The following is an 828,830-nucleotide window of genomic DNA, read 5'->3' as shown; positions in this document are numbered from 1 at the left end:
CTCTCGCTAATTGCTCGTCCTTTGATCAATCTTGGTCGAGTTGTATTATTCAATACGGCCGTTTATTCTATATGGAACGAAATCATCGCGGGGGTCAACGACCCCCACTTTGCACGGGGAGACGAGAAAGAGAAAGAGAAAGAGGGATTCCACCGGAGGAACGAAACAAGCGGGCAGACTTTACGGTACTCTTTTTTAATTATCGTTCGCGTAGTTACAGATAGCTATGGGAGCATGGAACACTTGGTTGCAATTCGTTATTTTCAATTCGCGGAATACTCGGTTCGGTATATTTGCTCGAGCATCGCATCTTTTCTAGTTCCTTCGAAGGAGGATTACCATGACCATCGCAGCGCAACTGGTCTATGCGCATGGAGAAATGCAGCTGATGCGCACCGCTGAATCCCGAGGTCAGCGACTCGTCGACGGAGTTAGTGGAGCGCTTAGGCTCGCTCCAGGGATTTTATGAATTGGTGCATGGTCGCCGCGTGGAAGGAGGGGAAGAAGACGACTTTGGCGCGAGAATTGGAAGAAGCGAAAGAATTATTCGTGTTCGCACCAACTTGAAATCGGCGATGCGAACGAGATCGGAGGAGAAATCTTTCGTTAATGATTCCGACCGTCCTGCAAAAATTTCTCGAGCGATGCTCTTTTCGTAGCGAGCGAGCCTCGGTTAGTTACGGTTTAACGAGGAAGAAGGAAGAGGATTCGTTTCGATCTTGCAAAGAATTTCGTATCGCCACCGCTTTATCTCTTCCGCTTCCTACACGACTCCACCGATCCAAGATGTATCGCGCAGCTCTGTTTTTCTTCCTTCCATTTCCTTCGTTCCACGATCAAACGATCGTACGATCCACGTGCCGCCGCTACGATTATTTCCTCCACCTTTTTCATCCATCGGACATCCCGCCGTGTGCACCGCCGCCGTCTCTCGTCATCGTGATCGGTAGCAACTTGTAGCACCATGATTGTCCTCTCCGCGTTCTATTCTTCGCGTTCCTTCTCTCCTCCTCGCTTCGTGGTGTTCCGCTCACGAAGCCACGGTGTACGCAGGTGCATTAACCGGACATTCAGCACCGTAACGCTGGCCTTAGAGACGGGAAGATACCAGAGGAACGGCGCAAGAACGACGAGGAGGGGCAGAAACGGAGGCAAGGATGGGGAGAGAGAGAGAGACGAAGAAGGTGTATAAGAAAGCGAAGAGGGGGGGAATAAGCTAAGTACTAGAGTTTGCTGCTAGAGCAGATGGCTGGGATTCGAATTCCTCGTTCTAAACCGCCAAGCCTTTCAAACCTTTAAAATTGCTCTCGAATCGGCAACGACGCGGCTTATTCCCTCTGGAATGTCTCCGCTTTCGACTATACTATCCGTCCACCACTTTGTTCACCGTTGGAAATATTCGCGCATCGAGCTTCCATCGTGCAGCTGACCGTCTCTATCCTCACAGATCGCGTCCCTTCGCGCGTCTAATTCGTCTTGCTTTACAGCAAGAGTGAAGAGGCGGGCGGAAAAGTAGGGGGTGGAAGTCGCCGTACAGTCGTTCGAATAAACACGCGCGAATCTTCCTCCACAGCTGCGAGGCTGATTCACCCGTAACTCTAGAACTCGCGATCAAACACCGATGAATCAGACAGTTTGCCCATCGCACGAAACGATTCGTCTTCTACTTGGAAGGTAATCGAACGATGCCTATGCACGATCCATCGTAATCCGCATTACTCGGAGCGTTCCCTCTTTGGGAAACTCGAGCCACCTCGAGCGGATAGCTGTACCCGTTCCCGAAACGAGAGAGTACGTTAATCCGTGACAGTTTGAAGCTGCACCAAAACGGCACCGGTGATACGTTACTCCTTGCCAGACTTCACGAAGAAGCGTCCAAAACCTGGCTAAGCGCCAAATCACGGCTGAACCGCCGTCTCACGGTCGAGAAGGAAAAGCGGCTCGACGCGTGTTTCAGTCAAATCACTTCGCGATTCTTTCTTTGATCGGTCATCGATGATTGACGATCACGATTATGAATATAAAGACGGGGGGAGAATGGAAGATTATTGCACGTCTGGCCGAGTCTCCTTCTCTCCCCTATACTCCCGCGGTATCCTCTTCGTGTTAGGCGGAGAACGCCGTAGTCGCTTTTCACGAGAAACTGGTTTTCATCGCGGCGTTCACCGTGGTGATCCTGGTATCGCGAGAGAGTCGAACAGAGCCTCGTGTTCTCGAGACCTGGTCGCTGTACTCACGGGAGTCGAGTAATGCGGCTTTAATGCTCGAAGATGCAACACGAGACGCGCGTCCTTCCTATAGACTTTAACTGAATTCGATCGAGAGGGAAAGATTTCTCCGCTTTCTCGAGAGAGGATTTAAGCGGAATCTTGCTCGTGCTCGTCGTATCTCGATTTCGTTTGTGAAAAAAAAAAAAAAAAGAAAAAAGAAAAAGAAGAAGAAGAAAAAAGATATAATCGTACATTGTAACGATTTAAGAGTTAAGTTAAGAGTTAACGATCGACCCTTTATACCTCGTTTGACCCCAATTTCCACTCGGGACAATGCGCAACCGTGGAAAGAGAAACGACGGTACAAGAAGTGAATTATCCACGCGGGGTTCACGTCAACTGATTCGTCGTCCCTATAATCGTTACGTACGAAAAACTGGTTTCCCAAACGGACTCTGACTTTTATCTAACGACTATCTCTCATCTGATAGTTGGTGGCCGCGGACAGCCGAAAAACGGCCATGCATCCCTCCTCTCCCCCCCTCCTCTTTCTCTCTCTTCGTTGTTACGTACTACGTGGTGTAACGAAAGAACCGACGGAAGTTGCGTCTTTTAACGGGCGTCCAGATAAGGATCCCTTGACACCCCAGCCTCTCGTCTGATTGAGCGTATCACGTAGAGAAGAGAGCTTAACAACGAGTGCATCTCCTTGCCGTTTTAATTTAAGGCTGGACGAGCTCGTGCGTGTCGTATCTGTAAATAATATCAGTTCTCACACCGGTGAATATATATACCTCCTCTCGTTTGCCTCTTCTCTGGTTGATCCGGTGGCGGCGGCCAACTCGGATCTCGCTGTAATTTCTTTATGACTTTAAAGCGATACGTTCTGAATGCTAAACGAATATGTACACGCCTCGGTAGCCATGCCGTTTTATCGGGACGAAACGAAACGAAACGAAACGAAACGAAACGAAACGAATCCGTTGTTACATTACATGTTTTTCAGGGAATATATTTTTTATTTCTTTGCGTTTAAGCGGCCCACGTACGTGACAGCCACATTTTACAGTTTACCCCTCTCGGGAATAACATTTCCGCCGCATTACAAATTCCTCTTTGTCGACGGTACGGGCTGACGGAAGTCGATTATCGTGCTGGTTCTCGACCCTGACCCAACGACTCGTACTCCTGAAATCCCTGGACAAATATAGCTTCGAGTCCCACTACTTTCTCTTCGTGTTTGTTGAAAATTGATCTCGAAGAAGTCGCGAGGCAAGGCTATAAAAAGATTTCGGTGCCTCCTTTGAATGAAACAACAACTTCTCCTCGTGTTCGTGTTCGTTATTCGTTCCGTTTTTAAATTATCTCCAAGACGAAACGTCAAATTATCGTGTATCCAAGTATACACCGACCGTAATGTTATACATTGTTCCACGTAGTTCGTTGTAATCCCGAGGTTGGGGTGAAACGAAATCAGAGTTAAAATTAAACAAATGAACGACAACGGAGAGCGATGCCTCGTCTTCCTTGAACTTAATCCACGTGTGCTATTCGATGTTGGAAGGCAAAGGGTTGACCAAGTTGTTTCCTCCCTTGTTTCTACCATTTCGCGTCTAATACCGGGTACACATTCGTAAATAGTCCAGAAACACGATCCCTCGATTGTTCCAAGCTAAGTAGCGCGTTAACGCTTCGCGGCATATTTATAGCGAGCCCACGTTTCTTCGGTATAAACGCGTGCAAGTGTCTTCGGCATGATTCCTGTCCACGATTCGTGTTAACGACAACATCCAACCAGCCGATTATGATACATACGCTCGACACTGTGGATATATTCTTCTTTCGATCCACGGTAGTCGAATAGGATAAACCTGACTCACGGGCCCTCGTCAGCTCTTCGTAACAGGTGTTGGACGACGATGGCGCGGTGTTTGGCTCGCTTCAACAGGTAAGACCTGCAATGGCGATGGCTCACAGGCAACGAACCGTTTCGCAGGTGAAGCCCGCAGCTGCGAAATAAGACAGAGAGAGAAAGAGGGGAACAGGAGGGGAAAGAAATCGCTTTATTCGACACGCTTGTCCTCCCGTCGACCCGGTTTCGATCGATTGTTCGAAATTTACGCGGCATCGAATCTTATGTAAATCGATCGTGACGTATTAGAAGAGGGGAGGGAGGGAGGAAGAAAAGAATTGCGATTCATAGTTATATTAGTGGTCAAAGTTGAAGGATCGAGAGATAAATTTTGGATCAAACGAGGATTTTAACGAGAAGAAGAAAATTATGAAAGAATGTTAATATGTTAATTATATGGTTAATATGGTAGTTTTATCTCTATATTGGAGTGAGCGAATAATTTCGATCGTTTTATAGTTTCCAAATATGTATATCGATACATCGTCATAACCAAAGTGTCTACAGTGTTCCTTCTTACAAATTACGACGCCCGCGGCCGTGGCATATCTTAATCTTGTCAGTAAACCGGCTTCTCGCTTCATGTTTTCGATTGATGATGAGTCCTGGCAAACTGTATTAACAATACCTAGCAGCTACATCGTCTCATCGAAGAAAATTCTCTCTCTAGCATAGTGATATTATATTCAACGATCGAGACAGATTTTTCGAAAATCTTTTTCATCGCGTTTCACTAACAAAAAAAAAAAATCTAAATCCTTTCCTTCTTTTACCTCTAACCATCGATCATGTAAAATTTTCACATTCGATAGACGAATTTTTTTTTTATAAATCTTTGCTGTAACCCAAACAAATTAAACGCAAAATAAAGATCAAATATTGACAAATTCTCGAATTTCTTTCCTTTCAAAGCCTCGTCATTTCGATTTCTCTCGTCATTAATTCCTTTCGTAAGTATTCGTCGTATAATAATATCCAAACGAGTGGAAGCGTACGAATCACGGAGGAGCGGATTTTTCCGAACGCGTGCTTTCTATCTTGGCTAGGAAAAGGTCAGCGTACCTCGTCGTTTGTTCGCCGGTAGAACACACATCGCGCGTGATGTGTACGCGACGTAAGTGGAGCCCATGGTCGATGGGTACGTTGGAGGTGCATAAACACATATAGAAGTGGAAATGCCAGGATTGGCAAGAGAGCTGCCGACCGAGTTCGCCGGAGACACGGCTGGCCGCCTGTGGCTTCGCTCTGCCGCTTTTCGCCTCTCCTTCTCTCCTCTTCGTCCCCTCTCCCCCTTCACGATTACCACCTTCCCTTTTTCAGATTCTGCCGTGTCGTATATACACACCACCGTGGCTGCAACCCTCCATGGCCGAGCAGAGGAGTCGGTGGTGTCTTCCACGTTGCAGGTGCACGTCTACAGGGTGTCCTTGAAAAAAAGGTGGAAAGCGATGGAAAAAAAAAGGAACGAAAGGTGAAAGGGATAGCTGTCGGTCGGATGGATAAGCTGTTTCTTTTTTTACGGTCGATGGTCAAGTTGGCGAGAATGGGAAATTTTTAGTTGGTTTTAACGTTTCGAAATTATTTTTCCTTGAAAGCGACGAAGAAAAATGAAACGTAGCGGGGATCGTTGATGGATAAGCCGTTTTATATCGGTGAGTATGATTTTTTTTTTCTTATTTTTAACATTTCGAAATTATTTTGTTCTTGAGAAAGCGGTAGAAAAGATTATATCGATAACGGATGAATTCGCTTGTGTCGATCAGTGGTTGAGTTGTGAGTCTTTCGAGTCTTTCATTTTTTTTAGAAATTAATTTAACGAATGTTTACAGTAACTCTTTGTGATATTTAATTTGGCTAATTTAATTTGATATTATAAAAATGAAATATAGAAATTATGATAGGCAAGAATATTATATAAATATCGATATTTAGAAATTTGTAGGCACTATTTACAAATCTGATAAAAATTATCCGTAATTTTATGAGTACAAATTCTTAATTGTAACGTGATATTTGTAGAAATTGTTGATTGAAGAGCAAAATAGAAATACAAGAATCTATTCAAACTTCGTTAATGAGTGGAAATTACATATTGGCAGTTAATGCATTAATCATGTGATAAATTCATTGCAAGAATAGGAACAGGATAAAGATTGGCGCGCTACCTACGTAATTATGAAATTTCTAGCGATCCGTTAGTTACGATGAGCATAAATCAATCCGCGGCAGATGCAACTGCCGTGGCCCGTTATACGAGTCTACCGATCTACAATATTTTCTAGCATCTGTCACAAAGTAAAATACTGTTCTTTTTGAATCATCTTCTGTTATCTATTACTATCTCAAAATATATATAGAAGCAAATAAACAATCCAAATCGTCATAACTCATTGTCAATTTTACGTCGACATTTTTATTAATAATTAAAAATTTTATTATTCTCAAAGATTTTCTCGCATTTATACAAGCTGCATAACTTTTATTCGCTCGTTACATTTTCTATCGATTTATACGGTTTCAAGTTTAGAATTCTATTAGCAGAAAAATTACTGGAATCAGAGAAAAGAATTTTCAAAAGATTAAAGTGTCTTAAACGACGAGAGATGCTTTTGAGTCACCCGGTCGATGATTTAGCCGAGCTTCCGAGGTTCGTAGGAGCATCGAGTACGAAGGAACGAACGAACGAACGAACGAGGCTCACTCTTGCAGAGTGCCGCTGTTAGCGCATCGCACTATGACTAATTACGAGCTCAACTCACCCCACTCGTCGGCCGATACGGCCCTATAAACGTCGCCACCATCGCGAGTCATTGTTCCTTTCCACGTTTCTGCGCCTTGGTTTGCCTTTTCCCTCCTATCTCCTTTTTTCTTCTCTTCTCTTTCTTCTTCTGGTATCTCGTCAGGCACACGGGGTTACCGAAGCGATAGCTCGTGATAGCTCGTGCCTCGAAACACGGTTTTGTCACGGCGTGCACAGGAACGATTTCCTTTTTTAATGATCCTCTAGAGATTCTCTATTCTTTCGTACGAATATTTCATAATCTGCCAACCAACTTATTATTATTCTTGGAGAGGGAGCAATTTATTTCTATGTGAAATATTAAATATTAACGATATCTTTTCCTCTCATACCGTTATGAGCATCTGCAATTGTAATTGCATTGAATGAATTTGGATAGTGCATCCTATTCACCGTTCACCGACGAAATTCAACGGATAAAGTTAGTAAACGGATTCTTCCTTCGTGGTAATCTATAGCACGGGATCGAGGTGGCGGCGGTTTCTCGCCTTCGTAATTTAGGAGGAAACGATTTACTGTTTCCGGTAATGAGCACCAGCAAACCGTGTCCGCGTACAGTCACGGTTCGCGATGAGGAGAAGGCGGCCGATATTAACAAAAAGCGCGTTTGTTAGAGTATGTATCTCGCGCAACGGTCGCCTAATTTGGATAGTACCGTTACGACCCGCATGTACAACAGCTCGAACGGAATAAAAGTCGAAAGGAAGGCTTAATGGTACATTGTGCGTAATCGTATGAACATATCACTAATTGTCGGTAACGAGATACAACGATTTTCTATTTCGACTGATTAGAATTAGAAAAATGAACTAAAGATATTCCATTATTTTTTTTATTAACAAGGAAGAATAAAATTCTAGGTGTTTTTTTTTCTAATGTCTCAAAACGATTGAAGGATGATGGTGACTATGGGCACCTAGCATTGTTGTGCGGCACTGTCAGTATCTTTCCACGAATAGAAGATTTTACGGCAAGGGGGTCCGGAGTACGAGCGACACGGAAGGTAGAAGAACATCCTGTGTCGTAGGACCCCTCTTCACGCTCTGCTGACTTTACTTCGTAACGTTGATTTCCTAAGTATTCTTCCTTTCCACGGTGTACTGACTTAAAGCCGTGGAAGGGAAACGGGGCCCTCAGGTACCTGAGAATAGAGATGCTTTTAATTAAAGTACTTTGATTGCCATTCACCGACAAGAGAACGCGGTTTCTCACGTTTCGCCCTTTTTCATCGACTGTTAATTCGGGAAAGATAAGTTAATGGAAATTTTCAAATGACGAGTCTTTCGATTACAATGGAGTAGTTTCTTGCTCTCTTTCCCCATTGTTTATACGTATTTTATGGAAATAAAGTGAAAGTTTTCACCCATTGTGTAATTAATAAATATAGAAAGTTTTGTTTTGCATAGTGATATTTTTTTTATTATTGAATATTTTTAAAATGATTCATTTTATTTTTTATGCACATTTATTTCCTATAAAAGTAACAAAAATATATAAAATATATGAATAATGTATAAAAAATATAAGGACTTAACTAGTAAAGCCATCTTTTTATAAAATGCTCAAACTTATCGTACTACTGTTACTGGCAAAGAAAATTTCTTGGTCATTAAATAGTGGCGTCATCTATATGGAAAAACAATAAAGAAAATTTAATATGAGAAAATACTAAAATGTGAAACCTAAAAATTCTTTATACTATGAAAAAATTAATATTATATTATAATATTATACTATAATATAATAATATATATAATATTATACTATAATTTTTATAGTATAATAATATTATACTATAAAAAATCTTTCAAACTATACACTTTTTATTCGAAAAAAATTTTCTAATATTATAGAACACGAAAAAGATTTCATTTTTGTTTCAAAAATAAATTACATAAAAATATCTGGATATATTTCTGGAATTTTTATTAAAAATAAATGTTGAGAAAAAGTTTAATAATAAAACTTTATTATTTAATAAAAAGAAATCAGCTCTTATTATAATAGATAAATATGCAAAAAACTAGAATTAATTTAATATTCTTTCTTTTCATTCCATAAATTTTTGAAAAAGTAGATTTTACCGATAAGTTAACTAACAATTAAAAAATTTTTGAGATCAACGCCATCTCGCGTTTGGATTCACGAAGCTCCGACTCGTTACTAGCATAACATGATGTGCAAGGAGGTATGCGAAGTCATAGAAAAGGAACACAACATTGTGCGAGAAAGACAGAGAACATTTAAAAATACGCCACATGGAAAAATCATTAATTATTCATTTTCTAATTAAAATTTCGAAACATTTGAGCATTCATATTAAAGCTACAACACCAGACAACTTTCTCATATCAATTTTAATGCGAAATTCTCTTTATTTATTTAATTATTAATGATTAATGTGTAATACGTTCTAATACATTAAAGCCGCCATATTGAAAATTCATTAATTATTCGTTTTCTATTGAAAATTTCTGCACTTTTAAGCAAGCATCTTGTAGCTAGAACTTTGGACAAGCTTCTCGTATCAATTTTAATGTAAAATTCTTCGTCGTTAAATATTTATTATCAATTATTATAAAGAATGTTGCGATCGCGAATATCCCGTCGGCAACCGAATCATAAACAATTAATTTATTTATTTAAATAACAAAAAGATTATGAACAAAAATTATACATGAATATTGAGAAGAAAACAACGTTTAAGATACATATATTCGTATTTAGAAATAAATTTTATATACTGAGAAATTAAGAAAAAATACATTGCATGTCGATAACGTTAATTTACATATGATGCATTAATTGTAAATAATAAAATAATTAACAAGAATTTTACATTAAAAATGATACGAGAAGCTTGTCCAAAGTTCTAGCTACAAGATGCATGTTTAAAAGTGCAGAAATTTTCAATAAAAGACGAATAATTAATGAATTTTCAATAATGGCGGCTTTAATATATTAGAACGTATTACACGTTAATCATTAATAATTAAATAAATAAAAAGAATTCTGCATTAAAATTAATATAAGAAAGTTGCCTAGAGTTCTAGCTTTAAAATGAGAGCTCAAATGTATCGAAGTTTTAAGTAGAAAACGAGTAATTAATGATTTTTTCATGTGGCGTATTTTTAAATGTTCTCTGTCCTTCTTGCACAATGTTGTGTTCCTTCTCTATGACTTCGCATACCTCCTTGCATATCATGTTATGCTAGTAACGAGTCGGAGCTTCGTGAATCCAAACGCGAGATGGCGCCACTGGTATTAAACTTATCATTTTCTTTCTTTTCTTAAATTATCGACAAAATTTAAATTTAAATATTTCATCAATATTTTGTGAGAAAATTAAGAAGTGTAACAATTTTATATTTTATCAATTACTTTTCCTCCCCAAATTTAAATTCCACTACTTTCTTATTTTTATGAATTCCTCGTCCTTATTTTTATCAATTCCTTTTGCACCCATTTATCGATTCCTTATTTTTATGTACATAAAATTGTTTATTTTAAGAATTAGAACAAGAAATTGATAAATTTAGGGTGGAAAAGGAATTGATAAAAATAAGGAGGAGGAGGAATTGATAAAAATAAGGAGGAGGAGGAATTGATAAATTTAGAGAACAAGAAGAATTGATAAAAAGGAGGGAAAATAATTGATAAAATTGTTGCATTTCTTAATTTTCTCACAAAATATTAATGAAATATTTAAATTTTGTCAATAATTTAAAAAAAGAAAAAATAGTAAATTTAAATTTAATACCTATATAAATAGTAAATAGTAAATTTAATACCTGTTGCATATAGCGTTTGAATTCTCGAAGTTCCGACTCGTTACTAGTGTAACATAACATGCTATATCAATTCCTTCTCTTCCTTATTTTTATCAATTCCTTCTCCTCCTTATATTTATCAATTCTTCCACCTCCTTATTTTTAGCAATTCCTCCTCCTCTTTCTTCCTTTTATCAATTCCTCCATCTCCTTATTTTATCAATTTCTCCATCTCTTTATTTTAATCAATTACTTTTTCTCCCCAAATTTATCAATTCCTCCTCTTCTCTATTTTTACCAATTTCTCAGCCTTTCTTTCAATCTTCCGATCTCACGGCACCGATATCCTTTATTTAATCATATGTTTTTTCACGCATGTGCCATTTTTTTCTCATGTTAACGCCGTTTTCGTTTTCTCCTCCTATCTTTTTTTCTTTTCATCATTGACCAAAATTCCTGGAAAAGAAGATCGTGTTTTTAATCACTTTGTGTAATTATACTTTCAGCAATACTTGAAGGAGGGGCACAAATTGTCCGATATTTTTTTCAATTCCTCCTCTTTTTTATTTCTATGAATTCATTATTTTTATCAATTCCTCCTCCACCTTATTTTTATCAATTACTCCTCCTCCTTATTCTTATCAATTCCTTCTCCTCCTTGTTTCTATCAATTCCTCCTCCTCCTTATTTTTATCAATTCCTCCTTCTCCTTATTTTTGTCAATTTTTCTCCTCCCCAAATTTATCAATTCCTCTTCCTCGTAAAGTCAGATTAGTTCTAATCGAACACAATTGGAAAAATCCGCGAGGATTAAAGAAAAAATTCGATCGAAATTGTCATTCTATATAGAAAAAAAAGAGCGAAAGAACAATAAAAAGGGAAAAATGAAAGATAAGAAAAGAGAAAACAGCATCTCTCTTCTTTTTTCATTTTTATCAATTCTTCCTGTTTTTTCATATTTATCAATATCATTTGTTTTTACACGCATGTACCTTTTTTTTTCTTATGTTTCTTCATATTTATCAATACTCTTTCTTCTTTTTATCAATTCCTCCTCCTCTTCCTTCTTTTTATTAATTCCTCCATCTCCTTATTTTATCAATTTCTCCATCTCTTTATTTTTATTTACTTTTTCTCCTCAAATTTATCAATTCCTCCTCTTCTTTATTTTTACCAATTTCTCAGCCTTTCTTTCAATCTTCCGATCTCACGGCACCGATATCCTTTATTTAATCATATGTTTTTTCACGCATGTAACATTTTTTTCTCATGTTAACGCCGTTTTCGTTTTCTCCTTCTCTCTTTTTTTCTTTTCATCATTGACCAAAATACCTGGAAAAGAAGATCGTGTTTTTAACCACTTTGTGTAATTATACTTCGAGCAATACTTGAAGGAGGGGCACAAATTGTCCGATATTTTTTTCAATTCCTCCTCTTTTTTATTTCTATGAATTCCTTATTTTTCCTTATTTTTATCAATTCCTCCTCCTCCTTATTTTTATCAATTCCTCCTCCTCCTTATTTTTATCAATTCTTCCTCTTCCTTATTTTCATCAATTCCTCCTCCTCCTTATTTTTATTAATTTCTCCTCCTCCTTATTTTTATCAATTCCTCCTCCTCCTTATTTTTATCAATTCCTCCTCTTCCTTATTTTCATCAATTCCTCCTCCTCCTTATTTTTATCAATTCCTCCTCCTCCTTATTTTTATCAATTCCTCCTCTTCCTTATTTTCATCAATTCCTCCTCCTCCTTATTTTTATCAATTCCTCCTCTTCCTTATTTTTATCAATTCCTCCTCCTCCTTATTTTTATCAATTCCTCCTCCTCCTTATTTTTATCAATTCCTCCTCCTCCTTATTTTTATCAATTCCTCCTCCTCCTTATTTTTATCAATTCCTCCTCTTCCTTATTTTCATCAATTCCTCCTCCTCCTTATTTTCATCAATTCCTCCTCCTCCTTATTTTTATCAATTCCTCCTCTTCCTTATTTTCATCAATTCCTCCTCCTCCTTATTTTTATCAATTCCTCCTCCTCCTTATTTTTATCAATTCCTCCTCTTCCTTATTTTCATCAATTCCTCCTCCTCCTTATTTTTATCAATTCCTCCTCTTCCTTATTTTTATCAATTCCTCCTCCTCCTTATTTTTATCAATTCCTCCTCCTCCTTATTTTTATCAATTCCTCCTCCTCCTTATTTTTATCAATTCCTCCTCCTCCTTATTTTTATCAATTCCTCCTCTTCCTTATTTTCATCAATTCCTCCTCCTCCTTATTTTCATCAATTCCTCCTCCTCCTTATTTTTATCAATTCCTCCTCCTCCTTATTTTTATCAATTCCTCCTCTTCCTTATTTTCATCAATTCCTCCTCCTCCTTATTTTCATCAATTCCTCCTCCTCCTTATTTTTATCAATTCCTCTTCTTCCTTATTTTTATCAATTTCTCCTCCTCCTTATTTTTATCAATTCCTCCTCCTCCTTATTTTTATCAATTCCTCCTCCTCCTTATTTTTATCAATTCCTCCTCCTCCTTATTTTTATCAATTCCTCCTCTTCCTTATTTTCATCAATTTCTCCTCCTCCTTATTTTTATCAATTCCTCCTCCTCCTTATTTTTATCAATTCCTCCTCCTCCTTATTTTCATCAATTCCTCCTCCTCCTTATTTTTATCAATTCCTCCTCCTCCTTATTTTTATCAATTCCTCCTCCTCCTTATTTTTATCAATTCCTCCTCCTCCATATTTTTATCAATTCCTCCTCCTCCTTATTTTTATCAATTCCTCCTCTTCCTTATTTTTATCAGTTCCTCCTCCTCCTTATTTTTATCAATTCCTCCTCCTCCTTATTTTTATCAATTCTTCTCCTCCCCAAATTTGTCAATTCCTCTTCCTCATAAGGTCAGATTAGTTCTAATCGAACATAATTGGAAAAATCTGCGAGGATTAAAGAGAAAATTCCATCGAAATTGTCATTCTACTTAGAAAAAAAAAGAGCGAAAGAATATTAAAAAAAGAAAAATAAAAGATGAGAGAAAAGAAAACAGCATCTCTCCTCTTTTTTCATTTTTATCAATTTCTCCTGTTTCTTCATATTTATCAATATCATATGTTTTTTCACGCATGTGCCATTTTTTTCTCATGTTAACGCCGTTTTCGTTTTCTCCTTCTCTCTTTTTTTCTTTTCATCATTGACCAAAATTCCTGGAAAAGAAGATCGTGTTTTTAACCACTTTGTGTAATTATACTTCGAGCAATACTTGAAGGAGGGGCACAAATTGTCCGATATTTTTTCAATTCCTCCTCTTTTTTATTTCTATGAATTCCTTATTTTTATCAATTCCTCCTCCTCCTTATTTCTATCAATTCCTCCTCTTCCTTATTTTCATCAATTCCTCCTCCTCCTTATTTTTATCAATTCTTCCTTCTCCTTTTTGTCAATTCTTCTCCTCCCCAAATTTATCAATACCTCTTCCTCGCAAAGTCGGATTAGTTCTAATCGGACACAATTGGAAAAATCTGCGAGGATTAAAGAGAAAATTCGATCGAAATTGTCATTCTACTTAGAAAAAAAAGAGCGAAAGAACAATAAAAAGGGAATTTATCGACAAAATTTAGATACTGCATCAATATTTTGTGAAAAAAATAAGTGCAACAATTTTATATTTAGAAATATTTGTTTGTTTTGTGCAAAATTTATAAAGTAACGAATGTATGCAAATTTTTATTTTACCTTAATTATTAATAAAATGCATTTTGCCGATAAGTAAGGTACCTATCAAAAAGATTTCAACATCAACGCCATCTCGCGTTTGGATTCACGAAGCTCCGACTCGTTACTAGCATAACATGATGTGCAAGGAGGTATGCGAAGTCATAGAAAAGGAACGCAATATTGTGCGAGAAGGACAGAGAACATTTAAAAATACGCCACATGAAAAAATCATTAATTTCTCGTTTTCTACTAAAAATTTCGATATATTTATACTCTCATTTTAAAGCTACAACACCAGACAACTTTCTCATATCAATTTTAATGCGAAATTCTTTTTATTTATTTAATTATTAATGATTAATGTGTAATACGTTCTAATACATTAAAGCCGCCATATTGAAAATTCATTAATTATTCGTTTTCTATTGAAAATTTCTGCACTTTTAAGCAAGCATCTTGTAGCTAGAACTTTGGACAAGCTTCTCGTATCAATTTTAATATAAAATTCTTCGTCGTTAAATATTTATTGTCAATTATTATAATGAATGTTGCGATCGCGAATATCCCGTCGGCAACCGAATCATAAAGAATTAATTTATTTATTTAAGTAACAAAAAGATTATGAACAAAAATTATATAGGAATATAGAAAAGAAAACAACGTTTAAGATATATATATTTGTATTTAGAAATAAATCTTAGATAATGAGAAATTAATGAAAAATTCGTTGCATGTCTATATCGTTAATTTGATATGATGCATCAATTATTAATAATTAAATAATTAACAAGAATTTTACATTAAAATTAATAGAAGAAACTTATTTGAGATTCTAACTACAAGATACATGCTTAAAAGTGCAGAAAATTTTAGTAAAAAACGAGTAAATAATGAATTTTCAATACGGCGTCTTTAATACGTTAAATATATTAAAACATTTGACGCGTTAATTCTTAATAATTAAATAATGGAAAAGAATTTCGTATCAAAATTGATATAAGAAGCTTGTGCGAAGTTCTAGCTACAAGGTGCATGCTTGAAAATGCAGAAATTTTCAATAGAAAACGAATAATTAATGAATTTTCAGTATGGCGGCTTTAATGTATTAGAACGTATTACACGTTAATCATTAATAATTAAATAAATAAAAAGAATTCTGCATTAAAATTAATATAAGAAAGTTGCCTAGAGTTCTAGCTTTAATATGAGAGCTCAAATGTTTCGAAATTTTAATTAGAAAATGAATAATTAATGATTTTTCCATGTGGCGTATTTTTAAATGTTCTCTGTCTTTCTCACACAATGTTGTGTTCCTTCTCTATGACTTCGCATACCTCCTTGCATATCATGTTATGCTAGTAACGAGTCGGAGCTTCGTGAATCCAAACGCGAGATGGCGCCACTGGTATTAAACTTATTATTTCCTTTTTTTTTCTTATTTTATCGACAAAATTTAAATATTTCATCAATATTTTGTGAGAAAAATAAGAAGTACAACACTTTTATATTTAAAAATATTTAATTGTTTTTTGAAAAGTTTAAAAAGTAATAAATATATACAAATTTTAATTTTACCATAATTATTGATGAAATGCATTTAACCGATAAGTAAGATAGCTATTAAAAGGTTTTTAACATTAACGCCATCTCGCGTTTGGATTCACGAAGCTCCGACTCGTTACTAGCATAACATGATATGCAAGGAGGTATGCGAAGTCATAGAGAAGGAACACAACATTGTGTGAGAAAGACAGAGAACATTTAAAAATACGCCACATGGAAAAATCATTAATTATTCATTTTCTAATTAAAATTTCGAAACATTTGAGCATTCATATTAAAGCTAGAACTCCAGGCAATTTTCTCATATTAATTTTAATGCAGAATTCTTTTTATTTATTTAATTATTAATGATTAATGTGTAATACGTTCTAATACATTAAACCCGCCATACTGAAAATTCATTAATTATTCGTTTTCTATTGAAAATTTCTGCATTTTCAAGCATGCACCTTGTAGCTAGAACTTCGCACAAGCTTCTTATATCAATTTTGATACGAAATTCTTTTCCATTATTTAATTATTAACGATTAACGCGTCAAATGTTGTAATATATTTAACATATTAAAGAGGCCACATTGAAAATTCATTAATTATTCGTTTTTTACTAAAAATTTGTACACTTTTAAGCATGCCTCTTGTAGCTAGAACTTCGGACAAACTTCTCGTATCATTTTTAATGTAGAATTCTTGTTAATTATTTAATTATTAATAATTATTGCATCATATGCAAATTAACGTTATCGACATGCAACGTATTTGTCATTAATTTCTGATTATATAAGATTTATTTCTAAATACAAATATATGTATCTTAAACGTTGTTTCCTTCTCTATATTCATGTATAATTTTTGTTCATAATCTTTTTGTTATTTAAATAAATAAATTAATTGTTTATGATTCGGTTGCCGACGGGATATTAGCGATGGCAACATTCTTTATAATAATTGATAATAAATATTTAACGACGAAGAATTTTACATTAAAATTGATACGAGAAGCTTGTCCGAAGTTCTAGCTACAAGGTGCATGCTTGAAAGTGCAGAAATTTTCAATAGAAAACGAATAATTAATGAATTTTCAATATGGCGACTTTAATGTATTAGAACGTATTACACGTTAATCATTAATAATTAAATAAATAAAAAGAATTCTGCATTAAAATTAATAGGAGAAAATTGCCTGGAGTTCTAGCTTTAAAATGAGAGCTCAAATATATCGAAGTTTTAAGTAGAAAACGAGTAATTAATGATTTTTCCATGTGGCGTATTTTTAAATGTTCTCTGTCCTTCTTGTACAATGTTGTGTTCCTTATCTATGACTTCACATACCTCCTTGCATATCATGTTATGCTAGTAACGAGTCGGAGTTTCGTGAATCCAAACGCGAGATGGCGCCACCGATACTAAATTTTTCTATTTATTGTCTTTTCCTAATTTATTGACAAAATTTAGATACTGCATCAATATTTTGTGAAAAAAATAAGTGCAACAATTTTATATTTAGAAATATTTGTTTGTTTTGTGCAAAATTTATAAAGTAACGAATGTATGCAAATTTTTATTTTATCTTAATTATTAATAAAATGCATTTTGCCGATAAGTAAGGTACCTATCAGAAAGATTTCGACATCAACGCCATCTCGCGTTTGGATTCACGAAGCTCCGACTCGTTACTAGCATAACATGATGTGCAAGGAGGTATGCGAAGTCATAGAAAAGGAACTCAATATTGTGCGAGAAGGACAGAGAACATTTAAAAATACACTACATGGAAAAATCATTAATTTCTCGTTTTTTACTAAAAATTTCGATATATTTAAGCTCTCATTTTAAAGCTAGAACACCTGACAACTTTCTCATATCAATTTTAATGCGAAATTCTATTTATTTATTTAATTATTAATAATTAACGCGTAATATGTTCTAATACATTGAAGACGCTATTATGGAAATTCATTAATTACTCTTTTTCTACTAAAAATTTCTGCACTTTTAAGCATGCATCTTGTAGTTAGAACTTTCAAGCTTGCTATATCGATTTTAATGTAAAATTATTCGTCATTAAATATTTATTAGCAATTATTGTAAAGAACGTTGCGATCGCAAATATCCCGTCGGTAACCGAATCATAAACAATTAATTTATTTATTTAAATAACAGGAAGATTACGAACAAAAATTATATATGAATATAAAGAAGGAAACAACGTTTAAGGTACATATATTCATTTATAGAAATATATCTTATAATAATATGAAATTAATGAAAAATGCGTTACGTATCGGTAACATTAATTTACATATGACGCATTAATCGTTAATAATTAAATAATTAACAAGATTTTACATTAAAATTGATAAAAGAAGATTGTTTGAAGTTCTAGCTACAGGATGCATGCTTAAAAGTGCAGAAATTTTTAGTAGAAAACGGGTAATTAATAAATTTTCAATATAACCTCTTTAACGTATTAGAATATATTAGAACATATGACGCGTTAATTATTAATAATTAAATAATTAATAATAATTTTACATTAAAATCGATATAGGAAGCTTGTCGAAAGTTCTAGCTACAGGATGCATGCTTAAAAGTGCAGAAATTTTTAGTATAAAAAGAGTAATTAATGAATTTCCATAATGGCGTCTTCAATGTATTAAAACGTATTACGCGTTAATTATTAATAATTAAATAAATAAAGAGAATTTCGTGTTAAAATTGATATGGGAAAGTTGTCTGGAGTTCTAACTATATTATGCATGCTTAAAAGTACAAAAATTTTCAGTAAAAAACGAGTAATTAATGATTTTTCCATGTAGCGTATTTTTAAATGTTCTCTGTCCTTCTTGCACAATATTGCGTTCCTTCTCTATGACTTCGCATACCTCCTTGCATGTCATGTTATGCTAGTAACAAGTCGGAGCTTCGTGAATCCAAACGCGAGATGGCGCCACTGGTATTAAATTTATTATTTTCTTTCTTTTCTTAAATTATCGACAAAATTTAAATATTTCTTCAATATTTTGTGAGAAAAATAAGAAGTGCAACAATTTTATATTTAGAAATACTTATTTATTTTTTTGAAAAATTTAAAAAATCCAAATATTTTGAATTAAAAAATTTTTTTTTTTAATTGAAAAAGTTAGAGGAAGGAAATTTTTTGGCAAAAGGAAAAAAAAATAAAATTCATGAATATGAAAAAGAAAAATATATTTATGTATATATATTCAAAAAAAAATGTACAAAATACAATTATAATAAAATAAAAATATATATAAAATATATTAAATATATAAAAGTAATATTATATATATAATAAATATTCAAGAAAAATATAGAAATGGTTTTATACGAAAAATTGTAGGGGTTTAAATTCGATTTTATTTATTATAACTATAAATTTAATTTATCGATAAAATATATTTTGTCGACAATTAGAATGGAATTTATAAAAGAAATGTACTAAATAAACTTAAAAATTATTTAACTAGGAATATATGAGGAATATAAAAATAAATAATAAAGAAAACAGAAATTTGTTTATATATATGTATATATATTTTTAATATTTATATTTATAATATTTTTAATATTTATGTATGTATATTTATTTTTATACATGATAAAGTGTATATAAAAATATATAGATGTAATACATAATTTATAAAAAATTTATATGCAATATATTATACATAAAATATATTTCTTTTTTTATTATTTATTGTTGATATGTGACTATAGACAAATTATGGCAAATTAATATCTAAAAAATGTCTTTATCTATTCTAACGAAAGAGTATAATTATAATATATAATATAAATATAATTATTCTTGATAAATATTTCTCGAAAGCAAATTAAATTTAACCAAAAGCAATAGTTATCGATTGAACATTGTAACGTGTTATAATATGATGATAATCAGAAGCAACTTCACGATGGTGTGCTGTTCAAGAAATGGCGGATTGTTTTTACACGGGGGAGTTATAAAAATTTGAGCGTGAGACATGTGGGTGTTGTGACGATTCACGAGCAAGTAGTCAATTAAATACTTCTGTCGGCATGAGTGACCGTTTTTGGGAACCTTTAGCCGAAGTGTACATCGCAAAACAAGCAGAGTCTTCTGACTCTGATAATTACATTTATTGTCTTTGCAGCAGAGTATTTATTCGGTAAATACACTTTCAAAAATATGAGTCATTTATTCGATCAAATATCGCAATTTCATTTCTATATTCTATAGCCGTAGCATACTTATTATTTCTTGGAAAATTGAAGGTAGTACTTGCTTATCGATCAGTGGTGTGACACATGACCTAACCTTGACACCCACTCAAATACGAGCTAGGTCATAATATATTTTTTGAAAATTTTATTCAATTTTTTCTTTATTCAACATCTGTTAACAACATGGTAATATTATTTTTCTAACAAATATATTTACAAGGAATTTTTCAACTTCTAAATGCTTGTTTTTTTATTTATGAAATAAGTATAATCGAAAATAAACAATTTGTATCACATGAAATAATCATATAATATTTTTATATTAATTGAATTTTCTTTATTTTTTATAAGATAAATATAATACAAGAATAATATAATATGTAGATTTTTATTAACGAATTTTATTTTATTTTTAGAAATCCAGAAGTTTATACAGTCCTTGCTCTAGAGGATGGTAGTGAAGATGAAGATGTTGAAGGTGATTGTGTTGAAGAAATGTTAGACCTTCATAAAAGGTCTATAATAGAAACACAATCTATTGAAAAACATGATGTAAGAATGTTTTTGTTTTATTTTATTTATTATAAGTTATTTTCAGTTAATCCAGTGTAACTTGATATATGTATCAAATTTTTGTATTGAATAATATTTGAACGAAAGCATATTTTTTCTTCCTTAAAATTAGGAAGAACCAGTGAGCTGTTACTGCAGTGCATCACACACAGACAACAATTATTCCACAGATGAACATGACTCTGTTCGTGATTCGGCTCATCGTCCTACTGCACATTCCCTCACGCAAAAACTGGGTCTGCATCAATCAGATTCAGGTGCAGACCTATCTGAATATCATGATCAACACGAGGCTAAAAGCATACAAAACTTATTGGCATCATATGGAAAGACTTTTCAAACTACAGAGACTGAACTGGAAGATGAATTTGATAAAGTGAATATATTTGTACAGCACCAAGAAGATAAAGACTTAAAATTTGAATCTAAAATAATAAACATTCACTCATCAGATCATCTTACAAATAGTATCGAAGTTTTAAGTTATGATCCATCCATTTGTAATGAAAATGAATTTCATGTAGAAAATCCATTATGTAATTTAGAAGACAAAGATTTTGAGATACATAATATATTTAAAAATGTTTCTTTGAATGATGGTACATCACAATCTTATAAAGAAGATGTTACACTTAAATACAAGTGTAACCATAAATCTCGTGATTATCCATATTATTCTATGTACTCTAAAACTAAGAGTATAATGGATATTGCATGGGAAAAATATTGGTCTGAAAATGGTGAACGCATAATTTGGACAACTTGGATTAGAAAATATGCAGATTATATAAATCCAGAATATTTACAACAAAATGTACATTTAATAAGTGACGAAAAATTAGAAATGAAAGAAGCTATTGAAAAATTTTCAGAACAAAATACATGTTTTCCTAGTCAAGCACATAGAAATTGTGAACTTGATCGCTCAAATTTTGAAGGAATATTTAGCAAAACTAATAATATTGATGACAATGAAATAAAAGCAAAAGATACTTATAGTATTAATTTTTCGTTTGATGATGTAAGTAAACAAGAAGTAAGTGATAAAGATGCAGAAGATAATAGAAAAAAATTAACAAATTTTGAAACATCACCAGAAACTGGAGATGGTTGGAATCCATTAAGTCCATTTAGTATGGAAGAAAGTTATAACCAGCAATCTAATGCAGAAGATGAAAGACTTTTAACAAGATGTGATTCTATTAATGAGTCAATAGCAAAGACAAATGCAACATCAGATTCTATGACAAATGTTACAAAAATGACTCTTACTAGTTCTAGTTGTGACTCCATTTCTACAAATTCATCTAGTCTCATCAGTTCTGTAACAAGTTCCATTGAAAGCAATATAACAAATACGAGTTCTGATCAAGAATATGCTTCAGAAGATACTGATAAGTATTGGCAACATTTATGGAAAGAAAATTTCCAAATAGAGTATCAAAATCATTATAAATTATTTATAGAAAAATACAAAAGGGAGCAATCTGAGATTATGAGTGATCAAAATTATAATCAGGAACATAATGATATAGATATGAAAGAACAAGAAAGTGATGAAAGTATAGATCAAGACTTTACACAAAAAGAAATAGATACTTCTAATAAAATTTCTGAAAGTAAAAATGTATCTAATAAAAATTTTTCTTATGCTAAAAAAGAAAAAACAAAAAAGAAACGATTAATTATGGAATCAGTGGGAATGCTTATTCAAAATTTAATAGTAAAATCAATAGAAAATGAACCTAATGCAGATAAAAATGAAAAAATTAATGAAATGGAATGTTCACAAGAAGTTGAACAAGAAATTAATCAAACTTTAGTCGTACAAAATGAAAATAGCACAATTATTTCTAATGATAATAATAGTATTAAAAAAATATATTCTAATGGAGGAGATGGAGATGATCCTAACGAAGATAAACCTATAATATTAAAACGAAGGTATAATGTGTGTGTGTGTGTGTGTGTGTGTGTGTGTGTGTGTGTGTGTGTGTGTGTGTCGCGTTATAAATTGTTTTTAATTTTTCAATACAATAATATTAATGTAATATTTATGAGTATTTTTTTTTAGTCATGAAGCTGAATATGAGGAGACAGGAGAAGGTTTAGAATCGGTAAAAAAAGCATTTTCATTGATGGGATATACTTTCAACGAAAATTACGAGCAATCAAATTTCCAAGGAGAAGTAGTATATAGAAAAAAAAATATTAGGTTACAAAATAGACAATTAAAAATGAAATATTATAGATCCAAGCCAGCAAATAAGCATATATACTTTGATGATAATGGAGTGGAAATTACTAACACTATAGACAAAGTAAATAAAATTTTTCATAAAGCAAAAACATATAGATAGACTTTATTTTTTATTTTATTTTACAGGTGAAACATTATTTATCATATTGTCCTGTTTTGCCATCAGCAATAACAGAATCACAACCCTCTGAAAAAGGTTCCTACACAGCACAATTTACATCAAGTTCTGATGATGAATGTGATCGTAGTCTTAAGAAAAAATTGCAAACAAAACGATTTGTATTTAGTAAACCAAGCACAAGTTCAATAGATTCAGGAGCAGATAAAAAACAATTTGATGATGTTCATGATACATTAAACATATTTGATAATCAGAATGATGTTTTTCAAAGTATCAAAAATGATAATATATACTTTGATCAAGATGAAACGAGTGATTCTACAAAGTGTGTATCAGAAGATCATTTTCCTGAACAAGATAATGAAAACTTTGATGCATTAAATATCGATATGGATATAGATGAAAATCATAGTAACAACGAAATACAAAATATGAAATTATCAGATGAAGATAGTATAAAAAAAACCTTAAAGAAAAAACGAAAGAAACAATCTAAAAGAAATATAAGCCTTCCAATAGAAATAGATAATGATAAAACTTTAATAAAATATTGGTTAAAAAGATATCGTTTATTTAGCAAATTTGATCAAGGCATTAAATTGGATCGTGGTATGTTCTTTAATATTAGTATATATGAAAATTTATTTTAAATTTATATTGAAAGATATATTTACTAGTATGTATATATCAGTAATTTTTTAATTTTTATAATAAAATATTTGTTTATAGAAAGTTGGTTTTCCGTAACACCAGAAAAAATTGCCGAGCATATAGCCGAAAGATGTAAATGCGATACTATAATTGATGCATTCTGCGGTGCAGGAGGAAATGCTATACAATTTGCTTTCACGTGTGAAAGAGGTATGTTCATTTATATTATACTATTATTATATATACTATTTATATATAAATAGTTAATACACAAATTCATAATATTTTTTTTCACAGTATTAGCGATAGACATAGATCCAGTTAAAATCGAACTCGCTCGAAATAATGCTCGAATTTATGGTGTTGATGACAGAATAGAATTTATTGTTGGAGATTTCTTTACACTCGCATCAAAGTTAATCGCAGATGTTGTATTTCTAAGTCCACCATGGGGAGGACCAGGATATGCTAAGAATGAAACTTTTGATCTCAATAATATTATGCATCCCATTGGTGGAGAAAATTTATTTAATATAGCAAGAAAAATCACAGATCATGTGGCCTACTTTCTACCTAGAAATGTAGATACTATGCAGGTAAATTTTTATAATTTCATAAAATTCAAAAAATTTTGATATTCTATATTATTTTATAATATATTCTACAATAATTGCTTTGTCTTTTTATACACATATACAAATTTACAGCTTGCCATGTTAGCCGGAGTAGGTGGTGGTGTAGAAGTGGAGCAGAACTTTCTGGACAAAAAGTTAATAGCTTTAACGGCATATTATGGCGAACTGCCCAGGGATTGTTAGTTGTGATATGATGTGTAATTTACGAGAAGATCCGTAACAGCTGCTTAAAAAAAGGAGCTTCTCACATTTTATGGATAATTAGCTGTAAATAATAACTCGTATCAATTTGCTTAGGCTATTCTGAAAAGCAGTATTTTTTATTTCATTTCACATTTTTTTTTACAAAATGCATATAAAACGCCGTTATATACTATAATTTACTTAGCTATTTTTTAAACTTTCTATTGGATTTTTAAAAAATATGTTTATATGACACATTAGTTACCATTTTCACAAATCTCGCACTTAAGCAAATTGATACTCAAATTTCAATTTGTGAGACATATTTGTGAAATCCAATAATTAATATGTAAAATCTTTTAAAAGAATCATAAATTCAATCTTCCATAGCAATAAGTATTATTTTTACCTGATGATTAATTAAGTCAAAAAGACTAGAGAACTTTTCTTTAGTCCATCATGTAAAATATTATTTTAATCATATTGTAAACTATACGAAACATTGTAATTTACATTTTATATAACGGTTTCCAGATTATTATTTTACAATTTTTATGTACACTTCTACTAATTTCCTATTAATTATCAATAAATACATTCAAAATCTTAAATGTGTTTTAATATATAATAAATTATATTCATAATAAAATTTAAAATAAAAAATCTCAAAATTAGTTTTTTTTCAACCATAAAAACTTATTTTAGAGCAAATAAAGCTTTTTTTGAACAAATATGAACGTAGAATCATCAATTGCGATTAATTGATTGAAAATATACATGCTTTCGTTTCTTTAAAATAATGTACAAAATTTAATTTTTTTAAACAAAACATTCGAATTATTAAGTTTGTTTTTGCAGATATAATATACAATTCCAAAAATAGTATCACAATTATGATTTAAAAAATTAATACATTAATTCTAGCATTTCTTTAAAAAAGAACAAGTTGATTCTCATACCTTCTAAGTAACGCGTGACTAGCATTTCTTCAATTATTTTTGAAGTATAAATTTCTGGTTGTTTTTAAATGTATAGAAATATTTTTCTTAACATATTCTATATTTTCATGTATCAACATTAATTGTTGTTGCACCCGATTCTTCAGGTTCTGCAGGAATAGTTATACCACCAGTATCTATACTTTCTTCTTCCTCCCTTGGAATTTTTAAAAAACAATGCATTGTTTCTTCATCTTCTTGTTCAATTGTTGAATTATTTTTAGTTTCATTTTCTCTTGTTGGCAGTGAACCTTCAAGATGTTTTGATGGTATCTGTATTGTAATTGTTTGTGATGTACCATCTGCAGATGTTGAGGAAGACATTAAGTTTGCTTCTAAAGTATCTCCCACTTTTGAAAAGGCACCTAAGCAACTATAAATTAATTGTGCCGCTGCGATATTACCAGGAAAAACTTCAACATTTTCACTATCTAAAAAAAATTATACAGTTTTATAGTGATATTTACATGATAATAAAAAACCTTTAATAATAAAATAATAAAAAAAGAATTTACCTTTCTTTTGCATATTTGCTTTGATTAATCCTTTTTCGTGATCTCTTACATGTTGTATATAACTTTGATTTTTAACAGTTTTAAAAGGACAAAGATCACATGTAAATAAACCAGACAATAAGGGATGTCTAGATTTTAAATGATTTTTATAACTACTACTTTGTATTGCAGTATAAGAACAATGAGGACATTTATAAGGTCTAAAACCTGTATGTTGCATAATATGACGTCGCAATGTATTGTGATCTCCAGTTTTGTATTCACAAAGTTCACAACTAAATGGTTTATCGCCAGTATGTTGCCGTAAATGCATTTGCAACATTGCTTTCCTAGCACTAGAATGCCCACAAACATTACAAACATAAGGTCGTAGTTTTGAATGTACTGCTTGAATATGACTTTTTAAACATTTGGAATTTGCATAAGTCTTTCCACACATATCACATTTTTTCGATGTATACCATCGAGTTACTTCCAATGTTTTACGATCCAAATGCATAACTCTATGATTACGCAATTGACTGGCTTGTTTAAAACATTTACCACATTCTGAACATTCATACTCACGAGTCTCACTATGGACACGCATGTGAGTTAAAAGTTTCACCATTGTAGCACTTTTATATGCTTTACATATTTTACAAGTAAATAAACCTATATCTAAAAAAAAATTTAGTAATAAATATATTTTAATGCATCATTATTCATATATTGATATAAGATATTTACCAATTTGATGTTTTTTCCATAAATGTAAGCTGCATTGTCTCCACTTGGTAAATTTCATATCACGGCAAACGGTACATTTAAATGCTGTTCCGTTTTGTGATTCTGTATGACAAAGAGCATGTTGTTGCATTGTTTCTTCTGTAGAAAATTTATAAGGACATCCTCGATATGAACACCTAATAAAATTTATAAATAAGTAAATGAAATATATATGCTTTTAAAATTCTTATAATAAAGATATATATACTTTATATTTCTTTCCATTAATTCAATCATTTTTTTATTGAGCATATATTCAGAATTTAAAGGTTTTTGAATTTTAACTTGACGTTTTATATCATTATTTTCAACACTCTGTCCTATACACTCTAATAATCCAGAATCTTTTGAATCATCTGTTATATTTTCTTTACCACCTTTATTGGCACCTGTGTCTGTTAATTGATGATCCTAAAATAACAAATATTATTATAATTATTTTTACATTTTATTTTTTATTTTACATTTTTATTTTCTATTAATATTATACATATTATACATATTTTATTTTCTATATATAAGAAAATGTTTAAAAAATGTTAAATAATTACATTTATCATATGCTCTTTACAATCTTCAATAGAAGGAAAGCAATTAGAACATTCTCCACACATATATAATAATTTTACTTCATCTATATTTTTAGACTCTTCTTTTACCTGTAAAATTTATATTATTGTAATATCAATATAAATGTTTATAAATAAAAAATTAATTTTAAAACTCACCTCTATATCTATTTTAGGATTTACGTGTGTTTTTTGAAAGTGATGTAATAATTGTGTTTTGTCTTGAGTAGTATAAGTACAGATTTTACATTTGAATGCTGTTACAACTTCTACAAAATCATTAGCATTTACATTATGTTTTTCCATAATCAAATTTTTTTCATTCTGTCCCACAATAATTTCATATTGTTCTTGAGAATGTTCATCAATATTTTCAATTATTAATCCTTCATTAGTAATAAACTGTGATTCATAATTATCATCTTCTTTAGTCAATAACACTGTTTTATTTTGAGATTCATTTTCATCTATTATTTGATTAAAATCTAATTCTTGTAATTCTCCATTTTGAAATGCATAAACCTGACCATCTAAGCAAATTAAAGAAATTGATTCATCCTCTTTTGCTACTTGTGATTCATCTATAATATTTATTGTACTTTGCTCTTGATTAGTTGATGCAGTTTTTGTTATATCTATAGCTGGATCTGATACAGTTTGCAAAATATATCTAGTGCCATTTATTTCATAACTTAGATATGAAGAATCTTCAACATTTCTTTCTTCATTCATGGTGATTATATTTAATTAAATCATATCGTAAAAGTACTTGATATTTAAATTAATAGTAACATTTTGCCTATAATACAAATATAAATATTAGTATTTACAAATAAAAAGTTAAATATTTATTTTTAACTTTTTTAATTGTAAAAAGTTCTTAAACATAATTTATAAATAAAAATTAAAAATTATAAGATAATAATATACTTATATTTGAATAAATAAAGATATTAAAAAATAAAGATATTATATTAGAGGTTATATATAAAGAATAGTATAGTAGTAAAGGTATAAAAAGGTTATTTTAAAATTGATTGTTTACTTGGATTATACATTACCTTTATTACAGATATTTTATAAACTATAATAAACGTAGATATTTTATATTTAAAATATGTACAAAATAAATACATTATTTATAATAATATTTTTAAAGTGCCGATGTTTATATAAATTAGTGAAGAGGTTATCTTAAGGTCGATTTGTAACATGACTTAAAAATGTAATTTTTCTTACAATAATTGAAGTCAATTTATTATATTTCTTAGATGAAAAATAGAAACTTTTATAAATTGTCATTTCTTCGTAATTAAGTACATTCACAGCTGTTCAAATTCGAAAATCACGTTATACAAAAGTAACTCGCGCGTTCTACAAGTCTGGTTGAAAATTTCAAATAGGACTTTAATTTTACCTTGAATGGAAATAATTAATATATATATATATAAGTAAAAAGTATTACTTACGAGCAGAGAATTTAAGTCAAGTGATGAACAAGAATACTGAAAAAATGACATAAACGTCAAATTTTAATACATTATCCATGAGACCCGTGATATTCCACCATCTTGTATCACGTGATACCGCGGAATTTAGCATAATTTAGTAAATTTACGAGGGATATCTGGTATTTCATTCAATAACGATTTAAATATCTTTTCTTTTTTATTTGTATTTTATTGCACTTTATAAAATAAAAATACTTTTGGGATATTCCATAATGAATTATATCTTATTTAATAACTGAATTATTATTTTATTGTTAGTATCAACAATTGGACAAAGATTCTATGTAAGTTTTATATATATATATATGTAATTGTATATTGATATTTACATAATTGTAATAAAAAATAAATAACAATTTCAACATAAAAATATTTAGTCCATAATTATAATAATAAAAATCAACTTACATTTTATTGTTCTCTCATTAGATGCATATTAGGGGTTCTTTCAGCATTTTGTCTAGCAATTTCGGGAAAGAATTGTGAATTATATTTTTGTTTAATAGTAGATTTAGGGGGAGTTTTTGGAGTTACTGTTGGAACTGGATCTCCTCTTAATTTAGCCAATAAAGCTTCTGTTCTTAATTTTTCACTCTGTTCTCTTAACAATCTTTCTTCTCTCAATTTTTGTATATTTATATTTGGTCTTTCTGCTGTTTGTTTTTCTTTATTTCTATACTTTTCTTTCTTATGTTTTTTAGATTTTTTGTGTTTGTGTTTTTTTAAATATGTTTTATGATCTGAATCATATTCATCTAGATTATCTTTTTTTCTTTTAACAGATTCTGATTTAATTTTTGAAGATTTTTCTACAGAAGTACTTCCCATAATGTTCAAATATTTTTGTATATCATGAATAGGATCATCCAATAATTTTTTTTTAATTTGTACTTCTACATCTTTCTCAGTGTCTCTTAATCTTTTAGGTAATTCTTCATACCAACATTTTTTACCTGTTGCTTCATTAGTATCTTGTCCAAGATATGTAAGATAACCAATTTGTTTTTCATATTTTTCTTTCTCTTCTTTTTTCTCTTTTTCATGTTCAACATTAGGTTTATTATAATCAAGTTTTCCTTCTTCTAATTCAGCAAAAAAATTAATATGATTCCATTTTGAAGAAGAGGCATTTGTTGTACTTTTTATTGCCTCTGTTCGTCCATCATATTTTGATCTAGCTTTTTCTCTCAAAAGATTAATTCTAGCTTCAGCTTCCTAATAGAAAATTGATAAATCTCATGATTACATAATCAATTAATAATTAATTAATAATTAACAATAATTTTCTTTGTCCTCATTTATACTTACTGCTTTTTCAGCTCGTTCTTGTTTAATTTTTTCTTCTTCTGCAGCTTTTGCTTCATCCCGCCGTACGCGAGCAATATTTTCTTTAGTACGTACATGCCACCTAAAAAAAATAATATGTATAATTTTTATAGATATAAAATATTAATATTATTAGATATGAATCACTTTTAATTATACCTTTTCTTTGGTAAAATATTCATTTTCAATTACAATTGCTTCCAAGAAGTGTAAATTTCTTATTGTAAACAAATTAAAATAAGATATCTTTTTATAACTTTATTTTTTTAATTTTATTAATAAATCTTTTGATTAAATCGTATAATATATATGTAAAATTAGATAAATAATATAAAATCTATAATACAAAATATTTCGAAAGTTATAGGCGATTTGACAAGTTTAGGTTATTTTCCTATAGTAACAGCCATTTCTAATACAATAGACCGCATGAAACTAAAGCATCGTGTTTTTTTGTAAAAGTTTAAAGGAGATCAAAATTTCTTCTTTCAATATTATTTTTTAAACATGTAAGTACAAATTTGTATGAAATTTTTTGTTATAAATAACAAATAATTTCATGAATTAAATAAAACTTAAATTACATAAATTTTATTATATTTTTAATATTTATATATAAACTTAACCTTAAGATTAAATATCATATTTATTAAGTTTTTTTATGTTTTAGTTATATTTAAGTTTTAGTCAGATTGTTATTTTTTTATTCTTATTTAAATTAAATTATTTTTGCGAAATATTATATAATTATTTTTTATCATTATATTATTATATTAAATTTTTAGATATTTCTAACATGTACATTGTGTAATATTTTTCGTAGAAATTAAAGAAAAATACAACACAATGGCTGCTACAATGCCAATAAATCCAAAACCATTTTTAAATGGTTTAACAGGTAAACCTGTTATGGTAAAATTAAAATGGGGTCACGAATATAAAGGTTATCTTGTTTCTGTCGATGGATATATGAACTTACAATTAGCTAATACAGAGGAACATATAGATGGAAATTGTACTGGCAATCTTGGTGAAGTTTTAATCAGATGTAATAATGTAATGTATATAAGAGGTGTAGAAGAAGAAGATGAAGAAGGAGAAATGAAGGATTAGATTTTATAATGTTTATACATTATAATTTAAAATGTTTATTTTTAAGTAAGATTAATTGTCTAAAAAATAATAAAATTATGTTTTTTAAATATATGTAAATTTATTTATCAATAATTATAATATTTAATTTATACAAGTCTATAAAAACAATTGTTTCATTTAGATACCACTTATTTTTATTATGTTTATTATGTTTTATTATGTTAATTACCTTTTGGAACATTTGTTATGATAGGTTTTGGTCTTGATTTAAAAATTAATTTCTTTTTTACGATTGCTGTAACAATATATTCCGTTTTTTTTTCAGAAGTACCAGTATTATCAATTATTTCATTGCTTTTTTTAGTTAAAACTGCAAATGGTTTTGGAAGTTCCATTTCTTTTCCATGTAATACATGAATCCCAATTATAAGTATAGGCATACCAGATTTTGAAAAGTGCAAGTCTCCGATATATTTATTTGTGACGTCCACAGATTGAAATTTTAAATCACCTTGTAATTCAATAATAGCCCATTCTTCAATTTCTCCATCTCTATAAAATAATAAAAACTCATTATTTGTATTTAGTATTAAAATTGATTAATATTCTTGAATAATAAATAATACTTTTTTATTGGTATGATCATACTATGTTTTGGCGGTAAACAGCATTTACACACATGTAACATGTATGTAATGTATAAATGCATAAAGTTACTAGATATTAGATAAAAGCTTAAGTCAAGTTTACAACAAGAATGAATGAACTAACTGTACTTTGTAACAATTATTATTTATTGTCAAAGAATTAAGTTTAAATTTTAAGGTTTAAAAATACTGTTAAGATTATAAAAAGCATTACATAAATAATTTTGTAAACAGGAACGTTACAAAATGAAAAGAATGAATTATTATTTTTCTTTTATATAATGAATCACTTAATTATAATAACATCACATATTTTATATACTTACATATTTTTACATATCTTACGCTGTAAAAATGTACATGCTGAAATACGTATATAAGATTAAAATTCTAATTTTAATTTACTTTTATTTCATATATATGTCTGAAAAGAGCAATTTATCTGTTGCAATTATTTAATAATTGAAATTTCAGTTATCAAAAATTAAATTCTTACAAATTTTTTTTAAAAAAATGTTATATGTAGGAAAATAATTTAATAATTTTGATTATGCAATGGTAATAAAATAGATAGTAACATTCTCAACATATATATTTTATATAATTTTACTTGCATGTCAAATAATACATAAATTCAAAAATGTCTTTCAAAACATTATATTCTTTTAAAAAGATATTCATATGACAATGCAAGTTCATAATTGCAAACATAATATATAGCTATATGTATAGCTGTTTACAATTGGAATAATATTCATGCAAGAATGTTTTATTTGCATATATATCTATGTGCATTTTGTATATTTACTGCAATGTAGAAAGCATATATAGTATATTTTCATTCAAATATGAAAACAATATAATGGGGTTGTTATCTTGGTCCTGTGCTTGTACATATAAAAGTGCAGAGGAACAATCCTTTGTTTTTAAAATGGATACCCCATTCTTTTCTAGTACTTTTTATGTTTTTGTGATGTATTATCTTATGTGAGAAAGTGTCATACATTTATTACACATTCTCTTTGTCCGTAACATGTACATCTGCATATGTATATGTAAGAATGTTGCATATTAGCAATAAAAACTTACATATGCATGTGTAAGGATGTATATATCTACCAAGTATTGTCCTAACAGGACTTATATGTCATTTTATTACTATAAACATTTGATCTAAATATATTATTATACGACATAGATGTTAGAGGAATTGATTTTAAAATATCAGCAATTGATTGTCATTTAGGATATTACATAGGACCTTCTATCATACTAATTTTCATTGTACAATAATAAATGCTGCGTCCCAAACACAAAAGTGCCAGGAGAAATGCACCTGAAAATAAAATTAAAAAGAAGCTAAATAAATAATTTATTACTTTAATAATATTTAAAAATATATGTCCATATATATGTCCATTGAGATATACTATATTCTATATTTATTTGATAATTATTGAAATTATAAAAAGATTTTCTTTTCACTTACCAACATAAGCAACATAAATTCCACCACTAGTTTTCACATATGTATGTGTTCCAACCTGAAAATAAAAAAAATACTAATTATAATTTGTTTTAAAGCATATATAAATTATTTTAAATAATTATTATATAATTTTACAAATATAAAATGATATAAAAATATATACTTACAGTCACAGCTATTGCAATTACTAAGGCTATTATTCCAACAATAATGAATGCAATACCTCGACCCCTAGCAAAATCTGGTCCAACAGAAGATATTTTTCGGCAATGTGGACATCGAGCCAAAGCATTATTCAAGGTATTAAACTAATAAATGTAATAATATATGTATTAATAATATATGTATTTATAATGTAATTATATCAAAATATATAATTTTTTATTTAATCTCTTACCAAAAATGTATCATGACAGTGAGCACAGCATACCCTACACATTCCAGGCATAGATAAAACAGGTGGTGTAATTGGACTTGGAGCAAGATTAATAATACGTTTACAGTTTGGCCTTGGACAAGCAATACGTTGTGAAGAACTCTTACATATTAATAAACAATTACATGGGCAACGAACATATTTCTTTCCAGGTGGTGCATTTCTTATGGGCTAAAAAATATTTATTACTCTTAATTTTAATATAAAGTTTTGCAGTGAATTAAATTATTTTGAGAACGTACTGTAGCTTCATTGCATTGACAACATTTGACAACATGTTGATCTCTTTTACCAGAAATATCTATCATAGCCTGACAAACTCTGCAAGTAACCATAGGCATTCCACATTGATTGCCTGATTCATATGGAGGTGGTACTTCATCAGGACCTATTGCAGATACTGTACTGACTGTTGATTCAGCTTCATCTACAGTAGAATGTAATAGGTAACAATAACCAATCGGATTAAATAAACTTAATTCTTTCGTGAACAAGATTATGTATTATTTACCTACGAAATCGCTGGCATGTGAACTATAAGTGACATTTTCGTTTTTTAATAATGGTTGTCGTTCACCCTTCTTCCCGTCTCCCATGTCGATCTATTAATTTACCCTTTAATGACAACAATTTATTTAAAGTATTGTTTGACAGTACTCCCGGTGCTTCGATGACAAGGATGACAAAATAAAAATTTTTCTAAAATCTTCCCTGGTTCTGCCTACTTATAGAGTAGAAACTATCTGTTGGAATATATATATACTGTATTATTATATTATAGATCTTTAACGGATTAGTTTAGGAATTCTACAACCACCTCAGCATTTTCATATGTTGGCTACCCTGTTACTCAATAGTAGTGACGTCTCGTGATAGTACTTAGAGGTTATTTTTCCTTTTTTTTTTGCTTTTCTAACGACGACAAAACTGTTATTAATAAGTGTAGTGATATTGTAAAAATCAAGAATTTTTCAAAGTATTAACGTGATATATTTACAAAATATAAAACCATTTTGATTGTCTACTATTTCGGCATATTTTTAATACAATTCGATCAGTTCCACTTCTTAAAACACTTTTTTTATACTATACAAGAGCTAAAATATCGCATTGTTGAAGCAGAAATATTTGATCATCGAAAATATATTATCTATATATAAACTATATGTAGATTTATCTGAATGATATTTCCATAATATCGCTAATAAAATATTGTTTTATTTTTAATATATTTTATCTTGTGTATGTGCGTGTATGTTTGTAAACAAGATATATGGAGAGAATAACACATTTATGGAATGTGAATCAATTTATTACAAAATTAAATTGTTCACAAAGTAGAAATTTGCAAACGTTTTATATGTAAGTTATATTTTATTTATTAATTTATTTTAAGAAAATAAATTAAATTAAATATGAATATAAGATAAATTTATATGATATTATATTACTGTAGAGAAAAATGTAAAAGATTTAGTCATGGAATACACTTGTCATCCCAAAATTTTGGTCCTTCGGTAATGTGTATATATTGTGGATCACTTTGGAATACAATGAATTATAGTATTCGAATATCACGAGGTAAACCACCTTCAAAATCTATTAAAAAAATTATACATTCTATGAATAATAGTGAAAAAAAAATATCCAAAGTTCAGAGAAGTTTAGTGAAAAAATGTTTAAAAAATAAAATGAATAAATTAATACTTAAATGTTCAGTTTGTTTAAAAAATACTAAAATATCTCTTAATAAACCTCAAAAAGAAAAAGTACAAAAAATTACTTCAGAAAATATTCAAAGTTCAAAAAAGAAGAAAAAGAAAAGAATCAAGGATAAGACTGCTGGTTTAAACATTTCTGGAATTTCAAGCTTAGATGCAAAAGATGTTACAAAAGAATTAAAAGAAAAAAACAAAGAAGAAAAGGAAAGCATTAAAAATTTAATTACACCAAATCAAAAGTTAAAAAAATTAAATGTAAAAAGACTAAAAGATATTGTGAATGAACAAGCAACATCTCGAAAAAGGAGGAGTTTACATAGTTTTTTAACAGAACTTTGTTGAAAATAATTTATTGTTAAAGTATCTTATAAAATTTTCTATAAACACAAAATCTTTTATTACATAAAAAAACATTTATCACGCTCCATTTACACATATATATATATAAAGAAAATAAAGATACTAAAAGAATTGATATTTAGATTTCAAATCCTATTTTTTAAAAGACTTATTATTTTTTTACATTAAATACTAAACAATTTTCAATCTTTGTTTACTTTAATTGTAAATTGTTCTCTACATCGCTGTCCATATGATAAAATAAATACACTATACATGATGCATAAAAAGCGTGAGATACGTAAAATCGCGCATTAATTATTCCCCTTCTATCACTCCAATGGAATTTCCTTGCGCACGATCTGCAAAACATCCAAATGTAAAACATAATAAATATAATATTTTTAATGGTATCAAAAACTAATATTCATTCCAATATAGAATTAAAAAAAGGAAAAAAAATAAAATTCATATCACAATTTCAGATTTCTTTTTTTTCGACGCGCACACTGTTGCATTTTTTGGCTGCGAAAGTCATATGTGAAGATCTACTTTCGTGCATTTCTTGTTAATTCGGTCAGTGTGTCGGGGCAGGAGTGCAGGAGAGGAATTGTTAGTCACCTGAATGCACGCCTCGAGATAATCCCGCTCGGACATTTCCTGGTCCTTTGCAGGGGGAACTTTTCCCCGACGGCGCAGCTCTTGCTTGGCATCGTTCAAGTCAAAGATCGCCACGGGATCCAGTTTGCCCTTCAGTACCAGACCCGCCAAGTATTCTATGTAGTGCTGCCTGCGGGGAAAAGTACCCAGAATTTAGTCGTGCCATGCACGCTGCTTCTTCATTTACCTCGATCAAGTCTCTCTTGTAATGTTCCGGATCACGACCATACCAATTTGGGGGTAACTTGATCCCCGCACGTTTCACGCATGTCTCGAGATCATCTATGTTTAATAACGGAAGCGGTTCCAGTTGAATCATCCGAATCTTTCGAACTAGATATTCGATATAGTGGTTCCTAAATATTCGAAGGATATGTTAAAATCATGCAATTAACTATTCGATATTCTCAAGATGAAAATATTTATTATTTTGTTATTTTTATAATATAGCTTTTTATATTTTTTTTTATAGATTTTTAATTTTCTTTTGTACAATAATAACATAAAGATTCTTGTAACTAATAAAAGGGGAAATTAATGGCTTTGAAGAATTGAAGCTCAAAGAAATTAATTTCTAATATTAGCACTAGTTCATGATGAATAACTTACTACATCATTTATTTTTCATTTATTCCAGACAAACATTATAACGATGAACAATATATTGATCCTTCTGCTATGAGTTTTTTAATGCAGAATCATAATACAATACTCATAGAATTTCAACAATATTTGATTATAAAAATGATAATCGTAATAATGGAAAATACATGCAAAGTTAAAAGGGAACAAACAAATTACCTGCATAAACCAGCGTGTCCCTCGACAACATCCGAATTGCATACCGCATCTACAACACCAGTAGGAGTTTCTTTTTGCAATTGCACTTTGCACTTGCGCTCGCCAGCTGGACCCTCTGTGTCGTACTCGATTCCATTATCTCGTAACAGCTGTTGTAATTGGCCGGGCTCCTTATCGCGAAGATAGAACAGACAATTCCGTGGATGATGAGCGTGAAGACCTAGCTTTGCGCAATACGGGCTTACCGAGCATTTTGCTCCCATCATGAACGCTTTGCCACAACCGCAGCAAAACTCGTACTTGCATTGACTGCATGTGAAATGCATACAACCTAAAAAAAACGTATGATATTTTCGATATTGATAAATTCGACTACTGTACAAAATATTTTTTATTTACGATCGGTCATTTGAAAGATAAAAACACTTAAAATAGAAAGAATCATATTATATATTAATTGATTAATTCGAACAAATCCCATGTAAAATTAACGTATAATACTGTAACGTAATTCGGTATTTTATAGGAAATTCATTATGGTTCGAGTAATTAGATCTTGAGTGTTCGTTCGAACAACTTACCTCCTCGAGACAAGGAGTAACGAAATTTGCATTTAGGACAATCTATCCCATTATCCGCGAGGTGCTTGGCTAAGCCAGCGGCTTGATTATCCGGGTCATTCTCGTCTTTCCAAGCAGCAAATTGCTCGCACGTAATTCCTTCGTGCTGTTTCTCCCACTGAAAATGAAACCAACGTCAGAAAAGATGTTTCTTCGTACTTATGTAATCTCCATTTAATTTTTTTCTAATTAACATTATCACGTACTGGCCTTCGACACTGGGCACACGTGACTGATCGACAATCGGGACATATTAATCTCTTTTGATCTGGATCTGCATAAAATCCGCTTGAACACTAAAAACGATACGTGTATTATATCCTTTGCAATTAATCTTCAGATAAAGAAAATTATGACAATCTGTATGAAATAAACACCTGAATACACCATTTAAAATTCGGATCTTGCATTAATGTTCTATCTCTCAGTTTCCTCTGAAAGAGTTCGTGAATCGGAGGATCTAGAAGTGTCTTCAACTGTATGTCCAGATTACTAAAATATTCCAACACCTCATCTTCATTCGCATCTTTAAGATTTGGCTCTTTACAGAATGGACAAACTGCATCCGTTATATTTCTGTCACTGATCTGGATGGTGAAGTAATTTTTTGCACACTCGTTGCAACAACGATGAATGCATTTTAACATGGACACTATCTGGGATTAAGAAAATAATTTATAATTTGGATTCTGAGATAAAATATCGAGCATGATTCAATTTCGAATACCTGACTCATCGCAAAACGACCCGTGCAAAGTTCACATTCCTGTTGTAAGAATGCTAATGCTGATTCTATGCTAGAACACTCTTTGGCCGCTTGGAGAGCCTCAACGTCTCCGAATTTCAGAGCCAGCAAACTGGCGGCTACTTCCGCTTCATCGTAATTCGACGCTCTACCTTCCGCTAAGAGACGACGAGCAATTCTCTGTAAATGTAAGAAAATTTTTCTCAATTTTAATTTTTTTTTGTTCATATTAGTATAATAATTATGTTTTTCTTTTTTTTTTTGGCTTAATTCAAATAAAAATATAATTGTGAAATTTTCAAGTTTTTATAAAATAGTCTTTATAAAGATTGGTGCACAGAATAATACGTGAAAATAATAACATGCAAAAATACAATGGACAAAGACTACACCAACGTCTAGAAACGAGCTCTGGTACACGATAACATCGATCAATTCATAAATAGAATATTAATAGAAGCTAAAAGTAATTACGAAACATAAATAAGTCAATGAATAATTCTGAAGAATGCAAAATTATCTTATAGACATACGTATACATCAAGAATATACATATATCAAGAAGTATATTTTTTATTACTTGAAATACTTATGTCAGAGAAGAATATATTATCTGCGTGCATTTAAATTACTAAAAAACCTGGGAACCATCCAACAAATTAGATGATGGAAAAGTCGTGTTCCGCGATATTAAATTAAATTCTCAGTGTGTGCTTTCTTCATGGACGTACAAACCTCGAGTTTCGCGCGTATACCACGATTCTGTTACTTTTTTAATTTGAACACACAGTGGAACAAAGCAACATGCTATACAACAGCGATATTAGTCACGACGAGAAACAAGAGGAGTACAACTTACCTCGTTGAAACAGAGAGCCAACTTTATCCTAGTCGAGAAAAAAAATGTTTAAAAGCTATAGTCAAAACAGGGTTAAAAATTTAAACAGGGATGTTGTCAGGTATCTTTTTTTTTACTTTTTTCGTATTTTTTTTTTTATTTTATCTCATTCGTGTTTTGACACGTTGGTAGAGCTGTTTGTAGACATTGGCCTGTCAGCAGTAAGGACCGACAAAGTCGACAAGTGATTCTGACAACTGACGTCTACTGACCTCCCTCTCCGTTTTGGGAGAAACGCCTGTCTTTGCGTTGCCGCTCCTACTTTCCACATATTCTCGTTCCGTTTTCTCTTCGCCCTCGAATCGATGGATACAACTGGCCACCAAAGAGAATCGTTTCTTTAACGTTCCACCCTGATCCACCCCTCTGCCACAGCCTGTGCTCGCTCTGCGATTCACTTTCGTGCGTTTATCGTTCGATCGTTTCATTTTTACAATTTCTGTCTTAAGATCTATCTTGTTTTGCTCGTTTTTACCAGACTTGTTTATTTCAAGTTTTTCGCTTAATTTAGCAGACTTATCTTTGACGATATTTGTGTCATTTTTTATAAATACAGCAGATTTTTTAATGGAACAAGTTTTAGAAATAATATTTTTTTTAGATACATTTTTGGTATTATCGTGTAATTTATTTGTTCTTTGCAATTGTTGATTCTTCAGATCAACGTTATCATCTCTCAAAGTATCATCTTCTTCGGACGATGCATTATCCGAATTTTCATCATCAATTTTTTTATTTTTCTCCAATTGTTCCTCCTCTTCTTCGGAGAAAGAATCTCTCACGTGATCTTCGTTAGAATCCTCTTGGCTCTCGTTATCAGTGATATATTCATTTTCAGAATCCTCGAATTCGGAATCGGATATTTTCGCCTTTATCGCGTTAATCGTTTCTTGTAGCATAATTTCGGCATCGGTCAGCTCCTCCGTACTATCCAATGTACGATCTGATTGCTCTTTTTCCGATATACATTCCGATTCAGTGACGCTCTCTAAGTCTGAGGCGGAAGTTTCGTTATCTGAAACTTCTTCCAGCTCGTATTCTTCGCTCGAAGTCGTATCATTTAAATCCACTTCCTCGGATACCATCGGATCTCCCTTAGTAGACTCGATCACGACTACCTCCTTGTCATTTTTCTCCGATACCATCGCGGGTTTCGTTTTTTCTCCCGTGCCTTTCTCATCCCCGGAAGTTCTCGTCCGAGCTGCTTCAGTTTTTACGACCACCGTCTTTCCGCCATTTAAATTTCCCTCGACTTTATCGGAATCCATTTTTTGCCCGGCTCCAATCTTCGAAGAATTTCCAGCTGAACTACTTTTTCTCGATGCTTGTTGGGTAATCGATGGTTTCGTCGAAGCTCTAGTTAACCCGTCACCGGATACCGTTCTCCAAGATTGCCACGAAGTTTCACCAGTCTGTGGCGGAAGTCGACGTCTTGCCGTGAACACGGGTATCCTCGAGAGGAAGGAACATTTCAACGTGTTCTTCCCTTTTAAATTTTTCTCATCCGCTACTTCGTTACTTCTATCAGTGGCTAATGGCGCGGGCATGATCGATCTCTTAATTTGTTCGCAACCTTTCGATAAAGTATTCATAATTGTCGATCTCTTTTCCGTCACCATTTTTTCTGTTGGAGCTTTAAGATTCTTCAAAATTTGCTTTTGTCTCTGAGGTGGCAATGATCTCGTTTTGTTCGTTACCTCGTTCGAGGAAATATTTTTCGCGATCTTCGTGATAGTTTTTGGAGGACTTTTTCTCGACGATTTTTGATTCGACGATGTCGATCTTCGAGTTATTTCGGCCGCGGTTTCCTTCGCCTTTGCCATCGTCGCGCCTTTCGGGCTGACTTTTCCGAAATTTCTTCTCGGTATGCCGGTCGGTTTTTTCACTACTTTCACTGGAGACCTCCTTCTGCCGATCTTTTTCGCAGGAGATTTGGATCTCTCCTTCACCGTACCTCTCGAAGTAACCGCTTTATCAACTTCATTTGCATCCGTTTCATTATTTTCGACGTCCACCGCGCTTTCTCCCGAAATCGTCACGATCTCGCGTGTCTCGCTTTCTGTTCGCAATTTCCTCGATCCCTCGATCGGCTCCCCTTCCGATCGACTTTCTACCACTTTTATTGGCGCGCAATCGTTCACCGCTATCATAGGGTATTCGCTTATTTTGATCTCTATAACGTCGGCCGCTCCTGTATGTGCGTCATTAATACTATTTACTTTCGAACACGCAACAATTCCTTGACTGGAATCAATACCCGAATCGAATCCCGTTAAATTTACCGACGAATCTTCGCAGATCGTAGAAGTATCCGAGACAACGTATATTTCAGGATTTTCCTTCCGTTTTATTTCGATCCCATTTCCACCAATTTCGTTCCAAGTTGGAGGATATAAATGGGCCGCGTTATTGTTCGAATCTTTTTCTGTACTTTTATCATCGCGGGAAGATTCGTTAAGGGTTCCAGGCACGTTATCGGCGAAATAAGTTTCGTTCAGATTCGACTCGATACCGGTACTTCCTTCGATCGAGTTTGACGCGTTACGCGAGATATCGGGAACGTTATTAGGAGCGACGAACCGGCCCGGTATGTCGTTAGTATCCGTGGAATTTGGCTCGTTAACGGCCGATCCGTTCAAAGTACGCGGGCTCGACGAGGAACCGGAAATAGAAGGGTCACTTGAGGTAGTTATAATCGTCGATTCGATATTCGCGAGGAGTTCAGAAGGTTTGTTCGCGTCAACGTTGCTAGATGTCGAGGGGGAGAGCACGGATCGAATCTCTCCATTGTTTTTCTCTAACTTCGAATCGATCCTTCTTATTGATTTATTCGAATTATCCTGGATTTCTATGCCAGTTTTTGTTTCTAGAAGGAGAAGAGAGGTATCTTTTTCTATATCGTTTATTTTCGCGGGAGATGGAGACGCAGTGTTATCTTCTGGTTTCGATCGAATGCTAATTTGCTTGGAAGTTTCCTCTTTAGAATCGACAGACTTACTTGCAGAAGTTAGCGGTGAGGTATCGATTTTGTCGTTGGGGACGTGGCATGCGACGGAGATAGGCTGCTCCACTTTTTCAGATACATGCAACGCGTTTTCAGAAGTTTCGTGGACGATCGTTGTGGGCTTGTTAAGGATCTCTGGAGTTTTGGACTCTTGGGATGCTTTGTGACCGTTGTCAGATTCCTCGAAAGTATCAGGTGAAGTAGTTTTGGAATTTTCTTCAGGAATAATATTTAAATATGAAGAAGATTTATGAATAGGAACTTGACAATCTTTCGAATCTTCTTGAATAACGATTTTGGAATCTTTAGGTATTTCGTTTGATTTAGAATTATTTAATATGTTAGAATTTGTGGAAATATCAGGATTTTTTTCAACTGTTAATTTTAAATCTGAAGAATCTTCTTGAGTATAAATTTTTAAATCTTCGGATATTTCACTTGGAAGAGATTTGGAATTATTCGAAGTTTCAGAAACTATTTCAAGATTTTTGGAAATATCAGAATTCTTTTCAGGAATAGCTATCTTTAAATCTGGAGAATCTTCAGAATAAAGAATTTTGGAATCTTCAAGTACCTCGTTTGGAATAGATCTAGAATCTCTCGAAGTTTCAGAGATTGTAATTTTTGAATCTTTGTGAATATCAGAATTTGAAGGAATCTCATGTGTAAGAGTTCTCGAAATTTCTTTAACAATAATTTTAGAATCCGCGGATATTTCAGTGGAAATAATTTCAGAGATTGTAGTTTTAGAATTTAAAGACGTATTATTAGACGTAATCTTTGAATTCTCAGGAACTGGTTGAATAGAAATTTTCAAATTTTCTGATTCTTCGCGCGTAACAATATTAGAATCCATTGAAATATTGGAAACAGAGGATTCGGTATCTGGAGGAATTCCATCAACTTTGGAATCTATAGGAGTTACAACGATCTTAGAATCTACAGAAATTTCCTGAGCTATTTCAAGATCTTTTGAAGAATCTAGACTAACAGATCTAGCTTCCTCGGGTATCTCTTTTCGAGCGACTTCTTTCAAAATCTCGTGTCTGATATTTTCACAATTTTGAGAAACATTTTTAATTAAATTATCGGGCTCCTCGGAAATTTTCTGCGGATCAATTAGAGAATTTTTCAAAGCTGGGCCAACAGAGACTCTACTATCTACTAAATTAGGATTTTCTTCAAGGGTGGAAACCAAGGGAAGCGCATCCGTCCGAATCGAATTAGTATGATTATTATCAAGCGATTTGCGCCCCAAAATGGTCGCACTCTCCGCAGAGGGTCGATTGTCAGCCACCAAACTGGCATCAATTAATTTCACACGGTTATCATCGCCAGCTCGAGCCCCAATAGCGGTCGAGCGCATTTGCATGTCGGATGATTCACTGACAGACGTCCCCGAGTCACGTACGAACGAGGATGACGTCTCGCTCGATAATGGTTGCGCGCCAATGGCCTCGTTTAGTCTTATCGGACTATCAATGATGAGTGATTCGTTTTTCAAAGATGCATTGTTAAGAGAACTTCTCGTGCCGTTCGAGTTATCCGTTTCCTTCGACGACGATCGCTCGTCGTCAATCGATGGATTCCGCGTATGAATTTCAGAATTCGAGAGATGATATTTATGACATGAATTCTCGATATCTAATGACGATGCCCTCGAATCGATGCTCGAAATTTCGTTTATCGAGCGTTGAGAGTGTTCAGAATTAGATGCTTTTTCACTTGTGTTAGTATCGTCAACCGCAATTTCCGGGGAACGTTTCTGAGAACTTACGTGTTCCATCGATGTTTCCGTTATCCCTTCGTTCAGTAACAATTTCTCTTCTTCTGGGACCCGATTCCTGTTAAATTCTGCCTCCATTCCCCCCCCTTCTACGTTAGTCAATTTAACGTTGTTATCGTTTTTCTCGTTTCTACGTACCGTTTCGATCTCTTGCAATTTTTCGATGTCAGCCGCCGTTGTTTCCCCTACTTTCGTTACGAGTTTCCCTGAATTTTCCACGCTTCGAGGCGCACTTTTATCTTCGATCGATCCTCCATCAATGGAAGTTCGAAGAGGCGAAGAGTTTTGATTTTTTCTCGATTCAGAATCGAGAATACCGGCGTCCACCACGCTCGATTTCTTCGACGACAACATCTGCATCGCCGATATGAAAGGACCCAGTAATTGCTCCGGCAACGATTTCATCGCAGATAACAACGCCTCTACCTGCGTCTCTTTGCCTTTCTGCGGAGCTTCCGGCAAGACGGTCTCGAAACTTTGATCCGTGAAACCATTTTCAACTGTCGTAATTATCGTCGATCGAGATCCCCCGATCACGTTATTCGATTCTGCCTTCTGCGTATCTTTCTCTCCACGCTTTAATTTATTCGATTCGTTCGTTTCTTTGCTCGCCATTTCGATATTCCCCGAAATCCTCTCGTTCTTCTCCTCGGAGGAATTTTCAACAACCTTAATTAATTCTGCGGAGATCTGTGCCTCTCTCTGAGAGAGGTCCAAGCCAGCTTGTTCCACCGTTTCGTTTATTAAATCAGGCCGTTCGATTCCATCGATTTGCGGTTGATCTCGAGTAGATTCTTCCAACATTGGAGATATACTTTCCGGCAAACCGTGGTCCGATACGTTGCACGGCAAAGGGATACTCGGTATTTCCACCAAAGAGGAATCTTTATCTACTTGTAACGGCCTTTGATGAAGATCAGAGGAAGCCTTCTGGGATGGCGGCTCGTTCTTCTTCGAGAACGGCGAGGAAGCTTTATCTATTTCTACGCCGCTTTGCCCGGGATCGGAGCTCTTTCGGGAGGTCGTTTCGCTTTCTTTAATGCGAGAACCAATCGGTTCTTCGCCCTTCTCTTGGGCTACTTTCGAACTCATCTTTACCGTTTTCTTTACATTCTCTTTCGATCTGGTTATATCGTTCGTTTCGCCCATCGCTGTATAAGATGATTCTTTCTCGATACCAGGGGACGAAACACTTTTTTCCTTTTTATTCTCTTTAGATTCTTCTCCCTTTATGTTTCTATCGATGGTCGAAATCTCTTTTTGCTCCCGATCGCTTCGATCATTCTGCCAAGAATTTTCCGCCTGATTGCAAACTTCTTTTTCAATTAAACTCATCGTATTATTATTATTGGAATTATTAATACTTTTATCGTGGTCTTCGGATACAATAGGTGAAATAGTATTTTTAATCATCATCATTGTCTCGGTTTGATGGGCGTCTCGGATCTCGTACGAGATATTTTTGTCGTCGCGAAAAATTTCGTCTTTGATCGTTTTATCGTTCGCATCCTCCTCCAATTTTTCGACTTGTTTATCTCCAATCAAATTTCGTATCGCGGAATTATTATTTTTATCGTGTTTATCGATCGGTGTATCGGTATTTTGAGTTGTTAATTTAGTTTCGTCCTCGTTCGCTCGTTTCATCGATCCCTCGTTCTCCATTGTTTTAACTGTGTTGGCTACATCTTGTGCGTCCCTTGGGACCAGATTTTTATCGATTAGAACTGTTCGATCGTCATTGTTAACTTGATACAGATTATCAGGCTTATTACCGAGCGTGTTCAGGGGGTCTTTTTCGTGTTGCCAGTTATCGGTTAGCTGTCTGAGGGCTGCCAGTTGCTTTTGAAAATCGGCCTGCAACGCGACGAAATTTTCTACGATTGGTGACATTACCTGCTTCCTGGCTTCCGTGTCCGTACCCACGCGGGTAACCTGTTCGGAACCGCTCGTTTCACCACCGACCGCATCTGAAATCATTCACCTCGATGATCGTGAACGAACAACTGTTTTAAAATGGATTTACGCATATTATAATAAAAAACGTATATTCATTTTACAAATGTCGAGTCGATTGCTGGTCAATGTATGCACATATTAATTTTTTGCTAAGTAAATGTATTCGTAAACAAACTTTTACTTGTAAATCATGCGATTTACATGTAGATTGTCTGTACAAATGCATACATAATGTACTGAGAGTAATAGACAATTTTTACTTACTTACGAATAAATTACATTACAGCGATTATTAAATTTTTGTTTTTTGTTGTCTAGAGTTTCTAAAAATTGTAGATGTTTTTTTTTTAATAATGTTTATGTTAAGTGCTTTTTATAAAATTGGAATAAAATTTAATTTGATTTACCGACCTTCCCGCGGTGCAGCCTCGTCGTTTTCCACCCCAACCGGAGGACCCCAAATCCTCATCAAGAACGGCTTGAGCTGATTTTTTTGCAGCTCGAACAAAGCCGCATCCTCGGCACCGGCGTTATTTTCTAACGCTTTCACCACTTCCATCATCGTGAAATTCCCTTTCTTCATAATTTCCTCGCACTTTTGAAATTATCATACGTATTATCATTTAATTTTCTCGTTCAACGTTATACACAATCTATTAAAACTATTCTCAAAATTCTCACTTTTAGCTGTCTACGTTGAGCGGCCATCGCGACAGCCTTCCAAACATCTCCTTTCGTAATTCTCAAGGCCTCTTTCGCCTCCACGCCGGAAAGCATCCCAATATTATTCTCTTTCATCTCCCTTCCTTGAGTGGTAACCAGAACTTGCACGGTTTCCACTAAGTGGGGCCATTGGGTCTTCAACCAGTCGATGGGGTTGCTCGCCCCCTGAGACAAAGCCACCTGGACGTCGTCAGTGGAGTAACCATGTTTCTCAGCCTCCCTTAAAATCTCTACGATCTCCAAGCCTTGTCTGGTTAACGTTGAAACACCTTGTGAACTTGGTCCAGCTTCGAGGTATCTGGGCTGGCTCGATTCCTGGAACGAGGCGAATGGTTCAATTAAAAATGATAAAAAAAAAAAGAAATGAATCGGAACAGAACGCACAACAATCGTTAAAACAATCGTAGAAAGGTCTCATCGCCGTAAGATGCACCTTCTTATAAATAATTAACGAAGTTATATAGGCTTAAGATTACATTAAAAACTAGTCTAAGAACGATCTAACCAACACGTGTCGGGAATTATTTATATTCGATCGGATTAATGATCACACACAGTCGCAGCTAAATTTGAGAATATAAAATATCGTTTTATTAATGATGACGAATAATTCTTTTAGAATTTCGTTGGAACGAAACAGGTACATATGTATTTAAAATATATATGATAAATGCCGCTGTAAATGTAAACCTGCCTAAACATTCACACCGAGGCTACGGTGAACTGCCACAATCATGTTAAAATTTTATATTGGAGATTAGATCGGATTAGAAACCAATGGTTCTCGAGGGATATCTGTCAAGTTTACCCTGGAACGATAATAAAGGTGGGTGGAGTCGATGGAATTTCTTCGCGTACGATCTCTGCTGGGCCCGATCAACTGTTGGAGATACGACTGATCCTGGATCGTTCGTGGATACAAATCTGGGCTGTTCGCGTATCCGGTTTGTTCCTGAAACAAACGCTCAGCATCCTTCTTTTTATTAAAAGGAATTCACATTCACGTAAGTACGATAATTCCTGCTTTGACAGAATTAAAATTTTTGGAAAACTTTTAATAATCACGAGCTAAAGAATGCGTCGAAATTATATAAAATATCCTGTTACTTATGGACGGTAATAATCATATAGAGGATTAGAGGATTCGTTCCTGAAATGAGAATACTCGATTCGATTCACTTTCAAACAATCAAGAAATATTTGAAATTTCCAAGAGTGAAGATATACATTTCGCGGATCTATGTATCAATCTTTCGTTTTACCTCTCCATCACTGTCCTCATAATATAATAATCCCTTTGAAGCGGATGCAGCTCTCACGAATCCGCCACTTCCTCTCGATGGAAGGTAGTCGTAGGTCTGAAAAGCATATATATCGTACATTCCTCATTTCGTATATTTCTTTTATTCGTAGCATTCGTTCTATAATCCAAATAAAAGGAACGTTTTTTCCCTTACTTGAGTGGAAATGCTCTGAGGAGGTGGGGAGGTTCCGGTGGAAACCGAATGGCTTTTTGGAATTTTCCCGAGCATGGGTCGTTTAATTGGCTCCACCTCGTTTATTTTCGTGCTTGTTACCGATGCATCGTTCGTTATCAATGCCGATTCATTTTTCAAAGAAGATTCAGCCATCGGTTTATCGGTGACTTTCGATGAATCTTCAAACATCGCGATATCTGTAAATTCAAACAATCATATCATGTGGGTGTGTTAGTTTGGAATTTTTTTACACGTGATTCCATGTGAATCAATAGAAAACTTCATTCCCTTTTGTATTTTTGAAATGATATTTGGAAATACGAATGGCCAAGGTGTACACACGTTTCATTCTTCTGCGATTTGTATTTAGAAAAAAAAAAAATTAAAATAAAAAAGAAACTTTGTGTTCAAGATTCACAAACAGAAATAATTCAACAATGATTTTTGGATGGAAAAAACATCAGCCAAATGCACGCTCATGCTTGAAATTAGCTCCATTTGAATGAATAATAATCGCATCAGACATGATTAAAAAAAAAAAATAAGTTAATAAACGAAGAAGATGAAAGAGAACGCTGCTTTATTTCAAATACGACTATGCATTTGGTTTCCACTGATCGTGTACGAAACAATTTGCATGTCTCTTTATTATTCATCCAAGGATATACATCGATAGGGAACAATCGTGTAATTCTAGTTCATCTGTTTTTCTTCGGGTTTCGTAAAAAAAAAAAAAAAAAAAAGAGAAAGGGAGAGAAAGAAAAAGAGAAATAATGGGGATGGAGGAGGAGAGGAGAAACATTCAAAAAAACAACAGGTACAATAATTTTAATCACTGATTCGATTTGGTACCAAAGGAAAAGCTGATTTTTCGCCTTGCTCTACCTTTGCTCTTTGTGGAGACACTGTCCCCGCTCTCTTCGCTGTTCGAAATCTTTAACAGGCTGATCCGTTTCTCGAGATCTGGACTGGGATTGCTGGCCGACTCATTTTTGGGAATCTCGCTCAAATCGCTTGGAACGTCTTCCATGTTCTCTTCCATGCTAGGCGGCAACGCGCTGCTTCTAGTTTTGCAACAAACAACGCACACCCGATCCTTTATATTGTTTATAAAGGTGCAATGCTCGCAAGCCCATTCCTCTTTAGGGATCTCCATCGTCGTGTTTCTTTCATTTGCATCTTTGGATGAATTTCGTTGATCCGCGTTCGTCGTTGTTCCACGCATTTCTTCCTTTCCTGTCAACGATGTCCTTTCCAGACGTTTAATTCGTTCATTCTCCGTTCTCTTTGGATCCTTTGCACCTTCCTCACTTCGTTTCTCCGTTTCAACGGAACGACCAACTTCTCGAGCCTCCTCCTGGTTCCTACTCATGGGTCGTGGTTCGTCGTTTTCACGAATTTTTCTGGGGACTCCCTCTCGAGACGGGGTCCTTCTGACGTTCTCACGGGACGACGCTCGTTTCAATCTCTCCATTTCCTCGGACGAAGTTTGTTTTCTCAACAGAGATTCTCGCTTCGTGGCCACGTTTCGATCTTGCGAGGACTCGCGACTTCGAAGATTCCTCGCAGCACGTGGCGCGTTCTCTTCGACGTCTCTAATGGATCTCGCATCATCGATAATTCCCTCCGTTCCCTGAATCTTCTTGGGGAACGAGTCTCTGGAAGGAGTTTTTCTCGTCATCTGTGTATCGCTGTCGATGGAGGATCTTCGAGAATCTCTGCGAGAGGATCTTTCGAGGTTGTCCAAATTTATGATGTCTCTTCTTACGGAGGAGGCTCTTCTAGGAATCACTTCGTCGTCCCTTCGTCGTGGAACCATCATTTCTGATCTCTCGAAATGATCGTCAGAGGAACTGGTCATTCTGGATCGAGTCTGCACGCTGGATCTTCTATCTGACGAGTCGTCGTCGGTGCTCCGTTTTCGACGATAGCTGCCATTCTGAACGCGATCCAATCGCGAGTCCACCCTGGAAAGCCTCCGCTCATCTTGCTCGTATCGTCTTCGCGAATTTAGACTGTTTTTCTGGAATTCGTCGTAGCCCCTAGGCGACATTGGATACCGTTTAATCGATTGATTCTCGGACCATTGATCCTCCGTACTGGTAACTCTTTCCTCTGACATTAGCCTTCTAAAAGAAAAAAAGGAAAAAAAATATCGAATCGTTAAAACATACAAATCGATATAAAAATTAAAAATTTCCAACAGATATTATATTCAAAATTTGTATTCAAGGCTCACTCGCGACGATTCCTGTTCAACAAGTTCCTAGCGTTATCATCCTCGTGATAACTCCTTTGCCTCGTGCTCCTGGACACGCTTCCACGCCTGGTTCCTCTCGAGCTCTTGGAAAGCCTGTCATCGAAATCCGACTCTCCGGAATCTTCGGAGCTTGCATCGGACGGCGAGCCTTGGGATCTTCTCGATCTCGACCTCGAAGCCAATGACTTTCTAGATTTCAGACTAGGAGATGGCGAGGCTGCTCTCGACCTTCTGCTCGATTTCACGCTTCTCGCCGGGCTGTGAGGCCTGGACAGGGTGCCCGGATAATGCGGTGGGAGCATCTGTGATGGGGGATATCCCATGGGATAGGCCCACATAGCCGGATGGTTCAGACTCATCGTCGAACCCCCCATGCTCACGTCCCATTGAGGATTCGGTGGATACCACATTATTGGCATTCCTCCAGGACCGAGATGGGCCATTGATTGAGCCTAAGGTAAGATAACGTATCATTCAAGTCAAATTTTTATTTCCATCTATCGGCGAATTAAAAGGTTACCTGGTGAATTCCAGGGTTCCACATATGAGGCGACGATAAATCGCAAACGCTGGCCGATTGCATCATGGATCTGGGCGGGGGAGGTGGTGGTATCGGAGGAGCGAGTTTCGGACTGGTTACACTCAACGGCCTTGCGTCTCTCGAAATGTCGGAAGAAGTGTGTCTCCTTCTGTTCGCATCCTGCGCTCTCATCGCCTCCTGGTATTTCCTATACCTCTCCTAAACGTTCATACGTATGTTAAACAATTCTCTCTCTTTTTATTTATCTATCTATCTATCTATCCTTCATTTTACACATTCGTTTCCTATTTTATATCGTGTCGATATCGAAGGCCATCTTCGTGAAATGCTATATTTCAACGAACGTGAATGTTTAAACTATCGATTATCCATCCTCGTCATTCACGATACTCGATGAATAGTAGAAACTCTTCGAATTGTTCGATAATTTTACGGTATAATAATAGTAAATCGTGTGTAGTTCGATAAATATAATTAATCGAGTTTAATTTCAAGAACGTGTAAAATGTTCATCGATCGTTCGAAATGCTTACCTGCAGAGTGGACATTTTGTCGGTGCTCGATCCTGCTCCATCGGTAGTGATATTCATAGATTGCATGGATTTCGACACGGTTTTCGTATCTAACGTGGCTGACAGGGGTCTGGCCGTGTTTGGAAGTGCCCGCTTCAAAGTGCCAACTCTCTCGATCAAGAGATTCGTCGATCCCTGGTTTTGCGTCGATTTAGCCTAAGCGCGAAACCTGAACTTTATTACATCGCTCGTGCCATCATTTGGGAACGTTTGTTCGTGTTTTCTTCGTGGAGAAATGTTTCGCTCTTTCTTTTTTATCGTGGATGGAGGAAAAAGAGAGAGAAAAAAAGAAAAAAAAAAAAAATACTCGAGAAAATAAAAAGATGGCGCGTGCTCGCGATGGTTGAAGACAGGGGCGCTAAAATTAAATTGCGGCGAGGCTAAATCGATGATAAACAAAGCGTTAGTGGAGAATAAAATAAAATCGATGGTGTTCTTGACTCGTCTTGACTCGAGAGCACTGGTTGCAAACTTAAAATAAAAGTGACGTGTGAATTATTGAAACTTTGATCGATAGATCAAAATAAGGCACGATTGCGTTGCTGTAAGCTGAAAAATGATGAACTGCGTGTTGTGCGCATGTTTAGTGGACAAAAATTTTATATAAATATATATAATGATAATAGCAGTAACGGATACGGGAAATGCGAAACGGTGCGTGATGATCGAGTCGAATCACCGTCATTCACCGTGCTCTGCCATATTCACCAATTCGTGCTTCACCGAATTCGAGGAGAAAGCACGCACGAAATCTGCGCGAACGAAAGAGAGATTCGCGCGAGATTCGCCTTTTTCTTTCTTTTTTTCCTTTTTTCCCTTTTTTCCCGCCGTTACTTTTATCGACAGAGTGAAAGAGTGAACGGGTTCAGTGAATACGGCAGTAGTGTTTTTGCGGTAACGTGGTGTATTAAGAAGAAACAACGTCAATATACAATGGATAAAATCTCTATAAAATCTCTCCCTCTCGTTTCCAATTGGAGAACAACAACATCTTATAGACTAATTTTAAAGCTCGGCTTTAAGCGGGGCGCGGTTAACAATCTTCACGTTGCCTCGGTGTGAGACTTTCTCATTTATAAAAATCAAAATAATCTAGCTCGTGATATGTAATAACAACGTGTAACAACAACAACAAGCAACAACATTCATACTCCCGCATATTATTAATCGAGAAGAAAGGGATTTTCGAACCATCGGAGACGAAGTTGCGACGAAGTTCACCGCGTTACAATGTTATAACGTTCGAGTGAAACGTGAACAGTTTCGAGGAATAATTCTCGCCGAAACGAATACTAACTACAGGAAATAAAGCGAAGGAGGGAGGTGGGAGAGAAGCAACGCGATTGCGGGAACAATGCCAAAAGAATAGGCGTTCACGATCCTCGCAACTTGGTTTCCGTTGATCCCGATGAAATCCCGTTGTTGTCGGGCAATCCCTGAACAGATCTCTCTGGATCTCGAAAGGGGGTATGGAGGGAGTCGTGACGCCTAAGGGGTCGTCAGCCTGCAAGAAAATTGACGGGGAGGGATGAAAGCTTCAGGCCAGATTGCATCCTACCTGAGCGTTCTTGCGGTTTCGCCTAGGTGGCGGTACGGGCGGCGGGCTGGACAAATTCTCCCCTTTTGGCGGCAAGGGTGGCCGTGTTTTCGTGGCCGTGCCGGTGGTCACGATTCTTCTTCGCACGTGGTTCTTCCTTTTCGGATGTTTGTGGTTCATGTCGTCGCAGGCCTCGCAGTAATTCCCGTTGCACGTGTCGCAACGGGCGTACACGTTCTCGGCCCCGCACAGGGCGCACTTGTTCGCGGCCGGTGTCTGAGAGGATTTCTGCGCTTGCGGTCGGGTCGGAAATTCGATGATCTCGTAGTCCGGGTCACCACAGTCTCCGGAGAGCGACGGTGGCGGTACTTTCGGTGGGGTCGGCGGTCGGCGTTGCTGCTTCTGGTCCATCTCCTTCTGTTGTTGCGCCTTTACCAAATATTTTCGTATTTAGAATCTCGTGGAATTCGTAGAAAGCGATTGGGGGAGAAGGAAAAGGATCTACGTACCAGTACCCAGTGGGGCATGGATCTTGCCATGCGCAACCGAGTCGATGGGTTCGAGATGGCCATAGGACGCCATTTTTCAGCTCCCGGGTTCTGCGAAGAAAGAAATATTATTTTTATTTTTCTTTTTGATTTTGATCAAAGAAGAAGAAGACGCGAATCCCCTCCCCCTCCGAAACGACAAGATAAATCTTCCCGGTTGTTTATCGCTACCGGTACATTTTTGCGCGCGGTCTCGAATCGAGGTGACAAGCTGGCAGCGTTGTTAACTCGCGTTCAGCTGCCAAACGATACGGGGTATTCGTGTCATCGCACCTTGGGCTGGGCGTCTGAGCGGTGACTTCTTCGGCTAGACGAGAGGATTTTTCTGTGAGTGGATCATCGAGGAAAACGTGACGCCGGTCGATACCACGCCGGAACGGGCTGAAATCGAATCTATTTCTGCGGGGGGAAAAATCGTGTTCCGCGTCTCGAAATAAAATCGAGCCGAACGTCGCGCGCTCGCATATATCTCCTCGAGTTGACACGGTTACGAAGAAAATATAAATATCGCATTACGATCCTTTTTACAAATTCATTCAACGTTTCGTCGAAAGTTGATTCAGATTTTTCTTTCCAATATTTTTTTTTCCCCCTCTTCGAAGAGGAAGCTTCGTTTGTTTATAAATGAAAAGAAAGAAAGAGAGAAAAAATTGATCAATTTCGAATTGCATTTTGAGGGGACACCATCGATGATTCTTGTTAACGGAAGAAGAGCGATGTGAAAGTTCCAGCCATTGCGGCGACACATGAGTTCCACATGCATGAATTAGATCCTCGAATTAGAGCCCTACGTATCTTTAGAACGTTTACCCCTTCTGTTCTTCCCGACTGTACTCTTTTGTTCTATGCGGCGATTCTGTCTAGTATAAGAGCAATAAAGTAGTCGATTTCCAAGAATTGTAAATTTAGATCCCCCCCACGATCACGGCGACCACTCCTCGTTATTTTAGTAGACAAAATTATAAATAAGATAAATATACAAGTGTAATAATTTCTTCTATCGACAAACGCGGTATTAATTCTAACGCAAAATTTATCATATTTACATAATTATCTTCGGACAAAGATAAAAAATAAGAAATAAGAAATCTATAAGGAAATATAAATTCCAGTCAACAAACCCGAGTTAATTTTAAGGCGAGAATCGCCCCGATAAAAAGCAAACGTGGAACTCTATTTCCCGACAAAATTGCAAAAGTCTACAAGAGTTGGATATCTTCCAACCTCTAGCTTCTTCCCCGCCCACTCGAGTTTCTTCTCCAAACATTTTTCTAACTACGTAATAATATCCCATCCGCGGATCTTTATTATCTTCCCGGTAACGGCTCAAAACATCGGCTCCAATTTATATTTCGAATATTCAACAGGATCGTTCGAACAAAAAAAAGAAAAAATTTCAAAATTTCATCCACGTCCAATCGCGGATTCGATGGAACGAGATCGATAATTTCTTTCGTCGACACGCGTGTCACGATTACGAGTGGATCGAGTAAAAACCTCGAATTAGAAATGTTACGTCCGTTTTCCTTTTGCACGAAGCAAAAGGAATATCTTGAGAGATGCTTTCGCCGCGATAATGTCATCGAGACCGTGCACATTTGCAAAAGCTTGGCCAGCATCGCGTGTCTTCTTCAAGTAAACAATCCGGTTCTCAGTTTCCGGTTTCCAACGATTGCACCAACAAGGAGGGGAGGGGGAAAAAAGAAAAAAAAAAAGAAAAAAAAAAAAGGAAACTTCCGCACGAGTGTGGAACATCCACTCTTCCGCGGTGTATAGAACACGAAGATTCGCATCGTTTGCGCGTTGATGCACTTCCGTTTCACCTCGCGAAAGTAAAACCGGTGAAATTTGCCGGATGGGATGTTCTCGTCGATTCCGGCTGCCTTTCGCTTCGTTCGAGATCTCTGCTTCGCGTCTTTATGCAACTCGCAGGATTTTTTTAGATAACACGTGATAGAATCGAGTCGAACACGTAGTAGAAATGATACACGTTTTGAATCTCCTTTTCTACGTTCGATTTTATCATTCGAATATGATAGTATCGAACACTTTCAACCTATCAAAACTTCTATCTATCAAAATTTATAAGAATTACATTCGTATTCTACAGATTCGAATCGAAGAAAAAAATTGATGTACAAAAGCTTTCTTATTAAGCAAGCAATTAGACGAAGCGAGATGAGAAGAGATCGCTCTCTCTCTCTCTCTCTCTCTCTTCCCCCCTCCTTATTCTATCTACGTCTTTATCCAACACGAATTTAAACCTCTGAAGCTCGTAAGCTGAACGAACAAGCCTCGATCTGATATTTCCTTTTCTACACCAATTTTTCATCCATCGAATTCTCTCCAAACGTATCACATAAATATCATCGACACCCGGTAAAAAGAGATCATCAAGAAGAAAAAAAAAAGCATTTCCCATCACTCACGCGTAGAGTAGAAAGAGAAGGAGGAGCGAAGGAGAGAGGAAGAAGCGTGGAAACTTTTTCCAGACCGATGCACCGATGCGTTATCGATGCACAAGAGGACAAGAGCGGATGGAAGAGAACAAAGGATGGATCCGGGGGAGGGGGAGGGGAGGGAAGGGGTGCGTGACGCGCGGCGGATAATGGCACTCGTGAAAGGGAAGATCGCACTCACATTCATGTGGGACCTCGCGGAGTCGATTTCTCCGGTTTTCCTCGGGAACTGGTCGTCACGGTACTGGCTGCCTCCGACCGCCCGTCCGCAAGGAGAGCTTGGTTGCATCGCCACCAGCCGAAATCTATTTCCGTAACACGGCTGCTGGACCGTTGCCACCGATCCACCGAAGTCTCCCCGTTCGCGTAAATATATCGCGACGCCGCGCGCGTTTAGAAACGTTTAGAGAGCTGGCACTCGCCTCGAGAACGGGCAAACGGTACGCCCTGTCCCCGCGTTCTTTAGAGAGACATTGTACGGGAAGGGATCTTGATCCTCTTCCTCCCGTGGCCGCGACATTCCGTGACGAACTCGGACGAAATTGGGGCAGAAATTCTTTCTTCCTTTTTTTATCTTTTTTCTCTTCGAAGATACGAACGAGGGAAACGGAGGAGGAGAAAGATAGTGTGGGGATAGTGGTTTGATTCTCTCATTCGTTGTATTGTGCTTGTTTTTTTCTCAATCGTTCGTTTTAATCCTTTTGAATAATCTTTTTCGTGAATGATTTTTTCTTTTTTTTTTTTAAGCAAAAAGGAGAATCGTTTGAGAGAGACACATAAGGTAGAGGGGAGGAATTGTTGATTCTTCTCGTGATATTTCTTTTCTTTTTTTTTCGGGGGGGTGGAAATGGTATACGTAATTTTTTGTCCTTATTTGATATTGAGGTTAACACCAAATAATATCAAAATTTATTAACTTTTTCGTTTTTACATAATTCTTCGTTTTAAATGATACGTCACATTTTATGAGTAGAAAGTTTTACGAGTGATACTTCGTACGAGTGGTGTTAGAATAGTATAATTTCATAAAACGGATAAGAGTAATGAGTAATGAAAAATCGTTAAAGTTTAGCTGATTGATTCAATTGTAGATTGTATTTTATTTTTATTCAATTGGTGTAATAAGAATCAGATGAATATCGATGGCTGAAAAATATAGGGGGAAATGAATTTTATATTATTTAAACGGTTTTGCGATGCATCCAGGAAATTAACGAAAAATTTATACGACTAATAAATTTGAATCTACTTTGAAACGCCATTTCGCTAATTGCATTTTCGTTTCCCGTATTAAGAGTGATTATCCTTGTAAATTGATTCTGTTACTTTGTTGCAACTTATAAACCATTCCCAATATTCATAATGAATCAATGAAAGAAACTTCCCTTCGTTCATTTGCAACAATAAATGCACGAGTGAATTGTCCATTGTTTGTCCGACGACAATAATGCAATCGTATTTAAAACATATATAATTACAAGAAGCGGAACGCGTTTGAATTCAATATCGATAAAGCGTGTCATCCACGTAAATACAAAACGAAACGATGTTTGAATTTTATATGCAATTCATTCCTTGGAAAAAGATAAAAAATTTAAATGATCCGATCCACAACTATTTTTCGCTCACGAAAAGAAATATTTTTTAAAAGGGAAGAACAAATGAGGGAAGTACTCTATACATCATTCTTTACGCAAAGACAATCGAGGGAGTTAAAAATTTCTGCACACGATCCAACTACGACGATTCTTTTTCTCGCAAACGGGAAACAAACGCAAAGGATAACACTCTCGAGTTAAAACACGCTCGTAAAAACTAAATACAGTAAAATATAATCATATGTTAATCGATTGAAATTTGCATCTATATTATATCCACGATTGCATCATCGCTTACTTCCCACATGCGTAGAAACTGTTCGAAACTCGCGTGGGCTTTGAAACGTTCCGCTTCACGCGAAAGCTTTTCATCCTCTCTATCTCCATTTCCATCGCCCTCTTCCATTCCTTTTTTTTTTTCTTCTTTTTTTTCCCGTTTTAATCCGCAAGAACCCGTAAGAAACGGGTCTACCGAGCGATTTACCGAATCGAGACTGCTCGCAATCTCGCCACGTCACTTTGGGACCCGAGCCACGCCAAGAAAGAGAGATCTCGCCTTTAACAATTCGTTTAAACAATTTATCGAATCCATTCACTGCTCGCATACATTCCGCTTCTCATTCAGACGAAAAAGATATCTACGTCTATGAACCCTCCCACTTGATCTCCCAAATGATCTCATTCGAGATATCGAGGTGGTCAGGTGAAAACGACGGCCGTAAGCGGTCGTCGGAATTGGTTAATGGAAGTTTAATGATTCACCTTATGACTTAAGAGATTCATTAAGTGGAACTTTTTATACGAAGGAGTAGCCTTCGTTTCTCACGGAAAGGAAGGGAAAGTAATTAAAGATTTAGCAAATTTAAGATGGAACGAAAAAATTAAAATTGAATCGAGGATCATCGTTCGTGTTTCTCCTCTTATTGAACATTTATTATTCGTTTTTTTTTCCTTTTGGGTGATTAAAGATTCGAAATGGTAGATTTGAATGAAAAACAATCGAGACGGTCGTCATATCGCATTTCTTCGAGAATGGTTTTGTCTTTATAGACTTCCTCGTATTATTCGAACAAAGCTTAATTCGTTTGTCGAATGTCCTATAGTATTGCGAGTAGCATTGTTTGATCGGTGACACACCTGTCGACAGCGCGCAATCCACCCATTGTCGTCGAGAGATTAACAGTCGTTACTCGACTCAAGTTTAACATTCCAACAGGCCGTGTTCCCAATGCGTCAGTGAAAGTTGGCCATAAAGAAGTAGGCAAAAAATAACGTTCTTCGAGCACAGAAGAATCTCGATTTCGCGTCACCGGTAATTAAACATTAAAGTCGCAATAAATCGAATGGCGCGCGACACGTCGCGGACACGGATTCTTAGTAACGTTTATAAAAGTGATCACGAAGAATATATCCTAAAACGGTGGCCACCAATCTCGGTAAAGAGACTGGTTCTCCGCTTTCTTTTTTTTCCCATCGATCAGTCTCTCGAATGAAAGTAGTGAATTGGGACCACGTTCCAGGCGAGTCCAAGTGAGAAATCTGGTCTTGTTCAAAAATCAATCAACCAAAAATGATTCGAAAAAATAAATAAATAAACAAAAAAAAGAAAAATAAAAAGCATAACGAATCAAGAAAAAATACACAGATATATATATATATATATGTATATATAAAAAATTTCTATCGACGCAACATCTCGACAATCATATGCGTGCATCGTCACAGGTGACAAAGACAGAACCTCGCCAGGTGAGCGCACGTGAAAGAGTGTGATACCCACTCCGGCACAGCGACGGTTCTCCAACCATAGCGCCACCTGAGAGCCACTACGGTCCCTCAAAATGGCCGTCCCTCTCACCTCAGATCTTCCTGGAACGTCGAAGGAAGCAGGTGGCGATATTCAGGTTCGACCTCTCGCGTGGCCGCCTCGGTTGGTGGCGAGACCTCATTCCAGGTGGCGGACACACGAAAACCGTGCCAGAAAACGTTCGTACGCGACCACGCGTCAAGCTCGATACGTTAGAACGGGGACCGCAACTGTGCGTCGCAAACGATTTCCATCGACGAGACCAGCCGTCGTTCACGACCAGCGTCGATCCTCGCCTTTCATCGCCTCGGTTTCACTCGGTTAGATATCCGTGAAGCAAGGATACGTCGCGGCTACCTGCCAGGTGGATCTGGTTCCTGGAATTTCTTTCTCTTTGTCCGTTCGTTCGTTCGTTCGTTCGTTCGGCGGAAGACACGGTGCGCGCGCGGACACGAGGTGATCATCGACACCTGGTGATTTCAATGCTTGGTACGGGCGCGACGAGAGGAGGACGACGGATGCCCGTGGCGTGATATCGTGCGCGATTATTTTCCTGAGTGTCTTCGATCCCTGATAATAGGCGTAGCGTAGAAAAGTAAATCGGTGCTCGGAAACCGGTGGAGAGAGATGTTCCTCGAGCTGCATCGGGACGAGTGTCGAGGTTTCTCGTGGACCAAGCTGGTGGACATGGAAGCATGAGAACGTGAGTATGCGCTACGATCTATAATATAATATTCTTGTCGATGGAAGGGGAGAAGGAGGGAGGATTGGCCTTGCTTGCTCGAAACCTTTTTTCTTTTTTTTTTTTCTTTTTTTTATCTTACTATTCGTTGCTCCAATTGTCTCGTCACTAGATCGAATCGCTCCGAGTTCGACACTCATTTCGAGCGATGCGATATCCATCTTTCTCGCGTGATTTATTTGGTAATCGTTAGATTCATTTCTCTGTAATTCGTGTAATCGCACGCGCGATACACGTGTTTGACAAATCTGATGCGCCGATTCTCTCCGGTGTTCTCTCCGGTGAAATCGTTCGAGTGAGATCGAGGCAGCGGGGTGGGACGAAGACGGAGACAGAGCGTGGTGTAACGTGTACCGGGCCCCCTTCGATGTGCCCGCTCCGTGGAATGTCTGCTATTCACCCGGTACTTTCGCGCGTTAAGTAACTAGATGGACGAACTGTCGCAAACACGGGAACACGCCTTTTCCAACGCCGATGCCGTTAATCCGCGATTGTCCGCGCGAAAAAGAGCGCGCGACAAACGAATACGAGTCGGTATATATGCGTGTATATTGTATCATTCGTCTAGATAAAGTTTCTCGGTTTCTTTTCTAACGTTAAACGAAGTTATGCGGCGCATAAGAGTGTGCTCATGCGCGTGTGTCGTTGCACATGGGCACACGTATGCGTGCGTGTCGAGCGTAAATACCTAGGAGAAGGTGGGCCAGAATGGGGACAAGCGGGTATTCAAGCGGGTATTATCGAGTGATAAACGACGCGTGGAATGTAATAAATAATTTTCTCGATGTCACGAATTTTCAATGGATGCTGGCCTCTCTAGAAGCTGAAAAATTGTTTTCGTCGCTTGGTTTAATTTAAGATCGTTCAATCGGATGTGCAGGAGATTCTGTAGAGAGATAGATAGAGAGAGAGAGAGAGAGAGAGAGAGAGAGAGAGAGAGAGAGAGATGCATGGATTTTGAATTTCGAAGGGATCGATTTTTATTTAGATTGAAATTATTTATCGATCCGGCTGTATATACATTATATACGTTATTATCATTATTATTGATTTTTGATAAAAATACGAGAGAATTTGTGGGAGAAAAATTCATGTATTTAATATTTGATATTTATTTCCTTGACAATTTTATTATAAATAACGTATAAATCGATAAATCGCGTACTCAATTACGAGCTGTGCTATTAGCTCTCTAATAGATATCTAATTTAAATTTAAAATTGACATTCACTTCGCAACAAGGTAGTAAATATTGCTTTTAATCATCAATTTCCATAAGTTTCTTACAGTTTGTACCAAACTTTTGCCACAAATTATTCGAATCGATTCGCGTCGATGATAATATTATATTTTAAAAATGATATATTCGCACATTTGTACGAGTGACGAATGAAAAGCGATCAGAAGTGTTTTCACGGTGCGCCTGTTATTATTTCCTCTTACGGTGTTACATAATACCCGTAGCGTGATCGAAATAGACGATTGGAAATACGTTCTCTGCGCGACAGAGTGTTTGCCAATTAGCGATGGTGAAAAAATAAGAATATTTTTGTATTCAAACGACACGAAGAAGAAGAGGGGAACGTAGAAAAATGAAATACTGGATGCAGGTGCGGTTTACGATCGTCCGTAAACGTTTACGACTACCGGTACGCCGTGGGTCACGAATCGATCGAGCCCGTTTCTCCGTTAAATCGGCGAATATCATGCGAGCAAACCATCTCCTCGATTAAATTTCGAAAGTTCGGAAAGTTCACGTTAAAAAAATATAAAAAAAAATTTATTCGAATCCTTCCTAATTCTTACTAACCTTCGCTCGCGATAAATTTCATCGTGTATTATTCGATCGTGATCAGCGCTGTATGAATAATACCCCTTTCTGTCTCTTTTTTTTGTTCACAATCGAGAAGAAAAGACAAATCGTACTTTTATCGAAGATTCCTTCTACTTACAGCGATTCAAGATAGATCATATACCGGATCAAAACAGATCGACAGATAACGTTGACAATGTTTCGATTATTTTTTTATCTACTCGATCGATAATACTCCATTGTTGACGAAACGATATCGTTCCTCTATATATTTTCGAACTTCTCCACGGCCGAGCGGCACAAAGAATCGTATGGTTTGCACGCTAGGATAAACCGTTGATAAACCCTCGCCGCATCGACCGGTTTGAATGATCGGTTTTCGCGAAAATAAAAATTCTCCGAACGGCCGACCGTGTCCGCAACACGAGAAAACTTTCCAAACGTGTCCATCTTCTCTCCGCCGCGGATTTTCGCCCCGTTCTCGATCCGCGCCGGTTGAAAAAAAGAATCAGTGCGTGTCGTGACGAGCGGAAAGTCCGTATTCGTTGATGCGTGAGACGTATACTATCCTGCGTTTATTACGGTATTGTTGTGCATGGTCGCTAACGGTATGACGTAACCGCCATTGTGGTCGCTCGCTATGGAGGGAATTCGTAGGTACGTTACGAGGATTCTTATAAAGAAAAGGGAAACCTCGGCCGATTACGCGAATAACCGGTGAAACCGAGGTAATAATTTTAGAAAAGATCGGACGCGGTTCATTTAAAAAGTTTCCAATAGGACGCGCCAAGATTCGAAGATGTACGCGCGTTCTTTTTTTTCTTTTTTTTTTCTCATGTTCGTGACTCGATTATATAATTCCTCCTCGTAGCTCCAAGTTGTCATAAAGTGTAGAAACTGGGGAGGGACGTTGGAAACACTGTATCCATATCAATACGAATGCAAATCGTTCAAATCTTTTATTAAAAAAATTTAAGAAATGGAAAATTATGGAATAATCGAAATAAAGATTTATTTTACTTCAAGTATCGTAATATCGTATATATATATATATACTCGCTCATGTCGAATTAGCTTGGAAATTTTTGTACATTTAAATTTTGCATTAACGAAATAAATTCGTTATATCATTTCTAATGACGCGTATTCAAAAATTGGTGTCATGCCCATCATTAATACAGTGTCTCCATTGTATCTTGGCTTTTTCACCGGTATAGTAGCATATTGAGTACGAGCGCTGTAAACGGATGGAATGAAAAAATATCGATTTCCATTCCTCGATGGATAACCGGTTATCGAACGAGGCATTAACGAGGACGTATATATTTTCGTTCGCACGTGTGAAAATCCCTATATTGGCAATCCAGTATCCAGCGAGTCTCGTGAAATCTGTTGCAATTATCCGCTCGCTGGTCGCCCACTATGAAAAGTATTGGCAACGACTTGTTGCAAAAGCGAAGTAGGAAAGTGTTAGGCGATGCGGTTATTCTTAATAAACACTTTGACGTGTTTACAAGTTTATCCTTTTCGATCGAGATGATATCTGTCGTTTTCTTCGTTTGTTTTTACTTCTCGTATAGCTTCCCCTTTTTTTCGTTTTTTTTCCTTCCTTCTTTTGTTCAAACATCCTGGAGGGATAATTATTAAGAAACCGCCGCGGTCTGATTCGCGTGCACGCGTTTTGCATCGCCGTAATTACCGCCAATTAAGGCTCGCGTTTTAACTGGTTATATCTTTGGACTTATGAAACGCTCTTTCTTCCTTTATTTTGTCGTGGAAACATATGAGTAAATGTTACACTTATAATTTTCTACTTTGGTTTGATTATTCGAGGAATTTTTTTTCATTTTCTTGTCATATTTCTTCAGATCGTATTTTAATCGTTGGGTCATTGAAAAATCATTGTCGATTAAAAGCTAACGAGCAAAATAAAATAAATTCGCAAACACTTGGAAGAATATTTTTTTACTTCCTTTCAATTATATTTAATAAAATCAATTACGTATAAAGCTGTGCTATATGTAAATTAAATTGTAAATCTTTTTGAAAAGAATTGTAAAAATTCCGGAAATTACGTACGTGCATCAATTAAAATAATTAAATTTATCGCACTTTACGCTCAACAGCCTGCACTTATTTTCAAGATGCATCAAATGATTTCAAATCTTATTTCACACGACTTTTCATACATTCAAATCATGCACAATTAATAATCGCAAGATAATCTTACTAACGCTCTTCCTTTTTTTCTGTCAAGGGCGCACTCAGTGTCTTCCACATCGAGGCGCAGCTGAGGGAAGAGCAAGAAGAAGCAAGCACAAGAGAAACGGAAGTTAAACAGGAGGATCCCGATCGAGGAGGAGGACGATGTATCGGCCGAACTTTTACGAGAGCACGTGTCTGAGGTGCTCTCAGACCGTGTACCAGGTGGACAGGGTTGGCCCATTGAAGGATTTCACCTTCTTTCACGCGGGTTGCTTCAAGTGCGCTATATGCGGCACCAAGCTGACCCTGAAGACCTACTACAACAACCAGCACACGATCAATGATAAAGAGGTGTACTGTAGTAGCCACGTCCCGAAACCGGGGCCGGGAACGTTGGACGGGTCCAGCGTGGGCATCAGGTCCGCGTTGAACGTGCCAAGAAGTGGTTACGTCAACGAGCAGATCAGAGCCGGCGGCGCGTCGCCACGGGGTGTTTATCCACCATGGTAAGAAATTTTTCGTAACGCCTTTTGTCGTCTAACCTTTTGTATTGTATCCAGAACGAATCGATTGCTCGGGGACGCCTGAAGTAGAATCGTTGTAGAAACGATGGAATCAAATCTAACGCGTTGCAAATCGATTTCAATTATTTCTCTAATGATTTTTCGCTACAATAGAATTTTGGCGATCCTGTGCAATAATGATCTCGAGTTTCTAATAATCTAGAAAAATGCTAGAGCACGGAGAATTATATATTGTTTAATGAGAATAAAATCTTCGATTATATTTATATTTTTATTGGTTGCTCGAGGACTCTTGAAGTGGAATCGTTATAGGGATTATGGAATCGAGTCTAATTGTGAATCAATTTCAACGAATATTTTTAATGGTAGAGCATTTCACGAAGAATTATCTGTTGGTTAGTAAGAATAAAGCGTTGGATTATATATTTCATAGTATAGATTTATGAGGTTTATGTGGATCGACTAATGGGTTCGAATGAAATGAATGAAAGTAGATGATTTCATGTCCTCGGGATGTAGAACTTTGCGGCTTAGGTTCGTGGAACAAATATGCGCTTTAGATTTGCTAAGCAGGAGGCAGTAGAGTGTGTTAATTTGGTCCACTGAGAAATTGGTCGAGGCTCGCTGAATCAATTAGCACCAAGACTCGGTGTATCGACTCGGTTAAAAGTTGTTCAGTTTCTTATTCGATTCTGTCCGTTTAAAATATCCGTTGATCTAAAAATCAACGTATATTTCATTCCAAAAACAACGTTACGTCCCATCTCGATCTAATCAAATAAATATTAAGTTTATCGCAAAATCATAAATCTCGAGGAAAACGCATCGATCGTATTATTGGAAAACTATGTCAAAATCAATATCGAATATCGAAGATTTTAATTTCACTCATTCCACTTTTTCCAAAAAAAAAAAAAAAAAAGAAATATGAGAAACTAATAGGATAATGATAGTGAATCGATCCATCCCCTTTCTTCATTCCCCGTTATATTTATCGCGATATAAACACAATGATTCCTGGATACTGTTATATCTCCACTACATCTCGATGGATTTACCACGAAGAAACGAAAAGAAAAAAAAAGAAAAAAGTACGGATCGGTATTCACTTCGTATCTAGGATGCATAGAATGCGGTCTTCCCATGAGCGCAGGGGCCTCGATTAAATAACAGTAACCATAATAAGGAAATTAGTTACGCGTAACACGTATAGTAAGTAGCCGCGATTGAAACGAGTCCAGTTATTCGAAACGTCTCCCAGTTCTCTCGTTCTTCTTACTCCTCCGCCGGTAAACCGGAAACGGAGGACTCGAAGCCTCCTGTTGCGCGGATCGATCGATCGATCGATCGAGGAAAAGTATCGCGACTCGTGAAACGCATTTGTACCACGTAATTTTCCAGGAGACACGCGTAATTAAATCGAGTTCGACGATTCGCGCGCGATCGGTATCGTTTTATTGAGCACCGTAATGATACTTTGAAAACGATCGTGGAACTAACGTGACCATTTTCTCGTTTCTTTCCTCTCCTTTTTTTCTTTTTTTCTTTCGACCGGTGACGACGAAACACGGCGAATTTCCATGTATGATTAACGCGTGCAAATTTCTTAATGGAAAAAAATCGGAACTCGAGACCTGCGAGATTCGTCACGATAAGGTTACGTTAAACCTCGTTAAAATTCCATCGTTGCCTTTCACGGTTCGGCTTGTTTATTTCGGGCTTTTTATATTTTTTTTCGGTAATAGAATCGTCGGTTATATCGGGGTCGTTAAATGCAAACTGCTGCACAACGGTCGGCAGAAAATTAACGTGCACGGCTCTCCTTTACGTTTCTCGGGTTTTAATGGGTGGCGAACGATACGCCGGAAAGTCGATCGACTCGCTTCACGTTCGGTTTCACCACTTTCCCTTCGGTGTTAAATCGAGATCGCCGTTTAAGCGGAGTATAAATGGTCGCGCGGCCTTTTGTGCTCCAACGATCGTGTTAACGGTTTGTTAACCGTGTTCTTTAACCTTGGATGCCCGATTGATCTCCAATCGCGGATCTGGTTCACATCCGGACAACCGAATACTTGCGACTATCGATATCGTTATTGATAAATATCGACAATAACGGATGGGAAACGAGATATCGATTGCTGAAACAGACTTCGATATAGTTTCTCGATAACATCTATTTATTAGATTCAGTTACAGATCAGATTTCTAAGTTTTGATAATAAAAGAAACCGTGTTGTATTGTTTATCACTTAAAATACCGATAATCGCAACTTTTTATCCGTCGCAAATTTCATTTTCATCCACGATAAAATCGAATGATTTGCAAGAAAGAAGAGAAGTAACCTATATATATGCACCAAATCGATCGAATGTAAATTCGATTTCTCTTAAAAATCCGCTTTTAAAATCGATTCTCTCCCCTTTCACGCGGAAATTAAATATTCTCGTCGCGCAATTCGGATACTTTTCTACGCGTTAAATTATTTTTTTCTTTTTTTTTCACGGACAACGAGTTGCAACGAGTTGTCTCGGAACTCGGAACAGAGTGGTTTGGCACGCATTCGTTCCCCTAGACCTATATTCATGCCGTGTCACTCGAGGCATCTGGTTCATCTTCGTTACATAACGCATCGCCACATTGGCCTTAATCCCGACCAGGTCTCGAACAAAGTGTGAAACCGCGATTGTGCGAGAGGCGCACTTGCTCCCCGCCCGGAATGTCAATGGCTGACCCGATTTCCTTGAAATAACGAGCTCGCCTCCGAGAGATTCGTGCATCATCTCGCCAATCCTTGGCTTCGTCTTTCGTCGATCGATCAGGGGGATAAGTGGGATATCTCGTCGCCGATTAAACCGAACACGCGTCTAACGATCTAATAGCCTCTCACGGACTATAAAGCGAGAAACCAATGCCAACTTGGAACCAGAAAGATAAATTTTCTTAATCGAAATTTTAAATTTTTCCTCGAATCATGACTTACAATATAACGTGTTTAATTACATTCTCGATTCGAGAAATACAGTGATAATTGGAGGACAGATTTGTTGGACCAAATTTCAAAATTTCATTTTTTCCTATACGATTCGAATTCTATCGTAAAAGGAAGAAAAGAAAAAACAATCAATTGGAATTAAAGTTTTGTAAAATAGTTTATCTTGGATTTAAAGCCAGCTTCGATAACAAATAAGCAAGAATCATCGAATCGAATCGAAGTTAAACGAAAACCCGACACGGCCAGCGGATCGATTTTAATCTGGATTAATCGAAAAGGAATATTAGCCCGATTCCTATTAGCGCGATCAGGCAACAATTTACCGCGGCACAGTCGGCACGGTAAAACCGCAAATAAGAAACTAAATGCCGAAACCCATTCGATTCGGTTTAATTGGCAAGAAGAAGGAGCGTGCTCTCTAAATCAAACGAAAGCCCAGTCCTTCGATCGCGCCTTGCCGAATAAAATCGATCAGAGAAGGAGAGAGAGAGGGAAAGAGAGAGACCTGTTGCAAGGCATCCTTGCACCCATCATTTGCAACTTAAGCAAAACTGTAGGATTCGAATCTATCTACGACGATTCATCGTGATCACAGAAAGATCGACTCTCCGGAAATTCTGGAGGCGTCGATATGTATCGTTTTCACCGTGGAGGAACGAGCAAGAGGCGCGCGAGTTACAGTGGAAGAATTTCTCGTAGCCGCGTTTCGCGAGCTTCGCCTGCGGCTGACATAAGGAGCGCGTGCACTTTGGTGGAAGAGGATGGAAGAAGAAGAAGCCGAGGAAAAAGAAGGAGGAGGAGAAGAAGAAGAAGAAGAAGAGGTTGCTCGATCGCGAGTGAATGAACCCCGGGAGGACGAGAGCGAGAAAGATGTAACACATCCATTTAACCGAGAAACTCTCTGGTTTCTCATAAGCGGCACAAGCACGAGCACAAGCTCTCTCGCGCGCGTTGTATTTTTCATAAACCGAGCCGATGAATCAGGCTCAGGTGTGGTAATTAGCTGCATAGGATGCTCCGTGAAATGCAATTGAATCGATGAATCCGCGTGGAACAACGTTGCGCGTTTCCATCCACGGCCCAGTTCCGGGAAAAAAAACTGACCCGGTTCCTCGCCGCGCGGAATCCTTGAATTCGCATTGGCAAATGCCGGAACATCGTCGACGAATCGTCACTTTTCGCAATGAACGAACGAGAAAAAAGGTTGCTTTAATTCAGATTTAAATATCTGGATGATCGTGAGGCTCGTGATGATTTCTCCATTTTTATTTTCCTCCTTCTCTCTCTCTCTCTCTCTCTCTCTCTCTCTCTCTCTCTCTCTTCCACATTTTCCATCTTCGTGATCTCTCGCTGTTCTGATAGAAGTTCACGTCGACCCTGGCCCCCCTCAACACCCGTTGCATAATTTTGTTCCAGTTACGATAATGTAGACTCGCCTAATTGTGCCAGGCACCTGAACGGACACGGTTCACCGCCGGCCACCAATTCGTCCCATCGTGATCTTCATGGTAACTCCGGTGGAGGGGCGTCCTCGCCTTACAACTATAATTATTCCGGGGACGGGAGCTACCAGTATGGGAGATTCGACGCGAGCGCGCTTCACATCGCCCATGCCCTTAAGCAGACCGAGCTCCAGAAGGGCTACAGCAAGGCACGCGAGAAGCCCATCGATTATTATCTGGTGAGTCATTCGCATAGTCCGGTGAAATCATTCGTCACGGTCACCGCCATATTGGGAACGGGTTACCTCTATTTCAATGCCGATCCAAACGCGTAATTAAAACCGGCATAAGGTTTTTAATTGTCGCTGTTTGACCGATCGTTTTATCGATACGTTATTAACTTTGCCGCTTTGAGGTGTTGCTGCTTCTTTTTTTTTAATTTTTTAATCTTTTTCTTTGTTTTTAAAAGTTAAAGATTCGATCGATCGAGATCTCTCAGCGCTGCTCTCTTGATTCGCAAAAATGGCGCGATGAGAAGATGGGGCGTCTTATATGGAGATGTTGCATCGTGTCTCTTTCGGGTTGCAATGTCGTAACGGAGTTGGGTAACTTTAAATTGAGACGTGGGGATACTTGAAAGTTTATTCCGAAAGTATCTTTTTCTCTTTTTCTTTTTTTTTGTAAGTGGCGCGTGAACGTGATATTTTTAAAAAATTTTTACACGATCGAATCGAAAATTATTTCGAGGAATGGGTTAAGATTCCAAAGCCAAGAGTTGAAAATAATGGAAAATTTGAATATCACGATTTTCTCGGTTATTCAGTCGGAATCGCCTTTCACCAATTGGTCATGAACGTTTCGGTTCTCTTGGATTATAATCCATCCCATTAAACGATTAACAACAAACTCTTCTACGAATAATACCTGGAAGCGTTGATGCTGCGCTTGCGATTAACCAACTATGCGTCCAATTAACGTCAGTTAACATCGAAGATAAAATTCTAATGCCGATTAGTTATCGATGATAATTACTATCTTACATTTCGACTCGATATTTATCTCGATTCTTATTTGGTAAATAAAATAAGAACTTGCAAAAAACTTTTTCTTTTTTATTAAATTATAATTCTTTCGGAAACAAAAAATAATACTAAATTTAATCCTATTTCTAATATCGAATAAAAAAAACACTTTCCATCGCGTTTTTTATAATACCAACAATTTCACTACGGTCGAACGGAGTATATTATCGAGTCCTGTTCGACGTTGTACCATCCCACTCTTCATCCCCTATCGATCGTTCGCCGAACAAAATTCGACTCGAACTCTCATCCAGTTTTCGAGAGTTGAGTGATAAAAACCAAAGATATTTCGACGCGCGGAGATATTGGACGGTAACGTTGGCAAATTCTTCGATTGTGCAACGTCGTTCGTTAATGAGAAAATGCTCGAAAATTTCCGATTGCCGTTGGAATGTGGAACCAGGATTCCGTGACTTTCATGCGCGGCTCGAATTGACAAACGAGGAATGTGTACCGCGGTTGAGACGGGCCCTACATGAAAATGAGAATGCCGTCTGCTTTTCCCATGGTGGCCGGGGCTAGGAAGAAGAAGAAGAAGAAGGCCGAGCCGCTAGTCGCTCCACTATCGGCCGCGTTTTCTCTCAATCCGCTTTCGCGTGCACATCCAGCAAAACGCCTCCCGCCGGCTACGGCCGTTATTTATAGTATTTCGTGAATGTCAGCCTACCTGCGTGCACGCTCTTACGAAACGAAAGTAGCGTGGGCATCGAGCAGGGTCGTGCACGCCCGTTTCTCTGCACCACCTCGTTTCCGGTTAACCGTTGACGTTGACGAGGGACCCCTTCGCCATCCCTTCGATTATGCATTCATTATTTGTTCCGAACCCGAACTTTTGCCAGGAAAATAAAATTTTTTCACCAAGTACAGATATGATTGTATACGTTGGAGGGAATCTATATTTTCAAAGTATATATTGAAACGATAAAAATTAAATAATTTCGATAATTGGTTAAGGAGACGCATAAGTAGATACGTGTTTAGAATTAGAGATCGGTTATGGGATAATTTAATTTGTACTTAATATTCTAAAAATTTCAAGGTAATTATAATTTTTCACCGTCTAACCACCATCTGTGCAATTTACGTCCACGTGACCATGAAGCATATTCAAAGATTATTCACCTTTCTGCTCTGATAAATCTATAAAATTAGCCTGTCTTTACATTCCATTTTCCAATATTCCAACTCGAAGATTACGGAATTCTTAGTAACATTTCAACACGTGAATCTCGTTTCGTTTCCATTTTATTTGAACGGACGATAATCAGTGGCGCGTTGGATGGGACCGTTAGATCACGTACTTTCTACGTCCAAGAAGAACGAAGAAAAGTAAGAAAAAATAAAAGAGAGAAGAAAAAAAAATAATAATGGCACGCCCAAGATCGGATTTGCCCACGCGGTTCCCCAATTATCGACCGCTCGTAAATTCTCGACGATCGTTCTCCTCGGTCGATAGATGAAGAACTACCGTGTCGATCTCTAAGATTCTTGGAACCATGAATCGCGGATGGCCGATCCACGAGGCGTTCGATCGTAGATCGCAGGAAATCGGCGACGATCGTGGCACGCGAAGCGTGAAGAATCGCAAAAATCGGGCGAGAAAGAAGCTGTATCTGTCGTTTTTAGATATTACAAGGACGTTATTAAAGATATTTCTTTGATGAAAATTCTGAGAGAGAAAATTGTACCTATATAAAAATATTTTTAAACTTCTTATTCAAAACGTTCAAAAATCCTGACGTTACAATATCAGAGTATCGTTTCGCATAAGATTTGTCTTGCTTATCACAAATTTTTTTTGATTCCAAAATATTTAGAATTTGATAAATTTGTCGCCTCGCGAAATTTCTTACTACGAATTATCGGAACAATTTTTCCAAAACGAAATCGAACGATGTGTTTTCGAATCGTAAAAAAAAAAAAAAAAAATTCAGATCCAAGTGAAGTGAAATTTTCTCCTCGTTCCGTCTCCCGCTTTCGCGCGTTCCTCCTCTGTCAAGGTTCCACGAGGCGACTTTCTTCGCGCGGCAACCCGTTTCCTCCAGATCCGAGAACAATGGCCGCGAACGTCCTCGTGAACGTTATTCGAACAGTTGCCACGGAAGAACGCGTCTTATTTTCACGTGGACGCGATGGAAAGCTCGCGCGGACCCAGAGTCGTTTCCGCTTGCGGTACCCGCGGCTCACGGTTAATTAGAGAATCGTTGGTTGGAAAGAGCGGAGGGAAGAGCCGAGGGGGACACCGTGTGCGTATCCTGTTTTAAACAGCGATTGTGGCTCACCTCTCACGGCGCCTTCGCCAACCAACGACCCACGGATGTTAATTGGAATCGGTCAATCGTGTGACCGTGTCTATCGATTTTATTGTTACTTTCTTTTCTCTCCTTTTTCGGTGAGATCCACTCCGCGGATTGGAAAGATCGATTGCGCGCGTTTATCAAGCATATTCTTCTTTTCTTTCTTTCTTTCTTTTTTCACGAAATGGGGATTGTAGTAATGGTGTTTTGGAGATCTTGCATCTTGTATTTTCAAAATAAAATATATAAAATGTTCTTTTTTAATACGGTGATATTTTGTAATATTTTTTATTATTATTATTATTATTATTAAAAATTATTATTATTATTTCTTTCACGAATAAAAGTAATCGAACGCGAGAATCTTAATTCTATGTTTATAAACGATAAACTCGTGTAATTTCGTTCGAGTTTAATCACAATATCGATACGAATTGTTCTGTTTACAAACGGAAGGATTACGGGAACGTTTCCCTTGATATTAAACAGACGACGCAAACTTTTACCAGTGCGGCTCATTATCGCGACGCGTTTACACGCGTGAGGAAGGAAATCTGTGCCAGACGCGACAACTTGTGCTAAAACTCGATATTTTAGCGGAAACGTATCCACGAATGGAACACATCTGTTCGAGGAAAAAGCAAACAGAAGTTGGAAATTTCTTTCGTGACGGAATCTTGGTTAACCAGTCACGCGAACAATCATCGAAGAGAATTACTTCTTTAACGACGTTGGCAAATAGATTGATCGAATTAATCCTATTAACGTGTTCACTGGTTTCTTTTTTTTTTTTCTACCGTCTGGGAAGCTCAATATCTTTATTTGATAATATTATTTTTTAATATTATTTTTTATAATAGATATAATACCAAATTTTTATTCAACTTTGAGTTTCTCGTCTCTTTGCATCCCATAAATTTTAAATATATTTTAATAACGTCTTAAATATACTTTTTTTATATTCGATTTTTAATCGTAGCGACATTATAAAATAAATATTCCAAGAAGTATTTCCTTGAACAATAAATAATCGAAGAATTTTATCGCGCAAAATTTGTCCACCGGTTTATATAGCGAAAAAGTCGCAAGAAACTGCTTCTTCTCCATGAAACTCGAGGATTGATTGAAGATTAATCCTATTAGCGCGCTTTCTCATTGTTTTAACGATAATTTTTATTCTTCTCGTGCGGATGCAAACGACGAGGAAACGAGGAACGGTGGTCATCGATTTCAAAATAGTCTCTCGGTTGTTACGAGAAATTATTGTCTCTTTCTCTTTTTTCCTAGAAAAAAAAAAGCTAATTGCACCTGTCGCAGTGAGAGGCTGACACTCGTCTAACTTAGACTGTCTAAGCAATTTTAGCAAGCACAACCGCAACATTCCTTACCGTACAGAGAGAGATTCAACTATGAAAATAAAATCTTTTTTCGTCGTGCAAATTTCAAATTGCAAATAACCTGGTTTGATTTATTAGAAATTTATTCAAATGGATGCATTGAAAAAAAGAGTAAAGGAAAAAGAAAGAAATAAATAAATATACCTACATATTCCTGTTTCATCAAAAATTAAGATCAATTCTGTGAAAATCGCTTGCGCGACAATTTAAAAAAATTTAATCAAATTGAAATTTCTTGGAATATCATCCCGTTCTTCGAAAAATCTTTTTTAACTGATCGAAAACTCGTGGAAATGTCATCGCTCTCCAACATCGTCCTTATTTATTTCTCGCGACAACTTGCGTCGCCATGACGTAACTGTAGCGTGGGCTGTGCGTATTTCTTAGTTTATTACACGGCCGACACGATGCAGGAAATTGCGTAACTCCGAGGCCAAATCCGAGGAAACCATTTTCAAACGATCGTCGAGATACGTTCCATTCGTTTTCACGAAATGGATGATCGGTTTATCTTCGTGGACCGATTCTCGAGGATATGGGAACGAATTAATCCATTCTCGTTTCTCTCTTTCTCCGCTAAAACTGTTCAATTCGGTTTTGATCGTTTCGGGAGAGCCCTGTTTTCGGGAAAGCAGAAACACGGCGTGAAAGTAAGCTCAAACACAAAAAATCTGGACGATCATAGCGCCTATGGGACTCTAAGGTCTCGATAAACGAGAAAAAGAGAAGAAGAATTTGTTTAATTGCGACTTCTTCTTCTTCTTCTTGGGTGAAACTCGTTCGAGTTGCGAATCCGCGAAAGCGATTCGTTTTAAATTTCCCGCGCGAACCGGATGATGACCGCTGAAGAAGAACGTTTCTTTCGTTTGATAATTAGGAGAAAGAGGCTTGATCGTTCTTGTTTTTTTTTTGTTATAATTATCAGGATCGGGATGAGCAAACGCGATTGGAGATGAAACATCGTAAAGAAGAGGATGACCTCTATCGAAAATTCGCTCACCATCGCGAGGAGGAGGACAGACGAATTCGAGAGGAATTCAGGGTACGTATATTTTTTATATTAATTATATCGTATCGAATCTTTGAATATTCATATTAGAAGGCCATAAATGAATATCACGTGAAATGTTGACGATTTGAAAACTCGTCAAGAAAATTTTATAATTTTGCAATTCGACGAGTTAATTTTCTGTCATGTGTAAATTATTATTATTATTATAATCGTGAAAGGTTAATTGTTGGTGTTTATCGAGTAGGATGAATGGGAGAAGGAGCTGGAACAATTATCGGCGAGATGGGAACGAGAAAAAGGCGGAAGAGCCCGAGCCCAGCAATTTCAACAGGAGAAAGAGGACTTGGAGAAGAACATGACTCTTCGCAGGGACAAGAAGAAGGAAAGTCTCACGCGCAAAATGTTGGAGCACGAACGGTACTTATTAAATCTAATTAAACCGATTCCACATTCGTGCCGTTTCATTCATTCGGGAGGAAAAATCACGCGATTGTGTCATTTGATCCACGATTAATCCCCTCGAATCTGTTTACTTTTCCGAGGAGAAAACTTATTTATTTTTATCGTACACGAAACGTGTCGTCTTTCCTCATACTTGCGACAAGTATTTTTTCTACACGATATTTTTTTTACACGATAAGATTTATATCTTAGTAGAAAGTGAGTGGAAGAAACTACCAACTCTTCTCTCCATTTCTTTACGAATAAAAAATTTACCGATCTATCCCCAACGATATCCATCTATATTTATCAAAAATTTTACCTACCTATATAACCGTAACATTTTCCATCGAATTTCTTCGATCGTAAGATGGAATTCCATAACTTTATCCATTCCATAAAATCCAGATTCGAGTTTTCGATTTTACATATCGGAAAATTTTCGAAAATTTTCCTTTCTCGATCTAATTTCCAGGGCGGCGACCGCGGCGCTGGTGGAGAAACAGAGCTCGGAGATGTTGGAGCTGATCAACGAGGCGAGGAGCGAGTATATGCGCCAGGAGAGCTTGTATCTCGACGAGGGGGACGGTTATGCCCAGGAAGCGCCGCCTTTGCCTTATCCGTCGCGTGCTCCACCCCCACAACCCCCAGCCCTCGCCAAGTATCACATCTACAATGATCCTCTCGAGTTTGCCGACATGGATCAGATAGCTATTTCGGTAAGCCCCCTCCCTCCCCTTTAACGCCGCCATCCTTTCGTAAAAATCCTTTCGCGTGGAAGGGGAAGTGCGTTACACACGCGGAATTTTAAATCGAATCGGATATTTTCATGTATCAACGACGGCCTCGCCTTTTTATCCGCGTCTATACACGAAGATTCGTAATCGATTTACGACCTTTCTTTCGTTCGAAGGATGGTTCGTCTTATCGTGTCGTGGCTATTCGTCATTCGATACGTTGAATGGCGCTATTAGGGGAGACTAGGTTGTTCCAGTTTCGTTGAAGATGACATAAATTTTGATTTTTTAGTATTTGGAATTCTTTCATCACGTTTCGAATAAAGTTTCACGTGGCAATATTCGTCTAGATGGTGATAGAATAAAATTTTTAAATTTTATCCATCTCGTTATTTATTTTTAAAAAAAAAAGATATCTCGTGCTAATTCAATACTTTCAAAAGTTAACATATATCTCGTGAATATATAATGAATAATTTTGTAATCGATACTTTTACGAGTTATATATATATATTTTTTCTTTTTGACAAATCAGGTGGCTCAAGAGGATCAGAAAACGTTCACTGATCTGGTACGGCAGTTGGTGAGCAGATGCGGATCGGATATAGAAAAAGCTAGGACGATATTCCGATGGATCACCGTGAAGAATCTAAACACGATGCAGTTCGACGAGAATTTACGCGGGGACACGCCTATGGGCTTGTTGAGAGGAATAAAACACGGGACTGAAAGTTACCACGTTCTGTTCAAACGATTGTGCAGGTAAACGCTCTCAACTCCTTTTCATTTCGATCTTTCTCACGACACGCCCAAAATGATAATTCATCCCCAAAGGCGTACCCGTATTTCTTTCCTTTCAAAATTGGACTGAAACGTGTCGGGAAATGGGAACATGATAATTTTTCACGTGCAAAAATTCAAATTGTTCGATATTTTTTTCCTTCAGTTATGCTGGATTGCATTGCGTGGTGATAAAGGGTTACAGCAAATCGGCCGGCTATCAGCCGGGGGTTTGCTTCGAGGACAATCGATTCCGGAACAGTTGGAACGCCGTTTACGTGGCTGGCGCGTGGAGATTCGTTCAATGCAATTGGGGGGCAAGACATCTGGTCAATGCCAAAGAAGTTCCTCGTCCTGGCCAACCGAAGGCCAAGAACGATAGTCTGAGGTAAGACAAGAGGCTCAATGCTGTATTTCCCTTCCGCTCCAATCGTTCAAATTCCATCTTTTTCTATTTTTTTCCCAGATACGAATACGACGATCATTACTTCCTCACGGACCCGCGAGAATTCATCTACGAATTCTTCCCCCTTCAAGAGGAGTGGCAATTGCTCAAGCAACCGATTTCCCTCAAAGATTTCGAGGAGCTGCCTTTCGTGCGCTCGTTGTTCTTCAGGTAAAAAAGAAAGTCTGACTATCCATCATCGCATTATTTGCGAGGGTTAAAACATTCGAAATTGGACAGGTACGGTCTCTACTTTCCGGATACGAACACGAACGCAGTCATGTACACGGATTCTACAGGTGCTGCGACCGTGAGGATAGCCATGCCAGCTCACATGCAATCGTCCCTAATTTTCCATTACAACTTGAAATTCTACGACAACGATGGGGACGGTTACGACGGCGTGTCGTTGAAACGTTTCGTCATGCAGGTAAACCCTCGAGAAATATCTTGGTGAAATGAAAATTCTTTCAAACAATTATCCATCGGTCGCGTTCCTATATAAATAATCAGGGAAATGTAACGAAAGGAGGAAATCTAGGAGTTTGGGAATCTTCTCGTTAATTGATTGCTAGCCAACCATGAAATTAATTAATGAAGAAATTCGGTAAAGCGACAGATCTCTTCAAACAACGTTTCCAATGTTTACGATGATGTCATATACGTTTTTCAATATTGATTTTCAATGTTTGATTTGTGATCTCTCGATCTCTTAACGAAATGTTTGACGAGTGAATTTTAACACTGCTTATCCGAGGAAATATAAATAGTTCCACATGTATCATTCTTTGCATAAAAATTGTTCGAAGAAATTTTTATCGCGTAAGAATTTTATTTTCGAAAATTATTTATTTCCTTGTTACATAGTCCGTCGTCGGGAATATCGTCGCGTTCCGTGTTCACGCGCCCTGCTCGGGGGCTTTCCTCCTGGATATATTTGCCAACGCTGTCACGCCGAAGGAATACTTAACCGGGGAGCCGATGAAGTTCAAGAGCGTGTGCAAATTCAAAATCGCTTGCGAGGAATTGCAGACGGTGATGGTGCCGTTGCCCGATTGCGCGAGTGGCGAATGGGGCCCTACGAAAGCCACCAGACTTTTCGGTCTCATACCAATAACCCATCAGGTATCGCACGATAAATTATTTTTAAATTATTCTCCATATTTCTTTCCACGAGTATTTATATTTTCTAGGTATCTTGTCTTTCGTATTTTTAAACAGAGCTCTCGAAATTTGCTGGTTTCAGATATATATATATCTATATTTTTTCCGATTATTAAAAATTAATATCAGAAATGCGTTGTTATAACGCATTATAAACGTGTACATTAAATCATTTCTTTTATATTTTCTTCTCGATCCATCAGGAGGCATTGGTGTTCGCTGGCCGCGAGTTGGAAATCCAATTTCGAATGTCGAGATCGCTGACCGACTTCATGGCGACACTGCACAAAAATGGTATCGAGGAAAAACGGTTGTCCAAATACGTCACGCATTCAATCGCCGACGACGACGTGGTGACTTTCTCGATCAGCTTTCCAGAGGAGGGCCAGTATGGGCTTGATATTTATACAAGGGAATCGACCAATCCGACAAACGTGCCGCATGACATCACCGGTGAAAAACACTTGCTCACTCATTGCTGCAAGTATCTGATTAACTCGAGCAAGAGGAACTAGCCAGGAGTTCATCATTTCGTATTTTCATATATATATATATATATATATATATATATATATATATATATATATATATACAGTACACGTAGAGATATAACGATTTCGCTGGCTCGATTCGAAGAAACATCGCGTGAGAGATTGGCTCGATGTGATTTCAGAAAAAAAAAAAGGTGCTGCAAGTTCTCTTACCATCCAAGCTCCTTCCTATTTCCTCTTTCTCTTCTTGTTTTCTTCTCATCGCGGGATATGGGGAACTCGGATGTGTAAGAACTAATCTTCGAGATTAGCCTTTACTTGCCAGTAAATTATCCATTAATTAATCAAGAGTTAATCAAGATGTGACGAAAGATGATGTTCACGATGATAGTACAACTGGAGGAAACGGAGGTGAAAGTACAACTGGTACTTCTTCGGACTGTAACTGAATGCGATGCGAGAAACTTTTGACAAATGTCGTCCAGATGTGCGAGAACGAATTACGATCTTTGACGCGCTACCTCCACATTCTTTCTAGTTTAATAATAATAACCACGAGCTTATTGTTCAAAGATGATCATCGAACGAGACACGTCTAACGTTTGAAGAATTATGCCGCGCATCGTAAGGATACGATGTGGAAAAGATGTAACGAGCATAAAATAAGCTCCGTTTAATAGGATAAGCTCTATTTTTAATAGGATCATACTCACACTCACACACGCCGATTTTCTCTTTTAATTTTCACGACCGAACCACCGTGTCGTCCCTCGTATTTCCGCTAGAAAGTTGGCAATTATAAGTTAACCAGCATTGGAGATCGGTCTCACCGATCTCCAAATTAATCAAACTTTCTCGCCTCGACGAGAGGCATTAATCCCCAGTTATCTCGATTTGTTTTAATTCAATCTCGAGAATCTCGTGCGTTTCATTTTACTTCGTTAAGCGAGGTGTTCTCGTGTATGTATAAATTATGCACAGAGGATCGTTTCGATCCGCTTTATCGATCGATCTTCGATAAGATCTTCGATTGCAAACGAAATCGACGAAGAAAGTTTCCAAGGATGGAACGCGTATTTTGTTCCCAAGTCTTCTATGTTCTCTTTGTATTTTAACGATGATATATATATATATATATATATATATATAAAATAAATTCCTTCTTTTCTTCTCGCGAACGACAATCACCGCTGTCAAATGAACGAGCAATTATTTCGATTGTCTCTCGAAAACATCGTGGATATACATCGTGGTGATGTTCCATTCCAATAATTAAATTAGGTTCGTTAAAGCATAGAAAGCTTTTTAAAATCATTAAATTTTTGCGGCTACGGTGGTTCTCGAAGTTCAGGTGCTATATGTTATTTTGTCAGGATTAGTTGCACGATTCTAGTTATTTTCGTATGCGAGAGGCGTGGAAACGCTGAAACTTTTTCCAATGGGAAGTTACAGCGGTGAAAGCTAACTGTAATTGTTAATTTTTGTAATATTAACGTCTTTTTCCTTTTCCCTCTTCTCTCTGTTTCTTCTAATTCAAAGTTATAACGACGCTTATGCAAGAAAGTTCTCCACGATTCCGTATTTTTTGTTACCGGTGGAATAAACTGTAACTTCGAGCTTAATATATCCTTTCTCATTATTTCTAACGAGTATGTAAATTAATTTTTATACATACTACAGATACGCAATAGAGATTATTGTTTTATTGTAAAAAAAGAAATTAATAAAATCTAATTTTATGGAAATCCCGATTTATCTGGCGCAAATGTAACGTATAATTATTCTATCTATTCAATTATTTATTAATATATTTATATTTAACTTTTTAATTAATTAAATAATTAATTTACATTCATAAATGTTCTAGTTACTTTTCGTATTGGTAATGATTTCCCGCCTAATCTTTTGCGCAAGAACTTCACGATTCCGCTTGAAGGTGGCAGCACAGTCTTCGTTTCCTGTTTCGTTCTGACGTGCCGGAGCCCGCGATCTAATTAAGTGCGACGAAGTAAACGTCGATGTGCTGTGAAAATACTTTAAACTGTGTCATATTGAAGACAAACTCCAAGTTTAATTCGCTAAAGTGGAAAACTAGTGGTTCCAAGTGGCTGACACGACATTCAAGACGAAGTTGAAAGCGTCGTCAACGAGCCACGACGAAACCGGTGAGTTTTTTTTTTCCTTTTGCGTCGTAAATTTCAATATATATATTCATATATATATATATATTGAAACATCGTTATCATCGAAGATTATTAAATATAAGAAAAAAACGTTATTCGAAGATACTTTTGGAGATTTTAATATCTTTTTCTGTCATTATGATAGATTTTTAATAATTCGTCGCAATAATCGTTTTATCAAACTACATTTCAAAATGTCGACGTTAAAGAAGCAATTACGTGACATGCGCAATACCTATGTATATCGATCTATTGGAGGGAAAGCATTTTACGTCTTTTTTCCCTTTTATTTTTTAATCTCGAGTAATCTACGTGTGCGAAACTGTTTAAAATGCATTCGTAAGCTGAATTCCATTCCTAATTGTTCGCATTCCTGTTCTCTCTCATAATTGTAAAGTATTTTTATGATCGAACGTTTATTAGACTTCGTATTTGACTAATCGTATTATACGTGATATGTGGACAGAATGACGCATATACATAAGTATACGAGAATAGAGTTTTAAAAAATCAATTTCCAACATTTACGAGCAATTAATGGAATCGAAAGCGGCAAGATGGTTATCGATTTCCTCGATATCTGATATTAGGATCGCGTTTGAAAGTTAAAACGGTCTCGTGTGTGACATAACGGCGTACATTGTGTATAGCGTGCTCTCTCGATGTATGCAGTGAAATTATACTTTATAAAACACCGTGGCCTCATATACCGAAAAATCGACTAGTCTGATACACCATATCAAATTTTCTCTCTCTCTTTCTTTCTCTCTCTTTTTCTATGGATTTACGATACATATTTATTAGCGACGTGAACGGAGAACGATTTATTCAGTGAACCGTGCGACGAGTGACACGATTGCAAAGGACGATCGATATCGCGAAGAAAATCCGACTTTAAGCCGGGATTAATTTAAGAAATAAACGGACGGTCGAGAGAGTTTCAATTTTGAATTTCTGGTTTCCCTTTTTCCGATTTTCTTTATACCACATGATCTATTTGAACCATCGAATAGTCATTAATAGATTTTTTTTGATACATTCGCTTCATTCGCAGTCTAATAATTTATTTAATATAAAATGATATAAACGTATTAAAATAAATTTAATTTATGAAATATTACATTTTTGTTTTTAATTTTTAAATTTATAATATTATTAATATAAATTTTTAGTAAATGTAATATTTTATAATTTACAAAAATTGTAATGTTAAGAAAAATTTTAATTCAATTAAATTTCTAATATTATTTTTAGTTATTTTAAGCGCGATTATTTCTTTTTTTATCTTCAAATATCGAAGATAAATTATCTTTTTTTTTTTGAATAACGCGTTTTGTATCAGAATAAAATTTGAATTCAATATTTTGAATTCAAACTCAAAAACGAAATTAAAAATTGTATTTTATTAAAATTGTCGGATCATGAATGTATCCATTGATATCAATATGATATCAATTGATATCAAATATGTATGAACAATCTCATCAGTTTCAAAAATTAATACTCTTATAAAAAAAAATGTAATCAATAGTTAAACTTATGTATTATTAGGAAAAATTCCTTAGTACGTAATCTTCGTACAAAATGTAACTAATAATAATATCAATTAAATCGATTAAAAGGATTCCGCTCATAGGATTAAAACAAAGGGGGCTCTCACGACGATTTCATTTCCTCGAACCAATCAAATAAACAAGATTATTCCCGTATTTTATCCGACTTGCGGGCCCATTAAACGTCCATATCGTTCTATTTCTGACAGACCACCCGGTATCTCTATTGCTCGATATCAACGAGAACTAATTATCGAGCTCGTCTCGCGTTATTATTCGTTCCAACGACGAATCGCCATCCGCGCGCTTATATATTTTCTTACAAAGAACGAAAGAAAGAGAGAAATAAAAAGAGAGAAAGAGAGAGGAAGAGGGAAAGAAATAGCGGAAACTCGTCGCCTTTCGAGGAGTCGCTAATTAAATAGCCACCAATTCAGGCTTGTCCCCTTTGCGACAACTTCCGGAATACGGTCGGCCAGAATTGGACCGGGATGAGAAAAGAAACTATCCAGACGCGAAAAGAATGATTTTCGCAATTCAAGCGGACGTCACTTTGTAATTTATAGCGCGTTAAGCGGATCCATTGTAATTGCAGATCAGCTTATTTACGGTTGTCGTTTGGGTTATTGTAAATGTATTGTATGCCGAAAATATGGAGTGGATAAAAGACAATGACTCGTTGAGGATGAGGAAAGGCTTATGGGTTTTATTTTTGACGATATAATTATAAGGGGGGAAAAATAATTGGATGGAATTTAATAGACGAAAGTAAAATTTATCTTTTTTATACGAGACTCGGATTATTATATAAGATGGATTTATTACCAAGGTTAATCGAATGTTCTGAGTTTTTTTTTTTTTTTTTTTTAGTCTAGCGCGTGCTGTATTTTTAAGACGAGCGATCGAACAAGTATGTTTAGGTTACACAATTGTTTGACCAACATTGTCGTAGTACTTAAAAATGTAAAGTAGATAGGTGTATTTTTTCTTCGGTTCGTACATCGTGAGAGTTTCAAATATTTTATATACACACATACACACAGTGGAAGAAGGAGGAAACAAGAAAAGAGAAAAGAGATTATTTTACTCGTACCAGATACGATAAATTACGATAGATTATAGCAAAGTATATGCTAACAAACGCGTACGGCTATTATTTCGATTGAAAAAAATAACCAGATACAATTCCACTGGTTAGAAGCTCAACATTATTACTTCCACTTCCTTCATTTATATTTTTACGATAGCGTGAATAATCTTCCATCGAATATCTTTTTCTAACTACCCGAGCGAAAAAACACGTATGCATTTCAACCCCCCGACACACCCTCGAATAATTGCAAACCACATTTCATATCTTTCTCAAGTCGTATAGGCTTATTTATCGTCGATTGTTGTCGCGCGGGGATCACAGGCGCTGGCAACTTTTTCTTCGTACACGCATTAAAATTCGTAGAGACCCGAGTGGCAAAGGAGTGGCCCTCGTCCATAGACACGTCCGTTTAAAATGCATACGTGTTTACACAGTTTATATCCGGTTACGTGTAATATTTACGTGTGATATTTTTTTTAATTCGAAATATAAAAGTATTTATGCGATACTCGATACAAAATACTTGTATAAATTGTTTAATATTTTTTTTTTAAATGAAATTCTCCTATTATCTCTAATTAAATAGAGAATCATTTTTTTTTTTTTTAGATAAATTAGACTCATTTTTGCGAAGCGAGTAGCGCATCGATACCACAATCTCTCTATGTAAATTACGATTAAAGAGAAAAAAGGGGAAAAATCAGAACTTCGTTAAACCACGTTCTTATCAACCGACTTACACATGAAAAATGTGTTTCTATTTTTAATAGTTATAATATATATATATATACACATATATATGTTTAAATATACGTATACTCGTCCATCGAGTGTAAAAGCTATCGCCTTTCCAACCGAGGACTATTTTTGCACCCACCCCCTCCTTCTTTAATCTGAACCCGAACCGAGAAGATCTATAATGCATGCCGTACGCGCGAGGGTATTTCCAATCCCGTATAAACCCCCTCTCCCCCTCTACGCTTTGCCAGATAGCGAAACACCAAGGGTGAAGCGGTTGTCCGTCGTGTGGTAGAAAGAAGGGTGGGAAGGGAGAGAAAGAGAAGCTCGTAGGAATATCGGGCATCGAAGTGGCGCGATGTTTTCGAGGGTGGCGTGACCGCGACACTGTGAGTCACGCGCGAGAACGATCTCAACCCCCGCGATTCCCCATTTGCTTCGACGCACGTTTCATTTTCGAGATATGAGATGCAAATTACGTGCACATTTTCTCGGTGTTTCGAAAATATAATATATCGTACATCTTTATATTCTGACAAACTTGGAGAAGGAATGCATCAACAGATCGTTAAGCTAATAATTTGGATGTTTAACTTCTCTAGTAAAGTTGAAATTCTTAATCTACGTAAATGAAATTTGTATTCACCAATTATGGTATTTTTGCATAATCCAAAGTCGAATTCTTTTATTTCTCTCCTCCTCTCCCGATCTTCCCCAACGCGCGATATGGGTTTTCCACCCTCCTCATAAGCTCGACGCTAAGATAAGACCGCGTTTTCACGCTCGACCACCGTCGCTATGCGAATGACACACGCCTACAAACCACCCCCTCGGCGATTGCTTTCTCTATAGTAGGAGAAGTGTTGGAGGAATCGAGCGGTGCATTATTTATTATAGGGAATGGAGGAGTTGAATGTAATCTCGCTGGTAGATCGTGACCGATAGCTCATATTTGTGACTAGGGGATGATAATTGGCGATGGGCGTGTTTGGGGGAAAGGAGAAGTAAGCTCGGTGGGCTTCGAAGGAAGGCAGGAAATTTGAAGGGTTTCAGAGTTTGGGGAATTTTGGAGGTTTTTTTAATGGGGAATTTAATAGGGATTTCTCGTTGAGGAATGTCTTTTGTGATCAGTAATTTCGTTGAATGTGATAAATATATATTATATAAGTTGTTGTTATCCATTTGATTTTACGAGTTACGAGATTTAGTATTAGGATGATAAAATATGTGCAATGGATAATATTTGAACGATTGTATTTAAATAAGTTGGAAACGAAGAAAAGAGAAAACGTGTATTTCCGTAGAATCGTAGAAATGAAAAATTTGATGGTGAATTTTTGATTGGTTGAAAGGATTTTAGCAGTCTCGTTGGGCACGAGATAAACATTGCATCTCCTTTTAATCAGAAACAGAGATCCCCCCATATTTCTATGATATTTATGTTTTGATGCGTAAACCAAACCTCAAAGCTCGGTCACTTAATAAATAATGATCTCATATAGGGTTTCCTTGGCGTCCCCCTTAAATCACGATTAAATATAAATGCAGGTCATGCAGATCCCGGGCACTTGGGGTTGCGTGAAAGAGATTCTTCAAATTAAGTAAACTCGAAGAGGCGTCTCGGAGCGTGAAATAACCCCGCTGTTAAATAAATTAAAATTTCCTCTTTCCCTGTCTATATTTATATCACGGTTAAAAATAGAATCGTTAAAAAATCCTTTCGACTTGCTCACGCGGATCGATTAATAAGCACAATTTCACGTATGATCGGATATAAATAACAAAATACAAATGACTTTCGTCGATCGTTAATACGCTTTTAATCGAATAAAAATTTATCGGTGGAGCGGGTCGAGAGCAGATAAATTTTTATTTGTTAAAATATTACCCTTTCCTCTCTTCGTTTTGTAGTTTACAGTTGATCCAGAATTAATATTAATCGTTCCCTGTAACTTTTAATCACCTATCTCTCGAAAATTTTGTCTCAAAAAAAAAAAAGAAAAAAAAAAAAAATAAAAATTTATATTTCGTCGATATTATTCTGAATATTATCCGAACTATATTTCTTAATTAGCTTTTATTCTCGGAATATCTCCACGCAGAAATCGTATCACGCGTAATCCGCAAAAAAAAAAAAAAATAAGGATAGAAATTCCAGCGGGATAACTGTCTTCCACAAATATTTATTTCAAATTATCCAAACGGTGTTCAACGGTTTTGCCGGAAAGCAAAATTATACTATAGGCATTATGCTAGAAGAATATATTTTAATCTCTATTTACGGAAGGTTCCACTTCCGGAATTACCATTCCATTTACCGTACAACTGTCCCGAGCCAGATAATACGGCGAACTTTCCATCCGCGCTCGCTATTCCTTTTCCGTTTCTTTCCTTCCGAAACGAAACGAAAAGTGCACACCACAAATATATAAATTCATATTCACATAACAAATATTAGTCCCTCATTTCTTATCATAGACTCTATGCGAATCCTTTCTCTGATCGGGAATATCTAATATATTTTCATTGGAAAAATTCGTTCGCCCTCGAAATATATCGAGGAACAGGGTGAGAAACAAACACCCTTCGATGCGTCTATCCGCCGCAGCCCCTTTTATCTTCTGGCTCGGGTATCGGCTTCATCCCGATCGATTCCATCGATTGGATTCAGACGAGATTTCGAGCGACGATAACGAACGCGGGCCGGTTCTCCTCCTTCACGAATTTCTCCCGTCCTCTCGACCCAGCCTTGAGAACACCTTGCTACACCCTTGGTACTCTCTTCTTGCGAGGCTAGAAAAAGTTTGTGGCCGCGATTGGACCGCAAGATTGCACCCCACCGGACGAAGCGTGCGTGCCTCTGGGATCTCTTGGCCTGTTCCCTCCACCATCTTCCCTCGCCTCCGCTGCGGATCCTCTTCCTCGGGCGCGATGCGAACAGATGCTGCCGGATTTCGGTGATCGCGGCTCGATAACGCGGCCGGAGGAAATAGAAAACAAGAAGAGGACCTTTTGTGTGTGGGAAAGCAGATGCGCCCCAGCGAGAGGTGCGCGATTAGGAGGAGAGACCCGCTGTTCTCCATCATTCCAGGATCCATTCGGTCTCCCGTGTTTGATCTTTAATTGGAGGTTCTAACTAGGGTGTCCGGGTTAACCGGATAGGATGAGGAGGAAGGAAGGGTGATTACGCTTAACGCGGCTACGATTGATTTCTTTGGAAATGTCGGGTGACTTGGGTCTACCTTTTTTTCTTTTGGTAGATAATAGAGGTTGGGATCGAAGATAAGAAGTTAATTTCGACGATTGCGGTTATACGTTGTTGACAGAAAGTTGTTGATAGTAAAAAAGTTTAAGAAAAGATACTTAAGAATAATTTGAATAATTTTCTTGCGATTTTTTTCTTTTTTACATATTACACATCCACAGTGATTAAAGAAACCCCCAAACAAACCGTTTCTATTTTCCTTTCGAAAAAATTTCGAACGCGAGTTCAAGAATCGTTTCGCGAGACACTCGATCCCATCGCTACCGAGTAGCCCCCGAAACGGCGTAATTTTTAACTCTTGCGCGCCCCGTGGCCTCTAATTACGGTACAGAAGAGACGGTCTGCTCTAATATCGTTTACGTTAGCCACCTCTCCTCTCTTAGAAGAAGAAGAAAAAAAAGAAAAAGAATTAAATTAATGAATTCGAACGCGGGGTGGGCGATTCACCGCCTGTTAAAAAATTCTAAGGCGCTCGGGCTACGTGGCTCGGATAAAGTCCATTTGGCTCGTCGTCACGGTGGCATTATGCAAAAACGAATCTTATTTTCCGTCTAATAGCGGAGCCACGGAGGAAAAACCGCCACGCCTTCCCACGTCACTATTATACCGATATAATATACAGAGACGGCTGCGACTTTTTTATGACGGTGCGTGCGAAATTTATGTGCAATATGTGGCGCATCCGAGCTAAGGAGGAGGAGGTGAAGGTGATGGCGATCGAGAGAAAGAGAGAGAGAAGGGGAGGAGAGTGGGGAGGGGAAAAAGAAAAAAAGGAAACGCTCGTCGGAGGGAAATCATGGAACGACACATAACGGCATAATGCCGACGACGAGAGTTGTGCGCGCCGAAAAAACGCGTGCTGAAATATTACAACTGTCGAGATTTATGCGGCGGTAAATATGTTCCCGTATTTAATTGGATCTCCCTCACCCTTGGCCATCTCCCTCTCGTGAGACCGTGTCGAATATATTTCCAATTTCCATAATCGCGAATAAATTTGTTGTAAAAAAAAATATATATATACGTTTATAAACGTATATAATATTTATGATAATATATATATATATGTCGAGGATGTACGTACATTGGTATGTAGTTCGAGGGGAAAAAAACGTGAGCGATAGGAATCGAGCGGTGGTGAAAAACTCTTGTTCATCTTTCGCATTCGTTGGAAAAATCCGTGACGCGACTGTACGCGTCACCCGCTATACAATAGAAAATCCCCGTGACTCGTACGTCATCTTTATTGAACGTGCTACGACTGCTTAATATTCATTAGAAATAGTCGGTGGTCAAGTTTGGAACAAGTTGTCGTTCGAAGTAATTGTTATCGCGAGAGATGCCGCGTTACCGAGCTATGGATGAACTCGTTTTGATCATTAAGAAATGATTTTAATTCCACTCGGTTGAATAGCAATTTCGAATAGATATACACGAATTTTCTTGGAAAAAAAAAATTATATGCAAGCTGCACACAAATTGAAACAACTTGCTTCGAAGATAACGCGGAAAAGTAATGAAATTTATCGAAGGAGGGTAAAAAGAAACGGTTTTTATTCCCTCCGTTAATAACGATATAGTCGACTTGACGTTAATCTTTATTAAAAAAAAGGAGAAGAAGAAAAATGCTCGCGTCGAGGATTAAGAAAGGCGAAGTCTCGAAGAACCAGTCTCGTCCGGCTCGTACACGTAAGAATTTCTCGGTGAAATCCGTATTCTCAAAGCGGTTTTGCGGTGGCGCGTGCATTCGGACGACTATTTTCTACATGCAACGATATAATTCACAAGCATACAGGGGATACGTACACGCGACCGATGAAGCTATCACGAAATGTTCTTATGTAACTTGGTCTAACAAGGGAGAGAGAGAGAGAAAGAGAGAGCAAAGTGCATCGTTTTCGAAAGAATTTGGCCGGAATGCGAAACGGCTGGTAGTAGCTGATTACTTAGCCGAAAGAGATGGTGGCTGTTGGGCGAATTGTATCGAGCGTACGAAAAGAGTTTTCCCTCGAGACGGAAATAATCGGTGGGGATGTACTCTCGCCGATTAAATTGTTCTCTCGATTGTTCGAGTAATCAGCTTTGTAATTGCTCGCCTCTTTCCTCAGTCTGTTGTGTCTATTCGACGAGCAAAGTCTTTGCCGCGGTGAATTAATGATCGTTAATCGCGGCTTTTAATTAGCCGGTTAATCGATTGAAAAATGGAGGACGCGAAGGATGGACACGCTTCTCTCCCGTCCTCTTGTTATCGCTTAATGCACTCTTTCTAATTTTCTTCTTAACTTTTTCTTGGCAATTTAATAACGATTTACTACTATCTGCCCGGTTGCTCCTCCTCGCCGCTGCTCGCCTTATTTCTTATAAATAAATTATTATAAGGTGATTAAAATTTGAGGAAATAATTTGGTTGGTTTTTTTTCTCTTTTTTTAACGTAGTTTAACGTTTAATGGCTCGTGTAGAATCACTTATTACTCGTTCATCGTGCTAATAAAATTCAAATTTCTATGAACTTCTTTTACATAGGATGTTGTATAATCGCATAATTATTAAGTTATAACCGTATAACGTATAATATAGAATAAGACGGTTCTAGTATTCTGTATCGTCCACGAATTAATTAATATTAATTCCGCCAATATTTGCTCGACGAATTACACATATATAATAATTCCATCGGACTATTATTACCGCGGTTACTAGTAACAATCTTCCCTCTATCCGATTCAAATCCACGTAAAATCATTACGCAAAAGCAAAACGCATCGTAATATAAACCATCACTCGGAAAGTATTTAAACGCGAGCTCGAGCAAGGAACGTGAAACGTTTCATAAATTAAACTGTCAACACCGTGAGCCAGTAGCAGTCGCAATGCGGCCCCTGCCCCCTTCCCTCTTCCCTCATTCCCTCATTCCCTCTTCCCCCTTTTTTTCCCTCCCCCAAGATAAATCCTCCGATCTCTCGATCGCTTCGTTGGATAATCAAAAGTGCATTACTCTGTAAGCGAACGTATGTAGGAAAGATTCATTTCCGCCGGCTCTTCGTGCCATTATATCGCGTACCAAGAGTTCTCGCTCCATCCCTCTTCCCCTCTCTCTCTTTCTCTCTCTCCGTCTCTCTCTCTCCGCCCCCTCGAACCTCCACCCTCCACCACATCCCTCGCTGCAAAGCGATTCCGAGCACTGGGATTGCGGGTCAGCTGTCATTTCCCAGGCAGAACAAACAGCCGTGGCGGCCGTCATGACCTCCCCTAAACCCATTCACCGATGGTTAATTTCGGGCCCCTGGAATATTTACTTGGTTACTATTTGCCGATTTATTTGCCATCCGTATTTCTGTATCCGGCCACTGTATCGTGATCGGGTAAATCGTTAATAGGCGTCGTATTGGGTCGAGCAGGTGACTCGTTTCACCCTCACCCTCCCTCCTTTTAACTCCCGGCTGATTGATATTTTCCACGCGGCGCGTTGTCGCGAAACGCAGTTGGGCGTTTCGGTTTTTAATATGCAAATGAAGGGAAGGGTGGTTCCGGTTTTCGCGGACACGCTTGGAATACGGGGCCGCGAAGGATCCGGGGGCGTGTTACGTGGATGGAGATAAGAGAGTGGTGAGACCTTGTCAGCTTTTGTAGGGGGTGTAGCGATCGATCGAGATTAGAATTGGAATTTATTTTCAATAATATGATAATTTGAAAATAATCGTTTCGAAGAATAATTGGTTGTTATTTGTTGGAGTGTATAAGCAACGTATTTCGATCGATGTCGCGTTATGTTTTTGTTCGAAGTAAATAATACGAAGATCGAAGAATTCGTTATTCGAGGGAATAATCGTTTATGCGAAAATTTGTTTTTGGAATAATATTTCGGAATAAGTATTGAATGTATAATGGATGGACAATAATGAAGAATGTATAATAAATGTAGTGATAATGTAGTAACAAATAATAATAACGATACGCGTGTATTTGACATATCAAGAAACATGTTGAATATCGTTTTCAGTAAAATCAAACAAATGAACGAAACAACGAGTAATTTAAGGGGACGAATAAATTATATGTTATAAAATATAGATTGATTTCTTTTCCGTTTTGTCTCGAAAAGACATATGGAGCAATTTTAAAGAATAATTTCAAGATTAAAGAAAATTTGAACATTTCTCCGAATGTCTGATCGAGGCATTTCTGCTCGAATTCTATTTAACGAAATTTTACGTAATCTTCGAAAATATTAATTTCTCTGTTTATTCAACGCGAAAACATATTAAATTGTAAGTTTGCTATAATTTACAATTTATAACTTCTCAGCTCGCTAATATTATTAGTTGGCAAGTTATCGTATACGAGAAGTCTACAAACTCCCACTATTTGAACGAAAACTACCATTATACACATCGTACGTATTACGAACTATAAACTTTAATCAACACTCTACTGTTCTATTTTGAAAATTCTAAAAAGAAAACTCTAATTCGACAATTTCTAAAACCTAACTCCTTCGTGCATCCCTTAATTCGTACGTAAGGAAAAAAAGAAAGCAACGGAAAGAATCTATAAACTTCCAAACACAAACCAACAATTCCACCATAATCGAACGTAATAAGAAACGGAATAGTTTTATAATTTCCTATCTCGTATTACGTTGAATTGACTCGGGGATGTTTCTTAAATAATCCCACGAGAGTCATAATTTGAAATAACCTCATTGAAAAACTACATTTCCATTTCTGCTTCTCTCTTTCCCTCTCTCTGGTTGGCCTCTGTATACGATATTTTTGTTGGTCCTGTTTCGAGTCTCGCGCGATTTATCTTCCTTAATTAGGAGGGAAAATAGAAAAAGGAAGTTGAGACTCCACCTCGTTGGAATACCTTACAAACGAGGTGCTCGGGATTTTGTTACTCGAGATGCAAAAAACTATATCATAAAGTGGCCAGACTCTTCTTCTTCTTTCCTTTTTTTCTTTTTTTTTTTTTTTTTCCCCTCCTTTCCGACCGCTCGTTCCTTGTTTCCAGCAAATCCTGTTTCTTCTCCCTAGGGAAAGGATAAACTAAGCGACGAACCACGCGCGAAGATTCGTCGAATTTACTACGGATGAATCATTCAATAGCGGTTTCCGACAAAGTCCTGTACTAAAACTACGTGCCCCGAAATCGAACGAGAAACGTGTAAACGGCTTCTCGATCCTTCTTAAATCTACAAATTTCACGATTTTCATATCGCGCATTTCTTTTTCCTCCTCTTCCTCTTCCCCTCCTTTTTTTGATTTTCGTAATTTTCGCGTTGATAAAGTTGTAACCGCAGACATTTATTATCGAAAAAGATACAACTTCCAATTTGCTATTCGTGTTATCGATATTTATTAACAATTTCTCGAATGTATCAAAAAAAAAAAGTATCAAGAAAAGAAAAATGAAATAGAATTTTTAATTATTTAGCACATTCTCGAAGAGGGACGCGCGTCGTATCTCCCCCCTTCGAAAATTTCAAATTTCGAAAATTAATATATTCCCAGTTTCGCGTGTATAATATATCATAAGAGGTGCGGGACGTTGAGGAACGCGGCCAATAAGGGAGGGAGCGGTTCCCTCTCATTGTTCAACGTCACCACAACGTCAAACAAAGTAGGACAAATACGCGGCGAAAATTGTAATGGGAACGGTGTTGAGAGAGGAGGATACGTCGAGGCTCATCTAATTATATCGCGAAAAACAAGCCTCGAAAGTTTCCGCATTATTTTTGCATGGCCCGCGATAAAACTGGCGCTGGCGACGAAATCAGGGAGGAGAAGGAGAGGGAGGGGTTGGAAAGGGTTCGGTGAATTCTCCCCGGTCGAGGGCGAGCAGAACGAGTTTGTTTCAGATTTCAACGTTTATTCAACGATCTTTGTTTATCGAGAGCGGCGCGTGTGTTGGCCGTGTGCTTTTAACGTGCGCCGAATAAATTACCACAAAAATGCACGGTTTATGCGCATAAATATCGTGTTTGGCCGAGCCTCCAAGCGTTTACCCGATTATCCGCCGCCGCATTCGAGAAATTTACCCCGAATTCTTGCCGTTCGATGCTTTTTAGAGAGGGGTGGGAAAGGGGAGCGACGGTTGCTTCAATTTTCAATCGATTTTCTTCTTCGCTGATTCGAGAATTTAATTCGAGTATCGCGGATTCGATCCGAAAAAGAAAAGATAGATGTTTCGTGTTTCACGAAGAATACGTATCTTTGTTTACCTTCAAAAAGTTAGAAAAAATGGTCTCCTTTTACTTGTTATTTCTTGAGCGAGAGAAAGTTTGATTCGTTTCATTTTTTGAAATAATTTGGCCGGGAGATATAATAGTGTGGAGGAGGCGGAGTATCGAGCAAGAGATTACGAGAAATTGTTTCATTGAACAACGACGTTGACGGCTTCTTTTTCCCGGCTTCGTTTTCATCTCCTCGGCTTAAGGAAGTTTCAGGATAAATTGGATATACCAAGTGTACGAGATCGTTGGTATCGAACCACGATGGCAGGGATAAAGACGCGATAATCTGATTATAAAGTGACAGAAGAGGTGAGGAATTTGTATAATCCCTTCGGTTACACGGTGTCGTTAGGCTAGAAATCGGGACGAACTCTTCATATTGGATTCATTTTATCATTTTATGATTCGAGCTGTAAAAAATCGTGTCCATCTTGCCATCCCTTTTAATTATATCGTTTCATAAAACCGTATATCCTGTAATAATACTTACCTTTTGAATATCAAACAAATTCCAGAGCAAATTTCACGAAAACGAATCATCGATGATCGTTTTGGCTTGACCGTTATTTAGATGGAAACCTTTTGATTGGATTAATTTTTAAAACGGATAAAAAAAAGTAAATGTAGCTTTTCATATTATTTACGTTTATTGATTTCGTGAATTTTTTCAAGAATATTTCATAAAAAATTCATAAGGTATGCAAGTATAGCGACAACAAACGTGTTAACGTGTGGTATTTGACAAGTATCCGTATACTCGTCACGAGGAAACGATCAGTTTCCAAGTATGAGCGAGAAGCATGCGAGGAGATGAAATACCTTTCGCTATAAAAATTGAAAAAAGAATTCGAATGGGCGATAACTTTTTGCATTTTTGTACTCGACGCAAATGAAACAATGTTGCACAAGATCAATATTCGCCCCTTGGGAAAATCGTCACTGTTACCATTTACGAAGTCCGCCCAATTACGAATTAAATATAAAACGATAATGCGTACGTAATTTTTAAGCGAACTCATCATGTATTAAATCAAACAGGGAAATCTCTCGTCATTCACCATCAAGATGAACGCAAGGCCGCGCGGAGGGCTTCAAAGACCCGCTAGACCATAATTCACGTTCCAAGATAGGACAGATTCAAATTACGCCGCGTTTGTCGCCGAGGTATGGCGCGTCTTCCACTCTCCATTTTGTATCGACACCGAATCCAAACCATTCCCAATGAAATAAATTAGGAAATGAACAAGCCTGCGATAACCTTTCGCCCGGCTGAACGGAATATTTACGATCTACGCCGGAAGACGTAGTGTAATAAAAAAAAAGAAAGAAGAAAAAAGTTAAAAATAAAGAAAAAGGAAGGAAAGAAGAACGGCGATATTCTAAACAGGTTTTGAAAACGCGTCAGATCGTCATCAGAGATAAAACGGAATCGTCGAACGGGCGACGATTTTCTGGCGATCATTCCGGATCTTGTTGCCGTTGATCGTTTCGCCACAATGTCCGCGGAATGGAGACACGATGAATAGTTTGATTTCAAGCCGGAAACCGGTTTTTTTATCGCGCGCGTCTCCTTTTTTTTTTTTCCTTTTTTTTTTGCTCAACCGTTCACCCCTTCCAGCAGGTATATCGCACGATACTTTTCGCACGATTGATTCGAGAGGACGTGCGGCCGACAGGTTCTCGACTTTGACGCGTACCTGTCCGATAATTAACCGTTTCTGTCTCCCTCCATGCCCGAATCGATTCATCTCGGTCTCCCTCCCCTTTTTTTTTTCGCTTCCTTCCAGAGGTAAAAGTCGTGGGTGGTTGAATTTCGCTTCTTGCCAATCTTCTTTCCCGGGATCTCGTACATCCTTGAATTTGCGCGAGGATAAAACAAAAACCGTGTCCGACTCTCTCTTTTTCTTTCCATTTATTCTCGGTATAAAAATATATTTTTCTACACCTATCGTTCCGGTGTTCGAAATAATCGTTGGAGCATTTGTATAATCGACATTTATTTGAAATTCACCGCTGATGATGATACGTATATATATATATTATATGCATGAAATAACAGGGATTTCTTTGTTTTGACGTTTCGTGTAACGCGAACGCTGTTTGGAAAACAACGAGGAAATTAAACACGGAAACAGCAGCACTTTCGATATTTTCGGTAATTTAACGCGAGCACCGCGTTTATGCCACAATTTATCCGACATTGATATCGTGTTCGGGCATTAAAAAAAAAAAAAAAAAGAAAAAAGTGAGAAGGTTAATCGTTAATAATCGTGCACGCTGCTGGTTAATTGGTATATTGCAATTAAGTTAAACGCGTATTAAAGAGTTCCTCGCGTATTTATTTCCGGTCCCGATTTTTTTTTCTCTCTTTCCGCTTGATGAAGTGAAACGCGTCGAGAAATCTGCACGGTTATTGCTTGAATTGTACGTTATGGTAACCGCGATAAATTTTCCCCGGTGAATTTTTTCCCCCCCTTCCCTCGCGGGGAAAGACCTCGCCTCTTGTCTGAATTACCTTGTCTGAAGCTTTTACGGATTTTTATATCGTATTACCTCGCTTTTATATTATAAACAATGTAGCGATGGGATCGAGTGTCTCGTAAAGAGATTTGAACCTTTTCATCCGATTGGATTCGAATTCATATTAGGATCACGTTTGGAGTTTAATTACAATTTTTTATTAAATAATTCATAAGTATCGATGAATTATACCTACTTAGTAGATATAATTATTTAATGGCCCATTCCGCGACACGAGATTCACTCGAACGGCCAGCTATTTTTTTTTTTTCTTTTTTCCCCTCTCCTCAACAAACACTTTGCCATATACGCGGCTTAAGTAACAAGTTTTCGGTAACCATAGACCTGTGTCACAGAAACGACTTCGATTCCACGGTAGACTCTATGGACGATGCCCCTTGGGTGGGCCCGCAGATGCGTGAAGAGAAGAAAGGAAAGGGAAACATTGTGCGTCACAACAAACTCTATAGGTGTACTACCAACAGACCACGAAGTGTCCCCAAGATTTTGTAACGGCGAATAAATGTTTCCTACGGTCGTGATCGATTCTGTAAACCGTACGGAAGGGACACGAGTCCTTACTTTGTGACCTCGTGGGATTGAGAAACGATCTTAAACGAGGGCCTCGAGGGACGATCGTTTCCGGTGTGGAAGCGTTAAGCGTATAAAAATCGAACGGTTTTTCGAAATATGATAAAATAAAAGATAGGAATAGAAAGATAGGAATGGAAAGATTGAAAATTAGGGATGGTTGGCAAGAGTTTCGTCTTTTTCTTTTTTTTTTTTTTTTCTACGTAGAAATTAAGATGGAAAAGTTATAATTGGGAGAACGAATAACAGGAACGTAGTAATTAACAATTTTTTTTTATTTTGTATAGTAGTTATATTGCTTTGCTCGAGAAAGAGGAGGTTTTTTTTTTTAAAATCGGGCAGAGTCAAAATTGGTAGACGGATTATTCATTTCGCTTTGAATTTTTCATTATTTCTTGAATTTATAAACTGGACGGAAAACAAAGGAAATGTTTTTCCCGAATTAGCATTCCCCACGCTCTATTAGCATTTCTATTATTGTAATCCGTATTATATTTCCAGATAACAAACTCGATTGTCTATTCTCTGAAACTCGGTGACTAATGCAGATGCTTTTCCTCGTTGTCATTAAGAATAGGTAATTAGACTCGGGTAGTGCGGGTTGAATTCGATTCATGGGGAAATTTAACGAGCCTATTTGTAAGAGATAATCTTAAAGATTATTTCACGACAACAATAACGATCGTTCGAAATCATTAACTCGAAAAGGATAGAAAAATTGAAATTCCTATTCTCCTTTTCTCCCGTGGTGAACATTATTACTATATGAATTTTCAAGTTTTCAACAGGGAACAATACCTTTTCTTCCCGTGGCTCCAAAGTTTCGCCAACACATCGCAAGCAGGTAGCCCAGCTTCTAGGATGACACTGACACACAATACTACGCTCCCAGAGATCTACCTATTCTGCTACCTATGGTGGCCTTGAAAAGTTGAAATATTGAGCGGCAGCTACTTACTCAAATTCACAGACAAACGCTCGAGATGCGCTCGGCACGATGTCGAGCCACGTTTCCGTATTCCCTTTTTCTTCGCGTTCTTTCGAAATTCTCTTTCACCAAGGTATCACGGTGTCGCGAGCGTAGAAAAACGTGGGTGGGTACACGGGATCTCCATATTCTTCGTAAAATATAACCATGAAATCCGCCGAGGCGAGCATCTCTTGAAACGACAAAGAGATGCTTTCTTCAAAAAAAGAAAAAAAGAAAAAGAGAAAATTTCATCAAAAATTCTCTCCTTGTTCAATTATCCCCCAATGCAAACGCCAATGATCGAGTTGAAAAAAAAAAAAAAAAAAAAGAAACTTCTCTTTCAGAGATCCCCATTTCGATGTTAAAGAATATTACGAGTGTAATTTCATCTCGCAAAAGTTAGGAATGGAGTCTAGGTGTGTCTCCCTTTTTCTTTCTTTCTTTCTTTTTTTTCCTATACAAAGATATCATCTTCACGATTATCCTTCAATTTTCCCGCGATCAAGAGTCGACTCTCATCTTCTCGTGTACTGTCACAGTGGGTGCTCCCTGCGGAACACGTGGTCCTCTAATAGCGGACATAACCGTTTCCTCTCTCGAACATCTCGAGGATTTCGAGACACGAACGATTCGTCTCGGACACGGTGCTGCTCCCTTTCGTGACACGACGATTCGACGAACGGAAGGGATACTCTTTTTCTTCTTTTTTTTCTCCCCCCATCTCAACTCTTCCCTTCCGCGTATCCTTCCCTCTCCTCTATTCCCTTCTCTCTCGTTTCTTTTCTCCATATTTTTTCTTCTCTCTTTTTTTTTATTCACCTCGAGAGTATTTCCATCACAGTGGGGGTGTCCAATGTTGAGGTTGCACACAATGAGAGCTAAATTCGACGTCCTTTTCTCGTTTCTCTCCCTCCCTCTCTCTCTTCTTTCGAATATTCGAAGACCTTAGCCGAAGAGATAGCCGGAGATACAGGGCGCATAATGGAGAAGGAATCTGCAACAATGAGGCAACGATGAACCGAAGCGCACCCCGCTGCCTGTCAACCGATTGCGTTTTTGTGGGAACCCTATTTATTTACATTTCCCTTTCACGCACACCTCTGACACCGGCTGGTTGGCGGCCACACGTTTTTCCTAACCGCTGGACCGTGACAAAAATCTATAATTTAGTAGCGTGGACAGCGAGTGGATTGTTATTAACGCGGGGGTGGAAGTAATTACACGGGTGGAAGGAGAGGGAGGGGGAGGAAGAGACAAGACGATGTTTCTTCTTATCCGTGATTATTTACTGATATATTCCGTTTGTTTGACGTTATCAGAAGTCACGATTCGAAGTATTTTACATATCCTCCTCCCCTTAGTTGTTTGCGCGTTCAAATTAGCGACAAAACTAACTCTAGCGATCCTTAGTTTCTTTAATATTAATATAATTTTAATTAGGCGGAAATCTTTAGTCGGGGAGGCTGAACTGTAAGAAGTAAAGTTTTAAAAGGAAGGCGCGATTAATTAATCCGGGAAGCTTGCTCGAGTGTTTTACAGTGTCTAATAATAATTTAAACACCGTCTTACTTCGCCTTCCCTCTCCCTCTCTCTTTCTTCCCCTTCTATTGAAACTGTCCGTCTTAATTCCCTTCACATAATATTGCTAATGCTGTTTATAAAATAATAATATTAATATAGGGGTGGATTGAACGCATGGATACGTTTTCTTGCTCCCTCGACTAAAGAAACTTGTTTTATTCCTTCGATTCATTCGTTCGCAAGATTCGAGCAAAGATAATTTCTTCTTGGAAAAAGGAACCATTCACAATCCAATCATTCGTATAATTCTTATCCCATATCTAGGATTTTATTTTCAAATTAGCGCACCATCAATTATCATTACCAATTCAAGTTACATTTTTCTTCGTGCATAACGAAGCCAAACACATTCCGATATCCAACTGTACACATGTATATACATGCACAAGTCAAAAAGAAGCGGAAAGAAGTCGAAAATCGAGAATCCAGAATCCAGAAATCCTTTTAAAATTCCTCGTGCAACACTTAAAGAGGGTGTCTCTTAAAAAAGGGCACGAAATATGGAATAACAGGATTACGTAAACAACGGCAAGAAGCCATTGTGGCCGAAGTCGTCGTGAAAGATAGGACCCGAAGTTGCAGTTGGGTTGCATTTGCCAGATTGCGTTCACCGTTCAGCCCGATACTTTGTGGATTTTCGACAATAAAAGCGCCATACAGCACAGAAACGCGCGACACGAGGAGGAAGGACATCGTCGCCTTGGTCGTCGGGCTACCCTTCGAGCGGTTTCATTCGAGCGAGCGACACGCCGGTGGTTTCTATAGGGGCGCCATCAGCGACCATCGCCACCCCACCAGGGAATTCCACGGTTAGACGCGTCCTCGCCACCCCAGTGTCGATGGCCGGTGCATTGTCAAAATATTGGCGTCGATCGGATCGCGCGGCCCTTTGTGCGCCGCCTCATGCCCCGAGCTGACTTTTTCCAAAGCCACCCCAACCATTTTCTGAAAAGACCTCTCCTCCATCCTGTTTAACCTTGTACGAACTATATACGGGGTGTTCCATTCGAAACTTGGCGTTTCGAAATCCTATTATTATTTCGAAATAATATAATATTTTTTTAAACAAGTCGATCTTCGGATACATCATCAGGGAGATCGTTAATAATATTCCTCGAGAAATAAATCTATACTTATCGTGTAATTTATCTTAAACATAGGGTTAAACCCTATTAAAATTAGAAAAAGTTTAAACTCCGCTATAAGATAATGATCTTCGATTAATGCAAGGAAACACCGTGAAAAGCGTGTGGAATCTTGCTCTTTAAAACGGCTTTTCGTTTATCGCGATAGGTCTTCCGCTTTCTGAAGAAAAGGTGATTTTTTAACGATTCGCCTCGAGCCGCTCTATTAAAATTTAAACCGCGATAACTCCGAAGTTTGCGACTTCCGGTCAACGAATGAACGGTCGTTGGAAGCGCGGAACCTTGCCCTTTGAAACGCTTTCTCGTTTATTCCGATACCGTTCCTCGTTCTCGAGATATCGTCGTGTAAAGGAAAGGGTAATTTTTTAATCGTTTACTATCTTTCTCCTTGCTCGAACTCTCTCGCCAACCTATCTCAAACTCCAGACAAGCGACAGACGTAATTCCTAGAAAAACGTAGAGCACGCATTTCCAGGAAAAAAGTGCAGGTCGCGGGCATTCATTCATATTGTTTTAAACTCGCCGGACACTTTGAATCCTTGTATCTCGACGACCGATCGAGATATCGGAATAAAGCAAAAAGTGGCTTCAATGGGGTGCTTTTCTCTGTTCCCCGGGTGAATTTTAACGGTAAAATTTTCACTTTCTCTTTGACGATCTTTATGATGAAAAAATTGTAAAATTTATCGAGGATGAAAAAGCATAGTAAGAATAGTAAAGGTTCAAACGAGCTACCCTGTACACCGTGTATTGGTGTAAGATTTAGCGCGTCTCCCTCCTTTTCTCCCTTTTTCGTTGCGGTCACGCACAGGTTCGATCGCGCAATCTGGAAGGCCTTTTGTCCCGGAAAACGATCGGCACGAGGAAGATGCGACAAGATCCTAGGGATCTTCTAGAGGTCTGAAGCCACGAATTTGTGATCCCAAAAGGGACCATTGTCGCCTCGAAGCCACGGTGAATCGCGTAAATCCACGCGAAGAAGATAAATGGCGCGTGAGAGTGGCCCGCTATTTTTCCACTTTTAAATACCCGTTTCTCACGTTGTTCCTTTTTTCTTTTTTTTTTTTTTTTCCCCCTCTCTATACTGGAAATTCGATACAGAGAATGGTATCAAAGCACGTTCGCGAAATTCGGTTTAGCAGACTGTCGATCGCGATCCGCGGGAAAAAACTGTTGAGTTAATTTTATTTCGCGAACTACCAATGATAGTTCGAGTCTTTTCGGGGACTGTTTCCAATATCGGTGCCGGGATAATGAAATGAAAGAAGATTTCGAATGGAAAAGCGAAAAAGAGAGGATAAAACGAAAAAAAGGGGGGAAAAAAAGATAATGTAGAATTCGTGTAAGTTAAACAATCGAAATAAAATCGATAACGGGAGAAACCAGGAAAAATTGCAAAATTGTATCGTTTTCTATTCCATACGTTGAAATCTATTAAATCTTACAGAAATATATCTTGTATCTCTCTCTCTCTCTCTTGTCCTTTCTTGTTTTAAATAATCGATCAAATTATCTAGTGGCCCAATAACTCAGATACTCCCTCTTCATATTCACCCGTTCGTTATTGTTTCTAAATACACTTGGATAAGAATGGAAGCATATGCATGCGAATATTTCGTTGCTGTAACGTGTACATCGATAATTTTCGATACGTTGACTTGGAATATTGACAGCGGGATAGATGACTGTCATCTCTTTGGGACGAGACGTTGTCGAGAGTTGTAATTGACGTTATTATATCGGAAGACGGGATGAAAAGATGCGGGCAAATTTGCAGGTTAAAAAGCTACGTCGAGATCGTAATGAGAGGATTAATATTCGAGAAAATAAATTTATAAAGGTATTTCTAACTTTAATTATTGCTCTTTATTTCGTTTAAGCGAAAAATTGGATAAGAAGAGGAGAATTCTTTCGAATTGTTACATCTTAATCTTAATGGAGAAAAGAATAAAGATTCATCGATTAACTGTTGAATAAACGAAAAAAAAAAAGAAAAAAGAAGCACATATGTTAGAAATGGAATAAAAAAGTGAGAGAAGGAAAAAAATAAAGACTTCTTTTTTACATTCAACAATTCATTTCTTGTCTTAATTCAAAGTTGTTACAAATAGATCTGTCTCTCTTTACTCGAAAACACTCCTCCGTTCAAAAGAGGCGAGGACTACGATCGCATTGTGAAACAACCGCGCGTGCACACAAACTGCACCGTCGTTACGAGAAAGATAAACGACGACGATATTGAGAGAAAAATGTGCAATAATTAATTTTCGTGGCCGGCGAATGGGAAAAGTCGCAGCCGCGGGCAATAAGACGTTATCGTGTTCTCTCTTCCCCTTTTTCTTCTCTTTTCTTCTTTCTCTTTTTTCTCCCCCTCTTCGCTTCGGCCGCCATTCTCCATCGTCTCCTAGGAATTCAAAAAGACGAGGGGTGGAAAGGGACGTCTTATCGTTCATCGTTTACGAAACGTTCCCGAACCGGCAGACTGCAAACTGCCGGCCATAACCGCGGCGCGGCCGGAACAGTTTTGCGAAACGTCGCCCACTGTTGACGTTTCTCGCGTACACAACGCGTAACAACGAATCTCAATTAGGGTATCTTCTCGAAATTCGGCGTATAAACATTGTTCGTACTTCACGAGTTTTATCAAAGAGAGTGGCGTGCGGATTAATTTGAGAGATTGCAGTTTCTATTTTTATTTTCTTTCTTTTTAATTCTTTCCATTAAACCAAGAGCTTAATATTAATATTTTAATATTAAGCTTTTTCAGAAGAGGATGACTTCGTTTCGTTTGAAGTTTCGGAATTAACTATAATTTTCGAAAGAAAAAAAAACGAGAGGAAAAACACAAAGATAATAATGAAAATCCTGTTAACAAAACCTAGAAATCTTCGTTCTTGGAATCGTTAAACAAGTTTTTCGTCCTTCCTTCTCTCCAACTCTTTCTTTCCACACAATCCGAGGAATGGTCGCTCGATATGATCCGCCACCCCATTTGGAAGTTGACGGAACTTCTAAAAATACAAGTCCCATTGTTCCCCGGCGCGGGAACGGAGTAAAGTCCGGGACAAAACGAGTCGATGATCAGTGATTCGACGCACGGGTGCAATAAGTGCGTCGTTAAAGTGGGCGGCGCGCGTTCATCGCGATTCATCGGCAGAGAAATGGCAGTTTTAATTACAATTAATACACCGCACGCGACGCGGACGCGCCTCGCCGACTATTAACGAGGCTGTTGTCTAATTGCCTTTCGAAACACACGCCACCCACCATCGATATCGTGCGTTTCGGCCCTCTCCCTTCGCAGCCCGCGCCTTCACGGCCGATCATTCACCACCGATAATCGGATGTTCCAAGCTGTTTGTACCGCGAGAATTAGCACCGCTTTATGCACCTCGTGCAGTCTCATCTGCATGAAAATCCGACATACGGCCGACAGAGAACCGTCCCATCTGCCGTTCTCTTCCTCGTCTCTCCCTTCCCCCCTCTCCCTCCACTTTCGCCTCGAACGCACGGGTCGAAAGTGAGATCAGGGACGTACACGAAGCATGTTCGCATTTTTCCAAAATTCCACGCGTTGGGTTTCGTTCGCAAGGGGCACGTGCCTTCTTTTTCTTTTCACGCTTCTTTGGCGAATTACGTATTTCCCCTCCCCTCCTCAATTTTCGTCACGCGCGTGGTTGGTTACGCGATGCCTGTGAGACACGAACGATGCGTGGAATTTCTGAAACGTGAAGATTCGATGGATAGGAAGCGGAGCTCTATTTGAGATCCTAGAATGATTCAGGAGGACCGTTTCAGAGGAGGAAGCGCGGAGCTGTTCCCGGGTTGTTCATTGTTAATTCGAAATGTATATACGAACCGTGCTCGAAGAATATACATAAAATGCATAGATGATCGAATCGGGTTAACGTTTGCTTCGTGCATTTCGTTGAGCACCGTCCACCTGGATGGAAACCTTGTCGAAAGCTAGCTCGAGAGGTGAAAAGAAAATGGAACGTTATATACGGAGAAGAGAAGAAACGAAGGTTTCGTAACGGCGCATTCTTCATCGCGGTATTTAAGCACGCGATTCCCACCACGTGTCCTCTTTATATTACGTAGAACACTCTGACATCATTTCCATACATTCGTTCCATAATAATATCTCGGGGGAGGGGGGGAACGCGTGGAAATCGGTCTGAAATGGGTTAAAATATATATCCAGGGACAATGAGCCTCATCGAGCCAAAGGACGCTCTCTTATTTCTTCCACCGACCTTTGCTCCTCCTCCTCCCACTCTTTTTTTTCGGTAAAGCGCGCGGCTTTGGCACACGGTGTGACGGATGTGAGAGTATTTCTTTGGTAAACGTCGCGTCCTCCGTGGATTCCGCGGCCCATGCAACCCTTTTGTTCACGGAGGATACGTACGAAGCGTGACAAAACGCGGGGACTTAAGAAAAGTCCCCGCGTTTTGTCACGCGGCAACATTTGGACCGACATTCGTGGCAAACGAGTCGTGACGACGACGACGACGCCGGGGCCAATTCCCCGGCTGAAAAGAATATTCACAATGCCCCATTCCTCGGCTCATCCTTTATTTTTAACGTGTGTTAATACACACACTACCCCGCGCTCTACTTACAGCGCGGACGTGCGCGATAATGAATAACCGGCTAACGGTTCCCCTGTAGTTTCGTTTATTTCGTCACCTGGAGGAAGAAACCGAGACGCTTTGAATTTGTATGCCGGCCGGTTATGGATCTGTAATCGCTCCCCCTTTGTGCACGCGCTCTTAGCTTCGCGCTTTTCCAAATTGGACGATGAGCATTGGACGCGATGCTTTCTCCTCCGGCCATTGTGAGACGGATGAGTTGGTGTCTTCGAGACTTCTCCAAATTCTTTTCCTCGGATCTAATTCAAACGTCATTTGCGCGCGACTAGGCTTCCCGAATAAATGGAGGCGCTGTTTACGCAATGATTGAAAAGATGAAATATGAAGGAAATGTATAAACATCCGCGGTACATTTACGAGTATATTTTTCTTTTTCTTTTTTGCAGACGGTTCTCCTTCTTTACTTTAAAGTGTTATCATCTTGATTTATACGTTATTGTTATTATTACAGCAGCGAATTATATAAGATAGATATTCGTAAGTCCATATCTTCCGAATTATTGAAGCTAAACTGTCTACTACTAAAAAAGAAAAAAAAAGAATGAAAAGTCGCGCATTTCTGCACGTTCTTGCATTTTAAAAAGAAGTACCGTTCTTCGACTCCGAAACTGAGAGAGTGCGTGAGTCACCAGTGCGACCCACATAACACGAACCATCTCTTATCTTTCATCCCTATTAGTCATTATAACAAACAATTCTTATCGATCTACTTTTTCAATTGTTGCTCTCGAAAACAGGAATACCCTTTATATTCCTCGATGGATAATTACTATATTCCAAACTATATTCCATATCTAAAAAAGAAAAAAAAAAAATTATTCACATCGTAGAAAAATGAAAACGATTGTTCCCAAGAGAGTATCGCGACTTCGTATGTTGCACACACACACACACACACACACGAGAGACTTTATCTCGTGACGGATAATTGTCCCTAATGGTTGAAGCACCGCGCGATTACGGCCCTGGATCTCAAGCAGCGCTCGCAAATGTTAAACAAGTAACAACCCTTCATGATCAAGCACGCCCCAGCTTCATTCTACCCCCTGACCCTTCAATTTAATCAGCCTCATTCAGTCTACCGCGAAACAACCTGCCACATGGTGGCCATTGTACCGTGCCACTGGATATTATTAACGGCACACTCGCAGGCGTGGATCGTTTTCGTCGATCTCTCCTCTCCGCTCCTCTTCCTCTCTTCTTCTTTTTTTTTTTCCTTTTTTTCTTTTTTTCTCCTCCAACCGCGCTATCACCACCGTGAACAAACATCGGAACTGCCATATGCACTCTCTCTCGTGGCTTCTTTGTTGGTGCATTAGTGTCATTTATCCACCCCGTCCCGGGTGATGGTCGCGTGACTAAAAATTTGTCACGGGATTGCCGTGCATTTCCCAATCCCCTGTACAAGCGACACGTGTATTAAAAATGGTAAATGTTTATTTTATAATAATACGTGGAAAGCAATATGGGTGGGGATGCACAAGTGTTGTTTCGACGTGCATAGCGGATGGTGTTTGAATATTATTTTATAGAGGGAAACTTAAGGGTTTCGAACCCGTCTTTGCAATCGTCTCTTACGACGGATATTTTAAGATTCGAATTCATATTATCGCGGAATTATGTTTAAGGAAGAGACATCGAAACTTTTAAACGAAAGAGATTCGAGTAGATAATTTCGATACTCGTGTTACTTATAAATATTAATTTTTATCGTTGGAATATTTCTTCACGAGCCATTATTTAATTATTCTTTTTAAATAAAACTCTCGAAACGTTAACGAAACGTGTTTCCATTTTTAATTTAGTTTAATAATATATCCGGGAATTTATTCGTAATCTTGTTAATTCCTTTGGATAGATGAAATGATGAAAGAATTATCGTGTAATCGATACGAGCTCTTTTTTCTATTCGAAATATTTTAAACATGAATATGTATAGCGTATACACAATCCTCGAAGACTTCTCGGGATCTAGCACGAACGAACGGCATTCCGGAACTCTGTCCCATCAAATTTAATGGCCGCAATGGAGGACACGGCACTTGTAAAATAAATTACGCTGTTCTTTTTCCTCCCTCCCCCCTCTCTTTCTCTCCTTCCAGCGATCATTGAGTCTTAATGTTACAATAAACGTCCGCGCGATGACTGATTGATACTTGACAATAGAAACTGGCTGCCTAGTCGAAATGATCGATATCATCTTGCGCGGACAATATGAGCGCGGTTTACAGCCGATGCCAGGACGGAGGCCATTTTTTTTTTTTTTTTACCGTGCGTTCCAGCTTATCGAGCGTGGATCGATGGAAAATTACATGGATTTAAAATACTTTATAGTCGAATATATAGTTTCTCTATGGGATGAAACGGGTGAAATAAACCGGTATTCACGAGGAAACTTGAAGGAATGAATCATTTGTTTGGGAGGAAATAAAGGGGAAAAATTGAAGAGATGAATGGGGACGCGCGTCGGGAGGCTGGAAAGGAATATTCTTTTACGAGCCTGAGAGAAATACGCGGGGAGCAATGATAATCATCGATCGATCAAGGCATCGGATCAAAGGTATCACGTTTGAATAATTAATTTTCTTCTCCGCTAAATAATTCGTTTGGAACGAAGGAAAGAGAAGTAAATCCGGTACGAGAGAACATTGAAAATTTTAAATCCATCAATATCAATCGGTGGTAAATCTGGGACAACATGCAGCGTGTTTGCTCGAACAAAAAAAAAAAAAAAAAAAATATCGAATATGTTTGCACTTAAAAATTGTGACAGGACAAATTGCGCGTTATTTACAGGGATGTCCTCGATTCTCAGGCCTCTGTTAGAACGAAATTGTGTTGTAGGGATGGCCTGTATTTTCTAAATAAATAAATTCAAATTAATACCATTTGCTATCGAGCAAAATGGAACTCTGGAAATACATTTTGCATTGCAAATATCGCATATATAATACATGGTATCATAACATAATATAAATTCGAAAAATAAAACTCGAAAATTGCTTTTTCCACGGAATATATTTCGCAACTGGACACTGTGATAAGAGCAATTATCTAATAACAACTTTCGCTCTCGACGTAGTTTGAGTCTCGATTATTTAAAAAATAATCCTTTCGTTTTATTCGCCTTTACGCGATAATATCGAGTCCTCTCAACAACCAGATATTTCGTCAATTGACGTCTTTATAAGATCGGGTCTCATCTATCAGGATCAAGTTAGAGCCGATTCTTTACCCAAAATTATCTTCCCCGCCGTTGCCGTGGTAAATTCATTATCGCGGTCGAAAGTGGCGAAGCGATTAAAGGATAGTTTATTCGATACGAAGACAAATCGAAGCGGATCGAGCGGCAGCAGGCCGATCGTTAATCATAACACAACCGCCATAGTCATCTTCATCATTATGATTATTGTTGGCCGGCACCGATCGACTCGTCGATTTTGACCGATGCATTCAATATTCAATCGTGAATCAAATTCGATCCCATAATCGTACTCGTTAAACTCTTTCATCCGTCTTTGTGATCGAATTTTATACGAGCAGACCTTTAATTTCTCTTTTCAAATATAAAAATAAAATTCTTCCGATTCTTTCGTTATTAATTACTTTGATATCTTAATTGCGTTAATAATACATCGATTGTTGGACATCGTGATTACGTTATAAATAAGATATAAATTTCGGCTATCTTGGGCGCCCATCCTCGTTAAAATTATCGACAATTAATCGATTTGATCGAAGGAAAATTTCTTTGGCACTCGTAACTTACATCTATACTGTAGAATAACATCCGCTGCGTGTTTCACGCGAGAGAAAATCCAGCTTCGTGTACCCGTTCCTATAACAAACAACGTAACAAACCACCATGTTCCTATCCATTAAAGGGTTAAAACGCAACAACGCTTTCAGCCTGGCTTTCCCGCCTGGCAATTGAACGCCTCCAATCTGACGTGCGCACGTGAATTTCTGAGGGGACGTGCACGCGAGTGTGCGAGTTCGAAGAAGAATGGAACGAAGAGACGAGAGATTTATATAAAAAAAAATAATAAACTCCGTCTTAACAACTTCGAGATTTTCCTTCCAAAATTCATCTCGTGTGTAACATTCGTACGCGCTTGTCGGATTAGCTTGCAATTATTAAAAATCAATATTTGGGAAAGTTTTCACAAAAAAAATTAATCATCCGTTCCAAAAAATTAATTCCATCGTCGCATAATTCACCACGATACCACACGTCGCGTTACAAACCGTAAAGGGAGGGTTAAAGACGCGTTAAATAATCTCGAACAAGAGTGGAGTAACGTTTGATACACCTTATAAATTGGATATCCGGTTGGCCCTGGATGAAATAGCGTTCTCCCAGGTAGCTGGGGGGAGGGGTGGTGGGCCTTAAGCCCACCGCGCCTCTTAGGGGCGAGAGAGGGAACTGGCTTGTTCTATAACTACTTTGACACGTTCCCAGTCGCTGTTGTCAGTGAGTTTCGCCTTAAAGAGCCGCGGGATGTCGTGTACCTCGCAGCGGTACATCGGCGTCCCGCGGCTCTTTCATCCGAAACACTTGGAAACACTTTAAAACCGTGCCACACCGCCGCCCGAAAAAAAGCTTTCGGAGTGGAGTGGAGCCGCGCTCGAGACGGGTGATGGATCGGATTTATGCGAAATAACGCGGTTCCTCTATCGATCCTTATCCCAGTCCTTGCGCCCGATCGATCGATCATTGTTGGGGAGGAGAACTCGTCCCATTTTGCGCGGATAGATGTGCACGATGTAGGGTTAATGGTGCTAGGAGGACACTTTTTTTAATACGAATTTTAGATATTCAGTTTCGAAAACAGGCAGTCGACGGTCGCTTGATTTTGAGAGTAATTTTGATTTAAAATTATTAGGGGAATTGGAGAAAGGTTTATGCGATATATGCTGGATTCGAGGAGCGAATTTTTTAAAGATCGCGTTGGACGCGTTTGATACGGAATACGGCGTCAAGTTTTTGAGCGCGTGGAAGAATTAATTAGGTTTCGTTATTTAAGGTCAGAGGTCGTGGGCATTCGTTTCGAGATGAAGTGTAATGTAAACGTGGGTGGAATAGTTTATGTACGGGATAAAATAGCGTGGAAAGTTTTTAAATGTCGCAGAATTCTTCTATTAGGCCTCAGATACTTATTTCTTATTATTCGGAGGTATATCTTGAAGAAATTGAGGATGGAGATTAAGGTTCTTTAAATTTGAATTATTATTATTATTATCGAATCTTTTTTTTTTATTTTTTGATTATTTGAAATATAGGATGTTTTTTCAACCTTACAGAAAATTAACATTTATAACATGAGGAATTGATAATTTACAAGTTGTAGATTGATAAAATTTACTTGGAAAACTCAATTTATTTGCATCATTGTATCATCATGGTATAAAAGAATTTAACTCGTAAATTATTATATTCTTACAATTTTTTCTAGATAATATTATCTCGATTGCGCAAAAGATTCGAGATAGACGTTGTTTCATTATTTAAACAACTTTTTCAATATTAAATAGAGATTCAAAGAGCGGTTCTTCGGTGGAAAAATTAATTACGAGAGGTATTTGTATCATCGAAGTGGCGGAGTTAAAAATTGGAGAATTGCTTTTCCCCATAAAAAATCGGGAACAATTTCGTTATGATGAAGCAATTAACGATAGTAACGTGATATATTTAATTAATAGATATGCGTGCCCGTATGAAAACGAATTTACTTTATTGCTAGGTGGGCCCAGATAGCCACCAGGAAACGTTACGAATCGAATCGTTACGAATTATCGATGTGTAACCACCCTCAGAGCAGTTTTATCGTTCATTTACGCGATGCCCGGCAAATTATCAGGGTCGTTTTAATGAATTTCATCGACATCTCGCTCGACAGTTATCGTCATCAATGATGACGAAACTCGTGGAAAGCTGCTTATTAGCCGATCGAAAACGCCCCCACGATAAACACGAATGGCACGTTTAATTATTTTAAACGAGCTCTTTACGCGCTTTCTCACGAATGTATGTTTATGAAATTACAGTGATATTTGCGCGCTCACCGTATTCAGATAGAATTAATTCGATTTCCAACTTTCGGAAACCACCGACAGAGAGAACGAATTCAATAGAAATGGGAGGGGAGGAGAGGAAAATTACGAGAATAATTCGAATGAGCGGACAAGAAAAAGTTTGCAAGGAGAAAAAAGAAGTAAAAAGCGTCTTCGACGGAGAATAAATCTAAAGAAGAAAATTAAGATCGACGACGAGGCGGCCTATAAAAATGGAGATGCTCGTGATAAAAATTCAACAAACACGTACGTAAAGATCGAAGTGCGCTATCGTGGCTATAAACTCACCACTCTCTTCCACCCATCCCTCCCTCTCCCCCTCTTATTTTATCTTCCATTACCTTCCAGACCCTCGATTGTTTCGAGCCGCTATCTTCCAACCAACTTTGCCTTCAAAGCACCTCGAGATATTCCTTTATTCAGCTCGTCGACGATCTGAATCTGTCCCTCTCAAGACAGAGATCGGCGTTGTAATACCATCCCCCTCTTCTTCCTCCCCTTCTTCGAATGTATCGAAGGTACAGAGGATTCGTCGCCACTAACCGAGTGTCAGGATTAATGGCACTCTCGACGGGGTGCAACGATGCCTCCTGCATCCCCCGGAAATATCGGTCTCCGTTTTGATTCGTGGACGAACACGGAACCCCTCGTGCTACACCCCTCGAGGAACCTCCAATGTAGATACGCGCGCGTGTATCCACAGATGTGCATTGGCGAGCGGATTTAAGGCGCTTCTCATTGTCAGATTGAGGGGAGGGGAGGATTTCCAATTCTCGATGAAAACGCCTCTCGTCCCATTCGATCCTTGCCGCAGCCACGTAAAATGGCCGAATATCGGAGGCTGATACGTTTTATTCTCTGGACAAATCGTGGCAACGATGGAGCGTAGAAAGAAAAAAATTCAATTCCGGTGTCCTTCAAGGAAGAAGCTGTTTTTTGAACGAGTCGACACGATATCAAGCGAATCGAGTTTATTATAATTCGAAATACGTGGTACGAATGTAGAAATATCAAACGATGATGTTTCTCGTTTCTCTTCATTCCCCCTTTTTTATCATGGATAGTCAAATTCATTTGACGAAACCGCCTACTACGAGTATTCTCATTGGATTGCAAATGTCCGTGCATCACAGCCAACGAGTTGATACCAAACGAATCGAGTTTATCATTATTAATTCGAAATACGAACGTATAGAAATATAAAATGATGGAATCGAGAAGGGGCTTTTGCGATGCGATACTTCTTCGATCGAAGAAGACAAGACTCGAGGGAGAGCGGTCAGTGTATATACTATATCTTGGATAAACCTTGGCAAGTTGGTACTTACTCACTTGCAAGTGGATCAAGTCCGCTCGTTGTCGAACTTGTGCGTCGGAATAGCTTCGGAATAGCCGATAGATATTTACCTTGGGGCGTTCCAAGTATTCACGAAATTACACCGAAACTCCTCGGATATCCCGGCCTCCGCGTGATCCATGAACGACGCCCGGAATTCGAGGTGAAATTCATGGGTTTCCACGGCGAATTAGACGGTGCCTTAGACGTACACGCGTACAACTTCCAACCCGTGCACCTCGAAATAACGACGGCGACGATCAACTTCTCTCTTTCAGGTTAAATATTTGCCCCGTTTCCTCAGACGTCCTTCCCTGTGCAAGTTTTGGGAGCGGTGTTGGAAGAGGAACGAGAAGAGAGAGAGAGAGAGAGGAGGAAACGGCCCGCGTCGAATAAATACAGGCTCGTTAGCGAAATCGGCGATGGGACAGGCTCGTCCTCTCAAGTTCTCACGATCTCCCTCGCTTGTGCAGGGAACGACTTCTGAAATATTTCGGTTACATCGTTCGAATACCACCTTCGCGAAGTTCCTACCCGAAGAATGCGAAGTTTATTCGGGAATTTCTTTAATTTCTTCGGCCGCGTGCCGAGAATCGCGAGTTTAACGCGTTCCCTTTAAATTTCTCTCGATTTTAAACAATCTCTTATCAACCTTTCGCGTTCTAAATTTATAGAGATTCGAATAAACATCTTCCTTTCTCTCTCCTCCTCGCGCTTCCCTTTTACATAGAACGTTAAATATGCCTATAGAAAGTCATACATCGATTAAGTTAAACAAAACTAGCTACTCTTCCAAACAAACCACTTTCTTATTCCAATTCTTGTAATTATATCCACGGTTTGCAAAGTTTCTCTCCAAACCCTCGACATTTCCCAAGATTCCTTCGATTAGCTGTGAACGAGATTCATCCGCGTGCAACGCAACGAAACGAAGCGCACAGGGGCGGTCTTGCAGGCGGTCTTTCGAGCGCGAAAGCTCCGCCTGCGAGTCTCTCTCCGCTACGCGATCCCCGCATTCACCTAACAGGGAAACGTCACCTTCCTTCCACGGCCCTCGATCGCATCTGCCGTATTTCTCAGGTATCAGGGAGCGCGCCGGACACGTCGGCCACGTGTCGTCGTGCGAGCGATCGGTATGCCGTGAACGCGATCTCGGAAGGGGGAATTGGATCAGCTGCACTCCTCGATCTTTCGATTCCTTTCCACGGAATCTTATCGGATGTATATGGATGCGTGTATGTGTGGTTGGAGGATCTGTGTGTGACGTTGGATACACGGGGGTGGCTGATAGGGTTGGCGCTCTTGGGACAATGGGAATAAGATATTGTTTTGGGAGTATCGTGCGTTTGCTATCTAAGCGTGCTTGTTTTAGTGATGAGTGTGTTATTGGATATTGTTGCGGGGGGAGGTGAGGAGATGATTTGAATTGTTTCAGCTTGTTTGGAGGAATTGGCCCGGTGAAGGGAAGTGGTATATCAGTTTCTTGGAGATACGTTTTGCTCTGCTTATTTTCTCGTTCATCGATTCGTGTTCGTTCGTTAATTAAAAAGCAAAGTATTGTGCGATATCGGCTAAAAATTTATATCTTTTTTTTTCATTCCATTTACGTTATTCAATTGCGGTTTTTAATTTCGCGAAAGGGAATCCTTCGTAAAATTTAAAAAAATATATATATATATTCGTAAAAATATTTTAATGGAAATGAAAACTCAAATTTGTTTCTTTCAGGATATTTATCGTATTTTACAAATATATTTTTGTCCTATGTATCATGTTTTAATTTAAAAAAATTTTTTCCCCGTTTAATCTCCACTTTATTATAATACTCTCTTACAACGTTATACAAACATTATTCAAAAAGATAAAAATCCTACTGATTCTACGTTAAACTCTTCTTTTTTGATACATCCAAAGTTTCATTCTCGAATGGTTTCCCTTTTAAAATTTCTCCAGTTACCTAACAATCTAATACGTAGGATTGTCAGTAGAATTGACCGTTGTTCAAAGAGCAATCGAGAGCGTGATACGATACTTTCTATCTCTATGCTAATCACGACACGATACAGTTTTCCTTCTCCCCTTGGTCCCCGCGAGTGAAAGTGCCAGACGATTGCTCGATTGCCCGTAAATTCGCCTCGAAGGGATCGATCGATTCCTTCGACTGAGACGGAAATCTTTACGAGAAATAGACCACTTCCGTGGACGGATAGGATCGAACGGCACGGTGGCCCATTGAAAGGAACTGACCTTCCCTCCGCCCATTTCGCAAAGCGGATTTCGTCCAGAACGTTTCGTGTTCGCCTTGGAACTCTGTCAAGGATTAGATTCTCCATGGAGAAGATCGATATTCGAGATGGGCTGTGTTAAAGAAAAGGAGGGTGTTGTTGCGCGAGATTTTCGATTAATCAGATTTATGTTTCTCTCTCTCTTTTTCTTTATATTTCGATACGATGTTTGCAACGCTCGAAGAGAGTGATTTTCAGTCTATTTATATTTCTCGAAAAGATCTGATGGCGTTTTAATTGGATGGAATTTTAATTAGAATTTTGGTTTATCCTCGTTCCTCTCTTCCCTTTCCCCCGAATCTGAAAAATAAATTGTAAAACTTGACTGTAATATTAAATTCAATTATCAGATTGAATTACTAATTGGATATTAAGAAAAAAATTAGAGATTCCGAAATTCGTGAGTTTCGTATTTAATTTTTTACATAAAAAATAAACCATTTCTAGATGAAATTTTAATTCCTGAAAGTACACTATTCCACTTTTCGTCGAATGGGACCAAAGAATTTTTGGAATTTTAATCCCCATAATACCGTTTCCTCGTTTAAACATCGAGTTTATAGAATACGTTACGACGAAATAATATTCCATATACATCGAAATATACAAGAAAACGCTCCTCTTGTCGACGAATAAAACGTAATTTGCGCAAAGAGAATCGAGAGAGAGAGAGAGAGAAAGAGAAAAAAAAAATGTTCAAAGAATGCGTTCCAAGAATTTATTCCTGTTCCACGTATCCGAACCGTTTTCTTTGTGCGTTAGTTGTCTTGTTAGCGGTTAGTGATGAAGTTCTTGCTTCGCAGCTCGAATACCCGCTGCCATAACGAGTAACGATTTATGCGTTAATATATCGTGCACAGGCGTTGTACAGGCGGCGGGGGCAGACTCTTTTCGAAACCGATCCCTCTTTCGATCCGACCCGGGAGAAAAGGAGTTAATGTAGAGAATATGAAGCGAAACTTTTGCGAGTTAAAAAATCGTCTCGAATGGAACGGCAACGTGAAAATACGAAAAATATTTTCCGCCGCGACCGTGTAGAAGCGAAACTTTAAACCACCCCTGGCTGGTCGCGTTGCGCTCGTAACACCGTTGATAAAATCAACCTGTTAAACGATCCTCCCTCCTCCCGTTTCCCGCCATTTCGATCGAATTGAGTTGGACAAGTTGCCAGTGAAATTGATTCTGTTATCGAGTCCGAACAGCTGACCGATGCGTTTTGCAATTCGAGGATTACCGAGTGACGTATCCAGATATGCTCAAAGTTTCAGCCTGTAACGCGTTTTCTAATCTATAAGATTAGTCAATTATTTAAGCAGTTGCGTTATCGTTATCGCGAATTGTATTTCGAAATTGGAAACACGATGCTTTAAATGGGGAATTTTATTGGGAATAAATAAATAAATATGTATGTATATATATATATTTTGAGAGAGTTTTGGTTTTATTTTTGAAACATGGTGCTTGACGAGAATAAATAAACGGAATATTAGGATGAAAAAAAAAAATTCTCATTTCTGGAGTTTCAATTTTTGGAGCACAATACTCTATTTTTCCTACAGAACGAGAGAGAATTTCATAAACGAAGGAATTTTTAGAAATCTGTAGAATTATCATTTTTTTTTTTTTGGAATGCAATATTCTTTTCTGTTCGAATGAAAGATGAAACAATCTTTTGAGAGAAAGTTTTTTTTTTCTCTATTTCAATTTCTTTCGTTACCATTGCTATTTCGTATCATGTACAAATTTCAAAAATTATTTCGAACTACGCGAATTAATAATTTGGTTAGATTGGCGCGCAAGATTTGTTAATCTTTGACCACACGAGGAAGTGATATCAGCTTGACAACTCGTAAATACGTAATGAAGTGTGGAAACCTTGCACGCCCGGAACCGTGACCGCCCCCATTTGTCACTGTGCACCGAATTTATAATCCCACGTGTTCATCGGGTATACTTTGCGTGATTCATCGTCTTATGAGCGGGGCTGTGACGTGTGAGTAATCTCTTGGAACGAGTATGTCGAAATTATCGCATCGCCGTACGTTTCTCATGGGACCCCGCCGCAAAACATCGATATCGATAAAGCGTGAGATGAACTTTGATACAGTCGCGATTTATTAATAGAATATAATGGAAGAATTGAGCGGAACGAAACAATGGTATCGAATTAAGAAAAATAATTTTTCTCTTTCAAATATCGAGCTTAGTTTCGAGATGGCAGAGTAGATGGCGCCAAAAGTATGCTTGATCATATAAGCCATCCCTCGAATGAAAGAAACGGTGATTTTACGTGTGATCTCGATAATTTTTTTCCTGATTAAATTTCAGGAATAGAAGTCGAAAGAAATATTGTTCCAATTACAGTTGAATTTGAAAATTTTTTTTAAAGAAAATTAAAAGAAAATTTTTCGATCGAATATTTTTATTTCGTAGTTATGCAACGATACAACGTACTTGTTCATGTGTAATATTTGATATCACGTGATATCTCAAATATCACGAATCCAGAGTTTTGATTTGAGAAGTCAGACGACTTTTTCCGACAGTGTTCTCAATTCATTGGCACCAAGTTGAGCATTGATAGTATAGATAGTGAATATAGATAGTGTTTACATTCATGTTAGCTACTTGGAAAGATAGAAAATTAGGATGTGTTAAAGTTTCTGAATCGTAGGAAAGAAAAATCTGGAGCTAGGTGTTAATGCTTCTGGAACGTTTCAGTTGAAACACAAACCGTTAATATCTTTTACCAGCTGACAGACTTTTAAGCATTATCGGTTACGAAGCTTGTGCAGGCAAAGTATTAACACTGAAACGTTATATTACCGACTATGTACTCCTTAATTAGACGGGATCTGCTCTTCTTCTTATTAATTTGCTCTCCACTCTTATTCTCTCACCTTTCCACTCCAATTCCCATTCCGCATAATATTTGTTTATTATATTTTCCACGGCAAAGTTAAAAATATTTCTTAATCCCCGATCGAATTACAAAGACGTGGAATATTTCTCTCGCGAAATATAGGAAGATAAAAATACTTTCTCGATTCCGAACGTAATAATAAAACTATCGATTCAAAGTCCTTCGATCAAATTATAACTCTCCAAAAATCTCGACCGAAATCTGGATGCAGGTAGATCACTGAAAACACGTTTCTTTCCCGCTATCGTCGAAGAATCTTCCGAGAAAGACCTATTCTTCCCTCTATTCCGGAAGTGGAGGATACGCGCGTACAAATCAGCGGTGGGGCATAGACAACAAATCACAAGCGGTTGTCCGGTCGGATGCGAAAGAACACGGCAGTGTTCGTAGCCTATTAAGCAACGACAACTCCGGTGAAGCGGTTTCGAAGGTAAAGAAGCTTGAAAGTGGGGGAGGAACCCTTGGTGGATGGGAAAAGAGAGAGAGAGAGAGAGATAGAGGAGTCGGTTGATAAATGCGCGCCCGTACGCCTAGGAACCAGTTTGGTGTTTACCTAGTAAGTAGTGTTGTCAGTCAGCTGGTTTGTTGCATCTTCGCAACGAGGCAGCCGCTCGTGGCGCAAAACGTTAGCACGCTTACCCCACTCGTGTCTCGTGCAACTGTGTGCGTTTGTGGGTTCGACGAATGTGTTACGGAGTTTACTATAGCGTAAGTTGGTATTCGGTCGGGACCGTTGGAGGGATATACATCCTGGCCCGTGGTGGGGGTAAAATTGGCCGATGGTGGGGATAGGAGTGGGGCGTTAACTGCACGCTGGCAGTCATGCAGGGTGCGTGACCGTCGACGGAATAGGGACTCGGATTCGGAGTCAGTTGCTCTCCGGCGTTCGCGGTGGAACGTCGTTGCGCCAACCTCGACTCTTGGTTTCTCGCTCGTAACGTTCCGTTTCACATGTAGTTTCTCACGAGGGTCGAAGTCCGCTGTAAACGGAGGCGTCACGCGTTGGTGGATTCGAAGGACGATCGTATATACGTACACGAGTGATCGGGGGAATGCAGTGTCGATAAGTGGTTATGCCGAGTCGGTGTTCATTCGCGGAAAAAAGAAACGAAGCATCGAGTCGAGCAACGTTTGGTGGACGAGACGGATTATCGTTTTTTCCCTCGTTCGGTGGTGGTCGAGTGGCGAGATCCCTGGCGACGGGGCGATACGCACGAGATTGAACGTTCCTGTTCTTCTTTTTTTCTTTTTTCCTGCCCCTCGTCGCCCCTCCTCGCCCGTGACACGGAAAAAGAAAAACGGGGAAACGGGGTGTCGTATCACGTTCCAGAATCGACTCCTCGTACACCGCGGGAAATGGTGTTGTGATAGAGTGACTATGAGTGCGTGACGACGGCAACGCTTACGACGACTGGCTCACGCGACGATCGCGACGAGAGGAGAGTCGGTTTAGAATTCGACCCGTGTCTGTGCTCGTGCGTGCGTGCGTGCGTGCGTGCGTGCGTGCGTGAAGGAAAGAAACGACAATTGGTCGGAATGGAGGCGACACGGGTTGGTTTGGCGGCGGTGCTGGGGATCGTCTGGTCCCTGTTTCTGAACGCGGGCCCGATACACGGGCGCAGCATCACGAGCCTCGAGGCACCGAGCGGGTGCGAGTGGAAAAAGGACGGAGAGGACGGAGAAAAAGCTCTGGCCTGTAGGGTTAGGACTATCGCCAACGTGCCCAGCCTAATTGGCAATCTCTCGGCCATTCAAGTGGACTCGATCAGTTCTTTGGCCTTGGAATGCAGTGACGTGTTGTTCTTCGAGAGCCAGATAGACGGGCCGCACGGATTCTTCTCCCCCCTGCCCCGTTTGGAGAAGCTTCGCGTGGATTATTGCAAGATCCGCTACCTGCCAGCCGGTGTTTTCGCGTCCGCGCACAATTTGCGCGCTTTGTCGTTGATCACGCACAACGGCGACTGGTCGGCGATGAGTTTGGAGCTTCACAGGGATTCTCTGCGCGGTCTCGCGCATCTGCAACACCTCGACCTGGCCGACAACAATCTGTGGACGCTCCCGGCCGAATTACTCTGCCCGGTGCAGAGCCTGGCCACATTGAATCTGACGCGCAACAAGTTACAGGACATCGTTTCCCTGGGATTCTCCGACTCGGCCGAATCGTGCACCCCCAGCCTCGAGGTGTTGGATCTGAGCAACAACGACCTAACCACGATCCACGACCGCGCGCTCAGCAATCTGCGCAGCCTGACGGTGTTGAAGCTCCAAGAGAACGCGATCAACGCCGTTGGTGATCACGCTCTGGCCGGTTTAACCGCGTTGCACTCCCTCAACGTGTCGAGCAACCGTCTGGTCGCGTTGCCACCCGAGCTGTTCTCCAAGACGAGGGAGCTGAGAGAGCTGATACTCAGCAACAACTCGCTGGCCGTGTTGGCCCCCGGCTTATTGGACAACCTGGACGAGTTGCAAATATTGGATCTGAGCGGGAACGAGTTGACGAATCGTTGGGTGAACAGGGACACGTTCTCGAGGCTGGTCCGCCTCGTGATTCTCGATCTCTCCCACAACGCGCTCACCAAGATCGACGGCCACGTGTTCAAAGGATTGTACAGCCTTCAAATATTGAAGCTCGAGCACAACGAGATCGAGACGTTGACGGACGGTTGCTTCGGCTCCCTGACCAACCTGCACATGCTCACCCTGTCCCACAATCGGATCGCGAGATTCGACCCGGCCCACACGATCGGCCTCACCACCCTCAACCAACTGTTCATGGACGCGAACAAAGTGAGAGCCCTTCACCGCCACGTGTTCGACAATCTGACCGGCCTCCAAGATCTGTCCCTGAGGGGCAACTATCTGACCGAGATCCCGTACGCGGTACGCGTGCTACGCTCGTTGAAAACGCTCGACCTCGGGAACAACCACGTGTCCAGAATCGAGAACGACTCGTTCGTCGGATTGAGCGAGCTGTACGGGTTGGGGCTGGTCGACAACAAGCTCGAGAACGTGTCGCGCGAGGCGTTCGCCGCCCTGCCCGCGTTGCAGGTGTTGAATCTGGCCAACAATTACATCCGTCACGTGGAGCAGAGCGCTTTCGCGGCCAACCCCGTGTTGCGCGCCATTAGATTGGACGGGAACCAGTTGACGGAGATCCGCGGCGCGTTCACCAGCCTCTCGACCCTCGTCTGGTTGAACGTGTCCGACAATAAGCTGCTGTGGTTCGACTACAGCCATCTACCGCCCAGCATAGAATGGCTGGACATACACGCGAATCAGATAAGCGAGCTCGGCAATTATTACGCGGTGCGGAACACGCTGCGCATAAAGATGCTGGACGCGAGTTACAACCAAATCGGGGAGATCGGGGAGGCGAACGTGCCGGACAGCGTGGAGACGTTGTTCCTCAACAACAACAAGATACGAACGGTCGGGCCGGCGACGTTCTTCCAGAAGAGGAGCCTCCAGAAGGTGGTGTTGTACGGGAACGAGATAAGGAGTCTGGACGTCGCTGCGATATCCCTGCAAACCGTGGCCGAGGACTCCGAGTTGCCCGAGTTCTACATAGGCGACAACCCGATTCTGTGCAACTGCACGATGGAGTGGTTGCCGAGGATCAACGAGATGGCGGCGCGTCTACGCCAGCACCCGCGGGTCATGGATCTCGACTCGGTCACGTGCGAGATGGTGCACGCCCGCGCCACCCCCAGGAGGCCGTTGCTCTCGTTGAAATCGAAGGACTTCCTGTGCCGTTACGAGGCCCATTGTTTCGCCCTGTGCCACTGTTGCGACTTCGACGCGTGCGACTGCGAGATGACCTGCCCCGACAACTGCTCCTGTTACCACGACCACAGCTGGTCGAGCAACGTGGTCGACTGCTCCAACGCCGGCTACAACCACGTCCCCGAGAGGATCCCGATGGACGCGACCGAGATATATCTGGACGGGAACGAGTTGGGCGAGCTGGGCAGCCACGTGTTCATAGGCAAACGCCGCCTCGAGGTATTGTACCTGAACAACAGCGGGATATCCGGCATTCACAATTTCACGTTCAACGGGGTGGGCGCGTTGCGCGTCCTCCACCTGGAGGACAACGCCCTGCGCGAGTTGCGGGGCTTCGAGTTCGACCAGTTGGAGAGGATGTCCGAGCTGTATCTGGACCACAACGCGATCGCCACGGTGGGCAACACCACGTTCAAGAAGATGAGGAATCTCGAGGTGTTGAGGTTGGACAGCAATCGCATCGTCAACTTTCGACCGTGGGAAGCGTTGCCGAGCGTGGGGGACAGCACGAGGACGGTGGTCGCGTTGGAGGGTAACGCGTGGAGCTGCGAGTGCGGGAACGCGGCCAAGCTGCGCGGCTGGTTGGCCGAGCATCGAGGCGATCCCGAGAAGATGTACTGCCGCGACGGCGTCGAGACCCTGGCCCAGGCTATGAACCGTTGCGGGGACCCGTCCACCGAGGCCGTGAGCCGTGGCATCCAGGAGATCCCCCTCCTCGGCGGCAACCTGGTCCCGCTGCTGGCGGGCGCGCTGGTCGCCGTGATCGCCATCTCCCTCTTCGTCGCCCTCGCGTTCGCGTTCCGCCAGGACGTCCGCCTCTGGGCCCACGCCCGATACGGCCTCCGCCTCGGCAAGATGAGCGCGCCGCCCGACGAGGAGAGGGACCGGCTGTACGACGGCTACATAGTGTACAGCGAGAGGGACGAGGACTTCGTGTCGAGGTTTCTGGCGGCCGAGTTGGAGCAGTCGGGCCTGGCGCTTTGCCTCCACTGGCGGGACTTGCCGCCCGCGAGGGCGCAGGAGGCCGTGCCGCCGGCGGCGGCCGCCGCCAGGCGCATAGTCATCATCTTCTCGCCCGTGTTCCTCGCCAACGAGTGGCAACACGCGGAGTTCCGTGCCGCGCTGAGGACCGCCCTCGAGAGCATAAGGCCCGGCTCGAGGAAGAGGCGGGTCGTCGTCCTCCTCGCGACCGAGGCGCCCGCCCGCGACCCCGAGTTCCAGCTGCTCCTTCAGACGTGCACCGTGGTCGTGTGGGGCGAGAAGAGGTTCTGGGAGAAGCTGCGCTTCGCCATGCCCGACTCCGTGGGCAAGAGGCGAGACGGCAGCAAGAAGGTGAACGACCGAAATCGGAAACCGGCGCGCTACACGGCCGCCCCCTCGGCCGGTGACGCGTGGACCAAGCCTAACGGCGTTCTGGTCGCGCCGGTGCACGCGCCCACGCCCACGCCCACGCAGTCCACCTATGTCAGCTCGGCGAGCAGCAGGACCGAGGACGAGGACAGCGGCGCGGAGCACCAGCACCAGCACCAGCTCCAGCACGGGGGTTACAGCGCGTTGCACGCGGGGGGCGCCAGACCCGCCAGCCTCTCCTCGAGGGGCAGCCATCTTTACAGCACGATACCGGAACCACCGGTCCCCACAGCGCCCCCGGGCGAGGCCTTGACGCATCCGGCCAACCCTCGTACTTACTTCGTCTAGTACGGACGATCCTCTTCCACGCTCGTTCGCCGCCGAGTCGGACGCTGGACTCTGATCGAGCCTGCGATGTAAAAAGTGACAGACAGAGAGAGAGAGAGAGTGAGAGAAGAGAGAGAGAGAGATGGTACGTGTACGTCGTTAGGATATTTGTACAGTTTCGCTCGCGATAAACCGAACGACGACGACGACGACGACGACGACGACGACTCGCCTCGTCCCGGTCTGTTTGCTCTTCCACTAGAATCGGCTCGGCTACAGAGGGGGATCTTCCCTCGGGTTCTCGTCACGCTCGCCACGGAAACCCGAACGTGGAGGATCGTTTATGCAGGAGGGGGTTGGTTATCGCCTCGCGAGAAAGTGGTTTCCAGGGGACGCGAGGCGATACCCCCCTCCTCCTCTCTCCCCCGACAACACTCTTTTCGTTTAATACCAACCGTGATGTTGATCGACGATAAATCGGGAGGCGGGTTTACTCGCTACGCTCGTTTCTTCGTAACGTTACGCGCCCTGATCCACTCGTTATTTTTTAACTCGTGCAGAGAGAGAGAGAGAGTGAGAGTGAAGAAAAAAGTATTTTGGTGATAGCGGTCGACGAGAAAGCGGTAGATCTTCGGTTCTCGTTCGCTTCTCTGGGGTCTAAGACGAAACTTAGAACGATGAGATGAAAAATAAAAAAAAGGAGGAGTAAACCGCAACGATGATCGGAAGTGGATCACGCGGATGTTTTTCTTCGTTGTTGCACGATCACCGCCGGTTCGAATTCGCGTTCGAGCATCTTCCGTTCGAGTTTCGAGGAAGGAGGGGTTCGAATCTCTCGAAATTTTCCTCCGTCACCGGGGCTTTTTTGCGGCGTCGAGAGTTTCGATCGCGCTTGAAAAATAACTCTGCCGGTCTCGCACGAGCGGGGAGCGTCCTCGTCGATTTCACCGCGACCGCACACCTCGATCGATCGATCGATCGTGATGCCAGAATTTTCGCCTTCCCTCTCTCTCTCTTTTTCTTTCTCTTTCGGCGAACCAACGGCAACGATGGTTATATTTATTTTCCATTCGTTCACCGATTTGGCCGACGAGTCTCGAGTGATTTCGTTTGTTCCACGATTCTCGACGAATCGCAATGCGCGTCCGATGAATTTGACCAGAGAATCCACCGCGTGACGATTTCGTTTCCTTTTTTCTTTCTTCTTTTTTAAAAGGCATGTGATATATGCATGATTTTCGTTCATCTCGTGAATTTATACGGCGATGTCGTCTCTCCTCCTGTATTTTTTATTTTCTCGTAATAATCACAAGACATTCGTTATTATTATTATTATTGGAAAGACGAGCGAAAAAATTCGCGATGTATTCCTTTCCTTTCCTATTTACTGTACGCCGTCTGTTTCATCACCCATTTAATCGTTCTCTAATCATCGTTCTCTCCGAAAAAGCCGATTTTCTATTTTTCTCGGACACGACCGTAACGAGATTGCGGGATGGATTAATAAAGAGTTCAAAGATTCCTATTTCTTGTACCGAGTATAACAAATCTCTTCGCGCGAGACGTGAAACGTAATCCACCTCGTTCTCGTTGAACCGAAAAAGAAACCGAGAAAAGAGAGACAGATAGATAGAGAGAGAGAGAGACACGCATATTTCTTAAAAAGAAAGAAAAAACAGCGGAATATTTGATTCGAAATTAATTTTTATTTCCCCAAGACCGTTCGTTTACCTTAACGATCGAGCGTTTCCCTCCCTCTTCCCTATTTCAAGGCGGAATTTTATATTTTTCCACGATAGAGAAAACGTTCCGATCGAGGAGCTCGAGGAGCATCGAGGATTGGTCGAAAACCGTTCCAAATCCCCTCCCGTTCACCGATGATGAGAGAGAAAAGACGAGAATGATACGCGCCGTGCGTGCTCCGAATCCCGAGGCGAGCTCCACTTCGTACTAATATCTTTATATATTATATTTTAATAAATCTTTATATTTTTTTTCTTTTTTCCCTCCAACCTCGGGAGACGAAGCCCGCCCATGGTTCTCATCCATCCTTCGTCTTGTTCGTTTGTCAATTCGTTAGCTAGGGAGAAATGAAATTTAATCGCGAAAATTGTGACAGAGAGAGAGAGAGAGAATACGCGCGCGTCCTTAGGAGAGAATGAGAGAGTGAGGAAGAAGTGAGGAGACACGTCTTTTAGACATATACGAACATATACACGCATACATACACGCGCATACACACACACACATGTACACACCTCGTTCCTAAGATTCACGACTGTCTTTTTTGGAGAAAAAGCAACGGTCGCCAAACGCTTATTAGTTTGTAAGTGGATGATCCTCCTGTAAATACTGTGTATAATCTAACGTTGTAAATAATTCACGCACACTTTTCGAGCACGTCAAAGTGGCCAGACACGTGTACCTATATGGTCCCCGAGGGAAAAAATATCTCGGCCTCTCTCTAAAAAAACTTGCGGATTTATTATTGATTGTATTGTATCGTTGTAAATACGCTCATCGGATCAAACAATATATATATATATATGTATATGTATATGTATATGTATATGTATATATATATTGTATTCACGATCTGTTACGTGATTATTAAATTAATTGCCACTTTCCATTTCAGCAAAGAACCATGAGAAATAAACACGTTTGTTTTGTAAAAAAAAAAAAAAAAAAAAATGAATGAAGAGAAAAAAAAAAGAAGAAACAAAGAAAGAAATGGACGAGAATATTCTTTTGTTCCTTTGTCACTTACCGTGAGAAATCCGTGTCCGGGTCAGCGAACGCGAACTGGCGAACTCGAAAGTTTTCCATCGAGAAAGCCCACCCGAAGAACTTTGACGTTCTTCGTGAACTCGTTTTAATTCGCTCGACACTAATAGCTTTCCCTCCCCATCGTCGAATGTGGCTCCTCTTTTCGCCAACTTCCTCGTTCTCCGATCGCTTCTCTCTTATTCCACTCCTCTCCTTTTTTTTTCAATTTTCTTTCCCTCCTCCCTTTCTCCTCTTTATCCCTGAAACGCTTATTAACATCTCGAGATCGACGTATAAATTTTTCTCTTCTTGTAAAATACACTCAGCCGCGTTTACGCCTCGTTCGCTCGCAAGATAACACAAATCGGGGGTTGTTTCGAGTTGGATGAAATTTTTATTAGAAATCGCCGAAAAACTTCATCCCTGAGGGGGTGATGTAGCAGGCGAGAATGAATCAGTTTCGTTCGTCCGTCCGGCAAATTGTTGTTTAAAATTTTGTACGGAAGTTCCTCCCGTCGGTTTGATTTCCGGAGAAACAATACACTCGAACTAAATTATAGAATTTAACGGTGGACGTAAAGTTTTAATTCCGTTTGTGAAAGAAGATGTGTCACGCATCACGTTTGCTATAATTTTCCATCTTTGTAAGATATCTTTCTTTTATTATTATTATTATAATTATCAATTTATGGTATTTTTTTTATTTACAAAGAAAAGGAGATAACGAAGAGAATGTCACGTTAATTTTATACACTTCTTCGTTTGTGTGATCTTACCTTCCTTTCTGAAATACTTTCTTTCGGGTGTTATTTCTTATTTATAAGGAAGAATGAGGAATGCTAGAAATATGGTACCTTCGTAACGTGAGTCAATTTTGCATCAAAGCATTTTCTACGGCCGAGTTGGATTTAGTCTGGATCAAGATTCGATTATGTTCGATAAATTGAATTTCCTATAATGATGGTATTTTCCAAGTTAAACTCACTTGGTGGATATTTCGTGGATTATTCTTGACCATGAGTGTTTGGTTTTCGAGAGAGAGAGAGAGAGAGAGAGCGAGCGTCTCCTTCAGAACGGTTCTTTAAGCTCGAACACAGGAAACGGACCCTCGACGAAGGCGCGAACACTTGAGAACTAGCTAGCTACTTTTTCGAGTGGGCGCTTGAAAGTGCATAAATAGAAAAGATCGGTCGATCGTCGAAAAAAGAAAAAGAAGAAAAAGAAAGAAGTCACGTTTCAACGAGGAAAAACTATCCGTCGATGTTTATATTGCAAATTGAAATTTTGATGGACGAGAATAAAGGAACGAGATTCGATCGAAGATTTATTTATCGAATTTATTTATTCCACCGATGTGCAAACAAAAATTCTCCGTCTTAACGATTAGTCTAATCCAAATTTAAATCATGCAAATCCTTGTTACTGTTACTCGTATAATATATGTATATAAACGTGGCTGTTCCATTCCATCGAGGGGGAGCCGTGTTTTATTCAAATTTAAAATACGAAAATCCGCATTATTTCTCCGCTCCATCGTGTCTAATTAATTATAACAACACCTCGGGCCGTTATTTCTCTTCTGTTCAGTTAAATAACTAATGAACCGTGGAAAAATTGAATCATCGGTAAAGGATACAACGTCTACATATAAACAATATTATCTACAAATACGACAACGCATTATAACGCGTACCATTTCCTGCCTCCGAGGCATCTTTTTATTTACCGCATACACACATATTCCATAACCGATAATTAATCTGTTCGAAAATCTGGATCGCCATTGTATTCGCCAATGCGATACAATTACAACAATCCAATCGTCGCGCGACTAACACCAAACAACGCATTTTGATTCAAAACGATTATTCATTCGAGATCCAAGAAAATCAGATCCAATCACCAAACGATACGGAAACGAGATCGATCAATGGTTTGGTTAATCGAAACCGTGCCACCTGTTTTTCCACGCGCTGCTGCCAACTCTCCAACTAACTCTCCCGGCCAACATTTTCTCACGCCCGCGTCAAATAGCATTAAACGAGCGAAGAAAGGCTGGAAGAAAGGGGAGGAGGGGAAAGGCAAAGAGGAAAGAAGAAGCGAGGGTGGAAAGGGAGGAGACGAGATAAGCGGGGGACGCGGAATAATTTATCGCATTACCCGTATCGTGGAAAACTGCACCGCTTCTGGCGGGGAATAAAATGTTAAATACGGCGCGTACATGCGCCGAGAACACCTTTATCACCGCGGCCAACTCACCGAATAGACCTTTCCACGCGGAGAGAGGGTGCAGCGGTGATGATAGCACAGGAAACGGCCATCCCACACCCTTGCCAACCGTTCGTCATGCTCGCACACGTGGCGACGCGTGGCTTCTTGGAGGTTCTTTGCTCTCTTGTACACGAATTCGAACGTTTTTTATTTTATTCTGTCGAGCGATTTTTTTATCGTTATTCCAAAGTTACGCAATAACAGAAAATAAGAATGATTTTTTGTTATAATTGTAAAGTGTATATATATATATACGACCGCTCAAAGGGTTTAATAACATCGAATGGAAATAAGAATCGATTTAAAAGTAAAATTTTGCTCTCGTACGAAAATGGAGCCTGAGGTATGGGGAATAAAGTCCAATTTCCATAAACATATAAAATTATTCAAGATTGAACGATTAATACAAGCAAAGTAATCTCAAACAAAAAAAAAAACGAAAAGAAAATATCCACAGCACAAGTTATCCACGGCAAGAGTTAGATTGTATGAAAAATCATCAGCAGCGATCGTTTCACCACTAAATTTTCGTGCAACGAAATTCAACGCCGCGCCCTAAATGTATCACGCATATTTAATTCCATTCACCGCGCTCACGGGAGAGACTTAACCGGTCGACCGCAAGGGTTGCAACCCCTATGACCACGGAGTAGCCTGAGCCTCGGTATTCAGGAATTTCACGCGCGTTGCGCCGTCAGGTCACGTCCTCGAGCGAGATTCCAGGGCATAAGTTACAGTTTGTAAGAGGATGAGTTTCCCTCCGCCTTTTAAACTGTCGTTCTTTACCACCACCACCATCGCCGAACGAAAATCCCTTTTCTACTTTCCTTACGCTAGTAATAGTTTTATCAGCGCAAGACCCTGTTTCTCCGAGAAAGAAAATCCAGAGGGATTAAAGCGCGTGCACTCGGCACGAGTCAAATATTTGGATGGCCGCGGGCAACAACGAATGCTAGAAAAGAGCCGTGGCGAGCTAATGTCATTACGACTTTAGGACGGTCTCGGGCAAAATTACATTTGCCGGCCACCGCGGGCAAATGGAATAATAATAAGAGAAGGCTGATATCGGGCGGAAATAGTGGGTCATGTAGACGCGTTTAATAATCAAAGTAACCCGTCCGCGGGACCCGCCCCCACCAAGTGGATCGATAATTTAAGGCTTTTCGGCGGCGACGCTGAAAAATTCAAACCTGCCGCGCAACCGCGCCGATCAACCGACCGACGGTTGTTCGGCAACGTTCGGCTAAGATCGGCGCCTAACTGGTGCAGTATGTATAAGCAGGGAAGGATTCGTATCTCGTGGGAAGTTGTTTGCGCAAAGGACGGTGTGAGAATTTTTAATATATTTTGGACGAGGAATTGAACGTATTTCGTTGGAGAAATTTCCCTATTTTCCGAATGGATAAAGTAGTTTAACGAATAAAGATAATTTATCATCAGTTTTAACTTAATTAGCTATCGTAAGCAAGTGTGGCAACGTGCAAACGTTTCTCGTGTTACCGTTGCAACTTGAAAAAACGAATTAAGTAGTTTGAGAAATAAATTGCTTCTGTTGGAGGATGCGTTGCGTTAAGTAGGTTCTAATTAGAAATGGAAATTAGAACGATCGTCAGAGGGGCTTTTAATCGGTGGGTTGCACAGCACAGTTTCTATAGAGAGGCATGCTTTCACGATTCATGAGAAGATACGAACAATGGGCACAGCGTAATTATGGATTAATTAGAAGGAATAAAACATCTGTAATAATCAATGAAATCTAATCCGGCCACTCAGACGAATTAATATAATCGTAATTATAACCTGTGATATGTCTAAAAAGAAAATACAAATTCAACGCTGTCCCAATTGTTCCAAGTGCATCGACGACCCGACGATTGCTCGATTTTTTGGATCGCTCTGCCCGACTAATCGAATGGAATTCGTCGTTGAAAATATCGAGGCACCCAATTGAATCTCACTTAATCGCAGAAACAAGCGATTACTCCATTGGAACTCACTTAACGAAGATTGAAGTGGCGTCGAGATTCGAGCAATATTTTTCTTTTTTTTCTTTTTTTCTTTTTTTCTTTTTTTTTTTTGCTTTATCGACGAGAGGGTTGAATTGTTGCGAAAAGTGGATGTGAAACGAGATGAAAAATCTATATCTAGGGATATAAATCTGGAAAGAAGATTTTCACCCACGATTTCACCCATGATATTTCGACGATTTTTGAACGAATTGAAGAGTCCGGTGGCAATTTTGATTCGTTTACACGCATAACGTCGATCGTTAACGAAGAATTTCTCTTTTCATCGCGGGCCCCGACGGCGCACGATTGAAAAGAACGTTAAACAAAAATCGAACGGATCCCGAAATTGGAAACTGATATCCCATCTATCAGTTACAATTTATTTGGTTCGTTATGGAAATTTTTCATCGATGAAAATACTCGTTACGCGTAAAAAGAATTCTTTTTTTTCTTTCTTTTTTTTCACCCCGACTATAAATATACGCCAACAAGTTTATTAAAACTTTCTGTTTATCTCTCCGTACAAATCTCCAAAAAAGAAGGAAAGACAGGGGAGGGGGGAGGAGGACAATTTCAAATCCCTCTTAATAATCCTCAACTCTTCTCATCCTCGCGTCATTCCTACAATCTTAACCATCGAGATTCCCACAATCTCCAAATCTCGTTCCAACTCGTCCTCTCTCCTCTCTCTCTCCCCCCTCCCTCTTCCCATACGTCTCATTCAATTTCCAAGAAAAAAGGCAAACCAGCATCCTCCGATTTCCCCTCTTTCTCCATTCGCGAAATTCACAGGATAACGAAGATAAACGCGGCCATTTCAAGGGAAGGGTGGGATCGAAACTCCGTCCCAAGGAGCCGATAGCCACGTTGTACGCGATACCCAGCTAACATCTCGGCCGTTATCGTGACACACCGGTACACACCGTATACGCCACAATTTCCAGCCTCATTTATTTTGGACGAGTTGGTATGCACGCGCGTATCCTCCTTCTCCTCTCTCTCTCTCTCTTTCTTTTTTATTTTCTTTCACTCCCTTTCTTTTCCCTTCGCTTCCCTTCCCTTCCCTTCGATCCGAATGGAAGACGCCGCGGCATCAATCAACTGTCGAACGAGCGCCGGCTAATCGCGCACGGCCACGATATCTTGATCGATCGTGCGTAGGGGGCGTGTGTTGGAATTAATTAGAACGATGACGTGCCCCCGGTGCTGTGGACGATAGTATCCAGATAGGCTATCTTAAGTGAGCAGTTTCTCAGATCCAGGAAGGAGGAGGAAAACTGTTAACCCTCCCCTCGGATAAAGACGGGCAAATTGTGCGCCGCCCGTCGTGAATTTGGCGGCTGCATCCTCTAGGATCGCGATTATCGATTATCGATACGTTGTCGATGCCCCTGGCACTCCATGATTTTCGTCGGGGGATCGTTATATGGATGGTGGAATTTTTTTTTTTTTTTTTGGTTCATTCAAGGTTGGCGAGAGGATGTTATATTTTATTCTTTTTGGGATATATGGGGGATCGAAAAGGGATTGAGTTTTTTTGGTAGAGGCTTTTTCGAAACTTGAAATTATTCGGCTTGGTATTTTTTTTTTTTCTTTTCTTTTCAGAAGATTTCATTTTTATCTGTATAGCTTTGGATATTTTAATGAAATCCGATCATCGTCGAATTGATATTATGTTTGTTTCCGTTTGAATATTTATGTCATTAATTTTTTTCTTTTTCTTCCATTTCTTTTTTCTTCTTTCCTTTTTTATTGGTTTATACGATTTATTAATGTTATTTATCCACGGTCCATGTTCAATTGGATATGTAAAATATGTTTATTCTTCGTAACGGAAGCACGTCATATTGATAAGTTACTACATCAATTTCATAAATGTAAAGGGAATAAATTTGAAAAATAAATAGAGTTTAATAAATAAATAATAAATAAATAAATAAATTGATCAAATAAAATCTTTATTCCTATACGTTTTGCGGGGATTAATATAAATTAAATAAAGGATTAATAAAAATGTCTGTTGTTAACAATTAATAACAAAAAAATGTTTTTAAATATTCGTAAAATTATACGTCGTTGAAAAGAAAAATTATTTGTTTAAACGATATTAAAAATAATATGTCTAGTTAAATATTATTTCAATAATGTTTTTCAAATATTTATTCGTATAATATTAAAATTTACAGAGAGTTGTACAAGCCGGTACGAAAGATATAAACAATCCCCACCACGCGTCTCCTTGAATAATCTCCGAATATATCAGTCTTAATTCGACTTCGAACGCGATAACATCGGGCTCCGAACCAAAACAAATGGAGAAATTGCGACGAATCTCGAGGTAAGTGCGTAGATATTCCTTTCGTTATTCCTAATATTTTAATTTTTTTATGCAAGCATGTATTTAAAAATTCTCGAGAATTTCGATCTTCTTAATCTTAGTGGGAGTGGATTGAGAATTAATCTCGTTAATAATTAATTCAATACGGAAAAATATACTTTCAGAAAAAATTCTCGAGAACTATTGTCCGTAGTAATTTTTTTATTAATGGACACCGCATCGAAAATTATTCTCGTATAGTCACTTCTTAATTACTTCAATCCATTTACGAAAAATATTCTCGAAAAATTATCTTCCACAGTAATTTTTCGTTACGTGAATTACTTTCGTATAATTATTTTTTAACGTAGTATCCATTTACGAAAAATACTCTTGAGGATTTTATTCTCGAACATTTTTACTTTAATTTTTACACTTCCAATTTTCTTTGTAAATTTTCTTTTTTCAATTACGTATAATTAATTCAATGCGGTATCTATTTACGAAAAATATTTTTAGAAAGAATTCTCGATAGTGATTTTTTATCATTGAACATTGCATTGAGAATTCGTATAGTTATTCTTTAATCTATTTATGGAAAATATTCTCGAAAGAAATTCTCAAAACTTATCTTCGACAATAATTTTTCGTTAGTGGATTATTTTCGTATAATTATTTTTTAACGTAGTGAAAAATAGTCTTATATTTCTAATTTTTTTTCTAAATTTTTTTTTCCAATTACGTATAATTAATTCAATGCGGTATCTATTTACGAAAAATACTTTGAGAAAGAATTCTCGATAATAATTCTCAATAGTAATTTATTATTATTCGACATTGCATTGAAAATTTCTTTCGTATTTCAGTTATTCTTTAACCCATTTGTGAAAAATATTCTCAAAACTTATCTTCGACAATAATTTTTCGTTAGTGGATTATTTTCGTATAATTATTTTTTAACGTAGTGAAAAATAGTCTTATATTTCTAATTTTTTTTCTAAATTTTTTTTTCCAATTACGTATAATTAATTCAATGCGGTATCTATTTACGAAAAATACTTTGAGAAAGAATTCTCGATAATAATTTTTTTATTATTGGACGCTGCATTGAGAATTATTCTCGTGCAATTAGTTTTCAATGCAGGATCCATTACGAAAAATACTCTGGAGAATTCTAAAACATTTTCACTTTAATTTTTGCATTCGTTTTCTTCAATAACTCCCTATTATTTCATTTAAAATTTACCATACTATTTGGAATTAAACGAGCTTTCTTTCGTAACTTTTAACTCTTTCAACTCCTTTACCCAAACTTTTGCCCACAATAACTCCCTCTCCAACTTGATTAATTTTTTTCAAATCAATTTAACCAACTTGAATTTCGACAACCTGCCAATATCACGGTACGGCAAATCATGGACGATAAATTTATATCCCGAAAAATCGCGATCATTAAAACTCTCGACATATCCGCGATCGATTCTACTAATCTCAAGGATGCGTAATGTATTTTGACAGGATCCGTTCTCGAAGAAGGACAGCTTCGGAGATTGGAGATATTTTTCGAAAGTCATCGTCGCATCACGCATCTTGAATCATCGAGTTATTCTGTTATTAAGTGGCCATTCTATGACCCTCCTCTCGCATACCTTATTAGGACTGATTACACCATAACGGCCGTCAACTCAATTCCCAGCTGTGGTCTTCTCGTCGCTTCGAAATTCTGACGAGTCGTAAAAAAAGAAAAGAAAAGAAAGAGAAGAAAGTGCAGCGTAACAGGCAAAGAGTGGGGAAGGGGAAGGGGAGAAGGGTGGATCTTATCGTGTTTTCGAAGGAAAGGTGTGAAACGTTTGTCCCATGGAAGGTGTCATCCATGTTCCGTGTATGTTGGAAGCCGGATTATCGGGGCACCGTTTAACCGATTATCCGTGCCTCATTTATCTGAATGCCTCGAAAAACGTGTTTATGTGTGCGATAGGGATGGAGGAGACGGCTGCTTCGAAGGTAAGGGTCTCGAAGGTGGTGTAGAAATGCACGGGATTTAACGAAATTATTCTGAATTGGACTCTTGTTATGTAATTTTAGATTCAGCTTTTTAGATCAGTATTTTGGAAGATTTAGAAGAATATAGATTTTTTTCTAAATCTTATTCGTAAAAAAATTTTTCAAAATTTGCTAATTTTTAGTAAATCTGGCGAATTATTTTTAAATTAGAAGGAAGAATTTTTATTTTCTCGATTAAAAATAATCGGAAATTTTTCTCGAAAGATTTAAATTAGGTTATTTTCATCGACTTTAGATCTATATGTACTATAAAATAGTACAATATCACATTTACGTCACGGATTAAATTACGAGGCGAGACTGTAAAATTGATCGCGTTATTTAAATTATATTACAAAACGTATGTAACATATATATATATATATTTTCAAAACAGTTTGTGTATTCGTTATACGCGAATATATTAGTTATACACGCGTTATTCGCTGCATTAGCAGGATGCGAAACGGTAAATAACTCCATGGGAATAATTACAATAAAAGGGAAACGAGTACACAAACTGAATCCTCAAGAGGATCGTACAATTACAAAATGCATTCGACGTAACGCAGTGTGTAAAACGCTCTTTATTCGCGAGCCTCCCGCTGCGGATCGGGTCCATCGAGACCGCATTAATCTTCCCTTGAATAACAAGTTTTTGCGCGGTTTTAAACGTGTAACAATTCTCGTCGTCCCTCGAAAAAGTCCCCGTGAAAAATTTGCAATCTCATCTCACTCTCGGTGACTGCGATCGAATCGAATGGAAATACTTGCTCGATATAAAAAGGGAGAAAAGGGCTTTCTCCGAGAAAATAATCGAAACGAAACGACGCGTTTAATTCGGTGAAAGCATTTCGATAAATTACGATAAATATCAGCAGTAGGCCTCGGGTGACGCAAGTCGAAAGCTTGGAGATAAAAAAATTGGATTGCAACCCTCGAATCTATTCAACGAGGAGGGGGAGAGGAAAAAATCGATATTGAATATAAATAAGAGGTGTGCCGCGATTTTAATAACGGGTGCAAAATTTTAACATTAGATTTTCACGGGAAAATAATTGTCAAAATTTTTAGATTAAACTTGTTACGGTTTTTATTAGGATCACACTCTTAGGGAATGTGTTATTATGCTCGGGCAAAATTTCAATCATCCTAATCGAACGATAATTCACTTAACGCGTATCGATATATTCACACGAATGCTAATGCATTATGATTAGACATCTGTCGATATTTTTTTCGCCCTTCCAAACGATCGCATTGAATATTTGAATATTTCCAGAGGGGGAGAGGGGTTGGTCGAAATTAGGTCGTATTTCACGCGGAAATAATTTGGTTAATAATTAGAAAACGACGGGCATGATTTTAATACGCGAAATGATTGGTCACGGTTTTAATATTCAATCGAAATACGAATGAAAAGGTTCAAAAATAGATTTTTTTTTAAAGCGTTACACGCAAACGGATATATCGCTATAACATTTTCTTTTTATAAGCGGGTAAATGTTTTCATAAAGCAATTTATCCTTTTGGCAAAAATATTTCACGAGGGAGATAATCATTTCGAATTTCCCTGATTTATCATACTTTTCTTTGTTGATGGCGTTGTATAATCGCGGGAGTGGCGAATGATAGTGATGTTTTTCTGGATTTTGCATGTATATATAAGGTGTTTCGTTATTCGCGAGTAATTTCTCGTGAAAGAGTAAATTGAACAAGAGGAATAGAATTTTTTCGTGTAAAAGTTCGGAAATTTTTCAAGCGCAAGTGAAATTCGCTATTTTGTATTCTCCAAATTTTTTCAATCCCTTTCATCAATCGACTCAGATTCTCGTCGTTTCGCATCTTTTGTCAGAAGGAGAAATAACGAAAAAAATCCCGAAAAACTTGGAAAATAACTAGATTTGCAGGAAAAACCTCGTAGTAAATATTCTTTCTTTTCGATCTGCTTCTTTATTAGAAATCATCCCTTATTCAACGCGTGTCATGAATAATGGAACACCCTATATACCTGTGTATACTCGAGCATACGTTCGAAGGGAATAGAGGGAGCGTTAATAAAGATGAGTGACGACGTTTAATTAGTATTACTCGGAAAGATAGCTCGACACGTTAATCGAGAGAGCAGTCGAATGTCACGAGGAATATTTCGAGCAGGGAGCGCGTTAGAACGTGGCAGATTTTATATCTCCTTTGACGATTTACTATTTAAAAAGATCTCGTAGATTTTAATTAACCTGTGGCTCTCTCTCCAAAATTCCTTCTGACCTTCCTCGAAACAAGCTTATCCCATAAGAAGTGGAATCGTTATCGCGAGAGGGAGCGAAAAATCCTTAGAATTATCAATAAAAAAGAAAAAACTCGGCAAAAGAATCAAGCTGGTAAAGAAATTCCCATTGAAAGTTCGTTTCACCCGTTTAAAAGTTGCACTCGATGAACGATTAAACGGAGAAGAAAGGAAGAAAGAGGAGAGAAGGAACATGAGTAAAACAAGGGAACAAAAGGAGAGGGAAGGTCGAGTGGGGAGAAGGAAAAACGGTGACGACGCTTAATTCGCAGGAAGGCCACTTATTAGCCGTAGACGCCTTCCATCCCGGAGTGCACTCGTGAATGTCGCGACTATCGTTCCAATTGTCGAAGACAAAGGGGCGGTGAAGGGGTGGGCACGGAGGTAAAGGGCGCGCGCTTCGATGCTCTTGGAATGAAACGGACCATTTGGCAAGGGTGAGAGGAGGGCGAAGGGGATAAATATGCAAGAGCGCCTCTGGGCTCGAGGCAAAAGGGGAGGAAGTTGGATGTATACAGGGTGGCACGTAACAGGGTGATATAAACGTATGGCGGTAAGAGAAACGTGGGAAACGTTAAGATTTCGATTTCTGCGAGAAAATGTTCAAGTGGAATAATTAATTAAAGTTGAGAGCAGGATGGAAAACAAGTTTTATTTTTAATCAATTATTTTTCGAGAAGATTTAATTTCAATCCCTGATAAATTTCACGCGTGGATAAATATCGTTTACAGTTCGTTTCCCATCCCAACCACGAGTTGCCCTATTTCATCAATACTTGAAAATATTTTCAAACTTGAAATTCGCAAGCTCCAACTTTTCTTCAACTTGTCCCCTTCGCACGTTCAAATTATATACTTGATCAATTGTCATCAATTACGTGACGTTACTCTACAAACGTAGACGCAGAATGGAAACAGAAGACGGAAGCGGAACTAACTTCGAGAGGTTTTGTGCTCCCTGCACAATTGTGTTATTCCAGGCGACTACTAACTTTCCCCTTTCCCTTCCACACGCGAAAATATTACATTCTTCGAGATGAGGGGTCGAAGAGGGGGATGGAAATCTGGAGCGAAATTTCCTTCGATTCCCAACTCTCGTCTAATTTATTATCGGCGAATTGCGTAATGGGAGGAGAGCTTCAATTATATCTCGTTGGAGGGAGAGGTTGAAAAGCTTGTAAATACGAAATTTTCGGGGGACGAGAGAGGGTGTGGTATGACGTTATTTCGCGAAAATTCTGTGAAATTATCGTGCAATTTGGTGGAATTTGGCGAGGGCGCATCCCGGAGAACGGGGATGGAAATTCTTAACGTGCCGTCGTAAGAACACGTATCGTTTTCAATATCGCGAACCGTTTTTCGTCGATCGTTTTTCATTTGACCGTGCCGCTGGACATGTAATATCCCGTCCCTCGATAATTAAATTTCCTTGGAAATTATCGAATGTGGATAATAAAATGGTGGGGGGAATTCGAGGAAGGGTTGGCAGGAAATAAACTCACCCTGGGGCACGGGTAGATTGCTCGTGGATAGCTCGGAAAAATTCTATACTTCGTCTTCTCGATTCGAGAAATATTCGAGATAAATTTCCAGTTTATTAGATGTACTCTTTTTTTTCGTTTCCTTTGATTGTTAAAAGTTTTATTTTTTTCAAACAGATTATCTTGCGATTTTGAACAACACCTATTCAATATTCCCTTCCATCCTTAATCTTAATATCTCGTCGGAACCGCTTTAAAAATATCCATCCAAGATTCGATCTTGACGGAAATAGGAAGCAAAAGAAGAAAATTAAGAAATTAAAAAATGGAAGGTCTAAACACTCATCAACGAGGAACGATTCGATGGAGGTAGGCGTGCTCTAGTGGGCGAAAACAAAAACATCGTTTCGAATAAATTGGGAACGATAACTTTTCTCCAATGGAATCACCGAAATTCCATTCGGACAAGGAAGCTCGTGTAAAAGCGGAGAGAAAAAGGTTGCGCAGAGCCGGTGGATCGTCCACTCTCGAGGAGGAGGATCCTTGTGAAGTGAATGGAAGCCGAAAAGCCGGGTGGCGGCGCAAACCCCTATAACCCCGTGTCTAATCCGAGTTCGTCTCGCTCGCTCACGGGCCATCTCCCACGGAGTTTGTCCTTTTGCCCGTTCATAGCAAGAACAGACAGAAGAGATTCGAGTCACCGGCAGATCGGTGGAGCAGTCAGTTTCCAGGATCGAACGTTTCCTCGCGATCGAACAGCTGCTCTTCTTCGACCACTCTTCTTACTTACACCCTCTCCTATCTTTCCAATCCTATTTTCCTTCAATATTACAAATATTCGCATGCCTGGAATTATCGACGACTGTTCGTTTCTCCAAGTTTAACCAGTTGAATAATTGAACTTTCGAGCTTCGAGTTTGTATTATCTAAAATCTTCCTTATTGCGTCCCTATCCATAAACAGTAATTCTGTTCCACATCGATTCCAGTAGAAATTAAATTGAATGTAGCTCGCGCGAATGATTTCTTCAAATCACTCTTCCTCCCTGCATTGTTCTAATTATCATCGCGCAACATATCACGAACTTTCTCCTTGTACATTGTGCATTGTATTCGTGAGTGTCAAAACCTCGATTACAAATTCCTCGGTGTTATCGAGGGGCAAACTCGTTGTTCCTCTCCCCCGAATTTCCGCGTAAAAATTTCCTTTGCTCGAGGCTGGATGGAGGTCGGCCACGTTTATAATCGGGTTCTCGATTTCATTACATCGGAGGCGCGACTCGAGGTTTTTTGTCCTCGAAACAGCTCCGCAAAAATGTATTCCCCGGCACGTTTTCTATCCGAGAATTTTCGAACTGGGAGAAGGGGAGGGGGGAGAGACGAGGAGAGAAGGTCTTTCTAATAAGACAGTCCTTTAATAAGCGATCCGGCGTGTGCCATCTAATTTGCGTTATCAGGCCCGTCTCGTTAGCAGTTGTGCTCCCCCTCCCTTCCTCCCCCTTGTTCCCGTGGAATAATTAAAACCCTGCGACGTGACGCGACGAAACGCGGAATCTCTGACGCTGGGAACTGGGGCTGTTGGAGAATCTGGAGAAAAGAGTCGCTTCGAGTAAGAATAACGATAATAATGAGAAAAGGAGGAAAGAGTATAAACCGTCCTCTTTTTATTTCGTTTTCATCACCGATCGATATTCGTTTGGATAATAGAAATCGAATGAACGAAAAACTGGGGATCAGAAATGTTCAATGTATCTTCGTGTTGCAAAGTAGTATCCCTATTCCTCTCGTCCCTTCTCGAGGTTTTTATTAATTTTCGATACGTTTGCGTCGCGACGCGAGAAAGATTTCGAAATCGCAGCTTTCGCGAACGCGCACAGTCACTCTGTGGGAAAAACGTGGAACGATTCGTCAGGGATCGAAGGGAACACGTGTTCCTCTCCGTGACCAATTTAACCGGATACCGGAGGCCTGCCTATACTTCCACGAACCACCACCACCCTCTTATCCACCCGGTAGCGTGAAGGAAGGAACGTCAGTTGCACGCATGCATCTGGATCATTGTCGGCCTTAGAAGGCCTGCGGAGGTGGAAATCGCTTCGAAATTCGGGCACCGTGACAGCGTTTCGTCGACCGGCAACATCGGATGGAACGGATCCACCTATTGAAGTTGCACGCTTTGGCTCGACACGCTGGATAAGCGAAGGGAACGTGAGTTTTTCTTTTTTTTTGAGATTCTTTTGGGGGGGTTTCTGTTGGACGATCGGCTCTTCGTGAAATCATTTTAGATTTTATTGGATTTTTTTTTCTTTTTCAATTGTCAGTTACGAATAAAATAGATTTGATAAGTTGATAAAAATTTAAACGGGTTTCCCGGAGGGGATTGATCGTTGGATAAGTAATAAAATAATTGCGGAAAGAGAGGTGGGATAAAATAATAATTTAAGAACGTTTGGAAAATTAATAAAGGCAAATCTCGCACGGTTAATCTGATCCGGGCGAACGTGTGAAAATGAATTAAACACAGCCGGAATTTCCATTTTCCAGCCAAATTACACGCGCTGGAACGAGCATCATACCTGTTTAACCAGAATTACGTCGTAGCCACCTAACAATTCATTTCCCTCCCCCGCAAAACCTACAATCTGAACACAACCTCTTCGGTTAACCGTATCAGATCAACGCGATAAAACACGCGATATACACACAAGGTGGAAAACAATCGCCCCGCCTCTCCCCCAGATTACACTTCGATAAATCGAATCTGGTGAAAGGCAGCGCATATTCCGTCTAACTTTCAATTATTCCGCCCGAAAAACCGAGTGTCGCATGTATCGTGCCGATGGATGATCGCGTGATGAGACTTTCGTAAACACCGAGGCCCTCCAACCAATTCCTTCGGCCGTCCAGCCTTTGATTTAATGGAGTTTAAATGGATAGGGGTGGATCCATCCGGGTGGTCCTGTCCAAAGATTTCCATTCAATTATTTCGATCCTCTCTCGAAATATGGAACGATAACACTTCTCTTCTTCCCTTTGAACCGATCGATAAGAAAGAATGCGACATCGATGACGATCATTGATCCATTGTTATCTTGGAACGGATTCGCTGCGATAAACGGGAGCCTGTTTCATAAAATAAATTTTACGCATTTTGATCCAATGAAATAAAGATGAGGTTCGCAGGCTATTTTGAAGTAAATGAATTCGAGAACCGAACTATCATCGTATATGCATACCGTGTTCTAAATTGAGAATTATATACGGAGAAATTAATCGAAGTCGAAAGAAATCGAAAGGTCGTATCGAGGATTAAAGAGAAAAAAGACGGAGGGTCCACGATTCCCAGACGAGCAGTTTCGCGATTAAAAACGACAGTTGGAGATTTGTCTCGTTGTAACGGGAGGAAAACGTGTCGCCACGTTTGGAGTTGGAGCTCGTGTTTCCCATAGTTTATGAAAAATCGCGCGTCGGCAAGGCGATTTAATTAAGACGCCCGGTGAAACGAAGCTGGAATATAATGTCACGACGAATCCGCGTCGAGAATTATTAACAGGTTTACCCGCGCCACGTGGGACGCACCGGTGCCTCCTTTCTCTCTCTCTTCTTTCATTGTATTCTCCCCTCGCAATCACACGCTTTTCCTATTCGAAACAATCTCGTGGAATAATGTTTGGAAAGTTGGCGGATGTTGTTCAACCGTTTGTCGAAATATAATACCGTGTTCCTGGAAGATATAGTAAACTCTGTTCGACGATTCCAGATTGGATATTATTTTGATTGTACTCGATATTATTTATTGGGTTCCTTTTTTTAATTTTTTGGATCTAAAGGGGGGATAAAAAGAAGGATTTTTTGGAAGTTTTTAAATATCGGACGGTAAATGAATTATTCAAGAGGCGTTTTTTTTTCTTTTCTATAAATTACACCACGTTCGGGAAACGTATCAATTTTTAAATTCGAATTTTTCCGATTTATCGTTGCGTACAAGTTAAAATGTTAAGGAACGATTAGCTAATTTATGGAACGAATAATTAATGTGTAAGTAAAACTCGCGAGATATTTTGACGTACTACAACACCCAATTTATGTATTATATATATATATATAAAAGAGGGGAGAGAAAGTGGGAGGGGAGTATTCCCTCTCAGAAACTGTGAATCTTTCATTAGATTCCAAGCACCTTCCTTATTAAAGGGTTGAGAAACTTTCTGGTAAACTTGACTGTATATACATCTCTGTATAAGAAGAGGTTGGCTCCTTCCTCTTCCTGGAACTTCCTCTTCCGTAATGAAAAAAAAAGAAGAGAAAAAAAAGAAACGAAAGGAAAGGAAAATAGAAAAAAGAAAGCAGACAAGGCAGAATGTTGTTGTTTAATATTTTAACGAGCGAAAATTAGTATCGAAAAGGGTTTCCTCCTTCGCGTATCCTGTTGACGAGATCAACAGTTGAAACTTGCTGGATGCGGCTGCTCGCACAGGTGTTGAACAGTTACAAGGAAAATCCGTGTAACGCAAGGGAACGTGCCATGTTTACCTGAGCCACTTGATTAGAATTGAACGACTATCTTTCTCTCTCTCTCTCTCTCTCTCTGTATACAAAACAGTAAATTGGAAACGTTGATCGTGTTCTAAAGCGGTAACAACGCGAGGTAAAATTAGCGTGAACGAGTTTCGTTTCGCGAGGTATCGATAAATCAAACATCACGTTCTCCAGAAATGTTGTACTCTTACTTTTTTAAAGGAAGATCTTATGGTGAATCTGTCAATCGAGAGAATATTGTTTATTGTTAACCGAAACGTTCGTCAGACAGTTTTCTAGAAGAAATTATCATCTTGTGCTGCAGATCGTACAAAATTTATTACTTAGATCATATTTGCAGTGATAAAAGTAAAAACGAAAGAAATAGAATATTTCTTTTTCGTGATTCACGTTTCGAGATCCTCGATCAATCCCACTTTGGCGAGGAAATGTATGGTAACGTGTATGGGGGCACGTTATAAAAGATTTAGAGGGGTCAGATGCACTATTGAGCAAGTTTAGTGAATGATAGATGAAGTGTCAGCTGAGAAGGGTGGCCACGAAGTCGCTCAAGTCACGAGAAATCATAGGAAGACAGAATCGGGAAGAAACGGATTCTTTTCGCGATTCTTTCCTTAAATCTCAAATCTCTCCTTCCAAAATTCCCTCCTCCTCGATTAAAACAGGTCCAATAAATAAACCCCTCGAAGCCCTAAAAGCCATCGAAAACCATCCAGTTGCTCGATCGAGGAGGAGGTCGAAAGAGAAAATCCTGAACGCACCCCCGGAAATAAGAAGAGGGAGAGGATCGTAAGAGCGATCGTAACGCGGCCAAGTATTTAATTGGAGGGGAAGAAGTTTGGCGTAAATCAGCGGATCAATCCTTTCCACTATTATCCCCCCCATTTCCAAGAAATATTTATTCGACAACGATCCATAAATCGACGGGAGCATTTAGCCTCGTATCGTTTAACGCGCGTTTCCGTGTTTCAAATAAAAGCGATACTTCCGCCCGGTTTCGCGCGATCGAAACGATCCATTCTCACCGAGCAATTACCGTTGGACGAGGATGGATAATATTAACCGTGACAAATACAATCGATCCTTGCCCATTTACGAGGTTTAAGAAGAAAAGAAACGAAATCTTTTTTGATCGAAAGTGAATTGTCTCGTGATTGAAAGTAATAATCAATAAAGAAAGCGCGCTCAATTCCTCCGCGAAAATTTCTATTTCTAAAGAGAGGTGGTTTTGCATCAACGAAGTTATCCATTTTTTTTATATATTGTTTGAAAAGATACGAATGAAAGTAGTGAAATAAAGTCAAGTTAGGGTGATACGTTACTTGCAATGTATGAATCAATTTCGAGTTGAATCCGACATGATTCGCTCGTTGGAGTCGAAACTTTTGGATTGGTTTACGACCCAAGCAGTTGGAAGGCTGGATAAAGAGGAAGGAAAGAGCCGGGTGAAAAACTCGAAGGTCGGGTAACGGCGGATAAGCGAGACAAATCGTGGCCTGGCCACGAAGAGGAATTGGAAAGCGTGACGATTAAAGCCGTGCCTGGGCCGCGACATCGGTTTTCGGCCCGAGAATCGAGCAGAAGCGGGGCCGAGTCGGGGCCTAAACACCCGTGAAGACTGTTGGAGACCGCGGCAAGGGACGACAAAGGGCCGGGGTCGGTTTCGGGAAAAAAGAAACTGGTAACTCGAGAATACGGAGGACGTGGAAAATTTTGGATTTTCTGCTGGAAATTTTTAAACGTTCGCCTCGTTTAAAAATTGTTTAGCTCGGTTGCCTGATTACAGGATTTGGGTAATTTTCATCGGGGATTTCGAACAGTTTTGAACTGCGTGGAGACTGCGTTGGGGTTAGGCCAGGTTAACTTGAGCCAAAGGGTGGCTGGCTTTTGTTGCCTCGTAGGATTGTGAACGTATCAATGCTGGTATTATAGACTCTGGTCTATAATCTCATTCGAGTGTTGGGTGACTCGGCGAAACTGTTGATCGTTTATCAAAAAAACACTTGAAATCGAATTCTTTGTGGAAATTCGTTCCGAAACTTTAGCCCATCGAGTCTTTTCGAGTAAAAAGGAATAAAAAAAATTAAAAAAATAAAAGAACTTTCTCAAAATTCTTTCTCAATCGAATTCTCGGAGGGAGCGCATCTCGATTCCTCTCCCTCTCTTGATTCTTGGATTCGTTTCCGGTCGAACGCCATTTTTCCGCCGGATCCAATCTAATTTCACTGGAAAACGCTTAACAGATTCCTTGTCGCCGACGTCTTAATGGAACGTCAGGTTTATTCGACGCGGCGGGAAAACCGGAAGTACGCGTTGGACCTCCCCGTTTCCTTAATGGGTCGCATGGACTGCGACCCTGTTTTATCGCGCTCGATTTTTCGCAAAAAAGGGGAAGAAGAGACCGAGGACGGGTAAAATGAAATCGATGGCGCGTTTCCGCTCTGCGTTCCCGGATCGATGTGTGGAAGGAAAGGTTGGAAGGAACGGAATTTGCGGGATGGATTAAAGAAGAATGGATTATTATCATCGTCTCTTGTTTTCGTTCGCACAGTACGGAATATTTGAACAATTTATCAATCGACGATTCGATGGAATTCTGTATTATTATAGAAGAAACTTGTAGCTTTTTCTTTTTCTTCTTCTTCTCGCGAAAGTATAATCGATCGATGCGTAAATATTATGCGAAACCGGATACAAACGAAATATAAACATTTGTCGAGAAGCCAAGGGATTCATTGTTGCCAAAATATTCCGTTTCAGAAACGATCGAGATCGCTCATGATGGTGCAAATTGGTCCAATCCTCGAATGTTAATTTATCGATAATATAAACAAGTTGGCGTATAAATTCAACTCCTTATTCGCTGTGAGACTAAAGGAATCCGCGAATCCCGGAGGGGCGCGAAAATAAAGGGCGAGCTTAAGGAGTCCACGGCGGGTCCACGCATAATTTAATTAAAAGTTCATTTACGAATTACACGTTAAGTCGGGAGTTAAATCATTCGTGCAGGTGTATCGTGTACGCGCCTGTGGCCCTGTTCGCTCGTGTCCGATTTATTTCGATATAACAAACGAGGGGCAAAGAATCTAGTGGGATTAAAAAAAGGAAAGAAAAGATTGCCGAGTTATAGTCTGTTCAAAATCAATTGACTACTGAAAGCTATTAAAGAAGCGAACGCTAACAATTCTTGTTACTTCGCTCTTCCACGATTCTTCACCGTTGCGGTTTCTTATTTCTTTTCTTTTTTTTTCTTCCTACTTGTAGAAATCGAAAGCTTTCCAAATATTTCTTTACGCGGACGTGGGATGTGTAAAGTAGCGTAGAGCAAAGGTTTTGTTTTGCTCGATTGAAACGATACGATATTTGTCATTGTGCAAAGAATAAGGAAGTAATAACAGTTTTTCTACGATTGGATAATTGGATATCGTTGTTTTTTTTCGCCAATAAAATTCAGCGTTACACCATCTATAAAATATCATTACAGGCATTGTATTTATACCTCGCTCTATTAATCCTCTAACGAGTATCACGTCGTTTTATTACGCGAAATTTATATCGAATGAAATTAAATTCTCGTTAAGTATCGATAAAAAAAACTATATAAAATAAAATAAAATAAATCAATCGTTCCAGGCTTTCACAAATGGACACCCATCAATTAATATAGTAATATCGTAAAATAATATGATTAACAATCATTTCAAAATTATCGTCCGAGTTTCACCATCGATACAAATTATTTAACGTCTAAAGGAGGATGGACGATGACGAAACAATGGAATTCCAGTGGAACCGCGGATTAACTCGTGTCGTGTTTCGAGGGAACACTGTTACGTGTACTAAAAATCGAGGAAACCGGGGGAGGAAAGCATCCTAAGAGGCAAACTCGTGACGTCCCTGCGATCTACCTATGCCGCAGGGGACCACCCGCACGCAACCTGCGTCACTTTCTTTTCTTTTCGCCTCTCTCCTCCTTTTCCTCCACCTTTCTCTCTCTCTTTCTCTCTCCTGCTCCCTTCATCTTCTCTCTGTCCGCCCCTCTGCGAATATTCTTCTTCCTCTTCGTCCTCGTCTTCTTACCTCACCTCTCTAGTCCTTTTTTTTCTTTATCTCTGCCCTCGCACGCAGTCTCTCGCTCTCTTTCTCTCTCTCTCAGTGTCGGTTCGTCCCCTTTTGCGGATTTACGAGTCGACCAGACTTTACAAATGGACACACTGTTCCTTTCTGGGGCAACATGTCGCACGTGGTTCCCTCCTTTCCTTCAAGAAAGGAGTCGTGTTTCGGTGTCGTGCGTCTCACAGCGCCACCCGCGCTCCAAGGAAACGAGATAATAGAAAGTGATACATTGATACCGTGAAAAGGATGTTGAGATATATTCGTGGGATCGAAATAAGAAATATTATCGGTATTTAACGTAATTTTCTATTCGTTAAAACAGAGAAAGAGGCGCATCGATGTTACAAATTTATCACGTTTAATAAGAAATGGCGAAAATACTTTACATTCGTATTTGAGAAAGAGAATTTTCTTTAACAAACTTCCCATCGAAAGTCTCGACTCTAAGAAAGTTATACGTCCGACAAATTATAACTTCCTCGGAAACATTTTAATTTTCCAATACAATTCTGGAACAAGATCGTCCAAAAAAGAAATAATAATCGAACATCTGTCTTAACTGCCTATCTTCTCGAGAACTACACGCGCGTTTTACATCAATCACGGTCGTTCGCGCAGATGATCAGAAAGAGAGAGAGAGAGAGAGAGTGAGTTTCACCTGCCGCTTCTCGTCACGCGCCTCATCGCGACATTCGAAAACGAGATAAATCAAATTTTACGAGGAAAGGAAAAAACGAGAAGAGAAATATATATAGAGTGGAAAAAAAAATATTTTCGATCATGCGCCATCACCAGCCAGGGGTTATAATTTCGTGGACTTTCATTTCACGCCAGGACAACAAATGTCCCGTGGCACAGCTGTTTTTGACAAATCTACCAATCGTATTTCATCCCCCGCCGGAACATCGACTGCCCGTGTTCAACGTTTTCCCGAGTTTTCCCGCGCTTCCGCGATTTCTTTCTTTTTTTTCTTTTTCCTTTCCTTCTCTTCTCTTTTCCCTCCCCTCTTTTTCACTTGCTTTCGAACGCACATGGGCGACAAAGGTGGAGAGAGATGGAGGTGATACGTTTAACAAAGGGAAGACACGAACTGTTAATTTGAATATTTTTTCCTCCTTTAGATCGATATCTGCGACGATTTCCTTTTCATTCCATTTAATTTATGAGAGAGTTTACACGTCTTATTTTTCGAATCGCTATAACAAAGATCGGAAAACGCAAAGTATAATTCTTGATCGAGACAAATAATGCAGCTTCTAAAAAAAAAAAAATCGAACAGCATAGTTCTTAGCATCTCTAATTAGCATAAAATTAAAATCCTTTTAATTCCATTTCTTATCAAACCTCGCAACCTGCGCGAGATCACAATTTCGTATCGATCTCGTACGCTCTTCCTTTTTCGATATATAAATTATACCCAATCCAACTAATTATATAATTATACGCGCACACACACGTGCGTAACAAAAATCAGGTTACAAGCTACACCATTATTAAAACCAACCGACCCTTAAATAGACAACGTTGTACTTAAGTGCATCTGGTGATCCATCCCGGTGGTCCCCCGTGGTGGTAGTTGATTCCGTCCTATATTATTCCCTCCTTTCGAAGAAAGAAACGTTCCTCTCTGATGCGGTTCTTTTGTCGAGATTTACTCCCGAGAGGGGCGACGACCGTGGCGTTAATAAATTTCGATTACGTAGCCGCGCGCCCATCCCTCTCCTGGAAATAAAAAAGAAGGGGGCCGAGAGGGAAGAGGAAAGGGTTGAGGACCTCCTCCTCCTCCTCCTCCTCTTCTTCTGTGCTCGGTGACCGGAATAATTAAGATGAAAAAGGAAAGAAAATATCTAAGCGCGTCACGTAACCTGGCGTTTTCAAAAGGAGGGGAAGAAATGTATTCACAGCGGGGGTGGTCCGAGCAGGTAACAAGAGTCAAAAGACATTAGACCACAAAAGGTCGCGGAAGAAGGGATGAGGCGGTCGCTTCCGCTCACAATTAGGAAGCCGGATTAGTGTAACGAGTTTTCCCTCCGTTTAAGTCCGGGGACGGTCGCCTCCAGACTTCTGAACGCCGTCCCGAAAACCGTGTTAAGCGTGGAACGCTCGATCTTCCGTGCAAGAGAATTCTCTTCGTCGTTCTTTCAAATTGGAGCCATTTTTTTTCGCTGTGTTTCCTTTAATTGCCGCGAAAGAGAGAGGAGGGGAAGTATTCTTGTCTCTCGAGGTTGGATTGGATCGATTGGTTTGTTGGAAATGATGCTCGTAATTACATATCGGGGGGGAATTATACCTTCTCGTAGATGCGATTATACTCGTGTTTTTCGTTCGTTAGTCGTGTTATGTAAAGCATGAGAAAGGAAGTGTGTATGTCTGTGTAAATTTCTGTTACGATCGGAAATTAAAACCTTCCTCTCCTGGTTAAAACTTTATCCGAAAACCGGGAAAATTCCTTGCTTTCACGAGAAATTATCGAGGCGAAGGCGTAAAGAACAGGGTAAAGGAACAAGGTCTCCGCGTAAACTCCCGCCGGACCTCCTCTGTGCGGCGGACGGTGTGTCCCCAATTTTTATCGACACCCCCTCGAGCGCGGTTCTCGAGAAGGGGGACAAAGGCTCCTCCACCTTCTCGAATCTCATAAGATTCTATACTTCGTCGCCGGTTAACTCACATTGTTTGCCGGGAAAGGACACGTAATGGGAAGAAGCGGCTGTGCTCACAGGACGGTTAATGTCAGTGTTTCGCCACGGATAATACGCACGGCGTACGTGGCAAAGTACAACGTTGGCGCGTTTCCCTTTAACGAGTCGCATAGCGTTGAAATTGATCGGTTCATGGGACTTTCATTTTCGATATTGTGCAAGCGGGCGTCGTCGTGTTGTAGAAAACGTGTGGCGGATCCGTGGGATATAATGGTTGACGTCGATGACGTTGGATGAGAATTCTTCTGGAGTATTTTTTTACTTGGATAATTGTTTCGCCTCGCTCCTTTAAGATTATTAATTTTTCTTGATATTTTCAACGTAATTGTACGAGTTTCGATTAATGAGATTATTATTCGAAGAAATCAATTTTCGAATTGGGCAACGATAGTGAACGAAATGGTGGGCAAAATTAATAATTGAAATAAAGTTACTTCGATAATTTATATATATTCATAATAATTTTAAATCGACGCGAGAAGCGGATTATTTAATCACTTTAATAACTAATTCAAAGCAAACCTTTTAATTTTTCAATTATTTTTCACTCGAATCTTACCTGCTTCTCAAAATAAAATCCCGCTCAAAAATTTCTAATCCACTTAACTCCACTCCACTAGTAACCAAGGATATCGTTATATACACACGTATACGCAATGCTGAAAGATGCTGATGATCAGTCCAACAATTTTTCCTCTTCCTCTCCGTGGAGAGTAGCCGTCCAGTGGCGGCGGTCGTAACAGCAATTTCCACTAACTTTTTCCTTCTCTCTCTCCGCAGAGGAGACCAACCACGATCCTGTTGGCCGTGAATAGTCGCCGTAGGAGATGAAAATGCGAGGAAGGATCCGTCGGTGGGGGAAAGGGAGGCTATGGCCGGGCGGCACGCGCATCGACGCGTATCGACGACTCGGAAAAACCGCGGCAATCTAGGGGATTGCTCGTGGAATCGGTTTAAGAAGCGGGTGCAGAGCCCTCTCCGATTTCCTGGTGTTCTTGCGCGGCGACGTGCTGCTTTGGGTGCTGCTAAGGAACGGCAGGGATAAACGGCAGAGCAGAAGTAAGTTTAGGCTGGTGATTGTAAAAGAAAAGAATCGTCGGTGGGTCATTATCTTGGGGAAATGTGTAAAATTGCGTAGTTGCGGTTTTACGGGGATGGAATACGCGTGATCCTATATCCTCGTATATATAACAAGATCGAAATTTAATTGAGAAAACCATAATAATAATAATAATAATAATGCAAGCGTAAGATATTTACAATTATGTTGATCCAGGCTTGTCAAAAATTATCGACGACTAATTCCTTCCTCCAAAATATTATCTCGATTTCCTTCTACAATAACCTTCGATTCAGGGAAAGAAAAAGAACGTTGGAATATATTAAATCCGTAATAATTTCAACTACCTTACCAATGATGGAGGACAAAGAGCGAAGGGAAGGAGGACCGCTCCTCTCTTCTCCGCGACCAAATGACCATCTCCATAAAAAAATACTATTACGGTTTCGAAATCGAACCCGAGGAAGGAAGAGAGAAGGAAAAGGAAAGAAAAGAAAAAAAGAATGAGATTGGAAAAGGGAATAATCGAGGGTCAGGCGGCCGTTAAAAATGGCCCGCGCGCAAAGTGCAGAGAGCGTGCAATGGGTAAACGGGTGGAGGATCGTGCAAATACGAGGGAGAAAGGGGGGAGAGAGTCGTTAGGTGCCCGGGGCCAGGGCCGCCATATTTTATTACTTAAACGGCATGCCGGGTAGGTTGTTTGTTGGTTAAACAAGGAATTAATGCCGCGGTAATCTGTCATTATGGGATACTCGTGCAGGAGGACCAACCCTCGTAGTTGCATGCTCTCCTCCTCCTCTCTCTTCTCCCTCTCTGTTTTGCTCTGCTCCGCATAATTTCCAATTGGTTCCCTCGAGAAGGAGAGAGAAAGAGAGAGAGAGAGGGGGGAAAAATGAAAGAGAGGATCGAAGGAGGAATCGCACACGTCGATCACGCTATACGCGCACCGAGTGTGGCGATCCATAGTCGAAAATGCCAATCGAATGAATAATAGACGAAGAATCAATGTTCCGGATCCTAACCTCGAGTTTTCGTCCGGTTTAGCAGGTAACCCTCGGCGTATCGCTTCCGCTAACTTTCCGATCGATCTCGCTGCGGACGCCAACGGAAATTGCTACTGCTTTTTAGCCGTGAATTTTGCTCTATGAATTCGCAATTTCTCTCTTCTTTCTTCCTCTGCCTGGATGAACGCGTGTCGCGCAAACTTTCTCTCCTTACGTTCGATATCGCGATCATTTAAACGATTAAACAATTTTGTTGCTTAGTTAATTATTATTGTATCATTGAAAAAAGAGAAGCAGGATTTAGACGATATATTATACAAAAAGTGTATTGAGTACACTTAAAAGAATAAGACTGCCAGGAACAGCAATCAATTTCAATTGTTTGATAAAAATTTTCCGAATAAACGAGCGCAAAACGTACAACAAGCGAAAGCGCACTTGGCGTGCATCGTCGATAGAGAATTGAATAAGCGTGAAGAGCCTCCATATCTATATATATATATATGGAATAGCCGATTATTATCGCGATATAACAGCCGTGGAGAAGTCTGATAATTGGCGGGAGGAAGCGTAATCACGGCGTTAACACCGCTTTCGACAAATACCAGCGAATTTGCGATTCATTCACCGATCGATTTTTTCGTCGCTTCGATTCGGTCCCCATATAATTAGTAGCAGTTACCAGTTACCAGCATCGTGGCGTTTGATCGACGTGCCGCGCTCTAACCTCTCGCGATGATGCAAGAAAATTTTAAAGGGCTCTCGAAGCTTCGAAAAAACAGTTTTAGAAGTTTGGCACCGCCGATCACGATGTTTAAGATTCCTTAAGTACGTACACATGTCGAACCGGGTCTAAGTGGCGGCAGTGAGTGTGTTTACTTGTACACGAACACAGGGGTGACGACGATGTTGGGGGAAGAATGATGTGTGGTGAACGAGAGATTTAGAACGAGAGATTTAGACCGTTGAGGGGGAGGCTCTCTGGAGAGGTTTGAGAGAAAGAGAGAGGGAGAGAGACGCTTCTCCGTGGCGCAAAGTGCTTGAAAAGATTCGTCTTTACTTATCGTTACTTATCTCGTCGCCATTGATTTATTGCCACGGATCCATTAATCCAGAAGAATTCGTGATATATTTAGAGATTGGACAATACGGTGGAATTTTTACACTTGGAAAATAAACGAAACGATTCTATACGTGAAATGTGTACATTTTATTTTATTTAAAAAAAACTCTTCTTTTACAACTCTTCTTTGACACCGAACTTTATACCGAATTTATCGAATCTTGCTCCTCCTTCTCATTCACACATTTGAAAATCGTTCTAATCCTTCTAAACTTTCCCTACGTAAAATGTAAAATGTAAAACCCTGCCGATATTTCTCAAACGATTGCCAACTTTCTCTTTGGCGTCATCGACGGTGACACGCGACGAGTGTCACTGTCAAAACGTCGCACGTGTTGGAATTAAGACGCTCGTCGAACGTTTAGAAAACGTTTCTTTGGAAAAACAACAAAAATGGACAACAAAAATCGGCGTGGAACACGACGTTGGGAACGTCACCAAAAATAATGGAGGCTCCCTCGGGGCAGAGGGCGTTAACGGGAGGATCGAGCGGCTGATTGCAGCGAACAAGCGTGTGCACACGGCTGCCCTCTAAATGCAGGAAATAATGCATTTCGTGAGCCAGTCAATCGGTCATCTTATTACCAACCGAGACGATGAGCGGGTATGACGAAGGTGGTCGGATCATCGGGACCAGACAATTTAATTGTTCGAACTTAAATGGGGAGCAGCTGCCTCCTGGTGGCCTAACAAGCTGGTAATAACCTACCTCCTAACCTATTCCTCTCTTCGTCCGATCCTCTCCACCTTGTTCGTGGATCCTCGTTTAGAGGTACGGTTAAAGGAAGGATATTAAACGTTCAAGCTTATTTATTTGAAAGCGAATTCATCGACGAATATTATTTTCCGGCCTTTTCCTCTCTCTTTTTTTGGTTAATTTTTGGAAAGGCAATTTTCGATTATTGAAATTAGAAATTGCTTGGGCGGAATTTTGATTTTTAAATTTTTAAATAGGTGGAATAATTGGAATAATTGAGTGGGGATACGGTTATGATTGATCGAATTGTGAAAAATTTATATCGATAATTAGAGTTGGAGCAAGATTAATATTTAATAAGGATGTGTTTAACAATCTTGAAAAATTTCGTACAAATATAAAGGAAAGATTATATAGGAAAGTGGTTGTAATGATCGAGTAATAATAGGTGAGAGAGTGGGGAAGGAGGAATGGAAGAAAGAAAAGTAAATATTAAACCGGGAAACGTGAAGCCCACGAGGTCAGTACGTGCGAGGAGCTCGAGCAGTTTTGATAATAGTGTAAATACGAACATTCGGAAATATACCTTTATTAATATATTATTTCATCGTAAAATATATAAGATAGTGTTTATATACGTATCATTGATTCTAAAACGAGATTATTTACAATTTATCTGTCACAAACATACAAACTCGAGAAGAATTTTATTACAATGTAATTGTAATCGTAAATGATTCGATCGTATTTATATATTAATGAAGCGATTAATGAAAGATTCGAGGAAGAAATTCCCTTCAAAACATTGTATTACAACGAAAATTTATATCTCTCTTACACGTATATCGGACATTAGAAAAACTAACAACATACATAAATGTATTCGCCAACTTCTACGAATCGGCTGTGAACTACGTATCCTCGGTGTCGAAATATCTACGATAAAGAAATACCAATTCTCAACTGTCACGAATTATTATTCGCAGCCTAATTATCATTACAGACTCGAAATAATCTACAATAATCCCTCGGATTAACGAAGGAAGCGATGAGGAGCGGTGGGGAAAAAATAAGAGAAGTCTAATTCCGTCTTAATCATTCGGCTGGACAGGTTCTCGGAGACCTGTTCCTCGTTTCGCGTCAGGAATCGGCCGTTCACGCGCACAAAGTCGGAGAAGAGATAATCCTGTTGGATTCCATCGGACACGTCGTTTCGTCGGGAACGAGAACAATTCGAGTTCGGTGGGATGATGGGGGTTGGAACGCGTTGCGTAAGAGATTGGACGCATCTCTCTCTCCGGCCGCTGAGAATGGTAAGCGGAGGATTCCGTTATGCCACACGGTTATTGATATTAATCCTTTGGACGAGAGGGCGCCACCGATAGGGAAATTAAATTTCCCGTGAATTCTGGTAATTCAATAACCTATAGAACCGACCGACCAACGCCTCGTTACCGCGAGGATAATTAATTTTAACCGGTTTTTAGCATCGCGCGCTCCAAATTTTGATATTCCTTGCTTGCTGTTGGCTTGATACGATTTAAAACGGAACGGGTATACCGAATATCGCAATGGGGATATATCGCAAATTGAATTATTCGAATATGTATGTATATATATATATACATAACGGGGATATTAAAATGTATTACGCGCGAATGGGTGAAATTGGATATGTTTGCAGTTGTTATTATATATCGATTCAAACATTTTGTCCAACAATTTTCGCGCTACGATTCGGTTTCAACGCGCGCGATTTGACCGACGAGCGCCCCTCCTCGTTGCTAAGATAATTATTATCAATCTTGTTCGAATCGATGAGAATTCGGGTGGACAGAAAGATAGCTTTTCGCGGGAATAACACGAATTACGCGAACAATGATGTAAAATAAGTTTACGAGGGGGCCCTTTACTTTACCTTGCCATCCTTTGAGATAAAAATCTCTCGCGTTCCGCGAAAGAAGGCCGCGATTATCCGGCACGGAGATCGATCCCTTCCTTCTTTTTCTCTCATTCTATCCTCCTCTCGTTCGAATGAAAAAAAGAAAGAAAGAGAATTCTTCCTTTCCCCTTCCATCGAAAAATCGTACACGTGGCCGATTACGATTTCCCTCTTCGCCTTTCCTCGAGTCACGTTATTATACTATTTCAATGCACTCGTGACAGCATCCGAAATATGTCTCGAGATCCGTCCATGCTTGTTTTATTTTCCCATTCGAGTTCTCAATGAATAAATTCGACGGTTGAAAAGGTAGAACTAGTTTTAAAAATTTCGAATAATCGGACATAATAGCGACTCTAATTCTCTTTCAAAAATCATTAAAATCCGTGTCGTCGATAATTTTATTTTTCTTCTTCTTCTTCTTCCTGTCCACCGCTATATTTTCTTAGGGTTGGAAACGGCGCTGGGGGAATTACTCCGCCTAGACCCAGTAGATCCGATACACGCGCAAGAGGGGGGTGTGAGAGGCTCGTATATAATAATACAGGTCGTGATCGTTTCCCCGGGCAACATTAATAGTACTTATCTTCCGTACACCGCACACTATACGTGGCAATTATCGTCCAATCTTGGAAGGACCACCACCACGACTCCATACGATATATAACCCTTGCCGGTTTGTCGAACGCGTGCGTGTTGGTTCGTTTTTCGATGAATCCTCCTCCCCTTTCTTCTCCCCCCTTTTTTCTCATTTTCACTCCATCTCCAAACGCTCATCGCGAACAATCGTTTCCTTTTTTCGCGACGAAAAGCACTCGAGGAGCGTATTCGTTCCTTTCCTTTTCCTTTCCTCTTTTTAAATAAGCTGGATTATTACTTTCATCCAGAATTATTAATCTGGATTCTCGAGGAGGATTCGCAGAAGACACAAATTTCGTTTGCCAACGAGGTGTTGGTGGTTCCATTCGGAGAGCTTCTCCCCCGTTGTTGGAGGAGAGGCCGAGGAACGAAGCGAGATTTAAATTTAATTTAACGCTTTCACGTGTTAAGCGTCACGATAACGAGCCACTGACAACCGATTATAATAATAATCGCGGTGGGGGAGGGGGAGGACGCGTTCGAGGTATTTGGAGAACAGAGCTGTAAAGCCGGGCCCGAGATTAACCCGTCAACGTTGGCTGGCCTCCGTTGCTTGCTGGCCCCAATCCCCCGATACGGTTGTAATTTAAGCGGGGAAAGAGTTTGGGGGGAATAACCGAAGGTTAACGGGGATAATTAAATGTACACTCGTCCGGGTAATTGATATTTCGAGCAGATAGAGAACTCTTCCGCTCCCCCTTTCGGCGGTCCGAAGATCGAATCGTTCCGATAACTTTCCACTCTTCTTTAATTCTCCTTTCTTTCTCTCTCTCTCTTTTTCCTTTTTTTATTATCGTTATTATCGGGGGACAAGGAGAGGAAGGGGAGAGATTATAATCGTTAAAGAAACATTGTCGAATACAGCGCGAAATTAAGTAGAGAGGAATCCAAATTAAGTGAATCGAGGGATCTTTGAATCGAAGGTTTCGCGTTGAACACGAGATTTTATCCGCTATTGGACGTTAAAAGATATATATATCGGATGATATTCGTACGTATAACACGTAAGAATTGTTATTCGTTAAATAAAAGAAGAAAATTTGTAAAGAGCATTAGAATTTCGAATATCCGTTTACACAGAGGGAGGGAGAGGGGGGAGTTTAGAGCCCGTACAAATCGTTTAACGTAGGCCAGAATGGCCGACATTAGCGGAACAATATTTGCTATCCTTTCTTCAAACTCAAACTTCTTGGAAACTCCCTTATTAGGCAGGTAGAAAAGAAAAGGAAAAAAAGAAAAAAAATTAGAAACCTCCCTCTTCGCTTGACCAGCTTTTTTGTCGGCGAAGAGGAATCCCCGAAGATATCCCTGGAACAACGACAACAATAAGAGTTACAACGCTTTACGGTCCTCGAGGCCAAGGTAACCAGAGAGTGGATGACTCGTTGCTTGTTTAGGACGGAAGTCTGTCGAGCAAACTTCGTCACGGCGTTTCCTTAAAAGTCGTTTGAAATTACTGACTGACCGATCGTCTGTTTGGTCGGTGGCGTAAACGAGACGGTTGGCTGGAAAACGAAGGCGTCTTATATTAAAGGGAAAAGAGAAAAAGAGAAAAAGAAACGCCATAAGTGGTGGTGGAAGTTTCAAAGTCACGTTCTTTCGCCACGGTCGAATAAATATCGCGTTTAATGGCGAAACATTGGCTGGCCAATGTTGCCGGATGCGATGTAAATGGTAAATGGTAATAAGTAACTATGTGGACACGCGGTGCGCGAAGCTGGTTTGGAAAATAACGTATAATTATATAGTCAAGTATGATCCTTTTGAACGATAATAAATGGACACGATATAAATGTATTGGTTTATTCGGCATTTCGAAAGTGGTAAATAAATGGATGGAACGGTGGGATATTTCTCTTTTTCTTATTTTAATAAAATAAGATTCTTTTGAAAGATATAAATTGATATAATATTATATATATAATACGAAATTAACGCATTGATATTAATTTTTATTGTTTTAGTTTTTTTTTTTTTATTTTCGAAAACGCAGAAATTTTTGCACGCCTCGTTTCGATATAACTCGTAATTGAAATCAGTGTTATTCGCGATTATCGAGTAATTACAATCAACAATAGTTCATCGAAGGTTCGTCGATATATATATTTCGCTCGATAAAAATTACACACCCGATGATCGAGAAATTATCGTAGAATTATTGCAAATTCATGGAAAAATTATTCGTGACAATTAGCCACGGTATTTTTATTAAATCCTTTCGCCCATTTTCGAAAAAAAAGGGGGAGGGTAGGAAAATATACCGTTCCGTTTCGATAATATACAACGCGATGTAAATTGGAAACGCGGCACATAAATTTGCATTTTAAAACGTTTTAAAATTATCGGGGCTGAAACGGGATCTAATATCAACGTCATATCGAATTTACCATTGGAACGAATTCAGGCAAACGCAATGTTAATACTTTTTAAGTTAATTCATTCTTGCCACGGGATTCTATTGTTGATTTTTTTTTCTTTCTTTCTTTTTTTTTTTTTTAACAAATCGAATTTCGTAACGCGTTTCCACGATTACGATAAATTCGAGTGAAAAAAAAGGAAAAAAAAAAAAAAATAGGCGGCTTTTAACGATTAAAGATTTTCGTTTGATATTTGTGGAATTGTGCGATTGATAAACATTTATTGGCGATTCTCGAATTCGAACACATCGAAATAATTTCCAAGTGTTCTTTCGTGTATAAATTACATTTTATTATTCATACGAATGTGATCATATTTTCGATTACGGATACGATATCCGGGAAAATAAAGAAATAATTGTATACGTTTGCGCCATGTTTCGAGCATCGTCGAAATTTTTGAACGTTATATTTTGATATCAAAAAAAAAAAAAGTAGAAAAAAAATATCGTAGATCAACATATTATAAATAATCTTGTGAATGAATATACGCAATTTCAGTTTTATTACAAATATATTACATTCGTATACACGTTTAAAGAATACTGAGAATGTCGAGAGAGAAATTTTCTTATTACGAAAATGACACGGTGTTCATTTTCGAGAGAATAATAAAAAAAAAAAATGTTGATCGAGATTTATTTATCGAGTTATAAGATCAACGAAATGGAAACATCTCTCTTCAATCGCAACTACGGATTATTAGAATATTTATGCAAAATATAAACCCTCCTTTCTTCTAAAATTTCTAAATTTACCAACCTTTGTTCCAGTCTTTTTTCTTTTTCTTTTTTTTTTTTAAATATATATTAACACCCTCCGCCATTGCACACGAATCACGAAGAGGGAAACTTCATTAACGGCCTCGTGAATAACGAAACGTGTACTCGGCGCGTACTACCCGCGATAGTATTTATCGAGTTCACATTAATAGTGAAAGCGCAGTGGGTGTCGCTTAGTCGCTCGAGTGGAGGCCACTTAAGAAACGGGTGGCAAGGTGCAAGGATATATACACGAAAGACGATGATCGCCGGCAGCTGTTGACGCTCCAAGAGGAGGAGAAGGCCCCGCTGTACGAATACACGTTAACGACAAGCGACTGGTAACACGACGAGGGTGACAAGGGGTGGTGGTGGTGGCGCGATGCACTTGGAAAACTTTCAGGCGGTTCGACTCGAAAAGTTGACTCGTTAAATATGAAAACCGGAAGACAACGCGGGACAGAGGAAGAGATTCTTCCTTCTCTATTCTTGGTCGTCTGACACGCTTGAAGAGAGGGCGCTGAGATAAGGGGAGAAGAGGGAGAGAGAGTTTCTTTCTGGTTTTTCTCGGATGATCGTCGAATGGTTTTTGGGAATTTTACGTGTGAATTGTGGGAAGGGGAGGTGTGTTTTGTCTACGTGCTGCTCTAAGAATCTCGATATTTACACGAAGGGAACTTTGTGCATCGGTTATGCAGTATTACGCAACACCCTTCTCCGAGTATTTGAAGTTCGTCAAAGGAGAGAAATTGCAATCTTGTAACGAGGTCTTATTTATATCTTAAAAAAGAAAAATTGTGTCGCCAAAGGAAACGGTTCAAGTTTCTCCTCCTCCTTAAATTTGACGAACTTCGATCAACGTGTAATAAAAACGTGTAACTAATAAATGAAAGAAGAGAAGAGAGAGAGAGAAAAATCATTATTTTAAAATAATTTAATTAAAATCGATCGACTAACAAACTGCGCTGCACCATGTACCAGGATAAGAAGAACGGAAGGAGAGAAAGCGAGTGGAGGAAGAATACAGAAAGAAAGGAGGGGGAGGAGAGTTGCAAGGCGGATGGGTTGGGAAGAAGAAGAAGAAGAGGAAGAAGAAAAAAAATCGTTAGACGATTTTCTAGTATCGGGCCAGTGTTGTCGGCAGTTTTAATGGCAGCTGAACCACTCCCATGGGCCGCGGGAGTACCTGAAATATCGATCTGGACGAGGAACATCTTGAATTCTGGTACCACCAGAGGTAGAGAGGTATCGTGTACACCGATTCCGAGCCGAGGAAACGATAAGACTTCCTTCTTCCCCTTCTCCTCCTACTTCTCCTCTCTCTCTCTCGTCCTGCATTCGTGGCCTGTGCGCATCAACATCTCTTCTCCGGCCAAGCCTCCTCTCTTCCAACCATCCACTCTCGAGTGGACCAATGTGAACGGGGCTTTGTGATGGCATAACGAGCGTAGAGAGCCTCTCCCATGCCCCGTGTAATCTGGTCTTCGGGTAATTGTACGTTATACGTCCGGAGAGGGAGAGAGGAGCTAGGAGCGAGAGTTTGCGAAAAATCGTGGCTCATTCGGGTAGAAGTCGTGGAAGGGGGTGGAGGGAGAGGGTACACTCGAGGCGGGGAGCGAAGAGGAAGAATATACGAGATGCTCGTGGAATGAACAAAGAAAGAGAGGAAGAGAAGAGGAAGCTCGAGGTATTCGAGGAGGAAGAAAGAGGAGAAGTATAAAATCGTGGTAAGTAAGAAAGAAAGAAGAAGGAAAAATACGCTGATAACGAAGAAAAATAAATTACTCGGGGCAAAGAAGAAGAAGAAGAAGAAGAATATGCTCGTGACGAAGAGAGAGAGGAAGAATTCGTTCTTCCGGAAGAGGAAGAAGAATAATATATTCGAAGAAAATGTACGAGATGGACGAGGAGAAGGAGGAAGAAAAAGAAGGAGAGGAGAAAGAGAGAGAGAGAGAGAGAGAAGAAAATTGCGGGGAAGAAGTGGAGAATGCAGAAGGGGAGGAAGATAACCGAGGTGGGAGCGAGCGTTGAAGGTGAAGAGGATGGAAGAGGAAAAGGAGAGGGGGCGAACAGTGTGTGAGAACACGCTATCAGCGGCCTCCTCTCGACCCGGGGACCACACCGCGAGACCACCGTGCGTGCCTTCGCCTTTCTTCGCCAATATATCCGCGATCAAACATCGAGAGGCGAGTGGGTAAATACGTGAGTTACTACGATCGAACCAATTTTCTTACTGTCCCAGGCCCCCGCCAAATTGGAACAGTTACGGGGAACGTCACGTCGACGTGTTCTCCATCGAGGCGCACGCCTCGAACGCGTCCGTCCGCTTCCCAATCGTATCTCACGATTTGGAGAACAACCGTTTGGAGAACGGACGAATCGATGGAGGAGGAGGATTAACGAGCATTATCCAAATCCCACGAGGGGAAATTTTTCCCAATTATCGATCATCGACAGGATGATCTGGAAGGATGATGTTGATTTCATTTGGAAAGGGGAGAATGTTTGAAATGTGAATTTATTTCGAGTACGTGTTGCATGTCGATCTTTGTTGGAGGATACTTTTGTAGGATGTGGTTACTTCGAAGAAATGGGATTGATGATTTGGTTGATGGAAGATTTTAGAGGATCAGTAGTTGAAGTAGTGATAATGTATTTTTCTACTTGATCATTAACAAAATTACTTTGAATTTTTCTCTACTTGAAATTATTATAGCAGATATATATATACGAATAGGATTCAGATAGAAATGAATTGGTAAAAAAATTTTGGTTTTTTTGTTCTCGTTTTTTGGAAAAAGATATATACATTTCGTATCATTTCGTAGATTGGATTGTCAAATCCTGTGGTTTTTATTCAATTTATCCCGATGCTTTTTTTTTCCTTCTAAATATTTGTTTTTGCAAAATGATCTGTCTCGATTGAATTGTGTTCTTTGTTTATTAAAATCTTCTTCTCTTTTATTATTATTAAATTTTTAGCATTAAGCAGATTATTTTTTAAAATATATTGGAAAATCTTGTGCACAACGTTGCGCGTGATTCGCTTCGAAAGAAACTTAAGACTTTATTTTGTTTGTATTCAAATTCCTTGAAAAATTACGGTTTCGGATTAAATGTCATAGCGGATAACTGCACGCGCGAAATACCAGAGATCGTGCCATTTTTCTCTCCACTTCTTCTCTCCTTTGCCTTACTCCACTTTATAAATCAAATTCGCAACGAGGAACGGTTTTTATAATATCAAAAGTCAACGCGGAAATTCCTCCAGGTTGAATCATCCTCTCTCGTTAGGGCTCACGTAATGCTAATCTTTGCGCGTGACATTTGAAAAAGAAACCGCAAAAAATCGTGAAAGAAGTCGATAGTACTCGCAGTATTTTAAGAAACGAGGCTGAAATTATTTTTAGAACTTTTAAATATCTTCCTAATATAAACTGTGTACTATACATTCCTGCTCATAACTCTTCGTATCCAAGAAAGTTCAGTAAAAGGAAAAAAAAAAAAAGGAAACGATTCTTTCGTGACGACATTTATTTTAATATTGAATCAGGAATTATCCAAGGTCACAACACAATGAAATACGATGACCAAAGATTCAAAGAGTAAAGAGAAAATTAAGTCGGTCGTCCAAAAATTATTGCATCCTTCCTTTCGTCTTCTACGATCCTCTGTCATCTTCCATACCTGAAAAACTTTTCGAAAAATTCCTAATTTCAGCGCGTAGATCCTACTACAACTTCTCGAAAACCAATAATTAGACGAGATTAACCAGCACGAGGAAAGAAGGAACGAAAATATTACATTCCCCATCTTCCACTTCCAATTTACTCCTCAAATACTAATACCAGACGATTCTAAAAATATCCAATCGATTATCCCAACCTTCTTTCGAATCCATTTTCACCCCCTCGAAACGCACGATACCTTGAAACATGGAACACTTTGAACACGTTAACAAAGGCAATCGATCAGCAAACCTATCGGACCCAAACAGGACCCAACCGAGCCTCGACCAATAAAATACACCGTTATACCTGGAAACATAAACATCCTTCTTTTATCCGTCCGACAAACCTGTGTGCTCGATCTAGCAACATCATAATAAACTTTTCTCTCTTCCTCTTCCCCCCCTTCTTCTTCTTTATACTCATAGACACTCTCGTTTCTGCCGCAAAATCCAACGTCCAATTACCGATTAATGATCTCGCCTCCGTGGAAAATAATTATAAAAGTATCGAAGAATGCCACTTAACCCCGGAGGTGGATAGCGCGACACCGACTGACGGGGACTAACTAACCCTTCTCCCCTCTTCTTCCATCACGGTCAGTCATGGTCCCCGACCTGTGACCCCTCGCTCGAGGTATACACATACATACAGTGCATTCAAAAAGTTCCGGGATGCTGCAATGAACGTACAGTGATCGACCAAAGTATTTTTCGAGTACGTTTTTATCGAAGAATTTTTAATCGTCTCGTTAGAGTGATAATTGATGGAATAATAATTAAGGTATATAGTATTCGAAATTTTGGTCAAATACATTATTTCGTAAAACATACTTTTTAACCTCTCGATTTTCCCTACGATTCCTCGTTTCTTCGTAGAATTTATTCCGTAATGAACAATGATACAACTTCGAACGTTATTTCATTCAATTTCTTACCGACTTTGCTCGAAGACTGAGCTCGAAAGACGCCTTTCCAAGTTTCGCGAACTTAAATATAAGCTAAAAATCACAGAAGAGAGTATATAGCTCGAGTAATTAAGTCTCTCGTTTGTATTCATTCGGCGATACGCTTCGATACACTTTTCAACTACACGTCGTGCGTTATACGACGAGCGATGTGTACAGTGTTGTAAGGCCGATAAATCGCGACGAAACCACGTCCACGGGATCTCCTCGTCGATCCCTTTTCGATGGATCTGGCGCGCTAGTTTAATGACGTGACGAGAGGAAGGGGGAGGCAGAAACGTGTCTTCGGTTAACCGAATGCATCGAAGCTTATCTCCTCGGTTTACAGATGCAGAGAGGGGAGGGTGGAGGAGGAGGCATCGTTCGATTCAGCCGTGGATGGAAACGCGCCGGTGATAAATTATTCCAAGAGTGCCAAGTATCATATTTTACACCCGCCATCCATCCCTTTTCCATTTCTTCTTATTCCTCGCGGAGGGGGAGGTATCTTATTTTCCTTCTTTCTCTTTTACACCCTGCTTCCCCCATCGACGAGGAGTATTTTTCGAAACTTTGAGACATTTTTTGGCCGATTGATCGATCGTAATTTTTTATCCGAGGTAAATAAATATCGAGTGTTTAAATACGATTTGCAGAAATAAAATTTGTTTGTCCAGAAGAAATAGGGGGAAAGGATTAATAATGAAACGAGGAATTAATTGCGAAGGGAAGTAACATTTTTGAATTTGCATCTGCAGGAGACAAATATAAGTTCTCTGGGAAATGTTGTCGAGGAGAGAAGAGGCCGATATTCGTCCAATTTACTTATTCCTTATCAAAAATCACTTACGAAATATTTTTCATCAAAGGCTGCAATAAAATTCGTCCAATCACGGCGTCTTGAAACTTGAAAAGAATTAAATCTCGTTGTTAAAACCTGTTGGAAGGGATTCAGCATTTCCGGGACCCATCCCCGTGGATCTCTATTCTCCACCACGATATCCTGTTTTAGTATTTAAACGAGCAATCGCGCAACGAATGAAAAATATGGTCGCGAGCTGCATGAAAGTTGGCGCGAAAGCAATTACAGAATTCATGACCGAAAGCGGACGTATTGAACATGAAGCGTGTCACGGAATACTAAATAACTCGGTACAGATGATCGAAGTGTCAAAACACGATCAAGATTCCATCTCGATTCCTCTTGAAATCTTAAACAAGTCACGAAGTGGCAAAACCGTTCGAACACCTGTACACACCATCATATTAAATATAATTCCAATTAACATAAAATCCGATACGAATACGAATAACGTGGCAAAAGACACAATACTCGTAAAAATCGGCAGATTCCTTTTTGAAAGAAATTTACATTTTTGATGTAATACTTTGTAACGTTTATCTCGAGCGTCCAATTCCAAGAGATCTCCATTCCCGAGAATCCTAATTTTCATCTGATCTGAATTCCTACTCTTTAAACGATTCGTGACTCGGGCCCATAAACGCTACCCGTTAAACAGGGTGATTTTAAACTTCCCTCAACTTCCCTTTCAAGGAGAATCACCACGAATCTTTGCATCCTCTCATTCGGACTCAAGGGCCAAAACGTATACCCCGCCCATCTTATCCAGAAGGCAACTTCACGCCCCTGAATTAAATCCGAAATTTCATCGTTCGCGTAATTTCGCGAAGCACGCGTCTCAACGAAAATTAAAAACAAGCTTCATAAAAAAACGATCCTGTGCAAATCTTAATCTTAGCCCCGCTTCACGAGCAAAATCGATAAAACTTATTTAAAATTCCTTGCACGTTCTCAAAAATTAGATCGTTGTTTAACGAATCTTTTCCAAATTGTACACGAATAAATAAAAAAGAAACGAATCGCAATTCGAACGCCGGATACAAATCCGAACATTTACACCCAACCGGGACTCGGACGAATCGACCAACTCCTCCTCCTCCTATTCTCGAACCGTGCACGTACGATTGCAAATCAACATTGGCGCGGTTCTGGCCAGCCGTTTTCCGCGCACGTACAACACGCGTTTCCTTTTACGTGGCTCACCCTTCCCTCCCACTACGCGGTTAATCCAGAACCGCGGCGCGCCAGAATCTTAATAACCGACATCTCTCGGATAAATTCACCGATAATTCCGGGCGGACAGGATCTCGCGCAGATAAGACGCAGGTGCTGCGATTCTCCGCGTTGAGAAGGGACGGCCACGCACCTCCTTCTCGAGGATGTTGGGGAGTAAAAGAGGGAGAATTTAAAGAGAATCGGAAGAGGAGACGAGACACGGATACGTATACACGGTACGTATCCCTTTGTTCGACGCGTGGCAAGATAAATTCAGCTAATAAATGACCGGGGGCTATTTACCGTGGCGGTAGCGCCTCGTTATCCGGCTCGGGCCTGTGTACATTTATATATATTTATATGTGTATATATACAAGAGCACACATCCTCGCCGTGTTTTGCAGCATTTTGAGCACGGCTCAGTATCGGTAAGAGGCCGATAAATCTTGGAGGAGGCCTCGACTCCTTTCTTCCTCCTCCTCCTTTGCAAGAGTCATCCGTGAGAGATGCTTCTTTTCCGTTGTCCTCTCTTTTCCCTCTTCCTCTTTTTCGATCGCTCCTTCCTCGCTCCCTCTTCCTCGAGTGGAGAGTAATGGAGAGTACTCGCTTGCATCCTCTCGCTATGGCGCACGTGTGTATATGTGTGCACGCTCGAGAATACGGAAGAGAGTACTGTTACGTACTTACTACGAGAGTGGGTGGGTGGGTCCACGTCGTGAGGACTAAGCCGCTATCGCGAGATCGGCGTCCGTCTTAATTATCGCCCTTACCGTCCTCTCTCTCGCTACTCCGCACGATATTCTTTCTCCTTCTTCCTTTTTCCCTCGGCTCGACGAGAGTTTCGATGCCGATCTCACGCTGGTTCTTCTATTTCTACCTTCGATTAAATTCTATTTCAAATTTAACGAGTTTATTTGAGTTCGTGTTTCGATTGAATATATTTAATTTTAAGGAGAAATTCTGTCTGTATGATTCCGGGGAGAATTCTGAGGGAACTTTTGATCGATTTAAAATCACGCATTCGCTTGAAATTGTTATCTGTTATATCGAGCAGGTAAAATACTCGTCAATATTTTTTTGAATCATCGTTTTTGCAAATTCGAAAGCCACGATACGTCGGTTTATTGCGGAGCTTGATAAGGCGAGTCGCAAAAAAAAAAATTCTGCTTGGAACATCCGATAGCGGAGAATAGGAGGCGATCCCAGATGGTTGCTTCGCCTTCTCTAGGCGACCGGATTCTAGATAAAAGTGGACGGTTTTGTCGGACGAGGGAGGAAGGCCTCGAAGGGGAGGAAAGGACGACCGATATCTCGCGCTTATGATTCCTCGAGCGTTGATAAAACCGACTGCTCCTTCGTCCCGAAATGGGATTGGGAATCGGTGGCCTGGCAACGTTTTACGTTTCCTTGCCGATAGCCGAACGCTCCCTGCAAATTTGCTTTTTTCTCTCTTTCTCTCTCTCTCTCCTCCTATTGATAAGGTGGCCAGATTTAAAGTCACCGGTGATAAAACGAAGATAAAAGCCAGGTTTGTTTTTGAGATAGGATATTGTCATAGGAATTGTCGTTTGCGTTTCGATTATTCGATCACATTTTTCGCCGTTCGTTAGGCGTTAAACGTTGATATTTGTATTTGGTCTTGGGTTATTTGGATAAGATGGAACGAGATAAAACGTTTCGTTTCGTTCGATTTTTTCTTTTGCAATTGTTCGACTATAATCAAATGTCGTTATTACGTTACGTTTGATTTTGATTAACGTACATTGTATTCTTTTTTATTATTGGATGCAGTAGGACTATTAGACGTCTCGACCATTAAGCTTTCAGTTCGAATCGTTGAACATTCGGGCCATTTATCCTGTGCGTCCGGATCATTGAGCCTCAAAACAAGTAGGACTCAGGATCACCTGAAGACGACCAGATGTTTGCATCACTAGACCTCCAAATTATTATGCGTCCAGACGCATATCATGCGTTCGCGAATCTAGATCATTGGACATCATTACTGGATCTTAGATTCATTGGATATTTGGATCAGTACACTTTCAGATAACATTAGATTCATTGGTCATTCTGATTACTGGAGGAATACTGAGCCTTAGATCTTCAGATTATTGGATATTAGATTTACCTAAAAATCTCACGATATTCCGGATTGTTCTTTCAAATCATTAGATTTATTGGATTATTGGATCTCACGATATTTGGATCTTTTTCAGATCATTGGATATTTACTGGGCCTGGACCACTGGGGGCCTCATGAACACTGGATACCGAAGAGGTTTGCGGTTTGCACCAGCTCCTCCCAAACGAAACTGCCTAACACCTGCCCGTTAATTAAGGCCCATTCGCAAGGAATTCGTGCGTTTAGGTAATTCAATTCGATCCAACACTGTCTGTCGATTTAAATATCCCAGTGTAAGGGGATTTGGATCGGCCATTTAGTATTTATCCAAAATTACACGTGGAACGCGGACGAAGGGGGCCTTGTTGCCCGGCCGTTTTATCGGCTCAGGATGCGATAAGCGGTGGCTGAGGAATAAATACAGGGAGGTAAGGAGGAAAGGGTATGGTGGAGGTAAGGAAAGAGGCTTGGGCCGTTTTAATAATTCACGCGAAGAACCGATACGGCCGCGGAAAATAAAGATGTAGGCCCAACAACGGCCATTTTTCCTCGTTAATTGAAGGAAGCGAGCCCTTTTGCTTGGTAGATCGTGATAAGCCCCGAGATCCACCAACCAAACAACGAAGAGGGGGGCCACGGTTTCAACGGCGGAGGAGCGGCCTTCTTCGCTCGCCTTCCCTTAACAGTGCACCAGCAGCCTGCTCCCCGTCTTGTAAACCATTCCTCTTTCCACCTCGTGTAACATCCTCGTGTGCATTGTGCGCGCACGATAATGACGACGAGGAAGAAAATTATCTATTATGTACTTGGAGAATCTTGGACCATCTTCGAATAGAGTAGAGAGAGAGAGCGAGATGTGGTATTCGAGATTTCCTCGAGTCTCATAGAATTTTTGCTATATTTTGATACTTTGGATGGAAGGTGAACAGTTTCGAGGAGTTTGTTAGCTGGGTGTGAGAATCAATTTTAACTTTTTTTATTTTCTCTACATTCTTCAGGCGGTAAATTTTATAAAATTTAAACGATCGAGATATCTATGATTAATAGATTTTGAATACAGGAAAAAACAGGTGTATATTATAAATGATATTTTTCACTGCGAATTGGAATAATAATAAAATCAAATATGATAATTTGAAAGTGTAATAATACAGGGAAAGATTTGTATTTATATTTTATAGAATTGTGTAGCACGTATTTATCGGGAATTATACACGTATAAGTACCTCGTTAAAACTATCTCGTGTCCCGTTTAATAATCAATGACGCAAAGAAAATGCGCAAGCTTTTGCTTTACACTTTATAAGATAATAGACTATTTATTATGGAAACGTGTTTTATCCTGCGTGTTAGTTTACGTGGTCGAAGTCCAATGCAACATTCGCTACTATTATCCCACGGTTTAAAATTTAATACACACTTGCTAGACAATTTATAGGTGAGAAGTAGCCGTTTCGTGGTATCATCGTCGAAAGAAAGCGAATATTTGTCGAAAAATCTTTTCTAAATCGATCCTTTCTAAATCTTCCTAAATCACACGTTCCAGCACGTATCCTTGGACGTATATTTCATTCTCCAAATCGTTTTTCCCCTCCAAAAAAGAAAAAAATCTTAAAATTATTCTTCGTTCCAAGTAAAAAATTTTCCTCGCTCAAAAGAACACCCTCGATTTTCACTTTCACGCCCAATCGATACCCGATCCTCGCCTCTTAATAACTCTGAAAGTCGTCCAAATCATCCACGTGGACGACACGTGGACAAATGTTTGGGCACAAAGGCGTTTCGTTTGGAATCGGTGGACAGATGTTTCAGCGTTCCTTTGATCCGTGATAATCCGCGATTCGTACGCGGTATCGCGCGCTGGATGAAGAAGACAAACGGGAATCGAAACGTTTCGCCTCCTTTAGGACAGAGAAATCGATGAGGAGAGGGTCTAATTAACAGAGAGGCTCGTTCCCTCGTCAATTGGCCCAATTAATTCGTCTCGTTACGGCATATAACGACATTTGCGTGCATTTGCATCTGCCATCCGCGACGATCGAATCTTCTTCTTCGAAAATCGAAATCGTTCGATCGAAACTTGCACACGATCGATTCCCTTAACTAGCTAGTTAAGGAAGAATTATTTTTCGCTCGTTCGAATTTCATGCGATACTCGACTTTAATCGAAATTATTGCGGAGGAAATGCTCGTGTAACAGCGCACGCAATTTTGACGTAAAAGTTTTAATCCGCGCCACTCCATCTTCATTTACCTGTCACTCATCACTGTGTTTATGCAAATCGCAAAAATAAACTTGAAATTAAAAATCTCTTTATAAGTATATATATATATGTTTTTTTTCTTCATATCGCAAGCTTCCCCTATCAATCTCACACGATATAATATTTCCAATTTTTTACCGATATCGCGTATAAATCACAAATATTGTTAATTTTAATTCAATTTCCTTGGAATCTAAATTTATCAAATGAACACTTTTTCCTCCCTTCCGTATATAAGAAAAATTCGATTAACGGAGATATATTTTTATTCCTCTCCGGATATAATCAACCCTTCGTTTCCTTCGTGAAAACACCGCGTTCCTCCCCGATAGTTCCTCCACGAACTTCGCCACGGCCACGTTTATCAGCGGATTTCTTCGAACGGACTCTTTGCACCGCGGAGAACTTTAATTCAATCAGTGCGGATCGATGGATATGTGTGTGTGTGTGTGTGTGTGTGTAGACGAAATCGCAAACGCCACATAATTCCATCCGAGGTATCGGCTTTACCGGGAACTGTCCCGAACTCGTCTCGAACCGGCGATCTCCCCGACAGTCTGGAAAGTTGCGGCATTACGACCGTCATTTTTCCTTTTATCGACTCCGCCGAGGATTAAAACCCGTCGAATGACCCGGCGAAAATAGCGAAACTGTCTGAAAAACGTCGAGCAATTTGTTTCCTTTTTCCTTTTTTTCTTTTTTTCGATTCCTTTTTATGAAATTTGGAAAAGGGTAAGGGGAATTCGATCACTCTTCGAAATGGGGTTTTCAGTATTTTTTAATCTTCCGATATTGTTTGGATTCGAGGGAGACGGAGTGTTTCTTCGTTGTTTGGAATAATTTTTCGAGGTAATTTTATTGTATTTTGGAAAAATTGAGTTTGAATTGAATTTTTTGAGAAGGTTTTTTTTTAGAAGGATTGTTAAAGAAATTTTGGAAAAATTTTTGAAATCGCAAGAATTTTTTATTCAATTCTATGTATATATATATCGTAATAATATCAAGCTTTTCGAAGCAATCGATCTAGCAGAAAGTAAATAAAACATGGAATCGTATAATCGTTCCAAATGGGAAAGGTTTGACCTTTTTTCTTTTCTTTTTTTCTTTTTTTTTCGGTGCCGAATTACACGATGTCATTCGAAAACGGAAATCCCTTGTCGTCGCACGCTGTTCGACGAAAGGTGCACGATATCGAATAACTTACATTTTTCCAGATGTGGAATTCGTTTTATAATTTATATCCCAACTATTCGTTATTCGTACGAAAGCTCATCTTTCTCTGGAATAGTATCCCTTTATTTTGGCATCCCAATTCTTAAAATTTTATTGGACCTCGAAGATATTAATCGGGAGGAATTAAATATTTTCGGGATAATCCGAAAATCTTTCGAATTGCGAGGAGAGATAAATGAATGGAGTAATATATTGGGATATTGGAGAAATCGAAGGATTGATCCCTTTTACACTTCTGTTCTGTTTAAACTTTCGAATCTAATTACTTCTCCATTATTCCAATTCCAAAACTCGTCGAGATTGTCGACGAATCCCCCACCATTTCCCACCATTACGACTCGACTTTTCTTATTATCCGACCTCTCCTCCACGAGTCTCTCCCTTTGTCAAAAGAAATATTCCAAGGCTGGCCACGGATTCCGATTTAAATTTCACGATTACTTATAAATAAAATTGCGAATCGAGAAGATAGCCGACACCTGGAATAAAGAAGAATACTCTCGAGCGTGAAATGATATTCGATGTAATAAAATAACTCGAATTCCTTCGTGGAGAAAGACAGAAAGAGAGAGAGAGAGAGAGAGGGAGCGAAAGTTCCGTCACGGGTCGCGAAAAAATATGTAATTTCCACTCTTGCCAACGATTCGACCAGTTTAACACGCGATTGCTAATTTTTCCTTTTTCTCTTTTCGTTCTTTTCTTTTTTTCCATCGCGACACGTCGTTAAGTCTTAACGCTCGTGATATGCTAATGGGGGAAGGGGGGAGGATATTTGGAAGGGAAACTTGGAACGAAACTGGACGAGAACTTCGGATCGAGAACTTTATCTCGATTTGCCTTCTCGATCAGATTGTTTCGAATAGAAATATCGTTGGCAGAACGTGTCGTTGATCCTCACACGCGAGAGGAAAGCGAATATGGAAAGTCGATAAAATTGTTGTCCATGTTTGTTTGTAAAATTGATTTATTCCGAATCGAATATTCATACGAGGTTTATGTAGAGGGCTGATATGGAATTCGATCTGGAATTAATTGTTATTGCTTCTTCTTCTCCTTTTTTTTTTTTTTTAATAATTCTTTTTATTTATACGTTCGTTAAATCTAATTTTTACGTTGTAATGTGATAGATAGGGAATGTTAAATACGAATTCTTAATAAAAATTAGTAATGAAGAAAATTCTTCGACGTTCGAACGTTAATATTTGTCAAAAAAATAATCTGTAGCAGGATTGATTTTGTCACTATAAAAAAAAAAAAAGAAAAAATACATATATTTGTATAAATTTAATAGCATCAATCCAAATCGAATTTTTGTTAAATAAAAAAAAAATACGTAATATCTATATTCAATATTTTAAAAACATATTCCGATAAAATCCATCAAAAATCAATTTACATCCGTAATATTGTTAAATATTATTAAATAAAAATTCCGAAAAAGAATCAACGGTTAATAGAACGATATACGAAAAAAAAAATCCATTAAACTCAACAATTTAAATCTAAAAATTTAAACGTAAAAAAATTAAATAAAAAAAAAAAGAAATAACATATTTGCCAAATTACAATTATAACTACCATCTTCATATATACCGCTCCATAAATATGTGCTCCATATATCGTTGAACAAAATTATTCGAGTTCGAAATAAGAATTAAACGTGCAACTCATTCCTCCCCAACGAGTGGAAATCGTTCTTTCGCACAATGTATCCGAAATGTACTCCAAGGAATTAAACCCTGGAAGAATTCGCAAATGTATTCATCGTGGCAGCAACAAAAGATCATATTTCCCATTCTCTCTCTATTCCTCGACAAAGGAAGGACCATCCCGCGAGCAAGCAGCAATCTCGAGCAGGAATCGAGGAGCCCTACCTGTTTCCCAATTTCCAATCCGTCGAGTCGTAAGATCGGATCTCAGAAGGGCCTCGATTCGAGGACGTTTCACGATATTGTCGGTCCCCGCCGCCGGGGCCCCGTCACACGATCTCTCTGTGATCCGTTCTGGTATTTCTGTTGGGATCGTTTGGCTTGGTGAAATAGAGAATGGAAAATTTACGGACAAATTTTAAAAAGGATTGAAGAAGAAATTGGCGGAAGACTTTGAAAAAGATGAAAAAGAATCTCTCCTCGCTCATCCATTTTTCTGCATTAGATATTTAAGAATTATATTTATAGTAAGTTTTAAAAAAATTAACGAAATTCATGGATATGATAAGACGACAAAATCGTTAAGACTGAAAAGTTTAATAACTTTTGTAAAATTTCGAAGCAATTTCGACAACTCCATTGATTAAAAGTTATATGAAAAATCAAAACGCACCGTGTTAAAGAGAACCTGTTGATGAAAAAAGAAGAAAAAAGAACAAACACCGTGCAGAATCTCCGAAATACTACTAGTAAATAAAAAGCGAGGTGGAAAGAGGAGTAGCCGCGAAACTCGGTCGAAAATGGAATTTCTCAGGGCATCGGGTGACGACAATCCCCCTCCCCCTGGCTTGGAACGAGCCACGAGGCAGGGGAAAAATCTGGAGAATAAGGGGACCGGATAAACCCGACCTCGAGACGAGACGAGAAGAGGAGAGGAAGACGGAGAGAGGCGACAAAGCGGGGTACAAAATAGAGAGGAGTGGAAGAGAGAAGGAAAGAGAGAAAGAAAAGTTGAGATAAATGGATAGAAAGGGAGGAGAGGAAAAGATGTCGCGCGCTACGGCTACGGTTTGTCCGAGAGATGTTATCATCGCGGAGGAGGAGGAGGAGGACAGGGGCGTATACGATGAAAAGGTGGCCAGGAACCTCTAACCGGACCCCCTCCCTTAACAATCGCATCGCGCATTCTTCTCCTGCGATCCGCTCGGCCCGATAGTTTCGACAGAGTTGCAATTTGCTCGATGCGGTTGGCGCGCCCTTTCCACTCTTCCTTCCAACCCCGGTATTGCAACGGTACGGCATCCTCGACAACAACGGCCGTGGACGACAATGAGATTCTTATCGGACGTATCGGAGGGGGCCGTTCGTCCCCTTGTGTGCAGCTGCCTTGATTGTGCTTATCCCCTTTCAACAAGCATATATTCCGCGTTTCTCGAGTCTCTTCTCCCTCCTAGGAGATCCTCGCGCGCGTCTTTTCACGGCGGGTATAAACGAAGTATAAATACGGTTTTAGAGTGACATTTGATTAAACGTTTCTTCAGAGAAGTAATAACCGAAAAGTTTCTTGGAATATTTCTCGCCGGATAATCGTCAACGTATCCCCAACTTTTATGGGAAACCAAATATTTCCAATATTTCCACGACTCCCGTTAACCGAGTCAATCTCGTGTGCACGCGCTCGATCTTGCTACGCTCGTGTAATCGCGTCGGTGGATCGCACGAGAGGAGATCCTCGTGACGAGCTATTGACAAACAAGTTGGTAATTTACTGGACGCGGTCGTGGCGGAGAACGAGCCGCAGTCCCTTAAGCCTCGTCCACAACGGGTGCAAGATCGGTATCGGGAAAGGGAACGCGTGTGCGAGTAAATTCTCTTGTAGCAGATCCGTGTGGGTCGTCGCCTCGAAAAGAACTATCCGCCGATAAAGAAAGAATGGTTCTTTAATAAATAATGGGCGTAGAGACCGTGCGTCCCATTGTGAAGCGGTTCTCTTTTGGTTCCAGTCGGAGAAACGGATTTTCTTCTCGATTTCCGTTTCTCTTTCTTTCTCTCTCTCTCTTTGGTTTTCTTATGGAAACAAGATTTTAGTTAGCAAGTTCGACGAGCAAAATTTACACGTAATTTTACATATTTTACATATTGTGATACCAGTTGCGATCTAATAATACGATGATGGAGAAGAAATATTATTGGGATCGTAATTTTCGAGACGAGAATTTTATTTGTTGAATAATCACGGATACATCCATATGCATCGTTTAGGATTGGTTGTAGATAGAATAGAATTTGTTACAATGGGAAAAATATCACGTTTCCCCTATCGTTTTCACCTATTATCCATCGTTAAGAGGAAATCTTTTTCCTTTCATCCTCGAAATACCTACCTGCACACTCGCCAATCTTTCGAATACGTAAGAGCTACCATCCTTGGAAAGGAAAACCCGCCCAGATCTTTGAATCTTCCTAAAGGAATGTACATCCTTTGGATAAAACGATACAGTTTTACCCAAAAACCGACCTTACCTCTGTTTCCAATCGTCCAAAGGGAGAAGACACCTCACAATGGAGCCATCCTTCCCAATTGCAAAAAAAAAAAAGAAAAAAGAAAGGACAGCGAAAGACGAAGGGAAAAAATTAGAGAAATAATTGGACGGGCACACGGATAAACGATGTCGAAGGAAGCGATGATGTCGAAAGCTCGAAGCCAAGTTCCTAAGTTCCTTCCATCGAGTTCGCCTGAAGTTTAAGCGTTCAGAGCGGAAGGATCACTTCCCTCGGAATGTCTGTCTGGGGCAAGAAAGAGGTAAGAAACAAAAAGGAAGGGAAAAAGGCTCGACCAAACTTAACATCCCCGCTCATTAACCATCGATTATACCGCGAATTCTTCGATTATTGGAGACTATCGGCGGATCGATAAAATTAAACTCCATAATAACGATTCCATTTTTCTTCTTCTTCTTTCTTGGCCAATGCTCGAATTTTATTATGGCCGCCCGATTAATCTCTCTCTCTTTCTTAAGAAAAAGCGGAATTGTTCTTTCTTATTATTCCAATACGCTTCGCTTCTTTTCGAGAGGGAGGGAGAAAGGAGTGGAAGGAGAAAGTATATAGCGCAACGATTAACCTGGCCGATCTTTTATGCATTCACCCTGTCCCGCGATAACGTCTCCATTTTGACGGAGTAGTTTGAGGTTATGTGTGTCGCGTGAACGTGTTTAATGTTTGCGCAAGACACGAAGAGGAACTTGACTTGTAGCATAAGCTTTTCGAGGACGACGATGAGGATCGATGAATTGCAAATTTTTTTTTCTTTTTCTTTTTTCTGAGGTAATATTCAGGTTGGAAGTATCTATTAGGGATAATCGAGTGACGCGTGGTAGTCGATTATTCTTGCTGATTATTCTGCTCAAAGTTGCTTTAATTAACGAACGAATTTTAATAATAATACAATTTTTTGTACAAAGAATAACGTTATTTCTCTCTCTTTCTCGCTATTTGATATTGCGCTTTTTTGAATTGTTCGAAAAAAAGCAGCGAAAATACGCACATTTTTAATCGGAAAACCAAATAAAAAAGCGGTTTTGCGGTAACGTGGAACTGGTTGACAGTATTATTATTACATTGGAAAATTGCTTGCACGGTAAAAACGGGAAATGTGATTTCATCGTATGATCCTCGATCAATCCTCTATGGTTCTCATTTATTCCATTCATTGTGAAATTTCGTTTTATTATAGTTAATAAAATCTCGCATAAATGTCACAGCCATTCGAGAGCGCTCGAAACGAGAGATCCTCTGCACGTGCAGATACTATTTTCCATTTCGCTGTTCATACAAAGATGATCATGAAATGGAACAAAATGGACGACAGAGAGAGAGACCCAGGATAGCTTTCATAATAGAAAATAATAATAACGATGATGAGATTGAATTACAATGCTTACAAATTTTTCCAATTTTTCATAGAACCAATCTGTAAATGAATTCACATTACGTTGCATTATTTATCTAACTTATTCTAATAATTTCCCTTTAATCTATTTATTATATAGACTTTTTAACTATTATTCATTATACGAATAAAATTATATATCGATCGATTCAGATTCTTCAGATTCTCCCTTGTCCAATACCATATCCTTTTTCCATTCGATCAACAGACTTTACATTATTTTTGTCTAGGGAATTTCTTTTCCTATTATTCCTTAGAATGTTTTTGATTCCTCGATCGATTCGAAGAAACATTAAAACGAGATATCTCGTCATCCGTACGCAGTGTATTAATTGTTTAAAAGGAGAGGATTTCTGCTCCCTTTCTCCTCGTTAACCTACCAATCTCTGCTACTTATTTCCACCCTCACCAGCCCGGTGCAATCGAGCGTCCGCGGTTTACGAGGTTGAACGAGGCAGCAATGAAACATTCTTTCCGAGTCAGCGACAGCGAAATCAGCGATGGAGCATCGCTGCTGGAAACCGTGGAACCCATAACTGGAAAGATCCAAGTTTGCTATAAACGTTTCCCTTTAAGGGTGATTCCTTCCCTTGGAAAAGGCTACGAATTCGATACGGAACACGCTTTTTAGAGGGAATAATTCAACGTTTCCTTGGAAAGTAACTCTTACGTGAGCCGTCTTGCGATAAGACTGTATTTTTTCTTCTTATTTCTTTTTTCTTTCCTAAATCCAAGCGCAAGATTCGAAATTTGATAGCTTCTCCTTCGAGGAGATGCACTCTTTTCCAATTTTCCTCCCTTCGATCGAAATTAAGATGATCGAGAATTAAAGAACCCTCCTTCAACGATTTTCCTTCTTTGGAAAACTTAAAATTTTGACGAACGGACAAGGAGAAAGCGATGCTCGGACTTCTCAGCAGATTGAGACATGAACGAATTCAAAATCACGGTGATTCGTTTTTCTCGCATAATCGGCAATTCGGATATTAGAGGCAAGATTGGAATAATCACAGTGACGCGTGTAAGGTTAATGATAAGGCGGGAGAGGGGAGGGGGAAGAGGTGTAAATTACTCAGGGGCTTGGACTTCTTCGCCGACTTACCGAGAAACGCATTAATGCACCGTAATGCAACTTCTGTTCCCTCTGTCGTTGATGTATGCACGCAATAAATCATCGCGAATCTTATTTGGACGAGGTTACAGCCACCGGCCTCGTTCAACAGGTCTAATTTGCGAGAGGCATCGTCGTTGCCTCTCTCGAGCACCCATCCATTCCTTCCTTCCTTCCTTCCTTCCTTCCTCGCACATTCCTATCCTACGTCTTTTTGCATCACCGGTGGAAATGCTCGCCTCCTCTCCCTTTTTCAATAATAATGAAACCGCGCTCGTTCCTCGATTGCCTTCGTAATTAAAACGGGACGAGGAAGAGAGACGGTTGTATTTAATCAAATTGGGGATGAAGTCCATTTGTTTTCTCGTTGATAGTGTATATGTATATATATATTTTTTAATCTGATTTTTCTCGTTCCTCGAGAGATGAAAGTTAGGGAAAGTTAATTTTTGAAACGGGGGAGAGTTTTTTATTCGAAACATATTTAATTCGTGTTATTCGTTTTTAGAAAATTTTTCTCCTCGTTAATTAAATATTTTCGCGCATAATTTCAGGAGGTACCCTGCCAGGCGTACAATGACGCAACAAAGATGACAAATTCGATTTATTTCCCATATTTCGTGCAAATCGGGGGGGATAAAATGGGGAAAGTTAAGTCGATCCGGATTCGAACGCACGGTTTATCGTCTAAAAGTGAAAAGCCGTGCGTGCATAGTCGGTGTGCGTAGGTTTCATTGAATTCTACGGCAACCCCCCTCCCATTCATGCTTTCTCGCGGGATCCAGCGATGGGATCGAGCATATCACGAGTAACCGATGAACGAGTATCTCGGAAAAAAGAGACTTTCACATAGAAAAGTGGAATTAAACGTGGAATAGGAATCAATAATCGAGAATAATCTTTTTTAACAATTACAATTTAAATTCCACGATGTACTTTTCTCGATCGTTGTGCACGAGATATTCTATTCGGAAATTTGAAAGAAATTGACGAGCATTCGTTTCGAAAAAAATAACGCTCGATTCCTTTCTCGACCAGATTTGTCTCGGATCTGTGCCGCTCGATCCCATCACTACCCGTCACCCTTCTTCCTCCGTTTCGGCCGACAGTCATACAGGAGGCTGGCCGCGTGTGTAAATTAGGATATGGAGCGTAACCGTCGAGTAAAACTGGTTTCAACGCTGGAATCAATGGGGGGGTTCCCGATCCGCGCCACCTTGACGCGCGTGTCACGTGGATGGCGTATTAATGGCGGCTGGAATTCCAGTTACGAGTCGTGATTCAGAGTAGGAAATTCTCGAGGTGGGAACTAATTCAAATGGAAACAAGGTATTCGCTTCTGGATATAAGGAAAAGGAAAAAAAAAAATAATATAAAAGATTTCACGCATTCGTTTCGAATCCGGTTTCAGGTAAACAGTTGAAGATAAATATCGTAGAGTTTCGTATCGATAAAGCGGATCATCAAACGAAGTGGATAATAACACTTTCTAAAATTTCCATCCGCGGAAATTTAATTTCATATCCATTATTTAAAATTTAAAAAAAGGAATTCTTTAAAATTGAATCTCTTTCTTTTCAAACAATCCTTTCTCGCAAAATAACTTTATCAACCATCGAACTTTACCGCAAAAAGAGTCGAAAATCTGTGGAAATCTCGCATCCACCGCACCATTCATCCTCCCGTTTCATTCAATTCTCTTTATTTTTTTTTTTTTTTCGTTCTTTCTTTCTTTCTTTTTTTCTTTCTTTCAATGGAATTCACGAAGGAAAAGAGTTTCGAAGGGAGAATTGACCGATAACGAGATTGGACGTACCGTTTGACTAATCGAGATCGAAAACTGGATCAGCGTTTAATTAATTCCCGGCCGATTGAAGCGTGGAACGATCCTTCGAATCGAAAATTTGCCGTGGAAATATTAACGACTCGAACCGATTTCCACGAACTCCAACTTGATCGAATCGAGCCGCGAATTAGATAAATTTAAAACAATCGTCAACAATTGATAACTCCCCTATAGATCCACTCAGAAACGTTTCGACGAGAAATGTGGATCCCGCTTGATTTACTTGCAGATATATCATTAGAGGAAATTTTATATTTCAAATAAATCGTGTACGCGGCAATTATTTATTCTCGAGTTAAATTTAATTTGTTGAAATTTAAATTAGGTATATTACGATTGAGAAAAAGAGAGGTTATGAATCGGATTTTCACTTGTCAGGTTTAAGGGGATTTCTGGGAGAAAGTTTTTTTGGTCCGTGAAAAAGCGGGGAAAGATGAGTGGTGGGGGTCGTTTAAAGAACGCGGTTAACAAGGATATTAAAAGAAAGAATCGCGCGTAATGGCCGGTTTATCTTTTTGGCAACGCGTTTTCATTGCCTCGTTAAAAGGTAGTGGCTACTCGAAGAAAACGTTAAAAAAGATCGTAACGCTACATAAAGATAAAAAATGGCGGTGTTTTAAACGGCGTGCCAGTTATGAGTTGGATTCTTTGCTGGGTATTTAACCTGTGTCGAGAATTTGTGAAGTGTCGTTAACGATGATATAACGATTAATTCGGGCAACTTTTTAACGCGAGGGAAATTCTTTCAATAATTTCCCATTCGTTCGTCCGTTCAATTGTAAAATTATCTTTGATTAAATTAATTAAAATATTCTCTTTTCGATTTAACAAATAATATATAAACGTATAATGAGTCGATATGGGATACGATTCTTGAAAATTGACGGTGTTCCATAGAACGTGAGAAAGATTCGATGTGTTATGATTCATTTCTTTCATTTCTTTCCACGAGTGACCCTTCACCTTCGATTAATTCAATTATCGCCGTATGCTTAATTGAAAAACAAGAGATAAGAATATAAAAAGATAAGAAAAAAAGAATTAGCAGGAAATATTGATAGAATCGAAGATCATCCAACGCACAACGTGGCGATTCATGGATGCCAATCGTCTCCATTCATCCGTATGATTCGCAATTTCCTCTTTGATATCGAATTTTTTGCATTCATTGCGCTCAATGAACGAAAGAAAAAAAAGTCGAAATAGCCTTTAAAGAGAAAAATCGCCTCGCCTTCTTCCTACGAATTTTATCTTACTTCTAAGGCCATCGATGCCAAGACACCATATCTCCTCCTCCATTAATAACCAAGTTGTTCGTTAATATTTTTATCTGGCCACGATAACGGATCCGACGTTTGGTCAACGTTTGGTGCATTCAAGAGCCGTAATTTTTCCTTCAAAGAGGAGCAGAAAAGTTGTTTCTAAATTTGGAAGGGCAGGAGATTTGGGATAGGAAATTTTTATAGGAAAATAAATAGAAAATTGTATACATTTTAAAATATATTTATTGAATTAAAGTTACAAGAATAAAATCTAAAATTCTTAATCTTCAGTTACATCTTCTTCCCGAATGTAAGATAACTCTTCGTCCCTTCTTCCCAAGGAAAATCTCGAGCAACAACAATATCGTTAACGAGGAACAAAATTTAGCCTCTCATCAATTACATTTCTCGATCCATAATTGGATTTAGCAGACGGTTCAGACTTGGATCGACGTGCAACAATAAATATACAGGTATTTTCATTATCGAACGTCGACAGCCAGCCGCTCGTAAAGTCTTCTCCGGAACGAGCCACGATGATTTACTCTCTTTTTCTCCTTCCCCCCTCTCTCTCTTCCCTCGGATGCAACCTATATTTTCTTCTCTCTTTCTCTCTTTCGAATATATTTTTTTCGACGATCACGGACCTGCGTAAATTTTTTTCACAAGAATGCCAGGTTATATTCGTAATTACATTGGAGATATACATACGGGTGTATTGCAGTGTTGGGTCGAGGCAGGGTTGGCAGCCACGCCTCGCTTATTCTTCCTGAAAACCTCTGTCATTCCACCAGCTGGCTCCATCGACGTGCCTCGTCCAACTCCTCTCCACCCACAATGGCCTGTATATATTTCTAATTAAAGGCCGCCGCGTTCTTCCTCCATCTTCCCCGCCATCAAGATGCAACGAGTCGCCTCTAGCCGGAAGGAATAAATGTAAAAAGTTGGAAGAGAAATTTTTCATTCATCGGATCTTCCTCGAAGCGGAACTCTCGTGTACTATTATGAGGAGAAAGTTGTGCAGGATATTTTTCTTTTCTTTTTTTTTAAATAAACGTATCGATAAAGGAAGAATCGTGGTGTGGAAAGGGGGACAAAGGCGAATGAAAGATAATGAAGAGATATTTTTTAAATGTTTTGAATATTTCTAAGATAGGGAATACGAATAGAGTAATTGGATCGAAATTTTTGTTTCAACGATCGAAGAATGAATATATATAAAGGGACGAATATATTAACGCTTTAAGTAAGTACAGTAAAAGCCACATCGATCGTTGGAAATGGAACTCAGTTTTCCAAAGCACGATTAATCTCGATAGAAATATAAAATTCCATAAAATTAATCGAGCAAATTGAAAATAGAAACTTTTCGCGTCGTGTTTAACTCTAATCTTATCTCATCGACCAAGAAATTGATCCATCAAATCGAGAGAGAATTTTCAGCAATCAACACGGTTACGAACACGGTTTCAACGAGGAAAATAACGAAAAAAGATTTTCCTCGAATATGATCCGATAATTTTAGAAAACTTTTATCCGGGCGGATAATAATGCGGCAACCGCAATGAAATATCAAACAGAGAGAGCTCGTTTGCATGACTTCGGTGCACGAATCACAGGCGATATTAAATCGCATGAATATTTAAAAAATATTCCCTCCTCCACGCCCGTCATGGAAACTCCTCTCTTTTACGTTATTATCCACTTTTTGGCTTCATTATAAACGCGCTTTTTAATCGGCCTAAACTGTCCTCCTCCTCCTCCTCCTCCCCAAACTTCCTTCTCCGCGTGGCTTTCAGACGTGGCCATTCCTTTCCATTCTTTAATCTTTTTCACTCGAGAAAACTTCTTCTTCGATAAAACACCGTGGATTAATAATTCATCCAGTTCAACACTTTTCCCCCCTTTTTTTTATCTCGATCGTTTTGCATTAATTCGATCCACGTTTCAAGACAGATTGTCCGGAATCCGAGTCGAAATTAATAAACAAGTATTTCTATATATTTATGCAGATAGATAGGATTTTCTGTCTGAATTGAAATCATTGCACGATATCCATACCGTCTCGTTAAATATACACAGACGATTAACATGGATGGATAATTACATTAAATTTTTACTCGCCATTTTATTATTTCAGCTCCCCTTTCTCCAGTTCATATATCGAAATATTATAATATTTTGATAGGAATACGAAAATAAATTGTGTAAATGATTAAAATAAAAACATTTATTACTCCTCTATTACAAATTTGTGAATCTTTCCAATTTCAGAGATACACTCTTTTTATTACTTCCATTTATTTTTATTCCCTCCCCGATATTCGTGAAAAATCTCCTCTCCCCGAACCTCTTCATTCTCGCGCCGATCATTAAACCGTCTCGCTCGAAACGAAGAGGGAAAAAAAATAACAATCGTATCGTATTATCATAATTCGCCGATAGATAATCGATTCCTTCCCTCCCCCGCACGAAAGAAAGTAGAAAAAGAAGGATGGAAACGATTTTACGACACGGAGAAAGATCCCTTTTCCCGCCGCACGTGGGCTCCCCTATTAATGCCCCTCCCTTCCCTCTGTTTAACGGAACCAAAAAACAAACGGCGGGCCGGTTCGAACGCGACAAGCATCGATGATTATCTCTCTGTTTTATGGAAGCTGGCGAATCGAACTAGGCAACGCATTAAACCGGCCGCCGGTTTAATATTTATACGTTTGCAACAGGTGAGAAGCGTGGTCGTCGGTTGGGCTCGTACGGGGGCGCAATTAAACGAGAAGAGAGAGAGAGAGAGAGGGAAAGGAAAAAAGGGAGGAGAGAGAGAGAGAGAAGGACGAACGAAGAGGATAAACGAGGGGTCGAGTCGAGCTACTTATAGTCCACGCCCTTTCGTGCGGTGGTTCTGGAAACGCGAGCCCGAATTTTTAAGGTAAGGTAGTTTAAAAGTGAAAGTTAGAAGAGCGGGGTCTCCTAGGCGGGGCCGAAACAATATTTTTAAACGGTGCCCGAACGCCTTTCGTTTCGTTTCGTTGCGCCTTCGTGGAAACGGAAACGTAAAACGAGGGATCCTCCCCCCTCGTTTAGTTTGGTTTAGTTTTGGCGCACAATTAATTTCCTCGACAATTGAGGCTGATATCGGTAAGTGGCATTATTGTTATTCTTTTTCTTCTTCTTTGTAGCAGGGGAGAAAAGAAAATTCTTTTTTTGGATTATTTGACTCGTGGGGGGATTTATAATTGGATTAAATGTACCTTGGAATGGAAGTTACAGGAACAACGGCGGGTATTAATCGGGTTGAAGAAGGGTAGGTGGTTAAAAATTTCGAACAAAGTTACTTTGAGTAATTATTTATCGAAGTGAACAACGTTTATTCACTTTGACACTATAATTATTTCGTTACGTTTTCGAACAATTAAATCGTTGAAATAATTTATCGAAGTAACTTTGCTATTAAATTTTACCCGTCACACTGATTTAAACTGTTTAAATTTTTTTTTTTTTTAGAAACGATGTCTTCCACGGTTAAGTAAGTCCTTTGTATCTTTAAATGCAAACAGGAGGAATTCTCCAAACTCTTGAGAAGAAGCATGGATTCCAGAGAATAAGCAATGGGGTACAAATAAGAAGCGTCCCGTTTCTGAATAAATTCGAAATAAAAGAAAGAAGAATTTAGAATTTCTATAATATAAATCATTGCCTTTTATTAATCCATTTTTCAATTAAGTCAAGACGGAAAGATAAAAAGAAGGGGACGTTTAAAATTTCGTAAAATGGATTTCGTGAAATTAACGCCATTTCTATTTCGCGTGCAATAAAAATACGAAGAAGAATAACGACATAGAAACTGGAATAAAATGGAGAGAAAGAGAGAGAGAGAGAGAGAAAAAGAAATAGGCGAATCATTAATAATAAAGGATGGACATTTTTATTGGTGGACCTTTATATATCTCAACGATCGTCGACGTAATAACGCCCTCTTGCGACGTCTAACGTAAAAAATATTGACGTCAATGGCGTACAATTGGCGTACCTATCATCCCTTGATATCTGTTCGCAGATGTACCGGAAAGGAGGGTAATTAAAGTTTCACGATAGAGGCAGGTATCCCCCCCCATATCGTTTCTAATCTTCGGATCTTCCAGTTCGGACCAAGTTCGAGCGCCTAAGCTAACATATCCTATTCTATCTGGTGAGTATATTTTCTTTATTGATCTCTACGCTTGTACAGCATGCTTTTTACGCATTTCTTTCGCGTTTCTTCTCTTTTTTAGTAGTCTATCGGGAATCGTGGTCGTATCGTTGCAGTTTATATTTGGGTTAATGTATATATTGTCGCAGTTGTAGTCGAACAATTATGTAAGCAAGCATGATTGGTTTATTAACAAGAAATTTAAAAATTAATGTTAAGTTCTTGTAATATTTTGAAGTAGTATTTTGTAATGTTTAGTATTGTTAGTGCATGTATTTTTATATGTTTTTATACGTTATGCATGATGTATTTTGTATATAGAATGTTAATTTATTCGTGAGAAACACGTTTCAATTTTAAAGGAACGAACAGGAAAAATTGATATATGAAAATGTTGATTGAGGTTTATTTGATATAAGAAATAAGCGATTTAAGTTGGCGTTAGATGAAATGAAGCGGAGATAGAGCAAGACATTGTCGTACGACAAAGCAAAAGCTCTACCACTTTCCATTTCATTTAACGAGAATTTTAATTGCTTATACATTGATAAATAAATATCAATTAACAGTTTGTATAGCAATTTCTAAATTTGTTCATTAAAAATTAGTTAAATTCGTGGAAATTAATTAATTTAAAAAATCTCACGAATATATTAATATCCTGTAGATAGATATTTTATTGTTTTACTTTCTTTTGCACGAAAATATAACAGTAATAAAAAGGTAAGTATAACAATATTAATAATTAATAATTAGAATTAAGTAAAATGTTGATAAAAATTAGATTCTGAAAATATGGCAGAAAAAGTAAAAAGGTAAGTAAAAAGGTAAGTATAAAGGTAAGTACAAAAATTTTCGAAAATTTCGAAAATTTAAAGCCTGGGAGTTGAAATTTCGGTTTGTTTACAAACATTGGTCTGTTTATTTACATTTTCAATGTTTGTTTACAAACATTGGTTTGTTTATTTACATTTTCAATGTTTATTTACAAACATTGGTTTGTTTATTTACATTTTCAATGTTTATTTACAAAAATTTTCGGAAATTTCGAAAATTTAAGGCCTGGGAGTTGAAATTTCGGTTTGTTTACAAACATTGGTTTGTTTATTTACATTTTCAATGTTTGTTTACAAACATTGGTTTGTTTATTTACATTTTCATTGTTTATTTACAAAAATTTTCGAAAATTTCGAAAATTTAAGGCCTGGGAGTTGAAATTTCGGTTTGTTTACAAACATTGGTTTGTTTATTTACATTTTCAATGTTTGTTTACAAACATTGGTTTGTTTATTTACATTTTCAATGTTTATTTACAAAAATTTTCGGAAATTTCGAAAATTTAAGGCCTGGGAGTTGAAATTTCGGTTTGTTTACAAACATTGGTTTGTTTATTTACATTTTCAATGTTTGTTTACAAACATTGGTTTGTTTATTTACATTTTCAATGTTTATTTACAAAAATTTTCGAAAATTTCGAAAATTTAAGGCCTGGGAGTTGAAATTTCGGTTTGTTTACAAACATTGGTTTGTTTATTTACATTTTCAATGTTTGTTTACAAACATTGGTTTGTTTATTTACATTTTCAATGTTTATTTACAAAAATTTTCGAAAATTTCGAAAATTTAAGGCCTGGGAGTTGAAATTTCGGTTTGTTTACAAACATTGGTTTGTTTATTTACATTTTCAATGTTTGTTTACAAACATTGGTTTGTTTATTTACATTTTCAATGTTTATTTACAAAAATTTTCGAAAATTTCGAAAATTTAAGGCCTGGGAGTTGAAATTTCGGTTTGTTTACAAACATTGGTTTGTTTATTTACATTTTCAATGTTTGTTTACAAACATTGGTTTGTTTATTTACATTTTCATTGTTTATTTACAAAAATTTTCGAAAATTTCGAAAATTTAAGGCCTGGGAGTTGAAATTTCGGTTTGTTTACAAACATTGGTTTGTTTATTTACATTTTCAATGTTTGTTTACAAACATTGGTTTGTTTATTTACATTTTCAATGTTTATTTACAAAAATTTTCGAAAATTTCGAAAATTTAAGGCCTGGAAGTTGAAATTTCGGTTTGTTTACAAACATTGGTTTGTTTATTTACATTTTCAATGTTTGTTTACAAACATTGGTTTGTTTATTTACATTTTCATTGTTTATTTACAAAAATTTTCGAAAATTTCGAAAATTTAAGGCCTGGGAGTTGAAATTTCGGTTTGTTTACAAACATTGGTCTGTTTATTTACATTTTCAATGTTTGTTTACAAACATTGGTTTGTTTATTTACATTTTCATTGTTTATTTACAAAAATTTTCGAAAATTTCGAAAATTTAAGGCCTGGGAGTTGAAATTTCGGTTTGTTTACAAACATTGGTTTGTTTATTTACATTTTCAATGTTTGTTTACAAACATTGGTTTGTTTATTTACATTTTCAATGTTTGTTTACAAACATTGGTTTGTTTATTTACATTTTCAATGTTTATTTACATTTTCGAAAATTTTCAAAAATTATTTGTAAAATACTTACCTTTACTTACCTCTACTTACCTTTTATTACTTACCTTTCTCTCAGCTACTATTTTACTTTTTTATGTTTTTCAACAGTTTTCTTAATTCTAAAGGGTTATGGATAATAGGAATTTAGGAACACAGGAATATTCAGGATTAAGGAACATGGATATTAGGAGTATAGGAAGATAGGAATATATTAATGATTAAGGAATATGGATAATAGGAGGGTAGGAACACAGGAATGTACAGAATTAAGGAACATGGATAATAGGAATGCAGGATTAAGAAATATGGATAGTAGGAGTTAAGATCAAAGGAATATATAAAATTAAAAAATATGGATAACAAGAGCATAGGAATATACAGGATAGGAATATATAGGAATATATAGGATATTAAAGAACATGGATAGACAGATAGGAATGCAGGATTAAGAAATATGGATAGTAGGAGTATTGGGTCAAAGGAATATAGGAATATACAGGATTAAGGAATATGGATAATAATAGGATAGCAATACAGGATTAAAGAATATAGATAGTAGGAGTATAGGATCAAAGAAATATACAAGATTAAAAAATATGGATAACAAGAGTAAAAAAATATAGATAGGAATATATAGGAATATATAGGAATATATAGGATAATTAAGGAACATGGATAATAATAAGATAAGAATACAGGATTAAAGAATATGGATAGTAGAAGTATAGGATTAAAAGAATATACAAGATTAAAAAATATGGATAACAAGAATATAGGAATATACAGGACAGGAATATATAGAAATATATAGGAATATATAGGATATTAAGGAACATGGATATTAATAAGATAAGAATACAGGATTAAAGAATATGGATAGTAGAAGTATAGGATTAAAAGAATATACAAGATTAAAAATATGGATAACAAGAATATAGGAAAATACAGGACAGGAATATATAGGAATATATAGGAATATATAGGATAATTAAGGAACATGGATAATAATAAGATAAGAATACAGGATTAAAGAATATGGATAGTAGAAGTATAGGATTAAAAGAATATACAAGATTAAAAAATATGGATAACAAGAATATAGGAATATACAGGACAGGAATATATAGAAATATATAGGAATATATAGAAATATATAGGAATATATAGGATATTAAGGAACATGGATAATAGACAGATACAAATGCAGGATTAAAGAATATGGATAGTAGGAGTATAGGATCAAAGGAATATACAAGTTTAAAAAATATGGATAACGAGAGTAAAAAAATATAGATAGGAATACAGGATTAAAGAATATGGATTGTAGGAGTATAGGATCAAAGGAATATACAAGATTAAAAAATATGGATAACAAGAGTAAAAAAATATAGATAGGAATATATAGGAATATATAGGATATTAAGGAACATGGATAATAGACATACAAATGCAGGATTAAAGAATATGGATAGTAGAAGTATAGGATCAAAGGAATATACAAGATTAAAAAATATGGATAACAAGAATATAGGAATATACAGGATAGGAATATATAGGAATATATAGGATATTAAGGAACATGGATAATAGACAGATACAAATGCAGGATTAAAGAATATGAATAGTAGAAGTATAGGATCAAAGGAATATAGGGAATATACAGGATTAAGGAATATGGATAATAATAGGATAGGAATACAGGATTAAGGAATATGGATCATGGAATATAGGAACAAAGCAATGTAGGGTTGAGGAATAGAAATTATAATATATATATATATATATACTTACTACATTACCGAACGCAACGTCACGACATCATCCGTGGATAGGAATAATTCAGCCAAATCAAAATTCCAATTACCGTCCAATCTCTTCCACCATGCTTAAACTCGAAAGCAGATAACGTCAAGAGCAGTCAAACGTTCCCGTAATAGTCCAACACGCGTCTCGATCCAACGTTGCATCCATTACCTTGGAAAACTTTCGCGATAGGGGTAGTGGGATGGATGATATCCACTCCCAAAATCGTTTCTAATCTCCCCGATCTTCACCGACCGACTAATCCTCCTTCCTGGTCCACCTCGAGACCCGTTCTCTCTCCTTCCCCCTCCCCTCACCCTACGCCATCCCGCTCGCTGATGATCCGCCATCCTCTCTGTCCATCCGTTTCCCGTCTCTGCGGAGCGCGGCGGCGCAACTCTCGTCACTCGTCAGGATCAGGGGTGTATCAGATTTCGAAACGGCCGTGGCACACGTACTCCACTCGGCCCAAGGTAGATTAGATTTTAATAATGCAATTTAGGTTTACGGCGGTTATGTAGCGGACGAAGGAAGGAAGGAAGGAAGGGGGTGTAGTAGGGTGTAGAGGGTTTGCTCTGGTCCGACTGTAAAACGAGCCGGTTTTCGCCTCGAGGAGGCAAACCAGCCCCAGACTGGTAATTGTTAGAATTTGATTGGGCCTGCCTCGACGCAACCAGCAACTGCCGCAAACCGTGCCTCATTCTCCCTCTCTCTCTCTCTCCTCTCTTTTATTCTCTCCGTTACTGTATCCCTCTCTCTGTCGGTGTTGGCATCGACTATGAGTTCAAATGTCCCCGGGCTGTTCGCAGAGCTGCGTGCGAATGCGAATTTCAGGGGTTTCAGGCGAAATTGATAATAGAACTGAGAGAAGTTTGGGAGGGGGAATTGTAGAGGTTTGGAAAGGCAGGAAAGCAGTTGCAGAAAGGAGAATGGAGTGGAAATGGAGGAGAGGTCTGTCGTTTCGTTTGGTAGATAAACTATTGAGGAAATCGTGGATGGGAATTCGGTTAGCGGTGAAAATGCTTGCTCTAATTTTTTGGAGGGAGGGGGCGTTTATTCTTGGTTGTAAAAAGTTGGAAAGAAAGTTTGGAAGGCAGAAGGAAGAGGAAGAGAAAGGGAAAAAAGTGGAGAAGAAAGGAATATTCTAAGCATCTCGGCAACATTTTCTTTCTTATCGTTTCCTATTGATTTCAACAGCGAAATAATGAACAATGCGTTCAATTCGAACGATCAAATTAAATTTTTAACGATGGCCGAAAAAAACCGACGAGAGAGAATCGAATATTTTACCTTTGTTGATTTCTAATTAGTTTCTAATCTACGAGGATTGGTAATGAATATACACTCGCATATAAAAGGTTACTTAGATTCTCATAAAGACGTACCAGGAATAATGTATTACCTGGAATATATTAACCACTTCCGATCTTATGAACTTTAAATACACATTAAGCAAAATCCATTCTCTTCGGCTATGAATACGTGTGCATTCCAAGAAATTCCATTGCCGGCTTATGCGCCGTTCAACGAAGTTATTCTACACTATAATTATCCCTCCTCGAGAAAAAAATACTCGTTATTTCTTCTTTTTCTTTTCTTTCCCCTTTTTTTTTTTTGCCAAGATGAAAAAAAATCCCTCGAAGCAACGGTGAATTTTTGCGCCATTCGTAATCGATGCACGTATCGTTCACAGTTTGCGTCATTAATTAAAAAAAAGAAATAAAAAAAGCGGGGGGAGAAAGAAAAGAAAAAAAAATAGGTATCAAAGCTAAACAACATCGATATCGATGTTGGGAGGGGGGAAAAAAGCAATCCACGCTGAAAGGATTAAACGGGGCGCGGAGAACTCACGTTACAAAAGTGTGACACGAAACCACACCAATCGCATTACCATGTAAAAACAACCGTGGTAATCGAACGAATCGTTTTATGAACCGCGTGTATGCATACGAAACGAAGCCGAAACAGCTTCTCCGCTGTTCGCAATTATACTCGATTTACATCTGGAAACAGGTTAAAAAACAATATCCAACGGGCTAAACCTCGATGATTGCTACTCTATTCGGTGAACCGAAAAGTGGATTTTTCCTTTTTTATTCCGCCAATGAAACGTAAATGATTCTCCTTTTTGATGAAATTTTTCGCGAAAATACATATGGAGTAATTTTTTTTTCAACCATAATATCATTTAAATATCACACGAAGAAAGGGAAGAAATAAAGTATCAATGTAGTTTCGATTCTTGTTTCCTCTCAATACCTGCTACGTACGATAATTTGTAATTATGCGAGATATCGAATCGAATTTTTAAATTGCAAAATGTAAGAAAAAAAGCCTTAAACTCGAACGTACCACGCTCTATTTTTATCGCGAAAGAAAAATTGGAGAGAAAATTCTGCACGAAAATAAAAGCGAAACTTTGGAGACTGAATTTCTCACATACGTGTCTACGTAAGAATCGTCGCTTTCTTATTATTATCCTCGGCCAACAACAATCGCTGTGACGATGCAATAACAGAAGAGATCGAGTTAATAGGCAAATATCAATAACACGCTCTGCATTAAATACACGCAATTAGAAAATTTTCATTGGAATAAAATTTGTAACATCGACTGAAATCGAGATCGTGGAATTAGCCCGATTGGATTCAGCTTTCTCGTGAAATTAAATGGTCCACTCCCGTCAACTTGATCTCGATTGTTACGTGCCGCGCATAACGCGATCGACGACCGGAATAGCGACTCGCTTCCGGTGATGGCCGAGTTTATGATTCGTGATTTCGATGGCCTCGAAATTTCTCGAGCAATTATTTAACGCGATTTACGAAAGATTGATAAATGACGAGAAGACAATATGTAGCTTCTTGAAATTAATCCAAACTACGTGCAATCCGTTGCCAATATTTTTCTCAACAGCACGAATCCTGTATAATTCTTCTTTCCTCAAATCAAACTCATTTTTCAGCAGCGAATACAAATTCCTACTCCAGACTCGCTAAAATATCAAATAACCGTCCTATCGTATTTCCTTTACATTCGAAACATAAGCGAATGCATCCTCGGTCAAAATCAATTTACGAGTGAAATTCGTTTTAACGAGGCAAATAATCATCCAAATCTATATCTAATAATCGATACCGGTCGAGAAGCAACCTACGTGCTTCCAACCGTCGCCGTTGCGGTGCACGGTTTACGATCGTCGCGCGTGCACTTTGTATTTTGCATTTCGTATTTCTCTCATTTATTTCACCCCCCCTTCCCCTTCTTGCGCGCCAATTGAGCGGCCTTAACGAGAGAAAAAGAGAGAGGAAGGTACGCCGCTTAAATTACGCTGAATTATTAAAATATGATAATCCGTGGCAAATTGCGTGGCCACAGATGAACCTGTACCTTCGTTGAAAACGTCATCGGCCTCGTTAAGTCGATATTGATGCGGCGGTGATCGAAGAAGGGGAGGGGGAAGCGGCGACATAAATTACCTCACGCCTTGAAAATTTGTAATTCAAAGGGAACTCGATCCGGATTGGCATCCGTTCACCAGCTGGGGATTAATTACTGTGTTTCTTCCTGTTTGGAAGAATTATCCAAGAGAAAATGGAAAAGGAAGTGACGACGAGTATTTCTCGGGGTTGGGCGTTTTCTTTTAATTTTTATCGTTAAAATTCGAGTTCTTCTACGTTTTGGAATATTTCTGAATTTTGAATAGTCGAGGATTCAAGTCGGATTACTTTTCGATCGTTGATTAATTCGGGGATTTTTCAAGGATCAGCCTTGAACTTAACCTTATTTCTGTATTTATATACGGGTATTATCGATTCGGGGGGAGTTGTAAAATTATCGCGTAAAACTGGAAGTACAATCAGACATTTTACGCGCCTTTAAGGATTAAAAAATATTCTGGATTTCGACGTGTGAAAACTTGTTTCTACGGTAACAGTTCTTTAAGAACTTATAAGAAATTTTTTGGGTTTCGACCTCTGGAAAAACCAACCTTGAACTCAACCTTATTTCTATGGCATGTACAGGTATTATCGATTCGGGGAAAGTTGTAAAATTATCACGTAAAACTCGAGTACAACCAGGTATTTTAAACGCCTTTAAGAATTTAAAAATATTGAGAATTTTTTGAAATTCGACCTCTAAAAACATCAACCTTGAACTTAACCTTGTTCCTGCGTTACTCGTTCGCCGAGTGAAATGAAATTATCACACAAAAGAGTCACAACCATTTTAAACATCTTTAAGAATGCATACAGAATCGTGACCGAAAAAAGTATAATTCGCCTTGACCCAGGTTATCGATATCGACGAGAGAATAAATTTTGCGAAGATCAAAAATACCATGTCTTAAATTAATATTTCAATATTCTTGGCCTTGATAAATATTCAAATATACATCACTGGAATACTCTTTCCCTGCAAGATTATTTATCTATCGTTATTTAATGATTCTATTACGAAAAATACCGACGAAAAAAAATCGTGATCGACGGGTTGAAAAACATATTTGACAAGCTCCAATACCACCAACTATCGGATAAATACGGATACAGTGATATGTTTGAACGTGTTGGTGAAAAGAAATCAACTAACTGAGAAGCAATTATATACGAAAGCTACGCTTGATTTCCCAGAAGATCAAACTCGCTTTCCCACCTCCCCCTCCCTTTCCCTTTATCTAACTTATCACTATCTTGCAAAATGATCGATTTCGATACCCCTCTCACCTTAGAAGATCATTAAAAAACTTCCAAATCTTTACAAGATATAACAAAAATTTACAGTTTGCAATACTGTGAAAGAAAGAAGTAAAGAGTCGAATTGTTATTAATTCGAAAAAAAAAAAAAAAAAGAATCCCTAGATTCTTTTTTTGAAGAACAACCGTACAAAAGAGAGAAAACAACAACAACAACAACAATTTACAATTAACCGTTAACATTTAACTCGCAGTGCAAACGCGGTTAACCCATACGAGAGCAATAAACCTGGAACCCTAACTCGAGATTCGATTTATCCGTGCGCGTTATTGTTGTTGTCGGCCGACACGCGACGTAACCCCAACAAGCTTAACGACCGCGCGAAATTTTCACGCATCGATCGAGAAACTTGTCTTCGCGCCGCGAGACAAGAAAAAGAGAGGAAGAAAATAGGGAAAAAATCCCTCTCCCCGGAAGAGCAAAGAGCCGATTCGAATTTTGCGGTGCTGAAGAAAGAAGAATCTGGAGATGGAGAGACAAGGATTGGAATCTCTGATGCCGAGAGAATGTAATATACACAGCGAAGGAGGGGGGGAGAGGTAAGGCGCAAGCGCGGTAGCAGAAAACGGTCGGATAATTTATTATGGCATTACTCACCTGGCGGACACCTGAATGGGCAAAGGTATATATATATATGTATATACACGTGGATCTCTCGCTCGTGTGCCTCTCCTTCTCGCATAGTTGATATTATTTAGCCCCGTGGAGAGGCGAGGGGGAGAGGGAGGGAGGGAGAGAAGCGCCAGGAGAGGAGAATGCGGCCTCGGGGCCACGCAACGCATAGATCATCCTGGATACGCTGGTCGGGTGTATACTGGTTCCGTGTCACGTGCATTCGGCGAATTTGCGAACGAGGGGAGAGAGCAAAGGTTGAAGGGAAGACTGGACCCAAGAAGAAAAAGAAGAAGAAGAAAAAACTCGTCGTGACGACTCGGAGCGTGGATTTCGTTGGTCATTGATACGGAGATTAACCGACGAGACACTTAGAAGAAGTGTTTAGAAGTTGGATTCGATCCAATTTCTTTTGGATGCAACAAGAAATACACACTGAAGTAAATCTCATTATAAAGATACAAAGAATTGGAAAATGATCGAGGCCGTTCGTCTTTCAGCGGTACAATCGTTGAAAAAAGAGTATAATATTTTATAACGCGTATTAATTAAGTTTATAAAAACTTTTCGTACAACAAACTGTAATAATAACAATTCACGAATAAATTTTATTTCACCCTTTGACCCGCCTTCTTATTAAATAACCACTTCCTCCCCCAGCCAATTTCCTTCGTAATATATACAGACCCCCCAACGCGACCAAAATAGGGGATCGCCGAGAGGAGCTGATAGATACGAAAAAAGAAAAAAAAGAAAAAGAGAGGATACCGACAGAAGAAACTCGGTGCATCCAAGTCGACGTAACGAATAGCGGGACGAATATATGGACGAGGGGAAAGGATTCTCTATTTGTTTTTAAAAAGGGAGTCGTAAAAAAGGTTAGGGGGTGTCGGTCTGGTCGGTTGCCATAAAATGGCCGGTGGGTGTGAAGGGCTGACAGGCCGGGTTATACGGGCCATCAAGGTTGCACGATCTGTCATAGAGGGTTCCCGGCGGTGGGGGCGGCGGCAACCTGTTGCTTCATTGTTCACCCGGGGAACCGTGCATGGTAGCTGTGCGTATATAAACTGGCTTTCTCTAACGCGGCACAGAGGAGGGTATAATGCGCCGCGACTGTGTCGTGGCGTGTTGCACATCCGGCCTGCCTCCCTCGTTTCGAGGTGGTCGCGCGACGAGGGGCTGTTTGTCATCGCCGTCGTCGAGCTTAATTTCGCGCTTTTCTTCCCTGAGAACTCTGAACACGAGAGTAACGAACACTTGTTCATAGCTGAGCGAGAAGAGAGGAGAAGAGGTTGGTCAAGTGTCTGCGCCATTTTCTGCCCCGATTTTAACTCGTCGTCCGATTATCCGCGAAGATAATGGATATTATCTGCGAAAAGTGACGGATATTTAATGTTTTTTAAGTTGAAAAAGAAAGGATATAGAGAGGCTCGAATCGAAAATTAACTTGCTCGTGTATTTATGCGAGATTGAGTATCTAGGGATCCCTAGGAGAAAAAAATAACTATACGAAGTATCTAGATCATCGATTTTTACGAGATATGGGAATCTTTTACACGAGGAAAATACGTAATATTTGTAAGAAAGATTTCGAGTATCCTGCAATCGTTTCTTTTTAAATTGTATCGATTTAAAATTCGACCTAATGCGAAAGGATTGGAAATTAATTCCACCTTAAAAGTAACATTTCAACGATGATACCCTAAAGATGTAGTCCTAAAATCGATTCCAGGTATAATTTTTTCGAGCACGGAATTAATACGACGCGTCGATTCGGATACGAATTAAAGTCTAATCTTGTGACGAGCGTTAAGACACGCGTAATCGGTTGTCCCATATTAAAATTCCGTGGTGCGTGACTAAAGCGTCGCGACGTCTACGGGCGATCTGTAGGTATACGGTCTAGGTATAAGAAATTCCAATGTCTGGTATATATGTAAGTTAAGATTCATTAAACGTTATCCGAACGAAGGTGAAAGTAGCCAATTTCATGGTGCAGTGAACTCGATAAAGACACGGAATGCGTGTACGGAAACGCAAGATGGCGTAAAAATACCGTCGGCGTGCGTACATTTCAGACCCCTTCCCCTTCACGCTCGCTCGTTTATGGAACGGCACGCCGAAGGCTGCGATTTTTGCATTGTGTTCCTTTCTGTACCCATAATTCTGCGATTAACATTTCAGAGCGTGCTCGATATTGCGTTCGAAAACGTAATTATACAATTCTCGCGAGAGGTGATAAAAAGAAAAGAGAGAAAGAGAGAACGTTGCGACGGTGATGGAAGGAGAGCGAGAAACCGGTTGGATCGAGAATATGTGCGATTTATTTGACGATCACTAGTGCTTGTTTATACTTTTTGCGAGAGAAAGATAAATGGACGGAAAGGAAATATATAATTACGATTGGATACGAATATTATGAAATTAACAATTTTATAAAACATTGTACAATTATAGACGTACATAACGTGCGAAAGAATATCGAACTATAAATATTGCACTGAATATCAGACGTGGAACAATTTACGGGTTATCAAAAAGTTGTAACATTGATTTGTTAATTATTTCCATATTTTATCATACTGAAAAAAAAATCTATCTATATAGAAGAACAGAAAATGAATTACATTAACAAAATTCAATTGTAAACAAATTTTTAAGCGGATAAGAAAATCGATCCTATTTCTAAACATTGTTTGATATAAGTTACATAGAGAAGATTTTTCCATAAAAATTTCGATTCTGCGTTCATCGCGTGCTCGACGTGCTCTAAATAAATATAAAAGCATAAACGTTATGACGGGAGGAGAGGAAGAGGGGGAAAAAACCAGTCGTATAAACAGAATCGAGAATCGTAAAATAGCGCAACCGTTCTAGCCTTGTAACTAATAGATGGAGTTCCAGAGAATCAGATATATATCCTTGGTGAAAGGATGGACTGTAAAAAGTTTCTCCGGAAAATTTCATAAATCTAGTCGAGAGAGAGAGAGAGAGAAAAGAAATCCAAGATTGCGATATATCCTGAAAATTTCTCTCGTTACGGATACAAGCAATATTTTTCGATAGGAGGAATAATGCCATTTCTAATTATCCAACTTCCAAGTAATCCTTCCAAATACCTTTCAAAGTGCACTGTTTCCGCGGACTGTTGCAACAGCTAGCTGTTTCCTGTTTCCACACGACGCGCGCCACCACTCTCTTCCGTCGATGTTAATTCATCGCCGGCTGTGAATGGAAACGGTTTTTTTCTTGCTCGTTTCCTTCGAGAATTATTATATCGCGAGAAAAACTGTGAGACTGAAGAAAGACTCTGTGTGAAACTGTGCTGTGTAGTAGAATAAATATACGACTCAAAAGTTCGAAGATTAAATAATAAATTTACTTAAACTCGTACAATTGTTTCGACATATTGTTGAAATATTATATTATTTATTTTATACATTTCCTGGAATTTTATTCCGAAATATCTGAGATTTAACTTTAAAATCTAATTTATTTCAAATAAATCGTTGCAAGCACAATATGCTTCCAAACTATCATCTCTTAATTTCTCATGCTCGATCCGAGATAAAATTTGTTACAATAAAAAAAAAAAAAAAAGAAAAAAGTGTACGATTGATCGAACGCGTTGATGGAAAATGGAGGAGGGTCCGTACTCGCGCTTTAATTCATCCGGGAGTGAACTGGTTCATTAAAAACGGGTCACCTTAATAACCACCTCCTGGTTAATCGATCAAAATGTCTCCACGATTATAGGTCGGAATTCGATGAAAAAGAAGGTCAGTAGGAAAGTCGTCCCTTCTTGTCCTCTTCCCGCCAATTCTTGTAAGCAGGAGTGAGGGGGAGGAAAGTTTTCGACGGAAAATGTATTCGCTCGAGGTTTCCAGATCCACGGTGACGTGGTGGCCGTCGAAGCGTGAATCCTTGCCGTGAATCGAAGCTCCCCGGGAGCTTGCCTTCGACAGTTTAACGAAACAAGACGTCGTGGTTCGACAAACAAGCGACGAAGAACCAATCACCCCCGAATTAGCGCGCCCTCCTTTCGGCGTGCAATTAATCAACGATACTCCGTTCACAAATTTTTAACATTCGAGAAATTGTTATTTTTAAAATTGTTGTTCGTCCAACTTCAATAACCCCTTCGTGGTTCGATTGGACATGTGAAGATAGATGGATCTCTTCAAGGATTAAATTATAAATGGAGGGCGAATTTAAATTTTCACGATATTTTTCGTTTCTTAATCGAAACTATTTATTCATTTAAATTTTCTAAAATAAAATTATCACTACAGAAACTTATCCGGCAAAGACGATCAATCTTTCATATCTCTATCGCGTTAAATATTTACTCAACAATTTGTCAAATGAATTAAGAATATTTCCAAAAAACGGACCGCCATTCTCCCCGATAAAACGGAAATAAAAATCACATTTACCTTACCAATGGTTACCTTTGTGTGCCGTCCAGGGCCATTACCTCGTTTCAATGGTTCACCATGGATCTATTCCGTGGCATTCCGTTAACGACTCGTTGTTGAGAAAGAGCCCGTGCCGCGAGTTTTTCTTTTCCAAGCATTCCCCCTCCCCCTGAATTTAATAAACGACACAGAGGCCGACAGGAGCCCGAGGCCCTCCTCGGCTTATTAGCCACGTACGTACTCGTTTAACTCCGGCCTAACAACCGGCAGTAGTTCAAAACGTAGTTCCAAGACTTTCCAAGACTTTTCCCTTTCCTGTGTTTAATGCCAATCCTCGAAACGAGCTTTTTCCCAGATCCAGGGACGGATCCTATCCAGAAAGGAGAGGATTCCAGCGGAGAATCGAGGGAAGAGTTAGAGGGCTAGTTACTTTTATCATGAAAATTTAAATGTTTCTCGTATGGCTCGTTCGAGAGTTGTGGGAATATTAAGTGGGAATTAGAAACGCGTGAGTTTGTTGTGGAAATTTGAGAGAGAATTGGAAGAGGAATTAGCCAAGTTTATGTAAATTCATAACTTTGTCGAGGGCGAGGTTTATTATTATTAGGGAACGAGGCCTTAAATTTTCCTGTGAATCGCATGTGTCTTTTGAGTAACGATAAATGATGACGATGCCTCTTCTCTCTTTCTTTTCTCACCGATGAAAATCTATTCTCTGTTCTTTTTTCTTTTCTTCTTTCTTTTTACATTCGAGTTCGTTTCATTCAGTTCGTTTTAATTGCGCGATTTATCAAGATTTCGCACGGACGAACAATCCCTCGTTTCTTTCAACAACTTGTCGCTAGAATTATAGATAAATACGAAGGAAGAGAATCATGTTCATCATTTATTTCTTTTATTCGAATTAATAAAATTATTTAATATTGTGCGAATTAATATTGTGACGTCGATTAATTTCAACGTTTTAAATTCGTGAACAATCCGTGTACAATTTTGAAGAAAATTACAGATTACGATCTCAACAATTGTGTCGTTTCTATCATCGAATCGTCACATTTTTATCAACACCGCCCCGTTTTTAACGAACTGTTATCGCCGCTGTTATTTTACGTCATATCAGAAACATTGACAAACTAGCTTACAGCACTCAAAATGACGAAGAAGCTGATATTTGTTCGTTTTAATGAAGCAGAAGAGGGGAGGGAGTATGCAGAAATTCGCAACGAGGGCATGGATCGGATAATGCGATATAATTTCGGGATGGACGGTTATACGAACAACAAACTATTATTACATCAATTATACCATTACGTTATTACGTTATATACAACCATTTTAATCGCTAAATAGATGCTCGGGGAACATGGCAAATACAGGGATGCTTGACGATCGAATCGGGCTATTAACCACTCCATTAGAAATTTAAAAATCAAATAACGCATTATCGCCGTTCAAATTAATATTCACCGGTGGTATCGATTCTCGTAAAAGCCCGTAACGTTCCCTCGAAACGAAAATCCTGTGTTTCGACTCGTATATAACAAAAGAAAGAAGATCAAAATCTGGATCTCTATCGAATTAAACAAATAAATCGATTTTTAATAAAATTCTCGTTCCATCTGATCGTAATTTCTTCCTCGACATTCCTCAATCTGGTATTAAACGATCGATATTAAAGATTTTGTCACTTTCGAATAATTAATAAATTCATTCTAAATAAACGAGAGAAATTATCGAAATTTCAGAATAAAATTGAGGGAATTAAAATTAAAAAATGAAACGAAATAAATACTTTACAAAATTAAAAAAAAAAGCACGAAACGCAATCCCTTCGCGTCAATAAATCCCAATATCTCGAAGAAGAGGAAGTCCGCCACTTTTGGCCAGCTCGAAATCCGACCAGGGCAACCCCTTATCGCAGCCGCGGACCGGAAACGCTCGAAACTTCTCCCTCGACGCACTTAAGAATCTAATAAACGGTATATCGCGACCGGATCCAGCACGCGTTAAAACTTGAAACCCGTCACGGCCTTATTGGCCGGCTTCCGGCCCCTGGATCACGGAGTTTAAGCAGTTCCGCCGTTAATTCGCAAGTTGGAGGGTTTTCCGCGGCACACATTCGCGCAAACGCACCCCAATTCGCACGCGTATACGGGGTGCTCTGGTGTACAATTAGAAAAGGAAGCGTTAAAAAAAGAAAAAAATTGGAAAATAATAGTTTTTCCCTCTCTCTGAAACTTTGTCCGAAACTGAGATTTATAAATCGAATCGGATATTAGAAATGTGACATATAACACGTATATAATTATTTTTTTAAAAATGATTCTTTAATTTCAGTCACGAACAACATCTTCCTTCGACTTGCTCAAGCTTCTTTCTTGTCTTGTTTTCTTCCCGCTCCTTTGCCACGATTACTGAGACACCTTGTATAGAAGGTTCGGGTGAAAACCGTGCCGAGATACGATCTAAACGCGGCTAACCAAGAGAGGAAAAGGGTTGGCGTGGAAGCAGCAACCCTATGCCCGAGTCAAGTGGGCATAACCCGTCTACGCGGGTGAGGACGGTTTGTTTGAGTTTGCACGAGTTGTGCCTGGCTACCAAAACTCAACTCCCCCTTCAGGCATATGCCGAAAACGGGAAAGGAGCATCCGATCCGCCTCCTCTGCACCGAATGGAAATTTCAAAGGAACGGTTTTTCGCCTCCTCAAAGAGGAAAACTACGCTAATTTGAAACAAACCCGAAAAGGCACGCATCGTTCGTGCGCCAACCATCCATTTCGTAGAACAAGTTGCAGAAATGTTTTGAATAGAGCGGAGATATAACGGATTTTCTTTCTAAATCAGAAAATGAAGCGAGGATTCTACAATCGTACGTTTTCTTTTCTTTTTTTTTTCTTTTTTTAAATTGCCAAAGTATTAAAAAAGTATTTACGTCTTTTTGGAGCGGATGGTTGGTTGGTATTATTTCTAATTTTTCTCTTACAGATTTCGAACCAACACGCTCGTTTCTTTTGCATTTCTAATTCTACGAAAAATCGTGAAACGTTCTTCGACTTTTGAACTAGTTAATTACATACTCGATACGGGGAAGAAGAAAATTTGTCACGAAGAGAATTTGAATGCTTAAAAAGTGTATGCAACCTTTTCACATTTATATATATATATATATATATATATAAAGACACTCGACCCAGAAGAGAGCGTGTAACGCTCATTTCCGTTCTAATTTGCGGCAAGTAGCCGCAATCGAATCTCGCGCGTCGACACACGCCCGCTCAAAGCGGCCGGATGATAAAAACATTTTAAAAAAACGTGGCGGTGTCCTCAAAAAAAAAAAAAAAAAGAAAGAAAAAGAAGAAAAAAAATGTCAGTTCGCGTCAGAGGGAAGCGAGAGAGATGGAGAGAGAGAGAGAGAAAGAGAGAAAAAGAGTATTGATCCGGGCTGGCCACGGCCCAATTACAATATTTTATTGAACTATAACCGCTCACGGTTGTCGAATGCAGAAAAATGTAACGCCGTTTATTGCGCCGTTCTAACTATCGGCCAACGATCATATAAAGGGATATACGGTGTGTGATACTGGTTATAAGTATCTGCTAGCTTTTATCGCTTTGAATTCAATTGATTTATCATCGTTTCCCGAGAAATGTCTGTATTAATTACGCTTTAATGAATGGATATTATGTTCACGATCTTTTGTTTTGTAGTTATTGTTGTTGTTGTTGTTGTTGTTGTTGTTGTGCAATTCAGAGGATTCGAATCGTTTATTAAATGTGCATGTAAGTACCTTTTAATTAAAGTCGTCGGAAGAGGATAATTAACCGATTTCGAAAAATAAGCGAATGAAATAGATCGTAAAGGTAAATTACGAATGCTTTTTTTTTTTAAAAATCACCCGTTTAATTTAAATGCTCAGCGACGAAGCTAATTCTTCCGTGACAAAAAATCCACCGAATAAATGATTTTGCTCCACACTCGAATTAATCGTATTCACGTGCATTAATCAAACGTTGCACGAACGTTAAGTTATACTATTAATCACGGAGTGCTCTCAAGCCGAACCCCCGAAATTCGAGCAGAATCTCTAGATATACACCAGCGGCTGGTTACAACCCTGCTCTCAAGAACTTTTCACTTTAGTCGAGTCGTTGCGGCTCGCCAATAACTTATCACGCCCGTGATAACCGCCGGTGTGAAACAATGCAGGTATATCGCGCGTGTGCATCGTCAATTATCATCGTTACGCGACTAGGAGACCTTGTCTCGTCCGTCCTCTTTCTCACCGATAAGAAGACAATTAACGCCAAGGATTGTTCCGATGATTAATTATATAACGATGATTCTTGTTAGCGAAATATCAAAGAAATATCTAAACATTCCGTTCCGCTTAGATTATATACACCAAAGAACGAAATCCATCGACGTGGGAACATTACTCCAAAAATAAACATATCTAACGCGCGATTTAAAACCTTAAAATTCTATTAAAATCTATTAAAATTCGAGCCGCTGTAGCTTTGAAAATATTGACTTCCGGTCGATGAACAAGCGATCGTTGGAAGCACGAGACCGTGTTCTTTAAAGCGCTTTTTCATTTATCTCGATACTACTTCCGGTTCCCGAGATATCATCGTACAAAGAAAATGTAATTTTTAATCGTTCACCTTTATATCCTTGAATTAAATCTAATTAAAATTAGAAAAACTTCGAATCGCTATAACTCGGAAAATATTGACTTCCTGTCGATGAACAAGCGATCGTTGGAAGCACGAGACCGTGTTCTTTAAAACGCTTTTTCATTTATGTCGATACTATTTCCGGTTCCCGAGATATCATCGTACAAAGAAAATGTAATTTTTAATCGTTCACCTTTAAATCCTTGAATTAAATCTAATTAAAATTAGAAAAACTTCGAATCGCTATAACTCGGAAAATATTGACTTCCTGTCGATGAACAGGTGATCGTTGAAAGCACGAGACCGTGTTCTTTAAAGCGCTTTTTCATTTATCTCGATACTACTTCCGGTTCCCGAGATATCATCGTACAAAGAAAATGTAATTTTTAATCGTTTACTATCTCCGTCCTTATTCCCGCCAACCTATTCCAAAGCGACTCGAGACAAGCGACAGACGCGATTCCTAGAAGGACGCGGTACTCGTTTCCAGGAAAAATTCAGGTCATTGACTCCATTCATAATGTTCGCCCGTATCTTAAACCGTTATGAACACTTCGAGTCCTTATATCTTGGCAACCGATTGAAATATCGGGATAAATAAAAAAAAGGACTGGCAGACTTTTCTCTCCATTTTTCCCAGCTGAATTTTTAATTCCCATCTCGCGTTGAAAATTATTCGGTGAAGAAAAAAATATTTTCGCATCGCGCAAATCTTGGACGGTTCTTTTTTTTTTTTTTTTTTTTGCAAAACCAGAGATTTCCACAAACGAGTCGAGTAAAAACAGAGGATAAAAGAGGGAGAGAGAGAGAGAGGTTAAAAATGAAACGATAATATAAGTGGACGAAGGGAGCTTAATGAGGGTGCAATTTCTTGAACACACCGGGAAGGCAACAACACAACAGTGCGGCTTTCATTGTAGACCTCGGTCTACCGGCCGATCTCAATCAACTTCAACAAGCCTTCCACCGCGGCGGACAAGAAGAAGATCTATCCTTCTTGCCGTACACACACACACACACGCGCACAGCTCGAATCTTCCTAGCTAGTCCTTTCTTTCTTTCCTTCATTTCGATCATCTTCATCAGTTATCATTAATCATCGCAATCTTTCACGAGTAATCACTCCGTGCCCCCTCCCCTCTCCTCTTCTCGGATGATTTCTTCGAGAGGCGCCGAAGACTGATTGCTTCCCGTGTTTTCAAACTTGTACATTATCGCGTTAAACCACTCGTAAAACGCTCCACCGGCTTATAAAAGGGGGCTCCCGTGTACGCGAAGCTAATTCGACGATTTTTACCCAACTTTATACCGCCAAGATTCGCTCCAGCTTATTATTATAATCGCGTGTGTCGATATCTCTATTTAAAATTGAAGGCCAAGGAAGCCACGAACCACTTCCATACCCATCTCGTAATCTCTTTAATCCCTCTTTTCTCGAACGTGCACGCTCCGTGCATTTTCTATATTTCCATAGCTCGGGGAAAAAAAGAAGAAAGAAAGAAAGAAAGAAAAGGGTAGTGCTGTTTATAGCGTCACAGGCTAATAACACCTCGAATTTGATAAAAATAAAAGAGGGAGGAAACGAGTAACACACGACTCTCCTCTCCCAGATCTTCGAAGCGACGCGAGGGGTGAAGAAAAAAGGAGGGTAGCGATAAATTTCCGGTTAATCCGACTCGAAAGGGTCTGGGGAATCCGTCTTTGCCAGGGGGGAGGCAGGAACATACAGTTATCACACCGAATTAACGTCGCGATCCCCATAAATTAAGCATAGACGTGAATTAAAGAGGATGTAAATGCATCCGTGGACTTTTCTCCCGAAGGAGAGGAACCGGTCGGTTGGATCGTGGTTAAGGCGAGTATCTCTCAGGGAATCTCTCCCCCTCGCTCCCTTTTTCGGCGCACGCCCGGTTGAAGTATGCCTCGCCATTATCATCGATGTTGCAGTTCAATTTTGCCCCCCAGTTCGGGAGGGGAGGAGCTCTGTCCGGCGGTAAGCGAGAGGGCTAGCCTGTGGTTAGGGTGTGACGAACGAGTGTACGTGTCAGCACTGCAAACCACCCTCGTTTAATTTGCTGAGAGCCGGTGTATATCAAGCGCTCCATCCACCGTTTCCCAACACCGGCGGAGGGAAAACTTGCCTCCTCCCACGTCGAGCAGCTATCTTCTTCGCCGGTTTATTATTATCGAGGACTACTAGGCGTTCCTAACTTTCGAATGTGAGCGAGTTTTACTTGTTGAGTAAAAATTATTTCTTTCTTTTTTCTTTTGTCTCTTCTTCGGTTCTTGAAGGAAAGGAAGGAGAGTGGTTAAACGGTGATTGGATTAATGGAAGAGGGTGAATATCGTAATCTCCAACGGGAGAGGAGGATAAAAATTTCATTTTTCCTTTTTCTTCTCCGTTTCTTTTTTAATTATATACGTATTTAGCTCCGGATAAATCGATGAACGTTATTGTTCATTGGTGAATGTTCCATTCATTTCATGGAGATTCATTCATGGAGATTCATCGTGTAATTTTGGATCGTGGTGCCGTTCATTATTATTAATTCGGTAAATTTGTACATTTATTAATCAATCCGTGCATTGATTATCTTCGGTAAATGAACACGTTTTATTAGAGATAAACATTAATGCAAACATCGATACTAAAATGAACGAATATTAAATTATCACGTCGTTTTAACGCTTATAATTCTATTAAAAAATTAATAATATCGAAATAATACCAAAGTTTTATTCTTTAGAATAAGCATTCACTTCTTTTCCTATTTATATTAAAAATACTACAAGCCTCTTTCGAATCTCACGATGTAATAAAATTCTACTTTTTTTTTCTTTTTTCACTATGTCACTATCTTCCATTGTTGACTTTATATCATGTTTTCGAATAAATAAAAGCTTCCCTTTGAAGTTGCGGCGAAATTTTGCTGCCATTTCTCTCTCTCTCTCTTTTTTTTTTACACGTCAATAAACGTTGATCGGATAATCGCGATCGTTGTAATTCGGTCGAAACAGTGACAGTCGATGTTCAAAGAGAGAGAGAGAGCGGAGAAAAATAGGACAACCGTGTAACATCTGATAGAAACGTTTGCCCGCGGCAAATTTCATTTCGACGAATATTATTTAGCGCGAAAGTCGCAAACTCTGAATTAAATTTCCCCCCATTCTGTCCACTCTCCCGAATATCGCTTACATCGGCTCGCCCTAAAATCGGCAACCTTTCCAAAAAGTTAAAAACCGAACCCTTTTCTAACGCGATCTCTGCCAACTTTTAACTATTCGAATTCGTTGCATTTACTCTCCCACAATTGATCCACAAAGGAACGATTCTTATTGCATTCCCTCATTTTACATTCTGTCGCCATCTCACTTATTCTTATTACGAAATGGACGTACACGATTGGTGGAAATTATCGGGAAAATAAGAGAAAGGGGAAGGTCATTGTGTCGATGGATATTTTATGAATCCACGAGATCTCCTTCTGGATCTGGATCTCGAGTTCCAGATACTATGTTTAGACCAGACCTTTGGCGACTCTATATCCACCGCGACCGCACGTTATCGTATTTTATTCATCCAATAATTTTAATCTCAACGAACTTTATTCGCACGATTTATAATATTATACTCTTCGACGTTAAATCCTCATAATAATCGAAACAGATCGTGCAACCATATAATATTTACTCGATATATCAATGCAGACTGACGAATTTGAAAGTTTCTGTTGATACGTTTCCAAGAATTTTCGAAATCGATCAATAATCCTGGCTGCGTGTTGTTCCACGGGGATAATTTTTGCGCGCAATTACAGCGAACGAAGTTCTAATTAAATTCGCGGTCCCGTTTATCAATCTGAATGAGGTCTATCCGCGATTTCGAAAATTTCCATCCTCGCGTCGTTACTGTATTTTATAACGAGGCCGTCGCGTTCCGTTCGCGTTCATTAAACGATAACAATGGGCGAGCAAGGGTCGAAACGATACGGCGATTTAACCGGTTAAAAAATGGAAGGAAAAATCGAATTGCGAGAATCGTTTATTTTCTTTATTATTATTTTTTTTAATCGTTTTATCATCTTCCTTATACGATATATTATTCCAAAAATCACCACACCGATCAAATTTCCTACTCCACGAATATATCGTTACTCCTTAACCTTCAAAAAAAATATTTTTAACGATTAGAAGAGGAGGAGCGAAAAGGGAAAAAGGAGAGAAATAAAAGTTTAAGAAAAACTTGAAAGAGGAGACGAAAAGGAGAGGATAGAAAGCGGAACGTTTGAAGCCGGTTAAGCTCGCGAGGCGGAATTTCCCGCACAAAAGTCTAAAACTGAATGGCGGCTCGTGCTCGCGGTCTTTAACGGCTCGACTCACCGGGTCGGTCAGCTTAAAACTGATAGCTTCATATCCCCGTGGAGGGACAAGAGTTTGAAAGCTTTAAAACGCTCGATATCTTTTCCTCGATGTAACAACCGGCTTAATTTCGAAACGAACGAAATTGCCTCCGGATTTATGTAACCCCTCCCCCTCCTAAAACTCGAGCCTCCTCGCGATAAACTCGTAGAAAAAGGAAAAGGCGATCCTTTCCAACGATTGCGCGCTGACCAATTAGCGACAAAGTTGCTGCAAGTTGCCGCATGCGAATTCGCGTGAAATCTTTTCTTTCGACGACTTTTGATTCGCGAGTATTGGACAATTCCTCGTTCGCTTCCTCGAGGAAACAGATGTTTATCGCCTAGGGATGAAATGGGATCGATTGAGCTCGTCTCGATGAGGCGAGTTTTGAAAAATAATGTAATATTATTATTATTATAGAAGAGTTTTACTCGAAACCAGTTTCATTCGATATTTCGAAAGATTTTTCTCGCGTTTATTAATCGGATGGGATGGATTTTACTAGAGGATGGAGAAGGGTATATTCGTTTATAAATATTTTTTTCCTCGTTCGATATAAAAGTGATCAGAGGGGGGAGGAGGATTAAGAGGAATACTCTCTTTCGAAAACATCGTTCTATATTTCATGTATACAGCCCGTTAACTGGAAGGCACGATTTGTGGAACGATTTTCAGGAGAGATGTCAAGCCTGTCCCCAAAAATTCCGCGTTTTCAGTCGCGTCCCCAAACAATAGTTTCCGAAAAAAATTGAAAGGCACAATTGAAATGACATTCCCGTTCCCCGGATCTGGGTTAAGACCTGCAAGCGGTTCACAAATACCAACGACGCGAGTTCTAATTAGTTTTTCGTGAAAAATTCCACTCGCGAGAAAAAAAGGGGGGGAAAGAATCGCATCCGCGAGAAGAATACGAACGCTCCAACGAAAAAAAAAATCGCTTCTTATCCAGATAAAAAACATTATTAATCGCATTAATAACTTCGATATACAAATAATAACCCGCAATACACTTTTCTAACAATCTTCTTTTCTATCCATCACCCTCTCGTTAACAATCGATCCGATGCACGACCCGAGGCATCGAGTATCTCCCAAACTTTTGAATTTCCCAAACAGAAAGAGAGAGAGAGAGAGAGAGAAAAGAGGCAAAGTGTGTCTTTTATGAAAACCGATACAGGATGCCGATATCCACCACGGCATCTCATAATTTCGTGCGTAATATCGGCTCGTCGTCGAATTTCCAAACTTCTCCAACTCTCTGCGACCAACTTTGCCCGAGTTGCTCGCGGATCTCCACTTCTTCTTCTTCTTCTTCTTCTTCTTCTGTCGCTCCTCCACTACGAGGACGACACGTTTTTCGAAAAGAAAAAAAAGTTTCGACCGAAAACGAGTCGCTCGAAAATAATTCGCAAACGAGTAATAAAAATTTCCGCACCGTTTCGAGCACCGTCCGCCAATTTTATTATCGCCACGCTTTCGCTTCTCTCTTTTCGTCTCTCCTTCTCCACATTGGCGCGATTGTTTCGCCGCCAACCGTATAGCCGGGGAAAATTTTCAACGATTCCACCTACTTTCGCGCTAACGCGTCCAACCTGTTCCACTTGTTTTCAAAGCGACAACACACGCGGCTTTTTTTTTTTCCATAGCCTCGCCGACCTTTCCAAAAGAGAAACGCGGCAAAATTCGACGCACACGTTTCGCAGATTTCGGGTGGCATCGATATTATCGAAGATTCGAAATATATATATATATATATATTTCTTGCGTATAATTATTACGGAATATGATAAGTAAATTTTTGAATTATGTCATTTTTCTGGCAGGTGCGCGACGACACGTTTATTCGAAGTGAACAAGGCTTTTTTTCTTTTTTCTTTTATACTTTATAAAATTAAGTTATTACGATGTAACGTCGGTCGGTCCTCGTTTGAGATGTGCATCAATTATCCAGACCCTTGTATGCACTAACTACGTGTAAGTATATGGTACCGTTCCGAGAGAGGAGTGTAACGTATATTTTTTACGAAGCATCGTGCTGAATTTTCTTCTCTTTTCTTTCCTTTTCTTTTTTCAATAAACAGATTTCGAGGAAAGAAAGAAAACATGGCCGAATAATTCGTTGAACGAAACGATTATTATTATTATTATTATTATTAAATTAATCACCTCTCCCTCGAAAGAGATATACGAGTTTTGAGGTTGTGCGATTTAAATTATGGGATTAATTATTATCGCGAAATTAAGATTATGCGATCGCGTGTAAAATACAGGATGGAGAAAGAAGAATATATTATAGACAAAAGCTTTGATCCTTTTTTCTTTTTTTTAAATAAGTGGAACATTCTAATGTAGGCCATACGTTTCCCGTATTAACCTATTTTTCTATCCAGTTCCACTCTCTTCCTTTCTCCGCGCGCACGATAATTTCAACACCGGAATAAATGTTACAACCCCGGTAATATAAATATTTATAGAAAATTAAAATTTGCAAAAATTATAGCTGTGGAAAGGAAAAATTGGAAAAATTAATTCGTCGTAAAAAATTTAGGAGGAGGAAGGGAAAATTTGTGCTCGGGATCCCGAGTTAATCGTAAAGAAAAATTAGCTTAGAGCAGCTGGATATCGAGACTGGCTTGACAGAAAATACGATCGTTTTAACCAACTCTTCCTTCCTTCCTTCTTAAGGAAACCCCCTCCCTTCGACTTTCTGATGCTTTTTACGCGTACTGTACCTACCTGTGCTTCTACTATCACCGGTAACGGCGAGTTATGAATACAGAGCTAGGTTTCTAAGTGCATTAAATATGCAACCCTGATAACGGAGAAAGAGATTAAACGTGGTGTACGGACGAAAGTGGACGGAGAGTGCACGGTGATGGCGCGTTTTACGAAGCTAACCACTCAAAATGAAGCGGAATATCGCGTAACGGACCAGAGAAAATTGTCTTTTAACGGATATAATTGTTGATCGTATAATTTCGAATCTTAGAGGAATTAGAGATTTTTCGTTCTTTTCTATCGACGACACGATGGGAATAATAGAAAGAATGATTGGGAAGGGATCGAATCTATTCAAGATCCAAAGATAGAATATATTTGAAAGTACCATTTTCTTGAAATATAATGAAAGAATTTATTTGAAAATATCAATCGAAGTAGAATCGAATCTATTTTTTAAATGTTTTATCCATTTGTTATTATTGGTGGAAAAAAAGAAAAGGAACGTCGTTCCTTATTTCACTTCTTCCTCGAATTCGATAAATATTGTTCCAACGCGATATCCATTCTCGATTTATCCACAAAGAGACGACGAGGCGACAGTATCCTGTCCATGACACGGCCAATTACCGATACCTCGTTGCCCATGTCGCATAAAAAACAACGTTTCTGTAATTGACGTGACGTCTCTTAAGTTTGATGATCGTACTAGTGGTCAAAGACAATAGTCAGATTACGCTTCCCATTTAAAAAATCTTGCTTAAACTTATTGCGAGTTACGGAATATAACGGAATAATCACCTGAGGTATTCCTTGCACTTCGCCATTGTTAATCAAAAAAAAAAAATATTCGAGCATATCTGAGGATAAAAGAAAGGGATCTCCGAAAGCAATCATCAGATTACGTTTTCCATTTAAAAATTCTTCTTATTGCAAATTGAAAAATAATCACGTGAAGTACTCCTTGCCATTGTTAATTAAAAAGAAAAAAATATTCCAGCATATTTGAGGATAAAAGAAAGGGATCTCCATTTCTAAAATTTTCGAAAAAGAAGAAACAGTTAAAGCATTCCTCTCCTCCAATCATCAGATTACGCTTTCCATTTAAAAATCGTTAAATTCTTCTTATTGCAAATTGCGAAATAATCACGTGAAGTACTCCTTGCCATTGTTAATTAAAAAGAAAAAATATTCGACAGTATCTGAGGATAAAAGAAAGGGATCTTCATTTCTAAAATTTTCGAAAGAAGAAACAGTTAAAGCATTCCCCTCCTCCAATCATCAGATTTCCATTTAAAAATTCTTCTTATTGCAAATTGAAAAATAATCACGTGAAGTACTCCTTGCCATTGTTAATTAAAAAGAAAAAAATATTCGAGCATATTTGAGGAAGAAAAGAAAAACAGCTAAAGCATTCCTCCAATCATCCCATCATTCCCATTAAATACCATTAAGTACCATTTTCCTATCGCCTTTCACTTCACAACTTCCTCTCCCGAAAACGATATCGGGCGTTAAAGGAGGCCAATACGTCATGGATTCCGAGTAATGGATATCCACCCAAGTGCAAGTTACATTAGAAACTTTCAGATAACGCGAGAGACAAAAGGGGCGTTTCCACAAAAGCGATTCCACAAAAGCACTTCCGCGCAAACAGATGTACACGCGTGCAACCTCTTAACCGCCTGGTTAATGGCGCGCCGTAACGCGCGAGAAAGGTCAACGATGCCCGACCAAGACTTCCGCCATTCCTTTCCAACCCTTATTTCCGCCGTACCAAGAAGATTTTCCACCTGCGTATTATCAATAGGCGAGAAAGAGAGAGAGAGAGAGAGAGAGAGAGAGAAAGAGAGAGAGAGAGATCGCACTTCGACATCGAGTAACGTTGAATATCACGAGTTTCAGTTTCCTTCGTTTTCCAACGTTTGCAATTTTAACATCGTCGAGGAGCACGAATCGTTAATTAAACGATCCGGGCGAAATCAGAGAGAGGCGACGACGTCGCGCTCTCGATTGATATTATGTTAAACATTTAAGAGAGGGGGAAATGGGAAAAATAGGATGGATGAATCGTATTCGTGGTAATAATAGATAGTTTGAACGATAAATTTGATTGGTAAGGAAAAAAAAGGATTCTGCAAGTATTGGATGAAATGATTTTACGAATATCAATTAATAAATTGAAAATGTAAAAAGTAAATAATATTACTTTTCTGTTGAAATTAATAAAATATAGATTATACAGACTAGGGATATTTACAAGAGAACATAAAATCTACGGAACGTATACGTGAGAAATATCCAAAAAAAAATAGCTAATCTAAATCTATAATGCAATATAAGTAAATAAGAAATTACGTACCAACGAAGAAGAAGAATTTTGAAGATGGAGAATGGAGCTCCTCCTGAGATATAAGATCGCGGAGAATATGGCGTCAGCATGTTCTCTGGACTGGACGGCCCTCGAGCTGGACCCATACTTCGTGGAATTCCCGTCTTCAAGAAGAGCAGACGTTGATGTTGCACTGCGACCAGATAAAACATGTGCGACCCTCGACCGTTTCTCCTTATCGCGTCCAAGGTCTCCGCATTTCACGCCAACATTTCGTGCAACCTTAAACGTGGAAATAAATCGTGAAGAAGGAGAAAGAAAAATAAAAATTCTTGGTCAAATCGTTACAAAATCCACCGATGTAAATTAATCCAAAAAAAAAAAAAAGAAATGAGATTTTTTTCGTCCTAATAGAGAGATTTCTTTTCACTTGGAATCATAAAAATCAGAGATAAAGAAAGAAAGGGTGAGGAAAAAACAGGGCAAAATCCATATACATATATCGTAGGTAGCGACGAGGTTAGAGAGGCACGTCTATTGATTTACTTTACGATGATCGTAAACTCGATCGAGCAGTCCAACGAGCGTTCCTCGCGTTCCATCCTGTAAGTCATCGCGCGATCGAGTGAGAAAAGGAAAGACACGCGTGAAAAAGAAGAAGAAAATCGAGTAGCCGCGAGAACGAAGGAGACAGAGAGAGAGAGAGAGAGGAAAAGGAAACTTCCTTTCGGTTCGAAAAGCGCGCTTCGCCTCTCACGACAACCTCGAAAGATATATTGTCGCTTGTATATTTACGAGGAGCCAGAGTTATAAATCACGGGTTCGTCTGCTTACCGGTGGAAAGGGTGCATTTCGTACAAACCAAACAGAATCTCGTACATACGGAGAGGTGTTAATATATTCGTACCGACATCTTTGGTTTCCAAGATTCTTAGAAGCTGAAACGAAACGTGAAAAAGAGTTGGTATGCGAACATTTCATTGCTCGTTAAGTCGTCAGCGATTTTAGATCGAAAGAGGGGCGAGAGAGAAAGAGAGAGGAGGAAGTCGAGTTTATCGATGTTGAAATTTCTTCTCGAAAACAAATTGTATACCGTTGAATAATCTTCCTAAGCAGGAAGTTAACGATGCAACAAATATTATTTAATACGTTTAAATCACTAAATTCCGATTAATCTTACGTATTTATGAAATCGGTCTCATTTCATATGCAACAATCTAATTCGCCTAATTCGCGTAATGGTTTTTCGATAATCGTGCAACTTGTTTCGCATTTGCTCACCGATGAGCCTACAAACGCTTTGTACCCTCTTCAAACTCCCATCCTTCCTAACAAAAACATTACACATTATCTCCTCCCCCAACCTGCCCCTATAAATATACTTTTCCAAAACGCGCAATTTTTCTCTTCGATCTCTTTTTCACTCCGCTCGATTTCAGCCGGTATCTCCGCTCGGATTTCCATCTCTCTGTGTGTGACGCATACGGCAAACGTGGACGGAATGAGAATCACCTTGGCACGCTTACGGTCACGCCCTGTTCCCGCGATTTTCCCTCCCCGATTATTATTATCGATACGATCGGCCCAACGTTTTCAACGTTTGCACGCGCGCGCGCGATATAGCGGGGCCGGCTGTTCCAGACGTAATCGAAAAGCACGACGAGCCATCGAGATTAGTTACGTGACGTTAAACGATTCCGAGCACCACCTAGCTAAAAGCCGTGGCGGGTTTTGTTCGTCGGATCGTTGAAAATTCGGTTTATCGGCCGCGGGATCACGCTCGATTCGATGGCAAATCATAATGCGTGATGCATAATACATGGGATTGAAATTCACTTCCAAGATTGCAATTTTTTCCGGATACGAAATTTATTTCAACTCGAATTATTTAAGTTTGAGTGTTTTTGGAATGGGATCTTTGACGAAGTTCAGATCTTTCTCCGCCGAGTCGAATTTCTCGGAATCTATGTAGTGTATATTTACTTGACGATAAAACACGCAAGAATTGAATTTTTTCTTCCTTCGAAAACGTCGAAGTAAATCCGCGATTTTAATTCTTGGAAATGTCATCCGAATTCTTGCGTATATTTCAACAATTTTATTGCCGGGTTTTAGCAATTATCAGTAGAATGAAGTAAAATATACAAGGAAAATAAAATTATGAAAGTGTTGGAGTTACGTTTACTTCGATAAAACTGATAACAAATTGATATGGAAAAATGCAATGAGCTGGCAATTGCACAAAAATTATATCCCGATATATCTTGTTATTGCTCGAAATCATTCAAGATCCATTCCTCGCGGTCGAATTTTCGGTAAAAGAGATTACTCGAACGTTACCGATAGTTAAAGCGGGGGAGGGAGGGGGAAATTTCGCGTTTGGAAATGTTTAAAGGGAAGTCTCCGGCGAGGAATTATCGGCGCGCGAGAGAGAGCCGTAAATCGAGTCACGTTTGCAACTCTCCCTTTGCCACAGAGTAAATAAAGCGTTTTCTTTGCCTCGTTGTTATAACTCTTTCCACCACCGATAAATATTTATGACCGCGAGGGGCAAACGAGCTTTATTATGTTCCTCTCCGCTTCGAGTCGAGGAAGAAAAGGATCTCCTTAAAATTGTTGTGACCCTAGTTGCAAACAGCGCGCGTGTACGAAACCGTGGCACAATGGTTATTATACGACGTTGTAAATCTTAATTCCTCCGTTGCATTTCTCAAACATACATCATCGATCCTGGGTTTTCGGCTTATCTTTGCCGCCCCCTACCTTCCTTCTTATAAACGTGTTCCCGACATCCTTCGAACAGTGAACTATGGTCCCATTTTGTCGTCCGCTCTTTCCTCTTTTTCTTCATCTTCTTTTCTCTCGATTCGTGTACATAGAGATAGAGAGAGAGAGAGAGAAAATTCTAGAAATTTTTCCTTGAAACACGGCGGTGACGAGGTGATTTACGAGACGAGTCATCCGACAATGCTTCTCTCGATGACGTGTTCTCTTTATGGACACTTTCTAACGTTATCTAATGTTACACTTAGATAACAACGAGCAAGCTAATATTTGCCAACTTCAACTTCTCGCGGATGATAATTTCCGTGTTCGGAAGGATATTCGTGTATCCCTCCATTCTTGTGATTCTTTTCATTAAAAGAATTACAAATTTTGGTATCTGGTCCTCGCTGGGCCAGAGTTATCATCGGTCAATGCCATCCACGCGTGAGAAGAAAACAGGATCAATAATATTAACAGAGAGGGAGAAAACGTCCGTTCGAATATCTGTTGTAATTTTCCAAGCTTTCGATCTTCGTGAAACTCGAAAAAGCGGCGAAACGCGTGTAACACGATGCAAGGGTAACATCTTTCATCAGGAATATCACAATTCATGTTCGACGGTCGGGAGATTTTCTGGCGGATCCACACACGCCACGATGTGTCCGCCTTGGGTTACGGGCTGCCAATAATTTATAATGAAACGCCATATCTTTTGTTGCCCCGGAGAAATTGATTATTGCCTGTTGTTTCCACGCCAGCGAATCAAATTTCACGCTTGTAAATCATATGGGTTTAATATCGCCATGGCAGCGTTGCAACGGCGTGCAGCAAATAACCCTTCCTCCCTTTCCTTTTCTTTTTTCAATTCTCATCCTTTGAACTCTTCTCCGGAGAGAAGGACGTGGAATCTGTCAGGTTGTTGCGCGTCGAAGGATTTCACAAATTTGTAGAAAATCGTCCAACGATATCTATTGCAATTCTGAATATAATACAGATTGAACGTGTGTTTTATTTATCAATTGTTCCAAGTGTTTTTTTCCATTGCAATTATAACATCGTATATTCCATTCTTGAATCTTTTTCTTCTTCTTTCTCTTGTATAAAAATTTAACTCAACCAATCCAATAATCCAATACTTAAACAAAGCATAACGTTCGAAAACTACGAAACACGATATATTTTTCACTACCCTTCCTTCTCCTTCCGTTCCATTCCTTCTCTTTCACGAGCCTTAAACCATTTATTTCTCTTTGCAATCGTCTTCTTCTTCGTATAAAAATAATCTAATAATCTCTTCAAAATCGTTCAATCGAGGTGACGATCGTTTCCAAGTAATCTTTCTTCCTCCATCCTCTTTCACGAGCCGAGCCGAGCCGAACCGAGCCGAGAAATTATCACGTTCCGTGACCAAACGGCATAAGACACGTGGTTTCTTGCTATCGCGGCTTCGACAGTTACACCTTCCTGACCTTGTCTCGGCCTAATGGTCCCTCCAACAGAAGTATCGCCCTCCCGATAAACGGGCCTCTCGTGGCGGCCGCCCCTTATGATAAACACTTTTTCCCCATATTCGCCCCTTTTTCACCCGTGCCATCCACCGCCGATTAAGTCCTCCGCCACGGCTCCTCCACCTTGGACACTTTTTATCGAGATAGATAATGGGAGGACGGGAGCGAATCAAACTGGATTGCACGTACACGGTGGCGTTATAAAACACCTCGTGAAAATTATACGTGTGTGGCGAGAAACTGGGAAGCGTAATTAACGGCACGAGAAGGTTGCGATTTGCTTCGTTAAACGGGTCGATTTCGCTCTTCAGATTCCTCGTTTCTTGCAATTTTATTTACTTATTTATTTATTTATTTTTTGGTCTATCCGATTTTCATATCGCGGTTTCCCTTTCTTCTTCTTCTATTTTGAAGTATTTGGTTGCATTGAGACACGTTTGAAGGATTGAGTTATAAAGGATCGAAGATGAAATATTGGAGAGAAGATTCTCTTCGAATTCGTCTCTCTGAATATTCTCGTTATTAAAATCGCACTGTGCCTTTCTCAAAATTTCCTTCTCCCCCAGAGAAATTAGTTTCTATATTAACACCCTGTAATTATTCGCCTTCGAGTTTCCCCTCCCCCATTGCTCAAATTCCTTATCCCCGAGTGACTTTCGTTAATGAAATCGCTCTCATCGCTGGGATTCCTCAAGAAAGAATCCTCTTCGAGTCAAAACACTATGCTTCTATTCTCGATGGAAAACGATGGAAAAAAAAGAGAAAGGAAGAAAGAAATCGTGTCATCGCTCTCTCTTTCCGTTTCCTTTTTCTCCTTCGATCCGGTCAAACCAGATCGATACGCGAGATCACGTGTCCGTCCACGTATCCTATCCACACAAACACACACACGCACACACGAGACAGGACAACTCGTTATTATTCCGACAATTTCGACATCCACCACCATTTCAATTTAGCGAGCTGTATTAATTGCCCCATAAACACACCCGATCCAGCTGCCGCTCGAACGCAAGGTGGGAGCAGCAATTATAAAAAGCAATTACCAGAAAAATAATGCAACAATAAGCGACGCAAGAGAGGGTAATTCGTTTCGTTTCGTTTTCGCGGGCAAAATTGCATTTTCCTCTCTTATCGTTGTCCCCCTTTCTTTTCTTTCCTCTCCCTCTTTCCCCTCTTAGAGACGCGTCCACTGGACCGCAAAGTGTCCCGATCGTTCAACGGCAACTGCCTCGTAAACCCATTGTTCTCGACGAATGAACGATCGCCGTTATAAATGCGAATAATCCGGGGCACACGGGAGCGCAGAAATCGGCCGATCGATCTGTCCTACGGGCTTATCGGGCCCATGCCATCGAGCCACTAATTGAGGCTTGCGCAAGATTACCTTGTAACCACGCTGTTAACTAATGTCGCGCGAAATACCCGTGATCGAAACCGGTTCACGTCAACTCAACATTTTTTCCAAATAATTCACTCGTTCCGTTCCGATGTAAATCGATAATAATATCGATGCAACAAACAAAAATGTCCAATTTTTACGGGGAGGAAAATGAAGCGCGAGTATGGAGCACAGAGTTGTGCGGAGCAATTTCTTTTCTTGGATATCCATCAGCCGAAGGATTGATTTGAAATCAAGAGTTCAAAGTTTCTCCTGTTGTATAACACGTTGAGAAAAATTATCGTCTACGAGTTAGCCTCAACCTTCGACGCGATTTTCTCATATCGTTTTACTTTCACGGAAAAACGATATACGTGGACTTTACACCTCGAAATCATGGATCTCGATTCAATGGTGGCGAGGAAATTTCATTAGAAAGGTTGTTTTATCGAACCGGTTGTCGATCAATCGCTCCTAAACACGTACCAGCCGTAAAATGCTTCATAAAATCACGCCGCGTTATCGTTTGTTCCCGATCGAGAGAGATCCAAATCGGTTTCTCCATTCGTTTCGAAGGTGAAAAAAAAAAAAAAAAAAAGAAAGAAAGAAAGAAGGAAAAGAGAAAAATCGTGTCGAGAATCTGCTGGCGAGCTGATAAAATTCCACGCGACCCACTAGATCCGCAACAAATTGCGTTTGCCTCGGGTTTAGGCGAGGGGGGTTTACTTTCAAAACCCTTTTTACCGCGAGATTTACGTTTTTCCTTTTTTCCTTCTCTTTTCTTTTTTTTTTTTTTTTTTTGAAGCAATCCTCTTATAACCACCGGTATTTCTATCCCCAAATTGTTTAAAATTCCGGATTCGACGGATGGAAATGGTTTTGTTAGGTAAACGAAGATAAGAGAAGCTAACGGAGATACAAAATTGAATTTAATCGATTTCCATTTCTCTCCGTTCTCTCTTTTTCCCTCTACAATTTGACGAAATCACGGTTGGATCGATGATGTAAACGAATATAATCGACACGTTGTAATAACCATCGGTGGGAAAAAACTTGTAATGAAAGCACATGGTCCAGAAGGAAAAGAAAAGAGAAGAGAAGGACGAAGAAGAATCGGCGACGAATAAATCTCTCAGATCTCTCAGTGAACAGGCAAGATCCCTCTCAATGAAACGGTTGACGATTTTCAACAGCTCCTCGAACTCCGTTCGAGTGTCAGAATCACTTTCTACCGATCACCCGTTGGCAGCCAAGGGGCAGGCAACTCAGGCGCTGACTGCGCGTTTAACGCGATGAATGCGATCGTTGTTGTAACCTTCTCCCCTTTCCTTCCCCCTTTTTCCTCGTGCACTCGTTTCTTGGAACGGCAATTTCGCTCCTCCAAATCCGACCACAACGTATCGCGCGAGCCCAAGGATAAGCTCCTGCGCGGAACAGTGGATCCTTTCTGTCGAGAGAGAGAAAGAGGGAGAGGGACCTTGACCCTTCCTCTTCGTCCGATCCAAGGGAAAATGGGCCGCGGCGCGCAAAATTAGATAGAAATATCGACAAGGATTATATTTAATCTGTTTTCGTACGTTCGAGAGAGATCGCGATTAGCACAGATCCGTGGACGGCGCTTATTGTTGTTCGGCCCGATAACGGCGAAGGCCGGCTATATTTAACCGGCTGCTTCATCACTGATTGCGAAGCGCGCCAAGGTTGGATCGCGGCGTTATCGCTATCGTTGGTGTATCGAAAGAGGTGGAGAATTTCAAGTATCGATGAATCGTCACGGATTCCTAAAAACTCTTTTCGAACTGTTAATAAGATTTCTCGCCCGATTCTTGTACACACACGAGTGGAAATCGAGGTTGTATTAAACAGACTACCTGTCCACCAGACGCATAAATCACCCGACAACGCCCACGACCGAGCAATGTTTTCCACGATCCTCGCGATCAATGCGATCATTGTTATTCCCTCCTCGCGCGCGTGTAACTCGTGCGTGTAGATCGGCCAACTCTTGATCACGAAACGGAATTCCCAGCGGCAGGTTGTGCGGAGAAACCGCGTAGGACGAAAGCACCGATAAGAGAGATCGCGAAACTATCGATATCGAGTCGCGACATCCATGAAACGTTTTTTCTTTTTTTTTTTTTTTGGATTCGACAGCTTGACGATTTATTTATTTATTTTTTCTGGAATATTTTTTTCGAATGCAAGATGGTTCCATGACTTTTCATCGCTTCGAAATATTTTCGAAATATTTAGAGATAAAAGATCGCAACGCGCACGTTCTTTGCGCGCGAAAATCTGTTATTGAACAACGGGGGGAAAAAAAATTAAAAACAATTAATTTTTGTTCCACGAACGTTTCGATCCCCAATCGTTCTCGTTCCCAGATTGATTGTACATACACACGGTACAACGATTCCTGCCGCTTATTATTATCGAGCCGCGTGCACCTCCATACACTCGTTCGCGCGTCTCTGAAAATAAAGCGCGCGAAAAGATAGGGTGGATCAAAAATCAAAACAGGTCCCTGTGTGCGTTTGTGAGCGCGCGCGTTGTTTGCACAGGGCTCGATTTGTTTCCCCTGGCGCGCGTGATGCAGAAAACCAATATGGCATATTCAGTTTCCGGCCCGTTAATAGCGCGGATATGAATTTTTCAGCTGACCGGATTCCGGCCTTCGTGTCACGTACCTCGAACCAGCTCGAACCAACGTCCAACATCCTCGACACGCTGGCTTCCACCGCTGAAATAATTGTTTTTTCTCCTTTTTTCCCCCCTTTTCTTCTTTGGATGACACCGTTAATTAAACTTATCATCTCTATTTTGCATACAAATTCCTCCCAGCTGGTTATTAACGCCGTTCCGTTCCGAGTATAAATAGTCGTGATTGAGAGAGAGAGCTTGCATTTTTTTATCCTAGCGATTGATTCTAAAATAAACTTTTCTTTTGTATATACATTCGGTATGATAGTTGTCATCGCTTTCAGTTAGGCGGATATCGATCTTTAATAAATACGAGAAGAATTGTAAAATTGTAAAATTTCCGTTCTTTCGAAAGATACATTCATCTAACATTGCTAGCATTCGTTGTCCCTTGGTTTATCTCGTTCCTCGATATCCCGTGTTTCGCATCGATCCTCGTTCCGAATGGAATTCGACGACAAGTTTTCGGAGAACAGGTGCGACCGATTCGCCAACGTATGACTCCGTTTCCTTGCCCGATCAATTTGATTTCGTTTCCATGGCGGGAGGCAAGTTTTGAGAAAGGCGCGGATATCGTGTGTCCAAGAACTTAAGTCGAGGATAGAGTTTGCAAACTGAGTTCCCGTACGAGTTCGGGCGCAGTTGCAATTTCTGCGAAACAGCTTCGAGGAAAGATATTGTTTGCAAAACGCGGCTTTATCCGAACGAGGTGAAACGTATCCTCGTTTTAGCAGCATCGTATCATCTTCCCGACGATCGTCTCTCCGTTAACTTTTCATTTCTTGTAGAAAAAAAAGAGAAGATAAGGTTACGCTCGAAACTTTCACAACCATCGAAGAATACTTTCCAAGACGCTGTTTCGAATAGATTCGAAACTGGAATTCATACGAGGGAATCGAGATATTGAATCTGAAAGAAATATCATGCAATTTCACGATCGATGAAATTGTGAAGACTATTTAAAGTACACGCATCTAGTAACGAAAAAGAAAATTGCCATAGAAATGTCGTTGTAAGAGTTAGATTTAAAAAATTGCTTCAAAAATATTGCGGGAGAAAAACTTCAAGTTCGATCACGATACGATCTAACGCAATCCCTCTTTTCTTCTTCTTTCTAGATTCGAATCTCCGATAGAAGGAACCCTTCTTCGATCCTCGTTAACGTTTAGTTGCGCGTTTCGGTGATGCTTCTCCCGACGAGAATAATATATCGTAGAATTCCATCACGTGAAACTCCAACTAAATGGGGGGAAAATGATTTTAAAATTGGGAGCGAGATGGGAAGGTATGCGAAGAGAAAAATCCTTGGCCCCTTTTTTCATCAACGATGCACTCTTTAACGGCGCTTAATTAACTCTTATCCCGCCGATCCATCTCAGAAATACCATTCCTCCCCGTAACCTTAGAAACCGCCACGAGGTAGAATGCCAACGTGGCCGATACAGAATAAGGGTAATTTTTCATCGAGCCTTGTTACCCTTCTCCTCTACCCCTTAATGGGGGCGGACATATTTCGCGAAAGTTTTAGTTTCGGTCGAGTTCTAATTCGTAGGCCGTTAAAGGAGGGAAAAGATGGTCTGTAAATCTGTCTCGTTATCGGTGCCAATGTTTCACGACCGAGGACAAGGATGGATACAGTTGCAAATTGAAATACAGTACTTTCAAGAATAAGAGGCTATCTCGTAAAACGATACAAGTTGATCAGATCGGTATCGATATATAGGATCAAGGATCTTGATGGAAACTGTCTATTTAATGACGGAGAACGTCGCCTTCATAATAATGAATATACATGCTGTTGAAATTCCCCATGCATCGTATTAGAATTTTTGTAAATTCTCGAAGGAAACGCGAAAAGTGAAAAAATCGGTCTTCGATAAATATTTTACGATCGATGAAGAATTAATGGGATCGATTTTTATAAAAAAATCTTGATTCTATTTATCTCAAGGAAGGAGAAAGACGTACATCGTGCAAAAGTGAATCGAAGGAAGGCAAGAAAGAAAATTAATGCACAGTGGACAGTTGCTGGACGGATTCATAACTTATAAATCAAACCCGTATTCGTAGGGGAAAGGGGTCGACGGCCATATATATATATATATCATGACGTCGTGTGGACTGCATTCTTCGTGAAATGCAATAACACCTCCCTGCATTCTTCTTGTCTCACAACCTTCCCTCCCGTGCTTCGTTCTTCATCGTGCGTGTTTCTGCTTTATGAGAGCCCGTGTTAGGATCTTCTCAACTTCTTCTCAACACGGTGGTCTGGCGGAGGATGGAGGAAAAGCGTTATATTAATATCGCATCGGGGACCATCTGGCGGCGCGGCCGCGAGTTATTAAAATGTAAACTTCATTATCATTCCTCCCCCCATTGTAATTACATTTCTTTTTTTCCTCCCGCTCTTCTCGCCCTCCTTTCTTCTCGCAGTTACACTCTCGTCCACAATTAATCGAACGGTTGTTAATTTTAAAATATTTGATTCGGCTTTATATATTGAACAGAGTTGAATTCCAAGATAACTTTTTATACGAGTGAATTGTACATGTTATTCTTATGCGTCGTAAATTAAAATTTTACTTTTCACGGTATCCATCATATTTATACATCCATTTGCACGCGTTTTTTAAATTATTCACCTGTATTTTCCAAAAACTATATACTTTCTCAATTCTTCTGAAGTTAAATGAAAATCATCATAATGGATTAAAACGAATTTATCAAGATTATTAACAACTTATTTTCTTGCAACGGTTCCTAAATCTTTATTATAATTATATATGTATAACGTTCATTTTCATCCACATCTTGAAGTGTATTTTTAAGCGTTCAATGACTTACAGACGGGAGTGTACATTAGCAAGATCTCATTCCAACGAGAAAGGGGAAAGAAATCGAAGAGCGGAGAAATATCTTTCTCCACGTTCGATTTCATCTTTGCTTACTTTTCCACCACGATCGAGAGTCTCCTTTTTACAGGGGCGGTCTGTCGCCCTCGTTTCATATCCCGAGGCGAATTTTACATTCGATTGTCCGCGGTTAAATTAGTTTTAATCGACGTTTCGCTCGGTCTCGTCTATTATTGATCACCCCGAGAGGGGAGGGAATCGAGCACCTTTGAGAAATATTCTAACCAGAAGAACGTTAAACAACGAGAACGAAGTTGATCCTCCGTTCTTTGAATCGAAACTTTGGCGTGTAACGTTTTGTATCAATTGCCGCGTTAAATGGAACGGATGTAAATTGTGTCCGTTGAGAAGAATTTTCATTTGGGAAAAAGAAATTTTAACGGAACTTGAGATTCATAAAATATTATGGAATCTATGAGGCGAAAGTCGTAATGTTGGAAATCTATATTTTGATTTTTTACAATTTCTCTATCTTCGTCGCGTAATCAAAAATTAAACTCGAAATGCAGATAGAAATATCGTGAAAATCAAGTATTCGAGTTAAATTATTGTACCAAAAAGAAGATTTTTTAATTTATTGGGGGATTCTTAACAAAGAGTGTATATTCGTGGTGTTTCGAGGAGGGAAATGTTTTATGGTGAAAAGAATAAAAAAGAGAAAGGAGGAGTAAAATTTTCTAGCGAAAAATTGTCAAATACTAATTGAAATTCACTGATTCTTGAATAATGGATAGATTGATAGATTGATTCGCGATGTGAACGAATCTCTCCTTACTCTACGCGTGAAAATAAGTAAATAAAATAAGAACAAAATTTTATCGTTCTTGAGAAAATCTTAGATTGTAGATCGTGCGAGATGTAATCGATATATTTTTAATTATAATTTTTTTCGAAGAATACCGTAATATAAAAAGTATAAAAAAAATAATAAGATTCTTATTCGATGTCTAAATGTTTACACGTGTTGCATTCGAAGCAATTCTCCAAATAACGATAGAGCAATGAAATTTTATAACAGAATTGTCCCGCTCGTATAAACACGTCAGAATGGAAATTCGGGCGCGTGGCACATTTTTAATAATCCGCATAAAAAAAATACATTTAACGCAACGTTTATAACGATATTAAATCGTTCTATAAATAATGCGTTTTATAAAAATACATAAATTTAAAATACATATAAAAATAAAGTAGAGATAATTAATTAATCCTCACTTTCGAGAATTATTTCTTACGATTCAGAGAAATTTTGTAACTACTTCTCAAAGTATAATTACGTGTAAAAATTCGAGACGATCGAACATTGGCAGTCTCTTTTAATAAATCAAATTCAAAATCGTTCCCTTTAAAATAAAAAAAATACATCATAATTTTTTAATCACGTTAATATACGATTTTCTTTCATCTTATCGAAATATTCCCGTTAAAATAAACAAAACTTAAATTTCAATAAAAACTGTACGGAAAAAGGAACTTCCTCCTTGAACTTACCATCATCCTAAACTTCGATCCAATTATCTTACTATTATTCCACCGGTTAACCGCGTACCAATTGCTAGAAAATTACAAGGAAAATTTCCTCCCCAATTATCCCTCCTTTTCCGGTGAAGAGAATCTGGTGGCGAATTTACGATTATTGATAGCCAACCAACGAGGATTTATCGCGAATTAATAGCGGATCGGATGCAAAGCGAGGACGTATTATGTAATTACTTTTCTCCGTTCCGGAATCTGGCGGAAATGGAAATTACACACGGTGTAAGGGGGACAACAATGTCGAAAATTAACCACTTTTCGGCGAATTGTTGTTAATTAATTCGGGCGGAAAGCCGGGGAATATGGGGGATCGGTGTCGGCATACGTTCGTCAACAAAGAGGCCGGCAATTAATTAACCAAAGTGGCGGGGGCGTGGAGCATTGTTGCAGCCCGCCGACCTGGGCCATTGTTGGATGCGGGGGAGGGATGGATAGGTAGCCAGCCTCCTCTCGTCGACCACCCGAAACCCGTGTCCTTGTTTCCGCGTCCTTGCACCAATACAAACTTGGCGCCCTCCCCCGGAAACCGTTCCTCCCGAGTCCTCCTTTCGACCACGATTCCGACGTTCAGCATTGTCGAGCCTCGCAGCCATTGTAAACGCCTCGTATCAATTACGCGATTCCCGATTTATCGCCCGTGTAAAATCGCGCCGATTTATACCGGATTTCGATCGAGCCAGCAACTTGAGAAATTAATCGTAGAACTGGATTCGATATATACATGTATTGTTTCCATTGGAGGAGTCCAGATGGAGAACATGAAAAATGATGTCGAAATCTCGAGTCGAAAAGGAACGAAGAACGAGAGAGAGAAGCGCTGGTTGCAAACACCTCGAAAATCGCGCCGATTTATACCGGACTATTTATATTTCGATCAAACGAGCAAACAAGCAACTTGATATATATATATATATATATATATATATATATATATATATATATATATATATTGTTCGAAATGAAACGAAAAATGATATCGAATCGAAAAGGGAAAGTGAAAAAAGAACGGGAGAGAAGCGCTAGTTGGAAGAGTAAATGGTCGGAATGATTGGAGAGGAGCGGTAGGAGATACCGTTCATTAAGTCGTTTCGCGCAGTCCGCCCACTCTCGCGACGAGGCAGGAGAGGAAAGAAAACTCTGGCTTCCCTTTGCTGAAAAAGAAAAGAAAAGAAAAGAAGCAGCGTGGGTCTACCTAGCACGTATATCCGAAAAAAGGGCATCTCCATCTCTCTCCTCGTCCGTTCTCAGTTTTTATTTTCGACCAACGCTTTTCCAACTCCGCTCTTTCATCATCGACGGTGTCTCCGCCAACGCGTTTGACCCCCCACCAACAACCTTTCCGCGTCAACTCGCACGAATGTATTTAGGGCCGTTTTAGCGCTCCACGGCACGACTCGCTTCGAGTTCGCTCCCATGCTAATTAAGCTCCTCTCGAAAAGTTTTGCTGGAAACTTTACGCGCGAGCTTAACCGTTTACTGCAATTTTGTAATCTGAGGGGGGAGGTGGTTCTCCCGTTTAAATTATTATATCGTTAATTCAATTTACCAACTTCTGGTATATAATAAACGGGGGAGGGTGTAATACAATCGAGTCCGTTGTTGGCACTCGCGGCCCTTTCGAGCGTTAAACGAGCGCGGTGAATCGCCGAGGTGGCTGGAAGATTGGAAATTTCGTCAAATTTCTTGCGGGACGAGCGCCGAAAAGAAGAATGCCAGGGATATTGGGAGCGGTTGCAGCGGATTGGTAATGGGGGAGAGAGGGGCTTTGGAATGGAATGGAATGGAATGGAATGGAATTTCTGTCGATCGAGTTTATTAACCGAACTCTTGTTGATTAAATCCACTTATTTAAACGCGAGCTCTTATTAGTGGAAAGTGGCGGAGAAATTCAACGATGGCCAATTACGAGGGCCGCTATTGAAACTAAATTTTAATTAGTGTTCCATTAATTAAGTTACTCCGAGTGAAACTCGTATTACTTGAAGAGTCATAAGCAGCCCGGGGGACTCGATGAACTTCTGTGGTATCCGACGTTACAACGTTCAAACAAACCGTGTGAATCAAATTCTCATCTCGGGCAAGGAAGTAGATTTATTTATTTATTCTGATAAATTTCGATTTCATCGAAAAAAAAACCCTCTCCAAGACGAATCTCCAAGACGAAAATTCACATTTACATTCACGAAGCACGACATGTTCTCCTTTAAATACAATACGACGATTTCTATTGTTTTACTTTTTCCATATATATATATAATTTACCAAAAAAAAAAAAGAACGACCTCCCAAACTCCTCGTCCTCCAAACTCCCTCCCAACAACCCACGCCGCAAATTTCACCGCAGAACACCGTTTCGAAAAGCGTTTCCTTCCACCGATTCCGCGCGACCTGATGGCCATTATCATATTCCTCGCGTATCATATCGAATTTATGGCTAATAAAGGCCGATCGAATAACAGGCTTGCGGGGCCCGTTGGCACGGAAGAGGTAGGACCCCCGATTCCGCGTCGTTCGAGCGCAGTTGGCCCCGGCCTTTATAGTCGTAGCCAGTTGGCAGTGGTGGCAATTGATATGCGCGCCATTGATATATGGGTGCATATTTCACAAGGTTGGCAAGTGCCGCGGCGAGCTCTCTCTCTCTTTCCTCCCGCTTTCTTATCTTCCTCCTCCTCCTCCTCCTCGCGCTGTACGCGCACAGCGGTCCTCTTCGGTGCAACGCGACGCAGCACAACAGTATTCGCTCGGCCAGCCAAAGATCGGCTGCTACCCAATACGCGGGCCCGTGAATTATGCCCGCCCTTTGTCAACCACCTTGACGCGTCTTTGATTGGAAGACCGTCGCTTCCACGAAGAGAACAGCAAGGAGGGGGGAGGGCTTGCACGGGATCTTTGCGAGGAAAACCTCTGACCTCCCCCCTCTGCCCTTCTGCGATTATATGGCCGGGAGCCGAACGAATGGGCCAGCACGGTGAGTAAAAGTGGAAGGCAGGCAAATTGAATGTTTGGTATGCGAGCAGTGAAATATTTCTTCCACTCTTTTTCCTTTCTTTTTTTACATCGTGTGCACCTTGAATTAACCAAGAGATGGTATTGATTTTAATATCGATAATTTATATTCGATAAACACTCCGTGTCCAAGACAGACGTTGCTACGGATTAAATTGATACATTTTTGCTTCTTCCTCGAAATTCCGTTTAGAAAACACTCGAGCCTCCCAAAGTTGCCTCTTTTATATTTCTCCAAATATCTAACTCCTCTCCCTTCTCGAAATCTCCATTGACAGACATTCTTTTCGCGCTTCGAAAGTTCGGCGTCGACGAATCGCGTCGCGAATCCTTTCAAATTAGCACCTGAGACACATACGTCTTCCAAATACCGAGCACGATTATAAATCACTGGGCCGAAGAGACTGGCTGAAACGAGACGCGTGCTAGAGCTTCGTGTTTCCGCATTGTTCCGCGTGTATCGAGGGCAAGAACAGGGTGAAAAATAAAACTGTCGCGGCCGCGACAACAACTCGGGATCGGCGCAACTTATAGAAAGCGGATTACCGAGAGCCACTGTTGAATAAATTCATGAGCAAGTTGGCACAATTGGCTATAAATTATCGAGGCCGATTTTTTTGTCGATACATATTCATAACACGCGTAGCAAACATTTCGATAAACGTATCGGTCCGTATGGAGTTTCCATTGTCGAAGCTGAACGTGGCGATACATTTATGTGTACGTATATATATATATATATCGAATATAGCAATGAATAGAGGGAGAGATAGTACGTAGATAATAGCGATTGATCTCCTTTTATAAATAATGATTCGTGGATGGATGCGAAAAGGAAAATTTCTTGCCAGCCAATCGGAACTGTTGCCACGCGAAACTTTTATTTTATCTTCCACCTTTTGTTATTTTTAAAAGAGAAAGAAAAAATAAATATCGCCGAGCGACCGATAAAAAAAGAAAGAAAGAAAGAATCGTCGCGTTAATAAATAAACGTGGAATGCCCTTTTGTTTCGCGTACGAAGTGTTTCGTGAGTAAGGGAAAAATGTCACCAACTTTATCAAGAGTCACGCATTCCCAGAAGGCTTATCATCGCCGACCGACCTAATTATAATTGCCGTTCTATGTTCGTCGGGGCAATAATGATAATACGTTTCCGTATTTCGCGTTACACGTCGGCGATGAATACCTAGAAGAAGAAGAAGAAGAAGAAGAAGAAGTGGACGCCACCGTGCAGCGTATTGAAAAGAAAGGAGAAAAGAAAAGAGGGAGGAGGGGAGGAGAGAGGGTTGAAAAGGGATAACGTAAAGCGTGTGCGGGTGTGTGCGCGCGAGATACATAATTTCCATGGAAAAGCAAAGTGTAGCGTTAATCTTCATTGAAAAAAAGGAAGGGAGGGAGGGGAAGGAGTGCGTTGTATCGTTTCAACGGGAGGTTTACTATCTAACGTAGCACGCGATACACTGTTTCATTTCAACCAGATCGTTTTTTCAACCTTCGACCAGCTTTTTAATTTCGCGGTAAAACCTTCGCTCGTCGATTTATCGTGCTTGCGACAATTTTATATTATTGGCTGGACTCTTAACGAGGAGTGTGTTTCGAGAAGTGGGGTGGTTTATGGTGAGAAGAATGAAAAAGGAAGGGGAGGAGTAAAATTTAAGGCTCCTTGGATAAATTACGATCGAAAAATTGTTGAACTTTTAACTGATTCTTGAATAATGGACGATAGATTGATCGATCGACGTGAATCTCTCTACGCGTGAAAATAAGTAAATAAAATAAGAATAAAATTTTATCAAGTTCTTGAGAAAATCTTAAATTGTGGACAATCGTGCGAGATGTAGTCGATATATTTTTAATTATAATTTTTTAAGAAAAAATTATTACTTATTTTTCACGCTTTTCATAAGATTTATTTATAATTATAAAGAGTATAAAAAAATAATAAAATTCTTATTCGATGTCTAAATGTTTACACGTGTTGCATCCACTGCATTCGAACCAATTCACCAAATAACGAGCAATGAAATTTTATAACAGAATTGCTCCGCTCGTATAAACACGTCCGCTTCGTTCGACGGTTCGCGCAAGAATGGAAATTCGGGCGCGTGGCGGTCGCGTTACAACAATAATAAGAATAGATTTCGTAGAAAGTCTCTCACGTATTCCAAATATTATTAACTGATAATTCCCTCTGATAAACACATCTATATTTTTTTAATAATCCGCATAAAAAGAAAAAACTACATTACAACATTTAATGCAACGTTTATAACGATATTAAATCGTTTCATAAATAATGCGTTTAACGTTTTATAAAAAAATATAAATTTAGAATACATATAAAAATAAAGTACAAATAATTAATTAATCGTTACTTTCGAGAATTATTTTTTATTCAGAGAAATTTTGTAATTTTTTCTCAAAATGTAATTATTGTAAAAATTCGAGACGATCGAACATTCGCAATCTCTTTTAATGAATCGTTCGAAATCGTTCCTTTTGAAATCATAATTTTTTAATTACACGAATATACACGATTGTTTATCGTTACAAAAATATTCGATATAATAACTAATAATAGCGTTACTTAACTTCCACCAAACTTCCATAATTTCTTTAAACTTGTTCCTTTTCAAAAATTCCTTCCTTCTTCCTTGATCGCAATCAATACCTCGGTAAAGTGCCTCTCGTGTCACGTATTATTTCCGCGTTTATTCCATCCGACGCTGATCTACATACAACGAAGGGAAGAGGTCTTCGAAAATCGATACTCATAGAGGTCGACAGGAAGGATCGGTTAGACGACTTTGACATCCTCTCTTACGACTTTCTTCTCAGACTCACAACTGTCTTTTACCTCCACTTTATTCCCCCCGTATTTCTCCATCGAACGATCTCCCCCCCCGCAAATAAGTCGTCTCCTCCTCTCGGTTACCTTTTGTATTTGCAAATCAAAAAGCCAAACGTTTCGAAACCGAAGAAACCGAATCACCGACACGGAAATCCTATCTTTCCTTGCCGATTTTATAAAATACAAAATACGATCTGTGTATCTATGTATATATATATTTCACCCACTTTCAACCTGCACGTATTCCCTCCTCTCTCCTGGCAAAAACGTCTTTTGAAGTTTTCACGAAAGAGGGGTACGCAGAGGGTGCACGGCCATTGATTTAATGGGTGTACTTTTAGCCGCGGTTAAACACCACATCAAACCGAGTTCTTCGCTTCTTACTTCGGGAACGAAGAAGGGTTCATTCGATAAATGACTTCTATACGACCGCCATCATTCCTTCACCGGCCGACACGGCTTAAACTCTTCCGCCTCTGTGCGCCGCTTCCGTGAATCACCGTCCCCCCTCCCCCTACCATCGATTCTCTTTTCCTCCATTTTCTCCCCGTATCTTCTCTTTTTACCGTACCGTTATTGCCATCGTGGAATTATATCGGGATGTCTTGGAGGAGACGTCGTTAGTCGTCGGTATGATCGTGCAGTAGCGAGGAAATTGTATTTAGAGGGGAGAGAGAGCAACGAAGTTTCGGTTCTCTTTCCTCTCTTTTTATTTTCTTTTATTTTCGTTCCGTTATTTCGAAATCATAAGAATAAATTTTAAAAAAACGGAACTTTTTGGTACATTTTGCTGTTATTTAACGTTAAGTAGGATGAAAGTAACGATGAAGATGCGCCCTCTGATTATCTATTATTTCTATAAACGAAGCAGAAAAGAGGGAACGAAATACTAATTTTTTTCTTGAGAGAAACTTCTTCTCTATGTATATAATACTTCAAAGAAACGTAATTTGGAGTTGACATCGGCCCCCGCGGATTCTAACGTACGAGTAACCGATGTTCGTGGCAGAGAATGTCCTTATGTTTAAGGCAAAGCTCGCCAGGTAAGCCTTACTGATGAGTCCAATTAGCTGGCTTCCAAATGGAACGGACAACTTCTCCTTCCCTTTCATTTCTGCTTCTCTAACACATTTATAAGTCTCTGCGGATTCGATCCACTGTAACAGGTAACTCGAATTCGTTCGAGAGACCACGAGGATTGTTATCCCTCCCTTCCTTTAAGACACGATGCCTTTTTTTTTTCTTTCACAAGTGAAGTTTGGAAACGTATGACGAAATGTTAGTTGCAACACTCTTCGATTAACCGAGGACGAGCTTACGGATGGATTTCTCATTCCGTCTTACATATTTTGCTCTGTATATTTTATCAAAGAGAATTTCGAAATTCGATGTTGATCGATAATGGACATTGATAAAATTTTTTAGAAATGGCTGGATTATATTCAGGCTTCGAATTATGTTCGTTGAAAACGATTAACGCAACTTCTCTTTAGCATTCTCCTAATCTCCACCTCTCCCACGTCACGAATTCTATCCATCCATGTATTCTTGCAAAATTTCCAAATTTCTTCGAGGAAAAATGAATAAATTCCCTTCAGATCCGAGAAATTAAAACGTCAAACGCTCGTTCGACAAGCATCTCGACTAGAATCGCTTTAATCCGCGCTGGCTGAACAGAAACAGAGAGAGGGGACGCTCTCCGCCGCGCGTCGGGAAGAATGGACGCGTCTGGGCCGAGATCCCAGGGATTAGCGTGGCGACGACGTTGTTCTAAGTTGGGGACATGTTTGGCGAGAGAGGAAGGGGGCTGGAGGGGGAGGAAGAGTGAGAGCGCGCGTGGGCGTATGGCGAAAAGCCAACGGCAGACAGCCGCTCCGTTTTCTCTCCGCCGACGCGAGGAGGAGACAAATCGGTGTTACAAGCGCGTGTGCGCGATCGCCTGTCGCCTGTCCGTGGAAACGTACTCGCGCGTATCCGCGCGTGTCGGCCCAGGGATGGCTTCGAGTCCCGTTCGAACTGAACTCGAATTCGAGCCAACCCCTTCCCGCCATCGATCCCAACGACATCGATTGTCCACAATCTATTAGATCATAACTGATCTAGAAGATTAAAAAAAATACGCAACGAGGATCTTCTGTCTCGGAATAGTTTGGGAATAAAAGTGATGACGAATAGTTGAAATAGTTCGAGCCAAATAAGATAAACGAGAAGGGAAAAGTGGAATCTATCCCGTGTGCATGTATTGAAGCGAAGAGTTGGAAAAGTTTTGTTCGCGAGAGACTCGCGCCCGTCGCTAGGGCAGGCGACATTCGAGGGATATGTAAGATTCCAGCCGCCCACGATCCACGACAAATCGTCGTTCAGCTGATCGGCGAGGGCCCTCGTTTAAAGCTTTCGATCTCTCCCCTCGACTCGCGCTTTACATACACTGGCCGTGGATATTCGACGCGAAACGATACACACATTTGCGTGCAGGGTACGTAGAAGAGGACGTATCCGTGATTCACGAGGCAACGACACCGCAGCGTGTAATGACAGTCTGGTGGCAAATTGCCGCCTCGACCCGTTTCCCAATCATTTATCAAGCTTCGCCGCCCGTGCGATTGTTTCGAACCCGATTAATCGAAACTTCACGCTTTTCCGTGCGTGTTTAAGAGAATTGGGGGGAGGAGGTGTGAAGTGGCAGGTGGTCTGAATGTTCGAAATCGTGAAATTGAATACGATGACCGAATTCGCAAGTTTTTACTAGGCCATCTTGCACGTGTTTCGAATGTCTTTTGGGAGGATGATCGTTTCGTTTTTATAATAAAATCAGAGTCGAAAATTTCCCCTTCTCATAACCTATATTCCCTAACTCGATAAATAATATCTATTCAACTTCTGCATACTTCTGTTCCCTTACTTTTTATTCCATTCATACAGATGAAAAGTAATAAACGAAATATAACAAAGTGGAAAAAATCGAGAGAATTTTGATATTAAAATTTGCAATTTTAACACGAGGAACTAAACGAAGGAATCGAGGGAAACAAATTGTTTCCTTCGAAGCAAATCTTCTCGATCGGTTGGGAGAATTAATTATTTATTTCGAACGCATTTTCTCGCGCGATCTGTTGCGAAACGTGATAAGCCATCCGGCCAAAGGTTCCTTTCACCCCACCGATCACGTATGCATCCTCGTTCAACGGTGAATTGTATTAATTAACCCGATACAATTGTTAAACCATGTGTAATTGTAATCAAGTGGGTAACGCACGATGTAACCGTGTCGATCGGTTGTTTTCGAAATGAGCTTGGTCAATGAAAACCAATTGCCGATCGATCCAACGGAATTAAACTTTCCCCTCCCTTCCTCGTTTCTTTTTTTTTTTTTACCAATTATGTTTAATATCGGCAATTTGGCAAAATAAGGAACCGTTATCATCGTGATTATCATAGATTATTAAGCAACGATTCGCAATAAATAAATAAATTATTCGATTAGAGGTAATGATACAAATATGTTACGTTGAATATACGAATTACGTTGTTCCGATTATTCAAATCGAACTGCGATGTGGAATAATCGTTAATAAGGGGAAAGGAGTTCGATAGAGGAAAATTTCCAAGCGATGAAAATTATAAAGGGGGATACGCGGTCATTTGACGAATAGAGAAATATATAAGAAGAAGAGCACGTTTCTTATCCGTTCCCCAACGCGGTGCAATAAAACCCGGCGAATCAGCATTATCGTCGTCCGATCTCTCCACTGTCGTTAAGAGCACTGTCGCACGGTTGGACAAAGACGTTGCAAACAAAGCGGGGAACGTCGCCACGTTAATCCTCGCGGCGTGGAGAACGGGGCCAAGAAATAATTCTCCCCGTTTTTGCTCGTAGTTACGCGGATTAGGGGGACACTAATTTATACCGTTGAGACAAGAGAAGAAAAAGCCGCGAATGTACTGTGGGAGAATTATCCCCCCCGGCCATGGATAATCCATCGACTTGCGAACCCCAACGACGACTATGCCAACGTTTTACGATCTTCGATCCAGATCGAATATCGTTATCTCTGCCTTTTCATCGTTCGTGATATATTATAATTTCTTTTACGTCGCACGCAATTGGAATTGTATAAGTAAACACATTACGAACGAAATTTTAATGTGTTTAGATTATCATTTCAGGTGAATTTATACGATAATTGGAAATATACGTTGAAATTATTTAAGTGGTGCGAGATAAGTAAAAATTCATCGAGTAATTATTATTCGATGGATTCGTCAAATGACAACGTATCCTCCTTTAGTATAAATTTTCATTTGGGTTGAATTTTCCTCGAATTTTCCCCTTATCTTATTAAGAATTATTCTATTATAATTTGATTTGAATAACGTGTACACGTGTAAATGAACATGTGAACGAAATTTTAGTGTCTTTAGATTATAATTTTAGGTAAATTCTATCTATTGCCGGTCCACTTATAATTGGAAATATGCTACGAATTTACGTAATACAAGATAATTAAAAATTCATTGTGCTTGTAATCCTTCACTTTCGAATTCATAAATACAAATGAAATTCTCTCAATGGGGCAGCATTTCCTTCTTGATTCCAAAGATAATGCAATTGAAACGGGAAAAATAAATGAAGAAACGTGTGTAAAGAGAGAATAGAATCGTGTAAAAAAATTTTTTGGAAAACGTATCAATCGTATACTCGATCGTCGTACGCATCGAGATTGGCATTTTTGTAAATAATCGCGAGACAAGAACTTTAAATCGAACGATACGATCGAGCGTAGTTTTTCCCCCTTCTGTTTTCTTTAAACAACTCTTCGAGAGACGATTCCTCGGGAATAAAAATATCCGGGAGAAATATTAGGTTGTAAATCGACTGCCTCGCTTTATGGTTTCCCTGAGATCCAACGAATGGGATACGGCGATCGTTCCGTCTCTTCTTTGAATTTGGATCGTTCCCTTTGTGGGTGTTCGTTGAGACGGGAACAACGGGATGTTGAAGAGTGCACCGTCGTCGACTCACATTTTTTAGCATTGACGGATTTCCGTTTAGAAAAGGAGGATCTAGTTTTGTTTGAAGAGGACAGAATTATCTTGATCTATTTCTTTCGACGTTCGAATTTGAAAAGGGTTTTCTCCTTGAAAAGTTTTCCAATTAAAGAAATCAGAATCGATTCATTTTCGAAATCGATCGAAGATCGTTCTTATCGGTAAAAATTAAAAATGAAATATTCGAACGAAACGATTCTAGATATTTATATCTAGAATTTTCCCCGAATTACGTATTATTCCTCCTTCGAGACCTTGGAAAGTAATTGAATACGAATAATTACGCTTTATTTCATGCTAGACAACGACTTAATAATCGGTTTATGGCATCGTTGAGCGATTCAATTAGGTGGCTCTTTTATCCGAATAAAGTGGATCAGTGACGTCGGTTGTTCGTGGAACGGGAAGCTTTGTGACGAAGTATCTTTATATTTCAGAGGAGAGGAAACGAGACTAATTACTACGCTCAAAATTAAATCCTCGCCGATATTAGGCTAAGAGTATATTTTAACCCCTTTGAGTGAAATTTCACTGCCGGCGCGAAAACGCTCATTTTTCTTCGTGACTCGTCTCTCCTCGCGTGACTTTCCCCGTTTAATAAAGCCAACCAGTTCGTTTCGTTCGAAAAGTTATCGAATAAATCTATTAATCAATTAATTATAGATCCGTCTCGATGATTACAACTTTCAAATCAACTGCTTCCTCTCCTCCTTTCCAGAAAACAAAAAATGAGACAAATAATCGTATAAGAGCACAAAGAGGTTGAGCAACCCCAAGAAAAGGAAATCCAGACTTATCCAGGACGCTCCCCTTTTATGTTTCCTGTCTTCCTAACCCAGATACACCCAAAAATAGGTCGGTGTGCACGCTTCATTAGGGAGAGACGCACGTCGATCATAAAAGCGACGCAAAGAAAAACGCGACTCGTCGGTTTACAACGTCATTCCCTCTCTTTCTCTCTGTTTCCCCCAATATATTTATAATTTATACACAGAGAAACGACGTCGATCGTTTCGACAAAGGTTTGAAGATTTCTTTAACAGGCACGGTGGCGACATCACGCGTCTCCAACGACTGTTAATATATCCAGACCGATGGTTTAAACCGGCGGGCCCACCATAAGGTGCACGAAACGGGTCGTTAAAACAGTGGGTGGGATTCGAAAAGCGTGCCGCGAGTCGCACTTCCCGCTGTTTTACGGGGTGTCGCCGTCTCCTTGGAGATGAAGAGTGAAGGAACATCGCATCCCCCTGGGGGGATGCGTCAACGCCTCGTTAAAATTCGTTAAAGGGATCGAAGACGGTTGATAAGTGAAAAGGAAAGGTGGGTAACAAGGAAACGAGGAAAAGAGAATGGAATGGTTTGATAAAATGCGCCAAGCTTCCTCGAGTTAATTTTTTCCGATATAGAAATGGCGCGTAGTTGTTCTCCAAGCTTCTAAAATGCACAGAGTTCGTTAATTTGAATCTGCAATAAGTGATAAGTGAATAAATAAAATCTGAAGAGTATTCAGTGTAAAACATCGTCGAACAGAGAGGGTATAAAATATATACCAGAGGAAAAAAGGTATAAGAGAGGATCGATCGAGGAGTTCGCAAGGATGCATGACTGGGCGACAACAAGTTCGATAAACTCGAGCAATCGGAAGGGGTTGGCTCGACTTGGTACGGTTAAATACGAGAGCGGAGGAACAGTGGAGAATGGAGACCGTTAAAAGAACAGTTACAAATTACACGCGTGAATCAAGCACCGGCGGTCGTCATTGAGCTCATCAATCACGACGGGGTAACAAAGCCGGCAACAAGCTGACGCTCCAAGTAAGATCGCTCTCGTCGCACCGGCGACGCTTCCTATCCCCTTAATGATCCGTAAAATCCCAACAATCCTCGCATAAATTTCCATATTTCTGCCCTCCCCGATTCCTTCTCTCCATCTTTTTCAATATACGTATATACTTAAACAATTTGGCCATGCAATCTCTCATGCACCAATACCTAAACCCAAACCTCTTCCTTTTTTAAAATGATTCTTTCTTTCTCAAAAGAATCCACTTTCTTCCAATTTCGATACACCTCTTACACACCAATACCCGAGTCAAATGATTCTTTTTTTCTCAAATTTCAATACACCTCTTAAAGTTTCGATACATCCTCCTTCGAACTCGACGAAAATTTCGACCAACTGGAACCGTCTCCCTCCCCCTTCTTTCCAAGAATCCATCCTCCTCTTCCTCCCCTCGCGATATTACCGCGCTCGAGCACGCTCGTGATGACGCAACACCGCTCAAGGAGAAATCTTCCCTCCCCTTTCTTCCCGATTGGAACCACTTCGCGAATGATGCATCGCTCGCTAAGGAGCGCCAGGCACAGACGGAACAATGCAAATAAGCCAATTACGTCAATCCTGAGAAATCGTCGACTAAGGGTGGGCGAGTGGCGTGGAGCGGAGCGATGCAGAGCAAAGGAGAGGGAGAGAGAAAGAAAGGAATCGAAAGAGCGAAAGAGTACGATAGGGGGGGAGGGGTGGAGGGGAGGCCATGCGAGAGAGGAGAGAGAGAGAGAGAAGGTGGGCTCGAAACATTGGAACGGAATGCATGCACGATGCATTAGGTAATGATATCGACATTATGGCCGAGCCAACGAAATGACGAACGGGCCGACGTATTGGAACCGGGGCCCCATCGAGGCCCCATCGAAGGAGGGCCACGGGGGTAATTATACAAGCAAACAAGGGGCGGTCCCGCCAAGATTATAGGGTTTCTCTGGTCCCCTCCGCCCCTCTGGCCACGCTGCTCCCTCGTAATTACAGGGCCAAACTGCTCTCTCCGTGCCATACCCCTCACCCTACTCCTCTTCCTTCTCTCTATCCGTCGAAAGATGCCACCCGCTAGTCTCCTTTCCTCTCTCTCTTTCTCTCTCTCTTCTAATTCTTTTTCTTCTTCTTCTTGCTTTGATTTTTTCTTTCTCTTTTTCTTCGCCGCGCGTCTATCGATACCTTTCGATCGTTCAAGATATATATATATGTATATAAAACTCGTCCTCGATGGTTGAGAAGGAGAGAGAAAGAGAGAAAGAGAAAGGTTTTATGGCGAAATTCTATGGCCGCTTATTTTTCGTCCCACCGTTTTACAGTTTGAGAAAAGGATCCGGTTGTTTCGTGTGTCGTCCTCGATCCTCTCGCACGAGGATCGAGTAATAATCCTCTATTTCTCTCTTTTCTCTAATATATACGCCTCGTTAATTGGAGGAAGATGGGATAATGGAATAAAAGAGAATTCGCTAAAGGTTGGAAATACGCCGCGTGTTCTCGTTTCCCAATCCAACCACCACCGTGGTTACCGTGCCGATTGTTTTACGATTACGTCGAATCGAGTCGAGTGGAGTTAAGTTAATTCGATGACGACGAGTGATTTCAGCTTGATACGGGGGTCGTTCGAACTTGATTGGGAAGGAAATATCTCTCTCTCTCTCTAACCGGGCAGATTGCAGTCCCGAGGTTGAGTTTATTTTGAACGAAGGAAGGGAGGGAGGGAGAGAGAGAAGCAAGCATGGACGTATACGTACAGGAATTCAATTTGTTCTTTCGTCGCAATTACAGAGCCAAATTGTTCTTCGTGGCGTCCAAGCCGTTCGTCTTTCGCCTCTCCTTGGAAATACCACGGGCTAATCTTGCCTTTTTCATCTCCCTCTCCCTCTATTTGCGCCCTCGGGTAACGAAACCCCGACGTTCAATTCGGGCTTGAAACTTTGGCAAACGTAAAAAAGTCATGAGGTTTCTTAAAGATTTAATTTTCGATCCTGATCCTTCGATCCTGGCCCCGGTGTTGCCATCACCAACCTCATCCGTCTATGTCTAACTCTTGAAATGGATTTTAGAATTCGTTTGAGAGGGAAGAAGAGTCGCAAGAATCGAATTATTCTTCAGACGAGTCACTTTTCGACATAATGTTCGTAAACGTGTTCTCCAGAATTATTTTCGCGATCGAGACTGCTCTTTTGAGAATATTTTTCCAAGATCGAAGATCGAAGATTTCTAAAGAAACGTTTCTATTTCTGAAAGTCTGATTTCGATATCCAAGTATCGAATTTTTCGAAATCAAATGAAAATAGATTGATTTACAGGCCAACCCGGTCGACGAATGAACAACGAAATTCGTGACAAATTCTTTCTCCCGGCTCTTCGTGTCGGTTAACATTAACCATCCCTCGATCACGGTGTCCGCCATCTGTAAATCGTTTGTCTCGCGGTTGTAAACGGCCTGTGTTCGGTTTCGTTCCGTTTGTAAGCAACAAGTGTCTCGCTTCAATGAGAATGAATATTTAATCAAGATGTTGAGAAGCACGATTCCTGCCGAGTTTTTGTCCCGAGTTTCGCGGAACTTAAGCCGAACGATAATCCTTTTTTATCCCACTCCTCCCTTCGTGTAATTCAATTCGTTTTTTTTACATTAAATCATTCACAATTCTTAACGGGATTCACGAATTAAACTTCATTTCTCTGTATCAAATTTTTCCAACAAGTGGCGAGCCTCAATTATTAAAATTTAAAATCGTTAAAATCGATCGAAACTCTCAGAAATAAAACGAAGCGAGGACGATTCAAAAAATAAATAAATGAGAATCAATCCCAATCTTAAGTAACTAACCCCGAATCTCGAATACATTGTTGTTGCGCGTAAATCACGTCTCGTTTAACGGCCGATTCGTCATTATGCGTAAAATATTCGTGGTACGATTTAAAATTAATACACGAGCGGGGTGGCCGGCGAAAATTGCGTAAATTTAAACCGGCCGAATTAAAAGTAATTAAACCGAACCGCTGATTACCGGTCTTCCAAGTTTGTCACGATCCCGAACGTAATCCGGTCACGTTTCCTCGTAAATTCGTGGCGGGCCTTTATCATCACGGTGTATCGTCACTTGTTACGTCGTTTCACCAAAGTGGCCCCCAGCCTGTTTCCACAACATTCGGCCGAAACGGTTAACGGGGTGGAGATGATGGACAACCCGAGAGAAAAAGTCGTTTACACTTTTGCCGGGGATGCTTGTAGCCTCCATTACGTAAAAATGCGACAATTTCACGGGAATGGGGAATGGGGAGCAGGCTGGGAAACGTGGCGATCCGTGAAAATGACCTTCGACGGGGGATAGATTTACAAAAATTCGAAATCGAATGCTGAGTATTTTGAAAACTAATTTTTATTCTTATTCTTCTTTAGAAAATAGAATATCGTGGAAAAATCGTTTATGACGATAAATTCTTTGTAAAAGTTGCACGAATTTTTAACGCGAATTTTTCATTTCACATCGGGCATATTAACTCCCCTTTTATTAAATAAAATACTTCTTCGTCGAATGCATTGTTGGAAAGAAGAAAGATCGAACCTGGTAACGACGATAATATAATCGTTAATAATAATCAATAACGAGAATCACGGATGGAAACCCTCCATTGTTGAAAAAATTCTCCTTTTTCGTAGCGAAAGAAGAATCTCTTGTAATTAACAAGTTTTTTTCTTTTCTTTTTTATGAAAAATGGAAGAACGCGATCGTCGGCGGAATCACGATCGGTATGTACCGAGTTTCGCGTTAATGAGGAAAGGGAACGAGCGTGCGAATACATAAAATCTTCCCCTCGTCCTCGAGCAGCATGTAAGACGCTCGATCAAGTAAAAAGATAGTTATTTACGTCAAAGTGCACCAGGCTGCAGGCGAAACGAGGACTGATAATGCTTTATTCATGCCACGCATTTCACTTCTTATCCTTTTTAAGTCTCTCCTCCGTCTCGAGTGCCCTGCGAGACGCGTTTCTTCTCCAATCGGCGTGCAACAATACACAATCCTCGACAAAAAGTATTCGATCTCTCTTTAAAATTGAACAATTCCCTCTAAATCGAAGCGAACAAATTTTTTTAGAAGAAGAAGAGGAGGAGGAGGAGGAGAGAGAGAGTTAGAATTAATTTTGATAAATAATTAAGTATTTGTAATAGTGAATAGTTAAAAAAGAAAAATGTTTTGGAAAAATTTCGGGAACTTAAAAAGGAGGACGGAGAAGAGGAATTGCTGGTTTGCGAGTTAACCATCATCGGTGAATAAATCGTAATTATTAATGAATCAAGCGTTGCAAGGATGTAAGTTTCATTCGAGAGAAAATGCAAATATTCAGTCGGGTACAAATTGAGTTATTATCTCGTTGATGTACGTGCTTGTTAAGAGTCATTATACCTTTATCACGCATAATTACTCGTGTCGTTAACGGATGAAAGGGTGATGGTCGGTTATGGATATCTTCCGAGGGAAGATCGTTTGAATATCGAAGTAACATTTTATCCGAAAAATCGATTTCTCCATGCTTTGACAACGTTCAATGTTCAAAATTTTCACCACTTTCAAATATCGTAATACTTATCAATATCATCCGTCGTGCAATTAATCATTCGTCAAAGATTAAAATTTCGAATGAAACGTAAAATAAGAATCTTAATACGATCTTGTTTTATATCTGCTTATATTCTTTCGAGATCTGCTCAAATTCGAAGAGAAAGCAAAATTATCCTAAAAGATCGGATTACAATTGATGGAGGATATTTCAACAAGGATCCATCGACAGAGATACATTTAAAGTTCTGACTTAACATTGGAGACAAACTTTGCCTCGAATCAGCTATACACATCACCTTCGCAGTTTCTGTTCAGACTCTGTGGAGACCTCGTTCACTTCGACGTACCTATTTCGACCTACTTCTTCAACCCTATTGGGAACAACGGCAGTCACGAAACCGCCAATGCAATTTGAATATTTTATATTCGAGGCAAACATGCCTGAAAAAGTGCGTCGAATCAGCTCCAATTAGACATCCTCGAAACGAGAATACGAAAAAAATAACACCGACTTGCAAGTAATTTGCAAGTTTCGATAATATCAATAATCTTGCGAACTCGTTAATTTTCGCACGAAAGTTTTCATCGAATCAATAGTGTGTTAAAAAAAAGATAAATCTGCGCGGAATATGAATCAAACGAAGCTTCATTTTTAGATAAATCGAACACACGTATGTACCCACTTCGAAAAATAAACGATCCGATCAAACAATGAGAAATTAATTTATTAACTGCAAACGAAAAAAAAATGATCAATTTTCTCTACTTTTTTCCTTCTTTTTTAAATAAAATCAAACAACCGAAACCTGAGTGAAAAATTTTTAACAACGCATCCCCCATGCAACTCCTCACTTATCGAATCCACTAGGAGAAAAGCTTCGAAAATTGTTTCAAAAACATCCCCGTTTCAAAAATATATTTATTATAACACGCGCTCGTAAACACCCTTTTCCCAAAAAGCGCGTTCGTCAAAGTGGAAACGCAGGGAATCTCCAGCAGGGAGATCATCGTGCTCAAAGTAATGCTCGATAAACAACATCGATTCCCTCCTCCCCCCTTATTGAACAATAGTAACGAAAACGATTAAAAGGAGGGGGAGGAAATGGTTTACATTTCGTGGAGGGGCGATAAATATTTCCAAAGTCCGCGGTGAATATTCGTCTTGGCACGGTTAGCTGGCAAGTAACGAAGCCAGCCAACGTTTATTTTTGCACTTCATAGACCAATAATTCAAGCGGGTAGAGGGGTGGCGATAGGGGATGGCGAACTTCTTCCCTCCAAATACAACGCGCGCCGTTCTGAAATCGCGATGCTCGATAATACACGATGGCCGCGCTGCGATGGTCTCGAATAAATCAGCGGGCTGCTTCCATTAGAAAATTCACTCTCCCTCCCCCGCCGTTTATTATTAACGATCAGCGAAATATTTTAATCTCGTCCGAAATTCGCACGAGTTGCATTTGCAGATTGCCGTGTCCTGTCCAAAAAATAAAAAAGCGAGACGAAGAAACTTTTTAGGAAAATTTCAAATTTTTATATACGATTAATCAATCGTTAATAATTAGATTAGATTGGAAAAATTTTGATTAATACGCTCGCCTCTCTGTGATGTCACATAAAACTGTGACGATACAATGCATCAAGTTTTCCCTTTCGTAACGAGGACATCACTTTATTACATAAAAACAGCTGCAAAATCAATACCACGCTATCCGTCACATTCGTCGAAAGCATTAATATATTCTATTTCGAGACAGGATAATCTACTTCCAATCTCTCTCTTTTCTCTCTCTTTCTTGAAAAATAAAAAGAAGAGACAAGAGAAAAACCAAGTTTTATCTATGTACAACACATATATACACGCTGTCTAACTCATACCGGATGAAACATTTACATCAGAAGACCGGATGTTCCTACCCCTCCTAGCAGCCTTTCCTCGGTGCAGAAGAAAAGCTGCGTGTAAAGTAGGGAAAATATGGGACAAGGGATAAAGGACTCGCAACGTCGAGGCAACCTTCTCGTTCGGGGGAGGGCCTCTCCTCTCCGTAACAGGGAAGGGCCAGCCAAGACGATCCTGAAGAGAAAACACCAGACCATAGTATACCACCATGGAGGCACTATACGTAGTGCTACGCTATGAGGAGGATGGAATTCCACGATGAAATTTCTTCGGCCGCATAACACGAGCTCTGTCCGCCCGTGCGTACGCGCGTGTGCGAGTGTGTGCGTGTCGGGGCGGTGAATTCCCGAATTACAAGCCTCTCATTTGAATAAACGTAGCGAACGACACGGCCGCGCTCGTCTTTGTTTTACGACTCGGTATGGAACGGTGACACGGAGGGAAACGGCCCGGGTAAACGTTCGAAGGAGGCGTTAGACGTTGTGAAACGTGAAACATAAATGAAGAGGAGAGAAGAGAAGAAAGAAAGGAAGACAAAAAGGGGAAGAAAAAAAGGAGGAGGAAGAGATGTGTACCGTTGAGACAGGAACGACCACGGTTTCGACGTCCTCCGACGAAACGACAAAGTATTCCTGTCAGGATAACGCGGAACGTGGGTGGATCATTTCGTGTCTATAGATGTGTGTGTATATATATGTGTGTGTGTGTGTGCACGGTACATCAGAGGAGACACGGCTTCGCGAGTTACGCGGGAGACAGGGTTCAAAAACCGCGTATATACGAAATACGATTCACCTCGTATTCCCTCCTGATCGAGGGAATCGGGGAAACACGCGGATTTTTAAAGAAAACATCCGCGGGAGGCGAAAGAAGGATGCGTTAGGGAGGAAGGGATGATACCGTGACAATGTTGGTGGATCCGTGTTTCCGTTTTATTTCCATCGATTTTGTCATTTGGAAATCATTTGGAAGATTTCTAGGGGAGAATTATTTCGACGAGAAGAATTGTGCGACGAGTTTTTTTAAACATTCGCGTAATGTTAAGATGGAAATTATTCGTTGACTCTCGAAATAATGAAATTTTACAAGAAGATGTAAGGAAATGTAAATTACTCGCGATTATCCCTATTTAATTTAATTATGTAAAATTTTAATTTTAATTTATCGATATAATCAATTTGGTAAATTATTCTGGAACAAGGTATAATCGTGTTATTTAAAATATCTATCGATTGGAAAATTTTATCCTCGGGTATTATGGATATGATAATAATGGATAATGTTGATTAAAAAAAAGAAAAGAAGAAAAGGTAAAAACGCGCTTAATAACGTTTATACGTGATTAAGTATAACAACATAATTTTCCGGTCTAATAAATAGTTTCAAAATCATCGTGAATTTAAAATTTTTTATAAACATAATATAACATCCTATCATACGTCCTCCGTGGAAATTTCGTTTAGAGAATAATATCGTACAAATATACGGCAAACATAGTAATATATTTAAAGAGAAAACAATATCTATCTCCCCCCTCCTCCTCCCTCTCCCGGTGCACCGTGTGTGTAATTCGAATATCAAAGACAAACTTGAATTCGACAAATTTGAATTCGGGACTGCATTGAAAATTGTTTCCTGAAAATCATGCATACACAAACACATACACAGAGAGAACGTATTTATAATATTTCGAATAGAAAATGAGAAAGAGTAAGAAAAATCATAAAATATTCTTCTCTACCACTATTCGTTAATTTTTAAAAGCGATTAATAATGCTACGTTCTTTTGTTTCTTTCTCATTTTTTTATCATTCTTTTATAAAATCAATGCAATATACTTCTCTTGGCGAATTTCCAAAAAATTTCCAAACGATCGAACATCAAAACGAAACAACTGGAGAATACATCGTCACAACACGATTTCTATTCTTTTTTTTTTCCCAAGCATTTCCGAATAAAAATTATTATTCCCGGAGAAACGGCGTATAACAGTATAACAAAAATTGGCCAAGAAAGTGCGGGATAGCGTTTTAAATGCTATTTTAATTCGCGCCGTTTCCTCGAGAGGAGGGGTTTTTAAGTTAGTCGTAGCGTTCCAACCCGCGAATATAAATCCAATGGACAAGCGCTCGGCTCGTTACTGCGCGCAATGACTACCCGGATGCACGTTTCTTTTTACACGTTTCGCGGATAGCAACATCGTGGCCCGTGTACGTAATATTAAACGCAAGCGTGGCAAGGATATTACAGGGAGCGTAGGGGTAAATTCGCGTGGTTATTTTATGCGCTGCGGACGAAACATTTCAGCGTGGGTCTCGAACGAGAGAGAGAGAGGTGAACACGATCCCCAACGACGTCTCGACAACTCCATCTTGCCTTTCCATTATCGCGTCTCTTTATGATCTATCAATCTCGGCTCCCGCTCGTACGCTCGTAATAACGACTGGGCCCAATTTGCATGCGAAACTTCGCATTACGTCCACCAGACCGCCCCTTTACCTCGTGAGTCTGTCCTCGTCCACGGTAAAAACGAGTAAACGCTTGTCGACGCTTATATTAGATCTTTCTTTTTCTCCTTTCTTTAAGACGCGTAATCTTGTGGTGGTAAATGGTGGGAAATTTCGAGCAAGTATCGGCATTTGGTTGTTTAGGGCTCTAAATTTTTCGTGTTAAATATCAATTGCCCCGTTATCGAGCGAATTATTAGATTTTTGAACGAGAAGAAGCAAGTGAACGATCGTTGTAAAAAGATGTTACAGATCATTTAAACGATTTGTGCGCCTCAAAAATGTCCCTTTTTACAAGAGAAAGAAGAAGGCGCAAAGTGTTATAAAAATATAAAACGCTTAACGTCGCATCAACACAACACTACCCCGCCCACGCGTCCACATTGTTCTACAAAAATATAAAACAAGTTCAACAAACTCGTTTTACCTTATATTCGCCGATAAACGTGGACACTTCTGCGAACAACGGAGCAGCCGAGCATCGGCTGGAGTATCGTTCGCGAACAATGTTAAGCCTTAAACCGGCCCCGGCAAGAAACGAAATCGTTCCGCACCGAAAACGAGCAGGATCGATCGGAATTCGACCGGTAGCCGTCCACCTAATTTTCGTTACGGTCCCCGGGTACATCACCGATTCCCTCGGTTAGACGAATTCCAAAGCTCGAAAGGAGGAGGAGGAGGGAGCAAGAACGATCGTGCTTTTCTCCTTTTCTTCTTTCTTCCTCCTCCTCCTCCCCTCTACGAGTATATAAATGAGAAACGCGCGCAAACAATTTTTCTCGAAACGGCGGCGGCGCCGTTCCTGGGAAAGCGACGCGGTGAAATCACCGCGGTACGAATTTTACGACGGTTACGGGGCGCAGAAAAGCATTTATTATTTGCGGTCTTAGAAGCGATCCTCGTTATCCTCGTTACCGAGGGCCGAGCCTCGACAAGAAGCCACCGCGAACAACGGAGGAGAGATGCTGAGAAGTTGGACGGAGAAGGGACGATGGTAGGATGGACGGAGAGAGAGAGAGTCTGACTTTGAGATCTGAGAACCAGGAGGAGAACGAGGCAGGGATCTCTCCGTGGAAGGTATGGCGGAGAGAGAGAGAGAGAGAGGAAGAAGAGAAAACAATAAGACGAAAAGAGGAGGAGGAGGAGGAGGAAAGGAGGAGGGAAAGAGAAGATAGACACTGGCGGTGGAGTAATAACGGACTGCTCACCATGATTATAGAGCACGAGGCAGCCGGTACGTTGCTTAAATCAACAGAGAACAGAGCCGGAGGTTTCACCTGCCGAATCAATTTTTACCTCGTTTCGAGTCTACCCGTCCCGTTTTCGTCCTCCCTCTCGTCCCCCGTTCCACTGGCCCTTCGTGTGCAGCCCCTCGCCGTCTTTCACCCCGCATTATATACCCGGCCGTGACCGGTTTTCCTTTGGTTACCGATTACTTTTTCCACCGGATCGGGGGAAACACCCATCTCTCCTCCCCTCTCGATATTCTCCTCCTTCTTTCCTCCCCCTTTATCCTTTCCCTCGATGATGAAATTCGCTTTTTACAAGGACAAGTTTAATATTTCTCGATGAACGCGTTTTTGTTTGTCATCGTCGACTGGGGGAGGGGAGAGTGGATGAAAGGAAGGAATCGTGCAAGTGATGAAAATATTCTTACCGGGGAGGAAATTGAATTTTTCATTCATCTGTGCCTGGACGAAATCTCTGTACGTACGATTCAACAAGAGAGAGAAAGAGAGAGAGATTTACGAATAGTGTTCTTCATGGTTAATTCGTGATAGGAGGTTGCTTTCTTGCGAGAAGGTAAATAATCGAAAGGGAAGAGGAGAAAATTTCGTTTGATCGGATATTGCTAATAAGAATTCCTCTCAAAAGTTTCTGCTCGAATAAAATCGATAGAGATCGTTGACAAGCAAAGCTTAATGATCGTCCCAAGTTTCTAAGTTTACTTAGAAACCAGCCACGACGTAATTCGTTCCGTAACTCGAGTTGAGGATACGCTTCAAAAACGGAAAGTTTTGACGGACATGGTTTTTGTTAATTTCAAACTAGACACACGAAGAAAATTTTGACGATACCAGAATACCAACTTCCTTCTTATCCAAGAGTTCGTCATAGAAATTTCGTTCATTAAACGTTTCAACGAATAATTAGAGTAGAGACAAGCAAATTTGCGAATCAAAGAATGTACCTTTTAATCAACTAACTTTGCCCGCTCCCTCTGATCCATCCAGTACGCGTACGTATATCCCCTGATAAACGTGGGGAATATACAACTTTTTAATCCAATTAGCCTCTGTTTCTTTGACAGGGTTCCTTTTATATCAAACGCATCTAGTAGTAGCTCATCCCCGTGGCCACTTTCGGTATTGCGTTTCATTTTCATTAAAACGTAGAAAACGGTATTTTTTCTCTTTTTCTTTTCGATGGCGAAAAGCAAATGGAAGAAGAAGAAAAAGAAGAAGAAGAAGAAGAAGAAAAAGGAAGAGGAAAAATATCGAACTAAATAGAGAAAGAGAGAGAGGACGAGGAGAAACGAGAACAAACGAAGGGAGGAAACCGTGGTTGGAAAGTTATCAGTCGAACACAAAGCGTCTACGTGTCCGTGCATACACGCGGCTTCCTACGTGAGCTTCTTCAACGACCATCCTCCTCCTCCTCCCCTCTCTGAGCAAAGTCTAAAAGCTCGCAGCGACATTATCCGAGGGAAACTTGGAGAACGGGGACATTTTGAAATTTACGAATGACTACATTATTCAGGGGAACGAGGAACGCGGGATACAATGCGGTTTCCTTATTCTACGAGTCGAAATGTCCGTTCGAGGAAGGGAGAGAATGGGAGAGATCTAACACCGGGCTCCCTTCTTTTCCCCAGATCGGGCTACGGTTGGTATCCTTGGCGGAGAACACGAGGATAACACCAGGTCCAGGTTTATACGAGGACATCAAACCGGCCGTGGGCCGGATATCGAGGACTTTACGCGGAGGAACAGCCCGAGTTTTCGGTAGCGGAAGGTTAAAGGGACGTTTTCTCTCGGCCCATGAATTTCTCCTATTTCGCGGTTTATAACCTACTTTCCAACAACGGACGCTTTTCGCTACCAATACAGTCCGTTTCATAAGAGATATTTTCGAAAAATTGATATCCAAGATAGGATACTACTATCCGAGAGGATAATGCCAACTTTTATCTCTTGTTCTAGATGTGCGTTTGCTTTCATATCTTTAGACTGTACATATCTGTGTAGTAAAAAAGTTATTATTTTCGTAGGTTTCTTTTTTCAAAAACAATAACCTTTAATCAGCAAATGAAATAATAAGCAAAGTTTCAATTCTTTAAGATTCAAAATTGTCTTGAATTTATATTTTATTATCGATTAAATTGATACCATTTTTACTTTTCATTCGGTATAAATATATATAAGTGGTATAATTCAATCCAAGATACTTATTACCTGACTCAATCGTTATTTCATTTCTGACCACTTTACAGTCAAAAGATCGAACAATTATTGTATTATCTCTTCAAATATACTTTCTCTCTAAAAATATCAATTCAAAGATATATCGTTATGAAACAGACTGTACATGCAGAAAAAGTATTCTGCCAAGCTTCAAGTACTTAGGCACTCGACTTTTGGTTCCTGGTGGATCCTCCTCATCGTCACAACCGACGATACGAGTGAACAGTTCGGTTCTTGGAGCATCGTTGACCCAAACTGGGTCGTTCGGCCGCAAATTGATCCAGATCGGGATCGGTGATTTCGATGAAAAAGAGCGCGCGTTTTTGCGAAGGAAAAAAAAAAAAATCCCAGCGTGCGTTGGACGATCGTAAATTGGCGACGAACGGCCCCCGGTTAAAAATGTACGATAAGTCTGTGCCGTGTTAAGAAATTTATGTCCGGTACACGCGGCAACCAGTTATCTTCCGGAACGAGTTATCTTTCGGTTCGATATAAAAATGATTTTTCCAAGACTTACGGCTCGTTGTTACCACCAATCTGTGAAAATTGGGATTTTCGATGTCGCATTAAGCAGCTTTTCCATCCGACTTTTCTATTTTATAGTGTTTTATTCGAAGAGGAAGAGAGGCACGTGATGGAGAATTTCGACGTACAGGATATTCTGAAATCAGAGAAGAGTGGGTTTAAAGATAGAAAAATAAATATAGAATAAAATTTGAAACTTTGTTTTTGAAAAATAAAGGAATAAAGGAAAAGGAAAAAATTGTGCAAATTTTGTCTATTTTCTGATTAAATAAGAATGAATTGCTATTAAATGGTTATTTTAAAAAAAAAGAAAAAAATTATATTAATCATAGATGTATCAAGATTTTAATCGAACGAAATAGTAGTATTTTTTACGTAAAATTCGAATTTTTATATTAATTTCGAAAAGTTTCATTCTTTTTAAAGTAAAAATATCCTTTTTTTCCAATGCAGCATTTTTTATCAAGCTCTACAATTCATTCTCATCGATATCAAGTTTTTATAATCACGCTTTTGCAATCATGATCGAGTCAAAGTTCCGTCTTTTCAGAATGTTTATAATGTATTAAACTTCAACACAATTACGCGATAACGAAGAGTACTCACTGTGGAAACAAACGTTATGGAAATTATGCGGGAATTAGCCTCTCGGCTCGATTGTTACAAATTTTATTTGCGACGATTAGTCGTCGCGGGTGAACACCGAGGCGTAAACACGGTTGCAAAATTCAACGAGAGCCGCAATGCTATTATCGCGGCAGTGATGAGTCGAAATCGATTATTAATAACGCATTAACGCGTGCATGGTACGTAGAACACCGGTTTCCGGTCGTGTCATGACCAAAGCGGAAACGAAAAGTCTTGCGCGTGCGTGAACTTTACGCGCGAAATCACGTTCGAATCTGCTCGATTACTGAATACGAAGTGAGCACGATGAGAGTGCATTAACCTTTTCGTTACCGTAGACGAGATATTTCTTAATATATTCAAATGAATACTTATTATTTTGAGTGTACAATCAAATGGAATGATACATTTTCGTACTATTGTCTCTAATAAATAAATTTCATCCTAAATTTCATCCTACGTTCACACGTTCTATTAGAAAATGTATTTCACATAACGTGAATGTTCATATATCTAACGAAGCTTATAAAAGATTCGATTCGTTCTAATATCGAAATACTTTAAAAGTAAACTACTTAATCTTACTAATAACATTGAATTCCTATGAAATGAGACATTTATATATTGAATTTGATCTCATTATTATTTACTAACCTCAATTACTGCATCAACGACGAAATGCGTAGCAAATGAATTTCGCATTGCAACAAAAGAACACACAAACGATATCCCACTCATAATATTCGTACAATCGTTATCACAACGCGATATATCTCATCCATAACATCACTTTGCAAGATATTTCGTTCACAATATTGAAAAAATTAAACGAATATTAACTTTCGCGTGCAAGCACTTCCATCATGGATGCTATTCACTAATACGCGCATGCGCAGTTCAAGCGTTTCGATCCACGTTTCACGCAGCTGCCGATCCTCGTTTTCGCTCGCACGTGTACCGGACAGCTTAAGTAAATTGGAGCGCGAGTTGCAAATTTACTTGCTAGCCAGCAAACAGATCTCTCTTTCTCTCTCTTTCTCTTTGTGTATATACGCGAAACCATAAGAATTGAGAGGCCGGGAATAGTCCCCGCAGCTGCGTCAAAGAGGGTTCAAGAGGGTTTACGCGACTCGATTAATTGAGCTCGAAACGGAACGAGATGACTGGTACTGGTTGCGCAATAGCATTGCAAGTTAGCTCGAGCGCCATTTTTAAAAAAAAAAGATTGGAGACAATTGAAAATTTCAACGTGGATATATCAATAAATAATGTCGGATTCTTTCGTAAAAAGATTATTTCTTCTGTTTTTTTAAACGAAAAATCCTATCATATAATCTAGAAGATAAAATTTTATAAATAAAGAATAAATAATTGAAGAAGAAAATAATGAGAATGAGAAGATGTAAAAAAAATTAATATTAACATCCATATCTAATATACATATAAAATAAATTCCTAACATCTTCGACCAAGCATATCTATCCTCGCAAAATAGAATTTAAGAATATAAAGAAAAAAAAAAGAGAGAAAAACGAGATAAAAATTAAAAAATGAAAAACGCAAAAACTAAAAAGGAGTTCCCATACCCATAAACCTGCCCATAATCCACCGGACTTAAGAAGAACACAGTATACACCTCCAACAAAAGCGACGAGCGTATTTTTCGAAACTGCACGATACAAAGGATCTCCAACTATTAATCCTATTAAACAGGATTATAGGAACGGAACAGAGAAAGGGTAGACGATAGAGAGTGGCAGAGGCGGATCTGATCCGGGCAAAAAGATGTTTTCCTCCTTGTCTAGCTGGACGAACGAGCTACACTGGAAAGCGCTCTGGGGTTTCCGAAGGGATATGATAGAACGAGGCTCATGACGATCTCTCTCCGCAAAACGAGATCCTCGGCCTCGAATGCAGTCTGCCGTGAAATGCATTACGTATGCATCGTGCTATCACGCCGGGAATCTGTGGGACCCAGACATTCGCTAATTCGCGCGCGCGCCAGCATTTCCTCGAGCGGAAATCTGGACCTCCACGGGAGCGGAGAGAGATCGTGGAAGACGTATACGGCCGGGCATTATGAATTCCTGGTCGCGTTCGAGCCACTTTGTCCCGCGCTTTTTCATCCCTTTTCTTTATTGAAATCGGCCAACTCGGGGAGATGGAAGGAAATTAATCGCGAATGCCAGAAGAGGAGAGAGAGAGAGAGGGAGAGGGAGAGAGAAAGAGAGAGAAAGTGAGATCGATGGTGGCACGGTGTACAGGGTTCTAATTAGTTGGAAGGAGAGAAGAACGGTTCGACGTGGAAGATTTTATTCGTTCTGGAGAAATCATCCATCTTCTTTCCCTTTTTTCGATAACGATCGAATTATTGGAACGGAGAGTGAATGATTTTTTCTCTTTTTTTTCAGATTTTTGACAAAGAAAATTTGTAAAAATTGATCATTTGATCGTGCGAATTTTAACTTTAACGTGAAAAATTAAAACTATCGTTGCACGAACCTGAATTTTGAACGAAATTAAACAATATTTCTTGAACAGACAACAACGTCGAGCATTCGACGTTTTAAAATATCGAATCGTCTTATTTTATTTTATCTTATTTTTATCGACATATACGATTCCTCTTTTTTTCTGTATCCAAAAGATACACAAAGATAATCGAATAAATTACCTATCAATACTGAACGACAGGTTCGCGTCGCGATTCGAGCGAAGACATATTCGACACTGTCTATCAAGCGTGTCCCTGACACATTATTCGAGTTAACACCGATCATCGAGGGCAAGATACACGGAACGTATAAATGAAAGCCGTCTTCGAGATCGATACACCTGTATACCACCGTTGCAAAGTCCTGTAAATCAAGATCAAAGGCCCGTCCATAGATTTCTGCGAGTAACCCAGTCCATGGTCATCCCGGACACTGGCTAATAATTAATCAGATTAGGACCCGTTATGCCTACGTGCATGCGCGTACATTTCGAATGTAATCAGAACACGCAAGGGGTTAATACGACACGACAAGGGGGGCACATCGGTGAATTTGGATTCATTATTAATCACCGTTTGATCGGTTTAAGACGATTTCTTAATAAATCACGAGGTCAATTCTCGATTCTAAATATAATTTCACCTCGATTTCGGGTGAACCTTCAACGTGGAATTGAATCGTTGAGAATCTCCAATCCCTTTGATATCTTTTTCTTTTCTTTTTTAATTTTTTTAATTTTATTCGAGGAATATTTCTTTAATTAGAGAACCTTGGGAATTTATAAATCGACTACTTGAAAAAATGGGAGGGAGAGTGGGGGAAGGAGGAATTGAGAAAGGGAATTGGGAGGGGGGAGTTGGCAGGGGGAGAGGGAATAAATGATTTCTCACGATTCAGAAAACCATTTGGAAATACTTGATCGATCTCTTGGAAATAAAATAAAGATATAATAATTCGCGTAAATTGGTTTTAAATATGGACAAGATATCGCGTTTTAACATTTCTCTAGTGAAAATTGACATGATGGAGAGCGGTTACGGCGTTAACGATCGTGTTACAAGTTGGAAATTGCGTTTAAGTAGAATTCAAAGCCTCATAATTTTGTTGGAAACGGTGAATAGCCGGTGGTTAATACTTGCTCCTCTAATGAGAGGACGTGCCGCTTTTATTTCCACGTATTACAACTTATAGAAATGCTCCCCATTATACAAATGTACATACTCGCGACCTTAGGAATAAAAATTAAAAACTCGCTCTCCTAAATTTTCTTTTCGAGTTTTAACAACGCATATTTTCACGCACGGGAATAAAGATTACCGACTTAAGCTAAAGCTTCTTTCACACGAAGAAAATTTAATCGATTTAACCTTACCTCTTCAATCTCTTTAACCTCTTCAACCTTCCTCCTCCACCATCTCTTATACTTTTCTTTCTATTATTTTTAGAATTAAAGAAATCTTACATACAGTTTTATCGTTAATAATTCTTTAATAATTGTTTCTTTCCTTTCACAGAATTATACCACGTATAAAAATTCGAAAATCATAGACTCACTTATTCGACTACTTTTTACTCTTTTTCAACTATTTAAATTGTCTCCAAAACTCAAAATCGATAAAAATCATTTCTAATCTTTAGATGCGATATAATACGCAATTTCATTCAATATCCTTCTCCTTCTCCCTACTGTACTCTCAAAAGAATTTAAAGACAGAACACGTGCGTAATTTTTATTCATAAAAAAAAAATGTAAGCAAGAGATCGTGAAACAATCGCACAACGTATACATATATATTCGTTTGAGCGTGAAATAATATAACGAGATAGGGAACAGACTGATCCGACAACGCGAAAACAGCCGCACCGATAACCGCAATCGATCCTATTGCATTTATAATTGTTCCAGCGATAGGCAGACATAATAGGGCGGGGGATCGAGAACGTATCGGCAGCCGATGGAAAATCTCGGCCTCAGGATGACGTCGTTTCAAATCAAACTAATTGTGGTGGCCGATACCACCGCCACCGATAGAGAGGCAGAGGATTGTAATTGCGAGCAAAATTAAATATGCAACGTGAACGATGCCAAATGGCCCGGATACGCACCGAACATTTATTGACTCGCCGATATTAATAGCTGATGAAGGGGATACACTCGGCTAAGTGAGATCGAACGAAATATCGTCGCTCGTAACGTAACAAAGGATCTTCATCTATATTCACGAAAGAGGGGAAATTGAGAAAAAAATTTTTCGAAAATTCGAGGAAATTCGACGACGATTATAAGACGAGGATATTTATAGAATACGATGGTCAAAAGAAATTGTATCTCGTGCTGTTCAGTTAGCTTCGGATATTTAATCACAAAGCTAATATACTAACGTAATAAATAATTAAATTCGAACGGTTTCAATTTTACTCAAAAATTTCCACCATCCTCCAAATTCCAAGATTTCTTCCCTTCGAAATTCGACTTACAAAGAATCGACTTATTATATCGGTTACACACCCATCGTTTCGTATCACGAGCGGATGAATGGACGAAAGAAACATCTGGACGAATATCACACACTGGCCTCGTAAATCCCACGGCTTAACCGTCCACTTCTAAGACCATAAAACACCAGCTATGCAGAGTAAAAAGCATCGAGCGGAGAGAGTGGCTGGTACGATAAACTGTCGAGACGTTTTCACCGCCTTCGTGCCACGCGCCTTCCATTCCATACTTTTGATAAATCTCTATTTTTTCCCTCCTCCTCTCCCTCTCCTTCCTTTCTTTTCATCCTTCTCCTCCTCCTCCTCCTCCTCCTTCTTCTTCTTTTCTTTTTTTTTTAATAAAAACGACACTTCCCCGAGAACCCTTTAGGGTCACGAAACATCCCCTTCCCTGCGATATTTATGCCCCTACGTCACGAGAGAAATATCGTACGACGAGAATCTTTGCCAGTCCGCTCGAATGCACACCTAACCAGAGTCCATGGCCCGTGGTCTCTGAGACTTTGTGCGCAATGCGCTTACACACACACACGCACACACATACGTATAAGGAAGGGACGAGAGGTGTACAAGAATATACACAGGTTGCACAGAATGTTTTTGTTCGCGCGTTAATTAAACTCTAACTCGAGCGACCGACTGCACGGGGCTCAGATGTAATTTTCCACCGTGTGCCCATTCCTCTTTGACTCCCTCCTCCCCCTCCCGTCAAATGTATTTCGGTCAGTTTTCGAAAATTCCGGTTCCAAAGTTTGGGAAATTTGGGGAAGAAGATCAAGGTTACTCGTTAATCAGATACATCATTGGAAATGGTTCGTAATATTGAAAAATTTTTTCATTCGCTCCTAACGATTCTAAAGTGTTTTTTAAAATGTATTAATAATCGTATTGGTAAAATTTGAGCAAAGATTGATTCAATAACCCGAATATCCTTTGCAAAATCGTTTTGGAAAAATTAGGACAACGAAGATCGCAGAAGATCGATTCTATTATATCGAAAAATGGAGTGATAAAAATTGTTGAAAGATCTACATCAGAGGTGGGGAGGAAATGAAAAGAATTTTTGGAAAACAATCTGACACGTATCCGACACGGTAGCACAGTGGAACAATGTCACGAGCGGAATCAAATAGGAACAAAACCGAGATCGCTGAATGGGTAGAACGAAACGAATCGTGGAGGAAGCGAAATTGATGTCGGTTTTCTCGGAAACGCGGGACGTTTTGTAGAAAATGGCGGCCCGTTTCGCGCGGAAACAGTTTAAAACAACAACGGTGTTGATGATGACGAAACGGTGCACTTTGTTCGAGGCAAACGGGTCGCGGCTTTATTGCGACGAATAAAGGGAGGCCATAATCGATCAGTCGGATGTTGAAAAGCGGCCCTGAACAATTTCGTGCCTTCCCTCTCTCTCTTTCTCTCTCTCTAGAAGTGAACGGAGAGGGCAGGTCGCACAAGGGGTCAAATGCAAAGAAGCGATTACAACACCGCCGCTTGCATCTCGGCCAACTTTCCAATTTCTCAATGCAACTGCCTTCCAAAAAAACGTGTCAACCTTTGGTCGTTTTATTAACTTTAGAGAAATTGTCTTAAAAATCGGGATTAAAATTTTATCTTACTACTGTCACTCCCAACGATTCCTTGTTACCTTAAGACGGTTCTAATCGCGCAAATACCTAACCCAAATACCGGCATTACCGAAGCAATTTCAGGAATTGGCGGAGATCACCGATACCAACCTCGGAGAATTCCGAACGAAATAAAATTTTACTTTCCGTATTAATTAACGCGACATCCATCTGAAATAATTCGAAGCAATTTCAAGAATTATTACCACTCTGCGAGGATAAGTAAGCCACGATCCAATCTCCCAATATCGATTTCAAAATCCAAGATACATTCCCCGATCACGAAAAGAACAAACTCGTGGAGAGCATCGATAAAGAGGCAAAGAAGAAGAAAAAGAAGAAGAAGAAGAAGAAGAAGAAGATCGGTCCTGTCGAGAATCTTCGAAATGAGCACGACACGTGAGCAGAGTTAACGGACAACAATTCCCATAATCAATCCGTTGGAAAGAGGCGCGAGTTATCTCGTCCAAGGATCCGCAGCAAGGATGTCCAAGCTTTTATACACCGATTTCCGCGAAGAAGGGATCGTGATTCTGGTTCGTGAACACGTAAAATTAAAAAAACGATCGCGCATTTTTATTACACGTCAGACTGCCAAACGTTTATTACAACGGGGAGATCGTATCCCGTATATTTTTACGAGTGGTACGATAAAAATAGTCGGTTTATATTTATCCACGAGATTGTACAAATAGATCGATCATCCGCGATTTCTATCCACCTATCACATGTTTGTACACATGTTTGTCTCCGACGCAACGGATGCAAATACAAAGATGGGTTCGATATTCACGGTCACTTCACGGAATATACGAAGAATGATCGATCCAAACGGTGAAACGAAGAGTGAAAAATAAACAAGAAAAGACAAAAGAATTATTCTATTACCGAAAAAGTTGATCAAATCAAATCGATTCGAGAGCGAATCTTTCGACAAGAGGAGAGAAGAAAAAAGAAAAAGAGACACTGCACGCGCGTACAAAGGCGAGGAGATGAGAAGGCGAGAAGCCATAATCGATCCGGCGCGCGTTAAAAGAAAGGAGGCGCGAGGTATCTCGCGAGCGGAGAGGAGAGGAGAGGAGAGAGCGAGGAGGATGTCCAAGGGATGGTGTCCGTTGCGGCCTCTCTCGCAGCGGGAAGTCCGCAGAGATTCGTGCACTATACGTTCGGCGTCGTTTTCTCGGTTAACTAGATGCCAGCCGAGATTCCACGGGCTGAAGGGTTGGACGGACGGAGTTGGTGGAGCTGGTAATCATAAAGCTAAGAGGAGGAGGAGGAGGATGTGGAAGAGTGCGAGAAAGACATGGAGGAGGAGGGAAGGGGTCGAGAAAATGGCTGCAGGGCTGGCAATGCGGCCTGGAAACGTGTCAGTAAATTTAACCTAACCGAATGCCAGGGTATAAAGCGCTTCCTTTTTTCTCTCTTTCACTCTCTCTCTCTCTCTCCTCCCCCTCTACCGCCTCTTCCTCCTCTTCTGTACCTGCTGCTTGCTCGTTCGTCGATCGCCACGTCGAACGTTACTGAAACGGATTCTGACGATTTTTGAGAAATTTTTCCGTAAATACGACACGAAGATATTCGTAACCACGGATGAAATATTCCATCAACATCCGAACGATATTTTCCCACTTTCCGAGAAACGAACTCGTTGGATAGCCTTACGTCTCACGACCATTATATATCTCCGAGAGAATGTCTCCGTCGTGATCGAGAATCGGGATTCAAGAAAAGAGGAAGAAAATGATACGAGTGACGTTACACACTCGAACAAGATTTATAGACTAAACAAATTTAACAAAGGTCCATTGTTGATTCATTCCCCGATGCAACCTCGCTGACTCCCCCCTCTCTTTCTCTCTCTACGACTCTTCTTCCCTCCCTGGTCGAAGGATAATTTATTCGGGTAATCGGAATTCAAACGAAACAAGAAGAATCTACGCACACTACGCTAGCTCGGTAGTAGCGGAGGCTACATACCACCTTCGTCTCCTTTTCCCTTCCTATAACTTTTAGTAACCACGGTCTACCCCTTCAACTATCTCTCTCCCCCTAATGCTCGGCCTCAGCATCTCGCCTCTCGAGATACCTCGTATATAGCAGCACGAACGACAACGACGACGACGAGGAGGCTCCAAGCGACCCGAATTACACGGGAGGAGAGACGATTCGCTCCCTCGATCTCGCTTCGTGGAGATCGTTATCGGCCGAGCCTGGATACTTCATCGACGACGAAGGAGGAGCGCGTCGAGGGTCGGAGGTTGAACGTTGCTCGATCGACAGCTGCCACCAAGTCACTGCCTCTACCTCCTCCTCCTCTGCGTGGGTGAGATTCCTTCGTTGCGAGCAACATTCGTTCGATTTCGCCGTCCGCCAGTAGATAAAAAACACATCCACCACGTACTCCTCGACGAGGTATGCGAGGTATATCGAGATTCCCCCCTTGGAAAATTTTCTCACGAGAGAAACAACGCTTTGAATTCTTCCCTCCGTAAATCACGAAATTATACAAGTCTTTTTTCTTCTTCTTCTTCTTTTTAGAACAGCATTCCGTTTGATTCGAACGAATAAGGGGATGAAGAGGATATCTCTATAGGATGCGTTTCCACGCGTTAAAAAAAGAAGTGATAAAAGTCCAGATAAATTTGGAATCAAGTTTCGCAGCGATCGAGACGAAGACGAGGGGGGAGGGGGGAAGCGCGACGACGTAACAAACGAGTCCACGAGTTTTAATGAAGAGGGAGGCCCAAGGGTTGGTTTTGCTTCTTCGACGACCACGACGACAGACCGGAAATAATTATATCGAACGCGCCGATCTCGGAGCGAGTCACGGATAATCCGTGTATCATCCAGAAGAGGGTGTCTAGTGGACGCGTATTAAAAAGAAAGAAAGGAAAAAGAAAAAAAAAGATTTCAATCGGTATCGATAAATATCAACAATGAGAAGATGGAGGGGGCGAGGGGAGGAAGAGTGAAAAGAAACGTGGCCACAAATTTCGCGCGCTTTTAATTACTTCCCGTCACAGCTCAAAAGCCCTATCGATTTCCGTCCTGACCGGTAATTGAGCCTCCCTCCATCTCCCTCTTTCTCACCTCTTCGCCATCCTCTCCCCCTCCTCCACCCTTCCTTCTTCTTTCTTTCCTCCTAACCTTCGTTGCCGTTCCTCCCTCCCTCCCCCGCCCGTTTTTTAATCCCTTTAAACCGGGCGAAGAAATAGGGTTTGCGGTTTGCCGTGTTTGCCAAATAAACGGGACGCTCCCGCCTCTTTTGATGGTCCCCGCAGGGAGGCAGCGTACGTTCCTGGCCCGTACATCGCGGTCCATTAAGCGGCTAATAAGTGGACAGAGCCGAGTTCACCGGTTACACGCGCTCGACCTTCCCTTTTGTCCCTTTCTCTCATCCCTCTTTCTCTCTCTCTCCACTCTAAACCTATATAACCTCCACTCCCTTTTGCCGAGCGTGCGTATCCTTTCTTTTTTTCTTTTACACAATTTCTTCCATTCTATCCTTCCACCTCGTGTACGTTTCCAAGACGATATATCCTTCCTTTTTTCTTTCCTTCTTTCTTTTCTTTTTTTTTTTTGCTACACGTATCCCCTCGATTCTCTCTCTTCTCTTTCGGGTCAACCCCTCTTCGAACCCTCTCCTCTCTTCGTCGAGCAACTCGAGCGTTCTCTTTCTCCCGAGTTATCGAGCTCTCTCTCTCTCCTTTCCAAGCTTACACTCATTCTCAACTTCTTCTTCTTCTTCTTCTTCGTCGAATAAGTCCGACTATTCTCCTCTCTCTTTCTTTTCTCGTTTAACCCTCCTCCCTCCTCGTCGATTATTACCACCCTTCCTTCTTCGTCGGGCGAATTGTTTACCAATGCTCTCCGTCTTCTTCCCTCTTCTTCCCGACGATCGAAGTCGATCCTCTTCGCCCAACGAACGGGCAAACACAACGGGCCTTCTCTCTTCTCTATCGTCTCTCTCACTCTCTCACGCGCGCATGCAACCCGCGTTATTTGTACACGATACCACGTTGCCACGGAGGATTAGGGTGAACGTAAAAGGGGAGAGAGAAAGGGAGAAACAGGTCGAACGAAAGCGAGACTGTAAACAGAGGGGGAGGGGAATGAGAGACGGGAGGGATTTTCGTGAGATCGTGTTTTGTTCGAGGACCCCTTCGATCCCTTCCAGAACTTTGTAACTCCTTTTGCATCCAATTAAGTCTCGCGCAATAACTTAGACTACACCAGCCGATACGGACACCAACTTCCACCTGTATATACGGGGGTCGATGTATATTCCAATTTTCGGCCGTACAATTGGAACTTTATACGCGGTATAATTCGAGAAGTGAGAAGTTCCGATAGGCCGTGTTGGTATTCGTGGAGTAATCGTGACGGATTGACGGTGGATCGGGAGATCGTTTTTCTGGAGGGGGATGAAAACGAATTTTTAAATTTAAAATAATAATTACGTATTCGTCGGTCGGTGAGTGATTTTAATCGAAACTTTGTTCATTTCGTAAACGTTCCCCGAGGTCGGGTTATTATTTTCCGGGATGGAAACCGAAGTCAAAAGGGACAACGGCCAATATCAGGGAAGCCCGCATTTCGTACACCCGGATAACAGATTTCAGTTGCAAAAGCCGATACGGAATATTCGCAAGGAAGTTAGTAGGGCAGTTATCGACACTGCCCATTATTATCGCCGTCCGATCGAAAACTCATGAATTTTCGATGCGCTCGCATCCAAGGTCCCGTGAAATTTCCCTCCAACTTTCCAACAGGCTTCGAAGATCCGCTTATCCACGATCCTCTTTTTCTATTTTTTCTTTTTTTTCGATATGGTGTTTCAATCATCCACGCGACGAAATTATTCCAGCCTGGATTGAATACGTTTTGATCTCGATGTCGATCAATATTTCGACGATCTCGACACCAAACTATTCGAGTCTAGATGTTTTTTATATTCCAAAGATTCCAAAGATTCCCGCGAAATTTAATTTTTCGATAGATTTTTCCAAAATCCGCTTCTTTTTTCGCTACTACGCTTTTAGATTTCAATTAATCCACGCGCGAGAAAAATCTCTTCAAAATGCACGAATACATTCGTACATACAGATGGTGTATCGCAAACTTCCACTCAAAATTCGATTGCAAAGATTCCCGTGAAATTTAAATTTTTCATAGATTTTTCCAAAATCCGCTTCTTTTTTTCGCAACTGTGCTAGATTTCAATCAATCGACACGCGAGGAAAATTAGCCTTCCTCTCTTCAAAATTCACAAATACACCGAATACATTCGTCTAGATGGTGTATCGCAAACTTCCACTCAAAATTCGATTGCAAAGATTCCCGTGAAATTTAAATTTTCCATAGATTTTTCCAAAATCCGCTTCTTTTTCTCGCAACTGTGCTAGATTTCGACGCACGAGGAAAATTGGCGTGAAACTTGACGTTCGTCTCTTCAAAATTCACCGAATACGCCGAATGCATTCGATCTCAAAGTTGGGGGGAGGGGGTGAAGAGCAAGACTTCAAAGCCGTTTCATCAATCTCCGATCTCGGATGAAAATTCGCTTTTCGACGTCTCCTTCGGTATTTCAATAATCCACGCAACGAGGCGGGGCCCGAACTATTCGGCCGGGGCCCGGCCGCATCCTCTTAAGATCGAAGCATTCTAAGTTGATCGCATCGGATCGGAAGTGGAGGATAGTAGGTCAATTATCGGCACTTCTGGACCGCTGTTACTACAAGCTACGGGCATAGTTGCGAGAACCTCTCGTGCTCCAGTCAAGTCTCGTGCAATAATTTAGGATACGCCGGATACCGATACTAAGAAGGGACTAACTCATTCCCTCCCCCCCTCTCTCTCCCTCTTCTCGGCTCCAAGAACAATATACGCTAACCGCCTCGAATCTTATCCTTAATACCGTGGCTTAAATGTACGCCGGTGTACATATATCGATCTTGCGGATCGGCCAGTGGATGGTATGCGCCAGCAATCTCGTAAATTCGTGAGAAAGTTAATTAAACGACCCTCTCTGACCACGGGGCTACCGTAAACGGTACGGAGTCATTCGGTTGTGTGAAAGATTAATGACGTGTAAAGCATTTCTGTAAAGCATCCGTGGGGGAGGCGGTTGGAATTGAACCGTTTTAGAATAAAAATGAACTTCTAATGAGGAGGGAATTATAAAATTCCCTCTTTCTCTTGTTTTCTTTATATTTGTGAATGTATAGACGGGGTTTTTGATAAATATTCTAAAATTCTTTTGATTTAATTTAATCCAGTATTTACAGTTGGTTACAGATTATGCAGTTTTGACGCATAACTCGAGCGGCTAATATTTCGTTAATCAATTCAACGATATTCGATCAAGTTCAATATAATTTCATTTTTGCCTATTATAAGATTAAATACATTGCAAGAAAAACGTCCAAGAGTATCTGAAACGAGTTAATAATAATAATTTAACGTATAAAAACGAGCTATCTGTTCAAATATTTAACACAACCGACACTAAAATACACCAATTTTTAAATTTCAACCAAAAAATTAAGAAAGATTCTTCATTTTATAAGACACGAAACTCATCCTTCCCAAAAATTTTACGACGTAACAATTTTGAAATCATTAAAAAAAAAAAATCCACTCGACAAAGCCTTAATTTCCAGGATCCAAAAATATTAAAACGCACATCGTATCACTTAAGTTAACATATCGGGAGAAATTCCAACGAAAGAAATCGAAGAAATTAAACGTTGGATGAAACGCGAACGCGAGAAACATTCGTTCCAATTACTCCACTCTCATCCCCCCCATACATATGCACATGTATGTTTTAATCCCGGCTCCTCCACGCCCAGATTGGCGCATAATCGCCGCGCTTTTAATTATCATTGCACACGGGCTAAATATAGCGCGATGGAGGAGGTTGGCGCAACAATGCTGGCCGCATCGCGAGGGTATGAATTCGTACGGGCAATAGGAATACGCTATTAAAGCTGATGAACGGACAACGGCTTAGCCCCGATTCTTTTTTGCTGTCAATAAAGTTGGCCGGCTGACAATGAGAGGCAACGAACCCATATAGCTGCTAACTGACCGCGAAATTAACCTCACTTTAGAAGAAGTATGCGTGCCCTGCCCGCCACCGCCGCTTCGTGTTATTTATTAACTGCAACAGCGTCCATGAAACTTGTTTAAATTGGGACAGATTAGCGTGACGTTCCTTGGAAATACAAATAAAGGATTCGTGATAACGTGTCGTGATCCATGCGACACGCGTGCGTTCTCCCATTCTCTTTCTCTCTCTCTCTGTCGTTTTTCTTTTTTTTGAAGATCGCCACGATCATTGCGATGAAGATATATTACGACGAGATTCAATTTCGTTAAAACTAGGAGTGTATCGAAATACATCGCTACTTTGTTGATAAATTTGTTGGAAATTTTCCGATTTCCTAGTTTTAATAGGTAGAAGTGATAATAACAAAAGATTTTGTAGCAAGTAATTTCGAAAGCCTCGCGAAAGAAAGAACAATATTGAAATAACGTTTCTTGCGATTGATCGAAATAAAGAAGAAATTAATATTGAAAAGAAGTACAAATTACTTTTATTTCCCCAAAATTCGCGAGGCTAAGGATTCAACATACCGTTCCAGGCAGCGTATCTACTCTTCTTTGCCCGACTTTGAAAATTAAAGGAGAAGAGAAAAGAAGAGAAACGTAGGCAAAAATTAAATTAAAACGATCCTTTTCACGGAAATTAAACGACTCTCGTCTCGTTGCAAGATGCAACGAAAATCGGGACGTAACTCATTACGTTACGTCGAACAGTATATAAATTGGCAACGAAATTAATGCAGTCAGGCCCAATTTATTTGCCACTTACTCGTGGCAAAGCTCCTGCTGACATTGGCCGGTTCCATTCGTTATTAGAGGTACACACGATAATGATTAATGCGAAAACCGGTTCCACGGAACTCACCTTCGGCCTAGGAAAAAGCGGCCGAATATGGCCACTTTATACACACCGGCAAAGTAATTCGAATTATACACCGCGCCCCATGAGAGCCCACCTTCCGTATCATCTTCTTTTAAGGATGAATTTTGCAGCTCGGTTAATTACTTACTACAGACGGATCAGAACCGGGTTGCACGTAACCGGATTTACGATCAAATTCTCTGTCTGCGAGTCGCGGTTTGTCCGGTTATTTTAATACCACAGAGGGAACGATTTAAATCAACGCATTCCTTTCCTCTCGTCGACTACTACGACGTTGGCTACAATTGTCTACGTATGCAGCATGTTAAAAATTTTAGCTTCGAGAAATTATGGGATCGAGTGAATAACGAACTGAAATTCGAATAACATTTTCAACGGTTCGTTTAGAGTTAAAATAGATGGATATTCAGAAATAGATGATATTCTCTGTCCGAGAATATCGTACTATTTTTCACGAGGTTTCGAAACACTTTCGAAGACCGATAATCGTTTCGTTTCCCTACCCACCGTTGCAAAAATCTTAAACATCTTATCGATAACAACGTTTCGTAAATTATCCAATCGGCTGTAATTTTCCTAACAAAATTGTTCAATTTGTCTCCCCTCTCTGAATATCGCGCTTATATTTATGTAACCTTAAAAAAGAAAAAAAAGAAAAGACATGCACATTTGCATGAAAGAGGCGAAACGAGGTTGGTGCAGAATTGAAGTGATTCATCGCGAGGGAGCAACACCACGTCATCCTCCCACATTAGGACAAGCATAATCCTGTATAAGGTATAATTTAATAATCGCGTCTACTGGCTAAGATGAAGAACAGACGATTTCTGCGTTAATTAGAAAGGCCATTTCTCCACGAGGATCTCGACGATCGTAATGCACGGGTGTCAGAGATGGAAACGTCAGATGCTGGACAACGTCCAATCTATCAACCGGCCATTTACCACAATCCGCACGATTGGTCGTGAATCGCGAAAATTCGTGGAAAAAAGATAGAAGGAAATCGGTTCTCTCGGTTCTCTGGTTGTTGTTGTAATTGAAGAGGGTGTTACGAGAGAGGGAGAGAGAGAGAGAGGGAACTATTTTCCCGGTTCATATGCATAACGAGGTCATTTGGTTAAATACAGACAAAACAACCCGAATGGCCGCTTTTCCTTACGAACCGCTTAACAAGAAACCACCCACTGCTTTGCATCGAAATTGTCTCCACCGTCCGTGCTTGCCATTTGCCTCCTATTGGCCCGAGGAAATCGCGCAAAAATAATTCTCTCTTCTTTTTTCCTCTCTTCCTCCCCTTTTCCTTCCTTTCCCCTTTCTTCCTTTCGTTAATCCATCGAGACACGATAAAATGGTCAATGTATTGAAAAACGATTATTATTTATTAATCAAGGAACTTTCACTCTCGATGTCGCTATCAATCGAATCTCGTTTTGACGAGAAAATAAAATCGAGTCGAGCAATTTCGAAATATACAAAGTTTTCAGCATTCTCAACGCAACAATTCCAGCCAGTTTTCCGTCGTCGTCGTCGTCTCCTCCATCCTGGCAAAGTGCGCCACGGAGCATAAACGGATTAAGAAGAAGTTTTGCCGTGTAAACAAGGAGATTTCGTTTCACCTAACCGTTCCACCAACCATAATAACCACTCCGCAACACTCGTATATATACACAATATACATATATATATATAAGTAGAAGAACTCGATCTCCACCCCGACGATCGAGGACCTCAAACTCGAACTTGTGGCCGTTCACAAATTTCCTTGTCAGCCCTCGTCCCGATGGTCGGGTAAAGGTCGGGTTTCCTTTCGCCAAACAGCAATGCATTTTGATAGGCCATTGTTAAAGGAACGGGGGGGGAGCAGCATCGAAAAGTTTCGTGAGAGGGCGTTTCGAAATGGAGACATAACGGCGGAGTTTGCCTTATTCATGAGGCTCGAACCATGGGGTATCCAAGCATCGTGGTTATAACTGATGGAAGACACGGGGTTGTAAGGCCACGGATGGCCGTGTACCAAAGTTGTATCAACTGAACGGCCTCAGTCCTCACCGCGTAACGATGATAATATGCTACGTGCCTCGTGTCTGAAACGACGACTACCCGAACTGAATACACCGCGCTCTCCTGTAATCATATACTCCCCTCCCCTCGTCCGGCCACACAGCCACCCAGTAGATATCTCGACACCCACTTCGTACGAATCTTCGCCGTGCCCCACGACCTCTCGCGAGGCCACCTTCTCTCTCTTCCCCTCTCCCTTTTCGCATCCTGCAACCAGACCAAGATGACCAAGAGAGTGTGCGCGTGTACTCCAAGGGCGAACGAAGAAACTCGTTCGGTGATCCGTTCGTTCGTTAGCGGTCGAGAGGGAACGGTATATTACCACGGTGGAGTTGGGCCGATCGATCGACGCCGATTAGACCGAGAAATTGCTCTCGTCGTTATGCGATTCTTCTCACTCTCCGATTCGTCCACGATGCACGTCCGCTCTCTCGCCTCTGTATCGATGCAATTACACGCGCGTGATTTTTAATGAATTGAATCCCTTGGTAACGTAACGACGAAGCCACGATCGATCGTCGTATCGATCTTGAGAGGCGTGTATATGTATATGTGTGTGTGTATACTCGTGGTCAGAAATTAATGTAGAATTCGATGAATTTCTTTTATATTGGGTATGGATTTAGCCACGCTCGTTTAATACGGGAGGGGGATAGAGTTACGCTTAAACTATGCGCAGACTAAGCGCGGGTTAGATTAGATTGGATCCGAATTAGGACTAGGTTACTCCTTGAGCGAGATTGCACGTGTCTTAGACGTGGGGGGCTTTTGACTTACAAATTAGATTAGACTCGATTTAAATCAAGCGTGAGATAGTGTCTCGTTTTATCTGTATTCTCTTTCTTTTCTTTTTTTAAATTGTTGTAAATTTTTAAATAAGAATATTGTAACAATTTTGATTATTGCGAATTATAGACATTCTCGATGCATATATTTCTTCTGCGTCTTTTATCGTATCCTTCCATTTTTGCAATTCCTTGATAGTTTTGAAGTTACTTCGATAATTGATCGTTCGAAAGACGCAATGATTTCAAATAACTGTAATTGTTGTATGAAAAGCGGATCAATAGCTAACGAATAATTACTTAAAAGTAATTTTATTCCTGAATCATCGCGTATATTTTTGTCTCATTAAAATCCATCCCCTTTCTTTTCTTCTATAAATTTGCCGGAATAGAAGAGCGATAAACGTGATAAAACTGGATTTGTCGGATGCGGATGTGCATGTCCTCGTTCCAACCTTCCGAAACCCTTACGTATCGGCCTCCTTTGATCGCATAAAATTTTCCTCAACCTCCTCCCGAGAAAAATCGTCCCGGCCACCACAAGACGAGGCGAGCCGTCGTAGCCGGAGAGCCAACTCACAGGGAATAACAGCGTTTAGTGATTCGTATTCCAGGGCCATCTCTAAGGATTTTTAGGACGGCTCTCGGAGGTGGCTCGTTCTTAGTCACACGTCGGTAAGGGAATCGGTACGTGACATTAAGCAGTAATGCCACACGTGGCAGGACGACCGTCCACAGACGGCACGGAAACTTGAAATAGTATTACGGTGCTTGGCCCCCTCCCACGTCACGCCACTACCGCTTTTCCTCCTCCTCCTCTTCTCTTATCCTGTCCACCTTCGAATACACGGCGGCCTCATCCCAAATGTACAGTGTAATATGTCACGGGCCGCGTGACAAAGAGCCAAGGGGAGGGGAAGGGTTGCAGAACAGAAAGGGAATGTAAAAAAAAAAAGAATGAATTTTTCCTTCGCGTGAATTTTAATTATTCGATTTGGAGACAACGAGAGAATGAATGGAGGAGTGTGTGTGTGTGTGTATATATGTGCGAGATGATGGAAGAAACGATGGAAGAAGAAAAAATAAATGAAATAATAGAAAGGGAAAAAAAAACGTATGGCGACAAACTGTCGATACCGAGCGCGATATCCCCCGCAATATTTTTTATCTCCTCTTTTTTCTTTTTTCCTCTCTCTCTCTCCCCCCTCCCCCTCCTTTTTTTTCGTTTGTTTTCATTTCACAGTTTAATTTATAGAGTGGATAACTCGAGCCTCTCGGACATACAATGACAACTCCGAAACGTTGCAGAGGAGAGAGAGAGAAGAGAGAGAGGAGAGAGGAGAGAGGAGAGAGAAGAGAGGAGAGAGAGAGAGAGAGAGGGAGGGAGTGGAAGTTGTTTACTATGAAACGGGTTGACCAACCTGTGTTTACTTTCGACTACCAAGGGAGGGGGAGGGAGAGGAGGTGGAGGAGAAAGAGGAGGAAAAAGAGTGAAAAATGGTTTTTCCAATATCGTTGAATGATCGCGTGTACAGGGAGCATCGCGTGAAATTTATCTCGTCCGCGGTGCGTCCGCAGCCTCGATAAATAGATCTCTCGATATTTCGCTCGATTTTATACGTAAATAGACCAAAAATCACGAACGCTCGACATTCTCCCTTTGGCCGAGGAAACGCGCGCGCGCACACACACACACACACACATACACACACACACGTGGGCGGAAAATAGACGCGTAACAGCTCGCGACCTAAATAGAGGTGTACACACTCTACCGGCCTCGTGTACCTTGCCTAATTCCCTAGCGACAGACAAATATGTACTTCTAATTACCATCGATATTAATTACGTGTTTGCGAACGTGAATCATTTTATTAGCGTTTCGGGAACTCAAGTTGAATTTTCGAAAACAAGGCCTTTCATCCCCGATCGTGGACGAGACGTAAAAGAAAGGGGGCGATTTTCGAACGACCGCCTCTTTCGATCGCACTTAGATAAATATATCTGCATAAATGTTGCGAATAAATATTAGATAGCGCGTTTAATCGAAGCATCGCGATTCTTAACTCGTCGTTTCGAACGATCGACTGAATTTCAAAGGGGAGAACATCGGAAAATTTATAATAAACTTAAATGGATGTACGAATTGTGAAATTTATTTAAAAAATGTTTCATCGTTGAAGGAAATACCTAATAAATATGCCAACCAATCTGGTCTTTTTTTTTTCTTTCCTCCGAAAATGAAAAATGGAGAGGAGAGAGGGAAAATAAAAAAAAAAAATGAAAATCCGCGGTCGGCTGACGTTTTTGCAATTTGTCAGGAATTCATTCCAATTTTCGTTCTCAAAGAGACACACGGAGAAAAGATTAAAGTTTTTACAGAAGGAGAGAGAGAGAGAGAGAGAGAGAGAGATTGTGAATACATATATGGATCGTGAATATTGCGTGTGCATTGATAGGGGAGCAAAAAGGAACCGAATGTTGCCATCCTTTGTGAAGACAGATTCAAAAGATGCGGTTTCGAGGTTTCGCACACTTCATAAACCACGTGAGCAACGTGAAATTTCCCTCTTTACGTATTGAATCGTAAATAATAATCTTCTTTTCGAATGGATAATACGTACGTGAATCGCGATAAATTTACGTTAAGAACGTTTTATTCGAAAATTGTTATTTAATGTGCGGAAGAAGAGAAGAAATCGATACGGATTGAAATTGCCTTTATTCTGTCGACATTTTAAATTTTGATCAATTATTATTAACACTATTAGAATTATTAGCTTATATAATTTATATCTAAATATTATTGCACGCGATCGATTTCACAAATACGGAAAATTATTCGGAATTTAGTGATTAAATGTATCGTCAAATAATATTTGTCGCGCATCAGATTCGCGTTTGGGCCTTGATTAAATATATACACGATAGAAGAATTTGGTCATTTCATTCGCAATTAATAATTATACACGATACCGATTATAACTTGTGCTTATAAAAATAATTTTCAATCGATTAAAAACAAATTTTCGCGTTTCTTCGATCTTCCCAACATTTATCTTAAATATTTCCCCCCCTCGTCCATCGATATTCGAACGTTCTCCGCGCAATTATATCCATTGAATTGAATTTCGTTCAACAGGCAGCAAACGCACGAGAAATGTGTTTAAGCGACAACAGGTTTCTTCTGAAACGATTCGAGATCACCGGTTAAGACCGATTCCATTGTGTTTTTTCGTGGTTTTGACCAAAGGTTTATTGCATGTGCCAACTTTGACAGAGGTCTTTATCCAACGAGCACGCGGGGCATTTATCGCGTTCGCCCTCCGACAGTGAACAGTCTCTCCTTTTTAACAATGTCCCGGCCGACTTACGGCCCGGCCAGCTTTAACTTACAATCAGTATTCGCTTTGAAGTAGCCCGCATACTTATCGCTTTGATTGACGTCCCCCTTTTCGTGGTGCTACTAAGCGAGAAGCATATTTACATGAAAATAAATGCACCTTGCCTGGCCAGGCCGCGTTACGAGGTAACGACGAGGTAAGGAGGGGAGGGAATCGAATCCGTCTCGAAAATTAAAGACAAACAACGAAAACGAAATATCATTCGACTTGGATCGACCATCTGGCGAGAATTATTATTCGATTTTCTCTTAAGATGCGATCATTTTTTTTATTATTACTATTATTAAACTGTCGTTATCTCGTCAGACCGATGAAAATACGAAGAATTTCTAAAAAAATTTATTTGAAAAAGATGAGGTTCACGTTTCACGAATTTTTCTGTATTATCGTTGTATATCGCTATGTTACATTATAATAATGAATAATGTTTTCATCTCCGTATATCATTATATGAATCTTGTATTACGTTATATTACATTATTCTGGCACGCGTACATCGAATAAAATAATGTTAAGCTGTTCCAAAATTTTGTTCCTTTATTTTCGAGATGTGATTTATTTTTCATTGTTATTAAGATATACAGTTTCAACTTAACGACATCTCGAAGACATAATACGAACGTCTGAAATAGACCATCGCAATGACTAATCATCTTTTCATCAAGATCGATTTTCGATTCGAGTCTCGAATGAATAATACGCCTCATCTTTCATTCCATCCAATTCTATTGGCCCAACAAATTATGGATCGAAAGAAATGGATTTTCGAATTCTCTATTCTATCCGCGATAACCGATTCGAGTGCATCTGTTGATTTGAATTGTTAATTCGAATTTCGTATTTAATTTAATCCACATCGGGTTTTAGATCACCGATGAACTACATTGGTTATATAGGTGACTCCACGGCTCTGAACGAAGACGTTCCAGAACCCGTTATGCGGTCAGCACTTTTATCTGGCGTGCAGAATCACGCGACGAATCGATTAAACGCGTTTATAAAGTGAAATCTACATTTCGAAAAAAAAGATGTCGACAGGCTTTAAAAAAAAATGACACAAACGTGTTATCCGCCAAGTTACACGGAATATAAAAGAAATAATTTAGAAATGATAAATATAGATAAGGTTACGAATTCTTGTTCGATGATAATTTTGAATCATCGCAGAACAAATCGTAGAACTTAAAATATTTTGTTTCGAATATAAACATAAAAAAAAAAAGAATTTTAAATTTATTACATTAATAAAAACTACAAACTTCGCTTATATTTACAAAAACTAAAAAAAAAAAAAAATACAAGAATAAAAACTTGAACGTAACGAAGAAGAAAAAACAAAAAGAATTTTGAATTAGAAAGAAACGATAAAAATTAATTCATTACTCTCCTGTTACCTAACGATTCCAACAAATCCTCCATGCAATCGTTCCATCTCCCGCCAAGAAAAAGAAACTCGTCCAATCTAAAAACCCTGGAGCCTGAAAAAGAAGAGATGTTGCCCGTTGAATAAACGTGTTGTTCTATCGCGAAATGAAGAACAAACATCACGGTTATTATGATAGCCGTGGACGTTCGATCCGAGTAAATAACCGGCAAACAAACTTATCGTGAAATCGTGGTTCGCGATCGCGTTTTGCACATAATAGCGAGTCATACGGTACGACACTGAAAATAACGCGGAAAACCGCACCATAGCACCGTAGCGATCGGCGGTATTGTCCTACAAATATAGCCGGCCGAGTGCACGGTGCAACTTATATATATATGTATATATATTTACATATCATTCTCGTCGATCGCATCGACGATACGCGGGCCACGTGGTGTTCGATGTTAATTTACGAGCGTTGATTTTACGATCGGTGCGCGGCAGAAAGAACGTCTAATCCAAGCAACGATGCGTGGCGCGACGGATATTTATTTCGATTGAAACGTTGGCCCGGATAACGGGACACAGGATTTACTCGAAACGACGCCCTCCATATATCGCGGAGGGTTGTACAACTATTATAGCCGAGCGCCGTCGTTCGTTACGCGAATCGAGTTCCGCGAAATTTTAATTATCGCGGAGTATCGATTGAGCTGGCGTGAACAAAAAAAATTAGAGATACGTGCTTTACGCGTAAAATGTAAAATGACACGTAGAATTTTCGTTGTCCGGATATTCGATTAATCGAAATTTCCTCAATTGTATATATTTGCAACGATGCGAATAGACGTGGGATTAATTATCGAAAATGAAATTGGAAATTAGAATTTAGAAGAGAGTGTTAAGAAGGATGAAACGGAAATTTTAATTACAACGGAGTATCGATCGATGTTAAAAATTAAAAGATACGTGCTTTGCGCGTAAAATGTAAAATGACACGTAGAATTTTCGTTATCCGGATATTCGATTAACCGAACTTCCCCGTTATCTGAATTGTACACTATCTGTGGAATAGATACCTTTACTTGCCGCGGTGGAAATAAAATTTAATTTGAAATTGATATTGGATATGTCAATGTAGTATATGCAGATATATAACTATTGGAATGAAATTGGAAATATTTATATTAAAAAAAAAAAAAAAAAAAAGAAAGGAGATTGGGTAACGTATGATGTTCGATGGAATTAAAGGGCTCGATACACACTGGTGACACACGTATAGCGGCGTTTATCAATCGAAAAATCAAATGGATGCATCGAATTAAAAAAAACGCGGATCGAAAGCTCGTGAAATCCGATGACACAGCCATTAGTCACGGTCCTTCCGAGAGGCATTAGCCACGGGCCTTGCACCACCACGGATGCGAATTTCGGAAAGGTTCGACCGGTTTTGAGAGAGCGAAACATAAGCTCATACGTCGTGACAGAAACGCATAAGCGTACCGTACGTGTGGGTGTAACTAGTGATGGGATCAAGCATATCACAAGTAGATAACATTCGAATCTTTCGTAAATATCGTGGAAAAAAGAAGCTTTAAAAAAGATTCGAATTAATTCGAAACTCGAATAGACTAAAAATTTTCTATTTATTTTAATAAATTGATTATTGCTGTAACGTACAATCCAATCATATCTTAAAAATATTACTTTTCAACAATTATATAAATAGAAAAAGATGAAATAGAAGAGAGAAATCAAAATTATATGATATTCGTTTTGATCTACGAATATTTCGCAAATAAACTTCTTCTCTAAGATAATACTCAATTTTTAAGAAACGAGAATTTTGCATTCGATTTCACTTGGATTTATAAATACATATTGTACTTGATCCCATCGCTAGGTATAACACGTGCTGACACATGCGTGCACACGAATTGCACACACACATACACACACTAAAAGATAGAACACGAAGGCGAAGCTATCTAGGCTGAACCTTTCGAGGTTGACTTCTTGAGACACTGGAGCGGAAACACGAGACGTATAGCATGGGTTCCACGAGGCGAGTTAATCCCTTGAGACAACTGGGAGCTACGGTATGGAATGGGAATGCCGAGGGAAACCTGGTGGTGTATTCTCACTCGCTACTCGACAATGTTATTATTACGCTCCCCCGTCCGCATTACGCGGATAATTTATGTCGGTCTTTACGTATAGCGTAACGCGCCCAACTTGTCCTTTTCACGTGTATATGCGCATCCGTGCGCGCGTAATAAATGCATATAATACTCACCCATCGTTGTAATCATTCACTCGACGTGATAAACACTCGGATGTTTGAGCAACGCTCTCTCTCTCTCACTTCTCTCTCCTTATGTGCTATGTTTTCGTCCGTTTCCATCGGTAGCGCCACGAGCCTCTTTCTTCCATGAGCATCCGCATCGTGGAATAATGCGCATTAGAACCATATTTCTCTTGCTAATTCGATGCAGAGGTTTACACGTGTTGTTTGCATCCACTGCATTTTGAACGAACTCACCGAGTGCAACGCCGGTCTGAAATTTAATAAGAGAAGAAAGAAAGAGGTTAATAATTTTATAGAATATGCGTAGTAATAATATCTTACGATCGGTGATGCAAACACGTCTGCCTCGCTCGACGGTCCGCGTAAGAAAGAGAATTTCGAATTACGACGCCTAGCGGTCACGGCACGATAATAATAACGGATAATAACAATAGGTGTCGTAGTAAGTTTCGTGCGTACTTTAAATTTTGGAATATATTTCACGCTTGAATATACACGCCTGTATTGTTCGATAATCAGCATATAAGAAGAAAGAAGAATACATTACACTGTCCAATGGTCACAGTATAATAATATTAAATTTTTTTCATAGGTTTTATTTTTAAAAAAGTATAATTTACATGGAAAAATAATAATACTTATTTATATATATTTTTATATCGATTAATTCATTATCATGCAAGAATAACTTTTTATAATTCAAAATTTTTAATTTCTTTCCAAAGAAATTTCTTTTTTTCAATTGAAAAGACAAGAATGTTTATTTTTTGATCTGTATTCGCACAAAAGTTTGCTACTTTTTAAATATTTAAAAAATTTTATAACAAAATAAATGATGATTTTTTGATTGGATTAAAAAAAATATAGTGGATTTAATATCAATAAATCATTCTCACGATTTTACTTTAAAAACTTACATAATAAATAATTCTTCGTAATTACAACTATATTTCTAAAACGTTCCCTTATTTCAAATATCAAGTGCATTATTTAAAATTTACATAAATGCATGAAATATCCAAAAAAAAAAAAAGACAATAGATGTCGCGATTAAACACTCGACCAACAAAAGAAACAAAACGGTCAAATTTCTGAGAAAAAGAGAGATATTCACCGGAAAGGGGGCAGCGTGGAAGAAATTCATTGTTATTCGAGGCCGTATTCCTAGTTTACCTATCATTACCCCGAATCATGCACGTACCACGACCACGAGGCACGGATAATTAAAATTCCTCCACCGTGGCAGACTCGTGGAACTCGCATTTTCTCCATCTTTTCGTTTATTTCCTTTCTCCCTTTGATCCACCCCGCACTAGCGAATTCATTCTACCATTCTACCACCACGTATAATAAGTACACTCATACACGGGTCTATTTGCGGCCGCCATAATAATTCTTATCCGAGGAGCAGCCGCCGGCTGGCACCACGCGATATTATTTCATGTGCTCAGGCGTCAACAGGATCGTAAATAGCAACGTCAGACGTACGACAACCCGCCCTCGTCGTTTTCATCGACTGTGCCCTCGCACAAATGGAGGAGGATCAGGCCGATGGCGAATCGACTGTTTTCCATTCATATGAAAAATTCCTTTTATTTCAATCTCGCGTTACACGCGGCTACAAAATTTAAGAGAGATTAATCTTCTTTATGTCACGCGAACGAGGATTTCGTGACAATAGAGTGAGAATTTTTTTCTTTTTTTTTTTTTTTTTTTTGCAATTTAATCTTCCAGTTGATATACCAACTTATATACGTAATTCAGAAGTAAAGTAGATGTTTACTTTTTTAGGATACTTTGAGGATAATTTATATTCTACCGTTATACACTATGTTTCATTTGACGATGATTGTGTCAGTAGATTGTTAATTGAATATTCCAAGTTGAGGGAGATCGAGCTTAACGTACGTTTTCGTTAGGAACGAGGAAAAATTTACAAGATACACGCGTTATTCGTTGAAATAATTGATCAATAATCGAAATTATTATAAATTTTTGCTTTGAAATTACTCAAGTTTCGAGCTTGGAATTAATGACTTGAAATTAAATCTTCGCAATAACAGAATTGTTCGTTCGATATTCGATCATCCGTTTAACAATTTAATCATCCAAATCGAAGAAGCGACAGCGGATGACAGCGTATCAAACGATTTATCCCCTCCTCAAGAATCGCGAAAGTTAAACCGGCCTCTTTTCGTGGCCGTATAATTCGCCCGTGTTGAATGCAAATTTATCCACCCCCAGGGGTTACGGTGTCTACGGCACTGCGCTCGCGTGACTATGACCACGGCCACGAGCGAATTTATATCGAAACCACCAAAACGTGACAACGAGCGGGAAACGTTGCTGACGACCGGCCGAAGGAGAAGGAACGAGTCTTAAATTCACATTAAACATTCATCGGGATAGAGCTCGCTGACAGGAGGCCGATGGAACGGAGATAGGGCCATTCCTGATCGAGCTAATGCGATACTGAAAACTGGTCGAGGTCTTTTCGAGCTGTCTATCTTTTTCTCCTTTTGTCCGGCTTCCCTATAACCTGACGTTTTCACGTGGCTCGATTAAAAAATTCCCTCGGATGGAGGGAATGTGCCACTTTTCTTCCAAGTATTTTCATATATTCGTGGAACATCTTTGAAGGGATACCGAAAGATCGAATATAAAAGAATATACCTTTCAAAAGGTAACAAAAGATATCCGCAGTGCACTTGTAAAATTATCAGTGGACAAATATTTGTGAAATAAAAATTCCAGAATGGGAACATTAAATTTGACGATTGAATAGAAAAAGTATTGCTTCGGGAAAAATTGGTTGTGAAAAAAAACCGAATTTCGCGAATTTATATATCCGCATAGAGCAAACGCGGATGAATTTCGCGGTCTGTAATTAATGCTCATCGTAGTTTCATCGAAAATGGCATATAGCTAGCAAATCTCTTTGAATAGTCGAATATTCGAAGCCATTGAACGTTGATTCGATACTGCTTTCCACTAAAATCACTCGAAACGCGATTCGCATCGATATTCGAGGCTACAAATATTTCCTCGAAATCAACTAAACGTTACTGTATCATACGTACACTCAATGACAAAATGATCGCACCTTGTCTACGGAATAATAAAATTTAACTGCACATCTAGCAGCAGAAAGAAAGATTGTACGATCACAAATTTTATTTTTACAAATTTCGAAAATTTTTAGCGGCCAAATTCGAACTTGCCACGCGAGAAAAACGAAACCTCCTTGCCTTGATTTTCATCATCCTTTTATCCCGCGCGAACAGAAATCGATCGATCAAAAAATAACACATAAACCGCGATTGATTCTGACTATGCACATAAAATTCGATCGCATTGATCGAACGACTCTGAGAATCATAAAGGATGCTCTCTCTTTTCCCCGCCGTGAAAAAAAAAATCTCGCGCGATTATTTCGTCGAATCGTTTCATTCACACGTTTCATTCGCGAAAACGATACACGCGGGTAAGTCGCGATAAAAACGTTCTCATGGCAACCATCTCGAAATTAAAACCCGCGAGATAGCTTCAAAGCGATTACGCCTGGTCGCAATAAAGGAGTGAGGCGGATCTTGAGAGAAAGTAATTCTTTCGAATATAAGCGAACAAGATTTGAAGGGACACATGCATTCTTTCGTGTGTGCACATACACACACACGAGCATTGTAAACTCGGAAACGATCCAAGCGATATTTGCAACGCCTCGCGACGATCGAGGCGTGTAATGACGAGAAAGAATCGTAAGAGCGGTATATACAGAGGCGACAAATATCAGAGAGAAGAGAGCGAAAAAAAGAGGGGCGAAACGGGCCGGTTTTCAAGCGGATAAACTCGTTGCACAGATCGTTTAGCCATCGCCCGCGGCTTTTTCTGATTGCTTCTCTCTGCCTTCTTCACCCGTGATATTATACCGAGCAATTGAATTTCTTACACCCCACTAAGTACTCCACGCTTCCATTCTTCTCTGTTCCCTCTCCTCCTCCTTTCGATATATCTCTTATATCCTTGTAATTTCTCTCTCCTCTCTCTCTCTCTTTCTCCGCTTTCTTCTCTCTTTTCCTCTTTCCCTTTCGCCCGTGAATGAATTTGAGAAGTCGAAAATTTTCTCAACAGCCGATATCGATATCGCGCAAACGAGAATTGGATGTAATTTAGGAATAAAAATCGCGCTTTTACTCGAGCCTTTTCGATCTTATTACTCTCTTAAGCATTGATCCACTTGTGTTACGAAATAGTTTGTTTTTTTTTTTTTTTTTAAATCGTTTATTACGTTACGAATCTGCTTTTTAAGAAAATCTCGTAAAAGAAATATTTCCTACTCGGTGAATCGGTACGCTTAAGTAAAAGATTATTCTTGTCGATTCCCTTAGAAAGAATTTCTTTCCATTATTTAAAAAAAAAAAAGGAAAATATACTCGTTAAATTCTTCGTTCAACGAATGAATTTTTTTTTTTAATAAGAAAAATTAAAAATACTTTCCACTTGAAATCCTGTATACGTATATAAATCACTCGAGTATATGACAAAGATTCTAATAAGATTCTCTCCATCTATTTTCTACTCATTAAATTCTTGTTCATTCCTGTCGATGCAACGACTTACAAAGCTTTCTGCTTTAAGAAAAAAAAAAGCCTGGAAATAACCTCGTGCAACCAAATTTCCAATTACACAATTAAAACCGCACCAAATCGTTTGCCGTTCAAACCGAGGTAAAGGAACAACTGTACGCGCTTGACACGTACAGCATAATACCTCCGTTGTAAAATTCATCCCTCGAATACATGACTGAGCCGGTGTGGCCTTCCTTCCTCTGGAAGCGTTAATCGCGGCGAGAGGATCGTATCCCACGGAAGAACGCACAAAAATAGTAACGGCCGTTCTCTTCGGGGGACCATGGCGATGTTTCTTCGCGCTGGAACGCCGACAAATCGCTCGCAACGTGTTGTTAATCGCGCGAAGAGAGGAGCTTTCAAGATTTAGGGCCGATCCGAAAATATTCCCAAGATTTTTCTGCGACCGTCTTTTCGTTACGTAGGAATTTGATTGGCCGATCGATACATATATAAGGATGGATTAAAGGGATACGAGAGTGAAAAAAAAACAACTTCGAAGAGTTAGAAAAGTTACGTTAAGATAAAAATGTTCACTTTGTTCTGTAAAGTATAAATTCAATGGTATACTTGTTTGAATAGAAGGAAGGAAGCTAATCTAGATTTACCATAAGTTTGGACAAAGTAAAATATTGGAGACATTAAACGTTAATAAATGCAAAAGTAAGAAATAAGAGACATGGAGTTTTGTCTAATATACAAATTCCGTATTTCTAATTTACATTTAATTTTTCGAGAAGAAGAAAGAAACGCAAATCAGCACTAGAAAAATCCGAAAATATTAACCTCGCCAATAAATTTTCATCCACGTCGTTCCAAGAATCCGATGCCAAGGATCGTTTTCGAAAAGGGATTCGAAAGAAGGATCAGCACGTGTGTCACTTCCTTTACGGCTTTTTAATTAGCTTTTTCCTCGAAGCTAACGACCGTACCTATAAGCCCATCAGGTCCCTGGATACACGTCCAAAGTGTGTCCGTGGAATCGTCCTGTGACTATTTTTAAATACGTTCCCTTGCACAACATGGCGCCTATTTATTTTCCCGCTAAAAGTAGTCGCCTTTCTCCCGGCCCCGAGCACGTCCGTCATTTCGATCCTCTTCTCTCCACCATCCTCTCTTAAGTTCAAGGTAATCGAGACTAAACTTGTATCTACGCCTCGCGTTACAATTTATCGGTTCGCAGTTTTCGATCAAAGAGCGAACCCTTTCGAATCGACCCGTCGAACCCAGTAGAAACCATCAGACTTCTTTCCTTCTATTTGAATACCCTGGACTCGCTTTGATGTCACGGCGCGCGCATCAAGCGAGACAAGTCGCGCGGGTTTATGCGGGCATTGCTATTTTACTAACCGCGACGTTGTGATAACAAACTGTGACGAGCGAATGGTTTACCGCTCCCTTCGTTATTTGGCGCCATTCCCCTTGCACAGATATTTGGAGATGTTTCAAAGGAAACAATATCGCGGAAAAATAGCTGCTTGGAATTGTAACGATGCACGAAACGATCCGTGGGTGAAATGTGAAATTGTTTTTCCTCGTTTCCTGAACGTATATTTGAATCGATAGCGCCACTTCTATCACAGTTTAAATTTCGAACGTATTTTATACATACGTATTTTAATCGACAAAAATGATAGTAAATTTTCCCTATCAGAGATTCACTTGTCTCGTACAAAGTTTGGAATATAATTAATTTAATAATCTTCTAATATTTATCTCGACTAAATTATATTAAATTACTGTTATCGTATCATTCAACCCAGAAACAATCAACCAGACCATCACCAATTTCTAGCTAGTATTGTTCCAATTAATCCAGTTAATTTTATACCTCTTTTTAATATATATTCACCCATTGTGTCTCCAAAATTCAATCGTATGACAAAATTCGTCGAATAGTTGATGTTGCGTTAAAGCCATTGAAGAAGAAGCCCCTGCGTGCTCCCATTTCTGATCGGCTTACCTTGTTACAAGGTCGCCTCTCCTCGCAATGATCGAAGGAGAGAAAGTTTTAGGTGCAATATGGCTTTCATCACAGCGAAGGGAGGGGAAAAGAGGTTAGCCGGCTGACAAATGAGAAACGTAGAGAGTGACGTAGCCGCGCATTTCGAGCCACCTGCTAATTGGACGCGGTATTATCAACAAGATGCCAAACGAAAACGCTTCCACAAGACGGACGCCTACCTAATTACACCCCCTCCCTTCACCCGTAGCCTGTTAAACCGAATCCATTCGCGATAAATCACGCCACTTCACCGCCGCTCGATAACAATCGCACAGACGAACGTTTCACGATGTTGCACGAATTTATTGTGATCGCGATAGGGGACGACATAGTGGGCACCTGTACGCGACGAAACTCGTACAACTTTTGGGACTGAGGGGGAGGGGGAAGAGGGCCGGGTTTTTAAAATCCTATAAAGAATTCTAACGAGCGTGTAAATAAAACCGTACGAACTAATTTCTTTCTGGGAAAGGAAAAGGCAAAATGGGTAAAATTAGAGGGAAGATATCGCTTTGGAGATTAATATTGGTAAAATCGATTTGTTTTTGGAAAGATTTGTGCTCCGATAATCCAGACGGGATCGGAAAATGATGAAATTTTCGAAGAATCTTCCTCGAGAGACAAGATTCGTTTCTTATTAGATCTTTTTCACAAATATGCGAAGAGAATTTTTACGATCGTATTTGAGGAAGCAAAGGGAAATCCTTTTGGTCATCCGTGCTTATAATAAACGTTCGACTATCGTGTATTCCTGACATTCCGCTCGACGAAAGTCGAGGGAATTCCCGGATTCCGCGTGTAACCCTCTACACGAGGTCGTGAAAAAAGTTAGATGGAGAGCCGACACGAAGAGAGAAAAATCGATTTTGCGTGTGACGATATCACGAATGTTTACGACATTTGACAATTTCTCATTTCAATTAAAAGATCCTCCCACGTACGATCCTTTATAAATAATTTCTACTTTTTCGGAAATACGTTACTTAAATAAAAGAATGTTGTTGAAATTCGTGAGAAAGATCGGTATATAATATTCATCGACTGGAACAGGAAGATGAAGGGGAGATTTCTTAAAGCGCGCCGACCAGGGATCGTCTCAAGAGAAGGCTGATTCGTGTCGGTCATTCAGGGTGTGAAAGTAAAGATAAGGCCCGGCCTCGGACCTGGACCGTAAATTTTTACGACGACCGCTCCATGTGTCAATGTTTCACGAAATTCCTGAACCCACCGGGCAAAAAGAAAGAAAAGAAAAGAAAAGAAAAAGAATCAAACGAGCCATCTTGAGAGATTTCCAAAAAACTTCTCCTCGAGACCCCTTTACCCTCGATGCTTATCGAGGGTATTCCGCGATTATCTCGTTTATTAAGCAAACCGTACGTTTAATTTCGTTTAACTCGAATCGACGGACGAAGGGGAACTCGAAGCAAGGGGAGATCGAACCAGTGGATCTTCGAACAACCGATTAAAAACTCGTGGCCGATCGATAAACCGATAATGCGTGTGTACAATTTTATATACGAGTGATGTATATTGAATGGTAATTACCAGAGATGAGATCGAGATTCAATATGTACAAATTTCGAGTCAATTTCAACATCCAATAATATTCCAACTAATATTTCAACCATTATATACTTGAAGTACATCTACATACAAACTACATATCGAATCTTAACACGAAAAAGTAATACCAAAGATTGGTATTTTAATTGTCAAGCATTCCCTAAAAGTTCAAATCTACTCGCGAGACGCTCGATCCCATCCCTAACCTAACTTAATTAAACGTATTCAGAAATAAATTCGTTCGCGTACGATTCGAGCAAAATTCGAGCAATATACCAGGTGGATAGGTATTATAAAAACGGAGGCGTCGATTATCGTTATTATTCGAACCCGATGAAAATCTCATTTTCGACGTGTACCTTTTTCTAGTGGCCCCCGGTAGATTTTCGGTCGAGGGATTGCGCCATCTCGATGCTGGAAATATCAGGAGCGGCCAGTATTATTGGGCAAGATGAAGTTATTTGGGTTAGGTCGGGTTGGGTTGCGTTATTGTCTGTCCGGCTCGAACTAGCTCACGTAATCATAGAGCAAAGCTTCTGATCCTCCTACTGTATATATATATATATATACACGTAAGACGCAAAATGGTACGTTTCCTTGCTCGAGGTGGCTTTTCCTTCCACGAGGCCGGATGAAATTGAAAAATGAAATTGATTCCGCCAGAGCCTTTGCAATGCCCCGTACACCGTCTTATTAGATCTATTTTCCAGACTGTATATAGTCGTAAAGTTAAAGCGATTAAGGGGCGCGCGGTGATAGGACGCGTTTAACTTCTCATTTCGACAATTTTTCGACGAACAGAGAGAAAGTATCGATGTAGGAATGGAAATATAAAGTTACAATATCTTTTGTAATCAACACTTATTTTTCTAAAAAAATTGTCACTGAAATCTTTGCATATGAAAAATTAATATTGCGATAAGAATAATTTTTGAGATCTTATTTAATACTAACTTGATATTATAAATAAGGTAAAAGATTAATCGAAAGATTGGTTAAAATCGAGCATTAGATTACAAAATAACTCTTAAAGAGATACGTTTTATATATTTTGATCGACATTTTTATATAGAAACTTTGTAATATATCAACACCCTGTATAGTACGCGCACACAAACATTTAACGATTATTCAATATTCGAGGCCATATAAATACCTTCCTTCGTAACTGAAAGCTTAAACGGTTTAACTCGCGGTAAGTGGATACTTACCGCTAACTTACGATCGACTAAGGGAGAGAGAGAGAAAGAGAAAAAAGAATTCAAGGCACTCGAAACACCGTTGATACTCGATCAATCCATCCGAAAAGTCGAAGTTAATAAGGGTCGATCGAGAGCAAGGAGACGAGGAGGACTCGTCGTCAGGTGTAAAAAATAAAGGAAAAGGGACATCGTCGTGAGGACCCCGTGTAAAAAAAGCGAGAACACCGACGCGGACGTACAAAACAATACCCTTCGAGCCAAAAGTCGAAACGTCGCGACCACCATCGTTCAAAAAAGAAAAAGGAAGAAAGAAAAAAAATAAGAAAAGAAAGGAAGGAAGACGCTGGCTGGCGAACATGGCAACAATTTATTAAGGTATCCTTTTCCACCGGGGCTGACATGTCTTGGACAAATTGACCGTGCGTTAACTCGATGGATGAATACATCCCTGTTGATGCGCCCCGAAGAAGAACTTCAGTGACTCTCAGCCCTGCATTAATATGCCGGTTATCTACTCGAAACGTGACTATCGAAACGGGATAATGATGAATTAGTGAAACGTAACACGATCGTGCTCTCGCGTTAGACACCTGTAATTGATGAGAGAGTTTCGAACGATGAAACGACCGAAATTATGTCGGATCACCGTGTGATAATTGTCGAGGAATGAAGATGGAGAGAGTTAATTACGCGCGAATCCATACTTTGCCAATTTCGATAATCAAAACATAATCTATTATCAGAGGAGAAAACTTCTGATAATTGAATTTCGCGTAACGACACGATACGTAGATTAATACGATACACGCGTAAAATTTTAAATAATTATTCCAATAATTTTGAATGCGTTTAAAGCATCTCTTCTTCTAAATGTGTAACATTATTTATAGAATAGATATAAACGTTGAATAAATAAATAAATCGTCTTTTCTTCTTTTCATTTCGTTCGTTCGATAATCGATCGAATCGAATCACTTAATCCTCCTTAACACAGCCGAACGACTTTCTCGACTGGAGAGTAGAATCGGTAGAAAGAACACGGCTACGTCATAAATCCCGCATCGTTTAGAGACAAGGGGAGATGGAAAAATGGTACGCGCGCGATACAAGGCGGCAGAGAAGTCGATCCTTCCAACGACATGTGCATCGACCAACGAGCAATTCGAGCACCGATCCGGTGCCATGCAACCATCTGTCCTCCCCGTCCAGAGAAATCCAAAGATCGCGAACACCCGATATTTATTTCGGCGATTCCCTTTCGACGGGAAGCCCCTTCAAAATTGAATGCCTTTATAAATCATCCCCGATAAGGGAACGAGTTCTTAATGCGAGGACATCACCGGCTACCAAGTCGCAACCCGAGCATCCAGCGTGCCCCTCCTCCACCCTCTTTCCAACAACCCCTTTCCCGGGCCTTTCCCTCCCCCTCCCCCCTTTATTTCACCTTTCCCCTCCCTTCATCCCCGTTTAACCGACTCTATCGATACGCAGAATCTACCACACACCACCTCCTTATGCCAGGCATCGGACTCGCCGGCCTCGCGTTTCTTCTGTGTATCCTTCGCCGCGAGATCAGATAAAAAAAAGGGTGGAAAGGGTGGGAAACGGGAGGAGGAAGGGCGACGAGGTTTAGTTTGTCACCATCGTTTAAAGGGGAAGGGAAGGGAGCGTGGCCTGCGAGGGGGGGAACCGGCGAGGATTTATTGGACTTGTCTGGGAGAAGAATCAAGACTCGTTGCGCTTGCCACGAGACGCAGTCCTCGCAGCCAAGAAAGCCAATTAAATCGGTCGACAGTCCCCAAAAGATTCTGAGCTCCCTCGAGCTCCTCTCCACGTCTTTCCACGGCCTCCGCCGTTTTACCACCACCTCTTCCTTCTTTCCTCGTCCTCCTCCTCTTTCTTCTTCTTCTTCTTCTTCTTCTTTTTCTTCTTCTTCTTCTCCTTCTTCTTCTGACCTTTAATCCTCCTCGCGCGCTTCCTTTCTCGCGAACTTAAATCGGACGTCTTATCTCCCGACCCGATACGACATGCCTCGCGACTAATGTCCAGCCAGCCGGCACCGAAGAGGATTTCGTACAGGCGAAAGACGTCGAGAAAGGCTGGATAACTGTCCGTATTTTCGAGAGATTGATCGGTACCACGGCAAAAAGACGATCCCCCGTTTCTTTTCTCTCTTTCTGTCGCTTCTCTTTCTCCCTCCAACTTTCTGGTTCTCGTTTGGGCAAGAAGGCGGAGTTCCCATGGAACGAGTGCATTTCGAATGCTCGCCGGTCGAAAGAAAATGATGGGGTTCGCTCCTAATATCTCGAGAAATATATCTTTATTTTTTAGCGACCCGTCGATGGGGGTAAATTACTCGAGGAACGGTTGTTTCTCCTCCGGAGGAGAAGGAGAAGGAGGAGGAACGCCGAGACTTCGATCAACGATACCGTTTTGCGTTTATAAGCGCGCTAGAAAGCGGACACGTGATAATGATTATTCCTTGATTGCAAATCGCTCCGGATGGATTAAATTTACATTAAACGGAATTATGTGGAAGAAATGCTCGTTACAATAATCTCATTATCCATAACCACGAATCATCGTTCCAAGTTAGAACGATTTTCAGAAAACTATACTATTTAAAAAATTATATCCGACGTTGCATTGTCAACGTAAAATCAGAATTAATAAAACCCTTCTTAATTCTTAAAATCCTGATATCATTCATCGATCCAACTATATTACAATGTAACTATGTAACAATAATAATAGTAATAATAATCAATACCGCCCTGCGTATATCCGAGGGGAAGAATTTTCAGAAAATTTTCCAAAACGATAAAAGATAAATTCCCATTTCTGAAATCCGTATTCGAGTAAAAGGGAGTTTTCCTCCCCCGGCGCTGTATCCTCCTCCGGTATCCTACGCCATTAGTACGATAGGGGATGGAAGGGGGAGGAGGGAAGGTTACCTTTCGAAATCCGTTCCAGGGACAAGTTTCTCAATTTTTCATCATCGTGGAACGGTGGCTCAAAGAGGCAGCCTCTTTTCACGGAACGGTAGACACTTTGCAGAAAAGGTGCGTAGATTTTTTTTCGCGAGGTCGTTTCGGCGCATTCCTTTGCGTAGGCGAGAGAGAGGGGGGGAGGCGTAGGGAGGGAGGGAGGAGGCCAGCAGAGAGGAGGTCTTTGAATGCGAGACCGCGGAATAATTTATATGGAAAGTGAGAGAGAGACGCTTCTTGAGGAAGCATTGTGCTTGGACTTGAATTAAACATCACCCTCCCCTCCCCCCCTCCCCTACCCTACCCCCTTGACTGGTGAGGTTCTGGCTGTGCCTCTTGGCGATGTCGTGACTAGCGAGCACCGGGATAAAGGGGGATCAATAGGGGCGGCAGGAAGTAGGGCTCTGCTACTATACAAACCGGCAAGGTATTCCTATACCTACCAACTACGTATCCCGTGGGACGTACCTGCGTAACGAGACAGAAACTACGACTTGGTTCGCTATCAGAGACCGATTTATTGATATTAGCCTCATGGCCGTTTCCAGCCACCCTCTGGAAACATGTGAAGAAATATATATCGCAGGGAGAGCCTTGTGTGTCGCTCGTGTGTTATCGATAGAAAAAGATTCTCGCGTGGTGTAAAATTGTGGAAGATGGAAAAGGTGTAAGAGAAAATACGAATCTTTTCTTCTCTCTCTCTCTCTCTCTTTTTAAATCTCTAATTTTAGGAATCGAAAATTCGAGACCCGAGGTGCTCGAATTTTAGAAAAGAAAAGAGATTTTTTTTTGTGTCGAGGCGATCCAGGTTAAAAATAGATTCCTTCAAAAAGCAGAGATCATTTATCCCGTTTTCCGCGTATCGTTCAAATCGAAATTCTTTAAATGAGAAATTATCTTGAAATTTTTCTTTCGTTTCGCAAATCCCGAGTTCAACAGGCGTAATCCGCGTAATATCAGAACAGATTTAAATAATTTCCCTCCACTTATCAAGCGATCCATCAAGCAAACTTATATTCAAAGCGGTAGACCGATTCTCGTTTCCTCAAGAGTCAAAGTCGGTCGTTCATTCCTTGTGAAGCATAATTGCATCTCTGAAAGCGTCGGTTTTATTGAAATAAAATCAACGGTGAATGAGCGAGTTAAAAACCGTTCCAAGAAGATTTGTGTTTTTTCTTACTTTTATTATTACTTGCTGAACGTGAGGGCAGGATATGTGGTAAACACGATAAAACGCGAGAAAATTTCCTTCTTTCTCGTAGTTCATTGTCGGCGAATAAAATAAATGCGCTTGATGAACCGCGCCTCGCACGAGAAACGCATTTTTCACGTTAATAAGAGATAACTCGAGTAGCGCACGTGTTTGATTTGCATTCCGCGCACTTTCTTCGCTCGAAATGCTCTTATCAATGTATAAAACACGAAGCCAGTAACCGGTTGGATACTTATCGTTGACCCGAATAACAATGGATTTACGTCGCACGCCTGGCCGCAATAATGGCGTACCGGTTCGGACACGACCTCCCTCGAGCGGAAGTTGAAGTCTCCTCTTCGATTCAACGATTTCAAAAGTTCAAGATGTTGACATTTTTATTCGTTACGATCCGTATTCTGTAACATTTTCGACGGAGAAGTATTTCTTGAAGTTCAATTTATTCATTTTTCTTTTTCTTTCTCCCTTAATCAAAATATAAATTATTATTTCAACTTCTTCGTCTTCTACTTTAACGAATCTCTCGAAGATCTCGCATGCGAGGTTAAAATTAAATTCTTAGGAGAAACGTAATGGAAATAATAAGAAGAATATGGCGAAGAATTTTAATATCGTCAGAAAGAGAAAGGGTCGAAGGCACGTGGCAATCCGTAACTGAAGTGTCCTCGTCATATGGCGACCGATAGGCCACCAAAATAATGATGGCGCGCAACATGCCTCGAAATCGGCGAGTGCTCGAAAACATCGTAAATTCCTTGACTCGATCGAACGGCCATCTGCCACACCGAAAGTTAAAAAAAAAAAAAGACACAGATTGCCTCTTAAATTTCATTCTCCTCCCAGTAACGATGAAAAAAAATAAATAAATTTAACATGCTCACTCGTGTCGTTGGATCTGATCTTTTTTCGCGTGCTTCGAAAGCGACACTCCTCGACCAAACCGCCTCTACGCATAATGGTGGAAGCACGAGTGCGATGCTCGACTAGACATTTCTTAAAAAAAAAAAAAAAAAAAGAAAAAGAAAAAATATGACGCTTGGGACGAAATGAACCGTGTCTCTCGAACAGAAGTTTGGAATCGTGTATCGATGAACGGATACTGCTTTATAAATCGTTCAATAGGGGTTCCTCTAGATTTACGAGACTCGAAAATTGCATTTTTTATGGAAGAAACAACCAATTCCGTTTTTATTACCATTTTTCCTTTTTTTCTCCCCCAAACTCAATAACGCTCCCCATTTATGTGATCTTCAACTTTTTAACGAGCAGGCAACGAAAAGCAGACAGCCTCCATTATTTTTCCACGGATCATTTTGACACAGATCTAATAAGTCTAACGAAATACCAACATACAGCCTTCCCATTCTCGAACCCTAAAGATTTTCGTGAGAGCGGCGTGAAAGCGGTGTTCACCCCTCCCCTCCCCGTGACCACCGCTCTCCTTTATGAGTTGTTGTCGTCGGCAACCTGTTCAAATATACTCTGGCGAGGGAAAGTTGACGCGGGGTATGACGCGTCCTCGTGGTTCCAACGAAACTAATCCATTATTCCGTAGAGGCGAAAAAAGGCGCCAAGATTGTGTGTTGTGTATCCCATTGAAACGTGGAACAAGAGTGCGCTTCCGTGGATGGGATCGAAAGAAACGTCCTGAAATAATATTTGAGATGCACGCTGTTCGGAAATAGCTTGGATCCGCGCGTTAGTGGCGTAGGAACAAATGACCGACAAATATGTATACAACACTCGGACAGGGAAGAAAGATCGGCAGCTGTCCTCGCGATGCCTTGCGATTTGCATCCAGCTTTGCTATCCAGTTTCGTGTCGCGTTCTCGAGGAATCGATCGGGCGCGATCGAGTGGAAATAATAAAGAGCAGGTGCCCGTTTAATTAAATTTAGCGCGCTCAACACCCACCCAATCTCGAAATTTTTTCCACCGTCTTGGCACGTGATATTTTTTGTTCACCAAGCCACCGTCGCTTTTTCCAACCCGCGATAGATCGAAGCAAAAGTACGGCAGATCGGTATATCGGTAGTTCCATTACAATACTCGTTCAAGAATTGTCCTTTCCTTTTAATTGTACTTCTATTGCTTTTCTTTCGAATGAAATATTACAATTATTGTTATTATTATTTCTATTCGATGTAAATTACAGTTGGAATTTTATCATTTCTCGCCAGTTGGAGGAAAAATAATGAAGAAATCGTCGGATCGAATTCGAATCGAATAAGCTCCTTTCTCGCTTCCCCCCGATTGATTTCTTTTTTATATTCGCTCCTCGCGATTGCATTCGGCGAACGACGCACGATACTTGGAAAGAGCAACACACACGATCCCCCACCAGTCGAGGGGTTAAATCGTTCGAACAACACGAGGGGATGGAAGAATCGCGAAGTCACTATCCAGCCACGGTGGAATATAAATTTATGGAAGATAAAGTTTGACGAGGGCGATGGGAAGCGGAGCGGGAGGGCGGGCAATGGTTTCAATGCGCCCCAAGGCGTTACTTTTCCAAGAACTTTGTTTTCTCACCGAAATTCCGGCTGGCAGCTGCAACAACAGCAACGAGGCTATGCCTATCCTTTCACTCCAACTTTATCTTTATAAACCTCGGCTGCCGAACTTCGAGGACAAAGTCCGCGGCAGAGGAATAACAGGAGTTTCCCGATCGTATATGGACCATTTTTTTTCTCCCCTCCTTCTTTCCTTTCTTTCCCTGTTTCCCTCTCTTTCTTCTTCTGTTTCGGATAAAAGCGCACGACCAATCTCGGATCTCGGCGAAGAAATTTCGAAAGTTTACTCTCGCCGACGTGCCGTGAACGATATCGAAACGAGGGGGAAACGAGAGGATCGTTGGCTAATAGATGGAACGAAAGACAAAGAGGAGAGAGGAGGACAAATGGATCGAGATGCCCTTTTATTTATTTATTTATTTATTTTTTTCCCCGAAGCGCAACTTGATCGATCGTATAATGATCGTAATAATCGGCGAGAGAACGAATAACCGTTTAAACGACTTGCGAAAGCGTGAAATTTCGTTAACGTTTATTATAACGTCGTCCCCCGTCTGGCTCGCTCGATACATGGTATTATTATTTGAAAAGCTCTTCTCGTAATGTCGAGAACATTTGCTTTCCCGACTAAATATTTGCCGCGAGCCTCGGGACGATTTTAACATCTCAAAGCACACACTCGCCGCCGCGCTATGACGAGGAACTGTCTTCTTCTCTTTTTACAATTTTTCTCCTCTCTCGCTCTTCCTTTTTCCCTCCCCCTTCCCTTTCTTTCTTTCTCTCTTCCTTTCTTTCTTCCTCTTTTTTTCCTTTTTTTTTATTCGGGAAACCTTATAGCCATTGTGTGCCCAAGAATGGGTCTCCACCACGCACACGACCGCTGTACAATGCACAGGACCAACGAGCATCCATTGTTTCTATTGTTTGTCTATACGCCGCTCCGCGTTGTCTACGGATCTTTAATTTAAAACACGAATTTCCATACGGTTTCGTGGTTCCCGAACTACGCATTCTACCCATACACTTTCGTACAGAGAAAACGAAACTGTTTATCTCGGTTTTTCCCCACCCGTCCCTTCTTCCCTCACGCACCACCCCCTGCGATGAATCGTCCCATCCCATACACCCGTGAACCAATTCCACCATTTACCGTATCGTTAAACACCTATTCTCCCCGCGTCTATGGGCGACGATCGAACCGGCAATTTCGAATGGGAATATCTGTCCCACGTGGCGACAAAGGCAGCTCGTCGTCCGAGGCCAGACGAATCGGTGGCGGCGAACAATCGCCACAATCAACCACCGACCAAACCCCTGCTGGCCACGACGCCCAACAGATTCTCCGATCTCCCTTCAACCACGACTCTTACTCGTGAGAGGCGCGAAAACTTCCACCCGGCCGAGAATCCGACAATTATCGCCGCGGGGATCACGCCCGCGACGAAGGAAGGAAGGAAATAAAGGAGGGGGAGGGAAAGGAAGGGGTGGCGGATCGTAAATTACGGAACGGCAACAATGAGACGAGAGCAGGAATCTCCCTCCTCCCCTTCTCCGTCTATGGGTGGCCGGCAAGGGGGCAAATATTTACCCCGGCCAAAACTGGAGGGTAATAGATTCGAGATGACTTTTCATTTAACCGGGCACAAAAGGTGGAGGCGCGTTTAGGGCCGGAAAACTCGCAGCCACCCGCTGCGGGGACGATGTGCCCGGAACGATTTCCATTCAAAGGAAAGGGAAACGTAGGTAGCCGTTTGTCAACCGGGTTAGCTAATTGTTATTGCCCGCTAATTTCCTTGGATACCGGTTTAAACGGGGGAGCGTCTGAAAATGCGCGCGCCCCCTATCTGCAACGTTGTATCGATACATTGTGCTCGTGCCATTTTACTCGCAGGAACTCGATTATCATTCTTTGAAATCAATCCTTCGATTTTTTTTTTATTTGTCGTATTGTTGTTTCGACTGTTGTTTTAGCATCGATTAATATACACTTCGATCCGTGTATACTTGATGAAATTGTTGCTTTAGGTTACATTAAAATATAAAAGTAATTGTTGGGCAAATTGATAATTTTTGGACGATCGATTTCCACAAACGTGGTATTATATTTATTTGTCTCGATGACGTTAATAAAGTTAATCGTGGAGAGGAGGGGGCGGTGTTCAAAGTGATAACAAGTGTACACCCGTAAGGCGGTCTCCATCTACAAACACGGGGATCAAAGGGCCCGGGCAAAGGACGACAGAACGCGTACGATAACCTCTCATAGCCACGATCCAACGCTACCAAAGACGACGCTTTGTGAACTCCGTGGTCGTTTGTGCGAAAGAGAAACGTTAATTATTATCTCTCGCTAATTTCCCAGATGTCGTGGACATTGAGAGACCAATTATCAAACGCCACGCCGCAAGAATCGACCCGAAGAAACGCGTTCAACCCTAGAAATAAATGATCCGTGGTTCTTTTCTCAAAAGGGAGCAACATCTCTCTCTCTCTTTCTCTTTCCCTCTCGCTTTAATTGCTGGACCAACGCCAACTTCTCGATACGTGCTACCGTATTTGATGCAGCCTAGCAAAATCATCCTGATCTACGGTCGATTAATATTTACTGGAATATAGAGACGTTTCAAACTTCTTCCCCCGTTAACAACTTCTTTTTCAATTATCCAGATATTGGTGATTTCGTGATAAAGGAAGAAAGAATTCGTAAGGAAAAAGAAAAGGCAACGATAATGGTGAAACGAAACTTTGTCATTTATCTGTCCCGTTTCGATGAAAAGTTTCGCGATAAAAGTTCCATCACGAAACGAGTCCAACGGAAGATGACAAGATATCCTGTTTTCTGACTGATTTCGCATCATTTAACTTAATTTCTTCTCGTTTCGTCAAAATCCTGTCTTTAATTTCGCAATATCGTTTTGTCTCGCTTGCTATTTTGATTTATCATTATTAAATATTATCGTTGAAGCGAGAAAAGATGTCAAAGGGTACGTATTTTGATACTTTCGTGGATTGTTGAGTGATATATTTTTTTTATCGTTCGATAAAGAAATTTTTGCAAGAAAATTATTACATAAAAGAAAGGAATTGATCAATATCTAAAAAAGACACGAAACCATGCACCTCTCAAAACCTCCATCCGAGTTCAAATTTTTTCTACAAACAATAATAATAAGAAAAAAATCGAGATGATAATCTCAACTATAAAACACCCTGTACAGACACGAGACAGCAAATGACACCCGTTAATCGTTCAGAATCGCTCTTTTCCGTTCGAATCCCCCGTTCGAAGGTGCACGCCACTCGTGATGCATTACAACTTCCTCGAAAACCGATCGAGACCCTGACACGTGACACACGACGTGCACGAGCACAGTGCACGAAGAAGAGAAAAGAGAAAGAGAGAGAGAGAGAAAAATGAAGGAAATCGGTTTCGAAGATCGTGGTGGAACAGCTGTCCTTGACATTGAACACACTGCGGTATGCGCGTCCACTTCCGGTCGAGATTGAGCGCCACGTGGTCGCGGAGGTGCCGTGGACAGCTGCGAACTTTTAAAGTTCGAAAAAAGCGTGGAAAGCGTCGGTATCGATACTTTTTGCACGCGCAGCGGGGGGAGAAACATCGTCGACGACAACATCCTGACATTTCCCAGCCCACCGGCTTTTCTCCCTGGATTTATAGACCATTCTCTCTCTCCCTTTCTCTCCCCTCCGTTTCGATTTCTTTTCAGACGCTTCATACTTGACCGGCTTCCCTATCGTTGTCGCTCGATATCGTTATTGCGATTCCCTCCACGCATCAACGCCGGTCTAAATTCTTAGGCCAATTACTGGGAAGCTCTATCCCACGCGAAAACTTCGCCAAGTTTTACGCGATTACACGGGAGGAGAGAGAAATTTTCTCGACGCTTTCCCAAGAATATTTACGTTTCGAAACAGACAGTGAAGTTCTTCCGATTTATCGATACGATCCTTCACATAATAAAAAAAAAAATTCATTTTACTTCTTCCCTTTATTCCGTGAACGGATACCATTTTCGCGGGAGGAGAAAAATATCGTCCTGACCCGTCGTGTCGCCTCACGGAAGAGAGCGAGAAAACTCGTGTACCTCGCATGGATCCAAGAACAGATGGATCGAATTCCTAGGAGTACATGCCTATACAACCCCTTCCCTCCACTCCTTCGTCGCTAATGGGTGTGCACACCAGATCCAAAACACACGACGCGGTTATGCTCGCCGCACACAGAGAGACAGACCTTAGACCGTCACCGTCCCCCAGTATTAATGCGATAACTAACAATAACAAGGTGAACCCTAAGCTATGCGCCGAGAGACCAGTCTATGTATTTTCGTGATTTCCGCGATGCCTCCGGCGCGGTGGATCCCTTTATAGGTAGGGAACAACGACGCAACGAGAACTTTGATCGTCGTGTTACATTGTGGCAAACCGCCGATACGAACGCTGGATAATCCCTTTTCGAGTAGGGGACGAAGGGTACTTTACCTCCAGCCAGGTTTGCCCTCGTTCAACAATCCCTTCTCGACGTTCTTTCTCGCCTTAGGACACTTAGGGATACGGTGTTTTACTCGGGGATTTCGGTTCTCGTTACGGTAATAGACCGGGGCACGGCTCTTCTTGCTCCACGAAAGTGTGGGTAGATTGGTAACGTTGTGTGAATTCGTAGATTTTTTTTTTTTTTTTTGGATGGTTTGGTAACGAATTAGTTTTAATAATAACAGTTGTGATCCAAAGTAGTATATTTCATATCCCTTCCCTCGCTCTATATGTCGATTATAGATGACTCGTGATGTCGTACGGAGTTGATGCTCTTTGAGATTAAGAAGCTTTCGAGCTAATTGATTTCGATATTCGTCGTATCTGGCCCCGGAATTTTTTCAATTTTGGGTCGTCGTAAACAGACGAAAATAATTTCCATTCAGAAAATAAAATCTCTGGACGAGTTTCGAATTTATCGCGCTTGAACCTTATCGCGAACGATGACGATGGGCGTTCAAAGTTCAATCGCCAGGAATTTTTCGTAATAAAATTATTTAATTTTCGTGAAAAAGAAACTGTCCTTATCGATCGAGAAACTTTGGAATTACGCGCGCTTGCATAAAAATTCCTCCGCACGAAAGAATATCGTGTGCCTGTCTCGCACGCACGCAATTTTAATAAACCCAAAAGGGGAGGAGAAAAAATATTCCCTTCGAAGAAGGGGAGAGAATCGAGAGGTCAGGAAAGAAACGTTTGATCATCCTGTTACACTTTGGCTAACCACGACGTCGGTGAAAGAGAGAACAGAAGAAGGATAATCCTTCTTTTCCGACGAGAGATTTCGAGAGAGGGAATCTTGACGAAGTTTCACCTCGAGGCAGGCAGGTGCTGCACGAAACGCGGAACGCACCCTTTTTCGGCATTCTTCGACAGTCAACGGGGAAGACGCTCTCTCTGCGACATTGTTGACCCTCTGCCACATGGCGTTTCGCATATGGCGCACGTTCTCCGTGCCGGTTATTTTTATACGGTTCTCGTTACGTTATGAAATTCAGCACGCGGTGGAGGCGGATAACACACGATGACAGATTGGAGGCTGGCCCGTTTAGAGAGAAGATTACAGCTGCGCGTTCAACCCCTGATCGGTTCGTTAAAAATGCGGAAGGAATCGTGCATGGTGAAAGAAGAAAAAAGGAGACGAGACGCGTGCACGAGAATATCGCATATCCACCAGATTACCATCGCTAAGATATTATTTTTTGGGACGAAAGAAAAGAAAAATATATCTCCTCTCGATCGTTAATTAGAAGATCGGGTTTAAAATTTTCGCCATTCCGATCCGATTGATGATTCATCCTGATAGATCTCGAAAAGATAATTTAAAACTACCTCGAACTGTATCCTTGAACAAATAACAAATAAAATTTCCCTCGGCTCAACTATCGAACGTTACTACTCATCGTCCAAAACTGCATCCATTAAGAGATTAAAACGAATCAATCCGTTGTATACCGGGCGAAAATTCCATTACGTATTTACGCCGACATTACGATCCCGCGATGCATCCACGTCGTTCCTTGCATTGTTCGGAAACTGCGGGTGGAAAGGATTAATATAGGCGATGAAGAGCGTAAAGTCAATCGTGTGAAGTCTCGCGTAAAGTGCGCTTCGTTCGTGGAAATCGAGGTAGTTTAATCAGAAAACTGCAGGGAGCGGGGCCACGCGTAGCAGTAAGTACCCTCCATCGGTGGAATGTAAGGGCGTTTAAGTAGATGGAGGGTATAGACCCCTGTCTACTCCATTTGCTTCCAGCCCGAGGGACTTCCCCGATATATATCCCAATATTCCTGGTAACAATGATGAATCACTGCAGAGCACCTCTTGCGCAAGAAGTTGCACATCCAATACGCTCTGCAACGTCTCTTCGTTCCCCGTCTACCTCTGTCTCTTTCCGTCCATTCTTCCCATCTCACTTTTTCTCGCCGCGATACTTTCAAATAACCCGGTTTAACCGTAATAATACCGTGTATCTCCAGTATCCAGCGGCGGTTATGTAAAAAGGCTGATGTAACAGCCGGATAAATATAAATGCATTAATGCTTACTTTGAAAACTTTTCGAGGTGCATTAGCTTTCGAAAGTAAGGAAAAAGTACGGGAACGCGGGGAATGATCCCGTGCAATATCGAGAGATGATTGCGTTTCCCTAGGTGTACGTGTTCGAGAACGATACGGTGTTTCAAATATTATCATTATTTGAATAACGTTGCTATAGATTTGCACATCATTCGTTTCAATAAATGCAGCTGAATAATTTCAATCTATCGAAATCTGAATATCATTCTCGTAATGAATACACGCGTGTCGCTTGTAATATTTGACGACTTAATTTATAGTTTCGATAATTGTGTATACAAACGTGGTATTGGCGCGAAAGGCGACGATCATCCGTAATAACCGAAACAAAATAACATCTTAATCTATTCGACTCGCCGTATAAAAACAGTGTGGACACGTATATAACGCATGACAAATCGTTCTTCCCTTGTTTGCGAACCGTATAATCATGCACACGTATGCAATCGTTATACTTAATTTCTCCCGTTTATTCCGTTCTTTTTATCAGCATTTCGTTAAATTTTCGTTTAATAGCCGCAAACAGTTCATCCGAGTACGCGTATACGCGAGAGAAACAAGGAGAAAAAGCGAAAGAGGAACGCGGTTATTTATTGGCATGATAAATCAACAGTTGAAACGCGTTCACGGCGACCAATTAGCGTTGGATGTTAAGATGGTTGGGTCAGAACCCATGTAATAATGACGAATCAGTTCGGAGCCGGTCTGATGGCATGGCTGACTGCCTCTTATTAATAAATTCGCTTCCCATGCGACGTCCTATGAATCATTCGATAGGCAACAGGGGAGATTCTATTAAACTGATTGGTTTATGCCTCTACAGTTCAACTCGTATCTATTCGTCTTCGTTCTTAGGACCAATAAACACATTTATACCCAATCCACCTATATTCCTGTTATCGATCCTGCGACCGAATATCCAAGTAGGCAGCCGGATATTTGTTTAAAATATAAGACATCGATTTATAATTTATTAGGAAAACAATTTATGTACGCTTGCCTCTCTTTTTGGTAACGGAAGAAAAAAGATACGAAATTCGAAACATGAAGTATCGATAAACGTAAGAATGTATTTTTCATGGCTCAATAAAAACTGACAGCAATACAAATGCTTTTTGTCTTTTTTTTTTCTCCTTTCTGTGATCGAATTTTCGTGAAAATTTATACATATTTTTGATAAAATTTAATTGAATTATTATTACGATATATGTTTATAACTGTATATGTTTATAATATATATATAACGATCGTGAAATATATATAACGATTTGGAAATTAATTTAAAAATTATTAAACAAATCTATCGCGAAGCTTAAATTTTACAACGTACTATTTAATCGACCTAGTTTAAAATTCGAGCACATTAATTCCGAAAACATTCGCTATCGATAGAACTTTCAAGACAAGAAGAGAAGGAAGATAGAGAAAGGGAATTCTACAAGTTTATTTAATACTTGTAATATAACTAAAAATGTGATAAACATTCACGTTTGTGATGTATGGAAATAAATAAGATGCATTACGTTAAATCATACGTTCTGGATAGGATTAACTCCCCTAATTTATTAACTTCGTTTCTAACTAGGGTGGCTCAAATCCTCATGACTTGGAGTTAACGTTGTTTTGCAGGGCAAATCTCATATGGGGATACTACGCTAAATCATCTTGTGGTTAAAGCACAAGTGATATGTACATACTGTATATTTACAATTATTAGTGATTAATATATTTTATGTATACTTTGTATATATTATATATCACAGAAAGAATAATAAATAATTGCAATATCGATAAAAAATAATTGAGAATATATATATATATATATCTTATGATACAACATCTTATATTAATAGATAATATAAGATCGAATATATATATACTACGAATTGAATACTACGAATAACAGATGATATATTCAATAAATATATTATAACAAAATTACATATATATGTAACTTACATACAATGCTGTCCTGTCTCCGAAGATAGGAATATCAAGATTAAAAAATCAGATTCATTGTGTAGACAACAATTTATGTATGAATCTCTTCCTTTTGGTGGTGCTCACTTTAATAATAATTTTCCATGAAAGTTATCTGTCGAAAATAAATTACACAAATTAATGCTTTAAAAAAGGAAATTGATATAATTTGATATAACTTAAACTTATCTCTAATAATATCAATTATTACAATTATAGGTTATAATTTAAACTCATAAGACGCGGTATAATGAAATTGAAATGACGCATTCCAATATATAAATGTTTAAATGCAAATATAGACTATAAATATCAATTAGAAAATTATTATTTATGTGATATTCGTACACTTACATGAAAAAGACGCAAATAAACGATTTTTTTTAAATAACTATCATTTATTAATGGAAACACAATTAAAATTAGAAACTGAACACTACGAACAAATATCCGTGCACAATGGCGACTGATTCGTGCGACCGTACAGCACATCTACTGCCACCTATTGGATAATTTCTAAAATTTTTTCGTTTCGCATTCTTTTCAAATTGGCGGTACGAATTTTTAAAATTGATAATACGTACAACAAGATAAATATTTCATTAAGATATTATTAAATATTATAAATCTATTAATTACAAAATACATAAAAAAAATTAGAATTATTATTTAACGCAAATTTTTATTGTATATTTTTGAAAGTTTAAAATTTTCTTACTATATTTGGTATATTTTCGACATTGTCAAAAGGAAAGAATTATTTACATTAAAATTAAATGAAATTAAAAATATGATAAAAAATATAGAATTTTAAATTACATTCACTTAATACATAAAGAATTTATATAAAAAATATTATTGATGAAATACTGAATAGTTTTTTTGAATAATGAAATTGAAATGACGCATTCCAATACATAAATGTTTAAATGCAAATATAGACTATAAATATCAATTAGAAAATTATTATTTATGTGATATTCGTACACTTACATGAAAAAGACGCAAATAAACGATTTTTTTTAAATAACTATCATTTATTAATGAAAACACAAATTAAAATTAAAAACTGAACACTACGAACAAATATCCGTGCACAATGGCGACTGATTCGTGCGACCGTACAGCACACCTACTGCCATCTATTGGATAATTTCTAAAATTTTTTCGTTTCGCATTCTTTTCAAATTGGCGGTACGAATTTTTAAAATTGATAATACGTACAACAAGATAAATATTTCATTAAGATATTATTAAATATTAGAGATCTATTAATTACAAAATACATAAAAAAAATTAGAATTATTATTTAATGCAAATTTTTATTGTATATTTTTGAAAGTTTAAAATTTTCTTACTATATTTGGTATATTTTCGACATTGTCAAAAGGAAAGAATTATTTACATTAAAATTAAATGAAATTAAAAATATGATAAAAAATATAGAATTTTAAATTACATTCACTTAATACATAAAGAATTTATATAAAAAATATTATTGATGAAATACTGAATAGTTTTTTTGAATAATGAAATTGAAATGACGCATTCCAATACATAAATGTTTAAATGCAAATATAGACTATAAATATCAATATTATTTATGTGATATTCGTACACTTACATGAAAAAGACGCAAATAAACGATTTTTTTTAAATAACTATCATTTATTAATGGAAACACAATTAAAATTAGAAACTGAACACTACGAACAAATATCCGTGCACAATGGCGACTGATTCGTGCGACCGTACAGCACACCTACTGCCATCTATTGGATAATTTCTAAAATTTTTTCGTTTCGCATTCTTTTCAAATTGGCGGTACGAATTTTTAAAATTGATAATACGTACAACAAGATAAATATTTCATTAAGATATTATTAAATATTAGAGATCTATTAATTACAAAATACATAAAAAAAATTAGAATTATTATTTAATGCAAATTTTTATTGTATATTTTTGAAAGTTTAAAATTTTCTTACTATATTTGGTATATTTTCGACATTGTCAAAAGGAAAGAATTATTTACATTAAAATTAAATGAAATTAAAAATATGATAAAAAATATATAATTTTAAATTACATTCACTTAATACATAAAGAATTTATATAAAAAATATTATTGATGAAATACTGAATAGTTTTTTTGAATAATGAAATTGAAATGACGCATTCCAATACATAAATGTTTAAATGCAAATATAGACTATAAATATCAATTAGAAAATTATTATTTATGTGATATTCGTACACTTACATGAAAAAGACGCAAATAAACGATTTTTTTTAAATAACTATCATTTATTAATGAAAACACAAATTAAAATTAAAAACTGAACACTACGAACAAATATCCGTGCACAATGGCGACTGATTCGTGCGACCGTACAGCACACCTACTGCCATCTATTGGATAATTTCTAAAATTTTTTCGTTTCGCATTCTTTTCAAATTGGCGGTACGAATTTTTAAAATTGATAATACGTACAACAAGATAAATATTTCATTAAGATATTATTAAATATTAGAGATCTATTAATTACAAAATACATAAAAAAAATTAGAATTATTATTTAATGCAAATTTTTATTGTATATTTTTGAAAGTTTAAAATTTTCTTACTATATTTGGTATATTTTCGACATTGTCAAAAGGAAAGAATTATTTACATTAAAATTAAATGAAATTAAAAATATGATAAAAAATATAGAATTTTAAATTACATTCACTTAATACATAAAGAATTTATATAAAAAATATTATTGATGAAATACTGAATAGTTTTTTTGAATAATGAAATTGAAATGACGCATTCCAATACATAAATGTTTAAATGCAAATATAGACTATAAATATCAATTAGAAAATTATTATTTATATGATATTCGTACACTTATATAAAAAAGACGCAAATAAACGATTTTTTTTAAATAACTATCATTTATTAACGGAAACACAATTAAAATTAAAAACTGAACACTACGAACAAATATCCGTGCACAATGGCGACTGATTCGTGCGACCGTACAGCACACCTACTGCCATCTATTGGATAATTTTTAAAACTTTCCGTTTTGCATTTTTTTCAAATTGACAATACAAATTTTTAAAACTGATAATATGTACAACAAGATAAATATTTCATTAAAATATTATTAAATATTAGAGATCTATTAATTACAAAATACATAAAAAAAATTAGAATTATTATTTAATGCAAATTTTTATTGTATATTTTTGAAAGTTTAAAATTTTCTTACTATATTTATTTTCGACATTATCAAAAGGAAAGAATTATTTACATTAAAATTAAATGAAATTAAAAATATGATAAAAAATATAAAATTCTGAATTACATTCACTTAATATATAAAGAATTTATATAAAAAATATTATTGATGAGATACTGAATGTTTTTTTGAATAATGAAATTGAAATGACGCATTCCAATACATAAATGTTTAAATGCAAATATAGACTATAAATATCAATTAGAAAATTATTATTTATGTGATATTCGTACACTTACATGAAAAAGACGCAAATAAACGATTTTTTTTAAATAACTATCATTTATTAACGGAAACACAATTAAAATTAAAAACTGAACACTACGAACAAATATACGTACACAATAGCGACTGATTTGTGCGACCGTACACCTGCTGCCATCTACTGGATAATTTTTAAAACTTTTCGTTTTGCATTCTTTTCAAATTGGCGGTACGAATTTTTAAAATTGATAATACATACAACAAGATAAATATTTCATTAAGATATTATTAAATATTATAAATCTATTAATTACAAAATATATATAAAATATATAATTATTTGTTACTATATATAGTTACTATATATTTGTTACTATATTTAGTATATTTTCAATATTATCAAAAGGAAAGAATTATTTGCATTAAAATTAAATGAAATTAAAAATATGATAGAAAATATAGAATTCTGAATTACATTCACTTAATATAATATAAAGAATTTATATAAAAAATATTATTGATGAGATATTGAATAAAGTTTTTTTTAAATGTTTTATTCATCAAAATTATAATTTTATATCATATAAAATATTACCAATTTAGTAAAATAATATTTACAAAGATAGCAAAATCTCTATTCATCAAAAAATTTATAATTATAAATAATATATATATTATGATAAAAAAAAATAAAGAAATAATAAATATGAATATTGTATTTTAAAATGTAATTTTATTCGTATGCAAACAAAAATGATCCATATGTCGCTGGTATCATTTAGAGTATAATAACATACACGCACATTTATATAATTTCACATGTTATCCATTATAAAAATTGTTGTTACATCATTGCAATAAATAGAATTAAATTATTTTATTTCTTATTTTTAAGTTTCAAAGCAAGCACGCTCTTATATACAAAATATTTTTCATAATATTAATATTAGATATATTCGAAGAGATATGAGTATGAAAATTCAAGAAAAATTTTAAAATATGTAATTTGTTCATTTTTGGGAACATTAAATTTCCACAAAAATTTCTCTATGCGCACTTCTGAGTAAAAATTTCATACAGACAGTTCCTTAATATGTTGATATCACTAATTATAATTATAATTTTATATCATTATTAATGTGCATAATTCACAAAATAAATACTGAGTTCAATTTTTTACAAAATATATATTAGGATATCGCATTTAAGGTAAAGGTACACGATAAAATGCGTAAAAAATATACAATGAGTTCCTCTATCGAGAGGCACTAACGACAAGGAACACAGAATTGTCGCATATAGATCATACATAATTATTCGTTCATTCGTATATAGATATCAAATTTTGCACTCAGAAAATTCTTCTTTATCATTTATCACTTATTAGGCATTTTAATATTAATTTTTATTAAATAATGAAATCGAGAGCATAAGATATGTGTAAGTATAAGGATATTCTCTTTCGTATAAATATAATAATCATATGTCGATTTTTAATATATTTCAACATTTATCTACTAACAAAATTTAATTATATAATATCAGATACATAATTTTTTTAAATATTCGATAAAATATCGAATCATTTATTTCGTTGAATTATTTTTAATACTGATATATTATACTAAAATTGCACACAAATGATACTTAATAATTTCATTTTTAATGGTATTAAGATAAATATAATATGTGACATTAAAGATTTTATGATTCTTCATAAAAGTTTATGATATTATACATAACAAAGTTATGATATTTACATAATATTTGTAGATTCCCTTACATTATCTCAATATAATTCATACAAGCTTACAACACATTTACATACAATACACATACATTCAATTTTTTTAAGCTAGTTTAATTATTTCATTCTATAATTATAGAACATATGATTAAGAAGATATAAAGAAATTCTAAAAAAAGATTCTATAGCTTGATAATGATGATCATAGTAATTAAAAAAAAAAAATATAGATTATAATACAACATATACATATTCTTTTGTTCTTTATTAATACAACCACTAAATGGTTGGCACATCATTAAATGTTTTTATAGAAATAGAAACACGCACTTATATGTTGTATTATATGTTAATTTATGAATAAGAAAAAAAATGTAAGAAAAGATTTAATTTCATATAAAAAATTACAAATACATTAATATATGTAGAATATATTTTATATATATTTGGCATATATTATAAAATTAATATTAATAATAGATTTTAAATTATTAATATATGGCATTGATGTCATAGAAAAAATAAAATTTGAAATCAATATTAAATCATAATTTCTAATAAAAAATAATTAAAATTAAACATTTCTTACTAGTGTTTTATGTTTTAATAACATTTTTTTTGTTATTATATTTCAACAATAGAATTTATCAATTATATGAACGTAAATATGTGAACATATTTCTATATATAGAGACAAAAAGCAAATATAAATATGTTTATCTATAATTTCATATTACATTTCATATTATATAATTTCATAATTATTAATTTATAATTTCATATTATTCTTGAAGAATAATTTATATTTATTTACAATTATTAAATTGTATTTATTAATGTAAATATCTATTAGGAAAAAGGCTAAATCGTTGAGTAATCAATTAATTCGAATAGTGGATGGAATAAGAGTATTGTCAATTAAAAATTAGATTATCACGGACTTCTAAGAGATTCCGAGTTCGTATATTTAATTCTCCACTATTCTTAATATTGTTCATTAAAATTTTCTTAAAAAAAAAAAAAAAAAAAGAATATCAAATTCAAATATAATTTTATATTTTATAGTTATTAATTATTATATATTTTATATGTATATTTATTTAAATTTATTATATATATTAAGATAATTAGAGCATATAATATTTAAGATTTATTAAAGCATTAAGCCATGTTATAAAATTATTGCAATGTGCTTGTATTTGGAAATATTTTTATGTATAGTATTCAACATTGACATTAACTATATAATATTCTGTATATTGTTTTCAAATTATTATTAATCTTTTATAAAGATTATAACAGATATGAAAATTATTTTTTTAATATTTAATGAAATAAATATTATACAACAAGCACATACAATAAGCTTACAATAGCTAAATTGTAAAAAAATACGATTATAATAAAGCTTAATAATTAAAAAAATTATAATTTCTTGAATTTGAATATATTCCTTTTATGGTTAAAAACCATTCAAAGAATATTTATTTTATATATATTTTTATATAAGAGTTTAACAAATAAAATATTATATGCCAATTAGTAGCAAAAGAAATTTATGAATATTCATATCATTTAATAATAATCGATATTAATATTGTAATTTTTAAATATTTTTTATAATTTATAATTCTTAAATATTCTATTTTTTGTGCATATAATAATAAAATAATCTTTAAAATATTGCTATATCATTAATTTTTACACATATATAAATAGATAAAATATAATTTGTTATAATAACAAATAATAAAAAAAATATTGCAAATAAGATGATAGTAAATAGATATTATTTATCTTTATTAATTTTTGAAATATTATTTATAAGTAAATAACATAATAATAAAGCTTTAACATAATTTTATATTATTTAATTCATTAGTACGTTAGATACTTCTAGAGATTTTATATTATTTACTTTTAGAGATTTCTGAATTCATCACATAATTTATATCACGAAAAAATTAAATTTCTTCAAAATTATAATCGTTTAAGTTATTATTATTAATTAAATTGAAATTATTTCACATATGAATAAATGTTTTATATTGAGAATACATAAATATCATTAAAGATTTATTAATTAATAATTATAAATGAAATATAATATATTTCTCAAAAAATATTTTAATTATTTTTTTTTTTTAATGATTCTATTTGCACTAGTCATTTTTTAAATCAAAGATGTTGAAGTTAACAGTATATTTTTTGAATACTATTATGTGGCACATGATATTATTTATTTTATATATTTTGTCATATTTTTTTTAATGTATTTATTATTAATTTAATAAATATTTGGATATTTTCAAATAAAATTTTACTTGTTTATAATAATATGAGAATTTGACTGGTAAATATATTTAAGCATATAGAGCATTTTTATTTAGAGTATTTTTTTTTTTGATGCATCGCAGTTAATAGTAAAAAGATATCTCAAAATATGTTAAAATATATTACAATATGTATATATTATAATATATTTTCATAAATGTTTATTTATAAATCACTATTTGTGAAATATATTTAATAATGAAATTATGAAAATATTTTTAGATTGCAATTATTTAAAAAAAATCAAAAATATATAAATTTAATTTCTGAATGAAATAAAAATTTTATAAATATAAAAAAATGAGTTAAATTTAATAATATAGATATTAATAATTTTATTCTCTATTAACTTTTATAAAAAGTACTTCAAAAATTACATATTTTAATTTTTAAATATAAAATATAATAAATATATATATTATATTTAAAAATTATATGTATATATTTGTTTATCAAATTTTATCCAATTATATCTTTCTTTTATTTTTTCATTCTCATTAAAGATAAAATAGCAGAATATATGCCTTGTTTGTTACATAACTTATTAAAATATGTCCATAATTTTATGGGAAGCTCTTGCTTTTTTTATGTTTTAAATGTACAGAACAGTACATCTTTCATTTATCAAATTAACAGCATTATGTAATTTATATAGTAAAATTTAATACAAATTAATTTTTTTTAATATTTTTTTCTATGTACAGATGAAAAATCAAATTATCTCAAAAATTTCAGTTATTTATTGAGTTTTTTTTTTTAGACAGATTTTTAATATTCATTTAGAAAAACAAAATGTTTATTTAAAAAAGCAAAATAAAATTTTAAAATTGTTATGAATTTATATAAATCTTTAATCTTTAAAATTTATATAAATAATATTTAAATTTTTTTCATTATATGAGAAAATATCTTTTATAAATGATAATAACAAAAATAGTACTTGAGATTCGTTCTTTCCTTTTTACTTTTTCACATTATTTTTCTACATTCTTCATCATAATTCACAAAATTATAATGAAGAAAATTGAACTAACATTTGTTGGAACGTTGTTGTTCCAACAGTTGTAGACATTTGACTAATACTGTTGAATAAAGCTTCTGCTTGTAAAGTTTCTGGCAACCTTGTAAGAAATTGTGCTCCATGCACAAAATCCATTTTTAATAATTCTTCTTGATATAGATGTAATACACCAAGTGCTGTTCTAAAAAGGAACTCATCTCCATCTCTAAGAAAAACATCCCAGATTCTACATGCCACATCCAGAGGCATTGCCTTAGCATATATAGTATACAACCAATCTAATAAATATAAATCTGGACTAAGACCAGCTACTGTAAAATGAGAAAAAATTTTTGGTAATTTATGTGCAAGTGCACTAGAATATACTTTATAATAAATATCCATTTGTTTCTGATTTAATGTAAAAGCAGCTCTATGACAAGGATTATTCAATAAATTAGCAAAGCAAGTAAAGGCATCTGGAGCTTCCATATTTAATGATAATACTGCTCCCACAAAACTCATACCTTGTACATAACCTACATCAGGTCTATAAACAGCATAGGCTGCTAAAATACCTTGAAGACTATTAGATAATGGTCCACCTTCTTGAAAGACACATAAAGTAGGAAAAGTACGAAATACATCTAATTTAATTGCAGCTAATGTTTCACTTATAGGACTCGATATTGCTCTTTCCAAACATATATTATAAAGATGTGTTGTTATATTTAAATTATTTGGAATTGCTAATTTCCACACTTTACCACGGACACTAGGTGGAAGACCACGCCACCACAATTCACGTACTTTTTTTGTATTTTTAATATTTTCAAATTTAGAAAGAATATGTACATTCCAAGTATGAGAATCTTCTGCTAATCTTTCTTCTTCCTTAAGTTGCAATTCTCTTTGATGCTTACGTTCTTTTTCTTCTCGTAACTCGCGTTTTCTTGCTGCTTCTAGAATAGCACTATATTGTTTACGATGACGTTCCTCTTCAATTGCATTTTTAGCTGGTAGATTAGCAGGTCTTGGTTGTTGAATTAAAGCTAAACTTCCGCCTATTTTATCTATGTTTCTTGATGGGCTACTAGTAGGTGTAGATTGTTGAGAATCTTTATTTTTCCATGAAAATACATTTTTTGAAAAAAGAGTATTTAATCCCCAACGCTTAGATTTTTCAGTCCTTTCTATAACTTGTTGATCATCAGAACCCAAAAAACTTCCAGAAGGAGAAACTTCACTAAGGGAAGACACTGTACTGCTACAAGAACGTGGCAAACTGTTTCTTGGACTACTGTTTGCACTACCACTTTCCAATCTTATATATTTATCTTCATCAACTTTAAAATTATCATTTAAAGAATCTTCTTTATAATCACAAGAAGAATCTAAATATTGAGATTTATAATCCAATTGTGATTCATTAGATTCTTCCAAAGAATATATTTGTTTTGTAGTGGGATTATAAGCTAAAGACATACTTTCCAATGCATGATTTAAACTAGTTCCAGCAACACCTACAGATACTACATTGCCAGCATCATACCATTTATTTTCTCGAATATGGACACATAATGCTTTAGTTTTTACAGCAGGTATTGAAGCTACATCACATGCCAAAGCTTCATTGATATTCACACTGTTACAGGATATAGAACTTCCATTCAATGATACTAATTGTTGTTTACCAATTTTTGGAACAATGTTATTTGCAATGTAGCAGTTAGAATCCCGTCCAGCAACTTTTAATACTTGATAATTATTAGACATATTTCCATAACGAGACACAATACATGGAGATACATTTTGTGATGAAATAGAATGATGATTATTTCCATTTAAATGGTTAGATATAGGATTCTTCATGATTGATATCTGTTTTCTAACCTTATCAATATATTAAATATTTCTTTAATAAGAAACCAACAAATATTTAATTTCTTATGTATATTTATGGATTTGAATTTATACATATTTTCTCATTAATTTTTAATAATATTATATATATACATCATCAATATTCGTAAAGTTAACGATGTTCCGATGAAATAATACCCATGTACAAAATCTCATTATTTTGGTATAATTTTTTTATAACATAGAAATTTTTGTGGATAGATATCAATTATCTTATTAATTCTATCCTGTTATAATATTAACAAACAAATAAATTCCATATAATCCAAATAAATCTCATATATTTTCATTAAACAAATTGATTATAATGAAAAAAATATTTTCAATTTTTACATTCATAACTTTTTTGGTTGTCTCACAAAAAATTAAAAAAGATCAGATTTGATTTTCACACAATAATAATAACATACATGATTATAAAATGATATAATTCAATTGATAAATATTTATAATTAATATTTCAATTGATGTTGTATGAGTAATTTATATACACTGCCTAAAATTAACAATTATATGTATCTATGTTCAATAATATATATTCATGGAATTTTATGTTCTATTTTTGTTCTTACTTATTTATGCAATAAAAATAATTAATATTTTCAATTGATGTTTTCGAACGAAAATATTTTTTTAATAACTTTAATTACTTTTAATAATTTTACAAATTACGAAGAAAATTTATCCCGTACACGATCACTGATCTTTACTACTATACTAACGAATCACGTGATTACATTACTTCCCATTGTTAAATTAATAGTAATTTTTTTATTTTTATTCATAAATTTATTAATGCATAATATTATATCATTATTCCATTTACAATTTAATTCCTATTTATTATTTAATATAAAATAAATATAAAAAATATTACATATATCTAATATATTTAGTATTCAAGTTAAAATATTTTTTATTAATACAAATATATTACAAAAAGTAATATAAAAATAAAGTATAAAATAAAAATATATGTTTCTTTTAAAAATATGGAATATTTAAAAAGACGAAATTTTAATCAAATTTCGATAATCATTAACCATTTTAACTATTATTAAATATTTATTATTTTTAAATAGTATATATCTATATTAAATATTTTTCCATTTCACATGTAAACAATCAAAATCAATTTTAGATATTTATAACTAATCACATTATAAAGTATATAATAAAGATCATATAAAATAAAAACACATGATATTCGTATATGATTTTCGTAATTGAAAATTGTACTTTAATTTGAAATAAAAATCCCTAGAATATTATGTCAAAACAGCTGATTACAGAAACTGATGAAAACGAAAATTCGTATTAATTGAAAAGCGACTGAAAAGTAGGTTAAAAAAGGTCAAATATCAGTCGTGTCATTGTCAAGTTTCAATATAATTATTTCAGTGAACGTACAATTGTCAAGCGTGAATTTTTCAACTTAACAGATGTTTATTGTAAGAAATGTCACAAATTGATATTCAGGATTTATTTGATAAAAGCAGGTAAAATAATCATTTGTAAACAATAAATTTAAATATTATTTTATGAATAATTATAACATTTCATAATTTCTTTTAACAATAAATATAATTTAATTTTTAATAATGATATCGAAATAAATGTAAAAATTTTTGAATAATTTATTTTTTATAATTAACATATGTTTCCTCTATAAAAATATTTTAAATATTATTTAAACTTAATATTTTTGAAATTGAAAAATACAATTTCCATGTAATATCTTAATTAATATCATAATTAATATAAAAATATAATATTATAAATTATATGATAAATTGATTTATATATAACATTATATTGCATAAGAATATAATTATATATTATTTCATAATAACATAGATATAAAAAGATATTTAATATTGATATTTATAAGATATTTATAAATTATACTTATAATAAATTAATGTATCATAATAATTATTATTAATTGAAATATTTTTTATGTATATTTATAAATTTTGTTTTTTCTAAATATAATTAAATATTGTTATCATTAATAATAATATTAATTTAAATATTATTATAACATTAAAATTAAATGTATTATTTAGATTTCCCAGTGGTTGGCGGCTTGTATTTATATTTTTATATACTCCAGTGGGTATTTTACTTGTATTACTACGGTTATTAATTGCTTTACAACTTTGGCTTGTTGCAATATTATTACCTGATTGTAATACTCTTCGAACATTCTTAAATCATGGATTTAGTTTTGCTTTTGGTATCTTGGTGAAGATTCCTGAAGGTGAAGTAAAAGATAAACAATCAAGAATTATAATTAGTAATAATGTTTCTGTCTTGGATCATTTTGCTTTGTATAAAGCTACACAAGCATTAACTCCTACTATGTGGGAGATACCTACTGCCATGAACAATGCATTAGGTTTACAAGTGATGGATATGAGTAGCAAAGAAGCTCTAATCGCCAATATGAAACAATTTCTTTCTATATCAAATTGCAGCATTGCAATTCAACCTGAATTTGGTATAACCAATAGTCGTGTAGCTTTGTTAAAATTTAATTCTTGGCCATTTACTATAAAAGCATCTGTTCAACCAGTTGCAATTAAAGCATGGAGACCAGAATTTACATCCATCCATCTTACCTCATTAACATCTAGATGGTGGATAGATGTATTTTGGTTTATGTTTGTTCCTTATACAGTCTTCACATTTAAGTACCTGAAAATCAAGCAAAATCCAGATTGTGAAGTATTAGTACGAGAAGTAGAAAAAGATATAGCAACTAGTCTTGGACTTCAAACAAGTTCTCATACTGTATCAGATAAAATAGAATTTGAAAAGCGCTATATTCTGGAAAAAACACAAAATAGAAGATTTGATAGAAATTCTCCAAATTCACAAGTTATACATAGTATTGAAATACAGAGAATGGTTCGACAAGTCAGTGAAGTCCTTCCATTAGTCCCTCATAATGTGATTTTAAGAGATCTTTGTATGTAAATAATTATTAATTCATATATTATATTGATAACATTTAATCTTCAATATTCTAATTTATTAATATTTATTTTAGTGAAAACACGCAATGTTGATATTACAATTGCCAATATATTGGATGGCATAGTTACTTATACTCCAGATTCATCTCAAACTATTATGCGATCAGCACCATTAAATCAATTGCAAAAAAGCACAGTTAAAGATAACAGTAATTTAGGATCTTCTTCCTTTCAGGAAAGAAAAGCTAAAATGATAAGAGAAGCTAGGGAAAGGTATATTCAAAAACATGGACTTAAAAATTGCTGACATTCTCATTACATTTTATTCTGGTTATTATATCTTGATTATAAATATCTAACATTTTGCCGTATGTATATTTACTATTACATACTGTGAATATAATTTTATTTCAAAAATATACTTGTATATCTTTACAATTTCCTATCCTTTGTATTATAAAATCTAAATTTTGGAAGACAATATTTTCAATCAGTAATATATTTCATAAATTATTAATAATATAAAAAATAATTTTTATATAAATTCTTATATAATTAAAATAAAATTTATTTATATATTGGTTATATATCAGAATGAAAATATATAATATATTATCATAATATATCATTTTATTAACTTAAAAAAACTTTATTTAATCTTTTCTTAAATCTTGATATATGACTTGATATATGAAAAATTAATAAATTAAAAAAAATTTACAAAAAATATATAGAAAAATATACTATATTTACATATCATTACTTACAATATATTATTTGTATATAATATAGTATTATAACTTACAAACTATTGGAAGACGTTCAATTTTATAAAAAAAATTACTATGTTTAATTATTTTAAATTATTCTAAATTATCTTTCAAAAACATAAAAGATGTTCAAAATTTTTATCTACTTTAATATTTATAAAAATAAGTTGAATTAATATTTGGTATGTAATATTCTTTAAGATATTATTATACTAAATAAATTAAACAAATTGTTCTATGAAATATATATTATATAATATATATAAAATTGTATATGTATATCTTCGTTAATATTTAAGATTTCCAATACATACATATTTTATCTCAAGAAAATCTTCAATACCATGCTTAGAACCTTCTCTTCCTAAACCTGATTCTTTTATACCTCCAAAAGCAGCTTCTGCAGTAGAAATTAATCCTTCATTTACACCAATCATTCCAACTTCTAATTTTTTTGCTACTCTAAATATTTGTGATAGATCTTGAGAATAAAAATATCCAGCTAAACCAACAGATACATTATTAGATTTTTGTACAACTTCATCTTCAGTATCAAACTTATATACAACAGCTACTGGACCAAAAATTTCTCGATTATATATTTCCATTTCCTTAGTAACTCCTGTTATAAGTGTAGGAGCATAAAATAATGGCCCTAATTCAGGCAATGGTGTACCACCACAATGTAATTTTGCTCCTTTTTTTACAGCATCAGTAACTAATGCATGTATTAAATCTAATTGACTTTTTTTAGTCAGAGGACCATGTGTAATGTCTTTCTTACTACCATCACCCATTCTAATTTCAGTTTTAATTTTTGATAGCAACATTTCTACAAATTGATCAAATTTGCTATTCTGTATAAAAAACCTGTTTGCAGATACACATGTCTGACCACAATTACGAAATTTACTTGCCATAGCACCTTTTATAGCTAAATCTATATCTGCAGAATCGAAAACAATAAATGATGCATTACCTCCTAATTCAAGGCAAAGCCGCTTTACATTTGAAGCACATTGTTGATATAAAATTTTTCCAACATTTGTTGAACCAGTAAATGATAAAACTCTTGTATTAAAATTTTCACATAATTCTTTACCAACAACAGGAGAATTTTTTTGACTTGTTGTAATTACATTTATTGTTCCTTGAGGAAAACCTGCTTTTTCTGCAAGATCAACTAATGCTAAAGCAATAAGAGGTGTATCTTCTGATGGTTTAATTATACAGGTACATCCAACAGCAAGAGCAGCAGCTGCTTTACGTGTAATCATAGCAAATGGAAAATTCCATGGTGTAATTAAAGCAGCAACGCCAATTGGTTCTTTCCATAATAAAAGATTTCTATTAGATATTGGTGCTTGCAATATTTCTCCTTCAATTCTTCTAGCTTCTTCTGAAAACCATTCAATATATGAATTTCCATATCTGATTTCATCTTTAGATTCAGCAATAGACTTCCCATTTTCTTTGGTTAAAATTTTTGCTAAATCTTCTGAATGTTTCACAATTAGATTGTACCAATTTCTAAGTAAATGACTTCGTTCCTTTGCTGTTGTTTTCTTAAATGATTTAAAAGCTTCAAATGCTGAATTAATTGCTAACTTTGTATCTTCAACATCCATATCAGGAACATTTCTAATAATAGATTTATCAATTGGATTATAAACAGGAAAAGTTTGCTGTTTTATTGCTGATACCCATTTTCCATTTATATATGCTAAATCTTTTAAAAGATGCATTGATCGATTTAATGAAGGAATATAATATAAAATATTTCTTTGTAATATATGCATACTTGAAAATTGGAATAGTAATCTGTAATTAAATTATTTTTAAAAATTTAAAAAAAACTACATTATCTATTAATAAAAAAACATGTTATCTTATTAATTAATATAATATTATTATAATATATATATAATATATATATTTTTTAACTAAATATAACATTATAAAATATTAACTTATAAAAGTAATTAATGATTTATAATTTTATATATTAAAATGTTGTAGTATATGAATATTGACAAAATAATTACCTTTGAATAAAATGGATATAAGACAATTTATAATATCTAATATCTTTGATGTAATGTTCTTTTATAAATAACTAAACTTTTAAATAATGATACCAATTTATTCTATCAATTTTGTCGCTACTGATTTACTTATATAACTCACCACTACTTTATTCTGATTAAAGCTAGTATGTAGTATACATAAGTACTTGCTTATATATTCAGTTTATTCTTTAGCATATAGTAGTATGTGTACCCGGCGCGTCGGCGTCTTTCAGTCAATAAAATTGTTATCGGATTTAATTATTTATTATAATAAACACATTCAGCAAAGCAAAAAATATATAAGTATTTTACTAAAAATATATAAGCATTATGAGTACAAATACAAAGAGAACAATTTACGTAGGTAAGTAAAAAACTAATATTATTAATTTTAATTTTAAATAAGATATAACCTAATTTTATTATTGTTATATAACAATATTATTTTATTATTGTTATTTAGGAGGTTTAGCTGAAGAAGTCGATGAAAAAGTATTACATGCAGCATTTATACCTTTTGGAGAAATTGTTGATGTACAAATACCATTAGATTATGAGTCAGAAAAACATAGAGGATTTGCTTTTATTGAATTTGAAAGTGCAGAAGATGCAGCAGCAGCAATTGATAATATGGTACATATATAAAACAACATTATCTGTGTGAGTTATTTAATATAGTTTTATAATAATGAATTGTCATTCATTCTTTTTATTTAAATATATTATTCATATTTCATATATAATATTTTATTTTTATAAAATTTTTACAAAATATTGTCTTTGCAATAACAATTATAAAAAAATATATATTCTATAATTTATTTTTGTAAAATAAAAAAATTATATAAAATATATGAATATAAATTGAAAGTTAATTTTATTTATCTTATCATTTAAATATTAATTATTTTCACACAATTTTATCTATTTTTATCTATTTTTAAATTGATTAAACTTTATCTTGAATAAACAGAATGATTCTGAGTTGTTTGGACGAACAATCAGAGTAAATATTGCAAAACCACAGAAAATAAAAGAAGGTTCATCGAAACCTGTTTGGGCTGATGATGTATGGTTACAAGAACATGCAGGTGAAACACTTAAAAATGATGATAATACAAAATCAAATGATATGATACAACCTAAAAAAGGAAAACAAAATCCTCAAGTATATTTTGATATTAGTATTGGAAAACAAGAATTAGGTAGGATTATTATGATGCTAAGAGCTGATATTGTACCAAAAACTGCTGAAAATTTTCGTGCTCTTTGTACTCATGAAAAAGGATATGGTTATCAAGGAAGTACTTTTCATAGAATTATCCCAGAATTTGTATCCTTTTTTAAAGAAACTTATAAGATTATAATTATTTTATATACTTTTCGTATGATATCATATATAAAACATATATATTATAATAACAGACAAATAAGTTCCTTATAAAAATATAGATGTGCCAAGGAGGAGATTTTACAAATCATAATGGTACAGGGGGAAAATCAATTTATGGAAATAAATTTGATGATGAAAATTTTGAATTGAAACATACGGGACCTGGTACATTGTCAATGGCAAATTCTGGACCAAACACAAATGGATCACAATTTTTCATATGTACAGCACGTACAGATTGGTTAGATGGAAAACATGTAGTATTTGGTCATGTTCTTAGTGGTTTGGATGTTTTAAAAAAAATAGAAAAATGTGGAACAAAATCAGGCATCCCTATTCAAAAAGTTATTGTAACAGCTTGTGGAGAATTAACTTAAATAATTTCAAAAAAATTATAAATTTTTAATAAATAAAATTATAAAAAAAAATGTATTATGTATTATATCATTAACATTAACATATTAAATAAATTTTTTTAAAAAGTAAAATAATTTTAATGAAATAATTAAGAAAAAATTAGCAATGTTAAAGATATAATAAAGAAGATTATAATAAAATGTAAAAAATCTATAATTATTTATTTTATAATAAAATATTTTTTTTTTATCAGTTTTAAAAGTAAAAAATTTTGTTCTAAAAACTAACCATTTCATTACATTTAAAAATTCATAATATAATTGATCTATTTTAAATGTACAATATTTTAAATGGATAATAAGATTAAATAAATTAATAAACAAAATTAAACACGAATAATATATTTTTTTATTTTCTGATAATATTTAACAAATAAAATATAAACAATTTCAATTTTAATAATCTATAGAATCAAGAAATTACGCGAATTATATTTCACAGGTTACTTTAATTGCTATAATGATTCCATTTATTTTATTAATTCAAAAAAACAACTATTACCTTCATAACTCATATTTTCTTTTAACTATATTGTATTTTGACCATATTTGCATTATCATTATCATCATAGAAAACATAAAACATAAATAGAATTCTGATTATATATATAATAAATAATAATTTTAATAATACATAATGTATGCATATATATATATATATATATATATATATATATATATATATATATACATATATTATAATTATAATAACTTTTATACTATAAATAACATACTAAATTTTCATTTTAACATACTAAATATATAATTTTTAAATAATAAAGTATATTTAATAAAGTATATTTTTTAATTATATTCAGATTTAAATAAATTATAATTTAAAATTAATATTTTTTATTGCATAATTTCTTTATTATATTATATTTTTAAAATATGTTTTTTAAAATATAAACATTTTAAAAAAAAATAACATTTTCATATTTCCATTGCAAAATTTTCATAAAAATATTCATAATATTTATAATATTCATATATTAAAAAATAATATAATTTTAATAACAAATGTACAAATGTTTCATATAAAATACATTTAAAGTCTACTTCGCATTCCACCAGCAGCAACAATAGTTTCACCAGTAATATATGAAGCATCATCACTTGCTAAAAATGCAGCAACACTTGCTATATTATCTGATTTTCCAAATTTATTCATTGGTATTTTTGATAACATCATTTCCCCTGTCTCATTTTCATAAAGCTATGAAATACATACATTACATTAATGTTATTAAATAATAAACTACTTAGAAAAAAATTATAAATATACATACTATTTGTGAAAATTTAGTTTTTATAACACCAGGTGCTATGCAATTAACACGAATTCCTTCAGGTGCAAGAATATTAGCAGCTATTTGATTAATTCCTAATATTGATGTTTTGCTAATAGAATATACACCTAACATCTTTAATATCAATTTTCATATTTAAAAAAAAAATTAATAAATGAATAAATTATTTGTGAAATTACATATAGAGATTATTTTACATTATAAAAATAAGAGACATTTTTTTAAATATAACTACTTACATCAAGTGGTAAATATCCTACTATTGAAGACAAAAGTATTACTGATGCTGATTTGCTCTTTCTTAAAAATGATAAGGAATCTCTTAATAAAAGAAATGTACTTTTAACATTAATATCAAAAATTTTATCCCATACTGATTCTGAAGTTTCAAAAAAAGTAGAAAAACTTGGATTTACGCCTGCATTCAATACTAGAATATCCAAACCATGAAATTCTTGTATGGTCTACATTATTAAATTATGTTTTTAGAAAAAAAATATATTATAAATTCATTATTTATAAAATAAATAAAAAATTTACTTTTTCAAGCAGAGATTTTCTATCTTCATTTTTACCAACATGACATGTCATACCACAAACATTTAAATTTTTAGACTTAAGTTCCTTTAAAGCATTTTGTACATTTTCTTCCTTACGGCTACTAATCATTACTTTAGCACCTTCTTCAGCTAAACGTTTTGCTATTGCAAAACCAATGCTAACAAATTATTTTATTAAATAATATAATTATTAATATAATTATGGAATAAATTTTATTCTATATAATGAAAAAAATTGAATGTATAATTTCTATAAAAAAATTACCCTTGTGTTGATGCTGTAACAATTGCTACTTTTCCTTCTAGCCGTTTACATTTTATTTCTGATAAATTGCGATTAATTTGTTGCATAGATCGATTTATCGAAGAACGTAACATTATAATAAATTATTTCAAAAATACGTATAAATTTTATATAAAACTTTGATTTTTTACGTTTACTTTATTTAACGATATCAGTATAGTTATTATCATAGTATAGTTATTATATAGTATCAGTTATTATATATATTAATATATTCATATATCATTATCATTTTCATGCTTCATGGAAATGTACTGAAAACGATAAAATAAAAGAATAGAAGAAATAAAAAAAAATTTTTTCAAAGAATGTCTCTAAAAATACTCGAGAGATGGCGTAGATCTTTAATTCTTATTCTACTTTATTTTACTTTCGGAGAAATGTTCTTTGTATCCAAGAGATAATGTCAAATCATCTATTTTTATTTTTTTTCTTTTATTTGCTTTTTTTACTTAATTTTATTTGCAGTATTTTAGAAATGATTCTTTAATTTTTATTTTATTTCTATCCTTCTTTAATTATTTATTTTATCTATATTTATTCTTGGCGCGTAATCAACATAACAAATGAGTTTTCATTATTTGTCTTTCAAAATTATAATGAATTTTAATTTTTAATATAACATATAAATATTACATCATTGATTTTATAATGTATCTTTAAGAAAATTATTTTGTAAGATATACTGATATATGATGCAAATGGTTTAATGCAAAACATCATAGCGATAGAATTTAAACAAATAAAAGCAACAAGAGCATAGGAATGAATTTTGAAATATTCTATAGAACTTTCTAGAAAACAACGCTATCGCTATATTTGTTGAATCTATTTTTTGCTATTTGTAATCTTCAAAATAGTTAACCGTTATAAATAAAATTATTATTAATAAAAACTGTTATCAAATATAATATATATAATCAAATGAATAATTTTAATAAAAAATTATAAATAAAATTATAATAAAATAAAATTATAAATAATAAAATATTAATTTACAAATTATTTTATAATTTAAGATTTAACATGTATACAAAATATACTTATTTTCCAATTTATTTTGTTATTTTATATATAAAATTATAATTCGTATATTCATATATAAAATCGTTTTTTAAATATTTGAAAAAAATTTGTTATAAATATTATTTTAGAAAACATTAAATTCAGATATTTAAAAAAAAAATATGATTTTATTTTTAAAAAATATAATCTTCAATATTTTAATTTTTATCATAAAACTAATTTATGAAATACTATCATTAATCGATAAATTGATGAGGATTTTTGATTTTTAAAAATATTTTGTATAATAATAAAATATTTAAAATAAAAAAAAATTTTCATATTTCAATTACAAAATAATTAGAGTTTGTATTATTTTAAATTTTCTAATATTACAATTTTATTCTGAATTAAATCAATATTATTATTGAGAATGATACTAAAATAATAAAAAAATCATAATCTTAAATCTTCTATGTTTTTGAGGTTATTTTTGAGAAACAAAAAAAATTCATTGGATATTAATAACATTGTTTAAATAAGGTTTACTCTAATAACGTTTAGTTAAATTTATTTAAAATCTGTTCGTTTAAATTTATATAATGCATTTTCATTTTTCTCTCATCATTTAGAGTTTTGAATCTTAAGCTTCTTTCACATGGCAATGTAAATATCAATATTATATGATAATGCAATATGATATGAATACTGATCGTATAAAAATTCAATGAGATGATTGCTAACTAAACGGTCCTATTGAATTTATAATTAAATACATATTATCAATATCCATAAATGAATATATTTATATTGTTATGTGAAAGAAGTTTAATTGTAGACTTAATGGAACAATATTGTAGTTTTTTTATAATAGTATAAGAGAAAGGCTATTGGATGACAGAGCAAGTCGATGTAATCAAAGCATACAGTGTATGTAATATTATTTTCAATAACGGGTATTATCTTATATTTATTGATAATATCTAAATTCGTGCATACAAGAGTTTCAGCTGCATGTAAAAGAAACGGATACAAACAGCTAAAAGCTAACCTTCATTGTGTAAAAGGAATTAATTTACCATGCAGCAATATAACGTAACTTTTAAATATTAATAACGTACGTACGATAACCTCCAAATTGATAATACGATGGCTACAGGAAAACGAAGAGGCATGCATTCATCGTCCGGTAGCTCCGCGATGTTCGGATCATCGGCTAATAATTTAAGGTCGAGTCGTCTAAATTTTCGTCCAAATTCAAGTCAAGAAGACAGAGGCGGAACTCGACCAACAGCCGCTCCAAGTTCCATAGGTCTCATACTTGTAACGATGTTTTTACATGTTTGTAAAAAATCTCTACTCTTTGATACAAGACTCAAAGTTACTATATATTGTGGTGCGATATTTATAGTATCACTAATAGCAGATTTTATCGCTATGCCAAGAACTTATTTTTCACGTTCAGATAACGCTCTTAATCAATATTTTGTGAAATGGGGATGGGGATGGTTATTGAGTGTAACTGTTCCATGGGTTGCATTAACTGCACATACAATTGGCTGTGGTCGTAGATCAATTCTATTAAAACATCTTGCTAGATTGGGATTAGCTACAATTGCGTGGATATTATGGATAAAATTATTTAATTATATTGAAACCAATTATGGTCGATGTCTTAGTACAAAAGATATACAATTACAGACAAAAGCGAAATGTCTTCAATCTGGTAAATTTTGGAGTGGTTTTGATATATCTGGACATACATTTATTCTTATGTACTCAAGCTTAATTCTAGCAGAAGAAGGTTCTTCATTAGTTGGATGGGAGGGTATAAAGGATTTAATTATGCGCGAAGAACATTCGCGAATTACCCCAAATGAACCTAATACTGGACCGCTTCGAAATCTTTCGAATTCTGATTTGGAATTTTTAAAAAAAGCACATAAAGCACTTACGCCCTATTTAAGAGGTCTTTTTGTTGCAATGACATTGCAACAATTACTTTGGGATACTATGTTAATATCTACAATGCTCTATTATCATATTATGATAGAAAAATTTCTTGGAGGTGTAGCCGCCGTTTTAACATGGTACATTACGTATCAATGGTGGTATAAATCTTCAAAAAGCACATTGCCTGCACCTGGCGATGGTTTATTCAAATATAATGAGGTAAAAACCCATGACAATAATTTAATCAGATCAAGACGTAGTACATTAAATGGTACTAATAGATTTATGGGACTTCCTATTCGTACGAGTCAGGAAAATATCGATAGCGGTATTAATAGGCAATCAGATTCCGAAATAACTGTTCTAAGAACATAACAAAAATTCTAGTTTTCACATTTGATAATAGGATTGATCAATAATTCTAATACTTATGTAATTTTTTTACATGTATATATATTAAATATAAAAATGTAATATCCTGAGATAATTATATTTATTTAAAATTATTTAAATAATTTAAATTAATTAAATTTAAATTATTTAAAATAATTCTATAATTATTTTTTTAATTGCAGCAGTTTAAAAATCAATAAAAATGAAATGCAGTGCTAATAAAATAATATTTTATATATCATATATGCAGCATTTTAATAAATACTTTGAACTTTAGATAAATTGTATTTGTTATTAAATAATTTTATTGAATGAAAGTTATATTTTTTTTCTCTTAATTGAAATCTAAATAAGTATATATTATTTATTGTATAATTTATTGTTAATTTATATATAAAATATCAAACAAAATAATTGTTCTATCTCTTTATGGACTGTTTAATTAATTAGTATGTAATGTGTATATAATTATTATTATGCACATTTTGTAATCTTGTTTTGTAATTTATAACTTAATAAATTATTGTTAACAAAATGTTTGTTCCATTAGTCGATAAAATATTTGTAATAAAAATTTTGTCTTTATTATTTTTCCCAAATTTTATTTTATTACTGTTGTGTGTGTGTGTGTGTGTGTGCGCGCGCGCGCGCGTGTGTGTACTACTATATATTACTTTGCAGAAAGTTTTATCCTATTAGAACTTATATGAAATAAAATATTTTTTTAACAAACTTCTCTAAATTTGTCCACTAAATTTATTTATGGGTAGTAAAATTATTTAATCATATTATATATTTCACCTTTTATAATGAAAAATTTGTGATTTTTATAATTACACATGTAACATAAAAATAGTTATATAAAATATACACACTCTTTAATAATATATTTTTTTCCTTAGATAAAAATATTAAAATTAATGAATTATTTCTCTTAATGGTCTGAATAAACTAATAATGCTAATGTTATAATAAAGAATTTAATTTGCTCAAGATAAATTGTCCAAAATAAAAAAAAAGATAATGTAAAATATTTATATTGGCGCGACATTTTATTGTCGTTGATATTATCAAACTTGTTTGTATCTATTTAAAAATGTTAAGTTTATTATGATTGATATATTGTATATTTCAACAGAATTTTTTTTCATATATAAATAAATTACACGTTTTATTTACGTGTATTTGGCAGTTTTAAGACGTCGTTTTGTAGTTTATTTTTATCTTACTTCTACAAATTACTATGACCAACTTTTAAAGAAAATGTATGATTCGAAGTTTTTACATTCACATACAGATGTATGTGTACATACGTAACGAAACACGAATAGTTTTCTATCTTCAATAATGAAGAAACTATAGTAATATAGTATTATATTTGTTCGATTTGTGTTTACATGTTAGCGAAAAAAAGAAGTTCAGAAGTTAAATATTAACATTGTGATTAGAAAAATTTGTGAAATTAGAAATGTTTATCCTAATATGAAATATTTTTTTTTTATCTCATGCTATTTTATAGCAGCTAATTATATGTAGGAAATATTTGTGTTTGCGTTTGTGTATACATACATATTTCTAAAATAATTAATATATGTTGTATTATTAAACTTTTGATCGCTTACGCGCAATTGCATCTTCTACTGCTTTAAGTTGTTTTAATAATTCTTCTCGTCGTGAACTTGCTTTTTTTGCAGCTTTGGCTGCAGCTGCAGCAACGCTCGCTTTACTGTCAATTAATGGTGGTGATTCTAAGCCTCTTTTTTTTCCAGCCATTAAAGCAGATCGATCAACTTTTTTCACAGCTGTAGTATTGCTTGTTGGCTTCAATGTAAGCTTGATTTGTTGTTTGGTACCACTAAGCTTCAAAGCATCAATACCCTTGGAATCTTTTCGTGTTACCGGTGGAGTGGAACCTTTTCTGCGACGTGTTTCACTGGAAGAAGACGAATAACTCGACTCACTAGAATCACTACTGCTACCACTGCTTTCTGAACCTGAACTACTATGCGATGACCTAAAAACATATTTTTATATATATATATTAAATATGCACATATACATTATTACATATATATATAAATATTATATTTTGTCAGTTTTATTTAATTTAATATCTTAAAATATCTATATATTTTATTCAGTTGATTTTTACATATTTTACCTCGATCTTGATCGACTTTTAATAACTTTTGCTACTGCAGCTGCTGCTATCGCTGCTTTGTCTCTTGCTTTTTCGTGATGACGTTGATGAGAAGAAAGAGGACTCGGTGCAGGTGGATTAAGACCAGCACGTCGATGAAGCGTACCAGTTGTAGGAGAAATGGAACCTTTAGGTGGACGAGGAGAAGGAGCAGGTGGATTCATTAACATGGCACCTCGCTGAGGTGCAGTAGCTGCAATCGTTGGAGGATTAGAAGGTGGCGACGTCACCACTGCTTTTCCTTTGCCAGCACCACGGGTTCTAGAGGGAGGGGATGGTGAACGGGACCTGGATAGGGAGTCGTAAGAACTGTAGCTAGAGCGGCTCGAGCTACGGCTAGAACTAAAAACAGCATACAGTACACTTGTACGTTTTTCACATATAAATATTAAAAAAAAAATTAAAAAATTCGATTACAATTTAAATAATCTTTCAATTAACGATGTTTTAAAAATATTTAGTAATATTAATTAAAATTAAAAATAAAAATTACCTTGTTGACGAATATGAAGAGCCTGAAGAGTATGACTGTCTTCGTGATCGTCGAGATGATGTATTTCGACGTACTGTACTTGGAGACTTCCGACGCATCCAGGGATCTGCCCATTCATCTCCTCTACTCCTTTCTTCTGGTGGTGGTTCTTCTTCTCGCCAAGGTTTTGTTGGCGGAATACGTTCTACAATAACCTCTCTTGATGGACGTTTATGTTTCTTCTCATATTTTTCATAATATTCTCGTTCTCTATCACGTTCGCGCTCTCTTTCTCTTTCTCTTTCTCTGGTATGTGGTGGTGGAGAAACAGAGTGAGGTGTTCCACGAGGTATTGCATGATAATCTATACGTTCTCTATATTCAGTAGTAACTCGAGAATCTGTTTTATAATGTACTCTCCTTAAAAGAAAAAAGATATTTAAATATTTGTTTTAAAATATTATGAAATATATGATATTTAAATATATGATAAATATTTAAATGAAAACAGCAAATAAATTTCTATTATATTAATTTGTCTTAAATATCTCATTTGAAATAATATTTTCAAATTATTTTATAAATTTGATGAATAATAAATATAAATAATAATACATATTGTAATTATTACCTGTAATATTCTGGAGGAGCTGCAGGTGGTGCATAATAAGAATCAGGATCATCGATATATCTTTCTGGTGTAAGTCTTGGTGGTGGTATTCTTCTAGGTGCCTCTCTAGGTGGCCATCTTTCAACAGGTGGTTCTGGACTAGCTGCTCTTACATAATATCCTGCTTCTCTATCTAATTCATCTTGTCCTAAGCTTAAATTCATTTTTTTTTCTTCAAAGTCCATATCTGATTCTTTACGCTTATTTGCTTTACGCATCATCTATAAAAATAGATAAATAAAAAATATTTCTTATAAAAATGTCTTATAAAAATTATGTTATAACTATTTTAAAAAGTGTTTTGCATAAAAATAGTTTTTATTTTAGTTGTGACAATATGAAAAACATATTAAGCTTTAAAAAATATATGCATTATGAAAAAAGTAATATCTAATATCATTTCTAATATCATTTTCTTTTGAGTTTTCAATATTTTTTTTAAAGTCCAAAATCATTTCAAAATTAAATTATTATAGCAATAGAAAAAATTATAATCAAATAAAATAAATTATATAAAAAACATATTTGATGACTAAAAACTCAAAAAGAAAAGAAAGAAAATATCTTGCATAAATAATTTTTATCATAATATATTCATTTTTTAAAATTGTTCAAGTTATATATAAAATATTTTTTGTACAATTACATGTAATAAGTATTAAAAAAACAATAAACAATGATTTCTTTAAAATAGAGCAAATCTTAGAAAAAATTAAAGATAAGCAAAATGTAAACTTACTTCTTTAGCATGTCGTAATCCACGTTCCCATGCAGATTCTGTAGGAAGATCTTCTATTTTTGGTGTATGTGGTGGTGCTCCATATCCAGGTAATGGTCTTACTATATTTGGTCTATCAATATGTGGTCTAAATTCATGTGGAGCAGCCACTGTATGTGGTGGGTATGCCATTGGCCTTACCATATCAAACATGGTATAATTACCCTTATCAGTTACACCTGGATGTAAAAATCTACAACTAACTCCCCATGTACATTGACCTCGGTTATAAAAACGGCAAACAGGTCTTGGTTCTGTTTCTTCTGGTCGAGCATCATCTCCATCGCTAAGTTCCCCTTCTTCTAATTCAGATTCTACTTTTTCCCCATCTTCTTCTCCTTCTTCTTTATCATTTACATCACTATCTTTTAATTTCATTTTATCCTTATCTTTATCTTTTCCATCTTTTTCATCTTTATCTTTATTTTCTTTAATAATAGGTCCTTCTGCTTCACCTAAACACAAATAAAATTTTTTAAATTATATTTTATTTGAATTTAAGTAATTTATAAATTATTTACCTTCATCTCGTTCGTCTTTCCATTGACCATCAGCTTCAAAATCTAACTGTTCACTTTCTTCTGTTAATCCAACAGGTGCATGTTTATCTTCTTTTTCTATTTTCTCAATAATTAAGTGTTTTTCTTCATTTTGTTGATTTTCCTTAAGAATTGATTCATGTTCAGTACCATCAACTCCATCTATACTTTCTAAATCAGAAACATCTGATAAATCTTCACCATGTGTAATTGGTGTAGGTTTCGATTTAGTTATTGATTCAGGTTCATCTTCAATATCTCCATCAGAAATTTGTTCTCCATCCAATTCATTAAATGAAGTTTTTGTTGGTGGAGAATGAGGTGGTGAATGTTTTTCTGATTCTTGATCATCCATAGGAGATGCTGGACCTGATTTTGGAGAACTTCTTCCAGACATTAATGATTTTGCTGAACTACGTCCAGATCTTGGAGATTTTGGTGAACTTTGTCTTGATTCACTATTTTTATAAGAATATGATTTAAGAGAATTATCTCCAGATCTTTGTGCATCTACTTCCAGTTCAAATTGTTTAGGTTCTGTATCATCAAGATGTAGAGATTTGGAATCAAGAGGAGTAGATGGGCATGATCTTTCATCTTGTATAGGAGAATGAGATAAACTCTGATCACTTCTTGGTGAATCCAAAGAATTATTTCCTGAATGATATGATTTTGGTGAAGTAGGTGGTGATTTTGATAAACTACGAGTTGATCTTGGAGAACCCACTTCACTAGGAGATACTAATCCAGATCTTTGAGATTTTGGAGATATTGGTGTATATCTTGGAGATTTTGAATCTCTTTCTGATAAAACAGATTCAGGTGACTTTTCTCTTGAAGAAATAGAACTTGCTCTAGATTTATGTCCAGATATAGATGAATGATGTGAAAAGTTTGGTGATGCCACATTGTCAGCAGGTGTAACTCGATCTCTTCTTCCATCATAACCCTCCGAAGAGGAACTTTCTGAACCAGAGTCTGACATGATGAATTATTCTAACCTGTAAATAAGTTATTCTTTTAGAATATGTACAATAATGATTTGACAAAGAATGGGACCATTGTCTAAACAAATTGTTAATTTCCCTTACTTGAGAAGTGAATTTTTTAGCCGAACCGACCAAATGTAGCACTGAAAAATCTGCATCTGTAGCATCGCAGGGCTTACCTGTATCAATAAGAGCCTGTGCAGTACTTGCTCTTGAAGGCACAACGCGAGCAATCCATACCGTGTCGAACATACTTTTTATATCACGTTGATAACTTTTTTACTAATAACTTTTATACTTTATACTCAAACTGAACTTTTTTCACATTTACAAGACATACTGTTAATTTTCAAGATTTCTTGCCCCGAACTTTTTGTTTTACGTTTTAAACTTTCAACTCGAACACAACACAAACTAAGAAATACCGGTAAACCGCAAACTGTTATGTACTGCACTAGAAACTATAACGAACGGACTTTCAACCTGTAAGAATGTCTTTTGGGCATGGAAAAAGAAAGAACAAAAGGAAAAGGAAAAATTTAGGAAGAAAAAAACTAAAGCATTGTACTTATCATCATATAAATGAAACCATATGAAACAAAAATCATTTAACTTAATATTATAAACAAATTATATAAAAAATAATATAAACCAAATAACAGTAGTCAATAATAAGAAAATTAACGTAATTTCTAAATTTGATATTGGTAAATATATATGAAATAATGCAAAAAAAAATATTTATTATAAATTAAACAATTTATATTAAACGTTCATATAAATTTCTTAACTAGGAAGTAGTTCTCTGGTAATATTATAAAATAAAAATATTTAATATCTATAAATATATTAATCTAAGAGCATATATAAATTACTAATCATATACAATACAGATTGCAGTAATAATATTTAAAAGCTAAATTAAATTTTATTTCATAAAAATTGTTAATATTTTATTAATATTTTATAAATCAAATTAATCTCAGTTAGTATTAATAAATTTATATATAATATTCATTTCTAAATTTAATGGAAATTAATATTAGTTTTTAAACAATAAGATTTTAAAATCATATTTAAAAAGAATTTTTTAAAGATTTTAACATTAAATTTAATATTTATTAATTATGAATAATATGATATATTGAAAACATTAATATTTATATGAATTTATAAATCATAAAAAAATAATATTTGGAATATAGTCCCACGTAAATGAGTGAACGTATATGCGTATAGACGCGCGCGCCTGATATGTATATATGTGAGTGAATGAGTGAGTGAGTGAGTGAGTGAGTGAGTGAGAGTGAGGGGGGAGGGGGAGGAAGGTAGTAATAGTAATAATAATAGTAGCAATAATAATGGTGGTAGTAATTTTATACTATAAATAGTTTTCACATAATATTCATGAATTATATTTCTTATTTCATAGAATATACGAGCAATTGCTTATAATCCGTAATAAAATTTCAAATCAACACATTCACATAGGACTATATGTATACAATGCACAAATATAATTTTGAACATTACCAAATACAAAAATAATGAAGAAAATTAAAATTAATATACAATAAAATAAAAATTTTTAATTATTTTAAAAAGCGGTTATAATCCTATAATACGCATTAGTTATTAAACTAACTCCAAGTTCCTTTAAATATTATAAATATTTTTGAGGTTAACAATGTAATATTATTAAATATTATTGCAAACCAATCTGTAGAATTTTAAACGAGGAATGTCATAGAATTTCATATATAAATTATAAAAAATATATTGCTGAAAATATCTCGTGGAATTCTTACCTTTGTTGCACGTATGTCTGTGGGCCTTTCGAGACTTTAAGACTCCGAGGCTTAAGGTGGCCGGCGTCACTCAAGTATTACGAAATAAAGTTTTCGTTTTTGTTATTCTTTTATTGTTTTTTTGATTAATTTTATTCCAAAATTAAATTTTTTTACGTCTCGAATCAATTATTGTAGGTTTTTAAACAGGACAATGCACAAACGAAAAATCTCATAAAGCGCAAAAACCGAAAGACCTTCTGGATTGTAAACCATTGATTATTCTTAAGATAGATAGTAGTCACACCCTGAAACTATATATCTTTTGTTCTTCTGCTTATTTTTGAGATTTTATTAGTTGGCAACAATGATTTAACAATATAAATTCATATAAGATTTATGATTAAAAATTATTGAGATGTATCGAATAAAATTGAATAAAATTTTATTTACATAAAAAAATATAACGATATAATAAATATTTACTATTTTCATTATTCGTCTTTCATAACTTATATAAAATCTTTAATTAATTTTAAATCACGAATTAATTATTTACAATATTAATACAATCATTTGTCAAAACTTAACCAATTACATTCTAATTTTTAAATGGAATTTTTTAAATTAATTAAAAGAAAAAAGATTAATTATAAATAATATAGTATATGAAAGAATCATTATTTAATTAGTATTTCTTTTATTGTATAAATTAAATCATTACAAATTTTAAAAAAATAATATTAACAACATTAAATTAGACTTTTGAATATCGCATATTTATTAAACTAGAAGATATAACTAGAAATTGTGTACATAATTTGATCATATAATAAAAGACTTAATATAGCCAAGTTATTCTTTCTGAATTAGAACGATCCATCATTGACATAAAATCAGTACGTTCATTCATTAATACTTGTGTTAATTTTATAGCAAAGGTTGGATTTGTTTTTATTTGTTGAAGTAACCATTCTATAGGAATTCTGAAATTAAATCATTTTATATTAATTAATTTATTATTTTTAGTTATATTCATATTTTTTTATTGTTATACAAAAATAATTTGATTAAATTAATAAAAATATATACCCCTGTGGAAAATAGCGTAGAAGTATCGATAAAATTCGTTCATTTTTATTAATTTTTGGCATATCAATAATATTTTGTCTTTTTCCAAAACCATATGCTGTAGATATATATTCAGGTTTAAAACCTCGAATTACTCGTGGTCTTGCATGATGCTTTATGAAATGAGAATAATTATAATTTCTTGATGTAGCTATAACAATCCCAGTAGCAAAAGCCAAAACAATGATGACGCTTGTTCGCATATTTCCTGTATTAAAAAAAAAAAAATATATATATATATATATATATTTTTATTATTTATATTTGCAAAAATTATATAATAATTCTTATTTATTGTTCTTAAATATATAATTTATGTATTTTTATTTATATAAAAATTATATATAAAATTTAAAATCATATACAAAATTTTTATATAAAAGAAACAAATGGATTTAATAAAAACATAATTAATATAGAATTAATGTGAAAATATAAATAATTGTTATACAAATATGATTTTATTAATTGAATTGAATAATTATAATTATCCATATGTTTCTTTTTTTTTTATTATAAATATATTGTTAAATTATAGGAACGAAATATTAAATTATATAAATTATATAATTTATTATATAATTATATAATATAAGCCAATAATTTTAAATTTGAGATTATAAAATAATTATAAAATTATAATAATATCAAAGAAGAATACAAATTTAATATTAATATAATTTCATTCCTATTCTGTATTTGATATTTGAAGCATAAATTATATCATTATAGATATGATGAACTTCTTATGAAATGTATTAAATTACAAAATTAAATTGAAATTCAAATTTATACATATTACGATTATAAATGAAACATAAAAATTATAATATAAATATAAATTATATTTATATGCATTTATATTATATTTTTTAATTACTTACATCAAGTATATAATATTATTTCAAATATATATTTATATCTTTTAATAAGATTTTTTTTATTATTATACTTACATTGAAATATATATATACACATATTAAAACAGAAATAATATATTATGCAAAATAATATATATAATATATACACATTAAAATAGAAATAATGTATTATACAAAATTATTAAAAGATAGTATAATATGAAAATACATTATTATTTTCAATGTTATTAAAGATAATAATAAAATAGATATGTATTTTTAATATCACAATATTTATTGAAAATTTTAAAAATAAAATTTTAATTTTTTAATTATATAAATAAGATATATAACTGCACGTATGAGCAAGAAAGACTGAGCTCGAAATTTATCGCAGTCTCTTTTGTAGCAAGCCACCAACATCGCCGTTACAGCCGCCGTTGACGGCGTCAACAGCGTTCAAGCCGCCCATGTAACTATTAAACATATTATTATATAATTTCTTCGTTAAAGAATTTAATAAAATTTAAAATAACTTATAATATATTAGAAAAAATATTTTAATTTTATAAGCTTTTTAATAATTATATAAATATTTTCTTAAATATTTAAAATTTTGTTTTCTTTTAATTTATAAAGAAGAAAAGCGTCAACGCTTCTATTTGTAGCAACGGCCGTTTTAGCCGGCAAAAATCGTTCAGATTATAACCGTTTATGTTATTTATCTTATAAATAAGAAATATAATATAATATAGAATATATTATAAAATAATCATAACATTTAGTTTGAATTTAAAAAATGTTTTATTAAATTCTAAAATGAAAATAAGATAAAAATTATTTGATAAGCGCTATAACGCCGCCGCTTGTAGCCGCCAATGCGTATATAAATTTTTATTGCGGATATGAGCAGTTACAATTTCAGATTTGTATTTATTTGAATTTTGAAAAAATCTATATTATAACTAAGATTATATTAATATTAATATTAACTAAAAATTATATTAATATTAATAACATGTAATAAATAATATTTCTATGATAAAAATTTTTCATAATTTTTCATTTCATTAATATCATTAATAATTTTTTATCTTTATTTCATTTTTAAAATATATGACAAAATATAAATAACTTATTAATTATTATAATCTACTTAAAATATATAAAATAATCATAAATATTTTAATTGAAAATAATATATAATTTAATTTAAAAATTAAAATAAATATTAAAAAAAATGAAAATTTTAAAGAATTTGTTATTTTTGTACTTTAATGTCGTCGATTATGTAAAAGGATTACTGGAAAAATAATAATATTTAATTATTAATTTATATAAATAATATATTCATAAATTAAAAAATAATTATAGATTTTTATAATAATAATAAAATTTTATTATTTTCCATTTTTAACAAAAATTAGTACAATTATCTATATATAAAATACATTTATATACAAAATATGAATCCACATGTGTATAGAAAATATATATAGAAAATAAATGACATTTATTTTTTTTATTCTAATGTAATGCAAATTATTTTTAGTTAAAAAATTATATTATACTTTGTGAAATATATATATAAAATGTAAATACATAAACATATAATTGTACATGTACGTACAAAATATAGATTCACATGTGAATATATGTACAAATTAAATGGTGTTTATTTTTTTATTTTAACGTAATATAAATTATTTTTAACTAAAAAATTATATTATAATTTAATTATAATAAATTTTTATATTTTATTTAGATGTTTTTGCTTGAAAATGATCCATGATAATAATAGGAATTTCTTTAAGTATAAGTGATCGTGATATACCAGAATATTTTGTAAACAATTCTAAAATATGTAAAATATTAGATATCTCGGATTCTCCTTCACTTCCTGCTTTTACACTGTAATATGCAATAATATTAATGTAATAATAATGAATATTTTTTATATTTCATATTATATGAAATTTATATACCTATCTGAAGTAACACATGAAAGGATGTATATACAAAGATATTTAACATAACGCGTCATTGCAGAAAAAGTACATTGACGTAAAATAGTTAGTATTCCAATAACAAAAATTACAGCATCAAGAGGATCTTGAGGTCTTTTACTCAAAAGACTTCCTGTGATCATTTTATAATTAGCATATGATTAATTTATGTTCTTTATATATTTATATAAATTAAAATTTTATGAATATTTAAATTTTTTACCTGTGTTTTTACAATAATAAAGTTTAGGTAATTGTAATATAGTAAGTAAAAACATAATGAGAGCAATATTATTTATATTTGGCGATTTAATATAAATATTATTATGGGGATTACTTATACCAGCCCAATCTAATCTGATATTAAGTTCACGTAGTAATTCTTTTTTTTCAATTTCATTTTGTTCATTATTATTTTGCTTATTAATTTCAAATAATATAGCTCTAAAAATTATAAAAATATGAAGAATAAAAAGATTAATATAAGAAGAAAGTACTTTTTTAAGTATTTATGCATACATATTTAATGTTTGTAGTGCTGCTTCCATATGCTTTGCTTCAAATTTACAAGCAGTGTTCAATTCATATGCTATTTTTTTCTTAAGAAGTTGATAATGTCCAATTTTTAATATCCATTCAAGAAGTTGAGGACAAAATTTACTTGTTTGAGTAGTAATAGAACTGTGAAATTTTGATACATTACCTAAATACAAATATTTAATAAATGTTATTATTATTTTAAATAAGTAATGTAAATAATATATATTATAAAAATAATAATACCTTTAGGACCATCCACAGAATTCAATATTGTATCAAAATGATCAATTATAGATGACCACATTTTATTACGAATATTTTTTTCTATATAGTGTATCATACTATTTAATTCAGTTATAATGTAAAATGAAATAAGTTTGTCAAGACCTGTTAAACCGGGTGTACCAATTGCTTCCAATGTTTTTGAAAAAATTTTATAATTTAATACTTCTGTTTGCGTTTTAAGATCATACCAGGCAAGAGAATGTTCAATATAAATAGTTGTTCTAAAAATGATGATTATATATGATTATAATGAATTATTTAATAATTTATTTGGATTATAATTAAATTATAAATTGATATATTTAAAAAAACGAATAGTTTAAAAGATAAATGATAGAAAATAATAATATTGAATAATATTGATATTAAAAAAAGATTATAATTTAAATATCTTTAAAAAAAAATATACCTAGGATCTGTAATTCGAAGTAACTCACGAGCAAGTCTACCGATAAAAGTAGTAATATTATTGTCTGAAATAGAAACATGTTTTTCTTCTTGGAAATATCTCCATGACTTTTCTGAAATCCAAGAAGAACCAATACATTCTTCTTCCACTGCATTATTTATAATATATGTTATCTAGAAATACAAAGGAATAAATCGTATATTATATACAAATTTATATTAGCATAAATGTATTAAATATTTAAAAATTTACATACTTCTTCATGCCATATTTTTAAACTATTAATGTTTATATAATCTTGAATATACTGAAACGATTTGCGATAACCATCTATTATTGCTGCTAAATTATGAAGTTTTTGTAACAATGATATCTGGAATGACTTACTCTTAATTAATCATAAATTTTAGTAAAATATTTTAATAATAATCAAATTTAAATTAAAATTTACTTTTGATTTTGGTTCAAAAATAAGACCACTATCTAAAGCCAACGTTACTTTTTTCACAAGTTCTTGTCGTATACCATCTTCCAAAAGACGATGAGAATCAACTCTTAACACACCTAATGGAACACTTCTTAAAGATAATACTCCCTTTGTAAATACTGATACAGCATATGTTAATTTAGCCATCTAAAATAATTATTACATATGAAAATAACAAATTTAAATTTATTTTGAATTTTATTTAATTTATATTTTTAGAAAAAAGAAAATTAAAAATATACTTTTAATCTATCATCTAATTGTGCATAATCTTTCAATTTATCTTTTGGCAGTTTAGTAGGAATTTCTTTAAAAGCATTAGTTTCAAGATATACTATTTCAGCAAGTAAACCAAATACAGTTTCGGGTATTATTTGAAGAACGCGTCTTGCATATTTTTCTAATTCTCTGCTATAATATTGCGATACTGAGGATAAATCTGCACTCCGTGCTTGATTTACTCTTAACAAAGGAGTTTCTAAAGCTGAAGCCATCTGAAATAAATTAAACATAAATATTTAAATAACAAAAAAAAGATAAAAATATACCATAATGAATAAAATTTAATTAAAAATTTAAGTTAAAATTTACTTTTAAAAAAAGTGCTTTTAATTTTATCACAGTAGGAGGATTTTCTTTTATGCTAGCTTGCATAGTATCAATAAATGATTCCATTATATTCCATGCATAACAACAATCTGTCACTATATTCAAACTTATCATAGTATCTTCTGTTATGTTTCCTGTGCGCAACATATTATGCAATATTTCCCGTGTATCAGCTAAATATTGCGATATATGTAAATTATTTTCTAATTGATGAAATTCTGGAATTATTATATTTAAAATTTAATATAATGTCAACATATATATAATATGTTAATATAATATGTTATAATATGTTATTATAATATGTTAATATAAATTAATATAATTCAAAATAAATTGAATCGATTTACAATTTGCTTTTTATTATACTTGCCTTGTACTTCTTCTAATGCTTGTACTAATTGCACTATTTTTCTTGCATCTTCTTGTTGTAATGAATCAATATGTTTACTTATCTCTAAAAACCAAGCATGCAGATTTTGATTTCTTTCAATACCATCAAGTGATTTATTACCTCCAAATATTTGTGCAAGATCTGTTATACGTTCAACACATGTTTCTTTATCTCTGAGCCACTTAGTTTCTTTACCAAATAATAACTAGAAATTAAAAACAAATTTAATAAAACTTTTCCATATAATAACATAATGCAAAAACTATTAATCATACTTGTTTATATAAATGTTTAACACTTTGCTCAATCTGAGCAGTACTTAATAACAATTGAAGACAATGGGATATATTATATTTGCTTTCAGTTATTATTAATTGTTTAAGCATACGTGAACGTTTTGAATCTTCTAATGATATAGTTGACACTGCTGTATGTAAAAGTATCCAATGTAATGTTACGTTGCATTCTCTTACTAATTTTACCAGAGAACCTATTGCACTCTCATCTAATGTTACTGCTAATTGCACTTCTTCCGTTTCAGATATTAATTTCTAAAATAAATTTTTAATATAATTATTAATATATATCTATACAAATCTATTTAATTATTTATTTATTTATAATCTAATTACCTTCATTTTTTGACCATAGTTTTGTGCAATTACTTTTACATTTGACGATTCTAAAGTATTATTGAGAGCTGTTCTTGCTGCTTTATATGGTAACCACCAATCACATAAATTTATTACTATTCCCATGTAAATACTGATTACCCAGTTATCAGGAAAAAATCTATCAACTATTTCTCTCATTATAGCTGTATGAGTATGTAACATGATTGGTTTAAATGATAAAATTATAACTAACATTGATGCTTGATTAGAAAGAGCAGTACTACGATGTTCTGGATGTGGAAAAGCAAGGCTTTGATTATATATTTCATCAGAACGTAAACGTCCAATAATATGTTCAATTAAAGAATCATTTAATGATACTCTTCTGTAAAATTTTTGAAAATAATATTATAAAGTATATCACTATGAAATAAAAAAATTTTAAAAACTTACTTAAAATAGTCTTCAGGATAATTTGCAGGTCGTTTATTAGAAATTTTAGAAAATCCTGTTGATCGCAATAACATACATACATCATCTACTCTTGTAGAGGATGAACGTTGAGCATTGTATCGATAATAGGATACAAGTAATCTCTCTCTTATACATCCTTCAAAATGATAATCAACCAAAAGTAACATAACTCCATATAAATATACTGCTTCACACTATTAACATAACAATAATTTTTATTTTTTTTAATTTAATTATATAATTATAACTTATAATTATAATTATATAAATAATATATAAACTTATATAATATATAACTATATATAATATAACTATAACTAATATAACTATAACTATAACTACGAGTCCTTTAATAAATTAATAAACTAAAAAATTTAAAAAATTTTGATATAAATAATATTTAATAATTACAAAATAATTATATCATTAAATTTGTAATATTTTATAACATTAATTATTTATCGTTTTTATTAATATTTTTAATAGTTTTAAATAAAATAAACTACTATCTATTATTATCAAACTATTAAATAAAAAAATTTAATATTTAATATAAAATTAGTAAAAAAAATATAATATAAAAAAATATATATAATATATATATAATATATATAAAAATATAATAAAAGTATAATAATAATAAAAGAAAATAATAATAAAAATAAAATATATAATATATTGAAAAAGATTATATATTCTATTTTTAATTACTTATTATTTAATATAAATTTAATAAATGATAAGAAGTAATATAATTTTGTTGATACATTATTAAAAAATATTTAATAATATATAAATAATATAAACTATATATTATTTATATATTATAAACTATATAATAATACCATTAATTGTCTTCCTTCTTCATTGAGCATAATAGTATCTATAGATTGATGAATATATATTCCATCTCCTAATTCATCTACATAAAGATTCAAATCTGTTATGTATTTGTGCACACTTTCAAAAGCTAAATAAAATCTTGAAATTATATCAGAAAAATTGTTTCGTAATTCTTCATCTGTTTCTTGAAGTATCTATAAAAAATATTTTTTATAATTAAAATAATTTTAAATAAAAAGCTTTATTATATAATAGAAATAAAAATAAATTATATAAAAAAAAATAATAATATCTAAATATATTAAACTCAATTAAATTTTATTCAAAAATAAAAGTAAACTACACATAATTAATCATATATTTTTAATATTTAATTTATACTTACTGGATCACTTTCTATTTTTTGTTCATAAGTACTAACAGATTTAAAATATATAAAATCAATTATAATAGATCCATATTTTTGTACAATTGGTTTTGAATCCAAACTATAAAATAAAAAAATAACTGTAATATATTTGCATAATATATTTATAATTCATATAATATCTATATAATGTCTATAATACTATATAAATCATATTTTAGAATTATTAAAATAATTATTATTAACACTTTTGTGAATAATAATATTTATTTTATCAATAAAATATATTTTATACTTTATAAGAGTACAAATAACCTAAATACAGATGGTACATAGTCCTTTAATCTCATTAATTCTGCTATAATAGCATTTCCACGAGATACCAATCGTAATAAATTTTGTGCACAAATATTATTAGATGTCAAAAAATCACTCATTTTGCATTTATTTATTTTAATAAGAGCAACTGATAATTCATAAACATCGTTCTAGCAATAAACGTCAACAATCTCGTTATGAAAGGATTAAAAAAACTATCAATAAATTGATATAAAATATATTTAAATTTAATATAAATTAATTAAATTATAAATTATTAATAAAAAGAATAATTTCATTAAAATATTTTAAAAACACTATATTGATGATATATATCTTATGAATTCAAAAAATATCTAACATCGATAACATAATGTCAAAAACAGTTTAAAATACATATTATACATAAAAATAAAAATACATCAAATACATAAAAATAAAAAATATTTTATTAAATATTAAATATTATTTATTAAGCAAATGAATAAGTGTTTTATATTTAATATTATATTAAAGGATTATTAATCTTATCAATATAAAAATATATTTTCAAAATATAAAATATAATTTTTTTTAAATTCCATTATTTAATCTTTTATAACTATTTTATATTATATTTTTTATGATGAAAAGTACTTTATATTGTTGTATTCTATTTTCTATATCATTATAGCAAAACTTTTATATTTTATTTATTATATGTATTTAAAATGTATTAATTTTTTTTTATTCAATATATATTCTAATTTATTATTGAAATGATATAATATTTTGTATTTCAAAACATATTATTCTATGAAAAACAAATATCTATTTCTGTAATTACAAATTTCGTTATCATATAAATAGAATGTTTAGTTTATGATATAAGAATAATAACATAACCTGGTATAAATACTATAAGAAATATAAGCAATGTACTGTTTTACAAATTCATCATGAAAATATAATTCAAATATTCAAACAAAGTAAAAGAAATATAAATTGCTATCTAATTAAAAAGAAAATCTAATTAAAAAGAAAATGTATTAAAATTGTTTTAAAAAATTTAACTCGATTAACTATATTTGATCATATGATTATAATGTTTTCAAATGTGTTTTATAAAAGTGTATCAAATTCTTTTTGTAAGTTACGAAAATTTGTTTATCAATCATTGATACAAAATTCTAAATATGAAAATCCTATTTTTTGTAAATCTTTTCATTCTTCATCAAAGTATCAATTTCAAATAAAAAATACAAGGTATAACTTTATACTAAATATTTATACAAAATTTATATATATATATATATAATATATAAAATTTATATAAAAAGTACTAGTTTTCAAATTAATTTGTTATAAAATGTTTTAAATACTATTTTAATATATATATATATATATATATATATATATATATATATATATATATACACAATGATATTAAATTTTTAATATAATTTTTATATTATATATATAATAAAATAATATTATTATATAAATAATATTATTATATATGTTTGTTTTATATATAGACAAAATGAAAAACAAAAAAATATAAATATACGATATATAAATACAAATATACAAAATAATGTAATATTGTATAAGAATAATTCTAAAAATGAATTTATTTTATTAAAACTGATGTTTTATGGATGGTGTATTTTTAGTATAATATTCTTATTAAATACTTATAACCCAAAATATATATCAACATTATTTGAAAATATATCTTGGAATGAATATTTCAAAAAAAATGGATTAAATATAATATATTTTATATATTTTATAATTATTGGTAACTAATATTTATAACAATTCAATTTCTTATGTTTATTGAAATTTATATAGAATATTAAAAATTTATTTATGTTATTTATTTTAATGATTAGGACCTGCTGGTACTATATTATTCTATTTAATAAATCATAGATTTATAAAATATATTATTTTACATAAAGGTGGTAATAATGTATCAATAATTACCAATCACCCATTAAAAAATAATTATACTATGACACTTCCTATTAATAAGGTATATATTTTTATTTAAATTTATTATTAATAAAAATAATATTATTTTTATTTTAAATTATTTTTATAATTCAAAATATTTTATATTTCTTTATTTTTTATACAATATATATTTTATTAAATAAATACATTTTTTATATTATATTTTTTTATTTTCAAGATAAAAATTAAAATTGCAAGAGATAAAATGAAGAATTATTTACCTATGAAAATTCAAGGTAAAATGTTTTATTATATTATTGATAGCAAAGGAACATTTTTAAATGAAAAATTATTTGATTACACAGTTGGAAAAGCAAAATATTGGTAAAAGTATAATTTATATATGTAGAAGTTGTATAATTTATATATGTTACAAATAAATTATTATGAATTAAATATGTAATAATTTAATTTAATTTACATTTTTTTTATTTTTATTATTTTGTGCGGAATAAAAAATTGCTGGGATATGATTTTAAAAATATGGTTTTTAAAATAATGATATAAATCATATAAATTTATAATGTGTATATAAAATAAATAATAATTACTATTCTATACATATAACTAAATTTTCAATATGTTAATATAATATATATATATATAAAATATACATTCTTTGTTTTGAAATTCATATGAATTATGTATACAGTATTATATAAACACATTTACATTATATATATATATATATATATATATATATTGTTTTCAATATCTTTGTTTATCATAATATTTACATGAATATTTGCTTAAACGATCACTATATTCATCATCATGATATTTATCTTCTGCTTTATAATATACTTCAGGTGTGGATCCTACATGTCCTTGCCAATATTTTGTCCAATAAAAATCTTCTGGATTAATATCATGTGGATGTTTTGCATTTCGAAATACATGTACACAATATATAAGACTTCCTATTAATGTTAAGAATCCAAATACAAGAAATACTATTCCCAAAATCCTAAAAAACATTTAAAATTTTTTTACATCAAAAAATAATTTACATTATTAATTATATAATAAATATAATATAAATATATATAATAAATATAATTATATAATTAAATATAATTAAATATATATATATAATTAAACAATATTCAAATTTATAATATTATTTTACAAAATTGGAGAAATAATAAGAGAAATAAATTATTTTTTTTTAAATATATACTTACCAAACTATCAATGGTTGAAAAAATTGAATGACTATAACAAAACCTAATGTAACAAGAATCAAACCAAGATTAAGAAGTAACATGAGACAGCAAATTCCTTTAGTATTTGGACAAAAAGGATTGGGTGTTGACATAGTTTCTATAATAATACCATCTTTTCTGGATGTGTGAGATTTTGTAGAACCATAACTATAATGACTAGGTGCACGATGTCCTAATCTTGAACTTGGTGTTAGACTGTGATGCGATATATGGCTATTGATTAAATAATAAATTTTATAATAAATATATACATATAAAACATTACACTTTATAAGTCATATTTATGACCTTATATCTGAAGTTGCTCTATATGCAGCACTTGTAACATATATATCTGAGCCATTGTCATATATGCTACTATGTGAAGTACTTTTTCTAAGAGGATGAAGACTGTGTCTTGAAGATCCTGATAATATTGAACCACGGCTGTTATGTATATTTTGTGAATGTCTTCCTTCTTCTTTTTCTGGATGATTTTTTTTCATTGATTTTACCTATAAAATTTAATTATATATATCTATTTAATATTATAGTATATATAATAAATAGTATGAAATTTATACATATTATATATTAATAATATATATATATATATTAAAAAAAATTATATTTTTATATAACAAAATATTTATATTAATATATTATTAAAATTAATTAATATATTAATAAAATTATAAATCTACAAATATTGCAAATATTTACATATCTACATATATAAAAATAAATAAAATTTACATATATATATCTATATATATTACAAATATTACCATTGCAATATGATCAGCAGATACAACATATTCAGATATTGTATGATCTGATGGAGCATGATGGCTATCATTTCCATCTGTTAAATATTCTTTATTTATATTATTATGATATCCTAAACATTTTGAACTATTTGTCATTATGATATTTATATTTGCACAATTTATCTAAAAAAAAAATCTATTTAAAAAATGATTTAGCATATTACTTTATTATTAATAAATAAAAATAAATACAAAATTAATTATTAATTAAAAAAAAATATAAAAAATTAAAGAATATATGTATTAGATAAATAGTTACACAATGTTTAATAGAAAGTATTAAATATTAATTAAAAGAAATAGAATTTGCAAAATTAAAACTTACTTAATAAATAATGAGTAATATAAAATAATATAAATTTCAAATCTTGATTTTATATTTAGATATTACGTATAGCATTACCTGTAAAAATTATTATATGATAAAACTATTATATTATCTCATTTTTTTTATTAATATATATCATAGAATAATATATTATAATTATTATTTGATACAATGAATGTAAACATTGAATTTTTTAAAAATAATATAATGATGATAATAGAAGTATTCTTTTTTAAATATATCTAATTGCGATAGAATTTTTTAATTGTTTGTTTCAACTCATTTGTTACGGTATTGAAATCCTAATTTAGTAACATGATGTCATTTGACAAAATCATTTGCATTTTCAATCAATAATATTATGATTTAAAATGCAATTTTTATTTTTATTTTAAGTATTTTTTCATTATTTAATTTACAATTTTTGTTGATTAATATATATTTTTAAGATTTTATATCAAAATGTTTAAATTTCTATGATTCAACAATAATTTTAATTAAATAGATAAAATAAAAAAATTAAAATTAAAATCAGATATATTTTTATTATATTAGAGAAATATATATTTTTCAAAATTTTAATATATATATTATTTATTAAGTATAATGCATCACATTGAGCAATTTTGTATATTACGAAAATTTTGGATAACATTAAGATTTACCTGCGCAAGCGTCATAAATCGTGTCATCTTAGAATCAAACACATATTGATAATATTCAATAATTTATTTAGCATATTATATATAAAAATAAAAATTATATTTAATTGAAAAATATATATACAAAAATAATATATAAATTACTATGTAAATTATATATTTTAGATCATTTACTTAATAAAACTGATCTTTATAAATATCATACCTGAAGTACTCATAACGAACAAGCTTGTTAAAGATTAAAAATTTTATGTATAAAATCAAAATTTAGATTTCATGTAATTTTTATTTGTATAATTATAAATTTTTATTTACATGAAAATTCTTTCGTTTCGTTCGTTATTAAAAAATATTGATCAAATATAATATAATATTGGTACATAGTGATTTTAGAAATATGATATTAATGATATTGTTTGATATATTATAACAAAACACTTTAATAAAAAATTTCAGTATTAAAATATATATACGGAATGATTTTAAATAATTTAATTTAAAAATCACTGATTTATTCACTTTTGATAAGTATAGATAAAATATAACTGTGCACGTTACTGTAGCTTTCACATTAGTGTGAAGATTCTGAGCGAAAGGTGTATTTATTGCAAATGAAAACACTTCGTGACGTCTTTAAAAGGCAAGGCAAAAAGCCTATCTTGTTTTTCTTCAATATTATTTTTTATTATTACAAAACATATTTTATATTTTAATTAATAAATGATTTTTTTAAATTTTATTTTTTTTATCGTAAAAATTAATTATTATAGATGATCTTATGATGATAATATTTTATTGTTTTATTTATTAAATAATACACATATATATGTCTGCGTATGTATATTTTTATTATAATTTCAATTTTTATAACATATTCGATTTCTTAAATTATTTTATTAAAATATTTTTATAAATTATTTTATAAATTAAATTTTTATAAATAATATTAACTAATATGAATTAATATTTACTAATTTATATAATTTTTTTGCATACATAAATATATATGATTATAATACTATAAAATGATAATCAATTATTTATTTAAAAAAATATAATGTGAAATATTTACATTTTATAGATTATCTATAAATAATATATCAAAATTTATAAATATTTGATAATATTCTATATAACTTTAGATTTTTTGATGTTAGATTTATCATTACTATTTATAAATAAATTTCAATTATGATTTTTAAATTATAATCAGTTACATATTGTATTACTTGCGCATGCGTTGAAAGTAATGTCTTATAAACTCCGCGCCAAAACTAAAATCTTTGTTTGGATTTATACATGTTACTAGATGTATGATTTGGAGTAAATTATTGGCGAATTTTTTAAATAGATAAATAATTTCTTATTAATTATAAAAATATTATAACTCTATTATTTGTACATGGAGGGTTTGAAATGTCCCAACACGGTGCTGCTTTACAAGCATATAATCAAGAACTTGTAAAGTGTAAGAAATATTTATATAACCTAACATTTATTTATTTATAATTGATATCACTATAAAAGATTTTTATTTATTATTAATAATTTTATAATATATTTAAATATATTTAAATATAAAATATAAATTTTTATTAATATTTATAAATTTATAGGTTATGAATTTATATATTTGAATATTATTTTGTTATCTATTAATTTTATTTAGGTTTAGAAGAAATGAAATTGAGACGTACAGAATTACAAGCAGAAATTGAATCTCAAGAAGAAGAAAAAAATTATTTGCAAAGAGAAATAGAAAAATTATCTTATAAATTAACACGTCTAAATGACAGTTTAACCAAAAGAATAGCTGTCAGAAATGAATATGATAGAACTATTGCAGATACAGAAACAGCATATATAAAGGTATATTTTTTTACATTTTAAGAAAAAATTAGATTTATAATTTATTATATAAATACACACACACACACACACACACACACACACACACACACACACACACACACACACACACACACACACACACAAAAGAATTCATTATTATTATAAAAATTTACATGAATTTATTATAATTGCAGATTTTGGAAAGTTCACAACTTCTATTAAATATGATCAAGAGAGAAGCTACAAATTTAGATCAAACATTACTTAAAACTAATATGGATAAACAACAAAGTCAGTAATAAATACAAAATAAAAATTAAAATGGGAAATATTGAATTTATAAATTAAAAAAAAATTTTTAATCATATGTTTAAGGTCACATATATCTTATTAAGTTTGTAGCTGTAAACAGAAGAAGTTATTATAACAATTTTATAATAATAAATATAAAATTGTAAATATTTTAAACATTTGCAATATAGTTTCTAAAATTTTAAAATTTTTTATTTATATAATACTATGTTTTATTTCTTTATAATCTGTAATTTTATAATTATATTTTCATTTTTCACATAAGGATGGTCTTATCAAATAATTTTTTCTTGTTAATGAAATATATGAGATAATAATTTTTATATATTATTACATATTTGTTTATATATTATATATTACATAAATAATTATTGCAATATTATTGAATTATTCAAATAGTAGTGATAAATTTTATGGTGTTTATATAAAAACATAAATAATTGATTATGTTACATTATTTGTCACATAATAACTTATTGTGTACATAAAGATTGATCTATGTATATCTATTTTTGAAACTATTTCTAAATATATTTTATAATAAATTAATTTTATTATAAAAGAATATATATATTAGAGTTTATTTAATTAATTTTCCAATATTTTATAATATATTAATTCATTATTAATTCATTTTAAAGTTTATAATATAATTTTAAAATAATTTGTACATATTTAGTAGCATTAAATATTAAGTATTATTTTCAAACATATGTATTTTTATTGATGACTAATAGTAACTAATGCATAATAATAACAATAACAAGAATAATATTTTAAATCATTAATTAAAGATTATACAAATATTAAATAAATATCATAAAAAATAAAAATAAATAAAATAAGATCTTGATTCCATTATTTAATAATATTTTAAATATCACTTTAAATATCATTTTATCATTTTAAATATCACTTTGTTATTTATTTTTTATGTATTTAAACATTTAACTCATATTTAAAACATTTAATAAAAATATTTTGAATACAATTGAAAATTTAGGCATTACCAAGAGCTTTTTGTTCATTCCATACATTCAATAATTCAGTTGAATTACCATATCCATGAGAAGTTATTACATATTTATAATTAAATTTTGTATAATCTTTTTTGTAAAAATGAAATTCTTCACAATGAAAAGGTTCTATATTTGCTTTTTTTGCAACTAAGCCTAAAAAAATATCATCAAATTTGAAATGCTTAGTATAAAAACTAGTATAATACATATCTAAAAGTGCTTCTTTAGACAGTATATATGCACCAGCTGTAACATATGGTGGCCATAAATGGTATGGGTATTCACTAAGGGAAACATACCACTTAGAAGATTTATGACGATGAGGTGAAGATATAAATACAAATCCTGCATATAATCTAATATCTTCTGGAAGTTCAAAATCAAAAACTTGTTTTTTTATTCTATTCAATGTAAATTCATTTTTTAAATTATTTTCCTGAATAAATTTTAATTTTGTATTATTTTCTTTATTATAATTAATTTTTAGAGTTTTATTATAAGTATCTTGTTTTAATCCATATATAATATGATCCCTGAAAACTGTTTTTTTTAATTTTTCATAAACAAATAAGTCCTTTTTATCAAGAACATGTATATTTTTTTGTGTAATTATATTATTTAATTCTTTTTTTTTATCATTATTTTTAATTTCTCTTTTATGAACATCAAATTTTTTAGGTTCTTTTAAATAATCAGGATAATTAGTTGGATTTCTTATAAATCTCAAAACATTTTTTACAGAAACATATATATCATCATCAACAAACATATAAAATTTTGAATTAGAGCAATATTTTACTAACCATTTAAAACTCATCATAGTTTTGTATGTATTATTGTAATATGATTCTATAAAATCTGCTTGTATGATATCTTTATATTTTGCAGCTTCAATTTTTACCTTTGCTTGAAGTTCATCATTATGTGGATATATACCTAACATAAAAATTGTTCTCGAAGGTACATCAAAAAATCTTTTCTCAAAACCCCAGGAATTTCTAATTGCTGATCTCCTTTCAAAATTTTCTATTGCAGATTTTACTATGTACACAACATGAAAAATTTTATAAGCAGCATCTACACATTTTTGTTGATTATTCAATAAAAATTTATATTTATATTCATTTATAGGTTCAATAGTAGGTTTTTCATTATGTCGTAATGCATTTACAAATTCATGTACATCACCTTCATATGGATAAGCAAAATTTGAGTCATATGTAATTTCAAATAAATGTGTGAATGCTCCAAAAAAATCAAGTACTGTAATAAGACCAATACAAATGCAAACATATTTTAATTTGATTTTTGACATCAAACGAAGAATTGTTTCAAAACAAGGACATAATAAATAATACATCTTTATAAAATAATTTTACATAATTTTTGTTTTATAAAAATCTGTAAAATAATATTTATATTATTCTTTTATATTCTTTTTATCTTCATCCTTATATAAAAATAAAAATAAGTACTTACATAATTATTATGTGTATAAATTGCAAAAAAATTATTAAAATATAGTTTATATATATTTAATGTGACAAATTTATTAATATTTTAATAAAATTTTTCTTTTCCAAAACATATATAATTTTAATTAAAGATGTATTTATATAAAATGTTTATTATTCTTTGTTTATAATATTATTCTGATAAATAAAATATTGCAAAATGCAATTTCGTTTATTGCTCATATTACTAACTTATACACATATAAATATATTGCTTTGAATTCATTGATTTAATTTTTTATTAATATTTATCAAACATTAGTATATAAATTTTTATATAGAGATATAACATTGTTACATTCTCTAATGTGTTTTAAAATTAATATTTTATTTTATATTTTTTTCAGTTAACAGTAAATTTTTTTTTTCAAATTTTGATTTGTTACCAACCATGACAAATTATTTAAATTTTCAAAATTTTATGTTTGTTTTATATTATATAAAATGTCAATAAGGAAAAAACATAAAAATAAAGTAAGTAAGTATCAGAATATATAATGAATGTATTTATAATAAATATAAACATTTTCTCTTGATATTAATATTAATAATTTTATAATTTATATCTTAAAAATTTATATAAATATTTAAATATGTATGTAATAAATGATAAGACTTAATAAATAATGAAGACTTTATTATTTTTTTATGTTTTAATAAATAAATTTTAAATAATATATTAAATAAACAAAACATATGACATTATATTGTATAAATATATATTGATAATGAAAATACAAAATTTAATTTTTTTTTTTTGTGATTTTATATAACATAAGAAGAAATGATTATTACATTAAAATTTATATTTATAAAAAAATGAATATATATTTATGTTGGTAATGAAATCTGGCGGGAAAATAAATATAAATATTAACAATAAAAATACAATGTATATTATATTCATATATTTTAATGTATATTAATAGAAAAAAATTTTAAAAGACGAAATATTTTTTTATATTTAATTAAAAGTATTAAAATATAATTATTTTCCTGATATAAAAAATTGAATATACACGTTGATATTATAATATTATAATATATAATTTTAATATATTAATATATTTATATTTAATTGTAAAAAAATATTTTTTTTTCTTCCGTAATTACATTTAAATAGTAGTAATTTTTGTTCATAAATTTTATGAATTTATTAGTTGTACTATTTCTATAAGATTAATGCATTATTTCGTCATGGATACATAATATTATAATATATTAGTAATATATTAATATATGATATATTAATCATTATAATAATATTATAATGATTCATATTAAAGTTTTTTTAAAAAAAAATTATTTTTTCTTGTTTAAATAAATTTATTTTCATCTCATTAAAAAACTTGATACTTTTTTTATTGCATAATTCATATTCGTTTAATAAATTATAAATTTTTTTTTATATTTTTAAGATGTATTTTTTCAGTTCTTTCTGTATGTTTTCAGTTCTATCGTAATTTTTATGTTAATTCAAAATGGAATATCTGATAAATTTCGTTTATATTTATTTGTTATATTTATTTATTTGTAAGATTATATTATCTTATTTAAATCATTTTTACATTTTCATTTTTTTTAATAACAATTTCTTCAAATTCATAAAATGTTATGATGAATTAATCTTTCGGATCGAATTTTTTTTATATTTTATATTTTTTTTATATTGTTGAATATATTCTATCAAATATTTTCTGAGATTCATTTTATGAGATTTTTTTCAACCTTCAATTAATAAATAACAAATAATCATTTGTTTATATTTTTGCAGTCAGAAAATCGCGGAACTTACATTTGAATACTATTATTTAATTTATATCTAATTATTTATAATTTAAAAAATTATGTATTTATATATAATTTAAAAATTAATTTAATTTTTATATTAATAAAACAAAGTAAAAATATATATTTTTATTTTATTTATTTTCAATTAATATAAATAAATATTTTATTTTAGTTTTAAATTTTAGCTTTAAATCTTTTTCGTAATTATTTATGAAATATATAAATGTAATATATATTGTATTTTTATTTTTAAATATGTATGTTCGTATTCATCTTGAAATTTTTATTACCAACATAAATAGAATTTTGTGATTAATTATATATTATTGATGTCATTTATAATTGTAATATTATTTTTGACTTATGATACAGTTTTTTTGATATTAATTAGCTAAAATAATTTTATAGTATCAAAGAAGATAATAACTCTTGTATGAACATGTCAACTTTTATGCAATTAACATCTCTCTAATGTTGGTAAACCTTTGTTGTGAAGTCAGGTATTCACTTCAAAAGAATCGGAGCAAAGATGGACTCCTAAGAAATTTTTATACATAGCGGTCATTCGACTTTGGATTTTCTTCATTAAATTTCTTTGAAACATTCGAGATTATTCTTATATGACCGAGTCTGCCGTGTAAACAATGATTGTACAGGAGCCAGTGCAGGTAAAATTAATAGAGTTTGAGAAAAAATTGCCACTGACGTGTGATTTTCTGTTCAAATGTATCCACACTTATTGATACTGACATAAGAAATTAAAATCATTTACGCACATATTTATCATACAATGGATAATTGATTTTGAATTTTATATATTATTTTATAATATATTATTGATTCTATGCAGTCATAACATTTATCAGGTTATCACAGTTCCTATTCATTTTATATTAAATATATTTTTCTGCAAGGATTGTGTCTTTAGAGTTGTTTGCTTTTACAAAATGGACATAAATAAGTGGGAATATGATTATAAATGAGTAAAAACCTCCAGAATATTTATGAATTTTTTATATTTTGCATTTAAGTTAATCAATTTTTATGAGTATTAATATGTAACTTTGTATATCAATTGTTAACAATAACAAATATGAATTACACACTTTTCTATTTGCTAAGATATGATTAAAGATTTTAATTACATATGTATACATATTATATCAATATATTGTAATATATATGATTACAGGCGGCCATATGGCATTGTTTAAATCATTATGCTTATCCAGATGCAATATTTTTAGCGGAAAGGTTGTGTGCAGAAGGTAAGTTTTTTAATTATTTCTTATAACATTTAATTTTTTTTCTATCTAATTTTTATACTTAATCATAATATTATTATAATTAATTTATTATCAATTATTATATTATTATTATTTAAAATATTTTTATATTATTAATATTTTATAGTTGACACAGAAGAAACTTTATTTCTTTTGGCAACATGTTATTATCGATCAGGACGAATTAGACAAGCTTATGCATTACTTTCCAAAAAAGCACCAAATTCTGCACAATGCAGATTTCTTTTAGCCAAATGTTGTTATGACTTAGAGAAGTAAGTATAAAATTGATCCATTTTGTCATTTTGATGTAATTATATAATTTTATATTTTAATTTCAGATATGCAGAAGCAGAAGCAGCAATAATTGGAGGATATTATAAGCAGTTAAAAAATTTGGAAGAAATAGCAACTCAATTTGGAGAACATGCATGTTTCTCACTTCAGATTATAGCGAAGATTTATTATAAGATGATGCGTACAGCAAAGGGAAATGATGCACATAAATTGGCTTTGAAGTTAAATCCATTTCTTTGGCATTCATTTGAAGAATTATGCAATGTTGGTGAAATAGTAGATCCTACAAAAATTTTTCAGTTAGATAAGCTAGATAATTTTGCAATGTGCCATGGTAGTACACCTCCACCTACTTATACAACTGAATCTGATCTCATTGTACCTATTAATAATTCTAATAGTACACCTACTACAAATGGTACTAGTATGTAAGTATGTAATTTTTAAAGCATGTAAAAATATATTTAATATATAATATTTAATATAAATATATTACATATATTTTATAGCACTCCTGCACAAATGACAGCAGCATCAACTATAATCAATGGTGTGGGACCTGGTATACGATTATATTCTACAGATGAAAGTCCACAAACTTTGTCTACACATTATACTAATTGTTCTTCAATATCACCAAGAGCTAAGCTTCCACGGTACCGTAGTATGTTCAATAATACAATGAGCCCTCTTACTCCAACTTTTGGCATTTTACCATTGGAAAGTAATACACCTGAACCAACAGTTTTACCTTCGCATACTACTCTTACAGAAGCTAATGATCAAAAAAGTTTAGCAAAACGTGTTAGTAGTTTAAGGGCTCATGTAGGGGTAAGATTTGAGAGTAGTAATTTAAATTTTTAGAAATATCATATAATATATTAAATTATATATAAAATATTTTAATTTATAGCAATTAATGTCAAGAAAAGAAACTCCTTTACAGCAAGGGAAACCAGTATTTTCACAATCAGGAAATACGAGTAATAGCGCAAATATAGTAACAGTTACACCTACTACTCCAACACCAGCAGCACCAACACTACAAGGAACCAATGTTAGACGTTCATCAAGACTCTTCAGTCATAGCTATTCAGTCAAGGTAGATTTCTTTATTTTATTGCAATTTTTCATTTTTAATTTATATTATATTATAAATGCATTTGAAAGTAATCTTTTTTTTTTTATTAGGAAAATAATAAATCTCCAAATAGAAATAAATTTGCTACTCCAAAGTCTCCATCTCGTAAAACAAAAGCTAGACTTTCAAAAACTAATTTAAATAAAGCTAATTTTAATGAGTTAAATGAAAGAAATCGAAATGAAAAAGAAAAAACTGAAACAATTACATCAGAAAAAGCTGTATCTAGCGTAAATACATTAAATAATCAAGGTAGTACTAATATCTGTGCAGTAACACTTCAAAAACAATGTGCTGGTATGTTTTTAATATAATTTTTAATATAATATAATTTTGTTTTGGAGAAATTTTTTTTATGAATGTAATTTATATATATATATATATATATATATATATATATTCTTTCAGAGGGTTTAATGTCATTATTACAAGAATTAGGATTGGCGTATCAACATTTAAGTCAATTTAATTGTACTCAAGCTGTTGAAATATTAAGTGTTCTTCCAGCACAACATTATAATACAGGATGGGTATTATCTATGCTAGCTCGTGCACATTTTGAAATGATAGATTATAAGAAAGCTGCTAGGTTAGTTTTATTAAAACTATAAAATTAAAAATTAAAAATTAAATTAATTAGAAGATAAGAAATTTTAATTGTTAATAATATAATTAATATTTATTAATAGTTATTTTGCTGAAGTGAGACAGTTAGAACCTCAAAGAACTGAGCTTATGGAAATTTATAGCACAGTTTTATGGCATTTGCATGCTGAAGTACAATTATCTACTCTTGCACAAGAACTTGTCTCTGAAGATCGTAATTCTCCAGCTGCTTGGTGTGCTACTGGAAATCTATTTTCTGCACAAACAGAACATGAAACAGCAATTAAATTCTTTCAAAGAGCAATTCAAGTATGTTTTTTTTTTATATATTTTAATATAAATATTAATTTTTATCTTATATGTTTCATATAATAATAAATTTATACTTAAAATGAAATTTTGTTTTTCAAATATAGGTAGATCCCAATTTTCCATATGCTTATACACTACTTGGTCATGAATATGTTTTGACAGAAGAATTGGATAAGGCAATTACTGCATTTCGTAATGCTATCAGACTTGATCCTAGGCATTATAATGCATGGTAAATTTTATTAAATTATATATGAATATACATATATATATGATTATATAAGATCAATTTTAAAAATAATTTTATTGTTTTATACTAAAAAAAATTTTCCTTGTTTTACAGGTTTGGGTTAGGAACAATATTTTCTAAACAAGAGCAATATAGTCTAGCAGAATTGCATTTTCAACGTGCTTTACAAATTAATCCACAGAATTCGGCAATAATGTGTCATATCGGAGTTGTGCAACATGCATTAAAAAAAACTGATGAAGCTTTAAAAACTCTAAACACTGCAATTTCAAATGATCCTGATAATACATTGTGTAAATTTCACCGTGCAAGTATTAATTTTTCAATTGGTCGCCATATGGAAGCACTTAGAGAATTTGAAGAATTAAAAAATATTGTACCCAAAGAATCTCTAGTCTATTATTCAATAGGAAAAGTAAATATTATTATGATTTTCTTATATTATATATCACATTTTGTTTTTTTTTTTACTTTTGTTTTTTTTTATACAGGTACATAAGAAATTGGGAAATACCGACCTTGCATTAATGTACTTTAGTTGGGCAACAGATTTAGATCCAAAGGGAGTCAACAGTCAAATTAAAGAAGCTATATTAGGTCCAGGTCAAGGAGAAGAAGAATCTCCAGCAACTCAATCAGGTAAATAGTTATATTGATAATATATTGTGCAAATAATAAAAAACACAATAAAAAAATTTTTACATATAAATGAAATTTTATTATAAAAAAATTTATCAATATTTTTAATATTATTATCATATTATACCTATATATATATAGACGAACAACAGATGCAAAATAATTCAATGGAACAAGAGATTGAAAGTAATAGAGAACCAAATGCCGCGGGACTCGCTGCAAATGTCTCAATTGAAGCTCATGCCGATGACAGCGACGATAGTTTATGAAGATATCCTATTGTGTGCAAGATTGCTATAAAATGAACATTATTGCGCGTCATTATTTATCTTTTGTGTTGATCGATCCGATCAATTTTTCAACTAATTTAGCTCACTGTGAATTCATATTGCGTGTATTTCGTCTGAACAGTGCTTTATTATTAGACTTTTAATATTTATATTTTTTTCTTAGTTCACTTCTTGATAGTGTTACATCTTTTTAAGAAGCTAAAAAATAAGGTAAAAACCATTCTTTGGAACATACTGGTTTATTTTTTCCATCTTTGAAAAAATGGTATTTAAATGATTGATATTCTCTAAGAGAGAAAAATGTATGAATAAAAGAAAAAGAGAATGCATGGAGAAAGGAGTGTGTGAGAGAGAAAGAGAGAGAGAGAGAGAGAGAGAGAGAGAGAGAGAGAGAGAGAGAGAGAGAGAGAGAGAGAGAGAGAGAGAGAGAGAGAGAGAGAATGAACAATATCTATTTCATCGATTTTGTACATTACGCGTTCCACTGTATATTTTTTACGATTGCTTGTCTTACTTTTATATATATATACATATATACATATATATATATATATATATATATATATATATATATATATATATATATATGTCGAATGTTTAATCACTTTTGTCAAGGATCTATGATTGAATATAGACTGTATCGTGTGTATGTATGTGCGCGCATATATGGGCGAATGTAAGCATGTCGTAATAGAAAAACGTAAATAGATAGGAAATATAATTAATTAACTGAAGAAATATAAATGTAAATTATTATAATATTATCAATATTATTATCACCATTAGTGCTACCAATACTATTATTCATATAATTACTATTGCCAATTTAGTGATCACAAAAAAAAAACAATAAAAAAATATTTTTGGCCATTTTAGTGGCCATTGGACGATTGTGCAATTCTCGTCGTGAAATAATCATCGATGGATCTTCTTGAAATTGATAAAGAAAACTTTGATAAAGAATAGATAGTTTCATACATGTCATCGGGTAATAGATCTAAATTATTTTGATGATCGTAAGCGAGTCAAAATCTATTTGTACTTGCGAATATTTATTAAAATCCTGAAAGTCTATGCCATATTTTTATTGATAAAAATTTTATTATTGTTTTGAATAAAGTATACATTCTGATCATGAATTTTTGCTGTACAGTAATATATATTATGATCACTTTTAATTCTGGTATCTTATATATATATCTTAAATATACATGTAATTTATTTCTTCTTTCTAATACAACTTTTTGCTATTTCTATTAAATATTTTATTTTATACTTAATATGAAAATTATATGAAGATTATATGATTTAATATGAAGATTGATATGATATTAGAAACACATAATTAATGTTTTTGTTTATGTAAAATTACTTTATTTCAAATTAGATAATTTGCTATAAATTTATGTTATAGACTTTCTGGAGGTCTTGTTTAACAATTAGATTATTTAAGCGTGTGCGAGAAGAATCTTTTTATCGCAATATGATACGTTCCACGACGGTATCTGGTGTTCATGTTCATAAGAAAATACATGTGCCGTGTATTAAACGCGTTAAGGTGTTGTTGTGTTACCAAATTCTATCTAAAAGTATGCAATTTTAATAACGAAAATGATTTATGCATACGTGCTGCATGAATAATTACACGAAAAAATCATAGCATTTTATATTGTATAGATACAAAAAAAAAATATTGATAGACAAGAAAGAGGAAAAGAGAGAAAGAGATAGATAAATAATGAAAAGAATAGATGAATTGCTGACTGAAATCTGTATATATATATATAATATATGTAAGCATACATATATGTGTGATATGACATTTTGTCCCTCTTAATTTTTGAATTTAAGCGTATCCCAATTTTTAAATCTTGCAGATTATTTATGTATATTCATATAAGCTAGAAAAAAATTTGTATTGTTTTTATTTTTTTTATATTTATAATTTTTGTATCAATTTAAAAACTTACAAGTTTAAAGTATTACAAATTAATATACAAAGAAATAAGATTTGTTATTATTTTTATCTAAATTCTTTTTCTTTGTATTTAAAATATAGTTTTTATATATAAAATATAAAAATTATATTCAAATAATTAACAAAATTATTTTATTTTTAATTATATATTTTAAAATTATTTTATATTAAATTAACCAAAGAGAAAATCATCTAATTTTTACAATGAAGTTAACAAATTCTATAAAGAAAATTGTTTGATTACTTTCTAAATTTCTGAATTGAGATACGCTTTCTGATTTCGATTTTGTGCTAATATTTTTTTTGTTTTCTTCGTATAATTTTATTTATTTATTCGTTTATTATCTTTTCATGTTTTTTTTTACATTGGATAAAACAAAAGTAACACGATTATATGAACAAATAATCGAAATTTCTTTTTTTAATTTATCCGTGACTGCCTAATACGCCATAAGTATAAATCATAATATGGAAGAGAAATTTCGATAATTTTTCGATTTTATTATGATAAAAAAAATTTTTAAGATAAATAAAAAAATAATTGAAAAGATGGCAATTAAAGTAATTGAATAAACTCTACTTTTTCAGTACTTTTAATAAAATAAAAAATTTTTTTTTTAAATATGCTATAATTAAAAAATTGTATTATAAAATGATCTATAAATAAAATATGTTAATTCAATTCAAATTAGTTATATATAATATAATTAGTATAACTAAATCTTTCTAAATTAATTCTTTTTATATTACTATTTAATATTATTATTTAATAACTTAATAAAAAATGATAATTTATAAAACTGATAAAAATTATTGATAACTAACAAGTCAACATTTATTAGGAAGAAAATTATATAATTACAATAAAAATAATCGTTAATGAAGTTCTGGAAAAATATAATTATATATATTAATTAATAAAATATAATTATATAATAATTTATTTTCTTGTATCAAAGAAAATTCTAAACAAATTAAAAATTTGATAGATTTGATAAGTGTTATTGACGATTTATTCACACGTCTTTTATTTAATAGAAAAGTTATGGCGAAATAAGAAAGATTTTTAACGAAAAATCTTCGTTATCTATGTCAATGCTCTTAGTTTTATTATATAACTTACATATCAAGCTGCAAAATATCAGTATGTAATGAAACTGGGATTTAAATACGTCTTCGTAATTTTATAACGAAAAATTATATTTATTATTTATTTTTTTATATGTTTTTATATGTTCATTAATTTTTAGAAATTTAACAATTGTTTCTTGACAATTTTTACAAAGTTAAAATATTTTTGTATATTCGATTCTGAATTATGGAGCATGCAACTGATTATGTAGAAACTGGTGAGTATATATTTATTTACAAATTGATATTATAATATTATAAATATTTTTTTATTAAAATACGTATAAATTTTTATTATTATATATAAATTAAGGTTTCTATGATACAAATTAAAATTTCTATAAAATTGCAATTCTTTTCTAGTTTTTGGAAAAAAAGATGCAAATCAACTTGGAAGAACCCTTACGCACGAACATTTATCCATGTCCTTCATTGACTTCTACGTTCAACCTCCATCTCATTTGAAACAATTTTTCGATGACAAAATCGAACTTCAAACTGTTGGAATTCTAAAACAATATCCGTAAGTATAACAAATAAAATTCTGTTTCTTTTTATTTTTCGTTTGTATTATTATGTACAAATTATTAACTCTTTATTAAATAAATTCCTTATTAAACCTTTTATTTCCAAATTATTTAAAAACAATAAACGATTTAAATATTTTGAAAAATATGAAAAATTTTTAGATAGAAATTATATTGAATAAAATTCAATTTTTCAATTTTTCAATTTTTCAATTATTTAATTATTCCTTACAGTTATAGTAGTTTTTATAATTTAATATATAACGATCGATATACAGAAGATGCTGTTTTGGAGGATGTAAAATTATATAAAAAATTTGGTGGTGGTACTATCGTGGAAAATAGTAATTATGGTTTAAAACGCAATATTCCATTCATGAAAAAAGTTAGTGAAGCTACCGGAATTAATATCATTGCCGGGACTGGTAAAAGATTTTCGTAATTGTAATGTGAGAATATTATGTCTATTCAGAAAATTACATTTAAATTAGATTTATTTAGAAGATATTTATTTAAAGTTTTGCATAAATGTGTAAAATTCCAATGAATAACAATAACTTCTTTCTTATCTGAAGTTTTTTTTTAATTATAAATTATCTTTTAAGACGAAATATTTTCTGAATTGATTTTTTTATATTGCAATCTTTACATTTTTAATTTGCTCTTTTTTTTTTTATTTATGAATGAATGAAAGGTTATTATGTTAGTGCGACTCAAACTAATGAAAATTTATCAAAAGAAGAAATGTATGATGTAATTTTAAAAGAAATGACTATTGGTTGTGAAGAATCTCCTGATGTAAAGGCGGGATTTATTGGAGAAATTGGAAGCACTTGGCCAATCACGGGTATGTAATTTATGTTGAATATAATTAAATATAATTTAATAAATTCTTAATCTATTTTTATAAATTATTATATTATTATTACAATCTTCTACTATTTTAAGATATTTAATTCAAAGAATGAAAAGAAGTTAATTAATCGTTGCAAAATATATTTTTTCAATTTAATATTTTTATTCATATAATAATTTTGATATATATTTAAATTGCATATTTAAATTAATCAAATAATTATTTATATTTAAATAGCTTTTGAAAAACGGGCTATTCAAGCAACTGCGGAAGTTCAACAGCAATTAAAATGTCCCGTCAGTTTCCATCCTGGAAGAGATTCTGCAGCACCTTCTGAGATAATGAGAATCTATCAAGAAGCTGGTGGAGACGCGAAAAAAGCTATTCTCTCTCATCTCGATCGTAAGTTTAATCTAATATTATTAAAAAAAAAAATATTGATTGTTATTTTGTACTAATGATCGATTTTTTAAATGTCTTATCTATTGAACTAGTTTTTTTATTAATTTTATTAAAACATATTTCATTAAAAATAGAATTGTTTAAGTGTTTTATGTATTTAGTATTTTAATTTTTTACTATATATTTATTTACGATTTATTTAAATTTTTTAACCAATTTCGATATTGCTGATCATTGATAAACTCATATTTCTTTTTTTATCAATTTTACATAAAATATCTCTTTTTCATAAGAGAATATTAATAGAATGTATGAAAAGGATTTATAATTTAATTTAATATTTGCTTTTTGATAGCATGTTCTACTTTACTCTTATTCGAGCATCTGATCTTTATTTTATATCTTATATAATATATACACATCACATATATTATTAACTTCATTTTAAAATTCATAATTTCTATTAATTTGCTTGAGTATTTAATTATTTTATTTTCATTTACATATTTAAAATATAGGAACTATACTTGGTCTAGAAGAACTTTTGGAGTTTTCTGATAACGCGAAATGTTATTGTCAATTCGATCTGTTTGGAACCGAATGTTCTTTTTATCAATTAAATCCATCAATTGATATGATATCTGACGCACAACGGATTGAGCGTGTTAAATATTTTCGAGACAATAAAAAATTGGATCGCGTACTGTTAAGTCATGATATTCATACGAAGCACAAATTGGTACGTATTAATCCATGTACATATTATACTAATTATTAATGTGCTATTATAATGTCTTAGAAATAAGTAATTATATTGTTAAATTATATTATATTATTTATGTTAAATTAATTTTATTAATTTTTTGAAAAAAAAAGATAAAATTTGGTGGACATGGATTTTCTCATATTTTGAATAATGTTATACCAAAAATGATGCTGAAGGATTTTGTTCTTGAAGAAATCGACATGTTAACTATTCACAATCCAAAAACTTGGTTGATATCTTAATTATTTTATGGAATATATCATAAAATCAAATTAATTTTTATACTAAGTTAAGGGCAAAAGAATATATTTGTATTCATAAAAAATTCTATAGTAAATAAATTTTATATCTATAAACATTTATAATAAATTTATTGATTTTTAGCTAGAATACATTAACTCATATACAATACGCAATAATTTTTTAAATTATAAAAATTGAAATTTTCAATTTCTATGACTCAACTTTTTAAAAAATGTTCTTTAAACTGTGATATTTTCAGAAATAGTTTTCCAATTTTTTATTTAATTTTAATTAATAGACTTAACTATTTTTTTACTGATTCTTTTGAATCAATTATTATATATATTGATAAGGATTGTTATAAAATATTTTTTTATAATTTTATTTAATATTAATTACGAAAAATAAATACTATATTTATCTTTCTTATATCTTTTTAAAACATTATATTTTCAGAAATTGCAAAAAAAATTGTAAAGAAATATTTATAAATATATAATAATTTATAAGGATATAAAAGTATACAATTATATACAAAATGTTTACACAGATAGAAAAACTAATTTATGTAAAATTTTATTTTATGTAAAATATATGTATGATCTCTTACACAATATATAGATAAAGAGAACAAATGATGAGAAAAGGACAGAGATAGAGTAAAAATTCGGGAATCAACGCCATCTTCAGAGTGCCGCAAATGAAACATATAAAAAAAGGATAGAAAATAGTAAGAGAAAGATAGAGATAGGTAGAATTTCTCGTTAGCGCCATCTGTGAAATATCAAAGATACTTCTTTAACATCATCCTTCTTAAATATTTCGAGAGATGGCGCTTGTTCTTAATTCTTACTCTACCTTATCTTTAAAAGATGTTCTAAAAATTATCAAGAGATGGCGGTATATATCAATTCTTTAAATCTACCTTATCTTTCTTTTAAAGAAATGTCTTTCATATTACAGAGATGACGCTAGCAATCAATTCCTACCTATCTCTATCTTTTTCTCACTATTTTCCGTCCTTACTTTTTCTGTTTCATTTGCGGCACTCTGAAGATGGCGCTGATGGCAGAAGTTTTATTCTAGCTCTATCCTTTTCTTATTATTTGCTTTCCTTGTCTTACTCATTGGTATATTTGCTCTGTGAAATTTACGCACACGAAATGTAACTTATATATATCATTAGTTCAATTATATTTTTTATTTAATTTCGCGATTAACAATTTTAATAGAATCTGTTTGATTCAATTTAGGAAATGTATATGTATCTAAAATTTATATAAATATATTTATATAAATGTAATATATAATATATAAATTTAAATTTATATAAATTATATAAATATTTAAACTTAATTAATATATATATATTAATTTATATAAATTTAAATATTTATGTTGATAAAATAAATATTTATATTATATATATATATACATATATATATACATATAAATTTATATAAATATATTGATAATAAATAAATAATAATAATATTATATTTATATGTGTAATAATATATATATATATATATTAATTTATAAAGGTTTAAATATATATAAATATAAATATATATTATATTTATATACAATATATATGAATTTTAATATATTTGTATATATATTATATATATATTTTATAAATCAATCAAACAGATTCTATTAAAATTGTTAATCGTGAAATTAAACAAAAAAAATAATAAAACTAATCATATATTAAAGTTACATTTCGTGTGCGTAAATTTCGCAGAGCAAATATACCAATGAGTAAGACAAGGAAAGCAAATAATAAGAAAAGGATAGAGCTAGAATAAAACTTCTGCCATCAGCGCCATCTTCAGAGTGCCGCAAATGAAACAGAAAAAGTAAGGACGGAAAATAGTGAGAAAAAGATAGAGATAGGTAGGAATTGATTGCTAGCGTCATCTCTGGAATATCAAAGATATTTCTTTAAAAGAAGGATAAGGTAGAATTTAAGAATTAATTTATGCCGCCATCTCTTGATAATCTTTAGAACATTTTTTAAAGATAAGGTAGAGTAAGAATTAAGAGTAACCGCCATCTCTCGAAATATTTGAGAAAGACGTTAAAGAAATATCCTTGATACTTCACAGATGGCGCTAGCGATAAATTCTACCTATCTCTATCTTTCTCTTGCTATTGTCTGTCTTTTCTTTATGTGTTTCATTTGCGGCACTCTGAAGATGGCGCTGATTGCTGAATTTTTATCCTATTTCTATCCTTTTCTCATTGTTTACTCTTTTTATCTATACGCTCTTTATCTATATCTCTTTCTATACTCGCTCAAGACGTATATTTTCAATATACTTTATATTCTAAAGTGTGGTAAATTCTCAGAAATTTACAAATTTTGCAACAAATTACTGAAATTAGTTAATAAATATTTTTATCAATTATATTTTTTATGTTGAAAATAAATATGTGTATATCCCTGCTATTCATTCATTATTTCATTCATTTTTGCAACAAGATTGCAATTAAAAATAAAAAATAATAAAAATAAGAAACATTTGCATTTAAAAAAAAAACTTAAATTAATATTATTTTCTATGATAAAAAAATATATTCTAATTCCAATAATTCCACTTTTTAATAAGGAAATTAGATACTAATTATTCATGACTTTTTATCATATGATTATAATAACACATGCAATAGATTTGCAATCGATATCTTTCTCTCTGATATCTTCAGACACATTTGCATACGAAAAACAGATTAAATACTGCATTTAACAGTGTAGGATAAATTACATCGAATCAAGATTGACATGTTCGTATTATTAGATTGTAGTTTAAATATAAATACATAAGCTTACCTGTGACAGAACACTATCATCATTCCTCGGCAATATTTCGATGATTATTATAGCGATGAAATGATGCGTAATCTATTCTTATGATGGTAATAAAGTTATTCACTGGTAAAGTATTATTGCACTATTGTCTTTCACATGGTGAATCGAGAATTAATAGAGTTTGTAATAGTTATTTTTATACGATTATTGTATACATCACTATTTTCATGTTTTATAACTGAATAACTTCAGAATCACGTAATCAACTAACCCTCTTATTATTAAAATTGTCCTTCTATTTATCATTTTTATATTCTATACTTTCATATAAAATATATATCTATCGTTTTCTTCATATCTTCAAAAAATATTAATTGCTATAATGTTTCTGATTTTTTTATAGAACACGTTTATGATATATTTATTACCTACTTAAAATTTTATTTTAAAAATTCAGTTCTAAAATCTTCAGTTCTGTCAAACAACAATTCTTTTCAATTATATTTTTAAACGTTGAATAAGATAAAAGAAAGAAAATAGTCAATAAAAATATGAATTTATCGTGTATTACAATGCTTCGATATAAAAATATCAATAGACTCTTTTATTCATCGTGAGATAATTTTTTGTATATATAACGCACGGATTCACTCTTATTTTTTTCTTTTTTTCTTTTTTTTTTTTTTTAATCAAATAACGTTGAAACTTTCATTGACTAGCATGAACATTTTTTCGTTTTAAAATTCTGATACGTACTTACTTCAGTCTACGGGATATATACGTGGATAGGTGCTGATATACTGATATCATATCGATATTGATATGCGACATGTACGACAAACCTAAGGTGAATACTCACTGGAAAATATGTTCGGAAACATTGTTCACTAATAATGTTCAAAAATATTTTACAATCATTTTACGATTTTACCGTAAAAATTGTTCGATAACAAATTCACGAATATTTTTTAAATTTCATATTTGTCTTTTTCAAATTCTTTCAAATAAATATATTTTATATTATCGAGTATATTTTGATGCTTAAGGCGCAACTTAATGATTAAGATATTTATAAAAAATGGAATTTTTAAATGTATATAAACAATAGATAAAAAAAAAATATAAGTAACTTTAGAAATTTCTATAATAAATGGAACAGAATATTTTAATTATAAAGGATATAATATATAGTATTATATTATTATAAATAGCCAATGAGGATTTGTTTTATTAAATAAATTCAACTTTCTCCTTAATTTGTTTGGTCGTTTCAAATTTAAAAAAAAAAATTCTTGACATTAAGGCCAAAGATATTTTAAAAATCAATAATATTTTTTGAATAAAAATTAAATATTTTTCAAATTTTTCACTCACTTCTTTTGAATTTCTTTTTCTTAAAGCATCCATAAATCCATTATTCCTTCACTAAATGTTTTCTTTCAATCTTTGGATAAATATTGCATTATGATGAGTCATAAAAAAGAAAACGCTTTTCTTTTATATGCGTCACTATGTTCTCAAAACCACGTGAATCTTGTCAAAAAATATGTCGACATACACGATATAAATTCACGTACAATAATCACGAACAATAAATATATATATATACACATAATATTCAATTTTAATTTATTAATTGCAAATATTTCGACAAGCATGCCAAAAAAGAAATTTCGATAAATATACATATTCTGTTCTACAAATGCACTTACAAACAATCTTTAAACAATTTTCCGAATTGAACATAAATAAGTAGAAAAAGACGAATACCAAATTTTTAATAATCATTTTAAAAAATATGTATAAAAAAAAGAGAGGACCAAGCAATATGTAATATCGAAAAACCAAGTGTTTACCACGTACAGCACAGGAGAAGATGATAACGAGTTCGAAGCCTCGATAATACATAGAAAGAGGAGGGGGAAAAGACGCGGTATGACGACCCTTGAGGTCGAGCATCTTGCCATTCTTCGTTTGTCAGTTTATACAGCCGAACTTAATTATCATTGGCAGAAGGGGCACGAGAGTGGTGTGCTTGCTTCCGTGGAAATCGCGCGGACGAGGAAGAAGGAAGGAAATGAGCTCGAGAAAGCCGCGAAGGGATTCGGACGTCCTGTTGTCCAAGTTCGGTCACAAGGAGTTGCTGTTCAAGTTCCTCGTAATTGGTGATTATGGAGTCGGTGCGTCCAGGCCGTTTTAAAAATATTTGAAAAATCTGCCGGGGGCACGGTTTTCGACTCGTTAGTATCATTATATTCAAATACGTATTGAACAGTTAGGATAGGATTATATCCTCGGGTTTTCAAAGTGTCAAAGTGTTTGTTTGATCGTGGTTTATTGTCATCATGTGGAAATTATTGCCAATTGATTCGCTCGAAGACTTGTTATTATGGTTAATGATACATCGTTTGGGGACGATTCTTATATTATTAGGCGTTCGATCGAAACGTTTTGAAAAAAGTTTCTTTAAATGAGATTGTAAGAGAAGTCGATGTATTCATTGCGCAATTTATTCTTGATATAGATTTATGTATGTAATAATTTTTTTTTTTAATATGATAATAAGAATGATGGGAAGTAAATATTTGGAAATTATCATTTATTCATTCATAAAAAATATTGGGATTATATAGAAATCCGTTCTAGTGAATGATTTTTGGAGTGAATTGATTTTAAACACATTAAAAATGAATATGAGAATTGGTAAAATAAAAAAAATATCGATTGAAATTTATTAATGAAGTTATAAATATTTTTATTTAATACGAGGTGAAGAGAGATAGAATAAGACTTTTTTTTATCTTGTAAATAATGCAGTTTTAAAGGCAGACTTAATAGTTAGTTGATATATTTTTAATTGATATATAATAATGTAATAACACGCATGATTAATTGATTTTGAAAATTGATTATTTTATTATCCTAAATAACAATATAATTTTTATGTTATACGTTTATTGTTATTTAAAAATATAATAAAGAATAATAATTTTTTTTTGTTATTGTTTCAGGAAAAACAGCATTGGTTAGAAGATACACAGAAGGTAAGAAAATTATATTTATAAAAAAAGTAATAAATAATTATATATTTCGTTCAAAACATCGTATTAAAGACGAGATTACGTTGCGAAATATCTTAATTGCGAGTGTAAAGATGAGATAATTAATTTTTTATTCTTGCAATATATTAAAAAATTAATAATTGTTCTTTACGTAGCATTATGTATTATTTGTAATCTCCATAATAATGTAATTTTACTTTACCATTTGTCCTTCTTTGAAAATATTTTGAAAACTACATATTTCTAAAATTTCTAAAATACATATTTATAAAAAAAAGAAAAAGCGAACGATAATTTTAAATATTATAATGCCATCGTGTAAAATTTCATTGAAGAATAAAACGTTACGTTTTGAGAATTACGTTTTCTCAATTTAAACCAGATGATCCCCAATTTTTTATTCATTTATGTATGTAAGCAGCAACATAAATAATTAAGTATTACTTATATGAAAGCTGCTACATCTGTAATGTTATTCATCTGCAATCGATAACCTTTTTCATTTTTACTCTTGACCTAATTTGTTAATTGTTGCTTTAATTAAACATAAAAGAAATTCAAAGAACAATGATACACATTCGATAATATAAGGGGTTAACGATATTTATTATTTGCTTCTTCTCTGACTTTATAAATAAATGTTTGAGATTATTATTGAAGTATTTATGGATTTTAAGAGGCATAAAAAAAATCTTTTCATCTTTTTGCATTTGTTTTTAACTGGTCATGTTATAAGTGATTCAATTATCAAATAATAACACAACTCAATTATATTATCCATAATGTGAAAACATTCCGGCAAATCTTCTCACAGTACTCAGTAATTTTATTGAATCTAATCAATTTTTTCTCTTCTTGCAGGGAAGTTTACGTCTAATTATAAGATTACCATAGGAGCCGATTTCGCAATAAAAACGCTCGACTGGGACCCTCTTACTAAAATAAATTTACAATTGTGGTACTGTCCTTGTTTATTCTGCATGTTCCGTTCAATAGAATCGTTGAAATCATAAATAGGATTAAAATATTTAATATTTAATATTTTCATCCATCTTATATTGCTTATATCTTAATAAATAAATCTAAATTAACATTTTTCGTATTTGTTTTAGCTCTTCAAAGGTGTTTCTTAATATAATCCATATATAATCCGATAATAGAATTGCATTACATAATTTCTTGATAGTTTCTTTTTGTTCTTTATTTTAGTGGTAACAATGTTATGATATAATTTTCATCTTAAATATTAAATAAATGTTATTTTAATAAGAAAAATATTCAATATTTTCAAAAAATCTTTATTATCGATCTTTTAAACTATTTTTTCTAAATTTTGTGTATATATATATATATATATATACATAAAATTTCGGGATAAAATTTATAATATAATAAAATAAAACGTTAAATGTGATTTTATGGCACTATTTTTATACGCATCTTTATTTCATTACAATTAATTTTCGTTTTCTTTTAGGGATGTCGCCGGTCATGAAAGATTTGGATATATGACCAGAGTTTATTACAAATATGCGTAAGTAATCGCAACGATCAAGATTAAATTATATTTACTGTATTGCAGTAAAACGCATTATCGTTACAAATTGATAATTTCGACACGTAATTTTCAGAGTGGCCGCTGCTTTGGTTTTCGATATTTCGCGAATAGCTACGTTCCAATCGATCAAGAAATGGCTGTGTGATTTGAGAGAAAAAGTCACACTGCCGGATGGCTCGAATATACCGGTAGTTCTCTTAGCGAACAAATGCGACATTCCTTGCCCCGTGGTACCTACCGAACAAATTGCCAGGTTTTGCAAAGAGAATAATATTGGCGCTTGGTATGTAACTTCTGCGAAAGAAAATACAAATGTTGGTAAGTATGAGTTATATAATATTTATTATTGTTAATGGAGAAAAATTTATCAAAGTAAGCAAATTAAATACTCTTATAAAACTCGAATAATTTTAATTTATAACAAATTTTCCAAGAATAAAGTTTTCGTATATAAATAAGAATCATTGTTCTCAATTTTTACATTATTTTTATTTATTTATTAATTTTTTTTATCATTCAATGCAACAAGTATTATCTATTTTCGCGCTAATTTATTTTGCATTTCTGTTCGCAGATGTGGCGATGCGTTATCTTGTGGAAAACGTGCTCAAAACTAAAATTGACGGAGGAATTCGTGATTCTGTCCGACTGCGAGACAAACCTACGATCCGAGAAAAGAGCGGATGTTGCAAGTAATAATTTTTTTTTTCTTGCGATTTTCAATTAAAATTCCCACCATTTATGCGACAATATTATTTTCACAATATTCGAAAGAACTTACTTTTTAATACGATTTTTTTTAATTAATTTAATCTGCGATGCATATCTTTTATAATATATTTACAATTAGTCGTATAATTTGTATATCTCAATTGTACATGCTTTAAAAATACTGTACTGTTATAAATACTGTACAACGATATGAATATTTTTAATTTACAAAGAAATTTAGAATATATTTATTTTTAGAATTATAGAACAGATATTCGCTATTCTTTACGACAACGAGGTTTTTATACATTTAATAATTGTAAGAAATTCTAAAGACGTTTGTCAATACATTGGATTTTACGAATAATTTTTAATAGATATTTTCCAAAGAAAAAGTGTTCTGTTATTTTATTTTTGAACGAACAATATAGAGATTCATTTATTTAAATTCATAAATAGGTTTATTTACTTTGTATTTTAATAATTTTTTATATCATTTCCATATATAAATTAATCAAAGAAAATACGGAATAAATATAAAATAAATTTATAAAGTTTTAAACTACGAATCTATCTTTAGAATTTATACTTTTTATACATTGGTAACAAAAATTAATTATGTTATTTCTATGTACACACGTGTAAACTTTGGTAAAAATATAACACTTGTATTCAAGTGTGGTAAAAATTAAATATACACGATTGTCTTAATTATATTTCAATATCTAATTTATCGGTCGACAAATAACTTATTTTATCATTTATTATACAATATTAGTCATTTTTTACTAATCCAGATAAATCTAATAACAGCTCAACTGTTTTCTTTTCTTTAGTTTGTTAATTATCTGGATTAATTATACTGTTCTCAAGTTTTGCTATTTACATTCATATTTTCTTCTTTTAATACAATCATTATCTTTTTTTATGGCATTTCTTATATTTTCTAATAAAATATGTATTTCATAATGCGTCGAATTCACATTAATAATGAATATAAGATATCAATTAAAAAGTTTAATACGTACAATGAATAATTAAAGAAATAAAATCTAAATAAATGAGTATCTTACTTTAGGTATTTTATATACTTTGCATATTACGTCCTTCTCCATATTTTGTACATTTAAATTTCTCATAGATGTACAAATATCTAGTATCTGATGATGTATATTCTTAATGGACTATCTTCATCAGTTTTATCTCTTCCATTTTGCAAGTTATATAAAACATTCTAAATACTGGCTTTTATCTTCAAGATTAATCTTCAATTAATATCTTTTATATATTTCTCTTCTTCTTCCAAACAGTCTATTAAAATTACGGTTGCTCTTCGAAATGAGAATTTCTTACAGGATTCATGGCGATTGAGACTGTAGATACCATCGTTTTGCTGAAATCTTTCGAATAATCTGAAAAGAAAACAATAGAGATGAGGATCAATTCGTAATTCTGATTCTTCTTCGAACGCGTATTTTTAACGATTGACGTGTCACAGCAAGGAAGCAGGAAGCTGTTAATGAAGAAACCAATGACAGAAGATGATTCATAACTATGGTTAGCTCGATTATAGAAATTCCGAATACATTTTTCTCCTGTAATTTGAAAATCTTGAATTTCAAATGAGAAGATTTTTAAAATTCTATTTTTCTTTTTCAATATAACAATAACGTTACATGTATCTTTTTTATTTAATAAAAATATTCCTCTCCCCCCCCTCTGATCTTTTTTCGATTAATAAATTTTCCACTTTACGAAAAATTAATCAATTGATTTCTCACTTTATCAAAAAAAAAGAAATCTCTTGTACAGTAACATCAGTTATTGATGAGATGCAGATATAAGCAGATACAAGGACGATAAAGAAAAAAAAGGCCTGGAACATGCCCGCGGAACCAATTGCATTCTTAGAAAGCAGCGAATTTGTGCCCTTGACTTACGAAGAGAGCGAGGTGTGGTCGCTTAGCTCGCGTTTGGTCAGAGCTTGGTGAGCGTTACCACGCGACGGTGCTCGAAGTTACCTTGGCCGTAGTCCTGCTGGTGATGATGACCCGGTGCGCTGCTTCCATAGGGTGAAAGGCTCGCCCTTATCCGCGAACATCCTATCACGCCCGCGTACGCTTGCCTGTATTGTTTGTTCATGATCACGTAAATAATCGGGTTCACGCAGGAGGCGAAGTAGAGCAGCAGGTAACCCAAAACGTGAAATTCTGAGAGAGAAAGAGAAAGAGAAATAATATAAATAAATGAATGTATTATAATGTTTCTTTCAATTTTCTTTAAATTCTTTTTTAAAAATAATAAATGAAAATAAATGCTTGATTATACCTGGATATTTAACTTCGACGTCGGCAACTTTAACGATGGTGATTGGCAGGTAACAAGCGACGAAGCTGAGAAAAATGGCTAGGACCATTTTCGTGATTCGCCATTCGCTACGCCTCTGTTTGATCTCCCTGGTATCCCTTCCGGGTGTATGAGGGGATTTTATCGTTGGACTCGCGTGTTTTCGCATTCTTATCTCGGATCTGGTTAAATCAAAGGTGGAACACAAATTTGAAGATATAATTTGTTCTTATATATTTTTGATTGATTATTCTTAGTTAAGAAAAGTTAAGAATAGTGTAAACGTGAGACAAAAGATATTATTATATTCACCTGTGGACTACCCAGAATATTTTAGTATAGCATCCGACAATGATCAGGCAGGGTATTACAAAACCTACCACGAAAAGGAAGGTTTTCGATGTATGACCTCTGCTATCCCTTACGATCGAACAAGTTTCTAAATTCGAATCGTAATCGAATCTACCTGCAACATGAGACGAAAATAAGGTTTTAATAAGAAAGATGGAATTGTGGATAAAATTGTTTTTTCTCAAAAAAGAAAAAAAAATTTTCAATTATCGATGTACATTTTTTAAATTTTAAATGAGACTAAAGTATTTTGGATGTAATCAATTTTGAACTTTTTTTATTTTTCTAAATGATGAACATTCTGTCATTTAATTTATAAAAAAAAATCACTTATATTTTATGTTATATTTTATATGTTGTATCTTACCCCAAATTCCTAACAGGGTGGGTAATTGCATTCCATAAGAGAAAATCCAACAGAATACAATCATGAAAGCAATCCAATATTTTTTGTAAACTTTGCTGTACAAACCATTGTGAGCTATCATAATATACCTAAAATAAGAAAAAGTTTTTGAAATTTGTGTATATAAAATAATCCATAAATAATCGCAAAGATTCAATTGGCGAATCAATTCTACTTTCTCTGTCATTAAAAAATAATTCAATTGAATTTATTATTAATTTAATAAAATATGATAAAAAATAACAAGAAACACATTGATACTTTAATAACATTATAATATTAGATACAAAGAATACAATTTAACTAACTGATCCAACTAATAAGACCAATGTTGTATCACTGGACTATTTTAGAACTAATAAAATGTTAAAGAAAGAAGAATAAAGAAGACGATTTATTTGTAGAACCATGATTATTGCTTTTTTGAACGGATGATTGAAGAGGACTTGTATACAGGGTGTGCCAGAACCATATGATACAACGAAACAGGAGATTACTCTACATGTAAAAATAAACTAAAAAAAATAAAATTTTTTCGTTTGAAGTTATTTGAAATTATTCATTTGTACATTTATAAAAACGAGATAAGAACGAGATCTTTCGGATTAATTTTTTACACTATTGAAAATATATTTCGAAGAAGTATAATTATGAAAAGAATGTAAATTGCAATGAAGATATGATCCATACCTGTTGATAGTGATAGCTGCAACGGAGAGAAGGCTTACACCAACGTTTCCATATCTCAAGAAAGGTACAAGGACGCAGAAGAATCGTACGTCTGCCCAACTTGCATCTACGAATCTAATGGAATCGAAAGGCAATACGAGAAGACAAAATACGAAGTCTGCTACACAGAGACTGTAATAATAATAAATCAAAATTTTGATTTAATATGATCATATGTATATAAAAATATTAATATCATGGATACATAAATACATACAATACTAATTATAGATAATTATAGATAAATTATAGACAATAATATTATATTATAACAAAAATTAAATTTCATATAAAAGGGATTTTATATAATTAAGTAATTTTATATTGTTATTTTTTATTATTTGTATTTATGTTATTATTATTAATTTTATATTATATATACCTTATAATAAAAGCTGCTGCAACATTGCGAACTTTGGGATATTTGCACAATGCAATGATTGTTAATAAATTACCAGTAAGGCCAGTGATCATAATTAATATTGCAATTACAGCTGCAAATGTTCTCAACGGTTTGGAAAATCTGTGAATAAATATAGTATCTTGTTTTAATAAAATTGATGAATTTATTGAATTATATTTTATAGATTATACATATATTATAATTATAATTGATATGAATTATATGATATATTTTATTATTATTAAAGAAAATATGAATATTAAAGAAAATAAATGAGTCTATAAGTAAAAATTTGCATAGATTGATTAAAAGAAATTGAATAAATTTTCATATATAACTGTTTATATAAGATTTTTTATATTATTGTTTTTAAGATTTTATTGATAAGAATTATTGTTACCTTGATATTTCGCCATCGATTATTGCGCTTTCTGTTCTATTTTCAGAACGTAATAACCACGCGAAATTATCCATTTCGAAAATTTTCACTTTGTTTCAAGTGAAAGATTTATTCGATTTTAATCACGTCCGAGGACTAAAACAAATAATAATAAAAAAAATGAGATATTCTTATGAAAAAGAAATCTAATTTAAATTAATTTTATGAAAATAATTTTATTTATCTTAGAATTACTATTTTTACGAAATGAAAAATATATATATTTTTAATAAATTTGTTATATAATAATGGAGAAAATAAAATTGTTTTTGAATATATAAAAGAAATATATTCGTTCCAATATAATTTTGCTTTATGATTTTTTCACGCGCTTATAAAACGAGAAATGTGAATTCCCACGAAGAGGAAACCGCGACCTAAACTTTTGGCATGATCTGCAATGCATGACGTAAAGCGGAAGTCACGACGCTGCTTTGAAACAATTTCCTGAATCGAATCAGAAAATCTGTTTGATAAAACGATTTAATTCGATTTCGACCTATTTACACAACTATTGCACAGGAAATTTGACCAATGGTTCGTAAAAAATTATGAGAAATCATCAATTTTGAAGAATTAAAATTTATCACAAAATAATTTTATTTTTTAAATATATACATCGATGCATCTGCAAAGTATTATAAATATCAAGTATTAATATTTTTCTAAGATAAAATTTTGAATTTTTTTAATAATATGATTCATTGATAAATTTAAAGATCTCTCTCTCTCTCTCTCTCTCTCTCTCTCTCTCTCTCTCTCTCTCTCTCTCTAAAATTAACACATAAAATATACGTATTTGTCAAGATATACCTTGTGTACATCTGAAATGACTGGCACAATATTTAGATGTGGTAGGTCATGCGATATCGATGAAGAAACCATCACTGGTTCAGACTTCGCTGGATTTAGTAAACTAGGGTCAAGCTGCGGTGCATTAACCTCGATTGAGCTTAATTAAGAGAAATTAACGGACACCCGGTACTAGGCGCCCTTTGTAACAAAAAACTCGTCAAAACTGATGGTAGACATGGGAACCAACAACGGATAATGTCGCCTCGTTGTTCTATCTTGTCTTTTCACGCTAAACCTCCTTTTTACGATATAAATAATTTTTTCAATAACGTGCCTGTTTCGAAATAAATAACTTCGAACGAGTAAGCAAAATCCTTTTATTTCATTTTTTATGCTGTGCATAAAATTTTTAATTAACAAAGCGTACAAAATATATTTTACAAGAAAACTATCAGCAATCTTCTTTAATGTTATAGGAAACTTATATTAGTTCCAGAATTATTTATTTGAAAATATACTATAAAATTACTAATTTCACAAATTACGCAAAAATATCAATCGAAATATATTTATTAAATCAAGCATATTTATCCAATACAAAACATTTTTGTACACCAACTTTTATATTCTTTTCCGTTCTTTAGAATCAACCCTCGAAATATCACAGAATACATTAATACTCTGTTATATCAGTTCGATAACATATTATAATTCAAAGAACAAAGGAATAAATTTGTATTCGTTAAACTCGTACGATGCATGAACCTTCGCATATTCGATCGTGTCGTAAGGAGGAAATTGCTCGAGCTTCTTTTCCAGCTCCATCTATTTCTATCTCACCGATGCGTTCAACTCGAGCTACCGGCAAGAGTAAGGTGGTGTACGTATTTCTCGTATTTCACTGGTACACCTTGACGCGTGACAAAACCGCGGCAAAGACGTCACGTTGTCTTCCATAGAATCGGCGGTGAACCGGCTGACGTCACCAAATGATTTCCAAGTTAATCACACGACGAATGGCAATGAATGAGTCAACTTGACTCACGGTGAAAGTGTCTAAGGACCCGACGAGTCGCGGGACGATCGGCACGCGTGCTGCGCTCATGCAAATCGGCTGATTATCTTGTTTATTGCCGATGTACTTTTACTCCGGGGCGATGACTGCTTCCATTCATGGCAAGACTGGATTTCGGGATGAATAATGCGTCTGGTGTGAATAAGATACGATGTATGATTTGCTAAATGATTGTTTTCGAGTACATCTCAAGCGTGAACCGATCGGTAACCGATAAAAAAATTTATTCGTCATGAAGCTATATTGTTCTTTAACTAAGATTGGAACTAAGATTTATCTGAAAATGTTATATATACAAATGGTTAAAATTAAGGTATTATTATGGAGGTAATTAAATATGTATGTTTCTATCTAGATAAAAAATATTAATTTTAATAAAATTGACAACTCGGTTAGTTAAATAAAATCTTGTGTTAATGCGATGTTAGACATGGTTTGATGAATTGGAAAGAAAGAAATTAGGAATAAAAAATAGGGACAGGGGAATAGTTAAATTCAAAGATTTTAGAAAAAACATACACTGACTCAGGGTTGATAGGGTAAAGAACGCGTTTCGCTTGTTTTAAGGATAGGAAAGAAAAATATTCACAGCGTGTTACGACATGAAAATAAAAAGAAATAGAAACCGCAAGAATTGCGAAAGAGGAAAAATAATCAGGAAGTATAATGTGATTAAACATGTTCTAAGAAATAAGTTCAAAGTCAGGGGTGAACATTTGGTTTGTGGTAAAAGAAACCGGAGAAGGAAACAATTGTGACACGTTATTGAGACAATGATCATATTCTTAGTTATGTATTAATATTATTAAAGCACTGGTACAGAATGCAAATTGAAATTTACGGGCGCTCGTATTTCGAGAGCAACACGTGAATGTTCTCGTGCGTGTGCATCGAGTTCAGGGAAAGCTCACCCACGCGAAAGAAACCAGGTAAACAATACGTTTAATATCAAGACAAGTTTTTAATATCGATATCTTAAACTTTTACAATTACAAATGAGCGAAATGTGATTTTCAAATGAATCACTTAGATATTTCAATAATATTCAAATAATTAATCTGAAGCTTTTAAAGGAATATGTGTGATTATCTTCAAATTCGATCAATTTATAGTTTTATCTTCGTACTTTATCAAAAGTAAAGAAAAGAATTAAATTATATCTCAAAAATTCAAAAATTCAAACAAGATAAGTTACATCTAATAAGAATGTTACGTGCTATATCAACTATTATAGATGCAAACTTACGTGTACCTTACAAACAAGAAAGATAATTTTAATTAAAAATATAAACATCTAGTAAATGTTTCATTTATGAATGACTAACTTAACCAATTTATATCATATTTTTTTTAATATGTAAAATAAAATATTAATGCATATCTATACGTTATCAGTTTATAATTTATTATTTCACCAAACTTGATGACGTAAAAGTGCAAGGTGTTAATATATCGAGACAATAAGAACAAGGTTAGAAAATGGAACAGATGCTCATTGCAATTGAGGATTCATGCTAGTTTCCAAGAATTCTAGATTGCTTTTAATTGAACACTATCGCTGTTAAGTGGCGGTGTTGGTTAAAATTTTTCGCATCTATACGTCGATAATTACTACGAGCGAAATGCTTTCTAAACGAGAAATGCAAATGTGCCTAATGTGCCTTCGAAACCATTACAAATATTCCATAGTGGGATTTGCTAAACACAAGCAAAACAGACTTATGTAAATCAACGGATGGATAATAAATATGGAGAAGTTGAACATAATTTCTCCATCGTTTCGAATAACAATGAAAGCGATTGGTAAAAGTAATAAAAATTAAAAATCTTCATATTTTTTTAAATTTAAATTTTCAAAATTGAATGACAATCTAATTAATTCTAGAAAAATGATGAAACAATGATGAAAGAAGAATATTAAAAAGAATCCTGAAGAATTTCATAACTGCAATTATTAAATCACAATGCAACAATGGATATCGATTGAATAGTAATAACAAAACAAATATCGTGTCAACGCACGTTACACCTCAATGGGATAAGTTCGAATCGAGTCGTGACACATTCGAAACCCGCCCACAGTACACCACGTGCTATACCACGTCGTCTGTAGCTACAGAGTCGCGATTAGGGAGACAGTGACAAAGAAATGGCACGAAAAAGGAGGAGAAAGATACACTGGCAACATGCGTATCGCGTATTGTAGTGGTCTTTTTTTCATTTCAAAAAGGTTGGTAAGGCTGTAAGGAAACCCATGCGTCCGTTTTTTTGCCTTGATCTTGGCATTGGTCCTCAAAATGACGCACATGTCTCGGGACCGATTGCCGTTTGCTTCATCAACAACTCTCTTCGCCAACTATCGTTTCTCACGTCAACTTGCCCGAACGACACTTGAACGACACTTGAAAATTGCACTCGACCGTTATTCTCATATTTTTCTCGATAAAAATACGAGGGGGAAGTTATGGGATCGACGAGCACGCAAAAACAGAAAAAAAAAAAAGAGAGAGAAAAACACGCGAGTTTCGATTCTGACTCACCGTATTAATTCCTTTCACGAATCATCCGTCATAGTTAATGATTGACGTCCGAAAAATACATCAGGAAAATCGTTGATTCCTCTTGCATCTCGAGTAATACAATGTTAAAAAGAAAGTACAGTTTCACGCAGATTTATCCAGAGAAATTCACCAATTAATAACATAAGATCAGTCACTTATAATCAATATACTTTTCTTTGCTCACTTTTTTTACGATATATCAAATTAACACGGTGACTAATACGAAGCGTTATTTGGAGGGATAGTTTGCGATTTCTAGGAATGTGTGACACATCTCTATCGATAGAGATCCAGAGAACGATAATCGGAAATCGATTGTCACGATAACTGAAAGCGACGGAGCAACGTACAATCGGCCTGTTCGTCACCGTCACCGCGGATAGACTGCTTACCATGGTAGATACGGGCCCAAAGAAGTTGAGAGGAGTGAGAGAGAGAGAGAGAAGGAGGGAGGGAGGATCGGACTTAGGCGAATGACGACAAGCATAAATGCAGGCTGCGTGTTGACATGTAATGTAATCATATATGAGGAAAGAGAAAAATCCAGTGTTTATTTATTTTTTTTTTTTTTAGAAAATATCTCTAATATACTTTTAAGTATTTTTATTTCTAATGGGAAAAAGTATAATTTTTTTTTTTGAGAAACTTTGAACTGTCCATAAATTTTTATTACAGAATAAAATTGAATTTTCAAAAGATTATCAATAGATGATTTTTCGCAATTTCATTAATATAAATTATTTTTGTTAGATGACTTAAATAAAAAATAGATATTTAAAAAATCAATGATGTAACTATTAAAATAAAATTTCCTTCCCTAAGCTTATTATAAGATAAGCACTTTCTTTATATCAACGAACTAAATCAAAAATATAATCAACTTTGTAGATTGTTGTAAAAGCGTTTGTTAAAAATCGACGATATTCCTTTTACTTTCTAAACGAGTTTTTCTCCAAAACCCGCATCCGGGTACCAGGAACCAAAATCACATTAATTCGTCGAGATATCGAAAAGATGGATTGTATCCACAAATTTTTATCGATTAAAATTTTCGCGACCGTGTACATCGATTATTTGAATTTGTTACGGTTTAACATGGTCGACACACGGAAAATTAAACCGATTTAGGTCGAAGTTTTTATAGAAAGGGGACTGAACGAGCGGTCCCTTGACAATAAATCGTCAAACGTTTGCTTTTTATTAGAGATGGGGGTGTAACTCTAAGGCTTAATCTGGGGCAATATGTACTCGCTCCCAACGAGTAATAATACGAACGACAACACTTTAACGATGATAGTATCTACTTCAATCCGATCGCACTCTAAACGATCGTCGATCTGAATCACAGTTTCTGCGAACGTCATATTCGAGGAAACGCGTCGTTTAACGGGAAAGTAGTATCTGCTTTCTAATTTGTACAATGAATCGTAAATTCTTTACGAGATATTTGCTTTAACGCGATAATTAAGTTGGGTTAAATTAAAAAAAAAAGAAAAGATTTTTGCGAATTCTTTTTCTTTTTAATGTAACGACTATAATATTATATTATTCTTATAGTAATACTAATAAAACTCGTCGAGTTATTATTACCTCGAAAACTATTTATTTGTACATAATCGTCTTGCGATTAACTCGTCATTTTAAGATTATTCAATCTCATCACCTTGCTTAAAAATTAGTTGCAACGTCCTCCACCCAAGCTAACACGTATAACATTTTCGGTTCGAATCGAATTAAATCAACCCCCTCTTTTAAAAATCACTCGTGTGTCACATACAATACGGGACACTTCCGCTTTAATTAATTAATTACATTTACCGATCGAGCGCCCTTCTCGCCAAGGAGGAAGAAAAAAAAGAAATAAAAGGAGAGGAGAACGGTGGCACTTCCGATTTTATTAGGGGCGCGATGCCTCCTCTTCCGTTGCGGACTCGCTCGAAGACCCAACTGCTTTTTATCCCCCTTTCCACGATGCTACCACCGCTAGCCCCGGTAAACGAAATGTAATTATTTTTAAAAAGGATGTAGGGACACGTGTGTGTGTGTGTGTGTGTGTGCGCGCGTCGTGTTTTCAAGCGGATGGAACGCGTGCGTTCAAATAAAGCGTAGGTGCTTTAAAAGTAAGCATCGGGGATACGGAGATGCGCGACGTTTCTATAAATCATTCCTCGCACGATGTACACCTACATCGAGAAGCTTTCATGCGGATAAAGATTGCGTGATTTGTAATGTTGGGCCGGGCCGGAAGTCTCCTTGGAAAAAGAGGGACCGAGGGATTTACGCGGAATTTTAAGAAGACCGCATCGCGTAAACCGCTTTTTCTTCTTTTCCTTGGAACGAACGATTTTACACAATTTTATTTTTAATTTTACTCTTTGATTTTCTTAATTTTTCAATTTTCTTTTTTTAAGTAAAGGAATTTGGATGATGGTTTTTTTGTAATTCAGTTTTTCATTGCTTGGAATAAATGAATATCTTATTTGTTACGTAATTTTATTTGAATATTTATTTTTAACTTTATTTTTTTAATTTTTCAATTTTTTTTTTAATGAAGGGAGAAAGACTGTATTTTTTTCATAATTTAGAAAATTTGTTCCTTTTCTAATTTTTATCGAAATTTTCTTTATTCTCATTTTTAAACATTAAATTTTTCTAGATTATTAAGAGATATAAGTGAAATCACTTCACATCAACTTCGAAGCGATAATTCTTTCACGTTTCATCGTATATCCAAGTTGGTTCTTGTAAACCAGACGATCTAAGTAAGACTTTAATAATGACTATTATATTTTACAAATAAACTAATAAAGATTTATATTAAGCTACGAAAATGAAAGAAATTTTTGCTTAAATCTATGAATATTTTGTAATAGCATAATTGCGATTGCCGAGACTCGTAATATATCTTGTTAAGAATCGACGCCTCCACGTTGTGGCACGTTAAACGTCGTTTGTCCGAATTCACTGATTTCACTGTTGATGTCTTACCGCCCTCGGATTTGTTAACAACTCGAGATTGAAAGAGACCGCTGTAATTCACGAAGAAATCTTGTTAAATAGATTCTATTTATATTATCGATTGTAATCTTTACTTCATTCCATCGGTTTATTTTTAAATAATTAAATGTAAATGATTAAAAAAAGGCTCGAAGCGAGCGTACAAAGTAATAGAAATAAGTTTACATTTACATTATTTAAAAGAATATTTTTTACAAACAGATTATTGCATCGAAAGATTAATTATATCCAAGAGTGTAATTTTCACTTTCAACACCGTTATCTATTCGATCAAACAAATTATTATGTGTTCTCCAATGCTCAATTTCTCTCAAAGTTTTACTTTCAAATCGATTCCTAAATGTTTTCATAAAAAGAAAGAAAGAGAGAAAGAGAGAGAAAAAGTGCTGAAGTGTTTTAAACAATCTTACCAATTCTATTGTCGATAGAAGCAAAATATTGAACACGCTTCAGTATTAAATGTCGATCATTCATCAAGCGTAGTTCACTTTACGTATACACTTCATCGCGTAAACTTACGAGATTCTCTTGAAACTCGCTAAAATAGAATTTCACATGGTGGAATAGATGTTCCTCTTGTTCGTGAAGGACACTAACCTCACGCCTGCGCTTTATTACAATCCAGAAAGCTCATCTGTGGAAGCAAATTCGATGATCCAGTTAACCGGTTAGTCGCTTTTCGAATTCCGCAATAGATACGGATTTCTATCACGATTTTTATTTTCCAGTGAAAAATTTTCCGGTAAAATTTTAATCGTGAAAATATGCACATTAAATTTTTCGATATCGAATCTTTTTAATTCCATCGTTCTTATACCTAATTCTGTTTTTATACGCTAGGAATGCTCGTTTGTATATTTATTTTCTTTTCTCAAAAAAATCACATGAAATGTAATGTAATATGCAGTGTATATGAATCAGTGAAAGACTTATTTGATTTAAACAAATAATTCGCTCGTATTTTAAATTCGTACATTTTTATCGATATACATGATAAAAAAAAAGTGAAAAATTTAAAAGTTTTTTAAGAAACGTGAGAAAATGGAATTCTATTGATAAAGATCTAGACGAAATCTAAGTGAAATTAATCGTGAGAGATAAGATGATAATAAAATAAAGAAGAGAAAGAAAATTATTAAAATGTAATTCGTTATAAAAGTGTTTTCTTTTGTTCGCGGCAACAAATGATTCGCATCAATGAACTCAGAACCAATGACATCGTCAATTTTCTACGAAGGTAAGCTCTCTTCCTGTTAGTTCTAGGTAAGGACTCGTGTGAAAGGAAGGATTGTGCTGATGATAACAACGCGCGTTAGTTAAAACAGCTGACAAAACACGAATTCGTTGGTTCGTTTATCGTGAAATTTTGTAACATTGGGCTAAATAATAAGGAATTATAATTTTCATTGAATTATCGAATAATCGAAAAAATATGTATACTATGAATCCATTATTATTATTTCCTATTATTTGATTAAAATTTAAAATTAACAAATTAAATTTACATCAAATTTTTATATTTCATATTATATTTTTTCCTTATTATCTATGGACTTTAAAAAAAAAAAAGAACACAGTAAAAGTATATTAATTATACATCGATTGTCTCTTATTAAACATAGTTTCTTCGATATCTGTACGAAGATTTTGAAGACATTCTCTCTTGAACTCGGCGATCCCTTAAGAACACAAATTCAACGGAAGGTAAAATCAGACTGTAAAGTTTACTCTTAGGTTGAAAGAGTTTACCATTTCGTGTGGCGAAAATAGATTTCTCTTCGATACTCAATGTGGAGAAGAAGAAACGAAAGAACTTTATTGTAGTTTTTGGGAAATTAAGAAAAATAAAAAAAAATTATATCGAAAAAAAAAAAAAGTAAATAAATATTGATCAGAGAAAAGAAAGAAAAAGCATTTTTCTAGATAAAATTAAATGATTTTAATTCACGTACTAAATAGCGTAAAATCACTCTTATTTAATCATTCAGTAATTAAATATTTTGATAAGTAAATTTTTTAAACAAATTACAATATATAATTACGATTCGATTATTTTACGTAAAATTGTAAAATTATAAACGTGTACCAATTGAACGTAGTTGAGAAATAAAATTTTTTAAAGATACGCGAATTAAATAGGTGTGTCATGAACAAATAGGTTTCGCAAATAATGTACTATATCGGATTTCACATCTTGTATACACATGCACATATTCCATCTTGTTATTATTGTGGGAGCGGTTCTAATTATACTATTACTTTTGTTAATTATAATATCACTTATCAAATTGGTATTAAAAATACAGGATGTGAAATATATTCGTCAAATGTTTCTTTAATTATAAAGAACCAAACAAACAAAAAATTGATGATTGGACACTTGTTTATTGTTGTTTTCATTAAATGAAACGAGGTGGCGATATGATATGGAGATATTTCTATTTCCATTTTACTTCCTTTCATTTAAAAATCACTTCAATTCAACTTTTCTTTTTATATAACAATTTCTCAATTTTTATTTTCGTCTTTAAAAGATTTGTTCCACAAACAATTAATATCCTGTACTTATATATATTCGGATATGAATTCTTTGTAAGAAGATGAATAAAAAAAAATATTAATTTTTTATTCTTCACTTCGTTTTCGATAAAATTAAATTTGAAAATTCACGATTTCTCGATCTTCATTTGGTTTTCACGTTGCTTTATTAAATATTAAAAAAATTTTTTTAATTTTTCAACACATCGTTATTATATTACACTCTTTTAAATTTCCCATATATTTCATACACACATGTGTGAAATTGGTTTTTTTAACTCGATAAAAAAAAATTCTCTTCTTATCCGTGATGATGGCTTACAAGCGTCCAGTTTTTACGCTCCTGTGCAAAACGACACCTGTCTACCATGCTGTCTGCAGATGGAGTATTGGATGGCGAGCAACGAGACCGGTCACAATGGTAGAGAGGAGACAATCCAGGAGGTCCTCAGAGATCCAGGATCGGCGGTACTCTTCGTCGGATATCCACGATGGCTTTTGCACTTTGCTGCCGGTTGTTGCATACTTTTCATGCTCATTGGCATCCCCGGCAATCTCTTCACTATCATCGCTCTTTTTCGCACCAAAAAGGTCAGGATTTGTACTCTTCTATTTTCTGATTTAGATTAAGAGATTCTCATTTCTTATAGTTTATTAAAATTATTATTTTATTTTTGTATAAAAATATTTTTTTCAAATTTTTTTCCTTTTTGCAATTAACTTTATTAATGAAACAGAGTATTTCTTGTAATTTAAACAGTATAATGAAAGATTATTTAATTTTTTTATCGTATATGTTAAGTAAAATTATCGATAGAATTTCTCTCTTTTTCTCTCATTTAATAATATTTTTTAATAACGAACACTTGATTCCAATTTTATTTTAAAATTAATTCATAATTCAATAATTTACGATATGATTTAACTATAATCCAATAATATAATAATTTGATTAAATTATTTGTTTTTTTAAATTAGGAATATCTTATTTGACAAAGAAAAGAGAAAAATATCAATTTACCATTCATTATTAAACTATTAGATATTCAATGAAATATTTATAATTATTAGATAGGAAAATATTTGCAATAAAATGTTTCATCAATTTCTCGTTCTATTGTAAGAATAAAAAATTTTGTATGATAATATAGCGGCAAATATAAATATATACGAAGCTAAAAATTTCAAATGATGAATTTTTTACATGGAACAAAACACGTTACGGTTACTCAAATTTCCACTATTCCACTTAATGCTATTCTGTCCTAGATGCAGATTAAGTTCGTAATAAGTAGTTCACCTCGAATTTCATTTAAGACAATAACAATCTAAAAAAATAAAATAATATAAAGGATAAAATATAAAAAAATTATAATTTCAATTGAAAAAAAATAAATACAGATCACTAATTTATTTTTATAATTTATTTCGAAAAAAATCAATTTTATCAAAATCAAAAATATTTGTACATTTTTAATAGTTGTAAAAAATTGAAATCTGTCATTTTAACGAGTTAGATAATTACAGTATCAATATTACGATAAGATAATAAATATAAACATGACACATATGATAAAATAAAATAATTTACTCAATGAATAACAAATTCATTCACAATACTTTTTTTTTAAATACATCGTAAAAAAAATTGATTTACATTTCTTTAAATTGCATTTTTTTTATTATGCATTTTGATATTATAAGAAAAAATTTATAAAGTTTGCAGAAAATTTACGAGCCGTGGGAAACTTAATACGAAATTCACAAAATTTATGTATGTTATGGTTTCGATAAGAGTCGTCGAAATGTGTCAAATTTATGGATATATACATATTATATACCGATATGTTTATAAACGCGGATATATGTCTGTCGAGAAAGTATATTTACAAAAGTGTTTCGATCGTCAAATAAAAGGTCACCACACCGCGATAATTTCTCATTCGCTTTTCGACGCGCGTACAAGCATGTACTCTTCTTCGAGTTTCCTGAACTTGCAGTACTGTGCAAAAATCTTAAGAGGCCCGCGCACGATCAATCAATATTTTTTGCATTCGAACATTTTTTTAAAATGCATTTTTTATATGCATGAAATTTTTTGTAAAATTAATATTATTAATCGTGCATTGTTTTTTTTCGAAAAAAGTCATTGTAAAATAATATCGGGAATATTATTGTAGGCAATTTTAATAGAATTTTAGAAGATTTTTTTTGAAATGCATTCGTTATAAGCATAATGAAAGTTTTTGTAAAATTAATATTATTAATCAAACATTGTTTCTTTTTTTCATCAAAAAAAATTATAAAATAATATCAGAAATATTATTGTAGGAAGCAATTTTACTATTATTAATATTATATACTATTATAGAATTTTAGATTTTTTTAAAATGCATTTTTTATAAATATAATTAAAGTTTTTGTAAAATTAATATTATTAATCGAGCATTGTTTTTTTTTTTCATCGAAAAAAGTTGTAAAATAATATCAGAAATATTATTGTAGGAGGCAATTTTACTATAGAATTTTAGATTTTTTTTAAAATGCATTTTTTATAAGCATAATAAAAGTTTTTGTAAAATTAATATTATTAATCGTGGAGACAATTTTTTTTTTCATCGAAAATATCGTTGTAAAATAATATTGAGAATATTATAGGAGACAATTTCATTATAGAGTTAATGTAGAATTTTTAAAATTTTTTATAGTTTTATACACCATAAAAAATTTATAGTTTTTTATTTTTTATTCACAAGATCACAAGAATTAACATTTCTTAAGTTGAATAAAATTTTAAAAATAATTAATATATGTATTAATTATATATAATATAATTATTTCATTATAATATATATATATATATGTATATGTATATGTATATAATTATTAAATTATTGCTGTTTACAGTTAAAAAACGCTACAACGATCTTCATAATGAATCTCTCGATCTCGGATTTAATGTTCTGTTGTTTCAATCTTCCGCTTGCTACGTCTACATTTTGGCATAGTTCTTGGCAACATGGACCATTTTTGTGTCGATTGTTTCCTTTTTTGAGATATGGTTTGGTTGCAGTAAGCCTTTTCTCAATATTGACAATTACAATTAATCGTTACATTATTATTAGTCACCCTAGACTTTATCCTAGGTAAGCAAATCGAATACTTTGATACATTAATAATATAATACCTTTAGAATAAATTGAAATAATCTCATATAGTAAAATAATTAATAATTGATTAAAAAATTCATATATTAATTTAGAAAATATTTTTATTTAAATATAAACTTATAATTACAGATTATTGAATATTATAAAATTTATTTTTATTTTCACAGAATATATAAACCAAAATATTTAATATTAATGATTATGGGTATATGGATCGCTGTTTTTGGTATTCTCATCATTACATGGTTTGAAAGTTGGGGTCGTTTTGGATTGGATGTTGCCATTGGCTCATGTTCCATTCTTCCAGATATAAATGGACAAAGTCCAAAGGAATTCCTTTTTTTCGTTGCTTTTTTGATACCTTGCATCGTGATCGTTGTTTGTTATGCAAGGATTTTTTATATTGTTCGCAAAACAGCGTTTAAAAATAGAAAACGACACATACATGCTAGTGCCGATCCAATTGAAATTAATCACGAGGTAAGTAATAAAAAAAAATAAATGAATCTAGTTCACATGAAATTTAGATTTAAATTTAGATAAATAATAAATTATATCATATAGTTATATCATATCACTTATATTATATCATATATTATATAAATTTATATATATTATATTTACATAAATATAAATACTAAATTGAATCAAATAAATTCTATTAAGACTCATAATCAAAGGATTAAACAAAAAAGATAAGAAAACTAATCAAATATTAAAATTATCTTTCGAGCATTTTCTCAGAGCAGTTGCAGCAATGAGTAAGACAAGGAAAACAAATGGAAAGAGAAGGACAGAGATAGAATAAAACTTCTGCCATCAGCGCCATCTTCAGAGTGCCGCAAATGAAACACAAAAAGAAAGGACAGAAAATAATAAGAGAAAGATAGAGATAGGTAGAATTTCTCGTTAGCGCCATCTGTGAAATATCAAAGATACTTCTTTAACATTATCCTTCTTAAATATTTCGAGAGATGGCGCTTGTTCTTAATTCTTACTCTACCTTATCTTTAAAAGATGTTCTAAAAATTATAAAGAGATGGCGGTATAAATCAATTCTTCAAATCTACCTTATCTTTCTTTTAAAGAAATGTCTTTCATATTACAGAGATGACGCTAGCAATCAATTCTTACCTATCTCTGTCCTTTTCTCATTATTTTCCGTCCTTACTTTTTGTGTTTCATTTGCGGCACTCTGAAGATGGCGCTGATGGCAGAAGTTTTAATCTAGCTCTATCCTTTTCTTATCACTTGCTTTCCTTGTCTTACTCATTGCTATATTTGTTCTGCGAAATTTACGCGCACGAAATGTAATTTTAATATATGATTAGTTTTATTATTTTTTTTATTTGATTTCACGATTAACAATCTTAATAAAATCTGTTTGATTTATAAAAAATATATATAAGAATATATATAAATATAATATATTTAAATTTATATTTATATATATTTAAACCTTTATAAATTAATATATATATATATATATATATTTATACATATAAATATAATATTATTATTTATTTATTATCAATATATTTATACAAATTTACATACATATAATATAAATATTTATTTTATCAATATAAATATTTAAATTTGTATAAATTAATATATATATATATTAATTTATACAAATTTAAATATTTATATAATTAATTTATATAAATTTAAATATTTATATAATTTATATAAATTTAAATTTATATATTATATATTATATTTATATAAATATAAATATATTTATATAAATTTTAGATATATATACATTTCCTAAATTGAATCAAACAGATTCTATTAAAATTGTTAATCGTGAAGTCAAATAAAAAAGATAAAAATAAAACTAATATTAAAGTTACATTTCATGTGCGTAAATTTCGCAGAGCAAATATATCAATGAGTAAGACAAGGAAAGCAAGTGATAAGAAAAGGATAGAACTAGAATAAAACTTCTGTCATCAGCGCCATCTTCAGAGTGCCGCAAATGAAACACAAAAAGTAAGGACGGAAAATAATGAGAAAAAGACAGAGATAGGTAAGAATTGATTGCTAGCGTCATCTCTGTAATATGAAAGACATTTCTTTAAAAGAAAGATAAGGTAGATTTGAAGAATTTATGTATACCGCCATCTCTTGGTAATTTTTAGAACATTTTTTTAAAGATAAGGTAGAGTAAGAATTAAGAGCAACCGCCATCTCTCGAAATATTTGAGAAGGACAATATTAAAGAAGTATCTTTGATATTTCACAGATGGCGCTAATGATAAATTCTACCTATCTCTATCTTTCTCTTACTATTTTCTGTCCTTTCTTTTTGTGTTTCATTTGCGGCACTCTGAAGATGGCGCTGATGGCAGAAATTTTATTCTATCTCTTTCTTTGTCTTATTATCTGTTTTCCTTGTCTATCTTACTTTTGGCGCGTAGTTATAAATTAGAAAATACGGTATATCAATCAAACATTTTTTTATCTTTTCTCTTTCACAATTACGATACGATTAGATCATAATATATAAAATATAGATGTTATTATATTTTCGGTTTATTGTTTCTCAAGCGATATGTACAAATTTTAAGTATTTTGTGTTCCAGTTTTGTTATTTTATATATCTATATATTATATAGATATATATTATATTATATATATTATATAATATAATTGTACAATATTTTAAATAGTATATCCAAATATCATGATAAATAATAAATTATAAATCGTTAAAAATCTATCATTTTTATTTTTCCTCTGTCTTTCTTTAAATGATATACATATTTTGCGATTCATTTCATTATAGAGACAATCTACATCAATCAGGAATCAAGAGGAAGAATTGTCAATTTTAAGCTCGAATTGTACAACGAATGTTTTATGCCCAAATTTTTCTTCAAAATGCGCCGTAACTTCGTTTAATCAACTGAACTATTCACGCAGTCCTTCAAGATCGGCGATCGAAGAATCCTCATGGGAGCAACCATCATGGGTACAAAACTCATGTAGGATAGAGAAAGAAGAAATTTCAGGATACGAGGAAGAGAAGGTACAACAGATGATGAAAGCAGAGAGATGGAAAAAAAATAGCAAAGAACAAGTTAATCAATCCAATAATGATGCATCAATTAAAACAATCGTCGAAATTTGTGATAAATCGAGACGTGGTCTAGTAATAAAAATAGACGATATACCGTATGTGGACGATCTTGAAGCAATGGAAACAGTTTTGTCAAACGATTGTAACAAAATCAAAGAATCGACAGAAAAAAATTCGACAAATGGTGGAAATAAAATAGAGAGAACGACCAGTAGAGCTTCGTTCCTTATAGAATCGGCTCTTTGGATGCAAAGATTGAATTCCAAAACATCTACAGATAGCGATCGATACGATGACTCGAAATCAAATACTTCTGATCGATCGACGAAGAAGAAACCTATAGTTATTCGTAGAGAATCGAGATTTAAGAGTGTTAGAAAATTTAGGAATCCTGATGGACCACCAAGGATGAGCAATAAAGACAAGAAGTTGTTAAAAATGATTTTAGTGATATTCTCGTCTTTTCTCGTTTGTTATTTACCTATTACCGTTACGAAGATTTTTAAGGATTCTATTGATTGGAGAGGATTAAACATTGCGGGTTATATCTTGATCTATTTGACGACTTGTATAAATCCTATTGTTTATGTCGTAATGAGTTCCGAGTATAGGAGCGCCTATAAAAATGTGTTACTTTGTAAAAATGAATTTGGACTCAATCATGCAACTAAAAAATCATCGAAATAAAGAATATTTGAATACGTTCCTGTTTGAAGTATTATATGAATAATTATAATATGTAAGTTTTATAATTTTCTTTTTTAGCCAATAATTTTTATATTAAATAGAAAAAATTAATTTCTATATTTTATTAATAAAAATATATTAAAAAATTATTATTTAAATTAAATGAAAATTTAAACCTTTTACGACTTTGAATTAATATTTAATAAATAATTTATACATTAATATTAAGTAACAAGTAATAAATAAGAAAAATATTTCGTTAAAAAAAATATTATTTATTCATTCTTACAATTTAATGTACATTTTAATTACATATACAGTACCAATACAATACCAATAACATTCAACAACAAATAATAAAAAAATTTAACAACGTACCTATTAAAAATATAATAAAAACTAAGATTTACGATTTAATTCATAATTAATAATAATTCATAAACTATAAGAGATCTTTCATCTTCGTTAAAAATATTTATTAATAAAACAATAGGTATACTGTTTACATTTACATTATTTTATCGAATTTAAATAAATGCACACAAAAGACTACAGTAATTAAGTAATATAATATATCTACTAACTATAATAAAAAAATTATGTTACAAAAAAATAATTAGAAAATGGAAATTAATTTTTATTATTATTGTATAATTGAATTTAAATTCTTATCAATTTTTATAAAAAAAAATAATATGCTAATTTAACCAATTTGCTTAATTATATTAAATTTATAATATTTCAAATTATTCAATATCCAAAAGAATCATCTTATTATTTGATGATTTAAATTTTATTTCAATATTCGATATAATAAATTCAATTGAGCAAAATTAAAATAGATTATAAGTGAAGAAATACTTCGTTTGTATCCTTTCTTTTTCTCCCATTTCCTTATTCTCTTTTTTTTTCAATTTCTTTCTAGCTTCTTTAAAATAGATCGAAATATTTGCACGAAATATGTTATAAGTGCACAGCCATCACTTTTTAAATGACTCATACTAGCCAGAATGATCTAATAATTGTTATATCAAATCTTCTAATATACACTATGATCCATAATTATTATTGCACTATATGCAAATATTTTGAGGCGTTACAATTCAATAATGATCCGTTTAAAAATGATTCATTTATACTTATAAAACACAAGTCTCCGTTCTTACTCAAAATTGTTCTTACTTTCAACAAATATGTAAAAACAAAATATGTAAAACCAACGAATACATTTAATCCGCGTCGAGATTAGGCGGTACTGCTGCACTTTGTATCGTACTGATAGTCATCTGATTAGGCCATTTCTTCTCTCCACTTTTTTGCGGTGTTACCTTTGTGATATCAAGTTTATTTTTATCTTTGTTCTTGAAGAATAACGCAGCAGCTGCTCCACTCACGCAAGTACCACTTACTATTGTGAACCATTTCATAAATCTATAATAAATATAAATAATTCGAGATTATATTCAAAATTTTATATATGTATATATATATATATACATATGTATATATATATATATACATATATGACAAGATATTATTACAAAATAAAAACAAAGAAGCTATTTACCCGACTATACTTATTGTCTTGAACACGGTCTTCAATTTCTTCACGAATTCATCACCGAGCAATATTCCTTCCTCGACCCAGAATATTGGGAATAAACATTCCGGGAAGTTTTTCATTAATTTGAACTTTTCAACTTTGTGAAGATATAAATTAAATTGTAGCCTCTTGTGCGCGCTTAAAGGAGTAGCTGTCATTGGTTCGAAGTCCATGGCGATTCCGTGTTCTTCCTGTAAAAAAAGAAAAAATCACATTTTCCTAACGTAACGTGCATTATAAAATATACAAAATGAATGGAATATTTATTAAATCGAAAATAATAATCACCTCGTTCGGATGAAGTCCATCCACCATTTTTAGATACTTTTCTTCCGCGCCAAGTAAATGTGGGAGGGAAGCTATAAGCGGAGCACCTACGCACTTGGTCAAATCTATGAGATTTTTCGTTAAACAAGAATCTGGCGTGGGACAGAAACACTTCTCCTCCGGATTTGAACTCATGTCGCCCAAATCAGCTTTGTAATGGTACGTGTTGATGCCTGTTCGAAAAAAAATATTTATAAATTATATAAATCGAAAGAAAAAAGAAGAAAAAAGAACTTATTATAAACATTTTATTAACCTCTGCCTATTTTAAAATAAGTTTGTCTACGTTACGTCGCAAAAATGAAGAAACGACAAGTATATTCGTCATTATTGAAAGAAAAAATTATGATGGAAATATAATAGTCTACCTTTGACTTGTGTGTATGAATCGAAACGAGCCCCCATGCTTCTGCAAATGTCAGGAGCAAATGAGACAATCTCGTCTTGTTCCGTGAGCAATGGCGCGAAGATCGTTGAGTCTGTGCCATTGAATTCGTTGCAATTACCCTCTCCCCAAATATCCAATTTCGTTTTTCCATTGACTTCGGTTACCTTCCCCACGTCCTTGTAATTTTTTATACCCCGCAACACTCGAATACGTTCAGGAAGAACGGTGCCATTTTTCTGAAAAATATGATAAGAAAAAATAAGGAGATGATTTTTCTCGAAATCTATTCGATTATGAATTACATATGATTTTATTAAAAATTATAATTATATTATAATTATATTATTAAAATAGTAAAATTATATACGAATAGATTCTATTGATTAAATTTATATGAATGTATAATTATAAAATAAATATACGTACAGGGCCGAAAAGTGAGAACAAGTAACGTCCTGGTCCATCGGCTATTAAAGCGTCGTCCTTTTCTTTCAAAACGCTGCAAATTGCACTCGTGGCGAAATCTTTTCCCGTGCAATCAACTGGTAAACCGTCGAAAAGTATTTCCCTGGCCTTCGCTCTTATGAAGACAGAACTAGGTTTCTTGAAAATATTATCCACAGCCTTATCTACGAAAAACGCGAATTTTAATTATTAATTAATAATTAATAATCGTGTTTATTTTATTCCGGAAAAATTAAATTAAATCTTTCGATAAAGATTTATACTTTTCCATTACTCATTGATATCAATTTTCACGAAAATTTTATAGAAAATAAATACAAATGAATGACAAATGAATGAATTTATTATCTCTAAAGCAACGCATCGTTAACACATTATTTAAAGGAAAAAAATATTATTCTTTAAAGATAAATTATTTATAAATCAAAATGCCAACTCGTTTATCAATTCAAAAAAACTTTTCACTCTATTATTATCGTGTTAGACTATGAAACTAAAAGCATGTTTCTTACATCCAATAATTTGAAACTCATGCAAACTCGTGTAAAGATTCTTACGAAAAACACCTGGAGGAGACGTAAGAAAAACGGAAATAGACACGTACGATAGTTAAACAAGGCGTTACGTGAATCAATTGATCCATTTGTTCAAGGCGAGGGTAACTTATCGTTTATTTAGATATAAGTAAAATCGTTTCTCTTGACCCTCTTTCTTCGTTCAACAGTCTCAAGTATTTCTCAAGTATTCTAAGGTAAAGCCGCGTCGACCTTCACTTTTGAATCGAAATAAAGGAAATATGTTTGATGCGAATCGGTAAAAGGAATGATCGAAAAACTCACTGAGAATCCCCATGGCGGCTGGTTGTTGTTCGAGGGTGAGTTTGATCATGCTCAGAATAAGAACGTGAGGAACGACCAGCTCTTCCTCACCGGTCAATCCTTCGCTTCGAGATGGATTGAAGAACCATGTCGCTTTCAAGTTGTACTCCAAACTGTCGTCTTCTTCTCGATCGACCAGATCCACCTTTTGTTTGTATTCGCTGGAACGATCGATTTTTACTGTTAGAAGTTTTTTCTTTGAATAATGTTGTAATGAAAATGATTCAAAATACGAACATAAATGTTTGCAATCCATATATATTTTCCATGTATTTTGATTGGTGAAAAAAGTATTATCGTATTTTTGATTTTGATAAGATAAGATTTAAAAAAAAAAAAAAAGAAACGAAACTTTGAGTGTTAATTTCATAGGTTTTATCGTTGATATATATATATCACTCACTCGTAAAAAAATGGTCCTACTTCCTCGAGAATTGGTTTCTCTCCCGCTGTAATTTCCATGGGATTCGTCACGTTGAAAAGATAAATTTTAAAGTCCAAAGGGACAGGGAAATTGGACCATAATTCCCGCATCTCGGATCCATCTTTCAAGGCTATTTGCTATTAATTTATAAACTTTCCATTATGTATAATATTTATATAATATAAAAAAATTAGATATAACGATATCATTATTCGTTGTAATTTCTCACATTCGATTAATAACATAATAACGAATAGATAATCGTTTACATCGTATTTATACATTTGCGATTATTGTAAAAGTTATAGTATTTCCATGTTTTTTATTAAAGTAGATATAAGCTTTAAGTGTTTTGCTTAAAATTTGAATTAAATTGTCAAATTGAATGAAATTTTACAAGGATATAAAACATAGAAATTAGATAATAATTAGATACAATTATTTTTGTTAATAACGTAATATCTTTATTTAAAAAATTATAATTAATTATTACTTTACTCAATAATACTAATAAACTTAGAAAAAAAGATAAGATTAAAATCTTATTTCAGATAAAAAGGAGATATAACAAGAATAAAAAAAATTTGATGAAGTATAGAAACAATTATATAAAGTTGAAAGTAATGCTGAATATAATGAATACTAATAAATGAGAATTATTTCGAATAAAGTGCGATTAAAAATAATGACAGGTAAAAACTAGTGAAAAATTGAATGCAATAATAACGACGTATATATAACTATATATAACTATAATATTTAAATCATGATAATTTGATACGTCATATTTATTGTAACCATAGTTGATAAAATTGATAAAATCGAAACGGAAAATCATTATTTTAATTTGAATGAACACAATAAAAAATATACTTATTTAAATACAATATATCTTGAATATAAAATCTATATTCTTATGTAAATTTGAATGGAAAATTTTTTCGCGTTATATAAATAAATATTATGAATTAAAATTTCCAAATTTCCAAATTTAACCGTGTTTCTATTAAAGTAAACTAATTTACTTCGTAATTAGTTAATAAATTGTGTAATATTGTTATAATCAAACGAAATTTCTTATTTTTTTTCACTCACTTTTTTCACTTGTGACTTCAAAAATGGAGGAAAGGCAATTGCACAGATCAAAATTCCAAAAGCAAGTAACGAACCACCAATGATTCCTAATTTTTTCGGCTTCATAGTAATACACTAAAACAATCACAATTATTGGTGTCAATCCATTTTATATCCATATGTAACCACTTTCTCGATCGATAGATTTAAAATAATAATAAAATAATATATTAAGAAGAGATTCAACAAGAAGAGACAAAATATAACAGAATATTAACTATAATGAGTTTTTTTTTTCATTGTAGCATAGATATAAATGAAAAAATTTTTCCAAGCATGAATAATTTATACAATATACATATTACGATCGAAGATAAAATTTTCTACTGTCAATAAAGGAAGAGAACAAGAAATATAATTAAAAAAAAATAAAATAAAATAAAAAATTGTGAGGAAAAAAGAATAAAATAACAAGATCAATGAAGGTATTGCAAAAAAGATATAACGATAAAAAGATATAATAAAAATAATACGAAATATATAAAATTGCAATGTCTTTCTTCTCTGAACGTTGAAAAGAGATAAATAAATTAACGAAAAAAAAAAAGAATTACAATATAATTCCATTTATATAATAAAGATAAATAAATAAATTTAATCAGTTGTCTATCTAAATATAGCTCATCGCTAATTCTGAAAAATATAAAACTGGTTATTTTACTTAGAATTTCAATAATTCTAACGCCAAACAAATATTGAAACGATCAATCGAAGATCCGTAATTTAATTTTCGATCACGACAACTTTGATCAAATTCTGGAAACCTTGCATCTGATGGGTACACGAAGAGTTTCATGAAGCTTTCTTCCGGTTGTTACAAATGATTGCAGATTCACAAACGAGGAATGCAGGATAACATGGACTCCTCGATAGAAAAATCGAGTCGTTACATCATGTACCAATTTTTTAAAACGCATTTGCTCAAATATCCTCGAAAAAAACACGCGAACTAGTATGATTCCCAAGAACTTTTACATTGGAATATTACATATAATTATAAATATTCGTGCTAATTTTTCAAAATTTCTCCATTATAATTATTATTATAATTAAAAAAAATTATTTTTTTCTTAATTTTTCCTTTTTTTTTCTAGTTGTAATCTTTTGTCGATTTCATCACTTGTTCTTCAATTTTCAACAAAGAAGAGTTTGTCGCGCAAGCTTTTTTGCACACCTTAAAATAAACGAGATTGTGGATACAGTGTCGATGGTCGATCGAGAGGAGAACGAATAGGTTTATTAGATCCTGTATCGTCGATCTTCGAGTGTTCGCGTGAAAGAACTGACAGCTTCGTGCCTCGATGAAGCTCGATGACGACGCCGGTCACGCGTCCACTCCTGCGTCACCACGTATCGCGAATTTTTGCGCTATCTGTGTGCGAATTATTTCGAAACTTTCTACTACAAATTTTAGGCTATTTTTTTCTCGAAATATTTTGTTCTGATTTATTTAGAAAATAATAAAATTCTAATTTAAGCTCTAATTTGTAAAAGATGAAATTATATTGAGATGGCTGATTCGACAAATCATTCGTGCAAAATTATTTTTCAAGAAGTGAAGAAACGTGTAAATTGAATTACATTTAATTGTAAACTGACAGATTTTTGATAAATTTTTTAAATTTATAAATCAATTTTTCGGAAATTAAAATTTTCTTTGGTACATAAACCTCTAAAATTATTCAATAGTTTGATCATTATCATGATTTTTTCTTTTAATTTAATAGTCAAATAAAAATTTATTTTCTGGATAGAAGATTCGAATGACAAAAAGTACAATTCTTGTATTAAGGATTTAAGTTTTTATAGACTTGTTTTTTATGACACTACGTTATTCTTTGGTGTCAAGTGTAACGCCTATCGAGCGCAAAAGTGTAGAAGAATGTATTAAATATGAGCATTCTATAGATATCTCTTTATAAAACACGCTCGAATCGAAAACTTTTACATTATTAGTTGTACTTATACGACACGCTTAAGGAAATTGAATTAAATGATACATGATATTTTTAAATTAAAATTAATATAATAATAATCGCTTTAAAATAATGATAAAGATAAAATGATGTTATGATAAAATGATAAAGGATTATGATGAATATTACGATGAATAAAGTAAAATATTAAAATAATAAATAAATATTAATAATATCAGTTAAAATATTTTTTAAAGAACAATTTTATTAATTTTCCTTTTTACAACTTCAAAATGTATTAAAAATTTGTTAATAGAAAAAAATTTTGGTAATGTCTGTCCATATATTTGCACTACATCATTTTACTTGTTAAAAATACCTAACTAACTGTAATTAACAATCGACTAGTAAAAATATTGTTAAAGCGGACTAGTATCAAAAGAATCAAAAAAACAATCAACTGAATATTGAAATAGTGATTGAAATGATGATAATAATACCCTAGGTAATTCTTTTGAATATATTATATTCTTAGTATAATGTTTCTCATGTAAGAACTACTAACGCAATCAAAATAACTGGTTTGTAATTTTTTTCCAAAATTACTCCAATTTATAAATGTTCACAAATTTTCTATATAGATTTGCATATTATAAATTTTCTTTAAAACTTAATTATCCAACTTTGCTCCCAAAACAATTTGAATAAACAAATTTTAATTATAACATCCAAAAGCAAATCGAATTGTAAACAAGTATCGAATAAAAGAATTTAATGAAATAAAACATCAAATTCTATACAATTCTATATCGTTAATATCAACTGTTAGTAGTTCTACCATCAATATCTAACAAGAACATTCCAATGGAATCTTATTTGAGCCATCCATGCGATTTATGAGCATGAATAGCAACTGGAACTGGATAAGGTTTGGGAACGTGATAAGGTACCGCCACATGGACCGGATAAGGCCTGTCCACGTGAACTATCTTCTCGAAGGGAACCGGATATGGTTTTGGCACTGGAACAGGAACAGCCACTGGTCGATCTACCGGCACGTGGACTGGCTTTTCGAATGGCACTGGAACGGGTCTGTCGACGTGCACTATCTTCTCCACGTGGACCGGATACGGTTTCGGGACCGGAACTGCAACTGGTACGGGGACAGGACGATCCACTGGAACTGGAACCGCTCGATCGATGGGAATTGGTACGTGTTTAGTCACAGGAACCGCGACTGGAACCGGATGTGGAACTGGCTGAGGCACTGCAACTGGAACCGGATGTGGAACTGGCTGAGGCACTGCGACTGGAACCGGATGTGGAACGGGCTGTGGCACCGGTACTGCAGGAACTGGAACTGCAGCTATTGAAATAGAAATATTTTAGTTTGATTAAATACGTAATGTATGATAAATATACACGATTATAGTGTTTTTAGACTTGTCATCCTTTAAGTTACATCTTTGTGACGAGGATTTCGCAATTAATGAGGATGCGTTAATCTTGAATCGGATGAAGTTTTCGATTAATATCGAAGAAAAAGATAATCCTTTACTGCTAAGCTGGTTCATTCGTGATTTTTATATATTATAACAAAGATACCTAGAAGTAAATATAAATATAGAGATATATAATATATAATAATAAAAATAATAAACTTAAAAATGAAAGTTTTTCGTTTCCTACTGTAGAAATAAATATTTATAAATTAAAAAAATTAAAAATCACTTATTGTTTATTTTCATCCAAAAAAATAAATAGCAAAGAAAAATAATACAAAGTAGTTAAAGAGAACTAAAAAAGAAAATTTCTTTCGTCATCAAGTCCTTTGAAATAAGAACATTAAATCTAATTTATATTCCATATCTAAATTCAATTACTTAAGAACGTGTTCTTAACTATAAATACCGATAGTAACGATTCTTCTTTTCATAAACTCGAACTTTTACTATTACTCAAAAGCAATTAAAGAATATTTAAATTTCTTTTCGATGATACACTTTCAAGATAATATTTCACTTATAACTCTTAACTTTTTCAACGAATTCATTGAGCTAAGAAATATAGTATTTTTCGTTTCCATCTTTTAATTCTTTAATCTGTGAAATAAAAATATATTACTGTGATCATTAATGACGAAAATAATATTGATGATATAAAATAGTCCATCCTGTGTTCAATAAATTTGATCATTTTTAAATTTGTGTTTTTAAATTTTTATTATGCGTATATTATAAAATAAAATAAATAAATTAGAAAATATACTAACGAGCTGGATGTAATACAGCTGGTGGAGGAGCAACTGGTGCTATTACAGATTCCAAATGTCCACCTAGATCGGGAGCAGAAGGTTCAAAAATAGCTGGTTCAGGAGGATGATATGCAGGTTCGGATAAACTATATTCTAAATTTGCGAGTCCTCTTTTATCATGTTTCTTTAATAATTTATTGTTACTCTTTTCATGTTTTTCGACAGTAATTGCTGTACTGATTACCAGGAATAATGGAAGAATCTGCAAATAAATCGAATAATTGCATAAATATAAATACTATTTGAATGCAATTTTTGTAAAAAAATTAATTCATAGAAAAATTTTTTAATAAAAGATTATAATTTATATTAATAATTTATATTAATAATTATAATTTAATCAATTATTATAGACAAATTAGATATACTTATATCAAATTTCATATAATCATGTTATTATAAAAATAATATAAGTTTTTATTCTTTTTTTTTTCATTTAAAAATAAACATCACTTAAATTGCATAGTTATTTATATTCATAAAAGAAAACATGTATATATTTAATTAATCAATTTTTAATAAGTTATAAATTAAATAAATATCAAGAAATATAAATAAATTATAAATTAAAACTTTACTGCAATAAAAAAAAATTGTTCATTAAACAATTTTATATATATATATATATATATTCCCAATGATTCTCCATTCCTTCGATCACTGATTTATAATTAATTTAATCACAATTTTAAAAACACTATTAAAAACAAACAATTTAACCATTACAAAAGAGAAAGAATTAAACAAAACGAAACAAAAATGACACAAATATAACATTAAAGATGATGAAGATTTAAAAAATATAACCGGAACAATACCAAAATAATCTTCATAGTTGATCCTTGGAAGACTCCCTAAGTCTAAGCTAACAACTACGATGCCGAAGAAAAACTGCTCGCTAATGGTGACCCCCATAAGTATTTATAGGGCATCCACTGGTGACACATCACACTAGGAAGAAGTATCGTCGTCGTCAATGAACTTTCGCTGTTACCTATCCTGGGTGATGGCCAAATATTGGTCGTGACCGCTTTTCTTTCGTATGCCTAACTAGCATGACTATGTGCATAAGAGAACAAAAAGGGTTATTCGTCCATTCAAATATTAGAACGATCGTATAGTAGTATTTCACGTGATGAGTTATCGTCTTCGAGATCATTCGGACAACCTATGGCCAAGTGAAAATTGTCTACGTGAAGATTCAAATTAATAAGAATAGCGATGCGCCTGATCGTGACACGATTCTATAGCAACCTGGTTATGCGACTGAATACTTTTTTTTTATATCCTGACGGAAATGTTGTTGCAGCTTTAGTAGGAGAATACTAATAATAGTTTCTCATAAGCGTGAAATATGCATTAGGAAATAATGTTGGATCAAAATGGTGAATAACTCGATAATTGTTATTAACATTCTTGGTGATTTATTCTTTATCGATTTTAAAATAAATTAATTCAAACGATCGAATATTTTTGTTTCAAATCGATGTATATTTGAAAAAAAAGTCGCTTATTGATCGTAAAACATGGCATTCGGTTATTTTGCGAAGAAAAAATATTACTTGAATAAGAATCCTTTCTGCAAATGGATTATTCTTCTGATTAGATTTTATTTATCTGTGATATATTCAAATCATTTCAATGATCATCATTGGAAGAGATGTAAAATAACATTGACTATATATAAAATTGTTATCTTTCTTCTTTTATATTCATTATTTGAAATTTGTCTGAAAAATAAAACAAAATCATTAAAATTAATATCTTGAATATAAGAAATGAATAGAAATGAATTAAAAATTAATTAAAGCCATTAAACTTGATGGTCAACTATTTCGTCATTATAGACATTGGATTGATACACACGTACAACTATGTTATGCGTTCACTAGCATTTATAACGATGAATAATGGATGGTCGGTATTAGAAGTAGCTCGTACGTATTAGAAAATGAAAGTTAAGAAAGTTCGCGGATGCGGCCAATACGGAAACAAACTATCACCTCTGGTGTAAGAAACGGTCCGGTTCATTTTCTTGATCTTGTTGGTCGAGTAAAGTCAGTACCTCCGTGTTACAGAAACAGAAGAATGCTATGCGTACAACAGGTCTGAATCGTGATATGAATCCTGATTTATTCTATTCGTGGAATCCTTCTATAGATTCTCGAGAATATCAAGAATGTCGAAACAATTTCGAGGAAGATATCTTAGGACGACTTGAATTGAAACTTGAATTGAAATTGAAGTTGAAGTATTCTTTTCACTTTCTATAATCGTTAATCAAATTGCTGAACTAATTTAAAATACTTTATTAATATAAATCTCTTTATTCCTTATTTTAAGATTTTCATTGTTATAAAATTAATTTAAAAAAAACAATATTATATATGATTTTATATGATTTTAAAATAGCAATAATATAACAATTTATTTTTTCAAGATATATTTTTCTTAAATATAGTTTATAGATATATATATGCATATATGTGCATACATATCTATATTTCATTGCCATTTATTGCTTCAAATTGCTAATTATTATTGTTTTACGCTTAATTTTCCTCTATATGTTTAAAACAATAAATAGATAAAATAATTAAAGCGGAAATAGGTAAACACGACTGACTATGAAATGATTATGAAGCGATAAACCTATCTATATTTAATCGATTAATTAATTATAATGATAAGAATATTATTTATTATATGCAATTATTATACTATACACGATACTAAAATACTCTTTTATGTTATATATAATTAATGAAAAAAATCAATTACAATTATTTTTTCAGTTTCTAAAAAAAATATTTAAAAAAAAGACAAAAAGAAAAGATAAAGCATAAAAGAAGATAAATAAAGAATAGAAGACAATAGAAAAAAAGAAAAGAGACAGAAAGACAAAATTGAAATCCTATTCAATAAAATATTATTCAATTTCAAGCATTGATATATTACCTTCTAAATTCAAAGTTTAATCACTTTAAACGATGTTAATAAAATTTGTCATAACATTATATGAATTCGAACTAAAAATTCAAGAAGGTTATATTTGAAGATATCAAATATGGTATAAACGAGATTCAATTCTTGACTACTTTCTTCAGCGGAAATGCAAAACTTGTCAATTAACAAGGTCGAGTTCCTGATCACATCAAACACGGGAACCTGACTTGGACCATCTGGATCAATCGATCTGTTTATCCCGATAGACGAGAAATATATAAAGCTACCGTTTTCTCGATTCATTGAACAGTTTCTTCTCGACGAGACTACAATGTATATGATCTCGGTAAGAACAATTAACAACAAGTATCATTAATGACGAAAAATCGTTTCTTTCGATCTTCTTTCGGACTAATTCTTTCTCTGGAAGAGTTTTCCTAGTATGTATTGTACGTCTTTTTTTTCTTTATTATAACATATGAGTTAGATGAACTGTCATCACTGTAAAATGATGTTTAAATATTACTATAAAAAAAACTTTAGATCACTATTAGAAATCATAAATTTATCTCTATTATTTTATTTTATTAAATATCAAATTATAAATTTTTATTTATTTGCACTTTAATTATATAATCAATAATTCAATTTAAAAAGAAAAGAAATATTTCTTATATTTCAAAGTGTTTTTAATAATCATAAAAGTTTTTTAACAATAACTCGTTATATTCAAGATACATTCATTTATAACAATTTGTTTGACTTACTCATTGTTAATTTTCCATTTTGCTTAGAATAGAATATTTAGAAGTGATCGAAGTAAATTAGAACACATCTGAGTAATGATAATTCTTTGATCATTTTTGAATCTTAACCAAGTACCAACTACCAAGAAATCTGCAATATTGTTAAATAGACGTATTAAATAAACATGATAATAACACTAAATTGATAATAATACTGAGTTAGCAAATTTTTCTTATTCAACAATTCAAATAATTGAACTAAAGATAGATTATTGAAGAAAAATTAGAATTAAATAATTTATCAGATAAATGCATTATTTCTTTTACTTACTTCATTTTTAAAAAAAAATTCATATTTATATAATGTATATATTCATATAATATACATTAATTTTATTATCATAATTTTATTAACATTAAATTTCAGTTGTTCTTAATATTTTTCTGTGGTTACGCCTTAACTGCGGAAACAAACGAAACAAAACAAAGTAAACGAGGAATACCAGAATCTAATGGATGGATTGGAATACCAAATCCTTATGGATACGGCCATGGACAACCATGGCTGGGTGGTCCAATTTGGAAAGGATTAAAATATCCTCCTTTTGATTTAGCTCATGAAGGGTAAAAATAAATTTTGAAATTTATTATTTTAAAATTTATTAATATTTTTATCATATTTTAATTCTAAATAATATATTTATCATATTATAAATAAATAGTTCTAATGTTAAATTTTTAAAAATAATGATACTTATAATATTTTATAGATTACATGGTGGATTTTCATATGGAAAAGCTTTTCCTATATCAGTCGGAAAAACCGAATTATTAAAGGTTCCAGTATATATAACAAAACATGTAGTTCTGGAGAAACCAGTTCCTGTTCCAGAGCCAGTTTACATCGAAAAACCATATCATGTGCCTGTCGAGAAGGTGATCCCAGTTCCGATTGAAAAGATCATTCATAAACCAGTACCAGTTCCTATTCCGATACCCGAGGTAAAAAAATATTCTAAAATTTTCTTTTATAATAAATATTTCAATTTATTGTTCAAATAAAATTAATAAAATAAGAATGAATAATATTAGATTGCTTAAAATTAATAATTATTTTGGAAAAACGATCGAATTAAAAGTATGGTGTTACCTTAGGAAAAAGTATGATTATATACATAATCATTAGATCACATTAAGGTTAACTTTTACAATTCTTCTTAAATATGACACATTCGATCTAATCACTTTCATTCAAATTGTGGAAATACTTTCTCAGAAACTAATAATTAATCGAATTTAATCGTTCTTTAGGCAATTCCAGTTCCAGTGGAACGTCCTATCCCGATACCGGTGAAACACCCTGTTGCAGTTCCAGTACAACAACCGTATCCAGTTCCGGTAAAACAAGTGTATCCAATACCGGTTCCGGTTCCAGTTCCGATTCCGGTCCAACCACCGCCAATTCCGTTCCTTGGTGCAGGCGCGATTGGTGCAGGAGCATATGCCGCTCGATATGGTTATGGCGGTGGACATATTTATCCCACGTTGCATGGTCGCTCACTGCCCGTACACTTCGGTCATAGTTTTGGCGTCGGTTTCGGACATGGTTTCGGTCACCACGGTTTTAGTCACGAATACGGTCACGGCCACGGTTACGGCTATCAACCTCTTCCATACGCTCACGACTACGGTCATGGACACGAACATAAGAAACGAAGTAAGAATTGAAAGAATATATCGAAAGATATAATCTTCGATAATATCGTTTGAACATTTAAGTGAATTGCAATAAATATTGAAATTCGATTGTTAGAAAATTGAAATACTGTATAATTCACTTAAAGAAATCTAATTTGAGAATTTAGAAAATAAATATTAAATATTACATAGATTATCTTTGATTTGTTAGATTGACGAAATTTTTATGTAAGTATTTTTAAGAAGAAACATTTCTTCGTGATATATTATATTTTGATATTTAATTTGGTAATAAATGGTTTGCAAATATTGTTAAATAGTTAAAATAATTATAATCGTTAAAAAAATTAAATATTATAATTAAAAAGGAATATTTAGAACTTAGTATTATTTATATTTTTTGTTTACGATTCTGTTTTTCCTATTATATACACATATACACTCGACGTTAAAATAAAGATATTAAAAATAATAATTTTGTATATTAATTTTACTTATTATTTTTTTATAAATGCAAATCAAATATAAATACATACATACATTAAAAATATTTTCATTTTTCATATCTGTTTCTAATAATTTCAGATCTTCTTGTATCTCTGTGTATCTGTGTACAGTTATATACATGCGTTATTTCTATGACAGTGTTTCTCAACTTCACATTTTGTATATGAAAGAATTAATAAATGTATTTCGCATTTTGATACAATGCAATATATTTTATTAAATAAAAAATGAATTATATTATATAAATTATGATAATTTTTAATTCATATAGTTAAATATTTTAAGTAATTTTCTCTTATTTTAGATAAATTGCATGGAATATATAGAAGTTTATAATGGAGAAGTTGAGAAATACTTTTCGTGTCACCATCGGCAGGTCATCGGTTGGACGCGCACCGAGACGTCCTGTCAATTTTGTGTAATCAGAAAACAGCTGATCAAAGTTATTCGAATGTGAATAATGAAAACTTAGAGAATTACGAATTTCGTGGAATTTCAAAAATTGAATGAAGGATTTTCCTTATAATAAATATTTTTTTTGCCCGTCTTCTAATACGTCTTTAAAGAATTCCACGCAGATACAAATCGATGTTTGCACCGCAAAGAGCGTCATAAGGAGGGGCTACGTTAAATGTCCACATGTAAGTACATTTTGTTTATCTGATCATTATCAAGATATGTTTAAGAATTTATTTTAATTATTATTTATTTATGATTGAATGTTATGAACGCAAAAGATGCGGCGAATAAGAAAAAGTGAGGTTATGTTCCCTCTTTGAGAACATTCCATGTAAACAATTTGTAATCAGAAGTAATATTTTATCTTTTGTGTTACAGTAATTATCAGTACAAATCATATAATTTTTATAAATACAAAATGTTAACATTAGAAGATCCAGAATGTAAAGATTTTTCAAAAAATGCAATAGAAGATGAAGAAACTAATGAAACAAGAAATGATGGTGAAAGTTATGAAAGAGATAGTTATTTAGTAAATGGAGAAATATTAAGAACAGCACTTCTCTCTGCAGATGATGATGATATTGAATCTCAGGAAGATGATGTATCCTCTGAACGTTTGTCAATTGAAAATGATTCTGAAGTTACTAGTGAAAGTACTATTAGTGATTGGGATGATTTAAGAGCTGACTCACCTTTATCATATGTTACTTCTGTACCTAATAATAAAGAGTTTATAATAATAACACAATTAGAATCAGACAATGCATTAATGACAAAAAAATTAAATAATGAATGCTCTTTAGATAACAAAAAATCTAAAGTCCGACATTGTTCAAAACGACGTAATAAAATGCTATTATTAAGAAAACTTATACCTAAACATGAACCAATAGTTGAAATAAAAGAGGAAGAACATTCAATCATTTCTACTGATATTGATGAACGTGTGCCAACCATGGAAGAAATAGATTATGAAGAGTCTTCTATGGATCAAAATATTTTAGATTCCAAAGATCATACTGACTGGTTACAAACCTTAAGACCTTTGCCATTATATTATACAGAAAGAGGTAAACCTTATCTGAAATGTCCAGCATGTGGTGCACTATTTTTTACTCCAAATTCATTCCAAAAACATTTATATTCTCATATGTATAAGGAAGATGATACTTTTATATGTTCCTTTTGTAATTATACAAATACTGAGCCTGGTATGTTATTCACTCATTTATCTAAACATCAAGACCAATGTGAATTTTGTAATGAAAATTTAATGCGTAAGAATAATTTTGAAAAACACTGGGATATTAGAACATCAAACTTTACTATGAAAAGAGATCGTCGCGGAAGATTCGTATGTACCCTCTGCAAACTAGTATTTGATTTATTACCACAATTAGAAAAACATTGGTTTAAACATGCATGTAGAAGGGAAAGAAATTATCAGTGTAAGGAATGTAGTGGATTATATGAAAGTATAGAAACATTAAATAATCATAAATGCATGAAGTGTCCTGTTTGTGGTAAAATTTATGATAGTTTACATCGATTAAAAGCACATACTATATGGACAAAACATAATTTAAAGTGTCCAATTTGTTCTTACGAATTTATTCTTGCTATGGACCATGAAAAACATTTAGCATTACATAGACAAACTTATAGTTCTATGAAAGATTATGAATATTGCTTACAGGCAGCAGATGGCAAGACATTCCAGTGCAATCTTTGTGACAAATTATTTTATGCCTTACCTTCTTTAGTTTTACATCTTCAGGAAGATCATAATATTGAAAATGTTAAAAAAGAAATATTAAAGGATTGTAATGGAGAACAAAAGGAAAAGTCCATCAGTGATATAATACTCAGTGAATTAAAAAATAAATCTGCAGATTATACTAATGGAAATAATAATGTAACCTTAGCAAACAATAAAATTAAATTGCAAAACGCGCTATGAATATAAGGTAACATTGTAATTTTACAGATAGCGGGAATAAAAATAAATCATAAAAGCTATCGCTAAAAAAATTACTCGTAATAATGAAACTCGTGCCGTTGCTATAAACCACTCTGTAGCATATATTAAACACAATTAAATATGACTGGCAATAAATAACTTATAAATTGTAGATAAGTACATTCGATCATATCTGATCAAAAAGTTCTAAAATAAACTGTATTCCAGTTTTACCTCTCTCTTTAAGAATAAATAACAAACATATATCTGTATATTTTTTTAGCAATCATGTAAAATACAAAATCATCTCTCTCACCTGTTCAAAATATCATAAAATAAATGACATTATTTTAACAAATATAATTAAGAACCTCGTATATAATTCCTGAATAATAGAACTTTTTTGATCAGATAATAAAGGTAATTTTTTAGCAGTTTATTAAAATAATATAATCACGTCATAAATTTTCTGTGTTTTATATTAGAGGAAAATGTAATATTAAGTTATTGTGACATTTATATTTGGCTGTATCATGTCTGCCCCAACTGTATATTGAAAAAAGCAATACACAAAGCTATCAGTCCTGCTGTAGCCATTTCTAATTAATTAATGATTATTCTATCTTATTATCTTCGTTATATGCATGATTGAATTGATTTATATAATTTCATTTAAATACATTGATATATTTTTCTTCATATATGTATATATAGTTATATCATTCACATAAGCATCTGCTTTTAATAATTTCTTTTTAAGTATAATCGCATAAAATTTCGGGGGTAAACATGATACAATGCAACATTTTATGGCTGAGAAGTATCTGGAACTCGCTGTTTGTCTTACTTTTATGCATATTGTTAAAATTCGATACAATTATCGATAAATCTTACGGTATATTAATCGTTTATAAGTCTGATTTTTGTAGGCCTGTGTAATATCGCACAATAGCTTACATAAAGAATTAGATCTCTTAACTATCTCATTTGAAAAATAAATATTCATGAATAGTAACATTTTGTTTGTACATGTTATTTTTCTATTTTTTTTTTTTTTTTTTTATCAAAGCTGAAATAAAAGTATTGTATTTGTAAAATCTTGTAATCAGAGATTAGAGCTCAATAAGCACATGATTTATAATTTGATGAGAAAACATTGTTAGTTTTAAAAATTATTTGTGCTTGCAAAGTTCTTATCTCTCGAAAACAAGAGTCACAATATCATGAAATACGCAATTATTTTGCATTGTATACTTGTTAATACACATAGATATATATATATATAGTTTGTTCAATGTTTTATACACTTTAATGTATTTTACACCATTGCTCCCTTTTCTATCTGTCCTTCATTATTTCACACATTATTTTATTATATATATATATATATATTGATCATTTTTCAAATGATTTGTATCAGTTTCCTATCATTTTGAAATCATAAATCTATAAAAATTATATCCCATTGTAAAATTCTTTTAAAAATAAGAATAAAAATTTGATTCCATGATTTTATAGATTAAAATTCAATTCTTATATTCTTAAGCTTTGATCCATTGTTCCACATATTCGAGCGCCCCCTGAAGAATTCTCTTCTCTGTTACTCTTAATTGAATGGCTAATTTCTTAATTTGTGGTAAAGTCGTTTCGAGTAATTGTAGATCTTCCTATAAAACGAAAAAGAGAAAGAGATATATTAAAACGAGAATTGTTATTTTCATGCCGATACGACGTTGCTTTTTTAAACTAATGTTTTATTTCACTTTCACCTTCAAAGTCGTCGGATAATTAGCAATTAACAACTGCAGCCTAGTAAGCAGAAATTTTCTGACATTCTCTTCAACGACAGTTTCTAATGCACAGTCCATATGTTTTAAATCGTTAACACGATCCGATCGGATCCAATGAGCCAGTTCTGCTTTACGCATACTGAATACTCTAAGAAATGCCAATAGCAAATCAGAAATCGGTTCTGTTCCTAGTTTCAATAAGAATTCGCCAACTGTTGGCAAATCCAATTTATTTAATAATTCTATACGTTCTTTCTGAAGAGAATCGGCTTTGCTAATACCGAGTCGTAATTTAAAACCATCCTATAAAAGGAAAAACTAAATGTTAGTTATCAGCAATTAATGCAAAAATAATGAAATAATTTAAAAAGAATAATTTTAAAAAATATACTTGTTTATTTTCCATGTAAACAAATCCTGAATGCACAAAGAAATCGGAATTTGTTCTGGGCCCATAACTAATAAATATTTGCTCCCCTTTTTTGAAATCTCTTAAAGCGTAACATTCACAATAGTTTGATGTCGCATTAAAATCTGTAGTGATCTGAAAAAAACATCCATAACGCATATTATGATATTATATAATTTTTTGTATAAGAAATATTAATAATCTTTAAGATTCGTTTCATTTTACTATAAATATTTCAATATATGAACAAACTCACTCTCCCGTTCTCATGATTGCACATGTCCCACATCGGTATTAAAGCATGGATCATGCGTGAACCATCCTCGCTTGGAATCAGATTTTGTCTTGTCATTACCGTAGAAACTGCCCAGCTATAACATTAATATCATAATTGCAAAATTTACTATACTTATGTTGACACAAACAAAAAAAAAAATTTCCTGAAAAAACGAAACTTTTTATTGGAAAATTATCTTCGTAATTTGTTTTTTTTATAAAACTATGTTTTTTTAGAATATATAAAAAAGTATTAATCATTTAAATAGCAATCATAACTTTTTTCTTATTTTTTAATTAATGTAAAATATATGTGCCAATAGTTATTTTTATTAAAGTTTAAAATTAATCATCGTAATCATTAGAATGATCTGAATTGTAAATATGATTGAATCTCTATAATTTGAAATTATAATTTCAAAATTGAAATATAGCGAAAATTTTCTCGAATCGAAATGTATTTTTCATGTTCTTTGTAATCCAAATTCAGAAAACTTTAATTTTTATAAATCAAAGTTCAATAATTACTTCTTCTAACAATAATTGGAATATTCATTATGCTTTCACATCGAGTTAATCATCTTTTATCAATCAATTGTCATTTGTCAGTCAAGTATCTGTCTAATTGTTATACATCTCATAACTCAATCACTTGATTTGTTACACATTTCCTTTTTTATTTATGCATATCTTTAATTGCCACTTTCACGTTTACATATTTAATTGTAGATATGAATGATTATTTTCTTTGAGCGTTCGAAAAAGATAAGACAAAATCTCTGTAATACGAAAATTTTAATTCTCATATCTCAAGATTCAAGATTAAATCTAAATAAATCTTTATTAGTTAAATCTTATATTTGTTTATTCGATATTCGATTTATCGATACAGATGAAATTAATATCAAAAAAAAAAAATTGCATCCACAATTTTTTAATTATTTAGCAATTTATCACACGCAAAGATTGTGAAATTGAATAAAAACATTTCAGATGAAAAAGATTTTACAAAGAAGACTTTAATATCATAGTATCTATATAACGTGTAATTTGTCATTCGTCGGTTAATTAACTATTAGTTAACTAATTAGTTTATAATTAAACTTATCATGCAACAAAAACTGTGAAACTAAATGACACTGGGAATGATAATGCCTCGAGTAAAATCATATTCTACAGAAGATTTCGATGTCGCAATATCGAAAGTATATTCGGACATCGCGTTAACCACGGAAACAGTCGTCGAGAACGCGTGGAAGTAACTTTCGCCTTCGTGAGAGGCACGAAGCCTACACGCAGCAGCTGTATCTGCTTTTCGGGCAAGAACTTGACCCACAATTCCGGAAATGGAAATAAAAGAAGATTCATTGCCATCGTCCTCGTGGTAGTCGTCGCAATGGCCGTGGTTCCCTCGACTTTCTCTCTCGCCGGGGAAAATTTGCCAGGAATCAAGCGAAATAAAAAAAAAAAATCATTTACAAGGGAGAATACAGCGGGCACCATGTATGGTTGAATTCGATACATAGAATGGCAACGAAAGCGATGGATGAAAAAAAAAAGAGGGAAAAATTTTAGACGTACACTTTCTAAAGTACGCGATACACGCGCTTGTGCGAGACGTATATTCATGTAGAAAGGTTTTTATGAATTTTTTGAAGCGACCATCGGCTTCTAGATCAATTTCTAATGTTTGAATGAAGAAAAATAATAGAAGAAGAATGAATTTTACTTTTATCGTTTTCTCTTTTTCTGTGTTATGTCGAAATATTGATTGTATCGATGCTTTCTTATCGTTCTGATCGTTGTTTGAATAAATATTTACACGAATTAAAGTTTAAATATTTATTCGACAACTTTTTTTATGCAATTTTATTCGTTGCACGATTAAAATTTTATATTTATTGTTCTCCAAGTTATGGCTCAAAAAAGAATTTCGAGTGGCTATATATCTATTTTTAATTATTTTTCAAGCTATTCATTTGGAATAATAACAAAATAATTTCAATTTATGTGTGTGATATATCTTACATATTTTATATTTTATTTCAAATAAATTTATTTAAGAATAATTTCTTAAACAGAATGGAACAGGACAAAAATGGAAATTATAAATGAAAACTCTGATCGAGATCGTTCTGCTTCGTTATTAGATTATTTCCTCTTACGTAGAGGAAGGAAATCTGTCTTCAAAAGCAAATTTTATGATCGACAAATATGATGTACGATGGTTGTTGGAAAATATCCGGTCAAAACGTAATCTCATAATTGAAACAAACTTTTCCATGTTTCTATATCAATTAAATTTACATAAAATGTTATTTATGTTATTTGTTAGTAGATTAATAATTAGCAGAAATTAATTATAAGATATAACAAAATACATCGATTAATCTAGTAATGATTATATAATTTCGTTTAAGTACATATGCAAATCATCGTCTGACATTAACACCTCCGCATAGCAATATGTCAATATGTTTACGTTTCACGACATATTTCTCAATCTTTCTCAACCTTCTATATTTATATATTTTTTTTAAATTGATAGAATTATAAAAATTACTAGATAAGTTAAGTTACAAAATCCTCAACATTTTCAACTTAACGGTAAGAAACTTAAGGAACTTAAAAGAAACTTGATTGTTCTAACGAGTGTTCTAATCTGTAAACTTTCACATATTACAGTTCTAAATATGAGAAATATGTGCAAAATGTCGAGGAAAGTTTGAAGAAAGTAAATATATAAGAAAAATAAAAAAAAGACAATTTATAACAAGAGAGCAAATGAAGAAATACCATTTTCGAAATAAATACGTGATTTTTATCAAATATTATTAATATCCATCATAAGATATTAATTCACCGATACAAATTATGTACAAGGAAGCAGAAAAAAGTAAAAAGATGAAAGAAAAGAAGAAACGAGAAAAACAAATCCAACTATTCATTGTCAAATTAAGAATCAACGCGTAACAAGTTTTTCATCCAACAACGATCACGATAAATAATTCATCGTGAACAAGCCGCGAGTGAAAAGAAGGGTAATGCGATTCAGCAAATCAGCTGGGAAACTTGAAGCGAGTAGACGCGTTTATGTGATAATAGAAAATTATATCTTGTGGAAAAAGAACGGGAAAAGGGAATGTTAGCTTCTCGTGCGTACCACAGCGAGAAGATAAAACCGTATGAAAGTTTCGGATTCATGTGAAAGTGCGCGGAATCTTCTCTCGATTCTGCTACACTCTTGAGAACCACGAGAATCTCGTTGGATATAAGGATAACGAAGACAATTGAAAGCAGAATTAAATGAATTTTTACTTTTAGACGAATTAAAAAATAATTGATACGATTTAATTTTTTATTTTTCGATTGTGAATTTTATTTATTCTAATAATTCTAAGTTGAATTTTAAGTAGACAATTTCTTTTTATAAAATATTACAATTGTGGTGAATTGAGAAATTGGTATATCCTTCAGAAATTATTAATTGGTTATGCAAGTATAACTTTAATCTTATAATTCAAATTAATAATAATTTTATTAATATTTTTATGTTCTAGTAATTATCAGGGCGGTATAAAAAAGATTTATTTCATGGCGATTAGCTTCCATATTTATCGATAATAAATTTACCTGTATCAACAGTTGGAATAGAGATTGCACAACTGTTAATGTCATTTATGAACCTACAAGAAATTGACACTCTCTTTGACTAGTATGATTGTATCATCGTGCCATTTTAAGCTTTTCCAGATACATAAATCTATGTCGTATAATATATCATGAGAATCAATATGCCATATGAATATTTGAATTCCTCTTTGAATGAAATAATGATTCCACAAAGAAGTAAAAAGTGAAATCTAATTTTTATAACTTTCATTGTTTTTTTGAAAATGAAATATTTTTATATGACTAATCAAACAAAGAAATTACACTTGTAAAACTGTACGATTAAATATTCGATTAAAAAAAAAATACTTTAATCAAAACAAGATAAATATATTAAGTATTCAACGAGACAATTTATTTTCATTGAACAATATTTGAAATAACTCATTTGCATTCAGAATAATACATGTTATATTTAGCCTTATATGTCAATCAACAGAAACACACAAGCGTATTATCTGAATTTCACATAAAAGAAACAATGCTCGTATCATTTGCGACAGGTATATGAGATAAATTTATTTATTGGCCATTTTAATCTTCGAAACTTTCGGTAACAGTGGGTCAAAATGATTTAAAATACATGTATCGATGATCCAAAATAATTGATCTAGAAACACTTATTAATATCTACATAAAATAATAATAAAATAAAAATTGATTAATTATAAAAGAAAGATACACATCATGCTAGATAATTATTAATTAAAAATCTAAAAACTAGTTGAAATGTACGAATATCGTGGAAAGGCAAACTAATTGTGCGTAAGAAATATATATCTGATTAATTTTTTAACAATTAAATAAATTTGTAATTACACTTAAATGATATGAAACAAGCAATTCAATAATTAATAGTCTATTTACAAATATTCTTCTACAAAAACAGAATCAGAATTGGCATTCAACTAACAGTACTAAATTTCAATAGAACCTAGTGAAGAACTACTTTAACGTAACTATTTTGTATATATTTAAACCATAGAATACCTATTATTTTCTGCAACCTTACATACCGCGTAATTTCGTCCTCTGGTCCAAAGCAAATTCGCGTGACAAAAAGATATATCAATTAAACCAATTACTATATTAAATAATTAAATAATTAAAAGCGATTTTATTATTATCTCAAATATAATTCTAAATAATTAGGAACAATCACACAATAATTTTTAAATATAAACTTTATATTTAACCCGTTAACTAGACCACTTCTTTACAAGCATTTTCAAATATAAAATTAGAAAATAATAACAATTTTAACTTGCTATAATATAAATTGCAAATAGCAATGATTCTTATGAATCTTTTTTCAAAAAAAAAATCTTCAGCAATAAAAAAAAACAATTTGTCAAGCAATGCATAATTACTTAACGAAAGCTCTCTAAAAAAATATATATCGTAAGAAAATTCTCTTGATGTAAATAAAGTCTCAAATAAATTAATAATTAGAATAATAATAGGTCGGATAAAATATTCCGCTAAACTCTTATTCCATCTCTTATTTGTCAAAATATAACGTTTGCTGCCTCACAATTCTGGCTCTCACTTTAATTGAATAACTCGTGCAACGAGTAACGCATTCTTCACAATCATTTATCCTGGTATACGAGCATTCACTCCTTTTCCATTTCATTTCACTCCGAGTATTCCATTCTTGAAAGATCGTTCAAACACACCTACACAAAACTTTGAGTTTCACTCTTCTTCCTTAACGCTCGTAACATTTTATATATTAATTTGCAAATCCATCACTCTGCTTTAAATTATATTTCACGATGTAAGTACGTACACACAATCTAATTTAATCTCGTTAATTAAATTGTCATCTCGATAGTTTATTTCTTTATTACAGCCTATAATATACAGTTTACCGTATGAAATGTAATATACTCAGACTACTATTAAACGCAATATACTATCATTTTCTCGTAGTCATTAGATATGATACTATAGAAGAAAAATAAATATATATCATTCGGTATAAAAACATTTCAATGCTGTAAAATTGAGGTTCCATCGTATTAATATCAATACGATAATTTTACACACGTCAAAAAATAAATTCTTCTTCATAATTTCTGATTACAATTTTCTAAGTAAATTATATTATACTATGCATCTAAACGAATAAAAATAAACTTTTAGATGATTCACCCTAAGCGAGTTTAGAAGTGGCGCGTCGTTTAATTAGAGAGGAAAGTGCGGCAGAAGCGTGGCTAACGAGCGCGAATGGAAGAGAGTCGGTGACGACGACGACGACAACGACGACGATACAACGCCGAGAACAAAAGGAAACGAGAATAAAAAAACGAGTCGCGGTGCCAGTTTCGCAATATCGCGGCTCGACGGCAAGATAGATAAAGATCGAGAGACGAGCACATTGGCGCGGCTTCTTGCACACCGTGGGGATGGATGCACAGTCCACTGCACGTGGGAAGGTCGTGGCTATGAATCGAAGATCGTGAGATCTCCGCAAAGAGCGCACTTTCTATTAGGATTCACTCCGTCGAGGTTCACCGAGTTGAACCTCGAAATTGTCGCTGAAATTTATCTTGAGAAAATATAACGATAAATCTATATCGATATATTTCGAAGCTGCACAATGTCGTGATTTATTCCATTTCAGAAACGGGAGAAAATTGATCTTCTTGAATACTTTACATGTTACACTTTCGTGAAATTGATTGAGTAGAAATTCCGTCCATGGTTTATGGATAGAAACGTTAATAAGCTGTGGATTGTATCTTTGGAATCGTGGTATAATCGAAAGATGATTCGTTTGACTCAAAAGTGAAAAAAGATATGGAAGAAAATATTTTCCATTTTTTTGAGAAAGTTAGATCTGAAAATTCTTACTTCAAACATCTTTTAAACATCTTTCGAAGAGAAAAAATTATCGACTCGTTTATTTTCTCTGGTTAACGGCCATCGATTTCTGCGAGATTTCACCAAGTAAGTGCCATCCGCGGAGAAATTTTAGAATAATAAAATGAAACTAGCCTACTATTTTGTTCAGAAGTTTTAGCTTCTTTCTTCTTCTGCGCGATATTCATATTTGAATAACGAAGAATTGCAACGAAAGGAAATTTAATTATTTCTAAAATGTATATCTAAAAAAGTTGAAACATTGAATTAAATTAATATATATGATTCACATATAAATTACAAAAATAATTTCACCTAATATCAAAATTCTCCAAATAACGAAGAAGATTTATTAAATTTATTCTTGTACGAATCGAGAATAAATTTATTATTATTCAATTACATTATTTAATTATTAAATAAATAAATTTAATATTTCTCCTAAAATTTTTCACAATATCCCAGTAATTCTTCATCCGATCTAATGATCTAACAATATGAAAATCATTCTTTAACAAAAGAAATTTCAATCTTTACTCATCATCGCGGAAATTTTATGAAACAGAGGTTGCACAACTGTCGCATAATTAATCAAATCATCAATTGTATTTTTGTATTCCATAACAATTGGTAATGTGAGAAAAATTCTCCTTTCGTAGTTGTTTTAATATACAGATGAATATATAGAATATTTTTTTTTTAATTGGAAATTTTTAAATAGAATATCTCATCATTAATTTTTACATCAATGGCAGAAATTTTAGACGTTACTTAATTTCTGATTTTAATCTTTTAATAAAATTCTAAACTCGCAATATATCGCAAAATATAAAATAACAGGTGTCCAATTGGATTGATTTGAAAATTTTTTAAAGAGAAAATAATAGATTTTTAATTTTACGATAAGTAAAAAAGTATATGATTATCCGAATATTAAATATTAACACAAGGATTAACTCTAATATCCGGATTAACCCAAGGATTTATATAAGGATTATATTTTTTCAGGCATAAAATTAAAAATTGATTATCTTCTCTTTAAGAGATTTTCAAATATAAGTTTAAAATTATCAGAAATTAAAAAAATATCGTAAACTTTAACTATTGACATTAACTATTAACATAATTTAAAATTAATCCTTAAAATTTTTTCATTTTATTTCTTCAAAGATCTATAAATTCTTTAATATTTCTGAATTTAAATAAGATTTCTAAAATATTTCATCTGTAAAAAATTTTGTGTAAAAAGTATATGTACATGGTAAACATTTTTGAGTATAAATGAAGTTATTGTATATGCAAATCAAATCACAAAAATAAAAAAATAAATGTATTTAAAAATATAATTGAATAATTGAATATATCAACGATCAGACGAAATAGAAAACAATAGCTTAACTTTCAATAAAGCATTGAGGTATTGAGCAAAAAGATATGAATACATGTATTGAACTTTGTTATCGTTTAAAAATACAATACAAATGCAAAAATAAAAATCAGAATCGAGGAAATGAAATGTGCAATTAAGCCGAAAGATTAATATTAATCTTCTTTGTATTATATAATCTTTTTCACACAATTCATATGAAATATGAATCTTATATGATTTTTTTTAATATATTCTGTTCACAATCTCGCGTTTTTTTAACATGTTTTATTATATATATTTTTGTATAGTTTTTTTCAAACTATTTTTCATATTTTGTTTCGTAAACAAATAAGCCGAAAAAATCAATAAAATTGAATAAAATGTCAATTTCTAAAAAAAAATAAAAAAATTCAAGACAAAAATCTTAAAATTAAAAAAAAAATTTTTCTCAAAAAATTAACATCGAATAAAAATATATTTTTAAAGATAAATTTTCAGGAAAAATTCTTTTTTTTTTTTATTCTTTCTTAATTTCTTAATAATTAATAAAATTATCAGTTAATATAATATAACCAAATTATATAACATAATATAACCAAAATTATAATTTCACTCCTTCATGAATTCAATCTTATAATATTGAAATCTACGATGAGTTCAAACATAATTAAGAATGTATATGTGTCAGACAAATATCTAATCCTTCGTATGTCTTGACAGCATTTTGCAATACCACTTGTATTAAAATATTGCCATGAACTAAATACTTAGAATATAGCTAATAAATATAAAAATATCGCTTCTTTCACGTTTTCTGAACTGCTATAAAATAAGCAAATTAATTACGCTTAGAATTTAATAATATTACTTTTTTAACTATGTAAAAGACATTACAACTTTACAAACTATCAAAGTAAAATTTTAATTAATCATAAAACTAATCATAAAATCCATAAGAAAATATGAATTCAAGTTACAACAATCTCTATTTTTTTCTCTTTCTTTTTATTTGTATACTAATTTCTGACATACTTAACATTTACAAACGAATAAACGCATTTTTTTCCCACGATTATCCTAACCTATCCAAAATATTCTATTCTAACGAATTTCTTTCGATCAAGCATAAATCTCAAATCTCAAAAAAACATGCACAAAAGATCCATCTCCCATTCCATCCATCGTTTTGCAATTTCTCCTCCGCTCATGAAATCAGAAATAAAAACAGAAAACATTCCCTATTCCTCGCAACATCTTCCGGAATCCGCAATCGAATTTATCGAACCGTGTCGCGTGGTGGATCATCCTCCCCTCGTCTTCCTTCCATCGCAGCAACGAGGAGGAAGGATCTTGGGGCAACTTGCGGCCGATCACCGTGATGAAATTCATCATCGGCGATCCAACTGTGGCCCCGTGTGGAACAGGAGAGCGTACCCCGGCCAACAACGTTTTACTAAAAGACTGCTCTCCGAGTTTCACCGACTTACTTAGGACCGTGTACGGAGAAAACCGGCGTCAGTACGCGGGAACGATTTGCCGAGCGTGGAGAGGAGCGTGCCGTTTCGAAAGTAACGATAGAGAGGCCGGTTCGCAAGGATTCAGGCATCGTGATTCGAAAAAAGAAGAAAAAAAAAAAAAAAGGAGAAGAAAAAGAAGATGGTAGGATCGCGACCGTTATCCGAGGTGATAATAAAGTGAAATCGGAACTAAACGAATTGAACGATCAACGAGGAATTTATCATTTAATGTGATCTACTTAAAAATAATTAAAAATAAGAGTATCGATCAATATTGTGGCAAAAATACAAAATATTTGCAACCAGAGAAAGAAAGTTCGCGATATAATCGTGATAAATTGTCGAGCTGTTTGATCAATTTTCTGGTTAACAATATTTACACATACATATGCGTATATATATATATGTATATATTTTTTAACTAGAATAGAAAGTTTTCGCGGTGAACCGAACTGTCTGGCCAATTTTGTGATCGAGGAGGGGAAGGAAAATTGAGATAGGTGAGAAAATAATAGGATAAGAATCGGAGAAGAAAGGAGGGAGGGGAGGACGAACAAAAGCGAATAAACCGGAAACCGTGTGAACCGGTAATTAAGAACCGCAAGGGAGGACGATAAAGCGGTTCTGCATGAATCCTGAGGATATATTCGGTCTGTGCAACAGGAAGAACGCGATTTTCGTTATCCTGTGCGCGGCGGTGATCTTTGTGCACTTGTACGCGAAGGAGGTGGACGTGGACACGGAAGAGGCGAGGGTCCACGGAAACGTGGACGAGTTGAAGGAGAATTGGTGCTTCGACGACGAGGAATTGTCCGCGTTTCGATCACACTGCAACGATGTTGAGAACATTCTATCTGCTCTTGTTGATGCTTTTCACGTTCGATTTCCCTCGCGGTAGGACAGTAGATGCGGAGACGAGCGTTCGAGCGAGTACGGGAATTAACAGAGACGACAATCAGAGTAATCGGGTAAGGAAATTTCTGTTATTTGTTATTCTATTCATTCGAGCGAATTCTTTGGATCGATTAACAGAGATTATTCGCGAAGAAATTTTAGTGTATTTTAGGCGATGAAAATTAAAATCGAGGCAATATTTATATTTAAAGATAAAATAAGGAATTAATATTATAAGGATTAATAAATAATAAATAATATAAGTGATATAATAATATTTACTAAATTGTTTTCGTCTTTTGATTGAAAGTAACTTCTTAATTCTTTTTGTTATCATATATATATATATATATATATTGCATATTGTTCTGCATATATCGATATTTCGTACATATTTCACGCATATTCCAAAAATCAATGTAAATATCACATTATAAGAAGTTTCATTAATGTCAATGTGCATTTATAGGCATTTATAGGCACATGTTTTATAGGTATTATGTAAAGAAAATTCATAAAAAATTAAATTTCTGAATAGAAAAAGAATCTATTATTATCTTAAAAATAATCAAAAATTATCTAACATCGTTCTAACCACCATCGTTGTTTCTTTAGTAAATCAAATTTTCTTTGGATATTCATGATTGATGAATATATCTGTGTTATATTATTCTAAATTCTCAATTATATTCCAAATTAATTTCATTATTTTCCTTACAATAAATCATTCATAATAGCTTGACAAATAAAACATTATATCAATATCTAAATTATATAATTAAAAAAACATAAAAAATTTTTCGACATTATTATAAAAACATCGGATAATTAAAATATTAATAATTATTTAATTATTATTATATCTGTTCGAACGAAGCGATCTTGCGTCTCTTGCAACGAGCTCGTGGATTTGCTCTTTTAACCGGTCGTTTAATTCCTCTTTCTCTTATTTTTTTCCGGTGAAACAGGTACGTCGTACGAAGTGCTCGAGACACTTCAATAGCGAATTCGCATGCAGAATCATCGGATGTTATTATCCTATAATCTTTGCGAAAGATTGGTCTATCTCGTGTCAATTAATTTTCATTGTTATCCATCAATCACGAATGTTCTCAATCTTATAAGTTAATTTTATATCTCTAAAAAAAATAAAAAGATCCAGGACCACGGCTGTATTTAACTAAAACTAATTTCGAAACATTCTTTGGATTCTCGAAATTCTTAGGAATCCCGATATTCTCGAGTTGTGAGATATTTTCGGAATCCTGTAATTTCAAGACGAGGTTTTAACTCAAACCAAACCAACACGATATAAATTAAATTCAGTGTAGTAATTTGAATCGTAAAGTATCGTGTTTTAAAAATATCATTTCACAATAGCACAACGAATATATAGAAATCGGTCGCTGGTTCACTTTTGATCTATGCTAAATTTTTCTATTCATTATAAAATAAAATGTAAAAAATTTTATTATCATTAAATAAATCATTATACATTTAAAAAATAGATTATTAACTTCAAGCTGGTATAATAAATTGTTTGAATACGTCAAAAATATGTGATAAAAAAAATAAATTTTTATCGAAAAATCTATTTTAAATATTCTAGAGAAAATTAAATACAGCACGAGTATGAAATAAATTTTTTTAAAAACTCGTGTATCTAACAATCTATTAAACGATTATCGAAGAAATTATGAAACAATCGACATAGATCACGGCGCGATTTATATCGTGTTTCTGATTATTTTCTAAATAGTTTTTGCGATGATGGCAAATGTCAAAACGTGCGTCAAGATTGAAAGAACGAAAAAACTAACTTGCACAGTAGCACATGAACAGCGAGAGAAAGAGAAAGCTGGCACCGAGCGCGGAAAGTTCGAGAGTTTGCAAACACTTTGTCGCATATTTCGCGTATTTTAAACAAACTTTGTCCATTCTCCGAGTTTTATCGGTTAGCGTTACATTTATTCATATAGAATAGGAAGAAAGGAAGAAACTTGGCGCGATTATTGCATACGAAATGTTCAAAATTGTTATTATTTTCAGAAATGTTCAGAATTTGAAATTGGAAAAAGATTTATAAGAAAACTGATTCTTGTATGTTTCTTTCTTCTTATAGAAAAAAAATTTAATTTTTTTATAGATTTGAATTGTTTTTAATAAGATATTTATAAGTTTTTCATTATTATAAAATTTTTGTTATAAATATTATAATTGTAATTATATCACATTACAGAAAAATATATATTTAATTGAAACACGAAATTGTTTGATAAATATAGTTTCTCTTGAAAATATAAATTTAAATAAAATCTTGTAAGTGAATATTAATTAAATAATTAAATCAAGCGATGAAACTTGAACGCTTTATCAACTTTATACAAACTTTACTTTACGATAATAAATCGTTGCGACGAATTTTTGTGAATATAATGTGAATATAAGAATATTTCGAAATTAATGAAAATTTGTTCTACATTTTCTTTTTTTATAATATTATTTAATAGAAGGGATAAAGTCACGTTTGAAAGTAACAAAATTCAATTCGGAGAAAATTCGTTGCAAAAATTAAAAGTGGAAGTAATTATGATTGCGAAAAATTTACGCAAAATAATACCATTCTTGTATTATTTCTCACGCGGGAACATAGATTGGAAAAGTAAACAGGAAAAAATCGAGCTGTTTCTACATCAAAAGACGATGCAATATTCCTAGAATTTACTATTCGAGTTGTCGAGTAATTCGGTCCTCTTTCACTTTTATTTATGCTATCTTTTGATCTATAGGGAAGAATAATGATGATTCAACAATTTTCTTTAATAAGGGAAACAATTTTTTGATAAAAGAAGATAGAAATTAATACGATTAAACTTCGTTTTGAGGAACATTAAATTGTTTTTTATTTATTTTTTAATAGAAAGTTTTCTAAATTTGGGAAATAGAATCCAAAAATATTTTTCATTCTCATTTCTTTTTTTTTTTTTTTGCAAAATATTTTCTAAGAAAAATGGGTCTGCTATTTTAACCTTCCACTTAAATAATCCAAGTTGGCGAGAATTTATCAACATTCAATTATTTTTAGAGGGAAACTCGAGGTCGACCGGAAATCAGAGATGAGAACTCGGGTGAGCTAGTCGGCAAATGGCGGAACAATGGCGAGGCCTTGGAACCTAAATGGCGGGATGGCGATACTGTCCCTCTGCTTCCGTTTTCTCAATTTTCCCGATTCTCCAGGGATAAAATCGACAACGAGGAGGAAGAGGATTACGATCATCGTGGAACAAAATATCGTCAAAACAACGGACGAGAAAATTTTCTTCGTGCGAGAAACAATCATCGAGCACCTTATAACGATCATGAGAATTACGAATCTATAGAGAACAGACATGGATATCGCGAACGAGAAGAAATATTGCCACGAAAAAGAAATCGATCCTGGCCTATCGAAAATACAGCTACTTTTAAAGAGACGAGTAATAGAAAGAAAGATCAAAATAGAGATCTCAACGAGGACAAAGAAACGACGTCAATGAAATATCGAGAGATATTTCAAGTACGTCCGAATGATTACGAACACGAATTCAACGACGAGGAGTATTTAAAACCTCGACCGAGAAAAAGAAGACCTCCACAAAATTACGAATTTGCTTTGGTGGAAAACGAGACGTCGTTGAATGAGAAAAGGATGAGCAATAATCCTGGAGTTTGGGCTCGAGGTCAAGAAAATCCGCCAGAAACGACGTCAAAAAATGATCAATTTTTACAGAACGCCATGGAGCTAAAATCATTATTGAAGATGCAACAGGAAGAGGGTTTGAGTTTGTCAGAGATCTTACAGCGCAGAAATTTGACTCTAAACGATCTATTGAAAGGCAAGATTGATGTGATCAATGCTTTGAAGATGAGAGATGTCGAGGAATCCGAGGATTACGTTGAAGAGGCGGCGAAGATGATGACCAACTCGTTCGCGAAACTCTCCACAACAACGAAGAAACCAGAATGGATGCACAATATAGAATCTATAAAAGAGAAGAATTCTCAGAATGACGAGGAATTCGTGATTTCGATCATTCCATCGAACAGTAGCTTGCGTAAGAACCAGGCGAAGGGATCCTCGTTGACTAGAATAAATAGCGGTGAAATGTATTCAGAAGTTGGGAACGCAACGAGTGGAAAATTGATTCCCGCCAGTGTCGATCCTCCACGAGTCAAAGTTGCTATTACGACACCGATGCCGTTACCGGTTGCAACGAATTCTATGGAGCTATTGCAAGCCGACGATGCCACTGTGAAATCACGCAACAATGATGAAATCGGAGCCGAGAGTTTAGACGAGGACGAAATCATGGAATTTTCCGATTTCACCGATTACAAGAAGGGAAGAAATGGTGTGTCTCCAGTTTGGTTGATGATGAAAGACGGAGATACAAACAAATCTTCCAAAGTAGAAAGTACGAAAAATCATTTTGAGGACAGAGGATCGACCTTGAGTATTGAAAAAATATTAAGTCCCACGGAACGTTCAAAATCAATCAGTAATTTATCGATTAATTCTGGGAATGAAGAACAATTTCTTGTTAATTCCACTAATGTTAACGGAAGTGGGATAATTAGGAACGAAGATCATCGAGTTATAGAGCATTCTGAAGATGATTATGGTACTTCTTCTGAAAAAGAATATCAGAGTGATATGCCGATGATGTATTATGATTTGGAACAAAGCACAGAGGTCAATAATTCCAACGATCAGAGAGATATGAGTAAAATTATAATACAGGAAATAGAATCTGCGCTAGATGCAATGTCTCATAATGTTAATTCTACTATAGAAAATTATCAAAAACTTACAAAAAATCCATCTATAGATAAAAATAATAATAATACACTGAGAAATCATCAGAATACGAACACAACCGAGAAAAAGAGCTATGATGATATTATATCAGAAGTGGAGCCTGAAGCTCGAGCAGAGATTTTTGAATTATTTGCTTCTGGGTCAGCAGGTAAGAGATTAGAACGTCTTCTTAAATCGAGGAATATGAGCTTAGAGGAATTAATCGCATTGAGACAAAGAGGTTCTAGTAAGGTTCACTTAGCTGAAGTATCGCGACTCAGAGCTTACAAATCAAATGATGAATACAGAATGAAGAATATAAATGTCTTCAAAGAAATCAAATCTTCGTCTAATGAGGATTTTGACATAGAAAAAGTTATAAATCATAACAAGAGAATTGATAATATGTCACAATCGAGTGAAAATCTAAAAAGCGTTGATTCATTACTAAATTTAACGAATTCTATTCGTCCTGAAGAAAATATAACTGACCAATTGATGTCTGATTTAAAATCAAATAATCACAATAAAAATACAGAATTTAACAATTCTTCAAAAACAAGAAATGAAGATAATAATAGCAAAGAAGATATTAAAGATAAACATACAGTACAAATTGTTGATCTATTGACAACTTTTGGTTCTCTTCCGTTCATTAAAGATATACAACGAGAGTTTTCAGATCAATACGGTAACCGAGAAGATAAAAATAAATTGCTATTACAGAGTAACAATCTTGGCGTGATGTTCATAAACAATGAAAAAACAATACATATCAATGATACATCAAATATTGTAGAATCTGGTTTTGTTAAAGAAATTGTTAAACAAGAACCAAGTTCTATTAACATTCAAACTGTATATAGCGAAACTGACAATATTTTCGATGAAAATGAAAGTAAAAGTGAGAAGACTCTTTCAAGAGTGAAACCAACTATAATAGCAAGTGGCGCTATTCTTGGTGTGACTCTCGTAGTTTTCTTAGCGATATTCATTATATGCAGAATTCGACAAAAACAAAAATATAGATATAAAAACACATTTTCTAGAGCGGTATTTCAAGGTCCAGTAATGGCAGCTAGGAAACTATCAAATTCGAGTAGTCTAAGTACTGTAATGGTCAATGTAGTTGCCACATCAACGACAAAAAGGCCAGAAAAAACCGAAATCCAGGAACCTGCGAAAGAAATGGATTCCAAAAGTGACATTGATAATGATTCATTAGATGCTAATGATAGCTGGGAAACAATACCTGATTATATGAAATAAATCAATTTTAATGTATTTGTAATTTATCTTCAAAAAAGAAAAGGAAAAATTAAAAAACAGTATTTTTACGCTTATATTAATTTAAAACATACACATATTAAAAATTTCAGACTTAGAAATCATATTAATTTAAGGAAGTAAAATACTATTAAAGATTAATCAGTAGTTGTTAAATATAATTTTTTTGTTAAAATAACGAATTTGCATATTAGTTTTGCAAATATGAACAATTGTACATATAATTGTATAGAACTTCTAATAGATTATTTCGCGACAACTAATAAAATTTAATATAAGTTTTATTGTAAGTTCATGTAACTTAATATCATATAAGAATATCAAGATTTATTTTAGTATTCTTTTAACATCACAGAATATAATAAATTTTTCTAGCATTACATATTCTTTAAATTTATGAATTAGAATAAGATATATTTATTTATATATAAATAATTCACAAAAAAAATAAATTACTTTTTATATAAAAAAATTACAAATATTTCATTACTTACCAGTATCTTTCATAAGTAAAAACATCCCTGAGTATAGCAGATACAGCATTATTATTGTTTTGAAATACCTTATTAAAGTACGAATACTGTCTTGCAATATTTCGACATTGTTTTAGAGCAGCTTCTACAATAATAAAATTTACAAAAAAATGTATATTATTAAAGTAAAATTTTTATGAAAATTAAAATTAAATATTAAGATCATAAAAATTTAGAATAGAAAACAAAAAATTACAAAAATTTAGAATAGAAAATTTCAAATAAAAATTTTTAAGATATTTTAAGATATTTTTAGATAAATATTTATTTAATAAATTGTTTATTTAATAAATTTATTTAATAAACATTTACCTAATGTAGGACTGCCTTTAAGTTCAATCATATCGGCAGCGGTCATGTATAACACAGTTGTATAAGTAGTGGGAAGGATATCCAAATAAGGCTTCCATTTCGAATTTTCTTTATGTCTTTCGATAAGAAGCGCAATCGCGAGCGCCACTTGGGGCATATGCTGTATTAGAGGATCATTTTGAAGTGTAATTAATTCTGGAGCTGCATTGTGAATACTGAAAATAAGTCCTCTAGGTATCCTTAAAATTAATTCATTTTCGAGGAAATTACGTTCTGCTTTTAAACCCAAGTCGTATCCTGGAAATTCAGCAACGCTCGCTCCGTCTACATTCGCGCCATTCTCTTTAAGCCAATTTATGAATTGTCCAATCCCCTGGGATCGTTTCGACGACTCCGTCTTCATTTCCTCCAACCTTTTAACCTTCTCCAAAATCGTTGATATCTCCACATAATTGTCCCATAGTTGCGTTACATACGCTGAATTAATACTCACTATTTCAAAAAATGAAAATTATTTTTTTAGCAGCATAAATAAATATTACTCATTATTTTATTAACATCGTTATATGAAAAACTTATAATTTGTAAAAAGGCAATTTATAGCAAGGTTAAATAGAATAGCTTTTTATAAATTTAAAATATTTAATAATACAAAGTTCATACAATAATTTTATAGTTAACATCAAAATGTTTTTATTTATCTTTCATTAATAATATAAAAATTTAATAGAATTGTTTAATATTTTGCAATCATGTTAGACCAACTTATCAAAAAATAGTAGAATTAAGAAAAATATATAATATTGAAAAATACTTTCATGAAAAATATACTCACGAACAAATAATTTTTCGCACAAGGCATTTATCTCGTTTCTTTTTGCTAACGATAATTGCCTTTGGTGTGGAACATGTTGTTTACTTTTAGATGATCCGTGAGATTTTCTCCTGCCCATGTTTGTACTATCTCACGGCACTTTCGTGACTTCTTCTCACATTTAGATGCATTATAATGTGTAACACGCGCCTACGACTGGCAAGAATAAACACTTTTCGCCGAAACGAAAATAGAACATCCGATGCTGTACCTTCTCAATCTCGGGCAACATAACCTCAAAAATGCAAAGCGGAGCTACCTTCGTTCTTTGTGTATCACGAACTCCACTGCACTTTATTGATTTTCAATTTCTGTCAGAGGTCACCTACTTTCGCAATTACGCCAAACGCCTTGTCAGAATCACATCTGATCATTCTTTTTTTTGTTCCTTCGAGACATATGCCCATGCCATTTTCCTGAACAAATTTAATACAATATATTCAACAGTAAAATCCATTGTATTATTGCACTAATATAATAAGTAGTGATTTTATTTAATTTAGTAAATATATTTACGTTGATATTTTTGCATTATGATGCTACTTTTTTAAAAACGCATATATTTACATTCGAAATATATATGTATATATATATATATATATGCGTATATTAAATATTAAATTTTTTTTATATATTTACATAAAATTATTTACCAAATAAATGGAGTGAAGTAGTATACAAAACATAAATAACACAATTTTCTTTTATATAAGATTTGTATTGTACAAAGTATGCAAATAAACAGATGACTTATTAAATTTTTAAGAATAAATTTATATTGCCTTTATATTGTACTTATAAAATTGTCATTAAGGAGGATCTAAAAACATAGTTAAAATAATTATTTACAAACATAAAATAAAAATTTAGCTTCTACTTCACTCCTCTGTTTATATATTTATAGATTTAGACATATTACCTATAATAGAAAACATGTACATGTTATATGCATGTGCATATTATAGGTATGTATATATTTATAAAATAACAAAAATATTAAATTTTATAAATTAAAGAAAAATTAAAAGAGTAATAAAAAGAGAAGAATTAAATTTAAAAAATATAAAACTTAAAATAGTAAATGAAAAAATAATTTGGAAGATCATAATTTGGAAAAAGATAAATATCATTTGTTAATAGTTTAACATTTATTAATTTGATATAAAATTATTTGTAATACTCGTATCAGGCTAATAGCCATGTATTTATCCTTAAATTTAGTTTCATAATATTCACATTTTATATTTAACGTAAAAAATATTTTCTTTTATATATTTAAGTCGTTTACTAAGAGTACATTTTTAGAACCCCCTTAATGTTTATAAATTATTCAGTTTGTGTACAACTAAAAATAATATAATAAAACAATAAGATTTTTCCGCTGCAAAGTAAGATAACTAATTGTAACATTTTTTTTTACAAAAAGTAACCAAAACGTAAATAAAAGGTACAACTTATTTCAAAAACAATAAATTGGTATAACAGTTAATATCAATAAATTGAAATATTTTATCTACTAACCACTGTTTGCAAACGAATTTTTATATTATTTTAAAATTACGTATGAAATTTTTTTGTAATAAAAATTTTTCATACATGATTATTTTTATAACTTGAATGTAAAATTTAATTATGTTGTACCATTTGTGGCAATAGCATCAAAGAAATAAAAAAAGAAAAAAAAAAGAGAAAAAAATACATCGATAACAATTGATAGAAAATTCAAATATCCGATTAAGAAAGTTATCATAATTGTATAATTTGTACTAAGTACAGATAACACACTATATCTTTAATATTATATTTGATTATGCATTATGCAGAATCATAGATATATTATACATTCTACAACATTAGCCATAAACTTCTTGATATTTCTTTGCAGCGGAAAACTCGTACCTTAAATATTAAAGATACACGTACAATTACAATAATATATACCATTATTTATACAGCCTAACCTCTAAATAGAGCCTTATAGACCACATGATTTCTTCTTAAACTGCTACTTCAATAGAAAGTTATCGAAATCCATATATATATCACGAAATTAAAACTATAATTTGTTTTGACTCGATGCATTGTATATGTCATAAATTCTACACTTTGTAAAAACCGAAAATTATATACTTCATCCCCTTAATAAATGTGTGCGATATTTTCATAAATCTTAATTTTATATTATTATTTTTAACAGTTATTCTCTTTCTATAATTCAGACAATTCTGTTCACATAGATACACATTACAGTATACCAAATAATTTACGGACCATGCATTCAAACTGGAGTAGTCTAAAAGTGACTTTCATGATTTTTAAATAATCTGCACAAGGACACCAGCCGCTCATGAAATTTTGCTTTATGGTCCCCTGGTTTTATCACTAAAAGATTCAAGGAAAATAGTATTTATGGTTACTGTAGAGTGTATCAATACACTATTCAAGGGGAATTGTTAACATGTTAACTGCCATGTAAGTTTTGTTTCACTTTAAAAATTATAATAGAAATTTCATTATTATACAAATATATATGATTAAATAAGACCAAATTCTTTTTAATAATGCGTTTATTTTCTTACTGATCATTTGTGACTACCATATAAGTCCATGTTTTTTTATTATTTTCGATACATCATTATCGATGTATAAATAAATCAAATTAATTGTTTATTTGTCATGTATCTAATACATGACAAATATATTTTTTTTATTTTATTTTATATAACGATTTATCTTTATTAAGTATAATTATTCAACAAAAATAAGGCCATAAAATTTAAAAAGAGAATCGGCGAATATATTTAATGTGAAAATTTTATTTATAATAAAGACTGTGATTATTCATTTCAATTATTCATTACTCATTTTTGATTTAAATTTTTCAAATACACTGTATCATAACATAATAAAAATTATTAATTATTGAATAACACATTTTTTATATTGTAATGTTACTTAATTATTTACATTACCAAATATCTTTTTTAATCAATAACATTTATCTTATTTTAATTGTTTTAGAAAATATAATGCCAGTCATTGATGACCACCATGGTCTCATTGTGAGAACATGTGGTTACGGATGATTACCGTGGCAGTCAACATGTTAAAGACTACGAAACACATAGTACATAAATATTAAATTACTTTTCATCCAATTCGCAAATATTGGAGTAAATTGTGCAGATACTATGGAGTCAAATTTACAAAACTTCTAATTCTCTCATATCAGGTATTTTTCTTTCCTTTTTTAGTATATATATTTCATACACTTTTAATTCATTTTCTTCTATTGTGTAGCAGTATCTGAAATGCTTTGCCGCCATGTAGCATGGAAAGGAATCTTCAAGATTTTAACCCTTGTTTTAGGCAATGCAGTCAATAAAAGTTTTTGGAGTTGGGGTAATGGTAATATATCCACTTGAGGATTTGTTAAATTTGGTTGTTGTTTGTCATCACCTTAAAAATAATAAAAAAGATATAAAATTAATTGGAAAATATATTTAAATTTTTTATATATATATAAAAATATGTTAATTTCTAAAATACCTTTTTGATTGTCATTTTCATCCTCAACATCTTCAATTAATTTTAGACAAGGTACCGGTTTTAAAACAGGTATTGAATCACCAGTAACTTGTTTACTCATTAGATTACATTGATCAACAAATAATTCAGTAACTCTTAATAATTCAAGTGTGACGCCCCATACGAAATGCGTCAAATTATTTGATAATTCAGTAACACCTCCAAGCACCATATTATTAGATGTTGCTGATTGAGATATGTATGTTGGTATAATTAATAACCTTTTAATATTTTTACAGTTTGCAAGACATTTATCAAAACCATTCTTAACATCAAAATTAACTAATTCCATTTGACTCAAGTTTTGCAATTTAGATACACCATCCAAAATATCAAATGTACAACATGAGCCTTGACCTTTTTCAAGTCTAAGACGTTCTAATTTTTGTAACTTTATTAAAACTGTGGTACCAAATTTATCTGGAAAATCTGAACATTCACCCAATTCTAATGTTTCCAAATTCACTAAAGCTTGTAATATATCAATTCTTTTCTTTCCAAGTTCCTTAACTGATGTTAAACTCTAAAAAACAAATTTAATTTAAATATTAAAAAAACCACTCGGGAACTAAAATTAAAAATGAATCTAAATAAAAATTATATTTACTAATTGTGTTAGTTGCGTTAATTCTTGTAATGGTGTAAGATCTTCTTGCAGAGACATCCCACTAATTGCTTTAAGCCTTAATTCTTGACAACGTTTAAGATTTCCAACTGATTCTAAATTTAAGGAGTCACATTTTATTGACATTGCACTCAAGACTTCTAATTGAGGGCAACTACTAATAACTTCTTCAACAACCATTACAGGACATTTACATAATTCTAATTTGACAAGGCTAGTTACGCGTGGTATTACTATTAAAAACTTTTTCCAAATGCTATCAGATTCGCCTGCTACAAGCATTTTTCGGAGATCTAAATGTTGAGTACCACGCCTCTGCAATGTGTCTGCTAAACCATCCCAATCTGTTACTTGACTATTTTTCATTCGTACAGTCTTCCACAAAGAAGGATGTGCAGCTAAATCTCGCCACATTTTACATACTCTTGCAGCTCGAAGTAATTCTTGAACCTTAAGGTATTGAAAAATACGCAACAATGCATGATAACCAGCACAAACTGAATCCATAAAATGTTGCTGAGGTTCTATATCTTGTCGATTTTGTTTCCTTCTGAAAGTATTAAAATTAAAATTTTTAGATGATTTCTTTTAAAAATATCAGCCTGCATTATAAGGGTATCATTTTTTTATGTATGATGTTGGTTATAATTAAAAAAAGTGAATAACTTTTAATACTAAAATTTTTATTTGATATTGATGAAAGAATATTATAATTTTTAAAGAGGCTTTTGAAGGACCAATGAAATTTATAATAATGATGCCAACAATTTCATGTTATATCAAATAAAAAATATAAGTAAAAGCCTCTGAAAAAAATTTCAAAGATCGAAATTATTATTTTATAATAGAATGAAGGTATAATAACAAAAAAACAAACATAAATAGGAGATGGAAATAATGAGGAACAAGGAATTTCGGATATTTTTGGGAAAACGCACTAAGAGTTTTTTGTGTTTCAGCTCGCACATGTCTTTATATCTGTAAATATAAAAAGTAAAAATGAATTAGATTTTTCCACTGAAGCACTTATCAGTAGCTGTATTTGCAATTGTAGTATGAATGTAAATAATATAATATCCAATTTTTTATATATATTTTGGAAAAAATTTTTAATTAAAAAAAAAAATTTTACTTTGATACTACAATTACACAATACCTGCAAGAACCAACGTGATTGTTTTGTTTTGTTGATTTTTCAGACGTCTCAAGAATTTGGCCGCATTTCTAAGAAGCTAAGGCAGTGTGCTTCGATCACAAGATAAAATCAAATTCATTTTTTACCCCGAATTTTTATATTTCCAAATATAATATCAGTATATATTGCATTTACAATACTTATTTAAATTTTTACAATATTTATCTAAATTTTGTATGATAAAAAAATATGTAGCTATATTTATTATTCTATTTTAATTAACATTTTATAAAATTATTTTATAGAAATAGTTTTACGAAATTTATAAGTAAAATTAATTATTTTATATGTATACATATATCATACAAAATTAATTATGCAAAAAACGTATATCTTGTAAATACAATATGTACAAAGCAACTGCCAAAACCTCAAAAGAGAGTTGCCTTAACTTATTTGGAGAAAATATTTTAAAAAAAGGAAAAAAAAAAAAAAAGAAATATGTATATGCATCTGTGTTTGAGAAACAAACACTTACTTGCTACTTATTTTAATAGTACCCAAATTATTTGTCAAAGAATGCCGTGTATCTACTGTAAGTAACTCATTGTTTGTATTAATTGCATTTGAATTATTTATCATGCTCTCTCTTTCAGGTACTTTACAATTTTCCAATTTTTTAGATTCTAATGCAAGATCTGTCATATTGTTCAAATTATTTTGTGATTTACTTGCAATCAATATATCAGTTCTATCATTATTATTGCACGTTTCTTCAATTTCTCCCATTATAGAACAAGGTGGAACTTCTGTATGCAACATATCTTTTGTCTTATCTTTATCAATTGATTTATCAAAAGTATCTTTTCCTAGAAATTTTGTTGCTAAAGAAGTACGTGATGCAGACATAGAATTGTCAACAGCATTTGATATATCTGTAAGTGTACCATCATGAAGTACAGGCGGTTTATCACCTATTTTGTCGGGTTTTACTGTTATAGCCGGCTGAACAGCCATAGCATTATTTTTTGGTACAACAATATATCTCTTGCCTCCCATTAAAGCGATATTTTGAGCTGGTCTTGGTAAAATTCCATCATGACTTTGTAAGAATTCATTTTCTGTTTGAGCAAACCAACTGCTTTCTTTATTATCTAAATTTAAAGAAGAATGTGGTGTTCCAGAGGATGTTTTAATTACTTTAGTAGTATTTCGCGATTGTGAATCTGTATTATCAGATTTTGGAATTCGTTGAAGTTTTGGAGGACTTAAATTTACTTGATGTTTTGATTTTGCACTTTGTGCGCCTAACATACTAATTGGTATCAATGGTGGAGGTGTCAAAGATGGATTCGTTTGAGATTGATGAGATTTGTTAGTATCCTGCTGACAATTCTACAACAAAATTAACATCATTTATTTAATATATAATTATTATTTAATAATTTTATATAATTTCTATTTAAAATATTTAAAAAATGTATTATTATAATTCAAAAACTTAGATTTAAAAATTTAATATAACAAAAAAAACAATATTTAAATAAAAGATTTTAAAATTATTTAATTAATTAAACAAATTATACTGTTTATATACATCTATAAAAGAATATTATTATAAACACTAATTTATTAATATGAAAATATAATTAAAACACGTTTAAAAAAAAATATCTTTTATTATAAGAAAACCTACCTTACAAACATAATCATCACTTCCTGCAAATTCCATACCACCAACACATTCAGGATGATATAAACAGAGACACACACGACATTGTAAGCTTGGTATCAATCCCATACTTGTTGAGCATCTTATACTGCATGGTTCTTGAACTTTGGGCCTGTAAGATGTGCGTTGATTGGGGAAAGGGATTAAGGAATAAAACATAAAATTTAAATAAAGGATTTAAGGATCAAAAGGACAAAGGAAGATACAATTATGTAAAATATAGAAGGAAAAATTTAAACTATTTCAAAATAAAATTTCGAACTCTGTAATTATATATTTGGTATGCAACATGCATTTTAATATTATAAAAATAAAATGTGCTCTAATTTTTAGTTTATAATGCAAAATGTAAAGTTTTGTTTTTTATCATATTTATTAAAGAAATTTATATTATAATTTAAATAATATTCACAAGAATATTTAGAGAATATGAAATTTAAAGCAAACAAATATATTAATTATGAAATAATAATTAGTATATAATTATAATAAAATTGTAAAAAATTTTAAATTATTTAATTAATTATTTCATTAATTATAATTAACTTCTTATATATTTTTGTACATCGTACATTATATATTTAACATGTAAAGATTCTAAAAATTTTTTTTGTAAGAAATTATAATAATGCACATGCTGTAAATATTTCATTGGACCTTTTTAAAGCACATTAAATATTATTGTTATAATTATAGTAATTAAGCAATTAAGGATACCCTTGAATATTGTAAATTAATCAAATTAAATGCTATAAGAAGAATAATTAAAAAATTAGGTACTTACGTTAATAATCTTTTAGGTTTGGGAGGTGGTGGTTTTTCTACTGAAGGAAGCTGACTTCTTCTTGTACTAGTAGTTCGTTGAGGTGGAAGTATCTCTCTTTCTTGAGAAGGTGATTTTATATCTGCTATGCATATTTAAACAAAAACTTTCATAAAAATAATTTCTAAAAATTAATAATTTTTAATTTTTTTAAATTTATATTTTACTTTTACTGAATTTGATTTCCTTATTAATATAAATTATTAAATTAAAATAATAACAAAATTAAAGAAAAATATTATTATATATTGTATAGATATTTGATGAAAATAAAGAACTTTGGTATTATTCAATACCATATAGAATAGATTATGAAAAATTTCTTAAAATATTCGAAAAATTAAACAGAAATAAATTTTAAATTAAAAATTAATTGACAATTATTCTTTTTATTGAATGGGATTTACTCTTTCTAACTGCAAACTGCATACATCTTCAATTGCCAGCAGCATCAATAGTATTATTTCGACATCAAACAATGCTGCTGGATAGAATAATTTATGATCTTGTTATATCATCAGAACTTATTATATAAATTTTAAAATTTAAGACAAGATATTAGATATAAAAATATTTTAAATTAAAATAATGGAAAAAGCATTTTTTATTTGATGAATAAATCAATTTCATTAATTTTCATTAATAAATTAATATTACTATTTAGTAAATAAAATTTTATGTTAACATTAATGCATACTTATATGTGGAGTTTTCTTTGCAGGCACTTTCACTTTAAATCCTACTGACATAGATTTTGGTGATTTAGCAGGAGTTTTTGTAGGCACTGGAGCAGGTTCTTCTATAATAGCTCTCCTTCCAGGTGTACCTTTCTTATATCCTACACCTCTTCTTGGTGGAGTTACTCCAGATCCCTATATTTAAATTATAATTAATATTCAAATTTTAAACATAATAAGCATTAAAAAATTAAGTTACATACTCTTATTCTTTTCGCATCTCTAATGATTTCCTTTTCAGGATCATCAAGACCAATTGGTTCTTTGAAGAAAGTAAAATTATCAATAGTTAATTCTTTTGTATTAACTAAAAAAAAAAACATTATATATTAAATAATATTACATTATTTAAATTTTATTTCTACTAATACATAAAGTCAACTTACGAAATTCTGCAACTTCTCTAAAACTTCTAACTTTTTTACCCTTTGGTGTATAATAATAAATATCAGCCATTCTTTTAAGACTAGAATCAGTACTTGCTCTAAATACCAATTCTCGTTTCCAACCATACTTAAAAGGTTCTTTGAATGCTGGATTTGACATATCAACAGCTATTTTTTGTTTTCCAGTACTTCCTGGACTAGTTCCACGCAATAAACGAGTACCTTTAGATTTTATTGAAGTTGCTGGACTACTTATAATTGATGAGTTTGTTGATTTAAGTGAAGCTTCATCTGTTTTTTGTACTTCTAATTCAGATTCTATTGTATTTGGTATTCCAATTGAATCCGTTTCAGATTTATCAGATTCTTTTTCTTTCTTTATTTTATTTATATCTAATATATGTTCTGTGTCATGCATTCTATTATCATCTGAATCATCATCATCTTTCTTGATATTAAAACTTTTCCTCATGCTATATTCATATAAACGTTTTACTAATTGAGTTTCAGCTACTTCAGCTTCAGCTATAATAAATTATATAAATTAATATTAAATTTATTATTTATTTATATTAAATTTAATATTTCCTAAATATTTTTATTTTTAATACATATCTATATAATTTAAATAAAATATTTTTATAAATTAATATATTAATATATATTTGTATCATTATACATCATAATAAAATTATGTCAAAAATACAATATCACATTATATAAATATTAATAAAATTTTTAATCTTAGAAATAATTATTAATATTAAATAATATTAATAAACAAAAATGTGTAATTAAAATTTAAAATAAGTTCATTAAAATTTACTTAACTCTACTTATTTTTAAATATTATATTTAAATTATTACTTTATTAAAAATAGATATGCACAAAAATAATTTATGTAAACATAACAATCTTTCAGTTGTATAATATGACATTTAATGATAAACATGTAGTTTACATTTTTAATAAAATATAATAATAATCTTTAATACCAATTAATTTTTTTAAGACATGACTTGCTGGTTCCATTTCATTGTTCTCTTGTAGATCAAACCCATTGAATCCCATAGAATCCTCTGAGCTATCATCTGGCTCTGATAGTTTCCGTTTGCGTCCTTTTGTATTTAATATTGTATCACTTTCAATTATACTACTTGAATTATAAAGCTTTTTTCTAGCATTAAATTCCGTACCCTTTTTTAGCGAACTTTTAATATCGCCGTTCACCTCTTGCCCGTCCATTATAGTGGCTGTTTCTACTTTAATTATCTCTCGTAGATCCGGCATATTATCTGTTTCTAGGTTAGGATTCTCGTGCGCCCGATCGGCATTCCCGCCATTCACATTGGTACCATCCATTGTATGGTCCTTTCAGGACCGAATACCGATCTTACGTATTTTAATGACCAATGCGTAAGGAACGTTGATTTCGTGTTATTTGTCACTTCATAAAAGACTCCATGAAACGTTTCTATACATAAGCAATCATACTACAGTCCCCTCGCGTCTGGGTACCGCAATCCCGCGCTCATCTGTCTGCGAATGCGCATAACATACGCGCAGATACCACTACGCGCTATTTACACAACTGCCAAGATTTCTTTTGATATGAATTCAAGCAGTTCCTCATTACACTATCACATCACACTCATATTCTGAAACGATCAAAAAAACTGTATTTTAACAAAAATTACTTAATTTTCATAAATGTAGTTTGAACTCGACAACTGAAAAATGACAAAGTCCTCGGACAGACACGAAGCGTCCGTAAAACACACAACCGGAAATGGCCGAAAAAAATATGCTAAAGACGCATTTCCAATATTCATAATTTTCAACGTAAATATTAATGTACAATTTTGATTTATTGATAAATATCATTATTTTGTTGAAAATTATGATATAAAATTTGTTCAAATACTGAAATATTTCAATATTTATATTAAATCTAATATTTTATATATATAAAAATAATTTATAAATTATTTAATACTTTATACTTTATATTTAATTTAATATTAGTAAATAATCCATTCAATGTTTGCATTATGTATACGTATATTTCATTTATATGTATCTATATGAAAATATAACTTTTTAATATTTATTTAATTTTAAAACATCTATGTAACTTACTTGAACTATGACCAAATTACATATTATTTCTTATAAGAATATACAGACACATATAAATACGATTCTATACTATCGCAAAATAAAGAAGATAGGAAGATTTATAGCGCACAGTGAAAACATTTTTAGAATTGACAGTTTTCTATCATTCATCTTATTTTTTTTTTTAATTGTCAACAAATAAAAAATTTACTTAACAATGATATCAATTTAAGGAAAATTTATATCTTCCGCAATTTTATATACAAGGTAAATATTAAATTGTATTTTTCTATTTTATAAGCGATTAAAATAAGATGCATTCTAATTTTTTTTAAATCTATTTATTTATTTTTAATAATCAAAATTTTCTAAATAAGAAGATAAATACTTTAAATTTTATTATATATTTTATTTATTTATCATTATTAATATATTAAAATTTATTATCAATTAAAATAAATAAGATTAAAATATAAGATAAGATAAAAATAAAATAAATTTATAAAATTTATAAATATATAGTACTTCAATTAAATTTTCTATATTTTTATTTTTTGCGTAGTTATTAAAAATATTTAAATTATATATATAAAAATCAATAAATATTAAATATAGATTATTATTTAAATATAGTTACATATTTATAATAAAATATATCCATTGAATTATATGATTTCATATAACATCTTTAATTAATTATTTTAATTAAATCTTTAATAAATTATTATAATAATTTAAAAGAACTATATTTTAACAATAAAATTTATTATATAATATGTTTTTAATTTTATATATTTAATATCATGATATTATATAAAATCAATGTTTATTATAATTTAGAAACAAACACATCCTTCAAATGGAGCGTGTTTTGAAAGCTGTACCAGCGGATTTAAGAGTAAAAATGGAGGCACTTGTGCATGATTTAACTTTGGCATTAGAAGAAAGCAACAATAGTGCAAATATGAGACGCAGATGGGGTATTAGAAGAAGAGCCCGTTCCACGGGCAATATTCGTAAGTGTAAAATAATAAAAATATAAGGAAACATAATTTTTTTTGTAAAATTATTTAAATATTTTATATGTTAATATGTTATATAAATGTTTGTGAAATGAAGGTTAAAATGGATTCTAATCACATTTCTATGAAATTAGTTCCAGTCTACTTCTACAAGGCAGACAGAGGATTGTTATCAAGATTGTGTTTATAGAAACCATATTTCATTACTCAAAGAAGTCAAATTTTATAAATCTTTGAAAAGTAATTTTTAACACTTGAAAAATAATCAAAGAATTTGAAAAATAATCTTCAAATAATTACTTTTTATTTCAGCATCACTTCACATGAATAAACAATCGGATGACAGTTCATCTTCCATTTGTGATATCCATATTCCAAAAAATAACACTGCCTCCAAATATCAATCTGATAGTGATGATACCAACCAAACAAAAAGATTTGCACGATTTTCTAATTCAAACAATGCTAGCAACATTGAAAGTGATTCAGTTAATGAAAATTTTGTACCTAGAATAAATCCACGACGTAAACGAAAATTTAAAAGAATGGCTATTGATTCTGATTCTAATCCATCAACTTCTCAGACTGTTGCATTGTCAGCAACACTTGCAAATAAAAAGAGAATTTTACGAAGTGATTGTAAAAATAGATATGGAACAATATGGTAATGTATATTATAAAAAAATATATGTATTTTTATATATATATATATAAATATTATGCAATAATAAAAAATCAAATTTTTTGTTGTTATAGGTGTGGAAAACGTAAAAGGTCTTGTAGAGAACGATCAACAGATTGTGATATGAGATCATTAAAACCAAATAGAAATACAAAATCAAAAAATCGTATCAAGATACAAACTGAAGATGGTATTGATTGTTCAAGAATATCCAGTTCAAGTATTTCATCTAGTGACTCAGAAACTGGACTTATGACAAATGATGAAGATCGAGAAGGTAATTAATTATTTTATGTACATAATGAGTATTATAATTATTTCATTTTTTTCACTTTAGGAGATGATGAGCAATCAGATTGGATTGGAGAACCAAGTTGGTGGGATGATGGCGAAAGTACTAATGAAGATAAAGTTAATACTGATTCATCATTTCAAATGATGATACATGGAAATTTTGAACATACAACAATTGAAACAAGAAAAAGTTATAGAAAAAGAATTCAAAGAATTCGAGAAGGTCTCAGTGGAAGAGAAATCCGTGCTGGTCGTCGACATGTTGATAATAAACCTGGATATTCGATTATTACATCAGCAAATGAAAAAGTTTCTAGATTTTTACAAGATCCTACTCAAAATGAACTTAGATTACATCCTATGCGACAAGCTGAGAGAGAAAAACTTCGCAGGCTTGCAAATTTATATAGTTTAAGTTTAAAAGGAGATTTAGGTTGTCCAATTTTATATAAAACTCGACATACTACACAAGCTATTTGCGTAGATCAAGTATCATTCAATCGATTTTCTGGTTATAAAAGGCTAAGAAGAACTCCACCAAATTCACCTAACTCAGAATTAATAATGCATAATCAGGAGCATCAAATTTCTAATACAGGTTTTGGTTCACAAATTATAAATCCTATATCAAATTTAGATTCATTGCAAGCATTACCACAATTTTCTCATTTTAAATGGGATTCAAATAGCATGGATATTGAAATTCATGGAAAACCAAAATTACATGATTTTGATCATTCAAAATCAAGTTAAATCAAACAGTTGTTTGTTAATTTGTTTTTTTGAAATAAATTATTTGTGTATATTCATATGGTACTTTATGTATGTCTTTTTATCAAAATAAGTATTTTATATTTTATAGTATTTAAAAAATTACAAACATTCAATGTAAATTTTTTTACATAATTCTCATCTGTGATTAAGATTATATAAATATGTAAGATTATATACATTTCTTTAAAAAATTATTAACTTAGAAATAATTAATATATTTATTAATCTATTAATCATTTCATGTCTAATATTTTTCAATGTATATATTTATATTAAAATTATATTAAAATTAATTGAAAAATTACATATAATTATATATTTTATTAATTTAAAATATTATCTATCTTGTAAATTTTTAGTTTCTTTAATTTTTTATTATTTTTCTCCAATTTTAATAATATTATTAAAATTTTTTATATAATTATTATATAAAATAATTAATAAGCAAAGGTAAAATATGTAGAAATAAAATGTTAAAAATATTTAATTTATATATTTTTATTAATACAATATTCAAGACTCTTTACTATCTAATTTTTTTTGAGCTGCAAGTATATTTTCATTAGCAAGCATTTGAAATTCTTCAAACCTTTGTGATATTCTTTGATTCATTTTCAAATATTTTTCCATGCAGTTTAGAGCACAAGTTTCTTCTTTTGCTTTGACATCTCGTGTAGTAAATTCATTTATACAGTCAAGAAAACATGTTTCTATCAATTTATTATAAGATGCCACAAAATCTCGAACCTGAAGTATTACAAATCTTCTAATAATTTAAATTTCTATTGTTTACAAGTTATTTTCGTATAATAAAATTTAAAATTCTTTATTTTCACATTAATGAACATTAATACATTCTTCATTAATTTAAATAAATTTTATGAAATCTTTTTTATCAAAAAACTATAGATACATACAGATTTAATTTGTTCAGGATCCACATTTGTAGGAACTTGCATAGCCATTGTAATGATATATTTTTTGCTAAAATATATTTACACAAATAAATATAGATATATTTCAATAAACTAAATTATATTATATAAATTAATTTAAGGTTAGATTATTATAGATTATGTATTATAATTTGAGATTATTTTAATAAAGCACGTGCAGGTTGAATAAACATGCACATTGCAATATATATAAAATATTAAATTAATTGTTTAACCTTCGTAAGTTTTTTAAGATTTTTGATAGGCTATAAAGATGTTTGATCCTAAAACCATCAGATCCAAAACTTTAGATCATCTTAAAGTTATATGTTCCAAAATTTGTCGCTACTAATTTTAATTTTTCGGAACACATTATAAAAAAATCTTTTTACGAAATCTTTGAATATAAATTAATAGAAATATTTAAAAATATAATTAAAAAAATAGAATTTTAAGAATTAATAAAATTTAATATACGAACTACATAAATGATAAATTATTCAATATTTATTAAAATTGAGTATTCAATATTTGTATAAAATTAAGTATCAATATAAGAAAATAATGGAAAAAATATAAAGATAGTAATTATTAATTATAAAGATTTTTAATTAAGGATAGTAATTAAGGATACAAATTTATAAACAATCAATGAAATATAACGAATTCGTATAAAATTATCATGAAGAATTTATCAATGGGACTGCACAAAAGACAAAACTATAGTAGAAAACGAGCAGATGTTTCATGTTAGCAGTTAACTATGGTATTCAGTCAAAGTAAGCTGGATCTTTGTTTTGAATGTATCGTGGTCTTTTATTTAAGAGGTAAGATGATGGTTATATTTTTTTTACATTATTTGTACAATAATTTGTGTGATATGAATTAAGAATTTCTAAATATTATATTATGTATTCTTTATTAAAATAATTATAATTTAAATATGCTTATTAACATGCACAAAAAAAAATAGAACATAAAAATGTACTAATAATATATATTTAATATATATTATTTATATTAATACTAATAATATATATTTAATATATATTATTTATATTAATACTAATAATATATATTTAATATATATATTAAATTACATATATTAAACTTTATTAATTATTAATATTATATTAATTAATATTGTATTAATTATAATTTTATATTATATCGACATCAAAATTAAGAAAAAAAAATATTGAATATAGTATTTAATATTTATATATATTAGTATTTATAAAATATAATAAATTAGTAAATTATTTAATAAATAATAATTGCTTATTTATTAAATGTTTTTAATAAAATTTAGTAAAAACTTTATTATTTATAATATTGATATATCATTATACTTGACTTAAATTATATAAAATTTGATATAAAAAATTTTTTTTTATAAATATTTTTTCAATTAATTTTTTTCACAATTTATCATATTATGCAAGTACATGCTATTTATTATTAATATAATAACGGTATAAAAACAGATGACAAACAGGTGTTCATAAAAGCAATAAAATGCTTAAATATATAAATTACATTACATTACGTAAATCTACTTCAACATTTAGAACGTATATCAAGCGAAATTGACAGGATTGACATTTTCAATTTTGCATATCATATCATAATTATAATAACGTTTGTTCAGTTCCAAATTTTAGTTAAATTTTACAAAAGTATAAAATGTTACCCACAAAATTCTTTTCTTTTTTATTAATTGTAAATTATAATGTTTTATTAACTTTATTATTATTCTGTTTCTTTACTCTTTTAACCACAATGTTATATCCATCACAAATTAGTCGGTAAAATTATAAGTAAGTAAATAAAATATAATTTTCATTACTATTTTACTGTAATATTATTTCAATAATCAAATTTGAAATTACTATATGCTATCATAAGGAAATTGTTATCGTAAAGAACATTGCTTTCTATAGATGGCGCAACGTTTCAATTTTTCATATTCATTCGTTTAATTTATTTATTTTTATCTATACATGCAGTGATTAATAATTTACAAACTAATATATTATAATAATTATATTATTTCAGAAAATTGAATAAAAGTAAATAAAGATTTGATTACCATAAAATTCTCTAAGATGTCACATGATAATCGAAATGTTTCTTCAATCGGTAAAACATTAAATTCTCTAACCAATAAAAAATTTTGTCCGATTAAATCACATTTATATTCATCTACGAAAATGCCTAAAAAAAATAAAGTATTATCTAAAAAAGGAAAATGGATAAATAATTCTACAACAAGATATCAACGTGGAATAAATATTCCTCTACAAAATGAAATTATGAAAGTAAAAAAAATTGAATGTAAAGACTATATGGAATCCATCGATAAAAGTTATGATGATATGAATGATGACAATCCAGTTATTATGTTGCGCAAAGAAATACAAGATTGGAGAATTAATGAAATATTAACATCTAGAACTGAAGAAAGACTTACAGGAACTTCAAGTGAACAACATAGTTGCAGTTATGGTATATTATTTTACTATATAAAATATAAAATATCTAAAATATTTTTATATCTTTAAAATATTTTTTATAGATATTTTTAATTTTTATGATTAATCATTATTATTATTATTATATTTATTATTTGTAGTTGCTTCCGGAGAAACAACAAAAAGACAACAAAGTCCGAATAATATTTCTAAGATCTCTACAATGTGTGTTGATTTTCCAGCAGTCACGTGAGTAATGACTTTTTATACATTCTTTATGCAGCTTGTACATTATTAATATAGTATTGCTAAAATGTAATTCTGAATCGAAAAAATCAATATAGTGAAATGATAATTTAGAATATATATTGCATAAATTGGATATTTCTTTTTTTTTTTCTAATTTTTTTCAACACGTGAATCAGTGTTAAAAATCACAAAATATTTGTATTCTTTTATGTGTTGTGTTTAAATATAAATTATCATATAAGTTTTATATATAGTTATAATAAGTGATAATAATATAATAAAGGTAAGTAAGAAAAAAATTTATATTTGTGAAAAGAAATTTTTCGAAAGTATTCTATAATATTTCGGGATAAGATTTGTATTTTCCAATGTTTGATAAAACGTGACCAAACTGATTGCTATGCGTTGAAGAATCAAGAAATAAGCTCGAGTATGTCTTACGTAAGTAACTGTAAATGAAGAACGATGGGAGAAACACGATTGTGTATCTTCACGATGCATATATACACGTGAGAAAGACTACGTCATTCTGGAATTTTCGAAAGTTTCTTCTAACCGGTTTCTGATTATACATGCAGTAAGACCTGTTTAGTACTCCTCGGTACTTGCATCAAGTTGAACTCTATCTTTTAATGTAATTACGTTATATACTTTTTTTATATAGATAAATATATATAGTGACGTATTATGAATGAAATTATAGTGAAATTATAGTAAGAAATTATTATGCAATTCTATAATTAGCTGTGATTCATTTAATCATTTTTTAAAAATTTATTCATGTACATAATTTATCATATCTGATTAAATACATAGAGAGTTAAAAATCAGCGAAACATAATTTTACTAACGAAAAAATATTTTTTTAGTGTTGATGTCATTTCAATTTTCGCGCGCTTTTAGTGGAGTCATCAAAGTGAACGGTCAATGTGCACAACAACGAAGTAGTTATTGAGAGGCCGTTGTAGTTCTTTAGTAGTACCGTCACGAATGAAAAATGATAATGAGTATAGTGCTGTAGGTTAGTGAGAACAATAGCCACTTACGCTAATCAACGGAGATACATGCCACGCGCGTTCGGTAGTAAAAATATTTTCGGTGATAATTCGTGCCACGAATGAGAAACATCGAGACATTGCCGAATTTGTCCTCGACCATGAAGTCGTTCTTTCGTCGTGACTGAATTTTCGATCTTTAAGCATATGTATATTCTTGTCATTTTACTGATGCCAGGCTCGTGCATATCGAGGAGGTTTTATTTGTCGAGTCACGAGTTCCGAGGACATTTGTCTTGAATACTCTCGAATGCATCATGTTGCGTTAATAATGGAAACGAAAAATAAAATCATACGAATATTCAAGGTCTGCAAAGAAACGAGACTTCAAGTGCAGCTAGCTCATCCGGATAATGATGTAGGTTAGGTTCCCAGCGGTATACATCGCAAAAATCAACATTCTTCGTAAAGCCAGGGTTCGCAAAAAACGTAAACCGGTTTGCCTCGTAAATGGCACACGAACGTGCGAACGGGAGACAGACACGATGAAAAAGAACGAGTGAGAGTAAAAGAGACATAAAGAAAAGAAATCTTTCAATCGTGATTTACGGTAAAACGATATTTCAATATACATATATATATATATATATTTTCTATTTCTCTAAAAAAAGAATTATTTCATTTCATTATATATAGTGACTTTATATTCATAGCAATTTTCTATAGTAATATTTTCTTATTGGATTAAAATTTTAAAATGATTTTAAGTTTAAGTTAATTATTTTTCATCATAATGAACTTATGCTAAATTTATTATTTTACCATATACTCGATTCATCGTATGACCTCAACAGTAATAGATTGATACTGATATTTCTGATTCGTCAGCCATGTTTTTTATGTAACGTTACGCGCACACTACGCGTGACGTCAGCTTATATTCTCAATGTTGTCAGTTAGCATCGGTAGACATGAAATTCTTGTAGAGAAAGCATGATTGAGCGTAGTCCCAGATAATTATGCAAGGTCACTGTCCTAAGAAACAAAGAAAAAAAATTGTGCATTTCGTTGAATACATGAAGATATTATTGATTCACAACAAATTATTACGATTAAAGTCACGAGAAAACATTGTGATGTATTAATTAATTCAGGATACACGATTTTTTTTTACGTAACATTGACAAACGATATCAGAGTATATAATAGGTTTGTTAACATCAACGACTCAGAAATTTTACAGAGCATAATTGAGCGTAATAGCAAGATTCGATGACAAAAAAAACTACTAACATAAATATAAAAAAATACGACATATAAATATAAGAACTGATTAACAATATTTTTATTGTTTTGTAAAATTATTTTTTTCATTTTGTTTTTTTCTATCTATTTTCCTATTAAAAAAATCTTTAATAGAAATATTTTCAAATTTTTGTTAGATTTTTTATTTCTATATAGAATGCATATTACGCTGCTAGTACGATATGTTAGAGTAAAGCAGCACGTTTTTTACGTAACGCTACGCGTAACGCTGAGGCGTGACGTCAGCATACTCGGCGTCGCGCCAGCCACCAACGACGATGAACGCCGGACGCGGAATTCTTGTGAAGAAAGCACCGCCGAGAGAAGCCGAGTGTAGCCGAACGGAACGACATGGCATAGTTGCACAAGGTGGCAACGCTGCAAGCGTCTGCTAGGTTCAAGGGTACGAAGTGGAGGTTGCTCGCTCGTCCCATCGCCCGACACGACCAGGAGCTTGTCCTGAGAAACAGTTGGGCGCATGTCCGTTTTCAACCAACGGGAAACTTCTCGAAAGATGCGCGCAAAAAATTCATACGTCATTTACTATATAGTTTATATTCGAAGAAATTCCTCCTTCAACTGAAATGTGAAGGAAGTTAAATGCTCTTAGCGTCTGACATATACGTCATGCTAGCGACTATTCGTCGGGAATTTAAAAGTGACTCGGCTATTCAGAAACATCATCTTCTCAATTTATTCTTGTCTGCTTTAAATTCCCGTTTTCCTGTTTTTAAAACGTGGTTAGGTTTTTAACCTTATAAATTTTATAAAGAAATATTTGATATTTTTTCAGTATATATATATATATTTATTTATTTATTGAAAATTAATCAATTACAACCAAAAATAAGATGCTATATCTTTTATAATATAGTAAAATACATAAAAAATATTATTGATTACAATATAAAATAAAAATAAAAGAATTAATACAAAAAGTTTTCAAAGACGAAAACGTAAAATAAAAATACATACATTGTATGTAAAATTATTTGCATTATTTATTTATATACATTGTATGTAAAGTAGAACACGCAATGAAAAAAATAAAGAAAATTTATATATAAAAAAAATATTTTATAAATTATATAGATAAATATTTTATAAAATAACATAGAAAAAGATTTATTATAGTAATAAATAAAAAATAAAAATAATATTTGAGAAATAATTTATAAAAATATATTTTTATATATATTTTTATCAAATTAAACTTGTGTTATCAAATTAAACTTGAAGCACCAGAAGAATCATAGAATGAATAATTAGTAATATTTGGAAATGAATTTTAGAAATGAATACCAACAAATAATATGTAAGACATTCCAATTAATTCACCAATAATTTATTTAATTACAATTTTCAAATTACTTTTGAAATATGCATATAAATTGTATATATCATAATTAAGTTTTTTAGTAAAATCATTAAATAACCATACAAGAAGATCGCGGTTAGTAACGAGGCTATTTTATCGCGCAATAGCTGTGATCTTCTTCGAGGCATAGAATCCGCTGGCAAGGATCCCAGCAATGAATAAAAACAGAAAGTAGAGAGTCATCGAGTCGACTGCGTCCTGCTGCTGGTTGACCTCGGCCCTGGCGTCGAGATCGACGGGAAACGGATTTACAACTCTGACACTCATATTTCACGCTGATACATACATATATGTTCTTTTAGTAGGACTTATAGAAGCAAAGTCATTGTTATGTCTGTCATAAAAATGAGAGCAAAAGAGACGGTGAGACGGCTTCGAATTGAACTTCGATTTATGTGTAATATATTTTTGGATAGCAATTATGATTAAGAGATGGAAGAAGCAGAATAAATATTTAATATTATTAAGATACTCTAATCATATTAGTTAATGCTAATTTTAATTATTGTTTATTTCATAATTATTAGTTCAATTTGATAATATAATTTACGAATATATATTTAATATATATTTTGGATGAATTTACAATTAAAAGGACACAAATTTTAATTATCCTTTTAAAGTTATGTGACTTCATTTATTACATATTATATTATCCATCAATAATACTAATTATAATTTTTTATTAATATAAACATAAATAATATCAATAAGAGCATAATAATAATGAATTTTTTATAAATATTTAAGATCATTCTTTATAATTTAATAATTAGGTCAAAAGAATTTTAAAAATATTATTTGAATTTTTAATAATCATTTGTAGGAAGATTGATTATTCATTCTTTGCATTTTTTATTTTAAATTCTATTTTAACAAAGTTAATGAAAACACTAAAGAAATAATTATTCGAGACGATTCAATAAAACAATATTTAAAAATTCTCAATCTTTGAACATTTGATTTTAAATAAATATAAAAATATAAAAATAAAAATAATTTTATAAAAAAAATAATTTATATATTAACTTAACAAATAATATAAGAAATATAATAGAAGTATAATAGAAATAAAATTTTATATAATGTAATGGATTTTTATTTTTTATATATTGTAAATTTAAAAAAATTTTTTTAAAAGTTAAAAAAAATTCTGTATATGAAAAATTCCTTTAGAACAGAATTCCATTATAATATTAAATTGATGATTTTAATTCATATATAAATCCAGATCTATACTAGATCTTTTTATAGATATTAAATTTTTATAGATATAAAAATTTCGAAAAACGTCTCACTAAATAAAAATTCGCTTGGCTTCAAGGAAAAACATTTTACAATAAAGTTTTTTTTTAAACATTTTACATAGTAACAGTCTTTATCTTAAATCATGCAAAAAGCCATTTTCTTTATGTTTTTTTTATTTACATTCATAAAAATAAAGTTGCAATCTCTATTTCATCTTTATCATCTATTTATAATACCAAATTTTCATCATATAGAACTTTTCTCTTGTCTGCATTCTACAGAAGAACTGGGAAAATGTAAAAATCTCGAGACTCATGTAGAAAAATCGCGTTCTTTGTCCGCGATTCATATTATACATTGCGCATTCACTGGATAACATCTGCTTAATCGCACAATGGACCCACGGGTACGTTCCGTTGGGTTCTTTATTATAACGTCTCAAAGAGTAGGACGAAAAAGGGCCTGAAAAGGGTCTCCCTATCGAAATCTTTAAGACGGTTTCCTAACATCTGCCCTCCATTGCTTATACATATATTTAGGCAGAGAAAAAGGAGTTTGCACGTGTCCTTTCAGGAAGGGATCTCTCTTGATGGTGTTCATTGTGATCGACGCGCAAAACGGGAAGTGACAATTGACATCTGTCTTGCGTTATGCAGGATTTCTGGGTCGAACTATTTTTGAAACAGCATTATGATAGTCCTTCGAACATGCATGCCCGTCTGGCATAAAGATGTTTCCTTACCGATTCAGGGTACGTTAAATAGAAATAGATAATGTATTCGACCCGTTTTCCATGACGTGCGATCATGTGTTATTGGATTGTGCGTGCATGCGTTTCAAAATGCTTTTTTTTTTCTATTTCGAAAGGAGAAGTTTCTGATATCAGGAATCAGCAAAATATCGAGAACAGTGAAGTGCAATTGTTTTATTATTTCTAAATTTCAAAGAAAAATTCTTGAAATAATTGTATAAATGAAAAATCAATGGAAAAATAATGTATAAATATAAACATATTTTTTCTAAATAATATGCATTAAATAATATAAGAATATTAAAGAATATTAAATAATGTAAAAATGTATATATTAATATTATATTATTTTTATTTTTAGAATTTTTCAATATAAGTTCAAGTTTAATTATAGCTTTCTAGTCTTGCTTATATTATTACTTCATTTATATACATATATATATATATATATATAAAATCAGATATCTTAATTTTAATAAATATATTTTAATTTTAATGAAAAATTTGCTTAATTTTTAATTTTTTGCTTAATAATTGCTTCAATAAGATTATAGAAATGAAATATTTCCAAATGGAAATATTCCAAATATATAATGTATCCAATAAAACAAAAAGTAAATATAAATATTGCATAATTAAATATAGTAGTATAATTACAACATATAAAACAGTATGTATATAAATATTTTCTTTTATCAGGCGGTGAACGTGTTAACGAATAGAAACATAAGTTTGAGTAGTTTGAGTGTAATTGAAACGAACATAATTTCACTGATTTCATTATCATGAGACGCAATACGCGTTATTTTTGTTCAGAAGCTACGTTAATCTCGTAGAACCGGTGCCGATGACTTTTAATCGCGTGTTTCACAGCCGCCAAATTACGCTTGTTATTTTAGAAACATTGCACTCGTTTGATTTCAGTAATTAATGTGTACGTTGATATTGCTATGATGTGCAATTATACATTACGTAATTTGTTACATCATTCTGGCGATATTTTATTTGTTCTGTATACTCGTAATACATTATACACATAGATATTAGTTAATGCTTATGCGACTGAATATTGTGCACATTTCACGTTGATAAGTTTTGTTCATATAAAACGACATAGTTTTGATCGGTCAATTAATTAGTAAGTACAGAAATTAATTTTCATTATACAAGGAGCATTAAAATAAATTGCATTTCACAATGCATATTTGGTGATGATTCAATACATAACCAGTTATCTAAATCAATTTCTTTGTTATTTCATCAAATACACATATCTTTATGTATTTTTTAACGCTGAATTTCAATCTACAATCAAATTGTTTCTATCACTCCTATTTTTTATATGATTTTATGTTATTTGATTTCTTATTATTTAATTGAACTATTATTGAATTTATGTTTATTTTATTAATAATAAAATTCAATTTATACATGATATTTATATCACAAATTGAATTGATTTGAATTGTATTATAATATTAATTTTTATAATGATACTTTCTTTCTATTATATATATAATTTATTATTATATATATATTTATTATATATATATATGATATATAAAAATTTCCAATGCATAAAATAAGAAATAATGACAAGTAGCTATGACTAATTTTAATAGGTCAGAATGTAAAAATTTTTATATTAATTTTTATATATATTTACAATTTTATTAAAATATAAATTATGATATTAATACCAGAAAGTTCATTCCTAATGAGTTCTGCGAGAAAAGAGAAAAACATCGGCCTCTTTAGCTCAGTGGCAGAGCACTGGTCTCGTAAACCAGGGGTCGTGAGTTCAAACCTCACAGGAGGCAAATTTTTTTTTTCAATATGATTTAATTCTTTTAATTTAATCATATCTTTCAAAAAATGTATAAAAATTAGAAGAAAATTATTAAATTCCATATTTTTAAAGAAGATACATTAAAATTATTAAATATATTGATTATTTTAATATTTAATTATAAAATATATATGATATATAATATATATAAATCATATTGAATGAATATAAAAAAAATAATTAATTATATATGATTATAATCTATTGGAAATTTACAATAGTTAAAAATGTTTAAATTAATTAGAATATTACTAGAATTTAGAATAAATTTTTAGAATAAATTAATAAATAGAATATATAATCATAAAATCATTATTATTATAAAGAATAATATTCCTTCTTTGATTTTTCTATCAATTATTCTGTATGTATATTTCATTTTATATTTTATTTTTTACTATAATCGAGTATATTTTCGTCATTTAAAAAATTTTTTAAAATTTAAATTAAATGATAACTGATAACATATTTTAATTATGAATCTAAAGAAATAATAAAACAAACAAGTTAAATAAAGTATGTTTATTTAATCAAATCAATAATCTATTCTGATTATCAAATCAAATTTCTCTAAATTGTTCTATTCATATGAATTAATGAAAAAATTATTGGAAGTCTAAAAAGAGATTGAACGCAGTAAGTTAATTATAAGAAATCGGCCTGGAAACAATGATTTGGAATTCAGTTTGCGTTTCGGAAGCTGCGAATGCGTCCCACGTAGAACGAAGCTGCGCATTCTCGATATTCAGGAGTTACACCAGCCAGGAGAGCTCGTACTGTTTCCGTAAAATGTCTGTAAAGTGGGGAACCAGAGGTCGCTCATGTATACATATACTTTGATACTCATTGTCAGAGGAGGGAGTTAGGATCGTGACGTGCAGGGTTAGAAGGAGACGTTTTTCTTCCCGTTTTCATGAGGAACACCGATGAGTCATGAGGCAAGCAAACAGAATGTTAATTCTCAATGTTAGACTCTTGCGAAGGATCTAGTTCCTTAATGAAACCTCAACCGTTCGAAAAAACATAAAAACCGTGATATAACGTCGCGAGTACTTTCAACCGCGACCACGTCGATTCTTGGCTTCTTACATCATCGCTTTCGTTTTCTACTCGCATCAGATGGAATCGTAAAGTGTTTAAATGATGTTTTTGCGAAAAATGAACGTCTAAATGAGCAATCATTTGGTCAGTTATTTTTTTTTATACTTTATGAACATAACGATTATTTTTTTGGAAGAATGATTTTAAGATATGCATAGTAATATTAAGGATTAAAAGTCAAATTTAATTTTAATATTGTCTTTATTTAAAAATTACATTACATAGAATTTTTATGAATATTAATTAATTTTTTTTTCTAAAAAATATTTAAAATTTTTATTCAATTTGTTTTTCTATAGCAAAATGATTATTCTTATTACATATATAAATGAATGATGAATACTTATTTTTATTTTGATTTTACGAATATATTCGCTAGAAATTCACCATATGTAGTTACGGCACTGGTATATTCAAACCGGTTTTACTCGATCACGAGACTTTAGGCGATCATTTGCGATGTGGGCGAGGTAATGGTCCGTTCAGCTGAAAAACAAAATTTCTTACAATAAATTCACATAAAATGAAAACTAAAATCTTTTAATTAAAATTATCAATGTGTTGCAAATTTTCAATCCTATTTTCTTGAAGATTAAGAAATTGCATTTTGCATCTATATGCTATTGAATTATAATTTAATTACAAACGTTAATTATATTCTGAAAATATGTAATTAAATTCCTTAAAAAACAATAACTTTTAATTTTTTTTATATATTATTTAAAATATAATTTTTACTGTTATCACTTTTAAGTTTTGCATAAAAAAAAATATTCAAATTCTTCTTCACCAACGAACGGATGTCGCGACGTTCAAGCATTGAGGATGCGAAAAATTGTGAAATTGCTTATCGTGACTTCGCTAGGGCCACGTAATTTTTCACTAACTTCCGCTGACGGAAAAAGCTGAAATTATGCCGACTACGTAGGGATACGTAGACACGTTTAAACGGATAGATATATACAGGTACATACAGTGGCGCGTCAAAGCGTGAGGGGCATACGATTCGCTTGCTCGCTCGCTCACTTGTTCGCGGACGAGCGGTTACTCGCGTTGCGGGTATTCGCCGCGCATTCTCGCCGCTAGTATTCTAGTATTCTGTGCCGTGCTCAGGGCACCCTCGGAACTACGAGACTACGTGACCGGCATTGCCAGCGACGCTCTTTCGAGAAAGGCGCCTTCCAATCCACGAATTGCAAAATATTCCACAATTACGGAACTCGCCCTGCGACTTACGTGTTGCATTTCTATAGTACGCGACCAATCGCCATCGATACGATCAAATGTTTCTTACAGAGTTGAATAGAATAGACATCTTTGATTTTTTTTAAAGATTTTTTGCAAAATATATAAGAAAACAGATTGTAATAATATTTACTTAATCTTGTAAAAGGATAAGATTTTTTATTAAATTTTACAAATCGTAAATGATCTCTTTCGATTTCTTTATTATTATTTCTTTATTTATAATTAAAGTCTTTTTTTAAATAATTTATATAAATATGTCTCTAAACAATTGAAATTCAAATAATTTAAAGTTAGTTAGAAGTTATTTAATTTTTTATTTATGATTTTATATTTTATTATTAAATATTTGAATATATGCTTGTGTATATAGATTTTTAAGTATACATATAAATAATAATTCGTCAGAAAATACATTCAATCATCGATGATACGTTGATGATGATAGTTTGATAGATATGAAATTTTTATATTCATTAATTACTAATTAAATTAAAGATAAAAAATATTAATAATTAAAATAATATATAAAATGATATCATATTCTCTTAACAAATGATTCAATTAATAAATAGATTTGTTAATATATAAATTAGTTTGTTATATAATTGTGTAATTATTATTACAAATATTTTGTAATATTTAAATATTATTAATTATTATGTTGTTTTTCTATTTTTTTTACAATTCGGAAATATTTTTAAGTTATAATCTTATATAATGTTTTTCTATTACCGATTTGAGTTTTATTATGTGTTATCTGAATGATTGTTGAAAACTATGGTTTGAATGTTATAAAATTCACTCATTAACTATATTTGTCACGCTTTCTAAATAAATATTATTGGATATTTATTATTTTTTATTTATTAATTTAACACTTATGATAGAAAAAAATATTATGATAGAAAGAACAATGAACATACAAATTAATATTTTAACGATTATAAGAAATTATAAGAGTTACAAGAATAATAAAAATAGTTTTTTAATATTTTTTTCAATTATTTTAAAATAGTTGTACATCATAAATCATATTTGTTGATAATTTTTATATAATACTAATAAATTATAATATTTTGTAAATTATTTTCAATTGAATATCTTCAAATTATTCCATGCATTTATGAAATGCCCAATCTCAAAAAACCATTATTTTAAGCATGAAGTTATCATTCAAATTTCTAAAAGATGCTTGCCGTTTGATGGCCCAGATTCATAAACTTTATTCAAGAGGGAAATTAAACAAGTCTTACTCCAGCGAATCGAATCCCGTTACTGCGTATAATTCCGTAACGGTTCGAGACTGAACGGGTAATTGCAAGTGAATAACGCCAGAAGCGTGCACTTGAACGCATATATCCAAAACCGTTCTAAAAATATATGTAAAAAAGGAACAAATGTGGAAAAAAATAATTTTAAAAAACGAAGAATAAAGAAAGGAATAAAAAAAATATGTTTATCACACAACCAATTAGATGAGATTGTAACTACGTCACGTGCTCATGTACAAAAGACAACATCTCAGCTTCTTTCTTTTCGCATGCGCGCGCATGGTGTGTATCGCAATACGCACGATAAACCGCTTATCTCAGTGACTACGACATAACGTTGTTCCATAAGACGCGGGGTGACGGAATCGGAGGGACTTATCGGTATCGACACGCGAGGGCAACGTGACTTTCTAGCCGCGATCGATACAAAAGTTTCGTTTACGTGTTGCACATTGAAATCGTTTTCCGCTTTTTCTTCGTTGATTCGTAATTGCGCCATCGTCGCACACCGATCACACCTGCGCAGATCTTATACGCGCTTCTTGTTAAACATATATAGAGATACACAAAAATACATGTTGATATTTTATAATATATTTAAAATCAATCAGTCTTTCATTCTTCTCGCATTCACACAATTCATTTCACACTGTAAAAAACGAAAAAATGTAGAATGTAATAAAGTATATGATATCTAATCAATTTAACAACGAATTTGCAAAATTGAAAGAGGAATCGGTTATTGATGTCATTCAATTGTTACTGAATTAACTTAATTTTTAATTATAATAATATCAAGGATTATAATAAAACTATTTAAATTCTGTTTTAAAATTCGGATTATATTTATAATATATTTTTGTTCATAAAAATAAATTTTACAGATGTTTAAGGAAATGCAGCACTGTTGTCAGAAAAGACCCAAAATTAGATCGAATGTTTCCGTTCTGCTCTAAATATTATTTTCTGCATAGTGCCGACGTTTTACGATGGCTTCCAGCATGCTTGATGACGTTCGAATATTTACTGAATTCATTAAATTAAACATATTTTTTAATATTTTAAAATTGTTAAATTTATTTTTAAAATTCATTTTACAAATTAGTTTTTTTTACATTATTATGAATAGATATGAAGATGAAATTATGGTAAGAGTATTAAATAAAATGCATTTATTCATTAATAATGCATATTAGGATTGATACATATGAAGTGTCGTTCTCTGGAATTTCAATTTGATAGGTCAATATCATTCATTAAACTTTGGCCTATCGTTGATTATTATAAACCACACTTAACACACTAAGTAAATACATATATTGAATTTTAACAAAATTTATAATAGAAATGTTAGAATTTTATCATCAATCATTATGAATATTTATGAAATTTATCAAATATATTTTTATAAAGAGGAAGAAAATCAATATGAATGATCACGTGAAATATAGCAAATATTTATAAATTTAAAATTAATAAAATTAAAAAAATGTGAGTAGATATAATTTTGTTATGATTATATTATAAAATCATATTTGCATTAATCGAGATTTTGTGCTTTAATATGTTAGAAAATATTTGTTAAAATTGTTGGTGCCATATTTTTATAATTAATTAAAGTATAATTAAAGTATAATATTTTTATAATATAATTGCAAGATAATATTACATGATCTTTAACATTAAATATAATATATAATTTTGAATCAATTTTTCTCTATACATTGAAGATAAAAAACATGAGATATCAATGCAAAGGAATTGATATTTAAAAATTATTTTTTTAATAATATTTAAGATAAATGTTATAAAAAAAATAATAAATGGATAAATTTTTACAGAACAAATTTTTACTTAAATACTTAGTTAAATACTTGCAAGTATTTATTCGTTTCATTTATTTTATTCGTTTAGTAATATGGATAAATATAGATAAAAAAAAATTTAATATTAGTATTAATATTAGTACTTAAATGTGACTCGTTAAATAAAATATTTAATATATTATATAATATATTATATATATATATTTAATATATAAATTCACATGATCTTGGTATTTCTCCGTTTTTAAAAAATGAAATTATATATATTTATTGTGGTTAAATATAATCTTACATTTATTAATCTTTTATTTTATCTAGTAATTTACTAAGTCCTAAAAATTTATCATTATTACTCGAATCACTTATTATATTTTCATTTTTTTAATATTGTGTTGATATTGTTAAAAAAATAATTAAATTATTAAAAATTATTAAAAATATTGTTAAAAAAGTTTCGATGAATTCTCAGATTTTGAAAATATCATTTTATTAATAATTTTAAAATAAAAAAGATAAATAACTTTGTTTTATAATAATTTTTAATTTTATAATATTTATTATCAAATTCATTTAAAAAATAATGTTTTTTTTACATTTTCTTATTATTTATAAATAATAACGTATAATAATATTATTACAATATTATTTATATTTTATAATAAGAATTAAATAAATCTAAATTTTGTATTAATTAAACAAAAAAATATAAATTTTGTTTTTATCTAAAACTGAGAAAAAATACATGTGAAACGTTTTTTTAATTTTTTTTACACTTTTCACGAATAAATTTACACTACACGTTCATATCATATAAAAAGAAAATTTAAAACTTATTCTTTATGATCACCGATAAAAATATAATGTAAAAATATAGATTTTTACACTCCAATTAATTGAATAAAATTTATAACAACGAACAAAATTTGTTAAACGATTAAACAATTGCAGTGTAATTTCTATAATATTCAACTTCATGCTCTTGTTCAGGCATCCAATAATCTGTATATCCAAGGCTATACATAACCGTACAACGAGTCAATAATCGTATATCATTGACACTAAACATAAATCATAGATAAACTTCGGAAATTTCCTACAACAGTATGTCCATTATCTCTTTGAAGAAGAAAAGAATATTATCAGATACTTATAATAACGACATATTGCTAGGTCATTCCTCTTCATTTTATACGTCGATCTTGTGCATTTCATTTTTTCATTATTCTGAAAATCAACAGATACTTTTATATTTTATATTTCAATACGATTCTCTTTATATCCATTGACAAATAGAATAAATATAGAAAACAAAAAGAAAGATGTATATTCAAAAGTTGAAGATCACTCGTTTCAAATATAAATTATTAATTTTATAATTATTAACTGCAAACGTACAATGAATTGATATATAACAAGTCACAGATTAAAAAAGATTTACCAATAAAGGAATTTTGGTATATGAAAATAAAACTATCTCGCTATATTTGTTTTATTTCATTTATTACAGAATTGCTTATAATTTAATAAATAGTCTCAGCCGATATTTTTATGTAGCAAATCTTATTAATTTGTTTTTTATCATTAGATTCTCCAAAGATGTCTCAGGAATATATTTTTCAAGCTCGTTCATAAATTTTTATATTTCATTCATCTGCATTTGGATGCAAATTAAGATGAACGATGATTCTAGAATCTCGAACATAACATAAATATTCATCTGCCAGAGCAAAAGTTATACTTTTACGTAATCATTCATTGGTTTGTTTCATCCTTGCCTTGTCGTTCTATAATTCTAGAAATGCTACTGTCACGTGTGTATACAAATACGAACTTTTTCCCCTGTAATAACAGTTGTTAAAACCAGTGCTTCTGAAGCGGAGAAACCATCGCGTCACGATTATTTTCCCTTTCGAACAAAACGAGTTTCGTATTTGTTTCAGGGAAATGTTAAAGATAATTTGAAAATTTGATTCTGTAAAATATTTTATGGAATTATTTATGTGTTATTTCTGTGATTTTTGTTTCATAATTTGTTCGTTAGTAAATTTATAAAGTTTGTAATATATGTTTGAAAAATATAGTCGTGCATTATGATAAGTTATATACATTTTAAATTTTACAGTAAAGCAGTATTGTTCCTTGAAAAATAGTGAATTGGTGAATTTATATTTTATAAATAATTTTGATTTCTTTTATATTTTTTATTTATGTCAAATATACTATTATATTTAACGATAAGAAATAATGAATATGTCTTTATTTCTTACATAGATGAATTATATTTATTATAATTATAACATTACAAAAATATATTAACATCGATATAAAAGAAAAATCAAATAATTTTCACTTTATATATTTATTAATATTTATTAAAAATATGTATAAATTTCAGAAAATTCTATTTAAAAGAAAAAATTTCATCACATTAAAATCAACATTTTTATTTTATATTAAAAACCATTAAATTGAATTGAAATTTAAAAAACACATATTCATAATATTAACAATTTCACAATTTTTCATTAATTCGGGTATTAAAAAGAATCTGAAATTTTGTAACTTTCCTTTCCGCGATATTTTTTAATAGATCGGTGTTATAACGAATCGGTTTCATCAATATCAACTTTTTTTTTAAATTATTTTTTCATCGATCCATGAAGTGTCATCGTGACTTTATCAATCTTATGATAATTACAGTGACGTGTATATCGTCCGACAAAAAGCAATATTGATAAAATCCTATCGCGTAATTTCTCAAGACTCGAGTAAATCGATTTTTCAGAACTCGCGCAAAATGCATCGAAGAAATGTCAGCGATCGATGACTGAAGGCAGCTGTGATTTGAAATGATAAAATCTTGTCTGATGTAATCTTTTTTTTTTCCATTTAATCTAACTTTCTCGCAGCTGTTCCTTTCGTCAATTATTGTTTTCTGTGTCAATAGTCAAATATCAAAAATTTTGAAAAAAAATGGAACGATCTAAGATACGATTATTAATTTTTCTACTTAATTTTGTATGATATGTAAGTAAACACGAAGTTATATAGATAGTTTACATTAATGCATTGTATTGTGCAGCTCTTATATCGTGTTTTATTATTCATAGACAATTGTCTGTAAATTTAAACGAGTCTTAAAAAAAGATAACAGTCTTTGAAAAATATTAATAATAATCTTGAATAATTTATATTCATTCATAAAACAAACTATTTATGTAATATGTATTATAAAATTTTTACGCAAAAATTATAATTTAGTGGGAATAATATTTTCATATTTTTTAAAATAATATAACATTGAAATCTGTTCAAATATTTTTAGAAATAATCCGTTTTTATGTAGATTTTGAAATATTACAATATTGAGAATAATTTGAATTATTTTCGAAATAAAGAAAGAGTTTAGGATTCGAAAAAATGAAATATGGAAATTATTCTTATAATGATGTTTTTTTTAAATGATAAAATGAATAAAATTTAGATTATTTTTTTTCTTTTTAATCAAAGAATTGAAATTAGAAAAATAAAAATAATACGATTTTTAAATATAAATAAGAAAATTGTTCTTATAATCAGTTTTTTTTAAGATGTTAAAGTGTTGAGGTTATCCTTATTTTTTTATTAATAAACCTGCCCTTTTTTTATTGCATCTCTTGTACAAAAGAGATATAACATAATCTAACGTAATGATCTTGAAATAATCTTAATTAAAAATACTTCAACGATACACTCTTGTATCGTTTTCTTTATATTTTTTTTTTAAATATAAAAACTTTTTTACTGTGCATATCAATATTTTTTTATTATCTTAAGTTTAATTTTATACTATATATTTATACTATTAATTTTATACTATAGTTTAATACGTCGTTTTCAAATTAATAAAACGATAATGTTAATTAAATCGAAAAATCGGGAGATCATAATAGGGTTATATAAGTACATAGGGGATGATAAAAATACCTATTAACTAGAATAATTCTAGTAAATTCTTAAATTACTATATTTGTTCCTTTAGAAAATTTATTTTAAACGTTTGTTCATATTCAAGGCCATTTTGTCGTGACGTATGTGAAATCGATAAACTTGTCTAGAAGTATATAATAAGAATTAATGGAACGTAATGGAAAGAGAATGTAGTTTCATTTAAAAGACAATGATTAAATCTTAATGATTTAATCTTAAACAAATTAAATTCAGAAAAATATTTTATAATAATATTAATAATGTTTTTATATAATATTATTTTAAAATAGTTTTCAAAAAATAGATCATGTTACATATATCAGATGTTCACTAGTATAATGGTGTTTTTTTTTCTCGATAATAAAAAAAACTTATCTCAGTACTTCATATTCTTTTATTTACCAAAAAAGAATCATACAAATGTTAAATCTAATATCAAATAAATTCATTCAAAATTTATAAACAAATTCATTTATAACCACTAAAAATAAAATAATATTATATTACCTATTTTAAAAATAATATGGAAAATATTAATCTATTCCATTTCTTCTAATGTCACTTATCATAATTTTTATTTTGATTATTTAATTTTATATATATAGCGTTTTACCTATATCGTCATTAGTCTCGTGATGAATGTAGTCGCTGAAATCCGGTGGCGTCGGGCGTGAAGAAGAAACGTTTAATAGAATTACCATAAAACGTTAGGTTAATAAATATGTATATCTAGACGCGAGACTCGGCTCGTACCAAGCGAGAAATGACGACGTAGGAAGAATGCATAATCGCATCACGTTTTCGCTATTCCACTCGTAACACGTGACTGCACATAGTTTCTTGTACGCGCGACTGCATACACCAAAGATGCATACTACGTGTGCAGCGCGCACGACACGTGTCTTATGTGGAAAAAAAAAAAGGAAGAAAAAAAAGAAAAAGATCCGCTCGTTATACTCGTCCGCTTGATGAGAACGCTTCGAAGGACGTTTAAATCTTACTATTTCTTGCTGACGAATGAGGAATAGTATTTCCTGTTTGGACGTCTAAACGATTAAAACATCTTAATACATCTAAGATTCATGTTTCTTACTGATTTTCATGTAAGAAGTTGATAAAAAAGGATCAGATTGAATTTTAAGTTTGCTTGAATTTTAATTTAATTTTTGAATATTTATAATTATATTATTATTACATAATTATTTATATTATTTGGTATCATAAATACTTGAATCTGACAGATATATAATATTTACTTCATTGTTTCCATATATTTTATTGTTTTCCATATATTTAAATTTTATTTATATAAAAAATTTTTGTGCCATCTTTTCTCAAATTATGTTCTTTTGATACAAAATTGAAATTTCTAATGGTAAAAATTTAGACAAAAAAAGAATTAAATAAAAGGATAAAGAATGGTTATACGCCTAATACTTTCGCCTAATAATAATTATATTTCATTGAATGCAAATATAACATAAATAATTAATTAAAAATTTTTCATTAAAATTTATACGAGAAAAATTTCAAATTTTAAATTTGATAAGATGTAAACTTAAAAATGCAGAAATTTTTAATAAAAAAAATTCTAATTAATTAATTTTCAATATTGCATTTTCGATATAAGAAAAGTATCAGGAGCTGTATAAAGTTAATGACATGATTTCTTTTTATCTATGACATCACGAATATCTCCTTATATATTCTATATTCCTATTAACAAATCGAAGCTTCCGACATCTATCCACAAGATGGCGCCACCGATACTAAATTCTTATTTCTTTTATTTATATTTATATTTAAAATGTATTTCGTCAACAATTTAAGAAAAAGAACAAACGCAGTGACAATTTTATGATGTTTGAAAATATTTGCTTAAGAGATATCATAAAGCAATCGTAAAGCAACTGTATGCAAATATTCTGAAGTGAAAAATATTGAAAAATCTTGAAACTAGGAGTAAAAAATATAAAGATATAAAAAATATATCACTAAAGTTTATAATTTTCATTTTTTTGTTAAATTAAATTTTTATATTTAAAACTTTTGGCACACAGCTAAAAAAAAATTTATATTTATAAAAAAAATAAAATAAATTTAATTGATTATTCAGATATTCTTCAATCATTATTATTATATAAAATATAATTTTATATTTTCTTATAAGAATAAATAGAAATAAGTAGTTTAACAATGTAAATGAATATATACTAGATAATATTAAACAAGATAAGAATACTTAAAAATATACATATTATATGTATATTTATGTTTATTATGTTTATTATATGTATATATGTTGATTTATGATTTACATGATTCACATACTCATTTTTGTTGATTATAAAAACTTGGAAAACAAATATTTAAAAAATAAATGTTCGAAAAATTTACATTCTTATAAATGAATAACTTTTTGAAATTTAAAGATCTTATTAATTATCTTATATTATTAATTTATCATGTTATCATATCATATCTCTGTAATAAATGGTATCTTTGCTTTTGTAACAGCATGATACTTATATTCGATACTATTATGAGTATAATTATGTAATTATTTAATTTTATTCATCTCTTCATCGCATCACCTGCTTATATATGTTAAAAAAATATACTAGTTTTAATTAACAATATTAATATCTAAATTTTATATAAATAAAAGAAATAAGTATATATCTCTCATGAAAGAGAAAGTATATTATATGTAATATTACAATAGATATATGAATAACAAAAATAAAAATTTATCAATTTATTATGTATTCAATAATATATTCAATAAAAAAGTCTAAAATAATTTTCGGTGATTATATGTCATTCTTATAGTTCTTTCTTATCGTTCAAAAAAATAAAAAAAAATTCACTTCAAATTTCCAAACCATTTATCGAATAAAATTTGTCATCATAATGATTTATAAAATTAGCTGACGGTCTAGGTAACCTACATTTGTAAGATAGACCGCTTTTATAACGCTTTCTCTAGTAAAGGTACCCATCTGCTGGGGCACCTGACTCGATTCACCTGCCACAAGTATGCATGTTGGTACGCGGGCCGTTCGTCCGCCTGACATCGTCAGGTGTTTCTTCTTCGTATGGCTTTAATGGCGCTGTGTCTCGAAACAAAGAAGAGGGTGCAAAGCGAACTAACATTCTCTCATTTCCCTTTTTTTTTTCCATATCTGATGAAGATTCAGCCGCGGATAATCGGCCCGTTGACTTTTTAAATTTTGCGTCGATCCGCTTCCTTAGCCCACTAATAAGAAGATGATCGAGTTTCATGGCAGTTCGTCTTTGTACAGCTGTGCAGTTGCACGCCTTGTTTTTGATGGTTGTGTAAAAGTTATACACAGACACATTGTCAATGTATATGATGTTGTTTTCGAAAAAGATCAAATCGAATAGTAATATTAAAAAAGTGATTGAAAAAAAATCTTTAGACATTTCATTAATAAATAATAGATCATTCGTTTATTATATACGAGACTATTATTATTAATATCAGATAAATATACATTAAATAATCGAAATAAAAAATAAAAAACAAAAAATATATTATTCCATTTTAATAAAAAGAACTTCTTCCTGTAATTAAGTATAATATTTTAAATTAATAATTAATTAATAACAAATTAGAATAATAATTTAAAAAATGTGAAAAAAATTAAAATTAAAAAAAACAATACAAAATTATTATTATTTACAAAAGATATTAATATTAAATCTTATTTTAACATATATATAATTAATTTTTTTATATTATCTTTAATTAATAATAAAACTTGTTTTAATTGTTTGATGTATAATATAAATTTATTACATATAGAGAAATTAATCATATAGTATGTAATAATATTTAAGAAAGAGTTTTAAAAATATAAAATCGATTATTAATTAACATAAAAATAGTGTAAGTTATGTATGATAATTAAAAGTTTAAATTTAAAGCTTTTTTAATATATATATAATATATATATGATTGTAAAAAATCAAAAATAAAAATATTAACATATTAATATAAAATATGTCCTAAAATTTTTGTTTTTTTCTGTTATTTCTTTATTTCTTTCTGTAAAAAATATAATCACTTCATTATAAAATGTTTTTTCACGAGTTTTTGATAAAAGAATATACACAATGTTTTATCCATTTCATTCAATAGCTGTTAAATGTTTTTTTTTTTAGATTATACATTTGCACAATATGTATTATATGGAAATTAAAAATATTCATTTTTCACACTGACTGTGGTTTTTTTCTTCGTACATAAATACTTACATTAATCAATATATATAAGATAAAATGCAATACATCAAAAAAATAATTGTTGTACATTCTTTTTCTGAGATTTATAGTCTTTGTATAGCTTTTATGTATAATAAATTCGTCTAATCTCGCGTAATATAGCATAAAGTAATAATCACATATAGCGATTGTGAGAGTTAAAGAGTTAAACTTTAGAAAGAAAAACGAAGAAGCAAAACGATATACAAATATATTCATGTACTAAAGCATTTAATTGAAGAATCGCGTATAATATTTGCGACACACGCGAATGCAACATAGGACACGCGACATCGCGTTCCGGTCTTTCATTTCGTTTCATTTCGTTCCGTTCCATTCCATTCTGTTCCATCCCGTTCCATTCCGTTCCGTTCCGTTCCGTTCCATTCCGTTCGTCTCATTCGCAGTGTACGTGTGCAATGTGCACCGATGTCACGCCATCACGCCATTAACCGTCCGGTACAATATGCGCATAGATATCGTCGATATATATCGTCTCCGTCGTGGGCCACGATTCGTGGCATTGCCCCGCTGTCGCCTTTGCAATAGCTATTATATATACATATGTATGTCATATCACATAAAAATAGAGTTATGAGGAACAAAAAATGCATAAGAATGATTCCAATTTTTTCGATAATTGATAGTTTCGATAGTTTTTCAAGAATCACATTTACATATTAATGAAATGATAGTTTTTTTGATAAATTAAATTAACATATTAAAATAACATTAATATAAAATAAAATGTAAATATTTATATATGCATTTTTAATTCTGCCAGTGAGTGATCGTAAAAAAGTAAGAAATTTATTTAAATATATATATAAATATATATTTATATATATATATATTTAAATATTTATTATATTATATTTATAAATATATATTTATTATAAATCAAAATTTAATATATGTAATAATGAAAAAAAATATAAAGTATTAATATCGAAATAAGCTTAACTTCCTTTCGTATAAATGATATAGGTAATCAATTATCACAATATACATGATTTTTAAAAATATATATTTGATTAACTGTTTTCTGTTGAAATTTTCTTGAAACTATAAAAATTCTTATAGAGTTTTGCAAACTATTTTTTATCTTTTATATTAATGTTTTCATTGTAATATTTTCTAGCATGATAAATAACATATTTGTTATTTTTAAAGATATATTTCGAAAAATACATTATAGATGCAAAAAATTTTCCATTTTCCATCTAAAATAAAACCATATGAAAAACGAAGTTAGATTAAAATAACTTATCATTCATGCATAATTTCTATCATTCATATATATTCATATATTTTAAAACATTTATTTTGATATATCGATATTTGATCTTTCTATCAATTATTTATTAACAAAATTTATGGCAAGATGATATCACATCTTTGTAGCAGAAACAGGTATATGACCAGACTGATCTAACCTATACTAAAAACGAGACCGCGAATTGTATGGTATTAACGCGCAGTGCGCGTAGTCAGAAAACGATGTGATATTGACCGAGGCAGCAACTATAGCGTAGCGGAAAGCTGTATATCGAATCGCACAAACGAGACAGAGAAAGAAGAAAAAAAAAGACATACGGCATAAAGTAGCACATCCCGCTGGATGACCGCGGAATCGGTCTCTGTGTTAATGTTTGAATATATGTTGTACATCAGTGACGAAAGAGAACGAGAGAAAAGCATATAAAATGCAACACTGTCGAATAGCAGTAGACGAGCAGCCAACGATTAATTCGATCGTTTGAGTATAGTACTTGAAAAAGGAGGAAGCGAGAATGAAACACGAGAAAGAAAAGTGAGAAAGAACGAGTGGGGGAGGTCGGAACGGTTCAGAAGAAGAGAGATAGGTTTGTATGAAAAGAAAAGAAACTACGAGAAGGAAAGAGACAGTCGAGGGGTAGGAGGATGGAAGGAGTTTGCACGCGGCGCGGAACCGGTTATGTTCTGTCGAGAGGTTAGGTAGGTGAACGAAGGGAAGAGGGAAAATCAGCTACCAACGACTACATACGACGATGTCACCTCGCGTGTATTCTGCATGCAGCCACTCCATGCAGGTAACAGCAAATCCATCGACGCTGCGGTTTTCTGGTGCGCGCGCGCACGTTTGCTCGTTCTATATCCCCACGTAACTGCTCCCCTCTGGTCCCCTTTCCTCGTTCAGTTACTCCTATGCAACTTGCAGCATGACGTCACGCTCGTGTACGAGAAAACGAGATGAGCGACGCTGCGTAGGGAACCTCGACGAAGGCGTACGAGAAATAAGCGAGATGCTGCGCAGTCAGAACGGCAAGGTGCCTGACACAAGGCACTTTTTCTCCCCTCTCGCTTCTTTCTCGTTTCCCCTTTCTCCTTCATGTTTACTCCCACTCCTTATTCCATCCTTGTTCATCTTTCTGAACTATTTCTCTTTTTCTCTCTGCCTGTTTACAAACACGCATAAACTCGGCCGAATACATGACATCATCGCGCAATCTTGTGATGCCAACGAAAGAACGACGATAGAGAGACAACTGGTCCCCGTTCTCTTGGCGACTCTTATTGCTGTTGGTTGATCGATTTAAAAGCAACCCGCCGCTACTTTCATTTTCTCACGTTTCGCGTGTCTTCGACTTAAATCGATGCTAGTTATTTAGCTTATTACTTTCAAAAGTTTTATTCTTATATATAAACATAGAAACTAAGGATAAAATAAATCATGAAAACGGAATACTGAAAGCTCATGCTGAATGGTAATTAACATCATATTTTTGTCAAACGAATCGAATGGATAATAAAATATTAACGAGAGAATAAATTGACTGCATGTTGTGTCACGAGGAATAACGTAACACATAACGTAATATAGAGTAGCACCATTATCATCCTGCTCATCTCTACAGTTTAGTCTCGTGTCACGTAGCGTCCGTGACTAGTAACAAGTAGACGAGCTATCGTGACGTCATCGTTATCAGTAGGGTACTGAATTAGGTCGTATATCGCGCGCATATCCTCTTCCCTTGGTCCATTTCGAACGGTAAACACTGTATGGGGGTTGATTTAAAGGATTGTTCGTATTCCTGACGATTTCTCGTCACGCGAACTCTCTGGGTCGTTGCCATTTTGATTTGACCCATTGATAAAAAAAAATTAAGCATATTTTTCTTATATTCTTCTATTGGAAATAGAAATATTTAGATTTAATAATTAGATAAAATTTGTTATTTTATTAATTAAATCATAATTGTATTAAATATTTGAATAAAATTTAATATCCTTCGCAAAGAATAGCTACAAAATTGTATTTGTATATAAAATATATATTTAGAAATCTACAAATCTTAATTTTATTTTAAATATTATATTAATCTAAGAAACATTTCTTTTATTTATTAATTTCACAATTAAACAGTTATAAAATTAAAACAGCCAGGGCCAAACATTTATATATGTATACAATACATAATATTAACTATTTGGACTACCAATGAGGTCAAGGACAGTCAGATGATTTACAAAATAATATTTTTTGTAATATACGTGTAATACATATTATATAGAGAAAAAAACTAAAAATACACTTACAAAAATTTGAATGTTCATCTGAAAAGGTACATGAACCTTAGCAGAAATAACCTAACGCAACCTCGGGTCAATATCGCAATGGACCTTTGAAGAACCTAGTGTTTTTGATTTGGATAGTAACGAACGCGACGCTTTTCAGGCAAAAGGTTAGTAGAGAAGCGTCGGATTGATTTTCTCTGGCTAGCGTATATTGTGACGTGACAAAATGATATTATCCGTTCTGAGCAACGTACTGTTCTTTACAATCGAATTATACTGAAGATACTTTCATTATAAAACTACGATGAGTTTCTTTTGATTGATACATTTTTCAAATTAATTAAAACCGATTAAAAAATATAAAAAATGTATATGTATGTACGAGAATAATAAAGTCTTTATTTAAATCATTGAATATTTGAGAAATAAATAACTTATACAAATCTACATAGTAAGGAAAGAAGGCTTTGAATTTCCGGCACATGGAGAAGTCTGACAACGCTGCATGATTTTTCGCAATGTTGCCACAATCTCGTGACGTCACAAGACATACGACTCTCGAACGAGCACGTAAAACAGCTCGCCGGTAAAACCAAACTTACGCTCGGAAAAGTACAACGCTCTCTTTGTTACTTGATAGAAATAATCTGAGATTATATCTAACCGCTTTATTTACTCTTATTGTTAGTGAAATGTAAAAATTATATCTTTTACGCTTTGCTTTTATACTCACTTCGATAAAGGAATAAATTTGAGAAAAATCTTTGCGAATAAATTTATATATTCAAAATTTTTAGGTAATATGCTTCTCAAATAAAGATTCACTAAAATTTTTAATAAATATATATATATATATATATATATATATATTTTTAATAAATTATTCTTTAAATATTTATTATTTGCTGTAAATTTCTTTAATGTATTTTATTATTATATAATTATTTCTAATTTTTTAATGTTTCTTAGCGAAATTTAAAAATCAAAATAAAAAAATAGTAGATATAGATTATTAAGATTATTATTGCTGCAAAGTGTTGATGATTTGTAATGATTTTTATGATTTCTTGCGCAAGAAAAAAATAAATTATCTTGTTTTTTTATACGCTACCAATAGCGTAACAAAGCATTTTGTTTAAGAATCTTTAAATTCTGTTATGTAATAATTCAACAGCGATAATTATACATATAACTCTATAACATATACTTACCTAGATGTGTTCGGATATTTATTATCATTTAAATTATTAAATATTAATATTTAAGAAATATAATGTTTAGGAAATTATAATTCTTCGCGTAATAATTCTCGTTTGCACTGGTTGGCTCTTCTATCGTCAATGATAATCTAGTAAATGATATTAAATTTTTTGCAAGATTGTAAACATAAGATTCTCTCACGTGACCAGATTCGTTTGAAAAAAATCTTCCGTTCAAAGTAGATCGTTATCAAGTATATGTAGATAATACGAAATCTAATAAAATGATGTTTTTATTAAAAGATATATTTTTCCAATGTTTATCTTTTTATATATACATAAATATATGTTTATATGAATAAAAGATCTTATTTCATAAATTATAGAATATATGAATATTCTTCGATAAACTCATGTATTGATATATTACGTAATATATGTGAAACAATTTTAATATAATTGCATTTGATTATAGTCGTAATTGTAGTAATGCAGACAAATTAGAAATTAAAGTATATTAAAGAAGGTGTCATCGAGCCAGACGTGTCTACCGCGTGTCTCGACGAAGCGGAAATAATTTTGCAGCGCGTCGCGCTAGATAAAGTCGCCCTATCAGACGCCCCTATGAAATATGGTAGCCTAGTATAGCTGGTACTTGTCACTATTAAATACATGATCTTTTTATAAGTGTCTATATCATTAATATGCAATGTACCCTGCGAAATTGTCGCGTGAATACTCGGGAAAAAATTATGTAGATCCTTTGCTGACACAGAACATAAAAAAATTAATGGATAAAATCGAATCTAGTGACAGAATTATCAATCTTTAACTGTAATTAAACGAATTATATTCTGTAAGTTTAAGTGAATTAAATTTTCTTGCACCAAAATCAGAAATTAAAAACGAGTTGTATTAAAATTATCAATTGATCAAATTTTTGATCGATATATGTATTTATAAATAAAATACTTTTTATTGATATAGACTAATAAAAAATAAAAATTAAGATTTTCGATAAAGATAATACATATAATATATAATACATATATAATACAAAGGATATGCATATTCTTTAAATGCAATTTTTGGAAATCGATCGATACTAAAAAATACTAAAAAATTAATTTGAAATATATTGTGGTATACCGATTTTTATTGAATAGAATGATCTTTTTTTTTATTTTATATAAAGCAATAAAGCAAATTATAATAGTAGAATTACGACGCACAAAACTATATAATCATTCATTTTTCCTTGCTTCGTTTTGCGGACTATGTATGTATACATTAAAATTTTTTGTCTTTCTACATTGCATCTAAGATTTGTATTACGAAATCATATTATAGTTTGATATGAGACTGATGTCATTCCTTTATAGACATTCAATATATGGATTAGACAGGAATTCTTAAAATGCACATCATAATACTCCTAGAATGATTAATAATAGAATTATGTTCTTTTTTGAGTTTATAGTAAAAAAAAGTATATATATATATATATATATATATATATATCTTTTTACATAAGAATAAAATACTTATTTTCTTTACATATGTTAATAAGAATACTTTAAGAATAATTTAATTGTTATAATTAAAATAATTGAAGTTTTATTAATAAAATATCAAAAACAATTATCATTATTTATGAATTTTTATCATTATGTATGTATGCAATATTATATATTATTTTCAAAGATTGAAAACATGAATTTTTATTGCGTTTTGCTTAGCATTAGATATAAAATTGATTTCAACATATATCGACTTATAAATGACGAAAAAATATTATCGTGAATACAATAATCATATATATTTAATATATTTTCCGATAAGATATTATCATCTTATCATATCTTTCTTTTTTTTTTCTTTATAATATTATTTACAAGTAACACAAATTAGTTTTTTTAAGTCATAAAGCTATTATAAAATATCTACGTAATTAATGATTAATTATATAAAAATATCATTATAAAAATAATTTATCAATGTATATCTATAAAATATAATCTGAAGTTCCATTATACATCATTTGTTGTTGAACAATAACAATGCAATCAATAACTAAATTATCTATGCATATATTCTGAACGTCAAGCCTCCTGTTATCGCTATTCCCTTATCAGACAGAAAACTTGATAAAATGGCATGCCACTATGTGATCACCGGGTTCATATTATGGTATGAATAGCCATTGTCATTTGGTCTAAACAATTTCGTTTGAGTACATTCTAAGATTACACTTTATGAACTTTCTCATTGAATCAAAGTTGTTAATCAACAGAGAACAGCAATTAAGATAAAAGAAGATTAAATTGATGGCATTAAAATTGTCACGAAAAAAATAAAAGAATTGTTTCAAAAATGTTATGTATGAAATCGTAATACAATAATTGTTTTCGAATAAAATTTTCCATATTTGTTGATGAACAAATTAATATGATAATTATAAATTGAAAAAATAAAACTCTTTATATTTTATGAAAAAACTTTGAAAATAAATGAATATTATATAATAAGTAAAATTAAATTGAAAAAATTAACAAAGTTGTATTTTTAATAATTTATATAATGTAGAATAAAAAAGACATTTATTTAAATTATTATTTTTTTTAATTGTTATATAGCTATAATGTAATGCTAATTATGTTATAAATATATAAATTTTTAAAATTTTTTAAATTTTTAAAATTGTATACATTAAGTATAATATATGGTAAAAACCAGTATTGATATATATTCATATATTATATTATCTTTATTATTATTCTTGTCAATTAAATACATTAACAAACATTGACTACAACTAGATCATAATCCGATTTTGGATTCCAAATAATCTCTTAAACAAATAAAATCATATTTCTTACTAAGCGCCATTTTAATTCGAAGTCAACTAAAATTCGAAATATATGCAGATTAGAATGGGTGGAGTCCTTTTCAATTTTTCTGTGCATATATCTGTCGAGAATTATATTGTTAACACCATTGAATTAAAAAGAAAAACAAAAATATAATCTGTATTAAATATTCAGTCGACTGAATAATCGTCAGTTTAACCTCCTAATAAATTATAAGATTTTATCCATATTCAGTAAAACTGAAGAGTAGTTCGTTAACAGCATTTTCTCGAGTGTAAAGTGGACCTCTCGTTGCGAAGAGTGGGTATGGAACGAGTGCGCGCGCGTATTATCGTCATCTTTTTTCTCGACTCTTTTCTCCTCTCTTTTTCTCTTATTCACTCGATCAGTGTGTTCGCGCTCAAGTCCCGGTCGCTGACTACGTGTCCCCCTAGGGCAACCGCCTATGCGCATGCGCAGCTTTGCGATTATGACGTCATGCAGCATGACGCCACAACTCCCGATTGGCGGAGCGCGTCGTAGCCGTCGTTGTGTCGTCGTCGTCGCGTTGTCGAATAGTAGAAGGTAAAGCGGGGCAAGGAAAAGGGAAGGATCGGTGAGGGGGAAGAGAGCGACACCCGTAGCTCCGCTTTACCGCCGCATTCTCGAGCGTTCGTCTCCGTTCGTCTCCTCGTACGGCAAGCAAGCGAGCGAATGCACGTCGTCGTGTCGCGCGCATACCATTATTTCGTGTCTCGTGTTCAACCTAGAATACGGTTTCTCTTGTATACGTATCAACAGCATACATCTGTGGTATTAATGACGCTTAGTCGTTAGTCAGTTTTCGATGAACGTTTATTGCTAGAGTAAGTGTGGTAAAAATATCTGGCGTCCGAGTAACGTGTTCTTCTTTTTCTTTGCTCCGCCTTTACGGCGCGTCGCTCACTTCGAGCGCTAGAACGTGTTTGCTAAAATTTCGGTGCTCGATAATTTTCAAACTATTGAACATCATTTTTTGTGGCGTTACGATATAATCTATTGTAATTACGATACAAAGTGAAAAAGAAACGTGAAAGACGTAATGGGAATATATTGAGTGATTTTTCGAGAGTGAAATTGATTTTACGTAGTGTTTATTTTGCGGAGACTAGGACAGTCTCTCATAACAAATATGCTATAAAACCGTTATCGTGCATCCAAAAAGTGCATAAAGGATATACAGAAACAGAATAATAGACGTGAAAAAGTGAATGTGAGTGATACGTTAATACGTTGTGACAACGACGACGACTCGGCGGAATATTCGTGGACGAAGAAATCGACCAAAATGATGGGGAAGAGAACGCAGTGCTACTTGTGCGATCTGCCTAGAATGCCCTGGGCAATGATCACGGAATTTTCGGAACCCGTGTGCCGTGGTTGTGTGAATTATGAGGGTGCCGACAGAATAGATGCAGTATTGGAATCGGCTAAGCAAATGAAAAAAGCACACGGTTTCCATGAAGCTAGATCTTCTACATCAAAAGCTTATAGAACATCCGGACATACTGAACATAACGGAGGTGCTAATTTGGACGTTCTACCAATACAAAATACTGGTCAAAACCATTCAAGGCATCACAATATTGCTAGTTATTCGCAGCTTCATCATCGAAACTCCATTACCGAATTCAATTCAGGTACATCAAGGCAGCAAATCTCTCGGCAACATGAGGAAACTCATGAGATTGCAAATGGCATGAGGAGTAATAACGTGAGAATCCCAAACGCCCACCTAGCTGCAGTGGCGCATCACGTGAATCTTAGCCACAACAGAGGTATCGCACAACTCAAACGAAGTATTTCCACAATCGATGAGGATGAGCATGCTGAGAAAAGACTTTCGTTGGAAGAACAGCATTCGGTTAGGCCACCATTGACCAGAGGTGATTCCTTGCCAGCTGTAAGTCTTGCCGTCAGTTATGTACAAGATAGAAGCAAAGAGAAACATCCTGTGAGAGCACCCAGCTTCGAGACCGCCACTTCATTCAAGGCCAATGGTAAGTTATACGCAGATGGCACAATGTGGGTATTTGTATTGTGAATAACTTATGAATATTCCACTAAATATATTAATCTTTTCATTATTTTTGATTTAATCTAAAATTATCTATAGATGTTTATATTTATAAAATTATTTTTTCGTGTTATTTTTTTATAAGATTATAAGTAAAATATTATTTTGTAAAAAATTAAATAGTTTGGAAGACAATTTAGATATTTTTTTCGATCTGAATCATTCTAATATCCTATTATAATATAACTATTATTTATATATAAGAAATATAATATAACTATTATTTATATGTAAGATATATATATTTTTTATCGATCATTTTTGTACCGCTTTATAACTAAAGTATTTTATTTTCTTCCATTTTGAACCAGATGGTTTTCTTTGCACGTTCTTATCGGCTGGTAGTAAAAATAGGAAAACGTTTAGTCGTTCGCGTGGCCATCTGGCACGAGAAAAGAGCCGCGTGCATGAGTTAAAATTCAATCTTTGGGCTTCGAAGAATCATCGCGTACAGTAAAAGAAAGTTACATCTTTCTTCTCTCTTTGCTTCTACCATATCACAATCGCTCATTGCTTGCAGTTCCGAGTGAATGCTCGTTCCTTCTTCTTTCAACCAGTTCCTTCATTCTGGACGAACGGCAGTCGTCCAAACGCGTATAAAGAGACGTACGTTGAGCACGTGATGAGACGACCAAAAGATACACCGAGTTGCCGTGCCGTACCGTGCCGTGACGTCCAATCGAATGACGTCACTCAGTATATTTAGATACAATGAATGAGTTCGTTGTTGCTCAATACAAATCTCATCAACCATTGCAAATATTTTACAAATGTAATTTTACTGCTAGTTCATAACTAATCAGATAAGCAGTCCCTTTAAAAAGAAAAACAGATTACAATATTATGAAGTGTTTTTCTTTTTAAACTATATAAATTTTATATTCTGTAGAGTATCTGTTATTTATCTATGTATATTTTCAAACAATACATAAAAAGCATAATTTTTACGAAAATTAATTTTTTTTTATTAATTAAAAAATAGTATGTTTAATATTACTTCAATACTTTTGAAAACCGGTTCTATTTGTACGCAATATATATTTTTTCGTGATTATATCGCAAACATAGTAACTATAAAACTATATAAAACTATAGCGTAGCTTCTTTTTTTTTTTCCGTTGTACGTAGCTCATTGACGAGACGAGTTGACGATACTCGAGTTGAGATTCGCGTTTGCTGCGCCTGTACATATATGTACAGTACGTATAGTCGGGGTGACCTTGGTCATCGACCGTTATTTCGACACTGGCCACTTTCTAATTCGACCTTAACGCGCGTGTGTTTACGGTTATCGAGTGGTGGTTCGCTGCAATGACTGCGGGTTGGCCATCTGTCCTGTCGTTTCGCTTCTCGCTTATAAATATTTCCTGGAAAATTTTGACTGTTTCTCTTCGCAGAACAAAAATTTAGCACCATATTCACCATTCCCAGAAACGATCGTGATTTATTATTGCTTAAATCACGAAAAAGTAATGAATATTTCGAATATTTCCTATACTTTTCGTGATATAATTTTATTAGAAAAGTAATGTTCCAATTGTTATTTATTGAAATTTTTTAAATTATGTTAATTATTGCTTTTATTATATTTATTAATTTTATAGTCAAATTAATAAATATTTTCTTAAAAATATTTTTAAAAAGATATTTTAGGAAAACTTGTATTAAAATAAATAAGTTTTCAGTTTTTATAAAAATAATTATATTCTTATAATACATTTATATTTTGAAAATTGTGATTTTGAATTTATATTAATTATTTTTTTCAAATAATTATTTCTTTGAAATATTAATTTTTAATAATAAATTTATTTTTTATATGTTAAATGTAAAGAAAAAAGTTGTTCGAAAATTAATATTATATTATATTAATATTATAAAAATATTTAAGTATATCTGAGTTAAAAATTTGATAAAATAACGGAACAATATCATTGATTTTATCTAATTTCAATATTTTTCAATTACGAGGTTTAATATAATTATCATTTATTTTCAAATAAAATTAATTAATTGATAAATTATATGAACCATTTTGGAAAAATTTAAAATCTTTAAAAGCTGTTTTACATAAAATGATCGCGTGGAATACTTGAATTGGGTAAACGGGATCAAAATGAACGAAATCAGATATGCTAAAACGGAAAATACATCGTAAATTGTGCTTTTAAGATATATATACGTAAAAGATAGATGTTATAATGAAACATGGAAGTCTGGTTAACTGTGATGGTAGCTGTAAATACATTTGGATTGTGGCCTAAGAAGTTTTAGTTCTGTATAGAACAATTCAAAATTTAAGTGATATTTTGACTTAATTCTGTTTCTTTTTGTCTCATCTTTTTTATTCTTCGTGATATCGTTTTCAACGGAAATATAGAATTCCTGTTTGCATACGTATGTTTTGATAAAAATAGATTACCGCTGGCAAATAGTAGAGTCTGGAAATAAATATGAATTTTCGAGAAAATTTGTATAAAATAAAAAATCTTTTATTTCATTATTTTAATATATCGATAAAAAGATTTTACTTTCTTAATAGTAGAAAAAGATTACATTAAATTGCTATTAATTTATTAAGTTTGGAATTTTTTAAATTTATTTTCAGTTAAATTTATTTCTTATATTTATATTTAAATTTTTGCATAAATATTTTTTTATAATTTTAAGTAATATAATAAGTAATATATAATTATTTTCATAAATATGTAGTGACAAACATAATATCATTTTTGTTTGTCCTTATCGTTATTAAAACAGTCGGGACAGTATAATTTTATGTACAATTATCTGACCGCTCATGTGATATTTTCCCTCTCTTGCTACTTAAATTTATTGCTCATTTTACTCTGTGTACATTTTCTCTCGTCATTCTTCAGAGTATTAAGCAATGCTATTTTGTTTAATAAAGAGATTTAAAATACTTTGTTCCTCAAGTGCTAATATTTTCTATATAAATTTAATAAAGAAATATGTACATGTAACTTAAATAAAAATAATTAAAAATTTTAATTCAATATATTCTAATTATTAAAGTAATACTTTTATCATTGATTATTTTTTAAAATAATACTAATTTTTACCACGATATATTATAAATTACAAAAAATATTTATTAATTTTTTTTTCAATGAATCAAATATATACATATCACATACATTTGCATATGAAAGAGATGAGAAATAATGGCCTATCAGCAACTGTAGTAACTGAGTAAACGAGAGCAGCAAACCTGAATCATGTTTCGCAATGATCGCCACAGTTCGTGAGTTCTCGACTATGCTCGATCGATCGCGTACAGATAGAGACATGTATACATTGGCTTCGTCCTACGTCACTGGGCAAGTATCGTGTTCGCATGTACGTCCATCTGTCTTCTCTTTTCATCGTGCTGCATACACATCGTGTTGCAAAACACATGACTACTCTCATAGGAAGAGAAAATATATTAAATAAAGAATATTATATCGATAATATTCTATTTTTATGTATATTAGTTTATATTAGTTTTACTGTTATTATTCATATAAAGTATTAAAAGAGCGATTTTGTTTATTATTCGACTTTCGTCGCAAAACAGAATACGACGTAGAATATATCTTTGTCTAAGTGATAAATGTCGTCAATATTTAGATTATTTACAAGTTAAATATGTCGTTTCCTCATGTTATGAATAATTTACCAAGGTTAGCTTTAAATTAGTAAGAAATGTAACCTAAACATTTTGGATCACTATGTAAAGAGACGTCAATGTAAATGTGCGCGTTGACGGCGTCAACGACGCGCTGGGAGGGTCATACTTTCGAAACAAGGCCACTATAGCCGACCGGTTAACAACGTTATACAAAGCGCAGAGTGTGACTAAGCCGACCGCCTACATGCGTGATGCGATATCTGTTACAAAACTGCGCATGCGTTTTTTTCCTTCGGTCGCTTCTCTTCAACTTGTCGTTTTCCTTCGTTACTTTCGATATGGCAGAGTTGCTGTTATGTTTCTTCGTATTTGATTGAAAAGATAGATAGAGAACGGCAACGGTCCTCGCTCTATCAAAGTCGTCACGGAAAAATACTGGTCACACATCTTCTCGATGGTAGACCACGCTTTAGTCGAGACCTCGGTGATTTGTATAGTTGGTTATTTGTGGTGGGGACAGATACGTGCGGATGCTGCGTTGCATTGAAATACACAAGCTTGTCATGGATACACTCGACAAAGATATCGCGTGTCACGGTCCTTCATAGAACGTGACGAAACGATGCTTCTTTCTTAATATCGATTCACTTATCTGTTCATGCCACTGGCATGCGTTTCTTCATATATGAATTTAAAAACATAAATATTGCGCCGAGAAAAATAATGAGATATGCGATCATTGAAAAAGAACATATTATAAATTTCATTGTATGTGGTATATAACTGATAACATGAAATGGTAGAGTATTGTCTCGATTTGTAAATCTGCTTGTGGAAGTTTACCATTCTTAAATATGAATATTCAATATGATTAAATAAAGAATTTAATTTATATCTTTTACTCTATTTTGATGAATCATTCATGGAAAATCAATATTATTTGCATACAAAAATTATTAATCATGAACTTTTTAATCTGATAAATAAAAAGGATTATTGTTTATTAATTTTATTATTTTTTATTATTCATTTTAGTAACTTTAACGAAGTAGTAAATAGAAATGAATTCATTATTAAATGAATTAAATATGATAGAATGTTTTTTTCTTATTTATTGATATTTTTTAATCCTTCAAATACGGATTCCATATGTTGTATGAATCTTAAATATAGAAGTCGATAGTATGAAAAAATTCTAATACATATATGGAATTTGTCTTTTGAGCTAATTTTGAAATTTCAATTTCAATTAAAAATCAGTTTCGACCAATTTTCAGGCCAAAGAAATGTTCAATATTTTTCTTATTTGAAAGATTAATATTTAATAGATTAATTAAAAGAATGTAACAAAGCGATATATCATATTGTCATGAAATACTATTTAATGCTTTTGTATTGTGTTAATGAATAAATTTAAAAAAATTAGCGATGTAAAATATAACATTGTATTATTATATGATGCTTCATAACATTTTTTATTTATGAACATTATAATCAATTCCAATATTTCATTAAAATTTCAAATTATTGTATATTTTTATATACAATATTATTAATTGCAATTAAATTATGATTGAAACAAATTAAAATATATTTCATGAAAATTAAAAATTTTTTGTATTATCTTTAATTAATATATCGAAAATTCGAAGTCCAACCACTATATATGATATCATATCGTGAGTATATCATACAATCGAATCTATAAAGTAGATAAATGTTACGCGTAACACGTGCGTCGTATATTAATGATTTTATCGTTGAAAGTGACCTGAGATAATATATAAATAATTCGTAAATAATATCAAAATGTGTAACTTCGCAATTCTTCTGTGAGTACATTATACCTACATTGAGACACTCAATATTCGTGTATACTAGTGGTCGGGCGCTCAAACAAATAACTCACGAAACTTCGACACAGCTGGCGACACAGATGGCACATTTTGTATGTCTCATTCGGTTAGCGATCTCTTGTAGAATATCAATTTTATGGTAACGTTCAACTTAACCTAACTTAAGGCTGAAAATCAAACAAATTCCAAGAAACAAATATACTCGTCTTTATACTCGACTTTTTAACATTCATCATAGGTTGTAACATATAAGAATGAACAGGTATGTTTGTATGGCTACTGTTACGCGTTACAATAATGTTACGATGAATGTTAAAAACTTTTAAAACATAAACGTTACATTGGCTTTTTGATTATTTTTTTGAGTTTAACTAAAAATAGTTGTTTCCATTCGATTCTAGATATTTGGAAATTAATTGAATTAATTGTATTATTATTGTCTGTTTATTTATAAGGAAACAAAGTTTGTCTGTTCTCGATGCAATGAATGAATGACAAAAGTACGAAAGTTCATTGCAATTAGCATAATCGTATGACATCATGAAGAGAGGAAAGGATATCTATTTCTGTCTTCCAATGAATCATTCAAGTTCTTTTTGTTCCTATATGATACTTATTTATTATTATTTCGAGTAATATTGAATTTTTGACAATTGGAAATCAGTTGGTCACGTTAATGATGCATGATAAAAACAAAAATATTGTAATAACGATGCGATAAAAATTGTTCGAATTTCAGGAGCATATGTTGGTCCATCTATTCCATTAGCACCAGCAAATGTAGCGGCAAATGGTGGAGGGTCTCCTCTTCGTCCACGAACTAGCCCTCCACCACCACCGCCACCAACACAAGAAACCACTAATGATAATCCACAGACGAATCATCACCAGGTATTCGAATTAAAATATTAATAAATGATAATAATAAATCTATAATGATAATAATAAAAAATTCATTATTTAAGTATATAATTGGATCTTGACAATAGATTTTGTTTGGATTATTTTATTTAATTTTATAATATTAAATTTTAATAAATGTTTATGATATAAAATGTAATGATATTCTAAAATTAAATAATTGATGTTAAATTGTTATTGATTATAAAGATCCAATATTTACAATTATTATGAATTTATTATAGATTATATATAATATAGATTATGAATTTTTATTTGAAATGAAAGTTAAAAATAATTTTGTAGGGTACAACAAACGGCCCATCTCCAATGGCCGCGCTCATGTCTGTTGCTGATAATTTAGCATCACCAGAATCAGTGCCACAACCACCAAATAATCCAAGTCCAACTAGCAGAAGCCCACCGACTACGGCTACAAATGCTCAACAACGCAGTGCCTCCAGAGGGTCGCAGCATAGCCCGAATAGTTCAGGTAATTGTCTTTTTTTTTATTTATTTCTTTCTTTTTCTATAACTTTCAATTGGTACTGTTAAGTCGTGAGTAAAGGATCATTAATTGCATTCTATTTTTATTAAGTTTATTTTTATTAAATTATATAATATAAAATGAACACTCTAACTTAAATTTAATCCAAAATATTATGTAATATTTATGATTCAACAAAATTAAATTAAGTTATTATTGCATATGAAATGATTAGAAAAATATTAAATTAAATCATATACATATTAATTATTTATAGCATCGTCGGGTAGGAGGTCCAGCGGTTCAAGACACGTATCGTCAACGACTGTAACAACATCATCAGAGGGAGCAGTTGCTCAGGTTGCTGGAGCTGAACAAGTCTCTGCACCAATATTAAAATGCACTTTATGTCAAGAACGCCTCGAGGACACACATTTCGTTCAGTGTCCCAGCGTACCACATCACAAATTTTGTTTCCCATGCAGCCGAGAAAGCATAAAGAGACAGGGTGCTGGATCAGAGGTGAATTTTCGTTTATCTGAGATGAACGATGATCATTACTTAACATAATAACATTTTTTGTTAATTTTAATTTTTTCAGGTTTATTGCCCAAGTGGCGAAAAGTGTCCACTGGCGAACAGCCAAGTGCCATGGGCGTTTATGCAAGGCGAGATAGCCACTATCTTGGGTGACGATACCACCGGTTCTGGGCTTAAAGTAAAGAAAGAAAGAGAAACTTAAAGATTCTCATACTGTTTTAAAACTGGGCTCAAATTTTGCACCCTCTTTGACGAGGGTTAATTATGGTGGAACCGTGAAGGTTTAACCAAAAAATACTTTTGGTAAAGGTGATAAATGTTGGCGGCGATATTGCCAACATTATTCGATTCGAGCCAAAGACGTTGTCGGTGCAAATTGGAATTAATAAAGAAGTTGTTGATGTTGTTGTCGGGGAAAGTGGACGATTTTTTTCAGCGATTTGTTTCGCTGAATGTTCTTTTCACCGAGACAACAGACTGTTTCGATCGATCAATCGTTCGTTTGATCAATTGTTTTTGACTGGTTTTGAGAAGAAGTCTTTGGCATTTTTTGACATACTGGAGTCGGTTCTGCATACGTGTATATATGGGATTATCATAGGACGGTTAATGCGCGAAGAAGTAAAAAAAAAAAAAAAAAATACGTGGTTTCTATCGAATATATACAAATTAACGTAGAAGAAATCACGGGAGAGATTTTGTGTCCGGTTTAGGTTTGTACTTAGGCTCAATCGCCTTTCTTTATTGTTTCTTGTGTCGCGATATTTTCGCGTTTTTTGAAGTACAACACACACACAAAGGATGTACACTGTACACACAATGTATACACATACAAGCATGATTTGTTGCGTACACATACACAAATTACTAAATACACAAATACATATACACATACATAACATGAAATACATAACATGATTAACTATTAAAATTAGGCGGTTGTATTGTACTTTATTTTTATTCACGCTATACCGTGATCGCGGATTAACCGGAGTCGGAAATATCGTGCTTCGGTATTCTAAAGTCCGTCGAGAAAATCTCTGACGGATATCCTTTTCTAATCTTTCATTTGTATACTCTTTCTACTATTACCACACACTCGTTGTATAATAGAAACATAAAAACATGGCGACATATTTAGACCCGGCGTATGGGTTTTCTGTACATTATGTATATGTGTACATACCACATTATTAATAAAACTTATGGACTAAAGAGGAATAACCATTTTTAAATGTACAAAAGAAAAATTTACATTCGTTTTGCGTGTTATTCTTATTAAATTATTTTTCTTTTTTTTTCTTCTTTCTTCTCGAATTATTATAAACGAAAAATCGTATATCTAAAAATATTTTACAAAATATTTGAGCGCATTTTGTTTTTGTTTTTTCTTTTCATTCTTTCTCGTTTGCGAAAAATTACGAAATCTTTTTTTAAGATTTGTCTGATGGTATCTAAAAAAGAAAAAAAAAATATACGAGAGAGGAGAGAAGGATTTGGAAAAGGAGGGGTGGGTATCGTTCTTATCCAGTCATTCATAATAAAAAAAAAAATCGGTATCCGATTATGTAACGTCCACTTTCGCCTTTAGTTATTTGCTAGACTTTAAGTGAGAGGGCCTTTTGGTTTTTCATTTTGCTGATGAAAAAGATGACGCCCGTCAAATAGGAACCATACACTCGCTATTGTCTCTAAAAACGTAAAAGAAAAAAAAAAACGATAAAAAAATGAAGAAATGAAAAGTGAAACAAAGCGGAAAAAAGGGGAATGGAAAGAAACGAAATGAGAAACCGAAAAAACGTAAGCAAGCATATATATATCTTGGTATCTAACTGGTGTCCGAGAATTTTTATCATAAGTTTTGTCTGCTCCGAATAAGAGCATTTCTCGGACACGAGCATGACTCCTTTTTGTATATATTTGTACAAAACGGATATTGGCACAATAGACGAAGAACAGAGTGACGAAATGGCGCGAGATCGAAAATTGCAAAATTGCAATTGATCACGCGTTGCGTGGCTCAGGTTCTAATCAAAGACGCTTCGTACTATTAGACTCTGATTTCCGGTGGAACTTGACGAACTCATCGTTTCTGTTGGTCAACGGCGCTCTTTTTTCGAATCACATGTTGCTTCGATACTCATTCGAGAATTTATCGAAGCAGCCTGTGTGTAGAGGCTATCTGCGTTAGCGTAAGCAAACTTATTGTAACGAAGTAGGAGTGCAAAATTGATAAAAATGAGTGAGAGAATGCTGAGTGATGAGATATGGTGCGAAAGAGATATTAATCCTTTCGTGACTGTGCCCTTAGTGTTGAGAGTGTTCTTTTTTTTTTTACATATATATATATATATGTGTATTTTATATATATATGTATATATATATATATATGTAAGTCAAAATAACTTTTGTGATATGGAAGGAAATATGTGTACGAATATTTAAGTACAGTTGATGGAAGTATTGTAATGAGATCATAAAATTTGATTACGTATTAATCCTCTATAACATTTTGTAATTTGGAATTCAGTAACCATGTATAAGATATTTCTTATTTATTGTTGTATCTTATAAATATATTACAATAATGATTTGTTTATATCATTTATTGGTTTCAAGATTTCAAACCAAAAACTTATAATTAGTTAATTATATTCTTTTTATAAATAAACAAGTTATAGAGGGTTAATAGTCAAAGTTCGAGTTTTGCTCAGGATTGTATAATGTCAATATAGAGTTATTTTTTTTTAAATAGTATGTTTAAAAAAATTTTGTACATATAGTTTAGAAAACAGGTTCTATAAATATGTTATTTTTAATATATATAGATTAATACATGTATGTAGAAATTACAATTCTGCAATGTTGCATCTACATATAATTTCGTAATTCTAAATGGCAATTGTATAGCTTTTTTTTTATAAAAATAAGTAAAAGTATAGTTAGATACTTGAAAAATAATTAATATTTGGACTTATTAGATTATCTTTTCATATCAGAAATTTACTATAAAATATAAATAAATAAAAAAGCTATCATTTTTTTTAGAAATATTGAAAATAAAAATTAAAAATTAATAAAAAATACAGAGCCCAATTTAATATTCCAGAAATTCTGGATATGACCAATTTTGCCTTATGATACTGAATCATAACAGTCGTATAGATTATCACTTAAGAGAGTTATTTTATGCAATATAAATACAAGAAGGTTAAAGTTAGTTTTAATTCAATGTTAATTGCTTTGTATCACTATTAGATATCATGAAATTAAAGACAATGTTTCAATATTTTGCATCTGCCAAGGTTTTATAGCAGTAAATGACTTATGCTCGCTTAAATAACTATGTATTAAAAAGATAGCAAAGCAAGAGGTTAATATTTTAATCTTTAACTTTACCGCAGAAGAATTCCATTTATCTGAATGCGTCACATGGACAAATAGTTCATATAAATGGAGTTCACTTATAAATACAGGTTCTCGTTGTCTACAATTTTTATCTATAAATAATAAAATTCATCGTTTGGAGAGAAATACAATTAGTAGGATTTCAGTTAATCAGGCATTAATCGAAATCTTATTTCAATTGATGGAATTCAGATAAATAAAATTCTACTATATAATGCTTCCATCAACTATACTTCGTATAATTATGGTGTAATGCATATAAGTGGAAATAAAAATAATTCTATTAAAGAAAATATATACGTACGAGATTTAACTCTTGAAAGGCGGATAATTTGATCGACTGCCTGGATACATTTGGACTCATAATAACAATATATAATCTGTATTTTAAATAATTTTTATTATATTTGCTTTCTATGTTTCTATGTAAATTAAACAATTATTACTCATCGTTATTAATCGAACAGGTTATTGAAAACCTAATGTGCGGGGGGCCCAAAAGTATCGAAGGCACCGCCCAACGAGGGTTAAGTTAAATGATCCGATATCTAGGGGAGTGATGAAAGGATTAATAGAAACAAAAAAAAATAAAAAATAAAAAATAAAAGGAAACAAAAAAAAAACGAAGAATGCAAATAAAAAAGAACGAGAGAACGCGAGAAAAAGAAAAGAGGGCCAAGATTGAAAAGAGCACAATTGATCGTAGCAATACTACAGAGGCTGTACATGATATTTTTTAGTCCGAGGTAGGTAGTTCCTACCTTCGAAGTTGAATCGAGGCACTCGATCAAAAGGAAACTTACAATTTAATCCATCATTGAAAAATAATGGATAAGTTCATAGAAAACAAGAGAACGAGAAAGCAGATAAAAGAAAACGAAAAAAAAAAAATAATATAAAAGAAGACAATTGTCAAGTTAAGTTCTTCAAGCAGAAACAACTCCTATTGTTGTATTTCGTTCGTTTCTCCTCGTATTGCGCGATTTTGCGAACCGTGTATATTCTCTTTCTGTCCGATGCGATTTCCTTTTTTTTTCCACGTTTACATTGCTGAAAATCGATTTTGTCGCGAGCTATTCAAGAGGGCCTTCACCCTCTCGACGTATCGATACACAACGTACTATTGGTCGTCGAATTCGGTCGCCGATCGTTTTTGCTCTTTTTACTGTCCGTTTTGCTGTATTTTGTATTGTTCGTGCGCGATCGTTTTTTTAAACGCTTGCTCAATTCCCGATAGTATTTTTGGACGACGTTTTACGAAATAAGAGAAAAATATCGACAGAAACACGTTTATTTTTCTCTCAGGTAGTGTGTATGTGCGCGTTGATATGTTCAAGCGAATATAATAGCAAAGATTTTCCCTCTTTTCTTCTTTCTTTTTATTTTATTTTATTTTTCTTATTTAAAATGTCGTCCAGATGAGAGAATTTGGAAATGCACAAAGGAAACGTAGTTTCGTTGAAGCAACAATATGATAATAATGACTGTTACATTATTCTTCGATAATTATATAGCGTTTAAAAATCGTCCTTTTGCGTATCGCATTTCACGTTCGTCTAATTTCATTGTTGACGACAAGAAAAAAAAATTTAATTTTTTTATCAGAGACATTTGTCTATTTTCGTTGTTTAAAAAAAAAACGCAGCACTAAGAACGCGCAATCTTTGTTCCCAAGACAAAATAGAAGAAGAAAAGAAAAAAATATATATGTACGAATCTTTTCAACCAGAGTGTGTTTTTCAACTGTACCGTGTTCATTCCGTTTGATTTTTTTTTTTTTGTATCAATTTTATCTTTCATGATAGCTACACAAACAGAAGTATACAGGAAAGCGGAAGTAACGAAATAATACGTCGAATAGCAATTGTAGTAGTGAATAATGAAATTTTCTAGTATACCATACCTCGAGGACGCGTAAACACTGTACTGTTTATCGTATGTATGCAACATGCAAAAGCAAAATATATGTGTTGATGTGTAATAATTGTGCGTTATATTATTATTATTTATCCTTTTTAGCCTTTTAGGAATATACTAGTATTTACGTATAATATGTTAATTATTTAAAAATAATTAGCTCAGATATTCGTAATTTCGGGTATCTGAGATTAAATTCGGATTAAATCGAATTGAAATGGATTGTATTGGAATTCTGAAAATTTATATGTTCAAATAGATATTGATTCGAAATTTAAAAAGTTTTTTAATTCTACAAATATCATGCTTCTGATCGTTTTATTATATCGCATTTATTAGCAACCTTTCTATTTTACAAAGAATGATATAAAAGGATAAAGGATCAACGAGATACGTAATAAATTTTTATTTGAAAGAAAGTGCAATTATACGAAGAAAATTATGAACTAATATTATTAGTTCATTTCTAAAATTCATTGAAATTCTAAAAACATAATTGAATCGAACATTCGATTAGGACAAAACATTAAAGCAAACTTAATTAAATATAAATCGGAATTTTTAAAATCAACAGTACTTAATCCTTGTCCCGCATCATACGCCACTCTCTCTCGGGTCTAAGCGGAGGAATCGTAAGTTCCGGCACGATTGGACGATCTCTGCGCAAAATTGACGCGGTATCGAACGTATTGATCGGTTCCACCGTCAAAAGTGCATGCAACGTTGTAGTCCGGTCACAGAGAACAGTCGATGAGAGGCCCTCCGCAAGTTTCGCAAGCAGGCAACACTTGCTGAACTTTGAAAATCAATGCCAATGTTCAGCTGGTGCGATAGCTGGGCCAAAAAGAGAGAAGGCTCCCTATTGGGACACGAGGAAAAGAGATAGAAAGAAAGCGGTAAAAGCAGCATATTGATCTGTCTCTTCCAGACGGCTTGAATGCCAACCACGCTTCACTGTCTGCGCAAAGAGAGAACCCGTACACGCATTTTAAAGAGGATAGACACCGCGTATACGAATATAGTTAACATGAGTGCCGTGGCGGTCATTGATGATTGATTATATTTATAACACTGTAGTCATCAGGAAATTAGGAAATTTTATTATTTTTTTACTCGATTATTTTAGTTGGTCGCTTTTGGAAATACCAAATTTATCTATTTCTAAGACAAAATTACAAATATTATATTTCATAAATGTTTATATATCACATATATCACATAAATGTTTTTAATTAATTGATTAAAAAAAAATTGTCTTTTTATGTAACATATCTTCAACTTTTTTGAAAGATTATTTCTTAGATGCTAACGATGATAAATGTATCAAAGATACAGATTATCAAATAAATATTCAAAAAATAAAATTCTGATATTATAAATAAATGAATGAGATTACGATAAAAATTATTTATCATGGTCATTATTTATAACTTTGATTATTTTTCTTGTAATTTTATATTAATCAGAACCTCCAATCATTAATCAGATTATGTTTTAACCTATAATTTTTACATTAATTAAATATGATATTCGGATTAAAAATTTTCATTTCTATTTTGAAACGAATTATATATTTATTACAATCATTTATTTCAAATTAATTTTCATTAATACGTATTTAACGTAAGTTTAGGAAATGATATTTCAAACGATATTTCAACTTTTATATTTTTAAATCCTTGTGTCCACGTGTCTTTTTAATACACGTTCGAAGCCATGACCTCTTTACGTATCGCAATGCTACGTGTCAACTCCTATCGAGAGATGTGCGCAATGAACGTGTTAATTTTTTATACACATAATCACACGCCATATGATATTGGTGGGTTTTATTAAAATATCAACGCGTGTACGTGAGAATAATCATCAATCCAATGGGCTTGTTCACGTATTGGCCTATTGTAGCTGAATATTTTTCATTATCTATCTGCGTTGTAATTTTACGCGAAAACTTTTGATTTATGAGAATCGTGGAATTCTTATTATCTTCTCTTGAAAGTCGGTTATCTTAAATTGTTATTAGTATAAACTTTGACTTTTGAATTAAATCGGGAAATTGAAGCTGAGAAAAAAGATGAAAAAGAGATGAAAAAAGGAAAAGATTTATTAATCATCATTGAATTATTCTGAATTTATTCTGAAATGTAAATAGTTGAATTTCGTATGCAAGTTCTTTTTGCATTGGAGAATGTTAACCTTGAACTCAAGGATCTTGAACTCACGATTGGGTTAAAAATAATCTACTCCAGTGGATTTAAATTTATTTAATTTTCTTTATTTAATTATCATTGTTGTCGATAATCTATAAGGTTTTAAATACTTTGTTATCAAAAGTTCATCCAATAAATTACGTGGGTTAAGTTTTAGGTCAGATTAAAATTTTAATATCAATTGTATTATAAATATATACATATGTGACAGTACGTGTTATGTATATATAAGAATTGTAAAGTAAAAATTGTATTATACGTATGTACATATTTAATAATACGTATTGTGTACGTAAAAGAAAATTAATCAAAAATTAATATGAAGTTACATAAAATTTAAATATTTTATATGAATTATATTTCGTTTTTGAAAATCAGTTATACTTTTATAAGACAATTTAATTTTTACACTTTATTTAGAAGCCTTTTAAAATAAATGGAGGAGAAAATCATGGGTGTGTAATTAATATCTTTAGAAATAAGATTCTTTTTCATTTAGGGGAACAAATACATCAAAGGCAGCCAAATTTAGTAACTTTCATTAACAATATCCTTTTAAGTTTCAAGGATATATTTTTAACACTAAGTTCATCAAATTATTCTTTAAATTGGGTGTAAACTTTCGTTCACATCATAAAACATTAACAAAAATCAATATTCATTAATAATCTAATTATTGAATTTTTTTTATCTCAATTCTTATCTCCTCCTAAAAAAATTATTACACGACCAAAAAGATTTTCCAATTAAAACTATACGCATTTAAAATTATGCTTGAAATGAATTCTTATATATATATCTTGTTAATCGATATTTATTCAAAATCTATAATATTCAAAGCTGTAAATATCATACGTTAAAAAATTGCAATTTATTTTCAAACGAAAATACCAATGTAAAAAATTTCAATCCAAAAAAATAACTTCGAACTAGCATCGTATGAATTTTTTATATACTTTTATTGTAGTCAATGGTAAGGAAAAAAAATAAATAAATAAATTCGCGAAAAGGATGGGGAAAAAATGAAAAATAAAAAAGAAAAAAAGAAAAATGAGAGGAAAACGCGGCTGCGTGAATGGCGGCTCGAATCAATCGGTCGCCGCAACTTTTCACCAGTGGACGCGGATTTTTCCATCCTGGTGAATTCTCCCTTATTCTACTCGTTAATTATGCATGCACGCGTGTATCGCGATTAAGCTCGAACCCGTGCATGGTACGAGGACACTGATTAAAAGTTAGATCAATTTACTCGCCACTATTTTCAATTTTAATTTCGTTCATTCTTCCTGCCGTAGTCTTTGTCTCCAATTTTCTCTCGCGACTTCTCTTCCCAATTATTGCGTCAATTTCGGCTTTTTCTTCTTCTTTCTTTGATTTCTTTCTTTTTTTCCATTGAAAGAAAATTAATGATACACAAGTTTTTTTGCTTTTCTTATTCTTCTAGCAAAAGATAAATATTGGTAATGTAAAATTTGAATAAATATAGAAGATAGAAGAGGAAATTCAATACTATGGGAAGAAATATTTGTTTAATAATAGATACGTGACATTGCTTGTGTACAATGTGTTATTAGTTATTAATCTAGTCGCATGGTTGATTATTAAGAGCAATTAAATTTGTTTGATATAGATGTGTGGTGATCGAACTGATGCAAGTTAGTTTGATTGAAAGATAATTAAACGAGCATAAATAGAATCGATCAAAGGAGTAAGAAAAGTAAAAACAGTTGGATAAATTCGTGATACATAAAATATTTCAATTTAATTAATAATATTTATTTAAATTTCCCTTAGGAAAATAGAATGTAAATGCCTTTTTTGATTAAAAAATGTTTCTAATTATTTCTTCTAATTTTTCTGTTATTCTCTTAGATTATATATCTTTTATAAATAATATAAATATATATGAAATTAATTATTATATTATAATATAATATTATATTTAAAAATATGTTTAATAACTTTACAAAAATATGCAATTAATTATAATTAATTAATAATTATCGATCTATAAGAAGTGCAAAAAAGATAAAAACAAAAAAAAAAGATTTTAAAAATGATTATGATTAATATTAAAAATTTCGGTAATTTCGGTTTTCTATGATTATTTTTATGATATATTTTTTGTATAAAAATAAATGGATATAAATTAGATTACTTTTTAAAAATAATAAATTTTTAACGTTGCTTTTTTGAATGAATTTTCGATTCAATCGTTTTTTCGACATATTTCTTTTCACTTATTAGAAATTTAATTTTTCCGTTTCATTCTAGTATGGTAATAATAAATTCGAAAAGAATAGCGGGGTTGAAGCACCCTTAATTGATTATTGGTGTTGTCGAATGACGTAGGATACTATTATGGCCGTATATGTGCCATTGGATATCAGATTATCAGAATTCTATCTTATACAGGGTGTGACCAAAAAAAATATAATGCGATCATTTTTCATTATACTAGAATTATTAAACTGGTGAAAAAATATTAGTCTCATGTGTTATTATTAGACTATGAATTTTAATGCAAATATGTATTTTCCACACGTGTTTTGCATATTTTATATGAAAATTATATAACGTTACGAAAAATGAATATGTTTCATCGTATATTTTTTCTCTCGTATTAGTTTTATTTGCATGATAAATATTACGAATAAATTTAAATTTATTTTAAATAATATTTTACAATTTAAATTAAATCTTATTTAAATTTAATTTAATACATCATTATACATTTTGGTATAAATCGATTTACTTTAGACTGAAAATAAATTTTTTCAAATATCAATTTAATTGAATAAATTTTTGGATCATTGGATCATTATAATCCTAAATTTTAAAGCATCATTAAAAGATATAATTGTAATTCCCTTAAAGTTATTATTTTAGTTTTCCAAACTCTACTTTCAGACATCTAAATAAGCACTTTCATTCATGCTGTTCTCCATGGAACAAAGCATTTCCCACACTGTATCTTATTGTCTACATCCATTTTCATGCGTGTGTAACTACTTACTTTGAGAATAGAAAATTTTTTTTAGGAATTTTTTTTTCTCCTTTATTTTTTCATTAAAGAAAAATGATTAAAATTACAAAGTTTCTCGTGTCTTCTCTCTAATCCTTAAAGATTGTTATTTTAAATTTAAAGATATGTATAAGGTATCCAATATATATAATTTATAAAAATCTGTTTTTAGAAAGTATAAGTTTCTCTTTTTATAATTTTGGTGTTCTTATTAATTAAAGCAAATAAATTATCCTTCCTTTCCTTTTATATTAAAATATTCTTTTTCATTTAACTTCTGATCGATCAACACATATTAGTATCATTAAACAGTTATCCATTTGTAGTCAGACAAAAGTGGCTTGGATCCCACGCTTAGGTGAGTCACCTAGTGCAATAGCATCATGCGGTGATCCATCGACTTTAAAGGATGTCGCGAATTACGTAGTTTTGACGTACTTTTATTGATCACGAAGTTTCCAAGCATTAAAGCAAGAAATCCGATAAAAGTGCATCGACGTCATCTTTCTTCGATCTTTCGAAAATTATTATAGCTTTTCGGAAACTTGTTCGATATTTTGATACTACTCAAATAAGTAGGATTAAATTTTGAAAAGAAAATGTTTTGCAAAAATTTTTTGGCGTTAAATTTACAAAATATTAATTAAAAAAAATTATAGAATTTTAGAAGAAAATATTTATGATTAATTGACTACTTGGAAATTTAATCAAATTCTTATTTTAATAAATTTTTGTGTAATTTCTGTTTTCAAATATTTATAAAATGTTCTGTTTTTTGTTATTTTATATGTCTCATATTTTGTGGGAAATGGATAAGATAGAATTTTTGGTAAAGAAAGGAAAAGATTCATAAATTACAAGAAATTGATAATGAAATTTTTTTTTCATTATGAAATGGAAAAATGCAAGAATTTTTCTGATAAAATAACATTCACTTTATAAGGAATGTGAAATGAATCGCAAATAATGCATATAATAAAATATTAATTTCAAACTTATTCAAAAAATATCTACAATATTATTTTAGATATAATTTTTACAATTTTCTCAATTTAAAAATTTTTCATCATTCAAGTAATGAAATTCTTCATGACGAATTTCAATTTCAAAATAAAAAATATTATTATTAAATATTCGTTAATCTTCAAGTAAATACATAAAAATATTATTAAAATTTCTCTTTTTATTTCTAAAATGGTTATTTCTCGCCGCTTATTTTAATTTGAAAAATAAATAATTTATCCAATTAGTGTTTCAATTTCCTCTTGAATATTTGTAAATGTTGTTGGAATATATGTTAATTGAGAATAGTGATAAAAATACATTGTGAGATTTTTCACATGAACGTTCGTGTATATAGTTAATTCATAATTACAGTAGATAAATTAATATACGTAAACATCTGTTTATCTTTATATATAATTTACACAAATATTCGTTCTTTAAAAAATACGACGCATACCAAGAATAATTAAGAAGAATTCAAAGGATACTTGAAAGATCGCAAAAGTTTTAATTGTTGAAATAATTGTAAAAGTTTTAATAGAATTTTAAAAGATATAAATCTCCCTCTATGTTCATTTTGCTTTACCTTATCGCGAATCTGGCGAAATAAATTAATGATAATACTTGTAAGAAAACAAGGGAAGATTTTTATTACGAGACCGTGATGTCTATACATTATTCAACTAAGCAAGAATTTAATCGATAATTTTCTATCTCGATTTTTCTATCGTTGGATATGAATACGACGATAAATATTAATGCACTCCTCTGTCGAAATCGTGTTATTAAAGTCTGTGAATTATTTTGAATTTTTATGCCTGAATGTTCGAGGAACAGCTTTAAAATTTTACCATTTCGCGTATTTCAGATTCAATTTTCAACTTTGAAAAATTTCAATTTCAAACTCGATTCCAAAGTATTTTCGAAATATTTTATTATAAATTATGTATTATATTCGTCTATAAATATTTGTAATTATAATAATAATTTAATTTATTATTATTTTAAGAATATTACGTTTATTTTAAATTTATTATTATAATTATTTTAACATTTTCTTTTATAAAATCTTTCCAATTTTATTAGAAAATTCAAAAGGATTAATTTCATGAATGTAAAAAAATATTTTTATCCTCTCTACATTTTCATCTTATGAATATTTCATACGTGTATTCAAATAATACATGTCAGTATACGGATAAATTAAAAAACATTTCCTCTCGATGTTAAAATATTGCTAAAATACTCACAGAGAAAAACATTGCGTACATTTTATATCTATATATATGATTTTATATATTAATCATTACGAGTTATTTTTACAAAAGTATTACAAATATTTTTAATGTATATTTTATCATATATATTCGAAAAAAAAATAGGAAAAAAAAATTAAAAAATTTTCAATTTGCGACACGTTTCAAAATAAATAATAAAGTTTTCAAAAAAGAATATCATATGCTTCACTATAACGGAATTGGTTAATTCGATGAACGACACGAATCGATAACGGAGAAAGGAGCTACTCTCTTTAAGGATCGATATTACTACGTATACATAGATATTTCTTAGCGTAGCCAGGAACACGTAGAATGCCTGACGACGCGACGTAATGCACGGGTCGGTTTGATTTTCTGCTTCGTTCGAAGGAAGAGGTGGAAGCACGAGGGCAACCACCCCTGTTCGAAAGAAAGAATTCATAACTTTATTGTCATCGGTTCTTGAACTTGCCTCTCTAGATGGCTTCCCGTTAGATTTCTTCTTTTTCATTGTTTCACCACTATACTATGACGTCTTACATTCTTTCTTCTTGCATCGAATCGTAGAACGTTATTGGGAGTGAAAATGATTTGTAATTTTTTAAAAACGAAAAGATTCACATCGTTAAAATTAAATTTAAATATAATTAAAAATAAATTGATATTTTCTCTCTCTTTTTTTTTTTTACTTTAATTAAAATAAATTTAAAGTTGAACACATTTCTAAGTTTAATAATAACCAAATTTTATGATTAATAATTTTGAAGTTAATTCAATCTTACAAATTTTAATATTGTATCCAAATTAAAAAAAAATTGAATTAATCATATTGTGCATTATTCTCTCAATACTTTCATTTCATTTTTAGCATTATTTATAAAAGTTTATTTACATTAATCAAATTATTTATATTATTTATTTATACCATAACCAAATAATTTTATACAATTTAAACAATCTTCTCTTCTTTTTCGTATTAATTTTCGCATCAAAAATAATACATTCTTCTTAAGTTATATCATAAATTTATAATATAAATTTCACTGATACATATATACAAAATATATACAAAATATCTTTTTTTATTTTATTTGCAGAAAGAAACGTGATGTTCTGGAATATCTGGATTTGTGCACGGATCCGCCTGTTCGTTTGCCCGCTTCTTGTCGTTCAAAAATGCACTCACATTCGCATTCTGCGTGTGATTGTTATTGCAAAACTCGTGTGCCGATAGAGCGGCAAAGGGAGGAAATTCAATCCGGAAGAAGTTGCATCAGATGTTCTATACCTAAAACAAAGACTACCAGAAGTGGAAACAAAATTCCTTTGCTTTCTTCAAGAATTATCGACGATGAACCTGTAAGATTTTATTTTTCGATAATTTATCTATTACTTTCAATTTAATTTTATTCATTTTTATTCTTCCATGTTATATATAATAATTTTTGTATTTTAATGTTATTCGTTTATTTGATATTTTTCAGCTTGATACCAAAAGATCTGCGACAACGCTTCCAGTTTCTCCAATTCTTAGTCCAGAAACATTGGCAACTCTCGAGAGCGTAGAAAAATTGATCAAAGATGCCGAGATTCAAATGAAAGAAATAAGCATGACTACAAGTTCTGGTCGTTTACAAAAATGCACAACTATGTAAGTATTATACGTAATAATAATGAATATATAAAAGTAATATATTTTAAATTATTAATTAAATGTTATAGAAGATGTCTAATCTTATATTATCTGATGTTTTGATCGACGATTATTTACACTCGTAACGAAAAATGTTTCATATAAAAATTGAATGGTTTCAAGAATAGTATATTCTGATATTATTTATAGTCTTGTAGATAAACGTGTAAGAGGATAAGAATCAAATTATTATTTTTAAATAAAATCATATATATTTTAATACATTAATAAATATAACAAATTATTCTCTATAAAAAACTATTAACTAACTTATAGATAAAAATTATTAGTTTAAGGGATATTTACATTCAATTATCTCCTAAATTAATAATTTTTCAATTTTATGAGCTAATACTTTTTTATAAAGAATAACAAGAGACAAGGATTTATTATTTATTAAAAAATATATGATTTTATTTAAAAAAATTAATTTGAATTTCATAATTATTTTACACACCTACAAAAAAGACAATAATATCAGATAAAAGCTATTTTGAAACAATTTAATTTTTATTTGAAGCAATTTTTAATAATGCAAAAAAATGGTACTTATTCAAAAAGGTAAGTATAAAGGTAAGTACTTAGAATTAAGAAAACTGTTGAAAAAAACATAAAATCTAAAAAAATGACTGTTGGAAAAGGTAAGTATGCAAGGTAGGTATGGAACAGGTAAGTATTAAAGAAATATTACCACCTCCTCTCGAATTATATTCTGGTAATACAAAATCGAAAATTTGTAAAAAGAGAACATAAATAGAAATCATTCGAAAAATTTTTTAATAATTTTTTTAACAGTTCTTAAAAATAACGTCAAATTCTTAAAATTTCTATAATTTTCGAAATTTTAAAGCCCTGGCATTATATTCGGTTTGTTTGGAAATTTCGGATTGTTTACAAACATTGGTCTGTTTATTTACATTTTCAATGTTTATTTACATTCTCGGTCTGTTTATTTACATTTCCAATGTTTATTTACAAAAATTTTCGAAATTTTCGAAATTTTAAAGCCTTGGCGTTAAAATTTTGGTTTGTTTACAAACATTGGACTGTTTATTTAAATTTTCAATGTTTATTTACATTCTGGGTTTGTTTATTTACGTTTCCAATGTTTATTTACAAAAATTTCGGTTTGTTTATAAACATTGCACTGTTTATTTACATTTTCAATGTTTATTTACATTCTGGGTTTGTTTATTTACATTTTCAATGTTTATTTACAAAAATTTTCGAAATTTTCGAAATTTTAAAGCCTTGGCGCAAAAATTTCGATTTGTTTACAAACATTGGACTGTTTATTTACATTTTCAATGTTTATTTACATTCTGGGTTTGTTTATTTACGTTTTCAATGTTTATTTACATTAAATTTCGATTTGTTTACAAACATTGGACTGTTTATTTACATTTTCAATGTTTATTTACATTCTGGGTTTGTTTATTTACGTTTTCAATGTTTATTTACATTAAATTTCGATTTGTTTACAAACATTGGACTGTTTATTTACATTTTCAATGTTTATTTACATTCTGGGTTTGTTTATTTACATTTTCAATGTTTATTTACAAAAATTTTCGAAATTTTCGAAAATTTAAAGCCTTGGCGCAAAATTTCGGTTTGTTTACAAACATTGGTCTGTTTATTTACATTTTCAATGTTTATTTACATTCTGGGTTTGTTTATTTACGTTTTCAATGTTTATTTACATTAAATTTCGATTTGTTTACAAACATTGGACTGTTTATTTACATTTTCAATGTTTATTTACATTCTGGGTTTGTTTATTTACATTTTCAATGTTTATTTACAAAAATTTTCGAAATTTTCGAAATTTTAAAGCCTTGGCGCAAAAATTTCGATTTGTTTACAAACATTGGACTGTTTATTTACATTTTCAATGTTTATTTACATTCTGGGTTTGTTTATTTACGTTTCCAATGTTTATTTACATTAAATTTCGGTTTGTTTACAAACATTGGACTGTTTATTTACATTTTCAATGTTTATTTACATTCTGGGTTTGTTTATTTACATTTCCAATGTTTATTTACAAAAATTTTCGAAATTTTCGAAATTTTAAAGCCTTGGCGCAAAAATTTCGATTTGTTTACAAACATTGGACTGTTTATTTACATTTTCAATGTTTATTTACATTCTGGGTTTGTTTATTTACGTTTCCAATGTTTATATACAAAAATTTTCGAAATTTTCGAAGTTTTAAAGCCTTGGCGTCAAAATTTCGGTTTGTTTGCAAACAAAAATACTTACCTTTACTTACCTGATTTCTTATCTTTTTGTAGTATTTTTTAAAGCATTTTTTAACAGTTTTCTTAATTCTAGAAATACTTACCTCTACTTACCTTGCTTATACTTACCTTTTTTACTATTTCTTGATTAATTGATTGATTTTTCAACAGTTTTCTTAATTCTAAAGGAATAAGGATAATAGGAATTTAGGAACAGAGGAATTTCAGGATTAAGGAACATGGATAATAGGACTATAGGAACACAAGATTACGAAATAATGATAATAGGAGGATAGGAACAAAGGAATTTTCAGGATTAAGGAACATGGACAATAGGAATATAGGAGTACAAGATTAAGGAATAAAAATAATAGGAGAATAGGTACAAAGGAATTTTCAGGATTAAGGAATATGGATAATAAGAAATATAGAAACACAGGAAATTTCAGGATTAAGGAATATAAAAAATAAGAAACACAGGAATATTTAGAATTGAGGAATACGGATAGTAGGAGTATAGGAATATGGATAAGGAAAAATATTATCATATAATAGTATTTTCAAATATATCTCGCTCGTCTTTGGAAATATTAAAAAATGTTTCAAATAAAAGTTGAAGGATTTCGTGGGAGGCATATCTCTCTGCTTTTTATTTTTTTATATATAGAAGCGTAAAGAATCTATAATATTAAATGTTGTTTGTTTAAATAGAAGTATATATTTTTTAATATTCTAGCTGATGTATCTTGGCATTCTCTGTAAAAAAATATTAAGGCATACATAGCAAAAAACTTATAGGTTAAAAAATATTTAAATTTAATTAAATATCTTTTGAACTAATGGTTTTTTAGTATATATGTCTTAAAGCTTTTTTATGGAGAATACAGAGATACATCGATTGATGCGTTAAAAATTACACGATTCCATTTAAACAAATATCATTGACGTTGATAATTTTTTTATGAGTCCATCTACGAAAAAACTGAGACTACCAGGAGATAGCCCTTTTAAAATCATTCAACTTTTATTCGAAGCTTTTTTTAATATTCTGAAGAATAAGCGAGATATTCAAGAAAAAAGACTAAGGTCGAAATTCCCTGAGCGATAGAAAAATTTTTGTCCAAAAATTCCACTTTGTATTAGGAGAACATGATACGATAGGAGGTCGATCGAAAAATTTTTCCGAGAAATGACGTCAAATTCTCGGAATCTCTAAAATTCCAGGAAATGAGGCCCGGTTCTTAGAATTTCTACATTTCTTGGAAATGACGTCAAATTCTTGGAAATTTCGAAATGTTCGAACAATAGAACGATACTTTTGGCCAAAAATTCGATTTTCTACTAGGAGAACATAATTTAACAGGAGTTTTTTCACACTTATCGTACATTTACCGTACTCCTGCTCACTTTTTTACCATTCCCCTTGTCGTAGCCATTTTTTTAGAGCTTTAAAGCACTCTTTCTCCCAATTTATACATATATTTAAATTTTTACTGCTTGTACGCATATCTCCTCGTATTTCTGGTGCGTTTTTTATCATTTTTTTAAATTTCTTAAAAATTCGAAAATACTTTGAACATTGTATTTTTATTATTGGGTATGGATCCATTGTTTTTAATGACTAATTGCATAACATAATGCACCCGGTGTCCGGTTAATATTATCTCGTATATCTCGCTTGTTTTTGGGAATATTAAAAAATGTTTCAAATAAAAGTTGAAGCATTTCATGAGGAACATGCCTCCGTTATTTATTTTTTTACATGTAGAAGCATAAAGGATGTATAGAAGTGAATGTTGTTTTTTTATATAGAAGTATATACTTTTTAACATTCCAGCTGATATATCCTTGCATTCTCTGTAAAAGTATTAGGGCACATATAGCAAAAAACGTATAGTTTTCAATTAATTAAATATCTTTTAAACTAATGGTTTTTTAGTATATGTGCCTTAATGCTTTTTTATGGAGAATACAGGGATACATCGATTGATGCATTAAAAATTACACGATTCCATTTAAACAAATATCATTGACGTTGATAACTTTTATGGGTCCACCTACGAAAAAACTGAGGTCACCGTAATGTAGCCCTTCCGATGCCATTCAACTTTTATTCGAAGCTTTTTTTAATATTCTGAAGGATAAGCGAGATATTCAAGAAAAAAGACTAAGGTCGAAATTCCTGAGCGATAGAAAAATTTTTGTCCAAAAATTCCACTTTGTATTAGGAGAACATGATACGATAGGAGGTCGATCGAAAAATTTTTCCGAGAAATGACGTCAAATTCTCGGAATCTCTAAAATTCCAGGAAATGAGGCCCGGTTCTTAGAATTTCTACATTTCTTGGAAATGACGTCAAATTCTTGGAAATTTCGAAATGTTCGAACAATAGAACGATACTTTTGGCCAAAAATTCGATTTTCTACTAGGAGAACATAATTTAACAGGAGTTTTTTCACACTTATCGTACATTTACCGTACTCCTGCTCACTTTTTTACCATTCCCCTTGTCGTAGCCATTTTTTTAGAGCTTTAAAGCACTCTTTCTCCCAATTTATACATATATTTAAATTTTTACTGCTTGTACGCATATCTCCTCGTATTTCTGGTGCGTTTTTTATCATTTTTTTAAATTTTTTAAAAATTCGAAAATACTTTGAACATTGTATTTTTATTATTGGGTATGGATCCATTGTTTTTAATGACTAATTGCATAACATAATGCACCCGGTGTCCGGTTAATATTATCTCGTATATCTCGCTTGTTTTTGGGAATATTAAAAAATGTTTCAAATAAAAGTTGAAGCATTTCGCGAGAGGAACATGCCTCCGTTATTTATTTTTTTACATGTAGAAGCATAAAGGATGTATAGAAGTGAATGTTGTTTTTTTATATAGAAGTATATACTTTTTAACATTCCAGCTGATATATCCTTGCATTCTCTGTAAAAAAGTATTAGGGCACATATAGCAAAAAACGTATAGTTTTCAATTAATTAAATATCTTTTAAACTAATGGTTTTTTAGTATATGTGCCTTAATGCTTTTTTATGGAGAATACAGGGATACATCGATTGATGCATTAAAAATTACACGATTCCATTTAAACAAATATCATTGACGTTGATAACTTTTTTATGGGTCCACCTACGAAAAAACTGAGGTCACCGTAATGTAGCCCTTCCGATGCCATTCAACTTTTATTCGAAGCTTTTTTTAATATTCTGAAGGATAAGCGAGATATTCAAGAAAAAAGACTAAGGTCGAAATTCCCTGAGCGATAGAAAAATTTTTGTCCAAAAATTCCACTTTGTATTAGGAGAACATGATACGATAGGAGGTCGATCGAAAAATTTTTCCGAGAAATGACGTCAAATTCTCGGAATCTCTAAAATTCCAGGAAATGAGGCCCGGTTCTTAGAATTTCTACATTTCTTGGAAATGACGTCAAATTCTTGGAAATTTCGAAATGTTCGAACAATAGAACGATACTTTTGGCCAAAAATTCGATTTTCTACTAGGAGAACATAATTTAACAGGAGTTTTTTCACACTTATCGTACATTTACCGTACTCCTGCTCACTTTTTTACCATTCCCCTTGTCGTAGCCATTTTTTTAGAGCTTTAAAGCACTCTTTCTCCCAATTTATACATATATTTAAATTTTTACTGCTTGTACGCATATCTCCTCGTATTTCTGGTGCGTTTTTTATCATTTTTTTAAATTTTTTAAAAATTCGAAAATACTTTGAACATTGTATTTTTATTATTGGGTATGGATCCATTGTTTTTAATGACTAATTGCATAACATAATGCACCCGGTGTCCGGTTAATATTATCTCGTATATCTCGCTTGTTTTTGGGAATATTAAAAAATGTTTCAAATAAAAGTTGAAGCATTTCGTGAGAGGAACATGCCTCCGTTATTTATTTTTACATGTAGAAGCATAAAGGATGTATAGAAGTGAATGTTGTTTTTATATAGAAGTATATACTTTTAACATTCCAGCTGATATATCCTTGCATTCTCTGTAAAAGTATTAGGGCACATATAGCAAAAAACGTATAGTTTTCAATTAATTAAATATCTTTTAAACTAATGGTTTTTAGTATATGTGCCTTAATGCTTTTTTATGGAGAATACAGGGATACATCGATTGATGCATTAAAAATTACACGATTCCATTTAAACAAATATCATTGACGTTGATAACTTTTTTATGGGTCCACCTACGAAAAAACTGAGGTCACCGTAATGTAGCCCTTCCGATGCCATTCAACTTTTATTCGAAGCTTTTTTTAATATTCTGAAGGATAAGCGAGATATTCAAGAAAAAAGACTAAGGTCGAAATTCCCTGAGCGATAGAAAAATTTTTGTCCAAAAATTCCACTTTGTATTAGGAGAACATGATACGATAGGAGGTCGATCGAAAAATTTTTCCGAGAAATGACGTCAAATTCTCGGAATCTCTAAAATTCCAGGAAATGAGGCCCGGTTCTTAGAATTTCTACATTTCTTGGAAATGACGTCAAATTCTTGGAAATTTCGAAATGTTCGAACAATAGAACGATACTTTTGGCCAAAAATTCGATTTTCTACTAGGAGAACATAATTTAACAGGAGTTTTTTCACACTTATCGTACATTTACCGTACTCCTGCTCACTTTTTTACCATTCCCCTTGTCGTAGCCATTTTTTTAGAGCTTTAAAGCACTCTTTCTCCCAATTTATACATATATTTAAATTTTTACTGCTTGTACGCATATCTCCTCGTATTTCTGGTGCGTTTTTTATCATTTTTTTAAATTTTTTAAAAATTCGAAAATACTTTGAACATTGTATTTTTATTATTGGGTATGGATCCATTGTTTTTAATGACTAATTGCATAACATAATGCACCCGGTGTCCGGTTAATATTATCTCGTATATCTCGCTTGTTTTTGGGAATATTAAAAAATGTTTCAAATAAAAGTTGAAGCATTTCATGAGAGGAACATGCCTCCGTTATTTATTTTTACATGTAGAAGCATAAAGGATGTATAGAAGTGAATGTTGTTTTTTTATATAGAAGTATATACTTTTTAACATTCCAGCTGATATATCCTTGCATTCTCTGTAAAAAAGTATTAGGGCACATATAGCAAAAAACGTATAGTTTTCAATTAATTAAATATCTCTTAAACTATTCGTTTTTCGTATATATGCCTTAATGCTTTTTTATGGAGAATACAGGGATACATCGATTGATGCATTAAAAATTACACGATTCCATTTAAACAAATATCATTGACGTTGATAACTTTTTATGGGTCCACCTACGAAAAAACTGAGGTCACCGTAATGTAGCCCTTCCGATGCCATTCAACTTTTATTCGAAGCTTTTTTTAATATTCTGAAGGATAAGCGAGATATTCAAGAAAAAAGACTAAGGTCGAAATTCCCTGAGCGATAGAAAAATTTTTGTCCAAAAATTCCACTTTGTATTAGGAGAACATGATACGATAGGAGGTCGATCGAAAAATTTTTCCGAGAAATGACGTCAAATTCTCGGAATCTCTAAAATTCCAGGAAATGAGGCCCGGTTCTTAGAATTTCTACATTTCTTGGAAATGACGTCAAATTCTTGGAAATTTCGAAATGTTCGAACAATAGAACGATACTTTTGGCCAAAAATTCGATTTTCTACTAGGAGAACATAATTTAACAGGAGTTTTTTCACACTTATCGTACATTTACCGTACTCCTGCTCACTTTTTACCATTCCCCTTGTCGTAGCCATTTTTTTAGAGCTTTAAAGCACTCTTTCTCCCAATTTATACATATATTTAAATTTTTACTGCTTGTACGCATATCTCCTCGTATTTCTGGTGCGTTTTTTATCATTTTTAAATTTTTTAAAAATTCGAAAATACTTTGAACATTGTATTTTTATTATTGGGTATGGATCCATTGTTTTTAATGACTAATTGCATAACATAATGCACCCGGTGTCCAGTTAATATTATCTCGTATATCTCGCTTGTTTTTGGGAATATTAAAAATGTTTCAAATAAAAGTTGAAGCATTTCATGAGAGGAACATGCCTCCGTTATTTATTTTTTACATGTAGAAGCATAAAGGATGTATAGAAGTGAATGTTGTTTTTATATAGAAGTATATACTTTTAACATTCCAGCTGATATATCCTTGCATTCTCTGTAAAAAAGTATTAGAACACATATAGCAAAAAACGTATAGTTTTCAATTAATTAAATATCTTTTAAACTAATGGTTTTTAGTATATATGCCTTAATGCTTTTATGGAGAATACAGGGATACATCGATTGATGCATTAAAAATTACACGATTCCATTTAAACAAATATCATTGACGTTGATAACTTTTTTATGGGTCCACCTACGAAAAAACTGAGGTCACCGTAATGTAGCCCTTCCGATGCCATTCAACTTTTATTCGAAGCTTTTTTAATATTCTGAAGGATAAGCGAGATATTCAAGAAAAAGACTAAGGTCGAAATTCCCTGAGCGATAGAAAAATTTTTGTCCAAAAATTCCACTTTGTATTAGGAGAACATGATACGATAGGAGGTCGATCGAAAAATTTTTCCGAGAAATGACGTCAAATTCTCGGAATCTCTAAAATTCCAGGAAATGAGGCCCGGTTCTTAGAATTTCTACATTTCTTGGAAATGACGTCAAATTCTTGGAAATTTCGAAATGTTCGAACAATAGAACGATACTTTTGGCCAAAAATTCGATTTTCTACTAGGAGAACATAATTTAACAGGAGTTTTTACACTTATCGTACATTTACCGTACTCCTGCTCACTTTTTTACCATTCCCCTTGTCGTAGCCATTTTTTAGAGCTTTAAAGCACTCTTTCTCCCAATTTATACATATATTTAAATTTTTACTGCTTGTACGCATATCTCCTCGTATTTCTGGTGCGTTTTTATCATTTTTTTAAATTTTTTAAAAATTCGAAAATACTTTGAACATTGTATTTTTATTATTGGGTATGGATCCATTGTTTTTAATGACTAATTGCATAACATAATGCACCCGGTGTCCGGTTAATATTATCTCGTATATCTCGCTTGTTTTTGGGAATATTAAAAAATGTTTCAAATAAAAGTTGAAGCATTTCGCGAGAGGAACATGCCTCCGTTATTTATTTTTTTACATGTAGAAGCATAAAGGATGTATAGAAGTGAATGTTGTTTTTTTATATAGAAGTATATACTTTTAACATTCCAGCTGATATATCCTTGCATTCTCTGTAAAAGTATTAGGCACATATAGCAAAAAACGTATAGTTTTCAATTAATTAAATATCTTTTAAACTAATGGTTTTTTAGTATATGTGCCTTAATGCTTTTTTATGGAGAATACAGGGATACATCGATTGATGCATTAAAAATTACACGATTCCATTTAAACAAATATCATTGACGTTGATAACTTTTTTATGGGTCCACCTACGAAAAAACTGAGGTCACCGTAATGTAGCCCTTCCGATGCCATTCAACTTTTATTCGAAGCTTTTTTTAATATTCTGAAGGATAAGCGAGATATTCAAGAAAAAAGACTAAGGTCGAAATTCCCTGAGCGATAGAAAAATTTTTGTCCAAAAATTCCACTTTGTATTAGGAGAACATGATACGATAGGAGGTCGATCGAAAAATTTTTCCGAGAAATGACGTCAAATTCTCGGAATCTCTAAAATTCCAGGAAATGAGGCCCGGTTCTTAGAATTTCTACATTTCTTGGAAATGACGTCAAATTCTTGGAAATTTCGAAATGTTCGAACAATAGAACGATACTTTTGGCCAAAAATTCGATTTTCTACTAGGAGAACATAATTTAACAGGAGTTTTTTCACACTTATCGTACATTTACCGTACTCCTGCTCACTTTTTTACCATTCCCCTTGTCGTAGCCATTTTTTTAGAGCTTTAAAGCACTCTTTCTCCCAATTTATACATATATTTAAATTTTTACTGCTTGTACGCATATCTCCTCGTATTTCTGGTGCGTTTTTTATCATTTTTTTAAATTTTTTAAAAATTCGAAAATACTTTGAACATTGTATTTTTATTATTGGGTATGGATCCATTGTTTTTAATGACTAATTGCATAACATAATGCACCCGGTGTCCGGTTAATATTATCTCGTATATCTCGCTTGTTTTTGGGAATATTAAAAAATGTTTCAAATAAAAGTTGAAGCATTTCGCGAGAGGAACATGCCTCCGTTATTTATTTTTTTACATGTAGAAGCATAAAGGATGTATAGAAGTGAATGTTGTTTTTTTATATAGAAGTATATACTTTTTAACATTCCAGCTGATATATCCTTGCATTCTCTGTAAAAAAGTATTAGGGCACATATAGCAAAAAACGTATAGTTTTCAATTAATTAAATATCTTTTAAACTAATGGTTTTTTAGTATATGTGCCTTAATGCTTTTTTATGGAGAATACAGGGATACATCGATTGATGCATTAAAAATTACACGATTCCATTTAAACAAATATCATTGACGTTGATAACTTTTTATGGGTCCACCTACGAAAAAACTGAGGTCACCGTAATGTAGCCCTTCCGATGCCATTCAACTTTTATTCGAAGCTTTTTTTAATATTCTGAAGGATAAGCGAGATATTCAAGAAAAAGACTAAGGTCGAAATTCCTGAGCGATAGAAAAATTTTTGTCCAAAAATTCCACTTTGTATTAGGAGAACATGATACGATAGGAGGTCGATCGAAAAATTTTTCCGAGAAATGACGTCAAATTCTCGGAATCTCTAAAATTCCAGGAAATGAGGCCCGGTTCTTAGAATTTCTACATTTCTTGGAAATGACGTCAAATTCTTGGAAATTTCGAAATGTTCGAACAATAGAACGATACTTTTGGCCAAAAATTCGATTTTCTACTAGGAGAACATAATTTAACAGGAGTTTTTTCACACTTATCGTACATTTACCGTACTCCTGCTCACTTTTTTACCATTCCCCTTGTCGTAGCCATTTTTTAGAGCTTTAAAGCACTCTTTCTCCCAATTTATACATATATTTAAATTTTTACTGCTTGTACGCATATCTCCTCGTATTTCTGGTGCGTTTTTTATCATTTTTTTAAATTTTTTAAAAATTCGAAAATACTTTGAACATTGTATTTTTATTATTGGGTATGGATCCATTGTTTTTAATGACTAATTGCATAACATAATGCACCCGGTGTCCGGTTAATATTATCTCGTATATCTCGCTTGTTTTTGGGAATATTAAAAAATGTTTCAAATAAAAGTTGAAGCATTTCACTTGAGAGGAACATGCCTCCGTTATTTATTTTTTTACATGTAGAAGCATAAAGGATGTATAGAAGTGAATGTTGTTTTTTTATATAGAAGTATATACTTTTTAACATTCCAGCTGATATATCCTTGCATTCTCTGTAAAGTATTAGGCACATATAGCAAAAAACGTATAGTTTTCAATTAATTAAATATCTTTTAAACTAATGGTTTTTTAGTATATGTGCCTTAATGCTTTTTTATGGAGAATACAGGGATACATCGATTGATGCATTAAAAATTACACGATTCCATTTAAACAAATATCATTGACGTTGATAACTTTTTTATGGGTCCACCTACGAAAAAACTGAGGTCACCGTAATGTAGCCCTTCCGATGCCATTCAACTTTTATTCGAAGCTTTTTTTAATATTCTGAAGGATAAGCGAGATATTCAAGAAAAAAGACTAAGGTCGAAATTCCCTGAGCGATAGAAAAATTTTTGTCCAAAAATTCCACTTTGTATTAGGAGAACATGATACGATAGGAGGTCGATCGAAAAATTTTTCCGAGAAATGACGTCAAATTCTCGGAATCTCTAAAATTCCAGGAAATGAGGCCCGGTTCTTAGAATTTCTACATTTCTTGGAAATGACGTCAAATTCTTGGAAATTTCGAAATGTTCGAACAATAGAACGATACTTTTGGCCAAAAATTCGATTTTCTACTAGGAGAACATAATTTAACAGGAGTTTTTTCACACTTATCGTACATTTACCGTACTCCTGCTCACTTTTTTACCATTCCCCTTGTCGTAGCCATTTTTTTAGAGCTTTAAAGCACTCTTTCTCCCAATTTATACATATATTTAAATTTTTACTGCTTGTACGCATATCTCCTCGTATTTCTGGTGCGTTTTTTATCATTTTTTTAAATTTTTTAAAAATTCGAAAATACTTTGAACATTGTATTTTTATTATTGGGTATGGATCCATTGTTTTTAATGACTAATTGCATAACATAATGCACCCGGTGTCCGGTTAATATTATCTCGTATATCTCGCTTGTTTTTGGGAATATTAAAAAATGTTTCAAATAAAAGTTGAAGCATTTCGCGAGAGGAACATGCCTCCGTTATTTATTTTTTTACATGTAGAAGCATAAAGGATGTATAGAAGTGAATGTTGTTTTTTTATATAGAAGTATATACTTTTTAACATTCCAGCTGATATATCCTTGCATTCTCTGTAAAAAAGTATTAGGGCACATATAGCAAAAAACGTATAGTTTTCAATTAATTAAATATCTTTTAAACTAATGGTTTTTTAGTATATGTGCCTTAATGCTTTTTTATGGAGAATACAGGGATACATCGATTGATGCATTAAAAATTACACGATTCCATTTAAACAAATATCATTGACGTTGATAACTTTTTTATGGGTCCACCTACGAAAAAACTGAGGTCACCGTAATGTAGCCCTTCCGATGCCATTCAACTTTTATTCGAAGCTTTTTTTAATATTCTGAAGGATAAGCGAGATATTCAAGAAAAAAGACTAAGGTCGAAATTCCCTGAGCGATAGAAAAATTTTTGTCCAAAAATTCCACTTTGTATTAGGAGAACATGATACGATAGGAGGTCGATCGAAAAATTTTTCCGAGAAATGACGTCAAATTCTCGGAATCTCTAAAATTCCAGGAAATGAGGCCCGGTTCTTAGAATTTCTACATTTCTTGGAAATGACGTCAAATTCTTGGAAATTTCGAAATGTTCGAACAATAGAACGATACTTTTGGCCAAAAATTCGATTTTCTACTAGGAGAACATAATTTAACAGGAGTTTTTTCACACTTATCGTACATTTACCGTACTCCTGCTCACTTTTTACCATTCCCCTTGTCGTAGCCATTTTTTTAGAGCTTTAAAGCACTCTTTCTCCCAATTTATACATATATTTAAATTTTTACTGCTTGTACGCATATCTCCTCGTATTTCTGGTGCGTTTTTATCATTTTTTTAAATTTTTTAAAAATTCGAAAATACTTTGAACATTGTATTTTTATTATTGGGTATGGATCCATTGTTTTTAATGACTAATTGCATAACATAATGCACCCGGTGTCCGGTTAATATTATCTCGTATATCTCGCTTGTTTTTGGGAATATTAAAAAATGTTTCAAATAAAAGTTGAAGCATTTCGCGAGAGGAACATGCCTCCGTTATTTATTTTTTTACATGTAGAAGCATAAAGGATGTATAGAAGTGAATGTTGTTTTTTTATATAGAAGTATATACTTTTTAACATTCCAGCTGATATATCCTTGCATTCTCTGTAAAGTATTAGGGCACATATAACAAAAAACGTATAGTTTTCAATTAATTAAATATCTTTTAAACTAATGGTTTTTTAGTATATGTGCCTTAATGCTTTTTTATGGAGAATACAGGGATACATCGATTGATGCATTAAAAATTACACGATTCCATTTAAACAAATATCATTGACGTTGATAACTTTTTTATGGGTCCACCTACGAAAAAACTGAGGTCACCGTAATGTAGCCCTTCCGATGCCATTCAACTTTTATTCGAAGCTTTTTTTAATATTCTGAAGGATAAGCGAGATATTCAAGAAAAAAGACTAAGGTCGAAATTCCCTGAGCGATAGAAAAATTTTTGTCCAAAAATTCCACTTTGTATTAGGAGAACATGATACGATAGGAGGTCGATCGAAAAATTTTTCCGAGAAATGACGTCAAATTCTCGGAATCTCTAAAATTCCAGGAAATGAGGCCCGGTTCTTAGAATTTCTACATTTCTTGGAAATGACGTCAAATTCTTGGAAATTTCGAAATGTTCGAACAATAGAACGATACTTTTGGCCAAAAATTGAACTTTCTATTAGGAGAACATAATTTAACAGAAGTTTTTTCGTATTTATCGTATATTTACCGTTATAAATTATACGATGGCATTGAAAGAAATAAATTAGAAAACCATTTAACTTTTATTCGAAGCATTTTTTAATATTCTGAAGAATAAACGAGATATTCGAGAAAAAAGATTAAGTTCGAAATTCTCTGAGTGATAGAAAAATTTTTGTCCGAAAAATCGATTTTATATTATAACATAAGAAGAGATAAATCGAGAATTTTTTTATAAATTCTAATTTCTAGAATTTTTTTAATTAGAAGAATTTTCAAATTTTGAATTTTTCAATCCTCAAACAAATGAATAAAGATTAAAGAATTTTTATCTAATTTTCAATATTTATTTTTTTTTTTTTTTTTTTTTTTTTACGTGGGGGAAATCCTCATAGGACACCTCGGTCCCCTTGGGGGAGAAGATCGAGGTAGTGCCGGACTCTTACCGGCTAAAACCCCCACGGTGGCCTGATCTTGCGTTCGAGAGCAGCGGAACACTTATTGAACTGTTCCGGTGCTCTCCACGCGCTGCCTGTATTGGCATTTCTTAGTGGGGCGAATGACAATGCGCTCCGAAATGCTTTGGGCGACGCCGGGGCCACACCAGCGTCGCCACCTCTTTGGACCGCCTTTGGGTTGACTCGGGCCCCCACCCGTGCCAACGGCGGTCCCGCGGCCCCCTCTGATAAAACTGGAGTGAAACTCCCAATGGGGGCGGTGTGATAACTGAATCCAATTCGAATTTATGTACTTATCTATTTTTATCTTTGAAATATTTATTTCCTCATACTGACCTATCGTAGTATTCATTTTGTTGAATATCTAGAAAGTTTTTCAACAATTTTCTTAATTCTAAATGATTAAGAAATATAGATAATCGAAACGATAGGAATATATAGGATTGAGAGATACTATAATAGGATTAAAAAGATATATAATCAAATATTTTTTTTTATAGAGAATACAATAATAATTGATGCATTAAAATGTATATAAAAAAATATTTAAAGAAATAAACTTGAATTTAATATGTTTTCTATGAGTTCACTTACGAAAAAATTGATGTAGCTCTTTCGAAACTTTTCATTCAATTTTTATTCGAAGTATTTTTTAATATTATTAGAAGAATAAACGAAATATTTAAGAAAAAAATTAAGATCGAAATTCCCTGAGCGATTGTAAAATTTTTGTCCAAAAATTCGATTTTGTATTAGGAGAATATAATCTGACAGAAGGTGGCATGCAATACATATCTTTCCTCTTTAATCTGCTTATTTTTTTTATATTTATTTTTAAACTCATGTATTGACAGGAACTGTCACTTGTTTTTTTTTTTCAATATTTTACTTAATTCTTATGAAAAGTAATATACTTATCTTTATTGTACTTATTTTTTTAGAATAAAATATTTTCTTATCATATTTTTAGAAACTGCTAAAAAAATACAAAGAGATATAGAAAATATATGTACAATATGCAAATATAAATATGCAAAGTTTTAAATAATAATCAAACATTTTTCTCTATATTTCTATATTTTTTTCTATATCTTTCGATATGTATTGATTATATCAATAATACATAAAGAAACATTATCATAGTACACATTGAGATAACCCTTTATATTATATACATTATATTATATACATTAAATTGTTATCATTCGAAATTTTCCCAAAACTTTTATTAAGATAGTCAAGATACTCCGTTAAAAATATTCATCTCTGTTCCCCATGTTTTTTAACAAAATCAATATAAAATATTACACCTTTCATTTCAGATACACGGATGAGACGCCGCTCGACGACGAAAATGATCAATTATTATACATCCGTGAGCGTGTGGCGTTTAAATTTCAAGAAGCGAATGGATGGATCGATACCGAAAGCCAGCAGTCGTCCCGCGAGGAGCTCGTGGCCAAGACAAAGAGAATTGTCGATCTTTCCGCGCCAAAATTCAAAACTTCCGACGATCGTTACAAGGAATTCTCGCAACAGAGAAGGCTCGATATTCAAAAATTGGGACTTTCGCCTTTTATGGACAATACACGCGAAAATAACGAGAAGAAGAAAGACGAGAATCGGACATATTCTTCTAAACACGAAACCAAGAATGATAGAAAGATTAGCACGTTTATTGTTCAGGCTGGTCCATCGGTGAATATAAAAGGGGAACTGATTACACAAAATTTAGAAAATATTCATATATCACCGGATTCTTCTTTTGTGCAAGAGAATCCAAATGTTGGGACTTATATGATTTGTCATGATTTTTGCAAAAGGAATGGATTCTCCCCTAGAAAGAAAGAGAAAATTGTGAGGATATCGGATGATAATAATGGTAAAAGTAGTATGAAATCGACGAATGGGAAGAAAGGAAGCGATGAGATTGGTAATGGAACAGAAATTTCTGAAAAATTAGAGAGGACAGATATCGTGTCGAAAGAGTGTTCCAGCGTTTTCGTGGAAAATGATGAAAAATTAATCGAAAATAAAACGGAGGAATCGTTAATGAAGAATCTTGAGAAAAAAGAAAATCTTGAATCAACGATGAATTTTAAATTAACACAATCCATTAGCGAGAAATCGATTCAAAAAATTTCAAATCTTAAATCGGAGAATGAAACTGTGGAAGAAGAAGCAGACAATTCAAAAATATCTGTCAAAAATGATCAGAAACAAATACGATTCGATGAACAGATCTCGAAACCGAGAAATCGTGAAAAGGAAAAGGAAATCTGCTCAAATTTGAAACAAGACTCAACGCGTATTTTAGAAGATAACAATGAGAAACTTAAATATTCTTTATCTTTGGCAGATTCTAAAGTAAACGATGAATTACCATTACCAAGTAACATAATTGAAGAAATATACAACATCAACAAAAAAAGACACAAAGAGATTTGTGAAAAGCGAAAAACAGAGAAAGAGGAAGAACGGTACAAGGAGATAGATAAACGTTTCAGTAATATCGTTAAAAAATATTGCGACAAAGATGAGAAACTCGAAAAGTCGCAAATTGATAAAGAAAATTCTAGTCATATTTTGTCCCTGAGTATAATTTCCTCGGAAGATTCGGAAGGATCGGACGAATTTTACACCCTGTATGAACCTGCTGTAGAGGAACTGGATGGTGTTTTATCCTCTTACAATAAAATAATCGACAATATCGTTCAATCCACGAAAACGATCGATAAATTTCTTTCGCGACCGGAATTTGAGGAATATCAAGTAGATGATACAACAAGGATAAAAACGAGTAAAAAATTGATTGATCCTGTATCATTGAGCAAAGAAAAAATATATAAAAAAAGGAAATGCCCAACGCAATCGAGAACCAAACAAAGCACGGTATCGAAGATAAAAAGTTCAACGGTTAAAGATCGATTACCAGCGGCGAATAAAAATATTAGCAAGGAATGGGATGTGAATAAAATGAAACGGGTTAAAAGTACAATATTTACAAAAAAAGATTACGATTCGAAAAAAAAATATGCTGCTCCAAAAATCTCGAGTAAATTTCCGACACGATTGAACTCGTTAATGAAAGATCGATTGAACGTTTGGAAGAAATTCCCGCAAGAAGAAACGTCTGAATCTAACGAAGATATTAGCAAAGATGGAAAAACGATAGGAATTAATGCCTCAAAACAAATTCCTCGTCACAAAACACGTTTATTTCGAATTGTAAACGATAGCTCGAACCTTACCACTTCCTCCAACTATCCTCAATCCTCCAGTATTGACGCGAAAAACGGAAATGACACGAAAATAATGGAAGAAATCTCAAAATCATTGATCGATGACGAGATTCAAGAAAAGACAACAATTTTGAAGATAAATTCGTTGAAAGTAGATAAAGATGATGAGGTTCAAAAAGGAAATTTCGGAACGTTGCAAAATATTGTTTGCTCGGATATTTTGAAACAGGTTGAACCGGAAGCGAGATGCTCGAAAAATTTAATCGCACGTGTTTTTCGTGAAGAAACGCGATTAACAGAAGGTAAAATAAAGAATATTTTTAACGTAAATGAAATCATACCATTGATACTGAAAAACTTGAAAAGCGACGAGACAAATTTTGAGAATTTGAAATTGCTAATTGTCGAAGATTCGAATAATATAGGTTCAAATGAAATTCAAATAATTGAAGAAAGGGAATCGAATGACGAGAAAATGAGATCTGAAAAACAAGATTTGCAATTAGAACATCTGCCAAATGAAAGAAATTTTACTGCGGCTGAAACTATTAAATGTTACGGAGAAATTATGAGAGAAAATATTTTAAATAAATCTGATGAAAAAAATTCTATTCTCATTGAATCAATTCCTAATTCGGAAGATGAATTAAAACGTAATCAAAGTATATCGCAATCTAAAAATGAAAATATTCAAGACGAAGAAGTAGATAAAATAAATTTTAATATTGATTTAAAAAAAAACGCAGAAATTGATAATGTAAATAATATTTCTAAAAAAAATAATGAAAATATTATTTCGAAGGATATTGATATACAGAAAAAGGAAATCAATAGTGAAAATTTAATTTCTACAGAAACTGTATCGAACATTATTAATGAATCAAATGGAAATAAAAAATATAATGCAATGTATGTAAATGAAAAAATAAATTTGCGTAATGAAGATACAAATTTAAATGACATTAATAAAATATCATTGATAACAAATGATGAAAATATGAAACATAATGATTTTGAAATCTCTGATAAATGTCTTGATTTAAAAAAAGAAAAATCTGTCGAATTACATTCTATTAAAGACACAGAGAAAAATGATAAACAATTTGATAATAATTTTTCACAAGTTTCATCATCTAATTCTTTGCATAATTGCATATCACTTCGATCTTCGTCAAAAAATCTTTCGAAAACGTCATCGAATAATCCAGAATTTTCACAGAATATGAACGAATTTAGGCATATTGCAGAATCGAGTGTCGATGATAAAATAAAAAATAATTTTTCATATAATCTATTGGAAAAAAAAAGGATTTTATCGAATGTATACGATGATCTAGACAAAAAATTTTCTTCTACGTATATTGATACCAATTATTCGAGTTTACTCAATCAAGAATATAGGTAAACAATAATAATCATATAAATTGGAAAAAAAAATTTTAATAAATTTTTAATAAATAAGTGTTTTTAAATATAAATATAAATTTAATATAAATTAAATATAAATTTCTTTTTTATTATTTCAATCATTATTATATTTAAAATTATTTTGATTAATTAAAAAAAATATTGTAAAAATATTATTAATTATTATTATTTAAAAAAAATTTTTTCTAAATGTTTAGATTATCTAATGGTATATCTAGTATATCTACGATAGATTCAAATAAGGTAAGAAAAATTGATTTAATTATTCAATTAACCGAGAAAAATAAATTAGTTCATTTTTATTAATTTTCAATTTTGTTCATATGCAAAAAATTTTTTTAATTTTTTGTTATTAATTTGTTATTAATTGGATTTTATCGAACATTGTTTCGTTTTAGATCGAAATTTTATCCGATATTTCACGATCTGAAGGAGAATTATACATGCCAAGTTCCAGTTCATATTCTCTTGGAGAAGTTCGAATGTTGACAAAAAATCGATCAGATGGAGAAAACGCAGTTGATTTTGACAAAAACGATCCTATTTACATTACAAAAGAAATGTTAACTTCTTGGAATGAATCTTCAAAAGTAAAATAATTTCATTAATACTATATATAAAATATAAAATAATTATACATTAGGATCATTGAAATTGAATTGAATCATGTAAATTGAAAATAAGAAATTAAATTATTTAAATTTAAACGTTATTATAATATTATTTTAAATCTTCATTAAAAAAAATAAATTTTAATTCCATTATATTTTTAATTATATTATTTTATTAATTTATTTTTAGTCTCTTACTCAAAGCATAGGAGAAATTTAAAATTGCTGATTTGATCAAAAATCCGTCACGCTACATTCATCATCAATATGAAGTATATTGCAAATATTGCAATTGAAGATGCAACGGCGGTGACATATTCCGTAATATTTATGACTTCAAAGGATCATTAAATACATGATGAAAAATATTACTAAAATATTGTAAATAGAATTATAACTTTAGATAATTATATTATATATTGAATTATTATAAGTTTCGTGTAATTAAGCATAAATAATGTGGAATGTGCTTGTCATTGTAATATCGCTAACCTGTGATCATTTATTATATATTTTAAAATAAATAATAATAATTCTATTTGTGCATAAAGTATAAATTTCAGAAAATGAATATCCTTTACAAACCGAATATAAAATGTATACAACCAGAAAAAGTACAATAATATTGTAAACGAATATTTTTTAAACGGTTCAAACATAACCTTACATTTTGGAAAAAATATGAAATTAGTTGATATAAGAATCTCGTAGAAAACATATTAATAAAGTATAGCATACTTAAGAAGATTGTTAAAATAATGTACTGTATACGCTTTAATGGATAAAAATTATATTCTATATAAGAAAACAACACGAAAAAAAATGTGCGACAAGTATGTCATTGGTTACTCAATATCTGAAAAAAAGCGACAGAAATTTAATTGGAATGATTTTTGTACTGTTTGTGAGTCTGAAGGTTTTCTATTAAAAATGGTAATTAGTTTTTAAGTTTCTTTATATTATTATTAAAAAATTATACTACATAAACTAATGTGAGGTTATGTACGTGCATTTTTTATGTAATATTTTATATTCGATTATAATATTTTAAAATTGATGCTTTAATTTTAGATTGATATAAATTCTGATCTTGAACCTCAGGGACCATTTCATGTTTTTATATACAAAATGACAGATAAACTAGCACATGCTGAATATGGTGATCAAAATGTATGAACAAATTTTTTTTATGTTTATTATAAACAATTGTAACAATTAATTATAATTAATTGTATATAATTATATTTTTTAGGCCAAAGCAATTATTTCAAAAATGAAAGAATATTTCTGCCAACATCCTGAAATAATAGTTATTGATCCTTTGGATAATATTAGTATTTTAATAAATCGTTATAAATCTTATGAAATCTTGCAAGAACAATTACAACTCAATGGTAAATGAAAATTTTTAATTTAAAATATAATTTTATTAACAAATAATTTGACAAAAAATTAAATTTTAAATTATAGATTTTAACTTGTATATTTGTTTTTTAGAAGTATTTACGCCAAGGTTTATAGAAATTAAAAGTAAAAATATTGTTGAAAATATATCATTGTTAAAAATGGCAGGTATTAAATTTCCTTTTCTTTGTAAACCACTTGTCGCTCAGGGTTCAAATGATGCACATAAGGTATTTTATTAAATATATTCATATTTATGTTAAAACATGTTTTATAAAAATTAATAATAAATATTTTTTTATAGATGATGGTAATTTTTAATGAACAGGGTGTAAAAGATTGTCAGCCTCCTTGTGTAGCCCAAGAATTTGTCAACCATAATGCAATCCTTTATAAGATATATATAGTTGGAGAAAATTTTCATGTAGTTGAAAGACCTAGTTTCAAAAATTTTTATGAAAAAGACTGTACTGCATTAAATACAATATTTTTTAGTTCTCATGATATATGTAAAAGCGGTTCCAAATCTAAATGGTCAATTCTTACAGAAGAAGACATTCCAATGACAGTAAAACCAAAATATGAAATATTAAAAAAAATTGTCAAAAGAGTTACAGAACTTTTTGGATTACTTTTGGTTGGTGTAGATGTTGTTATTGAAAATCATACTGGAAAATATGCAATTATAGATGTAAATATGTTTCCTGGATATGATAGTTATCCTAATTTTTTTCAACAATTAATAAGTTGCATTAAAAAATTATCAATTGAACACAGAGATATACAACAACAACATTCTAAAAGTTATACATTAAAGAAATGTTTAAGTGATGATTTAGATTCCGGTTTTGAAAGTGATGAAAAAAAAAAATATTCTACAAAGACAAATAAATAATACGAATAATGAATAAATTAAAGGGATTAATAATTATATCAAACTGATATTACAGTTCACTATATTGTAACAAGTACAAAGCGATATAATTTGAAAAAATAATATAAACTTTTTTTTTATAATAGCTTAATACAATTTTGCCTTCACAGGCATTTAAAATTTATAGCAGATCTGCGTTTTATAACTAGAATTACTTGCTTTTTCACAAAATTTTTTTAATTGTTTGTTTATAGTATAAGCTGGAAAAAAATTAATTTTGTTTACTATCTACATCGAAATTTTTTAATAAATTAGTCTGTTGTGGTAAGAAACGCATGACTGCCAAAGAATATTTTGTACTTTTCACTTATATACTATATTTGCATAAGTGGTTGAATAAACAACATCTGGGATTAATGTATGTAATGTATGTTTATAAATTTACATTTTCATTGTGAAATATAAAACTGTACATTAAAAATATTAAAAATATATAATAAAAGGGTTACTGAATACTATATTTTTTTTCTTTAAACAATATTTTCATTTTAAAATAAAGTTGCTTATTTTATTTTAAAACTATTAAAAGAGTTAAATCTCAATTTTTTAAGTATTTAACTATTTATTATTTATTTAATTTATTAACTATTTAATAAATTAATTTACTTAATAGTATAATAATTAATATATAATTATTTATTAGCTTGGTTTAGTTTAAGATTTGAAATATAATCAATGTTTTTAAAAAGATTTAAAATTAATCAATCTTCGTTTATATTTTCATTTACTCGTTATTTTATTTACATATTAAAAAACAAAAATTTATTTTTTATTTACAAAAAAAAATTTTTTTACGAAAATAATTTTTTAACTATTGGAATCTAATTGATTATTTTCATTTTTTTCACTAATTTCTTTATTTTTTATCCAAGCCTTAGCAGATGCTAAAAATTTAAGATTAGGTCTCTGTGATTCGTCTTCTGGAAATACGAAATCAAATATTTCTTCCCAACCATCATCACTCTATAAATAAAAATTTCAAATATAAAAAAAATATTTTTTAAAATAATTTTCAAATAATATAATAAATTTTTTTACTCCATCTTCTCCAACGATACGTCTTCTACGTTTAATTCTTCGAGGCATTTTTTCCATAATTTTAGCTCGAGTTTCATCATCTCCTTTTTCATTTTCAAAATCTCTCCATGCTTCTAAAAGTAGCGCTCTGCTTTCTTTATCACCATTCTGTCTAAGAGCATCATTTCCACGTTCAAAGATTCTTCTTGCCAACACAACATTATCAAAATCATCCTCACTTGTTGAATTTGCTAATTCAAATTTAGCATATGCTATCCATACCTAAATATAATTTATATATTATAAGTTAATAATATAAAATAAATTTTTATAAAATGCATTTTATATTGTATATTAAACTTACTTTAACATGAAGTGTACGTTCTAATAATCTTTCAAATAATTGCCTTGCATTTTCTGTTTCATCTTGTGATATTTCAAAATCAATATATGATTTCCATAGAAGTTCTGGCATATCCAATCTACAAAATTAAAATAATATAATACAATATAATAGAAATTTATTAAAAGAAATGATTTTTAAATAATTTTTTATAAATATTAACCTTGATTGTGATATAGCTAATTCGTAAATAGCTCGTGCTCGTTCCACATCACCTAAAAGTGTTTCTAATTCTGCAAACTGAATAAAATATTAATAAATAATTTTTAATTATTTATTACGTGTTTATAAAATTATAATAAGTAATAAATTATTTAAATTTGTATACTTTCATCCATGTTGTGCAATTCTCTGGTCCAAATTCAAGAAATTTTTCATATAAAATTCTACATCTATCAAATTCTCTCAATTGTATTTCTAAATCAATATATCCACGATATAATTTATCTCTAGGACAAATACCTAATGCCATACCCTATAATCAGTTAAAATAAAATTATTATTATTTTTTTAAAGAAATTATTAAGTTTCATAAATATTTTAAATTATTACTTACTAATGTTTTTCTAGCTGCTATTAAATTTTTTTGTCTTATTTCAAAATTAGCATAATATAACCAAATTTTAGAGAAAGTAAAATGTTTATGAGGAATTAATTCTAAACAAGCTCTGAAAAAAATATAAATACATTAATCAAGTTATTAATTTTAATAAAAAAATATTAATTACCTGTAGACTTGTCTACATCTTTCTATATCTTCAGTATCAAGTTCTTCAAACAAAGCATAATTTATCCAAAGATAAATATATCTTCTCCAAAATTGTTTTTCCTAAAAGATAATATATTTATAATAACATATCTATTTAAAATATTATTTTGGATAGTAATTTCTTACTTTAGTTGGAGGTACATTAGCTACTGCGCGTTCATAAGTTTCTCTAATAATATCTACATTTCCTTCTGATTCTACTAATCTTAAATAATCAAACCAGGCATCATAATTAGAAGGATTTTCTTTCACTTCTTGCTCATATTGATATTTTCGTTTACTTACTATTACATCTTCAATACCTATAAATAATAATATATATGATTATACATATATAAAATTCATTATGATAAATCTATTAATCTATTAAATCTATTAAAATTGAATACCTGAACGATCTCCATATTTCTTTTCATGTATTGTATATGCTTTATAAATTTCTTGTGTTTTTTCTTTTGGGATATGATCTAATGCATATTTATAAATTACTCTAGCTCGATCATGCTATAACAAAAATATATATAACATAAACATATATAATATGAGATGCATTAAATATTATCATTGGATATTATAATAAAATAATCTTAATATAATCTCTTTACTTCTCTTTGTCCTTCTTCAAACTTTGCAAATGCAATAAATAATCTTTCATCTAAATTTTCGTCACCATAAAAATCAATAGCGCGTTCATAAACATTGCGAGCACCATTAATAAAACCATGAGATTCTTCAAATCGAGCATATTTTATCCAATGCTTAACTTCGGGATGAACCATTACAAATCGTTCGTAAATTTGTCTAGCTCTTTGTATTTCTTTATATCTTAATTCAAATTTAATGTAAGTTTGCCATGCTTGTTCGTCAGGTTCCCATTCTATCCATCTTTCAAATACCTGACGTGCTCCTAAATGAATTCTTCAATTATTAAGTTTTTATAGTATATTATTTTAAATTAAAAATATAAGAAAAAAATTTACCTGCAATATTTTCTAACATTTCTTCCATATAAGTATATTTATACCAAAATTGATTTGCTCTTGGTAATATAGTAACAGCACGATCCCACAAATTTCTAGCATGGTTTACCTGACGATTTCGCATTTCCATTTCTGTATATTTGAGCCATAATGTAATATTTCTATGATCAACATCTAAAGCACGTTCATATATAGATCTGAAATTTATAAGTTCATTACAAATCTTATAAAATAATTCAATTTATTTTTTTTTTTAATATTTTTTTTTTTTATAACATTTTTGAAAGTAACATTGCATCATGTTTTCAAATATTTATTATTAATATAAAATTTAGAGTATTTTTTATTATTATATATATAATAATAAAATATAATATATTAATTATATATAATACATAATCATAATATATAAATACTATGAATCAATGTGAGATCATTTTAGACTAAAAAATAAAAATAATTTTATATTTTATACCGTGCCCGTTGTATCTGTTTTTGGCTCTCTTCCCACTGAGCATATTTTATCCAATTTGAGATAACCATACGATTTTTACGAATATTATCTTCAAAAGCCTTACGTTTTCTGTGCTGATAATCAGCTAATTCGTGAGGATCAGAGATCTTTTGTTTTGGTGGCTATAAAAACATAATATTTATTACATATCTTTTAATTATTTTAGCTTAAATATTAAAATATTAAAATATTTGAAATTTAAAAATTTTTACCGGTGGTAAAATTTCTAAATCCCTTTCTTTAGCTTCTCGTAAAAGCTGTTCTGCTGTTATTTGAATTTCAGCAGGTGCTTTATTTTTAACCTAAAATAAAATAAAATTTAAATAATTTTATACAAAAAATTATTTTAATTAAATATTAGATTGTATAATAAATGATAACGATATATAATTGATAAAATATAAAAATTACATACCTTTGCAACTTTTGGCATTTTCTGTGATTTCTCCATAGTGTTTAATTTAATTTTTTTACTTTTTAACAAAATAAATAATTAAAATAATTAATATGTATGATATGATTTATTAAATTATTAAACAAATATTTCAAAAATATTTTTTATATTTTTACTTATTTCAATTTCATATTTCACAATAAAAAATAATATATATTTTTTTTAAATTAATTTCTCTTTAAAAATCAGAATCAAATAATATAAAATTAAAATATTATAGTATTATTTTACATAATAAATATATAAATAATGTTTGCAATTATTAAGAGATATTATAGTAAACATACATTAATACAAGTCAAGCATAACTTATCTTATATTCTATAGATTGTGTGCACGATACAATGTTATATAGTTATTTTAATCTTTTATTATATTCCATTGGTAATCATCTTTTTGATATTTTTATTATAATTTGAAAAATATTTTTATTATATATGATATACTTTCATTTTATTTAATTTATAAACAAAAATTAATATTTTTATTTTTCATTAATTTAAATATAGTATGCAATTTTAATTCTTTTTTTTTTTAAATTTCTTTTTCCAAAAGAAGAAATTTTAAGAGAAAAAAAGAAAATTCCTTTTAGTAACTTTACTGTAGTTCGATTGTTAACACTGTAAAGTACTTACACGCGCGAACATTTCCCTTTTTTGAACGCAATGCGTACGATATTGAAAATATGCATCTATAACATTAATGTATTGCTTTCTTAATTGTATGTGCAAATTTATATGAAACAAAGCAAAAATTTAATATTTAATATAATTAAAATTCAAATATAATTAGAATTATAGTGAAAATTGAAACGATTGAAAATCTGTTAATTCATTCAAGTTAATTCAAATTTTGAAACAAGTATAAGCGCGTGACTAGTTTTAATAGTGACGTTTGCACGACATTCGTGACGTTTGTACGACAAACATTTAGTTGAAAACACAAATTGCTGAAATAATAGTATTCATGTGATTTGAGTAAAATGTAATTTGAAATGTTTTTAAAAATTATTAATAAATCTATTAGAATGTGATAAAATATCAAAACTATTTGCGAAAATTTTCTTTCACGTGAGTTACTTGAAACAAATGTAGACGAAGATATTCAAGAAAGAAAAAGATAGAAATAGTACATAAGAAGGAGAGGTTAATTCGTGCACGGGAAAGAACCAGAGAAAGAAAGCAAGATATAGAGGAAAAGAGAGGGCACTCAGTGCCGAAGCTTTATCTTTATTATGCGCCGCTGAGTGAATTGTCAAGTGAAATCAGAAATGGCTGCCAACGAGCAACAACGCAAGGTGAGTAGGGAGAAATACATTGTATTTTTCTCGAATTGCGAAAAGCTTTTTGATACGTTTGTGTCAATGGTGAATTTGTAATATTGTTGAGGGATAAATTTATTGTTTTAAATAATCGAACGTGTAATTTTTTCGCGATGATTTTGAGTCAAAAAATGGGATTTATACAATGTCTTGAGACTGTTCATACTAAAAGGAACAACAACGTCTTGACTTTAGTTCTGGATTAATAAATATTTGACAGTGAGAGGGACGCAGGAATGAATAATACAATAACATACTACCATTTTGTGTGAATAGGAATTTTTTAAAGAGACATTTTACTTCATTCAAATATTTGCCAGATCATCGGTGCATAGAAAGACGTATAGATTACTATATGCAGTATTTACATTTGTACCAGCAGCTGTCAGTAGATGATCAAAAAGGTATCATGAAATTTTGCAAAAAAATACGCAATACATGATTCCCTTCAACGTTTAATTCACGTGAAATATCTTAGAAAATTTGTTTCAAAACATTAAAAATTTCTATAAATTTGATGGGAATAATACGATCAAGACAATCAACGTACAATAGCATTAACGAAAGCTGCGACGTATGACAAGCAACATGTTCTAGCAATTTTTATGATATTTTCTTTATAATTTTTTTCTTGTCTTTTTTTTATCTATGATTCAAATTTAAGATAAATTGAAATTAATGAAGAATTGCGACATTTACTGAAAATATTTTGGACTTTGTGTAGTTGAAGTAATTAGACAGAATACGAAAATTAACATATGCCTGTTATAACGATGAACATCTATATTTTTTTTTAATGAGATCTTTTTCTATTATTATTATTAATTTATATAGTATATTATTAATATGATTATAAAAAAAATATTTCTGGAATGTAATGAATGTTTCATTCTTTTGACATTGAATTCTACCAATTCAAGCATTTGCAGATCGTTCTCTTCGTTGTACCATAAATAGACGTGATTTTTTTTCTTGGATCACGAAACGAAATCTTTTTTTGGAAAAATTATTTTTTTATAAATATCATATAACAATTAAATGACATTCTTTTTGTGATTTATAGACGATACTTCAATTCAAATATTTGATTTTATAATATCGTAAAAAATATAAATTAATACATTTACTTCACTGTTATTTCGTAACAAAGTTGACTTATCATGAAGGTAAAAATATTGAAAAGATAAGAATGAATAACGAAAAGATTATTTCTAATTGAAATTAATATATATTTACTTTTATTTTTCATTTATATGCGCGTATATGAATAAGATATTCATGTCATATTCACATTTACGTTTTTTTGTTATTTGTATAATTTTTAATTAAGAATGGAGGAAAATAGAGACTAAAATAAGTAAAGATAATAATAAATATTATAAATACTTTATTTTATTATATTCGTAAATTATGTTATATTATTTTTATAAAATTAAAACATTTCTTTCACATATAATAATTAATAATTAAATATTTTTATTTTCTCTTTTTATATTTATAATTGATTAATTTTTTAATATTTTAATACATTTCATCTTTTCTAAACAAAATAGAATTTAGAATACATCATTTCAATAATTTTTTATTTAAATAATTTGTTAAAAAATATATATTTAATCAATATCAGTAAAACTTATATATTATATATTTATTAAATTAATAACATATGTTTATAATTTTTAAAATTACTTCTGTTATAAGTACTTGGTTTTAATATATTACTATTAACTGTGAATATACAGATAAGCATATGTGACCTTACAAACTGTCAAGGTATGTGATTTTAAGGCTTCAGAAATGCTGTAACACAACTGAATATTGTTATGATGTAAAAGAAAAATATATATCTATTAACAAATAAATAAAAAATTTAATAAAAATTAATACATATATTAATTTGTATAAATAATTATAAAATACTTAAAAATATTAAAAATTTAAAAGATGAGATTCTTTTCACTTATTTTTAAATATTTTTTTGTTCCAATATTTCTTTAGATTTTTTAATTTGAAAAATTTAATTATTTTAATTTAAATTTTATAATAAATATTTTATATTTTTTAAGATATTAAATAAAAATATTTTTGTATGAAATTTTAACAAAAATAGAAGATAATTATTTTTATTTTTTATTTTATTTTAATTATGCTATTTTATTTAATTATTTATAAATATATATTGAAATAATGAATTTATAAAATTATATTAATAATTAGGAATCACGAGAATTAAGAGAACCAGCTCACCATGCAAGGAGACCAATGAATGCTTTTCTTATTTTTTGTAAACGACACCGTGGTTCAGTGCGATCTGGTTTCCCACATTTAGAAAATCGAGCTGTTACAAGAGTACTTGGAGAATGGTGGGCCACTCTTCACCCAGATCAAAAACGTTCATATACAAATCTAGCACAGGAGGTAAGTTGATTGCATAATAAAAAAATTAAATATCATTCTAGTAATTATATGTTAATATAATTCAATATAATTTGTTGTAAATCCTATTATATTACTTATTTTTAATCTTAAAGAAATATTTTTATTAAAAGCTATATTTATAATTATAATATTATTACATTATATATATCTTATATATAAAATGCATTATATATATCTTATATATAAAATATATAACAGCATATATTTTCTTTTAAATTACATAATGTATTGAAAAAAATATTTTAATCGTTTTTTAGTACAAAGATGCATTTTTAAATGCAAATCCTGATTTTAAATGGTACAAATTACCAGCACCTCCTTTACGTACTTTGAATACTAGGCCTACAAATAAAAAGGCAGAAACATATTCTAATGAGCAAATAGAAAATATAAAATCTGAAAATAAGTCTTCCGATTCTTCAAAATCTGACAAACAAGATGGACAATCAATTCAACCGGGCAAACTAGCTGATGAATCCCAAATAGGTGGCCTCAGTTCATTGTTTACTCCTCAAAAAACACAAGTAGCAGATGAACAAGTGACTATTAATGATTCTGTGATTGAAAATGATACTGAAGTTCCAAAACCTCCTAAGAAAAGATATTTAGATGTACCTTTTTCACCTGATAATAAGAGAGAATGTAAAGCTGATCTTTTTGATGTAAAAAAAAGAAAAAAATCTGAATCAAATAATAATGTGCATCAATATGTAAGAAATCTCTTTAATTAAAATATTCTTAATTAATTTTTTAAATAATTATTTTAATTAATTAATTTTTTAAATTAAATAATTAAATATTTATTTTGTTTTTTTAAATTTTATATTTTTAACATTAAGAATTTTATTTAATTGTTATTAATATTTATATTAATATTTATTATATAGGATATAGAAGATGAAAAAACAGAATTAAATAATTTTTTATCTACAAATATGCCTTCAGAAGAAAGTAATTTTAGAACTGAACGAACATGCAAAGGTTTACGTTATCAAAAGTTCCTTGCTGAACAAATGAAAAATGTTGGTGCCTCTGGACAACAACCTAAACGAAGAAAGCAAGCTGGAAATTATAGGTAAATAATTATTGTATTTTATAAGATTCATATTATATGCAAAGTGTGAATTTATTATTAATAACATTTTAATTAATTTACTTAGCACTGATGGCCAAACAAATGAAAGAAGAAATTCTATTTCTTCGAATGTCAGTGAGAAAACAGATTCTTTGAGTAGTGAAGGTGGAAATAATTCTCGTAGCGAATTGGAACATCTTGTTGAAAGGTAACTTATATTTTATAATTAATTTTTATATTATATATACATATAAATAAAAAAATGATATTATATATAAATATTATATAAAGTGCTGAAGGAAATGTAGAAGCAGCAAAACCAGAAGAAACAGAAACTGAAGATGCAGAAGAGCAAGTTGATTTTGGACCTTGGACTGCAAGAAAAAGATTTCGAGCTGAGTAAGTTTAATTTTATTGTATATAAGTTATATATTAAAATACTGTATGATATGCAATAAAAATATATTATTTTCATTTTTTTATGTAGGGATTTTAATTTAGAAAAGAAAATTGAAGCATTACCATCTTTAAGTTTAGAAGAATTTCAGGAAAAGAAGAAACAACAACGTACGAAAAAGAAAAAAATTGCACAAAAATTAACATCAACTTCAAATAATAAAAGACATCAAAATAATTTTGATATTAATGATCAAACAAATAGTCAAAACAATTCAATAATATCTCAAACAGAACGTGAAAATTCAGAAGATGTTGAAAAACTTCTAGTTGGAAGTCAAAAAAGGAAAGCACGAAAACAAAGTATTACACGTAATGCAGCAGCTATAAATGATTCAAAGCAAATTGAAATTGAGGAACTTAATAAATGTAAGTATGTGTAAATAAAACTTTGTAAATTTTTCAGATTGGAATATTATTATATCATAAAAATTTTTATTCAGATTATTTATATTTTCATATAATATTAAAGACTTAAAGTATAAAAGTAAAAAAAATATTGTAAAGAAAAAATTCATTTAGAAATTAAATTTCGTATTAATTAAAGCATTGATTTATGTCATGTAAAGTTTTTATGAGTTAGATAACATATAATTGCATTCCAATCTGCAAAGTTTTAATATGTACTTAAGTTTTACTTTTTATTAATAATCTTGATTTAAAAATTGAAAAAATATTTGAAATTATTAAATTAATATTATATTTAATTTTTTATTATTATAAATATTATATAAGTTTAAATTATTTAATTAATTCAAATTAATTAATTATACAAATATTAATAGCGTGGTGTGCATCGCCGGACTTAGAAGCACTGGCATGTCTTGCAGCAGTTGCCGCCAACAGAACAAAACTTACCAAAAATAATACATAAGAGATATATATTTTTCGTATTTAGCAGTCATTCGTGACGTAAACTTGTACTAAGTAAACCAAAATCTTATTCATTTATTTCTTAATACAATTTCTTATTAGCTGAATTATTGAAATAATTGCTTTGATTGCTGTTAAAGAAAAAAATAATAACGTTTTAATTATTCAAAAATATGCTACGTTATTATTGTTAATATCTATGTCGTTAATCGCTATTAATATGAATATTAATACTGACTGCTATCATAATTTTGTCACTTAATGTGTAAAAATATTTTTTTTATGTTGCATAAATGTCCCACAAATGTAGTTTATGGAGTATAGTTTCTTGTATAGTTTGTTAATGAATAACCTTGTTACTATTATATATTGAAGAAAGATTCTAGTTTTCACTTTGAGTTGCGTGTAATTATTAAAATATTACGTCAAGCATTCTATACTTGTTAATAAATACCTGCAGTGCAGATAATAGCCATTTTATATAACTTGAAACAAAAATGCCCGTGTATTGATATTCATTGGGAAATTTGTGCAACTTCCAACAAAGGATGTATTGTAGTCATATAGGACCTGACTAGGTAAATATTCAAGAAAAGGAAAGGTGCATGCAATAAGAGAGTGTTAGTGAGCGTATAATATGCAATGATGTAGGCGAAGCAAGAATTTGATCTTGCAGACTAATTTTTCTAATATAAAATATTATAAATACAATCAAGAAGAAACGGTAATAAACCGTGAACTTTAACAAAGCCGATGAGCAGGGCATTTTATCATATCTATATGTAGTAACGATAACACGTAATAACGCAAAGTCACTTGTTACTATTTTTGTTATTATCATCGGCAAACGTTTTATCTGTATTTCATTATGTTCTGTAAACATTTTATGTACATAGAAATAGGTGCAGTATTATGGAAGATATCCTTCATGATCTGAATATCAAAAAAGGATATAATCAAAATATATGTGTATAAATATATGTATATGTATATATATATATATATACATACGCAATATACACATGAAAGACCACTGTTTATATATTGTACGTGCGTACATGTAAATATACATAATAACGTCACGTATGCAAAATAAGAAATGTAAATTTTATTGTTAGAGAATGTCTGATATCAGGAAGCGTATGTATACGTATATGTATATAATTTGATAAGACTACGTATATATATATATGAATGTATATTTATATAATATTTATATAACTATTATTCTAGAATTAAGACCATGAAAAATGCGATTCTGTGCTCTGTTTGAGAAAGTAAGGGACTTGTCTGTGATTTTGGCTAAAGGAGTTTTTAATATTTTATATTTTTCTATTGATTTTCTCCCATTTTCTTTCTCACTTTTTTAATTTCATTGAAGTCTAACTCTAGACACTATTAGTAAAATGATAGGAACAATTAATGTTAGTAAATTCCTCTGTAATATGGAAATGAGTATACTGATTATATTTCAAATGTGCCTTGAAGAGATATGAACATAGATATTAAACAATGACCAACAATATATTTTCGATTCGTTTCGTAATTCTAAATGTTTTTGGCTTTTACATTTATACCTTCCACATTTTCTAATTGTGGTTACGGTACATAATTATAGTAAGGCTTTTACAGCCAACGTCCGAATATTTGGAATTATAAAAGAAAAAAATAAGGGAAAGTGTTTCGAATTTTACTGCACAAACATCTATGTACCTAGCTTTAAAAATATAATTTACACGAACATATATATTATATATATATATGTATTTTATATATATATATATGTTATATATATATATTATTATTATATTAATTATATATATATATATACACACATACACATACACACATCATGCGATATATATATACATATATATATATATATATATATATCTACATTATATATATATATACTTGTAACATATTGTATACCGTTTATATGAATAATAAAGATATAATATTTTGATGTAATCTTGAAGTTATTTGCAATATATTTTTATTTTATTTTACAAAACAAAATTTTATTTTTAAAAAATTTATTTTTTTCTTAATATATATGTTTATTTATTTAAAAAAGGAATTCTAGACTAAAGGAAAGTAATTAATTTTGTTTAAAATTCGTTTATATAAGAAAGAAAAATTATCATTCAAAATCATTATTTCTGGAAAAATTTTTTTAATTTTCTTAATTTCTTATAATTTTTTTAAAATATATACATAAAAAATATTTTGTACTAAGTATGCATATTTTTAACGTAAATACAAATAATAAATGATTTCTATTAACATTAATCAAACAAATATTTGATTAATAATCATATATTTGTGACATTTTCGTCACTTTCCAAAAATATATTATATTTATTTTGTTTATTCTGTTTTATTCCGTATGCTTTTATTCTATATATAAATATTTAAATATAAATTTTATTTCACAGTTTAGTGACTTTTAATGCTAAGGTTACAGGTGTAGAAATCCATCTTAATTAAATTTTATTTAATTCATGTTACATTGTTCACAATATTTATATATTTTTATAAATTTTAAAAATAATTTTAATGTATAAATGATTATTAATTTGTATAAATTTACATAAAATTATATATAGATTATCAACATTATATCAAAATCATTTCATAATTATTTATAAAAAAGTAAATTAAATAAATATATAATTATTTTAATTTGAATTAGACATACTACTTTATCGTAATTACATAAAATCATGATTAATATTTAAAAAAATGTTTTATTTTCGATTATTTTATCTGATAATTTTTAAAGTTTTGACTATCAATATTTATAATATTTATGAAATTTAAATGACCTTTTAAAATTAATTTATCTACAATTTTTATATTTTTAATCCTAATTTACGAGTTTAAAATTTTTATAGAAGTCGTACCATCTATAAATTTGAAATCTATGAATCATGATTAAAACTGCTTGACAAATTCAAACGTTGGATGCTATTATTGCGTAGTGTATGTATCGCACTGTAGTGACAGCTACGTCAAGTTACATGACTTGCTCGTTTGTGTAAAGCGAAAGCTGATTGCTTGAATTGTCAATCGTTCTTATTCTACAATAGACACTTGGAAAGCGATTTACGATATTTCAGGATGGGCGTAATTTTCTTGGAACATATCGGAGGTACTCGTTTATTCTCTTGCGCTTCCTGTGACACTAATCTTACAAACAGAGGTCAGCTGATAAGCACGCGTTTTACGGGCGCTACAGGCCGTGCTTTTCTCTTTAACAAAGTCGTCAACTTAAATTACAGGTATTCGCGTTTTTCCTTTGTTCTATTAAATAAGATAGTATTAATCAAAGTAACATATATACACATATATAATAAATTTATGTTTATACTTTTATATTTTAAAAATTCTTGCACTTAACAAAGATTATTAAGGTGAAATATTATAATTTCATGTATCTAAGAAAATGGAAAAAAAGATAATTATTTTAATTATTTGAAACAAATTGTTGACTATTAATTGAAGAAAGATGTGTATAAGTAGATATAAAAGAAAGAAAAATAATATAATATATATAATAGTTTGTAAAATTAATTATAAAGGTACAATATGGCGTCGTTTTTGTTTTGATACATTTCATAACAATATTAATAATTGTATATCATTAAAAATATTAAGAGAAATCAAAAAAACATTGCAAATTAAAAATTTTAGAAAATATAAAAAGTATGTCATTTTAAAGAAATTTATTAATTTCAAACAAAAATAATTTGATCATAAACATTAATTATTTAAATGTTATATGCAATAAATTTTATTTTATATTGATTATATGTTACCTTAGGTACATAATTTTTCTACTTATGCATATTTAGCTTTTTAACATTATTTAGCACACAGGATACCATTCATAAATGTACAAAATCTCAGAGAAATCGTACTAATGGAATAATCTTATATAATTATTATCTATTCATAATTTAATTTGTCTACAATGATACACAGCGAGGTACAGGATAGAGTGATGTTGACGGGTCGTCACATGGTCCGAGATGTCAGCTGCAAAAACTGTGATGCTAAACTTGGGTGGGTGTATGAATTTGCAACAGACGATAATCAACGATACAAGGAAGGCCGTGTCATCCTGGAACGTGCTTTAGTCACAGAAAGCGATGGAATGGGCGATAATATTTAATACATTACAAGAAGTAGCACGTCATAGGATAAGAATACTTTATAGTCAATGTAAAATCAGTTGTTCTTTTTCTTAGTGTTCCTCATATATTTGGAGTAATTGAAAATTGTTGTAAAGTGTATGATAATTTATATTTAATATTCAATATTTTTGTAAACATAAAACATACTTTATTTTATGGTATTACATATTTCTAATGATCAGCTATTATTTTTTTAAAGTTATTTTTCATTTAAACATGTATACCATGTTAAGTCTGATTTAAAATAAAGATTCAATCGATTATTGTGTTAATACTTTTAATATATATATATTATGATATTGTTTTATATTAGAATTTATTGTATAAAAAAAATAAATATTAAATAAATAAAAAACATTGTAATACATAAATATATCAATGAAATTAATAAATCTCGATAAAATAAAAGATAAATCATTTATTATAATTTTTATCATATATTTTTATCATCATTAATAATAATTTTTATCATATATTTTTATCATCAATTATGATAATAATTCCATATTTTTTTATTACAAATCATAAAATGCACTTATTAATAAGTTTAATTAGTAAATAATTATAATATTTTAATATCATAATCTTTGTTCGAAAATAAATACTTTTCGAAAAATGATTTAATTAATTTAATTAATAAAATAAATTAATTCAAATGAATTGTATTTACAAATATATAAATAATATATTTATAATTTAACAATATATATTATAATAGATATTAAATAGATAAATATATATTATTAATAGAAGCAAATTTAAGTAAATTTTAAAAACATGTAAAAAAAGCAAATAAAATGATCGACATATTTGAGACACAAATGAACCGCGCCCTAAACTGTTACGTGATTGGTTGTTACTATTCGGATGAAGACCAATAGTAGAGACGAAGTTCTGTAACGAGTTGCGACGACGAACCAGTGTGGTCACGTAAGCCCACCATACCGCATGGTGGATACATGTTTCCTTTAACTCGACGTTGTATAAAATGCTATAATTGTGTATTGTTGTTATTTTGCAAGGAACACAACGATCTTGTGGAGCAGCCATCTCCAGCCTTGCATACGGTAATTACATTAATATATAGTTATATTATATAGTCACAGCGCGTTGACTGATTTGAACGTACAATTTGTTGTTTGCTGTTCGGCTCAATGGCCGAGTGCTAGTCGCACAGTAGCAATATTCGCGTTACGCTTGTAGAATATTTCTTTTATCCATTTTATAAGCATTCCAGCATTTGATTACTTTTATATTTTTATTATGAAAAGGAATTAATATTTGCATATAAACGAATTTTTTTTATTCTCTTGTTTTTCTTTTTTTGTTCTTCGTCCTGTCCCCTCTACTGTATCCCATGCATACAAAGATACGCAGCGGTACTGATGAAAGCGACTCAAAGAATTCTATGTGAAATACAAAATGAAATTTTATTAGGAAATGTTTAATTTTATTTCATGAAAATTTTTTGATGCTTAAGATTTTTATACATATCGTCGTATTATTTCTGATTAAGTAAAAAGAATCGTATCTTATCAATCGTTTAGAGACATATAAAGTCTCATACACGGTGCCATTGCACCGCCGAATGGATCGTAACAGGAAAGCTATAAATACACACGCATCGCGGGGTAAACAAACTTGACCTCAGTGGAATTCTTATCGATGTATCTACATGTCGATGCAATGTGTACAGATATTTTGAGGTTATGTTGGTCATTAAAGTTCGTTAAATGTGTATGAAAATCAAGAAAATTTAATCATTTGATATAACGGAATAAATATATTTTTTTGAGAGAAATTAAAATACAGTACCTATGTATTTGAAATGTATTTTTAACTATAATAAGTTATTATAATTGTTTTTATATATAATATAGCTAGTTTTATAACTAAATAAAAACAAACAAATCTAATATAATAATTTTGTAAAAATAATTAATGTTAGATGTTAAGTTTTACTTACTGCATACTTTCACTGTTCTAGAAAGTTGATATGTTAATTTATGTTAAATATTAATATCATAATATCAAGTTTAAATGATGGAATTATAAATGATTAAAAAAATATTGTATCAAATGTATAATTAAATTTTTAATCATAACTTTTTCTTTCTTGCTTATAAAATATTAAATTAAAAAAATTTAATTGAATATGATTCTTATTTAATTTAATAACAAATATATACATTTTTTAAAATATATATTTAACTTAATTATGCTATTTTTGAAATAAATAAATTAAAATATATTCTACATATAAATACGTATTAATTATTGTGCATAAATAACATATTAACAATAACTTATTAATTTATTCGTAATATATTTAAAAATTCAAATTGAATTTAATATTATAAAAAAAATTTATAGCATTAATATTAATATAATATTTTATTAATAAATTTTAATTAATTAATAAAATATATTGTTCTTTGTAAATTTTTTTTAAATATTATATTTTGTTTTTAAATACCTAAATTATTGATTAATTGTTTTTAATATATATTAAATTTGTATATAAGGAATATTTATATATTAATTAATAAACATATAAATAAACATATGTGAAATATAAATATTGTTAAATTTTATTTTCTACAGACTGCTGGCATATCCCTAATTTTACTTGAATATTGTTGGAACACAATTAAATCATAATCTATATAAAAAAGAAATTGGAGCTTCTATTATCTGCTCCTTAATATTAAAGCACTATTAAAAATGAAGTGGTCACCTGGTGCTTTATTCTGCGAACAAGTTGGTGAACTCACTCGAGTTTTCTCACAATGGAATGAATGTGAACAAACTGTGGTTTTATATGCACTACTTCGTCGCATTCCTGCAGTTCAAGCAAGGTTTCTTGCACAAGCTGTGCAGCATTCCTTGCATTCTGTTTCTGAATTGGATACACAGGAATTAAATGCCAATAATCCAGGTATTATTTATGATTATGACCATAAATATGTTTATAATTATATAAATGTAAGTGATTTATTAAAAACTTTATTTCAGGATTTATTAATTCATTACTCTCAGAATCAACTGAAGTTGCTATAAATCAACTTCTAACACATTTGCCATTATTAAGGCCTGGGAATATAGAGTGCAAACAATGCTACTTGGTAGCAATACCAGAATTAGTAAGCCACTGTGTAACTACAGGACAATATACTGAACAAACTCAACAACTTTTAAGTTATTGTTTGATTCATCCAGCTATAACTAGTCAAGATAGACGTTCTTTGACACAGTGGCTTCGACATCTTGAAGAACGTATTAGTGGTACACCACCAATACATGGTCTTGAAGAATATACTAATACTACTATTAGGTAAGTTATAAATATTTGTATAATATTTATATTCATTTATACAAATTTTATTTATTTTTATTTTAGATGGGATAATGCTTGGCAGAGAAATTCTAAACAGCAAAATGAACAAACAAATTTGTTTGGCACACAACCTGGTACTGCCTTCAATTTACAATTTCCGCCACCTGTAACTCGTCAGCGCCGATCGAATAGTTTAACGCCACCCGTCGCTCCTCCTCATCATTTAGAAGTTGTTGATCGCACGAACAATGTAAATTGCACAACTAAACACAAGCCACGTAGTTTTAGCGTATCTGGAGATCATGCAAGTTAGTTTAAAATTATTATATTATATTATATTTAAAGTTATTATATAAATGAAGAAATATTAATTATATTTTTATTTTATTTGAGTAATTGTTGATTTTTAAATAGGCAATCTTATTGGATTAGGCCCATTGAGTCCTCAAAGTTCTTGCGCAAGTAGCGGCAGCGAAGGACGTTTAGATGAAACATCTAATCGATCGCTAGCTAGTGGTATGAGAGGTAAATGAATATAAATCCAGTAAATGAATATAAATCATTTTTTATCATTAATTTTCATTACTCATAATATGAAAAAGAAGAAAAGTTCATAATATGCTATTTATCTTTTAGACGTTCCATCGTGGCTTAAAACTTTGCGTCTTCATAAATATAGTTATTTATTTGTCACTCTTAGTTATGAAGAAATGCTGCAATTAACTGAAGAACAATTAGCAGAACAGGGTGTGACAAAAGGGGCCAGACATAAATTAGCCCTTTCTATTGCTAAATTACAGCAGCGATATACAACACTTTTAAATTTAGAAAAAGACTTATTACAACCAACGCGTGATAATACACAATCGGCTTCGTTTTTACAAGGACCAACAGTTTTGGTCAATACAATTGATGAATTAAAAACCATTTTAGCTACACCTATGAAACCAAGTCAGGAAAATGATCCTCAAGATATACCTGGTCAATTTACAAAAGTTCTTGGTAAATGTAAGTATTTATTTTTATAATGTTTAATATAATACATATGGATAATAATAATAATATTTTAATAAATTCTTTTTTTTTCTAGTGTGTAGTCGATTGGCATTGGATAGCGTAGATGATGGAATTTTATGCGCTTGTATTAACATATTAGAGAAAGTGTTGCAACACGATTGCTTTACTCCAAATCAAAAGGAAAAAATACAACAGTGGCGCAGTAGACTTGGAAATCCGCGACCAACTCCAAAGTAAGAATAAGAACAATTTTCCATTACAAAAATTTTCTGTTACAAAAATTATAATTAAAATACAGAAGAAATAAATAGACATATTATTTAAAATTAAAATTATTAATTAAAATTTGCATGATCATAATTTCAGATGGCAACATAATTACGGATATAATAATAGAAGGTATTGTAACCCACAGCAACACAATAGAAAACCAAGTTTAAACTTAGGACACATTCATAATACACACCCGCAAAACAATTCTTTTGTGGTTAGCACTCACAGAAACAGTATATCTACCCCATATTTACAAAATAATCAGAACCAAAGTGTAAATCAGAATACTTTACGTCCAGTTCACGCGACCAAAAAACGACCTAGTTTACAAGAATCTAGTTTACAGGTATGTATTTTATAAAATTAAGTCGTATTTAAATGAGAATTTAAATGTTAAAAATAATTTTTTTTTCTTTTATTTTAGCAATTACAAAGAACGTTACAGCGCACATATAGTGCACCGAGGGATCATTTTCTTAGTCCAAATAGCAACAACGCGTCTGAAACAACGGAACCAGAAATTAACTCTCGTCTTGAATCTCTTTGTTTAAGAATGACAGAACAAGCGATCGGTGGTTTTGGCGAGGCCTAATAATTTCTTCGTTTTTTTCGTTGACTGGATCTACACAGTAAGTCCTGTTAAAAAAAAATTATATACATGTCCGAACTCCGTTCTTTCAAAGCCGAAGGCTAGACTGACTTCCGTACATGTTGCGAATATGAAGAGACTCCACCAGCAGTGATAATGCTGACAAGTTGCACGTACAAACGTGCACACATTTTCACGCTTTAATAGCCCTACCAAATGAAATGTCTAATATTTGAGACATTACACCAAGAACTCAGTTTTGTGACGTCAGAATGACGCATGAAAAAAAAAAACAAAAAAAAAAAACAAAAAAAAAAAACTAAAAAAAAATATTTTTTATTATATCCGATGCAATTATTATACTATTTAATTGAAACTGACAGAATTTGGCAAGCCAAATGCTATTAGGAAGATAGATTCTTTCCTTGACTAATTGCTGCATCTATATAAATGTATTATATAAAAAATATATATATGTATACACATATGATAGAATTTTACGGGAAACGGATAAAAAAAAAATGTATAACATATATTAAAAAGAAAAAAAAGGGGACGAAAAAGGTATACCACATTAATTGTACGATGTTTGCAATATTATTATTTTCGTGTGTTATCCATTTCCGGAAATGGAATTTCTCTGATTTTAAGCGCCAGGACACATTATATACTAATGTAATGTTATTCATTTTAACGAACTGACTGATTTTACTTCTTTTTAACATTACCATGATAATTATCTCTCCATTCTACTCTCTTATCACCACCGCCGCTATTGCTATCATTCAAAACTTTATTTCCTATTGCTATCGTTAATTATTATTCTGACCGATAGCTATTCACCACATTATTATTATTATGATGTTCATCGTCTTTACTATTTGTCATATTATTATTATTATTAACATCATTATTATAGTTATTACTATAATTATTACTATGTAAACTCTTATTATCGCTTCTGTTACTACTATTTCTCTGGGTGACTACTAACATCATTATCAATATGCTTTCATCCTGTTGCTATTTTTATTCTCTTACCGTTACGGCTGTCTCTATTATTATTATCATCTATCAGCTATTACTATTACAACTATTCTATTACAAGTAGCCCTCACCAACTACTCTTACTATTACGAGTATTGCTAATAATACTATTATACTCTCTTTACTATCGCTGTATTATTACTGTATAATTCTCCTTAGAGAAAAGAAAAATCCATATTTAAAAATGAGAAGATTTTACACACAATATTACTTCGTTACATATATTGAGAGCAAAAGAAAGGAAAAGACGAAGCATTATCACTATACACGTTTTAAATTCGCCTTCGCCATGCTGGAAAATGGAACAAAAGAACAAAAAACGACATAGCGGTGCTGTGTATGCTTTGTAGTTTGCGCACAGATCTCGTGAGTCTTTACACTCATATACGAGGGAGAGAACCAGAGAGAGAAAGAAAGAGTTACCATGTATTATTCCTTCTTTTAAAGTCGCTGTTAAAACTTAAAAGCAGAAAGAAATGATAAACCTTAAGAGGAAAGGAAAAAAAAAGAATGGAAGAAGGATATAAAAGTTGGCAAGAAGATTATTAATAATAAATGGAGTTTTAAAGGCCTTAAAAAAGGATATGCGTCCCTTGTTAACGAATGATAAGAAAAAGGGTATAAGACTAAATAATTAAATATACACATATAGCAAAATGCGTCGAGAAATGAGAGAACTGAAGAAATGAATTTGCATCATACTTTTATGATGTGACATCGAAATCTGTGGCTTTAAATTATAAGCATACATCATACTATTCTATAAATATGCACTTATTAGCACTTTAAACGTCGCGGATAAAACGTAGCATAATATTTTTCGTGCAAGGAAGAGAAGAAGAGAGAGAGAGAAAAAAGATGAGAGAGAAAGTTGATTGGGAAAAAGATGAAATTGAAGGTCATGAAAAATACGAGAAGATTAAATTTAATAACTAAATATAATAGTATTAGCGATAAACTGATATAACGTATCGATAAACAATACGCTAAACAAGCAAACAAACAAGCAAAAAAAAAAAAAAAAAATATATATAAACGAAAGACTGAACAATTCACGCGCCGTGAGCCGTGTGGTGAATTTCGGACGTTTTTGCATTCGTTTAATTCTCGAATGACAGCTACACGGCCGCGTGAATAAAAACAATTGGAAGACTGCGGAAGGAAAAACCTGTCAAAATATTAAGAATTAGAGAACGAAGCGCGAGAGAAAAAAAAAAAGAGAGAATGAAGAAAAAAGACCGAGTGAAAGAAAAATGGATGAAAGAGTGGGAGAATAAGAAACGCTTGCATGTGCGTGCGTGTGAGAGTATATATCATGTTAACAAAAGAGTAATTTGCTAGCTGTATATCTAGGTTGTAACAATTTATTCTAACGATTATACTCTTATTAGGATCATGAATCTACGTAATGGCGCGCGGTGATTTCTCAATTAATTAGTCTGAACGAAAAGAATCGTCTACACGGAAAAGATTAAAGAAACGATCAATAATCGATATGATATTTTGCAGTGATCATTTGTTCCCCGAATTCTTTCCCTCTTTCTATAATTACGAAAAAAAAGAAAAGAAAAAGAAAAAAAAAAAGAACAGATTTTCATAGACAGTTTGACGTACACGCTCATCGTATTCATAAATATACATATATACATACATATACACGCGCGCGCACACATACATTATCATGCATATATGCATACATAAATACACATTACGTATGCAATTAGAATTCCAGAAATATTTCGTACATACGTACAGAAAAAACAGAACATGTTTCATAATTTTTCAGGAGAGACGGTCAAAAGCTAGTCAAATGAAAATACACTTTCTAATTTCTACCAGTTTTAAATGTGTATAGATATTATTTGTACATTTAATTGCGTAAAACGAAAAAATGAAGAAAAATAGAGAGAAAGAGAGAGAGCGAGAGAGCGAGAGCGAGAGAGAGAGAGATGATGACGATGATGATGATGGTGATGATGATGATGAAAGCAAAGATGTATTAAACGCGCGATTTAGAAAACGAAAAATAAAAAAAAATGGTAAAAAAAAGTAACGAAATAAAAATGAAAATGGTTGGAAAGATCGAAAGAAAAAGAATGAAATGAATAAAGAAAAAAAAGAAATATGTACGACTTTTGCGTCAATGCATACAAAAAAAAAGCTGAAAGACTGCTTCCAAACGACTTCAGGAAACTCGTTCAACGTAGGATTTATTATTTCGTACTGAAACGCAGTATCTTAATAAATGCGATCGATTTTAAAAAGGGCAGGACCTGAACTAGGTAAGAAACGCAAAGAGATATTATCCGAATCGAGTGATCGTATATATACACGATGTATTAAAAGAAAAAAAAAAAAACGAAAAGTAAGAAAAGATAAGAAAGTGTAACGAAAGCGTGATTCTGCCAAAGATCGACGGCCGTTAAAACGATCACGAAATAAATGAAGAACGAAGAAGAAAAAAAATAAAATCTAATACTGTCTGTCGATATCTGTCTCTGTTTAGAGAAAAATATTTATCAAGATTATAATGCAAATGAGTGAAGTGATATGATCGTTGCAGTTTTGCATAGATGATACGATTCGAAGTTCGATGTGAATTTCCAATAATGAAAAATCCGTGTGCATTGCATCGTTAGAAATATAAATTTATTGAAAGGCATTAGCTGCAAACGAAATCACATCCCTCATCTACATTGAATCTAATAATAATAATGAAACAAGGCAGATTATTATATATCACGCGTAGACGAGACACGAAGAAAACGTTGCGCTTATAGTACTTATGCTGTCGTTATATATCGAGCCTACTGTTTCGTCGTAGACGAATTTCCACGAATTTCCTCATAATATAATGTGGAATGAACTGGTACGGTGGAATCGATGGCTTTCGGCAGAAACACAGCTTATTGCAATTCGATAGCATCGAATGGATAAGACGATGTTAGAATTATATTCTTATTGTCGAAATTCGGAGGCTTTTGGGTGTAACCTTTTTGAAAGAACGATTTGTTAGCGTTACAAAATATTGTTAGTGCGTATAACGTACATTGATATACTTAATGAAAAAAATTTTGTGTAAGTACTTTAACCTTTTATGCTGCACAAATTGATTTCTCTTGAAAAATATATTTTTTAAGAGAAAAAAAAAATTCTATGACTTTTTTGTTTTTATATTTTTCATATTATTAATATATATATATTCATGTATTATTATATTGTTGATCCTAATTTTAATACGTACTACTATAATAAAGGAGTATGTATGCGTTTGATTGTAGTCGAAATATTGCAGCATAAAGGTTAATATTCCAATAAAATTGGAATATTAAAAAAAAATAAATAAATAAAAAATAAAAAAAAATAAAAAAATAAAAAAAATTAGAAAGTAAAATTTTTGAATCACCGAACAACATGATTCATGAAAATGAAGGACATGTAAAATGAAGGATGACTTGAGGGATTTCGATACATTGATTAATTTCAATACTTAAACATCTAATTACACAAAATTACACATTTTTTTCATTTAAAATATTCATAACTTTTAGCTACATAACTTGGTCAGTATGTCATGGAACTTCTGATAAAGTTAGTTGTGGCGTTAAAAAAAATTGTTCTTCCAAAAGTATTTTTTTAATCCGCGCAAAGTACTTCGATAATTTCGATTGGTAAGAATTCGGTTCGTAAAATTCCTGCGGAATCTTCTGTTTCAATCGAAGCTGTGACAAATAATAGCTCGTCACGTGATGCTTTTCGTTGATCATTGAAGCTATACTTATCCATTCGTTGCGTTTGCTTTTAATCCGCTTCAGAGAGAAGAACTCTCGTATCGCGCGGGGATAAGCGAGTTATTAGAACGCTATGTAGCACAGGATATTCTCTTTGGCCGGATGCTTGCGTTTCAGGTGATCGACTACTTAGAACATATAGTAGTATATCAAGAAGCGCGAGAGAAAAGAGAGATAGAACGCGTAGCGAAGAACTCGAAAAAACGAACATAATGTGAGAAAAATTTTCATTAACAGCGTATATATTAAAAAAAAAAAAAGGAAAAAAGAAAAAAAAGAAAAAAAAAGGAAAAAGAACAAAAGCAAGTTTCCGGCCGAAATAAGCATCGTTGATGATAACCCAGATAGCAAAAAAGTGACCATCGATTGAGATTTGCTTCGATGAGAGAAGAGCTAAATAAACGGAAGAAAAAAAAATGCGTTTTAGAATGTGTTTGTGAGGAACAGAAGTAGTTAGAAAAATAGAAAAATGATCTGTGTGTAATTATGGAATATAACGCCTCCTCGTCTCAGAGGGCTTTTGCTCTGTTTTAGGTGTGCTTTGGCCGATAAATGTGATTTTTGACATCGTTATTTAACAAATCCATGATTCGAATATTTCGATATTTCATCTCATAATGAGTTTATCTTTATCTAATATTTAACTATCTTATCGATTACATTCGATTCGGTCGTTTATGCATTATGATTGGAATTGCGGAATATTTTTCTTATTTTGTTTTCTTTTTTTTTAGTCCTGTCGCAAAAATAAGATACAAATAATTATGCGTATGTAATGAGTTGAATGAGATCGGTCAAATAGGAACGAAATTTTAGACGAGTTTAGCGAATCATAAAATCATAAGATATCTATATTATTGAGATATTAGTGAAAATAAAAAAAAATCCGTAAATGTTTAATGATAGATGCATCAAAGATGAATTTTTTAATCCGCGCAAACCTATTTATTAAAGGAGGATTCCATTTGAGACTGGTATATTGTGTTTTGGCCAAAGAATACCTTTGCTATATACGGCGCCTTCTGTTAATTATTAAGAGACGTAGCTTTTGAATTGTCAGATTGCTAACTGGGATATTTTAGTCACGTAAGCTGGATAACTTGTAAAAATGCAATTTTTGTACTGTTATAACGTTAAATAGACGAAGGTATACTGACGTTGTAGCGTGAAAGAACATTTTTCAATAAAAAATTTTTCATACGCAAACAATGTTTTTTTTTCTTTTTAACGACATCATGATCAAATTTTATGTAATATTTATATATAAATAAATATTTATATTTTAATTTAAAAAAAGAATGATATAAGTAAATAAAATTATTTACTGAATAAAAAAATATCATTATCATAGTTCTCTAAATGATATTTATTTGATACATTTCGAAGTTTGTGAACTGTATAGAGACAATTCTGTTTTGCGATTTAGTCACAAAGAATACAGTAAATGTTAGCACATTACCGTCATATAATATCAATATTTAGACCTGCTTCTATATTGTCGAAGGTCATATCTAAACATGTTGTTTCATTTGGTGAATTTTTTTCAATAGCACGGACATTAGGTACATACACGTAAACTTATTGTTAATAATATGATAGTGCAATTTCCAAATTGCATCTGCTTCTTAAAATACCAAATATTCGAGAAATTTATTTTATATCTCTGAATCATCTCATCTCAAAAATTCATTTTCTGTAAAACATTTTTTGTTATCAATCTCCTTTCATATAGTTGAGTTAACGTGCGTTATCTATAAGTAACTATAAGTAACTATATAATAGTAATAAATACTTATCATCTACTTAAAATGCATAAAGTATAATAAGTTCAGAGGACAAAGTGCTTGCAACTTCTGCCCTTCATTGAGAATTGCGTTGATGTTATATTGACTTTTTGTTATCGAAGACTGGACCAATATAATTTCATTATATTAAAAATGTTATGACTATTATAATGAAATGGTAAGTTAATATTCTTCATGTAGCGAGTAATATATGTTTGATTTATTAATTGTGAAATAAATATCTCCTGCATGTTGCTTTGAATGATTTATACATAATTCTGTTTGTGAAATTATTTTACAAGAATTTTAAGAACGAGTTATAATAAACATTATAAAATGTAGCAATTTATTTAAAACAAAATTAGTTTCTTTTCAATAAATATTTTTTAATAGTCTTAATTATCTTCATCAAAATTACTTATCTAATATCATGGTTGACATTTTTATAGTAAAGAAAATGTTATTTTAAATTTAATCATTTTGCTTGAGAAAGATTCTTGTTCTTGATTGGATCTATTCATAAGAAATGAGTATTAAATGAGAATTAAAATTATATAAAATACAATAGGAAGTTAAATATAAGAAATTCATATATCATAATACAAAAGAATACGTTTTAAAGTAGATTAAAAAAATTAAGTAGTTCAAAATTTTCAACTTCATCACTTTTATATCATAAATAAAAAGCAGGATATTTTCATTTTTGGCAGCTAGCTCTCACTATGTTTTTTTTTTTGCATTCAAATCGTTAAATCCTGCTATCTATAATAATATAATATAGTTTTCCATATAACTTAAATAATCATTTTGCTTAACATTAATTATGGTATACAATTCACAACAGAAGTTTCATGCAAGGAACAGGAGTCATTTATCAGTTATCGATGTTGTTCGTTAAATATATTCATATAATACATACTTAAGATATTACATTATTGTTTATCATATGTTTAATAGTATAAACATCGATTCTTTCATTCCTCGTCCGCTCATTTATTCTATACATATATGTACATTGATCAACGGCACGATTCTCCACATTGTTTCAGCGTCGACGAATGATATAAAACATTCGCAATTGATGCATCAAAGATTGCGAGAATGTATAAACAAAGTTAAAGGCAGCTTAATGCTAAATATATTAACTGATTTTTCTAATTCAGTGTTTCCCAACTTTTTTGGTTATCAACACATTTTAAGACTAGTGTTCGTGGTATATTTTGAAACTAATTTAGAATTTATATTTATTTAAAAAGTAAAAAATATTTTTAAAATATTTTATCATTATATATAACAATATATTTATACTATTAATTGAAGTTTAGAACATTTCGATCGAGTTAATAGAGACAATGATTTGTAATTAATAACGATTTTTGATTGATACATTATTAACTTGCTCATGAATTGCATTTCTCAATCTTATTTATATATATTTATATGTTTAGTAAAATTTTAATGAAATTTTCATGATTTGTTAGTGTATCGTGATACATCGGTTGGGAAACAATTTTGTCATTTTTTTTCTTTTTTTTTTATTATAAATTAGCATTTAAATAGCGATGTAATTTGAAACTTGTATCCAACCCTGTTTTTTAATTTTTCATTGCTCTTCTCATCGAAAATGCATGTTTTAAAGAATAGGATTTTCGATAGAAATGCACAATTACGAATAATATTTTAATAGTTATTCACTGGATTATTCTTAAGCAGAATGCATATAATACAGTTTATCATAATTACTATATCGAATAGATATAAAATAATTGGAAAAAGATCAAGTGAAGAAATGATGTTTTTGAATGATTCGAGTTTTATAAATTTATCGAAAATGTATTAATCATAATTTTATATAAAAGCTTTATCCATTTTGATGAAATAAAACAGTGTTCTTTAAACAGTGTTGAGCTTGGCATATAATTATATATAGAAAATGGTATTGTATCCTACTTAATATGTAAAAACAAAAAATAAAATGTTTGAAATAATTCTTAATTTAAGATTTTTTTATTTTTCATTATATATTATTTTAAAAATTTGATAAATTTACGAAGATTATCTTTAGATAATATATATATATATATTTTTAAATATTTTAAGAATAATTTAATCTTTTATTTTATTGTCACATGATTTTATGACAATTGTTTTGATTGATTTATCTTTTCTGTTAATTTTTTTTTCATTTAATCAGTAATTTATTAAAAAAACAAATCAAAATTAAAATAATTTTGACGAAGAAAAAAAGAACAATGTTATTTTCCATAAGATACAAAAAAATCACATATAGATTTACTTCGAATTTCAACTCGATGTAAAGTAAATATCAATATCGAAAAAAGAAAAAGAAAAGAAATATAAATAGTATTCCGATTTCGACTAGGTAATGGACATAGTCCAATATCGATCCTTGGTTTCATTCTTCGCGGTTCTTTCGTGGATCTCTTATATTCAAACCGATTAAATGATATGAATACAGAATGCGTAAGTAGCATATTCTTTACATAATACACGTATATAATTATAATATATTTATTTGGTAAAGTTTTTCGGTTAAACATTTTAAATACAAGAGAGAGAAAGAGAGAGAGAGAGAGAGAGAGAGAGAGAGAGAGAGAGAGAGAGAGAAAATAAGTATAGTATGGCTCAACATAAAAAGTAAAGCGAACATTAAAAATTTACAATCCCTTAAAAAAAAATTACAGTTCCCTTTAATGTACATTGAGCTAGCAGGCGTTTACAATTCTCTCACTCGCAAAAATGTTTTCTTTGGTTTCATATATATTATGTGTTTCAAATAACAATATTAAAAAAACAAAAATTTCAATTCGCTTCCGGCGCATAAATCTCGGTTAAATCGCATACGTATTGTTCTTTTATTCTTTTCTTTCTTTTATATTCTTTCTTTTCTTCTCATTTTATATATATACTATATATACTTAATGACTAATAAATCTCTAACTTCATAATTCTATTTCACAATATATATATATATATATAATTTTATATATATATTTACTAACAAATATAATATGGCATTACAAAAATGTACATACGCTCGTAACCACGTGATCTTTAAGAATCGAATACGCTAATAATACTATCGGTGTCATGCAATATCTTAATGTCATATCGTTCTTTTTTTTTAGGAGATAAGGACACCTCCTTTTTAATATCCTATATTTATATCTTTTTCAGCGATCGACGCCGTTGGCTGTATCTACCACACCCATCACGAAAATGTTTTTCTATTAATTTCTTTTTGTTCTATTCGCCTGGAACGCAATTGCATATAGAATATACTATAGCATTGGCAGTACAGAAAGAAGTGTGCGCCAGATACTTAAAGACATGCAACAAACAGAGTTGAGTTCTGTATTCTATTCTTTCTCTTATTTTTTTTTATAATTATATGCATACAAACATGCACACACTCACGCACGCATACATACACTTATTTTTTTCTTTTTTTTTTTAAATCTTTATCTCTGTATACACAAATTGTGCACATTTACCAAATATGATTAGTATTTCGATCGAATACGTGTTGTTCTACGTAGTAGAATTGATAATCAACAGCTAACAAGATAAACCAGTATCCTCCGTTAGTTGTAATTTAATACGAACGAATATCGTAATTTATGATAGATTTGCTTCGATTGCAACGCCCTGTTCGATTATCATAAACATATATGAAGGTTTTATTTTATTAACGTATGGTTTTTCAATTTTCTTTTGTTGAATCCGATTCATAATACTAATAATTTATACTGAAATATATTTTATATCACATTTTCTGTTTGTTTATCGTCGGCCTTCAGAACGATCCAGTCTTCGATTTCTTCATCCTGTTCGAAACAATTGGTGCTCAACTTATTCCCCATTCTTCTAGCATTGAATGTATTTTTATTGAAATTTTTAAATTGTAGATTTGTATAAGATTTTTCTTTACGTTTGAGTATCCGACTTGAATAGGCACGTCTAGGTACAACACATGAAGTATCAAAGCTATAGACTGAACAATATTAATTGGTTTCTTAAGCTCTTTTTTTTGAGATTATTAAGAATGAAAAAAATTATTATATATTTTTAACTATACTTAATAGTATAAACTTGCATCACAATAACTTCCTTTGTATAAGTTTTTATATGCTTTAAATTTTAATTTCATTTTATTTTATAAAATAATTCCTTCAAATTATTTTTTTTTGTAGTTTTACTACATATTTTAAATATTTAAAAATTATGATCATTAGAATATTTTAAGTTATGTTTCTTAAATTACATGCAATTAATAATATGATGAGAATTTATCTATTTGTAACTTTATATAGCCAATTTATTTTGCTCAGGCTATAGTAACTACTTCTCTTCTCCATGATGTTTCTAATGATTCTCAAAAACTTTCTCAACTTTCATATTGATTTTTTAGTCAGATATTATTTCTTTTATGATTTCCTCCTCTCAAACTGAAGCAAATATTTTTTAGATGAGTATTTTATCATATAATAATTATTAAAATCTCTTCTTTTAACAAATCAATATGCTTTTCTGGAATTGTTTCAAGTTATAAATTGAAGAATTATTTCAAATTTCGTATAATTTCTAAAACAGAATTAAAAATAATAAATATTTATGAATCAAAATATTATAACGAAACTAAATAATATAAAGAGTTTGTATCAACAAAAGCATGATGGAGAAGGTTTACTCTCTTAAGCATATTTCCACATTTGATTGAAGCACAACTATTTGTTTATAACAAATTGCACATATATTTGTATTTCACCTCCATAGAAACATGCTTAAGATATTCAACTTTTTCTGTTATCACGTGCAACAAATCATAAAAATTCATTATACATTATCTTCATCTCAAACAATAAAGACTTCACATAAAATTTAAAGCCTAAAATTAATATTGATAGAGAGAAAAGTACCAAGAGAAGGAACCCATGACTTTTTAAAAATTATGGAACTGAATGCTTGATCCTTTGTGTTCAATCTTTCGATTTCCTCGTCCAAGATTTCCTGCCAAGACTAGCGATGCTCACGGAGCTGGCAGTACTGGAGACACTTGCCAACGAGTTCAGGCTTACCGAATGTTAATCTTGCAACATGTGCACGAAACTAATCGGGAACATTCCTCTTCTTTCAGGCGCTCGTTCAAGAGCGCCTTCCATCCAGTTGTCGTCGTCGGTTTGTTCATTTGTTACAATGATCACCTCTCCTTCCCGGAACGACAGCTCATCCTCATTATCTGCTTCGCAATCATACAATGCTCGACAGCGTCGTAATCCGCTTAAGGTCGATGAAGTTGGCTAAAAGAAAAAAATAATAGTTAATCGTAAAATGGTTAACTATATGGACAAATGACACATCGAATGTCCATTTTCGTATGTACTTTTTCTCTTTTTTTCTTTATTTTTTTTAGTCTTTTACAAATGAAGCAAGCACTCTTTAACGAACTCACGATAGCATTGATCGAATTAGGAGCAATATGAAGAATTCCTTGGATTGCTAGGATGGTTAAATTGGAAATTCTAGAAATGGAAAAGAGAAGGAGGATAGCTTTTTTCATTATTTTATGCAGATCGTGCACGATTAAATATTTTTCTTTTTTTTTTCACTATTATATTTGATTCTTTTTTTTTTATTTTTATTATTATTTTTTTCTATATTTTCTTACTTATCATAATATCAGATATCATGCATGAAAGGAACTATAGTTTTAAAATCTGTAATGAAACACTAACACATTGCGTACAGTATTTTTTAATTGTTTGGTTTTATAAAATGATTATTATTCTTGCAGATAAAGATAAAAATTAAAGTTTTGTTTGTATAGATATTCAATAATTTAAAAATATATAACATTCAAATATAACCATTGTAATTTAACAAAGATTAAAAGTATATTACATAATTTTAATATGAAAAATATATTATATTTTCTAAATTATTATTCTATATTCTATATAGAATTATATTCTATAATTAATATATTCTATATATTCTATATATAATAGAATATATTCTATATATTCTATAATTATTCTATATTATATTTTCTAAAACTTTTTTAAATAAATTATCAAATATCTATATAAATTTATATAAATATTTAAATAATATTATTAAATATTAATTTTTTATATGATTATTATGCCAGTATCTGCATATATTATTATAACATTTAATTAAGATATCACAAGAACAATTTTTATAAATATTGAATATGCAATGTTAATATGATATCAAAATACATTATTTTAAGTTTGAGAATAAAATATTAATAAAAATTGATGACCTATAATTAATGTTTCCATTTTTCTTGTTTTATTTTAATAAATATTTATGATATATATATGTTTGCAAATGTTCATATAATAATGATTTCTTTATTGATATGTTTAAATATAAAATTGTACTAAAAAATTTTTGTTAATATGATTTATGATATAAAAATGATTTCATAAAATCGATTTCATTAAATCGAAATTAAATATTATTTGTTCAGAAATAGAGGAATAATGAGATTTAAATGATAATATGATGTGAACTATAAATAATATGATAAAGCTGATCTTTTACAATCTACTTTTTACTAATAAACAATTCTTTTTGCTTTCCATTTTGCTTTACATTTTAACATGCATTTGTTTTGAAATATTTTTTTTGCGACATACTGAAGCTGCATATTTAACTGAAACTATTTTATAAATTTCAACAGGCATTTAGCAAATATATTTTACAATTCTTTTGCAAAAATTTTTGTTGAAAAATATTATATAAGCTGCATTATATTCAGATTAAGTTATCTGAAATTTAGCAAGCAATTAGCACTTAATAATAAGAAAAAAAATAAAAAAAAATAAAAACAAAGCGAGATACTTCATAGCCGTACGCAATATGTTGTGATATGTTTGTTTAAAATTTGAAAAGGGATTTTGTTTATAAAGAATTACAAAATTACATAATGTAATATATATACGTAATGTAATAACATAATGTAAATATTGTATGATAATTATTATATATATGTAATTATATAATAAATAATATATATTATATATTATATAGAATGTTCATATTCAAAACATTTTAATTTTAGAGATCAGAACAAATATAAAAATTAATATAAAAAAAAATTCGGTTGAAACTTATTTTTTAAGTTTGCATTAAAATAAGTAAAAACGGAAATAGGATGAAATTGTAAAAAAGTATAACAAAAACAGAACGATCTTACTTTATCTTTCCTTGTTGTCGTTTTAGTTAATAAATGCAAATTTAATAAATAAGCCTTAACAAATATTTTTCTATATGAATTTTTATATTTATTTTTTTAGAAAAATCGACTCTCCAAAAATATTTCATAAATATATTAACATTCTATATCATTTTACATTTCAATAAATATATAGTTATAAATATTAACTTCAAAATATCTATGTAAAATCTTATTATTATGTACTAATCTACATTATACTTCATTTCTCCATGATTCATGATATTAACATTAATCTTATCTCTAATTTCATTCATTTTGAAAATATTTGAAAACTTATGAGGTAATATTGTATCAAAATAATTTAAGATTCAATGCCATTATCAAACATAAATTCGGGACAGGCTCATGCGAAAATTAGATTCCAAAGCACATAGATACATTTCTAGCATAATATATCTTAATTAACGAAAATCTTACATTCACAGTTAGCATTGGGAAAGCATAAACGTTTGCCAACAGAATCACGTTAATGATCCAGTGTTAGATTTGTCCTAATTAGATGTCTCACTGCCAGAGGTTAGAATTGTAAATGTAGTAGAAATTCACAAAATAAAATACTTTTGCGTAGAAATTGAACAAAATTATTGAATACAATTACGATCACGATAAAAATTTTAATGAATTAATTTAAACAAAAGATGTTATTTGTATAAATTATGTCTGAAGCACTGACGATGATTACGGATAGTACGATTGATCATGCAATGTTACTACACTTGAAAGAGATATTCAATGACACTTCTGTGTTAGTAATTTTAACTATTTTAATCAAATTCATTGCGTAAATCTGTCTGATAATAAATTATTTTAATGAAAGATGCATTAGAAAAAGAATTTAACAATCAATTTGTTGACAAGCTGTAATATATACATTCTTATATTAAAATTTAAATATATAAATAAAGAACAAAACTTAAAATAATATATATATATATAGAAAATATTTAAAAGAAATAAAGTTGTGAAGATATGCAAAGAAATAAATAATAATAATAGCAAATAGTATGTTCAAGAATGCTTATTTTCAGCTTTCGATTAATGATCAGAATATTGAAAATATAAGTTTTTTTTTTGAAATATTACATAGAAATATTACATAGAAATAAGAAGAGATATTTCAAGTGTAGCAAGCTGTAATGTGGGATGGCTGATGTTTACCAGATTCAGATTTGGGAGCAAAGATGAAGGCTCCTCTGCGTAGCTCTCTAGTCTGGCCCGGTCCCTTCGCTGTACCAACAATGGTTAATAACAAACCATAAAGCACTGTCTTTGAGATACATGCAGTGTCTAATTACCAATTCAAAAATTTTCAATTAAAAAAAAAAGATATTATATGTTTTGAATTTTTTTCTTTTTATTTCTAAAAATTTTTTTAAAAAAATTTAGTATTTAACACTAATACTAAATAATAAAAAATCATTTAATGATTTTTTTTATAAGATATTTTATATTATATGATAGAAATTTTAAGTAATTTTTTAAGTAAATTTTTTTGACTTGTTAAAATTATTATATTATTATTTACATTTTGCTCCAATTATTTTTTAATGAATGAATATGAATTAATGATTTATGATTATGCAACATAGAAAAAAATATAAATTATATTGTTGCAAAGATTTATCAATAATAAAATTTAATAAAAATATAATTTGTGAACAATGGATATACATATATTATATATTTAAATTATAGGTGAACACATATGATTAGTATGATATGCAAAGTACCAAAAGATTTTGAAAATAAGAATCGAGGAAAAATTATTCATTATCTTCTACATAGGAATAATGATAGGAATATTGTGTTAATAATATTTTTATAGTTAGTATGGCACGTTAAAATTAATGATTGTTACATATGAACAGATCTTTATATATACATACGTATGGTGATGAAAGGTTATGTTAGATATCTATCGGTATCGATGTCTGATAATGCGCCAAATAAAATACAAATAAAATATCATTCGCTTTAGCGTGAAATAATTGAATGAACACATAGTTGAAAATAATAAAAAAAAAATTATAAGTTATTCCTCGATTTCTTTGATTCAGTATTATATTTTTTTTCGTTAAAAAAAAGATTATTCTATTTCCGTATATATATATTCCGTAATATAATATAATAAATATTCATACAATTAAATAAAAATAAAAGAACTTACCTTACGTGGAGGTGGAATAGGATTACCCAAACCATGATCCGAACACATAGAACTCAACGATTCGCTGCTACGTCCATTACTCAATCTTGAAGAATTGATACTAGATGGAGCTGGGGGAGGAGGATTCCTTGGTCTTTGAAGTGTTGAGCTATTTACTTTGTCTGCACCTAATAACAGACAAAACCAAATAAATTTCGAAAACAAAAATAATCGGAAGATTCTAAATTTATCCGAACTAGGCGACAATTCGTAGAAAAGTTTGCGTGAATTTTTAAACGCACCATGTCCCGTTGAAGAATCTCCACTGGGCGATCTTTTATGATGTTGACTGTTTAATGTATTTAACGCATGTGGTAGAGTATGTAAAGAATGCCCAGCTAAGATAGGTTCGCTCGTTGTACGGCTATGCGTTGACGCTGCTAAGGACGCGGACGAAGGTAGTGTACCATAATGAGAAGAAGGTATACCACCTGTACTTCCAGCCGGTGGTGGTGGGGGCGCTACACGCTTCTTCAATGATCCATGAATATTGACCGAAATATCTGGAGCCATGGGTGTAGGTACTGAAAATAATAAAATGATTTTATTATATAATTTACAAATAAAAATGTGAACACTTATAGTAATAATATATCATACCAGCAACAGGTTTCCTTGATTGAGGTGGCGGTGGTGGAGGCATTTGTTGTCTATTCGTTGAAGAACTTGGAGAAGAACCACTTTGCAAACTGTCACACGTACTACTTCGACTACGTAAAGTCACTGGCGAATCTCCTGATCCAGCACCACCACTACTACCACCGCCACCCACATAAGAAGGTGGCCTACTACGAGATTTCTTCTCAGGTGTTAAACAACCATTCTAATAAAATATATATCAATTGAAACAACTGACTTTAAAAATTTTATTATTAATTTTATTATCCTTATTATTTAAACATACCCTATCTTCTATTATTGTTTCATCATCAGAAAAATCAGTAGATCCTTCGTCATGCGAGAGATTCCAGTCGATATTAACATTGTCAAACAATGTCTTTTGTCTTTGTAGAGCATGACTCAACTAAGGACAATGAAACAATTAATATATATACGTTGTGTTATTGTTATACAAATTAATCAATAACTATAATAGCATTACCAGTTCTTTACAAGTGTGGTGTCCCATTTCCTGTGCAATATCAAGCGGAGTTTTATCCTGCTTATTTCGATGTGTTGGATCAGCACCTGCTCGTAGCAAGAGTTTCATTGCTTCTGCTCTATCGTGTCTTGCGCAAAGATGTAAGGCTGTTTCTCCGTCGATAGTGCTCCTGTCTATACCACCTGTCGACATATTCTGTACTAAGAAATCTATAATATGTAAGCTGTTTCCCATCTCACGTAAGATTGCTAAATGCAATGCTGTTTCACCCAGATCCTAAAAGAAAGACAAATTATAATTTTTCAAATTATTACAATTTAGTTAAAAATTTATAATAAAATAAAGCTTTATTTGTTTTATATTTTTATAATTTAAAACCATACCGATGTTGGTAATGGTGCTGCTAAATCTACATTTTCTGCATAAACTTGTAAAAGTTGTTGCAGATCACGATTATTAACCGCATGTTCTAAATCAGAAAGGAGATCTCTTTCATCTGCGCAAGTGTTCATCACGTATCGTTTATCCACATATTTAGCTCTTATAAATTCATATCTTTCTTCCCTATAAATAAAACATATTTAATTACAGATAATCTATAAAATGAATAATTTATATAAAATTTAAATTTATACAGATTTAAATAAATTTAACGCATACATCGTGGAAGTTGGTGTTGGTTTATGATTATGATGCAATGTAGCTTCCATTACTTCGTTAAACGCTTGATTAGTCATATGTCGTGCAAGAAGTAGTTGAGCAGTGCCTACATTATCCAATGTCAAGGATTGTATTCTAGATATATGCACTCCTAAATCACGGTGAATTCCACTGCATTCTATACACACGATTATGCCAAAATTTGTAGAGAGCCATGTAGCATCTATCAAAAAAAGAAAGAAAAAAAAATCATTATTTTTTTTATATATGTTTAGATTTAGATATTTATACTTATGATATATAAAAATGATCTACATAAGTATTTTTTACATTATTTTCAAAATAGTATTAATAATAAAATTTAGTTGAAGTATAATTTGTACAATTTGAGATAAATAAAAAGAGATATATATTTCGTTAATGTTTTATTCTCAAAATATATTCATAGATTTACCATTTTGCGAAGAACAGTCACAGCATTGATCGTTTCCAGGTAACCTCATGACACATCGTATAACAGCCTGTTGAAGTTCAACTAAACTTGGATTTCCTGTACCAGCTTCAGCTTTACCACTTGCGTCGAATGCTCGAAGCAAAGCACGTTCCTTACAGTTTACTAAAACGGACATCCATGCTCGTTGATCAGCTTCGTCTTCCGCTTGAAAGTGATACGTTCTGTTGTCTGTAATCATAAAAATCATCAAATACGTTAGTGATATTTTTTTATTTTTATATTTAAATTACTTCATTAATATTTAAGCATAATTATTAATTTTTAAAAAATAATTATAAATATATATTTTCTTAATATTATTTTTTATATCTACAGTATTTATTCTTATTTTATATTATTAATATATTATTAAGCAATCTATCATGAACAATTAAATTTTACTTTAACGTCAATGGGTTAACAATTCAACTTACAACTAATTAAATCGAAACCTCGTTTATCATCCGGTACTAGCTTGATTTGACAAGTTAATAAATTCACTCTCGTTGGTGGCTTATTCTCGTCCGCGTGACAAATGTCCAAATAACCTTCGGCTTGAACAGCACACCGTCTCTTTTGCCAAACTCTTCTCATTTTTCCCTCGCTTTTCTTCAACAAATGACCGGATCTTGTAACACCATGCTGTTTATCTCCTTGCAATTGATGAAGCGAATATCCTGCATTCGCATTTACGTTTAACTGAAAATCGCATAAAATTAAATCTTTGTAGTTCAAATTGTGAAAAGGACCATGCTATAGGAGCACTATATATAATTTACCTCTTTGTCGCAACCTGAGCTTCTAAGGAGATTTCTCAGTTCTGTTAATCGTCTTCTTTCCTCGTCTTGTGTTTGTCTGATCTTTTGTAATTTTACACTGAGATCTGCTACATATGAACCAAAGTGTTCAATAGTTTTTAGGCCGTCTTGAAAATAACTGTAAAACAAAAACGGTGTGAAATGTATTTTATGAAAAGAAATTTGAGAAAAATTGATATTTATTATATATATTTTTTTATATTTTATATATATATATTTAATTGAATCAATCTCTTTCACATAAAAAGATATTCTTATTTATAAATAATTCATAATCAATGACAATTTAATTTTCATTTTTGCTTACTTGGTTTGTGCATGATAATATTCGACTAGATGCTGTAGCAGTTCAATTCCTTTCTTTGTTTTGATTTCATTCACTTTTATAAGATACTGGAAAAGAAATAAAAGAAGACACAATAATCATTTATTAATGTTTTTAATTTGAAAGTTTTTAAAAAAAAGCAAAATTTAATATTCAAATTTTAATCTTCAAATAATACATTCAATCCGAATAATTCTTTTACAAAATAATTAAAGAAAAACTTGATTCTTTTCGCAAAATACAAAAAGAAAACCTGTGTTATAAATTACACCAATCCTTCCATAATAAGCACATATTGAGAACAGAGAGAGAATCGTTCGTTCCAGATTCGTTTCGGGGAGCCTCACCTCGCACATTTGCAATTGAAACAATCTTCTCTCTTTCTCCATCTCGTCGGCGATCTCAGCCGGCGTCACTTCCGTCCGAATGAGGCCAGCCTCTTTTGCGTGTTGCTTCTTTTCCTTCTCGATTTTCGCGTATTTAGCCTCGTAATCCTTCCACGCCTTTTCGAACGGCCTTTTCAAGTCACCTTTCACACCTCGTAGATCCCCTTTCAGCACCGAATCCAGGGGAAACATAACGATGTTGTTAATATTCTGCATCTATTAAAGAGAATTTTTAATTAATTGAGTAATTTTTAATTAATTGCATAACTCGTTCAATTTCTACATAATAAAGGGAGGATAAATATTTTTAAAACGTTTATTTCTTTTTAGATACCAGAGTTTTCATCAGAGCACTCAATTCTTTTGTGACGACCGCAAATTTCAAAAAGGCAGCACCGATATCCGGTTCCTGTTCTTTCAAGGCGGCATCTCCAAGCCTTTCCAACGCCCTTCCAAGATAAACCTCGTTATCGACGTGAGCTGCAACACGAAAATATAAGAATTAATTTAAAAAAAATTGGTTTATCATACGATATTTTTAATTGTTATAATTTTAAATTATTTTATTTTTTTTTGTTATCTAATATTTAAGGTTTTTAATTTATTTCTACATTATTAAAAATCTGAATTTTTTACCCAATTAAAAATTATTAATTAATTATATCGGAATATTTAAATTTAATATTTTTTAACTCCATAATTTTTTTAAAGAATCTAATTATGATTTAATAACTGCTATTTTCTACTTAAACAAAGATTAATTATAAAACATTTTTTTCATCAAAGTTTTTAAAATAACTATTATTCGATCTAATGATGCATTTTGTATACTTCTCTAATATACATATATTTTGGATATTTCATAATATATTTGTATTATTAAAATACAAACGATAAATTTTCCATCTTAATTGTACATCTGCTTTAACTTGAGAAATATAATATCATTAAAAAAGTGTAAAAACGAGGAAGAAACGAACTTTAATGCGAATTTGTCACGAAAGATCGCCTGTTATCAGTTAACTCGATCTCGTTATTAAGTTAATACATTCTAATTTGTAAATATCAAAATTTTGTAATTCGTATTACGCTTTTTTCTTGAAACATTCATTTGTAATTATAATAATTGTAACATAATTAACGAGATCACGAAAATTTTGCAGTTGAACAATTAATTGAAGATGGGTTAATTAACGAAACTTGTATAATAATCCGTGAAAATAATTATTTCATTCGAATTAATTCATTAAATTGTAACGTAACTACCATAAATTCAACTAATATAGAAAGTAAAGAAAAACTGTATCCTTGAAACTATAACTATATTTAGAAGCGTCAAATATAGGGCACGTGATCGATCACATTGACGAAAAAGAGATAGAATTTTAATATCTTGCTAGTCACTTTTAAATCCGTGAAAAGAGAATGTATTATTTGAATGTTTTATTATGAAAAGAGAATATATATATAAAACATAACAAAATAATATTTAAGCACGCAATTTTTAAATTAGACTAGATCATCGGATTAAACATTTACTTCTTCCTTTAGATATACATATCAAAATGTAATTTACAAATATTTTTCATATACTTCAAATATATTTTTCTATCTGTTACAGAAAAACTTGAGTTTTTATTATTTTACTTTTTAAACAACTTGATTTCATTACAGCTATATAACTTAACAAATTAACAAATTTTTATCCTATACTATTTGAAAGGTAAAAAGAAAAAAATAAGAATAGTAATAACGATAAATAAATGATCTTATTTAACTCACCGTTTCCAGAATTGTGAATGGCTTTGATCGCTTTCTTCAGCTTCGTCAATCCATCTCTGTCGAAGTCCAGCGTCTGTAACAAATATTACGTAAAAATTAGGTAAGTTCTGCGTGTGCAATTTCTACTCGTTCTTATTCCAGATTATATGCGATAGGGATCACATATAGTCAAGTGAAAGGAGATATACATATATACGCTTCTGCTTTATAATCCTCGAATAGCGGAAACAGGATTATGTTCGATTCATACTTCATTGTGTTGATGTGCATTAAAAGTCAATTAAGACTGACATCGTTCATCTTGAATCTTTCAAGCTGCTTAAACGAGGATTATTTAATTTATAGAAAATGTAATACGATCGCAGGATTAATTTGAATTTAAAATTTATATTTTAATTGTATGTTTATTATTCAATGACGCGTTCTTACAAGATTATTTCAAAATAATTATCATTTCTTAAAATTAGATTTACGTAAAAATTATTCGTCATGATGATTTTAATTCCTATAATCAAAAATAAGAGAAACGATAGACAATTGGATAAATATGTTTCAAGACAATTTATTATAATATTTAACATTTAGATTTAGTTTGGCTAAAATATTTGTTTTTAAAATTCATTTTTAAAATATGATATTCCAGTTAATAGATTCCAATTATCTTTAACTGCTTTTAACTAAAACTTATTTCCATTTTGAATTTCTTATTACTTATTCTTTTCTAAAAATAAGACTTTTGTATTATGCTACTTTAGTATTGCATAAGAAAAAAACATCGTTTTTTTTAAACTACAACCATTCATCATATCAAATTATCTACAAATTATCTTATCATTATTGACTTCTATTTAGATTAAATTCTTTTTTCGAAACAATTTTAATATTTCCCGTGTAACATATAATATCACTTTATTTTCGATCAAGAAGTTTCTCGAAAACTTTTTCATTTTTATTGTACGAAATATCCAATTTTCTTCGCGATTTCTCTTAATGAAAATACCTTTTACGTACATCTTAATAATGGCATACCCAAGTCTCTTGATTCTTTCCATTGTACTACTTTAAATTTTTTAATTCTCTTCGCGAATTATTGCTACAATTAGTCTCTAAAATTTTACCAACAATTACAAATACAATTCATTATATAATATCGGTTGAGGATTATTTATAAAATATAAAGAATTTGAATTTTCTTGTTAAAAGCAAGGAGAGATACTGTCTCTCTCTATCTTTCTATCTTTCTATCTTTTTCACACTATTGACTCACTCTATTTTTGTCTCTCTGTCTCTAATATTTGTTAATAAACAAGAAATTAATATGAAATATATTTTAAATACATACAGAAAATATATTGAATTGATGATACGTAATTAAGAAACAAAAGTTTGCTTGAACAATATTTAATTACAATTTTTTTTTTGAAAAAGAGGAAAAGAATTTTTAAATAAAATTAAATATATAAAAACAACATCCTCAATTTTTGAACAACAGTGTAGTGATCTCTTGCAGCGTATCATTTCTCCATTTGAGAAACGAGTTTGTTGGGAATTTCTGATTAACAAGGCATTCTTTTTCCTCCCTTTCTTCTTCGCCAATTCCTTGTATTACTACACCAATTACGCGATTACAATGCGCAAAACGAAATCTCATAGTTCGAGAAGTTGAAGACGATAAAAATAAAATAGCAAGTGTATCGAGACGCATATTCTTCCTTTTTTCTTCCTCTCATTAATAAAGAGAAAATAAAGATATAAAAATACAATTCACACCTATTTACCTCCGTAAATAATAAACAAGAATTATTTCTCGCATCTCAAAAACTTAGATTACAATCCCACAAGATTACAATTACAAGAATGCTCTTCTAAAAAACAGATGCGTGAATCTGATCGAAACAGATTCCCCGCCAAGCAACAAACATTTCGAGCGGTTCGATCAGGAAATTGCACAGGCTTCCATTCCTCTCTCGAATCTCGTGAGCAGCTCGCGAGTATATTGCCAGGTCGAGTACACGTAAAGTGCCTTATACCGCGAAGAAACGCCGCGAAAGGCCTTGGCTCCGCGCAGGAAAAGCAACAACAACAACGAGGAAAAGGAATTCTCGAGCGGAGCAACGATACGTTTTATCGGCTCACGCTCCGCCGAGCGGAAGATTCGCCTATCTTCTTTCCTTTTCTTATCCCAGCCGATTTTTGCGTTTCGCGCGCCGCGCTTTCACGATTTTCAATAAAACGCGATGGTGGAAGCGCGCTCGTGGAATCTTATCGATCGCATACGGGAGTGGGTTCGAAAAGGAAAAAAGAGGGGGAAGGGAGGGAGAGATGGAAGATGGCAATTAAATCTTCGATTTTATACGCGAAGCGCGCGCGCGTATGTGTGTGTGTGTGTGGGAACGAGCGATGAATTTCAGAGGTGAATACGTCGCTACGCTCGTGAGAGTGGTATATGGGTATCTGAAATTGAAATCTCGTTCCTGAGTCGAGTTTCTCTCTGGTTCGAACGATTCTGGTGACATCTCGTGATTTTCAGAGGGGAATTATTGGAGAGGAGATGAAAATCAAATATACTAGTGATTTTTAAGATAAGTTTGCTAAGTTTGTGGAACGCCAGTCGAAGCTTGGCCAACTTGGAGTGTCGACAAAATATTTGATTGTTACACTCAACGATAATTCCGAGATTCGATCAGGAGGGACGATGAAAACGTTATTGAAATTACATCGATTGGCTTATTATAGGGTTTAAGTGGTATGCGTTCGAAAGGGAAACAATGCTATTTAATTAATTGAACGACTTCCTGGTTGGCGTTAATTAAACAAGAAAGTCGTTTAAGCGGTCGCGTCTTCAATTACCTATTTTAATTGGGTCGTGGTGCTATAAAAGCAGTGAATGACGCGTCAATCGTTAAATAACGAATGATATCATATTAAAAAATAAATTAGGTAAAAGGAGGATAAAATCATAAAATTTTCTAATTATTGCATGGCTATGACAGTTTTACAATAAATCAGGCGTTGAAAGAGGAAGATTTATTATATTTTTGTGGAATTCAGAAAATTTATATTTCATAATCAATCAAAATCGTACGTTGAACAATTATGCCTAAAGAATTTTTTTTCTTTTTGGTAGAAAAATATACCAATTCGAGTGTTTAAAAAGTAAAAGAAGTAAAAGTATAGAAGCAATAGATGATTAAAGCAATGCATTTGAATAAATATATGTACAAGTATATACAGGGCACTAGTAATTAATGGTCACGTGGCGCTAGTGTCGTGTCATCGGACAGAATAGCTCTATCTCCGCCCAGTCTCGTTTAACGCAAACTTAAATTGCTTTATAATTACTGCAAACGAACCTCGATTAAAATTTTTATATATTAATTTTATTTAATTGTATTTATTTTATTCTCTGGATTCGATCCTTCGAGATGAATGTACTAATACTCTGCATAATCCATTATTCTTTACGCACACATAAATTTTCATTAAAATTTTTAAGTTATAAATAAATTTCCTTACAAGACGTACGTAACGTAATTTCCCATATAAAATTACGAAAGGATATCTTGGAAAAGATATAACTTGAAAAAAAAAACAACATTAGTAAACACTGGTACGTACGAAACGAACAGTAGTCTGATCTATCTATCATAGATCAGAGTGCACTCATCGGTGAAAAGAGGGAATTCCGGAAGGAAGAGTTGTTGAGTAAAGCCGTATCAGCGTAACGTGTTTAACGACGTCGTGGTGGTAAAATCTTGGCACGATCTTGGGGCACACCTCGAGAGGGGAGGGAAAAAAAAAAGGGCCCCCGTTACTTGTGAAATACGCGTGTTCCTCATCGCCATTGTGCGTCGACTTGCTATCAACCGGTCTGATATTTATCGTCGTATACCTCGTGTCGGCGGTTATTCAATTCAACGGTGCAGGGGAACACGTGCAACGTTTAATTACCATCCTACGCGCTCTTATTGTTGGAAACGTGGTGTCAACGAGGCTGAAACGATTGAATGGTATGAGAGATAGGATTTGAGCGTTATGAAAGAATTAGAAAATACGTATAATTATATAAATTAAATTTTCTATTTTCCATTTTATAAATATTCTTATTTACCATTTAAATTATTGTTACTTAAAAATTTTATTAATTATTCTTCCATTAAATGTTACTAATAAATATTTTTTTTTTTATATTTATGGTAAAAATTTATTCAAGAATTAATTGATGTTATATTCTTCGATTATTTCTAATTCGAAATGTTTATAAAGTCCAAATATATTGTATTGGATTGTATAATTGTTTTAAGATAGCATTTTTTGAAAGTGGTATCGAAAAGTTAACGAACTTTTATTATTTTATTCAATAATTTAATCGTGTTAAAAATATTGTAGAAATAATTATTTATAGATAGATATATAATTAAGTAATTTATTTTCCTTGAATCCATTAAGGACAATTGTATCGACACTTTTAAATCTTTTTCAATCTTTCTGTCTATTAAATTTTATGCAATTGCAAACCATAAATATTCTTTAAAATGATAAATGAATGTTCTTCGAACAAAAGAATATCATCTGTCACTTTGTGTAGAATAAAACTAACGATCGATTGATAAAAAATTTCCACTAAAGTCATTAGTAAAACTGACATAAAGCTTATTTCCGCTTGTGCCATTTAGACATTATAACGGTACTTTTTAATTTTCTTCAATCGCTCGTTCACAAATATATTTCTCTCTTTTTAAACAGCTATACGTTATTTTTATTAGAGTAATTATTATCATCTTCGCGTATTATATATTAATTACATTAATCTTTCTATCGATTAGTTTCGATTTTTCGTTTCATTTTTGACATGAAAAGTTTGTACAATTATATTTTATAATTTAATATACGTTTATACAACCACTTTTGAAAAAAATTCACGATCAAATGAAAATCTTTCGAAAGGCGTTCGTGTCATTTTCATTTTTCAAAGAGATAAAATATTCAACCTGCACTCGTTGACCTTTGATCTGACATTTGAAGAACGATATCTATTTGCACTTCTGTTTGTACTAAATGCGCATACATATATCGCGTTCAGTTTCGTCGTTTTATTGAACGATCTTCATAGGAAAAATGCAATAAATGTTGCGATATATACTCGAGACACATATTGCAAAACGAAAAAGAAATGCGATAAAATTATATATTTTATTTAAATAATCATTTATTTAATCGAAATTAAAATTCAAACACGTTTAATAAAAAAAATATTTTTACTCTGCTTGCTTTTACTTAATCAAAATAACATTTAGATTAAAATGAAACAAATATAAAATATCATTAATTGTACAACATAAAAGTTATACACGATTGTTAATCGTATAAAGCCGATTCAAAGAATTTGGATAAATAAAATGGACGAATCAAAAGATATTCGTGAAAAAAATTTAATCGTTTCAATATGCAGCATGAATGTACTGATAATCTCGTTTTTGATCTTCAATTCAATTTCATTCCCTTGTCCTTGATCACGAATTCAATCTCGTTTTTTTGATCTCCAACGGTAAACTTTAATCTCGTTTCTTCCAAATTAAAACTTTTCCTTCCAATATTTTTATTCGTTATTACATCGCGTTCTTTCAATCAATTCGATATTAAATATGAAACTTTTAAATAACAAATTGCTATAAGAATCAAAATATTAATCATTTCTTAAATTATCAAATAAAACTGATTCTTTAAATAATATTTATAAAAAAATTTAAACTTTAGATCTTACATAATACGAAGAAAAAATAAAAGTATAACTCACACACGTATAATATATATGACTGTTTTACATCATTTGATGAAAATTTACATTTTTAATAAAAACTGGAATCACAGTAAGAGGTGTAAGAGTGGCAAAAAATTTACAACATTAACATTCTCTCCAACACAGAATAGAAACTCGTTCGATCGTTAATAATGGAATTTGTTCAATCGTGATTTAACAGACTTGTCAATACGGGGAGAATTAAATCGGCGGACTTTCCTTTACTCGTACATTATCTTCGAAAGGCAGTCGTTTACCGAACGAAGACGTCACTCGAGGTACGTATAACTACTATAACTGGAAAGTTGGAATGAAAACGTTCTGATCGATGAACGTCCCTATTGTTCGCACGACACAACCGCGACTGCTGCTAGTACGGAATAGCAGGATCGATGAACAAATTGAATAAAATAAAGGATAGTGTGACGGTAATTCGATCACTCTGTTACCAATCGCTTCCGTTCTTCGCATATGAAATATCGAGAAATAATTTCGAATTTATAAAGATAAAAAATAAAAACGAGACTATACTTTACAAGTCTCTACTCAATTTTATCATTCTCCTCTTGTTATTTTGAAAAATTAAACTAAAAATGAAGCATATAATTCTATTTATATATAGAACCTCGATAAACTTGATATTAATCGGGAAAATTATGACAAATTCACAAAGTTCCTATCAAAATTGTTAAACTATAATTGAAGTTATATTTCATAATATTTCAATTTCAAAAAAATGAAAAAAAAAAAAGAAGAATTGGAATTCCTTTAGCGACATTGGAATTAAGTATTTAAGTAGATTAAAGGTAACGCGTTTCGTTGAATCACGTCGGGCCACGTGAATGGATTAAAACTTCTTATAATGCGAACTAAATACCTCGACACGATCCCTTTTTGCTCGTGGTTGGATCACGATTAAACCAGGGCTGACAAACGCGATTACATTTTCTAATTTTAGTTGGACGCGTGCGGGAACGAATATTCTCGCGCGGACAGACGGTTTTCCCTGTTGCACGAGACGTACGATAATAGCACACGCATCTCGCGTTATTCTGGTAGCGAAACTGTGTCGTGTCTCGACGTGTCGTTACAACTGGAAAGTCACGAGTTTCAGGACACTCGATGAATGTGAAACTGCTTTGTATAGAATCTGTTATATAGGGGATATTGTACGTACAAGTTTTCAACGTTCTGCATTTGCACAATTATGAAGTGATATTATATACATGTCGATTCATTGATAAAATCTTGTTAATTCATTGATATTATTATTATTATTATTATGCGATAAAAGTAATTTGTAATTTTGTAATATAAGGATATATGATAAAAACGTTTCTATAAAAGATTTAAATTATAAATAATCTGATTGATTTAAAAAAAAAAAAAAATGTCAGACTATTATTAAAATAACGTCAGATTGATAAAATTACTTGTAATTTTATAAAACTGTATAAAAATAAAAAAGAAAACTTTACATCATGCGTTTATTAATCCTTTTATTGTTAAAAATAACGAAGATTATTTACTCTCTTATACTCTAATAATAAAGACGACTATGATTCGTTACCTTCGTTTTATTATAATTTCTTGTGCAAACTTATTCTGCTTACGTTGATTACATTACACTCAATAATAAATATGGAATAATATTACATAACGACTGAACAGTTCTAATGCATTGATTCCATGAAGGAGTTGATAAATCGATATTGGCGATCAACAAAAACCGGTCATCCTTTCGTTCTAATATCAAAGAGAATATACATACATTAAGGAAATAATTTATCCGATAACATCGATTGTATTTTTACGAAATGACTAAAAAAATATTATTTTCCAACAAGAAATTAGAATAAATAACTTTTTTTTACAACGATTGTATTTAAATTATACGAATAAGTGAACTATAAATTCGATTTTTAACTGGATTTCTTTATATTCACGAGGAGAATAAATTACACGTTTATGATTAAACGATTAAACGAGATGGTCTATATGTATGCAACTATGCATTTACACGAACTTATCATAGATATCATCAATTTATTGAAAAATTGAATTTTTATATTGTAAAATAATTTAATAAACACTCAATAAACTGATACGATTGATTTTTATTTCATTAATTAAGCGAACAAAAATTATTTACGAAGAATGTTAAATTAATTAGATAAAATTAGAACGATACTTTTTGATTTAGAAGTAAAAAAATAAATAAATAAGTCCCAATCGATTTTTTAGAATTGATCCTTCAAAGACGTTCCACGAATATATATAATGCAACATCCTATATATTTCGTTCGTTCATTTTCATCTGGTTACAAGTGCGCAGAGAAATTGATAACTGTGGCCCACCTCCAGAACTGACCTCCCTTACGGTTGCTACGCAATATAAGTGGGGATAAAACCGATGGAAACAGGTTTTGCGCTATTCTCAGCCAATGAACCTCGTTTACTCATATATTGTATGTATGAGCGCGTGGGCCAAGGATTTTTGCGAAATTTCGCATACAATCGCAGAAATCATTTATGCCACCCGTGCAGGATTTCCAGTAGTTTCTTTGATTTTTCGGGGAAAATAAAAAAAGTAAATTGGCTGGTGGTTGAGCTTGATGGTGAAATGGAAAAGTGGGTTACGTCGAAATTCAAAACTGAACGAGGATTGCAAAAATAGACTCGATTTTTTAGTATTATTTGGGAATAGTTTGAGAAATTAAACAAAATGAAAATTATGGAATTTAATATAAAATACGATATTTGTGCTTGATTTAACAATGCATTTTTTTTTTATTTCAAATAGTTTTTTATTTCATTTAAAGATCGGATGTTTATTTGGATGCAGATCTGGATTTCTGTGAGATAATTCTGACGAGTGTAAATCAGATAAAAGAACGGTTAAGTTTCATTTAACAGATAATTTCATTCGACACACTTGAAACTCATTTCTCTGAAGTATCATTTTTGATTGGTGGGAATAACGATGCACGTTAAAACGTGCATTACATAAAAGCTTTTCTCCAGATTCAATCTCATAAATGGATTTTGAAAATCAAAGACTCAAATTCATTAGACAATTCCGGAAATTGAATTACATTTGAATTGCACTATCCTATAACAATTGTTGTACAATTTAAACGAACTATACAAGATATCCCAAAAATTTGGGAACATTGATCAACTTAAGAGTTTCGTGAAGTAATTTGAATTATTAACTGTATTAATAACGAAAAAAAATTGACTAATTATGAAGCACACGCATTATGAAGACTAGGCAAAATATAGAGTTAGATATGTGCTGTCAGCGAATAGTTCAAGCAGTAAAAAGTTGAAAAAAGTCTGTTGAACATAAGAAAATATTTTATTAAAAAAAAAAAAAAAATTATATAGAAATTAATTGGTATTCATATAGAATTCCTGCTCTTTTTTATCATTCTTCTCCATCTTTGTCATTTTTCTCTTCATTTCGTAACATACTCCTTTCTTTTTCTTTTTCATCTCCTCTATTTTCTAATTTCTCATCTTCCTCTAACTTATTCATCTAATAATTCGTCTTTCTATCCTGATTTATCAATTCTTCTTTATCAATTCCTTTTCTTTTCTAAATTCAATTTATTCATGTACGAATAAATAATTAATTATTTTATATTGATAAAATATATTTCTATTCCATTTCTAAATAAAATGTAATCTAAAATATTTTTTACGTTGAACAGTTTTCTCTTTTTCTTTGGATACGTGTTATTTGAACTTATTCGTCGGCGGTTCGTATCCAACACTATCGTCACGGCTTGACTAATTTACGCATTCCATGATTGGTTTTTTTTTCTTAATAACTCGTTAACAAAGCCGTAAACGACAGTCTTTGTACAGGAAAATATCGTTTGAAATTATCTCTCAATTTCAATTAACCACCATTTCTATATTTTTGAGATATATATATATATCATATATTCCGCAATTTTTTCAATTTAAGATAATAGCATTTTTTTAAACGTAATACAAAATTATTAAAAAACTGCTTAAATAAAGAAAAAAGAAAAGAAGAATTCTCAGAAGGTAAAAATAAATCCCAAAGATATTCTACATTCGACCAAACACGATTTAGAAAAAAATCTATCTCTTTTCTATATATATAGGCCAGTAAATGGCAATTAAATCGTGGGATCGTCAATTCTCATTCCAGTTATAATGGATTGTATGAGGAGGAAAAAGAGATTCAACCGCAGAAAGGTGCTTCAACGAAGCTAGCCGCGAGCAACGGGGCAAGCTTTTCTAGCTTGCTCTTCACTCGTAAGAACTGCACCGCGAGCAGTCGTCGAGGAAAATAGGCTTTTCTCTCGACGAATGTTTCCGTCAGCCACGTGAATTCTATGTGTTATTCATCTTTGTGTTAAAGGAACGCACCATTCTAGAAACATATATACGTAACATGCACGAATGTTTTTATTTTCCGATATTGGTAATATTGCAGCATATCTATTAACATTATTGATAATGTTATCTACTATTACTTCAAATTTCACGATAACTTGTATAACTTTGTTCGCGTATGCCAACAATTTTACCGAATACTTGTTTTTAATCGTTTCGTTTCTCTTGATGGCGAATAAATATTAAATTAAGCAGCATGGAAAATAGCGAGAATTATCTCAACGATCTGTAAAACGTTTTTTTAATTCGATATTAATTAATTGTTCTTTAAAAAGATCGCGAGATGATTAGATAAAAATAAAATATTGCCGAAATGTAATTAAATTTCTCTAACTTAAAAAAAAAATATCCTAAAAATGGAAAATATAATTAATAGAATAATAGAAACGTGTCATGAATAAAAAATGAAACAAATCATGAAAGTGTTTAATTAAGTTGAGAGACACAGGTCGATAGGCTCGTAACAAGCGTGCAATAAATGTTGACACGAAAAAGCGGATGAGTCACTGAAGGACCGTGGAGGGACCAGAATCGAGCACACACTTTAGACCACTAAACCAGCTTCTCGACCTCTCTCTCTTTCCCCCTTTTCTTTCTTTCTCACCGTCCTTCTCCATCTTTCGACCGACAACCAGGTGAGGCAACTAAGAAACGAAAGGAATTCCTGCCGCGACCTTGGTAGGTCGTTCGTATCCGAGTCGTTTACCTGGACCGATTTGCAAACGTTGAGGAGAGGCAAATGCTTCCAACACGATTCACTCCTCCTCGAACGAGGCGTATCGAAGCGCGCATAGGAAAGATAGTAAATTTAATCCTTTGTATTCGATTCGATTTCTGTGCGGAGGATATTTGTATTCAGGTTTCGTCTTTCATTCCAATTTAGCTCCAATGCTTATTACAATGGATCCAGAAATATTTTTTAATTCTGTTAAAAATAAATTATGCTAATTTGGATTAAATTTGTAATATGAATCGTCTATATCTCCAATCAAAAAGTTCATCGTTTTAAAAATACGTATCGAAAATCAGTAACTCGCGATTCCTATTCACAATAAACGCTGATATAAGCAGATGCAAAATTTCCGTTCGATTCGATTAAAATGCTTACTTCCGCTAGAATATTTCGCGATAGATTCGCGGCAGAATTGAATTTCAACGGGTTTGAATTTTCCCGACACGTGATACGATTTAATTATTTAATCCCATTGCGATTTATTATACATTGTTACTGTTAAAACGTTTTACTTGGAATAAAAAGAGAATTAAATTTCTCTTTTCTACGATAATTATCCACGTCTCCTCCTCCACGATTTTCGAGATGAAAATTTTTAAAATTTACCATACAAAAATAAATAAATAAAGAACGCTCTCGTGCAATTTGATTTGTTATTAACATATATATACATATATAGACGCCGTATAAATATAGATCTCAGAAAAAAAAAGCAATCCAGGAAAGAATCCATGCTGTCAAAGAACCCTTCGAGCCGGTTGAACAATTATCAAAAAATTATGTGGAGCGTGTTAATGCATTGGCAACATGTAAACGACCGGTTACGCAAAATCCAATAGCCATGCTGGTTGAATCCACGCCGATGATATTAGCTTACCGGCATTCCTCTACCGTCTTTGAGGGTAAGCACACGCAACATGCTTCCTGCAACTATTTCAATCGATAAACCGCACTCGAGTGAAAATCTTGTGGAAAGTTGGTGCCGCGTTTCCGCTCGAAATCGTTCCCTCGATCACGCGGTTGGGATCGGTACCGGCACGAAACCGAATTTCTATCGGATGCGCAAGATACTTTTCACGCGGTAAAATATGGCCAGAATATTTTATCTCTTGATTGTGATTTTTCATTCTCTATCTTTCTCTCTCTTTATGTTCCTTTTTCTGTTATTTTCGTTCTGAGAGAAAGAAATGCGAATATGAAAAATGGATTAATTTAAATTTGATCTTCGCTCTTCTCAAAGTACGTATAGTTATTCTTCAAAGAAGAGTAGGACACTGGTTAATAAACTTTGATCTCCGTGTCTTATATTTAATCATATAATTAATATCTTTAGCGTATCTGATTAAAGAGTAAAAAAGAAAAGTGAACTTTCACGTTTTACAAAAATAATCGGATTAAGATAAAAAAAATTATTTATCGCAACAATATTTCATGAAAGTTTAATTAATTCGATATTTTATTTTCACGAATGAGATACTTCAAATGCTTCGTTATGCATTCTTTTTTTTTTTTTTTTTTAATCATAAAATTTTAATTTGAAAAATTCGATTCGATTTCTTTCCTGTTGAACCAGAAAGAACGTTCAAATTAATATAAATATCGCATCATTTTGAAACAGAAACACGATTGGAATGTGGTTGGTTTTACTAAATCAAAGGTATAACGATAATTATACGTATGTACACAGAATTCAACTGAGAATAGAATTAACATTCCGCGGGTTCGCCTTTACTGGAAAGCTCATTTTTAATCGTTGCTCGGTTATTCACGAGAAGTATTGAATTTCCGTTTTTAGATACTGAGAAGCTTATTCTCGAGACAGATTCTAGGTTCATTTATAATAAAACTTGGCTTTCCAGAGTTGAGAATATGTTTGCGCGGTGGTAATAATTTAAAACGTGGATGGGAAAGGAGGAAATTCTGTAAGCCTCTAAGACTACTAATATATGAAACATTTCTTACTTTTCTGGTATCTTTTGAAAATATGGAAATTCTAGAAATAAATGGATACGTATCGGAACTTGAAATAAAAATGTTATGTTAGAAGATAAATTTTAAATCGATAACACGTGATTAAAATGAAAAGATTAGGAAAAAAATGTTTTAAAAAATGAAAAGAGAAATTATTTATTATAATGGAACGTCGAATTTATCTTCTTTTTTTATATACGGAAATGAAATATTTTAATTTTATCTGTATCGATGTATTATTATTAGTAACTTCAAATTGCATGAGTGACTCACGAGATACTTCTTAATACTAACGTTCTTTGAAATCAGCGTGGGTTTAATTTATTGCATTGCAATCTCCATGCTTACGATACAGTAGATTATGCATTTAACACTGTTCGAAGATTTCTAAACATCTATTTATTTGTGCTAAAATGCGATTTAATTGCGAAATTGTATATATAGAGAAAGGTGGAATAATTTTATTTCGTATTACAATCTCTAATTATTGAATTAAGATCACGTGCAAACATTCTTTTTATTTGCGATACTATAATCAATATAATGAAATAGTTGATATGTATAATAGATTTTATTACACTTATATTGATGTAGAACATAAGACAATTATTGCACCTTTTTACACTTATATATGAGAAAGAGAAAGATAGAAAACTACTACAAGTCATTATAAATAAATCTCTTAATGGCAATCTAACGGTATAATAATAAAACACAATCATGCAACTTGTGAAACACAGACACACGATTGAACTGATATTTAAATTACGCGCCATTGCTAATTTTTTACGTTTTTATGCACAATAACGCATGAAAGGCACATAACCTACAAGCAGACTCTTATGCAATAAATCAATATTCCTAACGTCTTATAGAAAAACGAACTTTTTCCTATTTCACTCGCAAGAAATATTTTTTTTCCTTTCACATTTCCAATGAACCGGTCGCTGAAGCGAACGACATAGAAAAAAAAGCTGCCAACAATTCTTAGAATATCTATCTCTTCACATAACTGATACTTTCCAATCCTAATCACGTGACAATTAACCAGCTATTACTATATATCCAAAAAATACTTAAAAATTATATCAAATACTTTCAAATATTAAATCAATTAACATAAAAAAAAAATTTATACGAAATCTTTAAATATTCAATTTTGAAAATCAAATTGTCATAAGGTTAGAATTCTAAAGGTTTAAAATATTTAACTTTTCCTTGCTAAAAAGAACGTTTGTTTCTTTTCATTTCTCGATTGAAATTGCAATTCGATTGAATTTCGATCGAATATCGAAGGATAATCGAATTCTCGCAATTTACCTAGATAGGGCAAGTCGAAGAAGCGTTTCATCGTCGCGATGAAAGTCGTCATCGTGCTGCCCGACTTCTCGTCGCCGACGTTCCCCGGCATACGGAGATCGAGGATTACGAAATCGAGCGTGGAAAGCGCGAAAACAGCGGCCGTTTCTCGGCAAGAAACGGGGGAAACGTTGGAAGAATGAGCCGGAATAGGAACGGAAGATCGTCGCTTCCTTCCGTAGCACGTCGCAAACGAGAATAGACTGCGGTCGCGGCGAGTTGAAAATAGCCGCGTGGAACGTAAATTTTGATCGCGCGCGCGCTTGTGTCGTAAGTCGCGCCGCTAAAGCGGGAAAGTGGGTGACTTACACAGCTCGCTCAGGGTCAAGAGTAAACGAAGAAGACGATGATACTGGGTTAGGCGAGTTCCGTGACGGAGGAAGAGTGTTTAACTCTTTCGTTACGAACCTACTACGAGACTATATTCTTTTTCGAACGAAAAAATATGGAATTCTTTGGCGAGTTTATGGGCCGTTTTTTTTGAAGAAGAGGAGTTTTTTTAAAGTTTATGATTACCGTGTGATTCTTTTTATATCGAAGAAAATGACGGATTTCATATTTTTTGACTGTTGAGAGCATGAAAATATTTTTTGATGAAATTAATATTATAATTTATCGAGATAGAAATGTAATTATTTTTATCACATTATTTTAATTACAATTATTTATATATGTAAAATAAATAGTTAGATACTATAGAATACGTTGTTCTGATATAGAACGAGAGATGAATCGCAAGAGATGTGTCACACGATTAGAAATAAAAATTGTTAGGGTAGATTTGAAACATGATAGAAGCCAAATTTAGAGTGTTCCTATTTCATATTTTCTTGGATAAAGTCTAATGAAACGAAGATGAAATGTTCTTCTAACAAAAAAAGCTTGCATGATATTGTGAATTTTTTTTGAAATATTGAATTGAAGATAAAGAAGAAGTATTTTGAATGAAAATTTTTGTAAATGATTTGTATCTATCTTTGAAACAAAAATGGAATTAAAAATGACGATATCAAAGAAATCAAAATACTCGTTGTGAGATGTTTTATTATAATTAGTGATAACAGATCAGTTATATTGTATTACTGTATTATAAAACTTGCATTGCTTACATCATTCATTTTATTTCATCAAAGATACGTATTGTCATATAACTTTTATTCTTTCATTTTATTTTTAATTATACATTTGATTAATAAAAATGGATTAAATTAAATTAATTAAAATAAAAATATACAATAAATAATTTTCATTATTATTCTGAATCTATATATTTGTATAGATTTTCATATGCAATATAATTTTTCATTTACTTACATTAATATATTAAATTAAATTTTCATTCGTGTTATTTTTCATATTTTATATTCACGAAAATGATTGAAAAGAAAAGATCTATATGAATAGGCTACATAGTGAGATCAGCTCTTTTATTGTCACTTTTTATAGTAGATAGACATATGATTACGTGATTCAAGTCGAATGTGCATACGTTGAAGGTGACCATTTAATGCTTATTGCACTGGAGGACTTCTTATTGTAGGTATTGTAGATATACCAATGTTGCTTGATTAGAGGTTTAAATAGATTGAATTTCTTATATAGACATGAAGATAAAAATTATATATTTTTCACGATTTTGATTAAAATGATTAAAAATTTTAAATGAATTGCAGAATTGAATCGAAGTCTTTTATCCTTATTCCATTATTAATAATTATTGTAAATATATATTTTTCAAATATGCAAGTTCAAAATATAAATTAAATTTTTAAAAAACAAAATTCGAGAATCTCTTATTTCTTTCTCTACCATTAAAATTCCACATTTCTTCAAATCTTAAAATCTCAAAATAAAATAAACCATCTCGATTTTCAGAAAAATTTTTTGAAGTAAATGTATTTCCATTTCTATGTTAAGAAAAAATTACTCGAGAAACAGATTACTTTGATGATCACACGCAGCCTGTGGGAAGTCCTCCAGATCGTTAAGGAGAAGCAGGAGAAAACGAACTGACCCGGAAGCTGGTGGCGCATCAAAGCAGAAGGAAGTGGTCGAGTATAATTTGCAAGAAAGCACCAAGTCTTGAATTGCATCGTAAAAGTAACTTGGTATAAGTGTACAGGTATCGACTTTCAAGGCAAAAGTAACACACACACACACACACACACACACCACACATATACGAGACACGCATTATTTTCTCGAAGATTTTTCCTTTGCCTCGTGCACTCCATTGGAAAGCAATGAAAATCGAATTTCCATCCATGTGGAAATATTTTTGAACGATAATATTGTTTTGAAATAACTTGAAAAGTTTGTGTTTGAAGAAATATCTAATGCCTGTTGCAATATTTATTTTGAATTTGAAATTTTATAGATTTGTGAAATTATGTTATTTAAATTTACATAGGTATAAATTCATTCCAGAACTTATACCACTTAAACTTTTTATTCTTTTCTTATGATACGTATTTCGAAATAATATTTTTACATAAGATAAAGAAAGCAAACAGATTCGTATTCTGCTCATTGTATTTACTATTAATTTATTGAATATAATAAATATACATCGAACATTATTTATTGCCATGATAATAATGTTGCATTTTACGTGCCAATTGTGATAATTTAATCGTTTTATGTTCATGCTATTTATAAATCTCCATTTCTCCGTTTTATAATACTTGAGATGATTTAAGTACAAATTAAATTGAAAATCGATTTTTTAAAATTATCTAATAGAATATTAAATACTCGTAAAATTAATAATAAAACTTAGAAAATAATAATTAACAAAATCTTGAAAAAAAAAAATAAAAACTAAAAATAATATATGCATATTTTATATATATTATTGAAATTTTGCAATATCTTGATTGAAGGAATAAATAAAATGGAATATTATTTGAACTATAAATTTTTTAAAATATAAAAAAAGTATAAATTGCAATTTTAAAATTGATGTTTATCGAAAAATTTATTTGAATTTTATTTATATAGATATTATATCTTTGCCAATAATTTATGATTGTTTTCTTTGTAAATAATATATTTTAGAATATCGAAAAGGTATCGATTATTGCATTAAAGTTATTCGAATAAATAATTCCTTAATTATTTTAAGCACCATTCTTACCTCCATTATTATCATCATGAAGAATACTTATTCTATTAACATTATTATTATTATGGCGTTCCATAAATCAAGTCGATTAAATAAACGACATAAAATACTACCCTATTCTTAGGAAGAAAATAAATAAAATATTATGTAAAAAAAATATACAAAGTGTTTCTAAAGAAGAAGATCTGCTTAATGTGCTTCCTCTTGTTTCAATTTATATAATCTTGTATAATTTTCCATTCGTTCCATGTGATTCGGATAAATTGTTATCAAAACTAATAATTTTTCTTAAACATTTATTAATTATTTATATATAACAGTAATATTGTTATTGTTTAAAAGAATATTTTAATAGAGAATTATAAATATTATAAAATGATTAAGAAATATTGATAAAAAATATTTATCAAATACTATATGTCTTAATTGATATTAATGAAAAATTTTATATTTATTTATTTACTCGAAATAAATATATTTTGTTTAATTATTTATTTTTAACACAAACTAATTTAATTATAAAATTCGAAAAACTTTTGTAAAATAAAAAATAATTGATATTTAGAAACCAATGTGAAATATTTAATATTAAATTTAATAATGAAAATATCTAAACTAAAATATCTAAACTAAAATAAGAGATAGATAATATAATATTAAATTACAATCAACAAGAATCACGTATTTATATGATTACAAATAATCTGATATAAAGATATTTTGTTGGAAAATAAAAAGTGCATTTTTTTCTAACCATTTACATTCTTTAAAGCTATATTTTTTTATCATTCTATTATCATATTTATTATTATATTAATCTATATATTGTTTACATTATATCATTTATTTCATTTCTTTATCACAAATATTTTTTTTAAACAAATTGTTAATTATATAAATTATTTATTTCTAGAATATAATAGAAAATATAATAAAAACTAATTATGATTATATTTTTCTTATCAGCAACCGAAATTTTATTAAAAATCTAAAATAATTTTAATAAATTTTATAACAATAATTATTCACTCAATTAACAATTAATAAATAAGTGAACAAAGTTTTTTGCATTAGTTTCTTACAAATATATATAATATGAATATACTTGATCTGATAATATTTATAATACTTGATCTATAATTTTTTATTTTCTTATCTTTTTCGATTCAATATAATATATATTTATATGTTTATATAATTATTCTTGTATTTTATAAATAATTGTTATTTAATATAATACTTTGTTATAATTTTTATCAAATATTTTTATTGAATGAATATTTTATACTATCGGCTTTAACACCAACCTAGTGTTCTTTTATGAAAAGAAACTTCGGGTTTAGTAATTCCATGCATAAATTCCACTTCCGACTGTGCGGCACACTTTCCGCGCTAAGTTTCATATCTACACTTATTACAAAATACGCCCACGTTTTGATAATATGCAAAGGAGAGGTGTTGCAACGATAAGGTTTGCATTATCAGTGTTTATTGATTGTAATTAAACCTCACGCGTAATCTAATCTAAATATATATAATATACTCGCATTAATATACAACGACCCAGTTTTTAATAAAAAAAATTTAGATCTGATTTAATGATGTTTCGAATAAAAAATTGTTTTAAAATAAAATGGCATATCTTATTAAAAATTAAATATTTTCAAAAAATATTTGGAAAAATTTTCATTATATAATATTTTGAATAAAATATTTAAATTTATTGTAATTTTTATAATAATAAAATTACGTATATATATTTTTAAATTGATAGTTATAATTTCTTTTATATTGTAAAAAAATGTTTACCAAAATAAATTCCGTAACCTACAATTTAATAATATTCAATGCCAGGAAAATATAAAAATGAAAAAATTTTTTTTATCTTTCAATGAGTATTTCATATGACAATTAACATAATTTTGTAATTATACGAAAATTATCGTAAATGTTTAAAAATAATTTATATTGCATATAAAAAAAATAAAATCTTATCGTAAACCATTGACATTAAATATTATAGTATTTTACTATTGATTTTAAATATATTATAATATTTTTAAATATTAACAAAGCAATTTTCATGTATTTTCTTATATATAAATTAAAATAAAATATTTTTTATAACAAAATACTTCTTAAGACGCGTGAAAAAAACTTAAGCTATAAACAAACATGGTGGACAATCGAAAGAATATGTCGATAATGTCTATGCGTGGAACTGCATAAGCACTTCGATTCGAACAGCCATCGTGAAAATTTTCATGACCTCGGATAACTTGGAAACGGATGCCGTAGTTCAAGCTAATATACGTTACTTTTGCTAAATAGCGCAAACCGCAAGAATTACGGTGGCTTTTAAATTACAAAAGGCTCTCGCAACAACATTCCTCACCGATAATTACGTTGGCACATTACGATTTCTTATTACAAAAGTTCTATTATTTGCATCTTCATGAATTGCATGAAAAATTTTTTCTTTCTAACGAAATATAGTTAAGAATATATTAATATTTGGACACCGCCTTATTTTTGAATTTGTATATAAAAGAATTATTTAAATTTGAAGTAAAAGATTTATTATGGTTTTCAAATACATAAAGAATCTTTTTATTATATCGAAGAAATTATAATTAAATGTTTAAAATGTAATTATCAAATAAAAAATGTAAATTGCAAACTTTGTAATATGAAACTTTTCTTTTTTTTTCAAATATTATATATAAAATATATAATCTTTCATGATATCCAAATATTAGTATTTATAAAAAAATATCTAAATTATTTAAAAAAAATGCTATTGCAAAGAAGAAAATCATTGTTATTTAAGAAAAGACTTTATGTATTTATTTATAAATTGTATATATGAATATATGAATAGTTTATATTTTCATGTGTTATAAATAATATAATATTTATATATAAAAAGATTATAATAAATAATCTTTTTAGATACAATGAAATAAATTCAGAAATAATATGATATTTGTGAATGTTAATGTAATTATTAAGTTAATATATATTTACATTTTATAAATTCTAACGTGCTTTCGTTATTCTACTAATTAATCCGATTCAAAATCCTCGTATACGTAACGTTTAATCGTAAGAAATGGATACACGCAATACTGCGAAAATACACTGTCATCGATCAGTAAACCTGTATATTGTATGGCCGAGGAAATGATAAACATTCCTTGTTTCCGGCAATCTGAACGATCCAATACCTGTACGATTAAAAATTCCTTCTAAATCACTATTTTCTTCTAACCTTACGCGGATGAAATTCAATAATGACGGCATGTTTGCGTACGTTACCCAAACTGGAAATTGCGAATCGACTGTAAGTGATATTTACATCATCAATATGCGGAAACTGATAGATTTGCAAGCCAAAAAAATCACAATAAAAGTTGCATGCACTATTGAAGAGTTCCGTAAGAATTTAATGTAATGCGTATTACATCAAAAAATCATTACATCAATCACGTTTATATCATAGATATATAAAACATCTATGAAACGATTGTGAAACGCCCACGCATTGAAACACGCGCTCGACCACCGATCAGAACTTCTGTAAGGTTACGTTTGGAAATGCGAAACAAGAGAAAATTTGATTTGATTCGTTTAAAAACGGAAATTATACAAAAAGATTTACCTCTTCGAGAGATGTGATTGTCTGTCTGCATTGTGGCATCCGCGAGACGAAGGTAGACGTGGTGGGTGAATTATAATCCTCCCTCGTCTCCTCGACGAACTCGCTTACGGCGATTAGGCCCGGCATTTTTTCTCTCTTTCCACCTATATTGGCCGGAATGATGGAGATCCCCAAAAATTTTTTCACCGGTTTAGCACTTAGTGCCGTTACACTCACTTCACTCTAACACTACTCACTTCACCGTTTCTCCCGTGTGCACCATAAATTCCGCGGGAGGGCTGTCACTTTCTGTCTCCTCCCAATGCCGTTTCCCGTGACGCACGGTAAACGTCGTCCCGGTGCGACGAACGGACCCAGAGAGGAGCGTCGACGGGAGGGGGGAAGGACACAAAGAGAAAGAGAAGGAAGGGGGTTGAAAAGAGAAAGAGAGAGAAAGAAACTTCAAGCACACGGTCTGTCTTCTCTACCAGCGAGAGACACTTGCGCGGCACGATTATTTCTTTAACATTTTGATCGCTCGAAGTTTCCCGCAGTGGCCGCGAGGAAACATATTTCACACTTTTCCTATCTTCGCGCGATTCACGCTGCATACACACTTTTACGCGCGTACGCGGCTGCGTCCTATAAAAATCTTTTTACACCTACTCACCACTCGATCTAAAATCAACCTGATCGGTGCCGAAACGTTTTCGTTCACGGTCAAAGTTTTACTGAGGCGGCGCTGTATACACTTATACCTTCACCATTAAATTTATGGTTATATAGAAAGTCATTCGCATCAAATTCGACAGTGCTGCTATCTTACGATTTTATTGCAATTCATATTTTTGCTTATGAATGTTGCAATACGTATATATATTTACTTATATTTAGATTAAATACATTTAGATATAAAATACATAATCATAAATTATAAATTTATATTTCTTATTTTATCTATTTATAATTAAAAATTTTCTCAATTATGATAATTTATAAGTAATTAAAAAAATAATAGCACATTGTCTTGTGACATTTATGTTATTTGTTATCATTAAATTATTTAAAATTTCTAAAATTAACTTATAATAGTAGAATAAATAAAATTTGAATATAAATGTACGATTTTTTAATTTTTATTATAGAAATAAAGAAATTAGAGAACAAGAGTTTCTTGTAACTTAAGTTGTTTTTTGCTTTTTGCTTTGACTTGGGCAGCAATGCGATCTAAATCTCTACGGCCTTGACTGGTAAGTTTACGTCCACCAACTGGAGATTTTTCAATGAGTTTAAGTTGTTCCAAGCTCTGAAGAGCTTTGCGAGCAACACCACCTGCTGATCGACAGAAATGGCTAGGATGAGTACCATTACGTTTGCGTCCTCCAAAAATTTTTGTTACTGCTCCAACACCAATTGGACTTCGAATATAAATATGACGAACTAAAGCAGCACATCTAATATAATACCAATCTGGATCATATGGAGCAAGTTCCTTGAATCGCGCAGATTTTACAATATCTACCCATTCTGGAACTCGCATTTTACCTGTCCTAAAATTTCCAATAAATTAAATAGTTAGACATTTAAAAAAATTAAGAATATATATTTCGTTATTTATTTACAACACTTTTTGAAATGAAAACTTTTTTGAGGTTATGTATCCGGTAGTATAAAAACAATTGCTCACTTTTTCAAGAACGCGGCAAAAGCTTTTACGAATTTGTGCTGATCAACGTCCTTAAGCGTTACGGAAGGCATCTGAAAGAAAAATTATACATAAATTTAAGATTAATATTGCAAATATTGTACACTTAAAACACACGTGTATTAGAATAACAAATATAATGGAATCGAATCAAAATGCATCGTACACGTAAAAATATATATACATATTGTATAAACTATATTAACTATTTTGAATCATAATTTGTACTATCTTTTTTCTAAAATAATATGTTAACTTAATAGAAAAACTAACTAAAGTACACACCTTTCTTCGAAAGCTAGCCGGAAAGAGATTGTTAAAGATGGTGCTAGAAGCAAACTACAAAATGGCTGTACTAACAGGAAACGACCAAAAAATTTTAATACATAGAAATGAATCTTGATTAAATTATATTTATCATTTATTTATAATTATATGGAATTTAAGTATTTATTTATAAATGTAATCTTGATTTAAAATTTATAAAGTTTATTATTTTTTATTGTTATATAATATAACAAAAAATAAATTATAAATTAATTTTATTTTTATACATGAAAATACTGCATTCATTTTTCATTTCATGTATATATATATATACATATATATATGATGTCATATGTTATATATGATGTTATATATGCATTAGTAAAAGATAGACTTAGTATCTAATCAAGATAATACAATTAAGAAAATGATTTTTGTTTTTATCGTTGCATTATTTTAATATTAACAAGCATCAAGTTCTTACAGTGCTATTGATTGTGATGTGAAGATATGTTATTTTAGACATTAAATAACATAATCGTTTATATTTTAAATATGTTGAAGAAATTGTGTCAACAATATCTAAATTTTTCAGTTGTTAAAAATAATTTAATTATTATGAATTCTTGTGTTAAATGTGCACCGCTAACAGAACCAATCCCGTTTTCAAAAGATTTTTTGTTTCGTCAAGTAAGTCAATAACTGCGCAAGTAACGTTCCACTTGTGTATGTATTTGTTCATGTATTTCATTATCACAATTATAGCGACATCTAGTGATTTATCACATAAATACTAATATTTTTAAGAAATCAATTTTTAATTGCATATTTTTTTCTTTTTTATTTAATTAACTTATAATTTATATAAATCATATTATATTAAATGATAATATTATACATTATATCAAATTTATTATATTAATTCATTTATTTTATAAAAATATAAAAATATATGTATATAAATAATATTTTTATGATATTAACAATATTTTAATAATATTTTAATAATATTGGAAAGTTAAAATATTTTTTAATATAAAAAAAAATAAAATAGAATATTCAACTATCAATCAATCATAATTTATCAAGTACATTAGATTATTTAAACTGGAAATTATTACACATTCCAATAGTTAATATTACATTTAATATTTTGCCGTAAAAAACAAAAAATTAACGTATTTTAATATTATCGATGATTTAATATGTTATCAAAATATGTATATTACTGTAAACAATTATATTTTATTGATTTAATAATAATATATTATTTAATAATTCTTAATTAATTTAATTTTATTGTAATAAAAAATATTTTTGCTAATAGCATAAAACTTATAAAAATTTTTTTAATCTTTTTTTTTAACAAATTTTAATTAAAATTCTTAGATGTTCGATCCCACATCCTGCACATATACTTATCTATTGGCCGATATCAACGATAAAACAGCGATTTTAATTGATCCGGTCATTGAATGGGCAGAACGAGATAAAACTATTATTGAGGAATTGGGATTAACATTAAAATATGCTAGTAAGTTGAGAATATAATTACGTTTGCATAGAAAATATTCATTCGCTATTGTTTGAAATTCGTGGAAAATAGGATGATTTTTTTCCTAAAAAAAAAAAAAAATAAAATGAATCTATGGAATATATTTTTTCAAGCAAAAAAAATTTTATTTAAAAAAAAAAAAAAGAAAATTATTCAAAGGAAATATACTTTCGCTTAGAATAAAATTTAATATTTTTAAATTTTTATAATCATAAATTATTCTGTTTTTACGATACATATTTAAAATAAAACTTATTTTTATTCTTGAAAATAACAATTATCTAAATGTTTATAAAATCTGTTAAATGAAAATGTATTAACGCAATATTATATATTTTTAATTTTCAATATATATACCATTTATCCAAAAATGATACCAGTAATATTTTCGAACTAATTGCATTTGATTGCCATGTAAATGATTATATTAGCTTTTAATTAATCATTGTGATATGCTCTTTTGAATTATGTCGATATATGAATTTATATTTATTTGGTGTGAATGTATACTAATATTAGAGGATCGTAATGAAATTTAATCAGTTGAAGTTTAATCAAACATTATCAAATAAATCGCATGTTTTCGTTTTAATGAAAAATGATTTCTCATATGTTTAATGAAGAAAAATATTTACAATTAAGAGACTCGAAAAGGAGTACATATAGAATATTTCCAATAAATAAAAATTTCTTTATATTCAAAACAAATAAATAAATATATGAAAAAAAGATTAGGTAATAATTTTTTATATCAATTATTATTTTTTTTTCTTTTTTAATATATTTCAAATTAATGTGTCATATCAAAACCGCATTGATATATCAAAACAAGAAACAATAAATCAATAATTAAATCTATTTAATGTAAGATATGATAAAAAATGATAAACAACATAAATTCTTGAAATTAAAATTTAATATTAGTTTTTATCATCTTATTAAATTCAATTATTAGTTAAAATGTAGAGTGTAATATAGAATAACATTTTAAAAAAATTATTTTTTTTAAAAATTATTTTCTTATAAGTTTATAATATTATAGTATAATATATATTTTTCATTAGACATCTCAACTTTACAAGTTTTAACATTACAACTTCTACATTTCTTCTGAGGTTATTAAATTATTTTCAACAAGATTTTCATTTTATTTTATAAAAAAGCATATTATATCTTAAAGTTTGTTTTAATAAACTTTAATAAAAGATAACACCAACAGAATTTATATTATTTATCAATTCAAATAATTACAATTCAATATTACTTTTTCTAAAACTTATTTTGCTGTAAATTTATAATATTATAAAATATAATTTGTTTTCCATGGAATCTGGCAATCTTATAAAGCTAAATTTTTTCTAAAATCCATCTCAACCTTATTATGATTTTTAATTTACATCTACATCTACATTAAATTACATAATTACATCTACATCTACATTAAATTATTTTCAACTTAATCACGATTTTGAGTTTAACTTTGTATATACTGAAAAAAGCGCAAATCGTATCAAATCTTTGTAATGCTATGCGTATAAGTATATTATTCAATGAATTCGTTTTAACTACATTGAACAAATAACTAAATTAACCATCAATTGTTTCAATCTGATTACACAGAAGAAATATAAATTAAAGAGCACGAAACTGTAGACCGATTTAATGTACCGCGTTGATATATCATCCCATACAATAGAGTTAAAAACGTTCTCGTCGGTTAAAACTTCTTAACTGGAGTCTATTGAGCGCGAACATATCGATAATTCAATAATTTAATGAAGTGCAAGTATTATTAAGGAAACCGTGCGCTTAATTGTTCAAATTGCCACTCGAAGTCTTCCATTCGAAGTAAAGCGTAAAAGTTCACTTGAAAACATTAATTATATGGCTATCGGCTTATTGAAAAAAGCCAAAGCGTAGTTTATACACATACGAATTATTTCATGTAATTGGGCGAAGCTATGTGTATTTTTGATAAGAATTTGAAGTAGAAAAAGAAAACTTTAAAAGAGGGAAATTAAAAGGTATTGTTATGTTACTCTTATATATTAATGGATATTGGTATTTTATTTGACGTAAAAAAACAATTTAGAGAGTTAAATTAAATGATATTATGTTTTTCCTGTTTTAAATTGTTTTTATGTATTGTGAATATTGGAGTTTTATTGATATAATTGTAAAACGCAATTGTGTTCAATGGTTTTATTTAATGGAATTTTTGCATGAATTCATTACCATTTTTCGTCATAAAAGCAGTCACATATTGGATTAGATGAAGATTAAACTGAATAACTTATGAAATATTTTAATTTCTTTAATAGAGTATAATAAGCACTTTTTATCTTTACAATCCTTTCCACGCTTCCAAATAATTTTTAAAGTATAAAAATATTCAGAAAATATTGTTCAAAATGTTCAAGATATTGTTCAAATATTTATTCTTAAACAATACATATTAATTAATAATTAAAATTGAAATATATTATATACGCGCTGAACAAAAAGATTAAATACGATGATCATAGCGAACATATCTTCAATCCAACGATTATGAACCTTTATTTAAATAATTTGTAAATATCTTGTAATTATGTATTAACGGATTATCATGGAAGTAATTCAATTTTACTCTTATAGATAATTAAATTTTCTAATCGGACGAGAGAATTAGTGCTAATTTAATTAATCGTTGTTTATAAACATGATACAACGTTATGAAGTGAAAACAGAGTCGTTATGATAATAAAGTGATCAGTGATATCTATGTTTTATTAATAAAGTTAAAATATCGTATTATTTTATTTACACGTATATATCTTGTTACATATAAATCAATGAAAAAATTATTTAGAAAAAAACAATAAAATATAAAATAATTATGAAAATGCATATGGTTTAAAAATTTTTTTGACCAGAAGATATAAATTTTTAAGTTTCCTTTTGCAAAGAATTATCTAAATATACTAAAATTTAATCAATATATTTAAATTCATCTAGCTAAGAATAAATATTAATAAAAAATTAAAAACATGATACAGCTTAATTGTGTAAAACATTATATTATGTAACGTATACACTTCTGTTCAAAAGTATGACGACATTCATCATTCTCAATCATATTTCGCTTTGAAAATTGTGCTTATGAATGATCGCTTATTTTTTTTTATATATATTTTAATACGCTTTAAATATTCTAATTGTATCAATGTATATAATTAAATTATTTAAATATTTATTAGATGCTTATATATCTATGATGCATCTTCATTGTACATAATTTCATTTTTACATCTTCAATCCGCTTTTCAGGCTTGATTCTCCTCATTGCGCGATGCCTCATATGCCTGCTGCCATATATGCTTCTGAGTTTTCTTTGTTTATTATCCAAATTTCCACATACAGTGATAAAATAGTAAGATGAATGTATATATAAATGAAAAAAAATATATTTATTATTCATGGCATAGGTAAGATATTTTATGGATTATTTATAGAATATAATATACTTACATGATAAAAACAAAATATATGAAGTTTAAGGAAATTCATTAATTATTTCATAACTTCTTCCAGATATTATTATAATCAAGCAAATGAAGACCATAGACGAAAAATTTAATAAATCTAAGATTCCACTATACAATAATTTTATTTTACACACATACATATATATATATACACACAGATAAATAATCGTTTATTATAAAAATTCGAAAACGTGACATTATTAAATCTTCCAACTGTCCTCATGCTTTTGAACGAGATTTTTACATAAAAATAATATTTTCTTATTACGTGCCATTTTTTCCTGTTATGTAACTTTCTCCCCGAATTTTGCAAAGCGCGTGTTACGATTTAATTGAAAAACTTAATCGAAATAATTCTTTCTCATTTACGTATGTATTATTAATCATTACGAATATATTAATGAAAATATCTGAAAGCTTTGAATGCGAGAAGCGAACCCCACTGAGTAAAATTTTAATATTAAAATGAATTTTGAGAAGGATGGCCGCCGGCCAATGAAAAGCATTTGTGATGACCGATAACCTCTCCCCGTATGGGTAAATGCCTTTTGCAGTAAATACGCATATGCACGCTGATCATATCACCGGAACAGGAAGGCTCAAGTGTTTGTTACCTGGTTGCCAGTCAATGATATCACGTAGCAGCGGCGCTAAGGCTGATATACTCTTGAATCCGGATGACCAAATATGCTTCGGCAGGCATAATTTACAGGTGCTTCCTACACCCGGACATACCGAAGGTCAGATATTTTTTTCTTTCTCTTTTTTTTCATTACTTTAGAAGTACTTACTCGTGCTTAAGAATGTGTTATACAGAGTGTTGATATATTCGTGGGACAAGTTTGAAGAGTCTTTTCTAAGAAGCTAAAACAAAAATAAAAATTGGTTAAGTAAAAATATCAATTGAAATTATTATTAAGCAATTTAAGCTTGCATTGAATAAGAGGAAAGAGAGCAAGAGTAAAAACAGTCTTACTCTCTTTCATATGAATATATTAACACGTTGTACATACACTGTTATTTATAAATATACCTGATCCTTTTGATTTATTATCATAATGATATATATAATGATAACAATGATACATTAATGAAATATTAATAAACAATATAAATTAATGATGAACTTATAATTGAAAATAATAATTGAATATATTATCATTTTATAGAATTAATATTTTGTAATCAATTTATTAATTAAATTAATTATAGGTAATTATTTTATCTATATTGAAGTATATTAATTAAATTAGTACACGAAAAATTTGTTTCTGATATTATATTATTACATTTTTAATAATACATATAACATAAGATATAAATATTTATTAGAAGAAATAGATCTCATTGAATCAATATATTTATTTATTATTATTAATTTATTATGTTTTTTTTATTTTTTGTTGTTTTTAAGATATAGATAAAATATTTGTTTATTTTGATATTTTGGCAACATTATTTTATTTTATTAATGTTCAATATGATGCCATTCTACTATGCTACTATTATATATTTCATTTGCAATAATATAATATTTTATATTGATGATGTATGAATTTGTTTTTACTTTATTTGTATTTATTTGTGTCTTCTTATTTTTACCTAGTTTTATTAAAGTTTTATCACATTTAAAATATTAAACTACACCAGAAATGATAAAAAACAGGAACTGATCGATAAAACTTATATCATTACATTTATATTTATTAAATCTTGTATTTTAATATTATACATTTTAAAACATCAAATTTTCAATGAATTTATTTTTCAGTATAATACCATGTAAGCTTATAATCGATAAATTAATATTTTAATAGGTTGTGTTACTTATGTCTGCTACGAACAAGGCATTGCATTTACTGGCGATGCACTTTTAATACGTGGATGTGGACGAACAGATTTCCAGGTTTGTAAATAAAAAGATTTTTTTATAATAAATTTAAATTTGGAAAAAATATTGCAAAGATTTTATTGGAAATAAATATAAAAATATATAGAAATATTCTTTATTCTATTTAATTAATTTTTTCGATTAATTATTTTAAAATGACTTGTAAATAAAAAAAAATTTAGAGGAATTTTTTAAAATTTTTTCTTCGAATTTTATAATTTCGAAAAAAACTAATGTTTTACTTGAATCTATTTATTATCTATTTTTATAGATTTTATTTCATAATTATTAAATTTATATTTATATTTGATATATTTCATTGACGCAATCGTTAAATCGAAGAACGTTAAAAACGTTCTAAATATCGTATTTTATGGAACATTTAATTTATGAACCGCAAGGGATGGTAGAGAGCGTTCAATCTTAAAATCTGGCGACGATGGATACTTCATACGGAAAGTGCTGACGTAAAATTATGTATGTTCAATATTGTATGTGATAACTTCTGCGTATTATGCATCATTTATTTAGAACCTAATAATTTTAAAAGTGTCATATCGTTGATATTTATTTAAATAAAATATTAATTTATATTTTTGTATTATTTTTTTATTTTATAGATTTATTTATATTATATCAATCGATGATATTTAATTAAATTTTCAAAAATACAGATTAAAATATAACAGCAATTTTCTAGATTAAATTGCACTTCATTAATTTATAAATTCCAATTATTTCAAATGAATTTGATTAATTATTGATTTCTTAAATTTATAAAAATATTATATTTTTTAATAAATAAATAGAATGACTAAAAAAAAATGAAAAGCTAAAATATTCACAGATGCACCCAATCTTGCCAAATAAATATATGTACCATTATTACAGAGAAGATAAGATAATTATGAAATGTCTTTCCAAACAAACTTCTATCTTCATCGCTAGAACTTGTGCAATTATTATAATTAAAATTTTTATTTCCAATCTTATTATTTATATTTCTTAATATGAATTTTTTAGATTAATAGACAAATTGTCTGTTCTTTTCGAAAGCTGTATTAAATTTTTTCCATATAAAAATTTAAATTTGAATAAAAAATGAATATAAACAGAACGTTTAATCAGTTCTCAATCTATTATTAATGTTTCTAATATAATTTAAAATTTAATTAATTCTTAGTATAATTTAAAAATAAATTAATTTTTATTTTTATTTATTATAGGGTGGATCATCAGAGATTTTATATAAATCAATTCATTCAAAAATCTTTACATTGCCACAAAATTTTAAACTATATCCAGCTCATGATTATTGTGGCAGAACGGTAACTACGGTGGCTGAGGAGAAGATTCTTAATCCGAGATTATCTAAATCACTAAATGAATTTGTGAACATAATGAATAATCTTAATCTGTCTTATCCAAAAATGATAGGTATGTTAATTCGTTTACGTATTATATATTTAAAGCATTATATAATTTTCAAAGTTTTATTTGAAAATCACGACAAAGCTTGATATTTCTGTAACTACTACTACTTTTTAAACTTTTATAAGCATAAAATTTTGTTTACCCTTTTAGATAAAGCTTTACCGGCTAATAAAGTTTGCGGATTATATGAAGTTCACGAGGAACAGAAACCATGAAGAGATGAACTCTTCTGTGGTATTTTTACGTTCATCGATCGACCGATGTTAATTCAATTTTTTCGTTTTATGTAAAATAATAGTTTATAATAAAAGGAATTTAATTATATAATAAACATAAAAAAAAATTTAAGAAAAACGCGCATATATTATTCTTAATTTTTTTAACACTCTTGTTTTTTTAAATTCGCGCTATTATTAAGATTAAAATTTAAAATTATATTGCGAAATATAAAGTTTTTTATTTTCATTAAACATTTGTTCTATTTTCTAAATAATTATATTAAATTTAAAAAACTAATTAAATTTGCTGTACACATATAGAATATTTTGTATTCATTATTGGGATATTTAGATCTCTGTATCAGCCAATGTAATTTACAATACATTTATTTTTCAACTGAATGTAATATTCTTCCATAAACATATATCTTTCGTATAATAAAGAGGATTTTACAATAAAGAGGATTAACATAAGTAAATACGCCGAATTAGCCGCCTATAAAAGCGGATATCATTGAATCAAAAAAGTAGTTCGTAATAGTTCCAAATTTCGCCGTTAATTTCACAGTGTCCCCTAACCTCAAACATTATTTGAAGAACTGAATTTGTGAAGTACGCGAAACGAAATGTAAGACGGTAATAGAGATGGAGGTTGGTGTAATCGGGTAGTTTAAACGGGCTGTCTTGTCGAAACTCGGGATGAAGAGACCCCCATGGTGTGCCGCTGGTTTCTACTGCATAGCTGAGGGTTGAAATCGATACCGTTTCCAGGGTAACCAGTGGGTACGGTGGCCGACACACGGGCAAAGGTATGGGCCAAGGCTATCTGCTCGTGCGTTTTCATGCTTTCCTGAAAAAAAGAAAGAGATGAAGGTATGTATAAAAGAAGAGACAGTGAGGTTAGGGGCGCGGGGAAGAAGAAAAACAGATGAAACCACGCGGAATGTGTAATTTCCCTGGGTCCGGTGGCTTAGACGAAAAATAGAAAAGTCAGACTGGTATGCGGTTGTTAACAAAACGAAATGCTTCAGAGACTTTTGATAAGATATATGTATACGTTTCTCTAAACCGTAAAAAAAATAAGAACCGAAAACGGATGCAATGATACAGTCTCAGGCAATTTGTCAAGCTTAAAAACTTTTTAATATAATATGCTGCTCACGATATTGCATTGTATACCGTTTGATTTCGTCTTCTTTCCTCTGTCTCCTCAACCCTTCTCTGTCTCACCTTGATTACGTATTACAGCATGGTTAAGTATTAAAGGCGAATGTAAATGATGTCATAGCGCGGAATATTATTCTTTCTATATTCATACCGTTATTACCGATGTGTAATAATGACTATGGTAGATAAGTACATCTATAAATCGTTTTGATCGAAAATATTTTCTTTCGATCGTATATGAATATACACTATACGCTGCCAGGTTTATTTTATTTTTTGTTGGAAATCGAAATATTCAAAAGTGTCAGTTGACTGCGACGAATCACGCGCCAAACTTTGTCATCGATTGGTATTAGGCTTTCTATACATATGTTGGATATTTTGGTTTCCTATATCAAATGCGTGAAATCTTTGAAATATAGATTAAATTTATCATTTAATTGAATATTTATGCAATTACATATTGTTAATCGTGTTTCGATTCAGAATGGTAATCACATACGATTCGATTAACATTTATTACATATGTTAAAGCAATGATTATTATATAGATAATATTAAATGTTTTCATTTTAGAATATTATTAATCATATAAAATTATCTTCATTATAATGTAATGTAAGTAATTCGATTCGTTATTTTATTTAATTTTTATTCTATCTGCTATTTTTTTTCCGATGATTTTTGAATGATTCTTAATAATATTTTCATTAGAGAAAAGTAAAGAAATAAATAATCTGATCGAAACAATGATTTGAAAACAATAAATAATACTTATATTTAATTTTTTTTTATATTTTTATAAAAACGTTAAATTATAATATAATTTAACATATAAATTTATTTAAGTAAAATTTATTTAAATATTTAATTAAATTATTTAAATAAAATTTATTTAAATATAAACAATTTGAATTGTTTATCTTAAATGTAACTTATATAATTAATTTAGATAAAGAATTTCTTATATTTAATATGTATATAAATTTTAATTTTTATTTATATGTTTTAAATTATCTTTTCATATAAAAGCTATTTCACTGATTAATACTAGCAGTTTGAATAGAATGGCCGTCAGATGTTTTGTTGAAAGTAACATTTCCGCCGGAAAATCTGTCAAAAGTTGACAATTACATAGCACGATGAAGTATATCATTTAAAATCACGATATTCCCGCCACATTATCGACTGACCATTGCGCGCATGTGAACGCACCCTCCGGCGCGGTCATCTAGTGACAGCTTTTGATTGGTCGAATCGTTTCAGCGGCACCGGCGCCGCGCTTCACCTCCATCTTGATTTCTCGTAAAGCGACCCACCCAGCAGCAGTGTCACAGTAGTACGCTGTGCTCTCGTATACGGCGGGTGAGTGGTGTCTTGCATAAAGCAATTTGTTCTGCAACGTTTCTGGCGTTTGTTAGTCAGTGCATCGTCGTTTCTTCGTAGAAGATCGAGCTAAGCCGGGAATCATTACGAGAGGAATCCAAACGACACATCGTGCAGGAGTTTTACGAACAGTCAATCAAGGAAGAAAGATGAAGGGGATGCTGGTGCCCGCACTGCTGGGCGTCTTGATGGTCTGCCGGGTTCAAGTAAGTACCGTTTCGATTCAAAAAGAGAAAAACAGAGACAACACGTTAGACATGCAACCATCGCGAATCGATCGTCTCGGACAATTTCTTCTCGACTAGTTTCGATGACAATTTTTATTTTTTTACCCTCTCGGCGAACAAGCGGCAAATGTCACGCGCAACGCGCATCACGATCGATGTAGTGACCACAGTGTACTTATTTCGTGAAATTTCTCTTAAATGTTTGCCAATTAAGCACCGTGTGCTACCTGTCAAACAGTTTACAGGGCTCGATCGATGCACCGCGATGCGTTCATTTAGAGTGCATTATACTGTGCGGCTGTAACGATCGACAACTTACGTACACGTACATTCTCTACAAGAATGTTTGCTTTCGTTCGAGGACTACACGATCAACCGCCTACTAGACTCCAACGCTCTTTCCATGCGACCGAGCGGCATTAATCGAATCTGACGTTATATATCACACAATATCCTGTCCTCGCTACTTTGCTGGCTATTTTAATCGTTAATGTCATGTATCGTAATACGATTATACCAATTGCTTTTTTTTATTGGTTCACGTCACAATCACAGATTCTTGATCAGAAATTAAGATTTTAAAATCTTAAGATTTTCACTAAATTTTTAATCACTAATAGTTTATCACTATCTTTTTTACCGATTCATATCATTATCACAAATTCTGGATTAAAAATTGTTTTTTAAAGTGTAGATTCTCATAAATTTTAATCATTAATATCACATATTATGATATGACGATACTAATTAATCTTTTTTCTTTATTGAAAAGAGCACGAGTTTTCTTAATGTATATATTTTGTAGAGAATTTTAAAAATTGTGTAATTATCGTTTTATCGTATCACATTATAATTACATCGCGATTCTCTTGCAATCGATAAAAAGAAGGAATTATAGATTTGTGATTAACTATCACGTCTAAAATTTTTGTTAAACTTTTTTACGTAACATTTGAGAATAAAGTTGAATCAAAATTCTCGTTCGCAAAGTGTTAACGGTGTTCCAGCGATGCCGTACAAGTTTCGGTGTGTTCTTTTTGTCGGGAAAAAAAGAAGCACGGTCCTTAGGAAGCGCTCGCTTTTAAAACGTTTCAAAGCACACCTATCCCGGGGGAGTAACCTTGTGTATGCGCAAATTATCACGCATGAACGAACATAGGCAAAACTCCGGAGGCACAGACAAAGCAAAGAGATTGCAAATACGTAAGTCGCAAAACGGATTTGCGAACGATTTTCTCGTTAACGTTAATTCCGTGTGACAGTTCAATTTACGTGCTCGTTTCTCCCATTACCACGAAATAGAATCGCGTCTAATAGATGGAAAAGTTCGTTCTGGGAAGGTGCACCATCATTTGGGCATAGAATACGAAATAAGAAAGATCGTCGACTCGACTTTATTGTGCTTATTCTTTTTTTTTTGACTTTAATTTGTAAAGAACCAATGTTGTGACATTTTGTTTGCAATTTTCTTTAAATTAATTTATTTTATTGAATTTTTAATATAGAAAATAAAATAATCTTTATTCCAACTTTTGAGCCAAAAAAATTTAACTTGATTTACTCGATTTTTATCTCATATTTCATTTCATTCTTTCATTTGCTATAACCTTTTATACTTATGTATTTTCTTTTTTTTATTTTATTTTATTTCATTCCATTCTATTCTATCTCTGTTTTTAATCAATTGCCAAAATTCAAAATAATTTATATTATAAATCCATTTTGGATTATAAAATTAATAAAAATGAACATTTCCTATTTTTATTATTTTTCAATTATTTTATTGATTCTAAAATTTATAGAAACGAATGAATCTGAAAAAAATGATGAATTTATTAGTTTGTAAGTTTTTGCGTTTATTATGTTTATTATATTTGTTACGTAATATAATAATTAGATTGTTATAGTTACAATTTTTAGTAATTTTCCATTATTAAATTTTTTTTATCTTTTTCAAGAAAATAAAATTTGAAAATAGTATTTTTTTCTAGAATAAATAAAAAATAATTTTTAGAAATTCCTTCCAGGCAAAGTAAATCTTCAATCAGAAGTATTTTAAATAATATTGGATAGAATTTTCACTTGAGAAATCCGATATACAATATACATTTTATAATGTGGAATTAAAATAATTTCCAGTTACCATAATTTTTAAATGGTATATATAAGTTATTTTATAATTCAATATTAAATCAATACCAACAATATTTTTCCATCTTCTAAACATCACTTCTTAACTTGAATAATCAGAATCAAATATTTTATAGTTAAAAAAAAAAGTTCTTGAATAAACGTTGATCCCGTTTTTCCTCGATATTCAACCGTTTTTGTACTTAAACGCAATTACGATCTTCACCTAGATTTACCATAGTTAAAAGCATGCTGTGTCGTATGATTGAAACGCACAGTTAAAGATTTTCCGGTGGCTTTCGATGTTTCCTCATTTCCCGCGGTCCCATTTTTCCATCGTAAAGCTACCGTTTTCACGGAATAAAAAAAAAGAAAAAAAAGATATTTCGCCGCTTAAATGTGGTTTCTTGTCCCCATGCTGGCGTACGAGAAAATGCTCTGGTAATGGAGCACGGAGTAAATGAGGACGAAAGAGTTTCAATGCATTTTTCATTTTCGACGCAGATTCTTTTAAGGTCATCTTTCACACCGCTATCTTCTTTCATTCTCTCCCTGTTTTCCTTTTTTTCTTTTCTTTTCTTTTTCTTTTTCTTTACCTTTTTCCTCGCTCTATCTTTCTTCTTTTCTTCGATCGTTCTCTTTTTAATGCTTCTTTTTTAATCAAACTGCATATTAATCCGATAACGAAATCACCGCTTATAAGAGCGGTTATTACTAGAGTGGAAGTAAATGCAAATGCAAATGATTTACTCGCGCCAGATACAGAGATAACGTCAGATATTCCAGAGATAATTTAGCAACGATTACTCGAATGATTCGAAATGAAAATCTCGTGTAACCTGATTTTTATAGATGTATATCCGAGTTTGGGAGAAATTTTTGTTAACGAGTGAAATATTTTTGAAAATAATTACTTGTATTCATTGATTTGATAAATTAAGAATAAGTGGATATATATATTCATACTTTTTATATCTTTTCTTATTTAAATGAAAAGAATATTTCTTCGTATATAATAATCATTACTCGTATCTTAATGAAAGTGGAAAAAGTTAAAAATTGGAAAGAGAGATTAATTTAATGTAAATGAGACATTTTATTATATTGCCGCAATATCTCACGTAAAATCCTCGTAAAATATTTAAATCTAGCAATATATAGCTGTATATATAGTTGTATTGTTCTTAGAAAATATGCAATCTTGAGAAGGATTATATACTTGAATCTCTACTTCTATCTCTAGTAATCTTCCCTACAACTATGTACTCGCATCGAGTACACATGGACATAAAAGACTGACTTACAATAGAAGAGAAGTAGGATATAGAAGTACTATCTAGTATCTTCTTCCACTTTTTATGGATATATATAAAGTTTAAAAAAAAAAAATATCTTGGCATTTTAATTAGAAATTTATTACTAGAAAAATAATCGAAGAATAAAAATTTTAATAAATAAATCCGATAAAATAATTATAATTATTTTGCATACAATTTTTTTTAAATATTTCAAGTTTCGTTACACGTTCCTTTACAATATATTTCACATGTATTAAAAATGAATTATAAAATTCGTATCCTCATTTCTTCGATGAATGAAAAATGCACGATTGAAAAAATGAAAGAGAAAAAAAAGTATATATTATAATTCTTACAATCTCATTTATGTCCATTCTCTAATCATTTTTAAAATATCCTTTTCCTTTTTTTTTATTTCTCTCTTCCATCATAAAAATCCGACAAAACTTTCTCAATTATATAATAAATTGGTTTTCATCGTCAATCCATGATTTACAGCAATTAATTCCTTTCAAATTTAAAAATTTTTCACAATTGATACAAAAAAAAAAAAAACAAATGAAAAAGAAACAAAAAAATTACAAAAAAATTATTCCTTCGTTATTTTGATCATTATATCCACTGTATTCCGAAAATCCTCTTGGAAAAAGATAAAAATCGATTCTCAAATCCTTCGTAGTTATCAAGTTTTCTAATTGCTCGGTTGTATTCCACCAATGGATGAACAATAACAAGTTATAACGATGAATTATCGTATTCGAATGATCAAATTATTTCAATTTCGTGTTTACCTGTATCTTTAACAACGCTTTCACAACACTTTAACACTTTCTCAGACGAGATATCTCGCGAATTAATTTGCTCGTTTAATACTTTCGAGGAGATATCTATTACAATCTGCCACTTATTAATCCCGACTGATTTGAATGCAAAATATTTTTCATCTTGCATTTTATTGCACTTGAGACACGTATATTTATTACTTCTATTAGTTGTACGAATAAAATTAGATATCGTTACGCACTGTCGATTAGGCGTAAAATGAGTTTCGACACTGAAAAATCTAATTTAAAATTTGAATCTCGATTTGGAATTTATCTCGCAAGAATTAGACAAATTGAGGATATAATAAATATAAATATCTGCAAATGCTTGAGAATTAGATGAAAAGAAGTTTTCATAGTCGAAGAATTTATTATCTTCGTATGTCGTTAAAAAATAAATATAAATAGCTGCAAATGCTTGAGAATGAGAGGAAAAGAAGTTTTTACGAAGAATTTATCTTCGTGTATCGTTAAAAAAATTTGATGAATATTCCTTTGATATATTCTTGCAATCAGGAATGTATTATTTGATATTTCCTTTTTTACTTCTCTTTTGAAAGCAACTTCGTACTAATAACAATTTCCTCCATCTAAATATTTCCATCCATTCTATTCGACGGCCTCTACGTATATCGACAACTTTCAACTCTCCAAATTTGTCGAGTTTGATCTCCTGATTTTTGATTTCTCAGCGACCAGATCGCCTGCAACTTTTAATTAGTTACGAAATATTCTGTCCAGAGCAGTGTTTCCTTTCCAATCTCCTTTGATTCCTTACCTTCAAAGATCTTTATACCTCCTCTATCATAATAATTAACCAAGTAGAAAATGAGAGAAGCTTCGTATGCTCTCTAGAACTAAACATAAAAAGGATTGTATTCGACATCTGCTTGCACTTCACATTAAGAAACCGCCATCTAGAATCAAGAAAATAAACGATCAATATTAAGACCAAACATCTCGTCCAAGATGTCGAAATTGGACCACGCGAGATATTCCAAAAATAGAAAAAAAAAAAAAAAAGAGAGAATTAATTCTTGATAAACGAAGAAACTTTGCGAGATGAACGAATTGGGCGGGTGATAACAGATTTCGCGAAAGATTTATGAGGAAGATTAACGAGCGGCGATAATTCCTCGTGGAGAAGTCGATTTCTCGATGGTTATTAGTTTTCCAAACGGAACCCGCTACCTTTTGCCCGCGAACAACCCGAGGTTTCTGCCCGTTTCGAGAGCCTTTAACAATACAGTGTTAATAAATCGTCGGAGTACTCGTAAGGGTCATTCGAATAACAGAAGGTGACGTGGAGTAGTTGCACCGGTGCTTATAAATTAACAACTAGCTTCAGACCTGGATTCCGTTATTTTAACATCGGGATGGCGACGGATTGAATTTTTTAGAAGAATTTGGAATCGATGGTGATCTTGGTAGAGCTTTCTCGCTTTCTCTTGTTTTTTTTTTCTTTTTCGAATTAGAATTAGATTTAGGAAATTTCACAAGTGATAATGATTTGTTTGTAAATTAAAACGAGTTTTCTAAATTTCTAATTAATTTTACGATTACAAAGCGTTAAAGTAATAATATAGATAGAGTAATAATTATATATCGCTAATTAAAATTTATTAAACGTGTATGTGGATATTTTATTAGAAGAACTAGTCATGATAATTATTTAACTATATATATATGAAGGACACTTGTTAATTAATTATTTATAATTTCGCGCTAGCAATGTTAAATAATTTAATATTCAGCTTCATTTTGCATTACGTGGCATCAAATACATGTATAATATGTTAAGAAATTATTTATAATTTCATGCAAATAATATTGGACAACTTACAAATTTGGAACTATTATTATTTTTACGATTAATAATATTATTATTTAATACATAATGAAGGCAATGGAAATTGAATTGGCCATTTCTTCCTATGGTGTTGCCTAAAACATAAAGTGAAAATATTTTAAATTATTTATTTCTTACTATTTTAAATATTACAATTAATATTACTACTTTAAATATTTTTTTCATTCTGGGACAAACTATTTTATGAAAAAGAGATTGTTCAAGTATCCTTGTTGATGAGCATCATTATCGAGGCTGTGACTATCGATTTCTAAAATCGTTGGAGTAATTATGAGGGATGATGGATGAATGAAAGTGCAGCTTTATAGAGTATGTCGGTGCTGTATTGTATTTTGGCGGTGAAGCACGTTTATGACTCTACTCCTTTCGCTAAGAGGTAGGAGGATAATTGCAGGTATTATCTCAACTGTCTTTCGTATCATGTACCGCTGTTTTATATTAGGTTACTGATGCGAGTTTGAGAGAAGAGTATCATATTCTTCTCTTATGTAGGTTATTAAGTTTTTACCTTCTTTGACCATTTTAAATGTAGAAATTCTGAAATAAATATTAAGAAATAATATATAATATCTGAAATAATATTAATCTGAAATAAATATTAAGTATTTGTCAATAACTTCATCAATTAATCTTCTTTTCATTTCAATAACGATATTGGATCCTAAAAAAATAGGATAGGTTATTATATTTTTTGGATTTTAATTTATTCTATTCTGCATTTCCTTCGGAAAAATTAATCGAGATTGCTTAGAAAAAATACGAGAAGAGAAAAAAAAATGTGAAATTTCGGGAAATTATAAGTTTGTCCGGTTTCTGATATTACAAAATACATTTTATATATGACTCGATAAAAGTCGGCATTAATCTTCTAGTCTAAACCGTCTGTAACGGGATTGGTATTTTTACTACTAAAAATATATTTCAAGTATTGATTTAAATATTAATGTAATATCCGGTATGAACCTGTAGAATGGCCTAATATAGTTGTTCCAGTTTTATAAATTACGAATGCACGGCCATAGATAACGACACGACGTTGATAAAATAACCGGTAATATTTTTTTCTTTCTTATTAGTATCCTTGTATTAGAAATTTTATTTACTTTAATATTTTCGTCAAAACACGAAAGTTAAATAAATATTTGTCTTTAATTTTCGCAAAGATGATAACAGAATTTATAAGAATTCTAGTACGCGTATCAATGTGGAATTGCATGCAAGAGCACAACAATTAGGAAACATGACGAATGCACGTGTATTATACACTTTAGATTAAACCCACTAATTGCTTACGTTTCAGTGACCAATTATGGTACGATATCGTAACGAGCCGCGGCAACCGTAGAACACAATCATTGTTTTGTAATAAATTGAAAATAAATTCGACGAAAAAGTATTTCCTTCTTTGTTCCATTTTTAAATAGAATAATCCATTTATTCGTCGAATCATTTTATCTAATAATCTTTTCTTACCGCGAAAAAGAACATCTACAATATATCTACAATATATGAAATATAATTCTAATTATTTATTTCAAAATAAATGGAATAGAATTTCTTTATGGGAAATTTTCTATGTTTCTCTTTATACAAAAATTTAAACTCTGTATTTTTTTTTATATAATAATAATTTCCATAGTTTTAATACAAAAACTTGGAAAATTCGCGTAAATAAACTTTTCTAGCAAAGAAAAAAAATGAATTTTGGATTTCATTGCATTTCTTTACCGTTTTTCGATCGTGTTTTTCTTCCACTTATCAAAAATTAATATCCACCACTCTTCGAAATGTGTGTTAGTAGTCGAACCCATCCTCATCCGCTCCGCCGGAAACCGAGAGTAGCGCATCTCGGTCAGGCTTCCGGCGGCCATCGACTTATTTGCACAATGGCGCCGGTCGTAGAGCATCTTAAGAAAGGGAATCGAGGGTCGCGTTTCGGTGTGTCAGCATCTGAAAAACTCTGTTCCATGCGGTGTCGCGTGTGGCCGAAGCTCCTTAAGGCTGCGGTCAGATTCGCTTTAAGTGCATTAAGTAAATCCACTTAGATCGAATCTTATATAAAACATGGGCTAATCAGCTTTAAAGGGCTGCGCTCCCGGACGCGTGTTCAAAGGAACACCATCTGACTCCAATCTTGCCCTCCTTTGCATTTTCGACACTCTGATTGATGATTCGTTTTTGTGCAATTGATGATAGACACTGTGATCTCTCGTTTAGATTAATGTATCTAAAATATTTACCTTTAAATGATGGGTGTGTAGTTTTTCCTTTAAATTTTTAATTCCGTTTTTAAGAAATTTCCATTGAGTTTTTGGAAGTTTGTTGTCGAGTAAAAGAAAACTGTCCTCTCTCTCCTCCCTTTTTTTTTGGAAAAGATGGTTCGTTGTTAATGATATTAAAAATGATTTGAATTTCTTGAGTAATCGATGACTTGTATCCGAGAGAGGTTATTATTCCATTAAATAATCGTAGTTTCAATTATAAGAAATTATTTATTGGAAACTTTTAAAACAAGATCGAATCACCATAACTGTAATTTACGTTGAAGCATTAAAACGGATAACATGTATCGTTAAGCGGATAACATGAGAACAACTTATATTAGCAAACTGTAAAAAAAGAGATCGTACATTACAATACTCTCTGTGTATATATATATAACGAAAATTGTACTCGAAAAACTTTTTAATCAAATAGAGTTTGTTAATCTCGTTTCTATATGAATTATTCTTTTATTTTATAATTCTTTAAGCTACATCTCTCTTTAATATTCAAGCTGTCCTACTGTACATACAGTACAACTTTTTATACAAATTCCAAGACTGATTAATTTTAAACTCCGAGTCCTTATTGCCACTTATATATAAAATGTTGATGCATTCGTGGAATAATTTTAGAGAGTCAATTCTGAAAAAATATAAAACTCGCTGTAGAAAAGTTTACAAGTATCTTGCATCAAATAAAATAAAATGAAGATAGAGCGAGATCTTTTGTCTCTGTCACACCGCCATCCACTCCATCACTGTCTCCCTTTATCCAACACTGCAAACATAAATTATAGCTTAATAGATAAGTTTCAACCAACATTTCATACCCCTCTCCCCTCTATAATACATTATTACAAAAATATTTCGCATAAGCAATCATCATGTCCACAAAATTTGTTATATTTTTTTTACCTATCCATCTCGGAGGAAAGGCAGGCAGAATTTTTGTTAAAATCCTCTCCTACCGAAGAGTGATCGCCATTCTCTCTCTCTCTCTCTCTCTTTCCCCTATTACGAACTATTTTCCAAGGTGTTGAGAGAGAGAGAGAGAGAGGGAAGAAAAAAAGAAATACCGTTGACACTTCGCCTGTGCGAAATATCGTTTGTCGTCGATAAAATCGGGGGGAGGGAAAAAAAAGAGATCGGTCGATGGCACAATCGATGCATGGAAACGGATTGGAAACGGGAACAGAAAAGAGAGTTGGACGGCCCAACTCCCCAACTCTCTCCCCCTCCCCCTCGCTCTGCTCTGGTGTTTGAGAAAAGGAGATCGGTAAAAGCCTCTTCCTGAAACGCGCGCACGTGAAACGATTCGTGGATTCTGCGTTCGAGGACGAAAAGTAGTGAAAACGTTGTGGATCGATGCTGGAGTGAGCGGGCGTGTAAATGAAACGGCCGGAGATTCGAGCCCCCCCTCCCCCCTCTCTGGATAGATTGGAACCGTTTGAAAGGGAGCAGTTGAGATTGTTGGACGAAGTAATGGTTTGGGAACGCGCTTGTTTGAGGATAGTTGAATTTTATATCGATCTACTAGGTGTTGCCTTCTCCTCCTCCTCCTCCTCCTCCTCCACCTCCCTCCCACATTTTTTATTCCACGTGATGGAATAAGAAGATGGAGCTAAGTTAGACGATTGATACGAGAAACGATTAGTTTCGTTTTTTTTAAAATCTGAGAAACTACGATTCGATGGAACTGGAAAGCATTTACACGTATAAAATTGGAATTTTTATTTGGGATGTAATGTATATATGTATGTAAAATTTGAGGAGTTCGAAGAACGTTATTTTGAAATAACGTTTGACGAAATAACGAATACGTTCTTTATGCTATGTTTGTCAGAGATAAAATTTCGTTTAAGAGAGGTTGGTTCGAGTTCGTTTTGCTTTTCAACGTTGGAAAAAAATAAAAAAAGGAAACGAGGGAAAGAAAATGCATTAAGGATTAAGTCGGGTAATTTGAATATCGAGGTGATTGAATTGTTCGCGAAAATTCTTCAAATCGCCTCTATTATTCGGACAGATTGAGATCGTTCGAAGAACTTGCTTAATATAGTTTGGCTAATAGCACAAATCGCTTAGAGCCACTCGAAAACCAAGTGACCCGTAACATATTGAGCTATTGTATTAAGTTTAAGAATCTTTTTCTAAGAGAAAATAGAAAATTGAATTCTATTTAACGAGAGAATACGTAGATCTTATTATTTTAACATTGTTATTCTATATTCGATAATTTCGTGATATTCATTCAAATATTAAGTGTTATTATTAAAAAATTCAATATATAAATTTCAATAATTTCATTGTTTCATATGTATGATACGATTCTTTGCAAAAGAATTAAAATAATTCATTTTTTTTTAGAAATTATTCTTCAATCGGTGCTTTCATAATCTCTTCATTTTCGAGACATTGTAAGATCGTAAAGAATAAAATATATGAAAAATACGAAAGTAACGAGATGGTTCCCCTCGTCGTGCACATCGCTTAACTCATGCAGAACTTATTTGTCCATTTTCTTTACTTTTCTTATCTGGGTCAAGTAACGAATAATGGTAGACTGGTTTAGTTTCATATAAAACAGTATATCTTTCTCTTTCTTTCTCTCTCTCTCTTTCTCTCCACAAGAATTACTTTCAATAAAACTCTTTCGAAACGTCATTCTCGATGGCATTTGGATTATTCTCTGTTGAAAGACCGATTTGAATTAAGATCTTGAATTTGATCTAAATAGAGGAAAATTCAACTATCCTAAAATTTACATAAATTTTTCTCCAATACGAAAGTTTATTCCTTCGGTGAATTTTTTATAAATATTTAAATTCAAAATTTAAACAAAGATCGATTGCATTGATAGTAACTTTTTAATAACTTTCCCTGTAACTTTTTTTTTCAAATATCCAATATATTTATCTTCGAATATTTATATTTAGCTTCGAAAATATATTTAATAAAATGAACTTCTTAAGTTCTTAAACGCCAGATTTTTTTATGCCAAAGTAACACGCAGAATAATCCAAGGTTCTTGTAATTATCAACCATCTATGAGAGTAATCTGTTGGAAACCGAATATCTGAGAGTTAAATCGAGACCTGTTATTATTTTTAATCCTTTCAAAGTAAGATTTTTCTCTTAGCAAAGACTTGTTATGTATAATTTATTTCAAAAGAAATTTTGTATATGTTATAAGCTAAATATAAGTATAAATAAAAAGGAAGCAATTTGTTATATTTTTGAATTGTTGGTAATTAATTAAAATTAATTTACTAATGAATTTTGTTTCCTGCAATAAGAATGCAAATCTTAGATTTATTTTTTGCATGTAATCAAGGATACTCCATATTATAAAAATTTATCAAAAATTGAAATAAAAATTAACTCAATAACTATTTATTATTGTGTGAAAGTATACATTTCTTCAATTTCTTTTAATTTTCCTAAAATTGTTAGAAATGATTATTCAAAATATGGTATTTATGTTCATTTCAAATGGGATACGTTCCAATAGGTCTCTTGTTAGTAATATCGCAAAAATTGTAACAATAAATTTCTATAATAATTACTTTGGGATTTGTTATTTTATTAATCTCAAAAAGCTTAAATTCTGTATATCAAAGCCAGGGTTGTTATTTGTATTGGTTTATCTATAATATATTGATGTATAAATATCTGTAATCTAATTATGATATTTTTTCCTATATTTTTAACTGATCTACAATTTAATTTCTATATTCTAATCCATTTAAAAAATGTATAACTACAATTTTACAAAATTCCTCAAATTAAAATTCTAAATGGTATATAAATATACCATTACTAAAATTTATATCTATCATCCAAAGGATACCCAATAAAATAAACACACTTCTAACTGCACATAGAACAAGAGCCACCAAGCAATCAGAACGCAATCAAACTTATTTAAAATACAATAGAAACAGAACTCGGGCAGAACTCAATCAAAACATTTAGATTTCAAATCAAAACTTGCATATAATTCTATACTCAATGTACAAGTATTATGTACATCTATATCATCTCAATACACATGATTTCAATTTTGATATTTATAATTTTCTTTATTAAATAAAAATAATTATCTAAATAAAATCAAGAGTGAAAATTGTTTTCTATATCTCTTCCTTATTTTTTTTTTTATCATAAATAAAACAAGGAAATTTATTATTCATCTAATACAGATATATTACAGATATAATAATTAATAATAATATAATATCATAGTAGACACAACATCCTAGATACATATCTAGAAACCTTGTATATATAATTTTGCATTATAACGCATATTCAATATTAATTCTCGATTATGGAACTCGTTATATAAGATAATATTATTCACAGACTGATATAATTACGATATGAAGCTCATTACACGGTGTTCGTGCATAGACTGAACTTACTAATGTTTACATCTTCCGTAACAGAATGTTATTTCATCTCTATACGTTCGAATACTTTTATGAATCTGTTTCTATATATATATATATATATACACATCTTTGTTGATATTTCGTACGAACATCTGATATAAATTTACATAAAATTTATTAAATAAAATTATATTAAATATGTATCGCAATACATATTTATATATTATTTTAATACAGTAAAATTCCAATAATGAATTTCATTTGGTATTCATCAGAAGTGGAAATTCAGTGGTTGGATTATAAAATATGTTGGATTATTGGAGATTTTTTTTAAAGATTTGTGAATGTTTCTTTGATTCATCGATTCATCGATGCAATTATAATAATAATAATATATATATATATTATATTATAATAATATTTTCGAAACATGAATTTATATTAGAAAAATATTTATTAATTTTTGATAGATCAAATAAAAATAGGCATATAGATTGACAGTTTTATATTTAAATCAAATTATATAATAATGAGAAAGTTAAACAAAATATATCTCTTGAAAGCCTATTTTTATCGTTTAAATTTTAATTCATGTAACATCATTCGAATATTTTTATGAATATGTGTAATAGAGGAAAAAAATATAATCTGGATTTTCCTCATATCTTGATAAACCATATTTTGAATATATACATATATATTGTCAATGGCAGAAATGAATAATATCATGTTACAATAAAGAGGAATATTAAAAATAAAAAAAAAAATAAAATAAAAAATAATTGATATGCTATATAATTGTATATAATAAATAAATCGAATAAAAATGTATTTTAAATTTACGAGAATATTTAAATATATTACAAATTTATTACATTAAATTCTAACAAAAAATAAAATACACAGTATTGGTTATTAAACAATTTTTAATATCTTAAATTATTTAAAATATTTTATTGAATATACTGTGTATCTTAAAAATTTTATAAAAATTTAATATTTTAGTTCTTTTAATTTAAAAAAAATTCCAATACTAAAAAAGTTTTCAAAACTTTTACGAAAAAAAAAAAATTAAAAGTTTATAATATCAAACAGGAAATTATTAAAAAGTTGAAAAACATTGAAAATATGATTATTAACGATAAAAAATTTTTTTGCAAAGAAATTCTCTTTATAAACTTTCATTTTTAAAAAGTACAAACTTATATACCTTTTCTAATTATTGGATACAAAATATCCAATTATTCTAAATGAATAATATTTTTAATGTTTCAAATGTAACAAAATTTTAATAAAAATTTATAAAAAGTTTATATTATAACACTTATCAACACGAAAAATTATTGAACTTTGAATTGTTCAATTTTTTTTACCTTTTTTCCCTTTCAAGATATAAAAAAATTTATATTTTATATCTAAAAAATATTGTTGCGTGAAAAATCTCTTTCCATAATTCGTTTTATTTCAAAATTATTTTCAGTATCCAATATTTTCGATTATACAGAGCGAAGCGAGGCACGTCCTCTCCGTTCGGCGTTTCGATAACGACTGTTAAATCGATATTTATTGATATCTTCGACCGTGTTCTTCGACGATATTTATATATATCGACTGTGTTTTCGTTTCCTATATCACGATTTATATTAATTTTGATATTATAGATCGCAATAATATTAACAATTTTAATATTTATTATTTATTATTTAATTTTAATATTAATAAAAAATAATATTAATTAATAAATGCATCATATTTATTGATTTATAACTGCATAAATTCTTGATAATTTGCATTATTTTTAAAACAAATGATATAAAACTCAATTATTTATTTTAGTATAAATACGATTATTTTTAACAATAAATATAATGATATTATTATATATAATTTTATATTATATTTTTTTTCTTTTAATATAAAATAATTCATGCAAATTATTATTCATAAAATAAATTAATATAATAAATAATAAAAATAATAAAATTATCAAAGTCGTTAAAAAAATAAATATTGATTTTATTATTAAATAACGAATATATAAATAATATTCGTTAGCTCATTTTATATCAGATACATGGAATCATAATTTTTAACTAATTTAATAAAAAATTTTGTAAAATGATCGTTCCTTAACTTCAGTGCGAATTCAAATATTTATATTTAAATAAGTTATTTTCACTCGATTTTAATATATCATATTTTAAATAATTTATTAATAATTCATTAATTAATTTTTTGTAAACATTAAAAATTATTACATTATCGTACGTAATATGTATAATATTTTAATATTATTTATTATACTATATCTCGTACTAATTATAATTAAACAAATTTAAAATTTATTAAATACTTTATTATAAATATTTATTTGAAATATTATACGAAACCATGAGAATATTCTTACTTAAAGTCAGAATAATATAAAATTCAACTCGTTCCCTGGAGTAATTAAATACTACGATTATTCACTTCCTTTTAAATAAATACCTTAACGGATGTACATCTCCGAAAATTGCATTCCTGACAGTTAGTGTTGCAACAGCTTACTCAACAGCAGAGATTCGCATAATCGATTTGACCTTTAAACTTTATTGCATATCGGGTCAAGCCAAAAATTATACAGATTGTACAGATTGTATATACAGATCCACTTTTACGTCATTTGTTTTACGACATTCACGATATATCTCCATATTGTGAAAATATATTTTTTATTTTACAAAATCCAAAGAGCAAAAAGATAGAAAGAATGAAATTTACTGCAACGTTATAATAGAGGACTGATTTGATTTAAATTTCTATTTCTATACTTCTTATACAAATTTTTACATTTTCCATTTTATACGATTTAAAGAAAATCTACGAATAAAATTCATTGTAATTTAAATTGGTATTAAAAAGCAAGCAAAATTCAAAATAAAAATTCAAATCGAAATAAAATTAAAAATAAAAACTTACGAGTAATAAATTGAAAGATATACGTTTTAATAATTTTAAAATCGTTTTAAAAGCGAATATAGATTGGTGAGAAATAAATGACAAATTGACGTTTAAATATCTAATTCGTTGTAATTCGCCTTTTATTTTTCATTTATTTTTTCCACAAAAAAATATTTAAAAATATATACTGTATATATATATATATTTTAATTCTCTCGAGTAAATAAATTTTTCAAAAGTTTTTAGTTATTACAACTTTTATAGAAAAATTTTTCTGCCTCAAAAAATAACTGACATATTAAAAAATGTAATAATGGTGCAATATATAAAAGATAAACGTGGAAAACGAGTAAAAGCTCGCTGAGCTTTGCATATCGATTCAATCAGTTTTTTCCGTAATAATTTTTTATATGCAAGAGCGGGCTTTATTGTTTATACCGAATAAATTTCAGTTTAGCCTCAATGAATTTATTTCAAAAATGAAATATATATCGGAATATCACATTATTCTGCAAAAACTATTTTCTTCTATTAATTTTACAAAATCTATAATGTATAATCTTTATAATAGAAATAGATACTTTTATATTGTTGTATATATTATATATATATATAAAAAAAATAAATATAATTTACTTTAAAATAAAGATTGTTGATCAATGTAAAATATAACAATGTTAAATCTATAATTTTATTTTTTTATTACAAGAATTCGATATTATTAAAATTTATTTACTTATGTATTGTAATAAAAAAAAAGATATTTTAACTCTTATTTAAAAAATGTACAAGTTATAAAATTCTTTGCTTTATTATTTAGATCTTAAATTATTAAAATAAGAATATTGAATATTATAACTAGTCTAAAATATTTTATCAACAAAATGATAGAAAAATTTAAAAAACATGATCACCTATATGTTTTTTTTTATATAAATATTTATATAAAAAAAAAGAGGAAAGAAAAACAAAAGTTAAATTAGAAAAGATTTTAATCCAACTTTCATGTCACAGTTTTATATTTTTTTATACTTCACTGAAATTATTTCAAATTTTACCTTACTTTATGCTATTCTAATTTTATGAGAAGAACCAAGAATGGTAAAAACTCAGTTTACCCAGTTGTTATTCCCAGATATTTATCTTGCTTTTGAAAACGTTTCGACAAATGAAGCAGACAGCACAGAATGAAAGTTGAAGAGTACCTCTCCAAAAAAAAAAAAAAAATAGACGCAAGAAGGTTAAGTAAGTCTGGAGAACTCATGCAAAGAAATCAAACAGCAATCTGCCGCTGACTTTCAATTTCTTGTACAATCAAAACTCGATAATCCACGTAAAAGAATCTGTATAAAAGTTTCTACACGAGGAACGTGATTCTTTCAGCTCGTAATTCGTTACAAACTAAATTTTTAACACATTTCCTCGATTCTAGATACACAATTTTAATAACTGAACAATCTGTATGAACGTTGAAAATTACCAATGAAATTTAAATTAAATTTAATTTGTTATATTTTTTATTTGCTCGATTAAATTCGCGACCCATCGAAATTGGAATCGACCAATTCTTTCCATTCCCGTGTACGTAATTTAATTATTAATGAATATTATTTTATTTAAAGAATGGTCTATTATTTAAAGCCTGCTATAATTACAATCATATCAATTTCTTTTCTTAAAATCTTCTCTCTCAAATTTATAAAATTCCACGTTGATATATTACACATTTATTATTTCGACGCATTCATTAACCATAATAAATCAATCCTATCATCATTACCATCATCCTTTACACCCTGATAAAACAATATCCACATAAAATCATCCTCATTTATACCTCCTCCAATTATATCGAATTTACGCTGCTTACTTCTAATAATACATTCATTTTCCAGAAAAGAAAATCAATATAGAGTAACGTTGAACGTTGAGAAATATATTCTTAGGCGTTAATAATCGTTTTGCCACGACTCGATCCGACATCACCGTGCAATCTGGATCGGTGGCTAGGACTCCCGTGGAGCGAGACCGTCTACTCTTGTTACCTCTCTCGAGAGAATGCAAAGCGAGATGGTGACGTACACCCCGATGTAATTTCCAACGACGTATATACACCGCATACAACGAGCTAGCCACACCTCTGCGAATGCATCGCGCGTACAGTTGGAGCGCACAGGATGATTCACTTAAAGTGTTACGCGACGTCTTTTTCTGAAATGTTGCAGATATTTCTTTGGTTAGACGTTGCGATTGCCGTTTTTCTTTTTTCTCAATTTTGTTTAGAACTTGGAAGGTTGTGTATTATTAATTGCATTTACAATTAAATGATGAACAATTGTGCATAAAAATTCTACATTTCAAACAAATTGAACAACGATTATCTGTTTTTAAATGCGTCACATTTAGGTTCACATTTGGAAATATCAATGTTTGATTTAAATTAATTCACCAGTTATTGATTTCATATTCCTAAAAGAAATATTTCATTAAGAAACGACCTGATTAACAGAATCATATATCCCCTTCGCAATAATGGAATTAAATTCTTTTTAATACAAATGTGCAAATATATCGTAGTAATTAATTTTTATTTCATCATAGATTATTATAAAATGACATCGATGAGGAGTATTTTTACAAATCTTTGACAGATTGATTCTTTAATTTGATTTTCTCAAATTCCGTTAATATTATAACTTTTATAACCTTGTATTAAAGTTACAATTTGTGTAATTTATTCATAATTAGTTTTGATACATGGTGCAAAACAATTAAAGCAGAAAATAATATTGTTTTCAGGTTCAAAAACTTTAAATTGACGTTTAATGAATATAATTTTTAACGAAAAATCAACCAAGTTGTGAATAATTTTAAATATATGCATAATAGGATCGTCAATATCTAATAATTTAATATTTTCACTATTCGCTATTATTTTATTTTTATTTTTCCAAAAATCTCATCATCTTTTCTTTTTCCATACAAAATTTCAATTTTCTAACGTTTTATTTCTATTTTCTTCCACTTTTATTCCAATTTACCGTGCATTATTTTTCCAAAAATCTTGTCCCTCTTTCACTCAAAGTTTCAATTTTCTTGTATTTTAATTTTCCTTATCTTTTATCCTTCGTTTATTTCTATTTCTCTCTCGTTTTATTTCTTTTTTCCTTGGTTCAGAACGTGATTGATACAAATAACATTATATTACAAAGCGAATGAAAATATCTTCTTTCTTTGCTCGTCTCCTTTATTGCGCGACATTTTACTCGATTGCGATTTTTTTCTATTTGTTGATTTATTTGCACGGAAATCAAATCGAGATTCCAAACAAAATGGTTATTTTTCACAAAATCCCCTCTCGATGACAAATTCCATTCTCTTTCCTTAAATACAAACACAATATTTTTCTTTCTTCTTTACTTTTCCTATAAATAATTCCGCATCCCTATAAAAACTTGGATATCGCGATGACAATGAAAATAATTCCTATAATACTTTATGCTGTTGTGTGCTGATAGGGGTCTGATAACCGTGTAGAATTTGATCGATACCACCTACGTCGCCCTTGTATCTATTATAGTCTAAAACGATATTAGGCTTCTCTATATGTTGTCCTATAGCGTGATCAATTTTAGTACATCACTTCACCATTTACAGGAAGTATTATACATCAATCAGGCGAATAAACAAGTCACAATTCGTATATCGCATGAATGTTGAAAAGGTTAACGAGAAGGAAGTTTGTTTGTAATTATTTAGTCAGTTTCAAAAGTATTGGGAGATCGATATTTTAATTGGCTCATTTTTATAATAAATATATGATAGAGGGAAAAAATGTATCACGTTATATTAAAATATACGTAGCATGCAGATTCTAAAAATAAATGAATGATTGATTTTTTTACGTAAGGTTGTGTAATAATATGAAAAAAACTGAAAAAGAAAAAAGAAATGGAAAAATTTTACGTCGATTTACAAAAATGATAGAAGGAAGATTTAAATTAAAAGAAAAATTTCATTTCTTTTGATTTTTTCGTTTATAATATTCGATATATTTTTATAATACTTTGATCGAATTATTTTTTAAGTAAAATTCAATAATATAATATAATAGTATATAATTATAACTTTTATTTTTATTTTTTATCATTTTTAGTTAATTTATCAAAATGACAGAAATAAAATTAAACATTCAAAAGAGTAATTATCAACTTTTTATTCACAATTGATTACAATTTTAGATCAAAGATATACAATGCTAAATCAATGACCGTAGGATACGTGCAATAACAGTTTAATTTTAAAGTTAATTAAATCCATTAAATTTGACTGAAATAAATGAGAATCATATTTAAATTATTCTCCGTTAAATTATATATTTTAATAAAATTAAAATAACATATTCATTTTACACAATTCAGAAAGAACAAAGAATTAACTGAAAATGAATTAGAAAAATAATTGGAATAAATTATTCACGGTAATAATTAATGTAAATAATGCTGTAAATTGCATGTCATATTTTCTTGATAAAGAGAGAGAGAGCTTATAGAGTTAATTGCAAGATATAGGAGCTTCCAACCAAGTCGTAAAATCAAGCAGGCGTTAAAGTTTACTTGTTCGAATGTTTGAATGAGCGAATTAACAGAAACTTGAGAGAAGATAGAAGCCCGGAACTTTAGTTAGACTTGTTCTAATTATTCCTCAACTTTGTTCCATTCCTTATTGGAAATCGTAGAATCGTTGGCAAGAAGAATTTATATTGGAAACCGACATAATATTCACAAAGTAATTCATAAATTCATAATGAATTTTTTTCTTTTTTGATCTTCCTATCGTCCTTACTTAATAATATAACGTTCAATCAAATTTATTACAGCACACAATTTTATATAATAAGAACAATTGATAAAATAGTATCTCAAATTATATTCACTTCGATACTTCAATAATCTTTAATAAAAAAAAAAACACGAATACTTTACTTACGTAAAGCCAAAGCTCGTGGCTCTTTTTACGAGTCACGAGAGGATCTGCACCCTTCTATCCTCGTTCAATAGCACGTTAATACGTCATTACCCGAGGCGAGATGACTAAATCAACGATACTCAAGGTCCGTACAACCGATTAGCCGGCCAGGATCTAATTCCCCTCGTGTTCGAGGGCGGACGTTTCTCGCCCTCTAAGGCCGCCATTATATCGGTGAAAGGTTCCACGTATTGCTCGAGAGCCCGTTTGAACGGTTTTAGGGATTAGGTAGACCGGAAGTGGCGTGATTGCACGGTGTTGGAGACGATTATTGTTTGCCCTGTATATATATATATATATATATAGATATAAGGGTATTTTTAGCAGATTCGAGGAAAGGGGGATTGACGGGAAGATTGGTACTTTGGAGAGGGTGGTTCTTTGTCGGTGGGGTTGAAGCGGATTTTAAGGAGATTGGTTTGGTTATTGGATTCTGAACGGTTTATTGGCTTTTTCACATTGAAGTGTACAGTGACCCGTGTATTAATCTATTAAGTATCGAGAAGGGAAGTTATTGTACAAGTTATTGTTTTGTTTAAATCCAGTGAAATATGCATTTTCAAGGGAGGGGAGGAAAATGTTTTTCATGCGGATTCAATTTCAATTTTAACCTTATAATTTTTCATCTGCACTCGAGGTAGATCATTGTTGTTTCCTGGAAAGCGTTAAGGTATTCGTTTTGAGAAATATCGTTAACTCGAAGGAGATTGAATTTTGTAAAACTTACCGTATAAAAAAAAAAAGAAGAAAAATTGAACAAGAAATCTTCATTCACGAATATCAAATAAATCAATTTTATCGAACAAACACGATACTTATAGGAACATGTAATTCCAATTTTATAATCAATCGTTCACATTCCTCGCGTAAAACAACGTTGCACGGATTTCACGATGATATATCTCATATAAATTTTTCTAAATCACGTAAAAACGAGTCTCGGTTACCCGACTCTTCTTACATGACTCGATAGAAAAAAAAAAGAAAAAAAGGAGAGAGAAATTTTTATGAATGAACCACGTGAAAAATTCCTGGGGATCAGCGACGCTATAAATTCTTCCTCGCCGTGCATAGTTTCACGCGAGTTAAATTTTCACCGTGTTTTCTGCATTGCAGGCGGTGTCGGAGAGGCTCGAGTTGGCACCCGCTGGAGGAAGATCAGAGCCGCAAGTGAGTACCCACTTGAAAATGCACGCTTCCTTTTCCTTACGAATGCCATCAAGGCCGCATGCCACTTGGCGAATTTTGCATCACCGCGAAATCCATCGTAGCGACACACGAGACGTCTGATAGCGTTTCCATACGGCCAGCCTTTCCATTCCTCGTTCAACTATGTAAAATGGTTTCCTCTGTGAAAATTCCTCCGCCAGAAACGTTCAATTTTCTTCGCGCGCGCACGGTTTATTTGGAATTAAAACTCGTTTTTCATCAAGCTGGAAAAAGTGAAAGAGGAATAAAAAGCTTCGGCTTTGTTCTTTTCCGGCTAATTCTCTGAAACGAAACGCAACGAATTTACGTTGGTAATTAGGTATAACGAATGTATCTCTTTTTTCGCGGGGAAAATTCGTTTTATTTCGCTGGATTTGTAATTTAGAATAATTTAGAAGCGGCGTTTCTGGAAATTTATTAACTTTAGAACTTCACATTTTTTTTTTTCCTATCCGCATTATTTAAATACCGTTTCAAGTGTTTTTAACATTGAAAAGTTGCATTCGATGAAGCTGTCCAATATTAATCTTGATGTAATTTTAAATATTTTGGATATATCTAATTAAATTTCCATGAAAAATAATCCTGCTTTTACATATATTTCCGAAACTTAAAAGAATTGTAACTAAGAGTGTCTTGAACTTCAAATTTTAATCGATCAATTCAGAAGTACATTTTACTCGATTAAAATTAAGTCTGCACGTGCACCACGCTCGATTCATTTGTCTAAAAAGTTGTTTATAATGTAAATTTAAGTATACGACTGACAAAAGATGAGTTTTGCAAAGGTTGCCACATTGTGCGAGGCTGGAGAGGTGTATCTGGCACAACACATGGGGGAACAGGGACGCTGGGTCTCCTCGACCGACAAGAAGAGTTGTATGACAGACAAGCTGGAGATTCTCGAATATTGCAAGAAGGTAATTCTATGGAAAGTTGATTCATACGTTACACAGTCTGTTGAAATTTATATTTGTGATTTTTGAATGGAATTGATTACCGTTAAGAATACCGTTTAAAGGTTAAAGATTTTCGCCTTTTTTTTTTCTTTCTGTAAATATCAATGTAGAATTTATTTCATTCGTTACGAATTTTTCTCGGCATTTTAAGCTCTTCAAAATTTTTAAAGAATTCGTATTTATTCATCGAAGTCTCTTGTATTTATTGTCCAGTAGGTTAGAATATAAAAAAATCTTTGTCCAATTTTAATTGATGAGATTCACAGCTTTCATAATCTGGTTGAAATAGATGTATTTTTACCTATTACGGAGTAGCAAAGTAATATTTAATTTTTACACGAGCCAGGATAAATTTCAATTGATGTAGAATGGTTCTTGTTAGATCGTAAACGAGAATATATTGCAATTCCGTAAAAATATTTGCGTTTTACGAATTTAAAATCATCGTTAATCCGAGTGCAATTGTGCGAATTGTACATCTGATACGATGCCACTTTTCGATATTTATATTGCGAGTATGTATGATCGTTCAAATCGTTAAAAAAACTTTTAACCTTTGAGTAATATTGAAAGTATTAAAGCTTTTTTTATTATCGATGTGATGTAAATTTTATTTAAAAAAAAAAGGCTTCGTTATTTATCTTAATTTATCTTAATTTCAAGAACTTTAAAATAAGTAATAATTAATTTAACAATTGTAAATAATTTTTTTCTCTTTGACTTCTCTTCTTTGTTTTTTTTAGCTACTTTTATTTAGACGAATTCTTATTCACCTTGTTTAATAAATTAATTAGTTTCCCTTCTTGAAAAAGCTTCTCTCTAAAAATCATTTTCTTCTCTCTCTCTCTCTCTCTTTCTCTTTTTCTTTTTTAATTCGTTTTGACCCATTTTCTCAGAATCTAAAAGAGCGTATCCAATTAAATTTTTTACGCCGATTCATAACAAGTTGCTAAATGTACTCTGTAAAGAACTTTGAAAAATAATGCTTACGTTGATTGAAAAAGATTGGTCAGTCACCACTTTTCAGAAAACTTTTTTCCCCAAATATATATATATATAAAATTCTTCTTGACGTGTTTATTTACGAAATCAAACGTTCAATTTATTTTCTATTGTTGACGGATTACACACACATGCACATACGAATGTATGTATTCCATCAAAGTTTGATGGAAAAGTTTGATGGTTTCAAAGGGAGAAAATGGGTCATCAATTTCGGAATACTCGCATAGAATTAGAATACTCGGTTAGAATTTGATCGTTTCCTTAAATTGATAGAATGGCTCCAGACGTTTTGAGTAATTTGCCTCTAAAACTTTAATTGATTTCAATTATTGCCCAAATTACATCGAGCAAATTCTTCGAATATCCAGATCGGAATTACTTACCGTTTCGAAGAATTTTTTTCAACTTTCTGCCAACAATCAAACTATTTCAATATCGTAAATTTACTCCGTTTGGTTCAAATATTTAACTTTCTGGCCCAAACTTCCAATCAAATGATTTTATTGCTGAACTCGTGTACTAAAATAATAAAAGTTGTATTAAAATTAAATTTATTTTATTTAAAAATTATTACTAGAACCTCCTATACTCGTCATTAATTATAATTTATCCATTCGAGGCTCAAACCAGAAATTTAATTTTTATTGAAGAGCAACAAGAAACTTTTGACGACAAATATGATCGATTGTACGAATATAAACGAATATAGAAAAATATTGAATATAATTGAATATAATTAATTAAATGCTTGTATATAACCGTCTATATATTTCGATTCGTGTAATATTCACTCGTGTTCTCAGGCTTATCCGAAAAGAGACATCACCAACATCGTAGAGTCGTCGCACTATGTAAGGGTGAGCGGATGGTGCAAGCCAGGAAGAACCAAATGCAAATTGTCACGTTGGGTCAAGCCGTACAGATGTCTCGGTACGTATTAGCATCAGAATTGCTTCTGTGATAAGTAATCTGGATAGACAGTGTTTCAGTTTTCATTTAACTCCGCTAGCTTGTTCGGGTTTAATAGAGTTGACGTGGGTCTCTAGAACGATGAAAAATTAAATTTTTACGCGAGAGTTGAATTTTAGCAGGTATGCAAATTTGCAGTGATACCGAGATTGCATCTATGGATTGATTCCTCGTGTGAGGAAAAAAAGAAAAAAAAAATTGAAGGCCTGTAGTTTTTTTTTTTTTCTATTCAAAGTTTCGCTCTCGTAATATCGAATTGAGAGAAAATGAAAAGTTGAAAATCGAATTTTTGCACGAATAGATTCTTTCGCATTTATGAAAACGCAATATAAATTTGTGTCCACGGAATTGATAATGTTTAAAGAAAAATTTGTTAAAATTGGGGAACAAACTTTTTATAATCAAAAATATAGGAAATATATTCAGAGAGATTTATACATTGTCGCGAACAGTAATCTTTAAACACAAGTGAAAGTGAAAGCATGAAATTAGTACGCCCGCTAATTTTTAATAAAAGACGAAAAAAGTAAAATAAAATCGATGATTCACAGTATATTTTTTTTAATATATTATTTTAAAACATTTGCATATTTTGATAATCAATATGTAACACAATTATTATTGAATATTTCGTATATATTTAAATATGTATGAGCGTATTTGTGCCAAAGTTCACCAATTATAGCAGTCATACGTTTTAACGTGCTCTTTTCACGTTAACCGAAAGTATATTCTTCTTAACAAATGCGATTAGTTGCTAACTTCTGAGTTATTGTATTATTAATAATCTCACGATAACTGAAACGAGTGTTTCTTGCTTGAAAAATTTAATATCAAAATCTACCATAAACAATTTTAAAGATCAAGTGTAAATTACCTAATTTTCTTTTCAATCTTTCTTAAAAAAATTCTTTTTTTAAGAATTATAATTACTCGACACAATATTAATTCTTTTACTTATTATAACATATCCACGGATAATTTTATTACACGATATCATAGAAGAGATCTCGTACATTTTTTACAATCCGTTTTAAATTAAATTAACATCAAGACGAAAAAAATCGACTATTATTCGATTACACAATTTGTACTCTTCGACACAATCCTTTCACTGAATTTTATATATATATATATATCGAAAAAATTTCTTTCATTTTCCGGATTCGATGACTTCCCTCGTTAAATAAAAAATTGCCAATTGTTCCACTTTGACGCATTGAACAGTGATAAACGAGACGCGCACAAAACTCGTAAAGATTGTAATCCGCTCGCTATTATTGAAATTCTTTCCCTTCGAACAAGAGCATAAATTCAAACGCAGCTACGTGCACGTAATAGACGCATTAAAGCGCGCGTAAAACTTTTACATTCGCCATTCATTGTCCTAATTAAGAGGATATTTGAACCATTAGTACATGACACGGTAACTCGTTTTACGAGCGTTGCAACGGATAAAACGTATTCCACCCTGCGCGACGTTGAGTGTCACAATGTTTCACGGTGTTTCGCAACCTGGATGCTTGTAATAATCGTTCGTTCGAGTTTACTTCTCCTTTGAAACGTCCTCGACATCCAGGTTTATACGCGATGCAATTTGTGTAATGTTACTCGATTTAAAATTCAAATCGTCCCCTACCCACCATCATTCGAATCTTCTTTCCAATATAATATAACAACGCTTATAAACCGTTAATATACTTTCCTCAACTTCGTTTATCGGCAATCGATGTTAATTCCGTTCGAGGATCATTATTTAATCCGCGTAGCAGGATATATATATATATATTTATATTTCGTAATTGAGATTTTTATATCTCCCCTTCGTTAGATATCGAATTTTATCTCCGGTTAACGGGGAGTCGATTTTAAATTCGATAGGAAATGGGTTGAGTTTATCGATATAATTGAATTTTTATGGTAATGATGCTAATTAATCTGCTCTTCAATCGTGTCAGTTATCTGTGAGCGATATGTGGATTTGTTTCATCATTTCACCTCAATAACAGACATCTTTTATTTAAACCAGTATGTTCAATAACCAGAGGTATAATAAAACTAATTTATTAAATGTATTTGTATATTGTACATTCTTCTTATTTCTTTTTGCACTATTGCGAATGAAATGGCCGAATTCCTTTAATAGTAAAAATGTTTTAATTATTATTTCTTATTTTTTATTTTACTGTACTCGAAACTATTCCCTTATTATACTTACACACACACAAACAATAATTGTAGGATCAGAATAAATCAATTATTACAAAAAGAGTTATTAGAATTATTCATTTTTCCAGCTTCTTCTTTCTCCATTCTCCGATTCGACAAAAATTCAAAACAGGGATAAATTGAAAAGAGCAGCGGAAACAACCCTACATATCTTTCAATCCGCACAACGAATGCTTAATAATTCAATACACCCGTGACGCACACACCATCCTGGTCGCCCCCGCACAATTTTCAATCTACGAACGATTAATAACCAAATATTCCCATGATGGATTAGCTTAAGGATCACTCACTTCTGTAACTTTCAATCTACGCAGCAAACGTTTAATAATCAAACATTTCCGTGGCACACACACAGACACACACACACACACATACGATACAACGATTTGAAACGAACGAAATCCCACGAGATCGTGGAAATACCATCTTAGAAACATGATAATACACGAGAGAGCAATCCCAGAGCGGAGTCACTCTGATTTGCAGTTTCTGCCGTATTGATTCCTTCGGGTTGTGTCGAGTGCCAAGCGTTAAGGGGTTGAGTAGACAACTATGGATCTATAACGTGCACCATGCGACGCGATTTCTGCCTCTCTCTCTCTCTCTCTCTCCACGATAAATATAGGCGTGTCCACATGGACTTGATTTTTTTTTTCCCTCGACCTTTTATTCTCACGTATCGACACGTTTTTTTTCCCTCTCTCTCTCCTTTGTTGCAGAGGGGCCGTTCCAAAGCGACGCTTTGCTCGTTCCGGAAGGCTGCCTGTTCGACCACCTTCACAATCAGACGAAATGCTGGGAATCTCACAGGTAAGCAGACGGACGAGAAAGGTAGAGAAGACGAGGCAACGTGAGAGTATCGATTTACATGTTCGCCACAGCGTAACTCTATCCATCGTTGGAGCTTGGTTCACGGGGGTTCCCGGTTCGATGAGTTGCGCTATCCTATCGGGAAAGTCTCGTTATCTCTGAGTGAATGAATTTTCTTGGACTTTTTTGAATTTTTCTTTTTTTTTTAATTCGTTTGCGACGATATTAATTTTATCCTCCGTCGATGTTGATATTGATATTTCGTAGATGATTATTTCGATGATAAAGATTTTTGGAAATTTTTGTGATTTACCTGTCACTCGGAGACAACGATGGCTTCTGAATGTAAAAACCTTATCACATTTCCTCTCCAATTCTATAATTTATCCCGAATAAGACATATTCCTGTCTTGATCGAATAAAGTCTCGTGAAGATCATAAATTCATGAAACAGCTCGAAATACTCTTCGACCGGCAGACACTCGTTGATCGACCTCCTTCGATCGTTTACCCTACCACTCCAGAAATGAATTTCCGTCTAAGAGGATTGAATCCCCGTTACGATTCCTCGTTACGGTTTCTCTTTGATGCGAATCCCTACGGCCTGTACAAGTTCAACACAGAGGGAGGAAAAAAAGAAATAAGAGAGAAAGAAAGAAAGAAAGAAAGCAAAAGAGAGAGAGAAAAAAAGATTCAATCCGGAAATTCACTGTTCCAGGTGGAATGCGACCGCAGCAGACACCTGCAGAGAGAGGAATATGAATCTGAGGAGCTTTGCAATGCTGTTGCCCTGCGGAATATCCTTGTTCTCTGGCGTCGAATTCGTGTGCTGTCCGAAACACCTCAAAGGTACGTAACGTACGTACATTCTCTCATATCATCATTCACATTCATTCATCGACTCGAATCTTGAATATACGTGGAACGCCACCCAGCAGTGCACACAGTGAAACATTTTCCAACGAACAACGTATTTCTAGATCTCTCTAGTGAAATTACGCCAGTTCTCGATTAATCTTTCCATCAGAGACTCTTGATTTGACGTGGAATTCCGCTTTATAATTATAAATGACGTCAACGATGAGAAAAAACTCCATGATATAAGTCCATGTATATGATTTATGTAATACTTCGTGTCGCAACGACAGATCGTCGCATTCGGTCAAAGTGTTGAATGTAACTTTGATTTTTCCTATAAAAAAGAAAAAAAAATGTGAGAAGAAACTTTAAAAATTTTGTCATCAAGAAACAATGCCATTGAACTTACCTTTTGTTTTATCTCGATATCTCGATCGGTTCTCGAGATAAAAGGATTTAAAAGTTTTTCTTTATATTTAAGACGGTGCAAATATTATGAATGGATCCATTGACCTATATTTTTTCTTGGAAATGCGTATCGTTATGTTTTTCTAGGAATGAACTGACTCTCTTTTCCTGGAATTTGGGATAGGTCAATGAGACAAGGTAGATAAGGATAAGGATAAAATTACCTTTTTTCTTCGATATCTCGGGAACCGGAAGTCGTATCGAGATAAACAAAAAAGCGCTTTAAAAATCGCGCTTCGTAACGATCGTTCATTCGTTGACCGGAAGGTAATTGTCTTCGAAGTATATAATGATTCAAATTTTATCATATTAAATCATATCTCGAGAAAGTCGTATCAGTATCGTATAAACAAAAAAGCATTTTAAAGAGCAAAATTCCATGCTTCTAATGGTCTTTCATCCTTTAACCGCAAGTAATTATCTTCTGAGTTATAATAGTTTAATTTTAATGAAGTTTTAAGATAAATTATTTCTGCAAGAATGTTGATATATTAAAAATAATCTGAATTAATTTAAAGAGTTTGATTAAAGTGAGTTGGATCTTTATCTAATCAATTGGCTTGAATTTAATTATGTTGATTAATCAAACCGGTTTTAAAAGTTCCGTAACGTTTTCATACTTACTTGATATCTTACTTGATATTTTTTTAATTCCTCAATTAATTTTATCTCTAAAACTTAGAAACTCGAATGGTAATATATTTCACTGTGTGCATATCGCATTATGTAGCACCTTGCGTTTTGCATGTTGCAGCAACTAGTAATGCCTCACATTTGCATGAACGTTGGAAAAAGTGGGAGCAAACTGCGATTAAAGTTAGCTTTTTACTTACGTAGTTATTGAATTTTCGCAAGCTTTAGAATATAATAGCACGGAAAACGAATCAATAATCAGAGGTATAAAATTACTAATATCTGTAACAATTATAATATATACGCGTCCATTTATTCTCAAAAGCATTAATTTAATTTCTTCTATATAAAAAAATAACCTATATTATTAAATCTTTATCTCCCAAAAATCCTTTTCACATTTCCTATTAAAATCAGATTTACAGACTATCGTCTGTAGAATCCAATTTATCCAAACTCGTAGATCATTTTATTTTACGGTAAACGATAAATTCAACTGTATCTCTATAATATTGATAAATTCTGCGTAATTATCGATTCATCCTCGTAACAGCAAACACGATTTTAACGGCCTCGAGAGTCGAATTTCCGCATCGATCGTCGACTCTCGAGGCAAAGGAAAACATGTTATTGTAATTCGATCGAGATGGAAAAGCAGGGAGAGAATATTACACGGCTCGACATATCCGTTTAGGTAAATAACGTCGGCGTTACCGCGAAAATGCATTCTTTGTCGCATTCGCTTTTAATCGGGCCTTTTCCCGCCTCGAGTATACTTTTCTGGAATCCATCGAGTCGCATAATGCCATTGAATCGTTTCAACGGTTCTCCCTCTTCATTGTTCCGTTAATCATCGATGTATGTAAATGCTTTTAACCGATTCACAAAGGAGGCTCGACGTTTGGAAAAACGCCTCTGTGACGTGTTCGCAAACCGTTCAAGAGGACCTCGAACAGGGGCGTCTCGAATGAACGAAAAAAAAAAAAAAAAAAGGAAAGAAATATCGGAATATTAAAATTTATTCAACGTTTGTTCCTATATTTGCTCGATATCGAGTGGGGAATAGGGGATTCTTGTCTGGCAAGGGAAATCTTTCCGGATTTAATTTTCAGGGAATCGGGGTGGAATTTCATTTCAGATTAAATGTTTAAGAATTTCTTTTTTCAACAATCTTTCTTCAAATTTTTGCATTTGATTTGATCATCTTCTCATTCTTCAATTTCGTTTCTACTTATTTCCCCTTCTACTTATCTACTTCCTCCAAAATTCCTTTAATTTTTATTTTTACAGTTATCTGTTTCTCTCTATCTGTAGAATCAAAAAGAATATCCCAGAGACAGATATTAATCGGTAAATTAATTTCACAACAAGTCTCAGAGCGTGGTGCTTCATTTGCTCGAATCGAGTTGTTGAACAACAGTTTGAAAAGAGCAGAGAGAGAACGAATGAGAAAGATAGGGAAGAAAAAAGAGAGAGAGGGGGTGCATTAAGAAAGTGGGTATATTTCGATTCTCCCTCTCCGTCTCCCATGACGAGGGTAGTTTACCCTTCTCTATCTTTCTCGCTCGTGCAATCAATAACGGCCGTCGACGACTGCGCAACGTAACACACTATGGGTTTTCCCTCCGTACCTGCGCATCTTTTCTTTTCAATCCACGGATACCCAATAACCATGTGTGCCGCTAATAAACTACGGCCCAATACGGAAGGAGGGGATTCTACTATCCCATCCACTGGTGGCCACACTGTCTGTGTGCCAGCCTCGATTCGCGACACATCCTTGCCTTTCCAACCTGATCAATAGGGAATGACCGATGAATCACCCGACAAAATTCCAACCTCCGCCACCGCAACGATGATGGTCGATCGCGCGTGCCGCTTCGGGGGGTTTATTATGCACGGTTGTTGACGAGCTTGCGGCGCGATGCCTGATTCATAGAAGTGGTTTTATGGGGGATGAACATATCGGGATTGATGGGTTTGTTTTTTTCTTTCTTTCTTTCTCTTCACGATTCGCTTTGACGAATTATGATCGAAGATGTAAAAAATGATCGAAGTATAATAGATAGAGTGGATTTGAATTTTTGGATTTGAAGAAGTAAATATAGTGCAAATTCTTGGATTATTATATACCGTTTCACGAGTAGTGAAATATTTGTTAGAATGGAAGCAATATTTGTTAACGTATATATGTATATAGAATATAGCAACTGTCAATACACAATTTTGTTGGACAACTTGTATATAAAATTCACGGTAAATGTGTAATTCGTGTTACATGCTCGTGTGTGCAATGAAATATAAACAAATGGACTCGTGTTCAGTTTATATATATATATATATATATGTTTGTATACGTTTTATTGAAGACAAGAATGGAATTATTCTGATAAAATATGCGAATAATTGATTGATGCTAAAAAAGATTGATATTTAAAGGGGAGATTTCTTTTATTCGTTATATATTTTATTTTATGAATTTTTATCGTCGATAAATAAATTGCAATATCATCCACACAGAAAAATTGAAATCGATGCTTTTATTTGCATTCAATTCGTTGCGAAAAGATTCGTTTATGTTATCGAATTCTTTTATAATAAAAAAGAAGAATAGACTTCAAATCGAAAGTATTTTCGAGCATATATCGATTACATTCGTTCATATAAAAGTCCTTTTCATTCTTTCCATTTCTTTCTGTTTTAAAATTATAACCTTGAATATATATTAACCCTTTTTAACCCTCCACTATATCACATCTATAGATGTGATATCTTTCGACGTGATGACGTCCATACGATGCTTTCAATGTCTCGCGTATTTTCTTATCAAGATTCCCACAAAATATCTCGTCTAAAGATTCGGTATAGAAATCAGATCGCAAGGCATCTCATTTGCGTGTGCGAAAGAGTTAAAAATACTAAACGTAGCATACATTTTACGAACTTAATAAAAAATTAACGTATAAATTAATTTTCGATTGTCATTTTAATCAAAATCCTCCAATATCGATTTATAAATTTTTGATTTTTGACAACAATAATGACGTAAATAGAATATTTAAATCGTTTAATATATAAAAAACAAAAAAGACGAATCTTCAACGTCGATACTCTCGACGCATCTTCCTTCGCATTACCCAGTTCACCGACACGTAACGCAACTTGAGTATCGTTAAACTCTTCACCAACGATACCACGTAAAGCTACTTGTTTGCACATTTTGTTTATGGCGCTATTTTTAAACAGAGAGCCAACAGTTTTCAGCGGCGGCAATTTTCACGGACGAGCTGGCAAAGCGTTCATCTTCCCTCTGTGTCCGTGAAAATACGCGGAAAACCCTCCACCTTGGGTATTGCCAAGAGTTTGATCCTGATCTCTTTTCGGTGTATCTATCGTCGATTGAATCTTGATATTCTTTTTCGTCCGATCTCGAAAACGTGAAATCAGGGGATGATACACATATATACTTGGAAGCTTGGTTCGATACGTGCAATAAACGTAACGATATTCTGGTGGAAAAAGTGCCAACACAACCGCCGCGTGACCCAGATAAAAGGATAGCGGCTAGGATACGACGACGGGCGAAGCTTTTGTCTGCCTTTGCAGAACTCGAGAAGTCAGCTCATCAGCGTGTCTATTCTCGGAGAATGGGACATCTCGAGAACCTAGTTAGTCAAGACGGCTGTCCTCTTCAACATAACAGAGACAAATTAGAGTTTTTCACGGTGCGGAAGGGACGCGAAATCGCGGATGGCACGCGGTGGTTGCATACCACTAGGGGGCGGATTTCGAAATGCGCGCCACCATGTAGCACGCGATTTGCATTCGTTCTACGCCCAGTATCATTATCGAGGAAGCTTTTACCTTTGCTATGCAAATTAAATCCTGTGTCTTCTTTTTTAAAAAGAATTGAATTGAAGTTTATTTTATTTTATTTCGTTTTAATTTACTTATTTTATTATTATTATTATTATTATTTATATATGTATGCATTTAAACAGTTTGAATTTAAATCTTTGTCGAATGGATGTTGGAAAATTGATTGTTCGTCGAGGTTTTCTTGTATTTTGGATATTGTTAATTGAATGTTTCAGGCGACTGGAGAGATTCGTGTATAATTTAAAAATATTAATTTTGAGATAATATATTTTTTTTAATAGAAATAAATAATTCTGTGATAACTATATTGAATAAAAAAATGATTTTAAATTATTTTAAATTATTTCATTATTTAAATGAAACAATGAAATAATTTTCTTTATTTGGTATTTTTTTATTATTATTTGAATAAATAAAAAACTGTGTGAAATTTATTTAAAAATAATATGATTTAAAAACAATATTTTGAGATAAATTTTCTAAATAAAACAAATTTGTTTTATTTATTATATTTGATGACATTTCCTTTGTCCAATTCATTGAAACTGAGCAAATATTTGTGAAAATAATAAATCAATAAATTACTCATTTGAAAATATAAAATTTATACTTTAATTAAAATTTGTACTTTCAATAATATTTAGTAATATTTAACAATGAACGAAAATTAATTAAAAACGTAGTTTCGTATTGACATAGTTTCTAATCAATGCTATTCTAATCAATAATTGATATTAACAAAATTTTCTAATTATATTTATCATTTTACTAATTGTAATTTATGTATACTATTACATAAATATTTTTTTTAAATTATTATTAAAAAACAAATATTTTGAATATATTTGAATATATTCAAAATAATTGATAATATACTTTCTATTTTAGTTAAAAGCGTAAGTATATATTTATATTAATATTGTAATATTGTAAATATGTTAATATGCTTTTGAATATTTTATATGTTAATTTTTGGCTTAATATCACATTATCGTTGATTTTAAATATGATACTTTATCATCATGTCACTTATCAAAATATCATATACATTAAATGATAATAAAATAATAAAATTCACTCCTTTAAAATTCAGTATTTTAACATTTTTTCTAAAATTAATAAATAACTGTAAGATTAATTGGTATTATATTATGAATAAGAAATAAAAATTGTTACTATTATGTCTTGTTATAAAAAAAAAACTGAAACAAATATTATATAAATTCTTGGCTATTTTTTTTTACATTTCTATTCTTAAAAGAATCCTTTTAAAAATAAATGAGCAGAAAATTAACGATAAATTCAACAATTTTAAAGATCTATTAACATTTACGTACAATTTGCAGAAAATTTGAAAGCCAAAAAACCGATCGACTTGCCGATTCCAAAGGGTGTGGACGAAGATCTCGACGAAGATGAAGATGACCTTGAAGACGATGATGGTTTGGACACTGATGCAGATGATGAAGATGATTCTGAAGCTGATCCCGAAGACGGACTCAATGATCAACCTGATGATGATGAAAGTGACGAGGAATATCTCAATGATGATTACAATTACGACACTACAACAAGGTAAATCGATATTAATTCTTGATTTAGTAACGATAGAACTTTTATATATTTTGAAAATTTTGAAAAATTAAATATTATGGAACAACTTTAAATTATTTACATAAAAATATAAATTAAACATAAATTATTATAAATTATGTTAATGTAAAAAAAAAAATAATCTTTATGCGAGAATTTATTGATATTAGCCGTACTCGCTTGCAGAAGGAATTAAAATCACAAAAGAATTTATTAACTACGTTTAGTTATTTTTAACACTCGAAAGATTATATAAGCGATTCATACTTTCACTAAGACTAGAAATTCCAATCTTTCGTATGGAAATAATTGCATTAAACTAATCCTGAATTATATTTGATATTTGATTTTCTATCCCAAGTGGATAATAATTTCAATTATAATAATTCAAATAAATATATATTATTTCATATTTCTGCAAATATTAGTACATCCATCTATGTTAATATTATTGTAATACATTAATTTCAATTTAATTAAATAGTCTTTAATGATATTAATGCTTAATTAATGCCTTTATTAATAATTATTTATTGTTTGCATAATTGCATATAATTTATAATATAATTTAATAATTTGTAAAATATATTCCCTACGAGGATTCCCATCGTAATAACTCTTTCCAACACTTGTCCATATTTTTAATCAACAATTATATTAGTATTTTATTTCTATTTAAATTCAAATGTTTTTTGCAATATTGATACAATAACAATATAAATAATTGTATGTTCGTTTTATCCAGTCGATTATCAACAACAGTTTCAACTACGGAAAAACCGAAACAAGACGTAACTGCAATGCCATTGCCAGTTAGTACGAGCACACAACAATCTTCGCAATCACAGAGCACACCGGATCCATATCTAACTCATTTCGATCCTCGTTCTGAGCATCAGAGCTACAAGCAAGCACAAATGAGGCTCGAAGAGGTGCACAAGGAGAAAGTAACAAAAGTAAGCGGGTGATACCATCTATCTCATTCTAATTTCTCTTACTTTTTTATACAAAAAAAAGTATTATTTTTACTAAGTTATTATTTTCGTCTTTTTCTTATGTTGATTTTGTTTTATTATATATATTTCGTTGGATTTTATAATATGATAATATATATGATTTTATGATATGAATAATATGATTTTCGAAGAAAACGAATTGAATTTGAAGAAACAGCGTATCAAAGAAGACGTAAAATCGAGTTTCGAGAGATAGCTATTATCTCGCGGAACACTAGTGTCGAAATCTTTGTGCTACAACGTTTTCAGGTGATGAAGGACTGGAGTGATCTCGAGGAAAAGTATCAAGATATTCGTGCCCACGACCCAGTTGCTGCTGATGCTTTCAAACGATGGATGACCGCGCGATTCCAGGAAACTGTTGCTGCTCTAGAAGAGAGCGGTGCCGCGGAGAAACATCAATTAAGCGCTATGCATCAGCAAAGAGTACAAGTATGTGATTTAGAATAATGGATGCAAGTGGCGAGCATTTCTCGTTTAAGAAAGAAAATTTTTATCAATAGATTTAAATAACTGAAAGATACACTTGTTGTGCGAATCTCAAAGTGTTTTCAAAATTGATCACATCATCATGATAACAGTTAAAAAATGGGGAATCTACATGAGAAAGTTTTATATTTTTCAGTTAATTTTTCATGTAGATTTACAAATATATTATATAATTGATATTTATGAATGTTGCATTTATCTTTGAAGATAAAAATGAAGTATATTAATTTTATTGATTTATTAAATTAATTTAATTTGTATTGTATATTTATTTTATATATATATATATATATAGATAAATTTAGTTTATATATATATTTTTAAATATTATATCTTTAAATTTTTTAAATAATTTTCTTTTTCTGTAATATTAAAATTTTAAAAATATTCTAATTTGATTCAAATAAAATAATATATAATTTAAAAATTTTGAAAAAAATTTTCTATTTTTTTTATTATTTGAGTTTAATTATAATTTATACATCATTTATGTAACATATATATATAATATAAATTTTTTTTTATATTATCAATTTATAGGAAGCTGTTAAACAAAGGAACGAAGAAGCGATGTCATGTTATACAGCTGCTTTGAACGAGACACCACCAAATGTAAGTTTTTCAAATATTTTATTCAATCGCAAATATATTTATTATATTTATTTTTATTTAGATGCATCGCATTCAGAAATGTCTTCAGAAGTTGCTTCGTGCTCTTCACAAAGATAGGCACCATACTATTGCTCATTACAAACATCTGCTGGACAGCAGTTTGGAACAAGCTCAACGTGAAAAACCAGCAACCTTGGAGCATTTGGCGGAAATCGATAGAATCACCAATCAGAGCCTGTTGATGTTAGAACGGTAATGTGTCCGTCGATATAGAGTAACGTCAACGTCTCAGAATACTAGATTCCAGATTTTGACAGAGCAGAAAGAAATATACTTTGACTTAATAGAATACTATATGGAGGATTTCATTCATTATATTTAGGTATCCTGATTTAAGCGCAAAAATTGGCCGCCTTATGGATGATTACGTTTTGGCCCTCAGGAGCAAAGATGAGACTCCTGGACTGCTGTTAGCGATGACACGAGAAGCGGAAGCAGCCATTTTAGATAAATATCAGGCCGACGTTACCAGTAAGCAACAAGGTAATTTTAAAATTTAATAAACGAAAAAGAAATAGAACATAATATAACATCGACTATATTTATGTGAAATTCATTATATCTGTAGAAAAAGAACATCAAAAACAACTGGAACGAGTACGCAAGGAGCAACGCAAAGCTGAACGTGGTGAATTACGTACAGAACAAGCACAACAAGAAGAAAGCGATTCGATAAATGATAACAAAGATATTCAACAACAACCAGAGCAACCGGCAGCTATGCACAGTGAAGGGCTTGTTAGAGCAGCTCATAGTTTGACACATGACATTTCTCATTCTGAACCGGTAAATATAGATAATATCGCTAGAAAAAAATGATATTTATAAGAAAAATGATATAAAAAATGTTTCTATCTTATTTATGATATAGGGTTATTCTGTAAGAAGGGAGATGTATCACAGAGAAAGTCGATCTGTCTACTTTACACTTGCATTTGCTGGAATTGCACTTATGGCTGCAGCAGTAGTAGGTGTAGCAGTATTCAAAAGACGCAGTGCAAGAAGCCCTCATAGTCAGGTATACCTAAAATACAATTTTAATTAATTAGAAATTTGATAATTAATAATAATTATATTAATAATAATTATTATTCTTAACGCCAATCAGGGATTTATTGAAGTTGATCAAGCGGCCACACCAGAGGAGCGACATGTTGCAAACATGCAAATCAATGGATATGAAAATCCTACATATAAATATTTCGAGATCAAAGAATAATTTAATCACCTCGGTCTACAAGAGATTTTATTTGAAATTGATCTTTAATTGTCCGTTCTCGCGTATGTTCTTCAAGAATCTCATAGTATTTTGTTAGTGTAAGATATCTTTCAGGTTCGAGGTTCTTCCGAAGATTCCGAAAATATATAAAATCTATGTCTTAGTGATATATGGAATAAAATCTGTCCATAGACGAATAGGTATTGCGATACGATATCATTATGTGTCACGTCTCTTTATAATAACTCGCGACGTTATACGAAACATAACGATTTATGATATATATAAAGCAATTTTCATATAACATCTAGTAGATAGAAATGTTATGAGTCGATTTCATACACTCGTATCAGAATTATCTACAAGACAATTCGAAAGGGAAACAACATGCCAATGTGCCATATAGGAAAGGCGTAAAGTTGTCTTCGGAAGTATCTCATACACGTTGTTTTCGTTTGTCATACATGTTATTAACAAAATAAGTAAACAAATAAACACAGGAAGGAGCGCTCATAATGATAAACAAATCTAAAGAAAAAAAAAAAAAAAGAATCATCACTCATTAATGTTATACGCGATATCCTTCAATTAGAAGGCTGTGGACTATGATCAATTACGGACATTGTTTTTTCAGCAATAGGAAATGCGAGTGCGTTAAAAGAAGAAACGTATCTCATGATGACGCATTCATAATATGCGTGCTGTTGCGCTCTTTGCTGTATACTTCTAAGTTCTGATATTTTTCGAGATAGTAAATGGCAATAAAAGTAAATGCAGCTTAAATAATACAATGAAAATAAGAAAAAAATGTTAGCAGCGGTAGCAGCTTACACAGCATAAAAATATAATCCGATTTAAAAAAAAAAAAAAACATGATAAGCATATTACATAGCACTATGCAAAAGTGTATGCTCTACGATACTCTTAAAATATCAGAACGGCGATTAATGCACGTTCACCTTCGTGATTGCAGCTGTTTTTTCATCTCCGTTCGATTCCCACTGCCTGATTTTTTCAGCGACCTTTTCAGTACTTAACGTCTACTTAGATTATACAACTTTATACTTATAAGAAATTGAATCATGAACGTATCTAAAGTTATTATGAGAAGCAAGATATTTTATCATTCCATAACAAATGTCCACTATCTTATCGAGGTGCTGCCCGAATGTATGCACGGAAAATATTCGGCAGCTTTGTTCGATTCGGCCGAGTTATCGTCGTGTTTCGTAATGAAAACGGACGAATCGAAAGAATCACGTCGAGGTTGCCGAATAAGAGGAACAGTTCAACACAGGAGTTTTTTTGAGTGGCATTAGTACCTCAGATTTAGGTCGAATAAGTGGCGAATGTTAAAAGCAAGCGTGTTTCTGTCTTCTTTTTTAATTCACCAATTTTTTTTTCTCTCAAAAGATGGTTCATACAATAACTATCTTAGGATTATTAATTATATATGATGACGATAATATATTACACGTTTAATGCTTATATATTTGTATATGGTCAAAAGATAGTAGGCTGCGCTTTAGCCAGGGTCGCGTGGGAAAGCATAGCTTTCGTTTGTTTTAATAAATATTGCACGTTTTTTTATTTATATTATATTTCTTTGTATCAATAAATTAATTATATTAATACATATATATATATATATATATATATACATATATCAATTTGATAAGTGTTATATAATTATAACAAAGAGTAACAATAATTTTAGTCGCGCAAGTGTTATGTTATTAACGATGGTTTAAGATGTTTTTATTTAGATACTATTTATATCAAAGAATTATATTTTTCTTCTCACTTTCTCTTTATTATAATAAAATCATTTGTTTTATTATGTTAATTTTGCTAAAATAAATTAAACGAATGCGCAAACCGAGGACATTGAACAATAATCCTTGGATTCCTAAGCGCACGTGAAGCAGCTGCCTTCCTATTTAGCGAGCATAGTAGACTGTCTCACGCAACTCCGGTGGAAGAACGAGCCAACGAAAAAAGTATATACACAGGCACACACATTCGCGCATCGCTGAGTGTTAAAAATATTATTTTAGATATATTAAAATGATAGCAATTAACCATATGTCTATGGAGATACAACAAAAGCATAGCATCAATGCGTTAATAATAATATAAATATCTATATATATATATATATATATAAATATATATGTTCATGTGTGTATGTGTGTGTGTGTGTGTGTAATATATGAACAATATATATACATAGATATATATATACATATGCATATACATGTACACCTATCAAATTAACTATACATTATGTACCTATAGCATATAGTCGTTAAATGAGAAGAAAAAAAAAACATTGACACGTCGCGTAATAAAAAAAAAATTTGACTTGATACGGATTCACAGATGTTGATGAAAAAAACATGTTGTTGTCTCTAGAAAAAGAAAAAAAGAAAAAAACAAAAAAAGAATACAAAAATACTATTCCTTTTTTTTTAATTGTAATAATCATTCCAATTATAATTTTTATTTAATGTAAAATAAAAAAAAAAAAGAATAAAGATGGTATGCGACCACATGACAATTGGCCTACGTTGGCGGATGTGCTGTTGTTTATCATATATTATATTTGTCAAAAGATATGATGCGAATAGCACCTGTAATGCTTGCCAAATTTATCTCGTGTACCATCTTTTAAATAACATAATTATAAAAAATTTGGATTAGTAATAACAAAAATTTATACACGCCAAAAAAAAAAGAATATCCATTCTAATGAAGTTTTAATAAAAGAATACTTGAACAGCATACAAAACATAACATTATTTCGATTATAATTGTATTGAGAAAATGATCAAAGAATTTGAAAAAAGATTAATCATCAATATTCAAGCTTAAAAACTGGAAGCATATCAGTTTTTAGTCTGTTTGTTTTAACGATAGAGCATCTATGTCATTTTTTCACTTCAAGATATTGTGAATTTGCATCGAGTCACTCTGTATAAGTTTAAGAATTGATTTTTGTAAAGAGGTAATAAATATTTACCGTAATTAATTAAACTTTAGCTTAAAGAAAAGAAAAATAAATGGAAAAAAGACATGTGAGAAGTGAGGAAAAGAAAGAAGAAAAAAATAAGAATGAAGGAACAAAAGAAAAAAATAATACGTCCTTTGCGTAGCGGTTCGGATTTAGAAGTTGGCGAAAATGGGAATAATAACGGAACTAAACTTTATTTTTGCAGTTCTTTCGGTATAGATCGATTCTTACGATTTTATCGCGTCTTTGATGAACTTTAATATCGTAATAATGATGAGATACGAGAATCCGATTGTACGTGCAATATATCAATACTCGTGTATTTACACGCCTATACACAGCGCTATATATAGTTTTCGATCTTACGTCTTACGCATTCGTTAGTATTCAAAACAAAGTGACTTTATGTTTAAATCAAAGTTCTACTCGATATCATCATATTTTTATGTTACTTTGTTATGTTATTCATTATTGTTTTAGTTATCGGCAATTGAATTACTTGATTAATAATAAAATATTTGTATAAATCGATTGATTGACGCAAGATAAACTTAATCAATGTCGGATTAGATAAAAATTGATATTTCATAAATATCACCCATTTGGTCAAAAATAAATATATATAAATAGAAAATGATACGCAATCTAAATCGAAGAAAGTTGATGAACTTTTTAAGTTACTTTTAATTGTAGGATCGGAAACTTCACGTTTACTATAAAACATTTCTATGACGAATAGAAAAATTACTAACCGGAGAATTAAACTAACTTCCTCGTCTCCCTCTTTCTCTCCATTACACAAGAATTTCTCCTCGCCACTCACAAATTTTATCGCATTAATACACTCCGTGAAAAGAACGTATTGTGTTTGTGGATATATGTAATTTTACTTATCAATAAATAAATTACAAAGATAATTACTAATTGAATGTCAATCATTCTTCAACATCGATATTAAATGAAATATTCTTATTCTTATTCAATATTCAATATTTTCTTACGGAACAATAATTGAAATTGATTGATATTTAATTTAATTGAATAATATAATTATTGTTAATATTAAAAAGTTACTTTTTTTATAAATTTAAAAAAATTATTAAATTTTAAATAAGATCATATAATGAATTAAAATATGTAATAATTAATTCATGTATGTATAATTTTGTATATGAATTAGAAACACTTGGTGTTTATATAAATGTAATATAAAAATATGTTTTACACTAAAAATCTTAGATAATAAAATTACCAAGAATCATTTTCCATACTTAGATATCGTTAATATATCTTTATGATTAATTCATTTGTCGTGACTGGTTGCTTAATACACAAGAGTCACGAGCATTGAATCACAAATTGTTGTTTGTCATTCACCAATCTGACAAAATTAGCATTGAAACGGATGTACGTTACTTTCGTTTCTTTAACATTATAAAACAGTAACATCCGGTAAGTATTTTTTTTATATTAGTTAGAAAATAACTTATCCATTGATATATATTAATTGATACTTTATCATAATAATTATTATTACAAGATATTATAATCAGTTTGCAATAAAAGTTCATAAGTATTTGATAAAATATTGATACTCAACATTTTTATTAATGTACTCAAAATTTTTATATGATATATTAATTAATAATTATGTGCGATTGATTGATAAAAAATTTATTCTTTATAAATGCATTTATAAATATTAAATTTAATTTTGATTTAAAGTACAACATTAAAATTAAATGAAAAAATTTTTATTTTAATACAAATAGAATAATAAGCGAATTTTCCACTTACAACTATATGCATGTATACTTTTTAAGCTATTTGTTACTAGTAGTAGTTATAGTTCATTGTTGAACACATGTGAAAGTCAATAACATTTAATTCGTACCTAGTGCATGATATTATAAGATTGTATTGTGAGATAATACTATCGATCGAAAAAACAATATGGCGACCACGATAAATATCTAGGAAATGTCAAATCCAAAATAAAAATCAACATTATCAGAGTATGACGTATACAAAGATTTTAATAATGTAAACATAATGTAGTGCAAATCAGAACATAAAAAATAATTATAAGTGACCTGAATATCTTTAATACCTTAAATTTGATAACCTTACATGTTAACATAATGAACTTTGAAAGGTATTAATATTTATTATTAATTATAAAGATATTCATTTAAACAATTTTTATGTATTTTATATTTAAATTATTAAAAAATAACATTGCTAAAAAGTATATTATTAGTCTTTACCAATAGATAGCATAATGTGATTTTTTTACTTTTATAGATTCTACAATTATTGTTTGTTTTAAAATAATTAATAAAAAATTTATTGCTAAATGAATAAACAAAACACAGCTCAAATGTCACTCGATGATGACTTTGATAGACCATTTGAAGATGTGGAACCTCTACAATGGGGCGCATTACGCGAATTATGTCATGCTAATGCAGAATATTTCATGCCACATCAAGATGAGAACAGTATTAGAATTAGAGCTGCACTTATGGCTATACTAGATCATTTGATACAATTACAACCATTATATAAAGAAATTAGTAGAATTGCACCAATGTTTGATCTTGATGTTCAGACACCTGGTAATGGATATAGAAGTTTTCTGGTGCTAATAGACAAATGCATTATTCATTCTCGTTCAATCTGTCATCAAATATATTGTCAAAAAGATTCTATATTTTTTCGTAAAAGTTATCACATGAGGTAATTATGATTTTAAAAAATTATTAAATATTTGTATCTAAGATTATATTATATTAATATAATCTTTTTTTTTTCATGATAATATTATATTAACAATAATACAAATATTTATAGGGAAATTGAAGCTTGCTCACAATTGTTGGCATCTTTGTGCACTTGCTTAGAGCATTTACAAACTCTTTATTCATGGAGTGAATATATAAATGATGGAAAACCATCTCTTTTTATAGGTGATAATCATAATCCTCATGAAATTTTAAATAAAGTAGAAACCATAAATCAGTATTGTTTTTATGGTAGATGTTTAGGATTTCAGGTAATGATGAAAACATTCACTATTTTTTGTTATTTTCTAGTAAATATATAAAAATGTGAGATATATAAATATGAAAAATATTGTTTTCAGTTTCATGATAATTTAAAACCTATTTTAAAGACTATATTGGTTTGTATGGCAACATTCAGTGAAGCATTTTATGCTAATGGTACATTGCTAGCAAGATGTGCTAATTCTGTCAAATATATGTTAGATCCTGAAATAAGAGCTCGTCGTATCGTCGATGTATCTCAACGTGCTGACATTTCATTTTGTCAAGCTTTTTGGTTTCTGAATGAGACTGGTAATATGCTATGATTTTCAATAACATATTACATAATAACATATATATAATTTATTTTAAATATAATAATTGTTTGCTTTATTTTGATAATTGTTTTAATATATATATAATATATATATATATATTATTTAATATATATATATATATATATATATATATAATATATATATATATTATTTAATATATATTATATAAATTATATATTTTAGATATTGCACGGAAGTTGCCCGCTATAACATCTTCTTCTTTGGCAATAAATCAAGTAATTTCTATTCCACCTGAAGAGTTGACACTTTCTACATTAAATGGATCAACTATATCAATTCCTATACCAAATAGTCATATCGGAAAAAAGCCGATACACGTTAGACTTTTAAGTTCTAAACGTCGTTTAGGAATGGTAAAGAGATGACTTACTTATTTCATATAGATAGCACTATTATTATTTTTAGTCATTATTTTCCTCTCCACATTTCCTTTTTATAAAGTAGAAATTTTTGTGAAACATCAGTTTCACTCCTGTGCAGTACATGCTTTTCTCAGGTTGGTTCAGGTGGAGTAGGGGGAGAATTGCATGGATTGTCCAATGAATTGATAATTCATTGTCATGGTGGAGGTTTTGTAGCACAAACTTCTTTATCTCATGAAACATATTTACGCGGTTGGGCCATAAGTCTTGGTATACCTATTTTAAGTATAGATTACAGTTTAGCGCCTGAAGCTCCATTTCCTCGTGCGCTCGAAGAAGTGCTATATGCATATGCATGGGCTTTAAATCATGCAAGTACATTGCTTGGAAGTACAGCTCAAAAAATACTTCTTGCTGGTAAGATGTAAAGAATTGCATGTTATTATTTTCCTAATATACCTTTATGCACATTTTTTTTTTGAATATACTTAATATTTGCATGTAAATAATATAATTTTTTAATAGGTGATTCTGCTGGGGCCAATTTAAACTTGGGAATTACTTTAAAATGTTTACAATTAAATATTAGAAAACCTGATGGAATATTTATGGCATATACACCAGTACTTGTTGATTTTGTATTATCACCTTCGCGATTGCTTTGCCTATCAGATCCATTATTACCTATGGGATTTCTTTTACGTTGTTTGAAAGCATATATTCCTTCAGATAATAAAAAAGTTACACGGTAAATATTATATATTAGAATAAATCACACAATTATTTTTTTATTTCATTTTCTTTCTTTTTTATTTTTTAGAGAAAAAGAACATGATGTTGCCGAATGTATAAAATCAGATTCAGAATCTTTTGCTGAAGTAAGTGAAAGTGATTTAATAGCATTAGCTCTGAGTCCTAATGGAGATGAAACAAATGATGCACATAAATTAGCATCTTTACCATCTGATTCAACTTTGAATTCTGTTACTTTAACAGAAGCTGATGGTAAATAAATGAATAATATATAAAGATATAAAGATATAAAGATATAATTAAATGTTATGATTTAAACATGATATAATTTTTATATTATTTTATTAATTTTTTATTTTAATTTTGTTTTTTGATTGTTTTGATTGTTTTATAGTGGTTTTATATAAATATTTTTTGTATATTCTTTAATATAACAGGAATGGAACATCTACAGGACGAAGCAAAATCTCAAGAATATATTAATAAATTTTTTGAACTTTATCGAAATTGTGGAACAAATACTTCAACACATATTGGAAATGGTACTATTAGTGAAGATAACAATATTTCGAAAAATGATAGATCGTGGTCTTTTTTTGGATGGTCTCTCAGTGGAAGGCACAAAGAATCCAGAGAATTAGATACAGAAAATATAAAAAGTCCTTTGGAAGAATTTATATTCACAGTACCCAGAGATCCATATTTAAGTCCTTATCTTGCATCGGATAATCTTTTAGCACAATTACCACCTATTAAAATGCTTGTAAATTCTTAAATCTTAAATTTTTTATGGAATATAATAAAAAAAAAATTATATATATAAATAATATTTTATAGACATTAGAATTGGATCCATGCCTTGATGACTCGGTTATGTTCGCAAGAAAACTTCGATTGCTTGGTGTATCAGTCACGCTTGATATATTGCCAGGTTTACCACATGGATTTCTTAATTTAACACCAGTAATTATTTCTTTTATCAAATAAAACAATAACATTATATTATATTCAATTATAGCAAGTTATTTAAATTTATAGGTTTCAAAAGAAGCAAGTGAAGGATCAGATCTATGCGCAAAAAGATTGCAAGAATTATTGGCATTATAATTATATGCATGGAGCAAATATTCGTTGAAGATTAAATGTTAATATGCAGGAACAAATTTTCTTTGCTATAATTGTTCCTTTAGATATCAATTTTAATTAATTTTTTATGTACAAAGACTAAAAATAATTTGCAATATCTCAAAAGTTTTATGTATTGATATGTGAACGTGAATGTGTTTTATTCTATTTACATTTTATATTATATATTTATATTTTATTAATGATATACTATGATATTTAATATCTAATTTTTTAAATCATATAATCTCAAATTATTGTACTTAAATGATAATGTCAAAATGTTAATATCTTTGTATTATGTTCATTGAATATGCAATTGTGAAAAAAGCAAAAAAGCTTTCAATTTTCTAAAAAAAAAAAAAAAAAAAAAAAAATTTAAGAATAGGAACTACAAATATATTGGTTGCATAAATTATTTTAAATTGTTTGTTTTCAGCATCATAATGCTGTTTAATATTTTATGCAGCTGATACAAGATATTAAATATATTAGGCATAAATAAAGTATTAGAAATGTGATATGTTTAGTAAAATATGTTTTAATATGTATAATGTTGGCAATAATTGAAAAATTAACTTTTTTATTTTGATTATTAATAATTTATGGAATTGTTAAGTTATATTTTTTACGTCGATATACATTGTATTTGTCAACTTTATTAAATTATTTATAAAACTCTATTTTATAACTTATATAACACACTGGGAAGTACAATAAAAATAATTTTATTACCAGACTATGAAAACATGTAGTTTTTAAGATGTGATAAATTAATGATTAATGATTTTTATTGATTAGTTTGTTGATTGTTTGTTTGATTTGTTTTGGGACGTAAAGTTTTTTGTAATACATGAGCATCTGCAGGTTCTATTCGCTTATAGTAATGTTCTTTTGTTTCAACTATTTCAAATCCAAATTTTTTATAAAAATCAATAGCTCCTTCATTACTTATTTGAACATGACTGTAAACAAAAAATATCCTTAATTATAGAAATATAAATTTTTATTTACATATTTATATAAATATTTTGTATATATAATAAATATAATTAAATATTTAAGTATATTAATACTTACAGAAAGATTGAATCAAAATTTCCATCTTTATAAACATAATTTAAAACATGTTGCACCATTACAGTACCTATTCCTAATCTTCTATAGGGATAAAGACATCCCAATGTCATAATATATAAACGTCTAGAATTTTCAGAAGTATCTACTCGACAACAAACTGCACCAACCTAAAATAAAAATTTTTTATAAAATCTTTATATATAAAATTATTGTTTAAAATTGATATATTTTTTAATATAATTTCCATAAATATAACATACCACTATATCATTGTAATATGCAAGTTTTGCTAACTCCCCAGCTTCTAAAACATCTTTATAAAATTTTTCATTATATGAGACAGGAAACACCACTTGGTTAAGAAGTTTGAGCTGTTTTATGTTATGTGGTGTTACATCTCCTAACTCTATTTTTGATCTGTAATTTTAAATTTTGTACTTTAATTAAATATAAAATTGGTATAACATTATTTTTTTCTATGTTTTTTATATTGTATATTACTTGAATATTTTATATAAATTAATATTAGCTATAAATTAAATATTAGGTATAAATTAATATTTTTTTTTATTTTTATCTACAAAGACAAAAACAAAAAATTTCAGATAAATGTGAAATTATAAAATATGAATAAAATATGAGATATATTTTATTGTTTTTAACAATTTTCTAAATATGTTATTCTACTAAAAATTATTTTTACATATAATTTACTTTTTTTATTATGTTTATATAATAATCTAATTACACGTTTTGAAATAAACAAAAGTTCTTGAGAAAAAAAATATTTAAATTTCCAATTTAAAGACAGTCATTGTAAGTCATAAACAAAATAAAAATCGTATAAATTTAGTTATAATATACTGAAATAAAACAACTATAATTGCTTTTAGAATGTTTTGATTCGTGATATAAAAATATAACCTCAAAACTTTTAGAACTTACCTAGTCATATTAAGAAATACAACAGATTTGAACGTTACTTGAATAAATAACAATAACAAGTTTTAATATGAATTGCTTTCTAAATAAATTATAAACAAATAAGCCGTATATATATAACACAATAACGTCACACGGCTTCGTACTTTTTTATACTGAAATTATATTAGCGGAGTAGGTTAAATATATTCTGTTTCTTCATATTTTGATAAGTTTTAGAATACACAAAAATTAATTACAAACAACAAATTCAATTATAAAAAATATTATGTATAAAAATATTAGTTATATTTATATGAAAATAATTTATATTTTTACAAATTATACATTTGAAAATTCATATAATTTTCATTCATAAAATTTTAATAGAATACAATATTTATTTGATCTAATAACATATTTTATGTTATTTCAAATTTATTTATTTATTTATTTCTTTCTTTTATCATTATATATTTTATTATAATATTAAATATAATATAATATAATAAAATATATTTAATCATAAAATATAAATAGAAAATAATATAAATATTTAAAATAACATCAAATTATGTATTGTATGTATTGTATGAATTTTTGTTATATATAAATAATTTAGATATCTACAATTATGCAATTTTTTTTAATATATTTTTAATAATTAAAATCTCAAAAAATAGTTTTAAATAATAGATATTATTATATTATTATATTATACATAAATATAAATATATAAAAATATTGAGTTTAAAATTTTATATAAAATAAGAAAAGTATAAGTAAAAAAATAATGTTTTATATATTTTATCTTTTATAAATAAATTTTAAATTAATCATAATTAATATTATTATAATTAAATTTCAAATTAAAATGTTTTATAAATTAATGATTCTTTTTTAAAATATGATCTAATATTTATTAATATTTATAGGAAATAATTAGTTGAATCAATTAATATATTCAAATATATATAATTCCATTCAAAAAAATCGGCAATCATTATATATATTAGGTTATATATATTACAAGTTAATTTTCGAAAAGAATTTTTGATGAAACAATCTAATTAATATATATATGATTATGATAAAAAAAAGTATAACAAGGACATTAAATAATAAGAGAAGAATAGAGACATTGTAAAAATTCGAGAATCAACGCCATTTCTAGAATGACACAAATAAAACACAGAATAGAAAATATCAGAAAGTTAGAGATACGATAAGAATTAACTGCCAGCATTATTTCCAAAATATCAAATATATTTTTTTAAAGAAATATCTTTCTAAAATTACAGATGTCTTAAATTTAATATTAGTCTTAAATTCTTATTTTACTTTATCTTATTTTTGAAAAGATGTCTTTGATATTTAAGAGATGATATTTTACATTCAATTCTTATTTTATGTCTATCTTTATTTTAGTATTTATTTTCTTTATTTTAATTAATTAGTTTCACTTTGAAAGTGGCCACTTTAAATTTTTGTTCTATTTTTTCTATCTTCTATCTGTTTACTTTTAATGCATGATCATAGACAACTAGATAAACACAATAAATTTAATTAATTCACAATTTATTTTTATGGTTCAAGATTTAGAGTATATCTAAAAATTTCTATTATGCATATTTCATTGTATTTTATCATTTAATTCTTTAATTTGCAATCATATATTAATGATTTTTAAATATTTGAAAACATTTTATTTTGAAAAAAATTAAATATTAAAATTTAAAAAAATATAATTTTATTTTTGGAAATCAAATCCACAATATATTAATTTTCATAATATTAATATATGAAATAATATTGCATTGTAATAGATTTGAGATACATATCGATTCTAAAATACATTATAAATAAAAATCTAATAAATTGTAAATAATAATATATATTATAATTTTTTTTCTATTTTTTAAAAAAATTATTTCTGATTTTCGTTTAATAAAAACAGCTTTTTGTAATTAAAAAGATATATATATAATGGGAATTGGAAATAAGAGATATTATCTTAAAATATAGCATAGAAAATACATTGAATATCAAATCTATTATGCAGTTTATCTGTGATATTATGAGATTTAAATTGAAAATAAATATATATATATATATATACAACATAGAGTTAAGAATAACGTTGTGTGCTGTACTATATTAAACGTTAAGTATAATTTATTTTTTATATCGTATTTTTTTATTTTTAATGACAATGTCATGTAATAAAAGAGAACATAATGAAAGTGATAATGAAGAAGATTGGATTGGCCCATTACCTTCAGAAGCTGTACCTCAAAAAAAACAAAAAGGTTAGAATACCATAACCTTTATTTTATATTTATACTTTTTACTATTTTATGAATTAAATAAGAGTATTTTTACTTAGTTTTTTATATTCTTTTTTGTATACAAAATTTTAATATGATTTTGAATTATAAAAAAATATTGATATTTATATGAAAAAAAAGAGATAACCTTAAATTTATATATTATGTTATTATTTAAATTTATATTTTAATATTAATGACGAATAAATAAATATTTAATAATAAATTTGAATTTCTTTTACTTTGATAAAATTATGAATTTAATAAAATTTTTTAAACATTGTACATATTTAATTATATTAAATGTAATCTTTAACATTATTTATTTAATTAAATTCATTTAATTTTTACAGTTCTGGAATATGAGCAAGTATACGTAGATAACTTACCATGTTGTGAATGTTATGAAAAATCTTATATGCACAGAGATGTAATCACTCATATTGTGGTAACAAAGTTAATATTAATTTATATAATTTATATTATATATATATATATATATATATATACACAATAATCTTAATGATAATAATTTACAAGTTTTATAATATAATTTTATATTTATATTTATACAGATCAAATTTTATTATAACGGGTAGTTGTGATGGTCATGTTAAATTTTGGAAAAAACAAGAAGAACTTATAGAATTTGTAAAACATTTTCGTGCACATTTAATGACTATACAATCTATGGCTGCTAGTTGCAATGGTGTTCATGCATGTACTGTGAGTTTAGATAAAACAATTAAAATTTTTGATGTTATCAATTTTGGTAAATAACTTTATACACATTTAATAATTTTTTACATATAATTTAATTGTTAGTAAAATGTAAATAGTTTTATTTTAGATATGATTAATATGATGAAATTGGATTATATACCACTTTGCTGTGAATGGATATATTCTCCTGGTGATGCAATATCTGCAATAGCAGTTTCTGCTCAAGAATCTAATAAAATTTTTATTTATGATGGACAAGGGACTAATATACCATTACATGTTTTTGAAAAATTACATACTAAACCTGTAGTTGCTATGAAAGTAAAAAAAAAAGAAAAAGAAAAAAAATAACATAAGTAATTTTATTTTCTGATTTTATTTATATAATCTTATATAAATTTTTATTTGTAGTATAATTCAGTACATGAAACATGCATCTCTGTGGATAAAGCAGGCATTTTAGAATATTGGACAGGACCTAAAATGGAGTATAAGTTTCCGAAATGTGTTACATTTGAATCTAAGCTAGATACAGATTTATTCGAATTTGCAAAAAATAAAACTTATCCTTGTGGATTAGCAATATCTCCAGATGGTAAAAGATTTGCTTCTCTCAGTGGAGATCGAAAAGTTAGAGTTTTCACTTTTCGTACCGGGAAATTGTATAGAATATTTGATGAAACATTACAAAGGTTTTCTGAATTACAACAAGTGACGCAACAATTGCCGAATATGGAATTCGGACGAAGGTAAAAATTTTTTCCAATTAAGTTAGACTATAAATTCAAATTTAAATTCTTTTTTATTAAAATTTAAACATTATATTATGTTTAGAATGGCAGTAGAAAGAGAACTGGATAAAACAGAAACAAATTTAGGAAATATAGTTTTCGATGAATCGGGTTATATAGTTTTATATAGTACAATGTTAGGTGTAAAAGTTGTAAATTTGTATACAAATCGATGTATTAGAATTATGGGAAAACCTGAAAATATTCGTCCTATGCAATTAGCTCTATTTCAAGTATGTATAAACAAATTTGTAAATATTTTTATTAATACTAATTTATATTTTAATTAATTAAATTTATAGGGAAAAGCAAGAAAAACTACAGCTGCAGTGACTGTAGAGATGGAGGCTGCAGAAAATCCTACATTAGAAATGAATCGTCCTGATCCAACTCTTTTTTGTACAGCTTATAAAAAAAATAGATTTTATATGTTTACAAGGAGAGAACCAGAAGATACTAAAAGCCAAGAATGTGATAGGGACGTTTTTAATGAAAGACCATCAAAAGAGGATATTATTTCCTCTACAGAAGCTACAAATGTACAAAAGATTTATGATCAAGCAATTATTCATACTGCTCTTGGAGATATTCATTTAAATCTTTTTGGAAAAGATGTTCCGAAAACAGTGGAAAATTTTTGCGTTCACGCAAAAAATGGTTATTATAATGGACATATTTTCCATAGAATAATTAAAGGATTTATGATTCAAACCGGTGATCCTACTGGAACTGGTACTGGTGGAGAAAGTATATGGGGAGGAGAATTTGAAGATGAATTTAAATCCCATTTAAAACATGATAGACCATACACTTTAAGTATGGCCAATGCTGGACCAAATACAAACGGCAGTCAATTTTTTATCACTTTGACACCAACTGTAAATTCAAATAATATTCTTCTTCTTTTTTTTTTTTTTTAGTAACGATTAATATTATGTGTAATTTCTAATTATAATTTTTAATATATATGTTAATTAATATTTATTTTATATCTGTTTTAGCCTTGGTTGGATAATAAACATACTGTATTTGGCAGAGTTATAAAAGGAATGGAGGTTGTACAAAATATTAGTCAAGTAAAAACAAATCCAAAAACTGATAAACCTTATGATGATATTCGAATAGTTAGCGTTACTGTGAAATAAAATTTCAAAATTAATATATAAAATATTTTTATATAAATTTCTTTTTATGGTATATGTACTATAAATAATAATAAATATAATAACAATAATAATAACAAAAATAATAATAACAATAATAACAATAATAATAATAATAATAATATAATAATAAATTCTTAAAATCCTTATTCTTTATCCTTTTGCATATGATAAAGCAATCCTCTCATAAAACTGTACGTTCCTGTGCAGCATACAAATGCATTTACACTAAACAAATTGTAATTTTTTGGTGTGATAACTAGGGAATATCTAATGGATAAATAATAAGATTTTTTTATTATTTAAAATATACATATATACATATATATCTTTGAGAGAAAATAGTATTATTTAAAAGATACCTAGACCATATAGCGCCAGTAACCATAAGACTTGCAGTTTGACTAAGAGAAATTGTTTCTGGTGGTCGTCTAAGATCTCCAATTCCCGCTATTACCAAACCCCATTTAAATGTAGGTGCCCAGAAAAATACTGTAGTTGGTCCTGTATTAATAAAAATAATATATTAATAATAATTACAAGTTTTATGGATTTTGTTCATAAAAATTGATTTCAACCTGCAGGGTGTAAAAAAATAGGAGCGAATCTTGATGGAAAAACAGAGGCTATTTTTATCATAAGTTGTTGATAAGGAGTCTTTTTCTTTTCTTCTGGTGGCTGCATTATACGCTAACAATAAATTTTTAAATCGTAAAATAAATAGATTATAAAAACGTTTTAAAATCGTCTAAAAAAAAAATTATATATAGAATAATTCAATATAAAATTGATATAAAAATGATCATCTAAAGAATAAAAGATTGACAAGTGGTACAAAAATATATAGTTGGTGATGCTTATAAACAAAATTTATTTCGAGGAATAAAAACAATTATATTTAATTCTTTAATTCTAATTAAATTATTCATGAATATTTATAATTGTTATTATAAATATTCAATTTATTTTTATTAAAATAAAATAAAAATAAATTTTATAAACAATTATATTTTATGTGTGAGATAAAATTACATTAGAATATTAATAATAAATTTAAAAAAAATTATTGAAAATTAAATATTATCTACATAAAAATTTTTTTAAATATATAATTTTATTTTTTTCTTTTTGTTATTTTATTTTGATAAATTATTAGTTTATATTTTCAAATTTTAATTTTTCTGGAACAAAATTTAAAATATAAAAATTAAAAAGCACTAAAATATTAATAAAATATCTAAATTTTTATTTAGTTAAATTTCATAGTAATAATAAAGAGTAAATTTAATTTTATATGTTTAAACAAAAGATTGAAGAATTCTTTTTGGTAACTTTTGATTGCGATTCGAAAATTTTTGATTTACTTTATTTATATTATATACAAAACATTATAACCAATTCGATGTAATGAAAAATTCAAAATTGTATTTTATATCATTATATAAATATGTAATTCATTAAATTTCTCTTTTAAGAAGGTCTCTACGAAAATATTGTAAATATTAAAATATAATAGAATATCTTTCATATTAAATTTAAAATGAGTTGCAGTAAAACGCAGGGAACATGGAACGATTTGGAGGAAATGAAATATTTGCTTTGCGCTATTGAGTGCTGGTACGTTTATTTTTTATATTATTCTTTAGTTAAAGATTCAATCTTTTATAGTTATAAAGAAAAAATCTTTGTGAAACCGAATGTTTAAAATTAAAATAAACTTTTGAAAATATTGTTTCTTTGCAATATATAACTTTTCTTTATAATTTAAAGATTTAAATAACGATTTTAATAAATTATAAAACTAAAAATAAAAATATATAAAAATATATATTTTTATTTTTCTTTTAATTATTTAATTTTTTGCCAACAAATTACATAGTTATTATCTTTTTTAATTCTTATTAAATTCAATATTTTAATCTTGAAAACTAATATAAATCTGGAACAAAGAAATATTCTATATTTTTTTATATTTTTTTCATCAAATAATTTTGGTTTTTTTCATAACTTTCATTCTTATTCTGTATAAATAAACAATAAAGAGAAAATAAAATCTTAATAGGAAAATAACGAAAAAATTACCTTATTCTCAAACTTTACAAATTTATTTTTTAGCAAGTGTCCATGTATACCACCCCCACCTGTATGTTCTGTCCTATTACCACCGAGAATCGAAGAATTACCTGCATATATGCCTGTTCAGAGACCCTGTTGTCCTCCACCGGTTTGTCCACCGATGCTTCGTTGTCCATCACCACCACCTTGTCCAGTTTCGTTTACTTCTTGTGCGGCCTTACCTCCTTCTTGTCGGATACCGATAGTTCCTAGTCCTTGCATTCCATGTCCTCCAGTTTGTCCTTCAAGGGGTCCTCCACCATTGCGTATAGTACCATGTTGTCCAACTTCATTACCATGCTACCCAGGTGAATTTTATCACAATATTTATTATTATATTTATTACTTCTATGATAAGAAGTTAAGTATTATATTAATTGATTATTGAATAGTTCAAAGAAAAGAAAATACGAAATACGAAATACGAAATATGATAACTGAAAAGAAAACAGATTTTCTATGAATTTTTATTTAATTAAAATATTAAATACAAAAGAATTTATGTTTTTAAAAATAAATTTAATGATTTTTCTATACTATTCTGAAATTACACAAAATCATTACAAATTACAATTTTATTGTTGTTTTATATTTTTCAGTTTCTTACTAATGACATATAATAAAAATAAAACTGTCTTTGAAGAGTTAAGAGTCTGTGAAGAAAGGTAATGAAATTGATTTCATAAAAATAAATTGTTTTTTTAATGCTATTGTATAATTTTAGTGATAATTGATATTTTAATTTGGCAAGTGTCAATGTTGCATACTACAGGACGATTGTATTAAAGGATTCTTGGACTATTAATCAAATATGAAAAAGGACAAAAAAATTGTAAAAATATTATTTGATATGTTTTTTCGGTAATCCTATATTTTAAAACTTAAACGTGCAATGATAATTTTAATATAATGTATATAATATATAATGTAACAAAAAATATGAATAATTTTGAAAAAAGATCGAGTTTTATTAGAAATAAGAATCAATATTTCTGTTTCTAATTACAAAGTTTAATTGAAGAAAAAAGAAGAACAAAAATTATGAAATATTAAAATTATAGATAAGGTCAGTGATTCAAAGTAAAAGATAAGACATCGTACACAAGAATTTTATTTGTATGTCGACGGTCCCATGATTCGAAGTTTAAAATAATCATACTCATCTCGAATCGATACAGGATAGAGAATCTTTTCTAAGGCTTAAACTGAAGCCTAGCATACAATAAATCCATGAAAGTTTTAATACTACAATAGTAATAGCAATGAGATATCTACTATCTTATAGCAAAAGCTTAAAAGTTAGTGAAAAAGACATAATTACTATTTTTGAGACGCAAAAATCGATAAAGTCAATGCAATTTAGTTGGTCACGGATAATTATCGATCACTTACCGATAAATTTAGTATATTATAATACATAGTCTGCTTTCTCGCTTCTTTTTTAAAATAAATATTTTATTTTCACTTTTTCCGCTTCTTTTTCTCTCTTATATATAGATGTTGGAAAGAGGTTTCTATTTAGGTATAGAAATTTTTTCAGAAGAATAAAAAATTCTTTAATCGTTGCTTTCGTCTCAGGATGTATTATATATACAGGTTGTATTATTTTAATCTTTAGACGCAATATATTATAGATTCTTCTTAAAAATCGTTCCAAATAAACGAACTCTTATTGAACTGTTATTGAACTTCAAAGATACTGATTTTCGATCAACGAATGAAAAATCATTAAAACCTTATCCTTTAAAACGGTTTTTCGGTTATCTCGATATAACTTCCGATTTCAGAGATATCCTTATAAAAAAAAAGGAATAATTTTTCATCAATCATTTACTTTAAACTTGATTAAACTGTATTAAAATTAAACAAACTTTGAACCGTTGTAACTCTGAAGATAATGACTTTCGGATAACTAGTGAACGATTATTAAAAGCGTGGAACTTTTCTCTTTAAAATGCATTTTTATTTATTTCGATACGATTTTCGATTACTAGGATATCATTGTGTAAAGGAAAGAGTAATTTTTAATCCTTTATTATCTTTGTCCTTGTTATTCACTCGAATCTCGCTCGCACCTTTTTATTGATCTATTCCAAATTCCAGACAAGTGATAACTGTGATTCCTAAAAAAAATAATATGCAACTCTTAGAAAGACATAGTATACAATTTCAGAAAATAATGCAGAGCTTATTCATAATCTCCATATTATATTAAGTATTGATGCTTTGAGTTTTTATATTTCAACAATCATTCGAGATACTGCTATAAAACAAAATTTGACAAAATTTTTAGCGTTTTTTCTAGCGTTTCCTAACGTTTTTTTATGCAAGAAATTGAAGTTTCATTTGTGATTCCATGTGTCCAATATGATAAAGAATGTAGGAATATAATTGCGTCCAAAGACTAAAATTGAAATATTATTTTGTATAATCTTTTTCTTTAATTTTAATTTTAAAGATATTCTTATTTAATTGAATGATAAGTTAATTTTTTTATTAATCTTTCGTAGTATATTTGAATCTATTTGAACACAAACTGAAATTTCGGAATATTTTCATTATATTTTTCATTTTTATCTACAAAATTTTTCGATTAGTTTAAAAAATCTGTTATATAATAAAGAAATTTTTATTGTACAATAATAAATAATTTTGAGATTTTTTAAAAGTTTTTTATTTTTCTGAAAAAAATCCGAATGAACAAGACTCAAAGATACTACAAAAGATTATAACATGTTATCTGTGTATTATAGAATCAACAAATGTTAAATATTATTACATTATCATGTAATCTTATGTTATATGAAAAATTCCTTGCCTTCAATTTTTGATTGCTTAATTTTTATTAATTATTAATTATGTAAAGAATTCTTTTAAATTTATAGAAAGATTATAACGATTCATTATTTATAAGTGATGCTTAGCCAAATATTCGATGAGTACATAAGTATTAATTGATAAATAGATGAAAAAATTGCATATCTAATTTACAATATTGATGGATATTTTAATAAATGGCATAAAAACATTTATAATTTGTTATAAAATTAAAAAGAATTCAATATCATCTCAATTGCAACTTACAATTAGAAAGTTTAAACTTGTAAGTTTTTTTTAATTTTCGATTTAATACAGGTAATTTACAAGTTCGATATGCCTGCTTTGATTATTGAGTCATAGGTAATCGCAACAATAACAATTAATTTATTTAATTTTTGAAGAAGAATTTAATTATAAATTTATCTAGAATTTGTAATTTATAATATTCTTACAAAATAAAATATTTTATAATATTAAAATTAAGTAGCTTTCATAATAATTATAATTATTATGAATATATATATATATATATAATTATAATTAATAATATATATATATATATAATTAAATTTAAGATAATTGATTTTAATATAATTGTTGTAATCACCTATAATTTATTTATTTACGAAAAAAAAATTTATTTATTGACGAAGACAAACTTTTATTTAATAAAAAATTAATTACTTTCTTTAATAAATAACGTGTAAGAATTATAATTATCGATAAATTTAGAAAAAAAATTATATTATTATTTAAAAACGAGGAATTCCATAGATCTTAATCTCTTTAAAACTACTGACTCTTAATAATAAACTTATATTTTAAACTTTTTATCAATTTTGTTTATTTCCATAAAATCTTTCTCATTATTTGTAAAATTGCGCATTGCAAAAATAATGACAATTCGCTATTAATTATTATTTGAATGATTCATTATTAGTTTCTCGATATTTATAAGTTCAGAATAATTTTATTCCTGTAAGAATAATAGTATAATTATTATTGCACAATGAGAAAGTTCTTGGAAAAATAATTTTAGTTTATTTGAAATACATTTTTTTCTTTCAATAATGGAAAATGAAATTATTGGTTTATTGCAGATGATTAACAACACAGATTTATGCATTAAACTCGTTTTATAAATCAGAAATCTGAAATAAATATTTTTTATTTTTCTGAGAGAAAAATAATATTATAATCAATATTCAAACAACATTAGTCTTTTTCTATGGTTTTTATTTCACCATTTTCGTCTTCCATTAAACTGTTTTCAACATAATTTCTTTTTGTAAAATAAATATACATAAATATATATATAATAATACGATAAACATATAAGATAATCAATGCTGAAGTAACTTATTTTCATTAAGAATAAAGTTTATATACACCTCTGATATGGTATCATAAACTTCATTTCCTTAATTCCTAATCCTTAAATCGTATCTTGAAAATTATCGTCGCAATATTATAATACTGTATTACGAGGTATCTAATAGTAAAAACAAAATTTGCTAACATTCAGTTATTTGATAAATCATGCTGAAAATTTGCTTAAGTGTATTTATATAAATTTATATTTCCTTAATCGTGTTTTCCATTTGAAATTGGATTGATATTTAAAATTGAAAATATATATATACATGTATAATCTTTCTCTAATTTTTCAGATTCATATCCATGATATTTTTTTGTATCGTTCAATTTATTTAAATCGATTTCGATACAATCAAAACATACGAATTCATTCCCTAGAAATATCTGGAATTCTTCTCCATCACTTCGAAAAAAATATAATCTCTCTTCCATTTCCAATAAACGATATTCTTTAAGACTCAAATTTGTTTATACGAAATTTTTGAAAAATATCTGTATAATTTGGAAATATTCAAATACTGATAAAAAAACAGGATATTATGAACCCTGAAAAGATATCTTTTAAAAAAATCTAAGAAATTTCTTTATTAAATAATATCAATTAGGAAACACATAATTTTCACACATAATTTTGTGTGTAAAATTATATTTTGCTATCTGACTGATATAATGTATCAAAATCTAAATGAAAGTTTTTTCTTTTATTTTTAAATTCTTTAAATTTTAATATTTATCTTAATTTATATCCAATTTTCTCTAAATTTCATTTCTCTTCTGTTATATATTAAATCTATTGTACATAAAAAAAGGAGAAGAAGAAAATAAATAAGATACGATTGATGAATCTTTACGCCATTATTTCAAACCAGGGAAACGTTAGAGAACGAACAAGTCCTCGCAACTTTTCGTTTTCCTCTTGAAACCCAACAGGTGTTTCAGAATCCTTCTTCGATGCTTGCTTCTTCTTCGTCTATTTGCTTGGTCCCGATCCCGTTGAGGATTCAACTTAATTTGCGCCAAAATGCCGACCAGCAGCTCGTCTACGTGATGGGCGAGTCCCGATGATGTTTCGATGAATTTACAACCACAATTGTTTGCCATACGTCGACCAACTTTAATAAAAAACAATTAAAATAAAAAAGTTAGAAGTTTTAAATGATATTTTTTTTTTTACTGAACTATAATATTAATATTATATAATTTATAATACATTATAATATTTTATAATACATTAAAATATTCTTTAAATTGACAAAACTTAATTGATGATTTCTGAAGTGATTTCAAACAATTTTTTCTTTTCCAAAAATTTTCTTAATGAATTATTAACGAAGTATTGGTCAATCACAAAGTGCGTAGATTTGTCTTGATAGTGTTGGATATATGCTGTTAATGAATCACAAGATTTGAACAAATAATTGAAGTAATATTCTAAAATGATGAATATTTTTAAATATATCTTGTGTTCGGATAATGGTTCATTTTATTGAAATTCAGTAATTAACATTTGGATAATCGATATTTTACTGTAGCTTAATTTCTTTGTAGTTATTTGTAGATTTTTAAATCGAAAAATAAAAATATTTTTATTCTCTTCAATAATTTTAAGCATTAAGAATTTATGAATTAAATAATGATAAAAAAATTAAATTTTAAAAAATACCAAAAGTTGAAATAGATTATTGAATATTCGAAAGGTAAATTCCTTATCAATTCATATAATATATATTTTCATTTAATTTCGTTTAATTCTTGAAAACACGAAAGCGTAATTACGTAGAGCAATTATCACGCAAAGTGTTAACTGTCTGCTGTCGTTAGAAGGGCTGGGTAATTGAGCAAGAAGTTGATAAGAATAACAGCCTTGACGAGAATAAAAATGAAAATTAACTTGATTCATAAATATGGTTTGTAATTAATTTATTCTTCATCTTTTCTATTTATAAAAATTTTTATTGTAGAATATCAAAATTTAATTATACGAAATAATTTTAATAATTAAAGTAATTAGATCAAGCGAAGTTAGTTATTTCATTACTTTTTCGACTTTTTCGACTTTTTCAACTTTTTAGTAAATAAAAAACGTTTGCATTTCTTAATTAATGATTTTATATTAATTGTTTCAGCACAGAAACACTGAAAAGAAAAAAATAAAAGAAAAAGAATTAACAATTATGACAACAATTTAAATTGAATTTTCTTTTTTCTTGAAGATTTCTTGAAATTTCTTGAAATTTATTTTTTATTATTAATCATCTACTCACCGACAGATGGAACCTCACGTTTCCGTTCCAGATCAACTTTGTTCCCAACAAGAATCACACCACGGCTAGCCATATAATCGCTCTTCCATAGATAGAGCAACGTCTCTTCGGCCATTTTTAAGCTTCGTCTGTCTACTACCGAATAAACTACTACGAAAACATCTGGATTGTACGTCGAGCAGAATGTTTCAACCTGTAACGAATAGGAAACTTGCTATTAATAATATTGTTAATGAAAATTTTATTAGGAGAAGTTTAAATACCTTTCTATGATTATTAAATGGTGATATATAATATTGAATTATTAAAATAATTTAAAAAAAATATTTAAAATTCAATTATGATATTTTATCTGTTTTATAAAAGCAAAAGATCTTAGAACGAATTAATGAACGAAATTGCTTTTTAAAAAAAGAGAAAATTTTAATCAAGATAAATGCACACATACACATCTTTTGTCTAACATTTTTTTATACCTCGTGAAAATTTAAACATATAATACGTATTTTCAAACAAGATAAGGATAATGCAATGTCGAGATAAATTCATTATTTTAAGTAAGCGAGCTAATCCTTTTGCTATAAAAATCCAAATATAAGAACGTTTGCATGATGGATGGAAAATAAAAGACTGATTGAGAGGAAAACGAAGACTAAAAAAAAAAAAGGAAAAATATTTGAATGATCGTTAATGAAGATATTGACAATTATATTAATTTATTAAACTTACCGACATCTCTGCTGCAGGATGATCTATGATCTCCAATTCTGTTTCTTGGCCATTAAGCATTACGGATACACTTTTTTGTCCGTATTCCTCATCTGAAACAAATATAAATAATAAAATTAGTTTTACGATATTATATGTTTAATTAATAGAAAAAATGTGGAATACAAAAAAGGGGGAAATTTCATTTAAAAAAATAGTAATAAAAATAATTTTCATTTTAAAATGGATATAAAATAAAGGGATATAAAAAGTGAATATGCGTACAGCTATCCTTTCTAAAGTTTAAAATTTACCTTATCACTAGATTTTATATCTTTGTTGAAGAATAACCAGGTTCTAAAGTGCCTTTAATTAAAAAATTTTTCCATCGAGTCGTTTGTTTATTTTTTAAACGTTTAACTCAAAATTTCATGCAGCATTGAACATGTTAATCACGATCACACGAACGCTTCAAAGATGACCGGACTGGTTTATAAAAGTAATGTTTTTCGATTAAGAGTTAATTAAATGTCGTGTGACAAACAATTGTTGTATCACGTGTGACGTGTTTGAGAATAATGTTTGACAATATAAACGTTTTAAGACATGATTGAAATATTATTTCAATGAAATATCTTGTTTGCATGAATACGACGTTCGATTAATATTTTAGAAATATATTAGATAATATTTTATCGATGTAATTGTGTTCCAGTACAAATTTGTGAGAACTTGTGCGAAGCAAAAGATTTATGCAATATTTCTATTTTTAATTTTTTATTCCATTTTTACGTTTCGATAATAATGTAGAATCATTGATAAATTTGTATTATTATTTAAAAAAAAGCTTTTGTTGTTGTCGATCTTGTTCGTGTATTTTAGTATTAACTTTTTGTAATAAAAAATCTCTTTGTTTTTAATGAAATGAAAAAAAAGAAGGACGTATAAAATCATTTACCTTTCCTCATCATTTGTATTTACTGGTTGTTGGTTTATTTTAAGGGAAAAAGAAAAAGGAAAAAAAAAAATACATTCAATATTTCTTTTGTTTCAAAAAATGAGTCAGGAAAAATTTAAAATTAATTAAATGAGGGAATATTTAAACGTTTTAAAATATATAATATATTTTGGAACAAAAATATATTTATTATAAAGAAAAAAAGACAAAGAATTAAACGAAAAGAATAATAGAGAGTATATAAAATATTGAGTTACTTTAAAAATATAAAATAAGAAAGATAAGATCAGTAATATCGACTAGTGAAAACTTTCTATTTAGCTTGAAATAATTCTGATTCTTAAATTGAAAAAGATTATCACGTCGTTGGAAATTTTTAGATTGCGTGAGTATTTTATTTTACTATACACGAAACCTTTCGTTCCTTTTTTTTCTAGATTAAAATTCTATTTCACTTCCATCGAGTTGAAAAATATTTTTTTTTTTTACGAATTATCTCGAATTATTTTCCACTTTTGCAGAAAAAGTATAAGTCGATTTGTAAAAGTTCAACGATTTTTCTAATTGAAAATTTTCAGAATTTTTAAGTTTAAAATATGTAGATGAACAATGAAAAATTTCAAGTTATCGGTAGTAATTTTAAATAAATATAAATATAATCCTTTGATCTTTTAAAAGTAAAATTATTTTTATTTTTACTTGACGGTAAATGAACATTCTTGAAAATCGGGTCACGAAATTCTGTGATAAAATGGAAAAATAGGTTAAGTTCGACAAAGCGATTTTTTGAGAGACAAAACAATTTTGAATTTTTTTTTTTGCAATGTTTTTTTATATCCGAGTTCTTTTCGATTCTCTTTTCTTTTTTTTTTGTTTTTTTTTCACTTTCAATGTCTTTTTATACGAAACAGAAAGAGAATTTTTTTTTATGAATTTTTCATTACTCGTTGTTTGTTTCTTTTATATGTATTGATTGAAAGATTTGTTTATTTTCCATAAAAATGTTATTTTCCACTGAAAATTGTTAGAAAAATAAAAAATAAATAAAATAATACAATAATAAAATAAAAAAGGAATATTTATAAAAATAGATGGTACAATTCCAAATAGTAGAAAAAGAATTGTACAGGGAGATTATTGGTATTATTGATATTTCAATCAAAATGTCGCAAGATATTAAATCTGCGTGTGACGATGAAAATTGGAAACTTTCTTTCAGAGTACAGGTAGTACAGATGGTCTTCCATTTATAGTCAGAGTTTCCAATGTTTAAACGAATTGGAAATTCGATCGTAAACATCTAACAAATATCTGTAACAAGTTATTCGATTTTTATGATTTGTTAAATCTGTTAAGATGAAAAAGCAATCATTGTTTAAAAAATGAAAAATAAACTAAAATTACCTCTAGTTTTATACATATGAAATATAGATATTTAACATTCGTATGAATAATAAAATAATTTATTGAAATTCTTTTTTCTTTCTGTATATATAAATGCAATAAAAATGCAAAACTGAGTATAAATTTATTGCAATTTATCGGATTGAAATTAAATTTTTTAAAATGAAAAATCGAGCGAAAAAATTAAAATAAAATAAAATTTTATGAAGATATTTATAGTAAAATTATAATTAATTTAAAAAGGAATTTAAACAAATATTTCGGAATAACATCGTGATTATTTTCATAATTTGAAAATTATTCATTTATAAATAAATATTTTTCTCATTTTTATTACTTCTTTAAATTTTATTCCTTTAACAGGAAGCACTATTGTAACGTTCTCTCCCACAAAAATTCAATTTTCATTTTTGCCATTGTTCAAAACTTCGTTTAAGGGAAATTAAACGAAAAAAGAATCGTTGTCGTGACAAATTTGATTCTCCTGTAGCTTTAAAGTAAGAACTTCGCCAAGTGAATATCGATATTTCAGTCTCAAGTTCTTGGTCGTTTAGGTTTGAATGCCTGGTTTGTTAAGATAAGAACAGCTACTTTCTTCATTATTATTTCAACAAAAAATTTTCCTTGTCACGCAATCCACATATATGACATATCAGATTTCATATAATTAACTAAAGTATAATTTATGTAATAAAAATTCAAACCTTGGTTCCAATAGAAAAATGTTTTTTATTATTATTATTATTATTATTATTTGAAAATAAAATAAATTAGAAATGAATAATGTCAAAAAATGAATAATCTCACAAATTGAAAAATTAAATATGCAAAATTATTAATTTTTAAATATTTATTTGTCTTCAAAGTTTTCATATTTTATGTTTTATTAATTTCTGAAAATATTTAAATGGAAATGAATTACATTTTCCTTTACATTGAATAAAAATTTTATAAATAATTAAATCTTTTTTTATTTATTCAATTTTTTTTAATATAATAATCTTCATCATCAAAATTACCCAATGTAAGAAATGGATAATACAAAAGGATAATTTTCATGGTTCTTATCATTTTATAAGATTTGATTTTTTTATAAGACTGGTTTTATATTTACAAATCGTTTATTATCACAACCATTTCATTAATAAATAAATATAAAACTAAAGTGGAAAAATGGACAAATAGTCTAATTTCAAACTTTTGAATATAAGTGTCACGTTTACCATGATTATCTTCAATTTTAATTTTACTACTCCATACACAATTATATGCATAATAATAAAATTTTGAACTAAGATACACTCTTTTTTAAAATCCTTTTCATTAACTGAAAAAAATACTTATTTTATATACGATGCATGTTCATATTTTATTGCTTTCTTCATCATCTATTTTATTCTAAAAAATATTCCTAAATAAAATTTTTCAAAAATCGAAAGAAATTCTCGATGACAAATATTAATTTTCAATCAAGTACAAAAAAACACTTGAAAAATTTAAAATGGCTGCACATAATGACGACTAAACACTTGCATACGCAAAGGATAAAAGGCAGATAACTCTTTTTTAGTCAATAGGACATCCTTATGACTTGTATATTGTTACCAACATTGAATGTATTAACAATTAACAAAAGTCCAAGTTGTACAAGAAGAATCAACGTATCGACAACTAAACTATTGCGCTAATATTACTCCGTGAACTGGGTGACAGCTTTTATACTTTTTTATCGATTTTCTCATTTCTGTCGTTTTCTCTTCATTAAGGCAACTGATAAAGAAACATCACGACTATGGAACCGTAGCAAATAATTTATTGTTATTCCGCCTACGGCCAATTTCTACGCTATCTATCGGCTATATACATTATAGCAGCCATTTAAGCGCAGCGGTAGTTCTACAGGATGGTCATTATGACAGCCATTGAGATAAGTCTACTATAATGATCGTTACCATATAGTAAAATATTTAAACATGTAAAGTTTACTATTGTGAGATATAAAATTAATTTTTTTTTTCATCATGTTATTGCATTTTTTGAGGAGATAAAATATTCTTCAACATGTGGATACAAGAGAGATAATTCCCTGTACACTATCACACAATGCTATTTGCATACACGTGGGAAGTCTAACTACTGTTTGAAATAACCGCTCGATATTATGGAACAATATATGAAATATGTTTCTTTTTTATCATTCATCGTATATAAAATTTTTTGCCCAAAGTTTTAAGGACACTTTATATTTTTTAAGTGGACAGAAGTATGTAGCATTTCTGCAAAATGACATTTTTATTTATTTTTTTTAAGATTGTTTAGAAAAGAAATTTTCATGTAAACATTTTATTATCCTTGCAATTAGATATTTTAAAGAATAATAAATCTAAGTATTGAAAGTAGTTTTCAATTTCTAGTAATTTTTTCGGATAAATTTAATTTTAAAATAAAAATGAATACAATGGTATGCGATGTATAAGGGAAAAAATGCAAAATACATGGAAAGAGAAAAAATTCTTCGTATTTGTTAAATTTGTACGTTTCGTCGAAAATGAAAAATGATTGAAATCTAGCAATATGATATTCGTTATAAATTACGCGTCGAAAATATATGTAAAATATTGCTTATATTATGTATAAGATCGAATAGTGATAATGAAAATTTAAAAAACCTAAAGAGCTAAAAAAATTATGATTTTTTAAAATGATTACTTTAAAAATTTATTCTATTTTATATTCTGATTATTTTTCGTCAAATAGAAAGATTCGATATATATTTTTGTAAGAAGATGAAATGATTTTGAATTGAAGAATAAGAAAGAATGTATCTCACAATATCCTGTTAAATGGATAATTCTAAAATCGAACATTTAACATAACAACTTTTATATATATCGTCAAAGGAATAAAAAAGAAAAAATCCAATACAATCATCTGAAGATAACCATTGCAAAATATCCTTGAAAGGAACGATCGAGAAACATTATCTCAAAAAAAAAAAAGAAAAAAAGAAAAAGAAAAAAAGAAATTCAACTACCAGTTATTGCATATGTGACCGAAAAACGAATATGAAAACCACTATTGCTTTTCGAGGAAACGAATAACGATGAAAATGCTACGAGATCTGCATCTTAAAATGTATATGAAACTCTCAATGATCGTAAGGAAGGATATTAAGTCAACATTTAGAATATCCTTTCCACAAGAAAAGAATTGGTTTTTATTTTTGTAAAAACTTTTGAGCTTGCATCTTGTAATATTTCCCATATGTAACATTGAATGGATGTACGATATTGAATAATTTTTTGTAAGAGAGAATGTTTATACTATTTTATATTTTTCTTCTTAAAAAATATATTTTTTGAGTGATTGATTTTTTTATATAGATATTAAACATTTATTTTATAAACACATATTTTCAATTTTATTTAATGTTTAAGAAATTTTCTATTTTATTTTTATTTTTTTAATTTCATAAATAGATTTCCCTATTTCTTCAATGATTACAAATGAAAAATCGAAAATTCAAAAATAGATAATTTATGATTGTATTGTAATCTCTGCAAAGTTTCCAATATTAACAATCTTACTATATAATCTCACGTATTCATCACGTTTATATGTTCACGTCTTCCACGTTTATCGAGTTTTATGCGTACCACTGTTTACCTTATCATTGCGTCATAAAAATTACGATGTAATTAAACTGTAGCCAAGATAAATAAAAATCATTGTAAAGACGTTATCCGTGTATATCTATAAATTTTCTTTATACGATCGTTCCAATGATTTAACTCGATAATTAATTCGTATTATCATCAACTGACCTTTACGTATGCATCTACAAAAAAACAAAAAAACTAATAACACCAGAATATATATTCCTTAAAATCATTAAAATTCTATTCAAATAATGAAAATTAAAATACATAATAATTTCATACCACACATTATATTTACATAATTGTTTTATCATAATTGTTGGATGCGACAATTTTCAGTTATATCTTTAGAAAAATAACAATTATAATTTCTTCAGTTTTGAAGATACAACAATGAAAGTTACAGGATATAGATATAAAAAAAAAAAAAGAAAAAGAAAAAAGAAAAAGTAAAATTTAATTAAATCCACTCAAAAAAGACCGAGGCTCTTTTTTACATCCAATCACAGTTGGACGAGTGCTGTTCCTTCTATCAGTAAAACTCAATTCTCCTACGGCGAATCTCCAGAGGAGGAGAAAATGTGACGTCACTCCTCTCCTTTTCCTCTCAACATCACATTAGGCATCCGCCAAAGCTAAGCATTATGTGACGTGACGTATCTCTGCCTGATATCACGTTGTCCCCACACTATCACTATTAAATTACATCACGTGAAAATGATGCGATACAATACTGATTTTAATGGATCACGTGATGTGTACCTCTGCAAAGTAACGCGACGTCACATTTTCTTCTCCTGTGGGTATTCGTTGCAGGAGAATCGAGCCATTTTTAGTGTCAGCACTCGTTTAGGTGATTATGCATCCAACAATACAAATTGGATCATTTTTATCTCCCCTATATCTTTCGAATTATCAGTGAAAATGAAGAAACGTGCGATTCACTCACCCAGAGAAGTGTCGTAAGCGCAAATGTAATCGCTGGTGGTGAACTGCGCTGTAAGGGCGGTTTTCCCTACCCCAGATGCACCCAGCATGCCGACTTTGTAAGTGGCCACTCGTTCGTTACTCGTGTCCTCCTCTGCCTCTATCCCTGAAAGCTGTGACGCCGAGCTGAAAAGCAAAAGTCGTTTCAAACGTGTGGCTGACTCGTATCGATCTGAGAGAAACAGGGTTCATCGCCAGACATTTTTCTCGTCTCTTATCGGCATTCGTATTTTTATAACGCCTTATTGTTGTTTTCATTTCCCTGCAAAATGGGAAGCGAAATGGGTTTATATGTTTGGGGAGAGGCAGGGATTTTGATTTTATTGGCAATTTTCTCGATCGGGATTTTGAAGATCGGATGGGTAATAGTCGAAATATGGATTTAAAACTCGAAATTCGCCAGACGAAGGTTGTTTCCATTCTCATAGAAGGAATTTTATTACATTATACGACGAATGTTAAATAATGAATAATTTGAAGAAAAGGTAATTCGTAATTATTTTGTAAATTTTTTTTTTTTAAATAATCTTACAAAAATTAAAGCAACTACATCTTGGTGAATATTTTAGATTGTATTAATTCTTAATGAATTTCTTTTATCACAAAATGATATAATTTTTAGAGTTCTCAAGTGAAACAGTAATATCTTTAATCAGATGGGTGGTTTGATTAAAGTAATTTCATTTCACTTGATATGTTTGTCACGAATAAAACGTTGAGAAATATGAATTTTGAACGGCTTCAATTAAAAGATTGTTCAAAGTAAGGAAGAAATTCAAAATTTGTATAAGAAAATGAATATATATCAAGATTTGCAATAATATCGAATCATAAATTCGAAGTTAGTAGCGTCAATTGTTCATTTTATCGCAGTCTGTTCTATTTCTACAGGTATTATCTCCCTGCTTTATCTTTTACTTTTATGAAATTGAAACAACGTCAGTTTGAATTTATGCGATGTATCAACAATATATATCTCCTTTTTATATTTTATATAATCCCACTAAATATTTATTCTTTAATATTTTTCAGATCAAATGAATAATGAATAAGAAGATTACTTTTAATAAACATGTCCAAGATTATTTTTAATAAATAATAAAATTTTATATTGACTTTCCAAATTTTTAAAAAATTATAAATTAAAGTTCATATCGATGATAATCTAGATCAATAATTTTTAAAATATTCCTTTTAGAATTTTTATTATTTTTTATTTATAATTTTCACTTTTTTATCATCACCAACGTAGATTCAAATCGTTGAAATTTGGTTATGTCCATTTCTCTTTCGCAACGTTAGTGAATTTTCCCGTAATTTTCCGGTTTTGAGGAAACGCATTGCGGACATTTAGACTTCCTGTCCTGCCTCGTATGGCAAAGAGGAAAAGTCATCCCTATTTCTGACAAAATACGAGAAGATTTCCTGTCAGTTTTCACAATTTTCCGCGTGTCTTATTTCGATTTTCGCTCTCTTACTCTCATTTCCTGGACATTATTTCTATTTCTTTTCAAGAATTAACGTTTATTACAATTTTATTCATTTCTCTTAATTTGCCATTTTTCGATCTTGTGTAAAATGAACATCTTTCCGTATGACGATATAATTTAAAGAAAGTGCAGTGCTACAAATTAATTTTTTTTTCAATTTAATTTGTTTCTTTGTCAAGTTATATCGTTCACTATTTTTTCTTCTTAAGAAAATGCTCAATAAGATTCTTAGCCTTTTTTTTTCACTTACATACTTTTTCTGTTTGATCTTTTCCTATGCAACTTCATTGACCTAGAATGAAATGAACTGTAAATGCTGTTGGAAAATCAAATCACGAGAAAGGGCAAGGTCAAGGATTACAGTGACCTAGATTTGTGCCAAGTTATATATAAGTTGTAAATAAATTGCAAATATGTTCTATAATAAAAGAAAAATAGGAAAAAGAATTTAATAATAGAAATTGAACCTATTTTATGCATAATATCTTTTTATACAAATATTGTTTTTGATTAATCGAAAAATCGAAATCGAAGTAAAAAAAATCGAACTCTTTCACGTTTACGAATTCAAATGAAACATCTATAATTTAAAATCAAGTGCAATAACAATCTGAACTAATGAATTATTTCAATCAATTTGGAATTGCAAATATTTATTTATACAGGTGAATCCTTTTATTTCGAAATTTGGAATATGATAAAATATCTGGATATATGTATATAATATCCGATATATATAGTAAGTAAAACCTAAAAAAGAAAAAATATATTCATATCTTTCAGGATTACGTTTAAAATTTATACTTACCAAAAGTTTCTACAAAAATACGTCACACTTATATCAATTTTTCCTAAATTTTTCAATCAATAAAAATTCATACATATCACTTTTCTCATCATTTCAAGAATCATTCAGAATGATTATCGAAAATCTAGCAAAATTCTATTTTAACATTCGTTCACACGTGTTTCTGGAATAGATTCTTCCATACTTTTTCATCCGCTCTACCATTTCTCGTGAAAGAGCACTTGCCGAGATTACATCTTGTTTCATCGTTCACACGGTGGTAGGATAACCTTTTGGGATTCGAGAAACATGGAGACATCGTGGTGAGAAATTGTATGAGACAAGAGAAAGAGAGAAAGAGAGAAACGCAAGAAAAAGCCTTTAATCTGTTAAGTAGAACTGGAGGAGAATCTTTTGGTCTCAAACGTTATTCGTCAACATCGCATTCAAAAAAATTGCTCGATAATTACGAGGATTTTAATTGCGTCGAGAAAAGAAGACGAGTTTTGATATCGAGGCCGAAATATTTCGTGATTGTAACGCTTGAGAAGTTTAATTAGATTACTCTCAAGATATGAATTTCGCGATATTAAATGTTTTTAGTGCATATTTGAACTTGGGGAAAAGATTCTTCTTCTTTCTTTGATAAAACATTGGGATACTTGGTGCACGAATACAAGGAAAAAGAAACGAATGACTTTATCTTCATTGTCCACCGAAATCTCGCTTTTCTGTATCTTCATCTAACTTGAATTGCTTGTAATTTAATAAATAAGCCAAAAATTTTTATACATCAACTTTTGTGTTCATTTAAAATTGACTCTCTAAACGTATAAACGTTATACACAATGTTTAAAAAATATAATGAAGAAAGAGAGAGGGATAATAATTATAATTAATTATATCAATTAATTTTAGCAAATTATCCATTTGATTTAAACAAAACGTAATATTTTTAAAAAAAAGCTACATTTCGTATTATCAAATTTTTCTTCGTTTTATCTATAAAAATTAATACATATCTATAATTGCAAAAATATGAAACGATTATTAAAATTTCCAAGCATAAGTATAAATTTAAAATTAATTTTAAAATTGTGTTTTACATAATATAAATCTATTCTCACCTCAATCTGGCCTCTCTGGTGCTGCTGCAGCTGGTGCCAGAGGACGTGACACTGTTGATACTTTTGCTTCGTCGGCTTTTCAGCGAATCGCCGAGGTTGTAGACCCCGTTCGCCGTAATGGAGAATGATCTGAGCCTGTAATATTCCACCCCATCCTCCTCACCCTCATCGGCCCCACCAACGCCACCGCGTTTCGTTTCGACGAGCATCGGCTGCAACAAAAGGAAACAATTCTGTTAATTGATATGAAAATTCCCTCTGTGGAATTCTTCTTATAGATTCTTTATTTTCATTTTCTTCGAGTTGATTTGATACGAATGAGGGGACGATGAATTGTGGGATTGTAGGGAAAAATAATCGAAGTCAAGAAGTAACGAATGAATCCTTTGTGAATTTTGAAATAATTGATATGATTGAGTGGATGTACAAAAGAAGAATGTACGTTATTAATTATTTGATAAAATTTTTGAAAAACATTTTTATTAAAATTATAATGGGAATATAACGAAAAATGAAAAGAGAAGAGAAATGAAATAATTATGTAGCATTATCTTCGTTTTTTTATTTCGTGTTATCGTATAATTTATTTAATAACGAATTAAATCCATTTTTTTCAGATGGAATAATAATAAAATTTTTTTTCATTAAATTTTCCAAAAAAAAAAATCCACGCGACAGAAGTGACAATTTACGGCTTCCAATGTAGTATAATAAGTTGAATGCAAACGTAATTAAGCTAGATGTTGAATGACTGTTCTCAGAGAAAACCACAAACTGTGTATATGTATATACGACAAATAGCAGTTAGCAACTCAAAATATAACTGGCTACGATTCAAGATTAAATCTACACAGTGTGCCCAACATTTTCTCATCATTTTTCCATTCTTTGAAATAATGAAAATTAAATTTAAAAATTTATATTTAACTTTATATTATTTCTATAATACAATTTTATATATGATTGAATTGCAACTCGAAATTTTACATACAAATAATGTTTATTATAATTTTAAATCCTATTTAATGCATCTTATTCATTTTCCGTAATACTGATTCATTAAATTCAATTAAAATCGATGAGAGTCACACTTAATTATCCCTTATCAGACTGTGTATAAATAATTATTAATACAATTTATTTATTATAATTCTCTGTGAGAGTTGATTGCAAATAATGTAATAATTAAAAAAAATATATATTATTAGGAATAATCAAGAAATTGTATTACCATGAAAATACCTTATACATAATATGCATCGTGAAAGCAGAGTTTGCCAAGTGAGAACAGTTTCTCGTTAATTATATTCCGTGTGAATTGTTTTCACAGAAGTTGAATCGGGTCACAGATTCGTGATTCAGAACGTCCTGAACTATCGCGATTAGTATGATTGAATTCGATCGGAGTACTCCTGGAAACGAGATTACTCTTTTGAAAGAAACTTGAGGATAGAAGAATCAGATCTGAAATAACATGGTTCCAGGGATGGAAAGAAGATTGGCGCTTTTCATGTGAATAGAAGTCGGCTTTCAAACGTATATTCCTCGCATAGTTTGCAAGTGATGAAAGTATGTGTAGTACAGTTTACATTGGTAAGAAACTTTCGTACGATAGGGTATATTACTTTACTCTTGTAGAATACGTCTGAGCTATGTTGGAAATTTACATAGATTTGTTGGCATGGTATGTTTGTATTTAGGTATGTCTACAATATTTTCCCGAATAAGAGTATAAAATTTGCGTTACTTTGAAAAGATAGTAACAATATTTTTTTTGTTAATGAAAGGAGGATAATTTATCTGATGGGTATTTTTATGTATTATTATATAAATTAAAAATATTTTGATTTGAAAATTTAATAATTTATCAAGTATCCATCTATCTTTGATATGTTTAATAATTGATATTTATAAATAAATATATAAAATATTATCATAAATATTTATAATACGTTGCTATGTAAATTATAATAATATATTATTACTATTAGTAATTCTGGTTAGTAAAATGACTCGAATATCCTGTATATAATTTAAGATAATCTTTTAATCATCGATTAAAAAATACAGAGAATTATTATTTTAATATAATTTAATTCATAGATACAATTATTTGAATTATCTATTGTTTTATATTATATTCAGTAGATAGATAGATTTTTATTCAAAAATTAAATTTTTACGAATGTAACGTGCATTCTATAAGTTTGTATACATTCAAATTTTGCATGAATGCATAAAATATCAATTATCAATCAAGAATACAATCTATTCTTTCCTAACAAAGTATACGCTTGGATATAAAATTACTCTTCACAATTTTAAAAATCTAAAAGAAGAATCAAAGAAACGTCAACTTGACTTATTTAAATCACGTGATCGACAATCGAAATCGTATCATTTTAATTTGATTGGATAATTCTATTTCCATGGATCGAGTTAATAACTTCATTTCCACGTTTCATTCGTTGAATCGTTTTCTCATTTTCCCGTACAGGTTAATATCGCACCACGTGCGTTTCATCGAGGCGAGAGGAACCGCGTTTCGAATGAAATCTGCTGGAAATGGTAGCCGTAGAATGGAAATCCTCGATGAATTTATGCACGTGATACTCTCGAGTGTGAGCATCGATTTGACACGGTTAAATGTCGAATTTTTCGTTCTGCTCTTGAAATTTTCGACTTCGATGCCTTTTGACGTGAAATGTCGCGGAACGAGAATTTCGTTTTATTTTGTTTTTCGAGGGGGAAATCTGTTTGCAACAGCAAGTAATCCGATTAGCCAACCGATTGTTATTAAATGATGGAAAGCTATTTGGATCGATCGTGACATTACTTTGTTCTGAAATGTAAATATGATATATTTGATAATCATATGTAAATGATATTGATCCGTTATTTATTGCATTTAAATTATATTGGATGATAAAAGACGTTTTCTAGAAAAATTTATAATATATAAAAATGTATAATTTTTAATAATTTTTAAATTTTATCGAAAACAGATATACGATATTAAAGTTAAAAAGATTGAAAGTATTTTTCAACACTTAATAATTGCATTAAAATTAATTTTTTGTTCAATACTTCCTTATCCATTTCAGAAATATTAGATCTATCGTTCAATACATTAATATTGATCATAATTCACGACCTCAATCAAATTAATGCTTCGAATGTTAGAGATAAGAAATGAGCGATGGCAGATGAATAAAGATTAGGGTCAAAGTGAATCCTCACACATCGATGTACCCATTACGAGAATTAAGGGTATTGTTGTAAACTGACGTTTTAGCCTAATTCCTGCGTGAGCATGAAATTCAGCTGACATCAAAGTTTCTTCCTTATAATTTAATTCTTTGAAAAATTTCGGGGTCACGTGCAAATTCCAATTTTAATTTAAAAAGAATTTTTAAAAAAGATAAAAAAATAAAGACGTTAAAAATTTGTGAAGTACGAGATATTTGTAATTATTAATATTTCTCAATCATTGATTTTTTAATGTGGCAATTAATCATCAACAGAAAATTTTTACCAAATTGTTAAAATTATTAAAAGAAACAAATATTTTATCATAAAAATTTATAACAGTTCATTTATATTTTCAAAAATATTTCAACCACGTTTTTTCTAATCCCTTTTTTTCTTTAAAAAACCTCAACTAATCAATACAAATTAATAAGAATTAATATATTATTAAGAATTAATATATTTCAAATACATTTATCCATTTTAATATATAATTGTATATAATATCCTTACATTTACAAACACACTCATCACATTTCATCTTATAAGACAGCCACGTGTCATCTACCATATCACTATTTCAGAGAAACAATTTACCTAACACGAAAATCCGATCCGAAGACTTTTTCCTCCCCGCGAATCCTTTCAAGTCGTTTCTCAAACTTCCACTCTCCCCTCCGGAAACAAGCGTCAAACTTGAACCCGGGAAAAGACATCATCGACTGGCAATCTCAGGTTTCGTTTCGACGACATTCCTTGGATTTACGGAGGACGTTTCGCGTGGACCGGATGAAAAATCCGATTCCACGTTGTCAGCTCGAATTATGTCGATTCGATCCGTGGATGGAGAATCGTCCTTTTTCCACGTTCCGACAAATTCTCCCTGACGAATTTCCCGTTAATCCTACTGTTCCTTAATCCAACTTGCCACGGATCTGGATTTTCTTCCTTTTCGTATAATTAATTCGATCAACACGAATGATGGAGAAATTGTTGGAATAAAGTTGACATATCGTTACCAGGCTCTGGATAGATACGTGTAATAGGATGGAATTAAAAAATTAAAATTGCGCGAGTATTCTTATTTTTAGTAAAGTAGATTTAATTAAATTATTGTACGCTTTGGCACATCGCATAAGGAATATTCGTAATATTCGCGTAATTGTAACTTATTTTAATTATTTTTATTCGCAGATATTTTTATTCAGATCAGATCGAGATATATCTTTACGTTCTACACAAATTTTTTTTTCAATATGATTCGATTCGAAGCGAAATGATTGGATCAATGTGAACGAGATTTAACATGTACGAATCACTGCCTTCCTCGATATAACTCGTAATGCTTTTTGAAACGTGGAAAATGTCAATGGCTTTATCGTCTAATTCCTGTCAAAACCGATACAAAAAAAACCGGTAACAGTAACTTGTCCCTATTTCTCGGCAACTAATCCATCGTTTCAACGAAGGTTAAAGACGGCGATGTTGCACACGATCGAGAGGATTATCGCGTTCATCGTCGAGTCCAGTTACATCGACGTCTCGATTTGGTGAATGTCACTTAACCCTTATACATAATAAATTATCACATTCGTGACAAATTTTGACAACCTTGGAATTGGAAAAATCAAATATCCAAGTTGTATAAATATGATATTAGTTCTTTCGTAATATAATTACAAGTAGCGTATTATTTATACAATATCGTAGAATCGAAGAAGAAAAATGTAAGATTTTAAAATATTTTTTTTTGTTTGTTGGAAAAGAAAAAGAAGATACAATTGTTAAGAGAATAGTATTTAGAGAATATAATAATCTATTGAATTTTAATACTTATTATCATAAATTATCGGAGAAAATTAAATATTCTGGCCTAATCTATCTAATAAAATATATTTTTTCAAAGTATTATTGATTTTTATAATAATGAAAATTATTAGTATAAATACTAATATTTTATTATTATTTATTTGTAGGTATTTATCCTATATAAAAATGGCCATGTTTTACAGTTAAATTGTTCGGTTTCCGGGAATTTACTCGTCCTTTTTTGAAGTGACACGTCATGAGTGCGCCGAATTTTAAGGATCTGGGCAAATCCGCGAGAGATGTATTCACAAGTGGCTACCATTATGGCAAAACTCTTATCAAATTGGGTGTTAAAGCGAAATCTGAGATACTTGATATGGGGAGTGATTTACGCTTGATTTGCGACACATCAAAAGTAATTTTCCAAAACATTTCCTTCAAGTTTTTATTCGAAAAAATAAATTTTAATAACTCGCGAAATAATTTCGAGTAAACTCGAGAGAATTGAAAAATCTACAAACGATTTAAGTTTCAAACACATTTTTGTGATATTAAGCAATCCAATTTGATTAAAATTTAAAAAGTCGTATCACGTTGAAAAAACAATGATACAATGTGATTACTATCGTTTTTCATGCATTTAATAAATGCAAATTTCGAACATAGAAAAACTTTAATCTCGAAATCCAATAATAAATTCGTGAGCAACAGTTCGACTGTTGCTTTTATTCTTATGAAATATTTGAAAATTTCATCTTTTATTTTCACAGTATTTCTAATGCTATAATTATAAATCAATACTTCTTTTTATTTTTTACTTTGCATCTCGTTGTTAAACTTCGTTCAATATTTAATCAAAATTAGATATTTATAATTATGATCGAATCGTTGATGATCAAAGAGTATCCAAATTTGATGCATATCTAAATTAGTAGATACTAAATATTATTTATATCGTATAATAACGTAAAATATTAATAGCTTGGTTTAAAATTGGACCGACGGATAATTTGTTTAACAAAATTTAAATTTTATTAAAATGATTTGCAATTAATAGTTGACCGGTGTCATGGATTCACAATACAAAACAAATTACGGAAGTTTTCTACAAAAATGGACGACGGATAATAATGTTACATTGGGCCATAGTAGAGACGACATCATAGTCCCAGACATTAGCATGCAATCGGAGATTACTTATAATCCAACAACAACTGCCAAATTGATAAAAATTGGTGCCAAATGCAGCAAGGAACTGTTCAACGCGTCGTGTTCGATCTGTTAGTCGATGTTTAACATTTGTTAAATTTATAGTCGAGATAGATAAATGATTCTAGAGATGCCTATTGCGCATCTCAGAGATGTCTAATTTTAACAATTATGATATATACAGAATTTTCAACTTTATTCATTTCGTGGAACATTGAATAGAAGAAAAGCAGAAATAATAAGATTAATTTAATAATTTAATAATTTTTTAATCATTGTTTACGATAATTATTTTAATAATAATTTATGATGATTACTTTCATTTATATATTTTTTTATGATTAATAAATAAAATAATTTATTTTATAATCATAAATTATATTTTGATAATAATTTAATCGTGACTTATATTTAGTTTTTAATTTAATATATTTTTTTAATAATGTTGTGTTTACCGTGATTCGTATTAGAAAAATATGATATAAAGTTGAAAAACTTGTTCGAGAGTTCAGAATAGTTTTTTAAGTTTAGAAGAAAATTAATAAAAGATTAGCAAGAAACATTTTTCTTCTTTAAAATTCAGAAAAAAATTCTTAAAAGAGAAAATATTCTTATTCTAATTATCTCGTTCATAAATAAAAATAATGATTTAAAATATTCAGTTAAAATATACAAAAGAAATCAACATACACTATCATTAGTGATTTTGAAAACTTTTGAAAATTCATGACTTCGAAATAAAATGTTTTCATAGCATCAATGTATGTATGTAACATTTCAATATACAAAATTCCAATTAAAAGAGATTTGTGCATATGTCTTTTATATGAAGCACTTTGTATGCTTACTCGTCCAAAAATAGAAATGTTCATATTATAATTTAAATAAACAGAAAAGCTTATTTGATATGTCAAATCCAAAAATTTATGACTGTTTATCTAACATGAGGTATATTTTACATCAATTTATGAGCATTAATATAATAATTTAATAATTTATATCTTTAGCTAACGATGAAAACTTTTATTGCTAAAATTTACCTTTTTTAAAGATATTTTCAATTTTACAAAAAAAAAGTAAATTAATGGATTTGAAAATTTTTATAGATCTTTTTAATCTAAATGTTTATTGTATCACGTGTACATTTTGTTCATTCAATTCTTGATCCAAAAATTTTAAAATTTTAAAATTAATTTTAAAATTTAAATTAATTTAAAATTAAAATACGTCCTTATTTATATATACCAAACATTTAAAGATATTAATATTTTTTCAAAATGAAAACTTGAATGATGTTTTCAAAAATAAAATATTCTAGAATAATAATTTTCAAAAAAACATTTGTATAAGTTTAAGTTCTGCTATCCTGAAACATTTGATTTCGTTGCAAATTATAAAAAATAACAATCTTATTTAATTTTAAAAATTTTAAGAATTTCGCATTGCTCTGGAAAATTTTATACACTCATGGCACAGTGTATCATCTGTGTATCATCTGTGCAGATAAAAGAAATTAACGAAAAATAGAAAAAAAGAAACAAAAAGTTAATCCATTTCAACTTCATATTATCAAAATTTCCTCCGTTTCAATTATTTCCAATAATTAATTTTGGTTTTAATTAAATACATATATGTTCGGATTTTTACCTTTATACACGTGACTGACATTTGTACTTCCACCAAAGTAGGTTTAATTCAATGACACAACTAATATCACTGATACTCGATCGAGATTGATATTAAATGAAAATTTAGCTACGTTTGATATAACGAACGTGGAATTTTGAGTCTTGTGTATTAACTGCGGTTTAACGGTGGTATGAAGGCCACAAGTGTTGAATTTAAACTAATGTTGAAGGTTGAGGCATTCCGAATTATGGAACGTTCGGTGTTTACCAACGAATTGCGTAAAACCGCAGGGATGAATTGTTTATATTACATCTTTATTGTCGTGAAAATTTGAAGAAAATTCTGAATTGATTTAAAGGAGAAAATTCTTAATTCACATTATTAATTAATTTGTATCTTATATAATTTTATTTAATGCGGATCTAATTTTCATTTGTAATTATTTGATAAATTTATAAAAATATTTTCTATTTCACAGCAACTGACACACAATTTAACGTGGATGTTTTGGGCTCTGTGGTCACCGCAATAAAAGGTTTTTTAATTGGTTATCAAGGTGGCTATAACACGGAATCGAACAAAATGACGAAGAACGATCTAAGTATGGCTTTCGATTACCAGGATTTCGGTTTTTACTTTCGATGTACCCCGATACCATACGAATATGGATTGTCTCTCATGTACAAAGGTTACAAATTTTATCTAATTTTTTAAAAAATCAATTTATGAATCAATGCGAAATATTCACTCTAATAGTTGTCTAAAAATATGTATGAAAATGGCGTCCAACCTTTATTTATCGTCTTCCGGATATCTATTTTATCTAAGTGCAAAAATATTTTAAGAAAAAAATATTATGAAAAGAAAATTTATAAAGATACATTACATTATGCAATATTAATAGTTTTTTTTATAAATAGACACGTAAAACTCGAATTTACTTTTTTAAATGGAATCATAATTTTTAAACTAATTAATCGTATTAGTAATTTTATTATTGTTATTTTAACATGATATATTAATAAATTGTTATACTTCATGTGACTACAGTGAATATTTCGTGATAAATTCTCAAAATTATAATAATCATAACGACTTACACATATATCCTGATTCATAAAAATTTTTGTAAAAACTATGTATCATATTTCCTATATTGGATTTTTATTTTATCGTTTGAAAGATTTCTTTTCTTGTTGCAACAAATTCGGGATTTATGAATGAAAATAGTAAATGTAAAGATGAACAAAAATTTGATTCAATAGATAAATGTGCAATATTTTTCACGACGAAAATTTCTATATGAAAATACAGATGGAATTTTCGCTGTCATCGCGAATATTTCATTTTGACTTTGTGAATATTTCTGGTATTGATCTGGAAAATATTTATGAATGATTTATATCGTTCAAACGAGAAATTTATCAGTTAATCTCGAGATAATTCAGATAAATATTATTACGTGCAATTAATATATATTTTTAAAACGAATTAAAGAACGATGAGAATTTTTTAACAGATTTTTTTTTTATCGATAAGAGGAAATCAATGAAATCTTTTCCTCGAATAGAATGTAATTTAGTTATTTAATTTTGGAGAATAGATTTAAATAATCGTGATGGTAATAACGTTTCGGAGATTCGAATAAACGTAATGGTATTTTCGTTGACAATTCGCAATGTAAAACGATTTCAAATTAGTATGGATCTGATTTAACACGTGGAAGCACATTGGATTAATGTAATTAGTGAAATTAATTTAATGCGCATATTTAGTCCTGCTTTTATTGATTGATTAATATTAATGTAGTTAATTATGAAATTTGATTTTCTTCGGAACTTTAGAGAAGAAATAATAATTTTTTGTTTAATAAGACAATTTTATCTTTTCTAGTTATAATAATTTTAGAAATTTGTATTACAAATTTATTTTATATAACGTGAAAATTTTCATGTTATCAGACAAAGTAAATATTGTTTTTTGCAGTTCTATTTAAGTCTTTTTTCACATCCAGTTTTCAATTATTTTCACTGATTTTATTTTGTTCATTAACATATATCATTGATTTTAGTTTGATTTAAACTTAATCAAAATCCTCAATTTTTCTCGTTCTATCTACGAAATTTTATATAAATTTTATACGTTTTATTGACTTTGAATTATTCATCATCTATATTTAATTTAATCATAAGCAAACTAAAATATATTGCATAAAATATATTGCATTTTCCTGAAACAAGATAAAAATTTTCGAAGAAAAAATTATTCTTCCAATCTTTCGAAATTCATTTCTACGTCAATTCGAAAAAATATTTTTCCACTCTTCTGAAATTCATTTCTATTTTCATTCTCATTTATTCAAAAAGTAAAATGATCTTTCCAAATTTTAAAATTCGTTTCTATGACAATAATAGAGATATTTTTCTTAAAGCAACATTCAGAATATATATAAGAATTATTCATTCCTTTAAATTCGGTGATTTCCGAAACTGTTCTCAAATTTTAATCCGTGCACGGTTAAAATATTGCGAATATTGTGCGAACAGAGGGATAAAATTCTCATAAAAGAATTTATTGTAGAAGAAAATGGAGAAAGAGGTTGCAATTCCATTTCACGTGTATACAATGGTAAATTTGTTCTTTGCTCTGTTTCATTAGTAAAAGCTTACAAGAAGTTGAAATTTTTAAATGAGAGAACACCTTTATAAATGTAAAAATTTTTCTTTTTTAGTAAATTTTTTCTTTATTTTTTTTTTTTTTTTTGTATTTTAGTAATACTATCATTTCAAACGATTGGAATTTTCGAATAAAAGAATAATTTAAAATTCTATTCCAATGATAATTTTTCAAAATGTTGAAATTTTCAAACTGTTTCATTTTTCAATTTTTTTTTCAATATTGTTTTTCAATTGTAATTGTTCTCCGTTTCAACAATATACTCTATCAAGAGATTGAAACATCCAAATAGAAAAATCACTTTGACATATAGAAATATTCGAAATTTTCCCTTAATCGAAATCTCCATTCACCAGTAATACGATTTATCAAAAAGTTGAAATTTTCAAATAAAAGAACCAAATAGTTTTTCAGATTTAATCCTTGAAATACGTGATTTATGTTTTTGTCACTCAATTTTATATATCCATCGCAAAATTGTCATAAATCTTAAAAACTCGATTATTTTTCAAGGGTGTCGAAAAAGTTGATTTATTATATGATAATTTAAACATACATATATCAAACAATGTGACAGCGATGATATCTTATACTATATTTTTATAAAAAAATTTCCTATATTTCGTGATAAATTCTCAAAATTATAATAATCATAACGACTTACACATATATCCTGATTCATAAAAATTTTTGTAAAAACTATGTATCATATTTCCTATATTGGATTTTTATTTTATCGTTTGAAAGATTTCTTTTCTTGTTGCAACAAATTCGGGATTTATGAATGAAAATAGTAAATGTAAAGATGAACAAAAATTTGATTCAATAGATAAATGTGCAATATTTTTCACGACGAAAATTTCTATATGAAAATACAGATGGAATTTTCGCTGTCATCGCGAATATTTCATTTTGACTTTGTGAATATTTCTGGTATTGATCTGGAAAATATTTATGAATGATTTATATCGTTCAAACGAGAAATTTATCAGTTAATCTCGAGATAATTCAGATAAATATTATTACGTGCAATTAATATATATTTTTAAAACGAATTAAAGAACGATGAGAATTTTTTAACAGATTTTTTTTTTATCGATAAGAGGAAATCAATGAAATCTTTTCCTCGAATAGAATGTAATTTAGTTATTTAATTTTGGAGAATAGATTTAAATAATCGTGATGGTAATAACGTTTCGGAGATTCGAATAAACGTAATGGTATTTTCGTTGACAATTCGCAATGTAAAACGATTTCAAATTAGTATGGATCTGATTTAACACGTGGAAGCACATTGGATTAATGTAATTAGTGAAATTAATTTAATGCGCATATTTAGTCCTGCTTTTATTGATTGATTAATATTAATGTAGTTAATTATGAAATTTGATTTTCTTCGGAACTTTAGAGAAGAAATAATAATTTTTGTTTAATAAGACAATTTTATCTTTTCTAGTTATAATAATTTTAGAAATTTGTATTACAAATTTATTTTATATAACGTGAAAATTTTCATGTTATCAGACAAAGTAAATATTGTTTTTTGCAGTTCTATTTAAGTCTTTTTTCACATCCAGTTTTCAATTATTTTCACTGATTTTATTTTGTTCATTAACATATATCATTGATTTTAGTTTGATTTAAACTTAATCAAAATCCTCAATTTTTCTCGTTCTATCTACGAAATTTTATATAAATTTTATACGTTTTATTGACTTTGAATTATTCATCATCTATATTTAATTTAATCATAAGCAAACTAAAATATATTGCATAAAATATATTGCATTTTCCTGAAACAAGATAAAAATTTTCGAAGAAAAAATTATTCTTCCAATCTTTCGAAATTCATTTCTACGTCAATTCGAAAAAATATTTTTCCACTCTTCTGAAATTCATTTCTATTTTCATTCTCATTTATTCAAAAAGTAAAATGATCTTTCCAAATTTTAAAATTCGTTTCTATGACAATAATAGAGATATTTTTCTTAAAGCAACATTCAGAATATATATAAGAATTATTCATTCCTTTAAATTCGGTGATTTCCGAAACTGTTCTCAAATTTTAATCCGTGCACGGTTAAAATATTGCGAATATTGTGCGAACAGAGGGATAAAATTCTCATAAAAGAATTTATTGTAGAAGAAAATGGAGAAAGAGGTTGCAATTCCATTTCACGTGTATACAATGGTAAATTTGTTCTTTGCTCTGTTTCATTAGTAAAAGCTTACAAGAAGTTGAAATTTTTAAATGAGAGAACACCTTTATAAATGTAAAAATTTTTCTTTTTTAGTAAATTTTTTCTTTATTTTTTTTTTTTTTTTGTATTTTAGTAATACTATCATTTCAAACGATTGGAATTTTCGAATAAAAGAATAATTTAAAATTCTATTCCAATGATAATTTTTCAAAATGTTGAAATTTTCAAACTGTTTCATTTTTCAATTTTTTTTTCAATATTGTTTTTCAATTGTAATTGTTCTCCGTTTCAACAATATACTCTATCAAGAGATTGAAACATCCAAATAGAAAAATCACTTTGACATATAGAAATATTCGAAATTTTCCCTTAATCGAAATCTCCATTCACCAGTAATACGATTTATCAAAAAGTTGAAATTTTCAAATAAAAGAACCAAATAGTTTTTTCAGATTTAATCCTTGAAATACGTGATTTATGTTTTTGTCACTCAATTTTATATATCCATCGCAAAATTGTCATAAATCTTAAAAACTCGATTATTTTTCAAGGGTGTCGAAAAAGTTGATTTATTATATGATAATTTAAACATACATATATCAAACAATGTGACAGCGATGATATCTTATACTATATTTTTATAAAAAAATTTCCTATATTCTCATAGATTTTACTTTAAGATGCATATATGATCTACATCATATATCACCAGACAATTGTTGACCTAGTAATATCAATGACTTGTCCTCTTTTACAATTTTCTGTTGTTAAATCATTAGATATATATTTTGGGATATTTCTCACTGGATTAAATTTTTATATATAAAAAATACAAAAAACATTACTCATTTTCTCATTTCAAAGCAATTTTTCTTCTTCTTTTTCTTTTTCAATTATTTTATTTTTTTATCATTTTCTCTATCACTTTCGAATTTCTGAAAGAACTTATTTCCTAAAAAACTCTTTCAAAGATTTTTATGATAAAATATTAAATCAACGCTTTCAGTGCTTTCTTCCTCGAATTTATTATCGATTAAATTGCGAATTTCTAAACTTCCTTCCGATTATCCATTATGGACGAAGTAAACGTCTAAATGCAGAAGTTGCCGAAAGCTCTTGGATCGGGGGATCTGCGAAACACAATGTTAAAGTCCATAATCTTCGCCTTCATTGTCGAAGGATTATCGAGTTTAACCGTTGAATTCATACCCATGTTTCCTTTGGCTAAAGATAAAACAACAATATTAACTTCCATACTTGTTTCTATATACCGCGAGAAAAATAGAAAAATTCGTTTCCTCTCTCGATTATTTCGTAATTCATATTGATACAATAAAATAACGATAATCAGTTTCTATAGTGTATAAATATGGAAGCAATTTATCTTTAAAGTGAATTTTTCAGGATTTAATTTTGCGAACCATGGAATATTTTGCATTTTAAATCCTATTATCATCATCGATAAACTGTAGATCATGAATGAAACATTTAAAACTTATTCCAGAGATTCATGTTATCTATTTTTGACTCACGTTGTATATACACAAAAATTTGCACGATAACTAGATTGATAATACGTTCATTGCTTCCATGCATATTTTATAATCCATCATGTTTACACTTTGCACAGACCTGGATGTAATTACTGGATCCACCAAGAGGAAAATAACCACTCGAGCAACAGCTGGAAATAATGTTGGGTTAACGACTGTAGTTGGCTGGCAAATCTCTGGCTTTTTTCCTTCCAATTTTCCCTTATTCGTTTTGATAGCACCGTGTTTTTCTTTTCTTCGATAGCTAAGGAAGGTTAGATTCGATGAATTTGGCGGCATGGAAGGAACATAAGTGCCTCCACCACTTCGTACAAATTTTCATCGATTTTTCTGGTTTCATAAGTTGCTGTGCGAGCATTTGTCGAGTGGCCGAGATACGAAAAGATTTCGTGGAAGTTTTCGTTATGAGCTTCATAGCAGAATTTTTTTATACAAATATTTAGTTCAAAGATTAAATTTGCAATATTTGATATTGGATAATGATATTCTTATTTTAGTTTTTAAAGTGTAGGAATTTAGATTGAATTTAGATGATCATTAACACTTGATTAATTCATCGAAGTTTCTTGAATTGTATCGAACATTGTATATTAAATACTTGTAAATTTAATGATTTAAATATCTGGAAAAATATCGTATAAATAATTAATTTGAGAATCTGAAAAATAATTGAAGAAGACTTTTTAAGCAATTGTACGTAATTTATTCTCTTTATCAAATGCTTTAGAAATGAAACGAGTGGATTATCAATTATTGTTAATAGGATAATAGCACGTTTTAATTGTATTCAAATGTATTTATCATATTTATAAGGATTTCATTTTGCAGATTATAATTATAAGATAACTGCAAGTTTCGTTGTGAAAGCTCTAATTTTCTCAACAGTATCATTTCTATACGAGCTGTGAAGGTATATATATGTATGTAATTAAGCTAGTACAAACAAACTCTGTTATATGTGTATATGTAGTTACTAGGTTGCTTAATTAGCAGCATGTACGATAGCGAAAGTTGTTACAGAACATCGTAGTCTGTTGCAAATTTGAATTTTCGCCTGGTAATAAAACTTCATAGATTTTTTTCCAAAAAATCAAATTCTGCATACAAAGATGCTATTTTGCATTTTTGAATAATTTTTCTTTTTTTTTAAGAATTAAAATTTCTTTCCCTAACTTTTACTTTTGATGATACACGTAATTTTCACGTAAAATTTTCAGACTTATGAAAGAGATTAATTAAAATTAAATTTTAATCAATCGATTTCGAACGAAATTTAATAATTTTCCATATTTATAATCTTCCACTAATTTTATAATCTTCCACTAATCCAACGATTCGTTTAATTTAATGTTCAATTTTTCAATTATATCATTAATCTTCTTACGATATAAACATCAACCCCTCAATAACCAATTTAACGATTGATTAAAATTCAATATCGAATGAAATAAATGTTTTTATTTCCTTAAGGGGAAGACGTTAAGAACAAATGGATGTAACAGTATTTTTCATAATTTTTCAAGTGACCGAAGAATGGGACACGGCTGTTAATAGTATTGTATGCAGAAGTGGTGGAACGCTACAATGGATGGTCGGCGCTGCAGCGAAATGGAAAATCGACGAGACATCGACGTTTCGTTGTAAATTCAACAGCGATCTTCAACTTGGTATGAGTCTACAGCAGAAACTGGACGACAATGTCATGTTAACCCTGTCGTTTAACATCGATTGTATAAACCCTCTGAGAGGTGGCCACAAAGTCGGTCTGGCCTTTGACATCGAGGGCTGAGCCAATGAATCGGCCATTTCGAATTTTCTTTTTTATAAAAAAATGCTCTTTGATGTCTTTGATTTTTTTAGTGCACTTGTTTCTCGTTTATTTATATATATATATATACATATTATATTGTGATTGTTGTGATATTAAAATGTCCGATATTATTGATATTAAAATAGCATTTGCAAGTGATTCGTTCTTTCAATTTATTTGCATTTTCAAGAATCGTTCGAAGATAATGAATTTCTTTGTGATTTCGTTGTTACGATATTTTTTAAATATTTTTATTTCGTTTTTTCGGAAAATATTTTATTTTATTTTCTTGTTTTTTTTGCTATATGAATTTTTTGAGATACATAGTTCTTGATTTAATTATTTATTTAGAAATTTTTTAAAAACCAAAAGATAAATAAACAACAGATGCCTGATCAACTTTACAAAAAAAGATCTCTATATGTATTTTACAGTTTTAACGGCTGTAATTTCTTTATATCACGATATTTTTTTTTAATATGATTAACATTATATATCAAGGTTCAAGGGTTTTGTAAGATTCTCTAATGATGAAAGAACTTCTTTGCATTATATTCTGGAAAAACGAGGTCATCGTTTGTTGACTGAATCCTTACAACTCTTTTTAATTGCCATATTTAATCCGACAATATTTGCAAAAATTTCATTATTCGATAAAGATTCAAGATGGATGAATACTCGTCTCATCGAATACAGATTAAATATTAATTTAAATACGAATTTTGAAAACTTTGGATCGTCAATTAAAATTATTTACCAATTGCAATAATATGTAACAACAATTTACCATCTTAATGAAATATTTTTCTTTCATCTCGTAGAAAACAATTTAAATAATTCCAAAATCAACAACACGAAATAACGAAATCTTTTATCTACGAATAATAGGAAATTATTGGTTCAAATTATTCGCTCATCAATTCATAAACATCGGTTAAACATAACAATTAAAATTTAATAATTTATTAAAATTATACATGATATTCGTTTCACGAATATAAACCCACGAAACAATTCGAAGCATGTTTATCGAAATTTCACACGAATATAACGCGCGTTAATTTCCATTTTACTCGATTTCAATCACTGAAGTAGCACGTATCGTTCCTCGTTTCGAATAAGTGTGGAATAATTGATTTCACCGCCTGTTTTAATAAATGTCTACAACGACTTGATGCACATATATATTCCTGAAGGATATAACGAATATTTTTCGTTCCTCAGTGGCAACAGAATCAGAAATTAATGGGGCCGGAAACATTATTGATCTTGTTGCTGACGCGTAGCGATCCATTGTTAACGAAAAAAAAAAAAAAAAACAGCTTGGTCTATTCTTTTCCACGGTACGGATGAAAATTTGCCAACTTAAAGGGGATCGTTCGACCTTAAGACGGCTATTCAAACAGCAAAATTGAAAGGAAGGATTTGTCTTGGATTGTTTGAATTTGTATACGGTATTGTACAATAGTTATTCGTTTTAAATGAATTTTAAACATCAGCCTTAAACCAAAGCTCTATCGAAGCTTTTCCACAAATTTTTCTACAATACATTAACTTTTTCGCAATGCATTTCGTCATATATCAATTTCTGCTTTAGAATAAATGTATTGTAATGCTATTTTATTTATTTTAAAGATACTTTTATATATTACAAGCAACGACAAATTATCATTCATTTGCTATTGCAATACCTCGTTTTTTCTTACTTTTTTTTCAAAATCTTTTTCTCCATTGATAAAAATTGTTAATTGTTAAAGAATTAATATTTATTTCCACAACATTGTTGCCTTAAAAATTCATTTAAAAAATATTTTCCATTTTCATCACAATTCCTCATTGCAATCCAAAATTACAATTACAAAATTCCAATCCAAAAACGTCCACGTCCATCGAAACTTCCCCAGAAATTGAAAATTTTACAAACGTTAAACGGCTGTCAATATTCGAAATATGAAGAAATTAGTTGCTCGTGTAACATCGTATCGTATAATATTTTCTGGCGTATTAATAGAAATTCTTACCTTATGTCGAGGAACCGCTGGCATACTGCTTGTTCTTCCACGATACTGTCTTGGCCCTGGACCTCGAGATCCCGTTGGACCAGCAGGGCTAGTTGGACTTGGACCTCCTGGACTCGCTCCCGGACTCAAATGAGACGAGGCAGACACTGCTCCAGGGCTTATTGCCGGAGTTCTGGTGGGACTTCTCGGCGAAGGCGATAAATGACCCCAAGGGCCGGTTTCCGCTTGCAGAAACCTATTGTCGGAATGAGAGGAATTTAGCATTAGAATTGTATTACACGTGGATTTCTATCTTATATGTGGAACGAGCTGCATTAACGATATACATAATGTTCAGGTATTATTGGGCGGCCAGATAAGAGATTTTCATCTTTTGTCTTTTGGGAAATGAGGAAGAAAATAAGTTGTTGATAAGTTGTAAAAGGAATTGTTTGATGATAGATAGAAGGAATGATATATTATTTAAAGAAGTAATAATATGTTGTAATAATTTTTAATCGAAATGATAATTAATTTGTTGATATTGTTTTGGGGAAAGTTGGATTCCGTTTTGAAAGAAGCCATTACCATTGCTACTTGAGGTTTTTATTACTATTAAATATTTAAATATAAATATTAACTGTTCGATTTTATATTACAACGTGATTTTGCAAATCAATTTTATTATTCTAAATAAGCAGATACGATATAAGTAATATAAATTTGCGAATCACATGCGAATCTTTTTAAGAATTAAAATAATAATTCCTCTTTACTAAAATATCTAACAACATAAAAAGCTACGAATAATTCAAAGCATAATTTGAATCTTTTTCAAAATTAAGAATAATTACTAATTATTTGAATGATAGGAAATATACACTACTGCATAAAAAATTCAGATTAAAAAAATAAAACTATAAAAGAATATTTAACAAACTTAACTGTATGATACTGTTGTTTAAAAAAGGCCCGACCAATTTCCTTTAAAAAAGAAAATAAAGAATATTATTCGAAAACACAAATGTTTACACGTTCACTACCGATGATAATAATTTCGATTATTCATAACAAAATCACAGCAAAAGATCGGACACAAATCATTAAAACTAGAATGAACTTATTAATTACTTATTAAAACTTTAGACTCGCGTATATTATTTATAATAATATCGAAACACAGTAGTAAACGTGTATCATTAACATTTAAATAAAATTTCCTATCAGACAATAACAAAAAAAAAATTAAAAACAGATAATATCAATCAAGCTTAGCTTACCTGTGCAAGTCTGGTGTTGGTCTTGCGACTGCTATGCTTGAACTACGACGTCTGGAAGTGGTCGGTGATTTCGGACCATCCACGCTCGAGTGCCCCTGGGATCCTGTCAAAGAGGTACGGTGCAGGCGAACCTCGATTTCGCTGCTCCTCCTTTGGAATGCCCTTTTGCTCCATCGTCTGCTCTTCGAGTCGGTGTTCGAGGCCTCCTGCTTTCTGAAAGTACCGTCTTCTGTTAGCATAAAACGTAATTGGACCTTTATTTTCACCGCTGGAGGGGAAGAGAGGGGGAATTGTTTCGAACAGGTCAAGTGATTTTCGACTTGTGAAAAATAGGGAGAGCTTACTTGGCCAGATCTCTGGCAGAGATAGCTTCGTTTCTCTCTCGTAGATATTCGGATAGTGTAAAGGGTAGAAACATTTTAAGTAAAGGTTTACGTAGGAGGATTAAATTTCGTTGGTGTTATTTAATGGGGAGTCTCGCTCGTGGAATTAGTGGTTTAATCATTGTTCTTTTTGTGGATCCTTTCTGTGATAAGATTGCTTGTTTGTTCCAAATGTTTGATTGAGATTAAAGCTGATGTTCGTTGTTATTACAAGATATTAAGATATAAATATGAAATTATTTTTGTATCTTTGTTTTAATATTTTTGATGTCGAAGATGAGTTTATGAATATAAGAATCGTTTGTGAGATATAAAATATAAATTATTTTCGTTAAAATCGTTAACTTGCCATTCTTTTTAATGGTTAATAGAAGTCAACGATATAGGATTCAATCTTACATCTCATTACATTATATTATACACGAGAGTTAATATTTCATGATAAGAATTATATTTTTTAATTTTTAAAAATAATGCATTTGATTTATTGTAAAACAATTCAATAAAATTTATATATGCACATTTTCTACGTAAAATTATATTTACGTATATTTATATCAATGTTCTCAATATCATTTAATGTTTTTTTTTATTCCTTATCAGTCTTCTTTATTGTTTGTGAGAGTGATATTTCATACCGATTATTGATATTCCATAAATCACTGAGTTTGATATTATTAAATTTGAATGATTTAAATCAAAAGAAATAATACAAACTTAAATATAAAAAATATATATTTTTCATCGTATGATATTTTGATAGTTTTTTTAAAATTAATATAAATTGGAATAACAATAAATATATCTACGATTATATTTTAATAAAATTTCTTGCTCATCTTTATTTCAATTATTTATTTCATACTTACTTCAAAATAACCTGTAACCTTTCATTCGGTCAAATTATTTAATAATTGATGAACTATATGGACATATAAATAATATAAACGTATTGTTTAGTTATTTTTTATGTTTAGTTATATTTATACACTGTTCTAATAAAATATTTATCGATTTATAGATCAAGATATAGTTGGAAATGATAATGATAATTTATTTATAAAAAAAATGTTGCATTTTGCCAAATAAAAATTTCATCTTATAAAAAATTAAAAATATTATTCTGGATATTAATATATTCATATACATTTGAGAGATCGATTTTAAAAATTAACTTTTGTATTTGTATTTGTAGCTTCTAAAATTAATCCCAAAGATGTCCCACGAATATATTACATCACCTACAAAGCCATAAAACAATTTTAATTTAACTTTGTGTTGGCAACTAATAGAATGACCTCAAGAGCGAAAAACTTAAGTCTTTAAAAGTAGAAGCATAAAAAGAGAAGGAAAAAGATAAAATAGAAAAAGAAATTAAACTAAATTTGATAAAAAATTGCGAGAAAAAGAAAAAAAGTATGAATAAATATTTGCATATTTTTTTTATCGAAACACAAATAAAGAATATAAATATTAACTATTTCTAACAAAGATAAAATAATCAAATTAAAAACTAGAATCATTTACAAGTGATCTATATTTAGTATTTCTACATGTTTCATATTTATACGCGAAATGAAATATATATAAAATTTTACTTCTAAAATAAAAGTAACAAGCTTAAAACTCGAAATAATTAGTTACCTTTTATTTCAAATAAAATACTCAAACTCGTCACGCGATTAATTAATACACATTTAAATCATTCGATAGAGATCCTTGGCCGACTTAGCCAATTAAATTAGCGGTGTCACGCTGGATAATTTACTATTTCATCCTATTTTGTCCATATCCCCAACATTTATCTGTCATGTATCAGGCATAAAATCGCTTTAAATCCGAATCTGACAGTCTTCCGTTCAAAATGGCTTCCATTCCGCATAAAAGACAGTGGCTCGTGGCAAGTATTGTACACTTGTACGAATTCGAAGATACACGTGAGAAAGGAAGCTGGAACGAGATGGTACGAGACACCAAAGAAATGTGATTTCACGATTCTAATGTTCTGGATTGTGTCGTCCATTTTTGAATCGTTGCAACTATTCCCTTTATTACATTTCACAATTCCTTGATTTCGTATACGAAACGTTTGTAATAACGTGTGGATTTGTTTGTGAAAGAGCTATTTTAAAACTAAATATTAATATTTTATTCGAATCGAGAGGTATTTATGAAGAATTTATGTGGATATTTCATTTTTGATATTGATAATGAACAATTCATTTATTTAGAGGAGAATTTTGGTTTAGGCATAGTTTTTTTTTCTAAATATATTCAATTTTTAATTGCTAAATAAGTTTATAATATCTTGCACGAATAAAAAAAATGTAATGTTGTTGTATTCGTATGAAGAATTTTTCGTTTGATAATAGATAATTTTTTTATTTTTGTAAAAATAAATTGAAACTGTTTCAGAAACTTTTGTATTCGAAGGATCTTTTTCGAGAAAATTGAACTTAAAAAATTGGTAACTATCGTACTGTTGCACGAGATTCACGGAAATTGCATTTTTCTATCGTCTGTTGCAATTTCCCATAAGAGTTATTTTCTTTATTTTGTAACGACAGATACGTGCTTAGTTATTGATATTGTTTCAGTCAATATGTGAATTATTTTCTTTTCTCTCCTTTAATTTTAACGAAATTAAAGAAATATACATTCAACATTACGTTCTTTTCGAAATATAACTCAACAAAAATTACATTTAATTTAATTAATCACGTAAAATATTATATACATATATAATTGATTCAAATTATTAAAAAAACGATTTCATTAAAATTATTCATATGTGAGAACAATTCGAAAACGATTCACAAATAGAATAAAGATTTAATAATTTTTCTTGCAAGAATTACGAAAAAACATTTAACAATTAATCTTTCATTGATCGAAATATTGATTCATTATGTGCAAATCGCGATTTTTTTATTAGTAAAAATTTTTATTACTACAAATTGCTACAAATTAATTTAAATTACAAGATAAAAGATATAATTTGATATTAAAAGAAAAGAAGAGTGGAAAGATAATTATAGGAAAGAATCAATAATTGCAGCATTATTACCACTTCGTTTTTCGATTCTTTCGAACGAGTTGAAATAAAAATATAGATAGTAAGTCATTGTTATCCTTTTGAAAGACTTATTAAAACTTGGACAACACTTATTCTTTTAAGAATGGAGAAGAGGACACAACTGGCGCGTGTAAATCAGCTACGAAAGAAAATTAAATTTCTTCTCTGTTAATCATGCGTCCATTTTCTCTTCAGCTAACTGTTAATATTTCTCTTTCTCTTTTTAATCGTTAACGAGCAACGAATGATCGAGTGGAATTTCTCATCTCGATCATGCACGAGAACATCGACCTTCATTGACTGATTCCACGCTCCCTTTTCTGCCCTTTAAATTGATGAAACATATTGAAGCGTATCCAGATATCGATTATACGTACAATACATGCGAATAAAAATTTTTAAATAAATTTTTCACTACGCATATTTTCGAAAATTATATTTAATTTATTCAATGAATAGGTTAATTTTAATTTTTGAAATTGCAAAAAGCAAGAAGAAAAATTGGCATGCAGAGATATTAGTTGATTTATTTGCTAAATTATAAAAAATTTAATTTTGCGAAGAGAGAGATGAAGATAGAGATGGGATGATGAATATTTCCGTATATTAAATTATAAAGTTTTCCATTGGACGTAAGTCTTTTTTTCATGTATAATAAAAATATTTTTAGAAACTTTTTGAAAAGTTAACGTGAGACGATAGATATTTTACGATTTAGATCAATCACTGACAATTTAAATAAGGAGCTATAAATTGTCATTCATAAGTAATGAACAGTAGAATTTAATATAATTATAATACACCTTGTGTACTATAGTTGCACAACGCGATTCAGGATGAACAAAGCAAGCGTGTCAGTTGCACGAACACAGCACAGAGAATTGCGTATTACCTTGACAAGTTTGTTTCACGAGCCTGTATAAACGATAATGTCATTCGACTAGTTAATCCCTTAATCATCAAATACCGTAATATCAGTCGTACAGCAATTGTGAATTATTTTGTCAATCACGAGAATAAAGATATTTTCAAATTGTGAATTAAACGAAACTAGATGTTTCGTCTACTCGATATTGTCATTTGAATGATATCAAATGTATACAATATGCACGATGGCGCACTAGTATACATAATGCATGGATGACAGAGTATTTGAGATATAACAATGACAGCTTACTGTGCATTAGTTGTGGTATTTCGATCGTCATGGTTGACTGAATTAGTTCTTTCCAAAGTTATATTTCTATGCAAATTTAGATCGGATGCAAGATGTATTTGTATTCAATTATTATGCATATATCGTATTCGAACAATTTTTCGAATAAGTTATTTATATTTAAGAGTGGAATAAGATTTTATTCACAATCTTAAGAATTATTTTTATGAAGGAATTTTATCGATAAATTTATTTTTAATATAAATATTTTGCGTTGTTATTGTAGCACGCAAGAAAAATTCTGCGTTTATTTGTTGATTTATTCTGATGCATAATAAGAAGCTTAGAAAATTATTTCATGGAGAAAATATAATTATCAATCCATTCAAGATCTATTATTGAAATGTCAGAGTCATTAAGAATTACATAATTATAGTGATGATTCAATATTTAACGAACGTGACATAATATCTTTAAGTTCTAAATTTAATCAGAATAAAAATATATTCTTGTTCGTTAGCGGATAATACTAAAAGTTTTTAATTTATATAATAACTTTATATTAATAAAACAAAGTATCTCATAAATAAAATATTTCTCAAAAAAGTTTCTTGTAAAATTATGTTTTATTTTTAGAAAACAATCTAAAAATATTACTTGATAAGATAAAAATAAATGTTGATGTTGAAAATTTATAAAAAATATTTAAATTAGGTAAAAATGAAACTAAATAAATTTTCCGCGTATTTTGCTATAATATATTATAATATTATAAATTTGATAAAATTACCCAATATTAATTTTAACATAAATATTCAAATAATGGAAACAAATTGAAAAAGATTTTACCCAAGATTACTCACTATGAATAAAGCTTAAAACTTTCTTATAGAAAATTCACTACTCTCTAAAATCTTGGCACAAAGAAGTACGCAGATTATATAAAAAATTCACCTTGGCATCTGCTAAGCAAATAAGATATTTCAGGAAATAGTTTCAACATCATGTTTCCTTTGATATTGTATGACTTTTATATATATATGTATTTATAAAACACTTTTTCATAGAATAGAATACATTAATTTAAAAGTTATATAGAAAGGATAGGTATGATTCATCTCATATACAAGAAATAATATCTTTGAACTACAAAGCTATTCTTAAAATTATTCTTCGTATATAAAGGAAAAAAAAATAGAAGAGTTTTTAGCATTAAAGGAAGAATTCATATAATCAATATGTTAACTATGTAATCTTTAAACTTCATCCTGAAAAATATAAAAGTTTCTCATATCAATTAAGAAAATCTTTAATGGATTCTTTAATGGAGTGATTTAAATCTGTTATAAGAGTGGAGAAAATATATTTATATCAACTTTAGAAAAGTTCAACTTTTATTTAAAAATAGTTACTTTTTTCACAAAAATTTATTGATTTATTGATTTATTAATTTAAAAATATTTTTTTTTATGCAAGACAAAATTTCTATTTAATCTATACACTTAGTTTATGTGATATCGAATTCTTTTTTAGATATATAATTTTTTAGATATATTTTTTAGATATATCACACAACAAAATCCTCGAATATTATAATAACAAAAAGTTTCAGATTATTTTTCTATCATTTGTTACGACGCGTCGAATAAATCAGATTCGAAATTTAATTTTATCGTCTTTCATTCATGCATTTGCATGCATTCTATTAACGTGGAGTAGAATAAATTTACTGCAATACTTAGACACAATGTGTTTGTAATTAGATCGATTTAATCGGATCTTCCGTTTTGCACTTATCGTTCAACAATTCTGATTCAATCGAGAAACCATTCCATTTAAACTCTATTTCTGCATCATTTCTCCTGAAACTTTATTTCTTTCTTGACATTTTTCAATTTTACTTCTTGCCATTGTATATATATTATAAAACAAAATATAAAACAATTTAAACTTGAATAATCCATTTAATAAATTTTTAATACAAGATTAATCATATAAGATTATTTATATAATTTACAATTACACAAAAATCATGAAAATCTTCATAAGCTGTTTTAAAAAATTCAAGTATTTTAAAAAATTGTGTCCTTATTGAATATTATATATCATTTATATGTTAAAATGTCCCGAATAAAATCCAATTTAGAGCGATTTCAATTTGAACTTTACATTATCCTTGTTTCGTATTTTCCATTATCGTGTATTTCACGTTGTGTTTCATTATTATTGCAAAATTGCATCGTGTAGAGGAAATTTCGATTTACAAGGCTTGAAGAGAGAATTGGAAAACGAACTTGAAGGGTGACAGAACTTGGTTCATTAGATCTGTCGATTTTTAGATTGATTTTTATGCCACGCATCAATCGAAAAGATTTTTTCTTTAACCTTTTCGAGACTGGTCCGAAATAATTTTTTAAAGAATCACTGACATTAAAAATTTTCATATCTTTTTATCCAATTTATTCTACAAAAAGAAATAAAGAAAAAATACAATTTTCTTATATTTGTAATTATTAAAAGAGAAAAGAGATTATAATTTTTTTATTACGTTTATAAAGATTTGCTAAGAATTATTTAATGTATTCTTTTAAATCTAGTTCAAAAATTCAATCAGTGTTTAATATGAAAATTTCGATTCTATTAAAATTTAATACAAAGAAATTAAATATATTAATTTAAAGATAGAAAAGTGGAATGAGACAATTTTTTTAAATGATAATCTCTTATCTAAAGTCTAATATATTCAGATTTTTGTTTGTTCTAAAGTAAAATAAAAAAAGAATAAATAAATAAAAGAAAAAGGATCGAGACGAATGAAATATAGGAGAGATCTGTAATCTGTAATATTTTAGAAATTTTTAATTAATTGATATTGGAGGATAATACAGAGTGATATTCGTATTTATAGGTTTATGAAGAATATGGCAGATTGACAATCCTCATAAATCCTTGTATGTAATCTATTAAACTTGTATTGGTTAACAACTAAATAGGACGAAACACTTGAGTTTATCAATAAAGCTTGTTACATGGAAAACGCGAGTAATTTTTCTTTACCTTGAAGTAATTTATTAAAGCTATTTTTACGATTGTATGGATGAAACATATCTTTACTTATTAATATCATGAAGTATGATATTGTAAAACTTGTAACATATTTTTTAAATGGATTACTTAGTTGTACAGGGTATTTGAAGAAAGAATATAAAGCCTTACAATATATAAAAAAATGATTCATCCATTAGAGATTATAAAATCAATTTTCAAAGGAATTAACTTAATTTTATATATTTTTTTATGCTTTTATATAATTATATAATTATAATTATATTATTATTTATTATTTAGATTATATTATAATTGTGATGAAAAATATTAAAGAAATAATTAAATCAAATTATTAATAATCAATAAAAATACATGTATAAAACAAAATATTTTTCATATGCCAGTGATAATTAAATGGAATATTTTAAATACCTTTTCTTGTGAAAGAGAAAATAAAATTTACATCCTACTACTATTCTCTCTTGATTTAAATAATATTATAATCTCTTTTATTTATAAATATTCTTTTATTTATATAAATTTAGAATCAATTTTAAATCAATTTGTATAACCACTTTTTATTCCTTTTAATTAGTATCATAATTCTTTGAAGCTATTATATAATTCTGCTTTTCAATATCTATCTTGTGTTTTATTATCGTAATAATAAATCGCAATAAGACACCTACACATTGCTACGATTTAAACTCTTAATTAAATTCTATAAGAAAATCGAGATCAAATTAAAATCACCAACGACAATTAATTTGCGAATGTTCGAACGAAAATTTAAATGAAAAATATACGAAATAAAACAGTCATTTTAATTCAATAAATCAAACGAAACTTTCTATTTTGCATAAATAAATTGTTCTGTGTTTCTCTTTTCTGAAATATGAATTATCATAAAAATTTGCATTTGCATCTTAACGATAAGCACGTGATAGTTCAAGACGACGATATTCACCTGGGTATTAATTTATCCTCGAGCATGCTTGGCAAATCGTCGGAATCTTCGTTGAGGGCGGCAAAGAAATCTTGAAACTTATCCGGGAAACTGCTTGGCGGGCAACTGTTCATGGAAATTCTATCAAGAAGCTCCGTGGAATTTTTCTCGACGGTCTCATGATGATCTGACACGGTTGACGTTGCCATATAGTAGACCACCTAGTTTAGAAATCAGTCTAAAAGATTTAACTAGCCTCGAATTGTCGAAATCTCCTTCTCGTTATCTCATCCATTCGTAATCACAAAACTTCACCGAACTTCTGTAACTTCGAACAATTCCACGAAACTTCTCCAATAAATGAAAAATAATTTTCGAAAACAATGACAATCCTCCAATAATTCACAATATTAAAATTTTTAAAATCCACAAATTGTTTAATAAAATTCAATAATCACAATATTCAAGTTTTCCAAATTCACAAAATTATTAATTGTTCCTCTTTAATCAAGTTCAGTCACAATATTCAAATTTTCCAAATCCATGAATTATATCCGTCTTCAGATTTTCTTCAGATCGTCTTTCAGAGAAATCGGAATATAACTTATCCTCCAATGACCACAATATTTTTCGTCCACAAAATTATTAGATCGTGTTCAGAGAGATAGGGAATTATTCTTCCAATTAAGCTATAAGAAAATACAAAGGATGCAGCATTGTTCCTCACGTGGGTGGAGAACAATAAACAAGAAATTCCAACGAAATTCTTCTCATCGTTTCTAACTTTTAATTCACTCGTCGAGTCAAGGATCGAAGATGCACAAAATACGCGACGAGATATAAAACGTACGTTGTATGAAAAAGAATTCACGATTTTTTTCGAAAGAGAGCGACGATCGTTCCGCTCCTCACAAAACCCTGATGAAAACTGAAGCTCGCATGGTTGTTGCGCCTCGTTCTAGCCTCGCTAAGTGCACGAGGCTTGCGCAAATGTGACTCACCCTGAAAGCTCCCTCGAAACGATGATAACTAGGTAAAAATGATCATACGATTTGCAATGTTTCTTATTCTCATGCGTTTGAATGATCGGTGAGAGGAAATAGGATTAAAAGTAACCCAGGAATTACAATATTGTAAATAATTCAAAATTTGTAATTGTTATTTTGGATATTTTCGACGTACAGAATGTTCAACGTTGTTTCAGCTCCAGTGTTTTTTCTTCTTCTTGAAATTAATATATTTTAGAAAAAATGGAAGAGAAAAGATTTCAGTATTTTTGTATCTATGGATTTATACGATGAGTGTATATATTTTGAATATAGAGAATGTTCATGTTATTAATCTGTTTTTAATTTGGTATGTTTTATAAAAACTATTTAATGATTGAAAGAAATTTTAAAAAATAGATAGTGTTTATGAAATAATGATGTTTTAGAGCTTTTTTTAAATGTCTGATATTTCTTTTTATATTTTATTATAGCTGAAAAAATTCAACAATTATATATGATAATCGAAGAAAATAAAATGTAATGGCAGAGTTACAGGGAAAATAAGTATGTAGAGTGTTTCTTATAGATACATCCCTCTTAAGGGATCAGTGGAAAACGATACAAGGGAAGTTGAGAGTTTGGACTTTCATCGTAACTCTCGTTTCAAGAGATCGAGCACTTCTTCTTTTCCTCTTTCGTTTCATTATAAATAGAACGCTTCGCGTGGAAGATAGAATTCATTGAGAACTAAATTGATCGATGCTTAACATTGGTCTTTGTGAATGAATACTTTTTGAATAGAGAATCCTTTCTTCTTCTCGTTTTTTCAAGATTCAGAAGTTGATGCTCAGATTCAAGAATAGAATCATGGTTAAATCGATCCGTTGCAACTAAAATTTTGTTTGCTTGTTGAAGGAAAAATAGATTATAATCGATTGCATTTTTTTGCTTCGATATTAAAACTTCAGGTTATCTTATTTTTCTGTAAAAAAAAATAATAATTAATAGTAATTTCCTCTTTTAAAAAATAATTATCATGACATAATTATCATAAATTAAGCTAATACGAAATGATGGTAAAATAATTTCAAAGAAAGATAGTGATGAAATTATTCAAATTTACGATTGAAACAATTTACATTAATTCAAAAAAATTAAAATTCACTTAATCGATCGATTAAATTTATTTTTAAATCGGTAATTATTAATATCATCACTTGTTAGCTTTTAATTAAAATTTTATTCCATGTATACATACATAATACGATACGTATTATTGAGTACACATTATGTTTATAATTAAATTGATTTATAGCTCGAATAATTTCACGATGAAGAGAATTTTAATCATTAATAGTTCATTAAGTAGCCAATTAAATAAACCTATTGAAAATTAAATAGCTATTATAATCATATAATTACACAAAACAATTGAATTAAACAAACGTTTAATTATTTAACCATCAATTATAAAATATAACTAAATTGACATAAACATTTTAAAATCAACAATTAATATCTAATAAATTCTCCATTAAAATAAAGAAAATTTTTGTGTAGGAGCAAAAAGAGGAATGGCGAATTTCAAATTTGCCCGAGTATAATAAGAATAATGGACCTGTTACTTACGTTATGAACTTATGAGATGATTTTTCTTACAAAATCCAGATTCATACGCCATCTTGCGTTTTCACGCAATTATTTATGATATTCTTTGTTTTATTTCGTTCCATTGTCTGGCTTATAGTTCCATTCTTTATGGATAAGAATACTTTATTCACGATGTATCTGTCTCTTGCTGCTCTCAGATTGTTGTTTCAATTTTTCCGCTTTCTTATCTAAAATAGAATGCAAATTATTAAGAGAGTATTAGAATAATATTGTTTGTTAATTTTTGATCGAGATGAAACAGAGGAAATATTGTTTCCTTTTTAGTAAGATAATATATTTTGTTAATAAGCCAATACTTACTAAGACGATTTTTAAAATTGCATTTTTAATTATGATTTGTTCTGATAATATTAAAATATGCAAAATAGAGAATAATTGTATATTTAAAATATCAAAATCAAAGACATTCTATGAATATATCATCATCCTACATTTATATATATTGCAAATGTGTTTAAACGAAATATAGAATCTTTCTTGGAAATATAATTAATAATTATATTAATCTTTTCCAATAATTCTTGTTTTTTTTTAAATATTTGAATCTATTATTTCTATCTAAATTAAAATAAAGTTATATCATGATTCCAATATTTAACAAATAGAAGAACATCTTGAAGAATCTAAGATATTATAGATAGAAATACGTTATTAGTCAATCAACCTCGTTGTTTTTCTCAAGGATTACAACAAGTACAACTCTTTATATATATATATATATATAAAAAAACAGTGTCAAATTTCTCCTTTAAGTCTATAAATCGAGCTCACCATCAGCTCAACATCATCTTTGTGTCAGCAGCGCCGAGTGAAGCCCGATAAAAAGGGTTGACGACGAGGCACGACAAGGAGGATTATAAGAGGAGTAAGGAAGAGCCGGGAAAGACTTATTCATAGATCAGTGGCCCTTTCGAGAGTTCGACTTCGGAGAAAGAGGCCCGCTTTCAAGACAATGGAATCCTATCTTTAGATGTCACTTAACATGTCGAAAGAGAAAGTGTGTCAGCGACATCTATCTTGGAGATAGCGAGAGGATCGAAAAACTATCATGATCGATTTCTTTTATTTAATTAATCCTCTATGAACAGAATTTGAAAATGAAAATAAATGAAAATAAATGGAAAGTGTGATTGGTCATATTGTTCCATTTTCAATGAGATCAGAAACTACTGTAACCAATAATTACTATGATTGATTGTAAGTACTTGATACTTGTGTGAAAAAATATATCAAAAATGTTATTTCAGTGACGTATAACAGGAATAATTATTTATAACGTTTTATACATTATTTATTATTAATTTTAAATTTATTTATTAATTAATTGATTGTCAAATGAGATAACTTTTTATTTTATTTTTTTATTTTGATATTTATTGGAGAAATTTCTTCAATAATTTATGGTTTTATCATGAATTAAAATATACACATTTTCGACCCAATAAATTAGAAGTTTCAAATATTAGCAAGAAAAATATTCAAGCATTTTATTCGATAAACTTATAAATATCGCTTTTCTTTTAAGTATTTTACTCACTTCAGCTTCTTATATATTTAAATTTATAGTCTTGCCGGTTTTAAAATTTTATTATTCTGTTATTCCTCTTTGGAGAATAAACTTATATATAAAGATAAAAATATAAAGATAAAAACTTATGAACTATAATCATATTTACGAAAGAAATTTAATAAAAAAGAAAGGACCTGTAATAAAAAATTATTTTTAAATTTATTAAAAGATTTTTAATAATTTTCCAACAATATATTATATTATATTTTAAATATAATTATAATATTTCCTATAAAATAATATCCTAATTTAAATAATTATATTGTATATTACAATTTCGTATTTTTAAAATTTTTTTTAAACTTACATTATAAATTTATCATAACGCGATATTAGAGAATAATATCGATGTAAATGTTTTTAAATGGATCAAATCATATCACTGTGCATATACATTAAATAGAACCTTTAAATATATAACAAGGTGTCTGAAGTATTTGAATAATGGAAGTTTGACTATGAGATATTCTATTGTACATGCAATGTCAAATAATATGAATTTACATGTAGTGATAATTAACTGTAAGTTGAACAATACAATCATCTCACAGTTTCGTATATCAAATGGTACCATTGAATGTTACAACCTTGGTATTCGACAAGGATTGTTTGCACCATGAATCGAAATTAACAATTGATTTTAACATGGATCAAGTGAATCGATTATAAAAAGAAGTAATAATTTTTAATATAATCCTTAAATATTCTAAAAATTCGGTATCTTTTATTACAGAATTTTGAAGAAGAAGAAGAAAAAGAAGAAGGAGAGAGAGAGACAGAGAGAGAGAGAGAATAAAAATTTATTTTATGAAGAATAATAAATAAAACTTAGAAATGATTAAAATAATTGAATACTTTGTTACATTTTTTGTTTACATTTAACACTTTTTATCATTTTATTTAAATAATGAAATATTCTTTCAAAATTTCTTTTGTATTTTCTATTTCATTTTTTATTTATTTATTTTAATTAATTTTAACATCATCGAATGTAGTGATTATTTATTCTGTTAATAACTAATCACATGGTAAAATATTATTATTATTATTATTAACTTGAAGGGAGTCGCTTCAACACAAATAAATTAGAGGAAACTAATTAGAGGACTTCTAATTAGTCGTATTTGTCGTTACGTTGCTTTGTAAATCCTGAATTCCTGGTATCATTTAATAGTAAATTTCAAGATTTACCTTTGATTAATAGTAGAGTGATGTTTCATTCAAAATTTAGATTTTGTATCAACAATTAGACTTTGCTCTGTCAATTTTGTTGAACAACAGTTTTTAAATATCAACAGATATATTATATCAAATTAAATAGATTTCTTCACACAAGAAATCTAACTATATTATACAGCAAAGAAATTTGTATATAAAATATTATTACTAAGTATTTTTAAATATCTACATTCTGCGATTATTCATACAAATTTATCCTATCCTAATAAAAATAAATAAATAACCTAAACGAATTAATTAAAAATAAATAAAAAAAATATTCTTTATTCTTTTGAATATGAATTATAAATTCTTCAAATCTCATTTTACTATAAGAGCAAAACCTGATTAACGACACGAAAAATGTATCACAAAATGAGAAGAAAGAAAATAAATCAATAATCAATTAAACGAGATGAAAGTATATAATTCAGTGAATAAAAACATAAAAAAATAATTAGTACTAGTACTACCGTTTTGAAATTTCCCTATTTTTCTTAATTCTTCATCAAGCTATATATCCCAGAGAATAAGAAATATAAATAAATTCCTAATATACAATAACTGACAAATCAAGAGAGAATGGGAATCATAGAAGAAGAAAACGTAATAACCGATAATAATGGATAAGAAGATGAAATAAGGTTTTATCGAATAGTAACAAATAGGGTTAAACGAGCAAATTGCTCATTCATTATCAAAGTGGATTTCCGGAAACGAAATTATTTCATTCCAATTGCCTACCGACAATATCAGCAGGGGTATTGTATGCCTACGTATGTACGAAATTTTCCTGTTATTAATTTATCGTTACGAGAGTGACAGAAGGCGACCGAGGACCGTGAAGGATCGATAACCGTTATCGCGGTTGTTACCATGGATACATCAAAAGCTCGTTCGTTAACGCTTCAAAATGATTAAGACAAGCTCACTGTCGCTTAATAAAATTCATCGATCGATTTGAAAGAAGTTTCGGATGTTCGGTAGATCTTTGTTTCCAATTCGAGTTACAGAAGGCTCATCAAAGTATTGAAACATTGTCTTGAAGGGAAATTGATTTAATTAAAAATTAATCCTGATTTTCTTGAAATTTTGTGCGTGTAAATTTGTTAAAGAAAATCTCTTGAAGGGATGAAATTTATCTTCCAAAATTCGATTTTGTTTCACGTTTTAAAATGGAATTTTAAAATAAGATTAGAAAATTTTAGAAATATTGGTTTGGAGATTATGAAATTTGCTTGATTTATTAGAAGAAGAATCCCACGATAAAAATCCTCATGCAATTTTTCAATTTGTAAAATATAATCTTATATATTTACGTATATTCAATAAAAATAGTCAAATAATTTCTAGCTCTGATCGGATAATTCACCATGGAGAAACCTTGATATAATTATTACTATCGCGTATTAAATCCATTTTATTGTTTCATCTTTGTTTGCATACGTTATAAATCTTCCTTGAAACATCGATAGCCGATTCCAATGACGCACAATTCAATAAATATTAAAAAATTCCTCATGTTCAGGATATTTGCATATCTATTATCAGACATTTATCTGATTCCTGTCGAAACTACTAAAACTTTCGTTTCCACTTGGTTCAAATACTTGGTATTCGTTCACTCGATCAAATCAAAATAAGCGCGCATCCATCTTTGCAATCAAATTATATATATAAACAGTGAAATTCGTGAGACGACAAATATTTCGTGAAAAGTCAAAGTGAATCGATTAAAAGGAATGAAAAAAAACTCGATTATATTTTTATTATTATTATTTTCGAAATTTACGAGAGAAATTGTTTAACTTATTCTCGAACGATGAATTTAAATCATTACAATATAGTGAATTATTTGTCTTATCAAGATCAAAGATTTGATTGGTGAAAGTTTTTGAAAATTAAATCGTGATATAAGAAGACATATGAATATTTATAAATGTTGAATTTATATTTAATTAATTATGTTAATCTATAAATTATTTAACACGTATATTCTAATTATTTAATAAATATAAAGAGAATAATAATATATAATACATATAAAAATAAATATATAATAATAACAATTAATAATTTTAGAATATAAAATATTTTCTTTATTCAGGAAAATTTCAAATTTATCTTTCACCGAAAGATATCAACAATTCATTAGTTGCCTTATTCCTGTAAGAATTTTTTTTACTTTATACTACTGTTTCACATAAAACGGAATCTTGAAGTATCTTTCTTAAAATATAAGCTTTTTCTAGTGATAAGAGTATTTTATCCGGATTTACGAAAAAGAAAAAGTTCGTTTAATCATTAAATAAAAAAAAAAGTTCAATTCCTAGTTAAATGCGATTCTATCTCGTTTCATTTTCCAGCTCTTCTTTTATTTATATTTCTCTTTTTTGTACCATTATTCTTTTTATTATTAACCACCATTTTCTCGATATTGCAGAGAATGTCTTAAAAGTTCTCGTGCTATCTAATTCAACGAGAAATAAAAATAATGTTAACTTCCCACGGTACGAATTTCAGCGAACAAATGATAGTAATTTGTAAGAGGCAAGTATTCGCTATTTGCAATGATTTGTTTAACTATCGTAACGCGAAATGGTGAAAAATATTTATCGTGTTTTTTCATAAAGTAAAGTGCATATAAGAAAAAAGTTATTTTGATATATACCGCTACAAATGAAATATTTTTAAAATAAATTTCACCTTTTTTGAAATTAATTGAGATAACAAAAGTCCTCTTAATATATAAACTTTCATATTCCGTAGTTTTTATATATTTGAATAGTTTTTAAATATAAATATTTAAAAAAAATCCTACCATTTCATAAAATAAATACGTGATTATATTTATTTGATATTTAATTTTGCATTTTCAATATTATTTTCATTTTCATTATCATTTTTAAACGAATTTTCCACATTCTATTAATTTTTTTTTGTCCAAAGTAGTGTCAACAAATATTTAATTATTATAAACGATTAATTTTATAAAATTATTTATGAAAGATCTTTATTTTAAAAAAAAACATATGTATTTTCAAACTCTTGAAAAGTCTAAGTTTCTATATTTTGAAATTATATTAAAATTATATTTGATTTATATTAACAGGATGGCAATAATCATTTTATAAAAATTCATATATTTTATTCTAAAATTAATGATTTTATATCATTGATAGATCAACGAGCCAAGGGATATTTTTCGACGGCATTAGTCTATGGGTAGTGGAACCAACTCTTCACAGTATAATAGTGTACAGCATCGCGATTCCTATAGTCTCGGTCCTCGGGATCATTGGAAATGTTTTAATTATCTACGTTCTCTTTGACGAGAATTTCAAGGAATCGATATTCACATACTTGAGAGGTCAGATCTAGTTTCTAATCAGATGAAAAAGCATACGAAATCACTGTGAAATCGAATTACTTCGTTTCTCTTTATCCAATTTCAAATTTATCTTTAAGAAGTCATTGGTGTCGTGTGTAAAAAGGACTATTTTCAGTTTATTGGATCGTCTATTGGAATAGTTTATTCGATTCTTCGTATTGTCTTTGTTGAGAAAATGTATATTTTTAATCATTTCATGATTTAAATATTTATTGAAACGTCGAAAATTAAAATTTTGATTAATCTATATTTTATCGTTTTATTTTAAAATTTTTTTATATGCAAATTGTTAAAATGATTAGTAAATTTTTCACTATAGACAAAAAATTTAATAATTTTTATTATAAATGTTACAACGTTTTAAAAATTAAAATGTATTGAAACATATTTTTTCGAATTATTAAATCTAATTAAATTTCATAAAAATCGATAATTTATAATTATATATATATATATAATTTTTTGTTAAATTTCATATTTATTTATTTAAAATATATATTATTGGCAAGAAAAAAAAAGAAAAAACATAATTGAAGATTGGATTTAAATGATTTTAAATTGAAATTTCCACGTGGTGGTTTAAATTTGACCCAGTTTTCACAAACAGATTTAATTCTGAAATCGATAATTAAATCGTATACTTTTGTCATGATTTAAAAAGAGATTAATTAAATTTTCGACATTCGATATTTGTAAAATTACATTACATGTCTTATAAATTTTGAAATATTAAACGAACATTTAAACGAAGCAAATATTTATTCCAAACTCGTGCGATTTCAAATGAAATTTTCTAAAATTAAAAAAATTAAGAAAAAATAACGATTGTTTAGCCGACAAACATTGAATAGAAAATAAAATTAAATTTACAGTTTTTGCGGCATCCGATCTCGTCACTTGTTCCATGCTCGTATTTTCCGGTTTAGCAAGAGGTGTCTTTTGGTGTAAAAACGGATGGTTGGAGTTCGACGCGTTTGTCTATTTACCTGTTGTCTCTGTTTCATCCAACGTCACAGTTTGGGCCACAATGTGTGTCACTATGGACAGGCTGGCCATTGTTTTTAGGTAATCAACAATTAAAAATTTTTAAAAATAATTAATAGGTTAAAAATGAAATTGATAATTCATCAATTAGATACAATTATTCTTTTCTGCCATAACTTTGTAACTCTTTCTCTTGACACTCATTTATTATCGATATTTACGTATTTCGTAACCATCTTCTAAGACGCGAGATCTCGTAATTTACTTTTTCTTACTTTCTTCTTAAAACTTATAATTACTTGCAAACTCGATCGTCCTAAACGTTAATCATCGCTATTCACCTTTTTACGATACTTAACGATAAGATGGAAGTTTAACAAGGTCCTGGCTTTTCGATCGATAGCATGCCAAGATGCAGACCACCAAAGTTTTGCGATTATAGAATGGCGAGAAAATTGATGATTTTCTTCAGTTGTCTCGCCATTTTGCTTAATGTACCGTATTGTTTGATTTACACCTACAACGAACAAGGAGATTTGGTTACAACGAGTTTCTTTCATTCGTGGTGAGTAATAAAATATAATATAGAGAATGGAAATAAACTCTATAAGATCAATTAGAATTGCTATATATATATTTCTATTATTTTTTGAAATGTAATTTAAATATTAATTCCAAATTTGATTTTACGGATCAAACATTATTCTTTTTCTAAATCTAAAAGCAAGCGAGAATGAAATTTAAAATGAATTTACAGGCTGTATAATCTTCAAAACTGGCTACAATTCGTATTGCATGGTTTGATACCCACTGTTCTCTTGTTGGTGGCGAATATAATCATGTGTCATTCAATCAGAAAAATCTTGAAACGAAGGCAATTGGTGTTGTGGCAGAAAAATATACGGGAAGGAAATCGTCTGAAGGTACACGAATGAAAATGATTTATAAGTCGACCTTTTTTTCATGATATGATCAATATGACATATAAAATGATAAGAAATTTTAATTTTACAAGGGATATAAATAAATATAATAATAATATAAATAATATAATATTTCTATAAATAATTATTTTATTTTATGATTGATTCCAAAATATAGTTGTTCTTAATATATCATTAATCTCCATGTCAAATTGAATTAGAACAAGTGATTCGATATAGTTATTTATAATCGACCACTTATATACATATATATGATTACTTATAAATACATATCTTCATATATATTTCACGAATCATCTAAAATTTGCTCACATCATATGTAAACTTAATATATTTGTAGAAATTTCCACTATCAGTTTTTATACTGAAAAATGTATTAAATATACGACTCTGAATACACATTGTGTGATTGGATGCTTTAATTTAAGATCTGCACAACTTGAAGGAATGTTTAATAGTAGTACAGACAACAGGAATTGTCTGTTCCACGAAAATTTATCGTGGATAAATCAAGCATTGTTTAAAATTTATCAATAAATGAGATTTACATAGTTTTTATTATTTTGCCTATAAAAATATTTCGTTCATATTAATCGCTTTATTTATTTTTTAATTGATAACTTTTGATATGAATTTATTGCTTTATTTCAATACAATTTTTTAAAAAAGTTCTTTCCATTGATTCTTTGTTGCAACTTTAGTTAGCTAAATATACCTAAAAAAACTTATTGACCTAAGTTGAAACAGCGAATTTAAAATTCATCGTTAAAATGTTTGTAACTATAAAATTTTGAATATACCATTAAATCATATTTTCATCTTATATTACAAATAAAATTATGATATTTTTCATTATTTTACAAAACATCATGTTTCTCACAAGTTTCTTGAAACTTTCAATAACTTTTTCATTGTTACACTTTTGCTTTGAAATTATTATGCATAATTATTTTTCGATAATTTGTCTTTATTTTAACAAATTAACAAATTAACTAGAATTTAAATAAATTGACTAGCACGAACAAGGCTTAATTTTATTTCATCATTTGAAGAAGGTCTATAAACACAAATGTCGTCATAGTCATCATCAAAATTAGATCGTTACACGTTCATTGAACAGATGTGGATCCATATTTTATCGATTTACATTTACGATATACGAGTTTTCCTCTTATACATTATTCCGATGCATATTATAGTTAATTATAGAATGCATTCAATCGTAAAAAATTGTTGTTTTTCAGGATCAGGCACGAATGAACGTGATGATGGTTGGCATCGTGTTCGTATTCCTTGTCGGCGAGGTGCCAACTCATTTGGCATCACGACTCACTGCTTTGACGCTTCTCTATGGTGGAGATCCGACAAAAGTTTCTGAATATTATATGGAGACGTGAGTATTGCCTTTGAATAACTTTAAGTGTGAGTTATGCAATTATTATTATAATGAGATCTCATTTATCATTTTTTAATTGAGTCAAATCTTGAATAAAAAATGAAAAAAATTGAAAGTTTCAGTGTTTCATTGTTTTTTGTATATACATTTTTTAAATTTACTTTCTCTAACATTTCTTTCTTTTTTTTCTTTTCTTTCTAAAATCTACTATTTCCTGGAAATTAATTTCATGAATATTTTCATGATATTTTTTGTATTATTACTTAAGTTATTCAGAAATCAAGATCAACTCCATTTTCTGGAAAATATTTAATTTCGACATTAAAACTTTCAATTTTTAAATCAAATGATTTATTTTATTTATTGTTTGATTGATTAATTAGTTGGTCAGTTTTTGACTTTTATATTAGTTCATTTGTAAATTGAAATTTTCAATAGTATTGTTAAGAAGTGTTTTATTACATAATGTTTCTGTCTTATAACTTTTTCTACAAAATTAACGATTACTTACACACGATGTATCATTAACAATATTATTAATACATCAATACATTGTGCATTATCTTAAATATTCTTGATTGAAAATTTAATAATATATTATTAATAATTACATTTAAATTTACATTAATATTCACGTATTTAAACAGATTTCGTATGTACGCTACTCTCTTGAATGCGATATCGAGTTCGGCCAATTTTGTGCTCTACTGTTTGCTAAGCCAACGTTTTCATTCACATTTGAAGCATCTTCTGACTGGCAAAACTAGGCAGGGAAGCAATAACATCAAAAGCCACGTTTCATACGTGGTACGAGTCAAATCCAGTGATATCGAAATAAATAACTTTGAATGTACTAACGTTAAATATTTCTAACATTTTATTATTATCATTTTTTATTGCTATATTTTATTCTATCTATATCTCACATTTTTTAAAAATAAAAATTATTTTATATTTATATTAGAATACATCAATTCCATAGATAATAATATATTTGATTAGTAATTTTTTAATAATATATCAAGCATCTATGAATATATGTATTAATCTATATGTACATTAGAATGGAATGAAAAAATTAAAATTGTACAATTATTTTTTAATTGCGAGAAAAATCTTAATCTTCCAGATTTGTTGTACGTAAAAGTATATTACTTTTTCTCAAAATTAATTCAAATTTATTTAAAATTATTTATACATAAATCCCAGAACAAAGAAAATTTATAAAATCGATGGAAATTATTTTTAATTGGTTTATAACACTTCAAAAAATCTATCGATCAAATTCCAATTTTAATAATTTAAATAGAGAAGATAATTTTTTCGTTTTTAAAATTTTGCACTTATGTTTCATTTCATTCCAACATTTCAAATAAATATATGTAAATTATCCTATTATGTTGTATAAAAATATAAATAAAATGAATTTTGCTAAAAATTATCATCCAAATAAATTAATAGATCACTCTTTATACATACTGAGTTTATTATCAGAATTTTTCCAAATTCCTTTGGGAAGTTGCTGATTCCATGCAAGGAAAATACGTTCATTCAGAGTTGACGTATTGTATTTTTTCAAATTTACGTTTATCGGAACGGAGTTGAATAATTTAGAAGCAGGCGGTACATCCATCAGTTGTGTTTTTTTCTTTTTACGAACGGAAAAAAAGTCAATTATGAAATAATAAAAGAATTCAACGAAACTTATCACCGAACCACCCAGGCAAAGTCCAAAGATTCCTCCAAAGGAAGCTGAAATTATATATATATATATATATATTTTATAATTAATCTTACTTGCTAAATTTATATTGCTATACTTTTACATTTTAATTACAAATATTTTAAATTTAAATCACAATCTCGATTAAATATAATTCAAAAATATATATACACGTTTTAATCTCGATCTTAATCACGAACTTTCAAAGAAAATTCCCTCGTTCTCGCGTGTAAACTTTATCCTCTACCTTTGTTTTTTTAATCGAACTTCTAGAACTCGTGCTCAGTTTCACGAAGAAGGTTTAAGTCTTCTTTATTCTTCTAGACGCGCTTCCCTATTAACCAACGATAGAAAAGAAGGCAAGACATATGGAATTATTTCCTCTTACCGAGAAGATTGTCCCATCCTAAGATAGTTTGCTTCCGGTACTCGAGATACGTGCCATCTCGAAAATAAGCGTACAGAAACGAAGTGCTATTAAGGTTTAAGCCACGCCTGTAAATGATCAACACATTTTATAGCGTAATTGAAAAAAATTTGTTTATTTTTCTATGATTTGTCTATTAAATGAGTTGAATAAAATTAAAATAATATAAATTTTAATATCAATTATAGCTATAATTATTATACATTTAGAGTGATATTTTATGATAAACTGATATTGATATTATAAACTGATATAATTGATATTATATGATAAACTGTAATAAGATTTAAACGTTTTAAATGTTCAATTATTATTTTTTTTATAATAATTCTTGCTCTATTATTTAACTTACGTTATTTCAGAATCAAATTCTGCGTTGTCCATTGGTATCGATTCAGTAACTATTTCGTAATTTACATCGCTACATTGTGGAAGACAATCGCAATCGTTGATGTGCAATGATTGTATCTGCGACAGATTTCCTGTTTGAAAAATGAAAATAAAAATTTGCTTAATCACATTAAAAATTATATTTTGCAATTTTATTTTGATTTTATATCGAAGTTGTTTAATTCATTACTGCAAAAATGTTTACTGTAGAAAAATAAATATTCGTTATTTACTTACTCCTACGAGCCAGAATGCAATCCACATCCGTCAAATAACAAGTGCGCTCGTATGGATCTATTAACATAGCCAATGAATATTAGTAACTATGATAATTCAAATAATAATTCATAAGAATAATTTTATTTCTAATAAAAAAGTATATTTATCAAGAAATTCTATTATTGAATATGTATTGTAATTTCATGTTAAATTGTTAAATCTGTTATTATTATTTATTAATTATTTAATGAGAAATAATTTATTTTTATATTATCATTATATTATCATTAAAAGATTTTGAATTCTTTTGTGAATATTTTATGACTTAATAAAAAATGTTTATAATAAGAGGATAAATAGAGGATAAAATGTTAATAATTTCGTTCTTGAATTCTTTTCTCTAAGATATTTTTATATAATTTTTATATAATTTATTTAATATTATTATATAATTTTTCTTTTTTTTCGTATTAGTTAACAATTAATTTTAAAAATGTAATAAATCTATAATATTTTTGTAATTATTCATTTGAAAAACTATTTATATAAATTACTTACGATCATCAGGGAAAAAAAAGGGCAAGCATCCACAAAAGCCATGAATTTTCTTTTGTAAGCATTTCGAGATGCATGTTTGATAATTATATTTCTGGTTCCCATCGTATAATGTGTAATTTATATCTGCAGGTAGCTAAAAACATAAAAAAATTATGTTAATATATTTTTAATATATTTTTAATAATATTTTTCAATCAAATATTTTTAAAATTTTTAATTTGCCTCATCATCAAACAGGCACATCCTTTTAATTAGAGGTATATGCTGAAGATCTTTCGAGCTTTTTATTTTCGTGCCTGTAAGTGTCATCGACATTACATGGGCCGGTTGCAAACTCGCAGATTGTGCACCGACATCCGGATAATCTAATGGATCGTGGATCAAAATTGTGGCACCTACAAATTGTCTTACCGAACTTTTATAATTTTTAGCATCGATATTCAACGCCACTGCCAAACCTATGTCACGTCCTGTTCCAGGTACATTCTGAAATTTGAGAAAATTCAAATATTTGATTTTGTTTATTATTTTTTATATTATTTATTATTTATATTATATTTATTATTGAAGATATAATTATTGGAATGGGATGAGAAAAGTTATAAATTTTTTTCAGCGAAGAGAAGAATGGATCGTTAAATTGAGAATTAATTTCAATTTATTTCATTTTTAGATTGATTTAAGAATATGAATTGAAGAATTACTTTGTTTGATAATTGAAATAATTAATCTATTATTTATTTTTCCTTTGTGAATATTGCTATCATTCATTTTTCAAATGATTTTTTATACATATAGTATGTCATTTTTGATTTTAAATATTACGCATAATAAATTTTTATGAGTTAATAATACTTTTTCAAAGGTAATAATTTTTTAAAGGTATTACCAGAACGCGGCTAACACCTGGTAGAAGATCGGAAGAATTCGTTTCTTTGTTGTCAATAGCCCTCGTATAATTTGTCAACCATGAAAATTTATTACTGAAAAACATTAAAATCGATAAAAATAATATATTAATAACGGCAGTAAAAATTAATTCATTAATAATATATAAAGTTAACAATATTGGTTTACTTGTAATCGATAGAATGATAATTAAAACCACAACAGAAACCCTCCTTCGATTTCACTATTTTGAAAATTTTACTACAATTGTAAAGTTGTCCCAACCAACCGCATCTCACTAGCAACAGGTCGCAAGGTTGCATCAACTGTAAAAAAAGAAAGAAAAGAATTAGAAGAATAAATTATTCTCATTTCCAAGTTACTTACAATTTTTCTACTTTCTTTCATTTTTTCAATTATATATTTCCATATTTTGTTTTATATATAATATAAAATAATAAGCTATATGTTCCATTGTTATTTAAAGCGATTATATTTTCATAAACAAAATGGAAGAAAAGTATTATTCACCTCGAGCATAAGTTTCTCCACAGTATAACCAAGAATGTCGAGGGCCCAGGACGCAGTTGCGTTATCGATCTCAATTTTGTCTGGCCGTATCAGTTTCATCAGAGAAGAGAACAATTTGTTAGTCATGTCTCTATTGAATCCATACATCAGCCTATTAAAAGAAATTGTTTTTCAGAAATGTACACATAGTAGAATTCTCTCGTTATTGAATTCACGTACACGTGAAATATGTTTGAACAACATCTTTTCTTTCTTTTCTTAATTTTTAAAATATTATACTAGGAACGTGATACTCGAAACTTTGAATCACTTTAAATTTCAAAAGATAAGATATTTTATATATAAGATATTATTAATTTAATCTATTAAATATATTTAATAACAAATAAAAAATTATAAATTAAAGATATATAAAAATTTTTTCTTTCGCGAAATTGAAAAAACTAATACAAATACTAAACAGATAATTTCTACGATGTTAAAACGATTATCCATTTTTCCTAAATATTTTAACGAAGTTATAAATTATTATGAAATACAATGTCAAGTAGATCTATGATTCACTTTCGAAAAAACTAATTTCACATAAGAGATATTATCAAGAACATTTCGTTATTATTTGTTTTGTCATTATTCTGTTTGGATAAAGTATCATAACGAGTACTATTTCTATAAATACATTATAATACATAAAACAATTTCTTTTTATTACATTCATATATTTTTCTGAATGTGACACAGATCTAAATGTTGAGACACGTGCAACTTTTTCATAATATTAAATAACGATATGAATAAATTATAATCCTATTAAATGAAAACGAATATTGTTTTTTTATATACATACAGAATGTTATCATTCGTGGAACATCTTTAAAGGCAAAGAAAATGAAACAAAAAATATAATAGAAAATTTAAAAATTGAAATTGAAACTAAAGTCATTTTTTAATATTATTCCTATACAATAAATTTATAACGTTTTTATTCTGATAAAGACATTTTATAAATATTATCTTAATGATATATCTAAAAAGCTTTTATAGTAAATGCAATTATAAACACTTTACTCGCTATATCTATACGGATCATAAATTCTTACTTACAATTTTTGTGCGATTTTATCAGCATGAGGTTTGTATACTTTGTTGTTGTTACATATAGTGATACCTGGAAAATGTAATTCTTTTATGGGATTCGATGTGTCAATTATCGTCACTGTAGGATTGTTCAAATAGTACAGCGATAGACGTAACATCATTATTGCGCAAAAGATAATTGCTGCCACACAGATCTATGCATTAAATAAATATAAAAATTATTCATATTGAAATTAAAAATTAAAAAATAAATTGTTTCACTCACCGTTAACCAAATTATTTTATGAAAAGTCGTTTTGCCTATAATGATGTATCGAAAACCATGTAGTGCTGTATTTTCGCAATAATTGCGAAAAAATGAGTTTATAGTTTGCGCGAATTTTGATAAACATCCTGAATTGAAATATTATTAAATCATTTTGAATGCTACATATATTATTATACATATAATAATATTAAAATATCTTTCTGAAAACTTTTAAGAGAAAATATTTTTGTATATGTTACTATACATTAATATTGAAGTATTTATTAAAAATGAAATATTTATATTGTAAAATATTTTAATAAATACTTTTTAATTCTTCAGAATCATTTCTCATAAATATGTAAAATATAGTTAAAAAAATATTTTTATAATATATTTTACACTGATTTTACATTATTTTACATTACTAGAAATATTTACTGGATAGAATATCTTCATATACTTTTTTATTTAGAAGTTTCTTATTGAAAGTAGAAATACGTGACAATAATTTTATTTAGAACTTTCTAATAAAATAGAAAAGATGATATTGAATAATATATATTGAATATTGTGTATATGTTGTAGAAGATCATTAACAATGATTAAATAAAACGAAAATTACAACTACTTCTTAACAATCACCTTTCAAACATTTATTAATTTCTTTCTGCAAAAAATGTTTTTTGTTTCTCTACATCGTGTTATATGTAAATATTTTCTCTATTGTAGTAATTCGAAATAAATTTATATTAAATATATATATAATTTATAATAATTATAATTTTCTATTTATTATAAAATATATAATTAAATTTTTATTATATGATACAATTTAATATTTTTATATAAGTAAAAGATATAATCATTTATTACAATACATATTTCAAATGAAATTGAAATCTGCTTTGGAGGATATTTGGAGGATATATATTATTATTTATACAATTATACTTATTATATATACAATTATTAATCAATTTTAAAGAATATTTCAATATTCATATCTTAAGTATATGGAGATTTTCATTTTAAAAATCATAGTGTGAAAATTTAAATAGCTTTAAAATGTATCATGTACATAAAGATTTAAAATATTACATTACATAAAAATTTTTTTTCATTTTAAATCACTTTTCACTTACCCTTCCTCAGTTTCTTTTTATACATGTTACGAGCATTCAGATATTTACTATTCATTCTATTATGTATTTCGAATGAACCTTCTCAACACTCGTTACAAATATCCATCGAAAACTGAGCAAAGAAAAGAAGAACAAGCAAATGAAGATGTCGAATCGCGATAATGTTTGACACGCTTATATTACGTTGATTATATCGACATGTTTTAATTTCATTTTCCATCAATTTTGTTCGACGAATTCCATGAAATGTCATCAAGATCGCAATTGCTTATTTTGCGACCACTTAGGTAAATGACATGAGACCAAATGATTATAAAAATATCGTATTACTCATGAGTTTGTAAAATTTCTACATGAAAATAATAAAAAAAATTTTTTCATAATATAATGCATTTATTATTCCGTTACATATAAATATATATAATATCTAATGCTCAACGATAACAATATCATTCATTGAATACGAAAAAAAAGATTTCAATAGAAAATTATATCAAAGTAAAAACATTTCATATTTCTATTATTTCTTACCGACTTTATTAATCAAATACAGATTATTAATCAAATTATAAAATTATTTGAATATATACAAATTTCATAGAAATATACAAACGAAAAGAAAACATAAAATAAAAAAGGAAATGGAAACGAAATTAGTGCCATCTATTAGAGCCAAAGTGTTAGAAGAATCGTGTAGTATAACTGAAATACTGATCAGAAATAGATCGACGAAATATCTTATTCTGAAATATCAACCAAGAAAAATTAATCTGGCAACGCCATCTATTGCGGTAAACTATAAATACATACAGAATATTATTAATTAAAGATACAAAAAAAGAAAAACATCAAACTATAATTTTAAAAAATGACGTGAGAATTATATCCATCGCTTATATGAAAAAAATTGTATTTAGGAAGAAAATAAACGCGCTTGCAGCCAATTAGTTCATATTATATATTATAAAATAAATAAATGTATCACCGGTTATCCATATTATAATTATATATTATATAATAAATAATATGATTTCCCAGATCTCACAGCTTGCTGCGAATTGGAGACTCACCATAACCACGACGTCCCATCCACCCACCATTAACATTAAAAATTAATTTATTCACAACCAAATTCCTTTCGATGTATGTTTGCAAAACGTTCAAACTTTTGATCGTTGTGCAACACGAGCAGCAAAAGGAGTCAGAAAAAAGAACCGACGACACAGATTAAATCTGAAAAAATAAAATTTAAATTAAGAGACTTTCCATCAATATTTTAGACTTCCATCGGTGTAGAAATGAAAAATGATTGATGATAAAAGGCGTGCGCAAAAAATAGAAAAAAAATAAGCGAAATAAGCTTCCCAGAAAGCATTTTACTATAACATTTTATCTACAGTATCTACTTTTCTACAATACATAACTTTATTTAATACCCTTGATTCTGCATGCACTTAATTTTAAATACACTTTTTTTTAATCAATTATACAATCTTCTGTTCCTGTAAGAAATCCTGAAACAAACTTGAATTAAAAATATAACATTAACATTTAATTTATTCTGAAAGTTTTTTTTTTATGTTTCTTATCTATATAAGAATTTAAACACTTTGTTCCTAATTCAGCTTTGATTGAACATCTAACAAATTCTCTTCGTATCAACATTCATCATATTTACATTCACACTGATTGATGACACACAAATTCCAAAAAATTTGTGATACGACATAAAACCACATGTGGCAAGAGGAAAATGCAAATCAGTATATACCAATGATGGCTAATGAACAAAGTCATGTAGCTATCAAGTATCAAGCATTTGTTTATAATGAGGAAATTAAGGAATTAAGGATAGCAAAATGATCATATTGCCTTGAAAAATAGGAAATGTTGATTTGGAAAACGAATCAAAGTGGGGAAAGCGAAGCTGCTTTTTTTAACAATAAGAAGAAGAAGAACAGAACATCGTTTATAAATCCCATCTATCAAGAAAAAAAGCTAAATGTTTCCTACAACCTATTCTATATTACCTATTATATAAAATTAGAATATTTATCTGATGATAAGATGTAATCCATTCCACATAATCCATTGTTGAAAGCTGAAGGAGATTTCTGAAACAAACTATAGAACAGAATTAGTGAAACAACAACAATAACAAAGGTAATTAATTTCCAACAAATGAGGATAACACATTATTATCTATCTATTTTTTCCTGTTTATTTTCTTCTATTTTTCATATTTCATATCTGTAACAAACTCAATTACTGGATTAATAATTAAAAATAATTTACACCTAGAAAAAGAAAGGAAAAATTTAATTAAAAAAAAACAAATTATCAAAATGTTGTTAAGCAACTCATTATTTTAAATGGGAGATATTCATCGATAAGAAAGAAATACATATTTTAACAGTATTTTCAATAACAAACGTTCTTAATAAGGGGGTGCTGAAATGAAAAAAACGACGAAAAGGTAACCAGAAGGGTAACCAAAATAATTATCCACCCAATGTAAATCCGAACAAACCGTGAGTGGAATTTATTTCTATTTCGCAACACTAAAATGCTAAAATGTCAAAAGAAAACGCGAAGAGTGCTTCACTGTACTTTCAATGCAATTCTATATCAGCAAAAAAAAAGGATAAAAAAAAAAAGGATAAAAGATTCGCGAAAACATATACGAAACTCTAATAAACTAATTTATGCACTCATAATTTTTTTATTATAGACGCAACACTATATAATAGCGGAAGATTGCAGCCATAGTCAGAGACTGCCGTCGTACAATCACCTTTCATACAGCTTTTTTGACTGTAATAGGTGATTCAGGAACTTGATACTTCCACAGTCCAAGTGGAAGAAATATGGGCAATTTGAGCAAAAAAACGCAAAACTACTATAAAAAAACGCGATTATTTTTCAACGCAACACTAATTCTTCAAACGAATTTAATATAAAATTTATTATTATTTTATAAATCGAAAAAGCTACTTTAAATATCACGATATCATAAATCATAATTGCATTATAATAAAGAATAAATTCAAATATATATTAAAAAAAAAAAAAAGAAAATAAAAAATTGATTAATTCATAATGAAAATAATTAAACGTAACCGCGATATTCTTTTCAACGCAACGCTATAGCAAACGCGATCATCATTTTATCGCAACTCTAATTCAACCCGTTTACTAATCAATCGCAACACTAATGCAAATTCGCGATATGCCCATGATGACTGGATAAACGATAGGCCAGCATGCAAATTGGCCAAGACAATACAACATATAATACGTATTACTAAAACGAGCACAATGACAAAGTAGTAACAATGATTTCCCATTCTTTGGATCGAGACAAGATCCAAAAGATGAGAAACCATTCGTTGCAGCCCTCTTCGTGACAGTTTGTCGGGCCTCTTCGGTCTTCCTCCTTCGGGCGCAATGCCCGCTGAAACTTAAATCTAGGCTCGAGATTCACTAATCGTAAACCAAAGAAAAAAGAAAAAAAGGACTAAATCGCGGAAGCTAAATGCACATGGACGACCAACAATTGCAATGATCGTTCTCCGTACATGCACAGAATCTCGAGCGCAACGTTCGTTTCGAAAGCAAATCACGACCGCGACCGCGAAATTCGAAAACTCGATGAGCAAAACCAGAGACGAATGGCATTGTCATCCATTCGTCTCAGTTTCGCCCTCGATTTCTCAAATTTTATTCCCTGAAACAAGTTGTCACGCGAAAACGCGCCTACCCGATCAGAGACTGTGACAACCTGCCCGGCCCTACCTACTTATAATTAAACAGACACACCAGAAGTATACTACCTATCCTACCTAGCCCTATATTTAAAAAATATGGCAAAACAGGCATACCAACACACTCATTCCACGATTCTCACACATAACACCCGGGCGCAAAAGCCTACACTAGGAAAGCGTCCCGGGACGCCTCCGACACCCGAGCTTGGCACACTACTCGCACACTCTAACTTTACGTACCTTTTCCTGAAATCGACTGACGATGGCTAGCGACCATTGCGTGAAACGCGACAAAACACGTGTATTTACATTTTAATTGTGAATATTTATGAATACGTAACGTTTTCCAAAATACTAGTCACCAGACTAAACGGTACCATTATTATAACCATTATTCTCAACCAAAATTGTACAATTATGATATTGTAATTTGATACTAAAGATTAGTAATCTTACTATTTATTACTTATTCGCAATATTTTATTACGAGTATGATTGTAAATTGCGATTGAATAGTGAAAGAAATAATAATTGAAACGACGCAATTCCACAGCCTAACCACACACACACACACAATGTGGAAAGTACGTCGTGCACGATACACTAACGCATCGTCAGTCGCTAAAAAATTTGTATTAACTTATGAACTAGGTCATCATACCCATTGCCTCTCCTTCACTCAAGTAACACCTGGGCACGTGAGTGAATTCCTGGCAATGAACATGGAAAGGGTTAAACCTGAAAATCCTGAGCTAAAAAGATATTAATATATTCATTTTGTATCTAACGGGCTAATATTCTTTGACTTTGTATTATATATTTCAAATTATACAATTATATAAATTATATTATATATTTCAAATTTTTATTATCATGTTTCAAATTTTGTGTGACTCTATTTTATATTTCGTATCATTAATTAAACAAGTTCTTGAATTTTTAGCATATTAAATTTTTAATATTGAATTGAAAAAGGAATTTAGAATTCATTGTAATTTAATATAAAATATTAATAGAAATACCCTCAGACGATTCCTTCATCAGAGCATATTTTCAAAACCAAGAAGAATGATATTCAAAACTTATTGCTCTGATTCTAAAATCTGCCTGTCGCGAAATGTCTCCTTGCGCAAAATTTAATTCACATTTGTACGAGTAAAAATTGAACTTTACTATCTACCAGTGTTGTAAATCATACTGAAGTTATATGAAATTATTATATGACAAACACAATAATCAAATTGACCAAATAACTTAAAATGTTACTCTGAAGAATTTTGAATTATAGAAATTCAAATTAACAGTAACATGTATTACACTGATAATTATATAATAATAATTATTATACGTTTTATGCCAGTTATGTTCAGAAAATTACCAAACATTTTATATTAATCAAAAACGCGAAGCGTAAGAAGACTCTAGCCTGAACTAATAAATAAAACACAATAGAAATAATTGTTACTACTCGCGGGTATTTATTTATAATAATATAATATACCCGCGGTCATTGTGCTCGTGCAAAATTCTACGTATACAACCAATCACTCGTGTCGATTCGGATCTTTTATCCTACGACATGATTGAGTGACCGGAGGAACCAAAAGCATGCGACTCACCATACGATGCGAACGCCTTCATTGTTATTGTAGCCAAGAAGTCATCGAGAAGAAGGTTGGATAGTCATCAGGATGGATGGAAGGATGGAAGAAATCTGTGACAAAACGTCATAATTTAAAACACGGTTCCGATTACTTGAAAAAAATTGAAATACGAAACTATTAAATATGCAATATGTAACAATATATAATATTGAAATTCCATTTAACTTCTATTTACAAGAATAAAAATTTAGATAGATAAAAGAATAATTACCTCTTCGCGTGATGGATGATCGCCGTATTCTCTTGAGAGAAGCACCGACTCTACTCTGTACCGGAAACGAATATTTAAAATAAAAAAAAATAAAAAATAAGAAACTAATAACGCGTCCGCATAAATTATAATCGACGAACAAACACTGACTCTATCTTCCCGTTTGATTATTCTAATTAAAATTTAATCAGAGCTATTGTGCTCTAAAAAATATTCAAAATACTATGACGAAGCAAACACTGATTCTACTAACCACATTGCGCGTGGTCACAATATAATATTTTCTGAAATTAACATTAAATTAGTATAGAGGGACGGGGAATGATAGAGGAAGAAGCAATATCTTTTGATATTGATAAGATCTTTTTTCTTCTCCTTCTTATCGAGCATTTGTTCTAAAAATACTGCCTTTTTATTTTTTCACTTTCTTCTAACTAAAACGTAATTTTATTATGAATTGCTTAACAACAATCATTAATAATCCAATAAAACAGAATAAAAATTTATACATACGAAATGTAAAATTTTACCACGAAAAAAGTCACCAATGGCGTCCATATTGGAATTTTTCCCGCCTTCGAGAATATTACCATATTACCAACGCTACCAATTAAACCTGCGCAGAAAAAAATCAAAACTTCTAAATAAATGAATAATATGTATGAAATTAGATCATGTTAAAGTATCACAACGATCAAATCAAATAAAAAAAAACTCACAATATAAAGCATCTTGTAATTCGACACTCGAATTATGTGATAAACGAGGAACTCAAAATTATCAATTCTAATATTGTTGAATAAAATATTCAATAAATGTGTATTAATCAACGCACAAATAATAACAAAAGTAGTCACAAAGAAAGATATTATTAAAATACTATGCAACAAATAAAACAATCGTCTCGAGAAAATTTCAAACGTCTAATCGTCACGACGAACAATGTCACTGCGCTTCGATTTCGCGCATCGAATAACAAGATGGAGAGGGGATACGCTCGACAGGTCGAAACATGTTTGAACACGAATCCGATTTCTTGGAAATGAAATATCATAAGAAATGCTTCTTGCCTCGAGCAAAGTATAAACGAAAGACTAAAAAAAGTAAACAATAAACATACACGCGAGACGTTGTACACAATATATATGTACATTCGGAAAAATATGCGATACTTGAATAATTCGATTTCACGAAATGAATACGTAACAAAGCGTAAAATATTTCATTCACTTTAATACTATTAAAATGATAAAATATAAAGATCAAGAAATTGTAATATAAACGTATTACGATTAAAATTATATTTAAAAAAAGCCGATATACGATTTCAAATTCTGTTTCGAAATATTTCGATACGGGACGTTAATGACGCAATAGACGCGAAATGAACAATTCTAAGGAAAAGACACAAAAACACGGAAAAAACCAATTAATTTCGTTTTCAGTACACTGAATGGATCATTTCAAAAACTAAATTAGCAATAATTTGGTAATAATAAGTGTAAAATAACTTACTGCGATAATCACAATTCGCGACGACACGTCCACTCCACACAATTTTCAACTGTAGACTGACGACATGCGCAGTGTAATGCGCAGTGTAATGCGCACTGCGTTGCGCACTACGATGCGCAATGAGTCCCGCGACTACTTGAATAAAGCGACGTTCTGATTGGCTGGCTCATGATGCTTATTTTTTTCATTCAAAAATCGCGCGAAAAATTGAAATATAACATAACACGTATATTAATTATGTGTTACTTGTCAGATTGGAATTCTCTAAAGATCTACTTATTGGAAAAAAAAAATTATTACTAGAATTACCAATTTATCAAGATAATAAGATAGTTGTAATGCAAAGAAGGAATTCAATAAAAATATTTATTAAATTAAATTTAAATATAAGTAAAAATACAAAAGAGAAATTTAACAAAAAACTTAAATAAATTCATGAAAATTGAAAAAATAAAAAGAGAACGTAATATAAAAGTAACTATAAAAGTAAATATAAATTTAACATAATTGAAATATAATATAAATAAAACACAAGACTTGAATTTAAATTTAAAATAAATAAATTTAAGCAATTAAATTATATTAAATAAAAGAAAACAATTTTGACATAAAAATCAACAAGAGAAAAAACACAAAAGAATATTTAACCAAATCTGAAAAAAAAACAAGAAACTTATTTAACACAAGATTCGAAGAGATTAGGAAAGATTGAAGTACAAATAAGATATTTTAATTTGAGATGAACAAAATCTGAATAGAATTATAGAAATAGAACAGAAGAATAACGTTAAATAAATCTAAAAACTTAGAGAATGTAAATAAAATTTGACACATAGATTAATTTAATTTGAAGAATAAATATATATACATATATATACATATATGTAAAAATATTTAACAATATAGTAGTACATAAATGATGAATAATGAATATGGAAAAACAAAAGAGAATATTTAACATAAAAAGTTAAATATTATAAAATAAAAAAGAATGAAACATAAGAGAAGAATTTAATATCAAAGTTAAAAAAATCTAAATCCAAAAATCTAAAACAACAAAGAAAGAATTTAACATGAGTGTTAAATTCTTCAATTAGAAAAACATACATAAAAGAGAAAATTTAATTGATTTGTGTAAATGTTTTTCTTTTTTTATTTAGATAATATTTCTCTTAAGTCCTTTTAAATTCATTTTTCAGTTTTTCATTTCAATTCTTTCAGATTTTTATAACTTTGAGATTCTGTGAAATTCTTCTTCAATATTTTAATTTTCTCTTACTTCATGATACTTATTAACTTTTACATTATACTTTCTTTTCATGTTTTTAATTCATGTCATTAATTCATTTTTATGTATTACAATGTAACATAATACTTTTCTTATATATTGCAGCATTCTGAGGTTTAATTAATTGTTATGCTGCAACATATAAAGGAATTTATTATTATGGTACATATATGAATAATGAATAAATATAAAAACATAAAAAGAGAATATAACATAATATAACAAGTTATGTAACAAAAATAAAGTAAAAAAGGATTGAAACATAGCTAAAGAATTTAATCCCACAGTAAAAAAAGAAATCTAAATCTAAAAATCTAAAATATCAAAAAAGCAAATTTTGTTATTTTCTTTAAATGTTTTCCTTAATTTCTATTATATCTAATATCTAATATTTCTATTAAATCCTTCTTTCATGTTTCAATATTTTTAGACTTTTTTAACTTTGAGATTAAATTCCTCTCAAATGTTTCAATTTTTTTCTATTTTATGATAATAATAACTTTTACATTTTACATGATAATAATAACTTTTACATTATATTCTCTTTTCATGTTTTATTTCATTATTTATGTATTACAATGTTAAATTCTTTTCCTATATATTGCAGCATTGTAAGATTTTGTTAATTGTTATGTTGCAACATATAAAAGAATTTATTGTTACATTATAATAAATAAATAAATGTGTATAAACATATAAGAGGAAAATGTAACATAAAAGTTAACCATTATAAAAAAGAGGATTGAAACATAGCTGAAGAATAAAATTTCAAAGTCAAGAAAAATCTAAATCTAAAATTCTAAAACATCAAAAAGAAGCAAATTTTGTTGTTTTGCTTAAATGTTTTCTTTAATTTAGATAATATTTCTGTTAAATCTTTCTTTCATATTTCAGTATTTTTAAACTTTTTTAACTTTGAGGTTAAATTCCTCTCAAATATTTCAATTTTTTTCTACTTTATGATAACAATAACTTTTACACTATATTCTCTTTTCATGTTTAATTTCATTATTTATGTATTACAATTTTAAATTCTTTTCCAATATGTTGCAGCATTGTAAGATTTTGCTAATTGTTATGTTGCAACATATAAAAAAGTTTAATGTTATAATATATAAATAATTAATAAATATACAAACATAAAAGGAGAATTCAACATAAAGTATATTAGAAAGTAGAAAAGGATTGAAACATAGTTGAAGAACTTAATCTCAAAGTTAAGAAAATCTAAAGGAACTAAATAACAAAAAGGAATTTACAACAACAAATGGTAATTGAATAAGATAAACAATTTAAGAAAAACAATTTATTATATTTAACAAAGCTTCAAGATATAAGAATAGAATTGAACTATTGATCCTAATATACAAAAAGAATAAAAAAAAATTCCATGGAAGGATTGTTCAATGTAAAAATTAAAAAAAATTCCAAAAATGTTAAAACATAGAAAAAATAATTTAGCATAAATGTTAATTGAATTAGAAAAGACATATATATGAAAAATAACTGAAGGTAATTGAACTTAAACAATAATAATTATAGATTATAAGAAATGAGTATAAGAACATAAAAAGGAAATGTAACATAAAACTCAACAATAATAAACTAAAAATGATTGAATCATAAGAGAAGATTTTTCTCCAAGGAGGATAAAGTAGAGTAAGAATTAAGTATTATTGCCATCTCTTAGTGCTTTTAGAAAATATCATCTTAAAGAAATGTTTCTAGCTTGCAAGAGATGGTGCTCACGTTCAATTCTTATCTTATCTCTATTCATTTCCTCTTCGTCTATTACTTATTCTAATTTATGTGTTTCATTATCGATCATAAAATAAACGTATAAACGAAATATCGACGAGAAATAGATTGACGCGACATCTTCGAACATTGTAAAATATGTTCTGAACCGAAAAAAGATTAGAGCTACGCCGTCTAGCGTAATATAATTTGATTACATATACAATTATTATCACTCAAGGTACAAAGAAATAAAATCTTATGCTTTATAAATTTCCCAAATTATTTTATTCGTAAATAAATTCTCCTTTCCTAAATGTATGTTATCCACCTATTTATCTACAGTATCTACTTTTCTACAATACATAACTTTATTTAATACCCTTGATTCTGCATGCACTTAATTTTAAATACACTTTTTTTTAATCAATTATACAATCTTCTGTTCCTGTAAGAAATCCTGAAACAAACTTGAATTAAAAATATAACATTAACATTTAATTTATTCTGAAAGTTTCTTTTTTATATTTCTTATCTATATAAGAATTTAAACACTTTGTTCCTAATTCAGCTTTGATTGAACATCTAACAAATTCTCTTCGTATCAACATTCATCATATTTACATTCACACTGATTGATGACACACAAATTCCAAAAAATTTGTGATACGACATAAAACCACATGTGGCAAGAGGAAAATGCAAATCAGTATATACCAATGATGGCTAATGAACAAAGTCATGTAGCTATCAAGTATCAAGCATTTGTTTATAATGAGGAAATTAAGGAATTAAGGATAGCAAAATGATCATATTGCCTTGAAAAATAGGAAATGTTGATTTGGAAAACGAATCAAAGTGGGGAAAGCGAAGCTGCTTTTTAACAATAAGAAGAAGAAGAACAGAACATCGTTTATAAATCCCATCTATCAAGAAAAAAGCTAAATGTTTCCTACAACCTATTCTATATTACCTAATATAAAAAATTAGAATATTTATCTGATGATAAGATGTAATCCATTCCACATAATCCATTGTTGAAAGCTGAAGGAGATTTCTGAAACAAACTATAGAACAGAATTAGTGAAACAACAACAATAACAAAGGTAATTAATTTCCAACAAATGAGGATAACACATTATTATCTATCTATTTTTTCCTGTTTATTTTCTTCTATTTTTCATATTTCATATCTGTAACAAACTCAATTACTGGATTAATAATTAAAAATAATTTACACCTAGAAAAAGAAAGGAAAAATTTAATTAAAAAAACAAATTATCAAAATGTTGTTAAGCAACTCATTATTTTAAATGGGAGATATTCATCGATAAGAAAGAAATACATATTTTAACAGTATTTTCAATAACAAACGTTCTTAATAAGGGGGTGCTGAAATGAAAAAACGACGAAAAGGTAACCAGAAGGGTAACCAAAATAATTATCCACCCAATGTAAATCCGAACAAACCGTGAGTGGAATTTATTTCTATTTCGCAACACTAAAATGCTAAAATGTCAAAAGAAAACGCGAAGAGTGCTTCACTGTACTTTCAATGCAATTCTATATCAGCAAAAAAGGATAAAAAAAAAAGGATAAAAGATTCGCGAAAACATATACGAAACTCTAATAAACTAATTTATGCACTCATAATTTTTTTATTATAGACGCAACACTATATAATAGCGGAAGATTGCAGCCATAGTCAGAGACTGCCGTCGTACAATCACCTTTCATACAGCTTTTTGACTGTAATAGGTGATTCAGGAACTTGATACTTCCACAGTCCAAGTGGAAGAAATATGGGCAATTTGAGCAAAAAAACGCAAAACTACTATAAAAAAACGCGATTATTTTTCAACGCAACACTAATTCTTCAAACGAATTTAATATAAAATTTATTATTATTTTATAAATCGAAAAAGCTACTTTAAATATCACGATATCATAAATCATAATTGCATTATAATAAAGAATAAATTCAAATATATATTAAAAAAAAAAAAAAGAAAATAAAAAATTGATTAATTCATAATGAAAATAATTAAACGTAACCGCGATATTCTTTTCAACGCAACGCTATAGCAAACGCGATCATCATTTTATCGCAACTCTAATTCAACCCGTTTATTAATCAATCGCAACACTAATGCAAATTCGCGATATGCCCATGATGACTGGATAAACGATAGGCCAGCATGCAAATTGGCCAAGACAATACAACATATAATACGTATTACTAAAACGAGCACAATGACAAAGTAGTAACAATGATTTCCCATTCTTTGGATCGAGACAAGATCCAAAAGATGAGAAACCATTCGTTGCAGCCCTCTTCGTGACAGTTTGTCGGGCCTCTTCGGTCTTCCTCCTTCGGGCGCAATGCCCGCTGAAACTTAAATCTAGGCTCGAGATTCACTAATCGTAAACCAAAGAAAAAAGAAAAAAAAGGACTAAATCGCGGAAGCTAAATGCACATGGACGACCAACAATTGCAATGATCGTTCTCCGTACATGCACAGAATCTCGAGCGCAACGTTCGTTTCGAAAGCAAATCACGACCGCGACCGCGAAATTCGAAAACTCGATGAGCAAAACCAGAGACGAATGGCATTGTCATCCATTCGTCTCAGTTTCGCCCTCGATTTCTCAAATTTTATTCCCTGAAACAAGTTGTCACGCGAAAACGCGCCTACCCGATCAGAGACTGTGACAACCTGCCCGGCCCTACCTACTTATAATTAAACAGACACACCAGAAGTATACTACCTATCCTACCTAGCCCTATATTTAAAAAATATGGCAAAACAGGCATACCAACACACTCATTCCACGATTCTCACACATAACACCCGGGCGCAAAAGCCTACACTAGGAAAGCGTCCCGGGACGCCTCCGACACCCGAGCTTGGCACACTACTCGCACACTCTAACTTTACGTACCTTTTCCTGAAATCGACTGACGATGGCTAGCGACCATTGCGTGAAACGCGACAAAACACGTGTATTTACATTTTAATTGTGAATATTTATGAATACGTAACGTTTTCCAAAATACTAGTCACCAGACTAAACGGTACCATTATTATAACCATTATTCTCAACCAAAATTGTACAATTATGATATTGTAATTTGATACTAAAGATTAGTAATCTTACTATTTATTACTTATTCGCAATATTTTATTACGAGTATGATTGTAAATTGCGATTGAATAGTGAAAGAAATAATAATTGAAACGACGCAATTCCACAGCCTAACCACACACACACACACAATGTGGAAAGTACGTCGTGCACGATACACTAACGCATCGTCAGTCGCTAAAAATTTGTATTAACTTATGAACTAGGTCATCATACCCATTGCCTCTCCTTCACTCAAGTAACACCTGGGCACGTGAGTGAATTCCTGGCAATGAACATGGAAAGGGTTAAACCTGAAAATCCTGAGCTAAAAAGATATTAATATATTCATTTTGTATCTAACGGGCTAATATTCTTTGACTTTGTATTATATATTTCAAATTATACAATTATATAAATTATATTATATATTTCAAATTTTTATTATCATGTTTCAAATTTTGTGTGACTCTATTTTATATTTCGTATCATTAATTAAACAAGTTCTTGAATTTTTAGCATATTAAATTTTTAATATTGAATTGAAAAAGGAATTTAGAATTCATTGTAATTTAATATAAAATATTAATAGAAATACCCTCAGACGATTCCTTCATCAGAGCATATTTTCAAAACCAAGAAGAATGATATTCAAAACTTATTGCTCTGATTCTAAAATCTGCCTGTCGCGAAATGTCTCCTTGCGCAAAATTTAATTCACATTTGTACGAGTAAAAATTGAACTTTACTATCTACCAGTGTTGTAAATCATACTGAAGTTATATGAAATTATTATATGACAAACACAATAATCAAATTGACCAAATAACTTAAAATGTTACTCTGAAGAATTTTGAATTATAGAAATTCAAATTAACAGTAACATGTATTACACTGATAATTATATAATAATAATTATTATACGTTTTATGCCAGTTATGTTCAGAAAATTACCAAACATTTTATATTAATCAAAAACGCGAAGCGTAAGAAGACTCTAGCCTGAACTAATAAATAAAACACAATAGAAATAATTGTTACTACTCGCGGGTATTTATTTATAATAATATAATATACCCGCGGTCATTGTGCTCGTGCAAAATTCTACGTATACAACCAATCACTCGTGTCGATTCGGATCTTTTATCCTACGACATGATTGAGTGACCGGAGGAACCAAAAGCATGCGACTCACCATACGATGCGAACGCCTTCATTGTTATTGTAGCCAAGAAGTCATCGAGAAGAAGGTTGGATAGTCATCAGGATGGATGGAAGGATGGAAGAAATCTGTGACAAAACGTCATAATTTAAAACACGGTTCCGATTACTTGAAAAAAATTGAAATACGAAACTATTAAATATGCAATATGTAACAATATATAATATTGAAATTCCATTTAACTTCTATTTACAAGAATAAAAATTTAGATAGATAAAAGAATAATTACCTCTTCGCGTGATGGATGATCGCCGTATTCTCTTGAGAGAAGCACCGACTCTACTCTGTACCGGAAACGAATATTTAAAATAAAAAGAAAAAAAAAAAATAAAAATAAGAAACTAATAACGCGTCCGCATAAATTATAATCGACGAACAAACACTGACTCTATCTTCCCGTTTGATTATTCTAATTAAAATTTAATCAGAGCTATTGTGCTCTAAAAAATATTCAAAATACTATGACGAAGCAAACACTGATTCTACTAACCACATTGCGCGTGGTCACAATATAATATTTTCTGAAATTAACATTAAATTAGTATAGAGGGACGGGGAATGATAGAGGAAGAAGCAATATCTTTTTGATATTGATAAGATCTTTTTTCTTCTCCTTCTTATCGAGCATTTGTTCTAAAAATACTGCCTTTTTATTTTTCACTTTCTTCTAACTAAAACGTAATTTTATTATGAATTGCTTAACAACAATCATTAATAATCCAATAAAACAGAATAAAAATTTATACATACGAAATGTAAAATTTTACCACGAAAAAAAGTCACCAATGGCGTCCATATTGGAATTTTTCCCGCCTTCGAGAATATTACCATAACGCTACCAATTAAACCTGCGCAGAAAAAAATCAAAACTTCTAAATAAATGAATAATATGTATGAAATTAGATCATGTTAAAGTATCACAACGATCAAATCAAATAAAAAAAAAAAACTCACAATATAAAGCATCTTGTAATTCGACACTCGAATTATGTGATAAACGAGGAACTCAAAATTATCAATTCTAATATTGTTGAATAAAATATTCAATAAATGTGTATTAATCAACGCACAAATAATAACAAAAGTAGTCACAAAGAAAGATATTATTAAAATACTATGCAACAAATAAAACAATCGTCTCGAGAAAATTTCAAACGTCTAATCGTCACGACGAACAATGTCACTGCGCTTCGATTTCGCGCATCGAATAACAAGATGGAGAGGGGATACGCTCGACAGGTCGAAACATGTTTGAACACGAATCCGATTTCTTGGAAATGAAATATCATAAGAAATGCTTCTTGCCTCGAGCAAAGTATAAACGAAAGACTAAAAAAAGTAAACAATAAACATACACGCGAGACGTTGTACACAATATATATGTACATTCGGAAAAATATGCGATACTTGAATAATTCGATTTCACGAAATGAATACGTAACAAAGCGTAAAATATTTCATTCACTTTAATACTATTAAAATGATAAAATATAGAGATCAAGAAATTGTAATATAAACGTATTACGATTAAAATTATATTTAAAAAAAGCCGATATACGATTTCAAATTCTGTTTCGAAATATTTCGATACGGGACGTTAATGACGCAATAGACGCGAAATGAACAATTCTAAGGAAAAGACACAAAAACACGGAAAAACCAATTAATTTCGTTTTCAGTACACTGAATGGATCATTTCAAAAACTAAATTAGCAATATTTTGGTAATAATAAGTGTAAAATAACTTACTGCGATAATCACAATTCGCGACGACACGTCCACTCCACACAATTTTCAACTGTAGACTGACGACATGCGCAGTGTAATGCGCAGTGTAATGCGCACTACGATGCGCAATGAGTCCCGCGACTACTTGAATAAAGCGACGTTCTGATTGGCTGGCTCATGATGCTTATTTTTTTCATTCAAAAATCGCGCGAAAAATTGAAATATAACATAACACGTATATTAATTATGTGTTACTTGTCAGATTGGAATTCTCTAAAGATCTACTTATTGGAAAAAAAAAATTATTACTAGAATTACCAATTTATCAAGATAATAAGATAGTTGTAATGCAAAGAAGGAATTCAATAAAAATATTTATTAAATTAAATTTAAATATAAGTAAAAATACAAAAGAGAAATTTAACAAAAAACTTAAATAAATTCATGAAAATTGAAAAAATAAAAAGAGAACGTAATATAAAAGTAACTATAAAAGTAAATATAAATTTAACATAATTGAAATATAATATAAATAAAACACAAGACTTGAATTTAAATTTAAAATAAATAAATTTAAGCAATTAAATTATATTAAATAAAAGAAAACAATTTTGACATAAAAATCAACAAGAGAAAAAACACAAAAGAATATTTAACCAAATCTGAAAAAAAAACAAGAAACTTATTTAACACAAGATTCGAAGAGATTAGGAAAGATTGAAGTACAAATAAGATATTTTAATTTGAGATGAACAAAATCTGAATAGAATTATAGAAATAGAACAGAAGAATAACGTTAAATAAATCTAAAAAACTTAGAGAATGTAAATAAAATTTGACACATAGATTAATTTAATTTGAAGAATAAATATATATACATATATATACATATATGTAAAAAAATATTTAACAATATAGTAGTACATAAATGATGAATAATGAATATGGAAAAAAACAAAAGAGAATATTTAACATAAAAAGTTAAATATTATAAAATAAAAAAGAATGAAACATAAGAGAAGAATTTAATATCAAAGTTAAAAAAATCTAAATCCAAAAATCTAAAACAACAAAGAAAGAATTTAACATGAGTGTTAAATTCTTCAATTAGAAAAAACATACATAAAAGAGAAAATTTAATTGATTTGTGTAAATGTTTTTCTTTTTTTTTATTTAGATAATATTTCTCTTAAGTCCTTTTAAATTCATTTTTCAGTTTTTCATTTCAATTCTTTCAGATTTTTTATAACTTTGAGATTCTGTGAAATTCTTCTTCAATATTTTAATTTTCTCTTACTTCATGATACTTATTAACTTTTACATTATACTTTCTTTTCATGTTTTTAATTCATGTCATTAATTCATTTTTTATGTATTACAATGTAACATAATACTTTTCTTATATATTGCAGCATTCTGAGGTTTAATTAATTGTTATGCTGCAACATATAAAGGAATTTATTATTATGGTACATATATGAATAATGAATAAATATAAAAACATAAAAGAGAATATAACATAATATAACAAGTTATGTAACAAAAATAAAGTAAAAAAGGATTGAAACATAGCTAAAGAATTTAATCCCACAGTAAAAAAAGAAATCTAAATCTAAAAATCTAAAATATCAAAAAAGCAAATTTTGTTATTTTCTTTAAATGTTTTCCTTAATTTCTATTATATCTAATATCTAATATTTCTATTAAATCCTTCTTTCATGTTTCAATATTTTTAGACTTTTTTAACTTTGAGATTAAATTCCTCTCAAATGTTTCAATTTTTTTCTATTTTATGATAATAATAACTTTTACATTTTACATGATAATAATAACTTTTACATTATATTCTCTTTTCATGTTTTATTTCATTATTTATGTATTACAATGTTAAATTCTTTTCCTATATATTGCAGCATTGTAAGATTTTGTTAATTGTTATGTTGCAACATATAAAAGAATTTATTGTTACATTATAATAAATAAATAAATGTGTATAAACATATAAGAGGAAAATGTAACATAAAAGTTAACCATTATAAAAAGAGGATTGAAACATAACTGAAGAATAAAATTTCAAAGTCAAGAAAAATCTAAATCTAAAATTCTAAAACATCAAAAAGAAGCAAATTTTGTTGTTTTGCTTAAATGTTTTCTTTAATTTAGATAATATTTCTGTTAAATCTTTCTTTCATATTTCAGTATTTTTAAACTTTTTTAACTTTGAGGTTAAATTCCTCTCAAATATTTCAATTTTTTTCTACTTTATGATAACAATAACTTTTACATTATATTCTCTTTTCATGTTTAATTTCATTATTTATGTATTACAATTTTAAATTCTTTTCCAATATGTTGCAGCATTGTAAGATTTTGCTAATTGTTATGTTGCAACATATAAAAAGTTTAATGTTATAATATATAAATAATTAATAAATATACAAACATAAAAGGAGAATTCAACATAAAGTATATTAGAAAGTAGAAAAGGATTGAAACATAGTTGAAGAACTTAATCTCAAAGTTAAGAAAATCTAAAGGAACTAAATAACAAAAAGGAATTTACAACAACAAATGGTAATTGAATAAGATAAACAATTTAAGAAAAACAATTTATTATATTTAACAAAGCTTCAAGATATAAGAATAGAATTGAACTATTGATCCTAATATACAAAAAGAATAAAAAAAAATTCCATGGAAGGATTGTTCAATGTAAAAATTAAAAAAAATTCCAAAAATGTTAAAACATAGAAAAAATAATTTAGCATAAATGTTAATTGAATTAGAAAAGACATATATATGAAAAATAACTGAAGGTAATTGAACTTAAACAATAATAATTATAGATTATAAGAAATGAGTATAAGAACATAAAAAGGAAATGTAACATAAAACTCAACAATAATAAACTAAAAATGATTGAATCATAAGAGAAGATTTTTCTCCAAGGAGGATAAAGTAGAGTAAGAATTAAGTATTATTGCCATCTCTTAGTGCTTTTAGAAAATATCATCTTAAAGAAATGTTTCTAGCTTGCAAGAGATGGTGCTCACGTTCAATTCTTATCTTATCTCTATTCATTTCCTCTTCGTCTATTACTTATTCTAATTTATGTGTTTCATTATCGATCATAAAATAAACGTATAAACGAAATATCGACGAGAAATAGATTGACGCGACATCTTCGAACATTGTAAAATATGTTCTGAACCGAAAAAAGATTAGAGCTACGCCGTCTAGCGTAATATAATTTGATTACATATACAATTATTATCACTCAAGGTACAAAGAAATAAAATCTTATGCTTTATAAATTTCCCAAATTATTTTATTCGTAAATAAATTCTCCTTTCCTAAATGTATGTTATCCACCTATTTATCTACAGTATCTACTTTTCTACAATACATAACTTTATTTAATACCCTTGATTCTGCATGCACTTAATTTTAAATACACTTTTTTTTAATCAATTATACAATCTTCTGTTCCTGTAAGAAATCCTGAAACAAACTTGAATTAAAAATATAACATTAACATTTAATTTATTCTGAAAGTTTTTTTTTATATTTCTTATCTATATAAGAATTTAAACACTTTGTTCCTAATTCAGCTTTGATTGAACATCTAACAAATTCTCTTCGTATCAACATTCATCATATTTACATTCACACTGATTGATGACACACAAATTCCAAAAAATTTGTGATACGACATAAAACCACATGTGGCAAGAGGAAAATGCAAATCAGTATATACCAATGATGGCTAATGAACAAAGTCATGTAGCTATCAAGTATCAAGCATTTGTTTATAATGAGGAAATTAAGGAATTAAGGATAGCAAAATGATCATATTGCCTTGAAAAATAGGAAATGTTGATTTGGAAAACGAATCAAAGTGGGGAAAGCGAAGCTGCTTTTTTTAACAATAAGAAGAAGAAGAACAGAACATCGTTTATAAATCCCATCTATCAAGAAAAAAAGCTAAATGTTTCCTACAACCTATTCTATATTACCTAATATAAAAAATTAGAATATTTATCTGATGATAAGATGTAATCCATTCCACATAATCCATTGTTGAAAGCTGAAGGAGATTTCTGAAACAAACTATAGAACAGAATTAGTGAAACAACAACAATAACAAAGGTAATTAATTTCCAACAAATGAGGATAACACATTATTATCTATCTATTTTTTCCTGTTTATTTTCTTCTATTTTTCATATTTCATATCTGTAACAAACTCAATTACTGGATTAATAATTAAAAAATAATTTACACCTAGAAAAAGAAAGGAAAAAATTTAATTAAAAAAAAAACAAATTATCAAAATGTTGTTAAGCAACTCATTATTTTAAATGGGAGATATTCATCGATAAGAAAGAAATACATATTTTAACAGTATTTTCAATAACAAACGTTCTTAATAAGGGGGTGCTGAAATGAAAAAAACGACGAAAAGGTAACCAGAAGGGTAACCAAAATAATTATCCACCCAATGTAAATCCGAACAAACCGTGAGTGGAATTTATTTCTATTTCGCAACACTAAAATGCTAAAATGTCAAAAGAAAACGCGAAGAGTGCTTCACTGTACTTTCAATGCAATTCTATATCAGCAAAAAAAAAGATAAAAAAAAAAAGGATAAAAGATTCGCGAAAACATATACGAAACTCTAATAAACTAATTTATGCACTCATAATTTTTTTATTATAGACGCAACACTATATAATAGCGGAAGATTGCAGCCATAGTCAGAGACTGCCGTCGTACAATCACCTTTCATACAGCTTTTTTGACTGTAATAGGTGATTCAGGAACTTGATACTTCCACAGTCCAAGTGGAAGAAATATGGGCAATTTGAGCAAAAACGCAAAACTACTATAAAAACGCGATTATTTTTCAACGCAACACTAATTCTTCAAACGAATTTAATATAAAATTTATTATTATTTTATAAATCGAAAAAGCTACTTTAAATATCACGATATCATAAATCATAATTGCATTATAATAAAGAATAAATTCAAATATATATTAAAAAAAAAAAAAAAAAAAAGAAAATAAAAAATTGATTAATTCATAATGAAAATAATTAAACGTAACCGCGATATTCTTTTCAACGCAACGCTATAGCAAACGCGATCATCATTTTATCGCAACTCTAATTCAACCCGTTTACTAATCAATCGCAACACTAATGCAAATTCGCGATATGCCCATGATGACTGGATAAACGATAGGCCAGCATGCAAATTGGCCAAGACAATACAACATATAATACGTATTACTAAAACGAGCACAATGACAAAGTAGTAACAATGATTTCCCATTCTTTGGATCGAGACAAGATCCAAAAGATGAGAAACCATTCGTTGCAGCCCTCTTCGTGACAGTTTGTCGGGCCTCTTCGGTCTTCCTCCTTCGGGCGCAATGCCCGCTGAAACTTAAATCTAGGCTCGAGATTCACTAATCGTAAACCAAAGAAAAAAGAAAAAAGGACTAAATCGCGGAAGCTAAATGCACATGGACGACCAACAATTGCAATGATCGTTCTCCGTACATGCACAGAATCTCGAGCGCAACGTTCGTTTCGAAAGCAAATCACGACCGCGACCGCGAAATTCGAAAACTCGATGAGCAAAACCAGAGACGAATGGCATTGTCATCCATTCGTCTCAGTTTCGCCCTCGATTTCTCAAATTTTATTCCCTGAAACAAGTTGTCACGCGAAAACGCGCCTACCCGATCAGAGACTGTGACAACCTGCCCGGCCCTACCTACTTATAATTAAACAGACACACCAGAAGTATACTACCTATCCTACCTAGCCCTATATTTAAAAAATATGGCAAAACAGGCATACCAACACACTCATTCCACGATTCTCACACATAACACCCGGGCGCAAAAGCCTACACTAGGGAAAGCGTCCCGGGACGCCTCCGACACCCGAGCTTGGCACACTACTCGCACACTCTAACTTTACGTACCTTTTCCTGAAATCGACTGACGATGGCTAGCGACCATTGCGTGAAACGCGACAAAACACGTGTATTTACATTTTAATTGTGAATATTTATGAATACGTAACGTTTTCCAAAATACTAGTCACCAGACTAAACGGTACCATTATTATAACCATTATTCTCAACCAAAATTGTACAATTATGATATTGTAATTTGATACTAAAGATTAGTAATCTTACTATTTATTACTTATTCGCAATATTTTATTACGAGTATGATTGTAAATTGCGATTGAATAGTGAAAGAAATAATAATTGAAACGACGCAATTCCACAGCCTAACCACACACACACACACAATGTGGAAAGTACGTCGTGCACGATACACTAACGCATCGTCAGTCGCTAAAAAATTTGTATTAACTTATGAACTAGGTCATCATACCCATTGCCTCTCCTTCACTCAAGTAACACCTGGGCACGTGAGTGAATTCCTGGCAATGAACATGGAAAGGGTTAAACCTGAAAATCCTGAGCTAAAAAGATATTAATATATTCATTTTGTATCTAACGGGCTAATATTCTTTGACTTTGTATTATATATTTCAAATTATACAATTATATAAATTATATTATATATTTCAAATTTTTATTATCATGTTTCAAATTTTGTGTGACTCTATTTTATATTTCGTATCATTAATTAAACAAGTTCTTGAATTTTTAGCATATTAAATTTTTAATATTGAATTGAAAAAGGAATTTAGAATTCATTGTAATTTAATATAAAATATTAATAGAAATACCCTCAGACGATTCCTTCATCAGAGCATATTTTCAAAACCAAGAAGAATGATATTCAAAACTTATTGCTCTGATTCTAAAATCTGCCTGTCGCGAAATGTCTCCTTGCGCAAAATTTAATTCACATTTGTACGAGTAAAAATTGAACTTTACTATCTACCAGTGTTGTAAATCATACTGAAGTTATATGAAATTATTATATGACAAACACAATAATCAAATTGACCAAATAACTTAAAATGTTACTCTGAAGAATTTTGAATTATAGAAATTCAAATTAACAGTAACATGTATTACACTGATAATTATATAATAATAATTATTATACGTTTTATGCCAGTTATGTTCAGAAAATTACCAAACATTTTATATTAATCAAAACGCGAAGCGTAAGAAGACTCTAGCCTGAACTAATAAATAAAACACAATAGAAATAATTGTTACTACTCGCGGGTATTTATTTATAATAATATAATATACCCGCGGTCATTGTGCTCGTGCAAAATTCTACGTATACAACCAATCACTCGTGTCGATTCGGATCTTTTATCCTACGACATGATTGAGTGACCGGAGGAACCAAAAAGCATGCGACTCACCATACGATGCGAACGCCTTCATTGTTATTGTAGCCAAGAAGTCATCGAGAAGAAGGTTGGATAGTCATCAGGATGGATGGAAGGATGGAAGAAATCTGTGACAAAACGTCATAATTTAAAACACGGTTCCGATTACTTGAAAAAAATTGAAATACGAAACTATTAAATATGCAATATGTAACAATATATAATATTGAAATTCCATTTAACTTCTATTTACAAGAATAAAAATTTAGATAGATAAAAGAATAATTACCTCTTCGCGTGATGGATGATCGCCGTATTCTCTTGAGAGAAGCACCGACTCTACTCTGTACCGGAAACGAATATTTAAAATAAAAAGAAAAAATAAAAAATAAGAAACTAATAACGCGTCCGCATAAATTATAATCGACGAACAAACACTGACTCTATCTTCCCGTTTGATTATTCTAATTAAAATTTAATCAGAGCTATTGTGCTCTCAAAAATATTCAAAATACTATGACGAAGCAAACACTGATTCTACTAACCACATTGCGCGTGGTCACAATATAATATTTTCTGAAATTAACATTAAATTAGTATAGAGGGACGGGGAATGATAGAGGAAGAAGCAATATCTTTTTGATATTGATAAGATCTTTTTTCTTCTCCTTCTTATCGAGCATTTGTTCTAAAAATACTGCCTTTTTATTTTTTCACTTTCTTCTAACTAAAACGTAATTTTATTATGAATTGCTTAACAACAATCATTAATAATCCAATAAAACAGAATAAAAATTTATACATACGAAATGTAAAATTTTACCACGAAAAAAGTCACCAATGGCGTCCATATTGGAATTTTTCCCGCCTTCGAGAATATTACCATATTACCAACGCTACCAATTAAACCTGCGCAGAAAAAAATCAAAACTTCTAAATAAATGAATAATATGTATGAAATTAGATCATGTTAAAGTATCACAACGATCAAATCAAATAAAAAAAAAAACTCACAATATAAAGCATCTTGTAATTCGACACTCGAATTATGTGATAAACGAGGAACTCAAAATTATCAATTCTAATATTGTTGAATAAAATATTCAATAAATGTGTATTAATCAACGCACAAATAATAACAAAAGTAGTCACAAAGAAAGATATTATTAAAATACTATGCAACAAATAAAACAATCGTCTCGAGAAAATTTCAAACGTCTAATCGTCACGACGAACAATGTCACTGCGCTTCGATTTCGCGCATCGAATAACAAGATGGAGAGGGGATACGCTCGACAGGTCGAAACATGTTTGAACACGAATCCGATTTCTTGGAAATGAAATATCATAAGAAATGCTTCTTGCCTCGAGCAAAGTATAAACGAAAGACTAAAAAAAGTAAACAATAAACATACACGCGAGACGTTGTACACAATATATATGTACATTCGGAAAAATATGCGATACTTGAATAATTCGATTTCACGAAATGAATACGTAACAAAGCGTAAAATATTTCATTCACTTTAATACTATTAAAATGATAAAATATAGAGATCAAGAAATTGTAATATAAACGTATTACGATTAAAATTATATTTAAAAAAAGCCGATATACGATTTCAAATTCTGTTTCGAAATATTTCGATACGGGACGTTAATGACGCAATAGACGCGAAATGAACAATTCTAAGGAAAAGACACAAAAACACGGAAAAAACCAATTAATTTCGTTTTCAGTACACTGAATGGATCATTTCAAAAACTAAATTAGCAATATTTTGGTAATAATAAGTGTAAAATAACTTACTGCGATAATCACAATTCGCGACGACACGTCCACTCCACACAATTTTCAACTGTAGACTGACGACATGCGCAGTGTAATGCGCAGTGTAATGCGCACTACGATGCGCAATGAGTCCCGCGACTACTTGAATAAAGCGACGTTCTGATTGGCTGGCTCATGATGCTTATTTTTTTCATTCAAAAATCGCGCGAAAAATTGAAATATAACATAACACGTATATTAATTATGTGTTACTTGTCAGATTGGAATTCTCTAAAGATCTACTTATTGGAAAAAAAAAATTATTACTAGAATTACCAATTTATCAAGATAATAAGATAGTTGTAATGCAAAGAAGGAATTCAATAAAAATATTTATTAAATTAAATTTAAATATAAGTAAAAATACAAAAGAGAAATTTAACAAAAACTTAAATAAATTCATGAAAATTGAAAAATAAAAAGAGAACGTAATATAAAAGTAACTATAAAAGTAAATATAAATTTAACATAATTGAAATATAATATAAATAAAACACAAGACTTGAATTTAAATTTAAAATAAATAAATTTAAGCAATTAAATTATATTAAATAAAAGAAAACAATTTTGACATACAAATCACCAAGAGAAAAACACAAAAGAATATTTAACCAAATCTGAAAAAACAAGAAACTTATTTAACACGAGATTCGAAGAGATTAGGAAAGATTGAAGTACAAATAAGATATTTTAATTTGAGATGAACAAAATCTGAATAGAATTATAGAAATAGAACAGAAGAATAACGTTAAATAAATCTAAAAACTTAGAGAATGTAAATAAAATTTGACACATAGATTAATTTAATTTGAAGAATAAATATATATACATATATATACATATATGTAAAAATATTTAACAATATAGTAGTACATAAATGATGAATAATGAATATGGAAAAACAAAAGAGAATATTTAACATAAAAAGTTAAATATTATAAAATAAAAAAGAATGAAACATAAGAGAAGAATTTAATATCAAAGTTAAAAAAAAATCTAAATCCAAAAATCTAAAACAACAAAGAAAGAATTTAACATGAGTGTTAAATTCTTCAATTAGAAAAACATACATAAAAGAGAAAATTTAATTGATTTGTGTAAATGTTTTTCTTTTTTTTATTTAGATAATATTTCTCTTAAGTCCTTTTAAATTCATTTTTCAGTTTTTCATTTCAATTCTTTCAGATTTTTTATAACTTTGAGATTCTGTGAAATTCTTCTTCAATATTTTAATTTTCTCTTACTTCATGATACTTATTAACTTTTACATTATACTTTCTTTTCATGTTTTTAATTCATGTCATTAATTCATTTTTATGTATTACAATGTAACATAATACTTTTCTTATATATTGCAGCATTCTGAGGTTTAATTAATTGTTATGCTGCAACATATAAAGGAATTTATTATTATGGTACATATATGAATAATGAATAAATATAAAAACATAAAAAGAGAATATAACATAATATAACAAGTTATGTAACAAAAATAAAGTAAAAAGGATTGAAACATAGCTAAAGAATTTAATCCCACAGTAAAAAAGAAATCTAAATCTAAAAATCTAAAATATCAAAAAACAAATTTTGTTATTTTCTTTAAATGTTTTCCTTAATTTCTATTATATCTAATATCTAATATTTCTATTAAATCCTTCTTTCATGTTTCAATATTTTTAGACTTTTTAACTTTGAGATTAAATTCCTCTCAAATGTTTCAATTTTTTCTATTTTATGATAATAATAACTTTTACATTTTACATGATAATAATAACTTTTACATTATATTCTCTTTTCATGTTTTATTTCATTATTTATGTATTACAATGTTAAATTCTTTTCCTATATATTGCAGCATTGTAAGATTTTGTTAATTGTTATGTTGCAACATATAAAAGAATTTATTGTTACATTATAATAAATAAATAAATGTGTATAAACATATAAGAGGAAAATGTAAGATAAAAGTTAACCATTATAAAAAAGAGGATTGAAACATAGCTGAAGAATAAAATTTCAAAGTCAAGAAAAATCTAAATCTAAAATTCTAAAACATCAAAAAGAAGCAAATTTTGTTGTTTTGCTTAAATGTTTTCTTTAATTTAGATAATATTTCTGTTAAATCTTTCTTTCATATTTCAGTATTTTTAAACTTTTTAACTTTGAGGTTAAATTCCTCTCAAATATTTCAATTTTTTCTACTTTATGATAACAATAACTTTTACACTATATTCTCTTTTCATGTTTAATTTCATTATTTATGTATTACAATTTTAAATTCTTTTCCAATATGTTGCAGCATTGTAAGATTTTGCTAATTGTTATGTTGCAACATATAAAAAAGTTTAATGTTATAATATATAAATAATTAATAAATATACAAACATAAAAGGAGAATTCAACATAAAGTATATTAGAAAGTAGAAAAGGATTGAAACATAGTTGAAGAACTTAATCTCAAAGTTAAGAAAATCTAAAGGAACTAAATAACAAAAAGGAATTTACAACAACAAATGGTAATTGAATAAGATAAACAATTTAAGAAAAACAATTTATTATATTTAACAAAGCTTCAAGATATAAGAATAGAATTGAACTATTGATCCTAATATACAAAAAGAATAAAAAAAAATTCCATGGAAGGATTGTTCAATGTAAAAATTAAAAAAAATTCCAAAAATGTTAAAACATAGAAAAAATAATTTAGCATAAATGTTAATTGAATTAGAAAAGACATATATATGAAAAATAACTGAAGGTAATTGAACTTAAACAATAATAATTATAGATTATAAGAAATGAGTATAAGAACATAAAAAGGAAATGTAACATAAAACTCAACAATAATAAACTAAAAATGATTGAATCATAAGAGAAGATTTTTCTCCAAGGAGGATAAAGTAGAGTAAGAATTAAGTATTATTGCCATCTCTTAGTGCTTTTAGAAAATATCATCTTAAAGAAATGTTTCTAGCTTGCAAGAGATGGTGCTCACGTTCAATTCTTATCTTATCTCTATTCATTTCCTCTTCGTCTATTTCTTATTCTATTTTATGTGTTTCATTATCGATCATAAAATAAACGTATAAACGAAATATCGACGAGAAATAGATTGACGCGACATCTTCGAACATTGTAAAATATGTTCTGAACCGAAAAAAGATTAGAGCTACGCCGTCTAGCGTAATATAATTTGATTACATATACAATTATTATCATTCAAGGTACAAAGAAATAAAATCTTATGCTTTATAAATTTCCCAAATTATTTTATTCGTAAATAAATTCTCCTTTCCTAAATGTATGTATGCAAAACGTTCAAACTTTTGATTGTTGTGCAACATGAGCAACAAAAAAAGTTAAAAAAAAAAATCGACGCGGAAGACTAAAACTGAAAAAATAAAATTTAAATTAAGATATTTTCTATCAATATTTTACACTTCCATTGGTGTAAAAATGATTGATGATAAAAGACGTGCGCAAAAAAAATAGAAAAAAAAAAAAAAAATAAGCGAAAGAAGCTTCCCAGAAAGCATTTTACTATAATATTTTAACTCCTATTTACCTACCTCTTTCACTACAGTATCTACTTTTTTACAATATGTTATATTCCTTTTTTATGTTTTTTATGTTTCAATTCTTTTTTTTTAAACTACAAATTAAATTCTTTTTCTATCTTTCAACGTTGCTTACTTTACAACAATGAAAAAGATTATTAAATTATCTTTTTTTATTTTTTGTTGATTTAGATATTATTCATTTTAACTTCTTTTTCTATATTTTAATTTTTCAAGATGTAACAATTTATTTATTCTTTCCTGATATTTATATATTAAATCTGGCAAAACTGGCACATTTATTTAAAGAAATTAACATTACATAAATCATAATACATAAAAAAGAAGCATCATTTCATATTTAATAATTATGAAATAAAATAATGTCAATAAACAGAAGTATTTAATCTAAAAGATAAAAAAAATTATAAAAATCTTAACAAAATGATTTAACAGGAACACTATCTAAACCAACATTTGAAAAAAAACAACAAAAATTAACAAATTTACAACGTTAAATTTTTTTTGTGTATGCTTTTGTAACTTAACACTTATATTAAAAATTGAGGTATATGAGAAGACTTTAACCTCAAAGTTAAAAAAGTTTAAAAATACTGAAATATGAAAGAAAGATTTAACAGAAATATTATCTAAATTAAAGAAAACATTTAAGCAAAACAACAAAATTTGCTTCTTTTTGATGTTTTAGAATTTTAGATTTAGATTTTTCTTGACTTTGAAATTTTATTCTTCAGCTATGTTTCAATCCTCTTTTTTATAATGGTTAACTTTTATGTTACATTTTCCTCTTATATGTTTATACACATTTATTTATTTATTATAATGTAACAATAAATTCTTTTATATGTTGCAACATAACAATTAACAAAATCTTACAATGCTGCAATATATAGGAAAAGAATTTAACATTGTAATACATAAATAATGAAATAAAACATGAAAAGAGAATATAATGTAAAAGTTATTATTATCATGTAAAATGTAAAAGTTATTATTATCATAAAATAGAAAAAAATTGAAACATTTGAGAGGAATTTAATCTCAAAGTTAAAAAAGTCTAAAAATATTGAAACATGAAAGAAGGATTTAATAGAAATATTAGATATTAGATATAATAGAAATTAAGGAAAACATTTAAAGAAAATAACAAAATTTGCTTTTTTGATATTTTAGATTTTTAGATTTAGATTTCTTTTTTTACTGTGGGATTAAATTCTTTAGCTATGTTTCAATCCTTTTTTACTTTATTTTTGTTACATAACTTGTTATATTATGTTATATTCTCTTTTTATGTTTTTATATTTATTCATTATTCATATATGTACCATAATAATAAATTCCTTTATATGTTGCAGCATAACAATTAATTAAACCTCAGAATGCTGCAATATATAAGAAAAGTATTATGTTACATTGTAATACATAAAAAATGAATTAATGACATGAATTAAAAACATGAAAAGAAAGTATAATGTAAAAGTTAATAAGTATCATGAAGTAAGAGAAAATTAAAATATTGAAGAAGAATTTCACAGAATCTCAAAGTTATAAAAATCTGAAAGAATTGAAATGAAAAACTGAAAAATGAATTTAAAAGGACTTAAGAGAAATATTATCTAAATAAAAAAAAGAAAAACATTTACACAAATCAATTAAATTTTCTCTTTTATGTATGTTTTTTCTAATTGAAGAATTTAACACTCATGTTAAATTCTTTCTTTGTTGTTTTAGATTTTTGGATTTAGATTTTTTTTTTAACTTTGATATTAAATTCTTCTCTTATGTTTCATTCTTTTTTATTTTATAATATTTAACTTTTTATGTTAAATATTCTCTTTTGTTTTTTTCCATATTCATTATTCATCATTTATGTACTACTATATTGTTAAATATTTTTACATATATGTATATATATGTATATATATTTATTCTTCAAATTAAATTAACCTATGTGTCAAATTTTATTTACATTCTCTAAGTTTTTTAGATTTATTTAACGTTATTCTTCTGTTCTATTTCTATAATTCTATTCAGATTTTGTTCATCTCAAATTAAAATATCTTATTTGTACTTCAATCTTTCCTAATCTCTTCGAATCTCGTGTTAAATAAGTTTCTTGTTTTTTTCAGATTTGGTTAAATATTCTTTTGTGTTTTTTCTCTTGTTGATTTTTATGTCAAAATTGTTTTCTTTTATTTAATATAATTTAATTGCTTAAATTTATTTATTTTAAATTTAAATTCAAGTCTTGTGTTTTATTTATATTATATTTCAATTATGTTAAATTTATATTTACTTTTATAGTTACTTTTATATTACGTTCTCTTTTATTTTTTCAATTTTCATGAATTTATTTAAGTTTTTGTTAAATTTCTCTTTTGTATTTTTACTTATATTTAAATTTAATTTAATAAATATTTTTATTGAATTCCTTCTTTGCATTACAACTATCTTATTATCTTGATAAATTGGTAATTCTAGTAATAATTTTTTTTTTCCAATAAGTAGATCTTTAGAGAATTCCAATCTGACAAGTAACACATAATTAATATACGTGTTATGTTATATTTCAATTTTTCGCGCGATTTTTGAATGAAAAAAATAAGCATCATGAGCCAGCCAATCAGAACGTCGCTTTATTCAAGTAGTCGCGGGACTCATTGCGCATCGTAGTGCGCATTACACTGCGCATTACACTGCGCATGTCGTCAGTCTACAGTTGAAAATTGTGTGGAGTGGACGTGTCGTCGCGAATTGTGATTATCGCAGTAAGTTATTTTACACTTATTATTACCAAAATATTGCTAATTTAGTTTTTGAAATGATCCATTCAGTGTACTGAAAACGAAATTAATTGGTTTTTTCCGTGTTTTTGTGTCTTTTCCTTAGAATTGTTCATTTCGCGTCTATTGCGTCATTAACGTCCCGTATCGAAATATTTCGAAACAGAATTTGAAATCGTATATCGGCTTTTTTTAAATATAATTTTAATCGTAATACGTTTATATTACAATTTCTTGATCTCTATATTTTATCATTTTAATAGTATTAAAGTGAATGAAATATTTTACGCTTTGTTACGTATTCATTTCGTGAAATCGAATTATTCAAGTATCGCATATTTTTCCGAATGTACATATATATTGTGTACAACGTCTCGCGTGTATGTTTATTGTTTACTTTTTTTAGTCTTTCGTTTATACTTTGCTCGAGGCAAGAAGCATTTCTTATGATATTTCATTTCCAAGAAATCGGATTCGTGTTCAAACATGTTTCGACCTGTCGAGCGTATCCCCTCTCCATCTTGTTATTCGATGCGCGAAATCGAAGCGCAGTGACATTGTTCGTCGTGACGATTAGACGTTTGAAATTTTCTCGAGACGATTGTTTTATTTGTTGCATAGTATTTTAATAATATCTTTCTTTGTGACTACTTTTGTTATTATTTGTGCGTTGATTAATACACATTTATTGAATATTTTATTCAACAATATTAGAATTGATAATTTTGAGTTCCTCGTTTATCACATAATTCGAGTGTCGAATTACAAGATGCTTTATATTGTGAGTTTTTTTTTTTTATTTGATTTGATCGTTGTGATACTTTAACATGATCTAATTTCATACATATTATTCATTTATTTAGAAGTTTTGATTTTTTTCTGCGCAGGTTTAATTGGTAGCGTTGGTAATATGGTAATATTCTCGAAGGCGGGAAAAATTCCAATATGGACGCCATTGGTGACTTTTTTTCGTGGTAAAATTTTACATTTCGTATGTATAAATTTTTATTCTGTTTTATTGGATTATTAATGATTGTTGTTAAGCAATTCATAATAAAATTACGTTTTAGTTAGAAGAAAGTGAAAAAATAAAAAGGCAGTATTTTTAGAACAAATGCTCGATAAGAAGGAGAAGAAAAAAGATCTTATCAATATCAAAAAGATATTGCTTCTTCCTCTATCATTCCCCGTCCCTCTATACTAATTTAATGTTAATTTCAGAAAATATTATATTGTGACCACGCGCAATGTGGTTAGTAGAATCAGTGTTTGCTTCGTCATAGTATTTTGAATATTTTTTAGAGCACAATAGCTCTGATTAAATTTTAATTAGAATAATCAAACGGGAAGATAGAGTCAGTGTTTGTTCGTCGATTATAATTTATGCGGACGCGTTATTAGTTTCTTATTTTTTATTTTTTTTCTTTTTATTTTAAATATTCGTTTCCGGTACAGAGTAGAGTCGGTGCTTCTCTCAAGAGAATACGGCGATCATCCATCACGCGAAGAGGTAATTATTCTTTTATCTATCTAAATTTTTATTCTTGTAAATAGAAGTTAAATGGAATTTCAATATTATATATTGTTACATATTGCATATTTAATAGTTTCGTATTTCAATTTTTTCAAGTAATCGGAACCGTGTTTTAAATTATGACGTTTTGTCACAGATTTCTTCCATCCTTCCATCCATCCTGATGACTATCCAACCTTCTTCTCGATGACTTCTTGGCTACAATAACAATGAAGGCGTTCGCATCGTATGGTGAGTCGCATGCTTTTTGGTTCCTCCGGTCACTCAATCATGTCGTAGGATAAAAGATCCGAATCGACACGAGTGATTGGTTGTATACGTAGAATTTTGCACGAGCACAATGACCGCGGGTATATTATATTATTATAAATAAATACCCGCGAGTAGTAACAATTATTTCTATTGTGTTTTATTTATTAGTTCAGGCTAGAGTCTTCTTACGCTTCGCGTTTTGATTAATATAAAATGTTTGGTAATTTTCTGAACATAACTGGCATAAAACGTATAATAATTATTATTATATAATTATCAGTGTAATACATGTTACTGTTAATTTGAATTTCTATAATTCAAAATTCTTCAGAGTAACATTTTAAGTTATTTGGTCAATTTGATTATTGTGTTTGTCATATAATAATTTCATATAACTTCAGTATGATTTACAACACTGGTAGATAGTAAAGTTCAATTTTTACTCGTACAAATGTGAATTAAATTTTGCGCAAGGAGACATTTCGCGACAGGCAGATTTTAGAATCAGAGCAATAAGTTTTGAATATCATTCTTCTTGGTTTTGAAAATATGCTCTGATGAAGGAATCGTCTGAGGGTATTTCTATTAATATTTTATATTAAATTACAATGAATTCTAAATTCCTTTTTCAATTCAATATTAAAAATTTAATATGCTAAAAATTCAAGAACTTGTTTAATTAATGATACGAAATATAAAATAGAGTCACACAAAATTTGAAACATGATAATAAAAATTTGAAATATATAATATAATTTATATAATTGTATAATTTGAAATATATAATACAAAGTCAAAGAATATTAGCCCGTTAGATACAAAATGAATATATTAATATCTTTTTAGCTCAGGATTTTCAGGTTTAACCCTTTCCATGTTCATTGCCAGGAATTCACTCACGTGCCCAGGTGTTACTTGAGTGAAGGAGAGGCAATGGGTATGATGACCTAGTTCATAAGTTAATACAAATTTTTTAGCGACTGACGATGCGTTAGTGTATCGTGCACGACGTACTTTCCACATTGTGTGTGTGTGTGTGGTTAGGCTGTGGAATTGCGTCGTTTCAATTATTATTTCTTTCACTATTCAATCGCAATTTACAATCATACTCGTAATAAAATATTGCGAATAAGTAATAAATAGTAAGATTACTAATCTTTAGTATCAAATTACAATATCATAATTGTACAATTTTGGTTGAGAATAATGGTTATAATAATGGTACCGTTTAGTCTGGTGACTAGTATTTTGGAAAACGTTACGTATTCATAAATATTCACAATTAAAATGTAAATACACGTGTTTTGTCGCGTTTCACGCAATGGTCGCTAGCCATCGTCAGTCGATTTCAGGAAAAGGTACGTAAAGTTAGAGTGTGCGAGTAGTGTGCCAAGCTCGGGTGTCGGAGGCGTCCCGGGACGCTTTCCTAGTGTAGGCTTTTGCGCCCGGGTGTTATGTGTGAGAATCGTGGAATGAGTGTGTTGGTATGCCTGTTTTGCCATATTTTTTAAATATAGGGCTAGGTAGGATAGGTAGTATACTTCTGGTGTGTCTGTTTAATTATAAGTAGGTAGGGCCGGGCAGGTTGTCACAGTCTCTGATCGGGTAGGCGCGTTTTCGCGTGACAACTTGTTTCAGGGAATAAAATTTGAGAAATCGAGGGCGAAACTGAGACGAATGGATGACAATGCCATTCGTCTCTGGTTTTGCTCATCGAGTTTTCGAATTTCGCGGTCGCGGTCGTGATTTGCTTTCGAAACGAACGTTGCGCTCGAGATTCTGTGCATGTACGGAGAACGATCATTGCAATTGTTGGTCGTCCATGTGCATTTAGCTTCCGCGATTTAGTCCTTTTTTTTTTCTTTTTTTCTTTGGTTTACGATTAGTGAATCTCGAGCCTAGATTTAAGTTTCAGCGGGCATTGCGCCCGAAGGAGGAAGACCGAAGAGGCCCGACAAACTGTCACGAAGAGGGCTGCAACGAATGGTTTCTCATCTTTTGGATCTTGTCTCGATCCAAAGAATGGGAAATCATTGTTACTACTTTGTCATTGTGCTCGTTTTAGTAATACGTATTATATGTTGTATTGTCTTGGCCAATTTGCATGCTGGCCTATCGTTTATCCAGTCATCATGGGCATATCGCGAATTTGCATTAGTGTTGCGATTGATTAGTAAACGGGTTGAATTAGAGTTGCGATAAAATGATGATCGCGTTTGCTATAGCGTTGCGTTGAAAAGAATATCGCGGTTACGTTTAATTATTTTCATTATGAATTAATCAATTTTTATTTTCTTTTTTTTTTTTTTTAATATATATTTGAATTTATTCTTTATTATAATGCAATTATGATTTATGATATCGTGATATTTAAAGTAGCTTTTTCGATTTATAAAATAATAATAAATTTTATATTAAATTCGTTTGAAGAATTAGTGTTGCGTTGAAAAATAATCGCGTTTTTTTATAGTAGTTTTGCGTTTTTTTGCTCAAATTGCCCATATTTCTTCCACTTGGACTGTGGAAGTATCAAGTTCCTGAATCACCTATTACAGTCAAAAAAGCTGTATGAAAGGTGATTGTACGACGGCAGTCTCTGACTATGGCTGCAATCTTCCGCTATTATATAGTGTTGCGTCTATAATAAAAAAATTATGAGTGCATAAATTAGTTTATTAGAGTTTCGTATATGTTTTCGCGAATCTTTTATTTTTTTTTTATCCTTTTTTTTTGCTGATATAGAATTGCATTGAAAGTACAGTGAAGCACTCTTCGCGTTTTCTTTTGACATTTTAGCATTTTAGTGTTGCGAAATAGAAATAAATTCCACTCACGGTTTGTTCGGATTTACATTGGGTGGATAATTATTTTGGTTACCCTTCTGGTTACCTTTTCGTCGTTTTTTTCATTTCAGCACCCCCTTATTAAGAACGTTTGTTATTGAAAATACTGTTAAAATATGTATTTCTTTCTTATCGATGAATATCTCCCATTTAAAATAATGAGTTGCTTAACAACATTTTGATAATTTGTTTTTTTAATTAAATTTTTTCCTTTCTTTTTCTAGGTGTAAATTATTTTTTAATTATTAATCCAGTAATTGAGTTTGTTACAGATATGAAATATGAAAAATAGAAGAAAATAAACAGGAAAAAATAGATAGATAATAATGTGTTATCCTCATTTGTTGGAAATTAATTACCTTTGTTATTGTTGTTGTTTCACTAATTCTGTTCTATAGTTTGTTTCAGAAATCTCCTTCAGCTTTCAACAATGGATTATGTGGAATGGATTACATCTTATCATCAGATAAATATTCTAATTTTTTATATTAGGTAATATAGAATAGGTTGTAGGAAACATTTAGCTTTTTTTCTTGATAGATGGGATTTATAAACGATGTTCTGTTCTTCTTCTTCTTATTGTTAAAAAAAGCAGCTTCGCTTTCCCCACTTTGATTCGTTTTCCAAATCAACATTTCCTATTTTTCAAGGCAATATGATCATTTTGCTATCCTTAATTCCTTAATTTCCTCATTATAAACAAATGCTTGATACTTGATAGCTACATGACTTTGTTCATTAGCCATCATTGGTATATACTGATTTGCATTTTCCTCTTGCCACATGTGGTTTTATGTCGTATCACAAATTTTTGGAATTTGTGTGTCATCAATCAGTGTGAATGTAAATATGATGAATGTTGATACGAAGAGAATTTGTTAGATGTTCAATCAAAGCTGAATTAGGAACAAAGTGTTTAAATTCTTATATAGATAAGAAACATAAAGGAAACTTTCAGAATAAATTAAATGTTAATGTTATATTTTTAATTCAAGTTTGTTTCAGGATTTCTTACAGGAACAGAAGATTGTATAATTGATTAAAAAAGTGTATTTAAAATTAAGTGCATGCAGAATCAAGGGTATTAAATAAAGTTATGTATTGTAGAAAAGTAGATACTGTAGATAAATAGGTGGATAACATACATTTAGGAAAGGAGAATTTATTTACGAATAAAATAATTTGGGAAATTTATAAAGCATAAGATTTTATTTCTTTGTACCTTGAGTGATAATAATTGTATATGTAATCAAATTATATTACGCTAGACGGCGTAGCTCTAATCTTTTTTCGGTTCAGAACATATTTTACAATGTTCGAAGATGTCGCGTCAATCTATTTCTCGTCGATATTTCGTTTATACGTTTATTTTATGATCGATAATGAAACACATAAATTAGAATAAGTAATAGACGAAGAGGAAATGAATAGAGATAAGATAAGAATTGAACGTGAGCACCATCTCTTGCAAGCTAGAAACATTTCTTTAAGATGATATTTTCTAAAAGCACTAAGAGATGGCAATAATACTTAATTCTTACTCTACTTTATCCTCCTTGGAGAAAAATCTTCTCTTATGATTCAATCATTTTTAGTTTATTATTGTTGAGTTTTATGTTACATTTCCTTTTTATGTTCTTATACTCATTTCTTATAATCTATAATTATTATTGTTTAAGTTCAATTACCTTCAGTTATTTTTCATATATATGTCTTTTCTAATTCAATTAACATTTATGCTAAATTATTTTTTCTATGTTTTAACATTTTTGGAATTTTTTTTAATTTTTACATTGAACAATCCTTCCATGGAATTTTTTTTTATTCTTTTTGTATATTAGGATCAATAGTTCAATTCTATTCTTATATCTTGAAGCTTTGTTAAATATAATAAATTGTTTTTCTTAAATTGTTTATCTTATTCAATTACCATTTGTTGTTGTAAATTCCTTTTTGTTATTTAGTTCCTTTAGATTTTCTTAACTTTGAGATTAAGTTCTTCAACTATGTTTCAATCCTTTTCTACTTTCTAATATACTTTATGTTGAATTCTCCTTTTATGTTTGTATATTTATTAATTATTTATATATTATAACATTAAACTTTTTTATATGTTGCAACATAACAATTAGCAAAATCTTACAATGCTGCAACATATTGGAAAAGAATTTAAAATTGTAATACATAAATAATGAAATTAAACATGAAAAGAGAATATAATGTAAAAGTTATTGTTATCATAAAGTAGAAAAAAATTGAAATATTTGAGAGGAATTTAACCTCAAAGTTAAAAAAGTTTAAAAATACTGAAATATGAAAGAAAGATTTAACAGAAATATTATCTAAATTAAAGAAAACATTTAAGCAAAACAACAAAATTTGCTTCTTTTTGATGTTTTAGAATTTTAGATTTAGATTTTTCTTGACTTTGAAATTTTATTCTTCAGTTATGTTTCAATCCTCTTTTTTATAATGGTTAACTTTTATCTTACATTTTCCTCTTATATGTTTATACACATTTATTTATTTATTATAATGTAACAATAAATTCTTTTATATGTTGCAACATAACAATTAACAAAATCTTACAATGCTGCAATATATAGGAAAAGAATTTAACATTGTAATACATAAATAATGAAATAAAACATGAAAAGAGAATATAATGTAAAAGTTATTATTATCATGTAAAATGTAAAAGTTATTATTATCATAAAATAGAAAAAAATTGAAACATTTGAGAGGAATTTAATCTCAAAGTTAAAAAAGTCTAAAAATATTGAAACATGAAAGAAGGATTTAATAGAAATATTAGATATTAGATATAATAGAAATTAAGGAAAACATTTAAAGAAAATAACAAAATTTGCTTTTTTGATATTTTAGATTTTTAGATTTAGATTTCTTTTTTTACTGTGGGATTAAATTCTTTAGCTATGTTTCAATCCTTTTTTACTTTATTTTTGTTACATAACTTGTTATATTATGTTATATTCTCTTTTTATGTTTTTATATTTATTCATTATTCATATATGTACCATAATAATAAATTCCTTTATATGTTGCAGCATAACAATTAATTAAACCTCAGAATGCTGCAATATATAAGAAAAGTATTATGTTACATTGTAATACATAAAAAATGAATTAATGACATGAATTAAAAACATGAAAAGAAAGTATAATGTAAAAGTTAATAAGTATCATGAAGTAAGAGAAAATTAAAATATTGAAGAAGAATTTCACAGAATCTCAAAGTTATAAAAAATCTGAAAGAATTGAAATGAAAACTGAAAAATGAATTTAAAAGGACTTAAGAGAAATATTATCTAAATAAAAAAAAAGAAAAACATTTACACAAATCAATTAAATTTTCTCTTTTATGTATGTTTTTTCTAATTGAAGAATTTAACACTCATGTTAAATTCTTTCTTTGTTGTTTTAGATTTTTGGATTTAGATTTTTTTTTTAACTTTGATATTAAATTCTTCTCTTATGTTTCATTCTTTTTATTTTATAATATTTAACTTTTTATGTTAAATATTCTCTTTTGTTTTTTTCCATATTCATTATTCATCATTTATGTACTACTATATTGTTAAATATTTTTTTACATATATGTATATATATGTATATATATTTATTCTTCAAATTAAATTAATCTATGTGTCAAATTTTATTTACATTCTCTAAGTTTTTTAGATTTATTTAACGTTATTCTTCTGTTCTATTTCTATAATTCTATTCAGATTTTGTTCATCTCAAATTAAAATATCTTATTTGTACTTCAATCTTTCCTAATCTCTTCGAATCTCGTGTTAAATAAGTTTCTTGTTTTTTTTTCAGATTTGGTTAAATATTCTTTTGTGTTTTTTCTCTTGTTGATTTTTATGTCAAAATTGTTTTCTTTTATTTAATATAATTTAATTGCTTAAATTTATTTATTTTAAATTTAAATTCAAGTCTTGTGTTTTATTTATATTATATTTCAATTATGTTAAATTTATATTTACTTTTATAGTTACTTTTATATTACGTTCTCTTTTTATTTTTTCAATTTTCATGAATTTATTTAAGTTTTTTGTTAAATTTCTCTTTTGTATTTTTACTTATATTTAAATTTAATTTAATAAATATTTTTATTGAATTCCTTCTTTGCATTACAACTATCTTATTATCTTGATAAATTGGTAATTCTAGTAATAATTTTTTTTTTCCAATAAGTAGATCTTTAGAGAATTCCAATCTGACAAGTAACACATAATTAATATACGTGTTATGTTATATTTCAATTTTTCGCGCGATTTTTGAATGAAAAAAATAAGCATCATGAGCCAGCCAATCAGAACGTCGCTTTATTCAAGTAGTCGCGGGACTCATTGCGCATCGTAGTGCGCATTACACTGCGCATTACACTGCGCATGTCGTCAGTCTACAGTTGAAAATTGTGTGGAGTGGACGTGTCGTCGCGAATTGTGATTATCGCAGTAAGTTATTTTACACTTATTATTACCAAAATATTGCTAATTTAGTTTTTGAAATGATCCATTCAGTGTACTGAAAACGAAATTAATTGGTTTTTTCCGTGTTTTTGTGTCTTTTCCTTAGAATTGTTCATTTCGCGTCTATTGCGTCATTAACGTCCCGTATCGAAATATTTCGAAACAGAATTTGAAATCGTATATCGGCTTTTTTTAAATATAATTTTAATCGTAATACGTTTATATTACAATTTCTTGATCTCTATATTTTATCATTTTAATAGTATTAAAGTGAATGAAATATTTTACGCTTTGTTACGTATTCATTTCGTGAAATCGAATTATTCAAGTATCGCATATTTTTCCGAATGTACATATATATTGTGTACAACGTCTCGCGTGTATGTTTATTGTTTACTTTTTTTAGTCTTTCGTTTATACTTTGCTCGAGGCAAGAAGCATTTCTTATGATATTTCATTTCCAAGAAATCGGATTCGTGTTCAAACATGTTTCGACCTGTCGAGCGTATCCCCTCTCCATCTTGTTATTCGATGCGCGAAATCGAAGCGCAGTGACATTGTTCGTCGTGACGATTAGACGTTTGAAATTTTCTCGAGACGATTGTTTTATTTGTTGCATAGTATTTTAATAATATCTTTCTTTGTGACTACTTTTGTTATTATTTGTGCGTTGATTAATACACATTTATTGAATATTTTATTCAACAATATTAGAATTGATAATTTTGAGTTCCTCGTTTATCACATAATTCGAGTGTCGAATTACAAGATGCTTTATATTGTGAGTTTTTTTTTTTTATTTGATTTGATCGTTGTGATACTTTAACATGATCTAATTTCATACATATTATTCATTTATTTAGAAGTTTTGATTTTTTCTGCGCAGGTTTAATTGGTAGCGTTATGGTAATATTCTCGAAGGCGGGAAAAATTCCAATATGGACGCCATTGGTGACTTTTTTTCGTGGTAAAATTTTACATTTCGTATGTATAAATTTTTATTCTGTTTTATTGGATTATTAATGATTGTTGTTAAGCAATTCATAATAAAATTACGTTTTAGTTAGAAGAAAGTGAAAAAATAAAAAGGCAGTATTTTTAGAACAAATGCTCGATAAGAAGGAGAAGAAAAAAGATCTTATCAATATCAAAAAGATATTGCTTCTTCCTCTATCATTCCCCGTCCCTCTATACTAATTTAATGTTAATTTCAGAAAATATTATATTGTGACCACGCGCAATGTGGTTAGTAGAATCAGTGTTTGCTTCGTCATAGTATTTTGAATATTTTTTAGAGCACAATAGCTCTGATTAAATTTTAATTAAAATAATCAAACGGGAAGATAGAGTCAGTGTTTGTTCGTCGATTATAATTTATGCGGACGCGTTATTAGTTTCTTATTTTTTATTTTTTTTCTTTTTATTTTAAATATTCGTTTCCGGTACAGAGTAGAGTCGGTGCTTCTCTCAAGAGAATACGGCGATCATCCATCACGCGAAGAGGTAATTATTCTTTTATCTATCTAAATTTTTATTCTTGTAAATAGAAGTTAAATGGAATTTCAATATTATATATTGTTACATATTGCATATTTAATAGTTTCGTATTTCAATTTTTTTCAAGTAATCGGAACCGTGTTTTAAATTATGACGTTTTGTCACAGATTTCTTCCATCCTTCCATCCATCCTGATGACTATCCAACCTTCTTCTCGATGACTTCTTGGCTACAATAACAATGAAGGCGTTCGCATCGTATGGTGAGTCGCATGCTTTTTGGTTCCTCCGGTCACTCAATCATGTCGTAGGATAAAAGATCCGAATCGACACGAGTGATTGGTTGTATACGTAGAATTTTGCACGAGCACAATGACCGCGGGTATATTATATTATTATAAATAAATACCCGCGAGTAGTAACAATTATTTCTATTGTGTTTTATTTATTAGTTCAGGCTAGAGTCTTCTTACGCTTCGCGTTTTTGATTAATATAAAATGTTTGGTAATTTTCTGAACATAACTGGCATAAAACGTATAATAATTATTATTATATAATTATCAGTGTAATACATGTTACTGTTAATTTGAATTTCTATAATTCAAAATTCTTCAGAGTAACATTTTAAGTTATTTGGTCAATTTGATTATTGTGTTTGTCATATAATAATTTCATATAACTTCAGTATGATTTACAACACTGGTAGATAGTAAAGTTCAATTTTTACTCGTACAAATGTGAATTAAATTTTGCGCAAGGAGACATTTCGCGACAGGCAGATTTTAGAATCAGAGCAATAAGTTTTGAATATCATTCTTCTTGGTTTTGAAAATATGCTCTGATGAAGGAATCGTCTGAGGGTATTTCTATTAATATTTTATATTAAATTACAATGAATTCTAAATTCCTTTTTCAATTCAATATTAAAAATTTAATATGCTAAAAATTCAAGAACTTGTTTAATTAATGATACGAAATATAAAATAGAGTCACACAAAATTTGAAACATGATAATAAAAATTTGAAATATATAATATAATTTATATAATTGTATAATTTGAAATATATAATACAAAGTCAAAGAATATTAGCCCGTTAGATACAAAATGAATATATTAATATCTTTTTAGCTCAGGATTTTCAGGTTTAACCCTTTCCATGTTCATTGCCAGGAATTCACTCACGTGCCCAGGTGTTACTTGAGTGAAGGAGAGGCAATGGGTATGATGACCTAGTTCATAAGTTAATACAAATTTTTAGCGACTGACGATGCGTTAGTGTATCGTGCACGACGTACTTTCCACATTGTGTGTGTGTGTGTGGTTAGGCTGTGGAATTGCGTCGTTTCAATTATTATTTCTTTCACTATTCAATCGCAATTTACAATCATACTCGTAATAAAATATTGCGAATAAGTAATAAATAGTAAGATTACTAATCTTTAGTATCAAATTACAATATCATAATTGTACAATTTTGGTTGAGAATAATGGTTATAATAATGGTACCGTTTAGTCTGGTGACTAGTATTTTGGAAAACGTTACGTATTCATAAATATTCACAATTAAAATGTAAATACACGTGTTTTGTCGCGTTTCACGCAATGGTCGCTAGCCATCGTCAGTCGATTTCAGGAAAAGGTACGTAAAGTTAGAGTGTGCGAGTAGTGTGCCAAGCTCGGGTGTCGGAGGCGTCCCGGGACGCTTTCCTAGTGTAGGCTTTTGCGCCCGGGTGTTATGTGTGAGAATCGTGGAATGAGTGTGTTGGTATGCCTGTTTTGCCATATTTTTTAAATATAGGGCTAGGTAGGATAGGTAGTATACTTCTGGTGTGTCTGTTTAATTATAAGTAGGTAGGGCCGGGCAGGTTGTCACAGTCTCTGATCGGGTAGGCGCGTTTTCGCGTGACAACTTGTTTCAGGGAATAAAATTTGAGAAATCGAGGGCGAAACTGAGACGAATGGATGACAATGCCATTCGTCTCTGGTTTTGCTCATCGAGTTTTCGAATTTCGCGGTCGCGGTCGTGATTTGCTTTCGAAACGAACGTTGCGCTCGAGATTCTGTGCATGTACGGAGAACGATCATTGCAATTGTTGGTCGTCCATGTGCATTTAGCTTCCGCGATTTAGTCCTTTTTTTTCTTTTTTCTTTGGTTTACGATTAGTGAATCTCGAGCCTAGATTTAAGTTTCAGCGGGCATTGCGCCCGAAGGAGGAAGACCGAAGAGGCCCGACAAACTGTCACGAAGAGGGCTGCAACGAATGGTTTCTCATCTTTTGGATCTTGTCTCGATCCAAAGAATGGGAAATCATTGTTACTACTTTGTCATTGTGCTCGTTTTAGTAATACGTATTATATGTTGTATTGTCTTGGCCAATTTGCATGCTGGCCTATCGTTTATCCAGTCATCATGGGCATATCGCGAATTTGCATTAGTGTTGCGATTGATTAATAAACGGGTTGAATTAGAGTTGCGATAAAATGATGATCGCGTTTGCTATAGCGTTGCGTTGAAAAGAATATCGCGGTTACGTTTAATTATTTTCATTATGAATTAATCAATTTTTTATTTTCTTTTTTTTTTTTTTTTAATATATATTTGAATTTATTCTTTATTATAATGCAATTATGATTTATGATATCGTGATATTTAAAGTAGCTTTTTCGATTTATAAAATAATAATAAATTTTATATTAAATTCGTTTGAAGAATTAGTGTTGCGTTGAAAAATAATCGCGTTTTTTTATAGTAGTTTTGCGTTTTTGCTCAAATTGCCCATATTTCTTCCACTTGGACTGTGGAAGTATCAAGTTCCTGAATCACCTATTACAGTCAAAAAGCTGTATGAAAGGTGATTGTACGACGGCAGTCTCTGACTATGGCTGCAATCTTCCGCTATTATATAGTGTTGCGTCTATAATAAAAAAATTATGAGTGCATAAATTAGTTTATTAGAGTTTCGTATATGTTTTCGCGAATCTTTTATCCTTTTTTTTTTATCCTTTTTTTTTGCTGATATAGAATTGCATTGAAAGTACAGTGAAGCACTCTTCGCGTTTTCTTTTGACATTTTAGCATTTTAGTGTTGCGAAATAGAAATAAATTCCACTCACGGTTTGTTCGGATTTACATTGGGTGGATAATTATTTTGGTTACCCTTCTGGTTACCTTTTCGTCGTTTTTTCATTTCAGCACCCCCTTATTAAGAACGTTTGTTATTGAAAATACTGTTAAAATATGTATTTCTTTCTTATCGATGAATATCTCCCATTTAAAATAATGAGTTGCTTAACAACATTTTGATAATTTGTTTTTTTAATTAAATTTTTCCTTTCTTTTTCTAGGTGTAAATTATTTTTAATTATTAATCCAGTAATTGAGTTTGTTACAGATATGAAATATGAAAAATAGAAGAAAATAAACAGGAAAAAATAGATAGATAATAATGTGTTATCCTCATTTGTTGGAAATTAATTACCTTTGTTATTGTTGTTGTTTCACTAATTCTGTTCTATAGTTTGTTTCAGAAATCTCCTTCAGCTTTCAACAATGGATTATGTGGAATGGATTACATCTTATCATCAGATAAATATTCTAATTTTTATATTAGGTAATATAGAATAGGTTGTAGGAAACATTTAGCTTTTTTCTTGATAGATGGGATTTATAAACGATGTTCTGTTCTTCTTCTTCTTATTGTTAAAAAAAGCAGCTTCGCTTTCCCCACTTTGATTCGTTTTCCAAATCAACATTTCCTATTTTTCAAGGCAATATGATCATTTTGCTATCCTTAATTCCTTAATTTCCTCATTATAAACAAATGCTTGATACTTGATAGCTACATGACTTTGTTCATTAGCCATCATTGGTATATACTGATTTGCATTTTCCTCTTGCCACATGTGGTTTTATGTCGTATCACAAATTTTTTGGAATTTGTGTGTCATCAATCAGTGTGAATGTAAATATGATGAATGTTGATACGAAGAGAATTTGTTAGATGTTCAATCAAAGCTGAATTAGGAACAAAGTGTTTAAATTCTTATATAGATAAGAAACATAAAAAAAAACTTTCAGAATAAATTAAATGTTAATGTTATATTTTTAATTCAAGTTTGTTTCAGGATTTCTTACAGGAACAGAAGATTGTATAATTGATTAAAAAAAAGTGTATTTAAAATTAAGTGCATGCAGAATCAAGGGTATTAAATAAAGTTATGTATTGTAGAAAAGTAGATACTGTAGATAAATAGGTGGATAACATACATTTAGGAAAGGAGAATTTATTTACGAATAAAATAATTTGGGAAATTTATAAAGCATAAGATTTTATTTCTTTGTACCTTGAGTGATAATAATTGTATATGTAATCAAATTATATTACGCTAGACGGCGTAGCTCTAATCTTTTTTCGGTTCAGAACATATTTTACAATGTTCGAAGATGTCGCGTCAATCTATTTCTCGTCGATATTTCGTTTATACGTTTATTTTATGATCGATAATGAAACACATAAAATAGAATAAGAAATAGACGAAGAGGAAATGAATAGAGATAAGATAAGAATTGAACGTGAGCACCATCTCTTGCAAGCTAGAAACATTTCTTTAAGATGATATTTTCTAAAAGCACTAAGAGATGGCAATAATACTTAATTCTTACTCTACTTTATCCTCCTTGGAGAAAAATCTTCTCTTATGATTCAATCATTTTTAGTTTATTATTGTTGAGTTTTATGTTACATTTCCTTTTTATGTTCTTATACTCATTTCTTATAATCTATAATTATTATTGTTTAAGTTCAATTACCTTCAGTTATTTTTCATATATATGTCTTTTCTAATTCAATTAACATTTATGCTAAATTATTTTTTCTATGTTTTAACATTTTTGGAATTTTTTTTAATTTTTACATTGAACAATCCTTCCATGGAATTTTTTTTTATTCTTTTTGTATAGGATGTTCACTTTTATTCTTATATCTTGAAGCTTTATTAAATTGTTATGTTAAATTTCTTTTTTATAATTTGTTTTTTACAAATTAAAATCTATGTCGTATGATGTATGCTTATTATGTGATCCAATGACGTTCAATGTTGTCCATCGATATCCATCGATGATGTCTTAAATTGACTTATTCTAGATTTTAATATTAAATCTTAAACCTACTTTATATTATACTTAATTCTAGGATTAAATTTAAGATGCATGCATCTTATCATGCACATCGAGTATAATCAAAAATTATAAAAATATGAAGATCTAAGTCTTAATATTAAATCTTAAATCTATCTTACATTTAAAACTGGAACTTAAATCTAAGATGCGCGCATCTTGTCATTTACATCGAACGTAAAAAGTCTTCCAATCTAATTTATTGTTAATTAATCAAAATAATTTAAAGCAGTCATTTTAGACTAGATTGAAGGTGTGCGTAGTTCTTGGCTTGCCATCGCTTTTCGAAAAATTTTCGAATGAAAATGAAGATATCTTTTTAAATGAAAAGTATGAAAAGCGATGCCAATTACCGGGTCTCACCCACGGGGAGGTGACTACGCATCGAGACCCATCAGGTTGAATTTATTGAACAAATCGAGCAGTACGTTAAATAATACAATTAATTATCTATAAACTAAATCTTAAAGGTAGAAAAGAAATATGATAAAATTGGTAAATGATTTATCTATCGTTGTCCAACGTCGTCCATCGTTGAAGACTTAAATTTAACTTATACTAGATCTTAATACTAAATCTTACATCTATATTAATAGTAACCTTACATCTATCTTACATCGATCTTACATATTTTTTTATATCTATCTTACATCTTATATCTATCTTACATAATTCAAGAAACCTGGACCTAAATCAAAGATGCATGCATCTTATCATTTATATCGAGTATAATCAATTATAATAAAAATCTAAGTCTTAATATTAAATCTTAAATCTATCTTATATTGTACTTAAAACTAGAACTTAAATCTAAGATGCGCGCATCTTGTCATTTACATCAAATGTAAAAAAACCTTCAATCTAATCTATTGTTAATTAATCATAATAATTTAAAGAAGTCATTTTAGACTAGATTGAAGGTGTGCGTAGTTCTTGGCTTGTCATCGCTCTTCGACGAATTTTCGAATGGAAATGAAGATATCTTTTTAAATGGAAAATATGAAAATCGTGATACAACGCCATCCATCGTCGCCCAGCGTCGTCCATCGTCGCCCAGCGTCGTCCATCGTCGCCCAGCGTCGTCCAGCGTCGCCCAGGGTCGTCCAGCGTCGCCCAGCGTCGTCCAGCGTCGCCCAGCGTCGGCCAGCGTCGCCCAGCGTCGTCCATCGTCGCCCAGCGTCGTCCATCGTCGCCCAGCGTCGTCCATCGTCGCCCAGGGTCGTCCATCGTCGTCCATCGTCGTCCATCGTCGTCCATCGTCGCCCAGCGTCGTCCATCGTCGTCCAGCGTCGTCCATCGTCGCCCAGCGTCGTCCATCGTCGCCCAGCGTCGCCCAGCGTCGCCCAGCGTCGCCCAGCGTCGCCCAGCGTCGTCCATCGTCGCCCAGCGTCGCCCAGCGTCGCCCATCGTCGTCCATCGTCGTCCATCGTCGCCCATCGTCGTCCATCGTCGTCCATCGTCGCCCATCGTCGCCCAGCGTTGTCCATCGTTGCCCAGCGTCGTCCATCGTCGCCCAGCGTCGTCCATCGTCGCCCAGCGTCGTCCATCGTCGCCCATCGTCGTCCATCGTCGTCCATCGTCGCCCATCGTCGCCCAGCGTCGTCCAGCGTCGCCCAGCGTCGTCCATCGTCGCCCAGCGTCGCCCAGCGTCGTCCATCGTCGCCCAGCGTCGCCCAGCGTCGTCCATCGTCGCCCAGCGTCGTCCATCGTCGCCCAGGGTCGCCCAGCGTCGCCCAGCGTCGCCCAGCGTCGCCCAGCGTCGCCCAGCGTCGCCCAGCGTCGTCCATCGTCGTCCATCGTCGTCCAGCGTCGTCCATCGTCGCCCAGCGTCGTCCATCGTCGCCCAGCGTCGTCCAGCGTCGCCCAGCGTCGTCCATCGTCGTCCAGCGTCGTCCAGCGTCGCCCAGCGTCGTCCATCGTTGTCCAATTTCGTGTAACGTTGTCCATTAATGTCAATCGATGTCCATTGATGTCTACTGAAACATCGAATATAAGAAATTATAAAAAGGAAATTAAAATCATTATCCTATATTGATCATCGTGATTCAACGCCGTCCAACGCCATCCAACGATGTCCAACGATGAAATCTTAATTTAATTTATTCTAGATCATAATATTAAATATTAAATCTACCTTATTTTATACTTAATACTAGGACTTACGTCTAAAACGCACGCATCTTATCGAAATATAATAAATTACAATGAATATATTAAAATTACGTCTTAATTCTAAATCTTAAATCTATCTTATACTATACTTAAAGCCTAGGACCTAAATCTAAGATACATGTATCTTATCATTTACATCGAGTATAATCAATTATAATAAAAATCTAAATCTTAATACAAAATCTTAAATCTATCTTATATTACACTTAAAACTACGACTTACGTCTAAAAACGCATCTTATCGAAATATAATAAATTACAATGCTAATATTATAATTTAAATCTTAATATTAAATCTTAAATCTATTTTCAAGATATCAAGAATACTCTTCTTGATCAACTTACAGCAAAAATAGAAAAATTTTTTCAAGTAATTTATTATTTAATTAAAAGAAAATTGTAATGTTCAAAACGAAGAGCAAAACGAGATAGAAATAAATATTGAAGAAAAACGTAAGACACGTCATCGATAAAAATAACAAAATAATTGAAAAAGAGGAATATCCTATAAATCATTGTCATTCTCATGTTACGACTTACATCAGTGGAGAATCGCTGAATAGACGATACTTGCCAATTATCAATCAAAAGTTACGACAGCGGCCTAACAGAAGAAGATATTTGTCCCAGCAACACAGGAAGGAACGAGGAAGATCCTCGACCACCTGTGTTGGCTAACAAAGACATTGTTCTACCGTAAGACCTAACTCTGATCGAGTACTCGGTGGTACCAATCGATCAGAGCGCGGACCTTTGACTGACCACTGGAAGTAAAGTACTAATCTAACAACTCTTGCCACTGTTGCGTTACATGTGATTGACAATAACTTGAAATAAATAAAAAGAAACAACAAACGAAGATAGAAATGAGGATAAATTGAAGAAAAAGTAAGAAACGATTCGAAGGACCACATGAAACCACCTGAGATGAAAAATAAAACGAAAGATATATCAAAGAATTAAGAATCTTATTTTTCGCTTTAAGTTGAGAAGAGTATCTTGATACTTGATATAAATAATGTCCTTAATAATAATAATTTAATATTCGTTTATTAACTAATATTCAAAGACATTCTGGTCTTATTTAAAAAAAGAGAAAAAAGATAAAATTGCTAAAATTTTCTTAAAAAATTATACAAATACAAGAAAAAATTAACCAGAATAACCTTGTACAGATTTTATTAGTACCTTCAATCTAGTCCATAGACAGTTAATTAGAATAATTTAAAGCAATCATATTTAGACTAGATTGAAGGTGTGCGTAGTTCTTGGCTTGCCATCGCTTTTCGAAAAATTTTCGAATGGAAATCAAGATATCTTTTTAAATGAAAAATATGAAAAGCGATGCCAATTACCGGGTCTCACCCACGGGGAGGTGACTACGCATCGAGACCCATCAGGTTGAATTTATTGAACAAAGTGACTAATACATTAAATGATACAATTAATTATATATAAATTAAATCATAAAGGTAGAAAAGAAATATGATACAATTGGTAAATGATTTATCCATCGTTGTCCAACGTCGTCCATCGTTGAAGACTTAAGTTTAACTTATACTAGATCTGTAATCTTACATCTATTATATCTAATACTAAATCTTACATTTATCATACATCTATCTTACATTTATCTTACGTCTATCTTTTATTTACCTTACATCTATCTTATATTATTCAAAAAAATAGGACCTAAAGTTAAGATGCAAATTTAAGATGCAATAAGATGCATCTTATGATTTACGTCGAATATAACAAATTATAATGAAGAAATCTAATCATTTTAAAAGCTATATCTTATGTTGATTATCATAATCCAACGCCGTCCAACATTGTCCATCGTTACATCTTACATCGAATGTAAGAAATTATAAGAAAAGAAATTAGAATCTATGTCGTATACTGATTATCGTGATCAAATATCGTCCAACGTCGTTGATCGATGTCCATTGTTGTCCATCGATACGTCGAATATAACAAATTATAATTAAAAAATCTAATAATATTAAAAATATATCGCATGTTGATTATCGTGATCCAACGCCGTCCAACATTGACTATCGTTACATTAAATATAAGAAATTATAGAAAAGAAATTAAAATCCTACAATGAGTATCCTATATTGATTATCGTGATACAACATTGTCCTACGTTATTTATCTATGCCCATTGTTTTCCATCGTTACATCAAATATATGATATTATAATGAAAGAAATTAAAATTTATGTTGTGTGCTGATTATCGTGATTAAACATCGTCCAACGTCGTCGATCGATGTCCATCGTTGTCCATCGATACGTCGAATATAACAAATTATAATTAAAAAATCTAATAATATTAAAAATATATCGCATGTTGATTATCGTGATCCAACGCCGTCCAACATTGTCCATCATTACATCGAATGTAAGAAATTATAAAAAAAGAAATTAAAATCTATGTCGTATACTGATTATCGTGATCAAATATCATCGTGATCGTCCAACGTCGTCGATCTATGTCCATCGTTGACCATCGATTCATCGAATATAACAAAATATAATAAAGAAATCTAATAATATTAAAAACTATATCGTATGTTGATTATCGTGATCCAACGCCGTCCAACATTTTCCATCGTTACATCGAATATACGAAATTATAAAAAAAAAATTAAAATCCGTATTCTGTATTGATTATCGTGATCCAACGTCGTCCAACGATGTTCATTGATATATCGTATATAAGAAATTAGAAAAAGGAAATTACATTCTTTTTATCCAACGATATCAATCGACGTGCAACGATATTCAACGATCTCCAACGATATCATACGATGTCCAACGATGTCCAACGATGCCCAACGATATTGATATCCATCGATACATCGAATATAAGAAATTATAAAAAGGAAATTATAATCATTATGCTATGTTAATCATCGTGATCTCACGTCGTCTAATGTCGTCCAATATCGTCCAATGTCGTCCAATGTCGTCCACTGACGTCCAATGTCGTCCAACGATGTCCAGCGATGTCCATCGATGAAATCCTAAATTTAACTTATACTAGATCTTAATACTAAATCTTAGGTCTATTTTATACATATATCTTACATATATCTTACATCTTATATCTATCTTACATTATTCAAAAAACTACAACCTAAATCTAAGATGCATGCATCTTATCATTTACATCGAGTATAATCAATTATAATAAAAATCTAAGTTTTAATACTAAATCTTAAATCTATCTTATTTATACTTAATGCTTACATCTAAAACGCACGCATCTTATCGAAATATAATAAATTATGATGAATATATTAAAATTAAATCTTAATTCTAAATCTTAAACCTATCTTATACTATACTTAAAACTAGGACCTAAATCTAAGATGCGCGCATCTTGTCATTTACATCGAATGTAAAAGACTTTATTAGTACCTTCAGTCTAATCCATTGTTAATTGATCAAAATAATTTAAAGTAATCATTTTAAACTAGATTGAAGGTGTGCATAGTTCTTGGCTTGCCATCGCTTTTCGAAAAATTTTCGAATGGAAATGAAGATATCTTTTTAAATGAAAAATATGAAAAGCGATGCCAATTACCGGGTCTCACCCACGGGGAGGTGACTACGCATCGAGACCCATCAGATTGAATTTATTGAACAAAGTGACTAATACATTAAATAATACAATTAATTATATATAAATTAAATCATAAAGGTAGAAAAGAAATATGATACAATTGGTAAATGATTTATCCATCGTCGTCCAACGTTGTCCATCGATGATATCTTAAATTTAACTTATACTAGATCTTAATACTAAAACTTACATCTATCTTAATACAAAACCTTACATCTATCTTACATCGATCTTACATATTTCTTACATCTATCTTAAACCTTATATCTATCTTACATAATTCTAAAAACCAGGACCTAAATTGAAGATGCATGCATCTTATGATTTACATCGAATATAAGAAATTATAAAAAAATAAAAATTGTGTCGTATGCTGATTATCGTGATCCAATGTCGTCCAACGTCGTCCATTGATGAAATATTAAATTTAACTTATACTAGATCTTAATACTAAATCTTACATCTATTTTACATCGATCTTACATCAATCTTACATCGATCTTACATATACCTTACATATATTTTACATATATCTTACATATATCTTACATATATCTTACATATATCTTACATATATCTTACATATATCTTACATCTTATATCTATCTTACATTACTCAAAAAACTAAGACCTAAATCTAAGATGCATGCATCTTATCATTTCCATCGAGTATAATCAATTATAATAAAAATCTAAATCTTAATATTAAATCTTAAATCTATCTTACATTATACTTAAAAGATGCGCGCATCTTGTCATTTACGTCGAATGTAAAAGACTTTATTAGTACCTTCAATCTAATCCATTGTTAATTAATCAAATAATTAAAAGCAATCAATTTAGACTGGATTGAAGGTATGCGTAGTTCTTGGCTTGCCATCGCTTTTCGAAAAATTTTCGAATGGAAATGAAGATATCTTTTTAAATGAAAAATATAAAAAGCGATGCCAATTACCGGGTCCCACCCACGGGGAGGTGACTACGCATCGAGACCCATCAGGTTGAATTTATTGAAGAAATTGAATAATACAATTGAAATTATACAATTAGTTATTTATAAATCTTAATACTAAATATTACATCTATCTTACATTATGCTTAAAACTAATACTTAAATCTAAGGTGCATGCATCTTATGATTTACATCGAATATAAGAAATTATAATAAATTAAAATTTATTACGTATATCGTGATCAAATATCGTCCAACGCCGTCGATAGATGTCTATCGTTGTCAATCGATACATCGAATATAACAAATTATAGTAAAGAATTCTAATAATATTAAAAGCTCTGTCGCATGTTAATCATCATGATCCAACGCTGTCTAACATTTTCCATCGTCATAAGAATTATCCATCGAATATTAGAAATTGTAAAAAAGAAATCAAAATCCGTATTCTATATTGATTATCGTGATCCAGCGTCGTCCAACGTTGTCCATCGATATGCATCGATGAAATCTTAAATTAACTTATTCTAAATCTTAATATTAAATCTTAAATCTATCCTAAAAAATGTTATACTTAAAACTAGGAGTTAAGTCTAAAATGCTCGCATCTTATGATTTACGTCGAATATAACAAATTATAAAAAAGAAATCTAATCGTATTAAAAGCTATATCGTATGTTGATTATCGTGATCAAATCTCGTTCAACATTGTCCATAGTTACATTGAATACAAGAAATTGTAAAAAAAAATTACATCTGTCGTATACCAATTATCGTGATCAAACATCGTCTAACATCGTCCAACGTTGTCGGTCGATGTCCATCGTTGTCCGTCGATACATCGAATATAAGAAATTATAATAAAGAAATTAAAATCTATGTCGTATGCTGATTATCGTGATTCAATAGCATCCAGCGTTGTTCATCCATGCTCATTTTAAATTATATTATTTTAAATATTAAATTTTTATACCAAAACCTAAATAAATATTATATTTAAAACTAGGACATAAATCTAAAATACTCGCATCTTATGATTTACGTCCTATATAAAAAATTATAAAAAGGAAATTAAAATCCTATATATTGATTAGCGTGATCAAATGTCGTCCTACGTTGTTCATCGATGTCCATTGTTTTCTATCGATACATCAAATATAAGAAATTATAATAAAGAAATTAAAATCTATGTCGTATGCTGATTATCGTGATCCAACATCGTTCAATCAATATCATCCAACGTTGTCAATCAATATTCATCCATACAACGAATATATAAAATTATAGAAAGGAAAATAAAATCATTATCTTATGTTGATCACCATCACCTAACGTCGTTCAACAATATCTATCGATGTCCACCGATATCCATCGATGTCCACTGATCGAAAATAAGAAATTAGAAAAAAGAAATTAAAATCTGTACTATAGAGATTTTCGCGATCCAACGTCACTTCCTTCTTCATCGATGTCCATCGATGTCCATTGATGTCCACTGAAACATCGAATATAAGAAATTATAAAAAGGATATTAAAATCATTATTCTATGTTGATCATCGTGATTCAACGCCATCCACCGTTGTCCAGCGTCGTCCATCGTCGTCCAGCCTCGACCAGCGTCGCCCATCGTCGCCCAGCGTCGTCCAGCGTCGCCCATCGTCGTCCAGCGTCGTCCATCGTCGCCCAGCGTCGTCCATCGTCGCCCAGCGTCGCCCAGCGTCGCCCATCGTCGCCCAGCGTCGTCCAGCGTCGCCCAGCGTCGTCCATCGTTGTCCAATTTCGTGCAACGTTGTCCACTAATGTCAATCGATGTCCATTGATGTCCACTGAAACATCGAATATAAGAAATTATAAAAAGGAAATTAAAATCATTATCCTATATTGATCATCGTGATTCAACGCCGTCCAACGCCATCCAACGATGTCCAACGATGAAATCTTAATTTAATTTATTCTAGATCATAATATTAAATATTAAATCTACCTTATTTTATACTTAATACTAGGACTTACGTCTAAAACGCACGCATCTTATCGAAATATAATAAATTACAATGAATATATTAAAATTACGTCTTAATTCTAAATCTTAAATCTATCTTATACTATACTTAAAGCCTAGGACCTAAATCTAAGATACATGTATCTTATCATTTACATCGAGTATAATCAATTATAATAAAAATCTAAATCTTAATACAAAATCTTAAATCTATCTTATATTACACTTAAAACTACGACTTACGTCTAAAAACGCATCTTATCGAAATATAATAAATTACAATGCAAATATTATAATTTAAATCTTAATATTAAATCTTAAATCTATTTTCAAGATATCAAGAATACTCTTCTTGATCAACTTACAGCAAAAATAGAAAAATTTTTTCAAGTAATTTATTATTTAATTAAAAGAAAATTGTAATGTTCAAAACGAAGAGCAAAACGAGATAGAAATAAATATTGAAGAAAAACGTAAGACACGTCATCGATAAAAATAACAAAATAATTGAAAAAGAGGAATATCCTATAAATCATTGTCATTCTCATGTTACGACTTACATCAGTGGAGAATCGCTGAATAGACGATACTTGCCAATTATCAATCAAAAGTTACGACAGCGGCCTAACAGAAGAAGATATTTGTCCCAGCAACACAGGAAGGAACGAGGAAGATCCTCGACCACCTGTGGTGGCTAACAAAGACATTGTTCGACTGTAAGGCCTAACTCTGATCGAGTACTCGGTAGCACCAATCGATCAGAGCGCGGACCTTTGACTGACCACTGGAAGTAAAGTACTAATCTAACAACTCTTGCCACTGTTGCGTTACATGTGATTGACAATAACTTGAAATAAATAAAAAAGAAACAACAAACGAAGATAGAAATGAGGATAAATTGAAGAAAAAAGTAAGAAACGATTCGAAGGACCACATGAAACCACCTGAGATGAAAAATAAAACGAAAGATATATCAAAGAATTAAGAATCTTATTTTTCGCTTTAAGTTGAGAAGAGTATCTTGATACTTGATATAAATAATGTCCTTAATAATAATAATTTAATATTCGTTTATTAACTAATATTCAAAGACATTCTGGTCTTATTTAAAAAAGAGAAAAAGATAAAATTGCTAAAATTTTCTTAAAAATTATACAAATACAAGAAAAAATTAACCAGAATAACCTTGTACAGATTTTATTAATACCTTCAATCTAGTCCATAGACAGTTAATTAGAATAATTTAAAGCAATCATATTTAGACTAGATTGAAGGTGTGCGTAGTTCTTGGCTTGCCATCGCTTTTCGAAAAATTTTCGAATGGAAATCAAGATATCTTTTAAATGAAAAATATGAAAAGCGATGCCAATTACCGGGTCTCACCCACGGGAGGTGACTACGCATCGAGACCCATCAGGTTGAATTTATTGAACAAAGTGACTAATACATTAAATAATACAATTAATTATATATAAATTAAATCATAAAGGTAGAAAAGAAATATGATACAATTGGTAAATGATTTATCCATCGTCGTCCAACGTTGTCCATCGATGATATCTTAAATTTAACTTATACTAGATCTTAATACTAAATCTTACATCTACCTTAATACTAAACCTTACATCTCTCTTACATCGATCTTACATCATATATCTACATTACATCTATCTACATAATTCAAGAAACCAGGACTTAAATCAAAAGATGCATGCATCTTATGATTTACATCGAATATAAGAAATTGTAAAAAATAAAAAACTATCGTCGTATGCTAATTTTCGTGATGCAACGTCGTCCAACATTGTCCATCGATGAAATCTTAAATTTAACTTATACTAGATCTTAATATTAAATCCTACATCTATCTTAATACTAAACCTTACATCTATCTTACATCTATCTTACATCTATCTTACATCGATCTTACATCTATCTTACATCGATCTTACATCGATCTTACATCGATCTTACATCGATCTTACATCGATCTTACATATATCTTACATCTTATATCTATCTTACATTACTCAAAAAACTAAGACCTAAATCTAAGATGCATGCATCTTATCATTTCCATCGAGTATAATCAATTACAATAAAAATCTAAATCTTAATATTAAATCTTAAATCTATCTTATTATACTTAAATCTATGATGCGCACATCTTGTCATTTACATCGAATGTAAAAGACTTTATTAGTACCTTCAATCTAATCCATTGCTTATTAATCAAAATAATTTAAAGAAGTCATTTTAGACTAGATTGAAGGTGTGCGTAGTTCTTGGCTTGCCATCGCTTTTCGAAAAATTTTCGAATGGAAATGAAGATATCTTTTAAATGAAAAATATGAAAAGCGATGCCAATTACCGGGTCTCACCCACGGGGAGGTGACTACGCATCGAGACCCATCAGGTTGAATTTATTGAACAAATCGAGCAGTACATTAAATGATACAATTAATTATCTATAAACTAAATCTTAAAGGTAGAAAAGAAATATGATACAATTGGTAAATGATTTATCCATCATCGTCCAACGTTGTCCATCGATATCTTAAATTTAACTTATACTAGATCTTAATATTAAAACTTACATCTATTTTACATCTATTTTACATCGATCTTACATCTATTTTACATCGATCTTACATCGATCTTACATCAATCTTACATCGATCTTACATCGATCTTACATCTTATATCTATCTTACATTATTCAAAAAACTAAGACCTAAATCTAAGATGCATGCATCTTATCATTTACATCGAGTATAATCAATTATAATTAATAAAAATCTAAATCTTAATAATAAATCTTAAATCTATCTTACATTATACTTAAAAGATGCGCGCATCTTGTCATTTACATCGAATGTAAAAGACTTTATTAGTACCTTCAGTCTAATCCATTGTTAATTGATCAAAATAATTTAAAGTAATCATTTTAAACTAGATTGAAGGTGTGCATAGTTCTTGGCTTGCCATCGCTTTTCGAAAAATTTTCGAATGGAAATGAAGATATCTTTTTAAATGAAAAATATGAAAAGCGATGCCAATTACCGGGTCTCACCCACGGGGAGGTGACTACGCATCGAGACCCATCAGGTTGAATTTATTGAAGAAATTGAATAATACAATTGAAATTATACAATTAGTTATTTATAAATCTTAATACTAAATATTACATCTATCTTACATTATGCTTAAAATTAATACTTAAAACTAATACTTAAATCTAAGGTGCATGCATCTTATGATTTACATCGAATATAAGAAATTATAATAAATTAAAATTTATTACGTATATCGTGATCAAATATCGTCCAACGCCGTCGATAGATGTCTATCGTTGTCAATCGATACATCGAATATAACAAATTATAGTAAAGAATTCTAATAATATTAAAAGCTCTGTCGCATGTTAATCATCATGATCCAACGCTGTCTAACATTTTCCATCGTCATAAGAATTATCCATCGAATATTAGAAATTGTAAAAAAGAAATCAAAATCCGTATTCTATATTGATTATCGTGATCCAGCGTCGTCCAACGTTGTCCATCGATATGCATCGATGAAATCTTAAATTAACTTATTCTAAATCTTAATATTAAATCTTAAATCTATCCTAAAAAATGTTATACTTAAAACTAGGAGTTAAGTCTAAAATGCTCGCATCTTATGATTTACGTCGAATATAACAAATTATAAAAAAGAAATCTAATCGTATTAAAAGCTATATCGTATGTTGATTATCGTGATCAAATCTCGTTCAACATTGTCCATAGTTACATTGAATACAAGAAATTGTAAAAAAAAATTACATCTGTCGTATACCAATTATCGTGATCAAACATCGTCTAACATCGTCCAACGTTGTCGGTCGATGTCCATCGTTGTCCGTCGATACATCGAATATAAGAAATTATAATAAAGAAATTAAAATCTATGTCGTATGCTGATTATCGTGATTCAATAGCATCCAGCGTTGTTCATCCATGCTCATTTTAAATTATATTATTTTAAATATTAAATTTTTATACCAAAACCTAAATAAATATTATATTTAAAACTAGGACATAAATCTAAAATACTCGCATCTTATGATTTACGTCCTATATAAAAAATTATAAAAAGGAAATTAAAATCCTATATATTGATTAGCGTGATCAAATGTCGTCCTACGTTGTTCATCGATGTCCATTGTTTTCTATCGATACATCAAATATAAGAAATTATAATAAAGAAATTAAAATCTATGTCGTATGCTGATTATCGTGATCCAACATCGTTCAATCAATATCATCCAATCGTCATCCAACGTTGTCAATCAATATTCATCCATACAACGAATATATAAAATTATAGAAAGGAAAATAAAATCATTATCTTATGTTGATCACCATCACCTAACGTCGTTCAACAATATCTATCGATGTCCACCGATATCCATCGATGTCCACTGATCGAAAATAAGAAATTAGAAAAAAGAAATTAAAATCTGTACTATAGAGATTTTCGCGATCCAACGTCACTTCCTTCTTCATCGATGTCCATCGATGTCCATTGATGTCCACTGAAACATCGAATATAAGAAATTATAAAAAGGATATTAAAATCATTATTCTATGTTGATCATCGTGATTCAACGCCATCCACCGTTGTCCAGCGTCGTCCATCGTCGTCCAGCCTCGACCAGCGTCGCCCATCGTCGCCCAGCGTCGTCCAGCGTCGCCCATCGTCGCCCAGCGTCGCCCATCGTCGCCCAGCGTCGTCCAGCGTCGCCCAGCGTCGTCCAGCGTCGCCCAGCGTCGTCCATCGTTGTCCAATTTCGTGCAACGTTGTCCACTAATGTCAATCGATGTCCATTGATGTCCACTGAAACATCGAATATAAGAAATTATAAAAAGGAAATTAAAATCATTATCCTATATTGATCATCGTGATTCAACGCCGTCCAACGCCATCCAACGATGTCCAACGATGAAATCTTAATTTAATTTATTCTAGATCATAATATTAAATATTAAATCTACCTTATTTTATACTTAATACTAGGACTTACGTCTAAAACGCACGCATCTTATCGAAATATAATAAATTACAATGAATATATTAAAATTACGTCTTAATTCTAAATCTTAAATCTATCTTATACTATACTTAAAGCCTAGGACCTAAATCTAAGATACATGTATCTTATCATTTACATCGAGTATAATCAATTATAATAAAAATCTAAATCTTAATACAAAATCTTAAATCTATCTTATATTACACTTAAAACTACGACTTACGTCTAAAAACGCATCTTATCGAAATATAATAAATTACAATGCAAATATTATAATTTAAATCTTAATATTAAATCTTAAATCTATTTTCAAGATATCAAGAATACTCTTCTTGATCAACTTACAGCAAAAATAGAAAAATTTCTTCAAGTAATTTATTATTTAATTAAAAGAAAATTGTAATGTTCAAAACGAAGAGCAAAACGAGATAGAAATAAATATTGAAGAAAAACGTAAGACACGTCATCGATAAAAATAACAAAATAATTGAAAAAGAGGAATATCCTATAAATCATTGTCATTCTCATGTTACGACTTACATCAGTGGAGAATCGCTGAATAGACGATACTTGCCAATTATCAATCAAAAGTTACGACAGCGGCCTAACAGAAGAAGATATTTGTCCCAGCAACACAGGAAGGAACGAGGAAGATCCTCGACCACCTGTGTTGGCTAACAAAGACATTGTTCTACCGTAAGACCTAACTCTGATCGAGTACTCGGTGGTACCAATCGATCAGAGCGCGGACCTTTGACTGACCACTGGAAGTAAAGTACTAATCTAACAACTCTTGCCACTGTTGCGTTACATGTGATTGACAATAACTTGAAATAAATAAAAAAGAAACAACAAACGAAGATAGAAATGAGGATAAATTGAAGAAAAAAGTAAGAAACGATTCGAAGGACCACATGAAACCACCTGAGATGAAAAATAAAACGAAAGATATATCAAAGAATTAAGAATCTTATTTTTCGCTTTAAGTTGAGAAGAGTATCTTGATACTTGATATAAATAATGTCCTTAATAATAATAATTTAATATTCGTTTATTAACTAATATTCAAAGACATTCTGGTCTTATTTAAAAAAAGAGAAAAAAGATAAAATTGCTAAAATTTTCTTAAAAAATTATACAAATACAAGAAAAAATTAACCAGAATAACCTTGTACAGATTTTATTAATACCTTCAATCTAGTCCATAGACAGTTAATTAGAATAATTTAAAGCAATCATATTTAGACTAGATTGAAGGTGTGCGTAGTTCTTGGCTTGCCATCGCTTTTCGAAAAATTTTCGAATGGAAATCAAGATATCTTTTTAAATGAAAAATATGAAAAGCGATGCCAATTACCGGGTCTCACCCACGGGGAGGTGACTACGCATCGAGACCCATCAGGTTGAATTTATTGAACAAAGTGACTAATACATTAAATAATACAATTAATTATATATAAATTAAATCATAAAGGTAGAAAAGAAATATGATACAATTGGTAAATGATTTATCCATCGTCGTCCAACGTTGTCCATCGATGATATCTTAAATTTAACTTATACTAGATCTTAATACTAAATCTTACATCTACCTTAATACTAAACCTTACATCTCTCTTACATCGATCTTACATCATATATCTACATTACATCTATCTACATAATTCAAGAAACCAGGACTTAAATCAAAAGATGCATGCATCTTATGATTTACATCGAATATAAGAAATTGTAAAAAATAAAAAACTATCGTCGTATGCTAATTTTCGTGATGCAACGTCGTCCAACATTGTCCATCGATGAAATCTTAAATTTAACTTATACTAGATCTTAATATTAAATCCTACATCTATCTTAATACTAAACCTTACATCTATCTTACATCTATCTTACATCTATCTTACATCGATCTTACATCTATCTTACATCGATCTTACATCGATCTTACATCGATCTTACATCGATCTTACATCGATCTTACATATATCTTACATCTTATATCTATCTTACATTACTCAAAAAACTAAGACCTAAATCTAAGATGCATGCATCTTATCATTTCCATCGAGTATAATCAATTACAATAAAAATCTAAATCTTAATATTAAATCTTAAATCTATCTTATTATACTTAAATCTATGATGCGCACATCTTGTCATTTACATCGAATGTAAAAGACTTTATTAGTACCTTCAATCTAATCCATTGCTTATTAATCAAAATAATTTAAAGAAGTCATTTTAGACTAGATTGAAGGTGTGCGTAGTTCTTGGCTTGCCATCGCTTTTCGAAAAATTTTCGAATGGAAATGAAGATATCTTTTTAAATGAAAAATATGAAAAGCGATGCCAATTACCGGGTCTCACCCACGGGGAGGTGACTACGCATCGAGACCCATCAGGTTGAATTTATTGAACAAATCGAGCAGTACATTAAATGATACAATTAATTATCTATAAACTAAATCTTAAAGGTAGAAAAGAAATATGATACAATTGGTAAATGATTTATCCATCATCGTCCAACGTTGTCCATCGATATCTTAAATTTAACTTATACTAGATCTTAATATTAAAACTTACATCTATTTTACATCTATTTTACATCGATCTTACATCTATTTTACATCGATCTTACATCGATCTTACATCAATCTTACATCGATCTTACATCGATCTTACATCTTATGTCTATCTAACATTATTCAAAAAACTAAGACCTAAATCTAAGATGCATGCATCTTATCATTTACATCGAGTATAATCAATTATAATTAATAAAAATCTAAATCTTAATAATAAATCTTAAATCTATCTTACATTATACTTAAAAGATGCGCGCATCTTGTCATTTACATCGAATGTAAAAGACTTTATTAGTACCTTCAGTCTAATCCATTGTTAATTGATCAAAATAATTTAAAGTAATCATTTTAAACTAGATTGAAGGTGTGCATAGTTCTTGGCTTGCCATCGCTTTTCGAAAAATTTTCGAATGGAAATGAAGATATCTTTTTAAATGAAAAATATGAAAAGCGATGCCAATTACCGGGTCTCACCCACGGGGAGGTGACTACGCATCGAGACCCATCAGATTGAATTTATTAAACAAAGTGACTAATACATTAAATAATACAATTAATTATATATAAATTAAATCATAAAGGTAGAAAAGAAATATGATACAATTGGTAAATGATTTATCCATCGTCGTCCAACGTTGTCCATCGATGATATCTTAAATTTAACTTATACTAGATCTTAATACTAAAACTTACATCTATCTTAATACAAAACCTTACATCTATCTTACATCGATCTTACATATTTCTTACATCTATCTTAAACCTTATATCTATCTTACATAATTCTAAAAACCAGGACCTAAATTGAAGATGCATGCATCTTATGATTTACATCGAATATAAGAAATTATAAAAAAATAAAAATTGTGTCGTATGCTGATTATCGTGATCCAATGTCGTCCAACGTCGTCCATTGATGAAATATTAAATTTAACTTATACTAGATCTTAATACTAAATCTTACATCTATTTTACATCGATCTTACATCAATCTTACATCGATCTTACATAGATCTTACATATATCTTACATATATCTTACATATATCTTACATATATCTTACATATATCTTACATATATCTTACATATATCTTACATATATCTTACATCTTATATCTATCTTACATTACTCAAAAAACTAAGACCTAAATCTAAGATGCATGCATCTTATCATTTCCATCGAGTATAATCAATTATAATAAAAATCTAAATCTTAATATTAAATCTTAAATCTATCTTACATTATACTTAAAAGATGCGCGCATCTTGTCATTTACGTCGAATGTAAAAGACTTTATTAGTACCTTCAATCTAATCCATTGTTAATTAATCAAATAATTAAAAGCAATCAATTTAGACTGGATTGAAGGTATGCGTAGTTCTTGGCTTGCCATCGCTTTTCGAAAAATTTTCGAATGGAAATGAAGATATCTTTTTAAATGAAAAATATAAAAAGCGATGCCAATTACCGGGTCCCACCCACGGGAGGTGACTACGCATCGAGACCCATCAGGTTGAATTTATTGAAGAAATTGAATAATACAATTGAAATTATACAATTAGTTATTTATAAATCTTAATACTAAATATTACATCTATCTTACATTATGCTTAAAACTAATACTTAAATCTAAGGTGCATGCATCTTATGATTTACATCGAATATAAGAAATTATAATAAATTAAAATTTATTACGTATATCGTGATCAAATATCGTCCAACGCCGTCGATAGATGTCTATCGTTGTCAATCGATACATCGAATATAACAAATTATAGTAAAGAATTCTAATAATATTAAAAGCTCTGTCGCATGTTAATCATCATGATCCAACGCTGTCTAACATTTTCCATCGTCATAAGAATTATCCATCGAATATTAGAAATTGTAAAAAGAAATCAAAATCCGTATTCTATATTGATTATCGTGATCCAGCGTCGTCCAACGTTGTCCATCGATATGCATCGATGAAATCTTAAATTAACTTATTCTAAATCTTAATATTAAATCTTAAATCTATCCTAAAAAATGTTATACTTAAAACTAGGAGTTAAGTCTAAAATGCTCGCATCTTATGATTTACGTCGAATATAACAAATTATAAAAAAGAAATCTAATCGTATTAAAAGCTATATCGTATGTTGATTATCGTGATCAAATCTCGTTCAACATTGTCCATAGTTACATTGAATACAAGAAATTGTAAAAAAAAATTACATCTGTCGTATACCAATTATCGTGATCAAACATCGTCTAACATCGTCCAACGTTGTCGGTCGATGTCCATCGTTGTCCGTCGATACATCGAATATAAGAAATTATAATAAAGAAATTAAAATCTATGTCGTATGCTGATTATCGTGATTCAATAGCATCCAGCGTTGTTCATCCATGCTCATTTTAAATTATATTATTTTAAATATTAAATTTTTATACCAAAACCTAAATAAATATTATATTTAAAACTAGGACATAAATCTAAAATACTCGCATCTTATGATTTACGTCCTATATAAAAAATTATAAAAAGGAAATTAAAATCCTATATATTGATTAGCGTGATCAAATGTCGTCCTACGTTGTTCATCGATGTCCATTGTTTTCTATCGATACATCAAATATAAGAAATTATAATAAAGAAATTAAAATCTATGTCGTATGCTGATTATCGTGATCCAACATCGTTCAATCAATATCATCCAATCGTCATCCAACGTTGTCAATCAATATTCATCCATACAACGAATATATAAAATTATAGAAAGGAAAATAAAATCATTATCTTATGTTGATCACCATCACCTAACGTCGTTCAACAATATCTATCGATGTCCACCGATATCCATCGATGTCCACTGATCGAAAATAAGAAATTAGAAAAAAGAAATTAAAATCTGTACTATAGAGATTTTCGCGATCCAACGTCACTTCCTTCTTCATCGATGTCCATCGATGTCCATTGATGTCCACTGAAACATCGAATATAAGAAATTATAAAAAGGATATTAAAATCATTATTCTATGTTGATCATCGTGATTCAACGCCATCCACCGTTGTCCAGCCTCGTCCAGCGTCGTCCAGCCTCGACCAGCGTCGCCCATCGTCGCCCATCGTCGCCCAGCGTCGCCCATCGTCGCCCAGCGTCGTCCAGCGTCGCCCAGCGTCGTCCAGCGTCGTCCAGCGTCGTCCAGCGTCGCCCAGCGTCGTCCATCGTTGTCCAATTTCGTGCAACGTTGTCCACTAATGTCAATCGATGTCCATTGATGTCCACTGAAACATCGAATATAAGAAATTATAAAAAGGAAATTAAAATCATTATCCTATATTGATCATCGTGATTCAACGCCGTCCAACGCCATCCAACGATGTCCAACGATGAAATCTTAATTTAATTTATTCTAGATCATAATATTAAATATTAAATCTACCTTATTTTATACTTAATACTAGGACTTACGTCTAAAACGCACGCATCTTATCGAAATATAATAAATTACAATGAATATATTAAAATTACGTCTTAATTCTAAATCTTAAATCTATCTTATACTATACTTAAAGCCTAGGACCTAAATCTAAGATACATGTATCTTATCATTTACATCGAGTATAATCAATTATAATAAAAATCTAAATCTTAATACAAAATCTTAAATCTATCTTATATTACACTTAAAACTACGACTTACGTCTAAAAACGCATCTTATCGAAATATAATAAATTACAATGCAAATATTATAATTTAAATCTTAATATTAAATCTTAAATCTATTTTCAAGATATCAAGAATACTCTTCTTGATCAACTTACAGCAAAAATAGAAAAATTTTTTCAAGTAATTTATTATTTAATTAAAAGAAAATTGTAATGTTCAAAACGAAGAGCAAAACGAGATAGAAATAAATATTGAAGAAAAACGTAAGACACGTCATCGATAAAAATAACAAAATAATTGAAAAAGAGGAATATCCTATAAATCATTGTCATTCTCATGTTACGACTTACATCAGTGGAGAATCGCTGAATAGACGATACTTGCCAATTATCAATCAAAAGTTACGACAGCGGCCTAACAGAAGAAGATATTTGTCCCAGCAACACAGGAAGGAACGAGGAAGATCCTCGACCACCTGTGTTGGCTAACAAAGACATTGTTCTACCGTAAGACCTAACTCTGATCGAGTACTCGGTGGTACCAATCGATCAGAGCGCGGACCTTGACTGACCACTGGAAGTAAAGTACTAATCTAACAACTCTTGCCACTGTTGCGTTACATGTGATTGACAATAACTTGAAATAAATAAAAAAGAAACAACAAACGAAGATAGAAATGAGGATAAATTGAAGAAAAAAGTAAGAAACGATTCGAAGGACCACATGAAACCACCTGAGATGAAAAATAAAACGAAAGATATATCAAAGAATTAAGAATCTTATTTTTCGCTTTAAGTTGAGAAGAGTATCTTGATACTTGATATAAATAATGTCCTTAATAATAATAATTTAATATTCGTTTATTAACTAATATTCAAAGACATTCTGGTCTTATTTAAAAAAAGAGAAAAAAGATAAAATTGCTAAAATTTTCTTAAAAAATTATACAAATACAAGAAAAAATTAACCAGAATAACCTTGTACAGATTTTATTAGTACCTTCAATCTAGTCCATAGACAGTTAATTAGAATAATTTAAAGCAATCATATTTAGACTAGATTGAAGGTGTGCGTAGTTCTTGGCTTGCCATCGCTTTTCGAAAAATTTTCGAATGGAAATCAAGATATCTTTTTAAATGAAAAATATGAAAAGCGATGCCAATTACCGGGTCTCACCCACGGGGAGGTGACTACGCATCGAGACCCATCAGGTTGAATTTATTGAACAAATCGAGCAGTACATTAAATGATACAATTAATTATCTATAAACTAAATCTTAAAGGTAGAAAAGAAATATGATACAATTGGTAAATGATTTATCCATCGTTGTCCAACGTCGTCCATCGTTGAAGACTTAAGTTTAACTTATACTAGATCTATAATCTTACATCTATTATATCTAATACTAAATCTTACATTTATCATACATCTATCTTACATTTATCTTACGTCTATCTTTTATTTACCTTACATCTATCTTATATTATTCAAAAAAATAGGACCTAAAGTTAAGATGCAAATTTAAGATGCAATAAGATGCATCTTATGATTTACGTCGAATATAACAAATTATAATGAAGAAATCTAATCATTTTAAAAGCTATATCTTATGTTGATTATCATAATCCAACGCCGTCCAACATTGTCCATCGTTACATCTTACATCGAATGTAAGAAATTATAAGAAAAGAAATTAGAATCTATGTCGTATACTGATTATCGTGATCAAATATCGTCCAACGTCGTTGATCGATGTCCATTGTTGTCCATCGATACGTCGAATATAACAAATTATAATTAAAAAATCTAATAATATTAAAAATATATCGCATGTTGATTATCGTGATCCAACGCCGTCCAACATTGACTATCGTTACATTAAATATAAGAAATTATAGAAAAGAAATTAAAATCCTACAATGAGTATCCTATATTGATTATCGTGATACAACATTGTCCTACGTTATTTATCTATGCCCATTGTTTTCCATCGTTACATCAAATATATGATATTATAATGAAAGAAATTAAAATTTATGTTGTGTGCTGATTATCGTGATTAAACATCGTCCAACGTCGTCGATCGATGTCCATCGTTGTCCATCGATATGTCGAATATAACAAATTATAATTAAAAAATCTAATAATATTAAAAATATATCGCATGTTGATTATCGTGATCCAACGCCGTCCAACATTGTCCATCATTACATCGAATGTAAGAAATTATAAAAAAAGAAATTAAAATCTATGTCGTATACTGATTATCGTGATCAAATATCATCGTGATCGTCCAACGTCGTCGATCTATGTCCATCGTTGACCATCGATTCATCGAATATAACAAAATATAATAAAGAAATCTAATAATATTAAAAACTATATCGTATGTTGATTATCGTGATCCAACGCCGTCCAACATTTTCCATCGTTATATCGAATATACGAAATTATAAAAAAAAAATTAAAATCCGTATTCTGTATTGATTATCGTGATCCAACGTCGTCCAACGATGTTCATTGATATATCGTATATAAGAAATTAGAAAAAGGAAATTACATTCTTTTTATCCAACGATATCAATCGACGTGCAACGATATTCAACGATCTCCAACGATATCATACGATGTCCAACGATGTCCAACGATGTCCAACGATGCCCAACGATATTGATATCCATCGATACATCGAATATAAGAAATTATAAAAAGGAAATTATAATCATTATGCTATGTTAATCATCGTGATCTCACGTCGTCTAATGTTGTCCAATATCGTCCAATGTCGTCCAATGTCGTCTAATGTCGTCCAATATCGTCCAATGTCGTCCAATGTCGTCCACTGACGTCCAATATCGTCCACTGACGTCCAATGTCGTCCACTGACGTCCAATGTCGTCCACTGACGTCCAATGTCGTCCACTGACGTCCAATGTCGTCCACTGACGTCCAATGTCGTCCACTGATGTCCAATGTCGTCCAACGATGTCCAGCGATGTCCATCGATGAAATCCTAAATTTAACTTATACTAGATCTTAATACTAAATCTTAGGTCTATTTTATATATATATCTTACATATATCTTACATCTTATATCTATCTTACATTATTCAAAAAACTACAACCTAAATCTAAGATGCATGCATCTTATCATTTACATCGAGTATAATCAATTATAATAAAAATCTAAGTTTTAATACTAAATCTTAAATCTATCTTATTTTATACTTAATGCTTACATCTAAAACGCACGCATCTTATCGAAATATAATAAATTATGATGAATATATTAAAATTAAATCTTAATTCTAAATCTTAAACCTATCTTATACTATACTTAAAACTAGGACCTAAATCTAAGATGCGCGCATCTTGTCATTTACATCGAATGTAAAAGACTTTATTAGTACCTTCAATCTAATCCATTGTTAATTGATCAAAATAATTTAAAGTAATCATTTTAGATTGAAGGTGTGCGTAGTTCTTGGCTTGCCATCGCTTTTCGAAAAATTTTCGAATGGAAATGAAGATATCTTTTTAAATGAAAAATATGAAAAGCGATGCCAATTACCGGGTCTCACCTACGGGGAGGTGACTACGCATCGAGACCCATCAGATTGAATTTATTGAACAAAGTGACCAGTACATTAAATAATACAATTAATTATCTACAAATCAGATCTTGTACATAGAAAAGAAATGTGATACAATTGGTAAATAAATTATCTATCATCGTTCATCTAACTTAATCTATATTCTTAATACTACATCTTAAATCTATGATTTATATATCCTACTGGCATCATTCGTACTAAAGATACGCTCCTATTTAACAAAGTAAAAAAAAGAAATAGAAAAAGAAAAAAAGTAAAGGGATTGAAAATATTTATGAATGAATGGTTGTATATATAGAGTTGATTTTATGTTAAGGAGCGTATCATCTTACGAAATGTGCTTACAATAAACTTAATTTAAATGTCTATTTTACATTAAACTTAAACCTAAGACTTAAATTTAAGACTTAATTTAAATGTCTATCTTACATTAAACTTAAGTCTAAGACTTAAATTTAAGACTTAAAATTTATTTAAATCTTAAATTTAAGTTTAAATTTAATCGAAGATATCTTAAAAATTACATACAATAGAATAAATTAAAAATTTTATTTTGATATTTCACGCAGGAATTCCGAATATTTATTCAATTGTTTCATAATTAAAAATGCAAAAATACTAACAAATTTTATTTAATTTTAGGGAAATAGTAGAAAAAAATTTAATTTTAATTTTGACAACGAATAATTATTTGTCATTTGTTCCAAATAAATCAACTGTTTGTATCAATATATCGTAATAAGAATATTAATTTATAATATTAATGTTCTTATTGCATAATGCAAACAATTTTATGTAATAGTACGAGAGTTTAAAATTTTAATGAATAAATTTTTAGCAGTATTTTCATTAACAAATGCTGTAATAATTAGGGGCGCTGAAAAAAAATTGTAGCCAAAAAAGGCTATAAGGACCACACTTGTGATCCAAAAACAGGATCATTTCCACAATGTTAGTGGAAGAATATGGGCATTTTATAAACGCAACACTACTTTCAAAAACGCGATCATTTTATAACGCAACACTACTTTCAAAAACGCGATCATTTTATAACGCAACACTACTTTCAAAAACACGATTATTTTTGACGCAACACTATTTTCAAAAACGCGATTATTTTTCAACGCAATACTAATTCTTAAAATGAATTTAATATAAATGCAAATGAATTGAAAGTTAATATCTTTAATTAAAACTCGAAATAAAATAAACATAAAATTTTTTAATACTACTATTTAAAAAAAATTATATTATTAAATTTAATAATGATTAAAATTATTAAAAAAAAATCGCGATGTCTCATAAAACGCAACACTAAAGCAAACGCGATTGTTATTCGCAACACTAATGCAAACCGTAATTTATTTGTCGCAACACTAATTAAAAAATCGCGATTGCCCGTTTTCCCACTTTGTGATCCAAAAGTAGGATCACATTTTTGCAGCTCTTGCAACTGCATTTTATGATCCCAAAACAGGATCACTTCCACAATATTAGTGGAAGAATCATGGGCATTTTATAAACGCAACACTACTTTTAAAAACGCGATCATTTTTTAGCGCAACACTACTTTCAAAAACGCGATTATTTTTTGACGCAACACTATTTTCAAAAACGCGATTTTCAACGCAACACTAATTCTTAAAATGAATTTAATACAAATGCAAATGAATTGAAAGTTAATATCTCTATAATTAAAATTTGGAATAAAATAAACGTAAAATTTTTTAATATTACTTTTTATAAAAAATTGTATTATTAAAATTAAAATTATTAAAAAAAATCGCGATGTCTCATTAAACGCAACACTAAATCAAACGCGATCGTTATTTCGCAACTCTAATGCAAACCGTAATTTATTTGTCGCAACACTAATTAAAAAATCGCGATTGCCCATTTGCCCATGATGATTGTACGTTGGGCCGGAATTCTCATCGGCCATAAACACTACTACTACTACTACTACTACTACTACTACTACTACTACTGATTCTAAAACGAGCATAGTGACAAAGTAGTAACAATGACTTCCTATTCTTTGGATCCAGACAAGATCCAAAAAATGAGAAACCATTCGTTGCAGCCCCTCTTCGTGACAGTTTGTCGAGGCCTCTTCGGTCTTCCTCCTTCGGGCGCAATGCCCGCTGAAACTTAAGTCTAGGCTCGAGATTTCCTAATCGCAAAAAAAAAAAAAAGAAAAAAAATAGACTAAATCGCGAAAGCTGAGTGCACATGGACGACCAATAGTCATTACTGACCATTGTCCGCACATGCGCAGAATCTCGAGCGCACGTTCGTTTCGCCCATTTCGCGACCGCGACCGCGAAATTCGAAAAATCGATATAAGTAAAACCAGAAACGAGTGGTCATCGATGACCACTCGTCTCAGCTCCACTCTCGATTTTTCAAATTGTATTTCCTGAAACAGGTTGTCACGCGAAAACGCGCCTACCCGACCAGAGACTGTGACAACCTGCCCGGCCCTACCTACTTATAATTAACACGCACACCAGAAAGTATACTACCTATCCTACCTAGCGCTATATTTAAAAAATGGCAAAACAATCACACCAACACACTCACTCCACGGTTCTCACACATTACACCCGGGTGCAAAAAGCCTACACTAGGGAGAACGTCCCGGGACGCCTCCGACACCCGAGTTTGATACTACTTTCACACTCTAAATTTACGTACCTTTTCCTGAAATCGACTGACGATGGCTAATGATCATTGCGTGAATCGCGACAAAAATCGTATCTATCTCGATTTTAATTATCAATAAAAATGGCATTACTAAAATTTAATAATTGGTATCAATTTACAATTTATAATTTTATGATAATATTAACAAAATTGTAAATCGTATAATTGATAATATAATAAATAAAAATGAGAATCGTAACGACGCAATTCCACAGCCTAATCGCAAACACACATAATGTGGAAAATACGTCGTGCACGATCACTAACTTATCGTCAGTCGCCGTTAAAAAACTTATAAACTATAGTCATCATGCCTATTGCCTCTCTCTCACCCAAGTAACACCTGGGCACGTGAGTGAGATCGTGGCAATAGACACGGAAGGGGTTAAACCTGAAAATCCTAAACTAAAAAATATTATAAATATCTATTTTTTCTCTAACGGACTAATATTCTTTATTTCATCATCTATTTTTACTTTAAATTTTATTCAATGACTCTAATTTTATTAAAGTTATATCTATATAATATCTATATAATAATAAAGCAAAAGAAAAATAAATAAGAAATTTATTTACAACGAGAAATACTAAATGCAAAATAAACTAATTGAATTGAAAAATTAAAGTTAACATTAATAATTAATTAACATTAATACCTCAGGCGATTCCTTCATCAAAACATAGTTTCGAATTAGAAATTAGAAACACAATGTTCAATATTATTGTTTTGATTCCGAAATCTACCTGTCGCGATATATCTTCTTACACATTTTCGTATACGAAGGAACTAAAATTTAAAATTTTATATTTTGTATCATATGATTGTTGAAAATTGAAAATCGAATAATTAAAATATATTATAATATAAAGCGAAATGTAAAAAAGAAAAGAAAATTTTTAGTTTATTAGTATTTGAGAAACGCGATGTGCAAGAAGATCTAGCCTGAGCTAATAAATAAAACACAGAAAATGTTACTACTCACGGATATAATAAATATATCCGTGGTCACTATGCCCGTTGCAAAAATCTACGTATACAACCAATCACTCGTGTCGATTCGGACCTTTCGTCCTACGACATGATTGAGTGACCGGAGGAACATAAATGCATGCGACTCACCATTAGATGCGAAGAATATTGGCAGGGGATGTTAGGAAATATCTGTAACAAAAAAGAAACAACATAATTTAAAACATAATCCAGATTATTGAAAATTGAATTCTAAATTTAAAAATTAAAAATCTAATGATTTATATTGAGATAAAAAAATAAGAATTTAAATAAAATGATATAGATAATTACCTCTTCGCGTGATGGATGACCGCCGTATTTTCTTGAGAGAAGCACTGACTCTAAACGCGTAGTCTTTTAACGCGACCGGTTAAAAATTAAATTCGGCGAACAAACACTGATTCTAATTTCGCGTTATTCGTTAAAGAATTTAAAAAAACTTTTACGAAAGCAAACACTGACTCTACTGATCGCGCGCGGTAACAAAAATTTACTGAAAATAAAATTGTATAATAAGGGAGGGATAGGGTGGAAAAAAAAGTAAAATATTCGATATTTTTCCTTTTTTTTCTTTTTCGTTTCAAACATTTGTTTAAGAAAATACTGCTATGAGTTCTAAGATACGTTTTAACATTCAAAAATTTTTATGAATTATTTACAAAAATTTGGAAAATTATTTGAATAATTTGGAAAAATTACGTTATAATTGTTCGCTATCAAAATTTAGATTATAATCAATTATAATAAATGATGTCGCGAATTATAAATTTTCGAAATTTCTTGCAAAATAATCAAAATTTTACAAGTTAAAGATACAATAACAAAAACTTAAACTTAAACTTAAACTTAAAACTAGTGTAGTTCTTAGCTTGGCATCAGTTTTCAAAAACTAATCATTCTAATATAGTTTTAATACAATATTTTTAATGTGATATTTCTAATAATTTGATCAAATAATATAAAACGAAAACCGATGCCAATTACCGGGTCTCACCAACGAGGAGGTGACTACGTCGAGACCCAAATAATTATTATATATTTATTATATAAATAATTTTATATTTAACATTTAATTTGTTTTAATATTTAATTTGGCATTATTTATATAATATTATAACAAATTAAATATTAAAACAAATTAAAGGTTAAATATAAAATTAAAAGAAAATTAAAAATTAAAATATAAATCAAATTAAAATTTATATAATATTATAACAAATTAAATGTTAAATATAAAATTAAAAGAAAATTATAAATTAAAATATAAATCAAATTAAAATTTATATAATATTATAACAAATTAAATATTAAAACAAATTAAATGTTAAATATAAAATTAAAAGAAAATTATAAATTAAAATATAAATTAAATTAAAATTTTGAAATAAAAATTAAAGATTGAAAATTAAATCAAATTAAAGTTTTTAAATAAAAACTAAATATTGAAAATTAAATCAAATTAAAAATTTTAACCGAAATTAAAATAAAATTTAAAAATTAAAATTAAAAGTTAAAGTGAATTGAAAATAAAATTAAATAAAATTAAAAAAATTAAAAATTTAAAATTAAAAAAATAAAATTTAAAAATTAAAATTAAAAGTTAAAGTGAATTGAAAATAAAATTAAATAAAATTAAAAAAAATTAAAAAGCAAATATTTAATGTTTGAAACAGAAATTGAATGATAAATTAAAAGTAAATTAAAAATTTAAAAATTAAAATTTAAAATTTAAAAATTAAAAATTAAAAATTAAAAATTAAAATTTAAATCAAATAAATTAATTGAAAAATGTATAATTAATGTTAATTAAAAATTAAAAATTAAATAAAATAAAAAGTAAATGTAAAAAAGAAAAAATGTATGTATAATAATATGTATAATAAATATAAGAATAAATAATAATAAATTATTCTCAATGTTATAAAATTTCAGTTAAAGTGTTATGATTTCGATGTTAACGCGACGCGAGTTCGATAGGAAATGATTGCGCGCGCCCGTTCTGTCCCGTATTTATACGAGCGCCTGAGCCGAAGTCGAACGAAAATATACGACCTTTTCCGATTATATCAAAATAGACTTTTCGAATATATTAATGAACAATTTATCAAGTTTTAAATTTTAACTGTTAATTTATTATTAATTTATGAATATCATAACAATTTTTATATTTTTATTGTTAATTTATGAATTTAACAACATATTAAAATATATATAATAATTAATATATATATTTTTACGAAATAAAGAAAATTCTTTATTTTATAATATCAATTTGCGATTTAATATTATGTTAAAAATTATTTCTTATTATTTTATGCGAAAAATAAGTATAAAATAACACCGAATAGATTTATAGAATGAATAATTTAATAAATTTAGAATTTTTATTCTAATTTATTTATTGAAAAATATACTAAATATAACAAATCACATATATTTTTTAAATTACACTATGTAAAATAAGATTTAATGGTTACTTTTTTTAATAATTAAAGATAATTATATTTTCAAGACAACACTGCAGATGTGCGTAGTTCTTGGCTTGCCATCGCTTTTTGAAAAATTTTCTAATGGAAGTCAAGACATTTTTTTAAATGAAAAATAAGAAAAGCGATGCCAATTACCGGGTCTCACCCACGGGGAGGTGACTACGCATCGAGACCCATCAGGTTCAATTTATTGAACGAATTGACTAATACATTAAATGATACAATTAATTATCTACAAATCAAATCTTATATTACATAGAAAAAAATATGATACAATTGATAAATAATTAAAATTATTCATCGTCGTCCAACGTCATCCATCGATGAAGTCTTAAAGTTAACTTATACTAGACCTTAATACTAAATCTTACATCTAACTTACATCTATATTACATTTATCTTAAAATAATCTATTTTACGTCTATCTTATATCTATCTTACATCTATCTTACATTATTCCTAAATCTAAGATGTATGCATTTTATGATTTACATCGAATATAAGAAATTATAACAAATTAAAATCTATGTCGTATGATGCATGATTATAGTGATCCAACGACGTCCAATGTTGTCCATCGATGAAGTCTTAAACTAACTTATTCTAAATTTTAATACTAAATCTTAAATCTAACCTAAAAAATATTATACTTAAAACTAGGACTTAAGTCTAAAATGCTCGCATCTTATCATTTACATCGAATATAAAAAATTGTAACAAAAGAATTAAAAATCTATATCGCATGTTGATTCTCGTGATCCAACGTCGTCCAACGCCAACGTCGTCCAACGTCGTCCATCGATGAAGTCTTAAACTAATTTATTCTAAATTTTAATACTAAATATTAAATCTAACCTAAAAAATATTATACTTAAAACTAGGACTTAAGTCTAAAACGCTCGCATCTTATCATTTACATCGAATATAAAAAATTGTAACAAAAGAATTAAAAATCTATGTCGTATGTTGATTCTCGTGATCCAACGTCGTCCAACGTCGTCCAACGTTGTCCATCGATAAAGTCTTAAACTAACTTATTCTAAATCTTAATATTAAATCTTAAATCTATCTTATTTTACGCTTAAAACTAGGACTTACGTCTAAAACGCATGCATTTTACGATTTACATCGAATATAACAAAATTATAACAAAAAAATTAAAAATCTATGTCATATATTGATTATCGTGATCCAACGTTGTCCATCGATGATGTCTTCAATTAACTTATTCTAGATCTTAATACTAAATCTTAAATCTATCTTACTTTATACTTAAAACTAAGACTTACGTCTAAAACGCATCTTATCGAAATATAATAAATTACAATGAATATATTAAAATTAAGTCTTATTTCTAAATCTTAAACCTATTTTACATTATACTTAAAGTTAGAACCTAAATCTAAGATGCATGTATCTTATCATTTACATCGAGTATAATCAATTATAATAAAAATATTAAAATCTGAGTCTTAACATTAAATCTTAAATATATCTTATATTATAGTTAAAACTAAAACTTAAATCTAAGATGCGCGCATCTTGTCACATACATCGAAAGTAAAAAAACTTTATTTGTACCTTCAATCTAATCCATCATGTTAATTAATCAAAATAATTTAAAGCAATCATTTTAGACTAGATTGAAGGTGTGCGTAGTTCTTGGCTTGCCATCGCTTTTCGAATGGAAATTAAGATATTTTTTTAAATGAAAAATATGAAAAGCGATGCCAATTACCGGGTCTCACCTACGGGGAGGTGACTAAGCATCGAGACCCATAAGGTTGAATTTATTGAATAATTTATTGACTAATACATTGAAATGATACAATGAATTATCTACAAATCAAATCTTATATTACATAGAAAAAAAATATGATACAATTGGTAACTAAATTATTCATCGTTGTCCAACGTCATCCATCGATGAAGCCTTAAATTTAACTTATACTAGATCTTAATACTAAATCTTACATCTATCTTACATCTATCTTACATTTATCTTACATATATCTTACATCTATCTTACATTTATCTTACATATATCTTACATCTTATATCTATCTTTATTCGAAAAACAAGGACCTAAATCTAAGATGCGTGCATCTTATGATTTACGTCGAATATAATAAATTACAATAAAGAAATCTAATCATTTTAAAAGCTATATCTTATGTTGATTATCGTGATCCAACGCCGTCGAACATTGTCCATCGTTACATTGAATATAAAAAAAGTATAAATTATAAAAAAGAAATTAAAATCTATGTCGTATGCTGATTATTGGGATCAAACGTCGTCGATCGATGTCCATCGTTGTCCATCGATACATCGAATACAAGTAATTATAATAAAGAAACCTAATAATATTGAAAGCTATATCGTATGTTGATTGTGATCCAACGTTGTCCAATATTCTCCATCGTTACATCGAATATAAGAAATTATAAAAAGGAAATTAAAATCCGTATTCTATACTGACTATCGTGATCCAACGTTGTTCTACGTTGTCCATCGATGTCCATTGTTTTCCATCGATACATCGAATACAAGTAATTATAATAAAGAAATTAAAATCTATGTCGTATCGCTAATTATCGTGATCTAACGCCGTTCAACATTCTCCATGGTTACATCGAATATAAGAAATTTTAAAAAAAGAAATTAAAATCTATGTCGTATGTTGATTATCGTGATCAAATATCGTCCAACGTCGTCGATCGATTGTCCATCGATACATCAAATATAACAAATTATAATAAAGAAGTCTAATCATATTAAAAGCTATATCGTATATTGATTATCGTGATCCAACGTTGTCCAATATTCTCCATCGTTACATCGAATATAAGAAATTTAAAAAAGAGAAATTAATATCTATGTCGAATGTTGATTATCGTGATCAAACATCGTCCAACATCGTCGATCGATTGTCTATCGATACATCAAATATGACAAATTATAATAAAATGATTATCGTGATCCAATGCCTTCCAACATTCTCCATCATTACATATAAATATAAGAAAATATAAAAAAAGAAATTAAAATCTATGTCGTATGATAATTATCGTGATCCAACATCGTCCAACTTCGTCTAATGATACCTACCAATGTCCACCGATGTCCATTGATACATCACATATAAGAAATTAGAAAAAGGAAATTAAAATCTGTACGCTATATTGCTTTTCGTGATCCAACGACGTCCAACGTTGTCCATCGATATCCATCGATGAAATCATAAATTAACTTATTCTAGATAATACTAAATCTTAAACCTATCTTATATTATACTTATCATACTAGGACCTAAATCTAAGATGCATGCATCTTATGATTTACATTGAATATAAGAAATTATAATAAAGAAATTAAAATCTATGTCGTATGTTCATTATCATGCCGTCCAACATCGTCAACGTCGTTCAATCTCGTCCAACGTCGTCCAACGTCATCCAACGATGTCCACCGATGTCAATAAATGGCCATTGATATCCATTGAAACATCGAATATAAGAAATTATAAAAAGGTATTATCGATCTTACATCAATCTTACATCGATCTTACATATATCTTACATCTTATATCTATCTTACATTACTCAAAAAACTAAGACCTAAATCTAAGATGCATGCATCTTATCATTTCCATCGAGTATAATCAATTACAATAAAAATCTAAATCTTAATATTAAATCTTAAATCTATCTTATTATACTTAAATCTATGATGCGCACATCTTGTCATTTACATCGAATGTAAAAGACTTTATTAGTACCTTCAATCTAATCCATTGCTTATTAATCAAAATAATTTAAAGAAGTCATTTTAGACTAGATTGAAGGTGTGCGTAGTTCTTGGCTTGCCATCGCTTTTCGAAAAATTATCGAATGAAAATGAAGATATCTTTTTAAATGAAAAGTATGAAAAGCGATGCCAATTACCGGGTCTCACCCACGGGGAGGTGACTACGCATCGAGACCCATCAGGTTGAATTTATTGAACAAAGTGACTAATACATTAAATGATACAATTAATTATATATAAATTAAATCATAAAGGTAGAAAAGAAATATGATACAATTGGTAAATGATTTATCCATCGTTGTCCAACGTCGTCCATCGTTGAAGACTTAAGTTTAACTTATACTAGATCTATAATCTTACATCTATTATATCTAATACTAAATCTTACATTTATCATACATCTATCTTACATTTATCTTACGTCTATCTTTTATTTACCTTACATCTATCTTATATTATTCAAAAAAATAGGACCTAAAGTTAAGATGCAAATTTAAGATGCAATAAGATGCATCTTATGATTTACGTCGAATATAACAAATTATAATGAAGAAATCTAATCATTTTAAAAGCTATATCTTATGTTGATTATCATAATCCAACGCCGTCCAACATTGTCCATCGTTACATCTTACATCGAATGTAAGAAATTATAAGAAAAGAAATTAGAATCTATGTCGTATACTGATTATCGTGATCAAATATCGTCCAACGTCGTTGATCGATGTCCATTGTTGTCCATCGATACGTCGAATATAACAAATTATAATTAAAAAATCTAATAATATTAAAAATATATCGCATGTTGATTATCGTGATCCAACGCCGTCCAACATTGACTATCGTTACATTAAATATAAGAAATTATAGAAAAGAAATTAAAATCCTACAATGAGTATCCTATATTGATTATCGTGATACAACATTGTCCTACGTTATTTATCTATGCCCATTGTTTTCCATCGTTACATCAAATATATGATATTATAATGAAAGAAATTAAAATTTATGTTGTGTGCTGATTATCGTGATTAAACATCGTCCAACGTCGTCGATCGATGTCCATCGTTGTCCATCGATACGTCGAATATAACAAATTATAATTAAAAAATCTAATAATATTAAAAATATATCGCATGTTGATTATCGTGATCCAACGCCGTCCAACATTGTCCATCATTACATCGAATGTAAGAAATTATAAAAAAAGAAATTAAAATCTATGTCGTATACTGATTATCGTGATCAAATATCATCGTGATCGTCCAACGTCGTCGATCTATGTCCATCGTTGACCATCGATTCATCGAATATAACAAAATATAATAAAGAAATCTAATAATATTAAAAACTATATCGTATGTTGATTATCGTGATCCAACGCCGTCCAACATTTTCCATCGTTACATCGAATATACGAAATTATAAAAAAAAAATTAAAATCCGTATTCTGTATTGATTATCGTGATCCAACGTCGTCCAACGATGTTCATTGATATATCGTATATAAGAAATTAGAAAAAGGAAATTACATTCTTTTTATCCAACGCTCTCAATCGACGTGCAACGATATTCAACGATCTCCAACGATATCATACGATGTCCAACGATGTCCAACGATGTCCAACGATGCCCAACGATATTGATATCCATCGATACATCGAATATAAGAAATTATAAAAAGGAAATTATAATCATTATGCTATGTTAATCATCGTGATCTCACGTCGTCTAATGTCGTCCAATATCGTCCAATATCGTCCAATGTCGTCCAATGTCGTCCAATATCGTCCACTGACGTCCAATGTCGTCCACTGACGTCCAATGTCGTCCACTGACGTCCAATGTCGTCCACTGACGTCCAATGTCGTCCACTGACGTCCAATGTCGTCCACTGACGTCCAATGTCGTCCACTGACGTCCAATGTCGTCCACTGATGTCCAATGTCGTCCAACGATGTCCAGCGATGTCCATCGATGAAATCCTAAATTTAACTTATACTAGATCTTAATACTAAATCTTAGGTCTATTTTATATATATATCTTACATATATCTTACATCTTATATCTATCTTACATTATTCAAAAACTACAACCTAAATCTAAGATGCATGCATCTTATCATTTACATCGAGTATAATCAATTATAATAAAAATCTAAGTTTTAATACTAAATCTTAAATCTATCTTATTTTATACTTAATGCTTACATCTAAAACGCACGCATCTTATCGAAATATAATAAATTATGATGAATATATTAAAATTAAATCTTAATTCTAAATCTTAAACCTATCTTATACTATACTTAAAACTAGGACCTAAATCTAAGATGCGCGCATCTTGTCATTTACATCGAATGTAAAAGACTTTATTAGTACCTTCAATCTAATCCATTGTTAATTGATCAAAATAATTTAAAGTAATCATTTTAGATTGAAGGTGTGCGTAGTTCTTGGCTTGCCATCGCTTTTCGAAAAATTTTCGAATGGAAATGAAGATATCTTTTTAAATGAAAAATATGAAAAGCGATGCCAATTACCGGGTCTCACCTACGGGGAGGTGACTACGCATCGAGACCCATCAGATTGAATTTATTGAACAAAGTGACCAGTACATTAAATAATACAATTAATTATCTACAAATCAGATCTTGTACATAGAAAAGAAATGTGATACAATTGGTAAATAAATTATCTATCATCGTTCATCTAACTTAATCTATATTCTTAATACTACATCTTAAATCTATGATTTATATATCCTACTGGCATCCTTCGTACTAAAGATACGCTCCTATTTAACAAAGTAAAAAAAAGAAATAGAAAAAGAAAAAGTAAAGGGATTGAAAATATTTATGAATGAATGGTTGTATATATAGAGTTGATTTTATGTTAAGGAGCGTATCATCTTACGAAATGTGCTTACAATAAACTTAATTTAAATGTCTATTTTACATTAAACTTAAACCTAAGACTTAAATTTAAGACTTAATTTAAATGTCTATCTTACATTAAACTTAAGTCTAAGACTTAAATTTAAGACTTAAAATTTATTTAAATCTTAAATTTAAGTTTAAATTTAATCGAAGATATCTTAAAAATTACATACAATAGAATAAATTAAAAATTTTATTTTGATATTTCACGCAGGAATTCCGAATATTTATTCAATTGTTTCATAATTAAAAATGCAAAAATACTAACAAATTTTATTTAATTTTAGGGAAATAGTAGAAAAAAATTTAATTTTAATTTTGACAACGAATAATTATTTGTCATTTGTTCCAAATAAATCAACTGTTTGTATCAATATATCGTAATAAGAATATTAATTTATAATATTAATGTTCTTATTGCATAATGCAAACAATTTTATGTAATAGTACGAGAGTTTAAAATTTTAATGAATAAATTTTTTAGCAGTATTTTCATTAACAAATGCTGTAATAATTAGGGGCGCTGAAAAAAAATTGTAGCCAAAAAAGGCTATAAGGACCACACTTGTGATCCAAAAACAGGATCATTTCCACAATGTTAGTGGAAGAATATGGGCATTTTATAAACGCAACACTACTTTCAAAAACGCGATCATTTTATAACGCAACACTACTTTCAAAAACACGATTATTTTTTGACGCAACACTATTTTCAAAAACGCGATTATTTTTCAACGCAATACTAATTCTTAAAATGAATTTAATATAAATGCAAATGAATTGAAAGTTAATATCTTTAATTAAAACTCGAAATAAAATAAACATAAAATTTTTTAATACTACTATTTAAAAAAAATTATATTATTAAATTTAATAATGATTAAAATTATTAAAAAAAAATCGCGATGTCTCATAAAACGCAACACTAAAGCAAACGCGATTGTTATTCGCAACACTAATGCAAACCGTAATTTATTTGTCGCAACACTAATTAAAAAATCGCGATTGCCCGTTTTCCCACTTTGTGATCCAAAAGTAGGATCACATTTTTGCAGCTCTTGCAACTGCATTTTATGATCCCAAAACAGGATCACTTCCACAATATTAGTGGAAGAATCATGGGCATTTTATAAACGCAACACTACTTTTAAAAACGCGATCATTTTTTAGCGCAACACTACTTTCAAAAACGCGATTATTTTTTGACGCAACACTATTTTCAAAAACGCGATTACTTTTCAACGCAACACTAATTCTTAAAATGAATTTAATACAAATGCAAATGAATTGAAAGTTAATATCTCTATAATTAAAATTTGGAATAAAATAAACGTAAAATTTTTTAATATTACTTTTTATAAAAAATTGTATTATTAAAATTAAAATTATTAAAAAAAATCGCGATGTCTCATTAAACGCAACACTAAATCAAACGCGATCGTTATTTCGCAACTCTAATGCAAACCGTAATTTATTTGTCGCAACACTAATTAAAAATCGCGATTGCCCATTTGCCCATGATGATTGTACGTTGGGCCGGAATTCTCATCGGCCATAAACACTACTACTACTACTACTACTACTACTACTACTACTACTACTACTACTGATTCTAAAACGAGCATAGTGACAAAGTAGTAACAATGACTTCCTATTCTTTGGATCCAGACAAGATCCAAAAAATGAGAAACCATTCGTTGCAGCCCCTCTTCGTGACAGTTTGTCGAGGCCTCTTCGGTCTTCCTCCTTCGGGCGCAATGCCCGCTGAAACTTAAGTCTAGGCTCGAGATTTCCTAATCGCAAAAAAAAAAAGAAAAAAAATAGACTAAATCGCGAAAGCTGAGTGCACATGGACGACCAATAGTCATTACTGACCATTGTCCGCACATGCGCAGAATCTCGAGCGCACGTTCGTTTCGCCCATTTCGCGACCGCGACCGCGAAATTCGAAAAATCGATATAAGTAAAACCAGAAACGAGTGGTCATCGATGACCACTCGTCTCAGCTCCACTCTCGATTTTTCAAATTGTATTTCCTGAAACAGGTTGTCACGCGAAAACGCGCCTACCCGACCAGAGACTGTGACAACCTGCCCGGCCCTACCTACTTATAATTAACACGCACACCAGAAAGTATACTACCTATCCTACCTAGCGCTATATTTAAAAAATGGCAAAACAATCACACCAACACACTCACTCCACGGTTCTCACACATTACACCCGGGTGCAAAAGCCTACACTAGGGAGAACGTCCCGGGACGCCTCCGACACCCGAGTTTGATACTACTTTCACACTCTAAATTTACGTACCTTTTCCTGAAATCGACTGACGATGGCTAATGATCATTGCGTGAATCGCGACAAAAAATCGTATCTATCTCGATTTTAATTATCAATAAAAATGGCATTACTAAAATTTAATAATTGGTATCAATTTACAATTTATAATTTTATGATAATATTAACAAAATTGTAAATCGTATAATTGATAATATAATAAATAAAAATGAGAATCGTAACGACGCAATTCCACAGCCTAATCGCAAACACACATAATGTGGAAAATACGTCGTGCACGATCACTAACTTATCGTCAGTCGCCGTTAAAAACTTATAAACTATAGTCATCATGCCTATTGCCTCTCTCTCACCCAAGTAACACCTGGGCACGTGAGTGAGATCGTGGCAATAGACACGGAAGGGGTTAAACCTGAAAATCCTAAACTAAAAAAATATTATAAATATCTATTTTTCTCTAACGGACTAATATTCTTTATTTCATCATCTATTTTTACTTTAAATTTTATTCAATGACTCTAATTTTATTAAAGTTATATCTATATAATATCTATATAATAATAAAGCAAAAGAAAAATAAATAAGAAATTTATTTACAACGAGAAATACTAAATGCAAAATAAACTAATTGAATTGAAAAATTAAAGTTAACATTAATAATTAATTAACATTAATACCTCAGGCGATTCCTTCATCAAAACATAGTTTCGAATTAGAAATTAGAAACACAATGTTCAATATTATTGTTTTGATTCCGAAATCTACCTGTCGCGATATATCTTCTTACACATTTTCGTATACGAAGGAACTAAAATTTAAAATTTTATATTTTGTATCATATGATTGTTGAAAATTGAAAATCGAATAATTAAAATATATTATAATATAAAGCGAAATGTAAAAAGAAAAGAAAATTTTTAGTTTATTAGTATTTGAGAAACGCGATGTGCAAGAAGATCTAGCCTGAGCTAATAAATAAAACACAGAAAATGTTACTACTCACGGATATAATAAATATATCCGTGGTCACTATGCCCGTTGCAAAAATCTACGTATACAACCAATCACTCGTGTCGATTCGGACCTTTCGTCCTACGACATGATTGAGTGACCGGAGGAACATAAATGCATGCGACTCACCATTAGATGCGAAGAATATTGGCAGGGGGATGTTAGGAAATATCTGTAACAAAAAAAGAAACAACATAATTTAAAACATAATCCAGATTATTGAAAATTGAATTCTAAATTTAAAAATTAAAAATCTAATGATTTATATTGAGATAAAAAAATAAGAATTTAAATAAAATGATATAGATAATTACCTCTTCGCGTGATGGATGACCGCCGTATTTTCTTGAGAGAAGCACTGACTCTAAACGCGTAGTCTTTTAACGCGACCGGTTAAAAATTAAATTCGGCGAACAAACACTGATTCTAATTTCGCGTTATTCGTTAAAGAATTTAAAAACTTTTACGAAAGCAAACACTGACTCTACTGATCGCGCGCGGTAACAAAAATTTACTGAAAATAAAATTGTATAATAAGGGAGGGATAGGGTGGAAAAAAAAGTAAAATATTCGATATTTTTCCTTTTTTTCTTTTCGTTTCATTTGTTTAAGAAAATACTGCTATGAGTTCTAAGATACGTTTTAACATTCAAAAATTTTTATGAATTATTTACAAAAATTTGGAAAATTATTTGAATAATTTGGAAAAATTACGTTATAATTGTTCGCTATCAAAATTTAGATTATAATCAATTATAATAAATGATGTCGCGAATTATAAATTTTCGAAATTTCTTGCAAAATAATCAAAATTTTACAAGTTAAAGATACAATAACAAAAACTTAAACTTAAACTTAAACTTAAAACTAGTGTAGTTCTTAGCTTGGCATCAGTTTTCAAAAACTAATCATTCTAATATAGTTTTAATACAATATTTTTAATGTGATATTTCTAATAATTTGATCAAATAATATAAAACGAAAACCGATGCCAATTACCGGGTCTCACCAACGAGGAGGTGACTACGTCGAGACCCAAATAATTATTATATATTTATTATATAAATAATTTTATATTTAACATTTAATTTGTTTTAATATTTAATTTGGCATTATTTATATAATATTATAACAAATTAAATATTAAAACAAATTAAAGGTTAAATATAAAATTAAAAGAAAATTAAAAATTAAAATATAAATCAAATTAAAATTTATATAATATTATAACAAATTAAATGTTAAATATAAAATTAAAAGAAAATTATAAATTAAAATATAAATCAAATTAAAATTTATATAATATTATAACAAATTAAATATTAAAACAAATTAAATGTTAAATATAAAATTAAAAGAAAATTATAAATTAAAATATAAATTAAATTAAAATTTTGAAATAAAAATTAAAGATTGAAAATTAAATCAAATTAAAGTTTTTAAATAAAAACTAAATATTGAAAATTAAATCAAATTAAAAATTTTAACCGAAATTAAAATAAAATTTAAAAATTAAAATTAAAAGTTAAAGTGAATTGAAAATAAAATTAAATAAAATTAAAAAAATTAAAAATTTAAAATTAAAAAAATTAAAAATTTAAAAATTAAAATTAAAAGTTAAAGTGAATTGAAAATAAAATTAAATAAAATTAAAAAAAATTAAAAAGCAAATATTTAATGTTTGAAACAGAAATTGAATGATAAATTAAAAGTAAATTAAAAATTTAAAAATTAAAATTTAAAATTTAAAAATTAAAAATTAAAAATTAAAAATTAAAATTTAAATCAAATAAATTAATTGAAAAATGTATAATTAATGTTAATTAAAAATTAAAAATTAAATAAAATAAAAAGTAAATGTAAAAAGAAAAAAATGTATGTATAATAATATGTATAATAAATATAAGAATAAATAATAATAAATTATTCTCAATGTTATAAAATTTCAGTTAAAGTGTTATGATTTCGATGTTAACGCGACGCGAGTTCGATAGGAAATGATTGCGCGCGCCCGTTCTGTCCCGTATTTATACGAGCGCCTGAGCCGAAGTCGAACGAAAATATACGACCTTTTCCGATTATATCAAAATAGACTTTTCGAATATATTAATGAACAATTTATCAAGTTTTAAATTTTAACTGTTAATTTATTATTAATTTATGAATATCATAACAATTTTTATATTTTTATTGTTAATTTATGAATTTAACAACATATTAAAATATATATAATAATTAATATATATATTTTTACGAAATAAAGAAAAATTCTTTATTTTATAATATCAATTTGCGATTTAATATTATGTTAAAAATTATTTCTTATTATTTTATGCGAAAAATAAGTATAAAATAACACCGAATAGATTTATAGAATGAATAATTTAATAAATTTAGAATTTTTATTCTAATTTATTTATTGAAAAATATACTAAATATAACAAATCACATATATTTTTTTAAATTACACTATGTAAAATAAGATTTAATGGTTACTTTTTTTAATAATTAAAGATAATTATATTTTCAAGACAACACTGCAGATGTGCGTAGTTCTTGGCTTGCCATCGCTTTTTGAAAAATTTTCTAATGGAAGTCAAGACATTTTTTTAAATGAAAAATAAGAAAAGCGATGCCAATTACCGGGTCTCACCCACGGGGAGGTGACTACGCATCGAGACCCATCAGGTTCAATTTATTGAACGAATTGACTAATACATTAAATGATACAATTAATTATCTACAAATCAAATCTTATATTACATAGAAAAAAATATGATACAATTGATAAATAATTAAAATTATTCATCGTCGTCCAACGTCATCCATCGATGAAGTCTTAAAGTTAACTTATACTAGACCTTAATACTAAATCTTACATCTAACTTACATCTATATTACATTTATCTTAAAATAATCTATTTTACGTCTATCTTATATCTATCTTACATCTATCTTACATTATTCCTAAATCTAAGATGTATGCATTTTATGATTTACATCGAATATAAGAAATTATAACAAATTAAAATCTATGTCGTATGATGCATGATTATAGTGATCCAACGACGTCCAATGTTGTCCATCGATGAAGTCTTAAACTAACTTATTCTAAATTTTAATACTAAATCTTAAATCTAACCTAAAAAATATTATACTTAAAACTAGGACTTAAGTCTAAAATGCTCGCATCTTATCATTTACATCGAATATAAAAAATTGTAACAAAAGAATTAAAAATCTATATCGCATGTTGATTCTCGTGATCCAACGTCGTCCAACGTCGTCCAACGTCGTCCAACGTCGTCCAACGTCGTCCATCGATGAAGTCTTAAACTAATTTATTCTAAATTTTAATACTAAATATTAAATCTAACCTAAAAAATATTATACTTAAAACTAGGACTTAAGTCTAAAACGCTCGCATCTTATCATTTACATCGAATATAAAAAATTGTAACAAAAGAATTAAAAATCTATGTCGTATGTTGATTCTCGTGATCCAACGTCGTCCAACGTCGTCCAACGTTGTCCATCGATAAAGTCTTAAACTAACTTATTCTAAATCTTAATATTAAATCTTAAATCTATCTTATTTTACGCTTAAAACTAGGACTTACGTCTAAAACGCATGCATTTTACGATTTACATCGAATATAAAAAATTATAACAAAAAAATTAAAAATCTATGTCATATATTGATTATCGTGATCCAACGTTGTCCATCGATGATGTCTTCAATTAACTTATTCTAGATCTTAATACTAAATCTTAAATCTATCTTACTTTATACTTAAAACTAAGACTTACGTCTAAAACGCATCTTATCGAAATATAATAAATTACAATGAATATATTAAAATTAAGTCTTATTTCTAAATCTTAAACCTATTTTACATTATACTTAAAGTTAGAACCTAAATCTAAGATGCATGTATCTTATCATTTACATCGAGTATAATCAATTATAATAAAAATATTAAAATCTGAGTCTTAACATTAAATCTTAAATATATCTTATATTATAGTTAAAACTAAAACTTAAATCTAAGATGCGCGCATCTTGTCACATACATCGAATGTAAAAGACTTTATTTGTACCTTCAATCTAATCCATCATGTTAATTAATCAAAATAATTTAAAGCAATCATTTTAGACTAGATTGAAGGTGTGCGTAGTTCTTGGCTTGCCATCGCTTTTCGAATGGAAATTAAGATATTTTTTTAAATGAAAAATATGAAAAGCGATGCCAATTACCGGGTCTCACCTACGGGGAGGTGACTAAGCATCGAGACCCATAAGGTTGAATTTATTGAATAATTTATTGACTAATACATTGAAATGATACAATGAATTATCTACAAATCAAATCTTATATTACATAGAAAAAAAATATGATACAATTGGTAACTAAATTATTCATCGTTGTCCAACGTCATCCATCGATGAAGCCTTAAATTTAACTTATACTAGATCTTAATACTAAATCTTACATCTATCTTACATCTATCTTACATTTATCTTACATATATCTTACATCTATCTTACATTTATCTTACATATATCTTACATCTTATATCTATCTTTATTCGAAAAACAAGGACCTAAATCTAAGATGCGTGCATCTTATGATTTACGTCGAATATAATAAATTACAATAAAGAAATCTAATCATTTTAAAAGCTATATCTTATGTTGATTATCGTGATCCAACGCCGTCGAACATTGTCCATCGTTACATTGAATATAAAAAAAGTATAAATTATAAAAAAAGAAATTAAAATCTATGTCGTATGCTGATTATTGGGATCAAACGTCGTCGATCGATGTCCATCGTTGTCCATCGATACATCGAATACAAGTAATTATAATAAAGAAACCTAATAATATTGAAAGCTATATCGTATGTTGATTGTGATCCAACGTTGTCCAATATTCTCCATCGTTACATCGAATATAAGAAATTATAAAAAGGAAATTAAAATCCGTATTCTATACTGACTATCGTGATCCAACGTTGTTCTACGTTGTCCATCGATGTCCATTGTTTTCCATCGATACATCGAATACAAGTAATTATAATAAAGAAATTAAAATCTATGTCGTATCGCTAATTATCGTGATCTAACGCCGTTCAACATTCTCCATGGTTACATCGAATATAAGAAATTTTAAAAAAAGAAATTAAAATCTATGTCGTATGTTGATTATCGTGATCAAATATCGTCCAACGTCGTCGATCGATTGTCCATCGATACATCAAATATAACAAATTATAATAAAGAAGTCTAATCATATTAAAAGCTATATCGTATATTGATTATCGTGATCCAACGTTGTCCAATATTCTCCATCGTTACATCGAATATAAGAAATTTAAAAAAGAGAAATTAATATCTATGTCGAATGTTGATTATCGTGATCAAACATCGTCCAACATCGTCGATCGATTGTCTATCGATACATCAAATATGACAAATTATAATAAAATGATTATCGTGATCCAATGCCTTCCAACATTCTCCATCATTACATATAAATATAAGAAAATATAAAAAAAGAAATTAAAATCTATGTCGTATGATAATTATCGTGATCCAACATCGTCCAACTTCGTCTAATGATACCTACCAATGTCCACCGATGTCCATTGATACATCACATATAAGAAATTAGAAAAAGGAAATTAAAATCTGTACGCTATATTGCTTTTCGTGATCCAACGACGTCCAACGTTGTCCATCGATATCCATCGATGAAATCATAAATTAACTTATTCTAGATCTTAATACTAAATCTTAAACCTATCTTATATTATACTTATCATACTAGGACCTAAATCTAAGATGCATGCATCTTATGATTTACATTGAATATAAGAAATTATAACAAAGAAATTAAAATCTATGTCGTATGTTCATTATCATGCCGTCCAACATCGTCAACGTCGTTCAATCTCGTCCAACGTCGTCCAACGTCATCCAACGATGTCCACCGATGTCAATAAATGGCCATTGATATCCATTGAAACATCGAATATAAGAAATTATAAAAAGGTATTATCGATCTTACATCAATCTTACATCGATCTTACATATATCTTACATCTTATATCTATCTTACATTACTCAAAAAACTAAGACCTAAATCTAAGATGCATGCATCTTATCATTTCCATCGAGTATAATCAATTACAATAAAAATCTAAATCTTAATATTAAATCTTAAATCTATCTTATTATACTTAAATCTATGATGCGCACATCTTGTCATTTACATCGAATGTAAAAGACTTTATTAGTACCTTCAATCTAATCCATTGCTTATTAATCAAAATAATTTAAAGAAGTCATTTTAGACTAGATTGAAGGTGTGCGTAGTTCTTGGCTTGCCATCGCTTTTCGAAAAATTTTCGAATGGAAATGAAGATATCTTTTTAAATGAAAAGTATGAAAAGCGATGCCAATTACCGGGTCTCACCCACGGGGGGTGACTACGCATCGAGACCCATCAGGTTGAATTTATTGAACAAAGTGACTAATACATTAAATGATACAATTAATTATATATAAATTAAATCATAAAGGTAGAAAAGAAATATGATACAATTGGTAAATGATTTATCCATCGTTGTCCAACGTCGTCCATCGTTGAAGACTTAAGTTTAACTTATACTAGATCTGTAATCTTACATCTATTATATCTAATACTAAATCTTACATTTATCATACATCTATCTTACATTTATCTTACGTCTATCTTTTATTTACCTTACATCTATCTTATATTATTCAAAAAAATAGGACCTAAAGTTAAGATGCAAATTTAAGATGCAATAAGATGCATCTTATGATTTACGTCGAATATAACAAATTATAATGAAGAAATCTAATCATTTTAAAAGCTATATCTTATGTTGATTATCATAATCCAACGCCGTCCAACATTGTCCATCGTTACATCTTACATCGAATGTAAGAAATTATAAGAAAAGAAATTAGAATCTATGTCGTATACTGATTATCGTGATCAAATATCGTCCAACGTCGTTGATCGATGTCCATTGTTGTCCATCGATACGTCGAATATAACAAATTATAATTAAAATCTAATAATATTAAAAATATATCGCATGTTGATTATCGTGATCCAACGCCGTCCAACATTGACTATCGTTACATTAAATATAAGAAATTATAGAAAAGAAATTAAAATCCTACAATGAGTATCCTATATTGATTATCGTGATACAACATTGTCCTACGTTATTTATCTATGCCCATTGTTTTCCATCGTTACATCAAATATATGATATTATAATGAAAGAAATTAAAATTTATGTTGTGTGCTGATTATCGTGATTAAACATCGTCCAACGTCGTCGATCGATGTCCATCGTTGTCCATTGATACGTCGAATATAACAAATTATAATTAAAAAATCTAATAATATTAAAAATATATCGCATGTTGATTATCGTGATCCAACGCCGTCCAACATTGTCCATCATTACATCGAATGTAAGAAATTATAAAAAAAGAAATTAAAATCTATGTCGTATACTGATTATCGTGATCAAATATCATCGTGATCGTCCAACGTCGTCGATCTATGTCCATCGTTGACCATCGATTCATCGAATATAACAAAATATAATAAAGAAATCTAATAATATTAAAAACTATATCGTATGTTGATTATCGTGATCCAACGCCGTCCAACATTTTCCATCGTTACATCGAATATACGAAATTATAAAAAAAAAATTAAAATCCGTATTCTGTATTGATTATCGTGATCCAACGTCGTCCAACGATGTTCATTGATATATCGTATATAAGAAATTAGAAAAAGGAAATTACATTCTTTTTATCCAACGATATCAATCGACGTGCAACGATATTCAACGATCTCCAACGATATCATACGATGTCCAACGATGTCCAACGATGTCCAACGATGCCCAACGATATTGATATCCATCGATACATCGAATATAAGAAATTATAAAAAGGAAATTATAATCATTATGCTATGTTAATCATCGTGATCTCACGTCGTCTAATGTTGTCCAATATCGTCCAATGTCGTCCAATGTCGTCCAATATCGTCCACTGACGTCCAATGTCGTCCACTGACGTCCAATGTCGTCCACTGACGTCCAATGTCGTCCACTGACGTCCAATGTCGTCCACTGATGTCCAATGTCGTCCAACGATGTCCAGCGATGTCCATCGATGAAATCCTAAATTTAACTTATACTAGATCTTAATACTAAATCTTAGGTCTATTTTATATATATATCTTATATATATCTTACATCTTATATCTATCTTACATTATTCAAAAAACTACAACCTAAATCTAAGATGCATGCATCTTATCATTTACATCGAGTATAATCAATTATAATAAAAATCTAAGTTTTAATACTAAATCTTAAATCTATCTTATTTTATACTTAATGCTTACATCTAAAACGCACGCATCTTATCGAAATATAATAAATTATGATGAATATATTAAAATTAAATCTTAATTCTAAATCTTAAACCTATCTTATACTATACTTAAAACTAGGACCTAAATCTAAGATGCGCGCATCTTGTCATTTACATCGAATGTAAAAGACTTTATTAGTACCTTCAATCTAATCCATTGTTAATTGATCAAAATAATTTAAAGTAATCATTTTAGATTGAAGGTGTGCGTAGTTCTTGGCTTGCCATCGCTTTTCGAAAAATTTTCGAATGGAAATGAAGGTATCTTTTTAAATGAAAAATATGAAAAGCGATGCCAATTACCGGGTCTCACCTACGGGGAGGTGACTACGCATCGAGACCCATCAGATTGAATTTATTGAACAAAGTGACCAGTACATTAAATAATACAATTAATTATCTACAAATCAGATCTTGTACATAGAAAAGAAATGTGATACAATTGGTAAATAAATTATCTATCATCGTTCATCTAACTTAATCTATATTCTTAATACTACATCTTAAATCTATGATTTATATATCCTACTGGCATCATTCGTACTAAAGATACGCTCCTATTTAACAAAGTAAAAAAAAAAGAAATAGAAAAAGAAAAAAAGTAAAGGGATTGAAAATATTTATGAATGAATGGTTGTATATATAGAGTTGATTTTATGTTAAGGAGCGTATCATCTTACGAAATGTGCTTACAATAAACTTAATTTAAATGTCTATTTTACATTAAACTTAAACCTAAGACTTAAATTTAAGACTTAATTTAAATGTCTATCTTACATTAAACTTAAGTCTAAGACTTAAATTTAAGACTTAAAATTTATTTAAATCTTAAATTTAAGTTTAAATTTAATCGAAGATATCTTAAAAATTACATACAATAGAATAAATTAAAAATTTTATTTTGATATTTCACGCAGGAATTCCGAATATTTATTCAATTGTTTCATAATTAAAAATGCAAAAATACTAACAAATTTTATTTAATTTTAGGGAAATAGTAGAAAAAAATTTAATTTTAATTTTGACAACGAATAATTATTTGTCATTTGTTCCAAATAAATCAACTGTTTGTATCAATATATCGTAATAAGAATATTAATTTATAATATTAATGTTCTTATTGCATAATGCAAACAATTTTATGTAATAGTACGAGAGTTTAAAATTTTAATGAATAAATTTTTAGCAGTATTTTCATTAACAAATGCTGTAATAATTAGGGGCGCTGAAAAAAAATTGTAGCCAAAAAAGGCTATAAGGACCACACTTGTGATCCAAAAACAGGATCATTTCCATAATGTTAGTGGAAGAATATGGGCATTTTATAAACGCAACACTACTTTCAAAAACGCGATCATTTTATAACGCAACACTACTTTCAAAAACACGATTATTTTTTGACGCAACACTATTTTCAAAAACGCGATTATTTTTCAACGCAATACTAATTCTTAAAATGAATTTAATATAAATGCAAATGAATTGAAAGTTAATATCTTTAATTAAAACTCGAAATAAAATAAACATAAAATTTTTTAATACTACTATTTAAAAAAAATTATATTATTAAATTTAATAATGATTAAAATTATTAAAAAAAAATCGCGATGTCTCATAAAACGCAACACTAAAGCAAACGCGATTGTTATTCGCAACACTAATGCAAACCGTAATTTATTTGTCGCAACACTAATTAAAAAATCGCGATTGCCCGTTTTCCCACTTTGTGATCCAAAAGTAGGATCACATTTTTGCAGCTCTTGCAACTGCATTTTATGATCCCAAAACAGGATCACTTCCACAATATTAGTGGAAGAATCATGGGCATTTTATAAACGCAACACTACTTTTAAAAACGCGATCATTTTTTAGCGCAACACTACTTTCAAAAACGCGATTATTTTTTGACGCAACACTATTTTCAAAAACGCGATTACTTTTCAACGCAACACTAATTCTTAAAATGAATTTAATACAAATGCAAATGAATTGAAAGTTAATATCTCTATAATTAAAATTTGGAATAAAATAAACGTAAAATTTTTTAATATTACTTTTTATAAAAAATTGTATTATTAAAATTAAAATTATTAAAAAAAATCGCGATGTCTCATTAAACGCAACACTAAATCAAACGCGATCGTTATTTCGCAACTCTAATGCAAACCGTAATTTATTTGTCGCAACACTAATTAAAAAATCGCGATTGCCCATTTGCCCATGATGATTGTACGTTGGGCCGGAATTCTCATCGGCCATAAACACTACTACTACTACTACTACTACTACTACTACTACTACTACTACTACTGATTCTAAAACGAGCATAGTGACAAAGTAGTAACAATGACTTCCTATTCTTTGGATCCAGACAAGATCCAAAAAATGAGAAACCATTCGTTGCAGCCCCTCTTCGTGACAGTTTGTCGAGGCCTCTTCGGTCTTCCTCCTTCGGGCGCAATGCCCGCTGAAACTTAAGTCTAGGCTCGAGATTTCCTAATCGCAAAAAAAAAAAAAAGAAAAAAAATAGACTAAATCGCGAAAGCTGAGTGCACATGGACGACCAATAGTCATTACTGACCATTGTCCGCACATGCGCAGAATCTCGAGCGCACGTTCGTTTCGCCCATTTCGCGACCGCGACCGCGAAATTCGAAAAATCGATATAAGTAAAACCAGAAACGAGTGGTCATCGATGACCACTCGTCTCAGCTCCACTCTCGATTTTTCAAATTGTATTTCCTGAAACAGGTTGTCACGCGAAAACGCGCCTACCCGACCAGAGACTGTGACAACCTGCCCGGCCCTACCTACTTATAATTAACACGCACACCAGAAAGTATACTACCTATCCTACCTAGCGCTATATTTAAAAAATGGCAAAACAATCACACCAACACACTCACTCCACGGTTCTCACACATTACACCCGGGTGCAAAAAGCCTACACTAGGGAGAACGTCCCGGGACGCCTCCGACACCCGAGTTTGATACTACTTTCACACTCTAAATTTACGTACCTTTTCCTGAAATCGACTGACGATGGCTAATGATCATTGCGTGAATCGCGACAAAAAATCGTATCTATCTCGATTTTAATTATCAATAAAAATGGCATTACTAAAATTTAATAATTGGTATCAATTTACAATTTATAATTTTATGATAATATTAACAAAATTGTAAATCGTATAATTGATAATATAATAAATAAAAATGAGAATCGTAACGACGCAATTCCACAGCCTAATCGCAAACACACATAATGTGGAAAATACGTCGTGCACGATCACTAACTTATCGTCAGTCGCCGTTAAAAACTTATAAACTATAGTCATCATGCCTATTGCCTCTCTCTCACCCAAGTAACACCTGGGCACGTGAGTGAGATCGTGGCAATAGACACGGAAGGGGTTAAACCTGAAAATCCTAAACTAAAAAATATTATAAATATCTATTTTTCTCTAACGGACTAATATTCTTTATTTCATCATCTATTTTTACTTTAAATTTTATTCAATGACTCTAATTTTATTAAAGTTATATCTATATAATATCTATATAATAATAAAGCAAAAGAAAAATAAATAAGAAATTTATTTACAACGAGAAATACTAAATGCAAAATAAACTAATTGAATTGAAAAATTAAAGTTAACATTAATAATTAATTAACATTAATACCTCAGGCGATTCCTTCATCAAAACATAGTTTCGAATTAGAAATTAGAAACACAATGTTCAATATTATTGTTTTGATTCCGAAATCTACCTGTCGCGATATATCTTCTTACACATTTTCGTATACGAAGGAACTAAAATTTAAAATTTTATATTTTGTATCATATGATTGTTGAAAATTGAAAATCGAATAATTAAAATATATTATAATATAAAGCGAAATGTAAAAAAGAAAAGAAAATTTTTAGTTTATTAGTATTTGAGAAACGCGATGTGCAAGAAGATCTAGCCTGAGCTAATAAATAAAACACAGAAAATGTTACTACTCACGGATATAATAAATATATCCGTGGTCACTATGCCCGTTGCAAAAATCTACGTATACAACCAATCACTCGTGTCGATTCGGACCTTTCGTCCTACGACATGATTGAGTGACCGGAGGAACATAAATGCATGCGACTCACCATTAGATGCGAAGAATATTGGCAGGGGGATGTTAGGAAATATCTGTAACAAAAAAAGAAACAACATAATTTAAAACATAATCCAGATTATTGAAAATTGAATTCTAAATTTAAAAATTAAAAATCTAATGATTTATATTGAGATAAAAAATAAGAATTTAAATAAAATGATATAGATAATTACCTCTTCGCGTGATGGATGACCGCCGTATTTTCTTGAGAGAAGCACTGACTCTAAACGCGTAGTCTTTTAACGCGACCGGTTAAAAATTAAATTCGGCGAACAAACACTGATTCTAATTTCGCGTTATTCGTTAAAGAATTTAAAAACTTTTACGAAAGCAAACACTGACTCTACTGATCGCGCGCGGTAACAAAAATTTACTGAAAATAAAATTGTATAATAAGGGAGGGATAGGGTGGAAAAAAAAGTAAAATATTCGATATTTTTCCTTTTTTTTCTTTTTCGTTTCAAACATTTGTTTAAGAAAATACTGCTATGAGTTCTAAGATACGTTTTAACATTCAAAAATTTTTATGAATTATTTACAAAAATTTGGAAAATTATTTGAATAATTTGGAAAAATTACGTTATAATTGTTCGCTATCAAAATTTAGATTATAATCAATTATAATAAATGATGTCGCGAATTATAAATTTTCGAAATTTCTTGCAAAATAATCAAAATTTTACAAGTTAAAGATACAATAACAAAAACTTAAACTTAAACTTAAACTTAAAACTAGTGTAGTTCTTAGCTTGGCATCAGTTTTCAAAAACTAATCATTCTAATATAGTTTTAATACAATATTTTTAATGTGATATTTCTAATAATTTGATCAAATAATATAAAACGAAAACCGATGCCAATTACCGGGTCTCACCAACGAGGAGGTGACTACGTCGAGACCCAAATAATTATTATATATTTATTATATAAATAATTTTATATTTAACATTTAATTTGTTTTAATATTTAATTTGGCATTATTTATATAATATTATAACAAATTAAATATTAAAACAAATTAAAGGTTAAATATAAAATTAAAAGAAAATTAAAAATTAAAATATAAATCAAATTAAAATTTATATAATATTATAACAAATTAAATGTTAAATATAAAATTAAAAGAAAATTATAAATTAAAATATAAATCAAATTAAAATTTATATAATATTATAACAAATTAAATATTAAAACAAATTAAATGTTAAATATAAAATTAAAAGAAAATTATAAATTAAAATATAAATTAAATTAAAATTTTGAAATAAAAATTAAAGATTGAAAATTAAATCAAATTAAAGTTTTTAAATAAAAACTAAATATTGAAAATTAAATCAAATTAAAAATTTTAACCGAAATTAAAATAAAATTTAAAAATTAAAATTAAAAGTTAAAGTGAATTGAAAATAAAATTAAATAAAATTAAAAAAAATTAAAAATTTAAAATTAAAAAATTAAAAATTTAAAAATTAAAATTAAAAGTTAAAGTGAATTGAAAATAAAATTAAATAAAATTAAAAAAAATTAAAAAGCAAATATTTAATGTTTGAAACAGAAATTGAATGATAAATTAAAAGTAAATTAAAAATTTAAAAATTAAAATTTAAAATTTAAAAATTAAAAATTAAAAATTAAAAATTAAAATTTAAATCAAATAAATTAATTGAAAAATGTATAATTAATGTTAATTAAAAATTAAAAATTAAATAAAATAAAAAGTAAATGTAAAAAAGAAAAAATGTATGTATAATAATATGTATAATAAATATAAGAATAAATAATAATAAATTATTCTCAATGTTATAAAATTTCAGTTAAAGTGTTATGATTTCGATGTTAACGCGACGCGAGTTCGATAGGAAATGATTGCGCGCGCCCGTTCTGTCCCGTATTTATACGAGCGCCTGAGCCGAAGTCGAACGAAAATATACGACCTTTTCCGATTATATCAAAATAGACTTTTCGAATATATTAATGAACAATTTATCAAGTTTTAAATTTTAACTGTTAATTTATTATTAATTTATGAATATCATAACAATTTTTATATTTTTATTGTTAATTTATGAATTTAACAACATATTAAAATATATATAATAATTAATATATATATTTTTACGAAATAAAGAAAAATTCTTTATTTTATAATATCAATTTGCGATTTAATATTATGTTAAAAATTATTTCTTATTATTTTATGCGAAAAATAAGTATAAAATAACACCGAATAGATTTATAGAATGAATAATTTAATAAATTTAGAATTTTTATTCTAATTTATTTAACGAACAATTTATTATCATAGTTAATATAATAAAATAAATAATATAACAAACCCCTTAATTACAAAGTTTACTTTATTAATATCTTTAGTCTATTTCATTAATAAATGATTAAAATAATTAAAAGTAATTATATGTTACGATAAACTAAAAAAATATATATAGTTTTTGATTTGCTATTGCTTTTCAAAAATTATCATTCATTAAATATATCTTATATTTTTAAATTTAGAGTATTTCTTAAAAAAATTATTTTTTTATGTTTACATATACATTCATAATGTATATAATATACATAAATTACAGAATTTATATAAATATATAAATATATAATTAAATAATTTGTATATAATAACAAAATAATAATAATAATTATTATTATTATATAAATATATAATTAAATAATTTGTATATAATATATAAATTATATAATATATAATTTATAATTATATATTTTTAATGTTATATATAATATATATAACATTAAACTTTTTTATATGTTGTAACATAACAATTAGCAAAATCTTACAATGCTGCAACATATTGGAAAAGAATTTAACATTGTAATACATAAATAATGAAATTAAACATGAAAAGAGAATATAATATAAAAGTTATTGTTATCATAAAGTAGAAAAAAATTGAAATATTTGAGAGAAATTTAACCTCAAAGTTAAAAAAGTTTAAAAATACTGAAATATGAAAGACAGATTTAACAGAAATATTATCTAAATTAAAGAAAACATTTAAGCAAAACAACAAAATTTGCTTCTTTTTGATGTTTTAGAATTTTAGATTTAGATTTTCCTTGACTTTGAAATTTTATTCTTCAGCTATGTTTCAATCCTCTTTTTTATAATGGTTAACTTTTATGTTACATTTTCTTCTTATATGTTTATACACATTTATTTATTTATTATAATGTAACAATAAATTCTTTTATATGTTGCAACATAACAATTAGCAAAATCTTACAATGCTGCAACATATTGGAAAAGAATTTAACATTGTAATACATAAATAATGAAATTAAACATGAAAAGAGAATATAATGTAAAATTTATTGTTATCATAAAGTAGAAAAAAATTGAAATATTTGAGAGGAATTTAACCTCAAAGTTAGAAAAGTTTAAAAATACTGAAATATGAGAGAAAGATTTAACAGAAATATTATCTAAATTAAAGAAAACATTTAAGCAAAACAACAAAATTTGCTTCTTTTTGATGTTTTAGAATTTTAGATTTAGATTTTTCTTGACTTTGAAATTTTATTCTTCAGCTATGTTTCAATCCTCTTTTTTATAATGGTTAACTTTTATGTTACATTTTCCTCTTATATGTTTATACACATTTATTTATTTATTATAATGTAACAATAAATTCTTTTATATGTTGCAACATAACAATTAACAAAATCTTACAATGCTGCAATATATAGGAAAAGAATTTAACATTGTAATACATAAATAATGAAATAAAACATGAAAAGAGAATATAATGTAAAAGTTATTATTATCATGTAAAATGTAAAAGTTATTATTATCATAAAATAGAAAAAATTGAAACATTTGAGAGGAATTTAATCTCAAAGTTAAAAAGTCTAAAAATATTGAAACATGAAAGAAGGATTTAATAGAAATATTAGATATTAGATATAATAGAAATTAAGGAAAACATTTAAAGAAAATAACAAAATTTGCTTTTTTGATATTTTAGATTTTTAGATTTAGATTTCTTTTTTTACTGTGGGATTAAATTCTTTAGCTATGTTTCAATCCT

The 828,830-nt window shown here is 31.4% G+C and overlaps 56 protein-coding genes, 12 long non-coding RNA genes and 1 other non-coding gene across 151 annotated transcripts; 35 read left to right on the top strand and 34 right to left on the bottom strand.

Annotated features, from left to right (window-relative positions):
- The first annotated feature begins 19,883 nt into the window (after positions 1-19,883).
- On the top strand, positions 19,884-25,226 carry LOC108001181 (trimethylguanosine synthase). Of its 2 annotated transcripts, none has more exons than XM_017062078.3 (8): positions 19,884-20,137; positions 20,609-20,744; positions 20,878-22,709; positions 22,840-23,086; positions 23,152-23,755; positions 23,876-24,007; positions 24,095-24,393; positions 24,505-25,226. In XM_017062078.3, the coding sequence occupies exons 1-8, from the start codon at positions 20,028-20,030 to the stop codon at positions 24,613-24,615; spliced, it is 3,471 nt and encodes a 1,156-aa protein (XP_016917567.1). In that variant the 5' UTR covers positions 19,884-20,027; the 3' UTR covers positions 24,616-25,226. The 2 variants fall into 2 exon arrangements, with proteins under 2 accessions (XP_016917567.1, XP_061936945.1); XM_062080961.1 differs by lacking the exon at positions 19,884-20,137 and adding an exon at positions 20,214-20,378.
- Positions 23,759-29,523, bottom strand: LOC108001182 (zinc finger protein 569). Of its 3 annotated transcripts, XM_062080968.1 has the most exons (8): positions 28,935-29,074; positions 28,527-28,847; positions 27,625-28,264; positions 27,448-27,555; positions 27,105-27,307; positions 26,858-27,033; positions 26,129-26,788; positions 23,759-26,044 (listed from the first exon to the last, which is right to left on the bottom strand). In XM_062080968.1, exons 3-8 carry the CDS (start codon positions 28,195-28,197, stop codon positions 25,680-25,682), a joined length of 2,085 nt encoding a protein of 694 aa, XP_061936952.1. In that variant the 5' UTR covers positions 28,198-28,264; positions 28,527-28,847; positions 28,935-29,074; the 3' UTR covers positions 23,759-25,679. The 3 variants fall into 3 exon arrangements, with proteins under 3 accessions (XP_061936952.1, XP_061936954.1, XP_016917569.1); XM_062080970.1 differs by lacking the exons at positions 28,527-28,847; positions 28,935-29,074 and adding an exon at positions 29,385-29,523; XM_017062080.3 differs by lacking the exon at positions 28,527-28,847 and having other exon boundaries at positions 28,935-29,071.
- LOC108001183 (leukocyte receptor cluster member 1 homolog) lies at positions 29,204-30,665 on the bottom strand. Its single transcript, XM_062080985.1, has 3 exons — positions 30,462-30,665; positions 30,285-30,384; positions 29,204-30,191 (listed from the first exon to the last, which is right to left on the bottom strand). The coding sequence occupies exons 1-3, from the start codon at positions 30,482-30,484 to the stop codon at positions 29,388-29,390; spliced, it is 927 nt and encodes a 308-aa protein (XP_061936969.1). The 5' UTR covers positions 30,485-30,665; the 3' UTR covers positions 29,204-29,387.
- A 483-nt stretch (positions 30,666-31,148) lies between these two features.
- On the top strand, positions 31,149-31,504 carry LOC108001184 (small nuclear ribonucleoprotein F). Its single transcript, XM_017062082.3, has one exon. The coding sequence runs from the start codon at positions 31,149-31,151 to the stop codon at positions 31,413-31,415; it is 267 nt and encodes an 88-aa protein (XP_016917571.1). The 3' UTR covers positions 31,416-31,504.
- Positions 31,496-32,174, bottom strand: LOC108001186 (chromosome transmission fidelity protein 8 homolog). The gene is made up of 2 exons (XM_017062085.3): positions 32,024-32,174; positions 31,496-31,949 (listed from the first exon to the last, which is right to left on the bottom strand). Exons 1-2 carry the CDS (start codon positions 32,104-32,106, stop codon positions 31,619-31,621), a joined length of 414 nt encoding a protein of 137 aa, XP_016917574.1. The 5' UTR covers positions 32,107-32,174; the 3' UTR covers positions 31,496-31,618.
- Positions 32,175-32,618: 444 nt separating this feature from the next.
- Positions 32,619-34,707, bottom strand: LOC108001187 (type 1 phosphatidylinositol 4,5-bisphosphate 4-phosphatase). Its single transcript, XM_017062086.3, has 6 exons — positions 34,481-34,707; positions 34,212-34,396; positions 33,931-34,140; positions 33,701-33,841; positions 33,534-33,588; positions 32,619-33,380 (listed from the first exon to the last, which is right to left on the bottom strand). Exons 1-6 carry the CDS (start codon positions 34,563-34,565, stop codon positions 33,295-33,297), a joined length of 762 nt encoding a protein of 253 aa, XP_016917575.1. The 5' UTR covers positions 34,566-34,707; the 3' UTR covers positions 32,619-33,294.
- Positions 34,708-34,805: 98 nt separating this feature from the next.
- LOC108001188 (uncharacterized) lies at positions 34,806-36,336 on the top strand. Its single transcript, XM_017062087.3, has 2 exons — positions 34,806-35,331; positions 35,426-36,336. The coding sequence occupies exons 1-2, from the start codon at positions 35,243-35,245 to the stop codon at positions 36,030-36,032; spliced, it is 696 nt and encodes a 231-aa protein (XP_016917576.1). The 5' UTR covers positions 34,806-35,242; the 3' UTR covers positions 36,033-36,336.
- LOC108001142 (uncharacterized) lies at positions 36,025-56,982 on the bottom strand. Of its 8 annotated transcripts, XM_062080954.1 has the most exons (21): positions 56,799-56,970; positions 54,120-54,209; positions 53,632-54,039; positions 52,035-52,229; positions 51,481-51,699; positions 50,940-51,412; positions 49,586-50,829; positions 48,680-48,897; positions 48,485-48,580; positions 48,031-48,195; positions 47,181-47,537; positions 46,911-47,094; positions 39,966-46,510; positions 38,838-39,035; positions 38,488-38,766; positions 38,317-38,406; positions 38,072-38,228; positions 37,491-37,821; positions 36,920-37,045; positions 36,651-36,819; positions 36,025-36,391 (listed from the first exon to the last, which is right to left on the bottom strand). In XM_062080954.1, the coding sequence occupies exons 1-21, from the start codon at positions 56,904-56,906 to the stop codon at positions 36,362-36,364; spliced, it is 11,682 nt and encodes a 3,893-aa protein (XP_061936938.1). In that variant the 5' UTR covers positions 56,907-56,970; the 3' UTR covers positions 36,025-36,361. The 8 variants fall into 8 exon arrangements, with proteins under 8 accessions (XP_061936938.1, XP_061936943.1, XP_061936941.1 ...); XM_062080959.1 differs by lacking the exon at positions 36,651-36,819 and having other exon boundaries at positions 36,877-37,045; XM_062080957.1 differs by lacking the exon at positions 36,920-37,045 and having other exon boundaries at positions 56,799-56,968.
- A 3,028-nt stretch (positions 56,983-60,010) lies between these two features.
- On the top strand, positions 60,011-258,973 carry LOC108001218 (hillarin). Of its 5 annotated transcripts, XR_009831612.1 has the most exons (19): positions 60,013-60,725; positions 64,835-65,288; positions 69,716-69,980; positions 75,443-75,559; positions 75,774-75,946; positions 76,446-76,689; positions 77,243-77,469; positions 77,654-77,875; positions 77,954-78,103; positions 78,173-78,362; positions 78,800-79,057; positions 79,300-81,752; positions 133,426-133,577; positions 135,075-141,574; positions 151,501-162,557; positions 169,334-185,857; positions 186,058-186,079; positions 186,611-186,742; positions 258,476-258,973. XR_009831612.1 is itself a non-coding variant. In XM_017062127.3 (12 exons), exons 2-12 carry the CDS (start codon positions 64,945-64,947, stop codon positions 79,609-79,611), a joined length of 2,469 nt encoding a protein of 822 aa, XP_016917616.1. In that variant the 5' UTR covers positions 60,011-60,725; positions 64,835-64,944; the 3' UTR covers positions 79,612-81,332. The 5 variants fall into 5 exon arrangements, 2 of the variants coding, with proteins under 2 accessions (XP_016917616.1, XP_061936951.1); XR_009831613.1 differs by lacking the exon at positions 186,058-186,079 and having other exon boundaries at positions 169,334-185,482; XR_009831614.1 differs by lacking the exons at positions 133,426-133,577; positions 135,075-141,574; positions 151,501-162,557; positions 186,058-186,079 and having other exon boundaries at positions 169,334-169,485.
- Positions 116,825-124,560, top strand: LOC108001172 (toll-like receptor Tollo). The gene has a single exon (XM_017062062.3). It carries the CDS (start codon positions 120,267-120,269, stop codon positions 124,209-124,211), a length of 3,945 nt encoding a protein of 1,314 aa, XP_016917551.1. The 5' UTR covers positions 116,825-120,266; the 3' UTR covers positions 124,212-124,560.
- LOC108001178 (TBC1 domain family member 14-like) lies at positions 182,782-313,856 on the bottom strand. 9 transcript variants are annotated; one of them, XM_062080975.1, is made up of 8 exons: positions 306,870-313,856; positions 303,314-303,449; positions 278,602-278,863; positions 276,331-276,414; positions 253,440-253,583; positions 214,992-215,243; positions 191,034-197,784; positions 182,782-183,473 (listed from the first exon to the last, which is right to left on the bottom strand). In XM_062080975.1, the coding sequence occupies exon 1, from the start codon at positions 313,785-313,787 to the stop codon at positions 311,925-311,927; it is 1,863 nt and encodes a 620-aa protein (XP_061936959.1). In that variant the 5' UTR covers positions 313,788-313,856; the 3' UTR covers positions 182,782-183,473; positions 191,034-197,784; positions 214,992-215,243; positions 253,440-253,583; positions 276,331-276,414; positions 278,602-278,863; positions 303,314-303,449; positions 306,870-311,924. The 9 variants fall into 9 exon arrangements, 8 of the variants coding, with proteins under 8 accessions (XP_061936959.1, XP_061936955.1, XP_061936962.1 ...); XM_062080971.1 differs by lacking the exon at positions 191,034-197,784 and having other exon boundaries at positions 182,782-183,203; positions 183,268-183,473; XM_062080978.1 differs by lacking the exon at positions 191,034-197,784 and having other exon boundaries at positions 306,870-312,247; positions 312,443-313,856.
- On the top strand, positions 222,174-321,479 carry LOC108001176 (peptidyl-prolyl cis-trans isomerase E). 6 transcript variants are annotated; one of them, XM_017062068.3, is made up of 4 exons: positions 230,499-230,732; positions 320,122-320,291; positions 320,632-320,991; positions 321,111-321,479. In XM_017062068.3, exons 1-4 carry the CDS (start codon positions 230,720-230,722, stop codon positions 321,426-321,428), a joined length of 861 nt encoding a protein of 286 aa, XP_016917557.1. In that variant the 5' UTR covers positions 230,499-230,719; the 3' UTR covers positions 321,429-321,479. The 6 variants fall into 6 exon arrangements, with proteins under 6 accessions (XP_061936965.1, XP_061936966.1, XP_061936967.1 ...); XM_017062067.3 differs by lacking the exon at positions 230,499-230,732 and adding an exon at positions 319,812-320,022; XM_062080981.1 differs by lacking the exons at positions 320,122-320,291; positions 320,632-320,991; positions 321,111-321,479 and adding an exon at positions 302,984-303,288 and having other exon boundaries at positions 222,174-230,732.
- LOC108001175 (lipid droplet-regulating VLDL assembly factor AUP1) lies at positions 315,088-317,236 on the top strand. The gene is made up of 3 exons (XM_017062066.3): positions 315,088-315,337; positions 315,908-316,812; positions 316,894-317,236. The coding sequence occupies exons 1-3, from the start codon at positions 315,297-315,299 to the stop codon at positions 317,124-317,126; spliced, it is 1,179 nt and encodes a 392-aa protein (XP_016917555.1). The 5' UTR covers positions 315,088-315,296; the 3' UTR covers positions 317,127-317,236.
- On the bottom strand, positions 317,120-319,789 carry LOC108001174 (succinate-semialdehyde dehydrogenase, mitochondrial). The gene is made up of 2 exons (XM_017062065.3): positions 319,635-319,789; positions 317,120-319,410 (listed from the first exon to the last, which is right to left on the bottom strand). The coding sequence occupies exon 2, from the start codon at positions 319,386-319,388 to the stop codon at positions 317,877-317,879; it is 1,512 nt and encodes a 503-aa protein (XP_016917554.1). The 5' UTR covers positions 319,389-319,410; positions 319,635-319,789; the 3' UTR covers positions 317,120-317,876.
- An 836-nt stretch (positions 321,480-322,315) lies between the features above and the next one.
- Positions 322,316-323,745, bottom strand: LOC108001177 (uncharacterized). Its single transcript, XM_017062071.3, has 5 exons — positions 323,603-323,745; positions 323,318-323,495; positions 323,017-323,241; positions 322,757-322,891; positions 322,316-322,683 (listed from the first exon to the last, which is right to left on the bottom strand). The coding sequence occupies exons 1-5, from the start codon at positions 323,713-323,715 to the stop codon at positions 322,516-322,518; spliced, it is 819 nt and encodes a 272-aa protein (XP_016917560.1). The 5' UTR covers positions 323,716-323,745; the 3' UTR covers positions 322,316-322,515.
- Positions 323,746-324,426: 681 nt separating this feature from the next.
- LOC108001180 (acyl-coenzyme A diphosphatase FITM2) lies at positions 324,427-327,527 on the top strand. Its single transcript, XM_017062074.3, has one exon. The coding sequence runs from the start codon at positions 325,796-325,798 to the stop codon at positions 326,972-326,974; it is 1,179 nt and encodes a 392-aa protein (XP_016917563.1). The 5' UTR covers positions 324,427-325,795; the 3' UTR covers positions 326,975-327,527.
- Positions 327,351-334,718, bottom strand: LOC108001219 (zinc finger CCCH domain-containing protein 18). Of its 7 annotated transcripts, none has more exons than XM_062080963.1 (8): positions 334,449-334,713; positions 332,820-333,135; positions 331,634-332,652; positions 331,074-331,567; positions 330,296-330,555; positions 329,686-330,084; positions 329,154-329,534; positions 327,351-329,006 (listed from the first exon to the last, which is right to left on the bottom strand). In XM_062080963.1, exons 3-8 carry the CDS (start codon positions 332,634-332,636, stop codon positions 328,595-328,597), a joined length of 2,949 nt encoding a protein of 982 aa, XP_061936947.1. In that variant the 5' UTR covers positions 332,637-332,652; positions 332,820-333,135; positions 334,449-334,713; the 3' UTR covers positions 327,351-328,594. The 7 variants fall into 7 exon arrangements, with proteins under 7 accessions (XP_061936947.1, XP_061936949.1, XP_016917619.1 ...); XM_062080965.1 differs by having other exon boundaries at positions 332,743-333,123; XM_017062130.3 differs by having other exon boundaries at positions 332,820-333,123.
- Positions 334,719-335,184: 466 nt separating this feature from the next.
- Positions 335,185-343,897, bottom strand: LOC108001207 (WASH complex subunit 5). Of its 2 annotated transcripts, none has more exons than XM_062080943.1 (18): positions 343,762-343,897; positions 343,465-343,567; positions 343,082-343,273; positions 342,216-342,430; positions 341,781-342,147; positions 341,424-341,699; positions 341,128-341,353; positions 340,737-340,972; positions 340,388-340,639; positions 340,110-340,292; positions 339,915-340,040; positions 339,659-339,831; positions 339,208-339,470; positions 338,944-339,127; positions 338,648-338,868; positions 338,404-338,557; positions 336,515-338,329; positions 335,185-335,766 (listed from the first exon to the last, which is right to left on the bottom strand). In XM_062080943.1, exons 1-17 carry the CDS (start codon positions 343,881-343,883, stop codon positions 338,176-338,178), a joined length of 3,447 nt encoding a protein of 1,148 aa, XP_061936927.1. In that variant the 5' UTR covers positions 343,884-343,897; the 3' UTR covers positions 335,185-335,766; positions 336,515-338,175. The 2 variants fall into 2 exon arrangements, with proteins under 2 accessions (XP_061936927.1, XP_061936928.1); XM_062080944.1 differs by having other exon boundaries at positions 339,915-340,031.
- Positions 343,898-344,600: 703 nt separating this feature from the next.
- Positions 344,601-346,161, top strand: LOC133666856 (transmembrane protein 223). The gene is made up of 4 exons (XM_062080951.1): positions 344,601-345,009; positions 345,282-345,547; positions 345,642-345,784; positions 345,944-346,161. The coding sequence occupies exons 1-4, from the start codon at positions 344,840-344,842 to the stop codon at positions 346,091-346,093; spliced, it is 729 nt and encodes a 242-aa protein (XP_061936935.1). The 5' UTR covers positions 344,601-344,839; the 3' UTR covers positions 346,094-346,161.
- Positions 346,085-369,627, bottom strand: LOC108001144 (uncharacterized). Of its 4 annotated transcripts, none has more exons than XM_062080948.1 (6): positions 368,838-369,627; positions 348,126-348,203; positions 347,759-347,923; positions 347,280-347,485; positions 346,950-347,204; positions 346,085-346,732 (listed from the first exon to the last, which is right to left on the bottom strand). In XM_062080948.1, exons 3-6 carry the CDS (start codon positions 347,894-347,896, stop codon positions 346,474-346,476), a joined length of 858 nt encoding a protein of 285 aa, XP_061936932.1. In that variant the 5' UTR covers positions 347,897-347,923; positions 348,126-348,203; positions 368,838-369,627; the 3' UTR covers positions 346,085-346,473. The 4 variants fall into 4 exon arrangements, with proteins under 4 accessions (XP_061936932.1, XP_061936933.1, XP_016917497.2 ...); XM_062080949.1 differs by lacking the exon at positions 368,838-369,627 and adding an exon at positions 348,794-349,456; XM_017062008.3 differs by lacking the exon at positions 368,838-369,627 and adding an exon at positions 348,996-349,456.
- Positions 350,119-351,518, top strand: LOC108001211 (microtubule nucleation factor SSNA1-like). Its single transcript, XM_017062117.3, has 3 exons — positions 350,119-350,258; positions 350,460-350,659; positions 350,836-351,518. Exons 1-3 carry the CDS (start codon positions 350,207-350,209, stop codon positions 350,938-350,940), a joined length of 357 nt encoding a protein of 118 aa, XP_016917606.1. The 5' UTR covers positions 350,119-350,206; the 3' UTR covers positions 350,941-351,518.
- LOC108001212 (beta-1,3-galactosyltransferase brn) lies at positions 351,141-354,262 on the bottom strand. The gene is made up of 2 exons (XM_028668355.2): positions 353,452-354,262; positions 351,141-353,373 (listed from the first exon to the last, which is right to left on the bottom strand). The coding sequence occupies exon 2, from the start codon at positions 353,330-353,332 to the stop codon at positions 351,953-351,955; it is 1,380 nt and encodes a 459-aa protein (XP_028524156.1). The 5' UTR covers positions 353,333-353,373; positions 353,452-354,262; the 3' UTR covers positions 351,141-351,952.
- On the top strand, positions 355,751-360,418 carry LOC108001208 (cell division cycle protein 27 homolog). The gene is made up of 13 exons (XM_017062114.3): positions 355,751-355,945; positions 356,470-356,545; positions 356,691-356,838; positions 356,905-357,288; positions 357,370-357,691; positions 357,774-357,962; positions 358,052-358,298; positions 358,410-358,590; positions 358,691-358,916; positions 359,024-359,151; positions 359,263-359,584; positions 359,661-359,808; positions 359,950-360,418. The coding sequence occupies exons 1-13, from the start codon at positions 355,922-355,924 to the stop codon at positions 360,075-360,077; spliced, it is 2,523 nt and encodes an 840-aa protein (XP_016917603.1). The 5' UTR covers positions 355,751-355,921; the 3' UTR covers positions 360,078-360,418.
- Positions 360,105-366,116, top strand: LOC108001209 (phosphotriesterase-related protein). Its single transcript, XM_062080946.1, has 8 exons — positions 360,105-361,086; positions 363,327-363,425; positions 363,571-363,730; positions 363,969-364,159; positions 364,429-364,581; positions 364,828-364,992; positions 365,511-365,731; positions 365,869-366,116. The coding sequence occupies exons 2-8, from the start codon at positions 363,395-363,397 to the stop codon at positions 365,998-366,000; spliced, it is 1,053 nt and encodes a 350-aa protein (XP_061936930.1). The 5' UTR covers positions 360,105-361,086; positions 363,327-363,394; the 3' UTR covers positions 366,001-366,116.
- Positions 369,628-370,735: 1,108 nt separating the features above from the next.
- On the top strand, positions 370,736-374,863 carry LOC108001210 (ras-related protein Rab-38). The gene is made up of 6 exons (XM_017062116.3): positions 370,736-370,996; positions 371,828-371,860; positions 372,740-372,836; positions 373,356-373,412; positions 373,510-373,754; positions 374,011-374,863. The coding sequence occupies exons 1-6, from the start codon at positions 370,894-370,896 to the stop codon at positions 374,130-374,132; spliced, it is 657 nt and encodes a 218-aa protein (XP_016917605.1). The 5' UTR covers positions 370,736-370,893; the 3' UTR covers positions 374,133-374,863.
- On the bottom strand, positions 373,161-383,651 carry LOC108001224 (G-protein coupled receptor moody). 3 transcript variants are annotated; one of them, XM_017062144.3, is made up of 9 exons: positions 383,232-383,651; positions 378,783-378,917; positions 378,362-378,502; positions 377,941-378,111; positions 377,212-377,339; positions 376,806-376,959; positions 376,476-376,675; positions 376,169-376,357; positions 373,161-375,559 (listed from the first exon to the last, which is right to left on the bottom strand). In XM_017062144.3, the coding sequence occupies exons 2-9, from the start codon at positions 378,854-378,856 to the stop codon at positions 375,468-375,470; spliced, it is 1,149 nt and encodes a 382-aa protein (XP_016917633.2). In that variant the 5' UTR covers positions 378,857-378,917; positions 383,232-383,651; the 3' UTR covers positions 373,161-375,467. The 3 variants fall into 3 exon arrangements, with proteins under 3 accessions (XP_016917633.2, XP_061936929.1, XP_016917634.2); XM_062080945.1 differs by lacking the exon at positions 383,232-383,651 and adding an exon at positions 379,635-379,814; XM_017062145.3 differs by having other exon boundaries at positions 375,451-375,559; positions 376,088-376,357.
- Positions 383,652-385,873: 2,222 nt separating this feature from the next.
- LOC133666855 (uncharacterized) lies at positions 385,874-386,874 on the bottom strand. Its single transcript, XR_009831610.1, has 2 exons — positions 386,681-386,874; positions 385,874-386,281 (listed from the first exon to the last, which is right to left on the bottom strand). It is a non-coding gene; the product is annotated as an uncharacterized LOC133666855 (long non-coding RNA).
- Positions 386,875-386,942: 68 nt separating this feature from the next.
- On the top strand, positions 386,943-395,768 carry LOC108001168 (G-protein coupled receptor moody). Its single transcript, XM_017062056.3, has 5 exons — positions 386,943-387,507; positions 389,190-389,399; positions 391,716-391,954; positions 392,146-392,458; positions 394,773-395,768. The coding sequence occupies exons 2-5, from the start codon at positions 389,190-389,192 to the stop codon at positions 395,751-395,753; spliced, it is 1,743 nt and encodes a 580-aa protein (XP_016917545.1). The 5' UTR covers positions 386,943-387,507; the 3' UTR covers positions 395,754-395,768.
- A 239-nt stretch (positions 395,769-396,007) lies between these two features.
- LOC108001223 (sensory neuron membrane protein 1) lies at positions 396,008-402,304 on the bottom strand. 2 transcript variants are annotated; one of them, XM_017062143.2, is made up of 9 exons: positions 402,147-402,304; positions 400,934-401,047; positions 399,818-399,975; positions 399,376-399,575; positions 398,498-398,700; positions 398,052-398,307; positions 397,645-397,856; positions 397,321-397,547; positions 396,008-397,184 (listed from the first exon to the last, which is right to left on the bottom strand). In XM_017062143.2, the coding sequence occupies exons 2-9, from the start codon at positions 401,036-401,038 to the stop codon at positions 396,983-396,985; spliced, it is 1,563 nt and encodes a 520-aa protein (XP_016917632.2). In that variant the 5' UTR covers positions 401,039-401,047; positions 402,147-402,304; the 3' UTR covers positions 396,008-396,982. The 2 variants fall into 2 exon arrangements, with proteins under 2 accessions (XP_016917632.2, XP_016917631.2); XM_017062142.3 differs by having other exon boundaries at positions 401,737-402,252.
- An 828-nt stretch (positions 402,305-403,132) lies between these two features.
- On the bottom strand, positions 403,133-410,206 carry LOC108001192 (tetra-peptide repeat homeobox protein 1-like). 2 transcript variants are annotated; one of them, XM_062080941.1, is made up of 4 exons: positions 407,206-407,422; positions 406,021-406,932; positions 405,161-405,404; positions 403,133-404,254 (listed from the first exon to the last, which is right to left on the bottom strand). In XM_062080941.1, the coding sequence occupies exons 2-4, from the start codon at positions 406,033-406,035 to the stop codon at positions 403,761-403,763; spliced, it is 753 nt and encodes a 250-aa protein (XP_061936925.1). In that variant the 5' UTR covers positions 406,036-406,932; positions 407,206-407,422; the 3' UTR covers positions 403,133-403,760. The 2 variants fall into 2 exon arrangements, with proteins under 2 accessions (XP_061936925.1, XP_028524185.2); XM_028668384.2 differs by lacking the exons at positions 406,021-406,932; positions 407,206-407,422 and adding an exon at positions 410,045-410,206 and having other exon boundaries at positions 403,135-404,254.
- Positions 408,211-422,833, top strand: LOC108001193 (zinc finger protein 512B-like). 2 transcript variants are annotated; one of them, XM_017062094.3, is made up of 6 exons: positions 408,211-408,494; positions 409,322-409,518; positions 409,665-409,896; positions 410,206-410,611; positions 411,404-411,740; positions 421,817-422,833. In XM_017062094.3, exons 1-5 carry the CDS (start codon positions 408,480-408,482, stop codon positions 411,433-411,435), a joined length of 882 nt encoding a protein of 293 aa, XP_016917583.3. In that variant the 5' UTR covers positions 408,211-408,479; the 3' UTR covers positions 411,436-411,740; positions 421,817-422,833. The 2 variants fall into 2 exon arrangements, with proteins under 2 accessions (XP_016917583.3, XP_016917579.1); XM_017062090.3 differs by lacking the exons at positions 408,211-408,494; positions 409,322-409,518; positions 409,665-409,896; positions 410,206-410,611; positions 421,817-422,833 and adding an exon at positions 411,937-414,802 and having other exon boundaries at positions 411,439-411,740.
- LOC108001191 (actin-histidine N-methyltransferase) lies at positions 413,074-436,713 on the bottom strand. Of its 2 annotated transcripts, XM_062080939.1 has the most exons (8): positions 434,676-436,713; positions 434,121-434,575; positions 433,286-433,777; positions 432,935-433,058; positions 415,977-416,091; positions 415,703-415,855; positions 415,291-415,614; positions 413,074-415,188 (listed from the first exon to the last, which is right to left on the bottom strand). In XM_062080939.1, exons 2-8 carry the CDS (start codon positions 434,236-434,238, stop codon positions 415,063-415,065), a joined length of 1,452 nt encoding a protein of 483 aa, XP_061936923.1. In that variant the 5' UTR covers positions 434,239-434,575; positions 434,676-436,713; the 3' UTR covers positions 413,074-415,062. The 2 variants fall into 2 exon arrangements, with proteins under 2 accessions (XP_061936923.1, XP_016917580.2); XM_017062091.3 differs by having other exon boundaries at positions 434,121-436,713.
- On the top strand, positions 424,917-432,912 carry LOC108001189 (uncharacterized protein DDB_G0287625-like). The gene is made up of 2 exons (XM_017062089.3): positions 424,917-426,390; positions 429,402-432,912. Exons 1-2 carry the CDS (start codon positions 426,259-426,261, stop codon positions 432,420-432,422), a joined length of 3,153 nt encoding a protein of 1,050 aa, XP_016917578.2. The 5' UTR covers positions 424,917-426,258; the 3' UTR covers positions 432,423-432,912.
- Positions 436,492-437,672, top strand: LOC108001197 (uncharacterized). The gene is made up of 2 exons (XR_001766664.3): positions 436,492-436,631; positions 437,181-437,672. It is a non-coding gene; the product is annotated as an uncharacterized LOC108001197 (long non-coding RNA).
- Positions 437,442-444,548, bottom strand: LOC108001194 (uncharacterized). Of its 4 annotated transcripts, none has more exons than XM_017062097.3 (11): positions 444,383-444,548; positions 444,182-444,304; positions 443,186-443,710; positions 443,003-443,106; positions 442,760-442,934; positions 442,024-442,147; positions 441,204-441,351; positions 440,046-440,902; positions 438,355-438,922; positions 437,709-438,270; positions 437,442-437,618 (listed from the first exon to the last, which is right to left on the bottom strand). In XM_017062097.3, exons 1-11 carry the CDS (start codon positions 444,546-444,548, stop codon positions 437,449-437,451), a joined length of 3,522 nt encoding a protein of 1,173 aa, XP_016917586.1. In that variant the 3' UTR covers positions 437,442-437,448. The 4 variants fall into 4 exon arrangements, with proteins under 4 accessions (XP_016917586.1, XP_061936921.1, XP_028524184.1 ...); XM_062080937.1 differs by having other exon boundaries at positions 442,024-442,144; XM_028668383.2 differs by having other exon boundaries at positions 444,182-444,548.
- Positions 444,549-445,125: 577 nt separating this feature from the next.
- LOC108001196 (G patch domain-containing protein 2-like) lies at positions 445,126-448,111 on the top strand. 2 transcript variants are annotated; one of them, XM_062080940.1, is made up of 5 exons: positions 445,126-445,571; positions 446,145-446,320; positions 446,639-446,990; positions 447,083-447,285; positions 447,346-448,111. In XM_062080940.1, the coding sequence occupies exons 2-5, from the start codon at positions 446,164-446,166 to the stop codon at positions 448,053-448,055; spliced, it is 1,422 nt and encodes a 473-aa protein (XP_061936924.1). In that variant the 5' UTR covers positions 445,126-445,571; positions 446,145-446,163; the 3' UTR covers positions 448,056-448,111. The 2 variants fall into 2 exon arrangements, with proteins under 2 accessions (XP_061936924.1, XP_016917588.1); XM_017062099.3 differs by lacking the exon at positions 445,126-445,571 and adding an exon at positions 446,461-446,566 and having other exon boundaries at positions 446,179-446,320.
- A 447-nt stretch (positions 448,112-448,558) lies between these two features.
- LOC108001170 (mitochondrial import inner membrane translocase subunit Tim9) lies at positions 448,559-451,228 on the bottom strand. 2 transcript variants are annotated; one of them, XM_062080942.1, is made up of 3 exons: positions 451,104-451,228; positions 448,994-449,060; positions 448,559-448,823 (listed from the first exon to the last, which is right to left on the bottom strand). In XM_062080942.1, the coding sequence occupies exons 2-3, from the start codon at positions 449,039-449,041 to the stop codon at positions 448,590-448,592; spliced, it is 282 nt and encodes a 93-aa protein (XP_061936926.1). In that variant the 5' UTR covers positions 449,042-449,060; positions 451,104-451,228; the 3' UTR covers positions 448,559-448,589. The 2 variants fall into 2 exon arrangements, with proteins under 2 accessions (XP_061936926.1, XP_016917547.1); XM_017062058.3 differs by lacking the exon at positions 451,104-451,228 and adding an exon at positions 449,248-449,398.
- On the top strand, positions 451,120-525,371 carry LOC108001145 (uncharacterized protein PF3D7_1120600-like). Its single transcript, XM_062080936.1, has 8 exons — positions 451,120-451,519; positions 451,647-451,734; positions 504,023-504,284; positions 504,410-504,576; positions 520,875-524,195; positions 524,420-524,465; positions 524,621-524,812; positions 525,024-525,371. Exons 1-8 carry the CDS (start codon positions 451,120-451,122, stop codon positions 525,051-525,053), a joined length of 4,506 nt encoding a protein of 1,501 aa, XP_061936920.1. The 3' UTR covers positions 525,054-525,371.
- Positions 459,160-459,231, top strand: Trnat-cgu (transfer RNA threonine (anticodon CGU)). Its single transcript has one exon. It is a non-coding gene; the product is annotated as a tRNA-Thr (tRNA).
- LOC133666854 (uncharacterized) lies at positions 460,544-470,112 on the bottom strand. The gene is made up of 2 exons (XR_009831609.1): positions 469,289-470,112; positions 460,544-460,847 (listed from the first exon to the last, which is right to left on the bottom strand). It is a non-coding gene; the product is annotated as an uncharacterized LOC133666854 (long non-coding RNA).
- LOC133666853 (uncharacterized) lies at positions 472,714-477,704 on the bottom strand. The gene is made up of 2 exons (XR_009831608.1): positions 474,989-477,704; positions 472,714-473,511 (listed from the first exon to the last, which is right to left on the bottom strand). It is a non-coding gene; the product is annotated as an uncharacterized LOC133666853 (long non-coding RNA).
- LOC108001206 (interferon regulatory factor 2-binding protein-like B) lies at positions 480,325-495,493 on the top strand. The gene is made up of 5 exons (XM_017062110.3): positions 480,325-482,607; positions 488,914-489,065; positions 489,381-489,567; positions 489,839-490,083; positions 490,163-495,493. Exons 1-5 carry the CDS (start codon positions 481,896-481,898, stop codon positions 490,301-490,303), a joined length of 1,437 nt encoding a protein of 478 aa, XP_016917599.1. The 5' UTR covers positions 480,325-481,895; the 3' UTR covers positions 490,304-495,493.
- LOC107994503 (inositol-tetrakisphosphate 1-kinase) lies at positions 525,092-527,629 on the top strand. The gene is made up of 5 exons (XM_028665109.2): positions 525,092-525,766; positions 525,905-526,003; positions 526,086-526,227; positions 526,331-526,467; positions 526,542-527,629. Exons 1-5 carry the CDS (start codon positions 525,611-525,613, stop codon positions 527,130-527,132), a joined length of 1,125 nt encoding a protein of 374 aa, XP_028520910.1. The 5' UTR covers positions 525,092-525,610; the 3' UTR covers positions 527,133-527,629.
- On the bottom strand, positions 527,525-531,657 carry LOC107994504 (protein crooked neck). The gene is made up of 14 exons (XM_062080938.1): positions 531,270-531,657; positions 531,067-531,156; positions 530,816-530,976; positions 530,341-530,537; positions 529,966-530,267; positions 529,750-529,864; positions 529,487-529,662; positions 529,320-529,420; positions 529,148-529,259; positions 528,920-529,066; positions 528,755-528,831; positions 528,553-528,670; positions 528,210-528,470; positions 527,525-528,134 (listed from the first exon to the last, which is right to left on the bottom strand). The coding sequence occupies exons 1-14, from the start codon at positions 531,303-531,305 to the stop codon at positions 527,979-527,981; spliced, it is 2,049 nt and encodes a 682-aa protein (XP_061936922.1). The 5' UTR covers positions 531,306-531,657; the 3' UTR covers positions 527,525-527,978.
- Positions 531,658-532,186: 529 nt separating this feature from the next.
- On the top strand, positions 532,187-539,018 carry LOC107994520 (HMG box transcription factor BBX). Its single transcript, XM_017051483.3, has 8 exons — positions 532,187-532,605; positions 534,847-535,047; positions 535,326-535,778; positions 535,956-536,143; positions 536,229-536,351; positions 536,435-536,542; positions 536,631-536,968; positions 537,385-539,018. Exons 1-8 carry the CDS (start codon positions 532,579-532,581, stop codon positions 537,471-537,473), a joined length of 1,527 nt encoding a protein of 508 aa, XP_016906972.1. The 5' UTR covers positions 532,187-532,578; the 3' UTR covers positions 537,474-539,018.
- A 1,290-nt stretch (positions 539,019-540,308) lies between these two features.
- Positions 540,309-542,079, top strand: LOC107994507 (protein yippee-like 5). The gene is made up of 2 exons (XM_062080935.1): positions 540,309-540,756; positions 541,460-542,079. The coding sequence occupies exons 1-2, from the start codon at positions 540,596-540,598 to the stop codon at positions 541,647-541,649; spliced, it is 351 nt and encodes a 116-aa protein (XP_061936919.1). The 5' UTR covers positions 540,309-540,595; the 3' UTR covers positions 541,650-542,079.
- Positions 542,080-542,576: 497 nt separating this feature from the next.
- LOC107994519 (protein Smaug homolog 1) lies at positions 542,577-552,934 on the top strand. Its single transcript, XM_017051482.3, has 9 exons — positions 542,577-542,738; positions 544,276-544,609; positions 544,687-545,005; positions 545,072-545,316; positions 545,423-545,533; positions 545,645-546,016; positions 546,099-546,258; positions 546,392-546,644; positions 546,723-552,934. The coding sequence occupies exons 2-9, from the start codon at positions 544,396-544,398 to the stop codon at positions 546,888-546,890; spliced, it is 1,842 nt and encodes a 613-aa protein (XP_016906971.1). The 5' UTR covers positions 542,577-542,738; positions 544,276-544,395; the 3' UTR covers positions 546,891-552,934.
- Positions 552,935-556,025: 3,091 nt separating this feature from the next.
- LOC107994516 (arfGAP with SH3 domain, ANK repeat and PH domain-containing protein) lies at positions 556,026-590,735 on the bottom strand. Of its 19 annotated transcripts, none has more exons than XR_001765339.3 (19): positions 582,831-584,639; positions 580,417-580,469; positions 568,573-568,645; positions 567,125-567,270; positions 566,752-567,006; positions 566,387-566,472; positions 566,041-566,197; positions 565,696-565,960; positions 565,223-565,450; positions 564,769-564,991; positions 564,492-564,672; positions 564,109-564,384; positions 563,911-564,030; positions 563,607-563,829; positions 563,249-563,530; positions 562,968-563,134; positions 561,959-562,027; positions 558,450-558,830; positions 556,026-557,357 (listed from the first exon to the last, which is right to left on the bottom strand). XR_001765339.3 is itself a non-coding variant. In XM_017051477.3 (19 exons), the coding sequence occupies exons 1-18, from the start codon at positions 582,919-582,921 to the stop codon at positions 558,615-558,617; spliced, it is 3,111 nt and encodes a 1,036-aa protein (XP_016906966.1). In that variant the 5' UTR covers positions 582,922-584,639; the 3' UTR covers positions 556,026-557,357; positions 558,609-558,614. The 19 variants fall into 19 exon arrangements, 16 of the variants coding, with proteins under 16 accessions (XP_016906966.1, XP_061936903.1, XP_061936904.1 ...); XM_017051477.3 differs by having other exon boundaries at positions 558,609-558,830; XR_009831604.1 differs by having other exon boundaries at positions 562,968-563,530.
- On the top strand, positions 572,236-575,777 carry LOC133666852 (uncharacterized). Its single transcript, XR_009831607.1, has 3 exons — positions 572,236-572,582; positions 574,554-574,650; positions 575,331-575,777. It is a non-coding gene; the product is annotated as an uncharacterized LOC133666852 (long non-coding RNA).
- A 12-nt stretch (positions 590,736-590,747) lies between the features above and the next one.
- On the bottom strand, positions 590,748-591,726 carry LOC107994518 (small ribosomal subunit protein eS19). The gene is made up of 3 exons (XM_017051480.3): positions 591,624-591,726; positions 591,321-591,391; positions 590,748-591,183 (listed from the first exon to the last, which is right to left on the bottom strand). The coding sequence occupies exons 2-3, from the start codon at positions 591,389-591,391 to the stop codon at positions 590,790-590,792; spliced, it is 465 nt and encodes a 154-aa protein (XP_016906969.1). The 5' UTR covers positions 591,624-591,726; the 3' UTR covers positions 590,748-590,789.
- Positions 591,727-592,159: 433 nt separating this feature from the next.
- On the top strand, positions 592,160-600,366 carry LOC107994512 (persulfide dioxygenase ETHE1, mitochondrial). The gene is made up of 6 exons (XM_017051471.3): positions 592,160-592,295; positions 592,995-593,139; positions 597,242-597,427; positions 598,505-598,593; positions 599,805-600,015; positions 600,163-600,366. The coding sequence occupies exons 1-6, from the start codon at positions 592,161-592,163 to the stop codon at positions 600,225-600,227; spliced, it is 831 nt and encodes a 276-aa protein (XP_016906960.1). The 5' UTR covers position 592,160; the 3' UTR covers positions 600,228-600,366.
- Positions 600,367-600,591: 225 nt separating this feature from the next.
- On the bottom strand, positions 600,592-602,608 carry LOC107994515 (uncharacterized). Its single transcript, XR_001765337.3, has 2 exons — positions 601,410-602,608; positions 600,592-601,080 (listed from the first exon to the last, which is right to left on the bottom strand). It is a non-coding gene; the product is annotated as an uncharacterized LOC107994515 (long non-coding RNA).
- Positions 602,609-602,647: 39 nt separating this feature from the next.
- Positions 602,648-645,706, top strand: LOC107994513 (amyloid-beta-like protein). Of its 4 annotated transcripts, XM_017051472.3 has the most exons (16): positions 602,648-602,762; positions 602,844-602,989; positions 624,875-624,928; positions 625,756-625,887; positions 627,735-627,861; positions 630,852-630,942; positions 631,661-631,791; positions 638,127-638,355; positions 639,119-639,329; positions 639,639-639,821; positions 640,419-640,490; positions 640,552-640,742; positions 640,873-641,033; positions 641,119-641,336; positions 641,422-641,568; positions 641,659-645,706. In XM_017051472.3, the coding sequence occupies exons 2-16, from the start codon at positions 602,933-602,935 to the stop codon at positions 641,767-641,769; spliced, it is 2,115 nt and encodes a 704-aa protein (XP_016906961.1). In that variant the 5' UTR covers positions 602,648-602,762; positions 602,844-602,932; the 3' UTR covers positions 641,770-645,706. The 4 variants fall into 4 exon arrangements, with proteins under 4 accessions (XP_016906961.1, XP_061936918.1, XP_016906962.1 ...); XM_062080934.1 differs by lacking the exon at positions 602,648-602,762 and having other exon boundaries at positions 602,853-602,989; positions 639,648-639,821; positions 640,933-641,033; XM_017051473.3 differs by lacking the exon at positions 602,648-602,762 and having other exon boundaries at positions 602,853-602,989; positions 639,648-639,821.
- On the bottom strand, positions 625,883-627,800 carry LOC133666851 (uncharacterized). 2 transcript variants are annotated; one of them, XR_009831606.1, is made up of 3 exons: positions 627,691-627,800; positions 626,917-627,450; positions 625,883-626,825 (listed from the first exon to the last, which is right to left on the bottom strand). It is a non-coding gene; the product is annotated as an uncharacterized LOC133666851 (long non-coding RNA). The 2 variants fall into 2 exon arrangements; XR_009831605.1 differs by having other exon boundaries at positions 625,883-627,241; positions 627,315-627,450.
- A 389-nt stretch (positions 645,707-646,095) lies between the features above and the next one.
- LOC107994522 (hormone-sensitive lipase) lies at positions 646,096-650,525 on the top strand. 3 transcript variants are annotated; one of them, XM_028665112.2, is made up of 12 exons: positions 646,105-646,234; positions 646,681-646,937; positions 647,087-647,521; positions 647,636-647,837; positions 647,928-648,141; positions 648,351-648,541; positions 648,685-648,967; positions 649,076-649,298; positions 649,371-649,555; positions 649,741-650,066; positions 650,141-650,266; positions 650,342-650,525. In XM_028665112.2, the coding sequence occupies exons 3-12, from the start codon at positions 647,139-647,141 to the stop codon at positions 650,408-650,410; spliced, it is 2,202 nt and encodes a 733-aa protein (XP_028520913.1). In that variant the 5' UTR covers positions 646,105-646,234; positions 646,681-646,937; positions 647,087-647,138; the 3' UTR covers positions 650,411-650,525. The 3 variants fall into 3 exon arrangements, with proteins under 3 accessions (XP_016906976.1, XP_061936917.1, XP_028520913.1); XM_017051487.3 differs by lacking the exon at positions 646,681-646,937 and having other exon boundaries at positions 646,096-646,234; XM_062080933.1 differs by lacking the exon at positions 646,681-646,937 and having other exon boundaries at positions 646,096-646,234; positions 650,322-650,525.
- A 542-nt stretch (positions 650,526-651,067) lies between these two features.
- On the bottom strand, positions 651,068-653,646 carry LOC107994509 (probable N-acetyltransferase san). The gene is made up of 4 exons (XM_017051467.3): positions 652,454-653,646; positions 651,769-651,925; positions 651,509-651,675; positions 651,068-651,393 (listed from the first exon to the last, which is right to left on the bottom strand). Exons 1-4 carry the CDS (start codon positions 652,459-652,461, stop codon positions 651,219-651,221), a joined length of 507 nt encoding a protein of 168 aa, XP_016906956.1. The 5' UTR covers positions 652,462-653,646; the 3' UTR covers positions 651,068-651,218.
- An 879-nt stretch (positions 653,647-654,525) lies between these two features.
- Positions 654,526-657,567, top strand: LOC107994230 (peptidylprolyl isomerase domain and WD repeat-containing protein 1). 2 transcript variants are annotated; one of them, XM_017051022.2, is made up of 8 exons: positions 654,526-654,738; positions 655,110-655,212; positions 655,332-655,528; positions 655,607-655,800; positions 655,891-656,228; positions 656,314-656,503; positions 656,573-657,148; positions 657,272-657,567. In XM_017051022.2, exons 1-8 carry the CDS (start codon positions 654,636-654,638, stop codon positions 657,413-657,415), a joined length of 1,845 nt encoding a protein of 614 aa, XP_016906511.1. In that variant the 5' UTR covers positions 654,526-654,635; the 3' UTR covers positions 657,416-657,567. The 2 variants fall into 2 exon arrangements, with proteins under 2 accessions (XP_016906511.1, XP_028520788.1); XM_028664987.2 differs by having other exon boundaries at positions 654,532-654,738; positions 655,110-655,204.
- A 12-nt stretch (positions 657,568-657,579) lies between these two features.
- LOC107994505 (uncharacterized) lies at positions 657,580-658,117 on the bottom strand. Its single transcript, XM_062080728.1, has 3 exons — positions 658,012-658,117; positions 657,796-657,943; positions 657,580-657,703 (listed from the first exon to the last, which is right to left on the bottom strand). Exons 1-3 carry the CDS (start codon positions 658,115-658,117, stop codon positions 657,580-657,582), a joined length of 378 nt encoding a protein of 125 aa, XP_061936712.1.
- On the top strand, positions 657,976-660,508 carry LOC107994506 (sperm mitochondrial-associated cysteine-rich protein-like). Of its 3 annotated transcripts, XR_009831603.1 has the most exons (4): positions 657,976-659,050; positions 659,549-659,856; positions 660,148-660,213; positions 660,273-660,508. XR_009831603.1 is itself a non-coding variant. In XM_062080917.1 (3 exons), the coding sequence occupies exons 1-3, from the start codon at positions 658,974-658,976 to the stop codon at positions 660,156-660,158; spliced, it is 396 nt and encodes a 131-aa protein (XP_061936901.1). In that variant the 5' UTR covers positions 657,976-658,973; the 3' UTR covers positions 660,159-660,508. The 3 variants fall into 3 exon arrangements, 2 of the variants coding, with proteins under 2 accessions (XP_061936901.1, XP_061936900.1); XM_062080917.1 differs by having other exon boundaries at positions 660,148-660,508; XM_062080916.1 differs by lacking the exons at positions 660,148-660,213; positions 660,273-660,508 and having other exon boundaries at positions 659,549-660,137.
- A 3,079-nt stretch (positions 660,509-663,587) lies between these two features.
- Positions 663,588-706,079, bottom strand: LOC107994521 (GTP-binding protein RAD-like). 2 transcript variants are annotated; one of them, XM_017051484.3, is made up of 9 exons: positions 705,176-706,079; positions 696,546-696,758; positions 696,211-696,249; positions 695,287-695,521; positions 677,130-677,341; positions 673,688-673,851; positions 666,739-666,830; positions 666,010-666,202; positions 663,588-664,857 (listed from the first exon to the last, which is right to left on the bottom strand). In XM_017051484.3, the coding sequence occupies exons 1-9, from the start codon at positions 705,361-705,363 to the stop codon at positions 664,622-664,624; spliced, it is 1,572 nt and encodes a 523-aa protein (XP_016906973.2). In that variant the 5' UTR covers positions 705,364-706,079; the 3' UTR covers positions 663,588-664,621. The 2 variants fall into 2 exon arrangements, with proteins under 2 accessions (XP_016906973.2, XP_016906974.2); XM_017051485.3 differs by lacking the exon at positions 696,211-696,249.
- On the top strand, positions 678,419-693,424 carry LOC114577058 (voltage-dependent anion-selective channel protein 2-like). Of its 2 annotated transcripts, none has more exons than XM_062080915.1 (5): positions 678,419-678,829; positions 682,355-682,602; positions 683,245-683,467; positions 685,504-685,713; positions 692,979-693,424. In XM_062080915.1, the coding sequence occupies exons 2-5, from the start codon at positions 682,444-682,446 to the stop codon at positions 693,242-693,244; spliced, it is 858 nt and encodes a 285-aa protein (XP_061936899.1). In that variant the 5' UTR covers positions 678,419-678,829; positions 682,355-682,443; the 3' UTR covers positions 693,245-693,424. The 2 variants fall into 2 exon arrangements, with proteins under 2 accessions (XP_061936899.1, XP_061936898.1); XM_062080914.1 differs by having other exon boundaries at positions 678,461-678,722.
- Positions 706,080-706,550: 471 nt separating the features above from the next.
- On the bottom strand, positions 706,551-727,615 carry LOC107994510 (sodium channel protein Nach-like). 3 transcript variants are annotated; one of them, XM_062080913.1, is made up of 13 exons: positions 724,544-727,615; positions 723,417-723,544; positions 723,158-723,345; positions 722,054-722,204; positions 721,712-721,848; positions 721,524-721,617; positions 720,857-721,120; positions 720,635-720,767; positions 720,095-720,151; positions 719,820-719,949; positions 719,429-719,535; positions 718,797-719,069; positions 717,162-717,295 (listed from the first exon to the last, which is right to left on the bottom strand). In XM_062080913.1, the coding sequence occupies exons 1-13, from the start codon at positions 724,596-724,598 to the stop codon at positions 717,270-717,272; spliced, it is 1,743 nt and encodes a 580-aa protein (XP_061936897.1). In that variant the 5' UTR covers positions 724,599-727,615; the 3' UTR covers positions 717,162-717,269. The 3 variants fall into 3 exon arrangements, 2 of the variants coding, with proteins under 2 accessions (XP_061936897.1, XP_061936896.1); XM_062080912.1 differs by lacking the exon at positions 717,162-717,295 and adding an exon at positions 717,756-718,080; XR_009831602.1 differs by lacking the exons at positions 717,162-717,295; positions 724,544-727,615 and adding exons at positions 706,551-707,125; positions 707,773-707,981 and having other exon boundaries at positions 723,158-723,752.
- On the top strand, positions 715,338-718,755 carry LOC107994511 (uncharacterized). The gene is made up of 4 exons (XM_028665107.2): positions 715,338-715,542; positions 715,735-715,900; positions 717,166-717,314; positions 717,965-718,755. The coding sequence occupies exons 1-4, from the start codon at positions 715,382-715,384 to the stop codon at positions 718,188-718,190; spliced, it is 702 nt and encodes a 233-aa protein (XP_028520908.2). The 5' UTR covers positions 715,338-715,381; the 3' UTR covers positions 718,191-718,755.
- Positions 727,616-728,489: 874 nt separating the features above from the next.
- On the bottom strand, positions 728,490-732,197 carry LOC107995457 (uncharacterized). Its single transcript, XR_009831601.1, has 3 exons — positions 731,701-732,197; positions 730,186-730,801; positions 728,490-730,024 (listed from the first exon to the last, which is right to left on the bottom strand). It is a non-coding gene; the product is annotated as an uncharacterized LOC107995457 (long non-coding RNA).
- Positions 732,198-734,990: 2,793 nt separating this feature from the next.
- On the bottom strand, positions 734,991-741,279 carry LOC133666746 (uncharacterized). The gene is made up of 4 exons (XR_009831291.1): positions 740,823-741,279; positions 739,824-739,921; positions 735,699-735,792; positions 734,991-735,195 (listed from the first exon to the last, which is right to left on the bottom strand). It is a non-coding gene; the product is annotated as an uncharacterized LOC133666746 (long non-coding RNA).
- Positions 741,280-744,107: 2,828 nt separating this feature from the next.
- LOC133666747 (uncharacterized) lies at positions 744,108-748,516 on the bottom strand. Of its 2 annotated transcripts, none has more exons than XR_009831292.1 (2): positions 748,178-748,516; positions 744,108-744,911 (listed from the first exon to the last, which is right to left on the bottom strand). It is a non-coding gene; the product is annotated as an uncharacterized LOC133666747 (long non-coding RNA). The 2 variants fall into 2 exon arrangements; XR_009831293.1 differs by lacking the exon at positions 748,178-748,516 and adding an exon at positions 744,982-745,664.
- Positions 748,517-755,993: 7,477 nt separating this feature from the next.
- LOC133666871 (uncharacterized) lies at positions 755,994-762,006 on the top strand. Of its 3 annotated transcripts, XR_009831660.1 has the most exons (5): positions 755,994-756,321; positions 757,224-757,846; positions 758,007-758,101; positions 761,364-761,457; positions 761,961-762,006. It is a non-coding gene; the product is annotated as an uncharacterized LOC133666871 (long non-coding RNA). The 3 variants fall into 3 exon arrangements; XR_009831659.1 differs by lacking the exon at positions 761,961-762,006 and having other exon boundaries at positions 761,364-761,897; XR_009831658.1 differs by lacking the exons at positions 761,364-761,457; positions 761,961-762,006 and having other exon boundaries at positions 758,007-759,541.
- Positions 762,007-773,141: 11,135 nt separating this feature from the next.
- On the top strand, positions 773,142-774,092 carry LOC133666814 (adhesive plaque matrix protein-like). The gene has a single exon (XM_062080727.1). It carries the CDS (start codon positions 773,142-773,144, stop codon positions 774,090-774,092), a length of 951 nt encoding a protein of 316 aa, XP_061936711.1.
- Positions 774,093-820,953: 46,861 nt separating this feature from the next.
- Positions 820,954-825,847, bottom strand: LOC133666754 (uncharacterized). Its single transcript, XR_009831335.1, has 2 exons — positions 824,943-825,847; positions 820,954-824,801 (listed from the first exon to the last, which is right to left on the bottom strand). It is a non-coding gene; the product is annotated as an uncharacterized LOC133666754 (long non-coding RNA).
- Positions 825,848-828,830: the final 2,983 nt, after the last annotated feature.

This window comes from Apis cerana, linkage group LG10, assembly GCF_029169275.1.
Source record: "Apis cerana isolate GH-2021 linkage group LG10, AcerK_1.0, whole genome shotgun sequence".
Classification (NCBI taxonomy): domain Eukaryota; kingdom Metazoa; phylum Arthropoda; class Insecta; order Hymenoptera; family Apidae; genus Apis; species Apis cerana.
This window is presented reverse-complemented; position numbering and strand designations above follow the sequence as displayed.

Bases quoted from the DNA above. Each gene is read 5' to 3' on its own strand.
- LOC108001177 (XM_017062071.3), bottom strand. From the start codon at position 323,715: ATGTTACGTTCTTCGATAAATCGATCTATGCAACAAATTAATCGCAAT. The intron at 323,496-323,602 runs GTAATTTTTTTA...ATAATTTGTTAG, and splicing joins GTTACAGCATCAACACAAGG to CATTGGTTTTGCAATAGCAA. The intron at 323,242-323,317 runs GTAAATTTTTTA...TTAATAATGTAG, and splicing joins GAAAATCTCTGCTTGAAAAA to ACCATACAAGAATTTCATGG.
- LOC108001180 (XM_017062074.3), top strand. From the start codon at position 325,796: ATGGCTACAGGAAAACGAAGAGGCATGCATTCATCGTCCGGTAGCTCC.
- LOC108001224 (XM_017062144.3), bottom strand. From the start codon at position 378,856: ATGGATAATTTCGCGTGGTTATTACGTTCTGAAAATAGAACAGAAAGC. The intron at 378,503-378,782 runs GTAACAATAATT...ATTTATTCACAG, and splicing joins ATCGATGGCGAAATATCAAG to ATTTTCCAAACCGTTGAGAA. The intron at 376,960-377,211 runs GTAAGATACAAC...CTCATGTTGCAG, and splicing joins CACCCTGTTAGGAATTTGGG to GTAGATTCGATTACGATTCG.
- LOC107994513 (XM_017051472.3), top strand. From the start codon at position 602,933: ATGAAGGGGATGCTGGTGCCCGCACTGCTGGGCGTCTTGATGGTCTGC. The intron at 627,862-630,851 runs GTACGTATTAGC...CCTTTGTTGCAG, and splicing joins CAAGCCGTACAGATGTCTCG to AGGGGCCGTTCCAAAGCGAC. The intron at 639,822-640,418 runs GTATGTGATTTA...ATCAATTTATAG, and splicing joins TGCATCAGCAAAGAGTACAA to GAAGCTGTTAAACAAAGGAA.
- LOC108001192 (XM_028668384.2), bottom strand. From the start codon at position 410,077: ATGATTATGTATATAATCATACTTTTTCCTAAG. The intron at 405,405-410,044 runs GTAACACCATAC...ATTTATTTGCAG, and splicing joins TAATCATACTTTTTCCTAAG to ATTCTTCCATTATTCCTGGT. The intron at 404,255-405,160 runs GTTAGTATATTT...CTATTTCAATAG, and splicing joins AGCTGTATTACATCCAGCTC to CTGCAGTTCCAGTTCCTGCA.
- LOC108001223 (XM_017062142.3), bottom strand. From the start codon at position 401,889: ATGCGTTTTAAAAAATTGGTACATGATGTAACGACTCGATTTTTCTAT. The intron at 399,576-399,817 runs GTGAGTGATATA...CGATCGTTCCAG, and splicing joins GTAGGACCATTTTTTTACGA to CGAATACAAACAAAAGGTGG. The intron at 398,701-399,375 runs GTGAGTTTTTCG...CGTTTTTCGTAG, and splicing joins AGCCGCCATGGGGATTCTCA to ATAAGGCTGTGGATAATATT.
- LOC108001186 (XM_017062085.3), bottom strand. From the start codon at position 32,106: ATGCATTTATACATTACATACATGTTACATGTGTGTAAATGCTGTTTA. The intron at 31,950-32,023 runs GTATTATTTATT...ATTATTTTATAG, and splicing joins ATGATCATACCAATAAAAAA to AGATGGAGAAATTGAAGAAT.
- LOC108001172 (XM_017062062.3), top strand. From the start codon at position 120,267: ATGGAGGCGACACGGGTTGGTTTGGCGGCGGTGCTGGGGATCGTCTGG.
- LOC108001183 (XM_062080985.1), bottom strand. From the start codon at position 30,484: ATGAATATTTTACCAAAGAAAAG. The intron at 30,385-30,461 runs GTATAATTAAAA...TATTTTTTTTAG, and splicing joins AATATTTTACCAAAGAAAAG to GTGGCATGTACGTACTAAAG. The intron at 30,192-30,284 runs GTAAGTATAAAT...ATTTTCTATTAG, and splicing joins AAGAACGAGCTGAAAAAGCA to GAAGCTGAAGCTAGAATTAA.
- LOC107994522 (XM_017051487.3), top strand. From the start codon at position 647,139: ATGAATAAACAAAACACAGCTCAAATGTCACTCGATGATGACTTTGAT. The intron at 647,522-647,635 runs GTAATTATGATT...AAATATTTATAG, and splicing joins CGTAAAAGTTATCACATGAG to GGAAATTGAAGCTTGCTCAC. The intron at 650,067-650,140 runs GTAAATTCTTAA...AATATTTTATAG, and splicing joins TACCACCTATTAAAATGCTT to ACATTAGAATTGGATCCATG.
- LOC108001184 (XM_017062082.3), top strand. From the start codon at position 31,149: ATGGCTGCTACAATGCCAATAAATCCAAAACCATTTTTAAATGGTTTA.
- LOC107994516 (XM_062080918.1), bottom strand. From the start codon at position 582,921: ATGCCGGGGAACGTCGGCGACGAGAAGTCGGGCAGCACGATGACGACT. The intron at 564,031-564,108 runs GTAATGCTATTA...CATTGTCCTTAG, and splicing joins ACCACACTTGTAAAGAACTG to TTGAGTCATGCTCTACAAAG. The intron at 563,830-563,910 runs GTATGTTTAAAT...ATATTTTATTAG, and splicing joins AAACAATAATAGAAGATAGG to AATGGTTGTTTAACACCTGA.
- LOC108001181 (XM_017062078.3), top strand. From the start codon at position 20,028: ATGAGTGACCGTTTTTGGGAACCTTTAGCCGAAGTGTACATCGCAAAA. The intron at 22,710-22,839 runs GTATAATGTGTG...ATTTTTTTTTAG, and splicing joins CCTATAATATTAAAACGAAG to TCATGAAGCTGAATATGAGG. The intron at 23,756-23,875 runs GTATGTTCTTTA...ATTTGTTTATAG, and splicing joins AGGCATTAAATTGGATCGTG to AAAGTTGGTTTTCCGTAACA.
- LOC108001194 (XM_028668383.2), bottom strand. From the start codon at position 444,548: ATGGATGGTACCAATGTGAATGGCGGGAATGCCGATCGGGCGCACGAG. The intron at 443,711-444,181 runs GTATTAAAGATT...AATTTATTATAG, and splicing joins TGTCTTAAAAAAATTAATTG to CTGAAGCTGAAGTAGCTGAA. The intron at 438,923-440,045 runs GTAAGTGTTTGT...TAATACTTTCAG, and splicing joins ACTATTAAAATAAGTAGCAA to AAGGAAACAAAATCGACAAG.
- LOC133666856 (XM_062080951.1), top strand. From the start codon at position 344,840: ATGATTATAATGTTTTCAAATGTGTTTTATAAAAGTGTATCAAATTCT. The intron at 345,010-345,281 runs GTATAACTTTAT...TTTTATATATAG, and splicing joins TTTCAAATAAAAAATACAAG to ACAAAATGAAAAACAAAAAA. The intron at 345,785-345,943 runs GTATATATTTTT...TTTATTTTCAAG, and splicing joins TGACACTTCCTATTAATAAG to ATAAAAATTAAAATTGCAAG.
- LOC107994505 (XM_062080728.1), bottom strand. From the start codon at position 658,117: ATGCAGCCACCAGAAGAAAAGAAAAAGACTCCTTATCAACAACTTATG. The intron at 657,944-658,011 runs GTTGAAATCAAT...TTATTTTTATTA, and splicing joins TATTTTTTTACACCCTGCAG to ATACAGGACCAACTACAGTA. The intron at 657,704-657,795 runs GTATCTTTTAAA...TTTATCCATTAG, and splicing joins ACTGGCGCTATATGGTCTAG to ATATTCCCTAGTTATCACAC.
- LOC108001212 (XM_028668355.2), bottom strand. From the start codon at position 353,332: ATGTATTATTTATTATGTCCTTGTTTTGAAACAATTCTTCGTTTGATG.
- LOC108001189 (XM_017062089.3), top strand. From the start codon at position 426,259: ATGTTGAGAACATTCTATCTGCTCTTGTTGATGCTTTTCACGTTCGAT. The intron at 426,391-429,401 runs GTAAGGAAATTT...AATTATTTTTAG, and splicing joins ACGACAATCAGAGTAATCGG to AGGGAAACTCGAGGTCGACC.
- LOC108001211 (XM_017062117.3), top strand. From the start codon at position 350,207: ATGTCCCAACACGGTGCTGCTTTACAAGCATATAATCAAGAACTTGTA. The intron at 350,259-350,459 runs GTAAGAAATATT...AATTTTATTTAG, and splicing joins TAATCAAGAACTTGTAAAGT to GTTTAGAAGAAATGAAATTG. The intron at 350,660-350,835 runs GTATATTTTTTT...TTATAATTGCAG, and splicing joins CAGAAACAGCATATATAAAG to ATTTTGGAAAGTTCACAACT.
- LOC133666814 (XM_062080727.1), top strand. From the start codon at position 773,142: ATGAAAATCGTGATACAACGCCATCCATCGTCGCCCAGCGTCGTCCAT.
- LOC108001207 (XM_062080943.1), bottom strand. From the start codon at position 343,883: ATGAGTGATTTTTTGACATCTAATAATATTTGTGCACAAAATTTATTA. The intron at 339,471-339,658 runs GTATATTTTTTT...CATCATTTTTAG, and splicing joins CTTCGAATTACAGATCCTAG to AACAACTATTTATATTGAAC. The intron at 338,558-338,647 runs GTAAAAAATTTA...AAATGATCACAG, and splicing joins TTATTATTGTAAAAACACAG to GAAGTCTTTTGAGTAAAAGA.
- LOC114577058 (XM_062080915.1), top strand. From the start codon at position 682,444: ATGAGTGCGCCGAATTTTAAGGATCTGGGCAAATCCGCGAGAGATGTA. The intron at 682,603-683,244 runs GTAATTTTCCAA...TGCAATTAATAG, and splicing joins TGATTTGCGACACATCAAAA to TTGACCGGTGTCATGGATTC. The intron at 685,714-692,978 runs GTTACAAATTTT...TAATTTTTCAAG, and splicing joins ATTGTCTCTCATGTACAAAG to TGACCGAAGAATGGGACACG.
- LOC107994503 (XM_028665109.2), top strand. From the start codon at position 525,611: ATGGATAAAAATTATATTCTATATAAGAAAACAACACGAAAAAAAATG. The intron at 525,767-525,904 runs GTAATTAGTTTT...CTTTAATTTTAG, and splicing joins AAGGTTTTCTATTAAAAATG to ATTGATATAAATTCTGATCT. The intron at 526,228-526,330 runs GTAAATGAAAAT...TTTGTTTTTTAG, and splicing joins AGAACAATTACAACTCAATG to AAGTATTTACGCCAAGGTTT.
- LOC107994504 (XM_062080938.1), bottom strand. From the start codon at position 531,305: ATGGAGAAATCACAGAAAATGCCAAAAGTTGCAAAG. The intron at 529,260-529,319 runs GTAATTAATATT...TATTTTTTTCAG, and splicing joins AGATGTAGACAAGTCTACAG to AGCTTGTTTAGAATTAATTC. The intron at 528,671-528,754 runs GTTAATATTTAT...TTAATTTTGTAG, and splicing joins TTAGCTATATCACAATCAAG to ATTGGATATGCCAGAACTTC.
- LOC107994519 (XM_017051482.3), top strand. From the start codon at position 544,396: ATGAAGTGGTCACCTGGTGCTTTATTCTGCGAACAAGTTGGTGAACTC. The intron at 546,017-546,098 runs GTAAGTATTTAT...TTTTTTTTCTAG, and splicing joins TACAAAAGTTCTTGGTAAAT to TGTGTAGTCGATTGGCATTG. The intron at 546,259-546,391 runs GTAAGAATAAGA...TCATAATTTCAG, and splicing joins AATCCGCGACCAACTCCAAA to ATGGCAACATAATTACGGAT.
- LOC108001219 (XM_017062132.3), bottom strand. From the start codon at position 332,636: ATGTCAGACTCTGGTTCAGAAAGTTCCTCTTCGGAGGGTTATGATGGA. The intron at 330,556-331,073 runs GTAAGTTTACAT...CTATTTTTATAG, and splicing joins GATTACGACATGCTAAAGAA to ATGATGCGTAAAGCAAATAA. The intron at 330,085-330,295 runs GTAATAATTACA...TTTTCTTTTAAG, and splicing joins GCTCCTCCAGAATATTACAG to GAGAGTACATTATAAAACAG.
- LOC108001145 (XM_062080936.1), top strand. From the start codon at position 451,120: ATGTCACATGATAATCGAAATGTTTCTTCAATCGGTAAAACATTAAAT. The intron at 451,520-451,646 runs GTATATTATTTT...TATTATTTGTAG, and splicing joins ACAACATAGTTGCAGTTATG to TTGCTTCCGGAGAAACAACA. The intron at 524,196-524,419 runs GTAAACAATAAT...CTAAATGTTTAG, and splicing joins TTACTCAATCAAGAATATAG to ATTATCTAATGGTATATCTA.
- LOC107994512 (XM_017051471.3), top strand. From the start codon at position 592,161: ATGTTGAAGAAATTGTGTCAACAATATCTAAATTTTTCAGTTGTTAAA. The intron at 592,296-592,994 runs GTAAGTCAATAA...TAAAATTCTTAG, and splicing joins AAGATTTTTTGTTTCGTCAA to ATGTTCGATCCCACATCCTG. The intron at 600,016-600,162 runs GTATGTTAATTC...TTACCCTTTTAG, and splicing joins GTCTTATCCAAAAATGATAG to ATAAAGCTTTACCGGCTAAT.
- LOC108001196 (XM_062080940.1), top strand. From the start codon at position 446,164: ATGGAGCGTGTTTTGAAAGCTGTACCAGCGGATTTAAGAGTAAAAATG. The intron at 446,321-446,638 runs GTAAGTGTAAAA...TTTTTATTTCAG, and splicing joins CCGTTCCACGGGCAATATTC to CATCACTTCACATGAATAAA. The intron at 446,991-447,082 runs GTAATGTATATT...TTGTTGTTATAG, and splicing joins AATAGATATGGAACAATATG to GTGTGGAAAACGTAAAAGGT.
- LOC107994511 (XM_028665107.2), top strand. From the start codon at position 715,382: ATGCCAAGATGCAGACCACCAAAGTTTTGCGATTATAGAATGGCGAGA. The intron at 715,901-717,165 runs GTACACGAATGA...GTTGTTTTTCAG, and splicing joins GGGAAGGAAATCGTCTGAAG to GATCAGGCACGAATGAACGT. The intron at 717,315-717,964 runs GTGAGTATTGCC...GTATTTAAACAG, and splicing joins TCTGAATATTATATGGAGAC to ATTTCGTATGTACGCTACTC.
- LOC108001142 (XM_062080952.1), bottom strand. From the start codon at position 56,906: ATGCAACCAAGCTCTCCTTGCGGACGGGCGGTCGGAGGCAGCCAGTAC. The intron at 54,210-56,798 runs GTGAGTGCGATC...CTTTCTTCGCAG, and splicing joins CCGCGAGGTCCCACATGAAT to AACCCGGGAGCTGAAAAATG. The intron at 38,229-38,316 runs GTACGTGATAAT...TTTCATTTTCAG, and splicing joins GTGCCCAGTGTCGAAGGCCA to TGGGAGAAACAGCACGAAGG.
- LOC108001168 (XM_017062056.3), top strand. From the start codon at position 389,190: ATGGAGTATTGGATGGCGAGCAACGAGACCGGTCACAATGGTAGAGAG. The intron at 391,955-392,145 runs GTAAGCAAATCG...TTATTTTCACAG, and splicing joins CACCCTAGACTTTATCCTAG to AATATATAAACCAAAATATT. The intron at 392,459-394,772 runs GTAAGTAATAAA...ATTTCATTATAG, and splicing joins CAATTGAAATTAATCACGAG to AGACAATCTACATCAATCAG.
- LOC108001176 (XM_062080980.1), top strand. From the start codon at position 229,775: ATGAACTTCTGTGGTATCCGACGTTACAACGTTCAAACAAACCGTGTG. The intron at 230,733-252,333 runs GTGAGTAAAAGT...TCTTTTCCCCAG, and splicing joins CGAACGAATGGGCCAGCACG to ATCGGGCTACGGTTGGTATC.
- LOC108001182 (XM_062080970.1), bottom strand. From the start codon at position 28,197: ATGAATGAAGAAAGAAATGTTGAAGATTCTTCATATCTAAGTTATGAA. The intron at 27,556-27,624 runs GTGAGTTTTAAA...TAAATTTTACAG, and splicing joins ATCCTAAAATAGATATAGAG to GTAAAAGAAGAGTCTAAAAA. The intron at 27,034-27,104 runs GTATATATATCT...AAATTTTATTAG, and splicing joins TTAATGGAAAGAAATATAAA to GTGTTCATATCGAGGATGTC.
- LOC108001218 (XM_062080967.1), top strand. From the start codon at position 64,945: ATGTATCGGCCGAACTTTTACGAGAGCACGTGTCTGAGGTGCTCTCAG. The intron at 75,560-75,773 runs GTACGTATATTT...TTTATCGAGTAG, and splicing joins GAATTCGAGAGGAATTCAGG to GATGAATGGGAGAAGGAGCT. The intron at 78,363-78,799 runs GTAAACCCTCGA...CTTGTTACATAG, and splicing joins TGAAACGTTTCGTCATGCAG to TCCGTCGTCGGGAATATCGT.
- LOC108001209 (XM_062080946.1), top strand. From the start codon at position 363,395: ATGGAGCATGCAACTGATTATGTAGAAACTG. The intron at 363,426-363,570 runs GTGAGTATATAT...ATTCTTTTCTAG, and splicing joins AACTGATTATGTAGAAACTG to TTTTTGGAAAAAAAGATGCA. The intron at 363,731-363,968 runs GTAAGTATAACA...TATTCCTTACAG, and splicing joins GGAATTCTAAAACAATATCC to TTATAGTAGTTTTTATAATT.
- LOC108001178 (XM_062080975.1), bottom strand. From the start codon at position 313,787: ATGAAGAATCCTATATCTAACCATTTAAATGGAAATAATCATCATTCT.
- LOC108001170 (XM_062080942.1), bottom strand. From the start codon at position 449,041: ATGGCTATGCAAGTTCCTACAAATGTGGATCCTGAACAAATTAAATCT. The intron at 448,824-448,993 runs GTATGTATCTAT...GTAATACTTCAG, and splicing joins ATCCTGAACAAATTAAATCT to GTTCGAGATTTTGTGGCATC.
- LOC107994520 (XM_017051483.3), top strand. From the start codon at position 532,579: ATGGCTGCCAACGAGCAACAACGCAAG. The intron at 536,352-536,434 runs GTAACTTATATT...TATTATATAAAG, and splicing joins TTGGAACATCTTGTTGAAAG to TGCTGAAGGAAATGTAGAAG. The intron at 536,969-537,384 runs GTAAGTATGTGT...AAATATTAATAG, and splicing joins AATTGAGGAACTTAATAAAT to CGTGGTGTGCATCGCCGGAC.
- LOC108001191 (XM_017062091.3), bottom strand. From the start codon at position 434,238: ATGGGCAGGAGAAAATCTCACGGATCATCTAAAAGTAAACAACATGTT. The intron at 433,778-434,120 runs GTGAGTATATTT...TTTTTGAAATAG, and splicing joins GTGCGAAAAATTATTTGTTC to TGAGTATTAATTCAGCGTAT. The intron at 415,189-415,290 runs GTGAAAGTGAAA...TTCGTTTTATAG, and splicing joins ATTATCCGACGACTTTGAAG to GAAGATCTACAATTACTCGA.
- LOC107994509 (XM_017051467.3), bottom strand. The intron at 651,676-651,768 runs GTATGTTATATT...TTTTTATTTTAG, and splicing joins CATATTACAATGATATAGTG to GTTGGTGCAGTTTGTTGTCG. The intron at 651,394-651,508 runs GTAAGTATTAAT...TTTTGTTTACAG, and splicing joins AATTTTGATTCAATCTTTCT to TCATGTTCAAATAAGTAATG.
- LOC107994230 (XM_017051022.2), top strand. From the start codon at position 654,636: ATGACAATGTCATGTAATAAAAGAGAACATAATGAAAGTGATAATGAA. The intron at 655,801-655,890 runs GTAAAAAAAAAA...TTTTATTTGTAG, and splicing joins AACCTGTAGTTGCTATGAAA to TATAATTCAGTACATGAAAC. The intron at 656,229-656,313 runs GTAAAAATTTTT...TATTATGTTTAG, and splicing joins AATATGGAATTCGGACGAAG to AATGGCAGTAGAAAGAGAAC.
- LOC108001210 (XM_017062116.3), top strand. From the start codon at position 370,894: ATGAGCTCGAGAAAGCCGCGAAGGGATTCGGACGTCCTGTTGTCCAAG. The intron at 370,997-371,827 runs GTGCGTCCAGGC...TTATTGTTTCAG, and splicing joins AATTGGTGATTATGGAGTCG to GAAAAACAGCATTGGTTAGA. The intron at 371,861-372,739 runs GTAAGAAAATTA...CTCTTCTTGCAG, and splicing joins GGTTAGAAGATACACAGAAG to GGAAGTTTACGTCTAATTAT.
- LOC108001174 (XM_017062065.3), bottom strand. From the start codon at position 319,388: ATGCATATATTACAAAGAAATATTTTATATTATATTCCTTCATTAAAT.
- LOC107994521 (XM_017051484.3), bottom strand. From the start codon at position 705,363: ATGGCAACGTCAACCGTGTCAGATCATCATGAGACCGTCGAGAAAAAT. The intron at 696,250-696,545 runs GTAAGCTAAGCT...TCTTTTTTAAAG, and splicing joins CCAACACCAGACTTGCACAG to GAAATTGGTCGGGCCTTTTT. The intron at 673,852-677,129 runs GTGAGAATAGAT...TTTGCTTTTCAG, and splicing joins ACCAGAGAGGCCAGATTGAG to CTCGGCGTCACAGCTTTCAG.
- LOC108001193 (XM_017062090.3), top strand. From the start codon at position 411,977: ATGTTAACATTAGAAGATCCAGAATGTAAAGATTTTTCAAAAAATGCA.
- LOC108001188 (XM_017062087.3), top strand. From the start codon at position 35,243: ATGGAGAGAATAACACATTTATGGAATGTGAATCAATTTATTACAAAA. The intron at 35,332-35,425 runs GTAAGTTATATT...ATATTACTGTAG, and splicing joins AATTTGCAAACGTTTTATAT to AGAAAAATGTAAAAGATTTA.
- LOC108001206 (XM_017062110.3), top strand. From the start codon at position 481,896: ATGATGGGGAAGAGAACGCAGTGCTACTTGTGCGATCTGCCTAGAATG. The intron at 482,608-488,913 runs GTAAGTTATACG...TTCGAATTTCAG, and splicing joins CACTTCATTCAAGGCCAATG to GAGCATATGTTGGTCCATCT. The intron at 489,066-489,380 runs GTATTCGAATTA...ATAATTTTGTAG, and splicing joins CACAGACGAATCATCACCAG to GGTACAACAAACGGCCCATC.
- LOC107994506 (XM_062080916.1), top strand. From the start codon at position 658,974: ATGAGTTGCAGTAAAACGCAGGGAACATGGAACGATTTGGAGGAAATG. The intron at 659,051-659,548 runs GTACGTTTATTT...TTTATTTTTTAG, and splicing joins CTTTGCGCTATTGAGTGCTG to CAAGTGTCCATGTATACCAC.
- LOC107994518 (XM_017051480.3), bottom strand. From the start codon at position 591,391: ATGCCTTCCGTAACGCTTAAGGACGTTGATCAGCACAAATTCGTAAAA. The intron at 591,184-591,320 runs GTGAGCAATTGT...TGGAAATTTTAG, and splicing joins TTTGCCGCGTTCTTGAAAAA to GACAGGTAAAATGCGAGTTC.
- LOC108001175 (XM_017062066.3), top strand. From the start codon at position 315,297: ATGTCACAAATTGATATTCAGGATTTATTTGATAAAAGCAG. The intron at 315,338-315,907 runs GTAAAATAATCA...TGTATTATTTAG, and splicing joins GATTTATTTGATAAAAGCAG to ATTTCCCAGTGGTTGGCGGC. The intron at 316,813-316,893 runs GTATGTAAATAA...TATTTATTTTAG, and splicing joins TGTGATTTTAAGAGATCTTT to TGAAAACACGCAATGTTGAT.
- LOC108001144 (XM_062080948.1), bottom strand. From the start codon at position 347,896: ATGACAAATAGTTCAAAATGTTTAGGATATCATAATAATATAAATAAA. The intron at 347,205-347,279 runs GTCATAAATATG...TTTAATCAATAG, and splicing joins AGAGCAACTTCAGATATAAG to CCATATATCGCATCACAGTC. The intron at 346,733-346,949 runs GTAAGTATATAT...AATGTTTTTTAG, and splicing joins TTTCAACCATTGATAGTTTG to GATTTTGGGAATAGTATTTC.
- LOC108001187 (XM_017062086.3), bottom strand. From the start codon at position 34,565: ATGGGAGACGGGAAGAAGGGTGAACGACAACCATTATTAAAAAACGAA. The intron at 33,842-33,930 runs GTAAGAGATTAA...TACATTTATTAG, and splicing joins ACTGTCATGATACATTTTTG to TTTAATACCTTGAATAATGC. The intron at 33,381-33,533 runs GTAAGTGAAAAG...TTTTATTTTCAG, and splicing joins AATTTATGTTGCTTATGTTG to GTGCATTTCTCCTGGCACTT.
- LOC107994510 (XM_062080912.1), bottom strand. From the start codon at position 724,598: ATGAATAGTAAATATCTGAATGCTCGTAACATGTATAAAAAGAAACTG. The intron at 722,205-723,157 runs GTAAGTAAGAAT...TTCTTTTAATAG, and splicing joins GATAAAATCGCACAAAAATT to GCTGATGTATGGATTCAATA. The intron at 720,152-720,634 runs GTAAGTAATTTA...CTATGTTAATAG, and splicing joins CTTTTTTTTCCCTGATGATC to ATCCATACGAGCGCACTTGT.
- LOC108001208 (XM_017062114.3), top strand. From the start codon at position 355,922: ATGATTGTACAGGAGCCAGTGCAG. The intron at 358,917-359,023 runs GTATGTTTTTTT...TTTCAAATATAG, and splicing joins TCTTTCAAAGAGCAATTCAA to GTAGATCCCAATTTTCCATA. The intron at 359,585-359,660 runs GTAAATATTATT...TTTTTTATACAG, and splicing joins TCTATTATTCAATAGGAAAA to GTACATAAGAAATTGGGAAA.
- LOC107994507 (XM_062080935.1), top strand. From the start codon at position 540,596: ATGGGCGTAATTTTCTTGGAACATATCGGAGGTACTCGTTTATTCTCT. The intron at 540,757-541,459 runs GTATTCGCGTTT...AATGATACACAG, and splicing joins GTCGTCAACTTAAATTACAG to CGAGGTACAGGATAGAGTGA.